At 43.7% G+C, this 1095000-nt stretch overlaps 8 protein-coding genes and 2 pseudogenes across 41 annotated transcripts in view; 7 read left to right on the forward strand and 3 right to left on the reverse strand.

Annotated features, from left to right (window-relative positions):
* Positions 1 to 11367: 11367 nt before the first annotated feature.
* Positions 11368 to 11646, forward strand: LOC308423100 (large ribosomal subunit protein eL43-like; the record flags this gene model as incomplete). The annotated part of the gene is made up of 1 exon (XM_080919737.1): positions 11368 to 11646. One exon carries the CDS (start codon positions 11368 to 11370, stop codon positions 11644 to 11646), a length of 279 nt encoding a protein of 92 aa, XP_080775863.1.
* A 6182-nt stretch (positions 11647 to 17828) lies between these two features.
* Positions 17829 to 40091, reverse strand: SLC39A6 (solute carrier family 39 member 6). Its single transcript, XM_080920152.1, has 10 exons — positions 39812 to 40091; positions 37433 to 38206; positions 35834 to 36017; positions 34559 to 34728; positions 33020 to 33238; positions 27065 to 27170; positions 22722 to 23099; positions 21414 to 21494; positions 19886 to 20076; positions 17829 to 19008 (listed from the first exon to the last, which is right to left on the reverse strand). Exons 2-10 carry the CDS (start codon positions 38195 to 38197, stop codon positions 18856 to 18858), a joined length of 2247 nt encoding a protein of 748 aa, XP_080776278.1. The 5' UTR covers positions 38198 to 38206; positions 39812 to 40091; the 3' UTR covers positions 17829 to 18855.
* A 411-nt stretch (positions 40092 to 40502) lies between these two features.
* On the forward strand, positions 40503 to 74093 carry ELP2 (elongator acetyltransferase complex subunit 2). The gene is made up of 22 exons (XM_080919741.1): positions 40503 to 40656; positions 43130 to 43208; positions 45333 to 45403; positions 47200 to 47356; positions 47734 to 47811; positions 49273 to 49337; positions 50030 to 50096; positions 50725 to 50862; positions 52141 to 52236; positions 54104 to 54204; positions 54411 to 54542; positions 56929 to 57078; positions 57501 to 57689; positions 60222 to 60291; positions 60742 to 60831; positions 60999 to 61056; positions 61600 to 61672; positions 65897 to 66089; positions 67302 to 67423; positions 68993 to 69126; positions 69513 to 69620; positions 73134 to 74093. The coding sequence occupies exons 1-22, from the start codon at positions 40519 to 40521 to the stop codon at positions 73285 to 73287; spliced, it is 2463 nt and encodes an 820-aa protein (XP_080775867.1). The 5' UTR covers positions 40503 to 40518; the 3' UTR covers positions 73288 to 74093.
* Positions 74094 to 79937: 5844 nt separating this feature from the next.
* On the forward strand, positions 79938 to 125700 carry MOCOS (molybdenum cofactor sulfurase; the record flags this gene model as incomplete). The annotated part of the gene is made up of 15 exons (XM_080920450.1): positions 79938 to 80079; positions 85555 to 85644; positions 89717 to 89783; positions 91195 to 91836; positions 96252 to 96328; positions 98427 to 98626; positions 100136 to 100252; positions 102700 to 103125; positions 106699 to 106861; positions 109211 to 109289; positions 112735 to 112859; positions 116235 to 116340; positions 119353 to 119491; positions 123819 to 123923; positions 125511 to 125700. 15 exons carry the CDS (start codon positions 79938 to 79940, stop codon positions 125619 to 125621), a joined length of 2589 nt encoding a protein of 862 aa, XP_080776576.1. The 3' UTR covers positions 125622 to 125700.
* An 8880-nt stretch (positions 125701 to 134580) lies between these two features.
* On the forward strand, positions 134581 to 529272 carry FHOD3 (formin homology 2 domain containing 3). 4 transcript variants are annotated; one of them, XM_080920362.1, is made up of 28 exons: positions 134581 to 134858; positions 173752 to 173858; positions 190255 to 190319; positions 302578 to 302645; positions 310093 to 310198; positions 372713 to 372807; positions 387325 to 387436; positions 392620 to 392714; positions 399317 to 399460; positions 407028 to 407269; positions 428325 to 428423; positions 430308 to 430643; positions 435728 to 435832; positions 455624 to 455758; positions 459617 to 459670; positions 465324 to 465535; positions 481368 to 481646; positions 485985 to 486862; positions 494914 to 495072; positions 503150 to 503332; positions 506084 to 506203; positions 507010 to 507171; positions 510231 to 510421; positions 515429 to 515621; positions 519704 to 519727; positions 521137 to 521311; positions 525790 to 525951; positions 528684 to 529272. In XM_080920362.1, the coding sequence occupies exons 1-28, from the start codon at positions 134694 to 134696 to the stop codon at positions 528764 to 528766; spliced, it is 4749 nt and encodes a 1582-aa protein (XP_080776488.1). In that variant the 5' UTR covers positions 134581 to 134693; the 3' UTR covers positions 528767 to 529272. The 4 variants fall into 4 exon arrangements, with proteins under 4 accessions (XP_080776488.1, XP_080776489.1, XP_080776490.1 ...); XM_080920363.1 differs by having other exon boundaries at positions 459620 to 459670; XM_080920364.1 differs by lacking the exons at positions 428325 to 428423; positions 430308 to 430643.
* Positions 368130 to 368860, forward strand: LOC308423691 (developmental pluripotency-associated protein 4-like; annotated as a pseudogene). Its single transcript has one exon. The product of its transcript is annotated as a developmental pluripotency-associated protein 4-like (transcript).
* A 6704-nt stretch (positions 529273 to 535976) lies between the features above and the next one.
* On the reverse strand, positions 535977 to 577196 carry TPGS2 (tubulin polyglutamylase complex subunit 2). 3 transcript variants are annotated; one of them, XM_080920370.1, is made up of 7 exons: positions 576891 to 577196; positions 565116 to 565195; positions 549063 to 549150; positions 546411 to 546539; positions 540274 to 540390; positions 538730 to 538890; positions 535977 to 537554 (listed from the first exon to the last, which is right to left on the reverse strand). In XM_080920370.1, the coding sequence occupies exons 1-7, from the start codon at positions 576970 to 576972 to the stop codon at positions 537321 to 537323; spliced, it is 891 nt and encodes a 296-aa protein (XP_080776496.1). In that variant the 5' UTR covers positions 576973 to 577196; the 3' UTR covers positions 535977 to 537320. The 3 variants fall into 3 exon arrangements, with proteins under 3 accessions (XP_080776496.1, XP_080776494.1, XP_080776495.1); XM_080920368.1 differs by having other exon boundaries at positions 535977 to 537551; positions 576891 to 577090; XM_080920369.1 differs by lacking the exon at positions 546411 to 546539 and having other exon boundaries at positions 576891 to 577090.
* Positions 577197 to 577362: 166 nt separating this feature from the next.
* Positions 577363 to 828614, forward strand: KIAA1328. Of its 2 annotated transcripts, XM_080920366.1 has the most exons (11): positions 577363 to 577444; positions 583958 to 583993; positions 584583 to 584725; positions 586374 to 586468; positions 602315 to 602444; positions 676128 to 676241; positions 712468 to 713126; positions 719670 to 719768; positions 777908 to 778089; positions 798960 to 799068; positions 828188 to 828614. In XM_080920366.1, the coding sequence occupies exons 1-11, from the start codon at positions 577390 to 577392 to the stop codon at positions 828390 to 828392; spliced, it is 1827 nt and encodes a 608-aa protein (XP_080776492.1). In that variant the 5' UTR covers positions 577363 to 577389; the 3' UTR covers positions 828393 to 828614. The 2 variants fall into 2 exon arrangements, with proteins under 2 accessions (XP_080776492.1, XP_080776493.1); XM_080920367.1 differs by lacking the exon at positions 719670 to 719768.
* On the forward strand, positions 716704 to 717260 carry LOC308423692 (ATP synthase F(0) complex subunit C1, mitochondrial-like; annotated as a pseudogene). Its single transcript has one exon. The product of its transcript is annotated as an ATP synthase F(0) complex subunit C1, mitochondrial-like (transcript).
* Positions 828615 to 842089: 13475 nt separating the features above from the next.
* The window catches only part of CELF4 (CUGBP Elav-like family member 4), a gene marked incomplete at both ends in the record, with an annotated part of 273049 nt that continues 20138 nt past the window's right edge, over positions 842090 to 1095000 (reverse strand). The window contains 13 exons of one of the 26 annotated variants that reach the window (XM_080919928.1): positions 842090 to 844100; positions 850465 to 850636; positions 850911 to 850989; positions 854153 to 854236; positions 858707 to 858787; positions 860002 to 860067; positions 863681 to 863830; positions 865342 to 865486; positions 866473 to 866616; positions 866843 to 866922; positions 867217 to 867342; positions 900265 to 900313; positions 1040886 to 1040968. In XM_080919928.1, coding sequence (XP_080776054.1) covers positions 844074 to 844100; positions 850465 to 850636; positions 850911 to 850989; positions 854153 to 854236; positions 858707 to 858787; positions 860002 to 860067; positions 863681 to 863830; positions 865342 to 865486; positions 866473 to 866616; positions 866843 to 866922; positions 867217 to 867342; positions 900265 to 900313; positions 1040886 to 1040968 — 1286 coding nt within the window. Of the gene's footprint in view, positions 844101 to 846172; positions 846227 to 850464; positions 850637 to 850910; positions 850990 to 854092; positions 854237 to 858706; positions 858791 to 860001; positions 860068 to 863680; positions 863831 to 865341; positions 865490 to 866472; positions 866617 to 866842; positions 866923 to 867216; positions 867346 to 900234; positions 900314 to 1040885; positions 1040969 to 1095000 lie in introns of those variants that run through there. The other 25 variants (XM_080919924.1, XM_080919927.1, XM_080919926.1 and 22 more) reach the window with 25 other exon arrangements.

A 1095000-nucleotide genomic window follows, 5' to 3' on the forward strand; every position in this document is an offset into this window, starting at 1 on the left:
AAAGAAATCTGTTGTACTTCTGGCTCCATGGCTGTCCAAAGGATTTTCAGTATCACTAAATAAGTTCTAGGAAAGAAAGAAAAAGGAGATGAGACGCTTTGGTTGAATCTCCTGTTCATTCAAATGCGGTTCCACAGCCAGGGTGACACTGGGTAACTGACAGATCATTTTCCAACAAAAGGACCCTGACACGGTGACGTTAGATGGATAAATGTTTTCTACACAACCTTCTGATGGTTGGAATTTTGACGTGCTTGGTGTCATCTTTAACCTCGTGTTTTTTCCTGTTCCTTGAAATAATAATGACTCTGAGACTTTTTACATATGAATAAATGCCTAGGCTAATACCGACTAGCTCTTTACTTAATCACCCTTTTATTCCAGTCTAAATAGCGAGCACAGGAAGTACAAAGATAGCATTGGTTGCCCAAGTAGGCTGGAATGTTCCCGCTATAACATAGTCTCAAAGGACATAAACAGTAGGAAAAACATTCTGCCGTCCTGAACTTTCCAAATGGAAGCTGCTAACGTTATCCAAAATGAAAAAGAGTAGTTACAGCTCCTTTATCTGGACATCCTTCTCTCAACCTTTACCTTCCAGCTTTGTACGTACAAGTGATCAACTCTCTCCCTAGTCACCTGCCCTGCTTCTGACAGAACACTGTTGTCCATAAAAACATCCACATATGGCTCACAACCATCTGTGACAGGATCTGATGCCTTCTTCTGGTGTGGCTGAAGACTGTTATGGTGTGCTCACATACACAAAATAAATAAATCTTGAAAATAAATAAGTAAAACATGCTGGACAGTTCTCATAGCTCTGCGGCCCACAGCTCCCTAGCCGTTCCCGAGCCTTTAGCAGTGACAAATGTCTGTTTCCCAAACCTAGTGTCCACTATGCTTCTATCCATTAAACACCCAAATAGCATGTAATAAGACCCTTCTCTAAACTCTAGACCTTAAATTTCCTACTCTGAGATCTCAGTGAACCCGGTCAGGTCATTGAAAAGAACAGTGGTGGTTCATATCTACCTTCCTCTCACTAAATTGGTTTTCCTGGCTTATTACATTACCATCATTATCAAAATAAAGGGACAAAGAATATATAAATGCTAACATGATTATTCTAAGAATATTGATATTAACAAATAGTTAGAATTTCCTTTTTAGAATAGCTCTTTCTGTGAGTATGAGTGTGTGTGTAAGAGAGTGTATGTGATTGTGTGAGTGTGTGTGAGTATGTGTGTTTGTGTGTGTGAGGAAAAGTGTGTGTGTGTGTTGGTGTGAGAATGTGAGTGTGTTAATGTGTGTGGGAATGACTGTGTGTGTATATGTGTTATATGTGAGAGTGTGTGAGTGTATGTGTCTCTGTGTGTGAGTGTATGTGTTGTATGTGAAAGTGTGTGAATGAGTGTCTGTGAGAGTGAGTGTGACTGAGTGTGTGTGAGTGTATATGTGTTGTATGTGTGAGTGCGTGGTGTGTATTGTGTGTGAGTGTATATGCATGCATGAGTGTGTATGCATGTGAGTGTACACGCATACACTGTGACATACATGTGGAGGTGCTGCTCACCATCTTCCAGCACACAGTGTCTCTTGTTTGTGCTCCAGCTTACTGGGACTATCCTGCCTCCATCTTCCATCTCACTGTAAGAGTGTTGTGATCACAAGACTTCTCCACAGTCTTTCAACCCACTGTGTGGGGTTTGGAGATCTGAACTCAGATCCTTACATTTGAGCAACAGACACTCACCTCCTGAGCCATGAGAATTTCCTTTTTAATGTTTGTTTGGGGTTGGTGAGACGGCTCAGAGGGCAAAGGCTCTTGATGCCAAGCCGGAGGTCCTGAATTCAATCCCCAGACTCCACATGGCGGAAGGAGACAACTGACTATCCTGGACATGTCCTCTGGCCTCTTAGTGTGAGCTGTGCCATGCACGAACACCAGTACCTGCACCCACACTAAATAAATGATTATACAGACAGACACGTAAATGTAATCATTGGTACTATTGGTTCCTGTTGATTGGAACACGTACGTGAGAGGATGATCCAAATGAAGAATGTACATATAAGAGTAAACTGCTTGATACAACATGAGTGAACCTTAAAAACATCACACGAAGTGAAATAAACCAGATATCATGTAACAGAGACAGAAAAAAATGGGAGGGAGAAGAAGAACCTTATGAATAAGCACAGGGTCTCTGGGATGCAAATGAGTTCTGTCTACCCACAGTGGTGGAGGCATTGAAGTGTATCTACTGACCTTGACTTCCATATTGGAAAAGGACTAACTTTTTATGTTAGCTGTAGTTTACTACAATGCAAAGGAAAAACTCCAGATTAAATGTTTATTTTGGAAACTTCTAAGAACATACAAAGTTTCACATACAATGAACCTGCTGCACATGTGATGAACGTACAGCAGACACCCTTAATCTCAGTAGGCCAAAAGCTGAGACAGGAGCATCACGAGTTTGGGGCCAGCCTGTAGCAAGACGTTTTCCAAAATAAAACATATAATATAAAACAATAGAAACACAACAAACTTCCTTCTGTCCGTTACCAGCTCCAATAATTATCAATTCCTTGCCAAATCTTCACACACCAAGTCCCTCCTAGACCCCACAAACCTCAGATGTTCCATTGATGTGTCTGCCATTATTTCAAAATGTTTCTTCACAGTAAACAAAGTATTTTCTTACCAGTCAATTTGTGTTTCTCATCAGGAACTCAGATCAGGGATGGGCCGTAGCTCTGACTAGAGGACCTGCCTGCCACGGCCAGAGAGAGCCTTAGGTCTGTTCCCTAGCACCATGTAAGCCAGAAGTAGTGATAACAAACACACCTGTAACCCCAGCACTCCAGAGGTACAAGCAACAGAGCTGGAAGTTCAAGGTCATCCTTGATGTGGAGTGGGTTTGAGGGTAGGTAGCCACAAGAGACTGTCAAACAGCAACAACAACCCCCACCCCCAACACTTCAGATCAGATACCATTTTCTCTGTCAGACCTTTCAGAATTGTCCTAGAGTGAGCAGGTCACATCGATTTCTACCTGTGTCTGTGACTGCCTGGCTCTGATACAGCGTTTCTCAATCATTGGCAGGGCTGATATTTTGAGATAGTAAAAGAATAATTAAGGGTCCCATGAAGGTGGAAATAAGAGTTGTTAACCAGGGGGAGGAATGGTACCAACTTTTATTGTGAATTGTACCAACTTTTCTTCTTTTCTCTGGCACCTGTCCCGGCTTTCCCTGACCTTAGCCAATGACTCACGAATGACTCCGGCTTGGTTAACATAGAAGCAGCATTCCTCGTGCAAGGTGGAACATAGTCCTTCTTGTTTCAGGAACACTAAGTGTAATCCCTGCCTGTTTTGTAACACCAGGTCAGGCAGAGAATCTATGTTGTGCTCCAGGTAGGAAATGGCTCTTTCTAGGCACTTGTTATCTTCATCTATGTCTGTTGTAATTCTTTTCCTGCGATGCTAGTACAGCTGTCCTAGTGCCAGCCCTGGCTAGCCCTGCCCCTAGCATCAATGCTAAAGTCAAAGAGCTGGGTTCTCTCCTTTGTCTCATAAGGTCTCCCTCCATTTGTCCTACTAAGGCTCTCAATACCGTTTACTCTGAATAACCCATTATGCGGGGCACTAACTGAACTAAAATACAGAGCCCTTCTGGGGTAGAAGAATTAAGAACCACCCCACTCATGCAAGGGGTCAGTCCTGTTGAGTAGGCCCACCATGACAGTTCTGGGGGATGACCCACTTGGAATGGACTATGGGAACGGTCCAATTGCAGAGGTGTTGGTGAGACAAGGAGACTTTGTCCAGACAGATACCCTGTCCCTGTAGTCTGGAGGGTAAAACTGGACCTTCCTGTGACCATCTACATTCGGAGTCCCTTTCAGAAACATATTCAGCTATTAACCCAATGCTTTCATAAAAGGTGGAGTGCAATACACACAATACATACAGTCATCAGGGACAGCAAACTCAGGACTGAGACTGAATTAACTTTATCTTGAGGAGGTGCTCGTCTCAACCCTCCATTCCCATATACCTATACAGACCATTAGGAATGTCCTTCAGATTCGCTTCTCTCTGGCGCCCCCTGCTGCACATATTTCCCCATTGCAGAAAGAAAAAAAACAGGTTTAAATATTCCTGATGGTCCTTGTCAGAGAGCATGGGCCTGCTTAACAATTAATATGGGCCAGGCTTTGGGTATACAACAGCAGCTGAAACAGGCAAAAAAATTCTCAGAATTTTTTCTTATATGGAAATGAAGAATGATATGTGTAGTATCAAGTATAGTATTTGGCATCAGTTTATGCCTACTAGTTTGAGGCAAAGGAAGGTATGGGTTCTAGAATTTTCCAACTAACTTGCCCGGAAAAGCTTTCCTGAGATGACAGTCCAAGATCTGAAGGAGGGAAGCATGAGCCACATACCTATCTCAGGATGCCAAGCACAGTGTAGACTAGGGGCCGAGAACGGTGATCTCGAGGAAACCGTGAGAAGACAGAGCACGTGTGGGGAGAAAAATGGCTCCTATGCGACCTGCAAGGGCTTCAGCTTTTACTTTGAGACTGACAGCAAGTTATTGGAAAGCACTTGAACAGGAAAACAGGATGGTTTGGCATTTCAATTAAAAACAAAGGCACTCTATCTGTTCTGACAAAAGGAACCCAAAGGAGAAAGGACAGCATTGATCTAAAGGGACCAATTACGGCTAGCACAGGAAGAGGGGAACAGAAAGGCTCCAGGGGAGTTTAGGAGGGAGAACAGACCAGGCTGACTGATGGCGACACAGATGAGAGACAGTGAGGCCAGAGATGTTAAGGTTTTCAGCTGAGCTAAAACCAGAAGGCTGAAGTTATCATTAGCAGAGATAGAGAAGACAGTGGGAGGGCAGAGATTTGGGGAGAAAAACAACAGGAATTCATATTAAATTTGCAATTTAAGTGGGCAATGTTGGGTAGGTGGATTCGGAGCAGTCTGGGCTGCAGTGATAATTTGGGGATCGTGAGCACAGACAGTTGGATCTACAAATGCCAGAAGCAGGGAGGCAGGTGGACAGATGAGGATCAAGGGCTGAGTTCGGGGTACCCCAAATGCCCAGAAGTTGGGGAAGTGAGAAGAAATAAACTGCAAATATCCAGTGTAATACAACATCAGAAAGTCAGTGGTGTAGAAGCTTGGCACCTAGAAAACTGCTTTTGAAGGCAGGAAGTCAGCTGTTGAATTCTTTTGACAAATCAGTAAGCTGACATCTGAGACTCCACTATCAAAACCATACTTTGAATCATAAATTAAATACCTTGTTTTAACTTTTCTTTGTACTATGTAGATATTTTCATACAACTATATAATGTACACCGAAAATATTCTACTCCATAATTTTTTAAAATTTAGCTCCCAATTGATTACCTGTGAACTTCACCCCATACACCCTGAACCCCTCTTCTTTCTGACCCTTCTCACTCACCCTCTGCCTCTGCAAACTTCCCCCACAAAAGAAAAAAGAAGGAAAAGGTTTCATTGTGGAAGCTGCAGTGTGTCACAGTGTGTCCCACAATACACCCTTTGTCTCCACTTCTTTACTTGCAAATGTAAATGTTCATTACAATGAGTCACCAAGTCGGGTTCCAGGCCTCTGGCTTCTGCTACACTACCAATGCTGGTTCCTCACGGAGACTCTCCTTGGATATCCTGTTGGCCTGTGTCATGGAGATCCTATAGTTTTGGATCTACAGGACCAGCCCCTTCATGTGCTCCAGCAGTTCATTGATGGGGTGGATGTTGGGGAGGGCTAACTCAAAGCCCTGGGTTTGGGTCTGGGTGGTAGCCAAGCTGATTAGGCCACCAGCTCTCCCACACCCACACCACCAGGGCGTGAGAGCTCTCCACTATTGTCCAGGAATGCTCACCCAGTGTCCCAACCAGCTAGGGCCAGAGACAGCTCTTTTGCTTTCATGCCCTCGGGGCCCGCTTACCCTCATCCTTGCCAGCAGGGCCAGTTCTATTGTGCTACTGGGTGCGGTGCACGCCCGCTCTCCCTGCTGTAGCCAATGAGGGGCAGGACCAGCTCTCCCGCCTGCCATAGGTAGTGAGGGGTGAGGGTGGAAGAGGGCATCTCTCCCTTGCCCATGCCACCTTGGCAGACAAGTGACAAGGCTAGCCCATTCTCCCGCTCTTGGGGCTAACTCACCCTGGCCCCCACCAACGCGGTCAGCTCTACTGTGCTTCCTGAGAGCGGTACAAATCCAATTAGCAAAACCGTGTTTCTGCGTGATGGGTACCTCATGTCTTGTAGTCCTAGCACTTGAAAGGCTGAAGTAGGAAGGTTGCTGTAAGCCTGAAGCCAGCTTGGCCTCCAAAGTTCAAGGCTAGCCTGGGTAACTCGCTGGAACAACTTTGCAGCCTTGGAAGAGAGTGTACTTGTTTATTGGTGACTCTAGCACCATTTAACTGTAATCAGATTCTGACTTGGCACAAACATTCTTCATGGTTAAAAATCTGTAGGATGCCAGGTTGTTGGCATGCTTTTCTGAACAGTTATTGAAGTGTTTCTGGAAAACACAACAGAACACCACCAACAGAGAAGGTCTCTGGTCACAGTAGGGGCTCAGAAAAGACTTGTATATCTATCTTGACAGTAGTTCATTTTTTTGACAGTGTTCCTAAATGATCTCAAATGATCATGTTATGCTTAGCTAAGTCCTGGAATACCAGTCTGGCTCCTCTCGGTGCAAAGCCTGGTATTTTACGGTGCAGCCAAACAAGTCCAGCCTGTTTGACAGTTGTACCTCCTAACCACATCATGACTCACTACTCAGAATCACACACTTTCCTGGGAACTGAAAAGAAAACAAAATCCACAGCCTACAGAACCCTCACAGTTCAGGATGTGTGCTCATGTGCAGTGGAGGCATATCCCATGCTTCAGATGAAATAAAATAGGAAAAAAGTCAGACTTTAGAGCAGGAAGTCTCTCACAATAAGGATGCCTAATCTAAATTCCCAAAGTTTTCAGCTTGGGGGGATCAGTAGGCAGGAACTTGAGCCGTGACATTAATACTTTCTGGGAATTTCATGAAAGCAATGAAACTCATAGATCTTCTTTCATGGGCAGTTTAGAGCTGATAGGGTGAGTATTACTGGGCTCTTGGTGACATGGGGGAAATTATGTAGAGGACTCCAATAGACTTTAGTAAATTACATGTACATGTGTGCATGCACAAGTACATGTGTATAACACATATATGTACAATGTATTCTTTTTACTTCATGATCTTATTCAATATTCAATTTGCCTTAGTTTATTTTTGTTAAGAAAAACTGAGGGCCGCTGTCTTAGTCAGGGTTTCTATTGTTTGACAAATAACCAGGACCAAGAAGCAAGCTGGGGAAGAAGGGTTTATTCAGCTGACACTTCCACAGCAGTGTTCATCACCAGAGGAAGTCAGGACAGGAACTCAAGCAGGGCAGGAACCTGGAAGCAGGAGTTGATGCAGAGACCATGGAGGGATGCTGCTGACTGGCTCCATCCTTATGAACAGGACAACCTGCCCAGGAATGGCTCCATGCCACAATTACACTCATACCTAAACCACACAAAGAACCTACAAAGAAAAAGAACTTCAGACCAATTTCCCTCATAAACATTGATGTAAAAATACTCAAAAAAAAAAAAAAAAAAAAAAAAAAAAAAAACTCTTGCAAATTGAATCCAAGAACACATCAAAATGGCTATTTACTATGACCAAGTAGGCTTCATCCCAGGGATGCAGGGATGGTTCAAGATATGGAAATCCATCAACGTAATTCACTATATAAACAAACTCAAGGGGGAAAAAAAAAAACACATGATGATCTCATTAGATGCTGAGAAAGCATTTGACAAAATTCAACACCCTTTCTTAAAAAAGTCTTGGAAGGATCAGGAATTCAAGGCCCCTACCTAAACATAATAAAAGCAATATACAGCAAATCAATAGCCAACATCAAACTAAATGGTGATAAACTTAGAGATCCCACTTAAATCAGAGACTAGACAAGGCTGCCCACTCTCCCTCTACCTATTCAGTATAGTACTAGAAGTCCTGGTCAGAGCAATTAGACAACAAAAAGACATCAAAGGGATACAAATTGGAAAGGAAGAAGTCAAAATATCACTATTTGCAGATGATATGATAGTATACTTAAGGGACCCCAAAAATTCCACCAGAGAACTTTTACAGCTGATAAACACCTTCAGCAAAGTGACTCTATATAAAATTAACTCAAACAAATCAGTAGCCTTCCTCTAATCAAATGATAAACAGGCTGAGAAGGAAATTAGGGAATCGACACCCTTCACAGTAGTCACAAACAATATAAAATACCTGGGTGTGATCCTGACCAAGCAAGTAAAAGATCTGTATGACAAGAACTTCAAGTCTCTGAAGAAGGAAATTAAAGGAGATCTCAGAAATTGGAAAGATACTCATGGATTGGAAGGATCAACATAGTAAAAATGACCATCTTGCAAAAGCAATCTACAGATTCAATGCAATCCCCATCAAAATTCCAACTCAATTCTTCATACAGTTAGAAAGAGCAATTTGCAAATTCACTTGGAATAACAAAAAACCTAGGATATCGAAAACAATTCTCAACAATAAAAGAACTTCTGAGGAAATCACCATCTCTGACCTCAAGCTGTATTACAGAGCAATTGTGATAAAAACCCTATGGTATTGGTACAGAGAAAGTCAGGTAGATCAGGAGAACAAAATTGAAGACCCAGAAATGAACACACACACATACACACACACACCTATGGTCTCTTGATCTTTGACAAAGGAGCTAAAAACATTCAATGAAAAAAGGACAGCCTCTTCAACAAATGGTTCTGTTTCAACTGTCAGTCAGCGTGCAGAAGAATGCAAATCAATCCATTCCTATCTTCTTGTACAAAGCTCAAGTCCAAGTGGATCAAAGACCTCCACATAAATTCAGGTACACTGAAACTAACAGAAGAGAAAGTGGGGAAGAGCTTAGAACACATAGGCACAGGGGAAAATTTCCTGAACAGAACACCAATGGCTTATGCTCTAAAATCAAGAATCGACAAATGGGACCTCATGAAATTGCAAAGTTTCTGTAAGGCAAAGGACATTGTCAAGAGGACAAAATGGGAACCAACAGATATACCAATCCTACATCTGATAGAGGGCTAATATCCAATATATACAGAGAACTCAAGAAGTTAGAGAATCAAATAATTTTATTAAAAATGGGGTTCAGAGCTAAACAAAGAATTCTCAACTGAGGAATACCAAATGGCTAAGAAGCACCTAAAGAAATGTTCAACATCCCTAGTCATCAGGGAAATGAAAATCAAAACAACCCTGAGATTCCACCTCACACCAGTCAGAATGACTAAGATCAAAAACTCAGGTGCCAGCAGATGCTGGTGAGGACGTGGAGAAAGAGGAACACTCCTATATTTTTGGTGGGTTTGCAGGCTGGTACAACAACTCTGGAAATCAGTCTGGTGGTTCCTCAGAAAATTGGACATAGTAATACACAAGGACCCAGCTATACCACTCCTGGGCATATACCCCAAAGATGCTTCAACATATAACAAGGACACATGCTCTACTATGTTCAAAGCATCCCTATTTATAAAAGCCAGAAGCTCGAAATAACCCAGATGTCCTTCAACAGAGGAATGAATACAGATATTGTGGTACATTTACACAATGGAGTAGTGCTCCCCTATTAGAAACAATGATTTCATGAAATTCCTAGGCCACTGGATGGATCTAGAAGCTATCATCCTGAGTGAGTAACCCAGTCACAAAAGAATACACATGGTACGCATTCACTGATAAGTGGATACTAGCCCCAAAAGCTCAGAATGCCCAAGACACAATTCACAGAACTTATGAAGCTCAAAGAGAAGGAAGGCCAGAAGGTGGATGCCTCAGTATTTCTTAGAAGGGAGAACAAAACACTCATGGGAAGAAATACAGAGACAAATAGAGGAGCAGGGATTGAGGAAAGATCACTCAGAAACTGCCTCACCTGTGCATCCACCCCATATGGAGCCAACAAACTCAAGCACTATCGCTGATGCCAAGAAGCGCTTACTGGCAGGAGCCAGATATGGATGCTCCTGCAGAGGCTCTGCCAGAGTCACACAGGTACAGTTGAACTTGCAGTTAACCATGGAACTGAACACGAGGACCCCAATGAAGGAGCTAGAGAAGGGACTGAAGGAGCTGAAAGAGTTTGCAACCCCATAGGAAGAACAGCATTATCAACCAACCAAACCCTCCAGAGCTCCCAGGGACTAAAACCCCAAGCAATGAGCACACATGGAGAAACCCATGGCTCCAGTTGCATATGCAACAGAGGATAGCATTGTCTGGCATCAATAGGAGAAGAAGCCTTTGGTCCAGTGAAGGCTTGTTTTCTCAGTGTAGGGGAACACCAAAACACAGAGGTGGAGGGGGTGTTTGGGAGAGAGAGCACCTTCATGGAAGCAAATGGAGGGAGGGGAGATGGAAATGGGGAGAAAGAGGATAACACTTGAAATATAAACACAGAGAATATCCAATAAAAATGTGGGAAAAAATAACTGAGTTCACAAGTACAACAGCCATGCCATGTCTGAAAGACAAATTTCATAGCATACTCTGCATCCTTTGACTCATTTCATCTGTCCTCCTTCCACGGCATGCCCTGAGCCTTGCAGAGAATGGTACAGATGTTTCATTTGTGGCTGAACACTCAGCAGTCACTTGTCCTCAGCACTTTGGCCAGTTGTGAGCCATCATTCGCTGCATGGAGAAGAATCTCTGATCATGGGCAAGAATAGGATAATCTATGGACATAAACATTAAGAAGGCCATTTAGCAATGCATAGTAGTTCCCTCCTTGGCTTTCTGTTTATAGTATCAGGTAAGACTTCCATCCTGTGCATCAGGTCTTGTGGTGGTTTGACCCCCAATAGAGTCACGTTTGAATGCTTGGCCCTAAGGAGTGGCACTACTAAGAGGTGTGGCCTTTTTGGAGGAAATGTGTCACTATGTAGGTGGGCTTTGAGGGCTCCTATGCTCAGGTTCCACTTAGTGTGAAATCAGAGCCTCGGCCTGGCTGCCTGAGGAGGACAGTCCCTTTCTGTTGACTGCGGATCAAGATGTAGAACTCTGGGCTCTTTCAACACCATGTCTGCCTGCACACTGCCATGTTTCCTGCCATGATGATAATGGACTGAACCTCTGAAACTGTAAGCCAGCCCCAATGAAATGTTTTTCTTTATAAGAGTTGCCTTGGCTCTTCGGGCTTGGGCTTCGGTTCCGGCGACATGGCTAAACGCACCAAGAAGGTCGGGATCGTCGGGAAGTACGGGACTCGCTATGGTGCCTCCCTTCGGAAAATGGTGAAGAAAATTGAAATCAGCCAGCATGCTAAGTACACGTGCTCCTTCTGTGGCAAGACCAAAATGAAGAGACGAGCCATTGGCATTTGGCACTGTGATTCCTGCATGAAAACGGTGGCTGGCGGCGCCTGGACCTACAATACCACCTCTGCAGTCACAGTGAAGTCTGCCATCAGAAGACTGAAGGAACTGAAAGACCAGTAGGAGCCCTACCCGGTCTGAGACTTGTATGGCCTGCAATAAACGGGTTAATTTACAGAAAAAAAAAAAAAAAAAAAAAAAAAAAGAGTTGCCTTGGTCACGGTGTCTGTTCACAGCAATGAAACCCTATGGGCACATCTTGCCTGACAATTTGATATCAAACTTTCATAGTTTACAGCTGGGTAAGGCCATTTATGTTTTTTCTCCCTTAGCAGACTGGGTAGCACATTTTAGCAATGTGAACGCTAGCCGACTGGCTCATGTTTAAATTACATGTCCCCTTCCCCCTTTAAAAATCACATTTCCTCTTAGGAGAAAGGCTAAAATCCTATGATGTAAGGTTATCTTTTTCCCATGAGCTTTCAGATCATGTCTATAGTCCCTTCCTTCTATCTATAGGAAGGATACCTTTGGATACATGCAAATATTTATGACCACAGCAAGATTTAAAGTTCTCTTCATATAGCTCTTGAGTATCTATGTTAAATGAATCTGGTTCTTTTGTGCATATCAGGGAGGGGGCTATGGAGAGAGAGTTGAAGCCTTGGCAAGCACTCTACCACGAAGCTGGATCCCTAGTTCTAAATTAATTCTTTTTTGTACTAGTTAAATTTATCTATGTTAGTCCTCATTTTTAAATTATTTATTTAATTTTTTTTTGATTTTAAAAAAATCAAAATTTAATAAGAATCCATTGAAGACATAGCTTTCTCAAATTTTTTAAGCAAAGGAGACAGTATACATCACACACAAAGAGAGGTGAATGATGTCAGGTAAAAAGTGGATTGCATCTTACTGCTCAGACAACCACAGAAAGAAAGGTGGCTGAAGCAGATGTGGACCACTTTGCAGTCCCAACATGACAGACTGAGGCAAATTGCAGGCTTATATTGGCATCAGATACAGATGAGGGAGGCCTCTCAACAACAGTGATGACATTGATAGAGCTGACAAATTCTCAAAAGATAATGGGCAACAAATACTACTGTTCTGTGTGTATTTATTTAATTTTTATAAAAATTTATTCATTATATATGTACACTGTAGCTGTCTTCAGACACACCAGAAGAGGGCATTGGATCCCTTTACAGATGGTTGTGAGCCACCATGTGGTTGTTAGGATTTGAACTCAGGACCTCTGGAAGAGCAGTCAGTGCTCTTAACTGCTGATCCATCTCTCCAGCCCTTATCTAATTAAAAAAAATATTTATTTTACTTATAGGAGTTCACTGTCACTATCTTCAGACACTCCAGATGAGGGCATCAGATTCCATTACAGATGGTTGTGAGTCACCATGTGATTGCTTGCAACTGAACTCATGTTGTCTGGAAGAGCAGCCAGTGCTTTTAATCACTGACCCATCACACCACTCTAGCCCTAAATATTTTGAAAAATAAAAATTTCAGATTCACTTTTCATTCCTTCCTTCCCCCATAACCTCCCTCCCCCCACCCCGGCGCCACTATCACCTCCCAACCCACATGTTGACAGTGAAGCGGAGCAGCAGCTGAGAGGCAGAGGTGGTGTGTGACAGAGTCAAAGCATTGTTTTCTGCATCTGACACAGCTGTGAACACATGGGATCAAAGAGGCTGCGACTGCACCCACAAGGCACAAGCAAGATCAAGACAGTCAAAATTTCATCATGGGTGAGGAAGGGGTAACAAAGTCCAAATTACTTACCAAAAGGTGTGTGTGTGGGGGGTAATAGTTGAGTTTTATATATCATTTCTTAGACTACTATGTGACTGAAAACCTGCAAAACAAGCCCTCCTGAGGGCTATTTATTATTAATTATCGAGAATCTTCTTTACATCATGTGTGCTGATAGCACTCACCTATTCCCGTGTCTGTCCCCCTCCTTTGTGTCTACCCCCACACCCCGAAAAAGGAAAAAGCAAGTCCATTTTGTGTTGTTCATATACTTACCTAAGCACGGTCAAATTCCTAGTGGCCAGCACCACCCAATCCCTAAGGGATGATTAGTCTTTCTCTACCTTCGACCTCATCACAAGCCATCAACTGAGGAAAGTCATGCCGTGGTTGGCAAGGGGCAGAGCCAGCTCCCCCACCCACTGCCGCCCCCTACAGGCTGTTTTAAGCATCAACACTCGCTCTTCAGAGCAGAGCACCACAGTACTGGTTACAAAGCTGACCACACAACACCAGGCTCTTTCTACTTTCTGGTGGCTATGAACAAAACAAGTTTTTTTTTTTTTTTTTTTTTTTTTTGTGTGTGTGTGTGTGTGAACATAAGTTTTAATGATTCCAGGTAAATACACAGGAGAATTTCTGGGATAACAATTATGCTTGTTAGAATGCACCAAATTGCTTTTTATCCCAGCTGAACTATACTACATTGCTAGCAGCCAACTGAGAAGTTCGTTTTCACGGTGACTATCTTAGATGTTGCTTTCTGGGATTACACACAGGAATGACATTTTGGTAGGACCTGTTGTAAGTCAAACTTTATTTTAAATTTCAGCTTCCAATTGCCCCACTCAGTAAGTATAAGTCTGATGCATTTTCGTGTGTCAGCATTGGAGCCCGGGTAATAGATGGATTCAGAATCACCTAAGACTACTGAAGTGTGTGTGGGTATTTCCAGATGGAGTAACAGAGGAGCAGGGGGCGGCCTACCCTGAATCCCAGCTCTTCCATCCCCATAGGGTGGGGGCGTAGACAGAATAAAAGGAGCAATAGGATAAAGTTGCCATTCTCCCCTTTCTCTCTGATTCCTGCTTAGTGATGAGGTCAGCCTCATGCTCTAGCTGCTATGCCACCCGCTCCCTCTCCTCCCCTCCCCTCCCCTCCCCTCTCCTCCCCTCCCCTTCCTCTCCTCTTTCTCTCGGTGAGTGTGTGAAGCAGGCCCTCATAGATGGAACGTGATTAAAACTGTGAGGCAAAGGAAATCCTTGTTTCTTTCAGGTATTTTGGTTGTTGCTGTCCCCAAAGTAACAAATACATTTCACACAATGTAGTTTTTGTTTGGGGGACTTTCTTTTGTGATGTTGAGAATTGAACTACGGCCCCATCCTTGAAGTTTTCTAAGTGGATGGTCATGCTATCTGTGGACAGCAACAACTTTACCCTTTCAAACCTGCATACAAATTTATTTTCCTGACTTTGAGATCCAGGAGTTCCTGAACATGGAGAAAGCAAGCAGTGAGATTAGACACTTTGCCTTATTTTACTGGGACTAGCCCTCTGTGACTGTTAGCTTGTAGTTTACTGAGGTTTCTTCTTCTGTCATAAATAGTTGATTTCCACCTTGATTTTTAGTTTAGTTTCTTCTTATTGTTCTAATCATTTTTCTCCATAAGATTTATATTACTTTTAAATTATGTGTACATGTGTTTATACGGTCACATGAGGGAAGTACCTACAGAGGCCAGAAAAGGGTGTCAGATTGCCAGGAGACAGAGCTGTAGAAATGTCTAATTATATTTCTTTCTTTTCTCGAGCACACGCTCATGCCTTGGCCTCGGAGTGTGGAGGAGAGAGGACAGCCTATGGGTGTGAGCACACACGCTCATGCCTTGGCCTCTGAGTGTGGAGGAGAGAGGACAGCCTATGGGTGTGAGCGCTGCCTGCCCATCCTGTGGTCTCAGGTTTGGTGTGTGTTTGCCTGCCGAGCAGTCTCTCTGGCTCTGTTCTTATTTCTAAAAGTGGTCACATACTGTTATTACTATATTTACGTATTAATTTGCTTACCAATGAAATCATCTCTGTCTGCAATTCATTTTTTTTCAAAAGTATTAACTATGAATCCTACTTTTCTGATAATTACAGTATCCTTGAGATTAATCAAAAGGCCAAGATGTCCGAGTTTATAGCCAGTTGCTCATTGGTATAGTAATTCTTGTTTTTTTTTTTTTTACAAACTTGTTCCATCTCATCTAACTTGCTGGATTTATATATTACTCCCCAATCCTATTAGCTTTAAACTGAACAAAAATGAAAATATAACATTAAATCTTTTGAAAATGGTTAAACAAGTACCGAGGAGGAAAGCATACTGTTAAACTGTATCAGCGGGAAGAGAGTCACCTCCTTCAGTGGTCTCTGAGCTGGTGGGTCTCTCAGTCACCTCCACATCTACTTTGGCTTGTTCTACAGTCCTGGCTTTCCTTTCTGGTTTGCACAGAAACACAAGAACTAACTGCTTCAACGTTCCAACTGGAACGAGAACTGCAGAGGGTCCTGCTGTTTCCATGGGCCAGCGCTCTCAGCTTCAGAGTCTCGGAACAGACAAGGAACACGAACCCTCGCCTTGCACAGCTGGTCTGTGTGTGCTCTCAGCTTCAGAGTCTCAGAACAGACAAGGAACACGAACCCTCGCCTTGCACAGCTGGTCTGTGTGTGCTCTCAGTTTCAGAGTCTCGGAACAGACAAGGAACACGAACCCTCGCCTTGCACAGCTGGTCTGTATGTGGCTCAGCTTCAGAGTCTCAGAACAGACAAGGAACACGAACCCTCGCCTTGCACAGCTGGTCTGTGTGTGGCTCTCTGGAGCAGAGGTCAGTTAGCTAAGAAAATGCCTTTCCCTTTCCAGCAGGCTCTCTAACAATTCATTCTGTTACCCATAACCCTTTGCACTAGGGGAAAGAAATGATGGTTTCACAGTCTGACAACAGTAGGAGGTGGGGTATTGCTCACTTGTTCTGATTCTATTTAGAAAGTGGCTAATAATACTTTGAACACTCCTCCATCTTTAGGCACTGTTTCTCTTTTTGTTTGTTTGGTTCAAAGTTAGGGACAGCTGGGGTTGGCGGGTGGCTCGGTGGGTAAAGTGCATACCATACAAGCCAGAGGGCCTGAGATGGGATCCCCAGCAACCATGTAAGAAGCCAGGTGTGGTGATGCTCACCTGTAGTCTCAGTACTAGCAGGGCAGAGAAGCAGACCCCTGGAGTTCTGTGGCCAGCTGGCCTTGCTGAATCTAAGAGTTCCGGGTTTAGTTAGAAAACCTCTCTCAAAAAATATGGTGAATGACTTTGGAAGCCACCCAAAGTGACCTCCTGGCCCCCACATGTATATGCACACACCTGTGTGCATACCTGTATGCTCAGATGCACTCATCTACCTTCCCCTCCAAAGTTAGAGAAAGCTGGGGTCCAACTATGAATCATGGTTTTTTAAAACATCCTTTGAAATCAAGAACTCAGAAACTGAGTAAGGCTATACAATTAAGCAATATGTAAGTAAACTTGCTGGTATATTTTAATCTAGATTATTACATAAAAGAACAATTATTTTTATTTTTTTCTGTTGTGAAAAAATACTCTGACAAAACCTCAACTTAATGGAGGAAGGTTTGATTTTGGCCAACTGCCAGAGGGACAGTCTCATGGAGGCCTGGGGGACATGGTAAGAGACAGGGACGGTTTGGTGACAGAAGCTAGAGGCTGGGTGTCACACTGTGTCACACTGCATCTGCACTCAGGACACAGGGAGCAAACAGGAAGTGGGTTAGAATACAAAACATCAGCGTTTACCTCGAGTACCCCACTCCCTTCATCATCATCCCAATGCCATCATCAGCCATTCAAACACATTACCATGTGTTCAAACACGGCTGTATAGGGGACATTTCCTATTGAGGACACAACTACTAGACACTGTAAGTTTTGGTGTCTGCACACGTGTACGTAAACATGCACACGCATATGCGTATGGAGCCCTGTGTTAGTCTCTGACTAGACTTTGGTTTGGGCTAGGCTAGTGGCCAGCAAACCCCAGTAATCTTGCTGTTTCTGGCCCTTGCACTTGTGGGGTGACCCAAGAGTACACTGCCATGCCTGCCTCTTTATGTGGGTGCTGGGACTGTGAACCCCTCCCACTGAGCTTACAGTAAGGGCTCCTAACCACAGACTCATCTCTCCAGTCCTCGGACACCTCAACTTCACAGAAATGAAGGAAAATAGTTACCAGGGTGGGTAGAAGGAGATGGAGACATTTTGTATTGAGACAGGGTCTGACTGTGTGACCTGGCTAGCCTTGTGTTTACAGGGATCCACCTGCCTCTGCCTCCCAAGTGCTGAGATTACTGGGTGAAGTTTTTAATGGGTCTAGTTTATCTTGCAAGATAAACAAGTTCTGAAGACAATGTGAACAGACTCAGCACTCCCTGGCTGCATGCTTAACCGCGGCTAAGAAGGTAAGAAGAAAGAACAGAGCCTGACACTGAGTTGACACTTTTATTTTTTAAGAAAGCAACATCTAGACAGTGCTACAGACAACCCTAATGTAGCTACAGTGTCATACATCAAAGGACAGTTGTTCACAATGACATTTTAAAGAACTGAGAAAGAGAGAGAGTTAAGTGCTTTCTGAATCCAAGAAGTCAAAATATTTTCAAAACAGGTCTTAACGTCCTCTCATGGATCAAGGTTTTAATGCTTGCCATTTGGAAGCCTAGAACTGGAACCTTCCCCCTCCTACAGTCTTCAAGTGTAACTTACATTGGTGAAAACCAAGTCTTTTGGTGACACACACTAGTTACTCATCTGGCCCAGCCCCAAATACAGATAAAAAAATCCTCACTTCTCAGCCAAGCGACACATTGCTTGGATTAATATATTTAGACTTCTCTATTATACAAATGTACAACCAGATGAAGTTATCAAAAGTGCTCACTTGTTTTATAGGAACATTAACAACCTGACAGATGTTCACGAATGTACTCTGAACTAAACATGCTCTTTAAAACACATCTAGAATTTCCCCTCTCTACATTATAACCAATCTTGTGATTTTTTTGAAGCAATATACACCTCCTCAGTCGTCCTGTCCTATTTCCTGGCTACACTCTGTGACCTGTTGGTGTCTCGGGCTTTATGGCCATTCTTTCTCTCTATGAGCAGGGGCCTAACTCCAGCAGGGAACTAATGCTAAAGCTGTACAAAAGAGCATTAAAGACACTTTCTCTAAAATATACAGAACATGGCATGCCAAAACATACAGTAATATTGGTGGATCGCACATAAAATTTACATTTCCAAAACAGAATAACTTAAATATTAAGACGTACCTTTATATTACCCAATGGAACTTGACTTTATAAGCATAACAAATGGCAAATTTGATAGAAAAATTGCAAAAACCACTAGTTTTAAATGCTGTGTATCACAGCATATGAACACACTTCTACCGTCTACTCGAACCACAAACAGCAACACTTCTTTAAGCTGCTCTAGGGTTTAGAACCTAATTAGAAATTTATACGAAACACAATTTTATGCTCAAATATGGAAATGAGTAACATAATTCCAAAACCCAGAAGTACCCCAGCGTTCTGCAGGAAGAAGTATCCCCAGCGGCTGCATCCGTGGTCGCTAGCATCATTGTGCAGCATCTCAGGCACCTGAAAGAGGCAGAAGCAACCGTTAGCTTTTAGAACAGCCAGACTAAAGAACCTGAAGGACAGCGTGGGGCTGGGTACAGTGCGGGTCAGTGTCCTACACCTGACTGACTACACGAATAGCGGCTGACTAGGGCAATGACAACTGCGGTTCCAAGCAGGTAAACATTCACCCACTGTCTACCACTGTTCAGTGAAAGATGATGCTGGCCTCCTTGCTTCAGGTACTGCAGGCAGGTCTACGGTTCACTTCTGATGTAGAGGTGGCTCTCACACCGCACAGAACGCAAACATAGAAAGACTGCTTTAGAAGCATTGGGTGGACAAGGGAATTCTGTCAATAAGGGCATTTTAAGTAAAACCTGTTGACAATATGTGGCCTGTGCTGGGCTTACTGTGAGTTTATGGACAATCCAGGGCTTGATTCTACAAGGGAGGAGTTTTCATGTGCTTCCTGGTAATCCTTGGGTAGGCAAAAGGTGTATAAATGGTTATCAATGAAAGACAATGAGCTCAGAGGGCGCCTACAATCTCAACCATCATCCTTCTGGCTCCACAATCCCCAAAACTCATCACTGGAACGAGCACCATTTTTGCAATAACTTTTTAAATAAAAAATATTAATTTTATTCATATTTATTTGTGTGAATGTGGGTTTGTATTTGTACACTGACTACAGAGCCAAGAAGAGGGCTCAGATTCCTGGAGATGGAGCTACATGGGGTTGAGTCATAGGATGTGGTGCTGGAACTACACCTGGGCTCTGGAAGAGTAGTATGTGCTCTTAACAGCCTAGACATTTCCCCAGACCCTGCGATGACTTCTTACCACACACTTCTGTTTTATTTAGTCAATGCCCTCTGATGTCTTGGAAACTTACCATGTCAACCAGAGCGACATACATGAACAAGCCGGCAGTAAGTGCAAATATCCACATAGAAACATTTTCTGCGTAATGCCCAATGAATATCCCTGTTGCCATTCCAAGATAGGCCAGCATAGCTGACAGGGCATTATAGAGCACAGCCTGTTTGACGGTCATACCAGCCTTTAGCAAAACAGCAAAGTCACCTTTAACAAAAACAATCAAACAAACAAAAAAAGTTAAAGTCATTGAAGATAATTTTGACACATATCTACAAGATTTTCCAGATATTAAAAAAAAAAGTTTGACCTTTTCCCAGGGGAATAAAAAGAAAGAAAATATTCTGGGCTAGAACAGCATTAGCAGGTCCAACAGTTTTACAAACATAATGATTATTTCCTGCAGCATTGTCTGAAGGCTTCTGTTAGTGATGGTGAGTGAGTGCATGTGTGCCCGGCTGTGTTCCTGCACTGTCTGGGGGTTGACCCTGCAGCTACAGGCAGGAGCAGTAGCAGTTTGGCTACCCCAGTCACACGGTAAGCTACATGAAAGGCAATCTCAGAAACACTAAGACAAACAAGAAAACACCTGGCAGTAGAGGGAGGGGTGCTGTGGACTCGCAGGAACGGTCAGCAGCCCACAGAGGCAATCGCTAAGAGCCACTGGGTATGGAGATGGAAATGGCTAAGGGCCTCACGGGCCAGGAAGTACTGAGAACTGAGAACAAAGGGAGACAGGAGCTTACATAGCTTGTGCCAGGCAGGCGGGAGGCCCTCTGAATGGTGGGATGTGTGCCAAGAAACTAAAGTAAAAACTGCCTGCTTATGAATGAACGTGTGCCCATGAGAAGAAACATGAACTGGGATCCAAATGATGAAGGAAGGTTTCAAATTGTAGTAAAATGAGAAGTGTCAGTCACCAGCTCCTTCAGCTCCAAGACTTCCTGCTGTCCTTTTCCACTTTACCCTCCGAGGCAGTCCCTTCCTGAACCCTCAGCCAGCCTGGCAGTCAGCAAGCTCCAGTGACCCTCCTGTCTCCACCCTCCAAATCACAGGGGTCCCGGGAATAGAGTGCTGGGATCTGAACTCAGGTCCTCAGGTGGGCACAGTGCTCTTACCCATCCATTCCTGTCCTTTAGGTGGTACTGGGCACTAAATCTAGGTCGTCATACAGTCTAGGCTAGTGCCCTACCTTGGAGCTACTACCACACAAGCTAGAGCCTTTGCTAACTTCCTGATGTAATTTAAGAGATATTCCTGCATATGCTGTAGTTCTGGTTTATTTGGGTTTTGGGAGTTGGGGGTTGGAAAACAGGGTCTTACTTAGCCCAGGCTGGTCTCAAACTATGTATATGAGGATGACCTTGAACTCCTGATTCTTCTGCCTTTACCTCCCAAGTGATGGGATGACAGTCAAGTACACGTGCTTGTAGGACCCCAGTGTGCCAGCACAGAAAGGAAGGATAAGGAGGGCACTGGCTGTGAAGAAGTGTCTGCAGCACGGTTCACTCCCCGAGCCAAGGCTGCTCCCACACGTCTCTTACCTAGTTCATGAGGCAGTTCATGACAGAACACAGCGACAGAGGTGCTTAGCCCACTGGACAAACCCTCAGTGAAAGCAGCACCTGTGTAAATGAAGTCAGCAAAGGCTAGTCAGGTTCTGAAAGCTTGTCAGTACACAAAAACAGTGACATTACATTGTGCACAAGCACCATCTTTCTAGCTCAACCTCTACCTTCTTACTTAAAGAAACAAATTGGGCATGGTGGCCCACACATTTAATTATCATGTCCAGGAGGAAGAGGATGGAGGATCTGTGAGTTCTAGGCCAGCATGGTCTACATAGGGACCTCCAAGTAGGCCAGAGCTACATAGAGAGACCCTGTACCAAAAAATAAATAAGAACAGAAAATTATTTTACTTGTATGTGAGCACGGCACTTGTGCTCTCCTTTCCCTTTGTGGATCTAGGAACTGAGCTCAGGCAGGCAGGTTTGGTGGCAAGTGCTTTTACACCCTGAGCCGTCTCACTGGCCTCAACCCTATCTTGTATGAGGAATCTCAGAGCACATCTCAATAGGCCTAGATGCCCCCGGGAAGCACAGGCATATGCAACAGGGAAGGAAAGGTTCTGTTGTCTAGCAATGAGCCCGCATCTACAAACCTGAGAAGGGACTGCTACCATATAAAACCATGAGCTGAAAATATAAACTAGATTAAAAGAAAGCCCTCTGCAGTCAGAAGTACATAAGCATTTTCACTGGCCTCGGAGGACTTCACAATTATCAGACTTGTGGATGAGCAGTTCCTTTCCACAGGAAACTCAAGACAGATCCCTTTCCATTTAAAAAGCTAAGTCCTTCCACTGACCATGGGGACATTCCTTCCATCAGCCTAAGCAGACTCCAGACGGCTAAGGCCTGGCTGAAACGCCTCTGCTGCCTACTTTCCAGTACTTTCATATGTACGCAGGCATTCATGTATGCCAGGTAAGAACAACCACTCATGTTTAAGCCATGATCTCAAGAACTCACGGATGAAGAACAACTTTCGTGTGTTTGATGCAAGGGCTCACACCCAGGGCTTCTGCACACTGGTAAGCGCTCTAGCACTGAGGTAGAGCCCAGCTTAAGCACAGCTTAGACAATAGGTAGGGCACAATCTGAGACTGATTTGCAGCCCACATTTACTAAGCACTTCATTATCACAAAGTAGACAAAAAGACGTATTTTGATAATTTTGGAAGTCAACATCCTCATGCAAACCAATCTATTTTTTTTTGTTAAATTTGAGAGGACATTTAATGTCCTATTTCCAGGGTAACCAGCAAGGACCAGCTATGTGGCGGCATACCAATCGCAAGGCCGTCACTGAAATTGTGTAGCCCATCGCCCATGATCACCATCCAGGCCAACGTGGCAATGCCAGCATCCTTCAGCTCCTCCCGAGAGTAGCGCTGGCTGTGGCTGTGAGGGTGGTGGTTCTGGTGGTGGTGGTGGTGCAGAATGTGATGGTAGTCGTGATGGTGGTGAATGAGGTCGTCAGACTGGCCCAGTGTATCATGGAAGTGTGAATGACACTTGTTCTTGCAGCCCCTGGGCACATATTCATTGTAGACTTCTTGTGGGTGTGCATGGGCTATCATGACCTCTTCCTCTTCCAACATCGTTGGCTGCTGGGAATCAAAGGGGGAGGGCTCTTGGGAGTCTGCTCGTAGATAGCTTTCAGGTCCTAGGGATAAATACAGAGAACACACTGAGACCACATGAACATTCGCTGGGGCTCCTGAACACAGTTCAGATGTTCCCACTGATGGCAACCATCTCGGGGCCTGGTAGCTCTCAGCCCTGCAGAATTTAGCAGCAGAGTACCGTTGAGGAGGAATGCCCACAGGCTCTAGTGAGCTCTGCAGATGTAAACTATAGTGTTTTCAGGATGGGTTCAAGTGCATAACTGTAGCACTAGAGAGGTCGAGGGAGGGTCACCTGAGCTCAGAGCTCCAAGATTAGTTCAGGCAACACAGTGAGATTCTATACTTTTTAATTATACTTATTATTTGGTGTGTGCAGGTTTGGCACATGGTCACAGAATGTGTGTGGAGGTCAGAAGACAATTGTTTGGGGCCATCTTCCCTTCCATGGAGTGGGGCACCGACTGGCTCAGGCACCAGGCTTGACACCCAAGCACCTTGTGCACAGCCATCTCACTGGCCCTATATCCTTAGTCCCTCTCTTTTTATCCAGTTGTTTTATTAATGACTCGTTAAAATGATTTATTAATTTATCTTATGTGTACTATTGTTTAGCCTGCATGTTTGTCTGTGTGAGGGTGTCAGATGTCAGATCCCCTGGAACTGGAGTTGTAGACAGTTGTAAGCTGTCATGTGGTTGCTGGGAATTGAACCTGGATCCTTAACCACTGATCCAGCCAGTGCTCTTAACCTCTGAGCTACTTTTTAAATTATAGGAAACATTTTCAGAATTGTAATGCATGTTGGTTTAAAAATCATTAGAATATGACTGTTCTCAAAACACTAAGAAGCTAGTGGTTTTTCCACTTATTTATTCACTTTCTCTGAAGTTTTGGTCCGACAGTAAAAGCACTTTTACAAACTGGACCCCCCCCCCCAAAAAAAAAAACAACTTCTACCGTAACTATCCACACAGCCCATCTGGAAACTCAGCCCATGTCAGATAAGCTAGTCTTTATTCCTCTTCTTGTCAGTGAGTCAGACTTGTGACTGTTATAAAGTAAAAACTGAGAGATGATTTAAAAGTTGGGAATATTAAAAATTTCAGTCTCAACAAAGCCGCTCAACAGTGCGCCACAGACATGGGGTAGGCACAGCTTTTGGTGGGCAACAAGATCCTCTTCCCAGCTACGAGGGGCAGAAGGACCAGGTGGGAGTGGCCCAGACTTGGGAATACAGGGTCCATCCAGTGCCATCAAAACCAGGCCCAGAGCTTTTACTTCAGTTTTCTGAGAGAGGGTGTGTACAGCTTAGGCTAGCCTTTGGACTGTTATGTAGCAGGGGATGTCTTTGAACTCCTGATACCGGTTATCACTTCTTAAATGCTGTCATTACAGCCTTGCATAAAGCCTGCTTTTATGTGGTGCTGAGAACAGAACCCATGCTAGGCAAGAACTACCAACTGAACTTTGAATCAAAGAATTTGAAATATCAATCTTCCATAACTGCCTTTCTCATTATACCTTAAGATCTTCTACCTCCTTGTATTTGAAAAGATGAGTCTTTATTCTCATTTTAAAAAGTCATGCTGGGCTGTGGTGGTACATGCCTTTAATCCCAGCACTTGGGAGGCAGAGGCAGGTGGATCATTGTTGAGTTGGAGGCCAGCCTGTTCTACAGAGCAAGTTCCAGGACAGTGAAGGCTACACAGAGAAACTTTGTCATAGAAAACAAAAAACAACAAACAAAAAAGTGTAGCCCTATCAGCTGCCTTCATATTCATTAAATGACTAAATTGAAGGAAAACAGTAACAGCAAAATAATCTGAATTACTTTATCATCATCACTAAGAAACATTTATTGGCTGGGCATGTGGCTCCTGCCCTCAGTCCACATGTATTATCTGTTTGGACAAAGAAAAGGAGACTGGAACAGTAAGGCCTGCACACTGTTACCAGTTTTCTGGAGGGCATCCCTGACCTGCTTGTCCTGTCCTTACAAATGCCACTGAAGACCATTCAGAATGCTGAAGAAGGACCAGTTACAGAAAAAAGAGTCAACGTGTTTTATTTGCTCTTTAGATAAAAGCATGTCTTAGTCAGGATCTGTATTCCTGCACAAAACATCATGTAAGTTGGGGAGGAAAGGGTTTATTCAGCTTACATTTCCACATTGCTGTTTATCACTAAAGGAAATCAGGACTGGAGCTCAACACAGAGCAGAAACTTGGGAGGCAGGAGCTGATGCAGAGGCCATGGAGGGGTGTTGCTTATTGGATTGCTTTCCCTGGCTTGCTCAACATGCTTTCTTATAGAACCCAGGACTACTAGCCCAGGGATGGCACCACCCACAATGGGCCCTCCTTCCCTTCATCACTGAGAAAATGCCTTGCAGCTGGATCTCATGAAGGCATTTCCTCAAGGGAGGCTCCTTTCTCTCTGGTAACTCCAGCTTGTGTCAAGTTGACACAAAACCAGCCCTTACACAGTATACTGAAAAGTGCAGGGGAAACTTACTGACAGGCAGCAGGTTTTCACCCTTAGTCAGTAACTATCTGTTGTGCTCCTATGCTGTGCTAAATATTCTGGGTTATTTATTTGTTTCATAGTTTTGCTATGTAGCCCATGCCTCACACTCCCAGTCCTCCTGTGTGGAGATAGATCATAATGCTGGGATTAGAGGCCTGCCACCCCAGGCCTGGCTGTACCATCTGTTCTCTGGGGATATTGGGACACATTAGAAAACAGTTAACTCTAGTGATAGAGTATGAATTTGAGAAAAACCCTAAAACTATATTTAAAACTGTGGAAAACAAAGAAACACAAGTCTTTTTGTTAGCTAAGAGGAAGTTTGCTTGTCTGTGCGTAACAAGGGTACTTCCTTCCAGAAGATTCATGACCCATTAAGATTTCCCCAGAACGCATCGTGATGCAAAGCAGCACTCACCGTGGCCTCACATGCCCTCACTTCAGAAGGAAGTGAAAGCACAGTGTCACTAGGTTTGCGCCAAGTTCCTGGAGACATAGCTCCTGAACCAACACCACAGCTTTAAGCTGAGACCTTCACGACTGAGCACGGAGCGGGTGGATAACTGACAGTCCCTCACAGCAGGAGGCATTGGAGTATGTTGCCCTCTCACCTGAGATGCCAGCCAGTGGTGTAACTCTGCCCTAACTGCATCTAGCTTTAGGATCTGGAGCTGGAGGAATAAATGGAGGGTGGAAGGTGAACTGAAGGGAGACTCCATCTATGCAGCTATGGGGAGATTACCGTTCACACTGGCTGATACTTGTGGGCTGTATGGCTGCCTATTAGAAGTTCACTGATTCTCCAAGTTAGGCTCTGGTGAAGTCAATACTTGAGTTTGTCATTGATGCCAGGTCCTGGGCGGGTTGGGAGAGCAAGCATTTGTTTCTATTCCCCCAGGGAAAGAATTCATAAAACAGAAAACCACACAGGAACCCTCCAGCAGTGATTTCTTGTGGCAGTTCCTCATGACTCAATGAGAGGTGTGGAGGGAGGCCTTCGAAACACTGACCCATATTCCTTGGCTACATCCAACACCTGCTCACATGAATTCAGTTCTGGATTTTGTAGCAAATAAACAGTGTCACACGGACCAAGTGTCTTAGGAGACTGTCCTGCCTGGAGCCTTGTACAGGAGAACCCGCACCCGAATACCCGGGATCTCTGCTGCATGTGCCCTCCACCCCTCCTCTCCAAAGTTCACAGTGCCTTCTCTACCTCATGCTCATTCCCTGGGCACCAGTCATCCTGTGGATCCCAAGCCTGCGGAGAATTGCCTACTAGAGCAAGCCACGTCTTAACCCTGCCTCTCAGGTGGCTCCCAGCACCCAATACAGACCCTCGTCTGAGCATTCTAGGGACAATGTTTTAAAGCCATGAGATTCTTTAGAAAACAAGCAAATGAAGATGCTATGGTCCCATCTCTCCCAAATGGTCCCAGATGCCATGTCCCAGCATCATCAAGTCCTGGAGGACTTACGTTCACCTGGATCCACCTTCTCTTCGTTTGCAGAAAGCTGAGATTCGTATTTGGACAGCTGCTTCTTGCTCTCCACATCCTCATCATTTTCAGGTTTCTTTTGATTCTGAAACAGCCAGCAAAAACATTTTGAAACAGCTGATTTGCTTCTGTGGACAGCTTTCGATACAGCTGGACCCGTGGCTCAGGTCTAGAGCACTTGCCTAATGGAGATGGGACCTTGGGTCCCAATCCTGAGCATCACAACCAGTCAAAAACCAGGTAAGCAAAAGACACAGAAAAGGCAACCTGGATTGAAATAAAAGGCATCCAAGGATGGGGTCACTATCTGTTTAACCCAGGATGGACTTCTGGCAAAGAGTAACCACAGTTACTCTCCCTCTGTAGCCTCGCTCCAGCTACTGCAGTATGGATTCATGTGTCAGGGTTAGAAACACACATCTTGGGGCACATGAGGCCTGGGAATGTTGCAGATCCTGGGATGATCCATCCGTACGCTAAATCCCACAAACTCCACCTGTTATGTATGCACTGTGGGCCAGTTACAGACATTTCCTTCATGCATGCTTACCTCTGGCCACTTCTTGGACATTGAGACCCACATTTTTCATACATTTTTGTTATACACCTAAAGTATCCCTAGTAAAACATCAATAACATTTTAACAAACAGATTTAGTTTTCAAAAAAGATTTATTTATTTATTATATGTAAGTACACTGTAGCTGTCTTCGGACACACCAGAAGAGGGCGTCGGATCCCATTACAGATGATTATGAGCCACCATGTGGTCGTTGGGATTTGAACTCAGGATCTCTGGAAGAGTAGTCAGTGCTCTAACCACTGAGCCATCTCTCCAGTCCTAGTTTTCATTTGTGTGCCCAGAGAGGCCAGGTAAAGGCACTGGAACTGCCTGACACGGATTTGGAGACCTAAACCCCAGTTCTCTGTGGGAGCAACAGGTGCTCTTACCACTGAGCCATCTCTCTCTCCTGTTTTACTTTGAAGTATTTATTATTTAGCCTTGAAATTATCAGTTTAAAAAAAAACTTTGATCCTTAAAAAAAAAACTTAATCTTTTTAGAAAGCCATCTTCCTTTCTTGTACATTTTTGTGTGGTGATGGGGATAGAACCCAGGTCTTCGTGCATATTAGGCAAGCAGTCTACCATTGAGCATTCCATCAGAATTTTTCTCCTTTTGTTCTTCCCTTCCCGCCCCGCCCCACCCAGGGTTTGAGATGTCAGTAGCTAAGGCTGCATGGCTCTCTGTCTTGTCTATTACACCCTCTCTGTGTCCTGGGGTTGGGTGTGAGCCTCAGGAACTATTACTGAGCTTTGTGAGCACTCTGAGGGCTAGGGTCCCTATGCGAGTCTGAGCAACGTTTATGTTGCAGAGGTCTCACAGAACAAACAAGCCTGCATCATCTACTTATGTGGAAGATAATACTTTAATTATAGAAGTCATCACAAATTGTATTATTTGCATTACATTTATCTGCATGAGAAAGACACCCCTTGTCACTACTGCTGCTACCGTGTAGCTGTTACCAGAGGCCTACGCTTCACTACAGATAAGGATTATACAATTCTTTGCTTGTAATCATTGATACATTGTATGAAAGGAAACCACAGGGAATTATTAGGGTATATAACAACAGGGCCTGAAGAAGTTTCAGGATGGGTTCTTTAAAAATGCAGCAGCTAAACCAAAATGTAAGGGTGAGCAGGACATTGGAGTGAAGAACAGAGAGGCGGGGATCTAGGTAGTTTAAGTGTGAGAGAGAGCCCTCAAACAGCGAAGATCCACCTCTCTTCTGGAGCTAAAAGAAACTCACGATACCCCAAGAGGCCTGCCTGCCCCTTGTCCCCCCCAGGGTGGCTGGGTCAGAAGAGTGGAATCTGCAGCTGACGAAGCCAAGTAACACAGAGCATGCTGGGAGTGGTCTCTGTCTAGAAAGCAATGGGAAGTCACTGGAGGACTCTGAGCAGAGCTGTAGAGCCCTGCCTGCTCTGTGAAATGCAGCAAGGGGAAGAATGGAAATCATGTGAACAGGCTGGGTAAGGAGTGACTTTTCTACTCAGAGAGGGATAACTAGGCCTGGATGACAACAGCAGCAAAAACGGTTGGGTGGAGAGGGGACAGAGATTGTGGACACAGTTAATACAGTCTGGCTGGATCTAGAGAGGGATGTGGGTGTCACAATGATTCTCTGGTTCCCAGTGAGAGCTGTAGCTTCCACTGGTTGGAACGATATGTGACGTCCAACTGCTGTAAGACTTCTAAGTACACAGTGGAGCATGAGCAGAAACCCCAACTGAAATTCAGACTCTACACTAACAACTAAATGCCCTCCTATGATAAGGGCTAGCGAGTTTCTGGCACTCATAATGCATACTAAACTCTATTTATTTTACTTCATTTATCTTTATGAGGGAGAAAAGAAATTAAGACATAACACTAAGACCTGAACGCTCTTCAAAAATAAACCCAATATTGAAACCTAACATGGGAACAGAATAGCTAATGTTTCTAAACTTGGTGAAGCCTATCTGGAATAGTTCTGCTGCTTCAGGGTGTTTCATTTTTCTCTGTTCCATAAGTATTTATCATCATCTGCTATGTGCCAAACACAAGATGGACAGAGGGAACTGCACAGGGCAGACACCCTGGATCTTCAATGCTTATGTTGCATTCTACTGGATGCCTTAAAATAGATACTCAGTCTCCCTGTCACGATTCACAGCAGTATAAAGATCACATTACTGTTGCACTTAAAGATGCTGGCACAACACATGGTTCATCATTTACTAGTGAACTATAGTTAGAAAATAAGCTGCTATATTTTACATAACAGCCTTACTTAGTAATAGGGTGCCAAGCTAAAGGATGGTTAGGTAAAATATAGGTAAAGATTGAAAACTAGGGCTGATGAGATAGCACAGTGGGAAAGACACTTTCTGCTAAGCTTGTTGACCTGAGTTCTAACCCTGGGACCCTGGGTGTATGGCTACTGCACACTGCCCTCTTTCCTGTGTGTCCTGGCTTTCACATGCCCTCCCCCACATAAACATACTTTAAAAATTGAAACTAATTGAAATAAAGATATTAACAAATTAGGGTGTTTGGGGGAAAAAAAAGCCTCACAACCAGGCAGTAGTGGCTAACACATTTATTCCCAGCACTCAGGAGGCAGAAGCAGGCAAATCTCTGAGTTCAAGGCCAGCCTGGTCTACAGAGAGAGTAAACAGTCAGGGACCACACAAAGAAATTCTGTCTCAAAAAAATAAACAAGTAAATAAACAAATAAGTAGAGTAAAAATTAACCAAAGCCATACAAACCAAATTCCAAGTATTCCCTAAATAAAAAAAAGAACAGATTTTAAAATATTCTTATTTTTACTTTTTCTAATGATGTGTCTCTGTGTAGGTATGTGTACATGAGTGAGTGCAGGTGCCTGCAGACACCAAAAGAGGGTGTAAGATTTCCTGGGGCTGTAGTTACAAGTGACTTGAAGCTGGCCTGCATGGACGCTAGAAAACAAACATGGGGCCCTAAGACAGTATATTCTCTTAATATGCTCTCTGGCATATTATTTGTAAAGCTAAGAATAATTCCAAAGGATAGACATGTATATATGGACATGTCTTGGAACCGCCACATGGAACAAAGACTCTGGACATAAAAGTGAAATGGCTGAGCTGGAGAGTTGGCTCAGGGGTTAAAAGCATTTGTTACCCTTGCAGAGAACCTGGGTTCCATTCTCAGCATCTATATGGTAGCTCACAGCAACCTGTAACTCTAGACATGGGAAATCTCATGCCTTCTTCTGATTTCCACTGGCACCAAGCACACACATGGTACATATACATACATGTAGGCAAAGCATTCACACACATAAAATAATAAAATAAATTAAGTATTTTAAAAATGAAAAAAAAAAAAAAGCTAGAAGCTATTCTTTGTGTTGCCCTTTGAGACCCACAGAGCCCAGGCTGGCTTCAAACTTGTTATGCAGATGATGACGCTAAGATCTTAATCTTTCTGCCTGTGTCTTCCAGGTGCTAAGGTCATAGGCATGTGACATCATGCCCAGCTCAGGAACACGTTATTTTTATTTACTTCCCTCTCATCATTAAACAGAGGGTTCACATTTGCAGTGTATAATTTTTTTAGATCTGTTTTTTGAAACTAGAGTCTCCCTATATTGTCCAGACTGCCATGAAATTCATTATGTGGTTCATCATGGCCTTAAACTCTTGATACTTTCTCCTCCAAGGCCCACGCCTGGGGCTTGCGGGTGTTTAGCACAGGACAGTGCTCTGAGTGTAAACTCCGAAGGCTGAACATTCCCGGGTGTGCTTGTTTCCCACCGTGAGCCTGATGCTCAGGCAGAGCCAGCTACACTCAATTCTCAGACTTTCCGTGCCAGCTATGCTGGTTGTATAATTGCACAACTTAATTACAGGTTGTTCAAACTCAAAATGATGGTGAGAATAGTTACTTCTGTGGGCACAGAAGCTGAATGCCTTTAAAAGATATGAAGGCAAGTTCCGACAAAAAAAAAAAAAAGGCTAATTTATGTAAGGTGTCCATGCAATATTTTCAAAATCTAGCATCTATACTCAGAAAGCTCTATAAGTATGCATCCTCTTGTTCAATTTTAGAGAAACCAAAAGAATACACAAATGTAGACGAGCTACCGCCTAGCCATAAAGAAAATTGATACTGAATCATCCCACCCCAATTCTGAATCAGGCAATGAGCATTTATCTGGCCTCAACTTAAGCTGTTTTTGAGACAGGTCTCACATAGCCCATCTGCTCTTCAGCTGACTATGGCAGCCGAGGCTGGCCTGAAGCACTGGTATTACAGTCAAGCCCCCATGTTGCTTGCACTGTTTCCAAAGCTCTCTGTCAGTCTTCGGACAGAGCTGCTTACATCAGGTTAGAGGGACACCACCCAAACCTGGAAGGTATTATTTATTTATCAGAAAGGGCCTCACTTGGCCTCGGACTATTTTATAGTACAGTTTGCAAAGGATACGTTTGTAAGTCGTGTATCCTTTGAAACACAGCAGAACCACAGCTATAGAACAATTAATTTAAAACCAATGACATTTATTAATCACAGCTCCAACACATACTGATGATGTATCCACAGCATTTGTGCTAATACCAGTGTGTGTGCATGTATACACAAGAGTTACAAGGAATAAAGCAGATTGGAAATGTCATGGTTGAGGCTTGGGTGGTGATGTGTGCCTGTGAGCCTAGTGCTAGGGAGATGGAGCTACGAGGATCTCAGGGGTTTCCTAGCTACGTGCTGGCAAGCTCCAGGTTAAGCATACACTTGTCTCAAATAATAAGTGAAGTGTGATTGAGGAAGACACTGATGTTAACCTCTGGTCTCTATTCAAACGCATGTGCGCAACAGGCAGGCAGGCAGGGAGGGAGAGAGGCAGGGAGGGAGGCAGGGAGGCAGGGAGGGAGAGAGGCAGGGGGGCAGGCAGGCAGGCAGGCAGGGAGGGAGAGAGGCAGGGGGGCAGGCAGGCAGGCAGGCAGGGAGGGAGAGAGGCAGGGAGGAAGAGAGGCAGGGAGGGAGGCAGGCCGGCAGGGAGGGAGGCAGGGAGAGAGGCAGGGAGGGAAAGAGGCAGGGAGAGAGGCTGGGAGGGAGGGAGAGAGGCAGGCAGGCAGGCAGGCAGGCAGGCAGGCAGGCAGGCAGGCAGGCAGGGAGAGAGGCAGGGAGGGAGGCAGGCAGGGAGGGAGGGAGGCTTCTCCTTCAGGGTTATCAAGATGCAGAAGTTCTACTTGAATACCTCTGGGGTCCAAAGCACCTTAAAGGTACTCAATGCCTCCCACAGAGATTACAGTCTGGGAAGGCTACCTAACGACAGAGTGCAACTCTAAGTAAGTGCCTGATACATAGCAGGTCCTCAGTTACTGTGTAGTCTTACCTTCTTTTTCTTATCTTTAAATTGCTTGATCAGCGTGAGTACGTGTTCCACAAGAAACATGAAATATAAGCCCCCTAGAGCCGTCAGACCTTTCCACGTGGAGTCGAAATAGGAGCTTTCTTCTATGTTCTGAGCTGACAGGTGGCTGAACAGGGGGCCTCTTTTCATTTCCATTGCTGGTTCTTCATGGCTATGACTGTGGTGATGACTTGCATGAGACTAAAGGGAAATGATACACAGCTTTTAATTCGCTGGTTTCTTATGTCAGACTATGACAAAATTCAGATATCAGTATATAACATAATTCAGATGTCAGCATATAACATAATTCAGAAGTAAGCTATTAGTGGAATACTTTAGTATCAAGGAGGCATTGAAAAAATAAAGAGAACAATTCACTAGCAACCCAGAGCTTACTGAATACTATCTGCTATGTACTTAACAGGGTGGGGCTGTTTGGCGTAAGGGCAGATACACGCCAAATTGAACACCATAACTTAGAAACAGAATATTCTCAACGTCTGCCAAGTTACCATGGCCACATAAACAGAGACTTAACATGCACAGTATCTATGACTTACAGGTCCCACTTGAAAGGCTCATATTAGGCTGATCAGATCAGCCTGTGAGAGGCTCAGTCAGTAAACGGGGGTGGGGGTATGCAGGTCTTTGAGAACCTGTGCACTACATCTGCAGCCTGCAGCAGTACCTAGCCGATGCTACTTGACAGGAAACTAGTCAGGTGTGCAGCATCTCACAAAGACATGGGGCATGGGGTACCCGCTCCGTACAGGCCACTGCCTGCAGATGGTATGCCTAAACACCTGTCATTTGGTAGTCAGGGAGACTGCCACTCAGAATAGTTTTCATTTTGAATCCAACATGAGATTGCCAGTGCTCTAGAAAGGAATAGCTTCCCCTTTCTACCAAACTGAAAAACCTGTAGGTTTTCTTTTCTTTGTATTGTGTATTGAAGCCAGGGCTTTATTCATTCCCAGCAAGTGCTCTATCAATAAGCCACATCCTCCACCCTCTAAGAGAAGTGGAAAAGGGGGCCTCCAAACACTTCCTGCAGGGGATTTATCAAGCCTGTTTACTGAAACAAGTCATCAGGTCATGAAGGATGAATTTCTAACCACACGGATTCAGCTTTGAAGAAAACCTCTGTTTCTTGGTACATGAAGAGGCACACACACTGTCAGTCTATGACAACCACAGTTAAACAAGCAGTTCCCACTGCGGCAGCTATCAGAGTCCTTCAGACCCAAGCAGGACTTCTCTCCCTTAGCGAGTTCAAAAAGCTTACTCTAACTTGGTAGAGTCTACAACGGACACAAGCAACAAAGCAAAACAGAAAGGCAGAAGTCCCCCATGTGTACCACCGTCCTACAGGCGATCAGATACACTATAAAACCAACTTTTCAGAGTTTCTAACCTCTGATGACTGCCAACGGCAGGAGTCTGAGTGCAAAGCCAGCTCTCATACTTTCAACGGGAAACAATAAATCACAGCAGGGATGGGCCAGCCTTGGAACTTACGTGTGGGAGAAGATGTAACAGAGCGTCGCCACTCAGAGTGCCGACGGCCAGTGCCACGAGGAAGCTCAGCAGGAACTTGAAGAACACTCGGTTCATAAGTGGCACCAAGATGACCCCCAGCAGAGACAGGAAACTGATGATGGAAATGGCTATGAAGCCACCAAGCCAGGCTGGCAAACCAATCAGAGCAGAGGAAAGTCATGTAACTTATAAACTGAGAGGCTTCCCACGATGGCTTTAAACATGTAAGCAACACAGCTGAACCCAGGGCAGTTAGGACCATGGCACCCTCACCGAATCCTGTTGCAGGTCCAGACGGAGAACCTCGCACACAAAGAAGATCAGGGGTAATCCTAGTCTACATAGGGTCTATGTACAGCAGGCTGGCCTGGAACTCACAGAGATCCACCTGTCTCTCTGCTTCCAGAGGGCTGGGATTAAAGGTGTGTGTTTCCATTAAAGGCCTGGCTATAGTAGAAAAATCTTCAAATGGTGGTTAAAGGAAGAGAAAAACTTATAAGGATGAACTCAGGATCCAATGAGTGCTTTCATCCTAGAACAGCTAAGCTATGAAACAGGAAAGGGAAAAAAACTAGAACTCACTAATTTCCTTATAAACTATTTCTAAAACATCTTTCTTCCTTACTATAGTGTTCTTCCTCCCCACTCTGTTTCCCTTCTTTACTCTGAGACGGTCCTCTCACTCTCTCATTCCTGTGTGTGTGTGTGTGTGTGTGTGTGTGTGTGTGTGTGTGTACAGAGAGAGACAGAGAGACAGATAGACGGACAGACAAAGCCAGTTTTGAACTCACAATCTACCTTCCTCAGCTTCCCCAAGGCTGAGATTTCAGATGTTAACATACAAGGCTTTATTTACTTAAAAACGTATTTGTTTTCTCTTATACATATGTGTGTATGCTTGAGTGTATGTCTGGGCACCACATGCATGCAGAAGCTCTCAGAGATCAAAGAGAGCATTGGATTCCCAGGAACTGGAGCTACAGATGGTTGTGAGGCACCAGGTAGGTGCTAGGAACTGAACCAGGTACTTTGCAAGAGCAGTCAGTGCTCTTGACTTCTGAGCCATCTCTTCAGTGCAAACCCTCCCCGCCCCCATCCCAGGCCTATTTAAAGAGGTAAACAACTTTTAAAATATATTAAATATTCATAACCACTAAGATGTTATATCTAGAGCTATACCGAAAACAGTCTCAAATATAAAAAGTACAAGCGTATCTACTAGAAATGGTTCTTAGGTAGTAGAGGCAATTGTACCTATTTGTAAAGAATAGGTCTTTGGAGGGATTTCCGCCTTCTTCTCACTTGCTGTATGAATCAGACAAGACCGACCATCAATCTGATTGATGATGGCTGGACAGAGATAGTTAAACTCCGTTGCATTCAGCAGAGCCTGGACGCTCATGCCATGGGATGTCAGCAGCTTTGTTGCATTGAAGCACTGACGGAAACAAGAAGGAAAAAAAGTCACAGACAGAAATTCCCAGTGGAAGACTCTAAAATGTAGTCTGACTCATCACCCCTACTCTTTAGTTTGTTGATAAAATTAATGCCAGTTAAAATCAGCTCTGCTTTCAGCACTTTGGAATTTGCTTCTAATAGCCCAAAGAAGATACGATGTCACAATGATGGTATGTCATTCTCCAAGGGAGACAACCTCCTGTGGAACAAGCTTGGGGATAAGTGGAGATTCACAAGCCTGTTAACTCATTGTATAAAGTTATTAAGGAAATGAGCTTTAATTTTGAAATGGGGTTCATTAGAGATTGAGAAATAGGTTTTGGGACTAATGCTCTCTCTGAGTTGGCCTAAACAAGCCCAAGGCATGTTTTGCTCCCCCTGCTATGACAGTGCTTGCAAAAACTCAGCTCTGTTCTGTCTACGTGCCTGGCCGAATGATTCCCTGCAAAGAGAGATTACTAAATTATACAGATGACTCTTGAAGAGGGCAATGCTGGTTAATGAAACAAACCTGCCCCAGCAGGCAGATGCGTCCAACAGTTTAATTGGACGGCAAGCTTAGTTTGAAGAGAAGCTCCTCTATGCAATTTAGCATTCTTCCTCCCCACCCCAAAAGCTCACCTGGTTAAAAAGTATCTATTTCTCATCTACAAACACATTTCAGATTCTCACAATTCTTCACCAACACAACTCAAAACAACTTCATTGCCAGTGTTGCCAGGGCGATGGCCACTCCTACAATAACTCCAAACTCCATGGTCATATATGGTGTAGCTACATTCTGATCATCGGAGACTAACAACTGATACTTTGGCTGTTGTTGTTGCCTGATATTGACCAGCTGAAGTGATTTATGTAGTGCTGCAAAGTCTAGTTTAGGAAATTCACACGTTCTGGGACCCTAACTACCTGACAGTCTTGGTCCAACTTGCTCCAAGTTCAATCACTTCACAAGTCACTGTTGGCTGTTTCTGCCACAGAGGGACATGAAACTGCTCTTCTTTTCAGCACCTCAACTGTGCTTGTCACTAAAACTTCTTCACTTCTTCAGATCCCCCACTGGTTATTTATTCGTATTATTCATCCATTACTATAAAGACTTTCTCTACAACTAACCTTGGCATCTTTCTAGTGATGATAAACCCTGTATTAGGAAAACTCAGCAGGCAGCACTATTCTCCTGCAGAGCTAGTCCTCAAGGATGTTTACAATCCAGTACTATTCTGAGCTGCTCTTCAAGTATGTTTACAACACAGTCTGCACACTGTGAGCCAATGCCTTGCTGAGAAGGAAGAAAAGCTCCCCTTTTTAAAACAACTGTTTTATTTTTATTTCCCACTCACCCCTGGGAGGGGACAAACAGGCGCATTAAATACTGCACAGCGTTTATCTTACCTCCTGAATATTGTCATTTGTGTTTCTGGAATACATAAAGCTCTTTCTGGGCTCACTCACAGACTCGTTGCTTTTCCTCCTAGCTAGCCGGCTCAGCCGGCCCACTCGGTTCTTCTCTGTGATGCTGGGTGGGGTAGAAGGGTTTATATCTTTGGTGCGTCTCCCAGGTTTTGGAGTCTCTATTGTCTCTAGAAAGCGAGTTCCTTCAGAGACGGCGTTATAAACTGCTGAGGTCACTTCACTAGAGCTTGCATGCTCCTTGACGTTCTTCCTACCATTCGAATGCTCTCCTGGGCGAGATCCTTTCCCTGGGCTGGTTCTAGGATTTTTACCTGAATTATCAGAGTCAAGGTCTGGACAAAAGGCTTTCCGATTGCTCTTACCACGGTGGGAATGGTGTTCATGGTCAGAGTGGTGCTCGTGGTCAGGGTGGTGCTCGTGGTCAGGGTGGTGCTCATGGTCAGGGTGGTGCTCGTGGTCATGGTGTATATGGACTTTTTTAATCTTATCTATGCCTATGTTCTGAAGTAATTTTCTGAAGCCTTCCACTGACAAGGAATCATTCTCTCCATAGTGGTAGAAAAGCTGCTGCAGATGACGTCGCTGCATGGTAACTGCCAAGTCAACATTAATGCCAGATTCCCAATGTGAATTAATTTTCTCAGTGGTCTGAGAGAAAGCAGCTGTTGATTGTAGTTCATGAAGGGGGTTTGTAACCCAAAGGGCAAAGGTCAAGATCATGATTACAGATAAGTTTGTGGCCATTGCACCTTCCTAGAAAAGACACAGGGGAAATTCTTTACCATACTTCTAAAACAATTTAAGAAACGTCATGCTCAAGACTGATGCCTACTTACACCATCACCATCTCCACAGCACTCTTAGTTCTGACTAGGACAGTATGAGGTACTGTGGAGACATGGGAACTACAGGCTTGGGGGTCTCCTGAAACAGATGCAGGGGAGTTCATGTGCAAAGATACAAGTCATTAACCCTGCAAAAGCTACAGAAGGAGGAAGAGAACCATGTGCTCCCAGCCACACCTTCAGCTTCTTCCTGAGAACCACAGGCCAAAGCCACTTCCGCCAACGCCACCACTTTACCAAGAGGAAAAAGTAGAAACAACAGTCTCAACTGACAATCTGAATTTTTAATCATGTTCCTTATTACCTACATAATTTTACTAAGTTTGTTGTTGTTGTGTGGATCAGGTCATTTCCTACCCATCTTCAACAGACTGGAATGAACACACACACACACACACACACACACACACACACACACACACACACACACACACGAGAACTCCAAACCCCATTAAGCACTCAATCAGACCTGATTTCATGGCAGTTTATCCAGATTTCCCAATTCTTCCAAATGATCATATAATAGTTCTTTGAACAAGGAAATTAAGCTTCTGGACAACACACAGCGTTGTCCTTCGGCTGCTACATATTAGCTAGAGAATGTGTTCTCAGATAATGCCTGAAACTCAAGGCCTGACCTCCTTTTCAAGTGGAACTTGAAAAGCAGAATTCAGTTCAGCGGAAGTGGTCTAGTCTAGTCTAGTTTAGTCAGATTTTTGGATGGATGTTCAACACATGTCTCTAGTAAAAGATACCAAGGGATTTTGAACCCTACAGGAGCACTGGGAAACAGACCACCATATTCCAAGCTGCTCCTTGGCACATTTTCACATTCATAACCTCATCTGAAAGGCCAGTAATATCTATTTGCAAGGATGAACACAGAGTGGATGTGCTTGTTAAACTCCTCTGTTGCCCAAGTGCTGATTATCATACTAGGTGCACACACAACCATGTAGGACCAGAATCCTGACAACAATCTTTGGGGCCTCACATTTTGAGAATTCATGTGATAGACAAAAAGATTCATGAAGAAATCATTCCCAGGGGGAGAAGAAAGTCACCAGATGGGTGGGGCAGATCTGGCCTGGAGCCAGGGTAAGATGCTGAGAGCCGGAGACCCCGAATCTCCTCACAGGCCAAGTCTCTGTGAGTGAAAGAAACAAACAAGCCACATGAAGAGGCCTTGAAAAGGGGGATAGTGGAGAAAAACGGAAAAGCGCACAGAGCTTGCTTATGAGGACTCCCGTAATGAAACACGTTAGTAAGCTTCCTTGAGGGTGAAAAGTTAAAAACCATCGCAGAAAGTTCTTTGTTTGGGGCTCCCAAACCTATATGCTTCCCCCCCCCCCCCCAGTTGGGAAGGGCCGCTATCCAGGGCGAGTGGGGCGTGAGGCGGGGCCCTCGCAGCATCCCTTCTCGTCGCCCGGCTTGGTCCCAGCACCCTCGTCTATGTGGATCCAGGCCTGCGGGGCTCCGTCCTGCCGCCTCGCTGCGGTCTTGCGGAACTCACCTCTCCTGGTGTCCCGCCGCCCGGCCCCGCGCGCAGGTTCGGTTCCCCGCGGGCGGTCCGAGGGGAGCTGGGAACCCGTGCGGCCCCGGTCTCCGAGAAGCCTTTACGAGGCGTGGAGCAGCGGCAGAATCATGAGCCGGGCCACCCCTCGGCCGCGGGTTGCCGCGCCTCCTCCGAGCAGGACAATCGGTAATTACCGCCGCCTCCCGCTGCTAGCACCGTGGCGCACGCGCAGTGCAGCTCCGGAGCCCGGTCTGCCAAGACCGATCCGCTTTTCCGCGTGTTCTCAGACACCACGGGCTCGCCTCGATGGAGGGGTGGGCGCGGGTCCTTTCCGCGCGCCCTTCCGCTCCACGCCAGGACCGCGGCCCCGTCCAGTCCGCTGTGGGCAGCCAGGCCCGATGGAACCGTCCGGGACCACGAGCTCCTTCGAGAGCGCCCTGCATACAGCGGTCAGGCCTGGCTCACGCGCGGAGAAGCGGTCAGAGAGATGCGCGAGGCAGGCAAAGGCTATGGGAGAGAACCACGCCAGCAGACGGGGGCGTGGCCGGGAGGCGTGGCCTGCGGAGGGGGCGTCTTAGCCCCGCCCCGGCCCCTTCGAAATACGGACCGGCTGGCGAATGCGGGAGTAACCGCGGCTGGCTAGAGTAGTTCCGCTCTGAGGCGGAAGTGCGCGGGAGTGTCTCGGCCAGTGACCACCTGGCATCATGGTTTCTTCTGTGCTGGAAGTGTCTCATGTGTTTTGCTGCCCGAACCGAGTTCGAGGAGCTTTGAGTTGGAATTCCGGGCACGGAGGGCTCCTGGCCTTCGGCACATCCTGCTCCATTGTTCTCTATGACCCTCAGGTACGAGGGATTAGGTGAACTCCGAGCCTCTAGAGTGAGCGCGCTACGGGCCTAGCTTGCAGGCCGAGTGTGGGGGACCAGTACATTCCAGGGGTCGAGGAGGACAGAGCCTCCTGAGCGACCTGGGTTCTGCTTTCTCAGAGAGAGAGCGTCAACTTAGGGTGACCTCCTTCTCAATACCCTTACAAGAATTGAAATTTAGACGTGGGTTAAAGCGTTTGAATTCCTTATTTCTCCCGCAATGTAAGTTAACGAACTGAACATTGAATTGCAAAGGTATGTTACTGATATTTTAGGTACATGAATGCAGCTTTTAAGGAACTATGGGGAAATTTAAGGATGGGAGTCTTAGCCCTGGCTATAACGCAGGACTTAACCCATTTTTTTTTTTTTCTTTTCGAACGTCAGATTATTGTTTGGCAGTTTTCCTATTCAGTTTCTTAAGTGAGTAATGCAGAGTACCGGAGTTGAACCCTCTTCCCCGGTTACTTTAGGATGGTGCAGTTGGTGTTGCGTGGGTCCTTGTGTCTGTTGAAACGCTGAAAACTACAATGTAGTGCAGATGCCTGTCTGTTTCTCACAGTTCTGCATTGTTAAAATGTGATTTAAAGTGCCATTTTCTTCAACTTTGCAGATGCAACGTTCTATATGAAAGAAATATTTCCTCTTACTATTAGCATGCTGGTCTTACTTCTTATCAATTTGATATATATATCAATACCAAATATATATATATATATATTTGATTGGCAAGAAGAAGCACATTAAACCAAAGGTAAACTTTACATTGACCTTCAGCCAATGGTTAACTAAGCTGGTAGAAGCCCATCTTTGGCAGAAGTCAGTGGATTCAGTGAATTTGTTCCCAAATAGCTGCCATCATTTTTTATCATATGTTTTTAGTGTTTCACTTTGTAGCCCAGGTTGCCTTGCCTTTGGATCCGCTGTTAGTGGAGGTTACCCTCAAACTCACCATTCTCTTGCATTAGCCTCCCAGATGCTGAGACTACAGACCTGAGCCACCGTGTCCACCTCTGTCATATTTTGTAATGATAACCTGATAGTCATGTTAGAGGGTTTTAAACATATATTTTAACCTATTATAGAAACCCCATCCCAAAATGCTTTGTTAAGCATTTTCTGGTTGGGTATTTAATTAAAAGAGTAGGAACACTTGAAATGTGGGGCTGGAGAGATGGCTTTTAATGGGTAAAGTGCTTGCTGAGCAAACATGACCTCAATTCAGATTCCTCAGCACCTGAGTAAAAGCCAGGCATGTCTGGATCTAACTCCAGAGCTCACTGGCTACCCATCTAACCAAAACACATCCCAAGTTCAGAAAATAAGGTGGAGAATTGGTTGAGAAAGACATTGTGATGTCAGCCTATGGCACATGGGGCATGCGCACACATGTACACAAATGCATGTACAGGTGTGTGCATGAGCACGTACAAAATGCTGCAACACAGATTTGAGGATGATGTTTATTCAGCATTTTTGAGAGCTCCCCTCACCCAAGCTTTCTGTAGGCGTGGTGATGCTGCAATGATAATGCATAATGACTTCTCAGTCTAGTGGGAGAGACAACGAAATCCATCAAAGTGCTTTCCACCCTCAGAGGGCTCATTCGTTAAATACATTAATTTATGCATGTTTACCTGTTTTGTTTTGTTTTCTCTAGCCATGAGAAATTCTCTTTGGTATACAAGCTGACATCAAGTCAGTACTGTTGATAACAAGGGCTATAAAGAAGTGAGCAAATCTTAGCTGTGGGTGAAATAAGGCTGCCCAAGGGTGGCTGAGGATCTGCTCTGGGTATGTGTTTGTAGAACTCACAGATTATAACTATGATATTTGTGGCCTCATGACCTTGTGTCACTGGTCACTAAGGCTCAAGAACCTACCACTTGACTAGCCACAATTTTGTATACATTTACTGCAGATTTTTCCTTTTCTTTCTTTAACCCATTAATCTGGGCTGGAGAGATGGCTCACTGGTTATGAGCACTGGCTGCTCTTTCAGAGGATCTGGGTTGGGGTCCCAGCACCCATATGGCAGCTCACAGTGTCTATAATTCTGATTTGAGGGGCTCCAACACCCTTATACAGACATACATGCAGGCAAAACACCAATGTACTTGAAATAAAAATAAATGAATTAAGTCTTCAAATTATTGCATTCTGATAGTATTTTGCTAGTATTTTGTTAAGGACTATGACCCACAAAGAAGGGACTTGGTGAGTCAAGACAGGCTTGTTGACAAGGTGGGTTGGGTGAGCAGAACTATGAAGATCCAGGGAACTCAGCTCTTCAGTTATTAATAGGATTCTGGGAGTGATGGAAAGGCAGGAGAGCTCTCTAGTGAATGGGTGACAAGCTACAGTTAGAGGTGTGCGGCTTGAAACACAACTCTAATGATGGAATTCTGCTGTTTTTATTTCTAATTTTGTACTAATTTTTTTCTCTCTAAAGAAAAAGGCAGTTATTACCAATCTGAATGGTCACACCGCTCGAGTCAACTGCCTGGAGTGGATACGTACAGAGGACGGCTGTAAGTATTAAGCTGAGGAGGTTGATTTCAAATGCTTTTTGATAAAGTATGGTTAGTAGTTTTTCTTTCATTGTTTTTCATAATTTAGCATTTTCTTCACTGATGTTGGAAAAAAATTTAAAGGCCTACCCAGTGAAATGGCTGACTAGTGTTTTTTCTTGACCTCAGGTGAAACATGAATATACCCTGTACCATGGCTTTTGATTTAAAAACCTGTGAGCAGATAAACTATTGCTTATTTAGTTAAGACCTTGTATCTCCATTACACTTGATGGCATTGTCTGAAAAGTAAGAGACTGTACTGGGTCAGAGGACCCTGGGTCATCCTGAGTGTGTGAGGCCGGTGTTCTCATTTTACTAAGAACTGTACTCATTAACAGGCTGTCATGATATACTGTGTGGTTTTCTATCAGCCACATGGCGTGATATTTAACAGAATAAACAAAGAAGCAGATAGGAAACTTCAGCTGTTTTTTTAACATAGCCAGACATTAAAGAGCCTTGTAAACATATAACATTGTGCTTTTGTTCTTATTAATTCTTTAGTTCCCATGAAAATTTATATTATCCTTTGAGTCAGGGCTTCTATTGCTGCAATGAAACACCATGACCAAAAGCAAGTTGAGTTCAACTCCCAGAGTACTGTTCACTATTGTAGGAATTCATGACAGGAACTCAAACAGGTCAGGATCCTGAAAGCAGGAGCTGATGACAACCCATAGAAGGGTGCTGCTTACTGACTTGCTTCCCCTGGCTTGCTCAGCCTGTTTTCTAATAGAACCCAGGTCCACCAGCCCAGGGATGGTGCCATCCACCATGGGCTGGGTCCTTCCCCCCCTGATCACTAATTGAGAAAAATGCCTTATAGCTGGATCTTCTAGAGGCATTTCCTCAACTGAAGTTCCTTCCTCTCCAGTGCCTAGTTTGTGCCAAGTTGACACAAAATCAGCCAATACAACATATTTTGTACATCAGTAATTAAATTACTATTGTCAGTAGGGTTAGCGTACATGCCACACACAGTGCATGTGGAGAAAGTCCATCTACCTTTGATGGTTTGGGAATCAGACTCAGGTGATAGGTTTGTATAGCATGTGCCTTACCTAATGAGCCATCTTGACTGTGTAATTATTATTATTACTGTTTTTTAAAGTCTCGGTTTCACTGTGTAGCCTTGGCTGGCCTAGAACTCCCCATGTAGATCGTACTGGCCTCAAATCTACAGCACTGCCCCTGCCTCTTTCTCCTGAGTGCTGGGGCTGGGGCTAAAGGTGTGTGTTCCCAGGCCCAGAAGTATTTTTTAGTTTCAACTTCTAATACTGACATACATGGCCCACATTCAAAGCATTTTAGGGTTGTAAGAGTATGAAGTAGAACACAAATTTAGAATTTAAGATTCTCTGACTCCAGGATTTCATTACCCTATTGGTTGCTGTAACCTTTCAATCCCGTGGATTCCCCCAGCTGTCCTTGTCTACCCTCTGTGCTGCTGCCCTATACTCTGCAGTGAGTTTCTTTCCCTTCTGCAGTATGACCATTTCAGTTGCTTGAATTGGTGAGACTTTTCTGTAGTTCTTTAATCTGCGATATTACAAAAAAAAACTTAATACATACACTATCTATCTCAATTGGTAAATTAGTAAAATGATACAAAGGATAGCTCTTAATGTATGTGCAGAAACACAGTTATAAATACATTAATTGCTACTACTTCACATCAAAGACTACAAGAATAACATCATAGGACATTACTGTGGCATATTAATTTTACCTTCCACTTAAACGTGATGTTACATAAAATGAATTATATGTGTTACACTGTAGCCTGTGATCCTCTAATAAGGCTCTGTTACCAGATAATTTAGATTTCCTAAAAGCTTGGTTACAAAAATAACTTGATTTAAGAAAAGGTAGTAGCTCATATCTTTAGTCCTAGCACTCAGGAGGCAGAGCCTGGTGGATCTTGATGAGTTTGAGGCTAGCCTGGTCTATGGAAGGAGTAGACAGCCAGGGGCTACACAGGGAAACCCTATCTGGAAAAACAAACAAACTCAACAAGAAAGAGAATAACTGGGTAGAGGAATGATGTGAATGCAAATATTTACTGAGATACGACTTTTCCAGCGCCTTCCACTGAGCTGGTGTCTGGAGGATCTGACAACCGGGTGATTCACTGGGAACTAGAGAATAATCAGGTCAGTAGTGTGTCTAATTCTAAGAAATGACATTTACTTTTTAAGTTTGAGCTCTCATTTCTGGTTTGTTTTTATTTATGAGGTACCCTCATTTCTCTTTTATCTATGCATTTTCTTTATTTGCTTATCCATAATCCATATACTTTGTTGTTGTTGTTTTTTTAAATCTGAAGATAAAATTTCAGCACTAAGTAGGGGAAGTAGACACAAAGTTCCACACCTAACCAAGAAGTTATTTGTAATCAATACCTTCTGGGAAAGAGAAAATCAATTTCTACAATGGGATTTCACTGGATTTTTCATATGTATTCTAGGCAGGCCGTGTCCAGGAGTCAACACAAAGCAGACATATGCACAAATACACATAAACAGCATACACATACACACTTTCTGAGACAGTGTCACTGTCCTAATCTCGCCTGCAGGGCTGGGATCACAGCTGTGTGCAGTCACCCAGCTGAGATTGTTTATCTTCTGTACATCAGGGATCCTGTGCCTTTCCTCTAACTTCTGCTTCCATATACATGTGCTGTCCCTGTGAATTTCCTCATTCAGACTGATCTCAGGCGAGCTGTTCTGTTTTTAATAATGACAGACATTTGGCCAGGTGACTATAGATCTATAGTTGTAAGCGATGTTTCAACTGTGTGATGATGTGCATGGGCCTCTTTGATGAACAGATGGGTTGTTCCTAGTTTTAGGCACAGTTTAATAAAAGTGAAGCAAGTCACTGTGCTGGTTTTGAACATCACCCTGCAGAGTACATACAGCGGAGCCTGCCTGTTGTGAGTCAAGGACATCATCTTGAGGTCAGAGTAGACTTGAATAAGGAAAATTCAAAGTGGTCCAGGCCTAGGTGTGTGAACTTGCTGTACCACACCACAACCATAGATGACTTTTGGGTTGTTTTGCAAAGTAGAGGATCATTGTCTTGGAAAAAAATTTAGGGGGTGAGGATTCCAAGTAAGAAAAAAATTACAGAATGAGCCTGCCATTCCCATCTAAAATCTCTCAGCATCCTGTTGAATTTGGAGGAGACAGTTTTGGAAATGTTGCTAAGGGGGACCTCATATTTGAGTATTAGCTTTAGGAGTTTGTGTTTAGACTAGTCATGTGGTGCAGGCCTGTATTGTCAGCAATTAACAGGCTGAGGCAGGAGAATTATGAGTTCAAGGTCAGTGTAGGCTATACAGCGGAACAGTCTCAAATGTTTTTGTTTTGGTTGGGGTGGGGTACAAAGGAGTGGTATGTATGAGGTGCAGGATTCAGTCCTCAGCTGGGGAGGGGATCTTTTTCAGGGGCATTTGGAAGTCAGTGATGATTGCTAAGGAAAGGAGCACATCAAGTTACTGTGACAGCAGCGCTCACTAAGCATAGGAGAAACAGGAAGAAAGAACAGGTTAGTTACAAAATAAATTGGGCCTATGATGGACAGGAGATGATGAGTAAGTAAAACTTCAGTTCTTTCTCAGGGCCCTGAGAGAAAGGTACTTCTACAGAGAAAAATGGGCAGGTAGGAAGATACAGAACCAGGTGCAGTCATGTCATGGGAGCTGCTGGTTGTATGACCAGACTGACTGCTCCATGCCCCCACCATGAGATACAGGAAATAGAGGCCAAGTGGAGATGGGGGTTGGAGCCACCTGCATTTGAATGAGATTTATTTGAGACAGTTGTTTGGCAGCCCAAGCTAGCCTCAGACTTTATCAACCTCCTGAGTTCTGGATTAAAGACATGAGCCATAGTCACAGTTTTATGATTCCTTGTTCTCATTACGTGTGTCATTTCTGATTCAGTTTTTAAAAGCAGTTCGTCTCCAACGCCATGAAGGACCTGTTTATGCTGTGCATGCTATTTACCAGAGTGGGCCATCCGACGGCGAGCAGCGTGCCCTGATAGCTTCTGCAGCTTCAGATTCCACAGTTCGACTCTGGTCTAAGAAAGGCTCTGAAGGTAGGGTTGGAGCTTTGTAATGTAGGGGAAAGAGATTGAAATTATGAAATGAGTAGCAGCTACAAGAACACATGAATGTCCCAACATTGCAAGCAACTTTAGAATGTTATCATTCTAATATGAATGTGTTTCTTTTTGGCTTTTTTGAAATACCCCCTAACCAAACTATTTGACTAAGTAAATTCCTCCTATTTTTTAAATGAGTTATTTTGTTCTCTTTAATTTGTTGAAATTTAACAACTTAATTCCCCCAATCACTGAAGCTTAGGATTGACTTCTGTCCATTTGTCTACTGACACCCTGACTAGTGATACCACACAGCTTCTTTAGTCAGATAAATTGAGAAGCAATTGCTCATGGTGAGTTTTGTTTTTCAGTAAAATCCCTTCAGACTTTGAACTTCGGGGATGGATTAGTTCTGACTGTCTGCCTCTCTATTTTGCCTGGTACTAATGGTGAGTGTCTTGCAATTTATTAAAAGAATGCCTAAAGAAATGTTTGGAGCCTCGACTTTGTATCAGCTACATTTATTCTCTTGTGTTGGTGATCCAGCCGATAGCCTCACACGTGCTAAACAGCTCTTTACACTGAGCTTCAGCCCTGTATCTAAAAGCACTTATGAAATAAACCGGGCAATGAGATAAATGTCTCTAACCTCAGCATTAGGGAGATGGAGACAGGAGGATTAGTAGTTCAAAGCTAGCCAGGGCTACATGAGACTCTGGCTAAGAAACAAAACAATAACTGAGATGTTGACAACATAACATTTATTACTGTATTCAACGCCTAAGTCTAGATCATAAAGTTGAGGACAGCTATTAGGAATTTTGCTAGCTGAGATTTTATTGATTTAATATATGCTCCAAATTGATATTGCTGCTAATGGAATTAATTTATCATGGCTGTATCTAAATACAGTTTTGAGAAAGTAGTTCTTTGAAGGCTAGACTAAGTAGAAAAGTGCTTAGCTGTGGGAGCTTCTCAAGATGGCAACTCTTCTTTTATTCACAGAATGGCAGGTGATGTGAGACTCTGGTTCTCTTTACTCCCTCCTGTACCTGTAGGACAGGCCCACCTGCCAGAGGTGTGTCTGGAAAACTCTAGCCACATCTACCCTCGACGGCAGGACTGGGACTCTGGGACTCTGACTCCATGTTATGCTTTCTTTATGCAAAAGTGACTGGGAAGGGAGGTTAGTTTTGTAACACACAAGTTTTAGTTACCTCAGGGTTCTTAACCATTTGTTTGATTGTGTGCTTTTTTTTTTAACATTTAATCCATTCTCAAGCAAAGTGTGAAGTCCTTAAGTTATCGAACACATAAATGTAAAGATGTTTAGTTGGTGACTGATGCTGGGCTCAGAGGCTCCTCAGATTCTGCTGGGATAATAGTTTTTCTTGTTGGTCCTCTGATGGTGTTGTAGGAATGCACCTTACTTGTTACTTAAATTTATTTTGGTTAGACTACAACTTTTGGGAGTCCTGTCTGTCCACTCAGTTTCTGAGGCAGGGTCTCTCTTCACACTGCATTCTGGGATAGATGGCTTGCAAACTTTCTGCCAATTCTGTCTGGCTCTCATCTCTCCAAGGAGTTCTGGGGTTATAGATGCCTATCACTACATCTTTTTTTTTTATGTGGGTCCCAGGGATTGAACTCAGGAATTGAAGTCAGGCTTATTTGGCAAGCACTTAGCCCGTTCTTTCTCCCCATCCCCTCCTTGTAGGTCACTTCCCTTTCTTCCCTTCATCGTTAATGCAGAGTAGAGACACTCACTGTCGTAGAGTTTGTCAACCACCACTGACTAGAACCATGTAGAATGTCCAGTTATTCCTGGAGACCTTTTATTAGTTGTGTGCTGGTGTGGGGAGCAGAGGCTGTAGCTGCGGTGCTCTCAGCCGGGCCTTTATCCTTTCCAGTTTCTGTGTTAGCCTGTGGTGATGACAGCTGCAGAATCCACTTCTTTGTTCAACAGGATGACCAGGTAACTAGTGTTTGTACTTGATTTTGTTACTTTTTCATATATTAATCCTCTCTCCCTCTGTTCTACTTCCTCCATCTGCCCACTCCTCCATCCCCCTCCCCACCCACTCTTCCTTTTCCTTTCAGAAAAGGGCAGACCTCCCAGGGATATCAGCCAAACATGGCACATCAAGTTGTAGTTAAGAAACTAGAATTACATAGCGACTTGTCTTAATGTAGGCTACTTCTAGATGATAACATTTTGGGGATGTTACAGTTCAAACCAGAATAATCCACAGGGTAATCATCTCGACAGTTCTGTTAGGTGCTCTTTCATGTCATAAATACCACATAACTACTTTCTTGGTCATCAGGCCCAGAGTTATTAGAGGAAAACTGACAACTAAAACCAAAAAAAAAAAAAAAAAAGCTACATGGAGGAGGGAGAGAAGAAAGATGCCATGCTGGTGTTTCCCCTTAAACTTTTGAGTACCATATAGCATACTTGCTGAAGTACTCTATGGTCCTGTTTGTCCTCTACAGAGTCTATGTTTTTTCTGAGCTAAAGGAGAGAGTCCCAGGAATAGGGTTGTCTAGTTCTAGGTCCTTATTTCCTTTCATTCTGTAAGACATTTTGAAATAGTTGTACAAGCCCAGGTGCCCAGCGTTTTCAGTGCTGTCTCAAGTCACGCCTTACTGACTGTGTCTTCTTAGTTTCAGAAAGTGCTCTCTCTGTGTGGACACGAGGACTGGATACGAGGCGTGGAATGGGCGACCTTTGGTCAGTGTGAGATTTTACTCATGTGAACATGATAGGGACAAGTGTATGTTATTCCAGGAAAGCAGCCTTTCCTGCCTTAGCTTTTAAGTTTTCCTTGTGTGTTAAGTTGTCTGCTGTCTCATATTGAAAGGGGACTTAAAATGTTTTTTAAAAGAAGCACACATACTATGACATACATCTAGAAATTGAAAGGCAGCAGTGAGGGTTGGAAACAGGTTTTCCTTTCACCTTTTGAGTTCCAAGACCAAAGTCACAGGGGCTTGGCTGAAAGTACCTTTGCCCATTGAACCATCTCACTGGCTCAGAAAAGGGGTTTCTTAACCTATTTGTTAACTGCTGATTGGGTGGTAAAGGATGAGATAAATTGATAATTGCAGAATGACGATAGTTGTCTTATTTATACGTAGATGCTTTGTGACCTCGCTATGGAGAACCACTTGTTATTTGCTTATTTATTAACATTGTGTGTATGTTTACCAAGGGCATTAAAAACGAATGCCAGTCAAATCAGTGACATAAGGAAACAGTCAAATGATTTTAGACCTAGAGATACATACGCTGTACATGAAAACGTCTTGCACCTACATTTACTGTATTTTAAAAAGTAATTGTATGTATTTTCTATTAGGTAGGGACCTTTTCCTCGCAAGCTGTTCACAGGATTGTCTGATAAGAATATGGAGACTGTATATGAAACCAGCATCTTTAGGAACTAAGGACAACAGCATGAGACTGAAGGAAAATACCTTCACTATCAAAGACTGTGGTGAGTAGCAGTGACATGTTTGATGTAACATACCTAGCTTTACTAGCTCTTTGTTCATCTCCACACGTCTGTGTGAGGGTAGTCTTTATTTTATATGAGATCTGTTATTTTTTTATGTTTAAAACCCTTTTATAAGCTGCATTAGTCCAGTCTTCTTAATCACTGAAAGGTTTGCTCAATGTTTATCAGTGATTTAATATGTGAAATGTTGCAAGCATAGCATGAGAAGAGCTAAAGGAAGAGTGTGAATTCTGTTCCTATTGGAGTGCATTCATAAGGGACAAGCTAAGTTACTTACATTTGAGTGGCATATGTAATTCCGATTTTCCGACAGTATTAGACTGTACAGACTGTTACGTAATTATGGTACTAGACTGGCTTCTCTACCCACAGATCTATTGGAGTGTTGCGTGATGGAGATATATTTGAGTTTGTGGTCCTCATTAGACCTCACTCTCTAGGTGTACTGTTCTTGGTTAGGGTTAGTTTCAAAGCCTCTTAGAGTTGTGACTTTACTAACAGTTATGTAGGGAAAACCAAGAAATGATGTGGCCAACAAAAGTAGCTATGCCATAATATGAAAATTTTCATGTGTTTTTAATGTTTATAATAGGAGTTTAGTTTTCCTTATTTTTTAAATTTTTTAAAAACTGATAATGATTAAGCAGGAAAAGAAGGATACTGGCTTACCTGTTTTTGCTGTCTGTCTGTGAACGGCAGGGCTTCATATATCCCAGGCTACCTTCTGAATGCTGTTAGAAGGCTGTGCACACTGCCCTGTTAATGCCAAACTGAGGATGGAAGCCAGGGCTGTGGGTGTGCCAGGCTTGCACTCTCTTACCTTAGTTACATCCCTGTCCTTGTTCTTACTTCAATGCTACCTTTGTTGATGTTGTGCTGGAGGCTAATTCAACCCAGGGCCTTCCTTGCACACGCTAGGCAGAGCTTTTGAGCTGAATTGTACATGTGATGGTTCAAAATGTAATGTGTGACTTTGCTCTTTATTTGTTGTGTAGCAGCCTTTTTAGGAATATTTCAAATAGTAAAAATATTCTTTAATATCGATGCCCAGATAAAGAAAAATATATGAGAAAATGTATTTTTAGCTCTTTTTCTCTAGTGGGGGAGGTTAATTAAGTGTACGGTTTTGATTGTTCCTTTATTCTTTTTGTTGAATTTGGATTATTATTTTGTTCTAATTTCTTAACACAAGACTTGATTTTAAAGTGTTTTTGGAAGAGCTGTGAGGAGAGGGTCCCTGAGTTGCTTCTGTTGTAGGTGTTAGCACAACGGTTGCAGTTACCCTGGAGACAGTGCTGGCTGGACATGAAAACTGGGTAAACGCAGTTCATTGGCAGCCTTCATTTTACAAAGGTAGGAGGACAACCGACAGCTCTTGCTTCATCACATGGACCTGGGGGATTGCTTTGAGTATAACTAAAGTTGGTAAATGTGAGGCGTTTGACCCGTGTGATCTGTGTGCTGGCCAAGGCTCCACTGAGCGTCAGTCAGTCAGGCTGGCCGGCTCACACTGCTTCCTCCTGCTAACTGTGTTTCTTTAAAGTTCCTGTGCGAGTCAGGAGTTTAAGGAGAATTGACTAAGCCAACCTCACTGGACCCTTGGCTCTCTTGACAGTGTGGGGGGATGACACTGAGAAGCAGTACATAGGAAAAAACCACTTCCCTCTTTCTTTTGCCCGTCCCTCTGTGTGAGGGGCAGCGCACCATGTTGACGCTGGTGCTGCTGTAAAGCTGAGGAAGGCACAGGCTGGTTCTTTGACCCAGGAAAAGCAATCATTAATTCCCTGGTGGTCAGCACTCGGCTCTTAGATTGTACGTGTCTAGCATCACGTCTTCTTCATGCTCCTCAGTCAACTCCAGTGTACGCCACTCAGCCTGGCTAAGAGGTCTCTCTCTCCAACCCATAAGGCCTCTACTTTTCCTGCCCCATGTGAGCTACTGTCACTAACACGGGTGTCTGCACCTGCTCTTTCCCAGCAGGTAACTAGCTGTGTGATTCACTTTTTCTTTTCTAGCCAGGCAGGTTTAATTTAAAACTAAAAATAATCTTGCTGCACATGATAGTGCATGCCTGTGATCTACCACTAGAGAGGCTGAGGCAGGAGGATTGCAAGTTTGTAGGCAGACTGAACTACATACTAAAATCCCATTTCAAAGAAAGAGTGCGCTGAGCATGGTAGTGAAAAGTTGTAATTGTAGCAGCAGGGGCTGAGACAGGAGGATTACAAGATAAAGACCAGCCCATCTTGAATAGTGAACCACACAAGGAAGAAGGAAGAAGGACTGTATACTCATATTTGCTCATTTGAAGCTGTATTTCCAGCAGTTAAAATAAGAGGAGGAGGGGCGGGAGCGGGACATCTGACACCCTCTTTGGGCTTTACGGGCACTGGCACTCACACACATAGTAGATGCATAATTAATTTCTTAAATCTTTAAATAAATAGTTAAAATATTCAAAAAGGGGCTGGAGATAGTTCAGTGACTAAGATCCAGCACTGCTCTTGCAGAGGACCCAGGTCAGTTCCCAGCACCCATGTCAGGTGCCCGCAACTGTAAGTCCCAACTCCACCTCCACACATGCCAACATGGAGATGCACTACACACACATTATTAAACATAGTTTAAACATAGTAAAGAAAAAACTTTAAAAATTTTATTTGAAATAATATGATTATTTTAAAAACAGACATTAGTTTTTCTGTAGTTCATGAGCCTGTGTCCCTTTAAAGCTTTTCCTCCATTTTGTGGAGACACAATGTTAGGCCAGGTGTGTGTCGTTCCTAGGCATGTTATTGACCCTGAATCCCATGTTCACGTAGTCATGGACAGCATTGCTGTCATCGACAACACTTGGTACTGGTATGTACTTACCCTTCTGCATCACGCTTTTGTACATGCTAAGAGATACAGCCATATTGGTTCATGTAGTTCTGCCTCATCACCCTGTAGTATCCCATTGTCTGAATGTATCACAACTTGTCTGTGCTGGGGTAGACCTTATGACTGTTTGTACACTCTCACAGTGTAGCCCCGGCCAGCCTTGAGCTTGAAGCAGTTGTTCTGCCTCAGCTTCCTAAGTGCTGGGTCGTAGGTGTGAGCCATCACACCTGGTGTGCAGGCTTTGCTGCTGTAACCAGTGTGCTACCTGCCCTTCAGTTATGTCCTGACAGTCTCGAGCTCTGCTTCTTGATCATCTAAAAACCGGTTTTCTCTTCAGATGGTGTTCTGCAGCAGCCGGTGAGATTGCTGTCTGTCTCCATGGACAAAACCATGATTCTCTGGGCTCCAGATGAAGAGTCAGGAGTTTGGTTAGAACAGGTAAAATATGGGTTTTTAAGAAATACAAAATGGAGCTTTTTGGAGTCAGTATATATACCCCAAATCTATATTCCTAGTGTTGTAAATGTTTACTCTTTGTATACGGCGCACATTAAATGAATTGTTACTTACTCTCTAGAGTCCTTTTCCAATGTGAGAAATGGACCTATTGATTGATTGACGACTGTTTCTCTGTTCTTGTGTAGGTCCGAGTAGGTGAAGTAGGTGGAAATACTCTGGGGTTTTATGATTGCCAGTTCGGTGAAAATGGCTCCATGATCATCGCCCAGGCATTCCACGGAGCGCTGCACCTTTGGAAACAGAGTACAGTGAACCCAGTACGAGCATACGGACCTCTTGCTCACTTGTGCTTTCCTTCTTTTTCTTCTTCTTTTTTTTTTTCTTGTCTCAAGTTTATTTGTAAAAACAGCATTGGACACTGGTCATCTACAAATAGTGTGTAGGTGGGTGTGTCATAGCAGTCTGTCTGTCTGCACATTGGCAGGAGCCTTCTCTATGGGGCCTTCACAGAGGTCTGGGCACTTTAGGGAGCCTGAGCTGGAGCTGTGGCCTCTGCCTTGGTTTGAACCTTGGGCTTTGGTTGGCAGAGCCTACAACTCTTGGCCATGTAGCTTTGAATCCTCTTCCCAAGCTTGAGGTGAGCGACGAAAGCCAGACGGCTGAGTTTGTGGCTGGGGCCCTTTGGCATCTTGGCCTTGATGGCCTCAGGCTTCACAAGGGCCTTGATGGCCTCTGCGCGTGCACTCACTGCCTTTGCTTTATTGGCCTGCATCTTCTTCAGGCCTTTCTTGTTGTGCTTCTTGGCAAAACGCATGTTCCTCAGGAACTTGGGATCAACCCCCTTAAGAGATTCGTATCTTTGTGACCGGGGTTTCTTGATGCCATTCCTGTGCCATTTGCGGGACTGTTTGTGTGGGTGTGGTTCTTGGACCTGGACATGTCTGCACGGTAACCCGTGGCTCCCACAGCTCCCGACTTGTGCTTTCCTAGTAGGCACATTCAAGCAGATGACATTCATTTCTGAAGATAGCCTGTGGTGTTTGTGCTGGGTTAGAAGTTTGGGCTTTTCTAGGAAGAAGCATGCAGAGTTGTATAGCAATGTTATATTGAATAGTGCTGTTTCTGTGTTGGATTTGTTGGACCTGGTGGTTGTAAGCTGACATAGGTGTTGGGTACTGAACTCCGGTGGTCTGGAAAAACAGTACACACTCTTAACCATTGAGCCATCTTTCTAACCCTTCAAGATTGATAGTCTTTATTTTTCAAAGATATGCTTTGTGTACATGTATGTTTGTGTGAGTGTGTGTTCAGATATATGTGTAGGTGTTCACACCTGCCTGTGCACAGGAGCCAGGAGAGCCCTTGAACACTGCAGTTGCAGACATTTTCAGTATGCCTACTTGTTCCATGGCTGCTGAGATCTGAGCTGTAGTCTTTATGATTGCTCAAACACTACTGAGCCACCTCTCCAGCCCAGGGTTGATGTTTATGAACAAGTAGAGAATTACTATTGGAAAACTGTACTGATAATCCCAAAGTTTTGTCTGTAACACTCAGAGCCTGTTATAAACAGCCATTAGAGCTTAACTCTACAACATATAACTTGTATAGTAGGGGAATTAATATAATTTTTTTGCCATATGTTCTTACAAGATATAACTTAGTTTAATTATTGAGTCAGCATGTTAGTTAGTTCATGCTTGTAATTCCAATGTTTAGAAGCAGAGATAGGAATATCTAGAGTTCAGTGCCAGCCCCCGAGCTGAAGTTTTTTTGGGGCCAGCTCTGGTTACATGAGGCCCTATTTCAATAAAACAGAAGAATATATTATTGACTACATTCATTAGACTTAGCTTTAAACTACCTTTTGGTTGCATAGTTAATGTCCTTTCCTCTTACTTGAGTTTAGAAAAGGGGCTGTGAAGGCAGGTATGTGGCAGACTGTGTACATGATTGCTATTGTGAGCTGTGATTCATCCTTCTGTCCTTTGTACCCATAGGTTCTTTAACTTTTGGTTTTTGAGACAGGTTGTCTGTGTAGCTCTGGCTGTCTTGGAGCACTCGGTGTAGATTAGGCTAGCCTCAAACTCACAGAGCCGTCTCAGCTCCTGCCTCCCCAGTGCTGGGTTAAGAGGTGTGCACTAGCATACCTAGCTAGGCCCTCTAATTTAGTATAGAAGCCCTTTAGGTTTAAGCCTGTTTAAACCGTTTAAAACTAGTCTCATTTTACTTACTATCCTTTCTTCACTATGAAGTTTTTAATATATGTGAGCACACTGTGTCTGTCGCTGTCTTCAGACACCAGGAGAGGCATCAGATCCTATTCAGATGGTTGTGAGCCACCATGTGCACTATGAAGTTTAATAAATGTTCAGCGAGCACATAGTATGTGCTGTCATTGTCTGCATACTTCACGAGTATAAACCCATTTACTCCTCCTAATCCATTTGTGGTGGTCATTTTAATACCTGTTTTACAGGAAAGTTGATAGACAGGTAATATCAAGCTATCTGACTGCTGGGAAATTTCCCACAATTACTGTTTCAAAGGCTACACCACACCTTTGGATGTTATAGTTTAATATGGTTGGTTGGGAAACAGCTCCTTTTATTTTATGATCTACTCTTGAATATTTAGCCTTGCAGCTTTCCTCTTGGTGGTCCCTGCTTATTTTGCTTATGTGTTTGATAATTTTCATTGCAGAGACAGTGGGCTCCAGAAATTGTCATTTCAGGACACTTCGATGGTGTCCAAGACCTCATGTGGGATCCAGAGGGACAGTTCATCATCACTACCAGCACTGATCAGACAACTCGCCTGTTTGCTCCATGGAAGAAGAAGGACCGATCACAGGTAAGATGTCTTCCTTAACTCATGGCCTTCCTTCCACCTGACATTTTCCAGGTGAGTAGCCTGTATTAGGAACATTCAGGCTGAGGCTGCCATGGCAACATCACTGCACACCACTGGGTCACTTGCAGTGAGAACTACTTGGCAGGAGCAGGTTTTGCATCCTGTAATTTGCTTGATGAAAAGAACTGTTTGGGCTGGAGAGACGGCTCAGCGGTTAAGAGCACTGCCTGCTTTTCTAGAGGTCCTGAGTGGCTCACAACCATCTGTAATGGGATCTGATGCCCTGTTCTGGTGTGTCTGACAGCTACAGTGTACTTATATAACTAACTAAATAAATAAATAAGATACATGGATAGAAAAGAAAAGAACTGATTTTTGAAGCGTGCACTCGTTTTCATTGTATGTGCTGTGTTTTAACCCAGGTGACTTGGCATGAGATTGCAAGGCCTCAGATACATGGATACAACCTGAAGTGTTTGGCGATGATTGGTCGGTTTCAATTTGTGTCTGGAGCAGATGAAAAAGTTCTTCGTGTTTTTTCTGCTCCTCGGAATTTTGTGGAAAATTTTAGTGTCATTTCCCGACAGCCACTGAGTGACATGCTCTCTGATGTAAGTATTTCTGAAGTTTAGATATAGAATACAGGTAGAAAAGAAATTAAATCATGTTTCAGGTTTCATAGACTTTTGTGGGAGCCATGCATGTAGTGGTTTAAATGTTAAACACGGACTGGAGAGATGACTCAGCTGTGAAGAGCACTTGCTGGTCTTGAGGGACCTGAATTCCATTTTCAGCACCATGTGGTGGCTCATAACCTTCCTTAACTCCAGTTGCAGGGGATCTGCTGCTTTCTTCTGACCTCCACAGGCACCAGGCACATATGTGGTGCACATATATATATACACATGTAGACTAAACACTCATGCACACAGAAAATAACTTTTCAGTAAATAAATAAATAAACACAGATCTTTGTGTGACAATTGAGTTTTAGACTTTTAAGCAGCAATGTCATGTTCATTGACATGCTAACATGGCTGTTGTATGTTGTCTCTACAGTAGGTGACTGGATGAACGACGGGTGAATCCTCTTGATAAACATTCCAGTCTTCCTGTAGGGCAGAAGTGGGTGATGAGCTAATGAGATAGGCAGAGTTAATTGATGCATCTTTCTTTTTTCTTTTTTTTTTTTTTTTTGAGACAGTGTCTCATTATGTAACCTTGACTGGTCTCTAATTTGCTGCATAGATCAGGCTAGCCTCAAACTCGCAGAGATCTACCTGCCACTCCCTCTCAAGTGCTGGGATCAAAGGTGTGCGCCACCACTTCTGGCCTAATAACTACATCCTATGACAGAAAAATAAGTTGTGGAAGAAAGAGCTCATCAATTAGAATAATGAACAATCTTTTAAAAATTAAAGTTACTATGATTTATGTGTATATGAGTGTTTTGCTTGTATCATATGAATGCAGTGCCCTAAGAGGCCTGAAGAGGAGGATCTCCTGGAACTTGAGGTACAGAGGGTTGTGAGCTACTATGTGGATGCCAGGGATAGAACCCAGGGTCTCTATGGAGAGCAGCTAGTGCTCTTAACCACTGAGCCATTGGTCTAGCCCCAGTAAAAATGTTTTACTGGGACATTTTTTATTTTTGTTTATTTATGTCTGCTTTTTATATAAGATTTGGGGTACTTAGAAAAATATTTCAATTTGGATTTAAAATATAGCTTGGGTTACTTAGCATGTACATGGTTCATGGTTCTAGCGCTGAAGAAAATAACATGGATTATAAATTTATGAAATAGGTGGTATATGCCTTTAGTGTATATTAAACTATACATGTATATAGTGTATATAGTGTATATAGTGAACAGACACCATTACTAAGGCAAGTCTTATAAAGGGCAGCATTTAATTGGGGCTGGCTTACAGGTTCAGAGGTTCAGTCCATATTCATCAAGGTGGGAGCATAGCAGCATCCTGACAGGCATGGTGCAGGAAGAGCTGAGAGTTCAATCTGTGTGTTCATCTGAAGGCTGCTAGGAGTAGAGTCTTAAAGCCCATGCCCACAGTGACACACCTACTCCAATAGGGCCACACCCACTTCAACAGGGCCACACCTCCAAATAGTGCCACCCCTGGGCCAGGCATATACAAACCATCACAGTGCCAGCACTTGGAAAGCAAAGGCTAGCAGATGTGTAGGAGTTAGGTCAGCCTGGTCTTCATAGTGAGTGTTAGGTCAGCCAAGGCTATGTAGTGAGACCTGTCTCCAAAAAACCAAAGAAAAAAAAAATAAAACAAAAACAAAAATAATGCAAATCAAGTGGGAAGACAGTTGGCTATAAAGAATGGTTCTAGTGCATATAAGTGCCTGTTTATACTTCATTACTAAGAGTTGGGTCACAGGTAAAAGGTAGGAGGTGGGGGAAGCAGCCAGAGCTATAGGTGGCAGGTAATTATAGCTCATATTGGTGCTGTTGGAAGAATGGGATGAAAAGCATTGTGGAAGAAGAGGATTATGTGGGAGCCCAGAGTGTGAGGGGAAACCGGCAGCTGTGTGGGAAGGAAGGAGCGAGCAGAGCCATGGGGAACTTCCTGCCTCAGCTTTCTCAGTTGCTGAAGGCAGTTGCTTCTGTTTTCCTTGTGCTGCTGCTGTTGAGGGATCTAGAGGGAGCTCTGTGGGTGGAGGGAGACGAAGTTCAGGGCCTGTTGAGTTCTAGGAAATGTAAAAGTAGCTTTAAGTTATTTGCATATATATAATAAAAATGTCGTGACTCTACCTTTTTGGGTTACTTCTCTATCTCTGGGCATCCCTTGAGGCTCTTGGTAGGGGCAGAGTCCTTGGCCTTACATTTCAGCCTACTGTACCAGTTAGAAGCTTCAGCCCACTGCACTTTGGGGGACTGAGGAACTTATGAAGAGAGCTTTAGAAACGCCTGACAGTGGTGGGATGGTGGGTAGGCCCTGTCTGCAGGAGAGGGGTTGCTTGGAGTACCATCTGCCAGTTCTGGAGTTGGAAAGATGGCAGTCACACACAGCAGACTGGAATTGTTTTCAGCATTTATGAACATTGTTTGTGGTATTTGACATATCAATAGCTTTTAGTGTCTGAAATGTACATATTGTCCTTTTCATTCTAGGATGACGAGGATCTTCCAGAAGGAGCCACTGTTCCTGCATTAGGACTATCAAATAAAGCTGTCTTTCTGGGTAAGGATTTAGTCTCCAAAATTATTGAATGGCTTAGTATTTAAAACTTAGCTACAGAGTTGTGTAATATACACCTGTGTAACTTTTTAAAACCTCATAATTTGCGATAACTGCTCTGTTCACATGTAGCCACTGACACAGGAACAGTTCTCACCCAGGATTTCACCAGTGAGATTGTAAGCAACTTGAAAGATCAGTTATATATGCTCCCCCCCCCCCCCAAAAAAAATTCCTTGCAAATAGCTGGGTTAAAAAAAAAAAAGACAGAATCTTTATGGAATTCATTTCTCCTTCAGGAGCTAGTTTGGAAAATACTAGAGTAGAAATACATTTGTAACACCTAGATACAGCTTTGAAATAATTATTTGGAAAGCTGCTGTTCTCTGATATGTAGCTTTGGGACGTTGTCATGGTACCTCTGTTCATGGTATTCATGTTTCTCTAAACTAGGAGACATGACCTCCCAGTCTGAAGAGGATGAGTTCTTAGGCCCTGCCTATGCGTATCCCCAGGTGACCTTTCAGCCTGCCATCCTTCATGGTAAGACACAACAAAAAGACAAGTTAATGAAATTCTTAGCACACACAGTCTACTCTGGCTGTGGACCTAATATAGAGCTATGGCTTTTACTTTCTATTTGGCTAAAGATTAAAAAAAAAAAAAGCTATAGTATTCAAAATTTTTATAGAATTAAAAATCTCTTATAGAACCTCCCACTGAGGATCATCTCCTGCAGAACACCTTGTGGCCTGAGGTTCAGAAACTGTAAGTTGAACTGTCTTTTTGGAGTCAGTCATGGATTGAGGGTCCCCTCTTAATTTGACTTTGGCCTTCCCCTTTCTCTTACGTACTTTGTCCTCCTGCCTGGTAGAGCTTCAGAGGGGAAGAATCTCAAGGGCTTTTAAATTTTGTTTTTGTTTGTTTTACATCGTTGTTTATTACATTTATTAGTTGGATGTTGTTAATTTCCCAGATAGAGAGGTGTAACATAGTTTCTGTTCAGACATTTTTATTTTTGTTGGTTCTCAGCAACATGTTTCCATGGTGGTTTCTTTGACTGGTGGGCTTTTGGTATGAAAACCTATGTGGAGTGACATTACCTTTAGAAGCTATTGTTCTGGTTCCCCAGTTTTCTTTGTTTGTTTGTTGTTTTTCTATATAGTTACCTAGACAAAGTGTGACTTATTATTTAAGGACTTGTGTGTTAGGTCAAGGGAATGATTCTTTTCACTTTAAATTTTGTTGCAGTATAAAAAAAGCAAGTGCTTTAGTAATACAGAGGCCATCTGCTTTCTCTTTACATTTTAGGTATGGACATGGCTATGAGATATTTAGTGTTACTTGTAACAATTCAAAGACTCTACTTGCCTCTGCTTGCAAGGTAAGGTGCTTGTGGGGTGTATGTATTTAATTTTACTTGGACACATGTAATTACAGTCATTGGGCTTTTGTAAAATCAGCAGCAATGGGCAGACTTCGCATGAAACAACCCCTTTAGGTACTATTACCTGAATCTTTTTCTTATATTTTTTTCTCATCTTTCTTTAAAACCATATTATATTTTGAATCAATTTTAGAACTCATTCATTCTTAGAATTTATCTTTGAACAATTTGGGTTTGGGGATACTGATCCCTATGCACACACACACACACACACACACACACACACACACACAGTCTGTAGATGACATTTCCAGGACTCACATCATAGAAGACAATGACCAGGTAGGCAGCCCAGGTCTTTTCTTAACAAGGGTGTGCAGTGGCTGCAATAGCACCTCCTTTGGAGAGTGCAACCTGTTGGCTGTATTGTCATAAGGGGCCTTAGAGACAGAATTGGCTGGTATATGTGCATGTTTGGGATCTCATGTTGTTCCCAGTCTAGGCCCTAGACAGGTATGGGGTGCCTTTGAGAAGCTCCAGAGCACAGGCGGGTCATTATGTCTGTCTACACTAAGCTGCAGAGTAAAGATTATGGGATTGAAGCCCTGTGCAGGATCAAGGTCAAGTTCACTGGCAGATATATGTTGCAAAGAACTTTGGCTTCCCCGAGTTTAGTGCAGATGAATATGAAGATGTAGCTGAGATGCCTGATGGCTGTGCTGAGAGCTTCTGTGCTGAACCGGCCCCACCCTCCAGTCATGTCCAATAGTAAATGCTCACTTGAAAGAAAGAAATTCCTCAGCAACCATTCCAGGCCTATAGCTCCTAAGAGGGGTGAGGTCTTGTGAGCTTCTCCTGCCAAGTGTTATTTTTATAGAGTTAGGAAAGTAATCGTCCAGCTGGATCTTCTGGTTTATTTTGTGTGATTTTTAGAATTAGCTTGACAGTTTCTACAGTCTCTGGATGGTAGTGAATCTGTAGATCAGATTGAGGAGAATTTTAACAATATCTGAATAACGCCGCTTCTTTATACAAGTCTTTAGTTTCTCCTGGGGATGACTTTTTAGAGTAATGCTAGATTCAAGGAAAAGTAGCTATGTCTAAGAGACCTGGTGCCTCATGCAGCTGCTCACATCACAGCCTCTGCCAAGCTTACAGGCTTTCCATCTGGTCTCAACACACATTTGTGAGACTTACCCTTTTCCTAGATGCTTTGTATGTTCTTTTGGAGACAAGAAAATTTACTGTGTACACCAGGTGGAAGGAGAACCAACTTTTGCAACTTGCCATCTGACCTCCACAAATGACTCCCTCTCCCCATACCAACACTCACACACATGAGAAACAGATAAAGATTAAATAAATAAACAAAGCATTTTAAAGTGATAGTACACACCTGAAATCTCTGTACTTAAGAGGTAGAAGCAGAAAGTGCAGAAACCTAAGGTTAGCTTCAGCTACCACCATAAGATTTGGAGCCAGTTAGGGCTACCCAAGACCCTGTTTCAGAAACTAAGAACAGCAGCAGCAGGAGCAACCCAGTGTAGTTGACTTTGGTTTTAAGGCATGAGCAATTTGAGCCTCATGGAAGTATCTCCTTCTCTACAATTTTCCTGATTAGCTTATAAAACTGGATTTGCTCTCTTTTAAATTCTATGTATACGAGTGTTGCCTGAGTGTGTGTATTCGTACCATATTCACGCTCGCCTTTGGAGGCCAGAAGAGTGCCGAGGATCTCACTTCTGGAGCTGGAAGCAGTTGTCAGCCATCCTGTGAATTCTGGGAACTGATCAGAAGTGTAGCCAGTGTTCTTGACCACAGAGTCATCTCTCTAAGCCCCTGCAGTAGTTTTGCAAAACTTTTATAGATTTTCTAGGTAAGGCAACTGATGGAAGTATTTTCTGTGGGAAAGGTTTTAACTTTTAAACCTTAATTAACTTAGTTTTAAGTAAAAACTAAGATTTTAACTTAGTCAGTTGCTATGAAGAGACCAAGGCAGCTCTTATAAAAAGCCTTTAATTGGGGCTGGTTTACAGTGTCAAGAGAGTCAGTCCATTTTCATCATGGTGGGAAGCATAGCAGCCTGCAGGCAGACATAGTGCAGGAGAGAAGCTTAGAGTTCTGCATCTGCATTCACAGGCAGCAGGAAAGACACTGGAACTGGTTTGGACCCTTGACACTTCAAATCTCACCCCCAGTGACACACTTCCTCCAAGGAAACAAGGCCACACCTCTTAAACCTTTCACTGACCAAGTATTTAGATCTATGAGCCTGTGGGGGCCACTGCCATTCAAACCACCACCCATTGCCATTCAGATCACCACGCTACCTGTGAATCCTTTAACGGGAGCTAAGTAAGGCTGTTTGTCACACAGTTATGCAGTAGGACCATTTCAGTAGCTGAAGAATCACTAGTGATGCTGGTTTTCTGTTGCTGTGGTACAAACCATGACTAAGGCAACTATAGAAGGAAGCATTTATGTGGGCTTATGGTTCCAGAGGGATAAGAGTCCGGCACCAACATAGTGGGAAACGTGTCGGCAGGCATCGATGGCGACAGAAAAGCTAAGAGCTAAGTTCACATACTGAACTACAAAAGGAAAATAGAGAAATAGAGTCTTTTGACCTCAGAACCCTCCGCCAGTTGCATACTTCCTCCAGCAAGGCCATACCTCCTAAGTCTCCCGGAATAGTCACGAGCTGAGGACCAAGTAGTCAAATGCTCAGACTATGAGGGGACATCTTGTGCAAACCACCAGATGCCATCTTTTTTTTTTTTTTTTTACTGGAAATACCTCTCCTTGCCCAGTTCTTTCATGGTGTGTGTGTGTGTGTGTGTGTGTGTGTGTGTGTGCGTGTGCGTGTGCGTGTGCGCTTGCGCGCGCGCGTGCCTCTACCTATGCATTCATACACGTCTCTGCCTTCTGTCAGTACAACAAAGTACACCTGGGTTTGTCTGCATTTTTCTTCTGTCTCATAGCGCTGTGGCCAGTTTTTATAACCTTGGAACTAGCTGTTCCAAAATAAAATTTGTTCCACAGATTTTAGTATGTTGTGCTTTTATTCAGTTAAAAATACTTTGCAACCTTTTGATCACCTTTGGCCTTTCAGCTATTTTTAAATGTATTGTTTAGTGTCCATAAACAAAATGCTTTCTAGGTACTTTTCTATTGCTGATTTTTATTTTTATTTCATTAAGTTTGAGACCACATTATGACTTGAATCCTTTGAAATCTGGTGGTGGTACAATCTCATGTTCAGTTGAAAAGAATGTTTGGTCTATTTCTTTTGGATAGGAGTGTTAGTGACTGTCAGTCACGGGTGTGATAAGGTGTTTATGCTCTTTGCTGTCCTGAGTGGAGTTTGAGATCTCTAGCTATACTTAGGCTAGTTACCTTTCCATCTCAGTCCATTCCTTCTGTGTTTTGGGAGGTGTGTAATAGGGCAATGTCCTCTTTGTTAGTCTGTTTGTTGTTGTGGAGCAACTGACTCTGTTCAGTGATAATCACTCCTTTGTTCACCAGAGTAGAGACTTCTAAACTAGTCACCACAGAATTAACACATATGACTCTTGTTATAAAACGTTCAAACATTCTCATTGTGCCTGGGTCCCTGAGGAGTTGTCTTTTCCGGTCCCACTTTTCTATATCTTTTCCTAGAAATCCATCTCTGTGGTTCTGTGTGACCACCCTGGAATTTTCTGGAGGCTTTTGTTGGAGGTGTGTTGTTATGGTAAAAATAAAAATAAGATTCTGTTGCTACCAGTCCCGCAATCTCACTCCATGGGAGCCGCTCTAGTGTGGAGCTGGGTACCTGGTCTCACATGGTCCTCTACAGCATGGTAAAATCATGACTCAACAATCAGTACCTTATCAAACATATTTATATGTTAAATTCTCAGTCCACACTACATCCAAACAATAAATTTACTGCCAATTAATAAAGATATAAACACCCACCTAGACAAGTCAAAATAGATCTAGTCCACCTTGGTCTGAACCATCTTCTGCTGCCTCCATCTTGAATCTTCCTCTTTTCCTTCGTTTCTTCTTACCAAAACTCTTCTCTCTGCCCCACTTTCTACTGTTCAGTCATGTATCACCTTGACATCAACCTGCAGTGTATGACAGCCCCACAGAGACACCACCATTACTATTGTAATATGTTCTTTTGGTTTGTTTCTGCTCCCATGCTGTCCCGGTCTCATCTCCACCCTGCAGGCAGCTCAGAAGGAGCATGCAGCCATCATTCTCTGGAGTACGGCCTCGTGGAAACAAGTGCAGAGTCTTGCTTTCCACACTCTGACCGTCACACAGATGGCCTTCTCACCTGATGACAACTTCCTACTGGCTGTTTCCAGAGATCGAACCTGGTCTTTGTGGAAGAGACAGGCTACGACCTCAGCAGAGTTCGGTAAAGCAGCCTGTGTAGTGAAGGTTATCAGTAAGACTTTCACATACATTCTGTCCACACTGGGCAGCTGTAAAATGAAGGGAAAGGGAACAGGGCGGGGACAACCTATGACATGCTGTGAGGGCTCGGTGCTCTTAGGCAACCAGAGAGCACTTGGCTTTACTTAAACCTTTTTCTCTTTTAAGATTTGTTTATTATTTGTAGAGGGGTGGGCGTGATCAGACACAGACCATTCCTCATAGTGGTGTGAAAGTGATAGGTCCACAGTACAGACCATATTTCAGGTTTTGAATCTTGATCTTCTGAGCTTAGCCATGTGTGGGCAGTTTACCCACAGCTGTCATGGTGAAAGCCACTACTCCACAGCAGACCGTGTAAGCTGGCACATTCGGTAGACTGGGTATTTTTGACTTAATAGTATTTCAGTTTCTGATCCATTTGTCAGGATGTAATGCCACTATACATTTGAAGCAATTGTTTTCCTTTGACATCACTAGTGATTTCCTAATTTGTAACACTTCCTTTTAAAACTTGAAGTGCTGGGACCACCAAGATGTCTCCTTGGTCTCCAAGCCTGAGGACCAGGTCCAGTAACTGGAATGCACACATAGAAGGAAAGACCCAAGTCCTACAAGCTGTTCTCTGATAGGCACTCGTGTATGCGTGTGGGTGTACATCCATCCATTAATAAATGAATAAGCAGATGCTAAAAATAAACACAAAAAGAAAAGAATGAAATAGTATAAATGATGTAGGTGTTAATCTCTTGTTATGGATTTATCCTCTTTTCCATAGCAGTTACATAGTCCATATATAAGTTAGAAGTTACCTTTAAACCTTCTGCTTATATATTATGAAAAAAAATATGTCTTCCCTCCTCTCTTCATAGTATTTTTTTCCTGTAATATGCCATTGGCTATTTCTGGAATACAGTTAAATCATCCCAGACTTGTTTTAGAACCATAAATTAGCCTTTAGTTGAATGCGTACAAGATTCCTGTTGTCACTCACTAGAGAGTGGAGGCAGCATGAGCCGTCTGCACATGGGCTTGTTCGTGGTGAGGGTAGGATCCTGGCTCTGCTGCAGAGCGAGAGCGGGTAGGCACAGTGGCCACTGAGTTGGTACCTGACAGACCTTGCTGCGGGTTACAAGAGAAGCTGTCTGACCTGCTTTGTGAACAATGTTTATATGCTTTTTGTTTTAATTTTCAGATCCGTTTTTTAGTCTCTTTGCATTCACCAACAAAATCACTTCTGTGCATAGTAGAATCATTTGGTCTTGTGACTGGAGTCCTGATAGCAAGTACTTCTTCACTGGAAGTCGAGACAAAAAGGTAATTTTTTCTTCCAACCAAATTTTACAATGTGAGGTAATGCTTTTGCAATTATATTTAAGAGCACATTATTCTGCCTTACTTGTAATGCTTTGTTCATGACTTCCCCATATATGTACATTAAAATGGGCTTCTTTGTGAACTTTATAAATACATTCTCTGAAACATGAGGAGAAGAGCTCTTGGTCAGCGTCTGTTATCAAGGAGTCCTGGTGCAAGATGAAGCAGCAGTTTGAGAGAACCCAGGAGTGCCGGTGGGGCTGGAGACAGCCCTTCTAGTTTTCTGGGTGATAGCTGGAGCTCAGGAGTGAGAGCCTGGGCCTCATCAGTACTGGGGTAGAGCGCCTTGCTTGGGGTTTGTTTATTTTGGTTTGGGTTTTATTTTAACATGGGTACTGGGAATCAAACACAGGTCCTTGTGTTTGTGTGACAAGCCTTTAAAGATTCAGCAATCTTCCAGCTCCTATTTTTTGGTAGTGAAGGTTATGACCTTTTAATTCAGTGACAGAAAGGATCAGAACAGGACTAAAGCTTGAGAAACTCGGGAAATTAGGCAGCCCTCTGTGCTTGGACTTGTCCTTCCCCTTGTTGCCTGAGGACTGCCCTCTGCTTCTGTTCATCCCTCTGCTTTCACAGTCTTTAAAACACTCTCTTGTCTGAGTTTCCTAGCCCGGGGCTGGTAGGTCGGTGTAGTGTTTCTTTTCATGGCCCTTCCCTTTGTGAAAACAATCTAGGTAACTGGAACAGAGCTGGCTTGGGCCTGGTGCTACCAGATTAAGCCCATCAGTGAGGTGGGAAGGGGTGGGTGGGTAGGTGGGGGAACACCCTCATAGAAGCAGGGGGAGGGTGGATGGGATAGGGGGTTTATGGAGGGGAAACAGGGAGAGGGGATAACATTTGAATGACCCCCCCCCAAAAAATTCAATTAAAAAAAAGCATATTACCTTGAGCCTGCCAATATCTTTCTCCCAGTCTAGCTGTTTATTCCCTTCCTAGGGAGCACAGATCCCTGGCTGGGTGCTGAGGAAGCAGGCTTTGCCTAGCTCTCAGGGATATATATGTTGGCTATAACATACCAAGTGTGTTTGCTGCAGTTTCAGAAATGTGTGCTTCCCAGTGCATGTTCAGATCCATGTTTTGGTCCTGCCTTTGTAGCCCTGTCTGTTTTGCCTCCTTCTCTGTTTATATACCCTTGAGCCCTGGGCTCACAGGGAAGCCAAGAGTCTTGTTGCCAGCGTTCTGTCCTCCTGATAGCCAAGTTGACTGCCTAAGAATTGGATCGTGTAGGAGACTGGCTTCCTCTCCAAAACATATGTAGCAAGTTCTGAGGGCAGTGACTATAGGCAGGACATGCTGGGCAGGATTTCACTGCATTGGAACCATCTTGTGTGTTACAGAACATAATAGACAGCACTCCATGCTCTCTGGTACACTTCTGTATCTGAGATCTCAACCTGTGTCTGCCGTGCTGTGGCTTCTCTGTGATGTACAAAAATCCCAGATTGATCATTGTCTCCTGAGCACTAGAAACTTTGCAGAGAATGCCTCACAGTGTGATTTGTGCTCTAGGTGGTTGTCTGGGGTGAGTGTGACTCCAGCCATAATCCCATGGAGCACCCCATCGGTCCCTGCTCCTCGGTCCTGGATGTGGGCAGTTCTGTGACAGCTGTCAGCGTCTGCCCCGTGCTTAACCCAGCCCAAAGGTCAGTTTCTGTGGGATCTGGTTGTTCAGTAGCATCTCACTTTTTGTTTTGGTGTGTGGACCCACCTTTAGGGTTACTGCTGCTTTCAAGGTGCTTATGCTTCTTTAAATGTTTTAAGTCTTAGAATTCTGTGATTGGTAGTTAAATGGGACTAGGAATGAAGGTTCCTATTTCAGACTGTGCACTGCCTTGCTTTGTGTCACAAGCAGCCTAGGAGAACAGGAGTCAGTGCACTTGCTGGGTAAGCACTAGCTTGTGGGCTTTGGACCTCCATGCTTCTGCAGAGACACAGCAGAGCAGTGCAGGTAGAGAAGCACTTAAGAGCAGGTAGAGAGAAGAGAAATTCATGCTAAACCAACCTCTGTCATCTCCCTGCTTGAGAACAGATACATTGTTGCAGTCGGATTGGAGAGTGGGAAGATTTGTATATATTCCTGGAACAAGACCAACCAAGAAATCAACGACTGGACCAGCTGTGTAGAAACAAATCCAAGGTATTTTCTTTGTACTTTGTTTCCATCTGATTAGATAGAAACAGGGCTGGTCTTTGTGGTCTTTGGCAAATTTTGTGAACATTTTCACATAGAGGGACAGAAATCTTTGTCCCTGGTACCGAAAGCCAAGCTGTATCTTCTAAAATGACATTTCCTAGCGTGTGGGACTCAGCTTTTGGTATTCTCAACTAGACTGCTGGGTTTTGTCACACTGTGATTACAGACATTGCCTTTCCTCTCTTCTCTTCTTTCTTTTCCAAGATGGGGCCTGGGAAGCTCTTCTGTGTTCTGGGATCACAGGCAGGCCTGCACCATCACAGCCGTTGTTTGATGTGGTACTTAGGCTGGAACCTAGGGCTTAATGCATGCTAGGCAGGCTGAGCAGTACCCCCTATCCTAGCAGAGGCCTTTTTAATCTGCTTTATAACAAATGGCTACTGTTTTTAATGCCTGAGCTTTCAGTAAGTTACTGATATCTTTCTGTGTCTCATTTTCTTGGGCTTCTCGGTCTTGGGTCTGTACTGTTTGATCATAGTTTCAGATGCTGTCCTGATTGTTGGTGTCCTGATGCTGGTGAGACACTGGAGAGAGCAGGCCCTCTGCAGCATCAGTGCTCACTGTAACTGCTTGTTAAAACTTGTGTCTGCCTTGTTGCTGCACTTGGTGTAGCTCATGAGTGGAGCACTACAAAAAGAAGCCGCTGTGGGCATCCAGTTTTCAGCGTCTGACATTCCTGCTCCTGCCCTGCCTTTTTACTTCCTCCTGCCTTGTACACAGTGCTCTGCCCCTGGCTTGGTACTCAGACTTCTACCGTGGCCCCAGGGTGGGAAGCCAGTTAGCATGGGAAGATGTAGAGTTCAGGGTTTTCATTTGGTGATTATTCCCTTGTGGTTGTAAGGATAGGCAGGGTCTGTAACATGAAAGTAATTCTAGATTTAATATGCCATGGTATTTGGATAGCTGGTGTTCTAATTATTTAATTTTAGCATTTGTTAGTAGTGAATTCACAGAAATAAAAGCAGGACTTTCAGAATGGCTTCCTAGGGGCCATATCCTGTAATTAACTGGTGAATTTTGTGGTGCTTGAGTTTCCACCCTGGGTCTTAGCTGTTAGGAAAGTACTCTACGACTGAGTTATATTCCCCAGCCCCCAAAATCTCTTATTTTACTTTCTTACCACCCCCTTCCCCTCTGCTCTGTGTTTGTGTGTGTGTGTATCTTTTTGAGACAGTCTCATTATATAGCTCTAATTAGCCTAGAACTTGATGTGTAGATCATTCTGGATTTGAACATACAACCATCCTCCTGCCTCTGAATTGGAAGTGCTGAGACAAGCACCAGCCTGGCCTTCTGTCATGTATTTGTGTGTCAGTGCTTTGCTTCTCTGTGTGTGTGTATGTGTATGTGTGTGTGTGCGCGCATGTGTGGGGGGGAGCAAGTGTTCAGACATGTCCCCATCTCCTTGCACATGTGCAGAGGTCTGAAGAGGACATGTACAGGTGTCCTCTCAGCCATATTCAATGAGACAGAGTGTCATTGAGTCTAGAGCTGGACTTATGGCTAGCAAGACAGGGGTCTTCCTGTCTCCAGTCCACACAGCTTGGGGCTGATGGGTGTATGTACCTAGTCTAGCTTTTACATTGTCAACTCAGATGATCCTGTTTGCATGCTGATCCATTTCTCCAGGTCCCAACATATCTTTTAAATGTGCCGTGTCAACATGCTGAGTTTAAAGGAAGAAGTACAACAACTCCCCCCTCAGGAAACAAAAATCCTATCACTTTGTGTAAATAAGTTCCAACCTTCAGAACAACCCCCATGGGAGTTGATAGCCACTTCAATCACTTGTTTAGCAGGGTGAGACCCGTGTCCAGTGACTGCGATAGGGAGTGATAGAGAGGCGGGGCCTCTGCTGCTGCTTGTGGGCTCCTCTTTCAAAGTAGTGTCCCAGACCTCGGTAGTGCGCGATGCGAGAAGAAATAATGATGGTCTTTCTAGTGTTGCTCATTTATAGTTTTCCTTTTTAAAACTCAGCACCCATATTTACAGCCCAAGTGACTCATGGCTGCTTTAATAATCAGGTCCCTCCTTACAGAAAGATGAGCTCTCATTAAGCACTCAGTCATGGTCTGTGTAACATGGAAACATTTTCTCTAGAAAGTTCTCAGAAAACATTGCACACAGCAGCATGATTTCGTGGCTGTTTTCATAAGCTATGCCATCTAATGTCGCCTGTGGATTGGATATGCCTCCCTGCTCTGAAGCCGATCGGGCCTGTTGACCTGCTCTTGTCTGGGGACACTGGAAGTTCAAGGGAGCCTTAGGAGGCCCTCAACCCCTGAAATTATAAGAGGTGAACAGTTGATCTGTGGGTAGTTGCCTATTCATCTCCCATGCTCTTTTGAATAACCCCAATAAACTGTGGTTCACTGTGCTTGACTGGCTGAGTCCTGTCTGTGAACTCAGTCCTTCCGTCTTCTGCACTGTAAGGGTTCATCCGCACTCAGGGCTGTTTTCCAAGCCCTGTTCTTCAGACTTGACCTCCGTCATGCCTGCTGACCCGGCATATCTGCAGGTGACCTCTGAGTCCTGTACTCTTTTTCACTCTTTTTGCCTTAAAACCTACTTAGGAGTCTTGCTCTTGACTTTATTAATTTTGAGCATGTGTTTACAAGTTCCACACAGAAAGCATCGTACTTTTTCCAAAAGCTATGGCTAATCTGTTTGGTAGTATTTTGGGCTGGCCTTTTGGGAGACCCTAGGAAACAAGCACCTCTAGTATATTACCTTGTCTGATGATGCCCTGCGGTTAGATCACCTTGAGGTCATGACTCTGACTCTGTGGTTCACCAAGGGTTTCAAATCATCTTTCTTTACCCAGTAGTAAAAAATATTAAAGTTAATTTATCTCTTAGCAATGTCAGCAGAAGAAAATAACCTGAAATATATTGCAAAATTAAAATATATTCAATGATCTTGAAATTATTGAATTAGATAATTAAATTAAATCTTGAGATAAAATGTTACCTTGAAAGACCAGCTTTTAGGAAGTTTTACATTTACTTATATAAGACTGTGTGTATGAGCAGGTGCATACAATAATATGAGTGGAGGTCAGAGGTCAACTTGCAGAAGTTGGGTTGTCGCAGGCATTGAACTAAGGTGGACTGGCCTAGTGGAAATACCTTTCCATACTTAGCTGTCTTGCTGGCCTCTGACATGCTCACCTTAATAGTCACTTCAGTCATTCTGCTGATGAGTAAAACATTAGACAGAAATTTACTATTGTTCCTTGGGCATTGTCACTGGCCAGTGAGTAAGGTATTAGTCTGTTCTGAAAGTAAATAGAGTAAGATATGTTCAATATAGGATAAAATTACTGGAGTATTAGCCTTCTATCTATGTTATAGCTGCTGTGTGGGCACCCTGGTTATGTCACTGTGTAGGTGAACTCCAGTGGGGTGCTCTGTAATCATGACTTGTGTTGACCTATGATCTCTGTCTTGGTTGCAGCCAAAGTCACACGCTGGGTATCAGAAGGTTATGCTGGAAGAGCTGCAGCAACAGCACTGAGCAGAGTGAAGAGGGGACAGAGTGGCTGGACTTTGCAAGCTGTGCCGAGGACCATACCGTGAAGATTTACAGAGTTAACCGATGTGCACTGTGAAGACATGACCTCAGCTTGCCCATCTTGATTGTCTTAAATGTTTTTTATGTAAATAGATCCCCTTTCTTTCCCTTCGTGATTGAGTCTCCCGTCTACTCTCTGATGAAGGCCTTGAGCTTGTCCCCTTGTTCTATAGAATATGTGTAACCTCCTGGAACCTTACCCTTGCTGTCAGAGATGCTTGCGTCTACCTCTCTGTGTTCCACATTAAGAACACTTTTGATTTGTGCCCATTTGTCTGATTTTGCATTATATGGAGTCTAGCTCTCTCTGTGCTGCTTTGTGTTGTGACCAGTTGCTAGAGGACAGGCACTTGGTAAAGGCAGGACACTTAGTTCAGAGTTGTTGGAGTTGAAGAGCACAGTCCTGGGATCTGCTTGTTCTGGTGAGGGCCTTATGGGTAGGATGTCAGTAGTAGGGGTGCATGTGAATGGGGAGAGCACACAATGTGGCAGGAAGCAACAGAGGAGGGAGGTACCACACTTACTTAAAACCCTCTCAGGAAGGCTCTGCCAGAGCCATATTGATAAATACAGGGGAGGATGCTTGCAGCTAACCAGGGGGTTAGCTGAACATGGGGACCCCAATGAAGGAGGTAGAGAAAGGACTGAAGGAGTCTGCAACCCCATAGGAAGAACAACAATATCTATCAACCTCAGAGCTTCCAGGAACTAAATTACCAACCACTGAGCACACATGGAGTAACCCATGGCTCCAGCTGCATATGTAGCAGAGGATGGCCTTGTCGGGCATCAAGAGAAGCTTTTGGTCCTGTGAAGGCTTGTATCCCCAGTGTAGGGGAATGCCAGGGCAGTGAAGTGGGAGTAGGTGGGTGGGAGTGGGAGCATCTTCACAGAAGCAAGGGGAGGGAAGAGGGGGAGGGGAGGGGGAAGGGGATAACATTTGAAATGTAAATACATAAAATATTCAATAAAATAAAATAAAAACTCTCAGGAGAACACACTTCCTTTTAAAGGCCCGATTGACAGTCTTAGACATTAGACTCTGCTTAAAGGTTCCCCTGTCAACATCACCATGCTAGGCAGCAGGCTTCCATCATGTGGACTTTCAGAGCCTACACTCAGATCGTGTGCAAAGCACCGTTGGGATGCTCTCGTTACTACCTTCTTCAGAGGTTGGAGATAGAAGGAATAACAGAGAGGCTCATAGTGTTTTTTTTTTTTTTTTTTTTATACTCCCTGTAAGTAAGCATACCTACCACACAGTGTGCTGTCTTAACTTCCCTTCCTACTAGCTACCAAGTATTCCAGAACTTGGCAAGCAGTTGCAGGCGTGAGCTGTAGCCATTCCCTTCCTTTACTTAAAGGCATTCAGAGTCTTCTTTTGCAGGGCTTCAAGTATCCTTTCTGTATATAAAGTAATAAATTTGGGGTTGGGCACCAAGAGCCATCTGAGTTTAGGTGACAGCTGATGTCATAGTGAAGGATGTGTATCATCAGGGCTTCAGGAGAGGAAGGGCTGGAGATGGGTGAGGAAGTTCAGTAACTGGGAATCTGGGAGGAATGTGGAAGCCTGCTGCAGGCCCGGAACTCCACAGCCCTCCTGCCAATGGTCGTCTAGCAGACTGAATGTGTAGAAGGGAAGAACATCCCCAGTTTATCCTTCTCTTACCTTACTCGCTCAGCCAGTGTCCAGCGCTAGCAAATGAAATGGTTTTTTCTTGACATCTGTCCTAGGCAGAGATTTCCTTGAACACCAGGAGTCCTGCAGGGCCCTTGTGTCTCTTTGGTCTCATATAGGGAAATGGCTCTGTTATTCATTCCCAAGGGAGAGCATGAAGAGTGAATACTTGGCACCCAGAGACTAAGTCTCCTTGGCAGTGTTGGGAAGTCCTGACTGGGCTGTGTTCAGTAGCTCTTTCAGTTGGGTGTGTGTTAGTATCTCCTGTCCACTTGGCTACACACTGATGTACATTACTGGCCATGTGTGGTTCCATGTTCCGTCTCACCACTTGTGTGTGTGTGTGTGTGTGTGTGTGAACTCTGATGGACGAACAAAACGGGCACTAGGCTGTGAACATAGCCTACGATGGGGCCCCAGCTCTGGTGAGAAGTGAGAGACTGGCTGAGGCTGAGGAGATGGGTTACAAACTCCAGGGTGTGGAGCTGGGAACAAGCTTAGCTCAAGGGGGTGTCAGGAGAGAGAAGCACAGAAAAGGCATTGGGAGGAGTTGGGGTGGGTGGTTAAGGGAAGGAGGTCAGCTGCATATTAGATGCATTGTAGCCTAGAGAGGATGACTTGGAGTTCCTTCTGAGATGGATTTTCCTGTTGAATGGTAGCATGGGTAAAGACTGATTTGGAGATGCGGATGAGCTCACGGGAGACATGTAGGTTGGCTCTGGGGTAGTTGGCCTAGCCATCAGGGTAGAGGTTACCCATGACTCCTGTTCATTAATATTCATCCCATGGATCGAAAGCTGAAAATGAGTTTTCATGTTGTTGAGCATGTGCTGCAGCCGGTGAATCCCATTCTGTAGTTCCCGTGCTGCATATGTGGAGACCCAGAGACCTGCACCTGTGTTTCAGTAAGGAAAGCAGAGGAAAGGGCTGGGGGTAGAGGAGATGGGATTGGGGTGTAGGGGGATCTCAATCCTGGTTCAACATCCTTCAAGTGGGCAATCCTGGGTTCCTATGACTTTGTTGTGTCCATTGTAGGTCTTCCTAGTGAAGAATCTCTAGTAGGAAGTGTTGGGAAGGCTAGGGAGAGGCTGGGCAGCAGCAGAGTTAGTATGGAGAATGACAGAAACAGTCAAGAGAATAGAGGAAAGGGGGGCTTGTGGAGGGCATGTGTCCTTTTAGATCTTGTTCCTTTGGGTGTGGTGCGTCCTCTGCCTCCTCTGTCCTTGATCTAAGAGGACAGTGGTGTCAGACATTTCTGGCAGGAACCCAGATAGGCTTAGGCTGTTCTTGTGGGAAAACCCAAGTAAAACCCCTCCTGGTTGTAAGGAGAGAGTCTGGTTCCCTTCCAAATTCCATTCAAAGAGTTACACCATTGTACTGGGGTGGGGGTATTGAGGGTAGTTTTGGTGTGTGCCAATAGAGGGACATACTAGGATGTTTGGGGGTTTTGTAGATGTTAAATATGTTTAGTCAGAGCCATCAATAATACATTTGGGGGCTAGATGGTTGTTTTTTGTTTTAGAAGTGGGCTTTTAGGGTTTGATGTGTTCTTTCTAATATTCCTTGGCCCTGAGGGTTGTGGGAAATCTCTGTATGGTGGGCAATTTCCCAACATGTACAGAAGGTTTTGATTGAGAGCTAGTGAAGGCAGGGCCATTATCAGTTTTTATCTGTTGAATATTGCCCGTGATGGCAAAGGTGGAGAGCATATGGTGATTTAAACCTTCCTGAGTTTTCACCTGTCTGGGCTGTAGCCCATATAAAATGCAAGTATGTAGCTATGGTGACAAAAACAAATTTCTACCAAATTGGGGATATGGGTGAGATCAATTTGCCATACGGCATTGGATTTGAGGCCTCGGGGATTGGAACCCATCGTTTGTAAAGCTGGAGTGGTAATGAGGGATGCGAAAGAGGAGCAGGTTTTTATTACCCTTTGGAGCTGAGCAAGAGGGATGTGGGGGAAGCAGGCATGAGCCCTTCGTGTGTGTGTGTGTGTGTGTGTGTGTGTGTGTGTGTGTGCGCGCGCGCGCGTGTGTGTGTGTGTGTGTGTGTGCACGCTCGCACGAGTGCACTGTCCTGCCGATTCCCTGAGTTCTGTGTGCAGCTCAGAGCCTCTGCTTGAGCAATCAGTGGATACACTGGGCTCACCCTGGCTCCCACCCACCATGGGCAAGCTCTCCCTTCATCTCTGAGTGGAAAGAATATTAGAGTATTAATCTGGTTTTCACTCCAACTGTGTCTGAAAGAAAATGCAAAATTGTCTCTCTCTCTTTTTTTTTTTTTTTCCTTTATACAAGATAGACTATTTTTTTCAAACAAAAGGAGTCAATTTAGGCAGCCCAGAATGGGTGGGGAATTTCTTAACTCCACTAAATACTCAGGCTTGTAATTTGCCCTGTGTCTTCCACCTGCCAACAGTGTGACCTCTGATCTCTGCCATGATCTCCTTCCAGCTAGAACTTTTCCTAGCTGAGGGCCTTTCTTGGAAATCCCACATAGCTCTATCCAGTATCCTTGGCCAGAGTTTAGGATTGTGGCTATATTCAGTACAAAGAGAGGCTGGGAAACGAATCCCCCAACTCCTCCCCCCCACCCCCAGACATTTTGGGTTTTGAGTCAGAGTTTCCACTTTCTTTCTCTCCACTTCCCTCCCCCTACTCCCTTCCCCTACTCCCTCCCCTGCTGTGCTGAGGTTCTACTCCAGGGCTTCCCCACACCAAAGGGGCTTTACTGCAGAGCCTCCCCAGAACCTATCAGGGTGCATTGTCACCCACTTACAGAATTAGTATTACTATGGGATGCATTTGCTTAGGCAAATAGCCCAGCAGAAAGCATCCTCAGATGTTACCTGTCCAGATGCTATGCAGAATGAGTAAAGTCCTTTCCCTTCCTGGTGGCAAAGACCCAGATGAGAGGCTAAGAATTCTGGTGAGGGGTCCGAGCACAGAAGGAGAGGGAGGGGCGGATAAATGCAGGGGAAATCCAACTCCCAGGATATAACAGCGCCCGGGGGAGCTGATCTGGGTGCGCCAGGCTGGCTATGGTCTGCTAGTTCACTGAGGTTTTGTTTTGAACATTATAAATATAAATATAATGGACCCTTGTTCCCAATCTCTTCCTGATTCCAAGCTGCTCTTTCAGCTTCTACCCACAGAGAAGGTCTCTCCAGTTCCTCTGGCGAGGGAGCTTCCTGATTTTTGTTGTTGTTGTTTGGTTTGGTTTTTCTTTTGATTGCTGTCTAGTTCATTCTGCTATAGCAAACTGATGGGCTTTGGAGAGAAAGCTGCTACGCTGCTCAACTGGCCCCTTTTGATTTCCTAACTACCCCAATACCTAGACTGGCAGCTTCTCTTTTAGGGAGGTACATGCTACTTAGGTGGACATACAAAATTACTTTTATGTTCTAGAGTGAATTTGCTCTTTAAGGAACACCTACCCAAACCTCATGATAACCTGTTTGGAGATCTGGTTCCTGAGGATAGTCCTCAACCTTCAGCTTCCTCCAAGGCCAATAGGCAAAGGTCTTCTGGGGCTAGCTGGTGAGTGGGAAGGCCTCTACCCCGCTTCTCCATCTGAGTTGGCTCTTACAAAGCAGCCCCGTTCCCCAGTGACAACTGTCCTAGGTCACAGTGAAGCAGTTAACTAAGTTATGCTGGCCCTCACAGGTCCTGTCCTCTGGCTTCCACTTTGCACCAACTCTCAGTGCTCCTGTGGTTGCTCTGCTCTCTTTCCCAAACTCCCGACGCGTCTTGTCTCCAGCCTATCTTCTTGAGGACTGATTGGGAATCTCCACTTAAACGGGCTGAATAGAGGCCCACATTGTTTCTTTGTGCTTGAGTCCAGCATTCCCCATTCCTTCTACTCCGCTCCCAATACTACAGAGCTGAGTCATCCCGAACTAGTCTTGAGAACCCCATTCGTCCCAGAATCCTATTACTTTTGCACTATCCTCCTAACCGCACTATTCTGGACAGTCCTGCCCAACCTTTGAAGTAGCACTAGGCCAGGAGCCACACTTACCACTAGGCTTCCCTACCGCCATCGCCCATCCCACTTACATCTTTGACCCTTATCCAGGGTGTTGGGAAGGAGTGGCTGGCCTTGACCCAGATATCAAACTTGGGCGTGGCAGCTTCCCATCTGATCGCCCAGGTGTAAACTTCTGGACCGCAGTCTGTGACCTTCTTTATGTTAGGGATGTGAGCCTCTTTCCAAGTACATGCAGTTATTCCTGAAGACAGTGTTCTGCAGTGGTACCCTCCAAATTTGGTTTCTCACCCGTGCCCTGCCTGAGTTTACTTTATTATAGCTTCCTAGTCTACCAGGGATTGCGCAACCAACTACCTCCCCATCTCTGTTGTCTCGGATTTAGGTAGCACTTGGCATAACTGTCACCTCCCAGCCCTTGGTCCCCATTCTGAGCTGTTGGGTTTGCCTGGCTCTCCCAGCACACACTCTATGCTCTGAGCCATCGGGGTGCAGGTCACACCAGAGCGTCCGGCTCCGAAGTTGCACAATCGCTGGGAGTTTATCGAGCAGCTCAGTGGTTTCCTCTGAAACGCGAGGAGTGCTGGCGACAGCAGCAGTCCAAGTGGACTTGCTGGTCTGGAGTGCAGGGGGCGAGGATCCCAGGTTCTGGGCCAGTAGGACCCGGAGTCACAGATGCCCAGAGAAAAAGGCACGCACTCCGTTGTTCCTGCCACCTGCCTTACGGGCACCTACATATCCCAGGACTCGCGCCCCGGTGTCTAGGGTGTCTCTTGACCAGCGCTGGGCTCTGGCAGTGACCGCAGAATGCACGACCAGGTCCTGTCCCAGGTGGGCAAAGGCCACAGCGAAGTGAAAGCTCACCGAAGTGAGTCAGCGAGCTGCGAGGAGGCCGGCCCGCGAGGCGCCGCCCCTGGGTGGGGACCCGAGTCACCCAGGGCTCAGCCCTGGCGAAATCGCTTTCCTTGCTCACTTCCCGGGCCGGGCGGTCTGGATCCCTCAGACTTCAGGCTCGAGCCATGGCCTGCGGGGCGGCAGAGCGGGGCCCTGAGCCCCCGGCCTTCCAGCGCCATCCAGAAGCCAGCGCGCCACGCCTGGCCCACGGCTACCGGTTGCGCAGCGTGAACGAGCTGCGGGACCAGGAGTTTGGCCGCTTAGCAGGTGAGGAACTGACGCGGGGACACGCAGGGCTGGGACCTAGGTGTGGGGCGCTCTGTCTCACTTGGGACGCACTTTGTACTTGATTTTAGCTAAAAGGTCAGGCAGAGATGGACTCCTCGGGAATCGAAAGTTTGGGAGGGATCGTGAGCGCCCGCTCGGTGTCCCCCGCTCCCGCGCAGGCTCCCCACTGTCCCATCCGCAGTAGCAAGGCTTCTTGCTGTAATTGTTGCATCGACTGCTCCGTGGTGCGAGACCAGCTTGGCCTCTCTTTAGGCCCCGCCACACACTGCAAATAGAGCTTAGATTGTCTTCGTCCCCCTCTGTTGCCAGGAGAATACCCGACCCCAAAGACACCACTGTAGCCAAGGTCACACAATTTATTGAGCACAGGTGTTTCTCAGATGCCTCAAACGGGGCCGGGGGTGCACAGGAAGCTACTGCACGAAGCTTGGAAAAGCAACTCTGAGACGGAGAACCCAGAGATTGCGATCAATCATCTGACAGGTCTCGCGTGGCCACGCCCCTCTCGGTAGGAATGTCTTCTCTGCCCATAGTCTTTTCGCAACGTTATTTATATTAGTACTATTACTACTGGCATTTTAAACAAGGTTCCGTGTAAGCATGTAGTCCAGGTTGGCTTTGAACTCGGTATTTAGTAGAGGCTTGCCTTGAACTTTTGATCTTTACTTACTCTGCAGCTCTGGGCTTACAGGTGTGCCACAAGCTCGCCTGGCACAAAGTCTCACTTTTCTCTTTTCTGCACCTAGAACTATGCTCTATTTGAGCTCTAGCTTGCTGGGGAAACTGGAAGGATTAGAGAAGCATGCAATTTGAGCTTTAAGAACAGGCGGAGCCTGTGAGTTGAGCTGGATCCCAGCCTTTGAAATCATAAGGTAGAACCTGTTAATTGAATTGGAAATTAAGCTCAGATTAACTGCAGGTGTAGCAGAGCCCAGCCCACCGCTGCTGGGAAGGATCTGACTGGGAAAAGGGTGATTTATCAAACCCACAGTGGAGCAGGAAGTTTATGGTCCAGGGTACATGGATTTGTGTGGTCGCTCGGGGGTTTGTGCCCACGTTGTGTACGGCAGAACAGCAGCCCTGTTGTCCTTTCCTTGTTTGGAATGGCAACTCTTTTTCCTGTGTGGGCCTGGGAGCTGTGGCCTCTTCTCTGTGTCCCAGTTCCTACTCTGTAGAGAGAGATTTCCTACCTACTTCTCCCCATTCTTCTCTCCCCTCCACACTGGCTGGAGACAACCCTTCGGCTTCTTTGCTAACCCCCTTCCTTTCTCTGGACCCCGCCTTCGCTGGGAAAATTTCCTGCCAAACAGAAGCAGACTGATATGAACATCCACAGGGGCAGAGAGCAGCAGACCCCTCTCTTTCTGAAGCAAATTCCAGAGCCCAGTGAATAATGACTTCAGTGCCACCTTCCCCTAATCTCAGATTCTTTCCCATCTTGATCTCTCACACCCCCAACACTACCTTAAAAGTAAAGGTCAGCTCAGGTCAGTCCTGGCTTCACTCCTTCCTCTCAGAGAACAGCACCCAAATTTGACATTAACTTGTAGCAGCCAGGCTTCCTTTAAAGCCTTTAACACCCACTGTGAAGGTTTGCACTCAGCCCTAGAACTCATTATGTAGCCCAGGCTAGCCTCAACCTTGTGAGGCTCTTCCTGTGTCAAACCTCTCAAGTGGCAGGGTTACAGGCAGAGGCTCTATACCCAGATATGTCCTTTATTTAATTAGTTAATTCCTTGGACACATTGTGGTTGAAGTAGACATGCCCCTAGAGACGATGAGGAAGGAGAGGGGGAGGGGGGAGATTTCCACTGTGTGGTCCTCCTGGCTGGCTTGGAACTTTCTATGTAGACTCAGCTTGCCTTGAACTCACAGAGATCATCTGCCTCTTTCTCCACCATGCCTGGCTTGAAGTACACTTTGGGTGTGTGCACTTATGTACGGAGACAAGAGCATGACAACGGTGTCTTCCTCTGTCACTGCCTACCTTATTTCTTGGGGCAGGGCCTCTCGCTGGCCTAGAGCTCACTGACTGTCTAAGCTATCTCCACCTCCCCAGTTGTGGCATTGTAGGTGCGCATCACATGCGTAGCTTTCTAAATGCCCATCTAAGGGATGGGACTCCGGCTCAAGCTTGGGTAGAAATCTTCCCAGCCCTGAGGTAGGTTTCAGGTACCTTTTCCTACCTCTTGAAATATCGGGGAATATTCATTTTTCCCCATTGAAACAAACAAACCGGAGAGCTGTCCAACACAGCAAGCCAAAGTAGTCCAACCCCACTCTGTGACCTGCTTAAATGTGACTCTGAGCAATTAACCGTGTAAGCCGTAGGAGCTGAGGTGATTTGTTCAGAGAGCTGGATATGGGTTTCCTGGCCTTAGTGAGTTGGATAAGGGTTTCCAGGCCTTAGTGGAGCTGTACTTCCAGCCGAGGCCTGGGCAGTCCGTTCAGTGCCTCCGGTGCTGACTGACAGTTAAAGGTGCAGGGCCCAGAAGTGATCCTGCTCTCCCTCTCCCGTTCTCTTCCCCTCCCTCCTTCCCTCTCCCTTGTTCCCCTTTTCCCTCTACCTCTTCTCTATTTCTCCTCCATCTCTGTCTCTAAATATTAATTAATTGGAACCAGATGGCTAATGAGACAGCTATATATGCCAAAGAAAATAAAGGCTATTTGAGTTCTCGTTTTTTGAAGACCTAGTGTAGCTGGCTTTCTGGATCGCCCACTTGCTTTTATTCACACTGAAAACTGTGGAGTGTTTACTGTGCTCCAGGCATCTGCCTGGGTACTGTCAAATACCTACTAATTGTCACCCCACTTGCAGGTGTCAGAACAGAGGCCTAGAAAGGCTGGGGGTGGGGACATGATTCAGTTTGGCCTGTTGACTTGGATCTGAAATGAACTGTTGGCTTCTTAAGACCAGATCTCTGCTCACTTAACTCGGTTGCCTTCTTTTGCAAGATTAACTGTTGAAGTAAAGCCAAACAAAGCAGGCTCTTCCTGAATGGCTTCTTAGCCCCTTGGAAGGTTCTGGGCAACACACACAGTGCTCCTCGGAGCCTGGGTCTCACTGTGCATTGGTTCTTCGCCCAAACATTGTTTTAAAAATTGTAATTAAAATTAAAAAATGTGGGGCTGGAGAGATGGCTTAGTGGTTAAGAGCCATCTTATTTATTTATTGTTTATAAGTACACTGTAGCTGTCTTCAGACACACCAGAAGAGGGCATCAGATCTTATTACAGATGGTTGTGAGCCACCATGTGGTTGCTGGGATTTGAACTCAGGACCTCTGGAAGAGCAGTCAGTGCTCTTAACCGCTGAGCCATCTCTCCAGCCTGACCAACACCTTTCTTTCAGTTTGCTGAACATTTATTTCACAATCTTCAGTGAAAGAATTATTTTCAAAAATTGTGTTTTTAATTCTTTGCGACTTTTATATAATGGATTTTAGTTATATTCATTCTCAATTTCTCCCCAAGATTCTCTCAGACACAACCTCCCCCTTCCCACACTCTCCAAACTCTCTCACTCTCTTATCTCTGAGTTCGGTTTGTGCTGACCACACCCATCATTGTCTAAGAAAATAATGGGGAGGTTAGGTGGTGTGTTTTCATGGTACCAGATTCAAAAGATGACAAATGAGATAGAAAATGGCCAAGGAGTCGCTCTGGGTTCTAACTACAGTCGCCATTGGCATCTCTGGACAGCGGCTGCCACCACTGCGTTTCCAGAAACTAACTGTGTTTACATCTGTATATACGTTTCCTATGAAGGTGAACTGTGACATTTCTCACTTTCAGACCCTGTCCTTACTTGAGGGTATGGAGAAACGGCTAATAATGGTGATTTTCAGAGGAGGTGAATTAGAATGCTCCAGAATTAGGTAACACAAGCACATAGCAGCCAGTAATCTGTACACCTACAGAGAATGGTCTTTTATGGTATATGGGTTGTATCTCAATGAAATTATTGTAAAAATAAGTCAAAAATATAACCTGCATGACACAAAAAATTGTTAAACAAATTAAAAACTAAATAGATCTATTAATATTTCATGAATTTAAAATGGTATCCCAGAATTTGATTCATGTAAGCTCATTGTGTGTGTGTGTGTGTGTGTGTGTGTAAAAACATGCAGGTTCACAAATATTGGTGTACACTTGTTAAAAGCATAAGTCAGCTTGTGGTTCTTTAGGCACCATTTGCCTTGTTTACTTGAGACGGGGTGACTCACTGCACTGGTACTGATGGGTTAGTGATGGTGTGGATTAGTGGGTTGGTAATGTCAGACCAGAGAGCCCCAAGGACCCTCCTGCTTTGGCTTTCCCAGTGGTGGGATCATAAGCATGGATTCTGGAGATTAATGTCAGATTCCCATACTTGTACGGTGAGTACCCTACCAACTGAGCTCTGGCTCCATCTCGTGCTGGATCTGTCTCACGTCAGTATTCTTGAAGTAGTGCTGACAAGAGACAGGACTTTGAGGAGATTGGTGTGAGCCGAGCTTACCTGAAATAGATGCCAATGGGCATTCCTTTTCAGTCTTTGATTTTTATAATGCTGCATTGAATATCTTCACACACAACACATTTTGAAAAATCCTAGGTATTTATGAGCTACAACTGCAGAAGAAATTGTTGGGGCAAAGTGACTTTATTTAAGGTATGTCTGATGTTGCCCAAATGTTATTTTATGACGCTGCACTAATTCACCCTCTTGTCAGCCTTGTGCCATTCCCTTGCTGCCCACACCCTTGCCCCACAAGGAGGCACTACTCTTTTGCTCTCTGCCAATCTGACAGGCAAATCATAGCATCTCCCGTTTGTCTGAGTTTGTATTGTCTTCAGAGGCCAGGCTGCAAGGAAGGCTTTTACCCTTCTCTGAAAATCTACTAGTGAGTCTAGACTTGAGGACAGTGGAACAGTGTGGAGAAGAAGGATCAGGACCCACCTTTCCGGGAAGCACACAGCTTCCAGAACAGGGTATAAATGAGCTTGAGACTGCTGTTTTATTATTTGTCACAAAGCTCTGCTTGGCACTTCCTGTGTGGGATGTCTTTCCAGGCTGGTAAGAGGGCTGCTTATCAAGTAGGCTTCTCAGGGCTCTGGGCTTATTTTAAGAATTATCTAGGAAGAGGTTCAGGGATACCTGTGGTGTTGAAAGGTGTTGAGACAGGTGAGTGTGGTGCTGTACACCTGGAGTCCCAGCTCTGGGTAGGTGGAGGCAGAAGGATCAAGCATTCAAAGTCATCCTTGGCCAAAATGAGAATTTGAGGCCAGCATGAGAAATGTGAAATCCTGACACACACACACACACACACACACACACACACACACACACACACACACAGAATGGGTCCCAGTGTGTTCACACTAGTCAGATTTACTTAGAGTGACAGGAAGACTGGTGGAGAACAACCTACAGCTTCATTTGTGATTTTTTTTGTTTGTTTTGTTTAGGAACCGTGTACCTTGACCACGCAGGAGCCACCTTGTTCCCCCAGAGCCAGCTCACAAACTTCACTAAGGATCTCATGGAAAATGTCTACGGTGAGAAACACTACATACACTGATTTCTGATTAGTCCTGTTTGATTTATGTTTATCCTGTTGGATTCATGGAGAACATGAGGAACCGGTGGAGCAGAGTCAGACCAGATGGCGGGTCAGACAAGCACCCTGGGTCATCATGTATTGCTCACATGTATCTGAGGTAAAAGTTCCCGCTCAGGGACACACAGGCCACTTTCAGAATGGATTGGCATCAGGAAGGAAAAATAAGTTTGAAAGTGTTGTGTTTGGTGGTGCTAAGACACTGTACAGTGCAGACAGAAGGAGATCATGAGGAACATTCATTCATTCACTCTGTACATTTCACTGAGTTACTATGGTGTGTGAGTTATAGTGTTAAAACATTAGAAGAAGACATAATAGCTCCTTTCTTGAAGGAGACTTTGGTCCAGACCTAGAAGACAAGACCTCAATCAAATGATCTCCAACTAAATATGCTTAGCAACTGTATGACAGAGCTGTGTGCAAAGGTGGCTGGTATCATGGGCATCTGCAGGAAACCAGGAAGGTTGGCAGTGCATATGTCAGGGAGTTGGGAGGGGAGCAGATGTTGGATGATGAGCCAGAATCCACTGGGATAGAGGAGGAGATAGAAGCCAACTACCATGCAGGAATCTAGGGCCATGGAGGGGAGGAGAATGGCAGAAGCCTACTCCCAGATAGGGTGATAGGGTGATAGGGCAGGGCCGTTGAGGGCACTGTAGGTGATGTAGCAACGGACAGACAGACAGCCACCCAGGGCATTGAGCAGCAGCATAGTATGCTCAGTAGGCAATTCAGAAGAGGAAGTCAGAAACCTTACTAGCCAGAGATGTCATGAGATTTATAATGCCTACAATGAACAGTGATCAATACACCACTCACTGGGCACTTGTCATGTGTTTGGTGCATTGTTGCCACCCATCTGTATGGCCCTCTAAGAGCCATAGAATGTGTTATTAAGCTTATATAATAATGCTGTTTCCTTTAGGTAGGACATGGTCTCTATCTTGAGCCAGAGCACCTGTGGTCACCTGTAGGTGTCCTTCACAGGGTGGGGCCCACTGATGGTCTCTTTGGGAGGATTACTGAGGGGCTCATGAGACTCAGTAGTGTAGGATGATGTCATTATACAACAAAGCAGGTTGAGCCTATCATTGGATGAGAAGGAAAGGTAGGCGGGGAAAAGCCTAGGAAAGTGGAAGAGAAGGAGAAAGTGGGAGATTTGAGAGGAGGCAACATGGAAGCAGATGTAGATGTTTTTCTTGGTGCATCTCTAAATGGATAAGGGTGTTATAATTATTTCTAAGGGTTTCAATGGATCAATTTATCTTATCTAGGTGGGCAGTTTATATCTTTGTCAATTGGTTGTAAGCTTATTATGTAGAGGGATTGTGGGTTGAGAATTTAACATATAAACCTGTTTGATAAGTTAATGATTGTGAATTCATGTTTTTACCAGGCCTGTGGAACAAGATGTGTGGTACCAGGCTTGGGAACTAACCGCTTAGGAGATTGTGCTCCAGCTCTGCACTGGAGCGGCTCCTGGAGTGGCTCCCACAGAGTATCACTCCACAGGACCAATGGCAACAGAGCAGAACCTTTTTAAAAATTGTTTACCACTGCACAGTAGCATTCTCAAATGTCCTAAAGGATACCCTCCCTCAAGGTTTATACCAGAGAAAAGCAATTGACTAGTTTGGGACTATTCTATAATCTAGGCCTTTCCAGATATCAATGTTACCTTAAAAAAAAAAAAAAAGGCTTGACCAAATACTGGACCAAAAGCAACTTAAAAGAGCAAAGGTTTATTTTTGCTGACAGTTCAAAGGGTTATAGTTTATCATGGAAGGGGGGGCTTTCTCACATCCCAGGTATAGTCAGGAAGTGAGGAGAAAATGAATGATGGGGCTGTGAAACCTCTGGGCCCCACTGACTCACTTTCTCCAGCAGTAATCTACCTCCTAATGGTTCTGCAACACTCCCAAACAGCATCGCCAGCGTAGGAACCAAGTTTTAAACACATGAGGCTAAGAAGGACATTTAATATTCAGATCACCACGAGCTCATGTCTAAACAGTTTTGAGGGGGATCATGACTCTTGGGGAACACAAAGAAGAGCAAAACTTTTCTTAAAGTCAATGAAAGTAGAGGTGAGATTGGGTGGGCCTTCAGGGTTGCCGTAGGTAACAGGGACTGTTCACACTGTCTCTCGATGCTTGCAGGAGGGTGGCAGTGTATTTCTGCAGAGCCAGAGCCAGCAGAGGTGGTGGGAATGACAAGGCTAGACAACAGAGGGTTCTGTTTGTTGGCTGGAGGAGCTAATGGTCAGAGTTCCTGGCCACCTAAGGGGAGTTTGCAGAGAATGCTGTCCTGGCTGTCCCTGACTCCCTGTTCCCAATCCTCTTCCTATCCCATGTCATTTTATAAATAAGCAGAGTGGTTTTCTTATTTAACAGTTTTATTGAGTTACAATTGACAAATCATAACATTTGCCTAAATCATTTGTGCAATTCAGCCATTTAAAAAATGTGTTTTAATTATTTTAAGTTCATGGATGTTTAGCTTGCATGCATGCCAGCCATCACTGTAAGTCAGTTAGACATTCTTATTTCTCCACGAGATTCCCCAACCATTCATAGTTAAAGCCCACTAACTTAATGCTTTCACTCTCTAATGGGCTCAGTGAAATATGAATTTTATTGTATGAAATTACATTTCATATAAGTACAATCATACTGCCTATAGCCTCTTGTGACTGGAGCTTTTTGCTTACTGTGTATGTTTTTAAAGGTCTTTATTAGTATATATTTATTCTACATAATAACATGACATTTTCATCAAAGTATATATAATGTATCCTAACCACATTCACCCCTACGATCTCTGGTCTCCATCTCATTTCTCTAGATTCCCTCCTTCTTCTCAACTAGTTCTCTTCAATTTTTATGTCTTTTGAGGCTGAGGTATGAGCCAAGGAGCTTAACTAGGGTTGAGGGCTTATTTATGGGACCACAGGGAACTTACCAGTGGCTGGTTCACTTACAAAAATGTCTCTTCATCCTCCATCAACCATCAACTGTATAAAGGTCTTCAGGGATGGCCAGGTCCTTATGAGCCCCCGTCCTCCTCCAAATGGAATGGTCATAGGCACAATCTCGTTCAAGTCTTATCCTGGTAATCATATATGCTGTGAGTTCAAGGGAGCAAGGGCCAGCCACATCGTGCCTAGAAGACAGGATCCTACAACACTCTTCCTCTGGCTCTTACATTCCTCTGCCCTCATTTCCACAATGTTTCCTGAGCCCCGGAAGTTGTAATGTTAATGTCCCATTTGTAGCTAAGCACTGACAGTCTCTTGTTCTCAGCACTTTGAAAAGTCTCATGTCTCTGAAGTAATTGCTGCCCACTGCAAAAGAAGCCTTTCTGACCAAAGCCGAGAGTATCACTAATCTATGGGCATGAATATTAATATTTAGAAAGCAGTTTGACAGACACAGTGTGTCTATTTATCAGAATAACAGTTGCGGCTTTTTTTTTTTTTTAAACTAGGCTCTATCAACACTGCTAGTTACAGGCTTTTGGCCAGGTTTACAGTCCCAGATATAAACTACCTCTATGGCCTCAGTCAGAAATCAGTTGGTTGCCTCTATTGCAGAGGTGGGCAAAAATGTTTTTTCAGCATCCTATATAGTGCCTTCTACACTGTAAAAAGCTTAGCATGTTTTTGATGTTCATTCATGTTATAGCTAATAATTTGTTCTTTCAAATTGCTACACAGTTGCTCACTGTATGGAGATTGCTGTATTTTTGCCTGTCTGTTCAGAGTAGCTGGCCATTTCTGCTGTTTCCAGAATTTGGCTCCATGATTAGAGCTAGTATGAACATTTGTATAATCTGTGTGAATATAAACATTTATTCCTTTTGAGTAGGTCCCAGTGATGGAATTGCTAGACCACATGGGAATGTTATGTTTTAAGTTCTTGAGAAATAAAGGGAGAAGGCTTTGAAAGGACACAGTGAGAGACCACATTATGCCTCTAAGGCTTTGTTTGTCTTTTACAACCTGCCAGGTAATCCTCACAGCCAGAACATCACCAGCAAACTCACACACGATACTGTGGAGCAGGTCCGCTACAGGTGAGTCATAGGAACACCCGCCTCAGCTGGCTACCTAGGTGTCAGACTTTCTAGTAGAGGTCTATATCACTCAGAGCTTCTGAGATGGTTTCAGAAAGAATTCAGCTAAGAAGCAACACATGTATGAAAATGACCTCAGGTCAGAAGACAGAGGGCAAGGGTAAGTACAATATGTGTCGGTAAACACAAGACAGTGGCTCTGGGCGGGGTGACAGGAGTGTCCATGGTCCCCATTATGTCTTCGGAAAGAAGCACGTGTTCTGCTTTTCCTATTGATAGATTGTTTTATTAGGCCTTTTAATGTATCCATAATCATTTTATTGCTTTGAGACAGGGCATCCTGTAGTTTGCCTCTAACTCTCAGTAGCAAGGCAATCCAGGAGAGATGGCTCAGAGGTTGAGTGCTAGTTACTCTTGTAGAGGACTGAGGTTTGATTCCCATCACCCACAAGGTGGCTTACAACTGTCTATAATGAGTTCTGGGGAGACTGATGTCTTCTTCAGTGTTCTATGGGCACCTACACACACACACACACACACACACACACACACACACACACACACATATAGGCACACACATAAGAAAATAAGAAACAAATGAATAGATATCTTTTAAAAATCAATTCATTAAATATTGTGATAGAGTAGTGGAGGTAAAAAGATGAATGTATTTTCAAATAATAATCAGGTTGTTATGGGTTTAAAACATTTTTTAGGTTTACTTATCTTATTTGATGTGTATGAATGCTTTGCCCACATGTATATAAGTGTATCATGTTCATGCCTCATGTACACAGGTGTCAGGACCCTTGAAACTGGACTTACAGATGGTTGTGAGTTACCAGGTTGGTGCTGGGATTTGAACCCAGGTCCTCTGCAGAAACAAGAGATGCTTTTAAACTGCTGAGTCATCTTCACAGCTCCCTTATAGATGTCCTTAATTATAATTTATTTATTAAGAAGTTTTGGTCCTGCACCTGAGGCAACCCTGGAACTTACTATGTGTGCTGAACTTTTCTTTTTTTTGGGGGGGGGGGATGAGGACTCTTGTGTCTTGGACTGGCTCTGATCTCACTAGACTGCTGAGGATATTCTTGAATTCATCATCTCCCTCCTGCATTCTGGGTACTGAATTCTGGGAACCACTATGTAATACTGGGGACCAACTGAATCCAGGACTCTTGTGTTCTAGGCACAATTCAGCCTCAACCCTATGCCATAAATTTCTGCTGGTCTTTTCAAGAATTCATGTCATCCTTAGCTAGAAAGAATGTTCAAGGCATGTAAGACTTTCTCTGCCCCGCCCTTTACACAATGGCGGCCAAGTGCCCCCGGAAGGCTGCATAGACATAAAACAACCTGAAACCTGCTCAAAGCAGAGAGCCCGCTGTGATACTGTGCTTCTTTCCAGGATCCTGACTCACTTTCACACCACCCCAGAAGACTACAGCGTGATCTTCACAGCCGGGAGCACAGCTGCTCTCAGGCTAGTGGCAGAGGCCTTTCCGTGGGCGTCCCGGGCCCCCGAGAGCAGTGGGAGTCACTTCTGTTACCTCACGGACAACCACACTTCTGTGGTGGGAATGAGGAAGGTGGCTGCAGCCATGAACGCCACATGTATCCCAGTCAAGCCAGAAGACATGTGGTCAGCGGAGGGCGAGCGTACTGGAGTCTGTGACCCTGGCCGTCAGCTTCCGCACCTCTTCTGTTACCCAGCTCAGAGTAACTTTTCAGGCACCAGATACCCACTGTCATGGATAGACGAGGTCAAGTCTGGGCGGAGGAGCCCCTCGAATGCGTCCGGGAAGTGGTTTGTGCTGCTGGACGCAGCTTCCTATGTCAGCACCTCCCCCTTGGATCTGTCGGCTCACCAGGCTGACTTCATCCCCATCTCCTTCTATAAGATCTTTGGGCTTCCCACAGGCCTGGGTGCTCTGCTAGTCCATAAGCGCGTGGCTCCTCTGCTGAGGAAAGGCTACTTCGGCGGAGGGACTGCGGCTGCCTACCTTGCAGGAGAGGACTTTTACATCCCAAGGACATCGGTGGCAGAAAGGTAACCTCGCCACAGGGTATCCTGCATCCTTCACTAAGGCCGGCTGGCGCGTATGACCTATAAGATTGTGCAAGTGGTACCCAGGGCTGAAACACAAGTTAACATTATCTGATGTCATCGGTAGGACAGTCTGGGGTCGGGCTCAGATCTAGGAGGCAGAAGTCAGTAGGAATGTGGCATGGGTGGCCCTGTGTATAGCCTGTGTGGCGCTTCTTCACCGGGGTGGCGGAGTGGATGGATAGATAAGAGCTGCAAGGGGAAGGAGTTCACAGGAAAAGGAAGAGTGCCAGGCTTTGGCCTCAGGGCACTGGCGAGAAATAGCTGACCAACAGTAATCCTAGGAGATGTTCTCTGAACTCAAGCGCACGGTTCACAGCAAACTCAGCTTCCCAGTACCTAGGGTGAACTCTGCTTAGCCCCTCAGCACGAATTAACCAAACCCAAAGCCAAAACCGGGGGAGCGGTGTTGGTGGTAACCTCTGTGAGTCAGGCTGAGAGTGGGTACCAAAAACACAGGGCAGGCTACCACTCGTCTTTCAGATCTGAGACCTTTCCCTCAGGCTGTGTGGTGGGCTGTGTAGCTCTTGCTGAGGGCCTTCCTGAAGGGGGAAGGTGGGATCCAAAATGTTGGATGTGTGGCAGGTCAAAATGGCCACTGACTTGGGGGGATATTGTGGGGTTGTGGTAGGGAACTAGTTACCTACTTGGTACATGAGGAAGCCCGAGGGGAAGGAAGGTGGCTCAGCATCACACCCACACACAGCATTCACACACAGACTCAGGGTCCCACTCTCATAGGAGAGTCAGTGATGGTAATACAGCTTGTTACCAGGCCATAGGCGAATGGAGCAGTCCCCTGCACAGCAGCGGTGGGTACATAGGCTTGACCTCTCTGAACTTTATGTTCTTTTATATAAATAATGCACAACAGAACATGTTAGGAGGCTGTTGGAAGAATCTTCCATTTAGGACTTCTCTGTCATGAATGTTCTAATGTAGGGCTATGAGCCTATGTGGCATACTTTTCTCATCCTAGCCCTTGGGAGGTGGAGGCAGGAGGATTTAAGTTCAAGGTTATTCTTAGCTACACAAGAAATTGAGGTCAGCTATAGGAGACCCTGTCTCACAAAACCAAAATAAAACCACTCTCCAAAACCAAGGAAGCAGGCTAACAAACTCCCCCTACCCCTGTTGCAGTAATATTAAAAAATAATTATCATTTATCTCTTTTCCGGCCCTGAGGTCTCTCTCCTCAGGCCCGGTTTTAGTTCGGAGCCCCACGTACCTCTGGAGCCCAGTTTGAGCCACCAACACGGCCCAACTCGTCTGCGCAACTACCGCCTGTTCTCTGCCTCTGTCTTGGGGTGTTTCTGTACCCCAAAATCCCACAGAAACACAACTCTACAGCCCAATAGCTTTTTATACAGGTTTATATATTCAACTCTCAATCCACAAACCCTCTACACAACAAAATTGCATCAAATAGACAAGAATACAAACTGCCCTTCTATATGAGATATTAGACCTGTAAAATCCTTAATGTTCATAGTCTTTTAACACCAATAAATCCCTGGGTCCAGCTGGTCATTGGGAAGCTCCATGTTGCCATGATCTCTAACCTCCGTCTTCTGACCTCCTCAGACCTCTCAGCCCTCTCTACCTCCCTCACTGGCTTTCCTTTATTTTACTAATTAAAATGGAAAGGTTCAGTTGGAGTCACATGACTAGCCAGCCCTTCTTGGGGAAGTGGTATTAACATTAAAATACAAACAGCTTCAGGACAACGTACATACCCCTAAACTAGGAGTGCTAATGTAAAAACCTTTCAAACCCAAGTGTTTGAAACCAAGTTCATTATTTAGAATAACTAAGAGGAAAAAATAGCATTTGTGATATAATGTGTCTTAGTTACTCTTCTATTGTTGCAAACAGACACCAGGACCAAGGCAGTTTATAGGAGAAAGCTTTAACCGGGGGCTGTTACAGTTTCAGAGCGTTAGTTCATGATCATCATGGCAGGAAGCATGGCAGCAGACAGGCAGGCATAGCACTGGAGCAGGAGCAGAGAGCTTACATCTGATCTTCAAACACCCAGCAGAAAGGAAATGAGACTGGGCTTGACTTTTGAAACCTCTCTCCCAGGGACACACAGTCGTCTCCAATGAGACCACGCCTCCTAATCCTTTCTAAAAAGTTCTACCACCTGGGGACCAAGCATTCAAACATATGTAACTATGGGAGGCCATTCCCATCCAAAGCTCTACACAATGTAAATGAAAAAACAGGACAAAGACATGGTAGGATTAAATCTGGCTAGCTAGGGAATCTGAAGGCTTGGAGAAATGGCACAGCTCTAGAGAGCTAGATCCTAGGTGCTAGCTGGATCAGACCATATTCCTTTGGCTCAGATGAAATCTTTTTGGCTAGTGTGTACTAGATGCCCAGAGAGAAGAGTGTATTGCTTGCCTAAGCCCATCTTCAGGGCTGGAGAGATGGCTTAGCAGTTAAGAGCACTGACTGCTCTTCCAGAGGTCCTGGGTTCAATTTGCAACAACCACATGGAGGCTCACAACCATCTGTAATGGAATCTGATGCCCTTTTCTGGTATGTCTGAAGACAGCTACAGTATACTCATGTACATAAAATAAATAAATCTTTTTTTAAAAAAAAGCTCATCTTCTCCATATGCCCTAGGCTAGACCTGGGAATGAAAAGCTCAACACACAGTCATAAATGTTGTAGAAATTATTTACCCCACCTTAGATCATTTAGTTCCCAGATAAAATGCACACACATCCTTTAGATTTACAATAAGCCTTAAGCAGCACAAGAGCTGGGCAGATATCTACCCTCTATGCTATCAGAATCTACTTTCATATTGAAAACCCCAAATTAATACCTACTGTGTTTCATCTGGGCTGCTCTTAACTCCAGTTGGTCCTCCCTCAGGGCCATGTTCTCTTAACTCCTAACTCATGGCAGCTTCTTCTTCCTCCTGCACTTTCCTCTTCCTCATGGTCCTGTCTGACCCCCCAAGCCCAGGAAACCTCAACCCCGCCTATGTCCCCTCTGCCCAGCTATTGGCTGTTGGCATCTTTATTTACCAGTCAGAAATAACTTGGGGCCAAGCTGTACATTCAGACTCTCAACTCTGGGACAACCAGGTCTTGGGAACCCACGCTTCGGATTACGATAGCAAAAGACCTCAACTCATAAAGGGTAAATGAACCATGCCTTCAGCTTTACAGTCATGACCGGATGTTGCTGTTGCCTGCTTCCCTTCACCTGGATGCTTGTGAAAGTTCCCATGTCACCCTTGGAGGTTGTCCTTCTCCAGGGGAGTCACACTTTTTTTTTTCCTTTTTGAAACTGGATCACAAAGCCCAGATTAGTCACACTGCTCTGCAGCTGAGAGTGACCTTGAAATTTTGGTCCTCCCAACCGTACCCCTGTCATGTGGGTTTGGCTGAAGTCATGTTAGAGCCATCCAGCATTTCTGCCTCATGTCATATCTGATTCTCTGACAATCTCCTGCCACTGTCCGACTGTCCTGCCACTCCTGGCAGTGAGTTGGGCTTCTGTGAAGAATCCCTTTGTAAAATGCCATTTCGCTTGGAAATCATCACGTCTTCTCCGATGTCCATTTAAGCCTTCATTACAGAGGACTCAGCCTGGTCCCACCTTCTCTGCATTTGTTCTGTCCTGCCTTGGTGTGAAGGCTGCTTGCTTTCCCCGCCGGGGCTTGCTGAGCCTTGGTCCCCGGTTTATAGAAGGTGGGAAAGGAGCCAGCCTATCGGGTCAACACTGCTTAGCATTTGGAACAGTGTCTGAGGCACAGTGAACCATTGCTGATGAGTCAAAGGAAATGCTGATGAAACATAAACACAACAAACATTTTGACAATAAGGAAGGTTCATATCTTTGATATTAATGAGATTTTCAATTTAACACCTGTGCTTCCATACATTTTGGAACTAGAGACTCCTTTGTCAAAGAGGCTCTCAAGGGCTCTGTAGGATCCTCGCCTAGAAGATTTGTCAGTGGTGCCCTCTTGTGGTCAGAGCTCAGTGTTTTAGGAGTTTGTGTCCAGTCTTGTCCAATTTCCTCTTGAGATTTGCCAAGTGGATCTCATTCTTGTTTCAAGTCTCATTCGTGTGCTTTAGTGCGCCCTCTCACTGCTGCAGCCCACCCGAGGAAGTCTGAAGTAGTTGGAAAGGCTGCAGAGTTGGTCAGGACCAGGGGCAGCCAGGTGGGGTCTTGGCATGCAAAATTCTTCCCATGGTGGGGAGAGCCAGTTTTGTTAGGCCCTAGAAGGAAACACCAGACCACCACTCAGCCTATGTCCAGATGTCCTCATCTGGCACAGAATGCACGTGGAATGTGTTGGCCAAGAATTCATACCTTGTTCTCTACAGGTTCGAAGATGGCACCATCTCATTCCTTGATATAATAGCACTAAAGCATGGATTTGATGCTCTGGAGCGCCTCACAGGTCAGTCAGCAGACATTGTTACCCAGGTCGGCTAAGGCCTTCAGAGGCCCCACGTATCGGTGTGGTGCTGCTGAAGGTGAAGGAGACGAGGTTCGGGGAAATTCGTGGCATGGGCTAAGTAGTTGGAGTTCACGTGCACTGAAGTCTTCAGAACTGCTCTGAGTATGCTCAGGAGGGGCTGGGTGTGTGTGTGTGTGTGATTTTTTTACCTTTCCAGGCACAACCACTTCTTAATGGGCGCACTCAGAGACAAAGATTAATAACTCTGTGGTGGAGGCACAGTCGTGTGACCTGGATGGGGTGTGTTAGCAATCCTGACGTAGGTCTTACCAGCTCTCACTTGCTTGGACTCTCTACAGCCCCTCGAGGGAGCTGCTGGCAAACCACATTAGCCCACAATGGAGTGGATGCTCAGAAAGATCGAATGCCTTCCCAGTCTGGCAAGCCGGTACCCTGGAGGGTTAGAATGTAAATCCAGATCTTGTTAGTAACTCCCCTCAAGGTCCCAGCCACTCTGTCTTCCAGCACCTTTCTCATGATTCAAGCCCCTTTTTTTTTTTCCCTGACAAGAGCTCTAGGTGTGGAGACACAGGCAGAAGTCACACTTCTTCCTGTGGGAGTGACCATGAAAACCTGTGACTGGGGTAGAGTATGTCTGGTGGGCCAGGCATCACCTGGGGTGCTATTCCCTTGGAAACCCAACAAGGTCCTTTTTAAGAACAGCAAGTAACAGAATCAAACTCTTAAGCTCCACATTCGAGTGTGTGTGTGTTTTATGTGTGCATGTGTGTGTTTATATGTGCATCTGTGTGTGTTTATGTATGTGCTTGTGTGTGTGTTTGTGTGTGCTTGTATGTGAATATGTGCTTATGTGTGTGTATGTTTATGTGTGTGCTTGTGTGTGTATATGTGTGCATGTGTGTGTGTTTATGTGTATGCTTATGTGTGTGTGTTTATGTGCGCATGCGTGTATATGTTCTGTCTTTCTCCCTGGCCTATGACAGAGTCTGTTGTGCTCTTTTTCCTGCTGTGCTGTGTGCTCCTGGGCAGCTCTCCTGCAACCTGCAGATCCCCAGCCACAACCTCCCATTGCACCGTACAGAGCTGGGATTACCGATTCCGGCCACTGCATTTGGCTTTCTCATGGGTTCAAGGCATCAAATCCAGATCAGCGAGTTTGTGTGTGTTCAGCAAGTGCTTCTGCTGATTCGGCCATCCTGATGCTCTTATGTATCTGTACAGCGATCACCACTGGTCACAGCCGAAACAGTTTGGATCATCTCAAACTGAGGCTCTGTTCATTAAACAGCATCTTCCCCCCCCCCCCATTTCTGAGTGACTCTGCATCTACTGTCTGCTATGTGATTTTCCTATCCCAGGCACTTGTTTAAGATCTAAGAGGCATGATAATGTGATAGCTTTCTTCACTTAGCTTAGCATGTTTTTATTTCTTTGACAGTTGCTATGCATTATGTTAAAACAATTTAACCATTAAGAACAAAAAAATTAACCATTAAAGTAAAAAATGATTAAAATATTACATACTTATTTTTTTGCCACTGGCTAACAAAGAGTTTAAATAGCTGAATGTTTAAGTAAGTATATGTATGCAACTACAAATATACATTTGTATGAATATATCTATATCTATATGATGTATATAATTATATATTTAAAAGAATGTAACAAGAATCCCTCTGGAACTATTCCGTAGAAACAACAAAGACAAGCTTTTTCAGTGCCAACTTTGGGGCTGAAAAGATGGCTCAGTGGTTAAGAGCATTGGCTGGTCTTCCAGAGGACCTAGGTTCAATACCAAGCCCCCGCATGGCCGTTTACAACTATTTATAACCCCAGTCCCAGGGATTCAGACTCCCTGTTCTGTCCTCTGCAGGTACTATATGCATGGTTCACAGATAAAACATAAAATAAAATATGAAAAGTACATCAACTTTGTCATAAGGAAAGCTATATTTAAAGCCATTGATTGGAGGTCTGGGTCGACCATTCGTAATATGTATGCATTAGACACGACTTAGTGACATGTATGTGAGGTCCGTGTGTAAGGCATGCATGTCTCCTATGCTCTTGTCCCTAGGTGGCATGGTGAACATACAGCAGCATACCTTCGCTCTGGTGCAGTATACTCACTCCGCCCTGTCTTCCCTCCACTACCCCAATGGGGCCCCTGTGGTGCGCATTTACAGTGACTCCGGGTTCAGCAGCCCTGATGTCCAGGGTCCAATCATCAATTTTAACGTGCTGGATGACAGTGGGAAGATCATCGGATACTCCCAGGTGGGATTTGATTCTTTGTTTTTTTTTTTTTTTTTTTTTTTTTTTTTTTTTTTTTTTTTGAGAGACTCTCACTGTAGCTCAGGCTGACCTAGCACACATAGCAACCCTCCTAGCTCTACCCCCTGAGTGCTGGAATTACAGGTGTTAGCCACTATACCTGGCTCAACTCACAAGGTCCAGCTTTTCCTAAATTTTTCATACTGCCCTTTTATACCAGTGATATTCTTGCCAAAACTTGGAAGTCTTCCTGACTCTTGAAATTTTCTCAAAAGTCCCCAGGAATATCTATGAGAAGCCCAGGCTCTGTGGGACAGCCTCACTCAGGGACGTTTGCTTGTTTATTTATATACAGTCGCATGTAGTCAAGGTTGGTGTTGACTTCATTATATAACCAGGGATGCCCTTGAACTCTTGATCTTGCTGCCTCCTCATTCCGAGTGGGCATTAGACATGTCTACCATACTCAGCTCAGGGGCTCTACGACTCTCATGGGTACACAGTTCTGCTCAAGCTTGGCTGTGTATGTCTTTAGCCTTCTTCACTTAGGTAGAGAGAATGGGCCAGGGAGCCGATGACAACTCTCCTGAAAAGGAAGGCACCTAGCCAGTAAGAAAAGCAGAACACCACAACCAAAGCCATTTCAGGTAGCACAGAGGTATGTAGAGCTATGTCAGACCACATCACAGCGTCTGCTGGCATGAGGTAGAGCCAGAGCCTCCTTCTTTTATGTGTGCGTTTTGTTGTTTTGAAGTAAGCATCACCAGGAATTCGCCCACCTCGTTTCTGCCTTAGTTTATGCATGAAATGACTTTAAAGGGTCTGTGAATGGGTTAAAAGTAGTTTCTGCAATGTACGCTCGGCATGGATTTCCGCCCCAATCGGGAAAGATGGAAACCATGCTTTGCAGGTTGGGAAGGGCTGCAGTTGGAACGGACTCAGCTAAAGCTGGAAGACATTGCTTATTTCCCCCTGAATATCCCAGAACATGTGTATCTTTGTTACTCCCCAAATAAAGTCTATTACTTAGCTAAGCACTGTGGCATGGTGCTACTCTGGAGTCTGAGCCCAGGAGTTTTGGACCAGTCAGGGCACAGCCCAGAGCCTACAGGGGGCAGCAGAGAGTCATAACACCTGGACTGAGTGAGCAGCAATCCGGATTGAACCTAAAGTTGGAGAAATATGGAAATGGACATAGATGTCATAAAACACCCATATGATGTAGATGTCATAGAATGCCCATATGATGCATGAGACGCAGGCTGGGAGCCAAGCTGGTGCTACCCTCACTGGGGTCTGCTCTGTGGCCACAGCCTGTGGTGGCCATGTGAAGGAGCATTTTATATCTGTAATAAAGCAGCCATAGATTTTTAGAGCAAGGGTCCAGACTCACATCACCCACCATCTTTTTGTTAGGAAAGAGATGTTCAATGCTGTTCCAGAATTCTGATCCAGGCTATCATAGCACAACTGGACATTTCTGACATTGGCTTCCTGTCTTCTTCTCCCAAGGTGGACAAAATGGCTAGCCTGTACAACATCCACCTGAGGACTGGCTGCTTCTGTAACTTGGGGGCCTGCCAGAGGCACCTGGAGCTAAGTGAAGAGATGGTGAAGAAACACTTTCAGGTCAGTACAAGACCCTGTAGGCCACAGAGACTGCAGTCAGCAAGACTGGTCATTGAGCCCGGTGGAGGTTGTCTCCTCAGGACCATCTGCCAGGCCCGCTGCGTGAATGGACCGAAAAGAAAAGGGGCTGAGGAAATAGAAAGTCATTATTAGCTCGGTGGAAGTATGCTCTGATTCATTATTTCGAGAGTAGTTTTTAAAGTTACATTACCATTGTGTGTGTGTGTGTGTGTGTGTGTGTGTGTGTGTGTGTGTAGAGGTCAGAGGACAATTTGCCGGAGTTGGTTCTGTTCTTCTACCATATGTGTCCTGGAAATCAAATCTAGGTTTGCAGCCTTGGTGTCAAGTGTCTTTACTCAATGAACTGTCTTGATGGCCCGGGGTTAAAAGTGTAACAGAAGGGGGTTGTTAGTTGGAGGCATTCAGCTACACACCTGTGCCCATTCACTCCTCCTTGGGCACAGCCTCCCAGTCACACGTAGCTTCCCTCCAGGCTGGGAGTGTGTGGAACTCTTTCATGGCTCCAGGATCCTCACCTTCCCTGCTTCTCCTGGGGTGGAGGTGTTTCACCCCGGGAACACATGGACTATTTTGAACCATTTCACAGAAGTTTCTCATTTTTTGACAGAACATTCAATGCAAATGGCTCACCTAGGAGGAGCTACTGGCTTGGCTCATGGTTTCAGGGGGTTCAGTCACGGGTCACCTGGCCCCAGTGCTTGGGCAGGACATCATGGTAATGGGAGTGTGGCAGATGCTCGCTTCCTAACTGACAAGGCAGTAGGAAGTGTATAACAAGACAGGACGTTAAGCTCCCTGCAGCAGTGACCTGCTTCCTGGATCTGGGTCTCAATTCTCAGTTTTTCTACAAACTCCCAGAATAGTACCCACAGATGGGTGTGGGATTCCAGTTTCGAACCATCGCAAGTGCCAATGAGCTCTATGTATTTTGCAATAAATACTAATTTGAGTTTCTTTTTCTTGCCACTGGATATGCATGTGCTAAGTCCTAGCTAACAACAACAGCAATTTGTTTATAATCATAATAATTATTAATATAACATATGTATATACATGATATGTAGACACTTGGGGTGCACTATATATGTGGGAAGTTAGAGAACAACATTTTATAGTTTTTTTTATCCCTTCTGCTTTTCCATAGATTCCAGGGTTAAAACTCAGGTCACCAGGATTGTGTGACAAGAGCCATCTATTTCTTCAGGCTTTGAGCTAGATTTTATTTAAAAAAAGAGAATGGGTCTACTACTGGTAGGTTGAACATGTCCCAGTCATGCATATATGGGCAGCGCAAACTGTACTTGTTAAAGGCTTATAAAAAGGAGTTACAGGGGCTGGAGAGATGGTCCAGTGGTTAAAAGCACTGACTGCTCTTTTAGAGGACCTAGGTTCAAATCCCAGTATCCACCTGGTAGCTCACAACTGTCTTTAACTTGAAGATCTGACACCCTCACACAGACATACATGCAAGAAAAATAGCGATGCACATAAAATAAACATAAATAAATTATAAATATGTATATATTCTGAAAAAAACTTTGTGAAAATACAAAATTGGTGGGTGGGAAAGGGGGAGTGGATATGAGAGAAGTTGGGGGAGGGGTATGATTATGTTCAAAATATATTGTACAAAATTCTCAAAGAACTAATCAAAATGAGAAAAATATCATCTCTATCTGAGAGTGAAAGGGAGAGATGGGAGACAGGGAGAGAGAGGAAGAAAGGGGAGATGGAGAAAAGAAGAGAAAGAGAAGATAGCAAGATGTGTAGGACTCAAAGCTTGCATCTCTGGCCATGGTTTTGGGTGGTGACAAAAGGCTACGTCTCGTGTCTGTGAGTGCTGGCCTGGAGTAAGGAGGTGTCCCGAGAATCTAATGTACATATGGCCTGTCACCAACACCAGGCAGCTGGGCTTGGAGATGGAGTGTCCCCCACTTTTCCCATCCTGGCAGGGATACTTGAGCTGACCTGGGTCTTCAAGGGCCATGGACTGGTACTGTGGGCCTTTCTCCTCTCTAAGGGGCTGCAGTCAGGATGCCCGCTTCCCTTTGATACTTAGAGAGGTTGTTCGAGGGAGGCCGGTTGGTGTTCTGTCTCAGCCTGGGAACACTGTGAAGTGGAGACCTTGGTGCTTCTGAAACTTTGGTCTGACTAATGAGCCCTCTGGGCAGACGTTCTTCATGAAGGATTGCTGGATTGCTGTTGATCTCTTAAAAGGCTCGTGGGCTTGGCGTCAGCTCCAACTCACAGCTGACTAAAGTGAGGCCAGGCAGTGTGTCCCTGGGTCTGCAGAGTAGGAATGGTTTCTCAGATACACAGCAACCCTGTCTTACTGAGTTTATTTTAAAACAAACACATTTTAAAACTATTTGTTTCCAGTTTATCCATGGAGTGAGTACCTGGTTGACATATCTGATTGATTCTAGGCTGGTCATGTCTGTGGAGATGATGTTGACATCATAGATGGACGGCCCACTGGCTCTGTGAGAATTTCCTTTGGATACATGTCTACACTAGAAGATGCCCAGGCCTTTCTCGGGTTCATCAGCACTATCTACCTTTGCTCACCTGGTGGCCAGCCTGTTCCTCAAGCCAGCACCAGTGACACTCAAGTCTTATCCTCAAAGACTGATTATGAGTCACCTCAGGAAGGTCCCTGCACAAACACTGCCGTTTGCACTGTTTCCAATCCTGACACAAATACCACGGACTTGCACTTGACTCTGAGCAAAGCCAGCAGCAGCCAGCCAACCCCTCAAGAGAAAGTTGCAGGTATCCTGAATGGGGACCTCGGGTCCCACATTGTCACCAACATTTACCTTTACCCCATCAAATCCTGTGCTGCTTTTGAGGTAAGAGCTTTACAGAAATGTTCCTTTCTCTGAGCATTGTCTTTCCCCTTCTCCTACTTTTTGGTACAGTGTTTAGCTTTTAATTTTTTCTTTACGAAAGTAGAAGAATAATTTAGCAAGTGAAGAAAAGTAGGCAGAACTCAAACCAAACGCCAGAATGTCGTTGTTTGGAGAGCCATTTTCCTTCTTGGTAGGAATGAGTTTTTAAATAGGATGCAGCCTGTAGGGACAAATCTTTTCGTGAGCATACAGGTGCCTGTGTGTATGAAAAGGTGTGTGCATGGGTGTGCATGCATGTGGAGCTCAGAAGATGATGTTAGGCATCATTATTATGGTACCTCCATCTTGTTTGTTGAGACCGAGCTAATCACTGGCCTGGATCTCTCTTAGTAGGCTTAACGGCCGGCCAGCTGGACTCAGTCATTTTCCTGTCTTCACCTCCCCAGTGCTGGGATTACAAGTGCAAGCCACCGCACTTAAGTTACACAGGTCCTGGGGACCTAGTGCAGTTTTTGTGCATAGCAAATGCTTCATTAACTGAGCTCCCTCTCTGGCCTAGATGCACATAAACATCTAGTGGTACCAGTCGACCGACTGCTTCTGGATGGATGGATTGGCTCTTTGTTGAATCATTTGACACACCTTGTTTCATCTGACTCTTAAAATGACTAAAGGAGAGGGACAGTAACATTGTCCCCAGTTTATTACTGTATAGTCCAGTGGACCGAGGTTAAATACTTTGTCTAGACTACATGCAAGGAGTTGTATTTAGGTCTGCTGATCCAGGTCCTTGCTCTCCTGTGATTTCTCTGCTCCGTCTTCCCTGTGGAGATAAACTGCAGTGGGCCATTTTGGTCCATGAATTTAGTATCAATGGAGCCAATCAGTCATGACTCTAAAATATTAGGGAAAATGTGCAGCTGTGATGTAACTCCATAAGCAACATGACATAGCAACTATTCACAGCGCTGTTCCCTCGTACTAGGTAAAGTAGGTAACTTAGAGATGGGAAATTTTACAGGGGATGTGCATAGAATATATGCACACACTATGGCTTAATAAGGATTTCAACATCCACTGAAAGACCTCCAGAGTGGGAGACCCTCACTCAAGTCTCGGGATGATGTGAACCCCCAAGAACTCACGAGAGACCATCCTTGTTGCAATCACAAGAGGTTTACTGACAAGAACTAGTGTGCTGGGGTCGAGAATTGTATCCCATGCATGGGTAGAGGAGTCCGACACCGAGTAGCTGGGAGAAGGGGTATTTAAAGGAAAAAAAACACACAACCTCAAAGGGGTAGGAAGGTGGTCATCAAAAATACCTGTGAAGAATCACAAGGGAAACACCTGGTTTCCACCAAAAATACCTGTGAAGAATCACTTGGTTTCTCAAGATTGTTCTAATTTCTGCCTGCTAGGAGGGTCTGGTTTTTCACCACCAGATCTGGGTGTTTTTAGGGGAACCTGGAAGTAATCTTTTGTAGATACTGAACTATGTCACATACTTGCAAAGGTGTTGTTCGGGTGATCCTTGCATCGGGGCAGGGGGAGGGGGCACGTGGCTTGCTTTGGCTGGCAGCCAGTCTTAATTATCTGAAAGACAGTCTTCTTTGTTGTTCAATCTGAGGCTGCAGAGATCCCAGACTCCTGAGTTTCTGGGATGGCACAATCTCTGGCTTCTCAAGGCATATAGAGATCATGACTGACTGTCTATTGGCATGCTTTCCAGGGTGGTTCTGTGGGAATCTGGATGTGATATATCTCTCACATGTAACCCTTCCACCTTAGTTGGTGGCACTGTTTTAGGACACTGTAGGATCTTTGGGAGGTAGATTCTAGCTGAAGAAAGTGGATTTTAAGATTTTCAGCTCCTCTGCTTCTGTTTCTTCATTGCCTCCTGGTTTGTGAAGAGAGAACAAACAGCTCACACTTCTGCTACCACAGGCTTGAGCTGTCTCCACACCATGCCTTCTCTACCATGATGGGCAGTACCCTCAGACCATAAACCAGACTATTCTTCCTTTACGTCACTTCCTTACTGACATCGCTTCCATAATATCAGGTATTTGGTTTCAAGGCGTGTAATACATTGAGCTTTTAAGCTCACACATCCTGAGCAGACAGAACTCCGCCTCCCCCTTGTTTCCACAGATGGGTTGCAAACACAGGAGGAACACACTGGGACTCTGAGGCTCAATAGGGTTGTTTTTTCTTCAATCCATTCTTTCTTTTTTAAAAAACCTTCTCACTGATGCTTTGTGAGTTTGACATTGTGTACCCAAGTCCCACTCATCCTCCTGTCCTTCCATATCCACCCTCGGTCCATGTAATGTCCCTCCAAAGGAAAACAGGCAAACACCTCACAGTGGAAGCTGCAGTGTGTCACAGTGTGGCAGACAGTACATCCTGTTTCCCAAACAGCTTTTCTTGCAAATGATTATTGCAGCGAGTCCTGGGTCTGGTTCAAGGCCTTCTTTGGCTTCTGTTACACTATCAGTACTGGATCCTCTCCTGGACTCCTCTGGGATATCCTGGCTTCAATCCAATCCTTTTGGTTGTGAATGGCATTGGCACTCAGGATCTGGACACATAGATATGCTTTGTATTTAAATTTTGCACAAATGTGAACAACGCAGGTTTGCTGGTTAATTTTTATTACCAGCTTGGCATGAGTTAGAGTCACCCAGAGAGAGAAAACATCACTTTGGTTTTAAAAACCCAGTCATGTTGTTATGTGAATATGTTTTTGTTTTAATCCCAGGTATGGGAGAAGAGGTTGCTTTACAGCAGGTGATTATGATTTGCCAGGTGCACTAGCAGGGGTGTGATTTTTGCCAGCTGCAGATAATTTAATTCTGGGGATTCTGGAGCAGGTACAAATGGGAGAGCCCTGAGAGGGCGGTGGGTCCTGCTCCTGCTGGTGCTGCTGCTTTTGCTATTGCTAGGTTGCTGGTTGGAGATATCCTGACAGACTGGACTTGCTCCAAGAAATCTGACTTCCCTAATCAGCATGAAGTAGTGTAAATGGGTCTACTCTCTCTTTCATCTCTAACCTTCTTTCTCTCCAGCCTAGAATAAGCCCTTTGGTCGTCAAAACCACTCTTGATCAGAGTATTTGTCATCTAATTAAAACTAGGACAGCAAGAAAATTTACGAATTTGAAGTGGGCCAGTTCAGTGACCATTTCAGTATAATCAAATGTGTGTCATGAACACCTGGACTAGCATTCACTACAGTGGAAAGCTACACAGAAAGCAGGGTCTGTGGGCCCCTATGGGGAGGGATGCTAGCCTTGGGGTGAGACAGAGCATTGCTACTGTAGACTCCTGCATTATGAATGTTTTGCATGCACATGCCTTTTCTTATCAATGGAAAAGGGTGGACACTGGATCTAGAGACCGAAAGGAAGGTCTTGAATTCCCACACTTCCTTTAAAAGGCTCTCTCTGTTATGTGTCTTCCTCCTCTCATCCATTGAGAGGATGCACTGAATTTATGAAGGCCATCTACATTTGTGTAATAATATGGAAGTCTCTGATGTAATGATATGTAAAAATCTGCTTTCTCTTAGGTGACCAAGTGGCCTGTAGGGAGACAAGGGCTGCTGTATGACCGGAGCTGGATGGTTGTGAATCACAATGGTATTTGCCTGAGTCAGAAGCTAGAGCCACGGCTCTGCCTGATCCAGCCCTTCATCGATCTCCAGAAGAGGATCATGGTCATCAAAGCAGAAGGTATGAAAAGGTTCATTTCCTCAGAAAGACCACTGGGGCAATTTCCATCCTCAGACTATAAAACAAAGCAAAAACCCGATGCCCTCTCTTCTACCAAATGCTAGCATTATCCTTAAGTAAATGAAAACATATCCAAGAGAGAAAACAGAAAGGTGGTTTTCTTTTTATTTGGGGGAAATTGTCAGAAGTAAGGGAATAAAAGCCTGAAATCTTAGGGCTCTCTGTACTTGAATTCTTTCTCCTTACCCATCATGCTTTGTGTTTTACACTTTGTTCTTTCCTCTTGATTTTTATTATGAGCCATCCACATATAGGAGACCTCTGTTCAGTGACTTTCTAAGATGATGAGGGATTATAAATATATAATTTATATTATATACTGTAAGTATAATATATAAATATAATATACTTATATTTATAATATATCATATATATTATATATTTACATATTATAAATAAGCATATCACATTTATACATTATTTATATAAATGAAAAATATAATATATACCATATAATATATGATATATCATAGATGAATATTTGAAATTCTCTACATCTCTCCTGGGTCTTTCTTCTCCCCATTTGTAGAATATCTTGATTTCTACCCAACTGTGGTTGAACTCTTATGAAGTCCTACAACCATGTCTTTACAATTTTGTTTGTGTCAATGTTTTTTCTGGTCCCATGGTTGAGTTTTCCTTAAACCGATAGGTACTATTTCTGAAGTTTCAAAGCGAATACTGACCCTTTGTTCTTCTATAAGGATTTTAACACGTGCATATTTGCATCACCACCCCCTGCAGCTCAAGTACAAAGCCTCATCATCCCAGGGAAGCTGGTGCACCACCCCTGCTGTAGTTTCTGTTTCCTCAACCTTAATGTCTGATGAGCAGTCTGTGGACTCAAGGGCTTCTACAGTACGTGACCTTCAGTGACTTTCTTTCACTCTGTATGATCATTCTGAGATCCACCCAAGCCCTGCATGTAACATGATAAGTAGCTGCACGTCACCGAGAAGGGTGTCTGAGTGTGAATCCATAAGGTGCATTTGTCCGCTGCTTTGCCGAAGGGCATCTCAGTTGCTGCTCATTTTTATCTTTATTTATTCACTTAGTATTTTTAGATAGAACGACACATTTAAAAAGCAAGGCTCTCTTGCTCAAGGCTCATGATTTCCACCGTCCTGAGTATCACTCTGGATACACCTTGGCTTCTAGAAGACATAACGTGCCAGTAGCCTGATGAGACCTGCAGCTACCAATGGACTGAAAAGCCCCCAGTGCTGTGGCTGCCTCAGAGTCTTCTCTGCTCTGCCATGGAAGAGCTTCCTATAGCTGAACTTCCCTCTCCCACCAAGGCACTTTGATAGAATGGGGCAAACACTAGCAAGCCCTTTTCCTAAGGGCACCGTGCTTTTAATCCTGTACTGTTGTCCTTTCCTCTCTGTCTTGGGGTCCAGCTCTTCTCTATACAAATGGCCTCAGAGGACCCTTGACACAAACATGCTTGGGTCTCATCATTTGTTAGTGTGATATGTTGTGTTAGTGGATTATCTTGTCTGGAATTATTCTTCTGCCTTGAGAAAAAAAGTAGTATGTGGCAATATGTCTGAATGCTTTGCTAAATAGTATTGTGTTGAGTATTTTTGTATTTTTTATTAGTGATGTTGAAGTATAGCTTTCTTGTTTTTTATACCTTTCGTTCAAGTTCATGTACCCAGGATACTAATACGTTATTATTTAATTTATTGCATGTATACATCAGTTGTGTGTATATGGTGCATATAACAGTTGAAGAATGTTGATCTCCCTTTCCAACCCCATAAGTGCAACTTCTAAAAAGCTATAACGATTGTATATGGATGACTAATCTGATTCTGGAAATACACACTCTCTGCCAGTATCTTTACAGTATCATCCTCACTGTCTATTTCTCCCATCCAAGTGCCAACCAGGCCTGACCCTGCCGAGTTTCCTAGACCAGATGAAATCACATGCGTTCGAGGCACTATGGCCACCTACTTGTCTGTTTCTAAATGCTTTAAGGTAGCTTTGAGAACAAAAAAGTGGCCTCCCAGGGCAGAGGAATCTGTTAAAGAAATCTGTAAAGAGTCCTGGGGGCTGTGTGTGTGATGGCCCTGTATAACTGTCCCACCAGGAAGCTCTTTGAAGCACACACTGTGGTGCTGATAGTGAGGAAGAAAGTCTCTTTGCTAAGAGCCAACCACTTTCCTCCTCTAACCAAACTCCTATGTCCTTAAATGGGTGTGTATCATATCAGTGAACATTCACTTGTATAGTCATCTGCTTTGTGAGACGCTCAGTTTGCTTCTACCTTCTGTTCCTTAGGGATGGAGCCCATACAGGTGCCTCTTGAGGAAGACGGTGAACAGACCAAGATTTGCCAAAGCAGAGTGTGTGCAGACAGGTGAGGCAGGAAAGCTAGTGATGCTCATAACTCCATGGACACAGTGGCCCAGAGGGAGGAGAGAGCTTTGCCTATACAGTAATCTCCTTATATCTTCTACTCTGTCTGCTGCCCATGCTACCCCAACCACACAGGCTCCCTGCCTAATCAGCATGCTCTACTTCCAAGTCTGTGTTTGCCATTCCCTCTCCCTGTCATTTTCTTCCCTATTTATGACTCCCCTCTTTATTTCCTGCCCTCACCTGTCTCATCTCAGCAGTAATGTATTAGCATCTGTATCCCTTGTGACCTAAATATGACCCGTTCCTAAAAACATGGAATAGCAAATTTTTCAATAATGAAAAACCCATCCAAGCAAGTACCAACCAACCGTCTCCCTCAATGAAATATGTGACTATAGACAGTTAACTAGAGATTTATGTATAATAAGCAGGATCTGGGAGACAGCTAGGTCAATAAAGTTGACACTCAAGCATGAGAAAAAAAATCTGTGTGTAACGCTATAACCTTGCAATCCCAGCATGGGGGAGGAGGAGGAGACAGGTGATCCCAGGGGTTTGCCAGCCCCTAGCCACATGGATAAGCCCAGGTTCCAGGAGAGACTCTGTTCCAGAAAGTATGGGATTGGAGGACTCAGTGGTTAAGAAACTTGCTGCTCTTTCAGAGGACCTTTGGTTCCCAGCACCCACATGATGGTTTACAACCATCTATAACTCTAGTTCCAGGGGATCTGACATCTTCTAAGTTTGGCAGGCACCAGGTGTTACACATACATGCATCCAGGTAAAATGCTCATATTTATAAAATAAATCTTAAAAAGAGACATATAGTTAACAAATTGAAGTTTTGAAAGAAATCAAGGTGGACAGCTCCTGAGGAATGATACCCAAATTTGACCTCTGGCTTTCACACATAAACACGTAAGCTCATGTACCTAGACTGATGTGCACCTCCCACGAATACACACTCAACCATCCCTTGCCCCATAACTTCTACACTCTGGATTATTTATTAATTAATGCAAACCTTTGGATGGAAAGAAATACGGGTATGTTCAGTAGATAGTAGGACTGCATAAATAGATGTGTTTCCCTTGGCAACTGCCGTGGATTCAGTCACCCAAGTCATGATGTGACTTGAGTTACACCTGAGCTGAGCCCAAGTATCCGTGTAAGTTACTTTTTTCAGTGCTGTGACCTAACACGTAGGTGAAGCTACTCAATGGGGGAGGGTTAATTTTGGCTTGTGGTTTGAGGGTTCAGTCCCCCATGATTGGGAAGAAATGGTGTCAGGAATGGCTGCTAGCTATGACAACCAGAGTTCAAGGATGCTTGATCTTATCTTAATAGATAGAGGCAAAGAAAAGGGAATGCAGCTATTGAGGTAGTCTTCTCCCATCTCCCTTTTAGATAGCCTGGGATGGATCATGGGGTTGATGCTACCCATAGTCAGGGTGTGTCTTACTTACCTCGGTTGATCCTATCTGAAAGCATCTTCATGGAAACTCTCACAGGCATGCCCAAAGGGGTGCCTCTAATTTCCTAGTGTTTTTAATACAATCAGTGTGTCAATCAGAATCAACCACAGAGCTCCCAAGAGACAGGCAAGTATCCCTTTGGGACTTTTCCCTCTAGGAAAGATGGAATAGCTATTACTATAATGTTGGTGCACAATTGAATGTCTGCCATCTTGGAGGCTGACGCATTAAGCAGAGCTACATCTTCTTGCTAGTAGTATTTGTACCAATTTTTACAATTTTAACAGCTTAAATATTCATTCCAGTACATTTTCACAGGAACAATGAATTTTAGGTAAACATTTCCCCATATCGCTATTAGCAAACTTTCTGATAGAAATACAGAAATATTCTCTCTCTCTCTCTCTCTCTCTCTCTCTCTCTCTCCCCCCCCCTCTCTCTCCCCCTCTCTCCCCTCTCTCTCTCTCTCTCTCTCTAATACACACACACTCACACACACACACTCACACACACAAACAAAATTATTTTCCCTATTTATTTATTTGTGTGTGTGTGTGTGTGTGTGTGTGTGTGTGTGTGTGTGTGTGTGTGCACGTGCCATAGCATGTGTGTGAAGGTCAGAGGAAGACTTGCCATCATTGGTTTTCTTGCTCTCCCATGTGGGTTGTGGGGACTGACTCAGGTCATCGAGTGTGGCAGTGAAGGACCAACTCCCTGAGAGGTCTTGCCCTCAGAATGTGTGCAGTTATTTACTTGGTTGTATGTAAATTTCACTTGGTTGCATCTGAAATGGACCCAGTGTTAATAACACTGACCTCTGGAGGTCAGAGGCACTTCTGCTTAGGACCATGGGTCCGTGGTGAGGGTTGTGATATTGGTGTGGTCTCTGAAAACACAGGGGCTAGAGCTACAAGCTGTCTTCTCAGTCCCAGGGCCTCCCAGAAAGGAGCCAGCTATTTTCACCAGGAAAATTAAAGTTTTCAGCAATATCTAATTTGCAACAAGATATTGTGACCTTAAGTCTTTACTATATACACAATTGGAATTAAGAAGATTCTAGAGTATCTTTGAGTTTTGTTTTATTTCATGTGTCTGAGCATTTAGCTTCCATGTGTGTATGTGTGTCTTCCTGATGCCCTCAAAAGTCAGAAAAGACATCACCCCTCCTTATTCCCCTGCCCTGAGCTGGAGCTACAGACAGTGGTGAGCTGACATCTGAGCCCCAAAACCCTGAACTCAGGTCCTAGAAGAACTGCATTTAACAACTGGGCTATTTCTCCAGCCCCAGAGTCTACAACTTTAAAATACCAGGTCAACAGACTTACTGACACATCATTACCTCATAGTCACAGCATTAATTTTTGTGAATGAGACACATCAGCCCATGTGATCCAACTGTGAGAGGAAACATTCCATCAGACCCATTGTAAAAACCAGGATGATGACTCAGCCCGCTCTTCACTCCCTGCTCTTCCAGGAGGTCTTGAGTTCAGTTCCCAGCAACCCCATTGTGGCTCACAGCCACTTATCCTGAGATCTGATGCCCTCTGCTGGCTTGCATGGACATGTACTATAGAGTAGCATTGGCACATAACACAAACACATCTTTAAAAAGAGAAAACAAAACAAAACAACAGCAAAAACAGAACATGGGTTCTGTTCAAGACCTTATTAAAGTCTGATCTATGTGCTCCCAGTGTCAGTAATCAATACAGCAGGTCTTTCAGGAGGGTGTGTAAAGCTTTGGTCAGCTCCGGAAGCCTCCCATGGGGCCTGCATCTCTGACTTTCTGGGACCTGGGTGAGATCTCTGGAGCTCTTCAGCTGTCTGCTTCAGGCTGCCTGGTAGTGGGGGCGTGGCAACATTTTATTTTGTGTTATCTTATTTTAACTTGCCTATTCAATACTTGAATAATTGTTCAAGGAGCTGCTACATAAAAACTTATTTATTCACTTACTTTTTGGTCAGGGTAAATACTTATGATTGTGGAGAAAATGTTTCAAGATGGCTGTCCAAGTTCTTTGGCCGTGTCTGTCATTTAATCAAGCAAAGTCCACACTCCCAGCGAAATGCAAGGAAGACGCCTAGAAAAGGTATTACATTCGGATGGAGTGTTGGGTTCCTCTGCATGTCACTCCCAACCCAGAAAATGGACTCACGGGTTCTGGACTTCATCTTGTAACTGCAGGGACACACTGCAAGTTTTGTGACCTCCTTTGAGGGTTGGCATTACAGCTGCATCATCGTAAGAAACATGGGACTCCTGGGTGCACCATTGGTGGTGGGCACAGAGGAGAGACCAGGCCTGTGGCATACAAACGGTATTGGAGCAGGATGTGGTGAGCTTATGATTGCTTCCAGGATGCCATTCCCAGAGCAAAGCTCCCTGGGTCTAGCTGGCCTGATACCAGTTTTGTGGTTAAAGATTTTGGGGGAAAATTAAGTTTCAATATTCCTTGGAGTATTTTTACATTTTTATGTAATGTTTCAAAGGAGTTCAAGTAGTGGAAAAAGATAGCATCTGCGGAACACTTTATTTTTATTTTATGTGCACGGGTGTTTTGCTTGCATATATGCCTGTGCACCACGTGAATGCAAACATGGAGATCAGATCCTGGTGCTGGAGTTATAGACAGTTGGAGCCACTGTGTGAGGCTTAGGAACTGAACTTGGGACCTCTGGAAGAACAGCTAGTGCTCTTAACTGCCGAGCCATCTCTGCAGCCCTGCAGCACATTTTAGCTAGTGTTATTTTGAGTTAAAATGTGTACCAGGTCCTTTCTGACTTGTTCATAGCTATTTCAGTGCTGTGATAACCATCTTAATGCCATAGCAATTTAAATTTCATGAGTTTTCATTAAAAAAGTGAGTATGTGAGGATCTTTCTCTGCGTATATATGTAGTATATATATATATAATATGTATATATTATATATAGTCTTTTTAATGTTTGTATGATGTGTATTTGTGTGTATGTATATGGTATGGTGCATATGGTTTCTGTATGGTATGTATATGTATGTGTATATATATATATATATAAGATACATATATAGTATGTTTGTATGGTATGTGTATATGTGGTGTGTACGGCTGCATGGATGTATGCCTTGCTTGAGGCAGAATTTCTGGCTCACTGCTGCATATATTAAAGTAGATGAATCTCACGTTCTTAGTATAAGCACAGGCTTTCCCACTAGAGCCCCAGTTCCTGAATAACAACTCCTAGGCCTCTTATATAATGCCTCTGAGTCCAGGTGGGGAATCTTTCTACCTCACTATTTCTCAGAGTTCCCCTCTCTCTGCCAGATGTCCCACCTTCTAATCCTGCTTCAGCTTATTAGCCATCAGCGTTTTATTGAAAGGTGATGCTTCTCACATCCTCAGGCTTCTCCGGGCTCTGTCTCCCACCTCACCTTAGGTGTGCAGAAATTACAGGTGCACGATACTGCATCTAGTCCTGCATAGATCTCGACAATCTGAGCCACTGCTCCCGTGGCAACAGTTTATCCTTTGAGCCGCTTCCCCAGCCATGCATATGTCTTTTGTTTGTTTCTATCTTTTCAGGACACGGTTTCTCTGTGTAGCCCTGGCTGTCCTAGAACTAACTCTGTAGATCATGCTGGCCTTGAACTCAGAGATTTCTTGCCTGTGTCCCTCTGTCCCCCAGATGCTGAGATGATAGGTGTGCCACCATACCCAGCATTTTAATTCTTTCCTTTTCCTTTCAGATGTGTATATTTCATTTCTCAGTAGAATCTCGTCAGTTGTTTTATGCTTAGAACTCTTTCTGGTTACCCTCTCACATCTCTATAAAACTAAAAACAATATAAATTAAAGCATCTAAGAAGACTATAAAGTTTGCTTAGACCATCTGGTGTTAGAAAATGTCTCTTGGGTTAAGTTCTTATGACTTTAACAATGTTTAGTCAATCAAAGCAACACAGATCTATAATATAGCATATATATTATATAATACAGCTATAATATAATGACTATTGAACGTAAAGGGCAAGTCTTGGAACTCTAGCTGGGCTTTTCCACATTTGAGAGTCTGTCATTTGCAGACAGGCGTGGTAGTGCTCAACACCACGCACTTCTGGGAAATCTCATGAATGAATGGAAAAGTGGAAATTGGTTAGCACACTGTCACTCAGACTTCTTCTGAGGTCTGTGAGCAGATCACAGGGATCTAACATGAATTGCCTTTCATGTCTGTCACTTGACAGCTTAATTAGGTCCTGCAGTTCCCAGGCCAGTGGAGGACTGGCTGTCACCTGACCAGTGGGAGGATCTTTTTCCCTGGCTGTGGAGACTTTTATTCCCCATTCCTGGCTCCAGGGTTTGAATGGGACTTTTGTTTGCTATGCTGGAGGTGGTCAGCCCCCAGGACACTGTGCATTGAGAGCCCTGTGGCCTTTCTGTGACGGTCAAGAAGGTCCTTTGTAAAGGATGAGATGGTACTTCCCTTCTTAGGCAGATGAAGAGGACAGATAAAGTGGGATCACATTCTGTCTCTGCTAGAAGATGACCCAACCCACCCTTGATCACCAGCTTAGATTAACGATTTCACAGATTCCTTCCATAGCTCTGTTCCCTTTTCAATAGCTGTGAATTTTCCGTTTACTTCTGCATCAGTACTATTTGTAAACCCACTGGCTGCTGGAGTATCTTCTGTTTATTGCTAAAGTCTGCCTGCCTCTCTGCATGCCTGTCTGTCTGTCTGTCTCTCTGTTCTGTCTGGTTAGATCTAGAAGGTTTTTGTGGGGCTACAGAGATGGCTCAGTGGTGAGAGGCACTGGCTGCTCTTCCATAGGACCCAAGTTCAATTTCCAACACGCACATAGCATGGCAAACAACTGTCAGTCACTTTAGTCTCAGGTGATTCGATGCTTCTGGCCTCCATGAACATGCAGGCAAATACCCATATGAAATCACTCAAATACACATGCATACATGCACATACACGCACATGTATGCATACATGAAAATAATTCAGGGAAGCCCCATGTAAGCCTGTACACATCATACACCTTTCTGTCTTGTCCGGGGCAGGCAGGGCTTGCTGTAGCTCTGCACTTTTGCTCCTAAGCATTGTCTCTGAGGCTGAGTGTGGTGACATATGTCCATAACCTGGGGAAGTAGAGGCAGGAGGATCGGGAAACTGAAGCCACCCTGATTGTGTAATAAGGGCTTGGCTACAGAAGCAACATTTGTCAGAGCAAATTCACATCCCTGCTTTATTTTTTTTCTTCTCTGGATCGTTTGATGCAGAATATGCTAGGATCTTGTTTTCCTCCTTCTTTCTGCCTTTGAAGAGGTTTGAGCCATGCTTAGAACACTCTTGCTTTCTTCGGTGTTGATGTTTTCCCTGTGTGGGAGGTGTCTGCCTTAGAAACCGCACGGCTTGAGACTGAGAATGGCCAGTGTCTCCCGGAAGGTAACCTTTCTGTCTGTGTTTCCTCTCAGGTCAGCCTCCCGGCACTGCTGTTGCCCTGTCCCTGGTGAATGAGGCTCAGTATCTGCTGGTGAACACATCAAGTGTTCTAGAACTTCAGTGGCATCTAAACGCCAGGTTAGACCTTCCCCTCAGGCCAGAAGAGAAGTATAACTATTGCCCTTGGGGAGGGGGGCTGGCACCCATCTGGGAAGGAAAGATCTGGAAGGTGATGACTTCAGACCCTGAAGTTACAGTGGGAAATGAGGCCCAGTGACATGTGAACCAGTTCTTGTTTGCCTGTCTTCCTTCCTTCCTTCCTTCCTTCCCTTCCTTCCTTTTTTCCTTCCTTCCTTCCTTCCTTCCTTCCTTCCTTCCTTCCTTCCTGTGTGTGTGCACACATGCACATGTGCTCACATACATGCATATAGGTATGAAGGTATTTTTTACATATACAAAGTGGGCGTGGAGGCTACAGATTAGCCTTAGGCTTCTTTCTCACCCACTTTCCTCCTTGTTTTGTGAGACAGGGTCTTTCACTGAACCTAGAGCTCACAGATCAGGCTAGCCCTCTGACTATAAAACCCCAGGGATTTTCCTGACTTCATCTCCCCAGTACTAGGATTACAAATGGGTGCCACCAAGCAAGACTTTGTATGTGAGCACTAAGGACTCATGTTCCTCATGAGTGTGCAGTCGTTTACCATGTGAGCGCCTTCCTCAGTTCCTGTTAATCATTACCAGGGCTTTCATTTACCATCTGTGTCGATCAGCCTTCCATTGCTATAGCAAATGTTTGGGGCAATTGGCTTGTAAAGAGAAGGCCCGTCTTCTGAGACATCAGCTATGATTGGTGGCCCTGTTGCTGTGAGCCTATGTGGTACATCCCAGCAGGAGCACACAGTGCTGAGAAGAGCTGGGGACACCCAAGGTTCCCTTTGAAGGCATGTCTGTAGGGACCCACACACCTCCCAGGGGAGTCAACTCTTGAAGTTTTTTTTCTTTTCTTTTTTTTAAACCATTTCTAGTGGTAAATGATGGAGATCCAGCCTCCACCATGGGCCTCTGAAGATATCTAAGGTCAAGAATATAGTGTGCTCCCTGCTTTTTCTTGACACTCTCATAAAACATGAAGGACCCCCAGCTCTGGTTTTAATTATCCTATTTCTACACCTTGTTTTAATTTGTCACCAGTTTGACCTAATTTCATTGACCACCCTCCTACTGCCTCCTGTCTCTTAGGATTCCTGCCCTACTTCATACAAGGAGTGTGACTACAGGCTGGTTTTGTTTGTCAAATACACAGCCAGTGTCCCTGGACGCTCACCCCCCACCTCCCGCTCTCCTGAGGGTACAGATGCTGTTAGGGTACCATCAACTCTAGGACATTCTGACCACACCAACGCCTCAATCTTCCTTAGAGGAAACTCAAATTTGGTAACCAGGGAATTAATTAGGGGAAGTCATCTAGCTGTCCCATCAGGTGGGCACAGGCTCCTCATTCTCAGACCAGGGAGGCTAGATACACTTCTTTTTCCATGTGCCATGAAGACTTCTGCATACATGTTCACGCCTTGAACAGCTTACACACACAGCGGAAGGGAGGCCATGGGACGCCCCTTGACTTTCCCTCATGATTGGCTACTGGAGTTTCTAGTCTTCTGAGAGCACACTCTAGGGTTCCCCAGCCGGGGACTCGTTTGTCTTCCTCAGGTGCAGAATTGTGACACAGCTTTGAGGTTTCTGACATTCTGAGTTTTTTCAGCATCAAGGGACCTTCTTTGAGACACTCAGAACAAGGGATAATGAATCTGACATTTTCTGGGGCTGTAATGTGGAAGATTGGAGAAGAAGGGCTTGCTGTAACCCCAGTCCCTACCAGCAGGGGATATGTTTCCCACCAGCTGGTTTAGAGCAAGGCTGGCCAGCCCCAATGATGTCATCACAGGCAAGAGACTCTGAGCCAGGGCTTGGCATTTCTCAGTGTTCTAGATGTCTAGATGCAGGTTGATGGGCTCCCCCATTTGCATGGTAACAATAGTTTTCAGACAAGGAGCCTTCCTTTTTACAAAACACAAAGGAACTTGTCCCTGGCTTACATGTGACCCCTTCACATGTGACCACTGTCATTTAGAAGGGACTTCATAACCCTTAACCTTCCTACATCTAGCCACAGAATTTCAGCTCTGTCCCCAGAACATATTCTACCACAGTTAGTGAATGTCTCCTACCCTTTCCCACGTACATCAACTGAGTAATTCTAGAATTTGTTCAAACTATGCAAAGTATAGAAAACCCTAAGCCTATGGCACAGTGAAGTTTTATAGCATCTGAATTACCCCAGATTAAGTAGGGATTGCACCCCACTTAGACCTCATCCAAGTCAACTTGCTGAAGTCACCCTTATTTAGATTTCTTTCCCTGTAAATAGTTTCACTCCTTCTTTGATTTAACAGAGTGTGTGTTCCCGTGTTGGGGGCCATTTTAAGAGCTGTTTGCAGTGTATTCCTCTGAGTGGACTGCAGGGGATGGAAGTCATTCTGTAGAAGTAAACAAAACTTACAAACAGGAATTATATAAGCTGGGCCTGGGGAGGCATGGCTATAATCATAGCACTTGGGTTGCTGAGGCAGGGGGATTGTGTATTTGAGGCCAACCTAGGTAACATAGAGAGATCCTGTTTCATTAAGCAACCAAAGGATCTTATCCTGTAAGGTTTTTTTAAAATTTTATCTCTATTTTATGTTGAGAGAGTGCATGAGAGAGTGCAGTCTCTGTGCAAAGCAGGTCTGTATAGTTCATCCTGCTGATAGCTCTTGTCCTGTCCCATGTTCCTGGACTGGTATTTTCTGTATCCTTGTTCTCTTTATACTTCTGATCCGGCTTCTTCGTCTACGACTTTCCCACCCTTTGCCTCCTGTATGCTTCTCCTTGGATTTGGGACCATATTCTAGGGAGGGGGCCATGGCTGTATCTAACAGATAGTGTGTCTTGTTATTATACTCATGAGAGACATTTGTTCTGAGCATCCAGGCCTCAGGCCTGAGGAGAGTTGGTATGGTCAGGCCTGGAGTGCCAACTGTGTAGAATTGTGACAGTGTGGGTGTGTGCCACTTCCCTCCACTCACTGTTCTTGGTCTGTCTAAACAGAGACGAACATGGAGAGGCGGAGTCATTCTCCATGAGAGATCTCATCTCCCGCTTCCGAGCCAATATCATTACCAAGGGAGCCAGGGCTTTTGAAGAAGAGAAATGGGACGAGATTTCAATCGGTTCCTTGAATTTCCAGGTAAGTTTTAGGGGTGGTTAGCCTTACTCAAAGGCTGCCAGTGACTGCTGTTCTCAACTCCAGAACGAGATGGTGGCAGGTGCCCCCTCTCTCTACTTACTGTCCTCTATGGATCACATTTGTGTGCTTGTAAAGATGCTTGTGCGTACGGGAGCACATCCTCCTTAGTGGTGCTGGACCTTCCAGTTCTGTAGAGTCCATAAGGGGGGGGTACCCAGGAGCCTACTGACCACATAAGGTCTATGACCATTACTACTGCCACACCTCCTCCCTTTATCCATCTCTTTTCTCCTCGTATCATCTTCCTTCTCCCTGCTCCTTCATCTACTTTCTCCTCTCCTTCCTCCTCCTTCCTCCCATCTTCTCTCATCTCCCTTTCTCTGTTCCCTCCTCCACTCTCTCTTCTCACCCCTCCTTACCCCTCCTTCCTGCCCTTCCTCCTCCCTTTTTGGCTTCTGCCTTCAATAGCATCTATGGAAGAGATTATAGTTAGAGGCAGGCCCATTGTCATCTGTTTGCAGACCCCAAGCCTTAGTCCTAAATATTCAAGAAGCAGAAGGGAAGCTTCCATCTAAGTCTCTATTCCTTACGTGACTGACAAACTCATGAGGTCTGCCCCTGAGCTTGATGATCTCTCTGCCTCTAAGTCTGGCCTTCCTTCATCCAGGAGCAAGCCAGTCTCCTGCCTCAGGCCTTTGCTTGGTTGTCCCTCTACTTGCCATGTTGCTACTGGACTTTGGCTCAGAGGTCACCTTCTTAGAAGCTTCCCAGCAATACAGTTCTACTTGGTACACTGCCTGTATTATCCCCCAGACCACACAGGATGTGTACCTTGTCTTCTTTTTCCTGGCGTGTCTCTGGGTCATAGAGCATCCTGGCTGAGTCTGCGCCCAGCAAGTGATTGTTGGAGGAGGTACACAGGAGATATAAGGATGAGCTGGAGGCTGTAGGGATGGCTCACTGATGAACAATGTGTTCAGCTCTTTAGTGGGTACGAACTGATGCTGGTAATTGCAGGGGTGGGTGTGACCTGGCTGTCTGGTGATTACCTTGTGCTTAAATGGACCACCAGTCTAGCATCTCAGAAAGCAGTAACAATTACCTAAATTTCTATCCGTGGGTCTCAGATACCACAAAGGGCCTGACGGTCTTTCTTTCTTACCCTTGACCTCTATCATCTTGAAAATCACTTACTCACGTGCTTTTCTCTCCTGTAAGCCTGGTTCTGGCAGCATCTCTCCTGTCGTTTTCTTGTAAGCTGACCTCCTTGTCCATCCTCATTCTTCATCACTGAATCTCTGCTGTTTTAAGGCATCTGTTCTAACACAACCTGCCAGGCACTAAGGTAGGCACTAAATCTACCTCGTGAGATATTTGGAGAGATAGAGGGAGGGCCTGAGGGAGGAAGGAGGGAAGAGGGAAAAGGACCAAAGCGGAGAGGGATGCAAGAGGGAGGGGAAACTAAACTATGCCAGGAGCACTGTCAGAAACCCATCTGACAACAGCAACCAGGACCTGTCTGTGACACGTTTCAGAATACTTTGTTTTCTTTAGGCAACATCCCTAATGCATGGAGACAAATTAAAGCTGAGCTACTAATGCTCTCTGGGCCTGTAACAGTTCATCATGTCAGGGAAGGCTGGACAGGAGGAGTGAGGCAGCTAGGCATGCTGAGTCTACAGCCAGGAAGGGAGAGCAGTGGATGACGGTGCTCAGCTGCCTTCTCCTTTTATTAGTCTGCGACCCCGGCCCATGAAATGGCAGTGACCATATTTACGGTGTGTCATCCCACACCCACTAGCCCAATCTAGAAAGTCCCTCAAGGACAGGTTCCGAGGTAAGTCTTCTAGGTGAGCCTGTATCCTGTTAGGTTACTGGCTGTTTACCACAGGAGAGACCATGACTGCTGAGTTTTTCCTTTTCATTCTTCATATGTCTGCATGTGACTTATTTTAAACAAGAATTTAGGACAGTAAATGATTTTTTTTAAAGATGTAAAAAAAAAAAAGGCTTAAAGCTAGCTGGACTTGGTGGTACTCACCTTTAATCCCAGCTTTTGTGAGGCAGAGGGCAGGGGTCAGGGGGCAGGAGGGAGGGGTAGAGGAAGGGGTAGGGGCAGAGGCGGAGACAGGCAGATCTCTGTGAATTTAAGGCCAGCATGGTCTACGTATTGAGTTTCAGGGCTCATAGAGATATCCAGCCCCCCCCCCCCAAAAAGAAAGATTTCAGAGCATGCCTTTAATCCCAGCACTCAGGAGGCAAAGACAGGCAGATCTCTGGGTTTGAGGTCAACCTGGTCTACAGAGTGAGTTCCAGGACAGCCAGGGCAACACAGAGACTCTGCCTGGGAGGCAGAGGAAGGAGGGGATGAATAGAAAGAAAGAATGAAAGAAAAAAGAAAAAAGAGAGGGGTGATTAAAAAGGAGCTATGTATATGAGGGTGAGAGAGAGAGAGAGAGAGAGAGAGAGAGAGAGAGAGAGAGAGAGAGAGAGGGAGAGAGAGGGCTTAAAAAGGAAATATGTATATGTGTATGTCTATGTATAAAAGAATATTTGGAAAATGTCCCTCCTGCTTTTCAAGAAAGTGTTCTGAGGCTCTTTTCAACAAAACAGCCAGATTTTGGCCCAAAGCATTTGTCTGTGAAGAGAAGCTGGCCAGGGCCTTGGTCTGGAGGCGGCTGCTGCTCCCTGGCACCTTTGTACCCCAAGAGACACTTTCCCAGGAGAAGCTAAGCTTCTGCTTACTGGCTCTTGGCCTTGGGATCTTCATCTCCAGAAGTGAGAGCTTCTTCTTACGTGTGGAGGTGTGCTAGGTCTGGGTTTGGCATCCCTCAAATAGTGTCTGGACATACCCAGCTGGATAGGGATGTTCATCCTGTCCTGTTGATCTTTCCACATTCTCGGCCACTCACAGGGCCCAGATGTTATTAACTCTTGGATGAATGCCCATCGGCTAGAGTGCCCACTATAGCAAGAAGCCAAAGCTCAGCTACATTAGTGAGTACTTGAAATTTCTGGGAAAATACCCACAAACAAGAGGCACACATGGCCACAGGGAAACCTGGTAGCTGACCTAGTGGTCCCAGCTGCTTAGGAAGCTGAGGCAGGAGGATCACTTGAGTTCATTCAGTCAAAGCCAGCCTGGGCAACACTTTGGCATTTTATGTGTGTAGCAAAAGAACAATCTTATTACTGCTGAGATGTTACATTTCTGTTAATATTTGTGTTTTTTTTCTCTTGTTATAAAAGTGATAAGGGTACATGGCCAGTGGGTACTGATGCTCTCTCATACCGAATGGCTATGCCAAGTATCTGAATGTTGGTTTCTGTATTGCTGTGTGGGGTGTGAGGTATGTGTACCTGTAGACACATATAAAATGCACATGTCATTTGCTTTCTGCTTCAATTATAAGACACAAGTATATCCCCACACTTTGCTTAAAGTATATTTTCTTATATTTTACTTAAAGGCCTTGGTGATTTTTTTTTTGAAAACACAGTCTTGTGTAGCTCAGGCTAGCCTCAGACATGCCATGTAACTGAAGATGAACTTGAGTGTTTGATCTTTCTGCCTCTACCTTCTGAATGTAGGCATTGTAGGCGTGTATCACCCTGCCTGTTTTATGTAGTGTTAGGGATAGAACTGAGGGCTTCATGAATTTCCAGCAAGCACTTCTCCCTCTAACCCACACCCCCAGCTTCTTGGAGGCTAATTTGAATTCTAAGGTACAAGTTTTCCATATTCTCAGCAATATGAGGACAGATCCCTGCTCACGAATCTGTGTTAATACTTCTGGTTCCCTTTAGATTAAATTTCTATGTGTATAATTGGTGCCCAAAACTCACAGTGCCCTGTGCCTGACTTAGTGATGGTTTCGGTTTGTCTTTGAAGTTCTGAGCGCTTATTTCCTCAGACTCCTCCCACCTCTTTCCTCAGACCCCTCCCACCTTTCCTCAGACTCCTCCCACCTTTCCTCAGACTCCTCCCACCTCTTTCCTCAGACTTCTCCCACCTCTTTCCTCAGACTCCTCCCACCTTTTCTCAGACTCCTCCCACCTTTCCTCAGACTCCTCCCACCTTTCCTCAGACTCCTCCCACCTCTTTCCTCAGACTCCTCCCACCTCTAGGAACCATGAAGACGGTCTTCCATGCCCTCTTTTTCTCTACAGCCCTTATGCAGTAGCCTTTAGCCCGCAATCCCACTAGGGCTCTTCCCAAAAAGTGCTGCAAAGAGGAGCCGTTTCTGTGGTTAGGGGTTGGCCACATGTCTGTGATTCCACCATGCAAAGCATGATGTCCTCATCACGTGTCCCCTCTCCCTGCCAGGTTCTGGGGCCTTGTCACAGGTGCCAGATGATTTGTATCGACCAGCAAACTGGGCAGCGGAACCAGGATGTTTTCCAGAAGCTCTCTGAGAGTCGGGGGAGAAAGGTGGGTACGTGTAGGTATGTGTGCCCAACACGGCACCTCATTTTCATCTTTGTATGCTATTGGCACATAACCATCCTGCTATGGGTGTCGAGTCGTTTCCAGCGGTGCAGAGGTTGTTAGACTTCCTGAAGCCTATGCTCTCTTCCGCCAAGGCCCCAAGCTTGCCCATGATTCTCCTTGCTCGTGTTTCATCCAGTGTTGGTTGTTGCTTTATCATAAGCATTTTAATGCTCTTGGACCTTACTGAAAATAGAAGAAATATAACAATAACAGGGCTGGGGATGTGACTCAGGGGAAGAGTGTTTTACTCACCTAGCATGTACCAAGGTCTGGTTTCTATCCCCTACAACCTCAAGAAAAAAAATTAATTCTACTAGCTTGATCTCTATTTTCTTCAGCACAGAGATCTTTTAACAAAGTAAGTTAGTTCAGTGTGGACAGATGATCTGCTGAGAAGGCTCAGTAAAGTTCATGATACTAAGCCAGGTGGTTCATCTCCTCAGGGGGTTAAAATGACTCTATGTTGCTGTTGTAGATTCTTGATTATAAAAGCTGAGCATTTACCAGATATTCATTATACATTATACACTGTACATTATATAATATATATAAATGATTCATTAGAAGCACTTATTTTTAGCTCTGCATTTTCTGTTAGGACTTTGGGAAGAATTCCAGTCAGGCCGCATTGAAGTATTCTTGAAGCAGGGCATGATGGTAACACTTAGATCCTCCAAAGAGATCAAGGTCATCCATGGTTACATGGAGAATTCTAGGTCACCCTCGATTACAGTGAGGTCCCCTTTCAAATAAATAATAAATAAACAGGCTGGGGAGAGGGTGTGGTCTGCAAAGTGCATGTCTTAGTTTGATTCTCAGAGCATTCTCTCTCTCTCTCTCACACACACACACATACACACACACACACACACAGAGTCCCTCTCTCTCTTTCTCTCACACACATTCTCTCTTTCTCTCTCTTCCCCTGTATTATTCCTTCTCCCCTCCCTCTCTCTCTCTCACACTCACTCTCTCCCCCTTCTCTCTGTCTTTGTCTCTGTGTCTCTGTGTCTGTCTCTCTCTCTCTTTCTCTCTTACACACATACTCTCTCTCCCTCCTTCTTTCTCTCTCTCTCCTTCCTTCTCTCTCTCTCTCTCTCTCTCTCTCTCTCCCTCCCTCTCTCTCTCTCTCTCTCTCTCTCCCTCCCTCTCTCTCTCTCTCTCTCTCTCTCTCTCTCTCTCTCTCTCTCACACACACACACACATACACACACTACTGGACATTGTGACACACGTTTGTAATCTCAGAGCTGGGAAGGGAGAGAAGGGCAGATCCCTGGACTCTCCAGCCAGCCGGCTCTACTGGTGATCAGCAGACCATGAGAGACCCTGTCTTAATAAACAAGGTGGGCAGCATCTGAGGAACCACAGCCAGGGTGTCCTCTGGCTTCTGTCTGCATATGTGTGCACATGTACACACACCAAACATGCGTCTGCCTTCTGAACGCTGGGACCAAACGCATGTTACAAATGTTTTTAACTTTTAAAATAATGTGGCTTGTCTTGTGACTGTTGCCTCTCTCACAGGTGAACTTTGGTGTGTACCTGATGCATTCCTCCTTGGATTTATCGTCTCCATGTTTCCTGTCAGTGGGATCTGAGGTGCTCCCTGTACTGAAAGACTGTGGAGTGTCCTGATTCACCCTCTTCCCAGAAACACCCCAGTGTCATCTCCTAACATTTCTTCTCCCAAGAGCATTAAAGTCTTTCTTTACAATGCTGTCTACTGTTCTTGAGACCTGCAACTTGATTCAGTAGGACCTTGTCTTGGAATGAATGCTGCTCTTTGCCACTGGAGTGGAGCCCACTCTTACCGTGTGCCCTCTGACCTCTCTGCTCACTTGCACTGACACAACTCAGCAGAACGATGATGTGCCCATACCACAAAGGTTCCCTCAAATATCCAAAGAAGGATCAGTTGTAGTCAAATTCAATATTTGATGAGACTCGAGATTACTATTATTATTAATTTTTAGTTTATTGAGTACATCACGACATTGCAAAACAAGCTGGCTGGCAGGAATAAAGTACACTGTCTTCCTAGTTTTCAATCTATATATTCTTAGTGGTAAAGGTTGAGGCATGATCTCATGACACACAGGCCAGTTTGTTCTTCCTGGTGCTGGAATGTGCCACCATATCTAGCTTGACTTATGTATTTTGCAGGTGTGAGTTTGTGTGTGTGTTCACACTTAAGATTTCTATGTCTTAGTTTTTTGGTTTTTGTTTTTGGACAGGGTTTCACTGTGTATCCCAGGCTGGCCTAGAACTTATCATGTAGATCAGGCTAGTCTTGAACTCATGGAGGTCTGCCTGCCTCTGCCTCCCAAGTGCTAGGATTATAGGTATGTACCATGCCTGGCTTTTTGATGGACTGGGTCTCTTTTAATACATAGTATCTTTTTGTAACTAGTATTTCTCCAGCTATCTAATAAGGCATGCTGATGTAGCCATTTCTGAGAATCAGGAGCCTCCTCTCACAAATAAATATAAATTCTGAAATTCTTAAAAAATTAATAAGTGTAGTCCAGCAGTTTCTAAAAAGATTCTATATGGTGGCTATGTTGGCTTTATTTCAGGCGCACAATGGTGTTTTACTTTTGTAAGATGAAGTGAGTTTATACATTACACAGACCTGCTTAGCTGGAGAGGGCGCCTTTGTACTCCACATTTGTCACACTTGGTTATGTTTGTGAATGAATAACATTGGCAAGCACTCAGCCACAGGCCCCACAGGCCTCCAGCTTTAATTCTCTCAGACTCCCTGTGGAGCGTTGATAACTAGAGAGGTGAAATGCCCCCCTGCCCCAGGAGATGGGAGAAGCAGTACTTGGCAGAGCTCACGTTAGAGCCCAGGTCTGTCCTCTCCACTAGTGTGGTAAACTGCTGAGTCATGATTGTGGGCACCATTCTAAGCACCTCAGGTGGATTAAATCATGTGATCTTCTTGAAAATGATTATGAGAAATTTACTATTGTCATCTCTGTTGATAGATGAGAAAACTGAGGCCAAGCTAAGTTGATCGATTTAGTCTCTAGAACTGAGATCTGAGGGGCCTGGAATCTAGCTAAGGGGGTAGAGATCTGAGGGGCCTAGACTCCGCACAGGCTGAGAGCTGGAGTTTGTGTTCTGACCATGCCTCTCAGGGAAAGCCACTGTTGCTTAAGAGCACTAGGTTCTGCTTCAGATGCACACGAACTGTGGTAAGAAAAGCTCTCGTGAGTGATTTCCTCCAGCGGAGCTTCCCACTGCATAACTGGACCAGGTGAGAGAGCTGGTGTTTCATGTCGGTGAATCACAACACGACGGAGCTTTGAATAGCAGTCCAGGGACTGGGTATGTCTAAGAGAGGTGAGATTAGCGTGGGGGAAGGAAAGGGAGGTCCCACAGAGATGGACAGATGGACAGGACAATGCCATTACCTGTCGAAGCTTCAGCTTTCCTGTCCTCTTCTGTCCACAACTGGCTCTGGTATCCAGGGCTGTCAAGCATGTTCCAAAATGGCATTTGCTGTTTGGAGGGACCTTGTCTTGGTTAGATGGTGCGCTCAGGACCAACTGTGTCCTATTTACCACCTTTCCTTCATCTGCAGTGAAGTTGTGGGGACAACCCATTAGCAGAACTGTGAGGGAGCTGCTAGATTAGGCTGGGGGGAGGGGGGACATCTAACTCAAATGTGGGCAAAACCATCCCCTAGGCTGCAGTCCTGAACAAGTGAGCTAAGCACCAACGTTCATCTCTCCGCTTCCTGACTGGATGCAGTGTGACCCGCTCTCTGCTTCCTGCCACCATTTTTACTTTCCTGTGCCATGGTAGATTTTATGCCCTGGAACTATAAACCCGGAAAAATGCTCTTTCTCTTAAATTGTTTTGTCCTATGTGTTGTCGGGGCAACAAGAATGCAGTCCTGTCACCAAGGAGAGAAAGTACAGGCTTCTGGGATCTAGAGGACCCAGGGACCTACTTTGGATCTTGGTTGGGACTTGAGGGTCTTCAGGACCCTGCAGCAGCCAAAACCTTCATTGGTTCATATTGTTTCAGACACTTGGATCTCTGAGAAAGCCTCTGACCTCTCTCAGAGGCTACTTCAGGGAGCCCCAGTTAACAGAAGGGAAGTCAGGCCCCACCAGGCAGCCTCTTTCTAATTCACTTTTTTTGTGTTAGCAGAATTAACTTACACATTTCACCTTACAAATCCCCAAGTTAAAACTGTTGTAGAAATTATTTAATCCTGACCCCGGGGCCTCTACCCTGCCTTTGACCATTAAGTTCCCAGATAAAAGGCACACATGGCCTTTATATTTACAATAAGCCTTAAACAACACAAGAACTGGGCAGATATCTACCCTCCATGCTGTTAGAATCTATTTCCTATCAATAATCCTGAGTTATTACTAGGTTTCATCTGGGCTGCTCTTACCTCCAAATGGGCAGCCCTCAGGGCCATAGTTTTTTCTTGACTCTTAACTCAGGGTGGCTTCTCCTTCCTCCTCCTGCACCTTCTCCTCATGGTTCTCCTCTGACTCCAAGCTCAGGAAGCCTACACCCCACCCATGTCTCTCCTGCACAGTTACTGGCTGTTGGTATCTTTATCTACCAACCAGAAATAATGTGGGAGCAGGGTCTGCATTCAAACTCCAGGTCTTGGGGACCTGCACTTTGCTTTACAATAGACAGCAAGACCAAACCCCAACAAAAATCTAGGCGAATCATACTCTCTCCATGAATAAGTGACTGAATACCTTTAAATCTTACCTGAAATGTGGTGAGAACCACAGTTCTTATAAAGTTAAAGGTGACGCCACTGTGTGTGGTACAGCATCTTACAGTGCCTGAGAAAGTCAAGCCCTGTCCACCACCCGGTGGCAGCATTAGGTAAGCTCAGAGGCTTTTATTTCTGTTTTCTGAGAACTAGTTCAAACTGGGTCAGCAAATCTCAACAGCGGAGTGATGTGTGGTGGTTTTTGGACTCTGAGGAACACTGCCATACTGGTGATGGAGTCCTTCAAGAGTTACTGTCTGAGTTACTTCTCCAGCACATTATCTTCGATTCTACTTAGCAAACCGTGCTTTTAGGGTCTGTTTTTCTCAGGTCTTGCTTTTTTGTCCTTATTGTTCTTTTGCTTCTTGTTTGCCTTTAAGGATGTAGGTTTGAATTGCCTGTTTTGTCTAGCCTGACCCTATCTAACCTTTTCTATGTATGTGTGTGACTGCATACTGTGCTCTATGGAAAGGTATATGTTTATTGGGTTGTATATCATGGATTTAACTATCGAAGACAATGGCTGCAGCAGTTCTTCATCTTGGGGTCTTCAGGTCTGTGCACAACTTTGTGACTTTCCTTTTACCTCTGCAGAAGCAAAATCTGGTACTCACTTCCTGAGTTAGGGGCGGTCTTGGCTGACTTTGTGTCTACCCCTTCAAAAGTTGTCAAATGGACACTGATTTATTTTGTTATTACACGTATTTTATTTTATTTTTGTGTGTGCCTGAGTGTGTGGAAGTGTGTGGACAAGTTGTGGGAATCGGACTCTCTTCTTCCGCCACGTGGTCTGTAGAGATACAACTCAGGTGGTAAGGATTGGCAGATAACTACCCACTGAGCTACATCCTTAGCTGTAGGTCGAATTCTGAGCCCAGAGTTCAAGAGACTGCAGAGCATCTGCTCTTGATTCTTAGAAGGCTACCTCAGTCTGCAGAGGTCGTGTGAGGAAAACTGGTCTAGCCTTGCATGAGAAAACGAATGGAATAGAGATGAGCTATCTCACAGAAGTCTTCCACATCAGCCGGCTGACAGGCAGCAGACACTTGCACATGTGGCAGGAGATGATTCTTAATTGCCTGACTCCAGTGATGTTCTCAGATGGCAGGCACAGCAGGGGTAACATTGCTGAGCCCAGCAGAAATGGCGACCTACAGAATCGAGGGCAAACGGAACGGTTTATTACACGTTTCAAGCCATTAACTTGAAACATACTTGTATATGGAGGTACAGAGCTACTGTAATCAAAACCCAAGCTAAGTCTGGTGGCTTGAATAAAAACTGTCCCCCCAAGGTTCATGTGCTTTAGTGTTTGCCACCGTCCCCAGTTGGTGGCGATGTTCCATGGGGTTATGCAATCCTTAGCAGGTGAGCCTTGCTGGAGGAAGTTCGGTACGGAGGGTGGGCTGTGGCAGTTTATAGGCCACTTTCATATCACTCTCATTTTTCCTCCAAATGGAAATTCATAAGAAGAATTTTTCATAGTGAGGAAAGCCACAGTTCTTCTGAAATTAAAGGTGGCCAGTTAACTACCTGTTCCTGCCGTCTGTGCCCACTATGAACTCTTACTCTGGAACCATGTGCCAAAATAAACGGCCATCTCTGCAAGTCCCTTTTGGTCATGGTGTTTCCCTGCAGCAACAAAAACATAACTATACCGGGAGTGACAGTGAGGGCAGAAGCAGGCAGCACCTTGGGGCTGGGAAAGTGGCCAAGAAGCTGCTGCTTTAGGGTGTGTGCAAGTGGGGAGACATTTTAGGGGAAACACATGCTGAACCTTCCACTTCAAAGGACAGGATCCATGCCCACTACTTACCCAGTAGTCAGTGCCTAGCCTGGGGCAGAATCCCATTAGCAGACTTAGAGAGCAACACATGTGACTATCTGTTACTCCAGTCCCGCACACATTGCTACTTTCTACATTCCCAGGTTTGCCTGCGGGATGGTTACATTCACCCTTCTTTACAGCTCTTAGCTCCAAGCTCTGGTGAAACTTTCATTTTTTTCCAAACTACTTGCAGATACAAACTACCTTCCTTATTCAAGCTGGAGGTCAGGGGTCTCTGACTTTTGAACAATCTCTGTTTCTTTAGTCTAAGCTAATAGTGCTTTTGTGTCTTAAAATTTCTGTGGATTGTCTGTGAGTTTTACTAAGATTTATTTTACATGCCAAACCCTGCTCTTCTGAAAGAGCAACAAGTGCTCTAAACTGCTGAGTCCTTTCTCAATCTCCCAACAATCACATTTTAAAATTTATTTTACTAAGGTCATTTCTTAAGCTCAATGACTTAGGGGATTGGACACCCTCTTCTGGGCTCTACAAGCATTGCACACACATGGTGTACAGATATACAGGCATATAAAATACCTGTATGTAGGTTGATATCAAGGCAATACATGATTGGACAGTAGAGAGTGGGGCGGGGGAAAACGTCTGAAAAAGGGCAAGAGAGGATAAGTAAGCAGAGATTCGGGAGAAAGCAAGGTGGAACCAGACAAGAATGTTTCTCTTGGTGCATCTCTAGATTGATAAGGTTGTTATGATTATTTCTAAGGGTTTCTATGGGTCTATTTATCTTATCTAGATGGGCAGTTTATATCCTTGTCCATTGGTTGTAAGCTTATTGTGTAGAGGGTTTGTGGATTGAGAATTTAACATATAAACCTGTTTGATAAGTTAATGGTTGTGGAGTCATGCTTCTACTGGGTGGTGGAGGAAAGTGAGTAAAACAACACACAGGGGCAGTGTCGTAAACCACACCTGAGTTCTTAGAGATGGCATGGAACTGCTAAGTTAGAGATATCTCGCAGTGCCATGTGGCCCCACGGGTGCTGGCCCTAGCACGGGATAAAAGGCCTCCAAACTTTTAATATTTACAGCAACACCTGTATACATACATAATTTAAAAAACATATTTAAAATGTTCTTTTTTGCTGTCTGAAGGTACTGGTGATGGGAAATTGCCTTATTTTTATAATCCTAAGTTTAGAGAATACACATTTCTTCTCTTGCAAATAAAATTCATTATTATATGCAGCTGGAAGCACCCAACAGGTACTTTGAAGTGTTTTAGCATTCTCCTTAGATAACTCCTTAGCTTCAGCCCATATAATTTATCCCTTCCAGATGACTGTAAGCAATCTGCTTGCCAATTGTTTCATTGCCCTATAGCACAGAACCCATATTTTTAGTCCTCAGAAGTCCTCAAAAGCATTTCTCCTAGATTAGACCTGGTTTCCTGGCATGTGGCCTCAGGCCAGAGCTCTCTGGGAGTGAGAGGAGGTGTAGCAGGGTCTCTTCAGGTCTGTTCTCAGAAGTCACACACTCTGCTTGTGAAAGCCAGTATCAAAGATACCTCTGTTCAAAGAGCTGGGAGCTGGTATGGTGGTGTAAGCCATTGACTCCACCAGAATGCAGTAGGCAGAACACCATGGTCAGGTGGAGAACTATGGGTTCTGGGCCAGTCGAGGCTGCATAGGAAGACCCTGTCTTCCCAAATCAATCCAAGACAATCCATCAACCAACCAACCAGCCAGTCAGTCAGTCAGTCAGTCAAGAGATAGAAAAATAGGCCTTATTTTTTGACCGAAGAGGTCAAGTTCTGAAACCGTGAAGGGAGAGATAGAAATGAAGGGAATTTGAAGGATATGGGGAAAACAGAGTATGAGTGAAATGGGGAGATGTGAGGCATGTGAGGAAAATCAGTGAATATGAGGGGGTGGGGAAAATGGGGGAATATAGGCATTGTGGAGCAGATGAGGAGAATATGAGGGTTTTGATGGAATGGGGGTGGGGATATGAATGGTGTGGACGGAATGGGAGAGGCAAGAGAAAGCTTTTACCATTGCCATCTTTGCACAACTGCCATACCACATTAGCTACAAAGACTTTGAAGAAAGATACTTAGATTCTTATCTTTCTCAAAAGCCTCCCTTTTCTAGGGAGGGTATATGGTAATAAAACCTACAAAAAAATCAAGAGAAGCTTCGTCAGTTTTTTTCCTTATTGCTATGATAAAACAGAGCAGAGTAACTAAAGGAAGGGAAGGTGTTTTTTTTTTTTTTTTTTTTTTTTTTTTTTGGCTCACAGGAAAGAAAGGATCTAGCCTGGGAAGCCAGGTGACTGGAGTGTCAGGTGGCTACATTGTGTCCACAGTCTGAGACTTCAGTTTGCTTCCTCTTACTTAGTGCTAGCCCATGGAGATAGTTTCATCCACAGTTCAGGGTGGGTCTTCTTTTCCTCGTTTAAACTTTTCTGCAAACATCATTTTATAATGCTTTAGAGGCATGTTACCATAATAATTCTAAATACGGTCAAGTTGACAATAAATATTAACCATCACGAATCCAAAAAAGTATGAGTTAAGTATGGTTAGAGAGGCTGAGGCAGGAGGATCACGAATTTGAGGCCAGGAGGGGCTTCATTAATGCCTTTACCCTTGTTTTTGCAATAGGGTCTCTTTATTATGTAGCTTTGGATGTCCTGGGACTCACTATATAGATCAGGCTGGCCTCAAGCTCATAGAGAGTTGCGTGCCTCTGCCTCCTGAGTGCTGATATTAAAAGGCGTGCACCATGTCCCGCTAAAATTCTATCTCAAAAACTAGTTTCCCATCCAATCCAAATAGACTAGGACAAGAGATGAAGGAATCAGAGACTGTGTAAAAGAGCCACAAAGGAAATCTTCAGGATAGGGCCCTACATTGAAATAGGAACACACACACACTTGTCCTCCAAAGAGAATGCATGTGAAAGATGGGAGTGACGCTGCTAAGTGAAGGGCAAGGGTTTCCTCTATCTTGAAACCAGAGAAAAGGGAGAGAGACGCAACATGGAGCCATCTTTGGTGTGAAGAACGACTGGATATTGATTATTAGGGAGACTGAGAGGGATTAGGTAACAGTAATGTGGTCTGGGAATGGAAAAGGTGACTAGTTCTCGTTGGAAACGTAAGGGGTCGCCCGCGAACAGCAAGGAAAACGGTGATATGCTTGCGTGGTATTGCCAGCCTAGAGGAAGAAGGCAGGCTGTCAAGCTACAAGCCAAGTCCCTGTTGCGAGAAAGACCCCACCCCCTACCCCCACCCCAGTTCTTCTCCGCATCTTCAACATTCCGGGATCTGACCAGAAGCATCCTCTTCCTCTGTCGCAGAAGGTCAAGTTAGAACTTCCGGAGACCTTATTGAGGAGAGGGGTGATGATGGACAGGTTCAACTATAACTCTCAGGCAGCTGTCCGGGCCAGGTCTTGGGGTCGCGGAGCCTCGCCTTGCAGTCTATCAGTTCTCACTGCAGGCGCCCTTGAGCCAAGAAATGCTGCTGGGATTCTTAGGCTTCCTTTCTCCCTGGAGTCCTTGCCCGGGCTTAGGATCGCTATCTCCCAGTCATAGGCCTGCGGAGAGCTTTGCTCCCTGGTCTCTGGGTGCCCAGCAGCAGGGAGACCGGCTCTGTCGCCTTCATCTGGGAAGGGCTGTGCTGTGCTCTGTCTCAGGGAGAACGTAGTCAGAGCACTGCCTTATCCCCAGTCTAGTGCCAGCGCATCTAGTGCGTTTGGAACCTGGGAGGCCAGCACACGTGCAGAGAGCTCTGCGCAGGGGCGTTCCTGCGCGTTGATTGCTGCTAGGCTCAGGGCTGCGGACGCTGCGCCAGTGGCTCTCGCATTCCCTGTCCCTGCAGCGGTCGCGAAGGTCGGGGAAGCCCGGTCCGGTGCCTGGTAAACCGAGCAGGGGAGGAGCCCGAGGGGCAGCGGGAGGAGGAGGGGGGCACAGCCCCGCCCCCGCCCCGCCCCCCGTGGCCGGAGTCCGGGCTGCAGCCGGGCGCGCCGTAGCCTGCGAGCCCGCGAGCCTGTGAGCGGCGGCAGCTTCTCCTGCGCACAGACCCGGCGCCCCGGCCTGCGCGGCCCGCTGACCCCGGGGCCCGCGCCCCACGCCCCACGGGGCAGGGATGCATCATGGCCACGCTGGCTTGTCGCGTGCAGTTCTTGGACGACACCGATCCTTTCAACAGCACCAACTTCCCAGAGCCCAGCCGGCCACCGCTGTTCACATTCCGCGAGGACCTGGCTCTGGGCACCCAGTTGGCCGGGGTCCATCGGCTGCTGCGGGCGCCGCACAAGGTAAGACCCAGTGGGATAGGTAGGGGGCTGGAGACTCACCCCCCTGCAGCTGTGTCTGTTGGGGTGGGGGCGCTGCAGACGGGATGAACTGGCTGAGGCCCCGGGGACACGCGCCCAAGGGCAGATGCCACTGAGGCTTAGGCAGAGGAGCCCGGAGCACCCAGAAGCTGGCGCACGACTCTCTCTGGCTGGCGGGAAAGACAGCTCTATGCTCCAGTGCAGACCTTTGGGCGAGCGGGGCCCAGCAGGTGCCATGCTGGCCGGAGGCGGATTGCATTGGGATCTCCGTGGCCTCTCCGTTAGCTCGGCCTGGTGGGCGGGGTGCAGCTCGGACGCCCGGGCGATCAGCCTGGGTACCCCGCTTGGCTCTCGAGCTGAGCGTGGAAAGAGCCCCGGGGACTGCGGGACTCGGTTTTCTTGAAGAGAGCCCTGAAAGATGCCGGGGTCAGAAGCTCTGTTGGGCCTCCCTGGCACTGTGGGCGGCTGGGCGACCCTCGCGACAAAGCACGCTTTCCGGGAACACCTCCCCCTCCTCCCTCTGGGAAGGGGCGCGCACTGTGATAGCGTTCACACTATCCCGTTTTTTTTTCTTCCGAGGAGCAGGTGGCCTCAGGAACCCTGGAGAAGCGGCCCCTGTGGGAGGAAGGGCGGGGGCGCGGGCAAGGGGCGCACAAAGCCTCGGCCCAGGAGCCCCAAGTGAGTGTCCCTTGGGAAGAATGGCGTCTCAGTCCACCCGTTAGAGTTTTCTTTTCATGTCTTTTCTTTCTTTTTTAACCCTTTGAAGAAGGCCAGGCGTCTTGCAAAGTGATTGTAAAGAGCCAGGCATTGGAAGCTAATCATTTAGCTCTCTGAGAAAGCCCTTCCTCCCGCTTACACAGACTGACTGCACCTTGAAGGGCTTCCCTCCTTGACGTATTTTCTGCTTAGGTCCATCAAAGTTTAGAGTTAAATAATTCCTCGAGAATCAACATGGACAAACATTTGGGAGAGAGAAAACTCTCTAAATTCCAAGAGCAAAAGTGATTTTTTGAAAAATCCTTCTGCTTTCTGTTAAGATGCCCACTTGGTTTTGAAAGTAGAGGAGGAGGCTGTGTAAAGGTTTGGCAGAGATGCCCTCTTGCTCTGGGGTCAGTGCTCTGTTTATTCCACCGAACTGGTAACTAACCCGCCTTGTTTTGGATGAGGACTGGAGCAGATCTCCTCCTTCCATGAGTACTGAGTGGCTATCATGAGGGTTCTTAGGTTCTTCTGACCATAAAGCACCAGACCCAGGGAGACAGAGGCTTAATCGCTTTAGTAAGTTCCTGCCCCATCTTTGGCAGTGGATTCAGTTGAAAGTTTTTACAGTGTCTTCCACTTCATGGTTCTTACACTCATCATGGTTTCGGATTACAGTGATCTTTTGTTGAAACCACAGAAGCCTCATAATTGTGGCCCTGTGACCTTGAAGTGGTTTCCTTGAATCTCAAACCCTATATACATGGGTTGACCTTTCAGGCTCCCAACTTAAGTATATTTTTATGTTTCCATAGTCTTGATCTAGTGTCCCTAGGCAGGAAATCTTGATGCTCCTTGCTTCCCTCTTGTAACCCTTACCAGAAGTCGTTAGTACCACAGCCTCCCTGAACTTTCTAAGGTAGCCTTTGTGAAACACACAAGAAGAGGTTTTAGAGAAAACCATTAGCTACCCAGGCTCAGTCTTGGAAATCTTTTGGCTAAAGACACCAGCAGTGTTTTCATTTGCTTTTATATACCGAAAGTCTTTGCACTTAGGAACAGAGCAGGCAGCTGACTGTTAGCCAGAGTTCTACCAAGCAAGATTCAGGGCATCTGTGTGTTTAAGTACACGTGCACATCTTTAGTGTGCTAGTTAGTTTTCAGGAACTTTAAAAACAAGATTTAGGGCAGTGCTGCGTATCTCAGGCTAACCCGGAACTAGCTCTGTATGCAGAGATACCCTTGAAGTCTGAGTCTCCTGTGTGTGCTTCACAAGTGCTGGGATTACAGCAGAGTACCACCACAGACACCTTGGGCAGTGCTAGAGACCCTGAGCTTTGTGTGCTTCCAGGCCACTCTCAGCACCTGACCTGGTCTCCAGCTCCTCCTGTAGATCATCTTAAAGTTAGAGGATCAGCCTGTGGTAGAAAGCGTGTCAGGAGCACTCAGTGTGTAGTCTATGCTCCCAGGGGCCCTAGTGCAGGATCTCACTTAACACCACAGAGTTCCATCAAGTAGGACTTCTATTATCTCTGTTTTAGAGACAAAATACAAACGAACAAAAAACGAACCCAACCCCTCCCAAAACAAACAAACCAAAAAAAAAAAAAAAAAAAAAAAAAAAACACAAACCCAAAATAAATAAATAAATAAAACAAACCAGGGGTAGAAAGCAATTAAGTAACCTGATTTCTTTGCCAGCAGTAGGGAGCTGAGAGCCTAAGGAGACCTGTGTGACTGGACACCTCAATGCTGGTCTGCCCCACGAACAGCTGTGTGGATGAGGGCAAAGCTATATTCTTCCTGGGCCTTGTAGTCCATTACCCTGGGATGTTCACCTAACACAGCCACTTTTAGGTGCCAGGCATTTGTTGGCCTGGGGGCAGGTGATGTTCCGAGTATAAAGGCCTGAAAAATTTCTCACTTGTTAAAGTTCCTAGTCAGAGGTGGGAACATCATAGTCATCAACTATGCTCTGAGTTAGCAGCTGGAGGGGATGGGGGCTCACTGGCCTTTCAAGCCCCTGCCACCAGCAAGTCTTCCCCGGGGTTTAGGGAACACATCTTCTAGGGCAGTGTTCTGAGACAGGCCTTTGCAAGAGGGAGAGAACTCTGGGAGGTAGAAGGGGAGAGCATGAAGGTAGACTCACATACACTCGCCCCGTGTTCTCAGCCTCGCCCTGCAGGTCACGAGCAGAGAAAAGCATATAGGGAAAGCCTGGGCTTCAGGAGCTCCGGCAGACAAACAAGGCATCTGAAACTCTAAGGAGAGGCTGGGGAAATGGCTCAGTGAAAGTGCTTGCCACATAGGCATGAAGACTCAAGTATCCCTAAACTTAAAAAACAAGCTGAGTGCAGTAGTGCATGGAAGCAATCCCACACCGTGTGTGAGTGTGTGGGGTGAGGGGAGGAGTGTGGGACTGTGTGTGAGTGTGTGGGGTGAGGGGAGGAGTGTGGGACTGTGTGTGAGTGTGTGGGGTGAGGGGAGGAGTGTGGGACTGTGTGTGAGTGTGTGGGGTGAGGGGAGGAGTGTGGGACTGTGTGTGAGTGTGTGTGGGGTGAGGGGAGGAGTGTGGGATGGTGGACACCAAAGGATCCTTGGGACATGATGGCTAGCCAGTCTAGCTGAATCCGTAAGTTTCAGGTTCAATGAGAGACATTGTCTCAAAAAATAAAGTGGAAGTGATTGAAAAGTACCTAATGTTAACCTCTGGCCTCTACATGCACACACACACACACACACACACACACACACATGCACACACATTTGCATATATGCACACATGCATACACACAAGTACACATGCACAAACACATCCACACACGTGCATACACACATGCACACATACCTGCACACATACATGCATACACACATGCACACATACACATGCACACACCTCCATCCACACAATGAAAAGAATCTAAGGGTATTTCTCCTCATTTGATAGACAAAACAGGAACTTCAGAGTTTTTGTACAAAAAGAGTAATGATTAATGTGCATGTCAAAAATAGCAGTTATGACTCTGCAATTAGAAATTTGAAAATATTAACTTTATATGTATGAGTGTTTTGCTCAAATGTATGTCTGTGTATTCCGTGCATTCTAGAACTAGAGTTATGGACAGCTGTGAGCTGCTTTATGGGCACTGGAACTGAACCCAAGTCCTCTGCAGGAGCGACAAGTGCGCCTAACCACTGAGCCATAGTTCCAGCTCCCACATTTGTAATTTTTAACGACTTAGAAGTTTGATATGGGGACAATTTTCATTGTGTACTCAGGGGTAGAGGGACTGGAGTGTGACACGCTGTGTTCTTGGTACTTGTCTGATCTGAGATCATCCTAGATCCATATCACCTCACCAAGCTTGTGGCTACTGAGACCAGGGACAGATGCTATGGCGTGTCCTAGCAAGAGAGACTAAGCAGAGAGTCACCTAGCCTTGTGAGTTTGAAATCCCCAAACTAGCTCCTGACACTGATCGTCTCCATGGCGCTCCGAATGTTCATGTCTAGCCTGTCATACCCAGACACACCTTCCTGGGCTCACCCCGAGCGTCCTCTCTAATCCTTTCTCATGACCCCTGTCTTTGTGGCTGTCTGCAGAGCTTCAGGTGTCCTGTCTGTAAAACAGCCACTTGCACACAGGATTGTGCTGCAGGCACAAGGCCTGAACACTCAGACCTTCTTGAGCTGCCGTCTCAGAATGTGCCTCTACCATGATGCTTGACAATTTCAGTACGAATTAGCGCCTGAATGCCCGGGCAGGTGAGGTTCGTGGGGTTCTTACTATCTTCTGTATCTTTAGATAACTACCTGCAGGAGACACCCTGGTGTCCCCTTTCTCTGTGTTGTATCTAGGAGCTAAGTAGTTGCTAAGATAGGGTGTGCACCATGCTGATTGACAGGTGTTACTTTTAGAACACAAATCCACTGGTATTATTGCTCTAATGAATTTCCACCTTAATCCTCTTAAGGGACACATCTGTTTGCTACATTACATTGAGATTTTTCAAAGATGAGATCATTAGTAAACTTGGCAAGTGGGTTGTGCTTTGGCATCTTAGGACAATGCTGTTTAAGAATGTTCTCTGAACGGCTACGAGTCTAAGCAGGGTTGAATCTAACCACTGTGATTAGCTCACTTGGTTGGGACCTTGCTATTGAGATCGGGATCATGGGATTGAACCCTTTATGGGTCAGCTGGCTTTGCTTCATGCATGGCCACAGACCATGTTGGTAACCCAGCCAGACATCCAGCAGGTGCTCTCATGGCTCCTTGCAAGTATCTGAGTTGGAACGGAATGACAGCCGACTTGGTGGGGGGAGGGGTTGGGGCAAGGCTTCTCTGGAATGAGCTTGTGTTGGAGACTGTCCTGTGGTTAAATGTATCATTTATCTGTGTCCCCAGCAACTGTGGCAGGCGGACACATAAGGAAACTCCAGTGAACACATAAGGAAACTGAGGCATAGATAGGTAAGCAGGTTGTTTAAGGTCATGTTGCTTTAAGTGAAGGAGCTGGGATTTAAGGTCGAATCTTTTTTTACTCTGAAGCCTGTAGCCAACTGTGTCCATTATTAGAAAACCATCAGAGCACGCGCTGCTGTTCCCCCACAAGGGCGGGGCAAGGCTGCTGCTCCCCCACAGGGGAGGGGCACGTGCTGCTGCCGCCTGTGGGGGCGGGGTGGGGCTGCCTGCCACTGGGCTGTGACTTACATTGCCTTGCTCTGGTGAGTCCTCCTACTGTTGATACTCTGTGGGGCCTGTGCCTTTTGTCCTTGGGGTCCAAGCTGGGTCTCTCAGCCAAACACAGGCCTGCCTTCACCCTCCCCCACGGGACTGTGAAATGTTAGTTCTTAATGGTGGCAGCTTTAAACTGATTAACATGCCAGGTCAACTCGGAGCGCCCTTCCCCCACCTTCTTTTCTTTTCCTTGGGTTCTCCTTAGTGGTGAAACTTTCCAATCTCATGGGACTTGGCTTTCTTCAGCCAGAGGCAGCTACTGTTTTTGGTGGTCTCCACACTTCATCTGCTGTTCCTCTGATTTCTATGGCTGGCTTAGGAATACCCCTGTTTGAATACCCCTGGGTTGGGGAGACAGAGCAATAGGAGAGGGAAGAAGAAAGGAGGCAAACAGTAAGTCACAGCAGAATGTTAAGACTCCTCTGTGACAGGGATGTGATCAGCAAAATGGGGGAAAGCAGGATTTCTCCATCAAATAAATTGCAAAGAAAAAGGGAAGACTCGAAAGTAACAAAATATAAAGAAGTTGAGAGACATATTAACCAATATAAGGTTCTAATTGTGGACAGGGTCAAACAAATTCATTGTGAATAAATATTTAACATTAGTGGGGAAAACCCAACATGACTGGCTAGTTGGTAGTGTACATGATTAACTTTGAAAATTACATATTTACTTACTTATTTTGTGTGGGTGTATACCTGTGTGCGTACAAGTCCCATGGCATGTGTGTGGAGGTCAGAGGTCAGCTTCTAAGAGTTGGTTCTCTCCTTCAACCGTGTGAGTCCCTAAACTGAACCCAGCTTGGCAGATTTAGCAGTAGGCATCTTTTCTGGCCTCACGCGACTAATTTGAAGGCGAGAGAAAAGTATGCTGCTATTTTGAAATGAGAAGTTGTGTTGTTCAGAGGTGTTCCCTGAAATATTTACAGTCTGGATTATAAAAGGACTGGGATTTGCTTCAGGATGATCTAAGACTGAGAGGCAGGCAGGTGGGTCAGTGTTCAGGTGAGACCAGGTAGATGATGGTTAAATTGGAATATGAGGATGTGGAGAAGGATCTGATAGTATTTATTATACATTTGCACATTTCTATTTCTATTTTTTTTAGTAAAGAGGGATCAGAGCACTGTCATTAAGCCATACTACTTCCCTGAGCATGTGCAGTGTGGCTGAGCGAAGTGGAAGCGTTTGTCTTGCCTCCGTTTGTCTCACTGTGTAGCCCCAGCTGGACTTGAACACAGTCCTCCTGTGCTGATGCCGAGATTTCAGGCATGTGCCCCTCACCTAGCCTCTGATGAGATTTATTTCTTCCCACTCTGTCGTAGTCACTTTAGGATTTTACGAAGGCATCATTATTCCTTGTGTTTGGCTTGTCTTTCTTGCCTCAGCTAATCACCACGATGGTGATGGTGTCAGCAAAGTACCGTTTCATCACCTGCTAGTTTGGTAAAGGAAATGCTCAGGGAGGGATACATCTAACTTCTAGGATAGGCACCTGCATTTTAACCACTAACTAAGATGTGGTTATGGCTGAAATAAAGGAAGCCTTATATAAAGGCAAACCAGATTCCCACTGCTGTTGAAGCCTGTGGCCTGCCTGCTGGCCACAGCGAGGCTTGGTTTCAAGTGAGACCCTGCCACTTCCTCCATTTTGGCTCCAAAGAGCACCTTGGGGTATAACAAATGGCTGGGGCATTTTAACCAGAGAAAATGGAAGTTTGTGTATTTCTAATATTACCTTCAACTTCTTTTTTTATCAATAGACCAAAACGTTTGTGGGCTAACTATCAAAGAGGGGATGATATGGATCATTTTGGAAGGAAAAACATCAGAAAGAATACATTTTCAGAAGTTTCAGAATTCTAGGGACAGTAACAAATGGGTTCTACAGAATGTCTGTTTATAACCTGGGGCTCCTCACTTACTCTGGTTTATCTGTGTGAATTTTGCTCTCATTTCTGTTTCACTGCTGGGGTTACACATGTGCCCCTCTATTCGAGGCTTCCACAATGCCTTCTTAGCAATTATAATTTAGAAGTTAAAATGTTAGATTCCCATAACAGATGCATCTGAGCATGCTTGCAGCTAACCATTGGACTAAACACAGGGACCCCAATGAAGGTGCTAAAGAAAGAATTAAAGGAGCTGAAAGGGGTTGTAACCTCATGGGAAGAACAACATTATCAACCAACCAAACCCTCCACAACTCCCATGGACTAAAACACCAACAACCATTGAGCACACATTGAGAGACCTATGGCTCCAGTTGCATATGTAGCTGAAGATAGCAGTGTCTGGCATCAATGTGAGAAGAGGCCAGGGAGGACATACTTTACCAATGTAGGGGAATGCCAAGGCAATGGGGTGGAGAGGGTGACTAGGAGTGAATGAACCTTTGTGAGGACAAGTGGAGGGGGAGGGGGGATAGGAGTGGGGTGGGGGAAAGGAGATTACATTTCAAATGTAAATACCGAGAGTATCTAATAAAAAATAAATAAAATGTTAGACTCCAAGGGGAAATGTTTAAGGACTAATATTACAAAAACCATCTTAAACTGTTTGAACAAATTAAAAATAAGAAAACATTGGGGGCTCAATAAAGAGCAGTTCCCCTAGGTTTGTCAGAAAGGAAGCACATTGGTTCCTCAGGCCCTCATCAAATACTGTTTTGCATCCTTGAGACGGAAATAACCAAGAAGAAAGCTTTCCTGGTGCTCATATGGTGATTCTGTTTCACTACACTCTGATATTCTCTGAAGATGGGAATGAAAGGGTGGAGTGGAGTTCAAAGCAAGGGCGTTATGGGATAAGCCCAGGGTGTTTTCAAAAGATGTGTTTAATTTAGAAATTGTATGCGTTGTGCATACATGCGTGCATACACACACAGATATCAGTGGAGGCCAGAAGGTGGCATCTGATCTCTTGGGGCTGGTTATAAGTGGTTCTGAGTCACTACATGTGGGTGTTGGGAACTGAAGTCAGGATGAGCAAGCATTCTCAACCACTGAGACATCACTCTGGCCTCACCAAGGCCTCTTCCACTGGTTGACCAGTTGCTCAGGGCAGTTTGCGTTTTATAGAAAATGATGGATAAATGTTTTAGTTACGTTTATTGTTGCTGTGACTAAATACCCAAACCAAACCCAAAATCACAACAAAACCCCCCAACAATCCCTCTCCCTAACCCCCAATCCCCAAACTAAACAAACAAACAAACAAACCCCAACCAATCAACCAAAACAACAAAAACAAAATGACCCCCTCCAAACCCAAACCAAACTTAAACTTAAGAGAGTAAGAGGTTTCTTTGGCTTATGGTCCAGGTTTTACAGTCTATCGTGGTAAAGAAGGTGGGCCAGGAGAGGCAGGGCCTGTCTGTGGCAGAGGCCGCTTACTCATGTCTTGGTGGATCAGGAAGCAGAGAGGCGACCATGAATGCTCAATTGGTTGTCTTCTTTTTCTCTTCTTTTTCATGTAGTCCAGATTCTTCTACCCATGGAAAGGCATTGCCCACATCCAGTGTGGGTCTCTCTTAGTTAATCTTCTAGGGGATTCCCAGAACCCCCACTGCCAGAGGGGCTATTCATACTGTGCACTAGACACTTCTTAGTCCAATCAAGTCAGCCACAGTGGCCAGATCTTCCTGGATTGAATGGGCAGAGCTGACAAGCTTAAAGCACAAGGGGTGCCCTGAGAGGTGTGTTCCTGGAAGCCAGAATGAGGAGGAGGGTCCTTCTGACCAAACCAGGGTCATACATAGCAGGGTGGCGACTCACTAGTCCTGGTTTTGCATAAGGGAGTTTTCCCTGCTGCACCGTAGTCACCTGTGAACTTGTTTTAGCTATGACTTGAGGCTATCGTTTCCAATCCTGAGTTTGTTACAAGGGTGAGTCCTGTGTCAGTGGGAACAACCCATGACTCATACACATGAGCTCTCAGTAGTGTGGTCTCTGGGACAACTGACAGAATTTGCTCTCTCTCCTCTTTCTTCTCCATTTCTCTCTTTTCTCCACTGCTCTTAAACGATGGCAAAATATAATTAAAAGTACTACACCCTGGGCAATCTAGCTTTTATCCCTTGTGAGCAGTTACAGACTTCTTCTTTTGGGGGGGGGCGGAGGTCATTACTGCCTGACAGTTTGAGGGGCAGGAGATGGCCGTGATGTTGTAGGGAAACAGTGTGGAGTGTGGGATATGGCTCATTTAGGTTGCCCATTTGATTGGATTATACCTGAGGGATTATCAGATCCTACCAGTGAGGACATTTCCAGAGAGAATTAACTGATACAGGATGTGGACAGCAACATCTCATGGCAGGGTCTGAATAGAAAGAGAAATCTAGATGAGAACCAGCATGTTACGGCTCCTGGTCTGTGAAGGTTGGAGCCAGAAGTCTTGTATGTTTCTGCTGCTGCCACTGAAGACCAGATCCTGGTGCCATGCTGTTCCTGACGGTGGACAGCAGACTGTGAGCACAAGACAACCCGTTTCCTTCTCATTGCTTCTTGCCAGGAGTTTGTCCGAAACATTGGAAAAGGGTTGAGAGGGTGTGGTGTACCCATGCCAGTGAGAATGGAGCACACTGTCACCCCAGCCCCAGGAACGCTCACTCTGGAGACCTGGGACATGCTTCTGGCTCCCACTGTCTTGTCTTTCTGTACCGTCTGATGACAACTCTGTGCTCTCTGTGGTCTTTTGTGTTGAGTCTTGATGTTTGGAGGCTTTCTCCTGGCCTTGGAGGTCATCAATAGGCAAAGAAGAAAAGGCTAGAGAGAATCAGATATGTTCCATTTAACACGAACCGGCAGCCCACACAGGCTTCTATGATCATCTCTGGAGGAAAGAGGTATTTAAAAATGCACTTTTTCCTTCTGCACCCAGAAGCCCTTTGTTACTCAAGGTAGATTCCAAAGCCCTTGGGTGGCCAGTCCGCTGCTTCAAGGGGCTGAGGATTATTTTTCTCATGTATCTGTGTGTGTGTGTGTGTGTGTGTGTGTGTGTGTGTTGTGTGCTTACACATACCTTATACCCTTTAGCATCTTTACAGTTCTATATAGCTGTGGATTTGAACTGTGTTTATGGACTCAGGGTGATGTGTTTAGAGAGGGGCTATATTGTCCAGATTAGAGTTCTCAAGGGAAGAATCAACAAAGATCCAGAGTGAGCATGTGTCTAGGTTTGGAGAAAAACTGTACTGAAAAAATACCAATCACTGTTCTTATCACCCAAAGAGACTGTTCCTAACACTTTAACATCTCGCTATAACTTGAATATCCATGAACAGAAAGTATAAAAATATATCTGAGCATGTGCTAAGTCATCAGATATTTTTAGGAACACACTCTTAATGTCAGCATGGTAACTTAGTCTGTTTCTGGACCATGATCCACGTAATGATTGCTCCCAGACCATGAGGGAAAGCACGCCACTTCCTGTAATGTTTAACTTGCCCCAAGTTTGTGCATGCATGTGTGAATGAACCCTTAAATATTTAGGTAGTTAGCGGTAAGGAAATAACAAGTAATTCTATAACACATTTACTTATAGAAAAAAACAAATATATGTGCTTGCATCTGTTTATTTCCTTAATTAAATCTCTAGATGTTTAACTGCTGAGCTGAAGGATCAAGACTCATTTCCGAGGGAGGAAATTTCTGCACTGTAGGCAATGGAGGTGGTTGGAAAAGCGGTCTCTGAGTCAGGGCAGAGATGGAAGAATGACGGGCAGGCTGTGAGGATCAGGGACAGAGTGACCTCCTTTGCTCCCAGCTGTTGTGTCACCTCTGAGAATGACACAGAATGACTGATAGAAGAAGCCTGAATAAATGATGTGTGTACCCCACTGCTCCCCCTGTTTGGAGGACACCACTGTACCAGGTGGTCATCTCAGCTGTGCAATGAACACTCTGCCAAGGACTCCCTAGTTCTTTCTGTGTTCAGTGTCTATGTCTCCCACATAGACAAAGCCCAGCAGAAAGACACATATCAGAACTCCTTTCTTTAGAGCTCTGAAGTCCTGATATGCAACTGCCAGTAGTAAATGCTTTCAATATTTGGAAGAATACTACTAAATGGGAACAATGATCTATTATAATATATAATTATATATAAAATGCCTGTACTCATGGTGGGACTGTGATCTTCACAAGCTTTTATTCTCAGACCTTTGTCAGATCTCCCATCTACCAACATGATTACTATATGTTATAACTTCTCAAACTGAAGGTGACTGTAGCAGAAGCGAGTTCTCCTCACTGGATTTATGCCAAGTCTTCAGACAAGAAAGTCCCACTACCACAGAAGGGTCAGGTTGGCGGGAGTAGGTGTTATTTTCCACAGAGAACCATTCAGCACTGTGTCTCATCAGAACTCTACTAGGTATGGATATAAGATTACACATCTGAAGGCGTGTCATTTTCAGTGATAACATGGTAATCCACGCATACATCATGACAATGGAACTTCCCAAAGGCTTTCCTCTTTCACTCTTAGACTCATTTGCAGAGGACACTTGGGAGACGACCTGGGGATGGCTCTAGGCCGGTCAGGAATTCTATGATCGAGGATCTCAGGCTAGACTTAGTAAAGCCTACAGTTCAAAATGGATAAACATCACTTCTTTTAAAATTTTATATTTATTCTTCTCATACACCACATCCAGATCTCAGTTTCCCTTCTTCTCTCCCACAGGTTCTTCTCCTGGGAAAGAGCAGGTTACCACAGGGGCATCATCAGAACATACAACAAAATACAGTATGACCAGGCATAAACCCTTACGTCAAGGCTGGGCAAGGCAACCTAGTAGGAAGAAAAAGATCCACACTATCACTGTCAGGATTCCCCCCAATTACCAAGACAATGACCATAACATATGCGGAGGACCTAGGTTTTCTGTGGTTACTTTTTCAGTCTCTGTGAGTCCCTGTGAGACCTGCTTCCTGGAAACACGACTTCTTTAAGCAAGGTTGTCCTCATTGCTTTGGCCCTGAACACTAGGCCATATTTTTGCCTATTCTGAGTGTTAGGATGGGAGAGGACCTCTGGGTGTTTGTAAGTGATAAGGTACCTTACCCCCTTAAGGCCACTGTGGCTGTAGCAACTATGATTAGTGGATTTGAAGAGGCAGGGTTTGTAGCCATGGAGCCTAACTATTCTTTCTATCCCTGTATATTTCAGTATTTTATTTATTTTGTTTGTTTATTGAGATGGGGTTTCATGTGGCTAAGACTGGCCTTGAACTTACTATGTAACCAAAGATGACATTAAACTCCTGGTCCCCTGCCCCCACCTCATAAATCATTGGGATCATAGACATGTGCCACCATGCCCAATTCTCACACATGGATATTTTGACCTCTGTCAACCACAATGCTGTAGGAGCTTGTTGCCAGTGATAGCAGTCATTTTTGGGGCACCAATCTTTGGGGGAGGGGAGCTTCCTTCTTTTTTAGATTCTAGTAGCAACATGCAGGCATCCTCAGACTTCTGACAGTAGCCTCTGTAAACCTTCCAGAATATAGCAATACCCAAGTGGGTGTGCTGTGGGCAGCTGGGGCCTGCAGTTGGAATAGCTTGGCCAGTCTTCCTGTGCATCCTCTAAGCACATCCACATATTTGTCAAGGAGTGGGAGAGAAGAGAGCTGTAGGGCAGTCCTCTCCAGAACAAAGAGAAGTGAGTGGGCCTTTCTTTCTTTCTTTCTTTCTTTCTTTCTTTCTTTCTTTCTTTCTTTCTTTCTTTCCTTTCTTCCTTCCTTTTCCCAGAATTGGGTGCATTTTTGTGGGTAATGATTCATCACTGATTATGCCAGTAATAGAACCATGGCATGTCTGCACAGTTTATAAGGCACTGGGGCATGGATTAGCCTGGCTGGTCCCTACACAACTCTTGAAAGCAGGAACATGGTACATTTAGGCCTCCATTCCAGAGATAAGAGAACTACAGTCTAGCAACATTTGTGACTGATGCATGCAAACAGCCCCTCACAGGATACAGCTTCTCAAAGGAAACACCCAGCCACACAAAACAGCATCTTACAGAACATGGCCCCTTACACCAAACAGCTTCTCACAGGAAATACTGCTAATAAGAAATGGCCTCTCACAGGAAACAGCCCCTCACAGAAACAGCCTGTCATAGGAAACAGTTTCTCAAAGGAAATCACCCCTTACAAGGCAATGACGTTTGAACTTGGCCTGTTTTGTCCTTTATGTCTTTCTGATGAGAAAGCTCCATCACAGTCTTTCAGAGGTAAGGGTGAAGGAAGTTGGCACCCAGAGAAGTGTGCAGAGGGAAGATAATGGGGGACACATTGAAGCTGAGTTTGCTGGATGTTTACGCCATGATGGTTTTTCTGTGGGCTATAGGATGTGTTGAAGTTGGAAGCTTTCTTTCGCCAGCTGTTCCTTGGGCAACTCCTCTTAGATATCCTACAGATGCTTGAATACACAGTACGTCTGAATCTGACCTTCCTTTCCTGTAACATGTGCTGCTTCGGCGAATAGCATCATTAGCAAGTTGTCCAACCCAAGAGTCTCTCCCTAGTTCTCCCCTATCCGTCCTTACATTCTGTTGTTCCCATAGTACCATGGAATCCTCCCCTCTCTGTGTTTCATGTAGTGTTGTACCCATGTAGAAAAAGCCCAGTGTTCATTAGGTGATGAAAAGCCAAGATATATGGGGCTGGAGAAATGGCTCAGTGGATAAGAGCACTGACTGCTCTTCCAGAGGTTCTACAACCAGAAGGTAGCTCACAACCCTCTTTAATGGGATCCAAAGCCCTTTGTGGTGTGTCTGAAGACATTGACAGTGTACTTACATACATAAAATAAATAAATCTTAACCCCCCAAAAACAAACAGATATGTTATTTGAGAAAAGATTAAAGTATGAATGTAGGTACCTGTGTTTGTTCTGCTGTGGATATAAACAGTGGAAAATGTCATTCCTCTAACTGGTGTTCTGACTTCAGGGTCTCTCAGGGGTTTGCATCCAGGTGGTGCTTGGCTTGGGTTTCTCTCAGAAGGTGTCTTATCCATTGTCCTGGTGCTGGGGCTGGGGAAAAGTGAATGGGCAGTCCCTCTGTCTCTGTGGTGTATCTACTGGGTCTCTCTAGCATAAAAGCTTCTGGGAGCTGGAGTTCTTGTACATCAGTTTGAGGTTCCAGTGATTATCAGAACCAGAGGAATGCCAATTAATGCTATTCATCAGATGCCCATCACAAAGGCTGGCACTGGTATTGTTCAAGGTTAGAGAAGCAAACATAACTGTTTCAAAGGAGGGATGCTGAAGAGTTCATGAACTTTTAAACAGTGTGAAAATCAGTTTGGTGTATAGCTCTGTGAATCTTAACCTATCAGAGGCCTTTGTAACTACCAAGACATGACAATTTCAAAGGTGCATTTACTTGTGGTCATATACTCCTCTTAGCTCCATATTATAGTGGCCCCTGGTCTCTTCCTGAGAGGTTTTTCAGAACTCCACATGGGTAGAGTCATTCTGTATGTGATTTTTGAAACTGTTTTCTTCACTCTGTATAATGCATTTCAGAGCCATTTGAGTTGTTGGGTACAGTAATGATCTAATTCTTAATCAATGAGTCCATGTATGGTTCTGTTATAATCTGTGCATCAATTGGCTCATTGAAGGATATTTGTGTTGTTTAGAGTTTTTGTGTGAACCCACGTTTTCTCTCAAAGAATCGCCCCTGCACTATACCGAGCCGTTGCTTATTGATGGCTACTCCCTCAACAACGCAGCACAATGACTATTTGGAAAACACTTATGGTTTATTAGGTAGTATATGCATTATAGAGAGATGACTTCCAGTGTATGAGAAGATGCTTACGTGGCTCATATGAAAACAAACACTATGCTGCTTATGTAAGAGACCATTGGGGGTAGGGGTTTTCTGAGGCCACAAACACCGAAGGGCTGAGCTAGCCTTAAAACATCCAGAACAGTGGAGATTTTTAGACTGTGTATCAAGATGAAATGAAAAGCAACTGAGATATGTGGCCTGCTGAATGTGGTTCTTGGCCTCCTTTCTTGGCCACCCAAGAATTCTGGATCTGCCACTTATGACCAGACTTCACTCCAAACAGATCACCCTTAGCCTAAGCCCTCTGGCTGTCTTGTTTACACAGTGTGTAGATACTTGCACCTGTTTTCTTTATGTGTGGAAGTAAGGGACTTTTGTAGAAGATGGGGGGGGGGGGAACATTAAGGTAAATTTGGAGAGCCTAGCTTGCCTGAGAAATTTGAACTTTGCTTGTAACATTAGTTGGTTAAAGTTAAAGGCCACGTTTTGCATCAGCCATGGGAGGGGGGGCGACTTAGATAAAACCCAGAAGCTCTGTGCTCAAATGCTCAGCCTATCTTATCGGTTCCTCTGGCAGCCTGAGAATCTGTGCAAACCCCCTGCTCCTCCTACGTGGTGTCCCAGCAGGTCCCAGGAATGGTTTCTTCTCTCTATCTGGCTGACTAGTGATCTCCATAGCCCAGACTTTGGAAATCATGATTGGGTGTCCTAATTGAGTATCCATGTCTTGCCTTGGAAACGCCTGTTCTATCCTCCTCCCAGAACTGACAGGAGGATCCTGAAGTGGCTGCTGTTTGTCTACCGCAGCTACTGCATACATCTTGCTAGGCCTACCCAGCCAGAATACTGTTTCACTCAGCTAATCCTGGGAGAGTCTTACAAAGGGGAGGGAGGGGCTGCCCCAGGCCTGACGTTTCTTTGTGTCTCAGGGATCTGGTGTCTCTAAGCCTATTTAGTTCCTTTACCTTCTCAGAAAGCCATTTCTCTCATTAAATAAACAAAACAAAACAACAAACCAACGAACGTCTCAGCCTCCCGGACCTTGTGGAAGAGCTAGCTGGTCTCTATTAAGTGAATAAATACAGCCCCGCAATGTCTGAACAGTTTAAATTTCATTATTCAGCATAGTGTTTATCTGGGGACCAGAGTTTGTCAAAGCTGGGGTATCTTGCGAGTGGCCAGGGCTTCTGACCCAGAGCATCAGTTGAACTCTAGGATAGGTCCAGGGTAGAAGGGGTTCTTTGGCAGCTAAGCCAATGAGACCAAAAGTCCCTCTGATGGGAGAGGGATCATGAAGTTGTGTGTTTACATTCCAAGGCATGTGTTGATCACACTCAAGTGTTATTAGAGTTTGAAGTCTCTGATTAGGGTTCAGAGTAATTAGTAACTTGGAACTGAGACTGATAAGACTAAGCTCACAGGCCCACCCTGGGGTCTGTTTCTTTTAGGGTCTGCGCTTTTTTTTTTTTTTTTAAAGGCTAGGGCACTGGTCTCTTTGGAGATTGGCAGTTGCCTCGGTGCTGAGAGTCAGTATGATGTCCCAGTGCACCTTGCTCCTGAATCTGGGTAATGAGGGAATTAGCAGTGTGGTTCATTTACCTCCTACTGAGAGCACAGGCCATGTTCCTGTATGGTGAACAGTAGCTATGTAAGCCAAGAGAGAGAGGGGCCGGCGTCCTGTGTCATCTGTGGACTCTGCCGCTGTCGGGATGTGCTACACAGGGCATGTGTGAGCTCTCAACACTTCCTGCTACTGGAGCACCCAGGAGATTGAAAGCAAAGCCAGTGACAGAGCCTCTTACCTCCAGGATGCTGTCTCTTGATGGCATTTGAGAGTGAGTTTGTCAGCTTTCTGTATGTGAGTACCTATGCTTTGTGGGTGGGACCCGTATGTGTGGGTTTCTCCTACTCCCTTCCTTGCTGACAACCTGGGTGCTAGGCTATTGCAGTAGATGATGGGGTCTTCTGGGTTGGTAATGGGAATTTGGTAGAGGGGAGAGTGTGAGCAGCTGTCAAGGTCCTGAGGTCAGGCTTAGTTTGTTGTTGATAGCCTGTGATGTGAATTCAGCCTGTGTTTTTCCCCTTTGTTCCCTGAGAAAACCATGCTCTGCTCCCCACACCAGTGCTCAACCATCCCTTCACTCCAAGCCCTCCCTCCATGCTGAGGCTATTCCCATGTGGCATGTGCTATTCCCCCCACCCCACTTCACTCCATCCCACCCCACCCCACCCCCAGATGTTGCTCCTCTAAATCTGGCCTAGAGTAATTGCACTTTCTGTCTTGAATCCTGCCTTTCTCCGATGTCCCTTCCTTACAGTCGTGGTTATGTATTAACTGTAGATGTCCCATCCTTACAGTTGTGGTTATGTATATTAACTGTAGATGTCCCTTCCTTACAGTCGTGGTTATGTATATTAACTGTAGATGTCCCATCCTTACAGTCGTGGTTATGTGTATTAACTGTAGATGTCCCTTCCCTTACAGTTGTGGTTATGTATATTAACTGTTGATGTCCCTTCCTTACAGTTGTGGTTATGTGTATAAACTGTGGTCCTTGGGAAGAGCATGTAGTAAATAGGCTTCTGATGTTGACCATCTCTGTGTGCGGAAGTGCTTTAGTCCACTCTTTCAACCTCTTCCTTTATTATTAAAAATTCCTTTCCTTTATACTTATTGTCTAAACATTTTCTCCTTCCTGCCTTCCTCTCCCTTTCTTCCTTAATCTTTCCCATTGTTTGAGAGAGGCTCTCATGTAGCCCAGGATTGCCTGAACTTCCTGCTTCCTGAGATGTCCCCTTCTCCACCTTCTGATTGCTGGGATTACAGGTGTACATTATCACACCTGGTTTATACCATGCAGGGGATTGAACTCAGGACTTAGTGTGTGCTAGCGCAGTACTCTACCAACTGAACTACACCTCTAGCCCCTGAATTAGCATTTTCTTTTGAGTTCTTCATCTTTCCTTCTGTCATTTTATACTGGGGATTGAACCCAGCCCAGGCAACTGTGGTTCCACCAGGCTATTTCATCCCAGCCCAGGGTTCTTTATCTTGGTTCTCGGTTCTGGCATATGCTTAGAAACTGTCTCACAGAGTAATTCTAGTAAAGTTGGGTCCACCTCAAGTATCTGTCTTCTTCATGTCTTTCTGCCTCTTTCAGGCTTCTCCACTGTCTCTTCCCCAAATGCTGAGACACCCCCAGCATACCCGTCCCCAGGGTCTTTCCTTTAAGTTCCTCCATGACAGTAAATGGGGAAACTGCTGTAAGAATGCTACGCCCTGTTCTTTAAAGCTGTGTCTCAGTGAAGGCAGTATGGATGGGACCACATGGTTTCGGGCTGCTCTGCCTCTTCTCTGTAGGAAAACTTGGGTTCACAGATATGTGTGACAGGTTATTCTTGAGTAGAGGTTAGCCAGATTATATGTGGCCGGATTGTGAATGTTTTCTGCACAGCTGTAGTCACTGTGCCCTGGGAATGCAAATGAAAACCAAGTTACTATCACACACCATCTGAGTAGAGTTTAAAAGCCTTCTGGAGCCAGAGACATGGCTCAGAAGTTAAGAGTATTGGCTGTTTTATCAGAGGACCTGGGTTCGGCTCCCAGCACCCACATGGAAGCTCATACCTGGCGCTTTCACAGAGATACATGCAGGCAAACACCAATGCACAAAAATAAAAATTAATAAATAGATCTTAAGAGTGTGATAACAGCAAGGTTTGGCAAAGATATGGAACAAAAGGGAGACTCCTGTCGAATTTTCAAAATTCTTAACAGTTATGAAGCAGGCACAGATGCATTATTACTAAGTCTAGGACTTAGTGATTCTGTGAGTAAAGGTAGACTTAAGGGATATGTATGCAGCACATATGCCCCAAAGACATCGCAAGTGTTCATGGTAGTTGGCTATGTGGTGTAAAAGAGCTGAGAGCAGTTTGCATTGACCGTGGTCCATTACGTGCATTCAATCAAAAGAGTATAGTACCGAAAGTGGATGCATGGTACATTCATGCAACAAAATAGACAAGTCTCATAGATAAATGATTGAGTGAGGAAAGCTATATGTTATAAGCTTAAGATAGGAACACTGACTTACAGCCTCAGAGATCTATCTGTGGTGAGGAGAGTGTTAGTGGGTAGGGACCAGTGGAGACTTCTGGACCACAGGTGACCTTTATTCTTCTGTCTGGGCTGGTGACATGGATGTGCTCACAGGAAATTCATTGACTGGCACTTTTCTAAGTGTGTTCTGCTTAAACATTACTTAAGAATTCAAGAGATGGGTGCTGGAGGTGTGGAATCTCTTGTGTTTTGCCAAATGGGGATCAGATATGTGAGAAAGGAGATGGTGATGAAATACAAGAGGTTCTCAGATATGTCAAATTTATATAATGATGGGTATATATATATATATCCTGACCCAGAGGGACAGTAGGCTGGGAATCCACAAGAGAACACTTCTGATGTGTCCTTGGGAGGTGCCTGATGCCCAAGAGAAAATGCTGCTGATATACAAGCAGCACAGACTAAAGGAACAAAACCAAGGATGCTGGCTTTTTTCTCTCTCTCCTCTCACATCTTCTTTTCTTATCCTGCTGCAACAGGGCCAGAATTCTTGCTTAGGAAACCTACGCCCACAGAGCAAAAAAGAAAAATGCCACTCTTGAAAGGGTGGAGGATGCAAATTAGCATTTTATGGACAGAGACACTGGCTCAGCTGGAGAACCCAGACACAGTGGGCAGCACAGAAGGCGTTGGCAGGCAAGAAGTCCACTGTTCAGAAGCTGAATGGAAGATGTTTCAGTGACTTGATTCAGGGGGTTAAACAGATGGCCCAGTGGTTAAGTGCTTGCTATGCAGACATGAGGAATGGATTTGGATCCCCCAGAATCCATGTAAATGCCAAATGGGTGTGGTGGCCTGCCTATAATCCAAGGCTGAAAAGGCAGAGAAGGGATCACCAGAGCAAGCTAGTTAGCAAGATTAGCCATATTGATGAGCTCTGGATTTGACTGAGAGATTCTGTCTCAATGGATAAGGTAGAAAGAGCAGTTGAGAAAGGTTCCAGACACTAACCTCAGGCCTCAGCACACACACACACACACACACACACACACACACACACACACACATGCATGTGCACCTACACACATGTGCAATGAAAATTAAAAATTATAACGATGCAGGAATAAAGCTTTTACGATGTCTTAGTTATGGTTTCATTGTTGCAAAGAGATGCTATCATCAAGGTAACTCTTATAAAAGAAAACATTTAATGCTGGCTGGCTTACAGTTTCTGAGTTTTAGTCCATTATCATCATGGTGGGATGCATGGCAGCATCCAGACAGACATGGGGCTACAAGATGAAGACAGTCAGAAGGAGATCTTCTTTTGCTTTGGGTGGGGTCTGAGCATAGGAAGAGACCTCCAAAGCCTATCCCCCACAGTGACACAGTTCTTGCAACAAGCCTTCATCTTCTCCAAGATGGGTCTCTCCTAATAGTGTCGTTTCCTATGGGCCAAGCATATCTAAACCACTATATACTGCACGTAAGCCAGAGCTGTCCCTACTGGAGGGGTTCATCTATGTAGCTGTATTGATTAGGACTGCTCAGCAGCCAAGGTATGCTCATCTCTTGTGAGTACAGTTGTCAGGTCAGAATAACAACTGTCTTTTGGCTCAAGTGTGGTGACACACACCTGTAATCCCAGCACTTGGCAGACGGGGTCAGGAGGGTCAGGAGTTCAAGACCAGACTTCGTATTGTAGTAAGTCCGAGGCCAGCCTGAGCCACATCATCAGACCCTTAACTCATCAGAATAAAACATAACAAAGCGAGCAAGCAAAGAAGCAAGCAAACAAAAGAACCAAAGGAATGTCTTTGCAAGTGATAGGAGATTCAGCCTGTCTCCATCTTAGCAACAGGAAAGTCAAGGAAAAAGGAAAAAGAGAAGCACTTGATTGTATAGGGAGAGAAATATGCCTGTGTTCAGATAAGCTTAAATATTTACTTACTCCCTTTTTAATTTTTTGAGACAAGTGTTTGCTATGTAACCTTGAACTGGTATTGAACTCATGCAGCCCCCCCCCCCCCAGGCCTTAGCTTTCCAAGTGTTGGGACTGCAGGCATGTTCTTCAATGCCTAGTGTAAAAAACGTATTTATCCCTAAAAAGCATCATTAACAGTTGACGAGTTTGCTCTTAGCTCCCAACTACTGCGGCTGCTCAAGCATAAAGATGAGGCGAGTATCCCAGACATCGATGTAACAGAGGGCTTGCTGCTTTCCCCACTGTTTTTCTCATCAATAACGTATTTTCAATGCTGTTTTCATGGATTGATTGATTGGCTTGGCTCATGGAGATCATTAGAATTCACATAGTTCAGAGATGAGAGACCTGAGGGGGCATTAGATGGCGATGTCTGTTGTTAGGAGGTTCAAGGGTTTTGCCCTTGGAGACCCTTCGTCTTCCGCCAAAAACCCCACCACATTAGTTTGTTGTTATTATCACAGTGTGTCGGACATTCTCTGACTTGGGAATACTTTCTGCCGAGTAGAAATGCAGTTTAGGAGACTCTCCGGCAGCTCTGACATGCCCCTGTCTTCCCAGGAATCAGTCCTTTCCTGGAATAGTACTGAGTTTATCAGCTCCATCTGTGTATTTTGATTTTTAAAAAATCATATTTACCAAGGGCACTAAAGTACCAGCATAGCCCTCAAACATTAGGTTTTTTCTTTTCATGGGGGTTGAATGAGTTAGTAGCACCCATGTGTGTCCATTTTTTTGATATTATAACATGTCATTGTCATCTATAAAGTTCATAATGGAGAACTGCATGGCAGAGTTATTGAAATCTATTTTACTCTTGCCTTCTTGCTCTTACTCTGTTCTCTTCCTCCTGATCCCCCCACTTCCCATCTCCCTCCCTCCTCTCTCTAAGTGCTCATGGCTGGCCTCTACTCCTCTGTTCTCTCTCTGCCTTTCTCTGTCTCTACTACCCTTTCATCTCCCATCCCATGTCCTCAACTCTATACTAAAAAACAAAACAAAACAATTTTATAATGTGTTTGGTAATCTTGTGTTGGGTTGCTACGGTGATCTGAATAAGAAATATACCCCATAGGCTCATGTATTTGAATGCGTGTGGACTCCAGTTGGTTGTACTTTGGGGAAGACTATGAAACTTTTATAAGGAGGAAATATATCATTGGGAGTGAGCTTTGAGGTTGTATAGCCTGACCCAACTTCCTGTTCTCTCTCTGTCTGCTTCCTGTGTGTGGGTCAATCTGGTCTCTTTGCTTCCTGATTGCCAGGCCGGCCTCTTGTCCTCACTGGCATGCCTTCTTCACTGTAGTGGGCTGTATCCTGGAACTGTGAGCTCAAGTAAGCCCCCTTCTCCTCCCAGTTGCCTTTGATCATGGTATCTTATCACAGCAAGAGAGAAGCGACAGTTTGGTTATTCATAGCTGTCCCCAGTTGCATGAGGTCTGTGGGCAGCTGGCTGAACACACTTGATAATTTCAAATATTCTTTGTAGTTCCATGAATTCTCAGAAAAACACAGAGGCTTGTCTTGTAGGTATAGTATGAATTAGCCACTGCAAATGCTTCACCTGCAAGATTTCCACTTCTCATGGTAGCTGTGCCATGTGGCAGGCCGTTTCTCATTTCCTTAATAAGGAAAAAGCCATTGAAATGGACTGATTTGTGTAAGGTTGCACTGCTACTGAGTAGCAGAGCTGGGAGCCCCACACTAGGTACCCCCTCCTCCCCCACTCCCTCCTCCTCTTCCTCATTTTAATTTCTAGAATGCTTTCTCAAACTGGGTCCATGCTTCCTGGCAAGTCTGTGTACATTGTGATTGCAGGAAGAAGGGTTTGGCTTGTGAGTTTACAATGTGAGAAAAATGTATCATCCATTGGAAGCTAAACATTCCTGTAAACTGCAGATGGAAACTTTGTAGCCTTTATAGTCATAAAGTGTCTGTGGCAACCATAAACTCTGCTGTTGTGCTAAGGAAGCTCTATCATGGCAGGAACAGTGTACTAGGTGGTGTGTTAGTCAGGGTGTGTACACATGTGCTTGGGGTTGGGGCTGTCTAATTAACTGATGTAGGTGACACCATTCCCTAGGCAAATAGTCCTGTGCTGTTTAAGAAAGCTAGGTTAGCATAAGCCTTGTAAGCAAGGAAGTCAGCAAAACATCATTTTTCTTTGGTTTCTGCTTTAAGTTCTTGTTAGAGTTTCCACCCTGAATTCTCTCAGTGATGGATTAGGAGCTGGAAGTGTAAGCCAAATAAATCCTTTCATCCCCTAAGTTGTTGATTTTTTTTCCAGAGTGTTTTATCATTGTGACAGAAAGGAAACGAGAACAAAATATTTATTTTAGCTCACAGTTTCAGGGGATCTCAGTTCATCACAGCAGTGAAGGTTCCAGTGGTGATGGTCAGGAAGCAGAGAGTGGACCTGAACTAGGGGCTGGGCTATCACTCTCAGAAGCTTACTGCTAGCAACCTTCTAGTAAACCCTAAATGTTTTGGCAGCATCCCAAAATGATTCTACTAGCTGGAGAATAAGCATTTGAAACATGATCCTGTGGGGGATATTTCATATTCAAACCATATCAGGTGATATGAAGGGAAACATGAAAAGGGAATGTGTGGACTTTTAGCTGGATCAAGGAAGCCACCTGGCATGGTGGCCCTGCCTAGTGGACAGCAGGTTTCCAGTAGGGCTACAGATGTCTTGGGAGATGTTGTGTACCCCTAAGGACCAGCTCCCTACAGCACAGAGTCCCAGGGAAGATCTAAAAATTCCCTGCTAATGCACACCTGGGAATAGATGCTTTCTCTGATGCCCCCCTCAGCCTGGGAAGGAGGAAGGAATGATGGCTTCCTCTAGCCTGTGCCAAGCCAGATCAACTGATAATGCCTACCTCTCAGAGAGAAAAAACAGTGACTGATTAGTCCCACTGACTAGAGAATATTTGGTGCTGGCTTCCTGTTTGTCTAGTAGAGTGTTTCCAAGTGTCTGAGAGCTGTCCCAGCTACATTCAAGGAGAGCTCAGTATTCCTCATATTCCCACAGGGAATTATGCCACGGGAACCACACACACCCATCAAGTTAGAATTGGCTCGAAACTGATCAGTTTAGTTGCATACTAACCATAATGAATTAGTTTGTGAAAAACAGGATAGGATGAAACTCACAGTTTTCTTCCTATGCTTGGGAGGTAATGTCTGATAAATATTATTTTCAAGTTTCATTTCATGTGTACAGGAAGCTTCCAGATGACTCCAAATAAAACACAACAGAGGAAAAAGATACCAAATAGTAAGTGCTTCCCTCTAGCAGAAGGGGATGGTTTTTGTAAAGGGATTTTGAATACTGCTTGAATGTGAGGACTCACTTTGCTTTCCTTGAGGAAACCAACCTGGCCATAGGCTCACAATCACAGACCAGACTGGCCTCTTATGTTTCCTGGCAATTAAGCTGGAGCATGATGGGAAACTCTGGCATGACTTTGCTTGGACCAGATGAGTCCTTGTGGCAAGGACTGGCTGAAGGCTGGAGATGTGGCCTGCAGTGTAGACTACCCATGGTTTGTTCAGTAGGAATGCAGCCTCCAACTGCTGGGATGTTGCCTCCTGTATAGACTTAATGTACAGTAACTGACTTTATGTTGGAAGGCCAGACTCACAGTAAGGGAAAATGGTTGTCTGCAGGGCACTTGCTGTTCATAGATCCACATTCCTTTCACTAGGGAGGCCTCCTGAGACTGTATCAGGATTAGGAAGGTCTTGATGAAGAAAACATCAGAGCAAGTATCACTTTCAGTGAGTGTCCATCTCCTGGGTACTCAGAACCAGGTAGGTGGGTAGGGAGGGAGAGAGGGAGGAACTGAGTATACACTCTAGAACTAGCTAGCCTCTGTGTTTAAGAGCACACATTTCTGTTTCCCTTCTAGGTTCTCCCTTGTTTTATCAGGTACTAATAGGTCTGTGTGCTAATCTCTTTTGCGTCTAATTTCCAAGAGATGGGTATCCAAATACTTTCTTTATTTTTGGAAATTAACTAAGGCATTATAAAAACAATGTATAATTTTCCCCATTGGCATTTTATAGAAATGGATCATAAAATACTCATTGTTAGTAACTGTTAAAAGAAAAGATTTAAGACTCTTCAAGGGATCACAGTGGTATACACCTGTACTCCTAGCATTCAACAGGTTGAAGCTGGAGTATGGTAAGTTTGAGAGCATCCTGGACAACATTTTAATTCTTAGACCACCATGGGCTGTAGAGTAAGGTCCTGTCTCACAAATGCAAATAAAAAAATAATAAGTGAAAAATCAGCGTAGCATTTTCCAGAGGAGGATTTGAGACTCTATTCTTGGTTTCAGGGTCAACAGTCACAAACTACACCATCAGTGAGACTCTCTTCTTTATACAAGGTTCTGTTGTCTTGGTCACATTGATGTCTATAGAGAGATTGTATGTTGATAGTAGAATCATGGTTGGATTGAAGAAAATACTTTACAGTCACCCAGGGTTGAGGGACTTCAAGGTTTCTAGGATTAGAAGGAGCCCAAGCCTTGTTTTGGAGGTGATGTACAAAGTATTCCACATGGCAGAAAAGTTTGTGACATTAGTTAGTTCGCTTGTGGCCATTGGACAAATTGGAAGCAAATGCCAGAGTCTGTGTAAGGGACACCTATGGAACTTGTGTTGTTGTATAGGGAGGAGGTGCCCAGTGCAGGGAATAGGAACACCCAGGCCTCAGTTGTGGTGGCACGTGCCTTTATCCACTGTGACACCTCTGTCCCAGTGTTCATTAGCAGAAGCTTGGAATGAAGGAGCTTTCAGCAGTGTGTGCGGGCTTTAGTCTGGAAACAGCTTCTTTGCAGAATTGCCAAACTGCATGGTGCCATAGTCATCACAGCCCAGCTCAAACTTACTTTGTTCTTTTTTCTTTAACCTCCAAGGTTTTATCTAGCCTTTAAACCATGAGCCTTCTTCCCAGCCACTTTGAATGTCACTTCTGTGGGTTTGGGTGTCTAATGCTGTCCCTCCCTATGCCATGGTGTCTGTGAATGTTTATTCCCCTCTCTCACTTCTGTTGTCCAACTCACCCTTGACATCACTCAGGGCTTACTGGACATACAAAATTCTAGCGGGACATGATACCTCAAGCCCAGAGCTAGAGGATTGTCTTGCTTCGTTCTGTCTCGCTGCTGGGGTGTCTGAGTGTGGCTGGCATGCTACTCAGAGGAGGCAGAACACAGTCTGTAATGTGGGGTCCTCAGTCCTTGTTTTTCCAGAGTGGGAAACAGTGGGGTCTGGGACAGTTGCTGTGGTTTCCAGTCTCCTGTGTACCCAGGCAATGCTAGAGTAACATTGGGAGTTACTCCTCCCACAAGGCCAGTATGGGGGCGGAACCCTGCATGGGGGCGGAACCCTGCATGGGGGCAGAACCCTGTATGGGGGCGGAACCCTGCATGGGGGCGGAACCCTGCATGGGGGCGGGATCCTGTATGGGGGCGGGATCTTGTATGGGGGCGGAACCCTGCATGGGGGCGGGATTCTGTATGGGGGCGGGATCTTGTATGGGGGCAAAACCCAGTTTGGTTCCTAGTGTGTGCTGAGAATGTGGAGGGTTGGGAGGGAGAAGACTGGCAGATTTAGGCACAGCTCTTTATGACGGAGGCCTCCCTCTCAACAATCCTTGATGAAGAGACTGTCCTTGCTTCTTCAGACTGCTTTATTTGATGGTGGATGTGAATGCATACACCTTACTCAGTGTGAACTAGAGATTAAATACCTATTGTGGGAAAGAATGCCAAGGAAGGAAATTCACTGGCTGATCACTCAGGGCCTATCTAGATACCTCGTTAGCATGGAGAACTTTAGGCTTTTCTGCTACATGACAGATCGCCATGGTCCACTCAGTGGGGTGTCATGGTTACTGGTTTCCGAGCAGGCAGAGTTAGCTAGGAAGCTGGTAGCACTCCTACGGTCCTCAGTTCTGAATTTCACAAGGTTTGGGCTCACTCAGCTTTACTAGATCTTTTGTCTGGTGGCAGGGTCCATTTGCCCCACAGAAGCTAGTCTGGGCTACAAAGTGAGTTCCAGCAAAGCCTGAGCTGCTTACTAAGTTCTAGATGAGGCTGGGCTTGATAGCAAAACTCTACCTCAAAAGTACAATAACAAGGCAAAACCAACAACAAAACAAACAAATCCCAAGCAAACACCCAAACAGACAAACTTCCCCAAGGTGTTGGTTCTGTCCTGCTAGTGGATCACAGCAGGCAATATACAGAGTCTGAATGTAATTCCTGCCACCTGCAAAATCACACCGCCCCGATTTTATTAAAGTTGATTGTTTAAAATATTTATTTGCTTATGTACATGTGTGCATATGTGTACACACCTTCCCCTCAGCCCCCGCCCACTTCTGGAAGTCAAAACAATGTTGTAAAGTTAGTTTTAATGTCACATGGCTTCTGTGGATTAGATCCAGGTTGCCAGGATTGGGTGACAACTGCTTTTTCTCACCAAGCCATCTTTCTGGCTCTGGACGACATTCTTTAGTAATATTTATTCACTAAACTGTGTGTGTAGAAAGCCCTGGAAAGAAAGGTCCCCAAGTTGAGCAGAGGCAGCGTCTGAGCCATGAGTTAGCTGTGTACAAGCTATCAGTGCTGATCACTGGGCTCAGGGACACGGACAGGTGTTCTGAAGTCTTCCATGGCCACCTTCAGCTCAGTACCCTGTTTCCACACATCTGGCTTCCCAAGGTGTTCCTGAAACCGGTTCTCATGTATCTTGGTGCTGCAAGATTCAAACCTAGCCCCTGATTCTCATGGAAGTTGCTTAGAGGAAACAGTCTGAGCTTGGGGGTCATCACCTTGAGGTTTCAGACCTGTCAATCATGTCTGAGTTAGAGGGATTTCCTTATTGGCAAGAACCCAGAGACTCATTGGAGGAGACATGCCCAACCTACCCAGTTTTAGGGGTACAGGAACTTGGATGCATCTGTGTTTCTGGCAGACTGGTTACTGGATCATGGTGGCTCTAGGTGGTTGGAATGGCAGGCCTAATGTCTGCACAGGTCTTACCCAATGGAGCATTCCCTTGTCTGAACATGTAAGAAATGACAGGAAAGCCAATCTGTGAAGGGTCAGGCTTCTCCCTGGGAGAATAGCCTGAGTGTGGTGTCAACCTTATGGGACATAGGGAATATCCATCTGGAGCTACAGTGTCGGCTTGGTCAGAACATTTTTCTTCAACATCTGGGAAAGATTATTCTCTGCCTAAAACCTGGTGGCAGGGCAGCTGCTAAACCTCACTTGGGTGAAGGAGGGAAACAAGCAGGCAGCTGGCTCGTGCATAGCCCTCCTTGGAGATGGCTGGTCTGAAGTGCATTCTAGAACCAACTTCTCTCATCTTAGTTTCGAATCAGAAAGTCCTGTCTTGTCACCAATATCCCACTGACTGTAACCAATACCTTTTGAACTGCTTCTGGGGAGGACCTGAGGTAAGTTCTGATTTAGGCTTTGAAAATTTTATGTTGACGGGGGGTTTGTGATGGTTAATATTGTCAACTTGACAAGATCTAGGATGAGCTAGAAAACAAACCTCTGTGTCTGTGAGGGAGCATCTCTGCTGGATTAATTGAAGTGAGTATGGGTGGCACCGCTCCATGGGTTGGGGTTTCCTACTGATTAAAAAGGGGGTATCTAGCTGAGCATTCACTCCCCTCTGCCTCCCCAGTGTGAGAAGCTGTCTCGAGTTCCTGCTGATGCCTTCCCACTATAATACGTCTTTTTAACCTGTGAGCCAAAATGAACCCACCCTTTCTCAAGTTGTTTTTGTAGGTATTTTGTTGCAGCAACAAGACACATATTAATATAAACCCTCACTAAGTAGCTGAAGCTAGCCTCAAACTCCAAATCCTCCTGCCTCAGGCTCTGGGATGCTGAGGGCACAGGTATGGGCCACTGCCCTTGCAAAGACAAAAGGGTTTCCATTCTGAAAACTCTTCTCTTATCCCTTTTACTATTATCCCCCCCCCCAAATGTTTAAACACTGCTGGGATCCAGCCATGATCCCTGCTTGTGCTAGGCAAAGGCTGGCCTACATAGCTAGCTCTACATAGACCCTGTTTCAATCCAAAACCCAAACCCAACCCAAGGCAAACCCAACCGAGCTAACCAACCTGCTAGCCAGCAAGGTGGCCTATATTTTAATGGTTAAGTTTTTCTGGTGAGCAATACCATGACTGAAAGTGAGCCTAAATCTCACAGAGGATAATCTTAAAATTCAGATTTCACAGTAAAGCATATTGTACTTAAAACTCTGATTTTGAGTGGGCGAGATGGTTCAGTGCGTAAAGAAAATGCCATATAAGCTTGTCTACCTGGGTTTGATTTCTAGAACCCACACAAAGATGGAAAGAGGGAAAAGACTCCACACAGCTATCTTCTAACCTCCACAAGCTTCCTGATCACATCATTCATTTATATGTGTATATGTGTACTTATGTATATTACACACATACATGTATTAATATATACATACACACACACACATATATATGTATTTATGCAATAATATAAACAAAAAACCCAAGTTACAAAATCTCATTAATTCCTAAAACTTAATACTCATCAATCTTAAGTCCGGTTATTTGATTATCTGTCAGTGGTTAGACTCCTCAGACACTCATTGTTGTAACTCAAGACTTTCCTATAGTTACAGACCAATAGCTTTCCCCTCAGCTATTGGTGAGTTGGGCCCCTAAATCCCTCAGACATGGTTGTGGCCATAACCATGGTCACAGCTGCCATAAATGCAAAGCATTCCCCCCACCCCAAGAAGAGCCCACATCTTCTCCCCAGGCATGTCTGAGACATGAACGAGAGATGACAATGTGTTTGGGCTTCTCTCTTGTTTTTAAGGTAACATTAACTTGGGGGCATTATGGCGTTGTGAGGAGAGGGGGCTCACTTTAGTGGTGCCTTTTTGGATGGGCTGTGTGAGTCTTCTGAAGCTGTAGGAGGGTTCTCTCTTAGAGATGGACATTCTGCTCTTGAGCAGGCAAGTGTTTGCTTTCTCCCATCTCCTCTGTTCCCTCCTTTCCTCTGCCCTTTTCATTCTCTTCCCTGCCCCCTCTCCTCCTTTTCCCCCTTCTTTCCTTTGTTTTCTCCCAGTTAAACATGAACAATTTGCCATTTATAGGTGTTTAATCATATTGGAAAAGTTATGACAGAAATTAGAGGGGGACGTGATGGAAACCCTTCCCAGTCCTTTACTTCATGATGCAGGCTGGGGAAGGCATCAGCGGGAAGCAGGGTCCTATAAACAGGGCGGTCAGCAAGTTCCCACAGACCTGCCAAGGTGTAAATGAGAGAGGGCAGGTGGCATTTGCTGACCTAAGCACTCAGGAGCTCATGCTAGCACACCTCATGCTAGTACTCCTTACGGGAACCTGGGCAGAACTCTACAGAGATGTTTGGAGGGGGGATTTTCACTCATCCCTGAGCCAGGGCTGTCTGGTCTTGTGGTTAATGGGTTACTAAGAGAACACAGTTAAGGGCATGGTTGACTTCATGCTGCTGATGTGGAACTTGCTCGGTTATCAGAAGGGCTGACTGTACACAGCATATTGTGTTCCACACAGACGAGAAGACATGAAGAGACTACATCCAGTCATAATGTCTGCATAGAGGGCAATTGCATCTCCTGAGCCATGGGCCTGGCTTGCAGCATACAGGAGCCAGGTGGGCAGGTGGCTTGGAGACTTGGATAGTGAGTGTATTCACCAAAGAAAGGGTGGTGGAGCTTAGCCAGGGGAGAGGAAACTTCGGGGCTTCTACACTGCTCTGTTCTTCCTGGGAACAGGGAGCCTGGAGTTAAATGTATGTTGTCTTTATTCTTAACTATTGGCAACTAACCAAAACTATTGTAGACGGTCAAGCTGGCCACACCAAGCAAGGCAGGGAGCTGTTCCCTGGTATTGTGACATCTGCCAGTCTCTGTTGCTTTACAGCTGTGATGGTGAGCACCGAGACTGGTTTTCTTTTCGTCTGGGGAATGTTCTGATTGGCTCCTGTGTTCAGGCTTCCTGGCTAGCAGGCAACTCACCCTCTAGAATTATTGAAAGCATTTCCTTGAAGTTCACAGTAGCAGCCAGCTGGACTTTCTGTGAGGTGTGGCTTCTGTTCCTAGGCCCAGTTATGGCTACCAGGTGGTGTTGGTCCTTCTGTGATGCTTCCAGAGATCTCGGTGCATCTTTGCTGGGTGTGAGCCTGATACCCACAGTTGGCCCAAGAATATACTTGCTCATTAGGAAGAACCCATTAGGCTACATGGTGGTATTGAAAGAAGAGCCAAGGCCTGGGAGAAGAGGAACAAGTTCTGAAGCAGTTAGGGCTTCAGAGTTTGCTCTTGGCTTACTTCTTCCCTGAAGGAGTTTAACAGTATTCTCTCTGTCTCCTGTCTCAGAGTGAAGAAAGCCTAAGGTTTCTATTCACAGTGTATGTATTCACTGGGCAATGGTAGGAATTATACAGATCCTTGGGCTCCAGATGCCTAGACTCACAGGATTTGAATGCTCAGGTGTGACCCAGTTATCCAGGAGACTATCATATGTACTGGAGTTTGAGAATCACTGAACATAGATGGTGGAGACCCTGGGATGAAGGGTCTTGGGCATCTCATAACATGCACACACACACACCACACACAAAACACACACACCACACCATACTACACTACCCACCACACTACACCATACACCACACATACACACTGATACCACACACACCACACTATACCACATACCACATTACAACATACACCACACTACACCACATGCAAAACACCCACACCACAGCACATTATACCACATACCACCTATACCACACCCACCCACCCACACCCACACACACGCACATCACGTACACACATACCTTACACAGACCACATTATGCACACACAAAAACACACACATTTACAAAGTGAGTGAAAAAGAAACAGAAAAAGAACATAATTAAAATTAAAGTTTAGTTCTGTGAAAAGGAATAAAATTTGTGTATGATTTTTCTTAAATAACTGAAATGCCTCCATTTGTTTAGATGCAATAGACAAAGCAGGTCAGAGAGAGAAATACCAAAGTTACCCTGTGCCCCACACTCTTTACCTGGCATTTCCCATGTCGATGAGTAGCACTTCTATCATTAATTTGCCCAGTCAAGAATTCAAGATTTTGCTTGTGCGTTAGACACTTCCATATTGTATCAGTCTCCCATGTTTCCTCCCTCCCTGATTCAACCCTCACATTCTTCCCTTCCCTCCCCATCTTTCCTGAAACAGTGATAGAATTATTTTTCAACTTAAATAAAGTGATTTGGAACCCAGGACACGAAGCCTAACGTAAGCCAATGCAGTCCAGCTTTGTGTATTAAAAAGCCCGATATACCTTTGGCTATTTAATGATAAAGAGTGATTTGTTTGCCTACAGCTCTCGCCTTTGTCTTCTTGCGGACTCTGGCAGAGGTTCCCATTGCTGCTGGGTAGGCTGTGTTTGGAAACTCTCCAGATCGGCTCAGAACGAGACCACTTGCTGCTGACCACCAACAGCTCACCTGGCTGTCAGAGGAAGCAAAGTCAAGTTGCTTTTGAAACAAGTACACTCATAATATTTCCTAATTCCAGGGGCCAGGCCTTCAGAGGTATTTTTCCCTAAGTCATTTATTAAACTGGCTGTGTTATGGTTTTGCTGAAGACACTCGTGGTCCCTCCGATTGCACTTTGGTAAGGGCTGGTCAGCAGCGCTGATTTCTTTTGATATTGAATAATCCAACTTCTTGGTTTCTTAAGAAAATCAACTGGTTGTTTCCTATATTTATATTTTTAATTTTATCCCTATAGATATAATTTCTTTGTTATGAAATGCATGGCATTGTCATTAGTCAAGGTGCAAGGGGCACCAATAATGGGGTCTGTGTGAATACTCAAATCTGTGGCTGTTCAAGAACTTTATAGGTAAAATGCTTAGTATGCGTATAACCTATTCCCATCTCTGTGTGTAATATTCCATCTCTAAATTACTAACAATATATAATATGTGGTCAGTAATTGCTGCACTGCAGCAAGAATGAAAGACTGACTGTCCAATGTAGAGTACTACCTCCATATTTAACACACACACACACACACACACACACACACACACACACACACACATTATCAGGTATAGAAGGCCAACCATTCATAGGAAATCCACATTAGGAAGATGTGCAGCTTATAGGGTAAATGCACACCATAGCTTTGCTATGCCCCTTAGGAAATGGTGAGCAGTGGGCAAGCCCATAGCCGGACCCCCACCCCCACCCCGCCTCATTCCATTCCACGGCAGTGGTTCTTGTGGGGGAGCATTCCTTTAGAAGCCTGAAGGATGGAGCCCACATTTTGAGTTGGTTTCATTAGGAAATGTAAAAGGAGCACATGGCAGGGCTTGCTGGGAAGCTGTCTTTCCTAACTCTTTCCTTATTGTCTGCTCTTAGCTTCTTGTGTCTGCTGCTTTTGGGTGCAGCTCAAATGCACTGACTGCTTTTGTGCCCCTCTTAGGGCAGTGGTTGGCTTGAGGCTCCTGGTGAACTCACATGGTGCCTGGTTTCTGAGCCAGGAGAAGCGTGGGGTCTGAGAGCTCAGAAGGCCTGGGCTTGCAATAGCTAGAGTCTATCATAGTTTGCTATACACTGGTTACTTTCTTACCACTGTGATAAAATATTTAGCTAAAGCAACTTGAGGGGAGAAAGATTTATTTTATAGATATAGTCTATTGTGGTAAAGGCAGCAGACACAATGGGGACCACTCGGGGCTATAGCGGTGGGAACTTCCACACATTCAGGCAGATCAGGAGGCAGTTGGAGAAGTTGGAGACAGGGTCCTGTATATAGTGACTTGCTTCCTCTGGTTATACCCCACCTCATTTCTTCCGGTCCCCTCCTCCACCTCCAAACCCTCCTGTACCTCCTCCATGCTCTCCTTCAAACTCATGACCTCTTTCTTTTTCATTAATTGTGCAATGTGTATGTTTTCAGAGCCGAGTATTTGGAATTAGATAGCAATTGGTGTGCTTTTCCCTGAGGAAGACTATTTCCTTCACACTCAGCATCTCTCTTTTACCTCTTTGTGTAGGGTTGAGGCCTCGTGGTTTTGCCCTCATCCATTTTGTCATGGCCACCATTGTTTTTCATGTTACCTCTTGTTTAGGCAGTCATGGTGGTGGGAATTTACGGGTATAGGTTTTTATCATTGCTAGGAGACACAATCTCACAGAAAATTCCGTGACTCTCTCTCTCTCTCTTATAATCTTCCCACCCCTTCTTCTGCAATGATCCCTTAGATGTCAGATGGTTTTGTAGATGTATCCATTGACACTGGGCTGCACAACCCCCATTCTGATTGGTTGTGGTTTTCTGTTATGGTCTTTATATGTTGCAAAGAGAAGTTTCCTTGATGTGGGGTGAGAACTACACTTATCTGTGGATGTAAGGACAAATATTTAGAATGTACTTAGGGATTACGCTGGTTTATTGAAATCGCAGGTGTGGGTTCTCCTCCAAGACCCATGACTTCACCAGACCTAGTTGTTGGCTAGATTCTCTGTACTAGGCATGGTGTCCAGTTATAGAGTTGTTGGTTACCAACAAGGTATGCATACCACTGGTGCCTCTTCTTTCAGGGAAAGCCATGATTGGTAATGTAAATCGGGGCCTTTCATACCTGGCTCTGTATAAGCCTCCTCTTAAGGGATCCACAGCCTCTGTAAAACAGTGCCACCAGTTGGGGACCAAGTGTTTAAGCATGAGAGCCTGCTAAAGTTCCACATTCAAGCCACAGTACTGTCATCTTTTACTTTGAAGTTTGCGAGAGGGCTAAGGTGGAGCAATAGAACTCAGGGGACTAGGGGCTTTACACACCTGGTTTTTCTGACTTCTCTGGGAGGTGCTTTAGAATCACCATTCCCTAATTCCTTGGTGCTTCAGACTCCTTGTACTCAGCTCCTGCTGCTGTCCTTTGTCCCCAGCAGGAGTTTCAGGTTGGGGGGGGGAAGGTCAAGGTTAGATATGTGCTTTGTGTTCTATCTCAGGGCTGGATAAGTGGTGGCCATCCCTGCTTGGACTTGTCATTGGCAGGCAACTTGTGGGGACAGCCTCTCACCCTTCCCCCATCCAGCCTTTGGGAACACTGGTGGTCAGATTCGCCACACCTGTCACCTGTGAGTGGTCTGAGGTGACAGATCATGGAGAGAGGAGAGTGATTTAAATGGACAACCATGGAATGACTGAGAAGGCTGAGGGTCTACCGGGAAGTGCTGGCTTGGGTTTGTTTCCCTGATTCCTCTTGGACTGTCTCATGTGTCAGTCTTCAGCTGCTGGATCATCTGCAGCTTGGCTGTCTAGGTTGGACTCACTCAGTGGCCGAATTCCAGGAACTGCAAAGGAGGACAGCTCCCAGGAGCCAGTGCCTGTAGTTGTCAGCTAGGCTAGCTATATCAGGTATCATCCATGAGGAGCAAGACGCAGGCCAGCGTGGGTTCCAGGCTGTTGGACAGTATCACGCGGGGAGGCTGCAGACGTGCGCACGGGAGGGTCCCATTAGATGACACGAGTGAGTGATGCTCAGTTGAGATTTTCTTTAAACTTTGAAGTCTACTGTTAAATCTTGTATTTTCTCACTTCTACACAGCTACCAGAATTAGCTTGAAGGGTAGCCTCGTGTGTATTTATAAAAGGGTTCTGTTCAAATCTATTTCAGGGTTGCACAGAAACTTTACTGCCTAGACTAGGCTTTCTCTAGACTTGCTGCCAGAACCCAGATAATCATTAAACCACCCCAGCAACACACCACTTCACTGGCTTAGGGAAAGGAAAGAATATATAAATCGAGACGTGACCTCAGCCTTACTTCAGATGTTTGAGGTTTTTCCGGAATGGTGAGCCTGCCCTTTTTTGAGTGCACTCTCTTTGTAGGAGCAGTCAAAAGAACCCCAGAATCACTTTGTTTGGCGTCTGTATAAGGAGCAGAGGAGTTTTCTCTGTCTTCGGGCTGCTTGTTTAAATGGCATGTTTTGACTGGGGCCGGAGCAGGGAGTGGCGCAGTCAGGAGATGTAGAAGGACCTTTATTGTGGGTATGGGATTGACTCCCTCTGGAGCAGCTTGATCCCTGCCAGAACTCTGGCCACAGGTTGACAGGCTGCAACCTGATCTGAAGTCTCTCAGCCATGCCACTGTCACTGCCCCTAAATTTCCTAATCGCCACCCTCCTATAATAGCCCTGTAATGCTATCTTCCCACATGGCTCTTTGCTTTGTCTTATGTCCCGAAGTGCCCGACAGTGTCCTGGCCACCAAACTTTCAGCCAAGAAAGGAGTGCAGGGGACATGCTGCCAGGGGGATCAGGGTTGACATGAAAATTGTCCGAGTCAGGAAATTCCAGGACCCTTAAGTCATCTGGGAGGACATTTGACATGAGAGGCCAAGGCAGGGGATCGGGTTGCCTCCCCCTAAGCAGAAATGGAGGCCAGGGACTCAGTGTGGTGGGGAGGTATCTGGGTCCTTTAGTAGGGAAAGCTTGGATATTTCTGCCTGAATTGTTATAACAACCAGTTTGAAATTAGCCTTTCCCCATTGCCTCAACACCTTGGCTTTGGACATTTGTTTTGGAAGTTACTTAGTGATTATTGCTGAGATTGAAATGGTTAATCTTTGTTGTCCACTTGATGATTTACAATCACCATGGAGACATAGTTCTGAGTTTGTTTACAAGGATGTTTCTAGGAAGGTTTAACTGTGAAGGGAGAGCCATCTTGAATGTGGGTGGTACCATCCCCTAGGCTTAGGATTTGAACCAAATAAAAAGAAGGCAGTGAGCTGAGCTCCAGCCTTCAAACCTCTCTGCTTGTTGACTGTGAACATAGGGACTGGCTGTTTCTTGCTCCTAATTCAGCATCTTCCTAGGCATAATGGACTGTATCCCCTCTTAAACCACAAGACAAAACAAACCCTTTCTTCCTCAGGTTATGCGTTTTTGTAACATTAATGAACAAAGTAACAATTCGGGCCTCTACCAGTTTGTAAAAGTGAGACCAAAAGCTGACCCTCAAACTCTGACCTGTCTAGGTGAGTTACTACAATGTTACTATCATTGCAGTCCTACACATTTTATCGCTTGCTCTGGCTCACATGATGGTAATTTAAATATATTAATCTTGAGTTTCAGGTGTAATGGTGAGGTTGAGAATGCATCATGGCAAGGTTCTGGCAGTGTGTTGATTCTGTTAGGATCTTAGCCTTTATGTATTTATGTACCATCCCCCAAGGCAGTCTGTCCCAGGGCAGTCAATATCCCAATTTGGTCCTCATCCCCTGGTTGTTCTGAGCATACCCCACATATTCCTCTTAAGGGACTAAGAGGCCCATGTCCACCTTTTTTTTTTTTTTTTTTTTTTTTTCCAGTTGAGAGACTTACTAGCACCATTGAACAGGGGCTTTCTCACCCTTTAATTAGGGGATCAAGGTGGTGACATTTGGCTAGGCAGCAATGATACCCTTCTTCTGGGTGGGGACTTGGGCAATATTATGGAGGGTTTTAGAATCTCTTCTGAAGACAGTCACTGAAGCATAAATGGAGGAAGAACATCCACTGACTGACAGTTGCTCTTCTTACTTGTGTCTTACTCTAATCTACATTCTATTTGTCTCTCCTGCTCATTCAGTGAAACCGTATCTCTGAGGGAAGGAAGCCCTTCTGTGTTCTTTGGTGCCCTGCCTGGGTCAAATATATAATTTTGTTAAGATGGTGATTGGGAAATGGTGGTAGTTAGTGATGCCTGGAATGTGGGGTAGGGGTGGGGATGGGAGTGGGAGGTGGGGGAGGATTGGGGGTGAATCAGACAGTTAGTCTGAGGCTTGAGGATCTTGTCATAGGCCAGGAAGATTGTGGGGTTTCTGTTGTTATTTGGGGCTTTTCACAGAACATGTTGAGGCAGATCCCTGGCAGGCTTTGGGGACCATGAAGGAAGAGTCAGTGTTCAGTTGAGGCTGCTGAGAAATAAGCTGGAAATTCAAAACAGAGCCCACTGCTGTGAGGCCAGGACTGCAGCAGTGGTCACCACGACATTTCCATCTTTCCTCTGCCTCTAATGTACTGGGATTTCAGCTACCACAGTCATCTGCACTTTGGAACTAGAGTCTTGATTCACCAGTTATCCTGACAACTTGAGAAGTCAAACATGACACTATGTACTTGGTTTTCTCATAATATTAGTCACAGTCTTGGGCAAAATAATTTACCTGTGTTTTTAAGTGTAAGTAATCATTTTAAATCTAACAAAATGATGCTGGTTACAACTTGAGCATCTTTACAACTTGGGCCAACGCCATCTTGCTGACAGACACCCCTGTCCATTTGTACCAAGTTGGTTCCAGGATGCTTATGCTAACATAGCCCCTTCTCCATCTAGGCACCACAGTTCAAAGTAAAACTTGAGGGCAACTCCATCAGAAGAGAAGAATAGAACTAACTCCTTCTTTCTCTCCCAGCTCGACGACTGTACCCTGCAACTGTCCCACAATGGTGCCTACCTGGATCTGGAGGCCACACTGGCGGAACAGCGGGATGAGCTGGAAGGCTTCCAGGATGACACAGGGTAAGTGTCCCTGCTCATCTCTGACTTACCTCCAGTGCCAGTGTGCTGCAGCTTTGGAGAAACCACCTTGGCCTTGACATTCACTTAGAACCATGCAAGGACTTGTTGGTGACTGTAGATCTTTTTCTGTCTTTCAAGAGACTTTGTTCTTTTGGGGATAGCCTGGATTAAGAGGTAGTTTCTGAGATGGGTTAATTGAACACATAGTATTCTCTTTTCAGAGATTATTTTTTAAAACCTGAGCAAAACAAATCAGCATTCTCTAGATTTTTGTAGATCGACAGCTATTTTAATTATTGTGTCTAATAATTTAGTTGATACTTTTATTTTCTTGGCAGATCCTGGTAGTTTTATAGTATATACCTGTTTAACTCATTATAGTGGGTAAAATAATTATTAATTATGTCAATTAATGTGTTATTTCTTAGCCTACATCTGGATTGCATGATATTTAGAATTGTTATGCTGAGGGTTAGTGCAGTACTCATGATAAATCAGAGATGTATACAGAAAGCGAAACTTCTGATGGTCTATATGCACAGATAACCAGCCTTCCTGTGTCAGCTGGGATGCTGACAGAGCCATCTGATGTGGCTCCCTCTCTTCCTGTCTCTTATCTACCTTGAACCAGGCACAGCTACTTCCTCCTGGACCTTCACAGTGTCCCTGACACTTCCCAGGTCATTCTCGGGTGTTGTAATGTAGTGTTCAGAGACCTCCACTGTCATTTGATGCTCCCTTGGCCAAACTAAAAATATAGCCAGGCAGATACTAGCTGGGAGTATTAATTTTTCATGCAGAACCCAGAATGGGGATACATCAGCATCTCCCTGGGCTATCTTTAGGTAGGTCTTGATGTCCTGATGCTCCAGTATGTCTCTTGTCCCCCACTATAGTACCCTTCATAGTTTAAGATCATTGTTCCTAAGATCATTAAGTGTTCCTCTTCTCTTCTGTTTAAACTCCATCGAATCAGAGTAAATGCCTGGCACCTAGCACTTTATAGCCTCAGAATGCGTGCCCTGGTCATGGTTATCAAAAAGGTCATATGTTTTTAGACCATATCCAGTGGAGTCAGGGTAAACCCTTTGGGTGTGTCATAGAGTACACATGCAATCAGGGTCTCTTCAGCAACATAACAGCCTATCAGCATGATTGCCACCTGTCTTTCAGATAGGCTCTCATGGAGTCCAGGCTAGGCCCCAAACCTGCAATATGATGTAGCATGACCTTGATCTTCTCTTCTGCCTTTACCTTCCAGGCACTGGGGACTGAACCCAGGGCTTTGTGCATGTTAGACAAGCACTCTACCCACTGAACGACATCACCAGCCCTCATCAGAGTCTTAAAACTGGACATTAAAGGATTACAGGACCAGTATATTTAGGGGAAATTCCATGGCAGTAGTTTTTGCCTATGTCTGACAATGGCATCCCTTTGTAGATTTCAGAATACTGGCTAGGATGACAGTCTCATTGATGCCTTCAAGGATCACTGATCAAACAGACCCCATGAGTGTTATAAGTAGATCATTGTCAACTTGAGAAATGTCTCTAGTGGTGCAATACTTACAGAGCAAGTCCTGCCTGATCTTTTTTTCTTTTTTCCAAAAACTTGAATGATTTGGAGATGGAAGTGCAAGAAAAAGAAGTGCTCATATGTAAGTCTGCAATGCTAGAACAATGTGAAGGAAGAGAACGTACCGAGGCTCCTCATCTACAGGATGTTTTGAACAGTTAGTTGGAGGATTCAGTAGTAATTGGATTTTGTTGGCTTCACTTTTCATAGAGGACAACTGAAGGTCAGACTTCACAACCCAGGTAATAGAGCCAGGAGTAGATGATGAGCCAAGTGTATACCCAGTAGGACCAATCCCAGAGTTTGGCACCTCTTTGCTATCCCAGGAGCTCCTGGCAAAGACACTTTAGGTCCTACACAGTATGCCATCTGTACATGGTGACACAAGGTTGGTTCATGTAATGACACTAGTTTTGGTCAGTCCCATTCCCTTCCATGGGGACATCCAAGCCACACTGTATCTGGGGACCAGAGAAGAGAAGATACCTTTGCTGCCATTATCCATCACATTGCAGCATCTCATGGGTGGCACCAGCATCTGGACACAACAAGTGTCTCTACAGATGATATTACAAGGCTGGGGAGTATAAGTCATACTCTCCAGGATAGGTCCTGGTCCTTTGTTCCCATCTGAGTATTCACCTGCCCATGAGCCCATGCTATAGGCAGAGACTTGTGGTAGTTAACCTTGAATATCAGACTATTTGGACTGAGGATTGCCTAAGAGACTATTAAGGCACACCTCTCACTGTGTCTGTGAGTGCATGAGTGTAGACTGGGAATCTGAATGAAATGAAGGGGGAGGAAGAGAAATAGTGCTAGCAAGGCATTCTGTCTGTCTGCTTCTTGTCCTCCATGATAGGAGCTGCCTTGCTCAGCCATGTTCTCTGGATCATGATGGGATGGAACCCCTGAAACCATGAGCTGGAACAAATCTTTCCTTCCCTAAGTAGGTTTTCTCAGGTACTTGTCATAGTGATGAAGTTTGACCAACATAAGCTGGGTTCCCATTCCCCTCTCCCCCAGCAAGGGATGCGGGAGAATGAGTGGTAATACACCAAGGAATGGAAACCAGTCCAGAGCTCATAGCCCACATGATGGGTAGGAACACATTGACAGATGTGTCCCAAATTGACCTCAGGGGCTGTATGTCTTTGAAATGGTCTTTCTTTATAGTGACTGCCCCTTGACTTTTGTAACAGACCTAAGATAGGGTATAAAAACAGCCACTTCTTGTCTGTCCTGGGTCTGGGGGCAGATGGCCCATCAGAATAGTGGACTGGAACAGTGGGGTCACATTATTCCCTTGACAGGAGAATTGCTATCTCTGAGTCCTCAGGTGCATGCAGATCCCTAGTTACTGACTAACAAGTAGTTACTGTGGGGGGGCAGAGGCTGTTCCCCACAAATGTGGCAGGTATCTGTGTCCATCTGTCATGTCTGTTGCACTTAGAGTCTCTTCTGCATTCTCTCTTAGGTGTGTGGCATTGGACAAAGTTTATGTGACTGAAATTCATGTCTCATGATGAAGGGCTAAAATATAATGTTTCCTAGTTAAGATCTGCCCTTTTTAGGTATAAATATAGCTAAAGAAGTATTATTTTTTCATAAAACTATAGGAAGATGGTCAAAAACTTAAGGCTGTGAAACTGACATTTTTCTGTGTTGTCTTTTGGTGTGGGGCTCTTTTGCTGGAGGAATTGTTTCTTTGTTCCTGTCCATTGCTTTGCTCCTTTACCCCGAGACTAAAAATTAACTCACTTGTTTGGAATTACCACTTGGGTCCTAGCTAACCAGAGAATAGGAGAGAGACCTTCAACAGAGAAAGGACAAAGCAATTATACAAACAAAACCAAGCAGGGTCTGTTGCCTCCCAAGGCCGGGGAAATCAGCAAGCATGGCACAGTGCATTGGAAACAGGCCCGGAGCCTCTAGATTGTTCCTGACACTGCTACTGTGTGACCTTGGGATAGAATTCTTCTGATAGATGTTTACAAACTGAAGATATTTATAAGATGCATTTATGGTCTAAAGATGCTATTACCTATACTGCTTTCCTCCCTGTGCAGCAGGTACAGTGTTGGGCTTTCTGTAACTCCAGGAAGGCAGTATAGTGGTTGTGTTATTTGGTTTTTGTCAATTTGACACAAATTACAGTCATCTGGGAAGAGGGAACCTCACTGAGGAATTGGCTCCATCAGGTTGGCCTGTGGGTTTGTCTGTGAGGGTATTTTCTTAATTGTTAATTGATATAGGAGGGCCCAGCCCATTATGGGCAGTGCCATTCTCCAGGCAGGTGAGCCTGGACTATATAAAGAAGTAGCTAAGCATCTCAGAAGAAGCAAGCCAGCAACCAGCATTCTTCCACAGAGTCTGCTTCAGTTCCTGTCTTGACTTCCCTGATGATAGATGGACTGTTACCTGGAAGTGTAAGCTGAAATAAACCCTTTCTTTTCTAAGTTAGTGTTTTACATCAGAGAAACACACTAAGGCAAGTGGTTAGGAAGTTGGTTCTTTTCTTTCACCACGTGGATCCCAGGTATTGAACCCGGGTCGAGCAGTGAGACATCTCAGAGTTTGTGCGTGTATCATGGTTAGAGACATAGGCTTTATGGATAATGTTATCACTGTGTGACCATGATGTGTAACTTTACTTCTCTGGACCTCCAGTTCCTCATAGACTGGTAGTACTATCAATGACCTTGGTTTGAACTGGTTCCCACACCATACTCATGCACTGAACTCATAATCGTTGGCAATTATAGCCAGAATTTGGAGTCATGGTTCACTGAAATGGGCAGTTCAGAAGCTATGGCCATGTAGAGCTGCTCATAGCAATTTCTTGTGACCCTCCCACCCCCAATATGGCCATATATGGCACGTGGAGGTCGTGAGCATTGCAGTGGCAGTAAAAGGTTTTTAAGTGTAATGAGAATTAAAAATCAAAGTGTGTCACCAGAGCAAGCTGTTGCTGGCCGTGCTCACCTATGCCACATTGTGTGAGTTCACTGCAGCCCCAGTTCATAACTGTAGAGTTCTATGAATACACCAGAATTGTGTAGGCTTCTTTACCTGCATGGCTGTGTGTCAAAGAAAGCGGCCTTCAAGAGGACAGCTGGGGTGACTTCAGTAAGGGCTAAGAGGGGTGACCCTGAGTGCCTGCTCACCAACTCTGGGCTATTCTAGGCGTCATGTCTCAGAATGTACTGGATGAAAGCGTCTCACGCACGTTGGTCTCTACATCCCGGCTTCAGAGGTTTACAGTCAGGTCTGGAATTCTGTTTTTCAAACGAGCTGTCCCAGTGTTTAAATGCTTGTCTAGGGAACCTCTGGCGTAGGCTCGAGGTTTCAGAGACAAATGTCACCCTCCAGAATGCTTCATACACCCCACCTCAGCCCACAAAATCAGAGTCTGGGGGTGGTCCCAGGTAAAGTGACTTTTTACAAGTATCTTTATCTGAGTTTCGTGTGCTGCCCTGGTTGAGCAAACTATAGTGTAGACCAGGGGTTCTCAATCTTCCTAATGCTGTGACCCTTTAATACAGGTCCTCTTGTTTAGTGACCCCCCAACTGTAAAACTATTGTTACTTCCTAACTGTAATTTTGCTACTGTTATGGATTGTAATATAAATATCTGTTTTCAGATGTTCTTCGGTGATCCCTGTGAAAGGGCTCATGACCCACAGGTTGAGAACTGCTGGTGTAGCTTATGACTGCGATTGGTTGAGCTATTGTAACCGTTGAGCTGTGTGGGAGGAGCATGCTCAGAAGCTTATGGGTGCAGGGGGTTAGGGGCAGACCTGAGACGAGACAGGCAGTGGGAGGAGCAAGGAGTAGCTGTCAGTCCCAAGTGGCTCACTGTGGAGATATGAGAAAGGAGTGACCCAAACTTGGGCGCTGTGACTCTGCATGGTGCAGGGGCACATAGGGATGAATAGAATCATGCAATTGGCCTGTGACAGCAGGGGAGCAGTGCACAGGGAGGGGACCATGCTGAGAAGGAGGGAACTTGTGGAATAAGGAGAGGTACTTCCCCATGTTAGTCTGAGGTGTGGCAAAAGGAGGCAAAGCTAAGAGAGATGGGACTGAAGCCAGATGAGAAGCATTAAGCCACAGAAGGGCTGGGAGATGGTTGGCCTGGCGCTCTGTCACCTGAAGGCGGCACAGCGTGGGGAAGGGCGCAGGTTCTGGCCATGGCTGTTACTCAGGTGGCAGCATCTGGGCCCCTTAAGACCTTAGCCAAGAACTGAATAAGCACTGTAGCACGTGGCATCCCAGGTAACACCGACTTGAACATTTTCTATTTATCATACGAAAGAGCGTATTAAAGAGACTGGAAAGCAAAGCCTTAGATTGGGAGGAAAATATTTTAAAACGCAAATTAGATAAAGGCTGGGGGTTTAAAATATGGGAAGAACTTTCTAGCCATCAGGGAAATGCAAATCAAAACAACCCTGAGATTCCACCTCACACCAGTCAGATTGGCCAAGATCCAAAACTCAGACGACAACAGATGCTGGTGAGGTTGCGGAGAAAGAGGAACACTTCTCCACTGTTGGTGGGGTTGCAAGCTAATACAACCACTCTGGAAATCAGTCTGGCGATACCTCAGAAAATTGGACATAATACTATCTGAAGACCCAGCTATTCCACTTCTGGGCATATACCCCAGAGACACCTTAGTACACAACAAAGATATATGCACCACAATGTTCATAGCGGCTCTATTTATAATAGCCAGAAGCTGGAAAGAACCCAGATGTCCTTCAGAAGATGAATGGATACAAAAATTGTGGTACATTTACACAATGGAATACTACTCAGCCACCAGAAACAATGACTTGACCAAATTCTTAAGAAAATGGCTGCATCTAGAGAATATCATTCTGAGTGAGATAACCCAGTCACAAAAGAACAGACATAATATGCAGTCACTGATAGTGGGATGCTAACCCCAGAGGCTCGCACTGCCCCAGAAACAACTCACAGCTTGTATGAAGTCCAAGAAATAAAGAAAACAAAATAAAACAAAACAAAAAAATCTTTATACAACCAGAAAACTTTGACTATTTCCATGTTACATTTTGTTTTACATGTACTTTATGCTCATTGTAACTATTAAGTTTTCAATGCATACTATCAAACCTTTAAAAATATCAAGTACTGACTGACTAAAAAATATATTCATACAGTTTTATGTAAAAATTATTTTAAAATCTGAAAAAAAGTACTGACAAAAATGTATTGTATAATTTTATGCAAAAATGCTTAAAATCTGTACATTTATCTTTGTTTTGTAAAATAAAGTTGTTAAAAAAATAAAAAAAAAATATGGGAAGAACTTTCAAACTCAGTAGTAAGAAAACAACCCAGGTACACAGCGGGCAAAGGGAAGGAGTATGCAGATAGGGAAGGCACTGTCAGGGAAGCGCTTGTTGCCACGGGATACCATGAACAACTATTAGAACATCCACATGCGCTGGCCAAGCCCAGTGCAGGTGAGGATACAGAGGTTCATGACATTTGTGTGTTACGAGGGGGAGACAGTCTCAGGGCTCCTGGCAAGTTACATATGTTCTCTGTTTAGCAATGGACTCCTAGATGCTCAAGAGAGGTCCAGGGCTCACATCCACACACACTCTGTGTGAGGATGTTCCTAGGAGCTTTTCTAAAGCTCTTCAGTACTCGGTAGCAGCCAGGATGTCTTTACAGGTGGGTAGAATATATGGGGACCATATGATGAATATTTAGAGATAAGTTGTAAGATAGAAAAGACAGCAGGACAAATCCATCTTGTAAAGTATGAAAAGGCCACGAATTGTGTGATGCAAACTGAGAAGGCTAAGGAGAAAGATCAATGGAGTCTGGAGGTGGCTGGGGCAAGCCCAGCTCTTTGGAGGTTGAGGCAGGAGGATCACTGTGAGTTTGAGACTAGCCTGGACTATATAATGAGACCCTGTCTCAAAAATTTAAAAAAAATTAGTGAATGGCTGGGTTTGGGGGGAAGGTGGATAGGGAGAGATGAAGGGTTAAACATGGTTGGGTGTTTTAGGGTGAGCTGCTCTGTTGTGGGAAGCTTGGATGACACATAACAGCAGAAGACAAACGAACTCCATGATTGGCTCAGCTGCTGTAACAAATGTGACCACACCTCTGTAAGGTATTTGTGATGGAGCTCTCTATGTAGTGAGGGGGAACAAGAAACTGGCTCTACACTCAGTGCATTCCATTTCTTAATGAGGCAATCCTCTATCTCATGGCACCCCTCAATGGCCAGGCAGATTTGGCTGGGTGAATGCCCCCTTCTTCCTCAACTCTCCCACGTGTGCTCCCCCAAAGCTATACTTCAGTTGAAGACAATGACATCACCAACGGAGAACTGTTTGTTCCTAAGCCAATGATGGCCAAATATCCTCACTGTACTTCTAGAACTTTCAAAGATTTCTTGGTAAACCTCCAAGAACTCTAAGGGAAACTGGCCAGAAGACAGGGTCATAGAGTGAGTCTACCATGTCCCTAGGATCAAAGGCTCTTTCTGCTCTGCCATCCTTAGGGTCTGGCTTCCATCCTTCATGCTTCAAAGCTGACAGTCTGCCTGCTCAGCCTAGGACCACATCAGCACACTGGGCATGTGCTGGTTGGAGGACAGTTTCCTTGTTTGCAAGCTAGGATGTCTCCAACTCTATCAGTTGGAAATGACACTATTCTTACTCTTTTTGTATAAGAATCTGGAGAGATGGCTCAGCGGTTAAGAGCACTGACTGCTCTTCCAGGGGTCCTGAGTTCAATTCCCAGCAACCACATGGTGGCTCACAACCATCTGTAATGGGATCTGATGCCTCTTCTGGTGTGTCTGAGGACAGCTACAGTGTACTCATATACATAAAATAAATAATTCTTTAAAAAAAAGAGTTCAATGCCCTTGGAGTGAGTGGTAAAACCGAGAAAGCATCCTTCAGATGGGTCTGGAGTGGCTGTTCTAGTTCATTATCTCATTAGCATCCGAGACACCAGAGAGAGCAGGAGGGACAGGGGCTGTGCAAGCTTCTGTGGACCAGGGCTTATAGTAACTAGGACTCAGGTTCAGGTTACACCACACATCATGGGCTTGCTCACCTGACCTCCCTTTATCTCTGTGAATACTAATGATAACCCATGGCTTCCCTTTCAGATGAGTTAGGTCAAGAGAAATCTTGGTGCTGGATAATTTTTTTTTCCATTTAAAGATCTTTCCAGAAACTCCCCGAGCAACTTGCACTTCTTGCTTGGTAATGAGGCTGTGCTTGGAGGCTGCCCACCTTCACCTTAGATCAGGATGTTTGTGTAAGGCAGGAAGGAAGAGTGGGCATCAGGTCTGTAGACAGCAGTGTCTGTCTTAGGAAGTGGGACAAGACTCTAAAGAATAAGGAAGGTAAAGACACTAGTCATGACGATAGGGGGGAGGGCTGGGAAGAGGGGGATCGGGGTATTGGGTACAGAGTAAGCAGAAGGGAGGAGTGGCTGATCAGGAGGGCAGTGGAGTTTCCCGAGAGACGGGTCAAACAGACTTCTATCCCTTGAGGAGAACTGAGTGTAGATGGCAGGTGTGGGAAAATGCGAGGGGCCTTTTGCCCACACATAGAAGCCCAGCTGAAATGGATCATGGTCTGAAATAGGACAGTTCAAACTATGAAAGAGGAAACAGGATCAAGTGTCTGTTATCCTGTGAGGTTACAGTCTGTAGAAATACTGAGAATACAGTGATAAAACAAAATGTTTCTCCCTTAAAAATATACTTGACAGGCATTGTGAAATGGGAACATTTGTAAACCATATACTTGATAACAGTTCTCCAGAATGTATCCAGAATATGTAAAGAGCTCTTGCAACTCAATAACAAATAATTTCAAAAGGGGAAAGGTTTGAATAGGTATGTATCCCAACAAGATGCATAAATAATAAATAGATACATGACCAAGAAACGTGAAAATCTGCTCAACATTGTAAGTCTCTGGGGAAATTTAAGTCAAAACCACAATGAGGTACTACTGTACACCTACTGGGGAGGCTAGAGTCACAGTGACAGATGATGGTATGTGTTGAAGGGGAAGTCATGAAATTGGACACTGGATGCACTGCTGGTGGGGCTATAAAGTGGTCCAGCCTCTTTGAGAAGCAGCCTCTGGTTTCTTAAAATGTTAACCATTAAATTACCACACAGCCCAGCAATTCTACTTCTAGATATATCCACTGGAGAGGAAGCATTTGTCTGTGTTAAAATCTGTACACAGATGCTTCCCAAGCTATTATTTATAATAGCCCCAAAGCAGAAGAATCCCAAATGCCCATTAACTGAGGAATTCTCAAAGCAAGTGGTGTGTGTGTGTGTGTGTGTGTGTGTGTGCGCGCGTGTGCGTGTGCACGCACGGGGGACAGCACCAGCATAAGAAGTGTGATGTCATAGTGTGGGTGTGCAATGTCAGCCATAGGCTCTTCTGTATGAACACTTGGTCCCCAGTTGGTGGCTCTGGTTTTGGCAGCCATGGAACCTTTGGGAAGTGGGAAGTGCGGGCAGCTAGCTGGGGAACTGGGCTACTGTAGGATGGGCTCTTATACCCCAGTCTTAACCTCTAGCCGGATCTTTGTTTCCTGGTCTGTAAAACTGTGAGCAGGCAGCCTCAGCTTCTCCCACCACTTCTTGCCTACGTCTTGTCTGATAAAATGTTCCTACTGTAAACTGCCAGGGATGGACCTTGTTCTAAGTCTTGCTAGGTATTGGGTAATGGAACACATATGGATACACATCCCATTCTAGATGAGCCTCAAGAACGTGACTAAATTAAAAAAAAAAAATCAGACACACAGGTGACAATACACAGTTCCATCTACAGGAAGTGTCCTAAATGCAAATCTATACAGAGAGGGTGTTAGGGCTTTTATTGCTGTGACGAAACACTGTGATGCAGAGGCCATGGAAGAGTGCTGCTTACTGGCTTGCTCCCTGTGGCTTGCCCAACCTGCTTGCTTTAAGAAGCCAGGCCCACTAGTCCAGGGATGGCACAATGGGCAGGGCTGATCTATCAATCACTAAATTAAGAAAATGCCCTTCAGAAATGCAAATCAAAACAACCCTGAGATTCCACCTCACACCAGTCAGATTGGCCAAGATCCAAAACTCAGACGACAACAGATGCTGGCGAGGTTGCGGAGAAAGAGGAACACTTCTCCACTGTTGGTGGGGTTGCAAACTAATACAACCACTCTGGAAATCAGTCTGGCGATACCTCAGAAAATTGGACATAATACTATCTGAAGACCCAGCTATTCCACTTCTGGGCATATACCCCAGAGACACCTTAGTACACAACAAAGATATATGCACCACAATGTTCATAGCGGCTCTATTTATAATAGCCAGAAGCTGGAAAGAACCCAGATGTCCTTCAGAAGATGAATGGATACAAAAATTGTGGTACATTTACACAATGGAATACTACTCAGCCACCAGAAACAATGACTTGACCAAATTCTTAAGAAAATGGCTGCATCTAGAGAATATCATTCTGAGTGAGATAACCCAGTCACAAAAGAACAGACATAATATGCAGTCACTGATAGTGGGATGCTAACCCCAGAGGCTCGCACTACCCCAGAAACAACTCACAGACTGTATGAAGTCCAAGAAATAAAGAAAACAAAACAAAACAAAACAAAAAAATCTCTATACAACAAGAAAACTTTGACTATTTCCATGTTACATTTTGTTTTACATGTACTTTATGCTCATTGTAACTATTAAGTTTTCAATGCATACTATCAAACCTTTAAAAATATCAAGTACTGACTGACTAAAAAATATATTCATACAGTTTTATGTAAAAATTATTTTAAAATCTGAAAAAAAAGTACTGACAAAAATGTATAATTTTATGCAAACAATGCTTAAAATCTGTACATTTATCTTTGTTTTGTAAAATAAAGTTGTTAAAAAAAAAAAAAAAAGAAAATGCCCTTCAGCTGGATCTTATGGAGGCATTTTCTTAATTGAGATTCTCTTCTTTCAGATAAATAACTTGTGCCAAGTTAACATGATGATATCCAGTACAGAGAGGGTACATTTGCAGTCCTGGAATTGAATGTGAGAATGAGGAATGGCCAAAGATTGACGTGGGGTTTCTTTTGGAGTGTTTTGGGGGCAGTGACAAAATTAAAAAGTTAGACAGTGGAGATTAGTTATCCTTTCTATAATCAGACCCCCAAATTATTGAATTATATACAACAGGTATCCTTCATTAAAGCTAAAGATAAGTATGCTAGTGCATGACCATAGAAGAGCCATTGGCACTGGCCACTGGGTTCACGGAGAAGAAGCAGCTTTTTCAGTGAGCGAACAGTGAGGAGGGAGGCAGGGCCTGCCATGGCTTCCTTATCGGGGTCCAGGGTTGTAAAGGTGGTGGGTCTCTTCTGCTCAGGCACATAGGCCTGGTGCTTTGGCCACAGGGCAAGTATCATGAAGCACCCCACAAACAAGTCTGTGTATCTGGGCTGCAGGGTCCATCCTCAGAGCCCAGGATACACAGGGCACTTGCAGGAGGGATATACATCAGTGCCCATGTTAAATCCTCTGAGCTTTAATTGAACCAGAGAGAAGAGCAGTGACACACTATCACGGTATATTCTTGAGGGGTCTGTATCGTGGGAGACAGAAAAGAGGAAGAGGAAGGACATGACCTGGGAAGAAGGAGAAAAGGCAGAAGAGAGTGGGGCCGGAGTGCAGGCAGGCATTAACGCAGAAGTGGAAAGAGGAGGAAAGACCGACCAGGGATGGCAAGCATGCCACCTCACACCAGCAAGCCTTGGCCAAGTGCTGATGGGTGCCAGGAGTGACCTCTGCACACAGCTTGAATTACCTGTCTTCACACCCTCACCGCAAGGTCGACATTGTTAGTATCCTACTTTACATCGGAGGGAACTGGGCTTGGGAGGTTAGGGAGTTTGTGGGGATCACCCAGCAGATTTTAGCATCTGCTTTTAGCTTTGCACACTCTTAGTGGAACCTCCTGGTGCCCGGAGATGCAGTGGTGGCTGGATCTCTAGCTTGTACTTTGAGCTTATGAACAACTCAGACTTAGCCATCTGTATATCCTTTGACCATCGGACAACGCATTCCAATCTCCCTTCTTCTGCCAGACTCAGGGTGCCCAGTGAGTCTCCCAGAACTGGACTATTCCCTCTGTTCCTGCTTCTACAGAAATGTTTAAACACCTCCTCCTACCCTTGACTGAAATAGATCTTTAAATTTACTTTTGTGTCTGGAGGACAGTATGAGGAGCATTTCCACTGTTGGCCACAAAAATGTGACAAAGCCTCTGAGTCTGTGCCACTCACAGTTCGAAAGTCCCTGCTCTCACCATGACAAGGCTTCCCTGTGTTGTTCTTGTGAAGATGTTCTCTTGAGAGCCTGGAATGTAAACATGGGTTTTGAAAGCCTCAATAACCAAGATGAGTGTTCTTTCCCCAAGGCTGTAAGCATTACAAGGGGAACTTGTGCTTTCTGAGAGGCCAGAGACTTGCTGGATGCTCAGGGCTCTATCCATCACATCCCTGGTGCTTGGGCATTAATTGGATATTTCTTTTTGATTCCTGTGTCTGTTTCTGGATGGTTCCCTGTTGTCACTAGAGGAAGGATGGCCTTTGGGTGTGTCATTAGGATGAAAATGCTGTGGGATTCAGAAGCTGGTGATGGCTCCCTGGCATTGGCTGCACTGATGAGAAAGGAAGTCCATTGTCCCTGGAGCCTCAGGCCCCATACACTACCTTTGCCCCGGGACCTAGACTCTAAGGCTGTGTGTTCCCATCTGACTCAGCATCTGGGAAGTCTTTCAATATGCAGAGGGTAGAGAGCATGGACCCCTCACAGGCTCCTGGGGGTCTGTGACAACCCTGCAACAATTTCAGTCTTGAAATATGGAAGCCCTGGGAAGTTACATGCTGAAGTCTGTGCCAGGTTGCTTGAGAGATGCGCAACTACTGGGTCTCATCTCGATTCAGTCTATTTCTCATCTATCAGCCATCTGCCGCTGTACGCTAGCGTTATTAGCTGCACTGGTTGTATAGAGTAAGGGACTTCCTTATGACGATTACACACTCAGTCACTGCACTTTGACATAGCCACCCCTTCTGTTACTGTCCTGTATCCCTCCTTCATTCCCATCCTGAATTCCTTCAGTTCTTTCCCCCACAGCTAGACTACTTTGGTGTCTTGAACGGTATAGCTACGAGCATGAGTGTGCAGGTGTCTCTGAGACACACTGACTTGGATTCTTCAGGGTACATTCCTCTGAGTGCTACTGCTGGATATATGGACATTCTATTTGTGGCTTTCTGAGCTTTCACACTGGCTCTGCTCACATTTCCACCAGTACCCAGTGAGGCTTTCCTTACTTGCATTCTCACTGGAAGAGAGGGTTATTGTACTACATTGGCTTGTGTAGTCGTGAGGAGTGGCGAGTCTCAGATCGGTAGTGGCTAGTGGGCTGGCCATTTAGGTATGGATGGATGTTGGAGACTTGAGGGTAAAGGCTGCAGGCCAGGCCAGCTGCTTGTGGCTGCCTATGGGAATTCCATGTGGCTCTCTTAATGCAGCAGGCAGTGGTCCATACCCCAGAGCTCACACCTTGTTCAATACTAGAAATTATGTGCAATAGGGAATAAAAGACAGAATGCCTGCTTGTAGCCAGCCAGAGGGGGGGAGCAGCGTGCAGGGGGAGTCCATTGGTTAGGCTGAGCATAAGCTTCGTGACTTCTTCCCCGTGAGACTTGAGTGATGTATTTTAACCTTTCCCAGCCTCTCTTATCTTGCACAGAGCTAAGTGCTATCAATCTTGGGAATTTTGTGAAGACAAAACTTGTATAAAGAGCTCAGAGCATCATCTGGAATATTCTATGTCTCTGTGTCCTCCGCACATTAAGAACTAATGGGACTTTTAAAAAAATTTAAAAAATTACATTTATTGTGTGTGTGTGTGTGTGTGTGTGTGTGTGTGTATGCATGCACATGTATGCACATGCCACAGCATGCATGTGGAAGTCAAGAACAGATTGTAAGAGTTGGTTCCCTCCTCCTACCATGTGGGGTGACCTGGGTATCAGACTCAGGCCTTCAGAATTGGCATCTTGTACCTTTACGTGCTGTGCCATCTGGGCAGCCTGTAACTGTTGACTTCTTAACCTAAGCTGACACACCATCCCATTTCTTGGGAAACGATACCAGTGACTCAGTTTCTTCTGAGAGCTGCAGTCATAGCATTAAAGAAAAGACTGTCTGGACAAACAGATCATCAGTCAAAAGAACTTACTGCTCTTGTAGAGGACCAGGGTTTGGTTCTTAGCGCTCACGTGGCAGCTTGCAGCCACCTGTAACCGCACTTCCAGAGGATCTGATGTCCTCTTCTGGCCTTGGGAGAGTTTTAAACTTATGTACTATACTCAAACTCATGTAGATGTTTATACATGGAAATTAAAAATATTAAAAGACAATATTTATTGAAAATCTGAGAAAGTTTTTTTTTTCTTTTTTGGTTTTTGTTTGGTGTAACCCTGGAATAGCCTAGAACTCAGAGATCGAATTCTACCCCCATTTACCTGTACTTGGACAGGTAAAGAACCAGGCAGGATAGCAAAAACAAGAGTTTCGAGTATGTGGTGGAGACACTTGTTCATTTCTGTTTATTGCTGCAATTCATGCTGTGTAAGGGATGGAGCCAGCCTAGGTATCCATAAACAGATAACTAGATAAAGAAATTCTATTCTGTTGTGAAGGAAAATCATATAACAACATCCACAGGCAACTACAGGCTGGAGGCCACCACATAATTTCCTAGGACTATGCAATTGGTTTTCTCTTTTTCCTTCTAATACTAATAAATTTAAAGTCATGCAGACCCTTCTTATCTGGTGTCAACATTTAAAACTGTAATTGATATAGTTACTGCTTGGGCTCTGTGTCTCCTTCCCATGCAACCTGAGGACTGGGATGCTGGAAGATACTGCTAGCTTCTGCTGCAAGTGAGGCTCTGGCAGAAATGATGGTGATGGGAACGGGATTGAGCAGAAAGACCTGACTTGTTCCTTGTTGCTGGGTTGTTTGCTCTCTTTGCCTCCCACTGCAGGCTCCCTGGCATCCCCTAGTCTCAAGGCCATTGCTACACACATTGATCCAGGATCCATGAGATCTGCCATTGCACACTGTCTGCCAAGTCAATCTTTGCATCCTAGGTCCTACCTAGGACAGGCCCAGTTAGAGGAGAGCTGGAGATGCCCAGGTCCTTCCTCCTGGAAACTGAGGCAAGGGACATTTGAGGTGAGGTGGGGAGTGTGTGTGCTAACAGGGTTACTGATAAATAGCCCCCAAGTATCTTTGGCAGACTTCATCTTTCTGTAAGATTCCAGGGAGAAGTCATGAGAGCTTGAGTTGATACGAACAGAGCAGTTCTTCCAGATGGTGGCATGCCTTCCCCTTTCTTATACACACAAAAACCAATTTAAAATAGCCACGGAACGAGCAAGCGGATTCACCTCACAGGCTCAGATTTTAAAATCTTCTCGAATGGTCAAGCAAGATACGTAGATTGTGGGATCGGCTTGGTGATAAACACACAGGCTACTCCAGAGAAGGCAAAGGTCTCCATTTGTGTTCCCTTGAAGCCTTATGATGTGGCATTTCAGGATATATTTTTGTTAAGATTAGGTCCCTGTTTTCTGGGCATCTTTTTAGGTGGGTGTGTAGACAGGCAGGCTGTTGGGGGTCCTGCTAACACCTCTGTTTTGTTTCTCTCAGGCGGGGCAAGAAGAACAGCATTATTCTGAGGACACAGCTGTCCGTGAGGGTCCATGCCTGCATTGGTGAGTGAGTCTGAAGCAGGCATGCTTGCTGTCTGCCCTCCGTGAGCATGTGTGTTAGAAACCGAAGTTGTCTTCACAAGCTATGTCCTTGGGCTAGCCCTCAGGGCTTTCTGGAATTTGTTGGGGAGCCACTTCTAACAATCAGTTTTGAAGCATTGTTTCTCTCTGGCTTTCTTTGCTCTTTTAACTTGAGCTAAGACAGCCCGAGGTCACTGATGGAGATCTTTCTGGTCATGAGGTTCTTCCTGGATTGTCACCAGGGAGGGGCTCTACTCAGCAGAAGCAATTCTTTGTATGGTTCTTTGAAGCTTGCTTTTGGGGAAGTGGAGCCCAAGACCCCAGGTGTGGTCATGTGATTGGAAGGGAATCATGGGTCAGCGGAGAATTGGAGATGCTTCATGCAGATTGATATGGCATATCAATACCTCTTGTGCTTCCATAAGGAAATACCTGACAAGCAATTTTGGGGTGCAAAGGTTGTTTTGGCTTACGGTGTGAGGGAATACAGGTCTTATTGGAAAGGAAGACATACCAGCATGAGTGTGAGGCAGCTGTCGCACTGTATCTGTAGCCAGGGAGCGGAGGGCAATGTGATGGTGCTCAGCTGGCTTTCTTCTTTTTATCGAGCCCTAGACCCCAGGCTGTGGGATTACGTCACCCACAGTCAGGTCAGGTCTTCCCTCTTGGTTACATCTCTCTAGAAACAGCTTCATAAACATATATACCCAGATTTACACAGATTCCAGGGCAAGTCAATAAGAGTGAAGACTGACTGTCGGGCTAAGTAAGCGAAGGTACTTGTGGTTTCGAATGGCTTTTCTTTGGTCATGGGGATGGGTCACGGGGCCATCCTACATGGATGGGTTTTATATATGCCAAGTGGACAGCCTCATGCGAGGGGTAGACTTTTTTTTTTTTTTTTTTCTAGTACTGAGCCAAGGGGAAGTAAGAATTTAAAAATCACAAAAAAGAAAGAACCCAACATTCACTCTATGCATGAATACGTACTTAATTTTGTTTTAATTTCTTGCTTGCTGTGGTCTTCAGGCCTCCCTCTGATCAGGGGAATGTCAGTCATGCTGGTCTGTTACAGGATCAAAGGATTCATGGGTTGAATGAAAGGGAAGCTTTCTGGTCCTTTCGGGGGCCCTGATAGCTGAGGGCGGGGAGCTGGTTGCTGGTTACTGAGGGGAATCCATGTCATTTTACATTTGGTGTGAAATGCTCGGAAGCTTCAACACTTTTATTGTTCTAAAGCATAAATGATTGTGTAGACGACTTAAAACCCTCATGGACTTAAAGGATGCAGGATGTGCTGTAATATCTTTGGAAACCTGCAAAAGTCTTTGGGACCTGTAGTGACATTGATTGTCTAATCTACAGCTGTAGTCAGACGCATGGATATTATGTTACATATGTATGAACATTGTTCCACATATATGAAGTGTGTTGACCTAAAGAGAAATCCTGTGACAAAATCACTTTGTGTAATGTTTCTTAGCTCTCATCCAATACCAAGAACAAGCTCAAGCACACAGCAGGTGCTAAACTCCACTGCTGTCCAGCATTAGAATATAGCTGACCCCCACATAAGTGTGAACTAACTTTTCCTAGGGACAGGAAGGCAATGGAAAGACTTTTATTACAGTGATCTGGCTCCAAATCTGAAAGTACCAAGTCCTTTTTAGAAAATGTGTTGGCAAGGATACAGATGAATTGGAAATGTGCCTGTCTGCCCCCAAAGACCCTGGAATAGATGTCCACCGTCACAAGGCTGAGTAGAGCTGTAGAACACTTGAGAGGTGGTGGCAAGGGATCCGAAATTCATTGTCATTTTTGGATACTTACAAAGTTTAAGGTCAGCATGAGAGAAACAAGTGTGTGTGTGTGTGTGTGTGTGTGTGTGTGTGTGTGTTTAACCTTTCTTATGCCAGTTTTCCCTGGTTACTTGGAAGCATGTAATTTGATTAAATAATGCCTAAGTATTTGATCAACTGTTTGTGGATATAAAAAGCCATGGTTTTGAAAATTAACTGTTTTGGAAAAGAATCAAAATTAGTCATTACAAAAACATTTAAGTCAAGTGTTCTCTGACAGCTACAAAAGGTGAAGGGTGTTGGAAACTCAGATTCCAGTGCTCACAGAGGCCTCAGCTCTTGCTTGACTTCCAGGGCATTAAATTGGGGGAACTGTAAGACCGTGCTGTCAGAGTATTTCATGCCAGGAGACCCATGGGAAATTCTAGTTGTGAACCATCTCTCAGATGTCTGTGTCGCTACACAGGTAAGAAATGGTACCCAGGCTCCAGAGTGTAAGTGAAAACAGGGTCTCACGTGTGCATCTACAGCTGTGAAAGGATTGCCTGCTTTCCTCAGATTCTTAAGTTGACAATGGTAGGTGGGTTTTCTATTGGCTGAGCATTTTTGTTTGGCTTTGAAACTTTCTCACTCTTCTGATGTTGACCTTATCTTTTCCTAAGAAAAGTCAATCCTTGCCTAAAAGGCCTATGTTTACAAATGTGCTGCCCTGAGTTTAAAGGGTAATGTTTAGCTGCAGATACAGAAAGGCCATCTAGGCTTGTAGCTGCAAAGGAACAGCCGGGCACAAGGCTGTCCGTTCCATTTCCCTGTAGTCTGTATCAGCGAAGTTAGGGTGTGGTGATGGGGATGTGGGAAGAGGCCGGCAAACTGGCTGTAAGAACCAGTATGAGGTCTGCCACACTGCTCAGAACGTCAAGTCATAGGGCATAAAGAAAACCTTTAAAGAGAAGAACACAAGAGCAGGGTGTTTCTTCCACAGAGGGAGAGTCGTTGGTTGTCTGCCATGGAAGCACCAGCATAATGAGGTACAGAGTGCAAAGAATTTTCTTCTTTAGGCTAACCTGTGCAACTATGTGCATCATGTGTTAGAACTGTAACAGTAGTGAGCTAGTGTGTGTGTGTGTGTGTGTGTGTGTGTGTGTGTGTGCATGTGTGTGCTTGTCTGTCTGTGTGTAGGCCAGAGAACAACCTTATTTGTTCCATAGGTGTCACTTACCATATTTTGTTTTGTTTTGAAAAGGATGTGTTCTCACTATCTCACTGGCCTGGAACTCACCAACTAGACCAGGCTGATTGGCAGAGCCCCAGGAGCATGCCTGTCACAGTTTGTGTGTGTGTGTGTGTGTGTGTGTGTGTGTGTGTGTGTGCTTGTGTGACCAGGCCTAACACTTTTGAAAGGTGAGTTCTGGGAGTTGAGAAGATAACCTAGTGGCTAAGAGCACTTGCTCTTACAGACTACCGGGGTTTGATTCCCAGTATTCACATGTCAGTTAACAAACATCTGTAACTCTAGTTCCAGGGGATTCAAAGTTTCTGGATTGAAAGGATGGGGCAGGGCTGTTAATACATGGCTGTCAATTCGGCTCCTCTCTCCCTCAGTCTTAGTTCAGAATCCTGTTTGTCTTCTTTAAGCTTTGTCTACCCTGTGCTTGTAACTAGGTGGCATAATTTCCCATCATTCCCTCTGCAGTCCTCACTGAGTTTTCAACTTGCCCTTTTGGGAAAGCTTCCTTTCCAGCTTCCTTTCCCAGCATTGCCTTTGGTGGGAGGCAGGGGTGGGCTGGGCACTAGACTTTGGAACGTTAGTTGAAACAAATGACCTGTATTTCTTGGCTAGGTGTGGTTTGAAATTTCCCTTCGAATTAGGAGTTTTCTTCAGGAAACAGTAATCAATCAAACAAATAAAACAAAAAGTCACTCTTGGGTCTTACAGTCCTTGGTGATATTTCTGTGTTAGTTAAAGAGGATGAGGTAATTCTGTGAGTGCTAAGATATTAGACCTAGCTTGGCCTTCTGGCCCCTTGGGTGCTAGCAGAACCCCGCAAGCATTGCTGGTCCATCACATGAACACCATGTGATGGAGAAACCAAGTCAAGCTGGCAGTCCCTAGGTCAGTAAGACCCCCATGCCCTGAGCCATTTGTTCATCTCTGACCACCACTGCTTCCTCTGTCTCCAGGCCTTAGCTCTGCTGACCACATGCTAACTCACCACAGAGGTACTTCTTGGGTATCTCTATGCTCCATTCCTGGACTCCACTATGAGCAGCCACAGGGTAAGGAACAAAGGGCTGCACTTCTGCTTCTGTCTGGTTGCCAGGCTCTCAAGAGAAAGTTAGATCCTTCAGTCTTAGATTTCCTAATAGGTGTTTACTGTCCTGCTACGCACAGCTTCAGCATAGTGTGGGGCTGAGTTTCGAATCCAGAGTCGCCACTGCAGAGAGAGACTTCTGGGACTCTGTGACTTTTATTTTAAACCTCCTTTTATACCCCATCAAGCCTGTGACCCAGTTTTGCCTGCAGTTCTGTTTTTTATATTAAAAACAAGCTCTGTGGGTTAATCAGATAAGTACCTCACACTATCTGTTTTTCATCAATCTGTCACAGGTCCTAGGTGGCAGACCCCACAAAACGTCCATGTGTCTAGTGGCTCCTGGAATGGGGGAGGAGATTCGTAGATGAGACACTCTCCCACTCTGTGGCATTGCTAAGTAAGGCACCTCTCTTAGGTGCCTTACTGTCAGGATGGATTGCTACATGTGCCCCATTACCCATAAGTCCATCTTCTACTGAACAGAAGCATGAAAAGGCCCAGACAGACTGTAACACACACCGGCCATTAGGCTCAGATCCTGCCTGAGCTTCTGATCTTGAGAACCATGAAAGATGTTGCCCATCTTTCTACAGATGAGGAGATCTTGCAATGGCTCAATCGTGAGTTCGAAGCAAGAATAAAAAGAACAGCTCAGGAATCTACCTGGAGCTCTGCTTCATCTCTGCAGAATACGGGGCGGAGTAAGAACAGGAGGTACCGTGAGAGCTGGAGCCTGAGAGCCTTCTAGTCTAGCTGGGTCAGCCGTGAGACTTAGAGCCCTGGGGAGGGAAACAGATGTGAGGACGCATGACTGGAGAACTCTTGGGAAGCTTTGTTTCAAGTTGTGTTCAACTCTCCTCTACGATTTTTCTTAACATCCCCACTACACCTCTAGGACTTAGTTTCTTTCTTATATCAGTAAAGATATTAAGATTTTGGATATTAGAATTTGAGCTTCGCCTCAGAACTATTACTGGCTCGCTCACTCTGTACTGGCTCAGAGACTATGTTTCACCTGGCCACTTAAAAAGGAACACAGATTTGAGTAATTTGGTAGGGATACCTGTGGCTAGGATTACAAGGGGCCTGCTGGTAGTGTGCACCACAGACAGGCAGTTAGACCGCACAATGCCAACAGCCAGCAAAAACCTTCAGTAAGGTCCAGAAAGAAAACCCTGGCCAGATGATCTCTGTGCTTTGAGATGATTTCTGTTACATTTCTTCTCATCACGTGTCTGGTTGCCATGCAGTGCACGACAAGCTCTGGTGGCTGCTCTCTGTCCCCATGGCTGTTTCCATGAGGGGATGGATTCATTTCTCTCACAGGACAGTCAGAGTTGGTGTGCTTTGTCTCTTGCCTAGGTATTTTGATACCCAGAGGACTCAGGAGTTCAGAAAGGGTGGATGTTCCTTCATGCCTTGCTTTTCAAAGATGGCCTTCTTAGGATTAGGTGTACCTTCCTGTGTTATTCATGTCATGGTGACAGACTTGGGAAAAGGAGTTGCTCTTGGAAGATCATGGGAGCATTTTCCCATTCTTATTGTATTGGAAATACCCAGTGGGAAGTATTTACACTTCCTAAGCCCAAACCAGATAAAACTAGGTATATCAGGGAATTGATTCAGGATTTAATTTAAAGGTGAAAAAACCAGCATTGGAACATTTGTTGTTCATCACTTCAAGTTCAAGTTGCAGAGTAACAGAGACGGGAGGTCAGAGGAGGAAGTTGGGAAGGGTTTATCAATTGTCCTGTTATCATAATTGAAGAAAGGCCTATAAAGAAATTATCACTTGTGTTTATAAATAAAGAGGCAGGGCAATGCTCCCTTAAGGCTGGTCTGTGGATTTCCCAGTTCTCCCTAGCTGTGTGATAGAGAGATTGTGATAGGAATGCTGGTCCGGGGCCTTTTTGGGCAACTTGTGCAGGTGATGGGTGTGTGCTGAAATGGATGTCTTTAGCGCCTCTGCTCTCCTGTCCCTGTGGGTTCCTTGACTGTCTTCTACTTAATAATAATCAATATGGTTTAATATGCTGCATAACCTGAGATGTCACACAGGGATGAATGGATGAAGGCACAAAATGTAAACTTCCTGAGTGGATAAGTATGTCCTGTGATGTCGTATGGGACGATGACTGAAATGAACTTGGAGATGTAGGTTTGAGGTTCTTGTCTAGAAGCAGAGTTAGCATCATGGTGAAACCAGAAAGCATCTCTGCTGTGGATGTCTCATTTCTCAGTATCCAAATCAGGCAGGGATGCTATCATTGGGCAACATCTATGTATTCAATTAACACATGTTAGTCTGCTCAGCCTCCTGACATGATATCCTTGCCTTACAGGAGAGAGATTCAAAGAGTTTTGGTTGCTCTTTTAAAGACCTAGATTGAGACAGAAGATGTTGTTCAAATCCACATCTGTCTAGCTGATGAGTGGGAAAGCCTGTCTCTGCTCGAGTTTGCTTCTTAACAGATTGTCTTTTTTACAGAAGCAGAGAGATAATGAAGCACTTAATGCTTCTACTTCCTTATGGGCACTGAGCAAAAGGCCTTGAGCAGCTGTCACCTCCTTTCATACATGGAATGACCTGTGAACAGGAATTACAGCCCCCAGCTAGTACACAAGGAAGTCTGATTCTCAGTGGTCCTGCTACTCAGCCAAGGTCTCTTCAGATCCAGTTCTCCCCGAGCACTGGGCTGTGTCAGCCCCTGTGCTTCCTCACATCCTTGAATAAGAACTACCTGTGCTTCTGGCCTCTGGCTGAGCCCTTGACTAGCCCAGCTCTGGGCAGATGGGAGTGTACAGTCTATGATATCAGGTTTGCCCCTGAGAAGCTACATGGCCTTGGACAGGTGGCCTTACTTGTCAAAGGGAACGGTGTTTCATTTCAGAATTGCAAGGATTAGATAAATATTTCATTGAAACCGGAGTCATGAAAGCACTCACCTTGAGTATGGATTTGTGGGCTCAAAAGAACAGGCTGAAGAAAGAGACCAGAGTTCAGGTCCTATGCCTCTGTGTGACTAGAAGCATGACACCCCCATCCCCATCTGATTTGTCCACTTAACTGTAGTAGTAAAGATAAAGAGACTGGTACTTCCTGCTACTGCTGGTAAAACACATTCAAGCTGTGTGTGTATGTGTGTGTGTGTGTGTGTGTGTGTGTGTGTGTGTGTGTGTGTGTGTGTGAGTATACACTCTAAGTACTATTGTCGGCCATACATCAAGCACTGGACACATGTGGCCAGCATTGTCAACATCACAAAGCAATTTTTTTTTGTGGCTTTATCAACTGTTAGGAAAAAACCTAGTGGCCTATGGCTGTAATCCCAGCACTTGGGAGAGGACTACAGGAGGATTGCCATGAGTTTAAGGACCTAGTATAGTCTAGTGTCCATGGCAAGTTAAAGGACAGCTTGAGCTTAAACAACACAACTTTTGTCAACTGTTAGGGCAAAGTTGAATTGCATGGGTGCGACAGTTATCACAGCAGAGGATGTGCTCTCTTCCAAGAGGCAGAACTGACTTACATGAGATGCTTAGTTTGCCTCTGATGCTTGAAGGCTCCCATCCTCCCTATTTAAGAGTTGTATTAAATGTGGGGCTGGAGCCTGTCATTGTGCCTCCAACCTAGGAAATCCTAGCAGCACTTCATTCCCGTGTTATAGGTACAGCCCCAGGCTCCCTTGATAAAGGCCCATTGAAAACTTATGTGTGCACAAAATCAAGTCGCAATATACTCTGGGCATGGCTTGGGTTGTGAAGGATGAGCTGAGCAGGCTCTGCTCTTGCCTAGGCTATCTGGGAGCAGTGCAGAGGGCCACGGAGCACTTTGCACTTCATTTGGAAGTCATAAAATCAATTACCAGCCTATTAAGGACTTGGAAAAGGAGCTCCATGGAGCTGTCCTGGTCAGGAATTCGCCCCCCCCTCTCTCTCTGTGTGTGTGTGTGTGTGATTGTGCATATATCAAAGAAATTTTGAAGACAAAGACTCAAGGTAGGCATGTCAGATGAGATGGCCTGAGCATGCCCACAGCTGCTCACAACCAGGTCTCTGCAGGCCGAGGGTGTGCCAGCCTGGGATTGGTACTGAGAGCAGTCTGGCCTGGGGTGGTGGGTGTGTCCCTTTCTCTCCTTGGCTCTTCTCCAAGATTTGGAAGTCAGTCTTTTCCAGGGTCTGACTTGAGGCCTGGCCCTTGTCAGGACTCGTAGGGGCTCCAGGCTGTGGAGTCTAGCATAGGATGGGTTGGGAACAGAGGGTTTCCAGACCAGCATGTTAGGGAGCCAGGCAAGAGACGCTGATATGAGCCTTGTGGGGAAGTGTGTTTGATGTCACCTTCAGGTTAAGTGTGCCAGAATTCAAGATTAAATGTTTAAAACGGTCTTGAGGAGGTCTAGAGGGAAAGAGGAGAGGGACAGAGAGGGTGATTGGAGGTACAAGCTGGGGGAAGGGGTTTAGGAAGAGGGGATCTGCAAAAAAGGAGGTGAATGGGGGCCATGGTGGACAAATACAAACAGAATTAGTGACACAGAAGCTGAAGAGATGGCAGAGTGATGCTCTTGCAGAGGACCTTAGCACCCACTTAGTGTGGCTCACAGCGCCTGTAACTTCAGATCTGATGCCTCTAGTCTCTAAGGATACGTCATGTGCACAGACCCACACACACGTACATAGCTAAAATCAATAATAAAAATACATTTTAAAAATATGTACTGATATGTGTGAAATGTCACCATGAAACTCATTGTTTATATGGTAACTGAAAGTTAATACAGTGGATAAAATAAAATACAATAGTTTTTTGTAATCCCCCTTTGGTATGATTTTTCTTTCCTCTTCTCTTTCCTCCTCCAGTCTTCTTCCCTCCCTCTCTCTAGCTTTTCACTTTTATTTGTTGTACTAAGGATGGAACCCAGGGCCTCACACATGGTAGGCAGGTGTCCAACCACTGAGCTATATCCTCAAGTCTTCTTTATTGAGATAGACCCCACTAACTTGTCCAGACTCACCTTGAACATATAATTCTCCTGTCTTAGTGTCGTGAATAACTGGGATGACAGACATGTTTCACTATATTTTTCTCCTTTAAAAATGTGTGTATGTTAGCATGTGTGCATGTGTGTATTTGTATTTGTATGGTGAATCTGTGTATGTATGGTGGATACGTGTATATTTGTGTGTATGTGTGTATGTAGGTTGATGTCTATATGCAGGTGAAGGCTGGCACTAGTTAGGTCAAGGCAATACATGATTGAATAGGAGAAAGTGGGGTGGGAATAAAGTTTGGGTAAGGCTTGAGAGAAGAAGGAGAATCAAGAGAGAAGACAAAGATGAACCATCTCTGTGTGACTCTGAGTAGCCTTAGGTAGATATGATTACTTCTGAGGGTTTCTATGGGTAAATTTGTTTTATCTAGGTGGGCGATTTACGTCTTTGTCATATGGTTGTAAGCTAATTGTGTTGGATGTATTGTGGGTTGAGAATTTAACATATAAATCTGATTGATAAATCATTGATTATTGAGTAACAATTTTTACCGGGCTATGGGGAATGTGAGCTAAGTTCCAGGCTGGCAGGGAGAGCAGTTCAAGGACCGCATGGTAGAGAAAGAGACTGGGTGCACGGCTCCATGCTGGAGCTCGGTCCCACAGAGTGAGAATTCCATGCAGAGAGAGACCATGCTGGACCAGTAGCAGCAGATATATTCTTTTTAATCTACTGAAACAGGTGGCACCCAACGTGGGGCCCACTTTTGTCGGAATAAGGGTGATTCTGTAAGACTTGAGTATTAAATCTTTATACCATCTTTAAAACAAATCAGCTTTTGCTGAAGAAGCAAGCAGTTTATAATCTCTACCTCTTTGAGCTGCCAGTACTCAATACAGCAGAGGACCTACAGCCTGCAAGCCTAGGCTGCTGCTGTGTTTCTTTTGTTTAAGGTCCACCCCCCTCCCCACACACACTTGAGACATTATGTGATGCTGGCCCCTTCTACTTAGAAAATAACACAGTCTCAGGCTAATAATCTTAAACTTCTAGTGGATTCTTGCATAACATGTTGGTTCGCCACCTGTTGTGGTGGATTTGTGTGTGTGGCAGATGTGTGTCATTGGTGTAAGTATGTAGGTATAGGCTTGCTATGGCTCCTGTGTGGATGTTAGAGAACAGCCTTGGAGTTGGTTGGTTGGTCCTCACTTCTACCCTGTTTGAGATAGCATCGTCTTTGTCCACTGTGCATGGCTGTGCTGCCTTGCAAGCTCCCTTGTCTCTGCCCCCCATTCTTCTGTAAAGGAACTGGGGTTACAGACCTGCTACTGCATCCCACTTTATGTGGGTTATGGGGAATAACTGAGGTTCTCATGCACAAGTGGCAAACACTTACTGACTGTACCATCTTCCAGACACATTTTTATATCTTGAGAGAAATGGTGTAGGATCCAGCCCCCACCCAATCACGACAACAATGGTGTAGGTTCCAGCCCCCACCCAATCACAACAATGAAAGGGTTGCTTGTTTCTTGGGGGCAGACAGTAGTGGAGGGTGTCAGTTGCTCTATAGGGGGATGGTAGCTGAAAGAACAAAAAGGATTCTGATGGTCAAATCAGCATCATCTGGTGATTAGATGTGGGGTTTAACAGTTTCTCCAGACGGGACACTGTAAAGAACCAGGTAAATAGCCTGGCTTCTGTGAGTCTTGCAGAAGGTTTTTTTAATGGAAGTCTGGCTCCCATTCCTGTCAAGATCACATGGACCTGGATCCTTCACTATCAGTTGTGCCCCTGTACCATGAGATGTTTCTAGATTTCTGACAGAATAACAACATGGTTGTTAAATGCCTGTGAGTACCGCCATGATTGTCATTCTTCCTGGGAATCCTGAGTTTTGGACATGCCTTCTCTCTGTATAAATGATCTGCCATAGCTTTCATTTTTCATGACTATGGGCTCATCACATTGGAATCATAAGGTCTGTCCTTGTTTGAAGATGGATTTCCCCCAGCTGTTCAGGAGGACACGGGGAGCCTCTCTGCACCCCTTCTTCACTCCTGGCTAAAATAGAGGGTGAACATCAGATAAGGCAGTATGATTTCTTTAGTGAAAGCCCTACTCCAAGGGCTTTCAAAGCCTGGTTTGCCATGGGCTGTGATGGTGTGCTTCTTGGAAGTCCTCTGAATGAAGTTGAAGCAAAGCCCCATCTGCCTCTCTAGTTTCCCATATAGTTCAGACCCATGGGAAAAAAAAAAAAAAGAGCAGAGTCCCTTGTGTCCCCAGGACTTCATCAGAGGTTCTCTGGAACAGGTAGACCGGCACAGGACTTGGAAATGTAGTATTTTAGTCGCAGCTCTGCTCCAGTGGATCTGAGACTACCTAGTTCTGGCAGACAGAAGGACGAGCTGTGTCCATGAGTGTGCGTGGACAGGACAGGCAGCTGCTCCCGCTTCTCTGCGTCTCTGACTGAAGAAGTATTGCTTCACCAAACTGAGCCGATATGGAGGTGTCCCGGGTTTTTTATTCTTTTAGAGCCCAGAATCTTCAAGGTCAAAAAGAGGAAGTGAATTTTAAATGAAATGTGATGCCATCCATGTGCACAGTCCAGTAGTAGTATCTGAAGAACACAGCGTGCCCATCCTGGGTCTCACACACTCAGGAGGGCGACATGGCCTTACAAGCATATTCTTTACCTTGATTTTTTTCCTCCTAGCAATGCTTTTTGAACAATATAAGAAAAGTCACTGTAGTATCAAGCTGAGAGAGAGAGAGAGAGAGAGAGAGAGAGAGAGAGAGAGAGAGAGAGAGAGAGAGAGAGAGATTGTTTTGAAGTGAGCCTGTTGCAGCTAGCCTGCTTTATAAGAGCATCCTACCCGCTGGCCACTGATCTAATGAGGCCTAAGCAGACTGCTTCCTACTTGAGTGGCTGGAAGTAGATTATACTTATGATACAGTGTTAACTTTTATCACTGTGATAAAATACCTGAAGGAAGCTCATGATTTGAGAGGCGCAGTCTGTCATGGTGGTCTGATTGTTGAAGCAGGAACCTCAGGCTGCTTGCTTATATCTTGAGGATCTGGAAATAGATCAGATGGGAACCTGGGCTGGTCTAAAACCCATGAGGCTTCCTCCCCGGTGTCTCATTTCTCTTTTCAGACAGACCCACTATCCTACAAGGTTTTACAACCTTCTAAAACAGTGCCTCTAGCTGGAACCCAAGGGTTCAAACAGATGAGCCTATAGAGGGACATTGTTTTTTATTCGCAGAACATGGTGGTTTGATGTTGGATTGTGTTGGATTGTGCACAATCTTTCGAGAGGGAAGTAGGAGTTACTTTATCCTAAAACTCTGAGACCTTGAAGGAAAAGTGAGGATTGTGGGAAAAAAATAGATGAAAAACTTCGAGGGACAATAATATGTGAATCGGTAACAGTTAACTTTCATGTGAAGCCATCTTGGGAATAGAAGGAGTCTACTTATCTGGCCAGAAAATGATACTACCTTGATGTCTATTCCCATAACCCAGAAATAGACCATGGGTGCTCATCAGGAGGTATATGATGGGAAATTAGGAATCCCCAGAGAGCCTGGGGGCTCAAATTGTAGTTAAGATAGTTTTGTTGTTTGTGTGTCCTTCTTTGAGCATAAGAACAACTTTCATGAGATGCTGCCAGCATCAGCAGGGATGCTCTTGGCCACCAGGTGCAGACCTACCATATCCCGAGGCCGAGAGACACCGTGTGGAAAGACAGCAGGACTCCCAAGACTTGAGTACAATGTGCTCCTACTTCTGGTGACAGTCAGAGACGAGGTACAGCTGGCCCGTTTTTAGACAAATGCCAGGGTTTCTACTTCCTCAGGGATGCCTATGGGTACCTAAAATCCATGTGTGATCCCCGTCCAGGTCAGGTAATCCTGGTCCATAGACATTTCCTTCACAGTGGCAGGATTGTCCGAAAGGGGATGCGTGGGCAATGGCAGACAGGCTCAGCCCTGGGAGCTTCTGTTTCTTCTTTTCCCTCTCCTTCTCCCCTCCCTATCTCCCCTTCTCTCTGTCTCTCTCTCTCTGTCTCTCTCTGTGTGAGGTCACTGCATAGGTGTTCTGGCTGTCTGGCCTTATGGCACTGGTCTCCTCCAGAGAAGGGTACATTCTGGAGGATTGGAGCTGGTCTGTTGGATTTCTGTCCTGGCTCTGCACTCAGGCTGTGTGACCTGGAACAAGCTACTTTCCCCTGACTCTACTTCCTTCCTATAAAATGAGACAATGAGTGTCACTTAGGTGTTTCAGCTATTTTTCTCACCCCTGTGACAAAGTATCTAATCAGAGGGCGAGGCAGGAGCAGGAGGCCATTGTAGGGTCACATTCCACCCTCATCAAGAGGAAGAAAGGGACAGATGCTGGCACTCAGCTGTCCTTTTTCCTCCTTATCCTGCCTAATACTCCAGCCATGGAAAGATGCCATTCATGTTTAGGGTGTGCCTTCCCACCTAGGTTAACTCAAGTCAAGAAACTCCTTGACTGACAGGCACGTCCAGGGGTTTGTCTTCTCGGCGATTCTTGTCAGGTTGATACTATTAAAAGGAACGAATTCCAGAATGGTTCCCAGTGTTCAATAAACACTGGGTATGGGTAGCTATTATTAGCTCCTTGGCATAACTAAGGCACATGGCAGGTCTTAATATATCTATATGAATAATATGAGCAGCAGAGTTTGGGATTAGATTGAGCGCCAAGCTGAAACCCGAGAGCATAAGACTCATCTTCCCTTTCTTCCCGAAATCCTCTCAGGTTTCTCCGAAGTGCTGAGAAGATGTAATGGCCAAAGGTGAGTGCTGTCTACTAAAAACAGCCCTTCTGGGTAGACAGCCCGAGTAGACAGAGGAAAGGCAGGCTCTGCCCTGACGGCTCTGGTCCTTATGTTCTTGCTTTCTTTAATCCCATAGGGACCAGCAAGGTGGCTTGAGGGCAGAGCTGTACTGGAGCAGGCAGACTGCCTGCCTCTGCTCTCCTCGATTGTCTGGGGCTCTGCTCACCGCTGATTCATGCCACCGCGCACATTCTTTCTCCTCTGGCTACCGTGATGGCGGATGAGAAGGGTGCTCTTAATGAATTACCGTTTTCCTTTGGAGATTAAGCTTTCTTTATAAATACAATTGCTGACACACAGCCTTCTGGTGCTTACATATCATTTGCCAATTAGGATAATGGATTCAAAAAGCCTCCTGGAAAGTGACACAGGCAACGCTAAGCCTGTAAGTCAGTGTAGATCACTGGTGGATGAAGTACTTTGGCCAACTGGAAGCAACGTCTCCCAAGTCTGCCCACAATGTGCTTGGGCTAAGAGGTCTGAAAATATTCATGACCTTTGAGGAAGAGATTAAAATTAGTAGGCAGAGATGCTGCAGCCAAGCTTGTGATGTGTGTCATTCCACAGCGTCTGCCATGCCTGCCACAGGCTTCTGGGACAGTTGTGGGGTGGAAGGCTGTGCCACTTAATTTTAGAGTTAAATAATTGAATGGCATATTGAACACATTTGTGATGAGTTTGAAACTGGGGGTGGGTGTTGAATGTTTCCATCAGCTTTTAATGCCCTCTCCTTGTCTTGTTCTGTGTGTTATAAACACATCTGTGGTCATGTGTAAGTGTGGGTACATGAGCTTCCAGGACTGTCCCTGTGTCCCTCTTCCATCTTGCTACATGAGGGCTGGGATTATAGGTGCATGCTAGTGTGTCCAGCTCTATGCGGGGCATAGGGATGCAAATTCAGATGCTCCTGCTTACCTGACACATACTTTAAAGCCACAGAGTATCTCACAGCCCCTCCATCACTTGCTTAAGGGGTATCTTTCTGGAACATCTCTATTTTTGGTTTTTATTCTCACTATATTAGTGTTTTTCTGGCTTGGCATTATGGACCACTACACAACAGGGCCAGCCTCTGTTGTAAAGCCTGTTCTGTACATGGAGGGATGTTTTCAGCATCTGACCTCCTCCCACGGAATGCCAGGAACAATGCACCAGTTGTGAATACCTCCAGATATCGCTGAATGAATGTCCTTTGAGGTAAAACATGGCCCTAATGAAGAACCACTTCTCCAGCTGTTCCCAAGAAAGCCCAGGGGTGAACTAAGAATTTGTCTGTGTTTTATACAGCAGCACTGTGTGTTGTGATGGACCATCTTAGTCTCAGAGACACTGCAGGGAGACCTTGACTCCTGGTGGTTCAGCTGTGAGATGAATATTATCCCTGTCTCAGAATACAAACAGGAAAGAAAGCAAGCCTGGCTCTAAATCACTTAAGAACGTGAATGTTTTTGACTGGACTCAGAAGGCTTAACTTTAGATGGCATCAAAAGAGACTGTTCTAGAGTTGATATTAAGCCCCAAACCTCAGAGAAATCTGGGTTTTGGTCATTTCCACAAGGGCAGGAATGACTCCACCTGTACCCTTGTCATGTAGAACATGTGCTGGAAAGGGACTTGGATGGTGAGAGGCTTTGAGGAAATTGAATGCATGAACCTGCCACAGAGGGACTAAGGGACCAACTGGAGAAAAGAGAAGGTGTAAGCATGATGGGGTAAAGCCTACCAAGGGAGTCTGGATTAGCACTGGGGTGGGTGGGGGCTCATGACAGAGGAATCCAGCAGCATGCAGAAGACCTGGGATTTCCTAGCCACCCAACTGCAGAGGATGCTTTTTGCTTCAGAGATTCACTATCAAGTACAAATAAAATATCAATGTAATCCACACATGGTGGTACACATTTGTGACCGAGCCTCTGGGACATTGAGACAGGAGGACTGTGGGCTCAAAGCTTACCTTACACAGTGAGTGAGACCCTCAGAAAAGTAAATAAATAACTAAAATATTGGGGTACTTAAATGGAGTCTTTGTGTGTAGTGTTTACAATTGAACAATGACATTTTCATAGTGCCCAGAGGGAAATGAAGGATCACTGAAGTCAGAGTCTAAGGAGGGGAGTATATAATAAGAACATTACTTATGAAGAACATGAAGAATGTTTTGGGATGAATTGGCTGAAAAGGATCCTAGAGAAAGAAGTAGAAGGTCAGAGATGAGGCCTAGTTTTCCAGCCGCGCTGGCAGAACATTGGAGGGGTTCCTTGTGGTGGTGGTGGTTGATTGGAAGAAGCTGAAGTTGGCTCAGTTTCCATGATGATCTGACCACGGCTGGACTCTTTGCTCCTCAGTGTGATAGCAAGTTCTGCCTAGTGCTGAAATGAACCCAGACAGTATATTAACATATGAACACCAACCACAAAACACTACTAAGAATAGAGAAATAGATGTGCCCAGATGTTTGGATAAGTCATCAGTTGCTGGACACTGATCATTAATCCAAGCTTTCTGGTAGCTGAGTTGACCAGGGAAACCACTGGCTTACATCCCAGATGTTTCTGTGTTTGAGAGGGAATCCTTTGAGAATGTAAGAGGGAAGAAACTAGATTTTTTGGGGGCAGGGTCATTTTTAAGTCATTATATAAATGTAGAACATATATGCATGTTTTTGTTTGCTTTTCTGAGACAGGGCTTCTCTGTGTAGCCTTAGCTATCCTGGAACTCATGTTGTGGAGCAGGATAGCCTCACACTCGCAGAGATCTGCTTGTCTCTGCCTCCTGGGTGCTGGGGTTTAAGGCATGTGCCCTCCCTCAAAGATTTTTAAAACCTACTCCATTCCTGTTAAAATAGGTCTTTCTTTCTTTTGACTTTGTAGGTCATATTTTTCTTGCTTATGAATGCTTAGGAACTGCCATGTTAATTGGTCAGGACATAAATCAGTGGAGTAGGGAACCCAAAGAAGCACAAAGAATCTATAAATAAAGATTTATAAAATAAGATTTGTTCCTTTGGAAAAATAAGCGCAGTCAACAACCCCTTGACTAAATTAACCAAAAGAAAGAGAAAATCCAAATCAATATGATTAGAGAGGAGGTGGAAAGATTACAAAGGCATCAGGATCTTCAGCAAATCATAAAGATGTGCATTAAAACTGCTATTTTACTGAACTGAAAGAAATCTAGAAGAAATGGATCAATTTCTAGATGGATGTGACCAACCATTTCAATGGGGATGAGACAGACAATTTAAACAGAGCTATGATAAGCGGGGAGGCTGAGTTAGTGGAACATGTTCTCAACAGCAAATACAGAGCGCGGGCCTGGATGGATTCAATGCAGAATTCTTCAAAGAAGAACGAAACCCAGCACTTTACAAATGGTTTCTGAAAATTGAAAAGGATGCTTCCAAACTCCATGTACTTAGCCTTACTCTGATGCCAAAACCAGATAAAGACACAAGAATATTGTAGACACAAGAATATTTCACGAGCATGGATGGGAAATTTCTCAAGAAAACACGTGCAAATCAAATTCAAGATCACATCAAAACAGGCATTTCATATATTAAACTTCTGAAAGGTGGAGGCATCTTGAAAAAAGAATCTCAGTGGTCTCAGTGTACCATTTCTGTGGATGTCAGACTTCTGGAAGCTAGCTGGATCCATGAAATATGGCAGTGCTGAGCCCAGGCTTTTGTGGGGTCTGGAATGTCAGGGTACAGATGAACTTCACTGAAGCACAGGGAAGCAGAGTTCTGCAGGCTGCCAAACTCACACTTCGAAGAAATCCGAGGGTGGCTCCTGAGAGCGTAGAAGAACAAATACACGATGTCTAATAGTCCACCTCTATCTGCATGAGCTAGGGATAGTATTCTTCTACAAGCATAACCTAAGTGCCTTCCTGGAGAGTGACCAGCTGAGCAAGAAATAAAGCTACACCTTTGAAAAATTGGATCTGATCTCACATATCCCACCTGGCCTGGAATTCACTGTATAGCCATGACTGACTTTGAACCTCTGCTTCTGCTTCTACACTCTGAGTCTGGAGAGTAGAGGCACACCAGACTTAGGGACGGCTAGGGATTCGACCTATGACTTGGTGCATACCAGGCAAACAACTGACTCATGTTCCCAGCCCCTGACGTGGGTTTTGATAAAAAGAGATCAATATATTTTTACCCCCGAGACAATGAAAGCCAGTTCTGTGTTTTAATGTTGATATAACTTGATATTTTCCAGAATAACTCACTCTGTGCATATAGGAAAATTCACATTAAAAACTGATTTGAATTTGAAATTAAACTGTAATTGTGTTATTTTGAAACAGTTCTTTAAATATATGATTTGAAGACAAAAAGACCCAAAGGTCCAAGTCAAGAGTGTGCCACCTGTCCCTGGCCTAGCCCCCTGCTGACTGGTGTCACTGAATTCTGAAGTCGGTCTGCACAGAAGAGGGCAGCTATGTGTACATGCACAGACAGTCACAGGGTATTCCCTGTGATGACGCAGTGAATTCCTCAAGTCATTTCCTCTCAAACCCATCAAATGTTTTGATGATTCAGAGGCTCTCTAATCTTTGACTGGATGCCTGAAGGCAGCCAACACTGTTTGCTGTAGAGTATGTGGGCACAGGAAGAAAGTCAAATAGAGGACACCTCAGGGTTTCCCACCAGTATGATAGGACTAACTATAAATCTTTGAGAGAAGTTGTGGGTCTAGTTAGGCAGCTAACATCAGGGAGCTTGCTGAGTTCAGTTCTGGGCATGTTGGATTTAGCATATGGATAAGGCATGCTGCCAGGGAAGATAAAATTGGAGGCTTGTGAGGGGAGAGAATGGCTGATGGGTGTGGGGATGCTTATGATGGGGGTGCACCCAGGCAGATCCTGGCAGGGAAGGAACAGAGGGTGCTGGAGGGGGGACTATTGGGAAGATCAGAATGCCAGCCAGAAATGCTGTGCCCATCCACCCACCTACCCACGCATCCATCCATGCATCCATCCATCCATGCATCCATCCATGCATCCATCCATCCATGCATCCATCCATCCATCCATTCATCCATCCATCCATCCATCCATCCATGCATCCATCCATCCATCCATCCATCCATCCATCCATCCATCCATCCATCCATCCATGCACACATCCATCAATGCATCCATGCATCTATCCATTCATCCATTCATGCATCCATCCATGCATCCATCCATGCATTCATCCATCCATCCATCCATCCATCCATCCATCCATCCATCCATCCATCCATCCATTCATCCATCCTTTTTCTGTACATGTATACACAAATGTCTTGGTGTACTCAGGCATGACAGCAAATACCCTTGCCCCTGATCCATCTTGTTAGCCCAGAAATTAGAAACACAACCAAAATGAAACCTTTAAAAATAAAGCCCAGCTCATCAGGCCTTCCTCCTTAAAAAAAAAAAAAAAAAAAAAAAAAACAATAGAACTCTTACTGTGTCTGCTGAAGAATCTGAAACATTCCTCCTGAAGAAGTTCAAGTACGGGTGGCTCTCCTCTATTTTTGCACATTGGCCATTGATTCTAGAGACTTGATGAGTCCCCAGTTCCCTCTCGGGCAGACTTTAAAAGGGCTGTTTTTTTTTTTTTTTTTTTTTTTTGTTACTTTTAAACATTTTTATTTGCTAGTGTCTAGTACTTTGTAGATTCTTCTGTCCTGGCACAAGTCTCAGTGTAGGGAGAGTGGTGGATGAATTATCGTTAGGAAAGCTGAAAGAATCATCTATCCTGTTTTAAAACCAATGGCTTTGAATGAGTTGGTAAAGAGATGCTATCCAGTTAGAAACCTGCTTGTATACAAGTATGAAGACCCAAGTTCAATCCTTTGAACCACCTAAAAGTACCTGATCATTTGTAATTCTGGCACTGGGGAGGTAAAGATGGGTGAATCTCTGGGCTCACTGGCCAGCCATCCTAGCCTACGGGGTGAATTCCAGGCCACTGGGAGACCCTGTTTCAAACAATAACAACAAAAGTGAGGTAGATGGCTCTAGGAGAGGTTGAGCCCTGGCTTCCTTATCCCCCACCCCCATGTACGCACACATGCACACTGCTGACGCCTTCCTCTGACTCCTGCCTCTCATTTCTTTTGTATTCTCACCTTTCTCAACTTGCAGCAGCTTTTTTTTTTTTTTTTTCCTTTTTTCTTCTGTTTCAAATGTAAGCCACAGGGAGGTGAGACTGTCTGGAGCCTTCGGTCTGATCCAGAGCCTGGGGATGGCTGGTTAGCAGCTGGTCAGCGCCCCTCTTAGTCTCAGCTGTGGTTCCCAGGCTGGCCTATTTTGGGCTCTACTGCTCTCAGGTTGACTAGTTGTCTTGTTGCTTCCCTTCAATTTCTCTGGGCAGATGATAATTCTGTGCCTATCTTCTGCCTTCTGGTGGTTTGTCCTCACCCACTTAAATTTTAGCGTTTGTGGAATGGCTTCTCACCCACTGTATTTTCACGTTTGTTATTTTCTTTTGAGATGTTCTTTACAGAGCGTTTGTTTGGCTGTCTTGTTGCTTTGTTGAAAGTGGATTTCAGCCATTTAAAAACTATCTTAGACTCGCATGAGACGGCTGTAAAAAGCAGCCTAGAGGTCCTATTGCTTGCTAACTATCAGCTTGCTGTTGTTTTTAAATGGGTCTTTGTTGATTTCAGGAGAATGTATGCGTGCATGTGTACATGCATGTGTGTGCATGTGTGTGTGTGTTCACGTGTGTGTTCACATGTGGAGGTCAGAAGAGAGCTTTGTGGGTGTTGGCACTCACTGTTTGAGGCATGGTTTGTATTTTGATACCACTTATGCCAGGCTCTCTGGGCAGCAAGCTTGTGGATATTCTTCGTTTTCTGTTTCTCATCTTGTCATGGAACTCTGTGATTACAGATAGTGTGCTATTGAGCCCAGCTTTGGGGGTTCTGGGACTTCAAACTCACACCTGTATGGCAAACACTTACCCACTGAGCCACCTCTCCAGCCCCAGGTAGAGTTTTGGAGAGATTACAAAACTATTGCGCTTACTGCTTCTATCTTTGTAGCATTCTGTTCTTCTTGATGGTCTTCAAGAGAATATAGCAGTCTTTACTTAGAATTCTATTTCCCTTTAGGTATAGCACCCCCTCCCTTAAGAATCTGAGGCAGGGGTTTCCTTCCTGTGATGTAGACTGATCTGTACCTTTCCTCCAGGGCTAGGGCACTAGAGATGTGCTTCCTTCTCTCTGACTACCTCCCATTTTTAGCAAACTCTTTCAGAGTTCAGGATGATAGCTTGAGCTCAGCAGAGTGAAGGCTAAAGACAAGCATGTCTTATCCTTGTCAGAGACTCTCTGGGAGTTTCCTCACAGCACTCTGGCCTCCACCTGATTGGTAAGATTGTCACAGAGCTACAGGTTGCAGTTACGGGGTCATCGGAAAGAACACGTGCACCCAAAGTGAACCTGGTTCTCCTAGGAGGCGAGGCAGAGCAAGCAGATATCGAAGGTCTTGAGACGAATGCTCTTCTACTGTGTGCTTAGACCCAGCTACAGAAAACGAATAAACACGCAGGAAGTTAAAAGGCTATTTTGAGTATGATTTTAATCTTAACATATTTTTCTGATTAAACTTGCTGTTCTACAAATGAAAACATCCCAGTGGCAGGGCTGAAATCTGCAGGTGGCTCAGGACCTCCAATCTCCTGAAGGCGGTGGGAGGGAAGCTGAGTGCTCTTGTTTCTAGCAATATATTCTTGATAGTCTTTTCAAGAATGATAATGACTCTGAACTTCAGAGAATATTCTTGTTTGGATTGTGTGTGTGTGTGTACACATATATGGGTGCCTGTTAATATGTGCACAGGGGCATGCATGTGTATAAATGCATTATAAACGTATGCACATGTATGCAAATGCCAGAGGACAATCTTAGGGGTCATCTTAAGCAGTCTATCTTCCTCCCCTAAGGCAGAAGTTCTCGTTGGCATGGATGTCACTGATTCCCCAGCTTTGTTTTCTGGCCACTGAGCCTCAAGGATCCTCCTGTCTCCGCCCCCTGAGTGCTGAGATCACAGGCATGCACTACTGCATTTCAGACTTGCGTCCTGGTACTGGAACTCAGTTCCTCATGCCCCCACCATCAGCACTCACTTTTGACTGGTTTTCAGTACCAGTGTGAATTTGAAAGCGTCACCAGCTTCTGAACCTTGTCTAGAGTTAACCATCACCGCTTAACCTTTAGATACATATAATGTTGGGGAGCAGGGCCCCCTTTTCTCTTCATATTGGAGCAGGGATGTCTTCAGGGATGTAATCAGGAAACCTTGCAGTTTCCTGATTAACTAGAGTTCAAGAATTTGCAGAAACTGGATCCAAGGTAGGATTTTTATTCATTGGAGTCTTGTGTGACTTATGAGCAACTCTGGACGAATGCTCTCTGGTGACAGGGCTATGAGAAAGCACACCTTTCTGCGACACTGTTACGTAGGAGGCAGATAGGCACAGGAATGTTGAACTTTTGTGGTTAAGATGTAAACATATAGGAGCTGCAGCGATGACTCAGTAAGAGTGCTTGGGATACAACCACAAGGAACAGAGTTTAAATCTCAGCACCTAAGTAACAAGCCAGATGTCCCATGGATGCCTCTAACTACAGCTCTGGGGGATCCAGGCCCTCTTCTGGCCCCTGTGTGCATGCATAGGCATGTGTGTACTCCCCCCACATATATACATTCTCATGTAAATAGAACATATCTCAAAAAGCACTGCAAAAACAAAACCGGCCTCTGTAAATGGAGGTTTACTAACTGTGTCCACACTGTGTGACCAGTCATCGGAACCGCTCCATCCTGCAGGGCTGAGGCTCCACCTTCACTGCACAGGGCCCTGCTTCCCCTTCCTGCAGGCCTGACAACACCATCTGTCCATCTCCATGTTCTTGACTGGTTTGGATGCCTTAGATGGTAAAACCATCGAGCACCGAGCATGTCTCTTTCTTCCCCACCACAGGGCTGAGGATCAAACCTCATGCCTGCAAGCTGAGCGCTTTGCCCTGGCTCCCATTTGCCCCATAACGTCCGCCATTTCCATTCATGTGGTAAATAACAAAATTTCTTTGTTTTAAAATCTGCATAACTCACTGTAAGTAGATAGACTTGTTTTCTTTGTTTTTTTTACCTGTCACTGAATTGGGCTTGCTGTCCTGCTGTGATCATTGTGCCTAATGCTGCTATGAGCATCAGTGTGTCTCTGACACCAGGTTTTGAATTATATTAGATATGTACATGGAACTTCTGTGGACAACTACTAATAATTCTATCTATAGTTTTTGGAGGTGCCAATATTGTTCTACAGATGTTATTTTATTACTGCCCCCCCCCCCCAATTCTGCACATCTTCCCAACACTTGACTGTTTTTGGTAGCAGATCCAAGGGGTATGAAGTAATATGTCAATGTAATTTTTATTTGAATTTCTGTCATTACACTTTTGAATCCTTACCTTGTCCTGCAATAGAGATATCCAGGATACCCTCTATGGGATAAATGGATAGTGAAATTGAAGTTTTTAGGGTCTGGGTGTGGAAATCTGGCTTCACCAAGCCCCTCTGTACTTCTTAGGGTGCTTGGCTTGGCTCTTTTCCTGAGGCTGGCCTTACTGAGTTTGAGCTGTGTGCTGTGGAAATGTAAAAGAGAAGCTTACTGGAAGTCAGGACAGCATACATTCTTTTCTTATACCATCTTTAGGAATGAGAATCTTTTGTTTCCTTTAAGAATGTTACCTCAGGCTGGAGAGACGACTCAGAGGTTAAAAGCGCTGGCTGCTCTTCCAGAGGTCCTGAGTTCAATTCCCAGCAACTACATGGTGGCTCACAACCATCCTTAAAGGGATTCGATGCCTTTTTCTGGTGTGTCTGAAGACAGCGACAGTGCACTTATATACATAAAATAAATAAATTTTTAAAATGTCACCTCATGTTTTGTTTTAAAATAATCCACTGTTTTCTGAAGGGCTAGAAATAAAAATACATAATTGGGAGAGATGCCAAGCATTGAGTGACCAGAGTCTCTCCTAAATAGAGGTGTAGTATAACCAGTGTCTTGTGCTCACTTGGGGGACTGTTTGCTTGGGTCTCCCATGGAGGAGAAATGATGCCCATTGGCCAGAGGCATGCAGAGCCTTGAGGCAGAGATAGGCTGTGCCTTCTCAAGGAGCCAACCTACCTTTCAAGCAAGTGCTCTTGCCCTTGGCTGCTCTCCTTTGGCCATTTCCCCTGCTCTCCATCTTTTGTGTCAGCATTCTGAAACATTCCAGATGCAGTCTTGCTTGCTTGCTTTCCAAGTTATTTGTCATTTCTCCCTTTATCCACCTTTACAAATGTGACAAAATGCATACAAAGTAAAATTTGCCATCTTATTTTAGAACCCAGTTGAATGACATTAAACACATTAATATTATATAACCATCTGCCTCCCATATCCAGATCTCATACTGCAAAGCCAAACCTCCATGCCTATTAAGCAGCTCTCCCTCCTCCCTGTTGACAGCTCATGAAGACCCTCATTCTAATTTGCATCTTTACAAACTTGACTAGTCTAGGTATTTTAGACATGTAGGTAGGATTATATAGTGTTTACCTTCTCATGGCTCCATTATTTTATTTGGTATAATGCCCTCAAGGCTCCCCTATGTAACAGCAGGGTCAGAATTCCTACCCTTTAAGGGCCAGCTAATAATAGTCCTTTTTCAGTTTTAGACATTAGTCCACAGGTCTCATTAATTGTGCATTCAAGTACTGGTGAATCTCAATTGCCAACTTGATAAGATTTAACATTATCTGAGAGATGGGCTTGTGTAGGGCATTATCTTGACTGGGTTAATTGAAGTGAGCAGATGTGCTCACTGTGAGTGGCATCATTCTGTAGGCTTGGATCCTGGACTATATTAATGGAGAAAGAGAGCTGAACATGAGAAATCATCGCTTTCCATTTCATGACTGTGGGTGTGATATGAATAGCTTCTTCATGCTCCTGCTGTGGCTTCCCTGCTGTGGTGGACTGTAACCAGAATACGCCATTTCTCATGTAAGTTGCTTCTCCCCAGGTATTCCACCACAGCAATAGAAGTAACTATAATTTAATCATTTAATAACTGTTCTTTGGTGGAGGGAGGGATGGCACAAATGCAGCCATGTAATGTGAGTTTGGATTTCAGTTTAATGGAAACCTGTGGGAAGCAAAGTTAGTGTGTGGTCTTGGTGGCTTTATGCTGCAATGAAGAAGCAACCCAATACAAGGACACCCACAGCATGCAACCTGATGCATACTTGGGGTACTTAGGTAGTACTTGAGGCTAGTGGCCCTGGGTTTCTCAGTTGGTGGATGCTATGTGTTCTTTTTCAACTGATAGTTTTTTACTATACAGGGAATGATGTAGGTCTATGGTCTCTATGCCCTATTTTTAGAGGAATTTGAATGCATGGGACTGTGGGGGGAAGGAGCAGGCACAGGGATGGATGGAACCTGGAGGAAGTCTCTGTGGCACATGGTAAGATTGGGCCTCTCTCTTTGGTCTGCCTGCGGTTGAGATGAGCTCTGAGCTCACTGTTATAGTCGGCATGGGATTTTGTGATCCCACACTTACATGTTCTGAACCTCTGTATCAAAGCAGGAGCAGTAGAACCCCCTTTTCTCTGACCTCCAGTCTTCTTTCCTGACACCCACAGTCTCTCAGTTGATGTGACACAATGTGCCATTTCAAGTTCTCCTCTCCCTTTGTGTCTAAATAGGAAATAGCTTAGTGTGGAAGAGAGTGTCATCTTTTTCTGGATTTTAAGAACTTAGGCAAAAATATGTTCCAGGGTTCAGAGAGTCTGCATTAGAGCCACAGCGAGTTTCCATTTGCTGCAGAAAACCAAACGTTTACACAGAACAGCATCTTTTGTTTCACATCTGCAGAAAGCAGGGTTTGCCTGGGCTGAGCTGTGGCCAGCGGTGACGCACACTTGGAACCCCAGCTGGCAAGGCCATAGGAATTCTCTCCTTGCTTAGGCTTTGCTAAGCCGTGACAATGAAGTGAAAAGCAGCCAGGACACTGGTTGGGAAGGGGCTGTAGGTTAGAGTACAGAATCCTAGGCTCCTGTGAAATACTCAGTGAACACCTTCCAACACCAGAACTGGAGCAAGCCAGCCCCAGAGCAGCCCAGGGCAAGCGGAGGAGTTCTGGGGTGTCTCCTGGATTTCCTATTCCCCTTTCTCTCAAGATGCTATCATGAGGAATGCTCTGTCCCCTTGGGGCTTTCCTCAGATCCCTTTAGAATGCCAGCAGAAAGGAGGGCATTGCTTAAGGAGACTTGGCACAATACCCAATGTTAAGTAGAGACTAGTTACTCCTTCATGAAATCCCTAGTTCCTTCCCACCTCTAAACTCATCTCTTGGACTATTGGTGAGTGTCCTGTACCAAGATGGAGACATTAGAACCCTGATGGATACCTGGGATAGTTTATGTATATCTATCCCTAATCCCCAAATCCTAATTCTTAGATGCTACAAATACCTAACTTTCTGAATGCTGAAACATGCCATAGATGGAAAATTCCACCCCATGCAACATTGTTTCATGCATTAAATTATGAAAAATACCAAGATTTTCCAGAAGCTACATTGGTGCATTCATAAAGCATCAGTGGGTCTAGTAGTTAATCTTGGTACCTAGCCCCAAGATATCTTGTTACCTAAAGTGCAGATATTCTCAAATATGAAAAACAGGCTCTGCTCTTTCGAATAAGAGATGCTTGACCCACTCATGATCTTACAGAGGAGAAGATCATTCGGAAGTCTCCCTGTTGGTCTTGTAGTCAAAGATATGTCATAGCATACAGATACAGTGGTCACAAAACTCCACAAAATGAAAAGTTGTAAGCACAGGTTAGCAGAAGCATCATAGGGGTTATTATAATAACTCACATTGTAAATGGTTCTAAAGCTTTCCCAGCAGCTCTCGGCAGCACAGTGTTACCCAGAGCCTGAGTTTGGGTCCTAGTGTGCTTTCAGGCTTTTCTAGGTGGGTTTCCTGGCATGGCCCGTACCAAGAAATGCTGCTGAGGTAGCCATTCCTCACTGCCCACAGAGGCATTGGAATCACTGCTGCTTGAAGTAGGACGTGGTGATTGGGTAGTAGAGTGTTCTTAGCATCCAGGAGGAACAACCTGAGGGACACGCCCACCCGAGGGACACGCCCACTTCCTTCCCTCAGCTTGCCTAGGCCTCTGTGCTCTCTTCAGTAAGCACTTTATACAGCTAGAAGGATGATCTTTATGTCCCCTCTACACATAGACAGCAGCTGAGTACCCCAGGCTTGTGATTGAGTATCTTTTGGGGGAGGGGCTTTCCTTGTTTTCTTCTTCTTTTATTTTTGCACTCAAGATTTTATTTCCCTCCCTGTTGGCCCACCCTCCTACTGTTCCACATCCCATACCTCCCCCTCGAAACCCCTGTCTCCAGGAGTATGTCCCCACCCCACCCACCCTGCCAGACCTCTAAACTTCCTGGAGCCTCCAGTCTCTTGAGGGTTAAGTGCATCTTCTCTGACTGAACCCAGATCTGAGAGTCCTCTGCTGTATATGTGTTGGGGGACTCATATCAGCTGGCGTATGCTGCCTGGTTGGTGATCCAGTGTCTAAGAGATCTCAGAGGTCCAGGTTAATTGAGATTGCTGGTCCTCTACAGTGCCATCCTCCTCCTCAGATTCCTCTCACTTTCCCCTAATTCAACCACAGGGTCAGCAGCTTCTGTTGGTTGGTTGGGTGCAAATATCTGCATCTGACTCTTTTAGCTGCTTGTTTCGATTTTCTAAGGGCAACCATGATAGGTCCCTTTTTGTGAGTGCTTTTTAGCCTCAGTAATGGTGTCAGGCCGTGGTGCCTCCCCTTGAGCTGGATCCTCCTTTGGGCCTTTCCCTGGACATTCTTTTCCTCAGGCTCTTCTCCATTTCCATCCCTGCAGTTTTTCCAGAGTTCTGACTTTGGTATAACAACCTCATCCCTCACCTGATGCCCCGTCTTTCTGCTGGAGGTGGGCTCTACAAGTTTCCTCTCTCCACTGTAGAGCATTTCATTTAGGGTTGCCCCCACCTTGAGTCCTGAGGGTCTTTAACCTTCCCAGTCTCTGGTACTGGGGAGGCAAGAGTGACTGAATATTTTAACAAGGACAGACACAGACCCATCCTTGTCTATCTGAAAGTTTGGACAGGGATAGACCCTGACCCGTGTCTCTGACTGTGCTGCCTCCTACTGTGCCTTCCTTATGGGGCCTTCATTCTACATAGGCTTCTGAACAGCCAGCCCCAAGTCAGCCATACACTGAGGAATTATCCACTTGGGGTGTTGCCAGCCCCTGGGATGGAAGCGGCAGGGGCTGTGTCCAGTTCTAATCCTTACTTCATCTGGCCTCTTGCTGCTATGTGACCTCATGTAGTCTTTCCAGTCTGCTCTTCCTGTCAGCCAGCAGGCCATGCTGCGTTCCCCTGTGCTTAGCATTTCCCTTGAGAAGCACATGTCTGCTGTATTACAAAGGCATTTTCATTGTCCCTTTTATACAGAGGGAGGAGTGGGGCAGCCTGAGTTTAGTAACTATGGTTCATCCATCCCTGTCACCTGCTCACCATGTCTATGTATGGAATTAAACAAGACAGGGAACGTGAGGCCATAATACATGCCGACACATGTATCATGTGAAGAATGCAGGTTGGAGCCGTGGCATAATAATGGCTGACATACCAGGTTCTGGGTTCCTCTGTGGGACCTTCCATATGTCCCCAGGTTCTGGGTTCCTCCATGGCACCTTCCATATGTCCCCAGGTTCTGGGTTCCTCCGTGGTACCTTCCATATGTCCCCAGGTTCTGGATTCCTCTGTGGGACCTTCCATATGTCCCCAGGTTCTGGATTTCTCCATGGGACCTTCCATATGTCCCTAGGTTCTGGATTCCTCTGTGGCACCTTCCATATGTCCCCATTCAACCTCACCACCTAAGGCTGCACATTTAGAGGTTCAGGGTGGAGCCTGAAATCGTGCATTTCTTACAAACTCCTAGCCGGAATCCTCAGCTACTAAGGTGCACGTGTGTGTATCCAGTTTGATAGCTAGCAGGATGCCAAGGGCACAACTACCGGTGAGCTGGGGTTGCTGGGTGCTCACAGGACAGCTTCTCTCATCCCAGTGTAATTAACACTGTTCCTTCCATGCTTACGGTGTGGCTATAAATGGTTGTATCTCTCACCCAGAAGCTTTAGAGGCCTCCAGGTAGCATGGCTGGCAGAGGCAAGCCACATGTCTACACTGTGATTTAAAAGTTGTGATAAATAATAGTGCCTGCTTCTCTGTTTTCCTTTTGTTCTTTATATGATATCATTACTGCTTACTGCATATTTATGAAACATCATCTCCCATTAAGCAAAGACAGAGAGATTTGGAAGTTTAGAAGTTCAGATGTTTCTGGCTCTATGGCCTAGAGGCTGTTTCCCTGACTTCTATCTTCTTCCATTCGTGCCTCTGTGAAATGGGCCCAGCAGTGACCTTAGCACGAGGCTTTGGAACATAGGAAAAAAAAAAAAAAACACAATATGTTGTTTTGTTTAGATACATTCTAAAATGTTGGTTTTAATTTTCATAAGAATTAGTTTTCATAATTTTTACATATTTGTATATAAATACACAAATATATATGTTAGTACATTTTAAAGATCTATGAATACACACACACATATACACATACACGAATATATATATGACTTTATGGTCTTGTCTTTGACTTTTTTCTTGAAAAAACTGAGTTCTATTATTCCTTGGCTGTACGGAAACTCAACCATGTAGAACAGGCTTGCCTTGAACTCATAGAGATTCACTTGCCTAACCAGTGCTGGCATAAAAGATGTGTGTCACTGTCTTTGTCTGTCTGTCTCTGAGACTAGTTCTCACTCTATTAGGCTGGCCTGGAGCTTGCTCCATAGCCCAGGCCAAACCTGAATTCAAGTTCCTTCTGCTCCAGCCTCTTTAGTGCTAGATTTACAGGTGTGAGCAGTGCGCTGTACCTTGCCTCCCAGTAACTTCAGACCATTTACTATGTAGCTTAGGCTGGCCTTGAATTTGAAATCCTGCAGCAGCCTCCTGAGTATGGGAAGTCTGTCTGTGTGCTACATACCTGGTGAAGAGTGTTTGAAAGCTATGGACCCGTTCTTTCTCCTTGTCCCGTCTGACCTCTTTGCTCCATGCTGGAAGGCAAACTGATGGGCGTGAAAGGTTTGCAGGGTGTGATTACACACTAAAGGTTTGTGAACTTTGTCCATACTGTGTGCATCTGTGACAGATGTCTCAGTGTGGGAGTCTGGAACGTGTAAAGCAGGAGAAATGGGACAATCAAGACAGAAATGGGAAATTAAGTTGGGGACAAACATTTAGAGACTCGGATGAAGAGTCTATGGTTCTTACGGACTGTGAGGAGCTAGCTGCGAGGACATTTTTATGGGGCTGTGAACATGTCAAAATGTAGAACAGATGTGCCTCTTGTCCCTGAGTCTTGCTGGTGGCTCTGAGGCTCACGTCTGCTGAGAATTACGTAATAATTATTTTCCTTTTCTCCACTCATTGTTGGTTAGAGGCTCTTTTTTTTTTTTTTTTTTCCTATTGGAAATATGATTGTGTAGGTTGGCCGTGGGTTCCTCAGGCTGAGCTGACTGCTCTGCAGTTTGCCCCTGCAGGGAGACACACTTACTAGGTTTTGGATTATGATCGGATGGCATATTTATTTCAGAAGTTCAGACCTGGATGGGCTTGACTCGGCCCCGAGTCCATGCTGTAGCCTTATCTGATTAGAAAGCAAAAGGATGTTCCTTTGGACGTGATTGCATGCTGGTGCTGAGTCCTGTTACCTGCGCCTGGGATTAAGTAGCCACCAGCTGAAGCGTGCCCTCATCCAATTCTCATACTTTTAAGTTGTGTTTTATGTTTTTGCAAGAGTTTCCCTTTTAGAACACTTCCTATCTCCCTAAAGCTCAGCCTCAGGCCTGCATGTCAAGGAGGTGATATGTTTGCTTGGGGACCCTCTACCGAGGGACAGGGCTGGACCAATTGTGGGAAGAGGGGTTCAAGTCCCTCCCACTGGTGAGACTGACATGGGTGTATTTGTTTTACCAACCTTCCTCGTTTTGAAAAGTCTGCCCACTGTAGCCAGAAAGGTGGGGAAATGAATGGATTCACTTGAAATGTCTTTCTTTCTGAGATCAGTTGCATACAGGAACTGTCCACGTTTAGATTTTCAATGCTATTGGGCAGTTTTGGAAAGAACGAGGCTGCATACTGTGGCTAGAAGTTCATTTTCAGAACAGTTTATAAGTTACCTTAGGGGCTGGTAAGAAGAAAGGCTGTTGGCAAAGACTGATAGTGGCCATGCCAGGCTGGGATGAGGGTGGCATAATCAGACCACAGGTGGGTTCTTAACTGGCTTGTCACATCACTCGTCTGTCTGCCCACTCTCCCACATGTCACCCACCAGTAAACACTGGCTAGGAGCATATGTTTCCGTGCAGGCTGCAGGGTGAGGTTGTGTGTGAGCACAGCACTTAAGAGAGTGCTTTGGTCCGTAGTGGGATTATAGCATCTGTCTGGCTCAATGGAGCTGTGGTAAAGCCCTGTCTGTCAGCCTTGTTCCTTATTACTGTTCACCTCCCACCTGCCGTTTTCTGGAGCTACCTTTGTTTTCCTTTGAAATCACGGAAGCCTTAACAACCCATGGTCCCTCCGAGGAGCACGATTGTTCCATCATCTTGTTTACTGCTGTCGTGACCATTTCCCACAGCCATTTCCCACATATTTCTCATTTACAGTTCATCCGTGTTTTCCTTTCATGTCAGAATCATGGAGCCCACACCCTTTTCTAATAATCCACTCTTCACCCTGGGCTTGGCTCCTGGGACTATGCATAGCCTATATCTTCCCCATGATAGACACTAGATACTGTCTAGCCCTGGCCAGATCTCAGGATGTCCAACCTGGGTTCTTTCCTGTGAACCTCTAAGCTGAACTGATACCCATTGAAGGCATTTTTTCTCGGCTTTGGCAAATAGCCAAAACTGTGTGCCAGCACACACCATGTAGCTCACTTGCTTGGAAGTGTTTCACATGATTATTCTTAGTATGGCTGTAGAACTGTGAAACTATCACCGCAATATTAGAACTGTTTTTTCTCTATTAATAGAAACTCATTCATTACCAATCCACTGCATTTTCCCAGCCTCCCAACCCACTCACCTACTTTTTCTCTACAGATTTGTCTCCTGTAGATACTTTCTTATAAATAGAATCATTCAAGTTCATGGATAAACAGTATGGCATACTTCATAAAATGGCTACTATGTAGCACAAGATTTATGGGATGAATATACATGTGTGTGTGTGTGTGTGTTGAAAAGAAAACACACATACACACATATGTGTGTGTATGGGAAAGAAAATTAAATGTCTGCACAGAAACTTGTACTTGAATGATCATGTTGGCATTAATCATTATAGCCAAAATTTGAAAACATCTCAAACATTCTTTAGGTGGCAAACCAAGGAATAAAATATGATGTATTCATGCCAAGAAATTGTAGCCACAAAAAGGAGGGAAGCAGTGATAAACCCTGCAGCATGGATGGTACCTATAACACACTCAGTGAATCTCAGGGACCTTGTTGCTCTATGTTGCTGAGATAGAAGGTTGCTTCTTCTTCTAGTCACATTCCTTATGCCAGTCACAAATAGTCCCTACCATTATGTGGGTCACCTATTTACGTTCTTGATGTCCTTTAAAAACAAACTTTGATTATGTCTAATGTAGTCACTTTCTTCGAAGTCCTGAGGTCGTATCTAAGAAATCACCCAGTTTATCATGAAAGTTTACTCCTGTCATGTTCTTTGAACATTTACCCTGTTAGCTTTTACTTTGATCCACGTCTGAGCCCGGCCACTGTGTTTTCTGCAGTGGCATGAGGTAGAGGTGCAATTTAATGCTTTTGCCCATTTAGCACCATAGACTGAAAAGGCTTTGCACATGTTCCATGAGTTAATAAACATGTTAGAAGTTTCACATTTGAACCTGTAAGTGCTTTGGTAGATTTCTTTGGTACAACTATAGTTCCCCAGTGAATGCCATTGGTCCTGAAGGAGGAACCAATGACCTTGTGGTTCTGTGTTTGAGACCCACTTTCTCTAAGGATGTTTAAGCAGGAAGTCTGCTGTCTGGCTGCCCTTGTTCCTAGCGTCCAGTGCCCATGTTTCTTTTTCTGTATTGCTATGTTTATCGGCTTACTCCACCTTGCCTTCTGTTAATGTCAGGTACAGCGTCCCCATTTCAGACATTGGCAGCCGAGCACAGAGTACTTGCTCTCATTCCTTCTCTTACCACCTAGCTCATGGGAACACTGTAGTTCTTGGCCTCTACACACCGAGGATGCTGGATTCCAGTTCTGTTCCTCCGAGGCGAGCACCAGCTTACTTCAGGGCCATTTGGCACTCTCTTCCTCTGATCTTTAAAGCAAGATCACCATTTGGCCATGGGGAGACCTGTCCTTTTTCCCTTTGTTCAACCCCTGCTTCATCCCGGCAGTGGTTGCTCCTGTGGCCTCTTCTCTCACGCCCTACCCAGATGCTCTGAAAATAGACTTTTCCCTGTGGGCCATCTGCAGGGTAACAAATGGATCGCTGAAGTGGCGAGGAGAACCGAAGCTCCTTGTCTAAAGTGTTTGCTAATTATAACCTGGACTCTTCTGTTTCTCTGAATTCCTTAGGCCATGTAGGCATTGGACGGTGTGTGTGTAGTACTCAAGACTATAGTTTTAGTGACGAGCTGGGAAACAGAGAGCTGTTCACATCTAACACTGTATTTAGCTCTTTCAGGAGGACATTGGGACACTTGTACAGAAGCCTGGCCCTGCCAGTGGGTGTGCTCACATGTATTTGAGGAGAAACAGGAGATAGAACCTCATTAAGAAAATAAATATTTCAAGTATTTCAATTCTGGTACTTAAAACTAAACTAAATGTCCTGGTTATCTTTTTGTTAACTTCATACAAACTTGAGTCATTTGGAAAGAGAAACTTCAATTGAGAAAATGCCTCTATCCAGACTGATCTGAAGGCAAGCTATTGATCATCTTGATCGATAGCTGATGTGGGAAGGCCCAGCCTATTGTGGGAGGTGCCACCCCTGGGCTGGTTGTCCTGAGTTGTATAAGAAAGCAGGCTGAGCAAGCCACATAGAGCGAGCTGAAACCAACCCTTTGCTCTCCAAGTTACTCTTGGACATATTGTTCAGCACAACAGTAGAAACCTAAGATGCTAAAATGTGTAGAAATATGACTAATTCACAGAGGAAAAGGCAATACTGTCCTTAAGCTCAAGTAAGCATGTAACTGAAATGCACATGAAGTCAGGCAGTTAATAGCAATCAGAGCTGAAGGGACACTTATCTGAGTACCTGGGGAAGCAGGCTTGTGTGGTCACATTGCTTCCATCTGAGCTTGGGCACGGCTCTGGGAAAGAGCTGCCCAGATTTGCTGATTTTCCCATAAAGGAGCCTCGAGGTAAACAAAAATGAATTTGCTTTTTAAGACATTTTAAACAATTCATAACACTTTTTTTAAGTTTCAGATTTTTAAAATAAAAAACTAGTTTGTGGCTGGGGGTGGTAGCATATGCCTTTTATCCCAGCCCTTGGGGGACAGAGGCAGGCTGATCTTTGTGACTTCCAGGATAGCCTGGTCTACAGAGTGAGTTTCAGGATAGCTAGGACTTCACAGAGAAGTCATGAAAAACCAAATCAAACCAAACCAAAAACTGAACCAAGCACATCAGTTTGTGTGTTCGAGTGTGTGTATGCATAAATGTGTGTGACAGAGATCCATAATGAATAACCCTGATTTTTCTTCAATTGTTCTCCATCTTAGTTTTTGAGGTAGGGTCTTGCATTGACCTGGAGCTCACTGGCTCTGCTAGATTGGCTGGTGGGCAAGCCCAGGGATCACCAAGGGCTGCCATTCCTGAGATCTGAACGTGGGCACACAAGCTTGTGCAGCAAACACTTTACCAATTATGGAATTCCCCTGTTGCAGAATTCTGTCTTGGTTAGAAGAAATTTGCAGTTGAATAAGACAAAGTCTGATATTGAAAAGAAAAATGAAGTTAGCATGTAAAAATAAGTGGGCCAGAATTTTCTTCATCTCTTTGGTATCATGTACTGGCGAGAGTGTCCCCATGGCCTGGCTAAGGACACTGCCTTCCAGGGCTACCTGTGGAGCTTTGTTTGGTAAAGTGCTGGTAGCAGTCAAAAGATGAAACTTGTTAGGCACCTCTCTTGCCTACAATACGTGCTATAAGCTTTTCAAATGGGGGAGAATGGGCCTTAAGGTTTTTAACACATGCTGAGCTTTATACTCAGAGATTTGGTATTGAGGTGACAGTGATGTCACACCAACTGTAGCTAGCAGCTTTGGCTCCACATCCAGAGAATGACACGAGCCCCTTGTGGGACTTGGCCCTCCTCCTGGGGTCTCTTGAATGCATCCCTAAATGAGATCATCTGAAGTGTCACCTTTCTGGCCTTGGATGCTCGAAACATTGAGTCAGTTGTGTGGCTGCACACAGAGGACAAGCAGGTCCACCAAAGGGCACAGCCTTACTATGACAATCCATGGTACTCAGAGTGCCTGGTGTGACCAGAGCTGCTGTCTGTGATCGGATACTCGGTTTTGTAGTCAAGGTTGGCTGCTGCACACCAGTCTCTGGTTATTGAGGACTCCAACACTCGAGATGCTCAGCAGCCCCACAAATGTGTGTCATTTGTCACTGAGCTAGGCTTGTCAGCGTCACTTATCAAAATCCTTATGTTTTTTCAGATTCTGTAGACTGCACAATGCCTTGCTTGGAACTGGGTAAAAATGCGTCTTTGCTGTGTGTAAAATCAGAATGACATGAAGTTTGCCATTTTCATCACAAACATACTCACAACCCAGAGCAGCCATTATAAAAATTATTCTCACACCCTTTACACCTTCCCAGGGATTCTGCAGCCATTGAGCAGCAATGCAACAGTGCAGATGTTGCACTGTGCTCCCATCCTGCAGACACCATGGCCTCTAACCCTCCCCATTCCCCCACCCCACCCTGCCTCAGTGAGCTCACCTATATCACCTGACAATGCCATTCTCAAAGTTATTTAAAGTCAGCCTTAGCAAAGTGTCTTCAAGGGATGCTTGAGGTTTGGTAGCTGCCCGGGTGAATGCCTTTCTTCATTTACATGTTAGGGAGTTGTGTGGAGAGGATGGAAGGGAAGGCTTGGAGGACTCATTGAGAGCTGAGCTCCAGAGTGCTGCATGGATATCTGGCCACCTTTAACTGTTCTGTAGGGCAGCCCAAGGGAGCAGACCACTCCCATGTAAGGACAATGGTGAGCAGTGATACAGAAGTTCCTCTATTGAAAGAGACCAAGAAATTAAACCTTTCAGATGCCGAAATAACCATTTCTTCCCACTTAGTCCTAAGGTGCACAGGGAACATGCAAAGGGATACGGCGGGGCACACTGGTCCTTTCTACCCTATGTAGTATTTAGCAGAGTGAAATCCAGAGCCAAAGAGGACAGTAGCATCAGAGTGGACTATGCCCACAGTGCCAGAGGAGCCACTGCCACATCTGAAGCCACTTGTCAGCTCATGTGAACACAACCATGAGTGCCAGTCCCACGCTGGACCTTGGAGGATGAGTTGATGGCTCTTGCTGTCCTCTTGTGATGATGAGGATGGGAACGGGCACAGGTGCCCCTCCCCATACACACTGTTTATTGGGCTCATTGTTAGAAAGAGGCTTTGAAGCCTGGGATGAACGTTTCTGGATCGCTAACCTTTGACATACCATGTATGCCATGGCTGTGTGTATATGTAAAGAAATGGTCCCCAGAGGGAACATGAGAGCCAGGAGGTCACTTGGCTGGTGGCAGTAGTACATGGTCAGGGGACAGCTATGGATTCTACCTGACTTCTAGGCTATCCTGTCAAGGGTAGGGGGGAAGCATTTCTTTTTCTAGGCTAGTTTTTATAGTCAACTAGCCAAGGTTCTGGTCAGCAGGAGGGAGCAGTGGGGACTCTTAGGGAAAGGTGAGGGCTTTTCTTTAAGTCTGAGTGTTCTGACCAAGAGAGCCTGTAGTGTGGTAGGGGAGAGAGACCTCTGCAGAGAGTCTCTCCTCACATGAGAGGGGGAGACTGAGGAGGGGCTGGGGCAAGGGGAGAAGAAAGGTAGTCTGGCAGAGTCTGAGCTCCTATCCACATCCTCAGAAGGGCTTTGGATGCCCGCTTATCTCATTGTGCTGGTCAGGTTTACCGCCTCGTCTCTTAGTTCACTGGAAATGGGCAAAATCCAGTGAAAACTGCAGTGGCCACAGCAAGAGGTTGGGGTAGAGGCTGAGACTCCTCTATGCCACAAGAGAAGGCACAGGGCAGTTAATAGCTTTGGCAAAGCTTGCCCCCGTGCAAGGATGGGTGTGGGCATCAGTCAAGTCCAGAGGGTATGATTTGTCACGGAGGACGCATAGCCTCTTTGCAGCTTTGTTTTTTAGACTGTTTTATTCCCGCAATCAATATTTAATTGGTTGATGGTTTTAAAGTCTACCAAGCTACGATAAATCTATATTTAGTACAAACCGGAGTAATACTGTAAGCTGTCTACAGCAGGAATAAAATGGCTGGGGCACTTCCTTAAATCCTAAAAGAGAGGTTGAGCACCTGTGCATCTTTGGTTCTAAATTTTAAAGTCCAACACTGTGTGTGTGTGTGTGTGTGTGTGTGTGTGTGTGTGTGTGTGTGTGTGTGTGTGTGTTTTGCCTACATGTGGAGCTCAGAGGACAACTTATCAGTCAGTTATGTCCTTCTACTATGGATTCTGAAGATCAAATTCAGGTCATGAGGCTTGGTGGCAAGTGGTTTTATCCACTGAGCCATCTTGCTGGCCCTAGATTTTATATTATTTTATTTACGTTGGGGCGGGTCGTGTGTGTGTCTTACTGTGTAGTCCCTGATGGTGTGGACCAGACTGGCCTCAAACTCACATAGATTTGCTTGCTTCATCCTTCTTTCGTGCTGGCATTAAAGGTGTGCACCACCTTACGTAGCCCATATTTCCTAATGTCCCCCAGCTTTGCTTTGATGCCAAGTGACTCTCTTCCAGGGTCAGGTCCCAAAGCTGCCTCTAGGCAGGTCTGCCCTGATCCCTCCTGTGCTTGCTTTCCTGCTGGGATTTAAGTGACAGCCTTGGCTCTATCACTTTGCAGGATGATCTTCCTCTAGAAAAGATAGGACAAGAACAGTCAGGTATTAAAAACATTTGCCTACTCAGGAGGCTGAGGCAGAGGGATCACAAACCCAATGCCTTCCTGGACTACAAGTGATTTCCCAGCCGGCCTGAGTGACTTTAGTGAGATCTTGCCTCGAGATAAAAGGAAGGGGGAATGCAGATCAGGCCTCTGTAGGTTCTTGCTTTGTGTGCCTGAAGCCCTGGCTTCAATCCCCAGTCCTGAAAACAAAGCACCAAAAAGTTTGTTTCATTGTTTCAGATCAGCTTCAGGTCTGCGTGCAGTTCAGACCTTTGTGTGTCTTCTGGATGCTGGGCCTGCCTCTCCTTCATCTTGAGTCAGTCACTTAGATGTCCTCCCTGCCTGTAGAGAAATGGTTCTCAACCTTCCTACCACTGCAACCTTTAATATAGTTCTTCATGGTGTGGTGACCCTCACCCGTACAATTATTTCATTGCTACTTCATAACTGTAATCTTGCTACAGTTATGAATCATAATATCTGCTGAGCAGGATGTCTGATATGCCTGCCCTAAAGACGTTGTGACCACAGATTGAGAACTGCTGTTCCAGAGGCTTCATGTTCCCGGTGCCTCTTCAGGCTTTGTATTTGCACCTGCGTCAGCTATGTGTGTGTGTGTGTGTGTGTGTGTGTGTGCGCGTGCGCCTGTGATGACCGGAAGAGGTACTAGGATCCCTTGTAGCCAGAGTTATGGGCAGTGGTAAGCTGCCCATTGTGGGTGCTAGGGACCAAACCTGAGCCTTCCAGAAGAGCAGAAAGTGCTCTTAACCTCTGAGTTGCCTCTCCAGCCCCAGATAGGGAGGTTTGAGCTAGGACATTTTCCCTAGGAAGCAGCAAAGCCACTCCTCATAGGAACTGCCTTGGAGATCACTGAAATGTCAGCTCTTGAACTGTTTATATCCTAGAAAGACAAGTCACTCACTATTAACTGCCTTCCCTTTTTTTTTTTTTTTTAAAAAAACGCAAGCCATTTAATTTTCCTAGAAAAATAGTCATCACTAGTTCAAGAAACTTAGGTTGCAAAAACATTACTTCAAGGAAAAGGACCAGCTGCAGGGATGAGAATTCGTAGAGCGAGGTTATGCAGATTGCAGTATGCAGACATTGAGATGCATAGTTAGTGCTGAGCTCATGCACATGCACCTGTAGGCCAGAGGTCAACGTCTTCCTCTGTTGCTCTTTACCTTGGTGTCTGAGACAAGGCATCTCATCCCCAATTCTGCTGCACTGTCTGGACAGCGTGCTCCAGGGATCTTCCTGTGTCTGTTTTCCCAGCACTAGGATTACAGCATCATGTGATGCCTACCTTTTAAATGTGGGTTCTGGTGATCCAAACTCAGGTCTTCCAATTTATATGCCAAATACTTTAATAAATCATTTTCCCAGCCCAAATATTTAATATTTTGTCCTTGAGAGTTGATCAGCATTTTAAAAAATGTACATGGGGGGTGGTCTGTTCACATGTGTCTCTATATACCATGGGACATGTCTGGTGCTTTTAGAAGCCAGAAGAGGATGTGAGATCCCAGGGACTGGAACTACAGATGTTCGTGAGCCACCATGTGGTATTGGAAATCAAACCCAGGTCTTCTGAAAGAGCAGCCTGTGGTCTAAATTACTGAGCCAACTCTCCAGCTCTTGATTGACTTTCTTGTTTGACATTTGGGGAGGATGTAACTTTAATTGATCTAGACAAACACACCCGTGTCTGACTATGCCTAGGTACTCATAGTCATGGAGTGAAACTGGGCCTCACAACCTCCTGTGCTCTAGTGGTGCCACAGAGACTGGTGTTAGATTGCTCATCTAATTCCAGGGGGATATCCTGACAGTGGAAAGTTTGAACAAAATGGTTCCCGTGCCTCAGCTGCGTAGGAAGCACACATGTTGATTAGTGACAGGAGTTTGTCACCTGTCAAGAATTGGACTGCTGAAAGCCAAGATGTAGCACTGTGAAATGGAGGTGGCAGGGAGGTGACATTTGTCACAATCAACATGTGTGTAGAAGGAATGTGGCTTGGGGGTTATTTTTGCTGCTTGTATTGTTTTTAACCACAGGACACAGACAGAGCCTTTTATCACGGCTCCGTTCTCTGGCCAGGGGGAAATTCCTTGTTAGTGAACAGGACTCCAATGGTGGTTGAGGAGGGAGTTCTCTGTGGGTGTGCAGGGGGTTAGGGTGGGGGTGTGAGAACCACGGCAGCAATAAGGTAGCTCTGTAGGTAAAGGCACTTACTGCCTAGTTCGATGACCCGAGTCTGATCCTGAGAACCCCATGGTAGAAGGAGGGAACCAACTCCTGCAAGTTGTCTTCTGAACTTCATATATGAACTCTGACACACATGCATGAATGCATGCGTTATATGTGTGAACACACACTTTTGAAAGTGCAAAAAGCTTGGGTGCCTGGGAAATGGCTGAAACTCAGACTGATGTATTTTACAAGCCTGGGCGTAAACATGTTAAATTCTTCCCCAGCATCAGATTCAAGGGAAAGTTTCGAAATAACATTGGATACAGTAAAGGAATTAAAAAATAATTACAACCTGCTGTCTCCTCCTTTGTCAGTGGGTGCTTGGGAGTCTGTCTTTCCAGCTGTGCACCCTAAAGGAACCAAGGGGTTTCCTTAACTCCTTCACCCTGCTCTGTGGCTGACTGCCCCCTTTGGGTTCATGTGGAGGCCTCCTGGACAGCTGATGGTCAGGGCAGCTGAGTGACCTACCACTAGGCTACCCCTCGCAGAGATGGAACTCCCAATTTAGCTGTTTGGTTTGAGCACAAAATACCACACCTCAGTCTTCTGAGCTCTGGTGTTCTGTTTGAGTAAAAGGACAGATGCTGCACACATGTTTCTATGAATCAACATAAACCATGGAAGGAAAGAATGCCAATACATCATAGGAGCCCCGTAGACTTGTTAAGGTACAGTTTTAAGTTGTAAGAGCAGGTGCAGAAAGCAAGCCTGCATCCCTGCTGATGCTGTACCAGAAGCTATGCATGTTCCCCCGAACTCTATACATCCTAAGTTATGCCTCTGATGACCCCAGAGTGAGTACCCTTGCATCAGTGTGGCCACACAGTAAGTGCAGAGAGGAATGGGGCGGCTGGAGAGGACGTGTGTGCTCCTTTGTCATCCTTTCCCTATCAAGATGAAGGGGCCTGAAGAGGTAGCTCAGTAGTTAAGAGCACTTGGTGGCCTTCCAGAGGACCCGGGTTCAGCTCCCACATGGATGCTCTCAACTTTTTGAAGCTCTTGTTCCAGGGGACCCACTGCCTTCTTCTGACTTCTGTGGGTACTCCACAGAAGGAGTATACATTCATGCATGTATGCAAAACAAATCTTTAAAAACCGAAAACAAAGAGCAGATATTTGAGCCAAGGGAATGAGTCTACTGAGTGGAACACCGAAAAATGGCCCACAAAAAGTTTGTACTGTTTTGGAGGCCACCAAGGGGCCCAAGAGGGCGCCCCCCCTGTGCCGAGTTCCTTATGCAGAACTCTTTTGTCTCTTCCTACCTTAAATGTCTTGGGAAGTTGAATCTCTTTCTGACTGTGAGTGAGGTCCTGAAGGGCATTCTTTACATGATGTGAATTTCTGTGACATCCATACTCTTAGCCTTTCCAGGACAGTTCCAGGCACAGGCCAATGCCAAATTAACCAACGGTGTGCACCTGTATGTAAATGAACCACAATAGCAGGTAGTCTGGGACTATCATCAGATACAGCTGGTGTCAGATGGCCTGAGGTACACAGCCTCAACATCATGAAGGAGCCATGAGCAATTAAGAAATGAACCCTAGGATGAGAGCCAATCATGAAGGGCACTTGTTGCTTTCCACTGACAGTACTCTCTGCTTGTGGTTAAAGACTTTCTATGTGAACTTAATGTCTGTGCATGCACAGTGAGGTGCCAGTATATGTGTGTGTGTGTGTGTGTGTGTGGTGTGTTGCCTCAGGAGTGTGGCCATGTGGGTACACTGGAAGCCTGTCTATCACCTCAGCTCATGGTCAGCTCTTGTCAGATCAGGACAGCTGCTATTATAATAAGCCCTAGACAACGCCAGCTGCAAATTAGATATTAAATATGCCTTCCTCCCATGCCGTAGGGTTTTTATAAAACCACGTTGACTCCAAGCAACCGCAAGCTTATGGAAAAGAATGAGACAGGAGCTTCCTGACTCTCTCAGTTGGCTTCGCTGGTTCTTAACTCTTCATCTGTTCCTCGCGAGCTCCAGGCTGTGCCCATGTGGGGACAGTGCACAGCATTAAGAGGAGGTCATAGGTCTGAGGAGTGAAAATAGCAACAGGGGACTGTTTGCTGGTCCTTCATTCCAGCTGTCCACGTCAGTGGGGCTGTGTCCCCAGTGTTTATCGTGGTCTCTTTCACCACCTTTTTTTTTCCTTCCCAAGAGACAAATGGCGAGGTTAAAAATGGCCGTGACTCAGCCAGATGCCTAGTCAACATGGAGTAGTAGCCACCAGGACCCAGTGTCAGGAGTCTTGCTAAACTGGCCCTGAGGCCCTTCAGCTATTCTCAGTGACAATAGTTGGAGCTATTCTAAGTGATCTTAAGTTGGAAATAAGCTAACGAAGACTCCTGGCTATTTGTCTAAAAGTTTTATATTAATTGTTTGGTTGGTTAATTGATTGATTAATTAATTGGCATTCCACACCCCCTGTGTGTTTGGTTAGTTTCAGTTGTTCTTCAAAGGTATCCACTCCAAGGGATCTGGAACTTCCTGTCACCCTAAGCTTGGTCGGGAGAGTAGCTCTTCCTGTCTCTACTTCTCTGCTGCTGGATTACAAGCCTGTGCTACCACATGGGTTCTGAGCCTTGAGTACAGGTCCTATGCTTATGTGGGAAGTGTTTTACAGGCGGAACTCCCCTTTTCACCCTAAAGTGAGCACACAGCATCCTCCACACAAACGTGTGCACTCGTACATTCATGTATCACAATTGCACATCTTTCTCATAATGCAGTACACTTGATCTTAGCCAAAAGGCCGAGAAGCGATTCTCATAATGCAGTAACATAAATAAAAATGGAAAGATAAACTGCCAAGCACACTGTCACTTAGCATCTCTCAGTGCTCCTTCTATTCTAGTGAGCAGCGAGTTCCTTATTTATTTCTTAGCACTGTATAATATTGCACTGTGCCTACATAGGAATCTTTCTTTACTCCAGGCCTTATTGAGCAATACCTGATTTGTTACCGTTTCTTAGCATGGCAAACAAAGACTGCAGTGAGGTCACTGTGTGCATATCAACCCTCCCCAGCCTACTGATTTGGCATCCCTGGACCCAGGCATCTATAGGTAGAAAATACTCAAAATGGAAAAAAAAATATCTCTTGGACATATATAGAAATTTCTCTTGTCATTATTCCTTAATTCGGTATAATAATGACTTACATTGTGTTAGGTATTGAAAGCCATCTAGAAGGGTCCGTACAGATGGATCAGCACTGAATGTTCTTCCCAAGGACCTGGATTTGATCAAAAGCATCCATATGGCTCACAGGTGTCTGTAATTCCAGTTCCAGGGGATCTGATGTTCTCTTCTGGTCTCTGAGGACACCAGGTATGTACATAGTACACAGACATGTAGACAAAACACATAAGATACATGTGAAATAATAATAATAATAATAATAATAATAATAATAATAATAATAATAATACCCTTTAGAAAGTCAATGGGAGATGATTTAAAGAACACAAGGGGATATGTAGGTTCTGTGCATGTAAGCCATCAGTTTACCACAAGGAACCCAAGCATTCATTTCTCCTGCGATTACAAGCATATACTATACCATCATACCTGCCTTTTTTACAAGGTATCCACACTTAAAATCAGGTCCTCCTGCTTGCTTACCAACTGAGCTGTCTTTCTCGCGTCCATCCAAGCATTCTGAGATTCACCATAAGTGGAAATCCTAAAACCAATCCCCTGCTAACCTAAAGGTACTTCTGCAGTGCCGTCTTTCCTGTGTACACATTGACTGTAGAGTAGATGCTAGGAGGTAGGATTGCCGTGCCCAATGGGCTGCGCACTTCGAATTCTGAGAGCTTCTGCTGAAGTCTCTTCCCCAGTGCTGCTCATTCAGCACTGGGGTTCACGGTGAATCTATGGGGACCTCTTGGAATGCCAAATAGTGATACAGGTAACATATTCAATGTGCCCACTTGGAAGGTATTATCCGGACCACGCTAACAGTGTTTCCTTGCAGTCTGAGGGATCTGTGGGTCCTGATAGAACACAAGGTAGGCTCACCCTGTTCAGCAGTCTGTATGCAGTCTAGGGGTGAACAAGCAGGCCTCTGGAAGAGTTGGCTCATCCTGGAGTCTGGCTAGAAAGGGAATTTCTGTCTAATGCCTCAGCATCCTCCTTGAGAAACAAGGATTGCCAGACTGCAAGACACAAGTTAGGGTTGGCAAGATGGCTCAGTAGATAAAGGAGCTTGTTGTACAAGCCTGATGATGTGAGTTCAATCCCCAGAACCCATGGTGGAAGGACAACTCTTAATTCCCAAAAGTTGTCCTCTAACCCGTGCATGGTACCTATGCACACACTCATGTACATCAGACACACGATACATTTTTTAAAAAGGAAAATATATGCTCTTGTCTAGGAGTCTTCGACAAATCTAATGAAATTATATCCTAATGGTGTAAGCAATGAGCTTGTAGGCTACATCAGACACAGGAGGAATCAGTTTAAGCATTTTTAAAATTGATCAGAAAAAGAACATTTTCTTTTTTTTTTTTTAACTAGGCAAAGAATTTTATTAACCTTTTCCAAACTCTATTCCCAGGCTTCTTCAGAGAAAGAGAACATTTTCAATGTTTTAATGAGAAGCAAAACCAAGAATGCATAAGTAGTAGGCAAGAAATGCCGTCCTTGAAGCTTTCTGTTGTCCATTGTCTTGGTCCCTCATGCTTTGGCCATTGCTTTCTTAGGTCACATACAACCTTCCTAACCAGTTTATCTGGCTCCTGAAGCCCTATGACCAAATTGTCACACTTCTGTGAAATTTATATTTTAATTAATAACATTGTCCCCTGATAATTGATTAGTTGTGTTTGTGATTTAAAGCTATGATTATAATTTTGGGATCTCATTGGTGCTCAGATTGAGTTGAGTAGGCATAGAAGAAAAAGGTTAGAGATGGCTACCCTGAAGTTTGGGTGAAGCCTGTGAACACAGAAAACATTTCAGCACAGTTTTGACCACTGAGAGAGAAAGAGAAGGAGGGCAAAGTCATCAGATGGCATTCAGGACAAATCTATAGAGACTTCTTGAATACACTGTAGGGATGTAAAGTACATGCTTGGAACTACTTAATACATAATGGGAATTATGTTGGAAGAAACCCTATGTAGGCATTTCAACATACCAATTCCTATAGACTCAATATAGGGAGAAGTCATAGCAACATTGCATGCCACATGCACAAGGTTCAGGTCATGTGACAGCATCACATACTCGTGAAGGTAGAAGAACCATGGTAATAAAATGCTTTCAGACTCATACATAAGTCACCTGATATGTGTGTTTCCAAAGACAGTGATATCGAATGAATATGGTGATAATATATTGACATGTTGAAAAACTGAGCAACAAAATCTCCATTTTCAGTGACCTTTCCTATGTACTTTTACACAGGAATCAGCACCTTCTACCACACATTCTAACTGGGTAACACTAGTTTGTAAAAACATGTGTGTTCCAAGTGATTGACACATTTGAGGACAGTTGGGGTACATCACAGCTTGTGTAGCTGTGACACTGTTTTGCCTGTGGAAGAGTAGGGAGATGGGGGTTACAGATCCCCAAAGAATGAGACTATGGCACAACACACACAATGCATTTGTGTGTCCCTTGACCATCTTATAGTCTTCAGATCACAGCATGTGTTTTGGGCCACACCCACCATTTCAAAGTGTCAGATTATGCTGACTGGTCCTGAAGAACTGTGGTACCTAGGGAGTATTTTCTATTATTCCTAACATTCTATCATCCTATAATAACTCACAACCAGCTGTTTTCCTGGGCTCATGTCCACAGACATCCTTTAGTGTATTTCTTACTATGAATCATCTTTAAGCAATTCTATGTTTCCCAATCATTCAGCCCATGTGTACACCTGTACTGTAGATTTATTAGGGTGCTCTGTTTTCCCTGTGTGCCCTCTGATTTTTGCATAGCGTAGTGATATTTAGGAATGTGTGTCACACACTAGTAGAACTCATCAGTTGGCTGTGATTGACTTATGTTTATTGTTTCTTGTTTAACACAACCCTGGATGTTTGTACTCATGTAGAGGCCCTGAATCATCTAACTGTGATGTCCCAGGAACCCAAGTCAATGTCTGCTACATAGCAGAGGCTTAATTCTCATTATCTGATGAATGAGAATCATCTGATTTTCTTTTTGCCCCAAACAGCACTCTAGCAATATTCTCTTATATATAAATGGATCTGTTTTTCCAAATGAATGACTACAGTTAGGAGCCACAGTTGTCTGGCCCCATGGATAACACCGCTCATAAGGGGATGTAGAAAATAGGTGTGGGTTAGGGTTTTTATAGATTTCTGGAATCTGAGCACTTTATGCTCTGATGGAGTTTAAGAGTAGAGCTGTAGAATGTTTGCCTAGCATGCACAAGGCCAAGACTAAATCCCCAACATCACATGAACAGGTTAAGGTGGGGCACACATGAAGTCTCAGCACTGGGAAGATAGAGGCACATGGATCAGACGTTCACGGTCACCTTTGTTTCTATAGTGAGTTTGAGGCTAGCCTGAGCTACTATATACTATTTATACTCTTTCTTAATTTGTAAAAAATAGGTTTATTTCTTACAGTGCTAGAGTCTAGGAAGGCTGAGCCTGAGAGGCTTGTATCTGGTGAGGACCTGCATTCTTCATCACACCATAGGAGAAAACACAGGAGCAAAAGGGGCACAAACTTGCTTCTATAGTAAACCTTTTCTCTGCTTAAGGAGCCCACTCCCAAGAATTTTAATCCATTCATGCGGGCAGCACCTTAATCCCCTGAGAACCTATTAGGGACAATTCTGTTGCATGTTGACTTTTTTCTAATACATGATTTTGGGGAACATGTCTAAAGCATAAAAGCACAGGCATATAGCTCTGTGTATATGGCTTCTCCTCTAGTGATCAGACCAGAAGTGACAGACTTTTCCAAAGAAGGTGAGAGAGTATGGGGTTGGGAAGGAATTCCTGCCCTATTCCAAGCACAGAGCTATCTGTATATACTGTATATTTTATTGATTTTATTTCTCAACTTGGTAAAAAGTGTTTTTATTCTGGTTTTTAATTGTTGTAACATGGCCAGTTTTTTCATTATTGTTATCATCGTCATCATCTTTATTTTCCATAAATCTCAAAGATTTGTGCCCAGAGTCACACAGTTAAGAGATGTAAATATTTGGTCCCTGCTCATCAGCCAGCCGGGTAGGAATCAGTTGTAGAAATGAGGAGCCACAGTGAAGAAATGGCATAGGATCTGAGTTCAGACCTACCTTCCCATTATAATGCATATATTGAGGTGTGTTTCTACAGAAAACTGAGAGTGATAAGTTCCTGTAAGTCTTCATAAAAGTAAATGTGTAGTTTAGAATAACAGAAGTGACCCGTGCTTAGGGGAAAACCAATCAGCAAGTTATACACCAGCCAGCCACAGAAAGTGGGACACATGCTTTGAATATGAAGGCTAGGAGGTAGGGGTTGTTAGCATTCTGTCTAAGCTTCACCCACTATAAAAGGGGCTGCTTGCCCCCTCCTCTATCTCTTGTTCTCTTCTCTCTTGCTCTTACCTTCCTGCCCCCACTCTCTCCCTATTCTCTTCCCCCTTCTCACTCCACGTGCTCATGGCTGGCCTCCACTTCTCTACTCTCTTCTTTTCTCTGCTCCTTCTACCCTCTTAACTCCCACCCCCATGCCCTGAATAGACTCTATTCTATACTGTCATCATGTGGCTGGTCCCTCATGGGGAGGGGATGCCTCAACATGGGCCCACCAGAGGCACCCCCTTTCTTCACACCTCACCACACCTCCATAGAACATACCCCCCTCTCTTTATCTTTTTATAAGCACACTGAGGATGATCAATTGCCAATGGCTGTATTTTGTACAAACCCTGGTTAGTTCCTGCCTCTCTGCGGATGAAAAGCCTTGTCTGTTCCCGTGCTGTGTTCAGATGCATTGCCATAGAGTCATAAGCTGTCCTGGCTGCAGACAGTTTGTCACCTTCAAAGGACACTGCTGAGGTCTCTCCCCTTTTGCCCTGCTTCTCTATGTCTTTGCAGTGGCATCCTCCATATCACCCCAGAGCACCGTCTATCTTTCTGTAAACTCTACTTCAATCTGGTACTCAGAGTTCTTAGTTGAATCTCTAGTCTTAAACCGACAAGTGTGTTGTACTGACTTGTAAGCACTTGCTTGCCTGGCTGACTTTGTAAGTGGCCCAAGAGTTTTCTGGACTATGGTGGTTTCATGTTTTATACCCAGCTCCTTTGCCTGTCTCAGACCCTGCCAAATTCAGCCAGTGTTTGTGAAGTGAGTCGGTGGGTAGATACAACGCCTGAGAATGGTCTCATGAAGCTATGGTGCATGCTTAGGAACTCACTCAATAGGAACCAGCCACTGCATGAATTGTATACCTATAATTAATACAATCTCCAGCTTATTATTTACCAAAATAATTCTTAGAAATTAGAATATACAAAAGATTTCAAACAAGGCAAGTTAATTTTTCTTTTTTCTTTTCTTTCTTTTTCCTTACTTGGATCACAGCTGAAAATAATAGAATTGTAAGCATTTGTTCTCCTGCTTTCCCAGATTCTAGGTTGACCTCTTGAACTGTGTGGCGGACTCCCCACCTCACCTGCTCTGTTTTTCCACATTGACCGGTGTCCTCCATCTCTAGCTATGGCTGTCAGTAATCCTGGAGGCGTTGTATTAGTTTGTCTTCTGTTGCTGTGATGAACACCATGACCAAAAGCTACTTGGGAACAAAAATGTTTATTTGGTTTACACTTCCACACCACAGGGTAGAAATTCAAGCAGGAACCTGAAGGCAGGAACTGAAGCACAGCCATGGAGGAGGGCTGCTTACTGGCTTGTTCCCATGGCTTGCTCAAGTTGCTCTTTATATCAGCGAGGACCACCTGCCTGTGAGTGGCACCTCTCCCATTAGGCTGGGCCTTTCTGCATTAAATGTCAGTCAAAGACTGACCTACACACTTGCCTGAAGAGAGTTTGATGGAAGTGTTTTATCAGTTGAGGCTCCTCTTCCCAAATAACTCTAGTTTGTGTCAAGTTGGCAGACAAACAAAACCAAGCAGGACAGACAAGTGTCATGCTTCGTAGTGTCAGTGACTTTGATCTGTTACTCTACACTCTCCCACCGGTGATTCTCAGAAGGCAGGGAACACACTTTTCTATAGTTCTCCTAACACCATCTTCCGGCCTGTCTCAAGTAAGCTTATCTATATCTAGTAGTCATAATGAAGACTGATAGGCCTTCATATTCATATTTTCTCTTGACAAATTGCATAATGGCTCCTTAATTCTTGGCACCAAAGTTTCCGTGAGAATATGATCACAGAGATATCTGTCTGTCACGATTGGAATGCACTCAGGGCAATACCAGTAAACAAAGCTGATAGAATTCCTACTATGTTACCGAGCAAAGTGGAGAATACAGTAGACTGACCAGAAAGGAGAGACAATGCAAAAATACTCTGCCTCTCCAGTTGAAATCATTAAGAGAGGAAAGTAAAAACATGACCCAGAAACAGCATTTCTGTAAAACAAACATACAAAAAAAAAAAAAAAAAAAAAAAAAAACTAACCCTCTGTCTTGGTTGAGCACACTGACAGAACATAAGGCTTTTCAGAGTGAGGTAGTCTGACCTGCTTTGCAGCTTGTGAGCATTGAGTGTCCACGGCTGCGCTACTCAGACCGAGGACCTGGGCACTGGGGGGATGCTGATCACATGCAGGAGAGTCTGGAATGGCCATAGGGTTCCTGAGCACCAGGAGGCTGTTGGATAGGATGCAGAATGGCCCCAGGAGGGTCTGTGACATTGTTCATAGTAGCTATGCTTGTCCTAAGGAAGCACTAGGGATGCTGTGGGCCACTCCATGGCTGCACCTCTGTGACTGAAGACTGCTGGCAGACAGCTTAGATTTATGTTTGAGCAAGCTTGGGATGCGTCTCCAATGGCTGAACAGCCAAGTTTAGTGGCCTCTGAAATTCCTTCCCGATCTCAAATTCTGCAGGACCGGACAATCCATGCTTTGTTGTAATTTTAGAGCTGCTAACATATGGTTTGGAGATGGGCTCATCATTATAATTGGGGTTATGTAATACTATAAAAGGAAACGGACCTTTAAGTGGGAAAGCTAAGGGAAGTTTACAGAGAAGCAAGAGAAACCACGATGGTTTTTCAGAGAGGGAGTCCTGTTGCATGTAATTGTTATGAGAAAAACACACACACACACACACACACACACACACACACACACACACACACACACACACACTGTTATTCCTGGAAATAGTCTGTAACTAAAGAGATTGTAAAGGAAACTTGCTGTGCTTAGGATAAGATGCTCAAAAATAACTGCAAATGCAGCATTTTGCATGTGGCCATCATTGTCCGGAGTAGAAACAAGAATTAAAAACAACAACTTCCTTTCTTCCCTTTGGTGATTCTTTTCGAGTGTTTCCGCTTTCCAGTAATCACAGCTTTGTCTGAGGCCACAAGCTCTGCCTCTCTGGGGCCTGTGTTTTACAGAGCAGTTATTACAGCTGGAACAGGGGTAGCAGAGGCCAAGGACCCATCAGGACCTTGGCCATCCAGGGGATTTTCTTCTGAAAGAGGCCTTGATTGCTTTTTAATTTTGCCCCACGTTTTATTGAAATATGTAATTTAAAATCCATTAGACAAAGAATCTTTAGTGCCTGCTGGAAGCTTAGGCTTTAAAGCTTTCTTCTCCCTTTTATTTTTTTTCTCTCTCTCTGTGTGAGAGAGACGGAGAGACAGAAAGAGAGACAGAGGAAGACAGAGAGAGATAGAGATACAGACAGACACACACAGAGAGAGACAGAGAGAGAGACAGATAGACAGAAACACACAGAGAGAGACAGACAGAGGGAGAGAGGGAGGGAGGGAGGGAGGGAGGGAGGGAGGGAGGGAGGGAGGGAGAGAGAGAGAGAGAGAGAGAGAGAGAGAGAGAGAGAGAGAGAATATGACATCAAAGGTTTTCTCTCAGGTATTCTCTTCTTTGTCCTATGAGACACGATCTCTCCCTAGAACATGTCTGTCCTGTTCCATACCGTTTTGGGATCATGCTATTCATTGTGTCGATGTGTGAGGCTCACTTGTGAGCTCCTGGGGTCTGTTTCTCCTCCCCAGTGTGCACTGGATGACAAGTAGCTACCACTACATCTAGATTTAAAAAAATAATAATTCTATGGTTTAAATCATTCTATGAATTTTGAGTTACATGGCTTTACATTCTGGTCGCACCCTTGCAGGACAGGCACATTACTGTTGAGCTATCTGCCTTTTAGTTAGAACATTGACACTCGTCTTGGTAGATGTTGAGATGTCTCTGTTTCTGAAACCATAGTGCATTGGGAGGCTGAAAACATCCTCAATGTGAAATTTGTGTTAATGACTTTCTTCTTAAACTTTCAATTGAGACATGGAACTTTTAGACATTTGCATCTTACATAGAAGAGGGGGCATTTTGTTCTCTCTCTCTCTCTTTTTTTTTTAGAATGATTGCCCAAAGGCAGCTCAGGAGGCTGTGATCTCAGAAAAACTGTGCCTGTCCTGTTCTGTACCGATTTGGGGTCATGCCACAGAAGGGAGGAAGGGAGGAAGGGAGGAGGGCAGGGCCATAAGTATGTTTGAGTTCACAGGTCACCTTTAATTGCAAAGGACAGTAAGTGGCACCTGCGTGTGACTAACACACAGTAAGAGCTGTCTCTTGTTCAATGTTCTTTGTTATATTCGTGGACAGTATTTTGCAGGCTGAATGCTGGCTATTCTTTGGAATTTAGGATTCTCTGTCTTTTAAGTTTACAGACTTTACCTTTTTCTTTCTCATTCCTTTCAACCATTAGAATGCAACTGTTAGACTGCGATAATGGTTCTTTCTGAGGGTCATCACACATGGTGGGCAACAGTGGGGTTAGCAGGTAACACTGCTGGACAGAGAAGAGAAACAAATCTGATTAAGATGACTGCAACCTAAGGAAGGGACTTCAAATACAGAAACACAAAGAAAATGTCATGAAAACAAAAGGCAAATGTGGGGAAAAAAATTCAGACAGCTGAATTAGAGCTGTTAATGCAAAGAGTCAGAAGAAAGGCTAAACACACGACCAACAAAGTTGAAGGGGAAATCCTGTATTGGAAGATGGACAGGAAGAGGGTGCTGAAATGGCTCGGCGTTGAGTACCTCTTACAGAGTTTTTCATGGGGTGAAGAACGGAGTTACCCTGCCAGTTAGGAAACCTGAGTTTTAGTAGCACATGCCTTTCATATGTCCTCCTGATATGAGCATGATGACAATGATAAGGGCCATCTTGAAGTTTCCCATCTGTAAAGAAAGGGTAGCTCCCTGCAGCTTTTTTTTTTTTTTTTTTTTTGGAGACCATCCTTCCCTGGGAGTGATGTCTTGGGGAAGCTTGGGGAAGTTGTAATGTGTGACTGTCTATTGTGTTGGGCTGAACCTCCCTGGTTCTGGGTCCTATTAGGACAGTTATTCTTAAAATTCTCATGTTAATGGGAAAAGGACAAAGCCAATTCAGTTCAACAACAGAGGTCCCTGGGATCGTCTTGTATATAGTTCCCAAGGTGCCCATGGATACTCTGCTTCCAGAGGCTCCGCTTGTGATGGGTGAAGCGCAGTGGGATTTCCATCCCTTTCCCCTGTGGCTTGTTTTTCTCAGTGACTGTTACAGTTGCCAGTTAACCTCTGCTCAAACCAACCCGGCTGCAGTGGCACAGTTCTTACTACCTGCCCCAAATGTTCTGGGTTTCTGAATAAAAGACAGACACACACGCAGACGCACACACATACACACACAGAGACACATACAGACACACACAGACACACACACAGACACACACACACACACACACAGACACACACAGACACACTTATATTTTAATATGCCTTAAACAGCTCAATGGCTGGGCCACTCCAAACCTCCACATGGTTAACACCTCCCGCCAGTATTCCTGAGTTATTACTTACTAACATCTATATCCCATCATTGTTGCCCTACACCCGGTTGGTAGGGGCCCTGGGGTTGCTGTGCTCTCTCTTCTGACACTCCCAGGTCTGGCAGCCTTTCCAGGCATGCCGCTGCTTCCTCCCTCTCCCTCTCCCAGGTCCCTTGCCTCAAATCCTAATTTCCAACCTCTGTCTCTCTTCCCAGCCACTGACCACTGGCAACTTTATTTACCAAAGTCAGCTGGGGGCAGGACCTTCATCATCTTGTATGCAGAGTCTCATACTATTGGGAACCCAATTAGCATAATGGGAGCGTAGACCAAATCCACAGCAAGTTACTTTCTTGCTCTTCTTCCTAGAAACTTAATGGGGTCTGTACTGTCTCTATTCTCCAGAAATGGCAACTGTGATGTAGAAAAATGAGGTGATTTCTGTCAGGGAAGGGTGAAATTAGGTCTGTGTTTCCCTAAAGTTACTATGGTACCCGTCACCCCAACAACTTGCGTCTCAGACCTGTTTGTCTTCCACGATCCATCTCTATATACGTGCAGAGTTTTAAATAAACCTGTTGAAAGTTATTTGTATATAAAAGCAAATAAAAGAAGGTTGTGTCTAGGTTACTGTAAAAGTTATTTCTATTATTTTTAATTGTGTGTGTGTGTGTGTGAATATGTATCTGAGGACAGGTTGCTGCAAACGATGGGGATATTATTATAGGTGGTTGTGAGTCTCCTGATATGGGTGATGGGGCTGGACTCAAGTCCCCTGGAAGAGCAATATGTGCTCTTAACTGCTGAGCCATATCTTAAGTCTCTGGGGGTACCTTTATTTGTTTCCACTTATTGTTTAGTAAAGGACCATAGAGAGTGGCTTAAGCCACACACCCTTGCATTTGTGTCTCTGCAGTCTGCATTGGTAGGAAGTCCTGTTATTGTGGAGCTGGTCTGCCCATGCCACCACAAGCCTGAAAGAAAAGACTTGGTTTGTGTTGCCATCTGAGACTCAGATTCCTCCTCCAGATTCCCTGATTATTGGCCAGAATTCAGTTCCTTGAAGTTATTAGACCAGAACTTTTCCAGGCCACTTGCCGTTCCATATATGGCCTCTGTTTAACCAGGTACTCCTCTGGGGTCACCTCTGTGCTGCTGTTGGCTGTTACTTTCACTCCCTTTACTTAGGGTCTGGTTAGGACAGTCCCATCTAGGTTAAACTCTCCTGATTATTAAGTTCACTGATTTAGAGCCTTAATTACATCTCCATGTTTACCTATGATGGTCACAGACTTTGGTGCTCAGGGGAGGGGAGTGTGCCATGTGCAGCAGGAAAGAAATGTTGGGGGCCCTTGAGGGACTTTAGTATGAATGTTCCCTAGTGTAGGATGGGGACAAGCTTTGTACTACTTCTAGAAATGTTAGCAGACATGTTCAATGTTTTAATGCATTGGGATTTTATTAGATTAGCTATTCAAAGGGTAAATTATATATGTGTGTGTGTGTGTGTGTGTGTGTGTATGTGAATTATTGGTTCAAAGCTATATATTGAATGAACTTTTCCAAACGTGACGTACAGATCAGAGCTGAGTTGAGGACTAGCTGACTATCTGCTTGTGAGATAAACACAGAAAGGGAGGATGAGAGTAAAGCCCAGGGGAACATTTGTGATCATTCTACACTGAGAGAGTATCCAAGTGTCAGTAGGCTAGGTGCATGCTGAGATTCAGGTCCATTGTCAGGATGTTTTTGACCATTCTGTATGCTCCTCCACACAATGGAGGAATGTGATAAAAGTCATGATCTTAACTGTCAGATAAGATTAAAGAGAAGAGTTGGCCCTGTGGCTCTCACCTGTGACCCAGCGTGCAGAAGGCAGAGAGTAGGAGGATTGCTACGAATACAGGGGTCAGACACAAGGGGATTGCTGTCAGTTTGGGGGCTTGAGGGCTACAGAGTAAGACTTTGTCTGAATCGATGAGTTGAGGTTGCTGCATGATCTAGCCAACCACTGAACCGCAGGCGGCTATGGAGTAGATACCCAGCATTGCATAGCATGAGCCTCATGGCCCATGAATTTGGCTAAGCATTTTGAACTTTATTTTCTGCCACGCATATCTGTGCCTCTGAAATTTGAGTCTAATCCATATGCACCAGTGTGCTTAGAAGACAGAAGCAGGAGGGCCATAGGTTTGAGGCCAGCCTGGGAGGTAATGCCCTGCTTCTCTTAAAATGTAAAACATAAACAAAAAACGGTATATGGTGCTAGTAATTGCTAATTTCATTCAAAGGAGTTTAAACTCCATTAAACTACTCTGCATTGACTGTGGATCTGGTATTGAAGGGTTGAAAGTGCATTTTGAACATACGTGTGTACTCAACTTTAGAGTTAAAAATTAATGCCAGCATTATACTAAAATCTCTTCTGCTTTTTCTTTAATGGTTCTTGGTGAGGCCGGGCTCTTTGTGTTACCAAATTACAGTGAAGAAAGCTCTTAAGTGCACATTCGTCTCTGTGTTTACTTGACCGTCTAAGCATAGGTAGGAGAAATAACAAACAGAAACAGGTCGCTTCTCCCATTGAGAAGCAAATCTTGCTGGATGCCACCTTTCTTTAGGGCACACATGGCACATTTTCATGGGGACTCTGACACTTGTAACTTTCTGTTTGTGCTACAACAAAATACAGAAGGGTAGCCATTGCTTCATAAAACACCACATGCTTGGATTCTTTCCCTTTTCATTTCCCTCTTTATTAACGTTGAATTTTGTCGCTTGAGTCTGGTGATAAAGTATTTGGTGCGGGTTTGTGCATGCTTGGTGGGTTTCCTTTAGGAGTTGCCCATGTTTATCATGGGATATATAATGTACACAATGGCTGGCCACAGTGGACTTGAAATGTTCTGGACAGGTTTGTGATTCACTGATCTGACCTAGAGTGTCTTCTTAGGAGCATTCATTTTTGGTGACACCCCCAACCTATGTTGTCCCCATCCTGACTTTTCCGGTGACTGTTGACAAGATACCTCTAGGCCTGTTCCAGATAGTTCTACGAAGACCTCTAGTTGGGACTGAGGAGATGGCTTAGTTGGTGAATTGCTCACTTTGTCAACATGAAGAATTTGAGTATGATTCCTAGAACCTATGGCAAGAAGGTGGGGTAATGTAGCCTGCGTTTGTAATCATAGTGCTGGTGAGACAGAGACAGGTGGAGCACTGAATCTGGGTAGCCGGCCAATCTAGCCTAGTCAGTGGGCTACAGGTCAGTGAGCAAGCTGTTTCAAAATAGGAAGATTTCTGAAAAAATGACACCTAAAGTTGTCCTTTTGTTTCCTCATATCCAGACATACACATACGTGGGCATGTGCACCTGCATATATTCATGAGACCCCCCCCCCACAGCCTCTCAGGTCTCTGCTGCTCCTCACTGACTCCATCAGCCATGTAACATGTTTGCAGGACACAGAAGGTTGTGGCCAAATGCAGAGAGCTTTATTATTTACTTTGGTCATTTAACACCCCTTCCCTCTCTTGACAATGTCCCCTGCTATGCACTTGTCTCTTTTCGGTTGCCTGGGTCTCCTCTCTGCCTCTTCTACATGCTGTAGTCTCATGCTCTGTTTTGTTCAGACCCAAGTCCCATCCCTGCAGCCCACATGTGTCGGCCCCTGCTCTAGTGCTCTAGCAGCCCTTCTGATAACCAGGGTATCTCTCATTGGCAAGATCATTGGTGGTTACCGGACCTTCATGATGGATGCTGGCTTATGTTGTTCTGGGGATCTGTCTTGATACACACTTCCAGGTGCCCTGCTAATATCCAGTGCTACCTCAAGTGCCCTCTTTCTCCCCTGTAGAACCATATGACTTTGGGGTTCATCTTTGGGTGGGTCCTCTAACTCTGTTATTTACTTATTTATTTTGGGTATGTTAGTGTAATGGGCTTGATTATGATTTTTTGTAGATACATGTCATTGTTCTTTGATTACATTTGCCATAGGATTGCCAACGAGGCATTGGGTTTCATCTTTAGGATTATCAATTTGCCATTGGGTATTCATGAAAAAAAAAATGGACCTGGTCCTGAATTGACCTCTCAACAGCTTCCTGGTCTGAGTGGTCTCTGGGCTCACGTTTTGAACTTTGCTGTCACTCTGGAACTCAGAGTCACCAAAGCCTGGGAACCAGAGATGAGAATGTCTGAAGGCTTGGCAACCTGGAGCTTTGGTGTCCCAGAACAGGAAATTATGGATGTCCAAGGTTCAAAAGAGATACATCTGCTCTTTTGCTCTAGCCTCACCCCTACCAGCCATGGACTGGTGGACACAACTTCCACTGATGAGGGCAAACCTGTAGTACTGAGTATCAGTTCAAATGCTAATCCCTTTTAGAAACATCCTCACTGACACACCAAAAAATAATACTGAACCAGAGATAACAGTCAAGTTGACACTGGAAATTCATTCCTGTGACTCTCCTAAGGACCTTGTTAAGATATAGTAGGTCTCACTGGGCCAAGTTGATAAAGGCTCCCATGGGAAGCAGACAGTACCTGGAAACCATGTTATGAATTGCTAAGAAACAAGCCACTAATCAAAGCATAGTGAGAAGCCTAAGCTTTTTAATCAGAGCTCGGAGGCAGGCAGATCTCTCTGAGGTCAAGGCCAGGCTGGTCTACATAGCAATACTCTTTCTGAAAACAATAATAAAAGTAGTGAGGGAACTGTGGTTATAGCTCAGCTAGTAAGGTAAACCCAAGGGCCTATTTTGGTTCCCAGACCCTGCATGAAAGCATAGGCCAGGAGGGGCAGTGTTCATTTGTACTCTTAGAACCTGTTAGGAGGTGATAGGCAGATCCCTGGGGTGCCTTGGCCAGCCAGCCTGAGATGCCTATCTCAAAAGACTGTGAATGGTATGCCTGAAAAATGGCAGCCAAAGTCATCCCCTGACCTCTACATGTATGCATGCATGCAGACTCACACATATACCATATACCCAGCGTCATGTAAGACATATTCAGGTGCGTCTAGCCATCTTTGCTGACTTGGCTTAATAGGGGGAGGTGTGGGACAGTCTACGAGGCCTTGTCTCATGGGCCTGGCAAGAGTCTTTCCTAAAGAAGGTGGGCTGCTTGACTGAGCGCCCCTGTGCCATCTACCTGGTATAGACCTACCCGTATCAGGTTGAGAGAGGTGCTAAGGTACACTCGAGCTGTGTGCTCCGACCCATCCACTTTGAGTCTGCATCCATCTGATGACTGGATTCCACTGGGTCACGGTGGCCCTCCCATGGGTCACAATCTGTACCACTTCTTACCACCAACACCACAAGGGCCACCATTCAGTGGTGCTGCCTGACCCCTCTGAATGTTATCTTGAGGGTGGAGCGGTTGGGGCTGAGCTTTTGGGTTACTGTTGAGGAACCTAAACACCTGATAGAAGAAACCCAGTGTGCTGTTGCAAGTTCTGCTGACCTCATCCCATTTATGGCATAGCTCACATTCCTGCCATTCATTTTTAAATGGCTCAGTAGATATATTATCTCGTGTTGCCAAGCTTGACCATGGGTAGGGGGCTGTCCTCTGAGGCTAGATTCTGGGCACACTTCCAGTTTTTTTTCTTCTTGGTCTTTAGATGTCGTCTTGTGATTATTTGCTAAAATTATCCCATGTGCCTGCAACCATTGAAAGTTGGCAGGTCACCCATGTACATGGTCACAGAACCTGCTGAACTTATTTTTCATTTCCACAACATTATTCCCAGTTGTAAGTGCACAATCGTTTCCACAGTCAGGAAACTAAAGCCGTTCTCTTCCATAGACCTTCATTTCCAGGCACGTGGCCCTGTCTTTCTGGCTTTGCAACTTTCTGACCTGCAGAAGGTCAGAAAAATAGGCTAGATAAATGAATAGCCGGCACCGTGTGGATGCTGAGATGGACATTGTGTATGTGCTATGTGTATGCTGAGGAGGCTGCTGTGCATACTGTGTGGATGCTGAGTAAGACTATGCAACCTGCCAGCCTGTCGTGAGAACCTGTGTGGCCCAGGCACTGTGTCAGACACTGGGGTGGCCGAGAACCTTGCCTTCAGGGGAAAGGAAATGGCCAATTTTACTTCATTTTTGCAAGTAACAGAAAATGTGGGACCTCGGGGTTCTGTGTGATCAGACCAAAGTTGGGGACTCGGTCTGGTAGAGAGAGGATGGGAGACTTGAACTGGGTCCAGAACTGCTTGCTTTAAGCTCCTGGCACCTCCATAGCGGCTCTAGCTAGCTGAGCCCTTGCTGGCAGGGCTCCTGTCAGCCGTGTGTTTGGCAGTGGGCTCCGACATCCTCATTCTAAGCTCATTATGGAGAGGATATATTGGGAAAGCACATGTTGCAGCGGAGGCATCACGAGAGCAGCCATACTGTGCAATTACCTCAGTGTCTTCTAATTACAAGCATTCCTGTCAAGTGCCACATGGCCCTATCACTGTAGATGCCAAGTCTTCCCGGAGGGACAAGACGGAGCTGTCGGTAGGACTGTGGAGTCATTTGATTTGATTAGTAGAGCTATGAAGGGCCTTCATCAGGTTATGATGACACGTGAATATTTAAATAGTAGTACTTTCAAAGGACAAAATAAAGAGGCCTAGCAAGGTTGGGAATTCTGACTTTTGTCCATGAGAGTCAGGGAATCAAGCCATGGAAGAGAATAATAAACTACTGATCAGAGTGTTTCCTTTGTGAGTCATAGTGAGAAGTCATTCTTTTCCATTGTTAAGATATCATTGCCAGTGGCTGAAATCTTCAGTACTCTCAGATAGTGGACATTCCCTGTGCTTTCGGAATGTCCCTCTCCATATCCCTTCTCCTGTGTCTATTTACCATTGTCATCTCTTGCTATGTGCTTTCAGTCCTGTGGCTCACGTCTCTAAAGTTTACCCATTCATGGAGTTATAACCAAACTGTGGAGCTCAATAGCTGACGTCAATCTTTAAAGGTGTGTGAGAAAATTGGCCCACCAGTGCAAGATTAGTGTTAGTGTTCTTCCTCAGCTTTTTGTAGGTGAGAGTAAGGTAAACGCCACTAAGCCTTTTCTCCCACATTGAAGATTAGCTGCTCCACCACCGAGTTCCATCCCTAACCTCTGCTGAGATTAAAAAAAAAAAAAAAAAAAGAAGAAAAAGAGATGGCTTAGTGTTCTTTGGGTTTCTTATGATGAGTATGTTTCTTTTTTCTAAAAGCATTTACATTTATTTATGTGTGTTTGCACGCGTATGTGGTGTGTGTGCATGCTTGCAGAGGCAGAAGAGGGTGTCAGCCCACCGGAGCTAGAACTCGAGAGACCGGCAGCAGTTGTGAGCTGCCTGACAGGGGCTGGGACCTGGACTCCAGTCCTCTACAAGAACAGCAACTGCTCTAAACTGCCGAGCAAACTCTCCAGCTTCTTTAATTAATTAATTAATTAATTTTGCATGGTGTTTTTCCATTCTTTATGATTATATTGGAAAAAAAATCAAGGCAAATTTCTAATAATTTGGGAGAATTTTACTTTGAAAATTTGTTGGGTTTTACTTCATTTTTAAGTGATTGCAGACCTTCTGAAAAGTTGCAAAAAGGATGTACAGAAACTTAGTAGGACCTCCATTTCGCCTCATCAAAGGTTCACATGAAAACTGCTGCTCAGTCCTCCAGCTGAAAACTGTGAACTCTTCCACAGACTTAATACTTAGATTTGCTGAACATTGTTCTACAAATGTCTTTTTCCTGTTCCAGGGCCCAGTTAAGCCTCACATAGAGGATTACATATTTTATCAAAGTTATCCTTTCAAAAGGTTGAAATAAGATCTGTAGGGTTGAGAGTCTTAGTAGGCTGTGATCACACCGTTGTTTGTATTTGCAATAGTTTCCCTAAAAGACTCACGTGTTCAAAGTCTTGATCCCTGATGTATTTTTCAGAGAGGTTTTGGCTGGATCATGGAATTTGGCCTGATCAACTAATCAACACAATGAAGAAACCAGAACTCCACCAATGAATTTATCTGACCTACTAAAATCCTAGATGGATTTATAATCGGATGGCATTATTGGGATGTATTGGGAACCAGGAGGATGTGGGGCCTGTGGAGGAAGTAGGTTACTGGGGTGTGTCTTTGAAAGGTCTGATTTGTTCCTGACCTTTCCTGTCTCTCTTTGCTTCCAGTGACCACAAAGTAACATCTTTTGTCTTAGCTTGGGTTTCATTGCTGTGAAAAGACACCATGACCAAGGTAACCCATATAAAAGAGAACATTTAATTGGGGCTGGCTTACAGTTTCAGAGGTTCAGTCCATTATTATCATGGTGGGAAATATGGCAGTGTGAGGGCAGTGCTGGAGGAGCCGAGAGTTCTGCATCTTGAGCCACAGGCAGCAGAAGGGAAAGGTCTTCTCCAGGTAGCCAGGAGGAGGCTATCTTCCATTCTGGGTGTAGCTTGAGCTTATATTTGAGACCTTAAAGCCCATCGTCACAGTGACACACTTCCCACCAAGGTAATACCTCCTAATAGTGCTGGTCCCTATGGCTAACCATTCAAACACATAAATCTACAGGCCCATCCTATGCAAGCCACCACAAGGTCCCTCTGTCGCATGTTCTGCCTCACCATGGGTCCATTGTCATGTTATCAGTAAGTGGAAGACTAAACACTCTGAAATGGAGCCAGAATAAACCTTTTTTTACTTTAAGCTGTTCCCTTAAATATTCCGTACCAGCAATGGAAATGGACTAGCCAGAGATTGCATGTGTCAGGAATAGGGGTCTCTCAACACTGAGCGTGTGGAGCTGGTGTGAACTGTTCCAACGGTGGGGTAGACAGTGTCTCTTGTTATCTAAGGATAGCAGTTCAGGATGAAGGAGCACCCAAGTCAGGTACAGATTCTTAATGTGAGCCCCCAGGGCTCCTCTGAACTGTGTGTTGAGTTGAATGAAGTTACCTCCTATTTAGGGTACACATTTCTGGCCTTAGAGGAGTGCCTTGTGTTTTCACAGTATGGCCTCTAAATGTGGATTTTGTTTAATTATGCTAAAAATGAGATGATAAGTAATACATATGGGAAATACTTTTTCTGTGTCTGCTAGGATCAATGTGGTTGATCTGAGGCGTGAATACACTAAGTGTAAGTTCAGTGGAACATTGCAAAAGTTCCCTTCTTTGTCCACTAACACTGATGAAGAGAGACTCTTATGTCATTCCTTAATCTCAAGGCAGTGTTTAAAATTTTTCTTAAAAGTAAGTTTTGCTTTGTCTCAGTGTTTCTTTGTCTAGTGAAGGGTATAGCCGTGAGGATTGGGTTCTTCTTGTCTCAAGAGTCTCCCTTTCCACTGAGAATGACTATCTGTGAGTTCCGTAGTCTGGGTATGTCTAGGACGTGACACAGGCTTTGGTGGTCAATTGCTTTCCTCATCTTTATTGAAAGTCAGGTTGGAACTGAAGTTCAGTACTCTTCTGAATTAATGAAACATTTTGAACTGTTAGCTCAGCTAGTAAAGAGCTTGGTTTAAAAATTTCTGGTTTGATTCTTCGCCCACAGGAGGTTAAGGCGGGAGGATCAGCAGTTCAAGGTCATCCTTAGTCATATATGTATCTGAATCATCTTAGGCTATGTAAAACCCTGTCTCAAAAAGTTAAAAAAAAATTTGTTTTGACTTGAGATTTCTCCAGAGTCTTTAAGAGTACCTCAGTGAGCAGGTCCTCCATGTTTCTGTCGATAGATATGCTGGCGCTGCCCTAGGTTAAGGCTGAAACTTGTGGCTAAGAAGGTGACAATTAGGGCTATGATTGCCTAACTCTAACCCTAACCCTGCACTGGCTTCTGCCTCCAGGCCCCTGCTTTAAGTTTCTCTTGCCATGACCTCCTTCCTATGGTGTGGAATGTAAGCCAAATAAAGCTGTGTTCGTGCATGCATGAGTGCTCGCGCGCGCGCGCGCGCGCACACACACACACACACACACACACACACACACACACACACACACACGATAGTAGACTGCAGAATCTCTTAAGTAGTATCAGGAAATCTTGCCAGAATAGCAAAAGCAGCACAGTGGATATTTCAACGTTACCTATTGAAGACAGCTGAAGTAAGGTACATGGAATATCATATAGTCAATAAAACAACTTTTAGTGTAGCAAACTGAGGAATAACTGCTTTTGTTGTTGTTGGGTTTTTTTTTTTTGCTTGTTTGTTTGTAAACCAAATGAACATTTTCAAACTTACATGCACACGGAATTTCATATGTGTGAAAATAAGGAGTCTGACTTCCCGTAGAGCAGGGAAGCCAGATAGTGAGGGAGTGGGAACCTCATCACCCTCTGGACCTTTCTGGCTGATGTAGGCATCCATTGCTTGGTGTTAGGGGTTTTCTTGGCTTCTGGAACTGTGATTGTGTGTGAAATGGGTGCCAGCTAAATTTCTTCATTTCATAAAAACATCCTTTCACTGGAACAGGTAGATAGTCTTTTCTGTCACTTGAAAGAATGACGTAGCCCAGTGCCCTTCCCTGTACATATAGCTGTTGAGCACCCCACCATTATCCTTCAGGGTAAGAGTTATAGCCCAGCTCCACCCTAATGTCACAAAGGGTCTGAGTTCTGATGTCTTCGATCAATGACTGGATTACTGCTAATGGGAGGGAGCTCCCCTCCCCCTTCTTACCTCTCCTCATCACCTTCCTCTCATAGCTCTCCTCCCACTCTTTTGGTATTTTTGAAACAGATTCATTCTGTAGACTAGACTGGTCTGAAACTCATTATGTAGCCCTGAGAGGTCTCAGATTTTTAACAATCCTCCTGCCTTAGCTTCCTAAGATGTGGAGTTACAGAAATGTACCTCCAAACTTGGGTTTTTAAGAATCACAAGTTCTGAAGGGCATGTCTGATGTCTTGTCCTTGCTCACAGTTCTGCCCATCCTCCTAGTCTTTCTTCATCATTCAGCAGTAACAGGAGCTTGCAGAAAATGCTCATGTTGGCAGGGCCAGATGCTTTTAAAATATTATGTGTTTTAAGAATAAACTCCCCTCCCCCATTTACAGATGGGGCAGGTTCTAGGTCAAACTCCTCAAAACAGGCAGCCACTGGAAAATGTACAGACTTGCTTTTCCTGTCTACCAGGTAGAGGAAATGGGGCTTCCATGAAAGGCTGGGGAATTCAGAATGTGAGCATCCTTCCAGTGGGGAGGAGCACTGTCATCTTGTCATCTGCCTCCTTTCTTAGTTTCCAGAGGGGTGAGTCCTGGGATGAAGGAGGAAAGGAACATGACTGAGTCTTACTAATCAGAAGACGTGCAATACATGATGATAATACTGAGCTTGCCTTAAAGGACTAGTTTTAAGTTGTAGAGTAAAACTTCTCCCAGTCTAGACATTTGGAAATGATTTCAACTCATAGTTTTCCTGATAGAGTATTTGGGGACCGTTCAGCTATTTTGTTTATTCGGAGTCTCATTTCTTGAATTTGATTTATTTTTGCTAAACATCGCCTAAGCCAATGTAAAGTCAGCAGACCTTGTCACCCCTGTCCACGCCCAATTCTTCCTCCCCAAATTGGCCTCTTTCAAAGCTCATTTTCATGGCTTGTCTTCATACTTCTTAGTGATTTGTCATACTGCCTGTGGTGCTTTGATGCTGTTTGTCAATTTCACAGGATTTGGGGATCACCAAGAAGATACATGGTTAGGTGTGTCTGTGAGGGCGTTTTGAGAGTCTTCACTGAGGAGGGGAGACCCACCCTGAGTATGATGGACCCCCCTCTATAGACTTCCAGACTGAGTAACTGGGCAAAGAAGAAAGTCCTCCACTCTCCCCGCATCCTGGTTGGCACAACAAATCTACTTCCACTACCATGTCTTCCTCACCTAGATGAACTGCATTCCTTTGGACTGTGAGCTCAAATAAACCCAAACTTCCTCAAGTTGCTATTTTCTCCATTAATTTCTTTATTCACTTTCCATCCCAATATCAGTCCCCCTCCCAGTCCCCTCTTATACAGATTCTCATTCCTCCCTCCTTTGTCTTCTAAGAAGAGGGACCCCTCCCTGGGTATCGCCCAACCTCAGCACATCAAGTCCCTGCAGGACTAGGCACATCCTTTCCCACTAAGGTCAGACAAGGCAGCCCAGTTAAGGAATGGAGTCCACAGGCAGGTAACAGATTTGGGGATAGCCTCACTCCAGTTTTTTGGAGAGTTACATGAAGACAAAGCTGCACATCTGCTACATATGTGCAGGGGGCCTAAGTCCATTTGATGCTTGCTCTTTGGTTGGTTATTCAATCTCTGAGAGCTCCTATGGGCCTAGAATAGGCCCTTTTTGGGTCTCTAATCCTGCACAAAAGTCAAGTTGCTTTTTATTGGCTATTTGGTTCCAGTAACAAGAAAGTAGCTAATATATTAGTATGTGTTTGAGCATTTATTTTAGATGTTTTCTTTTAATTTTCTGGAAGAAAAGATGAGAACCTTATTCCTTAAATCATATATCCCACCTGTTATATGAGCTTTTCCTGGGGAGACATACATGTCTGTTTACTGAAGATAAGTGAATGATTTTACTCCTGTGTGCTTGGTGAATGGTTACACCACTGCAGAAAATGCCCTTCCTCATCAGTGATTGACTGCTTACATATCCTCAGAGAAGGTGGGGCTTCATGAACCTGGCTTTTCTCCATGACAGAAGGTTAATGGGCTCAATAATTTATATATATATATATATATATATATATATATATATATATATATATTACATTTCAATTATGTTTTCTTCTCTCCTTCAACCCTTCCCAGAACCTCCTTAATCCCTCCCTACCTCCCTACCCAACATTATATTCTTTCTCTCTTTCAAAGAAGAAAGGGGGAAAAAAAGACAAGATAACACCCGCCCATTAAACACTAGTAAACACTAGTAAATAGCTATGAAGTGTCTACTTAGCACCAGCTTGGCATTTTCATGTTTGATGACATAAGTATTGTTTTCAGAAATAGGGCCTTACCATCAGGTTGCAAACAAAAACCACTAGTTTTAGCATTGCTTGTGATTATGGTGGGGGGCGTTTCTATGGGATTCCTTTGGCCAATGACTCAACAATAGTAATATTTAACCCATTCCTGGCACCAGAAGTTTTACTTGGTGGCATAAAAATATCTAATTGAGACAATGGCTTCTCTTTTATATAGTGTCTCCATTTAAATTCATATTATATATATGTATATATTTATATATGTTAGGGGTCTTCTACTATAATAAGTTTCATGTAGTTTTCCAAATGATCTTTAGTGCTAATTGTCTCTTCTCATATTTCTTTCCCCTTCTCTCCCATCCTCCTCCCTATTAAATCGTCTTATTCGAATTTACCTGTTATTTCTCTATAACACTATATTCTATTTCTCCTTCCTTGAGAGATCTTCCCTGGTTCCTTAATATGCACCTAATCTCTGTGGTTATTTTGTAGCATACCTATCAAAACCTGAAAGTTAACATCCACATATATGAAAAACATGATATTTATCTTTTGGGGTTTGGGTTACCTCATTTAGGATGAGTGTTTCTAGCTCCACCCATTTCCCTTAAATTTTCATAATGTCATGCTTTTAATAGTCGACTGATATGCTATTGTGAAAATGTACCATGTCCTCACTAGCCATCAGCTGATAGACATAAAGGCTATTTCTAATTTCTGATATTACAAATAGAGAAGCAGTGAACACGGCTGAATATCTTCTGTAGTGTCTTTAGGTTGCATACTCAAGGCTAGATCTTGAGGTAGATGGGTTCAAAGCTTGCCGAGAACCAATGATTGCTGCCGTGGCTGCACTCCAACCAGCATGGGCGATATTTCTCATATCATCACCATCCTGAGCTGTCATACATTGATTGATCTTGGCCATTCTCACGCATGTAAGAGGAAAGTTCGGAGGAGTCTGAATGTGCATTTCCCTGTTAGCTAAATGTATTGAACAGTTCTTTGCTTCTGTGATCATTTGTGTTTCATATTTTGAGAACTCTTTGCTTAGTTCTGTACCCCACTTTAGAACTGTTACTTTTTCCCCATCCTATAAGCTGTCCTTTCCCCTGAATGGTGGTGTTCTCTGCTGTACAGAAACCTTTTAGCTTCATGAAGTCCTACCTACCTACCTACCTACCTACCTACCTACCTACCTATCTATCTATCTATCTATCTATCTATCTATCTATCTATCTATTTCATCCAAATTGCTGCTTCCCCTTCTGGCTCCTCCCTCAGAGTCCCTCTCCCTCTCCTCTTTTCCTCTGAGAGAGTGGGGCCCTCCCCGGGTATCTCCCCACCCTGGTCCATCAAGTCTCCGCAATGGGAACGATCCCAGTTATCAATGATTTTCTAAGTGTGTATTCTACTAGTGTCCTGTTTACGAGGTCCTTTCCTGTGAAAGGGCCCAATCTCAGGATCCTTTGTGTGTAATTACAAGTACTGAGAATTTAAAAGTATGACAGGTGTGTCTTTTCTGCCATATTTTGCATGGGAATGCTTTGGTCTCATATTTTTGGTTACCTGTTTGCACTTGAACGCTGACAGTGCCTTAACGATATTTTCTCAATTTGTTTGGGTGCGCCAGCAATTCCATCACCTCAAATTAAATTTGTATTTGGAAGAGGATGATCTAGCCCCTGGCTGGAAGCTTTCAGCCAGCGCTACTATCCTCAGACAGGCACTTTGGGAAGTAACTTATTCCAGTTTGCTTCTATTTAGGTCTCAGAACACGGGGTTGTTTATCTCTGCTGGCTCTTCTGATAGGAGGCTCACTTTCTACAGAATGGACAAGAAGCAAGCGTAAGCTCACAACATGAAACTAGGCAGGAGGGGAAATGACAGCAGACAGGGCGGGAAAGTTGCTGAAGCCTGGGTACATGTCCTTCTGCTCTATTCAGCTTAAAGCCACGCACCTCACCCTGTGTGCCCTGCCCTCCTGCCACCCGAGATACTGGTTAGCCCTGGCTGCCTTATTGTTTCCCAGGCTTACTGTTTTCCATTCATATGGCTCTACAGCAATTGATGCTGAGCGTCTTCTCTGTCACTTTCCGTTAGACTTCTTAAGAAAATGATTTTGGGGGTGTCTCTCATAAACTTGGAATATCGTCTAGCCTGCCTGGCCAGCAAGCTCTGGGGCTCTCCCTGCTGCTGCCTCCCAGGGCTGAGGTTACACAACACCCAGCTTTTCACGTGTGTCCTGAGGGTCCCAATAGCAAATATCCTATCTACTGAGCCATCTTCTTAGTCCCTAAGCTCTCTAGTTTTAGAAAGAGAAAAAAAATTAGAAGAAATAATTAAAAACCAACCAGGCATGGTGGTACACGCTTGCAATTCCAGCACTCAGGAGACTGAAATAGGAAGATTACCTGTTCCAGCTTGAGCTACATAGGAAGATCCTGCCTCCAGAGAGCAAAGCAAAATAAACAAGAAACCCCAACTCATGCTCTGCCATCTCAGACTCTGGGATGAGCACACACTTTACACACAGCACAGACTTTACTGTATATCCCTTGGTTCTGGCCGCAGCTCCCATCCGGAATGACAGGCTGAACAGACTGGACTGTGACCTTCAGGAGAGTAGCAATTGTGCCCTTTTCCATTTGGAGTTTGGTTCTCCTGCCCTTCCCCCATCAGGTGCCATCTGACTGACTAGAGCAACCAGTCAGATGGGAGTATATAGGGCCTGGCACCCTCCTGCAGAATCTCTGTGTGTAAATATAGTCAAGCAAGACCATGTGTACCTTCAGTGTGCACCTTGCATATGCCTGCATATTTATATCCACTGCCTGTACTTTTCCAGGCCCCCTGTGGAGTGAGTGGAGTCTTGGTTCCTGTTGAGCTGCTTTTGTCTGAGCAGTGAACAGTGGCAGGTGAGCCTGGCTCTGGCTCCTAGTATAATTATAATTAACCGTGAGCCTCAAATAAACCCCTTAGTTATGCAAGATTTTTTGTCTTTGCATGACCTTGGATGGTCTGTGACAAATCAACTTCTGACAGTCGATTGCAGCAAATGCAGAAGATTGCTCAGGGAACAGGGAGTGGTGCTGTATTAGACCAGGGTTACAGGCTGCGTATGCCGATGGTTTCTCTTCTCTCCCTGAGAGATCAAGGGGGACAGCCCCATTGGATGTAATGCGATAGAAAATATTTAGGACAGAGGGGCCAAGGAGACGGCTCAGCCTGGAAAGGCCTGTCCTGTAGACACTAAGATCCGAGGTTGGATTGAAGTATTGTGAAAAGCCAGACATGGTGGACACACATCTGTAACCCCAGAACTGGGTGGAGGGAGTGTGGAAACCGGCAGGCCCCTGAAGCTCTCAGGCTCAACCAATGAGCTTCAGGTGCCGTGAGAGACCCTGCCTTGAACATACGGCGGACAGTGATGGGAAAATGTACTCACTGTCATGCACTCAGGTCTCCACATGCATGTTTACACACGTGTACACATACCATGTGCAGGTGCACACATGCACACAGAAAAGTATTTAGAAACAAAACAGTTATTTTGTGTGAGGGTGTGTGAAACAACATGAGCTCCTGGATCACGGATAAGAATAAAAATAGGGCTATAGAAATCACCAGCTTGTACATTTCAAACTGTTTATCAAGCTTCTTTCTGGAAGAGTGGGGAAAGGGTCTCTAGCCTGTGGCTTCTCCATGATTGGGGTCGAAGAGAGTTCTTCTCCATTGCCTTCCTGCACTGAGGATGCTAAGAAAGCCCTGCTTACTGCCAACTCTTCCCCAGCCACGTGGAAAAGAATCACAAAATCAAGGCTAACACCTCCCCTCTGTCATAAGTGCCTTGTCTCACACTACTCAGTGTGTCCAATATGAGGAGCCATGTCCTGTCTCTTCACCCAGCAAACCTCGCAGAACACTCAAGCCTGTCCAGCTCTTTCCCCACTGCCCTACCTGTCAGAGCTCAGCTTTATCCCTCTCCTTCATCCCACCTGTCTCCATCTTCCTGTTCTTCTTGTCACTGTCCCCCAAAGTGTAGATACTACCCAGGAAGAGACAGGCTCGCCATTCGCGGGTGTACTCAGGGCACTTCAGTGGGCACTCAAATGCCATTGAGGAATGCCTTGGTGCTGGACTTGGTGTTCTTGGCAGTCTGACACAACGTATGGTTGTGCAGATGACCCAAGGAGGTTGCAAGCGTCTTGTAATGGGTTGACCTCGTTGACAGTTGCAGGTTGTTTCTGGGGAGAACATCTTCAGATGTGGTTCAAAGCTGTGTAGTAAACACAAGCTTTGATAAAGAATATCTAGTTTTTGTAAGAATTCTGGCTTGAATACAAATACCAAAGGGTGTCTGAATTCAGCAACAAAAAGTCAGAGTATTCAGAAAGCAAAGAGGCAGCTTTTATCATTTTCTGTTATTTCCAGATTTTTTTTAAAGCCCACAAGCATTGACACTCTTGCTTGAGAGGATGAGAGAGAAGCCAGGGCAGAGCAGGAGGGGACGGAGCCTCATGTGTCTGGACTTGGATTTCTTCTCTCTGAACCAGCACCCACTCTTCCTCCATCTTCCTGGGAGAGATCCCTGCGCTTAGAAAACCTAATCTAGCTCAGAAAATCACCCTCAGAAATCATATATGGAGGACCTCTGTTTCTGCTTCATCATGTTCTGTGTTATGGGCAAGAGCAGAGATGGATATAGGTAAATTGTAGCCTCAGAATACATGCACTATAATTAATGTAGTAATGAATCTTAACACTCAGATGATCTAGAGAACCCTTGAGCTGTACAGATGGGAACGTTGTAGTTTCCAGGTGCGAGAGGAACACCCCATAATCCATGCAGAGAAAGAGGAGCTAGGTAGCTCTATCCACATTCTGGCTCATCCTTTCCTGTACTCTTAAATCCATTGCCTTCTAGATTAGAATGGCGAGACTGGACTGAAGCTAGATGTTATGATATCATGGCTCATTTGGGGTTTTTTTTTAGGAGTATCTGGAAGCTCAAAGAAAACAAACTAACAAGAATGAGTTGTGGAGTGAGAAGGGGAGGCATGAGAACACATTGAGGTTGAGCATTAGTGTTGAAGAGGGCACTTTGGAGGTTCCTCTGGTTGCATTTTGAAGGGTGACTCTTTCATAACTTTACAACACAGGTAAAATAAAATGTGAGTAGTTTTACACATGGCTTTTGGTAGCACGGACTCCCTGGCCTTGATGTGCGTGTGTGGCACAGCCTAGGAAGCTGTTGAGGTGAAGAGACATCAGAACTAGGATGGTGTCATCTCCAGATTGAAGACAGCACTTACTACTGCAGAACATGGTTCCATCGTCTGTCCAATCAACTCACTGATCTTCAGAATAGCGTATTCTGGGTGTGTCTTTGTTTGTGTGTGTGTAGAGAATTCATATTTCCCCCTGAAAACACCAAATGGCTCTGTTGAGCCACTCAAGAACTCAACCTAATGGTGCTCCATGAATCTTTCCTGCTGTCTTTTAACTTTTTTTTTTTTTTTTTTCTGAGATACTTTAATACTTTCCACTTAGAAGGAAAATCTGCCTTTCCATGGTACTTGGCCTGCTCTTGAGCTGTGTTGTCATAACTGTCCTACCTCTGACTCTTCTAATGCTTGGGAATTTTCCTGACCATGTGTCTCTCCTGGAACAGAGCTTTGCCCAGTGATGGCTGCCTCAGCAGTGCCTCTGAAGCAGCTGGGAACCAACCCCCCAGTTGTTTTGAAGCTTCAGCATCCTATGAGTTTGTTTCTCAGAGTTCTAATTCACCCTCTTTCCAGCTAAGCATATTTTGATACTCACTTCATCTGTTTCCTCTGAAAACACGATCTGGCCTAAAACAAAAGACATCACCACCAACGAGAGGAAGCTTCCATCCACGTGGCTATACAGTGGCAAGTGGGTAGAGTAGTAAGCCCATGCAGGATGTCTCACTAGATGAAGAGATGATGGGAGACCAAGCACTGTATAAGGATGTGTCAACCACACCAGAGCTGGACAATATGGCTACTCTTTATAGCCGGCTTGCCCTGTCTCTGCCCCTGAGTTTGGAATTACAGGGCCTGCCATGCTTACCCAACATTTAAGTGGGTCTCTGGAGATCTGACCTCCTCAGGTCTTCAGTCTTGTTCAGCAAGTACGTTAACCTCTGAGCCATCTCCCCAGCTCCCTTTCTGGCCTAGAATTTAGAATCTTCTTGCCTCTGCCTTCTTAGTTATCTGGGATTACAAGGCCTGTGCCACCACATCCGGGTAGAGTATACCTTTAGTTATAAAGGCACTTTAATGTAATAAACAATTCTCTGTCATGCTTCAGGAAGCTTCATCTGTTTCCTATAACTCTTAGTTGTATGGGAGGCCACACCCAGTGACTGTCCTATACCATTAAGGGTTGCATAAGCACCTCCTGTGTTCACACAACAGATTTCTCCAATGATGCAATTACATGAGTAGTTAGCAGGAGGCAGCCTGTCTTTAAGTTACAGGTGACTTCGAACTACCTGCCTATGATGCTATGAACAAATTCTACAAAGAGTACTTTAAGAGAAAATGATTTTTAAAATTCTGCTCCCTTCCAGGGCTTAGAGTTAGATCAGTTGCTTCCCTGGACAGGCTGTCTTAGCAGTAAGCACGGTTAAGGAGTGTGTGTGCTGGTGAGTGGGCACAGGGAGGCAGAAGCAGGAGGATCTTTGTGAGTTCAGGGCCAGCCTGGTCCACACAGTGGGTTCCAGGCCAGTCAGTGCTACATACCTAGTGGGATCCTGTCTCAAACAAACAAACAAACAAACAAAAAAGGATAACAACAGTAACACCAACAATAATTAACAACATTAATATGCCACACTCTGGCCTCTGAAGGGCAGGCTGTGCACTTTACACCAGCAAACTGTAAGGCACACCATAGCACACAAGTAGTGAAATCTAGAACTTTCTAACTTATATGTGTGTGGTGACTTATTGGAGCGTGTATTTAGGGTGCTAGCTGATGGAAGTGGGTGGTGTCCCACATCTATAACTGTAGCCCTGAGTACCTGTTAATCATCGGGTAGCCTTGAACAAGTTACGTATTGCCTCTGAGCATCACTTTCTATCTGGTCAAATTGAGACTGGCGTTGTGGGTTATTATTGGAAATGAATAAAGAGGTGTCTGGGAAGTTTTGACAGAGGAGCAGGGACTTAACACCTTCCTTCTAGACCCTACTCCATGCTTGCCTGCTGAGCAAGCCAGGTGAAGATGTCCTGGCTTCTGAAGTGCTGATGGGGACCCCTCAACTCTTAGGAGATAAAGTGACTGGAAATGGTACAGACAGCTTGTGCCAGTGGTTAGGAGGAAGGGGCTTCCTGGAGAGTAAAGACGGGAAGGCTGGGCAGGAACTTGTCTGCAGTCTCTTCCCAGTCCTTCTGACATTATCACTGTTCCAGAGGAGCTTCTGTCTTGCTCTGCTGTTAGTACCAGCTTTTCTCCTATGCAAGACAATGTCCATTCCTTTGTGGGGCACCTTCCCATTACCCTGCTTTTCCCCTTGGATTAAAGTGGGAAGGCACGTCTCTAGCTTCTTCAACTAGACTGTGCTAAGAACATCCACACCAGTATCTGCAAAGGCCGGGAGCCTTCCCAAGTGTTTGCCCTGGTGATTTGACAGGAAAATGCTTGCCCGGCACTGACCTTCAGTTGGAGGTATTTAACGATTTGGGGACTCTAGAGAGTACCCATTTTGCATAGAGTACCTGTTTCTGCTTCCCATAGTGTCTAGGGTCCCCTTTGTGGGCTCTCCTGGGGACTCATCCAATATAAGGAACACTATAGGAAATGTCTGTCACTAGTGAGCTGCTGGTCTGTGAGAGCTTGCCTTGTAGATCTTTGGCTCTGCCCATGTATTGTGTAAGGTTCAGTGGGATCCCCTGAAGGGGTGATGTAGTGGTGAGCATTCACCAGCAGGATCTGTCGTGGACATGGGTGACTGTCCACTAGTCCCTTCTACACTTCATGTGTTCAGGTTTGTCTGCTTTTATTCTTTCTTTCTTTGTTTTCAATAAAATCAACCTGAACAGGAGGATCTTGAATATCTTTTCCAGAATTTATGACCAACTCTAATATAAGATTATGAGAGTAAAAAGCGGTTTTTGAATGTTCTTTTGGGAGGAGGTGATTTTGTGGAAAGCTTGTTTGTTTTAAACTTAGGGTTTCACTGTGTGGCTCGGACTGGCCTAGAACTCAGAGATCTGCCTGCCTCTGCCTCCTAAGTGCTGGGATCAGAAGCATGCACTAGCATGTCAGCTCATGCAAAAGCTGTTTTCATTAATGTCTCTCATATATTCTCTCTACCTGTGGCTACTTCTGCTTCTCCTATGCTGCGGCCCACATGTTCGGGGGCTCTGCTCACCAGCTGTGCTCTGAAGGAGTCAGGACATAGCTCTCCAAGGCTCTGGTAAAGCACACATGGGCACAGGCAATTATTGAGCTCTTTTACCCTTTTTAGTTCCTGGTTGACATATTAGATGTCTATACATACTTCGGATCAGATTCCTAAATGAGTAGGTTCCCCATAGTTTAAAGATAGCAAGAAGTAACCCTTGGTCTCTTGCTGCCCACTATAATTTTGTGACTTATGGATTAAAAAACATTCCGATGATTTTGTTCATGGGGACTTTTATTTTCAGAGATTAATTCTGAGAGTTAATTGCTTAGTAAAAGTCAGGTGAGTGATGTGCTGTCTTCATGTCTGTGGTCTCCATACAGTCAAAAGTGAACATTTGAGGCACCAGGGATGTAGTTCAGTTGGTGGTGTGCTTGCCTGGCATGTATGAAGCCCCGAGTTCGGACCTCAGCACTGCCCAAACCAGGCATGATGGGCAGTGCCTGCAATCCCAGTACCCGCAGGAAGGTAGGGGGCTTAGGAGTTTAGGGTCACCCATGGCGACATAAAGAGTTCCAGGACAGCCTGGGGCTTATCTTTCCTTGTCTAGAGGAGGTGTGGGGGTGAGAGGAGATTTGAATATGCAAGAGTTCCTTTCTGAGAGCTCACAGGCTGTGCTGGGTATGTGGGCCAACCTGGAGTTTGTTTACTGAAAACACCAATGTTACCAGAGGTAGTTGATGCCTTAAGGCTTAGGAGTTTTTACTTTCACCTTGAAGTTGGTGAAAAGTAAAATCCAACAATTTCTTGTAAGTGCTCCATAGATTAATAATCTAAATCTTTGTTCTTAAAATAGTGTTGTTCTCTTTGGGGTGTTTATTTATTAATAAAATGCTCAGAGACATGGAATTCCCTCAGCAATGGGTTCTTAAGCTGAACGGAAATTCACAGTGTTGATGGGAATGTTCTGTCCCCAATACACTGGCTGGTTTGTGCAGAGATTAGACGGGAGAAAGCAACACATTTAAATTTCATTTACCCGGAAAAGCTTCAAGCTTCCCGTAACTTGGCACTCCACTTGGTCTGTGCCCGGGGTTGGGTTGATAATTCTTTTGGAAAACATGCCACTGTACTTGAGATTTTGGGTGATTGTGTCAATATTGACATGTTGAAGAAAAGGACTGTGAGCCTGTCTGATAAAAGGTGTCTGGGGGAAGGATTAGCAAAGGCCAAGCCAGGCAGAGCGGTGAACATTCCTTCCATTAATAACGTTAATAACGGTCGGTAGGGTGCTTCCTAAGGTCTGTTCACCCTTCACTGTCTCCTAGAGAGTGCTAACTGCTATTTGAGATGTGCAGTGAGGCCCTCTGACCTCTGAGTACTTCTGGAAGCTTCTCTGCTGTGCTAGAAGCCGCTGCAGTGCAGCCTACACCAGAGCAGAAGGCCAGGAACCATTCATCTCTTCCAGAGTGAGGCGGGTCCAGCAGGGGAAACTTGGGTCAAAGAGATAAAAATTCCACCAGGGGACACTGGGGAGACACGATGCTTCTTTTCCTTTGGTGACAGCCAGTGTGATAAGTGGCAGCATAGAGAAGGTTCATGTTCAGTGGAGAAAGCAGGAAAGTGCCAGAGACACAGAGAAGGGGAGAAGCCTGGGTGGGTCTCTAGCCATGGCAGGGAGGCAAAGGGAGGAGGTGAGAGGGGAGAAGTAAAGCCACCATTAACAGTAGCAGCAGGGCCTTGACTTAAGCCATGGGATCAGGGACATGGCTCAGCCAGCACGGTGCCTTGCTCAGTGACCAAGGACCCAAGTTTGGATCTCAAGTATCCACCTAAAAACTTGGCTGGGGTCATGCACAGCTGTAATCATAGTGCTGGGAGAGAGACAGAGCCCTGGTCAGGGATGTGTAGATTCAGTGAAAGACTGCCTCAAAAAATTAAATTAAATTAAATAATAAATAAATTAATTAATTAGAGGGGAAAAAGATAGAGAATAAATAAGGAAGGTGATTATTACCAGCCTCTGGCCTCCATATACAAACATACACCCATGCACCTGCATGCACATGTGAAAATGTTCACTCAAATATGTACATACAACACACACACACACACAAATCTCCCATGCCTCTGCCTTTTCTTCCCTATGTTTCTCTTCTTCCTTTCTTAGTTCCATAAGACTCCCAAATGCAGGAATAGCCACCTTTCTGTTCCAGTCTTTCATGGAAACCAACTCTCATGGGTGCTGTTAACATCTAAAGATGCTATGACTCCCTTCCTGTGACCTAGAACTGGCCTAAAGCCTGAGATGACCAGGACCAACGAGTGCTCTGGCCTAACTGTGTCTCTATAGATGGTCAGGTGAGAGGCAGGAGAACAGGACCACCTCAGACCACTGAGGAGGACCTTCTAGCTTCTGACACTGGTCCTGATACTGTAGCCTAGGGGGTATATGTAAGAAGGTTGGCTGGTGGCCTCCTGTTATTTCTGGGTCCGTCATATACCTACATACCAAAAGCCACAATAGTTTTTTTCTCAATAGCCAACACCTCTTGACTAATACTAGAGTTCTGAATTGCCGTGTGCTGAGAAACTGGAGGCCTTGGCTGGACTTGGTGGGGCACAGCTGGAAGCATCTGCTGTTGAAAGCTGAGACAGAGGTAGCATTTTCCTTCTCTGGTCTAAGACTGAAGTCACATTGACATTAGATATTTTCTTCTTGCGCATACTCATATGATCATTTACCACAGGCTATTTCTGTGATTGGATTGGATCTCAGTTCTAAATCATAAGCCAGGGTAAGTCTTCCTGGTAGGTTCTGCCAGTTGTCTGACTCATTGCCCATTTCTCTTACCTCATCCTAAGTCAGCACACCCAAACCCTATGCCATTTGATATTGCTAAAGAAAAGAGCCTGATACACTTAATACTTCCCTAGAGAGCAGCCCACCCCATTGAGGACCATTTAGGTGACTCTGCTATCATTATCCCAGGCAGAGGGAAAAATCTTAGATGCCCAGTGGACCGTGGCTCCCCGAAAATGTGCAAATGAGCTTTCAAATATTGGAGTTGGACACATGGAGTGGTTTTCCATTCCTGCTGACCAGCAAGCCTCTAGATCTTTGAAGTGCATAGACATGACATTGCATTCCTTGGGCAGGTGGTGGCGGGGGTGGTGGCCGGGGTGGTGGCAGGGGCATGACCCAGGGCACAGAAGAAGAGCTCCTCACCTTTTGTTGGTGCGTTGTGACTCCCAGGCATTTTCTTGCTCTTGAAGTCCTCTTCCAACGATTTCACACAACAGCAGCATCTGCTGCAGCTTTTGCTTCTGTGTTAGTTAAAAATCAAGTGCGGGGTGCTTTGGACACACAAAGCAAGAACTGTCCTTTCCCATGGTCCCTGCCTTCTAGCAGGAAACACCTCTGCAGATCAAAGAGCTGTCACTGCCACCTGGGACTGCTTAGCAGATCTCCAGCAAAGGATGCCTCTCTTGCCTTCCCTTCAAGGGGAAAGGGAGACCAGGAATTTGTATAGCTGTGTGGGGTAAAGGTGCTGAACATGGATGCTAATCCCACCCCCTAGCTTGTGGCTTGGAGGTAGAGGTGTGTGCGTGTGCATACGTGTGTGTTTATAGATTCAGTTCTCCCCTTCCATCTCTATGTGACTTCCCGGTATGGAGCTTAGGTTACCAGGTTTTCAGCAACTGTCTTTCCTTTCTAAGCCTCTCACTAGCCTTGACCTTTGTGTCAGAAATCCTCCCCCCTCTCCTCAGAGCCTTGCTTCTCTTAGTTAACATCTAACTCTGATAAGATTCTTTAGTCTGAGGGGCAAATGACTCCAGGCATCCTGATAGAAGCATTCCTGTGGCAGAGTTCCCATACAGCAGACCAGGGAAGTGGGAAGACTTGTTAAAACCAATGGCCCAGGGATCCAGGGTGGTTTGCAGTCTATGGCAGGGGCAGGTAGGGGTATTCTAGGTGGACGCATACCTAGGCTCTCAATACTCTCCCCTAACCCCTGTGCAGTAGCAGGAAGCCTGGTGTTCTGGTAAGAAGCATCCTGCTGTAGGTGAGGAAGAGGCACCAGGAGCACCGCAGAACTCAGAACTCTGACCACTGCTTCACCAGCAGCTGGGTCCTTCCTTCCAGGGCTCTCTGCAGGCTGTCACTGTAGTCTCTGCTGCCTCGATGAAGCCACCATACTGCTGAAGCCTCGTGGATCGTGAATACCTTTTCCTAGCCTGGGTTGTGTGAAAAGGGTGGTCAAATAGGGAGTGAGGAGGCCGTGGCTGTTAGGGAAGAATGTGGTGCTAAGAATAACGCTCAGCTGCAGTGATAAGGACCCAGATGGTCAGGGATGTCAGTTGGGGACAGGGAAGGTGGAGGTGGCAGGGACAGGATAAGATAAGACTGTGACACAGGAATGCACAGCTGGGAGTCGGCCCTGGGGTGAGCATTCAGGCTTTGCCCATCAGGTGGGAACAATGACCCAAAGGAGCACATCTTATATATGTCACCCGTTCCCAGTGCTCTATAGGAACATAAATCTGAGGTTTGGGCAAATAAAGAGACCACTTGAAGTTTGGTGGCAGAGTTTAACTTAACCACAGCTTTTCTGGAGTCTCCCACGGCTTTCTATTACTGTTGTCCCTAGCCCTGCAATGACACGACTGTTGTCCTCTGCTCCACTTCTGAGAGGGCATGGCACCTCTGGCTTTTGAGGGATGGCAAGAATCCAGCATCACTGATTTACCGTAAACAGAGAGCTCTCTGTGCAGCAGGTCTGCAGACTGGAATCAGCTAGAGGTTTGTGTCTTCCTGGAGGTCAAAGGAGGCAAACAGGTGACCAGCTAGGTGACACACAGGCACTTAGGTTAGTGTGACATCTCAGCAAGGGCCAGGAAGGAGCGGAATAGCTTGAGCTCCAGCCTGTTTGTGCCTGAGAACTCCAGAATTGCTACCCTAGGTCATTCTCTGTAATGTGTCTACCCTGAAGCTTGCAGAGACTTTCTACCTGGGTTCCACAGCATCCTCGGCCTAACCCCCTTTACTGAGCACACATGGTTAAGGTATACTGACCCTCTAGGGGCTGGGGGATGACTGCTTTTCTTCCCTTCCTTGTGAAACTTAAGAAGACACTCCTTCTCCCAGCCAGGGCTAGGTTTTATAGATATAGATGCAGATAGAAGAATGTCCTGTGCAAACCACATTTAGAGATCTCTGGACCTAGTTCACAGCCTCCACTAGCATGCTGAGGGGTGGAATGAACAGCTGTGTTGCCTGGGGGGGTCTGTGATTGGAGGCAGAGCCAGGGTCTAGGGAATGCTGTTCCCTTCTTGCTCCTTCACAGGGCAGGCTGCCTAAGCTCCCTTCAGGGATTCTCCAGCTTGTCCCAAGCTAGCTCAAGTACCAAGATGGCATGCTTAGGATGCAAGCCCAAGCCTGCTTCACAATGGTCCACAAAACCAACCCCGTGTTCTCAAGCATCTTGCAGCCAAGAGGCAGCTGTGACCAGCCCCGAAAGAACTTGTCAGGCTGACAGAGATCTCGAGACCTCATTGTCTTTGGTTGGATCTTATGTGAAACCAGTTGGGGGCTCTGACCAGGATTTGGGGGCATTCAAGCTGTTCCCAAGTTGTGGGCTTCAGCAAGCCCTGCGGGGGAGTTGTTAGAGGGTTAAGGGGGTGGCAGCGGGTTTGTGGGGAAAGCTGCAGTGCTCTGTGGCTAAGCCAGAATAAGCGTGATTATTTCCACAAATCAAGCCATTTTCATGCATATTTCCCCCTGCATCCTGATCTGTGTAATTATGGAATGCATATGTGTGGAAAGGAGCCTTGGAAAACTCATTCCTGTTCTTTGTCAAGGAGCTGAAAAGCTTAGGTAATGAACTGGTTGCTGAGGAGACCCTGTCATGGAGAGCTGGCAGGGATTCCTGTTGGTGGGGGAGGGTGGGTGCTGGGGCTGGCCTGCACTGCCTTGTCCTCTGCTGGTTGTTGAAGGTCAGGTGGTGACCACTGGTCACAATAGGACCACATTTCTCCTGATCATCATGTCTCCTCAAGGCTAATAAGGTGCCTACTTTGTAGATGATGCTTACTGGCTATTACCCATCCCAATCAGGAGCCCCTGGGCCCCTTGGCCTCCATCTCCTCAGGTGCTCTGGGAAGGAATGAGATTAGCACCAAAGAGGCATGGTGGTTACCCTTGACTATGAACTCAGTTGGATTAAGATGACTGTAGGGTGTTAGTGATAATACCCTTGAGTGTGTCTTTGGGGAATTTCCAGAGATGACCAACTGAAGCAAGAGCTGGGCATCTGACTGAATAAAAAAGAAGTCAGCTGAGCTTTAGCCTTCCCCTCCCTCCACTTTCTGGTCCACTCAGATGTAAATGAACATCCTTAGCCTCCTGCTGCTGGGTTCTCTTCCCTGTGAGGAAGGACTGTGATCTCAGACTGTGAGCCAAAGCAAACCATTCCTCTTCTGCTGTTCTTTGTCAACTATTTGATCATAGGTATAAGGAAAGGAAGTTGTGCAGGTGGGAAAGGACTGTGGTTGGCGTTCTGTGAAGAGTTTTGTGGAGAGGTTTCTAGCACACAGTTTTGTCATGAAGTGAGTTGGGTGACAAGGGCTAAATGTACCCAGTGGTACTTCTTTAAGTCCCATGTTCACTAAAACCTGGATTACATGGCTTATTGGAGAATGTTACTATCAGAGTCTCATGGAGCATGGTTCTTGGTGATTATGGGTTCACTCAGTGACTTTGGATGTCCCCTGATATGTCAAAGGCCAGCCACTGCATCTATGAAGATACAAAGCTGAGTCAGTTAGAGCTTGACCTTGATTCCTGCTGTGTTCTTGTATGACAGGCAGGGTCTTAATGGTCCCCAGACACTGATGCCCTTAGTAAAACAAGTGATGACGAGACCAAGGTCCCAGGGTTGGAAGTGAAGTAACAGGTAAGGTGCCCGGTGGTTTGTAGATGATGGTGGGCAGATAGCACGTAGCTGGCCACGTGGGCCCTGGATAGATTTGAAGGGCTGAAGCAGGCCCAAGCATGTCAAATATGGTACCTATGGGTTTTTATCCTTCTTTACACCCTTGTAAAACCTTAGACTACATTCCTGAAGCTAGCCACCAAGGTCTAGTTCCTTATTTGGCCACTTCTCCATCTGAGGCTGACCACCTAGGTCCAGCTATTGAAGTGTTGAAGTCCAACAGTCAAAAGCCCCCTTTTGGCCCACCCCACATGTCCAGTCAACACGAACCAACTCATCCTAATAAGGGTTTCACTTTTCCCTCTATAAACTCATTTGCCCTCAAGTCATATCTGCCTCCTCTCTATCCAGAGATAGAGAGGACAAATACCTTTCTCCTCTCCCTTGTTCCTTTCCTCTCTCTCCCTCATTTCCTATCTCTTGTCCTTGTCCCTTGCCCTTTATTACCTCTGGTGCAAATAAATCTCCTTTGGGCTGAGAACTTATCTTGGTGTGTCCTATGTTAAGTCTGTTTTTTTCATAGATGTTACTTTGTTGTGGATTCTTTACCCTCTGGTGACCAGGGAAGGTGAAGGTATCTGTGTGGATAGCCTGTTTTATCTCTTGAGAACAGATACTCAGGGGTGTTCATCCTGGCTTAAGATGTCCATGAGCATGTGGTGAGGGCTCTCTCTTCCTTATTCCCAAGACCCTAGCTCTCCCTCACGCTGAGCTGGCTTGCTTGTTTGAAACTGCTTCCTGGAGATTTCCTGTGGTTACCCTGCTCCCCTAAGGATTCCAAGTGGTTGCCAGTGAAAAATACCCCGTTTTTTTTCTGTGTCCTCACTGTGTCCACAGCAAGGAGATGTCTGACCAGAACTGCTCTTCCCCAGTGGCCCCTGAGCTTCTCCTGAGGCCCTGGCTGCCGGGGAACAAAGACCCTCTGTGCAGTTAGGTTTTGCACAACACTCCCCTCAGCCCTTCCCATGCAAGGACTCCTTTTGTTTAGAGCTGACTTTGGGAACATTCTTCTTAATGTTTTGGTACAGACAAGTATACTCATCAGGCTAAAGGCAGCAAAGAGCACTTCTCAGTGGGAATGCAACCCTGTTTAAAGGTGGTGGCTTCCCACTCTCTCACGGTCACCCACTGTCTACCTTCAGCTTAAGCGACGCTTTCTTTGCAGCTCACCGGAAGTTTTTATTTTATTTGGACATGGCATCCAGAGTGCAATTTTATTTTCCTCCTGCAGCCTTCTTTATAAACAAAATGATAGAAGCATAGCTTGTCATGTTTTTGTGGGCGGTAACAAAATACCTGTGAAAGACTGTGTCCTAGGGGAAGAGTCAAATGCCTTTCCCAGCCATCTTAGCACCCAAGGTGCCTGGAAGGCAGCTGATATTGATGAGAGATAAAACTTCAACTACGGATAATGATGTCCATGTCGGAGAAGTGGGAGAGACTCTGACTGAACACAGAGGCCTAACTGTAAACTCTGCTGGTCTCCAGTGCCTGCTTGGTCCTCATCTGTACGAGGTTTCCCCGAGAAGCACTTTAGTGTTTCCTACTGATGATTTTGCAGGCTCTCATGAGGAAGCTCAGGGTCTCGGGAGTTGCTTTCAGCCAGTGTTGAACAGTTCCTGGCATGTTACTATGACATTGCCTACCTTTTATGAGTGAGAAAGAGTAGAAAACTTTAAAAGACTATATATTTAGCATATAAATAAATAATCCTAATTATTAATTATTATTTGTGTTTGTATTTGTGTATAGCTGCCAGAGGAGCTCTGAGGCAATCTCTCATTGCATCTAAATCTTGCTGTTTTTCAGCTTGGGTGGTGTGAACAAGCCCAGTGATCTTCCTGTTGCCCCCTCATTTATAATGCGGGACTTATAGGTGCATGCACCTTTGCTTTTATGTGGGTGCTCTGGTCCTCACGTTCCACAGCAAGTACCCACTGAACCCCCTCTCCATTTCCCATCTCCTCTAAGTGAGAACTTCAAAGACCAGCTTTATTGAGATAAATTAATGTGCCACAGAACTCATCTTTTTTAAGCAGATAATTTCTTAGTTTTTAACATACTCACAAAATTGTGTAGCCATTGCCAGTCTCTAATTCCAGAATATTCCATCACCTCATAAAAAAGCTCAAACTTAGTAGCAGTCACTCTTCCCTCCTTGTCTCCTTTGTTTCAGCCATAAGTAAGCACTGCTCTACTTTCTGCGTGTATTAGTCAGCTTTCTGTTACTATGACAAAATACCAGGCACAGCTCACCATATGTAGGAAAGGTTGATTTAGGTTCATGATTTCAGAACCAGTCTCATAATGTGGTTCCAGGTTATGGCCAACCAGCTTTGTTTCAGGTATCAGATTTCAGATATCTTGCATATCAGATATTTACATTACACAGAAGCAAAATTATACTTATGATGTAACAACAAGAAAATTTTGTAGTTGGGGATCATCACAACATGAAGAACTATATTAAAGGGTCGCAGCATTGGAAAGGTTGAGAACCAGATTTGTTGGGGGGCCATACCCAGAAGGGAGTATGTGGTGAGACAAAGCTGCTCACCCCATGATGGTTAGGAAGCAAATATCCTGGGACGACAGGTACCCTGTGTCTTACCTTTGTTCTATAAAATTCTCCTTCAGAGCTTAGTAAAGAGAGTTCTTAGAGCTAAGGACACAGCTCAGCGAAAGATGGTTGTTCAAGTGTGGGTACCCGAGTTCAAATCCTCTGTACCCATGTAAACACCTGACATAGCCACATACACCTGTACCCATGCTGCTGTAGAGATCACAGACAGGAAGCTTGCTACAAGTTCAGTGAGAGATAATGAGAGACACTGTCTCCAGGGAATGAGGTGAACCCTGATAAAGTAGTCATCAGACATTCCCTTCTGCCTTCCATTAGTGTGTATGGTACACTTACTTATTCCTACATGTAAGCACCACACATACATACCATAACATTCATACACACATCTCTATATACACATACACACATATATACACAATACATACATACAAACACACACACATACATACATACATACATACCTACACACACACACACACACACACACACGCACACACACACACACACACCGCAACTCATACACCAAAAGAGTTCTCTGCTAGAAGACACAGCTTTAAATTATTATTCTTCTTGTTGTTGTTAATGTTACCGCTATTGTTGTTGTGTGCAATTGCATGTGACTGTGAATATGGAAGCTGCAGAACTACTTTGTCCAGCTGGTTCCTTTCTTCCACCTTTATTTACATGGGTTCTAGATATTAAATGCAAGTTGTTCACATAGGAAGCTCTTTCCCCACTGATTCATCTCATCGGCATCATAAAACAGCTTTGGGTAGTGTTCTGGGACTATTAGTGACCCTTTGAGTCCACTCTGGAAAACCCATGGGTGCAGTGTTGCTCCCCTCAAGCCTCTCCTTCTTTTGTGATGTGTCACAAGGTCTTTGAGCTAAAAATTTTATAAGCAATTGGTTCTTTGGCTTCTGCCTATTTTCCCATCAACTCTCAGTGGTTAAAGTTGGGATTTAGAAAATAACATTTCTTCTACTATCTGCCATCTTAGAGCAGTATGAAGACCTTGCAAAAGACTTAGAGATCCTAAGAGCCATCTTGGTTTGGGGGCAGTCTTGTGAAGCAGGACTTACTATATTCACAAAGCCTTGTCTTCACTCTGCTCTCTTTCCTACAATAACAGGAACATATCCCCAACTAGAAAGATGCTACTTGTGTTGGGATGGGCAGCGGAGGGAGACAAGGTGAAGATCACAGTAGGGCTGGCGTGGTCTTGCCGTTGGAGGCTTGAGTTTTTAGAGTAAGAAGCAAACTGCTAACAGAAGACAAAGCTAACAGAAGACAAAGGCACCGGATTCTCTGTATCAGGAGATGCAGGGCCTGATGGTCTATGGGGCTACTGGGAGCTTTCAGCAGGCAAAGGTCTAGAAACAGAGATTGGAACAGCATTTCTCAGCCTTCTTAGTGCTGCCGCCCTTTAATAGAGTCCCTCATGTTGGTGACTGTAAAATTATCTTGTTGTTAAGTCATAACTGTAATTTTGTTGCTGTTTAATGTGAGATCTGATCTGAAAGAGATCTGAAGTGTGAACCCCCCCAGAGGTCATGACCCACAGGTTGAGAACTGCTGGTCTGGAAAGTTCAGCAGAGTGGGGCAACCCCAGGCAGAACAGTGGCAGGTGAGTTTGATCTTGTTACTTCAGGACTCCCATGTGCTGGGCTATGTCAGCCAGGACTCAGCACCAGGAGGCCTTTTTGACTTTTAGCTTTGACCTTGATTACCTTCCTGGGGGCATAAGGCTACCAACCGGGTTGCCCTTCTGGACTAGGAGAATGTGGTAATTTTCCTTGGAGACTGAAGTTAAGCAGCCCAGGGCTCAGGCCATTTTTTGATAGCTGGGAGCTCAAATCTGTGTTCAGTGTCTTTCAAAGAGGTTGGATATCTGGAGGTTCCCAGGGTCTAGCTAGCAGCAGATTATTCATGGTGCTGGGGGCCCCCAAGCACCTCAGGGCCTTTCTATTTTGTGAAATGCCAGAATCTTAATGTTCTCTGACACAGATAATGAAAAGTATGTGTGGCGAGGGGTAGCTGGAAATACACGTCAGAGAAAAAGAAGTCCTAAGAAACCAGGGTTCTTTGAACTTCATGCCAGTCCTACTGAAAGGGACTTGAAGACACATCCCCATGGAGGCCTGTATATGAAGTCACATCATTCACATGAGCTAAAAATGTAGAAACAGCCTCAAAGGCCCCTCGGCTGCTGAATGGATGATATACCTGGTATCCTGGATCCATGCAGAACAACATGAGCCTTGAAAAGTCACGGCAAATACACGGCCTATCGTGGAAAACAGTATGTTAAGTGAAGGAAACCAAACACATTCTTAGATGAATTGCCTGGAGTAGAGAAATCTGTGAGAGAGAAAGTGGTTGAGTGGAACCTGGGAGGAGGGGTTGGCTGGAAGACTGGAAGTGGGCATGGGGTTTCTTTGTTAGGGTGATAAAATGCTCACAGTTAGAAGCAGAGGTTGCCTAACTTTCCGAACATACCCAAACTAAATAATTATATAGTTTGAAGTATAAATGTTACGGTATGTGAAATGCACCTCATTAGAAGCAACAGAAATTCCTCCCAAGTTTGTGGGTTTTACTTGGGCTGTTTCTTTACTCATTTAGTATAGAAAGTGCTTTGAGTTGCAGAGGTGGAGGGGTGTGTTGGTGTGTTTCTTTCTAGTGTCCTCCCCATTCCTTCTGCAGAGGCTCAGCCTCAATTCTGCTATAGCTAGTGTCCAGAGGCACACACAATCTTATGTGTCCTGGGGCCTTCCTCAGCTTAGTAGTCTGTCTAGGACAGAGTTGCACCCAGGGATGGTGTCCTCCTGGGACCTGGCTACTCAGGTAACTGGTATTCTCAGCCATTCAGAGGCTCTTGAATTGTCCCCAAGCATAGGAAGCTGAGGGCCTAGACTGTTACTTCTCATGACCGCTAAGCAAGATTTTGTGCCTAGGATAGTCTGGAGCTCAGAGGGGAATGGAGAGACCCAGAATTGAGAATTCACAAGAGAAGGTCCTGCCACCAAAGGGAAGTGCAGCCAGGCAACTTTGGAGAGTATTCTGTGCAGCATTAGGTGCAGAAGCCTTGGTTCACGCTCCTAGTATTTGTGAGACCATTCTCCGTTTTGAACAAGTAGAGAGGGGCTTCTTACTCTGCCGAGTGAGGATCTCAGGAGACGTCTTCGTGCAGAGAAATATAACTGTGGAATTTTGTCTTTTTTTTTTTTGTAAATGTATCCTGTTGCATATTTTTTTTTCCAGTGGGAAGTATTAGTTTTATAGTTTATAAGTATATAGTAAGAAAATAACTGTATCCTAGGGGATGCTGGGTAAAAGCTTTAAGGGGTGGGGGTGGGGGCATGAGGACAGCAGATGATATACATGAGAAACTATCCTAAATAAATGTGTCATTCTGATTAATAAAACAAATTAAGTAATAATGAAAACCTAGGCACTGGAGAAGGCAGGAGGCTGGAGTGTGCCATTCACTAAATACTAAATATGTCAGAGAAAATGTGATCCAAAATTCGGTCCAGAGAATACTTTGTAAAGTATTTTGCTACTTTTTTCCTTTAAGACAGTCTTACATAGCCCAGACTAGCAGAAAATTTGCTTTCTGGCTTAGGATGACCCCGAACACTGATGCTCCTGACCCAATCTCCCCAGTGCTGAGATTATAGGCAAATACCACCATACCCACTTTATACAATGTTAAAGACAGAACCCATGGCTTCATGCATCCTAGGCAGTTAATTTTCTAGCACCAGCATTTCACTAATACAGGCTGCTTATTCGTTCATTTATTCCAAAATCAACCCATCAGTCTTGGACTGTTGTACTCTTGCTACCTGATGGTCACAGAATGTCCGAGAGCACTGGGCTCCTCTGACCTCTTACTATAACAAGTCAGTCCCCTGTTGGTGAATTGCCTCATAGGCTGTCAAGGCCATTGAGAGGCATTGCTTTCCACACCCCTGGGAGAAGGGAAGCTACTACAACCAGGCAGTATGTGATCTCCAGAGCTCATCTACAATCATTCTATCGGCCTCACAAGCCAAGTGTGCTGCACCAGACCAGATTCCCCTGCCCTAGCTAAATCTGCCAATGGCAGGCCATCTTATGGGGGTGAGGTAGGAGGCTAGGGTCAGCCACCCCACATGGATGCTGTCCCACATTCCTGCAACCTGTGTGTGCCAAGTTCTTTGTCTCCGGGGGCCTCCTGTCTCAGGGAAGGGGCTGTGGGATGCATGGCGCTCATTTTGTTCCCCTGCGTTCTCACCCAGTGTGAGTCACCCAGCTCAGGATCAAAGGCAGCAATTTCATGTCAATTAGCCACTTCAAAGCACGCCGTGGGGAAAATTAGGAATTGGGAAGCAAATTGAATTATACATCAAAGGCAAACAATCTCTTGACCTTTTTCCCTTCTAAGATCTGTTCCTTAGTGTGAAGATCCAAATGATGGAGTCAGCTCAGTGTGGGGCTGGAGATAGGAGTTGTGCTAAACCAGAAGGCTCCTTGATCAGTTCCGTTACCATGCAAGATTCTGGCAGAACGGGATGGGGGTTTCATCCCAAAAAGCACCTACCATGCATTGAGAAAGAATTGCACAGAGAGTCCTGGGGGGATAAAGTGCTTCTGAGTCCATTCCCCAGAGCCCAGAAACCTGCATGCATAGGAATACATGCACACAAAGAATGGTGCACAGCGGGACTGCTGTAGCATGTGGTGATTATATGGTGAACTAGGTGGGAAAATCTCCCAGGCTGTGAGGTTTTGGGGAGGAGAAAGGGCTGCTATAGTGGGAGGTGTTGGCTAAGCTTTGACCTTGACATATGTTGTAAGTAGTGGGTTTAGTTTGGTAAGCTGGGGAGGAGGCTGGTACTCCAGGAAAGGGGAGGAAGGATAATGAAGTGTAGGGTATACACGAGGTGGCCTCTAGGGGTGCAGATGGATACACGGAGAGCTTCCGCTGTATGTGGGTCCTTAAAGCTGGGCATAGGCACATGAACTTGAATAGACAGTACATAGTTAGTGACAAATTACGAAGTAGGAATAGCCTGGGATAGAGATGGCCACTGGGCGCGAGCGTCATGCCCGCAATTCGAATAAGAGATAGCAACATGGCATCTTCATGTTTCCAATCACAGCCTGGCACAGTGCTTCAAACAGACCTAGTATTATAGGGGTGTGTGTGTGTGTGTGTGTGTGTGTGTGTGTGTGTGTGTGTGTGTGTGTATGTGTGTGCGTGCGCGCGCGCGCGCGCGACAGAAGAACCTCTAAGATGCTTTGGCTCCACGTGCTCACTTCTTGAGGCCTGACACACATTCTGAAAGAACAGGATTCTGGGAGGCTCCAGGGGGCAGAATCTAAGTTTTGCTGCAGTGAGAGCCAGTGAGTAGGGTCAGGGGCCACTCCTCTGGAGCAAACAGTTCTAGAAGGGATTTAGAGCTTTCTGGTATTAATGTCTTTTGGTCCTGCTATTGCTTCCTTATTTCCTGGTGTTTACCAAGCACCTCATTTCTGCTGAATGGAGAAGGATTGTCCTGGGACAGTACACTGGCTTTGATCTCATTTCTCTACTTAAATAAACTTCTTTGTCTCCCCTTCTTTCCCTTTCTCCCCTCCCCTTTGCTCTCCCATTCTTTCTCACTCTCTCTTTCCTTCCCTTTCTCCCTGCTGGTTTTAAAACTAAAATGTCTAAAGTTAAATGCCTTGAATGATACCCACACCCCATACATATGCAGGTCGTTTTCTGAGGCCATTTCACCGTGTGCTTTAAGATGTCTTGAGAGACTTAGGTTAGGTTGTAGCTTTATTGAAGAGTGATCCGGTAGTATCCGCTCAGTAACCCACTTTTGCTAACTATAAAATTTCCTGCAGTTTACATTTAAAAAAAAATAAAGATATGGGCAGGAATTTTTGCCTTAGTTTTAAAAACTTAAGCAAATTCACAAATCTACTTTATAATTTTCAGTCTGTTATTTATTCATTTATTTTTATTTAGCCAAGTGGGCATTACTTATCTTAAATTAAGAAAAAGAGACAGCGCCTTTAAAGAAAGGAGAAGTTATCAGAGGGGACTGAGTAAGAATGACAATCGGAAATACACACTCAGCTTAGACTTGTGCTGGTGGCTGGTGTGGCAGGGGCCATGGGCAGGTAGTGGGAGTGTGAACCAGGAGACATGCTGGGGTCCCTTGTGGCAGTGGGAATCTAGAAACATGCTGGGGGCTGGTGTCATGGTGGGAGTGGGCGGCTCAGCAGTGAATTTGGAGGCAGGTTCTCTGCAAAGTCAGTACTGTTCAGTTATTCTTCACTCTCATTCTTAATGCCCATTCTCCCAACCAGAACCCCATCCACTATCAAACTGCCAGGACTCTCAGTGATTCAAGCTCTCTAGAAAAGCACTTGAGCTCTCTGGTTCCACCTCCCTAAAGTTGGAATAGCAAAGAGGGGCTTCTAAATATAGCTGAACTACATGTACAAGACCCGAGTAGGCACTTTCATCACCTTCAGTTGGGAAGTTCAGGCTTAGTAATCAGTACCTGAATTCTTTTGTGCTCTCCCACCCCAGTGGCCTCCCTTGTCCATGGTCCTCTTTTCCTATGGAGTTCTTTCCACTGGCTGTTCTGTGGGTCTTCACTGTGTGATATTGTGAATGCCATGGGCCATGTTTTTCAGAGGTGAGAATGGGCTGCGAAATAGTCTCACTTTCAAGAACACTCAATATGACCTTGACTTTCAAACTTAAGACGGGCACTCTCAACTTCTTCCCTGTGCCTGTTTTTGTTATAGAAATTATAGATTCTGACCCATGGTTTCTACTTGGACAATGGTCATTCATTCTCAGATAAAACACATATACAACCTTTATATTTACAATAAGTCTTAAGCAGCACCAGAGCTGGGCAGATATCTACCCTCTATGCTATTAGAATCTACTTTTCTATCAATAACCTCATTATTACTATGTTTTATTTATTGGCCAGCCCTCAGGGTCACGTTTTTTATGGCTCACGTTTTTTATGGGGGGGGGGTGGGCAAGACCTAGAGTCTGCTTAGACCCAAGTGATGCTGTGTGACCTTGCCCCCAAATTATTTTTGATTGGTGAATAAAGATGCTGACAGCCAATAGCTGGGCAGATGAGACATAAGTGGGGGTTTAGGGTTCCCAGGCTTGAGGGTCAAATGTGAACCATGAGGGGAAGAGGGAGGGAAGGAGGAAGAAGGAGAAACCACCATGAGTGAGGTGAGCTCAGGAGAGCATGGCTCTGAGGGCTGGCCATCTGGTGTTAAGGAAAGCCCAGATGAAACATAGTAATAATCGGGATTATTGATAGGAAAGTAGATTCCAATAGCTTAGAGGGTAGATATCTGCCCAGTTCTTGTGCTATTTAAGACTTACTGTAAATATAAAGGTTTCATGTGTCTCTTAGTCAGGAACTGAATGGTCAAGGGGTGGGGGTTAGAAACCCTGGATTGGGATTAAAAAATTCTACAGCAGTTTTGTCTGAGGACATTGAATGGCTTAACTATTTATGCCTTACTATTATAAACCCCAGTCTCTGGGTTGAGCTGCAACTCTGGCTTTTTGTCCAGAGATCAGTTTGTCCAACTGGCTTCCCTAGTAATGAAACTTATAGCTGTTTATTTTAGCACAGTCATGAACTTCCAGGTTTTGGAGACTTTGGGCACATGTAGGTTTGCATTTATAGTTACAGCATGCTAGGGACGTACAGTAGTCATCAAAAGCCATTTGGGGAGTGTATCATGTTATGAATATTGTTAATGGATATCAGTTCATGATTCTTACACCTATGTTTATATACAGTTCAGGCTGGTTCAAATTTGAGTACTTTTCTCCTACCTCATCTTTGACCATTGGGGTTCCAAGTGTAAATTCTCACACTCAGAACTATATATAAGGCCATCACTAAATTGTCAGAAGTCTTAACAATATGTAATCCTGAGAACTCAACTATGTTTGGTGTGTATGTTATCTATAATTCTTTACATGTTGAAGGTTTCCCTATCAGGAGGCAATGTCTGTGATCATGTGAAACATGCTAGTGTGTAAATGGATTGCCATCTTCCACCTCCAACTTATTATCCAATACCAAAATAGACTGACCAGCCCTGAGATCATGTGTATATGATGACTCTATATAGACCGAACAGGTGCATTTATGCACACACACACACACACACACACACAACAACAACAACAACAACAACAACAACAACAACAATAACAACAACTGAAGAAAATAAGGCCATAAACTTGAGAGTGAAAGCTCAACAAGGGGGGGGGGGTCGGAAGGGGAAAAGGGAAGAAAAGAATGATGTAGTTATAGTTAATTTCAAAAAGTTATTATATGTATAAAAAGATGGGCTGCTGCCTCCCAGTTTGTGCCAGAGAAGGCTGGTGCTGGAGCTCCAACCTCTTGTGCTTTCCCCAAACTGAGGCTTCTCTTCCCAAGCCTCACTTCCCCCACAACTCTTCCCAGCTGCAGCTGCAGGGGGGCTGGGCCAGGAACAAATTAACCATTCCTAAAACCTGGTCATCCAGAACTACACAGAGCGAGCTGATGAAACCATCCCCATCTATCCACACCACGAAGGCCTCGAAGCCAGTGAGAAGAAACAGCTTCATTCTGTAAAGTGGGTTTAAGCAAATACATTTTCTCCTCTTGGCCAGCTTCCCACTCGGGGCACCACAAAGGCCCCAGAGGGAGGCAGTTTGTCTCTAGGCTCAGCCTGCTTAGCCCTGCTCTCTGGAACTCTGAGGCTGTCCTGTGCTGACTTTGAGCTGAGAACAGATTCTTAGTTGTTGTCTAAGCGGCTGGTCACTGGCATGTTAGAACTTAGGAAAAAATTTGATTCAATTCTGTAACAGAAAATTTACATGCATGCAGAAAGATAGCCCTTGCTTTGTGTCTAAGGGTTCTGAAGTGAAAGGGGGAGGGGTAGCTTAAATGTCTGCCAGGAAGAAGGAATGGGTGCTCAGTTTTAGTTCCTCTGCCTAAGGATGCTGCCTCGCAACACGCTGTTGCAGTGGTTCTCAACCTGTGGGTCGAGACCCCTCTGAGGTGTAATGGCCCTTTCGCAGGGGTCACCTAAGACTATTGAGAAACAGACTTACATTGTGATTCATAACCGTAGCAAAATTACAGTTATGAAAGTACTAACAAAAGTAATTTTATGTTGGGGGGGCCATCACAACTGAGAAACTATATTAAAGGGCTGCAGCATTAGGAAGATTGAAAACCACTGTTCTGTGGCTTTAAGGACGTTAGCACTAAGGGAATGTATTGTGGATTATCAGTGTATTATGTGTAGTTATGTGTGTGAAGCCCAAGTGACAGCCTCGCTTGTCATTCTCTGGCAACATCCGCTTTGTTCTTTGATATAGTCTCTCAGTGAACCTGGAGTTCACTGATCCATTCACGCTGGTTGGCCACCAAACCCCAGCAATGTATTTCTTACTCTCCAGCAGTGAGGTTTTAAGTCTGTGAGTGCAGGCCCCCTCACTGGCTCTTTTCTGTGGGTGCTGGGGATCGAACTCAGGTCCTGCTGCTGGTGTGGACAGTGCTTGACCAATGTAGCCATCTTTCTGGTCCTGAATTGCAATTTCCAACTTTATTCTGGGGGGGGGGGTTGCAGTTTTTAATCAGACTCTGCAAACATAAAATGACAGCTTTAGTCATCTTGCTAAATGTTGACCTGATATTCTGTGTTCACCAAATTGTAGCCAGCAGAGAATATTTGGCTCTTGATTCCTATCTTGTGGCACACTGGCACAGGAGGACAGATAGACCAGTAATGGAGAAGTAGAAACAAGCAATTACTCCTAAATGGAGGTTCCTCACCTTAACAAGACCGGTCCCCACTTCTGCCTCTGTGTTTGTCTCTGGTTAGGGCTTTCAGTCTTTTCTGCCCTGTGCCCATCCACTGTTCACACTCCTCTAGATAGAATCTCAAACTAGTTCACTCAGCTGGCTCTGGCCTGGCTGGGTGTGCAGTTGTTCTTGTGTGTATTTGTAGAGCACCACCTACACACATACACACACACACACACACACACACACACACACACACACACACACACACAAACACATACACACACATACACACACACATACACACACAGACACACACACAGACACACATACACATACACACACATACACACATACACATACACATACATACACACATACACACATACACACACACATACACACACAGACGCACACACACATACACACACACACACACACACACACACACACACAAACACACTTTAAAGCTTTTAAATAATTTCTAGCTCGTGTTGGAAATATACCTAAAATTTCCACAGCCTTTTTTTTTTGCTTCGAGAAAGAAAGCAACCTGGAAGGAGGAGCAGCGAAAGCCCTGGCTGCTGTTTCTCTTTTTCTCAGTAAAATGCCTCAGGAATTTTAGAAGTCAGCTATAATCTATGCCTTGAACGGCATCCTTGGGACCCTGCTCTTCAGGCGAACCGAAACCCACTGGAACAGCTGGATAGGGAGAGATGATGCAAAGGGAGCGACTCTTAGCACGGATCCTTCTGGTCCGGGTGGCAAGTGTTCTCACGGTGGAAGGAAAGGGCATGTGAAGGCGGGGAATTCTGCTTGCCTTTCCTAATTTCTCTTTCTTCCTAAGGATGCTCCATCTCCCTCCATTCCCCCTCTCTTTCTTTAATTCCCTCTCAGCCAGACTAAGATCCAACAGAGCTTTTCACAGGGATCCGAGAATGGGGATAGTTTGAAGATTGGGGTGGGGTCCCACAGGTACCATGGACAGATACCAAGCTATGATTTCTAGCCCTGGCTCCTTTGAAATAGCACCCGAAGGCAAAATTAATGTAGGATGCACGTGATGAGAGTTTGATGCTCACTTCTTAGCTAATTAAATGCGAACGTTCATGTTGGAAATAGGTTAAACACAATTTTTATACAAAGTAACAAAGACAACTCTGTGATGTGATGACTGACACACTAAAGGGAATTTGTCTCCTAATCACCAGAGCAAGGGCGACATTATCTTCATTATGGGATCAGAGGCTGTCTAAATTAACTAGGTTAATTAAATTAGCTAACATGAGTTAATTTAGTTGAGGGTGAGAATAAATTTGTTAGCCTTCCCTTAATTCCTAACAGTGGCACAAGAGAAAAGTTTCTGTGTCAGAATCTGGGTTGAAGTTTTATGTAATTAATCAGGTAGAGGTGTTGGACATGTGATTTCCCTTAAAGATCCTGGTAATTACTTCTAGTCCCCAGAAATATAAAATGAAGGGGATGGAGGCAGACACAAAACCTCATTCATAAGATAAGGGAAAGGGGGTGGGGGGCAATTCTTAACTCCACTTCAGTTAATTCATACCTATTATACATCAGTCACTGGTGTGTGTGTGTGTGTGTGTGTGTGTGTGTGTCTGTCTGTCTGTCTGTCTGTCTGTGCAAACAATAGATAAATGAAACATGATGGAGCAGAGGCGTGGAGCAGCCAGTAGCGAGAAGGGGCTGGTTGTGAGAGTCCCTGATAGTTGAGACTAGAGACGGAGACAAGAACAAGGAGAAGCTGGCCATAGATTCTGCTTTGACTTCTGATTCAGATCCTGTTGTCCTTCTGTGGTCACTAAACCCTAGGACTATGGGCTGAGGCACACTGCATGCTGTGCAAGGGTTTTCATATGCCTTTGTAAACTTTCAGGGAGCAAGGTCTTCTCTTTTATCCTTTTCATCTCAGAGCATTTACTATATGTCTGTAGCTTGAATGGAGTTGATTCTGTTCCCAGATCAGCACTTCAGATTCATAGAACACTGTAGAATGCCTGTCCCATTGCCAACACGTGATTCATCAGAGGTAAAAATGGTAGCCAAAGGCCACCATGGAATCTTCTCAGAGCTAACTAGACCCACTCATGTCCTAGAAACAGATGTGTGGGCTCAGACACAGGAAGAGAGGTGGAGTCTTTCTGCTCAAGAAATAAAGACCTTCTACCTCACTTCAGATTTGTAGAGTTATGTCTTAGTGTGATGATATGGGAAGATTTGTATTGGAGCTCTTGTGTTGGGAGGCAAGTCACTCTGAAGGTTCTAGTATAATCTGAAAATGACCCAAGGCAGATAGTGTGTTCTGAATTCAGAATGTCAGCAAACCAGTGTGGCTAATGGAGAGGCAGGTGTAGTCTGGAAGACCGTGAACCACAAAACTCACAGGTACCATCAGAGCCAGCCAGGTGCTCCTGTCTGATCTGAGGAGGCTGGCGGAGTGGAAAGAAGTCTGCTGACTGTTCTTTATAGATGGCCATCACTTGTGTTTTCCGTAGGCTGATTTGTTTTTAAGTGCACTGTGTTAGGAAAAAGATGATGGGAGTGTGGGGTGGGGGGATATGGCCCATGGAGGTGTGGCGAGGCCTGGGGGCAAGGGAAATGCCTTTGGGAGACCCATGTTGGGAATCCCTTCCTCCTGAGGGACCAGCCACATGACAGTATAGTACAGAATAGAGTTTATTCAGGTAATGTGGGGGGGAGTGTTAAGAGGGTTTGTGTGTGTATGTGTGAGAGAGAGAGAGACAGAGAGAGAGAGAGAGAGAGAGAGAGAGAGAGAGAGAGAGAGAGAGAGAGAGAGAGGGAGGGAGGGAGGGAGGGAGAGAGAGAGGGAGAGAGAGAGAGAGAGAGAGAGAGAGAGAGAGAGAGAGAGAGAGAGGGAGAGAGAGAAAGAGGGAGAGAGAGGAGAGAGAGAGGAGTAGAGAAGTAGAGACCGGTCATGAGCACATGGGGGGGGGGGACTGGGGAGAGCAGGAGCAAGGGGGTGGGAGAACAAGAGAGCAACAGGCCAAGAGAGAGATGAGGGGGCAAGCAACCCCTCATATAGTGTCAGGTAACTGGGACAAAGCATACCTGGCTATTGCCAGGTAACTGTGGGGTGGGCTTTACAGAATCCCAACACACTGCATGATATAAAAGGTCACTCCCATTGGCTAAGGTTTTTTTTTTTTAAATTTATTTATTATATATAATACACGGTAGCTGTCTTCAGACACAGCAGAAGAGGGCATCAGATCTCATTACAGATGGTTGTGAGCCACATGTGGTTGTTGGGATTAGAACTCAGGACCTCTAGAAGAGCAGTCAGTGCTCTTAACCACTGAACCATCTCTCCACCCCAGCTAGGCTTTTCTTCCACCTTAAAAAAATGGCGGTGATGCTAAAATATATCACCAATGGGGCAGCAGATTTCCTGACTCAAAACTCATGGAGATGAGTTGGCACAAGCGTGGTGGTACCTTCTCAAGTCTTTCTGGATGAGCAACTTACATGTGTGTCATCACTGAAGCAGTGTTTATTCTTCTCTGACGGTGGGTGATGAGATCCTTGGAGCAGACAAAGAACAGGATTCAAGGCACTTGTGAGAACCAGCCCTGGTATAGACTGTACCTCTCACTGCCTAGGTCTCTCCCAAGCAGATGTTTATCAGTCCCCTAAGGCCAGTGGCTCTCTGACTCCTGTCTTTAGACCACCCACTAGACCACCTGTAAGCCCAATGACATGCAAACCCTCTGAAGTCTACTAAGCCCCACTTGACAGATCCCTCGAGGCTTTCCTGAACACATTTAAGTGTGAAAAAACTAAAGGGAGCATAAGGCAGGTGCCCTGTCACCGTCCTGGTTGTGGTCTGGCCACTGCCATAGGGACTCTTGCTAGGAAGCCATCCGTCCCTGCCTCTCATTTCCCCCTGGCTCCAGCTTTTGTTGCTGATTTTCTTTAGCATTTGGTTGTCCATGCAACTAGTTCCTGCAACGTGGATCATAAAACACACAGAAGCTAAACTGTTAGTCTTTTCTGGATTCTGAAGGGGGATATGCTTGCCCTCCTATGACCTTCTCGTGCTACATATTAGAATGGCTGAGCGAGGGCTAGCCCGTAGAGTTCTATTTTATTTCACACATATGGAAGGTGGTTTATGTCGGACTGTGCTTAAATATCCTCTAGAAACATCTACCAACTAGTGCAAGGAGGCTAGGTACCTAGTCATCTTAGATCTTGATGAGACTCTGAAACTGAAGTTTGTTGTAATTTTCAGACTAGGAAAAACATAACAGATCTTAGCTTTCTTGCAAAGCAAAGCAACAGGTTGGGTGCCTGAATTTGGCCTAATGGTACCTTTATCTGCAGTTAGTATTTGAAGCAGCCTCTTAAGTGTGGTATAATGACTGGTATTTATGTCTCTTCCTGGGGCCATCTGGAGACACTGGAAGAGCACCATCACCCTAGGGGGTGTGGTGACATCTACATTGCCAAGGGAATTTTCCATGCTTCTGGCTCTGGTCCATAAAGACGGGGAGAATTGAAGGGAAGTCCCCACCTCTCTGGGAGCAGCAAAGGGTACCTTCTCTTCAGCTCACTTTCTGGGACTGAAACTCTGTGCCCTGTCCATCCTCCCAGCTCTGTGTCTGAGATACCGCCAACAAGATGGTTTACAAGGAGCGGAGTCCCACACCTAGTTAGCACGTGCCTGTGTTCTACTCCCATGACTCTTCTGTCGTTGGAAGTAGTGGGAAATGCTGGCCATGGGTGATCTGAGAGATATCTCTTGCAGATGTGTTTAAAGTTTCCTTTTCTCACCCACCTGCTTCCTTACCTAAAGTAATTCAGAGACCGGCTGGTCCTATGGATTCTTATGCCTGTCTAATTCTATTAGGGGCTGTGGTTACAAACTGTCTCTCAGATGTTCACTGACCTCTGACAACCATGTGAGCCGATAGTGAAGGAGCTGAGGGGCAGAGAGAGAACTTGAAAGCAAGCTGAATGCTTCCCAAAGGGTCAGATGTGTGTTTGTGTGAGTGAGTGTGTGTGTGTGTGTGTGTGTGTGTGTGTGTGAGAGAGAGAGAGAGAGAGAGAGACAGACAGAGAGACAGAGAGAGAGAGAGAGAGAGAGAGAGAGAGAGAGAGAGAGAGAGAGAGAGAGAGAGAGAGAGGGGAGTTTTTGGGCTAAAGTTCTCTAAGTAGACTATGCTAGCTGGCCAGAACACCCCCCACCCGCCCCAGTCCACTAGTCTCTTCCTCCCCAACACTGGGGTTAAAAGAATGTATCATCACACTTGCCCTTCGTGGGTTCTGTGAACCAAGCATAGTTTCACATGCGTGCAAGGCAGATGCTTTAATCCATTCTGATTTCTCAGCAGCCTGGACAGCCTTTTAACTGTTCTTAACCTTGGCTTTCTACTATTCCTTGAAAATTCTCCTTGCTGCTGCCCTCAGGGGCTCCCCCTTGGTTCCCACTTGGATGAATCAGCCAGATGCCAGTGTGGAACTGGTACTCCTGAGATACATACCCTGGTGAGGGAAGGAAGTCCTCATCAGTGGGTTGTGGAAGCCAGCTGAGGAACAGTGGGGAGAGCCATGGGAATTCTTCCATCTGCTGACAAATATCATCTCTGTGAGAGGGCGCCAGCCACAGTCAGTGAACCTGGAACCTCACAGAGCAGGGCACATAATGGATTTCAAGGTGGTTGAGGGAATATCAGAAAGCATAAGTCAGCTGACCTGCCATGCACTTGATTGATGACTTCCAGGAGTCATCTGTGGCTGATCCAGAGGAGTCACTGCTGCCCAGCCACTCCAGGCTGACTTTCTGTTTAGGGGAGCCACACCTGCCTCCACTGACCCTAGGAACAGACTCACATCTCCACATCTGTCTGGGGCTCTTCTGTTCCTAGAAGGGCACCCCAGAAGTTCCTGCTGAGGGTGTGTCAGCGTTTCCTGGAGTCTACTGTGTATCTTTCTGTGTATCTTCTTAGACAGCCTCACAAGGAGTATGTTGGTTTGTATACCTAGCACTTGGCAAAATGGCACCGGCACCCTTTCTTTATTTTCCCAGGGACAATTTGCAGCTGTTGACAGCTATTCTGGCTCCCCCTGGAAGGTGTTCTATATGGCTCTTCTCCCCTGCCATCCAGCATGAGGTCTGCATGTGCAATCCTGCCTCTGTCTAGGTCATGTCTCCTGCGCCTTTCCTCCGTGTTTTCCCAGTAATGATGCGCGTGCAGCTTCATGTCTGTAGTGACCACTTTGTAGACCCTCATAACCCCTTATGTCTGGTGTGGTTTAGAAGCAGCTACTTAAAGTGAATGATTCTCTAAAGAGTTAGGACTTGAGCTGAGTTACAGACTCTAGGATCAGCCTCTCTTCCTTCACTAACTGTACTGAGAAATAATTTGCATGCAAGAAGATTGACACATTTAAATGCACAGTTGGATGGCTTTTGACAACGGCATGCGCCTTGACAAGCAAGACAAAAACCATCTCCCATCGAGTTCTTTCATGGTCTTCTTTGCAGCTTCCCTCTCCCGAGCCCAAACAAGCACTGATCTGCTTTCTGTCCCTAAAGATCATATTTGTCTTTTCCAGAACTTTGTATAAACGCAGTTGTACAATCCATACTTGTATTGGCTGGCTTCCTTCACTGAGTGTGACTTTGAAACCCTTCCATGTTGTGGCATGTGTCAGTGGTGTTTGTATTGCCAATTAGCTCTGCTTGTACGAATGTCCCACAGCTTGTTTACCTGCCCACCAACTGACAGACCCTGGACGATTTCCAGGAGACTTTTGCTATGGTGCGTAATGCAACTGAGAATCTGCGTGAAATAGTTTTATGTGTAGATGTTTTCATTTTTTTTTCCCTTGGAAAAGCCAAGGAATGGAACTGCCGGGCCCAAGGGTAGGTGTCTATTTCTGCTTGCAAGAAACCTTGGAAGTGATTTCCAGTGCTCCGTGTCACACCCCACAAGCAGAGCAAGGGGCCCATGTGCTCTGTGGCTTGATACTCCAATAGAGGCTAGCGGTTTACTATCAGGCATTCTAAAAGCATAGTGTGCCAACACAACTGTGTGGAAATGTAAATTAGAGACCCAGAGATTTTTCTAAAAGACAAAGGGAGGTCAGGGCTGTGACTCGCTCTTGAGAACAGGGCTGCTGTACCCCTGAGAGCTCAGCTGGAGCCCCTGCCCGGAGCATGCCTGGTGCTCTCTTGCTTATGATTTGTTCTACCATCCTTCTTCTTTGAAGCTGACTGATCTTGCTGGGAACTAAACATCCTCGATGTTTTAGACTCGAGGTAATCCTAGAGCTGCTCTGGTGCCCTCAGAACAAAATGAAAAGCTGCTTCTCCCAAAAGGAACCCTGGGCACGTGACTCACCTTGGCATCTGTCATCTTTTTATGGTACTCCCTATACTTCCAGTTCTCAGTGGTTGTGTATCATCAGGGAGTTTGGGTAGGTTAGGATACACTGAGTCCAACCATAGGCTCTCTTTTGTCTTTTCTATAATTGATGTCAACCAGATTTGTCTCATTCATTCATTCATTCACTTTATATTCTGATCACAGCTACTCCCTCTTCTCTTCCAATCCCACTCTCACAATTCCCTCTCCCCATTATACCTTTCCCTGCTCCTCAGAGAAGGGGATATTCCCCCAGGTACCAACCCACCTGGTGCCTCAAATAACATCAGGACTAAGGACATCTCCTCCCACTGAGGTTAGACAAGGCAGTGCAGCTATGGGAAAGGGATCCAAAGGCAGGGAACCGAGCCAGAGACAGCCTTCCCTCAAATTATTAGGGGATCCACATAAAGACAAAACTGCACATCTGCTACAAATATGTAAGGGGCCTTGGTCCAACCCATGCATGCATGGTCTTTGGTTGGTGGTTTAGTCTCTGTGAGCCCCCATGGTCCCAGGTTAATTAACTCTGAAGGTCTTTTTGTGGTGTCCTTGACACCTCCAGCTCCCTCAATCTTTCCCCAAACTCTTCCACAAGACTCCACCTAATGTTTGGCTGTGGGTCTCTGCATCTGTTTCCATCAGCTGCTGAATGAAGCCTCCCAGGAGACAGTTATGCTAGGCTCCTGTCTGCAAACATAGCAACATATCATTAGTAGTTTGTTTCTTGCCCATGGGATGGGTCTCAAGTTGGGGTAGTCATTGGTTGACCATTTTCTCAATCTCTGCTCCATCTTTATCCCTGCACATCTTGTAGGCAGGACAAATTTTGGGTAGAAGTTTCTTTCAGGTGGATTGAAGCCAGACAGATTTTTGAAACTCCCGAAGTTGTGTGTGCCCCTGTGAAGTTTGCAAGTATGTTGGGCTCATGCAACTGTTGGGGAGGAAAAAGAGAGCTTGGATCCACCATGTTGTCTCTGCTCATTGTGGCTATGCAGGACCCACAGCTGGAAATAAATCTGGAAGGGGAGTAGCTCAAGCTTGGGCTCCACACATGTCCAGCTCATTATTTTAGATATCTACATCTGCAGTTAGGTGTGACTTTGTTTCAGGACAATGTGCCATTTAGCTTTGCTGTATGTAATTGTAGAAACAGCCATGTATCCTTTTCCTGTGGTTCTTTGGTTCTTCCCTCCCCCATTGGCTAGTGAATAAATGCTCCTTAGAGCTGTGCTTTTAAAACTGGATCTTTTCTCTGGTTTCATTTTGTTTGCATGATACAATACTTGCCCTGGATGAATGGCTGCTTCTCTCTTGAATGGCGCTGAAAAGGGAGCCCTGGACCCCTGGCGTGGGGCAGGTGCACTCCTGAGCCTCACCATCTCTGCTAGGTGACATGATTGATGTCAGATTGTTTCCTCTTGACCCTGCTAATGATCCTTATCTTCTCTCCAAGACACAACAGCTACCCCTTTCTCTCAAAATGTCCAAGGCAGAGAAGGAGAGCCCTTCCATGTCAAGAGCTATTGACCCCAAAAGACAAAGGCTCTGTTTCCCAGGCAGGGATGGTGCCTTGCTGAGGGTCCACAGGGCCCAGAAACTGATGAGCTGACATGATCTTCTTGTCACACAGGGAGCCAGACAGCTGGCAAAGAGGTTACTCCCCAAACCTTGAGTGCAGTGCCCGAGAAAGGCTGTACACAGGATCTTGGGTCTATTTCTGGACGTGCCATGTTCTTATTTTATCCTGATGCTATGTTTGTTTGTTTGTTTTAAGTTGGTAAAAAACAACTTGAGAAAGAAATGATTTATTGAATCTTATAGTTCCTCGTCACAATTCATCACTCAGGGGAGAAATCAGGACAGGAACTCAACAGGAACTGGGGCAAAATCTACTGAGGGGTTCTCTCTCTGGCAGAGCTCAGGACCACCTGCCCGAGGAATGGCACTGCCCAGAGTGGACTGGACCCTCTTACATCATTTAATTCTCAAGACAGCCTTAGTAGAAGAAGAGACCCAACATTTACACACACACACACACACACACACACACACACACACACACACACACACACACACACGGCAGAGTTCCAGGGAGGGAATGAAATAGAAAAAGAAATATGGAGCATTGAAATATTTCAGCTTTTTCAATATTTATAACTTGACAAAGGCAGCGAAAAAGTTGATGGGGGAGTAAATGTTTGAAGATCTCCAGATGGTAACTAATGGAGAGTGAGGAGGAGGAACGGGGAGGACAGCTAACAAGGCGTGGAACTGAGGAAGAGAGCTGAAGCCAAGACCACCCCACTCTTAATCTCACCACTGGCTGCCACTCAAGATGACAAAAAATAATGTCATGGGCCAGCAGCCTGTTGGGGGACAGTGTGAGCAGCCGACCACTGTGGACACGTATGTGGGGTTCTCCTTGGACTGCAGAGAGAAGCAGGACTAGGAGTCTCTAAGGACCCTCTCCTCTCCATCATTCTTTGATCCTGGAGGTGGAAAGGTATGCTTGAAAGAGAATTTTCATCTTGGTTTAGTAGTTTCACTGATTCAGTCTCTGAGAATGAATGGTTTCTGAAGACAGTGATGAGAAAATTTAAAGTGTATTTCACTGGGGTCCCAAGACCAACTTGCTCACTTAAATTCTGAAGGACAGTCTTCTTCCACTGATTGAGCATAGCGGTATGAAGAACTTTTCCCAGGCTGCTTTTTTTCAGAGACGAGGGTTAGGAATTGGTTTCCAAGGTAACCACCTGAAGGATAAATAGCAGGATGGGGCCCAGTAGGTAGCAATGGTGGACCATCAACTGCGTACATCACTGCAGAACTTGACACTATCAGCAGCCCCTCTATCAGCAGCTTTTTACATGCTGTTTGCCTCGTATGCTGAGGATTGTTCTTGTCTCTGGCATTTTCCAAAGGTCTGGTATCTGCAATACTGAGCTCAGGTTATCTTCCTGGGAAGAGAGTCACGCATACCCGGGGTACTTGGGGGTGAGTGTGTGCACACATGAGCACACAGTGTGCAGGTGGAGGTCAGAGGACAACCTTGGGTGTTGGTCCTCACTTTCTACCTCGTTTGAAATGGTCTCTTTGTTGTCTCAAGCTTTACTGCAGCTACCAGGCTTGGTGAGCTGTGGGCTCCCAGGGAGTCTCCTGTATCTGCCTCCTATGGGATTCGAACACAGAACCTTATGGTTATGTGGTGAGTACTCTGTTCACTGGGCCTTCTCTGCAGCACCCTCCCTGCTGGTCTCTTCACTCCTTTGTTTGTCATGACTCTTGTCAGAGTTAAGTGGCTAGTACTGAAGGAAAGAAAGAGGAGTCAGTTATCTACCTAGGGCTATATCTATCAAGGAGTGCCTGGGACATTAAAATTTTTAGTACCTGTTGCAGTATCCTCTTCAACCCAAATAAACCCATTCAATGAAAACACAACTCAGTAATTAGGAAAACAAGCTGTGTGTCTATATTGGGCAGATTTCCCACCACACTCTAGGAGATCCTCTATCTTGCCATTAAACGGCCTCCTGTTCCCGTTCCTTCTTCTCCTTCTCCTCCTCTGACTCCTCCTTTTCCATTTTACCCCCTGACTCCTCCTCTCCTGTTTCCTCTCCTTTTTCCCACCTCCTCTTCCTGTCCAATCATGTATTGACTTAACATAAATCTACAAGTACCCTCTGCTCTGGGTACTCAGAACATGCATAGACCTACAAAACTGATCCATGGACCTCCCCTGGGGACAAATAAAGTGAACTCCATCCTGGGTCATGAACTCTGGGAAGCGACCAGTTTTCCAATTCCCAAGTTTTTTTTTTTTTTTTTTTTTTTTTTTTTTTTTTTTTTTGGTTTCTGGCTTTTGCCTACCCGCCTCTTCGGTTCTTCTGTGCCAGCAGTCAGCCGTGCAGGCAATGAACTTTGTTGTCTGTTCCCTCCTGCTTTCACTCCTCTTGAGCCCTTTATGACCCTCAAGAAAACACAGATGAAATCACACAGCCCAGTCCACAAGGCCCTCCCTGGGGTGACTCTCCCTGTGTGTCTTCTCTGCTATGGATAGTGACCGTGTGCCCTCCTGCCCATGTGGCAGCTGTGTTGAGTGGTTGTTCCCTTTGACAACATGGCTTTGTTTCTGCTTGGTAGCATGCCCTCTTACACACAGCCTTACTTTTCCCTTCTTACACACAGCCTGTCACCATGGCTGACTTTATTAAGGATCACCTGTTTATTCCAGCCTCAGGACCACGGACTTGGTTACTCCTTGCTCTGGGGCTCCTAAGCATTGGCATGGCCTGTGGAGGAGGCAAGCACACCTCCAGGCCATGATAACGTCACATGAAAACATCATGCCGATGCTTTCCACGTGATGGTAGACTGGACTACACCATCACACTGAGCCAAAGCAAACCCTTCCTTCCTGAAGTTGCTTTTTCGGGGAGTTTTGTCACAGTGAGATGAGAAATATAATGCATCAAAGACAATGTTCAGAAAACACAGCTTAGTAAATTTCATTTGCTTGCTGCCTTTTCCTTTTAAAATATCAGGATGCCATAATGAGGCGTCGGTTGAAGGATGAGTCAGTCTGTACGTCCTGCTGTCTGTGAGTCAGATGGCCCTTTTGAGCCCATGAGAGGATTGTCCCAAGTGGGACTCATCAGGAGCCTGTAGGAATTTAGACTAAGTGCTTCCCATCAAGGAAGGTCACCCAAGCTTGGCCACTGGCTGTCTTTGGACATATTTTATGAACTTGTTTTTTTGTTTACTGCCTTACTCTTCCTATGTCTGAAGAGAAAATGCCATACAGCTCCAGAACTGTTGGTCACGGTGCTCATTTCTCATGTCTTTATCTAAGGATCACAACGGTTGCCTTCCCTGTATCCAAGTCACACAAATCTTGAGGTGTGATTGCCATCTTGTGTCCTCTTAGCAAAGGAGGGTCTCCTGTGTCTTTACCCACGTTTTCATGTGAAACTCTTGGTTCTTGGGTTAGCCATTTGGTGAGAAAATGTGTTTTCTAATCATTAACCCTAAACTCAGTGGTTTTATGGGATTACTCTAGATATAATTTCCCCCTTCTTTCTTGAATACAATTCGGTTTTCTTTCTCCACACTCATTCACTGATTAAACGGCTTGCAATCTTCTCACTGCTTTTACCCATGAGAGTTCTGGTCTTTCTCCAAGCATCAAGCTTGTCTTCCTTGTCATATTGACAGCACAACTAATTGTGGGCTGAAGTTATATATGGATGTGGAACTTGCTGCCCCAACACAGACATGTGAGACTCAGAACACGGTGTGCAGAAGGTAGATCTAGACTGAAGAAGTGGAGAACCCCATGGCTACCAGTCATTCTTAGAAGACTTGCCAGGGTTTGTGTGGACAGCTGCTTCTAAAGCAGTGGTAGGAGTTCTGTAAGGATGGACCCAAGAGTGGTAGCAATTGTACCCTTTGGGAGCCAACAAGGGAGTTAGATGGACCTTCTCACTTTATGATGACTCAGCTGCCGTAAGTCTCAGTTTCTGCATAGGGAAGTCTGAACTCGACACATACAGACAGCTTTGTTCCTCAAACTTATTTTTACTCATGGCACACTCCCTCACTAACTGGAGGTAGTTAGCCATGGAGCAAGAAAACCAGGGAGGAATACTTCTGCTTTGATCTGAGGTTCTCTGGACTCACAACTCTTCTGAGCAGCACTCTTACTAGTTGCTGGGTAGGATATTGGACTTAGTAAGATTCCTGTTGGATTTTGGCCCTCCTGCATGCATTATACCCTCTGTAAAGGACAAGTGACGTGCTATTTCCAAATCCCTTTTTTGTTGTCTTTCCTGGGCCTCTTATCTGGAATCTGCTTCCTGAAATGTGTGCAGAGAACAGCAGAGCAGCGATGGTAGGCAGAGGGGCTTCAATGGTGACTGTAACTCCAGTGACTCACTTAAGAGGCCATGGCTCATTTTAGAGTAGAGATGTCTAATGAGTTGCCTTTCCAATGACAATGACTGTGGACTGTACCTCACAGGCTTGTGTGTGTTTGACACCTGGTCCCCAGTGGTGATGGTGCTGTTCTGAGGGGTTATGGAAAGTTGGGGAGTGGGGCCTAGTTTGAGGAATTGGGTCACCCTTGGTAGGCTTTGAGGGTTATGATCTGCCTCTTGCCTGAGTTCCATGATTTCTTCAATCCTGAAGTTGCTTTTGTGGGGCATCTTGTCACAACCAATAGAAAAGTAACTGATAGAAATGACTTCCATTTCACCTGTACTGGAGATGGCTTCACCACGGCTCTCCAGTGACAGAGGGGCCAGCGTGTGACTCTTGTTCACGTGGTGGTTGTAGCAGACAACAGCTTTGGAGAACCTGAGGTGAGGGTACCTGCCATATAGGATATGCATTTTAGCTGTTCTTTTGTTCATTTGAGCTGTTCTGTGGGCTGGAAAGAGTACTCAGCAGTTAAGAGGATGTGTTGCCCTCACAGAGGACTTGGGTTCGATTCCCGGCATTCACATGGCAGCTAACAGATGTCTATAGCTCCAGTTTCAGGGGATCTGAGACACTCTTCTGGTCTCTGTGGGCACTGAAGACATGTAATATACAAACATGCACAGAAAAGCACCCATGTACATAGAATAAAAATAAATCTTTAAGAAATTAGAATCTTCTGTTAATGAAAGTTCCCTTGCATGAGGAAAGTCATTCTTATGGAAGGGTGCTATTTGATTGTGTGGTTTTGTTTGGAATGGGAAGCATCTAAACAAACAGTGGTCAAAATTAAAGATGTTGGACTAGAAAATGTTCTGTCTAAAGGAATTTTAATTTGTTTAAATTCAGTGGCAGTTGGAAAAAAGAGAAACAAGGAGTTTGGAGACCTTTCAAAGATGTCTTTGGCTTTTCTAGAGGATGCTTCTTACAGCGTTGGAACCTCTCTGAGGTCTCTGTCCTTGTACACTGTGGAGTCACCTAGGTTCCCCAGAGGTTGAGATATAGTGGGAACACTGCACTCATTAAAAACAGAGGGCTGGGATATAACTCAGTGACACAGCGCTGGCCTGATGTATGGAAAGTTCTGGTTTCGGTTCTCAGCAGTGCAGAAAGGCATGCACTATCAGGTTGCATAAAGAGTAAAATGCATCAATGTCCATTAGAAACTCTATGTAGAGAGCTCAAAATGAAAGGATGGGAAAGATACGGAAATGCTAAACCTAAATAACTAGATCAATACCAGGAAAGTATTTGAAAAAAGGAATAAGGAATACTATCAAAGGTATCTAGAGATAGACATTATATGAAGATCAAAGGTCAGTGAGCCAAGAGGTTATAACATCCCCAAGTGTGAACTTACCTAAGGACAGAGCTAGAAAGCAGCTCACACAAAAGTTCATGGAGCTGAAAGCAAAAACGCAGAAATGCAGCCTGCTAGCTGGACAGCTCAGCAATCCTTTCACGTCATCTATAAAATGAGTAAATGGATGACAGAAGCCAGGCGTGGTCACACATGACTTTAATTCCAGCATGTGGGACCAAGAGGCAGGTGAATATGGCTGAGCTGAGAGCCAGCTTGGTCTGTGTAGTGGGTTAAGGCCAGACAAGGCTACATAGTGAGAGCCCATCTTTCTCTATGTAAGTGCACATGAGTTGATCAACACTATCACTTGATTCAATGGATAGTTATAGACTAGTACTCCTAATTATGACAAAATACATACCATTTTCAACACATGGGTAATCCATCAAGACATTCTGGTCATAAAATACACCTTAATGAATCTAAAAGAATGGATACAATAAAATCATATTTTTTGGACAAGTTATCTGAAAATTCCTGGATATTAGCAAATTAGTGGTATTTCTAATAAACCAGTCATAGGATTTGAAAGATTTTGTATTTTTAAATGTGTGTGCATGTATGTGTGTAGTTGTCTCTACAGGTGACCATTTGGCTAAGAAGACTCCTGGAGCTGGAGTTGTAAGTGGTCATGAGTCGCCTGGTATGAGTCCTGGCAATTGAGCTTTGGTCCTATGGAAGAACCGGGTGTACTCATAACCACCAAGCCATTGCTTTAGCCCCTTCACATTCGAGTTTAATGAAATACTCACTATGAATAAAATTTGGATGAAAGAAAGCATGTCAGAATGCGTAGGAAACAAGTGCAGTGTTGCTTAGAAGGAATTGGGACTCACTGCTAATTTTCAAAAATAAAGACAAAAAATATGGCTCAGCAGTAGAGTGCTTGTGGGCTTAATCCCTAGTACAGCAAAAATGGAAAAGTTCCAGTTAGCTATTTCATAAGAGTTTTTTAAAGGGTAAGAAACTAGGGGTGGGGAAAGAGCAGTTTAAATCCAAAGGAAATGCAAGAAAGAGAATAATCAATGAACTAACAGCTCAGAAACGGTGAGAAAGCCAGCAAAACCCTTGGGTGGCTTTTGAAATCTACTCAGGCCAACAAGTCCAAAGGCGATCAATATCAAAGCTAAGAGAAAAGGTCAATGAAAGGGGACCAGAAATATTACAAACAGATACCTGTTCATAAGATTATAACAATTTCTACGAGCTAGATACTTTCTTAAAAGATATCAGTTGCCAGAGTTCATTCAAGAGCCTGTATATCTGCACAGCCCTTTATTATAGGAATTGAATAAATTAAGTTGCTACCTCTATGCAGTGCTATAGCTTACTAACCTCACTCGCTCCTGAGTCTCTCCCAGGGCCACCACTTTCAGAGTTAACATCTATAGCAGGCGCATCCTGCTCATGACTGCATTTCTAATTGCCAGTTAAATCATTGTATTTCTCTAAGAGTAGAAATGTGATACTGGAATCCATAGCACACAATCGTCTCAAACAGCTCTTGCTGCTGTTATGTGACCCGACACCATGCACAGTGCAGACAGAACATGTATGTGTTCAGAATCCAGGCCTCAGTGAAGTCATGGGACACAGCGGAGACAAGTGACACCAGATCCACTCTGAAATTATTACCTGTTTATGAGTCAAGTTTTGCTCATTTTGCATTCAGAAACCTTTTACTGTTGTTGTGTGTGTGTGTATGTGTGTTTCTGTGTGGTGTGTGCATGTGTGTGAGTCAGTTACCTGATCCCATGAGGGGTTGTAAGCCATAGTTTAAGATGTTATATGATAAGAGATTTAATGTTCAACTCTATCACATAATAGTTCCTGATTTGTAAGTTATTCTGTGTCAAGGACCAGCCTTGGCTTGGAGAGAGTTCTGAGGATGGGGTGTCTCTGGGAACAGTGAAAGAAATAACTCAGCAAATCATGGGCACAAGCTGATGGGCTATGTCCTGCTTGAGATAGCTTTCCAGACAGCTCTCTCCCAAGACAGCTCTCTTGCAATTCTAAACATTTTCTGGATGGCTCATCTCTTGCAGATCAAAGGCCCGATCTTTTATTTACACATCAATTCAGTTATCACCCCAGATTCCCATTTGATTATCCCATGAATCAGTCAGTGTCCCTTGATTCTTAGACAGTAATCACTTTTTTTTAACATTGCAAATGAATTCAGAGATCGACTTGCCATTGTGAGCACAGACAATAAGCTAGCTAGATGGGATCTCACTCTAATACCACCATTCCCACCATGCCTGGGCCTAAGTTCTGTTCCAGGCTGACCTACAACTCAGAAATCTGCCTGTTTTTGTATCTCTTCCTTACAAGCTGGTTCCTAGTACAACTACCTCTGCTCTTTTAGGTTTGTGAAGCCCCTCATATAATTCATATTGCATCCTTATATTTTATATAGTTGGGAAATTATATATTTCTGAACTCATGTTTTCAGAGTTTGTTCCTATAGGCTTAAGGGCTGTCCTGAAGGTCTCAGCATTTACCATTTTACTAAGACGCAGGCATGCCTTCTCCTCCTGGACTCATGCTGCTTCTAATCATTATGGGGTCATTAACCTTGGCAGGGAGAACATTCCCTGAAGAAGGAACATGAAAATATGTTCATTGTTATGTAAACAAGCCTTATGGCCACAGCAACAATCAACACTCACGTATGCCCGTACCCTGCTCTGTTCCAGGGGCAGGGACTATGTCACCCCATCCCTTCTACATGTCTATGCAGGATTCAACAATTCTATGTTCTACTTTATCATACAAATCCCCAATTTAATGCAAACTATTTCCTTGAAATCTATTCCATTTGGGCTACATTGGTTTTCTCTTTGTATTTGGCCACCAAAAAGAAGTATCTACAAACCAGAAGACAGTCTGTTAAAGACTTGTATTGAAGGGGAAGATGGTTTGAGAGATTTTCTCTCTGGCCCATGTAGTCACCGGGCCAGTGTATGAGGTGACCTGAGCAGCTGTATTGTCATCTTCTGGTAAAAGGTGTCATTCTTCATAACTGTTCATGTTTGTACCATTCATTGAGTCAACTAAATTAATTGTTGTATTCTTTATTTCAGAAAAGCTGTACAACTCCAGTGGCCGAGATCTAAGAAGGGCCCTTTTCTCACTGAAGCAGATATTTCAGGTAAAAGGGAAAAAAACAAAAGCCACATCCTACAGTCCTGGTTTTACTTTGCTAGGGAGCTAGATACATAAACGCTTATACCTGTGTTTATTACTAAGAGGAAAGCGTGGTTTGAGGACAAGTTAAGTCACAGGATTGGGAAGGCAGAGTGAGCCATGGACTCGATGAGCAAAGGAGAGAACCAATTTGGATCTCCAGGACCCAGGGGAATGCTGGGTGGGCATTATGACCTGCCAGCAAGAGGTTGAGCACTAGGAACCTAGGGCAAGCCGAATAACTACTTTAGCTGAGCTAGCGAGCTCTGGCTTCAGGTGAGAGACTCTGCCTCAGTATAAAAGGTGGAGAGCAATTGAAAAAAACCAATGATGTCAACCTCTGGCCTCCAGTGAGCTTGCACACATGTGTCTGCAACTCTCCCATGTGTCCACCTGCATATAAACACATCACACACACAAGAAAAGATCATAATTCTAGAAGAGAATATATTTATGTCAAATATTTCAAATATAAAATGTAAGCACAACTTAAGCAAATAATATTTTATTCTATATTCCAGTTTTTTTTAAAGAAAACCCATTTGATTGTAGACCTATGCTCTTTCTCTTCCTCTCCAAATCACTACCTGCTTCCCACACCCATGTCTCCTCTCCGTCAATAGTTGCATTTAGTGTTGCAACTATTTAGTGTTGCATTAGTGGGTATTTCCAGCCTAGTGGTAGATGCCCACGTGTATGACAATCTTTGGTATTAACCTCATGCACATGCTGTCAGGATGCACAGGTCCTACTTCGGCTTACTCATGGAGAGTGGAAGGGAGCGGGTGTGACTAGCTCTGGCTGGGTTCTATTACATGCAGTGAGCTCAGGCTGATCTGCTTGTTCTTCTTTGGGTAGATGGCTTGCTTCATCCCATTTTTGGGGTGTTATGAATCCTGCTACTGTAGGTGTGTTCCCTCGGGCACGTCAAGTTCCTCACCACTAGTTTCGTGTTAACACTCCAGACACATCAAGCCTTCCCTTCATTCCTATAGTGAGAGAAGCCCTTGGTGAAGGGCTAGGTCAGGTTCCGAATATCTGTGAGACAGCAGTGGGCAGAGTAAGGCTGTGGGGTTGTGAAGGTGACTTTTGCATGGAGTGTGGCTATCTAGGCTCATTATTTTCATTATAACTTTTTACTCATGAATACATTCTGCTTTCCTCTAATTCCTGTCTTACCCATGTCTTTAAAAGATTTTCTTTGCTGTTGGTAATTTTAGCCAAAGTGAGTTTCTTCCTGTTAAGAGGGACTAGGCAAAAAGACCTGGTAATCAAAACAAACAAACAAACCAAAACCATCCTCTAACTCACCCACACGTTCTCACCTTCTTTACACCTGTTCGGTCTTGCTGTCTCTTCTTTCCAGGATGGCACCCCCCTTTTTTTTGGTGGAAATTTCTAAAGACATGTTCTCTTTTCTCCTATACCCCAAGTCTGTTGTTGGGTGCATGTTTTCTCTGTCATGTTATAAGAAACTTGTATTCTTCTATCACATGGAGAGCAGGGAGGTATCAGGTAACACTAAGATATTCTCCCTCTCAGAAGCAAGCTGAAGGGTGGCCCAGTGGTTGTCCAGAGATGGAACAATACACATCAATCAGGGTGATAGTGGCTATGGAGCCAGGCAGGCTGAGAAAGTCTGAACTGACAGACGAGTTCACTGAAAATTAACAATAAGAGACAAGACGAATAGGCATTAGGGGCTGGTGGACTAGCTATTTTGAAAAGGGCAAATTTTTAGAATCTCACATTTATCCTGCCTTTTCCTATTGAATTTTAAAGGTAAAAGGATGTATCTTTTAAAAATGAAAGCCTTTGTAGGTAATAAAGCATAGACAGTCCTTGATTTTTGGCCCTTAATGAATCCACCAATGAATTGATAACAAAACAAGAAACAAGGTACCACTAGACATTAGGTACCTCCTAATGGAAATATAAGGTATGATGTGGTCAAGAGAGCACATCAACCCTGGGTTCATATACAACTACAAATAAAGACAGGAGCACATGCTAGACGTTACTTTAGGGACCTGATCCAAATGCAGAGAGTGGGCCACTCTGAAGGAAGACTGGCTTTCTTCAGCACACATGCTAATGAGGTTAGGGCATTATCTTCCACTAGTTAAATGACGTTTCTGAGTTTTAGACTCATATAAATGAATTGACTTATGTGGGTCTTATTTGGATCTTTTCCTTGGTCTGAGCTCCGTGACTGTAATACAGCGCTCTGACCCAAAGGTAAGGAAACTTAGGTAAGGAAAGGGTTTATTTTAACTTACACTTCCAGGTCACAGTTCAATGATGAAGGAAGTCAGGGCAGGAACTTAAGGCAGGAGCCTGGATGTCTGAACCAAGCTGCTTACTAGCTTGATCTCTGGCTCATGTTTATCTACCTTTCTTATATAGCTGAAACACACCTGCCTAAGGATGCTGCTGCCCATAGTGGGCTGGGCCTTCACATATCAATCATCGATCAAGACAATCTCTTACAGACATGACCACAGGTCAATCTGATCTGGGTAATTTCTTGAATGAGGTTCCTCTTCCCAAGGAACACTTAAGTTGTGTAAACTTGACATCCTGCATAGTGATGGAAAAGTTGTAAATATGCACACTGACCAGATGTTTGATAGCTTTTTAAACTTAAAATGTTTCTTACAAATACCTAGTTTTACAAGGTTTCTATAGTTGGAAACTACACAGAAATAAACTGACCTATGCTCTGAGAATTGCTCCAGGTTACATAGAGGAGAAGAGAGAATGATGGATAACACAGGCAGCTGTGACTTTATTTACACCTGTGCTACTCCTTTTACATACAGCAAGACTTTCCCACATTGAAAAGTTAGAAAGAAAACCAAATTAACTTGTTCAGACTTATTATATAGTATTTGAACCAATCTACTCCTTGGTGTGTGTCCCACCACCACTTGGAGTTTCTTCTGTTAGTTTATGAAGTGGATTTTGAACAGCCAGGTTAGTACATATAGACAGCATGAAAAAAGGCACTTGCTACAAGGAGTAGGCACAAAACCACACTCAAGAGCAGCCATGCTGGAAGTTGGACCTGACGGGCAGCATGCTGGGTAGGTTAGGCTGGTGCCTTCTGTATGTTTGGGTCTGCACCTTCACCAGCTCTGTTCTCTAGGGATGGAGGCACTTTTAGAGACTCTTACTTTAGGATCTTAAAAAATAAAGACATTGGCCATTTGGATTGAGTCAGTTATTAACAATAACAATAAGACCCAAGACAAAAACAAAACAAAACAAAACAAAACAAAACAAAACAAACAAACAGGGATGATAGCTCCAGGGGTATGGGCACTTGGTTTGGTGTCAAGCTTGAAACCCTGAATTAGATTCCAAAGACTCAAGATGGAAGGGGGAGCCAACTTCCACAAGCTGCTACCCGTCTCCCTCTGCACATTCTGCTGTGTGTTTCCACACATGTGCATGTTCACACACACACACACACACACACACACACACACACACACAAAGTAAATGTAACATAGAAAAAAATGAAAGCCGATGAATAGCTCCTACGGAAAATTCTGGAATGTGGCAGTAATCCCTTATCAGCTCGTGAGAACATTTCAGTTTCATAATTGTCTGAAGCCAGTGTCATAAGAATCATGTGTCAGTGCCTATATATTTCAGAATAATGTATCTAAAATCTAGGACATTGCCAATTTGGAAGCCTTTCTCCACATTTATTATCCACAAGCCTCTCCTTCCCCGGTGCCTTATCTACACGGGCCCATGCATTTGAGGGAAGGGTCTGAGTTGTTCTCATGAACACCGTCTCGCCTGTCCGGTGCTTTTTTCCGAGAGCCTTTGCCAGACACTCGGTTCTCTGGTATATTAATATTAGTGATTAGCTTGACTGGTTCCTTGAGAGCTTGTTCGCACTTTTTCACCATGAAGTCATGTGTGAATCTAGCTTTAGTTAAAGCAATAAACATTTGTTACATGCTTAGAAAACCCTCCTGACTAGACATGAGCTCATCTGCATGTCCCGTTCACATGTGCTGCTGGAATAGGGAGGGAAAAGTACTTTTTATTTCCCTTATACCTACCAGTGTAAAGTAATTTTCCAAAGACTCACGGTACTGTCCCATTTTCTCTTTCTTCCTCAGCCATGATTATCTCAAAGTCTGAGTTCACACAGCTGTCTTTCATTATGTTCAGTCTTGCTCCGCCCCTGCCCCCTAACTGGCGCTGACCCTGCCTCGCTACATCGCTTTCAGGGACCTGTACTATGTCTGCGTACATTTAACCCATATAATTGAAAACTGTCATATAATAAAGGGGCTGATTGCATGTCGAGACAGGAGGACTGTGCCAGGTCACCTATTTCTTCTCTTAGTGGTAATCCATGGTTGCTGTTACTATACTGGTTCTGTTACTCCATTGGCTTTCTGTATTCCCATTGCTGGGGTTTGCTTGTGAATTCCTGCTCTGTTGTCTGTTATAACAAGGTATAGGTGTCCCTGCTGTATCCTCCATGTTGGAGGCAAAGTGCTGTCTATTCTAGGACAGCGCCCTATCTCTGGAAGGCAGCAGCAATGAAAATGTCCGTTTCACGTGACTCCCCTGAATATGGTTTTATAGCAATTGGCCAGGTTGAGTGCTGGCCAGATGTAGTTCAGTAGTCCTGGACAAGTGCGTGCTGTTTGTTTTCCTGCCCTCTTGAGTCTCATGCTATCTGTAAAGAGAGAGTTTTGTGAGATAGTTTTTCTATCCTGCACATTTGGAAATGGAGTGGCAGAGCCTGAGTCTCAATTCAGCAATCCAGAGTCTCAATCCAGCAATCCAGAGTCTCAATCCAGCAATCCAGATCTGGCCTTTCTGCAGAGAATCCTGCTTCCTTGTCCTCTCAAAGCTCACTGGAGGGTGAAGGTGAGAAAGGGGTTCCTCTTAGAACCTTAATCTAAGGACACGGTCAAGAAAACAAAACAGCAGCCAACGGATTGGGAAAAGATCTTTACTAACCCCACATCTGATAGAGGTCTAACATCCAATATATGCAAAGAACTTAAGAAGTTAGACGCCAGAGAATCAAACAATCCTATTAAAAATGGGGTACAAAGCTAAACAAAAAATTCTCAACTGAGGAATATCGAATGGCTGAGAAGCATCTAAGGAAGTGCTCAACATCCCTAGTCATCAGGGAAATGCAAATTTTGGGTTGTTTTAACCCTGAGATTCCACCTCACACCAGTCAGAATGGATAAGATCAAAAACTCAGATAACAGCAGATGCTGGCTAGGATGTAGAGAAAGAGGAACACTTCTCCACTGTTGGTGGACTTGTAAACTGGTACAACTACTCTGAAAATCAGTCTGGTGATTCCTCAGAAAATTGGACATAGTCCTACCTGAAGACTCAGCTATTCCACTTCTGGGCATATACTCCAGAGATGCTCCAACATATAATAAGGGCACATGTACCACATTGTTCATAGCAGCCCTATTTATAATAGTCAGAAGCTAGAAAGAACCCAGATGTCCTTCAGTAGATCAATGGATACAAAAATTGTGGTATATTTACACAATGGAGTACTACTCAGCTATCAGAAACAATGACTTTATGAAATTCCTAGGAAAATGGATGCATCTAGAGAATATAATCCTGAGTGAGGTAACCCAGTCACAAAAGAACAGATATAATATTTAGTCACTGATAATTGGATATTAGCTCCAGAAAGCTCTGAACACCCCAGAAATAACTCACAGGCCATATGAAGCTCAAGAAGAACAGAGGTCAAAAAGTGAAAACCTCAGTCCTTCTTAGGAAAAAAATAAGTGTATAGCAGCCTCTCAGAGTGTGGTACACCTGGACCTTAAATCATTAATAATTTAAGAGCTAAGAATATAGCCTTGTGGCAATTTTTGGTATTAAAAAATCATTATGTTTAATCTATACACAAGAAAACTCTGTTTTCATGTTACATTCTGTTCTACATGTACTTTATGCTTATGGTAACTAGTAAGATTTCAATGCATACTATCAAGCCTCAAAAAGAATTAAGTAGTGACAAAAATATATTCATATAGTGTTATGCCAAAATGCTTTTAAAAATCTGTACATGTATCTCTCTTTTGTAAATAAAGTTGTAAGAAAAAAAAGAACCTTTATCTTAACTGGAAGGAAGGAAGCTTTGGCATTCACAGCCCCAGAACTCTGTCCCCTGCAGCATCTCACCTGAGGCTCTCAGAAGAACTTCCACTGGTCCCCTGCCCAGTCTATCAGGAGAGCTCTTTTTGAGAACCTCTAGCTTAGTGATATACTGAGTTTCTATGTCCTGCCTCCAGATGACCACAGCAGCTGTTTTGAAGGCTGGCTGGCTGCAGGTGATCCGCAGCTCCTCTACCCAGCTCCCTTCCCTGTGCCGCCAGCTATGCAGGGGCAGAGATGAGAGAAGAGACTTCTTTACGTTGTCAGGGTGTTCACAAGCCTCTTGCTGAAACTGTTGTCTCTAGGCTATCTGTTGGGACAGGCGTGTGCTTTTCGTGACAAGTTGTGTGGTCGCTGGAGGCTGCTGTAGTAAAAGTCTTCACATGGAAGTCTCACATGGCCAGCACATTGGGCCCTGTGGGGTGCGGGTCCTAAGGATCTGGGAAAATGAAAAGCAGAACACTGCACAGCTTCTGGACAGGCAAGGGATTCATTTACTTCATCTTCATTAGATTGCCCAGAAGGCAATAATTGGTCTTTGGCAACTGACAGCGTGAAGACTTGTAAAATTTCTTTGGCAAGAGTTAGAAGCTTGCTCATGTGCTCTCTCTCTCTCTCTCTCTCTCTCTCTCTCTCTCTCTCTCTCTCTCTCTCTCTCTCTCACTCCCTCTCCCTCTCTCCCTCTCCCCCTCTCTCCCCCTCTCTCCCTCTCCCTCTCCCCCCCTCCCCCTCTCTCCCTCTCCCTCTCCCCCTCTCTCTCCCCCTCTCTCCCTCTCCCTCTTCTCTCTCCCCCTCTCCCTCTCTCCCCTCTCTCCCTCTTCCCCTTTCCCCCCTCCCTCTCTCCCCCTCTCTCCCTCTTCCCCTTTCCCCCTTTCCCCCTCTCTCCCTCTTTCTCTCCCTCTCTCCCTCTCCCTCTCCCTCCCCCCCTCAAAAAGAAAAGAAAAAAAGAAAACCTTCTTAAAACCAAATTTCAAAACAAAACACAAAAAACAGAGGTGAGGAAGATCTGGGGAGGAAACATAATCAAAATATATTGTCTTAAAAAATAATTTAAATTTTTCAAAAGAGTCAGCTACTTCACCTGACCAGAGCAGAATCTTCTATGAGGATTTTGCTTCAGAGATTCCTGCAGAATTTGAACAATGCAGCTTGGAAATGAGTTAGACAGGGGCCTAAACACTTAAAAATCTTTCTCTTATTTTATTTCATTTCGTTTCTTTCCTTCCTACCAGGATGACAAGGATTTGGTGCATGAATTTGTCATAGCTGAAGGTCTGACATGTTTGATCAAAGTGGGAGCCGAGGCGGATCAGAACTATCAGAACTACATACTGAGGGGTGAGTCGGGCACCTCTGTGGTGGGGCCACGGTCTCTCGCAGGAGCTCTCATGCTGGAGTTTTGTAAGAAATCTGGGATAGTGGAGGGAAGATTCCTTGTGGCGACTCATGGCCTTTCTATCCTTCCCTCGGCTCTTAGTAGCTAGCTGGTGTCAGGGCTGATGTCATTTCCTATAGGTCACTAAGAGCAAAGGACTTGTGACCCACTTTTAAAATAAACCGCTTTGGTTGATAAGGAAAGGCATATTAATTGACCTCAGATAGATTCTTCATTTTAGCTCAAAGCTAAAACCTACCCAATGCTAAAACCCAGGAAAGAAAACAGTTTTTAAACTTGAGTTGTTCCCTGTGGGGCGGCTGTCAAAGTGCCCGTTCCTCACCATGCCTTCCTGTTTCTAATTCATAGTCGCAGGTGGGCCTGGGAAGTTGCACTCTGAGAAGAGATTCTGATTGCTGCCTTATAATTTAGTGTGCAAATTAATGCACGGGCAGCTTTGAAGCCAACTCCTGTTGTCATCTGGAGCTCAGAGTCTCTCATGATGGCGGCGATTCAGGTCTTCTGCTAAGTAATCTTGTTGCCTCCTGTTAAAAAAAAAATCACCTGAAACCTATGTGCAGGTGGGCTAGAAACAATGGTTTTGAACTACAAAAAGAGACATTTCATATATGTCAATGTTATCCTAATTTTATAGTGAAAAATAATGAAGACTCAAAGAGGTCAGTGCTTGTGCCTAAGGATGTCACTTTCCCTGCACCTGGTCTGAGCACTGGTGCAGGCCAGGGTGTTCCTGGATTTTCTGGTCCCTTCAGTGTGACTCCACATACTGCAACTTGATTTTCATCAAGACAAAACAACAAAACAGACATCTTTTACCTTTCCCTTTGGGAGAAGGAAAAATACACAAGATGTGTGATTTCATATCCGATGCCGATGGTTCGAGTTTTGACTGAGGTGGCAGCTGGGCCACTTGCCCTGAAAAGGCTTCTTTCTCTATGTCCTGTATTGTTATATAGCTCATGCTAGGCAGGTTTTCCTTCCCTGCCTGGGGCTACTGAAAGGCCACACAACAGAAAGCACCACAGAAAACTCCCAGGGGTCACTGAACACATCTTCAAGTCAGAGTTCACTCTGTGGGTTTGCCTTGCTAAGTGCCACATCTGTGGGGGGGGGGGCTTCCTAACCCTCTCCCTTTGCTCTGTGGTCTATCTAGGACTGTCTGTGAGATGACAGGCTGGTTCTTTCTGTTACCTTCTATCTTTCCTTGGCCTTCTTACAGATTTGAATCAGTTTTCACAAAGGATGCCTGACCATTGAGATGTGTGGTTTCTGCCCTTCCATATCATTTAGTCTTTACCTTGGAAATTGTGATGGTGTGTAAAGATACACAGACTTCAAACTGCATGCTCTGTTGTATCCAAAGGTGGCAGCTGTCCCTGTGTTAGAAGGGACAAGTCCTGTCTGGATCCTCATTCTTGTGCTTCTACTCAGACTTAGACTAGATGAAAGTAGAGAAATGGGGTAGGGAGAGAAGGGTACTTCCACTGGCTTATTCCCCCACTCATAAGTTAGAAACTTAAAGTTGGATGATGCAAGAAATATACACCAAAATATCTCATTATGAATAATCTGTCTAAACTGACTCTGTGTATATGTGTGTTACTGTTTAAAGTGTTTACCAGTTAACTTTACAAACCAAACCAAACCATAATTATCCATATGTTTGTCTATCCCTCTCCTGGGAGCATGTATGTGTAGGTATCTATCCCCATTTGCATCTGAGTCTGGGTGACAAACATAGCTTTCAGCTACAGTTGGATCAATTTATTAAAAAGGATAGGAATTTTATCAGACTCCCCCCATTATAAGTGGATCACATTATCACCTGTAGCTGCAAGGGAGGCAGAGAAAATGTGTGACTAACTTCTTGGATTTAACAGAGGAGAAGCTTGACAGAAAGTCTGACTTTGGGCCTGAAGGGTATTAGATATGACCACATAGAAGAAAAAACTAGGTGTGATTGGGAAGATTTCCCCTCTGACCCTCAGGAAGCAGCAGTGAGTGTCACCCCATAGCTAGTCTTGGTGTTGCCCAGAGAATCTTTGTACAGAGTGCAAGAGGAGGTTAGTCCCTAGTGTAGAGTGTTGTGAGTTCTGCTCTCCAGAAACTCTAGATGGTGTTGACATCATGAGCTCCATGTAGGATCTCTGCCATATTGAGTGTTTATCCCAAAGCTTACAGTGATTTGTTAATTTATAATATTCTGATCTGGACCAGAAAGATGATAAAAGCACTGTGCTGAGTGTTAACAAGTGAGAATGCCCACTCATGACCCAGAGAGATCCTGGAAAATACCGGCTACCCCCAGTGCACCCTAAAAATCAGCAGTTAAGACCCTCTTAGTAGGCAGCACTTGTACAGAGGTGTGAAGCTTCATCCCACCACCAGGCCTTCCCACCTCTTCTTTCCAATAATGCCTATGTATTAGAGACTAGAAGGCTTGCTATGCAGCCCTGGGAAAGTGAGGAGTTGCCATTTTCCATGGAAAGGAGCATCTTTTGTCTGCCCTGAATCTACTCAGTCTCAAGAGATTCACCCCAACCACAGCACTGTGTTCACTCAGCGGCACACCGGGATGTTTCTTGCTGAAATCTGTGCCAAGAAACTTATCTTCCGGGAGCATGTGAGTGATGTATTTCTTGGGGTGTGACTCTTCTGTCTTTATACAAAGAATTATCATTTTCCCTAACCCATGTGTTGAGTTGCTCCTCTGTGTCATCAACAGAGTTCTGTCGAGCAACAGTCAGTTGCCAGTGGTCACCAGACATTCACAATCAAGAATAACCTTCAGCTTGCTTCCATTTGCCCGGCCATGTTTTGACCGTATTATATTGGAGTGGAAATATAGGAGGGGCAGATGAAGGTGAGGAGGAGGGGATCTGCAAGTGCTTTCTAGTTATGATACTGGTTCTGAGAGAGAGCACAGCAAGACAGGCAGGGCCAGTCAGAGCACACCAGGGGCCTGTCCAGCAGCAGCAGCAGTGGGAACTGGGGTCAGGCACCGTCACTGTAGTTTCTGAGGGAAGGAATAGCTGGAGTATAAGAAGCCAGCCTGTAGGTGTAATGGTTGATCTTCACCATGGCCGTGAATGGGTTAAGAACCACATAGACATACTTCCCAAGGTTTTCCCAAGGGGAGGAAACCCTCTCTGAATGTGGTAGCACTGTCCCATGGGCCAGGGTCCTAGATGAAATAAAAAGGAGGCAAGTTGACCACCAACAGTGCTTTCTGTTGCTTGACTGGTGCAGGATGTTCAGGAGCCTCACATCCCTGCTGTAACACCTTGAGAAGTACTTCCATCACACCCACACCGTGCCTGCTAAAAAGGTCTGTGCTCTTGAACTGGGAGCCATGATGAACCCTTTCTTCCCTAAGCTCCTTTGGTGAGGAGTTTCACCACAGCAGTAAGAACACTGGGACAGGGCAGGGCTGGATATTTACAACCATTTTGGCAGGCTCTGAGGCGTATTGATGGCTCAGGAGTGATCAGAGCTTGTGTGTGGTTGTGGGACACCGATATAGAAGTGGTTGAAAGTGACGGGCTACTTAGGAAGGAGAACGGAATGAACTGGCTTCGAAACTGGGCCAAGCAGCATTTAGGAAACAATGCGGCAGGTGGTAAGGTGGCTCCAGTCTAACCTCTGTGTTACCTGTGGGGTCACTTAAGAGCTCAGCTTGATGTGACCACCTGTGGCCCCCACAGGCCTGAGGAGCAGTGTGCAGATAAGTCAGCTGTTGACTGTGTCTGCGTTTAGAAGACTAATTATCTATGAAGAAATTTAAAATTTGATGCAATCATTAACCATTTAGCCCTGTTAGACAGTGGTGGTGATGGTGGTGGTGATGGTGGTGGAGGTGATGGTGATGGTGATGGTGGTGGTGGTGGTGGTGGTGATGGTGGTGGTGGTGATGGTGGTGGTGGTGGTAGTGGTGGTGGTGGAGGTGATGGTGATGGTGATGGTGATAGTGGAGGTGATGGTGGTGGAGGTGGAGGTGATGGTGGTGGAGGTGATGGTGGTGGTGGTGGTGGTGGCAGCGGCAGCTGCGGCATCGACAGCAGTGTGTGTGTGTTTGTGTGTGTGTGTGTGCTAACCTTTTATTTATTTGTCTTTTGTCTGCATGTATATCTGTGTACCACATGTGTTCCTAGTACCCTCAGAGGCCAGTAAAAAGGTGTTGACTCTCCTGAGACTGGAATTAATAATTGTTCAAGAGCTGTGGTGTCATTGCTGGGAATTGATCCTGGGTCCTCTGAAGGGACATCTAGTCTTTTAACCAACCACTGAGCAATCTCTTTAGTCCCATGTCTGAGGTTTGTTTTTGTTTTTGTTTTTTTTTCTTCTTCTTCTTTAATATAGAGGCCCAGGCATTGGTTACGTTCCATTGAGTGTCTATAGGCTGAGAGGTAAAGACAGGTTTGAGTTACAGGGCAGCCAAGTGCTCTCTAGAAGTGTGAGCAAGCTGCTGGGAAGAAGTCTTAGCTGTACAACACGGAGAAATAATATTTATCTGAGTTATTATTTTTGGATGGTTATAGCTAATGATCTACCGTTTTTTTTTTTTCAGGATAGCCAGTATTTAATATAAATGTACCATGGAATTTTATACCTCACGATTATGCTTATGGAAGGAGGACCTAGAGTAGTATATTCCTGGGAACTTAAACTTTCCACAAACATTACCAAGCCTTTGCTGTGGGCCACGTGCCCACCAGGATTGAGCCCCGCTCTGACACAGACACCCAGCCCCTTTTAGATACTGTATACCAATTGCACATACATACCAGACTTTGGAGGAAAAGAGAAAGATGTGTAAGAGCCCCGAAGGGCAGCTGTATATTCAGGCAAAGCCCCAAGAGAAGCCTCCTTTGATTGGCAGGCTTCATGCAAAGAAAAAAAAAATTCAAGGCAGGGTTTCATTGTGTGGCTCTGGCTGGTCTGGAACATGCTATGTACATCAGGCTGACCCTGCACAGAGTCCCACCTGGCTTTGCTTCACGAGTGCTGGGATCAAAGAAATGCAAGTCCACACCTGGCCCATGTAAAGACATTTGATTTGATTGGTTTGCTGAAAGCAAAGCGTAGTCACAAACACTGTAGTTAATATCAGAGTTGTTTATAAAACGCATGTAGCTCAGTCCTTTAATTGTACAAGAAAAATAGATTTTTTTACTCCCATAGTATTTTTAAAGAAATATTGTTAATTTTATAAGCATTTCAAAATGCAGATTTGATGTTTAAAATTCCAGAATTCAATGACTGAATTTTTACAATGTAAAGTATATACATGATGAACTTTGATTGAGCCATACAGAAAAACAAACGGTGCCATTTGTTGTAGAGTCTGATGGAACTGAAGAGTCCATTCTGTTATTTGTAAACCAGGCAGACACAGATAGACAAATGTCATGTGCGTTTCCTCACATACGACATCTAGATTTTCATGTGTATACATCATGTGTACATCTACTCATGTCTATAGATGAAATGGGAGGGAGACTGTGGGAGAGAAAGTTTGAAGAAGTCCGAGAAAAAAATAAAGACAATACACTGCAGAATCTAGATGTAACTGTATGTGTGCAAACACAATGAGGACCGGGGAGGGAGGAGTCTGGTGGGGGCATGGGGGACGGAAGGAGGAATTCTGGGAATGGGAAGAGTTGGGGAGGGCTTTAGGGGTGGTGTGAGCAAATAACCCATAAAAATATTATGAAGAAACCCATTATTTTGTGTTAATAAATTTAATTTGAAAAAACGAAAGAAAACCAGAGTTCATGACCCCCCCCTCTTTTAAACTAGAACTAGCCTTTGTAGATTCCACTGTAGTAAAAAGAAAATCTGGAGTGGTTTGGCCATGAGGGGATTCTTTGGAGGATCAGGGCATGGCCAGGTGGTGTCTGCATCTACAGTGGCAGAGGCAGAAACCCTGAGCACAGAGGGAAAACAGACAGACAGACAGACAGAAGTGACCGCCGCGCTGCCATCTACACAAGCATCCTCCATGCCAGAAAAACACACAAGTTTGCATTTAGTGTTTTAGATCAGAGGAGGCAAATGAGAAGTGGGTTCCAAAGGCAGAGGGGTGGGCAGAGGGTGCCCCAAAGTGACTGTTAGAAGAAGAGACGGACACAGAGGGACATGGCTGCTTGTCTCTGAGGTAAGGGAGGTCCAGCTTCTGGTCTTCCCGTTGACAGGTGGGCCCCTCCCCTCTTCTTCCTCTTGCCCTCATCCTGATCACTCTGCTGGCTTGCTGGTCGGCTTTCTTTGCCTAATCTAGATTTCGGACACTATGGTGGCTGCGTATTTGACCAGACATAGATGATGTCACTGCACACTGTGGCCTATGGTGCCACCAGCCCCATGTGAACGGAAGCCAGTGTCCAGGATGAAGTTCCTTTTTGTTTGCTATCACTCTTCTTGCTGAGCAGCTCTGGCATTGGGGAGGGGACCACGTCCTGATAGGGAATCATGCCAGCCCAAATTGGCAGCCTGTGGAGCGAAGTGGGGCCTGCAGTTCATTTCTCCTTTACTTAGTGTGTTTAAACTAAAAAAAAAAAAATGTGAATATCCATAAATTAGATTTGCCATGAGCCACTGAGTTCAAGCCCAGCACTGAACCCTTGATGCTGCAGTTAGAGCAGGAAACAGCTGTTCCCAGTAGCTCAGGGTTGTGGTTCCAGCTTCTCTATGATCCGCTACTCCTAATGTGTTGCCCTGGACCTTTTCCACTTCATTCTGCTGCCGCTTTGCCCCAGTGCTTTTTCACTTGAGACCTCTGACTAATGACATCATAGTCTGTGAAGCGAGAATTACCATCGTCTACAGCAGAGGAGCCCAGCTCTATCCCAGAAGTTATGATGTCATCGCTACTTCTTGCACTCGATTCTCAAGTACAAGCCACAACTTTTTTTTTCCTATTTTTTCCCCCCTTTGGTAATTTCAGACTGTTCAAAGCTCGCACTCCAGTATGCCTCTTCTTCAAGATGTGCTATAAATTAGTAAGGGCGAAAAGCTTCCACTCAAAAACAACTTACATTCAGGATGGTGCAGCCTGGGAAACAGGCAGGAGGTAGGAGAGACGGGGGTGTGAGGACGGAAGGTCCCGGTTGGAAACTGACTACGTTAGCTGAACGTGAGTTGGAAAGCAGGTTTTTATGTCAGTTCTAAGCCTTGTACCTCACATACAAGTCTGTCCCATCTAGAATGACATGTCCACAGAGAGGCCTGTGGCATAAAACTGTCTCAAGACAGGCACACCTCAACAGATAGCTCAGGGCTGGAGAGAAGGCTCAGATGTAAGAGCACCGCTTTTCCAGAGGACAGGTTTGGTTCCCTGCAGCCACATGGTGGCTCACAACTGACTGTAACTCTAGTTCAAGGGGATACACCACCCTCTTCTGGCCTCTGTAGGCACTGTGCACATATGATACACAGACACACATGCAGGCAAAACACCCACAATATTCAATAATAATAAATTAAAATGTTAAAAATGGCCTATAAAAATAATAAAAGATGGCCACATAAATATGGAATGATACACATGTTTTTCTTAAAAATGCAAATAGCTTTAAGGCTTTTTTGTTCTACTGAATAAATTGTGGAATTACATATTTGGAACTAAAACTATCACATAAAAGCCAAATGGGCTGTATCCACACCTTCTGCTTGCTTCATGTGTGACTTTGATAAAAATTGATGTGTCCTTATGTTGTCAGCGAGCCGTGTCCCTGGGAGGGTGTGGCTGAAAATTGTGGCTCTGGGATAGCAGTTGTCATGGTGCTGTGATATCTCTTAGATCTTTGCACAATTGTTTCTTCTACGACTCAGTTCACTCACTGAATATGTCAACTTAGTTTGTAAGGATTTTACATGATTACCTGAAAGTTTTTTATGCTTTGTCTCCATGGACTTCTGCTTCTTGGGATTTTTCAATCACATGTTTGTTGCCCGTGTAACTGTTACGAGCTGTTGTGAGATGCAGTGTTGTAAGCACAGTGGCCATTATCATCTTAATCAGAGTGGCCATGGCAGGTGACCCTCAGGATGGGGCCTGCTTATGCCCCTTTATACAAGAAGAGGAAGGGGATATGTTCTAGCTGTGCAGGGTTCCAGGGTCTCTGGAGGTGATACAATGTGTGGAGCGTATGGGGAAGTGAAGAGGGATCCATTTGTGCAGCTGTCCTGGCTAGTCTTGTTTTAATTAGGTTGATGCAAGGTAAAGTTGTTTGGGAAGAGAATCCTCAGTTGAGAAAATGCCTCTGTATGGTTGCAAGAGTTGAGGACATTTTCTTGATTAATGATTGATGTTTGAGGGCCCAGCTCCCTAGAGGTGTTTGCTACCTCCTGGGTGCTACATGATCCTGGGTGGACTCAGCTGGTTAGGGTTTTAACACAGCAATAGAAAGGAAACTAAGACAGAGGCAATAGGGATGTGGGTTTGGGGGACCTTTTCATGATGTGGCTGCTTTGCTCTTGTAAGTAACCTCTTACTTAGCTCTGCAAGGAACTGATACCTTAACAGTTCACCAAGCTACCTGTGAGTTTGCTCTGTGGTTGGTGCTGTTTTTGAAGCCAGCAACTGTTTTATCTCCCAGTGAAAACTTAGCATGGTAGCTATGATGTGCTTTTCTTCCTGGCCTCAGCTTAGCACCTGTTGGAGATGTGACCTGCAGGTGTAATCAGCTACCTGCTGAGAGGTTTGGATTTGTCAAGAGAGGCACAGCTTGCTCATTCTGGAAACAGGGAGATGTGAAGTCCCTCTGGTGTCTGCTGGGCATCCATGGTAACAGAGAGGTTTCCTGGCAGTATTTGAAGTCCCTTTCCCTGATGCGACCAGCACCCCCTTAGGAAACTGCTCAGAGACTAGCCAGACCCCTTCTCTTTCTCCAGAACCACACTGAACCCTCACCCGACTCTGCTGCCTCAACATCTGCAGGATTCTGTTTGCAGAACAGGAAGCCACCTGCTGCCAGTGTCTTCCAGAGCCAGTGGCAGTCCCTGGTGTGTCTGAGTGGGCCTGCTGGAGTGGTAGTAGCTGTTGTATTTCAGGTGTTTGGCTTCTAAGCCCTTCTTACCTGTGCTTTCCCTGGGACATCTTGGGGAGCTTAGGAGGAGGTCACTGGGTTTTTGTTAGATTTTGTTTGTTTTGAGAGTTCTGACTTAATCTGACTCAGCATAGCTTGTGGTCTGTGCTCTAAGCATCTCTCCCACCAGAGAGGACAAGAAAGAGCAGAGACAGACCCATGCCTTTGATGCAGCAAAATCCATGCCTTTTTCTACTACCTCTGCTCTGAGGCCAGTGATCATGGTGGGATACTTTGTAGGGAAGGCAGCCCCAGCTCATTAGCCCCTCATATTCTCGAGTGAGTAAGGTATGGTAAATCTCTTTCTGACTCCAGCTTGTTGCCATCTCTTAGGGTGGGTGTGCTTTCCCCTCCTACTCTCTGCCTAGGTGCCTTTTATCCTATAATTACAGAACACCTAAGTCTGAGTTTTAGATTTATAAGATAAAAAACAGTTTAGTTGGAAGTAGCAAGCATTAGTAAATGGTAGCAGATGATTTATGCCGAAGACTCTACAGAGAAATACACAGCTGGTTGTGCCTGGCAAACATTACGTCCAACTTGGAGCTTCATTAGGCTGTGAACTTGCTGACATAGGACCCTTTTTAAACTATGGAAATAGTAAAGCTATATGCGCAACTCAGTGCTGTTGTTTGTTGGTTTGAATGATAATGTCTTCTGTAGGCTCTGGTATGTGAACATCTGACTCCCAGTTGGCAGTGCTGTTTGGGGAACTTAATGTGGCGCAGCCTTGCTGGGAAAAGTAAGCCACTGGTGGGCTTTGGTGATCCTGACCTTCCTTCCCGTTGGTTTCCTCCTGATTCATGATCTCTTGGCTTCTGCCATCCGTCTGGCCCAGCATGGTTAACTCATCCCTCTGGAATCATAAGCCAAAATAAACTATCACTTTTTAAAACATGTTTTTAGGTATGGTGTTTTATCAAAGCAACAGAAACTTGATTAAAATATGTAGTTATAGTTAAATCTTTAATGACTCCGTTCTGTGCTCATCACAAGCTCCCTTGAGTGTGTGCTGGGGACCAAACCTGAGCTTGGTACGTGATGGACCTCACTACTGCTGTGTTCCTCACTCTCCCAAGTAGGTTATTTATAGCATGCTCGATGCGTTCTGTGTAGAAGCATCTCACCGGAAAGTCAAGCTGTCTTTCAGACAAGAATGAATACATAAAAACAAAACGAGATTTCTTGCAATCCTATGTCATCAAACCCATAAGTATTTTAGTTGAAGAAAGGCTGGTAAAAGGCTCTCTGTGATCCTCCTTTTATCTGCTGCAAAACAGAAGAAACATAGATGTTCCTCCTATACAAAGTGTGGCATTATACCCAGACAAATCTCATTACAATACATCCACCAGGAATTTTCCTTTGTAGTCAAACCAAACTTGTGTCTCAGCAGCCTGTCCTTTTCTCAGAGCTTTTCTGCAGAAGCTGTTGGCTAGGAGTCTCTCCGAGCACAGTGATTGCCCACTTGGCTGTTTATTACTTGACCTTGTGTGTGGTGGTCTTTTTACACAGAACATCTTTGAGTTACAGATTCAGGATTGTGGTTAAACAGCATGTCTGAGGCAAACTTTAATCTATTTTCTTGGCTGGGATTTGCTAGAATGACAGCTGGTATGTCTATAGGTAACTCCACCTTGAGTTTGCAGAGCTAAGTGGACAGGGCCGCTTCCCAATGCCAGTCTGAGCTTGACACCAAGTCTTTCCTGTATTAGATATTTTCAGGATATTTTCTGACACCTCTGATCTGTGAGCCATCCATGCTCTGGGTCTCTCTAGTCCCAGAATACCACATCCCCAACCCTCCCCAACATCTCTTCATGCCATTTCCACCAAGAGCACCGTCATTCATCATGTTTAAGATGGCCACTGGAGGGCTTCCTAAACCTACTTCCCATACACCTGTAACAGAGGGGCATAAAATCCAGGCTTGTCGCTGGTCCTTTCAAATTGCTCTGTATCTTCATTCACAGGTGTGGTTTTGACTTCAGACCAACATTTTTCTTTTCCTTTCTAACCTGCTCTCCCACATTCTCCCATTTTCTAATGGATCTGTGTTTTTTAGTCCTATCCATTTTTGGTTCCTTTTGTGCCAGATGTCAAGGCTTAACTTTCTGCATTGTTTGTCTTTTTGTTTGTTTGTTTTTTTAAGGTTTATTTATTTTGTATATATGAGTGCACTGTTGCTATCTTCAGACACACCAGAAGAGGACATCAGATCCCATTTCAGATGGTTGTGAGCCACCATGTGGTTGCTGGGAATTGAACTCAGTACCTCTGGAAGAGCAGTCAGTGCTCTTAACCACTGAGCCATCTCTCCACAATCTGCTCCTCTCAGTTATTGTCTTCAGTTGTTCCCCTCTTCCTTGACATCCATGAAGTCCTGGGCCTTCCATGTGGGAAGAGCCCACCAGAACAATACGCTAGTGTGTCTATCTAGGCCATGAATGAATGTCTGCTGCCCCAAGGATGGTTCTGTTCTCTGTTTCAGCTTGTGAACTGTTTATCCCCCTTATGGGTCACACATTAGCATCTGCATTCTGCTTATCTTTCAAGATGGGGCTCAGATATTATAATTCCAGGAAGACTGTCTTGGACACTAGTGTTTTGGAGTTCTGCATATAACTTGGTCTTGACACGTCACTGACAACTTGTGGTGGACTACAGTCCCTAGAGTGTGCCAAATGATGAAAAACCCTTGGTGATATGCTTGCTGGATCTGTAATTTGGGATATCTTGATTTTGTATGTCATGGTTTGCCAGGTGGGTTTTACTGCATAGTCTGTTTTATATGAGAGATGGTTATTTTCCTGTTTTTGGAACAGGGGACAAGTTCTTTGGTGATAGAACAATGTATACCAGCCTTTGTGGCTGGCGTCTTTGTATCTCATAGATGTTTGATAGGTATCTGGTAAAGACATTGAATGAGCCATATGCACAGTCCATCTTGTTTTGTCCATTGTTCAGTGAGAGACTTTATGGATAAGCCTTATGCTAAGAACTTCATATGCACAGCCAGAAGGTATGAAGCTGGAGCTCTGTGTGTATGCTGAAGAGGCAGCGTGCTTTGAAGGGTCTTCATTTGAGTTAGCTTTCAGCATCCTTACTTCATCTCTTGCTTTCCTTCTCTATCTCTTCTTTCCCTATCTTCTTACAATGACACTCTGTCAAGGGTACCACCCACTCTCTTCTGGGAGCAGTTCACACAGGGTGCACAGGGTGCTGTTGCTTCTCGGCCGCACAGTCATTTCGGTCACTTCTACGACCTCTGAGTTTGTGATGTGCCTGCTCCTTTCCTTCCCAGGCAACCCCATCCATGGGCCTGGCCTCAAGCCTACTAGGATTTAATCAGTGGATGGGTTTAGATGTAGTTAGCTAAGTAAGTGGTTGTTTTTGGAAGAAGGGACCTTTTAAAGATGGATTAGAAGCAGTAAGTAGACATTGCAGGCAAGTCGATTTTTGACAGCAGACAAGCTCCAAGAGTTGGAAAATTAGTTTCTTTCTCCTGCCAACACAAACTGATCTGTGGTGCCATTCTGGAGCAGTCTTTGAGGATTCTGAAGCCACATCCAGCATCAGCAGGAAAGAGCGCCATAGCTGATTACTGATGTCTGTCAGCCACTCTCCACAGGAAGGGCACAGGAGCCCCACATATTTGGAGATGAGAGGGCTGGGAGGCAGTTTAAGAAAGGTTGATTTCAAACACTCATGTGGCAATTAAAATGTCCTAGTCATAGGACTCAGTAAGCTGCCCTGGAAACATTCCAGCTGTGACCAGGTGTTCTGTCAGGTCCTCCAGGCTCGGGGTCAGCTGCTGTTGGCGTCGTAAATTCTTCTGTCTCTAAGGTTCTAAGTAAAACATGAAAGGTTGGAGAGAGAAAAGAGGAGCTGTTCACCACCTTCTCTTTGGGCTTTGTCTCTGCTGCTATAGGGTCCCAAACTGTCTCCACGCAACTGTTATTCCACTTCAGTTCCCAGGAAAGCCAGCTGCTTTCAAGTTGTAGTGCCCATCCGTGCCATTGGCAAGGGCATGAACTGCTGCTCTTTGTCATAAAAAAATGATTGTTTATACAGAATGTTTAAAGGATTCAGAAATTTGAAAGGTTAAGTACATGTAGTTTCTATTCAGGGAACCATACATGGTGAGAGCAGTAGTAAATGCCCTGGAGTAGGCTTCCTGTCTTCCAGAACCCAAGGGCTGAGACACAGGGGTGTGTTCAGAAACACCATGGGGTTTGGGTTTATTGGTGAAATCAAGGCTGGACTAGAGAGATGGTTGGTACCCATGAGAAAAGAGTTGCAGCCATGCTTGGAGACAGGATGGGGCTTTCCCATCTTTACTTATATACAGCCACATTCCCAACATTGCCCAAAGAGTTTCTGTCCAGTGAATGTCTTACTGGCTCTAATAAGAAGGAGTCTTTACAGAGACACAGCTGATACAACTTTATAAGGGGTGCAGGAGAGGGAGGCTTACAGTGGCCCCTGGGCAATCCTCTAACAGTGCCCAATCTAATGAGTGTTCCTCCTCAGTGATCATAATTGGCACTAAAAGCCCAAGGTTTTTCTGGAAAGCTGCTGGATATTGGAGTTCATGTTGAGAGACCAGAGCATTTAGAGCCTGAGGTCAGTGGGCAGCAGCAGGGACAGGTACAATCAGTCACTCAGCCAAGACAGCTTCTTGTAAGCCACCAAGCTGCCTTTAGCCAACTCCACTTTCCATTCATCCAGTCAATACATTGAAAGGTCCCGTGTTCATTCAGGGCAGGTCTTCTCTCCAAGTTAATCCCATGTATTAATTCTTGCACAGGGCTGTACCAGCTCTATTCCTGAAGACTATTCTTTATAGATTTTTTTTCTTTAGCTCCTCCATATCTTAACTACATGGTTTCATTAACATTGGCCTCTTCAACATTCTGTACTTCACTGATTATTTTTGTCAGTTTGCACTCTCCCCAATTCTTCTATGGTTAAAACCCTTAGAAGGCTGGTGGATCCATTCAATAATGGATTTCACTTCGTTGCTGTAGTGGTTTGAGTATGTTTGGCCCAGGCAGTGGCACTATTTGGAGGTGCGGCCTTGGAGTAAGTGTGGCACTGTAGATTTGGGCTTTAAGGTCCTCTTCCTAGCTGCTTGGAAGCTAGTCTTTACCTGTTTGCCTTTGGATGAAGATGTCCAACTCTCAGCTCCTGCTGCATCAGGCCTGCCTGGACACTGCCATGCTCCTGCCTTGATGATAATGGACTGAACCTCTGAACCTGTAAGCCAGCCCCAATTAAATGTTTTTATAAGAGTTACCTTGGTCATGGTATCTTTTCACAGCAGTAAAACCCAAACTAAGACAATCAATTTCTTTGTAAGAGTCAGTCACTTTGAAGTGGAATAAAGGAAGAAGAAACCACAGCACTCTATGAAATATGAAGATGTACCACTAAGCTCAGGAATAAAGTGCCATGGTGCTGGTCTCCATTGTCAACTTAACAACGAGAACCACTATGGAAGCATAGTTCTGGCATGTGTAGAGGGGTGTTACCAGAGGGTTTAACTGAGGAGGGACTGTTGTTGGTACTCTCCCATAGGCTGGGGGCCTGTACTAACTGAAGAGGAAGAAGCAGCCTGAATACCACCATTCATTTTTCTCTGCTTCCTGGCTGTGGTTTATTGTAATGAGCTGCATCCTGTTTCTCCCACCAAACCTCCTTGGCCATGATGGATGGACTGTACCCTCAGAGAGAAAGCCAAAAAGAAAAAACCCCATCTTCCCTTAAGTGGGGGTTATCAGATATCTAGTTACAACAATGAGAAAAGTAATTAATCCAGTTGCTAAGGACTGTGAACCTAGAAGGCAGTGTGTGTGGGGGGAAGGGGGTGTAATTTTGTAGCAGAAATTCTGATGGCCCAAAAGTCTGCCTCTCCTGATACACAACCTGTATAATCCTCTCCTTTTAAATGCAGGACGGACCTGTGAGAGTGCTGGGGGTTGTGCCTATCCTAGAGCTATGTATGATGTTATATTAGCAAGCCAGGATGAATGTATTTTGCAGATGTAGTTAAGCTTCTCAACTTGTTGATTCTCAGTCAAAGGGAAGGTGATCCTGGGTAGGATGGACCCAAACAGATGAAACCCTTAATTAAATCTAGAAATCCCTCTACAAGTTATCATGAGCTCCACAGCTGCAAAGAAATGAAATCTGCCAACACACACACACACACACACACACACACACACACACACACACACACACACACACACACACAAAGTCTGAAAGAGGACCCCAAGCCTCAGCTGAGACCACAGTCCCAGAGGCTTGATGATAGCCCAGAGAGACCCTGAGAAGAAGGCTTGGTCAGGCTGGGGCCTCAGGAACTGTGAGGTGACACATAAATGCTGTTTTAAGCTGCTGGATTTGTGGCCATCTGTTATACAAAATTAGAAAGCAGGTGCAAACCCATTCACAATCCTGAGCTATCCATGGCTCCTACAGTTGACACAAAACACTACTCAGCCTCAAAGAAACAGCAGTCTTGGGGAAAGGGTGTGGGTGGTTCCACAAGGACAGCAACTTGGATTTACATGCTAGGCTTTTGGAGCAACTGTAGAACAGCCACCGAAGCTGAAGTCCACACCATTTCTGGCCTGCATCTCTCTCATGCCTTGACAGTCCTCTGCCACAAGAGACAGAGGCTTGTTGGATTGACTCTTGCTTATGTCTATCTTTGTTCAAACAGAGGACTGTCATTTAACACAATGACCTCCAGCTCCACCCATTTTTCTGCAAATGGCAGCATTTCATTCTTTTTTACAGGTGAGTAAAATTCTGTGTCTATGGACCACATTTTCTCCATTTGTTCTTCTGTTGGTGCACATCTAGATCGATTCCATAACTTACCTACTGTGAAAACATAGCACATTCTCATAGGTGGAGTCTAGATTTAAGTGCTTGATTGTGTGTGTGTGTGTGTGCACCTATGTGTGTGTGCACATGTTGTAGGGCACTCTTGGGAACAGGGCTCTCATCCAGACATGGTCCTACTTTCTGTATGTCTTTATTCATCTCTTTTCCTTACCCAGTATAAACCCAATGTATACAGTTGGAGTGGAAACAGGAGGCCTCTGGCTGAGGCCCCTTACCACAGGGAACTTGGCAGAGTCTTAGGATAACCTTCTAGTAAGAATGGATAGACCAAAAAAAGACCCACTATATTAAGTTAGGGTTTGGATGAAAATCCTGACTGCCTCCTTCCCCACTTAATTTCTCCAATATCAGCATTATTATGCTTCCAAAGGTAGTCAATAAATTTTAAGTACTTCAATCCTATATCATCCATTTCAAAGACTGGGAATTAGTCTTTGGATTATTCTTTGCATGGTCTTTTGAGATGTTTCTTTTTCAGAATTAACTTTTTATTTCCTTTAAAAAGGAATTAGCCCAGTGTATCACATTTCTCGGGAATTTCATAAAATGTGAAGTGTGCTCAAGCCAAGTGCTCACTGTTGTGTGGGAAAGTGACAACACAAAGGTTTCTGGTGATATCTGGGCTAGAAAATGGGAAATAGCAACTCTTATGTTCCATGTAGATGACAAAGTTGACTCGCATCAGTTTATATACTGATGCAAAAGGTGCTTGGGGCCAAAGATGATTAGACCTTTGTGTCCATTGTAGCTGCACTGTTACCTTCGTCTCGATTGCTTTGAAGAAATTCTGCCCCTCCCTACTCTGCCAGAAAGTGGGTGTGTGGGATTGGAAGCTGAATCTCAACTCATCCAGTACCTGGTGGTGAGCTGTGGGAATGCCACCCAGCCTACAGACTCTCCGGTCACTCTCTGTAGAGTTGTGGCCCAACTGAGTGTTGTCTTGTGAGCAAGGTTACCCCGTTGCATGCAGTAGGCCAAAGAGGAGACCTGGCTTCTTAAAGAGTGACCAGCATCCCATGTGGGGTGGCATAATTGCATGTAAAAGTCCTGAAAATTTGTTAACAGTGAAAGGTTTCTGAACTTGTGATAACCAAAATTTAACTCAGCATTAAACATGTAATTAATCTGAGGTATTTCTGATGACATGAGCCTGTGTTGCATCATGTGACTTCACTGTAGCCTTGGCTCTGAGCACACAGAGCCACTGGCATGTCAGTGTTTGGCTCCATTTGAGACTGTTGTTTGTTAAGTTTTCTTCTCGTGGGCTAAGGAGATGGTTCAATGGATGAAAGCATCATTGTTCCAGCTGAGTTGGGTTCCTGGATCCCACAGCAGAAAGAGCTAGTCAACATCCAAAGTTGTCCTCAGACTTAAATACATGAGCTCTGACAAGGGCACACACACACACACACACACACACACACACACTCACACACACACACACACACACACACACACACACACACACACACGCATGCACGCACACATGCACACACACACAAATACACACACACACATGCACACACACACACGAACACACACACACATGCACACACACACGCACACGCATGCTCCTCTGTTCACGTTCACTCACTCTTACACACCTCACACACACACACACACATACAATACACATTATTCAAAGAAGAATATCTACTCTTATAGAAACATAATGGTTTAATTATAGAAAGCAAAAGCCTTAAATAGTTTTGTACTGTTATTCCTTAGTATGTAAGTATCAAATTAGTTATCTTTGGATTGTATTATGTTAGAGTATTTGATTTTCATAATTACTGTTTGAGATGCTGCCTTGAGTTTCATAAAATTAAAACCATTAAGTGAACATTGTCTTGGAATCAGGACAGAACCTCCAACTTTATGAAATGGCCCTAAAGACTTCTGCTGTTTTATACTATGTATTTACATGAGGCAGTGTTTCAACACTGATAGTTATAAAATCAAACCATTGATCCAGTCTGAAAATATTGAAGGGGCTCTGTCTGAAACATTCAGCCAAGTTTTAATTTTTATGTAAAAATAAGTAAGCACTTCTATCTCATTGGTATTCAGATTTGCTCTAGTTGTCAGTAAGTTTCAAGGTAGCATGGATACCCAAGAATTGTCTTAATTATTTCCAACATGTATTATCTTGGAAAATAGGTTTGTGTACCTGTTTTACATACCTGTTCACCTGGTGACCTGACAAAGGTGTCTGATGGAAGGGAGGCTTACAGTTCTAGGGAATGCAGCCCAGAAAAGGCATGGTGGTGGGAGCAAGAGGCAGCTGGCCACATTTTAGCCACTATAAAACAGCAGAAAGTGATGGATACTGGTGCTCTGTGCACTCTCTCCATTCACTCATTTATTTAGCTACTTATTTAATTTCTTGTTTATGAATTTCACATCATGTGCCTCAATCTCACTCCTCTCCACGTCCCATTGTATCTGCCCTCTTTCCTTGCAACCTTTCCTCCAAAAGGAAAAATCTCGTTGGGGGAGCTGTAGTGTGTCACAGTGTGTCCCATGGAACACACTCTTGTTCACACCTTTTTACTTACAAATGTGCACTGCAATGAGTCATTAGTCTGGTTCAAGACCCTTGGCTTCTACTACACCATCCATATTGGATCCTCACTGTGATCCTCTCAGATATCCTGTTGTTGAGTCAGACCACTGACTCACCCACATCTACACTCCCAGAGCAGGATCTCCAGAACTTCCCTGGCTAACTCGTTCAACATAACACAGCAGCTGGCAAGAGGCACGGTCGGCTCTCCGACTCTCATGACCCTGAGGGCCACCTCTTCTGACAGCAGTAGGTGGTGAGGGCAATGGAGGAAGAAGGGTTATCTCTCCCTCACCCAAGCACCACACATGGAAAACTTGTGGGACCACACCTTCAGGGCCACCATACACTCCCCAATTCCCTATCCCCTGTCCCCATAAACAAGGCCTACTCTCCTGAGTACCATAGCCAAAGAAGGGCAGGGCTATCTCTTCCATTCTCATGACCTTGGGGCCAGCTCTTCCGTTTGCCCAGGTGGTGAGGAGTGGGGTTTGGGGAGCATCTCCCTTCCATCCATGTCACTACACAGCAGACAAGTGGCAGGGCCAGCTCTCCTGTGCTCACACCCTTGAGACTGGCTTACCTACAGCTCTAAGAACCAGGGCCACTAGGTGATGTGCAGTGCCTGCCTGCTTTCTTGCTCTCATGCATTTGGGACCAGCTCCCATGATGCCCAGATGAGGGGTGAGGGCAGCCCTGCACAGACCTCAGACATTAACTTGGCCCTTGGCAGCAGCCCAAACTAGGCATGTTCACCTGGCCTTTTGTAACACCCCCTCCCCCCACACAGACATGGCCCACGCTGGTAGGACCTCACCCTGGCCTTAGGTGGCCTCATTGGCTGTCCCTTAATCCCCTTCAATCTCCAGTCCTGCCTCTTTTTATTGTGCCCACATCCTTCTGCTTCTCCTTTTCTTCTTTCTCTCCACCACATATTAGCTCATCCAAGTAGTGCCAGGGGCCTCTGGGTGTCTGGGGTCACTTCAGGAGTTGTCTCAGGAGTGCTATACCCCAATCATGTCATGTGGCATCAGACAGAGGTCTTCTTGGGCATGGTCTGCCCATCTGGGCCTGCAAGGTACAGGGCAAAGGTTGTCTCAGGCTTGCTCTGCCAACCCTGCCCCCAGGCCCCATGGTGCTGAACTCTTAACTTCTTTATTCGGTCTAGAATCCCAACCCTTAAAACTATGCTGTACCCAGATTTAGGATGGGTCTTCCCATGTTGTGTAACCCTGGCTGACATGCCTGATGCTATCTCTTCAAAGAGTCTAGATACTGTCAAGTTGAAAATTAACATTAACCAAAACCTTTTGGGATCCTCAGTAGAAATATTTATGAAGCACTGGTGTGAGTCATCTGGCCTAAGTTAGATTTCTGACAAGTCATGTATTCTTATAAAAATGAATTGAGTCCAAAGGTTACCCCAGTGCCTGTGACTGTCCCATGTGCAGCAGGATCTGGGAATGTATCCTTGCAATCTGTCATTTAACACAATGGGTTTCTTGACTAAGACATCTGGGTCTTCTCTGCTTTTGCAGTTTTGTGATCCAGAGTCAGCCTTGTACTGTCTGACAAGAGCTGTAGCCACAGAGGAGCTTCCTGAGCCCTGGTTCTGTCTCCCGGTTACCCCGCTGTCCATTCACTGGGTCGAATACTAGAGTGCACTTGCTAATGTTTCCCACCATGGGCACACATTGTCTATAACATGCAGACCTTCATGCAGCATGTGCGTGAGCGGATAGATGGTGAGAAGTGAGAAGACGTTTGTACCATCATCTCGGCAGGATATCTGCCTGGCTCTGTTTGTTGTGTGTGAAGCTGAGCTACTTGGATTTTCTAAAATCTCCATATACCCAGTTTTTGCTCTTGTGCTGGCTCTTCCGTTGCCTTAGCTCACTAGAGCATATGTCTCTGTGCTGTTCTCGTGCCCTGTGAGTTCCCCATTTTATAGAGTATCTGTCCTTGCCATGCCTCTCTAAAAGAAACAAAGTGAGGAGGGGCAGGCAAAGAGAGAGGCGATGGATATGAAACATTTACTAGAATGCCTTATGGCTTGTGGCCCTGATAGACCGACAAAGGATTCCTACCAACAGAAAGGCCAAAGACTTTGTAGTTGTTACGTTCATGAGACTGAATTTTTCTAACAGTCTTTCAGCATCTGATATGAGGAATGCTGGTCTTCAGACTATACTAGAGCCCTGAAGAAATAGGTTCTAAAATTAGTGAAGAAATGCCGACTGATAAATTTGACAGTGAAGGCCAAACAGCCCCAAAGCAAAAGCTTCCTGTTTCTATGTCCTTTTATGTGGCCTGCCACCAGAAGGTGTGGTCCTGATTTAGGCAATGTCTTATGACTTCCAAGTGACCCAGATTTAGGGTGGGTCTTCTCCCCTCAATAGATCCAATTAAGAAAATTCTTCATAGCTGTGCCTGGCTGCTTGAACTTTAGTCAAGTTGACAGTTAAAATTAGCCACTACAATACCCATAACTTTGTCTCGGCAGTAAGTTGAAGCCATCTGTGAGGACTGCACCCTTCTCTTATTTGCACCCAGACCCTCCATGTTCAATTCTGAGCAGAACTTCATATAGTACCTGGCTCATGGTAGACTTTACAGTAAAGGAATCTCCTAGCAACTGTAGCCCAGGAATGTCTGCAAGACAACAGGCCCTTGGTACAATGCTAAGACAGACAAGTCTTAGAGACTCCCATGATAGGGCATGTCATAGGCAGCAACACGTTTATATGCATGTGAATAGGCCTATGGCATCTTAGCGTTCTTGTCTCGGCCCTTCCAGGCTGCCAAATGGGAGACTGGGATAATTGGGTGACTTGAGGTGGACTGCTGGGAACAGTGCTCCGTGTTTCTAATCATAAGGCCCCAAGATTCCTGGGAATTGAGTTGGTCTGCTTGCCACTCACTTTCTTCTTTCCGGCACAAAGGATCTAAAGAGCGAGTGTGGAATGTGCTCACGCTCTGCTGCTGCGACTTGCACCTCCCTCCCCTGGTGGAGCTGCGCTGGTGTCCTCCTTTACTTCTCCCTTTCCCTTTCAGCCTTAGGTAGCACTGGACGATCTCCCGGATGGTCTGCTGGGTAATGAGTCATCTCGTTTGCTCAGGGGTTATCCACAGCCAGCTCCATAGGCCCCATTAAACTCTATGAGTTTTCTGCCAATTACACTTCTTACTTTGACTCTTTTATCAGATTACCCTTGGATGGTTTTGAGTGTTGAAAAGGTTGACATCACTGTCCAACTTCTGTTCGTTTCAGCCTGTTATTGTACACATCTCTACAGCCTGCTCTCTGTCCGTGTGTTTAGGCAGACTTCTGGCTCACCTCACTTTTTTACACACACACACAGGGATATGGATCTGTCTTAGCCACAGAATGGAATATATGGTGCCCAAAGCTCAGTGGTCCAGGGAGGACCTCAAGCATATCTTACTAACTTTTGCTATAAAGAGGGTGTCGAGAGAGCAAGTGGTCTCTTCCTGCCTTTGGGTTTTATAAGAAGCTGTTGGCAAGGCATTGCTGATTCTGCATGGTGCTTTTCTACATTGGGCTAAGCAGCATGTCTAATTGTGATGTCCTACAAGCCTTGGTGGTTGTTCTGGATATATGGCAACATTCATATACACAGGTGGGTTTGAGCAGAACTTCCTTATCGGATTTGTAAAATCTGATATTGAGTTTGTCTGGTTCACCTTTCTGAGCTGACTGCTTACGCCACCCAGCAGTGTGGGGTGAGGAGCCAGGCTTGCGAATTCTCACCATAAAGATTTGGGAGCAATCTGCTTTAGGTGACTTACACCTGGAACAGAAAGGTCTGATGGGAAATTTATGTTTTTCCTTATTTTTTTTTTCATCGAAAAACTAAAGAGACAAGAGGCTTGAGAGGAGTATTTTTTATTCATATCTATATTTTTAAATACAAAGAGGCTGAGGTGGCCTCAGGCCTGAAAGAGCTGCTGCATCAAGTGCCACAGAATGTTGGTCCTCAGCATCTGGATCCAGATCTCAGGCTGGGCTCCACACTGCGCTCCGGAGCACTAGGAGTTGCTCTGTGAGGGCCTGCTGGCTTCCAGGAATGTCACTTTTGACCTTGAGAACTTCTTGAGCGAGACTGACCTTGCAGAATGGGGGGATTTAGTCATGTTGGGGTGGGAATACTCGACATCAAGAGCATTGGGCTAGCTTTAAGGTAGAAGACAGCAATACTCTGATCTGTTAATAATGTTCCTCATGGGGTTAAAGAGATGGGTTAGTGGTTAAAAGCACAAACTGCTCTTCCAGGGGTTCTAGGTCAGTTCCCAGTGTCCATGTCAGGTACTTAACACTACCGGTAACTGAACTGTTTCAGGGCATCTGACAGTCTTCTGGCCATGTCACTCAGTATCTATGTACACACATGTTTTGTACATATAGACAAGCAAGCACACACAAATGCACATAAAAATTAAAATTATGTCTCTCACCAAGTATGTCCAATAAATCCTTATTAAATATCTTAGACTTTGAAATAGTTTTTTATTTATATCTATGGATAAACAACAACATCTTCCCAATGTAATTCTTTACTGACAATAACTACCCTCTGCCCTGCTCTCTCTTGATTAAGAACTGGGCTGTGGGCATGGGCAGGGAGATGGGTTAGTTTTTTTGTGTAGTATTCCACCTATTGGGATCCATCTGGAGCAGGGATGGCCTCTCAAAAACCTTACATTTTAACCTATGATATTTCAGACTTTTATTTGCGGAGTACATTCGAATGGTTAAAACAACAATGGCGTTCTTTTGTGAAAAACTTTTTACTAAAACCAAATGGTTATCTTGGAAAAAGACAGTTTAGTTTCATCCTGGGGTTCAAAGGTCTCCATATTATGGTCCCCACCTTGCTAGATCATCTCACTGGCCCCAACCTGACACCAGCTTGGTAGTCTGACTGCCCACTGAGGCTTAGCAAGCCCATGTATGACACCAAGATGTTGGTTCTATGAACAATATCATGTCTCCTGCTCTGATGACAGACTATGGGCTCTGCACAGTTGCCCATGCATTTAAGACAGGGTTCTGGATCAGCCACTACCCTTACCTCTGTTAAATCTGTCCTGTCTGCTCACCCAGATGAGTCCTTCAGGAGGCTAGACTGTGAAAGACAGGTGACAGCCTTCTGTGACATATGCCTGTATGAATGGCTTCTGAGGAGCCCTGCCTGCTTAAATTATGTGCTCACAAGCTCCCAGTGTTGAAGGAGCAGGGGGCTTCAGGAATGAGGTGAGGTGGTAAGAGTGAGAACGTTGTTCTTCAGAGCCCAGTGTAGGCTCCATCCATTGTGTTGTTCCTTATAGAGAGAATTCAAGGTGCTGATCTGCTTCTGGGGTTCCTCATGGTCACTTGGGTCAGAAAGGCCATGTCACTCAGGTGAAACAGATGTTCCCCCGAATACAAGGCAGACCAAAGTTCTGTGGTCAGAAGGGTATACAAAGGGGAGTTCCTGGCCTAGAGGAACTGTGTAGTATACTCATTCTAGGCAAGGATTCGGGAAACCCTGCCAGCCTGCAAGGACGCCACTGGGTTTCTTCACTGCAAGCGTGGGAAGTGAGGACTGAGAACAGAGAGGGCTCAGGTGGGTGAGGACCCTGGTCCAGACCCAGTGTGGTGAGGTCACGATAGGGTGGAGCAGACAGTTGAGCAAAGGGAAGGGTGTGGGGCCCGAGCAGTAGGTGATGAGGCCTGAGAGGGCTGGTCTCACTTGACTTTTCCAATGGGGTGAAGAGACTCAGAGTGCTGTCATTTAAGTAGGCACATGGGCAGTAGAGGAAGCAGCCTTTGAGACATGTTGTAGAGAAGGAGATTTTTTTTTAAGGAAATTGTTCGATTTTGGATTTCTGAGGGGAGAATTGGGTTAAGATACCATAACGTACCCCTGGGGTTTGGGCAGCATCAGTGTTATCTAGAGACGGAGGCTAATTAGTCTTGAGAGCCACTGTGGGTCTCAGCTGGCCTAGGCTCTGGGTTTGGGTACACCATAGCCTCTGCTGAATCCATAGAATTTAAGGACATGGTTGTGACCACTTTGGCACAGGATCAGTGAGGCCATTGCTGGAGCAAGGCACAATCAGGAACTGTGTGTGTAGAGTTCTAAGTAGAGTTGGATACAAGGCTGCAATCTGCTGTGCAATGTAATGCACAAGGGGGCACAGGCAGATGCCAGAGAGAAGCCAGGAGCAGCAGGAGGACATCTGAGGCACAAGTATGCAGTGTCATCTGGATTCATGAGCGTGAACAGCACCCCAAACACAAATTCCAGCCTTATCCCAGCTATCAGGGCAGCAGCTCAAAGGATGTTGCCTCAGTGGGAGGGGCTTGCTTTGCATACATGAGGGGAAAGAAGGGACAGGTGAGGACCAAGGAGGCTCTGGCCAGCCCAAGGGTGCGAGTCTGCTTGCCTTAGCTGCTGGCTGAATGGGTGCTCTTCCCAGGGCATACAGCCAGAGTAGCTTCCCTCCACAAACACTTGTCTTCAAAGAGGACTTTAGCCATGGCTCTGAGAGTGGCACAGAGCAGAAAGGACTCAATTAAACTAATCCCAGGGCTGGGACTTGTAAATGAGATCTGGATGTTCAACACTTGCTGTGTGACTGCCCTGGGGTTACTGGTTCTTCAGTACTGTGTTGTTATAGCTCAGGTCTAGTCATAACATGAATGCATTTGAGTTGGAGACGATAACATTTTGCTTATTTGAAATTAATTGTTTCCTGTCATCAAATTGACTGCAAAGCTTCCTCCATGGAAGCTGTTCTTAGCTTGCTGACTAAGGTGGTAAACCGGGTTTGGCACCTGGGATCTGCTTTGCCAGCCCACAGTTTATATGTTATTGGCTAGGAAAGTTCTTCGGTCTTTACAGTAGTGGTCCTTGGTAAGTATGGTTTAATCTAAATCTAACCACCGTTATGTAGGAACTTTGTAACAAACTGATTTTAAATCATGGCTCTGTGTGTTCATGTAATCCTGAAAGAAAGTCTTGGTGGTAAGAAAGTATTTTGTCATGAGCAAAATTAACAAAAAGAGTCAAGACCCATGGTGTCTCAGTAGCCACAGTTGTGGAGGATAATACTGATAGACCCTAAAGTGCCTCTTCCGATTGTTTCTCTGCTTTAGGTTTCATGTCTCTGTTCTGCCTCTGCCACAAGCTGCCCTGAGGTCAGAAAGTTTCAGTGGTGCAATGGGAGCCCGAGCATTGTCCTCCTTAGGACCAAAGCGGAAGGCTGAAGAAGGGGCCCATCTGTTCTTTCACTTCACAGGAAGCAGTGTCTGAGGGGTGATCCAGAGGTTCTGCATGGCAAGAACACCAGCATTTGGGACACACTTCCTAGGCTGGCAATCCTGGCCCTAGTACAAATGCCCAATAAATATTCTCTTTTCCCCTTAGTTCAGCTGAAACACCATGATTTTTCAAGTGGAACTTTTTCTAGAAATAACAATAAAAAGGAAAGAAAAACAAAGGTGGGAAGAAAAAAAAAGAGAGAAAGAGAGCAAACTTGGAGGGCTCCAGTAAAAAGCTTGATGAAAATATCCAAATCTGACTTAACCTGAGGCAGCTGTGGGCTCCCACAAGCCGACTGCTCACTCCCCTGTGGCTTACAACCTTGGCTTCTGTTCTTGCTGCCTGGCTATGGAGTATAGAGTTTTGGGTATTGCGTATTAGATATAACTTCCAGGGTCTCCTGTTTTTACTTCCAAGGAGACACTTCCCCTCCCTTGCATCTTCACTTTTGGGTGAACATGTCCTGTAAAAATGTCACTTCCCATGGGGTTGGCAGAATCTCTTCTCATTCACATTTGCTGTTGAGCAAGGACCCAGTTCCAAGGCTTCTTGACATCTACACTTATCACTGTTGCCCTGGGTCTCTCTGTGGCCACTTGTGGCCACCTTTTGATAGTTTTCCATATTGGTCTATGGAAGCAAGAGCTCAGCGAATAGAAAGAAACATTAGGGGAACAAATGTCCAGGCTGCCTTTGAGAAGAGGGCAGCAGTTTGGCAGGAAAGCAAGCAGATTTTATATCATAGTCGATGGAATGTTGGTCTTGGAGCAGTATAGGCTGTTTAAATTAATCAGGGTCCAGATGCCCTTGCCTGAGGTAGCTGGGGCTTGGGGATCAGGGGAGCAGTGGCTTTTCTGCTAAACAGAAAGCCTGCCACATGAGACCTGTTGTCCTGGTAAACACAAATGAGGTAAGAGGTTCCCAGGGAATGCTGAGATTAGGCTTCCTTTTACTCAATCCTTTAAATCCTTCCAAATGATCCTTCTGTTTACAGTTAGAGTTCTTCTGTTTAGGACATTGTCACTAACACTGCCATATTGGACCTAACAATCCCCAATAGTGATCTCTCCCCTGACTGTAAGTAGATCATCACCCTAGATTACCCAGAATCAGTGGAGACCATACAGGGAACCTGGACTTTGCCTGGACCTGGTGATAATGAGGATATCTTTGTCCTCATTGATAAGATGGCAACAGAAGAGACCAGTGGGCCATTAGAACACTTACTATTGAGGAGCTGAAGTAAGGTGACAGAGAGCCACGTACAAGGATGATATAAACCACTTAGAAGCTATAACAATTGTAAACACATATCCAACAATGGAACCACCAGACATGTGTGGCAGAAACTGTGAAGAGCCAAAGAGAGACAGAGAAATTATGCCTGGAAACTTAAATAAACCACTCTTCACAACCCACAGAGCAGCTGGAAAGAAAGTCACATAAGTCACTAACATCTTGCACAGGATCTTTGGTAGAACACACCAACCAACAACAGCAGAATGAATAATTTTATTCTAATTAATCTTCTTTATTATGGCTGTTCTTAGTTAGCAAATTAAACAATGGGTTTCATTACAGCATTCCCATTCCCTTCTCATTTAACCCTCCTTTGACTACTTTTTCTTCTCCCCCCCCATACCTTTTCTCTTACACCAAGTAATCCTCCATCTTCATGTCTCTATTTCTGTCTCTGTCTTTCGCATGCACATGTGCACACATGCATACACACTCCCCAAACCTACACTTCACTCATGAGAGACAGTGTGATATTTGTCTCTCTGACCCTGGTTTATTTCACTTAGCACAGTGATTCCCACTTTCACCCATTTCCTGGAAATAGCTCATCTTTATTCTCTTGTATATGAGAATAAAACTACACCATAGGTGTATGCACACCAGTTTCCTTATCCGTTCATCTGCTGAATGCTTGTAGGTTAATCAAAACAAACAAACAACAAAAAGCATTCAGAGTATATTTTTCCCCCAAAGGCCCAGAAGAACATATAAAGGTTTACTGAGTACTAGCCAGTGAAGATCTTAATAAATTTAGAAGAACCAATCCCACACTGGTATGTGCCTGTTTCCCCAGCACTTGTAAAGGTAAAGCATCAGGGTTGTTAGTTTGAGGACAGCCTGGACTATATAGTTCCAAGCCAACCTAGGCTATATAATGAGACATTCGGAAAGTGAGCAATATCTTTCTATATGATTGATTAATAGGTCACAGATGTTCTCAAGATGAAGTATAAAAACACAGAAAGGAAGTATAAGAAATCTGTAACATGAAAGCTTGTGGCATACAATAAAGTCAGACTTGTTGAGGAAATGGCAAAGGAAGACAGGAACAATCTGAGATTAGCCCCAGTTACTGGGGAAAGATGAACCCAGTGCATCTAAAATAAGCTCTAGGAGAAACCAAGCTCACAATAGAGGCTACTGACATGGAGAGCAATGGGCAAGAGAAAACCAGCGTGATGGAAATTTTGCTGTTCCAAAACAGCAGCTCTAGTAAGAACTACACAGGAATAGAGTTACTAATGCCAGGAAGGAAATAAGCACTGTGCCTATAGACTCTTTAGACATCAAATGAGTAACACACCATACAATGAATAACACAGGATTTGATGACTTCAGTGAAGTAGGGCATGCATCCCTGGGTAGGTACATGATTGAGCAAATGATGGTCCATGGTAGCACATCCATCTCTGAAAAAGGAAAGAGCTGTTGGCGTGCATAGCTTGGATGGCTTTCACGTGCTTTATGTAGGTAAAAGGTCAGTTCCTAGAGGTGGTATGTTGTAAGAGACCACGTATGGGATGTTCTCAGAACAGTATTATGCAGATGAAAGGTATGGGTTAGAGAGGCGGGTGGTAAATGGGGATGCCATGAGGTGGAGGATTATATAATAGATTGGTTAACCATATATTAGTTTACTTATTGCTGTTTTTTTTTTTTTTGTTTTACCGAAATATTTAACATTTTAATTGGAAAGATATACGTGAAGTTAAAAAAAAAAGAAGCTGTAATATGTGTGTAATCTGAAACACTAGCAGGGCAATAATGTTTACATAGAATAAAATTGTATTTCACAGAGGAAAAACCATCCCAATCTATTACAACATGCATGAAATTCTGGAACCAGAATTTTTTTTGGCTGTCTTTTTCTCCAATAATTTCTTTATTTTTATTCACTTTACGTCCCCATCACAACCCTCCTTCCAGTCTCATCTGTACAATTTTGATTTGTTTTTTTGAGACAAGTTCTTACTCTGTAGCCTGTACATGTATTAGCCTTGTGCTTACTATGAAGACATGAGCTGTGTCAAGCTCAGACATTCACCTGTTTCTGCATCCCAAGTGTGAGACTGAAGCTATGCACAATCATGCCTGCCTAAAATAATATTTTGATTTTAATTATTTGCTCATGTATGAGCCTGAGTGTGAGCTTGTGCATGAGTACAGGTGCCCATGGAGTCCGGAAGAGGACATCTGGTCTCACAGTACTAGAGATGTAAGGGGTAGTGAGCCACTCAATGTGGGTGCTGGAAGCCCAGCCCTGGTCCTCTGTAAGAGTGATGTCTGGTGCCTATGGATGCCAGAAGTTAACATCATATCCCCTAGAATTAGAGTTTCAGATGGATGTGAGATGCCATGTGGGTTCTAGAAATGGAGCCCTGGTCCTCTAGAGCAGCAGCCAGGGATCTTGTTCATAGCAGCTTTATTTATAATATCCAGAGGCTGGAAAGAACCCATATGTCCTTCATCAGAGGAATGGAGACAAATTGTGGTGCATTTATACACTGGGGTACTACTCAGCTATTAAAAACAATGTCTTCACGAAATTCTTAGGAAAATGAATGGAACTAGAAATTTTTATCCTGAGTGAGGTAACCCAGTCACAAAAGAACACACATGATATGCACTTACTGATAGTGGATATTAGCCCAAAATCTCGGATTGCCCAAGATACAATTTACAGACCACATGAAGCTCAAAAAGATGGAAGACCAAAGTGTGGATGTTTTAGTCCTTCTTAGTAGAGGAAACAAAATTATCAAGGGAGGAAATAGGGAGACAAAATGTGGAACAAAAACGGAAGGAAAGGCCATCCAGAGACTGTCACCTGGGGATCCATCCCACATACAGTCAACAAACCCAGATCTACAGTGGATGCCAAGAAGTGCTTGCTGACAGGAGCCTGATATGGCTGTCTCCTGAGAGGCTCTGCCAGAGCCTGACAAATACAGAGGTGGATGCTCACAGCCAACCATTGGACTGAGCACAGGGACCCCAATGGAGGAGTTAGAGAAAGGACCCAAGGAGCTGAAGGGGTTTGCGACCCATAGGAAGAACAACAACATCCACCAACCAGACCCCCCAGAACTCCAGGGACTAAACCACCAACCAAAGAGCACACATGGAGTGACCCATGTGGCAGAGGATGGCATTGTCAGAGATCAATAGGAGGAGAGGCATGTGGGTGGGGGAGCACCCTCATAGAAGTGGGGGGAGGAAGGATGGGATAGGGGGTTTTCAGAGGGGAAACCAGGAAAGGGGATAACATTTGAAATGTAAATAAATAAACTATCCAATGGAAAAAAAATAAATTACTTAAAAAACAAAACAAAAGGCAGATGAGCCATCTTCCCCACTTCATCATGTCACACTGCTTTGTCATGGCCTCTGTGTTCCTATGATCAGTAGACACTGACAACTACCATGCTTCTATAAAACATCCCAGATACCCCGTAACTCTTTACCCCACAATCAGTGTGAGCTGCGTCTAAAAAATCTGTTGTGTGAAATGCTGTCATGGGGCAGTCTGCGAGCGTCTAGTGAGTTCTGCACTGAGCGCTCTCTGCTCTTTAGAGTCAGAGTTCAGTGAAATCCGGACCGTGAATGCCTGAAGAAAATGGGACAGTATATGATAAGAAATCCGTGTTATGATTGTGCTTAAGCAGTTCTCGGAGACTGGACAATGATTCTCTATAGTGGTTCAGAGGTTAAAACCTGGGCTTGTGGGTAGAAAGGGTCCAGCCGACAACAGTGACCCTGACTGCACATAAGGGGATCCTTGTGGCTGTCCAGGTCAAAAACAGGCCTGGCTCTGTTCTGGTTCATGTGGGCCTGGAGTGGTGAATGAAAGTTTGTGATCCTTGTCTGGGTGCTGGATTTAGGGGTAGCTGAGTGGCTGAAATGGGGCCTCTAGGGGACCTTCCCATGGTGGACAACAGAAATGATGGTTAGGTCAACATGAATGAAACCTACCACCAGGTAGATCAAACCTAACAAATAACTTAATATGAACCAGTTTTCTATTCTATTGTTTTCTATCTATTCAATTTTAAGATAATTAAACTGAACAAGATGACTTGCATTATAAAATACAAGTTCCAGGGAATTAAGTAAGCCCTGGGGGATTTGAGGGTGGTGGGTTTTAGCAAAGTCTCTTAGAATGGAAAGTGGTGTTGGATCATAGTGGGTGACTCCTGGGTGGGGCCAGGCTCTGATGTGGCCATAGGGATGAAGCGTTGAACATCTGGAAGAGGCCCTGAGGACCCAGTGGGCTCCTGGCCACCCCTGGCTTCAGGTTGCCTGCGTTTAAATCATAACCCCTTTCATTATGTTGTTCCAGCAAATGTGCTTTCTGCAGATCAAAGCAGATTCCTTGATGACACATGTCAAGACTGTGGGTGTGGGGTGGCGTGGGCAGGAAGCATTTGGCAGGTTTGTAGGGCCATTCCCAGGATGTTCCCACGTTGGCTTGCTTACCGGGATTCAGAACGGCCTGATGCAGTTGCCTTCCCCATATTTTGAAAAGAGTGGAGAGCCTAGGCTAACTTGTAGAATAAATGCCTCACAGAAAAAGGCTGGGTGCTTCTACAGTGGGCATCATCATGGTTGGAAGTTGGGGCTTCAGGACCTGGAGCTTTCATAGAGAGAGTGTAGAGATGTACCTGAGGACAAGAGGTTTAGGGCATGAAATGCACTTTAGAGCTCAGCCGTGCGGGGCTTGCTGGTGGAGGGAAGGTGGTGTGTGTGTGTGTGTGTGTGTGTGTGTGTGTGTGTTTTCTGCTCTGCCTGCTCACGTATCACTGTTTTTCTTCAGTGGTGCCAATGGCTGAAACAGGCACAGGAAATTTGGAAGGTACAGGTACACACATGGAAGATACTGGAGAAGAAAGGGGAGCCAGGAAAGCCAGGAAAGGGGGGCTAATGAGCTGGAAATCACATCTTGAGGAAGGAGCTGTGAGGAGGCAGCCACATAGCCGTCCCATCTCACATTCCCGCCCCGGGTCTCAAAGCACATCCATCCATTTATACCCAATAGGCCTCTACTTTCCTCCCCAGGCTGACTTCTCAGCGACAGGAAGGACATCAGACCCCACTCTTGTTCTCTTCAAGAACCATTGATATTTTTGAGGGGACTTGAAAGTTTTGTTACAAAAATCAGAAACAAAATATAAATGTGCATTCGTTTTTTACTCATTCCTAACAAAGTGAATCATGTGGACAGTCAGTTGTGGCCTACGTCTGAGACATAAGAGTATGGGTCATTGTTCCACTGCTGTTACTACAGGTCTACGGTTTCCTAAAGCCTTTTAAGGTCTAACCTTTCAAAAAGTTGGAATGAAACCCTACAGCCATTTTGTGGGACAGCATTAGAGTTGAACTCTAAAATTTAACTGAACCAAGTCTCTAGGTTTATCTGTGTTAGAATCCTGAGAAATTAATGCCCTTTCCTAAAGTGCTTCAGGATCTTCAGATGATGGTATTCCACTTTTGAGACAAGCCCTCTGTTTGTGTCTTATCCAGAGGGAGAGGTAGGAGGGCTGGGCCAGCATCTGAAGGCTCTGTGCAAGCATTCACCCTTGCTAGTCCGGTCCCCACATCAAAGCTCATTCGCAGATGGGAATGTGGAGCCCATTGGGTAACACTGGAATTAAAAGGCCAGCATACCTTGGTAGGGCTATTTATAATGAGGGTGGCTTTAATGGGTTTCCCACAGCTCTTTGTAGTGAGCGCTGTCTTGGTCTTTCACAGATACACGTCCTGTGGAAATGGGCTGGGTCTGAGCTGGAGTACCAGGGTTTCCGTGGTTCAGTGGCCTTCACTGCCCAGTGCCAGAGGAGGGTAGAGATGCCTCTCTATCTCTGACAAACTCAGATTCTCACTCTTTACATAAGGAATGAAGAAACTAGCATTATATCTAGTAATTTTCTAGAAAAATGATAACCTTGAAATGCTATTGGTTCCTAAAAATACAAAAAATTGGGAGGGTGTTTCACTGAGTATCTGTGTCAGGCTTTATGGTTTTACTCTTTTACTTGCTAGACACACACACTCATTTACATACACACATTCACATATACATATATACATTCACATGCACACCCATTCACATATACACACTATACACACACATACATACATACATATTCACATATACACATATTCTTTTATGTATATATGAAATACACAACCTAGGATATTTTAAATAACATAATTTGCACATACATTCATATTATTTATGTGTATATATTATATGTATACATACGCATATATACTGCTTTCTGAATATTCACTTTTTTATATTGCTTCCAAATCAACTTGTTAAAAAGGAGGCATATTGGAGAAAAGCTTTGTTTTATTTTTTTCTACTTTCGAAACTAGACACTGAAACACCTAAGAAAAAAATAAATGTATATTTAAACACAGAGTGTGCTCATGCACATATGTGTGGGTACACACATCACCACATGCATGTGTGGAGACCCAGGAGTCGACGCTGGATATCCTCTCTAGCATTCTCCTCGTCTGCTTTTGAAACCTGAGTTTAGTAAACCTGAACTTTCTCATTTACTGCTCTCTCTAGTCCATGATTCCCTAGGACCCTCCCTGGGATGGCTTGCAGACACATACTCCCCTGTCCAGCTTTTACCCAGATACTGGAGATCTGAAATCAAGTCATCACCCTACGGGTGGAGCAGGCACCTGATCCACTGAGCCATCTCTCCAGCTCCTAGAGTACAAATTCTTAAAACTTGAGATTTGAGCATCTTCCTTGGTAAAAAGGATGAAGTTGTAAAGTTTTAGCTGGTTTCCTACATTTCTGGATTATAAGAGGGCACGGGTTTCGCAGTAAGGCAAGGCCTCTCATGATATTATATTTAAAACACATTTTGCATATGTGAAAGCTCAAATGTAAGATTGTGTGTGTGTGTGTGTGTGTGTGTGTGTGTGTGTGTGTAATGATGGCTAGTTTTACACCAGTTTGCTTGGACCATGTCTTCAGATTTATAGTTCAGCATCTCTCTGAGTATTGCCATGAAGTTGCTGTTTTGATGTGATTAACTCTCACAGGGCGAACTGTCAGCGAGCAGATGGCCCTCTCTAGTGGGTGAGGCTGACTTCTCCAATGCAAGTAGTAGTTTTGCAATGAACAGCCAGCCCTGAGGTGAAGTATGTTGGATTTATTTTTTCTGAGTATCTAGCACAAAAGTCATTGGCCCTGATTTTTCATCAGCTCTTTCCAGGATCATCAGCCCACCTGCCCAACATTCAGATGGTGCACACTCGAGCTTCCACAACGGTGTGAGCCAATTCCTTAATCTATCATGCACATATGCTATCTATACGTTGTCAGGTGTGTGTGTACTCACACGTCCTCCCTGTTGGTACAGCTTTCCAGGATACTGTGATCAACACTTCTGTTTTGTAGTAGCTCACTGGTAAAGATCTCTGTGACCAAGAAGTTCAATTGTGTGGTGTTTTCCTTCAAATTTGACTGGATCCTATAGCCCAGAAGAAAATTTAATCTGCCTAGAATAAACCAAGGTTAGGTGTGTGTGCGTGATTTTTATTTTTAGATCACCGTACAAAGCGGCAGGTTTCTCCAGAACTTTCTCATGTGGATGTTGTTTTGCTTCCTCTGCTCCTCTTCTGTCATCTCCTTGGCCCCACCCCCACCCCTCCACCCCCCCCCACTTGGCCTCTACCCCCACCCATCACTTTCCTTTCCATCTTTCATGTCTCCTGTGCTCTTTCGCCCTCTTCCACTATCCCCTCCCCAGTCTACTTCCTGAATTCCTGACCTTTACCCACACATCATCATAACCAGAATCTAGGATCTGCATCCCAGAGAAAACATGCAATATTTATCTGTTCCTTTTACCTTGGTATATTTCCCAGGGTAAGATTTCATTGTGTACCTAATTTTTAGTATTCATTCAGCTGATGCACTTGTGGGCTGTGAGTAGAGTAGCGATCTACATGGCTGTGCAGGTGTCTCTGCGATAGGGTTACATCTCTGTGATGTAGCTTGGCACTGTGTGTGGGGCTGTACAACTTTAATCCCAGCCCCTTGGGAGGCTGAGGTGGGTGGGTCTTTGTGAGTTCTAGGTCAGCCAAGGCTTCATAGTGAAACCTGAGGGGGGCAGGGACTGAGAGGAATGAAGTATATTATAACTCCGTCATAAAGCATTTCTGTTTTTAGACACAAAAAGTATCTAACATTCTTAGCTATCAGGCAAACTTAAAACTACACTGAGATTCCATCTCAGCCCCGGTCAAATGGCTGTCATCAGGGAGGCTAAGGGTAGCAACGGCTGACAAGGATACGGGGAAAGAGAAACCCTTATTTGCTGTTGCTGAGGCTGTGGGGATCAGTGTAGAGGGATCTCCGTGAAGAAAATTAAAAATTTCAGATACTGGGCAGGTCTTGAAGCCTGCTAGCAGGGTAGCCTGGTACGAACGGGACTGTGTTGGGGACACAGAAGGCAGTGTGTTGGCTCAAGCTGAGGTTCCTATAAGTACCAGGGTAGGACACCAAATGTGATGACAGACTCGATATTCCTCAAGCTAGTCCACTTCACTCCTTGGATGAGCATTTGAAATAGCTCCGCATCTTAAACGTGTTTACATCTCTCTCCTGTGATAGAAGCTGGGGATGGTGTGTCTAAAATCTAGAGTGGGGTGGAGAAGGAAATGGAACACTACTGCAGCAAGTTAAGTCTTCAAACAAAACACATAAAATGGTTTTACAGTCTTTTATAGGCTTCTGGCACATAGTAGGTGTTTGTTAAACATGGCGTACAAAATCTACATCCTTGGGCGGCTCAGTAGCATCTCTATCTAGAGAACAGGTGCAGGTGATGCTGAAGACAAGCAATACTAAGGATGCTGGTGGAGAGGACACGCTTAGAAGCCGGGCAGGGTACCAGCCTGCTCCTCTCACAACTGAGCCTTCACGGCTGAGCTACCTTCCTCCCGCCCACACCCACGCCCACCGGCTGTTAACGAGGGGGCCTCTTTGCTCACTACCTGTCAACTTTCCTTTTTACTTCTTGTTTGTTCCCTGGTTAATCACCTCTGCTCTGTGGGTAATGCTTTATTAGTTGGGGCCAAAGCCCAGGCATTCTCTGGACCTGATGAATCAGGCTGTGTCTCCAGGTGGCTTTCGGTGTGAGGTGTCTGGCCCCTGAGTCACTGGCCAGTCCTGCAGTTGCAGACGCACACAGCAACCAGTTCCCTAGTGCCTCCGGACTTGGCAGGAGTTTGGGTGAGCTGGAAAGGCGGCCACAGGCTGGAAAGAGCTGAAGAGAACTGAGAGGTGGTAGAGCAGCTGGTGTGTTTTGGAGGAAACCTGACAGGCAGGTGAGTGTGGTGAGCGAGATGAGGCTTGGCTGCCATGAGCCGGACTCCCTGCCTCTGGAGTCTCTCAGGCCCGCCTCCTCCCCTCTCAGTATCTTCCCTGTATTTTGCCTGAGCAGAAAACTGACTTCTAGCCACCTTGATATGTTTAAGCAGAGTGGTTTCAAAAGTGATGCTCCTTTAAAAAATGTGAAGGAAGGACAGCTTGCTTTCAGCAGTTGGGATTTCTTAGATTAAAATCTTGGGTACATTAAAGCTCTAACACCACTTTATTTCTGAGACTCGGCTTTTAGTACTGTGTCCCTGTGGTTGATTAGGGCTCCACAGGACAGTGCTCACAGCTTCAGTAGATGTTAGTACTGTGCTCTGACTTCAGGCCTCAGCTTTTACAGCTTACGGATGCTCCTCTCCTTTCTCCAGTTTGCTTTCCTCCCCTTTCCTTTGCTCCCCCTAAACCCATATTCTTTAACATTTGGTCAACAAAAATTCATGTTGTGTCCAGCGAGCCAGGACTTGGGCATGAGGTAACAAATGAGCCAGGCCTGCCTCCGCTTTGTGGAACTTTCCATCCCGGCCAGAGAGACGAGGAGCTGACAAGGCTAGGAAGGATAATGGCGGACGGTCTGCCTGCTGTGCAGAAAACTCACGAGGCAGGGTGTGGGGTGGAGGGCGGCAAGATAGGCAGGGGCTGTTTTCTGTGGGGCGGCCTCTCTGGGAGATGGCAGTCTACCAAAGGAAGGGAGGGGGCTGGAATGGCAGATCCATCCCAAATGTCGGCAAGGCTGGGCTAGGGGGCCAGAAGCAGCCCTCCTGATCTTCAGCAGCAAGGAAGCTGTGATAACATATTAACTCAGAGATGGTTATCAGGTGGTATTTTAATTAGTCTCTATACCTGTAATTTTTCATTCCTTGCCTATATTTAATGCCTCATTAGCTCCCCACTGGCCCCCTTTCTACTGTTCTTTCTCCTCACAGACTGTCCCCCTTCCGAGGGAGGGTTTTTAACCTTTGGACATTCTGTCTTCATCCCCGTGTGTCCATATATGTTTCTGATTATGCTGGGGTGGAGCTTTGTCTTTTGACCACTGGAAGCATGGCTCCATGTCTTTAGTTGACTAAGGTCAGAGTGAAGGAGGTGTACTAGCTGTTTGTTATAAGTGTTAGTGCGCATGGATGGTTGAATCCTCACTTCTTTGACTTAAGGAGCTGGGCTGACACCTTTACATGTTGTTTTTGAAAGTACTCGGTTAAACATAAGCTAGGTTATAGCTAACCTCTTGTGAGCAGTAGCAGGGGCGGGGGCCGGATGTCTTAGAAAACCCCCTTTCTGGAGAAGATCTCCCCCATGTGAAACATATCACTGTCTTTTAGACACAATTAGTAGGAAATTCTTCTGAATCTGTGAGTGTGTTGGGAGACTTTCCTCATGGAGGGGTAAACGTGGGAGTAGCTACAGAGGGAGCTTGTGGCTGAGTTCACCTCAGATGTTCCTGCTGACCCTGTCTTCAGTGTTACTCTATCAGGATGACTTCCACACTGGGAGGCACCTGCCACACAGACACAACATGGCACTCTTAATCTCTGGTCCATTACAATAGTCCCTGGCATTTGCAACTCCAACATTTTAATATTTCGTTTATAAAACTGACCTGGGCTGTCCTTTGGCAACTTCGAACATATCTGTAGAGAAGAGCAGCTTCCAGCTTCTTGGCTCTGAGAGGCAGGGCATCCCGGGAGCATAGTGCTTTTGCAGATGCTGGACTATTGTTTTCTCCCTAGACAATGGCATTCTTGAAATGATCTGGGAAGTTCATTCTGTTCTGCATCTGAGCCCAGGAAGGGTACTCTGGTGGCAGGGTGGAATGATCATAAAGGATGATTCCAGGACATCTGCTGCAAGATGGGGCGTGACAAGAGACTAGGCTCAGACTTTGGGATCACAGGTCCATGTAGATGGATGCTGCATTTACTTGTGTATTAGTGTACCTACTCTGTGCTCACAATGTGTTTTGGTACGACACTCATCAGGTACAATACTTATCAGTGGGCTCAAAATATTATATGACAAAACGTACGATCTGGAACGTGCTTCCTGTTTCTCATTGAGTCTTTGATGGTGGCTGCGGAAGTTGATGTAGAGCCGAAAGGGAGAAATAGCTGAACTGTCCCCATTGCTTTAGCAATGTAGCCTCTGCATTTAGTACCAGTGTTCTTCCTGCCCCTCAGAGCGGTGTATGGAGTGGCTCTCTCCCTGTTCTCCCACCTGCAGGGGCAGGTTGGTAACTGAGGGTCAACAACACTGGGGGTGATATCTCCATGGAGACGCAGGATAGAGTAGGCCCTGGGTAATAAGAGACCAAAGCATTGGCAGTAGCCAGGCTGGGCTGTTTTATAGGTAAAGCCTAAGGCTTTATGAGGCTAGGAAGCCTGAAACCCAAACCCCAACCCCAACCTCCCACCCCACCCCACCCCACCACCATCATTGTTTCAAATCTTTCAGCATTTATGACTGATCGATTTCCTACAAAATCAGGTTTATTTCCTCAAATCCCAAGGAAAAGAGAGCAAGAACAGATACAGGAGGAGTGTTCAGGGAAATTTGGGAAGCCAAGCAGCAGAGTCTGAGGGTGCTGGTGGCGGGCTGACTTTCCAGCATTTTTTTTTTTTTTTGCATTTTTTATTTTGGTATGTGAACATGTACATGAAGGTCAGAGGAGTTGAGGTCACCTTGAGGAGTTGGTTCTCTCATTCTCCCAGTAGGTCCTGAAAATTAAACTCAAGTTGTCATGCTTGTTAGAAGGTTCCTCAATCTTTGGCGCCATCTTGTTGAACATTCATTTTCTACTTATTACTTTAAGATTTTATTTAGTTCATTTTGTGTGTGTGTGTGTGTGTGTGTGTGTGATTTTTATATACACAACATACATGTATGGTGACAATGAAGGTTGGGAAATGACATTAGCTCCACTGATCTGGAATTACAGGCAATTGTGAGCTACTCATGTAGATTCTGGGAATTGAACCCTCTTTCCAGCATTCTATTGCATTTTGGCTGGTGCCTCCCTGAAGCCAGTAGTCTGAGCTGCGCCTCTGTCGGGTCAGGGCAAGAACTAAGGTGGGGGAGTGCAATTCGCTTTGGTGAGAGTTTAAAACAAAACAAGTTTGTTCACTGAGTCAGCAAGCATCAACGTAAATTGATTTCTTGGGTACTCTTCTCTGGCTGGGAGAAACCCTTGAACTGATTCGCTGGGGAGAAGATATTTGTTACGCTGGGTGGTTTTGTGGCATATTGCTTCTGTCAAGTGTAACTTGATATTTTGAAGCATGGGTGGTAATTATTTGCAAATTTAACTCTTAAAATGATGGCGGCGTGAGCAGACACAGGCAAAACCATCACTACAGTTAAGATTATTGAAGGCACCTATCACTCCCAAAACATTTCCTGGTGCTCCCTCATAGTCAAGCTGGTCCCAGTATAACCCATTCCTTCCCTAGGCACCCCAAAATCCCTGTCACCACAGGCTAGCTTGTATTTGTAGACGTGTGTGTAAACTAAGCATATAGGATCTGTTTTACTGTCTGATGTTTTTCAGAAGACCTTTACAGCCCGTCACCACACGTTCATTCTTTTTTGATGATGATGCTGCATAAACTCTGGGCTCTCCCCAAACACTGATGTGTCAGGCACATGACCAATGCCCGTGCTACAGTAAGAAATGGTGCAGTCTTTAGGAGGGGGAGCCTAGGAGAAAGAAGTTAGACCCCTGGGGTATGAGCTCCTGAGGAAATATTGGAATGACAGCCCCTTTCTGAACAGGACTCCTGTGCTGCAGTTGATGGTGTTGCCATAGGCCCAAAGTAGCAAGGCTAGAGAAATGCTGACCATGAGCCAAAGCATATCTTTCTGTTCTCTTTCTTGGATGTTTTGTTAAAGTGCTGAGAAGTTGAGTAACAGAAGAGCAGATTCCATCTCGTAGGCACACCATAGCTAATCCGCTCACATCTTAATTCTCGGGGCTAGAGAGATGGCTCAGAAGTATTGGTTGTTCTTCCAGAGGTTCTGAGTTCGATTCCCTGCAACATCATCACTCACATGGTGGCTCACAAGCATATGTAATGAGATCTGGTCCCCGCTTCTAGTGTGCAGGCATACATGACAGGAGAACACTGTATGCATAAACAAACAAACAAACAATTTTTTTTAAAAGGAATAAATAATTCTTAGTACTTATTAAGCTATTTTGGGCATTTTATTCAAGTATTTGTGTGGACACAAATTTCACTGTGGGAAATATCTAAGAGGGAAAGGCTGGGTCATGAATTAGGGGGTAATTATTTTACATTTTTACTTGTTTGTTTATGTGTATTATACTTGTGCTAAGGCTCCTGTGTGTGGGCAGATCCACATCATATCCTGCATGTGGAGGTCAGACCAGCTTGGAGGAGCTGGTTCTCTCCTTCCACCATTAACACGGGTTGGAGGCATTGAACTCAGGTCACAGGGTCTGCCTAGCAGTGTGTTTACCTGCGATACCATCTGGCCAGGCCATCTTGTTTTGCTTTGCTTATTTCCATAGTAGTTGGGATATTTTAGTTCCTCAGTGACATCACCACAACACCCTTCCACCACATAGGGTGTTGGTCTAAGTTTAGCCACTCTGCCCAAAGAGCGGTGGTGTGTCCTTAGACTTCAGTTGCTATTTGTTCAACGGTGAGAGGGCTCGAACCATCCTGCTTGTCTTGTTTACTTTGCCGTTTTAAAAACTGAACTGTGTGTTTCTTTCAGGATTTTTTGTTTTGAGTTTTATTTGTACTTTTCACACTATTATTCTTCTTGTTGAGCCTGTGTTAGTTCCTCTTCTCGTTGATATGACAACGTACTGGACTCTAACTTAAGGAAGAAGGGAAGGAAGGACAGAGGGAGAGAGGGAAGGAAGGAGGGAGGAAGAAAGGGAGTAAGAGAGGGAGGGAGGGAGGAAGTAAAGAAAGAAGGGAGGGAGGGAAGGAAGAAAGGAAGGAAGGAAAGAAGAAAGGGAGGAAGGGAGGGAGGGGAGGAGGGAGGGAAAAAGGAAGGAAGGAAGGAAAAAGAAAAGAGGGAGGGAGGGAGGAAGGAAAAGTTACCACTGGACTTGTCACCCACTCCCTTAAGTTCCTTGGGTCTGTGTTCACCAGAAATAAACACCAATCCGTCCTTCCTCTTTGTCTTTATGTATCTTTGCTTTGATTGTGGTCAGTTTTGTCTTGTTGGGTGAGTAGAGAAATATGTTATTTCTCTTTCAGTTGACTAGGAGAGCTTGTGTAGAGTTCGTATTTTTATTTTTCATCCTTAAATATTTGGTGGAATTTACCAGCACAGACACTGCCCGGCTTGGCTTCCCTTTCTAGGGAACACTTTTGTTTTGTTATCTGTTCTGTTTCTTTGATGAATATTGGCTATCTGGGCTCTCTGTGTAGGCTGGAAGGGGGATTTGTTACTTTACATCTTCTTAAGAGGCTTATGGATTGTGTCTGAGGTGTTCAGTACGTAGACCGAAAATGTCACCGAGTGGACATTTTCTTCTGTCTTTGAGCCTGCTCCACTTGAAGTGTCATCCATCCATTTCTGAGTTACATTTGGTGTCTTATCTCTCTCTTCCTGGGTATGACTAGAGATGTTTCATTTTGTTGGTTTTGCCAAATAATCAGATTTTCTTTGTCATTTTCCTTTTCTATCATTGTCTGTTTACTCTAGACTAGCAGTTCTCAACCTTCCTAATGCTGTGAGCCATTATAGTTCCTCATGTCCTGGTGACCCACCTTCATAAAATTAATTTCACTGCTACTTCATTACTGTAATTTTGCTACTGTTATGAATTATGATGTAAATATCTGATATGCAGGATATCTGGTATGTGATTCCCAAAGGAGGCTACAACCTATAGGTTGAGAACCGCTGCTCTAGACTTAACTTGCTTTTCTTTTCCTAGATTTTTTTAAAACTTATTTTTATTTTGTACTTATATGTATGTATCTTCTTTGTGCGGTTTTGCCCACATGCATGTCATGTATGTATCTTCTTTGTGTGCTTTTACCCACATGCATGTCATGCCACAGAAGCCAGAAGAGAGCCTCCGATTCCCTGGGGCACTGGAATTATAGATGCTTGTGAGCCACCATGTCAGTGTTGGGGATCACACCTGGGTCCTCTGGAAGAGCAGCCAGTGCTTTGAAACAGCCCCACCCTAGTTCTCCTAAAGAGAGAGCATGTTCTATTGTGTGAAAGTCTAAAATGTCAGTCAGGTCGGGCTGGCAGGTACCTGTACTTGCTGGTTGTCTGTCCACTGTTTCTCTAACTACCCCGAAAGTAGTGTTCATCATTGGAAGATTCTCTATTTCTTGCCTAGTTGTATTTTTTTATTGTTGTGCGTACTTCTTCCTCTTGTACAAAGCTAGGCCTGGTGAAGTGGCTTGGTATGTAAAGGCTCTCTCTTGTCATCAAGCATGACAATATCAGTCCCTGGAATTCCTCTGCCTTCTGCATGTGCTATGGCATCCCCCTACACCCCCCCCCGCACAAATAAATAAATAAATAAATAAATAAATAATTCTCTTTCATTCTTTGAAGTTTTGCTTTCCTCTTTTATGACAGTCTTGCTTCATAGGAGATTCCCAGGGCCTCGGAATTAAGATGCAATCTGACATTAAGTTCGCACATTTGGGTCATTTGGCTTTCCTGTAACTAGCAACACAGTCAGGCCGAGGCCGCCACTTCACTGCCGTGGATGTCCCCTTTCCTTTTTGTCACTTATGTGGATATTTAAGATTTTGTTTGGTCTCTTTTTGTCTCTCATGCTTTGTTACTGGCAGCTTTTGGGTTTCTAGAGTAAACCATCCTATAACTTATTACAGACTGAGCCAATTTTATACCACTTCCTGTACAGTATAACACATCTGATTTCACTCTTACCTCTGTACCTGACACCGTATACTTTGTTATTAATATGCCTACGGATTCTGTTACTTTTGAACAACGTTTAAATACTAGTTATTTATAAATGGAGTATTGGCTCACATATGACGAATTAGTTTACCTTGTATGTCTGAAAAAGTTCTGGTTTTAACTTGTCTTTTCAGATGAATCTTTGCTGGGTATAAAAATTGGGGCTGATGGGCTGTTGAGATTGCTCAACAGATAAGGGTGCTTGCTGCTGAGCCTGATGACCCAGCATCTTTGGACTCACTTGGTAGAAGGAAGGACCCTACTGACCACAGTCATCTTCTGACCACACACACACACACACACACACACACGAGCGCACACATACACACATGCAAGCATACACTTCTCCCTTTTTACCATTTCAATAGTGTAAACAAAAGTTGACCCTGGGTTGCTTGACAGGTTGGTGTTTTGAGTGTGCAGATGTGTGCCCAGTCATTTTCTTTGCCTTCCATTTGAATACATTTTTTTTTCTGACCTCAGGTGTATCCTACACCAATGGCTGCCCTCCTGAAAAGGGGGGGGGGTGTCTTCCAGTTTTTTGAGTTCTTTCTTGGGGTAGCTATCTCCTATTATTTATGTCTAGTGAATCCTCTGCTTGGTTCTCCCAGGTCTCAACTTGGGCAGTCTAGTGACCCTGGCAGGTTCTGCTCTCCTTGTACCGTGGCATGGGGCTCTTCTCAAGACAAACCCAGGCTTCTTGACGGCTCACCGCCTTTATCTCTCATCTTTTTGGAGCAGCATCTGCTGTTGCTTGAAGCCCCAAGTCTTCAAAAGAGCTGTTATATTTAGTCTAGACTTTGAATGTCTCTGGCAGAAGGGGAAATTTGATCCTTGTTCTCTCTTGTCCAAAAGTTGAAGGCTTGCAAACACTGTATTTAAATATACCGACAGTATGCAGTGACTCACAAGAGATGATTAAACTGTTTGGACTAACAATTCTATTTCTGGGAATGAATCTAGAATAGTTCTTAAAAAATGGTACAAGCAAAAAACAAACAAAAAACAAGCACCCCCAAAACAAACAAACTAACTAACAAACAAAACCAAAATAATTCTGGATCGCATTATTTGTATCTGGAAATTAAGAAAAATTTGTTTTAACAGTAGGACAGTAGTTGAAATCAAGACCTATATGTTCAGCTAAATATCATATACTTATAGGATAATTTCTAAGATTGCAATATCCAAGAAATATAGGGTTTGATATTAAGGTCATTAAAGGCACATTCATGGTTCCACAGTGTGTCACAATTATAGCATCACAACAACAAACATTTCCAGGGACAAAGACTTAAATAGTGTTTACCCCACTACCATGGGGTCTGTCCCTATGAATGCAACAGACTGTAGAGAAAAAGGTTAATAATGAATTGTCACCTTGCTAAGCGTATATGAGCTTATCTCTTGCCACTGTTTTTTGAACTATTGAGTGGAACCATCTGTACTTAGAAGCTATTATAAGTCATGAGGAGGATTTGAAGTATATGAGAGGATGTATCTATATTTACATTCAAAGGCTGTGCCCCCCCTTTCGTATGAGGGACTTGGTATCTGTAATAAGGTCCTAGGATAGATCTCTGACAATACTGAGAGATGAATGTCCACAAATGATGTAGCTTTTTTGAAGAAGTCGAGTCAAGCATTTTTTTTTTTTTTCACTGTAAAGTGCCCCAAGGGAAGCAGAATTGAGTACTTTATCATGCACTGAACAATTATTCATCATGCTGGCAAGGTGGCTCGGGGATAAAAATGCTTGACACCAAGTCTGCTAATCTGAATCCCTGGGGCCCACATGGTGGAAGTAGAGACCTGATGACTTCCACAGTTTTCCTCTGACCTATACATGCATGCTGTGGCATGTGCTTGGCCACACGCAAACATACAAAATAAGTAAACTTGAAGACTAGATTCATCATTGCCATCTCTTTGGGGTTTGATGTCATTCTGGGTACCCCTAATATCAGATTTCTTGTGCATCACACTGTCTAATGGATCTCTTGATATCTGCCTGTTTGGTCCATCCAAATTGGTTGAAGCCCTTGGCTACCTCCTTGCTGCATGGTGTGGCTTTCTGTCTGTGCCCTGCTCACTCCCACCCTTGCCCTCTCTGGCAGGCTTTCTGCATAATGAACAGCATCACCTGGCTGTCCCCCAGCTCAGCCACCTCTGCCACATTTTCCCATTGTCAAGCACAATCCTCACCCCCTGGCCTCACCAGCAACCGCCAGTCCTCCCTGGCAACTGTCCCTTGATGGGTTCTCTGAGTGAGATTTTTCTGGGGCTCCTGCATATTTTTAGGAAGAGTGATGCTTATCACTCAGAGAAGGACTCTCCAGGCTTAAAGGAGGAGGAGGAAGAGCAGCGTACCTGCACATCACTCCTTCCTTCCTGGGAAGGAGCTGTTGAGCTTGGCCCCGCTGGCTCTGCCCTCACCTCCTCTCCCGCTAGCAGTCCACCTCTGGGGTGTGATTATCATTTATTGATTGGATATCATTCATCTGCAGTTCTGCTGATCCTTACACCTCTCCTGGGTCCTTCTGCTCCTCACCTTTCAGAACACAAACTCAGTGTGACTGTAACTGCCGAGGTGCCCGTGTTCCCGAATGGTATCTGTGTGGTTACCCTCAGTGACTTATTCTAACTAGAGGGAACAGGAGAAATCAGAGCAGCAGGGCTTGAGAACATGGCCTAGCCTTCCTTTGACAGAGTAGAGGACTGTTTTTACTCTGCTAGGCTCCTCCCCAGGTCTATGGAAGGGAGTGACTTGGAGGGGTTAGCTGACCCACACCCTGAACTACAGGATACTATTGGCCTGCCCGTGTACAGTTAGCTGAGCCTGAACCTCTGCCTCTGGCATTTGTGCAAGGCAAGGTGTGCCATACAAAGCCTGTTCTTTCTGGACTGCACAGCCAACTTCTTCACCAATTTATGAGTCTGCATTTTGGGAAGCGGCCTATCCCAGTCACCCAGAGTGTCATGCCTGGCTGCACCATTTTCCACTCACAAACCTGCTTGTCGGCACTCCTGCCTAACAGGCTAACCTACCTATAAGAGCCAGAGTTTACTACGGGGCCAAGCGTTATTGCCCCATGAGATCTAACTGCAGCTCTAAATGCAGCTCTGGGATGCTAAGAGTGGATGCAGAAAAGCAGGTAGACAGGAAGCTGTCTGCTTCTCTGTGACTTGGCATCACTGGCAGGCATTTGAGATCTCAAGAGATTAAGCTGTGTGTCCTTCCTTTCATGTGACTTCACTGTGGCCCCGCAGAAGTGTCACCACAGAGGAATTGAGACAGCAGGGGTCAAATCACACGTGTACTGGTGCTCAGACGCTCGCTCACCGTGAAAGCAGCAGCACCAGGCTTATTGGCTCAAGAGTCTAGGCTTGGACCCCTTTCCTGGCTTGCATTCTGTACCTCCTTAAGGCAAAGGGTCCAACTGGTGCTCCGTCCATCTGGCCAAGGTAGTGCTGCCCAATGGGCCTAGCAGAGAACTGGGACCCCTCTCGTGAGTGGGCATGCCAGGCCTCAGAAAAGCTACATGTGTAGCGAACATGGAGGGTCACAGACTGCTCTGACTGTGCCAAAAAGACCAAGGCTGGACTTCTACTCATAGTTGTGTGGTTGTGTGTGTGTGTGTGTGTGTGTGTGTGTGTGTGTGTGTGTGTGTGTGTGTGTGAACAGCTGGGGCTTTATGTGAGGCTTTAAGGAACACATTTAGCTGTAGGGCTTTAAAGAAATGTTTATCAACTTCTTTTTTTCTTTTGACCATCTCCTTAAGGAGTCGTTGAATGCATTTTTTCCCCCTTATTCACCCCTATACTGTGTAAAATTTGCATGTCACAGAGGTTCTGGACACCTGCTGATGCCCCTTTGCCTTTGAAGGATCACAAGCCATTGTGGTTCTGTAAGCCACCCCTGCTCCCCAAAACCAACTTTCTTATTCTTCATGATCCTGTAGAGAATTTGTGGTCCGAAGTATTTCTTCAGTTTCGGTAGCGATGACATGTGAAATGCATGTGTATTTATAGAAATGAAAACAAAATACTAATCATCGACAGCCAGTCCTGAGTCTTCGGATGGCAAAACAATTCTCAGCTAATGAGCGTGTAATTACAGCTGCCAGGAAATAGCGATTAAATAGATGGAATCTACTTCACAGGCCAAGACGGCAGGAAGGGTGGGGGTGCGTGCGTCTGCCGCCTTGCTCGCCCTGCAAGGACTATAAGGTTCATCTGCATCAGTGTACACAGGGGCGCTGCCAGCTCCTGGAGAGCCAGGGTCAGGTCAGAAAGCCAGGATACCTGAAACCATAACCATCCTACTCATCGTTAAGATTTTCTTCTCTTAGACGTTCCTTTTCAGCCAGGTCGTGTTGTTGGGATGTTTCTTGGCTTTGTCATTTGTGTAGGGGATGGTATTTTAAGCACATGTATATTATAAAACCCTTTTTGTCTTTGAAGGCTGGGTCAAAGCCTTTGTCAGCACCATGTCATGCCATCATGACTACTAGGATTTCTAGACCCTCGTCACCCTAAACAAATTCTGCATCCACTGGCTCTGACTGTTTGGCTTGTGTTGGTATTGCTCTAGATAACCGGTTCTCATGACCTCCCTTTTAGGAGTCACATATCAGATATCCTGCATATCAGATATTTTCATTATGATTCATAACAGCAAGATTACAGTTATAAAGTAGCAACAAAAATAAATGTATGGTTGGAGGTCACCACACCGTGTGGAACTGTAGGAAAGGGTCATGGCATTGGGAAGGTTGAGAACCACTGCCCTATCTCATCACATAACATCTTTAAAGTACATTAAACAAACAAAACACAAAGAGTGTGGATTTAACTTGGGGGTTAGGCCAGGCATGACCGCCCTGGATCTGTACTTTTAGAAGGTCTCCCACCTGGGGCCTTTAGTACAGACAGTACACTAAGAAGAAACGAAGCTTGTATATGCTGCATGAAGTGGGGGCAGTGGCAGAATGTTCAGACTGTGTTTTTGAAATTGTGAAGCATGTGTCTAGCTAGCTGCATACCAATAGAGTGAGAAAACTACTTCTAGCAATTTGGAACACAGACGGAAGCCCACCAGGCAGACAGAGACCAGTGCCTGTCCATCTCGCTGGAGAATTCGAAGACTAATCTTCAGGATGCCAGAACTCTGACTTTGCCCATGATTCTCCTCGGTTTGGTTTTGGCTAGAAGCATGTGATGGTACTGAGCTCATCTGGGAAGAACATGTTTAGGGAAGGTTTATACCAAATGCAGGTCTTTAGTAACACACTGTACAGGTAGAGCCTCAAAGCCACCCACACCAGACTCACATCTACATCTAGATAGCTCAGGTGGTGGAGGCTAGGCTCAGGGAGGGATGGGAGAGTGTGGTTCACGACTTCCAGAGTAGTGACTATTCTCTGTGACAAACCCAGGAGGCTGGCCTGTGCCACGTCAGTGTCTGGGATACTAGCTGTCAGGTAATCACAGGACACAAGTTCTGTGGCTTCTCAGATAAGTAGCAAGTCCCCACTGTGGAATGTGACTTGGGAGAAAGATTCACCGAAGTCAGTGGGATTTCTGTAAGTTAGTACGTGTTAGGCTGCAGGCTTTAAGAAAGTTAACATTCAGTGATTAGAATTCTAAATACAAATACATAATTAACACGTTGGGACAGGGTTTGTTTCTTTTTAAACTCACAAAAGTGTGCCCCAGATTTTTTTTAGATGCTCTATCTACCCAGAGTTGCTTATTAATAATGCCTATTTCTGACTTGTGAAACTCCAACAGGTGGAAATGCCTAATAGAAGTGCGCCCCCTAGTGCCCAAAACATTACATAACATCCCCACAAGCACCTTGAGTAGTAACATTAGCAGGGAAATGGTAAACTTCTGGGAAGCTGGGAGCTTTGGGGCGTGTTCAGGTTAAGTCTCTTGTCTCTGTAAGTTCGTGGTAATGATTACAAAACAGAATTTTTCTCCATAGAGGATCTAGGAATATGACAAAAGATTAGGGTGTGGGGGGGGGGGCTCAAAACCTACTAATTTGTTACTTGTCATTAGGGATTTCCTTTATCTAACTGTGGAAAAGCATAGATTGGGCACAGAGATGCTATCTGCACATCACCGCTTGGTGTAACGAGGCCGTCCCTGTGCTGGTGGCTGACAAGGGTCTTTGAAAGCAACTGTGAGGGTGGGAATGTCACTGGTGTGTGGACACACCGGACACAGACATTGAGTTCTCTCTATGGGGCATTAAGTGATTTAAGAGGCTGAACACTTGGTGCCTTGACATCCTGAGGTAAGGAAGGCTGGCCAGAAAGACCCAAGCGAGTGATCTTGAAGGAGTCTTCCCACAGTACTAATTAGCTTGTAAGTGTCCCAAGACGATCTCCAGCCTGACATTTTGTAACTTCAGTTTAACTTGGTGTTTTTTGTTTGTTTGTTTGTTTTCTTTAAGGCATCAACATTCCAGGCTAGGAAAGGTTGGCAGTATCTACTAAAATTGGAAATTTTGCATTGTAAATTCTGTGCAAGCAGGGAATTCAGAACTGTGACACCTCATTGGAGCTCTTTGTGCTGATTAGATTTCTGTCTCTAGGCCAGAATTGGCAGCTTATTCTACTTAATTTTCATGGAGTAATCGGTGTTGAAAGAGTATTTCTTTGACAGTTGCCCTCAGGGAAAACTGGGCGAGACTTGTTATTTAGGCCAGACAATCAAGTGGAAGAAAATAATAATAATAATGTGAACTGTAGGTCTTCATTTTACCCTGACAATGGCTACATCACCAGCCTCCTTTTCAATATTTATAGGGGTGGGGAGGCTGGTGAATAATGGAAATTAGAGATGAAAAAATCTACCTCAGAGTTCAGAATGAATTTGAACAGTCTGATTTAAGGAAGTTGAAATTCTGTCTTTAAGTTAGAGACCCTTCCCAGAAATCAGGATTGAGTACTAGTCATGGTACTAGTCATGGTGTGCATGTGTGTATGTGCGGGTGTGTGCGTGTGTGTGTGCGTGTGTGTGTGTGTGTGTGTGTGTGTGTGTATCCATGCACATTTGCACACTCATTGCTCTCTGAAGTTAGCTTGAATTTGAAGGTCGTGGCTGGTAGTCAGAGTCCTACTCTATTCTAGTTGAAGAAAGCAGGGCCAGTCTGCCTGTTTGAACTGCTGTGTCTGGTCGCACGACAGCGCCCCGTCTCCATTTCTAACGGGCAAGTCACATGTTGTTGTACTTACTTTCACCAGATAGCTGAATATCATTTGTGGTAAGGGAATTTTGTCCTGTTCATAGAATTTACTTTTGTTTTCGTAAATTTGGTAGAAACAAATAGGAGTTATTCAAGCTACATTATTAAGTGGCGAAATGTCTTACTGGGCAGTTCTAGAACATTTGGTTACTGATCTAGGCCAATTTTGTGCCTTATGCCAGAAACTGAATTTATCCATAAGGTGGTCAGATGTGAGAAAGAGGAATCTCCAAGTCTCAATTCTCCGCCCCTAGGATGGAGTTAAGGCTGTTTCAGACACAGAAAGAAGGTGATCTGGCCAATGCTGGTATACTCTAAAGGTGGAGCTTTGTCCCTCTGATGTCAAAGTTACCCAGAGGATACTTGTACAGGCCCAAGTGAAGGGTCGGAGGGCTTTAGACAATTTGAAACCAGCAGAAGTTAGCCTCCAAGTTCCTAAAAGGCAACAAGATAACAACGCTGTTGTGCTGTGTTGTTACGTCTGTGCTGTGCTGTAAAAAGCAAAAGAGGGGAGATGGCTCAGCCATAAGAGAACAAACCTGAGTTGGGCTCCCACCATCCATGTTGGATGGCTCATGGCCACCTCTCCCTCTGTCTCCAGGGAATGTAATGCCCCTTCTGGATTCTGTAGGGACCTGTATTCACATGCATGCAGATATACCCACGTTTATACAGAATTTAAAAAGGAAAGGGACATTTAAAAAAAATTTTTTTTTTACAAAAGCAAAAGAATGGAGAAGGGGTTAGTTAAAAATGACCGCAGGCAGCAATATGTAAGAAGAGTTCTTTGTGAGAATGTGGGGTGCCTCTGCCAAGAAGGGATTTTCTCCTCACTGGGCCATGGCATTTTTGGTGTCTTTGGCTAAAGTAAAGAACAAGAACAAGCAGGCAAACAGCTAGTCTAGGATTGTGTTCATTAGTGTGTCCAATGTGTAAAGATTTGTGTTTTAAGAATCAGGACTGAGAATGTAGCTCAGTGGGAGAGCACTTGCTAACATGCGAAAGTTCCTTGTGTTGATACCCACTCTTACAAACATTTTAAATTTAGAGAGGAAACCACAGGCTGAGGAAATGGCTCAGGGGGCTGAGTGCTTGCTACCAAAACCATAAGGACTGGAATTCAGTTCCCCCAAGAATCTCTGTAAAAATCTCGGTGCATGCCTGTAATTTGGGTGTTGGGTGGGCAGAAGTGGGAAAAGGTCAGGGGATGTTTTGACTGGCCAGCCAGTCTAGCCTTATTGTTGAGATCCAGGTCCAGTAAAGGACTGTCTCTAAAATAAGGTAGAGCATGACTGCAGATGCCCTCATATTTATGGTGGTCTGTGTACATATACACAGATACACAGAGAAAAATAAATAAAAATCAGATCTCTCTCTAGTTTGTTGAGTGACTATGTGTTTTCCAAGTACTTAACATAAGCATAAGGCATATGAACATAGATGAGTATTAGTGGGCTTGGAATTAAAATGCTGAGATGTCAGATCAAGGCTCAGAGGCAGGAATCCAGATGGCCTGATCAAGGTGCAGGGAAGGCCGGCAGGGTAGTGAGGATGGAGCTGTGTGGAGCCAGGGGCTCTGTCCCTAGGCCAGAGGGAAGTGAAACCTTGTGAGCTTCAGAGAACACCTATAACACAGCACCTAGTATGTATTGGGAAGGGAGTAGTAAGCCAGAATTAGGAGATTGAGACTAGGAGTTCCTTTCATGCAGAGAAACTGTGTCTAACCCATGGCCTGTGGACTACACATGTCCTGGGATAGTAATGAATGTAGCCCAACACAAAATCAGAAACTTACTTAAAACCTTAAACCTCATGAGACACATACACACCAAAGTTTTCAAAGGTGTGTGTGTGTGTGTGTGTGTGTGTGTGTGTGTAAATTATGCAATGAGCCTTGTAGAAGGCCACATCTATAGCAGTGTCTAGAGGTTGGACATACCTGAACTCTGTAGCTACGGTGAAAACTAAACGCAGGGCAGTGTTAGATGGAATGGAAAGTGACTTTGCGACCTGCTAGAGGAAACCCTGTGAAGGGAAAGACTCAGGAGCGGTGGCAGGTGAGGAGGGAGATTGAGTCAAGTACAGCCAACTCCAAGTGCTATCAGATGAAGACCTGCACGTAAAATAGAATACAAATGAGAACAACCCTCACCTCCCTAAGCACAAGGCCGTCTATTTCTCACCATTTTATTTACTAGAAACAATAGGTGGGTGGTTGAGACTCACAAAACCGACTTCACAACTCACTAATGCTGTCTGAAGTCACGAGTATAGGATGAGCTCCAGCTGGAGCCTGGGTGGTAGAGGACTGATGCGGGAATGGGCCCCGGAGCACTGCAGAGGGAGGAAGGGTGAGGAGCATGTAAAGGTGGAGGACCATCAGAGCTTCTAAGCACTGCTTCCAGCAAAGCCCTTAGGACTGGCCATGGTCTGGGCCAGGCTTACTTTTAACACAGAAGAGAGGGCTGCAAGCTTCAGAAAGGAAAAGAGAAGGGAAGGGGGAGATAGAGGAAAAGGAGGGGGAGGAGAGAAGAGGGATGGTAAATCACAGGCTTAGACAATGCATGCAGCACTATTCTGAATGGACCCCAGCCGAGGGCTCGCTTGCTAACCCTGCTCACAGCGCTTCCGGGATGCTGCATCTAAGAGCAAAACAGAAGTTGTTCTGGGCATAGGTGAGATGCAGTAAACACCACGTCCCATCTCTTGACCGAAGGCGATTACTAACAGAGGGAGGAGACATGGAGCAAATATTTAAAGGCTCAGAATAATGTTTACAGCAAACTGGGGATGAAGTCTAGAATATGAAATGATGTCAGCGAGATGGTGTGTTTATCAAACACTCCATGCCTGCATTCTTATCTCTGTATTGTCATCCCACTGTCCCCAAGTAAATTGTAGGTGGAACCAGATGTGGGGACACTTGGAGAAAGCAGGAGGATGCCTAATCGGCTGTTTAGGAGAGACCGTGGTCTCAAGGGGATAGGACCACTGATGGTCTGATGTGGAAACTATTGCAGATGGAAAGAGGCAGTGAAGGTTAAATATGCTCAGCCTTTTGGCTGGAAAACCAGAAGAAGAACCTCAGTTGACCTTGAGATATCAAGGAGATACTCGAGGGGTGTGTGTGTGTGTGTGTGTGTGTGTGTGTGTGTGTGTGTCCTAAAAATATCAATGAGATACTGGAGAAGGTGTATGTGTGTTCATGTATGCATGCATGTTGTGTATGTATGCATGTATGCATGCATGGGTGTCTGAGTATGTACTCATCAAAAACAGTGTTTGAGTGAATGCATGTCTTAGAGAACGCACCAGGGACTTAGAAATCCAAGCAAAGTTAAACAGAGTCCAGGCCCCCACTGGCCATTATGTGCTCCTTGAACAAGAGCAGACTTAGCCAAACAAAATACACCAAGCCCAGGTCTCATCCTCGCCACTGTGGAAGAACCAGTTCAAGTACACAGGCAGCAAAGCCACCCCAAAAAAACCTGCTGGTTTTGGGGACTACAGCCCCGTTGGAAGGAAGTTCAGAATTCAGGGTTCAAACTGACTCAGGTGGCTGAGTGCTTAAACAAAATCATGATACTTAAACAAAGGCCAACGTTTCCTGACATCATTTTCAAATCATCTAGGATCTAAGCCAGTGTTACTTGTCCAGCAATAAGGTCAGAAAGTTTCATCTTATTGGGAAAGGAAAAAACAGTAGATCCCAGTGCCAAGGTGATCCAGACACTGGGTTTTGTGAAAGGCTTAAAAATAGATTTATAAAAGTGTTTTGGGTAGAAGATAAATTGAAAATCTATGCAAATCTAATACAAAAATCTGTGCAAAGTAATAGACTGAAAAAGTTATCAATGAAGTGGATAATAAACAGAACTAGAAACTTAGCAAGATATTCTTATTGGCAGACAGATTAAATTCAAACACACCAATAATTTTGTGATATGTAACTATCCTCATCACAGAAATTAAAGGCAAGGCATATTAGAACAGGAAAACAAAAGTTGACCCAACTAAATGTTACAAGTCATCTTAGTATACATAGTTCAAGAGCAAAGTGATATAGATCAAAACACAAATCCTAATCAAAAGAAAACAAAAGTAACAACATCATTACAAGGAAATAGAGTTGCAATCAAAGAATGGTGAGGGGGATTCACCATGGCTAAGGGCTCGTTCTTTCAGACGACCAGAGCTTTGACATGTGGGGAGCCCAAGTGGAAAGAATTGGTAAGAAATAGAAAAATCCCATTTTATCTGGGGACTTCACTTTTCTCTCTATATGATCAACAGACCTAATAGAATGGAAATCAGCAAGGCTATTGAGGAACTGAATAGCACCGTCAGCCCTGACAGACATTTCCAGGGCATTCCACCCGCTACAGCAGAATGTGTACATTTTCACATAGAGAAGTCACCAGGATAGGCCATATCCCCAGTCGTGAAATAAACCATAACAAATTTTAAAGAATTGGAATCAGATGATGTGTTTTCTGGATGTAATGGAATTAAACTAAATCAGGAACAGAAAGATAATAGGAATATGTCCAGACACTTGGACTTAACACACTTCAGAATCACCCATGTGTCAAGGAGAAATTCTCAAAGGAAATTAGAAAATAGTTTGTACCAAATGAAAAGACAATGTATTAAATTTTGTGGAATGTGATACGTGGAGGGAAAATTGCAACACCACAGGCTTAGACTGAAAAGAAAAAAAATCATATAAATGCCCAATTTTAAAAAAGGCTAAAAACAAAAATAGTCTGAAAGGTAGAAGGAAGAAATAGTAACTGAAAAGTATAGAAATTGAAAAATAAATTTAAAAAAATCAAGGGAAAAGAAGCTGGTTAATTTAAAAAAATAAAAAACATGAAGAATGATGTGGATGTGGGAGAAGACAGCTGTTGCCAACACTGGGAAAGACAAGACCTGCAGTTTCTAGGTGACCAGCAGAGTCAGGTCACTAATAACTCTAAGTTCAAAGATTCACAGCGTAGAAAAATGGACCGTTCCTTACTGACCACACACCACCATGCCCTAGATGAAGGTAAACTGAGGTAGAACCACTGCTGATGGTCACTTGTAAGGAAAATAACTTGTAGTCAGCTTTGGAAAGGGAATCTCTAGGCCCACATGGCTTCCTGGCAACCCCTACCAAACATTTCAAGACAAAACAAAACCGATGTTATAAAATCTCATCCAAAAAAAAAAAAAAAAAAAAAAAAGGCAGAGAAACACTTCTCGGCTCATGTCATGAAGCCAGAGTCCCCATGATGGGAAAAGCAGACAGATGGTATAAACCAATATGTATCCCCAACAAAGATGTGAAACTCCTTAATAAGATGTTAGCAAATCAAACCCAACAAGAAAAAACGAGAATAATGCACCATGGCTAAATGGGATGCAAGGTTCATTTGATACCCAAGCTTTGGGCGGTGTGGACCACCATAGCCGCTCTCTGTAAAGAAGCCACGCCCCTGTCGATAAAATTCATGTCAGTTAATGTCAAAGGGCACCTGGCACACATCATCTGTTCACGATCACAAAACCTTACGACATTCTCTCCAGAAATTCACAAAAACCTGCTTCCAGTACTATAATTAATGGTAAAGATCTAACTGTACTTCCTCTTGATGCTGGAAACAGGGCATGGATTCCACATTTTCCACTCCTGTTCACTGTTAAGGCAACATTTTCACTAGCATAGAAAAAAAGGCCCAGTTACAGTTTTGTAAGGAGGAAACAAAATTGGTACTTTGTTTTTCACAGATAACATTATTGCCTGTGTGGGCAATGCTAGTATGTGTGCAGAATCAAAACAAAAAGTCAAAGCTTCCTCCACTGAATACATTTGACACAGTACAGGATTCAAGAACAGCACATGAAAGCCATTGCTCCTATTACTAATAAGCAATGGGGAATAGAACACTTAAAAAACAAAGCTATCTACAATAGCTCCAAAGGACGGACACTACTTGTAAATTTAGGAAACAAAAACTGTAAAACATAGGCCAGATCTACAGCTGAGAACTAAGCGCCAATGACTGCATCCAGAGGGAATCCACATTAGCTAACTTAGTTGATTTATGAATTAGAAGCTTACATGCTAAAGGTGATCTCTCAAATGTATCCATAAACTAACATTTCAGTTTTTCCTTTGTGTGTGTGTGTGTGTGTGTGTGTGTGTGTGTTTGTATTGTGTGTGCCTGTGTGTGTGTGTGCTTGTATGAACATGTGTGTGCATGTGCTGGAGGTTTATGACAGGGGTCATCCTAGATTGCTATTCATTCATTCAAGTAGGGTTAATCAAACCCAGAACTTACCTGTGTGGCGAGTCTGGTTAGCCAGTTGCTCTTAACTGGGCTGGAATAACAGGTGGGTTTCCAGGCATTTCTGAGAGATCGGGGGTGCACTGGTGGGGGGGTCTAAACCACTGGTTTTCAACCTGTGGGTCACAGCCCCATGGTGGGGGTCAATGGCCCTTTCACGGGGGCCACCTAAGACAATTTGTGGATCAGATATTTACATTACGGCTCTTAACAGTAGCAAAATTACAGTCAGGAACTAGCAATGAAGTAACTTTACGGTTGGGGTCAGCACAGCATGAGGAACAGAACTGAAGGGTCACAGCATTAGGAAGGTTGAGAACCTCTGGTCTAAACCCAGTCCTCAGGCTTGCGTGACGAGCAGTTTAGCCAGGTAAGTGACGTAGACAAAGGGCTTACAAACTTACTTGAAAAGGAACATAAGTAGCCAAAATACTATGGAGGGGAAACGACACAGGAGGAATCAGAGCACACAAATTTAAAGACAGCGGGAAGCTATGGTTGAGGTAATGTGATATTGGAAAATATTTAGATCAAAGGACAGAAACTGACCCACACAGACACAGGCTGTGGGTTCTTCTAATTTGCAAGAGCACTGAAATAGAGAAAGTCTCTTTAACAAATGGCCTTAAGTCAAGTGGACAGTTAAATGACAAGCTAGAACTTCAAACTTTGCATTAATTTTCTCAAAATAAATCATATCGCTGAGTATAAAAATAAAACACACTATGCAAGGTTACATCTCATCTCAAGATGGAGAATCCTGGAAGCGAGAAGGGCACAGACGAGCTGAGGGAAGAAATGGAATGCCAGATGTCTAGTCAACCAAGCTCATCTTCTGCAAAGACTAAAGCAACAGGGAAAAAACAGAAAAAGTCAGAGAAAGATAATGGTTGTAAACCAAAGGAGGAAAACCTACAAGCTATTCAGATTCCTGGATACACTCGTAGGAAGGCTGAGTTAAAGAATGTTCCTGACACAGCCAAAGAGGCCAGGTTGAAGATGTCTCACAAAAAAAAAAAAAAAAAAAAAAAATGAAGACTGAACCTGGGGAAGGCTCTCAGGTGACATTTCCCCTGGAGATTGCCACTGTACCAGAGGAGCAGATACCTGCTCTTGTTGACCTGTGCTCTATGAGGAAGTCAGCACCATGATGGTGACTACATCTGGCCTCTTGGGCCAGAATTGCAGCTAATTCGAAGAAATTCTAGGCAGTGCCAACCAGTGTGCCATCGAAGACCTATGTGTCCACAGGGGAAATGTGGTGTGTGGTTAATGGGACAAGCCTTCCTGTGACCTCAAGCAGTTGGGTTCGGCTGCAGTTTCATGCCGGACAAGCCTGAGTACCTGATAAGAAAGGGAAAGCGGTTGCCCTCTTCCTGCTGCCGGCCTGCACATTTCCACCCCCGCACCTGGAAGACAGCATGCTGTGCCCCAAGTGTGTTCACAGGAACAATATCCTGACTAAGAGCCTCGAAGGATAAAGGACAGGTCTCTTAAGTTTGGGCTAGCTGCTAGAGTCACTCACTCTTGTGTGTGATCGGTAAAACTGTGGCTGACACCGAGACTGATGGAAATCTATATCTATGCCTTTGAAGGTGCCCAACTCGCCCAGAAATTACGGGATATTGTAAGTTAGGTGATGCTTAAGTGCAAGCAGTTTGGAAAAAGCCAGTGAGGCTACCAAAAGGTCCACCTCTGCTCACTGTGATGACTGAACTCTGGGAGTGGCTTTCTACTCTTGTGTGATGATAAAAAAGTGTCTTATATGTTTTGCTGCAAGTTGGTCCTGGAGCAGGGATATGACATCGCCAGATACAACAGTCACTAGCCTGTCACCAGCGAAACAGGGTTATAGCCACTTTGGCGGTCAACTGTAGATTTGGCTTGTGCCTTTAGCCTCTGCGTGTCCTCTTTCCTGGGTTGTAGTGTGTTAGTGTTTAGTACTTGGGTTTGTTTTCTACTGTTGTAAAATATTACACCAAAAAAAACCCCCAAAACAAACAAACAAACAAACAAACAAAAGAAACAGCGGTTGTGTTACGAGAAAGTCTTGGGTTGGGCAAGAGTGGTCCCTTAAGATCCTAAGCCCAAGCGCTTTCAGCCTTTGAGAGCTGAGGTTCATCACGCACTCCGAGTCAGGGTGGGATTGATGTGGGAACACGTTTAGGGGCACCGATGCCTGGGCACCATTCTAACTCTGTCCCTACCAGTGCCCCTGCAAAGTGGGCATTTCATTGCTACCGTCTCACTCTTTAGATACACAGACCCACAGAAAAATCAGTACACTTCATCTGTGACCAAACAAGGAAAGCTCCCAAGGAACCTCCACCCTCTTCTGCCTGTTGTAGGTTTGTAAACACAGATCAACAAATTCCATGGCTCCCTGTGACCCAGACACAGGTGTGTTACCACAACACCTACCTTTTGCTTGTGTGATTTTATTCTCAGGCCCACTTTGGGCTCTGTGGGTCTTTGCTATTGATTCCTTTTGCAGGATCAGCTCAGTTGAGTCTCTTTATCGCCACCTTGTGTCTAGAGTGGGTTTTGCAAGAAGAATGCTCCTGCATTGGCGCTGGGATGCAAAGATCTATTTGGAGGGCGGGTTTTGAATTATCCAGGTGTTAGGTCAAGGCATTAAACACAAACATGCTGGTAATCTCCATCTCCAATCTGAAGAGCTGACAGAATCAACTTCTTCAATTTTCCCTCTTTTTAGCAGTGGCCCAACTTCTCACATCTGTTGTCTTGGTAACAGTGGTCCCTGAGCAGTTTGGGTAGAAACCATCATTCCAGCCTTCTGGGTATTATGAAGGGAGGGTGAGCCTCACAGGGTGGGCTTCTCAGGAGGCCATAGGGTCCAGTTAACATCCTTGCACCCCTAGGCTGGCTTAGCATACAGGCTGGGAGAAACTAAGGACTGGAAAAGGGCTGTGACACCAGTCCCTAGCTCTGGGTAGCTGGCCAGTTTGTCTTGAGCGAAGGAGGAAGACAGGAGGCTGAATATGCTGAATTCTCGTTCTCAGCTTCACAGAAGTGTGGACTGGTGCTCGCTGAGGGAGGAAGTGATGGACTAGTAAAACATTTACAGATCATGAAAGCCATCACAGATTTCCTTTGCCTTGTTTTGGACCTTTATGGCTTGCTTTGCTATTGCAGAGGTACCATGGTAGGATGTGCACAGTGGGAAAGTATAGACAGAGAAGAGATGTGCACTCAGTCACTCAGTCCCAATGCTTCCTGTGAAGAGTCCCTTCTTTACCTCCCCTTCTCCAGTGCCACAGAGTTCAGACCTAAGCGAGGCTCCTCCCACTGAGCCACAGGCCACTCATAGTAGACTCATCTTTCATAAATGCCAATTGGAGTGTTTGGTTGAATTAAGTGAGGCTTAAACTTCTATGCTTGCCTGTAATTCAGAAATAACACAGAAATATTTTACAGGGTTGTATGTGGATTTGACTTGCTGTGTGTGCGCCAGATTTCGGTAGGTGTAAAGTTTTACTTGTAGAAACAGCGCTTTGGGGAACATCTTTACTTCCTTATTTATGGTTTTTGTTTTGCTTTGGTTTGAATATAGAGGCCCCTAATTAAGACAGGACCTCCAAGTCACATGAAGAGACACATAAAGAGGACCAAGGCTCTTACTGCAGGCATCTGGAAGGCCGGCCATCCCAAGCATGGAGATGGCCTCCACCACTTGGTAGGAGTAGGAGTCTGGGCTCAGTCCTCAGTGTCTGCTTATTAACCTGTCAAGTAGAGCAATGGCTGTCATATGGGCCTGTCACATAGATCACAAACATATCAGTCCTCAGAGCCTGCCCCAGGAAGGTTGGAACGAATGGTTACCTAAAATTCTACAGCAGCATAGAGTGATTGTGCGAGTATCATTTTGAAAATATTCCTGGGGCTTCTGAGATGGTTCAGCAGAAAACACCTGCTGCTAAGTTAGATGCCCGGAGTTCAATCTCAAGAACCCACATGGTGGAAGAGGAAAACCAGTTCTTGAAAATCTCCCCCAGATTTCCACCTGATGCCAGGGCATATGTGCACCTGCATTCCCTCACATCACCAGATGGAACTGCTTTCACCCCTGCTTTTAATGAGAAAGTCTCCAGGGTTTGGATACTAGCTAGAATACATTATGTGATGTTTATTGTGTTGAGTATGTACCCAAGATACTTCTCTCATTTTAGCTTTATGTATTCAGAGGCAGTTTTCCTTAGAATGTCTGTGTTGAACTGTTTGTTCCTTTGTTTGGTGAGGAATGATGAGGTTTATAGTGTCACACACACATTTTGTGTGGTGCTTTTTATTTTCAGCCAGTGCCATTTCATGTAATTATTTCTTAAAACCTATCAGCCTATTCATATGATTATCCTTAAACTAAGGGACAAGGGATCATTTAATTTCCTCTTCTATAATTTCCAGTTTTCCAGTTGAGATGTACAGCTGGTTAGGATAGCAGGCATGATTCAAGGAAACCTGCTTAGTTTGGATATTCACCACCTCTTTGTGCAGTGTCTGCAGTCAAAATTATTTTGATTTTAATGAAGCTGTTTAAAAATAATACATTGCACATTCTTCTTGAAGAATGGTAATAGAAGAGTGATTATATTTTCTTAAACTAAGAATTTAAGATTTGGAGTGTGACTGGTTATTTTAGGGGTTCCCCAGGGCCATGTATGTGCACACTGGGTAAGTGCTCTGTCCGTGATCTACAGTCTCAGCCCTCTTTGCATTCTTTTAGAATTTTGAGACTCCATTGCACTAAGTTGGGCATGCTGGCCTTGAACTTGTGACCTTCCTACTCTACCTTCCAGAGTAGCTGGTATCACAAGTCTGTATCACTATGCTTAGCCAGGAATTTTTTTTTAAGTCTGACATTTTTCCATCATAAAAATTTTGAATTTAAGAAAATTCAAAGCAACACTTAAAAGCAGGGCTTTCTCTAAAAATCTAAAATTGCATTCACTCCGAGTGTCTCAACAAGACACAGGACCTACTGACTGCAGCCTGGGACCCTGGTTGTTTTGGCAACTGTTATGGTCCCTCTTGGTTCCAGATGCCATCTCATGTTCACTTTGGCCCTGTCTTGAACAGCATTCGCGTCAGGATAGAGAAGCATGCATTTACACATCAGGATAACTGATGCCAGTGCTGTGGTTGTATCCTCCAGGTGCCATGAATAGCCTCCAGGGCTTCAGTTCTGAAGTGAGATCTAGCTAATTTCAGAGCTTCACACTTGGCTTCAGAGTTGGTGCCCTCACCAGTAGACAATGTCCTTAACATGATAAACAAACCCATAACCTCTCGTCGTTTCTTTTCCCTGTCTGCAGCATTGGGTCAGATTATGCTGTATGTGGATGGGATGAATGGCGTCATCAACCACAGCGAGACCATCCAGTGGCTTTACACTCTTGTTGGGTCAAAGGTAAGACCAAGGTTTTGTTTTTGGTTTTTTTTTTGTTTTTTGCTTTTGTTTTTGAACACCTTGCTCAGTTTGCAAATCATTGGGTCTTTGTTTAAATCCTCTTTGAAATGTTTTTAAAAAGACCAATCTTATTCAGCTTTGCTCAAGTCCTGTCTTGATCTAAAGGATGACTCATTCTTTGTAGATTTTTTTTCAAGCTCAGTTTAATCTCAGATAGCTTATAAAATTTTAGTCTCTTAAGCTGTAACCAAATGTCTTTGGCACTTTTGGTTTCTAATGTTTAATTTAAATGTTATGCTATAGATAAAATACCTATGTGCCCCTTATATTTTGTGACCCCGAGTAGCAGGCTGCCACTGGTATATTAGAGAACCCAGTGCCATTACTGGCCCTTGGATTTCCTTTCCCAGTGTTGTGATGAGGAAAATTTCCTCCATTTCATAGTAGAAAAACTATTTTTCCTTGGGCAACTGAAAGTGTTTTTTCCCATATCTTTTTGCTTTGTTTTCCATGGAAAATGGGAGCAACTCTATTTTGAAGCTAGGGCAAGTGGCCTTGGAAATGGAGTGGAATGCTGGGTCTATGAGGTTGACTTAGCTAGGCTAGAGGGAGATTTGTATCTGGTCTCCTGTGTTGGTGTTTTCTATCTTCCTTATATTAGCTTGGAGGCCTCCCTGGCCAGCATGTCTGTCTGGAACTAGGTCCCTCCATAGCTCTCTGACTAATGTCTGTGACCTTAAAATCTGGGGAGATGGGGGAGATTCTTTGAAATAAAAAGGGACTTTAAATGCATGTTACAACTGGATTAAGAAATCTTTGTGGCTCTTTTGTGGTCCTGACAAAACTGATGTGGTGACATGGGGGCAGGAAAGAGCACAGATGAGCACAGGTAGAAGGGGGCGCCATGGTCTGAGTGTGTCTCCTGAACCTATATGCTAGGAGCTCATATGGCACAGTGGAGAAGGAATGGCCTGTGTGAGGAAGGGAGTGAGGACTTCCTTTGTAGAGGATTATTGCTGTTGTAGCAATGGCCTGAGAGATTATGCTTGTTCTTTGCTTTTCTCTTATGTCAGGACATGACCTATGTCCCTTCTGGTATCTGCAGCAGCCAGTTGTCATCTTGGAAGTGGAGGGACTGACCCTTTCTTGCTTGTGCTATGAAAATTGTACTTGTATCCCTGCTTGTCAACATATACAGAATTACAGTTCTATTCTCTTCTAAAACAAACAAACAAACAAACAACTAGTCTCAGGTAATTTGGAATAGCAACACTAATGCAAAGTCCTAAAAAAGAGGAAGAGTTAAAAGGAACTAGAAACAATGGGGAAGAAGATAAAAAATGATGGTGGCTCATATCTAAAATTCCAGTGCCTGGGAGAGTGAGACAAGATTACTGCAGGTTCAAGGCCAGCCTAGGCTATAGTATGAGATTCTGGCTCAAAACCCCCAAAGGGAAAAAAAATGGGATAAACAGGAAGTAGCAGACTCATCTCACATCATGGCCTGTGTGTCACCACTACCATGTAGATTGTTTTCTTTGGACTCACTGCAGTGAAAATGAACTGAACAGGAAAACAAGGGAAGATCTACATTGCATTTTAAAATAACATGGAAAATCATAAAATCAGAAATCAGCAGAGGAACCATGCTTTCCCTGGCTGGCTGATTCTCAGAATTCTTGCTTGCTCCATTGTAGTCCATGTTCAGATGCTTTCTAGGGTTGACCAGTTGTCTCTTCTTCACCCACTGAATGACCCCATAGAATGTGTGCATTTTCTCTGCACTGTTCCTTTTTTTCCCAAGAGCCAATATTCAGCACTTGCTGACTTCCAGGCATTGTGAGGCTGGGCAAATAGAGACTAGTGAGCTTTGCCTTGGTGCCTATGGTCTTGCTTTCAAACAAATAAACATAACCAAAAAAAAAAAACAAAAACAAAAAAAAAAACCAAAAAACCCAGTGAGAGTGCGGAGGCAGGGATGTGTGACTCTGATGACACCTGAAGCTTGTGACTCATTCACTGTGATGTCAGATGAGATCTTGAATCACCCTACTGGGTATACTCAGTTCCAGGTCAGCAGTTGAATGCATAAAACAGCAGCCACTGGCAAGTTGTTGTTGGTCCCTCCCCCCCCCCAGCACAGTTCTCCTGAGATGCTCTTTTCTCTACAAAACTTGCTGATACTCTGCCCCTCTCTTTCATATGGGTAGTGAAGGATCTGGAAGACTACATGCCTCAACCAGGACCTTTAGGTTTGGAGAATGAAACCTCAGTTCTGTCCTTAGCACACAGATTAAACAGTACAGCCATCTAGGTTTCCCCAGCTTAGGTGAAGAAGGCCAGGGAAGATGTTTTAGTCTTTTCTGTTGACAGATTCATGGTTTTTTTTTCAACCTGAAAGGTTTGCCCTGACAGCCTGCTGGCTTTGCCTTCTACAGGCACAACACTGATAAAGGAAGTGCTGGTTAGAAAAAAAAAAAATCCTGTTGTTCTGTTATCCTAATGCTCAACTTTCCTCCCATGAAAGGCAACACAATGTGACTTTGCTGCTGCCAGAGGGTCATTATGCAATGCACATTTGTAGTTACTTGAAACTCCAGAGAAGAAAACGATGTATTTGCAGCCAAATAATAACTTTTAAAAGAGAAAGCACAAAATGTTTTCAATAAAACCTTTCTGTTTACATGATCCCATCTCTAAACTCCTCAGTCAGAGGTAAGAGGCGGGTGCCCCCACAATGACTTGTTAAGAGTTTGTAGTTTTCTCTTTATACACCTGGAATTTTAATTAGTTGAGATAGGACAATCCTGTTTCTATAGTTTGGCCTTCTCTCACCCTCATATCGACAACCTTCTCTGTCTTCCATTCTGCCCCTGGGTGAGACCCTCATCAGGGATGCTGGTGATGTTGCCATGGAAACCTCCCAATCTACCTCTGCTCACCATGCTCTCTATTTCTTCCAGCCCCACTGCATCTCATTCTTCCAGCTGTATGCCAGGCTACTGACCAGATAGCAGTGGTTTCTTTTGCATCCCTGTGAAGAGGTGCACGCTGCTCTTCACTACTAGTTTAGGGAGGGATGGAAAGAGCCGTACCACCTTCTCTCACACACATTCACATTCATGTTCCCCCCATGAAGCCTCATTAGGACAGCAGTTTCCATGGCTTGTGGAACAAGGGGATAGAGGAGGGGGAAAGATTGCTGGGATGGAGATAGTTACTATGAAGTGATAGGGTCTGAGAAAAGGTTGCAGTTAAAAACGAGAAAGAGGGAAATGTGGAGACATCGTAAAGAGCAGCTACCAAGGCCTAGATTTCTGTGTTTAGAACTTGAAGCAGGAATAAACAGTCACAGCTTGGAATGGGATCATGCCTCTGGCAGGAACATGGAAGTTGGTATTAAGCTTGAAAAGGGGAACCAAGCAAGTGACTTCCAGGTCTCAGTGTTCCCTCCCATGTCAGGACACAGTGCTGGTTGCCAAAGAGATGAGAGTGAGTAGTCCTTTGGTCCTGTGTTCACAAATACTGTGTCACTGATAGATATAGGATCATTTCTAGGACCCACATACAGGCTGAGACTTGAAGAATGTTTTTAGTTACTGCAGTTATATGACCCTAGTTGTGGTGAATGCTGAGCCATGTTAAGATGGCCATGACATCATGACCCACATTCCTAATTCTAGATAAAGGAAGTGGTCCCTTCTGTGTGGCTCAACCCTCGTGGACACTGGAGTTGCTGGGAAGCTATTCTTACACAGAAGGCATTTTCATCTAGACCATTACCAAACACTGGGTAGACTGTTTGTCAGGCATTGTGAATTCCCTCTGGAGGTACTCTTGAATGTTTAAAGGTAGTTGTCTGGGATTGAGGATATGTATACACACACACACACACACACACACACACACACACAAACACACAATCATCAAAGAACTTCTGTGTAAGCACAAGGACCCACATTATACAACAACAAACTGTGGTAAGTATGGTGGTGTACTTACAATTCCAGCACAGTTATAAGAGACAGAGATAGGGAGACCCTTTAGGCTCAATAGATAGTGCCCTAGACTACTTGGTCAGTTTTATACCAATGAGAGACCTTCTTGCAAAGTAAAGGAAAAAAAATAAAAATGAAGGTGCATGGCTCCCGAGTAGTGAGAGGTGAGGGTGACCTCTTGACTTCACATGTGGTCATACACACATGAATATGCACACACATACACATTTCAAAATTAAAAATGTAAAGATGGCTGTTCTATGAGTCCATCAAAGCTACAGTGTATGTTTTGCTCTAGATGTCACGGGGACCCTATTCCCTCATTCTACTGGTCACCAGTTTCTTTCTGCAGCTGGTAGAAAGTATATAGCAGCCTCCTGAGATATGACATTTTCTTCCACAAATTCCATCTCTTCTTTAGGGCCTTTTAGCAGCAGCCCTGGATGCAGGCTGAAATTGGTCTGGCAGTGCATTAAACTTCTCTGGCTTTTTCTCATACACTATGCCTGGCAGTTCTTCTTTCTGCATGTCCATGACTGATGGTTGTGTATCTAAATGGAAGGCATTGCAATTTTACCCGTTGATCAGACCACAGTTCCAGCCTCAAGATAATTGTGAATTCTGTCTTGGCCATTTATCATCTTAATGGTTAGTGCCAGTTTTATATAACATAAATTTAATAAGCTATGCCTCTTTATTATAGACCAGAATACTGGACGGGGAGGAATGTGGACCAACCAGCGCAAACTCTGACAACACTGATGATTAGGGTGCTTTAGGGCCACTGTGGAGTAAATTAGGAGCTGCCTCTATGACCATTAACTCATTGTTCCCAATGTCTTCACGAGGTCTTTGTAAAATCAAGATATACTGCATCTCACAATGTATGCTAGGGCTTTAGGTTTCAACACATCCTTCACGTGGCTCATCTTTCATCTATAAAGCCAGTGGGCTGAGTAGATACAAATGTGTAAAATCCCAAGTACTGTTCCTGGCCCTGTGTCCAGTATCTTTTGTTAATAGCTCCTTTTCTGAGAAGTTTACTTAACATCCTAGTTTAGAGATGTGCTCAGTTGAGACTGCTGGGCCGGTCTTGAAGCATCCATCCAGACATTTCCTGGGACATTTTGTGAGGGATCAGTGGTGAGTTCAGAAAGCTATAGGATGTCATTTTTTTAGAGTTTGTATACCCCATCCCTTTTGCGGTCATTGCTGGTATGTCTGATTCTACACTGTGGAAGACCTCTGTGGGCCTATCTCTGCTTCTGCTTCAAGAGCACACAGCAGTTTCTCAAGAGTAGCTGGTCTTTGTGCCTGTAGTTTTTAGGGTTTGCATGCTGTGGTCATTGCTACATTTGGCTTTCAAGAGCTCTTGAAAGGCATCACACGTGAGCATGTTTTACTGCTTGATAAGGTGGTTCCACCCCCCTGTCCTCAGCTAGGCCACTGAAGACACCTTTTCCTCTCTGTAGAGGAAGCTTCTCTCCCCTCTGTGTTTCAAGCCACTCTGTTTCTTCCTTACCCCCAGCTCCATGACAGGCTCAATATCAGTGACAAGTTTATTGATCACGTGCCTTTTTCTTTTTTGTATATATCTGTGTGTATTCTTGTTCACATGGGTAAACCCATATATGTGTGGGCAGGCCAGAGCAGGTGGTGAGAGGATGATTTAGGGTGATTGCTTTCTACCTTGTATTATTGAGGAAATCTCCCACTTGAATCCAGAGCTTATCAATTGGTCTAGTCTAGCTAGCCAGATTACCTCGGGGACATCTGGCGTCTGCCTCTGGTATGCTGGATTACAGATGGACCATCATACCCACTCAGCCTTTATATACGTGTGGGGCTCCAAAGTCTAGTCCTCATGCTGATGAGGCAAACATGTTGCCTGCTGAGCCATCTCCCCCCAACTTTCAGTTTGGAGATTTTCTTGCTGCCAATTTAAGAATGATAACTCTCTGCAGCTAAGTAGAAAAATATCCAATTATAAATTTTATGTTTTAAAAACATATTGTGAACATATTGAGCACCATGAAATCTACTGGGTCACTGAATTCTACATGGCCTCGCCAAAGAAAGTCTCAGAACACCAGTCAGTTCTAAATCCGTACTAGATTTGGATCTTGTGGTTTTTTTTTTTTTTTATTGACTTTGAAATGACTTGAATTAATAAATGTTTCATTAATAGAAGTTGGGCTAATGTTAGTTTTCATAATGAAGTTAATGACAACAGATGAAAGAAAAAATGCAAGCTTATGGATGTTTGCAACATCTTGATATTATTATAAAAACTAATGTGTAAGGCTTTTATAGTAAGTCCTAAACATTTTCTGTGTCACTGTAGTATTTAAAGTGTTATTTAATGCTCATGTAATGGTGTCTTGCATGGCTGAGCTGTGGTTCACGGGAATTCATTTCACATTTCTCATGTCAATCAAGAGGCCTCCAATTGGGTGCTTTATTTAAACCCATTTTAATATCATTAAAGCCTGTTTAGTGGGTGGCGTTGCATTTGAGCTTCGTGAATATTTGTCCGCATTCCATTAGTTAGGTAGGATTTCTAAAACTCCCTATACCACCCCAGTGCATTCATGTGCTGTTGGCAGGAAGACACTGGTTACAGAGTCAGTGTCCCCGCAGTGCACAGCCCTGGCTTCCCTGCCTGTGCACTTAGTACTCAGAGTACTAAGTTCAATGTACCTAATTCCTTTTCTGTGTGTGTTTGGAGGTCAGAGGTCAACCTCTAATGTCATACCTTAGACACTGTTCACTTTGTGTTTTTTAGGCAGGGTTTCTCACCAAGGAGGCTAAAACCATCTGGGGGTGGTGGGGGATGGATCCTCTTGCCTCCTTAACACTAGGATTACAAGCAAGCCATACACCCACACCCTCCTTTTATTTTATACATTTGGGGTTGAGCTCAGGTCCTTGTGCCTATGTGACAAGTATTTTACCACCCGAGCCTCTTCCCCAGCCCCACAACATGTTTGATTTCACAAGCCCTTGCTTTTGGAAGATATTAGGGGGAGACCGGAAAGAAAGGCCAGGCCTTAGAGGGACAGCCAGCCAAGAAGTATCACTTCTTTAGTCCATCGTGTGGCTTCAGGAAGCGTTATTTGGGTCCCCTCCACCCCACTCTTGAAAGGCTTCACTCTATACCAGCCTTGCCGCTTCACTGCAAACACTTTCCTGTAAAAGCAAGGAGTAAAAGCAGGGATGGAACCTTGATGCTTCTGCTACCGTGGCCAGAGAACACAGCCATGTCCCAGCAGCCAGAGAAAGAGTCACAGCTGGTGATTCAAACCTTGGAGCACATTTGAAAGAATGCAGACATTCAAGTAGCCAGTGTACCCTTTCCCCAAAATGAAAATACTGTTTCCATCTTATAGGTAGAGGGTCCTCAGGGCAGCAGAGGCAGGGAGTTCTGGGAGCCCCGCAGGCTGGAGTTCCCTTTGTCAATGCTCTTAGCTCCCTTCCCCTGGGGCTTTGTCCCTGCCTGGCGTGTGTACTCACTTCATGGAGACTTCAGACAACCAAGCTCTCCTGACAGCACACTCACTGTGCCAGGTTTACCAGTTGTCTGCTGGCATGTGTCCAGGACAACTTGTTTGTAGAGGAAAAGTTCTCCTTGGGAAATGTTATCCATCATATTTCCACAAAGCTTATGTTTTCAGCCACTAGGAAAGATGGGGCTCTTTCCTGGCTAAGGACAAGTATCAGGTTGACCTGTTTCCTTTGGTCTCATTTAGAAATTGGCCCAGTAACAAGTTCTTTTAGCCTCTTAGAATGTGGGGTTTTGTACCCCAAACTGGGCATGCTGCTTCCTGCCAAAGCATCCAAGCTTGTGGATTTCCTTCAACCAGCATTTCATTCTGCAAGCACTAACAAGACATCTTTAACTGGCGTGCTCCTGCTAGGCTTTGGAATGCCTTTCTCATCAGTAAAGGAGCAAGTTAAATGCTATTTTATTAATTGACCCTTTTCATTTTCTTCACATTTTAACTATGTGTGTGAATGTGTGTGAGTGTGGGGACATGTTTGTATCACATGCTTGTTCATGTGTGCAGGTCAGAGGACAACTTACACATGTCAATTCTTTTTTTCCAATATGTGGGTCCCAGGGGTCAAACCCAGGTCATCATGTTGGATAGTTGAGCCATCTCTCAGGCCTTCAAATGACTCATCATGATTTTGAATATCCTCTGGAAAATTTAGCAAAGTGGATATTTTCTGATGTTTGCACAACTCTAGGTAAACTCCACCTAAATTAATCATAACGATTTGTGACTCTGTTTTGTTTTTATCTTCATCTCTGGACAGCTTGATCTGTTTTATATTGCACAAAATTTCTTATTCACTGATTAGTACCTTAAGACCTTCCTAATCCCACACCTGAAACCCTGGGTTTCTCTGTTCACAGAGTTGGCTTCCTCTCTTCAGACTGTACTGTTGGTTCTGTAGTACAGTGACTTGGTGCAGGTGACTTCCTCTCCTGGCTCATGAGCCAGCCCTGATCTTTTCAATCCCTATGAATTCTTGTGGGCCAGTGCCCAGAATTCTGTGCTTGAGGTACTACTGTGTTTGGGCCTGTGCTTTATTTCTAATAACTACCCAGATCATGTTGCAGACATTCTGTTAAGAGGTCGAGAAGGGAAAGATTTTGGAGCCTAAGTTTTTTTGTTGAGCCATTTAACAATTGTGGAGGCCCTTAGGCCTTAATTTGAACTGCTTGCTTCAGAAATCTCAACTGGAGTGTAAGGCATTTGAAAACATGTTAAATCAGGGGTCTTAGAGATGAATAATTAAAGGGCCATAATTTTCTGTGGAAAAGGAGACAATGCCTCACTCTATAGACTAGGTTGATCTGGAACTGATTTTATAGCCTGGGCTGGCCTCAAACTTAGCAGAGATCCTCCTGCCTCAGCCTCTAGTGATGTATTAAAAGCATGAGCCAACATGTCTGTTTTATGCTGACTAGGAACACAGAGTACAAACTAGTGAGTGCCCTGGAATAGCACTCCGTCCAGCCACACTGCAAATGTGCTCTGTGTTCACAAAGTATGGTGACTGTGTGCTCCCAGCCCCTGCATGCCTTTCATGCAAAGGGACTGTCACAGAGTCCTGCTTAGATATATGTTTTAGAATAACATAAACAGTATTAACACCATTTCCTAGGGCTGGGAATCATAGTTCAGTTGGTAGAGTGCTTGCCTAGTAGCTGTAGTACATGTGAAACCCTGAGTTCGAGCCCCAGCACCACATAAAACTGAGTGAAAATATATGGGGGTAGCTTCTCTGGCATTTTTTTTAGGAGACAAAATATGACAGCAATCCTCTGGTACATGGTTGCTTAAATAAGACCTGAACACTAAATGGCATGGGGCCCCAACTCTTCACAAAGAACTTCAAGCTACTAAAGATTGTTTTAAGAAGGCAGAATAGTATTCCTCAGGGAAGAACACCACCCCCAATTGGCAGTGCAGTACCGAGTGGTCAGCCCTGAAAGCATATTCATACAAGTAACATTATATGGATGGGGAAGGTTTTATTATTGTGTGTGTGTGTGTGTGTTAGGAATACAACACATGCACACATGTGTGCATATACACTCATTCATATATAAATATGTAACAGCAATTAATGTAGAAGAGGAGGAATTTGAGAAAGAACAAAGTGGGTGTCATATGGAGGGGTTGGAGGGAGGAACAGGGAGAAGAGAAAAACATTTTAAGTTATATTTTAATTATAAAAATAAATGTTATAAAAAATCCAAGTAAGGCGATGTACACCTATAATCCTAGCAGGTGGATGGAAGTTTAACACTAGTCCTTACTTCTATAGGGAATTTGGGGCCAGCCTAGGATGCATAAGAAGCAACAAAGACCCTCATAATGTTCTTTGTTACAGTGGACAGAGTTCATCTAGAATACTTAAAATGTAAATTAAATATAGGTAACAAAGGCAGAGACTAGAGCCTGAGGTACTTTGTCCAGTGGTGGCATTGATGTGAGCAGGGACCACCCCCCTCGGCCCTTCCACAGCTTTGCTGCTCCACTGGGGACCAGACAGACTGGGCTAGCTGTGGCTAACTCTGAGCTTCCCCTACTATGATCACAGTGCTAGAGCTGACCTCTGAGAACACTCAGTTGCTTCTCTTGTAGGTGGTGCTCTCTGTGTGGGGAGGGGAGGTATGAGTTCTCTCTTAGTAGACAGTGGGCCATGTCCTTGAAGCATGAGCAGGCCCGTGGTATACCCTCAGAGTCTCAAAGGGTGCTGGACAGCCAAAAGGGCTCTTGACACCATTGGAAGTGAAAGCAAAGACTCGTGGATTGGCAGGGACTCAAGCATGGCCAGCCAGTCCACCCATCGGGTTTCCAGTTCCTTCTCTAAAGGTCTTGCCTCAGGCAGGCAAGGCCTCCTGCAGTGGGTGCCCCTCCTCTGCTGCCCATTTGGTTTTGAGCCACTGAACTCAATCAATTGATGCCATGTCACCTGCCTGTCTGTTCCATGACTTCTGAACCAACCTTTCCATGGTGTCACACACTTGCTTCATGAGAATCTTCTGATTCTTCTCTCAGGGCTAGACAGGTTGCCGGGTGCTTGATGCACTGTGGTGGAACTGTTTTTATTAAGATGGGAAGGGGCTTCAGTCTGAGCTGAAAACTGGATATTTGAGGTCGGAAGGATGCTTGGACAGGATGATGTGTCTGAGAAGCAGTGTCTGAGCTAAGCAGTAGTGTATGCTCTGGCATCCTTGCAGCTTGCTCTAACCCCTCCCTCTTCTGAATGTTCCTTCCTGTACCCATCTTAAGCCTGCCTTTCCTTGTTTGCCTGGTCCTACTATGCTGGGACTCTTTAACTACAGTTCCTATGCAAATATGTCTAAGATAAAATTGGGTTTTGTGAATTTGGGAATCAAATCAATCACCCTATGCATGCTATGAAAATACGGAGCTAGCCTCTCAGCATCAAGAGCGTGGTAGAAGGTAATGTACTGGTGCAGGCTGCTTTACTCAAAGAGAGTAACAATTGGATAAGTGAAGGCTACTGTGGAGTTACTTAAAAGTAGTGCCCTCCCCCACTTTTAGGTCTTCACAACACTGATAATGTAGAATTTTTTGAGTAGGAGTCCTGGATGCCTCTGAGGATGAGTTGTGACATGCTTTCAATTAGTATCAGGAATTTGCCCCAAATGAACGTTCCAGTGCTCTTCCCTCCAAAGCACTTTAATTACCTAATGTGCTTGCTATTTATCCATTGGCATAGTAAAGCTTCCGAAAGCACCAAACATAAACCCAGTGGAAGCTAAAGTCACAGAGCTGCTAAACATAGAAAGTATGTTCAGGAATTTAAAAAAATAAAATAAAATCATGAGGCCCAAAGAACTCCAAACAGAGGCTTTCCATCATAGGAGAGGACAACATGAAAAGGAATTCTTACTTCTCTAGGAAAGAGGGATCTCCATCAGGAGGGGTCATTGCTTAGAGATTCTGGGCGCCAGGGATCATGAAAGCCAAGGACTATGAGTGCACAGAGGCTCAGAAGGATTCTGTGGGGCTGACAAAGTGGGCCCTGCTAGAACCAGCCTCATGGAAGCACACGCTGGGCAGCTGCCAGATTCGTTCCCAGGAACCACATAATGACATTCTACCTCCAGAGGAAGCCACCAAGCCTGGACTTGCTGGGTTTGTATTTACTTGGAGGCATTTCTCCAGCCTTAAACATACAAAACACAGTTCATTCTTCCAGACTGCCACCCCCAACCCCACAAAACCTTGTTGAGAAAATGCTGTGGAATTTAACCTCTTCCTAGACAGGAAGGGATGGGGAGAGAGTAGAAATGGCTGGTAGAATGGAATTAGGGGTTAGGAACTTGAAGGTGTTTGGAGGGAAGGGGTGGACTTGAGGGTTTCTTGACCTCCATCTGACCTCTGCCTGGCTTAGCATAGCTTGGGGCCATGGCCTGTTCTATGACACTCTGATGGGCTGGAAGAAGTTCAGTGAAGATACACTGCCTTCACATGTACAGCCAGCTCAGTGGCTTCTCCTGTGTCAGAGGGATTGTGGACAAGTAGCGTATGTTCTTAGGCACAGTAGCCAAATGTGTGTCTAGTCTCTGTCTGTAGGAGCCCTGTAGAAAAGCCCACAAGTCACGACTGAAAGATTCTGCTCTACATGGTGTCTCTGCAGAGCACACAGGTGCTCTTCCTGGTCATTGTTTCTCAAAGGATACCATAAAGCAGCTGGTCCTTCAGCATTGGCACTCAGGGGTACTGGATTGTGGGAAGGATGATTATGGGGATATAAATGTTACCTGGTTTCCTGTCACTCATTCCATGGATGAGAGAGGTGCCTCATCTGGAGCCAGCTCAGGCATGTGCATGATGCAAAGAGGCTCTGTGATGTGGTCATTGACAAGGGGCTGCTTCTCATGAAGCTGTCTTTCACAAGTGGCATTTCTCAGACTTCCTATCCAGCCATGTTGGACAGTGCAATAGTTGCTTGTTTAGTTGGTAGAACAAATACTCAGATAAAATGAGCCCGGGGAGGAAGGGCTTGTTTTGTCTCATAATTTTAAGATACAGTTCATTATGGCAAGGAAGTGAGAAACCCAGTCTGGACAATCCCTCACAGATGTGCTGGGAAGTTTGTCTCAGTAGAGATTCTAAATCCTGTGAAATTAACATTTGGATTAAGATCACAGGGAGTCACTGGGAGGTGAGGCAGGGGAGCCACGGGTTGTAGTAAGTCTTGGGAGTTTTTTCTCTGTGAAGAATGGGACCAAGGACAAGACAGGTAATTGCCTAGGTAAAGGGTGGCGTCAGAGAAAGAGCCTGAGTGCAGAGGCATGGAGTCCTTGGAGAAAGGACTTGGGGCAAGTGATGTTTTACACTGTCTTCTCTTGGGCTGGTTCTTTCTCTTTGCTATGACAAGGTAAATACCCAACTGATAAATAGTTTTGGGGAAGGAGGATTGGTTTGAGTCCTGGCTTAAGAGAATACAATCCAAAGTGTGCCAGGTAGGACCACCTTGGTCTGTGCTGACCAGAGTTGAAGCTACAGATAGCTTATTTACATCCCCATGGACCAGGAAGGAGGGAATGATCACACAGCTTGCTTGCTTCATTCTCCCTATTTTCTTTCATCCAGTCCTCTTGCTCATAGGATGGTACTATTCATATTCAGGGTAGGTCCTTTTTCTCCCAAAGTTAATTCTCTGCAACCCCCTCACAGATACACCCAGAACTTGCCTTTGGTCTCCTAGGTGAGTCTAAGTCAGATAAGTCAAGATAATGGGGAAGATTGACTGTCATACCTGTGAGCTGTATGGTACAGTTTCCTGCTGGGGTCTCCTCATCTTCCCTATCATGTCTACTCCCCAGTCACTGAAGTGTGCGAATGCCTCACAGAGTCCATGGGTCATCCTCTAGGTGCAGAGCATAAAGAATCAGGAGCTGGTTTTCAACAAGATGGAGGCTTATGGTGGGAGAAATGGCACAGATTGTTTTACCTGGCATTGATTGATAGATCAGCCCAGCTAGCAGACACCTCTAAGCCAACTGTGATTTAAAGGACCTTGGAGGAAAAGAATACCTATAGGACTGAGAAGTGGTAGCAACAGTTTGAGAAGGGATAGAGAGCCTGAGGTTGGCTTGGTGTTCTGAGGTGCATCATTTGAACAGATGTTAGGAGGTAGATAAGGAGTGATGTGTGTGTGTGTGTGTGTGTGTGTTTCTTGAGGAAGACATGAAGACATTATTGGAAGAAAGTGGGATAAAGGGAAGGGATGTTTTGAGAGAGAAATTGTAGCAGCAATTGGGAGGTTGGGAAGCTGACACAGCACCCATTAGGACTGAAAAATCTGGAGTTAGAAAGGCATGCTAGCTTCCACTGTGTGAGTTGCCTATGGCTTCTCTGAGAGTGAGTTCTACAGTGGGAAAGAAGGATTCTGAGCTGGCTGCAGCTCCTCACAAATGTTGAGCTGTGGGTCTGGGATCTGTGAGTTCCAAGGCCCCAGGCAGCCAGCTATGCCTTTACGTACTGGGGAGTTGGCTCAGGTTCTTGCTTATCCAAGCTTGCTAGCACTTGTGGCCTAGAACAAGTCATTTGACATGTTGTGCCTGCTTTCTCACTGGAAAAATAAAAACTGTGACTGCTGTCACTGGGCTCAAATGAAGTCCCCAGCTCAGCATGTACTATCTTACTTTGTGGCAAGCTGAATATGAATTCTGGAGTCAAATGCCTTGGGAAAATTTTTGTTTTCACTGATCACTAGCTATGTGATCACTGACAGTATGCTCTGCCTCAGATTCCTGATTTTCACATTTGAGGAACACTAAAACCATCTGCTGAGGCATCTAATAAAGGGTAAATAAGGAGCTAGTTAAGGAATCTGGTGATCCCTGAGAGGAGCTCCAGGTTTGCTGGATCATTGGGTGCTGCCTGTGGGTGAAGGGGAGAATGCATTCAAGTGGGTGGGGATGCCTGTGCTTCTGTGTGATGCTTTGTCTTTTCTCCAGTTTCGCCTGGTGGTGAAGACGGCCCTGAAGCTTCTGCTGGTCTTTGTGGAGTATTCTGAGTCCAATGCACCGCTTCTCATTCAGGCTGTTTCTGCTGTTGACACCAAAAGAGGTGAGCAGCTCCTGCTCTGGGGCACAGATCCCAGTGTCTTAGAAAGGGAGGCATCCCATCTTCTGGTGAGTCACTGGGAATATCCACTGTATGGAGACATCTCTATAAAGGACCTACAGTAGTAGCTATAGAGATGATGGCTGGCAATGTACATGACAATGAAGAAAACGCACATGTGGTCTTAGCCAGGACATATCAGACCATTGTCTTTTTCTTCTACCACTGAAACCATACAGAGCACATATTATCCTGATCCAGTTTAGGTCACCTCATGTCCTGTCTTCTTTCCTTTGCCCTGCGTCACACTGACCCATAGATATTCCTTGAGCTTTCTACCCTCCTTCCCTCTGCCTATGCAGTGGCTTATTCAGGGGTCTCAGCATTTCTTGATCTGCTATCACTCACCACCCTGAAATATAATTCTTAATCATTCCATCGAACCCTGTCGGCAGGTCCCTAGTGCCTACAGCATTAAAACACCTGAGCCTTTCTGAGTAAGGGACCACCTGCCATGCCATCTCCCTCCTGCTTTGTAACACCCTTCCTCATCCCACAAGTTCAAAAGGCTCCCAAACAACCTTTCTTTCTGCTGTGCTGTCATCTGTTGACTTGAGTATTCCCCACTCAAGGGCAGTGTCTGTCTCCCATCTTACTGTTCAGCGCTCAGCTGTCCTGAGCAGACAGGCATTCTGCACACAGGTAGAAAAGAGTAGCCTACACCACACATAATCTCAGCACTGAAGAGGCTGAAGCAGTAGAACCATGAGTTTGAAGTTAGCCTAGGGTTTTACTGCTGTGAATAGACACCATGACCAAGGCAACTCTTACAAGGACAACATTTAATTGGGTTTGGCTTACAGGTCCACAGGTTCAGTCTATTATCATCATGGTGGGAACATGCAGCAGCCTGGCAGAATACTCAATGCCAGGCAGCTAGAATGAGAGTCTTAAAGTGGTACACCTACTCCAACAAGGCCACACCTATTCCAACAGGGACACACCTTCTAATAGTGCCACCCCCTGGGCTGAACCTGTACAAACCATCACAGCTACCTAGAAAGAGCTTGTCTTCAAAAGGAAAAGAAGAAAGTAGGGGCTGTAGTTGCATTAGTGTGAACCATGCTGTTTTCTGTAGTGGTGTGAAACCTTTAGCTGACATGCTGGGATGCCTGTTTCATCTCTTGCTCATTTTTCTCCTTAAGAGGACCCAGTTGCCTTCATTAACACCCCAACAAAGACTCAAATAAGTAAGAAACATTTGAATAATATTTTTCTTTTCATGATTGTAATAGTTTGAAAATCCAGTCTATAAATGATCCCAAATCACATTTGCTATCAACAGGCTGGTGGGCTACACAGTACATTACTTATTCCCACACAGCTCATGCACACTTATGGACAAAGCCACACTAGGTGTGGCTGTTGGGAAAAAGAGAAGTCTAGGTTGCATTCTTTATTTCAACCTGTTATGTCTGACTCAAAGTTGCTGAAGATTCCCTTCTGATGCCCATCCAGAATGTGAAAAACAGTAGCTTCCTGGTTTGAGCTAACAAAAGCCACCCAGGACTATGAACTGGGCACCTACAGTTTTTCTCTGAACACACAGGCAGATGCCAGGTCTGGCATGGTTCGTCCAGCCTAGAAGCAACTCCTGCTTTCTCTGTAGGAGTACACAAAGAGGGCAGAGCCTCAGGCAGGGTCAGAGGCTAGAGTCTGGAAGGTGGGTCCTAAACCACACCCACTTTCCCTCTACCACAGCATGTTGCTATCTGCTACCAGATAGGAACTATGAACAGATTACAGGGCCAACTAACAGTCATAAATAAGGATAACCAGTGGCTAAGATACTGTTTGACTTCCTCAGAACCATGTTGTTAGAACCTGAAGCAAATGGTGGGTATGTGGGAACATGGTGATTCCCTGGATTTATCCTTGCTGGACATGTGTTCCACTTCCCAGCTCTGGAGTTACTCTAGGACAATGTCTGGGCTTTCTTTGAGCCTCTCTTAAATGTTGGGTATCTCAAGGGCACTTGCCATGTGACCATGATACTTAGATATCCTTCTCATGGATCTGAGGTTTTCTTTCGGCCTTGTTGAGTAGGGTCTTTTAGCATCCATCTCTGGAGTTCACACTGCATCCATGGCATGTTGTAGAGTGGGAATAACCCTCAGATGAACCTAGGGCTTTGTTTCCAGCATCCAAGCTTCATTCCACAGTCCCAGCCTGAGGCCTCTACTATCCTAAGTCTGTCCAACAAGACAGAATGATGGCCATCTTTTCTCAATTAGTAAAAATATTCCCATAGATTGTTTTCTCAGCTTGGTAAATCTTGCCTATAAAATTTCTTCAACCTTTGGCAAGTGTTGCCATCTGCCTACCACTAAACACGAAGAGCTGCAAACAAAGGAATATCACTAATGAAAAGCTCAGAGAAACCTCATCATGTGTGGCTCAATAGCATGCTCCTTCACGGACATGTGTGGTCTTGGCTGTGATTTTTGTAATGCATACATATAACGTCATCTCGATTTACTGCTAGTAAAGTTGTCCTAGGATTCTGTGATGGAATTAAACATACAAATGTGTCATGGAGTTCTGCAGAGAGCAGCATGAATTCCAGGTGTTTCCAGCAGCGGGCTTGAGCAGTGGTCTCCAGCTCCTCTCAACTGGGCTGGAGCACAGCCTGTGTGCCAGGGATGACTGAAGGGAGCTGAGCATGTCCACATGGGCATATGTGCCAATAACCCATAAATTCTGCTTCACAGGGAAGCTTCAGAATCTCTCTCTCTCTCTCTCTCTCTCTCTCTCTCTCTCTCTCTCTCTCTCTCTCAGCAGGAACTACAGGCATGGCAAAGTGGGAACAACTATCTTTCTATTTTTTTTTTTATAAAAAAACATCAGAATTGAGGAATCAGAAAATAAAACTAACAAAATAAATGAACAGCCCTCAAAAAATTATTACTGCCTAAAGCAGTTGAAGAACAGGTTTTCTTGGTGGCTTTATGTTTATAAAGCATGCATGGCTACCTATGAGTTAACCGAAGGGCTCATTGTGTGACATGGGCCTAGAGTGGACCACTTAAAAAGAGCCTAGAAAGAAGGCAGAGTCTATCACCAGGGTCCAGTAGTGTAACTCAGTGGCAGAGTGCCTGGCTGGTCTTCTGAGGTCTTGAGTTCAATCCTCATTACTGCAAAACATACAAACAAAAAGTGCCTCATAGGTAGTAATTAATATTTATGAATATGAATATGTGAACATTTGGCCTAATCTGCTATACTTTTACTTTTGGGGCTAGAATAAAACTGTGTGTGTGTGTGTGTGTGTGTGTGTGTGTGTGTGTGTGTGTGTGCAAGCACGCGTGTGAGAAAGAGGGGGCAGGGGAGAGGGAGAGGGAGAAGGTATTGTGTGTTGTATGTGTGTGCATGCGCGTGTGTATAAGAGTGAGGTTCTTTTCTTCTCTCTGTGTTACCTGACTCTGTTACTTGGCTTTGGCTTCCTCAGGCCTCACAAGTCATGTTAGATTCAAAGTAAACAATGAGGAAGTAGTTCTGAGTCCAGAAGCACCAGAAAAGTTAGTAAAAACTGGCTGCAGTGTTCCTTCCAGATACAGTGCTTCAGTGAATTCTCCCAGCATGGTTCTTTTTTTAGCTCTCTGCTGGGAACTCTATAGTCCTTGATTGGTGCCCCAATAGAAACACAAGCAGATACTTCCTGAACTCCTTGGGACAGTGAGACCAAGGATCTACTGGTTGGCTGTCTTTGTTGGTTGCTTGAAGAACAACTATAGCCTGGTGCTAACTGCAGAGAAGTTTGGTGCTAAATATCAGGAGAGAATTCAGTAGGTAGTAGGAGGGAGAGCATGTCTGTGTGCTCAGAGTTTAAAAAGACAGGCCAAAGTTCACTTGGTTCTAACTGGCTGGATAACTCAGCTAATGGATGATACCAGGGTCACTCTCTGGGAGAGATGTCATATCTGTGTGTCATGTCTTGTAGAAAGCCTACTCTTCAGCCCTCCTGATTTATTTATTTTCTCACCGTGTGCATCTTCCCTCTCTTCCATAAACATTGTTCTGGTTCTCAGGCATCTCACTGACTCTGTGCTGAAAGTGCAGAGATGAATGCGGTGTTACTGGCTCCGCCTTTGGGAAATGTCTATCTCAAGGCCAAGATCAGCTCTGTCACAACCCCGCCAAGCCCCAGCATTTGGAAACTGCCTTGTTTTGGTTCTCTGTGAATTCACTGTATCAAGCAAAAATAAGTAATATCCCTTTGAGATAATGTATAGAGGAATCACACAGAGAAAGGTTCTGGTTGCAGCCCACCATCCCAAGGGAAAGCCAGTGCTTCCATCTCTCCTAATATTTATCTCAGGCATGGAACTGTGCCAGAGATTGTTTCATCCTTTGTGACCTTCTGCCTGACTCAGTGGTCTTGAATGGGAAATGTTTTCTAGCTCTCTCCTAGAGCCTTCAGTATCTGGGCTCGCTGGGAGAGGTACCTTTAGTCCCAAGCCTTTCACAGCCATTCTTACTACATCTCTCTTGCTGTCATTGTAACCTCAGCTGTAAATATTCCTATCACTTCCCAGATGCTGGCTCTCTGCAGGTGTCTGTATTTGGGTTTTTATCTGGCTACTCCATTAGATTCTACACCCATTAAGGGTAGTTATCTACCAGACTTTGTTCCTGACAGACGCCCAGACAATTTCTGTACCGTGGTGGATTACAGATAGTATTCTTTTGCTTTAGGTGTTGGCTGGAAAGCTGTGCCACTGTTATTGCTTGGAACTAATAGAGTAAACAAAGGTATCCATAATCTGTTCAGTGTGTGCTGGTGAACTTTCAGCAAGTACTTTATGGAAGGTTTTTTTTTTTTTTTTTTTTTCAGTCAGTGAAGTCTGCCTCCCAAAAGTGTGTACATGACCAGACTTTAAAATTATATATTTGATATAAAGGAGACTTCTCAAACAAATGGTTATAGATACTAATGACAAACATGAGCCAGGATTGTGGTTGGAGGGTGGCACAAGTCCAGCTTATAGATGTGTCCACATTACATATGCAGTGACTAAAAGACAATCTCCATCCCTGGAGCAGGAATCCTTGGTGAAACTTCAGTGTGACTGGAATAATGTGTGCTGTTGAATTACTTCTCTCACTGATCTTTGCTTTATTTGTAGGTGTCAAACCCTGGTCCAACATCATGGAAATCCTGGAGGAAAAAGATGGAGTTGACACAGAGCTATTGGTTTATGCAATGACTCTAGTGAACAAGGTTGGTTAATGTTCTAGATTGTGCCCTCACCATTAAAACGTCGGGGTTGAAGCCTTAAACCCCAGTCCAGATAAAGAGGGTCTTGCAGATGCAACTCAGTCATTAGGACAAATCCAAATCAGATATGACTGATGCTACAAGAGGAAAAGAGAAAAAGAGGAGGAGAAAGACAGTGTGAACACAGCCGGGGTAGTGTGAACACAGCCGGGTAAACAGCCACATGAAGACAAAGGCAGAGGTTAAAATGGCATTCTATGGTCCAGCAAGGACCAAAGTTGGCTAACAACCAACTGGTCAGCAAAGGATCACTCTGTGAAGTTGGTCCTGAGAACATAGTTCTACTGACACCTTAATTTCAGATCATAAAATTTGACTTGTTAAGACACTTAGTTCATGGTAGCCAGTTACAGCAGCTGCAGAAACGAATACCATGTAAAAGTGTAAATTGTTCCTGGTGAGCCACACCATGTGGTCCCCAGCTAGGTGATTAGAAGGCAGTAATGAGAATAGGAGGAGGACATTTCATACTGAGACTTACCCATATCGACAGTTCCCCTTTTGAATTAGCACCTTGACTTGGAAGAAATGATTCACAAGTCAGGAAGACACAAGGTTTCTGCTTGTTAATTCTGAGTCCTGGGCAGAGGTGCAGCCCCTGGAGGCAGAGCCCATCTCCTTTATGTTGTCATGGCCTCACATCTGTACTCTTGTGGTCTCTATCGCATCCCTCTCTTGTAGGAGAGTCACAGACCGTTGAGGTTGCTCCCAGAAGTGGGAGCATTGGTTTCCATAGTGACCTTGAACAGGCTGTCTTGGTTCTAAAGTGCCTTCATTCAGATTGTCACACCTAAATCCCAAGCATCATTGTCACTCACCCTGAGGATTGTCGTTAGACTGCTGGCTGTGAGTCTATAGAAGCAACTACAGCGATGGGGAGAAAAGCCTTAGAAGGCTCTAGAATCCTTTGCTGGAATATAACCGGAGACTTGTTTCTCCTAATGAACTGAAGACAGTTGTATCGACCAAACAGTGTCTCCTCTATGTAGTCCCTGGCTAGATCTCAATGTAGAGTAGGCTGTTCTTGAACTCACAGTGATGCTCCTGCCTCTGCTTCCTGAATGCTAAGATGACAGGTGTGAGCCTTAACACCTGCTTGTTACATTTGCTGTTCCAACTCATTCTTCTCCTTTAGATTGATTTATTCTTGACGTGTCGGGATATGTGTGCACATTTGTGAGCAGGTGCCCTCACAGGCCAGAAGGGGTCAGCATACCTCCTGCAGCTGGATATAGGCAGTTGTAAGCAAACCTGATGTGGGTGTTGGGAACTGAACTTGGCTTCTTTGGAAGAGCAGCAAGGGCTGAACTATCTCTCCAGCCCCCTTGCATTTATTTCTTTTTTTCTTAAGATTTATTTTTACTTTTATTTTATGGGAGTTCTGTCTGCATGTATTTGCCTGTATCTGCCTGTCCAGCATGTACATTCCTAATGCCCGTGGAAACTAGAAAAGTTGTCCCCTGGGACTGGAGCTGCAGATGTCTGTGAGCTGCCATGTGGGTACTGAGAACTGAACCCAGGTGCTTTAGATGGGCAGGCAGTACTCTTAACTGTGTGACATCTCTTCAACCCTGATATTTACTTCTTACATTAAGCACTTGCTGCTGAGGGCAGAGATACCTGTTAGATAGTCATGGCAGGAAACAGTCATGGACGTGGTGTGGCACAGACCAGAGACTCCTCTCTTGCTCCTTCCTTTCTGGCTATCCTGCTGTCTACAAAAGGGCAGTTCTCACCTTAAAAGGAATAAGAGTTTATTCTAGAGCCAAACTTGAGTGACTATGATTAACCTAAACACAGATTTAGGTTAATTCACATTACATGTTCCACAATGCAAACAACTTCATGAAATTTTATAGTTTTTCAAGACAAAGTCATCAATCAAGGTAAGTTTAATATATATTGGTGGGAATATCAGAGAGGTGGTTATATATCAGAGAGATGGTTATGGCAAGATGGGGGAAGGGTTTCTAAAGGCCTCAGGTGTTTTCTGAAGACACACTTAGCTTTTGAGTTGGTGGAAGTTTGGGGTATGTTATCATAATAGATTTTTGTTTAATTTTGTCTATTAGTTTTTATCTATTAGTCTATCTATTAGTTCTGAGACAGAGATGGGCAAAAAATGGATATTTGAGAGGGAAGAAGCTAAAGCTAGACAAGATAGGATAATCAGTCTCTGGACTTGTAACTTCTCAACCCCACCAGATCACTACAGTTCTAATAAGCCTATCATTTCATGCAGACACAGCTCCCTCCCATCCAGAAACTGGTAACAAACCTTATCCATGTCTATTCCTGATTAGTTTTCACTGTCAATGTGACACACTTCAGAGTTACCTGGAAATAGAAAACCTCAAATGAAAATATCCTCCATCAAATTGGCCTGTGACCGTGTTTGTGATGGAATAGTCTTGATAGGTCATTGACATGGGAGGACCCAGCCCACTGTGGGCGGTACTAGCTCTAGCCAATTGGATCTAGACTATGCCCCCCCGCCCCACAGGGAAAAAAAAAGCTGAACGTGAGTCAGAAAACAGCCTAGCAAACAGGATGCCTCTATGGTTTCTGCTTCATTTTCTGCCTGTGTTTCTGTCCCAGATTTCCCCAGTGATTGCCTATGACCTGGAAGTGTAAGACACACAGGGCCATCCAACCCCTAAGTTGCTTTTGGTCAATGTTTTATCTCAGCATCAGAAAAGCAAACGAGGACAGTTCCTTACAAATGAGAAGGTCCTGGGAGAGGTCACTCCAAATACAACTGTTCCTGGAAAAGCCCACAAACCACTGCCACACAGAGTTCGTTGTGCTTTATTGAATTACGGTCACGTTTAGGGCCCCAATGAGTCAGATGCACCAATCTACTGAACAGAAATGTTAATGTGAGTGGGGGGGGGATACATATTCTGAAGTCTGAGAAATTATATTGCAAGTTGGGTGGTTTCTAACCAGAATCAATTTCAACAAAATAAATGGTGGTATAATAACATAGAATTTAAAAACTGGCATTTCCTTGATAAAAACAAAGGCAGAAAACTCTAGCCTGCCTTGGGTTTGAGACCAGTGTGCTTTTTCTTTTCTTTTCTTTTCTTTTTTTTTTTTTAACTTTTACTAGAGACATTAAGAAAACCCTCTATCTTTTCACATTCCTACTCATGCCTTGGAAATAATTTAGGGAAGGCAGATGCTAACATAAGACTGCACTTTCCTCTGCCACAGTGAAATTCTACTGGGTAGAGCCACTTGCTTGGAATAGGGTCTTATGTACTGGTCGCCTCATAGGATGGGATGAGGTGGATAGGAAAAGTAAGGGTAGAACCCTAGGGGACTTTGGGAGAGATACTGCTTCACTAGGGCTTTGGACTCATCACATGGGATTCAGGCTAAGTAGATGACTGTTTTTAAACATTGGATTTTATTGCTTTATACATTAAAGTGGATCTTTCCCTCCAGGTTTTATAACCATCATAACCCCTTATCCAAAATCTTTGACAACCATTGATTTTCTATAGACTACTTCAGTCTTGTCTTTCTGGGGTCACATGGAATCTTGTAGTGTGTAACGTTTTGAGGCTGGCTTCCTTCTCTCTGAAAAACTTGTGTGACTCAGGTGTGTCGGTGTGTATGTTAATAACTTATCCCCTTTGGGGTTATATATGCATGTAGTGCATATGTACCTCCTAATATTGTCACTCATATATCTTTTAAGGGAGATTAGGAATCTCTAACTTATCCATTTGCCCACAGAAGGAGTTGAGGTCATGACTCTTGGTTTCCACAGGTAACACTGGGGACAGGTACCATTGGGAACACGAGCTTTTCCACACTGGTTTTATCCTGTGTGATAGGTATCTCTGAAAACCTAAGGAGAGGCAACTTTTCTTGAAGATAGAGTTGGTCTCTGATGAATGCCAGTAAAGAATTGTTAGTGACAGATTCTGGCAAGACAAAGTCTGAAAGAAAACAGAGGTGAGGAACACCAGATGCAAGGCAGCTGTAGGGCGTCTACAGCCTCAGGAAATGCTTGCCAACGGGACCTTCTGGCAATGCCATGGTCTGTGCCAGCTGTGGGTGTCTTAACAATAAGCATGGCAAGGGAACTGGGACACCCAGGTGGGAATGAGGTGGATGTAGCTGCGCATATTAGCAACGGTCTGGAAAAGGTGACCATGTGTCTGGGGTGTGGGACCTTTCTGCACAGGGGGGATGCCACAGTCCTACCAGAGGACCACAGGCTCAACTCAAATTCAAGTTTTCCACGGTGGAACTAAAAATGGATATTTGCAACTTCAATTTGGAGCCTGTTACTTGGTAAAAGCCTTCAAATCTGCTTACTGTGGAGAGGTGACTCTTTAGCTATTTTAACAACTGACCCTGCGAGACAAGGGAATTCACTATAGACTTTTAGCTTAGCCCCCTGGGATTTTGTGTGGAAAAAATGAACCTGTAGGGCTGGGGAGATGGCTCCTTCAGTAATGTGTCTGCCACAGGGCAGGAGGACTTATGTGGGTTTCCTAACACTCATGTAGAGCCATGTTGATGACTGTGGGATAGGTAGAGTCCTAAAGCTCATTGGCCAGCTAGCCTAGCTGAATTAGTGAGCTTCAAGCTCAGTGAGAGACCCTATATCAAAGGTTAAGTTGGAGAGACATTGAGGAAAGCATCAGACCCAAAATCCTCTGGCCTATATAGACACAGAGATGGCAGACAGACAGACAAATAAAGAGATGGATGGATGGATGACAAACGGACAGACAGATAAACAGAGGGGGACACACGCATACCCTGTTGACTCTAGATATGGGAACAGGGTGAGTAAAACAGGAAGAAGAGATAGTGGAGTCGAGGAGATTGGAGAATCTGAGTTGATGGCAGCCCCGCACCTCCATGCGGGAGGTTTTAAGTCCATCTAACCTGCCTTCCTCGGGTTGCCTGCTCTGTAATCAGTAGGCATGTTGAGTGTGTCCAGTTATCCTTCATGCTCCTGCCTAGCATTATACCCTTTCTTTTACCTTTACTAAATGTTGAAGCTTTTATGGAACCCAGAGGGTGAGATTTTGGTGGCAGTAGAATCTATGAGGGTGTGCTGGTTAGGGAGGGTGTGGTGCTGGTGGGAGTGGTGACTGTGTCTTCATTATTGGCTCTCAGGTAAAGTCCTGTTGACTGCTACTATGGCAGGCACAGGATGTGTTGCCACATCTATCCCCATGTGTGAGTGTCTCTTGTAGCTTCCAAGTCACGACCTGAGGTGTCCTTTTGGGGTCTCCAGAGTGATGTGGATGACCATGTCTCTGACCTCAGCCGCATGAGTTGTGTTCTATTTGATCAGCATAAAAAGCTAATGGCCGTTATTTAGCATATAAATAAAGACATTCTTTCTACTGTTGATAGAAGTTGTCAGAGAAATCGGGTTGTGAGGTGATCCCTGTGAGAGGGTTGGTCCATGGCAACATGGCAAACTAACATGCTGAAAATAAATTTGAAAAGTAAGTGGTGGTCTTAGAAATACAAAGGCGGTAGAATGAACAGGGCCTTAGAGCAGTGTCTGATGGTCCAGACTGCAATAACCTGTGGAGACTGATCTCAGGCTCTAGCTTGGCCTTCATTCCAGTCTTCAGTAGTTTTTGGTCATCAGTGAAGTTTCTCCCATCTCTGAGCCTTCATCTTCCTCACATGTAAGATGAGGAGCTTTCAGTAACTCCCAAGACTCCTGTTCTGACCAGGACATGGCTGAGAAAGCATCCTCCCTTTAGGAGATGTAGAACTCAACAAAGTTGGGTTATCCTACCCCAGTTAACTTGTCTTCTTAGCTCTTGGCAGCTGCTTTGAAATTCCTTGTGTTTCACAAAGTTTTAAGGACCAAAGAGAGGCTCTGCTTTTCTTTAATCGAAGAGAATCATTAAATTTAAACTTTCCCTATTATATTGATTCTAACAGGAATTTCAGATCTAGGAGTATTTTAAATTTTTATTGGCATGTGACAGATCCCACAAGCTTAGCTGCTTGAAGCAATGCACATCTGTCATCTTACAGTTCCCAAAGGGTGGGAGTTCAGACAGGCCTTACTGGGTTGTCTGCTCAGGGGCTCACAAGGCTCAGTCAAGCTGCTGTCTAGAATGGACTCCAGCCTTTGGTGTCTTCTAAATTCTTTTCTATACAGTGCTTCAACTTCTTGTCTTGCTCTTTCTTCCAAACCACTCTGAGCTCAGGGGAGACCTATGCCTCCTTTTACAGGATTTACCCACTTACTTCAAAAGACTATCTGATTTGGAACCTTGATGATTCCTGTAAAGTCCTTTCTCCTAGCTTGCCTAATCATGAGTGTAATAACTCTCACCCACAGGAGTGCCCAGGATTGTGGGGGCTTCTATGGCATGGCACCTCAGGGGCAAGAGTCCCGATTTCACTCTGCTCCCACTCAGAAGATTTTCTCCTTGAATGAGTTTGTCTTGTGCCTTTGACTATTGTAGGTTTTTTATAACTGAGGCCACCAGCTACCACATAAACATGTCTGTTGCCTTGTCACATTCCCGGTTCTTCTCTTGTAGACATTGGCAGGACTGCCAGATCAAGACACCTTCTATGACGTAGTAGACTGCCTGGAGGAGCTGGGCATTGCCGCTGTGTCCCAAAGGCACTTGAACAAGAAAGGGACGGATCTGGACTTGCTGGAGCAGTTTAATATCTATGAGGTAACAGAATGTTCTATTTCTAAGTCATCCACAGCATCAGCAAAGGTCAAAGGGCGAGTCACATTTTTTCCACACTAGGGTTCTAAGTATGGTACAGGGGCTCCCACACCATGAGGAATCTTCTAGAAATGTAAGCTTTTGGGTCCCACCCAGATCTCCTGAAATGACAGTGCTTAAGAATGGGGATAGCAGTCTTGTCCCCACAGCCTTCCAGGAGATCCCAATATGTAGTTGGGCTTAAGAACCTTTGACACAGAGAAGCTGGGAGCTATTCTGTATTGAAAACCATGTACTATGTTGACAGCACCTCTACTCAGTGAGAAATCAGGTAGAGAGACAGAGTAGGGAAGGTGGAAGGGAGGGGGAGTGGTGGGGGAGAGAGAGAGGTAGAGGGAGGGGTGAGGTGGGGAAGAGGTAGAGGGAGAGGGGAGGGGTGGGGTAGCGGGAGAGAGATAGGGAGAGAAAGAGCCATTCAGCAGAACATGTACTGTGAAGTGGAAATTCATTGGTATTTTTGGGGAAAACTCATCCCCCATTTTAAAGGCAGAGTCTCATATAGCCCAGGCTAGACTCAGATTCCACATGTAGTCATGGGTGGAATCATCCTGGCTCTATCTCCCATGTGTTGGAATTATAGGTGCCGACCGCCATTCCTACAACAGAAAATAGTACTTTAAAGATGTTGTACAACATTGTGCTTTCTTCTGTGTTTTCTCTTACCTTATAACAGTACTTTTCTGTTTATGATAGTACATCGAAAGGAAAATATCAAAATTTAACATTAAATGTTCTTGGTTATCTTTATGCTATGTGATAGCATTTAAAATGCAAATATGACAGTAGCTAAATTGTAGGAGGAGTTGGCAAAATTTCCCGGCTCATATTTGGAAGCTTCTGTTTACAAATATTGTCAGTCATACCGGGGCAGAGAAAACGCTGTCAGAACCCTTGATTTGTTTTGTTTTGTTTCTGCATACATATGCATTCTACCAGCACTCTGTGGTCAGCTTTCTGGGAAGTTATAAGGGATGGATGTATAAAGAAGGCTGGGCTTATCTGTTTGTCCCTGTTCTGTGTTATCATTAAGCGTAAGTGATTGGCTAACATGGGATGGATGTGAGAGAGTTCCTTCTCTGTGTTCATCTGCAGATGTGGTCCCATGGAAGCAAAGCTCCCAGGATTGCTAAGTGGTGGGGCTTGCTGACTCCTCATTTAATGGTCTTCCTGCAGTAGGCTTTCACACAGCCCCAGTCTCCATTGGTGCCTTTGGTGGTTCAACTGCACTCACCTTCCTGTTTGCTAGATGTAGAAACTGGGTGATCTTAGGAGCTTTTACCTTCCTCTCCTCTTTCCTCAGCCTTCTTTTTCTCTATTCTCCCTCCTGGCAATCTCTCTGAAGTGTCATCTCTATGAAGCCTTGTTGGCAAGGGGCTTCTGTTACTTGTTTCCAGTCCCATACTGTTCAAAGACAAATGTTTCTGGCATCCACGCCTCTGTCTAGAGATTCCCATGACAATCCTGTTACTTTGAGCCACCCTAAATCCTATGCTCCATGCCTCTTTCAAATGCAAGGGCCCAGCACAGCTTTCTAAAGTTCCTTAAGTGCTTAGATGATCATCTCCTGCAAATATCACACATATGCATGATCGTATTGCCAAAGGTGGGGCTGAGGAAGGGCTTGGTTTATTCTGATGCCCAAGTTATAACTCAGGGTGACAACCACATAGTTTAGGTAGCAGACAGAGTCTGGGTCCTCATTCCTATCTGAAAGTTAATGCTTTTTTAGAAAACATTTGCTGTCCTAGGCAGCCAACTTTAAATATGTGCAAGGAAAGCAAGAAGAATCTATATACAGAGCCAATACTTTGCTTAAGAAAGACTTTAAATTTCTCAAGCATCTGCAGAGATCTTGGGCAGACTTCTAGAGTGCTTCCTACTGGGACAGGATGTCTGGTGGCCACATGTCTTGGGCTTTCTGGGACAGGCCTGTTTTGTGTAATTTAATTCCATTTCAGAAAGGTGATTTGATCCATGTTTAATTAAACTTATTGAAAATTTATAGCCACATGTTATTTTTTTTCAAATGCATAAATGGCCAAAATAAAAAAAAAAGTATTTTGTCCGATCATATTGTTAACTTTTGGTTTGAAAATTGTTCTTTCTGTAGGGAGAAAGACATCTTAAGGCTGGAGGAGACTTCAGGCTAAGAAATAGCTGTTATTTTTAGAACTTATTAACAAATGATTCTTCTTCCATGAGAACATTTATTCCATAGGTTATCTATATCTCTTTATGTATATATATAAATATATATATCAATAACCTATGGAATATATATGTATGCTAAACACATGCTCTACATACACACATACACACACAAATGTACACACTTGTGCACATACATATACACGAATGTATATACACACACACATATATATATATATATATCAGTGATCTCCTGATGTGTAACAAACATACCATAATAGGCAAGTACAACACAAAACTCAGTTATCTTTGCTCTTAGAATCAGGAATTTGGCTTGGCTTAACTAAGCTATTTCCATTTGGTTCAGCCTGGTAGCCTTACTGTGTCTGGAAGGTCCTGCTCAGCCTTGATCATCTGGCTTGATTTGTCTAGAGCGCGCATAATCCCACTTCTTCATAGGATAGCAGTATTTGTAAAAGCGAGACTGGCACAAATACTTCCAGGCTTGGTACCATGTTTACTGATGGCCTTTTGAGTAAAGCAAGTCATGTGACCAAGCCTATCCTCAGTGTAGGGAATGACTCAGGTATAGAAGCAAGGCATGAGTGTCTAAGCCTGTGTTATGGCCTCAGCCTGCTGTACAGTCTTTTGTCCTGGCACTGACATGCACCTCAGCTAACAGCTGAGCTCAGTTGTGTAGTTGTGAGACAGCAGTTTGAAAATGGGTCATGTCTGTTACTAAGATACCCAGCTGCCTGTCGTGGGTCACAACCACACTCAGAGAAATGGTACTGCCTTCGAGCTCCATTAAAAATGTTTGAGTAGCTCAAAGCAGTTACATAGCTATGATGGTTTGCATATGCTTGGGCCAGGGAGTGGCACTGTTAGGAGGTATGGCCTTGTTGGAGTAGGTGTGTCACTGTGGGCGTGGGTTTAATACCCCAGTCCTAGCTGCCTGGAAGTCAGCCCTCTCCTAGCAGCCTTCAGATGAAGATGTAGAATTCTCAGCTCCTCCTGCACCATGCCTGCCTGGATACCACCATGTTCCCACCTTGATAATAATGGATTGAACCTCTGAACTTTTAATCCATCCCCAATTAAATGTTGTCCTTATAAGGGGTGCCTTGTTCATGGTGTCTGATCACAGGAGTAAAATCCCAACTAAAACAACACCTAAGCCTAGGTGGGAGGGGATGACACAGGGTAGTGTGTAAGTGACTAGAGACATAATACTCTGAACCATCAGTGTAACTCATGGGTCGAGTATGTATTTAGCTTGCACAGACCCAGAGTTCTCTCCCTAGAGCCTTCTACCAAAAATTAATATTTGATCATACTAAGAAGTTATTATGGTAAGTGGGACAATGATTTAGTGGTTGTGGTTTTAGCAATCTTTTTAGCAATATATATTAAAATATTTACAGATGGTAATATAATCTTAGATATCTCATTGAAAAATTGGTCATGGGATTGAAGGCAAAAGTCAGATGTTAATGAGGAATATTGACCCTATGTTGGTAACTGGTACACCGCTGCGGGTAATGTACATATCACGCCGTTTGCACACATCTCTGTGCCTGTCTGAAATTTCCAAGTAAAGGGTTTAAAACACTATGCAAAGACTAGCATTGAAACCATCCACCTCTGGGTATTTACTAAAAAGAATTAGAATCAAAGGTGTCAGAGGTCTTATAGCAATTGTGCATAATTGACTATAGCTCCCTCTTCTTGTAACTTGCAACAGGGGCTTATATACAGTCCAGGCTGGTCTTGTACTCAGAATACTCCTGCCTCAGCTCCCAAGTTGCTGGGATTATAGGCTGTCCTACCACCTTTGACTGTACCACACCACTACCACCACCATCAACAGCAGGACCACTTCCTCCTCTTCTCCCTCCTCCTTCTCTCCCTCTCCCTCCTCCTCCCTCTTCCTCCTCCTATTTCTCCTCCTCCTTCTCCTCCTTCCCTCTCCCTTCCCCCCTTGGCCAGTGTTTTTTCATGGATCTGAATTTGAGAAATTCCCCTACTGACTCATATATCACAGCACTGCCTGGATAACTTCCTCAAATTCTTCTCTTTTCATGAACTTTCTGGTCACCTCCCCTTTCCTTGACATGGGGCAATGAAAGAGACTCCTGTACACTCTGCTTCTCAGGAAGGCACTTTGGGAGGAATGTCACTTGATCTTTGGACCTTTGAGGTTAGACAAAGAATTAGAAATATCTGAACTGTGCTTCAGACCCTGTCATATCACTGCAAATGTGCGCTTAATAAAAAACAGAGTGAATACTTAGGTCATGGGGAGTTCAGATGGTCTAAGAGCGTTCTGTCAGAAATGGGGGAAATAGACTAGAAACACTCAGACACTGCCCTTGACTAGGGGTTGTCACTCTCAAACGTGCCCACCCACACAGTACCACTTAGAGTTTTAAAAGCTGAGATGACAACTGTGACTTGTCACACACTGAACTTCATTTTTAATGTTTGTGCTTCCAGACAGAATTCCTAAGAATGGGACTTTCCGGTGAGATTTTGGGAGGATGAGCCTTAGGTGAACTCACCAGGTCTTGCCCTTTTAACACTGTGTCTAAGAATGAACTGCAGGGGAATAAAATGACCAGAAGATTTCAAATTGCTGTCATATATCTCAGCACTCACTATAAAATATATCTTTTGCTTAGAAAGGTCACACTACATCCATCTTATCTAAAAGTTGCGGTTGGAAACGCAGGAGGTGAAGGTAGATGACCTGTTGTTCATCGGCTGCGTGTCTTTGGTACTGATAGAATTCCCCTGAACTTTGACAGGAGTGGCTGAACCGCTGACCCTACCCAGGCTCTCCCTGTCAGGGGTATATAGGTGTGAAAATGTCAGGCCATTGCTTTTGCAGAAGTCCGCCTTTCCTTCTGGGGATATGAAACTATACAGCATTCCCAGCTCTCGGTCATCTCTTTATTTCTCCATTCTCTCACTGGGCAGGATCAAGTTGTAAACATCTTCAGAACAAGAAAGCTTGCATATTTGGGCATATGTGGGATGATGTGCTCAGTCTAACAAACTACTGGGCTTCATTGAGGCTGGTCTGCACGTTGCCTAACCTAGTGGTTGTGTGTAATGGAAGCATATGAGAGCTTCCTGACTACTACTCTGTGCCTGGGTCAGAGGAGGTCATCGCTGCTTGAGTACCATCCACAGAGACACTCTCACCCTTGATATCCTCACAGGTTCTGCTGTTCTCACCGAGACCAGAGAGTATGTGACTAGCTGCTGGTCACATCTAGTTCGTTAGTGGCAGAGCCGACATGCACACGAAGGTCTACGAAACACTGAAGGAAGTGTTCTTTGTGTTGTCTAGATTTACAGGCAATACATATGAATGCCAAACATGATATGATATGATATAATATGACATGACATGACATGACATGACATGATATGATATGATATGATATGACATGATATGATATGATTTGCAGATGTGCAAAGCCCACGGTGGAGAAGAGTAAGAGAGGCTGAGGGGTAGAGCTTGCTGCCTGAATAAGCTGAGATAAGTAATACACAGCAGAGTCAAACGGATTGGAAAGCTTGGAGCAGCAGATCTGAGCCTGTGGCTCATGACCCCTTTGGAGGTCAAATGACCCTTTCTCGGGGGTTGCCTAAGACCATCAAAACCACAGATATTCACATTGTGACTTATCACAGTAGCAAAATTACAGTAATAAAGAAGCAATGAAAATACTTTATGGTCGGGGAGGGGTCAGCACAACACGAGCAACCGTATTGAAGGCTGAACTGGAGCTGTAGGAAGGCTGAGAACCCCACTGCTGTAAAGTATCAGTTAGCCTGGAGCACAGTCAGAGCTGGATTTGCAAGGTCTCTGCAGAGGAGTCACCCAGACATTCCAAGAGTAGCCTTTGATGAGAGGCAGGCAGAGAAGTATATGAGGCCAAGTGGCCCCTGCTTCACCTATAAAACCTAAAGTGGCAAAAGTGTGAGTGTCTTCTTTGTATAAATATGTACCAATTTTTAAGAAGAAAAATGTATTGAAAAACATTTTAGGATGCTTTGTATATGGCTTCCTAAGGTATTTGAACTCAAGTTCTCAGGCTTAATGCAAAGTACCTTCACTGAGACATCTCACCAGCCCTAGAGAATCAACCTGTCTGTCCCTCCGTCCCTCCCTCCGTCCCTCCCTCCCTCCCTCCCTCCCTCCCTCCCTCCCTCCCTCCCTCCCTCCCTCCCTCTCTCTCTCTCTCTCTCTCTCTCTCTCTCTCTCTCTCTCTCTCTGTGTGTGTGTGTGTGGTATGTGTGTGTGTATGTGTGTGTGTTTTATAGGCCAGGTAGGCCTCAACCTCACAGATACCCAGCTGCCTCTTGTCTCCTGGGTGAGAATATTTTTAAAAGCATCTCTGTCACATTCTTTGTTGCGGTATATGCAAGCTCCACCCCAGGCACTGAAGGATGCCCCAGAGCATGGCTGTTGCCCGGTAGGCTTTTGAACTATACAGTGGTAGAAAGCCTTTCAGAAAGACTAGCAGGGAAGCCAGGATTCTTCAGGAGCCCACGGCTCTCACGGGCTCTGCCTCCCTCTGAGCACCCTCTTTGGGAAAGGCATCTCAGGAATGTTCAGGTGTGGAATCCAGGAGGCTTCTGGAATGGAGAAGAGCCAAGGCAGGGCAGGAAATGATAGGGAGGCAAGTGGAATTCTGGGTATGAGGTCTGTATTAGTGAGGTGATTTACACAGGAAGTATCTTCCAGAGTTTAAGCCACTGATTGACACATAATTTGGTTGTAGTGGTAAGTCGTGGTAACAAGGAGGAGGAGTCTGTGAAAGAACTAGGCCCCTGGGAGAGGCCTTTTAAGACTAAAGTCTTCTCTGTGCCACTCTCTACGTCTACCATGGAGTGAGCAGCTTGGTAATGGGTGTTTGGTTCACTGATTCCTGGGTGCCAGGGTGTGCGCAGCTTTCTTCCACCATGACCATGTGATGTCACAAACAAGTCCAAAGTATTTAACCCCATGAGCCAAACCAGATCTTTCCTTTTTAAGGTGGCTTTCTCAGAGATTTAGTCACAGTGATGAGAATCTGATGGAAAGCATTTCAATTCCTGAAAATTTCACATATTCGTTCCATAGAATCTGTAGTGACAGACACTGTGAAACTGCAGATTGAGCTTGACTTCCGGACACATGTGAGGGTACTTTGAGATGGAGCAGAGGCCTGCAGTGTAGGGAAACAAAATCGGTTTTAAATCCACTTAGAGGTGAATGCAGTTACAATATAGGCCTGAGAAATGCTATCACACAACTTGGCTTTAGTATACCACAAAGTATATCACACACTCCACTCTGCTTTTCCAGGTGGCACTCAGGCATGAAGATGGTGATGAGACAGCCGAACCACCCCCCAGTGGGCACCGGGACCGGAGGAGGGCCAGCATGTGTTCTGGTGGCACTGTGGGTGAGCAACAGGGCCTTGACCGGAGAAGGAGCCGTAGACACTCAATTCAGAATATCAAGAGCCCACTGTCAGCTCCCACCAGCCCCTGCTCCCAGACAGCTCCTGCCTTCAAACCCAGCCAAGTTCGAGATCTCTGTGAAAAGTAAGACTAACCCTGGTGATGGGAAGAGGGAGAAAGGTCAGTTGTTCTAACCACTATTTCCCTCCCCACTAAATGGTAGGGCCTCCTGGCCTTGCTTTCTGCCTCTCCTCTACCACTAAACCATAAGTCCCCCGGGGAGCGTCCATTTAAGCTGCTCCTGATGGCAAGCATAGACTTGACCTTGCTAAACTCGTCTAGTGTTTTATAAAATAGCAAAATTCAAATCCAAAGCCTTGGCCTAGAAATTAATGCTATGCCACACAGAAATGAAAAGCTGGAGGCTCTTGAGGTATTGTAGCCATACACAGATTGGCTTTAGATATGTAGAATGAACATATGTAAATGTAAATATATCTGTTTATATTCAGCAATACTCATTTCAGCATTTACTCATGCTTTAAACATTTTTATTGAATGTCCATTGTAGGTCAGGACTATTCAAAGATATAAAGATACATATACATGTACACAATGGATGTATGATCTTTATCCTTAGGAACCTCATATCTTGGGGAAAAGAATGAGGTAGATAGAAAGAGTGAGACCCATAGATCTATGAGAAATTATTATGGGTTCAAAAAGGAAGTTTGAAGGTACCTGTGGGAACCTGAATTATTCTGGAAAAACAACAGAAGAATGGCCTGGCTTCTCAGGCCCTGAGACATCCAAGTGGATGGTGTCTAGCTGCTGGAATAATGAACCAGAGAGGCACCATATTCACTTGTTGCTGAGGTCAGATGCAAGGCATGTTCATATCAGTATCAAAGGCTCCATCATTCTCTCTCGTCCTGAAAATATGTGGGGGTCAGTAAAATACCTACTCCAACAGAGCCATTCCTCCTAATAGTGCCACTCCCTGGGCCAAGCATATACAAATCTTCACATCCTGTTAACCAGAAAGCAGGAGGAGGACCTGCTTTGAGAGGCATGTGCAGCATGCATGGTCTCTTTCTGTACCATGGCTCCAGAGGTCCTGTTTCTGAGTTTGTATGACGAGCTCTACTCTAGCGAAAGTCCCAAACTTCAAATAGATTAAAGTTAGGAAGGTTTACCATGAGCATTGCATTTTGTGACCCAGAACCTTGAAGAAACTCATCCAGAGCTGGACCACAATGCATCTGAAGCACTTACCCAGTACTGCCCCTAGCTAGAACTTTGGGAAACTGACTCAGAGGAGGCTGAGGAAAATGTACACAGTAGCTGAAAACCATTTATTTAAATCAGTGCAGATGCTGAAGGCAGGCGGGAGGCTGGTTCTTCACTGGTTCATGCCATACTTGTTGCTGGCCTTATTCTTTCTCTTCTGCTTTTCAAGGGTTCTTATGTTGTGTGTGGGTGACCACATTTTCTGGTAAGTTATCAATGAGAGCTGTGCCTGGGGATCAGCCTGGGCACAGTTCATAGTCTCCAGGTTTTAGGTTCAGCAGGGATTGAATCTGGGGAAGGAGAGGACTCAGAGGCACCACTCTGAACATTGCTTGTTTTGTTCTTTCCAAGAAGTATACATATTTCATTGTACTGATTGATGTTCTTGCTTTAATATAAATCTAGTAGCATCTGGAAAAAGTACTTTCCAATTTGTAGAGATTAGAGGACATCGAAGAGGGATGAGGTGTTGATTGGTGTAGAGTACTTGCCAGACAAATTCGGGGCCCTGAGTTTGATCCTTAGTCCTGCAAAATAGGGAATGAATGTAACCTGAAAAGAGAAGACATTTGTTGGACACTCTTGTAACTTTGAAATAACTTTGTCCATAAGGCTGTTGGAGGTAATCTGGGGTAGTTGGCAATGGTACAATTCTCCTCAAAGCAAGGGTGCAAAGCAGGAAAGGATGGCGAGAAAGAAAATGGGAAATGTTCTCCCTGGGCTTAGCAAAGACACCTGCTCAACATCTGTGCACTCAAAATAGGACTTCAGAATCAAGCTGCCCTTTTTGTCTCCTCCCCTGGAGGCCTGGGAAGCAAGGCTCTGAACTCCCTGCCATACTTGGTTCTTATCTGTAGTAAGGATCCTGTAGATGGCACAGAGAAGGGATTGGAGGCTGGGTTTTATCCTTCTGTGACGCAAATGATGCCAGCACATTAGAAAAGACAGGAGACCAGTGAGAGGTCAGGGGCAGGAGACTCATGGTGAGGAAATGTGTGTGGAACTCGTTGCTCACACCTTTTGAGTTTAGTTCTTATAAAGATCCTCTTGACCAGGGTGGGACAGCTGCCAGACGGCAGGTCTGGTGGGCTTTGTGGTGGATGCCGGAGTAAGGGATAAGCTGAACTAGAGTTAAACTCAATTCTTGGCTATCAGGGCTCTGAGCTATTTTCCAGCTACCCACTCTTAAACATTGGACAAGACTTAACCTTAGAATCTTTAGAAAAAGAATTGGTCTTCATATGGGCATGTCTTTATTGAGGTAAATATAAGTATTCAAGAAAAATTAAAAAGGACACTGCGTCAAGCTTCCTTACAGATATAAGCCTTCCAGATTATTACTATCATTTTAGTAATAATAGCATGACCCTGAACTCATATTACCATTCCATTGGCCAAATAAGAAAGACTTTATTGATCAGCTATTACTAGAGACTTTCTGTAATGAGTATACCATAACAAATTTCATCTTCATATTTTATTTTTGCAGATTTGATTATAAGCACAAAGATCAAAGTGGTTGCATTTACTACTGAGAAAATTATTTGGGGGTCATCTAATTAGCAGAGATGAACAAAACCCCCAAACTCCAGCAGTGTATCTCAATCAAATTGCTGCCATGTATATATCTGAAGGACTAAAACATTCTTGATGTTTTTCTACGCTAGAGCAGGAACCCAGTGGAGAGTACAGGCTTGGCTCTTTCTTTCATGAGCCCCTATTCTACCCACACATTTCCTGCTTGTTATCACGGTCTCTGGCCTTAATTTACTTACCCAAACATAGCCCTGTTCAACCAGGTGCTTGCTCTCAACACAATAGGTCTCCTTCTGCTCTGTCTTCCAGTGTTTCTGGCAGGAAACACTGCACAGGAAGGACCTTTTGTGCCTCTCCAATCCTCTTCCTGTTGAAGTGCACACAACATTCCACTCTCCCAAGGTAATTTTGAAACTCAGCAAGTCAACGGACACTTTCACATTCCCTTCCAGCTCTTAGTCATGTGTGTATTTTCAGAACACGGAAGAGTGCCTGGCCAGTTGTGCACTATGACAGCCGGCTGGGGAGTGAAAGATCTAGATTTAAATGCTATGTGCACCAAAGGGAAGTAACGGCTGGCTGTCATGTAAATCTTAGAAGTCTTGAAATGCTAATCCCCCATGCTTTCCCTCCCCAGGACCATTTTACAAATGCAAAACATATACCAATGTCCAGGCTCTCTAAAATAGATTTTAGGCCAAATTGTGTTCACTGGTTGCATTTCACCAACTACTTTTCTCAGGGACCAACTAATTTTAGAGAACTTGGGGAGAAATGGGCTGAAACTGCCAATGAGAAAGATGTGAGGAAGGACAAGGAAACCCGCCACACCAACCACATGGGAAGACTGTGGGGAATCTCATAGTTGGGGTTAGAACAAGAAGGTAAAGGAAGCTGTGAAGTGCTTCGGTTGGTGGGCAGCTTGCCTAGCATGCACAAGCCCTGGGCTATATTCCTGGCACCACATGACCCAGATGTGATGCCACATGCATGTAGCTCTCGCACTCCTGTAATGGAGACAGGAAGATTGAGAGTTCGAGGTTGTCCTGGGTTACAGAGCAAGTTTAGGACATCTTAGTGTATATGAGACCCTGGGAGGAAAATCCCATTAAGAAATTAAGATCTTGTTGACCACAAATTTCAGTGACACAGGTGAAGTTGGAGAAGGGCAGGTGATAAGCTGTGGTAGGGGGTACAAAGCTTGGTGGGAGGAAAGGGGCTAATGACACATGCAGGGGAGATGGGGGCGTTAGGGAGGGAACAGCAAAATAAGCTTAGTTCTAGTGATCCCCAAGAAAGTAGTTCTGGACCAGGAGTAACTTTACCACTCAAGGGACACCTGGCTATGTTTTTGGTTATCACTACTGGTGTGCTGGGATCCTGTGGACACATGGTAGGAAAAGTCCATGAATGCTGTCCTGTCATGCACAGGGCACCCCTCACCTGAAGAATTAGCTCTTCTGCAGTGTGTGAATGATACATCAGGAACCATGCCTTAGTAGGCTCAAGTAACTGGCCTACTTTTCACTTCCTTTTTGGGATGCTTCCAGATTTGGGAATGGCTGTTGGACGAGGTAGCCAAGGTAGTTTGTTTGTTTGTTTGTAAAGAAGAATATGGGATTCTGTGTACCTGCCTCAAATGTTTACATACCAAACTTTGGAGCAAAATTAACTTGACTCAAAAATATCATGAATCTGTTAAAAATTCAGGTCTGTACATGATACTCCTGGTATAAGGGTTTCATTGGCATTTTATAGCTATCACAGAGACATTTTTTTAAATAACAAGAATGGAGTTGTAGAATGTCTTACCCCTGGTCGTTCTGGCTTAAGTTATGGCAGAACCCTTTTTCTAGTGTTTATCTCTTTTAGCAAATTTTCATTCGTCAGGTTCTCTCGGCAAGTAACACTGAGTTCAGTCAGAAGCAGGCTTGACTAAAACAAATGAATCAATTAGCAACCAAGCAGCCAGTTCCAATCAGCTTCAAGTCTGTCACATTCCAAAAATTTGACATCTTTGAATGTGACACCTTCACAAAACAAATGGGCAAGGCAGCAATATACTTATATAACAGAGGTGTGCTAGTCTGAGGCCAGGCCTCATTCTGCAGGAATAGGAGTTGAGGCTCGTATAATACTTTCTGAGTATTACCGCTGTCAATAATAATGTTGTGATGCTATCTGGTCTCCACTATAAAGCAATGGCAGTGTATATATTGCTATAAAGCTGTGAGAGTAAAGCCAGGCTCTGAACATTACTCTCCTGCCTGTGTTTGGCTCAACTTCAAAGAGATTCTGAATGTCACCAAAATGATGGTAGACTTAGGAAGATCAAGGTTTCTTCCATGGGAAGTGAGTAAGAGTAGAGGTACAACTTCTGAAGTACTCACTTATAGGAACAGGATGGAGGATGGGGGGAGGAGAGGCAATGGAGTCATGCGATGAGTTCTGGAAATCAGACTCCAGAGATAGCATCAGGGTGCGGGCCTGAGTTTACTGTGTAGCACAGAAGCTTATACACAGTGTTTGAGCCAAACCCAAGCCTCTAAATCCTCAGCCAATCACATCTTACCATACTGTTACTGTGCCCCAATGAAAGCTCTGCCTGATGCTGTTACTCAGAAGGAGGAGGGGGAGCATCAGCACTGGTTAGGACTTGGTGAAGACAGGAGAAAGAGCCTCTGCCCTGGCCTTGGTTCCTTTTGTTGTCTCACTGGTGATCTGGGAGCCATCTTTGTTCTAATGTCTTGTATGGCAGATCAGGACTCTTCAAGGAGTCGCAGGAGCCTGTGGTACCTCACTCTCCATTCCACTCCTTTCTTCACAAGGTTTACCTTCACATCTGCCATACTTGCTTTGTGCTGTCTGGGGTGCTAAGCCATTTTTCATATGTTGTAATTTTCTTGGAGAAAGTTGTATTGTCCTTTTTATTTACTAGAGAGGGAACTTTCTTTAGACTGTACTACTGACCAGTGACCAGTCATGGCTTACAGCTTGTACCCAACTGAATGTGACTGCTGGAAAGACTCTCTGATGGGGTAGAATGAGTTTAAGATAGGGGAAATGTTTTAGTTTCACAGGTTTAATTAAATTCCCTGAGGAAGAAAATATCATTCAGAGCAAATGATTACTTGAGGTTGGTGGTCCTAGAGAGCTGTATTGTTTATTGGTTTTGATTGGTTATTGGTTATCATTGGTTTGCTTTTCGCATGAATGGGCACTGTTATGGCTCCTGAAAAGGACTTCTGAAAATGCTAATTTTGGAACAAAGCTTCCCAGTAAACAGAGACTAACCAGCAATTCAGGCAGAGATGGAGCAAGAAAAGTGCAGAGAACAGACACTCAGTGATTCGAGGTGGAGGAGAAGGAGGATCTAATGTTTTAGCATCGAACAGTCAGTGCACCAATTAGTGGCCCAGTGGGTGGTGGGATGAGGGGAGCCAGGCCTTGAGGTGAGCCTGTGGGTGGGAGAACAGGGGAGAGATTGCAGATACTAACTGTGCCCCTATGAAGTAGGGGAATCGCACTGGCATTGCTCCACCAGCTACAGGAAGCAGTGGGCAAATGGAGAACCTAATTACAGAACCCAGTGGACCAGTGATCTCATCTTCCTATATTTTTGGCAAGAACCAAATATTTGGTTGCTTAAGTTTTAGGACAAGACTTGTCCTTAGGGTTCTGTTGCCAGGGTTACAGGATTCATCCAGTAGTTACCTGTGGGGTCTCCAGAGTAATGAAGAGTAATGAAGCTGACCCATCTCTTGGGAGGAGTTGGCAATAAGCAATCTGTTTACAAGGGAAAACTGTACTATGAAGCAAGTGGCTATGACATAACATTAACATAAAATCTTTGCCTCAGGGGAACTATTAAGTGCTGGCTCCTACAGCTAGGCTTGGCTCCAGGGTGTTCCTACAGACCGCCAGGAACAGATACGCTGGTCAAGAGATATGATCCTCAGTCTTGAGCCAGCCTTATACCTCTTTAAGAGGGTAGTAGTAGAGTTTAGGTAGGCAGCAAAAATGTGCACTTAGCAGGGAGGGGGTTATGTTAGCCACTTCATGCCCTGAAGCCTCCCCAGATAGTGTTCCTCTAGAGAAGGTAATTGTTAAATAAATATGAACAAGAACTGGAGAGAATATTTTATTATCCAGCATAAACTTGCTAGGAGATTTCACAACAACCAGATTAACAACCACAGGTACCATGAGCAGCAAGTAGCTACTTGGGAAAGGTTTATCTGATGGTAAGTGATCTGTCATGAATGCACTGACAAGGCCCGTGGCCTCCTGAGGTAAGGATTACTGGATGGCAGCCAGGGGTGTGGAGATGGACAGGCCTTCCGGAGCACTGTCTAGCAAAAGGCGGGCTGGAGGAAACAAAGACTGGGTTAAGGAAGAAGGGGCTTGGGGTAGCAGTAAAGGGAGAACCATTTGGGCTGGGAGAAAGAAGTCAAATTGTAAAGTTCTGGCTTTTGGGAAACCATGACTAGATTAACAATTTCTTGGGAGTTCAGTCTTTGCCAATGCCATGGTATATTTGGGGATCTTTGTAGATTCTGAGGAAATTGGTAGACACTGATCCTTAAAACCATACAGAGGCAACAGTTAGTTTTAGATGAAAAGGCTGGGGTGTGTGTGTGTGTGTGTGTGTGTGTGTGTGTGTTCGTGCGTACGTGCGTGCATGTATGTGTATTGGGATGGGTCTTTGAGTGAGACCGAAATGGAAACACTCAGTGGATGGACAGTGGGGATATGGTGAGATGCAGAAGAGTGTGGTTTACAGGACAGTCACATTCAGAGTTTCAGACGGTTCCCAAGCACCCAATAGTGCAGGATCCTGGTCTGGCTCACTCAATAGCCTCTGGGTTGGTGTGTTTGGAGGCCTAGGAATAGTAATCCCAGTCATTTGGATGGGTACCTGTAGGAGCTAAATATGTACAGCTGAGAGGTGAAGCCCAGACTGAAAAACAGGAAAAGTAAACCAAGAGGCAGAGAAACAGAGATAAATACCTGAGAAAGAAAGCTCTGGGAAAGAAAGAAAGGAAGAAAGAAAAAAAGAAAGCAAGCAAGCTGGAGTGATGTCTCAGCAGTTAGGAGCACTGACTGCTCTTCCAGAGGTCCTGAGTTCAAATCCCAGGAACCACATGGTAGCTCACAACCATTTGTAATGAGATCCAACGCCCTCTTCTGGTGTGTCTGAAGACAGCGATGGTGCATTCACATACATAAAATAAATCTTAAAAAGAAAAGAAAAGAAAGTTTTGGGTCATCATCACCCACTCCCCAGTCAGGGAACGTTTAAAGTGCTCATTCTCAAGAGTGAATGCTTCTCAAGCTAGTGAGCTCTGATGGGGTGAGGTTTCACAAGGGACCAAACTATTCACATGTAGGCTGGAGGGACGGCCTGCCTGATGATTTGGCTGGTGAGGGCTGAGTTTGCTCCCCTTTGACCTATACAGAGTCTGTTTCCTTTAACATGTGCCTTCCCATCCAGGATCCACATGCTCACAGCCTTTGCTTCTGAGCTTGGATTTCTGAGGTAGTTCATGACAGCATGGACATGAGGACATATGGCTCCCGACAGACCTTTGAGAGGAAGGCATGCTCTTTCGAGAGTTGTTGATTGATTAGATCCACTCATGGGTGGAGGAGTATCACTTTGACTTGGTGGTACATACCTATTTTCAGGACTTGAAAAGGAGAGGCAAGAGGATATCAGAGTTCAGGGCCAGCCAGATGGGATTACATAGCAGAGCACCATAAGGAGAGGGGCCTGGGAGAGAGGGAGGGGAGAAAAGGGGGTATATAGAGGGAGCCTGGACTAATGATGGATAACCCTGAACATAGGAGTTAGAGGCCAAATGTGAGAGCCAAAAATAAGTTGTCACTGAACACAGACAATGCTGTCGAAGTGTTAGGAAAGGGCCCATGGAGGGCTGAAGAGAGCAGACCTGGCCATAGGCCACACTGTCACTCTGTGTGATCAGCAAGATGGTGACAATAACAGAAACACTATACTCAGGCTGAAGCAAATGTTCTGGGTACTAAGCATCTATGAAATAGCTGGTAAGGAATTTACATTTAAGAGGGCGTCCCTTTCTGAAAATGATGCTGGTCTTTCCTGTCCAGAGGTTTGTCAGATTCATGTAGTCACATCTGTCATGTGTCTTTTTGTCAGCATGTGGGTTTGTTTTGTTTTAACTTGAAATGAGGTCATTATTATGAGAGACTTCTTGGGATTGAATTGACATAGGCCATACCCATGTACATGGGAATACCCCACGGTGTTGTGGACACCCAGTGCATCTCTTTGCTTCCTGGTGTTAGCAGGATGTTGTTAATGATGTGGAGGTGGAGAGTGATGGGCAGGAGAGGTGAGCTGATAGGCTCTGTGTGTGTGCGAACACAGGCTGAAGAGCTGCTAGTATTCAGAAGGGGAGGGGTGCAAGAAGGAAGGATAAATTGATTCATCCAGTTATTAAAAAGGCATTTCTCCAGCTGCTTATTCTAAACAGAGGTAGCATTTCATAACTGTTAGGCCCATAATGCTAGTGTTGGGCTCCCTGGGTTTAATCCCAGTGTAATTCCAGGGGACCCTGAGATTGTCCTAACCTCTTAGTGCCTCGGGTCTCCTTCTGTGAATGGAGACATTAACAGAAAACCTGTTCCAGAGGTTGATCAGGAAATAGGTAGCTATGTAAACCATATTACATAAAAGCAGTGAGCACACTGGCTAAATAAAAAGAATCAGTGACCTCAGAGATGTAACAGCATATAGCCAAGCACACTTCAGGACTGCCCAGCCCTGTACCTTGTGGACCATGCCCTTCAGAGCTTAGCGGTTATGGGTGCCTTTTGGATGGTGAATGCCTTTGGTTATCCTACAAAAGCTTCCTCAAAGACACTGTGACTCAAGGAGGGGCCAGTGGCAATTCTAGGTACTTTGGGAAGCCTTGGTCACAGAGTCTGCATTGCCCCAGGCATCATTTCATTCCTGAGATCTTTGCTCCTGCCGTGTTCTTTTGGTTGTATAAACATGAGATTTAAAGGTGACTAGAGTGAGTACACTGGAGGAAATGGCCAGTCCAGGCCTGCTGCATGCTGGCATTTTTCCCTCACAGATCCATGGACAGGGCAAGGCAAGGAGGGGAGCAGACAGTGCGTCATGGCTGTATGCCATAGGCAGGCCTCCTGAATGGGAAGCAATGCTTGTAAGACTCAAGAAAGCCATTTTCTGTCCCCACAAGTCTTAAATTTATGACCAGCTTTGCAAATTTGCCTTCTGATCTGAGGGTAGAATAGTTTAAATGGTAACATCAGAAGATGAAAATTATCAACTGCCTCTGACCTAGTGTTGTCTGGACTTGTCCACAGCCATAAGAGCTTTTGTCACCAAGGCATCTTTTGTCACAGCAAGGCGTCTCTACTAGGGAAACTCAAACTGCCTGCGTTTCCAGAGCAGCCTTGTGGTAACACACTTGAGAGTGACATGTGTTCTGAATTTTGCTTTTAGTGACTGCCCTAGTTTGGTGTGCTGGGAACATTAGTCCCTTTTATCACCAGTCCCAAATCATATGCACTTACTACTCCATTCCTATTTTCTCATGCCTACGTATTCCAGCATGGGAGACTGTCTTAGTCAGGATTTCTATTCCTGCACAAAGCATCATGACCAAGAAGCAAGGTGGGGAGAAAAGGGTTCATTCAGCTTACACTTTCATATTGCTATTCATCACCAGAGGAAGTAAGGACTGGAACTCAAGCAGGTCAGGAAGCAGGAGCTGATGCAGAGGCCATGGAGGGATGTTACTTACTGGCTTGCTTCCCATGTCTTGCTCAGCTTACTTTCTTATAGAACCCAAGTCTACCAGCCCAGGGATGGCACCACCCACAATGGGCTGGGCCCTCCTTCCTTGATCACTAGTTGAGAAAATGCCTTACAGCTGGATCTCATGGAGGCATTTCCTCAACTGAGGCTCCCTTCTCTGTGATAACTCCAGCTTGTGTCAGGTTGACACAAAACCAGCCAGTACAATTGACCCCTTCTCAACTTGACACACAAACAAATCAATATTAATCTTCAACCCTTACTTTCTTGTTCATTGCCAAGATCTAGATAACCTTAAGAGTCTCCACAGCCTTTACCAATTCTTACATTTTAAAATTGCAATACCTTTAAAATATTTAGTCTCTTTTAAAATCAAGGTCTTTTTACAATTCAAAATCTCTAAACTGTGGGCTCCACTTCTTCCTTCAAGAGGAAAAGATATCAGGGCACAGTCACAGTCAAAGCAAAATCAATCTCTAACCATCCAGTGTCTGGGAATCCACTTATGAACTTCTGGGCTCCTCCAAGGGCTTGGGTCACTTCTCTATTCTCTGCCCTTTGTAGCATACACCTTGTCTTCTAGGCTCCAGCTGCCTGTTCTCCACTGCTGCTACAGTTCTTGGTGGTCATCTCATGGTACTGGCATCTCCAAAATACTACTGTCAATCCTGGGGCACTAACTGCCACTGAGGATGCACCTTCACCAATGGCCTTCCATGGCCTCTCACAGTGCTGAGCCTCAGCTGCTCTCCATGACCCCTTTATTCCTTCAAAACCGGTACCACCTGGGTGACTCTTACACATTACCAAGTACAGCCACAGCACGAGGTACAACCTTGGCTATCTCTGGAACACATCCTCTTTGTGCTCTCAGAAAACAGTTCCCAGAAGATTTCACCTCAATGATGCTGGTCTCTCCTGAATCGCCACTAATTTCTTAGCTCCAGATGACCAGTATCAGTAGTCCCAGTAATGCAAAGGTTTTGCTTTAGCAGTTCTGGTATCTTGTTAATCACAGCTGATTCTTCTGCCCCTACTAACCAAAACCACAGAATCTTCACAACCAAAACAGCAACAGCCCTGATCAAAGAGTCTTTAATCTTCCCTCTGAAATTTCACAAGCCAGGCCTCCATCTTCTGCACTGTTCTCAACATTATCTTCCAAGCTCCTACTGAACATTCCACAGAGCTCTTAATATGCCAATGGCTCTTCTAAGTCAAAGTTCTAAAGTCCTTCCACAATCCTCCCCAAAACATGGTCAGGTTGTCACAGGAATACCCCACTCCTGGTACCAATTTGTCTTAGTCAGGGTTTCTATTCCTGCACAAAGCATCATGACCAAGAAGCAAGTTGGGGAAAAAGAGGTTGTCACAGAGAAAGGAGCCTCAGTTGTGGAAATGCCTCCATGAGATCCAGCTGTAAGGCATTTTCTCAACTAGTGATCAAGGTGGGAGGGCCCAGCCCACTGTGGGTGGTGCCATCCCTGGGCTGGTAGACCTGGGTTCTATGAAAAAGTAAGCTGAGCAAGTCATGGGAAGCAAGCCAGTAAATGACATCCCTCCATGGCCTCTGCATCAGCTCCTGCTTCCTGACCTGCTTGAGTTCCAGTCCTGACTTCCTCTGGTGATGAACAGTGATATGGAAGTGTAAGCTGAATAAACCAACTTGCTTCTTGGTCATGGTGCTTTTTGTAGGAATAGAAACCATGACTAAGGCAGAGACTATGACCATTACAAAGATCACAGTTTCATAAGACAATGTGCAAATGAATATGGTGGCAGTGCACATTGCTGGCTTTGGGAGGGGAACAGTCAGCTGTGTAGAAGAGGTCAAGGCAGAAAAGGGGGTGGGCTCCTTGGGGAGAACTTGAAGAATTGTCCTTTTGCTTGATGGAGACATGACATTGAAAACACCAGTACACTTGCCATGCATCTGGCATATTTGTGGATTATGATCCATGGGTTTTTTGTTTGCTTGAAACTAGGTCTCAGGTAGCCAAAACCGGCCTTTTAAGTCTTGATTTTTGACTGCTGGTTCTTCTGCCTCTGCCTCCTGATACCCTCTTGGAACAAGTATTCAACACCACACTCAACTTCAATTATTTTAGTCCAGGAGTTTATTCACTAAATTCATAACAGTATTTCTAATAAAAGAGGACTGACATTTTGTAACTAATAGTATACTATCTCAAAAAGACTGCCAAATCCTGTAAGAATATTAATGAAAAGAAATTTTAGGATAAGACTGTACCATAAAAGGATAAGAAAGGATGTGTCTTGATGGGTAAGAATAGCAAGAGCTCTTCAGGCCATGGGCGCACCATGTTCAGTGTGAAGTGGAATAGAGGTTTTGCCTGAATCTCCTGCCGGTAGCTAGAGAGACAAGATTGTGGAATGTGGAGGGAGATAGAGGTAGTACAGATAGAATGAGATCATTGGTATGCAGGTCAGGTCATGCAAAGCCCTGGAACTCATTACATGCAGTTTGGTAATTATTTGGCATGTGAGTTCAGCCATACTAGCCATTCATATTTGAAATGATGCCCATCCACCTGATTGAAGTTGGGAAAATATAGAAATGAGGGCCCAGGTAAAAACTATGGAGGCAAAACTACTGGAAAAACAGTAGTAGTTTGGACCCAGGGTAGCATCTCAGTCCCAGTCTTAGGATACGATTAGAAAAAGCAAGACTTGAGCATCTGTGTTTTCAAATATCTCTCAAGGGTGTGAATAACTAGACTGAGATGGCCCTTGGTCATGGAGAGTCATAGGGGTTTAGAGGTGTGTGTTGTGAATAAAGTTGGTATTCTTGTCAATTGATCTCCCAAGGAGCCACTTCAGTACTAGAGTAAGCCTGGTCCTGTTTGAGTTACTATGGAAACTATGAGTGTGAAAAGATGCAGTGAGACTTGGCAACATTCAGTGGGGTCTGTGTTCAGGTTTTTATCTATAACAAAACATCTGAGCCAAACCATTTAAGAGAGGAGAGATTTAGGCTCATGGTTTCAGAGGTGTCTGTCCTTCATGGCCTGAAGATATGTCAGAGCAGAACAGCTCACCAAGTGTATGAAGAGAAAGCAAAGAGAAAATTCCTGCCTCCGTGGACTTTCTCTTTTTCAACTTTTTACCCCATCTGAACCATTAGCTTAAAGGATGGTACCACCCACAATTGGGGTAGGTTGTCCCTCATTCAGCTAATTCTTTCTGGAAATACTCTCAACACACATGAACAGAGGTTGGACTCACCAATTTCTGAAGCATTTCTCATTCCAATCAAGCTGAAAATTAAGACTAATTATTAAGAGTTCCTGGAGTATGTCAATACAAAAGCATGTCTCATAGCAAAGAGAATAAGATTGCTCATTCTAGAGCCAAATAGGGATGACTGTGGCCCAAGAACACAGCTTCCGATTTCTCAAGTTCTGTGTTCCTCCATGAAAGTGTTCACATGAGATTTTATAAGTTATACAACAGAAATAGTCATAAATCAAATATTTATCAAATAAATTGTTGGAGAGGATAAACTCTGCTGTAGGATTCAGATGCTATCTGGTAACACTATTAGCTTTGAGGTTGGTAACATTTTAGTAGTCTACTAAGAATACATTGTAAGATTTTGATGGCCACAGGGTGTTAGGTGAGCCATGGGGATAAATAGTATATACCTCTTAAAGGAACTGAAAATAGTTCAAGATAATTTGGCTCTGGTTTGCACCATTTTATACCTCTACATAATTTTGAAGTTCACTTATTTGACCTTGTAGCATCTTTAACACTTTAACACTAGATGAAGCTTCCATTTCAGTGTTTTCCTCTTTATCTCTCTGTCTCTTCTCCCCACCCCTCTTTCCCCCATGGGACTTCAATTCAAAGGTGATGATCTTTGTGGATAGTCTGGCTCTTTTTTTTTTTTTAATTGTCCTGTTACCTCCTTTAAAGATAATCCCCCCTCATGGGTATCTCCACCAGCAGATGGACAATAATGGAGAAAGCAACTGCGAGCTACACAACTCCAGTGGTTACTGCTGGCAATTTTGTGGGCATGACTGGAGACAGGATAGAAAACAGAAATGAGGTTGCTGGGAAGAAGCCTGGCTGAAATGCAGGATTTGGGGTTTATCTCTACACTCCAATCTACATGATTACCATATTAAAAGTTGATTGTGGAATGTTAAGTCCACAGCATTCAAGAAGCACATAAAAGGCCGATTAGTGTAGAATCAAACGGGGTCACAAATTGAACAGAACTCACCATGCACCGAAGCTACAAAGCATGTTGGGCTCCTTGTAGTAACTATACTTGACATCTGCTTCTAAACACACAATACCTTTTCTTGTTTGTATCTCAAGTTTAGGTCTCCTAAATACACTCCTCCTCGGTGGAAAACCTGAGACAGTAGAACACACAAGAGAGTGCTATTAAAGAGACTGCCTATCTTTACCCACAATGCTTTGAGAGTACGTGGTGAGCTGCCATAGGCATCTGGCTCAAGCCTAAATGTGAAGCTCACTTAAGTTTTGTGTCTACCTTATACACCTTGCTTGAAGATAATTTTAGTGTCTGTTCTGATGGAAATCTATCACGTGAGGTCAGGTGTGGAATTTTTACATAGAATGAGTTTGCCAGTGCTTCGAAAGTTTCAGATATTATGGGTTTCAAAGGTTAGGCTTTCAGGTGAAGGATGCTCCTCCTGTGTTTGACTTAAAAGAAAGCTTGCCCAGAGAAGGCATGTGTGCATGTATATCTACATCAGTGGTAGGAGGAGGCATCATGGACATTCATCCCCCCAGTGGTACAGGCCAGAACTAGAGGTTCCCATTTGGCTGTGACACATCCTTTTAGGTGTAATAGGAGAGAAAGCCTTGGGCAGGTGAAGGCTTTAGATAGACAGAAGCCATACCTGGGGCATGTCCTCTGAGGCCAGCAGCCTGGAAGTATGCCTGCTGCTTCCTAGAGGGGCTCGAAAAACTGCAATCTATCCTTTTTTTCCCATTGTTTTCTTAGAACTTTCATATACACTTGAAACAATGAACTAGAAAGTGTGGCAGAGAGAAATGTCCTTTATTAGCATAAGGCCAAGGTATATGTGCAAGAAAGAAAGGCTCCTGGTTTGTCTCTTTACACCTGAGCAAATCTGAAGCCCCAACTACCATGTTTCTTCCTGTTGATGTTTATAGTCTATAGGTTGAATTTAGCCAGATTATAATACCCTGTTTTTTTTTTTTTTTTTTTTTTTTTTTTTTTTCATCACATGTACTGGAAACATTAGTGTTTGACTCTAATCAAAATGGCAGAATAAAGGTTCTTGCCTCGAGGTGCCATCAAGTCGGCCAGCTTCTTGGGTGTATTTGGGATTCCTGGGCTGTACTCCTTGCTCTTTCCAAGTGGTGCATGTTGCAGGGATAATAAATACTTTCCCAGTCTAACTTTGGGTTATCACCATGGAAACACTGGAGCAGCAGCTGGACTCTGTCAGATGTCTTTCAGTCATTTGGCTGGTACTGATCTTTTGAGGGAACTTTTATTTCATTTGGCAGATGGCAAAACTCTATTTTCAAATGACATCACCACTGCTCATGGTCAGATATTTGTCGTAACTGATTAAGAACACTAATTGGAAATTTGCAGGCTTGGGCCCTGGGTATCCTAGAAACAACCTTAACATTAACAGAAAGCGTGAGTCACAGAGAGGCCAAGTGGAAACTATAGTTGAAGCTTTTTGCTAATGCAAAACCCTGTGAACCGAGCCTGAGCAAGCACTTTGTCTTAAGCTCATCAAAGTGTTTCTCGGAGATGCTTTTCATCTAATTATAAGATGCTCCAACTGTGTGGAGCTAGAGCAGCTCTCATATCTGGTTCATAAGGTTTTCTTATCACAGGTCTGTGCTTCTATTCTGGTTTTATTTATATGGTGCTTATTAACATAACACTGGTAACACTGGTAACATTGGTAACACTGTGACCTACCTGAAAAACTGGCAGAGGAAAGCCCAACCTTTTGACATGGTGACATGACATTGCCATCTGGGAACGTGGTGGGCTGCATACCTATCTCGCTTCGATGCATTTGGCCTTGCCAGCTGCAGTGGGACTCACAAGATGCTGGCACATCCTCTTAGCTGACATTGATCTGTGTGCCCCTTGCCCTAGGGTCCTTAGGCCTGGAGTGACAGGCTTACCTATGCATTCGTCATTGTCTTGTGGGTTGTTCTGTTTTCCACAACTCTGACAAGTTATAACAAGCATGTGGGTAACTATGCAATGTATTATTCAAATTTGCTTCTTCTTTTCTTCAGTAGGTAAAGGTACATCATGCTGTGTGACACTCTTCCAACTTGTTTCCCTCGGAGCACAGCATGCTTCTGATGGGCTCTGTTATCATGGGAAGCTGTGCTTACTATTTTTTCTACATGGACTTTACCATAGTACATTCATTCTTTTTCCTCTTGGTGGACGTTTTGGTTATTTCCAGAGCTGGGCAGTTACCAACAATGCTGTTGAGAACATTATTGGGTTCTTTCATCATGTTTGGAAATCTGAGGCTTCTGAGGGGAAGAGTCTGGCACTGTGGGCATCTTGGTCCTAATCATTCCTTGTTGGGGACTGTCCTGAGCACTGTGGCATCCACTCCTGCCCACTAGATGCCATCTACACAGGTGGGACAACTAGAAATGTCTCCAGAGATTGAGACATGTCCTTTGGGTTAGGAGGGGTCATCTTGGGCCAGAATGTCTCCCCTAGGGTACAGCAGTATAGACACTTGATATCCTGTAAACAAAACATGTTTATAGGATAGTTCCGGTTTCAGTGTTAAATTTCTTAACCCCTCATAGCCTCTTGTCCAAAACTTGAAGGATGGGGTTGGACTACACTCTTTTCAACATGTAGCACTCTCAGACAAGTGTGCACGGTGGAAATGAGATGTTATCTCACCGTGGACTAAGTTCAGCCTCCCAAATTAGAGGTTAAAATGGAGTCACATGAGTTCATCAGCTGTGACAGTTTTACCCACTTTTTAAATTAAGGCTTTTTATTAGTTCTTTGTGAATTTCATGTCATGGACCCCAATCCCACATGTCTACCCCTCCTCCTGGTACCCACCTCTGCCCTTGTTACCTCTTCTCCAAAAGAGAAAAATAAATCTTGTTGTGGAAGCTGTAGTGTGTCCCAGTGTGTCCCATGTTAACCCCTTTTGTCCACACTTCTTTGCTTGTAAATGTTCATTGCAATGGGTCCTTTGTCTGGTACAAGGCCTCTCTGGCTTCTGCTACTCTGTCAATATTGGGTCCTCACTGTGATCCTCTCAGCTATCCTGTTGTTGCCCTGTGTTATGGAGATCCTGCAGCTTTGGATCTGTAGAACTGCCCTCCCACCCCATATGCCTCAGCAGTTCATCAATGGGATAGATATTGGGGTAGGCCAATTCAAAGCCCTGGATCTGGGCCTGAGAGGTATGGAAGCTGGTCCACAAGCTCTCCCACTCTCTGGCCCTGAGGCCTGGCTCACCTGCAGCTCAGGTGAGGTGCAGGGCCATCGCCGTGCTAGAGCAGGTGAGAAGCAGAATTTTGCTCACTTTTATCGTTATACCTTTTACCTTTAGGTACATGGTTAATATGTCTTTGTTTTAGTTGACATGCAAATTAAGAGGGTTCCTTATGCCATTTATGCATACCTGGTATGCATCTTCACAAATGAGCCAGTCCGTTTCTGCTCAGTTTTGTTCTAAAAGTTTGCACTGTGCTTTTGAAACAGCTTGACAACATTCACTGTGTTCTCTGTTTGTGCTTTTGGAATGTAAGAGACGTGCCATTACCGTGAGATGAAAATTTGGGGAAGTTAAATTGACCTTGGTGGGAATTGTGCCTTGTGGAACTAAACAACCACAAACAGTCGTTCTTCAGGGAAATAAAAAGGAAGTTGTCTGAATCACTTATTCAGCCTTTAACACTATTAACATGGAAACCATTCGGTTTGGTTATTTTGTCATAGGGTTAATGAAACTAAATCAGATCAGCATAGGTAGTCCAAGGCCACAGTAGAGATGATTCCTCATCACCATGTGGCATCGTGGGACAAGGCTAGCACTTCTCCTGTAGAAACAAGCCTCCCGGTGTGTCAGTGTGACAGCTGCCTATTGTCCTGTCCTGTCACTGTGATTGTGAGGCTGTATCCCTCATGTGTTGTGTGATGACTGACTGTGAACTTAGCATTTCTGTGAGGGTGGTCATCCTCAAATCTCAGGGCGGGGGAGAAGGAACAAAAGACAGAGCAAATATGGATGAGGGCTTGCTGTTGGCAGAAAGGAAATTGGGCAGTTTTGAGTCATCATCAGTGGGAGAGGTTAAAGTTTTCCTCAGAGGGCTAGGAGGAAAAGGGGAAGAGAGGCATAAGCGAAGGAAAAGGAGAGAATGGTGGTGAAGATGCTGACGATGGCCAGGGATGGTGATGGCAATGAAGGTGAATAGTCCAAGCCTGTTTACTGAACTCAAAATGTTTCAATGCCTTTTTCATCAACAACACAACTCTCTTAGGAGGCAGCTACTGTCACTGCATACAGGAACGAGGAAAGTGAGGCCCACAGTCGAACTGCTCAGAAGTGGTCGGGGTAGAGAGTAAATGTAGGCAGCCTGGCTTCAGAACCTCCCTGCCTCAAGGAATCTGGTTACTTAGAAGAAGACCTCAGTGCTTTGTTACAAAGAAGCCACAGGTTGGCAAGATAGATGGAATTCAGGCTAGACCACAGGTCACATCCCCAGCAAACTGGATGGAGCTGAGGGATGATGTGGAGAGTAAGCTCTGTGCTTCGGAGCAGGGGAAGGAGAAAAGAACTGCAGGTGAGTTGTGGCAGTGAGTAGAGGTCGCGCAAGCATGGCAGGGAGGGGCCAGAGGGCTGAGCTAGCCTGAGCCTTTGCCACTGAAGGAAGGCTGCTGCCTTGATGTCCACTGGTGTCTTTTCGACAGAGGCACACAATATGGGCAGAGACGTGTCCCCATGAATGTGACTGTGTCAGTTCTCTGGCCATTCTTCCTGCCATATCTGATCAGTCATCAGTCACAGACACATTACCACTGGGGGAGAAGTATGGGATGCCAAGTTGGCTTAACAGTTTTACAAAACTGGTCTTTACAGTTTGTTACTTTTTTTTTCCAGAAAAAGAGGAAAACTCATGAACATTTTAACAAATGAATAAAAATTATTTGACAGAATGAAGGCTGGATATAAGGAAAAGAAATATATATATTTATATTAATATAAATATATATTTAATATATTATATATATATATTTAATATATTTTATATTAAATATATATATTTAAATATAACTATATTTATATTTAAATATATATTTAATGTAAAAACCATTAGCTGACAGGAAAAGATGAACTTGAGCTTATTAAGAATTTTATTCATAAAATAAAACCTCACAAAGTGAATTAAAAAAAAACAATGCAGAGAGGAAAGATGGAATTCTCATGATATAAACACTGGGGGAACTTATCATAACCATAATTTCAAATTGTATGGAAAAGTTGAAGAAAAAGGAGCTTTTCACACCAGTGTAGATCAGGACTGAAAGTACAGCAAGAATCAATGCCTGGATGTTACAGTCACCTCCAAGGCGTGCCCTTAGTGATCCACCAAGTAAACCAGCTTCCCAGCTAGCACATCAACTAGGCAACAAGAGTTCAGAACTGGGGCTGGTGGGGCCCAGTTATATTTATATTTAAACCACATTGTCTTCCATCAGGGAGAGCTGCTGGATATGGGTGTTAAAATTTACTTCTGTGTGCATTTTGATGGGGTTGTCTTATTTGAGACAGGGTCTTAATATATATAGCTCTAGCTAGTGAGGAACTCACTATATTGACCAGGTTGTCATTGAACTTGCCTTTGCCTCTTAAGTGCTGGGATTACAGGCACGTGCCACCATGACCAGCAACTGGATGTTTCTCTTGATGAAAGTGGGGGAGTAGAAATTACAGAGAGCTACAAAATTCAAAATATCTCCATAGAAACCCCAGAGGTGACACATCCTTGAGGTAGGGGATAAGTCTGGTTCCTGGAAACACCCACTGAAATGGAGGGAGAATTCTTCTATCCCTGTGGGCCACCATAGGGGTTAGTCAATTAGTCAGCACCAGATTGGCTAGCCTCTCAGTGATGAAGACATACAAACTCTGTGGTTGCAGCAGGATGTGGTCATCACCAAGAGCATTTATTGGTTGATTCAGTGAGTTGGGATAAGCCATATAGAAGGTTCGTCCAATGCAGGAAGCTTCTGCAAGAGTCATTTTTAGAGGGCTCAAGCAATGGCCTTCGATCATGGTGACAAGAAGTCCTCTTCTGGGTTGTGGCATCTTCTCACACTGAAGTTTCCTTTTCTTAGAACTACCTGGGCTATCCCAGCTAGCTAACAGACTGAAAGAGCCCCTCCTCCCATCATCCTGCTGAGGTTCTTTGTGCTTTGTTGTCCTGTTGTGATGTTCATCTTGCTTCTCCATCTTGTTTCTGTGCCTTTCTTTTTTCCTGGTCTTGTCTCAGGGATGAGGAGGAGGAGGAGGAGGAGGAAGAACAGCCAATCACGGAGCCCAATTCAGAGGAGGAGAGAGAGGACGATGCCCAGTGTCAGGGCAAGGACAGGTACTGAAGGTTGGACCCACTTAGGCTCATACCAAAAGCCAGGGCTTCTTCCTCATGGACCACTTGCTTCCATCACTTGTTCGTGATCTCCATCCTCACCAGCTAACAGGGAACCCTCATGTCCCTGTGCACAAGCTGCTGAGTGACCAGTTTTGTCGAAATACCTGAACACACTTCAGTCTGAGACCTAGAAGGAAGAGTGTGGAATCACATGGTTTCCTGAACATCTTCCTTCTATCACCAGGGCATTTGCTCAACCAGATTGATGGTGATTAGAAAGACTCATTTCCACTAAGGAAAGTTAAGATCTTCCCAGAAAGGTCACAGCAAGAACTCTACACACTCCCCGCTCCAATTTTACTAGTACAATATTAATAGTAATATATATGGGTAACTGTCTTGGTAATTGTTCAAATATGATTTTATACTAGTGGAAGGAAACAATTTTTATTCTTTACAACATAGACACTTACTCAGTATTCATATTTATGCCCAGGACACCTCACATAGGTCTGCAGCCTTACATAGAGCTTGATGCTTGATGCCATCTTCTCACCTCAATAAAGCCCATTCTGTCCTTGATCAGTATTAGCAAATGGGGCACCTTACAGATGCCTTAAATTGTGTAGCTATTTCTCCCAAATAAGTTCTTTATAAAGCAAGAGTGCCCATAAGCCATTTTATCTTTCACTATTCGAAAATGGTTCTGTACTTGAATAGTTTTCTTTTTTAACCTACTGTCACTTCAAATGGATGTTTTTACTGGAAGAGGTGTTGTTAAGTTACAGTAGAATGTTTCTTGCACAACTTCAGGGCTCAGGGTTCAGGGATACTTAAGAAGATCCTGCACCTGTCTTGTTCTCCATACACATAAAAGTCACCGTCCTGTTCCTAAGTACTATGGGATCCTCTGTAAATTGACAAGTGGTGGTTTCCTTGTTCTTCCCTTTTCAGAAGGCCTGCATAGAGCCATGTCAACATAGAGCAAAGAAAGGGAAGAGCTGAGGATGGAGAACTAGCCACAATTTGAAATGAGAGAGGAAGGAGGAGCATCAGGAATTAGCCCCCTCCCCAATGGTGTGCCAGACTAGTGGGTAGTGATGGGCCAGGCTGGGGACCTGGGAAAAGGATAAGTTTGACAGTCCCAACTTTAATTTAAAAATGATTTCATTGACAAACACTACAGGTATTTAAGGCAGCCACGTGAGAGTTTTGTGTATCTACTCTTATATCATGCCACAATCAAGTCACTAAGTGTGTATACCATTTCCTGTGATGGCCCAGTTTGGGGGATGGCAGCATATGACTGTAACTATGGGCCTAACTGGCAGAGTTCAGATGTGGAAGATTTAGTGCGAGCCTTTGGATAAGAGAAATGGGTGGACTTTGTCTTCCATATGTTGCCAGCTGTCTTCGCTGTGGTACACCCCTCGGGCTCCCTTTCCTCCCTTTTCCGCGATGAAAGGGACTCTGAAAGCTGCCATTAAAGCATGTACTTTGCAGCAGAAGGACAGACCTTAGTGACTAAGATATAGAGATGAAGTTTGCATTGTGAAATTTCAGGGTACCCTGAAGAGGAATCGGGAAGGGTGCAGAAAGTGGGTCCAGAAGAGCCCCGAGGCATGGTCAGTCCCCTCCCAGAGCCTGTCTGCCCAGAGGCCATACTGTCTGGTAGATGCTTCTTTGCTCTCTGAAGATGGAACCTCTCAGGTGGCCAGCAGTGACCAGGCCCACAGATGCTTTTGTTCATGAACTCTTGCTGGGTCTCAAGAAACACAGGGCTAGAAGTGTGTGGGTTGATAACTACTCTCCTTTTCCTAACCTTTGCTCCCACTCTCTCCAATCTCTGTTCCTCTTTCTTCTCTCTGCTTCCTGGGCCAACAGCAGGGCCAGCTCTGCCTCCAGGCAAAGCCCCCCTGGGAAGGATGCTGCTCCTGAGAGCTCTATACTCCATACCACCTCAAGTTCCACCTCACAGAGAAGGTGGCTTCCTGCCAGCACAGCAGCACAGAGCCCTGTGCTTGGTGGGACCTCTGGGCCTCGCTTGCCACGTCCCAGCCCTGGCTTGGCTACTCGGCCATCCTCTGCACCGAAGGTGTCTCCAACCATAGACAAGCTACCCTACGTGCCCCACAGTCCCTTCCACCTCTTCTCCTATGACTTTGAAGATTCGCCCCTCCTCAGCAAGGACAAGGGAGGAGACTCTCAGATGGAGAACAGGTAGACTGGCCTGCAGTGAGGCCTGCGTGTTATTAACCCAGGGCAGAGGACACAGTTGATTGTCTGTGTCCCATGGCTTTTTTTTTTTTTTTTTTTTTTTTGCTTGGTTGCATGGACTCACTCAGATACAGAGCCACGGTGGCTAAACTAACTCTCTTACCACTGACTTCGTGGGCACAGTGAGATGTAAGAGAGTCACCTGTGTGAGCTAAGGAGACCTTTGGTTTAACGTAACCACTAACATGGTGTTTGGAGCTACAGTCCATTGATCTGTGTGTCCATCCCATCCTCCAGCATGGTCTTTCTGGCCTGCAAGGTGAGGGGAGTGTGCTGCCCTCTCCTTCCACATTTCCCCCACCCCCTGCCACTGAGCTGCCGCTGCGGGGCCTAACTTCTGCTCTTGTCTTCTAAGTGGGCATCCTAGCTGCACTTTCCTTCTCTTCCCTGCAGCTTCTTGCTTTGCTTTTTGAGCAGATGCTTTTCGTGTTTCCCAAGGCTGCCCATTAGTGTCACAGAATTGTAGTTTGAACCAATTCCCGGAGCCTTAAGACGATCGCCTTGTCTAAGAATGAACATTCAGGTATTGTAATAAGAAGGTAGCCTGGTGGCAGATTGGAAGTGCAGCCATCGTGTGCCTGCCATACAGGTCACTGTATGCCTTCACTGTTGCTCCACACCGGAGGAGGAAGTAGGGATGGTTGTATATATTTTTATTTTGCCAATGTCTGTGTCCTATTTTTAAATTGCCTTTTGTTGCATTTATCTATTGGGCGGAGACTGTGTGGCCAATCACAGGGCAGCTTGTGAGCATTAGTTCCCGCCTTGATCAGAGCGGTGTCACACTCTCTGTGAGTCCTGGGGATTGGCCTTGAGTCATCAGGTTTGGCAGCAAGTGCCTTTTCCCATGGAATCATCTCATCAGCCTCTAATAATTGCCTTTTAAGTGGTAAAATAAACAGGTAAATGCATTCTAAATATATATTTCATTCAACTGACTATATCCAAAATCTTTTATTTCCGCAGTCCATGTCCACACCATTGATTATTATAATTCTCTCCCTCTTAGAATAAAAAAATTGCTGAGCATTGATTATGAGTCTGGTTCTCTATTCCCCAGGAATAAGCTGCTTCAAAGTAGCACTTAGTCCTTAAGAGAAAGGTTCTATCACCAGCTCCTGTTTATGGTAAAGAACCCGAGGCTCAGAGAGACCCAGTAACTTGACCTAAGTCTGTTAGTGCACGGAGAGGTGGTTTCACTGTAAGGTAGCCTGTTCTAGAGTCAGGTTCTCTTATACAATGTGGCCCACTGTAGCTCAGGGGCTCTCTTCCTGAGCTTGCAATGCCTCTGTCAGGAGTCTTCAGACAGTCTTGTCAACAAGGGTAAAGCATCCACCAGAGCCTGTGATATGGGACCTCCAAACCTCTGTGACTGGCAAGGATTTTAACTTTGTTTCAAAGGAAACCTTATCAACCTTGACCAAGAGGTAGCTCTTCCCACCATAAAATGATCCATCTTCTAGGGTCTTCAGACCTCCCACTTAATAACCGAGGGTTTCACCTGTGACTGGCAACCTCTTTCGGTTATATGCAATCTATAAGAATCTTGGAATTTCCCTCAAGGTTTTAAGTAGCATGTCTAAAGTTGTTTCTCTTAACATAAATTGAAATGGTTGTAAGAGAATACAGTGCTAATTGAATATTGTCTAAGTGTTTACATTAGTTTCAGAGCCTTAGTTTTACCTTAGCATACCTCTGTTTTTCATGAAGTTGGTGCTTAGAAGTATCTCTTAGTCCTTAAGAAACAGGCTCTTAAAGAAACAGTACGCTAAGAGGTGGACTCCATCACTAGTTCCCTCTGACAGTAAGGAAGGGGTAATGCAAAGAGAGTTGTGTGTAGGATGTGAGGCATGGAGCCTTGCTCAAGGTAGTCTCTGAATGAACCTCCTCCTCCTCCTTTTCCTCTTTCCCCTCCCCCTCTTTCCGTCTTCCTCCTCTTCCTCCTCCTTCAGTAAATCCCTATAGACAAATGCCTTTCCAGATAATCGCACTCATTGTCATCCTGAAGGTTTGCCAGGCCCACATGGATCCAGCCTACTGGAGGGTGTTTCTTCTCCTTTTTATAAGGAGAGGCCACTGTGGGAAGAGAGGCAGGACAGAGGAGGCCCATCCGAGCTGCTCTGGTGCAGTCAGCTAAAGAAGCCATCCTCAGAACACACCTAAGACCTAGTTGTTCTTGCTAAGAACTCTGGGCTCCCTGTAGCTCTCTCCCAAGTCCCCAATCCTGACATTGTAATCATGCACAGTTTTTACCCAGTGAGTCAAGCATGAGCCTTTTACCCTCCCAGACAGTATCAGTGTTCAAGTTAAGGGATATCCAAAGCTTGGCCTGGAAGAAGATATTGGCAACCTTGGCTTTCCCAGCAAGGGATTGGCCTGTTTTAGAGATCGATTCTGTACTTTCTGGGAATGATGTTAGCACCTAAAGGTTCTTCTCTGGGTCCTTGGTCTTCCCAAGCTTCATTAGTACAGGTAGTCCTTGGGAATGAGGAAAATAGAAGCCCATGTATTGTAAAACAGTCATATAGATGCTTGTGAATGAAGATCGCCTTAGTTTAACTAAGCAAAGCTAGTCATTTGGTAAGATTTTTGCTATTGATGTGGGGGTGGAACTTCCTTATGTCCAGTTGTTGTGGGGTTTGTTAATTTGTATGGTAACAGATCTGGCTACTTAGTAGCTGTCTGCAATTGAATTGGTAATAGCAACCAACCCATTAATCATTATAATGAACCCTCCCCTCCTCACACACAAAAATGCTGAATAGTGAATTATGATCCAGTCAGTTTGGCTGAAATGGAGAAGCAAAATTGGGCAGGCGCTGAGGCATTTGAATTAATTACTTGGCCATTAGGAAAACCAAAGGAGGGAAAAACACATTGTGCATGGTTTGTTTCCATAACGTCATTTAAACATAATTTCAGCAACACGATCCTGTGAAAACATTCAGCAGGATGTCCGCATGCAGTTGGAGGGTGAGTTTTAGTGGCCAGGGTAAGAAGCCAGTGTCCAGGCAGCTGGTGGACAGCCAGGCTGGGAGCTTGTGTGGTGGCAGCATCCAGCAGTAGTCAGCTCTGTTCCTCCCATTGCCCACCTTCTCCCCTTCCTCTGTGGAAAGGCCCATACTTGGTGCCCTGGCCTCAGCATCATTTTTTGCTTTTCTGCCTTCTCCATGGCCCATGATTTTTGAATTCATCTGAAAACTTAAACAAGCACTGACCTCGAGAAGCAATTAACCTACTAGACAGGTAGAATAGGGATTTTTAAAGAAAACCATTCTGCAATCCCTGTTACTCGAGAATCACAGGTTCAAAGCAAGCCTGGGAAACTTAGAAAAACCTTGTCTTGGAATCAGAAATGAACAAAAGGTCTAAGGATGTAGCTTGGGGTTGGAATAGTCATCTAACATTCATAAAGCCCCAGGTTGAATCTCAATGTGACCTGAAACGGGTTTGAGGGAGGAAGAAGAGGAGGAGAAAGGGGGACAGTCCCCAGAAACCAAGAATTGTGAAAGTGACATATTCACAGAAAAGGTCATTGGCCAACCCTGTGGTCTGAGTCTCAACAGGGAGGGCTCGTTTCTGAACACACACCTGACACATGATAGCACACAGACAGAAGAAACGATGGCCAAGGAGTTAGAGTTAGAAGCACAGAATAGAGCGGGGACATATGAATATTTCCTATTGTAGTAATTTATTACTAAAACTTGAAATTTTGTATCATCTCACACTGTTTACAAGTAGATAGCTCATGAACATAATTTTTAAATGATTTTTATTTTCAAGAATATTTTTGCACAATGAGACTAAACTATGCCTTTGTGGTTCCCTTCAGCCCATTGATCAGCACTACCCATGATGCTGGTTATAAAATGGACCACTTTTTTACGGTTACAGAGCAGTTCGACAATGAACAAGACTCCATGCTTCCTTGGCTATTGTTGCCTTGTACCTGGTTGAACTTATCACCACGAGCTAAATAATGTACCATTGCGTATTTTCATGTGCAATATTGTCTTGTGCCAACATTAGAAATGTTAAAGAGGTTTTCTGGTCCTAACATCTTATGGGACATCTTTAAAGTCTAGTCGCTTGTCAGAAGTGACAGTCTCTGCCGATGGGAATTCAGCCCCTGCTTCTCACGTTCAAGAAAATCTGTGCATGTGTTCATCATAGTGACCCTTGGGGTCCCTCACATCCTAATGCAATATCACCAAGCAGTGTAAGGAACAAGTTATCTTTGCCTGTGACAAGACATGTAGGGGTTGAAGCTATCGTGGGTTCAGATTGTGACTTGTTTCCTGGGCGTTGCCCTTCATGGTGGCACATGTATCCAAGAAACTGCTGAAGGACATCTTTCCTGAAAACAGAAAGCTACAAATCCTGATATCTGTTTGATAGAGATGGCTGGAAAAGATCAGAGTTCATCTTACTTTACCCACTGCAGGTTTCGGGCAGGATAAATGGTTGAATGAAACCATGGATTCCTTCATCTCTAAGGAGTTGGCTAGTCCAGAAGGTCTGGAGATAAACAAGCACTCCATGGGATTATGGGAAAGAAACATGATGGATTCAAAATGACCTGCAGTGGAATTTTCAATACTAAGATGTTTCTTTAGCCAAGAGAATGTTATTTCTGCAGGTGTCTGATAGCATTGGTGATATGCCGTCACAATTAGCAAGGAAGAGCCTCATCATTCAGATGATCACAGTTTGGGTTCCTGATTTATAGTCACAATTAATTTTAATATACTTTTTTAAAATAATAGAAGAGATGATGCCTTCGCAGAAATACTTTGCTATGAGTCCTGCTACCCAGTGTGTTTTGAAGTTTGGGAAACTTCTTTAATGAAGACTTATCAAAATGTAATAAATCTCTGTAGCTTTAAATAATCACTATTTGTAGTAGCATCTTCAGAAATATTTTTTTTTTTGCAAAAAAGCTAGATGGTTGGTTAAGTCTTATATTTATTGTTCACTTATTTTGTCTCTATTTTCTGTATCCAATCTGAACCTCTGCCTTTTAGATACAGTAACTTCAGCAGCAACTCTTTCCAATCCTCCAGACCCTCTCCTGGACTGAGTGTGTCCCCATCATCTGCATCATCCTTCTCATCCCCACAGGATACCAGGTGAGCTTGGAGGTGTGGTATTATCTCCCCTTTGCTCACATGCAAAAATAAAATATATTCAGAGCGGTCAGAGGAGCTCACTCGTGGCCATGCATGCCTCTAATCCTAGCACTTGATAGATTGAAGCAGGAGAAAACAGGAATCCAAGATCATGCTCAGTTATGATTTGAGGACAGCCTGGGCTATGTGAAATTCTGTCTCAAAATAAATAACCAGGTGGTAGTGGCACATGCCTTTAATCCCAGAACTCAGGAGGCAGAGGCAAGGCAGATCTCTGATTTTAAGGCCAGCCTGGTCTACAGATTGAGTTTCAAGACAGCTGGGGCTACACAGAGAAACTCTGCCTTGGGGGAAAAATAAACCAAGGAAGGAAATATAAACAAACAAACAAACAAATAAATAAATACCAAATGGTTAAAAATATAGGTAAAAGCCATATTTTGAAGAATTTGCCTTTAAAAGATCAATTTCTCTGTCAACCATACTGTTATCTATGCAGATATTTAATTTAAGATATTTTGTTTTTCTTATGCCACTTCCTGTCTACTTTCCATAGATGACACAAACATCTTGTCTGGGGCTGGAAAGATAGCTCAGCCATTAAGAGCACTGGCTTTTCTTCTAGAGGAGTTGGGTTTCATTCCTAATACCAACATGGTGGCTCATAACTGTCTGTGACACCAGTTCTAGGGGACCTAACACCCTCTTCTGCCCTCTGTGGGCACCAAGCATGCACATGGTACATATGTATGCACACAGGCAAAATGCTCGCACACACAAAAAATAACAACAAAGAATAAACATTTCTTCTAAAATATGTAGGAATGGATGTCTTGAGTTGCCCTTTAAAGATGGTTCCAGATGTTACATGAGCTCTGCAATTTGTCTCAGAGACTTTCCTCTCACTTTTGAATGGCTAACACTCTGTAGATCAGAAGAAAGTGAGACCACAGAGGTGCTATGTAATTAGTCTATGACTTACCAAAAGAAAGAAGAATTGTATGGATGCATGGAAGGAATTTAACTTGGCAAGCATGGTAGACCACCAGAAAGTCTCTGATTATTACTTCTGGAAGCCAGTGATTATGCAAGGATGTGTTTACAAGGATAAGGTAAGACCTATAATTTTAGAACAATTAAAAGCAGTTGTCCTTAATGGCAAGGGTACTGGAGGTGGAGAAGAGGTTTAGATTGATTTAGATTTCACTCACTAGGAAGCTTCTCCCCCCCCCCCCAAGGGTAAAATGCTGATTATACCCACCCTTTAGAGGGTGATTTGGTGAGGAAAGGAAATTGGCCACACGGGAGTGCTGCAGGAACTGACTGTCTGCAGCCAGGGGAGAAGGTGGGGAAGGATGGCAGTACATCGCTGGGCATCTACATGAGCGACTACAGAGCCCAGTTGCTTCAATTACCATGTTTGTGTTTTTTTAATGGTATCAAGGCTTCACATCTAGATTCTCTTTTGTGTACGTGGAAGTGCTTTACTGAACATAGGAGGCTTGGCTGGGGTGTGGAACAAACCAATTCCTATGATTACAGGAAGAAGAGGTGTCCAGTGGAGTTTGCCTCTTAGGGGTATTCAATTCATGGTCTAGGGTAGCTATGACTATACCGAACACAAAATTATAAATTTAGCAGATTATTCTTGTGGTGGAATGAGGAAGTATTTGTACATATATATACATGTATCTATGTATGATGAGGGTATGTTTGTGTTGTTGTTACTTGATTTCTGTTCTTGCACTTGAACTTTGTAGATGACAATTTTGCGTCACAATGCCATACCAAATAAATGTATGTATGCTTTCAACCCATAGAATAAGGGTCAGATACCTGGCACATGACACTAATCAATCCATACTAAGCTCTTAGATTTAACATTCAAGGATAACCCTAAATTGGGGATGTTTAGGGATAGTTAGGAGTTGGTGATAGGGAAATCAGTTGATGATAGTGTTTTTAGCATAGGTTATGTTACCCTTTAGGTTAGAGGTATGCTATGTGTAATCTTGGGGAGGTTACCATGGAGATGATCCTTGTCATTTTAGATGCAGGATTTGGATGCACAGTGAGGAATGTTGGAGTATGCCTGACTGGCTTTAGAAATCTCATGTTTGCTAGAAAACAGGTTCTTTGGAGACTAAGTTAGGTTCTGCCATGTGTTCACCACAGTACCTGGGCCTGCCCATGGTAGAGCTGTATCACAGCTCTGGCTGGAGGATCCAGTGAATCTCACACTCACTAGTTAAGAACAGTTTGTGGCAGAGGGGTTTTCCGAGTAGGAAAGTTATAGGAGCAGGAGGTCCATGAGCCAGAGATTCAAGCTGTAGAGACGTTATTCCTGGGACTTAAAAAGGGTCGCTTAAATGGCCTACTTCTCAACCTTTGGAAGCCCTAACCCATTTCTCTGACTGAGCTGGAAGGTCTGGATTCCAGGTTCTGAAAACACTCACTTAAGCATCTCCAATCCTGGTCTGTCAATCTGAAACAAAGAGTAAGACAGACTAGAAGAAAATAAAGTAGAGGTTGCAATTTCATAAGCATTCAAGATGGGGCATGCAAAGTGTAAGGCATCTGTGTGGCACGCAGGCTCTCAATAATGAAGTCTCTACAGTCCTCGGCTTGAGGCAAGCCACTCATGTTTAATTTCCTGAGAGCCTGAACATGGAAAGATGGTCACTAGGGGACAGCAATGACAGGACCTACTTTCTTAGACTCCTTTTATCTTTCATAGAATGCTTCTGCCATAGGAACTTGGTCACCTTTGCTACTGCCCACTGGCCAGTGACATAGATTTCTTAAGCTTATTCCTTTCTTTATATCTGCATACCCTTTCTGGGCACCACCGTGTGAGAATTTTTAAATTGTGTGATATTGGCTTGAAATGACAAGTGTGCACATTTATTGTCTCAAGAATCCATTGAGCCTGAATAGCTCCTTCTCTACCCTTGTTAGCTTGTTGTTTTGTTACTGCAATGATAAATGGATGGATGGATGGATGGATGGATGGATGGATGGATGGATGGATGGACGAATAAACAGATAAGAGATGAAAGATGGATTGGTAGAATAATATGTGGTAGAAAACTAGATGATAAATAGATAAAAAGAAATACAGATGAGTTTTTATCTAGATATAGATAAATGAAAGATAGATAACTAATAGGCAGATAGGTAGGTAGAAATTGGTAGATGATAGGAATATAAGGAGAGATGGATAGATTTGGATGGATAATCATCAGGTAGATAGATGTAAGTAGATGCTGGCTAGCTAGATAGGTGGATGCTTTGGACACTGGACCACAAATCACATTTTCCCACTGTTTAAGTGTATTATATTGACTATAGTCACAATAATGAACATTTTATACAATTTATTGTTAGAAAGCTAAATTCTTTGCACATTATTTACAATGTAATTACATATATATCAGATTTTTTGGTTCCATTGAGGCACATAACTATTTTTATTGAGATACATGCTCAGTAGAATTTGTTAGATTTATTACTTAGATTTTATATATCTATGTATTACAAAAAATGAAAAAAGCAGCTCAGGAAATACACTGAAATATTATGAACAGTAGTTGTGGTTTTGCAAGGAGAAACCCCTCACCTTTTGCTACCAATCATCACCACCCCCAAAACCAGTAAAATTAATGCCTGGACCCTGCTCAAGTCCAGAACATTAGAACTCTCATAATCTTTGGAAATGAGATTGAATTTTCAAAGCCTGAGGAAAAACAGGCCAGTGACAATGCCCCATAAGTTACCTTGGACTACTTTAAAAGTGGTCTTTTAAAATCTTTAAAACTTCTCACAAGCTTAAAGTTTTCTGTTCCTCAGGCTTGTTTAGGCATGTTGCTATGTGGGATGTTAATAAGACTTGGAATTCTATTGTAGTATTCAGGATTCTCTAGAGGAACAAAACTGATAGAATAAATCCATATAGTTAAAAGGGCTTTATGGGAAAATAGGTTATATATAGGCTTTGGTCTGATTAATCTGACAATAGCTGTCTCCTGACTGGAGTCTGGTAGATGTTCGGTCTGGTTTTCAGTCTACATCAGAATCCCAGAGAAGTGGGTTCTAACACCAGCAAAGGAATGCTTCAGCAGCAGAGTGGATTGACTTATCAGCAAGAGTGAAGCTAAGCAGGCAGAAAGCAAAATATTGCTTTGTCCATGTCGTTTTATGTTGACTGACACCAGGTATGGCTCAGAGTTACAGTGGTTCTTCTGACTGAAGATGATCTGGATTTAGGGTGCATTATCTCCCACCTCAAACAAACCAATCAAGAGAACTTTCTTGCAGGTGTTCCCAGATACTTAAATTTTAGTCAGTTCCAGATGTAATGCTGATATATATTCCAGATGTTAATTCTAGTCAAGTTGGCAGCCAAGATTAGCCATCCATCACAGTTATGTTGATCTAGAAAGAAAATACTGAAGAAAAACTTTATAAAATTAAATCAGTACAAGGATATTAAGGCAAATCTATCTCCAGTTCTGTGACAGTGTCATTTAGAACAACCTTCTAGAAACAGAAAGCTCAGCACTAATTTTTATAAAATTGGAATTTAGATTGTGCCAAAACAAAACAAGAAAGCTGGAACTGCTTACAAATATCCTCAAGGCTACGAGATGGAACTGTGTAATGATAGCAGGCTTTTAAAAATGCCTCAATTTGGCAAATGTGCTTTTTGAGCAGAGAAGTTCCAAATATTTTCCTTCTGAAAGACAACAGAATTAAAGGAATATTTGAACCATTTATTCAAGTATTCAAAGGAAACAAACAACCAACAACCACAATACAAGTTTGTCTGGGACTGCGAGCCTTGTTCCTTGCCTGCGATGCTGTGTCTCCGTCTCATGGGTCTTCACAGAAATGGTAGTAGGAGGCTGCTGGGTAGTGGTTAGACTCAGCAAGTTGAGTGAGTCTTCATGAAGGGCTAAGGGTAACTCAAGACAGTCAGTCCTTATGCTTAGACTAGAGTGTTTACTTAGGATGAGGACTACACAGAACTGCTTAGCAGGAGGACCTTGGAGGTTCCTTGGGGCCAGATTTTAGGAGGGACTTCCCCCAGACATGCTGACATAAACACCAAGAGACCTTGTGTACCATAAGCATGAACTCTGTCTTCTTGAAATAGTATCACTGCTTGCTGTAGGCAGGAGTCGCTTGCCTGCTTTCCAGAATAAAATCCAGAAACCTTGGATGCTCAGAATGACCTGGCTTATTATCGTTGTACCTGCTAAGGCTTTTCCTTCCTTCTAGGAGTGGCTAAGCCCAGTAATAACATCCCTTTAGGCAGTGAGAAGGACTGTGAGGCTTTATGGTGTGTATGATCAGAAAGTCAGCACTAGATCTACACTTCTAGGCAGCAACATGTTAGCTACAGGCACCATGCTGTTATATCTCTCATTTATCTGTATTTATTGTCACTGTACACACATTCAACAATGATTTGCCATCTCTCCCATCCCTGACCTCCTGATAATTTCTGTTCTATTCTCTTCATCTACATCTTTGACATTTTAGATGTTTTCTATAAGAAGGATTATGCAGGTCTGTGCATATAGCACAGTATAAAAATGCCTAACTACTGAATGAAAGGCCCTAGATTCAATTCCCAGTACTATACAATAGGGAGGTAGGTAAGTATATAATAGATAGATAGATAGGTAAATAGGTAAATAGATAGATAGATAGATAGATAGATAGATAGATAGATAGGTAGGTAGACAGGTAGACAGACAAATGGATAGTAGAAAAATTCATGTAGTGTTTTACATCTTAACTTTCCATAAATGACTTATTAAACAGCACAAACCCCATTCATGCTAATTATAAATAAGCAATATGTTTCTCCATTATGTTTTCATATGGCATTCCCTTCATCTGTTTCTCTGTTGATGAACATAGGACTTGTGCACACATGTTGACTGTTGTCAGCAATGCTAGGAGGAACATGAGCATGCAGGTATATTTTTAAGATCCTGAATTTAATTACTTTGAGCATATGACCTTAGGAATTGCACTACTACAGTATGACACAGATTGAACTACTTTAAATTCATGGGATGGTCTATGGACATTCCATGCATGCTGTATAAAATGTTAAGTTTGGGAGGAAGGACAGTGATAGTGGCACTTCTTCCTGTCCTTATAAAGGGACAATCCTAGTGTTTCTGTGCGCATGTATTTCTGAGACCAGTGTACATCTATATAATGTATAACAGTTATGTTCTGGATCATTTACACAAAGATTCACATGGCAACCAACCTTTCTCTTGCCTTGCCTTGCTCTTGAATAACCTGCCTCTTGTTCTGCCTTCCTAAGCAGTGCTTGGAGGGGAAACATTCTTTTTAACAGGCCACCATACTGTTTTTGTTCTGCATGCTGTTTCCCACCAGCCCACTCATAATAATACAACCTAGTCTTTTGCTAATACATATGTTGTAGTGGGGGTACTTTTAAGAACATGTCATTTTGTTCTTGTATGATTATCTAAAGGATGATCCTAATATAATTCCCAAAAATGGACTTAGTAAATCAAAATAGTGATATATTCATAGCACTTTAGGAGGTAGAGGCAAGAGTATTTTGAATTAAATAACATTCTTAGCTACATCAGTGAATTTGTTACTTGCATTTCTCTTACTTGTGTTGAATGTTTCTCATTTTCTTTCTACTCTTGGCTCATCTTCATTGGGATCTTTCCATTTTGAGTTGCAAAAACAGTCCCGAAGCCACAGTGGATCCTTTAAATTCTGTTTATGAAGTTTTTGATGTTGCATTAGTTTAAGAACATATTTACTGTGACTCACAGTTGAAGAAGACAGTCAATCATTATGGAAAAGGCATGTCAGCATATGTAGGTGGCACCTAACCATGTTGCATCTGTGGTCAAAATGTAGAGACTGGTGCAAGTGGGTAACCTGCTTACGATCTCCTTTTTACTTAGTCTAGTACTCCAGCCATGAAATGGTGCCTTCCGTACTTAGGGTGGGTCTCCTCTTTTTTGTTAACCTAATGTAGAAACTTCCTCACAGGTATACCCAGGGATATATCTCATAGACAATGCTAGATTCTGTCAATTTGACGGTCTTGTGGGTAGGCACATTTCAATTTTACCAGGTAAGTATACCAAACATTAATCCTTTTCATGCTCTGGATTTTGTATTTCCATTGAAGAAATCTGTTTCTCTTGTGTTTCCGTCTAGCGTTACTGTTTCTAACATTTTCATACCTGTGTATTTTATATGCTTGAAAATTAATATGGCAGAAGGGTCCCAACCTCGGTTTTTTCCTTTGTTTCAACACTGGATGTTTCTCATACCGTCAGGAAGGCAGGTTTGTTTATATGTTGATGTATACAGACCAGTTCCTGAGGAACAGCTCCCATCTCTTCCTAAAGCCCCGTTTTGGGATCAATCATTCTCGGTTGTTGGGAGCTCCCCTTCATCCCAGTGTTTGCAACTGGTGTGTGGCTACGTAGCATTGCTTTTATCCTGTGCTGTTGTGGAATTTGAGTGGTAATCAGCAATGCTGAAATAAAGGACACAGTCATACTTGGGGTGTGGGCACCAGGCAGCTGGCCTAAATCAGTGGCTTCTGTTTCCAGCTGAAGCTCCTCATTGATTTCTCATTTCCTTCGACGCCCATGAAAACCCAGTTGTGTGGTGACTACTCCGTCTTGGGATCTGTCATCTCCACCTTCATGCATTTCCTTCGTGTGTTGGTTGCTGCTGCTCTCCCCATGCCACCCACTAGCCATGCCTTTGACTTCTGTCCTGCGTGTAGCTTGCTGGCACCGGTGCCTTCCCCATCCTAATGGTTTTCTGCACATGGACCATTTGTTCTGCATGAGCCCCATGCGTGTCTCTTCCCTTCCCTGTCTGCTTTGGCTTAATTTCTTGAGCTGATCTTGCTAGATTCTACATGTGCCTCATTGTTCTCCTTGTCTGGGGTTTCAGACCACCGCTCTTTACAGAGATGTGATCTCTGTGCTTTTTTGGATCCCAAATACTTGCTGGCTGGCTTCTATCATTTGATCTGCTTAGAATTGTTTGTTGTTGTTGCTTTTAATTGTGTCGGTGGAGTTGAGATTTCCACTGTCCAGTGGAGCATTTTAAAATGTAAATTGGCTGATCAACCCAGATAAAGAAATAAAACAAAACTAAACATTGAAATAGCAGGACATGCTGTGTAAAGGGCATCCTGCTTCTTCGTGACGATACCTGATGTCACCCTGAAACCAGTGCAGTGAAGCTCTGCCATCCAGTTGTAGAAGCTGTCTGCTCTTCCTGCTGTGGGAGTCTTGCTTGCATGCCACCAGCTTTTTGATAGCAATGAGAGGCTCTGGAAAGCTAAGTGTGGTCCTAATTAATCCATCGCATTCCATCCAAAGTGCAAACGAGTAGGAATGCATTGCTGGAGTAAGTTTATGTAGGGTCCGATGACACCACATCATGAGTTTGTCCTCTAGAGACCCTGAGCTCTGCATCAGGCCCCAACCTACCCAAGAACTCCTGCCTTCAACACATGCTAGAGAGTTTTCCCATCACATATGTATTAGATATTGGACTCCTCACCAGTACCATTATAGCTTAAGGTTGTCAAGCCTGAAATTGGACACTGCCACCGGCTATGTTCCATTCCCTTTCTGAAATACAGCTCTGAGTAGGTGGCTTTTCCTTCTTGTGAACCTTGACTGCGTCCTTGATGTCTAGTGGCAGGCCCCATATGATTAAGCTTACAACTGGCAGCTCTCACATCCGGGTTCTGTGTGGGCCTTCATCAACCTTGTTTCCACTTGACTGCACAGTCTAACTGGACTCCAGCCCCAAAGAAGTTATCCAATGAAGATACAAGGATTTCCCAAGGCTCTCTGTTCAGACTCAGTATATCTTCTCTCTGGTCTCCTTGTTTGATTCCTCTTCATATGCTAAGATGAAAGAAAATGACATTTGTTCCACATAACCTCCCTGACTTGTCCACACTGAATGTGTTGTGGATATACTCTCCTGTGCCTCTGCTCTGGTTTTTCGGCATTTGTAGATACACACGTATCCCTAGGTTTCTAAACTGGTGTTCTCTTACATCCTGTGGTCTCAGACTATGCACCTTGGGCCTGCAAAATCATTCAGTGAAGATGGCTCACCTTTGTCAACTGGTCACTCACTTTGTTAAAGAACTTGAAGACTACAGTAAGCAGGACTGTAGCCTGGAGAACCTGGCATTCATGTGACTTTTCAGGATCAATTTAGTGTCTATTTGATGGGAGTGTTTTATGCTGCTCCATGTTCTTGGTTCCACATTGCTGCCTTCAGAGCTCTACAATGCAGCAATATTCAGTTATGTTTCTTGCATGTCCTTCCTGCTAGGTGAGCTTTAGCCAGAAGCTATGCTTTCCCAGTCTTCACAGTCCAACAACCAGCTCACCCACCCTCTTCCTATACCTTTGCCAAAGCCTGCTTCCTGTTTTTCCCCTTCGAACAGTTGGATTTGCATAGTTTTCTCTCGTTTACCTAGAGTAACCTTAAGTATCTGTATTATAATTCTGTTTGCAATTGAGAGGATGTTTTTGCATGACTTTGAGGCTTAAAGGAGGCCTATGGCTTGGAGGGTCAAGTACAGATGGGATCAGGTTCCCAAGAACTGAGCACCTACTAAGAGCTCTGAAGTAAGCCTGTGTGGCACAACCCCTATCCAGCATGCTCTTGGAGTGGGACAAATAATTCTCAGTTGTCCCTGTTTCCACTGGCATTCTACAAAGACTACAGATTACAAAGGAGATTGAGTACAATTGCCCACTCAAAACATGCACCCCAGTTCTTTAGTACTTATACACCTTCACCTTCCCCCACCATTCCCTGCAGGCCTAGCAACTAGGAATAAACAAATGTTGCTTTATAACATAGGCCCCTTGCTTCTGGCTTGATTTTGGACAGGCTGTGTGCAGGGGGGCGCTAGTCCTACCAACTAGTGGTTTGTATATATTTGCAAACCATGATTTGCATAGAGCAGCTACTTACTGCATGTGTGTACTGTGCTTGGACATGTTAATTCAGCATTGCTGGAATCACACACCCTGTCCTTCACTTCCTAGGGATTACATATTTATTGTAGACAAAGAAGCAAACAAATATAGAGTTTCCATTGTCATGACTACCTTGAAGAAAGTGAGCCTTCATAGAAGAGTCAAGAAAAGACAGGTCATGGTGTTGGTGGAGGGAGGGTCAGGATAGGTCATGCAAACAGGAAGAGCCTTCTTTCAGTGGGACACCCCCTTTGTGTACATGAAGTTGGGCTGCCAGCATAAGACGCATCGTAATTTTCCCTAAGATTTACTTGGTGAAGGTTGGGAGTAGGGACAGACAATCAAGAGGCGCTAAGGAGGGAGTGAGTATGTGTTTCTTTAAAACATGATTTTGAAGAACTGGATGAGATGGGGAGATGATGTGGTGTAAGTCTGGTGTTCAGAGATGAGGCAAGTTTGCAAACAGAGAAAGCATTGATCCCCAGTGGGAGACAGAGAGGGACAGGATGGATGTCAGCCTGTCAGCCTGTCAGCCAGGCCTGCCAGACAGCTGGTGGCAGTCAGTGCTTCTGAAAGCTGCCAGGAGACTGAGGAGACATGAAGCTGTGGGGACCTGGAGCCATGACAAGAGAGGACTGGCCTCCTTTGTGCTGGAGAACTCATGGTCTTGGATAGAAGGCTGGAAATTCAGAGGGAAGGAGAGAACAGACAAGACAGGCTCTGTGCCAAGGTCATGGCCGGCAATAGCGGCCAGGAGATGGCTGGTGCCTGAGGACAGCCAGGGCCTGAAGGGATGGCTCTGTGCCTGCTCATGAGCCAGTCAGGTAACGTGAGACTCCCTAGGGACCAAGCTCCCTGTGTGGACCCTTTGAGTCCTTCCCATGGCCTAGAAGCTCAGAGCTATGCAGGCACAAAGTGTGTAAGCTCCAAAGATAAGAAAGTAAAGGGAACCTGCAGGTGACAACCCTCTGGACAGCAGGAGTCCCCAGGGCTTTTGCATGGTGACAGAGAACAGTAGCATGTTCTTGGAGTTAGCTCTAGGACCTTTTTACTCCCTCACTTAAAAAAAAAAATTTCCTAGCATAGGGTACTGTAACTTGAAAGTTGGGTGTCCACCAAAGGACCAAGTGTTAACGGTAGGTACTCTGAGTAGGTTGTTGAGTCTTTAGGAGGTTGAGCTGAGAGAAAGGCCTATAGGTCCTTGGGGACATATCCTCTAGAAAGATTGTGGATCCCTGGCTCTTTCCTTTCTCTCTTCCTGGATTTGTGACGTGAGCAGTTTGGGCCTGCCACCTGATCTCTCTGTGATGTGCCACGCCCCTAAACAGTGGCACTAGAGGGTTTAGTACTACATCTGTGAGCTAGGATGTTTTCTTCACCGGAAGTTAATTCCATCAGCCAGGTCATTCTTTAGTACCTAGGTCATGTGACAGTTTCCTGGTTGGGGTCAGGGAGGAGAGATATGACACCCATCTCACTGGTCAATATAGTATCTTTGTTCTATTGTTCTGTGAGTATTAAATCTTTCTATTGCATTTTCCATGTGAACTAAGTGATAATTATAGTATAAAAACAAAACAAAACAATAAAAACAAAAAAAAAACTTTGCTTGGCTTTTTGTTAATATTTAATCAGAGATTACATTTTTATGTGGAAAATATTTGCTTCTTTTACCAACAATATTTTATTATTTTACTTTATTTATTTTACTAACCAAAGGGTACTTATTTCCTCAGCCATTTTCACAGTAAGATTGCCAAATAAAAATTCCATCACATCCTTTCTCCTCTTTTTTTTTTCCTCCCATGTAATCTTAGAGGTTGAAAGGGTGGAGAAGGGTGGAAGAAAGAAGAACCTATGTAATGGCAGAGGACCAGTTACAGTTTGCTTTGAGTTTTTCTTCATTTAGGACAGCGTTAGCTGTGGGTTTGCCATATATACATACATACATACATACATATATATACATATATATAGGTGTATATATATATATATGATCTTTTTGTCTTAAGGAATAAGGTCATTGATTTATGACCTAAAAACATGTAGGCATGTAATGTGAGAAATTTCCCTTTTAGCTATATTCTTCAAGTTTTTGCTTATATTTACCTTTGATTTGTTCAAAATGCTCCTAAACTTCTTTTCTCATTACCCATGGGTTATTTTAACTTATGAGTATTTGTAGGTCTATAAACTTTCATTCTGCTATAATATTGAAATTAATGAAATTTCAATCAATTAACTAACTTACTTTTATCTTCTTTAATTTTTTTAAACTTGGTGAGTTTTAGCTCATAGCCCAGGCTCTCTTCTCTCATAGAAAATTTTCTGTGATCACTTGCATAGAATTTATTTCCCGCTGTAGGGTAGAATGTCCAACAAGTGCAGTTTGTGTGCTGGTGTTATTTCAGTGTTCTATGTTCTTACCAAGTTTTTGTCCACAGGTTCCACCAATTTCTGAGAAAATAACAAGATCCTAACCTATAACTTTATATTTACTTGTCCTTTGCAGATTAAATTTTTTCTTTATGTCAAAGTTTGTTTATTGGTAAATAAATGTTTATAATTGCTACATTTTCCTGGTGACTATGGTCTTTTATCATGTTGAAAGGGCTCACTTTATCCCTGATAAAATATTTTAATCATGAATGTATGTTTTCCATACTTTGATTTGAACATAAATTATGTTTTATATTTAAGTGGGTTTAGTGTTGGCAATTTACTTGCAAAGGTCTAACAATCTCTGCTTGCTAAGTGGAGTATTTAGACCATTTATATTTAATGTGACTATTGATTAAATTGAGTTTGGGTTTATATAATTGCTGTTATATGTGTTTAAATTGTTCTTTTTCCATTTAATTACCTTTGCCAATTTTAGTGTCTATTTTTATTAGTCTGTTTTCTTTCATTTCTTGCCTTATTTGTAATAACACTATTTAATGTTGACACTTTTCAACATTTACAGTATTTATCTTAACTAATTGTATTCATACAATCTTATAAGTATACTTTTGTTTTTACTTTTATATGCCTTGTAATCCTGCAGTGAATTGCTGTTCTGCTTGTTTTAAATAGTTTCTTGTTTTTAAATAATGTTTAAAGAATATTTGCCTCTTTTTTATGGGAACCAAAGTTGCCAGATGCTATCATTTACCTTCTGCTAGCATTTCTTGTGCTGTAAATCTAGGACTTAGATTTCTCTTGTTGAAAAGGTCTTTTTTCTTTTTCCTTGACTTTTTCTTTCAGTATATTTATATATTGGCTAGGTGGATGTGTTGGTTGCTTTTCTTACTGCTGTAACAATGTAATGAACATAAACAACTTCAGGGAGGAAATGATTATTTGGGCTCACAACATGGGAGTTGGAGAGTGGGCATCTAGTCTCATTATTTCTGCAGTCAGTATGCAGAGGGAGATGAATGCTGGTGCTCAGACCACCTTCTCTTTTGTATTGTATAGGAGATTTCTAGCCCATGAAACAGAACTGACCATGTTTAGAATGGGTCTTCCCTCTTAGACTCCCCCAAAGGTTTGTTTTCATTGTGAATCTAAAACCCTTCAAGTTGACAGTGAAGGTTATTAATAGAAGGACTGGAGGACACCAGGAGGACAAGCCTTTGAGTTAACTAAGTAAGGAACATATGCACTCACAGAGACTAAAACAGCAAGCATAGGGCTTACATGGGTTTGCACCAGGATGTTTGCATATATATTATAGTTACCAGCCTAGTATTTTTATGGGACTCTTGACTATGAGAACAAGTGAGTCTCTCACTCTTGTGCCTGCTCTTGGGACACTTTTCCTCCTGTCGGGTTCCCATGTCCAACTTCGACATGATAACTTTTGCTTCATCTTGTTATATTTTATTTTGTCATATTTGGTTGTTGTCTTTTGGAAGTCTGTTTTTTTTCTAATAAGAGATAGAAAGGGAGAGTGGATCAGAAGGGGAAGGTGGTAGGTGATGAGGAGTAGATGGAGGGAAATATATATATATATATATATATGTATATATATACACATATATATTTCTCATACAATATATGTATATTAGAAAATAAAAGAAAAAAGGAAAGAAAAAATATTGCTAAAATAAAGAATGTGGGAGACCAATAACTGTACATCTCTCAGATTTTAACTAATGAGAGAGTTTGAAAACTATTATGTCATCTCCACTTTACCTTGTCTTAGAAGCATTTACAGAAAGCCATGGCATGTTAAATAGCAAAAGAAAAAAAAAGTTAACCAATTCTTTGTCTAAAAACATATTCAACAATCTGATTATGGTACAATAACATTTTTGAAATACCTAATAAAGAAGGACTAGAACAGCCACGTGGAAATTGTATATCTTCGCATGGAAAATATTCTAGATTAATTAGTCCAGAGGACAATTTAAAGGTCAATTATAAAATGTTACATCTCTGTAAATAATAACAGAAACAGCGCTTAACTCTACAGGCTGTGTCCGGGCTAAAGCAAGGGCTCCAAGGCTTAGGTGAAAGTTTCTGTGTCAAAAGAATAGACGTTTGATCTTTACAAGCTCCAGGCAACTTGCTCAGGATGTATTTAGAACTGTGATTTCTGGACGAAGCGTGCATGAGGAGGGAGTCTTCTTTTTAGTGTATTTATTATACCTACTTCTAGGTAGCTGCTTCAACATATGTGTCCATTATCCTCAGGAATTTTCTACTTATAAACACATATAAACTAGATAGTTCTTGGTACAATTTAAAGAAAATACATTTTCTAGTTTAAATAACACCCCTCCCCCAAAGACTTGATGATGATATTGGTGTCTTCACTACTTAGGCTACACTGTCTTCCCTCCCATCCAATTTTGACAAGAGTTGCCACTTTCACCACGACCCCTTGTACCATGTATCTGTCTGCTCTGGCTGCCTTTAAGGTTATCTTCTTGTCATTGATCTTTAGCAAATTGAATTTGATATGTGTTGATATGGTTTCTTGGTATTTCTGATACTTGGAAGTTAATGAAATCCTTGGGCCTGGTGCTTTGTAGTTCTTGTTATTTGGGACACTTTCAGTATCTTTTTTTTTCCAGCTTTCCCTCCCTGTGATTGCTTCCAAGCTTCCTTGGTATGCCATGGATCCCCCTTTTCCTTGATTTTTAAACGTGTTGCTTGTTGAATACTGTTGTCATTATTTGTTCAAGTCCACCAGTTTCCTGCAATCCCAGTTTATACTTTCAGCTGGGCTCATATTGATTGTGTGGCTCATTGAGCCTATGGGCTTTAGTTAGAATGACTGTACGCGCGCGCGCACACACACTTTTCATACATCAGAACTTTTGAATCAATATAAATCTTACCTTGTTGAGCACACAACATTCCTTCATTCTTAGGCTTGGTTGTGTAATATACTTTTCTGAGGTCTTGTGCTTTTAGGTTTGTTAGCCCCAGCTGTACTGAGCATAATATTTTTCCCTGACTGAGTCATGACACCTCTTAGAACTTGAATCTCTCTCTTGAACGGCCTGCATGGCTGCAGACTATTGGGTGTGGTGATGGATGAGTTTAGCAAGTAGCTAAGATTATGGAGTGACTTTTATTGTTCTACATTTAGATTTCATTGGAGGCCACTTAAAGTTGCCAGCTTCTTCTGATCAGACATAGAAAGAATGTTCCCATGACCCTTCCTATTTGGGTCAGCCCTAGAGCATAAGTAACATCTAAAATTAGTTGTTAAAAGTGACAGCCATGTTTTACCTCCTGGTTCTCTACCCTAGTAATATTGGCCATGCTTGTTTTGATAGAATCCAGTTTCAACTTGCTTTACTCAGGTGTGGTCAATCAGCAGCTCTCCCTGGGCTCAGTACTGGCTGTATCTAAATGGAGTAATTGTCTGGCTCTTGGCTGGGTGGACAGGAGACCATAGCACAAGGTTGATTGTACAGACGCCTTACTTGAGTCCTGCTTACACTGTGGTACTTGGGGGACTCCCACGGCTAACAGGAGAGTGATCATCTTTGTGGAATACGAGGCCTCTAAGTGAGGGTTTTATTGCTGTGTTGAGCTGAATAAGTTATGTGACCAGTCTGGATTCAGTAGTTGGGGAAGTGGGTCTGTGAGCATGTAGGCGTGTGAGTGCATGTGGGGGCAGGAGACAACCTTGAATGCTGTTCCTCAGGAGCTCTCTAGTTTGTCTTTATTGAGACAAGTTCTCTCACTGGCTGGGAGCTTGCCACGTTGACTGGGCTGCCTGGCCAGTGAGCCCCAGAGATTTCCTTTTTTGCTTCTTCCTGAGTTCTGGTGTTTCTAGAACATTCCACCACACCTGGCATAGTTTTAAATGCAGGTTTTGGGGTTTTAACTAAGGTCCTTGTACTTGCAAGGACATAACTTCAACTGAACTATCTCCCCAGCCAAAGGCTGTTGTGAGAGGAAGCTCTAACCCTAACCCTGTACCACTGAGGTCTGTTTTATAAGATACTGTCCATCCATTCAAACTTACTGTGCAATAAATAAAACAGCAAGACTGAGCTTTGCCTAGAGCTTGCAGAGGTTAGCTGGCAGACTGTCTTAAATGCTTCTCAACTGTTTTAAAAACTGAAGCTAACGTTGGTCTCTCCTGTTTGTCTCGGCTTTGTAGAAACACTTCCAATTTCATGTTTAGTCTGTCTGCAGATTCTTAGATCAAGCTGGTGCCAACTCATCATCAAAAGGGGAAGACTGCTGATGAGAAACCCCCACCCCCACTCTAGATCACATCATCTCTGTTGCATTCACTCAGCCCAGGGCATCAGTTAGTTCTATTCGGAGCTAAGAGACAACCCAAGCCACTTGAGGTCGGGATTAGACTGGTTTCCTCAGTTTGTTGGGTAAACTGCTTTTCTATGGGAAAGCAGGAGAGTCTTAGGGAAAGGTGACTATTCCCATGGCTTGGAGCAAAATGACCTGCTTACTTCCAAATCTTAAAATCATTCTCTCTATCAAGTATATAATTTCAGTTCTTTCTGGAACCAATCCTTTATTATCAGCATTGGCACAATGGAAATAATGCTAAATTTTTATGAGAAAAACAATGTCCTTCAAGTTTCTCTCCTCTCTCAAATAAAACCAAATGCTGAAGGTCAATACTCTTTATTGCTAATGACCATGTAGGAGATATCTCGGTCCCTGGCAATAGTACAAACTTTCAGAAGGAATACACCAGGATTCTTAGATAAGACCTGAGGTTCAGGAAAACACCGTTGCTGTCAGGCAAACAGGGATATAGGTGATGTTAGCCTATGGAGAAGGGAACATTTATCTCAGGTCAGAGGATGCATATGAAGACCAAGTTATGAGTCGTCAGATGCTTGCCTGTGTTCCTGGAAGAAATAGGGAGAGCACATGGATTCTAAAGCAAAGAAAAATCAAATTGTGTAGCACATTATAGCACAGGTTGCTTTAGTATGTTTTTTTAAAAAAAAATATTTAGGATGTGTGTGTGTCTGTGTGTGTTTATGTCCTGGGTGATGACCTCCTTCAATCAGCCCACTTCTCAATTGTGTACCAAGCTCATGCTCACCCCTGGCTGCTGTGGATAGAAATGGATTTTAACATTTTATGAGACAATGTTCTGCTTTTTCTTATTCAAATTGATGATGACGATTGACTCATTTATAAAGTTTCTTAAAGAGTCCATTAGAAGTGGTGATTTAGATATGTATTTGCTTAAGAGAATTAAAATCTTGGCCCCGTTTTATACTTCTGTGTATGGATTTGATGCTGAAAATATATAAAATTGTACAATTAATGAGAATTTTTTCCAGATTTATTTCCTTACTATTTTCAACTTAATTGCATTATGACCAGGAAGGAAGATCATATGACTTGAGTTCTGGTCATCAATTCATTCAAGATTCTAATGGTACAATTTGAGTTTTTTATGTTTATGGGGGTAAAATGTGTTTTCTCTAATGTGGGGCATCAGATTGATGGGTTAAATGAATTTATTACTTATATTAATATCGTTAATGTCTATCAATCATGCAAGAGATTAAAGGAGTCTTTTTCCTTTTGTGCATTAGATTTTCCTAAACATAACATTTTAAAAATTGCAAAAATAATAGCAGCTCAGTGACTATAGAATCTATACAGCATAGTATGGGCTTTTTAGGGTGAAACTCAGTTCTGTCTATGCCTGTGTGAGAACTTCTTAGTGCCTCCCCTGTGAGCCTGGAAGACAGACCTCGGTTAAAAGGCTAGGGAATGGTATTCCTCCATGTCTCCACTGCTGTAGGTAACTCACATTTACCAGTGAGGATGTCTTGGATCTCTTGGCAGAGTATGTGATGTAGAATTCCATCTTTCTGTAGCACCAAGGGGCTCCATGTCCCCAACTGTGCAAGCATATTATCTCTGAATTCACACATGCTTTTGTTCGCTCTGCATTGTTGGGTTCAGAGACTATATTTTGGAGGTGTTTGTATCTTATATTTGGAAGGTTCAGTTGACAAAGGAAAGCAAATGCTCACAGTGTATTTTATTTCTGAGAGGCCCAGCAGACTCTCCAGCTCCCCCCCCCCCGTTTTTAAATTTTTCCTTTAGTTACCTAGTCTTCTCACACCTCACCCTTCCCTTTCTTAACATTTTCTGTGACCTCCCCCATACCAGTGGCACCCCACCGTGGCCCCCACTCAGTTGAGAAGGATCCAATTTTTATATGAACTCTGGCCAAAAGTGAGAGCTGGCCTTTGGAATGGATGATTCTTAACACTGCAGAAAATTTCCTTAATTGGATTTTTTTGTTTTTGTTTTTGTTTTTGCTTTGGCCCCTGTCATGTCTTTTCTGTCTGTCTATCTTCTGAACACCATGTTTTAAGATGACACCATTATTTTGAGATATACACAGAGAAGTTAGTATATGGTAAAATGTATGAACAGAAAAATTTTAGGCTGAGAGTCGATTCTAGTTGGTCAAAGTCTTAATGTAAACAAATTTTAAATATAAGTGTAATGGTATCTAATGTATAAATATGTGTACACACATGCAATGTCTTTTCCTGGATTTCTGTTTATAGTGGTTCCCATGACTGTGACTGATGATCACTTACTAGCCAAGCGTGTTGCTTGGTGTTTTATATGCATTGTTCTCTCCAGTCCTACCAGCATGCGAGGCTGTGTGCTTATCACCATTTACACTCAGGCTTCTGAGGTAGAAAGTCTTGTGATGCTGAGTGATACAGGCACTACATGGATGCTGGACCCCCATCCAGACCCATCAAACAGGGATTGATTTCTGCTTCCATGCTTTACACTGTCTGTATTGTCTGTATGTGCATGTCTACACACACACACACACACACACACACACACACACACGTGTGTGTGTGTAGTATGTATGTGTGTACATGCATGTTTCTCTACATGTATGTTGGGGAAGTACATGTACATATGTGCATGTGTGTTGATGGAAGCCCGAGCTGATATTGAGAATCATTCTCTATGACTCTTCTACCTTTAATCATTGAGGCAGGGTCTCTGAAACAAACCAAAGCTTGCAGCCATAGCTAGATGACTGTCTCTTGGGGGCTCTCCCGTCTCTACTTTCCTAGACTGGAATTTATGGGTAGGCTACCACACCATAACTCATCACTTACATGGCTTGTTGGCCTCTGAGCTCTGGACTCTGGTTCGCAAGGCAAGAGATTTAACCACTGAGCCATCTCCCCAGGCCCCCACTCTATGTTTGTGTCCATAGCCCCAGCCACTAAAACAGGATTGGTTGTGTCTTTAGGTCATCACCAAGTGGCCTTCTCACTTCCTCGTATCGGCAGCACCAAGAGTCACTGGCAGCAGAGAGAGAGCGGAGGCGGCAAGAGAGAGAAGAAAGACTGCAGAGGATAGAACGGGAAGAAAGAAACAAATTCAAGTAAGGATTTTAAGATCAGTTCAACTGCACTGAAAACTTAGAGCGCTGACTTCCAGCTTCCTAAGTGGGCCAGGAAGCAGCTTGTTTGCTCCCAATCCTGTCTGGATCTTTGAAGAGGAGTAAGACGCACCTGCAGCGGGCTGCTGGGAAGTGCCCTGGCTTCCTGTAGCCATGTGGCAGGAAGGCAGACAGCAAAATAGAATTAGGGTTCTGTGCCTCCTCGGATCACCGTTAGTTAAAGTGGCCTTACCCAGGACACAGAGCCCAACTGCCTCAGTGCAATTCCTCCCTGAAGGTCCTCATGTTTTATTTATAGCCTATCAGATGTCAGAGAGAAAAATCTATTTTCCAGCTTTCTAGTTTATTCTTTGCTCCCTGTAGCGACCACATAGTCATTATATGTGTGTATTGTATGTGTAGATACATATCTGATAAACTTTTTCTTATATAACGTGCACTGCTTTGTCCCATGGAGGAATTTTTGTACCAGTTACTCCCAGCCCACTGTCGCTGATCTTCTGCTCTCTATCTGCCTCCATGGATGTTTCCCATGACAATGTCTCATCCCCACTGAGCCCAGTGTCCCTCCGTGTCCCCTTTGCCAGTTTGCCTGCCTGTTCTCTATCTTCCGGGCCCTGCTCCTTCCTGTCCCTGCCCTGGATTTTACCTGCCCTGCTTTGCAGGACTCACAACATACAGTCTTCCCCCACAGTTCTTCCCCGCCCTCTTTCCATCCGCATCCCTATCCCTTCTCGCTACCCCTCCCACAGGACCAACATTTTCCCTTTTCATGTTTCTCCCCATCTCTGCTTCCCATTGCCTTAGCTTAGTTTCTTTGGCAAATGTTCCCAATTATGCTCAGTGGCATCATGAAAGGACACAAGGCCCAAGCAGTGAGAATTTACAAGTAAGTTCTGGCTTCCCCAGAGGCTGGGAAGAGCATGTGTCATTGTAGTAATGACCCAGATATGAGAAGAATGTGAAATACCATGAGCTGTCAAAATATTGTCAAGTACAGCATAGACAAATCAACCTGTCCACAACCTCTCTGAGGCAGTTCCAAAAGTTGCTTAAAAATCCAGTTGTTAAAACCCCTGGAACAAGTTAAATGCTTCCTGATTTATGGGATATGAGAAATTTTACCATCAATTAGCAGCTGGGAATTTGCCTCAAAATATGCAGAAAATTTGCAGATGAAGTTATGCATCCTAAGTCTTATTGAAAATCATTTAAAGTCTGGTACATGTCTCTCTGCCTCAAGAGAAAACAAGACCCCCAGCACCAGAGAGAGCTGGGGGTTGGGAGGGAGGTTATTAAGCACTTTCTATGAAAGCATGAAAACCAACTTTAACCCTTTGAACCTATGTGGTAAGTCTGTCTGTGGTGGCATGGGCTTGTAATCCCAGTGCCAGGGAGGCAGAGACAGGAGGATCCCTGGAAGGAGGTTCACTCTGTCTCAAAAATGCTGGGCACTAGCTGAGATGGGGCTGGAGAGAGACTGCTCAGTGTGTAAGAGTACTTGCTACTTAATGTGAGTACTTGATTTCAGATTGCAGAACTCTGGTACAAAGTTAAGTATGGAAGCATGCAAGCCTGTAAACACTGTGTACTGGGGAAGGCAAGCCATTACTGAGGTTTGCTAGCCACTTGCCTAGTCCAAGGTTCAACAAGACACCCTATTTTAAAGGAATAAGTTGTAGAGTGCTAAAGCAGGATATTCAACATCCTCTACTGCCCTCTGTGTATACAGACACAAACAAACTTACAAAATCAAACTAGGTAAATTTGGACACATACACTCACACACCAAACAAGGTACGTAGTGATGTATGAGGAATAGTACCCAAGGTTGTCCTTGGGCACACACACACACACACACACACAGTCACAGCATAGAGACAAAGACATAAATAGAGACAGAGAGAAAGAGACAAGGAACACAAGAACAGGAATCCTGAGCCTCAACCCATCTTGGATTTGAACATGTGTAGCTCCTAGCATAAACAGCAAGCTCAGCTTTGAAAACTACCTAGAGAGAGGACCACCATCCAGGTCCCACAATGACTGCTGGGTGGTGCACACAAGGTCCGATATGGCACAGTAGAAGCAGTTGAGGGCTGGAGCTGATGCTGGAGCCAACATCATCAGTTGCTCTAGAGCTCTCAGGGCAACCCAATCTTGCTTGATTATCTGCAACAACGAAACAAGAATGAGTATCATTTATAGAATTGAATCCCCAGAATCTTGTTGCTGACTTAAGATAAACAGATGCAACACAAAACAGCCTGTCACAAAGAGCTGGGGAGATTGTAGTGCAAAGAAGACAGATAAGAAGAGGGTATCTACAGAAGGGCCTTGACGATGTCATTAACAGACCGACTTTAAAGTGGACATGTTCCAAGAGTAAAGGCAAACACATCTCTGCTACAGTTTATCTTTGGAAATAATTAATCTATATGATAAGTTATATTAAAATTCATTTTAATATATTACAGTAGAATGTTAGAGTAAAGCTTTTTACTCATAGGACTGGGGGAAAAAAGAGTAACAAAAACTATACTTGAAGCAACTGAAAAGACAAGCCTTTGTGAAGATATAAAGAAAAGCCAGTAGAAACACACATAACTGAAACATGGAAAAACTAATGAATCCATTGGATGAGCTCAGCAGCAGGGTTGAGAGAGGGGGCCAGTGAGCCCATTGGAGACAAAGTGTGAGAAAAAAGCAGCCTTGGAATACACCCTGATCCCTGGCATGTGTGCTGCTGGAGCCCAGTGACATGGGAAGTTGGACAGGGATTGTGTCGATATTCGGGTCACGTCAGACTTGTTTTTACATGCATGTAGACTGACTCCAACATCATGTCTTCAGAGATGGTTTATCACCAATCACCATCTGCTATGGTTTCCATTGGCTGTCAGATGTCATTTAAGAGTACACAGAAAGCCAGACAAAGTGACCCCTTGTCCACAAAGAATGCTACTCATTGGGACAGACTGACCGTAGGTGACAGCTAGGTCCAGCAACCATGGCTCCATACCTGAGAAAGTGAATGTGAAGAGAGCTAAATCGGGGGGGGGGGGAGTGCCAGTCGCTACCTTCCCTCCCCCAGGGTGGGGTGTGGGGGTGGACATTGCTCTGGAAGTTCACCTCTCAGTCTTGCTGAGTAAATTGTTCACACGCCTCCTCGTGCTTTTTACACAACATCTCATCCTAAGCTTCAGCTCTTTGTGCGTGCAGCGTTGAGTTTCCTGTTCCTAGTATGGAAGGCAGTGAGCTTGGGTGTGTCTGCACGGCACATCTGTGTCCTTGCCGTGTTCACCCTAGTCTATACCTCCTTTAGTCTTGTCAGCGTTGCCTCATGTCCAGTTATTAATGTACCCTTAACCCAGTGGAGACAACCATAATGTCCAGTCTTCAGGAAAACCATCTACTGAAAGGCAAAGGAGTCTTAAACTTAGATTTGAGTGGGAACCTCGTTAGCCGGTTCAGAAAATTGCAACCATTACAATTGAACAATGTTGGACATATCATGGATGTGAGTGGGAGGAAAAGCATAAAGTAGGCCTTCCAGTGGCCTGGAATAGAAACAGTGATGACGGCAGCTTCTGAGTGAGTGCAGCATTTGCCTGTTTCTCTGACCCCCTTCCCTTTTTTTTTTTTTTTTTTTGGAAAAAAAACTCCCTTACATTTAGCATGCCTGAAATACACCCTCTAAATGTTTAGCATTCAACTATGACAGGCTTGCCTTTTCTAAGGCCACAGTAGGGCTTTGTGATAGCCTTTTTAGTAATTAGTTTGTAATCTTATGAGCACTAACGCTGTCACTTTCTTTTTCTTTGTTCTGTGCTTTTTCAGCAGCCGGGAATATCTAGACAAAAGGGAGGAGCAAAGGCAAGCCAGAGGAGAAAGGTAAGTGTCTGTTTTCTTCACTTAGTAACGGCGTCACGTGACTTTGTTAGCCTCACCTAAAGCACCTAGACATTGCATGGCTGGCATTTGCAAACACCTCACTTTATAATCCAAGAAAACTCTGGATTTATGATAGGAACGACAATGGATCGAAATCAGGGTTGTTAAGAGGCTTAGAGAGACCACCATGGGAAGAGATATGCTCCAGAACCCTTCTCCAAAAGAGCACGTTATCATCACCGTCTGAGCGTACGTTAGGTCCCGTCACGTGCCATCGTGATGCGGATGTGTTCACTCTGGGCGATTTTGGTAGGCACCAGGCACTGACTGCTCTGGGACTGTCATTCTAGGACCAATACAAACATTGGAATGCCCCCATTACCCACACTTAAACACCTTGTGCCAGCACTCCTGAACCTGGGTTAGGTGTTCCTACTATGTACTTCCAGGTCACATGATACATAGTCAATCATTGAGCACATATGCCATACGGGACACTGTCCCCAGTGTGCACAAGGCCCCTGAGTTTTATAAGTGGTCACTTCCTTCTCTCCTGAGATGCTCTCCTATCCTACATCTTACCATTCCCAAGGATCCCTGCAGTGTTGGGCACACGCAGTGCACACTTATGAATAAGGCCTAGAATAAAGTGGGTGAAGGTAATTACTGCCAAGCCAGATGTACTGAATTTGATTCCTGGGACACATATCATGGGAAGAGAGAACTCTGATCCCTACATGTGTGTGTACACACACACACAAACACACACACACACACACACACACACACACACACACACACGGAGAGATGTAATTTTTAAATGGCCTAACAAGCTAACAGCTTTAACATTACTCCCTTTTTGAAACTGTGTTGTTTTATGTGTGTGGGTGTTTTGCCTTCATGTGTATCTGTGCACCATATGCATGGCTGATGCCCTTGGAGGCTGGGAGAGGCTCGCAGATCCCCTGAGACTGCTGTTAGTCTGTTGTGAGCTGCCATGTAGGGGCTGAAAATAGAACCCTGGTCCTCTAGAAGAACAAACCAGTGCTCTTAACTCCAGAATCATCTCTCCAGCCTTAGTCTATTACTTCAAATCCATTATAAACCGTACAGTTCATATATTCAGTTTGTTATGATTTGAGGTGAACAAAGGACCAAGGAAATCGGCTGATCTTTTTTTTTTTTTTTTTTTTTTTTTTAACCTTTTCCCCTACAGCCTGCAGTTACTTACTCTGACACCAGATGGCGATATAGTATGGGGAGAGGGTTGGGCTCAGTTTATGACTTTTGTACTGGAGCCTAGAGGGAGCCTAACCATTTCTGGCCTGTGCCAATATGATGTGGAATTGTGCTAATGTTTTAGACAGCATCAGCTAAATAGATCAAGACAGTCTGAGTCAGGCAACAGTGGAGACTGTCTGTGCTCAATTAAAAAATTAGATGCTTAAGTCAGCCTCATGAATAAAGCATTGGTTTATTTCCAACATTCTATTAGATTATTGTCATCCTAATAACCAGTGGTGGCCAGTAAATTCAGAGAGAGAGGTGCTGACGAGAAACAAACTTCTCGTCCTCTCCTAAGTGACAGTCTCAGGCCATGGGAAGGCCTGCGTTCTTACTGAGGTGCTGTTGGTTTTTTTTTTTTTTTTTTTTTTTTGCCCGGAGTTAAGGAATTTTAAATTTTATGTTTCGTTTTCTCTCCAGATTCTGTCTTTTTGAGCTTCTGTCGATTGAATGTCAGGCTGTGTCTACACAGGCAAGGCTCAGTGGCTTGGGTAGGGAATGTCTGCCGGGTGCCTTGTGAAGGTCAGAGCTGGCTCTGGAGACTCCACACAGCTCTCCAGATATCTGGCTGTTCTTTTCTGCATGCAGGCTTTTGCCTGTCCCTGGCACGCTCATGTCGAGGAGGTTGTCACTCCTTTTACCCGTGCTCTGCCCTGGGTGTCCTCTCCTCTTCCAGGGCAACATGGCCCTCTACCCAGCATGCGGTCATCTCAACAGGTGCAAGAGTGAGCCCTCTATGCCCCTGCTTAGCCTTTCCCCACCCACATCCTACCTCTCAGCTGACGCTGGGTCTAGCAAACAGAGCCAGACATGTCCCCATAGCTGTTTTTCTTGGTTTGGGTTTAGTAGTCGGAGCAAACAAGGGGTCACAGGAAAAAAGTGGAAGGGATGATTGGGGATGCACATTGGAAATATGCATGATGGTGGTTCAGCAATCACAAGAAAGGATGCTGAGCTGTCCTGGGAGGCCCAGGAGATGCCAGGGACTCGGATTCAATGTGAGAGAGACATGGGTAGGAGGAACAGTCACTGGCGAGTAGGGCTGGTTCATATAGGATGTGCAGGTTTCAATAGAGAGGCTAAACTCTAGTTCATCCTGGGTACCCTATAGATGTCAGGGTTCATTCCAAATGTTTATTTACCACCCCCCCCACACACACACGGTGAGCTGCATGAGAATCGGGCATTGTTCTTGTTTATTATCAATTCCTTAGTGCCTGCCATGGTCCCTAAGTGAAGGACACTACAAATGTTCAATAAACAAACGAAAAGATGAATGAATAAACAAAGCTGAGGGGCTTAGCATAGAGAGATGGGAGGCCCATGGAGGAGCAGAGGTTCAGGGTCGACCCTTGGGCTCCACAGACGCGGATTAGTGCTTTGAACGACAACAAGGTTGTCATGGTCTTTTGGTTGCTATTGTTTCACAAGGCATCAGGGACATGTGACAGTCACCTTATGAGCTGATGATTCCCCAGACTGGACATGTTTGAACCCCTAAGTGCATGGCTTTAAGAGTCACTGCCCAGGGTGCAGGAAGCTTCCTTGTGTCAGGAGGGTGGTCACCTCTGACATTCCTCACTACTATGAGCTGTGACTTTGATGTGCACTAGCCTGTCAGTCCCATCTCTCCTGTCATTGCAAACACTGCTGCTGTTCTTCCAAGACAATAATGATTCTGACCACCACGTCCATCTGCCCTGTTAAACTAAAGATTGTGTGAGGTGGGGTTGGAAAGATGGCTCCGTGGTTTAAAGCACTTGTCATTTTCACAGAAGACCCAGGCTTGGTTCCCAGCATCCACTTGATGGCTCACAACCATCTCCAACTCCAGGGTATCTGACTTCTCTCTTATGACCACAGCACCCCCCCCCCACCTCAGGTACCAGGAGCATGTGCGGTCTGTGTGTATGCATACAGGCAAACACTCATACACATAAAATAAATCTTAAAAAGTTATTTTAAAGAGTGTATATGTGGAAAGAAAAAGAGTGTGTAAGTGTATAGATTATACCTATAATGTACTTGGCCATTTTGGGCATTTAAATATAATGTGAGGTGTTTTCACATGGTGTACAAAACTCTTACTGTATAAGCTGAATCTGTACTCTGCTGATCAACATTACTCTCCCCAGCTCTGCCTTTTTGCTGCCCTGTAAATATGCTTACTCCTTGGGACAATTCTACTTAAGTCTTTTTTGCTCTTCCTCTGGGCCATAGATCTTTGGTGATGGCCTTTATGAAACCTGCATGCACGCAGGGATAGTCTTTGTGACTGACAGTCTCTTGATAAGAGAAACCGATCTAAATCCACCGGCTGGCAGCCCCTGACTGCCAACCTAGCTGCCCAATGAGTATGGTGTGGAAGATCAGGACTAGGGCTGAGCCAGATAAAATGAAGGCCAGAATGGGTTGGTGGGATCACGTATGGGGCAAGGTGTAGCAATCTGGAGAGCCACTGCTGCCGCTGCTGCTGCTGTTGTTTTAGGTACGTTGGCCTCCTGGCTGGAAATGAAACTTTCATATACATCCCATTGCTGGCACACTTATAATATACTTGACCATTTTGGCCATGTGAATGATCTCACTGGCTGGTGAGATGGAGTGCGTGCAACTCTAGGCTTCCTGACTGCAAGTGGGTGGGCCTCTGCAGGTGGGAGGGCTTCTGGGCGGCTTTCTTCCTGCACACTTGGCCTGCTTCTCATCAGCGGACACAGGCAAGGTGCCCAGAGAAAGAACAAAGGATGGTGCTCTTCCTGGTCTCCCAAATCGTATTATCTGCTTGTCGAAAACAGACGTGCACATGTGAAGAGCTGACTAAATATGCCAGGCAGTAAATGTAAAATGCCATCGGAACTGAATGGCTACATATCCGACATGAGTTCAGAGGCAAGGCGGAGATTGCTTGCAGCTGTGCTGGTCCAAGCTGGCTGCACAGAGGAAGAAATAGATGCTGGCACTGTCTGAGGGGCAGCTTGCCTTTATGTGTGTGTTGGGGGAGAGGGGGGGAGAGAAGGTTGAAGGTGACAGAGGAGGCCACACACTCCTAAAGGGTGAGACAAGAAGTGCATGTTTCTGTGTGTGCACATGTGCACTTGCGGGCAGGTCAAAGGTCAACCTCTCATGACCTTGTGCTTGAGAGCTGTCTACCTTGTTTTTGAGACAATGTCTCTGACTGGCTTGAGCTGCCCCAGTATGCTAGGCTGGCCTTAGGGATCTGCTTGGCTCAGATTTCCCAGTCCCGAGATGACAAGACTGTGGCACCATATTTGGCTTTAACATGTGGATCCCAGGGGTCAAACTCGGCTCTGGGTACTGGCAAGGAGTGCACTTGACCGACCGAGGTGCCTCCTCAGCTGCGGCTACAGGCCTCTTAATATTAAAGTACTTTAAAGACTTTATGCCCTTTGTCATCCTGGTGAATGAGGAGTGTCTGGGTGGAGCTCCTGGTGGCTGGCAGAGGTGTTGTTTATGAGGAAGCATTAGTCGGACACAGAGTGATAGGTTTTGCAGAACCTGCTACACAGCCTGGGAAGACAGAGAGCAGCCGCAACATACCTCACGCATTATTTCTGAGCGTCTACATAGAAGAAGCACATATTCCAAAGTTATTTTGGTCTGATCTATAAAATGCCCTACGAGGGAGATGGTTGGTAGCTGTTGTTAATAAACAGTTAGTGGGTTTCTGCCTGCCTGCAATGCAAAACAGATGTATCTTTGTTCTTTTAAACTGACTTTGATGAATAAACTGAATGTGACGTCAGGTCCAAGCTATTGGATGTCTGAGTCCTGCTCAGAAATATTTTAGAATATAAAAAAGTTTCCATGGGCTATTGCTGAGAGAACAAAGTGAATTCCAGTTGCATTGCTGTTAGCGTTGAAGCAGGTTCAGGAATTCTGAGAGGCTTCAGTCCAAGCAGCCCCCTTTTGGTATTTGGGGGCACTGTTTCTCTCTGCCGCACCAAAGAACCCTCCCACCTCACAGCTGCGAACGCCACGGGGGTTCAGTTCTCAGCTGTCCCTGCCAGAGCCTTTTGCGGGTCATTATTTGCTAGTTTATTATTGTTATTATTGTTTGTAGAAATGTGTCCTCAAGGGGGCATGAAGATTCTGCAGCAGTGAGTCGGGATCTGGTCTTGTGTGATGCTGACATTTGTCCTCACTTTGCTTATGAATGATGCAGGGTTTTTAATCGCTAGCATCTTGGCTTTGCCTGTGCTTCTGGCAGACTGAGCCTCCAGTCAGCCCCGTGCTCTCTGCTCCATGGATCAGGGAACCAGCTCACTCTGCAGGTGTTCCACCCATAAACAAGCATCAGCCACGGGCTCCTCTTTCTTTTTACGGAAACCCTTTGGAATTTAACTTTCAGATACAAATACTTGGAGCAGTTGGCAGCTGAGACACACGAGAAGGAGCCGAACAGCCGGAGTGTGAGCCGGGGCAAAGCTGATCTCTCCTTGGACTTGAGCTTGCCAGCAGCCCCTGCCTCACCTTCCCCATCAAGCCAGAGTCCTGACTCTGCTGACTCACAAGAGGCTCTCACAGTGCCTTCATCCCCACCCACGCAGCAGTACCCCCAAGGTGAGTGCTGGGTGTGTGGTAGGAAACCTGAACATCACCATCCAACAGGCTTGCAAGCCGACAGGAAGACATCAGGACAGGTAAGTTTCCAGGGTGACTGCAGCCTGTGCTGTTACAGACACAGTAGAGGTCTTCAGAGCCACTCGGATGAAAGTAAAACTGATTGATCAAAGTCACCCACATGTGATCATTGAAACATGAGAGTATACAAAAGTAGACCGATATTGACACTGGTAAATACCAGATATGTAGTACTTCATGGTTTGGATATGTCTGTCTCTGTCCAATACAGTGATCACTTTGGAATCTTCTTAGCCTAAAAGTTATCTCATTTTAAATGGATGGGAATAAAATAAATGAAAGCAAAGAATCAAAATTAGAATATGGTAACAATAGATGATAAATTAAAGTTGTTTTCATGTATTCTGTGTGTGTGTGTGTGTGTGTGTGTGTGTGTGTGCGCGCGCGCGCGCACATGTATACATGACTATCCAAAAGTTGTGAGAAGATAAACAGGTTCTCCTTAGAAAAGTTTTTGTTTCTCAGGTTTTGGGGGATGGGTGGGTAGGAGTGGGGCTGGGGAGGGGATAAAACAAAGCATATCCCAGCAATATTGCTCACTGCAGCCTTGAACCCCTGCTGCCTTCCTGACTGGTCCACGCAGTGCTTACTGCGGTCCTTTTTCTTTCGAGTTACTACACAGCACAACTCCCAGCACAGACGCTTACACAGTGTACTTAGCTCCAGCTCTGCTGGGCTTCCCTGATTGCTGTGGCCCACAGCCCGATGCAGACAGCCAGATGAAGGCAGCTGAGATACTAAGCTTTCAACTCTGGGAGGGTTGGCTAACCATTACCCGAAGCATCCTCCAGGCAAGACAGGACTTTGTGACCTCAGCAGGACTGGGTGCAATGCAAAGATTATCTTTCCAGCCTTTGGCTGGCTCTCCTAGCATCAGGGTCCACCGGGCAGTAGGCTGTCCCCTCCCCTCCCCCCTCCAATTTTTGCATTATAGTCTAGCTATTCCTGGTTCCTGACTCCATGGAGAATTAGCCCAGGCAGACAGCCCAGTCACAGATGAGTAATTTCAGTCTGAAAACACCAAGACTGGGTATCAGAAGACAGGTCATTTTGTGGCAACTCTTAAGTGTTCCAAACACTGTCTAAAGGTCATTGTTTTATCTGTGTTTGGTATTTCCACAGGCAATATAAAAACTTGCCTCTGGCAAAGTTGTGGTTCAGTGCTTAATCTAGAGACTTTAAATTCTAATGTATACCTCCAGCTATTTAGAAAATGATAATGTAAACTACAAAATATAGAATGGTCCAAAACAGGGGATTGGAGGTACCTGTAAATATTATTTGCCTTCAGATTTTTAAATCTCTCAATGTTTGTAGCAGAAGACAGTTTCTCAAGGATTATGTTCAACTAGAGTTGAGCCTGAGACCATACTATCTAGGAAAAAAAAAACTATTTTAAGCCCCCAGAAGAGCACAGAATATAAAACACACACACACTCCTAACAGACATATTTGCACATATATTTACATATATGAGTGTATATATTCTACATGTGTGTGTGTTGTCATATTAGTTATATATATTAATCAATATGAACTTTTTCCAGTAAGCGTTCAGAGTGAATACCATTTTTCTATTTAGTGGGGAAGTAGAGACATTTGACTAAAATAAGACTAGTGAGGTTTGGATATGAAACAGGAAGCAGGGATGAATTAAACACCTGTACATAAATAAATCATCATGTGCTGTTGTTGGCATTTCCCTGGGGGGATAAATGGGTCTTTTAGAATGTAGGTGGGTGTGTCCCTACATTGATTAATTGTAATCTGAACCAATGGGACATCAATGCATCCTGACTTCCTTGCCTCGGAAATGAGGGTCTGTGGAGATAGCTCAGTCAGTAAAGTGTGTGCTGTGCAAACATTAGTGAGCCTGCGTTTGGATCCCATGTGCATGAAAAAGTTAGATGTAATGTACACCCAGACCCCAGCATTAGGAGAGGTAGAGACAGAGGAGTTCCGGGAGCCTGCTAGCCAGCCCAGCCAAGTGATGAGCTCCAAAAGTGAAAGATCCTGCTTTAAAAAATAAGATGGAAAAGTGATCAAGGAAGACGCCCAACATTGACCCCCAACATACACATTTACACACCAACACACAAACTTGGACACATTAGGAATGATAACAGTCTAAAAAGAATTCCATAAGAAAAATGTTTACGAGAACTGCTGGGAGTTCCTACTGCTTAGGGGACTCTTTATGACAGACCTCCAAAGTTGAAGTGACAATGATTTAGCCCCCACCTGCACCCCCGCTCTATTAATGCTCTTTGAAACATTCTATAGCCTTTCTATTCATTTTTTCTTACTACCAGGTTCCATTTTCAAATTTTCAAAATAACTTTTTTGCCTAGCCCTAATATTTACACTATGCTAACATCTGGAAGAAGAAGAATATATATATAATCACACATCCAGATGTTTGTCCTGCATCAAACACCTGGCACCATTGTGTTCCGCAAGTGCCAAGGGTTGAGAGGCTTTTTCATCCTTGGCCATTCCTGGAGCATAGACCATGGTGCATTTCACAGTTCCGTCATGCCCTGCCCCTTCCTTTCCCAGTGCTCGGTTCCGGTCACGTGTTCAGATAAGAGGAGAGACGGCATCATCTGTAGTGTGCTGGGGATCAAATGCAAGGGGACATTCCTGTTGGCTGTCACCAACAGGGCTGGGAGAAGAGTCCCCGGAGAGAGCTGTGTCCCAGCGTTTGAAGAGTCACAGTGGCTCCTGCTTTATGTTGATCTAGTTTATGTCATACCATCCATTTGCCTCCCTTCTCCCCAATATCCCCACAAAGTCAGCATTTCAGAATCATATTGATAAGAAAGGAAAAGACTAATATTTGCTATAATACTGTGTATGGCTCAAGATGATAGGTCACTTTGTGGCTACTTTTACTACGTTTGATTTCAGCTGTTTGTATCAGGGTCTTTGGTAGCATAGGTTGATCTCAGGCTTCCCTATGTAACAAAGAATGTCCTTGAACTTCTGAGCTTCGTGAGTCCACCTCAAGAGGCTGTGGCATTCCTCTCCACATCCAGCTTACAATTATTTGCTTGGGTTCTAGAGAATTCTAGGGAACTTTTAAATGGGTAAGCACCAGTCATGGTGGCCCAAACCTGTTATCCCAAACTTGGGGGAGATAGAGGCGCTAGGATCAAGAGTTCAAAGCTTTGTACCAAACTATGATCCAAGGCTGCATAAGGCCCTGTCTCAAAAATACAGAACAAAAGAGATGAGAGCATTTAACTGTCTTTTCATTCCTCTTACAAAATACACACTTGCGAAAGGAAGACCAGATATCTAAATGCTAATAGCATTATGTACCATCCAGCGAGGGAGCTCCTCAGTCAACATCAATCTCAGCTAACTATGCGGTAACCTTTGTGTAAACGATGCCGCTGCCCCCCACCAGCAGGCCAGTGTGTGCTGAAATTATTTTTTCCATCTGGCCCTTTTGCCGCTCACAGCAGATGTGTGTCCCCAAACTGCCTAGTCTTTGTTGTCATGGTCTGGGTATTTTTCCTCTTATGTCAAGCTAGCAGACTCACATGAAATGATGGCATCTATGTGGGCTCCTCTGGCACTGTGCTGTAGCTAACACAACCATCCCCAGCTTGTGTTAAGCATGGCGAAGCATCTCTCTTCATCCATTGTTTGGATAGGCTGGTATTTTCCTGAGTTCTGAGGGCTTACAGCAGAGCATATGACAAGTTTATTTCCTATTATTATTCTGAAGAAACCCACAGCTGACTCTGGAATCAAAGCTCTTCTCACTGATCAAAGGGAAGAGCTCCTATTAGTATAAAAATCTTTCATATAATTTTTAAAAAGTTTTATAGATAATTAAAAGGGATAATATGTATGTTGTGAGTAAAAAGTCAGTATAGTCAAGTGTGGTGCTTAAATTCAACTGTCTTCTTGATGACATCTAGAATCGTCGATGGGATGGATCTCTTAACATCTTTGAGAGATCATTTGGATTAAGAATAAATTTAGTTATGGTGGGAAGATCCACCTACTGTGGGTGATTCTGTTCTACAGCCTTTGGTATTGAACTCAATAATACAAACCAAAACCAAAACAGAAAACTGGACCGTACCATTTATTTCTTGCTGTGGTCTGACTGTGGACACAGCATATGGCCAGTGGTCTCAGGTCCTGCCACCATGATTTTTCTAACATGATGGACTACACTTTTGAACCATGGACCAAACTAATCCTTCCAGTTGCCCCTTCAGGTGTTTTGTCAGAGCAATGAGATAAGTGAGCATCATACAAAGTATCAATGACAAAAGTAGCTATCACACAAAGTATCAATGACACAAGTGACTGTCACACAAAGTTTCAGCGGCACAATCACACAAGGTATCAATGAGACAAGTAACTATTCCACAAAGTGTTGTTACCAAGTGGGTCATATCATTAGAATGCATTTGATGGAAACACAGTGAAGGAAAAAATGCTGTCCTGAGAACCAGTTATTGGTGGTGGCCCCTGGGATGTGTCCTGGCTTGATGGCCTTCCCTGGGGCATGGGAAGCTTGCTCCTGCTATTCTCCTTTCTGCAGATACACAGGCTCCTCCTGAGGCCAGATGGAAAGAAATTACTGTTATTAATGAAAGAAAGTTACTATTGAGTGCTTATAAATGGCTTTTATCCACAAGTCTTTCTAAGGCAACATAACGAAAGCTATGTTGTTTCTGTATGCCATATATGCCCAGAGATGAGACCTTACAGGGTGCATCTGAATAAACTGGACATACTACATAAAATGTACATCAAGAAAAATATATTCAGTAGTCAGCTTTCTTATGCTATCTCTAATAAGATGTTAAGGTATTTCCAAAGGATTTATTGACTTAGGGGATATGAGACATGACTAATCCAATTGCATATTCACCTGGAAGAATTTGTAGAAATTCTTGACGGTGGCTTACTGATACTTCTTTTTTGGATCCATGCATTTAAAGTTCTGGAATTCAGAAAATTCCTTTAGCCTTTGGTTTCTGGCATCTGGAAATAAAGGATAAATAAAGTATAAACATACAGTTCTGTCATGAGATGTTCAGTCCATTTAAATGAATGATCATTTTCATAAATGATCTACCAACCATCTTGGCTATAGTCATCATTAGTATTGACTGTGTGTCTTGGTCACCTTTGTTGTATACTGTTTGAGTCGTCTTCAGGTTATAGGCTTACCTAATCCATGTGGCATGAGGTAGAAACATCTGGTGCCATTTCCTCCTGGCCTAGCAGCTGTGGAACAGAGTCAGTCATCAGCCTCATACTTGCTGGTTTGTGAGCATGAAACTTTTGGATACCTTCAGCCCAGTGTTTTATTAATTGGCTTGAAACTTGATTCCTGTGGCTGTGAAACTGGGGCCTGTGCTTCCTCCTCATTCCTCACCTGCCTAAAGCTACTTGATGCCATTTGGTTCCTTTGACCAAATCCATCAGGAGCTCTGTTGAAGGCCTGTTGTAGATGCCTATTGACAGTCTTTAGAGAGAACCCACTATCCTCTTTTAGCCTGTTTAGGCACTGCATGCACACCATATATATATTCGAAACATTCACACATATAAAATAAAAATAGACCTTCAAGAGAAAAATATGACATAAGAAAAATATTGCAAGTCACTATGGAACTCTTCAAGGAACAATATTGCCTGCAGTGTAGCTGAGTAAGCACATGCTGGTTTTATAGGCCATAAAATCCCGATTCTGTAAGACCACCTCTAGGATCAGGGACCCTACAATGCATTTCGTCAAGCTTGAGACAGACATGTTTAAGACTTTCTAAGTTGGAGCTTCTCTGAAAAGGCCAGATACACCAGAAGTTTCTCATAGCTTTTTTGATGCAACCTCTTTGATCTCTACATCTTGTAGATAATCTACAGAAGGTTTGCTTCGGGGTCCTGTCCTTGCTTCACCATCTCCTCATTGTGTCTCATTTTTGTCCTGGCTACGTTGCTGTCCTCTGTGCAGTAGGTTATTGCCAAGCCCACTCTCTCCAAACTCCCCTTTCACCCGCCCTCCCATGCCTACCTCTGACCATTGCCCACCTCTAAAAATTATGTAGTCTGTGTCTCTACCCTTACCCTTTTGGGTCTCTCACTCCCTCAGATACTTCTGTCCTTAAGTCCCGTAAGATACTAAGACTTGCCAGGTGCCTGTCTGAGGACATTCAGTGTGGAATTCTTATGTATAAGGTGCTACCCCAGATGTGTCAGACCTTTTATTCCTCATCTAGGAAAGGTAGAGAACACTTCCCTGGCCATCCAGGGCTTTCCCTGTGAGCAGACACACAGCTTTGGCCTGAGGGGGCATTTCTCCACTGAATTGACACGTGTCCCTGGACTACTACTTTGTGAAGATCTAGACACTCTAATAGAAGATCAAGAGGATGATTCTGGAGAAATTGATAGTTAAAATATCTATTTCTTAAAATAGCCCCTTTGTCCATTCAAGCACTATTAAAAAAATGCTACATGCTAGAAGAACTAAGAACTGTGTTTCTGAGCCTGCCAATGACTTTTGTGTGAACCCTAGTTTTCTTCTTTGTGAATTTTTTTTTGTGTGTTTGTTTTTTTGTTTTTTTTCCCCCTAAGAAATGCAGATAAACTACTGAGTCTTAAAGTAACTCTTAGAGAAGAAAGAAAGCTACTTCCAGGAGTGACAGATGTAAGTTGGGAAAAAGTTGTTTGGGGTGAGAATTTAAGGTGAGATGACCAGCTGTGCCCCAGGCTCAGGGCAGTTGTTTCTATTTATATATACTGTCCTGGAGAGCTAATATCATCCCTAGATGCTAGTTATTTGACCCTCTAATGTCTCCTTGCTGTGACTTAACAGACAACTTGAACCTGGAGAATATTTTGGGTAAGATAATTTTATATATGTAAGTTGTTTGTATGACATAACATTAGTATGTAACCATGACAAATATTAATCAATATTTAGTAGTAATCAGGAGATTTTTGTCTTTGACCTCAGAAGAACATCTGTTTGTGAGTAACTGAATTATTGAGTGGCCTGAAACCTTATTGATTAAAAAGAAGTAAGCTTTGTCGGTTTATTTGTTGGATGCAGCTATACAGGACTGGCCCATCTTAATACCCACATGTTCCTTTGATGCTCTTGGTGTTTCTGCTTGAGGCTTGACTAGGGCCAGAGAGGTTCTGGACAGCTCCACCAGTTTGGAGCACTCTTAAAGGAAGGCTGATCCAAGGATGAGTGAGGGTTAGAGTCGATCCCATTCAGCTCCTTGGAATCAGAGCAGCACCCCCATGTCTAACTTTCAGAAGGACACTTGCACAGTTCAGAGGAAATCTTCATGACCTAGTGTTGGGCTCCCATCACATGATTTCAAGATAACAATATGTCAATAAACAGTGCAAGGACCTAGGACAGCATTCCAGCTTCTGTTTATAGCATGGAACGGAATATTTACTGGGCTTTATCAAGCACACAGTAACTGAACCTAAAACAGGCTGCTGCTGTTTTATTTTGTGATACTACAGTGTTGAATTCTCAGTTAGAAGTGTCCTCTGAGAAGGAAGAGGGAAATAGAAATTTTATATATATATATATATATATATATATAATGGTATATTAGGTTTCAGTTTCATAATGTATAATAACTTTTAGGTACGTGTGTGTGTGCATATGGGAACACATACAAATGCATGTGGAGGTCATATATCATTACTTAGTTTGTTGAGAATGGGTTTCCTAGCTTACTCACACTTTAGACTAGCTGGCCAGAGAGCTCCAAAGATCTGCCTGTTTCTAGCACTAGGATTATGAGAACATACCTCATACCCAGCTTTAATGGGGATTGTGGGTATTCGATTCAGGTCCTGGTGCTTGAATACATTGACAGGACTAAACTATCTCCCCAGCTATATGAGTGCATGTGAGCATCCATGTGTGTGTGTGTTTGAACTAAGACCTCACAGAAAGTAGGCAGGCACTGTGTTTAATTTCTAGCCTAGAAATAATAATCCCTGAAGGACTTGTGATTTTTGTCTAACACCAAGCCCAAATGCATGATGCACTTGAACGCACCTATCATTAAGGTCCTGGATCTGCTTTGGTGGCTGTGGTTGTCATTTATTGAGCTCTTCTTTATTCCCAATGCACTCTTTGGGGTATGACTACCTTGTGCAACTGAGTGTGATCCAAGAGTGTCAGACTGTGGGTTTGGCGAGAGCACAGCCTATGAGTACAAGGCCAGAGCTTCACACCAAGTTCCACTGTTGCTAAAAGAGAAAACCTTGATGGTTAGGACTGCGGAGAGCAGTTGCAGGATCTATAAAGTGGCATCTCTAAAGGTAACATAGAGTGTCTTAGATATAAACTTTGGGCATCTGGCTCTAAAATTTGAAGCAATGCTGGGGAAGGCCTACAAATTAACAGCAGAATTGGAATATTTCTGTGTCTCTGTTTATGTGCACTTCGTGCCCGCAGTGTCCACCAAAGCCAGAGAAGGGCATTGGGTTGCCTGGAACTGGAGTTATTGAAGATTTTGAACCACCACGTGGGTGCTGTGAGCAAAACTCCAGTCCTGCAAGAGCACTCAGCACTCTTAACTGCCGAGCCAATGCCCCACCCTGACAGCGCACTACTTTTGTGAAACTCGCATAGCTGAGTTTGTACCCAAATAATGGAAGTCTTCATGTGCACAGAGATTCCATTTGGGGGTGATTTTATACTTTGGGGACATTTGGCTGTGTCTGGGGACATCTTCGTTTGTCACAGTGATGGGAAGGTTGTGGAGGTGATGTTAAGGTTCTCCCGTGAGAAGAAATCAGACGGCTATGCATCCCATAATGTGAAGGAATACTTACTCATGTCAAGGAAATGTTTGGCCCAACATGGCCACAGTACTGGGGCTGAGAAAGCCTGCTTTAGATAAATCTTCGTGAACAGCTCAGCAAGAGCTGGCCCAACACCAAAGGCAAAGTCTAAAGAATTTTCAAAGTTGTGAGTCTTTTCTCCCGGGACCATTCTCAGATTTATGCGATTAAACCTCAAGTCTCAAGTTGATGGTGTTAGTTATTAGCTGTAAGCTGGGGAGGTCCCTGGAATGTGCACTGTTTGAGCAGATATTATAGAACAGGCTGGCCCAGTCCATGGTTTCATAAGACCGGCCTGAAAGCCAAGTTCTGGTGGTGCCATTAAGACACTATCATAGACTAAAAGTGATTGCTGCCATCCTGAGGTTGACTGAATCTAGATGTTGTAAGTGGACATTGGACTCCGCTACTGGGGGCCGTTGATGAAAGCAGTGATTGACACATGCCTGCCCACTGGATGTTGCTTTTTTTTTTTTTTTTTTAGAAATATTTACATATTTTTTCTTTGTAGTTCAGTCAGTCACCATCCACACAGCCGAACCTGTGGTTAACAGGATATGAGGCAGGTCTATCTGGGTTCGAGTCCCAGCATCATCCTGTGTGTTCTGCCTGTCAGTGAGATTCTGCAGGAAGACAGTGGTCTAGACTCAGGAGAGATGTTTAGAGAAAGGCTTCTTGCGGAGGTCTGTGGAGGACAAGGGGCCAGCAGAGGTGGTCAAGCACCCTAAAGAAGCAGTCAGGGAAAGCAGGAAATGATTTGACTACTAGGCTTGCAGGACTGTGGTGTGTGGTTAGCACTCACTGAGAGCCGTAGCAGGAGAAGAAACCTCGGGTTTGAAAGTGTTGCTGGCAACCTATGCAAGCCCGCCAGGTACATGGGGCACCGGCATAACTTTTCTAGTCTCTCCCTACTTGCCAGCCCTAGAAGTGGAGTTAGGAGCAGCCTAGCAATGGCAAGTGTTGCTGTATCCAGCTCATTGTGTAGTCCTGGTCAAGCTGGTTATCCAAAGATGCTTTCTCGCTTCTTACATGGGGACATGAATCTTTATAGTGTGGATGGGGAAATTAAATAGTGTGACATTAATAAGCTTCCCAGAACAACCTGTGAGTGGGACAGATGCTTTATACATAATACGTTTTATTTTTTTTACTTCAGGCTAAGCAGGGCCCGACATGCAGCAGAGGTCTTGGAGACCCCATGAGGAGGGGGTCTTGAGCTTTGGAGGGCTCTGCTCAGCTGCCTTTGGAACTCGGGAGGAGCTGGTGCTGTGCTCGGGTCTTTTCTTCCTTCCCTTGTTTCTTCAGTTCTGTGAGGTACATGTTGGACTTCTGTATCCACAAAATAAGGAGCAGGCGCCTCCTCTCTCTCTGGCTTCTCATGTCCCCCACCGTCCTTGCTCCTGTAATGCTTGTTTCTCCAGTGCAGAAAGACCCTTGAAGATCAGTGATATGAGTCAGTGGATAGAGAGGCTTACTGCACAAGCCCAGTGATCTGAGTTTGAGCCCTGGGACCCATGTGTATAGGCGGAAGGAGAGAACCGACTCCACGGAGTTCTCTGACTCTGTGATAGGCGTGCACTCAGACAGACACTAACAATGAACAAACGGAAAGAAGGATCCACTGAGTGACACTCAGGGGCCTTGTGGTACCAGCAGCCCCCTTTCTTGTTATTTCTCCCACCATCCCATTCTTTAACCAAGTTTAAGGGTTTTCCCCCCTCTTCCCTATATCCTTTCTTACAACCTTGAAATCTGTTTCCAGCCCTCAGAATCAGGTCAGCGTGCTTCTGGCCAAACACATTTTTCCAGTCTTCCCTAAGTGTGTCCTGGCGATGCTGAGCAGTGTCTGTCTGCTCCCTTGGGCTGCAGGCCAGTGAGACGCATTCAGTCGTGGGCTCCTTGGATGTCATCAGCCCCTCCCTGCCATCTTCTCCTTTCACTTCTGCCTAATGGATCCCGCTGTAGAAAATGAGTCTGCCTAGCACCTCCTATAGTCCCCTCCCCCTGCACAGCTCCTGAGATACAGGCAGAGCTACATGTCCTCCTTCAAACCAGGATGTGATACCAAGTGCACAGTGCCCTGGCAGCCCCTGCCCTGGATGCCTGCTCTATTATACATAGTGCCAGGGTCAGAGTGGGCTCCTCATGAGTACAGGCTGAAGAGGTAACACTTCTTTCAGGCCCTTCTTTCCTGGCATCATATCCCACTGTGATGTCTCAGCCTTGTGTGCATGTCCGGAGTTTCTTTCCCACTTCTTTTCTACCTTATCTTTTGAGAGAGAGGCTCTCATGGAATCTGGAGCTCACTGATTGAGCTAGGCTGGCTAGCCAGACAGTTGCTGAGCTGTACCTGTCTCTATCTTCCCAGCACTGCCTTACAGATGTGCGATGCTTGTTATGTAGGTGTTGGAGATAAGGACTCGGGTCCTCATGGTGGTGCAGCAAGCCCTTTACTATCTGAACCGGCCCCCATAGGCACCTCCCTCTCAGTAGGGTCTTATGTAGTTTGGGCTAGCCTCTGATTCACTATGTAGCTCAGGATTTCTTCCAATTTCTTATCCCCTGACCTCTGTCTCTCAACTACTGGGATTATAGGTATACATCATGACATCCAGTTTTAATGTGGTGTTAAGGGTGGAGTCTAAGGCTTTATGCATGCTAGGAAAATACTTTACCAATAGAATTTACATCCCCAACCCCTTGCTTTGGCCTTCTTAAGGTTATCACGGAGCCATCCCTATGGGGAGGGGTCAGGAAGATCTCAGCAAACATTTTATACAAAATGCCCAGGAAGTGTTGGCAGCTCCCGTTCTCTTCAAACTCCACATAGTTTTTCCCCCAGCTGATCTCTGTGAGGGAAACCATCCCAGTGTCCAGAGACTCAGTCACTTACCTGTACCAGATACTTAGTTCCGGAGTCTAATTTGCAGTCTTCTCCTGTAGAGGTGCCTTGGCTGACATTTGCTCCTTTCTACCCAGTCCACATCATGCTGGGTTTGCTTCCTGACTATTCCATCCTGACTGGAGCTTCACCCTTACCTTATAGGTGAGACCAGCTGTTCCAACAGGAAGAGGGTTTGGTCTGACATAGGCACAGGCAGTGACTCTTACAGCCAACAACAGAACATGTTTGCTCTCTACCTGAAGCACCCATCACTGCCCCTCAGGGTAGAGTCCCACGTGCATTCCTAGGTACACAAGGCCAATAGCCCTCACCCTAGATGGCTGATCAGCTCCCTCTGTACTCTGAGCTGAATCTCACTGAACATCTCTGACTCTTTCCATATAGCATGCACTCCAGGCTTCTGCATGTCCTTTTCTACCTGCTTAGCGTGTTCTCACCACCAAGAGATGTTACTTAAAAATGTCCTGTTGACATAGGGACTTACACAGTTCTTCTCATGAAAGCACCTTGCTAACCCTTCCCTGAGTACCCCCTTCCCAGGGCACCTCCTTTCCAGTGCGCTGTGCTGTTGATATCCAAACATGCAGAATGTTGTTAGCAGTTTTATATGGGGTAGCAGGAGCTAAATGGATGGCGTTGCGCTGTGCCCGTGGAACAGCAGGGATCATGCACCTTGCCATGCTGGATTTTAGGATCTCCTCTCTCTGGCCCTGTGCAGGTGTCAGAGTGTGACTCTGGTCATCAGTGTGTTTTCCACCACTGACATCACTGTTGGACTAGAGAAATTCTTGTTTACTACTGAAACTAGTAAAATCTTGGAGGGAAAAAAAAAAAACACTATTTTCACCCCAGGTGTTGATGGAAACCTTCATTTCCTGCAGACTTTCATGTCATGTTTCCTTCTCGCCCTGTAGATAGACAAAACACATAACCCTAGAAGAATGCCTGTGTGTATGGAGGTGTCAGTAAGAGAAGCCCTGAATAAAGAGAGAGGACATTGTAGAATTTGCTATAGTTTCTCTGGGTCTTCATGGGTACCTCCTTTAGATTGACCAGGAGTGACAGGAACTTTGTGAGGCAGTACTGGCTCCTGAGTCCGATGGGGCCTCTCAGATGAACGAAGAGAAGATATGGTTCTTCAAGAAGTTTGTCCCAGCTGTGGCTAGAGAAGGGTCTACCGTGAGCCTGCTGCTCCTGCCAGGCAGGCCTGTCGTCTTCCCCAGTGCCCCCTGCAGGTGCCTGTCCTCCGTTCCTGTTTGCTGCCTTGACTCCTAACCCCTTACTTGTTTTGCTTTGTTTGCATATATGTGACCAGCACTCAATATGCTCACAAATTGATCAGGACAGCTTTGTAGTCAGGTCCTGTGGATACTGAGGCATGTGTTCTAGGCAGGAGGTGACTTAGAAGATGACTACTTCCAGACAGATCACAAGAAGAACACCCCCCTCCCCAGTATGCGGAAATATCTCACATTCGTGGCCCAGGCTCCATGCTGTTAGGTTCTGTCTGCCATGTTTGGATGGTACTCTGTTGCTTCTTCCCAAGAGTGGCTCATTCAAAGCTAGCACATCTGTTAACACATCTGTCCAGACAGCCTTTGGCCAACCAGGGAGCTCTGTGGCTGAGTCCTGTAGGTTAAATGGGATGAAACAGCGCAGGCAGCCCAGGCCAACTGAAGTCAAGTCACCAGCAGCCATACATATTCCTTCTCCTTTGCCGAGTCTCCAGGGGCTGGTAAGTTATCCGGGCTCACCCTGCCAGACACAGAGCCACAGGAAGACACCCTTGTCCAGGTCCCCCACATGCTCGCCATGAGTGCCCAAATGCATGCCACATGCTAGGCTGTCGCAAACACATTTTCATTTTGATGTGGCTATTCTGAAGTCAGCGTGCCTGTACACATATGCTTTCTGTCAGCCCCATCATGATACCACCATTGCTCATGTTTCAGGCTTGTAAAGCTCACAGAGGGGTGTGTCTCTCTACTGAAGAGTATATTGCCAAAGGAAAAAGAAATCAGCAGTGAGATTCTCCTAGACCCAAAAGGACCTCTCCAAAGAGTGTACTCATTTCCTCACAAACAAAAGCCTGGGTTTTGCTTTTGAGAGACAGTGCATGACAGACCTGTCCCCGGGCATGTGAACTCAAAGGCTTTTTGCCTCCTTCTGCTGTTATCAGACCTGACACCTTTCGGGACAGCCACTGGGCTCTGCACCAGGCTCCTGTGCCTGAGATCATCCAGACAGGAGGAAGGTACCCACCATCCTACCCCCAATTCTGCCTGAGGGGCCCTGTGGGGTCCACACAGGATATCTTCTCTGGTAGCTGCAAAGTGCCGAGAATGATAAGAAACGTCTACAGTTCTTCCCTCATCTATCCTTCCCCCATTCTTTTCTTCTGTCCTCTCCGTAAGCTGTATTCTCAGAAGAACACAGGGCATAGAGATGGGATGCTGTCCCCAGTGAGTCCTGGCAGAATGACTTCTTGCTAAAAAAAAAATGGATAATGGTTGGGCCTCTGCCCAGTGAGAGCTTCTTTTCTCCTTGCGATAAAGGCAGAGCTTGGCTCACTGGTAGGTGAGGAGGCCAGGCCTTCACACCCTATGGCCATCCCCTGCTCCCCCCACCCAGTGAAAGGTGGGAGTGTGGGGGGGGGAGACAGAGCAAGCAAGAGAAGTGCACACACATACACTCAGCACATATTCTCTAGGCATGGGCAGAATCCTGCTCTGTAGCCTCACCCAGCCCAGGGCAGTTGCTGTCGGGAGTTGACCCAGCCTCATCTGGCCTATCCAGTTGGCGTTTGGCTGGAGGTTTCTGTATTCTCAGTCATTCTGTTACTCGTCCAAAGTTCTTAGCTGAGAGCTTTGCTCAGCAAAACCAGGCTTGAGGCAGATGGAACCATTTCGCTGCACCCTGGAACAGCACACGACTGGGAATGTGAGCATTTTACCTCGGCACCAGCAGTGTGTTTCTAGTTTTTTTATGCATTAGAAATAAGCCTCTGCCTATGAGTGGTCCTTTTATATGGAGCTCACTGTGGGGTCTTGCTTGTCACAGATACTCACTGGTCCTCTCACCTTTACTTCTGAAGTGCTAGGCCTATAGGAATAAGCCACCCTACCTAGTAGTTTAAAATGTCTTAACTTTATGGGTATGAATACTTATATTCCTATATGTGTACCATATGCATACCTCCTGGATCTCCTGAAACTAGGTTTACAGATGGTGCGAGTCACCACGGTTGGGACTGGGACATGAACCCAGGTCCTGTGCAAGAGCAACAAGTGCCATTCCCCATCAAACCATCTTTCCAGCCCAATACTTTAAAAATATTTGTTATGAAGCAGAGTTGGAGTTTATGAGGGAAGAGATTATAGATTTAAGCATAGGCTTGAAGGGAGAAGGAAAGACACCTATGAAAAGGACAGTTGTGCACACAAGATTGTGGGCCTGGGCTTCTCCAGAGTAAGACACCAAGTGATTCCTTGAAGGGCTGACTTTACACCACAGAGCAAGCATTATCTGAGTATCAGATTCCAGGGAAATCAGCCTCCCTGGGCTAGCCTCCAATGTCAGAGAGCTTTAGACTGCAGCTTGAAGGTCAGCTTGATTTACTGTGGGTTCTGCTGTTTCCCCCACAAAGACATTGCATTGGTTTTATGCTGCCGCATAAGTGGAATCCTAGGTTTCTAAGCTCTCTGACATCCATTGTGTTGCTGTTGCTACATCTCCAATTTCTGAGGCTCACCTCTCTGAAGCTGGCATGCCTGACTCACAGCCACGTGCTCAAGTGGCCTTACACATCACTGGCCTACTCAGTATTGTTCACAGCAGCAAACCATTAGTTCAATAACCACAGAACATGAGTGATTTTGGGGGGCTACTTTTCGGCCTTTCTCAGAGGAATCAAACCAATTTTGGGGTGACCCCTGTCCTCCAGAAAAAATCTGTTTTTAATGTAATCTCTACTCTTGTCTCCATCAGTAAGTGGTAAGGACCAGGAGCCTGAACCGGAGGTGGAAGCTGGGCAGGGTGCTGATGAAGTCAGCCAGGACATAGCATCTGCCCACAGGGGAGCAGAGAGCCAAGAAGAGCCGGTGCTGGAGCTAGAGCCTGAGGGAAGAGCTTCACTGAGTGAAAAAGAGAGGCAAAACGAAGAGGTGAATGAGAGGGACAACTGTTCCGCCTCCAGCATCTCGTCCTCCAGCAGCACCTTGGAGAGGGAAGAGAAGGAAGACAAACTGTCTGAAGACAGGGCGACTGGTAAATGGAACCCCTTCTCCGTGTGCAGAGGCTCTGCTGTTTTAGAGAGCCTGGAGTCCCTACCAAGGTGACCTGTGGGAACCGCTCACTCCCTCAGCTCTGTCACCTGTCCCCTAGTGCCAGGCAGCCAACAGCTTCCCACTACGGCTCAGGCTCTGACTTCCTATGCTGCCGGATCTCTTAGTTTCATAGTTGGTGAAGATGGTCCAGATGGTAGAATTATGCTGAGGAATGAGCTGTGGGAAAGAAAATCTGTTCCAATGTTGATCATGCCTAATTTAGTGCGTTTCCAATTTCCGCTTGAAGTTTGGAGACAGGTCGGGAAGTCATCTATTTCTTTAGAAGACTTGTTAGAGGGGAAGTATATAAAAACCACGGCCAGAATAGATATATAAAGCAAATTGAATTAGTACTTGTGAAATAGCATGGTTCACAGTGCATGGAGGTGAGATTGATGTACTAGACCAGCACATACAGGTTTTAGGTAGTTGTACACATTGTATTAGGCCCACTCCCAAATGTAACCTATATGTTTTTCCTTCTGGAACTCACTGTTTTCACTATCACCCCTGGAATCCATTCAATTCAGTTACAACTGGGAACTTTACAGTTAGGGTCCAAGCAGTACATTAGGTTGTATATCTAGACTTTAAGGATCTCATTGGGGTTTTAGTGACTTGGCTCAAAGGGTTATTCATACTACCCATGATATCTTTGGGCTTGGTTTTCCTATCTGTGACTTGTAAGCCATCAAGGTGATAAAAACTAGCATTCCTTATCAGTGGAGGAATGGACCAGCCTTCAGTGAGCCACATACTAGAGCACACATTCAATTCCTAGGCTCCTCTTGCCCTGAACCAGGCACTGTATAGACTTATTAGTTACAACATTGAGAACACACTTTCTGAAGTCCAGACGAGTTAGTGAATGAATAAATTAATGAAACTATGCTCTCTTCCAATAGATTTATCAATGGCTTAGTCTAAAACAGTTTTGCTTGTGTTTTTTCCAGTTAAAACATACTGAGTTTGATTTTTCATATTACTTATAACCAAGATGTAACAAGAAAGGAATCAAAGACTATTAGCTCATATCTTGGAAATTAATGCACTAAAAATCTTGTGCCTGTCTTAAATACATATGTACTAAGTAGTACTATTTAGTTTCTTCCAAGTAGTATTATAGTAATTTCCAACTTCTAGATGCATTTCTCAATTTTAGCATAATTATGATCATAAGGTAAGTTCTCGGTAACTTTTGTCCTAGCTGACTTCTGTGCATTATGGATAATGTTATGAGTTAGTGTTACTCATCATTTTTGAGCTCAGTAATCCAACAAATTGGGTTAGGAAAACTAAACCAGGGAACAAAACTTCTTGGATCTGAGAGTGCAACTTTCTTCCAAAAAAGGACAACTTTGGAAAAATGGAGCCTCTTAGCTCCCAGGAATCTAGTATTCATTTTTCACAAAGAGCAAGTGGCATCCAAGTGTATAGATGTAGACTTCTGGTGACTTCTGCTTCACTCGAGGATGGAGAGAAGGATTAGTTCATTCATGGGAACTTACTAGCTCCTAAAATTCCACACTGTTCACAGTGTCTAACAGAAGAGTCATGGTAGCTTTTGCTCATGAAGTCATAGAGACATTGTATTTATTTCTCTAACTATTGTGTCTCTTACTAAGAAGTAAATTTGTAGTGATACAAAGTAAAGCTTCCAGGCCCCTTTGTTTTCCTTTCGTTTCCTGTTTGGCCCTGAACATGGTAATTGTCATAGTGTGCTATATGACACTTGAGGATCAGCAAGATAAGAGCTGGGGATGTCTGTCTTATTTGCCATGAGCCCTCACTTCCTAGCTGTGCCTAGAACACAGCTGGCCCAGAGGTTGCTGAGAACAAGTTTGAAGTTTGAAACAGTCACCAGGCCATTTTACAATGTAGTCCCTGTAGAGGAAATACCCCAGGTGCTTTAGAAAGAGCCCAATGGAGTGAGGTTTCTGTACTTTGCTTATATTATTAAATCAGTTCTAATAGACTGGGATTATTTGGAGGTGTTTATTGTAATATCCAGAACCCACTAAGAAAAATGTGTAAAGTTGTGTATTTAGGACACTATTTGAAACTCAGGGTGAATTAAAATGATGAAGATGATAATTATAGTGATGATGGTGCCAATGATGATGTTCACACAGCTCATTGGAGACCAAGGGGAGAGAAACAAAGGGAATAAATGAAAAGGCAAATAAACAACATATTTAAGCCCTTGCATCTCAATCATTAGTTTACATTAAAGGACAGACTGGTGGTAGCTTTTTAAAAAACACACCAACTATACCCGTGGAAAATTCTTTTTTTTTCCAATTCTCTTCATACACTATTCAGATCATGCTTTTCCCTCCTCCCAGCTCCTTTCAGATCTCTTCACTTCCTTGCTCACCCAATTCAGTGCCTTTTCTCTTTCTCTTTAAAAAAAGAACAGGCAAACAAAAAGACTCCCCTAACCCCCAAACAAAACAACAATAAAACACAAACACACACACACACACATACACACTACCCCACAAAAGCACAAAATCAGAAATCATAATATATAAGCAAAAGATCAACAAGACAAAAATATCCAAACCAAGAAATATGAAACTGAACATCTACAAAAATATCATTAAGTAGCTCTTTTCTAGTTCTCTAACAGAAGAAATAAAAAGTTAGGAAGCTACATTATGCAATATATTAATAATATTATCTATATTATAATTAATAATAAATTATATGATAATAATAAAATGGAAGTAAGTTATATTACTACCAAATACGGTGGACTACAGTGCAAAGGAAGTTGTCAAGGACATGAGGGACAATAATAATGTACAAAATGTACGCAAGAATTAAAAAAGCAAAGAATTAGGCAAGAAGGCCAAAGTCTTCAAAATGACCACCCTGTTGTGTTGTTATTAGTAAGAAAAGCTAGCATTTCCCACACAATGGAGAAGGACACGACTATCTCTTAGGAAAGACCGCTTATCTACTATCAAAGCAGTCCCTGTTTACAGGGAGAGCTGTGCTGACTTGAGCAAGAGTGGGGCACAAGGAAAGAGGCTAGGATTATGGCTGGAAGGTCTATCAGCCTAATGCCTGGCTCTACCACCTGCAGAGGATCACAAAGCAGGTGCCAAGGATTGGACCTGGTGCTAGGGTGGAGGAAGCTGCCATCAAGGGGGCAGCAAACCACTCCAGTGGCAGTCTAGGGAGGGTGAGAGAGCAAGTGAGAGGTGAGGTTTGAGGACAGGTAAAGGTCAAAGGTAAGGAAGAGGCAGGCAGAAAGAGGGAAAAAGACTGGTGAGTGTGACATCAGGAACGAAAGACCAGGGCACTGAACCCCACTGGCCACCTTGAAAAAAAAAAAAAAAAACAGTTGTAAAGGGCTGGGTAAGCAGAAGCTCGTGTCTATGAGCCTTACAAAGGAGAGAAATGGGAGCAGTGAGTGAAACAACTTCAGAAGTAATATTATCTTATGGGGGAGGATCAGAAGCTGGAGTGATGTGGAGATAGGAGTCAGGAGAGGCTTTAAGATGGGAGAAAGTTCACCTGTATTTACTGGAGAAGCCTGGGGGTGGGAGGAGCGGAAAGGTCTTAGTAGGAGGCGCAGGGAAGTGCTGGTGAGAGGACCCAACAGAGAATCACCCAGTGGTGTCCTAACACTCAGAGTGCTCGGTCCTAAGGGACAGTTGTAGAGAGCCACAGGACAGAGGCTGTGCCTGAGTTCTCATGGAGATAGGAGGCTGGAAGCTGAATGGCAGAGCTCTTTGGACCTCGTCTGTTAAACTGGTGAACTGCAGAAGTAAGACAACCCGGAGGATGAACTGTGCAGGCAAGTGAAAGAAAAGAGGAGACGGGTGGGGGGCATTTCAAAGAAAGGGAAGACTTCTCGGTAGCATTAAGGCCCCCAGAGATGGGACCATTAACCTGATAGTAGGGTTGTGGTGTAGAGTCAGGGGACAGATGTCCCTCTAGCCCTTGCACTGGCCTAGGGGGGCACTCCCTGTTATTCCTAGCCTAGCTAGGACAGATGTCCCTTATCTATATATGGAGGCTTAGATTTTGACCTGCTGTCACAGGAGGAGGAAAGGGAAGAAGCTATGTAGTGCAGGTAGGAGCCAGAAGTGCTGTCATTTAGGAGATTCTGATTCCTCAGCTGTGTTCATCTGCTTTGAGTGCCTTACCTTAGTGACTCCTTAGGAGCTGCTCCTTCGTGTCCACCTGTTTTCATACATAACTGGTTTTCTTGTAGATTGGAGGCCCCCTGCAACTTTCTTACCACTTCCTTCTCATGTCCCTTCAGGTTTGTGGTCCGGCAGCCTTCAGGATGTGGGTGTAAATGGACAGGGTGGTGACATCCTTACCAGCAAACGGTTCATGCTGGACATGCTGTATGCCCATAACAGAAAGTCCACAGAAGATGAAGAGAAAGGTGATGGCGAACCTGGGAGGTCTGCACAGGAGGTGGAGGCAGTGGCCAGCCTGGCCACCAGGATATCCACTCTGCAGGCCAACTCTCAGGCCCCAGACGAGAGCATCAAGAGGGTGGACATTGGCTGTTTGGACAACCGGGGCAGTGTGAAGGCATTTGCTGAGAAATTCAACAGTGGAGAAGTAGGAAGAGGCTCCATCTCCCCTGATTCAGAGTCGCAGGACAAGGTCCCGGATACACCACCAGCACAGCCGAAGACTGAGTCTGATTACATCTGGGACCAGCTCATGGCCAATCCAAGGGAGCTAAGAATCCAAGACATGGATTTCACAGACCTAGGGGAGGATGATGATATTGATGTTCTGGATGTGGATCTCAGCCACCGAGAAGCCCCAGGGCCACCCCCACCACCTCCTCCCACTTTCCTGGGTTTGCCACCCCCACCCCCTCCACCCCTATTGGACAGTGTGCCTCCCCCACCAGTCCCCGGTAATTTATTGGCTTCTCCTGTGTTCAATACTCCTCAGGGCTTAGGGTGGTCCCAGGTACCCAGGGGTCAGCCAGCATTCACCAAGAAAAAGAAGACGATCCGACTGTTCTGGAATGAAGTCCGGCCCTTTGAGTGGCCAAGTAAGAACAATCGTCGGTGCAGGGAATTCCTGTGGTCAAAACTGGAACCTATTAAGGTGGACACTTCCAGACTAGAGCACCTGTTTGAGTCCAAGTCTAAGGAGCTGTCTGTCACCAAGGTAGGCTGGGCCCTGGAGTTGTTCTTGCTTAGGAGAGGAGAAGAGCAAGAGAGCTTTGTTCTTGATGAAACAGCCCATCTTGTTGGTTTTGGCTATTTGATAAGAAGTCCATGGGACTGAAAAGTCTAACTTCTCAGATAAAATGCCTTAAATCCATGCTATGGCAAAATGCACAGTAGCACATCAGACAACCCAGGCTAAGAAGCAAAAAGGCCAATCATGGCTGACCGTGTAGCCCAGGAGCAATGTCAGCACACTCCAAAGGAACTGAACTTGCTCACTTAGCATGTTCACTGAACATGATCATCTACTGTCACTTCAAGGGAGGGGACCATAGTAGCACTTTGAACTTAGCTCTAGTCACTCAGTGCTTTGCCAGAGGCAATAATTCAGTCTCCGAATAATCCTCTGAAGCGACATACTAAAACTGTCTAGATATTCAGTAATGACATATTTGCATCCCTATAAGAGATATGCATTTAAGTTGTTTATTTTCATAAATGCAAGAGAACCTGCAGGCATCACTATTGCAGTATTGTTCACACGGGCGTTACATAGAATTAGGTGTGGGAAACTCTACAGAATGGTTGGACATAACCCCATGGTCAGCACATTCTGATATAGAAATGAGTAACAGATTGTATTTCCCAATAATATGTGCTTTAATAACACCTCCATTTTATGTCTCAACCCACAAATATGTGACTCAGGATACACAAGGTCATCTAACTAGCTCATGTCCGAGAACCATACAACTGAGTCAGAGGAACAACTGCAAGAATTTTTAATGTTTTAAGTAAGTTTTGGGTTTTCTGTTGGGTCAGATGAAGGCCCAGCAGGACATAAAGGCAGGTAAGAGCTGATATCTCTGAGTCAGTTCTTTCCCCAGCTGATTCGTCCATTCTCAGGGTGTGTGTGTGTGTGTGTGTGTGTGTGTGTGTGTGTGTGTGTCTAAGAGGAAGTGCCATGGCTTCCTCTTAGAAGTTGAGTTATGCTGAGGGACCAGCTGGGTGACATTTATTGGTCAGTCTTCTTTTAAATCCATGTGGAGATCCTTAAACTTCTTGACCCCCTTTGCCAACTGGTGTTTATCCCAGTGTCTATTTCTGCCCAGGCTCAGAGAGGATACGATTCTCCATTATTTCCTGCCTCAGAAATATCCTAAAGTCAGAATTAAAGCTTCTTTACTGTAAGATCTGAATTACTGAGCTTGGATGCAAATTATCTCATCAATCCTGTTCTTTTGAACACCTACTCTCAGTGTATCCATATCCTGACGTTTTCCAGGGTGCTGTCACCCAGTGCTTAGGTGCCCATATGCTGTCCTCCTCTTCGTACGGTCAGCCTGGCATTGTGGGGAAGACCAGTGGAGAGTTAGGTCATGACCCATCTCATATACTACGCTGGACCCACTGACCCAATTGGCTTCCCTCCTCTCTCTGCTTCCTCCCTCTGTCCTTCATGTACTTATTTGGCTGGCTGTGCTGCTGGCTTCCCACTGCTGCTCATATCCTGGAGGTTGCTGGGCAAGGCTGCCTGTGGCCTCCGGACTGAGACTAAAAGGGGAGGCAGGTTAGTAGTGGAGGCATGATTAACTTGGTAGAATTAAGTTACCAGGAGAAGTGAGTGTTACTTTACCCATCTCCTTCTTCGCTTGGTTTCACTGTTGTTGACATGGCTGGGGATAAGCTACTGGCTTCCATCCTCTCAGCACCAGAGTTCTATTCTTACCTGTAGTAGGTGACCACCCCCTGAAATAGTAATATAAGGCCTTGCTAATGGCTAATTTTATAACCATGGTTGGTTAAGCAGGGACATAAGGGAATAGTCAGTCATCCACATTGGAGAGTTCAGCATCTTAAGGTTGCGTCAACTGCAGATGGAACTCGTTTTTTAAAAAAATGTGCATTTGTGCTGAACATTTATAGAATGTTTCCTTGTCCTTATTCCCAAAACAATACAACAGCTTGTACATGGCATTTGTATTATGCTAGGTAATATTAATAATCCCAAGATGATTTAGAACACTCTAGAGTATTCCAAGGGTTATGTACAAAGTATGTAAAAATCCATTTATGTAAGGCATTTGAGAATTATTGCACTCTCTGGTGGTCCTGTAACTAATCCCCTAAGGACACTGAGAGACAACAAAACTGAAATATTCATTAAATTGTTTCCAGAATGTTGTGCAGTGAAACTTAGGAGCATATACCTTTGAGGGCTTTTTGTTGTTGTTGTTGTTTGACTGTCTGTCTGTCTGTCTTTCTTTCTTTAAAAAAATTGTTTTAAGGAAATGTGAGCCAGAGCTAATTTTTGAAATGTTAAAAGGGGTGAAAATGCCAATTAATATTATAGCGTCACCACCTTGGAGAGATGAGTCCTTTTTGTATGTGTTACCAATTCCAACATAACTAACTCCACATCTGTTTTTGATCACTGACTGTGATTTTCATACAACACAGCTGTAAACTGCCACTTCCGAACTCTGGCTCATGAGAAGTTTCTCATTAAACACAATAGCCTACAACAAAAATGAAATCAACTTCGCAAGACAGCATGAAACAAAGGGAGCTGGGTTTCGTTTCTATTGGAAAACTGACACCAGACCAAAGGGATAGGGTATGGCTGTGATTATCCAGTCATGCCCACCCCAAAGATTCACTTGTGAGAGCCAGTGCTGAGGGGGGGCACTTAATAATCATAAGAAGAACAAAAAGATGCCTTACTTCCTGGGTTTCTCTTCAAAATTAGTTTGTGAAACAGAACCCACTTTTCTGACTTGGCAGCAAATGTCTCTAAATCTCTTCCATTGTTTTGTGTGGAGACCGAAACCCTGGATAAGGCTTACCATTCATTTGTACTGTGGCTCTGAGATGTGGTGATGTATGTTCAAGTGATTCCAGAAAACTACTTCAGGGAAGAGAGTCCCCAGAACATGTGGACTTGACATGAGGAGCTCTGTGAAATGGCCTTCCCAATTCTTACACCCAGTGGGGGCTGAAAAACCCTTTACTTTCAATGGGCACCTTCTTTATATCCCAGTTAACTTCCAGACCAAGACAAGTGTGGAGAAAGCAGAAGGGTGACAAGGCGAGGACCTGGTTTTGCTCTTGAGAACATTATGGTTCCTTGGCTTTATTTGGGGAAGGGTCTCAGATAAATTTGGTGGAAATTTGTTTAGTGTGTTATCTATTTTTCTATTGCTGCAACAAAACACCATAATCAAAACAAGTTATACAAGAAAGAGTTTATTTGGGCTTACAGTTCCAGAGAGGGTCGGAGTCCGTGGTGACAGAGCAAAGAGATGGCAGCAGAGGGCGGCTGCAGGGGGCTTACATCTTGGACTGCCAGCACAAAGCAGGAGCTAACTAGGAAAGGCTAGCCCCCGACACACCTCCTCTAGCAAGGCCATAGCTCCTAAACTTGCGGACCGGTATCAGTATTTATGAATTAAGTATTCAAATGCCTGAAACTCTCATTTAAACTACCATGCTCTGTTCGCCCTGAATTTCTTAGTATATCAGAGACTACTAACAAAGACTTTTGAAAGAAATATAGAGATGGTGATTTAACTAGCCAGGGTAGAAGCCTCAATCGGGGTGATATTTGTTGCTGGTTTTATTGTCTCCCTGTGTAGCTCTAGCAGGCCTGAAATTTTACTGTGCCGACCAGGCTGGCTTCAACTTTGCAGTAGATGTTCATGGCTATTTCCCTTTGTGTTGGGATTAAGGGACTGCACACCTGCCCAGGCCTAGGCTGAGTGGTTTTTAAAGTATCTTAGATTGTAAAGGATATTCAGAGTTTGTGTTTCCTTTAAAGTGACACGTGAACATAGCCTCCTGACACCTTCCATGGTGACATCTGGTCTGGCCTTGTCTCTAAAGATGAGATAAAGATATCTGTACTTCACATTCACATATGAGAGAGTTTGTTATGTTCTTTATGACACCAGAAAGCCCAAATTCTGCTTAGAGGTTAGAAACACAACATTTTATTCCTGTGCTGCTACTACAGTTGGTAACAGTCTCACTGTGTCCTCTGCTTATGGGGATAGGAAAACACAGGATGTCCAATGTCCAATTGACTTCAGCTATCAGAGTCTCAACAGCATGAGAAATTAATACCTTCCCCCCTTAATAATAAGGCAAGCCTATTCTCGGGTAGAATAATTTTTTATTCCCTCCCCCATTCATTTTTTAAAAACAGAGTCTTATTATATAAGCCCTAACTGGCCTCAAACTCAAAATAATTCCCTTGCCTCAGATTTTTGAGTGCTGGGATTAAAGGCATGCACCACCATGCCAACTAAAGATTTTATTCTAGTTTAACTAAAGAATTTTTGTTTTGCCCTTATATAGACTTAGGTTTTTTTTTTTTTTTTTCATTCATTTTGCTAGAAAGCTTTGCTATGTATCTCTTTATGAGTCTCATGGAAAGATTAGAAAAATTATAGAGTTCTCATCCTTGTGACATCTGTATCATTGCAACGTGTAACCTTATAACTGCCGCTTTCTCAAGGGAGAGTTTTGAGAATATCCCAGAGTGTCATTCTTGGTGGGAGTGAGCCAGGCGTCAGCAGGCATGATTTACCATTTCTAGAATGGCCAGGCTAAACCAGACCCAGACCAGGGTCCGTGGAACCTGCTGCCAAGCAGCTCATGCAGAGGCCAGTTGCCTTTCATGGAAGTGCTCTCAGATTCAGCAGCCTTCTCCAAGACTTGGGGAGTTCTCCAAAGACATCATATCCTTAGATGGGTTTCTATTTTCAATCACAGTACCTTCCGGGGTGACAAGTTCAGTGTTTTCAATGTTTCACTTTCTAAACATTTTGATCCTCTGTTCTTAATAAAATTACTCTTTAAAATGTCAAGAGGGTGAGCCCAAGACATAGCTCAGCAGTACAGTGTTTGCCTAACGTGTGCAAGGCCCTAGGTTCTATCCCCAGCAGGGAGAAGAAACAAATCAAAGAGATGATCTTAGCAAATGAAAACCTTATACTGATTGTAAATGTCTTTCTGACTTTTCTCATTGCTTTCTGAGTCTTCCTCCTCTGCCTTCCAAAGCTTGGAGGCAAAGTGGCGGCCTTTGTCATTCCCTAGGATGTTAGCTGAAAGTGGGCTGCAGTCATACACTCTGATGTGGCCTCACACCCTCTGTAACTATTCAGAGTCAAGTTCGAGTTTTTACATGCAGCTCCTGAAACCTTTGTTTTTAGGGATAATGGTTTGATCTACTCTCAAACCTAACTTTTACATCTCTAGCCCAGGTAGCATTAGCCCTTCGTGTCTCCACTAAGCACCCATTTCGGCCAAGCCTAAGCATGGCTTGGCTGCTCCAGACACTCTCATTTATCTGTCACTCTTTACCCTCTGGAAAGCATCAGACATTCAGGCTTCTGGTTCTCCTTCGGACTCTAGAGCTGTTGTTATCAGTCACAGTCCATGTAGACCAGTCTGCCCAAGTGGCTGCCTCTTTTGCATTTGTGTGCTGTCTGTTGAAGCCTCATTGTAAAGACATTCAGCTCTGTCTTCCTATACATCAGATCCTCGTCCTTCTGGGACAACCTGAGAAAAAGGTGCTGAACCCCTTGTCTTCCTTTCCACCCCTTCTCTCTATGAGGTCTTCTTTCTTTCCCCTGGGCACATAGGGTAACCTCCTGTTACCTTTTATCCATCCTGGCTGTTTATGCACCTCACCCTTTCTCTGCAGTGTTCTTGGTTAAGTGCAAAAGAAATGAACAAAAATCCATGCATGGTATCAAGGCCTGAGGCATATCTCCAAAGATCATCCTGGGCTTTGGGGGTAAGAGTTGCTACATAGACTCTCAAAGGAGGAACTCTGTTTCATAGGCTTCATGGAACTAAACCGGCCTGGAGACTTTTCAAGGTCCCTCCCTTCTTAAATAAACAAGTCCCCCTTTCCCTTGGACATACTTGGGAAAGTAGCATATTTCAACACAGCCCTGCAGCTATTTCCCTCACAGGGTTGCATACCTACTATGCAAAAGCAGATACACAGTAGAGATAGCCCTGTTTTTATGTTCAGCCATCCCATAGTTACGCACTCAAGCCTAGAGCCTTGGATGGCAGGTTCTTTGTTCCAGCATTCCTCCCATCCTGACCATTCTTGAAACTTGCTGAACAGGAGGGCTCCTGGGCTCAGGCAGCTTCAAAGCAATCATTCAGAGGGTACTTGTCCGCAAAATGTGGTCAGAGTTTCTCCTGCATTCTAGTTTGTGAGGTTTTTCAGGATATAGCCTCATCCCTGACAGGTCCCAGGCTGAGTAGAATGGCTCATATACTGACTTTCTCCCTGGGACCTGGCAGTATCCCAGATACTCTTAAGGGTCCAGCTAGAGAGTTAGTTTTTGCAGACCTGGCCTTTTCATCAGGAAACACTGGTCTCCTGTTGGAATCCTTGCTCAGTGATCACACACCATCACTGGGTACAGTTTTCCTTAAGTGAGCCACCTTACCTTCTTTGCCACCATAAGAGTATTCTGTGACTCAAAACAGCCATCCTCCCAGATGCCTTTGCACCAAGGGGAACCTGGGCAGTTGTAGAGGCTGAACCAGTCTCCTCCACTGCCACCCACACATAACTTCCTGACAGCTGAAGGGAAAAGTGGACACAGCTTGTGTCCCAGCTCTGGAGGTAACAAATGCTGACTTAGTCCAAACATCCTGTGTTTATCTGTTAAGGCGGCCATAATAAAATACTATACACCAGGCTGGAGAGATGGCTCCCTTTGTTGTTGTTCTAGATAACCCAAGTTCAATTCTCAGCACCCACACAGTGGCTCACAGCCATCTGTAACTCCAGTTCTGGGGCATCTCATGCCGGCTTTTCAACTCTACAGGCACCAAGCTTGCACATATATGCAAACATTCATGTAGGCATACCATTTATATACATAAAAATAAATACATGTAAGTGTTTGAAAAATCATATACCCAGTGGTTTAAACAAAAGAAATGTATTCCTTATAGTTCTTGAGGCTATGTGGAGTTTAAGATGAAGATGCTAGCCAGGTTAATTCTGCCAATGGCTTTTTTCCTGCCTTTCTTTCTTGCTGTGTCCCTATAAGAACACTGGTTCTGTCATGAGGATTCTGCTCTTCCCACCTTACCCAAACTATTAATGCCTTCAAAAGTCTGGACCTCTGATACTAGATTCTATCTCTTCGGAAATTAGGAGACCAACAACTAAATTTGGGAAGGGATGTAAACTTTGGGTTTTAAAGGCTTACAACTTGAATGCTAGTCATATGCTAGCCTTGTGCTAGCCACAAGGATGGGGGGGGGGGCGAGTCTGCCTCTGAGAGGCACCCATACCATTGTGAAAGTAGCTACCCAGTGTTCTGTGAGGGATGCTAGAATACCTCTAGTTCTCAGTTCTCTTTGGTGTCTATGCTTGTTACCCATCCCCTTTCTAAGGGCACATGCCTTTTCTTTTCTCTTACTTAGAAGGACCCTCTCTTATTTGCAGCGGGCAGCTGCATGATAGTTAAGCATACAGAAAAGAGGAGGCACTCTAGTCTGAAGGATGTAGGGCATTCAAATCATGAGGAAGGCCCTAGGATGATCCATGAACCTAGGGGCTGGCATGCCAGCTACACTGAATGTCTTCACCAGCCTGTCTTCTTAGCCTGGGTATTCACTGCTATAGATATACTATTTACACTGAGCCAACCAAGACATATCCTAACACCTCATAACACACATGGAAGGAAATCTAAAAGGCTGGGAGTGGGGTAGGGAAGGGAACAGGTTTTGCTCTTGCACAAAGCAATTCTCCTATTGAAGGAAAAATCAATGTTATTTTGTAGTGTGTCTGACTCATGAAGTTCCATTACTGACCCAAGCTTAGAGGCTACTGAGTACCTTAGCCTTGATCTGTCTCCCTCTGCCCCACACTCTCTCTCTTGTGGTGAATGGCATCCAGTTCTTCCCTGACCCGAATCTGGGACATTTGCTCTTTCCTCTAAATAAGGAGTGAAACCCAGGATGACACATTAATCTTTTGATTTTTTTTCTTGTTTTATCACTAAGAAAATAGCTGCAGATGGTAAAAGGCAGGAGATCATTGTCCTGGATTCCAAGAGGAGCAACGCCATCAACATCGGCCTGACTGTGCTGCCCCCTCCAAGGACGATTAAGATAGCTATTTTGAACTTTGATGAGTATGCCTTAAACAAAGAAGGGATTGAGGTAAGGCAAGTTCTATGAAGAGTCATTAGTGTTATGAAATGTGCATCACAATGTGGCACTGAATATAACTTTGGTTTGCAATCTTCTTTACTCAACTGGACTCTATTATTAATGATTCTTAGATGTTTATTCTGGGCTGGGCTGCTTGTGAAGTTCAGAAGTCATGCTGCTTGTGAAGTTCAGAGATCTTGACTCATTTATGGACCTCAGCTTTAACCAAATATTGCTTACATCAGAAAAAAATTATCCTGCCCAGGTCTCCTTCCATGTCATGTTACATGTGTCTAATAAGACTTATGAATTGTACTCTTTCATTAGGTGCCTTCATGTCTATATAAAGGACATATTTTGATCTTAAAAAAAAGATGTGATTTTGGAATAGAGATAAGACTCACCTACCATACACAAATTCCTGGTTTGATTCCCAGGACTACTGAAAGTGGGTATGGTGGCACTGGCCTGCAATCCCTCTACTTCGCTCATCCTCACTTACACATTGGGCTGAGGCCAACTTGGGCTACCTGAGACTTTGTGTTAAAAAGAAAAAAAAAAACAGTTTTTGTTGTTGTTGTATCATCTGCAGAGCAGAACAAGCCAGCTGAAGCTTCCATGCTTGCTGATCTGTTAAGGGTAGAGAAAGATGAGAGATCGCACAGTAGATAATATTTCTCACTTTATGGTTCATATTTAATCTCAAATTTGGGTTTCTATCCTTCCTTATATCATTAAGTTTTCAGATAAAAGATGTATAACTTTTATATTTATATTAAGCTTTTAGAGCATTGGAGCTAGGCAGATATCTATTGTGTTAGCCATTACAATCTACGTCCACATCAATAATTCTGAATTATAAATTGGTATGATCCATTTGGGATGCTCTTAATTCCAATTGGTCAGCCTATATGGTCATGTTTTCATAGCTCATCTACCCCATGGTATTTCTCCTCTTCCATCTCTTTCTCCCTCCTTGTCCCCAACCTCTGACCCCAAGCCTGGGAACCCCAAAACCCACCTATTTTATGCCCAGCTAGAGACTGTGGGCATCTTTATTCACCAATTATGGATAATTTGGGGGAAAAGGTAACATAGTGTCACTTAGGTTTATGTGCAGATTCTCTTGTTCATGGGAACAACCAGCGTCCATGGAACAGCTGATGAGGCACACCAGACCTGGAAGACAAAAATCACTGCTCATCAAAGTCTCCTACTCTCATCCCACAGTATATGCCAGCAAGAGCCACATATATTTGTATTTAATACTACATATATATATACATATATGCATATATATGTATATTAAAAAACCAAGCGTCAGTAAGTCTCCCCCTTTCTTTGTCTAAATAAAATAGCCTTTATAATTATTATATCTTGGTGAGTTTAGAGTTCTATATCTTAGACAAATTTTATCCAATTTTGAAATATTAACATAAAAACATCTTAGACTTAGAACATCTTCTTAAATTCTAAGAAATTTAACATTATAGTAAGATTATGACTATTTAGTCTTTAATTCTATCAGAGACCTGAGAAGGAGTAAATGTTATTTGAGTATGCAGGAAGTGTTGGGATGCAACTTTCAATGGTTATAGAAATGACAGAGAGAGTTGACCTTCTGGACAGTCCCTAGTATTCTCTATAATGCTGGAGGATCTATCATCAGCTTCTGGCTCAGGATATCTGACAGACCTTATGAGAAGCAGTAACATGAAGGGCTTGTTTACCTTGTCTTGGCAGAGTTTGGCAATCAGTTATCCTGTGTCCGTTTGTCATTTCTTGATAGCATTTTGTCTGCAAATGAATTTGGGGAATTTTTTTTTTTTTTTTTTGCCCTGTAGCTAGTTTGCCATAATTGACACAATTTCATATGGAGGCTTTTAATGCTCATAGTCTAATGGGGTATTGCCAGGAGTTGACATGTCTTAATGTCAAAAAAATCTTAAATTAAATAAATTCTGGTTACATGCAATATTCTATGAGTCCCTGAGATTTTTGAAGACCATATATTTATTTATAGCATATCTGAATTGTCAAATGTTGCCTGTCTCCAGCTATTTTCTGTATAACCCAGGATGTATATTTTTGTGATAATTCAGACTAGTACTGATAAGACCATGAATTTGATTTGACTATTAACTTGCACTGATTATCCTAAATGGTTTGTAATCGCAGTTATTAAAAGGATTATGATTAAACCTATTATTAAAGGAGTTTGCATAGGCATAATACCTTTATAAGAGTTGAAGCATATAAATATGTTTTAACAAATTAATCTTAAATTTTGTATCAACATACAAAGATTTATATTAATGAAAATCTTAAACTTGCATCATTATACAAAACTAGGTACCAATGTAACATAATATAACCTCAATTCTATATCAAAATATAAAAATTTCTACCAATGTAAGATTATGGCTCTAAGATGTTTTGTGTTTTTAAAGTAGATTTAATAATCCACCCCATTTGTCCAAGTTTTATAGTATATATATATCCCCCTTTTTCTTCTCTCTCTCCTCCTCCCACATTTCTTACCCTCCTCATAGTCCCACACCTCTGACCCCAAGAACAGGAACCCCAAAACTACACTCATTTTTCTGCCCAGCCTTAGGCTATGAGTACCTTTATTCACCAATCAGGGATAACTTGGGGGAGGGCAAGGATAGATAGCATCACTTGGTTCTATGTGGGGATTAGCTTGTCTCTGGGGGGCAATTAGGCCTTGGGAGACAATATTTAGCATTACAATACATAGCAAAAGACCAAATATTAATATTTTCCTGCTGTGAAAGAATTGCTGACCCTCCACATGGTTATGCTCTCCTGCCTCTGTGAGGTGGTGCTAGATTGTACCAGGTGAAACCTCTTATCGTGATGATGGAAAAGGAGAGGAGCTACTAGACAACCTGCAGATTTGCACCCATGGGTAATATAACCTGGAGATATCTGGGTAAGAATGAGGAGTCTTGGGACACTGCTTTGTGATACTGGGTGTCCCATTCTTCTATTGACAAGAAGCCTTCCACATCTAAGGTTTGTTCATACACGGTCTTGTTTGCATAACTTGAACGTAGATAGAACCTGTGAAGCCTCACTCTTGAGAACACGAGCCTTTGGCAGAGGGGTCTACAGAGAGGAAGGTGTGGCCACAGTTCTAGGCTCACCGAGAGCCCTGGGTAGAGAAGAGGGAAGTGAGCATACAGCATGTGCAAGATTTGAAGACCAGCATGCCAGGTATACCTTTGTGGTTTGGGAAGAAGAAACAGTTGCAAGAAAAACTATCCACTACCCTGAACATACAGCATCCCTGCCAAGTTTATGTTAATACAGGAGGTGACTTCACTTGGAAAGGCAGTTCCATTAAAATGGGCCATCAGTCTTTGGCTGGTACTCTTATAAGGAGAAGGATATTTAGACACAGATTAGAGTGCCACTTGAATCAGAGGACACACACAGAGATTCATGGAATGGAAATCCATGTGATGGTGGGGGCAGAAACTAGAAGGACATGCTTACAAACCAAGGGATGCCAAGGATCATGTTGAACATCCGAAGCTGGGAGGCAAAGGAATGTTCTCCTCTCCAGCCTTCAAAGAGAAAGCATATGCCTCCTACAACCTTGATTTTGGAGATCATGAGAGAATAAATGTAGGTTGTTTAAAGTCACTTGATTTGAGCAACACTGTTACTACAGAAACAATAGGACATGTAGCTAATACACTAAATACTAGTGGTACCTACCATCCCCCACACTGACACACAACCAGATATGTCTCCATACACTGATAACCTCCCCTGGGGAGTATAAGCATCCCAGCCAAGAACTCCTGATTGGAACTACCTCCATTTTCGAGGACTGACTTTCCTTCAGCTGTTCTCACATAGCTATGGAGACCGTGGACTAAGCCCTCCTGTAGAATGTGCAATGCAGTACACTGTCTTCTCCTCTTCATGGCATTGACCTCAGTACCTGAGTGGCATAGAAGATCTACATTCGTGTGCTGGGAAGTATCCAGGCCATGTTCTGGACTCCTGTCATCCAAGAGTTAAAATGAGACTAAGAAGAAAAAGCAATTGTCAAGTTACAGACCTTTGATAATAAGATCTTAATGTTATTAGCAAAGGTCTGTAAGTTGACAATCATCTCTGTTAATGTGCACAGGCCTTCAGCCAGACCTTCTGCTTCCTGGATATACACATTATGTCATGGCATCTCAGCTTCATAGGGCCATTGGAAAGCTCTGTGCTACGAAACACAATTAGGATGTTTTAAATCACATCCTGTGCCATTGCCTAGCAACTCATGGTATGAATCTGGATTTGTCATACAAATTAACTCTATTAAGGAAATGGTTTTCCAGCTGTAGGAAGTTATTTTAGAATCATCTCTAGAGAGCATCAATAGTAGTTTTCCAGTAAAATGCATAAAATGATCACAAACGGAAATGGGAAAACAGACTCCCCCCCCCCCCTTTGCTTTTATGATATTTAGAGTGTAGTCCACTTAAAGGCAGCACAACACAATGGTCATTAATGACATTTAACTTGGCTCACTTTGGCTGTCAGACCCAGCATCATCCTAGAGGCAGAAATTTCCTTTAACCATTTGTGCCACAGAATCGCTTTAAGGAGTTTGTGTTTTACAATGCCTGTTCTTGGCTGGCTTGATGGGTGCTGGACATAGGCGAGTCTTCTCATGGAGCGACATAGCTGGCTCAGGGAGCCAGAATGTCCGGAAGATGAGACACAGCTGTTCTCCTCATAGTGCTTGCATCCACATATGAGTGTCGATGGAAGATGGGGCGACTGGTGTGACGTGAGGGGCAGCCTAGCACCTCTCCAGCTCTGCATGGGGAAGCTTCAACAAATCATTTCATCTGTGCTGGACACGGCAATCTCTGCACCACTGTGCCTCCTCAGAGTCCTCTAAGATGGAAGGAGATACCAGCAGGGTCTTTCCGTGGGTGGTTCTTTGAGCTGCTGCAGGAAAGTGCATGGATGGAATGGCATCTTCTCCAAATAATGCAAACCATTTACAGCGTCCCTATTGCCACACACATGTCCTTGTAGCATGTTCTTCGTCACCCCGGCCAGGGTCTGTCAGAATGAACAAGTAAAATCATTATTGCCATGTCTCATCTTCAGGTAAATGGAATGGCCAAACTCGACCTAGCATATAGGTCCAAAATAAAGAACATATTTGCATTGTTTATGGGAGCAGCAGAATGGTGCCTTCTGGTATGAGAACAAATATCATTATTATAGTAATGCAGAGACCTTGTTTAGAACAGTGGTTCTCAACCTGTGGGTCATGACCCCTGATAAACCTCTATCTCCAAAAAATATTTACATCACAATTCATAGTAGCAAAATTACAGTTATGAAGTAGCAAGGAAAATTATTTTATGGCTGGGTATCATCACAACATGAGAAACTGTATTAGAGTGTTATACCATTAGGAAAGCTGAGAGCCACTGGCCAAGGAAGAAAGTGAAGAAAAATTCAGATTATTAATTACATTTTAGTCTTGTTAGATGTTCCTTTCCCTACAAAATCAAGTGATGGTTCAAAAGGGAATCATCAAAGAACCTACCAATGTGACAAGAGTCTGACATAAGTCTTGCCTTCTGTTCATCTGTATCATTTCTGGGGGAGGAAAGATCCACCAACTCACAGGAGGTGGCTCTGCCCTACTGTCCCCCTGTCCTATAGCCGTCCTTATCGACAGTGGTATGAAGAAAAGAGAAACTAGAAGGTCGTAGGCCCAGAGTCCTTGGTGGTGAAGAAACGGTTCCAATTAGAGAAGTGAATAGCAAAGGAGAAATGTTCAGTTCCCTCAAAGGGAACAAAGCGTGTGGGAACATGTCTCCTGGAGATTATAAAAGGTGCTGGCAGGCTTTTGTTTTGAAATTCTTCTTATGCCTAGAACAATTTAAGCATTATGAAAATTAAAGTGCACCTTTTTTTTTTGGCTAACAATTTTGAGTCCAACCGTGGATGTTTTTAGAGTGTTATCTGTTTGAATTGTTTGGATTTTTTTTTTATACACTGTCTTTGTGAACAGTGTGACCTCCAGAATTCTGGCTAAATCTCTTCTGATACTCAAATTCTTCTCACATAGTCTCATCCTGGGGCCACACTGAATAATATCATCTGCTCTATAGTGTCTTGACATTACCACAGAGGACTGTTTCATTCTGGGGATGTACCACGAAGTGTTTACCTACTTATCCAGTAAAAGTTTTAACTTGATACAGATTGGGGCTATTACAAATAAAGCAACTGCAGATATTTTAATAGTTTCCAGTGAGTATGTTTTCACTTTTCTAGAGTACATACATACCCAGGAATGGAATGGAAAGGTTACAGGGCAACCGCTCTGCTGATAAGTTACAGCTTATGTTTTCATTCTTGTTTCACTGAAAAAAATTAGCTAGGATGTCGTTTACCTTATCAGCTGCTTCTTCTGGAAATATTTCCCCTACCATGGGTCACAAAGGTTTTCTCTTGTTTCTTTCCAAAAATGTTATGGTATTACATTTTACTTTTAAACTCATGATGTGTTTTGAGTTTCTTTATGTATAGAGGAGCATCAAGTTGAGGGTTTTTTGTTTTGTTGTGTTTTAAATATGGAATCTAGTTGCTTCAAGACCACTTGTAAATTGTATCCTTTTTCTGTTAAATAGTCTTTCACTTTTGTCTAAAGGATCACCATATTTGTGTGTCCATTTCTGTACCCTTCTGTCTTTCTGCTTTGTTGAGATAAATATTGATATAAGCATATGCACAAAACCTGCTTTATTGTTACATAGTAATGATGAGTGAATTTTAAAGTACTATTTATGATGAAATATACAAGTCATAAATATAATAAATAATGTATAGGCTGTATATGTTAGAAATTAGAAAAAAATACGTATAATTTATAAATTTAACTCAGTACCAACTAAAAGACCACATGATTTTGTATAGAGACAAACAAGCTGGTTCTAGACACCATATAGGAAGAAAGAAGAAATGGGAAAACCATGGTGAATTATATAAGGTGACCTTGGAAGTATCACTCTGCCCAACTTGAACTAAAGAATCATAGTAATTAGAACAATTAAATATATTTATAAAATGTTATATATAAATTTACATTTGATTACAGTTGTTATGTATCAATAAGGTAGGTCTTGTGTATTGGCCATGTATCATGAAACATCATTAAACTCAATTCTGTGGCTTAAAACCATTTTTCCTTATTGTTCATAGTTCTTTAAATAGACTGTCATAGCCTCTATGAACAATTCTATCTTTTCTTGTCTTCTCTCTCTCTTTTTCTTTGTCTCCCTCTCCCTCCCTCCCTCCCTCCCTCCCTCCCTCCCCACTCCCCTCGTGTGTATGTGTGGAGAGGAGGAAAAGGTTTCCATGCAGTGTTAAAATAGAAATGGTAAAGACAGATGAATTTTTCTGTTTTGAAAATATAATGAATATAATGAGTTAGCTATGTGAACCAGTAAGAACCAGTCAGATTCTAACATCCATTGTCTTATTCACATTCCACATGTGTTTTTTTTTTCAGAAGCAAATAGAAATAGAAAGCTATATACTGTTTTCATCACTAAGCAGTATGTACAGTACTATGAGTTTTTCCTCAGCCAGACCTGTGTTTGATATTGAAGCATTGCTTCTCTATGGGTTTTGGTTAAAATTTACATTAATACATAAAAGCATATCTGACTTCTTTGCGAATGTTTCGTTTTTGCAATCTGTTTATGAGATAGATGTGCCACAAAGCACGTGTTCTCGACACGCCACTGTATCTCTTAGGGAGCAGGAAGTGATTCTCCAATATTCTGTCATCTTCTTCTCACTTATCATCCCTGTCCTTGCCTGGAACACCCTTTATGCACAAGGCCTAGAAGTCCTGGAGCAGGATATTTAAAGTTTACCACTTACAATAATATAACACCTGCCTATTATTAACAACAGAATGATGTTAACAACCAGCTAGAAAAGTGTAACAGAAATTTGAAAACATTGCAGAAGCTGAGGCAATTCCTAACAGAATTATTACATCATCCTATCTTTCTAGAAAATTCTGACCATGATTCCAACTGAAGAGGAGAAGCAGAAAATCCAGGAGGCTCAGCTGGCCAACCCGGAAGTGCCCCTGGGCAGTGCAGAACAGTTCCTCCTCACGCTCTCCTCCATCAGCGAGCTTTCAGCTCGGCTCCACCTGTGGGCATTCAAAATGGATTATGAAACCACAGAAAAGGTGAGCAGTCCTAGGGGCATCCCACGCGCCTGTGCTGCCCAACGGTTTTTTACAGCTGGTAAATACTAACCTGGTGAAGCCTTGTCCTTGACACAGAGCTTGGAGGGTGAGCGGATGATCATTGTGTCGTAGCTCACACTGGGTGGCGAGCACCTTCCTGAGACCAACCTCATATTCTTGGCCGTAGGGAGCAAATGAATGACTTTTTTTTTTTTTTTTTTTTTTTTTTTTGTGATCAAAACTTTCAGGCTGTATTTTCCTGGTAGAAAAGCACAACGTGGGGGAAATCTATTGCCCTTCCACTTGTTGATGATAACCCAAACTTGGCACTGGCTATGGCAGTTGGCAGCTTCATGGTACCTTTGAGAAAATGGTGGTAGCTACTTTTTAAATTACGTGGCCAAATGTCTATGACAGAAACTACATATGGGAGGAGGAGAGTTTTGTTCAGGGCTTACGATTCCAGAGGGAAGTCTTTCAGGAAGGGAGGGTTCTGATGGTGAGCAGGACTGCTCCATCCATGGCAGCAGCAGCAGCTTGGGGCAACAGACAGAAAACTGAATTATATGAGAACTAAAAGCCAGACACAGTAGTGTGTCTGCACTCTCTGTGCTCCTACGGTGAGGCAGGTATTCATTCAAATACACACACACACACACACACACACACACACACACACAAAGTTGAGGGAGGATTTAGATGGGAAAGATACTGGACATTCCTCTTAAATAGCAAGTGGAAAACATAAGCACCCTTTCTACACTGGCTTATGTTCTGTAACTTCCCTAGGGGGTTTTAAACACACATCTGTCTACCCCAGACAGTAACGGCAGACCAAAGAAAGATTGAATTAGACTCAAGTCTAATTCACTGAACCAGAATTTATCAGGTGACTCACATGAGGGTGGGTCAGGGGTTACTTATAAGAACACAGATGACTCACGCAGGGCTATGGAGCTATGTAGAACTCTACATAGAACATACAGAGTTCCTGAAGTGCCCTGCCCCAGCATCAGCACTCAGATAGCTGGAGGGGGTGTCTTTTGCTCTAGATGTTGCTATTTCTTATGTAGCTGGGGGAGGGGTCTTGTGAGTCTTGTGTTTAAGAAGATGCCCGAGACTTGTAAATGTTAGTAACTTTCTGAGTTTACCTTTTAGTACTTAGATTTGGAAGATGTTACACAACAGGTCAGCGGACTTGCTCTCGTAGGCTAAATATGGGCCAGTGGGAATTAGACGGTGACCTGGAAGAGGCTTAGTGCCAGAGAAGATGAAGACTGAGCCAGGAGGAGTTGTGGTGCTGGGCTGAATGTGCTTTACAATAGTGAGTTTGGGAACTTCGAGGGAAATTTACAGGGTGAGCATTTCTAATACAAAAATCTAAAACCTGAATTACAAAAATCCAAAACTGTCTGAGGACCAAAATGATAGATACTACAGTGAAAATTTCATACCTGACCTCATGTGACAAGGCACACTGAAGCAAAAGTACACTAAACGCATTTTAAGATATTGCCTGAAATTACCTTCTGACTTGGTTGTAATGGGCGTGTTATGATTCCTGTGTGAGTTTCATCTTTATCTGGGGAGGGATCTTATTAGGTATATTCAAATATTTCAAAATATGAAACATGTCTGAGTTCTATGTATTTTGAATAAGGGATTTTATTTGACCCATTCTATATGTGAACTCATGGGATCAAGCAGGAGTAAAGACACATAGGACTGCAGAGTGACTGATGTGACTCCAGGAATAAAGACACATAGGACTGCAGAGTGACTGATGTGACTCGGTTGTGAACACTTAGACTGGAGGACATGGTGTGTGACTAGCTGCCGTAAGGACTGACAAGGCAGGCTCCTGGAGAGTCTAAGGTTCAGCATTCTGGTATGGGATCCAGGCAAGTGGAAACTTCCTAGGTTGAAGCCAATGAGATGCAGGGCAGGCTTCGTGTCTGAGGGGTGACAGAAACAAGGACTGTGGCTGATCCAAAGCACACAGGCTTCATGCACTCCAGAATAGCTAGGACTATTCTTCAAGACATTTTTTAAAGATTTGTTTTATGTAAGTATACTGTAGTTGTCTTCAGACACACCAGAGGACACACCAAAATCCCATTACAGATGGTTGTGAGCCATCATGTGGTTGCTGGGAATTGAACTCAGGACCTCTGGAAGAGCAGTCAGTGCTCTTAACCACTGAGCCATCTCTCCAGCCCAAGACAAACTCTTAAATGCATTTAAAATCTGGAGGTGTGTGTGTGTGTGTGTGTGTGTGTGTGTGTACAGGAGATGAAGTGGCCACAGACTGAGGTCATTGTGTGTACAGTCATCTGCCTGCAATGAAGAAAGATTAAAAAGGAGCCTGTAATGCTGATGTTGAGGGAGCAAGGAAAGAGAGATGGCCTTGGAAGTCAGCGTGGCTGGTGGGGAAGACAGATGGGAATGACCCGCGGTTCTGCCTTTGCTCGGATGGCACACAGGACCAGGGCAAATAGAGCAAGCACTCTTCTCTCCAGCTCAGGTTTCCCATGGTCTTCACTGTGGTGTCTGAGGATCGATCCACCCCCTCTCCCTCTGCTATCTTTTAGTACTGTTCATATCTAGGACCAAATGTCTATCACAAAAGCTTATCCTAGGCTAGGGATTATTGCTCACTATTTATTCCTTTAGACTATACAAAACAAACCTGGGAAGGAACAAGACAGGGCAAAATTTGTACTCATCTCCCTCTTTCTTTTTATCTGAAAGGAAGTGGCCGAACCACTTTTGGACCTGAAGGAAGGAATAGACCAGTTGGAGAACAATAAGACTCTGGGCTTCATCCTGTCTACTCTCCTTGCCATTGGGAACTTTCTAAACGGAACTAACGTAAGACTTCCCAGCCCCCAGCCTCTGCCATCATTTACTGATAGATCGGTACCTCCGATTCCCTGATGCATAGAGGAACAAGCAGCTTTTATGTCTTTTTGCTGAAAATTCAAAGCTTTCTGGCCATGCATTTGAATATTAACTCTTCTATAAGAAAGCATGAAAATATGTATATGATTTATAGAGTATGACTAGTCTAAAACATTAACATCAGGAGATTTTCATCCAGAGAGATTCTTTTTTCCTCCAAGCTTCTTACTCAAATATTTAGGCTTATACATATTCAGATGTTCTTTTTAAGATTCAGTTTGTTTTTAATTGTGTGTATGTGAGCATGCACACATGGTGTGGGTGCCCATAGAAACTAGAGGTTTTGGATGTCTTGGAGCTAGCTAGAGTTACCAGCCGAGTGTTGAGTCATCTAGTCTAAGTGCTGTGGCGCCACTGGTCCTCTGCAAAGCTGTATGTCACCCTAACTACCTAGCCATTTTTTTTTTTCAGGCCTTATACTGTTTTTTACAAAGCAGGCTTTTGGTAGCTGTTGGAGGCCTGACTTTGTTTGAACATAAACATTCAGCAAAGGTCAGAGAAGAAAGAAACTGTTGCTAGGCAGGTGTCAAAGACCTGTGAGAGCCCTGGGGGGTGGCTCAGGGATGTGGCAAGAGTGACTGCTCCAGTTTGAATAGCAGGATGAGTGTGTGGCCCACCAGCCTTGGAAAAACTAAACTCTGGGGTATTGTAGACAGGCACCGAGACAGCTGAATGAGCCTGGTTAATACTTGTTTTTTCCCCATGTCACCAAACAGGCCAAAGCATTTGAGTTAAGCTACCTCGAGAAGGTTCCAGAAGTCAAAGACACAGTGCACAAGCAGTCTCTTCTCCACCATGTGTGCACCATGGTAGTGGAAAACTTTCCAGACAGCTCAGATCTGTATTCAGAGATTGGGGCCATCACTAGGTCAGCCAAGGTACGTCCATGAAATTGGAACAGCTGGTCTTGTGGGCCTCACTGTTGGGTCTTCTGCATCATCTGGTAGTAAGCCATTCAGTGCTGCCTGTACTGACTGCTCTGGAGTTGACAATTATGATTCATTTCATCCATTTCTGAACTTTTAAGATCTTTTTCCTATCTCTGGTCCTGGGTTAGATTCTTTCCTACTGAGGTATGAGGGGCAAGCCTGCCGTGTGATCCTTACTCCTGTGTTCACTGGAGAGAGTGTTACCTTTCAGACTATCGTCTCCAATATTGCAAATCTTCAGCCTGATTTTAGTAGGCAGGCATGTCAAAAGACACCATCTGGCTCCTTCTGAGATTTTATAGTACCCAGGGTAAGATCTGGAATCAGAAACTCGAGTTTGCCTGGCCCGAGCACTCAGAGATTGGCTGTTCCAATGATCTTACACACAGGGAACATTTTTGTAGGGCTATAAACAGTATATGGCTTTGGACCCTCAGCTGTAGGCTCCAAAAGTGCAGAGTTAATATCTTTGGTAGCATACGGCTGGTTAGGGATGAGACCATTGCAGTAATATGGTCACTTAACTTCTTGGGGGACGACTGAGTCAGAGCAACACCCAGAGAAACCCAAGTATAACAGAATTAGGAAAAAGGAAGCTCTGGATATGCTGGAAGCTTGTGAAGTGGGAAGGAATCTCTAACAGGAACAGAAACCATGCCCCTGTGGGAAACCTGGAAATATAGTGGGCATGGCTGTGTGAGTGGGCAGTATTAGGATACTGGAGTCAAACATGAGGTGTGGCTGGAGAGCAGAGTGGCCAAGAGGTAGAGTCAGGGTTACAGGGGTCTCCTTGAAGGAGATCTCTTCTCTGCCATCCACTGGACTAGCATGCGACCCGGTAGAGAGGAGTCTCCATCACCCACCCAGAGTTACAGTCTGACAGTCACCGGGTATACCAAGCCAGGTCTCCCAGTTGACTTCATGGTATACCTGCCTTGAGGCACAAAGAGACAAGACACAGCTAGTGGTTTTTCAGTCCCAAAAGAGTTCACAGAAGGTTTTTTAGAATGCAGTCCTCTCTCTAATGGGGATGCAGGCCACACTGTTCTGTGGTGGGTACCTGGCTGTGGTCTTTGCATGTATGGGATGTCCTGAGCAATAGAGAAAGGCCCCTCATGGTTCTACAGTGTCTGCTGTGCCACCTCCACAAGTTCTTCCTCAGAAGAAAGTTCTGTTAGGATTTCAAGACAATGTCAGTCTGTTTAGATCCCCTTTCTTTTGTCCCTATTTCCAGAGCCACGCAGAATAAATGGGTTCTGTTTGGTTCTACCCAGAGTCTTCTTCAGTTGGAGGTGGCTAGTAACCAAATTGAGCCTAACACAGAATTTCTGATATCAGGCCAGGATATCCAGTGGGCTATCCTGGGCTCTCCTCTATACCAGGCCCCTCCTAAATGTTTATTAGTCATTTAGGGGTCATCTAAGTTCTAGCTACATGAGTTGTCCTTGCCTACACACTGACCACACAGATCCACATTGGCCACAGCAGTTAGTCTAGGTGACAGCTGTGCCAGACCCTTGCATCTTGCAGCAGGAAAGCATGAGACCAAAGACAGAAGCTATCTGCTGCCTTCTTCCAAACTTCAGAGCCCTTGTAGATTCATAGCACTAAGCCCTTCTCAGCCTTTGCCCTGTTTTCCTGGCCTTGGGAAGCCATTGGGCTCCCAGCCTTCCTCCCATGGGTGTGGCAGGTCCTCTCACAGGTCCCCTGTTGATCCCTTCCCTTGTCTTCTGAGGGTGAGGCTCCAGTACTGCCTGCCTCTTCCCATCTGGGTCCTGCTTCTCTCCCTGTCCTGACCTCTTTGACCAACTCCTCTTTCAAGCATCTGTCTGTCTCCCCCTTACCCTTTCCCACTGCTGCCGACTTCTGTCCACCTGAGTCCCTACATTCAACCCAGCTCTACTTAGTTCCAGTTCTTTCCTGTCCGTCTCAGTGTCTTTTCTAGTCTACTGAATCTGGCCCGCAAGGGTATTTGATTTGATTTTATACATGCATTGGTGTTTTGCCTGCATGTATATCTGTGCAAAGGTATTGTATCTTGGAGTTACAAACAGTTGTGAGCAGTCATGTGGGTGCTGGGAATTGAACCCTGGTTCTCTGGGAGTCAGTGCTCTTAATTCTCCAGCCCCCATCAAGAGTATGTTTTTTCTGGACTAACTCACCCTCTGCATTACTTTAGAAAGCCTCAGATGGGGCATTTCAACTCATTCTAAACTCTTTGCACTTCCCAAATACTTGTTTATGCTATGTCTCAAGTAACTGTGTATATGTAGCTTGCATTAACTCTCAGGATTTCATACCTCTATACCTCCATACACACACAGGCCCTGAGGGTACTGTAGAGCTTAGTCTATGGGATGAGATTACTTGTTAACATGGATTCCCTTACATCCTGTACTTGGCTTTGTGTACTTGCTATGCTATCTTGGACCTCTGTGCATTTAATACCTGGAATGGGGAGTGTTGGACATAGGTACTTCATGAGTATTGGATGAATATATGGTGGATGGATCCAATCATTTTTCACATAAACTGTGAATTTCGGTGAAGAGAAGTCAGCTACTCTTTGCTGGGTGAGCATTTTAGAGCCTCCAGTGACTAGGGAAAGTTCCTTAATCTTTAGTAAAATATCCCCAAAGAACAAGAGGACCCTGAAAAGGTTTATGAGACTTCTACCCAGCTCATCTTGTACCAGGTTCCTTCACTTCAGGTTTGAATTTACAGTTCTCAAATAATCTCAGAACATTTCTTCCCAAACAAGGCAAGCAAAGGGAACTCTTGTGTTGGGTTCACTTGGAGAACATTTTTATCACTAAATAAGTTGATGTGGACACAATGAAAAAATACACATGTGAATCAAGTTTAGGCCGTAAATATGTTTGTATTTCAAGATGTAAATTCAGTTTTGACGCTTGTTTCCTACCAGAGGCACTTTGTGCTCCTGGCTCAGGCTGGTGTCCAGTTGTTTCAGGCATTTGTTGTGTTCTCTCTCTCTCCCTGATTTTCAGGTTGACTTTGATCAACTTCAGGATAATTTATGTCAGATGGAGAGAAGATGCAAAGCTTCATGGGACCACCTCAAGGCAATTGCAAAACATGAAATGAAACCAGTTTTAAAACAACGGATGTCAGAGTTCCTAAAAGACTGTGCAGAGCGAATTATAATTTTAAAGATCGTCCATCGGAGGATAATTAACAGGTACGACTTTGGAAGAGCTTATAGAAAAATGAATGTATTTCCTACAAAAGAATCAGAAGGTTAAATTACAAAATTGTTACTGTGCATTCTAGGTACATAGTAGGTATTCCCACAGCACCGATGTCTATTTATCTGTTTATGCAAAACAGTGCCATTGGATCTTAATTGGAAGGAATCCTGGGGATAATTTAATGCAAAATTTCCCCTTGACCCAGGAATTGCTTTTGTAAGATTCCTGGCAAATTGCTTCTTCTCTGCAGCTGCTGGAGTCCACGCTCATCTACAAAGCACCTAGTCCTCTGTGTGGCTGCTCTCCAGTTAGAAAGGTTCTTTAATGTCTGGTCGCAACTCTGAAGCCCCTCTGGTGGTGTGTTCGCCAGCACTTGCACCTGAGTGAGGGCTGGACCCCGCCTAGCATAGGCACTTTCCTCTGCATCAGCCTTCCTCTGTGTCCCAGGGTCTAGGCTTCATTTCCAAGGAGCTGGCTGATGTGGTTCTGTGCCTATCGGTATCACTTCCGATTAGGCCAGGCATACATCCAGGTCTTCTAACCTTCCAGGTAAGGCTGAGCCACTCTTCCATGAGCCACCACGTCCTTTAGTGCTATATCACAGCATAGGGATTAGGAAGATCTCTTCCTTTCCTCTCTTCTTTATCCAGTTTCTTCCTTTGTCATTCCTAAGGCCATGTAGGACTTTCTAAAACCCATAGCCCACCTCTTCCTGTGTCATGTCCTGCTTTGAGCGAACATATTTTCTCGGGCTTTGTGCACTATATGGACAGTGTTTGTGAGTGTCAAGCCAGAGGCCAAGGCCAGACATCATCTGCAGCTGCTCTTCTCAGAGTCTCTCACTGAACCTGGAGCTCACCGATTGAACTTGACGAGCTGGCCACCCAGCTTTGGATATCCTCCTGGGTCTGTTGCCAAGTACTGGCATCCCAACCACACACTTCCGTGCCTCGCTTCTCCTTTGGGTGCCGGGACTCTGAACTCATTAAAGGTCACACAGCAAGTACTTCACCTACGGAATGACCTCCCCAACCCTTTTTGGCCTCGGTGGCAACTAATAAGAAAAGGCAGAACAGCACTTTTGGCAAAAAGTATTTCTAGGTTGATCGATTGCACACTAATCAGGATTTTTGAAATTAGGCTGCTTAATTGTAAATCCCCTAACTCCATTTTATCCAGCTACATCTACCTTTCGATTACATTATATTGCCTTTGTATAGGAGAATTTTAAAAGATATTTTGTCACATTTCTTATTCAGATTACACTATGCCTTTGACATAGTTATAAAAGGGGGCATGGGCCGATTTGACTCTTTATTCTTTTTACTATGCAAATGGTTACCAACTTTTAAAAAAACATAAAAATAAACAATTTCTATTTGGGCTGTTGTTAAAATGAGAGTAAATTTATTAAGGTCTTATAAAGTTGTTGTGCCTGCTTTTGGTAACCAGTTTATCAAGATAGATTTAAAAAGCTTGTTTAATTGATAAAGCTATTCCTTATGATGTATTTTCTCAAGTTGATCCATCCAAGGTGGTCACATGGACTATGGTTGCTCCTGTGTGGCCTGAGCTCATTGATCTTCACTACTGGTTATGTCTCTGGGGATGACCAGAATAGACCATAAACTCACCATAGCTATGGTCAGTACTTGAATATATGTCCAGGACTAACAGGTGGTATACATGGTAACATCCACATTTTAGAACACTCCAGTTTAAATGAAGTCTTCGGTAGGAAACTGAATTATAGAACTGATTAAAGAAGGAATTTGTTGGTAAACTCAGCCTTGTTGCTTTGCATCCTTAAATACTGCCCAGGCCTACTAGGGTAGACTTTCACCCCACATATTGGGAAATAGATCAAAAAGAAGAAGGAAGAAGAAGGAGGAAGAAGAAAAAGGAGGAGGAGGAGGAGAAGGAAGGAGGAGGAAGAGAAGGAGAAGAGGAAGCACCTTAAATTGGGACCTTATACCTTATAATTGGTAAAATCATTTTACCATGTATGCCTACCTGTAAAGGTTCAGATCAGAAAGTTATGTTTGTTTGCACAACTGTTGCTTCAGGCAATACTTTTATCTGTCATAGAAAATCTTGTTTGCTGGCACCTGCACATTTTTCTTTCATCTAATCCTGCTGCCCTAACAGCCTTGAGTTGCACCATGGGTGATATGTAAACTCAGTCATTCCCAAGAGTTCATTGGTCAGCAGTTACTATGAAAGGCATGGAAAAGAAAGTGGGGGGGTGGTGGAGGGAGCCTCTCCCTAGAAGGCCCGTGAACTATAGCCAGAGTCTGTAGGTAGGCATACCCATGTAGATTTGCATTCCCCTGTGTAGATAGGCAAATGGTCAGACCCACACCCCACCCTCTGAAGTCTACCCCCCATGGACTCCATCACCTCAGTAAATGGCACACCTGATTTAAATGCTGGTAATGGAAAAAGTGCAGCTTCTTTTTTTTTTTTTTTTTTTTTTGTGCACTTCTAGTAGTGGGAGCTAGTCTCTCCATAGCCATGAGACCTGTGTGTCCCTAACCCAAAGGTTACAGTCAGCTAATCTATTGAAGATTTTACTTTCTTCAAGTCATATGCCTTGCCTTTCTGAGCAAATGTATTGAGTCTTTCTCTCAAATACACATCTGAATATTTTTCTCACAAAGTCTATGTGCTTGTTTCCTCCCTAGTTTGCAACGTGCATACTTATGTCATTCTTTCAGTTTACACATTCGGATTTGATGCCCTTGGATCTAAAACAGAGCTCTGATGGTAGAGAGTGAGCTATTTTGAGTCAGAAAGGTCATCATTAAGAATGAGGCAAAGCATAGTTACGATCCGTGGAGAACAAGTTTCTACATTGATTCTTGTATATGCACAGCTCTTGGATATTGATGGAAGACAATATATGTAGGATAGTATATGACCCTATACTTGTGATATCTATCTTACCTCTGATAACTAATGTCATTTGGCAGTGAGAGCCAGGATGCTCAGGCCGGACTAGTAGTGGGTGAGCAGTAACAAGAAAGTGCTACTTTATGTGGAATGCTCTGGGAAGGTTCACTGGGGAGGGGATAATTTGACAGAGATATGCGGGATAAAGAGCAGTTCCATCCTCACCATTACCATCCATGCACCAGTATATGGGCAAAATGTTCCTGAGTGTACCAAACGGTTCGGACAGGATGCCTCGCCAGTCCTGTGGCTCTTCGCTCTTTGGCCTGTGTGTCCCTTTAGGATTTTCTACAGACTACAGTGGGGCCTTATTCCATTCTGAAGAACCAGAGGTCCAAGGTGGTTGGAATCATGACATAGAGTGGAGCTGGTCATGTGGTGCTTGTGTGCATATGTATGTAATCTATGGGTTCCTCTGTAGGTGAACATTATGCTCTTAGTTTCTGGCTGTTAAGAATGATCCAGCTGTGAACATTTGTGTAAATGTTTTCATATGTACACACGTTTTCTTTCCTGAGTGTATACACAAGAGGAAAAGTGCTAGTCCACATGGGAAATGTCTTTAACTCTCTGAAGAGCTCTGCTATGGGCTTCTTGGATGTTCCCACCATGGCTGAAAAAGAACTGTAGTTTCTCCAAGTTCTTGCTGATGCTTGACTTTGTTTCTGAGATAGCCATCAGCATGCTTGAGGCAGTATAGCATCTGCATTTCCACCTTCATTTCCCTGTTGACTAAGGATGGGAACATATTTTTATGTACTTCTTGGCGATGTCTCTGCATATCCTGGGCAGGGGTGCCTCATCACTATGTGGTTTGCAGACGCTTTCTCCCTTTCTGAAGGTTGTGCTTTCACTATTGGTAAAATCCTTTGAAACACAAGTTTTTAATTGTGGTGCAGTTTAGTTCATTCCTTTCTACTGGTTGCTTTTGTTTTTGGTATTATATCTAAAAATAAATCTAATCCAAAGTCATGGAAATTTGTATGTTGTTTTCTTCTGGGAGGTTTCTTTCTTTTTTCTTTTCTTTTTTTCTTTTTTCTTTCTTTCTTTCCTTTTTTTTTTTTTTTTTTTTTTTAGCGTTTTTCAGCCCCCTTTGCTTTAAAAACAATTGACATGTTTTACGATGCTGTGTTATACAAAAGGAAAGCAATGTGTCCTACACTGAAAACCAAACTGCATCTGTATCAAAACTGTACAAATCAAAGTGATCAAAGCCATGAGGGTTTGTCTATGGGTAATAGTGTTATTTACATAATGCTCTTTGTTCTACCAAAAAATGTCCCCTAGTTTTCACTACGCTATTCCTTGCTTCCTGGTACCTAAACTTGTGTGCTTTACAAAACAAATAGAATTTAACATCTTCGTTTGTGGTAGTGTCTTGCTGTATAGGCCAAGCTTGCCTCGCTCTCAGTGTCTCTGCCTCAGCAAGTAGAAGTCCCCAGAGTCAGCTCAGCAGCTTTTAATTTATAGATACAGTAGCTATAGAAAATTTTACTCAACTTTGGTATGTGTTAGTTCAATTAAGATTGTAGATTTAATGTCATAAGGGAACATTTCAAAAATATTTGGAAGGATCTATTTAGAAGCAAAGCACTTTATAGGCATCTATTTAGAAGCCATTTTAAAAATATATCATGTGCACACATTCACCGTTATTCAAGAGCTAAATGAGGGATTTCAAAACACTTCTCAATTCCCATACAGTTCTTATATAATCTTGAGATTGTGCCGTGTCTTCCCTTAAGCTATAACTTGATCATTTTTCTGGAAAGCTTGGCAGATCCATTTACTGATGTAAATACAAGTAAGAAGTGGTCTGGAATCTTCGCTGGACTTGGCATCATCACGTCAAGAGATAAGAATGTGACATGAACTTAACTCTTGCTTCATTTTTACCAGAGAAGGTGCTTCAACTTAAGAAACCCAGGAATAAAGAGTGCGCTCCAGCAGAAAGCCTAGCTCAGATTTCTTATAGGAAAACTCTACACATGTAAGTACGGTTCCTTAGCAGCAACATCACTGTCATGCCTGTCTTTCGTCTGCAGATTTCACTCGTTTCTACTGTTCATGGGCCATCCCCCGTATGCAATCCGAGAGGTGAACATCAACAAGTTCTGCAGGATCATCAGTGAATTTGCTCTGGAGTATCGCACAACCAGGGAAAGGGTTCTACAGCAGAAACAGAAACGAGCCAACCACAGAGAGAGAAATAAGACCAGAGGGAAGATGATCACCGACGTAAGTTTCCTGAACTCAGTTGCTTCATGCTATGGCTTTTCAAAGTAAGATAAATCATAAGTAGCTCCACAGTTTTGGAAGGGTGTATTGTTTTCATCTTCCTGTTTGTGAACAGCAACACAGAGTTTCCTCTTTTACAAAGTACTCTCAAACTCCTCTTCGGCCATGTTGGTAGAAATCTGTTGTGTAACACAGGAGTACCAGGACAGTGAAAATTAAGACGGGGTGCCTGGAGGCAGACCCATGTGGCATTAGTTGATATTGACAACAGTTGACATTTGATGAAAAGTGGGGTGGTGGCACATAGCAGGTAATGCCACCTAGTATAGGAAGGCAGGTGTGTTTATTTGATATTAAATCAGGATTTTTTTTTCTCCTAACAATGTCATGTCAGCCATTTGGACCATTCAGTTTGAGAAGGTGAATTGAATTGATAGACCGATGTTACTTCTCTAAGGCATAACCTAGTGGTCACAGAACTTGAGTCACAGAGTGTCGGGGTTGAAAGATATCCCAGAGGACCTTAAGTCTAGCAGAAGTTTCTCCACAGTACCTGGGGTTACCCTGAACACTTATCTCCCCATGTTGCTAGCTCTGTATCTTTCCACTCACCCATGAGCCTACCTAGGTACCATATCACACAGCCAAGGAAAGGATTGTGATGCAGAAAAATGGGCAGGCTAACTACAGATGCTGCATAGACACGGCATGTTCCATAAATGGACCTGGAAGGGATGCAGGAAAGATGTGTAAGCTGATGAAGGCACCCAGTGCATAGTTTCCATCCAGTGTGCCTTTGTGCAACATGAAGGTCATTTCTAGCTCATGTATTATGACCAGTAAGCTATAAGTCTGTTTTGGGGGAAAAAAATGAAGACATTTTCTTAGAATGCCCCTTTTCAGGGAACCCTCCTTTCTTTACTCTTTTGACTAGCCTTGGATGGAACAGGGAACTGGAGCCATGAGATCCTTTCTGGAGCCTGTTTGAGAGAGCCTCAGTGTGATTTGTTTTCCTTGTTTGCATTAGTGCCCTTGAGCCTTCCCCACTGGTGCAAGAGCTGGCGTCCTGTGCTTCCCAAGAAGGGGAATGGCAGGAGCAGAGTTAAGCCATCAGTACTGCCGTCACTCCAGGGCCTCAAGCCTCAGCTGAACTCAAGTCAGGCAGATGTGACTGCAGAGGAAAGAAATCAATTAAGACCTTATGGAAGCTGCCATCTGTGGCCAGGGGAGTGTTCACAGTGCAGGCAGAGCAGCGAGTGTGGTTTCTAAGAGTAAGCATTCCTGAGGCCTCTGACTTCCTGCGGATGCCCAGATGCTCTGACTACAAGATGCTTTGTACTTAAAAGGCAGTTCTAAGAGGAGCTATAGACTCTGTCCCCCATCACCCCCTTCTTGCCAAACCCAGAAGGAGCCCATCCTGCAGCCCTTCACAACTCTGAATGTTGGTGCTATCCGCAGGCTATTCCATCCTTTAAAATCTGGTTCCCTCGGGTCTTCGGCTTTCTGGGGTATTCGGAAAGCAAATTGGAGCCACTTGGGCAAACTCTGACCTACATTTCATTCCAAAGTGTTATTTTTAAAAGTCTTAAAAAGGGATCATTTATTTCTGTGGAAATTAAGACATATTGTAAGGCAAACAACACAAGTCCAATATGCTTATAGTTAGGAAAACACATTAAAATTTCTTGCCAAATTCCTGAGTTTTTTTTTTTTAATTTTTTTTTTTTTAAACAGAGCAAATTTAAAAGTTTTAAATTTGTCCTTCTTTGAGAACATTTGGCTCTGGAGAGGTAGACATTTCTAGAGTGTGATTCAAAAGTATTTAAATTTCTATTAAAATCTGGACAGTACAGATTTCTTCAAAGTTAACTTTCAAACTAGTCCAAATTAGCCCAGGTCAAGGTAGTATTCGTGTGGTTAGCCTGCCACCTTCTGGAATATCAGAATATTGTTACTAGAGCCAGACAGCCTTGGATTTTTCCAGCTCTGAGATAGGGTTTGCTGTGTGCTCAGCACTAGGGTGCACAGACAGATGTGAGGACAGTGAGAGGCAAGGTCATGACCCAAGGATGGCACAATCTGATTAGAAAATGATATATTCACAGCTGAAACTGAAGCCACACAGCAGACTCTGATTCAGGGAGCCCTGAACACTGGAGTTAGAAAGGATTTTTAGAGACTTCTGTAGAGTCAGCTTTATTGTAGATACAAAAGAAATATATCTGTGTGGTAGTGGCTTACAATGAGAAGTCTTCAGGAGCTCTGGAGACTGACTTCTGTGGTCTGCTATTCCTCCCCGACCTTCTGCCTTCCAAGAGTACAATGGACCCCCTTTCCACAACCCAGGGGTCTGTCCATGAATGGCCCAGTGTGGGACTCATTCTTCATCTTTTTGACCTAACCTGTTTCTCGATCAGTGGTGGCTGTTTGAGGGAGACCCTGCAGGTGTCCAGGCAAGGAAGTGAACCGCAAAGAGATGAGAATGCTAACGGTTGAGATCGACGTTGTCAACCTGGATCACAACTCTGGGGAGTCTGGTATTAGGCAGGTTATTCCCAACTCATTTAAGCCCAGTGTAATTTGGAAAAGTTTCCTAGTGTAATACAATCCCTTACTGCACAAGGAAGAGTAATTCTATTGAAACTTTGGGTACATGTCATTTTCTCCAAGAAGATGGGCTCTAGAAATAGACTTAAGGGCCTAAGGAAGATTCTCACCTGGTATCAGTCATACAGATGATGTAGAATCCATTTGGGCTATTAGAAACCTCTGGTCCTGGTTATGGGAGCTTGGGGAACCCCTGGCTATAAGGGTCATTTCGATTACTAGTCACCCCCAGTCCTGGCTGTAGGAGCTGGCCTGACCCAATAGATAACACAGATCACTGGACTATTCATCACCCCCAATTCCCGGCTTTCAGGATGGAAAAACAGGTTTTTAAAAATCTCTCTGATTGGAAAGAAAATCCTGTGTGCTTAATGTTCCTAGTTTCTTTGGCTTCTTCATGGGTGCAGAGACCTCTGTGCTGTGTTTCCAATCATAATCCAAATTGTCTATGGGGAATCAGCTTGTCAAGTCACGGGACTCCATTGCAGAGGGAGGAGGGACCCTAGGATGAGACCTTTCACCTTTTAACCCTGACTGCTTATTCTATAGGAAAGGGACTGATGACCCTTTGAGGGCTTCTAAACACAGCATCTTGCATATGTGCGTATGCACGATAAAAATGCCAGTCATCCTGGCTAACCTGATAATTCACTCAACAAAAAAAGATGGTAGAGAAGACTTTTATCTTACAGTCTAAAAGTATAGTCAGTTCTCAAAAAATCATGCCTGGTTTGTTGGCACGGCCTCTAGCCTCTGTGGAAATACTTATGTTAAAAGTATGTTGGGTTTAACTCAAGATAGTGGCATGATTTTTCATGTTCACTTGGTATTTATAAAAGGGTCTTCAAAGCACATCTACTGATAAAAGTCATTTGTTACAGTGTCACTTCTGGTGACTGCCTTGGGGAGAGTAAGAAGTTCTACAAAAAGCTTAACTTTATGTGTCTGAGGAGATTGTAGTACAGCGTGTTGTGCTTGGGAATTATTTTTCATGTGTCCTATATGACCTGTGTGTAGAAGGCCCCACAGGCTGGGCAGTGAAGAGCCTGGAGCTTGGGATAAAGGGAGGAGGCTGCTGATGGGCACAGCCATGTAAATGAAGGCAGATCTACTTCCTGAGGTTTTAGAAGCCAGTAGGTAACGGCGGGCCAGGCTACATGAAGAACACAGAAGCTTGGTTGTATTCAGGGAGGCTGATAACTTACCTTATGGGTTTCCTTGGGACGCTGACCTGAAGCCCTTCAAATGTATCATGCCTAATATCAGTGTGATCTTGGGGCACTGAGAAAGCACCCAGTAAGTACAGAGAGAGCCTGGCACCTTCTACCTTATGACAGTGTACCCCCTGCCGTCGGTGGGGCTTTCCGCTTTTGAATGTGATTTGTCAGAAGGATTATCTCATCTTTGCTGATGTCTGTGCCTTCTAAGAATTCTTCTGTCTTTTCCATCTTGTCCTGCCCTGTCCTTTCTGGTAGACTGATGACGAGGATGACACTGAGGTATGGTGATCCATGAGTGTGAAGAATAGCACATTTGCCCTTCCCCTGTGTGCTGTAGTGTAACATAGCATAGTTGGCATGAAGTGTTAGCACCATTTAGCACTTGAAAATTGTGCATGCACATTTTCTGATTAGTTTTCGTGTAATTGCTAACCATCTGATCAGCTCTTGTCATCGCTGTTTGTACCAGAGATTGAGGCACTAACTACATTTTGCAATGTCCCCGAGCCACAACTAATCAATACTCTGTCAGTAGGATCAGGTGAGGCTGGGTAAGTGGACAGTTTCCCTTCCAGCCCCTTTCTGTGCTTTTTACAACCCAAGCTGAGCACAGAGGTGCATGTCTGTAATCCTAGAACCTGAGAGACTGCGGCAGGAGAATTGTGAATTTCCGGCCAGGGACACAACAAGAACTTTTGTCATACCAAAAAAACATAAAGGGCAGAACAAAATCGAATCGGGCTGGGGGGTAGACGGCAGTGGTGTAGCACTCGCCTGTGCATGCGCAAGGCTCTGGGTTTGACCCACAGCATCCAAAGCAAAAATAAAAACAAAACAGGGTAAAAATACAGAGCATCCCAGAAAGAAGAAAGGTGAGCAGTGATGGGTGACCACGGGACTGAGGAAGGAGAGGCACAGACAGAGCAGGTCACAGATTTGTGACAGGTCTGTAGCACTGGCTGAGAAGCAAAATCTTGGAACTGATGGGTCCAAGCTCATCTTCTTGTTCTTCACCCACATGTGTGCATATAAAGCTCTATGTAGAGTTCTGGAACACACCTCTTAAATCATAAATGCCCTGCAGTTTTGAGAAAACCAACCTGGGTTTATAATGCTTGTTACAGCAAGCAGCAACATTCTTAGCAAAAGTAAGCGCAGAATTGCCTGATTCAGTTTTACTTTGAATTTATCTGGCCTGTTCTGTTCTGTGACCTGACGCTCAACACATTTGTGACCTCTGGCAAGCCACTTATTCTTGGAGTCTCTTCTCTTTCACCTTAAAAGGGGGGTGAGGCTAGGTCTATAAAATCCTCAGCATCAGCACAGACAATGAATCTCAAGGCAGTTGATGGACAAGACAAACATCAGGACTCACGAGTGTCTGCTTTGAGGTTTAGCTCTCCCAGGAGTTAATGTCAGTCTCCCCTAGGTGGCTTCCACTCCAGTGCAGGATGGCTGGCGGTGAAGTTCCTTCTAGGGCTTCTCTTTGTGGTGTTAGATCTTCTAGTAGAGAGAGATTTGTCACTTGCTGCCATTCTCCGTGGCTGACAGAACGCCATGATATACGGAATACACACAAACAAAAGGAAACCGGAGGAGAGGGCGTTTCTCCCGAATGAACAATTTCTAAGCTTGATGACTTCTTTGACAAGTGTTCCTCACCCCCTAAGCTCGCTTTGGTTTTGCAGTCTGGCAAGTTCTCCGGCAGTTCTCCAGCAGCACCCAGTCAGCCGCAGGGTCTGAGCTATGCTGAGGATGCAGCCGAACACGAGAACATGAAGGCTGTGCTGAAAACCTCATCTCCTGCTGTGGAGGATGCCACCCCTGTACTTGGTGTCCGCACTCGAAGCAGGGCAAGCCGAGGTAACTTCTGGTGGCAATATGGGGATTGGTATTCTCAGGGAGACTACCCCAGAGAAATGGTCTCCATTGCAGTGTGTGGACTGCTACATCCAGAGAAGATAATGTGAAGAGCTATCAAACCCCCAGTACTCTTAATGCTGACTTACTCATGCATCTCCTTGCATCAGGCAGTATTGGCTAGATAGGAGGCACAGTGGAAAGCTTCTAAAAAAGACTCCTATACCAGGACTTTTCACACATATTTATTATTATTATTTATTACTATTATTATTATTATGTGTGTATGTGTGTGTCTGTGTGTCTGTGGTATGATGACTGGGTATGTTACTGTATATGCATGGTGTTCAGAGAAGAGTTTGTGGAGTCTGTTGTATCTTCCCACCTTTATATGGGTTCTAGGATTGAACTCAGCTTGCCAGACTTGTGTGGTGACCACTTTTTCCCCTGGAGCCATCTTTGTGTGCATATAGAATATGTCAGAGCATACATGTGGAGGTCAGGGGACAACTTGGGGGAGTTCTTCTGTCTTTCTACCATGTTGATTCGGGGGAAAGAAACTCAGGTCATCAATTTAGCAGCAAGTGCCCTCTGAATTCTTTTATACACATTATGAGCCAAGAAAGAACACGAAAGTGTAGCTGATAATCTACAGGAAAGTAGACATTAGTGGCATAGCCCTCAGCCATCAACGTATTTCAATGTATGCTCAAGAACTTGAAATGACCACTGCAAGTACGTAAAAAAAAACCAACTAAATGAAAACATAAGCAAGTGGGTTAAATAAAAGTGGATGATTTTATAGATGAGGAGCATTTATAAGAAGAGTCTAATGGGCTTCATGAAGCCATAAAATACAACACCTGAGGTAAGGATCACAGTGGACAGGGTCAATAGCAGATTTTTGTCAGAAAAGGAGAAAATTATTGAATTCAAAGACAATCTATTTGAAAACCAGCAAAGCGAAGTATGTGGAGATAAACAGATGCATGTGAATCGTAAAAATGACTTCCCCACATATCTACAAAACAAGCAGATGGGCCAGAGAGAGTTCAGCTGCTAAGATCCCTGGCTAGCTTTCTAGAGGACCGGAGTTCAATTTCCAGTACCCATATGGCCCCTCCCAGACACCTCTAACTCCATTCTCAGGGGATCCATGCCCACGGTTGGCTTCAGACACCAGGAACACACACAACACACACACACACACACACACACACACACACACACACACACACACACACACACATAACACCCCACACATAAAAGAAATAAGCAGACTAGGTACAGAAAGAACCATTTCATAGGCATACTGCTGAGAACTACATGGAAAGATCACACTTTTTATTACAGAGAAAAGACACTACTTAATGATGGTTCATTTTTCAACAGAAATTATGGAAGATGTAAGCAAAGAAACAAACAAGGGTGACTGACATCCCTCAATGCCAGAGAAACTTGCCCTCTGGCTACTTATCCTCACGGAGGTTAGCTGTCAGAGTGAAAACAAATGTTTTCTCTATATTAAAGCAACACCTCTGCTGACAAGACTCATCCCCTGTAGACTGTTTAAGGTTAGATTTCTAAAAGGGAGACATAAATGTCTGTTTGCCTTCAAACAATTGTACAGACTGGGAAATGAAGTGAAGAGGAACTGATATTGTGCTGCTATGGCCTAGAATGCTGGGTCCCTTCACTATGTCCAAATGTCTCCAGTGAATCTCCTGGAACATTGGGTGCATAAAGGGCCATGGCAGTCTTTTTCCAATATCTGCATGGAGAAGCAGAGATTCTAAGATTGTGTATGTAAGCAGGAAGAATGAGAGTAAATGGTGACCAGGTAGCAAGGAGAGGTGACCAAGGAAAGAGAAGGTACAAACAAGAAATCAGTTCCATGCTGGAAAGAACCCAGATGTCTTTCAACAGAGGAATGGATACAGAAAGTGTGGAACATTCACACAATGGAGTACTACTCAGCTATTAAAAACAATGACTTCATGAAATCCCTAGGCAAATGGATGGAACTAGAGAATATCATCCTGAGTAAGGTAACCCAGTCACAAAAATACACCCATGGTATATACTCACTGATAAGTGGATATTAGCCCAAAAGCTAAGAATACCCAAGATACAATTCACAGACCACATGAAGCTCCAGAAGGAAGGTCAAAGTGTGAATGCTTCAGTCCTTCTTAGAAGGGGGAACAAAAATATTCTTAGGAGGAAATTTGGAGCAGAGTCTAAAGGAAAGGCCACCCAGAGGCTGCCCCACCTCAGAATCTAGCTCATATTCAGCTACCAAATCCAAAAATATTGCTGATACCAAGAAGTGCATGCTGACTGGAGCCTGATATAGCTGTCTCCTGAGAGGCTCTGCCAGAGCACAGCAAATAGAGAGGTGGATGCTCTCAGCCAACCATAGAACTGAGAACAGGGTCCTTAATGGAGGAGTTAGAGAAAGAATTGAAGGAGCTGAAGGGGTTTGCAACCCCATAAGAACAACAATACCAACCAACCAGAGCTCCCAGGGATTAAACCACTATGCAAAGAGTACACATGGACCGATTCATGGCTCCAGCTGCACATGTAGCAGAGGATGGCCTTGTTGGGCATCAATGGGAGGAAAAGCCCTTGGTCCTGCCAAGGCTTGATGCCACAGTGTAGGGGATGTCAGGGTGGGGAACTGGGAGGGGGTGGACACCCTCATAGAATCAGGGTAGGGGTAATAGGATAGGAGATATGAAGGGGAATCCGGAAAAGGGGATAACATTTGAAATGTAAATAAAATATATCCAATAAAATCAGAAAAAAATCAATTCCACAATGAGGTCACAAAGAGATAAAGTCATCACAGAACAGCCTGATAATGCTGAACCAACGGCTCTAGGTAATCTTAAGGTTTCTGCTATGTCAAAAACAGATCATTGGGAATTTGTTGACGGGGGATGGTGGTAAGAATCAGAGGGCGGGGTCATTTAATACCTGCATTTCTGTCCAGTTCCCTGAAACTATATCAGAAGCAAATAGAATTGATGGAGTCCTGTGTGGTTTGATAAGGTTAATTTAGATTACACGATAAGACACAGAATTTTAAATCAGCAGCTGAAAGGGCATCAGAAGAATGCTACATGATATAGTTTTGCTATTGGTAGCTCTACTCTGAGAATAGTCATTAAGAAAGCTAAGCTAAAGTAGACTTTTAAAAACTGTGTCAGCCTCATTGGGAGTGACCTTAGCCAAATGGCTTAACAGTGGGGAGATGGAACCACCTCAAGTAGATAGACAGGTCCCTCAGTAGAGGGATGGGGTCATCAACCCACCTTCAACATTTTTGATCCAGAGATTTTCCTGTCTAATAAAAATGCATAGACAAAAATTGTCAGAGACTGAAGAGAAGGCCATCCAGTGACTGGTCCAACTTGGGATTTATCCCATAGGTGGGCATCAAACCCTGGCACTATTACTGATGCTATGTTGTGTTTCACACAAAAACATTTAAAAATTAGTTACCTTCAGATTGGGCAAGTTGTCACATCTCTGGCTTACCCTAGGCCTTTCTCAGGCACAATATCAGAGGCTATGAATTTGAGAACTCTAACCTATAGGCTTGTAGAACTGTACATCTATTATAGAAAGAGGTTTAAGGTATAGAGATGAATGATTTGGGATACCCCTACTATCTTTCCTTCTGAAGAAACTCATCATTATCCAAGAGCTTTCACAAGGATGTTAATCTGCCACAAAGGCCATGGTTTTAGATGTTAAATCACCATTGGTTTCTAACAGAACTTGCTTGGAAATTCATGCTTTCTTCTTGTCTATAGGCAGAAGCTACCTATAAGGAGATGTGGATGGCCTTAGCATGTAGTTATTTACAAAACACATTTTCTTGTGAAGGAACAAACAGGCATTTCAGAGACAAACTATGTCAAGATCTCTGCTGGTTATTGAAGAGGGCAAATTGTTTCTTAGAAGTAGTCCCAGCATCAAGTACGTATTATAAACCTGCTTGGTTTCTGTGGCACTGACTAGGTACATAAGCTACTTGATGAGATGTGATTCAGTGATCTTTATTAGGCGGCTCTCTGTGTATTACTGGATGGCCTCTCTGGATGTCACTGATCCTATGCAGGGTATTGCTTGGGTCATGTGCCCTCAGATGATCATAGGACCTGCAGGTGGCAATGTCACACACAAGAGAGAGGGAGAGAGTTAGAGAACAAAGAGACAGGAAAACAGCTATGTTGCAGGAAAATACAAAGTAAATGTCCCAATTTAGGCATCCACAGCACTAAGAGGATATAGCAGACACAAGTGGGAACAGGCCATCAGTGTAGGCATGTCACTAGCTCTGAAGCTGTCACTGATTTTTGCTGGAATCTATTTCTAATGAATGTCAACTACATAGAACAATGGTAACATTTTACTTCTTCCCTCTCTTCTCTGAGCACGTGGCGTTCTCTGGTTGTCTCATTTTTCAGGATCCACTAGTTCGTGGACTATGGGAACTGAGGAGTCACCTAGTGTCACTGATGATGCAGCAGATGAGATCATGGACCGCATCGTCAAATCAGCCACCCAAGTGCCCAGTCAGCGAGTGGTGCCACGGGAGAGAAAGCGTTCCAGGGCCAACCGCAAATCTCGTGAGTACATTTCAGGAGGGTAGGGCTTTTTCCCTGCCTTTCAATACGACCTGGAAGGTCAGAACGTCAGAAGAAGCTCCCATTACTGTTCCGTGGCTCCTTAAGGGTACCCACATGCCCTCTTAGCAAGAAGAAGGTCCTATCAGTATCTAGCATTAAGGAGGATGGGTGGCAACCACACTTGTCAAATGTATGTTCTGTGTACTTAGAGAGTGAGTTCTCAAAGCCACTGAAAGCCTCTAGTATGTGGAAGTAAGGCTTACTACCAAGTACTGCCCCAGATGGTTTGCCAGAGGCTTTTGATTTTCACCCAGCACTGGAGGCTCCTCCCAGGCTTTACCATAGTCTCCGACAGGTTAATGATAAAAAGGCAGGGGTAGCGAGAGATCAAACTGAAGGCTTACCAGTTAATGTTCTAGGTTTATCAGGATTTCTATTTTTCCTCCAAACAGCATTTGACTAAATCAAAGTAACTGGTTTGTCCTTTGAGTCTGAACCTGCTGCCTGTTCTTGCTCCTCTACCTGTACTGTACTTGGCATCTGGCACCACCAGCCATGGGCCAGGGTGTTTTTAGGCTCATTTCCCAGGCTTAGCCTGCTGCTGGGTCACATGGGGCAGCTTGAGTGTCCTCTGGCTTTGGCTTTGAGAATAAGGGGTGTTGAAGAGGAAAAGGAATCCCCCCAGATCAAGCAGAGCAATGCCAGGCTGGCAGAGAACTTAGTGGGAATGTAAATACAGGATACCCCCAGTTTATCCTGCTCATGAGATTCACACAGAGTGACTGGGGTATGACACTGGGGTGTGGTTAGCCTTGTGTTTCTGCTTTTTTTTTTTTTTTTAAGAGCTAAGAATGCCAAACCAGATTCCTTCAGCCCATCAGATCTTGCTTTTTTTTTTTTTTTTTTTTTTTTTTTTTTTTTAATTATATGATCTACTTTAGAGTCTGATGGGAATCTTTTCCCAGAAAGGAAAATAACACCGGGGTCAGGATGAATGATACAATTCTGCTGAAGATGGAGGGGCTGAGTTGGTTTCTGGGGTACACTTAGGTGAAGATTCTGCTGCTGTCCTTGGTGCTCATGTTGAGTATTAATGCGCTGGAGTTGTGGTTCTCAACTTTGGATATATATTAGAGCATTCTGCCAAGATTTAAAATTGTAGGTATCTTTGCTCAAGCAATGATCCGAATCAACCAGTGAGTTCAGAACCTTAGGGTCTCTTAGTCATTGCCCCTTAGAGGATAAAGCTGTCTTTGAATTCACAGCTACCCTCTGGCCTCTGCTTCCTGAGTGCTGAGTTAATGCACGCACTATCCTTCCTGGCTTCTCTCCAGGTTCTAATGAAAGACTGTCATCATGTGTCCATTTTTACATTTTCAAGAATTTGCTTGGTTTATGGTTTTCCACCCATAGGAAGGCCTTTACATTGAGTTTTGTTGATAGTTTGTTCCTTCCCCAGCGAGGCTGTGACTTCTGCATCTGTCAAATAGAGTACCTGGCCAGAGACTTGTTCCTCAAAATCGCCTTAGTTTGCTCTTTGACATATATTTAGGAAAGTTTGCTGATTATCCCAAACACTGTTCCTAAAGGTCCCTAGTGAAGTTAAGACAGAGACCCACATTACTCAGAGAGTCTTCCTGATCACCAACCCTTGCCTTGGGCTTTGCCAACCACTTGGATGCACAGGGAGGTCCTTAGGTCCATCCTTACCGTTGTATTTCCTTCAATAGCTTTGCAGTTGGAGCTTGCTGACCCCTCTCTTGCTTATGTTCCCTCCAGACCAGATTTTCCATTTTGACTTTTGTTGCAGTAAATAATAAAAACCAGAAATCTCTTTATCTCTTTAATGGCCCTGAGGTCTCACTCCTCAGGCCCGACCCTGATACAGAGGCCCACACACTTTCTGGAGCCCAGTCTGAGCCGCCACCACAGCCCAACTTGTCTGCGAAACTCCCTTCCCTGGCGGTTTTCTACCGCCTATTCTATGCCTCCATCCCGGGGTGTTTCTCTACTCCCAAATCCCACATAAATACAACTCTACAGCCCGATAGCTTTTCATACAGGTTTATATGTTCAAGCCTCAATCCACAAACCCTCTACACAACAAGATTACATCAAATAGACAAAGTTACAAACTGCCCTTCTATATGAGATACTAGACCTATAAAATCCTTAATGTTCATAGCTACTTAATGCCAATTAATATCACCTGCATCTAGCTGGTCCTTGGGAACCTCCATCTTGCCACGACCTTCACCCTCCATCCTCTACCCTCCTCAAAGGTCTCTGCCCCCTCTTTCTCCCTCGCCCCACCCAGTCACCCTGGCTTTCCTTTATTTTACTAATTAAAATGGGGAGGTTCAGATGAAGTCACGTGACTGGGCAGCCCTTCTTGGGGAAGTGGAATTAACATCAAAATAGAAACAGCTTTAGGACAATCTACAGACTTTCTTCTCTGTTACACTCCACTCTAGGAAGATGAGCTTTCCACATTCTACCCACACTTTCTGCAGTCTGCACTGATTCTTCAGAAGCCCTGTGAGGGTATCCCTCTTCTGCTTGCAATCTCAAGGTCTCTCCCAGGGTACATCATTCATTGAGAACAGAGTAGCCCTGGGCTACCCTGGGTTCTTGGGAAGAAGGGTACTGATCTACTGAGACCATATGTCTTCTTGCTAACACCTCCCTTCTCTTCTTGTCTCTCTGGTTGTGACCTGTGGGGACGACTGCAGTACGAAGGACCTTGAAGAGTGGCCTGACTCCAGAAGAAGCCAGAGCCCTGGGCCTGGTTGGGACATCTGAACTGCAACTGTGACCTTTGTAGGCCCTCAGAAGTATGCTGAGCAGAGGACCAGCTCTGGCTAGACCCACCCCTTTCAGTAGGGGCAGGGAGACCTGAACGTCTGGTGATTAGAACTCAGTGCTCATTTCTGGGTAACACACTGCTTGTGCCGCCATTGCTCGTTGACGTGGATCTCCAGAAATCTCCTGCATGTACTTTATCTAAAGTCAGCTGTGTTTCTCTTGTTTCCTTGATACCAGGTTTATTAGCTTCAAGTGTGACACCTTTTCTAGGAAGCAACCGTCCTTGTAAGGAACAAATCACTTCTGTCACAGTTGTTCAGATAACACCGGGTAATGTGATTAGACTCAGAGACTGGGTCTCCACAACAACAAACGTCCAGATATAAATGCCAGTGTTGTACACAAATGCAAGCACAGATTGTTTACCAATTGTGGATTTTAGATGTACTAAATGTTTATACAAACCCATAAATGTACACCATGTTTCAATGACTAAATAAATAGAGATTAATGCCATCATACGAAATGCTTATTCTCATAGACAGAGAGGATCTTAAGTAGCTGCTCAGGTTCACAGCATTTCTAACAGCGTGGAGTCTTACTTAAGTAATCTTTAAGTCATGTGGGTTGCATTTTGTTGACTGAGTAGCCCCAACATGGTTTTTCACACTCCTGGTTTAATTAGCCACCCGTCTTTGCTGCAGGGAAAGTTAGCTGCTGTTAACTTAGTTACACTTCACCTTACATATGAGGTTTGGTGCGTGTGATGCTAAAATATATCAGAGTAGCTTTTCACTTGTCTAAACTATTCTGCAACTAACATTTTTTTGCCTTTTATGTAAAAGTCAATTTTCTCATAAAGTTTACTAATTGTCCATATAAAGTAGAATTTAAAGTTCTCTGCAGAAAGCATTGCGGTTTTTATATTCACTTCTCTTAAGTACAAGTGGTGAAGACCTGCAGTGTTCAAGAGGGACTGCAGGACTCTTAGCAATTTCAGTGACACTGGGGCTCACAGTTCCTGGGCTGGCCGGGTCTCCTCAGGGGAAAACTAGCTCCCAAATCTGGAAAAGGTAAATCATTACAGTAGCTGCTTCAGAGGCTGGGCAAGTGTTTCACCTTTCAAAACCTTTGTGCCTCTCTATCTGGAGTAGGGATTTATAGATAATATGCAGCAGATGTTATCTATAAAAATATGACATGTTCATACCCCCTTGACTGTGGCTTCCCTAGCCTGTGAGAACTCTATCAAGCAGGCAGGCATTTGCAAGAGGCTACATGATGTCTGTGAGCACTCAGGAGAGCCTGGGACTGTCAGTGGGGTTTGCAGATTACAGACTAGGGAATTGATGTAATCGCCCCTTGGAAAGGGCACATAGGGTATTATAGTAATTTCCCTTTTGTATGTGAATTATTCGAATGTGGCTTAATGGCTTTAAGGGCACTGGCTTGTTGCCTAAGCAGTGAACTGACCGTCTATCACATCAGACAACACTGTCTAAACAGGAAGCTGTGCTGTTGTCATGCTGCTTGGTGAATAGATACTCAGTGGCTTTCTGGTGGTCCTCACAGGGTTCTGCCGGTGACTGGGAGAATATGTTGATTTTAGAGACCAAAATCTTCTGAGAAGCAAGCAGGGTTAACTCATTTCTAGCTTTGTAGCTAGTTAAGGAGAGTCTCATTTACAGCTTCATTTTGAATGTTCTCACTGTAATGATACTGGAGCAGGGCACAGATGCTCACCAAACTCTGTGGGTGGGACTCACCTAGTGTACAGAGAGCTGCTGGTATCCTTAGCTTCCTCTCTGTCCTCCCCAAGGTATTGTAACTGAGGTGGACAGGGCTTGAGAACCTTTAAAAGATCATTGCACTCCTAACCCCTTATTTCTAATATGAAGGTAAGCTTAAATGTTACTGAGTTTCAAGGAATTTTATGTGTGTGTGTGTGTGTGTGTGTGTGTGTGTGTGTGTGTGTGTAATATTCCAGTGTGTGCCATGTGATCATATAGAGGATGATCTTCCTCTATAGTTTTCTACATTATCACCACCACCATCATCACCATCATCAGCAGCAATCATGGACAGTCTTTTTTTCCCAATTGAACCCAGAATCACTGGTCAGTAAGCTCCAGGAACTGCCTGTCTCCAGCCTGCCTGTGCTGGGGTTACATGGCTACTGGGAATCTAAACTCATCACATTTGTGTAGCAAATATTTTACTCACTGAGCCATCACCCCAAGCCCACAAAGTCTGTCTGTCAGCCTCTTTTTTCCTCCTCCCCCCCCCTTTTCTCTCCTTGGGATGAGTGGTAAAAGACTAAAGATAGCAAATATGAGAATTTGGTAAAACTAAATATAATTTCCCCAAACACCACTGACAATCCAAAGTTAGAGAAATGGCTGAGTTTACATTTATTTGGACTAGCAGGAATGTTGCAATCCAGGGCATGTGCTATGGTGAGCTACAGTATACTGCTAGGCACAGATGGAAGCTGTGCAGAGGGAAGATTTTAGAGACAAAAGAAATATATAGAATTCAGGGGCTTACTCTAGGGGGTGACATCAGCTTATTAGTGGACAGTGTTTGTCAGATGAATATCCTTGTTCAAGTGACTAGTCGTCTTCATATGATTACTTACTGTCTCTGTGGGCTAGTTGTCCTTGTGTGACCTAGGTAACAAGCTGAAGCTGTGGAGTGTGTGTGTGTGTGTGTGAGAGAGAGAGAGAGAGAGAGAGAGAGAGAGAGAGAGAGAGAAGAGAGAGAGAGAGAGAGAGAGAGAGAGAGAGAGAGAGAGAGAGAGAGAGAGAGAGAGAGAATACAGAAACCAGAGGAAGCATTAAGATCCCCTGGGATAGAAATCGAAATTACAATTGGATGTGAGCTTCCTGATATGAGCTGGGAACTGAACCCTAGTCCTCTGTAAGAGCAGCCTAAGCCATCTCTCTAAGCCTTGATTAGCATTTTTAATTTATGGTATTAAATTTCTCTGAGACCTCTGTGAATGTTAAAGAGCATAGTATCTTACCTTTACCACTGACAGTCTGTGCCTCTCTCTTCACCTATGAGCTGGGAAGTGATGAAAGTGATGTTATTTTGAAGATACCTGATTTTTTAAAAAAGAATCTTAAGGCTTTATCTTGTTTAAGAAGTAACTTACTTGAAGGGAATTGGGGTGAAGGAGAATGCATGCATAGGGCCTGGGAAGGCTGAAGACCTAGGTGTTACTTTTTGAAGGTTCCTTGTTTAACACGGTGCAGGGAAGACAGCCGGGGTGCAAGCAGCGGCTTAGTTTCCCAGCTCTTAAGTGGTGTCAGACCATTTATAGCTCTCAAAACAATGATTTCTATCCATGGTCCCTTCAAGTGCTGAAGTAGCAAACACTGCTGTAATACATTGGCTCAGCATCTCTGGGGCCTCAGGCTCTAAAATCTCTGAAATCTACTTACTTTATAAGGTATGGGACCATCATCCTGCAGTGTCTGGATCATGAGTGTTCTTATAAAAGACAGCCAGAAGAGATTTGAGAAACAGTGAAGATGAAACGAAAGCAGCAAGGACTGAGTGATGTAGACCCAACCAACCATCTGCTGGAGGCAGCAGGGGCAGATTTTCCAGGACAGCCTCCCAAGTATAGCCCCAGTGAGAACTGGATTTTGGCCTTATAAAACTGATATTAAACTTCTGGCCTTCAGAAGAACACAAGGATAAATTTATGTGTATTAAGCCATCAAGTTTGTTGTGATGTGTTATGGGAGTCCTAAAAATACAACAAACTATGCACTAAGGGCCAGGTTTGGAGGTAAGTGTGCCAGGGCTGGGTGATCAGGTGGGAAGCCCTGAGCCTTCTCCTCAGGAGGCATAACAGAAGCTGTGGGAGGCTGTCGTCCAATTAAGTTTCAGTTATCCACTATTCTTTAGCTATTTCTAGTTTTGATTAGAAATCATTTTATCAGAGAGATAACGACACCATAAAAGCACCAATTGCTTCAGGAAAGAAATCTTTGCAATTTTCAAAGAAAGCTAATGGCTTTGAAATAGACAGTAAAGAAATGTGTTAAAATAGATAATCAATTTTGTCAAAAACATCATCTGGTAGAGCAATTGGTTCTGTTGGTTCGGTCATTCATGGGGAGAAAATGGACTTTCTGAATGCTGTTTTAAAAGCTGTCACTTACTGAAAGCATCTCCATGTGTGTACTCGATTTGCATTATTTAATAGTTTCACAGCCCTTCCATAAATTCTCATTTCACATCTGAAGAAACAGCATCAACAATGTTGAACTTTTCCTAAACACAGGATAAGTAATGGCACATCCCAGCATGTCTCACAAGCTACTTTTTGTTTTTTTAGAACCTTATCAAGACAGCTATTGGTGGGATTCCCAGTTAGGCAGGCTTCTGGGTACAAGATATGCGGTGCAGAAAAGATCAGCGGCATTCATGGCTTCATGTGTAACCTATTTCATTACGATGATTTTATGACACCGTCCATGAGATGAACAAAGGATATCCAGACTCTAAAATAAGGCATTTATTGTCTTTTCAATTTTTAAAGTTAAACACTTTCACAACTTTACGCTATCATCTTATTGTCCTAAACTATAACCAACTTTGAATTAAATATATTAATGGTTCATGGGAGTTCATATGATTAGGAAGGCTTTCTGGGAGTAGCACAAAAAAAAGCACTGCTCAAAATGCAAGGGAGTTTGGGCTCCACTGAGCTCTGGGTAGAGGCCGACTAGAGCCTCAGGTTTAGAGGCACGAGGGACAGGGGGTCACACTATAAAAGAACGACAGGAAAAGTAACGAACTCCACACACTAACTCATTTAGCAGTCACGACTCCATAATGGAGGCTGTGTGTGTTTTCAAGAGAATGTGTGGCTGCTCTTCTCTATAGGCTCACATATTTGAACACTTGGTGTGTGGTTGGTGGTTCTGTCAGGGAGGCCATAGAATGTTAGGAAAAGTGGCCTTGCTGGGGGAAGCACATTCCTGGGGGTGGGCTTTGAGAGTTATAGTCCCTTCCTGCTTCTCTCTGCACCATGTTTGCAATTAAAGATGGTACCTTTCAGCTTCCCATCCTGGCTACCTGCTGCAATACCTCTTCTGCCATTATGGTGTCTCCCTTTGAAACTGTAAGCAACTCCCCCCCCCCCAAAAAAAAAAACAACAAAAAACAAACCAACCAACCAACAATAAACCCCCAAATCCTCTCTTCTATATGCTGCTTCTGGTTATGGTATTTTATTGTAGCAAAAGGAAGGCAACTAATACATCTGGGAAAACAGGATCTTGTTGGACTGACTGAAGCCAAAGAAGAATTTATCAACGTATTCCAAAGGTAAGAACACAGCCAAAATAGTTTGCTACCTACCTGTGGTCCATTCAGTTGTAATGAAGGGTCACAATTACATAGCAGAGACCCCGTGTGAATAACTACTGCAGCGAACAGAGAAGGGAACATGCATTATAATCACCAGGGCAACGGTTAAAGCCCAAGGCAAGAAGTATGGCTTAACAGCTAACAGGTTACAATGATTTAAAAGACAAAACTGGAGAAAAGGGGCATAGTTGGAAATTTAGTCATGAGACGGTGACCACTGAAACTGTGAAGGACACAGCAGATTAACTCTATTGTATTTATATCTGCAAACATTTAGTAGTCTCCATAATAACTGTTTATGAGAATACATCAACCAAAAAGTGGGAAAAAAAAGCTTATATGTGCTTTACTCAATCACAAAGAAACTTTGTAATTTTCACGAAATCAAAGTCAAACCACTCAGACCATAACAAGAAAATTTCAGACTCAGAATTACTAATAAATTGACTAAAAAAAAATCTAATGTTGGGGGTGGTGCTGTACATCTATAACTAAAACATTAGTGACAGTGTGTGTCAGAGTGAGCTGTAGGTCAGCCTAAGCTATATAGTGAGACCATGTCTTAAAAAACAAAACAAACAAAAAACCCGATAGCTGGGATTTTTCTTGGAAATTCTGATTTTGTAGATCAGAACTGGAATCCAGGCATCTTATTCCCACATGATACCAGTGACTTCAGTGCACATTTCTAAGTCTAGAGATCACAGCCTTAAGCATTAGGTTCCAGAGGCTATTGGGTGCATGGCCTGGCTACCTCCCTCCTACGTGGTACTTTGTGCATGGTACCAGCCAGCTACATCAGTACATCATGAGGTGTTCTGTTTATTCTTTTGTAACTCTACTAAGTACCCCTTCCAGACAGAAGTCTCTGTACAGCACACCAACATTTTAATGGCATTGTTAAACACAGCAATTCCATGGTGCTTTCCCCCAGTACCTCATTCTGTGATGTTAGGACTTTGCTAGAAGTGCCCATTCTCTCTTACAAGAGCCAGTTCCCCGGGTGAGTGGTCTAGACAGGCAATACAGGCCATCCCCTTTGACTCACTGCTCTGCTTAATTCTGACCTTGTAAGTATTCTCTCAGGGAAGTATGACGAGACAAATGAGTGCATGACCGGAGAGGATGCATGTGTGTCCAGAGCTCCTATAGTGCGTCTGTGCTATATAACTGGAATCAAACTCAGGTGTCCCAAAATACCAGTCACAGGATTCCCACTACATAGAGGTAATGTGACATCTCCTAACCTTCAAAAAGCAGCAGTCTGATGACAGCCTGGTGCTGCTAGAATTCTCTTGAACTGCTGTACATTTTCAAGTGCTCACGTACGATAAAATAAAAGGCTCAAGTTATCTCCAAATTTAGGGCTGATCTGACATAGTCACGTCATCATTAATTTTTAAAGCCACACGGAATATTATATGGTTGGTTTTGAAGCTGGAAGAAGAGTGCTGCTATTTAAACTTTTTTTACTTGAAGTAGCCAGACATGGTAGTACATGCTTGGATTCCAGCACTGGGAAAATGCAGGCAGAACTGCGAAGTCGAGGACAGCTTGGTTATTACAGACAGAATGCACTGCTAACACGAAGCTCTTTGTGTTCCCAAATGCACTGGAACACATCTCAATATCTGAACTATAAAGAAAATGTGGATGCAGCCAATCAGAGTGTGCCTTATTCCTTCACGACTGAGTCTCCTTAGAGTCCCCAAGGGTATGGGAAGTGTCAGGAGAAAGGCTGAAGACCCCACCACCTTTCTAAGTATCATAATGGTGAAGGACAACCAGAACACTTTTCAAATATTTTATTTCCTTCCATATGTGTGTGCATAGGTGCCTGTGGAGAGCACGTTGAGCCTCCTGGAGTTGGAGTCTCACATGGGTGCTGCAACATGAACTTGGTTCCTCTGCAGAAGTAGTCCATGCTCCTAACCACTGAGCCATCCTTCAAGCCCCCAAAACAAGAATTTAAAACCTTCACTAAACATTCATAGTGTTGGAGAAGGTAGAAAACAACAGGGACTTCTTGTTCCCATCCCATACTAGGAAAGGAAAGCCCAGACAACCACCATGATAAGAAAGTAAAGAGTAGGTTGGCCAATTGGAAAGGGAGGTGCAGTCTGTCTCTCCTCAGAACCCTTCATTCTACCTCTGGAATATCATTACAAATGACAGCCATCAAGAAGTTCTGCCCATTGCCATAAACGAACAGATACTCTTAACTGAAAATCAGAATAACATCTTTCTTTACAGAAATTCTGCTATACGCCTAATGTATGACACATGATAAACCTGTCGGATGGCTCAGTGTCTAATGCCATCAAACTTCCATGGGAAATCCCTTATGAATAAGACCCTTACTTATGGAGGCCTCTTGGGACCCCACACTGACCTAAGGAGGCTACTGCCGGGATTTAAGCAATTGGGAAAGAAAGTTCCTAACCGTGAATAAAAAGAACAGCTGGAAATTCTTAACAGACTGCCTTTATCTGCAAATGCTGCCCCTGGAATTAAGATAAAATATAGCAAGGGTCAATCTCTTTTAAAGATGATTTTGGCAGATGTAGAAACTAATCAGGGACATGGTATTTTATAGCAAATTAAAAAGAAATGGCTCAAGTAAGATGTGTGTTATAGGTTGGAAAGAACACAAGACTGTCTTAGTATGTTCTCAAAACATAAAGCCTATGAAGCTAAGGCATCACTGTTACTTGAACAGTCTGAAAGTGTTCACGTGCGATGCTGTCCAATATGGAACCTATCATCAGGTACATTCCTGATGTGTGGCTAATGCAACTGAAGGTACGAACTTTTTCATAACCGAGATGGTCACATAACCAGTCGTTATCAATGCTTCATTGAGTCAAACCGTGGGTTTATTTGGGAGGGTGATCTCTCTAATTATTGCTAAGAAGTTAAGGATTGGGTACAGACATAAGAAAGTTCTAAAAACATCTCAAAGTCTTCATTGGTTTTGGAGATGAGGTTTGAGGTTGGCACAACCTACAGAGTAAGGGACTAAGAATTCAGCGTGATCATCCCAACTTCTGGCTAAAGACAGTGAGAGCAAAGGCCTGAGGCTTCGGTCATTCAGGAGAATGCGACATCTGTTTGAGGGTGGGGCTGCCACAAGGTCATCCATGCCTGGATATTACTGATGTGAGGTGATGGAATGCTTATTTTCGGACAGGGTTTCCAGAGCCTGTGGAAAGCTTAGAGGTAGGAGGAGCTAAGGGCCCGGGCCCTTTCTGGCCACTGGCAGGCTGCACAGGCCCTTTCTTTTTTGGGATTAAAATCTTGTTCTTGCTCTTGAACACTTTGCTGGGGTCCAGCTTGTTCACAAAGGTGTCGGGCTCCTCGGTGAGCAGGCTTGTGTTGTAGGTGATGGGTTTGTACATACTGAACCACTGCTGTAAGGCACAAGAGGGAGAGTCACAGTTGGGAGGAGAAATGGGAGAGAGAAGGTGACACAGGATGGATATTACAAACTGACTATCACTAACCCACATTTCTTTTTTTCCAGTGTCAACTGTTAAAGTACATGTGATAATTTCCAAATTGAAAAAGCTATAAAATCTAAAACATTTCTGGTACATTCCAGTGATGTAATATTCAATTTATACACATTTTTATGAAAAACTACCTTGAAAATCTATGAGCACTTGAACAGTTTCAGTAGTTGAGAAACACCATCAACCCTTGGTCAAGCACATATGGTACTTTTTGAGGCCTCCAAAATAAATGTACTGTGAGAACTAAGAAGCCAAGTATACTTATTGGCACCAAGGACAATGTGCTTGCCATTGAAGCAGATGGTGCCCACCATGGGTATTCCAACAGTGGTCAGTGCAGAACTTTCCTATGGGAAGCCGTGTGCTGGAACTTTATACCTGCAGTTGCTCAGCCAGCTACTGGGGGAAAGGAGCTGCTGTATTTTGCCACAGTCTGATCAAAACCAGTTCACACCATATTACATGGAAGCTGTTCTTATTAAAAAAAAGTGAGAGCCATCTAGTAAAGATGCAGTAGAATTACATGCTGATAAACCAGACCAGTTCATTCCAGTTGAAAGTTCTAGCTGCCACTTGGTATTTTCAAGGCAGGTTGTATAGACCCGGCATCTCTGAAATGATGCCCAGATCTGCAACATATAGAAGAAAGGTCTATGGGTACTGACAGGGAAGGAACTCCACAGTGGAGCACTGAGTGAAAACATGCTCCCGGTGCCTTACATGGAATGAGTATCTCAAGGACATACACACTACACTGACAACTCTGCCTGCCAATGGGGATGCATACATGGAGCAGAGGAAAATCAGAGACTTGTACATCTCTGAAAATGACTGACTAGGCCCCCAAGTCCACAGTAACATTTTAATTAAAAATAACACTCCAGTTGATCTTGATTACTTAATTAGATCTGAATCATGTGAGGCTATCAGCCAACACTGGAGTTACTAGTCCTGTTTATTAAAAATATTGTTTCCACTCCTTGATCTAATTAGGCAGATGGGGAATTTGGAGGGTAACCATTTCCACAGAATACTCTTGGCACACATCAGATTGAGATGTGTTCTCTCCTTACCTTGGCCTGTGGGCTAATGCCATAGTTGGTAAAGGCATACTGCCACTGGGGCAGGCCCAGGTGGGTGATGAGCAGGCGGTAATAAGCAGTAAAGGTATCTGTGAGAAAATGCCAGTATAATGCTCTGTCCAGGAACCATATCTCAGTGTCATGAGCTAATCCTAAAACACAAGAAGTTAGAGACAGCTTAAAGAAAATGTCAATATACATTGATAATTAGAGAAAATTCACAGTAGAAAGGGTTTAAAACATACTTCCTTCTTTTCCTCTTTTAGGCTTCTAGCCCTGCTCTCTTATGGCTGCTTTTACCTGTTTATTTGTTACTCGTAGATTTCTGATTGATCTATCTGCTTGCTTGTGGACTGAATACTGTTTTCTTTTTTGATGGAAAGAAACCTTGAATGGATCAGTCTTTTAAAAAAAGTCTATACCAGTGCTTCTCAACCTTCCTAATGCCACCACCCTTTATGACAGTTCCTCATATTGTGGTGCCTCCAGCCATAAAGTTATTTTTGTTGCTACTTTATAACTGTAATTTTGCTACTATAATATAATATAAATATTTGTGTTTTCTGATGGTCTTAGGTGAATACCAAAGGGGTCAGAACTCACCCTACAATCCTGCTTGTAACCCAGGCACCATTATACCAGGTCCTATCTTACAGCTGCTTATAAATGACCTATAGCCTATTCTGGCTCATCAGCTTGCTAGGTAGCTCTAACATTTCCTTCATTTCCCAAAACTACCAGCACATTTTCATTTGTATCCTACAATTCTATTAAATAACCCTAAACAACTTTTTAGTCTTCTACAACATGTCCAGACTTTTTGCTTGGCTTTCCCAGCTCTGCCTGAGAGAAAGTGGCTGACACTCAGACTCCATTTCATCCCGTAGGCAAATCTCTTAAGGTCATTAAAGCGAATCTGTCATTACCACCAATCAGTTGAACTGTCTCAGGAAATGGCTTTTAAGCCCTTTGTCTGTCTGCTTGGCTGCCTCTTTTACCCCCTCCTCATGTGTAATTCCAATCATGGTTTATAAGAAAGCTCTAAGTCTAAGCTAGAACCCGGGAATGATCTCTTCTCTTCAGAGATAAGAAGTTCCTAGGCTATTACAGAGCAGGTGGTAGTTTGTTTACGTGGGTACAGCATCTCAGTAACTATCAATTAGCCCTGCTTCTCTTGTGAAGCCTCACTTCACATGTAGAATCTTGAAGTCTAGCAATTCAGGTTTCTATTGCTCTTAACAGGCCTATATACAAAAGTATAAAAGTTAATATTTCCTGAATGCTTATTTAATATACAACCCTATGAACAGAATGTCTGGTTCTTTTAAGCTTTTCTCATCTATCTGTCCCACTGACTGGGTCACAGTGACTCATACAAGGAGATGGAATGTAGAAAGTAGCCTAGTTGGAGATGCTCAGAGAGGACCAAAGGGGTTGATCTAAGCACAAAGACAGTTGGAAGTATCTCAGACAGCTTTTTGTTCAGGGAAGAGCACATCTATACTGTAGGATCATGCTTTGGAAATGATATTTACCAGGTTTTCCATTTTTGTAGACAAGGCAAACTTTCCCATTCCCATTGCATGAGTCCAGCTCAAATATTGCACTTCGACAGTCAAAGTGAGGCTTCTCTAGCTGGTGGTCTTCACTGCCTGTAAACCCAGAAAGCAACAGTAATGCTCAAATTCAATTCGGACACAACACTATACATGTAACTTTACAAAGATGAAAAAACGGTGAGGAATTAAATGCTCTGGGTTTCAGTGATGGATCAGGTGGTCTTATCACCAATAGAAACTGACAATCTGGTGAAAGATGGCAAGAAAAGATCACTGAACTCCCTGAGAATGGAGCCATATAAAGGCAGAGCAATATGAATGTTAAGATGCTGATGGGAGTGTCTTCCTTTCCCTAGGTTGCTGTATGAGAACATCATGTACACCTTATTCTTAATTTCCACACAGCCATTTCATGTGAGAAGCCCTAGGCATGTATAACTGATTCATTCTTTCTAGGGGTTGCTTCATGGGCTATGGGAGTGGATGAATCATAATTTGTTCCATCCCCATTGGTATATATTCACCTTATCATCCTCTGATAATACCAAAACGTGTGCCAGTTCTAAACTTGTTCTAATTAATCCATTTCCCCTATTAAAACTATTTTAGTGCTTGGCAATCTTTGATTGTATGAGAGAAGTTGTTAACCCTGTACTCCTAAATGTCTTCTATTTCTATAAATATTCTTGAGCTTTGTTCTTAGACAGTCAAATGACTTGGACACAAATACTTTGGGCTTACTTTTCAGGATTTCTTAGGCAGACGTTGGGTCTGATGGTATGCGGGGCAAGTGGACTGTACCACTAGAGAGAACTGGTAAGGTTGAGGCAGGTTCAAAACCCCTGGGAACTGAGAACGGCAGGTGTGGAGCCAGCTCCTGGCCAGGGTCTACCTGTCCTGGAACACATATTCATGACACCCCACTGAGAAGACCATGACAGCCAGTCACACAGTATAAAAACCCAGAGTCCTACATGCTAACTAAGTATCTAGATAGGCCCTGAGTGTCTGAATGCTCTTCCAAGTCTGTATTACCGGTTTTCAGCTCCTCCCCAAAGCTCCCCCTTGGCTTTTATCCCTTCAGTACAAGCGCACCATTTTCAAGTCTCTACTTGAACACCCGGGGAGGAACTTTTGATCTTTTCATGTTGGTTCTTGTTCATAAGGTTGAGTTCTTAAGGTGTCTACATATTTTTTCTTAGTAATATTTACTTTCTTAAAAAAAAACAATCCATGGCTTTGGGTAATGCTACCTTTGAAAAATATCTGTAAAAGCCTTTTTTGGCTATAATTCATCAACCATACCACTTAAGTTAAATATGCAATTCTTAGCATAGTTTACAAAGTTATGCTATCATTACCATAAACAATTTTACAACATTATTTCTGGAGTGAATTTTTGTTTGTATTTGCCCAAGATAGTGAGATTAAAACTCTAGGCTCAACTCTCCCCTTCCTTCCTCATCGCTGTGTCTCAGCCCTCAAACCAGGTGGAACTCCCCTAGTTCATGCTCCTGGGAAATGCCTCAGACTATCTCCTCTGTCCTCCCATTCTCCAAGCCTTCCCCCATGAGCACACTGAGCAGGTCAGTATAAGAGGCAACACATATTCTGAAAATCCAGAGAGGAAACTGAAACCAAGAAACAAAGCTCCCACCTAACTAAGACAATCCCAGAAGTCAGCACCTAGACATATAATCACCTCAAAACCAGATGCCTAGGTGCCAGCATAAAAACACAATAACATCCAGGGAAGTATGTCACCACCACAACCTAGCTATCCTGCCACAGCACATCCAACATAGCTGATTACAAAAAAAAAAAAAAAAAAAAAGACCTTAAAAGCAACTATATGAAGGTGATAGAGGTCTTTAAAGAGGAAATGAATAAATCCCTTAAAGCAAGCCAAGAAAAAAACAATTGAAGGAAACAAATAAAACCATTCCAGACCTGAAAATAGAATAGAAACAATAAAGACATAAACTGAGGAAATCCTGGAAATGAAAGATTTAGGGATGCAAACAGAAATCACAGGATTTCACAAAGTTAAGCCACCATTTTTACCATAGATTCACCAATGCAAGAGAACGCAAGAGAGAATCTTGGCACTGAGGATATGACAGAAGAAACGGATAGATATACTGTTCAGACAGAAATTTAAATGCAAGGAATTCCTAATACAGAAACATTCAGGAAATTTGGGAAACTATGAAGAAAGCCAAACCTATTCCTATCATAGAATAAAGGAAGGAGAAGAATACCATCTCAAAGGCCCAGAAACTATTTCAACAAAATCACAGGAGAAAAATTTTCTAACCTAAAGGAGATGATTATACATTATGTATATGAAGCATACAAAACACTAAATAAATTGGACCAGAAAGAAAAGTCCCCTCATCACATAATTAAAACAAAAAATATTAAAAGCTTCAAAGGAAAAAGATCAAGTAACATACAAAGGCAGATCTATTCGCATTCCCATTGAGAAGTCAGATGTAACTCTAAAAGGGCTTGGATAGATGTGCTGCAGACTCTAAGAGACCACAAATGCCAGCTCAGATTACTATACCCAACAAAATGTTCAAACACCATAAATGGAGAAAACAAGATAGTCTATGATAAATTTAAACATAAGTCCAGTTCTACAGAAGGTGTGTGTGTGGGAAAATCCCGCTAAAGTTATGATTTTCTTTGTTTTCATGTGTATATAGTTAATTCTGCAGCAAAACCAAAGGGGAAAGTATACACACACACCACCACCACCAACAAAATAACAGGAATTAACAACCACTGTTCATTGATATCCAGTATGAATGGCTTAAAACCCCACTAAAAAGACACGTACTAACAATGTGGATACAAAAACAGGACCCAACCTTAGTCTGCATACAAGAAAAACACTTCAACATCAATGACAAACATTGAATCATGGTAAAGGGTAAAAAAAAGATATTCCAAGCAAATGAATGTAACAAGCAAGGTGGTGTAGCTATTTTAATATTTACCAAAATAAACTTCACACCAAAATTAAGCAAAAGAGATGGGGAAGGACACTATATATTCAAAGGAAAGTCCACCAAGATGACATTTTAATTCTTAGCATCTATGTCCCAAACACAAGGGTACCCACCTCTGTGTAAAAACAAATAAATCGATACAGTTCAAATCACACATTGACCCTCATGAGCTAATAGTGGAGAGACTTCAATACCCAACTCTCACCTATAGGTAAGTCATGCAGATGACAAATAAATATAAACCAAATCTATCTAACAGATATGTAGAGAACATTTCTCCCAAACACAAAAGAATATGCTGTATTCTCAGCATCTCGTGGAACTCTCCTTCAAAGCTGACCACATATTTAGACACATGACAAGTCTCAATAGATATAAGAAAACTGAAATAGCAACATCCCCCTGTACCCTATCAGACAACCATGAACTAAAGCTGGGTACCAGCAAAAATAGAGAAAACAAGACCAAAGCTTACAAATGCATGGAAACTGAGCAACAACTACTGCATGAAAAACAGGTCAAGACAGAAATACAGCAATTAAAGATGTTCTAGAATTGAATGTAATGTATCTACAACATACCCAAACTGATGGGACACAATGAAAGCAGCACTAAGAGGAAAAAAATTGAAGAGATGTAACTTGAAACCTAACAACAGACTTGACAGCTCCAGAACAAAAAGAAGTATGCACACCCTAGTAGATGGCAGGGAATTATCAACTGAGGACTGAAGTCAACAGAAACAAAAGAGAATATAAAGCATCAATAAAACAAAGAGTTCTTTGGGAAAATCAACAAGATAAACAAACCCTTACCCTAGCTCACTAAAAGAGAGAAAATATCCAAATAAATAAAATCAGAAAGTGAAAAGAAGAACAGAACAACAGACACTAGGAAATCCAGAGAACCATAAAGGCATACTTTAAAAATCTCCACCAAATTGAAAAATCTAAAATAAATGGATAATTTTCCCAACAGATACCACTTAAATCAAGATTAGAGAAATAGTTTAAATAGACCTATAACCACTAAAAAACAGTCATTTGTCTCCCAAACGAAAAAGCCTAGGACCAGATGGTTTTAGTGCAGATTTCTACCAGACTTTCAAAGAAGAGTTAATGCCAACACTCCTTAAATTATTTCACAAAATAGAACAGAAGAAACAATGTCCAGTTCATTTTACAAGGCCACAGTTACCCTAAACCCAAACCACATAAAGACCCAATAAATAAAATTACAGACCAATTTCCATGCAAAAATACTCAAGAAAATACTTGGAAACAGAATCCAAGAACACACACACACACACACACACACACACACACAAAAACACATCCACCATAATAAAGTAGGCTTCATCCTAGAGATAGAGGGATGGTCCAACATATGAAAATCATAAATGTAATCTGCCATATAAACATACTGAAATAAAAACCAAACCAAAACACATGATCATCTCATTAGAGGCTGAAAAAGTCTTTGACAAAAGGCAATACAATACCCCTTCATTGTCCTGGAGAGCCTAGAGATACAAGGGATATAATTAAATATAATAAAGGCAGTTTACGGCAAACCCATAGCCAGTATCAAATTAAATAGAGACCCAAAACAATTCCACTAAAGTCAGAAATAAGACAAGGCTGTCCACTCTCTTGAAGTTCTGGCTAGAGCAATAAGCCAACTGAAGGAGATCAGGGGGATACAAATTAGAAAGGAGGAAGTCAAACTACTGGTATTTGCAGATGATATAATAATATCTACAAGTAACCCTGAAAATTCCACTGAAGTCCTACAGATGATAAACACTTTCAGCAAAGTGCCAGATACAAAATTAACTTAAGAAATTAGCAGCTCTCCTATATGTAAAAGACAAATAGGGTGAGGAAGAAATCAGGGAAACAATACCCTTCATAATAGCCTCAAATGATATAAAATATCTTGGAGGTAACTATAACCAAACAAGAGAAAGACTTATATGATAAAAACTAAGTCTTTGAAGAAAGAAATTAAAGAAGATATCAGAAGATGGAAAGATCTATTCTTATGGATTGGTAGAATTAACATAATAAAAATGACCATCCAACCAAAAGCAATCTACAAATCCAGAACCACCAAAATTCCAACACAATTCCTTACAGATCTTGAAAGGACAATTCTTAACCTTATAAGGAAAACCAAGCCAAGCCATACCAAACCAAACCAAAAAACCCAGGATAGGTAAAATGGTCCTGAACAATAAAAGAACTGCTTGAAGTATCACCATCTCTGATTTCCAGCTGTACGATAGAGCAATAGTTACTAAAAACTGCATGGTACTGGCACAAAGAGAGACATGTTTATCAATGGAATAGAACTGTAGACCCAGAAATGAATTCACACACCTATAAACACCATTTTTGTTTTGTTTTTGATTAAACAACAACAACAACAACAACAACAACAAAACTCCACAAAAACAAAAACCCAGAAAGCATCTTCAACAAATTGAGCTGGTCAAACAGGAAGTCTGCATGTAGAAGATTGCAAATAGAGCCATATTAATCACCCTGCACAAAACTCAGGTCCAAGTTGATCAAAGACCTCAGCATAAAACCAGACCACACTGAACCTGATAGAAGGGAAAGTGGGGAAATGCTTGGAACAAACTGACACAGAAGACACCTTCCTGATCAGAACGCCAATAGCACAAGCACTAAGATCAACAATTAATAAATGGGACTTCATGAAACTGAAAAGTTTCTGTAAGGCAAAAGACATAATCAATCACACAAAGCCAGCCTATGAAATGGGAAAAGATTTTTACCAACTCTACATCTGACAGAGGTCGAAATATACAAAATATAAAGGACTCATAAAATTAGATATCAAAAAATCAGATAATACAATTAAAAATGTGATACAGACATGACCCTGGAATTTCCTTCATAAAATTTTCCTGTTTTCTTTTGCTTCTATCTCACTTCCAGAAGCCAAGGATGAGAAGGGTTAGTTTAATGGAGCGTAGGGCTAACTCTACAGCATGTTCCAATCGTTTTCAGTGTTATAAAACGAGACTAGATGGCTAGTTTCTAACCCACCCCAAGGTTTACCAGGTACCTTCTTGAGGATCATCCTCTAGGTCAGCCAGAGTTGGTGCATTAGGAAGTGAATACACGGAAGACTGGATGAGCTGAGTCAGTTTTGAAATGCCGTTAATCACCATGCTCCCCAGTGGAATAATGTGGTCTATAGGACAAAAGCAATGGCACAGGAATAGCTTAGGCAATGGTGACCATGAGTGGTTCTGCTTGAATAACCCAATAAGCCCAGCAAGAATGGCTTCATGGCTGAGGAGCCTGACAGAAGGTGCACAGAAGAAGGACATTCACTAAATACTACAAACCACTAGCCTTTCATGTAAACAGAAAAACTGGGTGCCAAAGATAATAGAACAGTTCCAGCCATGTTTATTATGGTGTAATTGAAGAAAAGAGATATTCGAAAGGCTAGAAAACCCAGAGTTAGTAACTGTATGACAAGTAAATAACTTAAAACATATTATCACCCCTTCCCCTTCTATTAGCCAGAACTTCAGTTTTTAAGGAAATGATGGTTTTGCTTACGTAATAGATTCTTTCTCTTTTTATTATAAGCTTTCATGATGGAAAATCTCTCCCCCTCTGTTAGTCATTTTCCCTTCTTGATTGAAAGAACTTCTTGAAAGATGGGTCTGGTCTTGTGAATAAGGTCTAACTAAGGAGCAACACACCCATGTTGCCTTATATTACATAGAATACTATAGATTCTTTTATATTTTCTACTTAAAAAAGACTACTACTGATATAGGATGCCGGGTCAAGGGTGACACACAAAGACTTAGAAATCTAAAAGGCTAGAATGAGTGAAGGCATTTAGATCACTAAAGTAAATATCAAAGGCTAACTCTGCTCCCTTTAAAAACATTACTCTTTAGTTAATGCATATGTGTGTGTATGAGTGTCTGCCATTGTGTGTGTGCACTCTTAGAGGCTACAAGAGTACCTGGATCCCCTGGATTTGGATTTACAGGTGATTATGAGCTACATAGGTGCTGGAGAACCAAATTCAGGTCCTCTGGAAGAGCAGTAAATGCAGTAAAAGAGTAACAGCCATCTCTTTAACCCCATTTCCCTTTCTGTCACTGCATTAAGCCATTAGTAACAGGGCTAAAAAGACCAGAATGATCAAGTTAAGTAACAGAACATATTACAGCTATGAACAAGGTTTTTAGGTTACTCAATTGAATGATTTTGGTGAAAGCTAATATCAGATATTCATCAATAAACTATAAAAAGTGCCTTTGTCTAACTCATCCATTGGCGACCTCATTCTCAGTCCAATGGTTGGCTGCAAGAATCTGCCTTGGTATTTGTCAGGCTCTGGGAGAGCCTCTCAGGAGACAGCTATATCAGGCTCCTGTCAGCATGCATTTCTTGGCATCTGCAATAGTATTTGGGTTTGGTGTCTGTATGTAAGATGAATCCCCAGGTGAGGCAGTCTCTGGATGGCCTTTCCTTCAGTCTCTGTTCCACACTTTGCCTCTGTAGAGAAAGGACTGAAGGATCTGAAGGGTTAGCAACCCCATTGGAAGAACAACAATATCAACCAACCAGACCCCCCCCCCCAGAGTTCCCAGAAACTAAACCACCAACCAAAGAGTGTACATGGATCAACCCACAGCTCCAGCCACATATGTAGCGGAGGATCAATGGGAGGACAGGCCCTTGGTCCTGAGAAGGCTTGATGCCCCAGTGTAAGAAAATGCCAGGGTGGGAAGGTGAGAGGAAGAAGGTGGGTGGAGGGGGGAGTATCATCATAGAAGCAGGGGGATGGAAGAATGGTATAGGGGGTTTCCAGAGGGGAAACTGAAAAGGGGAATAACATTTGGAATGTAAATAAAGAAAACATTCAATAAAAGAAAAGAAAAATAAATAAAAACACAAACAAACCAACTGAACAAAAATAGTGCCTCTGACTAGGTACAGGAAACTAACAGGAAGTTCTGGAAATCAGCAAAAAAGGTAACTCAGATGTGCTAGCAGGGAGGCAGAACCATGAAAGGGAGAAGTTTGTTGTGTGGCCTTTCTGTGCAACAGAAATCATTCCTCCTTCATAACAGCAGTGGGGAACTATAGATGTTTATTCAGGCCCAAGAGTATGTTGGGATTTGGCTGGAGCTGAAAGTGATAAAGAACTCATGAGGTCAGGCCTGGTAGGTCTGTGTGAGAACATGCTGGACCCCAGAGGCTAGTTCAGGACTTCATAGCATGTGAACTTTTTAAAGAGATTTCATATCTGTGTGAAAAACTCATGTAATGTAACAAACTGAGCTTCTGCATCTGCAGTGCAAATGTTTACTCATTGACACATAACTTAGAGTTGCTCAACTTTTTCAAGAAAGCTAAGAGGCAGTGTTGCAGCCCTAAGGAGGAGTTTTCAGATGCTTTATGTTTGAGTTGGTTGGGTTCTCTATGTGGTGACTAATGATTTCCTCTAACCGGAAGTGTCTAAATTGGGCTTCTAGATCAGGACAAGCCAGAGTCAAACAGGATAGGAGTGGGTAAAGCACTGATAGCATCAATGGGCTTTGTGGGAACAGGCTGGTAATCAAAGCTTCTGGATTTGACAATTGAGAATCAAACAGTATAAAAGAAAAGATAATTACAATGCTAAGGAACATCAACGTTGCCAACCCGAAAATGTTCTCCAACATCAAGGAGGCTGCCTTACCGTCTAGCTTCACGCTCCAGGTCATGTGGAAACCATTTGTCATCAAGTAGAAGTTTCTTACATCCTCAGGCATCACACAATTGTTTTTCTAGAAACACAAATTACTTAGCGTTAGGTCACAGCTTAGAGAGAATGAAGGCTGTATCTCAGAGCTCTGCATATAATGTTAGTCATCTTCTAGATCCTCCAATTAGGAAGATTGATAATTACCTACAAAATTACTAGAGAAGTACTGGGCCTAACAGCTGCTAGTTTATTTTGTGTTCCTGTGTGTGTGTGTGTGTGTGTGTGTGTGTGTGTGTGTGTGCGTGCGTGCGCAGATAAAGCCTAGTTGGAGCAGAAGACTCTAGCATTTTGGAGATGCCAGTACCATGGGATGACCACCAAGAACAGCAGTAACAATGAAGTGATACCAGCTGAGCCTAGAAGACAATTTGTGGGCTACAGAAAGCAGAGCTATTGAAGTGATCCAAGCCATTGATTGGGTGTGTTGGGATTCTGTAAACCCCACCCCTCAGTGGCCAGGTATGCTCCGCCCCAGTGACCTGACACTATAAAGGAGCTGCTTGACCCCTCCTCTCTCTTGCCCTCTCTTGCTCTTGCAGCCTTGCTCTCCCACTCCTACCCCTCCTCTTCCCTTCCCTTCCCCCCTCTCTCCCACGTGCTCATGGCCTGCCTCTACTCCTCTACTTCTCTCTCTCTCTCTCTGCCTCTGCCTCTACTACCCTCTTAACTCTCCCATGACCTGAATAAACTCTATTCCGTACTATACTGTTATGTGGCTGGTCCCTCAGGGAAGGGATTCCCAACATGGGTCCCCCAGAGGCATCTTCCTTGCCCTCAGGCCTCGCCGCACCTCCATGAGCCATATGCCCCCCAATCTCTTCATCCTTCCCCTAACATTGGTGCCGTGACTCGGATCGTCATCCTTTCACAACATTGGTGCTCTGTGACTCTTCCTTTCAGTGACTTTTCCTTACAGGGTGGAGTCCAGAAGATCATGAGTGGATCCCAGACATTGGATGGTTAGAGTCTGGTTTTATTTTGATTTGATTGTGACTGCGATTTTTCCCTCTTAAAATAAGAAAATATTTTTTGGAACCTGTTGCAGTAAATATTAAACAATAAAATAAATGCTTATCTCTTTATCAGCCTTGTGGTCTCACTCTGCAGGCCCGCTTCTAGTACGGAGTCACCCCCATGATCTCACTGTCTGCACAGCTCCCTTTCCTTTGCAGTTTATACCACCTGTTTACTGACTTCACTCTGGGGTGTTTCTTTATCCCAAATCCCAACACAAACACAACTGTAAGGCCCCATAGCTTTTCATACAGGTATATATATTTAATTCTTAACCTGCAATCCTTCTGCACAACAAGATTTCATCATATAGACAAAGATACAAGCTGCCCTTCTATATGAGATACTAGACCTATAAAATCCTTAAATGTTCATAGCTATTTAACACCAATTAAGCCCACCTGGATCCAGTTCATCCTTCTGGATCTCCATCTTGGAGTTTCCTCTCTGTCCTCTGTCTTCTCCTCTCTGACCCTCTCTCTCTACCTCCCTTACCCTGCCCAGTCACTGGCTCTCCTTTATTTTACTAATTAAAATAGGAAGGTTCAGATGAAGTCACCACAAGAGTATGGGACTACACTGCCCTTCTTGGGGAAGTGAAATTAACATTAAAATACAAACAGCTTCAGGACAATCTACAGGAACCCACAGTTAAGAGACTTAGAACTTTAAAAGACTTTGGATTTTAAAGAGACTAAAACTTTCATGTGTTTGAATTTGTAAAGACTTTGGGACTTTTAAAGTTATTTATGTTTTCTCCTCTTTTATCTATCATCCATCCATCTATCTATCTATCTATCTATCTATCTATCTATCTATCTATCTATCTATCTATCTATCTATCTATCTATTCACTTTACAGCTTGATTGTAGTCCCCCTTCCCAGTCCCACCCTTAAACCCTCCCATCTCTGCTTCCTCTTTTCCTCAGAGAAGAGAAGGCCCTCTCATGGGTAGCCACTGAGGCACATCAAGCCACAGCAGGACTAAGGGCATCCTTTTTCACTGAGGCCAGAGAAGGCTGCCTAGATATGGAAAAGGGATCCAAAGCAGGCGACAGAGTCAGTGACAGCCCCTGCTCTAATTGTTAGGAGACCCACATGAAGAACAAGCTGCATATCTGCTACATCTGTGTAGGGGCCTAGATCAGCCCATGCTTAATTCTTCCTTTCACTCTTCACAAGACTTCCAGGGTTCTGCCTGTTGTTTGGCTGTAGGTCTCTGCATCTGTTTCCATCAGCTGCTGGATGAAGCCTCTCAGAACACAGTTCTTGGGAATGAATAAGAAAGCAAGGGCTGTGGCTTAATAGTGATGTGCTTGTAAGCCAAGTTGACAAGAAAACAGACTTATCAAGCCATGGGAAGCCAGCCATTAATTAAATAGCACCCCTCCTACCTCTAGGTTGCAGCCTTGGTTTATTTCCTGTCCTGACTTTTTCCAATGATAGACCAAATTACACCCTCTCTAGTTCCTTCATTGGGGTCCCTGTGTTTAGTCAGATGGCAGCTGCAAGCATCCTCCTCTGTATCAGTCAGTATGGCTCTGGCATAGCCTCTGAGGAGGCATCCATATCAGATTAGTATTGCTGTTCAGCAGGAGCCTGAATGGGGAGAGCATTTGTGCGGTGCTCTTTCTCTGAGTATTGCAGATACAGTTGAATTGGGTAGGTAGCCAGGAGCTACTCAGAGTTAACTTAGAGACTACCACTGCCACCATTTCTTTTAGAGGTGTGAGTAGGTTTTTCCATGAGCCCCTGATGGAATAGATGTGTTCTTAGTTCCCTCCAAGAATGCCACTGTTTTTCCCTTTGCTCTTCAGCATTTCACTCACCCTCAAACACCTAGTGAAACAGCTGTTGTTGATGTTCTGTCTGTCTGAGTCTCCAGGTAGATAGATGGTAGTTTGCCAGGTACCACTGGTGACTGCTCCACTGACACCTGTCACCTCGAGCCCAAGGCAGCAAGAAAAGCTGCTTCTGTATCTGTCACTTTTGACCAGGAAAGTAAATGACTGCTCAAAAATTTCTTTGGACTTGTGTTTGCATCTTAATGTGAAGCCCTGATTGTAGCAGTCTTAAAAAGCAAATATTTAATAGGATACAGTGCCCTTTCAGATAAATGAGGGTTCTGTCAAGGAGGAAGATAGGTAGGTTTACATTAGCCTCTGTCTTGGCTCATTTATCCCTTTCTAGTACCCAACCTGTATTAGTGCCATAATAGACACTTTTAAATGATGGATGAATGTATGAATTAGACAAAAGTATATATGCCATCCTAAGCTGGGTATAGTTGCTCTGAAGCCAGTTTCCTGCCTTTGCAAAGAACTCCCTGCCTTTTCTCCTGCTTCTGAGTCTTGACTGGGTAAGCCTAAGGACATTGTTGACCTGCAGGTTATCTTAGCTGAGATCTATCAGAGCCTCTGTAAGGCATGCACTATGCACTGACCCCCCCAGATAAGGCAAATTTTATATATTTTTTAATTGTGTTTTTTTTGAGGGAGGACAGATTATGCTACCTGTCTTTTGAATCTTGAGCAACCCAAACTCTCATACCATACCTAGCAAAACATTCCAGTAAACTAGTTCCTCTGCCTTTTCTTAGGAAGTGCTTTGAAAATGCTTTGGAGAATTGTCCTAGTGATCTCATACCATCACTCCATGGCCCAGGGCCCCCCCCCCCCCAACTAGAGAATGTCTTCCTAGTTGTAATACATTCACATGCCTTCTTGGTGGGCTTCATGAGCAACTCTTCATTTGGCTGTGGTTACAGTAGAAACTTAAACTGTCAGCTTAGCAAGGCCAAGCACCTGTTTCGCATTTAATATTCCCTTTTGTACCATTGTATTTGCTGTTTTACCTCCTTCCCAGATAAAGTACTCCAGCAGAAGAGGGGACAGTAGCATATATACTGTGTAGAAGTAGATGGTTGAGCCAGAGATACTGGGTCCCAGCAATATTGTGGGACCTTTCCTACCATAAGTACTGTGAAGTAACTAGGCAGCTGCCCTAGCAGCTTTGGAGACTTGATTGTTGACTCTTAGCTCCCAAATAGCTTGCAGCCACCCTGAGTGACTCAACCTTTGCCTTTTGTTTTGACAAAGAAAAACAAAACGAAAATACCCACCTGACAAAGTGACACAAAAAGTATTAAACAAAACAATGCCTTCTAGAAATCAAAGTTTTAGGAATAGATCCTGAAAAAAGCAGTTTGCTACTTAAGTCAATTGCACACTTTTAAAAGAAAATTTATAAAATACAAAAAGATATGAATTAACAAAGAAATGACAGTTATAAGCAGAAAAAGAGGAATCCTGAAGTCAGAGAGCTAAGTAATCCACTAAGAATCTCAGCAGCAGAATAGATTAGGCAGGAGGAAGATTTCCAAGCCTGACTACAGATTTCTAAAACAATCCCAAGTAAGATTAAGAAATGGAAAAAAGCCTTTAAAATTGATAAGCCACTATCAAGAGTACAAACTATTAAATAATGGGTATTCAGAAGAAGGGAGAAACATAAAAAATATGTAAGGAAATAATTACTGAAAATAATTGGCAATTGGAAAAAATGCCAAATCTTGTCTAGAAGTTCAAAGTCTTGCACAGCTACTGATAACCCAGTCTAGGAAGTTCAAAGGCAGTGGCTCTCACCTTCCAAATGCTGCGCCCCTTTAGTACAGTTTCTCATGTTGCAGTGAGTTGTGCCCAACCATAAAATTATTTTTTTTCTAGATAAAACATTTTTATTTAAAAACAGTGAAAAATGGGAGCATATTTACAGGAGAAAAACACTTTTCTTCCAATGCACCTCACAGTGCAGTTTTTCAAGAGAATGGCGATTGTTTTCCAGGAAAGTACAGAGTATAAATTTTATTGTAGCACTTTACAAGGTCATTGTGCCAAGAGTTAGGTGTGGATTACATTTAGGGCTGGCATAGAGGGTATTTTTGTAGGTTTCAGGTAGAAAAGCAAACTGTAAAAGGATAAAAATGGAAATTTGGTTCAGATTGCCATCATTAATCTTGATCGAGACTTTTAAACTGTCTGATATCATACAGTTTATTTTCAACAAATTTAAAACCAGTATAATTGGAGATTTTTTTTCCTTGTGTAATACAAATCTCTGGTGCACAAAAAAGGATGATTACACTGAAATTTAACTCAGGCTACATGACTTTTCTTCCAACAAGATGTGTTCTAAAGATAGGCTACCTGTACCAGCTTAAGGGCCTAAAGAAAAATCTGCCTGGTCTTAGTTATACAAACAGAAATAATTTGGACTATTAGCCAGTTCTACTCTTGTTTGTGGGAGCTTGAGGGAGCCTCTCAATATACAGATAATATATTTATTATCAAAATTATTTTCATTGCTACTGTTGGACCCTCTTTCGGGGACCCCCACTCGAGTCTCAGGACATGGGGTTACCCAATGAAACATGAGAGACCTTCTTCTTGCAAAAGCATGAGGCAGTTTAATGACTCACGCAGGAGTATCTGGAAAGCTGGGGGTTTTTATAGAGGGAGGGTCAAGGGGGGGGCTAGGAAGAGAAGCTCGCCCAATATTCACTGCAGTCAGGGAGTCAGGAGCCCAGGCTCCACACAATGACCTTTTTGCTCCATTCCCCCTTGGTGGGAGCATGGGCTCTTCTCCAGGACCTGGCATTTACACAAGAATTAATTACACTCCAGGGTCCCAGGCACTGTAGTGTTTATATAAGATAAGTTACAGTTTCGCTAATGACTGTGAATTCCAGAGCTCTGCAATCAGTGGTGTCCAGGTGTCCTGAGGAGGCAGTTAAGCAGTTAAACCATAAATTTCCTAGCTAACAACTGACAAGATACTCCTCTCTGTCTTTTCACTCTATCTCTTTGTATAAGAGATAGCCTAGACGAATCATATTCAGACAATAGGAACCATTATTTCTCCAAAAAGAGCGGATTCAGCATTGCAGAGACTGCCAGATAGTGGAAGGTCTTAATTATTAAAGACTAAAATATACTAACCAGCAATAGGATTATGAGGCCTTGAATTTAATTCCCTTTCACTACTACATATCTGTAATTTTGCTACTGGTAGGAATTGTAATATAAATGTTTTTGGAGATAGAGGCTTGTCAAAAGGGTCATGGCCCACAGTTTGAGAACCTCTGCCCTAACAGATTCCAACAACAACAAAAAAAAACCTAAATAACATGGTATAAGCAAACTATCCCATAAGATGAGGTGCTGTAAGTGGGAAAGGAGAAAGACCACGAGCACAGGCAGTTCCCTTCTTCTGTTTCCTGGCCACCATGATATAAGCTGCTATTTGCTAGGCCTCCTCTACTACAACTGACTGTGAGGCCAACTTTATTTCCCCCTATCTCAAACTAAAACCTAGAAGGAGCCTAACATTAATTTCAGGAGCCATACAGATGAGAAAAGAATGGTATATGCTCAGGGTTCTGAAAAAAAAAAAAAAAAAAGAAGAAAGCAAGCAGGCAAGCAAAAATATTGCAGAGCCAAGATAGCTTTTAAATATTAAGAATTATTAAATCTAAGACAAGTAGAATCTGAGGGATTCATCACCACAGGACTACAAGAAAAGTTTTGTACTAGACGTGAAAATGGTAGTTTCATTGACAACTCACAATCCAGAGCACCTGAGAAGAGAATCTCAGTGAGGGCTTGTGTGGACTGTATTATCTGTGAGCACATCTATAGGGGACTGTCTTGATTGCTTATGATAACTGATATGCCTAATGCGGTATCACCATTTCCTAGGCAAAGGATCTTGGAGTGCATAAGTATATAGAAAGGGAACTGACACAACTCAGCATGCACACATTTATTTCTCTCTGTTCTTGACTGAGGATATGACTACATGCTTCAAGTTCCGGCTTTGGCTTCCATGCAGTGGGCAGCTATATGAAATATGAGCTAAAACAAACCATTTCTCTCCTAAGTTGTTTTAGTCAGGGTATTCTGCCAGAGCAATAGAATGGAAACTAGGAGAGTTGACAGCCACTTTCAGGAAAACACATCAAAGTTACAGACAAAAAAAAAAAAAAAAAAAAAAAAACCCAAAAACCCAACCAAAACCAACTCCCAAAACCAATCAAATACCACCACTACAAAAAAAAAAAAAAAAAAAAAAAAAAAAAAAAAAATCCAAGCAAAACAGAAATGAGAGAGAGAGAGAGAGAGAGAGAGAGAGAGAGAGAGAGAGAGAATGAATGATAATAAAATATCATCAAAGAGTAGATAACCCAGCTATAACAGGGTTATATAACAGAAGATAACAAGTCACAGGCTCTAGAAAATTAGCAGAAAAAAATTAACAAAATGGCAATAATGTCTTTATCAGTAATAACCTTAAATGTAAACGATTAAGGTTCCCTAATTAAAAGATATATACAGGTTGAATGGAGACCAAAGAAACCAAAACATGAACCCAAAACCCAATGATATGCTGCCTGCTAGAAACTCACTTCACTGGACAGATCAGAGAATCTGAGAGTGCAAGTAAAAAGGTTTATGTGCTGAGGTTTGGATCTTGGCTGTCTCCCACAAGCTCATGGATTAGAGACTTTGGGAAGTGAGATCAGTAGGAGCATATCCTTGAGCAGGGTAGTGGATTCGAACCTCTATCTTTCTGCTCTCCGTCTCCCAGTTTCTATGAAAGAAACAGCTTTCTTCACTACACCCTCTACCAATAATTTACTACCTTTACAAAGACCCAAAAGCAAATAACAAGAAACCAAAGATTGAAACCTCTAAAACAATGAGTCAAAATAAACAGTTTGTCTTTCAAAATGATTTATCTCAGGTATTCATAGTATGGAAAACAGATTACCATATCATGCAAAAATAAATCAAAAGTGAACAGGAGTAGCTATACTTGTATCAGGCAAAATAGACTTTAAGTAAGAAACCATAAAAAGAGATGGTCACTATATTAAAAAAAATGGACCAACTCAACAAGAGGAAGCAATAATTATAGATATAAATGCATAATATATGCCAAAATATTATAAAGACATTTAATCTAACAAAGGAACAGACTCTCAACCAACAACAGTCAGGTACAGTTTTATCAATAGATAACTTTTAACAGTGAACAAGTCATTCATATAAATCAACAAAAAACAGTTAAACTATACTTCAGGTAGTACTATGTCCAATTTTCTGAGGAATCCCCAGACTGATTTCCAGAGTGGTTGTACCAGTTTACAACCCCACCAACAGTGGAGAAGTGTTCCTCTTTCTCTACATCCTCGCCAGTATCTGCTGTCATCTGAGTTTTGGAGCTTGTTTTTCTTGTACTAGAGTGGATATAGCTGTTGGGGCAGAAGAGACTAGACCAGCTACAGGCCATATTTCCTGCTTTATTTTGAAAGGTACTATAAGAAATAAGAAAACAGGTAATATCAGGGCTTCTGCTGTTTTTGATTTTTCTTTTTTTCTTTTTCTTAATTGGATATGCTTTGTATTTACATTTCAGATGTTATTCACTCTCTCCCAATCTCATTCTCCCTCCCCCACCCATTGCCTCCATGAAGGTGCCCCATCTCCCTATTACCCTCTCCCACCTCAGCACATTGGCATTCCCCTACACTGGGAAAAAGAGCCTTTCCTGGACCAAAGGCCTCTACTCCCATTGATGGCAAAGAATGCTATCCTCTGATGCATACTTACCTGGAGCCATGGGTCTCTCCATGCAAACTCATTGATTGGTAATTTAGTCTCTGGGAGCTGTGGCAGGTTTGGTCAGTTAATAATTTTGTTCTTTCTATGAGGTTGCAGACCCTTTCAGCTCCTTCAGTCCTTTCTCTAGCTCCTTCATTGGGGAACTTGTGTTCAGTCTGATGGTTAGCTGCAAGCATCCTCCTCTCTATCAGTATGGCTCCTGCAGAGCCTCTGAGGAAGCATCCATATCTGGTTCCTTCCAGTAAGCACTACTTGGCATCAGCAACAGTACTTGGGTTTATTGGCTGCATATGGGATAGATCGCCAGGTGAGGCAGTCTCTGGATGAGCTTTTCTCCAATTCCCGCTTCTCTATTTGTCTGTTTATTTCCTCCCATGAGTGTTTTGTTCTCCCTTCTAAGAAGGACTGAGGCACCCACCTTCTGGTCTTCCTTTTCTTTGAGCTTTGTACGTTCTGTGAATTGTTTCTTGGGTATTCTGAGCTTTTGGGGCTAGTATCCACTTATCAGTGAGTACATACCAAGAGAGGTCTTTTGTGACTGGGTTACCTCACTCAGGAGGATAGCTTCAAGTTCCATCCATTTGCATAAAATTTTCATGAAGTTATTGTTTTTAATAGCTGAGTAGTACTCCGTTGTGTATATACATCACAATTTCTGTATCCATTCCTCTGTTGAAGGACATCTGGGTTCTTTCCAGCTTCTGGCTAATATAAAAAAAAGGCTGCTATGAACATGGTGAAACATGTGTCCTTGTTAGATGTTGGAGCTTCTTTTGGGTATATGCCAAGGAGTGGTATAGCTGGGTCCTCAGGTATGTCCAATTTTCTGAGGAACAGCCAGACTGATTTCCAGAGTGGTTGTACCAGCTTACAATCCCACCAACAGTGGAGGAGTGTTCCTCTTTCCCCACATCCTCACCAGCATCTGCTGTCACCCAAGTTTTTGATCTCAGCCATTCTGACTGGTGTGAAGTGAAATCTCTGGGTTATTGTGATTTGCATTTCCCTGATGACTAGGGATGTTGAGGATTTCTTCAGGAGCTTCTCAGCCAATCAGTATACCTCAGATGAGAATTTTTTGTTTAGCTCTATACTCCATTTTTAATAGGATTATTCAATTCTCTGGAGTCTAACTTCTTGAGTTCTTTGTAGATATTGGATACTAGCCCTGTATCAGATGTAGGATTGTTAAAGATCTTTTCCCAATCTGTTGGCTGCCCTTTTGTCTTCTTGACAGTGTCTTTTGCCTTACAGAAGTATTGCAATTTCATGAGGTCCCATTTGTCCATTTTTGATCTTAGAGCATAAGCCATTGGTGATCTGTGCAGGAAAATTTCCCCTGTGCCTATGTGTTCTAAGCTCTTCCCTACCTTCCCTTCTATTAGATTCTGTGTACCTGGTTTTACGTGGAGGTCTTTGATCCACTTGCACTTGAGCTTCGTACAAGGAGCCAGAAAGGATCGGTTTGCATTCTTCTGAATGCTGACTGCCAGTTGAACCAGTACCATTTTTTGAAGATGCTGTTTTTTTTTCCATTGAATGTTTTTAGCTTCTCTGTCAAAGATCAAGTGACCAAAGGTGTGTGGGTTCATTTGTGGGTCTTCAGTTTTATTCCACTGATCTGCCTGTCTCTGTACCAATACCATGTAGTTTTTATTACAGTTGATCTGTGGTACAGCTTGAGGTCAGGGTGGGTGATTACCCCAGAAGTTTTTTATTGTTGAGAATAGTTTTTGCTATCCTGGGTTTTTTATTATTACAAATAAATTTGCAGATTGCTCTTTGTAACTCTGTGAAGAACTGAGTTGGAATTTGGAAGAATTGAGTTGGAATTTGGAAAGACTTGAAGTTCTTGTCATATAGATTCTTCACTTGCCTGGTTCAGATCACACCAAGGAATTTTATATTCTTTGTAACTGTTGTGAAGGGTGTTGATTCTCAGTCTGTGTATCCTTTGAGTAGAGGAAGGGTACTGAGTTGTTAGTTAATTTTATATCCAGCCATTTTGTTGAAATTGTTTATCAGGTGTAGGAGTTCTCTGGTGAAATTTGTGGGCCACTTAAGCATACTATTATATAATCTGCAAATAGTAATATTTTGACTTCATTTCCAATGTTTCCCTTTGACCTCTTTTTTTGGTCTGATTGCTCTGGCTAGTACTTTCAGTACTATATTGAGTAGACAGAGAGTGGGCAGCCTTGTCTAGTCCCTGATTTTAGTGGGATTGTTTCAAGTTTCTCACCATTTAGTTTGATGTTGGCTACTGGTTTGCTGTATATTACTTTTACTATGTTTAAGTAGGAGCCTTGAATTCCAGATCTTTCCACGACTTTTAACATTAAGAGGTGTTGAATTTTGTCAAATGCTTACTCAGCATCTAAAGAGATAATTATGTTTTTTTCCTTTGAGTTTGTTTATATAGTAGATTACATTAATGAATTTCTGTATGTTGAACCATTCTTGCATACTTGAAATGAAGTCTACTTGATCATGGTGAATGATCGTTTTGATGTGTTCTTGGATTTGGTTTGCAAAAATTTCATTGAGTACTGTTGCATCAATTTTCCTGAACGGGATTGTTCTGAAATTCTCTTTCTTTGTAGGGTCTCTTTGTGGTTTAGGAATGAGCATAATTGTGGCTTCATAGAAGAAATTGGGTAGTGTTTGTTCTATGTTTATTTTGTGGAATAGTTTGGTGAGTATTAGTATTAGGTCTTCTATGAAGGTTTGATAGAATTCTACACTAAAACCATCTGGTCATAGGCTTTTTTGGTTGGGAGGCTTTTGATGACTACTTCTATTTCTTTAGGGGTTATGAGGCTCTTTAGATGGTTTATCTGATCCTGATTTAACTTTGATACCTGGTATCTGCCTAGAAAATTGTCCATTTCCTCTAGATTTTTAAATTTTGTTGAGTGTAGGCTTTTGTAGTAGGATCTCATGACTTCTTGAATTTCTTCAGTTTCTGTTATTTCTCCCCTTTCCTTTTTAATTTTGTTAATTTGGATTCTCTCTCTGTGCCCTCTAGTTAGTCTGGCTACGGCTTAATCAATCTTGTTGATTTTTTCAAAGAACCAGTTCCTGGTTTGTTGATTCTTTGTATAGTACTTTTTGTTTCTATTTGGTTGATTTCAGATCCGAGTTTGATTATTTCCTGCTGTCTACTCCACTTATGTGTATCTGCTTCCTTTTGTTCTAGAGCTTTTATGTGTGCTGTCAAGCCATTAGTGTAATGCTCTCCCCATTTTCTTCTTGGAGGCACTCAGAGCGATGAGTTTTCCTCTTAGCATTGCTTTCATTGTATCCCATAAGTTTAGGTATGTTGTGCCTTCATTTTCATTAAATTCTAAAACATCTTTGATTTCTTCATTTCTTCCTTGACCTAGATGTCATTGAGTAGAGCATTGTTAAGGTTCCACGTGTATATGGACTTTTTGTTGCTTTTGTTGTTATTGAAGACCAGCCTTAGTCTGTGATGATCTGATAGGATGCATAGGATTATTTTGATGTTCTTGTATCTGTTGAGGCTTGTTTTGTGATGGACTATATGGTCAGTTTTGGAGAAGGTGTTGAGAAGAAGGTATAGTCTTTTGTTTTAGGATGAAATATTCTATAGATGTCTATTAAATCCATTTGCTTCATAACTTCTGTTAGTTTCACTATGTCTCTCTGTTCAGTTTCTGCTTCCATGATCTGTCCACTGATGAGAGTGGGGTGTTGAAATCTTCTATCATTGTGTGTGGCGCAATGTATGCTTTGTACTTTAAAGTTTCTTTTATAAATGGGGGTGCCCTTGTATTTGAAGCATAGATGTTCAGGATTGAGTGTTCATCTTGATAGATTTTTCCTTTGATGTGTCAAAAGTATCCTTCCTTATCTTTTTTGATAGCTTTTGGTTGAAAATCTATTTTATTTGATATTAGGATGGCTATTGCAGCTTGTTTCATGAGACCGCTTGCTTGGAAAGTACTTTCCCAACCTTTTACTCTGAGGTAGTGTCTGTCTTTGTTGGTGAGATTATTTTCCTGTATGCAGCGAATTGCTGAATCCTGTTTACGTATCCAGTCCCATAATCTATGTCTTTTTATTGGGGAATTGAGTCCATTGATATTAACAGATAATAAGGTACCGTGATTGTTGTTATTTTTGTTGTTAGAGGTAGAATTATGTTTGTGTGTTTTTCTTCTTTTGGTTTTCTTGCATGATTATTTTCTTGCATTTCCTAGGGTGAAGTTTCCCTCTTTGTGGTGTTTTCCATCTATTATCCTTTGTAGAATAATATCCTTTGTAGTACCAGATTTGTGGACAGATATTGTGTAAATTTGCTTTTGTCCTGGAATATCTTGGTTTTCCATTCATGGTAATTGAGAGTTTTGCTGGACATAGTAACTTGGGCTGGCATTTGTGTTCTCTTAGGGTCTGTATGAAGTCAGTCCAGGATCTTTTAACTTTTATAGTCTTTCTTGAGAAGTCTGGTGTAATTCTGATCCATCAGCCTTTATATGTTACCCTTACTGCTTTTAGTATTCTTTCTTTGTTTTGAACATTTGTTGTTTTGACTTTTATGTGTTGGAAAGAATTTCTTTTCTGGTTCAATCTTTTTGGGGTTCTGTAGGCTTCTTGTAGGTTCGTGGTTATCTCTTTCTTTAGGTTAGGGAAGTTTTGTTCTATATCTGTGTTGAAGATATTTAGTGGGCCTATTATTTGGGAGTCTTTGTCCTCTTCTACACTTATTATCCTTAGGTTTGGTCTCATTGTGTCCTGGATTTCCTGAATGTTTTGGGTTAGAATCTTCTTGATTTTTGTGTTTTCTCTGACTGTTGTCTCAATGTTTTCTATGGTATCTTCTGCTCCTGAGATTCTCTCTTCCATCTCTTTTATTTTGTTGGTGATGCTAGACTCTATACTCCCAATGTCTTTCCTAAGTTTTCCAACTTCAGGGTTTTCTCTTTTTGTGATTTCTTTATTGTTTGTTTCTATTTCTGTTTACAATTCTTTCAGCTGTCTGGATGTGTTTTCCTGTCATTCCTTGAGTGATTTTTGTGTTTACTCTTTAAGGGCTTCAACTTGTTTGTGTGTGTGTTCTCCTGACTTTCCTGTACTTTTTAAAATGTGTTATTTATGCGCATCTGGAGAACCTCCATCATCATAATAAAGTATGATTTTAAGTCTAAATCTTGTTTTTCTGGTGAGTTGGGATATTCACTATTTGCCATGTTGGGAGAACTGGGTTATGATGTTGCCAGATTGTCTTGGTTTCCACTTCTTAGATTCTTGCTCTTGCCTCTTACCATCTTGTTATCGCTGATGCTAGATGGTCTTGTTGTTTCTGACTGGAATGTGTCTCACCTGTGGATCTGTGGGCCTGTTGGCTCTGGAGGGAGATTGCTCCTGGGTGTTCGGCTGTCTGGTTAGGCTGTTAGTTCCAATAGAAGTGGGCTGGCTGTGGGTTTGGTCCTGAATAGGACGTTACCAGGCAGCAAAGAGATACCTGCATCCTGAGAGTTCTGGAAGGTCTCTCCTCAGATAGTGGAGAGGAGGTGTGGACTCACCTATGGGCTCAGGAATGAGAACACTCCTGTAGCTCTTCTGGGCACCCAGCAATCTTCAGGCAGGCCACCATTTCTAATGAAGGTCTTCTTTTATTTTTAAAATGTTCACAATTAAGTATTTTTTAGCAGTTTAATGATATGTTATCTTATACATAAGATGTTTTGTTATTTGGTTATGGAAATAGAATCTTGTTCTTGGGCAACCAACTGTAAATGTTTTTGTTGCTAGATAATATGATTTTTAGACCTAAATTGGTCTCTGGTTTTTCAGTATATCACATTTTGTAAAATGATCTACTGCCTTTGAACATGAATGGGTAGTAGCCAAACTCACAACTTGGAGAGATGGACCTGATTCTACAAGGGTAGGGATAAGCCCCAACATTGCAGCTTCGTGCATTTTAGTGCCTACTCAATTTTACACACACACACACACACACACACACACACACACACACACACACACACCAGAAGTAGTTGGAAATTTATTTCAAATGACTAATTTGTGCTCTTTTTGAAGTATGTTAAATGTAGCTTTTGAAACAGAAGCCTTGAACGGAAATTTAATACTTGAACATTTTTGTATATATTTCTTTGTGTATAATTTTGTGCAGAACTGATGACAAAAATATGGTGTTATAATAGAAAGAAAAATATTTCCTCAGTCATGCACTTGCATTTCAGTCCTGTTGATGGCCACTTTCAGTGCTCCCACACCAGAACTGAGTTGCTGTGACAAACAGGAATGCCACAGAAACTAAACTATCATTTGTTCCTTTAACAGAAAATACTTCCTGAACTCTGACTTAAGACATGGTGCTTGCTTTGCCTGCCAAGGAACAAATGACTAAACAGGAAGGTAGAAGGAGAAAGATACTGAACGTTTTGCTTTGTTTTATTTAGATTTTAAAGAAATTAGCAAGATGCTAAAAGAGGCTGCCAGTGTACTGAAGATGGAGGAGTGAAGCATTGACCAGAAGAGTAGGAGTGTGAGGAGTTGAAGGGGAGTATCACTTGGTATGTGGTAAAATGCTTACACTAAATCCATAGCAGGAGTGTCTAAAGGATAGATCTCTAAGAACTTAGAATCTATGGCCATACTCTTATGTAAGTCTGAAAAGAAAAGCAATCTTTTTGCCAAACTTTGAGCTGTAGTTCAATTATCAGCACACTGCACTGGGGAGTCTAGCCAATCAGGGACTCTGTAACCACAAAATGTCACCAAGAAGCTTAATAAAAATGTAACTCTCCTAACACTGAGATGTTGTGAAAATTAAGAGTCTTTCATTATATCTGAACCATGAAAAGTTTTGTTAATGAAAAGCATTAAGTCTGATTAACCACCAGAGGAAAAGAAGTTAGAATCAGCCACAGATCTGCTTAATGGTTTCCCGCAACACTTACCCATTTTCTGTTTAGTATGATGCATGCTATTAGGCATCTTTTTCTTCCATGGTTGGACTTGTAATTTCTGTGGTGTGTGTGTGTGTGTGTGTGTGTGTGTGTGTGTGTGTGTGTGTGTGTGTGTGTATGTGTGTGTGTGTGTGTAAAACACACACTGACCTCCATAGGAACCAGGGGGCAGGGGAGATACTTTCCTGGGAAAGTGGAATGGAATAAAGGCAGCTGTGACCTGACACAAAAATAAGTTTCTTGACCTAATCATTCCTTAAATCCCAGAGGCATTTAAGTTGATTTTCTTTGTTGGGAGATGAAAATTCCACATAGAAACACTTACCTGTTCCCATGAAGAAATCATATGACGTTCAGCAGGCAGCTTTTCTATTATGCTCACCTCGGTCACACCTGGGGAAGATTCTAGAAGAAGTAAAACAGTACAAAGTTGTAATTGGCTCACTCACATTTGTGCTTTATGTTGGTTAGGTGCTGATGCCTGCTCTATGGCTATCTAATCCTTCGATGAGTGTTTACATCCCCTGTGAGCAAAGAAAAGGACTCCAAGCACAGTACCATAACTTTGCAGAACACAGCATAACCAGAAGGAAGTTCACCACCAGAACCTCTACAACCCTCAACATTTATCCAGTTGAAAAAAGTACAGAGATTCTAAACTTACAGTGATTTCACACTGGACTTCTTGGTAAACATCCAAGAATTTGGTCCTTACAGTTAAAAAGAATGAGGAACGGTGTTGGTTCAACTGGCACTCAGCATGCAGAAGAATAAAAATAGACCCTTTCTTATCTCCTTGTACAAAGCTCAGTGCAAGTGTATCAAAGATCTCTCTACATTAAACCAGGTACACTGAAACTATTAGAAGAGAAAGTAGGGAAAACCTTAGAACACATAGGCACAGGAGAAAATTTCCTGGACAGAACACCAATGGCTTGTGCTCTAAGATCAAAGATTGAGAAATGGGACTTAATGAAATTGCAAAGTTTCTATAAGGCTAAGGACACTCACTGTAAAGAAAACAAGATGGCAGCCAACAGATTGGGAAAAGATCTTTACCAACCCCACATCTGATAGAGGTCTAATATCCAAGGTATACAAAGAACTCAAGAAATTCGACGCCAGAAAAATCAAACAATTCTATTAAAAAATGGGGTACAGAGCTAAACAAAAAATTTTCAACTGAGGAGTATCGAATGGCTGAGAAGCATCTAAGGAAGTACTCAACATCCCTAGTCATCAGGGAAATGCAAATCAAAACAACCCTGAGATTCTACCTCATACCCATCAGAATGGCTAAGATCAAAAACTCAGATGACAGTAGATGCTGGCGAGGATGTGGAGAAAGAGGAACACTCCTCCACTGTTGGTGGGCTTGTAAACTGGTACAACCACTCTGGAAATCAGTCTGGCTATTCCTCAAAAAATTGGACATATTCCTACCTGAAGACCCAGTCATTCCACTTCTGGGCATTTACCCCAGAAACGCTCCAACATACAACAAAGACACATGCACCACAATGTTCATAGCAGCTCTATTTATAATAGCCAGAAGCTGGAAAGAACCCAGATGTCCTTCAGTAGATGAATGGATACAAAAATTGTGGTATATTTACACAATGGAGTACTACTCAGCTATTAGAAACAATGACTCTATGAAATTCCTAGGAAAATGGATGCATCTAGAGAATATCATCCTGAGTGAGATAACCCAGTCACAAAAGAACAGACATAATATACAGTCACTGATAATTGGATACTAACCCCAAAAAGCTCTGAACACCCAGAAACAACTCACAGGCCATATGAAGCGCAAGAAAAACGAAGGCCAAAAAGTGAAAGCCTTAGTCCTTCTTAGGAAAAAAAAAAAGCATAGCACCTTCTCAGAGTGTGGTATAACTGGACCTTAAATCATTAATAATCCAAGAGCTAAGAATATAGCCTTGGGGCAATTTTTGGTATTCAAAGATCATTATGCTTAATCTATACACACCAAGAAAACTGACTGTTTCCATGTTACGTTCTGTCCTACATGTACTTTATGCTTATGGTAACTAGTGGGATTTCAATGCATGCTATCAAACCTCTAAAAGAATTAAGTACTGACAAAAATATATTTATATACTGTTAAGCCAAATGCCTTTAAAAGTCTGTACATGTATCCCTCTTTTTTTTTTTTTTAAATAAAGTTGTAAGAGAAAAAAAATCCAACAAAAACAAAAAGGTTGTTTGAAAACCCACTTTAAAAAAAAGAATGAGGAATAGTACCACTTTAACTTTCTATACAAAATAAGATTTACCCAGGAGTGGTGGTACCAGCACTCAGGAATTAGAGGAAGGCAGGCAGATATCAGTGAGATAGAGGCCAATATGCTGTGCATGGCAAGTTCCACGACAGTCAGGACTACACAGAAAGACTCTGTCGCAAAACACCAGAAAACCACAAAAAAGAAAGACATTTGTTGTAAAAGCTAGTCTAAGCTAGGCATGGTGGTACCAACCTGTACTGGAAATATTTGTCAGACTGAGGGAGTTGGATCTACCAGTAGAGGCTACACTGTGTTAGTGAGTTCCAGAAAAGCATAGGCTGTATATCAAAACAACGCCTAAATAAAGAAATGCTAGACTGAGGCTGGGGAGAGGACATAGTAGAAGGATCCATAAAACAAAGGGAAACAAAACTCTGCCCAGTAACTAGCAGAAAGATAAAATGAAATGTTCCAACCCTTACAACTTTCAAAGTACCCTGTTAACAGCCTTCATTTCAAACTGTAGGCCTCCAAGTTCATGCTTATGTATGTGTATGTATTTATGTGAATGTGTATACACACACACACACACACACACACACACACACACACACACACACACAAGTTCTATCTTCACCACAAAACCACTTTATTCTTGCTAGCAGTGATCTCTATTGTGATACCATATCCCATGCAATGTAAGATAAATACTACATGTTTACATTTTGAGCTGCACACTGTTTTTTTTTTTTTTTAATACCGAGTCTAAGCTAATATCAACAAAACTTTAATGAATTTTTGTTTTGCATATATATGCATGCATGGTATGCATGTGAATGTGTGTCTAAGCTCAAGGATGACTTTAGAAGTCTTCCTTGATCACTTTCTACCTTATTCATTGAAGCATATTCTCCCAGTTGAACCAAAGCTCTCTGATATGAGCTAGTATATTTAGCCAACTTGTGCCAAGGATCCCATTTCCACCTTCCAAGTGCTGGAATTATAGGTGGGCTTCCATGCCCATCTGACACTTATGTGGGTTCTGTGGACTCAAATACTGCTCTGCATGCTTGCACAGAAAGATTAAACCTCACCCATCTCTCCAGACCCTGTAATGAGTTTTAAACTCTAGAGGAATGTGACATTCTTTTAATACACATTTATGTATGTAAATACAGTTTATGTGGATGACTATTATTATGCCGGGGCCCTTTCTATGGATCATGAAGATTTCTCCAAGTTGTTAGAAAACTCAAATCTTGAAATGCATAACAAATCAATATAGGAACTAAGAATTCAGAACTTGGCCAGTTCTATTCTTTACATAATCATATATGAACAAAGATGAGTGTACACTTTCCTCTGACTTTAGTAAGACAAAATAAGGCTTCTTTCTTTTGCAGAAGAAGCAAAAATTGTTTTTGAAAAGATAAAAATTACTATAGAATTACATATCTTTTTTCCTTTTAATGTTCTAAGACACCAAAAATATGGTACTGAAGTTGAAAACCATGGGTGCGTCTTCCTACATGGCTGGAAGTTGCGAGGGAAGATTCCACTGGGTGGCAGTTGTATAGTGATGTACTTTGGCTATACAAAAGGGGCAGTCTGCTGTTGTATAGTGACATACTATGGCTGCACAAATAGGGTAGTCTGGCGTTGTATAGTGTATAAGATAGCATGCTTTGCTGTACAAGTGTACATTTCACTATAGGTGTGTATAATGCATCAATGCTAGTGGCCACGTAGCCACAACTCCTGCAAGAGGACCTAATTGAAGACTAAGACACCAATGATTACTGATGCAGACAATATCAACCAATTAGGAACTGCTGCTTGGAAGAGATGCTTGCTTGGAACCAATGGGACACAGGTGGAGGGTATAAAGGGTGCCCCTCGTGGATTATTAAACTAGTTTGTGGCAGCATTCATAAGCGCTTGCTGCAGTGTTCTCACCTGCTCCAGGAATCTGTGCCTTTGTTTCAGCACTACCTCATCTCCAACCCTCAATGGCAAGGATTGGATATCGGGTAGTCCAGGGCACAGGCAGAATTCCACAATAAAACCAAATTTAAATAGTCTACAAATCTATCCCCACAGAGGGCACTAGAAGGAAAGCTACAACTGAAAGAGGCTAACTATTTACTACTCTAGTTGGCGGTATGAACCTGAGAGAGCAGAGCCTAAAATGGGGCAGACTAAAGTCTCATGCAATAAAGAACTTTATTCAGAGCATCAGACAATGTATACTCTGAGGTTAAGAAAAGTCACTTGAGTAAAGTTTACAATCATAAGAACAAGCCACATGTGGCACAAGCATATTTTTCCATAGGGGCATATAAACAAATAACCCGAAGCCAGTTGTAAACAATCTGAAGGAAAACTCATTAATATCTGCTACACCTGAAAAGGACATGAAAGCACATTCTAAGAACGACCCATGTTATGAAGGAACAGAGATTACAAGACTCTTGATTACTTGGAGTTTTCTTACAAGGTCTGAGAAATCTCACACAGCTTCATTCATATGCTGGGCTCCAATAGTTAACTACACCCAAGAAAATACAAGGAATAAATAATCCCAGACCAACAAATCAAGAGGGGAAACACACATATGCAAGCACAAACATAACAATAAAACAACAAACACTGCTTATTCTTTCTTATTAATTCTCAATGTCAATAGTCTCAATTCCCCAATAAAAAGACAGAGACTAATAGACTGGGTATGAAAACAGGATCCATCATTCTGCAGCATCCAAGAAACACACCTTAACATCAAGGATAGTCATCACTTCAGAGTAAAAGGATGGAAAAAGTTGCTATAAGCACATGAACCTAAAACCCAAGTTGGTGAAGTCATTTTAATATCTGACAAAATTGACTTCAAACCAAAACTAATTAGATGATGTAGGGAAGGACACTACATACTCATCAACAACCAAGAGGATGTTGCAATTCTGAACATCTATTCACCAAATGCAAGGACATTTAAGTTCATCAAGAAACACTACTTCAGTTTAAATCACATATTGACTGTCACACACTGATACTGTGAGACTTTAATACCATACTCTCACCAATACACAGATTACCTAGATTAAAAATTAAACAAAGAAATGCTGGAGCTAACCCAAAGGGATCTAACAGATATTTATTGAACATTTCAATCATACACAAAAGGGTATACCTTCTCTGATCTTATGAACTTTCTCCAAAATTTACCACATATTCAAACACAAAGGAAGTCTAAACAAAATAGAAATAACTCCCCGAATCCTAACATATTGCCATAGATTACAGGTGTATACCAACAATAGAAAAACAAAAGAATGGGGGGGGTGCTTACAAAGCCATGGAAACCAAACATCTATCTACTTAATGAAAAACGGGTCAATGGGTCAAGACAGGGTCAAGACAGAAATAAAGAAATTAAAGACTTTTTAGAATTCAATGAAAATGAATGCAAAACATACCCAAACTTATGGGACACAATGAAGGAGGTGCTAAGAGGCCAGTTCATAGCACTAAGTGCCTACATTAACCAAACAAAACCACAGAGATTTCATAATAGCAAATTAGCATCATATCTGAACATTCACGAAAGAAAGAAGAAATTACACCCAAAAGTAGTAGACAAGAAGAAATGATCAAACCCAGGCTGAAATTTGTAAAGTATAAACAATGCAAAAGAATCAATGAGATAAAGTGTTGAATTTTTTTTTTGAGAAAAACTGCAAAATCAAAATACCTTTATCTAAATTAGTTAAAAAGCAGAGAGAATATCCAAGTTAAGAAAACTGGAAATGAAAAGGCAAACAGAACCACGGACATCTAGGAAATTCAGAGGAATTGTAAGGACTGGAGGGGAAAGTGTGCCAGCTGTGGCGAGGTTTGGAAGTGTCTAGCCATTGAGCAGTAAAGGCATACTGAAAATAAGCCAGCATATACATGTCTTTTATTCGTGAATCCAGGGCTCTTGGGCATGTGCAGAAGAGGGAACATAGAGCCGACTTTAACAAATTACCTCTACAAGGAAACTCAAATGTCTGAGAAACACTAAAAGAAATATTTAACATGCTTATACATGGAGATCAGCCGTTAAGTCAATGATGACCAAGCTACAGTGTATAGACTCACAGAAGTTAGGTATGGAGTAAGGGACTGAGAGTGGGTGTAGGCACAGGGGTCCAAATAGTCAACATCAATAAAACAAGTGACATTTTATGTTGGTGAGGATGTAGAATAAGGGTGGGAATAAAAACTTATAGCCACTATGGAAATCAATGCAGTGGTTCAGGATGATGAAAATCTATCTATCCCCAGACCCAGCCATACCACTCTTGGGCATCTACCAAAGGACCCTTTTTCCTATCACAGACACACTTGTTCAACCATATTCATTGCTACTCTATTAATAGCAGCCAGAAATTGGAAATAACTTAGATGTCTCTCAACAGAATGGATAAAGTGTGGTATATTTACACAATGGAACATTATTCAGCTGTTTAAAAAAATGTAATTAGCAGGCAAATAGATGGAACTAGAAAAAAAAATCATCCTGAGTAAGGTAACCCAGACCCAGAAAGACAAATATGGTATGTTGTGGAGAGTCATTTTGGCACCCCTGAACAGTTGATTGTGGAGTATTATTAATTTTATCCCAGGACATTTTGGGGCTAGCCAAGGCAGGAATCTGTCCTCTGTGCTATGCCCAGCAAGGGTTATTATCAAGCACTTCTGCATCTGTAGCCCTAGGGCAGGTTTTAAGAATAAGGCTTTAAGGAAGTACATTTACATCTCTAGTATTGGGCAGGGCCCTTTAGAATGCAGCATAGGGAAGTACATTCCTATTTGATGCTCCAGGCTGTATCCTTAGTAATGCAAGGTGATTTTGGAATGTAGGCACTGCAGTATTCATTCTTGTCTCAAGACCTTTTCACCAGACCTCCAAGATTGTAACTCATTTGATTCCAGTCTCTGAACAGTTGTTACCATTTTTGCATGTAATTAAAACGGCTTAAAAGTGGACAAATAAACAAAGGCTTCGCTTCAGCCAAGACCGCGAAGCTGGCTGAAGTCATATTGCAGCTTTTCTTTCTTTTCTTTTCTTTCAATCCTCACTACAGTTCCGGAGGACCTGTGGAGAGTCCGAGCTGGTCTCGGACAGTATGTACTTGCTTATATGTAGATATCAGCTTTTAAGTCAGTGATAACCAAGCTACAGTATCCATATAAGTTATGAATAGAGTAAGGGGCTGGAAGGAGATATAGGCACATAGATCTCTTTAGGAATGGGAAATAGATAGTTATGAATGAATGTGGGGCAGGATGGGACAATAGGATCAGTGGGAGTGAGAAGAGGAGGACAAGGGAGGGAGTATGGAGTGAGGCAGCTAAAATTGAGGGCCATTTGAGAGATAGTATAGAAACCTAATACAGTAGAAGCTTCCTGAAATATACACACAAATGAAGGCAATCTAAATGAAACTGCCAAAATTGGGGGAGATAGAGCTCCAAACATCGAACTCTCATTATCAAATGAAGCTTTCAGTACTGGAACTGGGTCACATCTAATTGAGCTTTTGACCAAAGGGTTCCCATAGGAATCCAGGCTGTTGCCAAGACTATAAGTTGCTCTCTTCAAACTAATGGTAAGTTGTTGAAGACAAAACCAATAGAACTCGTTAAACATGGTAAAGTTGAGCTGGTGCCTGGTAAAGTGAAATATGGAGCTTTCACTTCTATATGATGGTGTCTTTGGTACAGTAAGGCACTTTGGAAGCTACCAGAAGAGAAATTTAATCACCAACCCATCCATGAATGCTTTGATCTGCAATGGTGTACTGCTTACAAGATATGCTCGGGCAATGGTGGCACAAATCTTGTAGAACTAACCAACCAAAATCTCATTTGACTTAAGGGCCCCTTCACAAGATGGAACTCATCCTAACTATCTGGGTGACCAAGAAACTGTGACTAGATGGCCCAGGTACCTAGGGTAAAACCAAATCCAGCTGTTTTAAGAAACAAAACAAAACAAACACACACACACACACACACACACACACACACACACACACACACACACACAAATAAAAACCCCCACAACTAAACTCCCATTGACATTCTTCTAGACTCAGATCAGTGCCTTGCTTAGGCACTATCAAAGAAGCTTCCTCTATAGCAGATGAGAGCAAATACAGAGGCCCACAGCCAGACATGATGCAGAGAATGGAAGACTTGGAACATTCAGCCCTAAAGAGGATGCTTCCTTCAAATCCCTCCCCTCAGAGCTCAGAGAACCAGCTGAAAAGGACTAAGAAGGGTGTAAGAGCCAGAGGGGATAGGGACACCAAGAAAACGAGACCCTCTAGTCAACATGACTAATGGTTATATGAATACCGAGAACAAGATGCATAGGGCTGCACCAGGTCCTGTGTATATATTATGGCTTCCAGGTTAGTGGTTTGATAGCATTCCTGAGAATTGGTCTCTGATTTTTGTGCCTTTTCTTGCTCTTTTCCTTCTGTTTGTTACTCTTGTTTAAATCTGCTGTGATAATTTTTGTTTTCTCTTATTGTATTTTATGCTGTTATATTTCATTACTATACCTTAGAAGCCTGTTTGTTTTCTAATGAGAGACATAAAAGGAGTGGATCTGGGTGGGAGGGGAGACAGAAAGAAACTTCGAGGAGAAAGGGGAGGGGAAACTATTTTATATTACAAATATTTTTTAATTGTATGAGTATATCTTATTTTTATTTTTACATCCATTCATTCATTGGAGAGTTCAGTGGTTTTTAATTTACACTACTACCAGTAATACTAAGAATATTTGGGAACAAATATTCATAATGTAAATGACTTTTTCATGGATAATAAAGAAGTGGAATAAATAATTCCACTAGGTAAAGGAAGTGGAATTGCTGAATCATATGGCAATTCCATGTTTAATCTTCTAAGGCAAAGTCAACCCCTTCTCCAAAGTTGCTGTAGCAGTTTACAGTTTCGCCAACAGTCCGTGAGGATTTGAGCGGATTTCACAAATATGTGACAGTACTCATGCCAGTCTTGGTTATGGCCAATCTAGGAGTATCTACCTATGGCTTCGATCTGTTGGATGACTTATGACTGTCACCTTTCTGTAAGTATGGTTCAAAGAAATATCAACTGGAACCTTCTAAATTGTCCTTAATGGCTAAATTTCTAGAGTTCTTTATAGATACCTTGTAATCTCTGTTCATATTATAATTTATAAGTATTTTATTTGGGGCTGTGTTGTCACCTGATGGTATCCATATAACACATTTTATTAAACTTTTATGAGCTCTTCTTGTTTGTATTATATTTAAAATTCTATTCACTAGTTTTGAGTTGCTTAAAACCTAAACTAAGGGGGCCTGGAGTGATGGGTCAGCAGTTAAAAACACTGGCTGCTCATCTAGAGGACCCAGGTTTCACTGCCAACACCACCATGGCAGCTCTTTACTGTAACTCTAATCCCAGGGATCTATTATCTTTATTGTAGCAACTACATGATACAACAAAATTTATCCTTTTTACCATGCTTAAGTGTAGACATTAGTGGGATAATTATTCACATTGTTATATAATCTCTAATATCTCCCAATGTTTAGTAAGCCCCAGTGTAGTAAGTTTTTAAAGAGGAAAAAAAAAGTTCTATTCCCAGACTGCTTTGGGTATTTCTGGTCTCTTATATTTTGATATTAGCTTTAGAATTAATATGTCAGTTTCTGCAACAGAAGTATTGAGATTTGATAGTAATTGCAGATAGTGGAAAACCACTCTTCTATAAAGACAACATTTCTTCTCACTCATTTTGGTCTTAATATCCTTCAAAAGACTTTTACTGTTTTGGTGCAAAAGTCACACACTTTTTTGTTAACTTAATTTCATTTTTGTATTGACTTTTGCTACTTATGGTGTGTGTGTGAATTACTTAGGGTTAATTTGTAAGAGTTTATAATTTACAAACAGAGGGATCTTTAGTTTTCTTATTATTTACTTCATTTTCCTGCCTAATTCTCTGGCTGGAATTTCTATTACAGTGCCGAGCAGCAATGCTACAATTGAAAACATCAAGCACAGTAGGCCGGAGACTGCAGTTCTTTACAACCTGCTTAGAAAGTTGGTTCTTGGATGGCATTTAAAAAGCTGGATTGCAGTGAGGTTTCCACCATCATTACACGAAAATGGCTCGCTACCTCCAAACTGGAATACAAATAAGTGTTTACTATGTTTTTCTTTTGGGAGACTGGAAGTTGGTGCCCACTAGGTAGAGGAAATTCTGGACTCCTCAGTTTAAGAGGACACTTTAGACATGCTGTTAGAGAAAATAAGTATGTCTGATTTTGTTTTATCTCTTTCTGCTGGGACAAAGCAGCCTAGTGAATCAGCACACCTAGGCCAGTTTTGCTGCCCTTGTTAGCATATGTTGTTGTCACTCTTGAGCTTAAGGGTAAAGCAGGTAATCTTTCAGCTCGATCTTAGCTAGGATCACAGATGCCCCTTATCAAGATGATAACATTTTCTATTCTTTTTCATTATTATCTTGAGGAAAAAGACCTTATTAGTAGCTCAGCCTGATTTCATGATCACGGTACTCCTGTCCTCGTGATGGGATTGCAGATACGTGTCATCACTAGTATATTCTATGTGTAACATTTATTTTTCTTTTCGTTTCAATCAAGAGAGATTGCTGGATTTTTTTTTTTTTTTTTTTTTTTGCAGTTATAGATAACGTAGGTTTTGTCCTTTGTTCTACTAACATTCTATTACATTCGTTTTTACATATTAAACAAATCACACATTCCTAGAGTAAATCAGGCCCAGTCTCAGATTTCTACTACAGAAAAAGACCAAATAAAACACATAATTTTACACAATGCTCATAGCTGCTGCTAAGGTAGAAAAAAATGGTTTACTTAAGAGCAAGGTGGAAGGGTGTATGTGAGTAAGGTTTATTAGAGATAATACCTTGATCAGAAATTTGAACAATGAACAGGAGATGTTGGGATGGAGATAATTCCAGGTGGAGGCAGGCCAGGGTAACTAAACATGGTTACAGGTAGGGACAAGCTTAAGTGTCTTAAAGTTATAGCCTCAACAGCAAGATATCCGCAGTAGTCAAAACAGTGTACACAGCAAGAGGAAAACAGATGATAGAGGGAGCTTGTGGAGCACCGTAGAGAAATTCCAATTTCTCTACAGTTGTGAGAGCAAAGCAGAGAAACACATTTTCTCAACCTGTAAGACATCTTTACCCGCCCCCTTCCTTCATCCTGGAAAATCTAAAATCAATTCTGGGATATGATTCTCCTTGCCCGAAAGGCTAGGCATCTCTAGGCCTCTGGTACCTTAGTAACTGAGAGATTACTGATTTGTTTTGGGCTGCCAGAAGTTAGTTTCCCACACTCTTGTTATCGTTGTAGCCCCAGTAGTGGTGGTCACTTAAGCAGCATACAATGAAAAGAACAACCCTCAACCCTTCAGCGCTGCCAGCTTTGGCTCTTTTCCAGCACTGTACACAGAGGCACTGGGCATCGGCTGCCCAGGGATACTGGCAGCATCATTCCTGCAGTTCACTCTACCACTGAGCAGGGCTTGCATTTCAAGGATACAACCTGGACTGGGGAAGCCTTCCGGGAGACGCGTCCCCCAGGCTTCCAGGTGCCGGCTCCTAATCTCTACTCCTGTTTGCAGATGCAAAGCAAATATCCCGGAACTCTCAGCACACACTTGCCCTCTGCGGACAGGTCCAGCTTAGCTGCAGTCCAGTCAGCACCTCTACCTTCGCCCTTTCCAGCCATTGTCCCAACTCCACTCACCTAGGATGCGAGTTACGCCCAGGGTCAACTTCTCAAGGTGAGGCTTGCTGCCGGCTTGCAGTGGGGGCGGTGTCTCCTCCATGGCACGCGTCCTCACTCCGCGCGCGGTGGCGGCGGCGGCCCCAGTCCCCGGCGCCGCCGTGGACAGCCGGCCCGCCGGCTGACGCGCCCGACCCCGCCTCAGGTCTGCGGCCGTCGGACTCAGGGCATGCCGGGAGTTGTAGTTTTCAGCGCCTGAGGGCTCTGCCAGGAGAGGATGGACGGCCCGGGCGGCTTTGGCACCAGCGGTTCCGCCCGGCGCTCGTTCCCGCGACCCTGGCCCCGGCCTCACTTCACATCTCCGCAACCCCGCCTCGCCTCGGCCCTGAGCCTCTCCCCTCGCCGGGGCCGGAGGCGCAAGCGGGGGCGGGCCTCTGCGCCGAGCGGCCAATGGGGACCGAGCCTGGCGGCCGGGGCGTGGCGGCCCCGACTCGACTCCTCGAGTGGCGGTTGTTTCAAGATGGCGGGCGCGGCGGGCCCCTCCCTGCCCGGCTCCGCGTTCTGGAGCCGCGACTGTATCCTTTGCCCCGCTGCTAGGGGGCGCCGCGCCCTTCTGGGTGGCGAGGGCGGGAGCGCGAGGCTTTATGTGGGCCAGAGAAGCGTGGCGCGGACCCCGGGATAGGGATGGGCCTTTCCACTTGAGGCTGAGTACCTGGCTCTCCCATCACCTGGCGACGAAGTGTCGCTAGGTGGGAATTCTGGCTCATGGGTAACCCGCCCTCCTTAGCCGCGGGCTCTGCAAAGATGGCCTGTAATGGGGGCTGGAAGCGCCCCTCTGCCATGCAGGAGACCACTGGCTGAATGAGGGTGCAAAGTGAGCTTGTAGTGGTAGGGAGAACAAGTGTGGGTGGACACAGTTGCTAGCTGGGAGTCTTTTTCTCTTCATTTGGAATTACCGAGTGTACAACACTAGGAGCAAATCAGGTGATTTTATTTGGTTTTTGGTCTCCTAAGGCCCTTTAGTGATGCTGCATTTTTCTAGCGCGTCATTAGGAGAGGTGTAGGCTTTACCGGGACAAATTCTGCTGGGGCTAGTTAGGGAATAAGATAGGAAATGCCTGGAAGCAGTGTTGATATACCAAATTGTGGGTCACCCCTGTTGGAAATTGAAATTTGGGGAATGTTTTTGTTCAGGAAGCTGTGAAACTTTCTAGCCACACAGTAATTAGAATTCCTAGTTCAGTAACTGATGAGATTTCACAGTGGTTCAATCCTAGGATTAGGTTAGCTGTTGCATCCTAACTTTCATCTGGGTTATATACTTCCTAGCTGTAGGGACATTACTCGGAGAGGAAATGCAATCAGTGGTTCTGAGTGCCTGCAAAGAGGCCAGTTGGTTTGCTAGGAGTAGTGATGACATTGTTTTAGGCATTACTGTTACCTTTGGCAGAATCATTCTGGACATCTATTCTACTTAGCTCCCAGGGAAACTTAGAAAATTTTATTACCCGTTTCCTTTATTGAGTTACTTAAGTTAGAGTTTCATGTGTGTGGAGAGGAATACTTTTGCATTCTGTGCTGCTGAGTGTTTAGAGTTGTGCAATCTCTAAACAGAATTATCACTTGTCTCTGATAGGTGGGTGAGAAGCAAATGAAATCACCGACATGTACTGTAGAAGAAAGCATACCAATGCACTCTCAAAGCAAATATTTTTTTTTTCCCTTTACCTATTAGAGTCAAGAAACAAATATGTGCATTAGAACCACTGTACTGAATTAGAAGGTCAGGAAATCGGGATCAGTCTTTTCCTTAGGAAACAGAGTTATTTGCTTATAACAGCTAATGGTGTTTTTCTAATATAGAATGAAGGTGGTAGCCTTTGCTTTTGTTAGCAGCCTTCCGATTATTTATGTAGTTGTAACACTCACCATTTGTTATAGAGGTGATGATATAATTTCCCCCCCCCCCTTTTTAAAAACTTTTCCCCATGAGCTGAATAGTTTCCGTAAAGTATAAAACATTCCCATCTATCCACTAATGATGAGAAATTGAAATTGTATGGGAAAATGTGGTGGTAATTATGGTCTATAGAAATTCAGATGTAAGAAAGGACTTGGCAAGTTATTGGTATCTTCTGTTTTCCGAAGGCTTTTCATCTAATGACCAATTAACACTCAGCCAATGCTACTTCCATTCTATATTTCCATAGTGCATACAGATATGTAAAATTGCATTGTTGCTGACAATTTGCTGAAAAAAATTGTAAGTTATGAACCATTTGGTCTTTGGATCTTGACTTCTTTCTGTCACATTGATGATCATTTCCCAGACCACTCCACAGTAAAATGTTCCCCAGGAAAGAAGACAAATGCACCTGTGATCGGTATTCTTTGCATGTTATTAAGCAAAAGATTTTTCATTGCTTCAGTTAAACAATTAAAGAGATGTGATTGAGAGATTTCACAATTTCTAACATATGAGAGAAGATAATCGGTGACTGCTCATCACCTTTAAAGAAAGTTGCTTGTATGTCCTGCAGTTTGATTTAGCAGTGCTATCTGACACAAGGTTTGGCATGTTGTGTATAAATTATGAGGATCCCACATTGCATTTTATGGTTCAGATCATCTAGTAAAATAATCTTACGGTTCTGAATTTATTTCTTTATTAATCTATAAAGTTCATAGTAATGATATAAGTGGAGACTCTACAGTATCTAAATTTGGTTACTAATGTATACTTGCTGGATTAACAGTATTAATAATAATATTAACAGTTTTTGACTACAAGGGATTGGCCCAAAAGATTGCAAAAATGATCATCTCTGCCATTGAGATTTTAAATAAAAATAGATGAAGACTTTACATTGATGTAAAAGGAATGTATCTGAAAGTTTGTGGTCAATAGTTATTGCATGCCTGTGTTGCTGGCACATGGGTCTCTATTTGGAGCGTTGGAGAACAGTAAGCAGTACTTGGCTTCTTTCTCTCACATGCTGCCTCCTCCATTCTACTTCTGCCTCAGCTCCCAATTACTACGTTCCTTCTGGGAGGCAGAATGTCATCATCAAAAGCACTTTATAACTTGGTGTAGTTCTTGTTGAAGTACTTCTTACTAAAGAAATAGAGAAATAAGGTGGGATGTAGGTCCAATATCAACTTGGTTACTTGTTGTCCCTTTGACCTTTCTTTTAAAAATACAGCTTTGTAGGGACATTCTGTATAAGTTAAATATATGAGTTCCTAATGAGACAATGTAGTTATATGTACTGGAAGAGACAACTTCTAATGCTATTTTTTAAAACGTTTGTTGAAATTAGTAATTAGAGTTGTTGGGATTATATTTCATAAAAATAAGTATCTGTTTTATTCCTTTGTGGATGGCTTAAGATAAACTAGGCATTTGTTTGTTTGGGAATGTATACAAAATTGAATATACAGGTTGAACACCATCATATATTTTGGTTAACATTTTAGAGAAATAAGGTTATGAATAAAAGAAATGCATGTATCTACTAATGGTGCCTCACAGAAAAAGACCAAAGAGTGGAGAGAGGGTCACATTTGGAGAGCATTGTGTGGGTTTTAAGTATCTATATGGTTAGGCAGTGAAGGTCTTGGTCAGAAAGTAATATATGACCAAAGGCCTAAAGGTAATGACTGAGTACATCTGAAGATTTTGAGAAACAGCTGTATAGCCAAGGAAATCATAAATGAAAAGGTTCTGACACAGGAGCTTGTTTAGTCACTAACAAATTAAAGGATGACAGTTGGACAAGATGGCTTTGTGTGTCAACTTGACATAAACTGGAGTTACCACAGAGAAAGGAGCCTTCTTTGAGGAAATACCTCCATGAGATCCAGCTGTAAGGCATTTTCTCAATTAGTGATCAAGGTTGGGAGAGCCCAGTCCATTGTGGGTGGTGCCATCCCTGGGCTGGTAGACCTGGGTTCTATAAGAAAGCAGGCTGAGCAAGCCAGTAAGTAACATACCTCCATGACCTCTGCATCAGCTCCTGCTTCCTGACCTGCTTGAGTTTCAGTCCTGACTTCTTTTGGTGATGAAAGGCAATGTGGAAGTGCAAGCCAAATAAACCCTTTCCTCCCCAACTTGTTTCTTGGTCATGATGTTTGTGTGAGAATAGAAACCTTGACTGAGATGCCAATAGTGAAGGGGAAGTGAAACTGAGAAGAGGGGTAGGGTGGAAGGATCCGAGCTTGAGTATTGTAGGTCTTGTAAAACTTGTATTTTTATTCCGAATAGGAATGAAATGTTTGAATATGTTCATTCTGACCTCTATGAAAAGTAGAATGTTGAGGAATTTTTGTGGGAACAAGAGAGGGCAGGTAGGAGGCAGTGACAGTAGTTCTGGTGAGAGAAAAGATGATTTGGATTTATGGCACATTGTTGTTTGGAAGTTGTTGGGCTGTAGGTATATGTTGAAGGTTATGCTATCAGAATTTTCTGAATGTGAGATATGAAATAAAAGTCAAGGCTAACTCTGATTTGATGATGGCTCGAGCAGCTGTGAGTCTGGGAAAGGTTATATGATGAGTCATCTTTGAGGTGAACATACAGACTTTAGTTCTCAGGTATCTTACGTATGTCAGGGTTGACTTTTGCAGATAGGCTTGGGCTAAAGATTAATTTGGCAGAAATCAGCTCACTGATAGGACTTGAAGACAGGAGAATTGAATAAGATCCCCAGTAGAATAAGGAAAGAAAACACTCCAGATCAGGGGTCCTGAGAATCTCGAAGTGGTAAGGAAAGGCTAGGCTAGAGGAGTTGAAGGGAAAGGAGCAAGAATTGTTATAAAAGTCATAGGAAACTTGTGAGCATGCTATCTTATGAAGCCAAGCAAACAAATCTTTAGTGAGTGGTAATTTATATCAAATGCTATTCATTAATCAATGCAAAGAGCCTATTCATTAATAGGTTCACCAATATTGGGGTATTAGAAATAGTTTTGCTGGGTTGATAGAGTCAAGGCTTGATTGGGATAGGTTCATGACTGTTTAGGAGTGGAAGTGGAAACAATGGAATGTCTCTCATGAGACATTTTGCTGTAAAGGGGGAAGAAATATAGTAATAGGATGCAGGGTTAAGGGATTTATTTTCCTTTTTTGAAAAAGTAGAAGATAGTACATCTTTAGATGCTAATAGGAAAACTTATTAGAAAAAAAAGGTTGATTAAGGAGAACAGGATTGAAAACATTAGCAACAATATCCTTGGGGGAAAAGGTGTGTGTGTGTGTGTGTCCATCTGTGCTTGTGTAAGATCTCCATTGCTTATAGATTGGGGGTGTGAACACTTCTGTTAGTAAGGAGGTCTTTATAGTTTCTTTTTTTTAATTGGATATTCTCTGTATTTACATTTCAAACATTGTCCCCCCCCCACTTCCATCCCCCTACCCCTCTCCTTATAGTTTGTTTCTTAAGGAATAGAAAACAGATTATTAGCTGGGAGTAAGAGTGGTGGACGTTCATCAGGACTGTGGGAGAGAGCAGGGAGTGTTGGAGCTTATGAAGCTCAGTAGGTTCCCATTTCCATTCTGGGTCTTCCTGTTGTGAACAGGCTCCTTTGTGAATGATCTAGAAAAATGACCTGTTTGCAAGACATCCATGGAGGACACCCTGAGTTTTAATTATCTCACAATGAAAAGCACTGCTGTTTGGAGCATATTTTGTACCATTGCCTTGGACTATTTTTCCAGTTTTTTTTTTTCTTCAAGTACATTTCAGACATTATTTATTGAGTGACTACTATGTATAAAGGCTCAGTGTTAGACTAAGAACATAAAGTAAAAGAGAGGTTTTTGCTGTTCAGGAGACCATATGTTTCATAGAGCTATTTTGAAATGGTGAATTTAGAGTAGCTTCTTTGGAGTAGTAATTATAATTCTGCAGAACTGTCAAAACTCCATCCACTGTCTGAGGAAACTGGGTATTTATTTATTTATTAATTTGAGACAGGGTTTCATGTAGTGGATCTCCTGATCTTTTTTCATTCTCTAATTACTGGGGTTAAACTTGTACCTCCATAAAAGTTTTACACTTGTGGTGGATAGCACATGTGCTGCAGAAGGCTGTTAGAAACTACCCAGTAGCTCAGACAGATGCTGTCTGACAATTCCTCCCTTTCTTTTACTGTGGGTGATAGATCTTAGGGCTTTGCTCATTCCAGGTAAGCCTTCCACAGCCCCAGCCCTTACCCAACTCAATCCACCTCCCTTGCCTTCTCCTCCTCGAAGACATCTTAACTCAGACTGGCCTTGAACTCATTGTGTAGTCGAAGCAAATCTTGAACTCCTTCTGTCTTCCCCAGTAGCTAGAATTATAGGCTTGTATCACTAAGCCCAGCATATTGCTAGGCAATTCCAGTTAGTAATTCACTAGGATTGATGTGAAACTAAAAGATTTATTTATTCACTTTATTACTAAATTACAGTGTCATATATAGTTATAGTTTCTTCTACTGACCCCAACTACTCCTTTTTTTTCCCCTATTTACTTTTTGGTTCTTTTATTAGCCCACAGAACACCATTGGGGCCTTCTGTATGATACTGACTTTATTGATGTGTGTGCATGCACATGTGTGGGCATGTATTCATTTGTGACACGAAAATGTGTCTATATTTTCTGAAATTCTCCTTTTGAAATTGAAAATTGTTTTTTTTTTTTTGTTGTTGTTGTTTTTGTCCTAGATTTTTTTCATGGCTCTAGAGTAGGAATTCTTGGGACATTTCATAAATGTTCTGTTTGTATGAATGACTTGCCGTAAAATGTTGTTTGACCTTCAGGGCTAGTGTCTATTTTGAAATGATTTATTTTTCATGCCTTGTGTATGGTTTGTAAGAGGAAAGTAGCAAAATAGCAAAGTTCATATCACAAAAGTATTGTGTTTGGGAAGTGTGGGGAGAAGATCTGGGGACTGTTTGTAGAATACCCATTCTGCTTTTATTTTCTAGATTGTAAGAAGAAAGGTCTAAATTCCAAGGTCAAAAGAGATAACTTACTGTGCAGAACAAGGGCGGCCCATGGATCTTAAGTGTTCTATAGTACTTTCCTTTATGTTTCCTCTACAGTTTCTGACGAAGAACAATCAGTAGTGTATGTTCCAGGTATGACTGACACCTAAAGTTCTTGAAGCTTCCCTTGTTTGTTAAGTGTCAGGAGAAAATTAAACATTGGGACAACTTTGTATGTGCAGTTGGATATGAAACAAGTCATATGAACACAAAATATTTTCAAAAACCAAATTTAAAAAGCAAATGTTTTTAAATGTTTGACTAGATCCTCTTAAGATCTGAAATAGTGGCTCATTGTAGGGTCTGGCTGGGCAAGTCAGCACTTATGGTTTATAAAGTGATTCATTTATTAAGAGATTCTTTTTGAAAATTTATGTTTCATATCTGAAAAGAAAATGTAAGAAGTTGATTATTGATTGTTCAGTTGGAAGAGTAGTCAAGTGGATCATTGAAGATATTCTAGGTAGAAAGCCTATGGTTTACAGATGTCCATAGGACCTAGCTGAATTATTGAATTATTTCTTTAACCTTCTTGTTACACACACACACACACACACACACACACACACACACACACACAGAGAGAGAGAGAGAGAGAGAGAGAGAGAGAGAGAGAGGAGTTTTGAATTGAAAAAAGTTAGTAAGATCGAATTTTGAAATCTTGTTTAATAAACATTCTTAGGAATCTCCACCGAAGGAAATACAAGATCAAGACTCAAGTTGATAAATCCAAAAGTTGATGTCAAAGTTAAGGCTTCCAGAGTGACTGATGCTTCTGTCTCCACGGAGTCTTTAAAGGGTACAGGAGATTCAGTAGCAGAACAGGTCAGTAACGTTTTAATTATTTGTTCAGGTTTTTGTATGTATACATGTCACTTGTGTGTGTGTGTGTGTGTGTGTGTGTGTGTGTGTGTGTGTAAGGGGGTGGGGGTGTCATGGATGCAGAAGTTAGTTACCTTCATCTACTACTCTGTTCTAGCACAAAGGAAACACTGTGTGTTCAATCCCTAGCTTCCCATAAGCTGAGCATGATAGCAGTATATGTCTACGATCCAGGCCTGTTCAGGCAGAGGTGGAAAGATCAGCTCAGAGTAACCTGAGGTTACCCTGACAACAAACAACAACAATAATAAAATGGCTGCTAAGATTGTGGCCTATGTGCCAGACTTGTTTGGTGGTTTACTCTCTGCACCTGTCTTCGCTGCTTTTGTTATCAGCCTCTTCTGTTGCCAAGCCCAGTGCCTTCAGCTTCCCAGTTTGACTTTTTCAGTCTTTAACATTGACTTTGTGCTCATCTTAAAAAATTGGCCTATAGCATTATATGCTTCTGATTTTCTACTTGTCTTTTTAAAATGGCAATTTAGATTTAACTTAGATTTAAATATTAATTAAAAATTTAAAATACCAATGTCTTTTATTTTAAATGAGTTTTAAAAAATTGAGTATTTTATCTTGATTTTTACATATCATTATAGAAAATTTTAATCATGGAAAACATAAGGAAGTAATAAAAACCTAAGCCACCAGTGTAGTACTGCATACTACAGAGTTCTGAATCTTTGTATTTCTCTAACAGAGTGACAGACTTCCCTTTCTAATTTCCAGATGTTTCCACAAGAATGTCTGTAAAGGGGTCTTAAATTGATCATACCAAAATCCAAATTTACTTTCTTTTTTCTCTTTGCCTTTTCTACCTTACCTATTTCCAGGATTCATTTTAAGGATCTTTCCTTGTTTTGGTAGGTGAAAGGCTATGTTAAGTCACTTTGACCTTTGCACAAATGTTAGAATTAAGACCAAATGTACCTTTTCTGTGTTAAGTATGATTCTCTTGCGACTCCTAGAATTTCATTGCTTTAAAGACCCATCTGGAATTGATACAGTACTGGAGAAAACCCACTCTACTACAGAAAAAAAATAACATAGCCAGGAATCCATGTTTGCACTCATTCTGTTATTTAGCTGCTATAACTATACACTCTTAATGGAGAACAGGAGCAGAGTGTGAAAATGAGATAGGTACCAGGTAGAAAGTTCTAATTGTATTCTTGGCATGTGAAAACACTGTAGGAAAATTGCAGTTTTACTTAGATATGGCCATTCAGAATTTTGATTTTTAAAAACTGGACAAGCTAGCCTTTATATATATCCTAAACAGTCCTGGGGCTACAGTGTCTTCCAGAGACATGTATCAGTCTAAGGTTCACCAGGGAAAGGTAAGTGTGCTCTAGTAGTTAGCAGGCATATCTTCTATTTCTGTCTGTGTGTGGTTTCCATAAATTCCATAATGTCTACTTATCAGTTCCCTAGCATGTCTGGATTCCACTGTAGGTTTAAATGGAAAACATGTCTAGTAATCAACCAGATAAGTAATTTCTAAGAAATTTTACTTTCCATGTTTAATTTGATGAATTTCTATTAAGTAGTTAAAACTTGTTTTTAGTAACAATAACCAGAAGATGTTTTATTCTAGAATTTCTGCAAGAGAGGAATGAAGAGTGCATCACTGAAAGATTTATGTCTTGAAGACAAAAGACGAATTGCCAACTTAATTAAAGAACTGGCCAGGTGAGACAAACCTTATATTGCCTGCAGCTATAGGTGAGACAACTCATTTTAAGAGCAGAATATTGATAGTAAATGTGACGTGCGTGGTGGTTTGAATAAGAATGGTGGTACCTGTGGTCACCAGGGAGTGGCACTGAATGGATCCGGAGGTGTGACCCTGTCAGAGTAGGTGTGTCCTTATTAGAGAAGAATGCCACTGGGAGTGGCTTTAGCATTTCAAAAGCTCAGGCCAGGGCCAGAGACTGGCTCTTCCTGTTGTCTGAAGATCTCAGTGCAGAACTCCTGGCTCCTTCTCCAGTACTGTGTTTGCTTGTGTGCTTCTCTGCATTCTGCCATGCTGACAATGGACTAACCCACTGAAACTATAAACAAGCCACAATTAAAATTATTTTTAAAAATAAGAGTTGCCTTGGTTGTAGTGTCTCTTCCTAATAATAGAACACTAATGTAATTATGCCATTAATCAAATGGAAACAGACTTAAAAAAAGATTTTGTATGAAAGACCTTCAGGTCAGGGATTCTCTGACCCTCAAAGTTCTCTGCACTCTGACTCATGAAAGGCAACACCCTAAATCACTTACGAGAAACGGTCTTGATGCAAACTGCAAGGGGATTTTTATTCCAAGTGCGCTGGGGCCTACAACCATAAACCCCTCAGGGGTAGAGGACTGCGGACCCCAAAGGAAGAATCGGGGCAGCTTTTATAGGGTTCACAATAAAGATTGCCAATCATGGCAAAGCCCGTGAATCACGAACCAATCATTTCATAGTAAAAGCCTATGAATTCATGGACCAATCAGTTCCCTATAGTCTCAGAGGTCTGTATTTGCTGCAGTCTCCTGAGTGGGTATGGCAATGGCGGTCAAGATATGTCACTTGGGCCGGAAGTTTCTATTGTGCGAACAGTTTGCAGAGGCCAGATAAGCAGTTAGTCAGCTTTTGTCTTAACTTCCTAGGTCCAGCTCCTGTATCCAAGGGCCTGTCCTACACCCTTTTCCCCAGTTTCATACAGAAAGCAGGCTCCAGAACAGCAAGGAGTGTGACTTTATACCAATTTATTTTATTTCTGTGATTCCTAGAGTCTTGTATTAGAATAAAGTTCAAGTTTATTGAGTCAAATACTAATAAAAAATAAGTACTGACTTAAATAGGGCTGAAGGAAGCTTATTCTTCACTAGGAAATCCAATGTACTGATAACAATAAACCACTTTGGAATATATAAAGTAGCCATTACAGTACCATGCCACAGTGGAAGGAGGCACACTCCTCAGATGCAACTTACTACAGTGGTACAAAAGTACATTAGAATAGTTGCAATGAGTCTCCCTTGCAATATTGCTACAGTTTTAATACAAATTGTCCAGAGTCCCATATGTTAAATGCTTGTCCCCTAGTGCAGTAATTTTGAGGTAATGCCTTGTAAGAAGGTGATAGGTCAAAGAATGTAGGCCTTTGAATGTATTGGGGCAATAATGAAAGGATAAAAAATATAGCCTAACCCCTTCAAGGACCCCAAGCTACCTCACTCTAAAGGAGGCTTAACCCCCGCTCCTAAGAAACCCTAAATACCTCAAGTTCCAGACTCTATCTCTGCCAGTACATAGAAAGATGTACTTTTTTTATTTCTTAAAAAAAAGAGAATAACTTTTTATTCTGAAATAACTGTAGATTTTATTATAGCTATATTAAAAATGTAGAGAGAACTTATCCACTCTTGGTAATGTTTTGATTGACTACAGTTATATCCTTACACCCAGAAAAGTGACGTTCACAGAACTGTTCGTTATGTGCTGAGATCACCAGCTTTACATGGATTCAGTATGGATTCATTAAAATCACTGTAGTAAAAGTTACAAGGATGGTGCATTTCTTTTGTTCCTTGAGTTACTGGGAATTGACTTTAGGACCTTTTATAAGATAGGCAAGTATTTACCACATTATTTGCACATAAAATTTTGTGTCTATTTACACATATGTAGGTTTACTTAGAAGCCAGTAAAGAACGTTGGCTTTACGAGAGAGCTGCAGTCACAGGTGGTTGTTATCTACCAGACATGGTGCTGGGAATCGAACTCAGGTGTTCTAGAAGTGCAGCAAGCACTTTTATCCTCAGCCTCAGCGCAGATAATTTAATTTCTACCTACTTCCCTAACATGAAACTCCTAATCTGCTGTTAAATTTCTTCTCTATCACCAAAATTGTAGTATGTCAAGAAAACTATATAGATGGGATCAGATATTATGTCACTTTTTTTTTTTCAGATTGATTCTTTTTAGTCAGTATAATTCTTTGAAGCCTTCCAAGTTCTAAGTGTCTCAGTATTTTTTTTTTCACCTTTGTTTTCCTTTTGGAGTAGAGGTGTTCATCTATTGGAAACATTGGCATTCTAATTTTTGACAGTTACAAATGAAATTGCTACAAACATTCAAGTATAGATCTTTATGTGCACATGAAAGTTTGCTTTCTTTGGGACAAAGAGCCCATGTGTATCTCTCAGTGTGAGCAGTGTGTACTGCAGGCCTCTGCGTGTCTTCACTGTGCCCACATGTCCACCGTGTTGTCATTTCTTTCAGGGCTGTGCATTCTTTATAACTCCCTGTGACACTTCACACTGTAGAACTTCGGGAGCATAATGATTTTTTTGTTATTTTTTTCTTTATCAATTCCTACTTTTGTTCTATAATGGTCAAATAACTATTAAAAGCACCATTTTGAGGTTTCATGGTCTAGAATGTGGTTGTTCTTGATGAATGTCCTGTAATGGTAACTCTTAGCTTGCAGTGAGGAGCTTTTTTCCTTTGTTTAGTTTTCTTGGTGTCTTTGTTTAGTCATCTTTCATATGGCTAATGTTTCTTCTTGGTTGTTATTCCTTACTGGAGAGAAACCTCCATCAGTGTGCTAGAACTCCCATTCCCCATTGCAGTCCACCAGCCCCTTTCCACAGACACCTTTTCCATTTATGCAGCACACTAGCCCCGGCTACTCTCTGCCTTTGTCTCCCTCTTCCCTCTCTGGTTTTCTTTGAATTGAGTTTTTCTTAGTATTTGAATGTTCTCTTTCCTCTGCTTATGCTTATTTTATGCCAGGCCATCCCTGGGGGAACGTATCCTCCTTACTCACCACAAGCTCTGTCATTGCACAGTAGCCTCTGCTTTCTTCACAGCTCTCTTCTTTTTGCCTGTATTCTGGTGCTGAACACAGGGTTTGTCCCTTCTTAGCTCTTTATGCTCTGATACTCTGCTTTAGGTTAATTTAGCATGAACACTGTGCTGATTCCCTATTGGCTAACCCTGTATAAGTCTCACATCATGCTTTGGAATCGTAGTCAACATGCTAGCTCACCTATCTCCCAGTTCACCTTACTCTGTTTAGGCTCCAGTAGAGCTATCTCCCCATGATACTCCTTTGTCCTGCTGGAGTCTCCACCTCCTACTAGGCCTCTGTGTGAATACCCTCTCACACCTACCTCCCTGGGGGCCTCTGTGTGAATACTCTCTCACACCTACCTCCCTGGGGGCCTCTGTGTGAATACTCTCTCACACCTACCTCCCTGGGGGCCTCTGTGTGAATACTCTCTCACACCTACCTCCCTGGGCACTGGTCTTCTGCTCTGAGCAACCCCTCTGTGCACATGTCATTTTTATATGATTTAGATTATGACTGTCCCAATTCTTTCATTATTCAAGAAGAAAATAAAAAGTAAAATAGGAAGGAAATGAAAGCTCAGATTTTATTCTGAAGAGAAAAAAATGTGTTCTTTATAAAAAGGATGTTTAAATGTAGTTGCTTATTCATGAAAAAACTTTGCTTTACAAATCACATCATAAAGTAATGAAAAATCTGCTGCTTTTCTGTTTGGCTTGCCTTGTCTAGTATATCATTTCTTTTTTAAATCAATAGGCTCACTTTTGATTAAATGGAGAATTACGATGGAGTATTAATAGAAAATGTTAGACTGAGGTTTTAAAAGCTATCTTAATTTGAATCTTTTCAGAAGAGAACTTTGCCATGAAGAATTACATTTACCTTGTATAAGGTCAAACCAAATAGAGAAACATGCCAGAAGCATTGGGAAATGATATATTTCTGTGACATATTTAAGTATACCTACTTAAGCTTTGGCTCGAATGCAAATCTTCCAGCATTGTTTAGGCACCCTGTCACTGAGATTGCTTGGCACCCACCACTGGCCATTGGCAGCATACTTTCAAAAGGATGTAGAATTCACTATCTCTCAGAAAACCACAGAACAAGTACTTTTTTTTCTTTTTAGTTACAGACTATAATATAAAGACATAGTGTTAACATATTTTTAAAATATTTCTTTTGATGTTTAAAGTGTCTTTACAAGAGCTATTCCTAAGCCCCGTATCTCTCCTTTTTCTGAAGTAGGATCTTGACTTTGGTAATGTTATGTGGGAAAATGTACTTGAATCTTGGACAGAGCCATATAGAGACTCTGTATGTGAACCTCCTGTTTCATATCTACACTGATGCTCTGTAACAAGAGCTTAGAGAAGGTCCACATATTTGCCTTCATATGTGGATTCTAGCCTGAAACATCTACATGGGAGCAATTGTAACTGGATCTTGTTTATATGTGTATATGTGTAAAAAGCAGAAGGAAAGAAAGATTTAGATATTGAGGAAAGACAGAATCTAGGTAAAAGTTGTGTGTTGTGAAAGAGAATATAAAGCTAATTGTCCTCTGATTTTAACACTGTGATAGCGTTTTAAAATGTTGTGGTAGATAAGGCCATAAAAATATAATTAATGTTAAAAGTATAAAACTCTAAGGTAGAGTTCCACAGCTTCAAAAGGAATTTTCTAGCTTGTCGATGTTCATTGAGACATAAAGACGTGGGTCTAGGCATGTGCTTGTTTGAGGATTTAGGCTGTTATAGCTACGTGGTATTTTTCATATTCAAGTTTTTTTGCACTAAATTATTTTTATTTAAAAAAACATCAAAAGAAAAGGTTCCTAAAAGATGTATATGAATAAATGTTATAAAATAAAATTTATCATTGACATAATAGGCTAGAAAAATGAATTTATTCAAATACAACAAATAAAGGACAATAGTTTTAATCAGAGGGTATGGAATGCCTCATGTCTTAGATGTCAAAGTGTAGTGGCACACACAGTGTAGTGAGTGGCACACACAGTGTAGTGGCACATGTTTGGTTCTAGCACGAGGGAAGGCAGAGTTAGTAAGGTCTCTTGAGTTCAAGGCCAGTCTGTATTGGGGAAAGTATCAGAAAATTTAGAGACTGTACATACCTTTTTTTGATGTGCACACATGTAAGAAGCTTTGGTTCTCAGTAAACCTGCTAACATTATTCTGAAATTTATTTATAGAAAGGCATGATGATTAGACAGCATAGATAAGTACAATGCATCCCTTATTCCTAGTGAATCTGAGTGAGCAGAATTGTGCTGGCAGGCAAGAAAACAAACACACTTTGAAATTTCCGATATTAAGTGTATGGGTGCACTTCCTTAATAATTACATATATTTAGGGGAGTTTTCCATTTGTGTTAACAGCATTAACAATAATAACATATAGGGGCAAACTAAAATTTAGAGGCTAATGGAAAATGCAACAAAGAGAAATTCTGTTGATGTGAATTATGTCGCTTGCTGAAGAATATAAATATACTGAGGGATGAGTTGACATACGGGTTTCACGTAAATGGAGGGGCTTCCCTTGGATATCTAGTATTGAGTTACATGTGCAAAAGGCAAGTGGGATATTGTCCGAGTTTTCTTTAGATGGATTTAGGATAGAGAGAATTCTTGTTATAGATACTGAATATGACCTCAGAAAATCTTTCACAGTAGGATTAATGAGTTATTTGTGCAGATGGGAAAGCAGCAGCATATAAACCTAGACAGTGAGTTGTTTACAGATATTACAGGCTTTGCTGAAAGATAGTGACAGTCCTCTTATGTATGCTCTTGTTTACTGGGACCTTTAAGGTAACAATGGGAACTGTGCTCTAATAGCTGTCGGCTTCATTTTTGTAGGAAAATACATTTCAACATGTTAAAATAATTGTAGTCACAGTTGCAGTACTGACTGAGAATGAACTCGATTCTAGAACAATCTCAAGGCCCTCCTGTTTGTCCTCTTGTCTCCACTGTTGCTTCATGCGCTGTTCCCAAGAGACTGCTTGTGCTGTAACTTATTTGAGGACAAGTTTTTTTTTAGGCCCAGATACTCTAACTTTTTCCTGAGGACAGTTTGCTAGTTCTACTTGACATTTCTGAGATAGAAAAAAAAAGCCCCATTAGTTTCAAACTATAAACTGAGTAGTAGTTCATTAGGTCATTATTTCATTTTCTCCTTTAAAAACATAGATTATACTGTTAGGTAAGAATTAAATGGACATTGCCCTGAAATGGGAATATTAGATTTTGATTTTTCAGTTACTTATAGTTTTTATTTTCTTTTTGAAGCTTTTATGGAATATTTTGGGGCTGGGGATAGTCTTTTAATTAATTGCATAGAAAATGTCAAGAAAAGATGGACCTTTAACTTTATGTAGATAGAAAGTCATTAAACTTTAACTGGGATTTTATAAATGTTCAACAGTGTGTATTCATCAATTCCATTTTACATGGTGCATTCTGAGATCTGCTACTCAAAGAATAAATTTTGACTAATTACTGTGCATTTAACAGTGTGTCTCATAGTCTGACCAGACTCTGCCTCCTGCACAAAGTTTGTTTTTCTGTAATAAGTACATTTTCCATTTTGTGTAACATTCACACACTGCCATTAGTAGACAATTTCCTCACTTAGATGGATTTATTCAGACTCATGCTCAACCCACATTTTAGTTAAGAAAAATTAAGAGGGTATAACTAAACTCTACTGATACACATACATATCCTAAGCATTTAGTGTTTTCTCACTTTCAGCTTCATGCATGTTGTCTATGTGCTTATGGACTATGATTATTGTTCACCATAATTGATTTTAGAACAAATAAATCCATTACAAATTCGGATCGCACAGACCTGGAACAAGCAGGAGGGAGGAAAAGTCACTGATACACAAAGGAAGCACAAAGCAATTTCTCAGAAATCCCATGTATCACTGGTTTAGTTTGCTGCCTCAAAATTGCAACTATGAGTTTCTTGGATTATAACATTTGAGAACTAAGTATTTTCAAATTAATACTTAAGAAGTTAATGTCTTTATTTCTACCCTATTAATTGATTAGAAAATAATTATTAATAATTCAGTGCATGTTGCCTTTAAGCCTTTGTTAAAGACATTCTTATATTGTACTCCAATTTTTAAAAGTTTTAAAGTATTTGAATGATCTAAGACAACAAAGATATTTATGCTTCAGTAATATATGTTAGCTTTGCAGAGGTCAAACTATTACATCTTTATTTATTTTATAGTATATTTTTCTATAATTTAAATTTACTGAGAATTATGCCAGTATTGAAATGATTTGCTTTTGAAATTAAAATTTAATATTTTTTGATTCTTACTTTGTATGTATTGGTGTATGGCCAGCATGTATGTCTGTGTCAGGGTGTTAGGTCCCCTGGAACTGAAATTGCAGACAGTTGTGAGCTGCTATGCGGATGCTGGGACTGTCACCTGAGTTCTCTGAAAGAGCAGCCTGTGCTCTTAACTGCTGAACCATCTCTCTAGCCCCATTAAAACTGCATATTAAGTGGGAAAAAAATTTAAAACTATTTTCTCTCTCTTCTCTCATTCTATACATTTTTATACATTTTCATTAAAGGGATACAGTGGACATCAGGAATTTATAACTGATACAGTTGTATTAATGAAACTGCATTCCTTAATTATAGCTTAACAATGTTACTTCCTTAAAATTGCTCATCTGTCTGTCTATCTACCCAGGCACCCAGCCACCCAGCCACCCAGCCACCCAGCCACCCAGCCACCCAGCCACCCAGCCACCCAGCCACCTGGTGTTCTGATTCAGGGTCTCATTGCGTTCGTTGTCACTTTTCATATCCTTCTAGTGTTCTCCAGTCAGTAACATTGTTTCAGTCCTTCTTGCTCTTGTCATTTTTTAAAGAGGAGAGGTCAAATATTTTGTAGAATTTTCCTTAATTTGGACTTGTCAGTTTTCTCTTAGTAAGATTCAAGTTCTACATTTATAGGAAGAATATGAAAAAAGTAATGTGCCTTTCGCTGAACCTGGCTGAAGTGGAGATGTAGTGCTCCAAGTTTCTCCATTGTGATATTGGGTTTTCCCTTTTATAATTGGTAAATATTATAGTGCTGTGGAATATAATCAAATAATAATTAATGTTTTGTTATTACACTTGCTCTTGCTTTGGAAATAGAAATGTTAGGAAAATAAGTAAAAAAAAGTAGATAAGCACATGTAATTACATTATTAAGTCTAATGACTTAAGGATGTTGTTCCTCCTCTCACAATAATAAAAATGTTGAACAATCTTAGTTAGAATAGAGCTGAGATTTAAGACTAACCAATTAGCCCAAGACCAAAGGATATGTGTGCTCTAAGGGAAAGGCAGCAGTAAGCACTAGAGTACCTAGACTACCTGGGTGTTAGTAAAAGTTTGTGGGAGATTGCTGAAGTCCAACTGTGGGCATAGAGGACAATAAGCTTACAACCAATGGACCAAGATATAAACTGCCTATCTATATGAGATAAATTAAACTTATAGAAACCCTTAGAAACAATCATGACAACCTCACCAAGCTAGAGTTGTGCCAAGAAAAACGTACATGTTGGCTTCCATCTTCTTTCTCTGTCAATCCCTGCCTCCTTTCTCTCTCTTCTGCCCCTCCAGTCTCTTTCCCTGCCTACCTCTCCACTGTCCCATCACATATAACCTTAACATAAACATACAGGGAGCTATAAAACTGAACGGAGGGAAGAGTTATATGCTGGTTCCCAAATTATAGAAGAAAGACAAGAATACTTCATAGGCTCAAGATGTTAGAGACTGTTTAGTATAGGCATAATCAAAGTAACAAGCAAAAGAAAACTACCATAACCCAGACTAACCACCACATGTATAGTAAATCTAAAGATTCTTCAGGCTAGGAAAACATAAAGCTGAATGTGGGACAGACATTGAGAAAAAGCATCTGATCTACCTGGAGGGAAGTTTTATTTAGAGGAATTTGGTGCCTATGGTGCACTGAGGACCAAAAGAATAACAGTAGATCTTGAGGCAGACTATTAATAAAATCGATAGAATCTGAACCAAGGAAGGGTCTACTTAGTTCTACCTATTGGAATATATTCATCTTGTTTGCTGAGGTACCCAAGATATTCAGGCATCAGTAAACTATGATACACAGGAGAAAGCAGAAAGATGAGAGGCAGTGACAGAAGCAGATGCAGTTAAGATGCACATGCTGCTGAACAAGCTGATGAGGAATTTAAAACAGTTGATTAGCACATTTAAAATCTGTGTTCTCTCTGGGTGCCCAATGTATTATAACAAGATATGTCAGTTTAAAATACTGATACATTTCTTGGAGACTTTGCTGTTTGAAGATATTTTGAGCCCAAACATTAATCTCTTAACATATCTTTTTGTTTATATTGGGATTAAAAAGTTTAATTTTTCTAAAGCTTCAACAAAAGTTTAAACTTTGCTTTTATCTATAAAACATGTTTTACATGGTGGTATTCAGCATTTAAAATACACCCAGAAGAAGTTTTTTAAAAAAGTCCATCCCTTCCTTTTTTTCCTTCCTCTTTTTCTCCCTCTCTTTCTGCATCCTTCCTTCCTGCCTCCCCCAGTGTGTGTGCATGTGAGTGTGTGTGTGTGTGTGTGTGTGTGTGTGTGTGTGTGTGTGTAAAGGCTGACAATCTTTGAGTTTACTAAAGTCTTCATCATTATAATGTAATGGTCTTTGTTAAGTTAACCTTTCTCTCCTGGCAGTTTACTACAAGTATCAAGAGGAAGCAAGCTAATACCTTCAGCATGTACTTGGTCCCTGGCTTCAGTAAAAATTAACAACAGTAAGCAGAACAGAAATCGGTGTCTCTTTGTGGCGTTTCTGATTTAGTCCTGATAATAACAATAAAACATGAGTACCAGGGTAGAGGGATCACTGGGTTATATTTAAAGACTGAATTTATCATGGTAACATTTAAAAAATACATTTCAGTGTATTTAATGTCGATCTCTTAATGTTTCTTATAAAATAATGTCACCTGCATTTAAAAAACTTTGTTTCTGTCTGTTCTGTATGTATTTTCTTTTCTTCCATTAACCTCCAGTCAGGTTTCAACAGAGAGAGTTGTAGTTGACAGTCTTGCTTTGTTCTAGAAGAACAAGGACAGAAATAAATTGTTCTTTTAGATCATCCTTATAGATGGATCAGTATAAAGAATTTATAAGGTTATTTATTGGAGTGGAGGAATAGTTCTTTTAGTACTAGGTTACTGAGATTTTTCATTATGGTAGATTGGCTTTAACAATTGTCTTTCCTGTAAGTTTCTCTTACAGATGTGCATATAAAGTTTCATATTTGTTATATCATAGATGAGGTCTTGTAGCTCACACTGGCCTGAAACTCACTGTATAGCTGAGAAAGTCCTAAAAACTCCCAGTTTTTCAGTCAGTTACTCTTTTTTTTTTTTTTTTTCATAGACCGTCTTTTATTGGTAAAAAGGCACATAGAAACAATAAAAACCACAATGGGGTTTCCTAGAAAAAACAATAGTACACAAAACATCTAAAGGAGAAGCACAGTGTTTCTACTACACAGAATTTAACCAAACTCTTTCCACATGGTAAATAAGGCAGTGAAAAATTTGCAGGCAATAGTCCCCTGGTTGTCCAAGACTTTAGAAAAACATTTTAGAGAGTTTAACAGAAAGAAAAGAATGTTGTAGAAAATATCAATCAATACAAAATTTTTTTTTCAGTGCTTGGCTTTTTTTTTCTTTTTTTTTACAGTGAGCAAAAAGTCTTATTTATTGTACAGGGCTTGTATTTTTTTTTAGATTTTTTAAAGGTCTACATAAATATGACAACCATGAATAAATATAATTTTTTCTTTCCATAATGTGTATCTGTCTTTGTGCTTCTTTAATTTTTTTGAAAATTTCATATAGGCATACTGTGTTTTCATCATTCTACCTTTTAACTTTTCCTATATCCCCCATTCATTCTCAAGTTCATATTTTTTCTTTATTAATGTTATACATAATGTTGTATATATGTGCATATATATACACAAATATATACATACATATATACAGACATATGGACTCATTTACTGTTGATTGTATGTATATTTGTTTAAGGCTGGCCACTTGGGATCAGATAACTGATTACTTTTGCCTCCTTCTTGGGTCAATCTACTTGAATATGTATTTTCATCTTTTACTCTGAGGTGATGTCTATTCTTGATGGTAAGGTGTGTTTCTTAGATACAGCAGAAGGATGGATCCTGTTTTTGAATCTAGTCTTTTATTGGTGAATTGAGACCCTTTATAGTGAGAATTATCAAAGAGCAGTGTTTGTTCATTTCCATTATTGTGTTATGTTGCATGCCTCTCACCTGAATTGTTTGTCTGTTCTTGTTTTCTGGGTGTGGTTAAACTTTTTACCTTAACATTTTCCCTCTAGTGCCTTCAGTAGTGCTGTATTTGTATACATATTAAACATACAAATTGCTGTTCAGTTTTATTGTAGAATGTCTTTTTTTCTTATTGTAATTGAAAATTTTGCTGGGTACAGTGCTCTGGGCTGGCAGCTGTGGTCTCTTAAACTTTGTAGAACATCTCTCAGACTCTTCAAGCTTTTAGTCTCCATTGAGAAGTCATGTGTTATTCTAACAGGTCTGCCTTTATAAGTTACTTGTTTTTCCCTTACAGCTTTTAATATCTTTTTCTGTTTTGCATGTTTAATGTTTTGATTATTATGTATTATGGGAATTTTTTTATGGTCTAGTCTATTTGATGTTTTAAATACTTTCTATATACATTGATGTTCTGTATACATTGATAAGCAAGCCCCTCTTTATGTTAAAGAAATTTCTGATTTTTTTAAAAAATATTTTCTGTACCTATAACATGGGTTTTCTCTCCTTCCTCTATTCCTGTTATTTGTGGATTGAGTCTTTACATTGTGCCCCAGATTTCCTGCATAATCTGCCTAGATTATTTTGTTTGATTGAGATGACCATTTCTTCTACCTTATCTTCCATGGCTGAGATTCTCTCTTTATTGTCTTGCACTCTATTTGTTGGTGTGGCTTGTCTCTGAGGTTTTTGTTTGACTTTCCTACGTTTTGATTTTCAGTTTAGTCTCTGTTAGAGATTTCTTTAGTGATTCTATTTCTACCTTCCTGTTTTACTGTTTTCATCATTTCATTCCACTGTCTGGTTTTGTTTCCATAGACTTCATTACAGGGTTTATTAATATCTTCTTTATGGTTCTTGAACTTATTCATAATTCCAGTTTGAACGTTCTTGTCTTGTGCTTCAGCTATATTGCATTTCTCTGGGACTACTGTAGTAGAGTGACTGGCTTCGTTCTGGTAGAGGCATGTATATGGTCTTGCTTGTTGATGCTTATATTTTTGCATTAGTATATAGGCAACTGGGATTAGGATGACTGAGGTGTTACCAAGTATTTGGCTTAGTTAGTATTACTCTTAAGATGAAACAATACAACAAAAGCAACCTGAGGAGGAGAGGGTTTATTTGGCTTATACTTCCACATTATTGTTCCTAATTGAAGAAAGTTGGGACAGGAACTCAAACAAAGGAGGAACTTGAAAGCAGAAGGTGATTTAGAAGCCATGGAGGAGTGATGCTTGTTGACTTGTTCATCATAGCTTGCTCAGCCTACTTTCTTGTAGGACCCCAGGACCTTCTTACAGTAGATCAGGGAAGGTATCACCCACAATGGACTGAGCTCTCTGGCATCAATCACTAATAAAGAAAATGCCCTGTAGCTGGATCTTATGGAAGCATTTGTTTCATTTGAGGTTTCCTTCTTTCAGATAACTCTAGTCAAGTTTTCATAATACTAGCCAGCACAGGGTTGATATCTGTTCTTGTCTTTGATGGATAGGTATTCCTTTCCTTGTTTTTTCTTGCTTTCTCTTGATCTTAGGAAAGTGTAGTGACTGTCTGTTGCCTGATAGAGAGCACTACTTCAAGTCAGTGGGTGGCATAGAGGTATAGATGTGGGCTAGATAAAAGTGCTGAGAATGGCTTCAGGAAAGAGCGAAGGGGATCCTATCCACACCAAGAGTTGGGCTCCCAGGGAATTGGAGGTTCCTATTAAATTGTAGCGAGGGAGAAGATAACCTGTAAAGATGTAATGAAGGGTCTTGTGGGATTCTGAATCTGAACCAAGAATTGGAGTTGACATGTAAGCAAGTTGTGATTGGGCTGAGGATGAAAATGAAGAGATAGGATGGTATAAATCATCTACCTGAGTCCCTGCTCATTGTAGTCAAACCATATATTTCTCTAGAAAATATTAGTTATATTAAAATATTAATACATGTGATGGTGAAAGGATGTTTTCATCACTGTGACATGACCATGGCAGTTGTTTATTATTATTATTATTATTATTATTATTATTATTATTATTATTATTATTATATTTTTTACAGTTCAGTCATTATGCCCCTTCCCAGTCCACCCTTCAACAGTTTCTCATCCTATCTCCCCCATCTCCAAAAGGATTTCTTCACCACCCACCCCCCACCCCAACCCTACCAGACCTCCCCTCTCCCTGGGGCCTTAAGTGTTACATGCTTCTTCTCTCACTGAGGCCAGACCAGGCAATCCTCTGCTGTGTATGTGTTTGGACTTTATATCAGCTGGTATATACTGCCTGGTTGGTTGTTCAGTGTCTGAGAGATCTCTGGGGTCCAGACTAGCTGAGACCTCTGGTCCTCCTATAGGATCGTTCTCCTCCTCAGCTTCTTCTAGCCTTTCCCTAATTCAACCACAGGGGTCCCTGGCTTCTGTCTATTAGTTGGGTATAAGTATCTGCTCTGGCTCTTTCAGCTGCTTGTTGGGCCTGTTGAATGGCCTCCATGCTAGGCTCCTGTCTGTAATCACACCATGGCATCAGTAATAGTGTCAGGCCTTGGAGCCTCCTCTTGAGTTGGAACCTAAATTGGGCTAGTTACGGGACTCCTTTCCCTCAGTCCTTTTCTCCTTTAGCCCCTGTAGTTCTTTTAGACAGGGACAATTCTGGACCAGAGTTTTTGACTGTGGGATAACAGACAACCCCATCCCTCCACTTGATGTTCTTTTTTTCTGCTAGAGGTGGACTGTTCAAGTTCTCTCTTCCTACTGTTGAGTATTTTATCTAAGGTCCCTCCCTCTGAGTCCTGAGCGTCTCTCATCTCCCAGGTCTCTGGTACATTATAGAGGGTTTCCCCACCTCCTATCTCCTAAGGTTGCCTGTTTCAATTCTTTCTGCTGGTCCTCAGGGCTGCACTCCTATTACCCCCAATACCTGATCATGTTCCCTTCTCCTTCCTGTCCCCTCTCCCACCCAGATTCCTCCCTCGCTCGGCCCTCCATGATTACTCTCTTCTCCCTCCCAAATAAGATTAAGACGTCCTCACTTGGGCCCTTTGGCTTGTTAACCTTCTTGAGTTCTGTGGATTGTTTAGTTTTTCTAAATCTTTTTATAATTTTTTTTAATTTTAATTTTTATTATGTATCTATAATCTCCTGACCACACTTTTCTGTACCTCTACTCCTCACAGTTTTTTCTGCTCTCCAGATCCACTGTTCTGTTTCCCCAAGGAAACTATTAGAAGAGAAAACATTTAATTGAGAGCTTGCTTACAGTTTCAGAGGTTTAGTCCATTATCATCGCAGTGGAAGCATGAAGCAGTAGCTGAGAGCTACATCCCGATCCACAGGCAGAGAGAAGGGCACTTGACGTGGTGTGGGCTTTTGAAACCTCAAAGCCCACTCTCAGTGATACACTTCCTCCAGTCAGGCCACACCTACTCCAGTGATGCCACATCTCTAATCCTTCTTAGATAGTGCCATTCCCTGATGACTAAGCATTCAAATACATAAACCTGTGGGGCCATTCTTGTTCAAACCACCACAGAGAGCTTTTGATATTAAAACATAAGACTATCTTACAGAGGAATTTAAACTATACAATAATATTTAAAAGTAAAATATAAGATTTCAAGAGGAATTCATTTCTTCTGGCACCATTGCTAGAAAGCATCAGCTTTAAGTGTCTTCTCATGTTCAGTAAGAGGGGAGTTTATGGACGTTTTGGGGAAGTCATCTGAAGAGTCAGTAATGGATGATGGTGGTAAATTTTTTATGTATAAGCTATTGGTTTTTCTTCCTAAGAATTAATAAACCAGCACTGGGCATCCACTTCTTAGCAGAGTTTCCATCCATATGATGCCAGTCTAGCTGTTCCCTTCACTAAATTATCACTTTGTTGACTGACCCACTGTCTACTCTACATGAGATGGAGGCTGAGATCTTTTATTGTTACTTTGTGCCCTGACATTGCTTCAACCAAAATTTGAAGACTACGATTCCAAATGTTTTTGTGTACATGTCTTTTAAAATTTGGAGCAAAGTTGAGGAAATGTTTTATGAGAGAGTAAACTAAAGCCATAGACCTTCCCTCAGAGTCCTGTGTGCCTTTGTGGAACTGTGTAGCTTTATGAGCTGCTGCTGTAGGCATATGGCTTCATTCTGATGGACTTCTCTTTCTTCTTCTTCTTCTTCTCCTCCTCCTCCTCCTCCTCCTCCTCCTCCTCTTCCTCTCTCTTCCTCTTCCTCCTCCTCCTCCTCCTCTTCTTCTTCTTCTTTTCTTCTTCCTTTTTAGAGTAAGTGAAGAAAAGGAGGTGACAGAGGAACGACTGAAAACTGAGCAGGAGTCCTTTGAGAAGAAGATCCGGCAGTTGGAAGAACAGAATGAACTGATCATCAAAGAAAGGGAAGATATCCTTTTGAAAGTTTTTTTTTTTTATTTTATGTTTAGTAGACTGGAGTCTTATATGAAGAAACTGAAATCCAGAGAAATGTTTGTTATACTCTGTAACAGAATACATCTGCATGTGCTGTCATTTCTAGGCAGTAAGAAAGACATTTAGTAGCGTGTGGTATTGCTTCCTTTGTACTTCATAAGTCCACCTAGCTTCTCTGCTGCTATTAGTTACTATGCTGATTTGTCAACTAAAACAGATGATAAAAAAAATCTAGGCATTACCATAAGATGTTGGGTCTTTATTAAATCCTATCCCACTACTGTAATGGAATCTTAACCGCCTCATATTTAGATTTCTTTCAAGGTAAAACTTAAACAGTTCAAAGGTATTCTGCTCTGTTATAAACACTAGAATGAAAGAGAAAAATCTATAAGTTACAATACCAGCTTACAGAATATGTAGGTGTTGTAGTTGATAAATGCTTACATTATTGTAAAACCAACAATGTCATAGAGCAGAAAGCTTTGTAATTTAGAGTTAGAAAGGTGTGTGTGTGTGTGTGTGTGTGTGTGTGTGTGTGTGTTTGCATGTGCATGGGAATGTGTACATGTACAAAGTGCATTGTTTGTGTGAAAATAAAGTAAAAACATTTTTTAAGATTTACTTTCTGTTTAAATCCTGTGCATCTGCAGTGGGGCTTTGTGTGAGGGTAGGGCCCATGGAAGACAGAGAGGATCCTTTGGAGCTGGAGTTACAGGTCTTTTTAAGCCTTCCCAAATGGTGCAGACTGCCTCTGAAAGAGAAGGGCAGTGGGAGCAGAAAGAAATGGGGTGTGAGGGTGTGAGAGGGGATGGGGGTGTTGGAAGCCCTGTGAGTACATATTGTGAATGACCATACTTGGACCAGCTATCAAGAGGAAGATAAACTTTACTTAGTGTGATTCAAGGCTACAAAATTTTGGAGGACTGAAGGTAGGGAACATCCAGGATGGGCACAGGGAATTGGTTGAGGGCTTAAGATACCAAAAAATGCCTCATTATCATCTGAAAACACATTAGGAATCTCTGGTGCTGGCTAAATTGGTTCTTATCATGAGAAAGGAAATTGATGTTATAATCTAACTGAGGCTACGTGATATGACATTCCTCAGGTAGAGGCATATGTGGGGGCTTAGAATTCCTCAGACAAGGTCAGAGAAGAAGCCTTTCCAATGAAGGGAGTCCTCCATGTTGAGCTGCTCCCAGAGGCTATCCAAGTCATGGTGGACGTAGACCTTAATTACGAGAGTTTTTGCATACTCCTAATTGCTGAATCATTTCTGTAGGCCCTATAGAACAATATTTAAATTTAAACGTTTTTACTCCGAAGGATATATGAATTAAAATAACCATATATGACATAGATGGAAGAGTATAATGGAACTACCAGCAAAACTAGTGTGTGAATGCTTAAAGAACCTTTGTCCTCATTGGCAGTACATTACTAACTTGGTGGGTCTTATCTCTAAGATCCTTCAAGTAACAGACATGGTTTTGCATTGATAATATTCATGTATTTTTTTAATATTAGAAAAATCTGATCATAATGATAAACTAGCTTAAAATCACAAAACTGTAATTTTCAAAAATGGGTTCTGAACTTCTGTATTTCAAATAGTGGAAGCACATGATAGAAAATTAATACAGTTCCAATTTTTACTTTTGATTGCAGATTATAAGGATTATTAACTCCAAAATAGTAAAAAAAAAAAAAAAATAGCCTCTTTCTGTTTTTTTTTTCTTTGAATAGTCTCTGTATTTACATTTAATTAGCTTCTTTCTATTCTCTCCCTCTCTGACTCTGTTTCTTTCTGACTCTTTGTGTCTTTTTTTTTTTTTTTTTTTGGTTGTTTTGTTTTTCTTTCTGTCTGTCTCTGCCTCTCTTTCTGTCTGACTCTGTCCCTCTGACTATTCCTCCACTACAGTGTCTGGATAGGCATCTTGGGCCTCTTCTGGCTCCTTTTAGCTTCATTGTTCTCAGAATGTAGAGACCGTGTTCTGCTGCTTTGCTTTCAGAGAAAATTTACAATGCACTTTGGCTAGCTAGTACATTAGAAAAATAATAGTTTAGAAGTCGAATGAGAATTTTATTTAAGGGTGTGTTTTTCACATAAGAACTGGAAAGAAATGACCTTTGTCATGATTTGGGGGTTTAAAGTTGTCAGTGTTGGCTGAGTTACAGTTCTAACTTCTAACGACTACTCTGATTCAAAGGACATTTGAGGTAGGGTAGGAAGAAAAGGGAACAGAGGTTCTCTCCATTTAAAAAGAAAAGGAAAAAAAAACCTTTCTCTGTGTATCCTGTCATTTCCTCACCTGATAGTCTTTTATGATATTATTGGTATTCTGTGGTTTTGCTATCAGTAAAGGAGGAGGAACAGGTAAGTGAGCAGCTTGTCTGACTTGGAGAGTTAGCAAACAGTGAGGGAGAAGGAGACTGAAGCTAGCTTCCAACTCTAATACAAAATCAGGGAACATAGAACTCACTTTTACATGAATAGAAGAGTTGATATTTTGATCTTCCTGGGACAAAAATATTGTAGAGCATCTAATGGCATCAGGGTAAGTTAAGGAAAAGAGGGTAAGAGAGATAGGTATTAGAACATTTGAAAGGTTGGACAGCTACATCAAGTTCATGTTTGTTAGTATTATACTTAGAAACTTTTGTAGCTTCCCAGAAGAAGGTAGCATATAATTTTAATGGGCAATGGTGACATTTGTACTGTGTGCAGAACGATGTTTTTCAGTGCTGAAGCTGTATATGCTCATTATGCTCCGGAATGGTTTCTTTTGGAAAGAAAGTGTTAAGACAGCATAGTATTTAGTGTTTTTCCTAAGACTTAGCTCAAGACCCAACATTACTTCTGTGGGCCAAATCCAGTATGGTAGCAACCAAATCTAGTCGTGTCTCTTATGCATTGGGTTTGACTTTTGTGCTCTAGGTTCCATAAGCAGTTGCAACAAAGACCTTGGAATTCACTTAGCCTAAAATATTCATTATCTGGCCTCCTAAAGAAGAAAAGGACATACATGAAGTCATGAGGTCATACATGAGACTGCCTCATGGGTCTGCTTCATGTACAGTAAGCAGGGAGTTGGTATACACATTTACTTTGAGTTGTGAATGAAGATGGAAGTAAATGCTGGTATTGTCAACAATTAAGATGGATTAGTTGATATAATCCCTTTAAGGCATTTTAAAATCACAAATGATAGGTCATGTTTATAGAAGTTTATTGTCAAAAGGGAGAAAGAAATGATACAATGATACTCAGAATTTTTGTTACAAGTCTATTGCACAGGTGCAAATCTCCTTAAGAGAATAAACCTGTCAGAGGTTAATGCAGATGATTTTACGGTACATAAAACTCCATAAAACTTCAAAACATAAAATGAGCTTGTAATTTAAAACAATATAATTTTAACTACAGATACATTTACCTATCACACATGAATGGTTCAGGCTCATCTACATTGAGTCAGATAATCTCAGTTCATTTAAAGTTTATTTCTATGTGAGGCATTAAAACAATGAATTATAGTTTCAGACATTTTAAAGGTACATTATACTAAATTTGTTTTTTTTTTTTAAGATCTAGTAACTATACAGAGTAGTGTCCTAAAGGAAAAGGAAGCTATTTTACATGTTTGCATAGTGATAGGGCATGGCATAGTTCTTAAATAGAAAACTAGTTTATTAAAACATAAAAATTATTGATATTTTTTAGTCTTTGAACAAGGAAATACTATGCTGTAAGTGCCATTTTCAGTACCACATGGTCTCTTGAACCTTGTGGAACATTTGCCTGCCTTTGTGTAAAAGGAGAGACTCTGGCACTGAAGAATAATTTGCCCAACACCTCTAATTCTGAAGCATGCAGGCATTGGAATATTATAAGTTGTAATAGGTGTATTTTTTGAAGTTAATTAATATTTGAACTCGTATTTCTAGAGAATGACTCAAAGCTTATAGAGGGAAAGATTAGTCTGGTATCTGGTAGCATCACTGAAGTGTGGAGAAAGAGATTGAAGCACATTGCATGTTATAATAAAAACACTCCTGTTTTGTATTGACTACAAAAGACAGTTACTGAATGGTAGTCTTCACTCTCCCAATGAGTGTGTGTGTGTGTTTGTGTGTGTGTATGACATGTTGATTCTGCTGAGTGCTGCCTATGTTTGCATGGCTGTGTGATCATCCACGGAGACATAGACACCACTGGTCATCCTCTGAAGAAAAGCAGCTACCTCTTCCTCCAGCAGTCTGCAGCTGCATTAACCTTAGGAGTAGGGACTTGGGAGCTCCTTGCACCTCCGTGGTGGAGTTCTTCCTTCTCTGTGAGGTTTTTAACTGACTTTCACTTATGCAGGTTTTGTGTGGATAACCACTGCTCCTATGAATTCATCTGTGCAGCAGCCACGTCAGGCTCAAGGAATGACATTTTAGAACATTCCCATTCATCCTTCTGTTTTTATATTTTGCCCACCCCTCCTCCACTGTGAACCCTGAACTGGGAATAGTAGCTGTTGGTACATAGCCAAGGACTCGCTATCACTTATTCTTAGTTATTTGAGTAGCTAAGAGCACCCACATCCTATTCTGACTTCTATGTGTCCTGCCTTCATACACATGCCAACAAACCTACATACATATATACATAAATAAATGAATAAATGAATGATAATGAATAAATAAAATAAATGAAATAAAATGAATCTTTATAAAAATTTTTGCTATTTAAAAAAATTGCTTTAGGGACTGTGTTGTCCAAGGCCATTTTTTTAATCGGATATTCTCTGTATTTACATTTCAAATGTTATATCCTTTTCCCCCATTCCCATCCTTCCTCCCTCTCCTCTTGGTTCCATGAATTTGCTCCCTCTCCCAACCACCCCCTCCACCTCAGAGCCTTGGCTTTCCCCTTCACTGAAAAAACGAGTCTTCACTGGGCCAAATGCCTCTTCTCCCATTGATTCCAGACAATGCTGTCCTCTGCTACATATGTACCTGGAGCCATGGGTTTCTCCACGTGTGCTCAGTGGTTGGTGTTTTAGTCCATGGGAGCTCTGGAGGGTTTGGTTGTTTGATAATGTTCTTCTTCCCATGGGGTTGCAAACCCTTTCAGCTCCTTCAACCCTTTCTCTAGCTCTTTCATTGGGGTCCCAGTGTTCAGTCCAATGACTAGCTGCAAGCATCCTTAACTATGTCTGTATGACTCTGGCAGAGCCTCAGTAGGAACATTCATATCTGACTTCTGCCAGTAAGCACTTCTTGGCATCAGCAATAGTGCTTGAGTTTGGTGGCTGCATATGGGGTGGATCCCTAGGTGAGGCAGTGCCTGAGGCCAGTTTGGTTGCTGCATGATGCTGTGTTGATTTGGTAGGTTTGGTGCCATAATGTTATTATATACTGTCATAGAAAGTCATTATATATCAGAATTAACAGACAGAATAATTCTTCCTTTTAATGTTATAAGGAGACAGTCCTGTTTCAAGGGAAACACTGATTGTTACTGGTTGTTACTTTTGTTCTCTTAGCTGTTAACCATGTGGAAGATTATTTCTTAGGCTAATATAGTTCAGTAGACAGAATACTTACCTGTTTATACAAGGTTTTATAGTCAATCCCCAACACAAATAGAAAAATAAGATTATTTTCTTAAAGTATTTAGCTACAAATGCTAAGTACAAAGTGAAGGAAATTGATACCAATTATTTGTATAAAATAAAAGAATTATATTAATTTATCTGGCATATTTCATTTAGTCTCAGTTGAGCCTGTATAGGATAAGTTAGTATGTTACAGCAAGCTACCTGTATACTTTTTTTTTTCTGGAACTAACCTAGGAAATAATAAAAATGTACTCCTCAACTACCCTGTTGACATGTGTGCACGCACTTATGAGAGAGTTTTTGAGGCTGCCATATGGGTAATAAATTCAGTGCTTTGTATCTGTACATTTAATCCCACCACAGCTTAGAAAGAACAAATTAAATGTAAATAGAGCTGCAGTGAGAATATTAAAAGTGACAGAGGAGGTGATAGGCAAACCTCTAAAACCACATGAGTGCTGGGGATGCCAATAGTCTGCCTGGATGAAATGTACAGACATGGGTATTAAAGGAAGCAAATATGTAAGTTTTCCTGGTTTTGAAGCATCAAGATAACACTGTGTTAGCTTCTGTTCTTTTTAGTACTTCTGTCAGTAAAACACATTACTTTTTTATGTTCCTGTCATGAACAGAGCACTTTCTCATACTTTGTCATCTTTGTGACAACCTGAGGAGTTAGGTGAGCAGATGCTTTTATTCTCCTGGCCCAGAGAAATAAGTGGAGTAACATGTGAAGGAGGCAAAAGTGCTCTCTGACCCTAATGCCCACTCTCTTCATTGTGCTAAAGTCTTTCAGCCCTGAGGGGCACAATAGCAGTAAGCCCCTGTCATGCCTACTGCTTTATAATGAAGCATAACTTTATAGACATAGATAATATGTATCTATAGTGTTGTGTACCTGGGGCTTTTTAACTCATGTTTATGTTTAGGAGTAGAGAAGGGAAGTCATGTTGTACAGATTTTTGTGTTTTGGCTTCTCTCTTCAGTTCTTCCCATCTCCCCCCCCCCCCGCCCCCCAGTGACATATTCTGAACCCATTGTCCTTTTCAGGATCCCTCACTCAGAGCATTCCTGCAGGACTGTAGGATTCTTATGTATGTCTCTATGGTCCTAACTGTTCTTTGAGACTGGTTCATCACTATTGCCATACTAACTTTTCTTAAAAACTAGTTTTATTACATCACTTGTCTTTTGATACCCTTCTATAGCTTAATATGATTTAAAAGGTCAGATGGATTACTTTTCATTACTAGAGATTGAACCCAGCTTCAAATGTACTAGACAATGCTAGACCACTGAGCTCTATCCATAGCTCATTTTAAAAACTACATTGAGACCATATCTAGCTGAGCTTTCCCAGACAGGTCTTATTCTCTAATCCAGGCAATCTTTGACTACCTCAGCCTATTGATTATTTGCCAAGCTACACATGGGTCCTGATTACTAGTGTCAAATGACATATGACCTTCCTTTTGGTGGCTCCTTATGTGCTTCCTACGGACACTTTCCCTAGGACTGATTTTCCTCAGTTATCACAATTTTCTTTTAATTTCTTTGGCATTGGTCCTTTGACGTTTTTTTTCAAGCCATCTTTAAAAGATCATCCTCAATAAGTTGTATTTACAGTATTTGGATGTGAAACAATTTCTAGTGTGCTGTCTGCCCTAATTTGTGTGTCTTCCTATTCTTTAGATAACCCTGGTACACTTGGAATGGTTCTTGCTTCACTTTTGTTTTTAATTACTTTTTTTACAGTCCAGCTGTTGCCTACCCCCACCCTGTATCCCACCCCTCACAATTCCTTATTCCATTCCTTTTCCACCCTGTCCCCAAAAGGATGTTGCTCTCCCACCCCCTGCTGACACCAGACCTTCCCACTCCCTGGGGCCTCAAGGGTTAGGTGTATCTTCTCCCACTGAGGACACACCCTGCAGTTCTCTGCTATTTGTGTGTGTGTGTGTGTGTGTGTGTGTGTGTGTGTATGTGTGTGTGTGTGTGTGTGTGTGTGTGCAGGGGGAGGGGTGTCTCCGCCTAGCTACTGTATGCTGCCTTCGTGGCTCAGTATTTATTTGCCCTTCTGAGTAAGATTCAAGCATCCTCACCGTGCTTTTCTTATCTTCTTTGGGTCTGTGGAATATAGCGTAGTACCTAGATTTTATGGTTAATATCCACTAATAAGTGAATACATACCAAGTATATTCTTTTGGGCCTAGGTTGCCTTATTCAGTATAATATTCTCAAGTTCTATCCATTTGCCTGAAAAATTCATGATGTCTTTGTTTTAAATTACTGAATAATATTCCATTGTGTAGATGTACAACATTATTTTTTTTATCCATTCTTCAGTTGGGAAACATCTAGGTTTTTCAAGTTTCTGGCTATTACAAATAAAACTGCTATGAACATTGTGGAATAAGGAAGTTGGGTATATGCCCAGGAGTGATACAGATGGGTCTTGAAGGAAAACTATTTCTAGTTTTCTGAGAAACCACCAATTGGATTTCCAAAGTGGTTGTACAAGTTTGTACTATACTAGCAATGAAGAAATGTTTCCCCTGCTCCACATCCTCACCAGCAGGTGCTGTCTCTTGCTTTTTTGATCTTAGCCATTCGATGGGTGTAAGATGAAACCTGAGTGGTTTTGATTTGTATTTCCCTGATGATTAAGGACTTTGAACATATAAGTGCTTCTGGGCCATTGAAGAGTACTCTCTTGAGAATTCTCTGTACAGCTATGTAAACTAGTATTTAATTGGTGACTAGCTTCTTACGTTCTTTGTAAGTTTTGGATATTAGCCCTCTGTCAGATGTAGGGTTGGTAAAGTTCCTTTCCCAATCTTTAGACTGCTGTTCTATTCTATTGACAGGGTCCTTTGCCTTACAAAAACTTTGCAGTTTCATGAGGTGCCGTTTATTAGTTGTTTTCTCAGAGTCTGAACCTTTGCTGTTCTGTTCGGAAATTGTCTCCTGTACCAATGCGCTCAAGGATATTACCCACATTCTCTTCTATGAGATTTAGTGATTCTGGTTTTATGTTGAGGTCCTTGATTAACTTTGACTTAAGTTTCATGCAGGATGATAAATATGGATCTACTTTTATTCTTTGTGTAGACATCAAGTTATACCAGCACCATTTCTTGAAGGAACTTTCTTTTGTCCAGTGTATGGTTTTGGCGTTTTTATCAAAAATCAAGTGTCCATAGGTATGAGGGTTTATTTCTGGGTCTTCAATTCCATTCTATTGATCAATGTATATGTTTCTGTTCCAGTACCTTGTAGTTTTATCCCGATTGCTCTGCAGTCCAGCTTGAGGTCAGAGATGGTGATTCCACCCAAAGTTCTTTTATTGTTCAGGGTTGTTTTAGCTATCTTGTGTTTTTTGTTTTACCATATGAAATTGAGAATTGCACTTTCAAGGTCTATAAAAATTATGGTAGAGTTTTAATGTGGATTGCATTGAAAAATCTATAGATTGCTTTTGGTAAGATGGCCATTTTCATTGTTAATCCTGCCAATTCATGAACTGGCAGATCTTTTCATCTTCTGATATCTTCAATTTATTTTTTGAGAGACTTGAAGTTCTTGTCATACAATTTTTTCAGTTGCTTGATTAGAGTTACACCAAAATATTTTCTGTAAGTTATTCATGGCTATTATAAAGGGTATTGTTTCCCTAATTTCTTTCTCAGCCAGCTTACCATTGTATAAAGGAAGTTTTTATTTAGTATTTTTTTAAGTTTATTTTAGGTTATTTCATTTAGTTTTGTGTCCAACCACTGTTTTGAAGCTATTTTTCAGCTGTAGCAGTGATCTGGTAGAATTGGGGGGGAAGGGAAGGTATGTGTACTATCATATCATCTGCAAATAATGATACTTTGACGTCTTCTTTTCCAGTTTCTATCTCCTTGATTTCCTTTACTTTCCTTGTTACTCTGGCTAGAACTTCGATAGGGAGAGAGTGGGCAGCCTGTCTAGTTCCTGATTAGTTTGATGTTGTCTGTTGCTTTGCTGTATATCACTTGAATTATGTTTAGGTATATGGCCTGTATCTCTGATTTCTCTAATACCTTTAACATGAGGGGTGTTGGATTTTTAACAAAGACATTTTCAGCATCTAATGATATAATCATGTTTTTTTTCCCCCTTAAGTTTGTTTACATGTTGCTTACATTGATGGATTTTGATATAATGAAGCAGCCCTGCATGAAGCCTATTTGATCTCAATGGATGATGTCTTTAATGTATTCCTGGAATTGGTTTGCAAGTATTTTATCGAGTATTTTTACATCAATTTTTATAAGATAAATTGATCTGAAGATCTCTTTCTTTGTTGAGTCTTTGTTTTGTGTTGGTATTAGGGTGACTGTGGCTTCACAGTTTGGCAGTGCTCCTTCTGTTTCTATTTTATAGTTTGAGAAGTATTGGTATTATCTTTTTGAAAGTTGTATAATTCTGAACTTAAACCATCTGTCCCTGGGCTTTTTTTGGTTGAGGGACTTTTAATGACTGCTTCTATTTCTTTAGTAGTTATAGTAGTGTTTAAATAGTTTACCTGATCTTGATTTATCTTTGATAAGTGGCATCTGTCTGGAAAATTGTCCATTTCATTAAGATTTTCCTATTAGTGGAGTACAGGCTTTTCAAGTAAGACCTAATTATTCTTTGAATTTTCTCAGTGTCTTCCTTTTCATATCTGATTTTATTTTTTAATTTGGATACTTTATTCTCTGTCCTTTGGTTAGTTTGACTAAAGGTTTGTCTACCTTGTTGATTTTTTCAAAGAACCAGCTCTTGTTTCATTGGTTCTTTGAATTGGTTTCTTTGTTTTTAACTACTTGATTTCAGCTTGGCTTTGATTATTTCCTGCCTTCATCTCTTCTTTGGTGTGCTTGGTCCTTTTTTTCCCCCTAGAGCTTTCAGGTGTGGTTTTACATTGCTGGTATGAGAACTTTCTAATTTCTTTATGGAGGCACTTAGTGCTATGAACTTCCCTCTTAGCACTGCTTTCATTTTGTACCATAAGTGAAATGTGGGTATGTTGTGCTTTCATTATTATTAAAAGTCTTTAATTTTTTTATTTCTTCCCTGATGCAGGGATCGTTGAATATGGAGTTGTTTGGTTTCCATAAGTGTTCTTTAGGTGTTTCTGTTGTTGTTGAAGTCCAGCTTTAATCCATGGTGGTCTGTTAAGATACAAGAATTATTCCTATTTTCTTTCATTTGTTGAGACTTGCTTTGTGACCTGGCAGTATGCTCAGTTTCAGAGATGAATCCATGAGGTGTCGAGAAGACGGTATATTCCTTGTGTTTGGGTGAAGTATTCTGTTGATGTCTGTTAGGACCATTTGATTCATGATGTCAGTTAGTTTTATTATTTCTATGTTTTATTTTTGTCTGGATTACCTGTCAGTTGGTGAAAATGGGTGTTGAAATCTGTCACTATTAATGTATGGAGTTTGATGTGCAATTTAAGCTTCAGTGATGTTTCTTTTACAAATGTGGATCCTCTTGTGTTTGGGGCATAGTTGTTCAGAATTAAGATATCATCTTGGTAGATTTTTCCTTTGAATAAGAAATGTCTGTCATTACCTGTCTCTTTTGATTAATTTTGGTTGAAAGTGTATTTTATTAGATATTAGAAGAGCTACTCCAGCTCCCTTCTTGGTTCCATTTGTTTGGAAAACGTTTTTCCAGCCCTTTACTCGGAGGTAAGGTCTATCTTTATTGCTGTAGTGTGTTTTGTTTTTGGTGTGATTGTAGTTGAAGATAGGGTTTCTAGGAGACCTCAAGATTTAGTGAGGTCACAATGATGGGTGCACCCTGATCCTATAGAGGTGAGATTCCTGTGCTTGCCTTCCCACCATTATAGAGGGCACAGTCAGAAGGCTACTTGTAAGACAGCTCATAAGAAAACTGAACTGGCTGGGATGTCTGGTCCAGAACTGGAGCAAGTCAGTTGTTGCTTAAGGTTCCTCAGCTCTAAGCCTTGGCTATGAAAGGAGGAGTGACATAGGATGGTATTAAGTGGTGCTGCGGTCTCTGGTAGTTTCCTCAGTATAAGGTAAAAGAGCCTTAACATATTTGTTACAAAGTAGTCTATCTATCATATTCTGTGTCTTTACTGCCCTGGCTAGGTAGTAATACAATTCTAGGTTTGCTTTTAGGGGCTTCTCTGACTTACTGACTGGTGTGGGGCAGTAGACCATGTCACCAGACAGAAGAACTGGTAAGGTTGTAGCAAGTTCAGACCCTGATAAATCTCGTAATTGAAAATGGCAGGAGTTTGAACCAGTTCCTGACAAAATACCTAGGAGGACATGACAGTCAGTCATGCCTGGACAAAACCTGAAGTCCTTTCCCATGCAAATAGGGGATCCCTAACATCTCAGGCTGAGCCAGTGGGAAGATCTACCCTTAGATCCTCAAAAATGTTTATAAGGTCCCTGTGCACTAGGAATAAAGTACACAAGTTAATTTAACCAAAGTGTCTTAGGGTCTTACTTAACTGTAACATTCCAGGGAAGAATTTTCTCTCCTGAACATTTGTTGTTGAATGTAAACCTGGTCCAAGGAGCTGGGTATTCTGGCTTGACAGCAGCCACTCCATGCTCAGTGGCTGCAGCTCTGGCGCCTAGCTGCCTGCTGTGTCTTGTTTTTCCCCTCAGAGAGCTGTAACACTCTGGTCTTTCTGGCCTGCCAGATCCTAGCAAGACCTTTTATTCTGGCTGGCTGGCCAGGCTAAAGATTCCCTGCCAACTGTGCCCCAGTATTCAGACCGTCAGACTGTCTGGGGTCCTTTTAATATTCACGGCATACTCATTTCATAATAAAACACTATTTTTCTTTCTAGGCTTGGTTTTTCTGTCTTGTAATGGTTGAAAAACTCTAGATATGAATTCTTAGCATTCAGCTGCAGAGAGAAGTTTGCTTTATAGAGAGAAACTGGAATTCAGATAGTTATGCTTGGACTTTAGCTATAGAGTTTAGATGGTCCTCTTGGCCAGCATGGTCATTTCTTTTTGATATATGTTTACTTATAAATGCAGTAAAGTGAATTTGAAACCAAACTTAGTATGTGTATATTGTATGCTATATGTTTTATACATATTTCTATACCTCTTTATAGTGATACTTCTGAGTATGTTGTATCAAATCTGTATAGGGCCATATAAAAATTCCTTAGGAAAGTTTAGTCAGTTCTTGCATGTGTAAACAGACTTTAATGCTGCCTATCTTCCATAAAGGATTATTCTGAAATACCTCTTCCTCTGAGCCCTTTTGTATTAACAGAGTTTGTAATGATTTTAGATTTGAGGAATATAATGAGTGGCTGTGTTTTTAATCAAGAATAATCTTCTCTTTACATATCAGCCTTAGAATGGCCTCCACAGTGCAGATGCCAGTGTGTTCATTTCAGCCACAGGCATTCACACTAACTTTTGGTTTTTTTAAAACTTATACCCACGATTTGGCATTTAAAAGGTCTTTAATTTTTCGAAGTCTAAATGTAGTTATGGTATCTGTGGTCATGTAGCAATAAAGAGTTAGCAGAATATGTGAACTAGGTCTCACTGCAAATATGATGATTAGGTTGTCATGCCTCTTCTCCCTTTTATTGTCCTTTTGTAATACACATTGACAGGTTTTTCAGATTTTAGTCTATTTGCACAGGTTATCAGCTGTACATGGTTAGTCTGAAATCTGAACTGAGTGCTTCAAGGGGACTCTCCTGCTTGGATGGCTTTGGAAATGACTTGGCATTCTTCAGTCTGTCTAGAAAGCCTGGATGCTGAGCTCCTCATTTCTCCTGGATTCTTAGGCATATGCAGAGCTAAGGAGAGAAGGAGCCCTTTCAGTCAGTCTCAGTCTAATAAAGTCACTAGCTATTGTTGTCTGCAGAATTTCCAGAACTTAAAGAATTGTTTCTTAAAAAAAAAAAAAAAAAAAAAAAAAAAAAAAGAAGAAGAAGAAGGAAGGAAGAAAAGAGAGAACAAAAGACACTGCCAACACTGAGACTGGAAATAGAAACTTCCCTCTCAAGACGCGTACATGCCAGAGACTGGCCGTGAAAGGAACCCTATGACATGGTGACCATAGAGAACCATCATTAGTTCAAGTGCAGAAAAAAAGTTTTCATATTTACCTGTCTCTCACTTGAAAAGTTCCAGGGCGTCAGTGTGCCAGGCTGAAAGGAGCAGAGGACTGGCTCATGCCTACAGACAGTAAGATTTTAATAAGGTGGCACCCATATTCACTTAGAGGAATTGTAGTGCTTACAAGAATAGTCAGAAGATAACATCATGGCATCACTTGAGATGGCAGAAAACTTATTCAACATGTTGCTAAAGCAGCTTTTCCTCATTAAATAAAATTATGTGAAGAATATGTTTGTAAACTTACTAAATTAGGGACTGGATATCTCAGATATGATTAATCCCAATAAAAAGACTGGTGCTTTGGAAAGAGGTCCTGTATTATATGCTTTACATCTTAGCATTATGGCTTTGGATAAAGCACCCTTTGTAAATTTAAATTTTTTTTGTATATAATATATCAATAATATTGAACAATTTACCAAAAATTATGGCCAAATGAAATACTATAAAAATTTTCCAGTAAATGATTAATCTCTATAAAAGTTTTATTTGTAAAATATTTTCAATAAAGTTCATAACATGTAAAATGGTGTGAAGATTCAATATCCTGCAAATACTCTCTTTTGTAGATGTTCTTTTCTGTTTGAACTTTATTTTTTTAAATTGTCTTCTAAAACACAACAAAACAATAGCAACAACAAAACCAACAACAGAAATCTTGCTTTCTAGTTTTTGTGGCGATGAGACAAGTTTTAAGACTACATCTCAACTGCAGCCTTCCCTTCCTCCACTACCTCCAGCCTATCCGCCAGATCCACTGCTCCTCTGTTTCGCTGTAGAAAAGAGCAGGCCTCCCAAGTTATTGGCAAGAGGAGTTGGCTAGGAAATTGAGCTGAGGAGTCTCAGCATCATAGACTTCTCTGATGAAGCACAAAGAAATCTCAGGCAGAAAGATGTAAGGAGCTTCAGAATGCTTGGAGTTGAACTTATACTGTGAGGTTGCATGGCTCTGTCAGGATCTGGCTTTCTTTATTATTTTTTTTTATTTTTTAAAACGACTCTATTTTACAAAACAAAGATAAATGTACAGATTTTAAACATTTTTTGCTTAAAATTATACATTTTTGTCAGTACTTTTTTTTCAGATATTAAAATAATTTTTACATAAAACTATGTGAATATATTTTTTAGTCAGTACTTGATTTTTTCAAAGGCTTGACAGTATGCATTGAAAACCTAATAGTTACAATGAGCGTAAAGTACATGCAAAACAAAATGCAACATGGAAATAGTCAAAGTCTTCTTGTTTTGTAAATATATGTATATTTTTTTGTTTTCTTTATTTCTTGGACTTCATACAGTCTGTGAGTTGTTTCTGGGGGAGTGCAAGCCTCTGGGGTTAGCATCCCAATCGTAACAAGCATGCCAGTAGCAGTAATCCAAACAAGATGTGTTTATTTTCTGTAGAAGACAATCTGGTACTAGTGTTCCAGAATGATAATTCTGTAAGTTAGGGAATCACCTCTTTTCTATCTTGGCATTCTAAGATTCAGCCTTCATGTGTACATTGTAGTTAGCACAGTCTGTTTTAAAGGTTGTTCTAAATTTTGTTTTAATGTTTTTATTGTTAAATTTAGAAATACAGCTGATTTCTATATATTTGTTGTTAAGCTTTTAACCTTTGTAAATTGTTATTCTTCTAGTATTTTTGTATATGGAATCATGACAATCTGCAAATGAAAATAATTCCCTTTTTTTCCTCCTCTTTTTTTCCATTGCAGTGCTCCAGTTTCATGTTAAGGAGCGATGACTGAGAACATTCTTGTCTTGCTCTGAACCATAGGGAGGAAACATTCATCCTTGACTTTGACACTGTCTATGCTAACATCCTTTGTACCCACCTTTTTGTTTCTCGAAGTTTTCTGCTGTTCCTCAGTTGTCTTATTATCTGTTTATAAAATTGTGAGTGGGTGTTGATTATTCATAGTACTTTCGGATATACTTATGTGTTTATCTCAGACTTAGTTTCTGTCTTGTGTGCTGTTGCATGTTAGACTGTAATACAGGCTGCCTTGCTTGGTGTCAGTAATACCTCTCATGTGAGTGTTCTTTGACTTGTGAGAGCAACTTACACTTTACTACTACCATGGCCTAATCTGGCACTCTGCATCACCTGGTGATAATCTAATTACAACAAAAGTTCTTCTAATCAATAAACAGAGCTGAAAATAGAAACTATTGAATTCATGTAAGAGCTGCAATTTTTAAGTAAACACATCCTCAGTTTATAATCAAGAATATGTCTGAGGTCTAGCAACTGTATTTTAGTTTACATTTACTAGTTTCTGAAAGGTTTTGTTTTCCTATCTACTAGAAAAACGTGGTTGGTTAAATCACATTTAGAGGAAGAGAAGACAATACTACAGTTGGCAGGAGAGTGAAAGCAAAGACATTTCTGTTCTTGAATTCTCACTCTGTCAGCGTTTTCTTTACTGTTCGGCTCCAGCTAAGCCAAGAATTTAAAAATGTGAGAATTTTCCAGTTCCTTATTATCTTATGTTAAATATTTAACATATAAGACAGTCCAGCTTGTTACCAAGAATGAAGTGTAAGGTGGTTTATTCTTAAAAATCCAATCTTGTGGTTGCACAGCATTCACTGAGACATAATGTAGAACGAGTGGGATTTATCTGTTAAAACAGACAGTGTCTTGGAACGAAGCCATCTATTGTTCATACTGTTAAAATTACCACCATATATTTTTATTTCTTAGGCTTCCTCTAAAAGAACCTAAGCCATGTGTTAAAAATACATTCAGTAAAGGTCTTACAAATGTAATTCAAATATTAAAATTCTCTCATTGATGCTGAAATGGTCAGTCTTGTAAAATATTAAGAATTTTGTAGAAAGGTTTTTTGGTCTTCCCAACAAAATACCCTGGGTGACAATGTTTTGACTATTGTTTTAGCAATAAAGATTATCGTGTGGATATGTTCTCTAGAAGGCCCCATGGTGGTAATACCCCTAGATTTTGTCTTTAAAGAAAACTGCTGAGAGGCAATAATTTTTTTTTGTATGTGTCCCATTTTCATTAATGCATGGTAATTGATGGAGTTGCAGCGACTCGTAGCAGTAATGAGTTCTAAACATAATAACGCACTCTTTTCTAATAAGTGAGCACTGCTGGGGTTTAAAAGCATACTAAATCAGTTGCTTTAGTATGAATTTATTAGTTTTTTTCAGCATTAGCTTTAATAGTAGTTATTTACATAAGCGTACATCCCATTAACCGCCATCAGGGCTGGAAAACATGCTGAACTGTTCATATTTTCATATAATTATTGAACATAATGGTTTCATTTGCATTTCTAAACAGTGATGTTTCTGTCAGCCTTGGAAATAGTGTCTTTACGCAGTCCCTATTTCACATCCACTTATTTGACATCGTTAAACTTTATGCTAATGTGCTTCCCTAGAATATCATCAGGAGGACAGATGCTCGCGCTTTAATATACAAATCAGGCATGCTTGGCCGTCCTCCCCAACTGCACAGGAAGTTTCCAAAATCTGCACTTTTTGATATAGAGCCCGTCTCTATATAAATGTTTATGAAATAAAACTTAGGGTTAAATGTTATAATTTCGTTGTCTCTTGAGAATGCTTTATTGTGAAAGCTGTCTACCTCACTGGGTTAGCTCTGTTGTCTTGCATGAGGAGATAAGTCTTAATAAAAATCTCGTGGCTTATGAATATTTAGAGTTCTGCTTCTGAAATGTTGATCTTGGGATGTAGGTTTTTTCCCATGCTTTTGAATCCTTCAGGTCACAGTGTTAGCTTTTAAAGTGTTGTCTGTTCCTTTAATCTCTTAACCTGGGTTGTAAACTTTCTGGCAGAAACTGTTCCATTGATGCTGTGGGACATCTTAGCCTCTGGGGGCATTTATAAAGCGTTAAGAGTGAAACAGTGAGTCGGGTGGTGGGAAACATGCCAGGAGGGGGGAGTAGGAAACAGAGGGGGGTTTTGGTTATCTCTGTGTGCAGTCAGTGGCTCCTGCAGTTGGGGATGCTTTTGTGAGTGCTGTCAGCCAATTGGCTGAAAAACTGTTAAACAGCAGCATTCAATTACACAGTTGTTTTGAGTTGTTTGAGCTTTTGTGATAGGGGATGGTCATTGAAGCCACTAGAAATTTCTGGGTTGGTCTCACATCTTCTTTTCCCGTATTCTGACAACTAGGGCAGTATTCTGTTGTTGACATTTAGTGGACCTGCGGTGCTGGAGCTGACTCTGCACAGTGCAAAAACGCAAGGTTGGCAGTCTTGCGAGACAGAGCAAGAAGCAGCAATGAGAAGAGTTCTTGGCCCAAATTACCTGCTAAAAATAAATCAGAACTGCTATAACCCAAAACTGATACAGCATACAAGGACTGTTTGGATAGGAATGTGATTTAGCTTAACAGGTCAAGAGGCAACTGAAGTTTTTGCAAGGACTTCTTTCTTTGGGGAACTGTGAGAAAGAAATAGAGTAAGAATGGTACAGAAACTACTTGATGGTTAGAGTTCAAGTAACTCATTTATAACCCAGCTTGTCCCTGAAATTCCTATATGAGCTCTTAAAATAAGTCTAAAACTAGTAATTCTCACAATTACAAAATCTGAGTTATATTTATAATATTGGGCAGTCAGAAGTGTAAAGAAAAGTAGTCCTCATTAGCAGCTGTAAGCACATCAGGCATCATATCCTATAGGGTGGGGGAAGGAGACAATAAAAACACTTGACTACAAAGCCTGACCAACTGAAATCAATGTCTGGAGCTCCCTCCTGCCCCACCCCAATGGCAAATAAAATCTTAAAAAGTTTAATTTTAATCTGAGAATCCAGACTATTTGATGTGTTTATAAAAGGATAATGAAAACATATGTCTTGGATTTTGGCACTAATGTTAGGGAAAAGATAAAGTAGAAGGATTATGTTCTATGGAGCTGTGGTGGGGTGTGCGGGGGAAGGGGTTTCCTCTGTCGGACACATGTTGAGGTATCTCTTCCCCGTGAGGGACCAGCCACAAGACGGTATAGTATGGAATAGAGTTGATTCAGGGCATGGGGAGGGGAGTTAAGAGGGTAGCAGGGGCAGAGAGAGAGAGGAAAGAGGAAAGGCTGGCCATGAGCACATGGAGAGAGGGTGGGAAGGGAAGAGGGAAGGGGGGACAACGGGGGTAGAAGAGAGCAAGAGGGCAAGAGCAAGAGAAAGAGGAGGGGACAAGCAGCCTCTTTTATAGTGCCAGGTAACTGTGGGGCACAGTATACCTGGCTGTTGCCAGGCAAATGTGGGGGTGGGGTTTACAGAATCCTAACAATATCTTTTTAGGAAAGAATGTTTTCAGCTCCTTTCAAGGTTCCTTTAGCACCAAGTTGTATTGTTGATGTAAAGGGTGGGTTGCTTCAGAAGAGGAGAAACATTTGCTGTCAACAAAAATAACATTATTATTTTCCACCTATGCATACATCTTCCTTTTCTATAAAATATTTAACAATAAAATCAAAATGAACTATTCACATTCAGTATTACAGGATACTCTGCTGATTCACCTGTAATACCCACTGCCTCCCTGCCCTGACATTCCCCTACATTGGGGTATCAAGCCTCGACAAGACCAAGAGCTTCTCTTCCCATTGATGCCCAACAAAGCCATCCTCTGCTACATATGCTGCTGGAGCCATGGGTCCATCCACGTGTAATCTTTGGATAGTGGTTTAGTCCATGGGAGCTCTGGTTGGTTGGTATTGTTGTTCTTATAGGGTTGCAAATCCCTTCAGTTCCTTCAATGCTTTCTCTAACTCCTGCATTGGGGACCCTATTCTCAGCCCAATGGTTGGCTGTGAGCATCTGCCTCTGTATTTGTCATGCTCTGGTGGCGCCTCTCAGGAGACAGCTATATCAGACTCCTGTCAGCATGCGCTTTGCATCAGCAATATTGTCTGGGTTTGGTGGCTGTATATGGGCTGGATCTCCAGGTGGGGCAGTCTCTGGGTGGCCTTTGCTTCACTCTCTGCTTCAAATTTTGTCTCCACACTTCCTCCTGTAAATATTTTTCCCTTTCTAAGAAGGACTGAAGCATTTGCACTTTGGTCTTCTTTCTTCTTGAGCTTCATGTGATCTGTGAATTGTATCTTGAGGAATCTGAGCTTTTGGGATAATAACCACTTATAGGTAAGTGCATACCATTTGTGTTTTTTTTGTGATTGAGTTATGTCACTCAAGATGATATTTTCTAGGTCCACCCATTTGCCTAAGAATTTCATCAAGTCATCGTTTTTAATAGCTGAGTAGTACTCCATTGTGTAAATGTACCACATTTTCTGTATCCAATCCTCTGTTGAAGGACATCTGGGTTCTTTCCAGCTTCTGGCTATTATAAACAAGGCTGATATGAACATAATGGAGCATGTGTCTCTGATACATGTTGGAACATCTTTTGGGTATATGCCCAGGAGTGGAATAGCTGGGTATTCAAATAGTACTATGTACAATTTTCTGAGGAACTGCCCAGACTCATTTCCAGAGTGCTTGTACCAGCTTGCAGTTCCACCAACAGTGGAGGAGTGTTCCTCTTTCTCCACATTCTCTTTAGCATCTGCTGTTGCCTGAGTTTTTGATCTTAGCCATTCTGGCTGGTGTGAGGTGGAATCTCAGGATTGTTTTGATTTGCATTTCCCTGATGACTAAGGATGTCAAACATTTCCTTAGGTGCTTCTCAGCCATTCAGTATTCCTCAGTTGAAAATTCTGTATTTAGCTCTGTACCCCATTTTTAAATAGGATTATTTGGTTCTCTGGTGTCTAACTTCTTGAGTTATTTGTATATATTGGATATTAGCCCTCTATCAGATGTAGGATTGGTAAAGATCTTTTTCCAATCTTTTGGTTTCTGTTTTGTCCTAATGACAGTTTCCCTTGCCTTACAGAAACTTTGCAATTTTATGAGGTTCCATTTATCGATTCTTAGAGTGTAAGCCATTGGTGTACTGTTCAGGAAAATTTCCCCAGTGCCCATGTGTTGGGGCTCTTCCCTAGTTTCTCTTCTATTAGTTTGACTGTATCTGGTTTTATGTGGAGGTCTTTGATCCACTTGAACTTGAACTTTGCACAGGACAATAAGAATGTATTCATTTGCATTTCTTTATATGCTTACTGCCCATTGGACCACCACCATTTGTTGAAAATGATGTTCATAGTATATTGAGAAGCTGGGTGTGATTCTGACAGATGTGCCTTTATATGCTACTTGACCTTTTTTTCTTACTACTTTTAATATTCTTTCTTTTTTTCATTCTTTCCTTCCTTCCTTCCTTCCTTCCTTCATTCTTTCTCTCTTTTTGCATTGGGTGTTTTGAATATAACATAAGAAAAGGAATTTATTCTATATTTATTTGGTTTTTTATAACTTTTTGTTTTGTTTTGTTTTGTTTTGTTTTTTTCTTGAACTTCACACAGTCTGTGAGTTGTTTCTGGGGCAGTCCGAGCCTCTGGGGTTAGCATCCCACTATCAGTGACTGCATATTATGTCTGTTCTTTTGTGACTGGGTTATCTCACTCAGGATGATATTCTTTAGATGCAACCATTTTCTTAAGAATTTGGTTAAGTCATTGTTTCTGATGGCTGAGTAGCACTCCATTGTGTAAATGTACCACAATTTTTGTATCCATTCATCTACTGAAGGATATCTGGGTTCTTTCCAGCTTCTGGGTATTATGAATAGAGCTGCTATGAACATTGTGGTGCATGTATCTTTGTTGTATATTGGAGTGTCTCTGGGGTATATGCCCATGAGTGGAATAGCTGGATCTTCAGGTAGTACTATGTCCAATTTTCTGAGGAATCGCCAGACTGATTTCCAGAGTGGTTGTATCATTTTACAACCCCACTAACAGTGGAGAAGTGTTCCTCTTTCTCCCCAACCTCACCAGCATCTTCTGTCATCTTTGGATCTTGGCCAATCTGACTGGTGTGAGGTGGAATCTCAGGGTTGTTTTGATTTGCATTTCCCTGATGGCTAAGGATGTCAAGCACTTCCTTAGATGTTTCTCAGACATTCGATATTCCTCGATGGAGAACTTTTTGTTTAGGTCTGTACCCCATTTTTTAATTTTAATTTTTTAATAGGGTTGTTTGATTCTCTGGACTCTAGCTTTTTGAGTTCTTTGTATACCTTGGATATTAGGCCTCTATCTGATGTGGTGTTGGTAAGGATCTTTTCCCATTGTGTTGGCTGCCGTTTTGTTTTCTTGACAATGTCCTTAGCCTTACAGAAACTTTGCAATCTCATTAAGTCCCATTTGTTAATCTTTGACCTTAGAGCTTGAGCCATTGGTGTTTTGTTCAGAAAATTATCTCCTGTGCCTATGTGTTCTAAGGTTTTCCCTACTTTCTCATCTAATAGTTTCAGTGTATCTGGTTTAATGTGGAGATCTTTGATCCACTTACACTTGAGCTTTGTACAAGGAGATAAGAAAGGGTCTATATTCATTCTTTTACATACTGAGTGCCAGTTGGACCAGCACCATTTGTTGAATAGCCTGTCCTTTTTCCATTGAATGTTTACAGCTCCTTTGTCAAAAATCAGGTGACCATATAGGTGAGGGCTCATTTCTGAATCTTCTATTCTATTCCACTGATCCACGTGCCTATTTCTATACCAGTACCATGCAGTTTTCAGCACAATTGCCTTGTAATATAGCTTGAGGTCAGGGATAGTGATTCCCACATATGTTTTCTTGTTGTTGAGGATAGATTTCGCTATTCTAGGTCTTTTGTTATTCCAGATAAAATTGCACATTGCTCTTTCCAACTCAAAAAAGAACTGGTTTGGAATTTTGATGGGGATTTCATTGAATCTGTAGATTGCTTTTGGTAGGATGGCCATTTTTAAAATGTTGATCCTTCAATCCATGAGCATGGGAGATCTTTCCATTTTCTGAGTTCTTCCTTGATTTCCTTCTTTAGAGGATTGAAATTCTTGTCATACAGGTCCTTCACTTGCTTAGTTAGAGTCATACCAAGGTATTTCATAGTTTTTGTGACTATTGTGAAGAATATCTTTTCCCTAATTTCTTTCTCCACATGTTTGTCCTTTGAATATAGGAAGGCTACTGATTTGTTTGAGTTAATTTTGTATTCAGCCACTTTGCTGAAGTTGTTTATCAGCTCTAGGAGTTCTCTGGTGGAATTTGTGGGGTCACTTAAGTACACTATCATGTGATCTGCAAAGAGTGATGTTTTTACCACTTCCTATCCAATTTGTATCCCTTTGATCTCCTTTTGCTGTCTAATTGCTTCAGCCAGGACTTCCAGTACTATGTTGAATAGGTAGGGGGAGAGTGGGCCACCTTGTCGAGTCCCTGATTTTAGTGGTATTGCTTCAAGTTTCTCGCCATTAAGTTTGATGTTGGCTGTTGGTTTGCTTTATATTGCTTTTATTATGTTTAGGTATGGACTTTGGATTCCTGTTCTTTCCAGGACTTTTAACATGAAGGGGTGTTGTATTTTGTCAAATGGTTTCTCAAGTCTAGTGAGATGACCATGTGATTTTGTTCTTTGAGTTTGTTTATATGGTAGATTACGTTGATGGATTTTCTTATATTAAACCATCCCTGCATCCCAGGGATGAAGCCTATGTGGTCATGGTCAATGATCGTTTTGATGTGTTCTTGGATTCGGTTTGCAAGGATTTTGTTGAGTATTTTTGCATCAATGTTCATAAGTGAGATTGGTCTGAAGTTCTTTTTCCTTGTAGGGTCTTTGTGTGGTTTAGGAACGAGGGTTATTGTAGCCCCAAAAAATGAGTTAGGTAGTATTCCATCTGATTCTATCTTGTGGAATAGTTTGGAGAGTATTGGTGTTATATCCGCAATAAATGTCTTATAAAATTCTGCACTGAACTCGTCTGGACCTGGGCTTTTTTTGGTTTGGAGGCTTTTGATGACCTCTTCTATTTCTTTAGGTGTTATGGGATTATTTAGATGGTTTACCTGGTCCTGGTTTAACTTTAGGATCTTGTATCTGTCTAGGGATTCATCCATTTCCTCCAGATTTTCCAACTTTGTGGAGTATAGGCTTTTGTAGTAGGATCTGATGATTTCTTGAATTTCCTCCGTTTCAGTTGTATGTCTCCACTTTTTTTTCTGATTTTGTTAATTTCTATACTCTTTCTTTGCCCTCTAGTTAATCTGGCCAGGGGTTTATCAATCTTGTTGATTTTCTCAAAGAACCAGCTCTTGGTTTTGTTGAGTCTTTCAATGGTTCTTTTTGTTTCTATTTGGTCTATTTCTGCCCTGGGTTTGATTATTTCTTGCCGTCTACTCCTCTTGGGTGTATCTGCTTCCTTTTCTTCTAGAGCTTTTAGCTGTGCTGTCAAATTGCTGATGTATGCTCTCTCCAGTTTCTTTTTGGAAATGCTCAGAAGTATGAGTTTTCCTCTCAGTACTGCTTTCATTGCATCCCATAGGTTTGGGTATGTTGTGTTTTCATTTTCATTGAATCCTAGAAAATCCTTAATTTCTTTATTTCTTCTTTGACTCTGCTATCGTTTAACAAAGCGTTGTTTAGTTTCCATGTGTATGTGGGCTTTTTGTTGTCTTTGTTGTTGTTAAAGAACAGCTGTAGACCATGGTGATCTGGGAGGATGCATGGGAGTATTTCAATCTTCTTATATCAATTGAGGCTCGTTCTGTGTCCAATTATGTGGTCAATTTTCCAGATGGTGCCATGGGGTGCTGAGAAGAAGGTGTGTTCTGTAGATATCTATTAATTCCAGTTGGTTCATAGTCTCTGCTAGTTTTACAGTGTCCTTGTTCAGTTTCTGTTTCCATGATCTGTCCATTGGTGAGAGAGGGGTATTAAAGTCTCCCACTATTATTGTGTGGGGTGAAATGTATTTTTTGAGCTTTATTAGGGTTTCTTTTATGAATGTGGGTGCTTTTGTATTTGGAGCATATATGTTAAGGATTGAGAGTTCCTCCTGACAGATTGCGCATGTAATGAGTAAAAAGTGTCCTTCCTCATCTTTTTTGATAACTTTCGGTTAGAAATTTACTTTATTCGATATTAGAATAGCCACTCCATCTTGCTTCTTGGGGTTGTTGGCTTGGAAGTTTTTTCCCAACCTTTTACTCTGAGATAGTGTCTGTCTTTGTCTCTGAGATGAGTTTCCTGTATACAGCAAAATGCTGGATTTTGTTTGTGTATCCAGTCTGATAGCCTATTTCTCTTTATTGGGGAGGTGAGTTCATTTATGTTAATAGATATTAAGGAATAGTGATTTCTGTTTCCTCCCATTATTGCTTTTGTAGGTTGAGTTGTTTCTGTGTCCCTTTCTTCTTTTGCTTTTCTTGCTTAGGAGTTTTCTTGTTTTTACTAGGATGTAGTTCCCCTCATTGTATTGGGTTTTCCACCTATAATTCATTGTAGTGCTGGGCTTGTGGTCTGATTGTAAATTTAGATTTGTATTAAGATATCTTCATCTCTCCATCTAAGGTGATTGATAGTTTTGCTGGGTATAGTAGCTTGGGCTGGCACTTGTGCTCTCTTAGGGTCTGCATTTTGTCTGTCCAGGCTCTTCTAGCTTTCATAGTCTCTGTCGAGAAATTGGGTGTGATTCTGATTGGTCTGCCTTTATATGTTACCTGACCTTTTTCCCTTACTGCTTTTAGTATTCTTTCTTTGCTTTGGGCACTTGGTGTTTTGACTATTATGTGTTGGGAGGAATTTCTTTTCTGGTCCAACCTATATGGAGTTCTGAAGGCTTCTTTTATGCTCCTGGTCATCTCATTCTTGCGGGTAGGGAAGTTTTCTTCTACAATTTTGTTGAAGATACTATTGTGCTTCTTAGTTGATATTCTTCTCCCTCTTCTATTCCTATTATCCTTAGGTTTGGTCTTCTCATTGTGTCCTGGATCTCCTGGACATTTTGGGTTAGGAACTTTTTGGTTTTTTCTTCTTCTCTGGCTGTTTTGTCTGTGTTTACAATGTTGTCTTCGGCCCCCAAGATTCTCTCTTCCATCTCTTGTCGTCTATTGGTAATGCTTGCTTCTGTGACTCCTCATTTCTTTTTTAGGTGTTCTGCCTCTAGGGTTATCTCTTTTAGTGTGTTCTTTATTGTGTCAATTTCCATTTTAAATTTCTTCTTTTATTCCTTAATCTCTTTGGTTCTGTTTTCCTCTAGTTCTTTGAGTTCTTTGAGTGATTTTCTTGTTTCCTCTTTAAAAGCTTCTGATTCCTTTTGCTTTTCCTCCCGTTCTTGTTTAAAGATCTCTATCAGCATCTTGAGGTAAGATTTTAGGTCTGTGTCTTCTTTTTCTGGAGTGTTTGGCATTCCAATGTTTGCTGTGATTGGAGAGCTGGGTACTGGTGTTGCCAAGTTGTCTTGGTTTCCTTGGGATATGCTCTTTCGCTTTCCTCTTTCCATCTTGTTTTCGGTGATATGTTCTTTCCTTTCCCTTTTTCCTGGTCTGTGTCCCTGGATTTCCAATGGCCCAGGTGGTGGATGGTCCAAGCCCAGTTCTGTGCCCCAAAGCCGCCAGGTGGGAACAGAGGTCCCAATGCTAGATTTCTGGTCCCTGGATCAGGCAGGGCAGGGGTGCACTTTCAGTGTGCACTTGGCAGAGATCCCTCTGCTCCCTGGCTGCTGGGATCTCCTTCTCAACAGGCCTTAACGCTTTGCATAAGCACTCAGCAGAGATCTTTCTGCTTTCTGGCTGCTCAGATCCCTTTCTCACCAGTCTTTAAACATTTGGGAACTGCTGGTCCTGGTGGCAGATGGGCCGATCTCTGTTCTGAGCTCCAAAGCCGCCAGGTTGGAACCTATTTATTCCTTTTTTTATTAGATATTCTCTGTATTTATATTTGAAATATTATTCCCTTCCCCTAACTCACTAACTTCCCCCTCCCCCTCCACTTGTCTTCAGGAAGGTGCACCCACTCCAAATCACCCTCTCCACCCCATTGCCTTGGCATTCCAAAGGAAAAATGTGCCTTCCCTGGATCAAAGGCCTCTTCTCATATTGATGCCAGACACTGATAACTTTAGCTACATTGGCACTTGGAGCCATAGGTCTCTCAATGTGCACTCAGTGATTGGTGTTTTAGTCCATTGGAGTTGTGGAGGGTTTGTTTGGTTGGTAATGTTGTTCTTCCCATGAAGTTAAAACCCCTTTTAGCTCCTTTAGTCTTTTCTCTAGCAGCTTCTTTGGGGTCCCTGTGTTCAGTCAGCTGATCAGCAGAAAGCATGCACAGCTGCATCTGTATGACTCTGGCATTGCCCATGAGGAAGCATCTTTATCTGGTTCCTGCCAGTAACTACTTCTTTGCATCAGCAGTAATGCTTGCGTTTGGTGGCTGCATATGGGGTGGATCCCCCAGTGAGATAGCCTCTGAATGATCTTTTCTTCAGTCCTTATTCTTCTATTTGACCTTGTATTTTCTCCAGTGAGTGTTTTGTTCTCCCTTCTAAGTAGTGCTTAGGAATCCCCATTTTGGTTTTCTTACTTTTTGGGCTTCATTAGGTCTGAATTGTTTCTTGGGTGTTCAGAGCTTTCTGGGGCTAGTTTCTGCTTATCAGTGAGTACATACCATGTCTGTTCTTTTGTGACTGGGTTACTTCACTTAGGATGATAGTCTCTAGTTCCATCCATTTGCCTAGGAATTTCATGAAGTCATTGTTTCCAATAGATGAGCAGTACTCCGTTGTGTAAATGTACAACATTTTCTGTATCCATTCAACTGTTGATAGATGTCTGGGTTCTTTCCAGCTTCTGCTTATTATAGATAAGACTTCCATACACATGATGGAGCATGTGTCCTTCTCATATGTTGGAGTATCTTTGGGGTGTAGGCCCCGGAGTGGAATATCTGGGTCTAAAGGTAGTACTATATTCAGTTTTCTAAGGAACCGCCCAGACTGATTTCCAAAGTGGTTGTACCAGCTTACAACCCCACCAACAGTGGAGTAGTGTCCCTTTTTCTTCACATCCTCCCCAGCATCTGCTGTCACTGTCACCTGAGTTGTTGATCTAAGGTATTCTGAGTGGTGTGAGTTGAAATGTCAGGGTTGTTTTGATTTGCATTTCTCTGATGGCTAGGGATGTTGAGCATTTCTTTAGGTGCTTCTTGGGCACTCAATATTCCTCAGTTGAGAATTCTTTGTTTTACTCTCTACCCCATTTTTTAGTAGGATTGTTTGATTCTCTAGAGTCTAATTTCTTGAGTTCTTTGTATATATTGGATATTAGTTCTCTATCAGATATAGGATTGGTAAAGATCCTTTTTCAATCTGTTGGCTGCCTTTTTGTCTTCTTGATAGTGTCCGTAGTCTTACAGAACTTTTTTACAGTTTCATGAGGTCCCATTTGTCCATTTTTGCTCTTAGAGCATAAGCCATTGGTGTTCTGTTCAGGAAAATTTCCCCTGTGCCTATATGTAAGCTCTTTCCCAGTTTCTCTTCTGATAGTTTAAGTGTACCTGGTTTTATGTGGAGGTCTTTGATCCTCTTGGCCTTGAGCCTTACAAGGCGATAAGAAATCTTCTGCATGCTGACTGCCAGTTGAAACCAAGAGGCTGTCCTTTTTCCATTGAATGTTTTTAGTTCCTCTTTCAAAAATAAGTGACCATAGGTATATGGGTTCATTTCTGGGTCTTCAGTTCTGTTACATTAATCTACTTGCCTATATCTGTATCAATATCATGTGGTTTTTATCAGAATTGCTTTGTAATATAGCTTGAGGTCTGGAATAGTGATTCACACAGAAGTTTTCTTGTTGTTGGGAATATTTCTTTATCCTAGGTTTTTTGTTATTCCAGATGAATTTGCAGATTACTCTTTCCAACTCTATGAAGAATTGAGTTGGAATTTTGATGGGGATTGCATTGAATCTGTAGATTGCTTTTGGTATGATGGCCATTTTTACAATGTTGATCCTTCCAATCCATGAGCATGGGAGATTTTTCCATCTTCTGAGATCTTTAATTTCCTTCTTCAGAGATTTGAAGTTCTTGTCATACAGATCTTTCACTTGCTTAATTAGAGCCACACCAAGGTATTTCATATTGTTTATGTGTGTTGTGAAGGGTGTCTTTTCCCTTATTTCTTTCTCAGCAAGTTTATCCTTTGAGTAGAGGAAGGCTACTGAGTTGTTTGAGTTAATTTTATATCCAGCCACTTTGCTGAAGTTGTTCATCAGCTGTAAAAGTTATCTGGTAGAATTTTTGGGGTCACTTAAGAATACTATCATATCATCTGCAAATAGTGATATTTTGACTTCTTCTTTTCCAATTTGTATTTCTTTGTCTTCTTTTTGTTGTCTTAATTCCTTTGACCAGGACTTTCAGTACTATATTGAATAGGTAAGGAGAGAGTGGGCAGTCTTGTCTAGTCCCTAATTTTAGTGGGATTTCTTCAAGTTTATCTCAACTTAGTTTGAAATTGGTTACCAGTTTTCCATATATTGCTTTTACTATGTTCAGATATGGGCCTTTGATTCCTGATCTTTTCAGAACTTTTAACCTGAAGGGGTGTTGAATTTTGTCAAATGCTTTCTCGGCATCTAGTGAGATGATCATGTGTGGGTTTTTTATTTTCTTCTGAATTTGTTTATATGGTGGATTACATTGATGGATTTCTTTATATTTATTTAACCATCCCTGCATTCCTGGAATGAAGCTTACTTGATTATGGAGAATGATTGTTTTAATGTGTTCTTGGACTCTGTTTGTAAGCATTTTATTGAGTATTTTTGAATTGATGTTCATGAAGGAAATTTGTGTAAGGTTCTCTTTTTTGTAGGGTCTTTGTGTGGTTTCAGTATGAGAGTTATTGTATCTTCAAAGAACGAATTGGATACTGGTCCTTCTGTTTCTATTTTGTGGTATAGTTTGGAAAGTATTGGTATTAGGTCTTCTATGAAGGTGATAGAATTCTGCATTGAACCTATCTGGTCCTGGACTTTTTTGCTTAGGAGGCTTTTGATAACTGCTTCCATTTCTTTAGGTGTTAGGAGATTTTTAGATGGTTTATCTGATTCTGATTTAACTTTGGTACCTGGTATCTGTCTAGAAATTTGTCTATTTCCTACAGATTTTTCAGTTTTGTTGAGTATAGACTTTTGTAGTAGGATCAGCTATTTCTTGAATTTCCTCAGTTTCTGTTGTTATGTCTCCACTTTCATTTCTGATTTTGTTAATTTGGATACTCTCTCTGTGCCCTCTAGTTAGTAAGGGTTTATCGATCTTGTTAATTTTCTCAAATGACCAGCTTCTGGTTTTGTTGGTCCTTTGTATAGTTCTTTTTGTTTCTACTTGGTTGATTTTTGCTCTGAGGTTGATTATTTCCTGCTGTCTATTTCCTCATGGGTGTTGTATCTTCTTATTTTTGTTCTAGAGCTTTCAGCTGTGCTGTCAAGTTGCTAATGTATGCTCTCTCCAGTTTCTTTTTGGAAGCTGTGAGTTTTCCTCTTTGCATCCCATAGGTTTGGGTATGTTGTGCTTTCATTTTTATTAAGTTCTAAAATTTCTTTTTTTCTTTCTTTATTTTTTGTCCAGGTTATCATTGATTAGAGCATTGTTCAGCTTTCTTGTTTATGTGGACTTTTTGTTGTTTTTGAAGACCATCCTTAGTTAATGGTGATCTGATAAGATACATGGGAGTATTTCCATCCTCTTATATTTGTTGAGGCCTGTTTTGTGGCTGACTGTATGGTCAGTTTTGGAGAAGGTACCATGAGGTATGGAAAAGGTATATTCTTTTTGTTTTAGGATGAAATGTTTTGTAAATGTCTGTTAATTCCAATTGGTTCATAACCTATGTTAGTTTTCCTGTATTTCTGTTCAGTTTCTTTTTATATTCTAGATCCTGTCCATTGATGAGAGTGAGCTGTTGAAGTCTCCCACTATTATTGTGTGTCTGGCAATATATGCTTTGAGCTTTAGTGGGATTTCTTTTATGAACATGGGTGCCCTTGTATTTGGAGCATAGACGTTCAGGATTTAGAGTTTATGTTGGTAGATTTTTTTTTTCCTGTGTTCAGTAGAAAGTGTCCTTCTTCATCTTTTTTCATAACTTTTGGTTAAAAATCTATTTTATTCGATATTAGAATGGCTATTCCTGCTTGTTTTCTAGGGCCATTGGAAGGTTTTTATCCCTAGCCTTTTTCTCTGAGGTAATGTTTATCTTTTTCTCTGAGGTGAGTTTCCTGTGTGCAGCAAATTGCTAGATCCTGTTTACGTATCCAGTGTGATAGTCTATGTCTTTTTATTGGGGAATTGAGTCCATTGATGTTAAGAGATATTAAGGAATAGTGATTGTTATTTTTCTTTCTTTCCTCCTTCTCCTTCTCCTTCTCCTTCTCCTTCTCCTTCTCCTTCCCCTCCTTCTTCTTCTTCCTCCTAACCCTAACCCTAACCCTAACCCTAACCCTAACCCTCCTCCTCCTCCTCCTCCTCCTCCTTCCTCCTTCCTCCTTCCTCCTTCCTCCTTCCTCCTTCCAGCTCTCTCCCAGCAGGGTTTGAATACAGAGAGCTGTGGTTCAGGATCAGTACAGAGTGCAGACAGAAACTGGAAGGATCTTGTTCTAAACTGCTTCTTGATTCCTGTGTCCTGAAGGCGCTGGACAGGTCCCTCAGCACAGCATTGGTGGTCTTACCTGTGCTCTTAGGTGTGTCAGCACTTCCGGGAAACCCACTCTCTTTTATCAGGATCTGGGTACAGAGAGCTGTGGCACAGGGTCAGCTCCGGTTGTAGGCAGAAACCAAAGAATTCTGTCCCACACTGCCACTCGGTTCCTGTGTCCTGAGGGCTCTGGGTGGGTTCCTCTGGGGCCAGGAATTGGAGCAGAAGTGTTGGTCTCACCTGTGCTCTCAAATGAATCAGCACTTCAGGGAGATCAACTTTCTCCCAGCAGGATGTGGGTACAGAGAGCTCTGGCAGAGTTTCAGCTCCAGGTGGAAGCAGAAACCAGAAGGTTAAAAATTCGAAATTCTAAGTAGTGTTAAATATTAGCAGTACAACAGTCAGTTGAGAGCAGATGGAATGTTTAGTTATATTTATTTATTTATTTTTGTTATGACTTGGGGAACAGATTTAACATCTCCTTTTGAGAGGTGATAGAATGACTTAGGGACTTGATCCTGAAGTCTGAGTTGCCCTGTTCTACAAGGCTTCAGGGACTCTTGGAACTTTTCTGTTTGTAGTGCCTGGTAAGGACACTTTATTTCAGGGAATTGATTTTCCACTGCATATATTTGCTTTAGTTCCCAACATCAGCTATAATAGAAATGATCATTTAGAGAATTTTGCAAGTATATATGTTACTTTTTTCCCCTTAATTCTGTCTGGTGCTAATATTTGAGGATATAATGAGAGAGCTCATGTACTACTTGATAATTAAATTGTTAAGTTAAAAGATCTTCACTTATTTTTTTCTGATTTATGAGACATATGTCCAGTGTGGAATATTTGATGACAATATCAGATATTGCTTAATTCTTGAAATCAATATGTGGCATAATTCTGTTTTCAGTTAATTATTTCTTGGATAGCAAAATAAATGGAAATTGATATAGTTTGCCATCAGTGAAAGTTTAAGAATTTCAGATCATTTGGATGTAGTTTGTATGATTAATTATAATATTATAATTAAGGTAAAATTAACATCTCCTAAATATCAACAGAACAGAAAATGCTTATATAGAAGGAAAGGAGAGAAGGGGACTCAAAAGGAAATCTCAAACTAATGTAGTTTTAAGAAAAATATTGGGACTTTTCCAAGGAAAGTTTAGACCTCTTGTGTTTTTCTAGGTAGAAAACTTTCTGATGTACTTAGTTCTGATTCCCTCCCTTGGTAATGAAAATAACATGTTCTTCAGCATCCTTTGCACCATGTCTACCTATGTTGGAATGGCCCCAGATTGTTTCTATCTTTCCTTTTGTAGCAGTGGAAACACCTAAAGTGATTGTTCCTTTCCTTTCATCTTTTGGGTTGTCCTCTAGTACACCCTCTAGACTTATCAACCTCACCAGCAACCATGGGTGTTGCTAAAGATGCATGGCCTGGGGAAATACTTTATTCTTCCATTGTTTTCATTTAAACAAGATCGCCCAGGAAAGAGCTATTTGTGTGAATTTCTTGAAATTAAAGATGTTTTATTAAAAGAGATATGGGCATAGGAAAATGCATATTTGTTCTTTTGTGTTTTATTTATTTATGTTTTGAAACTGGGTCTTGGTATTTACCCCAGGTTGGCCTTAAACTTGTGATCATTCTCCTCACCTTCCCTGGTGCCAAGGTTACACTTGTGCATCACCACACCTTGCTCTTTTGCTCTCTTCTTCTCAGCTCTCACTTTCCAATATATGATGTTGGATAATTATAGAGAACTGTATTGTGAGCTGTTCAGTTGTTTATCTTCAAGTGTTAAATGTCTGGTCCAAAGCTTCTGTCTGTGTGTTCATTCTTTTCTAATATCTAAATGGTTCTGTCAGTTACGGAGAAAAAGATATTGAAATTTCTGTGTCTGATTATGTGTTCATCTGTTTATTTTTACAGTGCTATCTGGTTTTGCTTCATACATTTGGAAGGTATGTTTTCAAATGCATACAACTTTGAGATTGTTCTTTCTGTCTAATGAATTAGCTCCTTTATAATTGGCCTTATATATCCCAAGGGTTAGTGCTTTCATTGAAATCTGTACTTTCTAAGATTTATTGACCGACTTTAGCTTCTTTAGAGTACTGTTAGCATGGTAAATCTTATTCTACTCTATAATTTCTTAGTCATATCTTAGTACTCAAAGTACATTTCTTATAGTCAACACATAGGCAAATCATTGTATTATCTTTGACTAATTGTCAAAATTATGTCACTGTGTTGTGTGGGACTATTTTTAACACATTGTGTTCTGTTAATTTCTTTACTAATCTAGTAGATAACTTGCTTTATGGCAGGTATTAAAATCTTATAATACAAATCTTTCAACTTTATTTCTTCTTTGCAAAATTCCTTTTACTGTTCACATCTTCCATATTAATTTAGAATAATCTTGGTGATATTTTCAACAAAGCTTGGTAAGATGATGATTGGATTGTAGAGATCATTTTCTATCTGTCTATTCATCTATCATTTATCTACATACCCACCTGCCTACTTAACTACTCCTACTGTCTTTGCAAAACAAATAAATGAACAAACAGATTTTCAAGACATTAGTTAATCCTCTGTAAGAGAAAACCCTACATGTTCTTAAAAATGTTTTTGAAAACTACTTTAAAGCTTACACAGATCTCTTAGTTTATGTATTATATTAGTATACTTTATCATAATATTTTAAAAATTATTCATCCCTAGTTTTAGTTTAAAAATAAGGTAGTTTTAATCACTGTAATATTGCCATAAAGAGACTCTATCACCAAGGCAACTCTTGAAAGAAAGCATTTAATTGGGACCTTGCAAACAGTTTCACAGGCTAAGGCCATTATCAGGGTGGGGGAGCATTGTGGCAGGCAGGCATAGTATTGGAGAGGTATCTGAGAGCTAGGTTCTGATCAGAAAGCAGAGAGCCTAAGCCTGGCACAGAATTATGAAACCCCAGAATCCACCCCCAGTGCCATGCTTTTCCAACAAAGCCATACCTCCTTTATTCTTTCAATTCTTTCAACAGTTCTACTCCCTAGTGACTAAGCAATCAAACTAACACAGAAGCCAAACTTCAGCCTGCTCTAGATGCCTAACTTACTTTGGTTACCTCATAAAAACTAATAAATGTAATTGCTTTTTCTAAAATGCAAACCAAAACAATTCAAGGTACCCAATATAATAACTTAAACTTTAAAAAGTAATTTAAGTTTGATTAAGAAAACAAACTATTAATGTACTTTACCTGTGTAGTTAACTTAGATATCTAAGGTACCATGTTTTCTGTGTTTTAGGTAGTCTCCTGAGTGTTCATTTAAGGTTAACTCTTAAAATTGTTTGCTAAATTTTATAGTAACAATGACAATATTTAAAGTGTGTTATAAAAGGTTTCTTTAAAAATGAATTTGGCTGCAACTAAGCTAAAATAATATAAAGGTTCTAAAGTTTTTAAATGCTAATTCAATACCTTGAGATCAAATTAATGCTTGATTTTCTTCCACAGCATTTTCACAAGCATTGATTTGTACTTAAAAATGTTTACGGAAAAACCCTTGAAACAGTATTTTACTGTAATTGAATTTTTATATATAATTTGACACTTTTCAAATAGATATTTAATGTTTTCGGAAAAGGATGGGTTTCTTTTTTCATCATCCATGTAGTTTCATTTCATTTCTCACTGTACTGCAGTGATGAGAGCCTGGACTACATGGATGAGTGAAGTTAGTGCTGTAGTTCCTCCTCCTTTCTTCTGTATTGTAGTAGGAAATTATAGTCTTTAGCTGTTAACTGATTTTGCTGTTCCACCTAGATGTTCCTTATTAGCTTTCAATAAAAATGGACACTTTTGTGAGATCAAAGGAGTAGTTAGGGTTGTTTCTTTCTTGATCTCCTGACTTTCTTTCTCTTTTTCTCACTTGCTTTCTTTCTTTAATCACAAACTATTGGTTTTGCTAAAAAGCTTTTCCAGTGTCAACTGAAATGCTTATATAAACTAGTTTTGTTCTTTAATTGAGCAGTATATTGTTAGATGAAGTGATCTATATATCCAGCTTTGCATTCCTGAACTGACCCTTACTTGACTGATACATAATTTATACGTTGCTAGATTTGATTAATTTTTACCTTAAAAGACATATTATTTTGAATTCTTCCTTCTTTCATTATGCCTTTGCATTTTTTTTTTTTTTACTAGAGTAATGCTTGACTTGAATGTTTTGAGAAATATTTGTCTTTTTGCACTTCCTGCAGGAGTTTGTATATAATAAATTTTTAGGCTCTAGAATTATTTTTAAAATGCCATCTGTCTTAATCTTTGCATATCTTTTACAATGCATTTTGGTTGTGCTCACTGCTCCCTCCTGTAGCTCCTCCTACATTCATCCCCACTGTCTCTCACCCAACTTGAGGTTTTGTTTGCTTTTACTCTGTGAGGCCCAAATATTCTTGGGAGTTAAGCCTGCCCCACAGAGCAAGAGATATCTGCCAGGCAGGTCTCTGTGCTAACTGCTATATGCTATTAGAAACTTTCTCTGATTAAAGTCTCATTGGTGTAGGATAAATTTTATTCTTTTCCCTTACATTTTTGTTAAAATTCTGACCCTAGAATGAGTTTTCCCTTCATTCAGATGAAAACCTTTCTAACAACAAACTCCCTCTCAGTTTATCTCTTTCTTCTTAAAGTTTTAGTAGTCTGTCTGTCTGTCTGTCTATCTGTCTACACACACACACACACACACACACACACACACACACACACACACACATCATTGTTATGACTGTGATGGTACTTTCTATTCATTCTTTTAAGAAATTGTTATCTCAAGTCTGTACTGGTGAAACTTTTTAGCTTCAGTAGGAATATGTTAGATTATTGTATTCTATTCTTTCTATCATTTTATTTTTGTTTATTATCTATTTCTCCATGCTTTGTTTTTACTAACTTCCCGGGGTTACATATGTTGTACTGTTTCTCTCTTTGTCTATATATTTTTAAATTAACCTCAATTAAATATATTTTGTGACAGAGTATTCTGAAACATGAAGCCTTTGCATGTGTGTAGTTTTGACAGTTTTTTCATGGTAATTTGTATTTGTTGAATTATTAATTAAGTTGTTTATTTTCTTGATGATGTTGAGGCAAAATAAAAGATAGTTTATTCTAGAGCCAAATTTAAGTGACCATGAGCCAGGAATAGAGATTTAGGTTAATCTAAATTTTGTTTACCAAGGTTTATACAACTGTATAAAGGTTTATGAAGCTTTATAATTTTATAGAACAAAGAATATTATAAATCATTCAATTAAAAGATGCACTTATGAGTACATCAGAGAGGCAGTTAGTACTACAAAATGTACTGTGGGTACTGAGACACTCCCCCTTTTTTCTTTTTTCTTTGTTGTCTTTCTTTTTAAAAATTATTGGATCTGTTATGTATTTTCAACATAACGTTATTATCCCCTTTCCCGGTTTCCACTTTGGAAGCCCCTGTCCCTTCCCCCTCCCCCTGCTTCTGTGATGGTGCTCACCCACCCAACTACCCACTCACTACCACCTTTCCACCCTGGCATTCCCCTACACTGGGACATCAAACCTTTACAGGGCCAGGGGCCTCTGCTCCCATTGGTGCCAGACAATGCCATCCTCTGCTACATATGCGGCTGGAGCCATGGGTCCCTCCTTGTGTACTCTGGGAGCCCTGGTTTGGGGGATTTGTTGTTGATATTGTTCTTCCTATGTGGTTACAAATTCTTGCAGCACCTTCAGTTCTCTAACTCCTCAATTGGGGTCCCTGTGCTCAGTCCAATGGTTGGCTATGAGCATCCACCTCCTTATTTGTTCATCTCTCGCAGAGCCTCAGGAGACAGCTAAAACAGGCTCCTGTCAGCAAGCACTTCTTGGCATCAGCAATACTGTCTATGTTTGGTGTCTGTATATGGGATGGATTCCCAGGTAGGGCAGTCTCTGGATGGCCTTTCCTTCAATCTCTGTGCCACACTTGTCTCTGTATTTCCTTTAGACAGGAGTCATTCTGGTTTGAAAATTTGGGAGATGAGTAGGTGGCCCCATCACCCTCCTGGGGCCTTATCTAACCTCTGGATATGGTCTCTAAAGGTTCTCCCTCCTTTTGTTGGGCATTTCAGTTAATCTCATCCCCACTGGGTCATGGTATCCTCTTGCTTTCCCTGTATCTGGGACATGCTGGTGGCTACTCACAGTTCCTCCTCCCCATTGCTACATACTTCTGTTCAAATTTCTGACTCTCCGTATATCATCCCATCTCCCATACCTGGTGCTGTCCCCTTTTTACCCCTCTCCCTTCTCTTTTTCTCCCACACCCCTCCCACCCTCTATCTCCTGTTGAGTATTTTGTTTCCTCTTCTAAGAAGGACAGAAGCCATTCACATTTTGGTCTTCCTTCTTCTTGTGTGTGAATTATATCTTGGGTATTCTGAGTTTTTGGGCTAATATCCACTTCTTGGTGAGTGCATACCATGTGTGTTCTTTTGTGACTAGATTATTTTACTCAGAATGATATTTTCTAGGTCCATCCATTTGCCTAAGAATTTCATGAAGTCATTGTTTTTAATAGCTGAGTAGTACTCCATTGTATAAATGTACCACATGTTCTGTGTCCATTCCTCTGGGTTCTTTCCAGCTTCTGGCTATTATAAATAAGGCTGCTGTGAACATAGTGGAACATGTGTCTCTGTGGAGCATTTTTTGTGAATATGCCCAGGAGTGGTATAAGCTGGGTGTATACTATGTCCAATTTTCTGAGGAACTGCCCAGACTGATTTCCAGAGTGGTCGTACCAGCTTGCAGTCCCACCAACAATGGAGGAGCGTTCCTCATTCTCCACATCCTCTCTAGCATCTGCTGTTGCCTGAGTTTTTGATCTTGGCTATTCTGACTGGTGTGAGGTAGAATCTCAGGGTTGTTTTGCTTTGTATTTCCATGATGACTAGGGATGTTGAACATTTTTTTAGGTGCCTCTCGGCCATTTAGTATTCCTGTAGATATGTTAAGTCAATACATGATTGGACAGGGAGAAGAGGTGGGAAAAAGGAGAGGAAACAGAAGAGGAGGAGTCAGAAAGTAAAACGGAAGAGGAGGCGAAGGAGAGGAAGGAACAGGAACAGGAGGATGGTTAATTTCAAGGGATAAGGGATCTTCTAGGAGGGGAATAGAGAGTGTAGTGGGAAATCTGCCCAATATAGACACACAACTTGCTTTCCTAACTATTGGCTTGTGTTTTCATTGAATGGGTTTATTTGGGTTGAAGAAGATATTGCAACAAATTGGTGACTTGGGTTGAAAAGGATATTGCAACATATTCTTCAGTTGAGAATTCTTTGTTTAGCTCTGTACCCCATTTTGTTTGTTTGTTGATTGTTAATCTTTGCTGAGAACTTTCTTATCTTAGGTTTGTGGAACCTAGTAATCTGCTGAGTTAGCAGGAGTTAGGTCAGACACACAGATGTGTGTGGGAGGCTACTCAGGGGTGAAGCTAGCCTGCAGTAAGGTAATCAGCATCTGAACTGGTGCCATTCCAACCTCTCTACATCACTGTGGTTCTAACTAGTGAACAGTCTTTGCAGGAATTTGTGTTGACAGTGAGTTTTGGTTTTTTGAGGCTTGTGATTAAAATGGGGTTTTCCAAAGTAATCTTTTTTCCTCTTGTGTTCTGTGTTCTTACATATGTGATCATGTGGCAAATTTAGGATGGTCATCTTATATTACCTAAGAAGTATAAAATGTCAGTTGAAAATATAAAGACAGTTTCACAGCTACAAAAGCTTGTGTTACCAACTTGACATTTTCTTCCCATGATATATTTAAACTGTAATAGAAATATAGAAACACAGAACCGCTCAGGACCAAAACTTCTGTGCCAAAGCATAAACCATCATGTATTTCTTAATTAGTATTACAGGATTTATAATCAATATGCAAATATCTATTGGAGCAAATAACTGAAAACTGAAATTAAAAAGCAGAGCCATCCCTGAAGAAGCAGAAATAGAAAGAACATATGTCAATGTAATACGAGCTATGCATGACCAACCTATTCTACATTATTCTAAGTGGAGGAGGAATTTATAATGTCCTCTAAAATCAGAACAGGACAAGAATGTCTGCTTTTTCAATCTTTTCCAATGTAGAATTTGGAGTATTGGCTAAACTAATAAGCAAGAGAAGAAAATAAGAAATATAAATAACCAGGAATAAGTCATAGTAATCTTATTTGCAAATGATAAGATCTTGTATAAGAAACTGCAGAAACTCTTAGTAGAAATCTCAGAGTGGATAAGCATTTTAAAAGACTTATTGAATTAAAAAATAATATATAAATTCAGTAGAATTTGGGCTGGAGGTGTTAAGAGCACTGAGTGTTCTTCTAGAGGTCCTAAGTTCAATTCCCAGTAAACACATGGTGGCTCACAACCATCTGTAATAAGATTGTGTATTCATATAAGTAAAACAAATAAATCTTTAAAAATAAAAATCAGTGGACTTCTCTTATAAAATAAGAAACATACTGAGAAAGAAATGAGGGATACTTCCCAATTGATAGAAAATTTAAGTAATTAAAACTTTGGAATACCTTAACAAGGAAGTGGGAGATGGAAATTTTAAACCACTGTTGAAATAAATTGAAGACACTAGAAGATGCCCAACAGCCTCTCATAGCCATGAATTCATAGAATTAATATTGTGGAATGGCTATCTTACCAAAAGAAGCTTTCATCAAATTCCCAATGCTACCCATCACAGAAATAGAACAATCCTAAAATTGTTATGGAAGAACAAAAGGTCCAGGATAGTCAGAGCTACCTAGAAGAAGTACACCATGCCTGACTTCATGTTACCTTATGGGGCCATAATAATTAAATGACAAAGCACCCACATGGAAACAGAGGAATCAGTGGAATAACATAGAAGAACCAAATATAAGTCTACACTGCTCCAGCCACCTAATTTTTGACAAAAAGCACCTCCTCAGAGGCAAAGGGGAGGAAGATCAGGTAAAGAACTCTTTTGAGTGGGGACTAGGAAGAGGGGCAACATTTGAAATGTAGATAAATAAAACAATTACATAATGATAAAATGTAGATACAAAAAAAGGTATTAAAGCAAAGCAATGAAGATTCTGGGCCGTGTGTGTGTGTGTGTGTGTGTGTGTGTGTGTGTGTGAGACATCTTACAAAAATGAAAGGAACAAGGACCACAATGCACTACTCAAGAACTTTCTGTAAGATGTTCATAAATTTATAAAGGTCTTAACTCTCAGAGCAAGAGGCTTGAGAGAGCATGGGGGAGGAAAACTGTAATTATATTTTAATGTCAAGATATAAAAGTAGCATGAATGTACTCACATGTTCAGCAGCTTACTGTCTAGTGAATCATTGGTCTATATGAGGAAGATAGCAAGGAGTGAGATAAGTCAGAGGCAGCAAAGAGATACAGAGAAAGGGGCTCTTGTCTTGCAGTAGGTAGAATAAGCAGGTAGAGCGTATTGTAGGAGCTAATAGAATCTCAGTGACTAGTTTACAGATGAGATATGACATTTTAAGGTATGGAAATCTTAAAAAATAAAAGAATTATTTTAATTTTGGCTAAATGATCTTTGAGGATAGAATGAGTTATGACTGAGTCATCAGAAGTTATCTTAGCTTTAAAATGAAATTTAATTGTGGGCGTGGTGGTCCATACCTATATACTTTGGGCACTAGGAAGGCTGAAGCAGAATGATTGAGTTCAAAGTTAACATGGGCTGTGTTGTGAGACATCACCAAAAACACACATACATGTATGCATACATTTGCATCTTGAGTCAGTGAGAACATGTAAAGAGATAAAAGACAAAGACAAACCCCATGTTCATTTGGTATAGAAAGTTAGCTTCAAGGGTAAGCTGAAAGAATAGATGCAGAAAATGTAATAGAGTGGTATCAGCAAAGACCCAAGGACAACAAAATTTCTAGGAGGGCTCCTAGGCCGAGAAGTCATGTAAAGCATACATTGCCTGTTGAGCGGAAGTCACCTTGGGACTTTGAAACTGTAGGGTGTTAAATCACCAAGCTAATTCAGCCCTTCAACCTGGGGCTAATGGGTAAAGGGCACAAGAACTGTGGTTGTCTTGAGGAAGCTCTTTCTCTGTAATAATAATAATAAGCCACAGTGCTTTGTTATTATAGAGATTAATTGAAATCACTACAAAAAGTATTCTTAAACTGTGAAGTTAAAAACCAAACAAACCTAAGTTATTGTCATTCCTTTTAGAGTGTAATCTGTAATTCAAGTTAGAAAATGAAGAGATTTTCAGTAAAGACAGAACACATGAAGACATCCTACAGTAAATACTTGGAACCCTTTGGAATTATGTGGTAATGCCACTCAACAAAGATGGACTGAGTACTGTTTTAGGCAGATAGAGCATAGACTTTAAAAGTTTGGAACATTTCCTTTTTTATATAGTATAAATAGGTCAGTATTGCTTAAATGTGTTAAATGTGTTAAAACCAATCTATTCTCTTTAGTCTTAAAAACATGATTTTTATATATTTCTTACATTTTTCTTGAAATGGTAGTGGTTTTTAGATTAACATAGGAAATGGTTTTTGCCTTGGACTCAGCAGCAACAGGAGAGTAGAACTGCCTGTTGTAAAAAGCAGGTGAGAGTGGAGTTTAGACAAGCAACTCTTTTCATCCCCAACCCTCACAAAGGAACACAAATACAAAGAAAACTAAAAATTTTGGCACCATGGCTTCAAATTTCTGCCTTAATTCTTTTCTTTTTAATTCTCTATATATCTTTTAGTGTTTAAAATTCACTTTACATGCTGGTTGCTACTTCTCTTCCCTTCCCCCTTACAAAGTGCCTCCTCTTCTCCTCTGAGAGAGTAGAGCCCATCCTGACACATCAGATCTCTGCTAGGTGCATCCTTTCCCACTGAGGCCAGACAAGCAGCCCAGTTAGTGAAATGCATCCCACAGACAGGCAATAGCTTTAGGGATAGCTCCATGTAGGGGACCCACATGAAGACCAAACTGCACACCTATTACATATGTATGTGTGGCCAAGTTCACCCCAGGTATGCTCTTTCATTGGTGGGTCAGTATCTGAGACCCCCCGCCCCCAAGTTTATTTACTCTGTTGGTCTTCCTGTGGAGTTTTTATCCTCTTCGGGGCTCTTGATCTTTCTCCCACTCTTCCATAAGAATCTCTGAGCTCTGTCCAATGTTAGGTTGTGGGTCTCTGCATCTGTTTCAGTCTCTCAGAGGACAGTTATTCTAGGCTCCTGTCTGCAACCATAACAGACTTTCAGTAATAGTATCTGGGATTGATGCTCCCCCATTAGGGTCTCAAGTTCGGCCAGTTATTGGTTGGCCTTTGCCTCAGTTGACTCTGCTCTACCCCATGCTTGCATTTTTTGTAGACATTATAAATTTTGGGTGGAATGTTTAGTGGGCTGGTTGGTGTCCCTATCACTCCATTGGGGGTCCTGCCTGGCTGTAGGAGGAGGCCTCTTCAGGTTCCATATTCCCACTGCTATGAATCTCACCTAAGGTAACTCTTAGCTTGATTCTGGAGATCCTCCCTCATCCCAGGTCTCTGACACATTCTTGAGATGCATCTCCCCCCACCACCACTTCACCATTTGATATTCTTTGTTGAGAAGTCCCCATTTAGCTCTGTACTCCATTTTTAATTGTGTTATTTGGATTGTTAGTTTCTAATTTCTTGAGTTTTTTTTTTTAATAAATGTTGTATATTAGCCATCTATTAGATATAGGGTTGATGAAAGGTTGATGATCCTTTCCCAATCTGTAGGCTTCTGTTTTGTCCTATTGACAGTGTCTTTTGCTTTATGGAAGCTTTGCAGTTTTATGAGGTCTGATTTAGCAATTGTTGATCTTAGAGCCTGAGTTACCTGTGTCTGGCTAGGAAGTTGTGTCCTGTTCCAATGAGTTCAAGGCTATTCCTCATTTTCTGTTCTGTTAGATTTATTGTATCTAGTTTTACATTAAGGTCTTTGATTTGCCTGGACTTGAGTTTTGTGCAGGGTGATATGTAAGGATCTATTTGCATTCTTGTACTTTTAGATATCCACTTAGAACAGCACCATTTGTTGTAGATGATTTCTTTTCTACATTGAATATTTTTTGCCTTCTTTGTCAAAACTTTGTCAAAAATACAACCTCTTAAAAAAAAAAAAAAACCCACAAAGCTAACCTAGACTACTATACCCAGCAAAACACATAGGTAAAGAAAAACAGATATTTCAAGATATAATCAAATTTAAAAATATCTATCTATAAATCCCAGCCCTAAGGAAAATACTGGAAGGAAAACTCAACCCAAGGATATTAACTACATCCAAGAAAACACAGGAAATAAGTAATTACACACCAGCAAAAACAAGAGAAATCTATACATGAAAACACACACACACACACACACACACAAAAATACCACCAACATCAAAATAACAGGAATTAACAATCTCTGCCTTAATTCTTAAAGATAACAGTAACAAATGAGACAAGCACTTTACTGAAAGGATGGTGAATGGATACTTTTGCAGATAATGGTCATTTTATGTTTTCTTTTCTTCCTTCTCCCTTCCTTTGCCTCTTCCACTTCTTCTAGAAGTCCTATAATTGATTTTAATTATTGAAGTTTTCCGAAACCTTCAGCTTTTGTGATTTTCATTTGCAAGTCTGTTCTCCCTCATATGTAGATCCTTGCCTATAATGTATACATATATACACATACACGTCTGGTATTAAAATTTAAAAAGAAGAACAAGAAAAGACTAAAAGCACACAAGTGAATCCACATATATGGCATGCTTGGTGTAAGTCCTTTGAAAATGTCCTCTAAGGGCTGCGTGTGTGAGTCTATGATAGATGGCTGCTGCCTTCTTGGAAGACCTGAATTTTACACTAGGCGTCTCACTGGAGTGAATTTCATTCTTTTTATTTTCCATTTTATAATGTACTGCAATTTATTATTATTATTTTTATTTTTTATTGAAGAACTTTATTTAAAAAAAAGATAAATGTACAAAATTTAAGCATTTTGCATAAAAGTACACAAATACATTTTTCATTACTTGGCTTTTTTTTTAAAGGTTTGATAGTGTACATTAAGATCTCACTAGCCACACTGAGCATAAAGTACGTGTAAAACAGGATGTTACCTGGAATTAGTCAAAGTTTTCTTGGTGTGTAAGGAGTAAACATAATGGTTTTTTTCTTTTCTTTTTTTTGTTTTTGAACTTCACACAGCCTGTGAGTTGTTTCTGGGGTATTCAGAGCTTTCTGGAGTTCATATCCCATTATCAGTGACTGCATATTATATCTGTTCTTTTGTGACTGGGTTATCTCACTCACGATGATATTCTCTAGATACATCCATTTTCTTAAGAATTTCATAAGGTCATTGTTTCTGATAGCTGAGTAGTACTCCATTGTGTAAATGTACCACAATTTTTGTATCCATTCTCTACTGAAGGACATCTGGGTTCTTTCCAGCTTCTGGCTATTATAAATAGAGCTGCTATGAACATTGTGGTGCATGTGTCTTTGTTGTATGTTGGAGCATCTCTGGGGTAAATGCCCAGAAGTGGAATAACTGGGTCTTCAGGTAGTACTATGTCCAATTTTCTGAGGAATCTCCAGACAGATTTCCAGAGTGGCTATACCAGTTTACAGGCCCACCAACAGTGGAGGAGTGTTCCTCTTTCTCCACATCCTCACCAGCATCTACTGTCATCTGAGTTTTTGATCTTGGCCAATCTGACTGGTGTGAGGTGGAATCTCAGGGTTGTTTTGATTTGCATTTCCCTGATGGCTAAGGATGTTGAACACTTCCTTAGATGTTTCTCAGCCATTCGATATTCCTCAATTGAGAACATTTTGTTTAGCTCTGTACCCCATTTTTTAATAGGGTTGTTTGATTCTCTGGTGTCTAGCTTCTTGAGTTCTTTGTATATCTTGGATATTAGGCCTCTATCAGATGTGGGGTTGGTAAAGATCTTCTCCCACTCTGTTGGCTGCCGTTTTGTTTTCTTGACAGTGTCCTTAGCCTTACAGAAACTTTGCAATTTCAAGTCCCATTTGTCAATCTTTGACCTTAGAGCATGAGCCATTGGTGTTCTGTTCAGGAAATTATCTGCTGTGTCTATCTGTTCTAAGGTTTTCCCTACTTTCTTATCTAATAGTTTCAGTGTACCTGGTTTAATGTGGAGATCTTTGATCCACTTGCACTTGAGCTTTGTACAAGGAGATAATAAAGAGTCTATTTTCATTATTCTGCATGCTGTGTGCCAGTTGGACCAACACCATTTGTTGAATAGGCAGTTCTTTTTCCATTGAATGTTTAAAGCTCCTTTGTCAAAAATCTGGTGACCATATATGTGAGGGCTCATTTCTGGATCTTCTATTCTATTCCATTGATCCACGTGCCTATTTCTGTACCAGTACCGTGCAGTTTTCAGCACAATTGCCTTGTAATATAGCTTGAGGTCAGGGATAGTGATTCCCGCAGATGTTTTCTTGTTGTTGAGGATAGATTTCACTATTCTAGGTCTTTTGTTATTCCAGATGAAATTGCACATTGCTCTTTCCAACTCAATGAAGAATTGGGTTGGTATTTTGATGGAGATTGCATTGAATCTGTAAATTGCTTTTGGTAAGATAGCCATTTTTAAAATGTTGATCCTTCCAATCAATGAGCATGGGACATCTTTCTATTTTCTGAGATCTTCTTCAATTTCCTTCTTTAGAGGTTTGAAGTTCTTGTCATACAGGTCCTTCACTTGCTTAGTTAGAGTCACACCAAGGTATTTCATATTGTTTGTGACTATTGTGAATGGCATCTTTTCCCTAATTTCTTTCTCCACATGTTTGTCCTTTGAGTATAGGAAGGCTACTACTGATTTGAGTTAATTTTATATTCAGCCACTTTGCTGAAGTTGTTTATCAGCTGTAGGAGTTCTCTGTTTGCATTTGTGGGGTCACTTAAGTACACTATCATGTCATCTGCAATTAGTGATGTTTTTACTTCTTTCTTTCCAATTTGTATCCCTTTGATTTCCTTTTGCTGTCTAATTGCTCCGGCCAGGACTTCCTGTCCTATGTTGAATAGGTAGGGGAAGAGTGGGCAGCCTTGTTGAGTCCCTGATTTTAGTGGGATTGCTTCAAGTTCCCCACCGTTAAGTTTGATGTTGGCTGTTGGTTTTCTGTATATTGCTTTTATTATGTTTAGGTATGGGCCTTGGATTCCTGTTCTTTCCAAGACTTTTAACATGAAGGGGTGTTGAATTTTGTCAAATGCTTTCTCAGTATCTAGTGAGATGACCATGTGGTTTTTTTTCTTTGAGTGTGTTTATATGGTGGATTACATTGATGGATTTCTGTGTATTAAACCATCCCTGCATCCTGGAGATGAAACAGACTTCATCATGGTTAATGATCGTTTTGATCTGTTCTTGGATTCGGTTTGCAAGAATTTTGTTGAGTAATTTTGTATCAATGTTCATAAGTGAGATTGGTCTGAAGGTCTCTCTCCTTGTAGGATCTTTGTGTGCTTTAGGAAGGAGGGTTATTGAAGCCTCAAAAAATGAGTTAAGTAGAGTTCCATCTGATTCTATCTTGTGGAATAGTTTGGAGAGTATTGGTGTTAGGTTGTCAATAAGTGTTTGATAAAATTCTGCACTGAACCCATCTAGACCTGGGGTTTTTTTGGTTGGGAGGCTTCTATTTCTTTAGGTGTTATGGGATTATTTAGATGGTTTACCTGGTCCTGGTTTAACTTTAGTATCTGATATCTGTCTAGGAATTCATCCATTTCCTCCAGATTTTCCAGCCTTGTTGAGTGTAGGCTTTTGTAGTAGGATCTGATGATTTATTGAATTTCCTCAGTTTCAGTTGTTATGTCTTCACTTTCCCTTCTGATTTTGTTAATTCGGATACTCTCTCTTTGCCCTCTAGTTAGTCTGGCTAAGGGTTTATCAATCTTGTTAATTTTTTCAAAGAACCAGCTCTTGGTTTTGTTGACTCTTTCGATGGTTCTTTTTGTTTCTATTTGGTCTATTTCTGCCCTAATTTTGATTATTTCTTGCTGTATACTCCTCTTGGGTGTATCTGCTTCCTTTTGTTCTAGAGCTTTCAGCTGTGCTGTCAAGTTGCTAGTGTATGCTCTGTCCAGTTTCTTTTTGGAAGCACTCAGTGCTATGAGTTTTCCTATCAGTACTGTTTTCATTGCATCCCATAGGTTTGGGTATGATGTGTTTTCATTTTCGAATTTCATTCTTTAAGCATAAGTTTTAATTGTCCAAATGATAGTGTGAAGTAAGGCTGTTTCAATGCATTTTTTAAAAGAAGTACAGTTTTTAATCCTCTATGCATGTCTGCGAATGCTGATTTTTTTTTCCCAGAATCTCAAAGAATAATATGCCAGGAGTTTGAAAACACCGAGAAACTATGCTACAATTCTAAAATGTATCATTGTTGATGAGTAAATATTTTAAAAATTTTTTTCATTTACAATCCAGCTGTTGTTTCCCTCCCACTCTCCCTTCCCTCATACCATTCTTCCTCCTCTCTTCACAGAGAGGATGCTCCTTACCACCGGGTCTCTCCTCTCCCTGGAACTTCAAGTCTTCAAGATTTTGGCACATCTTCTCCTATTGAGGCCAGATCAGGCAGTCCTCTGCTATATATGTGACAGGGCCTTGGAGCAGCTCTTGTATGCTGCCTGTTTGGTAGTTCAGTGTCTGAGAGATCTCAGAAGTTTAGGTTAGTTGAGTCTGCTGCTTTTCCTATGGGATCATTCTTCTCTTCTGCTTCTTCCATTCTTCCCCTAATTGAACTCTAGGGTTCCTCGACTTCAGTCCAATGGTTGGGTGTAAATATCTGCATCTGTCTCAGTCAGCTTCTTGTTGGGCCTCTCAGAGGACAGCCATGCTAAATTTTAAGAGCAGGTCTTTCTTCTTGAGTATGATAGATGTTGCCTTGCCATTCTTCTGTTAAGTTTCTAATGAGGTAAGCTCTGTTCAAAGTAGTTCTATTTCTATTGTACTAAGATGTAAGAGATTGTCTGGGGAAATAGTTGGAGTCAGATAAGAATAATTTGTATTCCTCCTTTCTACTTACCTACCTGACAATCTTGCAGTTGTTTATTCCCAGTGTTATCTTTCTGACAGCAGATAGCAGCACTGAGCACCCTTTTGTTAATAGGAAAAGGATTCCTCAGTTTCTCCTTCCTTTACCTCCCCATCCTCATTGCCCTTTCTCCCAAGGAGAGCATGTGCAGCTGTGCATGCTCCATTATAGACCTAGCCCTGTTGGGGACTCCTCCCTCAAAATCGTGCCATTGAATCCCTCTTGTTTCTTTCTCAAGGTCACACCCATCCACCATCAAAATTGTTCCTAAATTATGACACATTAAATTGTTTTGTTTTTAAAATTTTTGGGTGTAAAGTGAAGTAATGATTGTTCTTTGTTTTTTCTTAGGAAGACAAAATCCCAAGCAAAGCCATTTACTTTATCTGAAACCTTACACAGTTATTAAAATGGTTAATTAGTGAGTTGGACAAAAGGGGAAACATTTTACATGGTTCTGGGAAGCAGATTTCATTATGTTACTCAAACTGGCATAGAACTCATGGATCTTCCTGCCTCAGTCTCCCTAGTGGTGAGGGTCACAACTCCCTGAGATACCGTTTCTTCCAGCAGGCATTTAATGTGAAGTTAAGTCATCTTGATCAGTTTTTGAACTGAATTGGGGTCCTTTTGTGGTCTGCTGTTTCTGTTGGTTTACCCCACTTTTAATTTACCTAGCCATCAGTGTTTTAGCCTCGGCCCTTCCATACTGATAGTTTTTTTTTTTTTTTTTTTTTTTTTTTTTAAGTGTTTCTTGTCTCTCATAGTGTTACGGACTGAAGCAGACTGAAAGTCTGTGTCACTCCAAAACTTCTATTTTGAAACTCTAAGCCCAGAGTCTTATTGGGAAGTGAGGCAAAGAACTGGGATGTAGCTTAAAGGTGGAGTGTTTGCCTGAGAGGTGAGGCAGTTGAGGAACTGCTCCCTCATGAACGGGACTAGTGAATGTGCAAAGAGAGATGTCCTAAAGTACTCTGGTTCTTTCTGCTATGTAAAGATACAGGTACAGGTAGACATTCTTCAGCTCAGAAGAGGGACCTGACTAAGAAGGGACGTCTGCTCTCAGATGTCCAGCAGCTAGCACAACTGTAAGGAATTGGTGCTTGTTTATGTCCTCTTTGTCCTTATGAGTCTGTACTAACACAGATGGTCAGGGTATTTCTCTTAGACTTTTAGCCACTTCCAGTGTGTACCAGTGAGGACTCCATCAGGTCTCTTATGTCGGAGCCCCTGTTAGAGAACTATAAAGGATATCTAGAAAAGGTTGTATGTACTACTCTTCTCAGTGTCTACTTAGTACACTTGCTCATGCTAAGCTTTAAAAATGTTAGATTTCACCTGTTTTCTTGCCTACCTTTTATAGTCACATTCTGGGTTCATTCTCTCCTGAGAGGGCTCATTCCTCATTGCAAATCATTCAGCTCATTACCTGTGACCTCAGCTTTCTAAAATTATAGTTCGTAGATTGTCTAGTTCTTTGTTATGTTTGGTGAGGAAGGAACAATCTCCCGAGATTTCTAACATTTTCCCCAGAGTGAACCCTCCCCCCAGTGACATATATTCTACAGACAGGTCACAGGGTCCTTAGGACAAATGCTTTATATGCAGAACTGCCCTTTAAAGTTTGAATATAGCAATAGTCTTTTAAAACAAATTTACAAGAAGAATATTAATGCATGGATAGAAAAGAAGCATGTTCTTTTTATAGGAGATTTAAGTACTGCAAAAGCATTAAAAAGTGTATCTCACCATTGATCTATAGAATGGAATTGAAGACCCAAAAATAAACCCACAGACCTACAGACACTTGATTTTTTTTGATAAAGAAGCCAAAACCATACAATGGAAAATTGAAAGCACCTTCAACCAATGGTCTAACTTGATGTTTACATGTAGAAGAGTGAAAGTAGATCCATATATATCACCATTCATGAAACTCAATTTCAAGTGGATCAAGGACCCCAACATAAAACCAGAATCACTATATCTCATAAAAAAGAAAGTGGGAAATATCCTTGAGTGCATTGGTATAGGAGACAATTTCCTGAACAGAACACCAATGGCTCAGGCTCTAAGATCAACAACTGATAAATGGAACCTTATAAAACTTCAAAGGTTCTGTAAGGCAAAGGACCCTATCAGTAGGGCAGAATGGCAGTCTTCAGATTGGGAAAGGATCTTAACCAACCCTACATCTGACAAAGGGCTAATATCCAAAATTTACAAAGAACTGAAGAAGTTAGACATCAACCCAATAATCCATTTTAAGAAATGAGATACACAACTAAACAGAGTTTTCAACAGAGGAATCTCAAATGGCAGAGAAGCACTTAAAGAAATGTTCAAAGTCCTTAGTCATCAGGAAAATACAAATCAAAACAAAACTGAAGTTTTTATCTTACACCCATCAGAATGGCTAAGATAAAACATACACACACACACACACACACACACACACACACACACACACACACACACACAAGAGATACATGATGGTGAGGATGGGAGGCAAGAGGAATACTTCTTCATTGCTGGTGGGAGTGCAAACTTGTACAACCACTTTGGAAATCAATTTGGCCTTTTCTCAGAAGACTGGAAATAGTTCTACCTCAAGGCCCAGCTTCACCACTTCTAGGCATAATACACAAATCATGCTTCAGCATTCCACAAAGACATTTGCTCAACAATGTTCACAGCAGCTTTATTTGTAGTAGCCAGAAACTAGAAACAACCTAGATATCTCTCATCTGAAGAATGAATAAAGAAAATGTGGTACATCTACACAATGGAATACTATTCAACTATTTAAAACAAAAACATGAATTTTACAGGCAAATAGATGGAACTTGAGAATATCATCCCTAGTGAAGTAACCCAGTCCCAAAAGGACATGTAGGACAGGAGCATGTTGTCTTCTGAGAGACTCCAACTAGTAGCTGATTCAGACAGAAACGGACACCCAAAGCCAAACAGTGTTTGGATGGAACTTGGGGACTCATATGGAAGAATTAGGAGGAATGACATGGGCCCCAAAGGAGATAGGAACTCTACAGGAAGACCAACAGAATCAAATAACCTGGACCCTTAGGATTCTCAGAGTCTCAACCACCAACCACTAGACCTAGGCTCCCTGCATATTTATAATAGATATGCAGCTTGGTCTTCATATGAGTTCCAAACAACTGGAATGGGGGGGGTAATCCCAAAAGCTCTTGTTTGTGCATGGGATCTTCACCCACTCTATGTCTTCTAGCTGGGCTACCTCATCTGCTGTCAGTGGGAGAGGAAGGGCCTAGTCTTGAAGAGCCTTGAAATGCCCGGTGGGGTGAATACTCAGAGTGCCCTCACCCACACAGAGGAGAAGGGGAGGAGGAATGGGGAAAGAATGTAAGAGCGAGTGATTGGAGATGGGCAGTGAGTAATGTAAAGAAAATAAGTAAAAAAAATTGAATTATAAAAAAGCTTCATTTTAATTTTGTAGTGTTCAGGAAAATGGACCTTGTACCAGGTTGTTATCCAGTTACAGGATATATTTGTTACCCAAACCCTCATTTATTCAGATACAAGTAGTAGCTGCTCATCTTTTGCCTTAATTCATCTTGTATTTAAGATAGCATTCGCAGCAACTCTGAATATCTAGCTTAGTATTGCTGCTATAACAATTCCATAGCAGTAGACAGTAATTATAGAGCTAGCATTGTGGCACAGAGGCAGGGTAATATACAGGAAACACTGGGTTCATCCCTAGTACATCAGTTTAAAAAGAAAAAAGAAAATAGAGTCTCTGTAAGCTTAGGAGCCTATATTTTACCATCATTGACAGCCTCTGTTGTTTATTCTCTGTCCATCCATTCTGCATGTTCCTCCATTGATAATACACATTCCAGGGTTTTGGTGGTCACTAGGACTGTTCCCACTGCTGTCTTCTATCCATCACTGTTCTAATGAAAAGGAAACATCTGGGCAACTGCTACTTCAAACACGAGCTAAATCTTTGGGCTAGAATTTGCCTTTGATTGATTGTGTCACAGTGCTAGGGATGGAACCTGGTACTTGCTAGAGTCCTCCACCGCTGAGCTCCACTCCAGCCTGGGCATCGGACCGTCAGCATTCCTAGAACACTAATTTCTTTGCCTTAGTAAGGAATGCGCAGGTCTCTAGTGAGCCTTCCTCTAAGGTCACTTAACCACATTATTTGAAGACATCTTTCAATTTTTTTATTATGTGTAAATTAGTCTTTGCAGCTTCTGTTTTATACCAGAAATAAGTGGTCTGTAGTGTGTTGTTTTACAGTGCTTTTGTGCTTCAGAGGGAATATAAGTTGAGGTGTTAATTTGTTTTAAACTACCAAGCTTAAAGACTTAAAATTTTTAAGTTTTGTTTTTACATTTACTGTTTTCCTTTCTCATTCTCTGTAAGAACGTTTTTGCTTGTGGAATTTTATGTTGCGTAATATAGTTTATGGAAAGTGTGATATATAATTTAGTAAAATTAGTTATAAAAGGTTTAATCCAGTGGTTCTCAACCTCCCTTATGCTGTGACACTTTTATACAGTTCTTCATGTTGTGGTGACCCCAAAACATAAAACTATTTTATTGCCATTCATAACTAATTTTGCTACTGTTATGAGTAGTAATATAAATATCTGATATGCAGACTCCCCAAATATCTGATATGTGATCCCCAAAGCAGCCATGATGAAAAGTCTGGTTTAAACATGCACACTTCACTGCTATAGCCCTTTCTATATTTTTCATCAGCTTATTTTTACATTGTCAAGAGAGCCTAAACTGAAAATGTTAAATATAAACAAAATGGTAAGTTGTTATTAGCACTGAACTTAAAGTGTTCTTATGTTTATGAAACATACTCTACTGATCAAATGTTTACAATAATCCGTCCTTCACTTTGCATTGAAAAAAGTAATCTTCCATAAGTCTTTCTCTAATTGTTATAATTACCATGAAAAAAAAAAAAAAAAAAAGAAACTCAGTGGTGTGGGACTACCTCTGCAGCATAGTCTGAGGAGTTTGCTCTTAAATAAAAAATAAAAACAAACCCACAAAGCATCGCTAGGAGAAGATGAAAGTGATCGAGGCTGACCTAGTTTCAAATGCCACTTTCTCTTCAGTCTAGAAAAGTACTGAACCTAGATTCATTCTTGGACTTTAAGTGCCATATTAGATATATTTTATGTCTATATTCAGTGTCACTTATAATTTTGTCACAGGTGTCATCTTAACAAATTGTGGGTTCTTTGCATTTTAAATTGTGTGACCATATACAAATATTAATGGGAAATAACATTGTTTTCAGCAAAATTTGATAAATAGTTCTATCACATTAATATCATGAAGATATCATCATTGTACCATTTCTCTGTGTTTTACTTTATTGTAACCAGAATTTTGAGTTGGCACATTTACATATAATTGAGGAAAAATGTTAGCTCTCAGTATTTTTTGAATGTTTAAGTAACTATTATGAAATACATCATGTAAGTGTGAGTTGCTGCAATTTTTGTTTTGTTTAATTTTTCATTGTCAAGTAAGAATTTTAAGTCTGTATATGGGAGTACAATATAACATTTTGATGTGCTTACATTGTGGGATGTCAGATTAATTAAGCAATCTATTTCCTCATATAATTGTCTTTGTGGTTAGCACATTTGAAGTCTCGGGAATTCTGAACAACAGAATCATTATCTCAATAATCTCTAAAAATTAGGCTTCCCGTTTTACTGTCCAGCAGTTCCCTTTCTCTAGCCCAACTCTACTCCAGCCTATGATTTTATTGGCAGTGCTTTGGGGTGTATGTGGGGGGAGAGGAGTGAATGGCGGGGGGGGGGGGGGGGGAGGAAGAGACTGACTATGCCCATGTGTGTGCACATATATTTATGTGTACATCTACACATGTGTGTGTGGACACATGTATGCATGGCTTATTTTATGTAGTATGATGACATCTAGATCTATCCATGTTGCAAATAACAGAATTTTCTTCTCCCCCCTTTTCTTTTATTGGATATTTTCTTTATTTACATTTCAAATGTTATCCTCTTTCCTGGTTTCCCCTCCTGAAACCTATATCCAATCCCCTTCCCCTGCTTCTATGAGGGTGCTTACCCACCCACTCCCTCCTGACTCATTGCCCTGGCATTTCCCCACACTGAGGCATCAAACTTTCACAGGACCAAGGGCCTCTCTTCCCACTGATGCCCAACAAAGCCATCCTCTGCTACATATGCAGCGGGACCCTTTTTGTGTACTCTGAGAGCCCTGGTTTGGGGTATCTTGTTGGTTGATATTTTTGTTTTTCCTATGTGGTTCCAAACCCCTTCAGCTCCTTCAGTCCTTTTTCTAACTTCTCCACTGGGGACCCCGTTCTTAGTTCAGTGGTTGGCTGTGGCTCTTTATTTGTCCTGCTCTGGCAGAGCCTCTCAGGGTATAGCTATCTCTGTCTTCTGTCAGCATGCTCTTCTTAAGGCTGACTAGTATTCTCTTACAGACGATAGACAATGTTTTCTTCATGTAGACATCTGATAAACACTGTGTTGTTTCCATATCTTAGCTATTGTGAATGACTCTATGCTAAACATGAAAGTAAAGGTATTTGTTTCTTAAGCATACTGATTTAAGAAGTTTTCTATGTACCCAGATGGGATTTCTAGATAATATGTTAATTCCCTTTTAGCTTTTTGAAGAATTTCCATACTGCTTGCTATAATAACAGTTACTAATTTACATTCCCACATGTTACCTTTTCTACACATCACCATCAGTCCTTGGCATCTTTCATCCTTTTTTTTGGTTTTGTTTTGTTTTTAATTTTTGAGGTAAGGTCTTGCCATGTAGCCCAGGCTAGCTTTGAGTGTGTTTGCCAGACTGCCTTCTAATTTTAGTTCTTCTGCCTCAGCCTCCTGTGTGCTGGAATTACATGTTTGCCTGTTTTGTTTTGTTTTTTTTTCTGTTCTGTTCTGTTCTGTTCTGGTCTGGTCTGGTCTGTTGTGTTCTGATAGAAGCTACTCTAAGAGATGTGAGGGGTTCTTCATGTTGGTTTTAAGTGGCATCTCTCTGATGCTTAGTAATGAAGAACATTTTTTCATGTATCTGTTGGTCATTTATAAACCGTCCATGGAAAATGTCTCTGTCTACCTTTCTCTGTCTTCTTGCTTTTGAGTTCTTTATAAATTTTGTCTGTTGATCCTTTATGGGGTGTTCCACAGACATCTCATAGTTTGTGGGTTGTTTCTTCATTGTTTCCTTTACTACAGAGGGGGTTTTAGTTTGATGCAGTCTGTGTACTTAGTGTTCAGGTGATGAGCTAGAACCAACACAGTGGAGCGTTCCTTGATGCTTTCATCAGATTTTAGAGGCTGACATCTGAGACTTGATCTCCAGTTCACTCGAGTTGATGCAGTCATTTGCTTTTTTATGCCACTGACTTAACTTTGGAATCATTTTGAGACTGGATAGATTTGTTAATTTTAGTATAAGTTTCTTTTTTGTTGCTTGAGTTCTTTTGTAGTTCCAGGTAAATTATAGCAGTTTCCTTTTCTACAAGTAATGTTTGAATTTTGATACAGTTAGGTTATGTCTATAAGATTGTGCCATTAGCAGAGATAATTTGTTTTTTTCTTTCATTGTTTGTTCTTTCTCCCTCCCTTCCTTCTTTTCTTCCTTCCTTCTTTTCTTCCTTCCTTCCTTCCTTCTTTCCTTCTTTCCTTCTTTCCTTCCTTCCTTCCTTCCTTCTTTCCTTTCTTCCTTCCTTCCTCCCTTCCTTTCTTTTGTCTAATTGCTTTGACTAGAACTAATTGCTTTATGCAGTAGTGTGTTAGAGCACTGAGCGTTAGTGCCCTTTTTCTTTTATCTGATCGTAGAGGAAAGTCTTTCAGCTTTTTGCTATTAAGTGTAAAATTAGCTATGGACTTTCCTCTATCACCTTCCACTACATTTGTTCCATGCTGGACTTGTTAAGGGTTTGTAAAGACATTGAATTTTCTCAAATGTTTTTCTGCATTTGGTGAGACAATTGCTGGGTTTATACTGTGCAAGTATCTGCCTGTATACATGGAAATTATCTTATATTGTACATATACTTATGTAAGAAAATCTTCCTTTTGAGACAGTAATATGTAGACACATTTAATTTTACTCCAGACATCTTTTGAAAAGGAAATATATGTGAATTTTTTATACTTCATGTGTATATATATACATTGTGTTCTAGAGGATTAAAAGCAACAAAATAACTAATATTTTTTAAAAAGCCTTCTAGCTTAATTCTCTGCAGAAGTAATGTCTTCAGTGACAAGAGTTGCTTTACTTAGCATTTAAACTAAGGTCCCTCAGCTGCCTTTCTGAAGCGTTAGGATGCACATTTACCATCTATCAGAGCAGCTTCAGAAAGCAGGAGCTCTGACCCTGTCAGGAGGAGAGCCTGGGATTTTGCATTCCTTATGACCTAGTGAACCCATTCACTTTCATGTCTTCTGTAAAACAGGCTTTTTCTTTCTACTTACAGCAAGTTGATAATATGTACATGCTAGTGTAGGCAAATTACTGTTGTTGAAGTGTACTTTGATAGGCAAGGTACATGGTTGAGAAAACTGGCTAGAATTATGAAGTTACAAGTTAAAAAGGCCATTTACTAAGTGAAGTATGGCCTGTTCTGAAAGGTTTTACCTTTGCCTCAGTGGAGATTTTTCTTTTTCTTTTTCTTTTTTTCAGGAAAAATGAAAAGCCCATGAGAAATTGTACTCTTCATTTGTGAAAAGAGCTCTTTGAATTATTTTTACTCTATGTCCAACTCCATCCCCTCTTCTAATATCCAACTTTTGTCTTTTTATCTTGAATGGCATATACAAAACACAAAACTTATATTTTTATTTAGTTGAGCCTTTACTCTCATCAGACCTTTATTTCATGTCTGAAGTGGTCTTAGTGTCAGAGTAGAGCAGATACATGGCATAGTCAATAGAGGATGGGAAAAGCAACAGTTTTTAACTAAGGGACTTGGTTGAGTATACATTTGATTCTAGTTTACACACACACACACACACACACACACACACACACAGAGAGAGAGAGAGAGAAAGAGAGAGAGAGAGAGAGAGAGAGAGAGAGAGATTGTTTTGCTCCTAAATTCATGTGAAGACCTAAAATTTAGGAGAGACCCCATTTAAATGGAGAAAATAGAAAGAATGCTAGTATTCTGTAGGAAATACACACATCAAACAATTTTAAACCGTGGTAGGCATTCCTGAATCCCTGTACTTGAGAGGCTGCAACAGAAGAATTTGAGGTTAATATAGGACTAAATAATTAGATCTTCTCCTAAAAAATCTAAATTTATAAAATTTGGATATTTATTGATAAGTACTTTAGTCCTACATATCAATGGGATAGATGTACTTATATTTTATTATTTGTTATACACTTAGTTCTACTCCTGCATGTGTACACACACACAAACATATGCACATTTGTGTATATACATATGAGCACACACAGGTAACTGAAAATCACCATATTATGTAAAATAGTGAGTGAGACAACACAAGGTACATAGGTAAATGGGCTGAGGGCTACAACACTCAAAAACTTAGTCAGTAAAACATTTAAAAAATAAAGAAGACACTTAATAAAAATGGGCAGTACAGTTTTGCACATATTAATGCTATAATAAATATGGTGCTTTACCTGTGGCAGTGAACACAATAAATTACATACAACTCATTAAATATAGGTTATCCTCAAATAGTAGAGGGTGGGGTTATTGAAAATGTGTGGAAAAATGTAATGCCTTCCGCTCCGTGTGTGTATGGGGGTGTAGATCTGGCCGATGTGTGAGGCTTGAGGCTCAGGGCACAGGTTTCCTATTTTACTAGTTTGGCATTAGGTTGTATAGTTTCATGTCTCTCACTTGTGGTACTCATATTATGCCTGTATCATTTGCAAATGTATTTACATGCACTGGAGCAAATTTGTGTTTTCTAAAGAAGTGTTCTAACAGAACTCATGGCATCATTTTATGCCTTGGTGCAAAAATGAAATTTCATTTTATTGCAATTTAGTTCCACTGGCAGTAGAGGGGGTAGTGGGCTCACATTTTGTGCTGTACTGACCAGTGCTTTTCTTAGCTTTGCAGCTGCACATATGGCAAATTATTATCATTTTATGGTTACAGTTATAAGCAATTTGGTAGAGAATGACAGCTAAATTATGCACTGTTGCTTTTATTTGTTTTAATTTTGTAATCTAAATATTTTTAATAAGAAAACACAATTCAGAATGATTCTTAGCAGGAGAGTGACCTTTGTGTCCCTTAGGGCCAGGGCCCAGTGGGTTTCACATTTCACTCCTGTGGGTCTCTTGTGAACCGTCAACATTGAAGCATGTGCTTGTGGGATTGTCTATATTTTCAGAAATGTATGTTTTTATTTAAATTATCATTGGCTCCTGCTACTTAATAGAAAGATTTATCAGACAGTTGAAATAACATATAAATTTAAACCCTCTCAGTTTTTTAGGGCAAATCCTCATTTTTCGTTCCAGGAAGTACCTTGGCAATGATGCCAAAGCTCCTTTCTCCCCATTGCTTTCCTCCACATCCTTCCATGAAACTGTTCATTAGAAGTGTAGGTGTTGACAGTGTGCCTGCACAGGGATGCTCAGAGTACACAGTGTCTCTGAGCCTGAATGCATTCTAAGCGACTCTTAGTAACTAACACCTAGCACTTGTTAGGAAGATCATTTAGAAACCTGCCCCTTGGAATCGAATGCCTTGTGTCAAACTGCAGTTTTGTTTCCAGTGTTTAAGTGAACAACTGTGTTTATTGGAGTGTTTCTCTGAGCTGTAGCTATGGCTTCTTCAGCACTGAGACCTACTCATTCTGTGGGATCTTCCAATGCTTCAGAACTTAGACCAACACTCTAAGGTTTTCCACCCTAGTCTAGAGCAGTGGTTCTCAACCTGTGGGTTGTGATCCCTTTGGAAATTGAACAACTCTTTCACAAGGGTCACATAGAAAATATTCTGCATATTAGATATTTTCATATCTATTCATATCAGTAACAAAATTACAGTTATGAGGTAACAATGAAAAATTTTATGGTTGAGGTTGTCACAACATGAAGTACTATATCAATGAATCGCAGCATTAGGAAGGTTGAGAATCACAGTTCTAGAGCCATTACACTGACTGATGAGAAAGGTCCAGATGAGCTGCTCATCTTTAGCCGTGTTGACAGGAAAGTAATGTAGTACTGAAAATCTTTTATTATACTCATATAAATTGGTCATATACTTTATTTTATTTATCATGTTCTTACTGCTTTTAAGTCATTTTAAAAACGTTTTCAGATTATGTAATATTGCACTAGAAAAATAATCATTGGATGTTAAAAAAGTAGACATTAGTTTGATCTTTCTGAGGGTGGGGAAAATTTATTTTGATAATATCATCCTTAATTTTATTCAGTATGATTTTTCTTTACTATATATCAGTTACTCTTAAGTTATTGATTTATTTGTATTATGCCACATACCATTTTGAGTTCATATTAAAGGTTAATTAAGTCAGAAATGAACCATGAGATATCATTCTCTACTAAAGTGAATTTTCTTTCTTTTCAATGAAGCTATTATGCACTGCTAGTTTATGAGGAGTAAGTGAATTTCATAGTATATGGCAGTGCTCTAAACAGAATATGTACACTTTTTGAACTTAGAGATGCCTAATTTAAAGGTAAATGAAAAAAACATTTTGATTTGAAATTGATCAGAAGACTTGATGAAGATTGGATTGATTAGAGAATTCTTTTTTGTGCATTTTATATTCATGTTGCCTTATATGCTTGTATCCTGTACTAGGTCATACTCATAGAACTATGGGACCTCACGTCATGCTGCTTTCTTGAATAGTTAAGAAATTGAAGTTTGGAGATCACTAGCATATATATTGAACGTAAAACTAGAGGAGAGTAAAATATCATGGGGGAGGTATTTACCTGGTAGGTTCTAGATTGTAGGACGGAATGCCTGCATTTAAAGATGTGTACATGGAAGGAAGCCATTGAAAACAATCTAAGAACAGTGAGGGAGCAGGAGTAACATGAACAGAAGAGCATTTTGAAATTAGATTGGAGAATATTTTTCAACATATAGGTTGGATAGTATGGGTTAGGGAAATGTGGTACTGGCCACATCTCCAATTAAAAATGCAGAAGGAGAGTTCAGGGGCATCTGTTAATCTCTTAAGACTTTTAGTAATAATAGAAAGGAGAAGTAGAACGACTTTGTAAGAAGAACCATTGTTTGAGGAGGGCTGTGCTAAGAGTCCATGTAGTTGTAGGCCAGTAGCCAGAAGTTACTGAGGTCAAAGATGGGACCAGCTAATGAACAGAGCCCTGAGCAGGAAGATGAACACAGGTGGAAGCTCCCCCGTTGACTCAGCACTGAGTAGTCACCATACATGGCCCTGCTGGTTGTGAAATCTGGTGATCTGAGTTAAATTAGTTTGTATTGTTTTCCATCTTTCACCAGTGTTAAATTTTTTTTTTACTGGCCTTATTTATTTATTTATTTTTTACAACTTTATTTGAAAAAACAAAGATAAATGTACAGATTTTAAGCATTTTTTTGCATAAAAGTATACATTTTTGTCAGTACTTGGTTTATTTTTTTTTAAAGGTTTGATAGTATGATTAAGATCTTACTAGTTACAATGAGCATAAAGTACATGTAAAATAAGATGTAACCTGGAAATAGTCAAAGTTTTTTTTTTTTTTTTTTTTTTTACAATGAGCAGACAGTACATGTAATACAGGGTGTAACCCGGAATTTGTTAATGTGTTCTTGGTGGGTAAGGATTGAGCAAAACTTTTTTTTGTTTATTTTGTTTTCTTTTTTTCTTGGACTTCACACAGTCTGTGAGTTGTTTCTGGGGCAGTGCAAGCCTCTGGGGTTAGCATCCCATTATCAGTGACTGCATATTATGTCTGTTCTTTTGTGACTGGGTTATCTCACTTAGGATGATATTCTCTAGATGCAGCCATTTTCTTAAGAATTTGGTTAAGTCATTGTTTTTGATGGCTGAGTAGTATTCCATTGAGTAAATGTACCACAATTTTTGTATCCATTCATCTACTGAAGGACATCTGGGTTCTTTCCAGCTTCTGGCTATTATAAATAGAGCTGCTATGAACATTGTGGTGCATATATCTTTGTTGTGTACTAAGGTGTCTCTGGGGTATATGCCCAGAAGTGGAATAGCTGGGTCTTCAGGTAGTACTATGTCCAATTTTCTGAGGTATCACCAGACTGATTTCCAGAGTGGTTGTATCAGTTTACAACCCCACCAACAGTGGACAAGTGTTTCTCTTTCTCCGCAACCTCGCCAGCATCTGTTCTCATCTGTGTTTTGGATCTTGGCCAATCTGACTGATGTGAGGTGGAATCTCAGGGTTGTTTTGATTTGCATTTCCCTGGTGGCTAAGGATGTTGAGCACTTCCTCAGATGTTTCTCAGCCATTTGATATTCCTCAATTGAGAATGTTTGTTTAGCTCTGTACCCCATTTTTTAATAGGGCTGTTTGATTCTCTGGTGTCTAGCTTGTTGAGTTCTTTGTATACCTTGGATATTAGGCCTCTATCTGATGTGGAGTTGGTAAAGATCTTTTCCCATTGTGGTTGCTGCCATTTTGTTTTCTTGACAATGTCCTTAGCCTTACAGAAATTTTGCAATCTCATTAAGTTCCATTTGTTAATCTTTGACCTTAGAGCTTGAGCCATTGGTGTTTTGTTCAGAAAATTTTCTCCTGTGCCTATGTGTTCTAAGGTTTCCCTACTTTCTCCTCTAATACTTTCTCCACATGTTTGTTCTTTGAGTATAGGAAGGCTACTGATTTGTTTGAGTTAATTTTGTATCCAGACACTTTGCTGAACTTGTTTATCAGCTGTAGGAGTTCTCTGGTGGAATTTTTGGGGTCACTCAAGTACACTATCATGTCATCTGCAGATAGTGATGTTTTTACCTCTTCCTTTACGATTTGTATCCCCTTGATCTCCTTTTGCTGTCTAATTGCTCCAGCCAGGACTTCCAGTACTATGTTGAATAGGTAGAAGGAGAGTTGGCCACCTTGTCGAGTCCCTGATTTTAGTGGGATTACTTCAAGTTTCCCATTATTAAGTTTGATGTTGGCTGTTGGTTTGCTGCATATTGCTTTTATTATGTTCAGGTATGGACCTTGGATTCATGTTCTTTCCAGGACTTTTAACATGAAGGGGTGTTGAATTTTGCCGAATGCTTTCTCAGCATCTAGTGAGATGACCATGTGATTTTGTTCTTTGAGTTTGTTTATATGGTGGATTACATTGACTGATTTCCTTATATTAAAACATCCCTGCATCCCAGGGATGAAGCCTACTTGGTCATGTTGAATGATCGTTTTGATGTGTTCTTGGATTCGGTTTGCAAGGATTTTGCTGAGTATTTTTGTATCAATTTTCGTAAGTGAGATTGGTCTGAAGTTCTCTTTCCTTGTAGGGTCTTTGTGTGGTTTAGGTACGAGGGTTATTGTAGCCCCAAAAAATGAGTTAGGTAGTATTCCATCTGATTCTATCTTGTGGTATAGTTTGGAGAGTATTGGTGTTATGTCCACAATATATGTCTGATAAAATTCTGCACTGAACCCGTCTGGACCTAGGCTTTTTTTGGTTGGGAGGCTTTTGATGACTTCTATTTCTTTAGGTGTCATGAGATAATGTAGATGGTTTACTTGGTCCTGGTTTAACTTCAGGATCTTGTATCTGTCTAGGGATTCATCCATTTCCTCCAGATTTTCCAACTTTGTGGAGTATAGGCTTTTGTAGTAGGATCTGATGATTTCTTGAATTTCCTCCGTTTCAGTTGTTATGTCTCCACTTTCCTTTCTGATTTTGTTAATTTCTATACTCTCTCTTTGCCCTCTAGTTAATCTGGCTAGGGGTTTATCAATCTTGTTGATTTTCTCAAAGAACCAGCTCTTGGTTTTGTTGATTTTTTTTTTTAATGGTTCTTTTTGTTTCTATTTGGTCTATTTCTTCCCTGGGTTTGATTATTTTATGCCATCTACTCTTCCTGGGTGTATCTGCTTCCTATTGTTCTAGGGCTTTTAGCTGTGCTGTCAAGTTGCTGATGTATGCTCTCTCCTGTTTCTTTTTGGAAGCAATTAGGGCTATGAGTTTTCCTCTCAGTACTGCTTTCATTGCATCCCATAGGTTTGGGTATGTTGTGTTTTCGTTTTCATTGAATTCTAGAAAATCCTTAATTTCTTTCCGTTTTTCTTCTTTGACCCTGCTATCATTTAACAGAGCAATGGGGTGATAAGAAGAAGGTGTATTCTTTTACTTTAGGATATGTTCTGTAGATATCTATTAATTCCAGTTGGTTCAAAGTCTCTACTAGTTTTATAGTCTCCTTGTTCAGTTTCTGTTTCCATGATCTGTCCATTGGAGAGAGTGGGGTATTAAAGTCTCCCACTATTATTGTGTGGGGTGAAATGTATTTTTTGAGCTTTAGTGGGGTTTCTTTTATGAATGTGGGTGCTTTTTTATTTGGAGCATATATGTTAAGGATTGAGAGTTCCTCCTGAGAGATTTCCCCGTAATAAGTAAAAAATGTCCTTCCTTATCTTTTTTGATAACTTTTGGTTGGAAATTTACTTTATTCAATATTAGAATAGCCACTCCAGCTTGCTTCTTGGGGCTGTTTGCTTGGAAGTTTTTTTCCCACCCTTTTACTCTGTGATAGTGTCTGTCTTTGTCTCTGAGATGAGTTTCCTGTATGTAGCAAAATGCTGGATTTTGTTTATGTATCCAGTCTGATAGCCTATGTCTCTTTATTGGGGAGTTGAGTCCATTTATGTTAATAGATATCAAGGAATAGTTGTTTCTGTTTCCTGCTATTATTGCTTTTCTTGGTTGAGTTGTGTCTGTCTTTTTCTTCTTTTGCTTTTCTTGCTTAGGAGTTTTCTTGTTTTTATTAGGATGTATTTCCCCTCATTGTATTGGGTTTTCCACCTATAATTCGTTGTAGTGCTGGTTTTGTGGTCAGATATTTTGTAAATTTAGATTTGTGTTGAAATATCTTCATCTCTCTATCTATGGTGATTGATAGTTTTGCTGGGTATAGCAGCTTGGGCTGGCACTTGTGCTCTCTTAGGTTCTGCATGATGTCTGTCCAGGCTCTTCTAGCTTTCATAGTCTCTGTTGAGAAATCGGGTGTGAGTCTGATTGGTCTGCCTTTATATGTTACCTTACCTTTTTCCCTTACTGCTTTTAGTATTCTTTCTTTGCATTGGGCACTTGGTGTTTTGACTATTATGTGTCGTGAGGTATTTCTTTTCTGGTCCAACCTATTTGGAGTTCTGAAGGCTTCTTTTATGCTCGTGGTCATCTCATTCTTGAGGGTAGGGAAGTTTTCTTCTACGATTTTGTTGAAGATATTTACTGTGCCTCTTAGTTGATACTCTTCTCCCTCTTCTATTCCTATTATCTTTACGTTTGGTCTTCTCATTGTGTCCTGGATCTCCTGGACATTTTGGGTTAGGAGCTTTTTGTTTTTTGCATCTTCTCTGGCTGTTTTTTCTATGTTTACAATGTTGTCTTCTGCCCCCGAGTTTCTCTCTTCCATCTCTTGTAGTCTCTTGGAAATGCTTGCTTCTGTGACTCCTGATATCTTTTTTAGGTGTTCTACCTCTAGTGTTATCTCTTTTAGTGTTTTTTTTTATTGTCTCAATTTTCATTTTAAATTCCCTCTTCCATTCCTTCATCTCTTTGGTTCTGGTTTCCTCTAGTTCTTTGAGTTCTTTGAGTGTTTTTCTTGTTTCCTCTTTAAAAGCTTCTGATTCTTTTTGCTTTTCCTCCTGTTCTTATTTAAGTATCTCTATCAGCGTCTTGAGGTATGATTTCAGGTCTGCATCTTCTTTTTCTGGAGTGTTTGGCATTCCAATGTTTGCTGTTATGGGAGAGCTGGGTTCTGGTGTTGCCAGGTTGTCTTGGTTTCCTTGGGATATACTCTTTCACTTTCCTCTTGCCATCTTGTTGTCAGTGATATGTTCTTGCCTTTCCCTTTTATCTGGTCTGTGTCCCTGGATCTCCACTGGTCCAGGTGGCAGATGGGCCGAGCCCTGTTCTGCTCCCTAAGGTCGCCAGGTGGAAACAGAGGTTCCAATGCTGTGTCCCTTGTCCCTGGATCAGGCAGGCGGGGGTGCGCTTTCAGTGTGCACTCCGCAGAGATCTCTCTGCTCCCTGGCTGCCCAGATCTCCTATTCCTCACCGGTGTTAAAATTTTACATTTTTGTTTGTTAAACATTGCAAAACTCAAGACAAGAAGGCAATTAGCTTTATCCATGTATCCTGTACTTTCTCTGTTTTAAGACTCAGCCCTTCACATCTTTTCTGCAGAGTCCTCTTTAGTCCTTTCGACTACAACTGTGACAGGGAATTTAAGTTCTTTACTTAAGGTATTCTTGTTCTCTCCACATCAGAAGGTTGTATTTGGTGAATATCCAAATCTAGATCAACCGTTCTTTCCCTGTAGTACTTGAGAAAACGTGCTGCTGTCTTCTGTACTCTGTGATGAGAATCCAGTCATTAATCACCTTCCCTTTATTGAGTGCTTCTTCTGTATTGCTCTCAAGATTGGTTTTGTTTCTTTAAAGATTGATCTATTTTTTTCATGTATGCTGTCTTCAGATACACCAGAAGAGGGCATTGGATCCCATTAGAGATGGTTGTGAGTCACCATGTGGTTGCTGGGAATTGAACTCAGGACCTCTGGAAGAACAGTCAGTGCTCTTAATCCCTGAGCTATCTCTCCAGCCCTCAAGATTACTTTTTTCTTCCTCCTTCCCTTCAACTTTCATCTTTTGCATTCAGAAGTTGACAGTGATATTTCTTCGCATGAATTAATAAGTTAATTTAGTTCAGGATCTGCTCAGCTTTGGGAAAGGGGAATGAATTTTGAGTTGTTATACCTTTGGAGGCTTTTTCAGCCCCACCTTCTATGTACTCCTTTAGCACTTCTGTGGAACTTTTGTTGTGTTACCATAGTTTCTGTAGACTGTTTATTTTCATTGTCTGTCTTCTCTCTGCTGTTCTGAGGGACATTGTGCACTGTAGTTTAAACTTCATTAATATTTTCATGTTCTCTCTATTGAGACCATGCAGTGGGCATCTTACTGGATTATTCTAATTTTCAGTTCCAAGTTTTCCAATTTGTTTCTTCTGTATCAGTTTTTTCTTTTCTGAGACATTCTAGTTTTTCATTTTTTGAAGCATATACATTGATATATGACTAGCTTAAAGTCCTTTACAGGAAACAAACTTATTTTCTAACATCTGTGTTATTTGAATATTTACATCTGTTGATTTTCTTTTCTCATTAAATCAATCTTTTCCTGGTTCTCAGTGTGGTGTATGATTGCTTGTGTTTTGGACAATGGGAGTATTCTGTTATAGTCTTATTTAACATTTCTTTTAGTAGACCGTTTCTGGTATCACAGCAAAGGGGGAAGAAGAGGTTCTTCTGCTTCATTGCATTCAGACTGGTGTGAAAGTTCAGGGTTACTAAGTACTTTTATGACACTTGAGTGATATTATCGCCAGGTGGGGATGGACGTTTAGTTACCTGTAGACACCATTACCTACCTGGAAGGCATACATACCAAGGCTTCCCCAATGGCTTCCACTCTTTGCAGCTGAAACAGCAAACGTTCTACAGTACCAGTTAGCTTCCTAGCCTACTCCAGTAATCAGGGGTCCCTTATCAATGATGGGTAGGGTAGAGCTTCTTTCTTACCACAAAGCTTTCAGTGATGATCGTGAGCACAGAGGAGGGCAAGATGGGGATTCAGATTCTAGCCTTCACTTACTCTTCTGTGGTACCACCCCTGGGGAAAGAGACTGCTGAGAGGGCTCCCAAAAGTCCAGGGCTTTGCAGGTTTCTATAAGGTGTTTGGCTGCAGTGAAGCAGTTCTTGACTGCGGCCTGAGTTCTCCTTTGATCCGGTCTAAAGATAACAGGTTGCTCTTGGATTTAAAACATTTTTTTAATTAACCTTGCATTTCTGGTTTGGCATTTCTGAGTTGCTGACTTCCTTTTTATTTATTCCAGAACTCAAGAGAAAAACAAAAACAGGTAAGTCAGGACTGTGTTGGGAGTTCTAAGGAACTGTCAGCCTGACCTATTTCTGTTTTCCAGTTATTTTAGGTGCATTTGGTGTATGATATTCAGGAACTTGAACCATGCTTAGTAAAAGGAATAGGAAAATGTAGTTTAACTCATCTTGTCTGGAATCAGGAACTCTATGACATTTATTTCATTTTTCTCTGCTTTAATCCTTCTGCTTGGTGTTTCTCTTTTCATGCATCTTAATAGTCTTTTTCATTTGTATTTTCTCGGCGTGGCGCTGTTTATGGTAGAGCTTAGCTTTCAGGCCAGTCTTTTTTTTTTTCTTTTTTTTTTTTTCCTTCTTTGAATGTTCATTGGCCTCCCGACCTTCTTTCTTTCTCTTTTTCTTGTGGTAGTCCAAATGATAGCCATATCGTTTTCAGTGCAGTTCATTATATTCTTCTGTGGCATGCTGACAGCTGCGAGTAGCAGTCTGAGTCCTCCCGGGTTCCAAAAACCTCTTCATTTCTGGTGTCAGTGGCCCACGAGCCTACTTCTGAATAACCTTTTCTGATCACAGGATCTGTATTGAGGCAGCTGCTCAGTACCTGATCAAGTAGTGTTGTCAGCATCAGAGTAGAAGCTACGGTGGGTGATGGCAGTGAATTTTGCTGGACCAGAGAGTCTTTACTTGGTCACCACCTCTTTTCATATTGGCAGTCTGCTGAGGCATCTTGTCTGATCTTTGGTGCCCACACTTCAGAGGTTTTACTGTATCTGCCACCTTGTTCATCCTACTCAGATGCCCCAGTTTTCTTTTCTGTGTGGAACATTTTCATGTGAAGCCTTCGTGCTATGGAAGATGATTGTTTCCTACAGCCACTCGAGCTGACTGGAGCAGTTGTTTATATTTCAGTGTGATCTTGCTCAACACATGTTGATATCACTGTTGTCTCTCATAAGGGTTGCTTTCTTCAGTCGAAGTTGTGCTAACTGATTTTGCTCAGCTTTTTATTTTTATTTATTTATTTTTTAAATTTCATAATGTATTTTGGGGAAGCGATATTGGGAATCTCCTTGGAAGATAATAAAAACTACCCTACAAAATTTGAAATTAATGTTATGTCTATAAAAGGGTAATACAGATTGTTCTAAAATTCTAGTAACTGAGAAGTAGCCTATAATAAGAAAGCATGTTCTACTTTCTTTTTTTGTTTTTTTTTTTTTTTTGTTTTTTAACTTTATTTTAAAAAACAAAGATAAATGTACAGATTTTAAGCATTTTTGCATAAAAGTATACAAATACATTTTTATAAGGTTGTAATTAAGTATTTGTGGGTACCTATACATAATATAGGAAAGAGGTTATTAATTTAAGGAGATAGGAGAGAAACTGGGAGGGGCTGTAGGAAGGAAAGGGGAATGTGATACAGTTCTATTTTAATTAAAATATATTCATTTTTTTCTTTTTTTCTTGATCTTCACACAGTCTGTGGGTTGTTTCTGGGGTGTTCAGAGCCTTCTGGGGTTAGTATCCAATTATCAGTGACTGTATATTATGTCTGTTCTTTTGTGACCGGGTTATCTCACTCGGGATGATATTCTCTAGATGCATCCATTTTCTTCAGAATTTTGTTAGGTTACTGATACCTGAGTAGTACTCCATTGTGTAAATGTACCACAATTTTTGTATCCATTCATCTACTGAAGGACATCTGGGTTCTTTCCAGCTTCTGGCTATTATAAATAGAGCTGCAATGAACATTGTGGTGCATGTATGTTGGAGCATCTCTGGGGTAAATGTCCAGAAGTGGAGTAGCTGGGTCTTCAGGTAGTACTATGTCCATTTTTCTGAGGAGCCGCCAGACTGATTTCCAGAGTGGTTGTACCAGTTTACAAGCCCACCAACAGTGGAGAAGTGTTCCTCTTTCTCCACATCCTCACCAGCATCTGCTGTCATTTGAGTTTTGGATCTTGGCCAATCTGACTGATGTGAGGTGGAATCTCAGGGTTGTTTTGATTTGCATTTCCCTGATGGCTAAGGATGTTGAATACTTCCTTAGATGTTTCTCAGCCATTCAATATTCCTCAATTGAGAAATTTTTGTTTAAGTCTGTACCCCATTTTTTAATAGGGTTGTTTGATTCTCTGGTGTCTCGCTTTTTGAGTTCTTTCTATACCTTGGATATTAGGCCTCTATCTGATGTGGAGTTGGTAAATATCTTTCCCACTCTGTTGGCTGCCGTTTTGTTTTCTTGACAGTGTCTTTAGCCTTACAGAAACTTTGCAATCTCATTAAGTCCCATTTGTCAATCTTTGACCTTAGAGCTTGAGCCATTGGTGTTTTGTTCAGGAAATTTTCTCCTGTGCCTATGTGTTCTAAGGTTTTCCCTACTTTCTCATCTAATAGTTTCAGTGTACCTGGTTTAATGTGGAGATCTTTGATCCACTTACACTTGTTTGCTCAGCCTTTTAATGGTGATTGGATACTCTACAGCATGCTCATCGGTTTCATGGCTTGACATACACCTTTTCTCAGGCTCCATCATCTATTACTAGTACATCCTTTTATGACCAAGATTTGGTTAAATAAATTCTTCCTTCAGTGAAGAACAATTTTAACTATATTTTCCTAAGATCTCACTCCAGGTACAGTGTTAAAGTCTCATTGTGCTAGGAAAAATTACATATGGGTCATTCTGAACTCTGATAAAACCTAGAAAGAGATTTTTTTAAAAGTCAATAAATATGAGACCATATGTTTTGATATTATTGCATGGCATGTATCTAAATGCCTATAACTTGTCTCAAATGCTGACATTAACTTATTTTTTTATTACTTTATTGGATATTCTCTGTATTTACTTTTCAAACTTTTTCCCGCCCCCCACTGCCATTCTTTCTCCCTCTCCACTTGTTTCCATGAAGGTGCTCCATCTCCCACTCACCCTCTCTACCTCAGCGCCTTGGCATTTCTGGGAAAACAAACTTTCACTGGACCAAAGGCCTGTTTTCCCATTGATACCAGACAATGCTATCCTCTGCTACATATGCAATTGGAGCCATGGGTCTCTCCATGTGAACTCATTGGTTGGTGTTTTAGTCCCTGGGAACTCTGGAGGGTTTGATTGGTTCTTCTGCCTATGGGGTTGCAAACCCTTTCAGCTCCTTCAGTCCTTTTTCTAGCACTTTCACTGGGGTCCCCATGTTCAGTCCAGTGGTTACCTTCGAGTATCCTCAGCTGTATCTGTATGATTCTGGCACACTCTCTAAAGAGGCATCTCTGTCTGGTTCCTTCCAGTAAGCATTTCTTTGCATCAGCAATAGTGCTTGGGTTTGGTGACTGCATATGGGGTGGATCCCCAGGTGAGGCAGTCTTTGAATGATCTTTTCTTCAACCCCTTCTCCTCTATTTGACCTTGTATTTCCTCCCATAAGTGTTTTGTTCTACCTTCTAAAAAGGACTGAGGCCATCTATATTCTGACCTTCCTTCTTGACATTAACTTATAATCTAGGTAATTGTACTTGATTTTTTTCTTGAGTAAAATTCATATTCTGTTACTAGATTACTACATGCACATATTATAAACATTATTGTATATGGTAGTAGCTAGAATAATAAAACTTTTTATATTCATAATAACTGTCTTCTTGGGACCATACAAATCATTCCTGTCTCTTAGAGCTTACACACACACACGCACACACACACACACACACACACACACAAAGTAAAGCCATAGAAATACAGCATAGATTGACAGTAGAAACTATTAGCTTACTTATCCCACTGCTCTTGTTCAGTTATTGTTGTTGTTGTTTCAGACACTAAGTATTCTGTCAGCTCCTGAAGTTAATGTTATTCTATAAGCTTAGTGACCTGGCCTTTCATTGTGAGCCAGTACTCTCCTATAAGCCATCTTGGGCTCCTTTTTGTTAAAGGTTAATAACCAGAATAATGAAGGAGGTGGTTATTTATGCAGTTATGATTGACAAAAGTTATTAGAATAGGAATCTGCCTAGAAGCAGTGATTAGGTTATGAAAATGTTAAGTAATGTTGAAACTAGTTATAACTTTTGACATTTAAGAATTATTATCCCTTCTCTTAATCATGATGATCTTGTATAGAAGTGTATGTACAGATTAATTCCACTGGACAGTAGTTCTTATGCCAACAGCATACTTAAGTAAGTGCTGAGAGAGAGATTGAGTAATAACGTGAGTGAAAGGATGCCTAGGAGAGAAGAGCTCCATTAAGAAGCTGGACAGACCTACCTGTGTCCCAGGTGCCTGACCTATGAAGTTGAACCTTTCTGATCTAGTGCTTTCAATCTGAGAACTTTTCACATGCTAGGAACTGTGAAGAAGAGCACCCAGGCTAGGTTACCATGTTCTTTATACCAGAAATGGGATATATGTGCAAAAAATTCCTGTTGACATTATTGGTGAAATATTGATGTGATCATTGATAGGCAAAACAAGACAAAAGTTCAAAGTATAATTTCTTTATGTTTAATAGAGTTAGAAACTCAATGTATAAAATTGGCACTAATAAAATACTGTTTACATAAATTCAAGTGTACTGTTAAATGGCATTAAACATTTCCCAGAGTACCAAATTCCCATCACTTCAGTCCAATACCTATTCATTACCTTTCCCCTCAAACCTACACCTGTTTCCCCTGTTGGTCTTTCCCAGTCTGTAGCAACCATCAATCCACTTCCTGGTATGAGTGGACTTGCCTATTCATGACTTTTCAAACGAATAAATAACTATGATATTTAGCCTTTGTGTTAGTATTCTTTTTCATGACACAATATTTTCAAGATTTGTAGCACATAACAATCTCTCACTTATTTTATTACTGAGAGATGTTCCTTTGATAGATATTGCTCTGTTGATATTAGGGTTCTTGTTGCTTCTAAGTCACTATGAATGAGGCTGCTCTAAACTAAAACTCAAACCATGTATGAATTTTTATTTAGGCTTTAATTTTTTCTGGATAAATTAGACTTATTGGGCTATATAATAAATTTATCTATTAAAAATAAACTACATTATGTTCCAGAGTAGCAGTATCTGTACATGTGTGTTGGACTGGAAGGTCCACTTGAGCATATCTATGTTAAACATGCCATCAAAAACCTTTGAGGCTGTCCCACTGGGTATAAAGTCCTTTCACTTTGTGCTGTTCAGTCACCTTTCTCTAATAGCAGTTGTGGTTACATCTTTTACTTCTCTGTCATCGATTCATTTCTTTTAGAAATTGCCTCAGAACCTTTGCCAATTTTTAAAATTAGATTAATATTATTTATTGCTATTGTATGAGCTGTTTATATATTCTGAATATTGATCTGTCTCATATATGATTGCAAAATATTTCAATTTGTGGATTTTCTTTGCAGTTTCTCAATCCTATGTACTTGTATGATTTCTTCTGAGAGTTTTATAGTTTTAACTCTTAAATTATTGGCTTCTTGTCTTTGTTTTTCCTTCCCTTTTCTTTCCTTCCCCTTTCATTTCCTTTAATTTCCTTTCTTTTTGGAACAGCATATGGGTGTATTGTCCCAGTCCATCTTTGGACTTGGGATGTTTCAACCTCCTGAATGTGGTCTGTGCCCTGCTGTGCCCTGCTTCTTTTTCTTCTTCTTCTTCTTTTTTTTTTTTTTTTTTTTTTTTTTTTTTTTGCTTGTTTACATAATGTGATGAGAGTTCCTCTCCATAGCTCTGCTAAGAAACTAAGGGAAATGTCTCTTTACTGGGGTGATCAGTAGTACTTTCCTTATCCAATTCATTGCTTCATGATTGAATACATGTTCTGTTTTTATCTAATGACTCCATGCTCACCTTCCCTGACCATATATTGTAGTTTTCTCTTTGTTTCGTTTATGGTATCTGTATGGGAATCAGCTTTTTTCCTTAATTTGCATTCTTACCTCTTCAGCTACAGTATAAAGAATGTCAAGAGCTTCTAACTCTCTACCAGAAGTACTTATCAGAGCAGCAAGAGAAGCTCACCACATCACTCTCAGAACTTGGAGCTGCTAGAATGCAGGAACAGCAGGTAAGTGACCTCTTCCAAAAGTTTTGTCTCCCTTTTATGTTGACCGGCATCTGATACGCATGTTGTTTTAAAATTTACACAAACCTCATGTCTGTGGCATTCATATTTCCTTTCCTGTTCTATGAGTCTCCTGCTCATAGAAGAAAAGTGAAGTAGGAAGTGGTTACTGGGGACTTTTGATTGGCTTAGAGTGTGCACTGACCTAAAGAGCCACCAGCCCTTTGTTACTCATGGGTGTTTGGTGTCCTTTTGGAAAATCTTTCTGATTTGTAGAATAATAATTTGGTGACTTGTGTATAAGCTTCTATGTATTAACAAACATGAGTATTTATAAGAAACTACCTATTATCAAGTGATGAGTAGTGAGAACCTTGCCTTTTATGATGTAAAAGCAGGTGTTTAGCCTTCCAACACTGATACTTGATGTCTTTGTTCTTATAGAGTAATTCTTCAAATGGCTAGAAATAACCTTAATCTTAACAGAAAGGACCATGCCATATAACATCATTCATACTGAACATGAAAATACAAATAATTTGTATACAGGTGCATGTGGAGTGCACATGATATATATGTACTCCTTGACATGATGTGAATCAATGAAATGAACCAGGCACAGAACACGTTTCCCATCTATGTTCCCCAAATAGCATCAAAACCCCAAAGGTCAAACTTGAAGATTCCTTGCAAACTGTCTAAAGAACATTGCTATTCAGCCTGGACACAATTGCTTTAGATAGGCTAAGAGTTTTGCTAATGGAATCCTAGTTTTGAACCTAAAATTTGCACATATGGGGAAGTAAAAAAAAATTTAAAAAAACCAACAATATTAATATCACTGTAATACGACTTAGCTGAGATATTTAACAGACCATTTTAGTCATAAGTTTTTAAAGAAGAAATATTCAAATTATTAATGGCTTACTGATATTTTAGTTTGGAATGTTATCTGTTGTTCTGTTTTTGAAAGCTAGGTTGTACAGTGGCCACACAGGTATCTTGCAGATTATATTAATTGTTTCTATACATGTCTTCTCTAATCCGAAAAGAATTTGACAACTCCAGTTGTATGCCTCCAGTCCAGAGTACTTGTGAAGATGGAGTTTATTTTCACATTTCTGCTCATTCCCTTGGCATGACAGAGTTGAGGGAAATGGCACAAAAGCAAAGGCAACTTAAGAAGGAACTGTGGAGGAGACAGGGAGCCTTCATTTAACAAAATTAGTAAGCCTTAAAACCATAGGAGCTTCAGGTAGTACTATGTCCATTTTTTTGCGGAACCACCAGACTGATTTCCAGAGTGGTTGTACCAGTTTAGAACCCCACCAAAAGTGGAGAAGTGTTCCTCTTTCTCCACATCCTTGTCAGCATCTGTTGTCATCTGAGTTTTGGATCTTGGCCAATCTGACTGGTGTGAGGTGGAATCTCAGGGTTGTTTTGATTTGCATTTCCCTGATGGCTAAGGATGTTGAGCACTTCCTTAGATGTTTCTCAGCCATTCAGTATTCCTCTCAGTTATTCCACTTCTGGGCATTTACCCCAGAGACGCTCCAACATACAACAAAGACACATGCACCACAATGTTCATTGCAGCTCTATTTATAATAGCCAGAAGCTGGAAGGAACCAAGATGTCCTTCAGTAGATGAATGGATACAAAAATTGTGGTACATTTACACAATGGAGCACTACTCAGCTATCAGAAACAATGACTTAACAAAAATCTTAAGTAAATGGATGCATCTAGAGAATATCATCCTGAGTGAGATAACCCAGTCATAAAAGAACAGACTGCAGTCACTGATAATGGGATACTAACCCCAGAAATCTCTGAACACCCCAGAAACAACTCACAGACTGTGTGAAGTTCAACAAAAAAAAAAAAAAGAGAATATATTTTAACTAAAATAGAACTGTATCACATCCCCATTTCCTCCCTACAGCCCCTCCTAGTTTCTCTCCTATCCCCTCAAACCAATAGCCTCTTTTCCTATATTATTGTTACACATATACATATGTGTATGTATATGTACCCACAAATACTTAATTACAACCTTAAAATGTATTCATATACTTTTATGCAAAAATGCTGAAAATTTGTACATTTATCTTTGTTTTTTAAAATAAAGTAAAAAAAAAAAAAAAAAAAAAAAAAACCATAGGAGCATAGACATGATTTGCCAACCATAGCCCAGGCAGGAAAAAAAGAAGCTGTCACCTGATAGGGAGTCTCTAAGAATAGCTAAAAGAGGCCAAACAAAACTTACTTAGTTGTTGGTGGTTTTGACTTAAGCCAAGTATGAACAATCATATTTAACACTGCCACAGTCTTAAGATTGTGTCATAAGAGGAGTAACTTGAATCTTAAGAGGAATAACTAAAAGAGAAACTAGAAGGAGAAGGCCGGCCATGTATATGTAGAGTGTGCTCTCAAAAGAAGCACCTGATCTTGGAGTGTAACTTGGAGCAGGTAAAACACTTGCCTGGCTTGTGTGAGGACTTAGGTTTTATTGCCAGCTCTAAAACAAACAAACAAACAGAAAACCAAAAAGATATCTCTTGTTTATTTTCACTTAACCCAGAGAACTTTTTGAAGTATACATTTCCCCTTTAATCATGCGTACGTGTATGTGTATGTGTATATGTGGATGAATGTATGTGCACATATCTGTGTTTCCATATGCCCTGGATTTAGAGTTACACGTCTTTATAAGCTATCCCATGTCTGTTCTGGGACCTGTACTCAGTCTTCTTCAAGAGCAGCAAATGATCCTGACTTCTGAGCCATCTCTCCAGATCTTTGCATTTTTTTTTAAAAAAATATTTATTCAGCAAGGACTTGATTGGGTTCTAAAATGTCTTCATAAATCCTAAAAATTAAGTTGTGGCTTAGAGGTGACTTCTAGACTTTACTGTTTGACTTTAGAAAAGTAAAATAAGTTTCTTTTTTATTAAAGAAAAAAGAAGCAGAGTATAATTACAAACTAATAAGAAAGATGCTCTGCAGAGACAGAGGCTAGTTGTGAAAACATTAAGAATACACTAGAGTTCAGAGTGAGTGAAGGGAAAGGAGGAGTCTGCCGGCCCAGTGTGGACTCTGTGAAGGGTTATTAGGTCATGAATCCATAAAGACAATAATGAACCAGAAAAAAGTCTTAATGAAGAGTTAGAGGCAGGAGTATATATATAATCATGTCTAAAGATTAATTAACAGCACTGTTCTTACAGAGGAACTGAATTAGGTTCCCAGTACCTACATCAGGTGGTGCACAGATCCAATGTCTGAGGCCTTCAGAGGCACCCACATTCACATGCATACAAACACACATACATACAAGCACATACACACATACACAGGCACCCACATTCACATGCACATAAACATACACACAGTAACACACATGCATGCATAAACACATACACACAAAGTTTAAAAGTAAAATGATTCTTAAGAAAGGAACACTTGTGCTGTGGAGGAAGGGTGAACTACTGGGGAGGGAGTGGAGAGTCGATGTCAAAAGGCAAAGGATAGCAGAGAGGAGGGTTAATGAAAACAAAGTAGAATGGAAATTCTTTTATGACATCCACTGCTTCATATATTACTTTTTAAAAGTTAATTAAAGTATAGTCTAAGGTGATAGATGAAGAGAGTTTCTTCCGAATGTAAAAGGTGTTATAAGGACCAGCGGTAAAGGCACAAATAGGAATAATTTAATGGCTTAAGTATATTGAGGCAAATTCTGAATTTCACCTAATCAGAAAGTATATAACTATTGTAGTAGTTTAATGGAAGCAAGCCTATTTAATTTGAGTTATATATCATTTTCTTTTCTCTGTGACAAAGTATCTGACAAAAGTAGTCAAGAAAGGAAGGGTTTTTTTTTTTGACTCAGTCTGAGCCTTGGCCGGGAGCCATCGTGGCTAGAGCATGAACTGGATCCTGGTGCTCAGAGCACTTTCTCCCATAGAATGTGGCAGTCCTTCCTGTCTAAGAGACTCCCTACCTCAGTCCAGTCTAGCAACTCTCTCCCAGAAGTGTCAGAGCTTTGCCTCTGTGCTGATTGTAAATCCCACAGACTGGACAGACAGCATCAACCATCCCAAGTTATAAAGTAAAGCTTATAGAACATATAAGATTTTATAAAAATCTTCATCCATCTGACAGATATTGAGTAGTGGAGTAAGTCTCAGACTGCTACCTCAATGTCCTTATGCCTGAGATGCTTTGAGATAATCCAGAGGGAAAGCTTGCAATGGGTCATTGTAAAAACTTAATAGTGTTTGAAGTTTCTTTGCTATTTGAAATACAATGAGTAAAACAAAATAGTTTTGCAAACATCATATTCTGGTACAAGGAGCTTTATAACACACATATAACTAGCTGTAGTAACTATAATGAGTAGGTTTAAATGTATTTTTTAAAGAATATTTGTGTTCTTTGAGAATTTCTTCCAATATATATTTCCTCTTTTAATATATTGATTTTATTGACATATTATACATTCTCCCAAAATTGTCAAATATTGAAATAGCTATGAGCATTAGTTTTTCTGATTATAATTGCATGGGGTATTTAAGAATCATTTTTATGTTTTAATATAAATATTAAGATGGCTTTTCATCTACTTCTCTCCCTTACCTCCTAACAAATTTACCTATAACCCCTTGCAATTTCATGGTCTATTTTATTTTAATAGCCCACTAAATCCAATTTTTGCCACCCATTGTGTATAGGTGTGGGACCACTCAGTGGAACACAGTGGGCTCACCAGCAGCCAAACTCTTAAAGAGAACTGACTCCCTTCCTCAGAGGCTGTAGCTCCTCAGTTAGGGCTGGAGGCTCATGAACACCTCCTCACTCCACGGAGGCTCATGAAGCCCAAAGAACTCTACAACACACTCCACAGATCCTTCTTCAGCCCTGTTCACAGTGCTCTAATTACCATGCCTAGCAAGTGAAATTACCTAAATGTCCTTCAGCCTACAAATGGAACGTGTGAATGTGGTACCTGTGCACCATGGAATACCTTTTGGCTGTAAAGAGAAATAATCATGAACTTTAGAGTTAAAGGGATAGAACTAGAAAACACCCAGACTCAAATGATAACATTCTGTCCCATTAGAGGCCCCTGGCTCCAAAGGTTCCAATATGTATGCAAACCCTGAAGTTTGTAGGAATTAGGAAACTAAAAACTGACCATTGCTTGTATAGGGGAATTGGGGATCAATAAAGAAGGGAAAATAGCATTTTACAAGGGATATGAACCAGAGGGGCTATAATTAGGGACAGGGGGTTAGATAAATATAGAAAATACCCATAATTTACATAAGTCAGTGTGTAAATGTACCTAGAGAGTTTAAGTGAAACCTTCCCATCTCTGCTTCTGTTTCTTTTTTTGTCTTTGCATTGTTTATTGGGTATCTTTTGTTTCTTGGTAGGTTATCATGATAGTTTGTTGAAATTATTTATTAATGCTAACAGTCTGATTCTTTTTAAATGCTTAAAGGTTTTCTGCATACGTTATCATTACTGATTATAAAGTCAATCAACTGCTCTGAAAAGTGTATGCAAGATGAAACTGCCTTTTGTATTTTCACTCAAAACTCTGGTAGGATAACTATTCTTTGTACTTTTCCGGAGGTCTGGATTAGTAAGTGCTTCAGAGAAATTCTCCTTTGGGTTGCAGCGGGGAGATAGCTCAGTGTGTAACGTGCTTGCTACTCACGCATGAAAATGGAAGACATCAGGACCTGGGGAAACCTATGTATGCTAGCATGTGCTTGTAATTCTGATGCTGAGAAGGTAGGGACAGGAGACTCTGGGGTTCTGTGACCCCTCAGCCTGCGGAAGGCCATCTCAAAATACGGTGGGCAAACCCTGAGGACTAGGAGTACCACCTGAAGTTGACCTATGACTCATATATTTATACTTATACACTGACACACACACGTGCATGCCCCCCACAGAAATTAACGTTGCATTCTTATGAATACCCCGTAGAACCTCAATTAAACAGCTTATTGTGCATAGGAGGAATTGGTCATAGTGACAGTCACTGCTGCTGATCATTGATTATGTTTTTCTGCCATTTGCTTTCATTTGTATGATGCCGTTTGTGCTGTTGCTGCCTCTTAGCATGTGATGAAATGGCTCTCGTTAGGTTAGACAACTGGTCCAGTTTATATTTATATTACATTTATATTAGGCATACTTTTCAAAACTTATGTCTGACTCCAAAACCCACTCTTTTTCACTTGCACCTTCTTAGACTCTTACTTGTTTTAATAATGGTAGCAGTAGCAATAACAGGTTGTGCTTACACAGCATTTATTCTATACCAAATACTATTGTAAGTTCTTTATGTACATTGACATGCTTAATTCTCACCTTAACTTTATAAAGTAGACATTATTATTACCCTATACAGGGAAGGTCAGAGAGGTCAAATAACTGCTCCAAGTCAATTACTTAACAGCTGTAGGGATTGGGACCAAGATTCAACCATGGCAGGGTTATTACTGGAGCATATGAGAATATTTATATTTGTCTTAGGTGCTTGCTGCAGTTTTTCAAAAGGCTTTAAACTTTTAAAAATAAAAAGTAAATAAATAAATAAATAAATAATAAATAAATAAATAAAGATTTTGAAAAATTAAACTCCTTGTGACAGCTTAGGTTTTCTGGTACTCGTCAAGAAATGGATAGTATGTGGGTAATGGGAAGGAAAACAGAATACTCGGTCTTCATAGTTTTCTTCCTATGTGAACACCTCTGTATAGAGAAAAAAAAAAAAGAATGTTCTCCAAAGTATCCATTTTATTTTACTGTATTTTTATGTTGCTTCTTATTTCTAGAAGGTAAAATTCATTCCACCTATTCCTCACTATATAATTAAGCAAAAGGTAGCAGGCATTATCTTGGCATGGTTTTTGCATAGTGTTTCCTATGTGTGAATTAAACATTTGGACCTGTTGGAACTCTTGTATCTAGCTTGACATAATCACAATATTTTTTTTTTAGTCTGACTTGATACCCCAAGACCTAGAAGTTCAATAAAGCCAATCTGGAATACCAAAATTATTCTTTGAATTTTTTTGTATTAAACTCCTTATATTTTATTAGTAGATCCCACCTGTTTTCTCCCAAAAATTTATAGCAAAAGAAATAATAGTGGGTGGGGGACCTTTAGAAGACACATTGTCATCCAGAATAGCCAGTGGGCAGTCAGATTATTTTAGACCCTCTGCTGTGAATCATGCTTTTGTATTTTGATATGCTGGGACTTCCACCACATGATAACGAAAGAATACATTGACTGACTGTGTTCCTTTTGTCATAAAATGTATTCAAAGAATGCAAACTTTCTGAAGTGTCTCCAATTTACCTATACTTCCTATCTATTTTAAACAGTTCTTGGCTATAGTAAATTATGTAAACATTATTTTGCTGCATTTTAAGTTTTTTTTTTTTAATTTCAAGATAATCTGTACATTTTCTTTCCATTCTGGGAATTTGTAACTTCTATTTTCAGTGGCGTTCAGGTGGAAAGTTTTAAACATAATTGGCGTTGTTCTTTGCTCTACTGTATCAGGCCTGCCTCCTGGCACCTGTTCACCAAACAGCAGCTGTTTCTTGTGCTGCTTCTGTCAACTGATGACAGACTGGAAGAGGTGAATGTCTGAGAAGCAGTGACAGGCACTGAGTTATTAATGCATCCATGAAAGTAGCCTGTATTAAAGCTACACATTCAATGTCTATCTTTCTCCTCAGAGAACTTTCTTCTCCAGTTCTAGAGATTACCTTCCATCTGTAATGCTGTAAAGTCCTCAAGAAAGGACATGGGTAGTCCAGAGTGATCCACCTTTAAAGGAAACTCACTTCTGTCTTGATTGCTTTTACAGTGGAACCTTAAATTCTGTCTAATCTGGAAAATTGCAAGAAGATTTAACTAATACTATCCATAATTCAGTTTCTTGAGTCAGTCACTACTCTCTTCTGATATTGTTTGCAGTTATCAAAGATTCATGCAGTAGGCCCTGAGAAGGTAATGGGATATTTGGACATTTGGCATCTCTAAGAGAACTTTCACTCTCCTGTTCAAGGATTTGTCTCCAGTAAGCTAACATTCAGAGATAAATGAATTAGAGATTTTTGTCTGCACTAGTATGATATCAAATTCTAATCTTTATATCACTAGTGGTCCCAAAGAAGAAAAGATATTAGAGGGGGATGGGGGAGGGAGAGATAGCCAAGTCCTTATAAAACAAACAAACAAACAAAAAAAAGCCACCCTTCACAAAATGGCATCTTGAAAACTCTTCATAAGACATAAATGAGGATTTTTTTTTTTATAAAATCATAGGAACATTTTCAAGGATACACTTAAGAATAAGAGTTTAAAGAATGAACAGAATATAAGTATCTTGAAATCAAGTGGTGAATTCTTTCCTAGCAGAACATGCCTATTATCCTTTATCATGACAGTCTTTCTGAGTGCAGCCTACATTTTAACTTCATACCCTTCCTAGCCTACAGATGGAGAGGGGTGTGAGTTATAGTTCCGGCCAGTGATATATACATATGAGTTGTTTAGTTTTTCAGGGAGCTTCTAGGAAATTTCGTTATGAATAGGCACAGGAAAACTCAGGGTCATTTCTCTTGGCTTTTGTCCATTACTCTTTTCTTTGGGAGGTTATTTTATTTTAAAACGGGTTAAATCTGCACACACACACACCCAGAAATGTGAGTTTTTTATTGTTTCTAGGTAGTAATTTTTGACTGGCATCTAGCAGGTATCCAAAAGTGTACAGAATAGCTCTAAGAACACAGAATAACCTGAACAAGAGACCAAAGATGGAAGCTCTGCTCTGGGAGTACAGACTTCATCTTGGTGACTGAGCATTCATTCTGTGACCATGTGGTGGCAGTTCCGTGTCTTAGCTGAGAGAGAGAAAATACTGCAGAATTGCTAAAAGAGCCAGATAGTGTTTCTAGAAACTTTAAAACAAGGAAGAACAAACATGATCTGTTTGAGCCAGTGCATTCTTCTCCCTTACACTCTTCCAGTGCATTTTTCTCCTTTACATTGTTCTAGTGTATCCTCTCTTTTTTTGTCCCTGATTATCTTACACTATTCATTTTGTGGCTTCACTAAAAGGAAACTGGTGAAAGTAAACCATATGTGCATGTGGAAGAGTAAGAGTTAGAACTTTGGAATCCCTTCTTATTTGAGGGGTGATCAATATAAAGGCTGAAACATCACTCACCCTCAAACCTGAGTAATACTGAGCAATAATACCATTACTTGAGATGATATCAAAATAAGATTTAAGGAAATATAAGAAAATATAGAGTTTTGATCTAAAAGCAGCTGAAAAAAATTATAAAGGCCAGTATAGAAAAATTCCCTAACAACCAAATTTCCTGTTTCTTAAATCTTTTCTGGGAATATATTAACAAAAGTTTGTTCAGCCCCATATAGTACTAAACTGATAACCTAAGGAGAGACCACCAGTTGACCTTAGAAACTACTAGAGTTTGGGGAGATTATCTACAGGAGCATGAGTAACTCAGAGGTAAAAACACTGCATCTCTGGAACTTCCTGCCTAGGCTTCTGTTAGCTCCACTGAAGATACTTTTCCTTTCTACCCGTGGCCCACTGCTTAATGTAGTCTTGAGGAAGAGCCTGGTGAGTCCTGTAATTTTCTGCCCTTCCTGAGTCTAACTGGTTGCCTTTGCTTCTTCAGGCTTGGGAGTCTCCCTCCTCCTTCTAGGAGGGAGTGTTTCAGTTAAGAGAAAGTAGCTATATTACATTGCCTCCTGGTATTGTGAAAGTAGAATTATGGATGGACTGCTTTTAGATGCTGTAGACTATTGAAACATTCACAAAAATTAGAGAAACATGTAGGTAACCATCTGGAGATATAGAAAGCTTAGCGTGCTTATACATTTGCTCCTGATTCTCAAAGCATTATTTTTGGGCTGAAAGACACCCCATCAAATCTTCTAAGTTTACTAACCCATTCTTACACAGTTTTAGAAAGTTTTATGTTTATAAGTATTCTTATTATACCCTAAGAGGTTTCCATCTAACTGAGGAAATATTAAGTATTATACTTGATCTCAAAATTAGCATGACTAAAGTTGAACTTTTGATCCTTCCCAAACCTGTAACTACATCATCCACCCAGCTTAGTAACTGGTAATTTATTCATGTCTATAAGGAAAATGTGTCATTGGAATCAAAATTGTGTCCTTGGAGTCATAATTGCAGATTAGATCATCACCAACTAGAGTCTGGGTTTGTTTCTAAGTCTGTTTCCACTCACGTCATCTCTTTGCACTTTTTTTGTCCCTAGTTCAGCTGTATTTTCTACATGGGTTAACATCTGTGTATTTACTGAAGATAATTAAAAACTATATTTCCATATGTTATATTTTAATCAGTTAAAACTAGATACAATCTAAATGGACTTGTGTAGCAAAAAGGAATAAATTAATGCATGAATAATACTAAATGAAATAACTCATCATCAAAAGGCTGTATACCCTATGTGTGCATTTATATAAGATTCCAAAATGCTGACGATACAGCAGCAGGTGAATAGAATTAATTGACAAGAGGTGAGAGGCTAGTTAAAACAGTACACAAAGCACATTATAGAATTGTGGGGAAGGGCAGAGGTTTTCAACCCAGAGTCTTGCACATGCTATGTGCAGTTTACCTCTAAGCTCTATCGCCAACCAATTGCACTTACTCAGCCTTTACTAATCTATAAAAGAAAAGTTGGAAACTGGTATACGAAGACAATTACTCTCTGTAAATTGTAATTTTATTTAGAGAAAGATAGCTAGTCATTACAAAAGATTGTGTCAGAATTCATTGAGGGAAAGAGAAATTACTTAGTTATTTGATAAGTAAGGCATGGGATTTAATAGTAGAGAATGAGTTTATGTAAAAACTTTGAGAAGGCCAAGGAAGAAGGTTTTAGACTTCACAACAGCATAGAGCCAGTACTCTAAGGAAGTAATGCACTGAGACAAGCTGGAGTTATGGTGGAATATGTTTACTGCTGCTACTGCTATCTCCTCAAAACCTAGGAAACTAAGATTGCATATCCACCTATGAGGTGCGGGGGTTAGGAAGCAAGGTGGGTATACCCTTGCTATTTCTCCTGCTGTTACAAAGGCTACTTCCCAGAAACTTAAAGGTGTTCTTTGGGTTGTCATTACTGGAGGAAATCTCGTTTCATCTATTGTCTTTCCCAACATAGATTGGAAGCAAGGGTGGGAGGAGGAGAGAAGAGAGAGATTATGTGAGAAGCAGAACCCAACTGACACTGAGAGCTGTGGCTACAAGGGACTCTGGAGTGTGATTTGTAGTCTCCCACTTGGTATAGTTAAATGAAGGGTAAGATGGAGGAAGCCAAGGCTCCATCATCAGCATAATATCTACATTTTCGTTAATAAGGGACTATTTAAATAACTTACAGCATGTTATATAGAAAATTCATTTAGGTGGTGGGTGTTCCATAAACCACAGTTTAATTACATTATTGAGTGTAGGTTAATACATATCGATTAATTTAAATGTGAAACTATTTAAAATTATATTTATTTACATTCCATATGCAGTTACCTCATGTTCCTCTGCTCACAGAGACCCTCCCCCATGACCCCTGCTCTGGGTTTTTTCCACCCTACCATACTCTACCAGATTAGGCACATCCTCTCCCACTGAGACCAGACAAGGCAGCCCTGCTTGGAAACAGATATCACAGTCAGGATAGGGAGACTCTTAACACAGTTATGCTAAAGCTTGTGCCAAAGCCAGTGTCCACATTGTTGTATATATTAATACCAACTTTAGTCTATAGTTGAAGATGTTCTTAAAATACTTAAATAAGTTGTCTTTGGAAAACTCATAGTTCTTAGTGCTTCCAAAACGAAACTGGAGAGAGCATATACTAGCAGCTTGACAGCAGAGCTGAAAGCTCTAGAACAAAAAGAAGCAAATACACATAAGAGGAGTTGATGGCAGGAAATAATCAAATTAAGAGCTGAAATTAACCAAGTAGAAGAAACAAAAAGAACTATACAAAGAACCAAAAACTCGAGCTATTCTTTAAGAAAATCACCAAGATTTATAAACCCTTAGCCAGACTAATCAGAGGGTACAAGAGAGTATCTAAATTAACAAAATCAGAAATGAAAAGGGAGACATAACAACAGAAACTGAGAAAATTCAAAAATTATCAGATACTATTACAAAAGCCTATACTCAACAAAACTGGGAAGTCTGGAGGAAACTGACAATTTTCTTGACAGATACCAGGTACCAACTTTAAATTAGGATCAGATAAACTATCTAAACAGCCCCATAATCCCTAAAGAAATAAAATCAGTCATTAAAAGTCTCCCAACCAAAAAAAGCCCATGACCAGATAGATGGGTTTTGTGCAGAATTCTGTCAGACCTTCAAAGACCTAATACCAATACTCTTCAAATTACTCTATAAAATAGAAACAGAAAGAACACCACCCAGTTTACTCTATGAAGTCACAATTACTCACATACCTAAACTACACAAAGACCCTACAAAGAAAGAGAACATTAGACCAATTTCCCTCATGAATATCAATGCAAAAATACTTAATAGAATTTTTTTTTGGAGGGGAGGCTTCTGTGCTTTTATTATTGCATGTAAACCACTGGGGAAATCTTGAGGGTGGGCACCCTAGAGATTACACTGAAGTTCTCAGGGCTCCAGACACTAACTGGGAAGCCAGATAAAAGAAACAATGATTCAGAATGATAATGTGATTATAAAGCTGGGCTCCAGCAGGGCTCCAGGTGGTCAGGCATGGACTTCTAATGAAGCAGTGACATGGGAGGGGCAAGCACTGGGCTAGCGTTGAGCTGCCTTGATAACTCAGGGACAGAGCTGGTGGCTGGAGGGATCTCCAATCCACGCTTTACTTGGCCAGTGGATTCCTGAAGTCCTAAGAATACTACTAAATATATATACTAAAATCCAATTATTTTATTTAATAGAAGTTTCATTGGAAATTTAATTTGGGTTATTCTTAGCAGGGACATAATTATCCATCTCAATAAACAATAAGAAACTAGTCAAATACTATTTGTAGAAACTGTGTTCAAATTTTAGATACCAGGCAATGCAAATCTCTTACCCTAAAAGAAGGAAGCAGTGAGACCAGACTATAGGCATGGATCTCAGGTCAGATCACAGTCCAGACTATGGCACAGAGGTTGAGTCATAGACAAAACCCATGTGTTCTTTCTATTGTGTAGACTATGATCCAGTACAGTTAAGATGGTCAGAAGTGATAAGACAGAATCTGAAAGAAGACTGTGCTTTACGGAAAGACAAGTGAGTAACCTTTTATGTAAAGTCTAAGAAATACACAAAGGATAGAATTTCTAGACTAATGTATTCATCAAGAAGATAGAAAACCTGGTACCATGCAGCTAAGATGGTCAATAAGTGTTCTGGTAGGAAATGTTAGAAGAGGAAGAAGTTGAAAGAATGCATGCGTAGATACATGCTGACAGAGTCAGACTTGACTGAAGAAGTAACATGTAGAGAGCTTTTCTGTCTTTTGTGGGGGAAAAGTGCTCTAGTGTAATTCTCAAAGGTTATAGAGGTTTGGATGTAGGCCTGTTATAGGGGATGCTGTGTCAGAGCAGGAAAGGAAAGGAAGTTGGGTTCATTTTGGAAGATGAGCTAAGAGAATCTGAATTGGATGCTGACCTCCCATAGCCAGATATGCACTGCCCTCAATGCATGGTCCTCAGACCAGTTGTCATCTGCATATTAATACAAGGAATTTTATCCTCAAGATGCATACACACCTACTAAAGTAGAAACCTCAGGCCTCATTAGAGCTTGCGGGAGAAAATAATTAAAACAGACTCCAGCTGAACAGTGTGCAGAGTAAGAAATTTTACGTTTAATAAATAAATAAATAAATACATTTTCTATTTAAAGAGAAATGCATTAAGTTATATGGGTAGGGGGGTGGGATCTGAGGATATGAGGGAGGGGAAAGAATATGATCAAAATATGAAAATGTTTAAGGGTAAAACAAATGAAAAGATATTTAAGGTTTTTAGTAAGTAGTAAAATGTTTATTACAAACAACATAATAATGTTTGTAGAAAGTCTTTAAGCATTTTTTTAAAAAAGCAGATTGTTAGAGATAATAAATTCAACAAACTATCATGATTTCCTTCCAACAAGCAAAAGTCAGTTATAATTATACTCAGTAAACAATGCAAAGACAAAAAAAAAAGAAGCATTATTAGCATTTTTATAGGAACTTTTTGTTTGAATTGTAGCCATCACACACCTTAGCAAAATCTAGCCCATTCTTAGCTGTAGTGACTATTATTTCTTATTATCTTAACGTTACCCTGCTAGCTTTCCACTTGTTTTCCAAACATTATTCACTATGTATATATCACCATGTACATTTGTGACTTATCACATATGCAGGTGTAAATAATAGCTCGCTCCCCAAATCAAATAACTGTCAATGAACAAATCTCTTCTTCTGTGATGGAAATGGTACCCAGGACCTTACTCATACCATCAGGAATTAAATCTCTGGTGCCACAGCCAGCCCACTTTAAAGGACTGTCTGAAACAAACTAAGTGGAGTATGGGCCTCCCATGTTCATAACTTGGTTTTTTGTTTTGTTTTGAGTGGATGAGCAGAGAAAGCAAAATCCTGAGGCAGGGTCCTCAGAAAGGCCCTGCCATCCACTTCACCGAGTCTGGTAGCCCTGTCATTTGCCACTTGCCAGTGTGACCTAAAATTCAGTTCTTTGTCTCTTTCACTAGACCATGGATTTCGTTAGAAGCAGGCAAACTCTGTACAGATGATTTCACAGTCCCAGAAAGGCCTGCATTTGTGCACTTGATAAATATCAACAAATGAATGAATTAATAAATGTCCTTTTTAGTGGTTTTGTTTTAAAATTTATTCATTTCAAGTATATACTTTGATGATGTTCTGATAAATTTACAGCTCTATCTATTCATAGCACAGTCAAGTTTTCTAACTGGCACACATCAGAAATGTGTATTATGTACATTTCATTGACTCTTGGTCCTTCCTTTGGCTCCAGTCAGCCAGTGGTGTTTCCTCCTTCTGTGAATTTACCTTATCTGAGTGACTGATGTAAATAGGGCACCCATTTGGTTCTTTGGATTAGCATCATTTTAGGTGGATTCTCATGTACCATTTATCAATAATTTGTTCCTTTTTTGTCAAATCATATTCTACTTTATAGATGTACCATGTTTTTTTCTCTTCAGCATTTAATAGACATTTGTAATTTTTAACTTCTATGGATAATGATGTTATAAGCATTTGCAGGTGAATGATTTAATGAATGTACTTAGTAAACAAAAATCTTAAGTCATAGTAAATCTGCAATCAATTTAATATTATGTCCATTTAGCAGAACAATAATAGTATATTTCGCCTTTAAGGCATGTGCCCCATGTAGCCACAGGTTATTGGCCCAGTGATGGTAGCAGGTAGGGATTTTATCTTCTTCAGCAGGATATAGATCCATCAGAAAGTTGTTGCTTCCGTGATGTTCATAACATGTCTTGTCGGGCCAGTGATTATTGTAGCTCACAGAACTCACAGCTGGCTAAGACTGATGATGGTCTTTCCCCTCCATAGCATACAGGATTTTGAGTTCTGTGAAAGCTTCCCAATAGGAATGAGGTTTCCAGGCCAACAAGCAAACCAGTTTGTCTTCTTCATCTTCTAAGACTCAAGAATGTAATAATTTCAGCAAATAGGGTCTTATCCTTAAGTTCTAGCAGATAAGCAATACCATTGGCAATAGACTGTAATGTTTAGGAAGTCTGTGGGTCCTCACTGGCCAACAGCTGCAAAAACCCCTTCCTGCCTTTGTGCATTTTGTTAGTGTATGGTATCTAGTAGCAGCATTGTTGACCCATTGTAGAATCACTCAATCTTTATGTTTTATGTTTTATACTCCTCTTCCTAAGGCTCAGGGATTGTTGCAGAAGAGAGGGTGAGAGTTTAGGAGCTAGAGGAAATGGATGATGACAAGGAAACATTGTCCACTGCACACAGCAGGGCAGGTCCACATGTGAACTCACTGTAGTTATGGCAACATGCCTTTATATACCTCAGCATGAAATGGGAAATTGGGAACAGCCCTACCATAACTAGCTGAGTAGCTATTGGCAGTTCTTAGCTTCTAAGAAAGGGAGAGGCCATTTTCTCTAAGAGTATCATCCCTGACAAGTCAGCCATGATCCAGTGTCAGGCTATATAACCAAAAAATATATATATTAAAGCAATAATAATTTTTTAATTAAATTGTAAAGTAATAGGATAAAAGACATGTAATTGACCTCTGGGTTTCTCATACATACACAAGCACAGGAAAGCACATATGTATACACATTCACATGTACATTTCATATGCTATAGATAACATGGATGGATGGATGACTGGTAAACATAGAATATATAAGGGAACTGCTACACAATTTGCATATTCTTACTGTAAACATTTTCTAAGTGGAAGGATTACACTGAAATAATGACAAGCATCACACACAGTAAATACATAACCAGTAGTAAGTAATCACTTGCACATCATGTCTTTTACATTCTTATGTTACTGTACATGACAGAGTGCTTTGTTCAAAGAAGCGTGCTCACGGATGTGAGCAGTGTGCATCATGGCTGTAACCTCATTCGGTGGTGGATTTTCAGTTTCCTTGTTGTCTGATAGGACTACCATCATGCACGCAGTCTGTCACTGACTGCAGCATCATTGGTGATGTCAGTCTCTATGGCTTGGTGTTCCACAGGCTTCTGAGACTTAAGAGCTCATTATTCTTTTTGCTTTTTCTCTTCAGATTACATAATATTCTTGAATTACATTTTAGTTTTTTCTGATTTCTAATATTTCATACATGCTGTGGAGCTATTGAGATCAGCTAATAGAGTTCTCATTGCACTCACTGTACTTTTCATCCCCTGTATTTCTATTTTGTTTGTTCGATATTGGTGGGATTTCTTTGGTTTTGGTTTGTTTGTTTCCAAACTCATCTCTTTGTTGAGTTTTTTGTTTATTTTCACTGTCATTACTTTCCTTTAATCCTTCAAATATTTTAAGTCTTTGAAGATATTTTTAAAAAGAGTGTTGAAAAGAGTTCTAATATTTGACCTCTCTCCTTTTCTATTCATGTTTTTAACATAGTTTACTCATTATTATTACATATTATTATTCTTTGTAACTTGTTTTGTTTTTCAGACAAGGTTCCTCTGTGTAGGGTATCCTGGAACTTGCTATGTAGACCAGGCTTGCCTCCAGAGATTCACCTGCCACTGCCTCTTGAGTTCTGGGACTAAATGCATGTGCCACCACTTCCCAGCTTTTTTGTAATTTTTTATTGAAAACTATACATTTCCTGTAATGTGGCAGCTGCAGCTTCTGATCCCTTCTCTTTAAAGTGGTGGGAGATGTTTCTAGTCTGTTACTTTGCAGGCGGTCCCATGGCATCTGGCTGTTTGAGACCTTACTTCATAGAGGAATCTATACAACCTGATTAGCAAATGGCTGTTAACAGTACTTTGCTCATCTGTTTCACTTTTGGTTCTACTTTTGAGTTAAAAAAATAGCCTTATTTTCTGTTATGCCTTCTCATATCCTTCCTATATGAAAATACCATATTCAAATACATAGGTAGTTAGGACCATCTCAAATCTACTGCATATATCTATGACCTTGAGATAGATACGACCTTCCAGACCACAGGATACATAGGATAGCTCATTAAACCTGTGTTCCTGTTAATATGCCAATTGTCAGTCAACTGCTTTCTCTAAGTAATCAGTTCTACTTTATGGTGACATATGTTCCAAAATGTTACCATTGTATAACACATTAAGTGTTTGTTGTTAATAGAAAGGTTCCATGACATCAGAAGTCACACACAAAGTTAATAGTGTAGATCTATAATATTATTTGTCATAGGCTGAAACTTCAAGGATCTTATTTCCTATATGTGCTCTCGTGTGTGTGTGTGTGTGTGTGTGTGTGTGTGTGTGTGTGTGTGTATGTGTGTGTGTGTGTGTGTGTGTGTGTGTAACATTTAGTTTTGAGGGCTGTTTAAAGCATATCTCCTCTTACTTTTAAGTGTATAAAAGTATTCTCTGGAATTATGGAGTTGTGAATTATACCTATGTGTTCAAGAATGTTATCATTGCAGGAAGAAAAATAGTAGGAAAATAGGGAAGAAGGGGAAACATTCATTTGTTACTATGAAGTGATATACAGTGTCTGTGTATCTACATAAATATACTGTGGAAATGGTACAGTATATGAAGTAATATACAGTGTCTGTTTATCTACACACACACACACACACACACACACACACACACACACATATATGTACATACTTACTGTGGAAATGGTATAGTATATGAAATGATGTACAGTGTCTGTGTGTGTGTGTATGTATAAATATATATACATATATACATATACATATATATATATGTGTGTGTGTCCATGCACATACATACACACACATACACACTGTGGAAATGGTACAGTGGAAAAAGAAACACAGGATTTGCAGGAAAAATCAAACAATGCTTTAAAAAAAGGACCTAATTAAAATAATAAAGTTTTAATCCATGTTAAATGTTAAAATAAATGCATAGGTACACAGTTCACCTAGACATAGTCTGGCAGCAGGCTTGTAGAAGAAGCTGCTGTGAGAAATGTAGTTTGAGGTCTCTGGAAGTAGCAAGTTTATAGTTATTAGAAACAAGTGTCTGATACTAGATTTGAGAGATGGACAGTGGCTAGGAGTTTTTATTCATTTTGTATTGTTCAGACTATTTACTGACTTATAACTTATGATTGCTGAAACTATTATCAAAGATTTATATTTTTATGTCTGAATGGTTCATTTTAAAGACATGCTATAGGAAAGTTTTAGACAGGAAAGTGAAAAACAACATTAAATGTGGTCTTTCAGCTAGAATCTAATTTATTTTTCTATAACATGCTTCAGAAAAGGAACATTTATTTTAGCATCACATATATAAGAGAATGATAGACTAAAAGTAAAAACTTTTGTTGAAAATCTGCAAATAGCTATTAATATAAGAATGACTTATTTTAATCACTGTTTTATAATTGTAACTAAGAACGTTATGTGCCATATAATAATTATTACATAATAAGTGCTTGTATACTTGGATATAAAATTAACTTAAACAAATTAGTAGCCTTTTTTAACTCAAAAGACAAACATGCTAAGAAAGAAATGCATTTAGTATTAAGATAGCATCCAGAGCAAGAAATAGAGGGAAATAGTAAAGATTTCAAAAACATTATTAAATTGAAGATAAGTAGGAACAGACAAGAGAAGTAAAATGCTAAATATTGTATACCTCTATGAGAGAGAGAGAGAGAGTGAGTGAGTGTGTGTGTGTGTGTGTGTGTGTGTGTGTGTGTGTGTGTGGTCTCATATGTGTATGTGATATGTTGTATGACTGTATGACTGTCTTGACCTGACAACTCCCAAATAATAACACAGAGACATATTAATATTCAGGAAGTTTAAGCACTATAGCTTAGACTATTTCCCAGTTAGCTTTTAGTAACTTAATTAACTTGTTTATCCTTGTCCACATTTTCCATGTAGCTCATTACTCAGTCCTGGCATGTCTGATTTCTTCCATATCTGGCTGGCAAATTCTGCACCTCTCAGTTCTTTCCTTAGTTCTTTCCCATCTCTGTCTGGAAATTCTGCCTTTCCTCTCTTGCCTCAGCTATTTTCCATCAGTTCTTTATTTAACCAGTCAGAAGGTGATACCAAAGCAGGTGATGATCCAACCTGTTCTCAACCAATATAGAAATCAACATTTGAATAATACAAAAACAGCCTTTACACAGCTCACAAAAAGTTTATTCAAACAGTATATGTGGAGGTCATAGAGAAACTTGAGTGAGTCTGTTCTCCATCTATCATGTGATTTCCTGGATCCAACTCAAGTCATCATTATTGGCACCAAGTCCAGTTGAATAGGACTTAAGGAACATGGAAGACAGGTCTGAGAGTGATTTGAACTATTGTTCAAAGTGGCCTAGTGATATTCTTGTGATATTTTGGTCCAAAAGATGTGGGGATTGCTTTTTTGCCCTTGTCCTAAAAATTCTACCTAAGGATAAATTGAAGCATTTTGTTTTAATGGCTTTGGCTGAGGAGATTTCAAGACAGCCGATATCAACTGCAGTGTGTGATTATTACTAATAACTTTATGAAGATCTATAATGAAAAGAAACAAGCTGGACCAAGAAATATAAAATATATAGTGTGAGGAAAAAGGGGACACCAGGTGCTCAAGGAGATAATAAGCTTAAAGAAAAGAAATAAAGAGTAGCTTCAACAGTGAAGGGAACCACCTACAACAGAACACTGATGCAAGTGTGATTGAAGCAGGGAGCCAAGTTCCAGCCCCAGCAAGTGGCAGAACTTGGTAGTTTTAGCTACATGGTTCTAACTTTAGGGTAAAGGTTGAATGAAGTGGCTTGAGGAATCTCCCTCCTCAGCCAAGGAAAGCCACTGAGACCAGGTGTGTGTCAGGGGTATCTCTGAATAGGCCCAGAGAAACCATTGCTTGAAACTGTAAAGGTAAAGCCTGTATGTTTTTGGAGACCCCAAGGTGCTAGAAATTTGTGGGATGCCTGCCAAGGAAAGCTTCAAGCTATGTATGAGCCAGCCCAAGAGAGAAGTATGTTGCAGTCAACAAAAGGTTTGTGTGTATGAAGAGTGCTTTGACATCAGATAAAGGCAGAGATTGAAACTTGTTCTTCTGGTTTTCAGTTTTGCTTTGGTCCTGTATTTCTTCATTATGCTTCGTTTTCTTCCTTTTGAAATTGTAACATATATTCCTCCATACCATTGTTTTTTGTAAGTATATTATATGCTTTTTATTTTGATTTTAGAGGTGCTTACAATTAAGAGATTACCATGAGTATCAGAGACTGTGAACTATGGAGTGTTGAGACTGATAAGACTATGGGGACTTTTGAAGTAGAACTAACTACATTGTGCATTATGAGATGGCTATGGTGACCAGGATTGTTTGATTAAGAATGGTCATCTTGGTATATATTCATATATTTGAATGTTTGGTCACCAGGAAATGTACTATTTGAAAGTATTAAAGGGGTTAGAAGGTATGGCTTTATTGGAGGAAGTGTGTTACTGGGGGGGGGAGGGGGCTTTGGGGTTTTAAAAGCCCATACCAATCCCAAAGTCTTTCTGCCTATGGATTAGAATATTGCTCTCAGCTACTACTTCAGTGCCTGCTTGCATGCTACCATGTTCATTGTGAAGATGATAATGTACTAACCTCTTAAACTTGTAAGCAAGCACCATTTAATGATTTCTCATTATAGTTCCTTTGATCATGTTGCCTTCATAGCAATTACACAGTGACTTAAGACAAGAGGGCTCATGTCTGATGGTAGAGATTTTGTTTGGTGGACTTTCCCTCTTTTTTTTTTTTTTTTTTTTTACTTTTAATGACTGCTTTTATTTAGGGTTAAGGGACTGTTTAAATAGTTTATAGTTTACCTACTTTTTTTTTATTGAAGAACTTTATGTCAAAAAACCAAAGATAAATTTACAAATCTCAAGCAATTTTGCATAAAAGCATACGAGCACACCTCCCTCATTGCTTGGCTTTTTTTTTTCTTTTTCTTTTTTAAGGTTTGATAGTGTGATCAAGATCCCACGAGCCACAGTGAGCACAAAGTACATGTAAAACAAGATGTAACCTGGAATTAGTCAAAGTTTTCTTGGTGTGTAAGGAGTAAACATAATGGTTTTTTCTTTTCTTTCTTTTTTTTTTTTTTTTCTTGAACTTCACATAGTCTGTGAGTTGTTTCTGGGGTGTTCAGAACTTTCTGGGGTTAGTATCCAATTATCCGTGAGTGCATATTATGTCTGTTCTTTTGTGACTGGGTTATCTCACTCAGGATGATATTCTCTAGATGTATCCATTTACTTAAGAATTTGCTAAAGTCATTGTTTCTGATAGCTGAGTAGTGCTCCATTGTGTAAATGTACCACAATTTTTGTATCCATTCATCTACTGAAGGACATCTTGGTTCCTTCCAGCTTCTGGCTATTATAAATAGAGCTGCAATGAACATTGTGGTGCATGTGTCTTTGTTGTATGTTGGAGCATCTCTGGGGTATATGCCCATAAGTAGAATAACTGGGTCTTCAGGAAGTATTATGTCCAATTTTCTGAGGAATCGCCAGACTGATTTCCAGAGTGGTTGTACCAGTTTACAACCCCACCAACAGTGAAGAAGTGTTCCTCTTTCTCCAAATCCTTGCCAGCATTTGCTGTCATCTGACCTTTTTATCTTGGCCAATCTGACTGGTGTGAGGTGGAATCTCAGGATTGTTTTGATTTGCATTTCCCTGATGGCTAAGGATGTCGAGCACTTCCTTAGATGTTTCTCAGCCAGTTGATATTCCTCAATTGAGAACATTTTGTTTAGCTCTGTACCCCATTTTTTTAATAGGGTTGTTTGGTTCTCTGATGTCTAGCTTTGTATACCTTGGGTATTAGGCCTCTATCTGATGTGGGGTTGGTAAAGATCTTCTCCCACTCTGTTGGCTGCCATTTTGTTTTTTTGACAGTGTCTAGCTTTACAGAAACTTTGCAATCTCATTAAGTCCCATTTCTCAATCTTTGACCTTAGAGCACGAGCCATTGGTGTTCTGTTCAGGAAATTTTCTCCTGTGCCTAAGTGTTCTAAGGTTTTCCCTACCTTTTCATCTAATAGTTTCAGTGTACCTGGTTTAATGTGGAGATCTTTGATCCACTTGCACTTGAGCTTTGTACAAGGAGATAAGAAAGGGTCTATTTTCATTCTTCTGCATGCTGAGTGCCAGTTCAGGTTTAGGATTAAAGCATGGGGAATTAGTTTTTGTGTAAGGTGATAGATATGAGTCTTATTTTGTTCTTTTACATATGGACATCTGGTTCCCCCCCCCACACACACACACACATCTTGTTGAAGATGCTTTCTTTTCTCTAGTCAATGTTGTTGGCATCTTATTCAAATATGTAGTGACTGAACTTATGTGTACTCATGTTTAAATCTGTGTCTCCTCTGCCTTCAGAGAGATTGTTTCTAACTCTTTTCCATTTAGGATAATGTTAGTCATAGGTCTCTGGTATATAATTTATATTATATTGAGGTTTGTTTGCTCTAGTCCTACAGTCTGTATTACTTTTGTCATGAAAACATGTTATTAAGTCATTGTGTTGTTAGGTTTTGGTAGTATTGTTTTTGCTGTAGTTTCTTGTGTTTTAATAATTATAGTTTTATGTTTCTTTTCACAGTCTTTTTTCTATGTTCATTCTTGTCTTTAGCCAAAATAATGCTTACATTTAATTTATTTGTTATAGATTTTTTGTATAATGAAAAAAATATGGGACTTATTAGAGCAACTTACAGTCTGTGGTCTATTCCAACACTGGTTGTCTCCAAGTGGATAGTCCAAGAATACAATAATTTCTTAGTCCACAGGCTAAATGTTTCAGTTGGTCTTCCTTACACACTAGAATCCCAAAGTAAGCTTTAATAGCAATAAGCAATAAGGTGATGATGAATTTGCCAGTGAGAATGAGGGTAAGAAGGCAAAGAACCTGTCAACTTCCTCATGGACAGTGTAGGGTAGGGAGGAAGAGAAGATATGGGGCATTTTGCATCCACAGAAATGGCTTCAGTGGGATGAAATCACATGCACAGAGGGCCCTGGGTTAGAAACAGGATTTGCTTCCTGTTTCAAGCCAGAAGTTTGAGGGTAGATAGGTCTGAATGGAAAGGTTGAATATGATGTTGCATTGTTCTGTGACTTGTGGAATAAGTAGAGAGAATCCTGGCCCAAGCTTAGAGCTCCATTTCAGTGACAGCTGGAAGGCCAGACTAGGCTGGGGCACTCACTTTGGGATCCAGGCTAAACCTGATAGGTTGCAGAAAGGAAGGGATGAAGGGGTCAAGTGATGTGGGAAATCTGGGTTTGAAGTCAGATGGTGGATGGGGTCCTGTGAGTGGATATGTGTGGTAGGTCCTGGTAGAAGCCTGGAGGTTTTGGTGCAGGAGGGTGGGGCAGGCCAGCAGGACACTCACTGACTGTGGATGGACTAGATCTGGAATTTGCAGAAAAATAGTATTTGTTGTTATGAGCTACTCCCCATACTAGACCATGGAGGAGGAAGTGGACAGTCTAGGTCCTGAGTATTTTTAATAGTTATAGGATTATATTTGTCTAGTAATGATTTCTTTCATTTGGGAAGACATTAACTAAAAATGATTTATAGGAAATGGTTTATTTTTTTATCTTGCTTGTTGCAACATTCCTTTCGTTTGAACACATTGTGCCTCAGAGTGCAGTGTCCTTGTTTATGGCATTAGAGTAATCTTTAATAAGAGTATGAACCTATGACAATATTACCTTTCATTCAGACTTTGTATCCTGTGGTTGGTCTGTTTGCCTATCCCTGCTTTAGTCTGAATTAGCATATATTTTGTAGTTTTTTATTACAATTTCTTGTTTTAAACTTTTTTTTCTAGAACATTACAAAAAATATAATGATCTCTGCTTTCAATTGAAACTTTTACTCCAAATGTTCTTAAAATTCACTGTGTCATATCTAAGATAAAAATTCATCTAGTATCTGGTGAGTTGACCAAATGGGTAAAAGCATTTACTATGGAAGCATGATTTCAGTCTTAGAATCTATATTAAAAAAATAGCATGCATCTATGATTTAAAAATTCAAGTATTCCTACAGGCAGATGGGGTATAGTCATCCAAAGCCTTATAGCCGAGCAAGGGCTGAGATTCTATTTTGAACAGTGTAAATAAATACTTCAACATCACAAGGAAATTTAGAAATGTGAAAACAACTATCAGTTAACTGCACAGGAGAAGAATGACATTAGTTCAACAAAAAAATAAATTAGTAACATGTTTTTTTTTGGGTGCTATGAAGTCACAGTCATTTGAGCTTAGAAATGAATGGTAAAAGCACATGAAGAGAAATGGCACCAACCAAGGAGTCAAAGGAACAGAAAAGGGAGTTAAAGCATTAGGCAATAGGAAATTGAATTACACCTTTGTTTGTTTTTTGTTATTGCTTTTTTTGTTTCTTTCTTTTTTTATTTCTAAACCAAATCACTTCCGTTTCTTTTTTAATTAAAGATTTTTTTATTGGATTTTTTAATTTACATTTTAAATGTTATCCTTTTCCTGGTTTCCCCTCCAGAAACCCACTATCTCATCCCCTCTCCCACTGCCTTTATGTGGGTACTCCCTCATCCTCTTATCCACCCATCCCCTCCCACCTCCCCTCATGGACATTCCCCTACACTGGGGCATCAAGCCTTCACAGGACCAAGGGCTTCTCCTGCCATTGATGCCCGACAAAGCCATCCTCTGCTACATGGGTGTCTTCAGTCCCTGGGAGCTCTGAGGGGTCTGTTTTTTGTTTGTTTGTTTGGTTGGTTGGTTGTTTTTTTTTTGTTTTGTTTTGTTTTTTTTTTTTTTTTTTTGTTCCACAACAACCTAAACTAACTAATCCACTGTGTTTCAAAATTTTAAAGCATAAAGGTTGCCATAGTGCCAAGCTCTTAGTTCTAAGCAATCCCTTTTATCTTAAGGTAGAGCTAATCCTTCAAGAGCAGCTGCCTTCAGTCTCTGGTTTTATATTTTCCTCTGCTTTCAGAATTAGCTTCTCCCCATCTCTTCCCTGTCCATGGTTTGTAGCTGCTTACAGGGAGACTCAGGAAGGACTCTAGTCTCTAGTTACAGGACTGTGATTTACTTTGGCCATTCTTAATCTACTAACACTATAGTTTTCTAGCCCTTTTCCTATCAGTTATGTTTAAAGGTACTTCTTAAACACTCCTTTGTTCTTGTTATTTCAGTTTCTGTCCAGTTGTTTGTTGCGGTAAATATAAAAAGGTGGATAACCTTTTACCCCATGATAGTGCTAGCTCCCGTAGGGCCACATGGCACTGCGGGGTATCTGTATCCTAGCGGCTCCATGCCACTTCTAAGTACTCACAGACACCACTCACAAACACCAGCTTCTTTTGACTCAGGTGCGGTCCATTCCACCTGCTTTGGCTGCTTCTGTCCCAGGTGGTCCACAATCACCCCAGCGAGAGTTCCTTTCACACACTGCCCTCCCAGTAAAAACATGTTTCCACAATCAGTAACTTATCAAACAGATTTACATGTTAAATTCTCAATCCACAGTCCCTCTACACAATAAACTTACAACCAATTGACAAGGATATAAACTACCCAAATAAGATAAATCAACTCATAGACACCCTTAGAAATAATTATAACAACCTTATCTATACAGAGATGCACCAAGAGAAACATCTATGTCTCCTTCCATGTTGCCTCTTCCTCCCACCTCTCCGCTTACTCCTCCTCTCTCCTTACCAGAACTCTGTCCCCACCCACTCTCTACTGTCCAATTACGTATCCCCTTGACATCAACCTACAGTTGTTAATCTAAAAGTTGAATGCAAATCATTTTCTCTTAGCCAGTGGCATACATAACAGTGTGACTTCTGATCTCCTTTAAGGATCAGTTGGTCACATTCAGATAGTATTAACTAAATACCAGAAAGTGCCAGACTTGGTGAGGGTGGGAGCTCTAAGACATTTAAACGTTCTGTCTATAACAGAAATTCATTTTGCTTTCCCCCTTAAAAAGTGAACCTCTTGAAACATCTATCCACATGCAATTCTTGGGTCTATTCTATAGCCTGATAGTTAATGCACAATGACAGGTCAGTAAATCATCCTAGAAGTACAATCTAGGAGTCAGGCATCTTCCACATGGCCCACACACACAGTAAGAGAGAAGCACAAGAAAGCTTCATATACCCTCTTAGCCTGTGTGCTGCATCTTAAGTGGTGTGCCTCCGAACATCTTTCTCACCACTTCTGAGGAGGTATCTCTCTTTCGCTGGGCCTTATTTTCACTATAAAATTATGTAAGACTAGTTGAACATAGAACAAATAAACATGATCAGCTTATCAGATGCAAAAAAGGCCTTTGACAAAACCCAACATCCTTTCATGATAAAAGTCCTGGAGAGACTAGGGATACTAAGGAAATTCCTCAGCATAATAAAGGTGATTTCTAGCAAACCCACAAGAAATATCAACCTGAACAGAGAGGCACTCAAAGCATTTCTACTAAAATCAGAAACAATACAAGGATACATATTCAATATAGTATTCGAAGTTGTAGCTAGACCAGTAAGACATCTGAAGGACACCAAGTAGATAGAAACGGGAAAGGAAGAAGTCAGGTTGTTCTTATTTCAGTATGTTTGTTTCTTCAATAAAGTAGCAGAATATAAAATTTACACACAGAAAAATTAGTAGCCTCCTTGTCTACAAATGACAGATTGAGAAAGAAATCAAGGAAACATAGTGCCTTTAATTTAGTAATTCCCTCAGAAAAGTAAAAAATTATTGTGACATAAAACCTTTAAGACACCTAAGAAAGAAATAGAAGAAATCAGAAGATGTTAGTGGATTGCTAGGATGAATACAGTAAAAATGGCGATCCTATCCAAGGAGGAACCTGTCTTAGGAAGATAGTTAACACAGTTCTGATACCTTGTCAGACACTGTGTAAGAGTTCTGAATGGGAGCAGGATTTTACCATGACCATGACTATGTAGTGATTCATACCAACCTACATCTAATCTTCGTAGGACCCTGAAAATTGACCTGTGAATCACTGGAACGGATTTATTTGTTTCTTTTTCCAATATGGAAATTTGGAAAAATTTTCTTTCTCTGCTTTTACACACACACACACACACACACACACACACACACACTCCTATCTTCATTAAGTAATTTAAGCTAGCTATAACTATTTAAAGATGCTTTTTTCTGCAATTATGGCTGTGAATGTGCTGAATTACTTACCATAGTTGCTTTGATAAAATATCGTCCCTTTTTAAAATTGTATCATAATTCTTAGAATTGTTATCATAAGCATACATTTGTTTTATTCAGTCATCTGGGACAAATATATAAAATAAGATGACTTATGCTCTTTACTGTGTAAGCCTCAGAAAGCAGTAACTGAGAGTTCACTCACTGCTGATTTTTCATTCAGCCCCTTTTCCTTTCTCTCCCTTGTTTAGGTTACAGAACACTAGTCTTAAAGACAGCATACATAGCAAACACTTTCAAGCCCAAACCCCTTATTTATAAACGATTAAACTACTTAATAGAGCTACAATAGTGTGCCTAAAGCAACAGAACTTGGAAGTGTCCACAGTGGAGCTCTGACCAGATATTGTGACTTCAGCTTGAATGTACTGTGAACTATGACAGGCTATTTATTTTATAGCAACTCAACCAGTTCTGACTTTCAGGAATTATAGTAATGATGAGAGAAAGTTTAGCCTCTTATTGGTCTGGTAGTCACTGCAAACTTTATTGGCAGGCTTATGGTGGTATTCCTAGGGCCTGGTATATAATCCATTGTTCTGCCATTCACATACCATTATGTGCCTTCTCTGTGCCCATTCTTTTAAACCTCATAATTAGCGACTTTAATGTCTTTTAGATTCAATATTCCTAAAGTGTGCTGCAGTCCCTCTGGGAACTAGAATAAGTTATTAGAGCCTTGCAGATGTGCGCGGCGGCTGCATTCTGTCATTTTCCCTTCCCCTGATAGCCTACGGCCTCAGCTGCTGAGCTGTGAAGGAGCTTAAACCTCCAGGGTCCATTAGATTTAACTTGTTTACTGCATTGATATCTATATGTTAAATGACAAGAGAGTTCAGGTTATTGAATAATTTAAAATTCAGCTCTAATTGGTGTCATATGACCTGGAAGAGGCCAGGGATGACGCCAGGAGCATGCTGTGAATTTCTTATAAATTATTCATAAATTAGATGATTCATTTGCCTGAGTGTCTTGCTGAATGCAAAAGTTTGTAAGTTATAACTGATGATATAACACCTGTAAGTATTTAGTTCATAATGCTGAAAGGTAATCTACCTTGATGATCTTCTAGCAAAATCTGCAAGTGTAGGAGAGTTAATTGCACTGAGGAGAATGAACATTTATTTAGGATGAGATGTTGGCAAACCACACAGTGCAGCTGTTGCATTAGGCATTTTCTGTCAGTTTGACAACTGGTCTATGTATAGTGTTAAAATGCAACATGCCATTCTGTTCTTTATTCCACATTTAACTCCAAAATATTCTGGGAGATATGGTGACTTGCACCTCTACACATATGCACAGAACTACTGACAGTTTTAAAAGGCAGAGAAAAATTTGAGGTTCAGACTTGATATTCATCTTTTCATAAACTGATAAGGAGGAAAATTTAGAATTTTAACACTTATCAAAATAGGAAAATTATTTACCATAAAAAATACAAGTAAGAACTGTTGGTAATATTGACTGTTCCTGTGGAGTGCATTGGAAATAATCAGTTCCTAAGTACCAAAAGTTAAGGTGGTCATAGCACAGGTTGATGTCCCAAAGTGTACAGGGTTAATCTTACAAGGCCTCATTTGAGGAGCCATCATATTATTAGTGACTGCTAAGAGAGGGGAACCATTCTCTATCAATCTAGGAGTTACACAATCCTAAGTGATCAGCCTGAAGCACATTAATAGACTCGGCAGACTGTAATGTGTCTGCATAACACAATATTAAAGAAGAGGCATGAATTGGAGAGGGTGGAATGGAAATGAAGTAAATATAGTACTCATGTATCAAATTCTCAAAAATAATCTTAAAATAGGAAACAGTGACGCTATTTGGTTGGTGCTCTACTTGTACTTTTATAACAGAGAAATTCCATTTGTATTATCATAGTAATAGCTGTTTGTATATGGATAATTCCACAAAGTAGTAAGAAAGGGTTTTTTAAACATCTAATAACATGGGACTACCCTGTTTATGCATTTTCATACATATGTATATGATATCATATCATGCACTTTTATTTTATATGTCTGTGTGTACATGGGCATTTATGCGTGTATACTTACATAGAAAGGTATCTTAAAACTTTAAGAAGATTTTCAACTCCAATAGTTTCTCAAATTTTATTTATTTATTAGAAAAATTTTCACTTCCTATGTCTTTTATACTTTTTTACTTTATATTGTATAAATGTAGATGTATAGGATTTATGTTTGATGTGGGTTTGGGTGTACCATGACTCATATGTGGTGGTCAGAAGACAACTTTGTAAAGCAGGTTTTCTCCTCCTCACTCTAATAGGTTCTGGGGATCAAACTCATATTTCTGCAGCAAACCTCTTACCCATTGAGCCATCTTGGCAGCCCTCTTATAGTTGATTGTAAATCTTTCTTTCTTTGGTATCTTTTTTCCGTCTAGTCTTTTTAGCTTGTGTCTACCCAGGTTAAAGAACATCATTTTCAAGCTCTGCTGTAAACCAGAAGTGCCAGTATTGGGTTTTGTTTGTTTGTTATCTGTGCTGTGGATTCCATGGCATGCTATGCTAAGGATTTTACAGGAATAAGTCACTCCTCATGGTCAGTGATGGCATTGTGTGTGTGTGTGTGTGTGTGTGTGTGTGTGTGTGTGTGTATGTGTATAAAACTTAAAGTGTCCCATGGTAAACACAACTTTTTATCAGTGGTAATCACCCCTAATTTTTTAATGCAGCTTATTTTTTTATTTTTCTGGTATTGTGTAGATTAGCTGGCCTGAGTTTTGTTTTGATTTGTTTTTTTTTTTTTTTTTCTTTGCTAAATAGCATTCTAACTTGTGGTTAAATGTCTCATCCCATTTGTTATCACACAGAAAACATGGAGAGCACCACAAGGCACTTGGTTTAGGTGACTTGATCGGTTGATGTCTGTTTGTTTATTGTTGGGACAGAGGCTTGCTTCATAGATCAGGCTGACTGAAATTCAAGATTCTCTCTACTCCTCCTCTTGAGTGTGAGTGCTGGGATTAAAGTCTTGTCACTACACAAAAATGCATTCTAGTCTTCTTTTGTTGGGTTTTGAGAGTTTTTCTTGTTTGTTTGTTTGTTTGTTTCTGGCAGTACTAGACATTGATCCTAGGGCCTTCCACATACAATGTAAATGTTACAGGATTTGAGCGCCACCTTTTTTAACACTACTAGAATTTCTTAATTGGAAGATGTAGTCACCAAATTTAGTTGACAACAACAAAACAAATACAGCTAATTATATGGTTTTATAAAACTGATGAACTAAGAATATTTTTATATTATTATATGGTTGTAGAAAGGACAAATGTGATATTTTATTAAGCTGGATGCGGTTTATTACAAATTGTGCTTCTGTTTTAAAATATTATTTTCTAAGTTTGAATTGTTAATTCAGAGTTTCATATTAAACCCAAATGCAGGCTAAAGAGTTGGGTCATGAGGTAAATGTGCTAGCTACCAAGTCTGACCACCTCAGTTTGATCCTCAGGACCCACATGGTTGGAAAAAACCAACGCCCACAGTTGTCTTCTGACCTCTATGTGTGCATTGTGCTTGGACACACATGTATGCATGCACATACTACATTAAATAAAAGAACAACACATCTGCTTCACTCAGGCCTATTGTTATTTGCATGGATCCCAGAGGTATTAGATATCTTCAGCTCTACTAATAAAGCAGCTGAATTTTATATTTAGAATATTTTAAGAAGTTTGCTTTCTACTTATTTTCTTGTTTCTTCCTTGTAAGACATGATTGAGCCTAATTGTAGACCCCCCCTTTTCTTTTTTGAGACAGTCTTTCTGTATAAGCCAGATTAGTCTTGAGCTTACTACAGAGCCTACACTGGCTTTGAGCTTGTGATTCTCCTTTCCTATCAAGTGCTGAGATTCTAATTTTCTTCCATTTCTAGCCCATAATTCAATTGAATTTTTCAATAAAATGATGCAAAGAATATGTATTGGGAATGTAATATGTGTATGCGCAAATGGCCCATTCACAAATGTGTACATAGTCCCTTCTATCAGAAGTTGTTGAATATGCATCATTTTCTGCTCTTCTAAATTGAAGAGATATTTTATTTTGCTGGCATATGTATCAACAATAGTTCATTCTCACTAACCAAACTATCTAAACTGTTGTAAGTTAGTTCATTTAAAAAGGTGTGTGTACTCAATACACACAGACACACCCCCCACACACACATACATACATACATACATACATACACACACCTACTTATCTGCCTATACCCTAAATCCTGGAACCTGTATCAGTTTATATGGCTATATTAACTTAGTGAACAAAGGCCTTTGCATATGTGGTTAAGCTAAATATTATATGGTGAGGAGGTGACCTTGGTTTACCTGGATAGGTGTACCTGTAGTCCAAATGGTCTTTGTAAGAGTAAGAAAGAAGTCAGAGGACAGGACACTATGGTATTGGAAGCAGAAGCTAAAGTAGTGCACTTTGAAGATGGAAGGATCTGAGAGACTCTGCCAGAGTCTTAGAAATACAGAGTCGGATGCTCTTAGCCAACCACTGGACTGAGATTGGGGTCCCCAATGGAGGTGTCAGAAAAGGACTGAAGGAGCTGAATGGGTTTGCAACCCATAGGAAGAACAACATTATCAACCAACCAGACCCCCAAGAGCTCCCAGAGACTAAACCACCAACCAGAGAGTACACATGGAGGGACCCTTGGCTCCAGCCCCATATGTAGCAGAGGATAGCCCTCTCAGGTATCAATGAAAGAAGAGGTCCTTGACCCTTTGGAGGCTCAATACCCCAGTATAGGGGAATGCCAGGGCATGGAGGTGGGAGGGGGTGGGTGTGTGGGGGAACACTGTTGTAGATAAAGGGGGGGTGGGATAGGGGAATTCCAGAGGGGAAACCGGAAAAGGGGATAATATTTGAAATGTAAGTAAAGAAAAATATTTAATAAAAGAAAAAATAAAATAAAAGTAGAAGATGATGGAGGAGAAACCACAAACCAAGGAATATATACAGTCACTAGGAGCTTTAAAGAAATGAAAGAAGAAAGTTAAAGAGGGAGGAATGGAGGAAGGAAGGAAGAAAGGAAGACAGGATTCTCTCTTCAGAACTTCGAAAAAGAACAAACCCTGCTAAAATTTGTACTTGAGCTCAGTAAGATAGATTTCTAATTTCTGACCTCCACAGTTTTTGGGGAAGACATATGTGTTGTCATACACGTCAAAGTTTGTAGTAATTGCTATAGTGGCAATAGGAAATAAAAGTAGAAATTGTAATTAATTAGTTTACTATGAAAGGGATATTTCTCTCACAACCTTGAGCAAAAGTAAGCTTACCTCAGTGTTCAAATAATCATCCATGAAACTTACTTCAGTGGGTGTTGTTAGCAAGCTGTCATTAATGAACATATGTATGCCTTTCTACAATGTCAGAATATATTGAATGTTAAAAGATTCACAAGCTGCACTTCAACAAATACTTAGACTTCCTTTAAGTCCTAACTATGGCAATATTCCATTCTATTCTGTTCTGATAATATCTGGCCACCAAATGGTGTATCAAACTTCAATCAATTAATTACACATAGGTGACAACATTAGAAATTAGTCTGTAGGAACTGAGGGGTAATGCAAACAGGTGCAGTTGGCACCAGTCAGAGCCATTTTAGGTGGGTAGGTACTATGCTAAGAACACATCTCAAAGACACTGATTGAGGAATCTGGACAACTTTGAAGTTGGTGGTTTTAGTGTCAGGCTAGGCCAGTCGAGAGCAGTTGGAAATATGTCATCTGACAATCTCTTAAACACGGGCCATGACAAATACAGTGAACAGTCCAAGATCAAATACCAATTTACCGTGCCGTGGTGTGGTTGTCCTATGTTCAGGTTTGTGTTTGCATCATTCATTGGTGTGAAGTATCCAGTAAGTTTAAAGGTGCTATTTTTAATAAACATGAATAATTTACTCATCTGTCTATGCTTTCCAGCACTAGACAGATGGTGATAATTTATGAACAAGATGCAAGTTCATTCTATCTTAAGTATCTGTACCCAGCATTGAATAACTGGGGACAAAGCAGCTGCTCTAGACAAAATAGAATAATAATTCAGGACAAGAAAGGGCCAGAAAGCTGCTGCTTTAGACAACATGGAGGAAGATTAAGGTTTTCTTCTCATTTGGTTAATAGTGTACTGTTCAGCACTATTAGTGACTTTCTGGGCTTCCTGAATACAGATGGAGAATGACAACAAAGTAAAAGAGTTCACATAAATGGCCTATGGAGAATATTTCAAATGCCATTCTCATTTATGTCTGCTCAGTGTTTACTTGGCACGTAGTGTTCATCTTTTTGTGATGTTTGTGTTAGGGAATGTGGTTTCTCCAGAGGTAGATTTCTTGTGCATTTTGGCCTTCACAGAATCCTAGCATAATCTTCATCAGAGAGGCTTCACCCAGCAACTGATGAAAACAGATGTAGAGACCCACAGCCAAACATTTGGCAGAGCTTGGGGAATTCTTCAGAAGAGGGAGGAAAGATTGTGGAAGTCAAAGGTGTCAAGAAAACCTACAGAATCAACTAACTTGAACCCATAAAGGCTTACCGAGAATGAACCAATAACCATGGAGCCTTCGTGGGGCTAAACTAGGTCCTCTGCACATGTTACAGTGGTACAGCTTGGTCTTCAAGTGGGACTCCTAACAGAGGGAGCAGGGTTTGCCTCTGAGTCTGTCCCCTGCCTTTGGGATCCTTTCTTCCTACTGGGCTGCCTCATCTAGCCTCAGTAGGAGAGGATGCACCTAGTCCTACTACAGCTTGATATGCCAGGACTGGTTGATATCCATGTGAGGCCTGGAAGGACTGGGAGGGGGAAACAGCTGTTGGGATATATAGTTAATCAATTAATTTTAATTAATTAATTAAAAGATTCTTCTACATTAACTTTCTTAATGTTTTGTTAATCCCAAGTATCCAACCTCATAAGCTAGCTGACTATCTGTAGTACACTCAGCATTTTCTTAAAACTAAAATACTTAAACTTGGGCATCCTAGAATTGAGCTACAGCAGGTTTCTAAGAGGTTTATAAGCAGGCACTGAGAGGAAAACCTGCTTGCTTACAGTAAATCAAACATGTTCAGAGCTGACCCAGTGCAAACTCAGGCCTCTAAGGTCAAAGCCAACAGCCAGATTCCATATCTAGATCAGCAATTTTCAAAGCATGATCCCATGTGAACATCAACATCACCTGAAAACCTCCTAGAGATGTAAATGAGCTGACCCCTCCAGGCAGAGTTGGAAACTGTGGTTGAAACTAGCCTTTCATGCTTAACAAGCCCTTCAAGTAAATCTTATCTTACCTCAAGCTTAAGAGTAATTGGTGTAGACAAAGTTTCACTCTCCCTACGGAACAGCAGGTTCACAATCACAATGTTAGGAAAGCATACTCTTGACCTAGCAGCTCAAATTTAAACTGCTGCCTTTCTGCCTGAGTTCTATTAGACTATGGTTACTTGAAAAGATTAACTGAAATCACTTGTTTGCAGCTGAAATTGAATATTTTTATATTTAAATAACTGCTTTTTATTAGAATTATGTATTTGGAAGTAGTTGGTTTTATCTGGGTTCTCTGAAGATGTTTATAAAAACTATCAGCAGCTATGCAGAATAATGTGAAATGTTTTACACCAAATCATGTTCTGTGTAATGACCAGTCAAAGAATATTTAAGATGACTGCATGGATTTTTTGGCTCAATATTCAAAGGTAGACATTTTCAGATATTAAAATTTTATATGTTTGCATCTTAAAGTTGATTTTATGTAACCTTCAAAATTTGCAACTCCTAAAGTCATCAAGATTTGCATACCCCAAATGGAGTAATTCTGGATATTTTTTATCCTCCTGTAGCTTTGCTGAAAGATAGGTTGCTTGAAAATGGATGTGGCTTTGTGAATGTTATGATGTGGATACCATAATATTTTAAAGGAATATATATATAATTATTATTATATATTATATCATTTAGTGAATATATATATATTTTTTTTTTCTAAAAACGAAAACCAGAAGTTGTTTTTTACTGTGTTTTCTCTTAGATAACCAAGAAAAAAATAACTCACCAGTCTTCATTGATGGACCTGGATGATTCCTATCTGAATGTAGCCAAACCACCAACTTACTGTCAAACCAGGGCAAGGCCTAAGTCGGCTAACCAGGACTCAGTTTCAGAATCCCTTACAGCATTAAGGAATGGTTCCTTGAAACCAGTAACACTTCATCATCCCAAAGAGGGTTTAGAGAAGATGTCGACAGAAACCAGAACATGTACTTTTGGATCTCCAGGGAGGAGACTAATAAATGCAGCCCCAGAAGAGTTAAAGATAAAGGAGCATCCAGACCTTTCACATACTCCATCTAGTCAGTACTGTGGTCATAAGTGCTCTGAAAGTGAAGCTTTCGTTCATGAGAATTGTCATCCTACAAACATGGCCCCGAAGTGTTGTAAGACACATTCAGAATCATGCGGTCATTGTAGGATGACCTGGGCATCTCTCATCCATGATCGAGTGACTCTGCAACCCAGAGAAACTGACATCAATAAACAACTCTCAGAAGATCGAAGGCAACAGCTGATGCTTCAGAAAATGGAGCTGGAAATTGAAAAGGAACGCCTTCAGCATCTCCTGGCCCAACAAGAGACAAAGCTGCTCCTTAAACAGCAGCAGCTGCACCAGTCCCGACTAGATTATAATTGGTGAGTTCTACCTGTTCTTTCAACATTGTGTATAGGTTGTCAAATCCAATTTCAAAAGCTAGTCTTTACAGACCACAGTCCATAGAGATTCTTCAGCATCTTGACTTGCTAGAGCACAGATCATTTATGATTACAAGTAAATTTCTTTCTTCTGCAGAAGATATGCATGCATGTAATGTGCATGGGTTCCTGTGCCTCTGAGCATGCATGTGGAGGCCAGATGACGACATCAAGTGCCTTTATCTGTCATTCTCTACCTTACTTCTATAAGAGAGTCTTTACTAAATCAGAAGCTCAGCATTTCAACTAGTCTCCTATTCACTGAGCTCCTGGATCTGTCTACCCTCAAAGCTAGGGTTACAAGGACATGCAGTCATACCTATCTAGGGATTTGAACCCAAGTCCTCATGGCTATACAGTAAGTTCTTTACCCACAAAGCTCTCTCCCAACTTGTCGTGGTAAATTTTGTTAGACTTCAAGGCCCATATGTTTTTCTGTTTGATGTCACTGTGGAGAGTTAGTAATGAAGGGAAATCGTTTACTTCAGAGTATAGAGTCAGACTGTAAAGCAGTGGGTGTAGTTGTTATCATTTACATTCATGTATTTGTGCTATCACAAAAAACAAATCATGAGAACCACTTCAACATAAATTTAATTCTTACTAGTCCTAACGTAACTTGCCTTATAACTAGTTTTAGTAACCAGGCCCACATTTACACTTTTTATATTATATTTATACTTTTTTCTATTAAAAAATTTCTTAAGTAATGATTTTAAGTTTCATTTATCTGTATCATAGCATGTGGTAGTGTGTTACGTGTGAGCAAAACACTTGCTGTGTGTTGACCATATTTGCTCTGACCTTCCCTTTTACTTATTTACTTTTTATTTTTGTTGGTTGTGGGTCTCAGTCCCAGGACCTTACGCATGTTAGGCTAGTGTTCTGCCCCTGAGGTGTACCCTCACCTCTGCTTGTTTGTCCCTTCATTATTTATTAGAGCAGTGTTTCAAAAGCTGAATTGCTGTTTTGATATTATCTACTATTCAGTGTGGATTTACATTCAGATGCATAGTTTATTTTATTTTAGAAAACTACTAGTCACTCAGAATTAGTATGTTTAAAATTCTAAAATGTAGTATTTCTATCTTTAAAAGACAATGAGTTGCATATTTTCTAAGGGAAGTGCTTCTGTCTCTTTGCTGTTGCCTTCTTGACCACCATTCCTCCTCTACATTCTTCTTAGAAACACTCATCTCCCTATAGTTCTAGTTAGAAAGGAGAGCTAAAAAATAGAACTTTTGTATACAATTTTAATTATGCATATTCATAATTACTTTTAAACTTTATTGAAATAATTATGGGTTCATGAACAGTTATAAAGATATTACAGAAACATTCCGTGTGACTTTCACCCGTGGGTTGTTGTATGTTTTATAACTGAACTCATTAATTAACATTAGTTACTGCTGCCATGTTATCAAGTGTCTTGTCCGTGGGTATCACCACCACAGTATAAAAACACAATTCCGTTTTGCCATGCTTAGGGTGCTTCTAAACACTCTGAGTCTCTGTAGCCCCACCCATGACCTTCTCTTAAACTCCATAGACAGAAGTATACAATCTTTTGTTTTGGTCACTGAGATCTGATCCTGGGAGCTACTGCTGCTTTTATTTCAACTGTGATATTTATCCTATGTTTTTGTCACGTGTAGGACTCTTTCATTAACAATAATCTAGTGAGGTTTATTTTCTTTCCTATTTTTGCTGATTCATTTTTTACTTAGGTAAGCAATTTTCAAAAGTATAATTTCTGCCTGTTTCTTATTTGTCTTCTGTTTCTTTTCAAAGTTTTCTGTCTTTCCATTTCTATCAGGGACATGCAATTATTTCCTTTGAGACATTTTTGTAATGTCTGCTCCAATATTCTCAATAAATAGTTTTCCATCTTGCTGTTGGCTCTTCTTTCCCACAGGCGTTTAGTTTATGACCTAAGTCACTGGGTGTTACTTAAATCTTCCACTATGGAATACCTTCTCTAATACTGCTTAGGAAAGGGGCTTGGCTGCCCCATGAGAACCCATAGAAAATGAAAGTCTGGCTTCTGCTCAGCCTTTGCTGGTGAGAGCAGGGCAAGTGAAGCCACCCACTGTGTTGTGGTTGGCTAGAGTAGAACAATATGAGTGAGTGTACTGTCAGAAAGTGTCTGCTGCTTTGACTAAATGTGAAAGGCTTTTTCTCCCCTCCCTGCTTATGAGGGTTCTGCATTACCAGTTTTCCACTATTCTACATGTACAGACACAACAGAGTTCTGGAAACACAATTCTCCCTCTGAACCCAGTCTAACTGCCCACCTCTTCCTTCCTTCCTTCCTTCCTTCCTTCCTTCCTTCCTTCCATCCATCCTTCCTTCCTTCCTTCCTTCCTTTCTTCCTTTCATTCATTCTCCTCCCACCCCCTCTTTCTTTGCTTCAAAGTCAGCAAGCAGGTTCATAAACATCATGGCTGGGTTGGACCGTTGCTTGCCTCCCTCCTCTGGAAGCTTGCTAGCATTTTCTGGCCTCATCAAAGTTATTCCTCAGGGAAAGGGGATTCATATAACATCCAGCTCAAGAGCCCATAGACCCTGTTTCTGATGTGACTGGAGTCTTAAGCAATAGTAGTTGATTTTCCAACTTTGAGGGTCAATCATGGGCAACAGCAATAGACAGATTTTGAAGTCTTTCAGACAGCTCTGATCAACTACTTGAAAGAAAGCCCTAAGACTCTAAAAATTATTCTCTTCTGGAAAACTCTTCAAAAATAGTTTGAGCTCCATCATGGGTCTTTAATTCTTATTTTATTTTAAGTTGACTCTTCACAATTACTGCCTCAAATTATGCGATTTAATAAATTCTGTTGCATAGATGAATATTACCCTAGGCAATTGCTATAGTAGGCTTAGAAAACCCTGAATGTTTTACCCTGGCATGTTTTCAATCTTGTTGAGCAGGACTCATAAAGTAAATATATGCAAAGCATGAAACAATGCCCAAGTGTAGTAGCATCCATCTTAAGACCTAACCGCGCTGGTTTCTGGTGCCTTAGGCATCTGCTGAAGGTCTTTTTGGTTCTATGTATCTTGGCCCTCACAGTTCTACCATTTTACTTGTTGTTTGGAGCTCTGACTAGAAAACTAAATTCTTCCAACTTAAGAGGCTACAAAGTTCAAGTAAGAAACCTGTATAAACAATCACTTAAGACAGTTGGAGGCCTTTTGAGACAGCTAGCCCAATCCCGTGTTTTCTCCTACTTTCTTCCAAGTAATGTGATTGTAGCTTTCAACACACCAGGCTGAAGACATTTTTAACTAGAGGTGGTTCTCCTGCTACAGTTTTTCTCCCATGTAAATCATCTGACCTATCATGGTTACCTGGAACAGGCTAAGAAGCCAGAGACTTGATTTATCTGTTTAATCAGTATCACAATTCATATTTCTAGGCTGAAGTTGACCTATGCTCTGTCCACTTTTTAAATTTATGTAGTTTTATCACTTAAGAGTTGTCTGAAGGGTGGAGGAGCTCAGTGCTGATTGAAAAATGCAGACCACCAAGGCACTGATCATTTTTCAGTTCTGATGGGCTCCTGTACCAGAGTCTAATCAGGCCTCTTTCTGCCTGCCTCCTGAGTAGACCAGAGACCCATCTACAAAGCCTTCCTGCAGCAGCTCCCCTCTCCAGGTGGCCAGACTGAAATTCCAGACCGGTGTTATTTCCTGGACATAGACACAGCAGACAAGTTTATTGTTGCTGAGACCGCCACAGTTGGTATGGCTGGCTCAGGGGCTGGCATTGGTACAGTGTTTGGTAGCATGATTACTAGCTATGCTGGGAACTTGTCTCTCAAGTAGCAGCTCTTCTCCTATGCCATTCTGGGCTTTGCCCTCTCTGAGGCCATGGGACTCTTCTGTTTGATGCCTTGCTCATCCTCTTGGCCATGTGAGGCTCCATGGGGTCACCGAGCCAGCAGTCCCTTCTGCTTTGACTCCATGCCAGTCCTGGTGCTGAAGTGTGCTCAGCTTACTATTAAACAACATTTCTTTAAAAAGAGTTGTCTGAAAATCTGCACAGCAATGGACCAAGAATATGTGTCATAAATGAATCTGCTTAATACAATGCCTTTATTTTACCACAGCTTATTTTATTGTATTGAATACCAGATGAGTAGCATAAAGTGAAAGTAGTCAGTTTGGGGATGCCCTTTTTAACAGAAATGAATTTGGGAAGGCATTCACTTACTTAAATTCTGACTAATAATTGCTGCAGAGGCTATTCTGACTGCTGCTTTTACTATTCTTCATGCTCTCCTCATAATTGCCTGATATTACATTTTACACCTGCATTTACCTAACAACTTGCATGTCATTACAAAATAATTAAAAGTAAATTCCATCTCTTTGTATAATCACTGTTGTGGTTGGTTACATTTAAAATAATATCTTTCAAAAGTAAGGAATACTATGTTCATTTTTTTGCTACTTCATTGTTTGATTTCATAGCTAAGAAATATGCTTGTACATTTTTGAAAAGCTGAGGGAATAGATATTAGACACCATTTATGTGGTATCAGGGATTGGTTCATATACTGTAGATACAAGGCTTTTGTTGTACATTTTTGAAAAGCTGAGGGAATAGATATTAGACATCATTTATGTGGTATCAGGGATTGATTCATATACTGTAGATACAAGGCTTTTGTACTGATGCTTTCAACAGCTTTCCTGTCTCAGTACCTGTGGGTATGGTGTTAATAGATGCCCGTGATAAAACACCATGAACAAAAGCAAGTTGGGAGGAAAGGATTTATTTTATCTTATATTTTCAGGTTTGAGTCTAACACTGAGGAAGGTCAGGGTAAAAATTAAGCCAGATAAGAACCTGAAGGCAGAAACCAAATCAGAAGCCATAGAAAAACTCTACTTATTCTGTTTCTCCTCGTGGGCTGTTCAGCCTTCTCTCTCACAGCATCCAGGAACACCAGCACAGAGTAGCACTGCCCAGAGGGAGCTGGACCCTTCTAGAAAGTGCCCACAGGCCAATCTGGTATTGTCATTTTCTCAATGGAGGTTCCCATTTCCCAAATGACTCCAGTTTATGTCAAATTGACAAAAGAAATTAACCAATACACCTAGTTTATTTATGTCTATGACATAAGAAAATATGTTGGTCATTGATCTCCTAGCTTTTTGAAGTGTCAGTTTTTGAATTGTCAGTGTCAATATTTTTAGAAATTGGTTACCTCATAAGTTTATGTTTTATAGGGTCAATAATACTTGAGAGTTACAAGACTCTATTTAGACCATAGTGACTTGAATATAATACTTGAAGTGCTTCCTCAAAAGCCTGCATGTTGAAAGCTTGGTCACAATGCAGTTTTCAGAGATGGAGTTTAAGGGACATGATTGAATCATGAGGGCACTGGTATAATCAAGTAATTGAGTCAAGGGAATAATCCACCAGCCCATCAATGAGTTGATGTTTTCTATTTAAACTCATGATAAGTCCTTTGTAGCATTTTTATGACATGTAAATACTGCAAGACATGTAAATACTGTGGAGGAACAGCTCACCCATGTGTGCTTTTGATAGTATTTCCTGTCAACTCTCTGCTTCCAAGCTCACCTGAGGTAGGCAGCTTTTTTCTGCTATAATCCTTTGTCTTACCTCAGGCCCACAGAAATAGAGCCAACCTACCATAACCTCAGAAGCCATGAGTCAAATAAATCCTTCCTCCACTAGTTTGTTTACTCAGGTGCTTTGTAACAGTAATGACAGTTGTGGTGGTTAATGTTGACTGGTGACTTGACAGGATCCAGAAGCACCTAAGACAAGCCTCTAGGCATGCCTGGGAAGGATTACCTTGATCAGATTTCCCAATCATGGTTCCCTGAGCTTGGGTCCTACATTAAATAAAAAGGGGAAGAAGAGCTGAAGGCCAGCATTCATCTCTTCCTGTTTCCTGACTGCAAAGGCAGCATGACCAGCTGCCTCAAGCCCTTCCTTTGAGAACTTCCCCATTGTGACAGACAATACTGTCAAAGTGGGAAGCATTTTGTCTAATGTTTTATCACAGCAACAGGAAAAGGTACAAAGGCAAACATAGCTAAAAAAAGGAGCAGAACAGTCAGCAACAAACAGGTCAAAGTACTCACCTCCTAGAATTGAGACTGAAAAAAATGCATTTATAATCCTGAGGTTTGAAATTATGTTCTAACTAGTTTGGTCTTCCCACATGCTTCTGTAAAGGAAATTTGAAGTCCTATAAATTTGATGTGCTTACTTAACATGTCATTAGGAAGTGAATGTGATTGTGTATGTGTGTGTGTATGTGTATATGTGTGTATGTGCTTGCGCATGCGCACACTCACTGACAACCAGTAGCCTGTGCTTTCATGTTTAACAGCAAAACAATGTCTGGTATCCATCTTGAGGAGCATGGCTTCCAAGGATTACTATTCAGACTATCAGTGCCTCAGCATTAGAAATTCTTAAATTTATTTTTACAGGTTAAGAACTCAAGCTATGTTTAAATCTCGAGAACCAGTTGCTGATAAAGAGTTTCCTAAACCTGATCTGGACATGAATGGGAGTGACTCTAGACCAAGGTAAACCTGAGGGTGGAGGAAGAGAAGAATACTAAGGATACACATATTTAGGATGAGTATGATAATAATTTATAGTGTTTTGCTCATCATTACATTTTTTTAACTGTTGATAATGGTGATACTTTTGAGGCAAGGTCTCATCTGTCTCAGGCTGACCTTGAACTCACTTTATGACCAACATTGGCCACGGTGCCATGTTTCTCCAACCTCTTCCATGAGAATACATAGGTCATATGTATGAACATGTCCAGCTCTTATTACTGTCACTGATCACATAAATCCATTCTCATTATACAATTTTTGAAAAAATTGAAAAGAATAAAAACCATTCACAAAAAAAAAATCCTACCTCTTTGAGACCATCTTTATATCCTTTTTTATTTTTCTTCATAATTATTGTATGTTCTGTGGTGAGTAATAAAGGTTATGCTCATACAAAATTTTTTCTGGTAAAACCGCATTACTTTAATCAACAAATGTTTATTGTATACCTACTGTATACCCTAATATTTCTCTATTAACAAGTTTTACATTTACTGCCATTTTAAAATTGGTACAATTTGATTATTAGTCCTTTTGTAATTGTTTTTACTCTATGAAAAGTGTTTGGACTTTGTCTTTCTGTGAACTATCATAAACATTAGTAGGACTATACATTAGCTAGCCTTTTTTATAATTTTTATTGGATATTCTCTGTATTTACATTTCAAATGTTATCCCCTTTACCCCCACTCGAATATCAGCTAGACTTTTAAACACCTATTTTGCACTGAGTAAACAGTATGCTCCTACAGTTGGGATACTTTCTTCCATCTAAGAAAATGTATTTTTGCAGTGTATCTCTTTTTGTATGGTCTCTTCCTGAAACTTGAATTGAAATTCAGATTCTGACTTTCTTGGAATCATCTTTTATTTCCTTTTTTTGGTCCTGTATTTTTACTACTCCTCTTTCTCTCCTAGTTTCTAAGACACTTTCAGAGTTTTATCTATCAGTACTTCTGTTGAATTTTATGATTGCTATAATTTTTAATGCCAAAGAACCACTATTTTTTCAAATGTGCCTTTAAAAAATATTCACCCATTCTTGGTTTATATGTGTCATATTTCTTATAACTCTGAAGATATTTATAGTAGGCTTTGAAGCTGCTTCTGTTCCTAGTACATTATTCTGTTTTCAACACATTCAAGTTTGTTTTGTCCACAAATGTCTAGTAAGCCAGTATTATTTCTAAGCAAAAGCTTAGAAAACAGCTATTAAAAGCGTTTGATGTGTGTCAACAAGGTTTGCAACTCATGGGTTCCCTGTGGTTTGGCAGAAGCCATGGGGACTCCTTCCTGTTTCCAGCCATAAGTCTTTTCTCTTGGATAGTCAGTTCTGAGGATAAATTGTATGGCTCACTGGGGAAATTGGATGGGAGCATGTTATGAGTTAGGCTGCTGTTAGTCAGATTTTTATTACTATAACAAAATACATTATAAAACTGAAGTGGATGAAAGGATTCTTTTTATTTCAGTCTAGTAAGTTGACTCTGTTGTTTCTGGGGCTATGGTGAGTCAGAATATTGCTGGTAGCCGGGCTACCTCATGGTAGCCAGGAAGCAGAGAAAGAAAGAGACCAACGTTCCAATGTCTCCTTCACATGTGTAACTTCAACACTGTACTCTATGCTCATTTTCTAAAGGTACCACTACCCACCAGAAATCCCTCAGAACATTTCATATCCAACGCATACCAGCTGGCAGTGTGAGGAGCACTGTGAAGGGAGAAAAGGCCCTTTAGCATGACTGTGTAGCTTTCACCTGCTACCCCTTTAAACTGAATAGCTTTCTACCCCTGACAGGCTTTAGACACCCAAGTGTATTGTGTATTCATGTGTGTGCATGTATGTAGAAGCTGCAGTATAACCTTGTGCATCATTTTTACCAATTCTTTGAGGTTATCATGTAATGCATTTGACCCTCCCTACCTACCCACTATCTCCTTCCAGACCCTCCCTTGATTTTTAGACAGCACATCTCTGAGTGGACAAATTGGCTGGCCAGTGAGCCTCAGTAATGTATCTATCTCTACCTCCCCAGTGCGGGAATTAGAAGCATGTGGTACTGTGCCTATTAGGGGATTGCTTTTTCATTATTTGCTTGTTTATGCTTTTTAATTTTTCGATGGTGCTAAGGACTAAACCAGGCAAGCATTTTACCCTCTGAGCCATTTCCCTACTCAGCAGTCTTTTTTCCACCCTTCAGTTCTCTGGCAGGCTTCAACCCATCTTCTACCCTATTCATAGCGGGTTTTTCTCTAATTGAACGTAACTCATATATCTGTTTTTCAGACTTGTGAACTTTGTGACAGTGTTTACCTACTGTCATATATGTACATTCTCATTCAAACTGATCTCTCTGAGACGCATCAGAAAGGGACAGAGTTATGTTTTCAATCAGGCGAGGAAATTGGCTTTCTAATGTTAATTTGAATAATTAAGCATCACTTTGGCAACATAATAAATGGAAAGAGAATCTTATTGTAATTACCACTTTCCTAATATTCAAATAAGATGAGCATTTGTTTATATTCCTTGGCACTTTGTATTTACTTTTTATATAGGCTCATTACTGTTTTCAGTTGCTATGTAATAACTTCTTACTGCTTTCCTTGGGGGAGGGGTCTCTTTGTGCAGCCTTGACTGACCTGAAAAAAAAACTATGTACACAAGGTTGGCCAGAAACTCAGAGAAGTTAGCCTGCCTATGTCTCCCAAATGGTGAAATTAAGGGTGACGTGTGGCACAATGCCCAGCCTTCTTTATTTTATTACTTTTTAAATTGAAAAAAAACATATATATATCTTGCTCTTCCCCCCGCCCCTCCTCTTCTCCTTCCCTTCCCCCTCTCTCTCCATGTGCTCATGGCTCTGCTCCTCTATTCCTCTGTTCTCTCGCTATCTCTCTGCCTCTACTACCCTCTTAACTCTCCCATGACCTGAATAAACTCTATTCTGTGATATATATATATATATATATATATACATATATATATATAATATTTTCATAGGTATTATATATAATATATTTCTTACCTGTGTCATTTTAAAAAACCTAAAATGCTAGCAAGTCAAAACAAAATAAAAGATACCTCGAATCTTATCATCTAGATGTAATCTTATATAATTTTTACAACTGATAAATCAGTAAGCTTTACATATTACTGTGTAGTTTGCTTCATAATTTATCAAATATTCAAATCATAATCTTCAAATATTTTAACCTTCATAAAAATTTAAAATACCTTTTTATCTTACAAATAGTAAAAACTACACTTATAAAAAATAAAATGAGGCATATCAGGAAAATACCAGTATTTTTTGTTCTATATCTGAATTCCTATCCTGACTGTTTTGGTTAAATCAACTATTAGTACCTTGATATGTAGCCTCCTAAGCCTTTCTTTATGCATATAGATACAAGCATATGTATACACTTCCAATCAATCTGAACACATTGGATTCCCCCCATACACAGAGTACTTAATTATTGACATGTTTTAAATATACAACTATAGTACACAGAATTGTTCTTTCCCATTAGCTATTAGTGAGATGGTCTTGTTCATAATGGTGCTTGCTGCAAAGACTGATGAAGTGAGGTCCACCCCAGGGACTCTGTGAGCTGGAAAGAACTAGCTCCTGAAAGTTGTCTTCTGACCTCCACACATGCACTATGGCATGCACACCCTCTCTAAATAAACTATAATAAACATGTTTGCATGCATATATGCAACATTTTTTAAATTAAAAAAAAACTAAAAAGACAATAAAAAAATTTTTTTAAAATGATGTTCCTCCAAAGGTGTTGATGTTCATGAACTGAAACTGCTTAATGTGTTGCTTCACCTGGCAAAGAGGCTTGCAGGTATGATTAAAGGATAGAACCCGACATGGGAAGGTTACACTGGATTCTCTTAATGGGCCCACTCTAATTATTAGGGTCTCTGAAAGTGGAAAACTTTACCTGCTGGTCCAGATAAAAAGTATAAAAAGGAGATGAGAGCTTATAAATGTGAAAGTTACTTAAGTTGCCATTGGTGGCTTCAAGCCAAGGAATACAAGTAGAAGAATAAGAACAAACCTTCTGAGCAAGGAGGCAGAGAGATTTCTGCCAAGTGCACACAGAAAGCGAACCCCTGCCTTGCCTGATCCAGAGACCAGGAAACCACCATTGGGACCTCTGTTCCCAGCCTGCGGCTTTGGGGCTCAGAACAAAGCTCAGCCCATCTGCCACCTGGACCAGCAGTTCACAAAGGTTAAGGCCTGGTGAGTAGGAGATCTGAGCAGCCAGGAGGCAGAGAGATTTCTGCCAAGTGTGCACAGAAAGCGCACCCATACCCTGCCAGATCCAGGGACCAGGAACCCAGCATTGGGACCTCTGTTCCCACCTGGTGGCTTTGGGGTGCAGAACAGGGCTAGTACCATCCGCCACCTGGACCAGTGGAGATCCAGGAACACAGACCAGGTACAAGAGAAAGGCAAGAACTTATCACTGACAACAAGATGGAGAGGAAAGTGAAAGAGCATATCCCAAGGAAACCAAGACAACCTGGCAATACCAGTACCCAGCTCTCCCATCAAAGCAAACTTGGGAATGCCAAACACTCCAGAAAAAGAGGACGCAGACCTAAAATCATACCTCAAGATGCTGATAGAGATCTTTAAACAAGAACGGGAGGAAAAGCAAAAAGAATCAGAAGCTTTTAAAGAGGAAACAAGAAAAACACTCAAAGAACTCAAAGAACTAGAGGAAAACAGAACCAAAGAGATGAAAGAATGGAAGAAAGAATTTAAAACGGAAATTGACACAATAAAGAAAACACTAAAAGAGTTAACCCTAGAGGTAGAACACCTAAAAAAGAAATGAGGAGTCACAGAAGCAAGCATTTCCAATAGACTACAAGAGATGGAAGAGAGAATCTCGGGGGCCGAAGATAACATTGTAAACATAGACAAAACAGCCAGAGAAGATGCAAAAACCAAAAAGCTCCTAACCCAAAATGTCCAGGAGATCCAGGACACAATGAGAAGACCAAACCTAAGGATAATATGAATAGAAGAGGGAGAAGAATATCAACTAAGAGACACAGTAAATATCTTCAACAAAATTGTAGAAGAGAACTTCCCTACCCTTAAGAATGATATGACCACGAGCATAAAAGAAGCCTTCAGAACTCCAAATAGGTTGGACCAGAAAAGAAAGTCCTCCCGACACATAATAGTCAAAATACCAAGTGCCCAAAGCAAAGAAAGAATACTAAAAGCAGTAAGGGAAAAAGGTCAGGTAACATATAAAGGCAGACCAATCAGAATCACACCTGATTTCTCAACAGAGACTATGAAAGCTAAAAGAGCCTGGACAGACATCATGCAGACCCTAAGAGACCACAAGTGCCAGCCCAAGCTGCTATACCCAGCAAAACTATCAATCACCATAGATGGAGAGATGAAGATATTTCAAGACAAATCTAAATTTACACAATATCTGACCACACACCCAGCACTACAACGAATTATAGGTGGAAAACCCAATATAATGATGGGAACTATATCCTAGTAAAAACAAGAAAACTCGTAAGCAAAAAAACCAAAAGAAGAAAGAGACACAGACACAACTCAGCCTACAAAAGCAATAATAGCAGGAAGCAGAAACCACTATTCCTTGATATCTATTAACATAAACGGTCTCGGTCTCAACTCCCCAATAAGGAGACATAGGCTATCAGACTGGATGCATAAACAAAATCCAACATTTTGCTGCATACAGGAAACTCAGAGACAAAGACAGACACTATCTCAGAGTAAAAGGTTGGGAAAAAACGTCCAAGCAAACAGCCCCAAGAAGCAAGCTGGAGTGGCTATTCTAATATCAAATAAAGTAAATTTCCAACCAGAAGTTATCAAAAAAATATAAAGAAGGACACTTTCTACTCATTACAAGGGAAATCTGTCAAGAAGAACTCTCAATCCTTAACATATATGCTCCAAATACAAAAGCACCCACATTCATAAAAGAAACCCTACTAAAGTTCAAAAAATACATTTCACCCCACACAATAATACTGGGAGACTTTAATATCCCACTCTCACCAATGGACAGATCATGGAAACAGAAACTGAAAAAGCACACTGTAAAACTCACAGAAACTATGAACCAACTGGAATTAATAGATATCCACAGAACATATCATCCTAAAGTAAAAGAATACACCTTCTTCTTAGCACCCCATGGCACCTTCTCGATAATGTACCACATAGTTGGACACAAAACGAGCCTCAATCGATATAAGAAGATTGCAATACTCCCATGCATCCTCTCAGATCACCATGGTCTAAGGCTGGTGTTTAACAACAACAAAGACAACAAAAAGCCCACATACACATGGAAACTATACAACACTCTGTTAAACAATAGCAGGGTCAAAGAAGAAATAAAGAAAGAAATTAAGGATTTTCTAGAATTTAATGAAAATGAAACACAACATACCCAATCTGTCGGATGCAATGAAAGCACTACTGAGAGGAAAACTCATAGCCCTTAGTGCTTCTAAAATGAAACTGGAGAGAGCATACATCAGCAACTTGACAGCACAGCTACAAGCTCTAGAACAAAAGGAAGCAGATACACCCAAGAGGAGTAGATAGCAAGAAATAATCAAAATTAGGGCAGAAATAGATGAAATAGAAACAAAAAGAACCATCAAAAGAATCAACAAAACCAAGAGCTGGTTCTTTGAGAAAGTTAACAAGATTGATAAACCCTTAGCCAGACTAACTAGAAGGCAAAGAGAGAGTATAGAAATTAACAAAATCAGAAAGGAAAGTGGAGACATAACAACTGACACTGAGGAAATTCAAGAAATCATCAGATCCTACTACAAAAGCCTATACTCCACAAAGTTGGAAAATCTGGAGGAAATGGATGAATTCCTAGACAGATACAAGATCCTAAAGTTAAACCAGGACCAGGTAAACCATCTAAATAATCCCATAACACCTAAAGAAATAGAAGAAGTCATTAAAAGCCTCCCAATCAAAAAAAAAAAAAAAAAAAAAAAAAACAGGTCCAGATGGGTTAAGTGCAAAATTTTATCAGACATTTATTGACAACATAATACCAATACTTTCCAAACTATTCCACAAAATAGAATCAGGTGGAATACTACCTAACTCATTTTTTGAGGCTACAATAACCCTCGTTCCTAAACCACACAAAGACCTTACAAGGAAAGAGAACTTCATACCAATCTCACTTATGAACATTGGTGCAAAAATACTCAACAAAATCCTTGCAAACCAAATCCAAGAACACATCAAAACGATCATTGACCATCACCAAGTAGGCTTCATCCCTGGGATGCAGGGATGGTTTAATATAAGGAAATCCATCAATGTAATCCACCATATAATCAAACTCAAGAAACAAAATCACATGGTCATCTCACTAGATGATGAGAAAGCATTTGACAAAATTCAACACCCCTTCATGTTAAAAGTCCTGGAAAGAACAGGAATCCAAGGTCCATACCTAAACATAATAAAAGCAATATATAGCAAACCAACAGCCAACATCAAACTTAATGGTGGGAAACTTGAAGCAATCCCACTAAAATCAGGGACTCAACAAGGCTTCCCACTCTCCCCCTACCTATTCAACATAGTACTGGAAGTCCTGGCTGGAGCAATTAGACAGGAAAGTAGATCAAGGGGATACAAATCGGAAAGGAAGAAGTAAAAACATCACTAATTGCAGATGACATGATAGTGTACGTAAGTGAACCCACAAATTCCACCAGAGAACTCCTACAGCTGATAAACAAGTTCAGAAAAGTGGCTGGATACAAAATTAATTCAAACAAATCAGTAGTCTCCCTATACTCAAAGGACAAACATGTGGAGAAAGAAATTAGGGAAAAGATACCCTTCACAATAGTCACAAAAACTGTGAAATACCTTGGTGTGACTCTAACTAAGCAAGTGAAGGACCTGTATGACAAGAACTTTAAACCTCTAAAGAAGGAAATCGAGGAAGAACTCAGAAAATGGAAAGATCTCCCATGCTCATGGATTGGAAGGATCAACATTATAAAAACCCAGTTCTCCCACTATAGCCAGTCCTGTATATTCCATCACACCTGAAAAGCAAAATTTGGACTTAAACTAATTCCTCATGATGATACTAGAAGACTTGAGAAAGAACATGAATAACCCCTTTAAAGATTTACAAGAGAACACTACAAAACGGTAGAAGAATGTGAAAACCAAGGAAAGAGATCAGGAATTATAGATGCAAGCATCACCAACAGAATACAGGAGAGAGAAGAGAGAATTTGAAGTGGAGAAGATACTATAGGAAACATTGATACAACAGTCAAAGAAAATGTAAAATGCAAAAAGCTCCCAATCCAAAATATCAAGGAAATCCAGGACACACAATGAGAAGACCAAACCTATGAGTAATGGGCATGAAAGAGAGCAAAGATTCCCAAATTAAAAGACCAGTAAATATATTCAACAAAATTATGGAAGACAACTTCCCTATCCTAAAGAAAGAGATGAACATGATAGTACAAGAATCCTACAGAACTCCAAATAGACTGACTCCCCCAAAAAAATCTTGCCTTCACATAATAATCCAAACACCAAACAAACAAAACAAAGAAAGAATATTAAAAGGAATAAGGTAAAAAAAGTCAGGTAATATAAATAAAGAGAGACCTACCAGAATTACACCAGACTGTTCAACAGAGACCATGAAAGTTAGAAGATACTGGACAGATGTCATCCAGACCCTAAAAGAACACAAATGCCAGCCTAGACTACTATACCTAGCAAAACTCTCAATTACCATAGGTGAAGAAACTAAGAAATTCTACAACAAAAATAACTTTACACAATATCTTTTCACAAATCCAGCCCTACAAAGTATAATAGATGGAAAACTCCAACATGAGGTGAGAGACTACTCCCTAGGGAATGCAAGAAAATAATCTTTTTGCAACAAACCCAAAAGAAGATATTCATACAAACAAAATTCTACCTCTAACAACAAAAATAATGGGAAACAACAATCATTATTCCTATCTCTTAACATCAGTGGACTCAATTTCTCCCAAAAAAAAGACAGACTAACAGACTGGAGACATAAACAGAACCCAGAATTTTGCTACATATAGGAAACGTACCTCAGTGGCAAAGACAGACACTATCTTACAGTAAGAGTCTGGAAAACAATTTTTTTTCAAATAAATGGTCCCAAAAAACAAGCTGGAGTAGACATTCTAATATTGGTGAAAATTGACTCTCAATAAAAAGTTATCAAAAAAGATAAAAAAGTACACTTCATACTCCTCAAAGGAAAAATCTGTCAAGAACTCTCAATTCTGAACATCTCTGCTCCAAATGCAAGGGTACCCACTTTCATAAAAGAAACTTTACTAAAGCTTAAAGCATATATTGCACCATACAATATTAGTAGGAGACTTCAGCACCTCACTCTCTTCAATGAACAGACCATGGAAGCAAAACCTGAACAGAGACACAATGAAACTAACAGAAATTATAAACCAAATAGATTTGACAGATGTTAGGACATTTAATCTTCAAACAAAAGAATATACCTTCTTCTCAGTACCACATGGTACCTTTTCCAAAACTGACTATAATTGTTCACAAAACAGGGCTCAACAGATATAAGAAGATTGAAATAATCCCATGCATTCTATCTGATCAGTATGGATTAAGGCTGGTCTTCAATAACAACAAAAACAACAGGAAGGGCACATACACACGGAAGTTGAACAACATTCTACTCAATGATAACTTGGTCAAGGAAGAAATAAAGAAATTAAAGACAGGCTGGAGAGATGGCTCAGACTAACCAGAGGGTACAGGGGCAGTATCTAAATTAACAAAATCAGAACTGAGGAGGGAGACATAACAACAGGAACAAGGGAGATTCAAGAAATCATCAGATCACACTACAAAAGCCTATACTCAACAAAACTTTAAAATCTGAATAAAATGCACAATTTTCTATACATATAACAGGTACCAAAGTTAAATCAGTATCAGATAAACCATCTAAACAGCCCCAAAAAAATAGAAGCAGCCCTCAAAAGTCTTCTAACCAAAAAGAGCCCAGGACAAGATGGATTTAGTGCAGAATTGTATCAGACCTTCAAAGAAGATCTCATACCAATACTCTTCAAACTATTTCACAAAATAGAAACAGAAAGCACATTACCCAGTTCATTCTATGAAGCCACAATTACGCTGGTATCTAAGGCACACTAACACCCAACAAAAAAAAGAGAACTTTAGGTTAATCTCCTTTATAAGCATCGATGCAAAAATACTCAGTAAAATTCTCACAAACCATATCCAACAACACATCAAAATGATCATCTATCATGATCAAGTAGGCTTCATCCTAGGGGTGCAGAAATGGTTCAATATGAAGAAATCTGTCAACTTAATCCAGTATACTAAAAAAACTCAAAGAAAAAATTCCACATGATCATCTCATTAGATGCTGAGAAAAGCATTTGACAAATTTCAACACCCTTCATGTTAAAAGTCTTGGGAAGATCAGGAATTTGAGACCCATACCTAAGCATAATAAAAGTGCTATACAGCAAACCAGTAGCCAACATCAAACTAAATGATGAGTAACTTGAAGGAATTCCACTAAAATCAAGGACTAAACAAGACTGCCCACTCTTCCCCTGTCTATTGAATATAGTACTGGAAGTTCTAGTCAAAGCAATTAGAAACAAAAGGGTGTCAAAGGGATACAAATTCAATAGGAATAAGTCAAAATATTATTTGCAGATGATATGATAGTATAATTAAGTGACCCCAAAAATTCCACCAGAGAACTTCTATAGCTGATAAACAACTTCAGCAAAGTGGCTGGATATAAAACTAACTCAAACAAATCAGTAGCCTTTGTCTACTCAAAGGATAAACAAGCTGAGAAAAGAAATTAGGGACTGGACACCCTTCACAATAGTCACAAACAACATGACATAACTTGGTGTGATCTTAACCAAGCAAGTGAAAGATCTGTATGACAACAATTTCAAATCTCTGAAGAAGGAAATTGAAGAATCTCTCAGAAGTAGGAAAGATCTCCCATACTCATGCATTGGAAGGATCAACATAGTAAAATGGTCATTTGGCTGAAAGCAATCTACAGATATTCAATACAATCCCCATCAAAATTCCAACTCTGTTCTTCATAGAGTTAGAAAGAGCAATTTGCAAATTCATTTGGAATAACAAAAATTTCAGGATATCAAAAACTATTCTCAACAATAAAAGAACCTCTACAGGAATCACGATTCCCAACTTCAAGCTGTATTACAGATCAAGTGTGATGAAAACTGTATGGTATTGGTACAGAGAAAGACAGCTAGAATAATGGAACAGCATTGCAGACACATAAATGAACCTACACATCCATGGTCCCTTGATCTTTGAGAAAGGAAGTAAAACCATCCAGTGGGAAAAAAAGACAGCTTTTTCAACAAATGATGCTGGTTCAACTGGAGGTTCATTCTTACCACTTTGTACAAAGCTCAAGTCCAAGTGGATCAAGGACCTCCACATAAAACCAGATACACTGAAACTTGTAGACAAGAAAGTGGAGAAAAATTTAGAAAACATAGGAACAGGGGAAATTTTCCTGAACAGAACACCAATGGCTTGTACTCTAAGATTAAGATTTGATAAATGGGACTTAATGAGATTCCAGAGTTTCTTTAAGGCTAAGGACACTGTCAAGAAAACCAAATAGCAGCCAACAGATTGGGAAAGGATCTTTACCAATCCCACATCTGATAGAGGGATAATATCCAATATATACAAAGAACTCAAGAAGTTGGACACCAGAGAATCAAATGATCATATTAAAAAATGGGTACAGAGCTAAACAAAGAATTCTAAACTAAGGAACACTAAATTGCTGAGAATCACCTAAAGAAATGCTCAACATCCCTAGTCATCAGAGAAATGCAAATCAAAACAACCCTGAGATTCCACCTCACACCAGTCTGTATGGCTAAGATAAAAAACTCAGGTGACTACCTACAGATGCTGGTGAGGATGTGAAGAAAGAGGAACACTCCTCCATTGTTGGTGGGATTGCAAGCTGATAAAGCCACTCTGGAAAGCAGCTTGGCAGTTCCTCAGAAAATTGGACCTGAGGATCTACTTATACTACTCTTGGGCATATACTCCAAGCAATTCCAACATCTAACAATAACACATGCTCAACAATGTTTATAGCAGCCTTATTAATAATAGCCAGGAGCTGGAAAGAACCCAGATGTTCTTCAACAGAGGAATGGATATAGAAATTGTGGTACATTTACACAGTGGAGTACTGCTCAGCTATTAAAAGCAATGATTACATAAAATTGATAGAACTAGAAAATATTCTGAGTGAGGCAGCCCAATCACAAAGAGCACAGATGGTATGCCCTCACTGATACGTGGTTATTAGCACGAAACTTGGGTTACCCAAGAAACAATCCACCCACCATATGAAGCTAAAGAAGTTGGAAGACCAAAGAGAGGATGCTTTAGTCCTTCTTAAAATGGGAAACAAAATATTCACAGGAGGAAATACAGAGACAAAGTTTGGTGCACAGAAGGAAGTAAAGGCCATCTAGAGACTGCAGGTATCCATCCTAGAGAATGCCACCAACACCAGATAATATTGTGGATACCAAGAAGTTCGTGGTAACAGGTGCCTGACATAGCTGTCTCCTGAGAAGCTCTACCAGAGCCTCAGAAACACACAGTCAGATGCTCTCAGCCAATCATTGGACTGAGAATGGGGTCCCCAATGGAGTTAGAAAAGGTTTGAAGGAGCTGAAGGAGTTTGCAACCCCACAGGAAGAACAACAATATTAACTAACCAGACTCCCCCCAGAGCTCCCAGAGACTAAACCATCAACCAAAAACTACACATGGTTCCAGCCACATATGTTGTAGAGGATGGGCTCATCAGGCATCAGCGAGAGGAAAGGTCCATGGCCCTGTGAAGAGTCAATACCCCAGTGTAGTGAAATCACAGAGCAAGGAGATGGGAGGGAGTGGGTGGGTGGAGGAATACTCTCATAGAGGCAGGGAGAAGGGGAATGGGATAAGGGGATTCCAGATGAGAAAATGGGAAGGGGGATAACATTTGAATTGTAAGTAAAGAAAATATACTATTTTAAAAAAACACATATACATTAATGACAACAACAAAGCCTCAAAATATTGTGATCAAAAAGAAAAAAGAAAAGAAAACCATGTAAAGTAGAAATCAAAAATTGAAACATAACAAAATTTTGCCTTACTTTATATTGTAGGATATAGAACCTCCAAAGATGCTGTTGCGTTCATTTTGTATTGGCTATCTATGGCTAGACATGGTTTTGGGTTTTTCCCCCTGTGAGACTCCCTAGAAGAAAAGCAATTTTTTTTTTTTTTTTTTGTATGCAAGTGGCTGTCAATTAGAGATAGCTTCTGGATCAGAGATGGGGGTGTGTCCACTACTCCTTTCAGCTCTAGGGCCCTGATCTGGTGCTGACCCATGCAGGCCCCCACATGCTGCCACAATTTCTGTGAGGTCCTATGTATGCCAACTCTGTTGTGTCTTGAGGGCCTTTTGATCCCTTGTTATCCTCAGTTCGCTCTGGCTCTTACATTCTTTCTGCTTTCTCTTCCACAGAGTTCTCTGAGCTCTGAGGAGAGGGATTTGATGGTAGAATTTGCTATTTTGCTGAATGTTCCAAGGAAGGTCTCTCATTCTTTGAAAATTGCCTGGCTGTGGGTCTTTGTTTTTGTTCCAATATGCTGCAGGAAAGGAGGAAATTTTGCTGATGGTGACTGATGTAAGAGCAAAATGTCATTAGGAATCATTTTATTGCTACATTCTTTTACCATAATGGTGGTATTAGATCTCCCATTTGTCCCTGACCTATCTAGGTTCAGATTCTCAGCTAATCTATCAGTGTCAGGGAAGGGTGCCATCTCATGGAATGAGTCTTAAATCAGATATTGACTAGTTACAGAGACAGGAAGGGAAGAAGTCAAAGTATCTTTATTTGTAAAAATAAAGTGATAGTATACATGAGTGACTTTATTAATTCCACCAGGAAACTATCACAGAAGATATGGACTGGGAAAGGAATCAGAAAAGAACACGATAACCTCAAATTAGTGTGGCAGCATGGGCGTGGCCAAACAATATCTGATTTGGATTTGAGGCCCACTCCCTGAGCTGTAGCCAATCCCTGACAGTGCTGAGGTAGTCAGGAACCTGAAACTGACTAGGCCAGGGGTGGTGGTCTATGGGAAACCTAAATACTACTGTTTCGATTTTTTTAAAAATGTAGCATAAAAATGGATCGGTAACAGCCATCCATCCTACCAAAACCAAATCTACAGGTTCAGTATCCTAGTACTTTTTAACAGATGAATTCCTTTAAGATGAAGTTGGTGGGCCAGAGTTATTTTTACAAGATACTTTGAATAATTTATTATTGCACTTAAAAACATTATACTTGAAAAACTGATAAGTTTTTAATCTGAAATGTACCCGCAGAGACTTGTGCTTTGAACCCTTTTTTCCATCACCATTTGGCAGGCTTTAAGAAGTGGGCCTACATGTCAGCAGTAGATAACCAAGAGGTGGACCTTTAAAGGTTATATCTGGCCTCTGGTTCCTGTAGTGCTCCGTGGGTTCTGGTCTGCTGTCGTGAATAATGACAATGTCAATAGAAAATGAAATTTATAAAGGAAAGGACAAGCTCCTGCATTCATTCTGGTATGTATGGTTCTGAAACTATGAACAAAAATGAACCTTTCTCCCATGAATTGTTTCTGTCAGACATTGCAGCCATTGCTGATAAACCATGTTAATTCTTTCCTGAAAGTTTGTAGCTGTTCAAATTCCCATGTTTGATTTCTGAAATTTGACATTCTTGGTGGCCTGGATGCTAAGAAAGTTAATGCTGCAGTGAAGATACGGACAAGTTCTTAGCAGGGTTTCCAGAACTTAGAATGCATATGTTCTATAATTTTAAATTGGGAAGATATTTTATACCCTTCTTCTGGAAAACTATTTTCTAGTATGCCTATGATGATGAAAATATAGACAAAGTATTAACATATGAATTAGAAACAGATTTGGTAACTGCTTTGACAGTGTGATAGTCATTGGAAAGCCAAGAACTCTCACTCAGTAGCTCTTAAATTTTTAAATATAAAGTGAACTTTAAAAATAAAGAGACAGTACTTTCTCCTGGATTCAGTTGGTTATGGAAGTAGATTTTGCCTCCATTTGTCCAGACAGTGGCAGAGCTGGGTCAGTGGGATTATTATACTGCATGGAGAGCCTGTGTGGGATTAGAGCTGGAGTGCCCGCCTACTGCTTTAAGAAGACATAACTGAAACATTATGAGAATGACCTTCTTTCTACCTCGCAAGCTCTTTGACATTAATAAAAGAACTCCCTAGATAGAATTTAATTGTATGCTTTATTTTGTTTATTTGAAATTTAAATCTGAGTATTAAAAGTACTCTGTGTATTTAAAATATCAAACTGACTCAAGTGAAGCATTAAGAATTTGGAAGTAAAATAAATGAGATAATGAGAAAGTTAAAAAACATATTTTTTTATAATTAACAGCTCATTTTGAGTTAATTATATACAATTACCAAAATCTAATTGCAATTTATTTTCTATTATCTGTGGGAAGAATTACAGACAAGGGATCTTCCATCGCTGCCTTTCTGCATAAACACTATAGAATGAAAATAAATAATATGCAAGGCCTTAATGACAGTGAGATCAAATCATAGGGCACAGCTGAGCCAAGCCCTTGGAAGGCAATTACCACAGAAAGATGGAACTTACTTAATTCACCAGCCCATCTGACTGTACGCAGGCCTGTTTTTATTATTTAATTCCTTGGCTGTTTGTTTATTGACTGAACAAAGAAGACTTTTATAAAGTAGCTGTTTTCTAATTAAGTAGTCTGCTAACTTCCTCACCATTCTTGCACCTTCATAGAATGCTAAGCTCTTTATTAACCAAACTTCATTATCTACTTTATTCAACCAAACACTTTATTAAATACCTACTAAGCAAATTAAGTAGGGGCTGGGAATGTAGGTCATTGTCCTATTGTCGTAGAATACTGAGATTCTGGGTTGGGTCCCTTCAGCTAAATAAATAAAAGTCATTTGCTGATTATAGCAGAAGCTTAAGGACTCTAAGGAGGATAAGGACTCAGTGTTGGATAGACATGAGTGATGGAAAAACACTACATGTCTTTCTAGTTTCGGTTATCTCCTGGACAGTTCTTCTGTCTGCTTTGGTAGTGGATAAGTGAATAAAATGTTTTTAGTGCTGAAAGTGTAAAATGTAATGTGAAGCCTCCCAGCTTCTGTTCCAAATGCTGATTTCTATTCTACAAGTTCAGGAAGTTGCATAGACTTTGGGGGCTCATTGCTTTGTATATGTAATATTCTATTCGCAGGATTTTAAAAATACAATTATTTAATAAAATAGTTTCTTAAAAGTAATATAACTTCTAAAATTATTAGTTATAATCAAGGTTTATAATAATGTACATTTTTTCAAAATGGCAAATATATATATCCTCTCCTTGTTAGTGAGAGCTAGAGGGACTTAAGTTGAAGAAGACATTGACATTTATGGGTGAAGACCTGGGGCAGGGATGTTTCTCTGTAATTACTAGATCAAGGGAACATTAAACTGAAGAAGAAACTAGTATGTTGGGTTAGATTATAAGAAGATTTGGATATCACCTCCCAGTTTTGGAGCCCAGGTGATATGGAGGGACAGACATCAGGGAGAACAGGTCAGTGAAGAGATGACTAACTTGATTCTGAAGATCACTGGTACATAAGTCAGGTGCTGGGTTTTGCTCTTTTTATCGAAGCTTCAGCTTTAGAGATAACACTGTGAGGGAGAGTCTCTTCCATAGTTAGCACTTGGATTGCTAAGCAGGGAGGGTTCTCAGGCTAAGCTCTTTAAAAAACAGATGACTAAGAAGTGGATCTAAAAATCTCGTTTAAAGCACCAACGCTAGAGATTTCAATTTGAAGTCACGGGTGTTGTTAGGGTTAGTCTTATTTATAAGTGCTGATGTTAATGTCTGAAAAAGAGGGGTGGGGTAAACTCAGTCTTAGAAAATAGTTGCCTGTGCAAGCCTCAAGGAGGAAGTATGTGTGTGTGGCAGAGGTTACAGCTGACTGACACTGTGGAGTCCACCTGCCTGCCACCTCTCTTTTCTCATTTTTCCCTTCCTTCTACACTTGCTTACAATTTTTTCTTTCTTCTTTCATTTTCTTATTTTTCATATACATATTTGCCATTCATAATGTTTTTTGAGAAATGCCTAGGTATGATTCTCATTTTTCTGTTTGTTTTTTTTTTTTTTTAGTTCTTTATAATTCTATATATTAATACTTTTGAGATATATACTTTACAAATACTCTTTTTCTCACTTTATGTAGTATCCCTTTACCCTGATGTTTCTTTCCTTTAATGCACAGATGGTTTTTAGTGTGTCTTGTCTCTCATCTTTTATTTCAGGCATACATGGTCTGTGTCAAAAAAAAAAAAATTGTGCTGATAATCTTGTCCTAAGAGTTTACCCTACTGTAGGAGATGAAAGGGTTTGAAACCTCATAGAAAGAACAACAATATCAACCAACCAGACCCCACAAAGCTCCCAGGAACTAAACCACCAACCAAAGAGTGTACAGGGAAGGGGCAAGGAGGGACAGACCCATAGCTCCAGTCACATATGTGGCAGAGGATGGCCTGGTTGGGCATCAATAGGAGGAGAAGCCCTTGGTCCTGGGAAGTCTCAATGCCCCAGTGTAGGGGAATACCAGGGCAGGGAGGCAGAGTGGATGGGCAGGTGGGGAGCACCCTCATAGAAGCAGAGGGAAGAGGAATGGGATAGGGGGTTTCTGGAGGGGAAACTGGAAAGGGGGATAATATTTGAAATGTAAATAAAAATAACCAAATAAATAAATAAATGAGTGGGTTTACCCTGTGTTCCTACTAGCAGTTTTCATTGTTGCAAGTTTTACGTTTATCTTTCAATCTATTTGAGACTGAGCTAGTGACAGGGATCTGGTTTTGTTCTTTTACATGTGATGTCATTTATTGATAAAATTGTCTTTTCTCCAGTATGCTTTCTTATTGCCTTACTCAAAAAGCAGTTAACTATAAATATGTGGACTTATTTGTAGGTACAAACTTCTGTATCTGGTGTCTGTGTCTGTTTTCATTGTTGAGAACATTCATACATGTGATATTAAAAAACAACTGACCTCACAGCACCTATGAGTAGACTCAAAGTTAGCAGATGCTGGAGGGAGTGCTTCAGGAACCTGCTTATCTCTCAAATTGTAACAAATTCTTTTCTACAGGATTTTTCTAGGACCACATTACAATTTTCAAAATTACTTTTACCTTTCTAATAACTGCACAGACATCAGTTCAACACTTGAGTCCTCACTGTCTAGAAATTGTATGGAACACCATGTGCATGCCAAGCTCTGTTTTCTTATGGTGACTGAAAAGAGGTGGTACAACTGGTACATGAAAAATCAAATGTCATGTGTCCACACGATGGAACACAGGGCTGAAAGGAACAGGCACTGTTGCACAGTATACTGCACATGGTTACTCTAATTCACTTATACAAATGTCCTGAAAGAGCGAGTCCATAGATGAAAGCTGTAAATCAGTGACGATCCATTTGTGGGGGGAAATGTGGAATAACTGCACATCAACGTAAAGTTTCTTTGGGGTACGCAGAAATATACTGCCCTGAACCATCATCACTTCAAGCAACTAAACTCTCAAATGCTTTGGTATTGTTCAAACTTCTAAAGGAATGAAATGTCACTGAGAACTGAAGAAGCGGTGCACAGCTTGGCTTTAGAATACATAAGTCTTTCCTCTGTGCCCTCCCCACAGATTTTCCTGCACATTTGCATTATATGATCTGTTTAGGAATTGCTTTTTAGCTGAATTTTCTAAGATAACTGTTTGCAATCTCTTCATACCATAAGCATGGTACTATAAAGAGGAACAGGTGTTTGTCATATTAATTATATGGTTACTGAGAATTTAATATTTAAAAATTATGTGTAACCAACAACTGAAATACGTAAATTCATGATAAGTATAGTACTCATTTTTATGCGAAGAAGTAAGAAGGCCAGCATCATCTGGTACCTGTACTTGCCATGCCTGGGCCTGTGTACCTTCTTTAGCAGAACTGTTTTCCTGTGCTTCAGGTGGGGACACCTTTCTCCACCCTTACCCCAAACACTAGCTTTCAAACTATGGCTCCTACCCTGAAGGGAAAGGCCACTAAGGGCCCTTTCCTGCTAATGTGTCTATATGATTTATTGTTACTTTTCAGATAGAAAACACTCAAATAGGAAAAGAAAACCTACTGCCCAATCCACCTCGTGTCTAGCATTGCCTATACTTAGAATCTGTATCTTCATGGCATATCTTCATGTTTTTTGCCTCTAGATGCTTTTTAATCAGATTTGTCATCTTAGTACATTACAGGACATGGTATCTCAATAAGTTACTGGGATATTTCCTTACATGGTAACTTATAGATTTTTCAGGATGGTAGATGTTTTAGATCCATAGCCTTTCCCAGGGCCTTACATTTGCCCATATGATGCAGAGTATGAGGATACAAATCAGAGATGTTTCTTTAAAATACTGTAGCTATGACAACTTAAATACAAGCAATAGTAATAAATTGTGTCAACATTTACAACTTACCTAATGTTCATGAATGAATGGAATAGCAGTGATCCTATGCTCTAAGTATTTACATAAATACTTTTCAAAAATAATTTTCCTCCAGGCTGACAGCATTAATGGGATTGGGAAACTGAACGTATCATTGCTGCTTCAGCCTTTTCGCACCTCATTCTAGTACTTATTATGGGTGAGGAGTTGATTTCTTTTTACGTAATGACTCTGTGACTTGCTGATATCTGAAAGGTATAAGTCCTTGTCACAGTAGGGAACAGAGGTGGCATCCTGGATCTTTACCACTTTCTCAGAGGATAGAGAAAAGCAATGGACTTAAGGATGGCAGGAGTTCACAGGTGTCACTTCCTACACTTGCTTCTACAGTCACTAATGCTGACAGTCTGGGGCCTACAGATCTGGTTGATAATCTTTTGATACGGTTTACTGTATTGTGAGTCAACTGATAAAATATGTGCAGGTAAATTTTCTATGAAGGAATCTATAAATATATTGTGCTGTTATCATTTATACAACTTAAATATTTACTCATTAGATGTTTTGAATTAAGAGGACAGTGTAAGCACTAAGCAAAATAGATGGAAGCTAAAAATCACATTACAAACAACTATCCTATTGGCATATAAAACCTCCATGTTCCTCCTATTGTGTACAGGCAGCAAGGTTAAGAACAGTATTATTAAGTCAATTTATTTATTTTTTCTTTTCAGAAGTCCCCAGAGTTACATGTGAAAGAACATAATTTTTTAATGCCATAAAAGATTTTGATTTTAATTAGCAGTATCTTCAGTTTGCTTTTTTAACTGTCATGGTATAGTTAAGAATGTAATTTTGAGATTCTGAACATTCATATGAGCACATAATATAGAAATAAAATAACAGTTAATATATCCATTATATTTTTAAATGGTATTCCTTATGGAAGCATCTATGTAAGCATTCTGTGGATATCTAGAATAGTTGAAGAGTTATTAGATACAAAACTACAAAAGTAATGACCTTGTTCCTAAGCGTGGATAAAGTGTTTGAGAATACTACCATCCCAATCAGCCCATGATGCCTTGCACTAGCTAGGTGCATACTAATCTCAGAAGAATTCTCTATTGTATATGAAACATTGTTAATTTTTTTATAATCCCACATTGAACTTTTTATATTGAGCTCATTTACTTTCCCTATTGCTCCTGTGGTGAATGTAGGTGTTCCTTCTGCATTGCTTTGCTGATTGCCATTTTTCTACTTTGTTATACATTGTATGAAAGACTTAATTGTTTAACCTTGAATCTGATCCTTGTCCTGTCTGATGGACAAAGGCTCTATTGTTGATGTTAGGTTCACCAGAGAAGCAGAATCAGAGAAAATTAAATTGTGAGATATGTTGCAAAGCTTTTTTATGAGAGCTGAGCACCCAGGAGTACTCTCACTTCTAAATCCACAGGCCCATAAAAGAGACAAGCTCCAGTCACAGACAACAAGATCAACTAGCATCATAGATAACAAGATGGCAAGAGTCAGGCAGAAGAACCTAAGCAAAGAAACCAAGACAACATGGCAACATCAGAACCCAGTTCTCCCACCATAGCAGGTAGTGGATATCCAACCACACCATAAAAACAAGATTTGGACTTAAAATTACACCTCATGATGATGATAGAGGGCTCTGAGAAGCTCATGAATAACTCCCTTAAGAAAATACAGGAGAACACAGGTAAACATCTTGAATCTCTTGAAGCATTAAAAAAACAAAAAGAAAAAGAAACCCGCAAAAATTCTTTAGAAAATTACAGGAAAACACGATGAACAGGTAAAGGAATTGAACAAAACCATACAGGATCTAAAAATAGAAATAGAAGCAATAAAGAAATCACAAAGGGAGACAACCCTGGAGATAGAGAACCTAAAAAATAGATCAGGAGTCATAGATGTACACATCACCAAAAAAATACAAGAGATGGAAGAGAGAATCTCAAGGGCAGAAGATGCCATAGAAAACATTGACACACAGTCAGAGAAAATTCAAAACACAAAAAGCTGCAAACCCAAGACAACCAGGAAATCCAGGATATTTCCAATGAGAAGACAAAACCTAAGGATAATAGGTGTAAAAGAGAGTGAATACTCCCAAATAAAAGCACTAGTAAATATCTGCAACAAAATTATAGAAGAAAACTACCCAAACCTAAAGAAAGAGATGACCATGAACATTCAGGAAGCTTACAGAACTCCAGATAGATTGGACCAGAAAATAAATTTCTCCTGACGCATAATAGTCAAAATACCAAATGTTCAAAACAAAGAAAAAAATATTGAAAGTAGTAAGGAAAAAAGGACAAGTAACATATAAAGGCAGAACAATCAGAATTATACCACACTTCTCAACAGAGACTATGAAAGCTGGACAGATGTCATTCAGATTCAAGAGAACCCAAATGCCAGCCCAAAATTCTCAATTACCATATATGGAGAAACCAAGGTATTCCAGGACAAAAGCAAATTTACACATTATCTGTCCAAAAATCCCTACAAAGGATAATAGATGGAAAACTCCAACAAAAGCAGGGAGACTAAACTGTAGGAAAAGCAAGCAAGTAATCTTGCAAAAAAAATAATAATAAAAAGATAAACACACAAACATAATTCTACATTTAACAACAAAAAATAACAAGAAACAACAATCACTATTTCTGAATATCTCTTAATATCGATGGACTCAATTCCCCCAATAAAAATACATAGACTAAAAGACTGGCTACATAAACGAGACTCAACATTTTGTTGCATACATGAAACACACCCCAATGACAAAGAAAGACACTATCTTAGAGTAAGAGGCTGGAAAACAATTTTCTAAACAAATGGTCCCCAAAAATCAAAGTGGAGTGGCCATTCTAATATCTAATAAAATAGATTTTTAACCAAAAGTTATCAAAAAAGATGAGAAAGGAAAGTTTTTACTCATCAAAAGAAAAATCTATCAATATGAACTCTCATTCTGAACATCTGTGCTCCAAATGCAAGGGTACCCACATTCATAAAAGAAACTTTACTAAGGATAAAAGCATATATTGCACCACAAACAATCATACTGGGAGACTTCAGCATCCACTCTCATAAATGGACAGAGAGGGCACAGAGGGAGTATCCAGATTAACAAAATCAGAAATGAAAAGAAGACATAATAACAGAAACAAAGGAAATTCAAGAAATCATACAGAAAGCCTATATTCAACAAAACTGGAAAATCTCTAGGAATTGGACAATATTCTAGAGAGATACCAGGTAACAAAAGTTAAATCGGGATCAGATAAACCATCTAAAGAGTCCCATAACCCCTAAAGAAATAGAAACATTCATCAATAGCCTCTCAAATGAAAAAAGCCCAGGACCAGTTGGGTTTAGTACAGAATTCTATCACCTTCATAGAAGACCTAATACCAGTACTCTCCAAACTACTCAACAAAATAGAAACAGAAGGAGCATTACCCAACTCATTCTTTGAAGCCACATTTATGCTTTTTTTTTAATGCTTATGCCTAAACTATACAAAAACCCTACCAAGAAAGAGAACTTCAGAGCAATTTTCCTCAATAACATCAAAAATATTCAATAAAATTCTTATAAACAGAATTCAAGAACACATCAAAACAATCATTCCCCATGATCAAATAGACTTCATCCCAGGGATGCAGGGATAGTTCATTATAAAGAAATCCACCAACATAGTTCACTATATAAACAAACTCAAAAAAAAAAAAAAAAAAAAAAAAAAAAACCCACATGATCATCTCATTAGATGCTGAGAAAGCATTCGACAAAATTCAACACCCCTTCATGTTAAAAGTCTTGGAAAGATCTGGAATTCAAGGCCCATACCTAAACATAGTAAAAGTGATATACAGCAAACCAGTAGCCAACATTAAACTAAATGGTGAGAAACTGGAAACAATCCCACTAAAATCAAGGACTGGACAAGGCAGCTAACTCTCCCCCTGCCTATTCAATATAATACTGGAAGTCCTAGCACACAATTAGACAGCAAAGGAAGTCAAAGGGATACAGATTTGAAAGGACAAAGCAAAAATAACACTATTTACCGATAATAAGATAATTTATTTAAATGACTCCAAAAATTTCACCAGAGAACTCCTACAGCTGATAAACAACTTCAGCAAAGTGCTGGATATAAAATTAACTCAGACAAATCAGTAGACTTCCTCTACTCAAAGGATAAACAAGCTGAGAAAGAAATTAGGGAATTGACACCCTTCACAATAGTCACAAAGAATATAAAATACCTTGGTGTGACCCTAACCAAGTAAGTGAAAGATCTGTATGGTAAGAACTTCAAGTCTCTGAAGAAGAAAATTAAAGTTCTCAGAAGATGGAAAGATCTCCCATGCTCATGAATTGAAAGGATCAACATTGTAAAAATAGCCATCTTACCAAAAGCAATCTACAGGTTCAATGTAATATCCATCAAAATTCCAACTCAGTTCTTCATAGAGTTAGAAAGAGCAATTTGCAAAATCATTTGGAATAACAAAAATTTAAGGATATCGAAAACTATTCTCAACAATAAAAGAACTTCTGCAGGAATGACTTTCCCCAACTTCAAGCTGTATTACAGATCAAGTGTGATAAAAACTGCATGGTATTGGTACAAAGACAAGCAGGTAGATCAGTGGAATAGAAGACCCATAAATAAACCTGCACACCCATGGTCACTTGATCTTTGACAAAGGAAGTAAAAACCATACAGTGGGGGAAAAGACAGCTTTTTCAACAAATAATGCTGGTTCATCCAGAGGTCAACATGTAGAAGAATGCAAATCGATCCATACTTATCACCTGTACAAAGCTCAAGTCCAAGTGGATCAAGGACCTCCATAGAAAACTAGATACACTGAAACTAGTAGAAGAGAAAGTGGGGAATAGTCTCAAACACATAGACACAGGGTAAAATTTCCTAAACAGAACATCACTGGCTTATGATCTAAAATCAAGAATTGAACTATGGGACCTCATGAAATTGCAAAGCTTCTGCAAGGCTAAGGACATTGTCAGTAGGACAAAACAGCAACCAACATATTGTGAAAATACCTTTTCTAATTGTATATCCAGTAGAGGGCTAATAACCAATATAAACAAAAAAGTCAAGAAGTTAGACACAGAAAATCAAATACATCTATTTTTAAAAATGGGGTACAGGACTAGACAAAGAAAACTAAAGAATCTTAAATCCAAGTACTACCTAAGGACTCAGCTATACCACTCTTGGGCATATATCCAAAAGGTGCTCCAACATATAACAAGGATGCATGTTCCACTATATTCATAGTGACCTTATTTATAATAATAGCCAGAAGCTGAAAACTACAATGTTTTCAATACAGGAGTGGATACAGAAAATATGGTACTTTTACACAATGGAGTACTACTCAGCTATTATCACAATGATTTCATGAAATTCTTTTACAAATAGATGGAATTATAAAATATCATCCTGAGTGAGGTAACCCAGTCACAAAAGAACACACATTGTATGCACTCACTGATAATCAGATACTAGCCCCAAAAGCTTAGAATACACAACAAACAATTCACAGACCTTATAATGCTCAAAACCAAGGAAGGCCTGAATGTGAATGCTTCAGTCCTTCTTAGAAGGGAGAACAAAACACTCAGGGGAGGAAATACAGGGACAAATAGAGGAGCAGGGACTGAAGAAAAGATCATCCAGAGAACGCTTCACCTGTGGATCCATCCCACATGCAGCCACCAAACCCATACACTAATGCTCGTGCCAAAAAGTATTTACTGGCATGAGCCTGATATGCATGCCTCTTTAGAGGCTCTGCGAGAGCCATACTCATCCAAATGAGGATGCTTGCAGCAAATCATCAGACTGAGCACAGGGAACACAATGAAGTTGCTAAAGAAAGGACTGAAGGAGCTGAAAGGGTTTGCAAACCCTTGGGAAGAACAACTTTATCAACCAATCAAACCCTCCAGAGTTCCCAGGGACTAAAACACCAACCAATGAGATCACATGGAGAGACCCATTGCTCCAGTTGTGTATGTAGCAGAGGACAGCATTGTCTGGCTTCAATGGGAGAAGAGGCCTTTGGTTCAGTGAAGAAGCATTTTCCCAGTGTAGGGGAATGCAAAGGCGCTGAAGTGAGAGTGGGTGGTTGGGAAGGAAGCACCTTCATGGAAATGAAAGGAGACGGAGGGGAGATTGGAGTGGAGGGAAAGGGGATATCATTTGAAGTGTAAATACAGAGAATATCCAATAAAAATAGTGAAAAAATGGCTGGTGTTGGACAGGTATGTCTGAACTTCAAAATATCAGGAAGTGCGGCTGGAATTGGGCAACATGACAAAGCCCCAAACCTCAGAAGACATTTCTTCTTTGTCAGGAATGTTCTGGCTCTACTCTTCAGCTTTTGAAGACCTAGAGTTATCACATACAGATTGCCTATATTTTACGACTTTAATTGTATTTATAACTTACCTCCATCAACAGTAACACCTACTTTCAGTGTTTGATTTCTTTGACTGAGGTCTTTAACCTGGTCATTTTGACACATGGAAAACACACAGCCTGGGCTCTATAAAGTTGTCACACATATTGTTAAACTATACTTAACTTTGAAATAATAGTGAAATGTTCATTTCTTTATCTCCTTATACAGTTACCCTGCAAAGCACTGAATCATACAGACCTCTTTCTAAGAGAATGCAATAGGAATATTTATTCCCTCTTGTCCTTATAACTAAGAAGTTAGGATTTAAATATTTTACTATATCTAATGTTATAAAAGTTTTTGAATAAGTAGGAAGCAAATATATTTTGCCAATAAACATATATTGACATATTCAATACCAAATTAGAAGGTAATTTTTTAAAATTACCACAGTCTTCATCTCTGTCAGTTAACAGTATTTATAATTAATATTGGCCATAGCTAGTATTTATAAATGCTTTTCTTCTATTACTACATGTTCCATAAGCAGCCATGTTAGTGTTTATTTGGTAGGGCTGCCCAAACCTTCACTCCCAAAGATTCTAGGCCATTTGTGGTCCTGCATTAAAATGGCTAGAACTTCCTCTCCACTTTCATTATGGGTAATAATGCCAAGAGATATCCTAACAGAGCCTCTGTATTTTAAGCAAACTTCTCCTTGTATAAAAAGGATCCATGTTCCCCTTGGTAATCATGATTAGTCACCCCAGATAGTATTCTATCTCCTTCACCTGTTAATTCAGAGGTATGAATTTTCTAAACTGTCCAAGTAGTCAATAAACTTCTACTTCTGTAAAATTATTATTTTATGCCAGAAGAACTTTTCTTTTAAGGTTCTTGGAGAGAGAAGCAAAAATTTCCCTACTGCATCAGTGAAGTGATAGTGAATGGAGCCATGCTGTGCCTGCCCTTCTCTCCTAACCACTGGATTATAGATATAGAAAAAAACCATCGTCCATACATACACAAGGTTTAAAGCATCCTAGAGAACCTTGTGTAATTTCCAATTATAATTCCAATTACCTATCTGACTCCAACTGAGTCTTTAAAAGGGTCGTTTTACTTTTTTCTGTAGATAGCTTCAGAATGGAGAGAGGTACTAAGCACAGATGAATTGCTTGAGTGTGAGCACTCAGCACTTCACTTCTCTAAGGGAAATGGGGAGAAGCAGGACTGTATCAAATGCTGCAATGGTGGGTAGCACATTGGAAGTTCATGGGTGGCAATCTTGTCAGAAGGACTATGTGCATCAAAGAAAGAATCCTTATCTAGAGAGAATAGGTGTTCTTTTGAGATATAAATCCCTATCCTGTATGGCCACCAACACTGATAAGCCACTGTCAATCGAAATCAAAGTACTTCTGCTCAAAAATTAGTACAGAAGAATTATATGTAGTCATGTTTATTTATTGTCTTAGTCAATTTGAGCTTCTATTTAAAAGGAAGACAGATTAGAAGGCTTAACAGAAATCTACTCTTGCCTCAATTTTAGATGATAAAACTTTCTAACTGGCATCCACATTTATTTTTTGGATGTGTTCTTGTAAGGAGCTGGGGTAAAACTGACCTCTATCTTAAAAAGTTACATTCGGGGAAAGTAATTAAACATATAAGGGGAAACAATTCAGTCACTAGTATGTGCATATAAAATCACATTACAAAAATGAACTTTGAGGGTGTGTGTGTGTGTGTGTGTGTGTGTGTGTGTGTGTGTGTGTGTTCCTAGATTTGCAAAAGAGGGAGGTCTAGAAGGAATGATAACAGTAGCAATGAATTCCCCTAAATTCCCCTAAAATATAAGCCCTGGTTCCTAAATCCCATTTTCTAATAAAAGAAACTTCTTCAGAAAACATGCATGTTCCACAATGTTCAGAGAAGCCTTATTTATAGTAACCAGAAGCTGGAAAGAACCCAGATGTCCTTCAACAGAGGAATGGATACAGAAATTGTGCTACATTTACACAATGGAGTACTACTTGGCTATTAAAAACAATGACTTCATAAAATTTTTAGGTAAATTGATGGAACTAGAAAATATCAACCTGAGTGAGGCAATCCAATCACAAAAAAAAACACACATGGTAGGCACTCAGTGATAGCATATTAGCCTAAAAGTTCAGAATACCCAAGATACAATTTACAGACCACATGAAGCTCAAGTAGAAGGAAGACCAGAGTGTAGGTGGTTTCAGTCCTTCTTAGAAGGGGGAACAAAATACTCATATGAGAAAATATAGAGACAACATTTGCCGCACCTGGGGATCCATCTCATATTCAGTCACCAAACCCAGACCCTATTTAGGATACCAAGAAGGAGCCTGATATGGCTGTCTCCTGAGAGGCTCTTCCAGAGCCTGACAAATACAGAGGCAGATGCTTGCACCAACCATTGGATTGAGAATGGGGTCTCTCCTAATGGAGGAGTTAGTGAAAGGACTGAAGGAGCTGAAGGGGTTTGCAACCCCATAGGAAGAAGAACAATATCAACCAACCAGACCCCCCAGAGCTTCCAGGAACTAAACCACTAACCAGTGAGTATACATGTAGAGACCCATGGTTCCAGCTGCAGAGGATGGCCTCATCTATCATCAGTGGGAGGAGAGGCCTTTTCTTGGTCCTGTGAAGGCTTGATTCTCCAGTGTAGGGGAATGCCAGGGCAGAAAGAAGGGAGGGAGGAAGTGGGAGGGTGTGTGTGGGAGCACCCTCATAGAGGCAGGGGGAAAGGGGATGGGATAGGGAAATTCCAGAGGGGAAACCGAGAAAGGAAATAATATTTGAAATGTAAATAAAGAACATATTTAATTGTTTTTTTTAAAAGGAGGGAATGTTCAGGATAACAGAAATAAAATAAAAGCAAGCACATTTGATCAACTAAAAACAGTATTAGCGTAACATTGAGTATAACTCAAAATATAAGTATATTATGAATAAAAACAAGAGAAAAGATGTATTTTCACTGAAATTTTTTAACTTCTTAACTACTTACCCCTAGGGAAGGCATGGCGAATCTGTACTCCTTTTGAGCATAGGCTACAGTTAGCAATTCTCATAGCAGAATAGTCCATTGAAAGTATGAAGTCCAGCAGACACTAACCTTAATCCAACAGCTGAACTTAGCAACTTAATCACTAGCAACTCAGTCACCTTGATACCATGAAGCTAATGAAAAATTTGACCTCTACATTGCTGGTTTGGGCTGTGTTTTGTGTCAGGGTCTGTATGTGTAGCCCAGGGTGGTCTTGAACTTGAACCTAAACTTGGGATCCATTTGCTTCAGTCTCCCAGTCAGTGGTTCTCAACTTCCCTAATGCAGCAACCCTTTAATGAATTCCTCATTCTGTGGTGACCTGAACGATAACATTATTTTTGTTGTTGTTATGAGTTATAATGTAAATATCTGTTTTCCAGTGGTCTAAGGTGACTCCTGTAAAAGATCATTTGACTCTTGAGAAGCACAGGTAGAGAACCACTGCTCCAAGTGCCAGAGCTATAGGCACTACCATGTCTGCTTCTCAGTTTTTGTTGTTTTTTTCTTTAATGTTCAGAACATTAATCATGATGGAACAAGAGAAACATACAAACTGAGGGGCATTATGTGGCAGGCCAGAACTTCTGCAAAATGTTCAGACAAACTGGGAGAAAAAGGAAGGAAACTAAGGAGATAGACGCTTATATGCAGAGTGATGCCTTGTGTTAGCTCCTATGTGATAACGAAAGAAGACACGCGATGAATGATGGAATCCAGTTATCTCTAGTCCTTCCAGTATTTGTGTACCAATGCTGCTTTCTTCATTGTTTCCTGTCCTAGTGAAGTACTTCTATGTGATATTTGCATTTGGGAAAGCTGGCTGATGAGATATGGGAATTGTCTATATCATATTCAGAAATGATGAGATGTCTATAGGTATTATTAGATGAAAGCTTTAATCTCAGCAGAGCATGCCAGTGTTTACCTGTCTTTTATCACAACCCAGAAACTGAGGTAGGAAGATTGTGATTTTAAGTCTTAGACCATATAGGGAGGGCCTTTCCCAAAATATGATTGAAACAAGCTTTATTCTTAAAAATGGAAATGTGTAAAGAGGGAAGAATATGCAGACAAAAGGAAGTATTGATGTCTTTTTACAAGTTAATCTTGACTTTACAGTTGTTATGTAACTACTCCATATTATAGTACTTAAAGTATTTTAATCATACATGTATAATATTTACTTTAAAAATGACTTAGTGTCTTAGTTCATTTTTATAAGCTTCCTGACCTTGAAAGAAAAATATAGCAGGAAGAAAATGCTGATTTCACAAAAGGATTTGAAAAAGGATTCTCTTAATAATATTCAAAGATGTGTATCTTGTCATAAAATAGAACTTCATTTGAACTTCATCCTGGAACGCTCTGACCCAACAGATACTTAAGCTGATTTTCATAGCGATCTAGAGAGTGCTGGAGAGCTGAGGATAGCTATGTACGCCAGGGCCTCGCCTCCATGCCTCCGCGACATCACAGCTCCAGTGTATTATTATGCTTTTGTTGGGTGACTCATAGTTTTATGTGTTTGTAGATTTTAGTGACTGAGTTAGCCAAATAAAGCCCAGTATTGTTTAGTCATCACATCTTTAAATTAGTCTCTGTTATCTAATCCTTTTCATCGTGATCTATGAAAACTAAAATCCCGTGTTTTGAGATAAATTATAGGAAATTCCACGGACATTTCGTCCTCACTTGCTAAATGACAGTGTTGAGAGACAGACCGAAGGATGTGTGTTTTAAAAGCACCCTGAGTAATTCTGATCTTGTCAAAGAGCAGCCAGTGTCGTCTCTCTACGGGTAATACTGTGTGAACCAGTGTGTCAGGTGTGCTACTATAGTTGACATTCAATAAATATTTTATTGTAATACTCAGTAATTTCAGTGAATAGCTTTAACAGATTGTTCTTGCTTTCTACCATGACAGTGTGCTAATGGTGGCTTAGATGTGCAACCTTAGAAGCCATAGATAGGATCCTCTTACTCTGTTTGCCATACCTTCAGTCACTGTAAGAAGAGCTTGCATGTCTAATGAATGAAGAGGTAGAGAAAACACACTGCCACAGTTTGTTACCCATGGCTGATGGTTATTTATATTTGTATATTTAGCAACTCTGCCCCTGTTCTTCCCTTGTCTCCAGTAAGCAATGAAGCATCACACCTGACAGTGCGGACTGATGCATCATACTCGCATGCGCACAGAAGGCTTTTCACAGATCACAACTTAAGACACAAGCTCCAAATGGCACAAGTTTTACAGTGTGGTTCAGTTGGTAGCTATACAGTAAAGCCAGTAGCAGCAAACAGTATATGATAAAACATAAAGGAGTATCTCTGCAAACTACATGTCACTACTGACATCAGAAAAGCATGATTAGTTCCATTTAGGCTTTTCACTCTGGGGTAATTAAAGCCTTTCACTGTATCCTTAGTCAGTCACTTCTGGGGTTTCCATTACAGTTGATGGCTCTGGTTCACACGCGTGCAGGGACATGACCCATACAAATGGCAAGTAATAATGACTAGCTGAAAGCTAGCTGCTCCGTTTACGGGGCCTTTTACATCTTTCTTTGCTTCTGGTGCTTCTGTGAATAACACTTATTAAGAACAACAATAACAAAAATCAATTTTTTTTCAAAATTACTATTCATTTCTGTAAAACTGCTTACTCAGTGTCAAAGCCTAGGCCTTTTCTGGGGCTCTAAGCTAGGGACAGTGTGCATGTACTGATCTTGGCTATCTTAGATGTATGATAACAGGTCTGTAGTGTGCTGTCTTCAGGACTCTTGGAAAACCTTCACTGACTTATGTTACTTGTCCCTATAAGTAATAATCATTGTCCTAGATAGAGATGTTTTGACCTTATCTGATTCAGGAAGTCAAGCAAAAAACCTGGTGATGGCTTCTCAGTGGTTGCTTTATAAGCCGTCAAGCTCCAGAGAACTGTTGCATGGATGGCGAGAAGAGCAAGTTAGGACTACTAATTCCTTATAAAGTCTCAGGAAGCATATTCAAAAGTCATTGAGTGGCTCTTTGTGAACAGACAGGATCTATACATCTGAATGCAAATTGCTAGCCTGATGTAGAGAATTGAGGTGTTTGTACTGAAACAATATCTTACTGTGTTGCTCAGGAAGTTCAAACTCCTGAGCTCAAATAATTTTTTTGTGTCAGCTTCCCTTTTTTTCAAAGCTTTCACAAAATTTTGAATTGAGAATAGAAAGAATGGGATTCGTTTTTAAATATGGCTTTACCAGTATTTATGACTTGACAGCTTTCTATTTTACCATGTGACTAAAATTTAAGGCTGGAATGTTTGTAGTGCCTTTATTTTTACTAGCAAAACCCTGCATGCCATACGAATATACTCTAATAATAATTAGTACAGTAGAGTATTATTTGGCAGTAAAGTTAACTACTGCATATGTGACAACTCTAGTGAGGGTCAAAGACCTGCGTTCTGTTTGATCCCATTTTCCTGCCATTCACTCTGTAAGAGATAAAAATATGGTTGTGTCCACCAATAGACATGCTAACATAAAAGGGGAAACCTCCATGAATCTCACCCCAAGACAAAGATAGGCATCAAAAGACTCCTAAGAGTAGAAGAAATAGTCTTCCTTTACCTTGGTTATCCAATACCAGGCAGTCATCCTTGAAATCATATAAAAAGCAATACTAAATGGATTCAGTGGGTTATATTTACATATTTGTGTGTGTCTTTATTATTATTGCATATATACACATATTTGTAAGAAATTAGAAAATGAAGTTTGCTTTATAACATATACTATGTGTTGCATGTATATACATACAAATATATTTCACATATATAGTATACATGTATATATATGTAATATGTTCTATACATATGTGTGTGATATGTATATATGTAACAATGACAAAAGAAAAAAGATCATGAATTTGAGAGGAAAGAAGGTACATGGGAGGGGTTTAAGGGAAGAAAGAAGGAAAATGATGTAATTATATTTTAAAATGTTTTAAATGTGGTTGTAGGAACAATGGCTATAGGCATTAGAGAGAGAGGTGGATATGACTATGTAAGAATGACGTTTTAGAGTTCTTTAGTGTAACACACGTAAAGTACACATCAGGAAATACTTCTAAGCTCACCACCTGTTAGGCTGTAAAGTAACACTCATTGAACATCTGATCACAAGACGTCCTTATAGTCTAGTGTCTAAGTGAAAACCTTTAAAAACTGTTACTGTTGGTGGGGTTGTAAACTGGTACAACCACTCTGGAAATCAGTCCAAATTCCTCAGAAAATTGGACATAGTACTACCTGAAGACCCAGTTATTCCACTCTGGGCATATACCCCAGAGACACTCCAACATACAACAAAGACACATGCACCACAGTGTTTATAGCAGCCCTATTTATAATAGCCAAAAGCTGGAAAGAACCCAGGTGTCCTTCAGTAGATAAATGGATGCAAAAATTTTGGTATATTTACACAGTGGAGTACTACTCAGCTATCAGAAACAATGACTATGAAATTCTTAAGAAAATGGATGCATCTAGAGAATATCATCCTGAGTGAGATAACCCAGTCACAAAAGAACAGACATAATATGCAGTCACTAATAATTGGATACTAACTCCAGAAAGCTCTGAACACACCAGAAACAACTCACAGACTATATGACGTTCAAGAAAAGAAAAAAACAAAAGAAAGAAAGAAAAGAAAAAACCATTATGCTTAATCATTACACACCAAGGAAACTTTGACTATTTCCAGGTTACATCTTGTTTTACATGTACTTTAAGCTCATTGTAACTAGTAAGATCTTAATGCGCGCTATCAAACCTTTAAAAAAACCAAGCACTGACAAAAATGTATTTGTATACTTTTATGCAAAAATGCTTAAAATCTGTACATTTATCTTTGTTCTTTAAAATAAAGTTGTTCAATTTTTTTTAAAAAAGCTGTTAGCTGTGGTAGTTTGAGTGAAAATTTCTCCAGAGTTGGTAGAACTGTTTTGAAAAGATTGGAAGGTGTGGCCTTGTTCAAAAAGGTGTGCCACTGGGGTTGGGCTTTGAGATTTCAGTAGTCTTGGACTATTTCCAGTCTGTTTCTGTCTCTGTCTCATGTTTTATCTATCTCTGTCTGCCCTCATTCCCTGTCTCAGTCTCTGTCTCTCTCTGACTTCCCTGCCATCTACAAGCAGATCAAAATGTAAGATCTCAGCTGTTACTTTTACTAAGCCTTATTCCACAAACCGTCTTTTATAAGCTGCCTTGGTCATGGAATGTTAATGCAGCATCAGAAAATTAACTAGCAGTAGATCATAACTATTTGATGTGATATTCATTAATATTTGCTATAATAGAAATTAAAGCGCAATAATCATTTAAAGTTAACATAAGTGATACTTTTATATGTAAACTATACTTTCTATTTATTTACAAATCTTGACAGTGTCTGGATTCTTACATTTGCTTTTGTGTTCACCTTATTGTTTTATCCAGTCATGTGCCTTGAAGAATTTCATGGTGTACTTGGAAGAGACCATAAGGAGGATGAATGGTACTTTAGTAGTTTTGCAGTGGTGTTCCTCACATCCTCGTGCCACACTTAGGAACTACTCAGTGCTTTAGAGATGGTAGAAACATAGCTGGTTTTCACCTTGCAATGTCAGCAGTCCTAGTTCTGTTGATTCACATGATGTAACTTTGTCTTCTTTAGGGAAATGTCAATCACACCTGATATCTGATTCCACAAAGGGTTTTTTTCCTTGACATTTACTACTGTCTGGTGATATAACTTGGTCTTGCTTTGGTTCTAGAGTTTTATAGTATATTCACAGTCCAGCTGTAAGGGTGGTAGTGTCTACAGTGGTTTGTGTAGGAATGGATTCATGTGTGTGGATGCTTGGCCATAGGGAGTATCACTATTAAGAGGTGTGACCTTCTTGGAGGAAGTGTGTTACTATGGAAGTGGGCTTTGAGGTCTTGTTTGCTCTAGCTAAGTCTAGTGTGGCGGTCTCCTTCTCTAATATCATGTCTGACAGCATGCTGCCATGCTTCCTGCCATGATGATGATAAACCAAACCTCTTAAACTGGAAATGTGGTCCTTTACAAGAGTTGCAGTGGTCTGGCAATTTAATGTGTTCCTTGGAGGGCGGGGAGGTAGAGGATTCCACAGCTGGTATCTAGAACTTTATTGGCTCTAATCCACACTCTCCCTCATCATTTTGTCTCCAGCTTTTCTGAAAGTTTACACATGCAAGAAAATCACAGCACCAAAATCCTGTCAGCCATGGCATTGGAATAGGTCAGAAACTTTACCCAAAGCCTCAGATGGTAACAGGGGCTCCTTTGTGGATCCCAGTAGAGCCTTGAGTATTAGAGGCTATAAGAGAAAAATATCTGGTTTTGTCATTAACAGTTGTTCTCGAGTTTGTCCTCCTGCTGTGGAGCAAACGTGTCAGCAGATCATACTACAGAGATCATGCTTTACAAAAACCAACAGGTCTGCTGCCGCTTCAACAGGGACAGTAGGAGATGCAGTGTTGTGTCTGCCTGCCTCTTCTTGTCATTGCTGTTCTATAGCCTACTGCTTGGTTTTACCGCCAACCTCATCCTGTCAGAAGTTATCTAAGAATGGAGAGCATAGGTTTTCTGCTCATGCCAGAGCCTCCTCTCTCAGCACAGAGCCATGGAAAGTAGGACCCTGCCCTTGACTTCAGTGTCCTCTTCAGTAATTGATTGGGCCTCCTAGGGTGGGGCCTCTGCCCAGCTAGACCTCTTCATTCGTCCTGGCTGCACAGCCTGTCTCTTCGCATGAGGCAGGCATGCAGGGTAGGATCAGAAGAAGATGATGATCTTGTGTGCTGCCAGCCCAGCTCAGACTCCACCCTTGGGAAAGATAACCACCATCTGCTCTCATCATGTAGGTGCACTTCCACCTGGTTTCTCTGTTACAATAAAATTACTGTAGACCCCCACCCCCCACAAAAAACAGTTGCAGTGGTCATGGGTCATGGTGTCTCTTCACAGAAATAGAAACTCAACTAAGACAGTGTTTGTTATAGTTGTTGTTTTATGTAGTATAAGTATGTCTTCATAGTGCCTTCCTCATCTTGTGTGAGATTTTTAAAACATCATATGAATACTTTTGGCTAAGTTAAAGTGGGATATGAACCTCAGAATGACTGAATAGTCCATGTCACCATTAGAGTAACAACTGACTGTGAATTCTGTTATGCTAATTCCACACATGGCTTCTGAAGTATTTACCCTCAGCAGTCCCCTCCTCTGTCCATCCACATGGGAAGTAGGGCTCAGAATTTAGAGTAAGGTAAGGCATGGTCCCTGGCCTTAGAAAGTCAGTGTGTAGTAGGGAACAACACAAGGGTTTTGTTGATACATACCTTACTTACGTTTTGTTTAAGTAATCTTTTTATTTAAATATATTTTTAGAATTTCATGCACAAGTGATGAATTTATATTATTTCTACCCCCTCCAACTTTTCTTGTGTACTCTATACTTCCTCTCAAATTCATGACTATTTTAATTATGGGGGGGAGGGAGGGAGGGAAGGAGGGAGAGAGAAGGACAGAGACAGACAGAGACAGAGAGGATAGAGAGAGAGGGGGGAGGGAGAGAGAGAGAGAGAGGGAGAGAGAGAGGGAGGGAGGGAGGGAGAGAGGGAGGGAGGGAGGGAGGGAGGGAGGGAGGGAGGGAGAGAAATGTCTATCATACTGGGTTCATTTAGTTTAAGGCTGACCACTTGGGGTCCCCGGGCCTGGATGAGATTTGGGATCTTCAGGTTTCCAGGCTCTTGGACACCCAGGCACTGCTGGATGCTGTGCTGGATGCTGTGGATTAGTGAGCATCTAGCTGAGGGGAAGAGGGGAGCTCCAGCTGGTCCTTGGCTTGTTGGCCCCTGGCTACAGGCTTGGTCTGGTGGCTGTCATGGCTAGAAAGGAGAGAGGCTTTCTATGGGAGATTAGGCAGCGGCCCTGCAGGTGAAAGGCTTCTTTCTCTACAGCTCCCAAAAGCAGGTCTGGATGGAAAGGAGACAGTCCGTGGATTAAAGGCATTGACTGTTGTGGAGGGGAGTGGATAAATAAAACTGTACCCGGACTTCTCAGGATGGGCCTGAGATTAAATACCTTCTGCAGGGAGGAATGGCTAATTGGCTAAGCCTCCAGGCCTTTAGGTTCCTCATTATAATGAGTATGTCTTGAGCCTAGGTGACCTGTGGTCATGTCATCACCTGTGGAAGAGGGGCTTGGGGCGTTGCTCTATGTGACAGATCTATGGAGGGTTGTAGCTAGCCTGATTACCCTGCAGTTTTAAGGAAGCGCCTACCTTCCCTTAGGGTCACTGGGGCTTCAAACTCTCTTGGGTGGGAACCAGGATACCTTTCACAGTCCCACACCCCATCCCCATCAGTTTTAGTCTCTTTTTCTTTATTACTATTACACACATGTATATGTAAGTATATTAAAGCAACCTTCTGAGTTTGTTTTTGTATGGTTTCAAGGCTGACTACTTTTTATTCAATAACTAATAGAGGGGACTCATTCCTGGAAGAGGCTAATTCTCCTTTTCTCAGCAGTCGTTAGTAACTTATAGTTCCCAGTGGTGGACTTTCCTTCCATATTAACATTTTTACTGATATTACCATTGCACTGGTCTTGTTTATGCAGCCATTTTTAGGAGAGAGTGTTTTACAATAGACTTTCTACAATTCTGGCTCTTGCAATCTTCCCATCCACCTTTCTGGGGTGTTTCTTGAGCCACTGATGCAAGAGCTGTGGTCTAGGTGTATCTGTTGGGGCTAGGCTTCAGACAATTTGTTGATCTCTGCACTGTATCAAGCTGTAGTCTTCTTTGGCAGTATCCATTGGCTGTAGTGAATAGCTGCTTTGGTGGGAGGTAATAGCTACATGTGTCTCTAAATATAAGAATAAAAATTAGCATGTAGTTAAGAATTATGTGTCCTGTAAAGTAGCAGTAGTAGATTCTTTTCAGAGATCCATAAACTTTCTATCCCTGAGAAGCTGACTAGGTTTTCTCTATCAGACATGGATGAACCTTAAGTCAAAGACACCTCTTGGTTACCACCAATAGGTAAGTGTCACTTATTGTGCCTTATAGGCATCTTGCAATGCTAGTAATTGTTATGGATCTTTGGTATTGCGTCATTGTATTCTTAAAACAACAGTGAAACTCATTTTCATCTTCTTTGGAACTATTGCCTATCCATTTTTTTTCTGCCTTGCCTCCCATTCATTAGCAGCCTGCTATATCATTCAGCTAAAACCATGGTTACTTTTCTCTCTCCCTCTCCCTCTCCTTCCTCCCCCCCACCCCGTGTTCATTTTGGTTTGTGTGTGCATGAATATAGAGACCAGAAAAAACCTGAACTTCCCAGTTCCTCAAGTGCCAGCTATGATTGTTGTTGTTGTTGTTGTTTTTGAGACTTACTAAGAAAAACAGTAATTTCCAATGAACCCTAGGGATCTATTTATCCCAGTCTCCCATCAGTGGGATTATAAGTATGTGCTCCTATTCCTGTTTTCTCTTACATTGGTTCTAGAGATTCATTCTAGGTCCCTGTGAATACAAAACAAGCACTTTAACAACTGAGCTGTTGCCCCAACATCATATTACATGACTTTCCAATAGGAAGTGACACAGCTAATGTGATTTTTTTTAAACCAATAAGCTACAAACTTCTTTCTTTAAATGAACATAGATATAAAAATCCTTGACAGAATCTTATCAAAGCCAACAATACAGAAAATAGTTTACACTTTATAACCAAACAGATAAATTCCAAGTATTATAGGTTGATTTACTATCCCACTATCTTTCTCATGTTCATGTTCTCTTAGCAGTATTATTTCTCTCTCAGTTTATCTCTTTGTTGGAGAGTATTTCCTTGCTGGCTTTTACTTAACCTTTTCTCTGCCTTCTTCTATCCTATTCCATCTTCTCAGCTCATTCTCATAACCTAAAATCATATTTATGTGTCAATTACTCTGCAGTCTTTGTCTCATGTTCCATGTCTTTCCTTCCCGAAATCTAACCCTGTCTACAACTGTAACAACATGGTCTATGAGGAGTCATTTGCAGATCCTTCAAATTAAGCATCTCCATAAATCATAATCTCTACATGAAAAATTGCCTGCTCTTTTTCTATAATCTCAGTAGTCATAATACCCATCTATTCAGCCAGTGTGTGAATATTTATTGAGCATTTACTATGAACCAGAGATTTCTCTAAACTTTTTAAGTGTTTCCTAATGTAATAATGACAAAACGAGTTGATATTGGATAATAAATCTTATTTTAGATGAGATGCCTTTGAGACCAAGATAAGTTAAGAAATCATATCTGTCAGAATTTACAAATAGCTAAACACTATCCAGTTCTGTCCAATACCAAAACTACTCTCAACTACCAGACACAATGACCTGTTTCTAAAGTCACACTCCCTTCTTTCCTAAACTATACAGTGCATATCACAGCTATGCCTGTAAGACCTCTAATATGCCTATTGTCCAGACACCATTATTCTATCTAGAGAAAATCTGAAATAAATTCTTTTCTTTCTAACTTTCATATACATGGATGTTTTGTCTATATAGTCTATATACTACATGTTTGCCTGGTTCCTGTGAAAGCCAAAAGAAAATGTCAGATCCCATGGAACTGATTAACCGTGTGGGTGCTGGGATTCAAACCTAAGTCCTCTGGAAGAACAGTGAATGCTCATAGCTAAGCCCATCTCCCCAGACATAAATTTTCCATGGAAGTGCTATATGATGGGGCCAGGAACCATGCCATTGCCTTTACATAATAAATTACTATTCGTCCTCAGGACCTCTCTTACTTCAATCTCTTTTTTCTTTTCCACCCTTCTTCAAAGCTTCCTATTACTGTTTTCTCCTACATCCAGTATTTACATTATTACCCAATACCATCCTAAACTGTATATGGATTTACCTGTCTGTCACTTCTTGTTTAATCATAATCAATGATAGTTATTCCATCATGTGCTTCCATGCTTGAATACAGAACCAGCATATGTAGGCTCTCTTAGTTCATGTACAGATACATAAAAATGATATGGTTACATTCAAGAGGCGGAGGTAGAGAAGCAGATATTTGAATATATGGAACATTTCATCAGGTTTTATTTTGCAGATTTGTTTTTTGGTCTCAATATATTTTATTCTATCACAGGTCTCTCTCTGAGGATGTAACAATATATCTAGGATAGTTAGGGAAAGTTTTTAAGAAAATTTCTAAGCAATATGGTTATGTGACATCTGGCTTCATGTTCACTGTTTGCCAATAATCTTAGAAATGGTGCCCTGAAGCTGGAAAGCTACAAACATCACCAAGTGTTTCCTTCAGACCAATGGATGGAATGTAAGTATTCCACTAGGGGTGGTCACTGAACCTCCCTTTGCTGGTCTGAGCCAAGTGACTCCTTTTACATACTGAGCAGCCAGTCTGGCCTAGATTGATTTACTGAGATGAACAGCAAGAGCAAGTGAAATCCCATCATCACATCCCTGCATAAATTCCAACATAAATTTAGTTGGTGTTAAATGAACATTTTGTTTTTATTGTCTTCAAGATTGAACTTTTTCTCCAGTAGAGCAGAATAATGTATCTATATGTATGGCATTCTAACTTGAGCAGTACATAAAGATTAGTAAATAAGGCTCCATTAAAAATACTTGTAAGTAACATGAGTCCCAGTAGCATTTCTAATGTCCATTAATGCTTATTCTGAGGATCAGAGCTCATTTTACTGAGCCATTTAGTCAAACCATGTGATTATTTAGAAAGTTAATTCATGCATACTAAAATCTAGCTTAAGTAATGCAGAGGGTAGGAGGTAAAACTCCATGGAGATGATAGTCCTTTTTGTTATTTAATGATCAGCCATAATTAACTTGCAAATTTGAAATAATTAGAACAAATTAAAGGTATTTAACTTTGCCTCCCTAAAGAAAAATTCAAATTGCACCAAATGCAGCTTTAAATTATTCAAGTCTCAGAGGTCTAGGCTAGATTTTTTTTTTCATAATGCCTTTCCTATGATGAGAATACCAATCTGCTTTTTGTCAGAAAGCATCCTATCAAGTAATTGTTCTTTGTGTTAATAAATGACATCTATTCTTCCCTATAAAAGTATTTCAGTCTCCCAAGACTGCATCAGCATTTCCTTGGCATTTAAATTCAATAAAACAAAAGGTTAATGTTTTTCTGCTTTTTAAGGAATGCAAATACAAGTGGTTTTCAATTGGTCCTGAATGACATTTAAAATTTCTCATTCAAGAGCAGACTATTGCAACATGAGACATGGGCAAAAGAGGAAGAAAACTTCAGCATGCTCTAGTATGTTGGTTTAGCATTCTCCACTCCAGAGCTTCCCATTCAGTAGTATTTTATAATATTGAAACAAGAGGTATCACTTAGTAAAATCTTAGTAAATTGAGGGAGTCTAAGATTTAGCAATTCTAAACATTGTAGCTTTAATTTCTTCTAATATCTTTATCATCTGATTATTTTCTATCAATTTAATCGCTCTAGTCAATGCTAAGTGATAACTGCTGTTCCTAATAATTCTATCCCATGTCTTTAAATGTCATACCTCTTTAGTGAATTCTCTACATAGTTCGTCTGGACTGTAAAAATAGTAAGAAATACAGTTAGCTAACAACTATGTTCTGACTTACACATGGTCCATGGTACAGAAAATGTGCACAGCGCCTGCCTATACAGCTAACTCAGTCAGTGTTGATTTGGGAAACATATGTCATTGACGTTTATATATCTCAGGCTCCTTTGGTGACATATTTTTTACTTATAATTCTGTTTGGTTTCTTCTTAAATGTACTTTAATTTATTCTTTGAAATTTTCTTTAATCCTTGGATTTGTGTTGTTGTGTTGTTAGGAGACTTGTAATGTATGCTTCTTTTTCTTTAGGGTCTATAGGACTGTTTACATAGTTTACCTGATCTTGATGTCACCTTGTCAAGTGACATCTATCTAGAATTTTTAAAAAAAATCCATTTTGTTTAGATTTTCCAATTTTATGGAGTACAGGCTTTTGAAGTGACTTAAAATGATTCTCTGAATTCCCTCAGTTCCTAATGTTAAGCATCCCTTTTCATTTCTGATTTTGTTAATTTGGGTACTGTCTCTCTACCATATAGTTAGTTTGGCTAAAGGTTTGTCTATCTTGTTGATTTTCTCAAAGAACCAGCTCTTGATTTTGTTGATTCTTTGTATTGTCCTCTTTCTTTGTATTTTAGGGATTTCAGCCCTCAGTTTGATTGTTTTCTGCTCTCTACTTCTTTGAGGCATGTTTGCTTCCTTTTGTTTGCAGGTTTGCACTGTTGAGTAGCTAGTGTGGGATCTCTTTATGAAGGCACTTAGTGTTATGAATTATTCTTTTAGCCCTGATTTCATTGTGTTGCATAAGTTTGGATATGTTGTGCCTTATTTTTCATTGAATTCTAATAAGTCTTTAATTTCATTTTTTTAAATTGTGGTGGTTATTGAGTAGAGAATTGTTTGTTTTCCATGACTTTGTAAGCTTTTGTTCATTCTGTTGTTGAAGTCCAGCTTTAACTCTTGTGTCTGGTAAGATACAGGGGGTATTTCAACTTTCTTGTATCTGTTGAGACTTATATTGTGACTGAGTATATGGTCAATTTTGGAGAAGATTCTGTGAGGTACTGAGAGGAGTGTATATTCTCCTGTGTTTGGGTGAAATGTTCTATAGATATCTGTTAAGTTCATTTGAGTGATAATTTCCATTAGTTTCTGTCTGGATGACCAGTCCATTGGTGAGAGTAGGGTGTTGATGGCTCTCACTGTTAATGTGTGGGTCAGTATGTGATTTACATTTTGGTAATGTTTCTTTTAGAAATGTAGTGCTCTTGCATTTAGGGCATAGCTACTCAAAGTTAAGAAGTCATCTTGGTGGATATTTCCTTTGATTAACATGAAGTGTCCTTCTCCATATCTTTTATTTAATTTTGGTTGGAGGTTATTTTATTAGATATTAGAACAGTTATTCCAACTTGCTTCTTGGATCTGTTTGCTTAGAAATTTTTTCCTAGCCCTTTACTTTGATGTTGAGGTATGTGTCTTGTATGCAGCAGAATGATGGATCCCATTTTCACATCCATTCTGATTGTCTTTTTACTGAGGAATTATTTGTTGATGTTGAGAGATATTCAAGTTCAATGATTGTTAATTCCTGTTATTTTGTTGTTAGTGGTTGATTATTATGTGGCAGAAATATTTTTTGTTATGGTCCAATCACTTTGGTGTTCTGTAAGCTTCTTGTATACTTATGGACATCTCTGTCTTTAGGCTAGGGAATTTTTCCTTGATTGTTTTATCAGTTCCTTCTAGTATATCTTCTGTGCAGGGGTTGACCCTTCTATCTCCTGTATTCTGTTGTTGATGTTTATATCTGTAGTTCCTGTTCTTTCCCTAGGTTTTTCATTTTCAGGATTTCCTCAGTTTGTGTGTGTGTGTGTGTGTGTGTGTGTGTGTGTGTTTTAATTGCTTCTCTTACTATTTTCAGGTCTTGAACAGTTTTATTTCTTTGATCCCTTTGATTGTATTTTCCTATGTTTCTTTAGTGGATTTACTCATTTCCTCTTTAAAGGTCTTTATTATCTTTATAAGATCAGATTTAAGGTCATTTTCTTGTACTTCAGTTGTGTTAGTACGTCCAGGGCTTTAGCCATCTGGTCATTCCTAGTGTTATCATGCCTCTTGAAATGCAGGCAGAGTTACAGGCCAAAAAATGGAGTGCAGGAGACAGGAATGCTGTTTACCCTGTTGGGTATACTTTAAGGGGACTTAGTAGACAAGGAATTGGAGGTGTGTTTCAGGGGCAGGTGGTAGGTAATCACCTGGTTGCCCCTGAAGCAAATCTTTTTCAAGAAATACAGGCAGAGCTGTGGGATGAGAAAAGGAAAGCAGAGCACCAAGCATAGTTTACTGTTCTTTGGTGTGTCCCAAGAGGAACCTGCTAGGTGGTACCTTCCATGGCACTTTCTGTGGTACCTTCAGGCCTCAAAAAATGCAAGCAGAGCCATGGGACTGAAAATGGAGAGCAGAAACCAAGAACAAGTTACAGCTCTTGGGTATGCCCCAAGAGGACCCAGGCATTTTTTATTTTTAATATCAGCTTCTCTTCAGTCTTCTTTTATTTTTTCAACCTGTTGATTATTTAGGAGTATATTAAAATTTTAACACATTTTTCTGACATGTTAACTTTTATTTTGGTTTAACTCCATTGTGATTAAATTGCATATTCTATTAGCTTTAAATTCTTTGAAATATACTGAAATTCATTCTGTAAGCCAATATGATATGTATTGGGCAACACTGCACATGCATTTCTAAGAGTGTTCATTCTGCTGCTGAGTGCAGTGTCTGCACATGCTGACTAGAGGCTGATGGGTTTGTTCTTACATAGTCTATTGAAATGTTGTCTTATTCTCTTATCAACTGATGATGAAGGAAGACTAAAGTCCCAAGATAGAATGTAAATTTCTCTAGTCTTTAGTCTTAACAGGTTTCACTGCATCTGTTTTTGAAAGCATTGCCTTAGATGCATGTGTTTTTATGATTTTTGTGTGGTCTGATATTTTTTTAATTTACATGTATTTTAATTAAAAATAGATTTTTTTTCATACAATATATTCTGATACATAACTATAAAAATGAATTTAAAAAAGCTAAAGCAAAAGCAAAAAACACGTATAGACACAGAGACACATTCACAGATGCAGAGATACATTCATATACACAGAAAACCCATAAAAATAAAATCAGAAACTATAATATATAAGCAAAAATCCTGTAACGTTTTTTTAAAAATGCACAGGTAAAGCAATGAGATATACCTCCAAAAATACAATTGAGTTCATTTCCTGTTGGCTTTTTAATGCTGGACATGGGGCCTGCCTTTAAGTGTAGTTTGCATCCCAGTGAAACGCTTCTGGAGAAAATGAATTTTTCTTTTGCTAGAAGTTACCAATTTGTTATTGATGGAGAGCTTCCCTTCCTGTGTAAGGCTCAGAGTATGATATCCAGCCCTTCAAAGATATATTCAAACAACTCCCACAAAACAGATGAACAAAGGCTAATTTATTTGTGTAATGTACTTAAAGTTAAGCTGATATTGATGATTTAATTCCCTTCTGTTACCTGTGGTATTGTCTATGTTTCCATATGTGTGTGTGTGTGTGTGTGGGTATACCCACAATCTCAGTACATATAAGCTTGATGGCATAGTGTTACCATACCAGTTTAACTTTGAGGACTCTTACACTTTAAAAGAAATTTTTAAAAATTACAGCCTTTTATATTTATCTACACATGTACTATTTCTGATGTTCCTCATTCTCTTTATAGATCCAAATTTCCATCTGGTGTTATTTTCCTGCAACTTGAAAAACATCCTGTTATTTCATGTAATGCAGGTGCTCTGGAAACAAAATTTCCATTTTTAATTTTAAAATATTATTTCTTCTTTTTGAAGAACATTTTATGAGAAGTAAACTTCTGAGATGACAAATTTGTCTGCTTTCGGCATTGTAGAGATATGCTTACCTCTGGCCATGACTGTGATGTTAATTGTTCATATGTAATATCATTCTTCTGCATGTTACTAACACATTTTTTGATTTGAGGATCCTTTTATCTTTGCTTTTACTCAATTTGACTTTTTTTGAATAACTTTATTTTAAAAAACAAAGATAAATGAACAAATTATAAGCATTTTTGCATAAAAGTATATGAATAAATTTTTGTCAGTGCTTGGCTTTTTTTTCCAAAGGTTTGATTGTGTGCATTAAGGTCTTACTAGTTACAATGAGCATAAACTACATGTAAAACAGGATGTAACCCGGAATTAGTCAAAGTTTTCTTGGTGTGTAAGGATTGAGTATAATGTTTTTGTTTTTTGTTTTTTTTTCTTGAACTTCACACAGTCTGTGAGTTGTTTCTGGGTTAGGCCGAGCTTTCTGGGGTTAGTATCCATTATCAGTGACTGCATATTATGTCTGTTCTTTTGTGACTGGCTTATCTCACTCAGGATGATATTCTGTAGATGCAACCATTTTCTTATGAATTTCGTTAGGTCATTGTTTCTGATAGCTGAGTAGTACTCCATTGTGTAAATGTACCACAATTTTTGTATCCATTCATCTACTGAAGGACATCTGGGTTCTTTCCAGCTTCTGGCTATTATAAATAGAGCTGCTATGAACATTGTGGTGCATGTATCTTTGTTGTATATTGGAGTGTCTCTGGGGTATATGCCCAGAAATGGAATAGCTGTATCTTCAGATAGTACTATGTCCAATTTTCTGAGGAATCGCCAGACAGATTTCCAGAGTGGTTGTATCAGTTTACAACCCCACCAACAGTGGAGAACTGGTTCTCTTTCTCCACATTGTCGCCAGCATCTGCTGTCATCTGAGTTTTGGATCTTGGCCAATCTGACTGATGTGAGGTGGAATCTCAGGGTTGTTTTGATTTGCATTTTCCTGATGGCTAAGGATGTTGAGCACTTCCTTAGGTGTTTCTCAGCCATTCGATATTCCTCAATTGAGAACTTTTTGCTTAGCTCTGTACCCCATTTTTTAATAGGGTTGTTTGATTCTCTGGTGTCTAGCTTTTTGAGTTCTTTGTATACCTTGGATATTAGGCCTCTATCTGATGTGGGGTTGGTAAAGATCTTTTCCCAATCTGTTGGCTGCCATTTTGTTTTCTTGACAGTGTCCTTAGCCTTATAGAAACTTTGCAATCTCATTAAGTCCCATTTCTCAATCTTTGACCTTAGAGCACAAGCCATTGGTGTTCTGTTCAGGAAATTTTCTTCTGTGCCTATGTGTTCTAAGGTTTTCCCTAGTTTCTTATCTAATAGTTTCAGTGTACCTGGTTTAATGTGGAGATCTTTGATCCACTTGCACTTGAGCTTTGTACAAGGAGATAAGAAAGGATCTATTTTCATTCTTCTGCTTGCTGAGTGCCAGTTGGACCAACACCATTTGTTGAATAGGCTGTCCTTTTTCCATTGAATGTTTACAGCTCCTTTGTCAAAAATTAGGTGACCATATACGAGAGGGCTCATTTCTTCAATTTGACTATTAAGAATAGGAAGGCCCTGTTACTGAAGTTGCAGTCCACCATGTCTGGAGAAGCTCTCCAAGTTTGGCACAATGTGGAGAACTCTCTTTCTCAAGGGGCTTCCTCTCTCTGCCTCATGTTATAAGGGTGTCTCTAAGCACAGGTGTATGGACATTCTCTAGAGGATGACCCTGCCCAGAGCTCCTGCAGGTGCTGCATGTTCATTTCATAAGTCCCACTCAGTTCTTTCCACCATATGGTAATTATGTCCTGTGTTGTGACCAATCAGCCCTTCCTACCTGTAACCCAGAAGACCTCTGAAGAAAGCCAGGTAGTCTATTGTCAGATTACAGGCTTAACTTTCTCTCTTCCCCAGAGCTGCCAGGCAGGTTCATGGAATTCCTCTTCATGTAAATGCAGTATTCTTGCCCTATCCTATAGTGTATATCTACCCTGGAAATTCCTATATACTCCCCAAGGTCTACATATCCCTTGTTTACCCTGAATAAGGCTGATCTGTCTCACTGAAGAGTCAAGCAGTTGGTTCTCATCTCTGTCCAAACCCTGCAGGCTACCTCCTACCCCCTCTACCCACTTCATCCTCTCAGGCCAGTGGTTAATAGCCTCTAGAAGGCCACAATTAAGTAAAACTTTTTTTAAAAAATTAGGTTTAGAACCTTTTTTGACATTACCTTTAGGAAACATTTCTCAAGTTGCTTGTTCTGCCCCATTCTTGTGTATTCTTTAAGATTTCAGTATATTCTTCCTAGACAGCTTTCCCTTTAAGATCTCAGAGAGTCTGCTTGGTTTCCTTTAAAAACTTTTTTTCTATTTTCCAAATTAAGTCATTTCTGTTATTCTGTTATAAAAATCTATTTAACATTTATGCTTTCATCTACATTTCTAATATTTATATCAGTTACTATCATTTTCAGTTCTAAAATTTCCATCTAGTTTTAATTACAGTCTACATATCTCTCCTGAAGTTCCCTGTCTGCTTGTTAAGATTTTGTTTTATGACCATCATCATACAACTACTGGATTACCTGATAAATCACTGAGCCCAGTTTCTAGCACCAAGACCTGGGCTGCTCCCAGTCATGGTCAGAAAAGCCTCTTTGAGCAGTGGACAGCAGGCATTAGAGAGATGTTTAACTAGAAAGTGCTGAGAATAAGGGAAGGAGTGAGCCCCAAATACTCAGGGGGTTCTAAAGGAAGAGAGAATGTAAGAGCTGCTAGATGGACATGAATGCTATAAAACCAAAACAAAAGTCTTCTAGACTGGATCTGATTGTCTCAGTCATGAACACAAAGCAGCTCTGGTCACCCATACAAGACATGCCAGAAGCCCAGTATGCCAGGGACTGGCTTTGGCTTGAAGAGGGGTTCTGAGGAATGGGTGTCTAGGAGCCTTGAAAACAAATGACTCAAATCATGGGCCAAAGCTCTTTCTCTAGACATCTTTCCCTTGCTATTCTCTGCTCCGGACAGTTCTCCAAGCAATTCTTTCTTGTTATCCTAAACAATTCTCTGGATAGCTCAACTCTACAGATTTTAAACACAGCCTTTTACTTTACATATTAATCCAGTCATTTACTCCAGACTTCCTTTTGATTATCCTATGAATCAGCACTCCTGAGCCTCAGCCCCTTAATCCCTAGGTTACCACAAGCACACACTTCCTTTTAACACTGCAAAAGATTTCAGAGATCTGCCTGCCCTATCCTGAAATCTCCACCAACAGCTGGACCTGACTCAGGAATTTGTCTGCCTTTGTAGGCACAAACAAATGTATCTGGGTGGGATCTCCTGTAATCACCACCCCTAAATTTCCTTATTTCCTTCCTTGGGATCTTTCTGACCAGCCAGTTCACAGTGCTGCTGCCTCTGTTCCTTTAGATTCATGAGGCGCCTCATATAATTCATATTGGATTCTTATTTTTGCATAGTTAAGAAATTATATATATTCTAATTGATGTTTTTAAGAGTTCTTTCCCACAGCCTTAAAGGTTGTGTGAAGATCCCATTGTTTACCATTTTGCTAAGACTTTAGGCATACCTTACACTAGAAGACTCAAGGTGTCTAATTATTAGGAGGACATTCCTAAAAGGAGGAATGTGAAACATGTTCATTATTATACAAACAAGCCTTATGCCCATGGCAGCCGTCAACACTCCTGGAGGCCTATGTCCCGATGGCCCTGTCCCAGAGGCGAGAACCATGTCTTTATGTCCCCACCAAGGCCATGCTGGACTCAGCACCAGTATAGATGGGTAAATGATCTCCAGGCCTCATTCCAAACTTTGGATCTATTGACAATAAATAGCTGCTGGGGGGGGCAGCAATAATGATCCTTTTTTGAAGATACACCCACTGATAGTTTTCCCATGCGCCAGTGGATGACTCCACATCTGTACACATGTGGGCAGCACTAACTAGACTTAGTAGAATACCAAAAAATGATATGAAATCAGGGAATGTGAATGAAGTTGGGGATGGGGAAGAGGACAGATATGATCATATTATATATACATGAATGATATTTAATTTTTTTATAAGTGAGCGTCCCAAGGGGAGAGCTTATAATGGCATGGCGGGCAAAGCTGCAGGCAACCAGGGCAGGAAGCTAAGGAATGACATCCAACCACAGCATGAAGCAGAGAGAGCAAACTGGAAGCAGTGAGGCTATAAATGTTGATGACCCTCCCTCAGTGATATACTGCCTTTAGATAGGCTGTGCCACCTCTACAGACTGCACCATCAGCTGGGAGCCAACTGTTCAAATAGCTGAGCCTATGGGGCACGTTTTCTAATTCACACTACCACAATATCTCTACAACCTGAAATCAAAATTTGTGATGTCTTCAACAATAGGGTCTTACTGTCCAGTAATGAGGAGCAACCAAAAGTAATGGAAATAGCCTGTGTGTTTGGAGAACTCTGGGGCCTCTCTGACCAATAACTGACAGGAAGAGACTCCATATCTGGCACTAAGATTTTCACTTAATAACCTATGTCTTCCAGAAGTAGCAATGTTTTCTCTTCAGACTGGATAATTTTATATAACCTGCCTTCAAGCTTACTAATTCATCCCTCTGCTGCTAGTTTTGTCCATTCTTTGAACTCTTGAATTAGCCACTATATTCTTCACCTCTAAAATGTATAGTTAGCTCTTTATTTCATTGAGTGTATTTGAACAGTATGGGGTAGGACACATAGCCCACAGCTCACCTGTGGAGGTCAGAAGTCAACCTTAGGGGAGTTGTTCTCTCCTGCCACTTAAAAAATAGAAAGTGTAAAAGCTCTTTCCTTTCCCTGCTGTATCTGCAGCCACCAGTATGCTCAGGCTTCAGAAGAGGCTTGCTTCTGCTGCCCTCTGCTGTAATAAAAAGAAGGTCTGATGGAACTCCAAGGAAACCAAAGAACTTACCCATGCTACTCCCTGAAGCTGATCAAAGATGGGCTGATCTCCAGAAACCTATGATCGTCCATCCTGGGACTCTATGTTAGAAAAACACCTTAGCTTGACAGAAGGGCAGGCATATGGGCAAGGGAAACAGAAAGGTAGGTACTACCAGGAAATTTTCTCCTGTGCCTATGAGTTTTAAGGTTTTCCCTACTTTCTCATCTAATGGTTTCAGTGTATCTGGTTTAATGTGGAGATCTTTGATCCACTTATACTTGAGCTTTGTACAAGGAGATAAGAAAGGGTCTATTTTCATTCTTCTGCATGCTGAGTGCCAGTTGGACCAGCACCATTTGTTGAATAGGCTGTCCTTTTTTCACTGAATGTTTACAGCTCCTTTGTCAATAATCAGGTGACCATATATGTGAGGGCTCATTTCTGGATCTTCTATTCTATTCCATTGATCCATGTGCCTATTTCTGTACCAGTACCATGCAGTTTTCAGCACAATTGCCTTGCAATATAGCTTGAGGTCAGGGATAGTGATTCCTGCAGATGTTTTCTTGTTGTTGAGGAAGGATTTTGCTATTCTAGGTCTTTTGTTATTCCAAATGAAATTGCACATTGCTCTTTCCAACTCAATGAAGAATTGGGTTGGAATTTTGATGGGGATTGCATTGAATCTGTAGATTGCTTTTGGTAAGATGGCCATTTTTAAAATGCTGATCCTTCCAATCCATGAGCATGGGAGATCTTTCTGATTTCTGAGATCTTCCTCGATTTCCTTCTTTAGAGGTTTGAAGTTCTTGTAAAACAGATCCTTCACTTGCTTAGTTAGAGTCACACCAAGGTATTTCATAGTTTTTTGACTATTGTGAAGGGTATCTTTTCCCTAATTTCCTTCTCCACATGTTTGTCCTTTGAATATAGGAAGGTTACTGATTTGTTTGAGTTAATTTTATATCCAGCCACTTTGCTGAAGTTGTTTATCAGCTGTAGGAGTTCTCTGGTGGAATTTGTGGGGTCGCTTAAGTACACTATCATGTCATCTGCAAATAGTGATGTTTTTACTTCTTCCTTTCCAGTTTGTATCCCTTTGACTTCCTTTTGCTGTCTAATTGCTCCAGCCGGGACTTCCAATACTATGTTGAATAGGTAGGGGGAGACAAGGTAGTCTTGTCGAGTCCCTGATTTTAGTGGGATTGCTTCAAGTTCCCCACCATTAAGTTTGATGTTGGCTATTGGTTTGCTGTATATTGCTTTTATTATGTTCAGGAATGGGCCTTGGATTCCTGTTCTTTCCAAGACTTTTAACATGAAGGGGTGTTAAATTTTGTCAAATGCTTTCTCAGCATCTAGTGAGATGACCATGTGGTTTTGTTCTTTGAGTTTGTTTATATGGTTGATTACATTGATGGATTTCTGTATATTAATCCATCCCTGCATCCCGGGGATGAAGCCTACTTGATCATGGTGAATGATCATTTTGATGTTTTTTTGGATTCAGTTTGCAAGGATTTGGTTTAGTATTTTTTGCATCAATGTTCATAACTGAGATTGGTCTGAAGTTCTCTTTCCTTGTAGGGTCTTTGTGTGCTTTAGGGACGAGGGTTATTGTAGCCTCAAAAAATGAGTTAGGTAGTATTCAATCTGATTCTATTTTGTGGAATAGTTTGGAGAGTATTGGTATTATGTCATCAATAAATGTCTGATAAAATTTTGCACTGAACCCATCTGGACCTGGGTTTTTTTTTTTTTTTTTTTTTTTTTTTTTTTTTTTTGATTGGGAGGCTTTTGATGACTTCTTCTATTTCTTTAGGTGTTATGGGATTATTTAGATGGTTTACTTGGTCCTGATTTAACTTTAGGATCTTGTGTCTGTCTAGGAATTCATCCGTTTCCTCCAGATTTTCCAGCTTTGTTGAGTATAGGCTTTTGTAGTATGATCTGATGATTTCTTGAATTTCCTCATTTTCAGTTGTTATGTCTCCACTTTCCTTTCTGATTTTGTTAATTTGTATACTCTCTCTTTGCCCTCTAGTTAGTCTGGCTAAGGGTTTATCAATCTTGTTGATTTTCACAAAGAACCAGCTCTTGGTTTTGTTGATTCTTTGAATGGTTCTTTTTGTTTCTATTTGGTCGATTTCTGCCCTAAGTTTTATTATTTCTTGCTGTCTACTCCTCTTGGGTGTATCTGCTTGCTTTTGTTCTAGAGCTTTCAACTGTGCTATCAGGTTGCTAGTGTATGCTTTCTCCAGTTTCTTTTTGGAAGAACTCAGAGCTATGAGTTTTCCTCTCAGTGCTGCTTTCATTGCATCCCATAGGTTTGGGTAAGTCCTGTTTTCATTTTCATTGAATTCTCGAAAATCCTTAATTTCTTTCTTTATTTCTTCTTTGACCCTCCTATCGTTTAATAGAGAATTGTTTAGTTTCCATGTGTATATGGGCTTTTTGTTGTCTTTGTTGTTATTGAAGACCAGCCTTAGACCATGGTGATCTGAGAGGATGCATGGGAGTATTTCAATCTTCTTATATCGATTGAGGCTGGTTCTGTGTCCAATTGTGTGATCAATTTTTGAGAAGGTGCCGTGAGGTGCTGAGAAGAAGGTGTATTCTTTAGTTTTAGGATGATATGTTCTGTAGATATCTATTAATTCCAGTTGGTTCATAGTCTCTGCTAATTTTACAGTGTCCATGTTCAGTTTTTGTTTCCATGATCTGTCCATTGGTGAGAGTGGGGTATTAAAGTCTCCAACTATTATCTTGTGGGATGAAATGTGTTTTTTGAGCTTTAGTAGGGTTTCTTTTATGAATATGGGTGCTTTTGTATTTGGAGCATATATGTTAAGGATTGAGAGTTCCTCCTAACAGATTTCCCCTGTAATGAGTAAAAAGTGCCCTGCCTTATCTTTTTTGATAACTTTTGGTTAGAAATTTACTTTATTCGATATTAGAATAGCCACTCCAGCTTGCTTCTTGGGGCCGTTTGCTTGGAAGGTTTTTTCCCCAGCCATTTAGTCTGATATAGTGTCTGTCTTTTTCTCTGAGATGAGTTCCTTTTTGCAACAAAATGCTGGGTTTTATTTACCAGTCTGGTAGCCTATATTTTTTTATTGGGGAGTTGAGTCCATTTATGTTAATAGATATCAAGGAATAGTGGTTGCTGTTTCTTGCTATTATTGCTTTTGTAGGTTGAGTTGTGTCTATGTGTCTTTCTTCTTTTGCTTTTCTTGCTTAGTTTTCTTGTTTTTACTATGATGTAGTTCCCCTCATTGTATTGGGTTTTCCACCTATAATTCATTTTAGTGCTGGGTTTGTGGTCACATATTTTGTAAATTTAGTTTTGTCTTGGAATATCTTAGTCTCTCCATCTATGGTGATTGAGAGTTTTGCTGGGTATAGCAGCTTGGGCTGGCACTTGTGCTCTCTTAGGGTCTGCATGATGTCTGTCCAGACTCTTCTAGCTTTCATAGTCTCTGTTGAGAAATCGGGTGTGATTCTGATTGGTCTGCCTTTATATGTTACATTACCTTTTTCCCTTACTGCTTTTAGTATTCTTTCTTTACATTGGGCACTTGGTGTTTTGACTGTTATGTGTCAGGAGGAATTTCTTTTCTGGTCCAACCTATTTGGAGTTCTGAAGGCTTCTTTTATGCTCGTGGTCATCTCATTCTTGAGGGTAGGGAAGTTTTCTTCTACGATTTTGTTGAAGATATTTACTGTGCCTCTTAGTTGATATTCTTCACCCTCTTCTATTCCTATTATCCTTAGGTTTGGTCTTCTCATTGTGTCCTGGATCTCCTGGACATTTTGGGTTAAGAGCTTTTTGTTTTTTGCATCTTCTCTGACTGTTTTTTCTATGCTTTCAATGTTGTCTTCTGCCCCTGAGATTCTCTCTCTTGTAGTCTGTTGGAAATGCTTGCATCTGTGACTCCTGATTTTTTTTTTTTTTTTTTTTTTTTTTTTTTTTTTTTTTTTAGGATTTCAACCTCTAGGGTTGTCTCTTTCAGTGTTTTCTTTATTGTGTCTATTTCTGTTTTAAATTCCTTCTTCTATTCCTTCATCTCTTTAGTTCTGTTTTCTTCTAGTTCTTTGAGTGTTTTTCTTGTTTCTTCTTTAAAAGCTTCTAATTCTTTATGCTTTTCCTCCCGTTCTTGTTTAAGGATTTCTGTCATCATCTTGAGGTAGTATTTCATGTCTGTGTCTTCTTTTTCTGGAGTGTTTGTCATTCCGCTGTTTGATGGGAAAGCTGGGTTCTAGTGTTTCCAGGTTGCCTTGGTTTCCCTTGGGTAAGCTCTTTCGCTTTCCTCTTGCCATCTTGTTGTCAGTGATTAGTTCTCGCCTTTCCCTTGTACCTGGCCTGTGTCCCTGGATCTCCGGTGTAGGATGGTCTGAGTACTTGTTCTGCACCCAAAAGCCACAGGCTGGGAACAGAGGGCCCAATGCCGGGTTCCTGTGTTCCTGGATCAATCCAGGCAGGGATGTACTTTCCGCACGCTCCACAGAGATCTCTCTGCCCCCTGGCTAGTTGGAACCCCTTCTTACTAGTCCTGTGTCTCTGGGTCTCTGCTTTTTCTTACATAAGTGTTTTCATATGTGTATTTTTATATACATGAGACACACCCACAGAATGTGTTTTTAGAAATGATTTTCAATTCTACCTTCAACAAAGAACAATAAAATTCTAGACAGATGACAATACAGAAGAAAATGGTTTTTGTATTTCTGAGGGGAATAAACTGAGTAAAGATAATATTGCTTATAAAACCTGTTAATTTAGATTCATCTGTAGGTCTGAGATTGTGTTCAGTAGTCATTTTTCATTCTCCATGGGAGAGGAGAACAGCAGATCTTCTTTTCTTTCTAGAACACAGAGGGACATGAGAACACTTCCTTGCTATTGCTTCCTCTTTGTCCTTCTCTGCTTGGTAGCACCTCATGTTTGGAGTGGGATTTCTTTCTATAGTACACCCTTCCTGTGGGACTTTTAAAGTTTCCCTACTTGGGAAATAAACACTTTTCACATGAATTATTGTTCCCACTCTCTGTCATGACTTGTGATTTTTGAACATGGACATTTTTATAAATTTCTCAAAGATGAAAGTTAGTGAGAAGGAAATTCTAAAGTTACTCACATGTGACCATATACCAAAACTCTGTAAGATGGGGGAATGTAAAGCTCTCATTTCCTCATAAAAAAACTATTTTGGAAAAGTCAGTTATGTGCAGATGAGAAGGCAGTGCATCTGAAGATGGTTGTCCAGGGTATATGTCTTCTTTCTTATGTCTCTGTGGTGGACACTGAAGATGGTTGTCCAGGGTATATGTCTTCTTTCTTATGTCCCTGTGGTGGACACTACAGTGGGTTCTGGCTGCCTAGGACTAGCCCCTGCAGTTCTTTCCATAGATCCCTGCAAGTTAAACTGCATATCAACATAGCAGTTTAGATGCTGTATAGTTGATGTATAAAACAAAGAACTAAAAAGGACCATCATATAATCAGATGAAATCTGGAGCTCACAATGGTTATGGGTTTGTAAATCTAAAGGAAAAACAAGAAGAGAAGGGGGAAAAAAAGATTATTTAGCAGTTAGCATCTTACTCATATAAGTGCAGCTTTTCTTTAGAATTTAGAGTTCTGGTCAAAAGGAGAAGTCATCTTTTAAAGGAGCAGCCATGATTACAGAATCCTCTAGGGAGATTCTAAAAAGAAAAGAGAACAAGAAAGGGAAGCAGGCAAGGAAGAAACAGGACTGGTCTCTGGGTGAGATTCTAGAGTCGTAAACTTTTCTAGATAATTTAAATTCATCGGCAGGCTGTGAATCAGTGCCTAAAATCATCACTTTTTTTGAGAACACTGCTTGTGACAGAGGCCCTTTTCCTTGTCACATTTGATAAGCACAGAGGTAAGCATGCCAGCATTTTCCTTACAAGCCTGCCTCCTTGTGTGAATCTCAGTGTGTTCCATTCCTCCATTGTTTTCCACCATTATTTCTGTAAGGCTTTGACATGCCAATCAAAGTCATTTTGTTTCCACACTTCTGCCATCCTTAGGTGACCCTGCCGTTCATGTGTGGTTGGTCCATCTGAACAACTTAGAGAGCCTTTGTATCTGGGAGACCCCTTCTCAAAGAGACAGCAATCGGTGCAAAAGCAAGAGATTTATTAGTCCATTTCACTGGGGTGGCCTACATCCAGAGGAGAGGTGACCCCAAAAGGGTGTTACAAGCAGTTTTTATACTTTTTAGGGGTGCAAGTTACATCAGCAAGATTATAATTTAAGTTTATTGGCTAAGCATATTGACCTTTAAGCCTGTTGGTTAGTGAGTATATGTGTCAGGACCCAGAAGGTCAGATGGCTATCAGTCAGTACATTCTATTGTTCTCCTGAGAATTATTTACTCAAGGAAGTACCTTGGGCAGAGGCAGGGTGGGCTGCTGAGGCATTGTTTCCACACAGGCAGGGAGGAGAATTTAAGGAATGTGTAAGGCAGGGAAGCCAATGGTAGAGAATTTTTCACTTAGACTTCTTCACATCCCTGGTATAGGTAAAGATGCTTTGTTCTTTTTTCTAAAGGGACTCACCTGTGACCATACACCAAGCTTGTATTTCCATCTTGCCCTGCCTTTGTGCTCCTTATTTTTTTATCTTAAGCCTGTCTCACCTTCCTCACATGCACCACACCAGAGGTTTTCATATTCATTTTCTTTGTTTTTGATTTATCTTACACAATTAAATGCTTCATTTCCTTTTGCAGTCTCTGAGCCTTTATTGCTTTACTTTCTTCTGCTCATCTATGCCAGACCATAAAGTTAACTTAAATGTTTCCTATCATCATACTTAACTACCATTTACCGCCAGTCTGCACTGGCCCTAGGTAACTAAGTTTTATTCTCAAAACTCTAACTGTACAGTTTGAAGATTAACATCATTTCTTCTCCAAAATTGTTGTAGCAAGACACAAAATATACCTTCAGAAAAAATATTCAAGTTATATCTCAATTTAAGTAAGAAAAGGATTTTTACTGCCATAGTTGTGCTGCAACTCATGCTGATTTCAAATATGTGCATGTAATCTGTGCCTTTCCCTGTGCCCTCCACAGTCCATTCATGCTTCCTCTTTCAGTTTATTGAAGACAAAATGTGATGGACGGCTGCATGGAACCTCATCATCCTTTAAAAAGTGCCCAGACTCTCCAAACAGTGGGCAAAACTGGAGGGAGAAGAAAACTGTTGAGTTTCAATCACATGTGGAGAATGGCATCCAATGGACATGTCAACAGAATGATCCATGCAGACCCCAGAGAGGTGAGTGTAGCATTTACAGTAGCAGGAGGAGAAGTTGCTAAGGATTGTGGAAGGTGGCTGGTGTGTGCAAGCCAGGGAACAGCAGGTGATTACGCTCTGCTGAGCTGCAGTTAGCATTTCAGATAAACATATGCCTGGAAGACTGTGGGTGGCCCAGCTACTAGATTCTTAAATCACAGCAACATTTATTTCTCTCAGAGTACTGATATGAGAAGCTGTCCATTTTGGCTCTTTTTAAAAAGCTGAATTAAGCGGTAAGTATGGTTGTAGATACCAAATGATTTTCTCAAAGTGATTAATAAAATAAGGAGTTGAACATAAATCTCTCCTCCTGGAAAAGCAAGATCTCCTAATTGACTGATAATGTTGTGAATGTGGGGGAAAGGTCATGAGCAACTTTCACATTGTAAAACCCAATCTCCCAAAGTCTCAACAAATAGTGACTAGCACTCTGTGAAGTGCTAATAATACTTACTGTGTAGGTTTTTTAAAGAAATACAATACAGGTAACTGAAATAAAGAATGAAAGAGATGTGTGTTTCCCAGTTGGTCCTGGAGTGACTACTGTGCAATCTTGTCCAACAGCATTAAGGACTGACTTGAATGGATGAGCCTCCTATGGGCAGATGTATAGGACATGGGTTAACTCTGCTCACACCCTCCTTGGAACTATTATCCCGATTTCTTACATGCTCTCTTCTGCCAGGCAAGCTTTTCTGCTAATGTTAAGCAACCTACTGTTTACAATCTCTACAACTCCCTATTAGCTTATTTATTTGTGGGGAAAAATGTATGCGTCTTTCCTTGCTTTCACCAACTGCTGCCAGCATTGCTGGGTTCTGGGGGTATGGAAATTTGGCTAAGGGGTAGACTGTGAATATGGTGGTTTGGATAGGTAATAGCCCTCATTGACACGAGTGTTGTAATATTTGGCTGTGAGAAGGTGTGCCTCTGTTGGAATAGATGTGGACTTGTTGGAGGAAGTGTGTCACTGTGGAGGCAGGCTTTGAGATCTCAAATATGCTCAAGTTTGGCCAATGTATCACAGTCTCTTCTGCTGCCTGTGGATCAAGATGTAGATGTATTGATCCACTTCCAACATGTCTGCCTAAACGCTGCCATGTTTCCTGCCATATTGATGATAGACAAGATTTCTGAAACTGTAAGCCAGTATCAATTAAATGTTTTCTTGTATAAGAGTTACTTTAGTTATGATGTCTCTTCACAGCAATGAAACTCAAGACAGAAGTTGGTACCAGGGACTGGGGTATTGCTGTGATAGACATAACCATGCTTTTGTTTGGAGGAATGTGGGTTTGGGGACTTTGGAAAAGGAAAACAATTGAATGCTTTAAGCATTTCTTAATAGGCCATACTAGTAAAAATATGAAAGACACTGATGCTGGGGGTGATTTGAACTATGGGACCCTGGCTCAAGAAGTTTCAAAGGAGAAGAATTTTAGAATGTTGCTTAGAGATCATTCTTGTGATATTATGCTGAAGAATGTGGCTGCATTTTGCCCTGTGTAAAGAGTCTACCTGAGGTTAAGGTGAAGAAATTTAGATAATTATATAGGCATAGGAAATCTCAAAACAGCCTAGTATAGACTCTGTCCTATTGTTTACTCTTATGAAGACTGCATTTTACAAACAGAGCAAGGAAAATATAAAATGTATGGTTCAAGGATTAAAGAGGTATCAGGAAATAGAGTGGATCTAAATCCGGTGTTCAAGGAAATAAACAAATTAAAGATATTAAATGGGATTAAGGGAGTTGTGGATTCGGGATAAGGTCCCACTGAACTAAGCTCCCATCTTGTGAAAAGAAATTAAAGAAAAGCTAAGTTCTAGACATGGTGGTATACACCATTAATTCCAACATTCGGGAGACAAATGAATGGAGATCTCTTGAGTTCAAGGTCAATCTACAGAGCAGATTCCAGGACACCCAAACTTAGGCAGTGAAAGAAATCATCTGAAACAGAAAGCTGGTAAAGATGTAATAGAATAAAAAGACCATGTTCCAACCACAGCAAACAGTAGAACTTGGCAGCTTCAGCAACAAGTTTTAGAGCCAAGAATAGAAGAAAGGGAATATAGAATTTCCCTTCATTACTAAGGAACATCGTTGAGGCAAGATATGTGGCAGAGGTGCCCTTGCATGGAGGACTAGAAAGAAAGGGGTTATGAAATACTCTTTCATGACTAAGGAAAGTAGTCACTGAGGCCAGTGCATATGGTGGGTTGAAGCCTGAATTTCCTTGGAGACCCCAAAATGTTTAAGATGTCACAGTTGTGGGATACTTGCCAAGAAAAGCTGCTAACAGGGAATGGAACCGACCCAAGAAAAAGTGTGTTGCAGTTAACAAATCTGAAAGAGTTGGAGATCTGAAGAGCATTCTCACGTCAGACATAGAGATGCAGAGTTTGAAGTTTGCCAAGCTGGTTAATGGTAATGTATATTCTGTGCCACTGTATGATAGAAGTATGTGATCTAGTTTTGATTTTGATCTTACACAGTGTGATGGTTTGTATTTGCTCGGCCAGGGAGTGGCACTATTAGAAGTTGTAGCCCTGTTGGAGTAGGTATGTCACTATGGGGGTGGTCTTTAAAACCCTCATCCTAACTGCCTGGAAACCAGTATTCTGCTAGCAGCTTTCAGATTAAGGCATAGAACTCTCATCTTCTCCTGCACCATGCCTACCAGGATGTTGCCATGTTCCTGCCTTGAGGATAGTGGAATTAAACTCTGAACCTGTAAGCCAGCCCCAATTATATGTTCTTATAAGAGTTGCCTTGGACACAGACCAGCCACTGCCATTAGGACTCAGGGCTGCCCTCAGACTGCTGAGCACCCAGAAGAGCTTCAGAAGCACTCTCCCACTTGAGCCCATGGGTGAGTCCCCACTTCTTTCCAGTGAGTATCCCAGGAGAGACCACTGGGAACTCTTAGGGGCAGGAATTGCATTGTTGACTGGGAACTGTCTGTACTGGCCCAGAGACAGAGCTGGGCCACTGCCATTAGGACACATTGCCTGCCCCCAGAGAGATGAACACCTAAGAGCAATCTCCTTCCTGAGCCCACAGGCCAACAGACACACAGGAGAGACAAGCTTCAGTCAGAGACAACAAGATCAACTAACATCACAGATAACAAGATAGCAAGAGGCAAGCTCAAGAACCTAATCAATGGAAACCAAGACAACCTGGCAACATCCGAACCCAATTCTTCCAACACAGCAAGTAGTAGATATACCAACAGACCAGAAAAACAAGATATGAACTTAAAATCATATTTCATGATGATGATGGAGGTCTTTAAGAAGCACATGAGTAACTCCCTTAAGGAATGTCAGGAGAACCAGAACACCTGTAAACAAGTAGAAGCCCTTAAAGAGAAAACACAAAAATCACTTAAAGAGCTACAGAAAACCACAACCAAACAAGTGAAATAATTGAAAATGAAAATAGAAACAATAAGGAAATCATACAAGAAGATAACCCAGGAGATAGAAAACCTAGGAAAGAAATCGGGAGTCATAGATGAAAGCATCACCAACAGAATACAAGAGGTGGAAAAGACAATCTGAGGGGCAGAAGATACCATAGAAAACATTGACAGATCGGTTAGAGAAAATGCAAAAATCAAAAAGCTCCTAACCCAAAACAGGATATACAGGACACAATGAGAAGACCAAACTATTCCACAAAATGGAAACGGAAGGAACACTACCCAACTCATTATTCAAAGCCACAATTATGGTCATACCTAAATGACACAAAGACCCTACAAAGAAAGAGAATTTCAGACCAATCTCCTTTATGAACATTAATGCAAAAACACTCAATAAAACTCTTGCAATCCAAATCCAAGACCACATCAAAATGATCATTCACCATGATCAAGTAGGCTTCATCCCAGGAATGAATGCAGGGATGGTTCAACATATGGAAATCTACCAATGTCATCAACCATATCAACAAAGGAAAAAAAAACACACACACACACACACACATGTTCATCTCATAGATGCTGAGAAAGCCTAGAATTTGACAAAATTCAACACTCCTTTATTTTAAAAGTCTTGGAAAAATCAGGAATTTAAGGCCCATACCTAAACATAGTAAAAGCAATATACAGCAAACAAGTAACCAACATCAAACTCCACTAAAATCAGTGACTAGACAAGGCTGCCAACTCTCCCCTACCTATTCAATATAGTACTGGAAGTACTTGCCAGAGCAATTAGACAGCAAAAGTAATCAAAGGGATACAAATCAAAAGGACAAAGTCAAAATATCACTATTTACAGATGAAATGACAGTATACTTAGGTGACCTCAAAAATTTTACCAGAGAACTCCTACAGCTGATAAACAACTTCAGCAAAGTGGCTGGATATAAAATTAACTCAAACAAACCAGTAACCTTCCTCTACTCAAAGGACAAACATGCTGAGAAAGAAATTAGGGAAAAGACATCCTTCACAATAGTCACAAACAATATGACATACCTTGGTGTGACCCTAACTAAGCAAGTGAAGGACCTGTATGACAAGAACTTCAAATCTCTGAAGAAGGGAATTGAAGAAGACCTCAGAAGATGGAAAGCTCTCCCATGCTCATGGATTGGAAGGATCAACATTGTAAAAATGGCCATCTTGTCTAAGGCAATCTACAGATTCAATGCAATCCCCATCAAAATTTCAACTCAATTCTTCATAGAGTTGAAAGGAGCAATTTGCAAATTCATTTGAGATAGCAAAAAACCTAGGATATCAAAAAATATTCTTAACAATAAAAGAACTTACTGGAGGTGGCAGGGGATCACCATCTCCAACCTCAAGCTGTATTACAGATCAACCATGGTAAAAACCACATGGTATTGGTACAGAGACAGGCAGGTGGATCAGTGGAACAGAATTGAAGACCCAGAAATGAACCCACACACCTGTGGTCACTCTTTGACAAAGGAGCTAAAAACATTCAATAAATAAAGGACAACTTCCTTAGAGTGTGGTACACATAGACCTTTAATCATTAATAATTCAAGAGCTAAGAATGTAACAGCCTTGTGGCAATTTTTAGTATTTAAAAATCATTATGTTTAATCTTTACACACCAAGAAAACTTTGACTGTTTCCATGTTATATTTTCTTTTACATGTACTTTATGCTCATGTAACTAGTAAGATTTCAGTGCATACTATCAAACCTTAAAAAAAATCAAGTACTGACAAAAATATATTCATATATTTTTATGCAAAAATGCTTTTAAAAATCTGTACATTTATCTCTGTTTTTTTTAAAATAAAGTTGTTAAAAGAAAAGAAAGGACAACCTTTTCAACAAATGGTGTTGGTTCTACTGGCAGTCAGCATGCAGAAAAATGCAAATTGGTCCATTCTTACAACCTTGTACAAAGCTCAAGTTCAAATGGATCAATGACCTCCACATAAAGCCGGGTACACCAAAACTATTAGAAGAGAATGTGGGGAAGAGCTTAGAACACATAAGCACAAGGGAAATTTCCTGAATAGAACTCCTGTGGCTTATGCTCTAAGATTAAAACTTGACAAATGGGACCTCATAAAATTACAAAGGTTTTGTAAAGCTAAGGACACTATAAAGAAGAAAATGACAGTCAAGAAATTGGGAAAGGATCTTTATCAGCTACATCTGGTAGATGGCTAAAGCCAATATATACCAAGAACTCAAGAAGTTAGACTCCAGAGAATCAAATAATTCTATTAAAAAATGGGGTACAGAGCTAAACAAAATATTCTCAACTAAGGAATACCAACCAAATGGCCAAGAAGCACCTAAAGAAATTTTCAACATCTCTAGTCATCAGGGAAATGCAAATCAAAACAACCCTGAGATTCCACCTCACACCAGTCAAAATGGCTAAGATCAAAAACTCAGGTGATAGCAGATGCTGGCCAGGATGTGGAGAAAGAGGAACAATCCTCCATTGTTGGTGGGATTGAAAGCTGATATAACCACTCTGGAAATCAGTCTGGCAGTTCCTCAGAAAATTGGACATAGTACTACCTGACGACCCAGCTATATCACTTTTGGGCATATACCCCAAAGATGCTCCAACATATAACAAGGACAAATGCTGCACCATGTTCATAGCAACATTATTTATAATAGCCAGAAGCTGGAAAGAACCCAGATGTCATTCAACAGAGAAATGGATACAGAAATTGTGGTACATTTACACAGTGGAGTACTACTCAGCTATTAGAAACAATGACTTTATAAAATTCCTAGGTTAATGGATGGAACTAGAAGCTATCCTCCTGAGTGAGGTAACCCAATCACAAAAGTACACACATGGTATGCACTCGCTGATAAGTGGATATTAATCCCTAAATGCTCCAAATACCCAGGAAACAATCCACAGATGTTATGAAGCTCAAAAAAAAAAAATTATAAAAAAAGGAAGATCAGATGGTCAGATGGATGTCTCAGTCCTTCTTAGAAGGGAGAACAAAACATTCATGGGAGGAAATACAAGGTCAAATTGAAGAACAAGGATTGAAGAAAAGATCATTCAGAGTCTGCATCACCTGGGGATCTAGAAGTTGAAAGCATTTGCAACCTTATTTGAAGAACAACATTATCAACCAACCAAACCTTCCAGAGCTCCCAGCAACTAAAACACCAACCATTGAGCACACAAGGAGAGATCCATGACTCCAGTTATATATGTATCAGAGGATAGCATTGTCTGGCATCAGTGTGAGAAAAGGCCTTTGGTACAGTGAAGGAGCATTTTCTCAGTGAAGGGGAATGCCAAGGCACAGAGGTGTAGAGGGTGATTGGGTGAGGGAGCACCTTCATGAAAGCAAGTGTATGGGGAGAGTGGATTGAAGTGGAGGAAAGGGGATAACATTTGAAATGTAAATACAGAGAATATCCAATTAAAAATTTTAAAAAAGAGAGTTGCCTTGGTCATGGTGTCTGTTTACTACAGTAAAACCCTAACTAAGACATATGGGGTTACAGTTAAGAAATTGTATAACTCTCAAAAGAGACTAAGTATTGGACTTTTGAACATTATTGTTAAACTAAATGCATTTTGCATTATGCTATGTCTATGAGGCCCAGGGATTGCAGTGTGGTGGTTTGAGTAGGTATTGGCCCCCATAGACACATGTGTTTTAATTCTTGGCTATAGGGAATAGTACTATTAGGAGGTATGGCCTTTTTTTAGTAGACATGGCTTTGTTGGAGGAAGTGTGTCACTGTGGAGGTGGGCTGTGAGGTCTTGTTTGGCCAATTTGACATAGTCTTCTTCTTTTGCCTATGGATCAAGATGTAGAACTCTCGGTTCCTGTGGTACCATGTGTGCCTGCATGCCTCCATGCTTCTTCTCATGATGATAATGGACTGAACTTCTTAAAGTATAGGCAAGTCCCAATTAAATGTTATCCTTTATGAGAGTTGCTGTGGTTAAGACCTCGTTTCACAACAATAAACCCCAAACTACAAAAACCTATCATGTTGAAATTGCTTTATCTCCTTCCAAGAAACTGAGAGATAATTTTTCCACACTTCAAAAGGGAAAATGCCATTTTTCTTAGGCATAAAGCATATATTCTACAGAGCTCTACTGAAGACAGACAGTGTTGAAGCTTCCTTTTAATCATTGCTACCTAACACAAAGATGAAATTGAGAAGATGACCTCGCCTATGATTTCTGTGGCAATGGTCTTTCAGCTGTGGGAACCCATACTTTGGTCCTCCAAGAGCCAGTCAGAAGCTGTGGTGTTACTCTACTTGGCTTACCATGATCTTCTATTGACTTGTCAACACGTGTTGTATGCTGTGTGACAGCACTGAAATGAAACTGTAAGATGAAAAAGCACATGGCAAGCAGCAGAGAGACAGATAGCACATGCAGCTGGTTGAGACTGCTGCAGAGTTAGAGAGCAGCTCCTGAAGACACTTGTCAGGCACACTCAGGACCACTGTAGGCAAAGCTCTTCCTATCCCAGCAAAAGAAGCCAGAAGCCTGGAAAGAGTCAGTGTCCCCCGCTTCCAAAAAATCAATTTCTAATTTGAAACAAAATCATTTTTGACTAAGAGAAGTTCAGAACCCATTACGTGTGCTTTGTCATCTGCTGCCATTCAGCACTTGGGTTGTGCACAGTGAATCCCGGAATCCAAGTATTGCTGCTGGACAATCATTCTAACTCGAGGGAAGCCGGTCCATATCTGCAGTTTTCAGGAACACTGTCATTTGCTGTTTTATTGTCCAGCCTTTCCCCTCACTCCTCTTTTTCCTTTGTCTTTAGAAGGCAGGAAGATATAGTGTGATAAGGAAAATAATATCAAAAACCTTCTCATCTGTTTAAAAGTTTGAATGTTTTAGCATTTTAAGATAGTCATAGGAACCATAAAGTTTTTCTACTCATGGAGAAGAGTATCTAGTATTTTTCTCTTCTTTGATGGTTGACCTGATCACTGAAGACATGAAGTTTCCCCCTTGAGCTCTCTCTAGTGTGGGCAGATAAGAGCGAGGACAGGGTTATTGCTCTGGCATTTGCTGCAGCACCCAGCCCAGTGGGTGAATTAACCTTCCCAAGTATACACTGTGGGTCTACATGCCCTGGTTATTACTGTGGGTCTACATGCCCTGGTTATTACAGTGCCACTGACCCAGCACTAACTTCACAGCCTATACTCCATAGTTGACCCCTCCTTAATTGCTTTTCTCTCGTTATCATGACAGAAACTTCTGGTATACATTTCTGTTTTATATCCATTGTTTCTTTTGTTGTTCTTATTCATGAAGTCCTACACAGGGTATTTACTGGAGGACCATTAATCTTTATTACCTTTGCCTCTCCTGCTCACCTCACCCATTCTGCCAACTTTCTTAACACTAAGAAGAGACAAACTCTTGGCTCAGCAAACAGCCTTATGATAACAAGAATGTTATTTTATTATCAAACTTAGCTTACAATATAAACTTCCTCTTCTAATAGTGCTTAGAATGCTGTGTTTTCATTGTTTTGTTGTTGTTGTTGTTGTTTGTGGGGTTTTGTTATTGTTTGTTTAGCTGAGTTATGTAGAATGGGGGAAATGTTACTTTGAAAAATTTGGTTCAAGAGCTTTTAGAAGGCATGCTGGGAGCAGTGGGGATTCACATGCTCTTCCTCTCCCTTCTTGTCATGCCTCGGCAAACATTCTAGAACTGCGTCTACCTGAACAGCCACTGTCACACTCTGTCACAAGAGCCCTGAAAACTTGGGGCATTTTTTTCTGTAATATTGATCAATTGGCTGAGACTGAAGCCACTGGGCACAAGTTCCAGAATGAAAATATTAGATCATAGGGCTTGGCACTACCCTTTCTGAATTCTCTTTGAAAGCCATTCCAAAGGTCCCTCCTGTATTTGGGGATACCTCCTGCTGTCCTTATCACTAATCTCTGAATCCCTTCACATCTGTGGTAGATCCTCACTCCAGAGTAATTTCAGTTTAACTGGCAATGTTGGCCACACTTTTCCTTTTTCCTTTGGGGATTCTTTAAGGCTAACCTTACATAGCCATCATTGTTGGTTGAGTTCCAAAGAGGATCTCAAAAACCTTTTTTTTCTCACTGGAAAATGTTTGTGATAAACTTTACTGAAGTGAACAACAATCACTAGTGTTCTTACTGATGCTTGTAAGTGAGCCTGTGCTTATAGTGGTGTGTGTATAATGATGTGCTTTGGTGGATAAACACAAGAGACAAACTAAGTATCTTGGAAGAATCAAAATACAGAGGTGGTTTTGATCTAGCTTTTAGGTTTCCTTTATTACTGCTGTCATCTGTATTGTATATTTAATCATAAAAAAATGAACTTGGGCTGAAGAGATGGATCAGTGGTTGAGAGCACTGATTGCTCTTCCAGAGGTCCTGAGTTCAAATCCCAGCAACCACATGGTGGCTCTATAATGAGATCTGATGCCCTCTTCTGATGTGTCTAAAGACAGCTACAGTGTACACACACACACACACACACACACACACATATGCATACATATATAGTAAATCTTTTTTTAAAAGTAAATGAACTTATTCCCAGGAGTATGAAATAAGAAATATGCTAAGTATCGATGTCTTTATCAACAGCACACAGAAGGCAAGCACACTAGAGTGCTATGAATAAACCTAGACAGTAGAGTAAATCATGCTATTTGGTTCACTGAAAAAGCATTTCAAATTTAAGACCTTATCTTTAAGAGTTAATCTTAATCTTAATGTAAATATGAAATATTGTCACTTAAACAAGAGCATCTACATTCCTCATCCTATGATACTGAAAGAAATATCTCAAAATAGTCTGCTTTTTCAACTTGTTATATATGTCTGGAGTCTTCTGTCGCTAGATAATAACTTGTATGTCTGTATCTTAGAGCATAGCTCCATACATGATAGGAGCTCATTATATATTTGTTTACTGGATTAATATAACATTAAATATATTGATTTTTCTTTTTCTACCCTTGTTTCATTTTCTCAAAATAAGGACCTAATCAGTTAGACCTTTTGACCTCAGTGCCGGCAGTAATTTAGTTATTTAAGCAAAATATATGCTTATATCATCAAAATCCTCATGATGATTGATTGCTAATGTCAAAAAGAAAGACTGTAGTGAGGCCTTAAAATAGCAGTGCCTAAGAAGTCAAGAAAACATGGTCATTATTTCATTTCCTCTTATTCTAATTTAGGTTTAATTATATATAATACAATTGCACAGGTCTTAGATATACAGTGTGATAAGTCTGACAGTTGTTTATACCAGTTCATTTGTAGTACATTTCCCTGATTACCAAAAGTTCCCTATGTTCTCTGCTAATCAGTTCCTTCCCTGAAGCCATTCCCTGGGCTGAGCTTACAGAGGGCTTTATTTCACTGTTCCTTCCCATGGCATACATATATATGCCTCCCAGGTGTCTCTCTCTCCAAAGATACCACCCTCAGCAGTCGTACAGGAATAAGACCCACCCATGTGACTCCATGGACCCTTCATGACCTCTTTGCCAGTCGTGTCTCCTAGCAGGACTCTTTTAAAGAGTACTCAGTATTAGGACTGTGATGTAGCTAAATCTATAAACAACTTCCTTCTTTCTGTAATTACGGGTTTTATTTTTTTGCTGTTCTTAACTGCCTACGGGCTCCATTCCTAGGAATAAAATGGTAAATGAATATTTGCATAGCAGGTCTCAAGACAGTCTTCACCTGTTGTTGTTCCTGGTGCTTTTTTTGTTGTTTGTTTGTTTGTTATTTTTTAAAGCAGGTTGAAAAGTTTCTCCTAGATAATTGAGTCTTTGTCATATATGGGTGTTTGATTTCATCAGATCTATTTTTTTCCTGCACCAGGTGAGGTAATTGTACTACTTATCATCATGAACAAACACCTGCAAAAGCAGTTTTAGAGAGCAAAGACTTTGTTCTGGTTTGCAATGTACATTCCAGTGGCTACAGCACTCAGGCAGACGTCGAGATCAGAAGAGCATATGTGGAGACTGTGCATCATTTCTTGCATGTAGGAAGCAGAGAACGAGAAGAAAGGATCCAGGCATGTGTTACCATGCCCTCCACTCCCATGCCCCTGACTTACTTTCTCCAGCTAGGCCCCACCTTCTAATGTTTCTAGAACCTCCAAAGATTGCACCACCAGCTAGAGACCAGCCTTTCCGGGCATGAGCCTTTGTGTTAACGTTTCCTGTCAAATCAAAATAATCACATTTTTTTCACTCAATAGTTTGATCATTTGCTAACTGAGATGTCAGAGTATGTCAGTGAAAAAAGTAGAGTAGATTATCCTAGAGACTCATCGTCCACCAGAAACACTGAAGGCCACACCATTAAGAATTCATTCCGTCAGAACTCTAAAGAAGGAAATGCTTTGCAGAAACATGGTAAGAGAATTTTGTGGCTCCCTCCCAAAAAAGCATGAGTCTTTAAGATGTCAGCCCAAGCACAGATGAAAGAGCCTGATTTCAGTGGAAACAGGCATCAGGGCTTGTTTAGATGTTGACACAGCCCTGCTTTGTGTCCTACCTACTGCACTTTCCATGATATTCTGTGAGGACTCTGAAAGACAAATAAATTTGCTGCAGCCTCCTAAGATTAGAAAATAACATTGAAAGAGAAAGATACGAGAAGCTACAAGACCTAGATAAACTGAGCAAACTACCAGATTCTATTCCAAAACTAAAACATCTGAATCATTTTTTAAAACTCTCTGAATCATATTTTAAAAACTCTCCTGAAACAGAAGCCAGAACCATCTAGATTCACAAGTCAATTTCACTAAATCTCTTAAGAATTGTGGCAAATACTTCTCATACTTTTTCAAAAATAGAACAGGAAGGGATACATCTGAATTTATTTTAAGAGTTCCCTAGGCTGAAACCATGCAACTGTTAAACAAACTGTAGACCAATGTCTACTATAAATATGCATTGAAATAGCCCAAGCAAAAACCAGGAGCAAGCTAAATGTAGCAGCATATTAAGAAGATGGTAAATCACGACCAAGTGGGATTTAACTTAGGAATGCAAAGGTGATTCAACTCAGAAAAATCAATCAGTGTAATCCACCACATTAGCAGAAAAAAAGCAAAGACCACATGATCATCTCAGTCAACAGAGAAAAAAACATTTAACAAAGTCTTTTGTGGGAGATTTCACAAGTAGTAAGAGGAATTTATATGTGAAACCTACATAGAATATAATATTCACTATAAAAGACTGAACCCGCCCTTTTAAAAACAAAGAAGGAACTTGTATTGTCTCCAAACCCAGCGCATTCCAAGTAAAGCTCATTAGACTACAGCTGTGCCTTTCATCTTCACACTGGCTTGACTTGTTTTCCTTACTGTCACAGAGTTGAATATAGTGAGTTGTCTGGCCCACAAAATTTAAACTATCTATCAGTTGACAGAGGAAAAGAAGAGTGTGGGTCACAAACTTGGAATATTTTTATGGGACAAGCTATGATTGGAACATGTAACAACCTGACCACACAGAGGCAATATAAATAAAATTTATATCGCTCACTCATAGTAATAGTAATTTCACAGAAGAGGACTTACCAAAGAGAAGAAATAGCATATATGCAATTGTGAACAAATGCTTTAAGAGCTTATTTTGGTTTTCAGAAAAATTAAGAACAATGCTAAAGAAAAAATTAAACCAAATAGATGTTAAAGCTATAGAGGACAGAAAAGAAATAATAAATAGTACTTGACCCTGAGGAACAAAGATCATGGCTGGGGACAGAAACAGGAGTTGTCCTAGGCACCAGTACAGCCACTTGATCTGGGGTCAGTTATTCCAACATTATGTATATAGTTACATAGAGAGAGTATATATAGAGTATTATATGACCATATGATACAGTTCAGGTGTTTATAACAAGCCCAAAAACAGAGGTTCTTAATCTTTGAACACCAAATCAAGAAAAATATATATCAGAAATGTTGGCTAATAGATAGGCACACAAAGCCAACTACATATAGATAGGAAACACCTCCATTCATCTGCATATGCAAAAAAATTATAGGTATGTTCACACATGAATAAACACAGCTTTTTATATAGAAATTTGATTAGTCTAATGGATAGCATTATTTCTTGTCTTAGTTTTTTTAAAAAATAACATATAAAATCTTTGAAAATTTTATATTTGTAATTGTATAAGTTTGTTTATTTCCGTGAATACATAAAGCTATAAAATTGCTCCATACTGAATATTAAATTGTAATTTATAGTAGGAACTGTTGTGCTCAGATTGAAAATCCCCCAAAGAGACCACCAAGGACGGCAACTCTGATGCAAACACATGAGGGTCTTTATTCAAGCTCAAGAGCATGGGCCACAAACCTTCCTGATGCAACAGGATAGGAAAAGCAACCACGAGGTCTAGGAGAAGGGATTTTTAAAGGAAAAAGCTGAAAGTTCTAAGTTTCAAGTTTCTAAGCCTTGGCATTGCATGATTAGGTAAGAGGTTTATGGAGAACATCTGGTCATTGATTGACCGCTGCTATAGAAGAGGAGCAGCCTTTGAAACAGTATCTCCTAAGTTTAGAAAAGAATGCAGTAGAATGGTGACTCACAGGGTTGCTCAGAAACTATCTAAGGGAATGTGGTATTTGTGGTAGGATCTATGACTCCCAGCAGCTACAGCTGGCTGGATGTATTTCACCCTGGGACCTGGTCCTCTGTTTAAGCTTATGTTTCTCACTTAGGTCTCTCATGAACAAATACAGTTAAAAACTAACATGACTTTTGAAAGCTTAACTTTTAAAAAACTTTGTGAGGCTGGCTGTGGTGCACACCTTTAATCCCAGCACTTGGGAAGCAGAGGCAGATGGATCTCCATGAGTTCAAGGTCAGCCTGGTCTACAAAGTAAGTTCCAGGAGAGCCAGAGCTACAGAGAAAACCGTGTCTCAATATCAACAACAACAACATGTTTTGAAGTTAAAAGACAAAAGAGAATAAACTTAACCTATATCTTGAGTGGCAATGTTCTTGACCTTTTGGAAATCCCATACCCTTCAGAAAAATAAGTGAGCATATGTTTGCATATTGTATCCTCTAAAAGTTAATTTCTTCAATTTCACTCCTTCAAAGTATCACAGAACCAACTTTTAGCAAAAAAATCAAAACCAAAAAAGACTGGTGTTTTGTTCCAAGATAGTAACTGAAGGATATTTATAACCTGTCCCTATTAGAAGTGTCCTCTTTCCTCTCCACTCACCCATGAGCCACTTTAATTGTTTCTGCTTGTTACATATCTTCAGCTCCCTGCCTCCAATCTTTCTGCTCTAAATTCTCTGGAATATTAAGTTTTCCAATTCTTATTCTTTCTGTCCTTACACCTACCACCAGGTTCCTCTTTCTAGTGAATAGTTTGGTACTGTGTTGTTGGTGTTACTGTTTTCTTTTTCAAGGTACCTAACACAGTAGCTAAAAGTCTGTACAGCAGAACAGACCCGATTGCATTCAAAGCAGCGTCACCCTTAACAGCTTGTGTAGTGCTGGGCATGTGCTTGATTTTCACCAGAGTTCCATAATAAGGACAGCAGAAGAACCTGAGACTGCTAAAGGAACTGACTCAAGATAGTCATTAGAAAGGAATCAAGTAATAGTAGTATTTAGTAAATATTTTTAACTTAACCAATAGTTTTAAATTGGGGAGCCAGGTTTATGCAACAAAGGCTGGTATACATGAAGATCTACTAGTCTTCGAGCAACAAGATCTAGAGTACAGATTTTTTTAAAATTTGAATAAAAGCAGCACCAGTCCAACCCCATACATTTCTCCATTTTTGTCTACATAAAAAGGTTTTTTTTACAGTAATAAACAACATATAGTAGGAACAATTATGAAAACTATAGGTAAGAGTTCTATTACAAAAGTCCAGTCTGTTTATATTTGGCAATCTTTGGATAAGGTATTCTATCATCTATACTATCAGAGTTTTGTATCTAAATCATTTTCTATGATAACATACATTATTAATCTAAACACATTTTCGTAGACCTGAAAACCTCTTAAATCCTAGACAGTTTAAGCTTAAGTGTGATACTATAACTGTCTAGCCTTCAACCCCATCAGAGACCTCAGAAGGATAAATATTGCCTGAATGTGCAGGAAGTACAGGCAAGCAGCTTCCAAGACTATAGAAAAACAGAAATGGCTGTCTGACAGTTCCCCAAGTTGTCTTGGTAATGTTGGAGCATCCATCTTCAACCTTTTGGTAGTATATCTGACAGGCATATTTGTGAAGCAGGACATACGAAGGACTTGCTTACCCTTTCTTGGCAGAGTTTGGCAGTCAGCTTTGCCTGCATTTAAGTTTGCCCATTTTGGACAGCATCCTGTCTGCAGCGGGAATAAGGCATTTTCTTTGCCCAGTGGCAGCTTGCCACATTAAAATCCATCTCCCAATGGAGATTCTTCAATGCTCATCCTTTTCCAAGTTAAATGGGGTGCTGCCAGGACTTGACATATCTCTGTGTCAAAAAAACCTTAAATTAATAAAAAAAAAAAAACATCTTTAAACGCCATTTTCTGTGGTCTCCGGGGTTTTAAAAGACCATCTATCTATTCATAGCATATCTGAACAAGCAGATGTTGCTTTTATCTAGCTTTGCATTATCTGTTCAACTTATGATCTACCAGTCTGGTAACTCAAACCCCACCTCTCTCCATTCCCCTCCAGACATCAGCTATCACTGGTTTTATTTAACCAATAGTTTTAAACTGGGGAGCAAAGTTTATAACAAAGGCTGAAGTAAGAGCGGATCCACTCGCCCTGGAGCAAACTGGATCTTGGGAAATAGAATTTAGCATTTGACTATAGAGAAGCACCAGACCAAACCCCTACCCCTGCCTGTAATGTTGATGACATTAACATTGAGAGTCCATAGCTGAATGGAAATATGGACAGCAGTAACCCACATTGCACTTTCTATCAATGCCAGCCAGCAGGGAATCAGCTTTCCTTCAGCATAGCCCACAAATCATTCCTCTATGTCCTAGGTTCAAAGCAAGAACTCTTCAGCATTAGGGTCTTATAATCTAGTCTCTGTATGCAACCAACCAGTGGCAAGAATCTCTGGGTTTGTGGGGCTTCAAGGACCTCCTGGGAAGGTAACCCATCTCTGGCTCCAGAATCCATGTTGAAATAAAAGAAAAAAAAAAAGAATGAAAGCAAAAGTCATTTCTGTCCTCTAGTTCTCCACTGCAGGGCATCCTTGTGAATTTAAACTCTTTAACTGATGCTTTGATACTCACAGGTAGAGAGCGACAACTGTCATAGGATCCACAGAGTCAAACCATCATCTGTACCCAGCTGCTGTTGGCTTTTAAGTTAATTCTGCCAAGTCATTCAACTGAGCAGCCACGCCCCCAACTGTTAGGTGCATTAACAGAGAAGGCTAAATACAAAGCTCTTCCATCCCTCTTGGGTCCCCCTGACAAAAGTCATTCTTATAGCCCTAGTAATGGGTGCATCTTCTGGGCCCCTCCACTGTAAACAAGTAGCTTTTACACAGAGCCACTCTATCATTCCAAGTTCCCTAAACATGTTGATCCCATCATCAATAGAATACCATTCCAGGGTGTCAGGCATCTGCAGCTTTCTCATAGTAGGCCATCTTTGGACCCCATGCTTCAGCCAACCAATCAAACAAAACCATTTTCTTCAACAGTGCGGGCTGTGACATTAAAGTCACATCAAGGATCAAAGGACCTAAACTGAGAAATTCATTCTGATCCAACAGTGTGAGCCTCACACCTTTATCTCACACCCTTAACATCCATTCCCCTGCACAGACCTTTGCCCTTTGGCTATGTGACTGAGCAAGTGATTTGAGTTTGTGGTCAGTATGGCAGTGTTTCTGACTAGTCAGGACAGACTGAGACTTGGGTCTGGTAGTGACAGGCCCAGAAGTAACTAAGAATGGTGTAGACTGGTTCTGAAAAACAACAGCTTTGTCCTGCTGGGCACATCCCTTAGACAAGGTGGAACTGCTTTCCTCAGACAAGGGTGAAGAGGCCGAGACCGTGGACAAGTCTGCTTTCTCTGTCCCATCAGAATCTATGTCCTCCCACACATCTCCATCCCACGTTACCGGATCCCCAATCAGTGCCCTCACCTTATCTGCAGACACCTTCCGAGCAGGCTGGCACATGACTTGGGATTGTAAATCTGCTAATCTCACAAATGAGAGCTTGAGTCTGCTTTTCCCCAACTTCAGTCCTGTGGCGGTAGGAGAGAAGAGTATCCCCCAGGACACATTTAGAAACCTTTAGATCATTTATGTGTATTCGGAGCTGGGAATTTTCATCTCTGAATTGGTCCCTTTCCTTTGTTACTTTATCCAGTGATGCCAGAAACAGCTCGCCAACTGCATCATATTCCCTAATCTTCCAGAAATGTTCAAAAGTATTGTCCACAGAGTCATTAAGTTCCTTCCCGCTCGACAAGGATGAGTCGGGCAAATCAGTCGCATTTATCTTTGTCAGCGGCCCATGCCATGGGTTAACAGTGTTCTCGGCACTATCAGGAGCGTCCTTGGCAAGTTCAGGTTTGAAGAGCCCACGGGAGAAACAAGCAAGCACACAGGAAATTCATCTTCAGACTTTTGTTTCTTTAGAACCCGGCTGCTGAATCCTACAAGCCTTGGTTCCAAATTTCAACTCCTCCCTGGCAGGGCCTATAAAAGCACTCTGGGGAATGGCTGGTGTGGGGTCCACCTTGAAAGGTCACACTGGTTGGAGATGATGGCAGCAGTGGCAAAAAAGCCAATAAATATTTTTTGAATAAACTATATATCCAACATTGTGAATTTTAATATGTTTTTTCATGTAAGTCTCTGCTTCAAATTCTGTGCTCTTCATTTCTTACTTTGAAACGTCTAGCTTCCATGTCAGAGTCTCCCTACTTCTACCACCAGATACTGTGATTGCTAAGTTCTTGCTGCCTCACACTTTTCATTATGGTGAAAGACAATGGAGACAACCCTCCCGTTGCCTGGAAATAGATGCAGGCTTCGGCCTTCATATCTTTGTTACCTTAGGCCAGCCACAGAAGTCCCATCTTTCTGTTTCATTGTCAGTGTGCTATCAATGTATTATACATGGCAAAGGTTCTATTGCTCTGGAAATCAATCTGGCGGTTCCTCAGAAAATTGAACATCGTACTACCTGAAAACCCAGCCACTCCATTCCCGGGCATATACCCCAAAGATGCTCCCACATATAATAAGAACACATACTCCACCATGTTTATAGAAACCTTATTTATAATAGCCATAAGCTGGAAAGAACCCAGATGTCCTTCAACAGATGAATGGATACAGAAAATGTGGTACATTTACACAATGGAATACTACTCAGCTATTAGGAACAATGACTTCATGAAATTCATAGGCAAATGGATGGAACTAGAGACTATCATCCTGAGTGAGGTAACCCAGTCACAAAAGAACACACATGATATGCACTCACTGATAAGCAGATACTAGCCCCAGAAAGCTCTGAATACCCAATACCCAAGAAACAATTCACAGACATTATGAAGCTCAAAAAGAAGAAAGGCCAAAATTGGGATGCCTCAGTCCTTCTTAGAAAAAGGAACAAAACTCTCATGGGAGGAAATGCAAGGTGAAATAGAGGGACAGGGATTGAAGAAAAGATCACTCAGAAGCAGCCTCACCTAGGGATCCACTACATATGCAGTCACCAAATCCAAGCACTATAGCTGGTCCCAAAAAGTACTTCCTGGCAGGAACCAGACAGAGATGCTCCCTCAGGGACTATGCTAGAGTCATATAGATACAGCTGAACATGTTTGTAGCTAACCATATGTCTGAACTCTGGGATCCCAATGAGTTTGCTAAAAAAAGGACCTAAGGAGCTGAAAGGGGATGCAACCTCATGGGTAGATAACAACATTATCAACCAACCAACCCTCCAAAACTTCCATGAAGTAAAACACCAACTTCTGTGTACACTTTGAGAGACCTATTGATCCAGTTGCATATGTAGCTGTGTCTGGCATCAGTGTGAAAGAGGCTTTTGTTCCAGAGAGGGCATGTTGTCCCAATGCAGGGGAATGACAAGGCTATGGGGTAGAGAGGTGGGATAGAAGGGAGTGCACCTTTGTGAATGCAACTGGAGGAGGAGGAGGAATGGGAGCAAGGCAGGATAAAGGGATAACATCTCAAATGTAAATACAGGGTATTTCATTAAAAATATATTTGTTTAGCCAACAAAAAATAAAAATAAAAGGTTTTTTTAAAAAAAGAAAAAAAAGAAAAGAAAAGAAAAAGTAAACCTGCAGATAGAGAAGGACATAGAGTAAGACCAGCTCCAGACAGGGAATTGGAATCATCTTCCCATGTATACAGAAAACCCTGGGAAAAAAGATGGGTGCTCTGTATTTTGGCATTTTAGGATCTGGTATTCCTAACACTTTAAAAACGCATTTCATGTTGATATTCACTCCTACAAGAAATAGTGGATCTTTCCAAATAGACTTACAATGCCTGGTAGGTAGCAGATTCCAAAGAACCAGAAGGAAATTGTGACAGAATTCTCAATCTTCCAGAATAAAGATGAATGTTTCATGTTGTTGAAAAGTAATAAATATAAAATAAAACAAAAAGAAAGGATGTGTCCTTACAACACTATCATTTTACTTGACATCTCGGAGAGAAGAGTAACTAAGCAGCTAATCAGAACTTCTCAGAACAGAACAGGAGCCAGATCAGGCCAGGCTATCGGAAGATAAATTATTGCTTAGGAATCTCCTAAGATGCTACAATGAAGGTATGCTGGTTATGTCTTTCACATGATACATATTGTAGCCTAGTACAGAGTTCTTAAAAGAAATGGGATGTTCATATCTAATCTTAAATGCTTTTAAACAGACTCCATCAACTTGAAAGGTCTGGAGATGCAAGGTGCTAGGATTTTCTGTTTTGTCAAAAAGAAGACTTTCGTTAATAATGGTTAAATGAAACAAATTAAAACAGTTTGCTTTCTTGGGCATTTTCATAGTAAACCCAAATCATCAGAAATATGACAGGCAAATATATCTAAAAACAAAGTGATGTAGTCTGTTATTGCACAGATGGGTGGATTTTGTCTGTTTTTAAGTAAGGCAGTGTGAGCCACTGATATTCATAAAAACCACATAAGGAACTTTTCAGTTGCCATTGTTCCATTTCAGGGGGGAAACAATGAGGCTTTGGGATGCCCTAAATGGTCTACTTTGTTACTTGAAGTGAACTTTTTATATCTTTTATCGAATACTCAAATTATTTCCTTTATTGTTCATACAGAGGCAGCAACAGGAGTTAGAAAAGATGCATCCACATCTCCTATGTCAACACGAAGCCCTAAAGACTCCCTGACACCAGCCTCATTGTCAGCCCAGCAGACAACCTCAAGGTGAGCCTAAGAGATCCTTTGATTTAATGTTCTCCATAGGTGAATCTTCATAAGACTGAAGAAATCTTGACAATTTTAGTGATCTTACTCAACAGGAACTTACTATAAAGTTTTAGATTTGGCAAATTTATTACATTTTTTCCTCAATGATCATGACAGTTTTCAAGGATTTCCATAGAAACCCAAAGCATCTTGTTCACAAAAACTCTGCTTAGTGGTGGACCCTTCTCAGCTCATTATCAGTGTTGCTGTAGTTAGTCAGTCTGCTCTAATCTGCCTGGCTGCAGTGTGCACATTCCTTGCTACTGCCCCAGTGCTCTGGATTCTTGAATGAAACACACACACACACACACACACACACACACATGACCTTCTATTTTATTATGCTTTAAACTGCACAATGGCTGGGCCACTCCCAAACTTCCATGTTGTTAATGCATCTCCTCTGGTACTCCTGAGTTATTACTTATTAAAATTTATATTCCATCTTTGCTACCCTAGACCAAATTTGGAGACAGGTGCTGGGGCCACTCCTCCCTGGCTCTTACATGGCTGGTAGTCTGTCTTTTGATGCTGTAAAATCTGCATCTTATTCCTTCCCCAGCAATGACGATCCTCTCTCTCCTCCTGTGTCCCTTGCCTGGGAACCTATAAGTCCTGCCTCTTGTCTCTTTACCCAGCTATTGGCCACTGGCAACTTTATTTACCCGTCAAAGTCAACTGGGGGCAAGGGACCCTCAGCATCTTACATGCAGACATGTGGGTTCCTGACTAATTTGGGGAGCCAAATTAACACAAGTAGGTCCAATCCACAACATATTGGTGGTAATGTATTTGGTCTACAACTTTAAATGACTAAATTCTAAAATCCCTAGTGAATTTTATGCTAAAGGTATCCTGATATTGACTTATACCAGAGAGTTTAGAAGGGCTAATTGTTTGATCATCTATTTCTGGAATTAGAGAAAATATATTTAAAATTTCTAATATTAATATAGCAACTCCTATACTTTATACTTAAGACTCAATATACAGAAACATCAGTTTCAAAAGGAATTGGTTTATGTTTCCTTGGGTGAAAGGAAAAGTCACGGGGCACCAATGTTGTTAGAAGATGACATTTTGGCACCAATGTTGGGAAAAGGATGAAGAGAGTGGGGGGGGGGCATATGGCCCATGAAGGTGTGGTAAGGCCTGGGGGCAAGAGAGATGCCTCTGGGGGGCCCATGTTGGGAATCCCTTCCCCCTGAAGGACCAGCCACACGACAGTATAGTACAGAATATAGTTTATTCAGGTCATGAGAGAGTTAAGAGGGTAGTAGAGGCAGAGGAGGGGGTGGGAATAGAGGAGTAGAGGCCAGCCATGAGCACGTGGAGGGAGGGGGGAAGGGAAGGGGAAGAGGAGGGATAGGGGTGGGAGAGCAAGGCTGCAAGAGCACAAGAGCAAGAGAGAGAGGAGCAGTCAAGCAGCCCCTTTTATAGTGTCAGGTCACTGTGGGGTGGGGTTTACAGAATACCAACATTGAGGATAACATTGATTTTGGGCACTTAAATATCTCATATTTTATCACATGAATATAGACTTTAAAGCTTAATTTATAACTTAATTGCCTAGATTATTGATCTCAAAGTTGGTGATTTCAAAGGAATACTATAAAACATATTCTTTGGTTTATGTTTGTTTGAGAAAGGAAAGAGTGTTAACTCTTCCTCATAGAGCTGCCTTTCATTCAGGTCTCTTGTAAGTACTATGCCACAGAAGAAAACCTACACTTTCTTGAGAAGCAGTGTTTGTTCTAACTGGTTCTTGTTGGCATGCCTTTAATTTTGGAGGCAGAAAGGTAAACACCACAAAGGACCCTGGACGTGATTGGTACAGAGATTAGTAAGTTAGGCTGCTGTCTTTTATTGCTATGTACCCAGAACTATGCCAAGCTCCTTGACTTAGTCTTCACAGCCTATAGAGACAGCACTACCCTCATCCCGTTTTAAAACTGGGAAACTATGGCTTAGAGAGATCGAGTGGGTTGTCAATTAAAGACAAGGCCAGCATCTCAAACTCCAATGTGGTGTAATGGCCAACACTGTCAGAGTGTGACATGTAAGTAATTAGTTAGCTTGCCCATCTTTCTCACACTGACCTCTCTTGCTTTCAGTTCTGTCCTCATTGGAATTTACTAAAGAAACAAATGAGTTGTGATCCTGGAAAATGGACAGAGTTCCCAGCCAACCATAGGGATTGGTTTGGCTGGGTTAGAAATGGGTACACCTCTCAATTTTCCATTTCAGTGAATTTTCTTACTCTTAACATTTAAATAGCATGTAGTTGGTTGGTTGGCTGGTTGGTTGGTTGATGATAGGGCTCAAATGCAGGGCTTGTACTTGATATGCAAGCACTCCAACCCTGAACTACACCATAGCACTAAAATGTGATCATTAACACTACCTTAATGTATTTTTGGAGGTTGACTTTGAGTCTAAAAGAAAGCATCAAAAAGAGGAATAAAATCTTTTTCTGTACCGCTTTCAGCATTAATTTTGTGAATGAACCATATCAGTGTGGTAGATATTACAAGCCCTGGTTGAATTTGATGCAAGTACTTCTATTTATAGATGTTAAGAGAGGGATTATTCATCTGCTGGTCCTTAATACTGCTGGGCAGCTAAATATAGATTCTCAGGAGCTTTGTAAATAATAGGCATTTGGCTGACTAAAACTGTGTAGCATACCAGATCCTGTCTTCAGAGGAGTTCACAATGGCGTATCATCAGTGCATCATATAAAGTGAGGAGTTGAAAAGTATTTGGTACCATGAAAACCAACTACTGGGACAGCACAGTGGTGCTTCTCCATCGTTAGCATCCAAAGTACTTAAATCATTTTCATTTCAGAGTGTACTCTAGTCATTTTTATAGACTTATTTTTTAGCTGTGTAAACTCTAGTTCTTCCACAAATCTTCAAGGAGAATAGATTTGAATCCATATTCACCCTAAATTTCAAGTATGTTTAAGGTTTACAAAAGGCTTTCAGAAGATGATGGTATGGTTCAGTGCTGGGGAAAAGGAATAAATTTTTTCTTTGTTCTTATAAAAACCCCTAAAACTGTCCCCCAAAATGTATATATCATTCAATGTACAGTCAAAACCATCAGGACAGAGTCATCTCTCCCATTCATCGTATAGGTTTTTAATTTTTCTCTGCTGGCTGTCAATATAATGTAAAATTTTCATTCCCTATTCAAGATGGAAAAGTTTGTGGCTGAAAATGTTAACATTTGCATTTTTATTTGTTGATTTATTTAAAGGACAGCCTTTCCTAAAGCAATCCATCACTTGGTGACACCCCAAATATGAATAATGTATTGTAGACTTGTGGTTACAATGTGTAATAAGTGCCTGAGATACTAACAGAATGTTAAACATGTTGCAAATGTAATATTTATCAACTCATAAAGTTTATCGTTTTTGAGGCTTAATAATACTGACCATAGAACATTAATATCACTAATCTTGATTTTAGCTGGACAGCTTTGTATGTAGAAATATTCATCTGTCTCATGCTAACAAAATAAACATGTGATTTACAGCACAAGCAAATAAAGCACTATAGCACTCCCTGATGGGAGCCATAGTGCTTTTCCCTTCCGTCTTACCTGTGACTGCATGGCTGGTCGTGCTCCCTCAGTAGTCAGGAGTAGTAAAGACAATGGTTTTCTAACCCAAGAGGATTGTGGGACTAAACCAAACAATAGTGTTCACTTCTGCTTAATAAGAACAGGTGATCCTGCAAAGATCAGTCCTCCTGGAGAGATGACTGGAGAGGATTTCTCATTGTGCGCACCATGGTTATACATTGACCTTAGCTTTGGAAGAATGCTGGGATGGTCTGGGATGCTCTGACACTTCATATTTTTATTCACTATGAAGCCAGAGAAGGGCAAGTTACCCTTATCTTCTCAAATGAATTTTTAGGAGCACAAATATTACTCTTTGTATAGCATAAATATATGCTTTGCACCTTCCCAAAAGGTATGTCTACTGCCAATAATAAAAAATAAAGTTTTAAACCACCAAAGCCAAAGATGTTGTGTTTGTTAACCAGTATCCACTGTGATTGGTCTCCCCACTGAGGTGAGGAATTATGTATTTCTTCACTGTAAATGACCTTTCTGATTATGCTCGATATATGCCAACTTAATCAGAAAGTACACTTATATTAAACAGATACTTATATTAACATAGCTTTGAATTTCAAGCAGTTTATCTCAAAGCATACTAGGAGATAAGATACTGTACAGCTGCATGCCCTTTCATGTGACACAGTGCATTTCATATTGAAATGAAAGAAGTCCCTTCTGTAATTCTTCAGAACTGCAGAAATATCACTTTTGAAAAACTGATGGAGTTTCGACTTCTCAGTCCTGTGACAAGATGATGATTGTTCCACACTGATGAGCAGTGACTAATTCCCTCCCCATGGCTGCAGGATTAAATCCACAGCCCCTGAAGTGCAAGGTCACCGAGCCCCTTCTCTGCACCTCTGAGAGTCATTAAGTATCAGGCACTGCTCTTGCACATCTCTTGTCCTGTGACATGGAGAGAGAAAGGCAGTCCCTGCACATCATGCCCGGCAAAAAAATTTGTACAACTAACTTGGACTTATCTGCTTCTAGAAAGTACCATTTGTTTATCCTATTTTGACTTTTCTTGTTTTCAGAAAGACTTGTGTTTTCTATTTAAACTACAACATGAAAGATTTTTGTTTTGTTTCTTTTGGGGATAATGGATATGAATTGTATGAAAATTGCTAAGCTTAGGGTGGGGGTGGGGCACATATTTAAGTTTTGAAAAGCTTGATAGTATATTAGAGACTTAAATTCAATTAATTCTTTTTTTTTTTTAAATCTTGGTCATTTGCAGCCAGTCTACATGCTTAATGCCTTGCTCTTGGTGTTCTACTAACTTAGCTTTGCTCACAGGCATTTACACACTGCTAGCTTAGCTTTGCTCACAGGCACTTGCACACTGCTAGCTCTAAGTCTCTTTGAGATCACACTCTACCAAGCCCATGCTGAAATAAATCTAAATCTCTCCATCTTTTAAACCAGTGGTTCTTAACCTTCTTAATGCTGTGACCTTTTAATATAGTTCCTCATATTATTACCCCAACCATAAAAGTATCTCCATTGCTACTTCATAATTGTAATTTTGCTACTGCTATGAATTGTAATGTAAATATCTGATATTCAATATACCTGGTATGTAACCCTTATGAAAGGGTTGATTGACAAACCATCCAAAGGGGCTGCAACCCATGGGTTGAATAAAAAAAATTATTTTTCCTTAAGTAACTTCACATGAAAAGTCCAATTTTTTTTTTTTTTTTTTTTTGCTCCAAATATAATGATGTAGTTTTCAGAGTTTTCAGATAAAGAACTGATAGCATTTTGGATCTTGGCTATGCTGTGGAGGATCAAATGGAAGGTATCTGAGTTACTTTTCCATTGATATGGTAGGACACCATGATCAAGTCAATGATAAGAGACAGCATTTAATTTGGAACTCACAATTTCAGTGGGTTAGAGTTCAGGACCATCATCGTGGGGCCTTAGCAGCAGGCAGACAGACATAGGGCTGGAACAGTAGCTGAGAGCTTACATCTCAATCGGTAAGCATGAGCCAGGGAGAGAACTAACTGGGAATGGCATGGGACCCATTCTCATTCAAACCACCAAAGGCCTACATCAAAGCTTCAGCCCGTGAACAGTTTGTGTAACATTTCATTTCCAATATTATGTTGATGGCAACTGTTTAGATCAAGGAGAAGAGAAAATCATGGCATTGTCCTTTCCTGATTATGAAACTAGTCTGTTTTGTTTCAACAACAAAGTTTTCAAGTGGCAGCTGCCAGAGGACTCCAGATCTACACAAGAAACATTTTAATTACTAACAATGAAATGTAATATTAAACATTACCATTATTTAAAATTATTGATATTATTTTAACATTAACAAAATACTTTCAGCTTGTATTATTTTATTTAAGTTATAGCAGCAATTTATATATTATATAATATATAAATTATATTGTGATATATATATTATATAATATATAAATTACTTGTGATATAAGTAATAGTAATATTGCACTTATGAGTGAAGAAGTGAAATGAAATTGACAGTATAGCCGATGAGGAGCGCAGACTGAGGAGGCAGGATATAAACCATAGTCTATCTTTTATAACTTTATGTTGATGTGTATTTACCTACATCAGTTTATGTGTGTACCACACACATGCAAGTTCTCCAGGAGACCAGAAGAGGGATTTGGTTCCCTAGGAAGAGTTACAGAATTTGTGAGCCATCATGTGGGTTCTGAAAACTGAACCCTGATCCTCTGCAAATACATTAGGAAACCAACCATAATCACATAACTCTCCAGACCACATTACCCCAAATTGTAGTGTCTTGTTTTTGTTCTGTGTGTGTGTGTTCTCCCACATTTTCTAAAGCTAGGATTTTATTAATTTTAAATAAAATGTAAAGTTTATTTTAAAGAGATTAAAATGACTATCTTGCAATCCTACCATTGTTTCAAAAGGTAGTTAGGAATACCCTGCAATGACCACCTTACTATGTTCTGCTTCTTTAACCCTACCTGATTTCCCCCTTTAAATTCCCTACTTCAAAACCCCTTGTAACCCTGAGCTATCTTCCCCATGTCCAGTGCTGAGCTCTTGAATACTGCCTTTAGGGGGAGATAGCCTCATACATGAATAAAAAAGCTGCTGTAATTAATTTAGCCATGATTTGAGGTGGTAGTTTTTCTCCTTACATCTTTGGGAATAGTCCCTTCCTATAGATGCCCAAGCTCTGTGATTATTTAAAATGAAACACCCATATCAAAATATTAAAAACTATCATCCTCATATAAAAGAAGCCATGATGTTTATCTTTGGGTCTGGGTTCCCTCAGGATAATTGTCTCTAGCTAGCTTCATCCATTTAACTTCAGATTTCACAACTTCATTTTTTAACAGTTGAATTAAACACTGTTGTGTAAATGTACCAGAGTTTCATTATGCAGTCATCAGCGGATAGACAGTCACTACTTTTAAATTGTATCATGATATGTTGATGCGGTATTCCTCACTCCTAAAACCCATTAGTACCTTGGGGTGTTGGTGCATACATGGAATGTGAGCACTCAAATGGGCTCAAGCTTAAGGCAAGTACAAAAATGACTACTTTTCTCATTATTGTCATCAAATACCTGATGAGAACCAGCTGGAGGGAGAAGCAATTTATTTTGGCTCAGGATGGATACAGATAGAGCAGGAAGATGCTTGTGTACATCTCAGCAGACCGAGTGTAGTAGGGTGGCTGATGCTGCTTGTATTCTAATGCTAACAGTGGTTCCTCAAGACCTGGTTACCAGAGAGACAGGAGAGTCTGCATAAATGCTATGTAACCTTGTCTCCAAGTTATTTCTTACTGGTAAATAAAGATGCTGATAGCCAGTAGCTGGGTAGAAAAGACATAGCCAGGGTTTAAGATTCCTGGGCTGAGGGTTGGAGAAGAACCATGAAAGGAAGAAGACAATGGTGGAGGAGGAGAGAGAAGCTGTCACAGGTTAGCTGAGTCATAAAAACATGGCTGCAAGGGCTGGCCAGTTGGAGGTAAGGGAAGCCCAGATGAAACCTAGTAAGTGATAAATAACTCAGGGTTGTTGATAGGAAATAGATTCTAACAGCATAGAGGGTAGATATCTGCCCAACTCCTGTGCTGTTTAGGGCTATTGCAAATATAAAGTTTATGTTTGTCTTTATGTTATGATGTGAACTGAATGATCAAAGGCAGGGTATAAACCCTGGGTCAGGATTATTTAATTTCTATAACAGTAGAGAGATGTGCACATGCTCAGCTGAAGTTGTCTTTCCTCTCAATTTATTTCGAGACCCACCCCATATTGGTGGTACCCACATTCAGGATCTCCTACCTCAGTTAAATTTTCCTTTAAAAAAATACGCTTATAGACATACTCTAAGTAATTATTGTTATTTATGCAATAAAATTAACAATAGAAACTAGGCATCACAAACCCCATTTCAAAAAGAAAATGTTGTGATCACCTATAACTCTTTGTATACTTGCATTATAGAACAAGGTAAGAAAATGAAGTTGATAGACTAAGCAGTACCAAAGGAGAAAATTCACCTTAAGGAACCCTATTTGGACATTGTTATCATTGATATAATGCCTGACATAATATCAGTTTATAATTACTAGTGATCTAAAATTCCAGTTCTTGACTTCAGGAAATACTACAAAGTTCAGACTTCAGAGTGAAGAAGGATCTAAAATATTTTATTCCTCACACTTTTTTATACTGTATAAATATTCTATAGCAATGATTCGTTGGCAGTGAGTTTTTATAAAATTTTTGTCTCCTTAGTCATTGGTGTGTTCTTGCTATGTAGTCCAGATTGGCCTCCAATTTCCCATCTCCTATATCAACCTCTTAAATGTTTGCATTTTAAGTGTGAACCTTCATACCAACCTTTAAAAATATTTAAAATATAAGCAGACAGAACACATTTGTAGCAGGCAAACATACTTCAAAACTTTATACTCAGTATTCCCAGTAGTTACAACATTACCAGGGTTATCCTTGACCCATATGACAGACATTCCCTCTCTTTGTCAATCGGTCAGTAGGTGAGGGTTATGCTTTCCTTGTGTCAGCCGAACTCTGAAAGCTGTACTTAGTGACATCTTTGTATTGCTATAGCCCCTTGCTATCATTTTACAGGTTTTAGCCTCATGAAATGCAGTTTTGGAATTTGTCATCTGATTTGAGGTCACCAAATTCCCTTAACTTTAAGAAACTCCTTTTTGGTCCCTCTGTTCTACACATTTGAATTCTTTTGTAGAAAATTGTTTTATATATGTTACATAATGTAATGCTCTGAATCATGAAAACAAAATCTGCCAAGAGCCCTGTCATACCTGGGTTTATAGGCCTAGGCTTCAATGCTAGCTTTGCAGTTTGGAGAAATAACTCCATCTAATCTGTAAAACGAGAATAATAACAGCTCCCTTGTAGGCATATACTGATGATTAAGCAAGATGGTGTATGTAAAAATTTTCGCACTATCACACTATCCTGTTCTATTCTAACTGCCCCATAAAGACTAACTACTGTGACAGAACTTGCCAAGGCCGCAAAAGCCTGAGAAACAAGGTGTGCTCCAAGCTTTAGCCTAACACAGCATTAGGAACATGGTTAAGTTCAGCTCTGAGGTGAACAGTTAAGTTGTTGGCTTTTGTTTTGTTCATTATTTGGTTGTTGTTTAGTTTGGGGACTTACTGTGCATCTGATATTGGCTTAGGACTTGTAATCTCCTGCCTTAACTTCCCAAATGCTAGTATTCCAGACATATACCACTATACCCAAAATATTGTATGTTTATATTTTGACCTTGCAGCAGAGGATTTAATAGAACTATGTTGGACACATCCAACACGATAACATCCATCTTAGCTTTCTCCTGTACTCTGGGAAACAAAATTATCAGGAAACCTGGAACAACACATCCTAAAGATACTGACCTATCCATTAAATGCCGTGAATAGTAGCTACACAAAATAATTTAGAGACAATCATGAATGAGCTATGTTAACAGAACTTTTATGGTATACAGAGATGTCACTGTTGGTAAAGGTACTTCCAATACAAATGGAAAGAGCTGAGAATCTATCTACAGACACTAGTTTATATCAGAGAAGGTAGAATGATAGTGCCCACACCTAAGGCTGTGCTCTGACTTTACATGTGTGTCATAGCACTCACACATCATATGTAAAGAAAAACATAACTCTGTGTGTGTGTCTCTGTCTCTGTCTCTGTCTCTGTCTCTCTCTCTCTCTCTCTCTGTGTGTGTGTGTGTGTGTGTCTTGAGACAGGCTTCCTCTGTGAACTACCCTGGCTGTCCTGAACTCTGTAGACCAGACTAGCCTTGAACTCACAGAGATCCTGCCTCCTGAGTGCTATTAAAGGTATGGACCTGGCCAAAAAAAAAAAAAAAAAAAAAAAAAAAAAAAAAAAGATAATTTAAAAAAAAAAATTATAAACAAGATTTTCTTTTTTTTTTCAAGATTTTCTTGATAAATATTCTACCATCATGAAATGTCTCTTTCTTGTTTTTGTTCTAAATGGTATATGGGAATAAATATTGGCTATATGATAATTAATATTTGATGTTGTATGCCCTAGGACATTGTAAACCAATGGCTCTAAACGAGAGTCACTTGAGGACTGGTTGAAGTTATTGATAATAGACTTTTATTCTCATAAATTAACTTTGTGTAAAGATGCTGAAAGAGTTGTATTCCCTTTTATAAGTACTTAGAAAACCTGTCTGTTAATAGGATTGCTTAGAAATCCCTTGTAAAATTACCCATTTCTTAACCTAATCCTGGATTACTTAAATCACAGTTGCTAGAGATGGATCCCAGTGATATGAATATTGTTTTCCAAATTAGTTCTGAAACAACACTCTAGCATTTGCAAACCTCACCCCTTTCCACACCCCCTGCCCCCACCAGACACCCCCCCCCTATACCAAAATTATCCCTCTTTGTCTTCTGGCCCTTCCTAACTCCAGGGACTCTCCTTTCCATTGTTTTTAGAATTAGACCATCAGAATCCATTAAAAAGCCTCCAGTTAACACTAAAAAGAAGATCTCAAAAAGCCTCTATTAATATAAATAGGTGTTGGTAAGAATTAGTCATTAAGACTATTTGTTAATGCCAGCCTTCTCTATGAAAGATTATATTAAAAATGGCTCAGTCTATAGAGGATCACAGTCAGTAGGACATACATATAATTATTAAAGGGGATATATCAGATTGTCTTGCATGATTTTAAGCTGAATAGTCCAAAACTTGCCATTTATCTCCTAGAGAGTCAAGAGTCTGACTAGATGGAAGCTGCAGAACAAGAACAGTGATGCAGCTCCAGCCTAAAGCTGAAAGTTCGAAAACTCAAGTTGCTGGCTTGAGTATGTTGAAAGACTGAAGAAGCTGAAGTTCGTTTCCATAGACAATGGCAATAGAATAAACACACTCAGGAAGAATGAAACTGATGATGGCCAGTGACAGGCTGAAAAGAACACTAAACCTCATGGAGAACTGGGAAAGCAATATAGAAAAAGATTATACTGTAAGACCCCACAACCCTCAGTCAGTGGTACTTACTTGGAGATACCCCCAAGTGAGACAAGATGCAGATCAATGCAGAAGCAAGAGGCTTATTTTCTAGCCCATGGGGGGGGGGAGGTCAGCCCTCAATGAGGCAGGTGGGTGTAAGGCTGGCCAAAGCCTTTATCCTCCCTTTTTTCTTGTACAAGCTCCAATCTTGAAGCTAGGCTCAGGGTCTCTGTGACTAACTCATATTTTTCAGGTCCTGTCCTCAGGGTCTCATTTTGTTGGTACTGCACCTATTCTCTCTTTTATGAAGGCTGTAAGCTTGTTCAATGTGCAGAGTCCAAAGGTCAACAATAGCAGGAGAACAATTGGGAGTCCTAACAAGGTGGATATAAAGGAAAATGGAAAGGCATTGAAGACTTGTTTCACAAATTAATAGCTGAAGCCCTTTCAATTCTACAGTAAGGTATGGTCATCCCAATTCAAGAAGCTTAGAAGGCCATGCCCATATTCAAGTACAACATGCCTTCACCAAATTATAGTCAGAATTTCAAAACTAAAAATCATAAAATCCTAAAAACAGCTAGGATAAGAATCAAATCCCATATAAGAAAAAGATTATTAAAGACTATGCCTGATTTATTTTTTTAAAGGAAACCCTACACTCTAGAAGAAAATGGCTTGATATGTTCAAAACATGAAAGCAAAAATAGTACTAACCACAAATACTATTTGAAGAAAGTTATCCTTCAGAACTAAAAGAGACAATCTTTTACAGAGACTTTGGGCATTTGTCACTGTCAGACCAGCACTGCAAGAAGTCTTAAAATAGTCCTAAATTACAAATGAAGGAATAATAACCACCATCATAAAAATACATACAATTCACAAGAATAGATACATAAGAAAGAAAAGGACACAAAATGCTAATTACCAAAATAATTAAAGGCAGAAAGGAGAAAACAATTAACAAAGTAAACATAATACAGTTAAAATGGAAGGACAAAGTTCATATTTATCAATAATAACCTGACTATAAATGTGTTAAATTCCCAAATCAAAATATATGGACTGTCTAGATGGATTCAAACAACAGATCCAAATATATACTATCTACACGAAACTCATGAATTAGCCAAAGCAAACAGGAATAGCTCTATTCATACTGCCAACAGACTGTGTGACTGTTGTCACTTCAGGCTTTTTTGAATTTATTTGGTGGTGTTCTGGACATGTGACTATTGCCTGAAATAAGATCTCATTATCCTGTTGATTGATCTTTACTCCTAAATGTTTGTACTGTGATCATCCTGGTTGGAAGATAAGCCTCTGTGGGCTGGGCAGTAGGAGAGTAGATATGTTATACACAGGAAGCTGTTTCTTTCTTCAAACTCTTCTTCCACACAGGGTCCCTGGAAACTACAGACAGCAATTAAAGCTGAGAATTAAAGTCCTGAAACCAATACGAGCACAGCAATATAGAAACCAGCCATCATGTAGATATGGTTGTGGTTTGTATACAAGCTATAAATCATAACTATGAAATCAAAGTCTTGCTTTGACCATTGAACTACTTTTTAATACTGTAAATTAAATAACTGAATCGATCTTGGGAGCTTTGCCTTGGAAACTCTTATGGAACTCTGAGAAGTGCTACTGATACACTTGAAAGAGCCATGACAGAAAGGCAGAACTACAAGTACAGTCCCTTTGCTTCTTTCTGAGTACTCTCTCTCCCTCCAATGTAGGAATCTGCTGTATATTCACCACAGTCTACATGTGGCATTGATGGAGCTTGGGACACATCTCAGAAATGATTTCTGCACTTTCATTTGAATATTTTGGTGTTTTCTAATGAAGTGTTACCATCCTATCAAAGAACAATGGACATGCCATTCCAGCAAGCTCAGAGAGGAGTCCTCAGTGTCGTTTCATTCAATTCATTCTAAGCTCATGACTAAGAAGTGTTATGTTTCTCAAAGACCAGTTGACTGTATCTTACTGCCAGCTTCTGGTTTGTATCTCTTGAACTGGTAATAGAAAAGCCACATCTGGTTAGCTCCAAGGTAATATTTCTTTTCAGGAGTAGATCCTAACCAGCATAGTTCCCAGATTCACATGGAGTGGCTCACTGGTGGTAATGGCACTGAGCCCTTAGGCACCTGAACTTCTGTGGAGTTGATGAGAGACAGGGGACATTGGGATCTCTGTAATTCTCACAGATGAACCTTATAGCCTTGGTAGTAGTTCCCCTTTCTTACTCCTCTCAAGGGCTTTCTGAGCTCCACAGCTTTTCAAGAACTGCCCTCCACTTGTATGCTGGACCACAGAAAACCTCGTTCTTTTTCTTTTCCCTTTGTATAAAAGTATCCTGGTGAACAGCAATGCCTCAGCTAAGATGCTGCACACAGTAGACCACAAGGTGTTGACTTTGACTCAGACCAGATGTCATGACAGAACTGTAACATGCCATCATTACTTTCATGGTGTCATTTATATCAAGATGAACGTATTAATTTCACAGCCTGAAGATTTCATGGACATTTCTGCTTTCTCTTGCTCCCATTAATGCATACAGAATAAATCCCGGGATCACATTTGTTTTTGATTGAAATAAAGAACTGTTAATACATGTGAGGTATTCAAATAAGTTCAAATCTGATGAAAAAAAATTGAGGAGGAAAAAAGTGTAAAAGAATTCTTTTTAACTAATGAAGGTGAGTAGGACCCTGTGGATCAAACTAGAAAGACACCTCTTCCTGACATCAGTTTCCAGTTCTGTCTCAGCACTGTGATCATGAATTCTTTTTTTATTAGATTATTAAATTTCAAATGTTATCCTCTCTCCTATTCACCCTCTCCCTCCACTTGTCTCCACAAAGATATATTCTCTCCCAATCACTCTCTCCACCCCATTGCCTTGGCATTCTCCTACATTGGGAAAACACGCCCTTACTGAACCAGAGGCCTCTTCTCACATTCATGCCAGACACTGTCTTCAGATACATATGCACCTGGAGCCATGGGTCTCTCCATATGTGCTCAATGGTTGGTGTTTTAGTCCATGGGAGTTGTGGAGGGTTTGGTTGGTTGTTATTGTTGTTCTTCCCATGAGGTTGCAAATCCTTTCAGCTCCTTGAGTCCTTTCTCTAGCACCTTCACTGGGGTTCCCATGTTCAGTCTGATGGTTAGCTGCAAGCATGCTCAGCTGTATCTGTAGAGCCCCTGAGGAGGCATCCATATCTGGTTTCTGCCAGTAAGCACTTCATGGCATCAGCAGTAGTGCTTGGATTTGGTGGATGCATATGGAGTGAATCCCAAAGTGAGGCAGCCTCCCTGTTCCTCTACTTGACCTTATATTTCCTCCTGTGAGTGTTTTGTTCTTCCTTCTAAGAATGAATGAGGCATCCATATTTTGGCCTTCCTTCTTTTTGAACTTCATAAGGTCTTTAAATTGTTTCTTGGGTATTCAGAGCTTTCTGGGGCTAGTATCCACTTATCAGTGATACCATGTGAGTTCTTTACTGACTGGGTTACCTCACTCTGGATAAGAGTTTCTAGTTCTGTCCATTTGCCTAGGAATAGTACTTCATTATTTCTGTATCCATTCCTCTGTTGAAGGACATCATGGTGCTTTCCACCATCTGGCTATTATAATAAGGCCGCTATAAACATGGTGGAGGATCTGTTCTTGTTATATGTTGGAGCATCTTTTGGGTATATGCCCAGGAGTGGTATAGCTGGGTCTTCAGGTAGTACTATTTTCAATTTTCTAAGGAACTGCCAGACTGATTTCCAGAGTGGTTGTACCAGCTTGCAATCCCACCACCAACAGAGGAGTGTTCCTCTTTCTCCATATCCTCGCCAGAATCTGCTGTCATCTGAGTTTTTGATCTTAGCCATTCTGACTGGTGTGAGGTAAAATCTCAGGGTTGTTTTGATTTGCATTTCCCTGATGACTAAGGATGTTGAACATTTATTTAGGTGCTTCTCAGCCATTCAGTATTCCTCAGTTGAGAATTTGTTTAGCTGTCTACCTCATTTTTGATAGGGTTATTTGATTCTCAGGAGTCTAATTTCTTGAGTTCTTGGTATATATTGGATAGTAACCCTCTATCAGATATAGGATTTGTAAATATCCTTTCCCAATCTGTTGGCTGCTGTTTTGTCTTCTTGATAGTGTGCTTGGCATTACAGAAACTTTGCAACTTCATGAGGCCCATTTGTCAATTCTTGTTCTTAGAGCATAAGCCATTGGTGTTCTGTTTAGGAAACTCCCCTGTGCCTATGTGTTCTAAGCTCTTCCCCACTTTCTCTTTTGATAGTTTCAATGTGACTGGTTTTATATGGAAGTCTTAGATCCACTTGGACTTGAGTTTTGTACAAGTAAATAAGAATTGATAGATTTGCATTCTTCTGTCTGCTGGCTGCCAGTTGAACCAACACTATTTATAGAAGAGGCTGTCTTTTCTCCATCGAAAGTTTGTAGATTGCCTTAGGCAAGATGGCCATTTTTACAATGTTGATCCTTCCAATCCATGACATCTTCTAAGGTCTTCTTCAATTTCCTTCTTCAGAGACTTGAAGTTCTTGTTATACAGATCCTTCACTTTCTTGGTTAAGGTCACTCTAAGGTATTTTATATTCTTTGTGACTGTTGTGAAGGGTGTCGATTTCCTGATTTCTTTCTCAGCCTGTTAGTCCTTTGAATAGAAAAAGGCTACTGATTTGTTTGAGTTAATTTTATATCCAGCCACTTTGCTTAAGGTATTTATCAGCTGTAAAAGTTCTCTGGTGGAATTTTTGGGGTCACCTAAATATACTACCATATCATCAACAAATAGTGATATTTTGACTTCTTCATTTCCAATTTGACCTCTTTTTTTCAGTCTGATTGCTCTGGCTAGTACTTTCAGTACTATATTGAGTAGATAGTGAGAGAGTGGGCAGCCTTGTCTAGTCCCTTATTTTAGTGGGATTGCTTCAAGTTTTTACCATTTAGTTTGATGGTGGCTACTGGGTTTGCTATACATTGCTTTTACTATATTTAAGTGTGAGCCTTAAATTCCTGACCTTACCAAGACTTTTAACATGAATGGGTGTTGAATTTTGTCAAATGCTTTCTCAGCATCTAGAAGATAATCATGTGATTTTTTTTCTTTGAGTTTGTTTATATAGTGGATGACATTAACAGGTTTCCATATATTGAACTATCCTTGCATCCCTGGAATGAATCCTACTTGATCATGGTGAATGATCATTTTGATGTGTTCTTGGATTCCGTTTGCAAGAATTTTATTGAGTATTTTTTTATTAATGTTCATGAGGAAAATTGGTCTAACATTCTTTTTCTTTGTAGGGTCTCTGTGTGGTTTAGGAGTGAGTGTAATTGTGGCTTCAAAGAATGAGTTGGGTAGTGTTCCTTCTGTTTCTATTTTGTGGAATAGTTTGGAAAGTATTGGTATTAGGCCTTCTGTGAAGGTCTGATATAATTGTGCACTGAACCCATTAGGTCCTGGACTTTTTTTGGTTGGGAGGTTTTTGATGACTGCTTCTATTTCTTTAGGGGTTATGGGACAGTTTAGATGGTTTATCTGATCCTGATTGAACTTTGGTACCTAGCATTTGTCGAGAAAATTGTCAATTTCCTCTAGATTTGTTTAGTTTTGTTGAGTATAGGCTTTTCTAGTAGGATCTGATGATTTCCTGTATTCCTCACTTTCTGTTGTTATGTCTCCCTTTCATTTCTGATTTTGTCAATATGCATACTCTCTCTGCACCCTCTGGATAGACTAGCTAAGGGTTTATCAGTCTTGTCAATTTTCTTGGTTTTGTTGATTCTTTGTATAGTTCTTTTTGTTTCTATTTGTTTGATTTCAACTCTGAGTTTGATTATTTCTTGCCATCTACTCCTCATGGGTGTATCTACTTCTTTTTATTCTAGAGCTTTCAGTTGTGCTGTCAACTTGTTAGTGTATGCTCTCTCCAGTTTCTTTTGGGGAGTGTTAGCACTATGAGTTTTCCTCTTACAAAGACTGCTTTCATTGTATCCCATTAGTTTGGGTATGTTGTACCTTTGTTTTTGTTAAATTCTGAAAAGTCTTTGATTTCTTTATTTTTTTCTTGATCAAGCTATCATTAAGTAGAGCATTGTTTAGCTTCTATGTGTATATGGGCTTTTTGTTGTTTTTATTATTATTGAAGACCAGCCTTAGCTCATGGTGATATGATGAAATGCATGGGATTATTTTGATCTTCTTATATCTGTAGAGGCCTGTTTTTTGACTGACTTTATGGTCAGTTTTGGAAAAGGTGCCATGAGATGCTGAGAAAAAGGTATATTCTTTTGTTTTAAGATGAAATATTCTGTAGATGTTTGTTAAATTCATTTGGTTCATAACTTCTATTAGATTCACTGTGTCTCTGTTCAGTTTCTACATCTATGATCTGTCCATTGATGAGAATGGAGTGTTGAAGTCTCCCACTATTATTGTGGTGTAATATATGCTTTGAGCTTTAGTAGGGTTTTTGTTGTTGGTGGTGGTGTTTTGAATGTGGGTGCCCTTGTGTTGGAGCATAAATGTTCAAGATTGAGAGTTCATCTTGATAGATTTTTTTTTTGATGACTTTTGTTTGAAAATCTATTTTATTCGATATTAGAATGGCTACTCCAGCTTGTTTCTTGGGACCATTTGCTTGGAAATTTTTTCACTAGATTTTCATTTCATTGTGGCTGTATGTCAGGAGTTTTCTTTAAGGAGTTGGTAAAAATTGTAATTGCAGGTTTTTAATGTTATAAGATTTAAGTGCTTAAGATGGTAATGAAAAATGTATTTAAGTACAAAACTCTAAACTCACCACGATAGGATAGGTTATCATGGGATGCATAGAGAGAGGGGGACCTGAGTGGGAGAGGGGAAAGAGGGCAGGATCATATATGGAGGGTAGACAGGAAAGAAACCCAAAAAAAGGGCCAGGAGAATGAATAGAAATATGTAGCTTTGGGCATGGGGGAGAGGCGAAACCTCTAAAAGGCCCAGAGATCTGGAATGCAAGAGGCTCCCAGGGCTCAATATGGGTGACCTTGGGCAAAATGCCCAACAGTAAGGAAATGGAACTAGAACCGACCACCTCCGGTGGTTAGACAGGACCTGCAGTGAAGAAATGGGCCACCAACCTACCTTCGAAAGTTTCAACCCAGTACAGATGTGCTGACATGGATGGGGCAAAGGTTCGTGAGCCTACACTCCTACTTGAAGAGCTACAAGCAGCCAATGGCTACACAGGGGGAATCAGTACTTTTTTTTTTTTTTTTTTTTTTTTTTTTTTTTTTTTTTTTTTTTTAGGGAAGAGCCCCTTGGTAGCTTGCTCCTGCCCATGTGGTTAGCCTTAACTTCATGTACACATGCGCAACACTAACTAGAAAACACCACAACTTTGAGAGGGGGGCATATGGGAGATACCAGTAGGAGTCAAAGGAGTAAGAGGAAAAGATACAATTGCAGTGTATTCATATATGAAAATCTAAAACCGTAGGGAAGAATTATACATTATAAAGGTTCAAACATATGAAATTATACTCAGAAAAGTTTTCTCTGTATTCCATTTCTCTGCTCAAATGGTAATCCTATTTCCTGTCTCAAAAGCCAGTGCTAATAGCCTAGTACATGATTCTAAACCCCTTCGAAATTCAAAACCAGAGGGCAGTGCACTGGCTGACCTGGGGCAGAGCTTCTGAGGTTGCATTCCTCCAGTAAAAGACTGGTGGCCATGGTAATTGCAGGGTTTGTTTTGCTTTATTTGTTTCCTAACGTCTTTTCTCTTGAGGTCTTTAACACATTAAGAGAGACATATCTACATCATGGAGAAAAAGTACTTTACTTAGAGCCAGTTAACTGACTGCAACTCTTAAATACATCTATAGTAGCGTGTACATCAGAGGTTAGCCAAACTGGACACTATTTCTCAGCCAAGTTGGCACATAAATTAGCCATGAGGTTACTCTTCATAGCTGTTCTGTACTATAAATGCAAAGGAATACAGTGGAGAGGAGCAGGCATGGGAATGTGAAGCCCTTGAGGCTAGAGTGCATAGATAATAGCCCATGGTGATTGGGACACAAGGGTTGCAATAGAATAAGAATGGCTGGTTCCACAATGCATTTAGGGCTTAACACCAACAGGGTTGCCTTAGTCGTAGTGTCTCTTCACAGCAATAGAAACCCTAACTAAGACAAACTGTTCTGGAGACCCAGGTTTCCCAGTAAATTTTGGTCTGGCTGTTTTTATTAGAGTTTATACAGTAAACACACCATTCTTCTACCATCATTAGATGGTCATGGTCTGATTCTGTGGGTCCACAATAGAGTCCTTAGGTGGTATCCTGAATGCCAGCTGTAAACAGTAGCTCTGCCCAGTGTGGCATTTTGTTGGTCTTGATCAGGAATCTCCAGGACAGAAGCCTCTTGTTGTCATGGGTCATTTCCTAGTATAATGTCTTCACTTCACTTCATATGTTTTGTATAGTGATTCTGATGTCATTGCCAGAAAGCAGCAAACACTTGGTTCCAGGAACTTCATAGCATGTTCCAGTCCAGAAACTAGCTCACCATAGTTCAGCTAAGGAAGGACCTGAGCAGCAACAGGCTATAGAACCCAGGGTAGGAGTAGGGTAGCATATGACCTAGCACACCTGGGCCAGGCTCATAACTCACTCACTATTGCCCCATCTCCAGGTCATTAACACTGCCGCAAGAGTCTATAGGACTTCTATGAATGTTTTAAATCAAATCCAGATATTATGTCATTTTGCCAACTAATACTTCTATATATTCTGACAAATTAGATTTTTAAAACAAAACTGTACCTCCTGACAAAATAATAATCCTTTTGTATTAGTTCAAAAACTACATGCTTGCCATTGATCTTGGAATTACTATTCAAATATAGTGTCTTAGTCAGTGTTCTGTTGCTGAGAAGAGACACCATGACATGACAGCTCTTACAAAAGAGCATTTAATTGGGTCTTGCTTACAGTTTAAGAGGATTATACCATTAACCTCATGGAGGAGAGCATGCTACCACACAGACAGGCCTTGTAGCTGAGAGTACTACATTGAAATTCACAGGCAGCAGGAAGAGAGAGTGCAAGACATTGGGCCCAGCTTGAACATTTGAAAACCCCAAAGCCTACATCAGGGACACTCTTCCTACAACAAGGTAACATCTACTTCAACAATGTCATACCTCCTAATCACTATCAAGTAACACCACTCCCTAATGACCAAGTAGTCAAATATCTGAGCCTATGGGAACCATTCTTATCCAAACTGCCACATAGATCATGTAGCTAATTGATCTTTCAAGCATTTTTTAAAGATTTATTATAGTTTCCTTCCTTTTTATTTGTCTAAATAATTGAGTCATTTGTCATAAAATTTTATACATTCTGGTTCTTAGCTGACCATGTGCTTGAAGCTTCTTTTGTCTCTTTCTGAACTACATATTCCATGTGAATTGACAGGTACATCTGGAGGTCAAGTTATAGTTTTTCATAGCAAGGATCTTTCATTGGTCATGCTGACTATGTATCATCTGTTGGTACATATCAGGAAAGAAATGGGTACTAATGATTTTAAGATGGGTCAGTAGCCATAAATAATGTGAGATCTATTATAAAGGTCCCTATCAATCTTTCACATGGTCATGGTAGCCATTGATGATTATTGGCAAGAGCCAAGATTACAGAATTTATGGTTTGCTTTTCATTGTTTCCTTGGCATTTGTGAATCTTAGAGAGGTTTTCAAATGTGGGAACATATTAACTAATACATGTTGGACACTGAAGGTAATGAATCAGTTGAGAAGAAAGGACAGAGAAGCGAACAAATGATAGAAGTATAAATGTACAGGGTTTTTCTATGCCAGGCCTTGGTCTGAAATAATAACAAGAAGACCTGGGCAGATACTGGGCTATTCTAAACCAACTATGCTGGGCTGGCCTATTTCCCTGCCACTTCCCAGCCAAGTGACATTACCAGTCATCTTGGTCTTGCCCTAACTGTTCTTGCTTCATTGGTGTCTTCAACTCTTTTCTGGCAACCTCTCTGCTTCCTCCTCCCTCCTCCCTCCTCACTCATCTTGGGATGCCCCCACACTGGGATTAAACATCTAGCCTTAACTCTCCTCTCTTGCCAAACTATTGTCTGATAAGCTCTTTAGTAACCAATCAGGGGTATGGAAAACAATTTTTACATGATATTGAGAACAGGAAATGATTGATAGTGCATCTAGATTGCAACTAGATCTCTGGGCATAGCTCTGATGTGTGATCAGTATCTAAATACACAGAGCACAAAACCATCCACCAACATAGAAGTCCTTGGGTCCTCAGGGTGTTGAGGTTCAAAGACAATGGAAAGAATCAGAATTTCTTCACTATAGCAGGAGAGAAAAAGGGGTGTAGATCATAGAAGTTGCTGGTTTAGTTGTCTGAAGTTTAGGAAATTCTATGGCTTATATTCAGTAAAATGTGCAGCAAGGTTATTGAGTAGGGAAACTGGGGAAGAAATTAAAAAGCACTAATTTGGATCACTTTATATTTAATGAGAGTACTTTAAAGATAATTCTAAAAATTCCTGTAATTCACATTGGAACCTCTACAAATTTTCTGTTTGTTTTCCACTCTTTGCTTTCAAAGAGCTTTCAGCCTCATAATCTTTGTTGGAAAGAAAAATTAAGAACTTTTCAACTTTTAACTTTTTGTATCATGCTTTCCTTTTCTTTCCTGGGAGCTAACATTGATTTTCACATGGAGGCTTTTTATATTCCCTTTGGGGTGGTGGGTCAGCACCTTTCTGCTTGTTTATTTTACAAGAACGTGTAAATTATATTGCAGTGTTAGAGATAAGGCTAGTGTGTACACTTGGATTACATTCACACACTTAAAACCTGATTATTTGCCACTGAGATCTCTTTCACTCAACAAATACTGTACTCAGTCTTTTTCTCCCTGGGCAACTAGAAGCATGAATTATCATTATATTATTAGCAAGTATATTTATAATTATAACATTAATGTGGGCATTCTGATAAATCTATTAGGTTCTGGCACTCCAGAATACAATCCTATATCAGTTTTCAAAAGTTTCAGTAACAGCCACTTACAATGAACACTTACAGACAATGTCAAATGACTTCAGTGGCAAACCCTATTAACACAAGAAAGATCTTTTCTCAAGGCATATACTTAAATCATTTTTAATTCAGATAAAGAATTATCAGGAGCTTCTGTTTCCAAGGAAGGTGGAATAAGAGGAACTAGATAGATTGGATTCTCATCTGAAGAAACTAACACCAGGTGAGTTAACCATTTTCAGATACTGTATGTTAGCTTACAGGCAGTTCCACTAGGCTCCTCCCAGGGCCTAGCAACAGCTTGAGTCATTATCTGCCTCCAGCCAGGTACAGATTGTCTGGCCCATGCCAGGCATTCCCCTGATCTTTAAACCAGATCTATTTAGCAGATCTGGTGTAAAGGAAGTTTATTTGGAAAGGGGGATTGGGGTAAGGGCCTGGAGAAGGGATAGAGGCAGACAGACAGGATCAGAGCCATGATATCAGAGAAGGGGGGGAGAGAGGAGAACAGAGAGGGAGAGGGATATATAGAAAGAGAACTGGGTTGGTGAGGCCGTCCTTTTTATATGCTGCCTGCCTGCAAGCAGCAGCAGGTAATGGCAGGCAATGTAAGCTGCTCTGCTAGGCTCCCTATGAGAGGAGCCTAGGGAGCCTAGCAGAATCATGTATAAACTAACACTGTGTATTAGAGCACAGAACAGTGCTCTGGAAGAAAAACAAATGAGGTTAATCCTACACTTATATTTCAAGACCATAGTTCAGGAACCTCAGTGGAGCCAAACAAATTCTCTGATTTAAATCTGAGGAGACATAAATGACTAATGTTCACAGAGTAGCATACTCTATAGAAGAAAGTTTTGTTTATTTTGCGGTGCAGTATGGTACAGTGCAGTATAGTATGTTTAAAGAAAGAGCACATTGAATATCTGAAGCAGAGAGGAACATGTAGGAAGCACTTGCAGAGTTAACTTTGGCCTGACGTCTTACTGACATCCAGCATTACTCCCACCTAATCTTTTACTAATTGAGATTGTTATCTTGGTTATTGGCATTGATAATGAGATCAATATTTTCTGTTTTAGTCGTCTTTTGTCCAATTGTTTCTGTACTGTATGATGGTCAGTCTATAATGTTAGTATATGAAGCAGTTTTATTATGATTTCTGTACATTGTGTATTCTGAAAAAGACTTACAAATATTGGAAGAATTAGATCACACTCTGGCAAAGAGCAAATATATGGTTGAGCTATATTTGTTGTTGCTCTCATAACACTTATAGCCATTGCTACTACATCTGTATTAGCTTTAACACAAGAGGGACAAACAGATAGTTTTGATACTCTTGCTGAAAATATAACTAATACATTTGAGAATAAGGAGGATTCAGATAAACAGTTAGAACAAATAATTGACACATTATATGGTATAGTGCAGATCATGGGAAATGAGGCAAAAGGATGAAAGCCAGAAGCCATTTGAAATGTTATTCTCAATACCTATGAATTGTTATAACTCCAAAAATGTATAATGAGAGCCAGCATAATTGGACCAAAGTAAAAAGATGCCTTCAAGGTATATGCCATAATAATAATACTTCTTTAGATGTATTAGCCTGCATAAGGAGGTTTTAAGTTTAAGAAAGGGAAAGCCTTTTTCTTTGGACATTTTTAGCATTGCAAATTATATTGTGAAAAAACTACAGGTTGTTTTTTCCTTCATGGTCCTTATTTACTTCTCTCCTATTGGGCATAACAGGACTTGGCTTTATGGTCCTTTTTATGGCATGTCTCTTTACCTGTTCTTTTGAGAGAAATTGGAGCTGTTATATATGTCAACACAGAGTTGTGTAAGTTTGAGCTCCAATGTCTTCCCTAGCAGAAGTTGGTGATCAGTGATGGATAAAATTGTCCTGAAAACCTTCTCAACCTAAGACAGGCCTTATACAAAATTATTCATGTGCCAATGATAGGTAATAGCTGTGTTTTCTGATGGCAACCTAAGACGGGCACAGCTTTCTGCTCTGTGACTCATAAAGTGCCTCTTAAAGATAAAAATGATAGTAAGATTCTCTCAGAGGTAGATCAACCTAAGACAGAGTATACATGATAGGATTCAGGTACTGATGATGGGTAAGGTCCATGCCTTTTGATGAGATGCCTAAGACAGTAACAGTCTTTCTGCACCAACAGTTGAGACAGCTTCGACTTGTATAGATAAAAAAGAGGTGGGGGGACACGTGGAGAGCACATCAGGACTTAAGTTTGACTGACTTCTTGCTTGTGATTAATCATGAATGAATCTGCTCACATTTTTAAAAATTGAGATGTGCATTTTATTCTGCTAAGTTTCTCCACTTATGCATATATCCGTGAGATATTGTTCTAGCTTGAAGGAGATGGGCTTAGCCAAACATAGATTTTGTATACTATAAACTCACATTGTGGTCATTGTTTATCTTCCTGGAATTGGTGAAGTTTATATTGCTTGCCTTTAAAAGGCACTGAGTAAATACACTCATTGCTGGCATGGTATTGACCAGCACTGTGTCTTCCATCTTCTTTCTGCCTTTCATATATTTACTCCCCCCATTCTTGGAGTGAATTCTAGGAGCATCAATAGTCAGAAAGGCAAATTATTTATGATGCTTTTCTTTTAGCCTTTATGGCATGATGGATGTTAGAGTTGGAGAGACTGACAGTGACTAAAGGCCGGTTAACTCTGTGGATAACTTGTGTGGAGCAGCTAGAGACAAGAATATTTTCAAAACAGTTGAGATAACAGTAATTCAGTACAACCTATAGTGGAGTCTGATGAGCTACAACTGATAGTATTCATGTTGAAAAAGAAAAATCTACAGATCTTGTGAAAATGCAAGGCATTGAATTCATGATTATTCATGTATTTTTGAGAAGCAGCTACTGTGAGGGAAAAACATTTGGATTTACTGTGTGTTATTGAATCAATAGTGCTGGTGGTAAAATTCCTTTGTTTTCACAGATTTTAACATTATCAGTTCCATGAAATTTTCTCAGAAGTAAAGAGTAAATGCTCTGACTTGTGACAGTAGTTCAGAGGCTTAGCAATGATAAAGATTTTTGATTTTCACTTCTTTGTTTGCTTGGTTTTTCACAATTATTGTATAAATTCAGAACTGACACTCAATTTTTCCTGAATAAAAAAAATCTCCTTTGATAACTATTACAAAACATTGAATAGTTTTAATATTAGTATTTGTTAAAGTTCTAATAGTGGTTCTTAATAAATTCAACCAAAAACTATAAAAGAAAGAAGTACATACATATAAATTGACCTGTAGTGATATTTTCCAATGACAGTGAATCACATATTATTGAAGGGGACAAAAATATGTGTGTATACATATAAAGATAATTATAGTGACTTATATGCATCATATTTTATTGAGTAATTTATCATAAAACAAATGGTTATGAAATGATAGTTGTTTTGGAAGACCAGCTTTGAGAAGGTGATACTAAAATAAAAACAACCATGGACAGAGAGAGTTAGAAAGATCTGGAAAACCTCCTTAAATAGAGAATACAACTCATACAGGCTCAGATGGGGATCAAGGATAACAGGATTTTTTAAGATTTATTTCTATTATTTTTAATTATGTATATGTTTCAGTAAATAAAAATGTGATAAATTTTCTCCCATGCTAGTGCTGGCAACATTAGGACCACATGGCATGTGTGGACCCAGCTGATACTCTGCCCTGTGGTCTGCAAGCCCCCCTCTCAATTCGATCCCCTAGGTGGGTAGTTACCATGCCTGGCACTCATACATCTTGTTCCATACAGACAACTGAGTCAGATCCCACAAACTCCAGTTGCTTCTCAGCCATTGCTTTCACACACTGTCCTCCACAGCCCAGTAAAATCATGACTCAACAGTCAATAATTTATCTATCAGATTTATATGTTAAAATCTCAGTCCCCAATTCATTCAAACAATAAATTTACTGCCAAATAATAAAGACATAAACCGCCCACCTAGACAAAATAAATCAATCTAGTTCACCTTAATCTAGTTCACCATCCTCCTCCATCATTTCCATCTTGAGTCTTTTCCTTCCTCCTCTCTCCCACCTTACTAAAACTTTGTCCCTGCCCCACTCTATACTGTCCAATCATGTATCACCTTGACCTAACTAGTGCCAGTCCTCACCTGCATATAGACACCAACCTACATGTATATGTGTGTATGCATGTGGGTATGTGCAGATAAATGCAGGTGCCTTCAGAGGCCTGAAGCATTAGATTCTTCTAGAGCTGGAGTCACAGGAGGTTGTGAGCTGCTTCACATGATCACTTGAAACTGAACTCAAGTTCACTGTACGAGCAATATGTACTCTTAACAGCTGAGCTATCTCTCTGGCCTAGTAAGAATAGAAAGTTTTATTTTTATTTTATTTATTTAATATATATTTAATCTGTACAACTAGATTGATGGAAAAGAGTAGGATTATAGAAGAAAATGTCTAGTTTGAATATCTTGAAATTTCTATTGCATATCTGAATAAAAGTATCAGTTATCAGTTGATGGTATGATTCTGGAACTTAAGACCAATGTTGTTTATCTGCTTTTGGCAGTCATTGACATGTAGATGTTAACCATAAGAATGGATAAAATTACCTAAGAGATGGCAGCTAAGGATTGAATCTTGGTAAGAGATTTCAAGTAAGAGAGTTTTAATAAAATCACAAAACATCAGATAGGGGAAGGAAATCTCTGTCATCATGGTGATTCTTCATAATAGCCTATAGAGAGGTTCTTCTTATTTGGGGTAGTGAATGGAGAGATGCTTTTCATCGGGGCATCCTTAAAATAGTGCTTTTCATCATGGGCAACCAAAGGAGAGTGGTTTCTTATTGGGGCAGCCTGTGGGGAGGGGCTTCTCATCCAGAGCAGCCTATGGAATGAATCCAGAAATAATTTGTCTCCATATTGTTCCAGCACACCCTGTCAGACTGGCTCTAAAACTGGCAGTATAGAACCAAGTCAAATCATCATAGGCTGTAACCTCTCTGGAGTTTTGTGCCTGCATCTTGTTAGATCAGGAACAAGCAAATGGAAAGGAAGCTATATCTAGCTTTGTATGAATAGAATTAGTTCCATACCAGCACAAATCAAGATGGGACTGGCAGAGCAGACCAAACAAGCGTTTTGCTCATTACTCTGCTACAATGACGTTCATAAAGTCAGCTATGTACCTAGAAAAGCCAGGAGCACTGGCTCTCTGCCATTCAGAAGCAGTGGGATTCATGTCTGTGGCTGAAACACAGATAAACAAATATGTTTCAAAGGATGATATTTTGTAAATTTGGGTAAGGGATCTATAACATTATTCAGATACCAAACAGCTATAGGCCAAGCTTACCAACTTTATAGTCTCTACCATATTATTTCAACATATTGAACCACATTCATGTAATATGGGCTGATAATTACACTGTTCTTTTCTGGTACTTAATATCATATCACATAGGACGTGTAGTGGTTTGAATAGATGTGGCCCCTATAGACTCATGTGTTTGAATGTGTGGCAGATATTAGGGGATTAGGAGATGTGGCCTTATTGGGATAAGTATGGACTTATTGGATGAAGTGTGTCACTGTTGGAGCAGGCTTTGAGATCTTATATATGCTCAAGCCATGTCCAGTGGAACAGTCCCCTTTTGAAGTCTACAGATCAGAATATAGAACTCTGAGGCCTTTCTCCATCATCATATCTTCCTGGATGCTGCCATGCTTCCTGCCATGATAATGGACTAAACCTCTGAAGCTGTAAGCGAGCCCTTATTAAATGTTTTCTTTATAAGAGTTGCCTTGGTCATGGTGTTGCTTCACAAATCCAAACTAAAATGGGAATTAATTTGCATTTTGCCTAACAGCAGAGCCATAATGATGGTAATCTATTATATTAGATTAATGTAAATTAACACATTAGATTAATTTATTGAAGAAAAAGATAACATGGTTATAGCTGCTAATAGCCTAGTTGCAACAAACTGATATGTAGTTGAGGTGCCAATCTTTCTCTTTTGCTATCTTTGCCTTACTAATAATTTTTAATACAATCTCACTTTGTAGACTAGGCTGACCTGGAACTCACTGTGTCAACAAGACTGGCCTCAAGCTTACCTGCCTCTGTGCCCCCTCCCTATTGCTAGGATTAAAGACATATGTCACCACTATTGTATATGCTAATCTTTATAGAAAAACTGAAAATATTACTCTAGGAAGTCAAAGGGGCCTTGGTGAAAACCCTTGGCTCATCTAAATGGACCTCAGTTTCCTCACTTATAAAATCAGAAAATTAGTACAAATATGTCAAAGACCTATTTTTTCAGTAGGTAACCATTATGAGATGTGCTATATAATTTCTGAGCTATAAAGAACAAATTATGATTCCTCAGCCTGTCTATCCTGCAACAGAGAAGCTTGTGCACTGCAGGTGATGAAGCCACTGTCTGCCTCAGTATAGTTGTGTGATATTACTATTATCAGAACTATTCTTCCTATTGATAGTCTCTGTGTAGTTAGAAAGTTGGACAGGACTTCTGGGGTCAGTAAAAGAGTAAAACCTACCTACAGTACCAGGAGCCTTGTGCTCAAATTCTTTCTGTGGCTTTTCCTCTAAAGTTTTTCTATGGTGGGCTCTGTGGTCAAACTCTTGCCCTGGGCACCTCAGAGGGGCTTTGGATCCTAGTGTCCTAATGTTCTAACCCTGTTTTCTCTGGCTGTCTTACAGGTATGAAACATCTCTGTTGGATTTGGTTCAGTCTCTGAGCCCAAATTCTGCTCCAAAATCTCAGCCCCGTCCTTCCAGAGCAGCAGGGACACGGAGTACTCTCCGGCCTACCCCTCAGAAATCTACCTGGAAGAAAGTGGGGACACATAGGAGCCCTGAAGACCTGGAGGAGGATCAGATTCTGGAAGACATATTTTTCATATGACTCTAAAGCACATGCTACAGAATTTCCGCAGGAAATCTTTGGGTTCCTTTCCATATTGATGTAGGATGTTAAATTGGAAAGGAGCCAAGTCTCTTCTTTCATGGAGACCTCTTGCTGGCATCCTTTTATGGTACTGAATTTAGAAACCATTTCAATAAACCAGGGTGTTTTTTTTTTGTCAGACCAGTCAGCAGAAACAGACTAAAGGAGGTCACTTAGGGGTAGGGTCTTTTCTGTACCAAACAGAAATTAGAAATTTAGGATACTTTCTGCATGGCAGACTCCATGAATATCAACTGTCATTTTAAGAGTGTGTTCGATTTACTACTACAAAAAGTTGACTCTTTACAGAAGGAAAACTTTCCCATTGACAGAGCCCTTAAATATGAAAGTAGCCACTTCAGAAAGGCTCTTTTCTCCTCATTTATGCTAAGTGTGGGTATTCATTCTGAAATTGAAGTTGGTGACCCTAATATCATGTTACATGGGACCAATACTTGTGGGTCATAGTGATCACCAGCCTGATCATTGCCACCCCTTAAACCAGAAGGATTAATGACCTAGAAGAACATTCCCAACCAGACAGTGGCATTAAACTACATGTGGGAAAGGCTGCTTGGGGAAATTTACCAGTGTCTAGGCAACCACCTCTCCAGTGTCCCATGATGGATATTTCTTGTTGATTTCAATGTTGTACACTTTATCTCTGGTTGTGTCTGAGGAAGATGGCATTAAAGAAAGAGTGGTATCAAGTGGCTGCCAGTTCTCACATCATGAGGATGAATAGTTCTACTCTGGGCACCTGTGGATGCACTAAGTCTAAGAAAGCTCGGCTGATTATCCTTCTTGGTCCAGATCTAAATCTTTTCTCTTTAGGCTAAGCTCAAGTCCTGTAGAATCTACTCAGGCTTCCTCCCTTCGATCCTCCCAATCTCATACTCTTTGTCTGAGGCAAATGCAAGGGCAAGACTAATTACTTGTAGTCAGTCATTCCCTTTGGAAATTTAAAGTTCATTGCAAATTCTAATTACCTTTTCAAATTCACCCTGAGAATAACTAGAACAGCCTTGTTCCATTTCAAAACACCTTTAGGATATGTCTTTGGAGTGGCAGAAATGGCCATATTCTCAGTTGGATTTCCAGAAACATTTTTTCTTTATCCTATGTGTCAAAGCACCTATTTCTTTAGACTTGTTCTAACCATATTCACTGTTCTGAGCATCAGCAGTCTTACTACTCCAGTATGTCTCCAGAAGGAAAAGAAAGAATCTTATCTCTTTAAGAAGCTTATTTACAGGTAGAAGAGTTATAGACAGCTTAAAAACTAAAGCTTATTTTCAGTGAGATATCAGTGAATAGGATTTAATTGCTTCTTCATCAGCATGGGAAGTTTGTAAGAGGAAAATAAAGTTTTCAGTCAGCATACCTTTCATACTTTATGGCCCTGCACTTTCTCCCATGCGTGCACGTGTGTGTGTGTGTGTGTGTGTGTGTGTGTGTGTGTGTGTGTGTGTCCCCAGTGACTTTGTTATTAACTCAATGATATATGTAAACATTTTAATTTGTATTAAATTTTCCTTGAGATATATGCATTGTAGAGCATTGGGGCTTGAGTTAATTGTAGCCTATCCCACAGAAGAATGGAAAGTAAGTAGGAGCCTCCCTGATAATGCTCTCTTCAATAGCTGGTTTGGACTCGTTTGACCAGCTCCTATATATTTTTGCGAAGCAAAACTGCACTCAATAATGAAAATTTGGTTTAACACGATTCACTAAGCTCACCAGATAGTAAGGAACAATTCAAACCCAGAGATGGGGGTCATTGTTCTTCTCTTTCCTATTTTGGGTAAATATCAGGACCATTACCTATTGTCCGTCCAATCATTATTTATTAGACACATGGATAGGTAAGCACATGAGAGCAGAGGGAAGATGGGAGGAAAGGAAACAGGCCTAAGTCTCTTTGCAGCCTTGGTACAATTCCATGTTGCATGCAGCTCTCTCGTGAAGGAGAAAAGGAGGTCCAGAAGAGAGAACTGCAGAGGGCAGGCTATGGCCCACTTCCACTTCTCCCTCCCCAGTCCCTTAACCCACACTGCTTAACATTTTCTTCCAAATTTAGGACTTCTAAGTCCCCTACCTAATAATACCAAAGAACTCCCCAGGGCTTACAGGGTGAGGGGCACAGCCCTAGAGACTCTCCATCTCCAGCCCCATGTTCCTCTCTGCACACAGCCTCCATTTCCTTACTTCCTTTGTTCCCCATCACAGTTCACTAACGTTAGATACGTCCCAATGGCACACTTCTATTTCCAGGTGAATAACTTGAGACTATCTACCTAAATTGTTATCACTCTATGAAATTTTTCTTATGTTCCTGGCACTGTGTACTGCTGGCTTCAGTAAGATTTGCAGATATATCCAACCCATAGCCCATGGGCCACATATGTTCAAGAATAGCTGTAAATGTGGCCATACACAAAATTGTACACTTACTTAAAACATTTTGAGTAGTGTTGTTATTTTTGTTTTTCATGTTTTTGTGTGTAACTTCATTGTGCAGCTCTCAAACATGAACACTGTATATAATAAATCATGTCATCATGTTGCTGTGTCATGGCCATGTGGCAAGTCTGAGCCTGTGTTATGGCCTCTTCATCATTGTACTGGGTACTGTTTGTCTTTCTTGTTAGAGTTCCAGGTGTCCAGACTAACATGCTGTATTGGAGAAGCCAACTTCACCATTTGCAACATACAGGTATGCAGGTAGTTATTGATACCTTCTGAGAATGATAATACTACCTGCAGATTTTAGGCCTGACCTGCTGCTGACTTAGCCCTAAAACCCTGGACCTGAGAAAAGGCAGAATGAGAAGGTCAAATTTCCCAAGAATGTGAAGCTGACAGTTGGAGAACACAGACACATCTCCTTAGAACATGGAGCAACCAACAGGCCCAAAGGCAGGGAGCAGTGGTAGTGTTAGAGACGTACAGAGGTGGTTGGCCAGACAGCCTCATTCCATAGCTGACCTCCCCTCCCTCCTTTGTAGTCTGACACCTGATTGTGAGCACAAACAGTTGCTTATAGTGGACTCCCTTCTGGAAGCTCGCTCTTTCTCTTCCCCAGTGCTGCCCCCACCCTCTTCTTCACACCCTTTCCAGCTTTAGATCCTAAGGTGGGCCAGTAGGCTGCTGAGATGAGGCATGCCATGCTGTATTCCAATGAGATGACGTGAGTCCTCAGTTTTTCAAACCTCTGGGAGATTTTAGCTTGTTAGATTTATGTAGTATTGGGAAATGGTAAACTGTATAAATTTTCTGTATTTTTCCATGGACAGTTATTTATGGAGGGGCGTTTTTAAGTCAAGTGCTAGAAATGTTAAATCATCATAATAGATTCATGCTATTCAGACTTTCTTAGAGTGTGATAATTTTTTTTCTGAGAATGAAGAGATCCATGATTTCTTTAATATACCATTATGTTTGTCTTCTCAGAATGACACAGCTTACTTCATCAAGCTGGAGAATAGCAGAAGATTTACTGTGTCAGGGGTGGAAAAAGTTGAATGATGCTGAGTCTGAGAAGACCCAGTTGAAGCTGTGATAGCAAACAGAACTCTGGTCTGTTTGCACTTCTTCCTGGGCTGGAGGGACCAGTCATGTCAGGGTGGGTCTGCCTGACATTACAGCCCCACACTTCTCTCCTGAGCTTGGGAAGAGCCACTAACCCTAGAAGCGGGATCAGAGATGCTGTGGCCTTACATCTTGTTCTGTCCAGGGGCAAATAGCAGAGTGAGGCTAAAGCAAAAGGCTACTGGCTATCTTTCTAGAACCTTCTTCCACACTCCTCTTTCCTCCTCACCTGTGGATTCATGGCCTTCCTCAAAATCTCAAGGAATTTGAGAAAAATTTAGGAATCACCAGTCTTGGGTGAATGCTAAAATTCTTTGACAGTCTTGGGAAAGTATGTGTATCACTGTAGATTCTCAGCGGTATACAGAACAGTGGGCAGGAGGTCAATGTGAAACGCAGTGCTGTTTCTCTAAAGTCACCGTAGACAGAAGTCTGAATGGCAGCCCTGTCCTAGGCAAAGGAATGGGGTGTTTAAAGATGTGGAGGCTGGAGATCTAAGGTGAATGGGATATCTGGTGATACCAACTCAGCTGGGTCAAGAATCATCCTAGGAGACAGCCCTCCAGGCACTTGTTAATGACATATCTATTTAGTTTAGCAACTGAGAATACTGGCGATATTAATGTTCTCAGGAAGACTCATCCACGATGAGTGGCACCATTCCCTGGTAGTTGGGTGTATAATAGCACCAATGCACATCTGTCTCAGTGCACATTTTCCAGCTGCTTCAAGCTTCTGACTTCTCGGCCTTGGACCGTAAGCTGAAATTCTTTTTTCTTGAATTCCCTTTATCAGAGTATTTTATCATAGCACCAGAAGAAATACCAAGATAATGAGCAAACTCATACACAGACTTAAGTGCTAAGTCTGTCCTAAGCAAGACCATAGGAAGAGATTTGTGAGGTTCTAACTCTAGAGTACTGCTTGGTCTGGAGAGATGGCTTAATGGTTAAGAGTACTGACTGCTCTTCCAGAGGTCCAGAGGTCCAGAGTTCAGTTTCCAGCAACCACACGGTTGCTCACAACCATCTATAATGAGATCTGATGCCCTCTTCTAGTGTGTCTGAAGATAGTGATAGTGTACTCACATACATACTATAAGTTTTTAAAAATAGAGTTCTACTCCCTGGTGCTTCATTAGCAGCCTCACCTCAATATCTATCTGTGTGGTTCATCAGTCCACATTGAGTGTTTCTGTCTACAGAGCATAGACATCACCCATACTCACACCTGTCTTTGCCCTCTTCTTGCTCAAACTACCTTCTGGAATGCACATCAGGTAATTTATCTGAAGACTAGATGGCAGCAAGCCCATCTGAAGCATGGAGAGCTAGGGACTCCATGACTGCCGGCAAGAACGGAACCTGCAAACTCCTAATCATTGCTGCTTCCCGCTCTGTGCCCTACCTTAAGCAGGGATTCCAGCTCCTTCTTAACCTCCATTAGGGGTAAGCTGCCACCCCAATTTCAGAATGCTGCTTACCTGTTTTCCCTTTCAGACCAGAAGGGTCCTTGCTTCTTAGTATATCTGGCTTTATAGACCTCAGCCTAGTTGAGTGTCAGCAGCAGGCAAAGCTGAGAGCTGGTCCAGCTTCTGAGCTATGGAGGCATCTCCTGGATGCTATTAGTGATGTGGTCTTTCTCTTCTCCCCTTCCTCACTTCAACTAACTCCCCCCCCCCACACACACACACAGAGAGACACAGACGGAGAGACAGAATATACTGGTGATACCGCTTTCTCTCTGGATACAGGCTGCTCCAGGAGCAGTAGAATGGACAGTGGACAGGTACTGCTCACGCTGGCCATAGTTGTTGTTGGCTTTTATTTTTCCAATGTTTACCTTTATCTTTAATGGCCTGGTATCCATATGCAGTACCGTGTGGGCTTAATGAGTGAAGACTAAATAGGAACCACCCAACTAGTTTATGTTGAGCTTATAATACAGAAAGGTTGTAGACATTATTCAAAGAACTCCTGTATAGTATTAATCAACAGCCTTTAGAATTCACATTGTTGCTCATTCGCTTGGTCACTCACTGTTTTTCACAGACATATAAACAACCATACAGTTACTTATTTTTGAAAATGCTTGAGGGTAAGCTGAAGACCCAGTACCCTGTCTTCCAAATAATTCTGCTGGTACTTCCTAAAAATGAGGGCAGCTTATTATAAAACATGGTGATCAAAATCAGGAAATGACCCGAAAACAGCATACCATCAACTAATATAATTAGCACAGACCTCACTGGATTCTTGTCAGTTGCTGCACTGATATTCCTTACAAAAACCAAGCCCATGGGTACATGCTAGAGAAGTTTTTAATTCAGAATCATGAATTGTGTTTAGTTGTCATGTTTCTTAAGAGGGGTGTAAGCCTTTGATTTAATAGGATGTTCCCCATTGTGGGCTCCTCTGTTGTTTACTGATGGCTTGATTCAGGTTATGCATCTTTCTAGTTAGTTTGTTTTTTAACATGGTGCTATGCCCTCGAGACATCAAATGGGAGGCTCTTGATCATGATCCATAAGCCTGGGTCATCTGGGTAAGGTGATGTTCGGCAGCTTCCTCCATCATAAAGGAACTCCTTGTAACACTATCAGGGGAGGAGGATCCTTTGAGACCACATGCATGCTGTGTTTCATTTCATAACCCAGCAAGTTTGCACACCTCCCAGTAAAGTCCTGTCTTTCACCTTGGGCCCCTGCATTGCCCTACAGCAGGCCAGTGCTAGGAAACTGAAAGCAAAGGATTTGATTCCTGTCCTCAAAGTGTTCATTGGGATGAAGTGCAAACCCCAAGCAATGCAGAATAGCATACCCAGCAGTCAGGTCCAGTCAAGGGGTCCTCTTCTGAGGGAAGCAGGAGGTCCTCTGAAACAAATGGGCCCTGAACTCTGAATTAAGGGACAAGAAGATTTGAATGGTCTGAAATCTGGAGAGGCATGATGATCTGTATCCATAAACCAATCTTCAAGGTCCCAGTGGAATGCTTGGATAGTAACCATCACCCCAGGAGCTCCCATAGCCCCAAGTGAGATCAGAACCTCCAGGCTTACTTCTGGTCTCTATTCTGAATGGGGCCAAGTAAACAGGGGATATTGCTGAGAGTGTATGAGGTGAGGCATGGGCCATGGAAGATCTCCTCCACCCCTGCCACTTTTTATACAGGTCATAAATGTTACCATGTGCCTGCTCTGTGTCAGGCCTGATTTAATGCTGTAGTACCTCTTGATTAGATGGGTGGATGTCTCCAGCCCAGCAAGATGTCTTCTACCCTGAGCCTATCGGTATAGAAAGAATTCTATGTGGGTTTCTCTGTCTGGGAATACATCTATGAAGAGATGGGCTGTAAGCACTCTCGCAATGCTCCACCACTGTTCTTGCTCCTGACTACTGCCCCTTCTATCACCTGACAGCTTCAGGTACACTGGAGTTGGGACAAACATTGAGACCCAGGAGACCTGTGAATTCTTCCATAAATTGATTTGTGCCTCTTGGGGAAAGCCTGATTCCACTCTTTAGGCCTGTAGTTAGAGTGTGCATTTCAGGTTTGAAAATACAGCCACGAGGCTTCCGAGCCTTGAGTCACACAAGTAATCTGAATAGGGAGACCTGTCCAGCATAATGGCACCACTGCGATCTGCTGCCAAGAAGACCTGTATTCAGCCCCAACTCTGAGACCTCCACAGTCCACCAAAACTTACCTGTATCCTGAGAATAACTGGCTGGTGTCATGATGATTGATAAGTGCACTTCTTTGAACAGGGCCTGAGCTTTCTCAGCATGTTCCCCACCCCTCCCTAGGCATCTTTTAGTTCTTCATGTCTGGGGTCCTCTGTTCTTCCATGCCTTCCAGGATTTTGTCTACATAGCACCCACTCATCCTCTGACACTTGGCTCAGGTGCCTCCTCTCCAGTCTAGGCTACATCTTGCCTTCTATCCTCAAGCTGTGGCCCCTCCTGGTTCCACTGGCAGTTGCCTTGTGATTGTCTAGGGATGAGGGAAGAAGGGCAGCTGACTTTCAATTCAGGCCCCCACTGCTATCTTGCAGTATGATTTGATGTAAGTTACCTACCCTGTCCATGTTTCTGGTTTCCATCAAGGAAAATAATATCAATATACAGGATGACCTCCAGGATTACAGATTAAAACACTCTACAAGGTACCTGGAAGTAGCTGTGTGTTCACTGCCTGGATCTCTCCGCCCTAACCCTTAGCCCAGTGGTATGTGCACTCTGAATGTCTGCACACATTAGGGGAAAATACTGTGTCCCGGGAATTTTTATCTAAAAGTAGAAATGTAGAAATCAAGTTTAGTGATTGAAATGGAGGCTCTGAGCAGGGTGTGTGTGGTAAGGCTTAGGGCAAGTTTTCGGGACCTGCAAAGCAGAACCTCGTGTTCATTTATAAGGCTACATATTCTGCCTACACTGATAAAAATGACCCACAGTGACCTCATTCCTGAGGACTTGCTCTGATATCCAACACAAAAAGCAGGGATCAGAAAACCAAGATGGCAGCTATTTCCTGCTCCCCTTGATCTCATGTCAAAATCCATGGCCCTCAGAAATAGTTCCCAGGAAGAAGTAGCAAAGGGTCATGGCAAAAATGAGTCACAGTGGAGATCCTGAAGACAAGACGCATCTTCATGTCTTAGCTGGAGAAGCAAGGATCTTCAGAAGTGGTTAGTGATAGAGAATCAGTCTACAGTCAATCTTTAGAGTCATCTTAGGGTTTCCCCCCTGAGTTTAACACCCTGAAAGAATGCATAAAAAGCTTTTCCATTCCCAGTAGCTGCAGAAAATGTTAGTCCATTTTAATTTCCTCTTGTTAATACTAAAAGGAAGCTAACTTGGATCTTGGGATTCCTGCCCCCTTTCCAAACTTCCCTTTCTGTCCCTATCATCAGCAGTTGCTACCAGGGAGAAGAAACTATGCACACACCAGCAGTGTGGAGTTCCCCTTCCTTCCCTCAAACTCCAGCTACAGCATGGATTCATCATGAGATGAATAGTGGTTGCCAACTCGGTACAGATATAACCATTTTATAAGCCAAGTGGAGATCTGAAGGCAATAAGTGGTAAGAAGGGAGGAATAGGAGACATGATACAAGGGGAAGGGGTGTAAAGAAGATGCTAAGGAAGAGCAACAGCCAGAAAGAGACAAATGGTGCAAAAACAGCCCTTTGGTACAGGCAACCTTATCAGGAGACTTACCTTTTTTAGCCACACACCCCCTTTCAGGGATCATCATAGATTTATTGTAGAGATGAGAATTTAATTAAACGTCTAGCACAAAGCGAGCACCCCATAAATGATAGCTACACCCATGCCTCAGACTGGAGTTTCCACAACAAAAGTGATGCTCAGTCAAATCCCTTACTGTCCCATTGCCAAGGCAATTAATTCACTGCCTCGTTCTGTCTGTCCTCACTAGAAACGAGATAAAACTGCAGCATGGTGTGACAGCATAAGCCTTAATCCTAGAAGGCTGAGGCAAGTTCAAAGTCTTACTACTTAGTAAGACTGGGAAGGGCAGGGCTGAGTTACTGCCACCAAGACACCAAGCATCTAACTAAAGGGCCAATATCAACTGGAAACTGGTGATACTGGAGGGATGAAGAAGCTAGAATTAGCCTCCAAGACTTCATTGTAACCCTCTTCATACCAAATTAGCTTGCAACTTGAGGCCTTCTGAGCCAGGAGGATGGCCACAAGCAGAAGAAATTACAGCCGCCTTGGAAATGCTTATGGAGCAAGGAAAGAGCAGAGAGTACTGAGGCATGGTGCATCAGATGTCAGCTAACTGGGGACCCTGGATAAGAGCAACAAGAGCCAGATTTATATGCACTCAGCTTGATAAGGATTATCTCAGGGTGGTATGGGCTGTCTAAGCTTTACAAAACATGACCTAAGTGGCATAGTGTTAGTTTCAAGCTCTGGGTCGGATCCCAGCCCTCAGTGGAATACAATTAAGGGCAGGGAAGGAGAGGGTTGTATCTTCATTCTGCACACGTATTAAATGATTCCTATTTGCATGGAGGGAGTGTGTGTGTGTGTGTGTGTGTGTGTGTGTGTGTGTGTATGCATGTGCACACGTGCATGCACACAAGCACACTTTACTTCTCAGCACTTTGGGGGTGGTATTATCCCCATTTAAAGAAATAAAGGCTTAGCCAACTTTTCAAAGTGATTCAGAAGACACTGGAGGGAACTAAGAGTAAAATCCCGGTCACAGCCCAAGTCTCACAGAGAGAGGTTCTGTCACACTTTTAGCTCTTAGTCACAGGCCTTTCCACCCTCTCCTAATGCTGCAACTCCTAGTTAGAACACCATCACCATCAGCAGAGGTGAGGTCAAGCAGAATTCCCTAAAGAGATTCATAGAAAGGCTAGCAGGAGAAAGGATCTGGGGTTAAATGAGACGTCTGGAGAGCAGGAGTTAATTAAGGCAGGTCTGAGGCTGCTGGGAGTGTTTGGGCCAGAGTGGTGAGAATCTGAAGAGAAGGGAGTAGGTGGCTTATGTTGACAGGAGTTTAAAGCAAAGAACTGAAATCCAAAAGCCCAGTGGGAGGGGTATGTTAGCTTTACAACTTACTCCACACATGTCATTAGCACTACTTAAGAGACATTTTCAAACATGTATCTCTTTGGAACAAGCCCCAAGGATCTATAATTTGTCCTTGCAGGCAGAGTGACCCAGGAGTGATGACAAATCTAACTGCCAGAGTTAATAGTCTACTGAAGGTGATACATCAATGGCAGCTAATAATTTGTGTTTGAAGGAGGATTCTATTCTAGGAAATAGCCAAGTGGCATTTGTGGTCAAGTCTGATGTTGTTGCCTCGGGCTGAGCTGAGCTCAATTCCCACATATCCCTTTACCCATCTTACCAGGCAGACAGGCAGGCAGGCAGATTGTATATCCAGGCTGATTCACTACAGCCCCTACACCAGACGGATGTGTAGAGGATCTGTCAAGTGTCCCCAGACACTACTGGCACTCACTGGGAGATGGAGATGTTGCAACATGGGTCAAAGAGAGGGAGGCTCTGTCATGTTGTGTCCCACTGTACCCATGCTCTAATATGAAAAGGCTGAGGAAGAATGGGACAAAAGCCAGATCTTTAGAAAATCTAGAGGACAGCAAGGGAGTCAGTGGAAGGTCTCAATATTATTTTTATATTGGCAGCATTTCAAAGGAAGTGCAGGGTGGGAAGGAGGAAAAGGCTGAGATGTCACAAGGGTAGAGCAATTTCCAAAAGGACTTTGCAAGACCTTGGGCATGCACAGTCACTGAAAAGATGTTGTGATGGACTCAGTCATACCTGAAGGCCGGTCAACCCTGCAGGATGGCCATGCAGAGACCATATTGGCCAAGTTCTCACCAGCTTTTAGACCTCAATGCGGTTTGAAACATGCTGAAGGGTGAAGTGAATGTACGTACCAGTGAAGTTCCTTGTGTCTGCTACGTGCATTGAACAGACTCATAAAAATGATAGGAGAGGAAACAACAGGGGTGGGCATGCAAAGAGCAGGATGCAGCTATCATTGTTTGGAGTTATGGAGTTATGCTAGAAACAAAAGGTTCACAGTAATGAACAGATTGACTCTTACTCGTAGGGGCTCTATTAAGAGATAACTCACATCGCAGGAGGTATATAGGTGGAGGGCTATAAGCTAAAGGACAAAATCCAGAAATTGGTGTGGGCTTCACTTGGATTCTTTGTCTTGACTCTAGAGCAAAGGTGCTTCACTGGGAAGAATGAAAGAGCCATAGCTCTCTGGAACCGTACGGAATAGAATGTGGAAATGTAGAGCAAGCTTTCAAGGACTCTGTCCCTTGCCTTGGATGTTAACAGATTGCATTCTGGGCTCAATATACCAAACATACAGCATTTGCCTGATGTGTACTCCTGCCTCCCAGGGTTTACTTATACAACTGGCATAATCACACTGTGGCTCTGGTGATGGACATGTGTTGAAGAGGCAGAAGTAGCTCACAAGCATCTCCGCCCTTCTCCAGTGGCAACTCCAAGTGTCTCCACAGCCCTGAACCAGAGCACCTCTGTGGCCATGGGGCAGACCAGTATCCCAGATAAAAGGGTGACAGTGGGGGTTAAAAACAAAGGATTAGACAGTGTAGTGAGTTCCCTGAGGCCTGAGAATAACTGTCGGCTGACACTGGCTTTCTCTAGCTGGTCTGATGTATTTCAGCTCTTCATGTCCTACAGAAACTACAGTTTAACATAGTGCAAGCCTCAAAACCTATAAACCCTCTCATTCTCCAGAGAACTTTTAGAAAATACCTCCCTATTCTTCATCAGACATGCAGCTACTGAAAGTTAACTCTTCCAAGAAGCCAGGCTTTCAGGATGGGTAGAGCTGGCTTTCCCTTGAGTTCACATCCTGTTGGGAAGACCTGGGCACATAGGTTAATTTAGAGACAGTCGTCTCCTCTCAGAACTACCCCACTGTGGAGTCCCAGCTTCAAAGCTCTGTCCATTGTTGCTGATACATGGAGGATTTTTTTTTCCAGCTGACACTTCCAGGGCCTAGACGAGATGCATGGGATGGGTGCTTGGCATCAGTAGAAAAAGTGAGAACAGGATTGGTCCACAGGCGCCAGGGATCGCTCTGCAGTTGTTATCACTTTGGTCACCACCCCTTGGAGAAGCCAAGTACTGAAGCCATGAGCCATTCTCCAAATCAATGAATGGTCGCCTGCTTCCCATCCCTCTGGCAGACACCTATACACTATACAACTTCCATCCCTAGACCAGACTTCAGGGTTGCACGTTGAGAAAGAACTACAGCAGGGAAGAGAGAGCATGGAGAAGGCTTCTCTCGGGAAGGACCTGAGAAACATATGGCTGGTTTTACTTTATTAAAGATGTTTTCCAGGAGTCCTGCCACCAGTCTCCAGCACACCTGTCTCTCGTCCTTTTCCATTTAGGACATGACCCATCTGTGTCCAAGGCACCTAAGGTATTTAGAGCTTATGTCAGGTCTAAGTGTGGGTGGGAAGCTCTTGTGGGTTGTCCTGGTGCTGTTTGTATTCTGATGTTAATTCTGCTTCCTCAGGATGGCCTGCCCCCAAGTAGATCACGTGTGCTCAGGTGATTTCATGTGGACCTTCTTCCCATTTTAACTGGTCAAACAAAGATTTGCATGTGATTGGGAACTGGAAGGGAAAGGTGGGGCTGGAGGTTTTATAGAGAATAGGGGGAAGTAGGGAACAAGAAGAAAATGGAGAAGGAGGAGGTGGAAGATGGAGCAGAACCCCGGGGCCTGGAGAAGCCACAAGTAGCAAGGGATGTGATAGCTGGTGAATAGGGTAGTGTAGTGGTAAATCTGCCCAATCTAAACAGGTAGCTTATTCACATTATAACTGAACTGTATGTTTTTGTATGGGCTTAAGGGGGCTGGGGATTTACTGCAACAGAAAGAAAGCACTTCTAAGAGACTTCTCAGAGCGAGATTCCAGGTCCTCCTCTTTCTACACAGGCCTGGGACAGCAAACCCCAGGGTCACACTCCTGTTTTCTCCGTCTGGGCAAACTGTCTGGGTAAGTGCAGAGCCAAGAGCAAAAGGCTCAGGGGCAAAGCTGGGATTGTGTCCCCTCCCTCCGCTGTCTTCACCCTAAAACATAACATCATCCAAACTAGGTCCATCTCCAGGTCAGATGGCCCTCCATCGCTTTTGACATAAAGGAAAGGGGACTGTGGTATTTATGCTTAGACCCTGTGACCAGTTCTCCTAGGAAGCCTTAACCAAATGGATTTGCTATGGAGACTGAGACATGCCAGTTGGAGTTGTCTTAGGGTGAACAGGCCTGGCTTATTGTTCCCACACACTGCTGATGTCACAGTGAGGACCTGTATGGCAGGTCCTAGGAAGAGACAGGCCCTGGACAGACCTTGGAGCCTTGAAAAGGAACCTGAGAATCACAGAGCAGAAAAAAAGGACTCTTGGAGGATTTTGTTGTTTTTTTTAAACTGTGCTTTATTTAGGGCTAAGCTGGAGAAAGCGTCATCCAATAGTTACAGAAGGTTACAAGGAGTTTTAGGGAGTCAGTGTGAAAAGAGCAGTTGTAGTGAAACTGCAGATGTTTTTTGTTTTTTCTTTTTTACAACATCTGGACATCCTAAAAGGAGGAGTCAAGAGAAAGAAAAAGAAAACTAAATGAAGTAAAACACCAACAAAATAGACTGAAAGAAAAGGTAGGAGGCCTGAGAGCAACCAGAATTTTGTTGTTCTAAAGGAAAAAAAAAATGGTAGTTCCAAGACCCCCCTGGCCTCCAGATGGACATCAATGAGAAGCTCTTGAGGCAGATGCAAAGCAAGTCTTCCCAAGGGTGCAAATAAATTATAATAAATATGTTATACTTTAAAATATATGTGTTCTTAAATAATTCACTGTTTTTCTGATTCTGAGTTTTTTAAGCAATGTCTTTAACTGCTCTAAAGTCATTTACCAAAGATAAATATCGTGCTTTCATTAAATAGTTTCCTTGTTTTTTTCTCTATCATTACAATTAAAAGTCCTACAAAATATGCAAATTTATTTACAGAAAAACAGAGCCGGCATCATTTAAACATCCCTGTTTTTCAAAATTCCTTGTAAACAGTTTCAGAAATTCTTCAAAGATTGTTTGTTTTCTCTCTCTTGTTTAAGGTTTTTGTGTGTGTGTGTGTGTTGTCTAGTTGTTTGAAGATGAAAAGTTCCCAGTTCTCCCTGGCCTGGAAAGTCTCCGGAACAAGCACAGAAGGCGAGTGAAGCAGAGGTGAGGAGGGCAGAGAGCGCGCATGCGCGCGGCTCCCGGGCGGGCGAAGCGAGAGGCAGCAGGACGCTTCCGGAGCGGCGCTTCCGGCCGGAGCCTGCAGGTCTGGACGGTCCAGCCTGGCCCTTGGGGACCGAGTCCGACAGCACTCGCGGGGAGACGGGATCGATGCTCAGTCTAAACTCTACAGAAGTAGTCCTACAACATCTGGGATTTTAGCATAACGCTAACTTCTATAAGGTTTTTTTTTTCCTTTTTTTTTTTTTATTTTTTTGCTTTCCTCTAATTTTTTTCTTCTATGATATAGGTATTTTAAACTTTTCCTTTTAAAATTCTGTACAACTATTATGATTTTAAGAGGGGGAAGAATTAGAAGCATTTACAGACTTTTCACAACAATTACCTTGCCTTCGAAGTCCCCTGGTTCCCCTCGTGTTCTCTTCATGGTTAATGACTTAATATCTTTGTTGCTTTCCCCAAATAACCATCAATCAATTTATCTAAACAGCTCCATCCAGACATATAATACAGAAAACCATAGGAAAGTTTCAGAGACTTCAATCGGGGTAATCAAAGCGCCTCTCAAAGTATCAAAGAACTAGTATCTTGCTGTTTTAAAAGCGTTGAAGCATTATTTTTTTTCCTGTTTTGTTTTTTTTTTTTTGTTTTTTATTTTTTTTATTTATTTTATTTTTTTTATTACATTTTCATAGAATCGCTCTAAGCTGTTTCAAGAACAGCCAGGAGGCAGGAAGGAGGTTTGTCTCGTTCCACCTCTAATTGACAGAGCTACACATCTGCAATAAAAAGTTTGGTCCTTTGGTCCCTAAATAGCTAAAGGAATGACAAATAGAGATGCTCAGTGGCGGCCTCCCAGCCGCCTGCTGGGGACCAGGCCCCATTGTACACTTGCCCCTGCCTGCCTCAGGCGCCTACGGGCTGGAAAGGGCTGGAAAAGCCCCAGGATCAGTCGGCAGCAGCAGCCCTTCAGCTTCCCCTTCTGGGCTCACGTTATTTCGTTTTAAAGTCGCGGGTATTTTGTTTGTTTTATATCATTTTTCTTCTTCGTCGGCATCTTTATGTCATGTATATTTTTCCCCAAACACGTGCCCTCTGCACTCCATAGACGCTATATACTTTTCTTGAAGAAATGTTACAGTCACACGGAGTGTCTGGAGTCTTCAGCTTGATTGGTATTGGCTGATATGTCAAAGGTGTCGTCCAACAGTTCTCATTTATAAATAGAGAGAGAAAGAGGTTTGTTTTTAATGTAGCCCGTTCAGCATCCTGCCCTAAAATGAAGAAGATCAGTGCTGATTAAGCCACGTGTGAAAATACAGAATGCATCCAAACACCAATAGAATCCTGCCTCTGGGGAAGATGGGATTTCTGGGGGGATGATAGGTGGTAAGGAAGAGAGACCAGTATGAGAATTAGTCATGATCATGATACATCCAAAAGAAATTTGTTCTTCTGTTCAGACTGAAAAACCACTGGGCAATCTAGTATCGATGATTACAGCTGGGATTTAGTTATTGGAAAAGAATTCTTGATTTGGCTTCCTTAAGAAGGGTTCTGGATTAAGGGACTGCTCGAGCTAAGGGGAGAATTTGGGACTGTGGAATAAAAATTTGTAATTAAACTTGTCCCTAGGGACCTATCCCAGATACCATATGTATACAGAAGCCTAGCAAACAAGATAACAGTAATGTGGCAGGCCAGCCCACTCCTCCCCAGCTTGAGAAAGACTAGGAGGAGGCTCGCTGCCTCTCAGGTTTTTGCCAAATTCTTGCCCAGTTTCTAGCCAGCCACTTCTTCCCCAAGGTTAGTGCTATTTGCGAGGCTGTGTGTGTATATATATGCATATCTGGATATATGTGTAGAACATATTCACCTGCACATATGTGTATATACATGGATATGTGTATATGTGTACTCATCTATGCACACACATATGCACATACATAATACTTTTCTCATACATGCCAGGGAATTTAGAGGAAGTTCAGAACTTCCAGGGATTGGATGGGAGAACCTAAAAAAAGGTCAAGATAGATTTCATTATCGAACTTAAATAATTAACTGAAGCAGTTCTTGGATTTTTGTTTCCAATGGTGGTTTTTGTTTAGTTTTGCTTTTAAGGCAAACAAAATCATGATCTGACTAGAACCAGAAGGCGAATGTTTAATCATTGTGAATTAACGAATGAAACTCATCTCCATTCTACAAGCAGCTTCCACTTAGACATGGGGGTGACTGGTTACATCAAGAAAATTATAACTGCAAAGCCCCTACTTGAGGGGACAACGTCATGCGTGTATCAATCCATGCTGGCAGGTTTTCACACTGTTGATTCAACAAACAGCAAACCGTACACAGCAGTCTAAACAATTACAACACCAAAGAAAATAATAATAAAATTAAAAAAAAACACTTGTCAAGGACCCTTTTTCAGTTGTAAATAAAAAGATGCATTTTGCTTTGTTGCGACTGTTTCTTCCAGACCAACCAAAAATACCCTCCCATGTCCCCAGCCACCCTGCCCTCCCCACACTGAATTTAGCAGAAATGGCTACAATACAAACCTTACAATTTTTACCAGGCTCTCTCTCAGAGACCTCTGGCTTTAGACTCTAACTTTTTGGCTTAGAATTTTTTTCTTTATCTTTTTTTTTTTTTTTTTACTGTAGATATTTTGGTTTTCATATTTCCTTTTAGGTGAGATTTAAAATAGACTAACTGGAAAAAAGACCAAACCTAGGAAAGTGTCAATTGAAAAAGGCCCCCAATTTTCTAGAAAAAAATAAAATCACAATATTTTCAAGTGCAAGTAAATCAACCACGCAGAAATATTTTAAGATGTTTTCCTTATTTTTAAGAAAAAAAAAGAATGGTTTATACAGTTAAACGATCCCATGTTTGATAATTGAGGAATTTGTCTTTTAGTTTTACTAATTGGTTTTTTTTGTTGTTGTTGTTCTTTTGTTTTGGTTTTTTTTTTTTTTCTTTCTCTATGTGACATCTAGAGAAGCATTTAAAAAAAATAAATAAAAATGCTGAACAAGAAAAACCAAACAACAGAAACTAAAACCACTGCAGGCACCAAGAACAAAACGAAAATGAGCACAGCAAAGAGACCGTGGCAGCACAAGGGTTAAGAAAATGCACGTGTGATCATGACTGGCCAATCATCCACGGGTACGACATCCAAGGAAAACGCTCCAATCACAGCACCTCCACGAAACTTGACGGCAAGTGTCATGCAACCGATTCTTAGCTTTGTCACATGACGCCATCATGTCACATTGTGAACTTTGAGTTGATTTGAACTTACGGATGGGGACTTTTCTCCACTCTCATGTGATTACGTGAACTTTATTCCTAGCTCAGCGCGAGACTGTGGTGGATTTGACTGGCCCTGGTTGGGTTGTTGGAATTTGGTTGAATGACAAAAGAAGAAAAGATTTATATATATATATTTATATATGGAGAGAGAGAGAGAGAGAGAGAGAGAGGGGAACAAGAGAGTGTGGGGAGGAGGGAGGGATGGGAGGGGTAGGGCAAGTGGGAGCAGAGGGGGGGGGAGTTGAGGATAAAGAAGGGGCAGGAAGAATTTAAAACAAAACCAAAAGGAGAAACTATTTATACAGCACCAGACCACAGCACCAGTCTAAAGCTGATGAAAAAAACAGCAGTCAAATCATAAGGGAGCCAAAAGGAACTCAAAGGGATGGAGGAAGCCAACAGACACAGGACATGAGCACAGCACATACATGTACACATACAGCTACTTATGCAGACACATGGTACACCATGAACAGGAGCAGAACCTCACACGGGCCCTAAGGGCACCCATCATGCGTCAGGAAGAGGAAGGGGGATAAAGGCATTTTGGTGATGGGGGCCAGAAAAAAAAAACTACCAGCCCCTCACACCACCATAGCCAGCAAGCAGATCTCGGGGAGCAAGCTCCATTAACACCTTGGGTTCTTTCTCCCCCACATGTACAGCTCTCCTCACCTGAGGGCCTGCAGGGGAGCCACTGTGCCCTGGTGGGCTGTGCAGGTGGGGACTCCTGAGGTGCTTTGCCACCACAGCCGAGTCTACCTGGACAGCACCCTCCCGCCTGTAGATCCTACCTCAGAAAGGGTGTTTCTGGGTGGCAGGGGCACCTCCATGTTCACACCTCTTTGCTCCGGCAAACCAATGCCGTCGTTTTAAAGTATATTTTATCAAAGTCCCTAGCGTCCTGTGACGGTCTGAGCACTGCCAGTTTTCTCTCCTGATTACTTCAGACTCTGACTCGCCCACCAGCTGGCCCAGCCCAGGTAGCTTCTATGCTGGTCCTCAGAGAGGCCTGCAGCCCTGACTGGAGAAAGTATCATGCAGAGAGCTGCAGGGGGCGGGGAGGGGGCTGCAAAAGGCAGTGCTGCGCTGACCTTGTCTCCTGTTGCTCTGTCCTTGGCTCTGTGGACCTCTCCTCCATCCTCCCACTGCCTTCTCCAAACTATCACCAGCAGCATTCCCACTGTCCCAGCTCCCTAGCAGGAACCTCCGGGTGAAGAACAATGGCTTCCCTCTGTAGGTACCACATTGCTCACTTCTGGGATTCTCTGGCATCTGTGCCGCTCCAACTCCCATCCCCAGGTTGTCTGTGAGTTTGCTCGCTGCTCCCTGATTCCCAGCAGCACTCAAGCCTGTGCCAAGACCTGCACATCTCAGGTTTGTCTCCAGGGTCTCCAACCCACAACTCCCTGTGCAATCCACTTCCAATCTGTCTTGGTTTCTAGCCTTGCACGGGTTGGGCACACACAAGGCCCAAGTAGCCAGTGAGACAGGAGACCATCAAGAGAGGAGAGCCTTGTCCCCAACCTCAACCCTACCCTACTGGGACTTCAATCTGTGGAATCAGCCCCTAGCTACTATGCCTGAATCTCTCTTCCCCAGATATGTCTCAAAGTGGCTCTGACTTGGCCGTGGATCATCTAGTCTGCTTGCACATCTTCAGCCTGCTTACTACTACAGGGTAGCCACCTAGTCCAAGGCTTCCCTCCTATAACGATGAATACCTCTAGCTTATACCTCCTCCCCTATCAGCACCTCCCACTGACCTACTGGCATACCACATTCTTTTGAATTCAGTACGTGTGCACGCGCATGTATGCATACGCTGTTCCCTCCTACTAGCAGCCCCTCAGCTGCCTTGAATAGCTCCATCTTCTCTTTGAGCCCCCCTACCGTAGCTTCTACACTCGTGGGTTGTAATGGAAGCGTCACTAAATACTATCTGAATGAACACAAAATGGTAACTTGATCATGTTCTATCACAGCTTAAGACGGCCTATCCTAGGGAGGAGGTAATCAGATGGCTGGTTCCAAAGAAGTTCAGGATGCTGTGGGTGAGCAGAGCTGTGATGAGGGCAATAGTCACCCATTCCCCTTACGTGAAAGGAAACTAGGCTTCTGGCTTCAAATTTCGGCTCCATCTCTCAGTGTGCTCATCTGTGAGCTGGGAATTCTGACACTACTCCCTCGATAGGGAGTCAGCGCTAGGTAGCTACACGTTACCAACTGCTACCTGTCAGAACAATATAAAAGTCTGTGGTGACCATCTTCATGGCCTCCCATGTCTGAGTGCCAGCCGGATCTACCCTGTAGCCCTCTTAATTCATACCTCACACGGCATGGTCACCTTCCTCCATCCTTCCTCTAGAAATTTCTGACTTTGAGGTAACTACTCTTGCTTGGACCATAAGGGTAGGATAGGAGCTGCTAGCAAAAAATACCTCCATGTTCGTCCAAATCATCTGATCACCTACAAAATCATGGTTTTACTAGTAAGGAAGTAGAAGCCTGCACTTTGGAGCTTCCTGACTGAGTCGTTCCTCTCTGGGAGCACATCTATCTGGTGGCTGCATCTTGGTGCCTGTGTGTGCATTCCTCTATGATGTAACTCACTCATCTCTGTATCCCCAGACCTACTCTAATGCCCACTGCAAAATGCTACTCAGATTCTGTGAACCACCGTGCCAGAATCTACACATAAGGCAGAAATAGGCAGGGCTGGGGAGTGAGGAGGCCAGAGTCAGCTTTGCTCTTTCGGGATTAGAGAGTGCTGGGCTAGTTTCACCCAGAGGGAAAAGACCCTTGCTCCAGCTGGTACAGAAGGGTCTTGGGGACCTCTATACCCCTGTAGGGAAGTGTGGGATGATAGGAGAGACCAGAACCCGGAGGCTCTTCCCATACTCCTGGTCCAGAACTTCCACTTGCATGACTTAACTCGGACATGCCCAAGACTCTCTGCTCTCCTGTCACTAGGGCTGAGTCGTGGGTGTCACCTCAAGATCCCCTCTCCTTTCCATACCTTCTAATGTGTCAGGAACTATCTTCAAAGTGTGTCTAAATGCTCACACTACCCGATCTGCAACCCCCCCCCCCCACTAAGGTCAATAAAACAGATCTCTGTGGCAGCCCTTACAGCCTAGCTTCAAACTAACTACCCCAGCACCCCTGAACAACTTTCCAACACCCCTTCCCATTTCAGAGGAGGGCAAAGTCCATGCAGTAACCTACAGGCTCCAAGCACTGGCCTTCCTCTCCCCTGGGTCGCTCCCACGTCTCAGTCCTCACTGCAACACCCTTAGTCCCCTGCTTGCTACTTACACATGCTGCCCCTGACCTTACCCCAGAGGGATGCCACTCATCTCCAACTCAGGCTGCTCTGGAAATCGTCAGTTCACCTACCATTCCCATACCTACCAATACCAGGTATCTCTCTCCAGCTCTCCCTGTGTCCTCAACACAGTGCCCCAGGCACCGCACTGCTAAATAAAAGGAGGGGGAGGGTGGAGCAGGCCTGGGCAAGCAGAGACCAAAAGTGGCCTAGATCTCTGGTCTGTGACTAAGCTGTGGATTACTGGGGTGAGCAGCATCAGGGGGACGGTGGAGATGGACTTGATAACCTGGAGCAGTCCCTCAGTTTCCCCAGTAATCTGCTCTGCCCGGGAGAAGACAACCCAAAAGGGAGTAGCTAACTGCCTCAAGCCTGGGCAGACGAGGTAGGGTTCCCAGATTTTCAATACTGTACCTTCCTTCCTCAGCTGTGTTTCCTCCTGCTAAAGTTTCTTTGGAAAATCCCTGCCCCTCCTGTCCTGGCTAAACTAGGGCATCTACTGGGGAGGAAGTCAAGGAGGAAGTCAACAGCACCCTTCCAACTGACCTGAGCATGCGCGAGCCAGGGAGCCTGGGAACAGGCTCAGCCTGAGGCTCTTCCTCACTGCAAGGCCTGAACTTGCGGTCTGCTCACTTAGGGTCCCTGGCTAACAGGACCACAGTGCGAGCCAGAAGGCGCAGGCCCAAGGCTCCTCTCTCTGCTCACTTTCTCAGAGGTTCCTCACTTCCACCCCTTGTGTCCTGGAGGCAGAGGGGACAGACAAGCCTGTTTCTGCCAGGATGGTCTAAGTTCTATGCCTGGCCTTAGGTATGCCCAGACTTGAGTCTCTTTGGCCCTATCTATGATGTGGACCTTGAGCCAGGAGTAAGTTGATCAGGGCGCATCGGGTCCAAGGCACAGGTGAGGGCCGGGCCCAGGAAGGCCTGAGAAGGCGACGGGTCCATCCAAACCTCCCGTCCCTACGCCCAAGCGCCCATGGTTACCTGTGCGAGTCCTGGTCTCCCCCGGGGGACGCTCCCGCCGGCGCTCAGTACGGGCGATTGGCGTCTTTGGGCCGCTTCAGCTGCACCTTGAGCCTCTTCATGCCTATCTGGAAGCCGTTCATGGCCTGGATGGCGGTCTGCGCGCTGGCCGGGTTGTCGAAGCTCACGAAGCCTGGCGAGACACGAGGGACCAGGGCCTGGGTTTCCACGGGGCCGCCCGGGGCCGCTGCAGGCGGGAGGGGAGGGGAGGGGCGGGGCTCGAGGCTCCGCCCCCGGCCCGGCCCGGCCTCAGCCCCGCCCCTCCGCCCGCAGGCCCCTCCCGGCCTGGCGCCCCGGCCCGGGCTCGGCTGCTCCTCGGCTCCCGGTGGCACCGGCGCCCGCCCACCCCCCACCCCGGCCGGCCCGCCACCTCGGCCCTCTCCTCCCGCGGGAGAGGGCGGACACACCTGCGGGCGGAGGAGCTTATTGCACACTGTCCTCCCTGACAGGAGGGGGCCTGGCAGCGGGAGGGCACGGGGTGCCGGCCTGGGGAGAGAGAGGAGTGCGAGGGCCGGGAGGGAGGAACGTCGGGGAAGCCACTCCACCGCCCGGTCACCCCCACCAAACCCGCCTCACCCCTGGGGCTGTGCGCAGCCCTCACCACTGTGGGAAGTTTCCTAACTAAGCACACACCAGGTGATGTGTTCTGTACCACCCTTCCTAGGGATGTCGACCACCTTCCACTACAATTCTGCTCTGCGCTTCGCTTCACTGCTAACCAACACCGGCAGATAGACCGGATTGTGGCTTAAATCGGGAAGTCGCATTTCCTCATACAGACACCATGTGCCCTTGAGAAAGAGGTTTCTGTGGTCCAGCGGGCTTATAGTCAACCCGCTAGGAACCAGAACAGGGGCATCAAGTAAGAGCGTGCCCTCTTGCCACAAACTCTCCAGGATATAAACCTTCAGAGCGTTGTTTAATTCATCCCATTTCTTCTGTAAAAATAGACCTAAGTCCAACAATTGAAACCCAGCTTGGCTGACATGCTCAGGCTATACACAGAGCACGCTTGTCTCCAGATGGATGTGAGATAGATAGGAGGTCATTGTGTAGCCAGACTCCCGTGTGAAATAGCAGCTTTCATGCATATTTGCTACGTACCTAGGGCCTGCCCCTGGCTTCATGCTAACAGCTACACCCCCTCTCCTGACCTTTTCACTCTGTTACCTCCCTTTCCCTTCTCCCTCTCTCCCCAGACACTGCCTACATCTGGCTCTTCTCTCTTCCTCTTGTTTCCTGCCTGCGTTGCTCAATTTATTCATGCAGCCATGTACCATGAAAGATGGGGGAAGAGGGTGTATTCGTCTCACTTGTGCATATGTGGACACACGGCATAAATGATGAATCAGAATCAGAGCACAGACAGACAAACAGAGCGTCAATGTGTACACCAAATCAGCTGACTAATTAGCCTCCAGTTGCACATCCGCTCTTACTGTGTCCCTCCACTGACCTGTGTGTCTGATGACTAAAGTTAGGTGCTCAGCAGACCGAGCACAGCTTTCAGTGTGAGTGTAAGTCTGTCTTCCCTACTGTCCCCAGACTAAGGAAGACAGATGAGCCTCTGCCCTGACTCCACCCCCACATGAGCACCTTTGATACTGACACTCAGGTGTGGTGGCTCTTTCTGACAAAAAAGAAGGGCGAAGCCGAGAGAAGAAGCTCAGAGTTGTCTGGGGTGAAGCCAAAAGAAGGAATAGTCACCTACTTGGCAAAAAGTTTGCAGTAACCAGCTTCCTTGAGAAACAAGTGCTTTCTGGGAGCCACAGAGTGTTTCTGAGCCCAGGGGAAAAGGCTGCCTCATCTAGCTTCAACCAACTGCCTGCAGCCTGGGCACCCCTGTGAGGATGGCTCTGGGCACTAGGTCCCATGTTTGTTCCTTTGTCAGAGAACCTCCTGTCCCACCCTCAAGAAGTTCCTGCCTCCCCCAAACTGAAAAGCTTCAGAGGTAGGATGCTCTCCTTCCAAGGTAGGGACATTTGTGCGATGCATTCTGCATTGAGGCCCTGGAAGGCTTTGTTAATAGTTAGGAAGACTCTGAGGGGTAGAGGTTACCACAAGACCATGATCATGGCCACACATTTTTCATAAGAAGCTATGGCACCTACAGAAGCCCTGTTCTGTCTGTGATACAAATGTCACTTGTGAAGTAAAGCACAAATGAAAGTTGGGCTTTATATACATTATCCTAGTCCCTAAAAAAGCCAAACCAGCCCAAGTAGGGAGAGACACAACTGTCTTTTTTTTCTCCATTTTTCCATAGCCAATGAGAAATGAGACACCGGGGCAACTCTATGTTATTGAAGAAGTGTGAGTTGCCTGTGACAGTTTCCATGTGAGAGTGTACAATGGTGCTAAGACTGTCCTAGGAAACACACCCTGAATCCCCAAGGTCTTCATGATTCCATACTGCAAAGTCTTTATGCTCAATGATTCATGGTGCTTCTCCACTCTGTGTGCATCCTTCCCTCCTCCACCCCTCCTCCACCCCTCCTCCATCCCTCCTCCACCCCTCCTGCACCCCTCCTCCACCCCTCCTCCATCCCTATGCTCCCTGGCTGTCCTCATACACCCAGAGTCTGAGAGTCAACATGAAGTTTTAGCAGACTCATCCCTGGCTCCATGCAAGGCACTCTGTAGGGCCCATATTCCTGGTAACTCATGAGTTGATATTGCCCTAGGAGAATGCTCTGGCGGAGGTGAATGAAAGGAAGAGAGATGGACCAAGAAAGAGTTGAGAGAAGAGGTGTGAGCATGAGAGAGGATCCCATGACATCTAGACCTGTCTGCAGAAGTATACCACATAAACAACACATAATATGCCCAGCCAAAGACTCCTCACAGAATGGCACTGTCTAGTACAGAGCTCCCTAGCTAATACTGCGAGCCCTCTTGTCTCCCCAAGTCTCATTTCCTGTCCTGTCCCTCTTCTCATTCCAGCCACATGCCCCTCTAACCTTCTCTGGCTTCCTTCCTGTTTCACTGCTTAGTATCTTACTGCGGCTAAGTAGCTGTGGCCCCTACTGGGCTCACAGCTTAGATTTCCTGAGGGCAATCTCCTCCTGGCTCCTCAACAATGCCCGCTTTGGTGGCCTGGAGTGGGTGTAAGGGTGGGGTCACTGCATGGCATGAAGGGAGCAAGGAGCAGGGCAGGCATAGGGAAGGTGACTGGACAGAGAGGTGGAGAGATGGTAGGGAGGGCCTCCTTTGGCTGACTGCCCCTGGTTCACTGGCCTTTACCCTGGGGGCTCAAACCAGACTCTGAGCACGAGAGGCTATTGGGAAGAAGAGACATGCGCTCTGGCTCTGCACGCTATCTCCCCACCCCCAACCACAGTGACCCCTTCCCTTTCTTGGCGGCTTGAACTGGGCTTTGGGGCCTAGAAAGGGATTTCTTGGGCTGGGGGATGGGAGCTGAGAGGGGGCAGAGAAAGCTGAGAAGCCAAAGAAGAGCGGAGCAGAAGAAAGGGACTGAGAGATGGAGGCTGAGCCCAGGAGCACCTGGGGCAGTGTGAAGGAGCAGGAGGAGTCGGTGGGAGCAGCCCCCATCCTAGGTGAAGCTGAATGGTTTGTTATCTTTACCCACCAAAGCATTTACTTTGGTTAGTCGCCCGATCCACAAACACTTTCGAGGAGATGACATTACCGAAAGGGAGGAACATCTGCATCAGCTCAGCGTCCCCAAACTCCTGGGGCAGATGGTAGATGAGCAGGTTACAGCCCTCGGGCCCTGCGGTGAGGGGAGGGGGTGGGCAGGGAAGAGGGATGGCAGGGATGGGGGGAAGAAAGAGACAGAGGAAAGGTGAGTGAGTTAGGCAGTGCAGCAGGGAGGGGAGGTTGGGGCTAAGGCATGAGGGTGCTTTGAAGAAGCAACCCCCAAAGAATGGGGGAGGTTTACTGGGCCCCAAGTATTAGCTCTAATCTCCACTTGGCTGTGGCCAAGTCCCTTGATCTTTCTGAGCCTAGGTGATCTTTCATCAAGCACCAATAGTGGGCGCCCTAGCAGCTCTGGGCTGGAAGGGCAGAAATCGAGAATGGGGTGACTATGCTGAGACCAGATCAGCTGTGTCCCTGGAAACAAGGTGCTAAGAAAAGACTACAGAGTTTGTGGGTATCACGTACTGCCCAGCCTACGTTCTAGGGAGGGCTGAGAAAATGGCCCTCATCCTATGCTGGTGACACTTTACTTTCTCTGCCTTTCAGGCTCAACTCAGGCTGGCCAGAGAACCTAAGGACCGGTACACAGGCCTGGTTCTTTGCCTGGTCTGCAGTCTTCACATAGATTCCTTCCAAAGACAGGCATACCTTGCTTCATATCTTACATTCCTTCCTAGTCTTGATGACAGAAAACAAGATTCTTTTCCCTTCCCAATTTAGCACGTGGCACAGAAACCCCTTCAGGCTCCACAGTTGTCCGGGCACCCCTTAGATGACCCCTGTTGTCTTTTGAACAGCAGCCAAAGCACTTTCACCTTGGGAACATCCTTAGGCACTTTCTATGGGACTCACCCTACTCTTGCAGCATCCTCTGGCTTAACTACACTGTCACTACTTTGCAGCTGAAGAAACTGAATTCCAAAGAAATTAAGTCATCTTTCAAAGGACATGTTGCTGGTGATTGTGGAGGTGGAGGAGAAGAAGGGTGGAGCCAGGGTATAAACCCAGGGGTGGCCTTCATAATGTGAGTTCTGCTTTCTGAACCTTAACTTTCCAGGCTTTTTTGGGACTTTGTGGACTTTGTGTTCTTGGAACTTGCAGATAAAGCTGGTTTTATATATGTATGTATATATGTATGTATGTATGTATGTATACATGTATATATATACACACACACATATATATATATAATGGTCAAAGGATCAATTTTAATTAAGTAGAAATATTTGCTAGTCTGTGTCCTGTCATCTTAAAAAGCACCTGCCATATATCCATTAGACTCTGAGATGACTTGAGGCCTCTTCAGTGATGATACCTAAACATAAACTCCAGTGAAGGCCACAAGACACCAACATGGCTTGCCACCAGCTACATGGCTTAGGCAGTCAGAACCTATTGTCCTACTCAGTTAGGACCAGTGGGGCTACCAGATAACTCTCCATGGGGACAAATAACTGGCTCTGGAAGCTCTTCTACCCTCCCATTGTCTTCCTCTCTCTGATTACCCCACCACTTCCAGTCCCAGAGCTGGAAGAAGATTGCCTTGCCCATTAAAACCATTTGCTAAGCCACTGAACTTTCCTGTTCCTGATAACCCCTCCTCCTGAGACCTCTGTCTGATGATGGTGCATTCAGAATCAGACATAGATCTGCTTCCTTTCTACCACCCGAACTTTAGTGACCCGTCCCTTATCCTGTCTGCTCCAACCCCGCCACGTTCTTGCTACTGCATGCCAGCCAGAGGTACCTCTTGATGGTCCCTTGATAGGACCACCTTGGAGGAAGAACCCGCCATGCAAGACAATCTAAGTAATAGTTCTCCAGAACTCCTCCAGATCTTCTCCCTAAACTAGCTCCCCTGAGACTTCTTCTGACCTTTCCCTTCTGGTGGCCCAAGTCCGTATTGGGCTGGGTTCTTTTTCTCCACATCTGAGAGGTTTTCTCTCCAACAATAAGGTCACTCTCTATGGCAGGGCCATCTGCCTTCTCCCATCCATGTCTCTCCCTGTGGTCTAGCATATGGCTTCCCTCCTGCCCTCACCCACACTCTCCAGGTCTTCCTTGATGGCTCTATTCTACCCCATGCTGAAAGCAGCCTTGAAATTGAGACCCTGACTCTAAATTTAGATTCCCCTGTGTCCCTTCAGAGACATCAGCTCAGTTTTGTCTTCAAGGTATGGCTGAACACCCTCCTGTGTTACTCTAACTGGGATGCTAGGAGCCGCTACTGTCCCCATAATTAACAGTGATCTTGCTCCCCAACTCTTTCTGCTTTGCTGAATTCACAGAATCCAGTCCAACCCAGAGCCATGGTGACAGGTAGCTTCAGAGACAGAAAGTGGCTCTCCCTGACCACACGTAGACCCAGGCGGAGCTGCAGCCATAGTCATCCCAGAGATCCTGTGCCATCTGTGCAGCAGGTGGCCTGGGGACGGACTCGGGAATCTGTTGGTTTTCAAGCTCAGCTCAAATACTAGGAGCTGGCAGATGGCCTTACCCAGCTACCTCTGTGTTCTGGGAGAGGTGAGCATGTTGTAAGAGAGCGTCTGTAATGGAGCTGAGCAAATCAGCCTTTTTTTCCATCCATGCCTTGTACATCCAGTGGGACCTGGCTTCACTTGCCTCTGCTCCGCCTCTCTGTCTATCTCCTGGGCCCTAGGCTCACCTTATGCTTGGTGATGTCTTTTGTTCCTGATGTCTCTTACTTGCAGTACATACTTCCCTACTTATGTGTACTAGACTCTTGTCTCCTTCCAAGTCCCAAACATGCTCCCAGTGTCCTAACCAAACGGTGTATGCAGCATAGTTCTGCCAGTTTCTGCATTCATGCCTCACTCCTTCCTGCCTTTTGCTTCCCTAGGGAACCCATATATCATAGTCAGGGGAAAGGGAGGGGTCGGGGGTCTATGGAATATTTTGGCTCCAAGGAAAGAACTTGTGGAGTCCAAGAGGTCTGTAGCACAGGGCTTTGTACGGGGAGGAGAGTGTTGCTAAGGTCGCACAGAGCTGGAAATAGCTACATGCACAGGGTAGCACAGAATAGGAATTGGGAGCAAGGAGGCAGGAAGCAGGAGACCTGAGTTTAAAGACAATAGCAAGGGCTATCGTGTGTGATGGGTTAGTATGGCACTAAGATGCAATGTACGTGTGTGTGTGTGTGTGTGTGTGTGTGTGTATGTGTGTTTGCATGTGCAGCAGAATTCGGGGATTCATAAGCTTTTAAGAGAGATTCATAAAGGGATCTGAGTACAGTGAGAAGTAAGCAAGTAACAAAAGTCATGAGGCCTTTGGGTACAGCTCTCTGCTCTGGTCTTGGATAAGCAGCTTCTGGCCCGATTTTTTTTTTTTTTTTTTTTTTTTTTTTTTTTTTGTGGTTCTGACCTAACTGAGGAAGGTCTGGGCTGCAGGAAGGCAGGCCCCAAGGCTACAATCCAGGGAAGGCTCTTTGGGTGAAGCAGAGCCTTGAGGGACTGCTCCCCTTGCCCAGCTCAACGATGGAAGTAGGTTCTCAACTACTGCAGAGCATAGGGATAAGGAAAGGGAAAAGCCCACCACGGACCTCTTGGGTCCCGGGTATGGGGAAATGTGATATCATGTAGTTTCTAGCAGGGCTCTGATCTTGCCTGTCCTGCTCTACCAACACTCTGACGTCTACAAGCAACCTCCCAGGGCATCCTTCCTCACCAGAGCTTCACTGTAGCCACAGACACTTCGTCCTGCGTACAGAGCCTATCCAGGAGTGCTGCCTTCCTCTCCCAATCGCCGGGACAGTATATAAACCCTGCACAGGACAAACTTGCCTCCACTGCTTAACCCTTCTAGCCATGAGCATTTATTTCTCCCTCCCCTCCACACTGGCCAAATGGTACCCAGCAAGGAAGGCAGACGTCCTCTGCTTCCTCCTACAGCACTTCCCCTCCCTGAGCTTCTCAGTGCTCAGAGCTGCCAAGGCTGCCCCACTGCTGGAGCCTCTCCCCCCTCTCCATCCCTGCTCTCAGTCACTGGGAACACAGCAGATGGACCTCAGATGGATACCCTAGGGAATGAGCCTGTATATTCTCCATGTCCATAAAGCTGAGAACTCCCTGGAGCAGGGACAAGGCCTTCACCAGCAAATGCATCCTCAACCTCTCCTAGGTCTTGTTTACGAGTGACTGAAAGGGCTTGCTGCCAAAGGAAAACAACCTTCCCATTCGCAAGGTTTGGTTTTTAAAGACCTCGGTACTTGTATGTAAGATGTGTCCGACCACTAGCAAATGATAGTGAAACGTGGGGAAGGTTGCGAATGGCCTTGCAAATGGCTTGCTGGCCCCTGGGATGTGGCCTCTGATCATCTGCCCTGGGCCAGGCTACCATTTTGATTTTCAGAGCTGCCCACAGGATGCATACCTCCTTGTGTGCCTAGGCAAAGACCTCTTTTTCTAGCCCTGTAGTTCTCCCACCCACTTTCATGCACATCTAACCAAGGTTCTGTCTGGAGAGGCCAGAAGGCCACATAAAGCATCCTCTTCAGGGACTGGGGAAGGGAGGGACCGAGACTCACCTTCTCTCTGTTGCTGGGGAATCATTGGCGGTGGCTGAGGAAAGGCCTGGCTTATCTGACCATAGGCAGCAGGGTAGGCAGCTGCTGAAGAGCCGAAGAGAAAGTCAAGAGATGGCAACAGGGTGCAGAGACACAGACAGGGTGGGAGGCCAGAATAAAGAGAGAGAGCTCAGTGTCAGTTAGTGAGAGCCACCAGCCAGAAGATGGACAGCAGCTCAGGCAGTTCACAGAAAGCAGTTTTCAGTTAGGGAGACGTGTGCACACAGGTAACTCTAATCTGAAACAGCGGACAGTCCTAACCGACCTGACCGAGCCTCACTTCTGCTCAGATGAAACCTGGTGGGAAGGGAAGCGTTGTCTGACGGAATATAGACGATTGTTCCCCAGGAGTGTACCTGATGTTCTGTTTGGTTGGAAAAGGTCAGAAGGAGGGTGGGAACCATCTCTCTTGGCAGCGCAGCCTGGCTCCCACAGCTGCAGAACCTGAGGTGAGACCTGGGATAGGGCCCACAATAAGGGAGCTTTGTCTTGGCTCCAGTTGAGCAAGAACAGCTTTCCCTAAGCTCTGACCTTGTGAAGTAGTCCCATCATCCACAGGGGGCCTCACTAGATCTCCAAAACCATCAAAGAAGAGCCTTAGCCAGGCCAGACAGTGGGCATGGGCTGTGTAGGGATGAAAAAAATATGTAGCCAAGTGTCGGGACAATGGAAGGGTCTTGGCTGATAGTTTGGCTGGGTTTTGTGACACCTGGCCTGCTGGCCCCAGGCCGCCTCTTTCTGCCTGCCTGTCCGCTTTGCTGCCTCTTCTCTGAACTCCATCTTGCTTGTCTGGAGAGGAGAAGCCGCTTCCCCTCCAGAGTCCCTCCTCCTCTCAAACCCAGGCCTCTGCTTCCTGGGTTAGAGACCATGAACTGTACAGAGCAGCAACCGCCGTAGCCCTGTCGTAGCTGATGTAGCATGAGACCACCAAGCACATTGGTCCTGGCAATCAGTGCGATGCAGACAGAAAATCAAATGTGTCACTCTAGCTCACTAAGTCAGGGAGTTCTGGCCTTCCACCCACCCCCCATGCCACAGCACCACGTAGAGAACCTGAGGTGAAAGACAGCCCAGCCGTGATGGAAGAGAATATCTCTGCCAGCACCTCACACCCTCCTTACATCTGAGCTTCTACTGCTCCCGTCCTTCCTATGCAAGGCTGGGAGCAGATTTGGAGAGGAAGGCACCGCTGGTGCAGGTATGTGGAGACCCAAGTACATCAAGTGAAAGAACCAAGAGTCCGCATGGATACTAACGTCCTGCGTACTGCTGCACTCCAGCGTACGCCTGCTGCAGAGGGTCCGCTGCGGTGGGGCTCTGTGCTACAAGAAGGCAAGAAAGCAGAGGTCAGTGATGCCTGCCCAAATTAGCCCCTGTCCCCCACAGTGCCTATGGGGATACTGCTGTGGCTGTTCTGCCTTCTCTAGTCACCACAGGCTGTCCCTGAGACAGGGCAGCCGAGAGCTGGGTTTTGTTGGAGTTTTCGCTTCTGTGACCAGAGCCTCAAGCAGCCACACAGCTGTACGTTCTAACTGGGAAATGCATAGTGAAGCTGGCCTGGGGTGGGCTGACATCAGTTCATGCAGAAGCGGATGCTGGCTGGGGAGTGACACCAGGCCATGAGGGTCTTGGTGGAGAGACATGAGGGTCCTGGCTTGAACAGGGATTATGGAGCCAGAGGTGGGGGCCTCTCCATCACAGATTCCCAGGGAATGCAGATTAAAACAAACAAACAAACAACACCAGTTGTAGATTCCATATGGGTGAAAGAAGTGCTCCGGGAGGACTCACTCTGACGCTCTGTCCCTGTGCTGGGTAGTTTTTTTTGTTAATGTGACAACACCAGAATTATCTGGGAAAAAGAGCTTCAACTGAGAAAATGCCTCCATCAGACCAGCCTTTAGACACATCTGTAGGGCATTTTCTTGATTAGTGATCGATGTAGGAGGGCTCATGCTCATGCTGGATACTGCCATTCTTGGACAAATGGTCCTGCGTTGTCTAAGAAAGTGGGATGAGCAAATCATGGGGAGCAATCTACTAAGCTGCACTCCTCCATTGGTTCTGCTTCAGTTCCTGGCTCCAGGCTACTGCCTTGGCATCCCTCACTGCACTGTAGCCCTTGATGCTTTAGCCAAATAAACCCTTTCCTTCCCAGGTTGCTTTCTATCACGGTCATAACCACAGCAATAGAAGGCAAAATAAATCACTCCCTTTGTCTGCCACCAGGGCTTAGAGAAAGATACCTCCCAGAGAAATCAAGGAGCCAAAACCAGAAGAGCTTTGAATCAAAACTTAACAAGACCTTTGGGGTAACAGGACTGGAAAAGTTTTGCTTTATCTGTGGCCTTTGTTGTTGCTAAGATCTCAGTAAAAGAATGAAGTATGGGCCAGCAGTGTGCACAGCCCTTGGTTACCAAGGACAGTGATGGCTGACTGGAGAAAAGGGCTGGTCCATGAAAATGTCCAGAGGTAGATGTCCACACACACTGGGAGAACCCACTTCATTATGTTTGAAAGAAACAGAAAAACCCTAGGTGGCAGAAAAAGGCCTCCTGGGCTGGAGTGCCCTTTGACCCACATCAGCCAAGCCTGTCAGGCTTCAGTGCCTTTAGTAGTGAGAACTCCCAGTTCCTTATGAGCTCCTGTCCATGAGCCTTTGGCTAAATTTTCTCCACAAAACAGCACCTGGGGTTCAGAAGAACCTTGAGAACAGCCAGAGACAAAAGTTCTTGGAGACAGGCAGGTGACAGATATAATACCTCCTCGGAATTATGTGTGTGTGTGTGTGTGTCTGTGTGTGTGTGTGTGCCTACACACACACACACACACACAGAGAGAGAGAGAGAGAGAGAGAGAGAGAGAGAGAGAGAGAGAGAGAGACCTGGGGGAGGGGGGGAGAAGGTGGGGCTCTGCTTAGCAGAAGAACCTGAACATGGATCCTTTGAGCTATTTCCTACCTGGGACTATCCCAACCCAAAGTCTAATCCCTACATTTTCCTATGGTAGAGTCTAGAGCCAAGAACTCCAAGCTGTGATATTTGGCAGAGATAATTTCTGCTCCTTTTCACCTGTCTCCTTTGCTTTCTTCTGAGCTCTCTAGAGTGGCAGCCATATCTGGCTTGTTGTTTCAGTCTTCCCAGATGCTCACCCATGTAACACCTTTACGCTTGTAAGAAATGGTGCCCTTTTCTTACTGCACGAAGTTTGAAGCCAATGTGCAAAACAATCTGCACAACTTAGAGGCAGTGCCCAGCATATTGCTAAGAGCTCAGTCAACAGTGCTTTGGGAGGAAAGTATAAATAGTTCTTGGTGCTTGACAGAGCCGGTTCTTTGAGGGTTGTGTGTGGCTGTTAAAACCACACACATTATGTACTTCCAACGTGGTTGTGTGCAAAATGGGAGAACAGCGAAGCAAGTGGGGCTAACAATTGGAGAGAAGCATGCGGAGACCCCTCTCTGCTTCTCAGCCTAACGACCTCATTAGTAACTGCCAAAAAGTGAGCATTTTGAAGGATCTCGCTCATTACGGTGGCTCCAAACTACGAATTTAAAGATGGTAAATTAATTTTTTTAATGTACTACATTTCTCCTTTCCTTCCCTTCATCCCTCCTCCTGTTCTGTCAGGGAATTGTTTATGGGATATGGCAGATTGTTACAAATAGGGGAAAGAAGTGTCTCCAAGCTCCATGAGAAAAATGACTCACAGATGTCAGTGAGGGTGGGGACGGAAGTGGAGATCCAGATGGGCTTAGAGGCAGGGAAGAGTGGAGGGAGAAGACACCCAGATGTGCCAGCAGCAGCATCTTTCAGCCGACAGGCCTGAGATTAGCAGGGTCACTTCTGCCTCCAGCAAGCCAAGCCCTTCCTCTACCACCTGTGCCAGGCAGGAGTCCCCATCCTTAAACAGAGCACCAAATCCCCTGGGCTCTAACAAGATTGGCTTCTTGTGCTTATTGGGCCTGCCTCCTAACAACCCTGCCCCTTCCCAGCTGGCCTTTTACTGCTTCTTGGTCTTCAGGACAGCCTATCCTAGGGCTGCAGGACTCTTACAGGATTCTCTAGTCATTTTCAATAGAGAAGATTCCCTCTCGATCAGACTCAGGTGCGCTGTTTAAAGATGGAGTATAAAGGGAGATATTGTGCTCTCACCCCAACTTTGACCTCCTAGGAGACAATTTAATGTCCTAGAATCTTAGCCTCTAGTGAAGACTTGGCTTTTATGATCTTCAGAAAGGAGGACACATCTCAATTATGCTAGTCTAGGACTCAGGACTCAGCCATGGTATCTGTCATCCTTCTTATGAGAAGTCCTTCAGGACAGCTACATGCTCTTGCTATATGACTTCCACTGAATTTGATAAGAGCAAAGTCAATCTGCAGTCAGAACCAGGATTCATTTTCACAGTTCACCACCTAAACGCAGACCTAGGAGCTGTCCAACAGGAGATGTAGGATAGGAGCTGTCCGAAGTGCTGATCCATTTTTTTAAATGTGTACCAAAAGACTGGGCTGGAATGAAATGCCTAGACGGTCCCTCAAAAATCTTCAGATCCTTCCCCAGTGAGTCCTTTGTTGTTTATCACTAAACGTGGTTATTCTTTTGGTTCCTGCCATCCTAGCTATTACAGCTTTAGTTACTGGCCGCTTCTCTCTACCTGGGTTGTACAGTTGCTTCCCGTGTCTTTTCTTCCTGAACACAGTCCCTGGAATAGAATTATCTATTTTTGATAAGAAGATACTCCCAATGTTATAACTTTGGTCCTTTCTCTCTCATTATAAGCTCCCTGAATTGGGAAGGTGGCTGGCCCTCTTTGATCACACTGGTGGTTCCACTAGGTCATGATCAGAGGGCCATAATTGTGTATTCCTTCTTCTAACAGTAGGGGAAGAATGGACAAGATGTCTGCTGCTTGGGGAAGGAAAATCTTACCTGGGTAAGGGTGAATGCCATTGGCAAACACAGCTTCCGCAGCAGGCTGCCCATTGGCCTGTGGGGGGAGGCCGGTGAAGCCGTTCACCCCAATGGGGGACGGGATGCTAGGCACAGCTGGTGCAGTGATGCCTGGAGGTGTGCTGCCACCTGGTTTGGGGGAGGCATAGGGATTGGGGAAGAGAGAAGACAAGGGCAGAAAAGGTGAGGAAGGTTGAGCATGGAGTTCTACTTTGCAACTTCACAGTATTGGCCCTCACACAGCTACTCCATCTTGTTGGTAAGCTTTGCCTTAGCTTAGTTTCTTGATTTTAATGTTTTCATTCATTCTGGATTATTTATTGTTCAAGGTAGAGCTCCTGCTCCATGAAGATTTCTCTAACTACTGAGTGTTATCCTTGAACCTAGATAGAGCACACAGACTCAAGGTCCTTGACCTTGACCACACGTGGCCCTTTGTTCTTTTTCAGTAGATCTTATGTACTCCAGCCAAGTCAGGATTGGCTGGTCCTTTTTGGGTCCATAAAAAGGCTTATCTGCCTCTCCCACGAAGCTCTGCTATTCAACCTGAGGGAGACGTGACAATTCAGAGTCTAATGAGCCCTATTTGGCTTCCTTCAGCAACAGTAATAGCAGTGGTCACAATAGTGTTGATTAGGGTCAGATGATGTATTCCATATTCCAGGTGGTAGATAGAAAGATAGAGGAGTGTTATTGTGTTGAGGCCTCACAGGACAGAAACAGTCTCTATACTGTAGCTGAGGCTGACCCACTTCCCAGACCCATGAGTGTCCCTGAGGTTGGGGACCAGAACTAAGTGATACGATGATGCTCTCGTTGAGCCTAGGGACATCTCAATTTTTTGTGGCTTTAAGATTGGAAAGGAATATCTGGACCACAGGAAGGTAATTTCTGTGGTTAGGTACAGAGAGTCTGATAAAAGGGAGCCCACCCTATCAGTTCATCCTTAGATTTAGAGCCTAGGGTTTCTCAGTGTAGACCCCTTAATCATTTGAAGCCAGATAGTTCTTTATGGGGAGCTGACCTATACATTGCGAGATGTGTAGCAACACCTCCCTGGCATCTACACACTAGATACTAGCACTCTCTATTATGAGTTGTGGCAAACAAAAATGTCTGTGGACATTGCCAGATGTCCTAGGGGTGGGAGGCAAAATTGTACTGGACAAGAGCCAAGAGCCAATCAAAAACATGTTTTGTGAGATGGGTTGATTCCAGTGCTCATCCATGGATGACTCATGCGGTTCTCAAGCTGATTGTGTAGTTTCTTGGAAAATGTCCACTCATCAAGGTTGGCTTAGAGAAAGGCCATGGCAACTGTACAAGCAGAACCATGCTGAACCTCAAACAGGAATGTTTTCATGTCATTGTCTTTTTACAGACACTGGTTGTTAATAAAGAGAAATTAATTGTTTTTAGGCAAGGACCGTGGACGGACAATTTGAGAGAAACTATCTCCCCCTGAAATCTTATTTCGGGTTTCATGGTACCCATATCTCATCTCCCCCTGGGTTCCTCCAGATTAGAATATTTTTGAGACCCCATGAGTCCTTACTATAGAATGAAACGTTAGAAGCTGTAATGACACCCGATCCTGGGTCCTGCTATTCTTTCCCCAGGTCAGAGACTGATTGGCTCACCTGAGGTTGGGGTCATAGGTGCGGCTGCCAGGCCGTTCATGTTGAGGGCCGCCATCTGCTGCATCTGGGCGGCGGCGAAGGCAGCCATGGGATTCAGGTAGCCTCCTTGAGCGACCGATGCCATGAGGGCTGCTTGCTGCTGCATCAGCTGGGGCAGAGGGAGTGGAAAAAATATCACATGCTTCCAGGGGGGCAGCCCTCCCACCAGGGGCTCAGCTCCTGGGCACCAAATTCTGGGCCTCGGGAAAACTGGTAGTCTTTTGGTCTCTACCCCTAGAAAGCCCTGAGGCCTCCCTCTGCTATGGACCTGACCGCTGGTTTACAAAGAAACAGTAGAGCCTCTGGAAATCTGAGTTTTGCAGGGTGAAGGAAAGGGGCTCACTCTATGTGTGCTTCCCCAGTCTGTGTAAGGAGTGTTATTCTAGGTAATGGCACCCAGACTCCTACAGACATGTTGGATAAGCCATAGTCAACAGGGTAAATTAGGGTTCAGATTCGTCACATAGAATAGACAAGAGAAACACGACTAGATCCCCAAATGTTATCACAACATTTGGGTGAGTGGGGATGGGAAAGGCTGCTGGAAATACTCAAAGCTAGACTCTGCTCAAAAGAGTTGCGTTTGCAGGGTATCTGGAGGACTTCAGCGCCCCATGCAGGAATGGCGATTACACGTCTGGGGATAGAAGAGGGCAGTATTTTAGGGAGGACACAACTGTGGAAGAGTCAAGTTGTTGGGACCAGAGACAGGGGAAGAGTGGGTATTTGGGGCTTTGGGTCTCCTCACAGTTCCCAACAGAGGTGACTGAGAAAAATCTCTGTAAGTAGAGTTTGTAGAGTGGGGTCCGCCTGACAGTTACTGCACTGGTGCTTTCTAGCCTTCACATTTATTTGGAAGAGAATGAGGTGCAGGGTGAACCATCTGTCAAGGGTCTTCTCTGGGAACTCCTCCTTGACAATAAGGACAGCATCCCATCTCCTCCTGACACCCCTCCCCCCATCTGGATCTCTTAATTTCGGAGACCACACTCTCTGTGGACAAAACAGCGTTTGGGTAGGCATTCCTGTTCTCTGGAGCTGGGGTGAGAGGAACTCCTTACCAAACCCCTGCCCACCCTTGCCCCCACTTACTGCCTGAGCGTAGGCGCCATAGGCTCCGAAGGGGATAGCCATGGGGTTGAACATGCCCATCTGGCCAGCCATCTGCTGCATCCGTCGCATTGTGCGCTCCTTGTCAGTGTCTGCAAACTTGACCACCAGGCTGGAGGAGGCTCCCTGCAGCCAGGGTGGCACATGAGATCTGCTTGCTCCAGTTTTCACCCCTAGAGTTCATGCCCTGGCCAGCCCCACACCCCACGCTTTCTGTCGGGTGCTATAGTGAGGTCACCCACGGGTACCATGTTTAAACCCCACCTTTCCCGGGTTACCTAAATCTACCCTGTTTTGAGAAACGGTGGTAAAGTTGATGAGACCCTGCACGCATCCCAAGGGTCACACTCACAGGCATGGTCTGGCTGCCGTGTAGAGCATTGATGGCGGCTTGTGCCTCGGCATGGGAGGAGTACTTAACAAAGGCGCACCCTGTGGGGGATAGTACAAGTTGAGCCATGGCCCTGAGAGCCCAGGGAGAGAAACAGAGAGACATACTGGACAGAGACAGGGGGCAGAGAGGACGTGTCCCTCCCCATATGAGCCGTTTGGCTCATAAACGTGTGAAGGAGGCGAAACAGTGACAGAAAGGGGCACAGAGCAGAGAGACCCACGGCCTCGTCTCCTCTTGGTCTCCTCGAGGACCACCTGACGGCGGCGCTAACATCCTTCCCAGGTCCGCGCGGATACGCGCGCGCGAACACGCAAACACACACACACACACACCCTTGCTGTTGCCGTCCGGCCCGCGCAGGATAGTGCACTCCTCGATGTTCCCGAAGGCCTCGAAGAGGCGGCGCACGTCGTCCTCAGATTGTTGCTTGTTGAGCATACCCACGAAGAGTTTTCTATCTTCTAGAACAAAATTAGGAGATGCTTACCCGGGCCAGGGGAGGAGCAGAGGGGAGGGGGAAGGAGGAGGAGCCGCCGGTAAAAGGGCGAGGCCGGAGAGGGAGGAAGGGGAGGAGCTTGGCGGAAGCGGGCGGAGCTCACAGCCAAACGGGGAGTGAGAGGGAGGAGCTTGGAGGGAGGTGAAGGAACTCACAGCCTGAGCAAAAGCTATTGGGAAGGTGAGGTAGAAGCTCTGCAAGGAGGGACGGAGCTTGCAATTGGAGGTGGGTGGGGCGGGGAGAGGAGCTTAGCTGGAAGTAGCGGGGGTTTTAGGGTGCGCAGGGTGGTAGTGGCAAGGAGGGTGGGAGGTGCGGGGTGCAGAGCATCCAGACAGAGCATAGCAGTATCAGTGAGGAGCGAAAACCAGATAGCAAGGACTCCCTCTGCCTCCTCTTGCTCAAAGGCAGCTCTCTGAGAAGCCGAGTCCTGCCTGGGTCTGACTTCTGGCCTAGGGCACATGGGTCATCTAAGTTGCCTTGTGTGCCCTTCCTCTCTCTAAACCCCATCTTCTCCAGTGCAAGAATGAGGTGAAATAAGCAGTCTTCCCCAAACCTTGGCTGGTGCCATCTGCTCTGCTTGGAGGGAGCTGAGCAAACTCCTCTTCTAGGTCAGCCTCTTGCTCAGTGTGTCTTATCTTTTACTTCTCTCGCTTACTGCTTTGCTTGTGAGATCGTTTCTGTCTGGCTTTCCTCTCTAAGTCCTATCTCCAGATGGCTCCCTGGGGAGAAATGCTAGATCTTCGCTTTAGTATCAGGCCCTCAACTTGACTGTGGGGTGGATGGAGCGACTGTATGCTCTGTGCAAGGCAGAACACTTCTCCCGCCATCCCAGGTCCACGCCCCATCAACCTGGTGCACTCATTTATGATGGGTGAATTTTAACTCTTCACCTCACCTACTAGACATGTTGTGAACTCCTGGCCCACAGACCAGCAGCCTGGCAGGCTACCTGTTTTTGGACAGGGAAAACTCTGGGTTCGCCCCACACCCAAGTCTGGGTTATGGTAAGGCTGTGCATTCCAACCTCACTGCATTTTCAGGCTTAGTGTCCCTAGCTGACCAACTATAAGCTCTGGGGTGGAAATGGACATCAAAGATCAAGAGGCAGAGAAGAATGAGAGAAAAGGTGTAAAGGGTGCAGCAAAAAAGAACAGGGAAGTGGCAAGTAAAAGGACCGGAAGAAAAGCCTCAGGAGAAACTGGATGGGTAGAAAGAAAGAGAAAGTAGAGAAATCTTAGCACTCTCCTTCTCAGCCTTCCTAGGGCTGCGACCCTTTAATACGGCTCCTCCTGTTGTGGTGACCCCCAGCCTTAACATTATGTTCGTTCTACTTCAGAACTATTGTAAATATCTAATATTTGATATTATAAATGCAGAATATTTGATATACAACTCCTATGAGGGGGTTGCTCAACCCCAAAGGGGTCCACGCTGGGAGAGAGGAAGAGTAGAGGGGACCCTTGGAGAGAGGAAGGTGGGAGCCTGAAACGGAATTTTTAGTACTTCCAAGAAGCATTTGAAGCTTGCTTTTGCCTCAACTGGGTGCCCTTTAAGGGCTCCAAGTTCATGGGCAGTATTTTCAAAAGACTAAAATCTGTAGCTTCCTCATCCCTGGACCTCCCCCCTTAAAAATCCTCCTTCCTCCCTTCAGAAAGGTGTGGGACCTCCTTTGTGATGTTGATTTAAAACTGGACTCAGTTCCTTGACTCACCCCCTCGATGTCTGAATGTATTCCTTTATTATCATTGTGTTTGCTTTCTGATTGCATTAAAATTCATCCACAGTGCCTTTCTATTCTGCCTCTTCCCTGTTGCCAGTGGTGTTTCTCCCTCTGTATGTTGGCCCCTCCCCCGAGTCTCCCTTTGCTATGTGGTTCTCTAGAGACCTTTTTCAACATGCAAGGTGCCAAGTTGCCTCCTTGCTGACCGCTTTGATGACCCCAGGGAAAATGCAGCTAGCTCACTTTTCCCAAAAGCTACAAAACAGCAAACCAGACCTGGCTCCAGACATCTCTGGCGAAGGCTACACAATACAGATGTTTCTATCTGGATCTTGAGTGTCGCTGGTTTGTACTCTTCCTTGGATTTTGTTACCGTGGAGTTAGTCCTAAGGCTTATATCAAGGGCTAGAAGGATTTTGAGTCTGGAGTGGGCCTCCTGGGCAGGCCTAGCATGTCATATTCTGTTTCCTTGTCAGCCAGCTATATAACTACCTGCCTCATGCCTCCATTTTCTAGGTCTATAAAATGGAAACAATGTGGCCTCCCTGCCTATGGTTCTGGGAGTCGCTGGGGGGAACAGTGCCTGGTAAACAGTAATAGCAAAATTATTCAGAATTCTTTGTGCCATAGGGAGAGGAAATGGCTGCTGTTTTTCTTTGGTTTGCTCTGCTCTGATTTGGACATAAAAAGTCATCTCTGCTCTGGAATGCAGTGAACTCCAGCCAAGGTCTCATCTACCCTCTGCTTCTAGATCCTAGGGCTGCTCTTTTTTTCTCTTTAAAACTGGGAGTGCTGGTATCTTTGGATGTGCAGAAGTGCCTGGAATTCTGGGGGCAAAAGAATGGCATCCTGGAAGGTCGGTGCCAGTCCCAGAGAGAGCAGCTTGGCTCTGGATCTGAGTGTCACATCCCCATGGGAGATAAGCTTGAGCTTGTCAGAGTACCCAGGTGTCACATGAAGGTATTAATAGCCACCAGTGGAAGGGCCAAGCAGAGCATCCTTTGGCTCTCTTCTCTGGCTGTCCCTCTCCAACAGTGTTTATTGAAAACTTACTGTGTGCCTGGGAAAAGAATCTGAGATGAGCGTTGGAATGTGGAGGAGGGGTGTGTTTGCTTCTGGGTTTTTTCTTTCTTTCTTTCTGTAGGTGGAAAGATTGTACATGGGGATCCAAAGCGTTTGCATTATGAGCCCAACTCTCTGCCTTGGAGCCCCAGAGAATAGTCATGTGTAAATTCCTAGTAGATGGTCACATCTAATAGCTCTATGCTACAAGCCAGTAGGGGCTGATTTGGAGAGAGGACATGCTGTGCCCAGAAGGCTCCCAAGAAGGTGGGCTAGAGATGTGACCTGAAGACCTTTGACCTGGAGAACCTGAGCAAAAACTCAGGGGAGCTCCCTGTTTCCCTTCTCACCTGCTCCCATGTGATTCCAAAGCTACAAATAAGTATGTAGTGTTCCCTGGTCCTCTTTCTCCTTCTCCTCTTTCTCCCTGCCTGCCGCCCCACTCTCTGCCATGGCTTATATCTGAAACATATGCTGCTCTCCCTTATAATAGACTTTCAACTTTGTCTCACTCTGGCTAGCCTGAAATTTTTTTCTACAGTGTAGTCAAGGATGTAGTGGACATTCTTTCTGGTGTCAAGGTTAGCAAAAAAAAAAAAAAAAAAAAAAAAGAACCCTGGGACCTTGCTTTTTCATTTGCCTCCTGTCTGCTCTCCTGCCAAGCAGCACACAACACATCCCATTCTTCTACCCAGGGAGAGATTTATTGTCTCAGAGCCCCAGTGTGACTCTGAGCTTTTTCCACCTATAAAATGCCTTGGGCTGAGCCTCCCAGGATGCTGGTAGAGTGTGTTAAAAAAAAAAAAAGCAGCAGGGTTGCTTACAGGAATCTCTGGCTCCTGAGCTGTCTAGCCTGGTTTTCCAGCTTGGCAGAAGAAAGGGTCCTCATTACGATGGGAGTTTGTAACCCAGGAGCACTGCTGTACCACCAGACAAAGGGCCTGAGCAGGAGAGCCCTTGAATGGGAGCTCCAGGCTTCTGCTTGGCTTAGCCAGTCTATCCCCACCCACCACAGCCTCTCCTGGGGAACACATGGTTCACCACACAGGGCGATTGGCACCAGAGGTGGTTGACAACAGAGCCACTTGACTTGCCAAATGCCAGCATCTTGATGATAATGCTCAGATCCCAGTTAAAATTTCAAAGTGTGATTAATCCATTACCCCTCAGCACTAAGCAGTACTTCCTGCTTAGAGGTAGATGTCTGCTGGGGCACCATAGACCTCGATCAGATAGTGAATGTTGTTTCTATTTTGTTTACTGCTGCAGAGTTTTCTCATCTCCTTTCCTCCAGGTGCTGGGGGGATGCCTAGCTTATTGAAAAGGCACAAGCTAAGGAGACCCCTGGGGTTAAGTGGTGAGGAGACTGAGAATCAATGGTTTCTGGTTATGTGCTGGTGAGTGAGACGGTGGAAGAAGAGGTTGCAGTTTGGGCCAGTCCACACATGTCCATTGTTAGAGCTAGAGGCATCTCTCCTAACCACAAAGCTTTAGCTCAGGTGTGGACAAGGTAAGGGTCTGCAAACTCCTCCTCTGGACAGAGCATAGAACTCTGGGCATGCTGGGTCCTTCAGAGTCTCTTGGGTGCTCCTTTACTGTGTAATTTCCCCCCATTGAAGGTGCCTCCCTGGGTAAATCTCTGACGTCCCACAGGCATGAATTTAGGGGGTGAATATCAATCATGGATCAACTAAAACCTTTCTTACAGGGAGTCACAGTTGTCAGAACAGGAAGAGGTAGGCACCCCTGGTAGGAATTGAGGCTCTTTTGAATGCTGCTTCTAGCACTTTCTGGCTATGTAACTTTAAACAAGGCGTGCAGTGTCCCTGGGTAGAGCCAGGTGGGGATGAAGTGAGATGGACTTTTCTGCAGCTCTTAAGGGTCTGTCACAGAACAAGTAAGTGCTCATGCATGCTTTTGCTGTCACTGTTGGCCATCTCTGCTGCTTATCCACAGGCGTCTTGCTGAATGTTAGGTAAAATGTGGAGCAGTAAACTGCAGGGGGTGGGGGAGAGGAGACTGCATGTTAGTCTGGACAACCAAAGAAGGCAGATTTTTCTTAAATCTTCCAGGTCGTAGGTAAGTATTTCTTGGACCACTGAGAAGCTTTCCAGCACTCTCTGGGATGCCTATCTGGATGGACAAAGGACACCTTTACTTGCTCTGCCCTCACTAGACTGGCATCTCCACATGACATTTCCATTAATTCCTCCAGGCCAGATCAGTCAAGCATCTAAAGGGACAAGTAGTGACCAACTCATCTGAACCTGCGTCTATGTGTGAAGTCTTCAAGGTTGCCAGATGATGCCATTCCCGTCCAGAAGCCCTTTCAATCTCCTCCCTATTCCCCATGGGAGCCCCCTTACTGCTGCCAGTGGCTGAACCCCTCGCCCCAGACGTGTTCTCTTCCCAGAAAGGACATAAACAGGGATCAACCTCCTTTCTGAGCGCTGCCCACTGAGGCCAATTCTCAGTTTTACTGGACCCACCAGGAAACCAAAGCCAATATCAGATCCCTCTGAAGCTGATAGCCACGCTGGCTGTCCTCTTCACTTGGGTCTCAGGGGTCAACTGCCAAGCCTCAGAAGAACTCTTGCAGGAAGAGAGCCAAGAGAGAGGAGAATAATGTCCTCCTTCCTCTCTGCTCCATTTCTCTCCCCACACCTCCTGCTGTGACAGAAGCAGAGCCAGTGACAAGCAGCTGGGCTGGGAACTGCCTCCTGAGGATGAAAGGCTTGCTGCCAGGGAAGAAGCTGAAGGAGACATCAAACCAGATCAAAGGCTGCTGGGATGGGGGACAGCAATGGAATGCAAATGAAGACCCTCACCCCTCTGGCCCCCATGGGCAAAGGCAGCAGCGCCAGGCCTTGATCTGACTGGTTCCCTCCAGGACTGGGTTGTTTGATGTTGGTATGGAAGGAAACAAGCTAGAGAAAGCATCCATTGCCCCTTCTCTTGCATCCCTTTAGCTAGCTTTATCCTCAGTCCAATCCCTTCCTTCCTTAGATGGAGGAGGAGACATCGGTATCCGTTGCTTTCTGTTTTTCTCTGATGTGACCTCCAGAGCCTGCTCTCTACTCTCCAAACAGCAGCTAGAGTGTCAGTTAAAGCAAGGTAGAGCCTGTCCTTCCTGTGCTCCACGTAATAGCTTCTGTCTCGAGCAACTGTACTGAGCCCAACTCCACTCTGCTCTTCCATGAATGAATGACCGGGTCTGCTCACTAGCCAGCGACCAACGGGTCTGGCATGTAGTAGATACTCAGTGAGCAGCTGTTGGCATGAGTGAATGAGTTCCTCTACTCAGTGAGTACTGGGTGGGGCTGGGATTGGTGATGGGTAGAGGGGATGTGCTAATGACCTCAGGAAACCCTCAGAAAGTAAGTGCCCTCTGAGGGTGAGTGTGCAGCCACCACAGTGAGAGCAGAGTCTAGAGCAAGGTTTCTCAGCTTTGTGCATCATGACACCTACAGGTGTCAAGTGACTCTTTTACAATGGTCGCCTGAGGTCATTAGATAACACAAATATTTACACTATGATTCAAAACAGCAGCAGAATTACAGTTACAATGAAGCAACAAAACCATTTTATGGTTTTGGGTCATCACAACATGAAGAACTGAATTAAAGGGTCACAGCGTTAGGAAGGTTGAGGACCACTGCTACAGAGAGATGAACATTATGGGTTTGAAGAATAGGAAGGGATCCCGAAGGTGGGAGCTGGATTGTGGAGGACTCATGGGGCTTGGGGTTTGTGTGTACACCCTCTCTGCTTCCCCTGACACACACACACACACACACTGTACACCCCTTTCTCCTTCTTTTTCCATCAACTGGTATTCAAGTACTTCTCTAAAGAACTGAGCCCCAGTCTCACCTTTGACAGTTGGAAAGCAGACAATGCCTTAGACCCTGTTCATTTCCCTTTTCTGTGACCATCATGTCCTGAATAGGCTCTGTCTGTCCCTAGTTCTTAGCATCATTAGTCTTCTTTGGCTCACTGGAGACTCCCAGGCCCACCCAGTCTTAATGTCTCCACATGATGAAAGCCTACAGGAAACCCTCCAATGCCATGGTGTTCCTAATGCCCTGAGTGTGCCTGCTCTGATCCTGCTGTGTCAGCAGAACCTGTTCCACTTACCCAGCAGTAACCAGGACCCAGAAGTAAAAGCAGGTGCTCTACAGTGTACAGATGAGGAAACTGAGCCACACAAAAGGTAAGGACATAGCTCAAGAACTCTGACTGAGACTTTGGAGAAGGCAGGACTCAGGAGCTGTAGTGTACTAATTTCTTCCATTGTTCTTGGTGGAAGATGGGAATATTCCCATCTTCGCTTTCTGCCTTCTCCTTCTCTCATCTTTGCCCAGACAAATGCTCAATAACCACACTGCTTGGTGTAGGCCGGGACTCCAGCTCAGAGCCCAGGGGTGGGTGAATGGGTGGGGCCCAGGTGTGTCAGCCTCTGATCACTGCCCAAACTCCCTGTGTCCTGAGTCCTTGATATGAAATCTCCTGAGTGCCCAAGATGTAAATCTCTTGGTTTTGGAGTCCACAGGCCACCTGATCTGTACAGAAAGAACATTTTCTCCCCATCACACAGAAAGTCTGAGGTGTGGGCACTATGGCTTGAGCCATGCTCTGAGGACAATCTCCCTCTCTTTCTAATGTCTCCTTCATTGCTTGGCATCTTTTCAGGCCAAAGGGGCAGAGTTTGAGACATATTTAAGGAGACCTAGAATGTGGGGTCTCTTACTACCTTGTAGAAGAGGGGAGCAAAGCAGAAATGGTTCATTCATTCTTGTGTTCTCAAAAGTCCATAATTGTGGTCCTGAGTTGGGCCAGATCCAAACCCTGGAGTTCTACACAGGTTCGGGGCGGGGTGGAGAGTGTCCTTGAGGCCACACCCACTTCTCTGGCTGCCTCTCTTCTTGACCTTTCATCTGTGAATTAGGCACATTAGGGCTCCCAGCAGGAGCATGGGATATGTGGTGGCTTTGTCTAGAAGTCACCTTTTGCTGAGCAGGCAGCACACAGTCATCTCTCCAGGTTACTGATTATACATTTGATCGGGTACATTATCCTTCCCAGGCGCACAGTGCACAACAGACGGCCCGGTGTTCTGTGGGGACTTCTTAGCAGCTGAACCCTGTTGTCTAATGGGGTTTCCACTGGCGTCTGGCACAGTAGCCTGCATTTCACCCATCACGGGATAATTTATAGTATAATGGGGCCTCCCCCCCCCCCCTTTATATCACGCTGGAGCATAAATTATGGCCAGTTTGTCCTCAGCTCTCAAGGAGACAGACAAAACAAAGCTGTGTTCCAGCCAGAGGAGGGGATTTCTGTAGGGGATGGCCAGTGGTCTGGTGGTCCACAGGAGAGGAGGGGGGCCAAAAGATAAGAGACCAAGGACAAGACAGGACCACACCTAGCCACAGAGCAGGGGAAAAATATAAGACCACTCATATATAATAACTGCCAAGCTGGGCCTAAAGTTGAATCTTGCTCCTGGGTAGGAATAAAGCCCAGGGCAGCTGTCACTGCCTGCAGATAGCCTGGTCTGGTTGTAGGCTGACCCTCATTTGAACCTCAGATCCTCTTAGCTGTGGTCCGGCTTCCTACAGCCCTAAAGAATAGGCAGGCATTCATAGCTTCTGTGTGTCCATGAGCCATCACCGTTCAAAGCACAAAATGAGGCATGCTGAGGAGCAGGGTAACTGTCTGCCCTCTGGCCTTCCACCTGTTTTTAATACTGAGGATGGGCCATTCTAGTGGGTGCTGGAGAAGGTGGGAGCTTGCATCTGGCTCACTGGCGTGGGCATGGGTGTGCAAGCCCAGAGCTCCAAGAATTCCTTTATATGGCGCCAAGAGGGAGACTGGCACCTGGAGTCTGTGGTTCCCAAGTCTGCTTCCCAGCTCTGGCTGTCACAAAGAGCTCTGGGGTTTCTCAACCCAGAGGAAGATGAAGGAGGATGAGATCTTCGGTAGCCACCTGGCCCTAACTCTTCTGGAGTGACCTAGTATGGGGAATGCCTTGTGGACTTTCTATGCAGCAGGCCCACTGACCTCTATGCAAGATGGAGATTCAGCATAGAAAGTGGACTTAGGTGCCTCCCTTGATCTCTTCGGAGCTTATGTTCTGCTCTCTTTTCATGGGGATTACTGTCCTTTAGAGATATGTGGCAAGGATCACGGACCTTAGAGGATGATTTTCAGCTGTGGCTATCATGATATTACTTGGAAACTTCGGAAATACAGGCACCTAGGGTCGGCCTCAGCATTAGGATTGACTGATTTATCTGTGGTGTCCAGGCATAAGCATGTTGGTTTTGGTTTTGGAAAGCTACTCAGGCAGTACTGGTGTGCAGCCATTGCTGGGAAGAGCTTACTGTAGTAAGCCTCTCCTGGTGGCTGTCTCTTTTCGGGCCCTACAGCTCTGGCTTCCCACCTGCCTGGAGGTGGCGCTGTGAAAGATGGCAGCCCCTTGTGCTCTATGCCCTGACACCAGAGCCCAGGCTTTCTCTCTGCCCCTTCCTATCACCCACAGGATCATCCTGAAATGCTGTCTGATTTGGGAATGTAGAGAAAGAAGGCTCTCTGTCAGCAGCCTTCCAGTGGCTTCTCAAACCCCTCCTTTTCTTCCTCTCTTCTCTCTTCCGCCTTGTTCCTCACACCCAGCAAGCCAGCCCTGCTCTGCAGAGAAGTCTTGGCTCTTCTTCCATTATCCGGCCCCATTCTGCTTTCCCACACTGATTCACCACTTAACCCTCCAGTCACCGTTGCCGTCTCTCCTGGAACCTAGAGGTCCCGTGCTTAAGTATACATCGTGTTAACTCATGACTGATAATGGAGTCTAGAGGGACACAGAGATGGATGGATGGTAGACATGATTAATAAAGGCTAGATATCCAGATTAAATGTTAGATGATAGATAGATACACAGATGAGAGAAAAATGATTGCTACAAGCAGATAGATTTATGATGGATGGTATATAAAGAGCAATAGGTGAATGAAGATGGTGGGTGATTGACGGGCTTCTTAGAGGTTCAGATAAAGGGTCTGAATATAAAGGTCAGAAAATGTGGCACAACCTCCATAATATTGGTGTGTGGGTTCTTAAAAAAAGGAGCCTTTGCCAGGAAGCAACCTGCCTTTCTACCCCAGGCCCTGACATCCTATGTTTCCCAGTGGGCTTCTGCTTAGCACAGATTTTAATCAAGTTGGTTATTTGTGGACCCCTGAAACTTCACATGGTTTCCTCCAGTCTACTGGTGAGCCAAGGTCACCTCCTGAATCCTGGATGCATCTGATGAGGACCTCCCTTCCTGGGAGAAGAGGGATAGCTTCAGTCTAGGTGTTTTGTTCACGAAGGTTTCTAACCCAATGGAGCGATTTGGCTTTTGAAGTGTGGTGGGACCGATGCGGCCCTGTAATTAGATGGCAGGTGGTGGCCCATATGGTGTGTGCAGAGCTGCAGCTATTCATTCGTGTGGTCAGAGATCATGGCCTTAGAAGGAACCATGAGAACTCATTTGTCTTCAACACTCACTGTAGATCAAGCAAGCTCTGCACTGAACACTCTGGCTTTATGAAGTAGGTGCCACTGTCACCCCACTTTACGGACATATAAAGTGGGTTTAAAGAAGAGTTTAGCAGCTTTCTAGAGGTCCCATGGCTAATTCAGAATCTATTTGAATCCAGGTAGCCTGGCTCCTGAGCGTTCATTTATAGTGTAAAATACAGCACCCCGCCCCCACCCTGGGGGTGTTCATCAGGCTTTGATGGGCTCAGGAAGGCACATGACTCTGGGAACCACACACAAACATTATGTCTAATGGCCAATAGAACCAGGAGGGAAATGCCAGCTTGCTCCAGGAAACTAAGTAGTCATCATTACTGCAAGGCTGGCATGGTTAACGACAAAAGAGACTGTTCTTGCCATTAAAAGGGGAGGGAGTTCTGGAGAATTTTGGTTGTCAGTATTTGGCTATTATGAAGTTCATTTGACAGAGAAACAGAAAGGAGATCTTATGTGCCCCGAAACTACATTCCAGCCCTGAGCTGTACTGAATCGCATTTATTTATTACTCAGCACTAAGTCACACAGTCATTACATCAACAAATTATGTACAATGCACTATTGGGAGATAAAAGACTTTGACCCTTGTGTAAATGTTTTTCCCAAATTAGGGCATGAAAGGCCCAGCTCTAGAAGCCCAGGACACAGTGGATTGCTAAGGTAAGATGAAGGAGGGCCGACGGAGCTGACTGAGATATCACAGAACAAGAAGAGTTGGCCAGGATCCAGCATCTTCATGGCTGAAGACCATGACCCATGAGGCTGACCACACAATGAGAAAGGGACTGTTCCACCCAAGCCCAAGCCAAGCAGGCTGAAGAGGTTGATGGAGAAAGGGGGGCTTGGGAGAACAAAGGCCTTTTTCCCCTTTTGAGGGCAAGAAGGGGGAAAGAAGGGGATCCAAAGAAGAGAAAACTCAGAGTCACAGCTCAGTTACAAAGAACTAGAAAAGTGAGTTTTGAAGAGGAAGGTATGACCCCCACTCTGACAGACCTCCAACGAAGTGACCTGGCAGGATAATAAGTCTTGCCAAGTCTACTTTGCCTGAGGCAGGGGGGTGAAGACATTGTCTGAAGCATCTGGCTCACTAGCTCCCTCTTCTGCTGTAGCCAGACATCTTCCGATCTGTTTTGTGCCCTGTTTCAGGGATGCGTGGTCCCTGCTTCCATTTGATAGACAGCAGGTAAGGAAGGCTCAGAGAGGCTAAGTAGCAGGCTGAAGCTCACAGTGGTAATAAGTGCCTGAAGGATTGGAGCTGCTGACTGGCACCTTCTCTGCTCTGTGCACACTGACCATACGCACATGGCTGTCTGTCTGTCTTTGGAGACCTACCCCTGAGGAATTCCCCTGTCTTCTCTTCAGACTGGGTTTTGAGATGAGGTGACTTGTCATTCCAGCGAGACTGATCTAGATAGAAAATACCTCTTATGATCAAGGAGAGCAGGTAAACTGCTGGGTCTGCATGCATTGTCTCATGATGGAAAAGGAGAAGCGGGATGAGTAGCCAAAGAAAGGATTAGGGATGGGGTTGACTGGAGATTGGAGCTATGGGGAGGGGAAAAGAGCAGGCTGGGCTGTGGGAAGGCCACAGTGGGGTCAGGGGATGAATAAACAAGAAAAGGACTGTTCCACCCAAGCCCAAATCAAGAAGGCTGAAGAAGCTAATGAAGAAAGGGGCTTGAGGGAACAAAGCTGAGGCTCTCTGGATCCACTCTGGGCAGAGAGTGCTCCCCACCTGTTCCCCTTTCCTCAGCTTTGTGAGCACAGTACTTGGATAGCCCAGGGTAGCTGTGTCACTTGAACTTGAGGTCTGCGGTATCTCAAGTTTGGTCTACCAACTGCAACTGAAATGCTTCTTTTGTACGTATATGTGACTATTTTTCAGATGCTTATGGAAACTGCTGTGATTTAATAACACACAAATCCATTTGAAAGCGCCATTGAATTCAAGGTAGCTGTTTGTCATTTTGTATTCTCTTGAACAATGGATACTCAAAGTGTAACATCTGTCAAGGGGGGAGCTGATGAATTTTTTATGTTAATATGGCTTCCTCACCTTGAAAAGTCTGGGAAAGCTGATCAAGAAGGGTGGTGGGATCTCCCAAGAGGAGCAAGCACAGCAGCCACACAAATGTCAGAAGGTTTTAGCTCACGTCAAAGACCACGGCTCCTTTTGCAGAGCCACCCCAGACCTGGGGTTTGTAAACTGCCCACAATATATTGCTACCCGGCTCAGATTCTGTCCTCCTCTGTGTCTGACTTCAAGTTCATCCTGTGATGTGGCCAAATGATATTACCAGGACAGTGAGGTACTGCGTCCCACACCAGGCTGCTAGCAAACACCTGACTACTCTCTACCGTGGCATGTCATGGGTTCTCTGATGAAGTAGGCTACAAGGTACCAACTCTATAAACATTGTTGTAAAAAAGAGTGACAGTAAGCTGCAGACTAAAGATCAGGAATGAGCCAGCTCCAGCCGGGAAAAGAGACAGAACCCACATAGACAAGCTATCCTAACAGCCTGGCTGATTCGCTTCTAGGAAGCAGAAATGGTGTTACCTTGGACTCGGTGGCTGGCAGTTAGGAACTTGTCATCAGCTGTGATCAGCTCTGTACTTGGGGCTGGAGACTTGGGTTGCATTTCAGCAATGGACTAGTCTGATGACGGTCTGAGGCTACATCTACTTGGGATCTCTTTGACTAACTGGGCTGTTCACAGCATGGTCTCCCACTGTGCTCTCCTATCCTACTAGACTGAGGACACCCCCACGGTCTCCAGAGTCTACAATACCTGCTAGAAATCTCATTCCGCTCAACTTCACCTCGAGCTCACATAAACAGGTCTAGTTCTCATCAAACTGACTGGCCCCTTCCTTGTCCAGCACAGTGGGGCCTACTGCTCCCTGCTATGACTTAAGTGTTCTGTCTTCCCAGAATTCATAAAGAGAAAGGTGACGATTTTAGGGACCTTTCGCAGGTGACGAGGTCACGAGGGAAGAGCCCTTGAAAATGAAATTGGTTGCTTTGGAATCGGAGCCTAATGACTGAGGGTGTGGCTCAGTTAGTAAAGCACTGGTCTAGCATGCACAAGGTCCCAGGTTCGATCTCCAGCACCTTGGAAACCAGACGTTGCCACATGCCTGCAATCTCAGCATTTGGCAGCTCAAAGCAAGAGAGTCATAAGTTCAAGGTTACTTATGGCCACATACTTCTACATCGTGAAGTGTGTTCAAGGCCAGTCTGGAAGATGCAAGACCTTACCTCACAAAAACCTTTGAGAGAGCTTGTGTTCCTGTGGAGTTAAGCTAGCAGACACCGAATCTGTTGGCATCCTGGTGGGCTTGTATTTCCTGGCCTCCAGAATTACGAGAGAGAAATTTCTGGGGTTGATGAACTGCCCAGATTATGATATTTTGTTAGAGCAGCCAGAACAGATTGAGATTCTCCCATTGAACATCTTGTCATTTCCATGACAGATAGCATGTCAATACATATTTCTTTCTAGAAAAATTTAATATGTGCCTCCAAAGCCTCACTCTAAGGGGATGAAGATTTATGGGTGACATATCAGACTCCTTGATGGAGGAAAGATGTAAAATAGCTCGGGATGGGGAGACCACCCTGAGACCCTCAAACGTTCTCATAAGAAAAGGTTTCTACCCATTGGATGTTGTGTGTAAGGAAGGGGCATTCCAAAACTGCCTCTGGCCTTACATCCTCGCCGATGCCGGAAGTGCCCCACCCAGATAACTACTTAGCACATTCCCTGGGATGGGTGGAAGAGGCTGAGGTTATTAGTGGTGTCTAATGATATTTGCATAGACTAACAGACTTAATGCAATAATGAATGCCACAATCCCAGGAAAATAATGAAGAAATCCATTACAAAATCATAAAGCAACTGAGTCAATACAGTAATAACCTGATCCTGTGTTAGCTGTAATTTCATCTCCTGCTGCAAGGCAATTTTACAATACTCACTGTTTCTGGACACTTTTATAAATTTCACCTTTGTTTGAGATAATTAATTAAGAAAATAAAAAAATGCTTCTGGCATTTTATACAGTAAATTAGTCATTAGTCTAAACTGGCAGGCTGTAATAAAATTTATGAAGATGGATGTGCTGGGGTTTCTAACTTTTCTTCAGTTGGCCTGGAACTTTCTTGTTGGCAAAGCTCTGGGGGCTGCCTGGTGCTATAGTTTACAATTACACCAGTTAGAACTCAGAAAGTGTGGTTGAGATGAAGGACAAAGCAGAGACCCATAAACACTTGCTGAAGTTGTGGGACCCCCCCAGGATACTTACCTTCATCTTCTGTTCCAGGGCCCTCCTTTGGGTTCTGAGATTGTTTCCTGGGTCATCATACTACTGAGAAAAGGATGTGGTGCTTAAAGGCAGCAACAGCCTCCTCTTCTTAGAAAGGGTCATCAGGACCCTAGGAAAGCACCTTTCCTGACTCTGCCTTGCTGCTGGTGTTAACCAGCATTTTGGCGTCTTTCAGCATGTAGTTATATCATGCCAATGTTTTCATTATTACATCTGGATTTCCCTTTTCCCTGTGTTGGTGCCATATTTCCTCCTAAGGACATGGGTTACATTGGAACTTCCACCCCCCCCACACACATATTAGTTTCCTATGACTTCATCTTACCTTGACCACATCTGTAAAGATTCTCTTTCTAAGGACTTTTTCATGGTTTATGTGTGGACATAAATGTGTGGGACACTACCTAATGCACTATAGACCCAAAAGCCTGGGTGAACACTATTCTTACTCTACCACAAACAAAGAAATAGTCTGAGTCATAGCGAATGCCCAATAACTGCAAGATGGCTTACCTAGCAGGGGCTGGCTACTGAAAGATCATGGTCTTCTGAGAAATTATAGGACTATCTGGGGAGGTTCTGTGACCACCCTGCCATACACATGCACACACACACACACACACACACACACACACACACACACACACACACAGAGCCAGCACCACCCTTTCTTCTATACATTCTTCCTAGAGAAAGAGTCATAGTTTTCATCAGCTTTTCCAAGGGACATGGACCCAGAAGTAGGCTGTCTGTAATTACCATGTAAACTGTGGGGGTCAAGAGGAAGGTGAGAATGACATAAACTTACTGACAGAGTCCTTCCAGATCTTTCTACTCCCTTCATCCCTGGGGTGCAGGTCTTGGGCTTTAAGGAGAGAGTATGTGTAGAACCTGCATTTCTGCTGGACAGGAAGATGGTGGGGGAAAAGGCTAGGAATTCTTGTGATCTGGCTTCAGGAATAAGACCCTCACAGGGAGATGTGTCTGGATCCAAAATATATTATCAGCATCTCATCCCTGAGATGGTGTAGGGCCTCAGAAATTCACAGTTTCTGACCTCCCCACTCCACTACATCCTTGATAAAAGTGCTCTACAGGAGGACAGAGACCTCCTTTACTGCCCCGAGTTACTGAGGTAACTGCCACTTGGCTTTCCCAGGTGACATTATAAAGGTTAGGCTCTATTCTTTTATGTATCCAAGGAGCACCCGCTTACCAAACAGACACTGGCTTCCCATTGAATCATTGTGGGTAAACCATGCTGTTTCTCAATTCTCCATCATGTGTCCACAGTTGCTCTCAAGACACCAGTATGACAATTTTACTCTAGAATGTTGTCAAAGGGTTTCCTCAGGATTTCAGGTCTGCCAGCTTTGGACCTCCATCCTCTTCATTTATATAAAAAATGGACCTTTGTTCATCTCTGGACCTCATGATACCTTAAAGGTGACTACAGCAGCCCTGTGTGCCCATGGCCTATTTGATATGTTTCCATTAGGGCCATGCCTTAGAGTTTGTTCTGCCCTGAAGAGATGCTATGTCTGATCTTTTTTGCCTTGTCTTGATCTTAATTATTATTATTTTAAAAACAATGTTTGTTCTCCACCCTGAGGGCCAGTCTCTAAGCTGGAAAATATGCAGCTCATAAATCAACTCCTCTGTTTCTTCCTAGACATCAATCATTGCTCAGTCATCTGGCAGGTGTAATTGGTGGATAACAGGTAGGAACACCTGGCCACGGGATCTTGGGGGCCCATAGATGACACCTGGCATGGAGGAGCACCCAGACTGTGTATAAAACAACCCAAAGATCCGCCCATGCTCCTTCCTCCAGGGAGGACTGTTATAGCCCCTCCCTTCTTCCTGTCAGGGCCATCTCTCCTGGTATTCTCCACTGGAGCCCTTACTTTCTGTTCCCCCAAGAGGATGAAGTTTATACGCTGGCACTTAGCACAGGGCCTGGCAGGTGGCTATGTTGCCTAATGTTTTTGGAACAATCAGGTGGGTGAATTAAAGGCTTCCTGGGATGGGAGCACTGGAGATACAGCCCAATAGGTAGAGTCTTTGCCTAGTATCTCTGAAGCCCTGGACCTAAGTCAACACCATATAAAAAGAGTGCAGTGGCATGGAATTGTAAGCCTAGCATTTGGGAAGTAGTGACAGGGGGAAGAGAAATTTGAGGTTATCCTCAGCTACATAGGGAGTTCAAGGAGTGGGGGGAGAAGTCTGCTTGTGCTTATTGAGTCCCACCCCTACTCTATCCCTCAGAGTCTTCTCCTAATAAGGCACCCACTTTACCCACCTGTTTGATCTGGTCCTGCCTTGGGGTTCCCTTCCCAGTGTCCCAAAGGCCTAGTCCCTGCAGCTGGGAAGCTTATGGGAGTCAAGGTCCCAAGGACCAGACAAGAAACTAAAACAGGAGCAGAGCCTACAGTTTGAAGCTCTCTCATGTGTGGGGCTAACAAGTGCAAGGAAGGGGTAGCTCAAGGGTTCATGGGAAGGGACACTGTCCACAGACCTCGTTGCCTTCTGAGGCAGTGATGGAAGGCAGTGTCTGAGGACCAGGCTGTCTCCAGAGGAGCACTCCTCTGCTGCTGCTGCTACTGCTCTCCTCCAGTGCCATTAAATGTTTGCAGTTAAGTATTTACAGATATGTTCCCATGGCAACGGAGGCCTGGAAATTACTCTCACAATTCTGTTTTCTCAAATGTGTTTCTCTGCCTGATAGCATAGGGGTTCCTGGAAGCTGGCCAGGTTGTGAGTCACATTCCCAGACCTGGGCTTCAGCGATTCACTCTGCCTCCCACTTTGGAGGCCAACAGCCTGACTGCACACACTCACACACTCTTAAGGCCAATGTCCCTAGCTCATGGCCCTGTCAGGCAATTGGTTCTTAGGTCTGACACTCAGAACGTACCAGCCTTCGCTATCCAGGTTCTTTCACGTTCTGGATTGATTACCTACTCAAAACTCCCTTAACCCCATCTGACCGATCTAAGCCTCTGGGCCACCATACTTGTGGAGGGCAGAGTCATTCTTCTAGCCTCTGGCCCTTGGCTCCTGGGAGCCTGCAGTTGTTGATGCTCTCTGCTTGTTTTTCATTGTCCCCTGTATCTCATCTCTCTTATGACTGTGCACGTGAGTCTCTCTCCAGTGGGTTCAGTCATTCATCCCGCACCCTGGCTTTTGGCTACACATTGTTCAAGGTAAGGAAACAGAATCGGAACAGAATGTAGAGCTTACCTCCCAGTGGAGGAGGGGTGGACAATGATTAAGAAAAAGTGAAGGGAATGGTATGTGCGTAAAGTAAAAATGTGACATATGGGTGGGCCTTGGTGAGAAGGATGCAGATGCTGAGACAAGATGCTGAGATCTAGGGGGACAATGCCCCCCAAAGGGAACAGTTAGGACAAGGGATGGAACAAGGATGTTTGAGGGGCCCACAGGAGGCCAGGAGGCAGGGAGAGGAAACCAAGGGATCACAGAGGTAGCAGGAGCAGGATACATAAAGACTGAGTATAAATGACAAGCCCTTGCTAGGACCACTATGGAGAATGCAATGAAGCATCCATGTGAATAGGTTACCTAGGTGGAAGAGGAGGTTCGCAGCCAACAGAGGGTGGAGGAGGAAAGATTGATTAGGAAGGATGCGGGAGATAACACAAGACTCAAGTGGTCCCTTCTGTGACCCCAGCTGTAGGAACGCCAATCACTATGGATGTCCCCAACATCCTTTTAGGACCATGAATGATCTTGTTTTGGCCCAGTCCTCCAGAGGATGCTACCCCAGAAGGAAGACACAGGACTACCTTTAGTGAACCAACACCTTTTTAGGCGAAAATCACTGCCTCCAGCCCCCACCTAGCATTCCCTGGGAGGACTCCTTCTGCCCTGAGCAGCTCTCCCCAGCCATGCTCTCTCTATCTGCCTGTGCTTGACTTGGTGAGAAGTCAGATGTTGGCCAGATGGCTTCTCCCAACTTAGTACCACCCTCTCCTGGAGACTTGCCTATTCTAAGCTGCTCTTCTCCTATCCCACAAGCCCTGAGAGTTGCTTGAAACCCCTTCTCCTTCAGACTCTACTGGATGATGGAAGGCACTGGTTGTTAACTGTTCCTCCAGTGATTGTAGCACTATTTACAGCCTATGTAAGTTCCTACCTTCAATCGAACTTGCACTTCAGGAAGAAGCCAGGGTATCCCAGTCAAGTACACAAGAGATAGAACTTACAGAAGGTACCACTCTGCAGGAACTGGGGCTCCTGGCAGGTTGCTAAGCAGTCAGGGAACCGAACAAGTTTCCACGAACAAAAAGCCACAGGATTAAGTTTAGCCATGGCAGGGCAGGCATTCAAGACTCTCTGGGGCCTTCAGAAAAGCATAGTACATTCCAGGAGCACATATATGAGATGGAAAATGGGTAGAAGCACTTCTTTTGTCTCTCTCCAAGTAAGGACAAGTCCAGCCGGAGGCTGTGGCCAGAGGCACTGGCGGATGGAGGGTGGGCAGGGGCTGCTGTCTAAGAAAGCTGAACTGGTGTGGATGGAGGGCAGGCCTTTGCTGTAATGTTATCCAGTTTGCTCTTACCCTCCTGCAAGACTTCCCCGCAGTGAGAAGAGATTAATTGTTGAAATCCACCAAGGGGGGAGGAGGGTCCTTCCTTCACTACCTGCCCCTCAGCCCCCTCCCAAAAGCAAACAGTTGTTGAAACTGAAAAATGGTGTTCAGTGAAGGGTTTAAAGACATTTTGAATTTAAAACATATTCTAAAGGTCATTTTAAGCAGTAATTATGTTCTAATGGTGGGGCTCTTAGCAAAAGGCAAGAGAGTCCCTCGGTTACATTAGCCCAATGTAAAGCAGTAAGAGCTGGTTTCCAGTAGTCCTCGGAATCTAGTAGAGGGTTGTGGAATCTAGTAGAGGGTTGTGGGGAGGAGTTAGTACAGTCTGCACTCCCTTCTGCATCCTACACCATTGGGTTCCCTGGAACAATAAGCCGCAGAGTTAAGCTTGGCCCTGGCAGAGAAGAATCTTTCAAGAACTCCCTGGGGCCTGCCACATCAGTGACATGGAGACTCACAAGGAGTGGCACAGGCAGGCTGGCCCTGTCCTTCCCTAATGCTTTCTTTTGTGAGAGCTCCCAGCAACGAGCTCCTCAATCATGTGGGCCCACTGTGTCTGGGTTAGGGGTGAAGGGGTGACCCTGAGCGAGTGCCCAGGCTCCAAGGCCTGTGTCTGTGCACTGTATGACCTATGGTTTACATTACTTTGGGACAGGATAAGGACGCTATTTGAAAGTCACCATTTTTCTACCCTCCACCTCCAACCAATAGCTCCCCCACCCATCCCCAGCCTGCTTTCTCTTTCATGGAGCATGCCCTGCTTTTGCCGAAAACCTCGACCATACAGCACTTGTGGAAGGGCTGATTCTGAAAAGACACTGGAAGGACCTAGTGTTGGCTAGAGTTGAGAGAATCTCAAAGAGCTAGTCCTGGGTGAGCGCCCTGGGGGTCCCTTAACCAGGGAGGCAGCAGACTGCAGGAGCAAGAAATAACCAAATGCTTTGAATAAAGAAATAAGCAGCGGGCTTCCTGTTTGGGGTCAATCTCGCCCTAGGCTTCGGCCGTGGCCTGAAAGACAGAGTACACAGGCAGTGGACGAGGAGCACAGAATGTGCCTGCGACAGGACCCTCTGTACAACGTCCGGTCCTACCCACAGAGTTGCCTGGGCTTTCTTTGAGCAAGACTGGGGTCAGGGTATTCAAACTGATATCTACGGGGTGTAGGTCTGCAGAGGAGACCTCGGTGCCACATGCGCATCACTTGAGAGAGGACTGGGAGCAGGTGGGATCGTGGCACGGGAAGCCAGCCTCTAGGCACAGGGGTGCGCCATGGGTGTGTAAGGATGTGGTCTAGGACTCAGCCCAGAAGGTGGCTGTGGGTGGTGTGGGACCGAAGCAAGGGAAAGGGCGAAATATAAAAAGACCCAGGAGAGGCGCAGCGCCGGGCCACAACGTTATTAAACTAAAGCATCTTATAAATCTCGAGCCATTAATAACAGGCTGCCTCCATGTCGGGATAATTTATTCAAATTGCGGGTCCCGGGATGGAAGAGCAGATGTTTCAGAGCTGTTGGTGTCACTGAAAGAGTTCCAGGGGAGGAGGGGCATGCTGCGTGCTGGTGGCATGGGCTCAGCCCTGCTTGCTCTGCTCCTCTAAGAAATATCTTCATCTTTCACTGCACAGGCTACCAAACCTCTACTCTGGGAAAGGCAGGACAAGGTCCTTAAGGGACAGCCAACTTAGTTCAGCACACACTAAAGAACTACCTGGAAGAGGCGAGCAGTCAAGTTGCCACATCTAGAATTGATGCTGCTCTAACTGGTTGAGACTGACCATCTTGGCTCATTAAAATAACGGTTCTCAAAGGGCTTGACGTTCTTTCCTTCAGGGTCAGGTCAGCTGTTGATGACCTGGAAGTAAACCCCAGGAGTCTCACGTGCATCCTCTGACCAGCCGAGCAGTAATCCATGGATGATTTGCCTCCTGCTGGGAACGGGGCATCCTTGGACTCAGATTAGACCTCCGGTTCAAACCTGGGTCCTGTAGTGGGGTGGTGATACGGGTGTCAGGACTTCAGGGGTCGGGGGTCTGGCCACAATTTCTGGACAGAGTCCAGGAACCAGAGCCACTGAGTGTCTGTCTAGACTCAGGAGAGGCTAACTTCCTCAGATGAAAGCTCTCCTGCCAGATTTCACCTCTCTGGCCTGGCAACTCTCACTCCATGACATCATTTTTGTCCCCAAACTCCTTCCCTTTCTAAGTGTCCAATGTCAGAATGGGGGTTTGTGGGGGCAGGGAGAAGGGGACACAGCCTTGCCCATGTCTTCATGTCTAGGAATTTTAGTGTCCACAGAGAAGACCATGTGTGTGACCTCACAGGGACATGCTCATCTTTACTTCTTGCATTTTTCCCCACCAGGAAGGACCTGAGCAGCAACCAGTGTCCTGGCTTGTGCCTTGCAGTAGGTGAAGAGAGACTCTTCTTCCTGATTCTGTTCTGTGGCCCTGAAGAACTGCCGTGAATTTCGAGGGAGACCCTGCTCAGTCTAAGGGAATGCTGAGTCAGCCCCTTGAAAGTCTAAGTCTTAAATACTTAGGCTCACAGAGGAGGCTCCCAGCACCCTGTCCGGGCCGTGTCCTGTCCTCTGATGTCATGCCCTGGTGAGTGACAGTTGGAATAAACAAAGACTCATACAGGGAGGCACACTCATCTCTTCCCCAAGATCAAGCTTGATTGTACACCACCATTATGTGTTGAGAGGAAAAGGAAGAGTTCCCTACTCTCTTGCACCTGACCCTGACATGTAACGATACTCCTCGGGTAGGGTTCTAATATGGCACCATTTCTTAGGCAGACCCCGCCCTTGACAGGACAGGGCATCAGAACCTGGTGTACAGGTCAGAGAGGTGCCTTTTGCCACTTCTGGGATCTGGCTACTCTAGATATAGGGGCTGCTGGTGGCCAGGCCTTCCCCACTGTTTCCTGTCAGCATGGCTGGGAGGATCAGTGCCATCCCTCTGCTCTGGGCACATCAGACTTCCTCCACAGATCAAGGTTCATTTCCAGTGAAGGAGAGAGTGCAGCCCACACTCGCAGGGCAATCAGCATGCTCTGTGATGAATGGAGCCCGTGTCACTCAGCGAAAATGAATATTTCTTTGTGATAATGGCCAGATGGTAGCAACTCTCCGATCCAAATTAAAACATGCATGATAAATGCCAGGAAAACAGAGGAAGACAAAACCCCAACCTGGAGTGAATTCTCTCTATAAATCTTCCCTCTGCGCCCCTCCCCCACCACGGTGGCCCTGCTAATAGCCATTAAATTATTAAGATGTGTTTCAAGGAGAATGCCAATGTCAGTAGCTCCAGCCCCCTGCCCACCCTTCCTCAGCTTGTGTGGCCAGAGTGGATAGGAAGTCCAAACCAGAGGCTGCTTCTCCACCTGGCCCAACTGGGGAAGGTAGAACATTTTCAGCCATGACTGGCATTGTAGAGCAGGCATGAACTGACGCCCATGCCCAACCACACTCTGAGGGAATCAGGTACGTCTCTTCTTACGCAGGTCTCCATGGAGATGAGAAATTAACACCATGCCTGACACTACAGTGCATGCAGAGGGCATGTCTGAGCTGGAGACTCGGGAACAGCTACAGAAGACATACTGAGAAAGGTTGGACTGGCAGTGTGTACCTGGGTGACCGAGAAGGCTCAGGAAGTGTGTTGCAAGGGTGGATATGTGCTGGAGGTTCTGAGGTAGCAGAGACTCGGGCAGGGATGGCTTGGTACTGGCTTTCTTTATACTGTCTAGTGACAAAAGGCTGCAGAACCTCTCTCCGCCTTTATTTCTATAGTTCTTGCCTATCGTGGTCAGAGCCTGCTTGGCATGGGCCTTGTGTTCTCCTGGTATGCTGACCAGGCCTCCCAATAGCCATCTTCCTATGCCCAGCTAGCTCATCTGGACCCCAGACATTTTCTCAGAGACCAGGCCTTTTTCTCTTCCTCCAGGAGCCAGACCCTATCATTTTATTCTAGACATGATCTAGGCCATGCATCTTTTATCTCAGTCTAGAATCATCTTCAACATGAAGAACCATGCGGACGACCCCTCCGACTGCCACAGTGCAGGCCTCCCTCCTCCTGTCTATGGCACATACTGTCTCCATTGCTCGTGTGTGCCAACAGAGCTTATTCTTCTAGCTTGCGAGCTTCTCCAGAGCCTAGAGCCTAGCAGAAGCTGCTAAGTATCTTCCCAGGGCTACACGTCTGTCTTAGTGAAAAGTCACTGCAAACTGGCCATTAATACATAAGCTTCAAGCATCCTGAGACACCAAGGCCTGTTGCCCAGGGATGGGTTGTGGTGTTCAGGGTGGTGACATCATAGGGTATTCTTAGCATGGGTCCTTGTTGATGTCTGTAAAACCTGTATTCCAGATGGGCAAGACACTGGTGACTCAGGCTGGTTGTCCTCAATAGAGCTTTCTGTTGGCTTTTGCTGCCTGCCCCTCCCACTGGTCTCCCCAGTTATATGACCGCAGATAGGCTCTTTCTGCCATTACTTGGTGGTACCTGAGCAGTACAGCCTTAGACTGTCTTTGAGGTCCCCTGTACCCTAAAACCATGAGCAAGGAGTATGAGAAGCCATTCTATACAGTGGTCCAGCCTCATCTCTGTGGCTAAGGGGGATGGGCTTGGAATATGGGAAGTCAGTAAGATTTGGAGGTGACCAGACAGTAGAGACAAGAAGGTTAATGACTGGCTATATGTCTCAAAGAGGTCAACTCTCCTCTCCCAGTCCTGTTTCTCCCTCCATACGTGGAGATGCTGCTCAGCCAAGCACATAGGGATGTGGCTAGGGAGGATGCTCTCACACCAGAAGCTCAGTGGCAGCACTGGAACAGTAGTATCTTTTTCGATCTCTGGAGTGCCAGAAGCATCAGCATCATCATCATCATCAGCAGCAGCAGCAGCAGCAGCAGCAGAAGCAGCATGCATGCATTGACAAAGCCCTGTTAGCCCCAACATTAGTCCAGAAGGAGCAGACTTTAAAATAAGATGGCAATAGCCAAGGTTTTCTGGACCCAAAAGAACGGGCAAGCACTTAAGGGCTGACTTGGGCCCTCCCATCTCTTCACAACCTCTGACCCAAGCCTAAGGTTCTATTTTAGTGCCATATTACCCAACTCTGTGCTACTAGTCAGTCTCTGGTCCAGGCCAGTGAGAGACCCCCGCCTCAAAAAAAAAAAAATAATAAATGAAGTAGGACTGGCAAGATGGCTCATTGGGTAAAGGCACCTGCTGCTAAGCTTGATAATCTGAGTTCAATTTCCAGGATAGAATGAAACTCTTACTGGTCTGCCTCTGAGTTTCACACATGCACCAGGACATACGCATGCACCAAAACACATAAACACCAAGTCCTGGCTCCTCTCTCTATTCCCTTAAGTTGATGCTCCTTTTTAACCGAAGCCATTCTTCTACAGCTCTGAACACATCTGGAGTGCCACCCGCAGTACCTGCCATCTTGGTCTCTAATTTCATGCCTTTGCTGCGACAGCCCACTACAGCCCACGTGCTTTTGTCTCATCGACACCTCTTGGCAGCCTTCCTGGCCTGCTCCTTTCTGGTAATTCACATATCCGACCTGGTGGATGTTCTGCGTGGTACGGTTTCTATTCACACTGATTCACTACACCTTGTCAGAAGCCTCACCCTGTCCCCAGCTCTATTTTCCCATACACCAGCCTCTAAAAATAAAAGGACAACAAGTACATTGACTGTGACGGGGCATCCCACAGTTTCTTTCTATGCTCCATTTGCAAAAAGAAGTTAGGGGGCTGTTCCCATCCTCTTTACAATACGAGGACGTTGCCCTCAGTGCAGCTAGCTTCGTGGAAAAGTCAGAACCAAGATGGGAGGCTGGGGCCTCTCTCTGCCCAGATCTTCACTTGGACTCCACACACCATGTGGCTGAGCAACCCCAGAACACCACTTGTGCTACGTTATTCCCTAACCCACAAGCCTCTCACCCCCTTGGGTTTAGCTCATTTTCTCACAGAGCAAGCTCAGCTTCCTGCTTCCATTTCTGATGAACACAGCCTATTTCCTCTTTCTGATCTGCCTCTGTAACTGTGAACCACGCCCATGTTCCTATCAGACGGTCTTTGCAATTGTATCGGGAACCTAAGAACACCGGATACTGTCCGGCGTAGGAAGCTGGTACTCTCTCTCACTATCCGAGTCTTCCCTAGAAGTGGGAGCACCCTCCTGTGTGTTCACAGAGTGCAGGGGACAGGATTTGGCAATGGGATGTTTCACCAGAGGAAGCCTAGTCCCTCTCTCTGTCATTCCTATTCCCAGGCGCACAGGCAGGAGGCACTTTTAAATATCATCCAGAAGGCCATTTGCTATGATTAATACCCCATTTCCCCTGAAACCGTTGTTTGCTAAATTAGCTGGGGCCAGAGGGAATTTGTTGAGGAGCTTGAGTCTCAACTTAACTTTCTTAATGCTTGAAACAAAAGAAAATAAGACAAAACAGAAAAAAACCTACTTTAAAACCGAAATACAGATCAAGCCACACACCCTCCACCCCCACCTCCAGCTGAAAACCTAGAGCCCATTTGCATTCAGCAGGTTTGCAGTTAATTATATTTTTTCACACCTATGGTGGGAGTTACAGATGTATTTATAATGTGTGTCTGAGCCACTGGAGTGCCTCAGGGCCTCTCAAGGGACCCTTCCCTATGGAGTCGCCTCCCCGGACACAAAGACCTGTCTTCACAGGTCTATCTGGTGTAGCTGTGTAAATTAGAGGAGGGTTCCTAGGTTTAAAAAAAAAAAGAAAAGAAAAGAAAGAAAGAAAAAAAACCCTCCTTTTCTAGAGGAGAAAGGAGACAAAGATTTCTTTAAGTCAGAAAAATGGGGATTTTGGGGGGGGGGAGAATGAAAGTTACAAGGTAGAGTGGAACTTGCCCATGGTTTAGGGAAACCAAGACTAAGAGATGGAGATAGTTAAAAAAAAAAAAAAAAAAAAAAGATCAGTAGGGAAGCCACACCTTGGTTGGACAACCTGATTGTTGTAAGTTTGCCATCTCTCAGCCCTTCCTGATCTTACAGATTGCCTGTATAAGGTCACGGCAGGAAGTGGCCTGAACCTCTGTTACCCTACATTTGAGATGAACATGGCTATGGTTCTTTTCTTCCGTAGTAATCTAAGAGGAACCTGAGACTCAAGAGAAAACACGATACAAATAAACATATTCCTATAGTATCAGGGGTCAAAACAGGCCTGAGAGTTTTTTCTGGTGTGTGTGTAGTGGTGTGTGTGTGTATGTGTGTGTGTGTGTGTGTGTGTGTGTGTGTGTGTGTGTGTGTAGTGGTGGGCTATGTGTATATGTATATGTAGTGGTATGTATATGTGTGTGTATATGTAGTGGCAGGTTGTGTGTGTATGTAGTTGTGGTATGTATGTGTGTGTGCATGTGTAGTGGTATATATATGTGTGTGTGTATGTGTGGTGGTGGGCTGTGTATGTGTGTGTGTTTCTGTAGTGGTGTGTATATATATATGAGTGTGTGTGTGTATGGTGTGTGTATGTAGTGGCAGGCTGTGTGTGTATGTGTGTGTGTGTAGTTGTGGGCTGTGTGTGTGTGTTATGTGTGTGTAGTTTTGGTATGTGTGTGTGCATATGGAGGCCCAGGTTAACCTAGGTTTTTGTTTCTTAGATGCTCTCCATCTTTATTTGTTTTTTATTTAGTTTTAGATTAATTTAACTGCAATTAGCCTTCTTTAAATTTTGTATTTTGTGTGCTTGACTGGGAAAAGTGCAGAGCACACACGTGTGGAGGTAAGAGACCAATTAGAAGAAGCCTGTTCTCTCTTTCTACCTGTTGGTCATAAGGATTGAGCTAAGGTAGCCAGGTTGTCAGCAGATACCTTTTTTCACTGAGACACCTTGCCAACCACACCCTGTTTTTGAAAGACATCCTCTCACTGGCTTGGAGTTCATGGAGCCAGTGAGCCTCGGGGATCTGTTTCTGCCTGGTTGTCACTGGGAGCCATGTGTGCCACCTTGATCAGCCTTTCGGGTTCTGCAGATTAAATTTAGACTGTTATTCTGGGATGGCTGGCATTTTCCTGACGAGCTATTGCCCCATTCCATTCACATATTGAGGAAAATGGGAAGGGCTAGGTGAGGGGCAGACTCATGGGGTGGGGTAGAATCGTTTCTAAACTCTTACATCGTCTGGTGCCTAGGCAAAAGTGAAGGGAGCCTCCTTTGGTTTGCCATGGTATCTCCTTCAAGGGACTACTCAGGGGACAGAAGATGACACTGTCACAGTCCCCATGAGCCAAGCAGGCCCAGCTCTAGAACACGTTCTGGTAGAGGGGCAAAAGCTCACACATACTCGAGCTTGTATCCAGTGAGTGTGCCTTCAGCCTGGTACCTGAGACTTGCTGTGGAGACTCAGGAGGGGCAGACAATGCTGAAGGGTGAACACTTTGTGCCTCACCATGCTGACAGACACCTCCTTTTGGTGGCTGCTGCGGGGCCTCAGTCACCAACCACATTCTGCTGGCTACGGTAAGCTTTGTTCATCCCTGAATCTCATGGGCAGCTCCAAAGTAGAGGTCAGGGTGAGCGGAATCAGGACAAAGCCCTGTGATCTGCACACCCAGGATGGCTTCAGGCTGACAGCCTTGCAGCTTCCTTCTGCTCTGCAACCCGCCCACCTGCCTGGCCTGAGGGCTTCCTCGGCAGAACCCAGAGGGGGTACTGTTCGGCCAGAAGCTTTTGTCCAGTGAGTCATTCATTGCTTCCGAAGATGGGAAAATGGACGCTTTTGTACAATGCACTTCTACAAAGCAGGGTCAGCCTGCAAGTTCATTTCATTAGAACACACTGTAAATGGTCTTTGGAGTGTAAGAGTATTGTATTGTTGGAAGAGCCCAGCAGTGAGAAATGCAGCACCTCGAGGTCAATAGTTATGGCTATGGATTTCCCCGAGCCACGTGCCTGGGCCAGAACCACTACAGGAGGAGCCAGCTGCCCTGCCCGGACTCATACCCCTCAGCTAGTCCCCCAAAGCCCCTGGGAACCCTTACAGGCCACATGTGGTCTGTCTGTTTAGAAATAGAATAATGCTTGGAGGAGAAATGGGGAACGTAATAGGATTTCAAAAGCCACAGGACCCGATGGGGCTACAGATGGTGGAGGGGCTGGGAGGAGGGAATGGGGCCTGGGTTTATGGTGGGGAACATGGCCTCGGGGAGGGCCTGGGATCTGCATCACATGCATCGTGTCCAACCTCATTAGCTGGCCCAGCGGGACTCCACTGCCACACTAGTGTGTCTGCCATGAAGAGAGAGATGCTCTGAAGATGCCGTTATGGACCAGGGACAGCAAAAGGCAGCAAGAACACAGCCAACTGGCTCGCCCAGCACCTGACTGGGATGGGTGGTGGCAAGGGCACACCTAATGACCAATGAGAGAATGAGGGTGGGGTTCACACCCATCACTATTCTCCCTTTCTTTCCTTACCTTGCACAGTTCTAGCAGAGATAGAAGAGATGAGATATAGAGATGAGAGAGGGAGAGGGAGGGAGGGGAGGGGAGGGGAGGGGAGGGGAGGGGAAAGGAAGGGGAGGGGAGAGGGGAAAAGGGAGAGGAAAAGGAGAGGGAGGAGAAGAGGGAGAGGGAAAAAGGAGAGGAACAGGGAGAGGGAGGGGAGAGGGAGAGGAGAGGGGGTGAGGAAGGGGAGAGGGAGAAATTGAAGACCCAAAAGCAGATCGAACTGTGATGTTCAGCTCCAGGCACTTTTATAAGGTTTGTTGTGTGTGTGTGTGTGGGGGGTGAGATATAAAGGAAGATTCTTCATTTTCTAGAAGCTTTCTTGGGGGTGTGCCAATAGCAGCTCACAGAGTTACTTCTCTGTGTTTCTTTCCAGGCAGTGCTTAGGGCCCTTTCCCTCCTTAATCTGTCTGCTTTAGGCCCTGTGACAGGGGTGGAGGGTAGGGGTGGTCAGAAATCTCCCCCCTCCTGCCTCTCTCATCTGACCCACTTCCCTGAACTCATGGGGTGTCCCCTCTAGGTTCTCTTAGACTACTGTCTCAGCCTCTCTTCCATAACTGCGGGTGGGGGACACAACCTGCTTAGTAAGGAGAGACTTGGCCTGTCTTTTTAATGTGGGCTTTTCTTGTTTCAGCCAAAGGCGGGGTGAGTGTTACTTACTCTAGTCCTGTCTTTATTGACGTGATTCTGCTATAGTGGTGGCCACTTTCTCATGCCTATTTGCCTGTGAGCTTTCTCCAGGGCTTAGCATGGAGGAGCATGGGGCACACCCTGGAAGACTGTACTCTTACTCACATTTCTGCTGGAGGCCTTCCAAGGACCATACCTGTCAGCAGTAAGCTGGGCCTCTGAGAACAGTCAACTGCTAAGAGCCACGCCTGGTGGTCAAAGGCTCTGATGGACTCAGCCATCGCTTTGCTTCTCACGTGGCTGGAACTAACCTCACAGGAGCTCTGCCCTTGTTCCTGTCAGCCTGAACCAAGCAATTCATCTACAGCAGAGACAACCATAGCTCCGTAGGCAAAACGGCTACCCTGCCACCCACAGTTCTGCCCACACCTGTCCATGCCCATTTCTAGAACGCCAAGGTGACCATGAGATGCTTCTAGAAGCACAAAAAATGGAATGAGAAACAGGTCCTTGAAGTGCCTGAGTGTGAGCAGGATAGGGGGAGAAGCCCTCCTCCTACCAGAATCCTTTTACTGACCTGGAAGGCAGCGGGTGGAGAGCCCAGGATGCATGTGCACCCCACATTCTAGGTCTTTGGGATACTGAGTGGTCTGGGGGCAGAGGTGCTGGGGTTGAGACAAAGATGCTGCCTGGGTATCAGGGCTCACCGTCACTTTCTGCTTTGTGGTATGTCCTTTCCTGCCCCTCTTGGCTCCAACACACCTTCCCCAAGGCTCCTCAACTCCCTCCTCTTTTTTCCTTCTCTCACGTTCTTTTCTTTAAAAAAAATTGTGGTGTGGTGTGGTATGTGTGTGTGTGTGTGTGTGTGTGTGTGCATACATGCTCATGTGTGTGTATACAGAGGCTGAGTTTGGATACCTTCCTCAAGCACTCTCTGCCTTACTGTTTTCAGACAGGCTTTCTCACTGACCCTGGAGCTCACCCGTTGGCTAGACTGACTGACTAGCCATTAAGCAATGGGATCCTCTCCTGTCTGCATACAACACCTTCATCACCCAGTGAGAGGATCACAGACCCATAACATACTCTCAGCTTTCTATATAGGTGCTGGGGGTCCAATCCCAGGTCCCCATCACTTGGGCACGTTACCCACTGAGCCACATCCTCTCCCCAACCCATCTCCTCTTTATCATCTTCATTCCCCCTCCACCATCCCACCCCTCCCTTCTTTCCACACCTCTCGTCTTTATTCCTTTAATAATCTTCACCTTTCCCTCCTTCTTTTTCCTTCCTTCTCCCAGAAGAAATATTTAATGGATATTAAATTATTTTAAACCAACTTTCTTTTTTTTTTTTTAAAAAAAAAAAAAAGCTTGGTGATAGTGCTGACTCAGGACGATCTCCCTGTTTAATATTGAATATGCAATTAATAGATAGATGTTTAGGTTTGGCTCTTCTCTTCCCTCCCTTCCCACCACAGCAAGAATAAAAGAGCTGATTAATCTGGCTTGGGGCAAGTGTCAGAGCAGGAGATATATGGGAGAAAGGCGATGAGGTTAGCAGCTTGGAGTTCGAGAGCAATTGCCTCCCAGGCAAGGGATGGATGAAGAGTATTAGAGCAGGCATTCTGCTGGGCTGGGGCTGGGGGATGCTCTATGCCCACCTCAGTTCTGGAGAACCTGCTGGGGCCAGGCCTGCCTCTGAGATTCTCTAGGTGAGGTTTTCCAGCTAATTTGAGAGCCACGTAGCGAGGCATTTCATGCACAGGCAACTGCCACCCGTTCTCACTGGGTCTGCCTTCTAGAGACCATTTTTAGGAGAGACCCCGATCCCTGCCCTTAAGCCCTGAGTGAGGCTGAGCAGAGGCATGAACCTGCCTTCACTGAGGGGGAGTCAGATGGGGAAGAGGGAGCCTGTGGACTTGCTGACTTAGGCCTGTGATGCCTGAGTGTATTATATCTCAACTGCCAGGTCCTCGGATGCTCCATGAACACTGGGTAAGGTGTGTCGATGCCCTAAGACATGGGGTGCCTTTGGGAAGCACCAGGCATCTGTTTGAGCCCTGTTGGTTAGGACCTGAAGCTCAAGTCAAGAAGGGTCTGAGCCAGGTGAGGAGCTGGAATGAGAGGGCTCAAGGGCATGGTTTGGGAAGAACCATAGATCACTGGGACCAGCGCCATGATTGGTCACACTAGAGTTTACTTCAGGACAACTCACCCTGTGATTTCAGTATCTTTGGGTCTGACCAGGGACTGAGATTGTCCACATTCCTGAGGAAGAAACTGAGGACATTGTTCAGTGCTGAAGCCAGACAGGACACAGTCAGTGCAAAGTTGGGGACCTAAGGTAGACTTCATGAGGGGCAGAAATGACACCTCTTTTCCAAGGCTGTCAGACTGGATCCTCGCAGATGCCCACAGCTTCCTTCTCTCCCCCGGGCCGAGGTTTCTCCTTCTCTTTCTTGGGTGAGGCAGTGTGTTCAGTACCATGGGAAGACAGTTTGCTGTGGACAGTCTGATCCTGGGTGGCAGAGGCCTGACCACCCTACGGTGGCCCCTCATTTTCTGTTCACACTGTAGCATGGTTGGATTCTATTTAGGGGAAGTAGAAATAGGGCTGCACCAATGTGGGCACGGATTACCCTGAAGCTGAGGTGGAAAAGCAGTGTAGACTCAAAGTCACTGTATTTCCAGGAGAATTGTTGCCTGGTAACACATGTCCCTGGCTGGCCAGGGCTGAGCTTCTGGGTCATCTGTCTGTCTGTCTACCCATCCATACATCTCTTTTGTGAGTAAGTGCGTGTGCACACATGTGTAAGTCTGTTAGGGTACTCAGCTTTGTGCCAGTCTCTGGAGAGCTCTGTGTTCTTGGGTGAGCTTTTGTGGGCAAAGACATGTCCTCTCTCTGTCCCCTTCCAGACATCTGTCTGCCTGTTTGCACCCACCTACCTATCCAATCTATCTCTACACTTGCCTTGTGTGGTTCACAGCCCCACCACGACCCCTCTTGGGTGCTTTCTTCGTAGCTCTGACCCCTCTTAAACAAGACTGCAGTCATTGGTTCTCTCCTAGCAGGGCGGTGGTCTACTATTCAAACCCCATCTCAGGGGTCTTCTTGACAGCACCCAGGCTAGCACACATTTTGCCTGAGAGTATAAATGATAATCCTACATGGTACCTTCTTTCTTAGACAGGCATTAAACCCTTTCCTCTGTCCAGCAGGCCCCTGTCTCCTAGACATCAGGCATTCAGATCAACAAAGGCCTGTCCCTTGCCTTCGGTACTGGGCGGGGCGGGGGGGGGGCAAGCAGCAAGAAGAGGAAGAGGTAGGGAGCCGCGGCAGTGGGACAAGGTGGGAAGGAAGGAGGAGGAAGGGAGGGGTCAGAGACAAGTGGGCCCTCACGTGAAGGGGGCTGGCGCAGGCAGCTACTACCTCCTCGGCTCTCGCTGTCCGCAGGCTTCACCTGGATCGGCCGGTTCATCTGCAACAGAGTAGAGGGAACAGCATTACAGGGAGTGGGGAACCAAAGAGCTCAAAGAGTTCGCAAGTGCCACGCCCACATTGCCCCCGCCCCCGCACACCTAGAGACAAACAGAGCATCCTCTCAAACTTCCATCCATAGTCTTTTTACTCCCTCATTCTCCACAGCCCAGTATTGCGAACCCGGCGGGGTGGGGGAGAATGTATGCCTTTCTGGGTTGGAGAAGCTATAGGGCTCCTCCCTCTTTGAATAGCTCTCAATACCCTGATACCAGATATCAGATATCAGAATCTGAAGTTGATAGAATGCCTATTCCTTCCATTTTTACCTAGAATGCCCTTCTGTACCCGCCGCACATCTGTGGGCCAGCTCTGAGGTCCCTCAGTACAACAGGCTCTGTCAAGCTGGCCCCTGCCTGGGACTGACTTCAGACCTAAGACTAGCCTGTGAGGCAGAGATGGCAGAGGGCGTGGTTCCCCTCCGCTCTAGAATGGAGTTCCCGATGGGAGTCAGAGAGGTCCTGCAAGGGAAGTAGACGTTTTTCTTAGGTTTGTGGGAAGGCGGCAGGACTCTGGAGTGCCTGCGCGAGCCTCTGCCTGGAACAGGTGTAATACTACATTCGGCCGCTAGATGTCTCTGAACTCCAAGCATCGTGGCTCAAACAGCAGGTTGAACCCCAGCTCCAAAGTACAAGGGTGGTCTCTTCAGCCTTGGGTTCCCGCCGTAATTCAGACAATAAAAATTATAGAACCACACAATGCGACGTACTTTGTCTTCGCCACCCACATTTCTCCTGTATTCCCCTCCCGGATCCCTTTTTGCAACTGCATTTCTCTCACAAGATGCAAAGGAGAACGGCAAAAGCACCCCCATTTTAAAGGCAGAGAAGCCGAGGCCAACAGACAGTCAACGTGCTTTTCCAGGCCACCTTGTGGCAAAGTCTGCAAAGGCTGTTTCTGCATCTGCTTCCATTGTACCTTGCTGCCAATTCCCCTCCCTTACAGGGCCTGAACCAGCAGTCACAAGCAGCCTCCTGCCTTCCAGTCTAGGATTTGAAGTGAGTTTTGGCTGCGTTAAGACAACTGGGCATTAGGAGGGAGGACTTTGTGACTCAGCAAGGTGAAGCTGAGGCCAGGGAAGGGCAGAGCCACGCGAGGAAGGACAGAGGCAGCACTCAGGATTTAGAGTCAGGGCAGACAAAGGAAGAAGAAGCAGGAGCCAAGGCCAGCAAGACTGGCCTCTGGGGGCCAGGCTGTCCTGCTTTGCGGCCAGGTCGTGATTGACAGCCCTGGAAGGGGGTGAAAGAAAGGTTCTTTGTATGAAAGCTTCAGCCCCTTCAGCCATAGGAGGGCCGTCATCTTACAAACTGCCACGACATGGGAGCATGGCAGGGTGCTAGTGGGCTCCCAACAAAGCAGTCTTTTCCAAGTTGAAGGAACGGAACTGTCTACAAGACCAGCCAGGATTCTCACTATGGGAAAGGGGCTATTGGGGCAGGGAGGGGGGCTAGGTGTGGGCTCACTACTGGCTTGCTGCTTGGAGCTCAGCAGCTCACTGGGGATTGAACCTGAGGCCATGTGCATGCTAACCGGTCCTCTAACCCCGGGCTACAACCCCCAGCTATCACTTATGACTACCCATCTGGGACACTCCCCTCCGCCCTCTGAGGGCTTAGCAGAGCTGGGCCTCGGAACCCAGGAAGCCATGCCGCTGTTTTCTCTCATCCCCATCTCTCCAGACTTTGTGCTCTCAAAGCAGAGGGTTCTCTGTAGTCGGTTATCTACCTTTTAGGAGGAACCTGATTAGTGCTGCTGGGAGAGACAGGAGCACCATGGATGTAGTGACCAGCCTGCGTGGAGTTTCTATTAGTTTCTATATCTCCCAGTTACTTGGGGAGAAAGGGCTAAACAGTATGAGGACAGTTTGGGACAGTTGGGGAGGAAGCTACCTCCCTGGCCTCCCTCGCACTCCCACCCCACATTCCCACATCCATCTCCGTCCTGGTCATTTCTCAGGCCTGTGGTGCCCTACCCCAACATTCTGCCATACTTTGAGACTGACAGGGTCCCTGGAGTGGACTGAATCTTGCAGCCCTCCTTCATAGAGAGAGGCGTAGCCCTCGGTGTGATTGTATTTGGAAAAACAGTGAACATCAAGGACATCACTACAGTTGGTGTGGTCGTTAGGTAATAATGGCAGGTCCCACATGGCTGCTGTCCTTAGGGGACAAAGAGGAGACCCAGGGACATAGACACAAAGACAAAGACCATGTGAGGACACAGCAAAGTGATCCTCTTCGGGGAAGAAAGACTTTGCTCAAAATCAGTCCTGCTCATACCCTAGTCTAGAACTTCCACAGTGGTAGTTTGAACCACACAACTATCTTGTACCCAGCAGCGCTAGAAGCAGCCTCCTGGTCCACGAAGACTGAGCAAGGACAGGATCTTACAGGGAACCCACCCTTTTCCACATAGAAGGCACCCTTGAGGGTGGAATCCAATGGCAAGAGGCTGGAGGCGTGGGTTGCTCAGGACTCCATAGCTGCTATATAAATTGTATTGATAGATTATGATAACTTTGCAGGGCTAGCGTCCAAGTGCTGGGCAGGGTGTCCAGATAACACACAGGCCCAGTCTTCCTTATTTTCAGCAGAAGTCAGTGTCAGCCTAGGGTATGGAGGTTTCCTAGCTACAGCAGGCTCTGCTCGGGAGGCTGGGTCTGGAAGGAAGACTGTTTTCTTCTGTTTCTCATACTCCATAGGTCCAGCACTGCCAAGCCCTGCCTGATTCTACCATAAGGACGGGAGTGTGAGCAGAGAAAGCTAGCCTGGCAGAAAGATACCAAGTCAGGCTACAGAGATGCAGAGAGATGGCAGGGTCAAGTGTGGCAGAAGGAGAGACGCCAGAAGAACACCTAAAAGAGAGGAAGGGGGAAGGGAAGGGGGGAGGGGAGACGGTCTGTGGAGGAATGAAGGATGAGTGAAGCAAAGGGACAAAAAGGCCACCTGGTACCTCCCTGTAGCGAACATTATTTCCCCAGCCCAAGCCAGGGTCTCAGGACAGCTTTGGTCCCTACCTTTCTCCTTTCTCACGGTTTCCTGTCATTCATCCACATGTCCTCACAGTATGGGGTACCCTGAGAAAGCCACCACATGGTATTTCCCTGAGAATGTTCTTCATCCTGGATCTTGCCTTCAGGCTGGGAAAGGGTGTCATCCCTGCCAGGGGTGGCCTTCCCTGGATCAGGAACAGCTTCCTAAAGACCGGAGACGACTGTGCCAGTCCTCTGGGTAGAACTACTTGAAATCTGGGGTCTCTTTCCAGGCAGAGCTAGCTCCCTCAGAAGGCGCAAACTGACTGGACTTGGGCTTAGGCTTGGTACTTTCCTGAGCTTTGTGTAGATGGCTAGGACCAGAAGGGAGCCGGACCTTTCCTGTCCCTTGTCACACTCAGCTCCAACCTTGTCAACTCCTAGGTCCGCTTTGGGGAAAGAGGTATGTATGGAGTGAGCTGGTCTCACCAGAACAGGATTTAGGGCCAGCTTTGCTCCTTACAGTGGCAGTGGCTGGGCAGACAAATGGCTCCTTCCCAGCCCCTTCCCTCTGGCTCTGCCCCCTGCCCCTCCCTCTGCCACTCTTTGCATCAACACATAGCCATGCATTAAACAAGACATTCCATTAATTTCTTCATCATCATAACGTACGCTGGGACATACCCTTTAAATATTCATTCAGCTATGAAAACTGGGCATTAAAATTTTAATAATGTCAAGCTCATTTGAACCAGGCTCCTTGGGGACGATTACGATACAATTAGAATAAATATGGTGATCGAGCTGGTCCAAAGGCTTCACCTGGCCAGCATGGCTCTCTGTCTAGGTAGAGAGACCTGTGGCTGATGGGTAGACAGACTGACAGACAGGCCGGGCCTTTCCTGACTCCCTCTCCCCCTCCTACAGCCTTGTGGCCTTTCTGCTTCGCGCTGCTACCTCCGTTCCTCACAGGTCTCTGCTGCCTGACCCCTGAGAGCCAGGGTACAACACCAGCCATCTTCAGGAAGATGGCTCTGACTAACACTCTCATCTCAGTTCCTTCTGGCACTAGCTGGACTGCTGGCTGGATTCATGTGAAAGTGTGGTTTTATTTGTTCCAGCTTACTCTCCCAAACCTTGAACGGGAGGGCTTCATCAGCCAGGAATGAACATCATCTCTAGAACAGGACCAGCCTGGACATCCAGGGGTCTCCCAAACAATCAGCTATCCTCTGTCATCAGAAAGAGAAGCTTCCACATTCTGCAGCAATGTCGTCCCTTAAGGCTTGCATGGAGATCTGGGGTGAGGCTGAACCTTCCTGCATTCCTCATTGCCTTACAGCTGTTGAAACCCAATTCTGGGGGTGACCCGGGACTGTCCTCTTGTGTAATTATCTAGCTCCCATTTCCTGATGACAGGGAGATCATTTCTTATTAGGTCATAGGCCCTTCTTAGGAGCTGGTCCCTCCAACGTCTTGACTGAGTATCCCTGTATCACATGTGTGCACATGCATGTGCACATACATGATTAGTAGCATACCATATAATGTTGCCTTTAAAGAATGCACTTTGTTGGGGGAGGGGGTCATGATGAAATAAGAAAGCAGAGAACACAGGAAAGTAGTAACCTATTACTAGCAATTTTCCAGCAAGACCAGCCTTTCCTGCTTCCCATGTCTGTGGGCAGAAATAGCCCTGCGGTGTTGGGCTGAGAGGAAGAAGTGCAGTGGGTCTGGTTTCAAAGGGTTAGAGCCCTCTGTGCTCCCCCCTCCAGCTGACAGTCATCAAGCCCGGGTACTTCCTGGGTTGCAGGTGAGGAGCATCAGGGACACGTGCTCTTAATGTGTGGTAAGCTGTCTCTGGGATTTTGAGTACTGGTGTAAACAGGCTCAAACGGCTGGAATATGACCAACCCTGTCAGCACAGCCACCCTGGAATGCTGTTAGATGAGTGCATTCTATTCTGAGCCCCATAATTTGGCCACTGGGGATTGGCACAGATGACAACCATGATGTGGGTCCTTTATGGTGGGAGAATGGAACTCCCCCATAAACTCTCAGGGAACAAAGGTGTGTGGCTATCCATGCTGCCTACGGTGAACTTTGCCATCATACAGATAATGGAGTTAACACATGAACAGTAAAAGCATTTGCTTAAAGCTGCCAGGAGGTCAAGAGCTCATCTGCTTCTGGGTTAGATTCCCATCACAGGTCGGGCGGAGCTGAAGGCAGCACAGCCTCTCGTCGGGGGCTTCCACTGCCGCTGTGAGGAAGGCTCTCGGGGGAAAGACAGGAGTTGTGAGCATCATTTGTGGTTTGTTGTAAATATAAAACTGATTTAATTGCCTCCTTAATAAATTGCCAATGTTTCACTCCAAAGAGAGGGGCTAGAGGTTCAAGGAAACATGGCTTTCACCAGTACTGAGACCCCACTACGGACATCTCCAGTGGTCTCCACAGTTCCTCACCATGGCTTGTCCATGGCCGCTGACCCCGCTGTCAGGGCACGAATTTCCAAGGCTACCTGGGATAGAGCTGATGTTGGTCTTTTTCTCTGCTTGGTGGACTCCTATGCCTCCCGTGGTCTCGGGGCTTTTGGTCCTGCGACATATGTCAGATGTCCTTTGAAGTTCTTCATGCTGTTTCTCATTGCTTTATGGCATTGATGGAATGTCCTGGTCCCAGACTTTATGGCTTATTTAATATCTACCTCCACTCTGTAAGGGAAGGCCCGCAGCCATTTTGTTTTTGATGTGCATCCAGGCCCCAGTCATGGTGGCAGGAGCAGTGCATATTTGAGACAGACTGGGGACATGATGGCACCTCAGTCACTAAAGTACGAGTGGTGCCTATGTAACATCGCCAGGCATGTGCTTACGCCTAGTCTCAGTGCCAGGGCAGTAGAGCCAGGCGAATTTCTGGGGCTTCCTGGGCAGCCAGCCTGGCCTGATTGGTGAGCTTCGGGCCAGTGATAGACCCCGTCTTAGAAGCCAGAGCTCCTTTCACTCCGTCTTCACACACACTGAGGTTGGAAAAGGGCAGAGAACATCACCATGGCCCCCGAAAAGGTCCACACAAGGATCTCTAAAACAGCCTGCCCTGTTGAAGGTACCAGGTGGAGCTTGCTGAGAAGAAAAGTTTCAGTGGCAGGGGGAAGGGGAGTAAGGGGGGGTCTGGGTGGAGAAATGAATAAAATCCCTTATATAAATATGTTAGTCTATCAAACCAAACCAAATTAGATTGTGTCCTGTAGAATAAAACCTGAAGTTGACCACACTATACACACACACACACACACACACACACACACACACACACACACGACAACATATTCATCATGTGGATGACCAAGGTCTCTTTCAAGTGGGCTCACCAACCTAGTTCCTGGGCCTGGCATTGGTGCCCAGAGGCTGCAAGTGGGTCACCCGCCCTTCAGACTTGTTTGCAGACCAAAGAGAAAGACCCTGTTAATCCTCTGCCCTCGAGCTGAGGAGCCCTGTAGTACCTTCGGATTAGGAAGGGTTTACTGAAGCAGTGATGTTCTTTAGAGAGACAGCCATCAACAGGACCAGACAGAAGAACAGGGTTATTGTTAAAATATGCAAATCTAGAGCCCATTGAAATGCAAGCCCTCCAGACAAGATATTTTAAAAATAACTTACTTCTTTTCTCACTTTCCGATCTGAAGTGGCCATCTGACACTTGTCTGGACAAGATACGTCAGCCCGGTTAAGATCTTTGCCCCCTTTTACCCATCTATTCATTTGACCAGCCAACTAAGGCCCCTGGTATATTTCTTGGGCAAAGTGTTCGAGATAGCCTCCGGGTTACTCCCAGAGACACTGTGCTGTGTGCAAGCCACACCTTCATCCTGTACCTCCTCTTACTTTACTAAGCAGTAAATCCTAAGGCTTTGCCTACACTTTTTGCATGATTAAGTCTACTTGATTACATCTGTGATTACAAGTGGTGTGTGCACATGTGTGCACGTGTGTGTGTGTGTGTGTGTGTGTGTGTGTAGGTATGCTTGGTGTGGAGTAGCCAGAGATTAATATAGGATGTCTTCTTCTATTGTTCTCCACCGTACCTCAAGAAATTTTGAGACAAAGTTTCCCACTGAACCTGGAATTCAGTGGTTAAGCTAGACAGGTCAACCAGTAGGCCGCTGGAATCCTCTTGCTCTTGCCTTCCCAGTGCCGAGTTTACAAGTGCACTTTAATGAACCTGGCATTGTATGTGAGTGTCAGGGAATCAGTCTCAGGTCTGAGGGCTGACGAAGCCACCTCCTTGGCCCTCACACCTGCTGTGCTGCTCATCACTGACTTAGGATGCTTTGCTCTGCACTGTCAACAGTGTTGGGTGTTAAGGACCACAGCAGAGCTTCTAGCTGCCTTGGGGAAGAGGCTGGACAATGTGAACCCAGGCAGGACAAGTGTGAACTGTGGCAAGTCAGTCTTTTCCATGCTCCAGAACTTTCGGTGACCTCATAGTGGACACAATAACCTTTGTTCTTTCCTGAAACCCACACTTTCAGAGTGGGTGGGATTGGAGTGGGAGGGCACCTGGGGGAAGTATAGGATAACCAAGGGAAGGAAGGGAGATCACACACTATGAGAGAGAGAAGAGTCACTGAGTGTGGAGGGGTGAGCAGGCTGTACCTGCTCAGTCTGGCAGGGCCTGGATACTGCTAGGGTTGGCTAGTGCCTGCTTGTTTGAGACAAATCCCGTCAGGACACCGTTTGTCTAGCAAGTGCATGGAGTAGAATGAGCTCAAGGAAACATGCACAATGCCAGACAGATGCTTAGAGTAAGATGGGCCACTGTTCTCTGGGATCTGGCATCGTCTAACTCTCTGGGAAGGTAGGAGTCCAAAGCTGATACTGGGAAAGGTTTGGACAAACTGACAAAAGGTTTGATTATCCCTGGCACAGCTGTACTTCTTTGTTCCCAAGTGACCCCTCACCCCAGGCCAGATCTGGCAAAGGGAATAAGATTATGTGTGAAATGCAGAGCTCTTAGTCCAAGCAGCCCCCTTTGCAGCCTACACATCCTCTTTGGTCCAGCCCTATAAGCAGGCTGCCCGGCAGTTGCTATGCAACAGGCTTCTCTGTGTCCAGCCAGCAGCAGCAGGAAGCACTGGGAGGCTGTTCTGTTTGGTAGGCGGCTTATGCTACCCACACTTCTTCCGTCTTCTCACCCTCCTCCTCCTCCACCTCCTCCTCCTCCTCTTCTCCATCTTTGCCTGGAATTTATGTATAAAATCTACTGCCCTTTCACCTAAAGGGCTAGGAGGAGGGTTTTCCCCTTGCTCCTGGGCTCTGGACTGGTCAGAGTTTCTGTGACAGGCCCAGCCCAGCCCACTGCTGCTTCCAGTACAGAGAAGACCTTTCAGTTAGTGTTCGATGTCCATTGTCCCCTGAACCTTCATGATCCAATGAGAAAAAGAGGGTTTTGTTTTTTGGATTTACACTTCTCTGGGCTAGGACAGGTAAAGTAGGTTGTAAGATAAACCCTATGGATTCCTGACCCTAAGAAGCTGGGCTTTAGTGACCATGTGTCTCTGTCAAGACCCCAGTGCCTAGAATTCCTTGTCCATATTCCTCTTACTGTTCCTATCCATCCATCAGAGCTGTGCTGGCAGAGGTAGGAGGATCCTCACAGTCTCAGTTAAGCGCTGCTGCCTTGGAAACCAAACTAATTAGCTGCTCAGCCAGGCTGGGTCACTAACCCTCTTTAGGGTGGGGCTTCATGATGGTTGAAGACAGTGGATGGATGATTCTGGATGGAGGCAGATCTGATTCAGTTGCCAGGCCTGGATTTCTATCCTAGCTTTGCAAAATACTTGCTCTCGGAGGCAGCAGTTACTTAACCCCTTAAAGGGGGACCCTCCTAGGATGCAAGGGGATGAGGCTTAATGAAAACTCTTAGCAGTGTCCTGCAGCCATCCTCTTGCTCCTGCCCTCCTGGGCCTCTCCCTGCTTCTATGGGGGAAAGTCTAAGATTATGGTAGGAAGACTCTGTGTGACCTAGAAGCAAGGTGCCAGAGACATGTGGTAATTATTGTCTGCCTCATCCTGAAAGCCTAGCCTTTGCTCTTGTCCCAGCTTTGTCCTCTCTATTTGGTCTATCAGCATGTATGCCTGCTTCTTCAATGGACTACCAACTTGATTCATTAATTCCCTTGATCATTCATTCATCCACCTAGTGTGGGTTGAGAGCCTCTGTGGGCAGGGTCAGTTCTGTGACCCCCACTTCCACACCATTGTTCACTGCCCAGTCTTCAGAAGAAAAAGGCTTGCTAAAAACGCACTCTGCTACATTCTTGGGCCCCACTGTACCTTGCTTGGGCTTGTTGATATGGCTGGCCAATGAACGTCAGGGACCAACCTGCCTCTTTCTCCTGAATGCTAAGATTACAGGGCCATGTCATTATAAGCTGGCTTTTTCAGTTAGTGCTAGGGACTAAACTCAGGTTCTCATGCTTGTGTGGCAAGAACTTTGTTGACTAAAGCATCGCATCTGTCTACTGTGTGTCGATTTTTATCTCTTACAGTTTTTGCTACTATGGTTCTAAGGTATACCTTGAGATCAGTGTTTACTGTTATTGTGGGGATAGAGTCTGAATATGAAACTTAGGCTGGTCTTGACTCACTATGTAGACCAGGCTTTCCTCAAAATCATAACATGCCTCCAGTTTCAGACTCAGGGAGTTGGAATTAAAGGTGTGAACTTACTTGCCTGTTCTCTCTCCCTCTCTCTCTCTCTGGATAGGTAGGTGTCTTGGGCAGGGAGATCTATTGAGTGTGAATGTATGCCAGTCTCGGTGACATGTGGGCTGACATTATTATTCAGTAAGGCCAAGTTTCCACTTCCAAATGTGGATCCATCTCATGTCCCCTGACCTGCTTTAGTTGATCCCGCCTCCCAAGGCAGTGCTCTGTGGCTGAGCTGTTCTTTACTGCCAAGGTCTTAGTGTTTTCTTGTAAACATACCCAGATTCTTTTCAGCCAACCGTCAGGTGCCTGGGATGACATCTCTCCAGCCTTGACAGGGGCTCTCAGCAGTTACAGGCGACACACTCTAGCCCACACTGCCACTGTTGCCTCTGAAGGTTTAAATCTGAGGCCGCCTGAACACGCTATCAGAGTTGGCATGAGGAAACAGCAGGATCAGGCCCAGGGACCTGGATAAAAACTCTTTTCTGTGTCAGCTGCCTCTTTCCTTCCTTCCTCGTTCTCTTATCGGGCCAGAGTCACATGCTTTGAGTCTCGAGTGGCCCCCCCCCGCCCCTCATGTTCCTTCACCCTACTAGGTTTGTCCCCAGTTAGGTTTCTTCTACGTCCTCCCTAAGTCTGAACCCTCTTAATTCTCTCCCAAGCCTTCAGCCTCAGCCTAGGCCTGGGGAGAAAGCCCACACGAAGTAAATGACAAATGAAAAGGAAATTGCTCTTAATCCCCACGCCACAATCTGGTGATGTCAGCCAAGCGCAAACCTGAGTCATCTCTGAACAGCAGGCAGCGACATTTGCTTTTTGAAATTTGTTTTGTCTCTGGGCTTCTGATTTAATCATTCCCCCCTCTCTCTCCCTCTCTCCCTCTCTCCCTCTCTCTCCCTCCCTCTGCCCCTGTGCTCCAGTGTTCTAATGTGAGCCTGCACCCAGCTCGTCCAAGCCTATTTCCCTGGCATTAATTAACACAGCTCTCCAGCCTCCAACAGGCTAAATGATGAATCAGGTTAAATTCCAGACAACAGCCACACACTACCATCAATTAGCCATCTCCGGGGCAGCTTCATTAATAAGCATCGATCACAGCCCTCCTTCTGAAACATGCCAGGGTCTCTGGGTCACGGGCACTGCTTGCAAGTGTGTCAGGCTTGGGTGCAAGTGTAAGCATGTAGATAAACTGGAATGTGGGGTGAGGGGCAGGTGACTACAGAAGTGGGGGGGGCACATGTTTAGGTGAGTGAAGCAAAGTGGGGGTAGCAGTAGACTTGTAAGCAATGTACATGTAAGTGTGCTTGGTGTGTGTGTGTGTGTGTGTGTGTGTGTGTGTGTGTGTGTGTGTGTGTGATTCTACACATAGGTATGGTATGGGATGTGTGTGATGTACATGTGGTATATGGGTGGAGTGTGTATTCAATGGTAAAGAGCTACGTTCTCTCCTTATCTTCACCGTGTCTTTCTTTCAGCAATACCACGACTCCTCCTTGCCGCACCTCTGGCCAGGTAGGTCCATGTCTTCCTCCTGTCTGAACACTGGGGTTCTTGTAGGTGTCACTGGTCCTTTGTCTTGTCCCCTTCTCCTCCTTGGAGATTCTGCTTGGCTTGCAGCCCTGTGAGGTAATCCTATCCTCTGCCTTGTCGTTCTGCCCCTGGTACATTCTGGCTGTCAGTTAGCTATTCTCCCTGGCGTGATCTCCAGCCCAAAGCCAGACCTGTTCCTGTGGCTAGTTCCCAGCCTTTGGTACCACTGTTCACTGTTAGTGCAGAAGGCCTGGCCGATCCCTCCGAAGCCTCTGCTTTTTGAGATTAGAATCCAGCCCTCTATCTTCATTAACCCAGCCCTGCTTTGTCTCACATCTGCCTCCGGCAGAATAGTTATGAGCCAGGAACAGCTGGAAGGCTCAGGGACCCATGTGCCCACGTACAGGGCCTGGTTCTTTAGGTTGCCCACTCGGCCTGCACCCACTATGGTAACTCTGGAGGAGCCAGCCAGAGCACACTCCCTGAAGGCAGCAGGCATCCAAGTCTCCCTCTTGCCTGCTCTCCATTCATTTCCTCTCAATGTCCCCTCACCGTGCTGGTCACAGGCAAGCAGCCACAGGCACACATATTCCTACTACCCCTCCCAGATCCTGCTTCAAGGCAGTGGTTAGTATCACCCTCAGAATTACCCATGGGAAAGTGTGGTCCTTAGATGTGAGCATCCGAGTGGTGACAGGTGTGTGACCTCCCATGGCAACCCGGCAGATTGGCTTTTTAAAGGTTAATTAAGAACCTTCGGCCGGACAGCAGGACCATGGCGCAGCCAGTGGCGGTGGATGCCCCGTCTCTCCAGACCATTAAACACTAATTAGGTTTGGAAAGTCTATTGAGCTCCTGAGGTCCTGTCAAGGCAAGTGCTGGCCCCCAGGATGCCCTTTGAAATACCAGCGCATTCACCTTGACCCCAGTCCAGCTGCTGGGCTGCCCTGTAACCTCAGGTTCTGAGCTACAACCCCCATCTCTCCCTTGCCTGGCCCACCCACCCTTTTGATGCTTGCTTGCAGGCCGAGCAGTTTATCTGGGGCCTGCCCAAGGGATGCCTCCTTACAGCCCCTCTTGCTTCTAAGATGTCACCCCTGTCTACCTTCCATGAGAAATAGGGCAACAGTGGCACGGGGCCCGGTGATGAGACAAACTAAGAGTGGCCAGAGCTCTATTGTCCAGTAGCCAAGGAGGTACTGGGAGAATTCACACCCTAAGCTTCATACCTTCCTCTTGGACTTGCTATCTGTTCAGCCCTATCAAAAGTGCCTTGCGATATCTGGCCCCAAGGACTCTCCTGGTGAAACTCTTGTTTCCTCTTCAGCAAAATCTCACCCACCAGAGCCCCAACAACCCACCAGATACCTCTTTCCTAGAGTCTGTTTTGTTCTCTGCTATTGGATTCAGCCACAAACTAGCTGCTCCTGGTGGCATTAATTCATCCAAGTACCCGTTACCAGAAGCCTTACCTTGTGCTGAGGAACCTTGAAGGGGATGCCCTTCGAAGGAGCCCTCTACCATGCAAGGTTTTACCATTGTTGATCCATATCTACCTGAAAGTCATGTTTCTACTGTCTGCTGGTCCTTATCTTTATCTCAGATGGGTTGTCAAGGAGCTCAGAGAATTTTAAAGAAAGTGGAATAAGCAGATTCGTGCTCAGATATACAAAAAGAACATGGGACCCCCGGGTCTCCCAGGTCATTGGACTAGGATATACACTTTTTGCCTCCGTTCTAGAACAGTTGGGAAGGGAGAATGGTGCTGACCTCAGGACTTCCCACAGAGTCTGCATGTCTTACCTGTTGCCCTCAGCCCTATGAGCAACACGTGTGCATGCTTCCTAAACACACGAATGCCATTGTTGCCACTTTATAGCCACCACTCATGGTTACCCCTGCCACGTGACCTCCAATCACCACCATCCCTGGCACTGTCATCACCACTTCCACAGCCACCATAGTCACCACCAGCACCTCACATCTTCACCTGCACAGAGCATGGCTTAGCTCACAGGGTAACACTATTGGGGTTCAGTATACAGGGCGTGCTGTAGGTGGGGCCTTCTTGTAACCCCACTAAGCTGGTACCTAATACCTGGCCCCATAATAGGAAGAGTTCACTGAGCTCTGCAACTGCAGGCGGCCTACCTCACCCCAGTCACCGAGGCACCGTGCCCCTCTTCACTAAGGATTCGTGTTATCACAACTGCTTTCCCTGGATGAGTGATTTCCAGAGCAGAGCAGACCAAGTAGGTCAAGGCACCAGCACAGTGCTGGAGACCCAGCTTGGTTTCACTTGCCACTTGCATCTCTCCACTGCCCCTCTGGACAATACCCCGAGGCCCGACTACCTCCAAGGAAGGCTGGGAAGGAGGTAGGTAACGTACATCATTTAGATTTCTCCACCCAGATTTCCACAGTCTCCAGCTCTCGTGACAGGCAGGGCTGAAGTGGGCCTGTGTGGGCCCAGGAGGCACAGCCCAATTTCATAAGCATGAAGTATTATGATTGCATTGATTTCCGTCATAAATCATATTTCCTATCTCCTGACTTTTTCTCCTGCGCCCCGACTTAAGCCTTGGTATTTTCTTTAGCTACTGCCACTGCCGAGACTAGAGATGATATTAGGATAATGATGATAAATTTTGCCCTGAGGCTAGGCCACTCCCTCTATGTAGGGAGGGGGACTGTATGTCCCCTCAGATGGAACTCTTGGCTGGAAGGTGGCTCTCCTGAGGACCTAGGGGACAGAACACCTGTGCCTGGATGTTTTGGGTTTTATCAGGCAAATGAGCACATGTATATGTGTATGAAAATGTGCCCAGCTTATTGTCATGCACATGCAAAGGCTTCAAGTCTTTCCCCTGCCCCAGGATAGCTTGTTTGTGAACACATGGCAGGAGGGAACAGAGGTAAGGGTCAAAGTTAGCACTGAGCATCCAAGGAGCAGCTACCACCAGGCTGGGTGCTTCTGGTGACTTGGGACTAGGAGCTCCTGGTTGTTTTCCTCTGTGCAATACATCTCACCTGGTATCATGCATCATCTCGTGTTAGCCCTGCTGTGACCCATCCTCCCTTAAGGACCTGTGGTGGATCCCTGTGACAGCTGAGACAGGGACTTCTCACCTTCCTGACACTCACTGTGGTGGCAAGCCTGGGATAACTTGCTGGGTGTGGCTTCAGGAGATCTTTCTGTAACACAGCACCTGGGCGGGGGAACCAGTTTGACATCCAAAATGTTCAGAAATGATTCTCTGACTGAGCTGGGATCCCTCGAGGGGTGACAATGACATTTGGGGTTCTAGATACAAGAGCAGAATATTCCCATGGGGGCTTCGGGACCATAGGAATGGGAGACCCTCAGGAGCTACAGGTTCTCTGACATGTGGACCAGTCTTGGAACAGAATGAGGGCTCAGTGGGGACATGGGCTGATGGCTGGCTTCTTCTCCATGTATCTATTCAAAATGTGTTCTTGGGCTGAATGTTTTCTCCCATTGCCCTGTACACAGGACAGAGGGCAGATGTCAGTGGTCAGGATTCTCTCTAGACCAGGGCTTGCTTGTGACCTGTGTGCACAGTCTGCTGGATTTTGTCAGCCATCCCAAATAGTGTGTTTCTACCGACCAGGAAGACAGCGGCAGGGAGTCACAGACTCAGAGAAGATGAAAGGGTCGAACTTTACCACTTGAAAGTCAGAAAGCAGCTTCATGGCGTCCTCTGGGATGAAGCATCCTCCATGATGTGAGCTTACTGCTCTACCAGCTACATTCACACTGAAACTAGGCTGAGGGATGAGCCACCCACACCGCCCACAGCCCCGTGTCCTGCCCCCATGCTGTAAGTACAGATACGCCTTGCACTTCTTTAGACAATGGCTTGCAGCAGCCATGGTGATGAGAGCCTCTTGAGAGACAGGAAACAGCAACGCCTTCAAGACTCCTGGTTGGGTTGCATGGTGCACAATAGAAGTTGAGGCATCACCAAAAGGGCTGAAAGCAAAGGTGCTTGTCCTGCCAAGCTCTTTCCTGTCTTTGCAGCCCTCTGTATATGACTGCTTAGATCCATCCCTGTATAATAGATTGAAAGGGGGAAAACACACACACACACACACACACACACAGAGAGAGAGAGAGAGAGAGAGAGAGAGAACCCTTCATCTTCCTTTTCTGCTCACTGCCAGCAGTCCCAAGAGCCAGCATAACATTCAGGCTCAGGCTGCACAGCACAATGCTCAGAGAGCCCAAGAACGTGGGGTCAGTGATCCTGTTCTGTTTTCAATTGCTGCTATGCTAGTGGGAAGGGTCCCTGCTTCAGCAGGCTGGCCAGGCTTCTGGGAGACAGGGGTAGCAGGATGGGGTGGCGTGTGTGCCCTGCACTTCCCACCCCTTATTGTAGCGAGTGCAGGCCAAGCGGGGAGAAGTCAGATCCCTGTTGCTGCTCCTGTACGACCATCATCTTCCCATCTCAGAACCTTCTGGGAAATCATAGGCTGTCGGGGAGGAGGTCAAATCATAACTGATACGGCACTAATATGTATGGAGATACGTTTGAGCCACTCGGGACAACCCCAGTTGAGAGGATCTAATTTTACCTGTCTTATTAACGCACACACACACACACACACACACACACACACACACACACCACACCCTTGGATTCTAATATGGAAAGAAGGAAGGGACCAGGGAAACAGCTCCCCTGTCCTGTCCCTGGTGGTCTCCATGAATGCCAGGTTTATAAAAGCAAGCAAACCAGTGGGATGTCTACCTAATATCCCAATGTGTACACAGAGATGGAAATTCCTAAATCATGTGGGTGCTCTAATCTATGTGGAGCTTGAGACGCTATATACTCAGAGGTTCACTTGTGCTAGGAAGACATTGGGCTGCTGAGAATGCACAGATGACAGATGTTGGCTTTGGTCATGCCTGTTCTGGGCTGAGAGCAGAGCCTTATATGTCTCTGCTTTAAATATGCTTTTGTGAGAATTAGAATCGGGTGTGTGGTGCAACCATGTCTGTGTTTGTGTATACCTTCTGGAGTTCTGTTGTAGGACCCATTGTGAATCAGAGTGTTGGAGCGCTGTCATGGACAGTCTCTCTCTCTCTCTCTCTCTCTCTCTCTCTCTCTCTCTGTGTGTGTGTGTGTGTGTGTGTGTGTGTGTGTGTGTGTGGTGAAGGTAAGACAGAAGGTAACATCCCTAAGAGCCAAGATAATGGAAATCTCTTAGGTGTGGTACTTTACATGACCACCAGATGGCACCAATATGCAAGCTAAGGGTTGAACCCAGGGAGTTGGTTGGGCTTTGTGTTCAGCAATCCCTGCATCTGTGAGTGGTTGTGTGTGTGTGTGGGGGGGGTGTATACACAGATGTGGAAGGATAGGAAGAGACGATCTGATGAGGGCTGGGCATTCTTGAACATTGGGAGGGTAGCTTGTAGCACATGCCAGACCACATGCTCTACAAACCTGGTTCTCTGGGAGTGTGTGTGCAGACAAGCTGCTGTGTTCAGGCCTGCAGAGGTCAACTCCAGCCCATTTCCAGACTCCCTGCAGCTCACCTTTCACTCCTGCCAGGCTGCCCACCCTAACTGCTTGCCTTTATCCTCACGACTACTTCCTCCTTTCTCACCACGCTACACTCACCCACACGGTGACTGGAGTAATCTCTCCCTAACAAGATTCTCACCCACTCTCTGAACACTGTTAGAGCCCTCTTTACACCTCTGAGCATCAATCCACTGTCTCCCATTTTTCTCTTTTTATTTTTTTTGGCCATCCCTTGCCCAGAACTGTCTTGCCATCTGTTCAGCATGGCGCACGTGGGAATCTTTTAGAAATCAACACTTTTTTTGATAGAGGCAACCACAGGCACTAGACACTGGAGAGAGTACCAGACAAAAGGCATGACACCTTTTCCACTTGCCTGTCTACGCAGTGCCTCAGGAAGGCTTGGTGGCCCACACTGGGCACACAGCCGTGGGATAGTACCAGTGACTTCCTAAAGATTTGACAGGTGATAGCAGAACACTGGGGTGTATGGTTCTTACCGGAAGCCCTGGATTGGGGGTTGGAGAGAGAGAATACACAGATCACAGTGGCCTCCTGAGGCTATTTGTTTTGTTGAGGGGGAAAAGGTATCAGGTAGCCCAGGCTAGCTTTTAAACCCCCTTTGTCGTTGAGGAGATAGCCTTGAACACTTTCACGTATGTATGTGTTTGTTTGTTTATATGTGTGCATGAGTGTGCACATGTAAACTAGAAGTCAACCTTGGATGTTGTTCCTAAGGAAATATCTTTCTTGCTTTTTGAGACAGGGCTTCTCACCGGGACCCAAGGCTAGCCAATTCAGCCAGGTTGGCGTCTTAGTCAAAGTTCTACTGCTGTGAAGAGACACCATCATTGTGGCAATTCTTAGAAAAGAGAGCGTTCAGTTGTTGTTTGCTTACAGTTTACGAGGTGTAGACCATCTTCCTCATGGAGGGGAGCGTGGCAGCAGGGACAGACAAGGCAGAGGAGAGTTCTACACTCCGTTCTACAGCAGGAAGAGAGATTCCAGGCCCGGCTTATGCATTTGAAATCCCAGAGACTAACCCCAGGGATTCACATCCTCCAACAAAGCCACACCTCCTAATCTCTGTCAAGTATCGCCGCCATTCCCTAATGACCATGCCTTTAAATATATGAACCTGTGGGGACCATTCCTAGTCAAACCACCAAAGCTGTCTGGCTAAACAGCTGCAGAATCTCCTGTCTCTGCCTCCCAGGTGGTTAGGTTATAAGCACTTGCCACACTACACTTTGCTGTTTATGTGGTTCCTGGTGCTTCTGCAGAAAGCACTTTTCTGACTGAGCCATCTCCCCAACCCCGGCCTTGAACCTGATCCTCTTGTCTCTGCCTCCCAATTGCTGGGATTGTCAGTGAGCACCACCATGTTCAGCCTCCACCCCACCCCCGACCGAAGGCTGCCTGTTTTTAAGGCGAGTGTGGAAAGATGGCACTGTCGTTGGAGTTCAGAAAAATCAGTGCTTACCAAGTGAGGGAAGAGTCCCCTGGTAAACCACCAATGCTTGCTCTCGGTATTCATTGGAGCACAATGACAGTGCACACACACACACACACACACACACACACACACACACACACACACACACACAATGACAGCGTGCACAGGCAGGGCTGCAGACTTTCCTGAACCTGAACTCCAAGGGAAGAAGAAATGCCCCCGGGCCAGCCTGGCTTGCCAGTGTCCGGTAGGCTGCCATTCCCCCAGAGATGCATATTGAAGATAGGGCATGCCCTGCCTGTTCCAGCAGTGCTTTACCGCAGCCCACTTCCTGCTTAGGTTTGGTTGTTCAGAGCAACCTGCAGGAGCAAAGTGTGTGGAGGGGGGGAGGGGCAGAGCAGGGGAAAGTGGAGAAAGAGGGAGGAGTTTAATGCAGCATTCCTAGGTCCTTGGGCCTGCCCAGAAGTGGGAGGGAGAGACAGTGAGTTGTGCAAGCTCTCACACTTGCTGGGGCAGTGAAGGTGGATAAGAGTCTGGGAGTTTACTAGCCAAGTGCTTTTAGGCACCTTTGATGGAGTTAGCTGGAGAGGAAGGGCCCTGGGCTTGTGAAGGTGAGTTAAATCTGAAGAAACAGTCCCATTCCCCCTCATTAAGGTGTCAGGGACCTTTACATGTTTGGAATACATGTTTGGAAAGCCAAGCCAGGTCTAGCTTAGAGCCTGGGTGCACTGCAATCTCCAAGGTCTCCCAGTCACCCACCCTCCCTGGCTAAGTGGTGACAGCAGCCACGCAGCGAAGATTGATCCGTGGCCCTTCTGTGTAAGATGCTGGCATGCTGCTATGCACATCCATCAGGGGAACGTTAGGCCAATTATTCATTTATTAATAAGGGCTTTGCAGGCCCATCCCCCACCCCTTGCTTGGCTCTCCGAGTGTCTGCTTTCATCTGGGAAGTCTCCCAGTGAGCACCTGACTTGCAGTTCTTGGCCCTTGTTTGTCTCCTTCTCACTCAATAGGCCAGAGGCAGGCTGCTCATTCCTGTTGGAGGTCCATCTACCAGGCGTGTCTAACCTTTCGACACCCCAACACAAGGTCTTACATAAAATTCACACTTGAGAACAACAGGATCAAGTTATAAATAAGTAAATAAATAATAATAATAGTAAATTACACACACCTAATGGTTTGTGTTTATGATCAATCCTTGTGTTGGGCAGCATTCATAGCTGTCTCAGATTCCAGAAAGGCCCCAGATTAGACTTTTTCAAGCCCTGCTTGAAGGCTGCCTTTGATCCTGAGCATGAGGAGGAGAGCCTGCCTGCACCTGCCAGGGACCCACGTGCCTGCCACCACCTGCCTGCACCTGCCAGGGATCCACCTGCCTGCCACAACCTGCCTGCACCTGCCAGGGATCCACCTGCCTGCCACCACCTGCCTGCACCTGCCAGGGATCCACCTGCCTGCCACCACCTGCCTGCCACCTCTCTAGTGCTGGACTTACAAACACTTAGGACCATGTGACTTCTGTGGACTGATCTCACACCATCTTGCTTTGTACTTCAAGTATATCACCTCCTGGACCATCTCTCCAACCTTCTTCAAGGAAGCTTTAGGATCACATAGCCTCAGGTGAGACACAGCCCTTCCCTGTGACCCTGGAGGTAATGAGAATTATCACCTCTGATGCTTGGTGACTCACTGTCCTGGAAGTGAGGAGGAGTGGAGTGGATACATTCCTGCACATGGCTGGGGGACTTTAAGAGGTCCCAGTCATTGGGATGAAGTTTTTTTTGATGGAACTAGGTTTGGACATCACAAGCCTCACTCTCCAGGGCCTTTCCCCCTGAGTGGGGACAGCATGTGACACGGTGCTCTCAGATGTGAGAGAGCCTTGGAGGGAGGCATTTGTGCCTTGGATTGGAGACAGGAAACAGGAGGGAACTGCTGGACAGAACATGACTCACACTCCATAGAAACACAGCTGGGAAGCCCCTAGACAAGTGTCCTTTCTATTCATTCTGTCTCCTGTGGGGGGTGTCACACCCTCCCTAGCTGAACCAAGCTGAGCCCAGCACAGGCTGCCACCCTTCTCCATTCGGGTTGTTTGTAGAGTCTGAAGGAAGCACATGGAAACGCTTGGAGAGACCAGGAAGCTAGGGAGCCTATCAGTCCTGAGACAGACGTCTGCCATAGCTAGGTCCTTTCGGGTGCGATTACAGAGCGGGAGAAGGAATCAGGAAAGCATTTGAAATGATCTGTAAGTGGGCTTCAACGACAGCAGGAATTGCAGTGGCTCTCAGGCAGAATTCCTCATTCAGACATGAAGACAAAATGACAATGGCATCCCTCCACTCTCCAAGCACAGAGGCATGTAAGTGACAGAGCGGCCACTGCACTTCTGTGCCAAGTACACACCTGGATGAGGCACAAACAAAGCAGGCAGGTGAGCTGAACGTAGACAGCAGCCTGGCCCATCAGAATCACCAAACAGTGAGGAATAGAGGACTTACTTGTCTTAGGGTCACAGGCATGATTGATTCCTGACACGGGTGTGTCCTGCTAGTAGTGTGAAGCTGAGAAGGGCATGTGCCCATCAAGGCAAGGCTCAGGGACAAGACGCTTTGTGGTGAGAGGAGCTGGGGGTGAGAGGCACTACGCGGAGGTCTCTGACAAGTTCATGGACCAGAGCTATGGGTGTAAGGAACTGAGCAGAGAACAACAGCTGGAGGCAGCTTGGGTGTCAAGTCCAAAGTGTGGATTGGGCTCTGCAGTCATGTGGGGTGACTGGAGTACGCTTGGTATCATCACCATAGTCTAGCAGCCTGCTGGGGGGTGGGGGAGGAGAGCAAAAAGGAAAAGGAAGTCTTCAAGTTTGGATGTGGTGTCTGGGGTGGTAGTGTATGCCTTTAATTCCAGCACTCAGGAGGCAGAGGCAGGCAGATCACAGAGTTGGAGGCCAGCTCGGTCTATAGGGGGAGTTCCAGGATAGCCAGAGCTACATAGAGAAAGCCTGTCTTAAAAAACCAAAACTAAAATGGTTAGGGTTCAGAATTTAGGAAAGAGACACAGTCGTAACAGACCTAGGAGCATTAGCATCTTGTGTGGATGAAGGGCCTTGACTAACAAGGGTCAGTGTCCCTGAAAAACAAGGACACAGGCTGTACACTGTCATTGCTCTAGAGACAAGTCCAAGACTGTGCCGGTTAACATGATCCACTATGGCGGGAATCTCTCACTCTGGGAAGGGAAAGCTGTGAAGACCTGTTCCAAGAACTTCCAGAGAGTTCATGCTTCTGAGAAGCTACCCACTCAAGCGCTTTCTATCCAAATGTCAAACTGCTCATCCCTATTGCCCAAGTGACTGTTTACAGTCCCCACACACTCAAAACCCTTCCTGACCATTACCAGCAGCTCGAAATAATGGTGGCATGGATTCCATCAGGTCTCGGTCAGCTCTCCATAGTGTAGGACCAACTGCCACTAGATTCTATTCTAAAGATCCTCTGCCTTCTGACATTGGGTGAGGACCACAACCATGGCATGTGTTCTTCTGCTGAACTTGTCTTGCTAGATCAAGCTGAAGCCAGATGGCCTCTCCAAGGTTCCTTTGAGGTCCAGAGTCAAGATATGGGTTTAAGGAACCAAGTAGAGAATAGACTGAGACAGCTGGGTGTGAACACAGCTCTGAGTGCCTGGTTCTGATTGTAGGCTTCATTTCATCCAAGACTTGTGAATTTGGGATCTCCAGTCCCTAGGTTTATGGCATGAGCCATCTGAAGTCCTGAGTCAGGATTCACAATAGCAGCAGCAGGTCTGGACCTCTGACCTGACCCCACCATCCATCAGAGACTCCATCTTTGAGGAGCCCCCACCCAGAGACTTCCATACTGACTTCAAGGTGTCACAAGCAAGCCCCTCTGTGGGTCAGTCACACTCACCCCCACTTCCCCTTTTCTTCAGGAGTTTTATTTTTGGGCAGGTAATTAGCATAGTTCTTCTCATTAATATTATAATTTTAAAAGAATGGGTGCTAGTGGAAGAAGACAGGGCAGGGAGGGCGGGCCTTGCACATGCCAGTTATCGTCTTGACAGCCAGAGAGGAATCCTGGTACGCTGGCAGTCTCCTTTAAGTGGCCCAATTAGCATAAGAAACAGCTCACCAAAAGTTCTGAAGGCATCATGTTGATTAATGCAATTTATCTTGCAAACCAGTGGCAGACAGCTGAGTCTCTGCTGCTGATTATTCTATACATCTATACACATTATGTGCGTGTATCTTCTTCTACAAGAAAGGGCTCCTCGCCTTAACTTCCAGCCTGTGCCCTCAGGCCCGGGGCCCAGAATACCCAGGGATGATTCCATTAGACCTCAGCCTCAAGCCCAGGTCTCAATGAGGTCCTGCATGACCTCAGTTCCAGTTTCCTGCCCCCATGAATTGTCCTTAATATGTAGGGAAGGACCGGATTTACCCTTATGCAGAGCTAGAACTAATCATAATGATGATGGCAATAATGATAATAATAATAATAATAATAATAATAATAATAATAGTAATAATAATAAATAACAGCAAGGATAATGAATCTTTTCTGGGTGGTAGCTCCAGGCAGCCATAGAAGTGGCCAGAGAAGTTTATGGAGTGAAGATACAATGTCGGATGTTATGTGCACCCATGGTCCCCGTCTAATCGAGGGAGATGTATGCTGGGATGCTAGCATTATCCTCCTCCGTCTTAGACATCTTATTCTGGAAGCTGTGAATTGTTCAAGTGTCTTTTGACTTGGACAAAGTAAGGACAGGAATAGAATAGGAAACCAGCAAGCAGGGTGACTCTGAGGGCTGTAACTCTAAACTGAAGGATTCTTTCACACCAGGACTGTCCTGAGCAGTTACACATACTCCTTGATTCTTCCATATTTTCTCCCTTTTCCATTTACAGAATATTTACATATTTATATTTCTGTGTCAGGGTATGTGTGCTTGCTCTGGTGTATATCTGCTGGTCAGAGGAGTTGGCTCTGTCCTTGTACCATGTGGATTCTGAGAATCAACTCAACTTGTCAGTCTTGGCAGCAGGAGCCTTTACCAGCAGAGCTATCTTGTTGGCCCGCCTTACTCCATTTTCAAAGGAAGAAACTCCACTTTTCTGGAAGCCAGGTAGCCTGGCCCTTGGGAGAGTGCTCTTCCCCAGCCCCTATGACAATATTTAAACTCAGGTCAGAAACTGGACGTGGGTGCCAGAGACAGAGGAAGGTATAGCAGAGGCTTCCTCTCTCGGGTAGATGGAGAGGCTGGCTGTGGAGTGAAAGACTCCAAGGAATACCAGGAAAGGTGGAGGCATGGCAGTGGGAGCAGGCTGATTGACATCTGGTCATCAGTAAAGTGCATGGGTGCAGAATGACCCCCAGCAATGCTGCTGTAGATGTTGGTCCAGGATGGTGGTACAAGACTCTGCTGGAAACCATCCAGCAGAGGCAGAGGCTTACAAGAACACTTAAGACAGGGCCCTTTTGTGAAGGGTTTAAGGACCAATGTTAAGCTTGGTTGAGCACCAGAGTGAAAACCTCCAGAGTCGATCGAGACAGAGCAATCACTAAGGGCAGCAGTGGAGAATTAGGCTAGCTTTCATGGAAGGGTATGAGGCAAGTGGATGATGTTTGAGAGCAGTCGGGTTTGTGGTAAGGGTGGTATTGGGATGCAGAACCTGGAGGACCACTTAGGGCAGGAGGCAGCTGGCCGTGGTGATGAGCCAGCATCTCAGACCTGTGCTCCAGATGGACCAAGAGCTGTCAGGGTGGCCTTGAAAGTGGTTGTAGTGATGCTGTTGGCAGTGATAGTAACTGGAGGGGTGGGTTAGCCTGCCTTCCACTCTGCTCAAACTTTGGGCAGACATGGCACCCTAAGAGTGAAGGCCAGACAGTCTCTCAGAAGGAAGGTTAGAGCTGGCAGTGTGAGTTTTTCATTTTTCCTTAAGATATATAGAGTCCAGGGTTGGGACAAGCCCCGGGTGAGCATTTGCTTTGTTCCAGGCTGGATGCCAGAAGCCAGGCTCCTTCCTGCTAGCTGTGCAAAGAAGTACTATTGTCCACACTACAGATCATCAAACTAAGTCTTGTTGAGTGGTCAACAAAGGCCATGCAGAGCGAAAAGAAACTTCGTTTTTTGCGCTGCTGTCGTTGGACGCCAAGAAATGAGGCTCTACAGGACAAAGGGCACATGTGACATATGCATCAGAAGGTCCATAATGTAGGAGGATGGCACATCATGACCTTAACCATGCACCTGAGAGAATCCAGTGAGCATGGGCTAGGGTGGTTCCTCCACAGGCTCCTGCTTGGCTCCATATAAACATCAACTAAGAAACACTCTGATGTTTTGAGGTAGGGTAAAGATGTGTATTCTTTCACAAACTCAGAGATAGGATGGTCCCACTCTAGCTCCCTGACCCCCTGCCTCAGCATTGGATGATTCTCTGAGGTGAGCAGATACCTATGGCAGGGTCCAGGAGGGAAAGGGCCTATTCTGTTCTCCAGCAGGCTTCTGCCCATCCTCTTCCTCCTCCTCTTCCTCCTCCTCCTCCTCCTCCTCCCCCTCCTCCTCCTCCTCTCCTCCCTCTCCTCCTCCTCCTCTCCTTCCTCTCCTCCTCCTCTTTCCCCTCCTCCCCCTCCTCCTCCTCTTTCCCCTCCTCCCCCCCTCCTCCTCCTCCTCCTCCTCCTCCCCCTCCTCCTCCTCTTTTCCCTCCTCCCCCTCCTCCTCCTCCTCCTCCCCCTCCTCCTCCTCCTCTTCCTCCTCCTCCTCCCCCTCTTCTCCCTCCTCTCCTCCCTCTCCTCCTCCTCTTTCCCCTCCTCCCACTCCTCCTCCTCCTCTTTCCCCTCCTCCCCCTCCTCCTCCTCCTCCTCTCCTCCCACTCCTTCTCCTCCTCTTTTCCCTCCTCCCCCCTCCTCCTCCTCCTCTCCTCCCTCTCCTCCTCCTCTTTCCCCTCCTCCCACTCCTCCTCCTCCTCTTTCCCCTCCTCCCCCTCCTCCTCCTCTTTCCCCTCCTCCCACTCCTCCTCCTCCTCTTTCCCCTCCTCCCCCTCCTCCTTCTCCTCTTCCTCCCACTCCTCCTCCTCCTCCTCTTTCCCCTTCTCCCCCTTCTCCTCCTCCTCCTCCTCCTCCTCCCTCTCCTCTTCCTCCTCCTCCCCCTCCTCCCACTCCTCCTCCTCCTCCTCTTCCTCCCCCTCCTCCCCCTCCTCCTCCTCCAGGCTCTCTGATGCACCTGCCTGCAGAGGCTCTCAGCACCACCACGCTGCTCAAAGCATCTCGGTGGATATGGGTGAGGAGGAGGCCAGGACCTTAGCCTTGCTGGTGACTCATCCTGTAAAGAAGGATGTGTCAGGAAGGAGGAAGCTTGGTTCTTAGCAGCGCTTTCCCTAGATGTCAGGAGGAGGACTCCTTGGGTTAGGAAGTGGGTCGTGTGTAGGCTAGTGTGTTCCTATGTGTGTGTGCACATGAGCATGCACATTTGTGCTTTTGTTCACGTGTATGGAGGGTAAGTCTATGCACATAGTTTGGGTTTGGACGTTTTTGAATTGTGTCTGCATAGGGTCCATACAGGAGGTTGAGGAGGAGTAGGAGCATGGGAAGACATCTGACTTCTAAAATACATAACAAGTGTGTTTATATGTGCATGTCTGTCCCTTCTTTTCCTTCCTTCCTTCCTTCCTTCCTTTTTTTTTTTTTTTTTTTTTTTTTTTTTTTTTTGCTTTTTTTTCAGGCACAGTCTCAACATACAGCCCTGGTTAGCTCAGAACTCTGTGTAGACCAGGTTAGCCTCAAAATCACAGTAATCTACCTACCTCGAAGTCATGCACCAGCTTACCTGACTTTGCAGATACATGTTTGAGAGCATGCTGTGGGACCCTCTGCCTGCAGGTCTGAATATATTATCTATGCGTGCATGAACGGGTATAGAAAGATGCTCCCTGCGAGATGTCCGGTCACATCTATGATGGAAGAGATGTTTGGGAACGTGAGATGTGTGTGTGCACATTGTTCTGTGACAAATGAAGCAAACTGAGAACAGAGGCCTGGTAGCACAGATAGGCATTGGAAGGGGGGTAGAACAGTCCATGTAGGCTGCCTGGAGGAGGTGGTAGCTGAACCTTCTACTTATTTTCTCCTCTCCTTGGGCCACTACTATCTTCCAGGTTTCAGTGGTTGGAGGCTGTCAATCATCAGAGTCTGGTAAATCCTGCACCCAGAGTCTGAGCTGGGGGTTTTGGGAGTTCTACAAGGTGTCTGTGCTGAGCCTGGTGTCTCCTCTGTAAAGACTAAGGTAGCCAGAGGCCCAGCTGGGGTCTGGCCCCCCAGGATCTCACAGAAAAGTGTCTCACTGAGAGCCTTGTTTTCTGTTTTGAACAGCAGCTCTGGTGCCCAGCAGAAGGCCCCCACCTTCTCTTTGTCTACCCCAGATTTACTGACCAATGGACAAAGCCACTGCGGGACTATCAAAGCTGTTCTGCCGACTTTTTACCTTTTTAATAGAAAAATATAGTGTGGCGCTCGTCCACCTTAAAAGTGAAAAATGGAGAACATAAAGCTTGATTTAATAAAGACACCAAATAATAAAATATTCTTTTGTTCTATGTTATGGTAATGGAGGGGAGAGAGGGTGACTGGGCTAGGAGGCTGCAGCAGAGAGAAAATGGGAGGGTCAGGCTGGGTTCAGTGAGAAGTGCCCAGCAGGGGACCAGTGCAGAGGGGAGAGAGGGAGAGGAAGTCCAGCCTCCAAGGGGCGGGCACTTGAGGGGCAGCAGTGTGAACATCCCCGGAGGCCAGCAGTGGCTCACTCTTCCCACCTGTTCACACCATCAGTAATCCTAGAAGGGACTCCAGACAGCAGGTTTGTGAGCTCAGAGACTGAGGCCCAGCTAAACCAGCTGATGACTTTGGTCTAATGCAGTCCCAGATCGCTCCACTGAACCCATTAACCCCCCCCACGCTTCATGCTAGGCACGTGACAGCACCAACATCACCTCAGAACCCTCATAGCCTTCGCCTGGGCTCCCCCAAGTAGCCTGGTCAGCCTCCCTCAAGCCTCCCTTCTCTATGCCTCGGCCTTCCCATAGGACCTAAGGACCCAGCTATTGCCAAGGCTTCTCTACCCTTCCTTCCCCTGCCACACTCTTCCAGTGCCTCACACAGTCACACTGTGAGGATGCCTGCTTCGCCTGAGGTGCTTATGAGTACTGTAGTTGGAGGGACTCTTTGGAAGAGTGTCAGGGAGGGAACCTAAAGTTGCTGAGGTTTGAGCAGAAACCTACAGAATCACAAGGGCCTGGATGCATGTCAGGTTGCGTGAAAGTACAGGGAAGAGGCATGCGGGTGAGGGTGAGAGAGATGGGTAAAGAGACACGAGATGGGAGGTAGGGCCCGCCATGTGTGCGTTTATATGCTCCTGAGGTGGCTTTACAGGTGGCTAGGAATAGGCAGACATGTAGGCTGTAGGACCTCTCTCTAGTTGTGCCTGTCACTGACTCTACTACCTTTAGGACACAGTCTCCTAAATGGTACAGGATGTGGTACATCCTGCTATATGGTATTGGCTCAATAAAGTCTTGTCCAAAACATCTTCCAGAATCCAAGGATGGCAACCTCAATAAACAAGCAAAGGCAGAGCAGGTCAGAACAAGTCTCATGGAGAACTGGGTCATATGGGAGGGCTATGGTCCATTTTGGTCATCTCTAGATGTGGAACTGAGCATCCTGGACCACTGAGACCCCAGCAGAGCCATACCTTTGCAACGACAGTGGCCTGCTCCTTCGTAGGACTATTAAACAAATGCTTCTTTCTCATCTGGTCACCACCTCCATGAGAGGCATGTGTACCATGGACAGAGCCTCAGAGGACTCTGAACACCAGGAACTGCAATGGTGCACTGGGACACACAGCTGAATGGGAGGTAGCTAGAGGGCAGAGCCCTCAGCAGGTCACTAGCAGGGTGATTGATGGCTTATCAAAAGCAGCTGGGTGAGCATTTGCTGTGAGCCAGGCTCCTGCCCATAGCGAAGCAACCAGATTGACACTACTGACATTGTCTGCATGGTGAGAGCAGAGGGGGAAACTGAAGCTTCTATGGGTCCAGTCACTGTGCAACTGGGTATCCCAGAGCACGGAGGCAGAAAGCTTTGTTCTAGGTTCGTGCTCCTGGTGGCTGAAGTGGCTTGTACAGCGTGACCTCGAGATTCTGGATAGACACTTGCCAATCTGTGGTCCCCAGACTCAGAAAATGACTCTCCATTACGTGTGAGTTCCCGATTACGTTGAACTAAGGGACACTGGATAAGCCTCAGAAACAGTCTCTCTATTCTGGCCTCCTCTCTACCTCTGAGGTGAGCCATCAGGACCCAAAGAATTCTTCAAGGTGGGTCATAGGGAGTAGAGCCCATTGACCCTAGAATATGCCATGCTCCCTTCTCTGCGAGGACAGTTATTTAAGACATCCTGCCCAAGACAAGGTCTTTGCTGGGGTTTCTCACCTCAGCCTGTTAGCATCTTGTAACCCCATGTGCTCCTTTTCCAGAACAATCTAAGAATACAATCAGTTCCCCAGTCACCCCCCGTGGCTTCATTTCCGGAGACTCCGTCTCACAAAAACCTTGGATTAAATAAAAGTTATGCTTCACACTAGCTTCTCTGTCTTTTGTTACAGGAGAGGTAGCCAGGACCCTGAAAGACCCTTAGAGTGGGTTTTACCTTTAGGACACAGAAGCATCTACCAAGTCTAGAACTGAGCCGTTCTATCAGAACATACGGTTGAGTGACTGAAAAGCTCCCTGCTCTTCCTGGGTCTCTCCAGGGACAAGGCTTCATTATCAGTGAAGATCACAGGGCACACTGACAGCTGAGTGGGGACAGACTGAAACAAGATTAACATACGAAAGAAGCCAGTTGGCAGAGAGAGTCCAGAGGCCCTTCCTTATCAGGTCTCCTCTGGCCAACAGGGTATGGGCTACAGTCGCTTCAGCTACACAAAGGGGGGGCACGTATTGTGTCAAAGTCTTATAAGGACCCTGCACCTCCTGGCCAGGCCCTTTGGGGGCTTTTCCCTCTGCCCACTAGTACACGTCTATGCTCATGGGTGTTTTCAAGACCTTCCCTAACAAACTGTTTCTGTTTCTAACTCTTTGTCCTGAACATAGAATTTGAAATCTGCCCTCGGAAGTTAGACCCACAGCCCGATACTAAGCATATTTTAACCCTGCCTTTTATCGCTCTCTTGTAGGGATAGTGACCTAAAGACTCACCACGCTTCTTCTGACAGGCTGGGCTTTCTCTGAAGCCAAGACCTTCCTCCCTAGACCACCACACATCTGATTTTCTCTCTTCCTCTTCTTCATTCCCTCATTCCTGCAGCTGTCAAGATTCACAACTTGTCTGCTGTTAGGTTTCTGTCTAAACCCCACCCCACAGTTACCTGGCACTACAAAAACGGGCTGCTTGCCCTGCCCCCTCTTGCTCTTCTTGCTCTAATCCCTTTGTCCCCCTCTCTCCACATGCTCATGCTGACCTCTTCCCTCCTCTTCCTCCTCCTCCTTCTTCCCCACCTCTCTCTCTCTCTCTCTCTCTCTCTCTCTCTCTCTCTCTCTCTCTCTGTCCTTACTACCCTCTTAACTTCCCTCCCCATGCCCTGAATAAACTCTATTCTATACTATTCTATACTGTCCTATGGCTGGTCCCTCATGAGCTCCGCCAGAGGCACCCCTTCCCCCACACCTCACCACACCTCCATAGAACATATCCCTCACTCCTGCTCTCTCTATCTCTTTCATAACATTGGTGCTGAGACCTGGGACATTTCTTTATCTTTTTATAAACACATCACCTGCCCTGGTGGCTTTCCTCTCATAATGTCTTATCAAATTGTTCTCAAGCTTTCACGTGAGTCCTTTTAAACGTTTTTAAAAAATAAATGTAACTAAGCACTCAAAAAGAAACCCCAAAATGCCCAATAAATGACAATGCCTTTTATGTATGAACCAATGGCCCATATTAGATGCTCATTAAACTTCCGTCATTACCAGCAGCCTTTCCTTGCATGGCCCCAGTGGTGATGAGGCAGGAGCAGTCCGCTTGGGAAAGCAGCTCAGACAGAGCAGGTGCCATTTGCACAGGTGGGACGTTTCCACTGTGTCTGCTTTTCCTGGATCAGAGGGCAGAACACACCTACAACCACACTGACCTAGGGCACAGGGAGTTAAAGGGTTGGGAATTAAAATTGTAAGGCAGGATTTCCATTCAGAGCAGTGGCTCCCCAGTGGCTCTGCTCTGGGAACCCGGAGCTCCTCGGAAGGTGGGGTGGAGTCTGGTGGCTGCCCCATTAACGAAGTTATTTAGACCTCGGTGTTAATGGCTTGGAGGGACAATGATCCTCCTGGATATGTAAATCCGGCTAAGGTTGTTAACAAAATTAGCCTGCTTAGCTTACCGTCTCAAACCTCTGCTTATCTCAGGATGGTGCTGAGACCCACCTAAGTGCACTACTTAGGGTCTCTCTCTCTCTCTCTCTCTCTCTCTCTCTCTCTCTCTCTCTGTGTGTGTGTGTGTACACACATGCTCATACAGGTTCCCTGTGGGTTCTGAGCTCCGTACACCATCTTGGCTTTTTTCCATCCTCAGGGGTCACTGTGCTTCATCAAGGACACTTTTTTAATGGCTTTTAAAGCTCCTGCTTAAGTTTGCTGGAAAGACTCCCCTCAGAGACGTTTAGCTAGGAGAGCAACCAGCCCATTAGAGCTGCGGTTGAGGCGGCATTTGCTGGTAGGGGGTATGTGTGGCTTCCTTTCTTTGGCCCAGAGAGGAAGAAAAAGGAAGGAGGCCAAGGTGGGGAGGGCACCCAGGACGCTCAGAGGGCCAGAGGCCCATGCTGTGCAGAGGAAGCAAATGGTGGCATCCCTGGCTGCCATACCCAGAGAGGCCCCTTCAACTGGAGTGTACTTGATGACGGGCCCTCAGCCTTGGTAAAGTAACAAAGGGCTCAGGGAAAAAATGGCAAGGAGGACCACGAGAAGTGACAGAATCAGGTCCCACCTGCGGCTTGTTGCAGCCCTGACACTTAGGAGTCAGTCAATCAAGGGGGAGGTCTCTGATTAGCTGGTCTCTAGCCTGATGTTCACTCAGGCACCCAGTGAGGGTCGGTCTGACTCTGAGTTCTTCCTCCTCCCATCCTGAATGGCATTTAAATGTTAATCAAGTCTGGGTTGCAGACTAACCCTTCCTGGCAGCAGCCGAAGGTCGTAGCCAAGCCTGCCCTCCTGGGATCTGGAGATTTTGTGAGCCGGTCCATCTACCTGGCGGGGGTTGGGAGCTTCCGGACAAGTCTGTTGGTCAGAATAAAGCCAGAAGGCTGCTTTTCTCTGCCTGACTTCCTGCCTGCCTAGGGGGTACTTTGCTCCCCTCCCCCAACACCCTGCTTTTCCTCTCTCTCTCTCTCTCTCTCTCTCTCTCTCTCTCTCTCTCTCTAAATGCAGGTGTCTCTCCCTCACTTCCTCTGTTGTCTCTCATTTCTGTCTGCTCTACATGTGGGCTTTCTGAGGTTTGTATATCTTCCCTGGCCAGACCATTGTTGCCTGTAGCACCTCTGAACCCTTCAGGAGTAATAAAAAGATGGCTTCTGGAAAGGAGCTCGCACACAGTAGGTCTTTCAGTACTAAGTTCTCAGTTCTGCCTTTGCTTCCTCTTAAGTGCTTCCTAGAAGTCCCATTTCCACATGCCCTTCGACCCTTAAGTGCTTTCTGGGAGTTGAGACCTACTGGTTGAGAACCACTGGTTGAGCATCCTGGATGGCATAGGGTGGGGGGCTGGGACTTAGTTTAAGACTTTAAGAGACACTGAGTTTGCTCACACACACACACACGCACACGCACACACACACACACACACACGCACACACACACACACAGCATCAGTAACTTACTACAAAGGACAACAATCCACCCAGGCAAGTATTTCAGCTACTTGAAAGTCTGCTGTTTGTGAAGACAGACAAGAAATAGGGAGGAGGGGCCCATTGTCTCCAGGTAGCCAGGTCCAGCATAACAAAAATAAGCACCAACAGTGTTCAAGTGTGACTTTTCTGCAGGCCCCCTCTGAAAGTCACATACCTCTCACTTTGTGCAAAATGCCAATGTGGGGGACAGTCTGGTCCCAGAGAGAGCCTTGTTAAGACACTGTGAGTGTTGGCAGGTGGCAGTCCAGTCACTCTGAAGTGCTGAGCCTCTGACCGAGAGGATAATGACAGAGATGGTGAGATTTGGGTACAAAGGGTGTGGGTAGCTCACATCTGAGTTCTCAGAGCTTGAGAGGCTGAGGCAGAGGAATGCAGAGAGTTCCTTGGTTAGCCTGGGCTAAAGGTGAGACCCTGTAACAGAACAAAGCCACCCCCTCAAATGAAATGAGAGGGAAGAAAAGACGTGGGCCATCTACGGCTGGAGTTACCTTTGGCTATTCATTCAAGCTGTTTACCCAGGCATCCTCACAGCTGAGGTCTGAGTACCAGCTCAGCTGAACCTATAGCTCTCCCTGGCAATGGACGCGCACACACTGGCTTCCCCACCACTGTGCTTTTCTCAGATCCATTCCCACCCTTTCCTCCTGCCCAAGATGTTCCCTATTCTTCAGTCCTTAAATGCAGCCGCTAGCTGCTAGGGGGCGGGGAATGCCTGTGCAAGTGTGTTTTCCGGAGTACACTGCTTCTGAAATCCAGTGTCCCCTGAACAGGACAGGGAGGAGGTCCACTTTTAGGCCAGACAGGGGTATCCATTTCTGTGAAGTATTTCTTTCTCAGATTTCCTGCAGAAGGAATGTTGCCGGGGAAGCTTCCTGTAACCACCATTTACAGGGTTTCCCAATACATTCAGATTCTAGAGCCAACCCTCAGGCGCAACCTGCTAGGTCTCTGTTCAGCCTCCCAACCTTCATGGGGTTTGTTGTCTCCCCCTCCCCACCCCCTTGATCTTTCCCAGAATACACACTAGAAATCAGGGTATGGCTGGGGAAGAGTCAGGAACACAGGAACTCTAAGCAAGGAATTTGGGGATTTCAGAAGGCTTGGCCTGAAGCTGTGACATTGGTCTTCGTGGGGTGTCTACTGGGCAGTTGTTTCCTTGAGAGATCCTGCTTGGAAGCAGCACACGTCCCGTAACCCAAAGTGTCCGCTCAGTCTACGAGAGGACACGCCCCAGATTCAGAGCCTAACCCTTGCTGTTTGGGTTTGATGCACTTAGAAGAAATGCTGCTAGCAGAACAGGGCTCACATACTGTCTTCACGAGGTTGAAGAAGCCAAGTGCAAACGGTTTCTCTGCAGCCCAGCCCAGCGGAGGGGCACAGGAAGAGAGCTTCTGCTCCTTGTAGCTTGGGGGTGGGAGACAGGTGTGTCTGGAAGATTGAAGAGGTCAGACAGCTTTACTGGAGGAAGGAGGAGACAGGGAAGTCGGTGGGGACCTGGGCAGTTACTGGAAGTCTCTCAAGGTGGGTAGCTGGCTGGGTCTAAAGGGGGAGATGCATGGAGAAGAGAAAGGTGATGAGGGTGAGTTCACTAGGAGAACAACTTAAGGGGTAGGGGAAGAGATGCAGAAAATAGTACCGAGTCGGAGGGTGATGGGCAAAATGGGCCTTCTGAGAGGGGAAGACACAGACTAGAATACTCAGCTCTTCTTTGAGGTAATATAATAGGCAACCGTTAACAGATTCTTGAACAGGGGAATAGCCCAGAGAAAGAGGAATACGGTTTCAAGCACCCCTAGTATGGAAGACAGAGATTGGTTTGAGCATTTCTTGCTCATGCCCAGGATTGACTAGAACCTCATTAAAAAGGCAAGAGCACGGAGCAGCCTTATCCACAGCACAGTAAAAGCCAGGTAAGCAGCGTGCATTAGTCAGCCAATGCTTGAAGAAGAGAAAGATTCTGGATTTCTCTTGACCTTTATACACACCTGCAGGTGCACAGGAACATGTGTGCATGAGGCACACACGCACACACGCGCACACAGAGAAGGGGGGAGGAGGAGAAGGAGCAGGAGAATGGCTTTGTCACCTAAAGTTGAGATCAAAAACTGAGGAGACGTCTGGATAAGACAGGAGACTGCTTGGCCAGTGTGAAGATTGTGTTCAGAGTTTCAGAATCCTTGGATCTGGATCCTGGATCTTCTCACCCCACATGTTTCTAGGCTCCCTACCACCCTTGGAGCATCTCTGTGTAGGGTGACTCCAGTCCCCACAGCCCACACTTTCATTTCTGCTCTGCTCCCGTTCTGTAGCCCCCAGAGCCCGTCTGCGCGACTGTTTCCAAGCTTTAGCTCATGAGCTAAGATCTTTGGGACTCAGGGGCAGAGTCTGAAGAGCTTGTAGAGAGATGTTCATTGGCCCTAGAGGCAGATCTGAGAGAAGCAGCCTGGAAGAGTGAGGGCTAGTCACACAGGAGCTGTGTCTGTCAGGGTGATGCGGCTGGCAAAGAGATGGAGCTTTATGTGAGAAGCTTCCTGGTGCTGGGAGTGACTAGGAACAGGAAGTGTGCATTAGTTAGACAGGAGGGAACCATAAGCTAAAAGGTGGGAATCTGAGGAGAGACTGACAGTGGGAGGGGGTAATGTAGCTGGAGTCAGGACAGGACCTGTGACTCCCGGGGTCGGGGTTGGGGAGGAGGACAGGTGGAAAGTTAGGGCTGTCCTACATGAGTCACTTGGGATGCTACTAACTGGATCCCACAGCTGTCTTTCCTAAGAGCTCTGGCCTTTGGTCCCTGAAGGTTGGTTGCATGATGTGAGCAGTTTTCCCCAGTAGAGGAACAGAGAAGCAGAGGAAGGAAAAAATGTAAATCACACCAGGAAGAGGGTTTTTCTTTTTTTGCCTAACAGAGAGAGGGAGAACATAAGTGACATTTGGAACCATAATACCTTAAAGTCAATATCATTACCTCTGATATTTACTGTCAGCTCACAGCGCTGGGGAAGAGAAGGCTCTCCTAGCTCTCCTTCGGTACCGCACCGCATCCCACCTCCAGCAGCTGCAGCTCACTGCTGTCTTAAAGCCCCGCATCTCCCAATCAGCTAGTGGGCAAGAACAGAAGCAGGCCTGTGCTCCGTAGACTTGGCTATCTGAACTAACTCAACGTGGCCTAAGAAATGCTTCCTGGGGTAATGCCCAGTGCCCTGTACCCCTTCATGAGATTGCTGTCTCTCCCCCTCTTTGCATCGGAGTCTTGGGTTTGTGAAATACAGGAAGCCACAGAGCCAGACCCTCTTCACCTCCACAGAGCTGATGTGGCAAATGTCTTTATTCCCTGCTCCCGGGCTGACCAGGTTGGTTCGTCTGGCTTATCTCAGCCTTGTATTCCTGTAAAACCTAAAGCACACACTACCCCACACCAGAGGGGCATGGACAGAGAAAACTAGTTTGCCAGAGAACCCAGTTCCTAACTCCCAGGTTCCATAGCTGGGGGCTCCTGAGGATCCCCACTTTCCAACCCAGCAGGCCCAGTTCTGGTTGTACATGGAATGCTTCCATCACACCTTTTGAGGGGTCAGCCAAATGCTCACGGAGACTTCAGAGAAACAGGAAGAACAGCCATCTCTCTGTTGAGGGGCATGGACTTGTTCTGCTGCTCAGAAGTCAGGGTGGAGACTCAATAGCCTTCTTGGTCTTAAATGCTATCAGAAACATGCCACCAAGTGTGTGTCATGGTGGAGGTGCCCTGGGATTGCTCCACCCCCAGAAGGAACCATGAAATCCAGATGTCTTTACAAGGAAACAGACTAACTGCCGCTTCGTGTGCCAGATCCAATTTTCATTATGTGGCCCCTGTTCTGAGTTGGGATTGACCTACCTCAGCGACTTAGCCCTGGCACTATAGTCACATATTCTGTAATCAGTAACTTAGCATCTGGAAACTGGCATAGGTGACCATTATTCCGTCACTTAGAGGCATAGAGGAAGGGCCTTTTCATTGTGGTTATGTTTGAAGGACCATCTTTCCAGTTGGTCCCCCCTTGACTTAATGGTGCTAGTTCTTTTAGCCTGTGTGACCTATGTTATACATGTCAAGTGCAGAACATCCAAGACACATCACTCAAAGCATATGTACCCATTGCCTCTGTGGTCCCCAGACCAACACCTCTTCCTTCACAATGTCACACAGGTCTTAAAGCAGGCTAAGGTTCAGCTAGATGCCAGGATGGCCACACACTACAGCAGCTTCCTATAAAACCCCCACTAGAAGCATTCATCCTAGGTGACAGCAGGTGCCTTTAAGCCATACCTTCTTTTGTCTATGTCTCTGAACTCAGATTTTCAGCTGCAGGCACGAGACTCCTCTGTTTCTGCTATTGAACATCTTGTTGGGTTTTACCCAGCATTTCCATCAGTTGGGACTTCTTTGTGGTCTTATTCTACCATCTATTAAGATGTACCACTTCCCTTAGCTTTAAGTCATCCCAAATCCGGTCAACTGAAGAGGCATCTTTAAGTGAGGTCATTGATAGAAATGTGAGTTTCAGCAGGGGCAAGGACGGAGATGGTTTCTTGATCTAGGTGACATATGTCTCCCTGGGTTGACTGCCTAATTGCCAGTTTTCAACTGGTTACAGCCCTATCTGATCATCCTGTCACCCGTCACATTCTTTCTTAGTTATCCACAAGACACTTCTACGAAACTTGCTGAGGGTCATGGAACTCAAATTAACTTGTGGGCAAAGGAAGTCATTCATTGGTCTGACTTCTTGGGGGAGCCCCTTGTAGACCCCAAGAACCTTTATGTTTTTCTGAAAACTTGTGTGCTATCTGTCATGGGATCTTTCTTTTTTCTTCTTTTCTTGTTGAACAAAGTCTTTTTTCATGTGGTTTGCTGACCTACAAACATGTTACCTTCCTGCTTCAGACTGCCCAGTACAGGGATCAGAGACTCACACCACCACATCCACTTTGTTCTAGAATTTTAGCAATGATTTTCCTTGTCTTTATTTCAGGGTACTCCTCCCAGACCAATGGTGAAAACCAAACTGATATTTGTCTTTTGGGGGTATCACAGTCCCATTCTCATTTGCCATTCTTAAAGACAATTAACCAGGAACGTAATCAATCTGTATTTACCAGTTCTGCAGGGAGAAGGCAATATAAACCTGGAGTGTCTGGCCCTAGATTTGTCTACAAGGAGCTAAGGTCCTGGGGTGTTATATGGTTCTTAGGACCTGATTCCAAGTAGTATGGCTTTTCCTCAGAGGAGACAAGAGAGGAGCAGTAAGCAGACCTTGGAGGTCCATGGTCTGGGACTACACCTTGTGGAAATGTCTTTCTTTCCTATTGAAGTCCCTAGATTAAAAAGCTGTAGGCATCTCGATTTGTTTATGGAGAAGCAATGCCAGACTCTCCGTTTATACTTGGGGAAGAAGGGGGGAAGAAAAAGACAAGAAAAGACCCATTAAGCCTGATAAAAATGGCTGGTCCAGGATGGAGTTAAAATAAGACTAGGGGACTTTGGAAGGAATGCTTAGTCCTGGGGCCACCATGAAGGTGATGGAGGCGTATGTGTGATTCTGGAACTAGGCAGGTCACATGACAATGATACGATCCCATTCAGAAGCCTGTAAGCACAGCTTTCTCAACGCATGTGACATCTTTTCAGTGTGTTAGAACTTGGTATTGGCAACATCGACAATGGAGTCTCAGGAAGTGCAAAACCACGTTCTTGCCCGCAGAACACACTGGAGTGGCCTCTAGCGAGCAGGGCTGGAGAACTCATGGTGGGTGACAAAGAAGCTTGATTGCTAGGAGAGAGTTTTAGCCGAGGGCACTGGACACAGCAGCTGATACCCTTCGCACACCTCCCCTTCAGCTGCTAACTCCTGCAGCCCACCAAGCCAGAGAGAAACGGATTCTTCTTTCATAGGCAGGATGCCACCATTGCCAGTGTAGCCCTCTCTCACTCAGGGAGTTTTTTTGGAATGGTCAGTGCTTTGCTTCCTGCTCTGTACCTCTGCTGGTTCCAAGGTGTGAGTCAGGAGGAGACTGGCATTTTCTTTTACTGCGTCTGGGCAGCCCTGCCCGGCCTGCTGCATTAGTCTGTCTGTCCACAATCACAAGGAAGGTTTGCCCTGTGCCCAGCCAGCCTTACTGCAGACAGCAGCATCTCGGGTTCGACTCTGCTGAAGACTTTCCGTGATGGGGAGCAAATGTGCACATGACAGTGTCTGTTTCCTTGAGGGTCTTTGCTGAGACTAGTGATGAATGTACCTGGAGCCATCAGCATATACAAGTGTGGTTTCACATGGTCAACTCCATAGGTATCTAGAAACTCTGGACACGCTTGTGAGGAGGTCCCTATATTGGTTTTATTGAGGAGGGTTCAATAGGGGCTGGAGGCTGGGTCTACTCCAGCCTTCCGGTTGGTCCTCTTTATTAGAGGACATAGCAGTAGGGGCTCACAGACTGGCCAATGGTACCGACATGGGCTAGATGCAGGGAATACCTAACCAGAGGTAGTTCTGCTGACCCCCAGCTCCATACAGAACTGGACCTACTACTGATGATTTGGCCCTCCATAGGGCTGTAAGATGAATATAATTCACAGTGTGAGTAAGGAACATACATAACTGGAAGGGGGTCCTGCTAGAACTTTTGGATTTTCCCCCTGGTCCTTCACAGAACTAGAGGCCCAAGAGTTAGGGTTGTGGCCAGGACAAGCTCCCTATTCTAGCACCCACAGACACCTATTTCCAGCGATCTCTCCCTAGGCCAGGAATGACTGCTCCACCATAGCCCCACCCCAAATGCTGGAGGAGACCTTCTTAATTGGGTCCATGAGAACTTTATTACTGGACAGCCACTTCCTTTGCTTTTCCTGTAACAAATTATCCTAATGATGTGACCCGGGACCAGATGTTAATTGCAATGGAAAGTAATCAATTTTCTCTACTGAGCAGAAGCTTGTGGGCAGGTTCCTTGGGAGCAGAAACGGGTGTCTTAATGAGGAGGGTACCTGAAGTGCCCATCTGGGCTGCCCCCACCCCTTCTCCTTCATGCCATCCTCAGCCCTTTTTTACAGAGACAGTAGTGAGCCCACCCCTTTCCCTGTAGGAAGCACAGCCTACATGTCCCCAGATCAAGTCTCTCCCAGTTAACTTCCAAGAGCTTCTACAGCTCCTCAATCTCCATGGCTGGTCCTCCTTCCTAGTACTGAGTCCATCATCCCAAGGCCTCCTTCAGCCTGGCTGTCCTTTCCCTAATTTGGACACTTCCTATCCTTGTGATACTTGTAAATGTCACTATCCTTACCACTTTCCCTCGGGCCACCTGCCTCTCCCAAGGGTGTTCCTCTCTTCTCCATCTCTGGCCACACTTGGGTCTTCCTCTGACCTTCAGTGCCTCCTAGCTTCAGTGGTGGTGCACAGAGAATCCTGACTGCCACACCCTCACCTCATTTATATTTGGCCATGATTTGTGATTCCCCAGAGCTTCTGGGTAGGGGAGCGGGAATCTTGGGGTCTGATCTCAGGTTGTTTGCAAAGCTGCCTAAGGCTTCTGTGGTTCACCTGGAATACAGGAAGGGCAGGATCTATTTCTTCCTGGACTAGGGTCAGTTTGTGCTAGCGAGCCAGTTCTAGTGGGGTTCTATGGAAAGTTAGATCCATTTAGAAACAAAGCCAGTCCCTTGGGCTTTAATATTATTTGCCTTCAGCTGTGTACACTACTGGTAGAGGGGAGGGGGACCTACGGGGAGGGGATGAAAACAGGAAGCAGAAGGGCGCCCTTAAGTAGAGATGTATTCACAGTTTGTTTCAGACCACTTTAAATCAGATGCTGCCTCCCACTCACCCCAACTGTGCCCTGCCAGAAAAACAGCTCCCTGGTCCTGACCCTATTCCTTGTGAGTTGCCACCTGGATGGAGGTGGGGGATTGGTCCCCAGTGGTTCTGAGAGCTTGGGGTACCTGACGGGAGAAGCTTGGAGCCCAGGAAAGAGGCAGAGTCAGAGAGGGCCACAGGGGTGGCCAAGGACAAATTCCCCAGACTTTACAAATTCCCTGTGAGTCTACAATTCTATTAAGTAGGATAATGGATTTTAAAATGCCTCGAAAAGCAGAGAGTGCTGTAAGCTGGGCGGGACTGTTGTTAACAGCCGCATTCTTCTCAGAGCTTGGAGAGGAAATAAATCAGTCGCTTCTCGTACCGCACCGAGCAAGTCCCTCGGAAGCGTTCATTGCGGGGGAAGTAAACACATATATATTATAAGCCCCAAATTAAAGGGAAATGGCGCTTAGGGGTAAGCCAGGCTTTTATTTTTTAGCTTTATTATTATTTTTTTTAAAGTAAAATCCAACGAATGCTGGGAAAAGAGGTTCGGGTGGAGAGGTTCATGCCAGCCTCTGGGTCTGTCTGGGATCCCAGGGGTGCACAGCTGAGGGGTGCCCCGCCTCCCAAAGCCGGGTGGGGGAGGGAAAGCCAGGACGGGCCCGGGCCCAGAAGGCCAGCTTTGAGTTCCTATGTCCATAGCACCAAATGGCCGTTTAGGTACCCCCATCAGCTCCAGTAAGTCCCTCTCTTCTACCGTGCTCCTTCTTTTTGTTTTCTGGGCACCTCACCCGGGCCCGCTCCCTTCTCACTTCCTGCCTGTGCTCCCTGGCTCCATTCCGCCTCCTGCAGGCCGTAGTTAGACACCTCTGATGGTAAGACGGGGTCTCATCCTCCCGACCACCTGTCTCCCCAGGGACTCGTCGATAGCGGGTACCCAGTGGGTGCTCTGAAACTGCACCAAATAGACAGGTAGATGGAGGGATAAGAAAGAGTACCATAGGGCAGCGCTGTCTTCATATTTTGCCTCCCTTTTGTCCCCGATGGTTTTTATGATTCCCCCTCCTACTCCAAGCCAGTTTCTGGTTTTTTTTTTTTTTTTTTTTTTTTTGATAAAGTGTGTAAGCTGAGGTGGGGCTACACCCCAGTTGGGTTGTGGTCTTATTTTTTTTTCTCTCGTACCTCATTAAGCTTAGCTTCCAATTACGTGTTAATGATGCTGGCTGCCTTTTGTAGGCTGAAGTTTACTGCAGTGTCTTTAAATTTAATCACCTCCATAATGGCCAGCTCTGGCATCGCAAATAAGAGGCCGGGTGGGGGCAGGGATGGGGAGTACAGTCTTTTGCTCCTGAATGAGCCAGCAAGATCTGGGATCCCATGAAAGCTAGGATAGTCCTTCAGCGTCTCCTTTCCTCAGAAACCATTAAAGAAATTCTAAGAACTGTCTTCTCAACCTCCCACAGGGTCCCCTCTGCCTTTCCACTTGTAAGTGTATCAAGAAAAAGAAAGGCCAGACTTGGGGAAGGGCTTCCTGCTTGGGTAGGGGTGTGAGCAGGGTCGGACTGATTTCTCCTCAGAGTGCTTAATTCCTGAGAAACCTGATGGGCACTGCTGGTCTTCTCTCAAGGAGGCACATGGTACATCGTGCTGAGAGGACTGTGTGTGTGTGTGTGTGTGTGTGTGTGTGTGTGTGTCTGTGTGTGTGTCTGTGTGTGTGTGTGTGTGTGTCTGTGTGTGTGTGTGTGTGTACACGAGTGAGAGAGACAGAGACAGAGAGAGGGGGGGATAGAGAGAGGGGGGATGGAGGGAGGGAGGGAGAGACGCTATCAGGAGCACCTTATTCTCAGGTTTGCTCTTCACTTTGCTCAGTTCCCAGGAGTTCTGGGTGCACACGCATTTGGGACACTCGGGTCACATTTTACACTGAGCCACAGCTGAAATCTGAAGCTCTTCTCAGTTTGTGGCCTCAATTCTCTGTCAAGTCCTCCCTTTAACGTCTAAGGGTGAGCTGGTGTTGTGGGCTGGCCCTCCCGAAGTCCCAAAGATTGTGGAGAGGCGGACTGCTGCTCTTCGAGCTTGCCTTCCTCTTGGACGGGCTGTCATTCTTTCTCACCATGAACACCATTCAAGTCTCCCTCATCTGCACTGTCCCACCGGGAAACATCTGCCACCCTTAGAGCCCATATGAAATGGTCTTTTCTCTGGCAGCTTCTCGTTTCATTTACACCATCCTTCTGGCTGTCTGCCATCCCCAGAGCCTATACAACATGGTCTTCCCTCCTGGGATGAAAGTCTATGTGTATGTAAGCTCCCTTCTCACTCTTCACTCTAGTCCTGTCCCCACATTGTCCCTGGCCAGGTCACATCCCTGTCTTTCTCTACACCCTATCCTCTGCTGCTTCTGCTACAAGTGACTTAACACCCATAAACCTCTATGTATCTACCTGCCTCCCACCACCATCCACACCTCTGTATCTATCTACAATCTGCCCATTTATCACCCATCCGTCAATCTCTGTATCTATCATCTATCCGTTCCTCCATCCATCTACCTACTTTCCACCCATGCACCATCCGTCTCTCCATCCCTTCCTCCCTTCCTTCCATTATCATTCCTCCCCACCAACCATCCATCCCTCCATGATCAGTTCCCACTCCCTTCACCTGTCATTCACCTGTCCCATCCACCATGCATCTCTTTATCCACACACACATGATATATCATTCATCATTTCAGTCCACTCATCCACGCATCCCTCTCCACCCATCCACTATCCATCCTTCCATTCACGTATCCACTAGCTAGAACTCATTCATGATTCGCCCACTCATCCACCCATCCATTCATTCATTCATTCATTCATTACTCATTCATATACCCCCACCCATCTCTCAGTCCACCACCCGTCATCCTCTATCTCTTCATCCACCATCTATCATTCATTCACGATCAACCATCTACCCATCCATCAGTATTCAGGACCTACTTGATCCAGGCCCGAGCTCATCTTAAATCAAGCATACCCTCCAGGCTTCAGAGAGCCCCACAAGAAGAGAGAATATAGACAATTACGCCACGTAATGCAATGGAGAAGGCACTCTCTAAGTTCAGCACTAAAGTGCAAATGGGTTTAGCTCAGAATTCCAAGATTCTGGAACGCTGAGGCTATATCCTGCCAATCAGGGGCTTTGGAGGGCCCATGGGTTCACCTGGGGGAGGGTCTTCCTGGAGTAGAAACTGCATGCTGTCACACAAACACTACTCTACAAGGGGTAAAGGAGGACAGAGATTCAGCACCAGGGTGGAGTGGCAGGGTCCTCTGTTCCCTTTGTCTCCTCCTCTTTCCACCAGGCAGCACATGATATGGATGATGGAGGGCTTGGGAGAGCTTAGAAGATGTCTCAGGTATGATCGCAGAAACACTCCTGGGTGCCACACTCAGGTGACTCTTGGTCCCTAGCACTCCCTCCTGCCTGGCAGGACATTCCCATCAGAGCCCTGTCCTGTCTCACCCTACCTGCTTCTTCCTTACTAAGAACTCTGACCAATGCTCCCTAATGGGCTCACTGAGCGCTGCATGGGAGACACAGTCACCCGGGGAAGCTTTCAGGCCTGCCAGGAGACTCCAGCCCAGCCCCCTCTTTAGGCCAGAGCCTGTGAACCCTAAATCAACCTGGCAAGAGAGCCGAAGAGAAAAAGCAGAATATAAGAAGAGATCACAGTTAACATCAGTCGCTTGCAGTTGGGAGTTCCTGCTGAATGAGTAATTATCACTGATCCTGCCACAGGGAGGAAAGGGGTATGTATGGCTGTGTGAGGACGAATATATGCATTTTCTGATTTGCTATATACAGAAGTGCCTTCTAGCACTTGCTGTGTACCATAAATATTCAAAATAAAGCATGTTCTGAGAACAGTGTGGAGAAGAGGGGGTGGGGTTCAGCGGCAGTGTATGAATTGCAGGAGATTAGCATGTATATGACCCTGGCATCAAAACCCCAAAAGAAAAAGGACAGGGGTGTACTAACTAATGTGTCCAGATTAGGATAATAAGCAAGCAGTAACTTAAAAGCCCAACAAATACTGACTTAGAACTTACTAGTTGCCACGTAGTATCTTAAAGGCCAGACATCTCTTCACAGAGGTAGGTTTTCTTTTCCCCCTGATGGTGAGAAAGGTTCCAGCATCTCCCCACTTGATAGATGAGACATTTGAGGCCCAGAGGTCAACAGCTGGTAGCAGCCGCAGAGCCCAGGCAGGCTGGGCCTCACTGGTCTGGTCTTCTGTCCTGCCTTTCCCAGCAGGTGACCTGAACTCAGATTCAGAGAAATTCAGACTTGACCCACCCCAGCCTCACAACTGGTCTGTAACTGAATCTGCTCCAGGCAAACAAGCATGACTTCTGGGTCATGCCCCTAGCACTCACTCTGAGGACGGGGAGGGAAGGCCCAGCAGCTGGCACACTGCTTCCTGAGGTCCTGCTTCCTCACTGTAAGTAGGAAGAGGTGGGTGAATCCACACGTGTGCACACACAGGTGAGTAATCTCCTTTCCACCTCTCAGAGAACTAGGAAGCAAGAAGGCTTTTTCTAGAACACAGCTCAACGCAGAACCAGGAAGTAGGCCAGAAAGGCCCGTAAGGCTTATTAATCCCTTCATTGATTCAACAAATGTAAAATGTTTACGGTTTGTGCACTGGAACTCTTGTATACTTTGCTCATGGAAAGCCCACTCTAGGGCTGTTAGCTGTTGCTTTACAAACAGGGCTGGTATGACACTCCCCTCTACAGGAAGCAGATGCCCCGGTGAAACGTGGTACCCAAACACTCCTGGTGCCTGTCATCAAGGCGCCTGGCCACTGACTTCATCAGAAGGGTTCAGAAGCCAATGCCAGGCAGGAAAAGAGGGTATTTGCTATCAGCAATAGCAAGAGCTCCAGCAGGCAGGCTGGGGAAATGCCAGGGACCGGCAGCCATCTTGCTTTCAGGTGTCTTAGACAGTACTATTTGCTTGAGGACACCCCTGCATGTCAGGTTTCCATGCTGAAGAATAGCAGCACATTTGGAACATTTCAGGAAGACGTTCCCTAATGGCAGTTCAAATGAATGTTTAAAAGTTCTGATGCTTGAAGGAGGCAATCTACAGCCAGCCGAAAACTCCATCTTACGTTCTCCTCAATCTCCAGATGGCTCATGTCTAATACAGACGTCTATAATATATAGCCCTAGGACTTTCCCTCCTCAGCTAGGTACCATGCCCCATCTGCAAACCAACTCTTTTTTTCCTTCCTCCCCCCCTTCTTTGCACAGCACAGTCCAGTTTATTCTACTGTTTGATTTGTGATACTTCCCAGAAGAGGAAGTGAGTACAATGTGCTGTACAGTTGATCACAGAGACCCACAATGAAGGAGGAGGAAGAAGGAAACCAGTTCAAAGCATCACACAAAATGGAGAGTTTTCCCTAACCTGCCCTCTCTGGAAGCCCCACAGCCTCTGCCCTTTTCTCCTGGACAGGGCACAGACTGTTCTTGGGAGACTGAGTTCTCTCCTTTGCCTTGCCTCCTCCAAAGCTTACTGAGGGATGGGGCAGAGATGTTCAAGGAGGGGAAGGGAGGAGGGCTGACAGAGAGATAGATGGACTGACTGTTGGAAGGAAGCAGGCAGGTTGGTCGGTGGGAGGGGGCCCCATTTTGGCTTCCCCAGTCTAGTTATCTCATTTATGGAGATGGGGGAGGGGAGGCTCTGTACTTCCTGAGCTGCTAAATGCTGTCACAAAAACATTTATTAATATGCAAATTCTAAGTGGCAATCTGGACCCAGTCGGGTTGTGCTAATTTGCACATTAATATCTGTCTTCAGGCTGGCCTCAGCCCTGCAGAGGGAAGGTTTAGGGCTTGGGAAGGGGACTGAGGAGGGGGCTGCAGGTGGGGTCTAATGGGGAAGGCCCTGCAGATAAGGGGATCCAGCCAGTCTGTGGTGTGGGGAACCAGAGGCGTCTTGCCTGAATTTCAGGGCCAGTCGGCATCAAGACCAGCTTAGGGCACTGGCCTCTGGGCTCACAGCAACAGCAGCCTGAGTGAGTGATGCAGGGTGGCAGGGAGGTCTGCTAGGAAGCACAGCAAGCATGGGGAGGGGAGAAATACACAGGGTGGGGGACATTGTTTTCTGTCCTGCCCCTCGGTCTTGGGCACCTTTGGGGACAGAAAGCAGTGAGGAGCATCTTTTGACTTGTTCTCTCATTGTGAACAATACAGGGTGGGTTCACATGTCTGGGCTGGGGTGGTGCTAGAGGGGCCTTCAGGGGAAAAGGAGGAGTCTCTGTGTGGGTAACCCTCCCCCCACCCCACTCCCATTCATAGTCCTACTGACTGGCTTTTCAGTAGTGGGGACAAAGCATCACCCTCTCTTTATCTCTTCACCCCATAGTGCCCTCTGCTGACTGACTTTAGTCTAGTGGGCTGCATCCTTCAAATTCTGCCCCTTGCAGGGAGCCATCTCTGGCATCCTCATCCCAACTCCGTTTCTATGACAATCTGCCACACATCTAGTTTTGTTGCTATAATTGCTTCATATGTGAATCTTATTTTCACAGCTACACAGGGAGCCTTCTCCACAGTACCTGGCAGGAACCATATGTTTAGTCTTTTCAATATATACCTATCAAAAATAGTTTCCCAAAGCCTTTCTACCCATTAGCATATTTAATCTTGGCACAAACCCGAGGAGTGACCAGCATATTATTTTCAGATATTTTGTTTACACTGTTAAAATGTGTCATATATTACTACAGAAGTTAGGTTTGGATTTTGGTGTTCGTGCAAGCACAATAAACTAAACTTGCAATTCTAAATATGGCCACTAGGTGGTAATGTGTGCTTGGTTGTGCATAAGCCCTCCCTTTCCCCCCTACAGATTATTTCTGGGTATTTACCTTTCTCTCTTGTCTACTCATTTGATTTACCAGATTTTATGTTCCAGGTACATCTTATCCTTCCAGTTTGACCCTCACAAAGTGGTTCTGATCACAAAATGGGACGAACAAATCTATGAACATCCTGTGTGATGTATGTTGAAATCAAGTTTTCTGGAAGCTCAGAAGAAGGGACGATTGACTCAAAGGAGGGGAAGGAATTGAGTAGGGAAAAATGAGAGTTTATAGGAAGTGTGTGAGCCCATGTTAAGGGATGGGCTCTCCACGGGCTGAAATAGGAAGCCCAATTATACAAAGGAACAGAGGCTTTGTGGTGGGAGAGAGAAGAGACAAATGACCGAAGGAGAGTCTCCGCAAGATGATTAGGTTCTGGGAACAACAACCATTAACAAACTTTAATCGCTCACTCTGGACTTTGGGGGCGAAGCTGAGGCACTGGGTTAGGGTGAGGAGTGTCTCCTGGGAAAACAGATGCACTAGGTGTGTGTTGCAAGAGGAGGTAGAGAAAAAAACGACAGCACTAGCCCACAGTGGAAGGAGTCCAGTTTCCTCCTTGCAGGCCTAAAAGAAGGCCATGATTGGGGATAAGCCTGTCCCCAAAGCAATCACAAGGTAAGGGCTGAATGGGGCGGCACTACTCAATGACGTTTGAGCCTCCCAGAGCTAGCGACAGAGTAGATGATGACACCATTAAAGGAGAGAGGGAACACATGCTTCCCCACTAATTATCCCTAGAAAAAGTCAAAATAGAACTTTTGATTGAATTAAATTAACTCGAACATGGTGCCATTAAAGGAGAGATTGGAAAGTCTGATAAAACAAGGCCGTAAAGAAAACGCACCCAGGTATGCTTCAGCCCTTGTCCCCATAATCTTTAACTGTTATGGTCCTAAATAGTCTCTTGTTTCCTAAATTGTTTCCCCTGTAGGGTCTGAGCGAAGCAGCCCTTGCCTAACCACTCACCTCACTTTGCTCTTACCGCGGGGCGCGTGCAGAGCGTGATGCTCGGAATTCTTTTTACATTGAAACTGCTTTACTTCCTTTATAGAGTAAGTTTGTACTCTCAGTGACCTGAAGAAGAAGCAGGGAAGAAAATGGTTCACTGTGCCTCTTATCCAGTCCTGCGGCTTTCTGGGGGCTAGTCTAAGTGGTGGTTTCAGGGTGATGTATCCCCCAGGGCGGAGCCCAGGACTTCTGTGCTTCCTTGTCCTTTTGGTCTCATCTGGGAGCATGCACTTTGGTCTTCACTCAGGATACAGATTCCGATAGTATTGGACATTGCTTTGCTTTGTGTCCAACTCTTTAGCAGAAACAAGAGAGGCTGCCCTGCTCTCGGCCCCTTCCTCCTCATTTTTATTTGGCATAGCAGGGTTATTCCACAGTTAGAGTTTGGGCCAATATAGTTATCAAAGCCGAGCATAAGCCTCTGGGATAGGTCTTGAATGTCCCATCATAGGGAGAAGGGAGCTTGCAGATCCTGCCCACCCACCCTCACTGACCTCTGACCTCTGCATTTGCAGGACAAGTCCCCTTCTCCTTCTGGGTTCTTTCAGGAAGTATATCAGGAACCATGGGCTTCCTAAAACTGAGGCAGGTCCCCGTATTCCAGCTGCAACCCCTCAGAGGACTGGAGCCAGCTTCTCTTTCTCTTTGGGCAAATGAAGACTGAGCTCTAGGACTCTGGGCCTTGGCTGGTTTTGGGGAGGCTAGTGGAAGAGTTCAGTGTTTTCCAAGGCTTGGCTTCTTTCCTACCCTTGCAGGGTAGACATTTTGCCGCAGCCAACTGAGGAAGTCATTTTTTTTTCTACCTGAACTTCTTCCTTCTAGCTCCAGTTCCAGTAGTTTGAAGCTGACCCTGGCACCCTGAGACTCATATCCAAGGCTCAGTGAAGGAGTCACAGGAAAGGAAATATCTCATTAAAAACCGAGAACAAAGACCCACCCTTGAGCTAGCCTGGATTCTCAGGGAAAAATTCCACCTTTTCCATGGTATCAATCCAGACCTCCCACCATTCACGCCATGGGACAATGCTCATCACCACAGTTTTTGCTTTGGGTAGCACCCCTGTCTATGGTTAACACTGCAGTGTGCCTTAGGTCTTTTATGGAAGCAGGTTATATTGAGGGGAGAGGAGGAAGTGGAACCCTCCGAGGTACATCTCGAAGGCTTCTCTGAAGGGGGAAGGAAGGGTGAGGGTGTGAGGTCAACACTAAGATAATGCATTAATCACACTTGATCACAGGGTACCTGATAACAAGAGATGTGGAACAGGAAGGAAGACCATCCCATTTTCTCACACAGGCCCCTGATGTCTCCTGCTTCTCATTCTGCCTCCCCCTCTTCTCCTTTCTCCTTCTCTACCTGTCTTCTTCCTAATCAGTTCCTTTTCCTTACACCTTTCTGAGTACCACAGGCGTCTGGTCTGTATTTAACCCTGAGGTTAAATACTGCTCCGGATTCACTTTCCTGTTGCTGGGCCCTCTCTGCTCCTAAGGAGCCAAGCCCTCAGCAGCAAAGCCCTTTCAGGTCGGCCTCTGTAACTCGTTAGCATAATGGGCCATACAAGGAGCAGTTATCCCAATAAGTGCTAGTGGGGGGAAGGCACAGTACTTTGATGTGTTTCTTCTGGGTACAACAAGGACACTTCTAATCACAAGCTCACCCCCACCCTACCCCTGTCACCTTCCTTGTCACCCAACCCTTTGCTTCTGCCTGGAGCTGTTCAGTTTTTGTCACCTTGGATGTATCCTTTTGTCCAGGAGACCTTGCCTGGCCCGCTGTGGGTACTCTGGGGCCATTTTGCATGCTCATCATTTTTCAGGTTTTTTCCTGGGTCCGTCTATGATCCAGGCACCAAGGCTGCCTCCTGACAGACAGTATGAGGACATCTGGGGCTCTCAGTGTCCTACACCCAGCACCTCCAGGACAGGGGCCACCTCACTGCTAGTTTCCGATGGCTAGTTTAAAGTGTGGAGAAACGCTAGGTGTGAGAGGTCAATAAGGCTGACAGCTGGGTGCAGACCTGATGTGAGACCAATTGGGGCTTAGACTGACTCTGTCATGTCCAGATATAACCAGACAGGGAACTGGGTGTGGCCCACAGGCAGGGAGTGAATGTTTCAAATGACCAGGGTCTGTGTCTCTGGTCAGTCAGCCCCATTCTCTTCTTGTCTGAAGCCATGTCCACAGTGTGGCTGTCTAGCTGCTGAGCATGACCAGAAAGCAAGGCTCCTAAAATTTATGGCTAGACTTTATGACAATGGAAATATTTTTTTAATTGAGGCTTGCACCACCATTACACTGCTAATTTAATTATTCCCTATATTTCATCCATCACTATCTGATCCACGGGAAGCAAATAGCTTGTCTTTCTGACAAGAAGGCACCAAATTGATTAAAAGTGTGTGCAGGACGGAGCCGGGCTGTGAGCGGTGTGAGGGGGCTGTGAGCCGGGGTGTGCCCAGGGGGGGAACAGGAATGTAGAACTCACACTTGCCAAGAGTCACCTCCCAGAAACAAACCCAAAAGTCACACAGTCACAGTCCGAATACCACATGTGCAGGAGAGCACCAGTTAAACACATTCTCACATAGAGCCTCCAGTGTGCCAAGCACAACCTTCCCACACCTATTTGGTTACACAAAGCCATGCACAGGCAAGGAATGGCATCCTGCCTCCCAACAAGGCCTGCCAGAGACAGTCTGGGCACCTCTCACACACTCATGTGACACAGGTGCCTTGGGTCCTCTCACAGGAGCCAGAGAATAATAATCCATGCTCAAAAAGCATTACAATCTCATTCCGCCAGTCCTTCTGTGACGATGGTTCAGTTTCTCAGACGCACATCAGCTCACCACTGTGGTGGAGAAGGGGAGAAAACACTTCTTTTCAGAACGGGCTGGGTGGAGAAGACCCCTGACCAAGTCTAGCTGCAGTCCTACATCTACAAAAGGACTCAGCTCTACCCTGCTCACCCAGCCATGTCCCAGAATTCTTACACAGAAGGAAATTTATCTCCCGATTTCAGACAGAGGCAGTAACCTGGTGGGTTCTCAAATTCCCTATATAGCAGAAGATTGTCTTCATTTCCTGATCCTCCTGTCTCCGACTCTCAGCGGTTGAGATTTCAGACCTATGCCCCTATGCCCAGTGGTGTGGACTAAGAACTGAACACAGGGCGCTGAACATGACAGGCAAGCACTCTATTAATTGGACTACATCCCTGGTCCCAGAAGAACTTCAGAGGTCACCCACAGCAGCCACTTCCTCAGCTTCCCACGCACTTGTCTTGTCCTGTGTTTATTCTTGACCACCTGTTCGCATATTGGACAAGCTCACGGGGTGCTGCTGTACCAGGCCTGCTTAAGCGCTGTGTTGTAATCTTGGGAATTTGACTGCTGAGCACTCCAAGGAGCTCAGAACCTTAGCAGAGAGAAGGGAGGGGTGCGAAGCCAGTATCCTAATACAAGAGGCTGCTTCCTGTACTTGAGATGAGCCTTGTTGCTTTCAGGCATAGCACAGTCTTCTAGAACAGCAACCCATACTGTTCACAAAGGTCTGGACTCCAGTACTAAAATCACACCCTGAAACACACCCCACAGGCCACATTTGTTACAGTGATGTCTACACACCACACCACACCCAGACACACACACACCCAGACACAGACACAGACACAGACACACACACACACACACAGAGAGAGAGAGAGAGAGAGAGAGAGAGAGACAGACAGACAGACAGACAGACAGACAGACAGATGTCATGGTCTGCTTTCTGAGAGAGCCAGAGTCTTTGTGGTACTGAGAAAACTACTTGAAGAGGAACCTGAAGAAAAAAACTGGCTGGGAGAGGGAGGAGCAGGTAGGGGAGGAAGATTGTTATTTCAGGGTTTCTGTTGGTCCTTGGGGTCAAAGTCCTTTCAAAGGGCCTTTCTTGTTACTTACTCCCAAAGGCCCTCCTCTCTCTGGCCCACCACCATTTCCACTCTCCTAGGAAAATCTCAGAAAGATTGGTTTGCCTGTGGATCTTCCCTTTCCCAGTATCCCTCCACGAAAGCATTTCATCTGTCCTTTCTGATGCATCTGCACCCTGCTACCTAGCAGACAATTGGGCACTAATTTCCAGTCACATACTCAACTAGGTGGGCAAACAAGACAGCTTGGGAGGGTGACTTTGTACCCTCTTTCCTGATCCCTTTTGGTCTAGGCATCCCGGAAGAGCACCCACCTCAGATCCAAGTTTACCTGATGCATACCTGTAGATTTTAGAGTCTAGAACTTGCTCAGAACCATTTAAAAACTAAAACACTGACAGAGCCTAAGGAGAGGAGAGTCTTTGTTTCACATCGTTCGGTCTATTTGCCAAAATTCTTCCTTCATCTTTTATAAAAATCTGGAAGCACATGGCGAGTTGGGGGGGGATGAGCATATACCACCAGGAAGTGCCGCACAGAGCCCATGTGGGCTGAAGTGCATGTTGGGGTGGACTTCTTAGTTCAGGCTGCCATCTTGGGAGAAAAACTCATTAGAGGCTTTACCAGCAACGGTGAGGGAGGAGGGGTGGCAAGAGGGTGCAGTGGTTTGTGGTACTTATGTATTTCCGGTGAGTGTGGCCACCTACCTAGGCAGATTTCTTCATCTCCCAGGCCAGGCAACCAGCCTTTCTATCCTTTGAAGTGGAATGTGTGGAGAAATGGCTTAGTGGAGAGTCATAAACTCTAAAACCAAATAGAATTAAATAGGAGATATTCCTTTATGTGACTTAAAATAAATTAAGCAACATCAATTATTACAATCTACAAAGCCTAGGGGGGAAAAGGGGGAAGAATTGCCCCACCTCTTCAGTGCCGAGCCCAACTGCAGCGACCAGCTCCCGGGTTTGCATGACAAAAACACTCGACAAACAACAACAAATTGCCAGCTTGTCGGGGGGCCTCAGGGCACTCGCGACAACTGGCGCGTTCCTCCGGGCAGCGCTGGGCTCTCTGCCCGCGGGAGGGACCGGCGGCAGATGCTGCTGCTCGCAAGCAGGGCAGGGGGAGGGGGAGGGGGAAGGGGAGGCCTCCACATCAACAGAGCAGAGACTGCGGCTCGGGTGTGTGAAGCGAGATGCTGATTTGCTGCCGCTGCCCTGCTGCTGGACTGGCCTGTGGGTGACCCTGCAGGACCCGCAGGTTACCATCTCCCTGGGAAGTCTAGACTGTCCCTGGCCCAACTATCACTCCAGTTTACCGAGACCCACCTGCCCATGCGGCCAGCCTCTAAGGCTTGGCTGGGAGCAAAGAGCTCGGGTCTTTACCCTTGGCTCCTCCAGTATGAGGCCTGGGCAGATGGCTGGCCAGAGCTAAATTGATTCATAATGATTTGTGTCTCTTCCCTGCCCGGCAAAGGGTAACTTTTCATTAGAGTCGCAGATGTCTTAATAAGGAGGTGCCAGGCCCTCCCACCGCAGGCAGCCTCCTTACCCTCCATTGGCTGCAGACAAATGTAGGGTGGGGCACAGAACTGGGAGGCTTCTCTCCATCCCCCCCCCAAAGGTTGGCTTTCTACTTCTCCCAAGGCAGCTGTGGCCACCTTCTAATCTGAGTAGCTCAGGCACCCCCAGACCTTCTTTTTCTTAGTGGGCTTGCTATGGTAGCCCTCTCCGGCCCTCCGCCCCACTTACAGCTTCCTGCCCCAGGACTAATCTTTAACCTATACCTCTCAGACCCAACTCCACCTGCGCATTGACAGCCACTATGACGGAAAGACAAGACAAGACAAAACAAAATAATAAATAAATAAATAAATAAATAAATAAATAAATAAATAAATAAATAAATAAATAAACCAAATCAAAGAACAAAACCGCTGTTCAGCACCAGATCAGAGGTAGCCGGCTCCCGCGGGGAACTGTCCACAGGCTGTGCCCCTTTCCCTATTTAAAGTTCACCTTTCTGGTGGTAACAGCTGTGTCTCATTTGAAGCCCTAGTTCTACCCGAGGTCATGGGTGGAGTTGTTTTTTGTCATTCCCCACGCACTCCTTACCTGTCCACTCTCTTTGCCCTTCTCCATCCGAGATCACACCACGTCATAGGCACTCACTAGAGACGCGCCGGGCCAGTTCGTAAACGTTCTGGTGTTACTGCTTGTTATCCATTTCGAGGTCAGTGGTACTTTTGCAAGCTCACACCCCCCACCCCCGTTCCCCGTAAACCTCCTTGTCCAGTCAGCGGGGAGTATCCATTTCGCAGTGTGACTCTGTGCCGAGATGGCACAGATTAGGGCAAGATCAGTTCTGATGCCACCCCTTTGGCCTTCAGAGCTCCCAGGGATATACGGTGCTGGCTGTGATCTCCCCAGCCTGTGGTCCTGGCTCCCTTCCGGTGACCTTACTCATCTTCCCAGTGCAGTCTGCCTCGACACCCACACTTTTGCCTTCTTGTTCAGCATTTCTGACATTGATTTAACTTAGTATGATCTGTCTAAACCATCTTATGGCTGGACACTGGATTGTATGCATGGGTGCTTTTGTTTTTGTTTGTTTTCCCCAGCCACAATAAGTTGGCAGTGCCTTTGACTTTTAACGTATCACTTGGAATCCCTCCGAGACACATTTGCCTGACCTTGTGGGGATGTCAGGTCTGAGGTTCTTCTGCCAATCTAGCCCTCCCGAGCAGCCACACAGCATCCTCAGGTACAGTTCCCGCTGCCACCTGCCAGCCCATGTCAGAACATGATGTGCCACAAGGCCCAAAGAATATGTCATTTCAAGACAAGCCAGGAGCTCCAAATTCTTGTCCTAGATCGGCTGCCCTTTTCCCATCTGTAAATTTTTGGCTATTGAGAACATGCCTCATGACGGTGGCTCTGAATAAGCTGTTCAGAGACTAAAAACCAGACAAACATGAACAACTGAAAGGTCAGGCTGATGGTAGCTGTCCCAAGGGGGAAGCAGCCTGTATGCTTCACTGTGCGTTCTCTGCTCGAGCTTAGCACATAGTAGGTATTCAGTAGAAGTGGTTTATATGATTGTAGCTGCTCAGTCCTGTCAGTGCCCAGGGAGGGGACAGCTGGAGTAAAGAAGGAGTCTGGAGAGCGCAAGTCATCCGGATTGAGTACCTGGACTCATTCTGAGGTGGGAAACTTGTTTTTTTTTTCTCCTCATGCACCTAAGGCTTAAGGACAGCATGTCTAAACCAACTATATCCCTCACAGATAGTCTTTGAGAGCAAGCCAAGAACCCATCCACTCCACCTCCCCAGGCATCTCCCAGGCGAGCGTGCTCCACTCATGCCTTTTGTTTTTTTTAATGGAAGCAGCAAGAGCCAGGCTTGCGTCTGAAGGTGCAGCCTCATGGGTGGATGTCTTCATTCTGGCTGAGCCACTGGTGTGCCCGCCTATGCTGGCAGCTGCACTGGGTCACAGGGCACACAGGGAGGTGAGTGTGGGAGCCTCCAAAGTCACAGCTTACATACCTCCCCATCTATCACCCCAGGAGGCTCATCTTCCCCTCTCAAAAGAGAAAAGGCCTTGTGCTCTCTTCTGTGTGGACACTTAGAAATTGTTTCATGCTTCTTGCATGGATAAGCCTCTAATATTAGAATGTATGTATGTATGCACATACGTGTAGTAGCACATATGTTCGTGTATGTGTGTATATGTGTGTGTATGTCTGTATGCGCACAGGCACACATGTAAGCCAGAGATAAACCCCTTCAGAAACTGCCTACCTTGATTTCATATAGTATTTTATTTGTCATTTGGGGAGATGGCAAACATAAGAGCCATGGAGCAAATGTGGAGGTCACAGGGCAACTTTTAGAAGTATACTTTCCATCCTTGTTCCCAGGGATTAAAGTGAGGTCACCAGGCTTGTGTGTCAAGCATTTTACCTGCTGAGCCCTCTTTCCAGCTCCCTTGGTTTTCTGAGACAGGGCCTTTCACTGCAGCCTGGAGCTGGCTGATTAGGCTAGGCTGGCTGGTTTTGCCTTCTTGGTCCTGGAATTACAAATTCATGCCACTATGCCTGACTTCTGTTGTGGGTGCTGAGATAGAGCTCAAGTCTTCATGGTTGTACAGCAAGCATTTTAATGACTTGAACTATTTCCCCAGCCCCTGACTGTGACATTTTGAAGCCTCTCCAGTGCTAGCAGCCCCCAAGCCCTCATGTCCTCACTTACTGAGCCCTGGTGTGTATTTGTATGTAAGTGCATCTCATTGGCATGGACTTACATAAGCCTAGGTTTTGTGCTACTTAGGACTGTGGTCCCTGCTGAGATTGTTCAATCTTGATGCAGCTGGTAGGGGCGGGGCCATCTAGGGAACCTGGGAGGCCCCCTGTCATAGTCTATAGGCTTTGACTTTTTGCAAATACTCAAAGGATTGATTGGCGACACAACCACACACTAGACAGCCCTTGGGGAGCCCATAGTAGAAAAGCTGGGTAGGTGAGGCTTCCTTTATAGCTGTCCAACCATGCATCTCTAAAGTAGGCCCAGGGCAGGCCAACACTGTGTAAATAACATTGGCTATATATACTAGGACTCCAGGAATAGTGACCTGGGCTTTTGTATCAGGGGAGGAGTCCAGATATAGGTGGGGAAGAGCTGAGCTGGGGCTGAACCTAGGTTTTGTCTTGGAGCCCAGCATATGCCAGGAACTCTGCTCTAAGATCTGGGGGCTTCTGAGACACGGTTTGTTTCCTTGTTCCTCTCAGACCTGCTGCTAACTGGATAAGCTCTTCTTTGTCTTGCCTCTCATGCTCCAGAGGCCTGGGGCAGCCAGTAGGGCTGTGAACAGGCCTGTGGCTCTCTAGTGGGAGAGGCAAATGAGTCAAAGAAGGCGAACATGCAAAGTGGGCTATAGGAGCTGCCTCCAACTGCTGTGCAGAGGGGTCGGGAGAACGTCTACATCCCATGGGGGCCTGTGTCTCCTCCCCTTTTACATAGTCCAGGCTAGATTGCTTCCTCTTCCAAACTTCTGGAGTTTGGAAGTCATAATTGAGAACAGTCCCCAGAGTAAGGGAAGAAGGGACCAGATGACAGTGAATGTCTAAAGCTGGAGAGGGTGGGTGCCTGTCACTCTTTCCCCAGGTCTACTTGTGAAGAACATAGTGGCCAGGGAGGAGGGTAGGATGGAGGAAGCTTGTCACAGCTTTGTGACTCAGAAGGATGTCCTCTTGGGGAGCCTGTTGCTTGTCTGGAAGCCCCTCCCACAGGGTATGACATGGTGTGTGTGTGTGTGTGTGTGTGTGTGTGTGTGTGTGTGTGTGTGTGTGTGTGTGTGTGTTGGGGCTTAGGTCATGCAGGTGATTTTTTCTTTCCAGAGTCATAGTCACAAACAGATCTGTCTCACTGTTACATAGCAATAGCCTGTAAAGTGGTTGGCACATCCTCAGAAGGAGTGATTGACAGAGAATGAAGGGTCATTGGGTCCCACAATGAAAAAAAAAACATAACTTTTCAGTTTGTTTTTTGTTGCTGTTGCTTTGTGGGTTTTTTCCCAATAAGAAATATTTTCTTGGGGATGGGTAAGATGGCTCAGTGGGCAAAGAATGTGCTGGCCTCTTCTTTGCTGAACCAAACAGTTGATAGGTTCCTCACCATCAATACATCAAATCAGACTTTCAGGTTCTCAGCCTACCTTGTCCACGGGATTCAGAAAGGCTTCCAGAGTCTAGGATCCCAGGCCTGGAATGGCTGTGAGTCACTGGAATTTCCCTGTTCTTTTTCTTTTTTAAACATTTGGCTGTTTTAAGCAGATAGTACTGTTTTTCAGTGGGTTTGATACCCAAGGCCCACAAAGTATAAAGGACCACAAAGTAATTCTCTGGCTTCCTTAAAAACACTACAACATGCATGCATTCAATCTTCTGTCCCATAGGTTCTCTGTCTCTGTGTCTTTTGTCTGTCTGTTGTCTGCCTGCCTGCCTGCTCCCACTCTTTCACACACACAAACACACACACACACACACACACACACACACACACACACACCCCAAACGTTGCTTTTACTAATAGACTAGACAACAGTCAGCATAGAAGGCTTCAAATGACAGAAATACCAAATGCCCGAAAACAATGTTTTAATCCAAGGTCAATTTACAACATAGTGGCACACCTGCCCCACAGGACCTTGTTAAGGACTTGGTGGCAGGTAGGCAGGGTGACAGTATCTACAGGTGACAATATTATGTGTTTCTGATTTGAGAGGACCCTTGCCATCCAGCAAGCTATGTGAACTTGAACAAGCCAGTTCAGCTATTTTGGTGGCAATGTCCCTAAACACACTCTTTACAGAGTTTCCCTTGTTTCATATACTTTGCCTTTTACTGAAGATAAGCCTTACTGGATCAGGCCAGACTGGGAGAATGCATCTCCAGGAAATAGCACATATCAAAGGCAAACTGGTGAGGTGTTTAATGTTAGTCTCAAATGGTGGTCCAGGTGGTCCTCTGATGGATGGAATTTCATGCATGAGAGCAACATTTATAATTGACAGCTGCAATTAGTTGACCCTAAATAAAGGAGGTCATTCTATATTATACAGGTAGGTGTTATCTAATCTGGTGAAAGACTTGGAACACAAAAGTGAGTTTACCTTAGGAAGAGGAAATCAAGCCTCAAGACTACGATGACAACCATTCATGGCTAATATTTTCTGGGTTGGTGGACTGTCCCACAGAAGTCAGAGATGTCAATCAGCATTAGTGTACTCTTTGAAACCAACTAGGTTATCTATCATCTATCTCTTCTCTCTGTGTGTCACAGTTTTAGTAAACTCGACACAAACCTAGACATACCTGCAGGATGGGCACTTCAGCTAAGGAGTTGCCACCATTGGATTTACTTGTGGACATGTCTGTGAAGCATTTTCTTACTTGCTTATTGATGTGGGGAGAGTCCAGGGCACTGTGAGTAGGGTCATCCCTAAACAAGTGGGCCCAGGCTGTGTGGAAAGGGTAGGTGACTGAACAGACTAGAGAAAGCAGGATAACTTGCAGCTCCTCCACAATCTTTCCCTCAGTTTCTACCTCCAGGTTTTTTGCCTTGAACTTTTGCCCTGGCTTCCCTGAATGATGAGCTATAGGCTCTAAAATAAAATAAATGCTTTTCTCTGCAAGTTGTGTTTGCTTATGGCATTTTCTTATGGCAACAGGAAAGGAATGTTGGACTCTATCTGTCTTTCTGTCTCTCTGCCTTTCTGCCTTTCTGTCTGTCTGTCTTTCTGTCTCTCTGCCTGTCTTTCTGTCTGTCTGCCTGCATTTGTTTGTCTGTCTGCCTGTCTGCCTATCTTTCTGCCTGCCTGCCTTTCTGTCTGTCTGTCTGTCTGCCTGCCTGTCTGCATGTCTATTATCTGTCATATCTCTGCCCTTTTTTCTTTCTCTGAGAACCCTGACTGATATACCTTGGCTTAAGAACATCCTCAGAGAAACGTACTTACTGCCTCATGTTCTTCCAGGAAATACTACACAGAAACAAATCAGTCTGCTGTCTTCAAGAAAAGAGGAAAGATCATTTTAGGTGTATTTACTAAGGTACGGAAACACGCCAGCTCTAGTTGTTCAAATCAGCTTCATCTTCTCAGCCCACCTTGTTGGCAAGATTCAAAAGGGCTTCTCAGATTCCAGGACCTGGAATGGCTGTAGTTCACTGGAATCTCTCTATTTTTTGAAACATTTGACTGGTGCCTACTTGACTGTTCTGAGCAGATGATGTTCTTTGTTTATGAGAGAAATTAGGCCAAATCCAACTTTTCCACAGATGGAGAAGCCTGAATTATTTATCAGAGGCTCATGAATTTGGTTCTGGCAAATGGCAGGGCCGAGGGCGGCTGATTTGTGTTCCACGGTTGGAACAGCTTGGTCTCAGTAGGTCCTGGGCCTTTCTGACACAACACTAGGTCTGGCAGGGGCGCTGGAGCCCCTTGGCTTTCTTCACAGAACTCTCCTGGTTCTGAAATGTGTGCAGCCAGACTTGGGAAGGTCTTGATTGGACACTGGGATGTCCGGGTTTTTCTGAACCCCTGCTGGACTGCGGGCTGCCTTGGAGGATGTCGTGGTTTTGTTCAGAAAAGACAAGGGTGGCTTTGCCAGGTTCACCCTGCTGTGCCTTCTGCATCTGCCTTCTCTCCGATGGTCATCCTTGTTTTCAGTGGAGCTATGGGTGAGAAGGCAGCAGTGGGTGGGTTCTCTCGCTGACTAATGTGGGAAGCCTTGTCCTGTCCTCCTGATCAGCACTGGGAGCATAGAGGAAAATGTGAGCTCTCTGGGCAGGGGAGGGACTTGGAAAGGGGTCTCACATCTGTGTACTAGTGTTTACTCCTGGGAAAGGTGTGGGGCTCTTGGGCTGCCACGTATTCCTGTATTTTGTTCTCAGAACAAGCAGAGGAGCCAATCCTTCAGACACAAGGGTATTCAGGAACTTGTGTAGTAGTTTCTAGCTAGGGAGCCACGGGTCCCAGTCCAGACAGTGCCTATTATCCTCATCCAATGGGACTGAGAGGCGAAAGTCTCCATGTATCAGTGAGGGCCCAGACAACCCTCTACCCTTCAACACAATCTTGTGTTTGAGTAAAGAGAAAGAGGAAACGACCCTGCTTCTAGCCCATCTTAACAGCTTCTTTTGAGATTCTAGCAGGGAAGAGAAGCTGCTCCCATAGCTTTAAGCAAACAATGGTCCTCCTGTATCAGAGAAGGTCATCATCTTTGACAGAGCATGCAGTTCTGGGAGGGATGTATGCGGACCAAATCGAGAGGAAGGGAACACATGATTAGCCAGCTAGATCGGCCTAATCAACCCTGGAGATCCCTGGGACGATGAATGTCACAGTCACACTACTCTCAGATCTAGCCTGTCCATCTCTAGTAGGCACTTATGTTGTGGCTACAATAAAACCCTTCACAAAAGCAACTTAACCGGGGAGTAAGGCTTTCAGGCAGTACAGCCCATCACCATGGGGGAGGTATGACAGAATCCTCATGGTCACAGAATGTACAGATAGGACTTCTTTTCTTTTCTCCTGCTGTATTCAGTCCAAGGCATAGTGACACCTCACGTTCAGCGTGTGCCGTCCCTCACCAGTTAACCTGCTCTGGAAACATCCCCATTCCCAGATGTGCATCTCCTAGGTGACTCTAGATGGAGTGAAACTGACAGTGAAAATTAGCTATTTTGCCGCCCCGCGTATTCAGGTTGGGTTTCTCATCTTCCTGAGGCAATCTCTCATTTTAAGAAGGAGATACAGACCTAGTATTTCCAACCTTGACTTAACATGACCCGGGCTAGAGTACGCCTGAGGCTAGACCGTTTGTTCAGCTGTGTTGCTCCTGGCCATGATCCACTGTTTCCTTGGAGCTGTCTAGCATCATCATCATCATCATCACTATCATTATTCAGGTGTGCATAGTGTGTATGTGTGGGAGTGGAGTACACGACACGTGTGCATAGGCCAGAGGACAACTTTATGGGGTCGGTTTTCCCCTTCTATTTTTGCTTAGGTCCTAGAGATTGAACTCAGGTTGTAAGGCCTCTCTCTACCTTACCACTGAGCTATCTCCCTGGTCCAATCTGGTCTTCAGAGAGAATTTCAAATGTGTGCCTATTTGCTGGTCGCCTGGGACAGATCAGCGTACCTCTCAGAGTTTCCAGGCCCCATTATCTCTGAGAATTCTTTCTCTCTTGTATGTTCTCGGGACAACTGAAGAGACCTGCTTCTTCACTGCCGAGGCTATGGAACAAATGATCAGGAGGGAATGAGCAAGGAGGCCGCTGAGGTGAGTCTCTTAAGTGTTTGGTTTGAACCATTTTAATTTGCATTCAAGTTTAATTACTGTCTGTCTTTAAGGTTGCTCACATGGGAGAAGAAACGCCTGGGCCCCAAGGATCCTGCTTCTAAATGTGTCTTTTATGGTTCCCGTCTTGAGTGTACATTGGTTCTCTGTCTTTATCGACTGACATCTCTTCTTCCGGGGTTTGGGGACCAAAGGGGTCCCCCCAAGGCACTGACGGCTCTTGCCCCTCCCACTGCCCTCCTTATGAGCCCTGCCTTCCTCTCTCACAGTCCTAGTGGAATCCCCTCTTTCTCTCTTTCCCGATCCGTTCAGTTCCAAGAAGGCAGATGGTGAGTGGATCTGAGGGTCGGCGGCAGCAGAAGCTCTTTGCCATTTCCTCTGGGAAAGAGCCAAGGTCTGAGTGTGGAATGGGTGAGGAAGAGAGACAAGGAACCACAGAAAGCTTCGAAACTTCAAGGGGAGGGCAGGTAAGACGGCTTCGCTGGGGACAACTTGGTTTTTATCTACAGAACCTACACAGTAGAAGAAAAAGGACTGACTCTTGCAAGTTGTTCTCTGACACACACACACACACACACACGTATGTTCTCTGACACACACATGTATGTTCTCTGACACATACATGTATGTTCCCTGACACACAATGTATGTTCCCTGACACACACACATGTATGTTCTCTGACACACACATGTATGTTCCCTGACACACACATGTATGTTTTCTGACACATACATGTATGTTCCCTGACACACACATGTATGTTCCCTGACACACAATGTATGTTCCCTGACACACACACACATGTATGTTCTCTGACACACACATGTAAATTCCCTGACACACACATGTATGTTCCCTGACACACACACATATGTATGCAGATGCTTCACACAAGGAAAGTAGGTGGATTCGAAGCAGATTTTTTTGTACAAACTGTCCTGCCACCCTGCCTGTGTCCAGTCTAGTATACCTTTAGAACTGCCTGGAGCTTTTGCCAGCTCTCCTACCAACAACCGAGTTCAAGGTCTCCTTCAGGCTGAGGTCAAGCTCTTCCTCCTCTGTGGAACCTTCTGGAGCTTTACCGGAACCACTCATCCTATATGTGTCTAGTCTTGATGTTCATTGGGTCCCTCTGGAAATCATTCTGTTGTGCGTTGGGTGGTTTCTTTCCCCTCTTGGGGCAGACTGGCCAACCAGGGCAGGAGGGCTGGATGTGCTCCTCCAGTAGTGGTGCTATTGGGGCTCAGACAGCCAGAACAAGGGGAAAGGGTAGAGAGAGAAGAAGGCTGGGAGAAAAGAAGAGGGGGTGCCAGAGAAGGAAGGGGTGAGCCAGCCCAAAGCACTTACAGGACTAAATACAGTCCTGGGACAGCAAATAATTGAGGCCTGAGTCAGCAAATTTCACCCATAATTTCTTAAGCATCTGCCAGGCCACTGCCTCCCCGCCCCCCGCCGGGAGAGGAGCAGCCGCTTCAAAGAAGCCTGAGTGGAAAGCCTCATTTAGCAAATGAGGGGAATGTTTAAAAATAACGCCAGGAGTCACCCTCTGAGAAGGCAGGCAAGAAAGTGAGGCCACCGGTCTCTCCTGCTGCTCAGAGCCCCTTCCCGGTTCAACTACGCCCATAAGGAGGGCTTGGGGGCAGTTTGTTAGAGCAGAGGCACTGGCAGGTGACTCCCCTGGACAAGAGGACGGGATGCGCTGTATTCGGCTGTGTGATGGTTCAGGGAAGCCTCTGATTCTGTGTGTTTGTGTGTGTGTGTGTGTGTACATGTGTGTGCATGTGTGTGTGTATGTGTGTGTGTACATGTGTGTGCATGTGTGTGTGTGTGTGTGTGTGTGTGTGTGTGTGGTGACAGGGTGTGACAATACAGGTGTGTGTTCTATTGTATATGCTCTAACTTGGCTCTGGCAGCCGGAGTGACAGGCGTCAACATTTCCATCAGTGTGAAGGACTGAGGGTTTTGAGACTGAAGGACAGATGGACACTGCAGAAGAGACAGAAACACACAGACCTTCTGGACCAGTACTGTTCTGAAGAAACAGTACTTGCTCTGGGAAGACTGTGGGTACACAGACTCACCCGGGTCTGGCCTACTCTTGGAGGCCCACCTCCCTACCTCATTCTAGGTGCTGATGGCCTTGTCCTGGCCTTGCTCCCTGCTATGAGGCCATCTGTCCAGGAGGCAGAGTCCTAACCAGGCAGCTGGGGTGGCTGCAAGCCCATAGCTTCCACAGAGGTGGGATCTTGGACTGTCATTCATAGATTAACCCAGGACTACCTCATCTCACTTCCTCCTTCCAACAGTTGCCCCACAGACAGCTATTATGAACTTCATGTTACAACTAAAACAATCATAACTTAGAGACATCACAGCCTGAGTACAGTGGAGTCACTAAGCCAGTCCCTAACCCTCCTTGTGGTGGACTTTTTACTGCACAGGGACATCTGAGGGTCTGTCTCCTAGCAGGCTTCTTAGTCCTCTATGCCACACCCCAGAGAGTTGGACCCTTGTGTTTAAAATCTGGGACTTCCTTGACTGGGGAAGCTCTGGACATATTTAGGTTAGTTTTTAGGTTATTAAATGAGGTGGGATGGAGGAGGGAGATGGGTGCCCACGTCTTGGCCAGGGCCCTCTCTACCCTACTGAAGCAGTACTCCCATACACTGCCTATGCTGGAACATGGCTCTTTTTTTGTCCCTCCGAATCTCATTCTTAATACACTCAGCCCAGAGGACTTGGGAGTTTCCAGAGAGCCCTGGGAGCTCAGATGAATTTGGACCTTACAGCCAAGGTCAGGAAAAAGGTGGGGTCTTCTCTGTGTTACTGTGAGCTTGGGAAGACCCCAGCCTCTCCGGTCCTTGCCTCTGGTCTACCCTGGCGGCCCATTCCTGGCCCGCCTGGTGCATATCACTTTGGATTTCTATACCGTCCGTGCCCTGTGCCAATTTTCCTCCAGCCTTCATTCCTCGCTTTTTCTGCCCCACCCACTGAACTTCTCTCTCTCTGTAAGACCGCCCTCCCCCCTCCGCCCCCGCTCTGAGCTGGCTGACTTCACACCTCCCCAACAGCCTTTGCTGCTAGAATGTGTCCTCTGGACACCTCTTCCACATCAAATCCTGCCATTTTCACTGTTGACTGTCGTTCTAGCCAGTGGACAGTGTTGTCTGTAGGTCCTGGGGCATTAGGTCACCATGTGAGGAAGAGGATGCCACTGTTTGTCACATCTCTTCTTGCCCAGCTACGCACAGGCCTGCCCAGGTACAGAGCTCTAGGGCCTGCCTAGGTGCAGGGATGGGCACGCTATGCCTCGCTCTTGCCCATTAATGGGCTCTGTGCTGGGGCCCAGGAGGTGAAAAGGGTTTAAAGGACTAGAGGTTACTAGGTATAAGCTCAGCACTAGAAGGACATATGGCTTGTCACTGAGGCCAGTAAAGAGCCTTCCTCTGAGCCCGCATCATTTGTCTCCCTGTGATCTCTTCCTTTAAAAAAGAGATTTCTTTTATATATGAGCACATCGTTGATGTCTTCAGACACACCAGAAGAGGGCATCAGATCCCATTACAGATGGCTGAGAGTCACCATGTGGTTGCTGGGATTAGAACTCAGGACCTCTGGAAGAGCAGTCAGTGCTCTTAACCTTTGAGCCATCTCTTCAGGCACTTCTACCCCTTTTTAAGACAAGGTATCCTGTAGCCCTGGCTGTCCTTAAACTTACTAAATATGGCCAAGGAAGAGTCTGAACTTCTGATCCTCCTGCCTCAACCTCCAAAGTGCTAAAACCACAGGTACATGCTACCACACCCTGTTTATGCATGGTTGGGGATTGAACCAAGGGCATTCTATATGCTAGGGGGGCAGTCTACCGACTAGGCTATTTCCCCAGCCCCTCATGTACTTTGTTTGTAAAAACTTATGAGGTCTTGTGATGGTCTTAAGAGCTTATGGTCACATCCTCTCCTCTAGCAGGCAGCAGGTGCCTCCTCTTTACCTGTCGAAGAAAAGGACAGTGGGCTGGGACGGTGTTTAAGAGATATTGCCTGAAGAAGTGCTACAATAGATGTTCTTGCCTTACTAGTCTGTATCCTGTCTTTTCCGTTTATACATCAATTCCATCACTTTAGGCCAGGCTCGAGGGGAAGGGGGGAGCTAGCCCCTCCAGGAGGGAGGGGAGGAATCCATCAGGCACCTAGCATATATTTTAAAATAACTTACATGTCCAACACCCCCACGCTTCCATTCCTGCGTCTCAGATCTGATTATCCACAGTGCACACACTCTCTCCTTTTTAATAAAAAATTGCTATAAATCTTTTTGTCACTGAAGATATAAGGCGTGGGTCTGCAGGAGAAACTGCCTGGCTGACTTGTTTTGTAGGCTGCTTGGTGGCCTGATCAATTTTTTTTAAACTCCCTTACAGCTCAGACTGAATTACAGAGATGAGGAGTAAAGAAAAGCCATCCCAGATTGTCGTTGGAGGAAGGGAAGAAGTTAGAGGCCCGATGATGTTCATCTCACCTGGTCCTTTCCCATGCTGTTACCCCGTTGTAATCTGGATTTGGACCGTGGGACTGTGGGGAGGACGGGACACTTGTTCCAGAGCAGAAACACAGCCTTTTTAAAGAATCCTTTGCTACCCACATATGCCTCTGTTACTCTGGTCTACTCTGACCCTTGTAGGGAATGGGAGGGAGGATGGGCTACCTGGGAACTCAAATAGCATAACTGTCAGGATCCTACGCAATCAATTCTGTGCTGATGGAGAACTCAGAAAGTGGGCATCTGCTGAGAAACAATTGCCCTGGTAGATAACAAGGCCACAAAACATGTTAAAAGAAGAACGTATTTTCTTTCTTCTTCTTTTTACATTTATTTATTTTTGTGTGCTGGTACATGTGTGCGCATGTGTGTACAAACACACACACACACACACACACACACACACACACACACACACACACACAAGTCACAGCATGCATGCAGAAGTCAGAGGATAACTTGTAAGAGTCAGTTCTCTTTTCTACTATGTGGTTTTTGGCAGCTGATCTCAGACATCCACCTTGATGTCATATATCTTTGCCTCCTGTGGTATCTTGCTGGCCCAAGAGAATATTTTCTAGCATGGGGCAGGATACAGGGATAAAAATGAGGAACATTGGTGAATGCTGCATGCAACATGGCCCTTAAGGAGTTTTGTTCAGCAGGACTTGTACTGAGCAGATGGACTCGAGAGGATATAGACAAAAGGTGGACTTTGATTGAAAGGCCAAGGTGGGGAAGTTAGGGGCAGAGAGGTGCAGGAATGATTGAGCCAGGACCTCAAAGTAGCTGTGTGAAGAGAAATAGAGATGATCTTAAACAAAAGAAAAGCCGAGAGGGCTTCCATGAATTTAGCACCGTCTCCCCATCCACACATGCCTGAAATGTGGGTTTTACTTTTACAATATTTTAAGAAAGGAGCAGAGTCTGGTTATAAAGGAGAACGAGTTAGTGGGTGGAGTAGATCTGTTGCTTAGTATTATTTTGGACCTGGGCTAGTTCCCTTGCATCTTTGTATCTCAGTTTCCTCTTGTGTGAGTCAAGGATGTTGTTACTATTTTCAGAGTTGCTATGGGGATTCAAGGTACCAATATACACAGAGCTGGGCAAAGGGGTGGTGCTAGCCAAAGATGTCATCCTTTCCTAGCATAAATTCTACTTTAGGGGAGTGTCACTGGGTGCTTGCTCTAGTTCCTGCCAAGGCTTTTGAAGAATGAGACATGTTTATCCAGAGTCATGTAAGTGAGCAAGACACAGTAGTCACCTGGCCATTCCTTGGCCCCCTTCACTTCCTAGTCTGCTGTAGAGGAGAGACATTTAACTTGTGTTTAATAAAGTCCAGCTATGGGACAGTTTATGAATCCCAGAATAAGGTATAAGAATAGATATCAGGTGTGTGTGTGTGTGCGTGCGCGCGTGCATGTGCATGTGCATGTGTGTGTGTATCAATCCTCAGGCCCACTACTGTTATTAATCTTGTTCAGAGCCTGCAGCCTGGTTTAATATATAAAGTGAAAGTACAAGACTTGATCTGTCTCTCTTCCCACCCCAGTTCCCTGCCTTCCGTCTGCTCCCCAGGACAACACGGTGCACATGCTATATTAGATTCCAGTTTGGTCCTGTTCTGATAAGCAGGAGACTAAATAATGAATGAGATCCCCATTAGCTCAATTTGGGGGAGCACATATTTCAGGCAGCATTTCCCTTTTTAAATCAGATATGCTCTGTACTGCAGAATATTTTTATGTTGAAAAAAAAAAGAGGACTTTTAAAAAGGCACATAGCGTGTGTATTGCAACGTGACCTGCGCAGTACTGACTATGTGGATGATGTGGATTGGTAAGGATGCATCTGGAGGGCTAGCAGAATGGGAGAACAGGCTGCTTTCTGGGCTTTGGTTCTACCTGCCTCCCCTCTTCGCAGCTCCTCTCCTTCCTCCTATGATAAGGGCTGTGCTCTTAGAGAGCAGGCTCCCATTAGCAAGCATGGCTCTAAGCTGGACATGATGGCACACTCCTGTAATCCTAGCACTTGGGAGGCTGAGATAGAAGTTTGTAACTTGAAGGCGGACCTAAATTACGTAGTGGAAGATTCTGTCTTACAGCAAGAAAACAAACAAAATGAGAGGCTTATGGAAATCCTATCCCACACATACTATTTCTTTGTGTAGCTGAAGGCCTGCCTTGTATTAAAAAGAGACTGAGCCATCTCCTAAAAAAAAAAGAAAAAAGAAAAAAACAAAAAAACCTACAAGGGGCTAAGCACCCAGCTTCTCGGAATGCAGGAATCTTGACCTTCCACACCCTAATTTCTTTCACCTTTGTCATGAAAAAGTCAGAATGGCTTTTCTTTGTTTTGGGGGGTCAGTGAGTGGAGGGAGATTGGAGATGCCACACAGGCTGGAAGAGCAGGCAGCCTCACACCCTCCGACTCTTCCCAGTTCATGGACGGGGAGATAAAGTGGGATAGCCCAGTTTCTAGCTCCTTTCCTCTTTTTCCAAATCTGAGGCCCAGTTTTATTTCAGGCCCAGTTTTAGAGATACACTGCTAACCCCTGCCTTTGATTCTACCAGGAAATGTCATGGTTATTCCCACAGAAGGGAGAGAAAGAGAAAGAGAGAGTGAAAGAGAGAGAAACAGACAGACAGACAGAGACAGAGAGAGAGACAGAGAGACAGAGACAGAGAGGGAGAGAGACAGACATAGAGAGAGAGAGAGAACGACCAAGGTAGGCACACTTCCATGTCACTGTCTGTGAGCCATGGATCTAAGGTCACAAGTCACTATTCCCCTGGAGCTTCTGAATTGTCAGTCCCACTGTTTTTGCTCTCTAGCACAAGACCCTTACAGCATGTTGTCCTGTGGCTCATACGAGAGGATCTGTGTGCTTTAACACACTCCAGCCCTGGCATTGAGAAGCTGTAAGCCAGATCCTATATGGATCACTGTTTAGCCAGCAGTCAGGGAATCTGAAGGACTCTCCCCTGCACCCAGACTCCAGGCCCTATGGTCTGACTAAGTGATTATAAGTGAAGGCAAGGGGGAGGGGCAGAGTCTCAGCCTGCTTACTCTTCTCACTTGTCCAGAGGTCGGTCATGTGGAAGCAACCGGAGCCTGACCTACATAGCTCATCGCTGGAAAATGGGGCTCTCCCCAGTGATGCGATTTCCCACATGAACAAACACTTTCCCAGTGGCTCTTTGAGAGGACTGGACCTACACAGTGAACAAGGTTGCTGCCTCTCACCCTGTTCCCTGCCCTGAGAATTAGAGCCAGGGGCAGGCTGTGAGAAGGTTCCCTCCCACCAGGATGCAGGAGTTCCCACAGGGAGGCTAACTGGGTCCTAGAGGTGACTCACAGAGTGTCAGAACTGGGAGGGATCTTGTGGACATTGTAGTCCCCTCTAGGATGCTTCAGGGAAGACAGATGGTCCCTTCATGGGAAGCTGCCACATGGTGGGACACGCCTGTTGTCAGAAAGCTCTTTACACTTAGCTGAACTCTCTTTCTTGGATCTGGCCTTTCTAAGAGACTAGGTAGACCTTAGCTTCAAAAGAAATGTCTGGGGTAGAGGTTACATGCAAGATGGAGCAGGGGGGAATTGCAGATTGGCTACCTATTCTCTGGACACCACAGACAGAACTTGCTGTATGAAATAACCCTTAACATACAGTGCTCAGAGCCACATATGCCCACTGGATGAAGTCTGAGGACCATTTTCTGTCTAACGTGAGTTAGTTCACACTGCAGGCCCTTTCCAAGTGTTGACAAAACAGTTACAACTAGATATGTCTCGGGTTCTTGGGATAGCATGAAGTGTAATGGACAGAAAGAAGAAATGAGGGTGGACCCCTCCTCTTCCTTCTCCCACTGTCCAGCCTCCTTCAAAGCACCAGTTTATATCCTGGCTAGAGTTCTAGCTCCAATAAATCTATCTCTACCCTGTCTCCTACTTTGTCCTCCTTCTAAAGACAAGAAAAGGAGACTGTGCCCTTTTGGCTGATACCTCTGCTGAGAAGGGATACCTTATTTGAGAAGCGAGACTTTAAATGAATGTTTAAAGGGCCAGAGGCCCAGATATCTGTTCCTTAATATAGTGAAGGTCTGAGACTGCATGTCAGTGGGCAGTCACTGCCCAGTTACCTACCCACATCTGCTGCTGCCGGTTTCTCAGTCTAGTAAACCATGGATGGCAATGGACACCACATCTTCTGAATGCATGTGGGCATCCCTGATCATGCTGTGCCATGAGGTGGGTGAGCCTGCAGGAGTGCTGTCATCCTTCTTGCAATTCTGCTTCCTCGAGGCCTCCCATGAGCCTCTGGGAGAAGGGATGCTATCCTCTCCCAGCGACAGAAACCAAAGGGTCCAACTGTTAAGGGTTGAATTTATTCTGAGTTAGGAAGTGTAGAAGAGGAGGGAAAGATGATCATGTGTGCACACATGCACGAATACTGCATTGGAGAGGCTGTATGAGTCCGACAGATTCTGATACCTTGTTAGTCAGTGATTCTTAGTTCCATGGGCACGTGTGTGTATAGATGCATATATGTTCAAAGTGTAGGGGACACTGTCACCGCAGCTTCAGACACACTCTCTCTAGAAGGCTAGGCCACTTATTATCTCCTCCCCTACCCTGCAGGTAAGTCAAGAAGTTTAGTTACTGGTTGGCATTTAGGTGATTAAGAGAAATGAACGGGCACAAAATCCAGTAAGACCAGTCCAACCATAAGTCAGAGAGAGAGAGAGAGAGAGAGAGAGAGAGAGAGAGAGAGAGAGAGAGAGAGAGAGAGAGAGAGAGAATAGCTCATGCAGGCAGAGCTGTGCCTAGCTTCAGGTCCTGAACACATGGCCATTGACAATTTTCTTTAAAAATTGTTTTTGAAACAAGCTTTCACCAAGTAGTTCAGGCTAGCCTCAAGCTTGCAGGGATCCTCTTGCCAGTGCTTCTAAAGTGCAGGATGATGTGCTTGCACCACAAGGTCTGGCCTAAGGACCCCTTCTTTGCACGGTATTTCTTTCTTCTTCCTCTCAGTGTCAATGAACCACCTATATAGCTTCCAGCCAGTAAACAAAACCTCTGTGTGTCTTCCAACTTCAGCCCAGTCTAGTCAAGTTCCCCAGTGTTCAGTGAATACCCCCAGCAGTCAGTTGCCCAGGGCTCACTCTGGACAAGACAGATACATACTTTGTGTAATAAAACAGGCGCCTGCCACTGTCTGGGGACACAAAGGGCCCCTCAGTAAGTGTTCAGAGACACATATTTTATTCTAAGCAGAATCGCCCCTGGTACCAGGGCAGCACTTTCTCCTTGCCATGGTCCCCCAGGTGTTGCTTTTCATTGAATAGGGATGTATGGATGCGTGGGTAGATGGAAGGGTGATTTTATTGCTGGAGCTCAGTTTGCTTTCTCCAGTCGGGAAATGTGGGCTAGTCAACTGGGTCAGTTGTGCGGAGGGTTAGTGAAAGGACTAGCCCTCTTCACGTTGCCTGCCTGAAACTCCCACCAGGCTACGGGGGCTGAGCAAGGGGCTCCCCTCCCCACCCAAGCTGTGCACACACATTATTGGCTGGCTCTTCAATCATGCCTTTTCCAGCTAGCTGCTCCTGTCACAGCACATCTTGTTAGCCCTGGAGGCTCAATGAAATGGAAATTCATGTTTAAATTTAAAAACAACATATTGACCCTGGGAGCCAGCGATGTCTACATTTTTAATAACTTACTCGGAATGAAGGCTTGGATGAGCATGTGTGTTGCCGCATGCCTGTTGTCTTCGTGTGCTTGTGTGCTCTATGTGGGGTGTCTCTGCATGACTGTAGGCCTCTGTGGATGTGTTCACCTGTGCTCTCGAGCATCTGTGTGTGCCAGAGGTGGGGAGACAACACCATTGTGTCTCTGGAGTTCTGTAGTGAATGCTGGTTGAGCTTTTGTGTGGGAAAGAGTTGGTTTGATTGGGGAGTATTTGAACAGAGGGCCCAGAGAGGTGGACACAACATGAGACACCGGTGGGTTCTTACTCCTACTCCTTATAACCTCAGATCCTGGGACATCTGCTTTTGGGTCTCTTTTTAATCCAGGAGTTATAAATCAATAGTGGGAAATTTCCCATTGGTTGAAGACATTTGCAACCCAAGGAGTGGTCTCAGCCTGCCCCACCTCTGGGCAAAACCAGCTCTGACCCTTAGAAACAGTGTTTTCTTTCCAAGTGAAGTCTCTCAACCTTGTAGGACCTAGGGCCTTCTCATCCTCCTCTGGTGTGAAGGAAGAATGGTCTTAAGATGGGAGAGTAGGGTTCTACCTCCAGCCAGTTGTGTGGTCAGCAACCACTGGATTCTCGGTGTGAGGCCCCCCAGAAGGCCCATTTGAAGGGCTCGTCAGCAGTGATGTCATGAGATCTGATTTTCAGTCCAGTCTCATGATTGTAACTCTGCTCTAAGCACAGCCTGTGTCAGGTCATTGACACATCAGTCCTACCGTCTGGTACAACAGAGATAAAACCAAATTATGGCAGGACTCCACAGACATTTGATCACTGACTGAAAACAGTAGGATGTCAGTTTCAATGCTATTTTATTTTATGTACTTTTTTTTTAAAGACAGGTTCTCTCCGTGTATCCGTAGCTGTCATGTGACTCACTCTGTAGACCAGGCTGCCCTTGAACTGAGATCTGTCTTCCTCTGCCTCCCTAGGACTGGGACTAAGAACATGCACCACCACCCTTGGCTCACTTTTTATTTATTAAAGAATTTCAGAACTTTTATTTTATGTGTAGTGTTTGCTCCTGCATGTATGCATGTGTGCCATGAAAAGTGAATGAAGGTGCTTAAACAGACCAGAAGAGGGCGATAAATTCCCAGGAACTGGAGTTACAGCTGTTGTGGGCTGCCTGATGTAGGTGCTGGAAACTGAACCCTAGGTGCCTGCAAGAGCAGCAGGTGATCTTAATTGCTGAGCCACATTTCCAGCCTTCGATTTAATGTTCTTCCACTTATCTTTCTGTTCAATTACTTACCTATTCATCCATTCATCCATCCATCCATCCATCCACCCATCCACCCACTCATCCATCCATCCATCCATCCATCCATCCATCCATCTATCCATTTATCCATCCATCCACCCTCCCATCCATCCAGCATAGAGGAAGAAAGGCCATATCTGATAGGCAGGGCCAGGAAATTTGTCATGAAGTAGTTGGTTATTGAATTGAACTCAAGAGGCCAGCTGGGTCCAATGGAAAAGGAAGGAGACAAAGATAGTGGAAGGGCAGGGGGATCCCAGAGATGGGTGTGTGAAAGACATGTTTAGACCCCTGAGCACCAAACAAAGCTAAAGTTCTGTAACTTAGTGGTGTAAAATGAGTCTAACCCAGCTACTTGATAGAATTTCTTTTTTCCCTGTCACCTCAGATTTTTCTTATCACCTCTAAGAGAAAATCAGGAAGTGTGGTTAAGCCACCCCTTCTTATTGAGACATAAAACTTTGTCTCAGTAGGAATAGTTGGGTATGCGGCTTAAGGACACATAGCACATCTGTGGCAAGATGGAGGTCACACCCCACGTTTGCTTCCTGGGGGGCAAGAGAGGGTCTGCAGGCGCTGTTCCTGTTATCCACTGGAATTCGTCCTGATGGTTTGGTGGCTCTCCCTTAATATTGTACTGCATATGTAGCCTGACGAATTTTACCATCGAATGTGACAGGTCGGGGAGATTAAAGGGAGGAGCTAACCCAGCAGCAGTTGGAGATGGGGAAAGGTAGCGCACTGATGAATAATTTCAGCTGAGTCCTCACAACACGACACTCCCTGGACAGAACACATTCATTATCTTATTCACCACAACTCCTGCAATATTAGTGATTTGTTACCAAATCAATTATTAATTTATACAGGAGTACGAGGCTCTGTCATTTAACTCTTTTCTGAATGTTGGGCTTGGGGCTGGGCAGGGAGAGGATATGCCTGTTTAGTCTCTTTCAGAGTGGGGAAGGGCAGCCCAGAGTGAGAAAGAGTTATAGCCGGGGTGTGTTTCAGCCCTTCCCCAATGAAGTCACAGACTCTAAGACACCAGAGCAGTGCATAGTCCAGTGACCTTCTGGGTTTATTTGATGCCATCTATTCATCCAGCACACTGCCTGCCTCCTGAAGTACCACTCAGATATGTTTCTAATTTCTTAGATCGTTCCTCTTCTGATGACCCCCACAGACCCTTCCCTCGAGCAATACAGCTTCATTGCTTTATTTGAAAAGCCTTTCCAGCCCCCCCTTTCCTCCCAGTCTCCATCAATTAGCTTATCTATCTTCACATGAGAGTTGTATCTTCCTAGACTGCAATTTCCCAGTGTAATTTGGTACCCTGCTGCACCTCACCAGGTATGGTTCTTATAAAAGACATGATCGGCCTCTACCTCAGATGATTTGAGGCAGAATTCTGGCACTGGGGCATTGGACTTCATCTAAAAAAAAAAAAAAGAACTCGGGGCATTCTGGCACATGCTGCTTAGCTAGCCTGGGAGGGTCCTCTGCCTTCTCATGCCTCAAGCCCAGGGCTGGCCTTCAGGATGCCGAGGGGCTGGAGGGCTCTGCTGTGTATAAGACTGTCTGATAGAGTTGTGGTCTCTCTTCCTAATTCACACAGCCTCTCTGTGCCGTGGGAGCAGACTGCAGTTCTATGGTCAGGAAAGCTCAGAGCATGGCCGTTTAAAGTTCTAGGGAGTGACAGAATCTTCCTGTGGATCTGAATAAAAAGGAAGGGAGGGCAGGGGTATGCATGTGGGAGAGGGAGGTGAAGGAGAAAGGGGTGAAAATGAAGACAGGAAGGAAGGAAAAGGGGAAAAAAGAAAAAGAGTGATAAATACTTCTTTAAAAAAAGAAGAAAAGGAAGGGGAAGAGAGAAAGAAGGAAGGGGAAGGAAAGAGAAAGAGGGGGGGGAGGGAAAAAAAAAGAAGCCATTCTCAAAGCAGAGCCAATAAGGTAGGCTGACAGATTCCATGTTTTCTGGGGCTACAGAGTCCGAATCTCCCTGTCTCCTGGCCACTGATCCTATCCAAATACACTACAGCTGTTTTTACATCCTCTGGGCATTACAGCTTTTTGCAAAGAGCACTCAGAGCCATGGCCCATGGGCTACGAAATACCACCTATTCACAGTATGTTGTGTGGTTGATAGTTTATAGACTCAAAGGACATTCTGGGGCCAACTGAGCCTCTGATTCCTAAATGCTTGCTCTTGACCCTCAGATCAAAGGCTAGTGCCTGTCTACTCCCTTAGTGCGCCTGAAACTACGCTGAGGGGCACCACAGACACCTGCCTATCTTGCAGGGCAAAAATGGCCTCACTGTCTCTTTTAACTTCTGTCTCCCCTGACAAGCTTATAACCCTCGTGGTTGGGAAGCTAACAGTCCCAGTACAGAGCTCTGCAGGCAGTAATTACTGCTAGATAAATAAACCAAAGGGGAAACACTGTCTAAAAATCTAATTACTATGCAGCAAGGAAGTTTCAACCTTGGTCAAGTACAGGCAGGTCTGACTTACATGCCGTCATAAACTATGAGCATTCGGCACATTCTCACTGCCCCCGCTTGGTTTTTGCCTTCCCAATGGCTCTGCATTCTTAAGGCCAGGCCAATCCCTCTGAGCCTCCAGTTGTAGCTACAGGATCTTGATGAAATCTGGACAATGTGTGTACTTCAGCCTCGATGCTACTAAGTCTTAGCATTTTCAAAATGACAGAAACGTTGGAGCTACCTGATCCAGCCCTGGAAAGATCATTGAGGAGGAATAGAGAAAGATGCATCTGACTCTGCTCCTCTTACTCTTTATGACCTATGTCAAGTTATGTGACCTCTTATATTTTCCTCGTTTCCAAGACAACGCGCGTCACAGAGTTGCTGAGGATAATAAAAATACTGCATGCCACTGCTCAGACAGAAGTAAAGGCTAGCAATCAAGCTTTTAGGGGATGTAAATGACCAGAGAAACTAAAGGACAGGCCAGTGGCTCACAGTCTCAACTCAGTGAGTGTTCTGTTGTTAGCCAGCATGCGTTCCCCGGAGGACCAGGGTTTTCTGTCTGAGCAGAGCTTGGCGTGCCTCGCAATTTCTTTTGGAGCATTCGGCTGATGCTTCATGCCGCCTTGAGTTTTGCACAGTGCAGCTGTGTAGTAGAGGCACGTCAGGGAAGAACATGGGGAGGATTGCTGGTTTTCTTTGGCAAAGCTCATGGGGGTGGAGAGACCATCTTCCTTCAGGGCCGGCTACTCTTTGCTTGCTCAGTAACTAAGAAGAGATTCAGCACCCTGGTAAGTTCAGAGATGCTACAGAACGCCCAGCCCACTGTTAATGCTAGGTTCACTTTTCTGTTTGATTGTATAAATTTATTTCTCTTAGGTATGAGACTACCTTTTCCTTAAAATGTTTCCAGAAGTAGTTTTCTGTGTATAAATCAGGATGGATGTATCAGGGAATGAGTGCTAGCCCAGCTCTCCGGGAATCTCTTTTCAGTCCTGCTCAAACCTTATGGGAGTTAGAACAGGGCCAAGGTGTAAACAGGTGTGAGGTCAGAAGAGACTTCTTACACTCCTGGAAGGTGGGAGAAGCCACCAAATCCACTGCTTTTTCAAGAGATATGCTTCAGAGAGAAGATCCCTTGGAGTTTTTAGAACAGAGGCCCAAGGTTCGGTGTCCAGGTGTGATTAGGATAGGTGGTCAGTGTGGTGGCCTTGATTGTGGTCCATTCATGCTGGATGGTCACCTGGAGAACTCAGACCTCCAGAAAACACCCTCAGGTTTTGACAGCTCCTTCCCAGGGGGATATAGAGATCACTCTATACTTGGAGAGATGCTTCAGGATGAAGTTAGGGCAGAGAGAATAATTTCTTCCTGTTCCGGGATCATCTGCTTCTCTTAAGCCCCCTTGGCCTTAGCTCTGTCGGCTTTCAGCGAGTGAGGCTCTTTAGAACAAATATGGTTTTATGGTGGTCCAGTGTTGGCAGGAGGGGTATCCGCTGCACATAATGGTCACTGGGACCTAGTCACTATGAGACCCACCTACTCTTGTGAGGAACTACATTAAGCTATACACCTTTGACATCTAGTCAGAAGGCTTGTGGGTCAAGAAGGATGGAGAACAGCAGCACCAACACCTGCCATAAAATGAGGTGACTCTTACCCTCATACAAGAAGGGGTGGCAGGAATAACTCATGTCCATGCCCCGGTGGCCTCCTGATTAGGGGGCAGTCACCCACAGTCAGCACTCTGCAGGTTACTCATCCCAACCCCATTTTTCACTGGTCTCTGTCAGGGTAGTTACTTCAGTCTGGGTGGCCCAGTTTCCTTATGTGGTGGACGGGGATGCCAGCTCTCACCTCACAGGTGTGAACGAAATAGTGAGCGCACTTGCCGAGAATGGCTGTGAAGAGTCTCAGGCGTCTTCGTGTAGGAGGTGGGACTCGAAATGGGGTGGGGGGGGAGGGTGAGAGCGGGAAGTGTGTGGAACTGTGTGAGCAGAAGCGTGCTGAGTGTGTGGGTGTGACTCGTGCTAGGGATGCTGGAATGGGGAGCTGAAGGATTCTCGGCTCATGTGGCCTTGGCCAGATGTGCCTGTGCACACAGGATAGTTCAGGCTCTGCTGGAAAGCTGAACACCAGTGCTTGCCCTGTGATCACGGGGGTTGGGACATACCTACTGGCAGGATGGCTTTACTAAATAGGCAGAACAGCAGCTTCTGATGGCATGAAGTGGACTTCCAGGGTACAGACAGCAAGTCTGGCACAGCCATGTACAGAGGGAGGTGTCTCTTCAGGTTCTCCCTCTAGGTGTTGGGTCAGAGATGTCCAGCTCTGGGAGCCTGCCTCCAGGTCTGCCTGGGAGAGTCAGGGGACCAGATACCTCCTCCTCTGCCTAGCAACAGTCCAATGTCCCATTCTACTTCCTGTAAGATCTGACATCCAGCCTGGGTCCCCCAAGGTTCGTCCCTCTGCTGCTTCTCCTTGTCTTGCTTGCTTCCCTTCTATCTCCTCCTCCTTTTCTTCCTCCCTCTTCTACAGAATTTTTTGTCCAGAAGAGTCATTTGTGCTTCTGGGTCCATCCCCTTCCTCCATATTCTCTCAGGACACAGGCACTCATATTCTTTCAAAAATCCCAGCATTCCCTAAGAGGAGTGGACAGGGATAACCTTCTGTCCACTCCTCTTAGGGAATGGAAACTACAGATTAGACACGTTGAACATGAAACTTGCGGCAGGAGAAATTATACAACTCGAGCAGAGATCTCCCAGCTCCCAGGCCAAAGCTTCTGTAGCCCAGCTGCCTTCTCTCCCTCCCTTTGCTGGGCTGTAGAGACCGTGGTCTCTGCAGCCGGCCACAGAGGATAGCCTCTCAAGTCAGGCTGGCAGGCTCCTGCTCTGATTAATGACATCCCTGCTCTCAATTGTGTCATGTGTGAGTCATGTCTCCCAGCCAGACAGTGACCTACTGCTTGCCTCGGTAGCTGCAAGCCCCCTCTTTGGAGCCCCATGGTCTGTGCACTGAGTGAGTCTCAGTGGAGAGATAAAACAGATCTGAGACTCAGAGCTGAGGAAGACAGGACTCGACTTTTGCCCTGTCTGTAGAGAAGGAGCTTGTGGGATAGAGGGTCACTCAGTCCCAAGACATTCACACACAGTCTATACAATGTGTGTCATGAGGCATTTGACATGAACTACAGCCCTCTACGGTCAGTGCCGGTTCGCATGGCTGGACTCTCTTTGGAAGGCAATCATTACACTTCTGTCTGGTCACCTATAAGGTGGCTTTTTAGAAAGCAGCAGAATGTGAGCAAACCCAGAGCATTCTTGGAGGGTGGCTCCTTTTCAAAAGCTGGCCCTCTGTCTCTGCCTCATATCTGCCTGCTGTAAGCACAGCCGTCTTGCAGGCAAACCGCCTTTGGATGTGCACCAAAAGGTGAGGTAACAAGGTCTAAGGACTGATGATTTCCTCAAAGTCACTCACACAGGATCAAGGCTTGGGGACGGTGTCACTTCAGACCCCTAACGGCACACCCAGCATTCCCTCATCTAAGTGACAACAAGGGGGAGGGCTCACAGCATGCTTCACTCCTGGGATGATCAGCCAGCATCATGTCTTGGGTGTGGGGCAGTAATGAAACAGTGTCCATCCCTGTTGCACTAGGTCATGAAGTCGGTAAATCATGCAAGAAGCAGTCAAGGCATTTATCCAGGATAGAGAATGCTTCCTGCTTGGCTCTGAGCTCCCTGCCAGCTCCTTGTAGCTTTGACTCAAACACCCACTCTTTCCAGTGTATCACGGGTGAGGTAGATCTATCTCTGCCAGGGTTGGGAAAAATGTATAGGAACAAGGGAGAAACCTAGAGACTGGAGGGGGCATGGATCTAGGAAGAATAATGAAGAGGAAGAAGAGGGAGACACACAGAGAGACAAAGAGAGAGACACAGAAAGAGAGACAGAGAGAGATGAGAGAGGAAGAAAGACAGTGACAGAAGACAGAAACACACACAGAGTATTATGTGTGTGGTGGACAGAAGTGCATGTGACAGAGCAGATATGCATGTGAACACATACATGTGTGTTTGTGCATGTGCATGTATTGAAGATGAGAAGGGTGGGGCAGATTTGGGTCTACCGGACATTGCCTTTGTCCACCAGTCCTGGTTAGTTCCCAGCCTATTCTGCTAAAGGAAACTGCTTAGGTCATCCTTTGACTAATTTCCCGGGCAGAGATGACCCAATGTGCTCCCACCCCCAGATTCTGCCTGGGGTATAGTCATTCATGAACTCCTCCCCTCGTTCTGATGCCTGATGTGGCTGAGATGGTAGGTAACATTGCTTCCTAACCATGCTTCCTCCTTTAAGAATGAACCTTACCTCCACCCTACCACCTAGTTCTTCTGTGTAGACAAAATAACAAAGCCCTTTGCTACTGTGTTGCGGGTACTCAGAGGGCAGGTTGTGGACAGAGGCTGTGAACCTTCATGGCTCCTATCCTTGCTGCAAGTGTCTTCCTGGTGAAGTTAGCAACTAGTGCGTTCTCAGCACTTGTGGGATGTAGACTTTGTGGGGGACTGATTTTCACAGGGAAGACAAGAAGCTAGTACCTGTGGCAGGACGCCTGCTACTGGGGGTAGATGGGAGATGGCACACAGCAGAACCAGCTCCTGCTGGTAGCATAGTCGGAGTGTAGCACAATGCCAACTGTCCTTGTAGAGGGTAGGGTCAATGCGTTTCCACTGTCTCTGGACCACTGACCTGCTTTGTTCTCCCATGTGCTCTGACAAACTTGGTGTGTAATGCTGATCTAGTAACAAAAGCAGTGTGGGGTTGCCAGAGACGAGACCACCCTCTGCCACCTTCAGCAAGTAATTTGGGAAAGAGGAGGAAGAAGGCTGCTGGCTTTCCTCTCCCACCTCTTCCGAGAAGCCCTCCAGGACTCATCCTCCTGGCATGCTGACATGACTGTCCACTTGATGAACTTGCAAAGACCTAGCACCTTCCGCTAATGTATAGTGGCTCCTCAGCTCACTGAGCTACTCTTGAGTATACGCTGGTTCGCTTGCACAGTATTTTAAGTTTACTCCAAGGGACAAGAGCTAAGAGAAGAACGTTAGCATGGGCCCAGAAGCAGAGGCCATTATGGGACGTTCATGGGAGAAGGGGAGTGTGGAGAGCCAGATGAATGGCTTGCCAAGAAGGAAGCGACTCAAGGGACTCCGGGCTGCCTGGATCCTCCAGGAAGCTAGAGAAAGGCTAGAGCTCTGGCTTTCCACTCTGTCTACCCGGTTCTGGAAGCCCTTAGTCAGATCCAGCCCCAAGCACATGCTGCCCGGCATGACTACCCAGGGGCACGAGTCAGTGGACTTCCTTACGCCATTGCTGAGGTTTGTGACGGTGGACTACAGCCAGGGATGAGCTGTTGAAGATGCTGTGCACCAACGCCTATGGCTGCCCTGAGAATCTGCTTGCATCAGACTATGGACAAGTGGCCTGGACACTGAGGACACAGACCTGTCCTCCTGTGCAGGACCCTAGCCAGACGCTTTCTGGTCCTTAGGTCTGGCTAAGTCCTTTTCCCGCTCTTCTCAGAGCCCACTGCAGTGGCTCAAAGGAGGTGTCAGAGTTCTCTCGTCTTCTGTCTGCCACCCTGGTGTCCTTTTCCCCTGCATTTTCAAACCCAGAGATTTCTCCCTACACCCGGGAGGTGTCTTCTCACCATGGCAAAGCATAGGCTAGGTTCTTGTCCCCGCAGTGATCTTAGTCTTCCAGAGCCTGTGCCCCTCTCTGGGCACTTGACCACATCCTGTCTTGTGGTAGGACTGAGTTGTCCTGTATGAATGTGTGACTCCACAGTGGATTCTGGGACTTTGGAGGACAGAAATAACTTACTCTAATCTCTGGGCTTCCCATCTTGCCAAATCTGGGGCTGCGCAACCTAAGGGCACTTGGCTGTGACGGGCTATCTGACCGTGATGCCACCTGCCCTGTGCGTGGGCTGGTGACACAGTTGCAGCCTGCAGGTTACAGTGGGAACACTGTCTACGTGTTTGTTACCACCTCTGCTTTGCAATAATGAGGACAAGGAGCTTCTCCGAGAAGGCCTCCCCCTTCCCTTCCTGCTTAGTGAGGTATGGAGAGACATTAAGCCTCAGAGAGGGTGACTAAAGGGGGTGTCTCTGAGATGCTGCTGAGAGAAGCCTTCCTGTCTCTTCTCATGCACAGAACGGAGAGTGAATGGATACATGCTAGGCTAGAATGTTAGAGACCTAGAGATTCATACTCAAGTGGCTTATTTTAAAAAAAAGGAAGGAGAAAAGAGAAATCACATACATCCTTGCATAGCATTATACTGATCCATACATTAGAGCAGGCACACAGCACGTGAGGACAAGTCTCATGGGGAGTAAGAAAGAACAGAAGATCCGGGAGGTCTCTAAGTCAGGAGTACCTCTGTGCACAGGCCTTCTTATCTGCTCTTGGAAATCTCTCTTGGCAAAATTCCTAGGCCACCATATTGGGACACTTAGGAGACAGACATGTCATCATCAAGAGACCTGCTTGCTGAAGGCACTTTTGATCGCTGTGGTCTCCATTCTCTGGGGTGGGAGTGGGGTCCCTGCAAGGACACACTAGGCTCCTCTGCCTTAGCCACCATAACACAGTTTTGAGTAGCTGAAGACACATAGAAGACACTTTAGTGGTTACTGGAGGCTAAACCAGACTGGGACAGAGCTCCTGCCTTGGGTCAAGATAGATTTCACATTGTGTATGCACATTTCTGGCTTCCTCGGTTCTGAGCAAGATCTGCTTTTAAAGAAAGGTTCTTAGTCGTCAGAGGGTCAGGCAAGTTTTACTTGGTTTCCAGTTACTTCTTTCTCACCTTTCTAGATAAGATTCTTTCTGGAGTAAGCCTAGATTCCTGATGTCGGTCAGAGGTCCAACTTGTCATATTTTAATGTATCCAGGAGGGGGCAGTAGTGAAGAAGATGGGTAGGAAAGAAGCCATCAGGAGTCCAGTCATCGGCACCCTGCACTTTATAATATGCCTGTGTCGGTAGATGACGTATCCTTGCTGTGCCTCAGTTTCCATTTATGTAAAACTCGAGAGGAAGCCCGAATGTCTGCCTTTTAAGCCCTCAGTTCTGTCCCAGAGGCTGGAGGGGACAGAGTGTCCTGTAACAGGGCCTTATTAAAGGTCAGGGCCACAGGAGGTCTCACTGATGACCTCTCGGGAGCTAGACAGTGGGAGAGCCACTGGGGGACCCCATCAATGCCACACAAAACCAGAGATAACCTGCAGAGACTCTATCGAAACCACAGGCAAGATCGGGGTCTGTAGGTTTTGTGGCACCAGCACCTAGCTCATCTGGGAGGGACCTGAGTCAGGGCACAAAGGATTGTGGGAGGGGCAACCTGCCCAAGGGCCCTGTTCCCTTGAAACCTTCCTCCGAAGACGTGGAAAACAATTTGCGGGCCACGTTGCATCGCCGCTGCGGCGTACAGTTTGCTGCACGTTAAATTCATTATTTTAACAGGTCAGTGCCTCTGACAGATATTCATTTGTGGGAGATGAGCACCGCTGCTTCTTTAATCCCCGTGGATTATTCGGCTCTCCGGAAAAGCGATACCAGCAGCTCGCAGAGACTTTAATCTCGATCACTCAGACTGTTTACAAGGAGTGAAAAATCGGAGCTGAGAGCCTTTCAAGGGGGCTGATCCGACTCCCAACCCGGCTGGTCAAAGGACTGTGGCCCTGCAGCCACTTTAAGGAGTCAGAAGCAAAGAGTGGCAGGGACATGACAAAGGAGCTGGCCACCCCTGCGTAAAGCTCACGTTCTGAGGCTCTGTGGGAGAAGGCTCTTCTGTGGAGGCCTCCTCCTGCTGCCTGCTATGTACCTTCTCCAACCCAAAGTGGTTGTGGGTGACTCAGGGTCTGGAAAGGAAGCACAGGGGTTCTGGAACATATTCCGAATATGCTCTTTTCCAACTAATGTTCTGGGCAGGCATGAACACAGAGGCTGTTTGGAAACCACCAAGGACCTCCCACAGATGGGTATCTGGTTTCCTCCGGGAAATGCATGGGAGATCTGCTCTGCTCTGTAGCTTGTTCCAGAACATTCCTGGATCTGCTATAGTTGGGTCTTTCTGGGGAGCTATAGAGGGAAGCCAACCTGGCTTGGTTCTTGGTGCTCTTCTAATGTCCTCCTAGGACAGCTCTGTCCACCTCACTACAGCCATTCCTCTACTCTGATGTCATCTTCTTTTGCCTTGGCTGCTACGCCTCTCTCCATGGGAACATAATTCCCTGAGTTCTATATTATAGGGTCTTCTCTTCTCAAAATCTGGCTTACTAGCACAGCTGATACCCTTAGGACATTTCTTATCCCTGGACACCGCCTTTCAGAGATCCTGTGCTGAGGACAGAGCAGAGACAAGTGAGCCTACAGTACCCAGGACTGGCTGTCTTGTGGATGACAGGTTGGCTGGAGTGTGTGTGTGTGTGTGTGGGGGGGGGGGGGTCAGGAATGGAGTGCCACCAAAGACAAGTAGTGACATCCTTTGTTTTCCTTCTGGTTTCTTAATCAGGGTCTCCCATGGTGACTTCCGCTGAGAAAGGGTCCGTGTGTGTGAGTGTGTGTGTGTGTGTGTGTGTGTGTCACACACAGCCTTGTGAGTGTGTGTGCACAGGTCTATATGTATGCAGTGCTGACTCCTTCCGAATATGTTCACCCATGTTCTGGGGGCAGTGGCTACCTGTCCAGTGAATGAGCAATTAATTGGTGGGTGATAAACCAATTAGCCCCAGAGCTTTTGAAAATAACGAATGAGGGTCCTGTAGATGTCAATATTTGAAAATACTAATTTAAGGCCTATTAGCTGAAACAAATTTTAATTAAACAGGGAATAATCAGGGTGATGAGAGGAAAAGAAAAGATTTGGCCAGTGGCTGACTCTTCGGCAATCCTGGGCAGGGAGGAAGGGCTGTGTGGATCCCAGCTTGAATCTGCCAAAGGTTAGGTAGGGCACAGGTGACAAAGGTGACCACATTGTTGCTCTAGATGCCAGTCCCTTTCTGTAAAATGAGGCATGAGTCTACAGGACGCTCTCAAGACTACAAGGAAGGAAGAATGAGACAGAAGGTGTCTTGTGTATGGATATGTCCCTGGGCAGGTTCTTGCCAAGTTCCACTCTATAGCCAGTGTCAGAGTTCACGGATCTATGGGAGCTTTCAACCCCAGTGTGATTAAGCAATTAGCCTGCCCTCAAACTCCATAAGGACACAAATTTTCTGTCCTCTCAAACACAGGCAATCACCCCAGACCTTAGATACAAATGGGGGCTGGCATTAAATCTGTGCTCAAAGGTGTCTGATGTCTGTGGGGTTTGTGGGTTTGTGAAACAGGATGGTCAGAAAATGACCCCTGGAAGTTTGTGTGTGGTAGCGTGGCAGGTGGAAAAGGGCCCAATCCCTCAAGCTACGCTTAGGTTTCTGAGGGCTGAGACCTTGGCTTACTATCTTTGTACCTCCTCAACAGCACCGCAACTCTCAGAGGTGCTGAGCGTCCAGAGGTTTTGGGATTCTGGCAGTGTTTTATCCTCCGATCCCCTAGGACTTAGTGTGGGGATTCCTGGCGGATGTTCGCTGAGGTTTTGTCAAAGGATTTGTCAAAGGAGTGCCTAATGTGGGCCTGGGTGCCTATGTATGTCTCATGGGCAACATGCAAGGGAGCACCTGCTCTAGTCTTTTAGTGGATGCTATGATGCAGGGAGTTGTCTTCCTTACAGCAGGAGCCATGATATCAGTGACTGCTTGGGTGGTGTCCTTCCATTAGAGCCTTGTCTCCCCATCATAAGCTTTCTTTACAGTTCCTAGCTTCAGACCTGACCCACTTTTCTGGTAATATGGCCTCTTCCTCCTACAGGTGTAACCGACAGAGGAGAGAGTCTGATAACCGAGAAGATGCAGCCGCGTGTGTCTGGCAGTGGGTAATAGTATTTCGGTGTGTGTGCTCTTCTTCTCTGCGTGCTTGCACATGACTTGTGTTTGTTTAGCTCATATACACATAGTTGTGCGTGCATATCAGTGAGTGTGGACGAGTGCCTGTGTATACCTGTGCCCTTTTGCCTATCTGCCTTGCACGCACATGTGTGTGCGTGTGTCAGTGTAGGCATCTGCTGCCCAGGGACTCAGACTTGCCATGTGGCAGAGGCACAGCATTTAGGGACTACTGAGACCTGAGGCTTCAGCTTACATAGTTGCCTTTGTGTTTGGTTATTTATTTATAATCCATGGTGTCCCAGAAGTGACGGGTGAGGAAGACCGTGGTGAGCCTGGAGCCTGCCTTGGCTGGTGACGTTTCCCTGAGGCTACCCCAGGAACAGACTCATCTCTTCTTTGGACTGCTTTCTACTGAAGTCCTTACAGGTGGGTCTTCTCTGTCCATCACTCAAGTCCAGGGCTTGACTTCAGTCCCAGCTTCCAGTTTATCCATCCCTGTCCAGTAGCTTCTTCTGGCCACATCGTTAGCCCCAGTCCCTGTCTTCTTTGTCATTACTCTGTCACTTCTCACTTCCTTTGAGGTGTGACTTGGTACCCTGACATGGGCCTCAGCTTGGCCTCCCTTTGTATATGAGGACTCCATGTCCAGTCCCAGCCATCAACCTTTACAAGCGCGGTCTGGGGATCCATACACTCAGCGAGGCAGGTGGGACTCAAGTTGCATAATAACCTGGAGCCCCCTGGAAACTTTTCATCTCATCGCAGAGACTGATTAAATAGCAACAAAAATAAATTATGTATACGCAGGGCTGTAAAAGCACCCAGAGACCTGAGACTTGGGGTCTGTGCCTCATATAAATGCAAATACAGTAACAGAGTTGCAGCAGGTCCCCGCCCCCACACCACACCTACCTGGTGTGGGGGCGGGAGCTTCTAGGTGGAGAGGAGAAGGCCAGCTCTAGCCTGTGGAAGCTTTAGGCAGAACCCAAAGGCAGCACAACAAGGTCCTCTTGGAAACCGGCTAGTGCCTGTTTAAGGCCTAGTTCTCAAAGCACTGAGCAAACAGTTGATACACATGGCTTCTGTAGTCAGAGAAAGACTGGTTCCCAGTGTTCGCTCTAGCCATTAGCTCTTCCTTAAACCCTGGTTCTAAAAAAAAAAAAAAAAAAAGCCTCTAGGCTTGGCTACATAAAGCTACTGTATCAGACATGCTAGACGTTTGGGGTCATGGGTGAGCCAGGAGACAAGGGGACAACTTACCTTTCACGATTCCCTTGTTGATCCCCATTTATGAGCAAGTTCACTCCTTGGCATACAGTAGGTGTCTATTTAAAATTGGCCAGATGGGCTGGGGATATAGTTCAGTGATAAAATGTGTGTCTGTGGGGTTTCATCCTCAGCACCCCAAAACCAAGCTAGCTGACTGACTGAAGTCCAGGGAAGAAGAACTTCAGTAAACTACAGTTACCACTCTGAAACTGAGCCAGAGTTAAGCACGCCGTGAACGGGGCTTGGATTTTGTGAAAAAGATTCGGCAGAATCAAAGGTCTGCCACCTTGAAAATTTGATTTTCTGTTGATTGAAGGAATGAGGGGCATGGAAGTTGCCTTCAAGCTCTGACCCTGGATGAGAGCCTTTGCCAGTCAACTGCATCTGATCCTGCCTTTGGGCTCCCTCCTCTGGGTCCTCAGCTTCTGGTCGCACAGTGGCTGAGAAGCAGCAAGGCCTGGTGGAACTGACTGGGAAGGGTTTCTAGAACCTGCTTAATGGACTCCCATCTGAGTAAAGGTCATCTCCTAAGCACATCCCCAGGAATCTGGGCCTTCTGTGCAAGCATCTGGATCATCCTCCCAAGCATCTGGACCAGAAGTGGAAAAGTGGGAATGAGGTGAGGGAGGGTTAATTTGCTCTACTGACTTATTTATAAGACTCTAAGAGAGAAGTGAACAAAAACGAGTAATGAGGCAAGGGTGCTCATTGTTCTGTAAGGAAGGGCAAGGAGACCGCCATGAGGAGCAGGGGGCGGGGCGGGGCGGGGCGGGGCGGAGAACATCACAGTCCAATTACTGCAGATGGAAACAAGCAACAAAGCATGTCTGACGCCCCACACAAAACGTGATCGAATACAACGTACCGCCACTCACGTGGCTGCTGAAGTGTCCATTAAAGAGCCTCCTAGTGTTCATCTCACATGTGAGAGCAGAGAGTTGCAGGGACAGGGGTCCAAGACTTATCTGGCCGCTGAATGACCCCATAAGGACAGCCACCGGAATCCACTTAGTGACAGATCCTCAGAGAGATGGCCTCTGCTACCACAGAGACACTGTCTGGATTCGTCTGTCTTATGCTGACCCCCAACTCCCCGCATCGAGGAAGCCATCAGGGGCCCCTGCTTTGGACTGCAGTGGTTTTATTAACAATGCCACCCTCTGAGCTGCTTCAAGTTCTGTATTTATGTTCTTTTGATTTGCTTCTGGTGAGAACGGAGCTTGCAAGGTCTGCCAAGTGTTTTTTTTTTTTTTTTTTTTTCTTCTTCCCTCTAATGTCCGTCTACTGGCTCAGCTTGGTACACTCAGTGCAAGTATCTCACTGGCACACACACATTTTTTTTTTGACATAAGACATGAATAAGTCGAATAAACTGGAAGGAAGGATGGTCAGGGGGTGTACTGGCTCACTTCCTCCCTGGACGGTCCTCTCTCCCAAGGAGAAACAGTGTTCTGGGAAGGTAAAAGTTGAAAACGTGCTGCGTAGTGTCTGAGCCCATTGCAGGAGGAAAGAGTGAGCCCCTGCCTACAAAGGAGCCATCTCAGGCTGCCCAGTGCTAGAGGTGTCCTGGCAACCAGAACCAGGCACAGTAGCTTGCGGTCTGCTGCTCAGCTCTCGCCAATACGCTTCAAAGGTTGATGCCTTCTCTTCTTTCTTTCCCTAGACATTTGTGTAGCCCTCCCAGCTGGACCAAATATTTCTCAGGGACAGGGTTTCATCTCACGTTGTTAGTCCCCTACCCCACTCACCTCAGCACAGCACACACATCAGGCAAACTACACTACCATCGGAAGAACTGTTGTTTTTTGTTTGCATTTGGAAATGATCTCAAAATGTCCAGTTGTGGTGGTCATCATCATCTCTGTCTTGGGGCACCTTGTAGTCACTGGCTATCGCAGAAAGAAAAGTCTGGCCCCTGTGCGGCTTTGTGGAAGGGGCATTCAATGGAAGATGTCATTTTACACCATGCATGGAGAAGGTCCCCGTAGCTGGTGTTTGAGTGGACCTCTAAGACATTTTGTTACTATCACCAGAGAACGCAAGAAGAAGCCGAAGGTTGGCAGACGGTGTCTGGGCCCCTTACAATGGTTTGCTTTGAGATAGGCCAGCTTTTTAAAGACTTGGTCCCCTGAAAGAGGTAGAGTTTGAGAGTCTTTTTGTTTGTTCACTATTTGCTTTTTATGTGTGTGTAGGGTGATGCATGTGTGCATGTATGTGAGCAGGTGTGGTAGCTAGTCTCCATATGAATGTGTTGAGCCCAGAGGTCAACTTCAGGTGCCTTTCTCTCTTATTCTCCAGTGAGTGACCAGCCATTGGCTCCATTGCTAGCTAGCTGTGTGTGTGTGTGTGTGTGTGTGTGTGTGTGTGTTCTCATTGCCCTGCTACCCGTGGTTCTAGTTGATCTAGGAGGAGGCTGCTCCTTCTGGCCTCTTCCACCATTGTTCTAAGTTCTTTCTTCCCTTGGCCATCAAGTTTCTCCTTCTTGCTTCGGAAGCTCTACGATCACCAGTTTTCTTTGCAGGCTGACAGAAATAACCGACAGGTTTTGAACTTTACAAATGGTCAGCGCAGGTTCTCAGCACCACTCACGTCCCTGGGTTCCCCACTGACTCATCACTTAGGTGCCTTCCGTCTGCCCCACCTTACCCAGCAAGCCACGGGCCCCTGGGGGCTCAGCCTTAGATTTCTGGGCTTCAGCAAGAGCAGAGCTGGAGAACCTCAGCCGCTGGACACAGAGCCACACTGGAAATCTAGCCAGAGGCTGGAGGAGGAAATCCAGAGGGCAGGAAGAGCAGGAGAGCTAGGACAATGGCTGGTCCAGCCTGCTCCCTGCTCCCATACTCGCCTCCCTCATGGCTGGGGGCAGGCAGCTGTGACTTCATATCTTTGTTGTTGTAGCTGCTGGGCTGAAAATAGTTCTTTCTCAGGCAGGCTGGCTCAGGGTGTGAAAAGCTGGCTTCCAGAGAGCAGCATGAATCAGCCAGGGAAAAACATTAACCACAGCCCAGTGCTGGCTGAGGAATAGAACATGGTGGTGGGGGTTGGGGGGGGGGAAGGCAGCACAAATCCCCAGAGCTTCTCACTGCTGTTGTCCTTTAAGATACAACCATGGGCTCAATGGGGCGGGCCGCAGCAATCTCTAACACTCCACAATCAGACTTCCAAGGATGGCTTTCCTGTTGGGAAAGCTTCTTGTTCTGGGATCTGTTTGAAGCATTCGATCCTGCTGTGGTGCACTACACAGTTGATACCACCCCTCCCCCATTTTACAGATGTGAAAACTGAGACTCTGGTCAATCTGTTCAGCTGCCAAAGACCACACACAGAAAAAGAATCAAATCCCCACCTTTCTCCAGTACCATCCAGCTGGCCTCTTCAGCACCTCCTTGTAGTGTCATTTGCTTGGTGGAACCACATGCCACAATACTTGCCAAGAGACAGCTCTGACTACTAGCAGAGGGCTCTGGTAAAGCCCGTTTGGGGGCACAGAGGGCAGGCAACATGAAAAAACCGTGTCCCTGAGGTAGATGCAATGGTACAGCTGTGATCCTGGCCCTTGAGAGTTAAGGGAGGATTGCATGAGTCCCAGGCCAGTTTTAGGCTAAAGAATACCATCCTGTCTCAAAACACCCAAGGGAAAAGAAGAAGAACGTTTTTGGCTCTCTTGAAGAACTGCCAGGAAAGAAGGCTGTGTAGTGCCGGAGGGAACTGGGGGGCTGAGGGCAGCAGTATCGTCAGATCCCTTCAGGGCCTTGTCTTCTCCATGTCTGCAGCAAACTGATCCTTCTCAGCACTAGTGCAAGCCTGCATCCCTACCCTAAGGTATACCCAATAATTAAGTCTCTCTCATTTCTCCTTAGTACAGCATAGATTAATTTATTATTTAAACCTAAATAGAATATTAGCTCATTGTTTTAACAGTCTTGACAAACGCCTAGGTGGGTGCATACAGGATGGAATTACTCCCACTTGTCAGCCCCCTCGCCCACCAGTTGGCAGGAAAAAAAATCTCCAAGCTTAGGTCCTGGTGAGCTGTCAGTGAGGTAGGCACATGCAATAAATAGGAGACAATGGGCTCTAGGCCCTAGAGCTGCACAAGAGGCTGCAAGCATGAAGTCTCCACCTTCTGCCCAACTTTAGCAGGAAACATCAGTAAGCCTCTCAGCTGGAGGCTGCAGAGACCTCTCCTTTATCTGTCAGGGAGTAGGGTTGGTGCAGGGCAAGAGCACCCTGCCTAGCTTCTCAGCTTTGTGGGGGCACAGCTGGTCTGAGCTGGGAAGGCAGTCAGCATCTCAGTGGGCCCTTCTCGGAAGGATGTCTGCACCCCATAACCTAGAGGTTTTTAGTAAGGTTGGCTTTGCTGACGTCTAATTCCCCAGGTCCACTTACTTATGTCCCCAGTAATTAAAGGGACATCAAATGGTTTTGCTCCTGTGATGAACAGCCCATTCTTTGAAAGCAGGCCATGGTGAGACACTTTGGGACGGGGCAGAGGACTTGTCCTTGCTTTCTGTTCTCTCACAGGATTGTTTCTTCAGCCTCTTGGTCTATAGAAACAATGATGAAGATGTAGGGAGCCTTATTTACGAGATGCTGTCCTGGTGTAAGAATTGAGGGGCGGCTTTTCCAGCAAGCTAGCTCTGCTGTGGACTGCATGATCACACATTTCCAGTAAATGCATCTAATACCAAGTCCAGATACTAGTGAACTGTAAGGCCTTTGGGAGGTAATTAGGAGCTGATGAGGTCATGAGGGTGGGGCTTTCAGTGTGCTTAGTGTCCTTAGAAGATGAAGAAATAGGAGCGCGCTCTCTCTCTGTCACAAGGACACAGCCAGAAGGTGGCTGTCTATAAGCTAGGAATAGAACCCTTACCAGACATAGAATCTGCCGGTGTCTTGATCTTGAACTTTTAACATCTAGAACTATGAGAAATAAGTCTGCAGGTGAAGCCAGTATGCAGAATCTGGCTATGACAGCCTTGTCTGCAGATGGAAGGACAAGCCTAGGAGGTTGAATGATTGATCCAGGGGACAGAAGGAATTGTTCCCAGGTTAATGATGGAATTGAGGTTCCAGGTGTCACTGATACCCCTGATGTGGACTCAGTCCTCACAGGGAGCTTAGCAAGCCAAGGTCCAAACACAGAGAAGCTAAGGATGTGGTCCTTTGTCTAGGATGCAAACGTACTAGAAGGCATTTCTTTGTAGAGTGAACAGATTTCAAACAGCTGTCCTGACTAGCAAGGAAGCTGAGGCCCACAAGTTTGGGACTGCAGTAGAAGGGGCAGCTATCCTCCTTCATCATGCCATCTGGCCTTCCCCACCATGTACATCACTTCCTTGGTTGAGTCGAGACCTGGGGACAGTTGGTTCAGGGCCATGCTTACCCTGGTGCCACTTGGATTCAGAGCAGAGCCGGAGCCCTTGGCAGGGGAGGTGCAGAATCAAGCCAGGAAAAATATATGGGACACATCATGTGGCTGTGGTTTCTTCACACCATCCAGTCATACAGCTGGCAATTAATTTCCCCTATAAATGAAACACCTTACATATCACTTCATCTGGAGAGCCTGAATTGACAGCAGCGGGTGTAATTTATACATACTTTCCCCCCATCTGTTAGCATTCAGGCTTCAGGATGGTGTGTGTATGTGTGTGTGTGTGTGTGTGTGTGTGTTTCTTCAATTCTCTCCCCAAATTGAAAGGATTAGGCTAGGATTAGGTGAGTGTTTTAACTAGATATTCAGAAAGATGGATGGCGATGTTTCCAGACGGCTAATGCCCAGGGGAACCCCTCTGACAATGGTGTCCAGGTGAGGCTCAGTGATCTGGGAAATTGCCTCCACCTGAATGCCTCCGAGTCCCAAAGCCTGGATGCTGGAGCTGCAGAGGGCCTCGGGGACTCCCTGGACCCACCTCTTCATTTTGCAGATGAGAAAACTGAGGCTTGGGGAAGCGAGGTCACTGCTGCAAGCCTGCGCTGCTGAGCAAAAGAATAGACTGCAGCGAGGGCCACAGTAGTAGTAGCTCCATTTCATCCCGAGTTTGACAGAGAGGTAGAGAGGGGTTTGGATTCCCTGGCTGTCTGGGGGACAGTTTCTCCTACCCCCCAGTCTCCATGGAAATTGGGTTTCCATATTCTGAAAGCAGAATCAAGATATGGTGAATTTTGGAGACCTTTTTCTGGTTATGTGCGTATGTGTTCAGTGTCTGCTTTTAATACTGACACCCCGTGACTCCTGGGCTGGTGGTCATAACCATTCTCCAACACCCAGTTGCCCATGTATTTTAGTTTTTGTTTTTGATTTCCTGGCACAATATAAGCTCTGCCTCCAGAGTCTTCTTTTCAGGTTCTGCTGAGAATTTTGGGGACAAGGACAACCCTGGACTCCACGGGGACTTCCAACCCTGGCTCAGCCCATCTTCAGGAAGCTTTTCTCTAACAGCTTTCCTCTCCTCTTGTCTCTGGAGCTTCTAGGTGAAGTGCAAGTGACAGGCTGCTGTGGAAGACTGGGTTCAGTCACTATGGCTGGACACCGTCACACCCTGTGTGTGCTATTGTTTCTACAATGCTCCTGGGAAGTATTTGTTCCCCGGAATCCTGTACCTCGAGTCTACAGGGACCCAGTCATTTGCATACTCCTTCCGTGGCCCTATACTGAATGCTTAGTAGACATACTCCCTTGCCCTAGGATCGCATCCAGAGGAATTCGGCAGAGTTCTACCCTGAAAGGCCACACAGGTCCTGATGTCCTCTGCTACTCAAGGTCACAGAAAGGGGCAGATAAGCTTCCTGTTGCCTTCTTCATCACCTCCTTGCCTAGGCTGGGTCCTGGAGCTATTAGCAGCCTTGACTCTGTCTGGTTAGAGCCAGTAAAACAGTTGTGTATTAATGCAGGGACCTGGGGAGACATGGCCATTAAATGTTACATCAGACCCAAGGTGTCCTGTACAGGATCCCGGTGGAGTTTTCCAGGCAGGCCTGGCTGGGGCGGGGGGAGGGGGGGTTGGGTTAGTGAAGGGGAACGTGCTGGAAATAACAACCAGGTGGGGAGGAGGGGATGCTGGGCTTCACTCCCCCTGGAGAACTGAGGAGGAAGGACAGGCATGTCCTTGCCTCCTGTTCAGCCCACTAGGCCTTTAAGGCTATGGCTGCATGCCCAGTTTGTGCTGGGCCCAAAGGAGCAGTATCCAAGCTCACGTCCCCATCCCAGGGTGGCTCCGATTTCACTTCTACTGTCTGAGGAACATTTCCTCCTTGGCAGACCAGATGTCCCCAGTTATAGCTCCAAAAATACAGTCACGGAGTAATGGAAGTCACGGAGGAAAAGCTGTTTCCCCTTCCACTGAGGAGGTGAGACCCGCAGGGAATAATTAGTGAATGGTACCAGCTCAATTTAAAATACAACCAACTGCATCCTATGGGGCAGGTGATTACCTCAATGAGTGGCCTGGAGGGAGAGACGCAAAACCAGCTGAAGTCATCAACCTAGCTAACTGCCCAGCCATCCAACAATATCTTCTCATCTACCCACGTGCCTAACCGGCCGCCCACTTGCTGATTCTCCAGGGACGTCCCACCACCCATGCACTGTCTAGGCTTGGAGTTCCCTACTGCAAATGGAGACAAGAGTTCTCTCCTCATCTCCAGGGCTTAACGGATCAGATGAACCCAGAGATGATTTCTAAAGCAATCTAAGAAATCAAAATTCTAGGCAGGACTGTCTTGTCAGTGTCTCAATATTGCTCCTTCCAGGACGCACCTGCCACTGTGAGTAGCTAAGCCTTTCTGCCAAGGGGCTGATTTCAAAATGCCTCCCACCTTGGACCAGTGATGCTATATCTCCTTCGAAGGTATGGCAGCCCTGGAGGGTGGGGCAGATCCTGAAGGAAGTAGGCTGCAGAGATCCAGCCAGGTCCCTCCTAGTATTCCTGATGCTAGTTGCTGGCTCCTCTGTGCCTTCTAGACCACAATAACTCAGGGAAACAACAGCAAACAGATGAGCCTGTAGAACAGGCTGGAGAGCTGGCCTGTGGGGGCTCTCAGTGCATTAATGACTGGGCTGGTTGCGGGGAGACCGCAGACAGATGCCGGATGTATTTATGTTTTCCGATGTTAAGGCCTCAGAACGAGAAAGAACAAATCAGGAGACTCAAAAAGAGAAGGCTAATTGTTTGGATAGGAAGATATTAGTTTTAACAGTGGGGGCAATTAGGAAGGAGGGGCTAGAGAACCCTGGTGGTTTGGCCAGGGCAGTCCAGTTCACCTAGGGACGACCTATCAACCGGGGTTCATTATTCTGAGCCGGGGTGTCGCCTTGTGGTTGCCCATCTCACAAGGTCACCTCTTTGGGGCACAGTGCATGCATGAATTAGCAGAGGACAGTCACTGTGGCTTTGGGAATGATATCAACTTACCTTCTCATTCACTGCTGGATTTAAGGCCTTGGAAGCCTATGTTCTTAGAGGCCCAGGGCATCGCCACTCCTGGGCTTGCGTTGGGGATTCCTCATTACTGGACAGTCATAACTCATAGGGCTTTCGCCCTTCTTTTGAGCATTTCTAGGTCTCCAGTCTGAGCTCCAAAGACCCTGATGTACCTGTCTATTTACAGCATCCCCCTTTTCTGGCTCCCTGTTGGTGCCTGGTACAGAGTTAGACAGGCTGCCGGGCACAGCCAGATGTATGAATGCAGAGTGAATTACACAGGGGGCTTTGGGAGTATGAGAAGTCTGACCAGATAAAAATCCCCCTTAGCCCAGTGAAAGGAAATACAAAGCAAAACCTCCCTAACAAAACTTCTGTGCAGCCCTGTCTGTTCCTGAAGTCTGCCTGCTACCTGGGTCCTGTCATAATGGAAGAATCCACATTCAACATGTACCGAAGTCTTAGATCTCGGATCGATTCTTAGGAGCCATTTGAGAATACTTAAAAACTTCAGATCTTGTGTGTGTGGGGGGATCTGCCCTTTGAAGTAGAAAATGGTCCATTTGCAAATTAATGGCTGGGTGGGTTGGAGACCCTCTCAGAAAAGAGAAGACTTGGTTGGTGTTGATACCTTAGGGTGCAGAGAGGGTGTGATATTCACCAGAAAGCATGCTACTGGCAATAAGTGTTATACTGGAAGCACAGTAAGCTCCAAGCAGGTTTTCTAAAGCTGCTCTCAGCAGACAGTTTCCAAGTTCAAAAGTCCAGGCTCACGGTACCAGATTTAGGAAATCGCTAGTGAGGGTTGTGTGTATAGTTTGGTTAGTAGACTGGTTGCCTAGCGTGGGCAAAGCCTAGGTTCAGTCACACTACGAATGGTGACAGAGCTCTAATATCCCAGTGCACAGAAGCTGGAAGATCCAACATTTAATATGACCCTCAACGATTCTAAGTTCAAGGCCAGCCTGTGATACATAGGAGCTTGTTAAAGAAAAAAAGTATCTGGCTAGTCCTGACCACAGAGGGGCTGCTCAGCCTCCAGTCTCCTGCATAACAATGAACAAGATACTCTAAGCAGGAAGTTTAGAGTCACAGAATTCTCTAGAGAGGCCCTGGGCAAGGCTGCTTCCTGTTAAACTCATCTGCCTCTCCCTTCCTCAGACATTGCTTTCCAGTCTCCATTGGGACTGAGCTCAAACTCCCCTCCCACTCTTTCTGATGCCCTTATTTCTCACGGTCTTCTGCTTCCAACCTGTTTGCAGTGGGTGGCAGTTAATGATCTGAGTGCTTAGAACACCAAAAACAGGTGACTGAACGCTCAGCCCTCAATGAGACACTTAACTCCCTCAAGACCCAAGAACACTGTGGTAAGGGGGACAGAAAGACAGTAAGAGCCGGAGAAGTGTCTGGGAAACATTGTCTTCTGGATATGACATAGCTGATGTAACCATGGTCACACAGTAGTTATAGCTACTTGCAAAAGACTCATCTGCATCTATGCAAACACACACACACACACACACACACACACACACACACACACACACACACAAGGAGACGAAGAGGGAGAGGGAGAGAGAGATGGACAGGGAGAGGGAGAGGAAGCACATGAAAGTGTTAGGGGAACCAGTTGGAGGAAAAAATGTCTGCAGGAGTGGGAAGGAGTTAAGAGTGTAATGGGGGTTGAATATGTTTACAGTATAGTGCGTGCATGCGTGTGTGTGTGTGTGTGTGTGTGTGTGTGTGTGTGTATTTGCCAAAATTAAATCTTTCTAAAAGTTTGACTTAAACCCTAAGAGCTCTCTGATTTCTGGAGCTCTGTAGCTACAGAGGAGAAAGCATAGTTTCTTTGTTGGGCTAGGGGCTGGTTTCTTTTTCCCCAGATGAGAGTCCCTGGAGAGTGAAAATCACTCTCTCTATGAAAGCTCTGCTGGCAATGGGACACCCTCAGGGGGTGGGGGACTAGCCTTCTGAGCATTAGATCTAGATCTCAGAGCCTCTCAAGGCTGAACTCCTGAGCCAGTCTCTGGTGCACACTCTCCCTGGCTCTCCCTGTTTTCTTTTACAAATAGAAGCTGAGGAAGGAAAGGCTCCAAGCTGTTGTTGTGAACAGTAGATGCAAGGGAAGAGTCCCCTGACTGCCCCCCAGGCTGACCCTAGCCCATTTTTCCTGTCACAAAAGCTCTCTGTTGGTGGGAAAGCAGCCCCTGTAGCCCTCTGTTGAAGCTCTGGGGGCAAATGCTGAAATAGGCTACCATAAAGGTTGTGACCATAGTTGACCCAAGGCAGGGCTAGAAACACTGTCATTTGAGTGAGTAGGTAAGTGAACTCTGTTTATGTGGTGTGATCCATGAATGGTTGGACAGAGTGACGGCTGAGGTAGAAGGGTTGCTGTGACTTCAGGGCCACTTTTGTTACACATAGAGTCAGAACCTAGGTAGGAATATAACAAGGCCCTCTCTCAACTGCTGCCCTCTCCAAGGAATAGTGAGATAGCCCAGCTGGTGAAGCACTTTCTATGCAAGCACAAGGACCTGAGTTTGAATTCCAAGAACCCATGTGAAAAACCCAGGCATGGTAACCTGTGCTTTCATACCCTTGGAACTCGCTGTCCAATCAGCCCTAACCTACTATAAGCAACCTCCAGATCAATGAGGCCCTGTCTCAAAAATATAAGGAGGAGGGCACCTGAGTAACAAAAACCTAGATAGACCTGGCCTCACGGGCAGGTGCACACACACACACACACACACACACACACACCCCTAAAGAAGAAAAATGCTAAGTCAGAATCTATTGTCTCTCAGACCCCTTCATGTATGAGAGTCTGAGTCTACCCCCTTGGTTATACTCAATGCTTACACACCCGTGTGCATTCCTGTGAGGGTAGGGCAGGTTCCCTTAGGCAGGTCTCTTCTTGGACTATAGCTTCAGAGACACAGCCTGGGACAGGCCTGGAAGATACTGTAAATAGTTGGTTTGTAGCTTTTATGAACTCAAGAGGCAACTCAGGAGGAGGCAGAGGGCATCCTCTGTGACTCCTGTGGGCCACTGGGCTTGGTTTATGGTGAGGTCACTTATGAATATTAAAATCTTTGCTCCAGGCTTCAATGACTCCCACTGCCTTGCTCTACCCAAAAGCCAAGGTTATAGCTGTAATAAACAAAGCTGTCCTTCTTTGGAAGAAACATTCTCTCTCTCTCTCTCTCTCTCTCTCTCTCTCTCTCTCTCTCTCTCTCTCTCTCTTCTCTCTCTCTCTCTCTGTCTCTCTCTCTTTCTGTGTGTGTGTGTGTGTGTGTCTGTCTGTCTCTCTGTCTCTGTCTCTCTGTCTCTATCTTACACACACATAGGAATGCTGTAGAGGAAGGAAAACATGGCAGACTGACAGTAACAACAGCTATCTCTGAATCTCTGACTCTGTTGTCACACTGTCACACCATGTGTGGCCCCAGGCTCAGGACAGGCTATCCCTACAAAACTATTCCCATCTGTTCCCCTTCTGCCATCCCTGAGTGAGGTCCCCAGAGCTACTAGATAAATCCCCAAAGTAGCCCAGTTTGATTTTGGGGATAGGAAAGCAGCGTCCAGGAGAGGGTGCTATTGGAGCATGCAGCCTGTGTGCCGAGGGCTCAGGTTTGCAGCGTAGGGAGGGTGATACAGGCAGCCTTCAGGATGCAGGCACTGTCCATGCTGGCCCAGCAGGACAAAGAGGGTGGCAGTGGGTGATCATTATTTTGGTGCACACGTTTAAAATGTGAGGGGATCTCGAGAACCTGTCTTTTAGCCAGTCTTGGGTGGTCTGATGCAAGCAGGTGAAAGATTGGGACAGGCAGACCTGGTGTCCCCTTCCTTGTCCCTTTCAATGAGAAGAAAAGTGGATTCTGAGGGAGATGGGGGCTGAGGCTCCCAACACAGTGATCAATCATGTTGGGTGCTGGGTCTCACTTTTTCTTACCCCCTCCTCCAGTGGAACAAAAGAGCTGTGGGATATTATTATTATTATTATAATTATTATTATTATTATTATTGTTATTATTATTATTATTATTATTATTACTATTACTTTGTAGTTTGGGGCCATTTTAGTATGTTTAACTCAGGGGTTGTCACCTCTTGGGGCAGTGCTGTTTCTCAATAGCTTGGGGCAGAGTGACAGAGACATAGTGATTAAGACTATTAAGCAGAGGAGATTTGGAGACAAAGCAGAGCCCACTGACAGACAAGGAGACAGAGGCGGAAGGAGGGGCCTAGGGGCTAAGAGGGGCTGGCACTAAGAAAATGCTGCACATCACTAGAAATGATGGCAGCATTTTCTAGTGCTTGCTGTGTGAAATGGGGAGGACCCAAATTTGGGTCTCCAGCTAAAAGCTAAAAGCTGGCTGTTGTTTGTAACCTTAAGGCCAGGGAATGATCAGAGAGAGACAGGAGGATGTCCAGTAGCTCAATAGCCAGGCAGTCCATCTGAAACAACAAGCTCACAGGAGACCCTGGCTGAAAGGTGGAAAACAATATAGGAAGAGAACGGAAGTTCAACTCTGTCCTCTACACATACATAAGAGTGAGTGCTGACATGGAGAGACAGACAGACAGGCAGGCAGACAGACAGACACACGCACACGCAAGGTGGGGCGGGGAGGAGGAGATATCAGGTAATTCATTTTATGTCTTCCTCAGAGCTTCTCCTGAGGAGTTAAAAGAGGAAAGAGCGAAGAGGAGAAGAGGAGGCTGAGACAGACTGTGGTAGAGGGCTGTCCGCTTGCTTGCTTGCCTGTGATTGTCTCTTGGTCTTTCTGTCCCTGTCCCCTCCTCCCCTCCTCCCCATCCTCTGCCGCCCTCTCATTACCCACCCTTTGAGTGTCTGCCATGTGCAGGCACCACATGGACAAGGCTTTCATCCTCCTAGCATCCCTTCAAGGCAGGTATTAATATCTCTACGCTATAGAAAGGGAAAGGGAGGCTGGGAGTCCTGAGGATCAGCCTTCTGACCCGTGTCTTTGTCACTGCTGCCTTCCCCTGGCTTGCTCTTGCCATCCCAGAGGAAGTCCCATATGTGGAAGGAAGGTTTGCTGTGGCAGACCTGGGCACAGGCTGGGACTCTGCAAACACTGCAGTGAGAAATGCTCTCCCCAGCGCTCGAACAAGAGACAGGGGCTTCTCACCGTGATTCATGCAAACCTCCAGCTGATCATCTTCCTACGTCAGCCCTCCAGGTGCTTAGGTTAGAGAAGAGCAAGTGGTACCCTTGTGCCCGAGAGGACATCATCTTTAAACTCTCACTATCTCAGTGCAAGAAGTGGGTGTATTTGAAATTCAGGACTTTGTGCTTTAGGCCAGGAATGTGAGTCGGTCAGACATGATGGTTCCTTCATATGCCTCCCCACCATAACTCAACTCCAGCCTTGAGAAGCCACGCTGGGCCCAGCTGAGGACCACTGTCACCTCTCCAGTGTTCCCTTGGAAGATGTGGACATAGACTCAGTTGAAACTAAGATCAGATTTCCTGTTGTTCCCCGGAACATTTTGTGTGTGTTTTACTTGTATGAAATAAAGGCTTGGGCTTCTGTCAACAGGCTCCTGTGGGAGTCCTGGCTGCTCTACACTGGACCTGTGTATTCTTGGCTAAGGTCGCTGACCTTTTTGTGACAGTCTTGCTACCTGTGAGATGTTTCCACCTACAGGATATTTGACTAGACAAGAGGCCACACACCATGCTTAGCACAGATCTCAAGACACAGCAAACACTCAGTAAGTATTGCCTAATATCTTATTAGTCAGTGATTAAACTAATCAATCATCCTTTGTTTTTTTGACTTGCTTTCTTCTCTACCTTGTCTTGCTCCTTAACCCCTGCCCTGCTTCACACTCAGATTGCTGACAGAATCAGAGAGGTTTGTGAGATCCCTGTAGCCTGGAGCTCCTCCCAAGAAAGCCCTGGAATCATTACATTATTGGATGCTTTCCATGATAGATCATCACAAACCTCTGAAGGACCACCTTCTCATAAGGAGCTACTTGATTCATGTACTGTGAGGAACCAACCCTTCAATGGGGCTAACGATGTAGCTCAGTTAGGAGTGTTTGCCCGAATGATGCTCTGGATTGCAAGCTCAGCACCACATATACTTAGAGAAGTGGCATGGTCCTGTAATCTCAGGGCTTGTGTGGTGGAAGCAGGAAGATCAAAAATGCAAAGTCACCCTCTGCTACATAGAGTTCAAGGCTAGATTGTGAAAAGTAAGGGCATATGGAAGATCCTGCAATAGTATCAGAAGAGCACTGTGAAAGCAATCCAGGATCACAAAAGACAGGGTTTAATCAGTCAGGGGCTAAGGAAATAGCATAATGGCTGTGTGAAAGCAGGCAAGTCGAGGCCTCTGGAGCTTAGGCTAGACCCACAGACTATGCAACACTAAGGCAGAGTCTGTCCATTATATGCTCACTCCATGGGGCTGTGTGCAAAGCACCTGGACCAGAGCTGGAATGAGAACCCCAGAGTTGTCCAGTGCTCCTTTTAAACCCATTGTCCCTGCCAAGGCAACCCTCTATAGCAGATGGCTGGAGAAAAGGGAGCAGCCCAGGACCCCAAGAACACTCTGGAATACTAGAAGGCTCAGCACCCTCTACCTAGCTAAATGTTGATGCCATATACACATTCCTCTCTTATAAATCTTCCCCGTATTAGCAAAGTGTCTGTGTGTGTGTGTGTGTGTGTGTGTGTGTGTGTGTGTGTGTAGAATATCATGAAGGTTAGTGCATGGTTCTGGTTTTTTACATGTACATATATGGAGGTCAGAGCAAGACATCAGGTGTCTTCTACAGATCTCTACCATATTGCCTTGAGACAGTCTCCTACTGAACCACTCTCTGGTTAGGCTAGGCTTGCTAGGAAGGGGCCTCCAATTTCTACCCCTTAATTCAGGCATGGCTAGTGTGCCTTCAAACTTGGGTCCTTGTGCTTAGAAAGCAGGCATCATTACCTACTGAGTCATACCCCTGGCCTGGTATATATATATTTGAGGTGTACACAGCTACTTCTTCAGTTCCTCTTCCTACAACTGTTCAGTTGTGTTATGTGTCCTGAGAAAACACCCCAAAGTCTGATGACTGGGGCACAGGCACCCAGCTCCTACTTTGGTTCTGTCTATGGGTGATCTTGGGATTTCCAGGCCTCCTCTGAAAAAAAGTCCTGTAGGTGTCGGCCTAGGCAGTGTTTGGTTAAGGTTCTCATATCAAAACCACCCAGAACCACCAGGTGGCCAGATTCCAACCACAACTGCTGGGAACTCTTGGGTTCATCTGCTTCCAGTCTTGAAACAGAGGCAGTGAGTGTCCAGATACTAGAGACCTTGGGGCTCGTGGATTACATCTAGAGCCCGATGTAATCAGGTAGGAAATCTCTGGTCTGTCACTCTGTCCTGTGGAGGTAGGTGGGACAGAGTCCTGGACAAGGGCAGAGGACTGAGGAAGCCTCCCTTTGTCCATAAGTCATTGCTCCTCCAGAATTCAGCTCCACCTCCCCTCCACTCAAGCCTCCCAGGCCAGAAGGCTCCTGCTGATGGCTGGGCCCCACAAGGTCCATGGAACTTTTTCCTTTCCATGCCCTCAGTGTCCTCAGCAAGGAGATGTCCAGCTACAGAGGCATCTGCTGCCTCACTGAAGATGAGGGGCAGCAGCCATCTCTGCCTTCTTTATCTTGTGCAAGTGCTGGTGGCCCGACAGGGATGGCATCTGGGAGGCCGGTGGGAACAGCCACAGACTGCTCTGACTGCCTTCAAGGGCACTTCCAGGAATAGATCCAGCTACCCTGCTGCCTGCATAGGCTGGCAGCATCTGAGTGCCTTGTCTCTTTCTCAGGGTGGTTGAGGCCTGGCTGTCTGGTATCTAGGGGATGAAAGCTTTCTTGGCCTTTGAGCCTGGCTCTTCTGAACGCACCAAGTCACCTCCCCAAAGTACAAGCCAGAAGAGGCTTCCCTACCTACCTTGCAGGCCTGGGGGTATGACTCAGTGCGTAATGATGCTGACACCAAGGAGCTGATTGTTGGCCACCCTGTGCCAGATGCCAACAGATCTGTCCTCACCAGAGGGTCAAAATTACCAAAACGCAGTCTCTGTGTGGTGGTCGAGAAACAGAACCAGGAAGGTGAAGTGTCTTGCTTAGTCATAGCTTGCTAATAGTGGAGAGAGACTAACAACTCACAGCTTCTTAATCTCACAGTAAAACCTACATGTCCGCCGGAAAGAGAAGGCTTCTAGCTCAGAGGTCAGGGAGGGTGGCAGAGAGGAGACAAACCAGGACCTCTCAGAGCAGATGGGACGCAAGTGTTCAGAGATGGGGGCCTCAGCTGTCGAGAGACCTATATGGTCAGGGCAGTGGAATTATGGGAGAGGGGCAGGGAGAGGTAGGCAGTCACTTTGTGGGGGCCTGAAGGCAGGCATAAGGAGCCCAGCATCCACACGGCTATGAAACTAGCAGTGCAACTCTCGGCAGATCAGAAGGCTCGGCCACTCAGTGAATCTCTTGCAGGAATCAGTAATGAATCTGGAATGTCTCAGTGATGGGCTCTATTCCAGCCTCCAGGGACAGGTAGCAGACAAAGTCACTGTCCTCATGAATCTAGCGGAGAAAGACCAACAGCCCCAGTGAGGGTGAGGCTAGGTAGAGTGAGGGTCAGAGAAGGTGCTCGTCTGGGACTGGGGCCAGCTCCTTCATATATAATGGCCACAGAAGGCCTCTCTGATAAGGACATTTAAGATGCAACTTCAAGAGAAGGACTGGAGCAAATACACAGCCAGAAGAGATTTCCAGGCAGTCAATGGCAAGTGGAAAAGCCCTAGAGCTAGGATGACCCGGGCCGGCTTCAGGAAAAACAACAGGTAACCTATGCAGTGAGGTCAACTGCTGGGCGTCTAGCCTCATTTCCTACAACTGTATCTGTTCTGAACCCATTCTGCAGGGCTCCATCCCTGCAGCTAAATGTATCAAACTTACCAAAGTAAGAGGAGAGGAAGGTGCTTCTGCTAACCAGCTCCCCTTCTCGTTCTCTCTCACACACACATATACACAGACACACACAGAGACACACAGACACAGACACACACACCACACACACACACAGTAGCTGTGGCCCAGCCAGGAACCTGGTCTGAAGCCTTTCATTCAGCCCTCCACTGCCTTCCCCACTGTTCCTTTACCAAAAGCAAGAGGTCTTCAGTAAGGACTCTGCAGTTCCTGGGGCTGAGCAAAGCTGTCCAGTGAATAGGAGTGCTCAACCAAGGTAGAAAAGCCCCAAACACAATGACATGGTGTGTGTGGGCAGGGTCATTTCAGGCGGAGTGTGGGAGACCTAAGAGCTTCCTGACAGTCCACAGCATAGTCTTTCATAGGCAGTGGAGGGCTGGGGGCTGAAGGCTGAGGGAGCAGAAGCTGGAGGAGTGTGTGTGTGTGTGTGTGTGTGTGTGGTGTGGTGTGTGTGTGTGTGTGTGTGTGTGTGGTGAGTGGTGTGGTGTGGTGTGTGTGTGTGTGTGTGTGTGGTGAGTGGTGTGGTGTGTGTGTGTGTGTGTGTGTGTGTGTGTGTGTGTGTGTGTGTTGGGAAGGGCAAGGCTGAGAGTAAACACACACTTGGGGAAGAAGAGCTTACGCAGGACTGCAGATCATGTGAGTTTGTTCTGTTTCTGTCTTTGTTTTTGAGTCCTCTGTGGGAATGTCTCAGCACGGTGCTCTACCTCTGCCTGGGTGTCCCACCCCACCCCCACAGTGTCTATCTTTGTTCCCATTTTCATCCCTTTCCACTCCCTCCTCTCTCTCCAACAGGAAGAGGCCTGGGAGGGACTGCAGTTTCCCTCTGCCTCTCCAGCCCCCTCCCTCCCCAGGTTTTTTTTTTTTCCCCTAACTCCTTATTCAAGGCAGATAAAGTGCACACAGCTGCTCCCAGCTGAAATGGGCCTTAATTGCACCCCCGTTGCCATGGCGATCCCTGATGATCTCCGTGGCTGGAATGTTGCCCTCCAGATCTCTGCACTAAGGCCCCCAGGCAGCACAGACGGCTAGCTTGGGAGGTGACCCACAGGGCACCACCTCCCCTCCTCACCTCAGAGTTACAGGAGGGTTCTCCAACAATTCCCCTGCTGTGCCCTGGGGGCAGGAGAGGGAGTTCACTGTGCCTGTAGAACCTCCTTCACTGAACCACTCTGTGGGCCCTCCAGGGTCCAGAGTAGTAATGCAGGTACCCTGGGGAAAGAATTCACAGTGTGGGCTTGAGGGCATGGCAGAGGGGTTGGGGATGAGAGGGGGTCTGTTCTGGGCCTAGTTGCTCACCTGTAGATCTTCAGAGAGTGGAGGCTAAGCCTGGGCTGTGGTTTCTTTTATAACTGCACAGAAATTCACATGCTTCTCTCTGAAGGACCACAGTGAAGGAGGGGAATCCAGGGAGAGGGAAGGGTTTCAAAAAACCTCTAAAGTTCTGAGGTGCTGAACAAAGCTGTCAGCAGGCTCTGTCAGTGTCAGGGAAGGAGAAGAAGAAGGGCAATGCCAGCTTCTAAGTATCAGAGATGAGGGGAACCTGTTCTAAATGGGCATCTTTGGATAACAAGAGAGCTCCAGAAAACTTGGGATAGTCCCAGAATGTGACCCCAATAAGAAAGGTCAGAAGTGTGGTGTGGGGTGTAGGTGTGCAGAATTGTGTGCCTATAGTACACATGTGTATGTGTGTGGGGGTATGAGGCTGTGTGTAGTGTGTGCTTTCTGATTGTATGTGCGGTATGCCTGTGTATAGTGTGTGCATCTATTCCTGAGCAATGTGTATGTGACTATGTGTGATCTATGTGTCGTATGTGTGTGTTACTATATTTAGTATGCATGGCTGTGCTATGTAACTGTATGCATGTGGTAACTGTTCAATATGACTCTGTGTGCTCTGTGTGGCTCTATTCATTGTCTGTGTGAATGTGTGCATGACTGTAGCTGTGTATGTGTGCAAATGTTATGTATGAACGTATGTGCCGTGTGTAAACATGTACCACGTATGGTATGTTTCTGTGCACTGTGTCTAGCACCTCTATATTAATGCACCTGTGTGAGTATATGTGAGCATATGCTTGTCTTTGTGAGCCTTGCACGTATAGGTGCCCACCTGTGTGCATGCATGCATTTAATTCATGTGTGGTATGTCTGTGCATGCAAGAATATGCACACGAACTGTCTCCCATTGCTGCTCTGTTCACCACCCAATCAGGAACCCAGTGGCAACTAAGATGGGCCATGGTGGAGTGCATGTTCACAGCTCAGTGGGTCCTGACAGGAGTCTCTGAGAGGGCAGCTGTACTTAGTGCCCAGTCAGCATACACGAAGGAGCCATCAGCCACGAATGTGAGGGCTCACATGGTTCAGAAGGCCTGCTCCTGGCTCTCTTTCCTCAAACCACCCACTCCTCCCTCTGGGCTGCTAAAGCTCTAAACCTGTGTCTAGAACAGCATAGGCTTCCACAGTCCTCCTCTGATAGGACCTGGAGAGCCCTTTCCCACCGAGCAAGCCTAGAGGTGAGCCCAGACAGGCCATCCCAGCCTATCTGCCTCCTGAAGAATTAGAGCGCCGGTCTTCTGCCTAGCAATCCGGTAAGGCCTGCCTGTCCACAGGCCCATATACTCTACTCTTAAGGCTGCTGTTGCCATCTCTGACCAGCAGGCGGGGTAGGCCCTCCAGAAAGATGCAGCTCTGACCACCTTGTTCTCAGCTGGCAGTGTAGTTCAACCTCTCAGACTTGGTATAATAGTGGTAATAAAACCAGCAGAAGCAAAGATGTCATTGATTACCGAATCTGTGCCAGGTGCTGTGGGCAGACCTCTCACAGACCATGGCACAACTCTCCCACAGCCCTTAGGCCACTGCTGTCATCTCTACAGAGGGTCAGCCCTTCCAACCCATGCTCACAGGGCACTGGGGACACCCAGAGGTCTGCACCTGCCCAGGGAGGCCCTGGGTTTCCCAATCCTAACACTTTCTCCTGACACTAGGGATCCTGGGAAATACTTCTTTATGTAAGCCACATTGGCTGTACACTGCTTTCAAAGAGTCTGTCCCCCGATTCTACCTTGCTGGTGCATGTTCTTTAACCTCAAAGTGACTACAGTTCATATCCTTCACCAGCACAATCACGCTGTAGACAGGTTGTAACCCTGACAGCCCGGAGCCAGGTCCTTGCTGCCTCATACCTCTTCCTACTCCTTCCAGTCTCAGGGAGCCTGGGACTCGGCCTGTGCCAGTACAGATGTCTGTCCATCTGAGGAATGTTTCGCTAGCCTTTCAAGGCATCCCAGGAAATCAGGAGGTGAGGAAAGATTCTGAGTTTCATTCTGCCCTCTCTCCCTTCTAATTTTCCAAAGACACCTTTAGCCTGGTTGTTTCCTCTACTTGAAAGCCTTTCTTCCTTCCCTCCTCTGGTACCAATAAAACCCTTTTTCTGAAAGCTAAGGTATTTCCCACTTGCTCCAGGAAGCCCGGTCCTCACTCACAAAGGCCCTGTCCTCTTTCCCCAGCATTGCAGCTGCTGAATAGGTGAGAGGCAGCTCACAGAAAGCAGGCTATGTGTCTGGGAGGTTCTCTAACCCTCTGTCCATGTCCTTAATACTCACAGATGTTTCCTAACCTGTCCAGCTCCGGTTAATACAAAATTTTTAAGGAGGGCATTTCTTGTTGGAATCGGTGTTCTTTCAGGAACAAATTGTCACCATGGCCCACAGAGCCTGTAACTGTCACAAACCTTCCTTGGGTTGAAGAATCCCACTTGGTTGGAAGCCTGTCAGTAGCCTAACACAAACTGTAAACTTGCTTAGAGCATTATGCATTTTTTTAGTTTCTTTGTTTCTTTTCTTTTTCTTCTTCTTTGTTTTTGGAACAAGATTGTGCCATTGAGTTCTTGGGTACAAATTTCATAGGACCGTATCATGATGCAGTGTTAAAAGGTAAGGCATGCACTTGGAGCTACAGGATTTCACAAAAGGGGCTTTAGTAAAAGAACTAGCACTTGAGGTTGAAGCCTGGATGCAGAGGGGATTTGTGGGAAAACAACCTCAGGGTCTGAATAATGGATAGCCCCTGAAGGCCCCTGTATGGAGGGCTTTTCCCCCCAGCTGTTTGTAGAAGGTATGGAAGACCTAGAAAGTGGGATCTAGCTGGAGGAATTAGTTCTTAGGGGTAACTTTTGAAGTTACACCTGTTCCTAGTGTGCCTCCCCCCCCCCCGTTCTTTGCTTCCTATTTGCTATGGAGTGACAAATACTCCTGCACACACTCCTGGTCCCATAATGTTCTGCCTCACCATGAGCCCAGAGTGAAAACCACTGAAGACTATGTACAGAAATTTCTAGAACGACGAGCTAAAACAAATCCTGCTGCCCTCAAGTTACTTATGTCACGACAATGAGAAAAATCACTAACACACATGAGCATGATATAGTGGGGCATATAAGTAAGAAGATGGGCCTGTGGGGGTGGGATGTAGGTCGCAGGAAGGAGAGCCTCAGATATGGCCTGAATTTACCAGCTAGAGAGTAGCCTGGGTCAGGTGGTGCCATTAGAAAAGGTAAGCAAGAAATCATACACACACACACACTTGCACACTCACTCACATAAACTCGAACACATAGACTCAAGCACACACAAACTCTCTCTCTCTCTCTCTCTCTCTCTCTCTCTCTCTCTCACACACACACACACACACACACACTCTCTCTCTCTCTCTCTCTCTCTCTCACACACACACACACACATACACACACACACACACACTCTTTATCTTTCTCTCTTTCATACACACACACACATAGCCTTTTGGGCTTTGCCTGGTCTTTGTCAGCTTGCCTTGAAACCTAGTTGTTCAGTGAATCAATCTGGTCCTTCCTCTCTTCACCTGACCAAATCGCTCTCTAGCTAAAACTCATCACACTCAGAGTGGAGGGCACAGTTCAGGTAAGAAACCATGGAGAAAATATCTCTGGGAAGATCGCCTGCAGGTATTCAGCAAATCAAGTGTATCTTTTGCCTGTCATCAGTGAGAAGTAGCATTTAGGGTTCTGACAGGTGCTGAGGGTGCTGAAGAGATGGCTCAGTCAGTAAAGTATTTACTTTGCAAGCACAAGGACCTGAGTCAAATTATCCAGAGCCCACATTAAAAAGGAGCTGCGTGAAGGTCAGCTGTGAAGGGTGTCAGTGTGGCAAAATCTCTCTCTAAAGGGGCAACCATCACACTCATGTCAGTGGTAGTCAACAGCTGTCTAATTGTCTAATCTCATTTAAACAGGAGGGAAATCATGCCTGTAGACCCAGGGCTAGTGAGGTCATGGATCTTAGAGATGAGCCTTATGCTGCCACTTTATTAAACTAACATGATTCTTAACTGCATTCTAAATACTTACCCTTTACCCACAGGTAAGTGTAGCTCTCAACCCTCTCCAAAATATCTTTTCTTTGCAACTGTTAGAGGCCATTACCAAAACCCCACAACAGGTCAAAATGTTGAGGACAACTGATCACGAGGGGCCAAGCCCTGGTGGGTACATCTACAACACAACTCCTGCTTCTGAAGTTCAGGGAACATCACCGAAGAGGAGGCAGAAAGAGTTTAAGAGCCAAAGGACCAGGCAGTCTGCTGTGAGATTGTTTCCTAGAAGGGACAGGGAAGCTGCATTTATGATAGCTCAACAATAGGCTTGCCTAAAGGAGACCTAAACAAGGACACTTCCAATAGACATGCTGATATGGAAGGAGGGAATCTCATATGACCCATCTCTAGACAAAACACTACACCAAGGGATAGTGATAGCAAAGTCCAGGGAGAGTCTCTTCTAGTGGGTCATCTAATACCAAATACTCAACCTGGAATCATGCACATGTAAGCAGTATTGAACTGAGTCAGCAGGAGATCTATCTCTGTCTCTGTCTCTCCCTCTATCTATCTATCTATCTATCTATCTATCTATCTATCTATCTATCTATCCATCCATCCATCCATCCATCCATCCATCCATCCATCCATCCATCCATCCATCCATCTATCTATCTATCTATCTATCTATCTATCTATCTATCTATCTTTGTCAGGATATAAATATATATATTTTAACAATAATAATTAAAGAAGAGGAGGCCAGGAATTTGAGAGGAGGTGTGCATGGAAGGAGTTAGAAGAAAGAAAGACAATGAAGGGAAAAAGCACTGTAATAAAAAAGGAAAAAGGCAGTTGAAAAATGCAAACTTCAGATGAGAGGGAAAGAGGCTGTGTGCAGCACTATGCACTTTAATCTCCACACTTGGAATGCTAAGACAAGAGGACCCGGTACCTTCCTGGCCAGCTGATTTTACCTTCTTGATGAGTTCCAGGCCAATGGGAGATCCAGTCTTAAAAAACAAGGTTGGTGACACTTAAGAAGCCACACCCGAGCTTTTATCCTCTGGTTTCCACATGCACAAGCACATGCACACGTGGACATATGCCCACCCTCCACACACACACACACACACACACAGAAAACTGCAGAGAGATCCTATGTCCCCTAGATTCTGTATCTCAGTGCAGCACTCCCAAGTTCCATAACAGCTCCCGAGGAGTCTGGGGAAGCTCACTCTACTCACATAACTGGAATGGAACAACCAGGCGCCTCTGGTCTTCAGCCAACCTTTTAGCACTCCTTCCTGACCCAGCAGTTAATTCCTATGTGGTATCCCTTGAAAGGTTCATTTGTAGATCTTGTGACCCTATTTGAAGTCAGTTCCATAGAGGCAGGAACATGGAATAATTTACCCACCATTTTGTTGAAAGCCCAGCAATACGCAGACACTTGTTGAAACAGATACAATCAATGGCCGAATCTTAAACTCCGTCTATATGGGAAGGGGGAATCAGGAACAAGAGTCAGCTTAGGAAGGATACTTTGCTGTAGACATCATGCTTCGTTTAGCAGTCTCCACTGGGGGCTTGTTAGCACACTAAAGATATTTTTAAAAATCACATAATTAACCTTGGGAATTAATAAGTGAACTAGAAACATTGTTTCCACTTTATCTGGAGAGTGTCTCTGGATATCCTAACCTCCCTAATGAGGACAGAGGCCATCAGTTAAGTAACAGGCCAGTGGCTGCACTGTGACCCCTCTCTGGCCTGTCTAGTCCTGTCCCTGCCCACTGGTGACAGTTTTCTCCACAGAACTGCTCTGGGTTTGGCTTGAATTGGGAGTGGGGGCTCAAAGGCATTCATGTTCAGTTTTTCCTTCTCTACTTAGAAGGATATGGGAGCTTTTCCTTTCTTTGAAACAACAGCTGTTTTCATAAAACAAAGTGGATACACCATGTTGAAAAGCGGGAGGATTTGATGGGAACTGGAGAAATCTTAGGTCTATCTGCTGTGCTTTCCAGGGGTGAACCATGTCTGGTGTGGAACCATCTTATATCTGGACAAAATTCAATTCTCCCTTTGTCTTCAGGTTCATGATGAAATGTGCTCAGAGCTTGTCTTTGAAGTCAGTTTTCCGTTTTCTTTATTTTTCTGTCTTGCACTCTCCTTTCTTCCTTCTAGGTTTTCACACCAGGAAAAGCATAGCCAGGAGCAGATAGAAGGAGGCCCCAAGATCTGGGTTATGACACATAGGAAGCAATACCCCCAGGAGCTCCCCAAAATCTGCAAAGCCCCTCCCTAGTTGATTCTGTAACTGTGGAACCAGCATAGTTCTGATGCTGGACCTGCCTCACCTCTGCTCTGGTCTTGACTCTGTGGAATCCAGTCTCTGCATGCACGTCTGACTTGAAAGTGCCCTTTGGTGCCTCTCTGCAATGGAAGCATATTCCTGGGACCCAACATTTCAGATCAGAGATAGGGTACAGTGTGTCAAGGTGGCAGTGTTTGGTACCTTAGCAAGTGACCGCTGCTAGAGTAGATCTGGGTTAGGCTGAAGAATAGACCCAGAGGTCCCCTTACACCAGGGTGTTTCCACCCTAGGCTCTGTGGCCACCTTTCTTTTGGATCCATCTTGACCCTAGGCAAGAAGCCCCTGGAGGGCTCTACCTTCATCTTGATCCCTCTTATAGCACCTCACTGCTGATGACCTGGATCCAGGCTTCATGGCTTCTGATTTCTCCTGAGGTTTCTGGGGTGTCACCATTTCTGGATGCCGTGTCGTGCTTCTGGGCCAGCACTTTCTCTCCTACTGCCCAGGTGCTCTGAACTTTGCACTTTATGAAGCCTCTGGCCTTCAGCTTGTCAAGTGTGGAATGTTTGATTTTTCATTTAAGGAGTCCTTCATTTTTCTTCTCTGAAACCACTGTTCTCATGGAGCCTGTTCGGGACTCAAGAAGAAGCCTGGTGGGCGGCTCACAGCCCTGTTGCTGCCAGCCCGGGGCAAACCCTTCCTGGATGGCAGAGGAGGGGCTGGTGCCCTCTGTGTAGGTACCAGAATTCCTTGCCTTCCTGTCCAGTCCTGCACCTCTGATAGCACATGGTTGCCAAGGGGACTTGGAAAGCCCAGGTCCACCCTGCTTTTTGGTCCCCATGATTTCTTCTCTGTAGAGCCTTGCCCCACTTCTTTGCCATCTTCTCATCCTGTAAATCAAAGGCAGGGCAGGTCTTCTTAGTCTCTAGTTCCAGCAGGAGAAGGCATCCATGATGAAGTAATGGACAGTCATGCACAGCAGAGCTGGGTGTGTGTCCTCATGTGGACGGTTACGGTGAGACTCCACCCAATGACCATTCTCTGGGCTTGCAGGTTACCATTCATCCTCAGGCAAGGGTGTGACCTAAGAAAGAACCTTGAGGACCAACTCCAGCTTCTGAGCTGCATCTGTAGAGAGCACAGCTTCATCACATGTGTTCAGTCTTCTCCCCAAACTCGAACAAGTCTATGCCTTATCCTCAGAGGATGGCAGCTTGAGCCTGCCCTGTGGACCTCCCATTTCCAGGCCTTCTCCATGGCTTCTCCCAGGTACTGTCTCTTCTGAAGAAGCTTTTGAGAACTCTCCTGGGTGGGCCAGCAGTTGGGCTGTCTGTTAGAAAACAGGAGGTTGTACTTTTGGGGAAAGGAGCTCCATGTGGCTTTTGTCACCTCCAGATTCACTATGGGATGCATTAGTCTCCTGTGGGTAGTTTTTAAGTTTGTGTGTGTGTGTGTGTGTGTGTGTGTGTGTGTATTTGCTAGAGAACAACCTTAGGTATTATTCCTTATGAGCCATCCACCTTTCTTTTGAGACAAGTCTTCTTACTGAGCCAGGGCATCCCTGATTCAGCTAGGATGGGTGGGTAAAGAGCCTCTAAGATACTTCTCCCTCTGAATCTCCAGCACTAACTAAGGTTACAAATGTGTATTATATGTCTGGCATTTTACATGGATGTTACATCGAACTTGGCTCCTCATAGCATGGCAAGAACATTACTAACGACTCTATCTCCAGTCTCTTCTCAGCCTTCCAGAACACCCCCTCTAAACACATAGCTATCCCTGGGGTCCTGACATTCAGAGCTGAGTATCCCCTTGGGCCTTTGGGGGTGTGCTAAGCTTGAAGAGTGGGTGGAGGTAAAGGCTTCTACCAACCTGCTTCCCAGGCAGCTGCTGAACAAACCCAGGGAGTTAATAGGAACCACACAAAGCTTTTGATTTGCTTCAGAGATCAAGGGTCAGCCTGAATAACTCATTAATTAACCGAGCAAGGCTTCCCACTATTGACAAGGTCTGGGAGCTCGGCCTGGGAGCAGACCTCACATCCTGCCTCTGAAGACCATCCCCCTCCTGTCCACTTGCTTCTGCTAGGTGCCCAGCGGTCAGATACATTCTCAGATCTCTGTCTGCCTCTAGTCCCTTTTTCCTGACAGGACTGTGAACCATGACCTGTGCTTTGAAGCCTGACCTACAAGCTGTCTCCACCACCCCATCCCTACCTACTCCTTTCTAGCCCACATTGGCATAACATCCGATGCCGCAAGGATCCAGGCGCAATCTTGCTCCCACACACCTCAATGTCTGTCACCAGGGAGAGAGTATGATGAGCTGATTCACACCAAGGTGTCAGGCTGAGGGTGTGGGGAGAATGGGCGGGTGGGTGGTGATTGCATTTTAATAAGGGTCATGTTTGAATCCCAACAGTGTTTGCTCTGATGGTGGGCTGAGGCAGCAAAGGCAGGACAGACAGACAGTAGATACTTTTGGCAAGGAGCTCTCCCTTCCCAGTGACCACTGAGGTCATGGACAAACGCAGTGGCCTTCTATGCTAATGGCAGGAGCTGTTCCCTCTGATGGTTCTCTTTGTCATTGGTTCTCATCTCCTTCTGTACAGAGGAGAGAGCCTGGCATTATACCGTTCCTAGTACCACCTGAGCTTTTCAGACACACATTGGAAGCCCTGGACTTTGGAAGTTTTCTTTGTCCTTACCAGGACATACCACAAGTAGAAGTCCTCTGTGGAGGAGACTGGTCCTCTCATCCAAATGCCCCTAGAAAGATTGTCCACATGTCACACACCAGTGTACATGAAGGAATGCTAAGGGATAGAGTGATCCATCCCCTGGTGTGAATGAGGAACTTTAGCCTGCTGCTTTGGGAGAACAAGACTTAGGAGACCTTGTTACAGTTTTCAGCATCTCTGTGATTACTTTTAGAGCTCACCCCGCTGGTTGGCATTTGTAGAGCCTATCGCTGTTTGCAGAGCCAGCAGTTTCTTGAAGGGCTCGTCCCTGGCTTTAGAACCTGGGCTGCTCTGTTGTTTGCAGACTTGGGCATTGCAAAGTAGAGCTCATCACTGTCTGCAAAGCTTGCTGCACGCGTAAAGTTTTGGGGGTGCGGCAGAGGTTGATATTGCTTACGGAGCTCATTCAGGTTTGCAGACCCCATGGCAATCGTGTAGAGCACAATCTGCAACTGTTTGCAGAGGCTCACTGCCTGCGGAGGTCGTCGCTCGCTAGAAGACAGTGTAGTATGTAGAACCCGTTGTCTTTGAAGGCTGAGCTCATCAGTACCCACAAAGCTTGTTGTCTTCCAAGTTGGGCTCTGCTTGTCAAGACCCACCATTTCTTCTTACAGAGCTGTTGGCCAGAGAGCTGGATGCTGTTTGGGAGTCTCACATGGCTTGTGCTGTTCGCCACTGAGAGAGGACTTCGAGGAAGCTGTCTTATTCTGCCCCCTTTGCCTGGACTTTCTATAAAGTGGTAACTTTTCAAGAAAACAAGGCCAAGCCATCAGGCTTTGAAGTGTTTTTGTACTTACAGGGTTAGGATGCTTTCTAACATGACCACCACATGTAGACTTCATGCCATCTCCCCCCCCCATCTCTCCACCCCAGACATCTTAGTGCGTTTCCACAATACCGGGTCCACACTTAGATTCTGTTTTCTCTCTCATACCACAGTTTCTTGGAATTTTCTTCCTCACAGATCTAGTGGCCTGCATCAACAGAGCTCTCATCTCCTCCGCTCAGAGCCCTCGAATGTTCAGGCTGATTCAGGCTCTTGTCACCTGTCTCTGCCTAAGTGCCCAGCACAGGTGCTCGGGCCCACCATACATGGCTGTCTTCAGCTGTACTGCTTTACTAGACCGGAAGAAACTGGTGAGCTCTGCATGGGTATTATAATCTGTGTCTGGTGCACCCTAATCAACAGTTCTTAATATCACACCAACTTAAAAATACTGCTCTAGGCTGAAATTTTTGTGTAGACATAATCACGCACACACACACACACACACATACACATTTTGTTTGCATGTGTGTGTGTGTGTGTGTATGTGTGTGTGTGTGTGTGTGTGTGTGTGTGTAATCTATATGTAGCTCTGAAAGACAAGGTTTGGAAGCCATGGTTTGGATTTGGCCAAATTGAAAGCTTTCACAAAAACCATAAGGGAGATCAAAATGCAATTTCAGGATATTTCTTACACAAACTTGGCAGTTTGACTTTCATATGAATGGGAGTTTTGCTGAGAGATGGGCTAGAAGGTCAGTCTGATGCCGCTTCTCTCTCCCTCTTCTGGAAGACTTTTGAGTCTCACTGCTGTGCAGGCTATGCCGTGTCTGAACATGAATGTGTGCGTGTACAGATTTTAACCCAAAGGGCTTCTGCTCCGAGAAAGTCTGTGATGTGAAAACTCAAGTCAAGAGATGCTCTCCCTCTGCACAGGAGGAATCCATTGACTAACTCCCTGGACACACCGATAATGAAGCACAGGTCTCTGTAGTCCAGTAAGCACCACAGCTCCTCTGCTGAATGAAGGCCCTGTTGCCCTCATTCCTGCCTCAGGAGCCCCCCCCTTCCCCCACCGGCAGGCTCCAGTTGAGCACTTTTCTGGGTTGTTTCTAACAGCCACCAGGACTGGATTTTTCCAGGGATCTCTGCCTTCATACCCTGGGACAGCCAAAGGTTCGGCTTATAGATCATGTCCACAGAGTCAGCTGGAAGCAAATGCCTTCTTTTCCAAAACCCCCCATTTTCTATCCTTTGTTCTTAGAGGAAGGCTCTAGATATGCCTCGCTGTTGGCTTTGTCCACAGGGCCTGAGGCGAGAGTGCTGCTGCTCTGGAGATAATTCAGAGCGCTAATGGCATACAGATGCATGCTAATTCATGTGCACATACACAAATTAGGCTGCAATTATCACAGGAACTATTTGCTAATGCTGGTTACCATTTGAACCATTACTCAGCATTGGTTACCACAGACGGTTGGTCAACATGGCTCAGCATGAGGCCTGCCTCTCAGCCAGTCACGAAAACTTTAAGGGAAACAGGCAGCTGTGGGTTGATTTGAAGTAGGGGGCGGGGCTCTCAAGGTTTGCAGTGTGAATGGAATGAGCCTTCTGGGAAAAAAAAAAAAGACAGCAGGATCCCACAGGGGTGAGGAGAAGCCAGCAGTGTATGCCATGTAAAACGACAGGCTCTATGTGTGGGAGGTCAAGAGTGTAAGGCACATGCTGTGTCCGTTGCATTCAATAGTAATTCCCAGGAAGACTACAGGGGACCCAGAGAAGCAAGGGGGCTAGGGAAAGAATCAGTGTGTGCAAGCCAAGAACCATTGGCAGACGTAACTGGTTACCTGTGGATATGGAAGCCAACATACCAGGTTTATCAGGCATCCCTGCTGGAGACAGGGTTCGAACTTGGTCGTCAAGGGACAGTTTGATGCTTGCTGTATCATAGTACCCAGAACTGGAATCTGAATCACAGAGTTGTACAGGAGAGAGGCTTATATGGAAGAAGGGCCTATGGCTGCTGAATTGCAGCAGTAGCTTCTTCTTCAAGTGGCCTCCATTCCCTAACTACATGGCCCTTAACCTACAGAGGAAGCATCTCCCAAACACGTTCTACTAGGGATGCGGTGGAGGGCCAAAGAGGTAAGTGATGAGCTCTGAGGCCGCAGAGATGCACTGGTTGGAATGTAACTAGGATCCAGCTTGCATGGCTACCGGGAAAGATGAGGCATGACTCAGGTTATCTGGAGGGGAGGTTACAGTAGCACTGACGCATAACAGAGTCTGTGCGAGATGTGGCCTAGTGCCAGAAGGTGATAAATGGCTTGTCTAGACTCCAGACACTGGAGCGACTGAGTGAAGGGGCGGGGCAAATGCTGAGGGGTTCTCTTACCGTGGGTACCCAAAAGAGCCCAGAGAATAGAGGAGAATGGTCTGGGTTGGTTAACCCCTATACAATTGACTGTGCTCTCTCAGAAGGGCTTCACTGGCCCTGCTTGCCAGTGCCAGGCAGGGAAAAGCCATCTCAATTATCGCTGGGGTTGTCTGACTTCTCTTTGGGCAGCAAGCTAGGGTTGTTATGGCTGGCCGCTTCTCTCCTCCCCAACCTTGCTGCTGCTGTTGCTCCCTTGGAGGCCTTTCTAGCTGGCCTGCTATGTCTGCAGGCCCTGCAGGCATCCCTTTACTCCTTTGCTAATCCTTCCCTGCGGACATGCCTGGGATCTGTGATTGGGCAGCTGGGCTGCCTCCCAGCCACCTGAGACTAGAGTTCATAGTCCTCACCAGAAGGGTAATGCTGCAGCTGGGCTCATATCCATTCTTCTACAATGGAGAGGCACCAAGGCCCCAGGTTTGTTAGGAGAGGGGAATGAGACTGTGGGGAGATGCTTGCCAGGTCCTCCAAGAGGAGAACAAAAAGACAGCACGCAGGGCAGATAGTCAGTTCGGAATTAGATGGTGTGAGGCACTCATTGAATCGGAAAAAATGGAGATGCCATATTTTTTACTGAGCACATGATGGGGCCCAACTTGCAACCTGGAAGACAACAAGAAGAGACCCATTCAGGCCCTTAGAGAGACCCTTTGTAGGGGACACAAAAGGAGAGAGAAGTCCTTAGAGAATGCTTTCACAAAATAGGGTAAGGTAAAACTGCAGAGCTCCTAGCTCAAACATATTCGGGAATTTGAAGATGGTGACAAAGGATCAGTAAATCAGGTACAAACCTTGCTGACTATGTGTGGTTTTGTGGGCATGGACAGGTCACATGTATATAAATTTGGCCTTGAGTATAGAAGACAAGGAGGAATGACCCCAAGGGGCCGGATGAGTCCCTTCCTAGGCTGCTGCGGGCTGTCTGCAAACTCACCCAGGACATTGGGGCTCTTTGTTTCACAGGCCTCTGGAGGATTGCAGGGAAAAACGAGTCTAATGAGTCCAGTTTTCACAAGAGGACCCTAGGGCCCAGGGACACTGACTTGTCTCCCTAAAGTCCTCAAAGGAGTCAGCGATAAGATGGTCTTTACACTGGGACACACAAACCCTGCCTGCCTCAGTCCTTCCTTGGACCCCAAGACTCTGGCCCCTTAGCAACCTTCCCAAGACAAAGACCCCCTGGCATCTTCTAGGGCCCTTCCCTAGCCTCTTGGAGGCACCCTGCCCTTGGAGATGTCAGACTCCTGCCCCCTGCACAGCCTGCCACCAATGTCCACTTAGTACTGCCAACCCAGCAAACACTTTCTCACATTTTCGGGCAGTTTTCCAATATGTCCCATTCAACCTTATAGACATTTTACAGTCAGATTTCTACCTCTCAGCAGACCCATCCAGGACCACTAATGAGGCCTCCTCCAGTTATGGTAATGGCACCCTCTGTCTACTTCCCAACAGGAGCAAGCATACCACGGAGTGCCACCCTCAGACCCCTCTTCCTGATTCTGCTCTCCAGTAACCTACCCTGACAGGTCCCCAGACCCCTACACCCCTCTTTCTGACCCTGCTCTCCAGTAACCCACCCTGACAGGTCCCCAGCCCCCTAGCATATTTACAGAAATGCCACTCAGCAGAACAACCTGAATTAAATGAACGTTAACAGGAGAGCTGCTAGCTTCCAAATTAGCAGTGCATAATTAGTTTCATGCATAAACCTCTGGAAAGCACGGGCGGGCGCACAGGCTGGCGCGAGAGACAATCAGGATGAAGAGGGAGAGCAGAAAGGAACTGGGGAAGGTGGGAGGCTGGCTGAGGAGTGGCTGAGCGGAGTGACATGTAGACAGCCTTTGTACAGCAAAGCACTACACACCATCTTTGGGGTGATACTGTTCTGTGCCTCCCAACCTCCCACTTGAAACCTTAAAGACCCCGCCCAGGCATAACCCACTCTTCCCCACCTCTGCCCTCTGACAATGGAGGGCTCAAGCATGCCTTTTCTGTCGCCTGCCTGATTCTTCATGAAGGAATGCTTGGACCACAGTTGGGCCAGGAGAGACACTTGAACTTTGTGCACGTCTGTCCTGTAACACAGGACTCTCTGCCTGAGGTGAGATTGGAGCTCTGGCTGGTCTGCTTTTTTGGGGGGGGGGCATGAGGATGTGCTTCCAAGGCAGGCTGGTTGAGAATCATAGCATTTTGCATTTCAGAAATCCTATCACTCACTGAGAGAAGAGCGTGTCATACAGCAGCCCTTTAAGGTAAGGGAGAATTCCCTACAGTCACAATCTGCTCTCGATAGGTAACACAAGGCTGGGGGCTACGTGGTCACTTCCAGAGTTTGAACACCAGCTTGTTCATCCCAGCAGATCCCAGCATACCTGTACAGAACGGCTTGTAGCACCTCCCTGCCCTGGTGTGCTCAGATATAATCCCTACTGGACGTATCATCCCGCCCCCACAGCCTTGGTATTTTAGAACTGTGTCACGGGTTAGAAGCACTGTGTTGCTTTCTGGGCAACTCTTTCACCTGCAGAGGCCACACCTGCTCTCTCTGTCCAGCAGAACACCTGTCCTACGGCTTTGAGACAATCGGTAACACAAGAGAGTTACAGGACCTCTCTGAATGTGGAGCAGTTGTTAAGACCCAGGCGCAGGGAGGGAGGTGAGGGCTTCCACATCATGGAGCCAGACTCCAGCTTGTGATGTGATTGACTCTCGGAGTGGGCTGTATGGGGTCTCTAGGCTTGGCTGTGGTTGCTCTGATGCTCTACCCGAGGGGAGCTCTCTACGTGGAGGCGTGCAGTCTGTATTACTTACTGTATATTATTTATTTAGTCTTAATTTATAATTGTTTCATTGCCAGAGGATCTCAGTGCCATAGGGACAGAAATGCGCTGCTCAGTCCTCCATAAAGAATCCTTTTCCTGCCATAAATAAACAGAATACCCAATCAACTACCCATCAAATTGCCTGGCCCTGGCACAAACAGAATGCTACTAATGAGACACAACACGCATTAGTTTAATGTCCTACCAGAGGAAGCAAGCTGGCCTCTGAGTGCCAGCCCAGGCCATAGCCCAGGAAGGACCGGAATGGGCAGCCCTCCAAGAGGACACTGGGGGAAGGCTCTGATGGCAAGTAGAAGCCCCTAAGGAGCTGAGGTTCATCTCTTTGGGGCCAATGCTGCCACCCACTTTGTTGAAGGACACAGTGTTGGCTGTGAACCTACTGTGTGCTGGGTATAATGAGAACCATTAGAGGAGGTTGGCATCTCTCTTAGTGATGGCTATGGATTAGATTGTTGAGCAGAGAAAGGGGGAGGGTATGCATTGGGTGTTAAGAAAAAAGGGAGATGCAGGTGGGGTAGTATGGAAAGGCTACATGGAGGAGCTCCTTTTAGGACAAGCAAGAATTGTAGACCAGGAACTGGTGAGATGTTCAGTGGTCAGGAGTGCTTACTACTCTTGCAGAGTTTGGTCTCCAGCACCCACATGTTACCAACCAGTTCTAAGAGCCCTAACACCACCTTCTGCTCTCATGTGCTGTTGCAGATAGTATAAATAAACTCACAATGCTCTCTGTTCTCTCTCTGTCTCTGTCTCTGTCTCTCACTCTCTCTCTCTCTCTCACACACACACAAATACACACACACACTCAAATATTTTTAAAAAATGAATTGTAGGCTAGAGCGGCTTCATGGCATTGGCACAATGAAAATGGAGGCGCATGCTGGGCTGGCAGCAGAAAAGAAGGGAGTCCCGGTACTGCTGTTGGAATGCCCAGATTCCTCTGGCCCCACTACGGGGCTGCTGAAGGTTCTGGTGTCTTAGGAAGATCCACCCGCCAGAGTGGAAGGCCACTGACTGTTACTCTTGATTGTCCTTTGATGGGAATCACTATGGAGACAAATCTCTGGGCAAACCTGTAAGCAGGTTTCTAGATTGGGCTAAAGAAAATGGGGAAACGGACTCTAAATGAGATCATTACCATCCCATGGGCTAGAGTTCCAAACTGTACAAGGAGATAGAAATCTAATTCCAGTGTTTATCTATGCTTCCTCACTGCGGGCACAATGTGGTCCAGCTTCCTCATCATAACAAGTACACCCTGCAACTGTGAGCAAGTTTAATCCCGCCCTTCTTTCTTTCTTCCTCCCTCCTTCACTTCCTCCCTTCCTCCTCCCTCCCTTCCTCCTTCCCTCTCTGCCTCCCTCCTCCCTTTCTCCCCCCTTCCTCCTCCTTTTCTCCCTCCTTCCCTCCTTCCATCTCTTTTGTTGAGTGTTTTAGCACAGCAACAAGGAAGGCAAGATATCCCACTGCTGGCTTTGCTTAGCCGAGCTCCCACCGCAGTCACCCTCTGCCATTCCGCCCCTCCCCCGCTGCCTAGGACTGTTTTCTGGGGGCATCATGCTCATTCCCGTTCCGTCTATGGCTGCTCATTGTCACTGTCAGCTGCTTTGAGCCAAGCTGAAGACAGCCTCCTGCCCTAGCAGAATGGCGCTCCCAGAAGATAAGATAAATGTCTGCAGGCCACAGGGCTGAGATGCTCCAGAGGAAGTGGAGAAAAGGAAGAAGGAATAAACACCCATCACATTAATAAGAGTTTTGGAGAAAAGAGGAGCTGAAGCCAGGAGTCTCCAGATGGTGTTTAGTGAAATGACAGTTTGATGCTTAAGAGGAAAAATGGAGCTGTGCTGTGCTGGGAGGCTGGCTCTTATAAGGTGGGGTGGAGAATGTGGGCACAAGCAGCCGGCTGTGAGGCCTGTGCTCACACAGGCTGACCAGATCTTGTACCAGGTACCAGGAGGGAAGGCAAGTTACCTCCAGGTTTTCTGTTCATGGCTCTCTTCAAAGCATAACTGGTCTCAGGGGTTCAGGTTCCCACCCATATATCCCAATGGCCACAGCTTCTGAGAACTGGCCAGGCTAGTCCTTGTACTAGTGCTTAGATCACACAGTACAGGCAAGGGAGCGGGTGGAGGGGTACAGTTAAATTCTAGTAATCTTCCGTATGCATCACATACTCTGAATACGGGGAACAGGGTGGCGTAGCCAGCTGACTTCAGATAGAGAGGCTTGCCAGAGGGGGTGATACTGGGCTGCCTTTAGAACGTTGACTACAGAGGCCTGAACTAGCGGAGAAGGTCAGAGAATAGATGGAGCAAGGTGGAGATGGGGGGCAGTGCTGTTCTCGGATACTGGTGTCAGCGCTCAGGAAATGGCATGAGTCAGTGAGGACCTGAAGCAAGGTCTCAGCTGGTCTGAAAAGAGGTGTCTGAGGTCTGCAGAGCTTTGGGGTAGAGAGACAAGGAGGCAGGAGGCCATATCTGAGATACAGAGGAACTTGTCTCTGCTAGCCTGGGACCTTTGCTAGGAAGAACTCTGGACTGAGCTAGAAGAAAGGCCATGCTTTGTTATCGCCGAGGATGCACACCCTTGGGACTATTGCTCATCAGGGCCAAGGCCATTGTGGAACAGACTGGAGCCAGTAGAGGCCCATGGAGCCCACGGGGAGCAGGGGTGGGGTGGAGGGACTGTGTGACGGGAGTCAAGAAGCTCCAGGCTTCACAATCCATTCTGTTTCCATTTCCCCCCAAGTCACACAGCTGCCAGGGTTCAGACAATGCTGTGATTAGCATTTTAATACATTTCAGAGGACCTTGTCCAAACTGCTTTGGGAATCAGAAATCAAGAGTTTATCTTCGTCTGACTCTACAGAGTCACATTCTCCTTTGGTTCTTAGGGAGGCCACGGAAGATTATATGTGCACACACATGTTGTGTGTGTGTGTGTGTATGTGTATATAGCAGCAGCAATGTATATATAATTGTGTGTATATGAATATCATATTCTCAGGTGTATGTACTCAGATGGGTTTCTAAGCGTACAATAGCTGAGATCTGCACGAATGTGCACACATGCACACACTAACACCCCCCTTCACACACTTTATGTAATCATGCATGCTTACACGTGGCTTTGCAAGTGCAGCTTCATTAAGGGCCGTTTACGTGGTGGAAGAGAGCTCCACACTGGAAAGAGGTCAGTGCTGAGTGACTCAGACTGTCCGGCATCTGGGCCTCAGGTTATAGGAAATGCATTTCCAGTGCAGCTGCCTGCTGGACCCGATCCACACTTCAAACAATACAGCCTAACAAGATTTTGGCCATGTGTCATTCCATTTGCACTCCCTTGAACAGTGTTGGCACCCTGGGCTGCCTTTGCCGGGTTTTTATAGATCTAGGTGGGCTGGAGGGAGCTCTTTGTGGGTTAAGGAAGAGAGAGGCTCATAAAGCCAGGACTTTCTCAGGCTGTATATACAGTGTGCTACCCACTTGCTCTCTACCTGCCTCTCAAGACCCCTTTCAGGTTTCCCCAATCTTGTCTAGTCATACAATTGTCAAGCATGTTCATCCGCTTCCTCTCTTTTCCAGGTTGCTTCTGCCACTCACGTTACATCGCCGAGACCCAGAGAAGTAACATTCAGTCCCAAAGAAGAGTCCAGGAAGAGTCTTTTCAGCCCAAGGACTAGGGGATCATTGCTTTCCTTCTGAGGAACTGCACTTTCCAAGACTGAGTGGGGCAACACTTTTGGTCCATTTGGAGTCTGAACTCAGCTAAAATCTCCAGGTCTGAAATCCACTCCAGAGCAGCTCAGCTTGTGGGCACTGTTGTGGAAGGGTTCCCTTCCTGTATTCTTACGGAGTCCCCAGGGCAGCTCTTTACTCAGCCTAGATGCATGGACAGTGATATGTAGCTAGAAAGGTATGTTCCCTGTGAAGGAGGCCTAGGAAGTAGCTAGTGGTTCCTTGTAGGTTTGTTTAATATAAATACATACCCTCTATTTAACTCTGGCTGTTAATAAACTCTTGAGTTATTACTAATTAAATAAATTATTAGGGAAGTTCTCATAGCAGCAGAGCCACTATGTTAGATCAGCTTGTTTTCAGAGATTTCCTGTTGGCAGGACTCAAAGCCCACACCTGCAGCCGGCCCAGGCACAGGATTTAACTAAATGCAGCCGATAATTAGATCAGTTAACCTTGCAAATTAAAACAAGCACATCACATTAGTTCAGTTTGTCCTAAAAGAAAATATGAAGTTCTCCCAGATAAATCATTTACTAAGAAGAGAGGAAATGGCACAAACGGTTGTCCCAAAACTTGGGGGCAGGGGCAAATGGGGCTCAAATAGTCATTTAGTAGGTTTGCCTTCATGGATTGATCCATGGTGCACCTCATAATGTAGCCATATCTCTCTCAGGGTAGAGTACATTGCAACATTCAGACTCACACCTACCAGGGTCAGATTTCTTGGGTTGTGATCTGTTGGGTTTGGACACCTTGACTTTCTTGTGTCTGACAGATGCTAAATACTAAGGAGTTGTTTGAAGTCTATAAATTTGATACTCACAAAGATCTCTCTCTCTCTCTCTCTCTCTCTCTCTCTCTCTCTCTCTCTCTCTCTCTCTCTCTCTCTCCCCCTCTTACACACATACACATATGATACTCTTTTGAGAAGGGTCTCATGTAGCTCAGGCTGGCTTTGAACTAACTATGTAGCTGAGGATGACCTTGAACTTGTGGTCATCCTGATTTCACTTCCTAAGTTCTGAGAGTACAGATGTGTAACACCACACCAATTTTATTCTGGAATCAAATCTAGAATTTGTGCACACCAGGTCAGCACTCTACTAACTGAGTTACACTCCCAGCTCTAGCACACAAAACACTGACCACCAAGTGACGGCAGACAAAATAACTATTTGTCCAAATATGTCTAAGAAATTAATGTTTTTTCCATTGTCTGGGGTGCTAAAGCTTAAACCTGGGTTGCACACATATACTCTATCCAGGCAAATACTCTATTATTGAGCCACATTTCCAGAATTTTTATGGGTTTCTATTTTGAGATAGGGTTTCAGTAAGTTACCCAGAATGACCTTAACTTGCTTGGTATTCCAAGCAGGCTTTCAATTTGTGATCCTCCTGCCTCAGCTTCCCAAATAGCTGAAATTGCAGAGGCCCGCCCTCACCATGTTCAACTGAGAATAGTGTTTTCAAGTACTGTATTTGTGCTGTGTGATGGCATTACTGTGCTAATTACACATGCTTTGTATCTGGTCTTTAAAGCAGGCTTGGCAGGACATTAACTTGGAAACACTGTTGGACTGTCTACTCCAAAGTAATAAAACCGATCAGAGCACACCCCTTAATATGGATGCTAATGGAGCTTGTGTCCTACCCACTCTTGTAAATTACAGTGGGTTCCCTCAGTCTGTCAATCATGAATAAAGGTCTTAATACAAAGCAAGCCAAGATGCAGCAACTCAACAGAGCTGTGACCAACGGTCTCTGCATTTCACAGCTAGACTCAAAAATGGGAGCAGGTGGGTGATGCTAAGATGCCTTCCAACTCTGATTTTCAGAGCTTCTATGATTCTTAGGAGAGAAGTAATGGCAGAGAAGCATCAGTTTATAACACTGAAGTTATAGCATTGAGCTTTTCTATCCTTAAAGGAAGAAGCGAGGTATTTCTGATGGGTTGAGCATAGAATGGGAAGGACATCCAGTTTTTCTAAGGCTGAAGGACCAGGGAGGATACAAGGAAGACATTCACAACGCAGGAGTCCAGCCTAAGCCCATCTTCTGCACTCCTGTGTATGAAATAGTATCTTTTTTCTCTCTCATTGCAAATTAGTGTTAAAGGAACTCCATGTATAATGGTAGGATATCTAGGACCTGGGGCAGTTCTGTGGCTGGTTCTATTGTAAAGATTTTCCTCTGCAGGTGGACATAGTTTTCCAAGTGGTCAAGGGAGTACGACAATCCCCAGCAGCTCCAGAGGCTCAGGGAGAGCTACGTTTCCTTCCTACCTCCTATCAGCAGAATCTTCTGAGAATCAAGCGATGTATCTCTTCCAGGTACATACTCAGTGCCACCCCCATGTACCCCAGGAGTGCCAATTCTGCCTACCAAGTCTGTCCTTAGAAAGGGAAACTAAGGTGAGCCACTCACAGTGCCCAGCTCCCAATTCTGCTGACCCTCCACCATCAGGCTTTCACATCAGGTCTCTATTTGCACAGTGGCTATGAAGCGGTCACTTTCGTACTCGGGACACCTCTGAAGTACTCAAGCACCTAAAGGAAAGGGACCGCATTCATTCCTCACTGGGTGGCAGTCCCCCCCTAAATTATAAAGCCACCCCAACCCCTTTCTGAGTAAACTTGCTACAACCTCTCCTCCTTTCTCCTCGCCTTTGTTCATGTTGTCATCTCTTGGGAATGCTATCTCCAGGTTTTCTTGTCCACCCACAACCCTCCCATCCCTCAAAGGTTGCCCCATTGTGCCCTGTCACAGTGACTTGCCGAAGAGACTCAATGAATAGTCACTGCCTCTCAGCACTCCTGAACCATGTGAGCTCTGAATTGCAGCCCGAGTCTCAATCCATTGTCCTCTAATTGCTTGGCATGTACACCTTTCCTCTTCTGCAAAAGGGAAGCCCCAAGGGGAGGCGAGGGTCCTTGCCCTCTCCTGCTTCCATCTGCCAAACAGCACCCAGCGCAGGGCCACGCTCCTGGTGGGTGCTCAGGAAACACTTACTGAATTGAATTAAAAACCTTCTCGCAGGCCCTGAGCGGTTCCAGCTGTCGGGTGCCAGCTGTCAGGGCTGCCGGGAGAGGCTGAATGCATATTCATCTCAGATGCTCTGTCTCCCTGTCTTGAAGGGCCTGCTGGTTCCTTCCAACCATTCATGGGGCTGGGAATGCTTTTGCTTCTGCTCTCAGGGGTTTAGGGTTTGTCGTCTCCTGGGCTCCTTTTACTTCTTTGCTGGTGAAAAGTTTGTGAACCGGAGGTGGAGATGGAAATGTGTGTTTCTCACACAGGGATTGCTCATTTCATTAAGACAAAAACCTAAGTAACAACTCTCCTGAGGCACAAATAGAATGATCTCAAACTGTTCTGCAAACATAGCCAAGCCTGAGCAGATCAGGAGGGTTTAGCCATATACTTGGGCACTCATGACACCACATTCATTCTATGGTCATGGCTTGAAGGTTTTCTGTGTGACCACCATGAGCTGGGTTGTACTGTTGCGAGTTTGTGGCTATGTCATCAAGGGAAATAGGAGCAGAGGTGGTCAGAAAAGATCAAGGGAGTGGAGAGAATATCAACAGGTCAGTGGACACCTCCCCTGTGTGTAACAGGTGTTCAAGAATTTATACGGACTGTTTCATACTCTCTGAAGGCTGTCCTCGTACAAACATACCACTGGCTTTGAGAAGTTAAATGACTAGCTTTAGGTCACAGAACTCAGAGTGATGGAGCTGGGATTGGAAGCCGTATTGTGTGAGTGTAGACCTCGAGCCTGCTCAATTAGCAGTTGTTTTATTGACATGCAGGGTTTGAGTGTTTTCTTATAAAGAGACAATTAGTAGGACTTGACTGATGGATTGTATCAGTTTTCATACAGTGGGGCCTGAAAGCAAGGGGGGGGGAGTCTTTGGGACCTTTGATTAGAGGCAGACTTATTTCTTACACTGTCCTTTGTGACCTGTCCCACTTCCTGGGTCAGCTGGGTCTCTTTTAGGGGCGGCGGAATGGCCACTCTGCACAGTGCTGACTGGCTTCAGTGTCCATGGTGCTGATTGTCCCTAGAGGCGGGAACCGAGTGTGTTCTGTCCATGGTGCTGACCTGCATCAGAGGGTGGACTGAGTGGACCTTGTCCTTGGTGCTGACTAACATCAGCGTGAGTGTGGGTTTTGTCCATGGTGCTGACCCAATCAGCGGATGACTTGGGTGGGTTTTGTCCATAGCGTTTACTGAGTCTCAAGAGGAGTCTTAAGGGATAGAGAGCAGAGTCAGTCAGCCTTCCTGGCTCACTTCAGTTTAGCTGGGATGAGGCTAGCCAGTTCATGGTCTGAACAGAAGACTCAAAGTTTCTGAGTGGGGTCAAAATATTCTTGTTCTTCTGTAACCTCTGTTCATCTCTACCAGTCTGGGGGCAAAGTTTACTGGTCCCTGCCCATAATGTCCATTCCTGTTCTTTATAAACAAAAGCACTTATGATCATGGCGCTGTGACATGATCCTGGTTATTGAAGCATATATATATATATATATATGTATATATATATATATATATATATATATATATATATATATATATCTGTCTATTGAGCAAGGAACCTCAGGGGAGCTCTTTGCATTTCTGATAAGGGATGGAGGCAGCAGGCTCTTCCAATTTCTGGTAAAGATATGATACATCGATCCAGGAAAACTACTGTTTAACAACAAGAGAAAAACTTATCCTGGCATTGCTATACAGATGAACTAATACTAGAGTCTGTGTTACAGATACCCATGTGGTCATTCCTCTGCATGATGGTACTGCCTTTGGCCTTGTAAAGTTTTGGTTTTTCAGTGGTGTTGGCACTCTGGCTAGACCTATGCTTGACCATGTGGCCTTGGGTAAGCCCCTTCTCTGTTTTCTCTTATAAACAACAGCACTGATGAAGCTATTTATAGAGCACATGGATCACACGGATCTCTCAATGAGTGGTGTTTCTCACCATGGCTGGTGAGACAAGGTTCCACATTCGCCCTCCTATTTGAGAACATTCTGTCAACATTCAGACAGCAGAGGCAGACAGAACCCTGCCCCTGAACTTTTGCCATTCTCAACTCCTTGCCTTACATAAGCTAGCACTTGCATGTCTGGGCTACAGGTCTCTCTTGAACACGGATATCATTTTGCCATCACACAACAATGTATGTACACATTTTCAGCTTAACTTTGGTGGGTGTGGTGTGTATCCTGGCCTCTAGGTGGGAAGATTCTGGGGAACAAGTCTGACATTGTTTCTCCAGTCTTTCGGTGGGGCTGAGCACCTCTCTATGAATGCTGGCCTTCCTGTTTCCTTGCCTGTGCAGTTTCCCACTACTGGCCATGTTTTTCAGGGCCACTGAAGTCTATTTGAGGAAACCCCACTTGCATTCACATGCTTTTCTGTAATCTCCTTCTGTGGGTCCTTCTGTTCGGGGATGTCAGACTCCTTCATGGTTATTATTTCCTTAGGGATTTTGTTCTAATGTGGAAGGTGCAGTTTAGGTCACGTGAATCAGGTGTGTGATGGCATATGACCCAAGATCCTTCTAACAAAGCTCGAGCATTGCTGTTGTAGTGATCTTGTAGTCTGATCTTCATATTTAGTTTGGGAGATTCAAACAACAGGGAGCTTTGTATGAGAGACAGTAGACTTGGAGTGTTCCATAGATGATACAGGGGGTGTGAAGGGAGGTTCTGTGGGGGCTGCTGGCATTCAGCAAGGGAGTTGCAGAATCTTTCTGGGGGGAATTAGAAGTGGGAGACTCTCTGAGCCTGAAGCCACAGAATGTAAAGGATCTTGGGCAGCTCACTTGTCTGGAGATGATAGGTACTCACAGGCTGAACGGGACTGGAGATTCTAAAGAACATACTTCACTCTCTAAACACCTCTTCATTCTCAGTCCCGAGTAGGAGGAGAGTTCAGATTTCCATCCCCCCAAACCTTACATATTTACTTGTTTTGCTAAAAGCTGTGTTTTTGATGTTGAATGTCCCTACATGTCCTTAAGGTAGCACAGTGTGGAAGTGGAGTCTTTATAAGATGGTGCTTATGGGAGGTCTTTAGAAAATTGGGAATTATCTCCCCTTTTAAGGGACTGTGTTGTCTAGGAACCCTTTTTTGTTTGTGTCTTTCTCTGGTGTTGATCTCTATGTGGTTCTGTTTTTTCATGATGGGTTGCTTTGCTCTAAGTCCAGAAGTAACAGTCCAAATGACAATGAATAGAACATCTCCAGTAGCATATTTTATCATAGCAACAGAAAGCTGACTAACATGCCACCCTCCCAATTCTTCCTGCCTTACACACCCATAAGAATTTTGCTCTCTCCATCCATGGACAATTTTTTGTCATTATGGCTCACTGCCATTATTTTTCTCTGAAAAAAAAAAAAAAAAAAAAAAAAAAAAAAAAAAAAAAAAACAGGTAAAACAGGTCAAATAGTCCAAGTTGCATATTTGAACTATTTTATATTTTTATTATCTTCTATTTCAAATGTGAATTAGAAATCATAGATTGCACTGCTGCAAAGGACTCTGGAGGTCATCCATACTCACAACATTGTTTTGTCATTAGTAATTATACTTGAGTTATTTATAGCAATTCTCAGCATATAAAGGGCTCACACACGTGACTTCATTATACAAAGTAGAAAACTCAGACCCAAGTCATCCGGAAGGATGACATCTTCACAGGCTATTGGCATTTCAAGGGAGGAGTGGGGGTGTTTGAGTTCATTTTACTTCCTCTCTTCTGGACACAGAATTAGGTACAAGACCCTGGGTCAAACTCTTGCCTTGTGCCCACTTGGCTACCATGAGAGAACACCACTTTTCTGGCACCCCCTGGTGGTTGCCTGAAGGCGTACCATAAATGTATTTGATCCAGATTTGCTTTTACACCACAATAGACTCAGAGGCCCTAGAAAGACCTCGTCCCATTAAATACTAGTGCTTTTCTTGTTACAACTATTTTCATGAGGACTTTGATACCGAACAATATTACTTTTTGCCATCACCACCTGGGGTTGCTTATCTTTGATGGTTCAAGGCAGCCCACAGTTCCGGAACCCCACTGGTCCAAAACACAGAGAAATCTTGTCCTCTGTTCACCCACACAAATGCTCTCTAAAAGGACCCCCCCTTAGTCCTAAAGCACATCCAACCAGGAGCAGCAGCTCTTACAGAAATCCTGTCTTAGGCTTGCTTTCTGACGAAAGTTTGAGAAACCCTTTAATAGTCTTGCCAAGACTCATGCAGGCACAGTGACAACCTCTGGCTCTCTCTCCTGAGGACACCCATTCACACTCTTGAGTTGTGGCTTCTGGGGTCAATTCTTCTTCCTTATAGCCTTTCTTCCCTGCACCCAACACTGCAAAGCCAGGGTTGCTTTCTTTCCAACCAAGCCTTCCCTATAAAATATATATATATAAGCTGGGAACCTTCTTAGGGTGAATGTAGGTGATAAGGACAGAGGGTTGTGATGACTGACCTGACTGTGTGCCCTTGTGAGCTGCCATGCTCATCAAGGACACTCTGAAGAGAGAGAAGCTGCCCTTGATGTATTCCCATGCCTTCTTCTGAACCAGGCAAGGCAAGCACTGGTGACCATGTCTCTGGGCGTGAAATGTGATGTTAATAGGGGACTCTGGGACTAACAGGCGGTGCTGGGTGACTCTGGGGACTACAAATCTCACATGGACAGAGTTTGCACAGAGAACACATGTCAGACTTAGACCTTGAGGGTGCGTGGGAATTGCCCAGCAGAGGATAACTGAAATAGAAAACAGAGACCCCTGAAGGAAGATGACGAGTGTGCAAGGGCTTTGAGGGTCTGGGGAATCCAGGAAAGGGTTGGGCTTTGGCTAGATTTTCTGAGTGACAGAGGGCAATGATAACAGTTTTGTCTTACAGGGCACAGAGCAACCTTGATTTTCCTATGAAGAAGGTACCAGCAGGACAAAGGTCTGGAAATAAGTGACCACAGCAGGGGCTGGTACTCCTCAAGACAACCTGATTTATCTTTCAGGAGCCATAAGACACTTCCTATTGCTATCACACTATAGGCATCTTCAGCAAAAACACAGAGTCTGGCTTATTTTATTCTGTATTAAACATGGGACAAGTTTTCTGTATGTACCACCATAGGTCAGTGCTGTTGCAAATGGCAAAAGGACTCTTTGCACTCTTCACAATGAGCAGAGGATCTAGCTTTGGCTCTGGGTGGGTGCACCAGGGAGGGATCTGTCAGACCCTTTCTTTACTACACTTGCCATCTATGGTGGCAGGCGGTGGAGGGCAGAAGATAAAATCATACTAACAAAAAGATACTGGGCTGCACACACACCTGATATACTGGCTTTCTGTTTGGGCAGGAAGGAGTCTTCCAAAGGGAGAGGCTATAGACCACCGCCATGGATGAGTCTTGGAGGTTTGGGTTCTTGATCCAGTTCTGTCATGAGAAAAATTCTCAGCTCATGTCATACATATTACTGGTTCCATGTGACTTAAAGGAGAGAACAGAGTTTTCCACTCACCCCTTTATTCTGTCTTCTTAAGCAATGTGTGGAATGCTGGCTCTCTTATTTTAGAAATATGAAGAATGTCAGAATTAGAAGGGATTCCAGAGGCAAACAACCTAGATGGTGGCTCTAGGGAGGATATTAGATGAGCAGGAGTCACATGGATTGTTTTGGCAGCTGTACCTAAACGTAGATCCCAAGGCTGCATCCATTTACCCACATGGCTTCTTGAGTCCAAGCCTGTGGCAAACAGCACAGGTGTTTTCTGACTCATAGAAAGTCTCATCAGCCATAGCATGTAGCCAGCCTCAACTTTGCTTTGGATGTCTCAGGGTCTACAGTCATTTCTTTGTAATAAATTTATGTGAATGTACAAAACCAATGTGTATAGGGCAGCGAAGAAATGGCTCATCTAGGAGGGAGGTACGTGCCCTGAGGTGGGGAGGACTCAGCCTCTTTCTCAGGAGGGGAAAGCAGGGTCTGCAGTGGGGGTAGTGAAACAGGGGGATCAAAGAAGAAAAGCAAACCTTGTGTGGTGTAGGTTGTACCCCTTGGTCCAGCTGACACCGTCTCTGGACAGAAAGTCCTTTGGCTCTCTTTGTGAGGCTCTTGTACTCCCATTCACGTGGGTATTGCCTTCTGGATAATGGGATCAGATTGGTGTTACATAGCAAAGGGATGCTGTGCTGAGCATATGCCTGACACATGGGCTTTCTGTTGGGATGGAAGAGGGTCTTCCAAAGAGGGAAGCTGTCATGAGTAAATTCTCAGGTCATGTCACTCAGATTATTTATGTCATGTCAGTCAAAGAAAAGAGCAGAGCTGGAAATGGTTTGTGGCTGAGTCTGTCCTGTAGGCTAAAACACGAAGTAGGCATCACCAGTTTTGTGGCCAGAGATAAAAGATGAACTTTGTTGTTCTGGCTATTCACACCATTTACATGTATGCTCTCTACCACAACCTCAGCTCCTCTCATAATAAGGACCATTGGACTTATCCTCAAAATGAATGAGAACCAGGCATTAAGAGTGGATGCTCAGTCTCTGAGCTTGCTGTCCTTCCTGTCCTCTATGCATCCCTTGGCTTTCAGATAGTTTCTCTTCCTTGGTACAAATGACATTTGGGGAACTAGATGATTATTGGGGAGACTGCCACGTGCATTTCAGAATCTATAAACTAATCTCTGGATACTCCTCACAGATGCCAGGAGCATCTTCAAACAATGCCCAATGTTCCTTGGGTGCTAAATTGTCCACCTAAGGGCCACTGCCTAAAGACAGATGGAAAATTTTCTTTAGGGACGATGGGAATGAAAAATGATATGTCACTCATTTTCCCCACAGAAGAACATGGCTTAGGCATCACTGAAGGTGTTTGGACCTTCTGCCAAAGGAAGCATCTTGTTCAACATTACATATTAAACTGTGCTTGTGTCAGAGAGAATGAAGTCTTACCTGTGAGTAAGAATGTATTGAATCTTTACAGAAAACCCAGGTGAGGTCCATGGGATGGACCATGATCTAATGTGACTGGTTTCTTTAGAAGTTAAACATATGGGTACAGAAATAGTGGACCAAGGACTACAAGACAAAGCAATAGACAGAAAACCTGTAGCCAACAAGATCCCCAAATCTAGAATCTAGAAGAGAGGCATAGGAGACATTGTTTTTAAGCCTTCAGGGGAAACCAACCCTACAGGCATCTTGCTTTGTGAATCAAGAACCAAGATATGTTTTTGTGGTTAAAGCCTCCAGTTGGTGGTATTTTGTCATATTGTCCCCAAACCAACACACTCAGCCAGAAGGACAGCAGGAAGATCATGTGAGTCTGGCTGTGGTACTACTATCTCAAGCAGAGACGCAGAAGGTGGCAGAGATTGTGAGAGAAGACACAGGTCATGGCAAAACGCAGATTCACTACACAGAGACAAACCTGACACTTTGTGCAAGACATACAAGTAGAAATGTATCACATTTCTAAACCGAAATGCTTTGATTATTCCGATCACCAGGAGTTGTAAAACTACCTCGGAGAATTCACAGCCTCTGAGCAAGCTAACTCTTCCCTTCATAAATTCATCTCTAGTTTCTGTTATCATATCACTCTCTCTGGAGACCCCTGGCTTGTCATCATTTGCCCTTTATAATTTATTCATCCTCTTGCCTGTATCCTTTCTACTTATCATTCATCTTTACAGTTGTACATAAAATTAGATGGATCCTTCAATGGCAGGGCAGTTCGAGAAGGAGATGGGCCTTATTAGGGAAGCCCCTTGAAGGCGGGTGGAGGTCCCACTAGAGCCTTGTACAGGTGCCATGATGGGGTAAGTAAAAGGAGCCATGAGGTAAAGAGAGGAGGGAGAAAAAACATTGAGAGGACAGAAAAACGGGTGGGGGTTGGAAATGAAAGGCAAGAGGAAGATATCCATAAGGGAGAACAGGAGGAAACAGATCAGAAGATGTGAGAAAAAAGTAAATGAAATCCAGGGCAAGGGAGACTCAAGGGAGACACTAGAAGGGACCTCAATGCTAAGGCTCCACCCAAAGTTCATGTTTGGTGAATTTCCCACCTTACTAACCTTCTTTACAAACTCACAGAAGGTCACCCTAATTTGCCATGGGAATGACAAGCCCTGTATTTCGAGAGATGAATTGGGGTGTGTGGACAGCAGGGACATTGCCTGTCTCTTGTGTGTCTTCGGGAGGTGGGTGGGAGGCAACAGCATGTGTTAGTTGCTCAGTGAGGTTACAAAAGCTCATCTTTGACTAGGAGATTGGCATTTCCATGTTTACCAAGAAGAAACAGTTCACTTCCAGCATGCCAGCTCCCCAACCACACAGCTTCCTCCTCCCTCTTTGCCTTCAGGCCTTCCGCTAACTGAACTCAGTCCGCCCCTTTCCCAAGCTTGGGCCAAGAAACTTTCTGCTGTCGAAGAAGTAAGTCACCTCTCATCTCATTTTCTGCATTTCCTTAGTCAGAGCTTCATCACCTAGGCCCCATATTCCTAACTTTGGAAACAGATGGGTTCTCCCCGGAAGACAATCCCCTGCAAAGCCCCAAAGTCTGGGGAATCTGGGACTCTGCAGTGAAGCTGAGTTTTAAGGCACACAGTTCTTCCACAGGGCTTCCTGTGCACTCCCAGACTCTGTCTAGTTCTCAGAGCTGGCATGGGGCATGGATACCTCTCTTTCAGGTGGGCTTTCTGGTCAGGCTTCTTCCCTGTTGTGCTTGCACAGTGTTAGGCCGTTTGTTCCTCTAGTATAGTCATATGACTCCAAACTCTCTTCCTACATGCTCATATCCTGAAGGAAACCTGAAGCACGCCCATAGCCATCTTTGTCACTTTGAAAGATCTAAAGAAATCGATGGCACTATAGAAGTAAGGAACTTGAACGGCAGTGGGAGATCTAGAACTCTTTATCAATTTTGTGATCAAGAGCATCGTGTATTCCATTCAGGGTGGTTTTAAAAAGAGACGGAGGTAAGTGAGGTGACATGTGGCACCATGCTTATCATCTAATACAGTGCTTAGCAAGTATTCACTGTGAATGCTAAGTAGCTACATATGTCACTGTACTGTAACCTCTATTGTCTCTCATTACTGGTTATATGTATATGTGTGGCTTCTGTCCCCAACTTGATGGGCAATTCCAAAAGGAAAGGTGATGTATTTTAAAATGCTTGCTGATGGGTTAAGAAGCCACACTCTACAATTGTAGCCTCTAAACATGGAGAGAAGAGACTTGTATTTGTACAGATAGGAAATAGTAGAGAGAGAGAGAGAGAGAGAGAGAGAGAGAGAGAGAGAGAGAGAGAGAGAGAGAGAGACAGAGAGAGAGACAGAGAGAGAGAGAGACAGAGAGAGAGACAGAGAGAGACAGAGACACACAGAGACACAGAGAGAGACAGAGAGAGACAGAGAGGCACAAAGAGACACAGAGAGACACACAGAGAAAGACAGAGAGACGGAAAAATAAAGACAAACACACACACACACACACACACACACACACACACAGAGAGAGAGAGAGAGAGAAAGAGAGAGAGAGAGAGAGAGAGAGCAAGAGAGTTATCACAAAGTGCATTATTCCACTTTCTGGCAGTAGGCCCTATTCCTAAGGACCCTGGTGAGGCTTCATGGTCTAGTAATACCACTCTACTGAAATCATGGCATATTCAAGAATAATAATCCATTTGTGACACTGGTCAAGAAGAGGACTCCATCATCTCTCAAAACAGTTTCAATTAGACTGATTTCCAGGGAAATTGGCCTCTGATTCAGAAGAACATTCAATGGGGACTCGTTCTCTAAAATTCTAGTTATCCCAAGAGAAACTTTAGCTTCTCTGTTCTCCTGGATAAAGGTGAGTGAGGAGAGCCTCTGGTCCAGCTGCGGTTGCTGTTCTGATGTTGGTAGCTGTAGCGGTGTGTGCATGTGCCCTCTTTATGTGCCTTTGTGTACAACAATGGGTTATTTTTCTACTGGAAGGGGGATGCTGGCTTTGTAACTTGCTGGGAGGCAGAATGTGTTGCCTGCACCAGCTTTCCCTCCTATCTCTCCGCAGTAAGAAAGTAGAGGGCTGGCTTTAATGGATTGATTTTAATGGATTTTGAAGTCTGGAAAAGTGCCTAAATTGCTGAGGTTTCTAGTTCTCCAGGTTCTTTTTTTCAATTTCATTCTCTTTAGTCAGATATAGAGGGTGCTCACTGGGCACCTAACATGGCCACCCCAGACAAGAAGAGGTTTCTTCTGTGCCTTGCTTCCAGGCACACAGACATATGTAAACACAGCCTCAAGTCAGGAACATATGATTTAGTTGAAGAACCTTTTGCTCGAACCTCTCCCTGCATTTGCTGGTGGCATACTTCCTCTGATCTCCAAGGAGAAAGCCAGCTCACAATAATAATGGCAGCTCTGCTTTTCCTGATCAAAATGACTCCACTTTAGAGCATAATTTACCTGGTCATTTTGTTTTCCATTTGTCTTCATTCGAGTTTGTGTGGGGACATTGTGTTCTCAGAACCTGTAGCTGGTACTCTATCTGTCACCTGTGTTTCTCTCTGTGTGAGCTCCTCCTGCCTAGAGAACTGTATGACAAGGGTTGTGAGCCTGATTCCCTGGAATCTTTAGTGGAAAGGATGATGTTTCCGGCAGCACAGAAAACCCTGAGTTGTGTCTGATCCCCACCAGAGGCATCTACTTTCTCCCCATCTCTGCCAACACATATTCATGGCTCTTTTTGCCTTTTTCTCCCTGACTTGCCCAACTTGTCTTTGTGTTTTCAGAAAAATGCCACTGGATCTCCCAGTATGAAGGATTAGCGCAGATTATGGGGAATGGTGTTAATTATCGGTAGAAGGGGGGCTGGTGCCTCGCTCCAACGTGCTCCTGATTTCCCCTGGGCCTTTCTGCCTGGTAATAAGCCTTCTTTAATCTGGCAGGCCCCTTGGTGAAATCAGCACCACGGACAGTGATATTGATTGCTTCTGAGAAACCATCACAGCTGCTCAACCAAATTACCTTTGATATGTGACCTTTAATGTAATTACTGCAACATCAAAGTATTTCTATAAATTATTAAAGAACTAATACACTTCATCATTTAGCTATTCTATTATATGTAAAATAAACAACCACGAGTTAAGGTTAGATCTGGAACAATCCAGTTTTTTTTTTTTTTTTTTTTTTTTTTTTCAAAAAATCCTAACATCTCACCATCTCTCTTTCTGTTTCCCCATCTGATTCCGGCTTTTAGCCAGCATGAAACTCCCCAGCAATCTCTCTCAAGCTGATGGAGGGCCTCCAATAGCAATGTGGTATTTTCTATTCCATTTGGATGGCTCTCAAATATCTATCCCCCCCCCCCAAACAAAGTGCCATAAACACTTTATTAATCAGCACAAACCTTTCTGAGAAACCTTTGACTGTCTTACAATATGGCTTTATGCGTCACGCATAACGTGGAGCACATTTCTGCCATCCTACAGAGAGCACCCAGAAAGTATTACTATAATATATGTGCATGTAGTCGCGCCACTAAAAAACCAACTGGGAACGGCCACCCTGCCAAAGCCCCGCTCCACACAAAATCTGCGCGCGCCTGCATTTCCATACATTTGCATCCGCGGCTATGTTATTAAGATGACTCAGCCCCGTGCTTTGCAATCACAAATACCAAAATACAATACAAAGGCTGTCATAAAGGGAGGAAGGGCCTGTGTAATCCTGCATTCTCTACCCAAAGCCTTAACTAAAGACCTCGGAAGCAAGGGGGAATCGGGTAGAGGTGGGAACTGCTTCACCCTCGGGTGTACCATTTGCTCTTGTCTACCTAGTTAACCTTTCCTGCAGTGGGGGCAGAAATGGAAACCTATGTTTACATACGGTTTGCTTGGTAAGAATGTAAACACGCATGTCCTAAGCATAGGCGTGCATACATAGAGAACACACGTGCTTCCCAGCAGCGCCCACTGTATACGCCTGCATATTTACAAATTCTTTAAGCTATGCCCACAAACACACATCTTTCAATTTATCTTTAGATGCTCAGCAGCTGTATATTTCCTAACCTTCCAACCCAATCTCTCTGAACCCACAGGAGAGACCGCGCAGACCCTTGACCCGAGGGACACTTCTTATTTTATGGTGATGAACTAGCCTCGATAATAGCCACGGCTGATATCACACCCAGTTAGGGGGGCCATAAATAATTCTCTTCTCCCCCGCGCAGAAGCTATAAACCAGGGCCAAGGCGCGATAGTTTATCAAAGACGAGGGCTGGCTCCTTAAATAAACCGTGGTGATCTCACTGGCGGCGGCGGGGAGGCGCCCCTCCTAACGCGGGCAGGGGGCTCGGGAGCCGCTGGTGCGGGACCCCAGCGGGACCTTGCTGGATGCTCTTGAGAGCGGGGCGAGCATCTGAGGCATCACCAGACAGTGCGCGGCTCCAGGCCCGGGACATGCAGCGCCCCACCCCGGGCCGTGTGCGCTTTAGCCTCGCCTGGGCTCCCGGCCACCGCCAAGATCCTTCCCCGTCGGTTCTGGACGGCCAGGAGCCTAGCGACGGGCGCGTCCAAGCTCAGTACCCACGGCCCCTGCACCCTCCCCTGGGCGCGAGCTCCGGGGCTCAGCGAGAGGCAGCCGGGGCAGCAGGGTCCCTGCTGTCCCCGCCCTGCGCGTCGTCGCTGCCCGACCTCCCGAAGTCGCCCCCTGTCGGCGCGCGGCCCGCTGCGCCGCGGCCAGCGCCACTTACCCCGGGCAGGGTCTTCTGCTCGTGCAGCGCGCTCTGGGCCTTCAGCGCTGACTCACGCTCGCAGTAGGTGAGGAAAGCGCAGCCTGGGAGGGAAGCAAGCGGCGACAAGGGTCAGTGGGGCGCCCCCAGCCAGGCCCGGCCCGCCGCCGCGCCCTGCCGCCCGCCCCACTCTCCCGCCCTCCTGCTCGTCACTGCTCTCCCCACCTCGCTCTTTCCTGGGCTCTCTCCTCTGAGCTTCCCTGCCCCTCGGTCTCCCGTCTGTCTGCTTCTCCTTCCTCCGTGGCTTTTTCTATTTTGCTCCCTCCGCGGAGTCCTCCCTACTCCTCACGCCCCCCTTCTCTGCCCATGGGTCTCTCCCTGTCCTTGCGCCCTGGTGCTCCAGGCGTCTCTGCCGTCTCCCCACTCCCTGTCAGTGTTGTTTTTAATCAGTTTCAATGCTAGTCCCTACACCTTTCAGAAGGGGCAGCTTTCTCTTTTACCTCCCCTGGCTGTTATTGAATGGGCCTCCTTCCTTGAGCTAGTCCCCCCCCCACCCCCCAGGAGTACAAGTGTTGGGGACCTTCCTGATAAAGGCCAGGGCAGGTCAGTCGTCTTAATCAAACAAATAGGTTTGTCAGGTGTCCTTTGTGTTCTCTGCCCCAGTTCCTGCTGTCAGAGCTGTGTTGAGGGTCTTCACACACCTCCTGGTCCGACGGTTTCTTAGGCTACCAAACCCACTGAGGCCTACCCGTGTTGTGCCTCGAGCTTCTCGAGGGCAGCTCTGCCTCACACCACCTCGCCTTCATCTTCTTCAATTAAAAGAGCTGAGCATACTCTCCCACGTCCTGTCCATGTCTCCCGCTGAGCCATTGTAACAACCCCACTCCAGTGCTTCATGTCAGGGACTCTAGGGTGTGTTCTGTGCGGTGCAACCTGCTCACTGGAGTGCTCAGTGCCCCTCTGTAGGCACCATGACACAGGACAGAATGTTTGCTGACTAGCGACAGGGACCTCTTCTCTGTTTTCAGGTATGAATGCAGCTAGGCTGATCTGCAAAACTAGCTGGAAGCCACAGTAAAAGTGTATAGGCCATCTCTGACCAAAACAGGCTTGTCTGCAAAGCTACCCACAACCCTAGAGAAAGGACCGGCAGGATAGACTTCCTACTTCCCAGGTCTTCTCTAGCCTTCCTTGCTCCTTCTATTTCCACCCCATTTCTGTGACCAGTCTACTGTCACCACGGTTACTGCCCCCAATCCAGTCCCTTTCATGACTCTCCTTGAAGCAGCTCCTGTCCGCTCCACTTCCTCCGTGTGGGCTTCATCCTTTCCTGACTGACTGTTTAACAGACGCCTTTTGGTTCCTCCAAGGCCATTTGCTTTGTGAACACCTACTCTGTGCTAGACTCAGGTTCTTTTCTCCCGAGGCTCTTAGGTGGTGTGGCTGTCTGGCACACATGACAGTTCTAGTCATTAGGCTTGTCGTGACCACTTGATGCTCAAAGTCCCCACAGTGTCCTCTCCTGTGCCTATCAAGCTTGTACCCACTAACCTCTCTGTTCCTCCTGTACTGATATAGAAACAGATCCTGCTTTCTTTTCTTTGCCGCCTGGAGAGATGGCAGGAAGGAAATGTGTGTGAAGAGGAAACATAAGAAAAGGAAATAGCTCTTGGGAGACAGAAGCTCCTGTTCCAGGGCTGGTTCTACCTCCTGCCAAGGAGTCTCCATGCCGTCCTCCCTCCCCTGGACCAGGCCCACACTGCCCCTCCTTCCTCCTCCCCCTCCTTTTCCCTCCTGGTCACTGGCAGACGGTTATTGATGGAGACACAGGCGACTGAAATGAATAGCGGTCAGAGGCCCTGTGACGTCGTCCCTCGTGCTGCCGCCTGCCTCTCCCAGGGGCGTCTTTCCTCCTGTTCCCTTGTCCCCTTGTTGGCCTTGTCTTCTGCCTGCTACAGGGAGTCAGCCAATGCCTCAGCTGCATGCAGGCAAGCCAGCTCGGGACAAGGTCAGGGGTAGGTTTGGAGAGAAAGAGGAAGTAAGAGAAGGAGAAGAAGGAAGTGACCATATTGTTTTCATAGCCCACAATAATAAAGGGATTATTCCGGAGCAGGAAATCTGTTGCTTTTGTCCAGCTTTCAGGATTTTCTTCCATTGTTTTTGAGAGACTCCAGAGCTCTACCATGTATCTGGGTCTTTTAGGAATACCCTCTCAGTACCAAGTGACCTTCCCCTGCCATTTCTACCTCTGAATTCACCGCCTGCTCGCAGTTCTTCCCTTGCTCACTTTACCTTTTCTCATCTTAATGAGACATGTCTCTGTCTTAGATCCTTTCTCTGCAGTCGCTACTTCCTCACCGCACCCCTTCCACCAGCCCGGCCTGCTTCCTTCTCCACTACCTTCAAGCATCTATCGGATCTGGTCTCCTCCATCAATTCTCTCAGCCCATCTCCTCAACACCGTCCCAACCTCCAGCCCACACAGCTCCCCTGACCTTTCGCCCTATTTCTTTTCCTATTTGTCATCCAATACTCCCTGACATTAATATCTATTTTCTCATTGATTGGCGATCTCCTGATGCTCAGACGAGGGCAGGAACTCCATCTGGTTTTGTTTCTGCTTGCTTCTCTTTGCTAAGAGCAGGGCAAAGGTGCCTTACTTACTGAGAGCACTGAATGCCCAAACACCTCGTCTAACTTGGTAGGAGGCCATAGTGGTGGTGTTGAGGGGTTGCAGAGATTGTGTTCAGAAGCTGCCAAGAGCTACCTAAGACCCCAATGAATGATATTACATGTTGGGCTTCCTTTGTGATGGCAGAGCCTGAGTTGTTGTGAGGGGCAGTGGATGAGCCACTACAGGTTGCCTTTTCCCTTCCCATAGGCTCCCTGCTTAAGCCTGACAGTACGTTCATAGCCATCTTCTAGAATTCCTTGACAAAGCTAATACACTCTGCTCATAAGAGCCCTGTACCAGCCACAGGTCAAGTGGGGCCTCCTTTTTCTGAATCACAGGTTCCTTATCTATCTTATCTCTAACTTGAGAACAGTAATCCGTTAGAAGCTTGTAGGAAGATCTGTTAGCCAGCAGGTGTTAACCAAAGCTGAATCCTGACCTTGTGGAACCCACTTGTGGATACTGGTTCCCTATTGTGATATAGGAAGTGGGGAGGGGCAGAGCACATTCCTTCATCCCCCATCACGTTACCCCTTTGTGAGGAGGGCAGAGCTTTATACACAAGCCTCTGGTCCTTCTCTCGCCGTCTCCCAGCAGTTGGATTTGGACTTCACTTTGCTGCAGGAGAGATCAGTCTGCTCACTCAAGGCTTTTTGAGGAAGGCAGAGATGGATAAGCTGCTCTTCATGCCAAATCCAGACTGCAAGGAAGGACTAACTTGTGCCCTGGCTGAGATGAGAGCAGAGCCCTAGGGGATGGTAGCTTTGGTAGAGAGGAGGCTATTGCCCTCACACAATACTCCACATAACCATGGGTTTGGGGTGGGAGCCAAGGTGGGGTCCTAGGAGCACAGCTCACCTAGTTAGGAACACAGCAGAGGTATGCACAGCTTCCACCAGAACAGATAACTCTTACAGCTCACTGCTGCTGAATGAACACATGAGCATACTGGGTTCTAAGCTGCGAGGCTGGGGTAGCTCAAAGGATGGCACTTTGTAGCCTCAGCCTGGCAGCTACTAAGCCAGCCAAACTCACTGTCTTCGGCTGCATAGTGGATCTTTCAGAGCTATCCCTGCAGAGGCCTTCTGTGAATTCACAGTGTGGGTGGCAAGCAGATCCTGTTGTGGATCCTACAACTAACTGCACACGATGTGTGGGTCTAGTCACAGGGCTTCCTTTGGGAGCCTAAAAGGTTCTGAGGGGGATGTGTCTTTCCCATGATGGGACCAGTGACATAAAGGTTCCTCCTGGCTGTCAGGCCCAGTCATCCTCCTTGAGTTCCCATCCTATACATGTGTGGTCTGGTACTTGTGCTTTGAGAGGAGAGAGCAACAGTCCGTTGTGGCTGTTAGGAGTAGGGAGAAAACCAAGGAAAACAAAACCTGAAAAACCTAAAAAAAAAATGTTCCCAAGGCAAGAATATTTCTATTTTAAAACCGAATACTCTAGAGTAGTTAAGAAGGTAAAGCGATCCTTAACGTAGCAACGAAGAAAGCATCGTCATCAGAGAAGAGAAGCAAACTGTATGAGAGTTGATGTTGCAGATACACAGCAGAGGCAGAGCCCACCGCTCCGTATGTACGAGTGTCTGTATTTACAGGCAAAGTTACAAGGAGCTGAATGCAGGAGCATGAGGTGCTGATGGGGGATGTATTCCTGTGGTGATTCTACACTTTTTGTTTGGTTTGACACATTTAGACTCAGACTGTATTCGCAGATCACTTGCATAATTAACTTTCAAGAAAAAAAAAACCCTCAATCTGTGTGAAAAGAGGATAAAGCGGGGTAAATGATGAGAGAAGGTAACATGGAAAGCGGGGCTCAGAGCCTGTGTGGAGGAGATGGACAGGCTGCCAGGTGTCAGCTGTATTGCAGACACAGCCTGAGGACAGGTGGTGGGGCAGATACCCTGCTGCCTCAGCATCTCCTCTGTGTTGGAACCGGACTGTGCAGGTCTGAGCTTTGGAGCAGGTTCTCTGCCTGGCAAGCTATAAGCATAAGTTAGTTCGGTTCACAGGCTTGAGTGAGAGGAGTTGGCCTTTGGGGAATGGAATCCAGGCTAGGGGAGCCAGTTGCTCTAAGAGCATCACCAGACTCTCTGGTCTTTTGAGATCTTTCCCGGTGTGTGGCCTGAGGTAAGAAACTACTCAAGTGACCCAGGGAATCTCATGACATTACCCTGAGCTCCCATCTTTCTAACCCCTTCCACCAGATCATTGCTGACCTTCTGTCCTTCAAGGGTCCTCAGACTTTCTTTTCTCCCCTTACAGCATTGGACTAAATGGAGCCCCAGTTTGTCAGAGAGAAAAGGAACTTGGGAAATCATCTGGCTAGGAGTGGGGACAGTGAAATAACACAGTTGGAGAGAAATTGAATATAGCATCCTATCAGCAAATGATGACCTAGGCTCCTCCTCTTCCTCACAGCTGGAGGTGGCCCCCCTCTGCTGGCACACTCTGCCCTGGTTCTGCCCTGGCACTTGTCACTCTGCTGTGTGCTGAATGCACTAGCCCAGGCTCGCTGGTCTTTATATAGCCGCCTAACCTTTCCTGGCTGAACTTTTGTATTTACTCGCCTCCCCCCTTTTATTTGCCAATTTCACGTCTTGTGTCTTTGAATAGACTGCCATCCTAAGGGGGTGGGGACACCATCTTTAAATCTCTCGGATTAAGTGGAAGGCTGAGAGACCAAAAGCACACAGAAAAGGAGAGGCAAGAGACCCATGACTGAGGCTGGAAGAGAGACTGGGAATCTTGGAACAATAAACACAGGAAGAAAGGGAGCAAAAAAACCCAACATGACCCAGGGACAGTAATCCAGCTAGGAAGAGACAGGCAGAATGGTGGAGTAGAAGCATGGGCAGGAGAAGTGGATAAGGGTGTCTACCTTTCTCTAGCAGAGCACCCTACTACCCACCATAGGGTAAAAGGTATTGGTGGTGCCTAGAAAGGTGGGTGGAGTCCTCCCCCACGTAGGGGGGAAACACAGTGCAGCAGAATTAATTGTACCGAGATGATGGCAGTAATTTACAAAGCCCCCGTGAGCCAGGATAAAAGGCCCTTGTCATTGTGAAGTGAAGGAAGAACAATTTCCTGCCCAACTCAAACAGGGCTGAAGCCTGGGGTGTAATCATCACAGAAGGAAAGGCTCCCGAGGTGATGGGCTCCCTTTCCTCCCCCCTCAACCAGGCCTCAGCTTCCTACTAATTGAATTACAGAATTAGTCAGAGGAAGGTGGCCTTAGAATAGGAAGATATAGACTTTAATAAAACATCAGGTCTTTCAGGCCCTGAGATCAGCTGGTTTGGAGGAAGTAGGAGAGAGCTGGGAGCTGGGGAGATCAGAAGAATGCGGGGTCTCAGGGGACTGACCAGTCAGACCCAAGGATGAAGTGAAAAGGGAAAGGAGGGGCAGAGGAAGCAGGAAGAGGATTTGGAGCTGCATACCCATCACCTGGTTTTGCAAGCATATTAACAAAAGGTTTTCTCTCATGCCAAGCAGGGCATGTTGAAACACACTGGACTGGTGTGCTGTTAGAACATCAGTATCTATTAATCAGACCTAATAGATCAGGGTCTATTGGGCCTGCTGTGGGTCCTGAAACTCCAACCTCAATAATCCTCTTTCTAGGCCACCAGCAACCCAGCCCCAGAATTCTCCTGAATTTCCCTTGTGGGATTTAACAGAGATGTGTTTCTGTGCTGAGAAGTAATGTCCTTATCTTAGGTGAACAAAGGGACAAAAAGAAAATCATAAAGGTTCTTCAGAGAGGTTATTGGTCTTCTGGCACCATGTTTTTCTACTCTCTTCCCATATTCTGGGTTTAACATGGTTTCCCTGTCTGTGGGTCTATCCTAAATATGTACCTTTTCCAAGAGCAATCTCTTGGGTTTTAGTCCAGCCTATCACATGCTGGTGGCTTCTGTGTGGCCTTACCTTTGAACATTGTTCATGCTCTACACTAAGAGTGAGCCACTTTGCTCTAAGAATGGACCCAGAAATCAGAGCAGTAAGTAGAAAAAAAAACTGAGCACCAAGCTCTACTCCACTTATCTTTCCACCCAACTACTGTGCCATTTTCTCAAGACCCCTTCTGCCTATTACATAGCCATTTCCAGTGGGACCACCTAACACACTCCTTTTCTGCTTCCATGTTCTATCCCAATAGTCCCCATAATTCTTCCTTCTCCAAGTTAAAAAAAAATACAAACAGACATTCCCTGGTCACAGATAGCATCTGACATCCTTGGGCTTCTCCACTGCCTTGGTAGAGTTGGAACATCAATCTTCTCTCTGCTACCTGCCTCATGACTCCCTCCTCCAGAGCCTCATGTCTTTTCATAGGTAAGCCAGCATCTTTCCTCCAAAACCCTTTTACTGACTTCACCATCCTCACATCTATTAGAGTCCCTAGGTATTACCTATCTCATTTGTCAGTTAGACTATGAGTCTTTGTCTACCTCATATTTATGTGTCTGGCCACAATGGAGATACTCTATTATACGGGCTGCTTCCAGGGGGAGGGTCTTTTCTGCCCAGAGCCAGACAGCTTACAAAGCAGAAGACATCTCTAAATTCCGGTCTTTTGGGGGTTGGCCAGAGAGCAGTAAGGTAGGGAAATGACTGGCTGAAGGAGAGAAGGGTTTGCTGGGGTGGGGTATGACATATGAGAGAGTAAGCTAGAGAGTGAGCTAGTGGTGAAGCCATCCTTTTTCCTCTGAGGATGCAACTTTGGGGTGAGAACCAGGCAATAAGCTGTTGCTTCAGCCAGGCTCGGCCCTGACCTTCCGAAGTCTCCTTTCTAAATCTGAAGTTCCAGGAAGTAAGGTCCATACAAGACCATGGCTGAGTTTCTACAAAATTAAACTCTACTATACACTGTAAAGGGAGACCGGGTTTCCCTAGAACTCTAAGTGTGTTCCCTCCTTTGCATAGTCCTTGCTGTCATGGTTGTCCTCAAAACAGAGAGTCCAGTGCTGGCATGGCCCAGATTCCCTGGCCTAAACTAAGTCTCCCAGGGAAACAGGACCCATCTCCTCCTTCTCTTCTTGCTGAGACACCACAGTGGCTCTGAATAAGGAGCTACATACCTCAGAGGGTTAAAGAATCAGCCTGTGTGTCCTTTGCCAACTGACTCTCCCTGGCAGTTGCCCTTGTTAACACTCTCACTACCAGAGAATTACATGTCTTGTGTTCTACAGCACTGGGAAAGGAACAAGACATGGATATGACATAGTGACAGCCTCACCTCCTCAGTTCTTGGCCAGAATTGATGACTCAAAGACAAAGGGAGTAGGGGGCAGGTAGTGTAGCCTTTCCTACTGAGCCCTGTGGAGAATCCTGTCTGCTCATCTGACCATACCATAGCTTTGTTTCTACAACCTCAAGGCTGTTTCTGTGCCCTTGCTCTAGTCTGACATCTCCTCGGAGTCCTCAGGAAAGCACAAAGGTGTCCCCACTCATGAACTGGCTATTATATGCCAAAGTGCTGTCACATCCAGTATCTGATCAATTTCATACCATTGAGAAGGTGCGGTACACAGCTCTCTCACAGCTCAGTAGTCTGGGAGAGATACCAGACATGACCAGCAGAATGGAAGACACCCAACATCTATCATGGGCTAATTTGGAACTCAGTTCTTACCATCAAACCCAGGGGTCTTAGACATGTCTGGGAGCTATATAAATGAATGTGGATGCTCAGACAGACACTTGGTTCCTGCACAAAAATATCCCTTTCCACCTTCCACCCACATCCTTCACTTGAGAGAAGGGGCTCGAGGATGATCTCATCCTTTCCTGCAGGGACATACATAGTGCACTAAGATGGTACCTGACTTCACTTACCCCTGAATCCTCTTTAGCACAGTGGCTAGCTTATGGTGTTCTTCCATACAGGGTGTTAGTAGAGTATCAAGGTTGGACTCTAAAACATCAGAACATCTGCTCACATCAGGGACAGGATAAGTTCTCTGCTAGATCCTCAACACCAAACCTACTCCCTTCTAATTGGTGTGAAGGGTGGTTTTGATACTCCCGTTTGAGAGCCAGCAAGACTTCTATCCATCACTAGACTTTAGGATATGGGTAGCAGGTAGATCTCTGACCAAATCAAGGTCATCTTAACTGCCATGGGGAAAGAAACCACCTTTGTTATTCTACCCACCTTGGGTATCTACTTTTTCTTCATTCTGTATGAAATTTGGTAGCTACACACATAGCTAAGCTCCTGTCTGACATGCTGAACTCAGTGAATGGGAAAGATGAGGTGCCTCATCTGAGCCTAGGTGGTCCCTGAGCCATTTTGGGTGAGAGTCTTAAGCCCACGGAGGCAGCTCAGTACATACTTTCTATTTTCCTTAGGGATCTTCTTGCTGGAGCTTTACATGATGGTTACTAGAAGTAGAGGTGGAGGTCATTTCCCCAGGAGAATACATACACTGAGGAAGCTGGAGGGAGGAGAGAGATTTGTAATTTTGCTGTTCCTGATGCTGTTACCACATTAGCAAGTTTGAAACTCTCTGAATGCACCACAGAGACCAATCTTGGTCTGTGAGGTGCCATGTGTGTTGAGAGGAAGATGGACAAGCTTATCAGACTCTATTCTCCCACTAAAGAAGAACAGGTCACAGCAGCAAGGTGGCGGCAGAGTTGAGTCTTCCTCAGTAACACTACTAAGGCCATCTTCCCAGCAACATGGTCCATGTCACCCTAGGGACTTGACTTTCACATCTCTAGGATTCTCTCCTTGTTTCTGAATCATTTAAAAATGACCTGCATGTATGCCAGGTACCTGTGGAGGTCAGAGGAGGGCAGAGGATTCCCCAAGACTAGAGTCACCACCTTCCGTGCAACCCTCCTCAAATTCCAGGCTCCTGTTGTTTCACCTTTGAATGAGTCCCTCCTTTCAGGTTCAAATACTCAAAAACGTGTGTAGTTGAATGGCTTTTTGCCGTTGTAATCTGTGGAAATCACATCCCTCTAGTAAGACCACAGCTCATGGGCTGGGCTTTAATTAGATTGAACTGATCAGAATCAGGAAGGAGGGTGGGGTGCCGTGGAGCTGAGCCTGCAGGACCTTGGAACTGCCCAGTGAGGGGAGCTAACCTCAGTTCTATTCTTTGGCTTCCTTTTAACAGGGTGTAAGCCACTGAAAGAGAAACAAGGTGTGTGTGTGTGTGTGTGTGTGTGTGTGTGTGTGTGTGTGTGTGTGTGTGTTTGTGTGTGTGTGTGTTTGTGGTATGACAAATACATGTATGTCTCTGTGTGCCTCTTTCTGTGTCCTTGTATGTAAGTCTGTCTGTGTGTTTATGCCTGTCTGTGTGTCTTGTCTCTCCCCCACTCTGTGTGCATGCATGTGTGTGTCTGTATGCTAGTGCACATGCTTGTATGTGTGATGCATCTGTACAACACCAAAACTCCCAACCTCAGCATCTAAGACAGGCTATTTTGAAAAGACCAATAGTCAAGAGTCCCCCATTACAGGATCAATGTTTGGTAAATGCAACTTTTTTTTTTTTAAGAAGAAAAACAATTTCCCTCAGTCCTGGCAGGCTACAGTCCAGCCCTCTGCCGTAGGCAGCATTCTCCTTCCCTCTCAGTTATTTAAGTCACTCTTCTGACTTGATTTTGATTTTTACACAGCATCAATTAGACGAGTTCAACCATAGGCATTTAGTGATACTTAACCCAAAGGCTGCAACAGGGAGGGGTCTGTAGAGGTGACTGGAACAGAGAGTCACTCTTTCTGGTCTCAGAGCCTTAGATGGACCAGTCACATTTCGGAGAAGCGTGAGCTCTGGGCTCTTGCTAGAGCTTCTCTGCTTCATCTACAAATTGCTGACCCACAGGGTGCATTGAGCATGCTAGCAAATGGGGATGATAAACAGAGTTCAGCACTCAGCTCTCTTTCCTCCCTTCACCCAATGCTCACAAAGCCAAGAGAAGGAAAAAGAAAATGGAGCTGACAAATCAGTTGAATGTATGAAAGACCAAATAAGCCGTGTGACTAGGAGGAGGGATGACAGTTTAGATGGATGACATAATGCTCCATCCATTTCACAACCATTTATTGGTCATCCACAAAGCTTCAGACAATGGGAAGTGTACTCACTGTTTTATAGGACTCCCTACGTAAAATAAGCAAGTCATCTGATGATTGTATGAGAAATACACCCTATGAGTCAAGGCTTATATAGTGCTCTTAGGTGGCAAGGTCATCAGTGAACACTCGCTGAAATTTGATTATGTGTTGCATTTTGTGCTATTTGTTTTATGTCCACTGACAAATTCATCCAATTTTATAAAGTAATAGGGTTACCATCCTGTATAACAGGGCAGGAAACTGAGGCAGCAAATGATTAAAGGTCTTGTGGTTCCCCATGGCAGCATCCTGAATGCTATCTTTCCCCAGCAATCTTGCTGAAGTAGTTGCTCAAATCTGCCTAGACCAGAACTCAGGGTCTTCATTCCCAGCTAGAGTGGCCCTGAGGGAGGCAGTGTTAGGGAAAAGGCAGCGTGGTTATAAAGGCAGAGCAGGTGAGCTGAGTTTAGATCCCCTGGAGTAATTTAGTTGGAAAGAGCATCAGTCCTGAGAACCGTCCTGCAGAAACCTTCTTTGGCTTTCATTTGCATTTGCCATCTTTTCTCTTCTCTTTCCTCTTCCCTTCCCTATCTCATCTCTGCTTTCCTTTTCTCTGCTCCTCCTTCTTGTTTATTTCATTTCTGTTCTTCTCCCTTGTTATCTTCTTTCTTTATTGACTCATACCTTGAGTTCCACATTGTCTCTTGTACATTGCCCATGGCTCTCCTGACTACTTCAGGCATTTTTTCCCCCCCTATTCCTAGAATAGACCTTGAGGTTCCTATAAACAGACAGCCAAGGACTTTAGAAAACTATCCAACCCCCACTGCCTACCTGTTTCTAGCCTTAGGACATCTGGATTCATGGAAAAATCGTCAAGCTTTGCATATTAGGTCCATTTCTGACAGTAGTTTCTGTCTTGTTTTAGGAGCCTATGAGTAGTTTATATACTGTGTGCATGAACAAGCAATGATGATGCTTACTGCTGGGGTCTTAGGTGAGCAGAGCCCCTAGGATGCATTGAATTGGCGAGGGTATCAATACGGCCGTTATTGTCAGTGGTGATGGCTGTGATATGATGCTTGGGATTCTCTGTGGTGTGAGAAATGACTTTAGCCTTTAGACTGTCTGCTACTGTATGTTTCTCTTCATTGGACCTGCGCATGGCATTTGTGCATGTACCCACGCTCATCTATGCTCCCCAGAGCAGGGGCCCTGCCTGTCTTTCTATACAGCCTGCTTGGCAGTGCAGTTCAGAGTGATCTTGGTTTACACTGAGAATCTCAGAGGCAAGTTTGTTTTGTTTACCTCATGCATCTAATATGCTAATGACAGGAGGTTGTAATGAGCAGGCAGGGACCAGGGTGACACAGAGCTAGAGCTTCATGCTTCCCCATAGAGGTACTGTGGTGTCAATTGTTTCTTTTGTGAGAGGAATTTTTAAGACCTGGGAAGGTCGTCTGGGAGGGAAGGAGAGAGCAAAGTGGGAGTGCTTCAGACAATGTTTGGGAGGAGTTGGATCTCCAACTCAGGAGTGGTACAGGGTTCTGGCAACCTTGGTAAAAGACATCTGGGCAGGTCCAGAGTGTGGCTATGGGAGAGCAGGAAGAACAGATGCCGGTGGAAAGGAATCTGGTGAAGTCTGAGCACTCCATCCACATACCTGTTGAGTTCTTAAGGAGCCTCTGGGAACTCCATGACTGGGGAACCAGATCCATGTGCCTTTGCTACATGGCAGAAGCATAGGGTAAAGAGAATGATGTATAGAGGCCCCGAGGAAGTGCTTGATGGGTGTGAATCGTAGCCCTCAGTGAGTCAAAGAATCTTTATGGACCTTAGCTTACTTTTCTGTAAAATGAGTTTGATTAAATTGCTCTTGAAGAGTTCATGTCTTTAGAGCCAATGAATGAGTGGGGATGAGGAAGGGACAGAGAGTGCGTGGGTCAAGGCTCAGCAATCCCTTCAACACAGCAAAACAACTACAGAGCAGAGCCACGGCTGTCCTTGGAGGTGAGTGGAGATGAGTGGAGAGTACCAGGAAGCTGGAGAGCTTGGGGCAACTTGAACCCTGAGCAGGAGTAGCAAGCTCACATGAGCAGCATGAGAGGTCTCCAATTGTGTAGGCAGAAGACCGTGTGTGCACCAACAGATGGAAGAATAGCTCCATGGCTTGAAAACAGGGGAAGAAAAGCATGTGTGGACATATGGCTGCATCCAGCCAGGCCTTCTGCCCTTTCTGGGTAGACAGGGAACAGTGTCTGGAGTGGCAGGTCGGTGCTCATGTGTTCATAGAAGTGTGTAGGGCTCTAGTTTGGAGATGATTGGGAGGATGGGAAGGATTTAGACTGGGAAGAGGTTTTGCAGTACCCTGAATCAATTAGTTGTGCCAGTCAAAAACCCCATAGGCCTTTTGTTTTCGCCATCCAAAGGGTTTGACTCTCTCAGCTGCCCTGTCTTTTTCTCTTTGGATCTATTCTTTCTCTTGGCTCTCTAACACACTTTACTTTGTCTTGGCTGAGTGATCATACCTCCTGGCCAGGAAAGCCAACTGGAAGGCTCAGGACAGCAAGGGAGGGGCGGAGGAGAGTCATGTCTTCTAGCCTTTTCTCCCTGGACTTTCTGCAATTGGGTAGCTGTGTGCCATAGCCAAGGCTGACCACATGGACTCCATTTCTAGTTTCTTACATCCTTGAGGTATTGGACTGACTTCAGTGATGTTTGACTGACAGGTGAAACCAGTGGAGAGCAGAGGGTTTGGGGTTTTTGGCACATGATGGTTGGGGTTGGTGGTAAGGATGGCCCTTGTAGCACCTGGTTGTGAACAGGTTCAAGGTTGACGGCAGAAACTTGGTGAGAGGTCAGGATGAGGTCCTTTATCAAGGCCCTGACATCTGGGGCACTGACCTGTTAGTGTGTAAATTTTTATCTAAGGAGCAGGTTGCTCTGTGGATACTCCAGCCACTGAGGATAAGGAGAAATAAAGACCAGAATTTTAATCCTACATTTTCTGGTGGCTACACGGGACCAGATAGGGCATCTAACCCCTGAGAACTGCTATTCTTAGTTCCTTAAATAAAGGCTGAGGAGCTACCATTTGTCCCACTCTGATCTGTAAATGGGAAAAGAGGGAGAAGTTTGGAGACAGGAAGCTCAGGGTGTGGCTATGAAGAGGAACAAAACCTAAGGAGGCCATGGCACACACACAACTCTTGATGGGGGATCCTGCTTCAGCTACAGGTGCCCAGAGGAAGAGAGGGCAGAGAGGATGTCAGGGAAGTTCTTCTGGAGGCAGAAGTGCCACCTAGACCCTTAATGAAGAGATGAAGAAGGAATGGCTGGACACTCGGGAGGACAAGGTTAGCAGGAAAGCATAGGGCATAACTTTAGAAATTCAGTCCTCTACTGACCAGCTTGGGGCCAGCCCACCCTTCCTCTCTGATCCCCTTCCTTTATACCCCCCTCTCTTTTTGTCCGTTCCTTTATTACCAAGGTTCTGTTCTGGGGCAAAGAGCAAGGTGCAGTAAGAAGGAAAAAGGCACCAGGGGCTAAGCAAGAAGCTGGAGAGGAGCTGTAGAGACCATGTTTTGTGCAGTGGTCTCTGCGGCTCAGGCTGCCTCTGCCTCCATGGCCAGTCCCCCCCATGAACCTTCAGCCACCAAGCTGCCCCCCTTTTTTCTTTTTGTCTGCAGGTCTATATATAGATGGAGAGGCACACTCTGGAACTGCATTTGATGTAGCCCTCTGGACTCCAGCTAACTTTTGGGGAGTAGTTTTCTTGGGAGCCTGCCAGTCCAATTCCTCCCTCGTGAACACTAATTACCGCACAGACCTTCTCCATGAAATCGGTGCTGAAGCCATTTCCATCCAGGCGGCTCTCCAAGACGAAATTTTTCTACTGGGAACCGACAGCCGCAAATAAACCTACCATCTACTTAGCAACGAGAGAGCAAGAGCTGGCGGGAGGTTGGGAGGGAGGAGGTGCTGGGAGAGTGGGAGGGAAGGGGAAGGGAGGGAGAGAAGGGAAGGCTTGCCTTCTCCCTCCTGTTCTTTATTTTTCAGAAAGGATGCAATCATCTCTTCCCAGGAAGGTGGTACAGAGTACATTATAAGACAGTGTGTGGCTCAGGATGGGGATTCAGTGACCCACAAGGCCATTTCCTGTTCCTTGTTGCTTGAGCTTGGCCAGAACTCCATTTTTTGCTGGAAAACTGAGGCAGCTCCTGTTCAGTTTGGACTTTCTTCTCTCCTTCTACTACCTAGCCTTTGTCACGGCTTGTAGGTCTGGTTCATCCCTTGCTTCCTCTGTCTAGCCAAAGTATGGTTTTCATCTCTCTCTGTGTCTGGACAGGTCACTCACCAGCCACCTGTGCTGGGCAGCAGTCCCTGAACTGTTCAAATACCCTGTGCACCAGCTATCCCAAGAAGGAAGAACTAGGAGGAGCTTTGAACTGCCAGGTGAAGTTGGTATGTCACCAGGCACTTATGAGTATCTGTTACCTTTCCTAATTTGCAGAGGAAGAGCTTGAGGGTCACAGATGTTACAAGGAATGTTCCTGACAACTTAAAAGTAGGAGACAGCAGGGCTGGGCTTTGAATGCATGGGTCCATGTCCAAAGGTTGCTGTAGGTCAGTCTCTCTCTGTCTCTGTCTCTCTCCCTGTCTGTCTCTCTGTCTCTGTCTCTCTCTCCCCTCTCTTTTGCCTGCCACCACCTTTCTCAATAATCAGCCCAGGGCTCCGCTTTTAGCCGTTTCAATCCAAGAGTACTTACTGCTAAAGAGGAGTGAGAGGTTTCATTTCCTCAGGAAGTTTAGGGTAGGTGCAATGAGCTCTTATGACCTCAGGCCATTTGCCACGTTTTGGCTGGCCAGCCAACAAACCCAAGTGGCTTTTCAGACTATGTTGGATTGTGACCACAGTATTAGCTGCATGTAGAGAGCTTTCACCTTCCTTGACAGAGTTTTTTCAACCACATGCACAGATTCGAATTCAGAGATCTCACATGAGGGTCCTAGCTCACCAGTTCCCTTTCCCAAAATCTTTATTGTCTGTTATGGACACTACAGACACTGTAGCAGCCTACTGTCACCATCTTTGCTGTTGAGACTTGTTGAATGCCTTTCTTTCTCTGATTTTCAATTTCCACAGTCACCGAATAGATGGAGTGGCTCCCGTCTTTGCCTTGGTTATGTGGGTAGTTGAGCATGGAGTAGGAGGCAGTAAGTACAATTTCCTTGCTTGTTGGGTGGTTTCCTGCAAGTCCCCTGATTCATGTGAACATGAACTCTTCTCAAGTTGGGTGGATGACTTAAGGCTTGAATTTAACTTTCCTCTCTAGAAAGAAATAAGCTGAGAAACTCCCAAGAGGACCAGCATAAAGGCCTCCAGAACATCCTTCCTGGGACATAGAGAAGCCAGGAGTCTTGAGAAAATTTTCTCCTAGAAGATGCATGGGTTAGCAATCCTAATATATATATTCAAATTATATATATATATATATATATATATATATATATATATATATATATATATATATATATATATATATATATATATATATACACATACATATTCAAGAACAGGGTCCATTCCTCCTCTAGACACCCATATCCTTTCATACAAAGTGGAGAGTGCAGACATATCAGCTCACTTAAGTAGCCCTTCTGTGGAGTTGGTTTGGGCAATGGTTAAGAATGGGTACATAGTGCTTGGCTCTGTCTCCTTTGAACTGTTGATCAAGGCCACACTCACTTTGGTTTGGGACTGATAACACTTTCTCTTTTGGGTGCTGAAGGAAGGCTGGGAATGTGTACAGATACTGGTCAGCACCCACCTTGGATACATGCTGGGCCAGAGTTGGCTTTCTGCAGTATTTGTAGCCCTACTCACTACCCCATGCTGAAATACCTGCCTTGTGCCAGGGACATGGCTAACCAATATGTACAACTTTCTCATTGAACCCACAGGTTCTGTCCTCACTCTGAGTATCTGTGACAATCATATATAGAGGATAGGAGACAGGATGCTGCCTGGGTAGAGTCATGGTCATCCACTGGCATCTACAGTTAGGTCCCTGCGTCTGGCTGACACACCCAATTTCTCATCACTCTTTGGATGAGGAGCTTTTGGGGGATAGAGGATGTGTCACCTTCTAAGAGAGCAACTATCCTCATTGACTTCAGTCCCTATGTAGCTATTGCTGAATCCATCACTAGCTTTGATGATTGATTTTCATTGTCCACTTAGCTTGATTTAAAATAGAGTAGGAAACACACCTCTGGGTGCATCTACAAAGGTGTTTCTGGAGTTTTAACTAGGGAGGGTGGTGGGTACGATTAACCCATGAATTGGGGCCCTGAGCTGCATGAAAATGAGAAAATGAGAAAGCAGTTGTGCATTAGTGCTTAACCCTCTGCTTCCTGAGGCTCTGTGACCAGCTGCTTTACTGTCCTGCCACCACAGGTAGCTGATGTACTGTCATCCCCATGATGGGCCACACCCTCAAATAGTGGGTTCTCCACAAAGCAGTGAAGCCAACTGATTTACTAACTGAAGCCTGAGTGGCTTCGCTCGGCTGAGTTCTATAGGTCTAGAGACCTTGACCAACCTGAGGAACCTGAAAGTTGTCTGAGTTCCACAAATACTTTCCTTAAGCAGCTATTATAGTGTCAGATTTTGCCTCTTTACTTAAAAGGATCATTGTAGCCACACGGGCTTCCTAGAGGAGAGCCTGGCAGTGGGCACATCTATCTCGACTAGAGTTCATATAGAGAGGGATCTGAGGGCCACAGCCTCAGAGGGGTGACTGTAGGGACTAAGTTTTTTCTGCCTCAGGTAAGCATCCCCCTCTTTGGGGGCATCTTTCTCAAGGAATATCTGTGTTCTGTTGGCTATTAGGAGGCAGTACCTTGAGATAAGTGGGAAATTAGCATCACACAGACCTGGCTACTGTTCTGGGCTGTTTTAATTCCTGGCTGTTTGTTATCAGAAAAGTCCTTTAACTTCTCTCTGAGCCCTGCTTTCCAAATTGAATGAAGACATTTGTGGTATTTATTGTCGCAGGTCTATTGTGATGCATATGGAACTCCCAACACAATGACAGGACACGAATGTGTCCCCTTTGCGGTGCCTCTGAGAAAAGGCATCCCCTGGATGCACCCCTCCTAACCCTGTGAGCTGCCTCGAGGTAAGTATTATCTGAGGGACCGGAGAGTAGTTACTTTGTCCCATGGGCAGATCCCCCTTCTGGAGTGGTTGATCAGTGGCGGAGCATTCCTACGCAGAACCTCAGGACACACTTGCTTCTCACTCTCTCTCTCCACCCTGGCGCCACACTCCCGGTCTTTGGGTGTTCTGTGATTCTTCTTTTAGGCAGGCAGCATAACAGAGAAACAAATCAACGTTGCCTTCATGTCTTGAAGGCTGTGATGCTCCCTCAAAGTGATCCCTTGCTTCCCATTACCCACCCCAATAACTCTTGTATATGGAGTGTGAAATAATTAACGGTGGCAAAAATAATTCAGGAAACAAGAAGAAACTAATTGTGTAGGCTTGTTTTGGGAGAACACAGCTGAACAAAAAATATCTCACTGTGTGGTGAGAGGTGAAGAGGTCCCAGGTCCCTGTGGACCAAGACCAGAGATGGAGTGGTTGGCTAAAAGGTCCTCTAGAACATTTTCACTAAATCTGCCTCTCTAAGAAAGGATGTTTATGTTGCAGCCAGGACAGATGCCCCTCATGTGCATTGAAGTGACATCCTCAAACACATTCAGCATTCTACACATCGTACTACTGAGAAAGGCAGATGGGGAGGAAAGTATGGTCACCTGGAGGAGACTGGTGTGGTCTTATGGAAAATGGCTTCATCCCTGAACTTGAGCTGGAGGCGGCTGGCAGGCCTTCCACCCTCTCAGGGCTGGAAGGCTCCTCTTCCCTTTCTTGCTTGCCTGCCTTTACCACTCAGACTGCCAGCCCCAACAGACGCCCACTGATCACCAGTCCCGTGGCTTGGGTACCATTAAACAGTGCAGTGGTACTTTCTGGGAAGGGGGGGCATCCTCAGACTCACACACTTTATGGATCTTCTAACTTTGAGAGTTTGCTTCATCCTTCTGTACTTTCCACTTCCTGGCCTTCACTCTCATCCTATACCACATTTTCTCTTCTCCTTTCATCCAGGAAGAAGGTGCAGAGACTCATGTTTCCAGTGTGGAGGCACTGAGGCTCAAAAGACAAAACAGGTAGCTAGGCAAGGGTTGTGGTCACTAGGAAGGTGGCTCAGAGCTGACTCCCTACCTCCTGCTTCTTCTTGCTTTCTTTACCCTGATGTACCACAGGTCTGACCTCTTCAGGTGTGCAGTGTTGATCGTGATAACTATCACAGTCTAGTCCTTCCAGACTGAGATCCAAACTCTCATACGAGCGAGCACTGGCTGGGTTGAGAGAAGACCTGCCTGCCTTGCCCACTTTCTGTTCCCTGCCTTTGTGTGTGGAACATTTGTGTTTGCACAACTGGTTTAACAGGTTGGTTTCTGGGGGACAAAAATCTACTCTCTACTTAATTATATTATCTTGTCTATCACAATTTGTCCCTTGGATTCAAGCATTTCAATCTCAAGTCATCACTGTAACTGTCTCTAAGGCCAAGTCCTGAACTGTAATATCCTTGTTTTTAAACCTCTGTGTCTTCCCATTTTCTCTAAAATTAGCATACACATGTCAGTTGGTCTCTTGTGTGACATGTGACATAGATCTTCAGCATCTCCTATACTCAAATCACATCATTAAAGGATTCCTGTCAGTTTTGTCCCCTTGGGTATAACACAAATATTCTAGAGCCTACCTGAGGTTAGACCTGATGATCTATACTCCATTTTTGGCTGTTTGCATTGGGAATCAACACGACTTAGTTTGTTCTTAGGCATGCTGCTGGCAACTCATAAGGTTCTGGGCACTTGGAGCTGTCCACATATACCCAGCCTGTTGTGGGCAGCCACAGTGAAGGAAGGATAGTCCCCAGTCAGAAACCTGGGAACTTTATACCCATTCCTATTTATTCCTTGTCTCGGCTGTCCCCAAAGTGGATTCTTCTGCTCCTTCATGTCCATGTCCCTCCCCCTTATCCTTATTGGGCATTCACCTTCAACCTCACAGTCTGTCATTCCTGTCTACTCCTTTCCAACATTTGCAGGTGGCCCATCCTTCATTTCCTGATCTGAATAAAGTCTGGCGCTATGACTCTGAGGCAGAGTAAACAGATGAGGTTGGATCTGGGGTGTATGAAGGCCAGCCTCAGACAGGGAACATCAGGAGAGCAAGAGAAGATTCTGGCTGACAAACACCAGGGGGAGGAAGAGTTATATTCGTGCCAGCAATCTGGAGATAGCACCTTGGGTGAGCAGGGGAAGGGGCAGGTGGGATGGGGGAACAGGGCCTAGAGTGAGAGGGTGACTCCCTGGAGATTGGCTCCTATGGGCCATTTGCTGTGCTAATTGCCTGACAGCATTCCAGGGCAGGGGTCCAGGTCCATCACATACTCGGCAGCTGAGGTCCTCTGTGGAGCAGGGATGGGGCAAGATGTTTGGGAGATGAGTGTGACGCACACGCCTACCCCCTGTTGGGCTGATGGATGGCTCAAGGTAGGCATAGATGGTGCTTGTCTGTTCTGCTGGCTGACAAATGCCACAGGTGCAGCTACAGGGGACAGAGCCAGCTGCTCCAATCACATCTTTGTATATGTAAGTCAAGGTCATACTGTTGAGTTCCAGCCATCTAGGAGATGGAGGATTGAGAGCCCCTTTGCTGTCCAGTTGGTATCCTTAACTAACCACCTCCCCCTGGCTAGGAGGCAGGATGGGAGCAAGGCAGGGTCTTATTCCTCTGAGCCAAGTCAGTTTAAATGCATATGCCAACAACCCAGAGACAGATCCGTGCTGGGGGAACCCCACCTCTGCAGTCTGCGGCTTGCTTGTCCTGAGATCCTTTCCTGACTGCCCTAACATAACATCACCTCCCACCCACAGCTGGGTGGGGCCATCAAAACGGATTTCTGTTTGCCTTTCCCTAATCCATTTATGCCAAAAATTAATTTAATGAATGTTCCCAGTTTTATATCCCACCTCCTTCAATTAAGATTTGATTAGCACCTGCAGCCACTTGTCTAGAGTAAATCTAGACGATATCACTTTTACAGGGATGAAATGAGTGTGCAAAGTATTGAGAGCTTTGAATTCTGTAGAAAGGACCAGGAAACGGGAATTTCTAGGTAGCCGGTGTCTTGGACATGCTAAAGAACCATGTGCATTGGAGAAAAAAAAATCCAGGAATGACTTCTGAGTTTTTGATATCTGACTGCTGGTTGGCTCAAAACAAATTCTATCTGAATCTAAGCTTTGCCATTTGTATAAATGAAATAAAGTCTATTAGACATATGACTCCTAGGTTTTGAGGGAGTGCACCTGACCCACAGAAGTCAGTAAGTGTAGAGTTATATCCTAAATCAAGTTGGAAACTTTGAGACAGAAATGTTAGCCTAGTAACTTACAAACAATAAAAAGATATCTACTGAATTATAACCAACTCTACTCTAGGTATGTCCTGAAGAACTGAAGGTATGTTTCTGAACAAATATTTGTATATGAATATTTGTGGTAACTCTCGAATGGAAACATAGATTTCCCTCAGTTGATGAATGAATAAACAAGATGGGGTACCCATATAAATGTAATACTGCCTACAAATAGAGATAATAATTCTATTGTATATTATAAGAGAGGTGAACTCAGATACTTTATAGTCAGTAGAGAGTCACGAAAGTTCTTGTAGTGTGTGAACCTACGTGTATGAAACAACAAGAACAGGTAATTCCACTGAGATAAAAAGGAATCTAGAGATTGCTAGGGACTGGGAGGGGTTGAACCGCTGTGTGGTTAATTCCTTTGAATTGAAACCCTGCTGTTTGAAAGCAGTACCTACAGGAAAGCTAAGAAAAATCACAGGACCAGGAAGCTCAGAAAGTTATAAGACTCATGATGATGAAGTTATGTGAACGATGACCGCATTGTGGAGGATGGAGGGAGTACCCAGTGGCGCTGACTGCAAGCCATATAAAGGGCTCTAGGATGTGGGATTCATGGGTTAATACCTGTGATGGAGTTGGCTTTTTGGTGATGTAGCTGCTTTTGAGTCATCCATGTTCATGTAAGTAACCCTGGTAAACTCCCTGGCTCACTAACTTGAGAATTGGGTGGAATTTTTTTTCTTTGATCTGTCATTAGTCAGTGCCTTAATCAGGGCGAATAGGCATTTGATCCCATCTTCTTAGGAAAAGCCTTGCAAAGGGAGCAGTTGTTTGATGGAATAATGGAAAGCTCTTGGAACCTGATGGAGGTGCAGGTTGGTCAACACTGACAATACGACCTATCCCTGAACTGTATACTTCAAAATGGTTTCAGAGGTGAGAAAAGAAAGCAATGGGAGAAATGATCAATTAAAAGATAGAAGCATCATTTTCCATTCCCCATGTGGCCTAGAATATTCCAGCTTCATTCTCCAGGGTATGTCAGACATGTCCTCTGCTCAGCCTGAAACACGTAACTCAGGGCCTGCTGATTAGATTGCTGTAGGGATGCTGCCCTCTTCCTCAGAGACTGGTTTGGGTCCACTGTCTTAAAAGGGCTCCTGAATGCCTTAGCTTCGAGCTCTTTGTCTCCTCAAAATTTCCCAGGTGACTCCAGCAGGCCTTCATTGTAGGACACACCATGCCTGTTCAAACCTCCCTGGTTTCTCAAGAACCTCCTTGAGCTCCCTCATAATCTGGGTCCTGATATCCAGTTTCAGCTTTCAGAATGAGGCTGAAGTTGCTGTTGGCTCTGATAAGCCTCTTTGTGCGGTCAGAAGGAACACATGTTATATTGCCTAAGTTCCTCCACTGCGTGTAGCATATCAGTGTTTCCTCCCTGATTCCGTCCCATCTACCTTCTCCTCCTCTGGGCATTTCTACATAGTCACCACACACTGTCCTCTTCAGTATCTGTCAAAGAAGTTCGAGAATATACGTCAGTAGGGAGAGTGGGTCCAGGAATTGGACAAGGTGGCCTATAGGAGATTTGTGGGACTTGGCCAATCTCAGCATTTTGGTCCCTTCCAGCTTTCTTGCAAAAACTGGCAGAGTCTCTGAGTCTTTTTCCAAGGTACCACTTAATATCCCATCACCCTAGTCCTGGTCACTACCCAGGGTATGGATCATTGGCGACAATAGTGTCTTGGGGTGAGGTCTGGGGCTCCCTACCTCAGTGTTACTGTCAACCTTTAGGGCTGCAGTGTGTGACATGCTCCACTTTTCACACTGGGCTCAGGAAATGTCTCTGACTGTCTCTCTTCTCCCTGTGTCTCTTCTCTAAGCTCCTCTGTTTTTTGACTAGCATACCCATGTGACATACTCTTTCTCCTGCTACTGGCCATACAGGTGTGAACCCTCCACAGGCTGTGTGTACCCAGTAGGAGGAGCCTAGAGGCAATGTGTGCTGCACACTGTACACACTTAGCAGCCAACACGATGGAAGTGTCCCTGGGAAGAGAAAGAAACTGGATTCTGAAGGAGATGTTGGGTACTTTTTGTTCTCAGTCCTTTCCTCTTTCTTCCTTCCCTCCCTCCCTCCTTCCTTCCTTCCTTCCTTCCTTTCTTTTTTTCTTTCTTTCTTTCTCTCTTTTTTATTTTCCTGAAGAGAAAACAGCTTCAGCATTCCCCACTTTGTGGATTCTCTCCTGCTATGCTTACCCTAAGCAGGGCGTCTGTCACTTTGGAAGGCATTGTTTACAGCCATCACAACCTTTTGTGCACAGTCAGCCGCAACTGAGGATGGAGATGCTGGATGAGGCAGTGTGGCTGACTGCAGTTCATCAGGCTCAGGATTCAAATAAAGAAGAGGAAAGAACACACACACACACACACACACACACACACACACACACACACCCCTACACAAGGCTCAGGATTCAAATAAAGAAGAGGAAAGAACACACACACACACACACACACACCCCTACACAACTCACAGAGTAATTGCTGTCTCCTTGTCAACAGAGCAGCAGTCTGGATCCCTGCTTCACCATCCTCCTGGGCTTCAAAGGTCAGGGATGTTGGGAGGTGGGGCCAGGGTGAGAGGAGGTCCAATCCAACCCTTTCAAATGACTCTTTCCCCATCGCAATCTCAGTCTTCTTTCTTGTTTTCTGGTGGTTTTTGGGCTGCAGTTCATAATGTCTGGAGTAATGCCCTAGGCAGGGAGAGCCAGTGTCTCTCTGGAAAGCATGGGCTGGAGTAGGACGGAACCCCTCCTAGATGACCTCCTTTCCACCACAGTCCCACCAGAGCTCCTTCTCTATGGGCTGGGAAGCCATTGCTATTGTTTATTTCTTTCTTCTTACTCTTCCCTTCCAGTTTCCTCTTCTTATTCTCTCCATCTTCCTTCTAATCTGACTCTTCATTTTTCCTTTTCATTTTTGCCAAATTCTTTTTCCTCCCCACCCACTATTCTTTCTTTTCCTTCTCATTTTTTAAAATATTGTTTGAAAGTGAAATGTCACCCTGCAAGCTCATATGTTTGATTATGTGATCACGAGCTAGTGGCTCTGTTCTAGATGTTATGAAACCTTTGGGACACGTGGTGGCCTAGATGGCAGAAATGCATTACCAAGGGTGTGTGAGCATCTCTGCCATATTCCCACATTGATAAACTCTTGTCGTACCTTCCTGCCATGGCTGAAACTGTGAGCCCAGACAAACATTTCTTCCCTCAAGTGGCATCTTTAAGGTATGTGGTCACAGAGATGAAAAAAGCGACTGATACATCTCTTTGCCTTCTTTCCCTTTCCTTTCCCTCTTCCTCTCTCTTCCCACTGGACACCCTTGCATAAGGTATTAGCCTCGGTGCCCATGGCATGCCTTGGTAGTAATCAAGGAAAGACAGGACTCCCAGAGACTGGGAGAGCTATGGTGGGACCTCCCTGGCACAGAAGACCCAGGTAAGCATGAGACAAGTGCCTCTCTCCAGGTGCAGGAGGAGAAAGCTCTGTCTTCCCCAGCATTCACCAAACACTGGACAAGGCGCTTAGAGTCCAGCAATGAGGGCTTGAAGTACAATGATGGCTGTCTCTTCTTTGCTTCTGTATCAATCTTTTTATCTCCTTCAAGGACACACTCTGATCTCTCCTTCTTTAGAAAGCCTTCCCTAATATCCCATATCGAATGGTCTGTCCTATTTCTGACTTCTGCCATGCTCCTTTGCTTAGAATGTTATACATGAGCTGGGGCAGTCAAGGTGAGTGGGGATGAACACTGTCTTCGGTTTGGAAAGTGGTGAACAAGTGCTTGTCCCTGGATGGCCAGCAAGGTGGGCTTCCTGGAGTTGGAGACATATTTCCAAGAGAGCCAGTGGGGTGGCCCACAGGGCACTCCTAATCATCAGACTTGATTATCTATATTCTTAGTCCCCTGCGTGTCCTTAAAGTGAAGAAAGCTTCTTTCTCCAGCTTTATCTACTCACTGTCTCTTGAGTCTCTCCATCCCCACCACACATCTGTTCCTTGATGATCCCATCTCCCTGAACACCATTGTCCATCTTGGACCTTCAGGCCAGATTCAGATGATCCCTACTCCAGGGAGCCTATGTGAAGTGCTATAATGAACATTGCCATCCCTAGTCTTGCTATAGTATGTGAGTCCTGATGACTTTTCCTGCTCTTTCCTCCTGCTCTTGATTCATCCAGCTCATACCTTCTTCTAATGTATGTGTGTGTGCATGTATGCATTGTGTGTGTGTGTGTGTGTGTGTGTGTGTGTGTGTGTGTGTGTGTATTTGTCTTCCAATAGGTGTGGAATGGGTCCCCTGGAGAAGCTTAGGGTAAACTCAAGGGTGTAGGTATCTTGGTCTCCACAGCCAGCAAACTATAAGGTCCAGGTGTTGCAGAAACTGTTTTTTGCCTCCCCATCCTTTCAACTGAGGGGTCTTTGACTAACAGGTGGACGTGGAGACTCTTTCACACTATCTCTCAGAGTGAGGGTGTTTTAGTAAGTATCAAAGTTTCCTGCAAGCCTAGCAATATTTTTTGGCCTAGGTGTTTTCTAATATGGCCCATCACTGGCAAACATTTATTGAGCACCTATTATACGAACAAGCAATGACATGAATGCTGACTTCCCCTTCTTAAATGTGGGTTCCTGGAGAACTTGAGAGGATTTAGAATCCTCATGGAAACACACCTATAAGAGAGTCTTTGAGGGGGCTTCCAGCAAAGTTTGACTGAAGAAGAAAGACCCACCCTATAGGTCAGTGGCATCATTCTGTGAGCTGAGGCTTTGGACTAATTAAAGAGAGAAAGTGTGGCACAGCAGGGCTGTTTCCTGACTGTATCCAGAACATAACCTTACACTTCTGCTGTCTCACACCTTTATCGCCACGCTTCCTCCCACCACAATGCATTTCACCCTCAAATCATAAGCCAAAATAAAGCCTTGCTTCCTTAAGTTGCTTCTTGTCATGTATTTTATCATAGCAACAACAACAACAAAAAAAAATTAACGAGTGCAGCATCTGACCGCATGGAGCTACAGACTCTGAAGAGAAGAGCCTACGCCCAATAGATGAATTGTGCTAGCGATCAGACAGAAGTCTAACCATCTTGGTCTTCCTTGTAGAGCTGACCTATTGACCTCCTAGTCCCAAGCCCAAGGAGTCCCTAGAGATAAACAAACAACTTAAGGGAAGCAAAGGGAATTAGAATTTTAAAACCCTTCTAGCAGCAATTAAACCTGGTATATAAAATGGGTTAGGAAATTTATTTTTTTTAATATAAAATCTTCCCCCCTCCCATGAAAATCCACATATCTATTTGGCTTCAGGTTGGGGCTTTTTTAAAATGGTTTTATTAAAAATTTCATTTACTTTGGGCTTTTCAGTTCAACTTTAACTGGACCGGGTGGAAATTAAAAGGAGGGTATTTTTAAAATAAATTATATAAATTACAACTCTAATTATAAAGTAACTTTTAAAAATGTATCCAAGCACTAGCAGAGACTCTTCTTTAAAAGAAATGTCCCATTTCCCCATTACATCGCAGGAGCGTAATTTAGACACTTTGAGCATGTCCTCATCCATTGCATGACGCGAGCTCTCCAGGCCCATTTGCCTGTGTTTCTTTCTGTGTGCTATTATTATTTGATAACTTTGGGCTTAAATCTGCATGAGAGCCAATTATCTCTCTTTGTCATCAGGTAGGCTTGCTGTTAGACAGTGGCTTTTATAGTACAGTAAAAGCCTTGTGAAGCTTGGAGAAGGGGAATTTGTGGCTCACACTACACTGAATCTTGCCTCTACCAATGGTTTGGTTTGCCTTATTTCTCCCCAAAGTCCAGCAGTCCTACATGTAGCAAATTTTGTCATTCCGCCTGCCCTCCCCAGTTGCTCCTCAAGCTCTTACAATCCCCTTCTGCCTTGGGCCCCCCTTGGATTGTGACCTGCTGGAACATCCCCATCCACCAAGATTTGTCTCAACATTTTCAGGAGAAGGCTTCCCAGATAAAAGTGGTAGGCTTAGGTGTCACTTCATCCATCCCAAGCAGAGACCTAAAGTAAGGACCACCACTCTTTCTCTGCTTCTGTCTGGTGAAGGTGTTTACAGAGTCCTGGGGGTAGACAGGGCCTTGATGCTGACAGAGTTCTCAGACTGGTAGAAGACCAACACATCTCCCCAGTAGGAATAGAAAAACAGTAAAGCCAGTGGCCCTCAATATGCCAAAAATGTTGGAGGTTCTGGAGCTGCTCCCTAGCCAGGGCACTGGAAGTGCTGAAGAGGAAAGTCTGGGCTCCTGCCTCTTTGGTTTCTTCACCATGATGAGTAAGAAAGCGATGTCTGGGAAAGGAGGAGGAGCTTTGCAGGGGACCCTGACCCTGGTAGACTCGACTGGGGAAAAGTAAAAGTCCTGAGAGCTGAGCCTTGTGCACAGGGTTCCAAAGCAGCTGTCGCGTTACAGTGCAGTGAGTGAATAAGGGCGCTCAAGGGGAAGAGGTAGAGAGAGCGTGGATGGACCTGTAGAAGGTAAGACATTAGACTCCTTTCATTGCAAAGGTAAAGTTTCTTTTCTGGCTAAGAAGTTATTTTCTGTGTTTTCATAATCCTAAGAATGGAACCCCGGAGTGTCTTCATCCCTTCTGGTAGTGTAGACCCTATTTCTGACTCTTAGAGGCATCTTTTCTTTGCTCCTCATCTAGTCAGACTAGCCTTCAAGGTGATAGTTTTCCTCAAAATTCCTGCCTGACCCCCAACTCCAAGAACTCAGATATTCTGGCTTCATTTCTCACCAACTTCTATTTCCATGAGTTCGTAGCCTGACTCCTAGTCAGCAAAAAGAACTTGAGGAAGATGGAGTCCTTCCTCTTGGTCATAGATTAACCCCTCTCTCCATTTGGGCATCTCACACAAGATATAGAGTCGGCTTAACAGTGGCTAGAATTAACTTGGACCAGGCAGCATGGTCAGCACTTTATATAAGTTACAGCATTATTCCTCAATCTGAGACTTGGCTTGGATGGATGACTTACCCAAGGCTAATGCCATAGACGTGGCAGGAAGCCAATTTAGAATCCCAGCAGCTCTGGCTCCACAGCCTAAACCTATTGCTATGACACTGACTGACCAGGAGACCCCAGGCTTGAAGAGGGTAGACAATGGGCTTCTGTTAACAGCTCTCCATAGCTGTAGAACTTCACTGCTAAAGTTCCTCCCTTCAAGGTGTCTCCTTTCATTTTACATCTCGACTAAACACCCATTTCCCACAGGAAATCTTTTTGGTCTCTGTGTGGATTATAAAGTCCTGAGAGGTTTGGGGGAGTTCCTTCAATCCCTGTTATCACACAGCCTTTACACCTAAGCATGTGTACACACACACACACACACACACACACACACACACACACACACACACACAAACACACACACACATTCACACCATGATTCCAGCTGGCAGGTTGGTGAGGCATCTGCAAGCCATTTCTTTTTCCTTAAGTCTAGTTATCTATTAGGGATGTTACAAGGTCTGTCATTGGCTCTCCTTGACCTTCATGGAAACCTAATGTTTGTCCAATAGAGCTTCAAGCTTCCCAGAGTTTGCCAGAACCCTGGTATCTCTGTGCACGGGGCTCAGACAGGATGGTTTTCTCGCACTCGTCATGGAACACTGGGTTTCTGGCAGCTAAACTTCATAGCGTTGTTGGAAGACATCTACTTTTTGTTTTAAGTGAGAGCCTCCTGGGCAGTAATGGAATCTTTATCTTTATTTTTGCAGGTTGGTGTTTGCCAGGAAGTGGTGGTCCAAAAGTGGCTGTCAGATGGGGACATGGCTTTATTGTAGGGCTATAGTTATCAGCTGGAGGTGTGGCTGTCAAGTGGGACATAAGTGCCAGGTGTTAAGTGTGACTGTCAGGCAGGGCCAGCATCCTATAATTCAGGAGTACGCTTGCATATTTTTCTGAAGGTGAGTGTCATAACCTTTCTTGTCAATCACCAGATCACAGGGACAGGTCCCCCTTGTGCTGTTTAATTTTGAGTACTGAAAACCACTTGTCTAAGATATGTTGGCTCTCCACATCCAACACCTTAAAAACTTGCTCCAAAGTGGGCACACTATGATTGGGGACAGCCCTTCCTTTCCTTCCTTTGCCTCCCTCACTGTGGAATCTGGGGATATGCCCATGGTGGTGTCTAGGTTTGGACATAAAGTATCCCCTAAAAGGCTCATGGGTGCCAATTGTGATCCTCAGCTGGTGAATTCAGTCATTAGGAGTATTAATCTCTTGATGGGTGCATAATTTGATGGCATTATTATAGATGGTGGAGATAAAGGTGCAGGCTGGCTAAGAGAAATAGGTCCCTGAGGTATGCTTTTGAAAGACACCTTGCCCCTGACCATTTCTGCTTTTTTGTCTACTCCCCAGAAACCCTAAGGTGAACTTGGCTCTACCATGATGTTCTAGGTCGAGAGGCAGTAGAAGCATCCAGCCATGGTTGAAACCTTTGACACTATGAACCAAAGTAAATCTTCCTTTGTTCCCTCACATTTTGTCATAGCAACAAATAGAACACAACAACTGCACACACAACACAGTTGATTAACTGAGGCAGCTCCAGGAATAGCTAAGTAAGCACTTTGAAGAGACACCTTCAATTCTGGGGCCGCAGATTCCTGAGAAGACACATTCTACCCCAGGTTTGGTAGTCCATTGTCCTTAGATAAGGTTACTTGTAACAGATCACCCATGTCTCCTAAAGGCTGGTGTTGGGAGGGATATATGTGAGACCTTTGCACAAGACTGGGAAAAGGCTACAACTTATGGCTGGCTAGTCCTTTGGTGGTATAAGAGATGAAGCTTGGATGGTTGGTTCTCTGTTTCAAGGCCCCAAAGGCATGGCCACTCCAGTTGTCTGGAAGAGACTGAGCACTGGGGAATTCGGTTATGCAACTATGTCACATCGAGGTTCCCCACAACCCTCACCTGGATGCTGAGTCCTCAGTTGTTGCTATCTGCCTTCTGGGAGTCATATGGGCCCTGGGAAATACCTTTTTATTGGTGGCCATTCTCTGGCCTCACACTGCTGCTGGCTGGCAGTCAGGAGAACAGGCAGTATTACCCCTAAGATAAATGAAGAGGAGCTTTAGCCCTTATTGGATTATAGTTTTTATTGAACTTTATAAATTCCAATTAGCAGACCCCTGGGCAATAAGCGACAAGCAGCTCGTGGCTCACTTTATGGCGCGATTATAACCCTGTTTATCCTCCCATGAACGAGAAGTATTAATGGAAGAAACGAAGGAAAGGAGATTCAAGAATACATAAGAACAGATAATGCTGGTGACACCAAGCCGGACAGGGGCAGGAGAGAAAACAACCTCCAGGCAGGCACAAGAAAACAGGGGATCAATGACCTAAGAACCCTTGTTGTCACAGCCACAGGGAGCTTGGCCACCTAAGGTTTAAAAACCCCTAGAGTCTTCTCATAGCTGCTGGGGCCAAAGAGTACTGTTAGTTTACCATTGCCCAGTCTTTAAAGCTCATTTGGTCTGGAGTCTGGTTTTCTAAGTGCAGAGACCTGTTGGTTCGCGTGACCCAGTGAACAACTTGATTTCAGTACTTACAAAGTATACCCGTTCATGCTTACATGTAAGTATTCTATTCTGCTTTCTGGCCACGGATCTTTTCTTCTTTAAGGGACTAAAGTGTCAGGGAAGAATTCCTGAGTTCAGAATGAGCTGTGATCTGTATCCCTGTTGCTTATGCCTGGAAGAGTCCCATGATTCCATAGACAGATGTGCAGTCTCCGGGAATGGGGGCTGGCAACAAATGTCTGTGTTCCCCCAGATCCACTGCTTTTCTTCCGGGTTGCACTAGCTTGTGTTAGCAGCTTTAAACATTTAGTAGCTACAATCTGGGACACTGGCTGGAGAGAAGCTGTCCCCCACAGAGGTGGGGTGGGCCGAGCAAGCTACTGATTGGCAGGGTAGGTGAAGGCCTATTCTACACCAAAATGTTCCTGAGGCAGCGCGGTCAAGGTTGGTGTGTCTTTCTTAGTTGTCTGCCCTCTTACCAGCATGGTCCTATTGTCTGGAAGTGCGAACAGGAAAGTGTCTAAAGGGGCTTCTGTGGTTTGAACAAAGAGGACAAATGCTTCATGTGTCCTTAGTCTGCATCGGTATGTAAGATGCAGCGATACATGGGTGGCTCAGAAAACCTGGCTGACTGAACCCATTGGGAATCGGAGCAGCCACAGAGGTCTGGCCCTGGCTGGCCTGTGCTATGCTCCTCTGTAATCTGTAGAGTGTGCTAGTGCTAGGCCATCTTAATAGGCAGGGTAAGCATACATAGACTTGCGGTTAAGAGTTTCCCACCCGTTGCTCATCTGATTCCTGTCCTTTAGACGGAGAACCAGCCAGAGGACATGAGCGGAAAGGAAGAAAAGTTCCTGAGCTGACTGACCTCTGGCAGGTAAATATTTCCTTGTTTATACCTGAAGGAAGGAGGGAAGGAAGGAAGAAGGTCCCTTTGATCTCACAGACACTAGCATGTCACACGTATTATACCCTAAGGTTGGGGCATCTGGAGAACTTTAGTTTCCTAGAAGGGAGGCCATTTTCCATCCAGGGTCCCTATCCCTCACACTGTCAGAACTATATACTCATGTTTATACTCCCGGCACCTGAATTGGGTAAGATAGTCTCAAGAGAAGAGGCAATTCCTTCCCCTAGCCCAAGCTCCCCGGGATACTTTCCCTCCTTGCTTTCAATTCAGGTCCCATAGCTGGGAATGCAGGGGGTCAAGTCCTGGGCCACCATGCTACAGCATGTCTGTGAATTTTCCAGAACACAGTTGCAGAAGGGTGTGAGTTAAGCAGAGTAGATTGGCAGAGCCAGAGAGGGATTATCTGGGCAGACTGTATTCTAGCTGAGTGCTTAAGACTGCAGGTTTTAGAGCTGAGAGGCCCCTGTGTTGTCTGCTGACCCAGAAGGCAAGATTTGGGGTAGCTTTATGGAGGTGGGGTAAGATGCCAGGGGTTGTAGGAGGAATAGAGATAAAAGACCCCAAGGGTAGAGCTGGGATCCTGGAGTGCATAGTTGTTTATATCTGTCAGGTCTGCTGTCTCCCTATAAATAAAGAGCCCATTTCAAAAGCCCCGGATGCCTTCCCCGATCAGAGTAAAGCTTCCACCCAGGTCCAGGAACATTCTGAGCAGTGTCCCAGAGGGTATGATCTCTGGAGGTCACACGGTCCTCCATTGTCACTCTGGATGCATCACACTGCAGTGCCCACAGTGGATGTCCAGTTTGATTTTAGCATGTACATTGTCAGTGTGTGATCTCCAAGTGTCGGAAGCCTCTTGGGGGAGGAGGGTCAGTGGGGACCTCTGTGTTTCCCTGACTCTTCTGTAAACAGCAGGAGCCCTCCGAAGCCCTTGTCATGGAGAGGAGATTCTCTGGGACAGAAGCAGCAGCAATCTATGTGGGAAGGCACAGGAGTACTGCTCACTACTCTAGGGACTGTGGCCCAGCCATTTCCCTCTCCTGGGTCTTGATTCCTTTACAGCAACGTGAGCGGGTTGATAGTATAGTTGACTTTTAAGGCTGACGCCAAGTACATAATATACAGGTTCCCTTCCCTGATGTTTTAGGCATGAACGCTAATTATCACACACGGAGAAATGTGGCAAGCAATAATGGCCCTCTTTCCTCTCCTCCTGCCCTCCTGTAATAGATCATACAGGATAGATTACATTAATTTTCTATAAACTATATCAACTTGAGTGACATGTCCTTAAGGGCTGGCTGATTGATATCTACAATGCAGTCTTATAATCTAAAATCATATTAATATTAATATTAAAGATTTTCTGTCCTTTACGCGCACCATTAAGTCTGGAGTATAAGGTGAAATTGACAACATACATTTTGACAGCTTATCTATAATAAATATGCAAATCTTGATGCCCACATGTCACCACAGATGCGCAGCGGCTCTCTGAAGATCACAGCATGCCTGTCTCCCATGTGACATTTTCAGCAGAAGATCAGAGTTGGGCGGTGGGAACTGTTCGGGGTGAACCTTTGCTGGAAATGACCATGGCCTCGTCTGTCTGCTTGAGAAAGCCTGTCCTCCATTCTGCATAGCAGACAGAAGGGCTGGTGGAGTGACAACCACAGAGAACATGGCAGACCCAGGGAAATCTGGTGATGCTCCTTATTTCTCTTACATTTCAAAGGAACTTTTGTTGTGTCCAGCCTAGTCACAGGGATCTGTAGTTGCTCAGTACCTAGTGAGATTAAGAGTTAGGGACTCCCCCTTAGTCTTGCTCAGTCCTTCCCATGACTCGTTTTGTATTTGGTGACGGAGAAGAGAGCCAGAGCACAATCAGCACCAAAGGGATGGTTCCCTCCACAGCAATGCCCTGGCAAAGGGGCAGCTGGCAAGTTATTTTCTAAATGAATCCCAATGCCTCCTGCTCAAAGCTACACGCAACTCTTTCTCCTTCCACTCCCTGTATGTCTCTTTGCTCCAACACCTCACACCAAACAGAATCTGTAACCCCAGAAGGTCTCTGTTTCTGGCCTATGAGTTCCAGGTGACAGGGACCATAGGACTTCCTCTGTCCCTGGCCTGAGCTGAAGACTCAGTTGAAGCTGAGATAGCTGAAGTAAGGTGGAGACTAAGGAGAAAGTCTGGCTATCTTTCCAGTGAGATGTGTGTGTGTGTGTGTGTGTGTGTGTGTGTGTATGTATGTATGTATGTATGTGTGTGTGTGTGTGTGTGTGTATGTATGTATGTATGTATGTGTGTGTGTATGTGTGTGTCTATGTGTGTGTGTCTATGTGTGTATGTATGGGTGTGTGTGTATGTGTGTGTGTGCATGTGTGTGTGTATGTGTGTGTATGTATGTATGTATGTATGTGTGTGTGTGTGTGTGTGTTGGATCAGAGTAATTACATAGTCTGAGCCTACAAATTTCCTCCTCCTGACCTGGAGGTTGTGGAGAGTTCTGCGGTATGTGAAGAGTAGTTCCCCGTAGTTATTAGGTTGTTTATCTGAGACAAACATCAGTCCATCTTGGAGGTCCCATCCCCTGTCAAGCCTGCTAAGGGGTCTACAAGGCCTACAACAGGCCCTGAGGAAATGTCTCTTGACCTCTGGCTTCTTTCTACTCTGAGCTCACTCAACTTTCCCAAAGGACAACTTTCAACCTTTCTGGTTGCCCCTTTCAGTTGGCTTTATCTCCAGTTTCTAGACCTGCCTTCTGCCCTCTGTCTGTCTTCCTTCATCAAATCACATCATGTCAGTCCGACCACATTGCCACTTCTGTCTTTGAACTCCACAAACTTGTGTGAAGAATCAAAGCACAAAGTAACCACAGCACAATGTCATCAGTACACAATGCCATTACAGCACAATGTCATCACTCCACAGCGTCATCACTGCACAACGCCATCATTTCTCCTTGCTTTGTTGATTGTTTGGCAGAGAATGAGGCTTCTTTAATACAAGCAGTCCAGGAAGGAAGCATTTCAATGAACAATACTTCCCTATAGGCTTGCCACATAGGTGGATCCATTTGAACTGTATCCTAGTATTACCAAAAGATAGAAGCCCTTATGGATCTAGGAATGTTTTAAGAGATTCAGCCACCTAGCATCTACCTCAAGGTGAGAGCTGGTATAGACTTCCATGTAGATTTTCCATGTCTTTGGGGTCAGGGTCAGGGCTTGAAGAGGTCACAGATATTCTTTTGAGATATTAAGAGTCTGCCCACATCTCCTATGTCCCCACCACAGGTGGGTGGCTAGGGTCCTGGAGAAAACAAATCTCTTGTTTACTGCTAAGTGTCTGCCCTACATCCTTTGCTATAAGCTATTCCTAGTTTCGGGATCTTGAGTCATGCATCTGCAGTCCTGGCCAGGGAAGTTTAATGGCCCAGGCTGGGAGCCCACACTTGCTAGAGGAGCAGTGCTGCTGGGAATACAGCCTTTAAGGCCTTCAGGTCTGTGGTTCTGGAAAAGTCTGACCTGTAAGAGTATGCTCAGCCCGAACTCTAAGGTGACTGTGGAGGTTCCTTTGCGGGAGTGGTGGGAACCTCTTGGGTTGCCAACAGGAAACTCACTGCTAGGGCTTTTGGTCTTACCTGTCTCCCACATTTTCACACCACTGGCCCGTAATGGGCTTTCACTCTGGGGTAACATTCTACACTTTCTTCAATAAGGAATGGCTGTTCAATCTTTCTACAGGCTGTCTGCAGTGAGTCATTAGGTACAAGGAGTGAGTCTGCAGTAACTTTTGCAGGTTTCCTGAGAGCCATAGGTGTGGGCATTCTGTTCTGCCTTTGCTTCTGGGGCACTTAAGTTTGAGGAAGGCTTGGGTACTCGGAACACACAGATCTTATCATCTTGGCTGGAGAGGTTAGATGAGACAATATTTGATTATTGCCTCACCCCACTGCCTGGCATATAGCCAGAGCCCCATAAATGTTAGTTTTTCTCTCTCCCTTCAATGAGTCACATCCGGTTGGAGAAAAAGCCCACTTAAGGCAGGTTCACCTCATGCAGCAGAGAGGGCATCAGCAGGGGTGCCCTTGGTAGTAGTGTTGTAGGTGGGTGGACAGGTGGCAAGGTGAGTGGGGAAGAAAATGGCTGATTACGGATGCCTTTGAGGGCCAACATCAGAAAGAACGCCAGGACCATAGTAAACCCCAGTCGACATTTCAGCTTGCACATGCTGATCATCTCTTCCTTGTCCCTGCCCTACCTCGGTGTTCCCCACTTCCCTCCCTCCCTCCCTCCTTCCCTCCCTCCCTCCTTCCCTCCCTCCCTCCCTCCCTCCCTTCCCCCTCCACTTCTTTATTTTTTAAATTTATGTTGACTTAACACGCCCTAATCCCTGACTCATCTTCCACTTCTAGTTAAACCAAAGGTAAATTTTCATCTGGCCGGGCTGCCAGAAGCAGGCAGATCCACACCGCGGAGCAGCCTTGGGGAATATTGGTATTAGCTGACCTCTGGCGCTGGCCGCCCGCGGTGAAAACAGGATGCTGGGCCAATCAATTACAGACTCATTACTGGCGGGCGGGGAGCCTGGAAAGGGAAGAAAGACCTAGCTTCTTCGCAGGGCGTCACCCGAGCCTTGAAGGTCCCCAACCTCTGGACCTTGCTGGGTCCCCCATCCTCTCTGTGAGTCCCACTTCCCACGCTGTTGCTCCTCACCTTAAGAGCATCTGCCTAGCAGTCTTGACTAGTCTGAGTAGTTCCACCCCGAGGTCGGGAGTCACGTTGCTCAGCTGGGCCAAGGCACTGGAGAATCCTTGGGATGCATCCTCAGCCTGTTTGCTCTGCTCTTTATCTGTCTTTCCTAGAACTTCTCACCCTTGGGCACTACCCTGTCCCCTCTACTCCAGTCTGCCTCAGTTCCTCTTTAATGACCATTGCTCCCTTTTAAAGGTGCCTCTGGCTCCATGGCCACCTTCTGCTTTCATCCCTCCCCACTACCCCCCACCTGCCCATTCCTTTTGAGGTAGCCACAGGGTGGCTCCCAGCAGACTCCTTTCCCCCAACTACCCCGCAGGCTCTGAGGGTCCCCAGAACTGCTTTGCCAGCCTGGCTGGAAGGTAGTTTGCTACTCTTTCCAGAAATCGAGCCAGTTCACATCTGTCCTCACCAGTTGAAACTGACATCAGGCCCTTCTTACTTGGGGCTAAAGACTTGTGGGTCCTCTTGACTTTAAATCTGTCTTCTTCTAATGCCAGACAATAGTGTTGGTGGAAGGGGAGCCTCACATCAGATCAGCAATGTTCAGAAAGCTGGGATCTCTGGGAACTGGTCTGAGAAGGAGCCATCAGGCGTGGAAGTGGGTCTTGGTCAGAGACTAGCAGATGGAGATGAGAGTGTGGGACAAAGGTTTACGGATTTAATTTAGAACTTTAGAATTTCTGGTTCGGGAGCCACCTGATTGATTTCTTCTGTTGAACATTCCCGGGATTGGGAGAGTTGGGAGAGGTGAAGGAATGCTCATTTGGTGATGGGCTACCATCATACATATACATATACATATACATATACATATACATATACATATACATGCACATGCACATGCACATGCACATGCACATATACATATACATATACACATATACATACACATACATATACATATACACATACACATACATATACACGAATACATATCATACATATATATCCCCAAATGTCCATAGGGTCGTGGACAAGGCAATAGGATCTGTCAACATTTAAACTGCTCAGATCTAGAGGAAATGGTATGTTTTCTATTTAAATAAGGATTTTGCATTTTATAAATAGTTAAATAATACTAAAAATCCTGTGAGAAAAAAATCGGGAACTGGAGAGATAGCTTAGTGATTAAAAGTGTTTGCAGCTCTCCTAGAGGACCACTTGAGTTCAGAACGAAGGTCAGGTAGCTCACAACTACCCAGTTCCAGGGGACTTGACACACCCTCTTCTTCAGGGATCCTTACACATATATGTCTGTTGGTCTGTCTATTCCCCCCCCCCCCCATTTCTCACACGAGGAACCAAGAAACCCATCATTGCAGAGAAGATAAGGCAGAGGCAGAGGACACCTGAAGTTTGCTGACCACCAAGCCAAATTGGTAAGTTCTACACCACTGAGAGACCATGTCTTATAACACAAGGTGGACAGCATTTGAAGGACACCTGAGGTTGTCCTTTGGCTTCTATGTGCACACATATATGTATACATATATTGAACTTGTATGAACACACACACACACACACACACACACACACACACACACACACACACACACTCCTGCCATCTTTACAGTTTCATAGACCATCTTGTCCCAGGTAAGGCCTTTTTAGGAATGATGAATCTATAGACATTGCCTGGAAACTGCTAACGGATGCAAAGTCTTAGGCTGTCCTCCTTTGCCATTAGGACTACAGCTAGGTCTCACTCATCTGTATTGTTTACAAGAACTCCAGGGTATTGGATCTTCAGCATCAGCAGCCTCAAATGATCCTGAAGTTGGGAGGTGGGAAAGACTGAAATTTTTTTATTATTAAGAATTAGTGGCAAAGAAATGCCACATGGCCAGATGGCAGTAGGGCTGTGGCGAAGACTGTTTTCTAAGTATTTGTGCCCAGTGTCCTTTAAGAGTACTGGAAGGTACCATTTATGCCAACCCACAGAGAACCAACCCTTAAGGGAGACCCATGTGTTCCGCATTCTTTTGTCAAGACGTCAGTCCTAGGGAGATAGCTGATTTGGGATGAGAACATTTATGTAAAAGATACATAAGTCCATGGGAAGGGTGTGTAGTCATTAGACTGTTGAAAGACTCCAACTATCATACCAATGCTCTACCCAGGATCTCCTCAAATAGTCTCAAAATCTACCTTGAGGGTCTTCTTCCTAAGGAGACATTCCAAAGCCCACGAGAAAGGATCCAGGGTCCTGGAGACCTCTTTGTAGACGTTCAGGTGCTCTCTGGCACTAGATTAAATCCTAGCTTTGCTCCCCAGTAGTCGTGGGAACTTTGGGCAAGCTACACAACCCATCTATTATAAAGAACGTGGGTTTGTAGGATGTGGCACCAAAGGGGTTCTCTCAGGTCTCTGGTAAAGTCTTTCCGTGTGTTTGGGACACAATTTTCTTGTCTATGAAGTGACTCTATCAGTAACAAACCATAACTAGTGATACCAACTTATGTAAATCTCAAACAACATAGTATCAAGTGATCAGAGGTTCTAAGCCCCTGAAATGGTTTCTTTCATGGTTTTACCTCCTTCCATAGTAAGATGAGCTCAGGTAGCCACAAATAAGCACTGTAAACAAGAAGAGAGAAGACCCCAGGTTGGTAGAGCCACAAGAGCCAAGGAGAGCCACCTATGTAGTTCTTCACACCAGCTTGATCATCAAGTAGATCTGAGCAGCTCTGATCTCAGGTTTGGATCCAACGTGAGAGAGGCGATCAGCCTGGACCCACGCAGCAGCAGCTGAGTGTCCTGAAGTCATTCTCCTCACAAAGTGATCCCCCACCTCCTTTTATCTTCGATTAGCCAGAAAACTAAGTTAATTAGAATCTGCCGTTTTTTGAAAACTTGGGTTAATCAAAGTTTATATGTAGTAGTTTTCCCCCCAGAACAGTAAAGCAAAGTGATGTTTCCATGAAGGACTCAGTACTTAGTGAAGCCACTGGGGCGGGAAGGGATCCTCACTGAACCGGAACATCAATCCGTGCTCTGAAACAAACCTGATGTTTCACTCTGTTTAGGCCATAGTAAGAAACAAGCATTCTGTGGGTTACTGCAGGAGAGAAGACGCCTTAGAATTTTCATGTTCCCACTGGGGAGTGAGGTAAGATAGTTCACACTTTTATTTTTAAGCAGCTGTCTCAGTACGTTTCCCTATATTTTCCTTTTCTACGAGGGACACCTCCTCCAGGTGCCCTAGTCCTCTGGTTCCTTTTCTGTGACCTTTTTCATATCTTCACATCTTTGCATCTTCATAGACTGAGCTACGCAATATTGACCTTGACTCCAGACTGTTCTGAGGTGCTCCTTAAAAACCACAAGGCATGTCCCAGCTCTCCAGCCAGATCCCCGTCGTCCCCTTAGGATGGGGAAATTCGTGGATTCTAGACCACTTTCAGTGGGCAGGAGAAAATAGTTAGATTAACTCAAAGTCGCAGACCCATAGTACTACAAAGACTCATAAATTGACTAGCCCAGCTCTCAGTTTGCAGGATCAAGGAGCAAATCAAGCTCGTGGCTTGGATAATAGGGAACCCAAGTCTTAGCTAACAGCTAATATCCTGTGGTCATGTCCAAAGCTTTTCAGGATTCTGCAAAAATAGAAATTAAATAAAGGTGACCTAATGGGAGCTTAAGTTGGCAGAATGTTTGTGGTGGGGGTGCGAATGTCATGCAGAATTCAGTTCGCTTAAATCTATTGAAATAAATTCTATAGATGGAATGGGGCACGTGTCTGATAGATGCACATGAGGTATGGCTTATGTGTCGATTGGTAAAAAGCAAAATTAGAAACCAAAGTGTATCAGTGGAGTGAGGCCTTGGTGTGGGAATTAGGGTGGGTTTGACTGTTAGAGCACCAGGAGGCTAAGCAAAAAGAAGTAGATCTGTGTGTAGGGAAATTCAGGAAAATCCTGGACCAAATGCAAAGCTTCACATTATGGCACCCAGCTCTACATTCCAACTTCTGCAGTGGAAAGGCTAGGTGGGCATGTTCTCCTTGTGCCTGTCTGTGCTTGACAGGTTCCCCAGGGAACACACAGGAACCCGTGACTTCTGACGAGTGGGATGGAGTCTCCGGTGGGAGGGAAAAATTATACTTCTTTGCACACCTTTGGTACCTTTTAAATACAGCAGCATGGTACTCTCCTAGCTCAGCAGTGCTCTCTGGTGAAAACGTAACCCTAACATTTGTTCATAGCACGACTAACACACTATCAGATTCCTCCAACAGAAGACCTTGTGTAACTGTCACCATGACACTCTATTGTTCTTGCCAGGATTGTGCCGTTTTCCAGGGAGTAAACTGAGGCAGAGAGAAGTGAAGGAACTTTATTGCGGTCTCTGGTGGGACACAACAGTTGTGGCCCTGCTGAATGTTACACTAGCAATCACAAATATGTTTCCCATGACGCTGGGCCATTCCCAGGTACCACTTTGGATTGTGGGAGTGCCCAGACCAGATCCGGTGCCTTTTCAGCAGCCCCAGAGGAAACTGAAATAGGCGCACCCTGACCTGTGCTGCAAGTCCAGAAAGAGGTAAATTGCCCCAGGTGCCTTGCAAAGCTCCAGTCACCCCGGTCTCCACTCAGTTTCCATTTATAAGGAGCAGAGTAGAAGTTGCAGAGAGGTTAAGATTGGAGGGTCAGACCCATCAGAAACTGTGAGTCACACCTGACTCCCTCCCAACCTTGGAACTGCTACTGTCTGTCTCGTTTTCTGTTCCTTACCTCCCCTGTCCTTCCCAGAATTGCCCATGTAGCTCTGGCAAGGCACATTCTTTTGGCCTCCTTTCTAATCTCCTCTGGGTTTGGGATTAATAGATTTTTTTTTCCTACTTGTTTGAGATCAATAAGAAAAAGAATGATAGGGGAGAGGGAAAAGGATGAAGGATGGAGGGAGAAGAGGAAAGAGTGAAGAAAGGGGGAGGGAGGGAGGAGAGGGAGGAAAGAAGAGAGAGAGAGAGTGAGAGAGAAAACAGGATAAAGTTGCAAAAGGAAGGACAAAGTCAAAATTGTTTAGAAAGACAGACTATCTGGCCAGGAATAGCTTATGATGCTGTCATCTGTGTCTTTAACTCAGGGCATATTGCAGACAAAGGAAGAATCAGATCTTAGATGTTATCCTGTCTGTAGAAGAGCAACCCAGATGGGGTTGCTTGTGAGATAGCAGAACAGAGTGGTAGAATGCCTTGGGAGAACTCCAACAAAGCTCTGCCTTACAGGGCGTGGTCCTCTCCACACCCTGGCCTCTGTTCTGGTGGCCTTCACTCTCAGGTTTACTTTAGTCAGGATGCTCTCCAAGACGGGAGCTGGGTCCTTACACTCCCTTTTCCCAGAACCTTAGGTTCGCTGGCAAGTGTGGACTGTGCAGCTGAGCTTGCTATACTGGAGTCTCCCGGCCCCAGCCCGTTTTCAATGTTTCCCACTGAAAATTGCACATGTCCCCTTGATGAGGCTGCATGGGAAAAGCAAAAATAGCACCTCGCTGCTTTTAGCAGAAATTATATCCACTCGGCATGGCTAACGCTGGGTACCGCATGCCGATCTGCAGCTCTGATTAGCCTTTGATTAATAAAAAATGGGTACAGGAATCAATTATTTATTTAATAAGAGCAGTTTGTCTCAAGCAAAAACCTTTAAGGAAGTAGAGGACTCAGAGTGGGATGCTTGGCAACCAGAAGTCTGTGGGGGTAAGAGTTTAGAGTGGAGGGCTTCCGTCATGGAGACAGGGATCCTCTGAGCCAAGTCTGTTCCATGTGGCTTTAGGGTAGTGTGCAGATGTGTGTGAAAGGAGCCAGGTCTCAAGCACAGATACCCAAGGAGCACCACATGTCTTTTCCTACCCTCTTTATAGGATAGGTTACTCCTGGGATTCTTTTCTGGCAGCCCCCACCCCTATTGCCGTCTACCCATTGCCTGTAGCCCGCCAAACTCAGCCTGGATTGTCATAGAAGGAAGGCAGCTTGAAGGCCTATGCTGGTGTGTCCCCTGCCACGCTGGTCTTCCCAGTTCATGCAGTCTCTCAGCCTCTCTCTACCATTACCCAACCTTTCTACTTGTGTGGGGCGCTTCTCCTGATCTCTGTGGTTCATAATCCTAACCACGCATCAAACCTAAGAGCAACTCCCCAAGTCATCCACTGGGGAGGTAGCCCTTTTTCTTCTGAGCATCCAGGGACTTTAAATGTGTGTCCTGCTGAAAAAAATGTACCTTTGTGCTTGGTGTTTTGAATCCAGAAACAGCCTTTTAGTTACTTCTGTATCTCTTGCCCAGGGTTTGTGAGGTAATATATGAAGGGATCCCTATTATCTTTTAGGGAGACCGTACCCACTATTTGTATCTGAATTTTGATTGTAAAACAGTCTCTTTTGTTTCAAGGTAACATTTCCTGTAGCCCAGGCTGCCTTTAAGCTCTCCGTGTATCTGAAGATAGCCTTGAACTTGTACTCTTCCTGACTCTATCTCTCGGCATGCGGGGGTTTCAAGTGTGCACCGCCACTCCTAGCCCCATAGGCAGTGGTGGGGATTGAGCCCAGGGGCCCTTGGATGCTAAATGAGCTCTCTATTGATTAAGCTACACATCTGCACTGTGCCTCTTAGATGATGAAAGACATATAAGGAAAAGGTTCTTTAGGGCAAACATGGAAAATGGGTCCCTCCGTGCATCGGAGGTGACCAGATAAGAACACAGGGTGTGCAGTCTGACTTTCTTATTTTCTGGAAAATGAGGTAGAGAGTTAAAATTAGAAAGTGAAGCAGTATTGTGTTAATTTCTGACAAAACAAATCAAACAACGGCTTACACATATTTAAACCTGGCTTATATGTCCACTGGCATGAGAATTCCATATCTCCCACACTCAAGAGGCAGTGCCAAATATCACACGAGAGAAGATAGAACTTCAGAAGGGAACATACTCTACACTGGGGAGTGTGCTTGCTCATCTGTCTAGGTAATTATCAGTGACCTGACACATCTACTTGGTGCCTGTTCCAGCAAGAGGGTCCTGAGCTGCTCTGTGCCAAAGTCTTCCTTCCCATCTCCATTATCTGGACATTGCTCATGGAAGTTAAATTTCCCAGAATGATCTGGGTTGTTGCCATTCCTGTCTTCTGAGTTTACTGGTGTGGGTGGGTACTTCTAGAACAAGAGCTTTCCAGCAAGCTGGCTCTGTGGGTCCAGATGCCACGCCCTGCCACTTCCGCCAGATGCAGGGCTGCATTCACTGTGAGCTATGTGTTTGCTTATGCAGGAACCAAATGTAGGATGTGTCTTTTCCACCATTGGCTTGCCTTGAGTTTTCCTAAATGTCTGCTTTCAGACGTTATTCCAGGAGCTTGTCCTCAGTTCCCGGGATGTGAGTTGGTTACCCCAGACAAAGCACCAGATTTGCTGATTCACACAGACCCTATCCAGCAAGGCATTGGAAGAAGTTTGGGAATTGAGTGCTTCTGTCATGGAGTCAGCATCTTTGTCCCTTAGCCACTCCCAAGGCGAGGGCTCTCCAGTAGTCAGAGGGCAGAGGACCTGGGTAAGGGACTTGTTTACAGGGAAGAACTAATCATCAGAGAACACAGGGAATGACTTTGAAAAGCACAGACTTGTGGGACAGCCCCCACCCCCAGCTCACAAACCAGATGAATTAAAGGGCAACTGTTCACGCAGCAGAAGGCTTGCGTCAGTTCTAAAAGGATTCCTTTTAAGGCTCTTCTGATGAGCAAACACAGCACGTTTCAGATAGAACCCATTGTAAGAAAAGAAATGACAAAAAGAAGATAATAACAATTTGCATCCACTATTTTTGGCGCAGCTCCGTGAGGAGCCAGGCACACCTGTATCTTGTCCTCTCTCGTCAGCAAGTCCCTCTCCTGGAGAGAGTGACGAGCTGAAGAGAAACCCAGGGTGGGATGAGCTATCCATCCCACCTGTGCTCGAACCCAAGGGAAACCTGTGGTCTGCATGAAAGAATCAAGAGTCAGGGACTGGCTTTTGCTGCTTACTGGGTCCTGGTTGAGTGGGAACCTATGCAGAACAATTCCAGAGAATACAAGTCTGACCCTGACCACAGGACTTAACTAGAATCCTCACCTCTCTTTTGCTCCTGAGCTGTTCCAGGATACTGGCAATATTTGCCTTATGGCATCAGTGAGACGTTTCCCGTCTCCACATAGTTAAATTGGTTAGCTGGATAGAAACCTCAGAGATGATGTATCTAGTTGTCAGTCGTGACTTGGTGCTAATGGCACTACAATTTGGTTACAGTTCTTGCTGTCATTAATCATCGACCCCCAGCCAGTTGTATACCAGGGTGCTGGGGCGGGGAGGGTGGGACCAGCTCCTATAGAAGGTGCCCAGCACTCGGGCTGCTGCGTCTTCTGGGAAGGGCTCAGGCTCACACACGGGGTGAGCTACCACCTCTCAGTCCGTGTCACCACCCTGACTGACATCAGCCCTGCACACCTCTGTCTGTTAGTCTCTTGCTACTTATGCTAATAGCATCCTGTAAACTATTTCTGAGTATTAACATCTGCCTCAAGCAGTCGACTTTCACTTACAGAAACTGATTTCAGCTCAGTCAAGCAGATAAACAGAGAAATCAAAGCAGGTGGCTGAAAGTGGAGGAGGAATTCTCCATTCCTGCATTCAACCATTGAACTCCACAGAAGCCGCCATAATTAATATTCAGATAACTCTATTCCAACACATAGAATAAACAAGATCATTTAAAGGATGCAAAATACATCTCCAGGGCCAGAGGAGAAGAGAGGGAAGGGGAGGCAGAGGACTGAATATGAATGAGTCACTACCTACTCTGCCCTACACAGAACAGGGGATGTGCAATTCCATGTGGCATGGGAGGGGTGGCCTGTCTTCCTGTATGCAGGTCCTCCCATGAGCTATACCAGCCTGAAAAGCCTCTCCGCCAATGAGGAGGGCTTTTGAAAGTGCTGGCTCTAGAATTGGAATAACCTCCCCGAGTAATGCCAGGCAGGCAGAAGCAGCCTCCTGATATTAATAACGGAGAGAGAACATGCCTGTTGGGTTTTCTTGTGTCTATTTGCTGTTTTTCCTGTCAGTCAGGATTAAAATAAGACTGACACCATCACCCACAGCAGATTTGGAAGCCTGCCTTTCCTGTCTGCCCGGGGGCTGCAAGGACAGACTTCCCAACCAAGACTCCCTGTCCCAGCACAACTGGCAAACCCAAACCCCCATGGCGAGATCCCAGGTCTGGCTTTCATCCGGCTTGTCGTGCCCACATACAATGTGGGTTTGAGGAGTGGGCCAGTGAGCCCCACCACTCAGTGTGGTGTACACTGCCATGCATGCAAATGAGGCTACCCAGAGATAAAATATACATGGGTGTTATTTAAGAGCAGAATTATGCACCGTAAGCTCCAGGGAAACAGCAAGCTCCTAGGTCCCGAGTGTGCTATCTGAACCAGCCCTGATTACTTCTGGGTTATGGGCAACCACCAGGAGAAGGCCACTCACGGAAGCCATGCTGCTAGGAAGCATTCGATTGGCCATGAACAGGAGAGAGCAGCATCGCCCTCTGGTAAAAATGTCCCTGCCAACTTTGCCCTGACCCCCTCTGTGTGTCTCTGTCTCTTTGTCTCTGTCTCTCTGAGTCTCTGTCTCTTTGTCTCTGTCTCTGTGAGTCTCTGTGTCTGTCTGTCTCTCTCTCTCTCTCTCTCAGTTCCTGTAGTTGCAAGGGAGGGCCCCGAGGCTAAACAGCAAATGTGATCAAGAACTTTAATTTCCACTTTGGGGAATCATCCAGAGCCCCTCCCTGCTACTGCCCCTGTGCATAGGTCCTGTCTACATCTGTCCCGGGAGGATAGAGCTGATGATGCCTGGAGCCCAAAACTGCATCCTGGGGGCTGTGCTTCTGGAACCATTGCTTTGTTGAAATTTACCCTGATGCTGGGATTTTTTTTTTTTTTTTTTTTTGGTTTCCTTGGAAATAACTCTCTGAATCACAGCTGTTTGTGGCAATGGGGGAGGTGGGAGAATATTCTCCGGAGAGGTGTTGGGAGGGTAGAGCGGCAAACAGGCTTCCCCAGGGAAGACTGAGCAGTGCATAGACTGGTGTGACGTGAGGCAGGGCCAGTGAGGATGGTTGCATCTGGACAAATGGGAATGTTTTCTTCCCCAGAGCCTTGCTTTTGTACTTCCCTGTCTGCTCCACCCTTCCAAAGGCAGCTGGTGGAGCAGCAGCCATTTTCCCAGCTCCAGGCTAAGTACGAGCCCCCAGCTACAGGTTTGCTAGGGGCATCTGTGCTGTGGGTGCTTTTTCTTCATGGTCTTGTCTAATGTGAGGATCGCAACACCTGTACGAGGTGGGCAAGGCAGAGCCCGTGATTTGTGCATTAGATGGGTGTTGAGAGGTTGCTTGCTTGTGAAAGTGTTGTGAGCATCAGGGCAGGAAGAAGCTTCAACCCCACCTAGGCAGGCTTTATTACAATCTGCTACTGCGCTCTCCCATCTTTGGCAACACAATAATCCCCCGTGCTTCATACAAATGCAGGCTCCACAGATACGAAGGCCCTGGGCTGACTGTGGCTTCTTCCTCTATTCTTTTTGCCTGGGAGGGATGCAGGGGACCCTCACCACCATCAGGGGCCCTGTTCTTTCAGGGAAAAAGAAGGGGACCCACCCTTACTGGGTGTGTGGTTTCTGCTTTCTCCAGATCCACACACAAAAAGCTGAGGCATGTCCCAACACAGGTCTTGGTGATGCCCCTTACCCTCCAGCCTTGTCCTTGCCTCCATGACACCTTCTGGAACCCAGCTCTCATCTACCCTCCCGCCCCCACATCTCCTCAGTTTCCATGACCACATCATTACAGTCATCCTAATCTCCAAACTGTTACCACCCAACCCAAAAGAACGCTTGGCCTCAGAATCACAAGTGGAAAAACCAGATTCAGACCAGATCTTCCGCCGTCTGTAATTTCACCTTGGATTGTGCCCTTTAATCAAGGGGCCGAGTGTCAAGGTAAGTGTGTGTGTCTTTATGATAGGGACGCTTATGCCTGGCCTGGTCTCCATCAAAGGGAACACTTATCTGTCACTCATCTAGGGGTGGGGTGGGATGGGAGCTATGAGTGCTGGGGGAATGTTTGTGATTGCCTTTTCTATCCCACTTGCAGCGTACAGACTGGCAGGTTGTATGCTACTCCATTGGGTTCCTAGGGACGCTCTAGGCACCACACAGGCAGTCCCGCCCTCTTTCTTCACTGAGTGCTAGCTACAGGAAGTACGGCCATTTTATGTCACACCGGGCACAATTATTCCTTGGAGGAGACTTCCTTCTTTTCCAGAACAGGTTCTATAAACCCAGAGCCTCGTGCTTACTAGGCAAGAGTGTCAGTGGTTTGCACTGGGAATGTGGATTTTTGAGATGGTCAAGTCCCTGGCCCAGCTGCACAGTAGTCCTGGTGCCCTCTGCTGGCCACATCTAGAAACACAGGCAGCCTGTAGTGAGCATTGGGTGGGACCTTCTGAGGTCAGCTAGACCTCCTGAGATGGGAGGGGTTGCCAAGTTGCTGCATTTCAGGTTTCCCCAGAGGCTGTCGACTGTGCATTTGCATAAGGACTGATGTCTTTTTATGTGTGTGTCTTTTTGTGCCCCGGGTGGTTGTTACTAGCTGTGTAGTCCCAGATGAGCAGTCCAATCGTGCTAGACTCCATTTTGGTAGATGTAAGATATCCTCAATCCTAGAACTGGGTGTGACGCATGCCTATGATCCCATCACACTGCGAATATGAGGCAGGAGAATTGCCGCACATTTGAGATCACTCTGGATGATGTATTGAGTTCCATGCTACTTTGAACTACAGAATGAAAACCTGTCACAGAAAAACCAAAATGAAATGAAATGAAATGAAATGAAATAAAACAACACAGTAAAAATAAAGAACAAGATCTATGCACCCTTCAGACTCACTTCAAATACTACTCTGTGTTCACGACCTCTGCCTTTGGGACGCCATGCTGGGCACATGCTATGAATAGGTCATACCTCCTATGCTTCTTTGTATTTTCAGAAAAGAGGGCCTCCAGGAACCCCCCTGTGAAGGATATTCTCTTTCTTTCAAATGATCATTTTTATTATTAATTATTGATTTTGTGTGTACGATGTGTGTGTGGGGGCATGTGTTCCATGGTTCAGATTTGGGGGAGTCAGGAGAATACTCCTGTGTGTTTGTTTTTCTCTTTTCTGTGAGCACCAGACTCAGGCTATCAGTCAGGCTTGTGGGGCAAGTGTTTCACCTGCTGAGTTATACCACTGACCCGGATCTTTGCATTCTAATGGTTGCTGTGGGGTTGCTTTCTCTTCCCAGGAAGGTTTGAGATCCTGGAGGGCAAAGTGTATAAGAGCAGTGGTTTAGTGCTTTGCTGAACAGAAGAAACAATTTTGGCACGTGGAGCAGTTACACATGTGGCCCCTTCTAGCTCCTTGCTTCTATGGTCCTGGTGATGGCTTCTGACCCATACTCTCTACTGGCGCCCCGAGCTCCTGCCTGGTGAAGTCATCAATGCTACCCTCCTGTCTCGCATTACTGTTCTCTATGCCCACCCTTCAAGGCTGCCCTGGTGCGGCACACACTCCTGGAGACAACGCTAACAGCTCACATTTATTAATAGTGTAGCGTGTGCCGAGAGCTTCGCACATATCATCTGATGGAGTGTCCCAGATAACCCGCCCGATGGCTCTGTTGTTATCTCCACTTTGTAAAGAAGAAGCCCCGGCACAGAAACGTTGAGCCCTTGCCTAAAGCCACACAGCTTGAAAGAGGGAGGATGAGCATTTGACCTCAGTCAGTTAGATTCCAGAGCTGGTTTGTACACCTGCGGATGGGAGGCTTGAGACTGAAGGTAAAAATCTACTTCGTAAACATGTTCGTGTGCAACAGCCTAAACACATGCACATACAGCTCTCATGCTGGTTTCTATGAACACTCTTCAGTACGTGTGGGCTCAACATGCAGTCCCATCCTCCATATCTTAGAACAGCTGTTCATCACGGGCACACGCTGTTTAACATGTCTCACTTAGCATATTTCTACTATACAGTAGGGTAAAGGCCAAACACAGTAGAAATCATCCTTTGAGGCTGCTGGGGAGATAGATCAGTCCATCATACGAGTGTAAGGACACAAGCTAGACTCCGAGAACTGCCACAAAGAAGCCAGGCACACATACGAGTGTGCCCGTAACACAGAAACAGGAGGAACCCTGAAGGGCTTGCTGACCATCAGTCTGGACAAACTAGTGGACTCCAGGCTTAGTGAGCACTGAAGGAGGAGTAACAGTAGACATTGACCTATAGCCCCACGCATGTGTGCGCAGTGTGTTGGAATACACACACAAAAGCATGGAACACACAAATGCACACACTAGTGACAACACACACAAACCACCACCCTTTGCTGCTTGTTCTTTTTCCATGTGTGGTGCTGTTAGGATGTGGCAGCAGTAGGCCACTCCCGGTTTGCCTGCAGTCCTGAGCCAGCGCCACCGCGCTCTGCAGAGCCTCGCTGCTGAGATCAGGGAGATATTGTTGTGAGCATCTTCTACTGAGCTTTTCAGCTCACTGGTGGGTTTACTGAGAATGAGCTTCAGAGGAAGCCCAGGTCATCCTCAGCTACTTTTGACAGTTGGAAATTGCAGGGATGGCTAACAAGATGGGGGAGGGGACTAGATTTCTAGTCACATACAAGGAAACTTGATTTAAATGAACATAAATAGCTTACATGTACTGGTTATAGGACTGGTCAGGCCTACCTCAAATTTGGACTGATAATATGTGATTGTGTGGGAGTCATGGACTGGGATGTTTACATGCATACAATATGTGACAGTGTATGTGTGCTGAAGTGAGTCACCCCCTCTCCATCCTACCCATTGTTCTTCCCAGGACCTGGACTTTCTGAAGCCCCCCCCCCTTTGACACTGGATTCTCATCAAGCTATTCTTGATGTTGGCAAGAGGGAGGCTTTGGATTCTGGATTTGGGAAAAACAATTTGGGGTACAGTTCATTGTGGAGACTCACTTGCTTGCAGCCAGTAGGGTGTAGATGGGATGCTAGTGTTCCTGAAGGCCTGGGGCCACGCAATGCCTTTCCCAGCCCAGGGTCATTTGTCCCTTCTCTCAGATGCATCTTTTATGTGTATGTAACTCATCAGCATCTCTCTGGCCACATTGATTTTATTAGTGTTGTTCTTTTCTTTTACTCTAAGAGAGAAAGAACCAGCAGTTCTTCTCAGACATTGGTAGTGGCTCTGGGGTCAAACAGAAGCTGCCAAGGGAGTCACTATGGTAAGACCATGCTCCAGGGACCACCGAAGGTGGAGCAGGGGCATGTAGGTGGTAATGACACGGGTTACTGGACAGGGAGGCTCTAGTCAAAGCAGCAGGGAAGGGAGGCAGGAGCTCAGTGACCTACATCTCTACTGAGAATTGGCTGACTCACCCCTGGACAGTAGCTCTCCCTCCTGGGTGGAACTCAGCCTTGGCACCATAGGAAACTGGCACCCTAAGAGAGGGCAGCAGCAGAGGCTCAGCAAAGCTGGAGTAAATAAAGGTACATCGTGAGAACACTAGAACGGTACAATGGCGTGTGTGCGGACTTTGTTAACTGCCGATCAGGAGGGGATCGCTAGGTTCACCTCCATGGAGCACTTTGTAGGAAGATGGGACAACTGGGCTCCAGTAATCATGTGTGTGATCTCACAGTGCACACTGAGCAGCCTGGGACTTAACTGACGTTTGGCGCGTACCAAATAAGACCGACAACTGCAGTCAGGAAGTCTTGTTTCACTTGTTCAGTTCTAAGTGACCTTAAAACCATGGTACCTGGATGTGTCTCACACTGTAGCTCCTGTCTTTATCCTGAGCCCAGGGTCTTGAACTCACTGCCTTCTCTGGCCTTCACCCATGGTTGCTACAGGATCGCCCTTCTCAGCACCCCCAGCCTGGATTTTGACTACCTTCCCCCAAGTGCATTCCTTCTTTAAATAGCATTCACCACTGAGCAGGTCAGATTGCCCTTGGCTCCGTTTCTTCAGGACCTCCACTTTTACAACAGGAGCTCACCCAGGTGTGCCTCGAACACTGCTTACACTAATCTCAACGTTCTTATTGCTGCCTGCCTGCTCAGGGCTGTGGCTGTTGTCTTCTAGGTATTTGGCTCCATACAGCAGTTGGAGAGATATCTAGGGGGAGTGTCTAGAACATGCTTCTTATTGGTAGAATATAATGTAGTACAATATACTTGGCTAAAGCTCCCTCATGCCACCAGGCTTGTCACAGCCTGTCTTTGTCATCCTTCTCCTATCTCGGACTCCCCACTCCCGCCCGATACTCCCAGCACTGTGGTCCTTCTCTGCCCCTGGAACACATGAAGGCTGTTACTGCTTCAACGCCTTTGCATCTGCTGTTCATCTGCATTTCATGCTCTTCTGCCTTTTTCGGCTGGGTCTGGGTCTGGGTCTGGGTCTTGACTTCATGTCAGCTTCTCAAGGGGCCTCTCCCGCTCACCTAGAATGGAGAAGCCTTGCTGTCCTTCATCTGTAGGTTCTAACTCTCAGCTCAGCACTTGGGAACAGGTGTTTAATTCTTATGCCTAATTTATTATCTGACTTTCCAAATACAAGTTTAGGTGTGTGAAATCCAGGAATCCATCTTTCTTGGTCACTGCTGTTTCTTCAGTAGCTAGAGCCACGCCTGGCACAAAATGGGTGATCAGTAACTTTGAATGAACGAATGAATGATTTAATTCTGATGGGACTCTGCTGGGAAGGCCTTTTGCCTAGGGTAAAGATGTGAGCTCTTGAATGTGATTCCTAGACTGGCTCCTGTGTATAAACTGCAAGACTAATTAAACTCATTCATATTTGTGGAAATGCAAATATAATTTTATTTACCAATGACTGTAATAAAGGTAAATGCTCCTTGCTTAAACAAACAATTCACTTTGGGAATAGAGCTGTAAACAGAAGCAATAAATAAACACTCCTTATCGAGTGCTCACTGTGCCTCTGTTGAACTTCGGGAGCCTGCTGCTTTTCTCTTCCATCACAGTGTTCATACACGGGGGCTGAAGCCCAGTTTGGAAGATTCCTTCACCCCTCGAGGAAAGGACTCAACCATTCCAGGCAACGAAATTCTTTCCCTCGCCTATGATTCTCTGGTGCACAGCTTGGTGTCTTGGCTGTACCCTGAGAAGCGACTCAAACTCTCCATGCCTGTTTTCCTGCCTATAAAACAGAAATGAAAACTTCCCCTAGGAAAACAGGAAGTATTAAAGGAGACGGTGTTTTGGAAAGCTTGGTGTTGTGCTGGCACTGACAACTGATAAATACATGCTAACAGTTCTTCTCTTATTATTATTGCTATGATTATTACCATTATGCAAGACTGTTCTAGATGTTTCTACACATTCCCATTTAATTGCCACGCTAACTCACAGAGTCGGTATTATTCCCGGCTTACAGGTTAGGAGGAGCTTGTAGAATAACAACCATTGCACACGGCCATCTTTGTAGCTCTCAAGTATGAAACCTGCGTCTTTGGACTTCGTGTAGAGTCCCAGACAGATGCCTCCAGATTGCTGGATTCTGTTGCTTCTGCCCCACAGTTCTTGTGAGGACTCAGCCTTCCCACCTGCCCCAGTTTTACTGTGGTCCCAAGCCAGTCCTCAGCCCCTCCCATGGCTGAGCACACCTGCATTTTCAAAGGTTCTCAATGGCTGCCCCCAGGACTAAGAGCCAGCAGGAACCCCACCTGAGAGGTTAGAGAGTGATAGGTTCTCATGGCTCCCACATTCTGATCCCACGTGAAATTGGTGAGGACTAGAGAAACAGATGCTGAACTCAAAGTGTCCTCAAATCCTCCGGCCCTGGTACCTGACCTACCTCCTCAAGTTGCTACCTTCTTCCTTTTTGTCCATCACAAAGAGACTTGGGAGAGTCACCAGGGTATGTATCATAGGTCAGCGGGAGCAGGCAGTAGGAGCGCAGCCCGGGGCATCTTTCCTCAGTGTTCACTCACTAGGAGTCTGAGCCTTCCAAACAGGGGCTGGCATTGTTCTTCCCACATCTCTGACAGTGTGTATCCCAGGCTGAGGGTGCAGCAGATGAGCAAGAGCCCAGCCCAAGCTGGAGGAGGCGTTTTGCCCTGGATGGGCTATGGACATGAGCACACATTCACAGTGGTTATCTCTTGGAGAATTACGAATACTGGTCTCATTCTCTTCCTACAGCCACTCTGTCTTTTTACTTTTCCTATGACATGCACTGTTCACAACAAAGAATTCACACAAGTTAACTTAACGGTATATATATATATATATATATATGGATTTGCTAGTGGATTTGGGAGATGTGGAGTGGTAGTCCCTCTTCAGATTATTGAAGAAGCGTCCATGTGAGACAGGCCTGTCTAGGGTCCAGAGAGGCTTTTTTGGGTTCCTGGTGCCACAGTGCTGGCTTGCGGTGGAAGGTCCACAGGATCAGGAGAGGTGGACCTAATATT

Source organism: Micromys minutus, assembly GCF_963924665.1.
Source record: "Micromys minutus genome assembly, chromosome: 8".
In the NCBI taxonomy this organism is placed as follows: Eukaryota; Metazoa; Chordata; class Mammalia; order Rodentia; family Muridae; genus Micromys; species Micromys minutus.

Excerpts from the sequence above, each read along its gene's own strand:
- SLC39A6 (XM_080920152.1), bottom strand. The coding sequence starts at position 38,197 with ATGGCCACAAACTTATCTGTAATCATGATCTTGACCTTTGCCCTTTGG. Across the intron at positions 33,239-34,558 it reads TGTTACATCTTCTCCCACAC|TCTCATGCAAGTCATCACCA; the intron begins GTAAGTTCCAAG and ends ATTTCCCTTTAG. Across the intron at positions 19,009-19,885 it reads ATGTCGCTCTGGTTGACATG|GTGCCTGAGATGCTGCACAA; the intron begins GTAAGTTTCCAA and ends TGCCTCTTTCAG.
- ELP2 (XM_080919741.1), top strand. The coding sequence starts at position 40,519 with ATGGTTTCTTCTGTGCTGGAAGTGTCTCATGTGTTTTGCTGCCCGAAC. Across the intron at positions 43,209-45,332 it reads GATACGTACAGAGGACGGCT|CGCCTTCCACTGAGCTGGTG; the intron begins GTAAGTATTAAG and ends CGACTTTTCCAG. Across the intron at positions 66,090-67,301 it reads TACGACCTCAGCAGAGTTCG|ATCCGTTTTTTAGTCTCTTT; the intron begins GTAAAGCAGCCT and ends TTTAATTTTCAG.
- FHOD3 (XM_080920362.1), top strand. The coding sequence starts at position 134,694 with ATGGCCACGCTGGCTTGTCGCGTGCAGTTCTTGGACGACACCGATCCT. Across the intron at positions 455,759-459,616 it reads GAAGAAAGAAACAAATTCAA|CAGCCGGGAATATCTAGACA; the intron begins GTAAGGATTTTA and ends GTGCTTTTTCAG. Across the intron at positions 515,622-519,703 it reads GAGGGAAGATGATCACCGAC|ACTGATGACGAGGATGACAC; the intron begins GTAAGTTTCCTG and ends CCTTTCTGGTAG.
- TPGS2 (XM_080920370.1), bottom strand. The coding sequence starts at position 576,972 with ATGGAGGAGACACCGCCCCCACTGCAAGCCGGCAGCAAGCCTCACCTT. Across the intron at positions 546,540-549,062 it reads CTGGAGCGTGAAGCTAGACG|ACCACATTATTCCACTGGGG; the intron begins GTAAGGCAGCCT and ends TTTGTCCTATAG. Across the intron at positions 538,891-540,273 it reads CTACAAAAATGGAAAACCTG|GATTAGCTCATGACACTGAG; the intron begins GTAAATATCATT and ends CTTGTGTTTTAG.
- KIAA1328 (XM_080920366.1), top strand. The coding sequence starts at position 577,390 with ATGGCGGGCGCGGCGGGCCCCTCCCTGCCCGGCTCCGCGTTCTGGAGC. Across the intron at positions 584,726-586,373 it reads GAGATTCAGTAGCAGAACAG|AATTTCTGCAAGAGAGGAAT; the intron begins GTCAGTAACGTT and ends GTTTTATTCTAG. Across the intron at positions 778,090-798,959 it reads TCCATGCAGACCCCAGAGAG|AGGCAGCAACAGGAGTTAGA; the intron begins GTGAGTGTAGCA and ends TTGTTCATACAG.